Here is a 1075549-nt window from a genome sequence, read left to right on the forward strand (position 1 = left end):
TCTGGCTTGTGGTCGCTGTAAACACTTGAAAGTTTCTGTGCACGCCAGGCTACCTTTGACTGGGAAACTGAAAGCCGTTTCTGTGGCCACTGCCTTGCCGCGAAGGAACAGACACAAGGAACAGGAGAAGGAGCAGCGCTGAAGGGCAACCCGCGGGAAGGGTAAGTAAGGAATCCCCCTGGGAGAGGGGATAGGGAAAGAAGAATTGATCATTCTTCTGGGAGGCAGGCACATAGGTTTGTACGAGTGGACCCGATCAGTCCATAAGACAACTGAAAGCCGCTCCCTAGGGTAAGGGTGGACGTTTTGAACACCCAGAAGGGAACTAGGACGTCTTGGATGTCTTAGAAACTGGGAGAGGGCTAGTGGGCACGCACAGGTATAAGACGTGACCCAACGCTGCTCTCAAAAGAGGAAAGGGAACTAGGACGTCTTGGATGTCTTAGAAACTGGGAGAGGGCTAGTGGGCACGCACAGGTATAAGACGTGACCCAACGCTGCTCTCAAAAGAGGAAAGGGAACTAGGACGTCTTGGATGTCTTAGAAACTGGGAGAGGGCTAGTGGGCACGCACAGGTATAAGACGTGACCCAACGCTGCTCCCAAAGGAGGAAAAAGGGTTGGACGTAGGTGAAACGTCCAGAAGGGAACCAGAGATAGGTTGGGAAGGTGGTGTGTGAGGCGCCTGTGTGGTTGTAAAGAGTGTATGAGTGGGGGACCGTAGAGGAAACCCAAAACTGAGTGTGGATCTCTGCCTTGGCAGAGACGGGACTGGCAAGTAGTGAGATTCCTGTGTGCAGGAGACTGCCCAGGCCACGAACCCCGGGTGCGAGTGTGTGTGTGCAAGCACGTTTGAAGGCGCGGGAAATGGGGGGAGGTTCTTCAACCCCACTGACCCCGCTCCAGTGCATTTTGAACAACTGGAAGTTAGCTAACAAAGGCAATGACTATGATATCAAGCTAGACAAGGAAAAGATGAGAAGTCTTTGTGAAGTGGATTGGCCAACACTAGACACCGGATGGCCATCTGAAGGATCCTTTGATCCTGTGAAAGTGAACCCACTGTGGGCAGCAGTAATCCAAACACGTTTGGATCAGATTCCATATGTAAATATATGGAAAGGGTGTATAGACCAGAACCCGAAGGAACAATGCAAAAAGAAGATAATGCCATGCTCTGGAGAGAAAGCACAGTTGCAAGTAGCAAGTGATCTCGACAGAACAGACTTAGACATTGTTCAGCAGACAACCCCTTATGTTCCCAGTGCTCCATTCCAACCCCCACCGAGTCAATCGCCGCGAGGCCAGGCTCCAAGGGCAGTAGAGGAACAAGGAGGAGAGACAGAGGCAACAGACCCCAAGGCAGTTCTTCAAACGCCTAAGAGAAGTGTGTATCCCACCCATGAGTTAAACCAACAACCAGAGGATTTGCCATGTACCCCTGGCATCCATGCCAGAACCCCAGAGAACACTGCAGTAAATTACCAAAGGGCTAGGCTGATCATGAAGAGGTGGCAGGCTGCTGCAGGTGGGTCTGATGGGCTTTTGAGGCTGGCTCAGATAAAAATTAAAGAATCTGAGGAGTATTTAAGAGCCTTCCTGAGCACAAGCGAGCTGGTGCTAAATTATGAGGAACAGCGGAGACTAAAAGAAATGGAAAGAGTGAAGGGAATAACGTCTAATTTAATGCCGCTCCGCCAGGCATGGGATGCGCCTGGGCCTGCCCCACGGGAAGGGGAACCCCTGCCCAGAACTAGTACTTTCCAGCATATCCCACTTTCTACCACTGACCTGAATACTACCCCTACTTGGGAAGATTGCCAGCAGACATTGCAAACAAGCGAAGAAGTGCAGAGAGTACGTACTGAGGCTCGTCGCCTTCTGGCAGACGACAAAGTAGACGAGGGAGAAAGATTGCTTCAATATCCCCTCACAGATCCCAACTGGGATTACAATGAGGCAGATGCCAGGCAGAAGCTCAAATCTTATAGGAGCACTTTGATCCAAGGGCTCATTAGGGATGCGCGAAAGCCCACCAATATGGCAAAAGTTTCTGAAATTATCCAGAAGCCTGATGAAAGTCCTGCCATGTTCTTGGAAAGACTGAAGGAGGCATTTCGAATCTGGACACCCCTAAACCCAGAGGAAGGGAATAATGAGATATTATTAAAAGCTACCTTCATAGCCCAATCGACCCCAGATATCCGCAAGAAAATACTGAAGAAGGGTGGTTTAGAAGGCCATTCATTGGAGTGGACGATAGCAACTGCTCAGCGTGTATATGATAATAGAGATGAGGAAAAGGAAAGGGAACAAGAGAAGTACAGAAAGAAGGAATTGAATATGTTGGCACTGGCTATAGGGGAGAAGCAACAAGGAGAAGAGGAAATGAGGAAGGGAAGAGGACGTGCAACTGAGGGAAGAGGACGTGCAACTGAGGGAAGAGGACGTGCAACTGAGGGAAGAGGACGTGCAACTGAAGGAAGAGGCAGAGAGCGCGGAACTGGTTTAGGAAGAAACCAGTGTGCGTGGTGCAGGCGAGAAGGCCATTGGAAAAGGCATGGCCCAAACAGGAGAACGGGCGAAGACTGGAACCAAGGGGAACCGAGCCAAGGAAGAAGAGGAACCAGAGGAAGAAGAGGAACCAGAGGAAGAAGAGGAACCAGAGGAAGAAGAGGAAACAGTGAAAGTCGCTACTCCTATCATACAGACCGATGGAATAGCGGACAAGGAGGTCCAGTACTCATGGGGCTGGCAAAGTTTTGAGAACCAGCAATAGGGAGGACCAGGTTCACTTTAGGGTTCCCCTGAACTCATGGCCCAGATGTAAATAGGGAACCAAGTGGTCAATTTTATGGAGAATTCAGTAGTTCCAGTGGCAACTACAGCAATCAGCCAGCAGTCAATCAAAGTTACAGGGGCAACAGGGACCAGTCAAGTAAAACCTTTTCTACAACCCATGGAATGCGTGATTGGGGGCGAACGCTGACCCATCAATTCCTAAATATGTCAGAGTGTCCCATCCCTTTGTTGGGTCGAGATCTTCTTACAAAGCTCCAAGCCCAAATTTCATTCTCCGATAAAAGCAGCTTTGTTCAGAATGGGAGGAGATTAGCGAGATATGAAACAGTTGAAGCAGGTCCTTTGGATCCGGGAACGTCAGCTCAGACAGCTGAATTAGTGGCCTCACCCAAATACTATGGTTGGCCAATGTACGAACTGTAAACATCTATACAGACTTTGAGTATGCTTTCCTCACACTAACGAGGATGAAGCTATATGGACAGAATGTTGGTGGCTGGAATCAGATGGGCGCAATGTGAAACGCCGAAACCAGCTAGCAGAACTGTTGGGAGCCGTTTGGACCCCTGAGATGATAGCCGTGAGGCACTACAAAGGGCACCAGAGAGGGAAGGAACCTGTGACCCAAGGGAATAGGGCGGCCGATGGAGCAGCAAAGAGAAGCTGAGCCTCCCTGTGCCGAAGTTTTTGTGTTTGAGGCACCTATCCAAAGCAAGATAACTGCAGTTCCAGTGCAGAATGCAGCAAATGAAGTCAGTGACCTAGGTATGGCCGAACATGCCGCACTTGGCTTACTACCAGAGAGCACAGAGAATGTTGTAGTTGAAATCAGAAACCAGTATTTCCAAAGGCAAAGGCAAAGGCAAAGGCAAAGGCAAAGGCAAAGGCAAAGGCAAAGGCAAAGGCAAGGCAAAGGCAAAGGCAAGGCAAAGGCAAAGGCAAAGGCAAAGGTACTTGCAAAGACGTTGAGGCAGAGGACTCCACAAAGCAAAGAAAATGGCATCCTCTATAGAAACAGCAGAAGGTGATATTATTCTTAAGGAAAGGAAAACAGAAGCCCCCATAGAAAAGGCAGCCCTCAAGGCTGGTGTGAAGGTCTTTGCAGAGAAGGAGGGCGCATAGTGGAAGTGAAATTTCCTCCTGAGAAGGTGCATAAGGAGATCTTTTCAGAACAGTCAGAAGAATTATGGAAGCAGAAGCCGCAGCCACCAAGCAGCCAGATCTACAGGAGATCCTGCAGCAAGTGGAGAATGAGGTCGGTTTCAACTCTGAGGTAGAAGATACTTCAGATTCCCTTGCGACATGTGTTGAGGTAAATTCTGATAAAGCCTCTGTAATTGGTGACAGGACTGAAGCTCCTGAGCAGAGGGAAATGCAAGATGTTTATGCAGTTGTTATTGAGGGGCCTTCAATGAATGAAGTAGAAGATGACCCTGCCCTAAAAACATCAACAGAGCAAGCTGTAGCTGAGAGATCTATGGAGAGGGGAGTAGCTGAAGTCTCAGCACCTGATCAAAAGGTAGTGAATGTCATCCAAATGGATGTAGCAGATACCAGCCATACCTTGAGATGGGCAGGCACGGAAGAAAGTTGAAGTTGATGTTCCAGAAAGTAATGAACTGAAGAATTTCACGCTTGTAACTGCAACTGAAGGATCTTTGCAGAATGACAAGGCAGATGCGCTTACTTTGGGATCAAAACGCACTAAGGCCGAGTTAACAGAGGATGACACTGTGAAAAGTGAGTCAACTGTGGATCCCCCGAGAAGAAGAAGAAAAAAGGAGGAGGAAAAAAAAAAAAAGGTTGGAAGCAGAGAGCTAACAACTGAAGCGAAATTCACAGGAATGGTAGCAACTGCATCAGTAAAGAGTTCTGTCACAGAAGGCAGTGAAGCAGGTGCTAGTAGCAGAAGAAAAAAAAAATCAACAGGAAAATGTACTTTGTGCAGCTCCAGTGCAGCAAGAAGTAACCACAGAAGCAATTACAGCTAGAGAAGAAACTTCAGGAGTTGAAGAAGCAGCTGAAGTATCCTGTGCTGAAGAGACAACGGAAATGGTTTCAGCTGTTTCGAGAAATGTTATAGATATTGAGCATGATGTGCAATCACTGTCTCAGATTTTTGTCTTTGAACAGGTGGACCCAGGCTAGAACGCCTTGTGTGCTGGTGGAACCGTTGCCGCTATCGAACCAGGAGCCGAGTGTGGGTCAACATACCGCCCCATTCTGCGAGGCCTGGCGAGGGCAGCGTACTGTTCTCCTGTCTATTCCAACGACAGTGAAAGTTACCGGTACCATCCCGTGGGTCCACCGTCCGCGTGTGAAGGAAGTTGAAGCAGATTGGACAGTGATTCCTGATTATTTCTCGATGTCCGCGAGACGACAGCCCTGCTGGTGCCACACCCGGGAAGCTGGCACCTCTACGCACGGCAGAAGAAACTGGGAAACATCAGCAGCTGAACGGTATCAGGACAGTTGGACAGCAGGACAGTGCTACCATTGGTTTGTCCAACCAGTCAAGGCAGGGCCTATAGGGCCACTGGGGAATAGGAGTGGGTCCATAGACCGTTCCTCCTAATCCGGAAGGTGGGCATCACGCACGAGGTGTATTGCTTTACAGGAATCGCTATAGCCATAGGGGCCAAGTGATATACCAGAACCATCTGAGTCAGGAATTAGAAGGGAGGTGTGTAAGGTGCAAGTCAGTTTTCTCTCGTCAATAAATGGAAGGGTCATTCCCTCAGGTGGAGGTTCCAGGAACCCAGGGTCAGGAAGAAACAGTAGTTAAGCTGCTTGGAATACTTCCAACAGCAGGAAATCTTCCTGTGGTACGTGTGGCCTATACGTTGATCCCCAAAGGTGGAGAGCAGAGAAATGATGCCCCACGAGAACACCACGCAAAGAGAGAATACACTGAGTTTTCTAGGTGTTAGCATCATGTTAACTATACTTTACATGGTGGTGGTATTCCTTTTCCTATTGAAGCACCTACAGGAGCGTAGGTTGCGGGGAGGGACCCGAAGGGAAATTGCTTGGTACGCATGTCAGGCCCCATAGATGCAAAAGGTGAAAAATGCCTTTGATACCCATCCCATTGAACCTGATTGCTTTAAATACGAACATGCATACCATTGCGGGAGAGTTAATGATGTTACTACCCCTATAAATGGAGAGGAGGTGCTACATGATAGTGGCTCACAGTTAGTCTCCTGGCAATGTCCATTATACCTATGGTCGAGGACCATATCTGTTTGTTATTTTGTTATCAATTTACATGGCCCCTTGTTTAGCCCATTGTGTCCAAAAGTGTATTTCTGATTCTGTGCAAAGGATAACTGATCCCTATAAAATGGCCCTGTATCGCAGTTTGGCTCAGGAGGATTCGTCAGACGAACTCGTACTGTGAAGTCCGAGTTGTCTGAAGAGAAAAGGAGGGAATGAAGGGGACAGTTCAAATAGCTAAATATCCCATATTGATTATGAATGCCTTAATTGCTTTCTAAGCTTGTCTATTTGTGTATCATTCACAGCATTTGTGCATTAATATATTTTCTGTATTTTTCTGTAATATTAAGAGAGACAAAGGAATGTGCCTAATGTTGCTTCTTCAACTATTTCTGGGAAATCAGCCAAAATTAGCCAGCAGCTTCAAGGTTTTGATAACGGTGTACGGTCTGGAATTAAACAATGGCCTGTTAATACAGAAATAGCACCTTGGCTGTTACCATAGAAACACCATCACGAGAGAGGGGGACGGAAAGCCCCTTTTATGGAATGTGCCGTTAATTGTGGTTAGCCTTTAATGGGCTTAAGAGCTGGTCTTGTTGATTGATCATACTGGAGGCATCAGGCTTGTTGGAGTTGTGTATCCATTACATGTATTGGTATGTATTGATTTATATTTGTGTATTGTTCCTATGGGTCTTTGGGAGAGGGGCAGCTCTGAGTTGTGTGAGCAAGGGGGGCTCTCAGCCTTGGACGGGATGTATGCGCTTTCTGAGCAGACAGGAGGAATGCAGCTGGAGTTGGCTCCTGCCAACTGTATTAATATTATATTCAGTCCATTAAGATGTAAGGTATTTCCTAGTTAGTAGACTCATCCCCCTGCATGGGTATTATTGATTTATGCTTTTGTATTTCCTATCTAATGCAACAAGTATTATTGCCGGTTAACTGAAGTTATGCTTTCTTGCTGATTAGGCACACACACATGCCTTATGAATAGGTTCAACCTTCAGCATACAATAGCGGATCTGTGTGCTCACAAGCTAGGTGATGTTGCTATATTTCTGGGAAGCCTGCCAAGTATATTCTAAGCTCGCCAGGTACACATTCCCAGACTGGGGAGGCTAGGGAGGTTACCCTCCTAGGGAACATGTGAACCTTGAGCCAATTTTCGGTTTCTATTTTCGGTTTCTGTATTGTCTTTATAAGGAGTACGCGCCAGTCTCTCAGTGCTCAGTCCAACTTTTGGATTGTGCCTTTTGCTTTACATATGTAACTCAAAATAAATCCTGCTGAACCCTGCATGGTGTTTTGCCTCTTCGTGTTCCTGAATCCACCGCTCAAGAGCTCAAGAGCCCATTATGGTCTTACACCATCATAGTCCAACATCCTGGTCTCATCATGGCAGCCAACCAGGTACCTAGAAGAAGCCCACAAACAAGACCTGAGCACAATAGAAAATTTTCCCACTTGCGATTTGCGGCAAGTGGTATTCAGAGAAATATTGCCTCCGAGAGAAGAGGGAGAACATACCCATCACGGCTACTGAGAGCCTTATCCTTCACGAACTTTTCTAATCCTCTTTTAAGGCCATCTAAGCTGGTGGCTATTGCTACATCAGAGAGCAAACCAAGAGGCAGGACAGTCACGACTTAAAGACAAAACCAGAAATACACCAGATCTCAGGTAGATGAAGGCAAGCCCAGGAAAGCTGGGGTCATTGCATGAGATCGTAGGAAGACTCCTGCTGGGTCAGGGCAAAGGCCTATCTGGTCCAACATCTTGTTTTTACGGTGGTCAGCCAGTTACTGACAGGAAGCTCACCAGCAGGATCCCAAGCACAACAACACTTTCCCCATCAGGATCCCCAGGGCATTCAGAGGATTCACACTGTTTCTGACTGTCATGGTCGAACATAGTCATCAGATGCCATCCCGTCCCATTCTGTCCTTTTTGTAGTAGACATTGATAAACTTATCTCCCATCAATTTGCCCAACCCCCTTAAGAACAAAAGAAGATCTGGCTGGATCAGCCCAAAGGCCTATCATAGCCCAGTATCCTTCTTCAAAGTGGACAACCAGATGTCCATGGGAGCCCACCATCAAGATCAAGAGCTTTCTCTCCGCTTCTGATCCCCAGAAGAGCAGGCCTCAAAGAAACCCCCAACCCTAAAAGGTGTTTGTTTGTTTGTTTGTTTGTTTGTTTGTTGACTCCAGCTACATAGTTAATTTCAGCAAACAAGAATCAATCAATTGGGAAATTCCTTAGTTGCCACTCAAGGTTGTTGTTGTTGTTGTTTTAATTATTAGAGTTTATAAAGAAAAATGCAAAGATTATTGTCAAATACCCTTTTTTAAAAGACTAAAACATTAATCCAGAGGCAAAAAAGAGAGAGAAAGAAGATAGGAAGAAAGGAAGGAAGGAAGGAAGGAAGGAAGGAAGGAAGGAAGGAAAGAGAGGCAATCCACTCAAAGTTTTCATTATGGGCCAAGCTGCCACTCGACATCAGCCACAAAGATATCAGAAGCCTAAAAGTGTTCTCTCTCGCTCTCGCTCTCTATTTCGAAATCCTGGTTTATTGATCGAACAGAAACATAACAGAGATGTGTGCCTGCTTCCAGAGACAGGCAGCAATGTAATTCCTTCAGCTCCCTGTCATTCAAAATTGGTCAGACTGAAGGTCACAAGAGTGAGAGGAGCAAATCCTGTTCTCAGCGAGTGCTTTGTTGAAAGGCAAAGTGCTGATGCAGCATCGTGGTGAAGAGGCTGAGCTGTGACTCAGGAAGCTGACGGTTCAAATCCCACCTCAGCCATGAAATTGCTAAGTGTTCTTAGAAGAGCAGTTCTCTCTCTCTCTCTCTCTCTCAGCCTGCAATATGGGGGAGGGGAGAGATAATTGAACTGACTTACAGTACAATTGTACTGCACTGACTTATCTTACAGAGTTGTTATAGGATTACAACAAGGTGGTGGCTTCTAAACATCTGAAATTTCCTAAACATATGTTGCATTATTTTGTTGCATGAATTAAAATAGGTGTGGTGCACACACAGTCCTCAATCTAATTTAATGGGGATGGAAGGAGGGGAAATTGGAGAAATCCCAAACAAATGGAGCAATGGAAAGAGGAAAGTTCTCTTCAAGCAATTGTTTCAGACCTCTGGTGTCACGGACTGGCTGGACGCAAAGGAATGATGAGAGGCAGCAGCTGGAGAACCCCAAAGGGATGAAGACTCAGAGCTTGGGGAGTGGTAGTAGGACAACAATGAGTGGTCAGAGGAAGAAGATGGGGAAGAGGAGGTGCCAGAAGTTGAAGAGGTGACGGGGCTTGGTAAGAAGGGAGAGTCTGTGGCAGAAGGAAGTGCAGAAGCAGCAGCAGAAGAGGAGGGAGGCCAAGAGGCAGAGATGAATCAGGCTGGTGAAGAAGCCAGGGTATCTCTCCCTCCTGCTGCAACAAGCTCCCCTTTCCGCAGGAACCAGGAGAGATATGAAGTGGGAGAAGCAAAGACAGGCACACTGGTGTAGTCTCAGATTGCTTGAGAATTACCCAGAAGAGGAGAAGACATAGGCAGCTATGGGAAGGCGGCAACCTTGCCTCATAGGGGCAAGACCTACCTGTACTCATTGTGCCTGGTGCTCCTGTTCAGACCTTGTTTCTTCCAATAAAGAGTTAACTTTGCATGTTCTGTTCAATCGGTGTGATTTATTGCAGGTTGGCTCCCTGACATTTGGCAAGAGAGATCGGTGCCATGGCATTTGCTTCTGGGTCCTGATGTTGGCCTTGAGATGACTTGGATTCAGACTGGGCATCAGTCACCCAACCCAAGGAGAAACCCTCAGCCAGTGATAGCTGATGTCCACTGGGACTGGTGGGGCAGAAAGCCAAGAGCCCAACAGAAAGTGGAGGCAGAACCAATGACAGGCAGAGCCCAGGAATTGTTGTTTTGCCTTCCTCTTCCTCCTCCCTGCCGAGTTCGTATTGAGACCGAGGAGAAGAAAGCTGACAGGCAGTGCCATCTGGACTGGGTTGGAAGGCAGGTAGGTGGGTGCTGGCCCAGGATGGGCAGAATTTAGTGGGGCAGCACCCAAGTAGCCCTAACCCTCTGGTGCCCTCAACACACCCATAAATGCTGCTCTGGTCTGGGGACACAGCCTGTCCTGCTTCCCAACCATGCAGCTTCATGAGACTACATCACTTTAAAGATCACAAATTTAACAGCAGGGCAAGAATTCTTCACATACAAGTCTGTGTGTCTCAAAGAGCCTGAGATACACTGCTGGGGTTTTTCAGCTTTACTGCATTCGGAGTTCAACTATATGTGAGATATGAAGGCTAATGATGGCTACCAGGCATTATTTATTTATTGCATCTGTCCCCCACCTTTATTCCAAAGATCTCAAGTCGGAATACATAGTTCTCCTCCTTCCCCAGAGCCGTCTCATCCATAGAAGCCGGTGGCGCGGTGCGCCAGGGCGCTGGGTGCCCCAGGGGCGCCCCCGCGAGCCCGCCGGCATACCGGGCTCCTCCTCCCCAACCCGCCCCCGCCCCCACGGGCAGGCGGGCACTCGCGCGCCGGCGGGCGGGCTGTAAGCCGCCCGCCCTCGCCTCCCAGAGCCCCAGCTGGAGCGCTGGAGCGGCGCGGGGCTTTGCGCGACCTTCCAGCACTCCAGCTGGGGCTCTGGGAGGCGAGGGCGGCCTGCTCGCGCTCCCGCGCGCAGCCGGCCGCCCGCCCAATGCAGCGCGAGCTGCCCAGCAGCGCCGCGCCGTCCAGCTGCGCGCGGAGCGGGAGCGGGAGCGCGAGCCGGCCGCCCTCGCCTCCCATCCCGGAAGCGCTGGAAGGGCGCGCAGAGCCCCGCGCCGCTCCAGCGCCACGCCCCTCACCCCCCCGTTCGCCCACCCCCCTCCCAAGGGGCGGCAAGCGCGGGAGGGAGGCGGCGGAGAGGCGGCATGGCGGGGGCGCCGGAGGGATAGCCGCGCCAGGGCGGCAGATCCCCTTAAGACGGCTCTGTCCTTCCCATTTTATCCTCCAGCAACCCTGGGATGTGGGTTAGGCTGAGAGGCAGTGACTTGCCCAAGGATCACCCAGTGAGCTTCGTGGCCCAGTGGGGATTTGAATCCCTGGTCTCCCAAGCCCTATTCTGACACACAAACCGCTACACCACACTGGCTCTGTTCTGCTTCCACCGTTGGATGATGTTTCTGAATACCAGTTCCTGGAAATCACAAGCAGGGCAGAGCACCATTGCAGGATCTGGTCAGCCACTGTGAGAACAGGATGCTGGACTAGATTGGTTGTTGGCTTAATCCTGCAGGGCTCTTCTTATGTTTTGATATCCCTGGAGCTGGTGTGTGTGTGTGTGTGTGTGTGTGTGTGTGTGTGAGAGAGAGAGAGAGAGAGAGAGAGAGAGAGAGAGAGAATGCTCACCTTTTCCTCTCCCCGCCCCCTATCAGTGAGCAGGTAAACATTATCCATTTTATAACAAGGCAATTGGGTGCTGCAAGGGAAAGGAAAGACACCAGCATAGACTTCTCTCCAATAAAACCGACAGGGAGGGAGGGACGGAGGGAGGGAAATTGCCATGGTTCACTTCCCAATGTAATCACTCAAGTTCAAACACACAGCTGCGATGAATGGCAAGCATCCAAACCTTAATGCAGCAGAAAGCGGAACCAGTGTTTGAAGAGGCTGTCCCCCAGAGGAAGAGGGTAACAGAGTGCGCGAGGGAGCGTAAACCATGAAGTCAGCAGTCTGAAGGCCCTGACTGGGATGGCTGCTAACTGGCAAGAAGAGAAAAAGAAAGAGAGAGGTCTGGGCGATAAAGACGCACAACTGTGACCTCTACATCTTTGGATGGGGGGGGGGAGAGTTCCTGTCTCCCCACCAGGCTTGCAGTTAAAGGAAGGAGCTCTCTAGCATATGTGCCAAATATTTCACAGGTTCTCCTGCAAGCAAGCAAGGAGCATCTTCTGTGCCCCCTCTTCCATGTGTTCAACTTCTTGGAATATATACCGGTACTTGTCTCTTCGAGTCTTTGTTCGTATGGTTTATCCCTGGCATACAAGACAATGCATCTGCATGTATGGCTCTGATCACAATCATTCATATGTTCACTTTTTGCATTGATGATGGAGATTTTCCTACAGTTTTCTTGAACAAACAAAGAGACATTCATACAGGGGGGGGCTGCACAGTGTTGTGTTGTGTTGTGTTGTGTTGTGTTGTGTTGTGTTGTGTTGTGTTGTGTTGTGTTGTCAGCTTTACAAGTGAAGATGGACTGTTTGTACTAGTTGGTTCAGCTGCTGACTCAATAGTTGAGTAGACAATTCATGGCAGGTGAGCTCCCATTGCTCGGTCCCAGCTCCTGCCCACCTAGCAGTTCAAAAGCATGTCAAAGTGCAAGTAGATAAATAGGTACCACTCTGGCGGGAAGGTAAACGGCGTTTCCGTGCGCTGCTCTGGTTCACCAGAAGCAGCTTTGTCATGCTGGCCACATGACACGGAAGCTGTACGCCGGCTCCCTCGGCCATTAACGCGAGATGAGCGCCGCAACCCCAGAGTCAGACACGACTGGACCTAATGGTCAGGGGTCCCTTTACCTTTTTTAAACCTTGAACCCAAGGACTTCCCTTAAGCAGAGGCTTGGATCACCTGCCCCTAAGGATGGAAAGATCTGTCTATTTTAGTTCTTTCAGCTTTTCATATTTCCAGTCTTGAATTCTGCTCTCCACATTTCATAGCAGTTTGTAAATTAAAAGGAACAAAATCATCAGGAAAATGCACCAGCATTTTAGGGTGAATTTCTTCTAATAAACACACTTTTCTTTGTAGTTTTGACTAACGCATTTTTGCAAGCAACCTTCCTTAAAACAATGCATTTCCCTCCACCCCTAGAACAATCAGGTTGAGTTTGGCGAAGGTATTTTGATAGGTATTTTGACAAGCCTATGCCCCCCAAATGGGCAAATTCACATGGAAGTGATGTTTCAGTCCACCATCTTGATTCAAAACAGCATCTGGTGTCCAAACAGCAACAAAGTCCTCCACCACCAACTCCTCATGCCAAGTTGGTGATGATATCTTGAGAGGTGTCTGTCTGCATAGAGTACAAACAAACAGGCAAACCATTTCCCAAAATATATAGTAGATTATAAACTGCTTCAAGATCTCCGATGGTAAGTGGCCTATAAGTGGAAATAATAATACAAATAATATGATTTGTTGCAACAGAGCATTTTCATCCACTTTAATTGGGCAAACCTCAATTTCTGGTGTGTGATTGGATCATTCCCACATAATACTGACAGCCGGAAAGTGACCTTCCACAGTTAACCTACCATGTCCAAATACAACATGACTCTGGTTGTTGTGTGTTCATAGGACCCTGTTCCCACTTTTCCATGGAAGGAGCAAAGACCAAGAATTCCGCTGTCCACACATTGGCCACATGGAGGATTCGTGAAGACTCCTTAATCTTAAAGCAGCATGAAAACAGCTGGACATAACCAGCAGTTATGGTTAGAAGGTAGTCAGTCACATTGAGTCCAGCACAACTTACTCCCAGGTATGCATGCCTAAGGGATCACAGGCTTCAGCACCAGTTGTTTACAACATGGATCGGGAACCTAACCTTTTTGACTGCTAAAAAAAGTCTCCGTGCACATAAAATGTTTCGAGACTTCAGCATGTAGCTGCCGTTTTTCTGATAGCCTTGTAAAAACTGACTCCCTCCAGGCAAATCCTAGTTTTGACAGACAAGGAAGGTGGGGGGGGGGATTACTCTCTTCTGTGCTGTTTGTGTTGCAGCAATATGTTGCTGTTTGGGTTTTTTTGTTTTGTTTTTTATCTAGAGCTATCAGCTGGAGACAAGCCCCTTTTGTGTTGAACAGGGAGCAAACATCAGCCCCAAACGCACAGAGATAAAAGGCAGGGGCTTCATACAATCAAAGACGCTTTGCAAAATCTGGCAGGCAGAAACCTGGCCAAGAGCCCTGGAAAAGTCAGTCATGAACTGCTGACAGCCAGACCTAGATTAACTTCTATGCTGAGTGTCAGTGGAGAATGGTCCGTTAGGACACATGGGGCACTGCCCCGCCAACCTTGGTCTGCCCTCCGCCTGCCTTCCTACTTGCATCCAGTCCTGGGGGCGGGGGGGGGGGAGTCATTTGAGGTAACTTCCAAGTCCATACCTAACTTGGCACGCAGACGGTTTCGGGTTTGGCTGCTGGCCTCTCCAGTTAGCAGGCAATGAACAAGCTGAGCTTGACAGCCTGGAGGGCTGGCGGCAATTCTAGTAGACAACCCTGGGGTAGATGCAATGGAGGCCTGCTCCATTACGACAGACAGGGCATTGCCCTCTCTAATTTCAGCCTGCCTCTTGGAGGAGGAGTTTGGATTTGATATCCCGCTTTTCACTACCCGAAGGAGTCTCAAAGCGGCTCACATTCTCCTTTCCCTTCCTCCCCCACAACAAACACTCTGTGAGGTGAGTGGGGCTGAGAGACTTCAGAGAAGTGTGACTAGCCCAAGGTCACCCAGCAGCTGCATGTGGAGGAGCAGGGAAGCGAACCCGGTTCACCAGATTACAAGTCTACCGCTCTTAACCACTACACCACACTGGCTCTCCCACTTGGAGGGTATAGACAGCAGCAGAGCAAGCCAATCGGGCGCCTGGGGCGGCGTGCATGCCCTGCGCCCAGGGGCAGGGAAAGCCACCCACAGGGTGGGGTGGGGTGGGGCAGGGCGGGGCAGGACACTCCGCAGGGCCTCCAAGGAGTCAGCCTGCCTCCTCCCACTCAGCTGTCCTACAGCGCGGAGCCTGCAGGCACCCAAGCCACCACATCACTCCCAAGAGAGAGACATGTGGCTCGGGCGCGCTGCAGGCCCCGCGGTGAGTACCGACCAGCATTAAGTCACCCCGCTCAGTGGTGACACCTGGAGTGACCTGCCCCCACCGCACCCCCCCTTCTTCCACCCCTATAGAGTTATCTCACCCCTGAGCCACCTGAAGGCAGCTCTGTATAGGGAAGTTGTGATTCCCAGCAACTGGTTAAAAAAAGAGAGATTCATTATTCAAGGGCACATCCCAGCCAGGCCAGTTGAGGCCAATGGTGTGTGTGAACTGAGGAGAGTTCTGAGGGCCAGACAGAGAGATTTGGAGAGCCACATGCTGGCATGAGGCCTGAGGTTCCCCACTCATGAGTTAGCAGAATATCTAACATCAGATTCATCAGATTCAGGCCTCTCAAATTCTCACATTCTGAAACAATATGTGAATCGAAACACAATAATCAGAAAATAGAACAATTCACCCCTCGGTTGATGACTTTAGATCCCAAAATGGCACTACTTTCAATATTTGCAGATGAAGCACGAGATCTTAGAGGACTTAATTGTGCATATTTTAACTGCAACACATCTTGCCGTTCCTAGGCACTGGAGGACAATAAATGCATAATTAAGTTTGGGACTTAATATTGGTGAGAAAAGTTGGCAGAAAAGTTATGATAAAGAATCTACAAAACTTTTACAAAACATGGTCCACTTTTATTTCGTGTGCAACAAAGAAGGAACATGCCAGTCAGTAAATTGTGAGACTCTTAATCTCCAGGTTGTGGGTTTGAGCCCCACATTGGACAGAAGATTCCAGCATTGCAGGGGGGGTTGGACTAGATGATCCTTGTGGTCCTTTCCAAATCTACAATTCTATGATTCTGTGCCTAATAACAACCAAAGACGCATGGGGACCTGTGGAACAACACTTTTAAAATCAGCAGCTCTTGAATGAATGTTTTGTTTTATTACCAATACAACTGGACCTAGTTCAGATTGTTGTGGGAGGGAAAGGACAGAGGAGAACTATAATTGATTGTAGGCTTGTTCCTGCATTCAAAATTAATTTTTAAAAAATCGAAAAAGGAAAGAAACACAGACATCCTTCAAAACTCGCACTAATCTGAATTTGCAGTGCGGTTTTCCATGTATATAATGAGAAAGCGAGCATAAAAATGAATATAAAACCATTCATTAGAAGTAATTTGCATTAAAATGCTTAAGAATTTTCCTGAGATCTTTTTTTTAATGATTATTTAAAAGAAATCGCAAATTGCTGCAAAATTCGGTAGAGAACCGAATTTAAGATGGTAAAAATGAGAAGCTGAGAGCAACTGAAATGGACAGATCCTTCCATCCCTGTTGATGGATAGGTTGCGCAACTGAGGCAACTTGCAGAGATCGCCCACAGATCCCTACAGAGAACGTACTCCATAGCAACCGTGGATTTGCTGCCGTGCAATCTGCAGAATCACCCTGAGGGTTCTAAGGTATAAATTCAGGAACAAAAGCTATCCATGCATAAGTGCAGCGGAAACCAGATCTGTCCTGTAGAAGTTAGCCTGTTGGCACAGCTTACACTTGATATACCCGGGGTAGGTTACAGAGGATATGGACTTGAATTTCCCCTGCTCTGCTCCAGGATGCTGGGGGTGGGGGGTGGAGAGTTTCTAAGCCACCCAGGAAGGGTATTAAATGACATCAAGCCCAGCCTCATTGTAAAAGCCCATTAAGAACAATTGATCAGCTGCTCGGCGCAACAAGCCCAGTGACAATAGAGAAACAGGGCCCCATTGTTAGGCTAATGGAATAAATAGGTTGCCGCTTCTCCCCTGCTCAGAGAGGGGGGGGGCTGGGAGTGCACAGGGGAATAGATATAAAACTCTGAGCAGCATAGATCCATAATTGATGTTCGCTGCTATAATAAATACAATTTAATGGCTAAGCTTCAGATGGTTTTAGAATAACAGCGTGCTAAGCTAAATCCTGTCGAGAGGGCAAGGAGGAAGTACTTGATCTCCGTACCGTAGGAGAGAAAAGGAAATGCATTCTCTTGTCATTGAGGGCTGGAAGTATCTGATTAAAAGGGTTAGAGGGGAAATTCCCACTGGCACTGGCATGCCCAAAACAGCACCCTGAACTCACCCAGCTGTTTACCAAAAGGAATTTCATTGACGGAATAGACTCTTTCATCAACCACACGTTGTTGTTGTTGTTGTTGTTGTTGTTGCTATTATTGCCTTTTTTGCTATTATATTTTGGGTTTTTTAACCTTAAGGTCCCATGGTGGGTTGGAGCGATTTAAAAACAGTAAAATAATTTTAAATACAGTTAAAAGAATATGATGGGATATATACTTGTGTGTGTTGCATATGTGTGTGCATGTTTGTGTGTGTGTTTATCGGGTATCAAAGGCAGGGCCGGATTTAGGTTTGATGAGGCCCTGAGCTGCTGGAGGTAATGGGGCCCTTTATATGTCCAGCTGTCCTTTTTCAACAACAAATTGTTGCTGTTTTTACCTATATACAGGTACCACTGTATATAGAAATGAGCAAACCAGTGATATTTTAGGGAGCAGGCTAGCAGGCGGGGCCCATTACTTCCATCATAGGAGCCTACACAACACAAAACACTGTTCCTGTATGTAGGTTTTATTTTATTAGTTTTTTATCTTCTATTTTGGAAATGTAGATCCAGTTTTTTTCCCTTTAATTTTTTTTGGGGGGGGGCCAAGAGAGTGGGGCCCTAAGCTATAGCTTGTTTAGCTTATACGTAAATCCGGCACTGATCAAAGGCCACAGTAAAGAGGTACATCTTCAGCATACAGTGGAAACTACATAATGAAAATGTACATAAAGGCGATAACATGAAAATGACAGATGAAAAATATAGAAATTAGAAATATGAAACGTTGTAATAGCAGTGGAAGTCATATTTTGAATGACTAACTATTTCTATAATCAGAAGGTCTCTGTAGAAACCTTCTACTTACCTACTTTCTCCTTCTTTCCATCCTGTAGCTTTTCACCTTTGTCCCCCTCTCCTTCCTTTTTCTTCCTTTCAACCTTTTATCTTTCCCTTTTCTTTTCTTTCCTTCTCTTTTTGTGGTACAATTTGTATTCATAATATGTAATATTAATTATGTAATGTGAAAGTTATGTGCTACGTGTATTTTTAATATGTAATAAAGTTTGTTTGGTTTTTTTTAAAAGGAAACTACATAATGAACTCACCAGGTGCACCTCTGTAGGGAGGGAATTACACAACACGACAGGCAGTGTGGGCATGACCCAGTACATATCAGTACATACTGTTACATATGAGTAGCAGCCAAAGGGACGGAGTGGGTTGGGGCTGCTTTGCTTCCCTGGCTTCTCAGTATGGACGACACTGCTAGTAACTGAAGCAGTTTACAATAAATAGTATAATCTTGTGGGGTGCTGTCCTCTCCCCCATGCTTTTCAACATCTACATGCAGCCTCTGGGAGAGATCATCAGGGGATTTGGGCTGGGTGTTCATCAGTATGCAGATGATACCCAGCTCTACCTCTCTTTTAAATCAGAACCGGTGAAGGTCCTGTGTGAGTGTCGGAATGCGGTTGGAGGATGGATGGCGGCTAACAGATTGAGGTTGAATCCTGACAAGACAGAAGTACTGTTTTGGGGGGACAGGAGGCGGGCAGGGGTGGAGGACTCCCTGGTCCTGAATGGGGTAACTGTGCCCCTGAAGGACCAGGTGCGAAGCCTGGGAGTCATTTTGGACTCACAGCTGTCCATGGAGGCGCAGGTTAATTCTGTGTCCAGGGCAGCTGTCTACCAGCTCCATCTGGTACGCAGGCTGAGACCCTACTTGCCTGCGGACTGTCTAGCCAGAGTGGTACATGCTCTAGTTATCTCTCACTTGGTTTGCTGCAATGTGCTCTATGTGGGGCTACCTTTGAAGGTGACCCGGAAACTACAACTAATCCAGAATGCGGCAGCTAGACTGGTGACTGGGAGCGGCCGCTGAGACCACATAACACCGGTCTTGAAAGATCTACATTGGCTCCCAGTACGTTTCTGAGCACAATTCAAAGTGTCGGTGCTGACCTTTAAAGGCCTAAATGGCCTCGGTCCACTATACCTGAAGGAGCGTCTCCACCCCCATCGTTGTGCCCGAACACTGAGGTCCAGCGCCAAGGGCCTTCTGGCAGTTCCCTCGCTGTGAGAAGCAACCCTACAGGGAACCAGGCAGAGGGCCTTCTTGGTAGTGGCACCCACCCTGTGGAACACCCTCCCACCAGATGTCAAAGAGAAAAACAACTACCAGACTTTTAGAAGACATCCGAAGGCAGCCCTGTTTAGGGAAGCTTTTAATGTTTAATTTATTATTGCATTTAATATTCTGTTGGAAGCCGCCCAGAGTGGCTGGGGAAACCCAGCCAGATGGGCAGGGTATAAATAATTTATTATTATTATTATTATTATTATTATTATTATTATTATTATTATTACTACACACACACACACAATTGCATTAACAACCATGTCAAATCATTTACATAAAAAGCAAAGAAGCAAAAGCACACACAGTATCCACCTCCATAAAAACAATATGAAGTCAGAGAGCATTACAAAGCGGCATGATGCAAAATCCCAACCAACATAAATGCCCTTTTCACCCAGCTGCTCACCCAGTCTCACTGTCACCATCCGTCCCACCCAACCTCTATGATGATAATAATTAATGATGTTATTATTTGTACCCCGCCCATCTGGCCGGGTAGCCCCAGCCACTCTGGGCAGCTTCCAACACATAGAAAAACATATATAAAAGCATCAAGCATTAAAAACCTCCCGATACAGGCATCTTCTAAACGTCGTATATGGTCATTCACTGCTTCCTCCACTCTCCCTGCCAAGCAAGCAGTCTTGCACAAAGCGCTCGCACTGAACAATATTGCAACCTGCAAACATAGGATGGCTGCCAAGCCTGCCTGCATAATGTCCTCTCCCCAGCTCTGAAGCACGAATGGGCTCCTGCCCTGCCCAAATGCTTCTCTCCCATTCCTCACTAAGGAAGGAAGCCCAGTTCTATACCAGAGCAGGCTCTTGCCCTGGCAGAGGGGGAATATATATATTTTAAAAAATTCTGCCCATGCACTCCCAGTGGGGTGCAATACTTAGAGTTGGACTATGACCTGGGAGACCATGGTTTCAATCCGCACTCAGCCATAAAGCTGACTGGAGACTCCGCTACATTAGTAAAGATAAAGCGCTTTATAGTTGTTATAACACTGCGACACCAGGTGGCGCTGTGGAGTCCCATTTTTCGACCAACGGGATCTCCCTGTATGAAGCTTACGGTGTGTCTAGATCTAGCCTGGGCTAGTGACTGTCTCTCAGCCTAAACCTACCTCACAGGGTTGTTGCGAGGAGGGGAGAAGCATGTGCATTGCCTTGAGCTCCTTAGAGGAAGAGGTGGTCTAAAATAAATTAATATATACCACATAATATTGAGGTGCATGATAAGATGATGGGTGGATGACACAGCACTTTGTCCTCTAAGCAAAGTATTACACACACACACACACACACACACACACACACACAGTGGTACCTCGGGTTACACACACTTCAGGTTACAGACTCCACTAACCCAGAAATAACGCTTCAGGTTAAGAACTTTGCTTCAGGATAAGAACAGAAATTGTGCTCTGGCGGCGCAGCGGCAGCAGGAGGTCCCATTAGCTAAAGTGGTGCTTCAGGTTAAGAACAGTTTCAGGTTAAGAACAGACCTCCGGAACGAATTAAGTACGTAACCAGAGGTACCACTGTATATAAATGAGAGAGAAAGATCGGAGAAACAAGATCTGGGGTCTTATGCAAAAGACCCCTGGGGTACTCCCTAATAACCCCCTGCCCTGGGAAAAAAAAATGGCTTTTTGTCTGTTTTACTTCCTGTGTGTGAGAGTCAGCCCGCCTTCCTTATTCTGGGCAGTCAGTTATTCTATAAATCCCCCTCTCTTGTTCACGTTGACGTTGCGTTGAAATCCAAGGTTGGAAATTGTGGAATCGGGGAGCATTTCCATGCACACTGTGTCATTGTGGCTCCGTTGCATTTTGACACACTTTGTTTAATGTACAGCATTGGGGTGTGAGTTTGTATGTGAGAGAGATGGTGTGGGGAGGAACAGGAGGAGGAGGAAGCGCTGATTGCGTCATGCAGCAGAATTACATCATGGCCTTATAGATTGTCTTCTGAGACATGCTGTAAATCCCATCACAAAAGGGAGAGGACAAGAAAAAGAGAGAGGGGCTCTTCAGCACATGAAATAAAGGCTTTCATGTTCAATGAAAGTACAACCTTGTGGGTTTTCTCCAGCTGCGTTCACCAACAGCAAAGCCAATCAGGGAGCACACAAAAAGCTCATTGTTTGAATCAAGATGAAAAGAGGGATGGCCCTCTGAGCCCCGCTGAGGATTTGCAGGACTTACTTATTTTTTCATGTTTTATAAATAAAAAGCACTTGAGCACTGGCTCAGCATCCTTTTCTTCCCCCCTCCCTCCCCCAGAAATAAAATAAGCATACGGCGCTGCCGTATACCAAGTCAGATCATTGGTTCATCTTACATTGGTCCAAGTTACAGGGAACCAGGCAGAGGGCCTTCTCGGTAGTGGCACCCGCCCTGTGGAACGCCCTCCCACCAGATGTCAAAGAGAAAAAACAGCTACTGGACTTTTAGAAGACATCTGAAGGCAGCCCTGTTTAGGGAAGTTTTTAATGTTTGATGGACTATTGTATTTTAATATTCTGTTGGAAGCCGCCCAGAATGGCTGGGGAAACCCAGCCAGATGGCCTGGGTATAAATAATATACCGGTATTATTATTATTATTATTATTATTCCACAAGAAATAAGCAAAATAACTAAACAGGTATTAGAACTGGCCCTAATGAACATTTTCCAAGATAATTATGCTCCCTCACATTATAAAGAGCTTATAACCCATCTACTCTCAGCAGCGAGAAGCATCATAGCCAGACACTGGAGAGACCTGTCAGGAGTGAACATGGACCACTGGTACCAAATTGTACGGGAAACAGCCTTACCAGAAAAGCTAACCAATAAACTAAGACTGACCTGGGGACAAATAAAATAGGATGCCTTCATCCCGGTATGGTTCCCCTTTATTACATACACACCCCAACAAGATAACAACAAGAACCCACTGACGAATCAATATGGATAACTTGACCCAACAATCCTCCTAAAACACAAACAAATCTCACTGCAGCCAACTAAAGACAACCAACCACACCCTACCCCCACCAACCTCTCTCACTACCAAAGAAATATAATAAATGCAGTGCTTTTTTTCTTTAAAAAATGTTTAGGGGTACTCTCATTTTCCTACTCATATTGAAATGCTGCCCCTTGATGAGGCCAAATTTAGATTCACAAAATGTTTAGGGGTATGCATACCCCTGTGTCCCCCCCAGAAAAAAAAAACTGAATAACTCAATAGAAAGAGAACTTACCCAAGTAATGCTGACATAAAAACCCCACATATACACTAAGTATTACCACCCCTCTTCTCCCCCCTCTTCTTCCTCCTTCTTCTTTCCCAGCCTTACAACACTAATGTCTCACATCAAATGTTAAAAGACTCTACAACCTGAAAAAGGAGCAATGCACATAATTTTGTAAACCAAGAAAATATTGAATAAAAAATATTTTTTTAAAAAAAAAAAAAGTGACTGACAGCAGCTCTCTAGAGTTTCAGGCAGGATTTCAAGCTCCTGGAGATGCCAAGGATTGAACCGGCGACTTTCTGCATGCAAAGAAGATGCTCTACCCTTCCCTATACTGTAAAAGTAAAGACCTGTAGCCAGTCAATTGTCTGTCTATGTCAGCTCAATACTGGAATGGCAGTTGCCCTCATCTTGTTCAAAAGAGCAGTCCTACAGGGTCAGGCCAGAGGCCCATTTAGTCCAGGATCCTGTTTCCCACAGTACCTAACCTGATAACTATGGAAAGCCCACAAGCAGGACATGGGGGTAATAGCCTTCTCTCTACAAGTCGATGGCTACCTTAAGAACTTCTTTGGAGGACCTGCTCCAGGTACCCTCACCAAATGAAGCGAAGCAGGCAACCACCAGGGAGAGGGCCTTTTCAGGGATGGCCCCCCACTTATGGAAAAGCCTTTCCAAAGAGTCTCCCCTGGCACCCTTTTTGGGTGTGTTTTCCAGCACCAGGTGAAGACATTTATCTTCACCTCAGGCTTGGAAGCTGAATGTGACTTTCCCCAGGCACATCTAATATGGTTCTCCATGACTCTCTCCAGGCCACACCTCTTCCCCAAGTCATACCTGACACCAGTCATGATTGCTGAATGTTTTTGTTTGGCTAGAACATGTCTTTAAAGTGCATGGATGCCTCCTGTTTGCTTGGACATGTGGATGTTGGGAGGGTAGAAACCCCTGACTTTGGCCTAGCTGAAATGCAACCTACTGTACAGAGGTAGGAGTCACATCCATTGCCCCGGCCACTTTTGCCTCTGGCCCTGCCCACCGCTCTCATGTGGCTATGGAAAGGTGCCCACCATGCCTTGTGGCCCTTGGTCTGCAAAATGTTTCGCAACCCTGCTATAATAAATAGGATTCTAGCAAACAATTGCCAAGAAGGAAGAGGGAGGGGAGAGGCCAGCTCTGTGGTCTTGCTGAACCTTGGGAAGTGTTTTATTAGCAGTCAAAAATGGACGCATTCCCAAGGAAGACTTCTGCGCCACTTGAAGCCGGAACGCACTGAAGTCTCTGGCTCGGGCGTCTTGTCATCAGCTCTAATGAGCTAGCTGAGAGGCAATATTTCCCCCCCCCCCCGAACTGAAAATGCACTGTGACAAATTCTGGATCAAGGACACTGACCATGTGACAGCGATTATCATCAGCCTGCAGAGTTGATTAGGCATGAAAGCCAGCATGCTTTGTGCATGGAAACATCAGGCTATGTCTACACCATAGAAAAAGAAGGGGAGGGGGCCCCATTAGCGGGGCTGATTTCCGTATCACGAGGTGGAGAGGTTCTCCGCACTCCATCATGAATGGGCCAGAGGGAGCGGGGCGGGGGTGGGGGGATATTTCTGGATGACCCAGTAATTACAAAGCAGAGTATCAAAGCTATTCAGTGAGAAAGACTGAAGAGTCATTCACAAGATCATAGCCTTTTTATCTGAGATTAATTCATCTGCTTTTTCAGCTCAGCAGCACAGAAGAGGATCTTGCCACTCCAACCCTTAAAGGGGCATTCTCAAGTTCACTTACAAAAGGCTGAATTCACATGAATAAAGATGGTGTCATGTACTTCCAGTTATTCAGAAGGCATCACCTATAGCTACAGAAGAGCACAGCTACAAGAAGAGATGAGGGAGGTATTTCACTCCCTTCACGTTCTGAAACAATGTGGGAACCAATAGGCAGCCATCCTTCAAAATCCACACTTCTCTAAATATTGTTACTATTATTATTATGAACCACCATTCATCTGAAGATCAAGAACAAAAACAAAACGAGGACACAAAATACATACAATGCAAACCAATAACCTCCCCACCCACGAATCCATGTAAAAGACTATTGAATGTTAATCAGCCAATGACTTGGTTATAGAGAAACATTTTTGTCTGGCACCTAAAAAGGCAGCCAGTGTAGAAAGGCCCATTCTCATGTTGTCACCCTCTAGACCTCATGTGGAGGAAGCGCACAAAGAAAGGACTCAGGTGGTCATTGCAGGGTCCATGTTTATATGGGGAGATGCTGCGGCCCTGAGCCATTTACTGTAAGGCTTCAAAACCACTTTGAATTGGACCCAGAAATTAACTGGCAGCCAGTGCAGTTGGTTCAGGATCAATGCAATATGCTCAAACCATCCTCCCCAGGTGAGTGACCTGGCTGCCAAATTCTGCACCAAATGAAGTTTCCGAACCTTCTTCAGAAGGAGCCCTACATATAACGCATTGCAGTAAAATCTAACCTAGAGGTTACTAGAGTCTAGACAATGGAAGATAGGCCATCTCTGTCTAGATAGGAGTGCAGCTGGGCCACCAGTCAAAGCTGATTGAAGGCACTCTGCAACCTTGAGGCCACCTGAGCCTCAAATGACAGCAAAGGACCTAAAAGCTATGCACCCACTCCTTCAGAAGAAGTGTTACCAAATCATAAGCAGGCAACCTCCCACCCATCCGCTCTAGAGAGCCTCCCTCTAACAGTGCACAGTCTTATCTGGATTGAGCTTCAGTTTGTTGGCTCTCATCTAGCCCACTACAGAGACAAGAAAATGGTCCAATACCTCCACTGCCACACCTGCAGATGTAAAGGAGAAGTAGAACTGTAGATGCTAAACAGCATAGGGGATAAAACTGAGCCCTGAGGAAACCCACATTGAAGGCTCCACAGGGCCAAAGAGCATTCCTGAAACATCATCCTCTGGAAACAACCATCCAAGTAGGAACACAACCACCACAAAGCAGTGCCACTCATTCCTAAATCAGACAGCCACTCCAAAATATACCATGGTCTGTGGTATTGAAAGCAGCTGAGAGGTCAAGGAAAATTAACAGGGACACATTTCCCCTGTCTCTCTCCTGACAGAGGTCATCATATAGGGCGACCAAGGCCGTTTCTGTGCCAAAACAGGGCCTAAACCCCAAATGAAATGGATCTATAAAATCAGTTCCCTCCAGTAACATCTGGATCTGCAATGCACTTCTCCAGCCATGTAATGTGTACCAAAAAAAAAACCCCAAAGCATTTATTAGGGTATAGTAAGCATAGGAATGCACATATTAGTGAAAAAAATGCATATTAAAATGCATTATATTAAGGGAAATGGCTCTGCAGATATCCATATATTAGGCAAAGTTGCAAACAAAATTGTGTTTATTAGGAGAAATTCACCAATGGAATTTCATGAGGACATTAAGTGGGGGGGGAGTTCACATGCTGGTGTGGAAATGTGGGGCACTGAATTCAAGATTGGGAAAATGAGAAACTGAGCGAAAACGAAATGGACAGATTCACCCACCACTCGCTACAAGGAAAGGCCCTGGGACTCCAGTGGAGTATATCCTTTGCAGGCAGAAGGTCCTAGGATAAGAGGCTATGAAGCGCCCTGCTGGATCTGAGGAATGGCTCATCCCACCCAGGATCCTGTTTTCACAGTGACCAGACCAATGCCTTTTAGAAACCCAGACACAGAACCTGAGCTCAACAGCACTATCCACACAAGTGGCTCCCAGCAACTCACTTTCAGAGGCATACTGCCTTTCACACTGGAGGTTAAAAAATGAGAGTCTGCGCCCACCCACTGAGAATCCTTGGTAAGTTGGTAGGTGGTTCTGGGATGCAGACTCAACTCAAAACAAAGATCGCCCTCTCCACTGCTCCAACTTGCCCGGAGTTGTGAAATACCTTAAAGGCATCCCTGCCTTGTCTGGTGTGGAATGCATCACTCACTAGGAAGTCTTGAGATGCTCAATTATCAGAACCACACCTTGTGCCATCATCTGACAGACAGACATTCATCCTTCCTTCAGCACCTAATTTAATTTAGTCAAGGTGAATCCTGCTCTCCTGCTGAACTCTCTCCTGGGCTAATCTATTAACAATGTGTTACAGTCTGTGCAAATCTGTCTGGCATGTCTCTCAGCACACTTTTTTTCTCCTTTTATTCCTTCCCTTCCGTTACCTCCTAATCACCCCTGGAAGGCAAACCAGCTCTCCAACTATCCCCATAATAAATACCTATTAGGAGGATGTCAGCTCCAACCCACCCACCCACCAGCATCCCCTGGGAGTTCTCTTGCCTCTTGACATGGCAGAAATATAGCAAGTGGAGGGACTGGAGAGATAGAAAACACAATGCCCTCCAGCTCCAGACATTGCTAGACTCCAACAAACTTACAGGTGTGTGGAATGTGAAGTGTATGCCCAAGATCAGCCTTCCCAAATACGGAGCCCTCCATATGTTGGGGGGATTCCCTTTCAGGTTTAAGTATGGAGGCTCACACCAAATTCCCAGTCGGTCAAACTTTATTCAATAATACATTACAGGACAGAGCCCAGAGAGTCTGCAAAAGCTTTCCATTACGACACATGCTATATTGGTAAAATATACATCAACTTGGTTGTTTCATCCTCTCTCCAGTCACCTCCTGCCATCCCCACCATCTCTCACCCAACCACATTCCTTGGAAACACTCAACTCATTTTTTTTTTTTTTTACTGCACATGCAAAGCCCTCCTTGTACCTTATCTGGAGTTGGTTTTCACTGTAACATTCAGCCATTCTGAATGTATCTGAAGAAGTGTGCATGCACACGAAAGCTCATACCAAGAACAAACTTAGTTGATCTCTAAGGTGCTACTGGAAGGATTTTTATTTTTTTATTTTTTTACTATGCCAGACCAACACAGCTACCTACCTGTATATTCAGCCATTCGGTCATCCCTTAACTGATTCCTACCAGTTTTGTAGTCTAGTCATAGTCTTTCTTATGTGACACTGGCCTCACCGATAACAGAAAATCCACTGCAGTATTGCTGGACTAGAGCTCCCATTGCTATTGGCCAGGGATGATGAAAGATGTAGTCAAGCAACATCTGGAGGGACACAGGTTCCCCCATATCTGTCCTAAAAAATTTTTTAAAGAGAGCCAGGTGAGTTTCCTTTTGGATGAAAGTTCTCAGGGTGCAAATGTACAGAAGCTCCCCTCTCTGGTCACTACCCATCTAACTCAGTCAGCAAGGGCACCCAGAGAAGGACTTCTAAAGAAAGTTTCACCCACTAGCTGGGTTCCTTCAAAAGCAACCACATGATATCTGTGCCTTTACAAAAGCAACTTGGTCACGGGAAATAGGGAGAGTTGCTAAACTGTGTTTAAAGGAAGAGTTGAAGCTTGCCTTGTTATTTACAGTCCAGCATTTCTGGTGAAATAATTAAAAGTGGTGTGCAACAAAATACTGCAGAACAAAAATAAAGCAAGCAAGAAGTCACGAAATGAACAGCAATAAAACAGCAGCTGTTGAAATATTCGGCAGATCAGACTGACAGCGAGCTGTTCGACCATGGAAGAGGCTACCTCAGAGGCATCTGGACTCTCCTTCCTTGGAGGTTTTTAAGCAGAGATTGGGTGGCCATCTGTCAGGGGTTCTTTAGCTCTGATTCCTGCATTGCAGGGGGTTGGACTAGATGACCCTTGGGGTCCCCTCCAACTCTCCAGTTCTGTATGATTCTGTCTTCTTAGGCAGCATGCTGTGCTTTTGTATACACACACACACACACACCGCTGCTGCTGCTGCCTCAGATCAGCTTCAACATTACCAAAAGAATTCCACTGAGCTCTGGAACTAGCCCCTTGAACCAGACATTGAAATCCCCCACTAAGGCTACTGCGATACATACAGCCGGATCTTAATTCTACAGGATCCTCAGCAAAGTGCCACAAGCTAAGCTTTCCTTGGAAAACTGAAAGAAATACAGTAAGTGCAGGTGGGGAGAGGGGGGAAAAAGCCCAGGCGTGTGATTTCAAAAGGCAGGAGTTGAAAACACACGCCATCCTGTCAATCCTACCTTTTATCCTCGCTTGATACAAGTTAAACATACTTAAGCCTTCTCCACTTTCCTGCAGTCAGGCTCCCAGCGCAAAGTTCAATTACTCGAGCAGCATAGACCAGCCGGCAGCTGAAGGAACAGGGGAACAGGCAAAAGGGGGGGGGGAGAGAGAGAGAGAGAGAGAGAGAGCACTAAGCCCAATTGCTCTCAAATAAGCATTTCACCCTTTGCCGACATCCTGCTTCCCATGGTGCCAAATTAAAATGTAGAAAGCATCCATAAATTGCAAATGTAATTCACCCCTGTCAGAGACGCGGGTTTCCATTCACTCATCTGAGCTATCTTCTGCCAGGGAAAAAAATTAATGCAGTTAACTTTTGCTGGATATTTCAGTTCATATAAAATGAGGTCAAAGCAACAGGCCCCACCCCGGATAAACCCAGCTCTGACAGCAAGCTTGGCACAAAATAACCCTTAGCTGAGGTCCAGCCAGTGTTTCAGGGCTCAGGCAGACTTCCCCTTGTCCCACTGTTTCCCCCCCTACCTGGGGGAAACCGCTCTTTAGCACTCAATCAGAGCAAGCGGCAATTAGGATTTTCTCCGGATTGATGTTTGCTCTGATTTAGCACTGAAGAGTGGGTTTTCCCTAGGAAAGGAGCAGGACATAGGGGAAACTGTTCACACATGACAAGCCGGTGGATAAGCCAGTGTTGTGAGGTCAGAAGACTAAAGGAAGAGGAGGAGGAGGAGGAGGAGGAGGAGGAGGAGGAGGAGGAGGAGGAGGAGTTTGGATTTGATATCCCGCTTTATCACTACCCGAAGGAGTCTCAAAGTGGCTAACATTCTCCTTTTCCTTCCTCCCCCACAACAAACACTCTGTGGTGAGTGGGGCTGAGAGACTTCAAAGAAGTGTGACTAGCCCAAGGTCACCCAGCAGCTGCATGTGGAGGAGCGGAGACGCGAACCCAGTTCCCCAGATTACGAGTCTACCGCTTTTAACCACTACACCACACTGACTAGGCTGGCTCCCAGTAAATTAAAGGATTACAGCCTGGCAGTGGCGTAGGGAGGGGGGCGAAGGGGGCGGGGAGCCCCGGGTAGCACCCTGGAGAGGGTGACACTGGGTACCCCTCCCTGGCTCACCTCTGCCTGGACGGGCTTGATAGGGGCTCGCCTGCCGGCAGCATGCCACTACGGAGCGCTGCGTGCCACCGGCGGGCCCTGAGCAAGCTGCGGAGCAAGGCCGCCCCGCCTGGGGCTCGCCCGCTGGCGGCACGCTGCTCCCAGCATGCATGCGCAGCGTGTGTCCGACGCATGCATCGTACACATGCTGTGCATGCGTGCTGGGACCGAAACCACGCCCCCAGGTGCTTCTGGGTTTGTCACCCTGGATAGCCGGGCGGCTTCCTCCGCACCTACAGCCTGGTGCTCTTTCCCAAAGCCTGGAAAACCTCTGCTTAGGGAGGCAGGTCTGATGCTCCCAAAGAGTCCAAGAGTCCTTCCGCCACCTTCTCCAAACCTGTCCAGATTTGGGTTTCAGAAGTCCAGGGAGGGGGTTAAATGTTGCTGGGATTTTTCCTCCCAGCTGCTGCGTCTTTTATTCTGTTATTTAGCTGTATTCTTTTGTCTGTTGTAATGGTCATTGGCCATATTGGATATCACTGAACAGAAAGTTATGGGGTGACAATATTACTAATGGCAGCCCTGTTTCCCTCATATTACAACTGTGGGGGTTTGGTGGAGGGGATGAGAGAGAGAGACTAGGGTTACATCCAACTATGTTTTACTCAGAGAAGACCCACTAATGGGCCCAAGTTAGTCGTTGTTTGTTTGTTTGTTTGTTTGTTTGTTTGTTTGTTTGTTTGTTTGTTTCAGTGGGCCTACTCCTGACTCACACCTGGATACAAACCTTACATGCAGAGCCGACCCAAGGCATTTCTCTGCCAGAGGTGAAAAACAAGATGGCATCTCCTTTCTATTCCATGTACAGAACCTGGCTATACTGACAGGGAAAACTTTGACACCCAACAGTGGGATAGTGTCCTCACTGCACCTGAGGGCAACATGGGTTGCCAGTCACTAGCTAAAATACTGCCTTCCACAATATCACCATCTTGGGTCCTACAATCAGGAGGGGAGGCTGGGTTTGTGGTGCTATAGCTAGTTGGGTGCTGTCCAGCAGTGCTGATTCATGACAGGGCCTTATCGGGGGTGGTTCCCCGCTTGTGGAATGCCCTTCCTGGCCAGGTGCGCCTGTCTCCCTCCTTATTTAACATCCAGGAGAATTTCGAAACATTACTGTTCACCCAGACATTTGATAGCTCAATGATACTGTTCCTAGCCCCAGTGAAATATTTGCTGTGAGGGTATGTGAAGTTTTGTTTTGCTTTAATTGTATTGATTTGCTGCTCTATAGTGTGCTTCCAAAGGCTCCCTTGGGAGGAAAGACAGGCTAAAAATATATTATTATTATTATTATTATTATTATTATTATTATTATTATTAGATAGATAGATAGATCAGGGGTCAGCAAACGTTTTCATCAGGGGGCTGGTCCACTGTCCCTCAGACCTTGTGGGGCACCAGACTATATTTGGAGGGGGGGTGGGAATGAACGAATTCCTGTGCCCCACAATAACCCAGAGATGCATTTTAATAAAAGGGCACATTCTACTCATGTAAAGACACACTGGTTCCCAAACTGTCCGTGGGCCGGATTGAGAAGGTCAGATCTGGCCCTCGGGCCTTAGTTTGCCTACCCATGGATAAGGGGGTGCAGAACAAGCTCTGTGGCACACATTTTTGCCTCCCATCATCTTTGCTGCTGTTTCTCACCACCAGCAGCATCTGTTGCCAGAGGCAACCACCTCACTCTGCCTAATGGTAGGATCAGTCCTACTTTAGAAGAGAACCAGTGAACACGAGAGGTTTGCCCCCCCCCTTTCCGGTGGTTTTTAAAACCCAAATCCCAACTTCGAAACAGAAAGTGAGCCCCCATTTGGGGAGGAAAACATCTTCCATTCATGGTGGAGAACTGTGGGCGCAGAAAGGATCATAGGGCCAACTCCCTGGGGCCCTGGGTGCCTGAGCACCCACAAAATTCCCCGTGAAGGGGCTGGGCACCCACAAATTTCAGGGCTAGGCACGCTGCATGGCACCCACAGCCCCAGGCACCCACAGTCACGGGGCCAAGTTGGCACTCCTGGAAAGGGTTAAAAATCCCATCTTGCCCAACTTTCGCTGCCCCACATGTTCCCATTTTATCGGGGTTTACGGGATAGGCACCATGATATTGCTTGTTGTGAGGTCTAAATTTACTCTCAGGCAGCCATAGGTTCAAGTCTGGTGTTTTGTTTTTAAAGAAAGAAATTTAAACTACCACCTTTTGGGAGAATGGGAGGGAAAGATAGGATTTATTACTTTTTAACAAGTGCTGTAGAAAATCCATTTCATGAATTTATAAGGGAGGTGGGGAAGGGGAGAGGTGGCGGGTGGAAGGGGGGGGTTGGAGTTGTCAGTTCAATAAATTCTCCCCGACTGCTCCTTTGAAGCGAGCGGATTTGGGCCTCTGGATGTCATCGCACAGGCTTTTATCCAAACGAGCTATGTGTTTCAATGGAATGACTTAAAAACACCTCAAGGCAAAGAAAGTGGGGGGGGGGGGAGAGATGGATGGGAGAAGCAGAGCCTGACAAAAAGACAGGCGATCACGTTGGCCGTTTTTTTGAACTCCTTAGTTGAAGGGGTTTAAAATAAATAAGTTTCCCATTTTTAAAAAATTACATTCCCTCAAAAGCAGGCCCACAATTTTAGTATGCAGCATTTGCTAATTATGACAACACTGATGACAGACCAAATTATAAATGTATCTTAAAATTGTCTAATGTGTCACTTCATCTTGATCCCTCCTAGGGATGGATGGATCTCCATATTCCCATCCTGAAATGGTTCATTTTTATTACTGTTATTCATTCATTCATTCATTCATTAGCCACTTACTACAAAAAGTCTCAGAGTGACTTACAGTTTTAAAAGCATGCATGATATAAGATTTAAAATACCTCAACCTAAATGCATGGTTATTGTTATTGTTATTGTTATTGTTATTGTTATTGTTATTGTTATTGTTATTGTTATTCCATGCCAAAATGGCTTCTAAGAGGTTTATCCTTTAGCCAAAAAAGGCTCTCAAGTGGCTGACAAAAAATGAGTTCTTATGCGACCCCTGTTCTCAGGCTCACAATCTAAGAAGCCATGGCACGCGAGGAAAAAACAATAGGTGGGAAGAAGGGAAAGCAAGTTCAGGCACATGTTCTTAAATATATAGTTCTACAAGTCACAGCCTGTGTCGGTGGTGGTTCTAGTCATCTTGCCCTCTTCCTCCTCCAGGTCAGATTCAAGAGCAGAGTTGGGGACAACGTCCAGGACAGGAAAAACCAAGGAAGTTCCTGCCATACATTACTTCCCTGAGGCAGGGAACAGCAGAGACACCTGCTTAAAGTGGAGTCTGCCCCCCGAGACACACTGCCCAATGGTAGGGCCAGCACTGATTGCAAAGGATGCAGGAAACACCCAAGCAAGCGCCGCCATCTTTTTCTTTTTTTTTTGCTGCACGGACCGTAAGTATCAACTAAACAAAACAGGCGTCCATGACAATACCTAATGAAATTACACCAATCTTGCCTTTCTCTCTTTTTCAACTTCCTTTACTATTTTGTCAGGAGAACAGCCTCCGAAAGCATCCCTCTCAATCACAACACGAATTTCGGAGCAATCAAAATATCAATCAATCACACGCTGCATCTTTATCGCAGCTGTTAACGCGAACAATTGGAGAGCAGACTGCAGCAGACAGAGTGCTGGAGGAAATGATTGGAAAAGGAGCGCCTGTTATGTATTCAGTGGTCTGTGTTTGCCTGAGCTTGAGTCTAGACTAAGGATTCTAATCCCCTGTGTTCCGATTCAATACATGATATCCAATCACCATACATTTCAGGATTTGGGCCACTGCCATTGGCCCTTAAACTCTGAGTCATGATTCGCAGCTTGGAAGTTTAGACAGCCAATCACGTTGAGAATGGGAGCGGCCTAGGCCTTCAGAAATATACAGTGGTACCTTGGTTTGCATACGTCTTGGTTTGCATACATTTTGGATTACAAACAAATCAAACCTGGAAGTGCGTGTCCTGGTTTGCAAACTTTTTTTTTTTAAGATTACAACCCAAATTTTTTGGATTATGAACAACTTTTTTATTGGAGGCCCCATTGGCAAAAGCGCACCTTGGGTTACAACCTGTTTTGGTTTACAGATGGACCTCTGGAATGGATTATGGTTGTAAACCAAGCTACCACTGTAATAAGCAGTTGCTTTGCCCCTGCTGTGCAGTTCTGTTAGTTCAATAAAGGTTTTGCTGTTATCACTGTGTTTTGCCTCGTGCCACCTACACTTCAGTGCCCATCTCTGAGATTGTATCTTCTGAGTTTACATGTGATTTCAGGAAATAAGCAGAGTCAGCCAGATCAGACTGAAGGCCCATCTAGTCCAGCATCCTTTCCTCACAGTGGCCGGCCAGATGACTATGGGAAGCCTGCCAGAAGGACCTTGCAACACTTGTGGTTCCTAGCAACTGGTATTCGGAGACATACCAGCCTCCAAATGGTATTCGGAGACATACTGCCTCCAAGAGTGGAGGAAGAACATAACCACCATCACCAGTAGCCACTGATAGCTAATGTCTGGATATAGGCTGCTGGCTTTCACTACTGCTGGATCCTTTTCACTGGAGTAAACCAGGGGCCTTCTGCAGGGTATGCACAAGCCCTGCAATTGAACTATGACTCCTTCCCAAGCAAACAGCTGAATCCCAAGGCTTGCTGGGGCTTCATGCCAGAGGAGCAGATTTAGTCCTTCTCTGTCCTTGCCAAACAGCTGATTGGAACAACTGCTGGTTGTGTGACAGGGTGACACAGATGCACATCTGGATTGGGGCCAGCAGCTATAGCAAGTGGCAGATGGGGATGATCACTTGCAGATGGCTTCTCTGCATGATTACTTGGAAGTAGGGATGAAGAGGTCAATGTTGGTCCTCTCAGTTTTTATTATTATTATTATTATTATTATTATTATTATTATTATATTTGAATTTATATACCACCCTATGCCCGGTGGTCTCAGGACAGTTCACAGAATAAAATCAAGATATAAAAGCACAAGATACATAATAAAAAATAAAAACAACAACCCAATACCTCCCCACACACACAAAAACACATTTTAAAAGGGCATAGGATGTAAACAGTGCCGGATTTACATATAAGCTAAACAAGCTATAGCTTAGGGCCCCACTCTCTTGGGAGTCCCCCAAAAAATTAAAGGGAGAAAAACTGGATATACATTTCCAAAATATAGGATAAAAAAGGTTCAGACAGAGAAGTCTAGAGGGCCAAATTTGGCTTCTGCTTCTCCACCCCTGACCTTGACTGACAAATGGTTGAACTGGCTTAAAGGCAGTCCCATTTCTTTTCTACATGCACATTTTGCCTGAGCAGGATTGGGGAGCAAGGAGGCCCCTGAACGAGTTGGCCCTTTGCAGATCTCCTCCTGCCTTTTCAGGCTATTAAAGCTGAAGTTTTCCCCCAACTTCCCACTCTCTGCTACAGGGTGAGAAACTCATCTTTGCAAATCTAACTTTCATCTGCAGAACCAGTTCCATCAATGGAAATGTGGCTATGTGGCTATTTTGCTATTTTGTTGTTACAAAGTAAGCCTGCTGCTAGCTACTTCCTAGCTTTCCCCCCCCCCTGCACGCCCCCCTCCACCTCCCCCCCTCTATTTCCAAGTTTTAACTATCAGGTTGTTTCCATAATTAAATATTTATCTTGGCTTTTGCTGCAGTGTCATGGAAACATTGGCTAACAATCAGCAGGAAAGGCAGAACATCCTAGATTTAACCCTCCCCCTTTCCCTTTTTCTCCTTCTTCTTTTTGTTTTGCTTTAAAAGACTTCTGGGGCACGAGGAGGAAGAGGGTCTCACCGACATGGAACTCTCAGCCTTTCCTGGATTTATGGGGCTCTCTTTGGTATTTAATAAAGGTTTGTGTTTTCTGACAATAAAGAGAAGCAGCTGTCATGCTGTTCACACTTGGCGAGGTGGCAAGACAACTTATCTTTCATCCGCTCAAGTCTCTCAGCCTCTACCCTTCAGCCAAGGAACTGAGAAAACCAGCACTTTGCAATTGGGGGAGGAAAGAAAGCAGAACTCCACAACCTGTTTCCATTAGTGCAAATTGAGCTGGTTTTGAAACACGGCCCAATGCTTATGGGGGTTATTGTAAGCCCTAGTGAGTCTAGTTCCAGGTGGGCATAGGATTGCAGCATTATTTAAAGGCAAGGGCATTAAGATTAATACTTTTGTTTTGATCCGCCACACGCACATCATATTGGTAATTACTGTGGAATATTCTCTTCCAAATATGTAGAAGTATTTGCTAAACCCAACAATATTCTCCTGCAATCACGTTCCATGTCTCTGTCGCTTCCCTTCTGGTATTCTTCTCCTTCTCCTCTCTTTCTCTGAAGAAGTGTGCATGCACATGAAAGCTCATACCAAGAACAAACTTAGTTGGTCTCTAAAGTGCTACTGGAAGGGAGAGAAAAAATTTAATTTTGTTTTGACTACAGCAGACCAACACTGCTACCTACCTGTAAATCCTCTCTTTCTCGTTTACCTTCTGTAAAAATAAAAATAAAAAAATCATTTTCTTCTAATTTTAAAACTTCTGTAAAAAAATATGAAAAATTAAGGATTGCAACATTAGATTTTCTTGCTTCCTCTGAAACAGGGGTGAAGAGCCTTGAACCAAAGGCATTCCTCCTGACTTCTGTAACAGAGAGAGAGAGAGAGAGAGAGATTTTCACTATACATTTAAAGCACTCTTATATTACTTTAACAGTCAACACTACTCTCAAAGAATCTTAGGAACTGTCATTTTTTAAAAGGTCCCTCCCAGACTTGGGACAATGCTATTTGACTAGATAGCTACCTCTCAGAGTCTATAAAATTCATTCTAAAGCAAGAGGTGTGGCAGACTTGGAAGACGGGGTTTTGCACAGCACCTGTGCAATGCAGGATTGTGTTCTTCGACTTGCCAAGAGAGAAGTTTTGGACTGCTGTTTTCTTCCACAGTCAGCTGGAAGAGCTGGCTTGTTGCTCTCCAGCTGGAACTCGGGATACTTGCCCGGCCACATTCCTGACAGCGCTGGAAATTGCAATGCAAATAGAATTTAAGTGCCATACGGGGTCAGATTCAAGCATCCCATTGCCCTCGGTGGCCCCTTCGATTCCCCCAGAGATGCCCATAAGCAGGGCATGAGGGCAACAGTCCTCACGGGAACATAGAAAGGGTACAACCGAGTCAGACTGCAGGTCCATCTAGCTCATCTGGCAGCATCTCTCCAGGGTTTCAGACATGGAGCCTTTTCCAGACCTATTTAGAGATGCTGTGGGTTGAACCTGGGACCTTCTGCATGAGAATCATGTGCTCATTCACTGAGGAAGGAACATGGGTAGCCCTTTTTATACTGAGTCAGGTCATGGTCCATCTTACTGGGGACTGTCTACACTGACATGGCAGCAGCTGTCCAGTGTTTCAGGTGGCGTCTCTGCCAACCCATCCTGGAGATGCCAGGGACTGGGCTTGCGACCTTCTGCATGCAATGTGGGTGTTTTACTTCGGGCTGTGGCCCTTCCCCCATTGTTAACCTCCAACAACCACTGCCCTGGGAGCTTCTGACACCTGAGGCGGCAGCTTCACCCCAACTCATGAGTGAGCCAGCCCTGCCAGAGGCTGGTATTCAGTGAATACTCCCCGGCACATGGAGGTTCCACAGAGCCTCTCGCCAGCTTGCGCTGCATCAACGTCGCCAAGCCAAGACTGCTTCCTCGAGGGAGAAATGAGCAACATGCACTTGTTGTGCTACGAAGCGATCCTGCAGGAAAGCCACTGGGGACTCGGGGGTCTCCCAAGGGATCTGGAACATTTATACAACCTGCTGCCTAGTAACATCCTCACCTTAGGGGACACAAATCACCTTGCCAACCACCAAGCACCAATATCAGTCAGCCTAGTTAGAACACAAAGCACCTCTCGCTCCTGTTTACACCTCCGTATTACTCTCTCCCAACCCCAAATTCCCCAGTGATAGTCTGTAGGCGCATTGCTGAAGTTCAAGTGTGTCTGGGTTTTAATCGCTACCTGGATGCAGGGATTTGCCCAGGAATCCCATGTATACCTACTTAAGCTCTGCAGGAGAAAGGTGAGGTATAGGGGGAATAAATACATAAATCACTAATTTGTTTGTGGGTGGGAAAACCTTTTTTTTATATACAAGGGCTGCATTACCTCTGGGGTAATCTGCCAGAAGGCATAAATGCAGGGGTTGAAGCCAGCGATAAGCAGGGCCGCCCCTTTTCTCTCTCCGCTACCCCTCCCCTCTCTTTCACACACACAACACACAAGTTCCTTTTGGAAATGCTATCACACCCCTTCCTGCCAGTGGGCTGTGGAGGAGGGACAAATTGCTCTTGTCTGAGGTCTGAACTGAATGATTGCAGAGGATCCACCCCCTATCCTCCTCCTCCTCCCCCCTCCTCCTCCTTCCATTGTCACGTCCATTGCAGCTTCCCCACCCCATCCGTCCCCCACCCCACTCCTATCTTCTCTCCTTCAGAATCCTACAAGGCAAAAGTCACAGGTTTCCTTACACAGCAATGGCAATCATTCCCTTGTGACCAGGCCAAAGTCAGCAATCAATCTGATAGCTAGACTCTGCAAAACTGGCTTATTAAGCAAATACAAGGGGAGCTGTTGGAGCAAATAATTGAAGGATAATATGATAAAAAGCCTCAGTATTAGTGATCAGAGCCTCTACAAATTGGCCCTGTGTAAGAGATTTGCTCTGTGCATGAATCACCTGCTCCATTCTCACATTTCTTTGGGAAGATTTTGGTGATCATCTGTATCATGGGCGGGCAGACCTCAGACATCTCAGATCATTTTTAGTAGACTTCTTTCCTCACGCCAAGATCTAGAAACCAGAGGTCAGAGCAAAAGACATATAGGTAAATGAAAGATCAGAGTTCCTCCAAACACATTCTGAGCATAGGAATTTGTTGTCGGCAGCAGAGCTGAGCTGAGCTCTCCGCCATTTTGCAAAAGAAAACAAAAAAAAAGTCCACCTCCAGTTACATTTAGGGAAGAAAAGTCATGGTTAATGCTGTTGTTAAACAACTGAGCATCAGAAACACTTTTGATACACTGCAAATCTCTTAGGGATCTGCCAGGAGATGCCAATCTACCTTAGAACTTCAGTTATTAAATAAATAGATCATATATTCTGCCCACCCTGATCTAAACAACTGTGCGAGATAATCAGTACAACATCTCATGTTTGCGTTACTCTGTGTCATCCCACTTCAAACAGTCATGGCTTCCCCAAATAATTCTGGGAAGTGTAGTCTGTTAAGTGTGTTGACAATTGTTAGGAAACTCTGTGTTTCCTTCACAATGAAGGATAGGTGGGGAAATTAAGGAATCGGGGAAGGGGAGGAAAGGAAGTTGCAAATGATTGGTTTATTTTAAAGAAGGATATGAATAGGGAAATGTTAATTTTAATGTGAATGTGCTTTTTGGAAAATGTAACATTGAAAAATATAAATAAAATTTAAAAAGAAAAAGAAAAATAGCATCAGACAGGGGGTAGACAGATTATTGTGTTGGGTTAAGCACAGCACTGGGGATGTGTAATCTGAAGGTAACAAATCTTTAATTTAAAAAAATACATTTAAAAAAATTAAGAAAAAGAGTCAATAGAACAGTATTGTATTAGGGAGAGACTGATTTGATTATTCATGGTGTGGAAACAGTGGGGTCACCCATTTACATTGGCAGGCCTGCAAAAGAAAGTTATTTCACACAGGATTCACCATCCTGAAATATAAGGATTGGTGGAGGTGCCAGAGCCCCATGGTTGAGCATCTGCTTTGCGTAAGAAGATCCCTGGTTCCATCCCCAGCATCTCAAAGTAGGGCTGGGAGACTGAAGTGTAGGTGGGTTCCCACAAGGCAAGACACGGTGATAACAGCAATAACTTTTATTGAATTAACAAAACTGGACAAAAGGGGCAAAGCAACTGCTTATAATATTTCTGAAGGCCTGAGCCACTCCCACTCCCAATGTGATTGGCTGTCTAAACTGCCAAGCTGCGAATCATAACTCCAGAGTTTAAGGACCAATGGCAGAGGCCCAAACTCTGAAATGTTCTGTGATTGGATATCATGTATCGAATCAGAACACAGGGGCTCAGAATCCTTAGTCTAGACTCAAGTTCAGGCAAACACGGATCACTGAATATATAACAGAGACAACCCCCTCTATAAAATCCCGAATCAACCCTGGCGATCAATGGGGTGACAGATGTCGCAGCCAGATCTCCCTCACATCCACCCCTCTATAAAATCCCAGAGAGCTTGTCAGTAGGCAGTATTGAGCAAGAAGGACCAATTCGTTCTTCTCTGTTCTGGGAGACCAGGGAGGAGGGGTGGTTCATAGCAGGAGGGGGAGATTCCCTGGCTTCTTCAACAACCCCTCTGAGTCTTGACCGCTCTCTGCCACAGCCTCTCCCTGCTCACTAAACCCTGTGGCTTCTTCTGCTTTTGACACCTCCTCCTCCCAGTCTGCTCCCTCTTCTCCCCCTGACCACTCCTTGTCATCCCACACCCCAGGCTCTGAGCCTTCATCCCAGGGGGTTCCCGGGGGGGGGGGGTTCCCCAGCTATTGCCTTCCACCACTCCTCAGCATCCAGCCAGTCCATGACACCCACCATGTTGTTAATATGATTAAAGTGGAAAGACAAAGTGGAAAGACCTGGGTTCAAAACCTCCCTCGTGCAGTAAGCATGGCATAACCCAGGCATAGGCAAACTCGGCACTCCAGATGTTTTGAGACTACAGTTCCCATCATTCCTGACCACTGGTCCTGTTACCAAGGGTTGATGGGAGTTGTAGTCCCAAAACATCTGGAGGGCTGAGTTTGCCTATGCCTGGCATAACCTATCCCACGGATTGCTGTGAGGATTAAGATAAAGGGCAGGGGTCCCCAAACTAAGGCCCAGGGGCCGGATGCGGCCCAATCGCCTTCTAAATCCGGCCCACGGGCGGTCCGCGAATCAGTGTGTTTTTACATGAGTAGAATGTGTCCTTTATTTAAAATGCATCTCTGGGTTTTTGTGGGGCATAGGAATTCGTTCTTTCCCCCCCCCCAAAAAAAATGTGGTACGGCCCCCCACAAGGTCTGAGGGACAGTGGACCGGCCCCCTGCTGAAAAAGTTTGCTGACCCCTGATAAAGGGGGTCTGCAGGTGCCACCCTGAGCTAATAAGACTGCAGTCCTACATAAGGTTACCTGGGAGCAAGCCCCACTGAATTTCATGGTGCTGTGTACTGAGCAGTCTGAGCTTCGGACTGCATTCTAAATGAATCCACACGATATGTTCAGCTGGGCCTCTCCCTGCTCAGAAACACACTGCCAGAGTTATTGTTAATTCTGACATCTGGCTTTCAGGAAGATGCATCTCTCACTGAGCAAACGCATGCTGACAAACCAAGGTTCCTCTGTGTATTTTGGTAAATTGCAATCCATTATGAAATATATATCCTCCGATAATGAAATGCTACTCTCTCCCCCTCCACCCTCTTTTTTTATTGTTATTAAGAGTCATGACAGATGCTGTCCAAGCATCAGGGGAAATGTTTTCCAACTGCATTATTTTTCTGTAGATTACACAGCTACCTTGTTTATGTATTCCTAATGCTATCCTCTGAAGAATGAACACTTTATGAATGTAGACCTAACTGGTATTACTGTGTGCACTCAATCGTATGGATAACTAAAATAAAATAAATATAGCTGAATAAACCAGGCTGCATAACCCTTGCAGCCAAAACAGCTGAATACTTAAACCTGCATATATTTATTATTTTTATTATTACTGCAATTATTATTATTTTCCATTTCCCTGCCCCCACTGCAGCCTTATAAATAACTACCCACTATGATCAGTAGATTCCCAAACCTCTGGAGAGGAACTGGGGGGTGGGTGATTGCTGGGAGGGGGGTGTTACAAGGAAGGAGATTTTTTTGAGTCTGAGAATTTGTTCATAAAGCACCAGAGTACAAAGTTTCATCAGATCATAAAATAGGCCCTGCTGTTGTTGTTATTCAGTCGTTCAGTCGTGTCCGACTCTTCGTGACCCCATGGACCAGAGCACGCCAGGCACCCCTCCACTGCCTCCCGCAGTTTGGCCAAACTCATGTTAGTCACTTCAAGAACACTGTCCAACCATCTCGTCCTCTGTCATCCCCTTCTCCTTGTGCCCTCCATCTTTCCCAGCATCATAGTCTTTTCCAGGGAGTCTTCTCTTCTCATGAGGTGGCCAAAGTACTGGAGCCTCAGCTTCAGGATCTGTCCTTCCAGTGAGCACTCGGGGCTGATTTCCTTCAGAATGGATAGGTTTGATCTTCTTGCAGTCCGTGGGACTCTCAAGAGTCTCCTCCAGCACCATAATTCAAAAGCATCAATTCGGCGATCAGCCTTCTTTATGGCCCTGCTAGGTCAGGTCTAAGGCCCATCTAGTCCAGCATCCTGATCTGACAATGGCCAACCTGTGCCTATAGGAAGCTCACAAGCAGGACCCAGGTGCAAGGGCACTCTCTACGGTGGTGATAGTCAGCAACTGATATTCATACCACCTCTGAGGGAGAACATAGTGATTGTGGCAAGAGCCACTTGATAGCCTTATTCTGCTCCATGAATTTGCCTTATCTCTTTTGAAGCCATCCATGTTGGTAGCCACCACTCCCTCAAGTGGAAATGAGTTCCATAGTCTAACTATGTGCTGTGTGAAGGAACCCTTCCTTTTGTCTGTCCTGAATCTGCCCAACATGCAGCTTCATGTGATGTCCGTGCGTTCCAGTGTTATGAGAGAGGGAGAAAAACTTCTTACGGCAATGTACACCCATATTCTCTTATACAATCTGCATGTATGTTTACGTTAAGCACCAATGCTTGCATTTTAATTATTATCATTCCACCCTTTCCCAATAAAAGAGTGGGGAACCAGGAGAAACCAGGAGAAATATCATTTATAGTGCTTGAGAATGTTCAGCATCTATTGCACACATTATCTCAGTAATTATATAGCTGCAAGAATAATTATACAAATTAAGCGCATTAGAATACATTCGCTTATTCTGCATGATGAATGGCAATTCTCCAACTCAAGAAGAGGGGCAAAGAGTGGGGCAGGGCTTCTTTCCTAGCTCACTTAGATCCTGTGTCATCAGCGGCCAGCATGGCTGAGCATCTGCCAGGGTCCATGTACCAACAGGGGGCCATGCACTGAGGCCCCGCAGACCAACTGTTGGTGCAGGACTCGCCAGGCAGGGGCAGCAAAGGGCAGCCCTCCAGCAATGCAAATCTTGTGCCTGCAGGCTGCCCGCAGTCTCTTCGAGGCAACCTGGGGTGCCACAAGCTGGTGGTGGGCAGTGTTGTGATATCAGTACATGATGAGCTGCGAATGCTGCAGCAAGGTCACAAGACTCAAGAGTCATGTTTCCACTCTGTGTGAAACACACCAGCGATACCAGCTCCCACACATGTGATGTTATTGTAATTTACTATTGTATTCTCTACTTTCTGTTTGCATCAGGAGGTGCAAGATGCTTTAAAACACAGCTCTGAAATAATGAGCTGCTGCGCAGAGGCATACTCTGCTCTTTATCTACAATAAAGTAAACTTAGCCAAATGGCTGGTGTATGTTGTTTTCAAGCTGGGAACAACTGCATATTACAATTGTGCCCCTGGACTCCAGAAGCCAGAGGGCACAGAAGCTTCGTCCGCCTTGGGGTCAGTCTCTCAACTTGCCCCCGCGGGAAGTTTCATAACATTGGTAGCAGTTGGCTGGTTTCCGAACATCGGACCTTTGATGACTTCTGCCTGATGTTTATCTGCCGGCAAAGAAAGCAGCCTCAAACTGCGTGCTTCATTCCGGGGAGTTTTTTCGTGCTGAAGACGGCCGTTTCCCACTGTGAGAAGACGCGTTAATTGACTGTGAGTAGTACCGGACTGATTTACGAGGCAATAAACCTCAAAAGGCTAGGTTTGTTTGCTTAAATTGCTTTCTGAAGTCAGAGAGTAAAAAAGCCTGCTTTTTCGCCACTATGGCAAAGGATAGCAAGCAGAGCAGCAGCTCCCTTTGTCCACTTCTCACTGATGAAAATTATCAGACATGGCGTATTAAAATGGAAGCTGTGCTTACCAGGCAGAATTTGCTTGATGTGGTCACTAATGCCCCTCCACCTTTCCCTGGTGGTCGATGCTGAACAGGGATAATCAGGCGAAGGCGACCATTGTTTTGCATCTTGACCAATCCCAGTTAATACACATCAGGGATTTGCTTCACGCTAATGATTATTGGGTTGTTTTGCAAAATGAACATTTGAGGATAGCGGCAGGGAGTTCCATGCTGCATTTCCAACGTCTCACAACCTAAGGCTAAAGGAGGGAGACAATTTGCGTTCGCATCTTAATCATATGAAAGAATTAAGAAGTGAACTCGCACAACGCAACGTTCAATTGAACGAAGATGTGTTTTGTTTCATGGTTTTGAATAGCCTCCATGCCGGTTATAGTGCTATTGCATCACAGCTAGGTGCCCTGGATGCTCAAAACTTAACCGTTGCCAGAGTCTTCTCAACTTTGCTAAATGAGCAAGATCGTTGTGCTGCTCAAAATGAGGCTAATGGAAGGGGGAGTGAAGCGTCCTCAACCCCACCTAGTGGTCCAACTGAGCATGTGCAAGCTCTTAAAGTCATACGCTGCACAAACTGTGGAATGAGAGGACACAGTTTCCAGACCTGCAGAAAGCCCAAGAAAGGATCTACCCAACAAGCCGGTGGATCTACAGGCAAGGCGCAAGCCAAAGTCTCCAAAGGGCGCACAGTTGCATTGCTTACACAAGGCGTGCAGGAGCAGCATACAGACTTAGCGTGGGTTATAGACTCAGCTTGTTCGCACCACATGACCGCAAACAAACGTTTGTTTAAGACTTTTGAGAAGCAAGAATCCACTGTGTCGCAGGTCAGTGGAACACACCTGCAATCGACTGGAGTTGGAACTGTTTATCTTCAGAGTCTCCAGCTGTCTATCAGCAACGTGCTATATGTCCCAGAACTTGCCTACAATCTGTTAAGTGCATCGCAGCTTACCGAGAAGGACTGCGAGTTCAGGCTGCGCAAAGGACTTTGCACAATTTATAAGGATGGAGAAGTTATCCTTACAGCTCAGAAGAACAAAGATGGACTATTTTTACTGTCTTTTGAATCTACTGACTGTTGTTATGATGTTGTTGACTCTTATTTTGCAGGTGCTGCGAAGTCCAAGGAGACTACAAAACAGCCACGCAAAGAAAAGGTCGCAGAATGTTTCCAGCAGGTTTCTGCTGATGTAATAGGACTTTTGCCACAATCTAGAGGCGGAGCTACCTGTTATTTATTGCTGTCTGATCATTTCTCTAAATTCTCTTGGATTTATACTATGAAAAGTCCGCAGCAAGTCTTGGCCAAGTTCACTGAATTTTGTGCTAAGATAGATTTCATGCATGATGGCAAAATTGAATGTTTGTATACTAATCAATTACCAGTGTTTGATTCACAGGAGTTCCAAGAGTTCCTAAGTCAACATTGCATTCAGCACAAAGTTGCTGTCAGTCAATCATCATGGAACAAAGATTTGTGTGTTAAAATTAACACAATACTACGTGAGGGTATGCAGGCGCAATTGCTAAGTGCAAAGCTGTCTGAACAGAATTGGGCTGAAAGCCTATCTGCCTTCACATATGCTTGGGTCAGGGTGTTCCAAAAGGAATGGAATGCTCACCTTATGAGATACTGTTTAACAGAAAGCCTTCTGTTAAGCATCTTAAGGTTTTTGGTTCTCAGATGTGGGTGGAATCACTTGAAGGTGCAACCATCCAAGGCATCTTTATGGGCTATGAGAAAGGACAATACAGAATTCTATTGCCTTCCTCTAACACAGTAATTCTTACTCAGGAGGTAGAACCTACTGTAAAGCCGGAGACACAGGTTCTCCAAAGCTTTCCCATTGATGTCAATACATCTGAGGACACTGACACCACCAGTCAGTGCAAGCTCAACCACGGCTAGTTCCGACACAGGTGACACTGTCATTGAGAGAACACATGCTAGTTCCAGGCCATCAGATGAAGATGATGTGCTAGGATCTTTAGAGCCACTGTTTACGATTGGTAAAGTTTCTCCAAAAAGTCCTGTTCAGGAGAAACTCAGCAAAGAAGATCTACATCTTATGCGTAGATCTGAGAGAGTAACAAAGGGTCAGGCGCCCAAACGTTACTCCAAAGAGTTTGCAATCTCAGCTGTTGCAAATGTAGCTGTAGTTTGCACTCAGGCTCACTTCACAGATGTGAGAAAGCCATTACAACAGGTTGCAAAGTTCAACACTGTTTTTGCCAACACACACAGAGCAAGTGCTCTGGTCCCCTGGAGAGTTGGTTATCAAAGGCTTCAACTGGTAGAACCAGTCTCAGAGAGTTCCAAGGGTGGAACAAAGACATCAGATTCATACTGTGTACATGATAACTGTTTGTTTACTTCTGTTAATAATGCCTTAACTTTCGCCGCTCTCACATTGTCTAATATCGGGGGAGGATGTTGTGATATCAGTACATGACGAGCTGCGAATGCTGCAGCAAGGTCACAAGACTCAAGAGTCATGTTTCCACTCTGTGTGAAACACACCAGCGATACCAGCTCCCACACATGTGATGTTATTGTAATTTACTATTGTATTCTCTACTTTCTGTTTTGCATCAGGAGGTGCAAGATGCTTTAAAACACAGCTCTGAAATAATGAGCTGCTGCGCAGAGGCATACTCTGCTCTTTATCTACAATAAAGTAGGAACTTAGCCAAATGGCTGGTGTATGTTGTTTTCAAGCTGGGAACAACTGCATATTACAATTGTGCCCCTGGACTCCAGAAGCCAGAGGGCACAGAAGCTTCGTCCGCCTTGGGGTCAGTCTCTCAACTTGCCCCCGCGGGAAGTTTTCATAACAGGCAGAACCGAGGAAGAAGAAGAAGAAGAAGAAGAGGAGGAGAGGAGGAGGAGGAGGAGGAGGAGGAGGAGGAGGAGGAGTTTGGATTTGATATCCAGCTTTATCACTTCCCGAAGGAGTCTCAAAGCAGCTAACAATCTCCTTTCCCTTCCTCCCCCACAACAAACTCTCTGTGAGGTGAGTGGGGCTGAGAGACTTCAAAGAAGTGTGACTAGCCCAAGGTCACCCAGCAGCTGCATGTGGAGGAGCGGAGACGCGAACCCGGTTCACCAGATTACAAGTCTACCCTCTTAACCACTAACACCACACTGGCTATCATGGGCACACGTGGGCAGAGCAATACATGTCAGTTTTCCACAGTAAGCTAGTTTCCACACACATTCAAGCACGCGCACACACCATCCTCCACCCAGACAATCACAAGGCATTGTCCAGAGCTCAAGCACACATTCCAGCCAGGCAAAAACACCTAAGAATATAAAGCAGGGCTTGGGAAGAGTGTGGCTTGGGGAAAGTCTCGAGGGCCACATTTGGCTCCCAGGCCTGAGGTTCTGCACCCCTGCTGTAGCCAGGCACATGTGGGAGGGGGTGGCAGTGCTTTTGAGCCTCCTCTCTCCATCTGGGCTCCGTCCTTCACTACAGGCCCTTGGGGGCAGCGGGGGGGGGGCAACCACACATTGTGTGCACTCAGGCTCAATTCCTAGCATCTCCAGGAAAAAGGGGGGCCACACAGGTAAGAGGTATACCAGAAGACCTATGCTGGTAGCTTGGGAGAGTGAATGATGCAAGACTCAATAGACAAATAGTCTGACTCAGTGCAAGAAAGTGGTCTGTGTGTTCCTCTGCCTCCTTGCAGCTGGGCAGCTCATGGCAAAAGTGGCAAGGAAAAGGCATAGGAGAATTGGAAGCTGCTTCACACGTGGTCAAACTGGATCCATCTAGCCCAGTGGTTCTCAAACTTTTTTTTCTCTTGGCCACACTTTCAGAATAAAAATTTGCTTGCACCTCACCCCCAAAAAATTATTGATAAGAAACACAACGGTAAACAAAAAAAGAAACAACTCCTAGCAGCGCTTGATTTATAACATAGAAGACTACTACTTTATAATATGATCATGGGACACCCAGAAAGGACTATAAACCTGCATAAGAATATAAATCATTCCCAAATGTAATGACCAATGAGCCTCTTTTGTATGTACCTTAAGTGTATATACAAACTCTGTAAAAGGTGGGAACTTGCAGTATCCCCTGGTGCTCATGCTCTCGTTTTGAAAAACTATCCAAATTCTGCAAATAAATTTAAAATTGATACTATACTACGCTAAAATGTTGAAATGTTTCTTTGATTGTCCTTTGCTTTACCTTCGGGTACTATGCTAGTTTCCATATAGCTCACACGCCCTTCTCCAACCTTCATGCCAGCTAGCAAAAGGTCATACCAGAGTCTAATAATAATAATAATAATAATTTATACCCCGTCCATCTGGCTGGGTTTCCCCAGCCACTCTGTGCGGCTTCCAACAGAATATTAAAATACAATAGTCTATTAAACATTAAAAGCTTCCCTAAACAGGGCTGCCTTCAGATGTCTTCTAAAAGTCTGGTAATTGTTTTTCTCTTGACATCTGGTGGGAGGGCATTTCACAGGGCGGGTGCCACTACTGAAAGGTCCTCTGCCTGGTTCCCTGTAACTTGGCTTCTCGCAGTGAGGGAACCGCCAGAAGGCCCTCGGCACTGGACCTCAGTGTCCAGGCAGAACGAGGGGGTGGTGACACTCCTTCAGGTATACTGGACCTGCGAAGGATGGGGGGATACTCAATGAAGGTGTGAAGCCAGGCATGTGAGGGGTGGGGCCTGGGGAGATTGTCAAGTGCTGAATGGAGAGGCTCAGAGGCGTGAGATTCCCCAACACACGCACTAAACCCAGCCCAGGGGCGTCTTACCCATGGAGGTTAGTGGTGTGGGGCACTGGGGCGCCTAGTGGTGTGGGCACCAGAGAAGAGGCAGAGGCTGGACGTGGCATCTTCCAGCTCAGCTGGCCACTTCGTGCCGCGGTGGCCACGGCAGACGGAGGCTCCGGGCACGGGGCTGCTTTGGCGCGGCATGGCGGAGGCAGGCAAGGGAGGAGAGCTGCCCTCCAGCTGCTGCCAGAGCCGTCTCATCCATTGGGGCTGGTGGCGCGGCGCGCCAGGGCGCAATGGCCTGGAGGGCGCCTCCATCCTCCAGCCCTGCTGGCAGCGCCTGCCGGCAGCGCCCTCTCGCTCCCGGCAAGGGAGCTGGCCGGCCACGCCACGCCCTCTGGCTGCCCAGCAGAGCACAGGAGCACAGCTCTGCGCGCCCTTCCAGCGCTTCCAGGACGGGAGGCGAGGGCGGCCGGCTCGCGCTCCCGCGCGCAGCCACCCGCCCACCCGATGGAGCACAAGCTGCCCAGCCGCGCCACCCGGCTGCGCCGCGCCATCCGGATGCGCGCGGGAGCGCGAGCCGGACGCCCTCGCCTCCCGTCCCGGAAGCGCTGGAAGGGCGCGCAGAGCCCCGCGCCGCTCCAGCGCCACGCCCCTCATCCCCCGCTCGCCCACCCCCCCAAGGGGCGGCAAGCGCAGGAGGGAGGCGGCGGAGAGGCGGCATGGCGGGGGCGCCGGAGGGATAGCCGCGCCAGGGCGGCAGATCCCCTTAAGACGGCTCTGGCTGCTGCCCACCTCCTCCAGCCCCGCCGGCAACGCTGTCCTCCCTAAAAAAAACAACTCTGGGAAACGGGGGGGGGCACCAGAAGGAGCTTTGCAGCATGGCGCAGGATATGCTTAAGATGGCCCTAACCCGGCCCATCAGAGCCTGCATTGAACAGCAGCCCACCTCTGTAACTTTGAGGACTAGCCACTTGCTCACATTTTTTAAAGGTAGAAAGATAAAATGCTCAGGATGCGGCAGCGCTCTATGCCCAAGAACAGAGGTATGGTTAGGAAAGTGGGGGGGTGTCCAGCACCCCTCTCCCTTTATAGTTAAAGACCCCCCCCCACACACACACACTGCTTAATATAAGGCCTGGACGGTAGGGAAAACCTAGCCCAGAGCATCGTATCTAGTTGGCCGTCTAGATGACAACTGCTGTTCAGGCTGCAACGTGATAGCAATCTGCCCTCTTGAGAGACTCTTAAGGAGAGGACAGTCCTTGAGGAAGGCAAGAGTCCTTGAGTTCCTTCTCGGCTCTCGCATGCTCACCTTTCAACAGCATCTCTTTCCAGTGAAGCACGCCACTCCTGCATGCTTCAGTTTCCTTTCCCATGTCCCGCTGGCCTAGCTGAAGAGCTGTTGATGGCAACAGATTAGCAGGGAATTCTGCAAGGGGGATCTGGTGTCAGGCAGGTCAGGGCTCCGTCCACACTCCTGCTGAAAATGCTGCTCAGCCACTCTGCCCAACAATGGCATCAAAGTGCAATGGTCCTTTACTGAAGCTGGCTGGCTGGATAGGGCCACAGGATGGAATGAGGACAGGTAAGCAGAAAAGGGCACCCCGACTCCTCCCTGTGGCTGGCATGCATGGGAATCCAGTAACGTAATGCGAGCCTACAAGGACAACCATTGGAACATAGGAAGCTGCTTCATACTGAGTCATCTAGCTCAGTATTGCCTACACTGACTGGCAGCAGCTGGCCAGAGTTTCAGACAGGGGTCTCCCCCAGCCCTATCTCGAGATGTCCAGGGCTGAACCAGAAGCCTTCTACATGCAAAGCAAATGCTCTACCACTGACTTGCTCCCCATTTGAGTCAGCCTTGGAGTAGTGCAAGGAAGAAGTGTGAGGTTGTTATATCATCACCATTTGTATTGGTACAACACACAATACCTGGGATGGGAAAGAAACGTACTCAGCTCACATGTGAACCCACCTAAATCATTCATAGCTGTCAACCTTCCCTTTTTGCAGGAAATTCCCCTATAGTACTATAGTCTATAGTATAGTACTGATAGGGGAATTTCCCGCAAAAAACAAAGGAATTGACAGCTATGGTCACATTCCCTGAACCAACGAAACTCACGCCTCGTATTTTGTGGTGCAGTTTTCCAACCAGAAAGCGTACACACGCAAAATGTGTATCTTGGAGGCAAAAACCACATTAAGGTAAATTGCTTGCAAAAAACCAAAACGTGTATATGAGGCAAGGTTGCACACCAAAAATGCATACAGTAAGAGAAACATACCGTACCCCCTGCAGAAAAGACACGTGCATTTGCATTCAGACTTTTTAAAAGAAAAGCATTTGCAAAGCGATGCAGGAATGAGGCATGTATAGAACTTTAGGGTGGAAAACGAGAAACTGAAACAGACAGATTTGCCATTCCCTGACTGTACCCACCAAGAACCGTTATAGGCTGCCAAGTGTTTCCACCTCCCTCCCCAGGAAATAGACAGAACATCCTCCTACACACAGGCTCTCACATTGAAAGGCATGGTTTGCCCCTGCCCTAGAACCGGCATGAAAGGAGGAGGAGGAGAGGAGGAGGAGGAGGAGGAGCACATGACTGAACAGCCCACATGCTTTTCCTGTCCATGGCAAACTGTTCTGAGGCCTCCTGCGTAACACTGCCGAAGCACAAAGGAAACGGTTGGATGTGAGGGTATCTGACAAACTTCTTCGGAGAGGGTTAGGCAGACTCATACATTCGTGAAAGTGCAAGTGGGAACTGCAAAAGAATTTCGCAATGTTGAGTTGCTCATCAGAATTCAGCCAGCCAGCCTTGCCTTACCTGTCAGAGACTGGAACAACTTCCCTATGAAGAATGGTTGCAGCTTTTGCAGCCTTTTAGTTTAGAGGAAAAGAAGGTAGGAGGTGACATGGTTGAAGTCTATAAAACTATGCATGGCATAGAGAAAGTGGCTAGAGAAAAACATTGCCCCGCTCTCATGATGCTAGAACTGAGGGACATCCAGTGAAATTCAGGACAGGCAAAAGAATGCACTTCTTCATGCAGTGCACTGTTTAATTATGGAACTCGCTAGATAAAATGACAGGGAGAATCAGAGAACAGCGAGACCAAAAATTTATTGAGGATTGGAAAAAATTTGCAAATTATTTAAAGAAATATACACAATTGAATACGTTAATAGGATTACAGGAAGCTTTGTAGTAAAAAATAAATTATTGTATGACGAAATTAACATTAATTATCTAAGACATGAAGATTAAAGCAATAATTTATGGAACAAATATAAAAACAAAGGAATTTGTATTGTTGAAACCAGGCGGAAGGATTGATGGAAGTCCAGGCCTGAAGAGGCCAAAAGACTGAATGATTAATATGTAATGAACTGTAAATATATTGTATATTTGTGAAACTTAATAAAAAGCATATGAAAAAAATAATAATAATTATGGAACTCGCTTCCACAAGAGGCAGTGATGGCCACCAACCTGGGCGGCTCTCAAAGAAGATTTGACAAATTCGTGGAGGAGAGGGCTGTCAATGGCTACTACCCCTAGTGAATGAGTTCTACCTCCACGGTCAGAGAAAGTATTGCTACGAAAGTTGGGTGCTGCCCCCCCACTCTCTGCAAGATCCCAGGGGATTCCAGGCATTCACACAGGGTCTGTGTTCCTTTGGAGAAGTGAGACACATAGCGGAGACTATTGTGGCTTTAAGAAATACGGCTCCTAGTACGTTTCCGAGCACAACTCAAAGTGTTGGTGCTGACCTTTGAAGCCCTAAATGGCCTTGGTCCAGTATACCTGAAGGAGCGTCTCCACCCCCATCATTCTGCCTGGACACTGAGGTCCAGCTACGAGGGCCTTCTGGCAGTTTCCTCACTGTGAGAAGCCAAGTTACAGGGAACCAGGCAGAGGGCCTTCTCGGTATTGGCACCCGCCCTGTGGAATGCCCTCCCACCAGATGTCAAAGAGAAAAACAACTACCAGACTTTTAGAAGACATCTGAAGGCAGCCCTGTTTAGGAAGGCTTTTAATGTTTAATAGATTATTGCATTTTAATGTTCTGTTGGAAGCCGCCCAGAGTGGCTGGGGAAACCCAGCCAGATGGGCGGGGTAAATAATAAATATATTATTATTATTATTATTATTATTATTATTATTATTATTTCACCTATTTGCACCTTCAGTCTGTGTGGAGGGGGCTTCAGATCTTACAGCAGTGTCATTTCAAGACGGTCTTGTACCCCACAGCAGTGCAGCCATGGAGGCGAAGACATCTCTCCCAGCCAGCCTTCAGCCAACCTGCCCAAGATGGATCCCGGTCTTTCTTCCTCCTTCTTCTTCCCAGAGCACCCTGCTAAAAACTTTCCTTTCCTGTCACCTCACACCCAGTTATCCTGGCAACCTTTCAAACCCCAAGTCTCTGTTCACAGGGCAAGGGCAGAGGGCAGCTCCCTTGCATTGCCGATGAGTCTTAATGGCCCTGTACAGTGGAACCCTGGATTACGCACGCGATCTGTTCCGGGTCGCTGTTCATAACACGGGCATGCGTAACTCGAACACACGTAAAAAAAAAAAATCCCTGAAAAACAGGAAGTCGCGCAATTTGAGCGCTTCTGCACATGCGCAAAGTGCGCAGAAGCGTTCTGCGCATCCGGTGGTCGTACGTGCTCCTGCGTGCTCCAGAAAACACTTCCGGGGTGTGGGAGTGCGTATCCCGAACATACGCAACACGGAGCGTAAGCAACATGAGGTATGACTGTATTGATTGCCCAGGAATTTAATTGATTTTATATCTAGCTTTTTGTGTTTTTACTGTTGCTATGATAATTTCTTTTATTTCTAATGTTTTTGATCTGTTTTATATTTGTTTTATTGTTCTCTTTTGTAAGCTATCTTGAATATCTAGATTTAAACACACATTTTCATATGAGAAATGTCTCAACAACAGTTGTTTTAAATTACTTTCCTTTGCCCAGAGTGTTCAGAAAAATCTGTCAGGATCTTCAGTCATTTGAAGCCCCCTAGGATTTAGGACTTCAGGCAGGGGTCTCTCCCCGATGCCTCATGATATCAAGAATTTAACCTAAAAACGTCTGCATGCAGATTGTGAACCTCCATAAAATGGCCAACAACAAAAGAATTAAGAGGAGGAGAACTTGCTTTTGACAAAATGCATCCCCCAGCTGCCAGGGTCTGCGGCAAAACCCATGGCCTTTGAATAATCCTTGGACAATTTATTTCAAGCAGAAAACCCATTGCCTGTTTTGTTTTTTTTGTTCTTGAGAGGTGCAGGGGGGAGCAGCTTGAAATCACTTTCAAAAACAAGCTTTTGTAACCTCAAGTGGCTTCTTGTGTATTCTTCAGCATTTCACACTTTTGACGACACTTAAACCTGATGTTTAATCAGAAGCCAAGGGAAGAAAATGGGAAAGCTAAGGAAAGGAAGCTCGGTTTCCAATCCCACAGGAGTATGAGTTATATTTTTCTCCTGTCCTCACTCCAAGGAGCTCAGAGCTGTGTAAATGGAGACTCCCTGACCACCCACCTTTTTAGTCTCAAAGCAACCCTCGCTGGGGGGTTAGGCTGAGAGGCAGTGGCTGGCCTGGGGTGGGACGACTCTGTCAATTTCAGCTTCGCCCTGTTTCTCCTTTTCCCCTGACTTCATTTTGCTTTTCCACCATTTTCTGCATCAGTATGTGATTATTTTTTCCAATTAAAAAACAACACATGAAAACTCATCAGCATCATAGGGAATTTTTTCTCATAATAAATGCATTTCTGTATGCAGCTTTGCCTAATATGCACATTTTTGCAAGCAATTTGTTATCACCTAATGCATGTTTAAATATTATCCCTAGTAATTCATGCATTGTATCATGCATTCCATTATCATGTGAATTTTACCTTTCATACAGTAGGCTAGTTTCAAAACACAAACATGTCCCTATCTCTTCTCTATACAGGCAAGCAAGAAGCATTACCAAAGTTCAATGACAGATTCCAGCCAGGTAGGTTGCAGAGGCGTGGTAGGAGGCACCAGCTGGGGGACCCCCAAGGGAAGAGGTCTTGGACCCAGGGTATTGGTGGTGGGACAATGATGAGTGGTCAGAAGGAGAAGAAGGAGCAGCCTGGGAGGAGGAGGTGTCAGAAGCTAAAGAAGTAACAGGGCTTAGTGAGCAGGGAGAGTCTGTGACAGAGTGAAGTCCAGAAGCTGAAGCTGAAGCTGGAGAGGATGGAAACTAAGAGGCAATGAGAAGTATAGCTGGTGAAGAAGCACAGGTTTATCCCCCTCCTGCTGTGACCAGCTCTCCTCCCTGTTGGTCTCCCAGAACCAGAAGAGGTATGAAGAGGGTAGGGCAAAGACAGACAAGATGAAGGAGCCTCAGATTGCTTGGGAAGGAAGAAGAAGAAGAAGAAGAAGAGGAGGAGGAGGAGGAGAGGAGGAGGAGGAGGAGGAGTTTGGATTTGATATCCTGCTTTATCACTACCCTAAGGAGTCTCAAAGCGGCTAACATTCTCCTTTCCCTTCCTCCCCCATATCCTCCTTTCCCTTCCTCACCCTCTGTAAGGTGAGTGGGGCTGAGAGACTTCAAAGAAATGTGACTAGCCCAAGGTCACCCAGCAGCTGCATGTGGAGGAGCGGGGACGCGAACCCGGTTCACCAGATTACGAGTCTACTGCTCCTAACCACTACACCACACTGGCTCCACAGCAGGGGAGGAAGAGACTTAGAGAGCTGTGGGAAGGAGGGGACCTTCAGTCCTCGCAACTTCCATCATTGGGACAAGAACTACTGAGAAGAGTTGCAGTGCTCACTAGGCCTGAGCTGCTTTGTTTCTTTGAATAAAGAGTTAACTTCGCTGGTGCCTTGTAAGAATTGTTGACCTGCTCGATACCCACCCTGACTATGAGGGTGCCAGGGCGGGGTGTGGCTGACCATGAGTGGTGCAATCTTGGAGAGAAGCCCCAGACCTGGAAAGCTACATTTTAATTTTCCACCGCTGCTGGAGAACCACCCAGCTCTGTGGCACTAACCCTAAACTCATTCCATTTAGAAACGTCTGTTCCTGCACATGCCATTAGATACAAGGATGCGAGACTTTCATTTGTTGACAAGAGGAGATGGCTTTGCCAAGACTGGTGTTCAATATTTGAAATTGTGCTTGAGAGAGAGAGAGAAATAATCTGTGTAAATGAAAAGTAACTCCATCAATGATTCACGTGCTCACCATCTATGCGAGTCCCAAATCTATTTATGACTACTCTGGGGAAACGTTCTCTTTCTTTCTGGGTGGCTTTTCAGCCCCCTTGGCACACTCAGTCCAGATTAGTTTCTCGTTCCACCTTCCAGCGTGTCTTATCATGCTGCCTGTAAATATCACGGCCACCCCTGTCTGCTATAATTTCCCTGCTACCAAGAAAACATTTGCCACAGACGGACGTTTCCATAATGTTTTGAAATACTGATGAGGGTTCAACGTTAAGATTCACAGTAGCAAGCCCTGGCCTTTTTCAGATCTACAAAGCCAGTGTGGTATTTTCTGGAGGGGGAAACTGGGGGTGGGTGGTGGAATGGGGGGGGAGCATCAATGGGGATATAAATAGCCACAGAGGAGTCATTTAATCGCAGGGAGGGCAGTGTAGATTTTTAAAAGATAAAAGAATCGAAAGCTCTGAACCATCTTTGCTACCTCAAGACTTAAAATCCATTCATTTGCTGTGGTCTAATTGCAGCACTTCTTCCCCATATTTTAGTGTGTCAGCTGAACCAGGCTCGCCTAGGATACTCTGCACACCAGGGTAAAGGAGAGGGACGCAAACACACGCCCCGTCCATATACAGAAGCCAACCAGATTGGCAGCTGAATCTTCAACATTATTTTCAATTATTTATTTACAGCATTTATACCCCAGTCTTGAGCCAAAAAAGGCTGTCAGAGCAGCTTGCAAAACAAACAAACAAACAAACAAACACGTGTTTTTAAAGACATGGCAGGCAAGGAAAAAGGAATAGGAGGGAAGAGAGACAAAGTGAGCTCAAGTTCTTAAGTTATAGTTCTTATAGCGTAGGTAGGAGTAGCAGCTTCTTGCTGGTGTCAGTGGCAGTTCTGATGCTTTCCTCTTAATGAAGAGCACTGCCCCCCATCCCAAAGCAGCCTGTCTGTCCCACCCCAGATCAGAACCAGGAGCGTAGGAGACAATAGTGTCCTGGGCCAGGAAGGCAGGGCATCTCCTACTGCACAGTCTGACCCTTGAAGGCAGCCGCCTCTTCCCTTGCCAATGTCAGTGGTGAGTCTCACTTTTTTATTCTCTCCGGATGCACTTTTCAGATCCAGTGGCAGAGGTGGTGACAACACCCAGGTCAGGAGGACCAGGCAGCTTCTACTCCATGGGGAGTGACAATGGAGGCCGGTGACCTTTGAGACCAGTGGGGTGGAAGGCAAGGAGCTCAACAGTAGGTGAAGCCCGAGCCAATGACAGGCAGAGCTAACTAATTCTAGTTTTATCCCTATCCTCCTTTCCTGTTGACTTCTACAAGTGCCATGCTGAAACCGGGAAGGTGACCAGGTGGTGTCACCGCTTGGACGACCTGTAAGTAAGAAGACAGGTGACAGCAGACCCAAACTGGTGGGGCAGTTCTAGTGTTAGAAACTTAGGTATATCAGCTAGGTGCCAAATGGCACCTTAAATCTAAACAGAATGTCACCAGGGGGCTGGAATAGATGAGCCTTGGGGGCTCTTCCAATGCTACAGTTCTATGATCTCAGCTTGACTTCAGCTTGCTCTTACAGCAGTTCACTTGTCCCAGTATGCAAGGAGGAGAAAGACACACAGTGGAAATGGAAATGGTATTAACTATGGACGAAGGCAGAGGCTTTTAATCTGTGGTCTGTGACTTCCATTTGGGTGGCCAATGGACTCAGTCAAATATCTCTGTCAACAGCCCTGCACTTACTTTCCTTGATGTGATGATGGACGACTAAGTTGCCCAGCAAGCGGTCCGTGATTCGCGCAGCAGCACGAGACACAAGTCTTTTTGCTGTGCACGAGTCAGCTGACCTGATAGAGATGTCAGGCGCCAACCTTATGCCCAGAAATCTCGATGTCGTCGCAATTGGACCCGCACCTAACCCTCTGCATTTCTTGTCAAGCTGGCACACTTACACGGCTAGCGATGTCACCTTGGGCTGCTGGAGGAAAAGGACTAAGGATGATGGAAGCTGTTTCTTTTTTAAAAAAATAAAAATAAAATCTTAAGGTCAGTATCATCCATCCACTTTGCAAACAGGCGATCTGACCTTTCAAATTGGTAATGTTTGTCAGTGTCCCCATTGAGAGTTTGACCCAGGTGGTTGTTTAAATGTCACTTATGGCAAAAACTAGGGGGCTGGAAGCTGTATAATTTATAATTCTGGGGGGGAACCCGCACTTTTTATTTGACAGGATGATGCACCATTCAGGACTGCTAATGAGACTTTTGGGCGCCTTGTTAGAAATGTAAAAACCTATCCGGTGTACATATTGTATCTGGTCCCCTCATATCGCAGCCCCAGTAGATAATTGTGCAGGAGGAGTCATTGTGGTATTTAATTCATTTATTTATTTATAAGAAATAACAGGAAAACTGTGTTGGTCTCCAAGGCTAAAGGGGAATGTGTCTCGTGGCACCCTGGGGTGAACCTTTAACAAGCTGTTTATTACAAAGTAGTGTGAGCGATTGTGGGCAACAACCTACTTCTTTAAACGCTGAGTTGGCATGGGGAAACCAAGATGGAAAAGCTGATCAAGAGGAATTCCCCCCCCCCCCGGTTTTCCTTCTCTGTTCTGCCCCCACCCCTTGCTTCACCGCAGTGAATAAGTGCAGTCAGACCTGCACCAGCAGCTGCTACTTGCAGGAGGCTGGGGGAGAGACTGACCACCATTTTCCTGCCCGACATTTGCCTTCTGCTGCTGCCAGCCTCCTGTAGAGCAAGAATATGGGAGCCAGCTGTATGTCATCTAGCCTGGCGAGATGACCCCTTCTCTCTGCACTGTATTTAAGCCAGGCTCCTTGGAGTACGGGAAGAACTGTACTGGAAACTTCGTTGTCAGTTAACTCTTGTTGTACTTAAACCTAATTTTCTTCCGTTTTTGTAATACTGTATCATGTTTATATTGTGTTTGTTAAATTGTTGGTTTTTGTCATTTTGGAAATTACTGGCATGCTCTGCAACTTGTATATTTGTACAGTATTTGGGTGTTTTGGATGTTTGCGGTATAATGCTCTGGGCACAGCTCATTGTGGGAAAAGTGGTATAGAAGTCAGCTCAATTGGTCACAGCATTTCTCCTCCCCGTTTCTTCATTTCTGCACCTCTGTCAAACCACTAACCCACAGAGTCGCACTCAAGTACACCAGGGAGAAGGAGATTCCGCCGAAACACCAGGAAGAACTTCCTGGCCGTAAGAGCTGTTCGACAGCGAAACAGCCTCCCCCAGGAAGTTGTGGACTCTCCATCCTTGGAGGGTTTTAAGCAGAGGTTCGATCGCCACCTGTCATGGATGCTTTAGTTGTGGTTCCTGCATTGCGGGAAGTTGGACTAGATGGCCCTCGGGTCACCCGCTTCCAAATCTATAATTCTATGATGCTATGATACCATGTTGCATGTACAGCTGCCTCCAGACAGGCAGGCTCCCCTCTTTGCAAGAGAGCAATGTCAGTCTCCAGGCAGTAAGCCATGGTGTATAAAGGCAACAGAGCGATCGGATGGCAGAATGGAAAGAGAGGAAGAGGGGGGCGAGATGAGCAGCACCACAGCACCTTCTCTCCATCCAAAGATACATTTCAGTCAGTTTAAAAACAAAACAAAACCTCAAAAGGGGTGCAAAGAGAGGGGGTGGCCTGAGCCTGAACAGAGGGACCCGGAGAGCTGCATTTGGTGCCTGAGCCTGTCTGTGCTCTTCCCTATCTGTGCTCTAGTCTAACTGTTATGTACTGAGTTGAATAGGATCCAAACTGCAGCAGTCTGATTGGTCCTAGAACAATAGGATTGAGATTGCAGCAGTCTGATTGGTCTGCAGGAGCCACCCAATCCAGCTCCAGGTGGAAGTCAATCCGCACTCTGATTGGCATACAGGAGTATCCCGGAATTAGCCAATCACGTGGGGCCCATTGTGTAAATAGTGTATATAAAGCAAACGTTTTGGGGGAACTACATTCCTCACTACTATGAGCTGAATAAAGAGCATGAAAGTCACACTGGACTCCGAGTATCTTTCACTAACCAAAGGACAATTCCCAGGGGATGCATTCCCCCCCCCCCGTCTGCCTCGGGCAGCAAAATGTATTGGGCTGGCCCCAGCATCAAGCTTCCAGGCTCCACAGAAATCTTCAAGCACAGTTCGTCCGTCCTTGCAAGTGATGTTGCAGTCACTTTAAGTAGTCTGCACGCTGGAATGAAATGAGAGAAGGTTGGGGGGGGGAGGGAGGGAGGGAAGAGTAACCAATCTCCCCGAAGAATGAATGCTAAAAGCAAAAAAGCCATATAAGCTGGGACGGGAGAATTATGGAGCCTCTTTGCCTCCTCCTCAGAGGATCCGGAGAGCTCAGTTTCAAGCCCAATGTAGCAATCAAGGAGAGGAGAGGGAGCCATTATCGTAATGCACAATAGTATTTGAGAGAGCTTTTGAAGTTTTCGACTGAGATGCTATAATTAAGGGGAAACAATCAAGGCTCGCCAGTTGCCATCTGAAGCAGAGAAAGGAAGACATCACTAGCTAAGCTTTCCTGGGAGATAATGAAGAGAGAGAGAGAGAGAGAGAGAGAGAGAGAGAGAGAGAGGGGGGGAGAGAGAGGCAGACAAAGCACAAGAACCTGGCTACAGCATTCTTTTTTTTTTCCTTCCTCGCAAAAAGGTAAAGAGAACGCCCAGGATCCATAGACATACAGAAACCTCTGCTACGTATCCACAGGAGGTTTTTCGCATTTGCATTCCCATGCTCTCAAGGCAAGTATTTTTTTAAAAATGTAGCATAAGCACTCATAACTGAGTAACACTGGCCTGCAAGTGCTCCAATTGGAGAATAGCCTTTACCAAAGGTGACATGGACTTTGAAGACGCTCAAACTCAGGACGCAAGGGAGAAACGAGCTAAGAGGAAGGCACACTTGGCAAATCCTCACCATGATCAACTCCTGCCCGGAAACCTACCATATGTCCCCACTGCGGAAGGATGTGTGGATCCAGAATTGGCCTCCACAGTCACTTATGGACTCACTGTTAAGACCATGATCATGGAAGACAGTCTTACTCGGCTATGGGTGATTGCCAAAAGAAGAAGAAGAAGAATGCCACGCAAGAAACACAGCACTGTATTCTCTATTCACTAACACAAGCGATCTTGCATGAGGTGGTGGGTGGGTTTTAATGTTGGGCAACAGTGGAATTCAATGCAACAGTTGCATTAGGGAGAAGCTCGTCGCACCACAAAGTTATGAGCAACCTGCTTGTGCATTCTCTTGTGCAGGGGTCAGCAAACTTTTTCTGCCATGGGCCGGTCCACCGTCCCTCAGACCATGTGGTGGGCCGGACTATTTTTTTGGGGGGGGGATGAACAAATTCCTATGCCCCACAAATAACCCAGAGACGCATTTTATTTTTATTTTTTAAACAGAATTTATTAGCATTTTCAAAATATAACACAAACCCAACCCCACACCTACAAATACAAAAACAAATACAAATACACATAATGTCAGGATTCTTCTTCTTATCTATATAACTTGCAAAAATATACCTTGCAAAAACCAGAGACGCATTTTAAATAAAAGCACACATTCTACTCATGTAAAAACACGCTGATTTGCAGACCATCCACAGGCCAGATTGAGAAAGTGATTGGGCCGCATCCGGCCCCTGGGCCTTAGGTTGCCTACCCCTGCTCTTGTGCAACAATGTCCCCCTGGCTCAAAACATTTCACTAGTGGAATGAGTATACCATAGGCTTGCTATACATCAAGAAACTTCCTGATATGTCCTGGTTTACGGGTGTAAAAATGGCGTCGGGGGAATTTTGCTGAATTAGCAAAATTAAGGGGAAACCTGGATGTATGGCAACGTGATGGGAAAAGCAGCAGAAATAGCTGCAAAAGCTTAAAATCACTATTTTGGCGCGGGGAGGCTTACATTTACAAACGAGGCTCAGCATATTTTGGGGTCTTCCTAAAAAAACTTTGCAGGTGTCAGGAATTTACTCTTTTTGAACTATGGCAAGGCTAGTATACCGCCTAATATTATTCCCACACACCACTGCAAAGTGACTCTTTACCACCCACTCAGTGCCACATTGGATACAACCCAATATTTTGAATTATGCTGTTGTTTTTGGTCATTTGACCAAAAAAAGGGGGGGTGGTGGGTTTGGGGCTGCCTGTTCAAATCTGGAGAGCCAGTGAATTGCATGGAGAAGACAACAATGTCTGGCCCCCCATTAGCACTGCCCCCCCCCAAAAAAAACCCTCACCCTACCCCTCTCTGCCCTCCCCACACCATCGATCTCACTCTGCCCCATGGGTAAGTCTGGCCCTGTAATAGATGCCTCTGCAAAAGAAGAGTTCCTTGCATTCATGGCCGGGACAGAGAGCCAGGTGAGGATCATACACAGATTCTAGAGGCTTTATTTCTAACCCCCCCTCCCTTCTCCCTGTGCTGCCTCCAGATGGTCTCCTGCTTTCACTCTTGGAGAACTTCAAAAACTGTTCATTTCTTTTGGCACAACCAATGTCTCAGCTCTTGCAAGAGATTTTCTCCTCGCACCTCTCCTCTTAAAAAGCTGCCCCCAGGTTTCTCTCAACAGCCAATAATCTGCTCAGGCGACCTCTTGGTAAAGCAAGACACATTGATAGCTGTTGAAATAAGCTGTTTTCTCTGCAGGGCACCTCACTAACACACTGCGGATGTTTTATGCTGACAGTCACTGCCCTCTGCACAAGGATTCTGGGACAGCATGACATTCCCAACAGGCCGACAGAAGTATCGCCCCCAAAACACCTTGGTGTGCTTATTTTAAAACACTCAAAGGCTATAGCTCCCGCCTGCAGGAAAAGCCTTGCCCTGAGCCCTTTGTACTGAACTTTTTGACCCTAGGCTAACTAATCTTCATTACAAAGAAACATGCATCACTTTGCTTTGCTCTAGCCAGGCAATTCATTGATGCTTCTGTTTGGTCAACACAGAAACCACAGGGCAAGTGGGCAGGGACACATCTCTTCATTTATTTAATTTACTGCCAAATATATATGAGTTACCATGTGTCCAGAATTTCCCAGACATGACCAGGATTTCAATGGCAAAATTAGCGTCCAGGGGAATTTCGAAAAATCGGAATTTTGGGGCGATTCCCCCCCCAAAAAAAAAAACCTCAACAACTTTTGTGTCCAGATTTTTACTTCTTGAAATATGGCAATCCTATAGTGCTAGTTCTGTGCCCCACCTGGAATACTGTGTCCAGTTCTGGGCTCCACATTTTAGGACTGTTCACTGGCTGGAATGTGTGCAGATGAGGGCAACCAAGATGAGCAAGGGTCTGGGGACCAAGCCTTATGAGGAACAGTTGATGGGGCTGGGTATGTTCAACCTGGAGAAGAGACGACTGAGAGGTGATCTGATAGCTATCTTCAAAGGGCTGGTCACATGGAAGATGGAGGAAGCTTCTTTTCTGCTGCTCCAGAGGGCAGGACCCAACCAATGGCATCAGGTGACAAGAAATGAGATTCCAGCTAAACATTGGTAAGAACATAGAACATAGAATCACAGCGTTGGAAGGATCATCTAGTCCAAGCCCCTGCAATGCTGAAATATGCAGTGTCCCTTACAGGAATCAAACCTGTAACCTTGGCGTTCATCAGCACCATGCTTGTAAACTCAACAGAGCTATCCAAACAGCATAGAGCTGTTTGACAGTGGAGTGGATTGGAAAGTGGTGGACTCTCCTTCACTGGAGGTTTTTAAACAGAGGATGGGTGCCCATTCTGTCAGGGGTTGTTAACTGCAAGTGCCCACATTGCAGGGGGGGGGTGACTTGGGGTCCCTTTCAACTCTGCAATTCTACAATTTCTTTTATCGTCAGAATGACTAACTAATCAAGTGAATTTAAGTAGCAAGGAATGCCTGCTGAATCTCTGCTGGTAGATGATATTCCCACAGCATGGGGGCCAGTGACGCTAAATGCCCAACTTTGGGTTGAAGCCTCTAGGAAAAGCCGTGTGGTCATGCCGCAACTGAAGCAACAGCATAATTAACCCAGAAGTCTGGCAGCAAGCTGTGGCAAACCACAAGTCACTGGCATCACTTACATCAGCACAAATTGTTGACAGGCAGGCATGGATTGTGAGAAACAGCTGCGTGGGCCGTTAGGAGTGACCAGGAGGCGGGACTAATTCAGCCCATAGGTGAGAGTTCCCCCCATTGCTTTATTCAGCTCTTATGGCAAAATGGATCAAACACTGATCTTGAACAGAGACGCCGGGTCCTCCTTCCTGTTGGACATTGGCACAGCTGCATTTCAGGAGAGAAAACTGGGTATGGTGCAGCTTCTTCCTGAGCATTGTTGGGGCAGGGTCCCATTCAGCAGAATGAGCAAGGGGGGCTCAAAATGCTACAGAGATGGTTTCACCGTGTTTGAAATAAGTAAAGGCCAGGTGGCCAACATAGTTTGTTACTTAACCAAAGTAATGTGGTGCCTGTCAGACTACAAATCCCACCAACCCTAGACAGCATGGCCAACAGACAGGGATGGGTGGGAGTTGTAGTCCAACAGCATGGGCAGGCACCACATTCCTTTGGTTAAGTAACAAACTACGTTGGCCATTATTCCTGCCTTGCAGGGGGTGGATTAGATGATCCTCAGGGGTTCCTTCCAACTCTATGATTCTATGAATTTAAGACTGGGGAAAATGGACAAACCGAGAAACACTGCTACAGACGGATTTGCAGGTCAAGTTTATTAAATTTGTGAGGTCCATGCCTTACACAAAATACCATATTAACATTATTAAAAAGATAAACAATAAATTATTAAAATAAGTTAAAATTCATGCCGCGCTGTCCCAGCAAAGGAGACAAAACCCAAATCCCCTCACCATACAGGAAAGAGGATACAACAACAGGTTAGGAGAGCAATGGGAGGGCCCTCACTACATCATCCATGAACCCCACCCCTAGTTTTCATAGCCCTCGCCACAAAGAACGCTACCACGTGGGAAATCCGTGGGTCAGCGTCCACCAGCAGAAACTTTACTTGGTCCTCTGTTTTCCCCACCACCTTTCAAACATCCCCCCTCACCCTGTGCTTGACTTCCAGTCAACTCAGCTGCAGTTCATTTCTGGGGAAAACAGATGTAAGGATGCAAGGGAAGACTGGTCGAATTTTGTTTGTTTTTTTCCGTTTCTGTTCTTTATCTGTTGTTTTTGTTGTTGTTGTTTTTCTGTAAATGATTGAATGTTAGTTTACTTTGTTTGTAAAAATGAGTGAATGTAATAATGAGTGAATGTTAGTTTATTTTGTTTGTAATTAAAAAGAAGAAAGAAGAAAGAAACTTACTTGGTCCTCAGAGTTGACTATTGATTTGGGAATAGTTTGTAAGATCACATCCCTGAAGGCCGAGTAGATAGGACAGTACAACAAATAATGTGTGAGGTCCTCTTTGGTTCTTATGTGCCAAGGACATATACGGTGCTCTACCGGGATTTTTGCAAATCTGCCTGACAGATAGGCCGTAGGGATAGTTTGAAAACGGGCCATGGTGAAAGCTCTCCGAAGGGTGGGATCGGTGATATTCGCCAAGTAATTGGCACAGGTTTTGACTGTTTTCAGTTGGGGAAACCAGTGGGAGGACCCTGGGTTCTGTATTTTGTGATGTCCTAACAAGGTGTCTCTCTCCAGGATCCATTCCCAAACTTTGTCCGGGCTCCACAGTTTGAGTGTATTAAACTCCGGTAGGGTGTATCTAACCAGGATATCAGATAGGTTTTGACGCCAAGTGGTGTTCTTTTGAAAAGATACAAAGGCTTGTTTGGCCAATAAGGTGTTCGAGGTGTTTGCAAGATTGATTTAAAAACGTAGGAATCTTAAGTGGGCCCTGGCAGACACAGAAGGTAATCCTACCCTCCACTCTCAAGAAAGCTGCCGGGAGTTCTTGAGATAGTAATTTTGCAAAATTTCAAGCCGTTCCAACAGCCTCTGGTTCCACCCCCAGAGTATATAACATCTGGGGAATAGTTTTCCAACAAAAGCTCTTAAAGCCGGATCACCAATTGTCCTCCCCAGGTATGGAAGAAACTAAGCAGGACACCAATTCAGACGGATTTGCACATCCTTAGAAGTGTTAAATTCGACATCCGTTGCCTGTCCAGTCGGCTTCTCTATGTGGGATGTGAGGAGTGGCGCCATCTTGCCCTTTGCCTCAGGTAGTAAAACGACTTTGGCTGCCCAGAATAGGCTCCCAGGTTCTGCTGGGATTTTAACATTTCATGAGGGTCACATGCAGCACCACTTCATCCCAGCTCTTTCAGTTTCAGAGGAAACAGTCAACGCCTTCTGCGGGTCAGAGGGATAACATCAATTATATCCTCGCGAAACCGAGTTGTCTGTCTGTGTGAAGCAATCTGACAGTTACCACCATTAACACAAAGCACACTTTCCCTGTAATGCCAGACACCTTGTAACTGACAAAAGACATCATTTTCAGTTTAAGTGCAACAGAGAGTGGGAGAGGGAGAGGGAAACGGAATTAGACCTGTGTAGCTAGCACAGAAGAGAGATTTAGACCACATATAACAGATCACACACTTTAGCGGCTAGTAACTAGTGAAGGGATGTGGCCCTCCATGCCTGTCTGCCTGGCCCTGGGGAGCCTTCCTGGACCAGTTCTTTTCCCAGAGGCCTCACCCTACAGTACCTCTGCTTTGGACCCTCCAAAGTCCCATCGAGTCCAACACTCTCTTTCCACAGTGGCCAATCAGAAGCCCATTGCAAGCGGAAATCATTCGCCCTGAATTCATTTTCTTGTGGGGTGTTTTATACATCTTCTTAATACACTTCCAGTCATATCACATTTTCGAATGCATTTCCCCATCACTTTTCTGACCTGGAAAAATAGAGTCGATTTATTATTGTTATTATCTTAAGCAGATTTGTTGCACTAGGGAAACAGCACTTCAATCCAGTTTAAATTTGAGTACGTTGTCAGCAATCTGCTGATGCCACACAGCTCCATTTCTTTGCATCTGCAGGTGTGCTGGACCGCCGTCTTGCCTCAGCAATGGACTGGATGAGAGCCAATAAACGGGGGCTCTTCAGTCCTGTGAAGCCCTCAATGTGGGGTTCCTCAGGGTTCAGTTTTATCCCCTATGCTGTTTAACACCTACAGTTCTACTTCTCTTTTTCTTGTCTCTGTAGCAGGCTGGATGAGAGCCAACAAACTGAAGCTCAGTCCAGATAAGAATGTGCACTGTTAGTGGGATGCTCCCTAGACCAGATAGATGGGAGGTTGCCTGCTCTTGATGGGGTTGCACTCCCTCTGAAGAAGTGGGTACACAGCTTGGGGGTCACTTGAGCCTCAGGCGGCTTCAGTGGTACAGAGTGCCTTTCATCAGCTTTGAGCATATAACACCAATCCAGAGGGTAACAAGGTGAGAACTAGCCTTTTCTGTGGTGGCTCCCTATTTATGGAATTCTCTCCAAGAGGCGTCTTGCCCATAGAGGCAAGTGGCGCGGGGCACCGGGGCGCCAAGTTCAGGGAAGAAGCGGAGACTGGATGTGGTGCCTCCTGGCATCAGCTTGCTGCCCTCGCCCGCCTCGCTGAAGCAGCGCCACACCCGGAACCTCCACCTCTTCCCTGCCCGAGGAACAGCCCTCCAGCCGCTGCCCGCCTCCTCCAGCCCCGCAAAGCTGCCAGCAGTGCCGTAAAAAGGTTGGCAACACTGGTAAATGGGGGGGCGGGCACCAGAGGGATCTTTGCACCCCGGCGCCAGATATACTTAAGACAGCCCTGTTCTCTCCCCAGCGAGGCTCGCCTGGCACCTTCGTTACATATCTTTAGGTGCCAAGGGGGAAAAAATTATCTTCCCCCAGGCTTTCAGCTAATTAAGCAATTTGTGGCCTTTTAAAACTGGGGGGGGTGTTGTTTTTGTTCGTTACTTTGTTGTGTGTTTTTGTGTTTTTATACTGAAATCCCTGTGATCCTCGGATTATTATCTTTTTAATAGTAATAGTGCAACCCTCTATTTATTGTACCTACTTGATTCTCTCCAACAAAACAGTGACAGTCTGGAGGCAACCTGAAAAAGTGGGGTGAATGAATGAATAACAGGATGGTGAATAAGCCCCCTGCAAGCAAATTGGGATGAATGCTCAATAAATGGTCCCACCATCCCCGGACAACACACTCACACCCCATGGAGGCATGCCCAGTGTTTAAGCCTGGGGATCCTACGACTTTTTAGCTTTATCCACAATGGTTTTAGAACTGCCTTGGATTTTATCCCAGATTTGTGAATTACAAAAAGCAGTGCCTTGCGGCAAAAAGCTCTACTGGTCTCTATACAGTACGACGGTTTTGTTTTGACTGGCAGCTGTGGAGGATGACATCACACTATCATTCTGAACTCTGGCTAGCTGGGGAGCAGGGGGAGGGAGGGAGGGAGGGAAGGAAAAAACAGGTTTGTTAAATTGGCCAGGGAAAAGTGGAATGAGGAGGGGGAGGACTGCTATGTTCAGCAGCTGAAAAATCAATGCTAACTACAGTTGATTCTCTTTGAAGTATTCCTCAATAGCTTATTTATTCAATGGAGAGAGCTTTTTACAATAAAAAAAAATCGCTTAACAACATGGTCTGAACTATGTCTACTCAGAAGAGTGTCCTACTGAATTCAGTTGGAGTTACTCTTAGGTAAGTGTGATTAGACTGCAGCCTAACTAAAAAGAAATTAATGCACTGGAGCTCTTTGCAGTAGGGCCATCCATCTCCCCTTTGGTTCTCTCTGAAAAAGCAAGCCACATAAATTCCTGAGCAAACCGCAAGAGTGGCATGATATAAGCTTGCCAGATGTTTGGACTACAACTCCCATCATCCATTATTATTACTACTAGCTATGCTGGCTGGGGCTGATGGGTACTGGAGTCCAACAACATCCAGAAGGCATCAGGTTGCAGGGAAGCTGCTGTATACAGTACTGCTGATGGTTGCTCTTACCAGGGCACAAATGTGTCTCCTCCGGGTTTTATAATGTAGTGTTCTCAGTTAGCTGTGTAGACTAGGGGCCCACATTCACACCCTACGTTTAAAGCACTATGGTACCACTTTAAACAGTCATAGAATCCCGCCCCCAAAACAATTCTGGGAAATGTAGTTTGTTAAGGGTGTTGAGAGTTGTTAAGAGACCACCGTTCCCCTCACAGAACTAGAATTCCAAGAGTTCAATGTGAAGAATTGTTCTGTGGGGGCTATGCGCAGGTGTCTCCTAACAATGCTCAGCTCCCATAATTCTTCAGGGGAAGCCATGATTGTTTAAATGTTGCTTTGTGGTGTGGCTGAGATCATACATCACTGCAATTCAGGGCTGTAGTCATCTTCATGTTTCTGTTTATTACTCTTAAGGGCACTTCCAGACTGTCATTATTTGGGGGCGGAATTCTATACCAGCACATTCAGAGTGCACGGTTAAAGTCGGCTTTTGGAGGTCTTGTGCAACAAAACCGCTTCCTGAAAAGGTCAGACTTTTTTGAAATGAGGAAAGTGATGAGTAGGATGCCCTGGGAAGGATGGGGTTCAGACTCACTTTGTTCCAATTTGCTTGTGCCATTCAACCTCCTCACAAGCAAATCGGAACAAATGTCCATTAAATAGCAGGCGGCAGTCTTATCTCCCTGCAGATGAATACTCAATAAATAGATAATCTGGAAGTGCCCTAAGCTGCTGTAATGTTCCCACTAGAAAAGTGGCCAATGAATTAAAATATTAAATCATTATATGCATCTATTATGTAACCATTTTTAATATGGTGAAATATTAACAGTTCTGGTTACTCTCTCAAAAAGGTTAATATGGGACACACACACACACACACACACCCCAGTTTGAACCAATAGGTCCAAGTTGTAGGAAAGAGGAAGTGGCCTTCTACAGAATCAGGCCATTGGTCCATCTAACTCAGTACTGTCTACACTGACTGGCAGTGGGGCTCCAGAGTTTCAGGCAAAGCCCTTCTCAATCCTACCTGGAGATGTCAGGTATTGAATCTCGGATCTTCTGCATGCAAAGCAGATCTGCATGCCACTGATCTACGTGTGTTTTGACTAAATATTAAGGAGGTTTTCCTGATGGTACAACAGTGGACCAGACTGCTTCAGAAAATGGTGGGCTCTCCTTCACTGTGTTACAAAAGTTGGGTGCCTTCCCCTCCCTCTGCCGAGTGGTGGCAAGAGCCCGGGCACCTATACAGGGTCTGTGTCCCTTTGGAGAATGGAAGGCATGGCGGAGACTTTTGTGGCTTTTAAGAAATATGGATATTGACCTATTTACACCTGCATGGATGGAGTTCAGATCTTACTGCATGGTCATTTCAAGAAGCAGCAGCTCAGGCTGCCTGTAGCCAGCCTGCCCAAGATGGATCTCAGCTCTTCTTCCTGCTTCTCCTTCCCAGCAACCCTTGCTGAAAAACTCCCTTTCCCTGTCCCCTCAATCACACACTCCATCTCCTTGGTAACATCTCACTCCCCAACTTTTCTTGGATGGCCCATCAACCCCTTTTGTCATGTTAAGAGATATGCTCTTCGCTAGGCCAGTCTGGTTTGCATAATCCAGCCCAAGGATTCCCTGTCTGGTACAGCTCTGCAACTTGTACTTTAATCCATATTCCAATTAATCAAAATCCTAGCCTTTATTCATTCCTAAGGTTGTGGAGGGGTGCCTCCCCCTAAATCTATAACACCTAGATATTTTTAAGTAGAGGCTGGGTGGGCACGTATCAGAGGTGCTGTACCAGTGGGTTTCCTACATTGGCAAGGCATTTGAGACACCCTACAACCTTTTATGATTCCAAATGGCTTTGCAGGGGTATCTGGCCAGCCACCACTGAACTAAGCAGAGGCTTGGCCTCATACAGCCTAGGCAGTCCTTAACCACGATTCCCCTGTCTATTAATCCTGTTATGTCCCAGCAAGTTGACAGTTATGCCACAGAGTAAGCTGCAGTTATCTAGTCAAATGATCATTTAATGGTCTTTATTTCACAATTTCTTTTTCTGCCTAAAGAAAATTGATTCCTTGGTTTTCATGTTCAGGGTATTTCGTCGGGCTGTGATTATGAAGCAAACAGGATGCCGTTGCATTGATTCACTAGGCTGCACGGTTTATAATCTTTCCAGCGTATAAGAAGCCTTAAAAAAAATTAGAAGAAGAAGAAGAAGATGCATGCTTATTTGTTTTCTAAAGCATATTCCACAACACGATCTCTTGCTTGCACAAACTGAGCCTACATCCAATCAGCTTCGTTATGACTTGAGGAGATGGTTCAGAGTGTAGAAAATGATCTTCTCCAGCCCATTAAACTTTAGTATTTGCAGATATTCAATGTTTTAATCCGAGGAAAGCTCTTCAAACCTGGTTTTGTGGAAATGATGTTCCTGTCTCAGTCCTGTCTGAACATTTCCAACTCATTAAACCCATAGCTGTCAAGTTTCGGATTTGAAAATAAGGGATCAGCAGTCTTACCTATCCCGGGGACAGTCACATGTCAGTGGTGGGCGGAGCCAGAAGCAAAAATGGGCGGAGCAGCAATGTAAACTCCAAGCGGGCTCGGGCTCGGAGCAGAGCAAAGAGGAGGGCAGCCAGCAAAGAGGAGGGCAGCCATGTGCTCCACGCAATGGAGCCCCATTGTCTTCTTGTCTGATCCCATCAAAACAGGACAGGAAGCAGCAGCTGCTCAAAGGCAGCCAGGCTCTGCCCACCAGCTAACCCTATTGGCCGGCTGAGGGGCTCGGCGGCAACGGATAGGGGCTGATGCAGGGGGAGGAATACACCCCCCTGTAAGCACGGGAAATGGCTCCCACTTGCTTTGAGGGCTGAGGGTTTTCTCTCCAAGTAGGTGAGGTCTTCCCACCCAGTCCCTGGCCAGCAGGGGAGGAGCTGCTTCCATTAAAAACGGGAAATTTAAGGGAAATAAAAAATAAGGGAGAGCAGCGGGAAACTGCTTAAAATAAGGGAGAATCCCGGGGAAAACGGGATACTTGACAGCACTGTTAAACCCAGGGATTTGAATCCCAAATTCTCAGCATTTTGGTAACTCCTAGTGCCAATTCGGGGTTGGGGGTTGGGGAACCCTTGGAAAATGTACTCTCAGTGGGGAGGGCCCACCTTTCTTACGCGTCCCCATTAGTTTCCTCATCTCTTTGGACTCAGTCAGTATTATACCACCTTCAGCAGAGAGACAGGAGGATGCTATTAGGCATGGACCTGAGCAGGGCCGGCCCGCCCATGAGGCTGAGTGAAGCAGTGACCTCAGGTGGCAAAGTGGGAGGGGCAGCAGATTCAAGAGGCCCAGGAGCACACTGCTCACTGTGTCCTGCGCTTGCTGCCCACCACAGCTCCTCCCCAGCCTCCTTTTTCTCCCCTGCTGCCTTCAGCATGCCGGGGCTCCCCCAGGCCAACTCCAGGACACCAGCCAAGTGCCCGGGGGGGGGAGTGCATTTTTATTTATTTTTTATTTTTTTACTGTCGCACGAGATCTGAAAAAGTGCCGGGGGTGGTTGTGAGATGGAGGTGAGGAGCCCACCCCTGACTACGCCAAGCCCTGAATTTAAGATTGGACAAATGAGGAATTGAAAGAAACCGAATGAAGAGATTTGCCCCTGTCTACATTATGCTACTGAATTTCTTGATGAAAGGACTACTATTTTTGCAATTTGAATATTTATATATTTTTGTCATTCCGTGGCATGTGAAATGCTAAGCATCTATTTGCTTGACCAAAGTTTTGCTTTGAGGCCTGGTTCAATTTGAGGTATTCACTGTGCATCACATATGCATGTTTACTCAGAAGCAAGCCTGGTGCTTACTCCCAGGGACGGGTGTGGCGGGGGCTTGGTGGCAACAGGCCCAGGATCCAAATGCGCATAGTATTTTCCTATGCTATTTTATATGTATAGAGACCAAAGTAAGATGCTGAGTGGCTGTGGTCTTACCAGTACAGAGCAAAGTCAAGTCAATAGCTCAGTGACAGAGCACCTGCTTTTCACACAGAAGGTCCCAGGTTCCAGGTTTTTAAGGAATGTTAAAATCTGGCATGTATGTGCTACTCAACAGCTGTAGGACTGTTTCAAGAGAACCAATTGAGATATTTTCAACCATTCAGTTCTATGCTATATCAATCGCTGCACAAGGAATGTTTTGTGTTGTTTTTAAGGGAATGCATTCAATTTCATTGTATTTACAATGACAATAAATAAATCTTATCTTATCATCTTATCTCTAGCATCTCCAAGCAGGGGTGTTGCAAGGCGGTGCAGGGGGTGCGGTCCATCCTGTGTGTCATGCCTAGGGGGGGTGACAACCCCCCCCCGGGCAGATTGGTGTGGCAGCACTCGCACCCCCAGCAGGCAGATTTTTGGGATTGGCACGATCGTGGTTGTGAAAATCTGCCTGCTGATCGCAAGAAAAACACCCGGCGATCAGCCTGGCACACCCGGTGGGCAGTGCGACCAGCGGGTGGATTTTCGTGGCAATCGCAAAAATCTACCCACCGGGGATGTGAGCGCCACCCACCAGGGGGTGCGAAAAAGCTCAATAACCCTGGGCAACCTTCCCTTAAAAAAGTTCAACAACTTTGGGTAACGTTCTCAAAAATTGCAATGTGGGGGGTGACAAAAAAAAAAACCACAGCGGATACCACCTGACCTTGCTATGCCTCTGTCTCCAAGGAGGGCCGAGAGATGCTCCTGTCTGAAATTCTGGAGAGCCGCTGCCACTCAGTTATAGACAGTATTGAGCTAGGTGGACCAATGGTCTGACAAGGTACCTTCTTATTAAGGGAAGCTATGCTCCTAATAATTTTGAAAAGAGGAAGAAGAAAAAAGAGGAGGAGAGCTAAGGCTCATCACAAAAGACCCAGGAGTCCCCACAAATGTCCCTGCACCCAGAAAATTGCACAGAAAGGATTGTGACCTTATTGTCTGTTCGGAAGCTAAAAAGAATCATATTTCTCCCACCAATGATGTCTTATATTTGCCTACTTGTGTGATTTTTTTTCCCCATTTTACAAAACGGTACTATTTTTATATCATTCAGCCAGTCTTATTGCAATGCAAAAAAATCAGTCAGTACACACCAAATCACAAAAGCGACAGCCAGCACTGCTCCTTATGGTTTGTACAGAGTGTTGCAAATAAAATAAATGTCACTGCCTTTCCATGCTGATCGCATCAGGAAGTCATGGGGCATTGCCAGGATCAACACATTTATCAAGGCCCATAAGCATTTGCGGACCAGAGTTCACGTTGTGTGATGCAAGAAGCGTTATCCTCAATTGCAGGTGTGCACCTGAAGGGTGGCAGCGGTGGGACTGTAATCAGAGGGATACAGAATGCGAAAAGGTACAGGCAGTAGCAATTCAATTAGAGCTACACTGTATGCAAGATGAGCACAGTGACCCTTTGCAACAGCAATGATAGGTGATAAAACAATCAGCTTGGTAATGCCAAGTTAATTAACATCTGTCAGAGGATAGGAATCCATTTCCAAGTTGATGCGTCTGCTGACGAAACCCTGCATGTCACAAAGGCTTCTGGGTGGTGGTTGCTTTCCAAAATAGTATTGTAATTTATATGGTAGCTTCTCCTCAAATTAAGTATTAACAAAAGGGGATAAGAAGTCAAACAACCCCCCTGATTTTTAAAGTTAAACAGTGAATATGTAACCATGCACCTATTAAATTTTGGAAAGTCGTGAAACATGGTCCAGCAATTAGTATCAAATCTTTCTCTCGCTTACCTCAATAGAAATAGTAGAATAAACAGAGATCGCAACAATTTACCATTCAAAGCCCAGGCAAGATTTCCAGTGTGTTATCTCAGCCCCATGTTGTTGACAACCATATTGCTTTTTTGTCTCAAATCTTTCTGATTTTCTTCTTGTTACACATGTGTTTGTGTGCACCTGTGTTTGTGACAGTAGTCTGTATGTTCCTTAGATTCCATTGTTTTTCTTGGCAAGCTTTGGATGACGAAAATGTATGTTTTATGGGCTGGATAAATAGACACAGGCAAGTGTCTTGCTGTGCTATGCCATTCCATATGGGAATAGAACTTGTTGCATCAGAATTACTTTTCTTGTCTGTGCAGTGGGAGAATATTAGCCAGGGCTGTGTGCATCCTTGGCTTAAAAATCTGAACTCAGGACACGAAGGTAACCTGAATTCTCTGACCTGCACAGTTTTGCAAATTAAGTAAATATATATTTGTTTTGCATCGTTTATTATTCTGCAGCTTGTCATCAGGGGAGGCACAAAGATCTCTGCAGATTCTCCTTCTGAGACTTCCCTGGGCATTGCTTACTTTCCAGGCAATCTTCCCTCCCTACAAACTGCAACTAATCACCAAACTTAAAACCATGGAGAAACCTAGTCTGAACAAAGACATTGGATTCTTATCTCATTATACATGACAAAGCTATCTTTAGCCATCTCACCCCTTGCCTTTCCCTGTAAGACCAATTGCAGTCGTTAAGAGTCACAGGTTTTCCACACCTATCAGCTGATCACCCATTCCCACCACCCTTCTGAGTAATACCCCTCCCCACTCCCTCACTATATTTAAGGGTCTGGTGACTTCCATTTCAGTGTATCTGAAGAAGTGTGCATGCACATGAAAGCTCATACCAAGAACAAACTTAGTTGATCTCTAAGGTGCTACTGGAAGTAATTTTTTATTTTGTTTTGTTTTGACTATGGCAGACCAACACAGCTACCTACCTGTAAATGGTTTTTTTCTGTCTTCTTTCTTCACTGTAGATACAGTTACTAGTGGATGCTGAAAGGACCAAATATGCAAGAAAATCAAAAAGAGGGAACTGAAAAGCATTGGGTGTGATCCATGTCAAGGTGGTAACAAGACCAAATCGTGGCCAAATCTTCACCAGAAAAGGAAGCATTATGTGCTTCTTTTAAACTTAATTCTCCCCCTCATGTCTACAACAATGTTTTACAGTGCCACCCTGCACATGTTTAATTGGTTTTAATGGTTTTTTTAATGTGTTTTGCTGTTTCTGTTTTCGTTGTAAGTCGTCCAAGACAAAGGCAGGAAACAACAGCAACAACAACAACTGCTATGACAGAGGGATTGTTTCCAACTTTGGGGGTGGTGGGTTAGATTGGCCTGTTTCTGTCATCCCTGGTCCCAAGCTTTTACCCCAGCCCAAGTTTAAATGTTGGTGCAAAATTGCTTGGAGATATTCAGTGGGAATTGGTCTACAAATAAGCAGCAGTAACAGCACTAGTAATGGTAAGATATAGGTGTGGGTATGGTTACATCATTTTCATATGTGCAATGGTTTTTGATTGTTTTATGTACAGATTTTTATTGTATAGTTTTTATTTATTGTATAGAGTTTAATGCTGGCGCTTTTTCTATGAAGTCACTCCGATATATTTGAAGGGAAGCAATTCATGAATCAGCTAAACAATTAGCACTAGGAAATGTAATAATGACCAATCAATGATTGCAATTGTAATAACCATAACTGTAGTTGTTGTTATTAACAGCATTTGCAATAATAATATATGTTGTTGTTTAGTCATTTAGTCGTGTCCGACTCTTCGTGACCCCATGGACCAGAGCATGCCAGGCACTCCTGTCTTCCACTGCCTCCCACAGTTTGGTCAGACTCATGTTGGTAGCTTCGAGAACACTGTCCAACCATCTCATCCTCTGTCATCCCCTTCTCCTTGTGCCCTCAATCTTTCCCAACATTAGGGTCTTTTCCAAGGAGTCTTCTCTACTCATGAAGTGGCCAAAGTATTGGAGCCTCAGCTTCAGGATCTGTCCTTCCAGTGAGCACTCAGGCCTGATTTTCTTAAGAATGGATAGGTTTGATCTTCTTGCAGTCCATGGGACTCTCAAGAGTCTCCTCCAGCACCATAATTCAAAAGCACCAATTCTTCGGCGATCAGCCTTCTTTATGGCCCAGCTCTCACTTCCATACATCACTACTGGGAAAACCATAGCTTTAACTATATGGACCTTTGTCGGCAAGGTGATGTCTCTGCTTTTTAAGATGCTGTCTAGGTTTGTCATTGCTTTTCTCCCAAGAAGCAGGCGTCTTCTAATTTCATGACTGCTGTATATAATATATAATAATATATAGTCTACTGTAATTATACTAGATACGGATATTAAAAAAAAATAGCAGTCAGCCATAGTGCTGCCATAAACAGGTCTCTTTGTCCTGCTCTTTTGCAGAACAGGCTCCATCCCCAAGATTCGCATGTGGGAGAGAAGATCACCGTTCCCCCACATCTACCCCAACAAAGGACACCCCTTTCCCTTGCAACAGCAGGTGTGGGAACAGGTGGCGGCAGATTCCCTGCTTTGACCAGGCACTGTGCTTCCTTTTCCTCTCATCTCTCATCCCTTCTGCGTGTCAAAGCAAGCACTCCTGCCAACAACAAGCCAAACCTGCTGGCAGCCAAGGAATCTTCTGGAGGCTCTCGCCCGCAGCCAATCGAGTGCCAGGAAACTCTCTGGAACGTATTGCCAGGGGACTGGTTCATGGCTGACCTCAGCTTGAGTATTCGCAAAGCACACTCTTGCTCCATTTACAGATGATGAAGTGCAATTTCACCTTGATTAACATGTACATAATGTAGTGAGAAATGCGATAACAGAGCACATTTTTCTTTTTTTAAAAAAATGGATCGGTTGTTAGGGCTCCAGTGCTTCTAACTACAAAAGCAGAGATCTAAATACCCCTGGCAGATTCTGCTGCTCAACAGGCCTGGTGGGAAGACATAAGAGGAAGCTGCCGCACTGAGTCAGGCCATTCCTCTGTCTAGCTCAGTACTGTCTGCACTGATTGGCAGCAGTTCTGCAGGACTTCAGGCAGGGGGTGTTCCTACCAGAAGATGCCAAGCAGCCCTGTTTAGGGAAATTTTGAATGTGTGACATTTTAATGTATTTTAATTTTTGTTGGAAGCCACCCAGAGTGGCTGGAGAAACCCAGCCAGATGGGCAGGGTACAAATAAATTATCATTATCATCATCATCATCATCATCATCATCATTAACAACTAGTAGCCTTTTGCATGCTTTGCCACTGAGTAGGGCTGGATGAGCCTAGCAATCTTAGCTGCAAGGAAACTCTGAACAGAGAGAACTAGCACAGAGTGGCAGGACACATCTCAGGGGTTTTAAGAGTGTGCTAAGTTCAATTTCAGATTAAATTGAGTTTTACCATACTGCATCAAAGGTTTTATATAACCATTGTATTTTACGCATTCATGATACATTGTTCATTTCTACTTTACTGCCAATATATCTGATTTTTTTGGGGGGGGGTGTATTTGAAAGTTGTCAAGGCTAGTACAATAAATTTGCTGGTGTTTATAATGACTAATAGACACCTTTCCCCCAAGTAAATTCCCCTAATGTAGTACATTTCATACGCCGCTTTCACTAATACGTATTTTGATGTATGTTTTCCTAATGCTTGCGTTTTGTTCATATTGGTTGGAGAACTGCACCACAAAATTTGGAAGAATGCAAATTTCAAAGGATAGTTATGTTTCAATTCATGCATTGGTTTTGAGAAGTGCAAATTAGGTAGTCTCTCACTAAAAGGCAGACATAGGGTAGAATTCAACATATGCATGTAGGGAACCAGGTCCTCATCAAAATTCATCAGTTTATTAGCATGAATTTATCCTAATACACACATTTTTGCATGTAATTTTACCTAATATCCACAGTTTTTCAGAGCGATTTCTCCCAATATAATGCACTTATGTTATTTACAATTAATGCACACTTACCCAAGTATATGCATTTCTGTAGACATCACTTGGCTGGAGAATTGCATTGCAAAATTCAGAAAAGTGCAAATTCTGGCTGCACATTATTTTGGGAATTGTGAACTGGGTATGTCTGCTCTTAAAGGTGAACCGAAACAAATTGTCCCCTTGAAGCATCTCTGAGGCAGCAGTGCTATATGAGCAGTAAACTAGCACTACAAGTAGAAACTGTTGGATGATTGGGTGCAACACAGCTTGCTAAAATGGGTTTGCACGGGCCATGAGAGACAAAGCAGCAGATTCCCACACTCTTCCTGTAACTTCATCTCTATGCTGACATCTCTCTATCTCTTGGATGTTTAGACTGATGAATCTTGGGTTACGTCCAGTTTGACAACTTCCTGCTTCCATTCAAGAGTATTTCTCTGGACCTCACGGCCAAGCATGTCATCTTTGTTTCTCCAAATAGTACTAGATAGTTAACTATAACTATAGAACTCTTTCCTATCAAGAATATACCTCCTTTAATAAGCATACGCTTTCTTATCTTATACCTAGGTAAAGGTAAAGGGACCCCTGACCATTAGGTCCAGTCGTGTCTGATTCTGGGGTTGGGGCGCTCATCTCACGTTACTGGCCGAGGGAGCCGGCATACAGCTTCCGGGTCATGTGGCCAGCATGACTAAGCTGCTTCTGGCGAATCAGAGCAGTGCACAGAAATGCCGTTTACCTTCCCGCCGGAGCGGTACCTATTTATCTACTTCCACTTTTGACTCGCTTTCGAACTGCTAGGTGGGCAGGAGCTGGGACCGAGCAACGGGAGCTCACCCCATCATGGGGATTCGAACCGCTGACCTGATCGGCAAGCCCTAGGCTCTGTGGTTTAACCCACAGTGCCACCCACATCCCTCATCTTATACCTAGTATCGGTCTAATTAACTTTCATCTAAAGGTGTGCTCTGAGTAAGGATTCAATTAACTCAAGTTTACCTCTACTGCTTCAAATAGACTCTATATCAGGCTTTCTCAAACCCAGCCCTCCAGATGTTTTGAGACTACAATTCCCATCTTCCCTGACCACTGGTCCTGCTAGCTGGGGATCATGGGAGTTGTAGGCCAAAAAACATATAGAAGGCTGAGTCTGAGGAAGCCTGCCCTATATGCTAGCACACACCACCAGCGGCAAGCTAAGACTGTTGCTCATGAAGTCCAGTTTTACACATGGCGGTGGTTGTTTTTTCACCTGCCAGCTGCCAGAGAGTGGGGAGGGGGGGAATCCTCATTCAGTAATTGAGAACACCTAGCAACCACAGCAGTTCAAAGAAATAAAAATTGTGGTGAACACGGTACAAATGCCTTAGCACTTTTTATCATAAGAAGCTTGACCACTTATGAAATTATTTTCACACTCCATGGTCAAGTCCTCTGGAAATCTGTCTGGGGGGGGGGGGAAATGCCTGCTACTAGAATTGCCTACTCTAAATTAATTTTCTTTTTTACTAGCTCTCCTCTTCTTCTTCTTAAAAGCAACATCCACTAATAGAGTGGAAAAAGTTAATGTACAGCAAATACATCATTTTACAGTATATGCTTTCTAGGTCTCTAGAGGCTTGGGTTCTTTTTAAACACACAAGTACTACAAACACCACACTATTTCAAGCATCCAAGTTTAGCAGAGGAAAGAATATGAAGGTACTTATTTAAAGGAGAAAGAATTTGGGGAAAGATTATGGTTGATCATTCAGCACTTAAGGTGAGCTCCTGCTCCCTTTTCTTAAGCCTGATTAGTGGGTTTGCTCTTTTTAACTTTATCATGCATTGAGGAGATGCAGCGTCGCCATTAATAATATCTCCGAACCCTTCTCTGGATGAAGGGTTTTGCAAGCAGAAATTCACAGCTGGATACAACCCAATTATTATTAATCACAAGATCAAAACTTTATAGTTGTAAGGCTGTCCTTCCTCAGAGATGTCTGTAATGTCGAAAGTTATGCTTAGGTGTCAGGATCCTCAAGGGGTTGCTCACAAGTAGAGACAAAGTCCGTCTTGTCTTTTAACCATTTTATTGTGCAAGGCTATTTACAGGGCAGAGCTACTGAGAAACATGACTACCTAGTCGCTAGACGAATTTGGAAGTGCCGTTCTACGGCTGCGACCCCAGCATAAGAATTTCGGCATCCTGAAGTGCCGCCTTCCCAGTCTTTTGACCCCTCTGCAACAAAAGTGGCAGCTCCCCTTCAGAGCGGGTCTGCCGGGGCTGTGCTGGGTCCTTGAGCCTCGCTCCACCTGGCTGCCTGAGGATAACTCCTCCTCCTCAGGGGAGGTAGTGGAAGACCCGCTGGAAGACGTTATCACTGGCTGTACCCACCCAGACTCTGTCTGGCAGGGGAGTGCAGCTCCCTGACATTAGGGTTACATGGATTGGGTGCAGTACTGGGTTCAAATCCCCGTTCAGCCATGAAGCTCTCTCTCACCCTTCCTTCCTTCCTTCCTTCCTTCCTTCCTTCCTTCCTTCCTTCTCTCTCTCTCACCCTTCCTTCCTTCCTTCCTTCCTTCCTTCCTTCCTTCCTTCCTTCTCTCTCTCTCACCCTTCCTTCCTTCCTCCTTCCTTCTTTCAATTGGCCGGGGGGGGGGGGCGCCAGAAGGTGATCTCTTGCCTAGCACCGGCCCTGCTCCCGTTCCTCAGTCCCAGCTCCTGCCAACCTAGCAGTTCGAAAGCTCACCAAAAAGTGCAAGTACATAAATAGGTAACACTCTGGCGGGAAGGTAAACGGCGTTTCTGTGCCCTGCTCTGGTTTCGGTGTTCCGTTGCGCCAGAAGCGGCTTAGTCATGCTGGCCACATGACCTGGAAAAACTGTCTGCAGACAAACGCCAGCTCCCTCAGCCTGTAAAGCGAGATGAGCGCCACAACCCCAGAGTCATCTGCGACTGGACTTAACTGTCAGGGGTCCTTTACCTTTACCTTTTTACTGTTTTTAAATATTAAGCATTAAGGACTAACAAAAAACAATAACCCCACACCGTTAATTAATAGCAGGTTCTCCTCCAATCCGATCAATTGTTACTCGTTTGGTAGAAGGCAAGGGTTCTCTCTCCACCAAGCCTTTGTCCATCCATCATATTGATGGATTTTCATAAATATGATATTCATCATATGGTAATTCCAGGTGAATGGAAATAGATCAGAGGGAGTGGAAATGGACAAGGGTTTAAAACAGACAATCACTACCATAAACCTGGACACTCTTGGCTACTGCAAAGGCTGGTCATTCAGTTTCATAATGGCTACATACATTTTGGTAAAAATAAAATAAAATATATACATCTAAATTTCACACAAAAAGGAGGCTTTTTAGCCTACAACTTTTTAAAACCTAGCAGCAGTCTTCTTGAGCAGTGGCAATGAATGGGAAGTCTCTCTTTCTGAGACTGAAAAAGGCTGAAAGATGAGGAGTTCAGCGATGCAAGATAGATAATAATTGCAACTGCAATTTGGATGGGTCAAAGTCTCGAGGCCTTGTTTGCGCCGTGGAGATTTGCAGTCGTTCCTGTCAGTTCTCTAGCACATCTCACTTTCCCTCCAAAGAAAATGTGCAGATTTCTTGCTTGCTGCAAATGGCCTGGAATATAACCAGGCACGAGTGTGAAGCTGTGGGATTTGGGTCAGGTTGATTCTTTTTGTCATCTGCTACCATGGGCCTTGGCACCAATCCTAAATGAGGAGCTTGATTTAGGGTCAACAGCTAAACTGTGCCTCCAGAATGGAAGGGCAGGGGCATAGGAGGAGAAGAGAATGATCCCAGGGAGGAGGGGGGGGGGACTTCAGCCATTCAAAACTTGAGTTCATCCAGTGAAGCTGAATGATGGAAGATTATGCACAGACCAAAGAAAGGACTTCACGCAGTGCATAGATTAACTATGGAATTTGCTCCCACAAGAGGTAGCGATTGCTACCAACTTGGAAGGCTTTAAAAGAGGATTAGACAAATTCATGGAGGACAAGGCTGTGAATGACTACTAACCATGATGACTATGTTCTCTCTCCACTGTGGGAGGCAGGGTTCCTCTGGGTACCAGTTGGTGGGATTCAGAAGTGGGGAGTGCCCTCTTGCACTCAGATACAGCTTATGGACTTCCCATTGGGGCACCAGATTAGCCGCTGTGAGCAGTGCCCAGATCTACATATAAGCTAAACAAGCTGTAGTTTAGGGCCCCACTCTCTTGGGGGGCCCCCAAAAAATTAAAGGGAAAAAAACTGGATGTACATTTGCAAAATATAAGATAAAAAACAAATAAAATAAAAATTTTGTTATTGCCAAATGCCAATGTTTTATTAAGTTTGCTATGAATAAAAAAAATCATTTAAAATTAGCGCTTAATAATTACCGGTATTTCACTATTAATATACTTCTTAATTGTATTTCACTATTTTGTTACGGGTGCTGGGAATTATAGCACCATAAACGACCGTTCCCAGACACCTGGAGAGCCACATTCCTCCCCTGGGCCTGAGGTTTCCAAGCCATTTTAACTGGTGCTTCCATATGGAACCTTCTGCATGCCAAGACCCTGTAATAATCATCTGTGGCCCTTCTTCGTGTGCCCCTTCCATGAGAGGCCCAGAGGGTGGCAACACGAGAACAGGCCTTTTCTGCAGTGGCTCCCCATTTGTGGAATTCTCTCCCAAGGAAGGCTCGCCTGGTGTTGTAACGTGGGGAACGTGATTCAGCAAGTGATTTCAGCTCTGACAGAGCAGGCAGGAGACAGCTTCTTCACGTAACACTCTTTATTCAGACAAACAAGACTAGGGAACTGAGGAGAGGGATGCTACATTTATAGGGACAGTAGAGGATACATTTTGGAGGAAACAATCTCAAGCAACCACAAAGCTGCCTTTTGGTGGGAACCAATAAGACTGAGGATCCAAATGCAGCAACTTGAATGAACCAATAGTAGCTGTTCCTTCTGGAACAGGAAGGCATTTACTTTCCCCTAATGTGAATACAGACAGTATGATAACCCTTGAATCAATACACAACACCTGGCACCTTCACTACAAAAATTTACGCATCAGACAAAAACTTTCCTCTGTAACCAGGCCTGTGGCCTTTAATGAACTGTGGACATTTAGAAGCAGGTGGGATGTTTTTTATGTATTTCTTCCTTTGGTTTTAATGTATTGGGGGGGGGGGTTGTTGTTTTGTCACCTTGGGTTGCCTTCGGCAAGATAAAATTGCTAACATATTTAATACATAATAATGATTTAATTGATAATAGTGATAATTAAAAGGCCCCAGACTGCTCCGTCAGCCTTCCACTACAACACAAATTAAACAACTCTGTAAATCTGTGATTTATCTCCCTGCATTTCTTGGGCATGGCATTCTACTACAACACAACAGGAGAGACTCTGATCTCACTGTGATGGAGCCCCTTAAATCAGAGGACGGCAATGCTGCCCCTCAAGAGCTGTGCGTTGTGGGGTGTGCATGCCGTTGTCTAAACAGCAGGTACCCTGCTAACCATGGAGACACTGCTTAATTTCTGAACAAGGATGCGAAACCAGGCCATCAGACATGCCGGAGGATCTGGAACAGGGGCCAAATGCAGTCCCCTCTATCTGGCCCTTGGGGCTGTCCCCCAGGCCACACCCCCTCCTAAGCCACACCCCTCACCAGCTCTGCTTTGCAGCCTCCTCAAATGTCTCTGCCTGGCTGGAATCGGTCCTTGACGATGGCTGCATTCACCTGGCAGTTTGTTCCATTTTCACGACGCTAGTCACTCATTTCCACATTACATTTCACGCAATGTAAAAGCCACTTGTGGAACAGTAAGTGGAATACGGCACACGTTCCGCTCTCATTTCCGTTTTATTTGCTGGCTGATGGGAGTTGGAAGTCCAGCAGCAACTGAGGGCCACAAGTTCCCTGCCTGTGCTTGCAAATATACCTTGCGCTGCTAACACATTAAATGCAACACATTTTAAGTGTGTGTCTAAAAATGGGATGTGTGACATGATCCTCATTGGCAAAGGAGAGGCGGAGTGCGTGCCCAGGCTCTTTGCTCTTATTATTTCTCACACCCTCAGGTCTTTGGATGTCAAACAAAACGCACAGCAGCTGGCAACGTGGGAACCAAGGTGAACTGCCAAAATTACTGCAGCAGGAGAGCAGAGCAGAGTTTGCGAGGAGAAACAGGCAGGGGAGAGATGCTTCACCCTTCCCTGTTGGTTCTCCCCTGCCAACTGTACCCTGGTCACTGCTGATGTCACTAGGCATTATTTGCAAGGGAGAAACAGTACTTAACTCTGCCTTTCTTGGTTGAAATCACTCTGGTGGGGGGGTGTAATTTGCAGAGGGGAAAGGTGGCAGCAGGAGGCGAGGGTTTAATCCCGTTTCTCAGTTCCAAACTGCATCCTCCTCACTGTTTTGCAATTCAGACAACCTGTTTATTTAGCCCTCACCCCAGTAATAATGATAATAATTTTATTATTTATACCCTGCCAATCTGGCTGGGTTGCCCCAGACACACTTCCAGCACATAATAAAACGTCAAACATTAAAAATGTCACAATACAGGGCTGCCTTCAGATGTCTTCTAAAGTTGAGTAGTTCTTTATCTCCTTGACATTTGATGGGAGGGCGTTCCACAGGGAGGGCGCCACTACCGAAAATGTCCTCTGCCTGGTTCCCTGTAACTTCACTTCTTACAGTGAGGGAACTGCCAGAAGGTCCTTAGAGCTGGACCTCAGTGTCCAGGCTGAATGATGGGTATGCAGACACTCTTTCAGGTATACTGGGCCAAGTCTGTTTAGGGCTTTAAAGGTCAGCACCAACACTATGACTTGTGCTCAGAAAAGTACTGGGAGCCCTTTAGGGCTGGTGCTATATAGTCTTGGCAGCAACTCCCAGCCACCAGTCTAGCTGCCACATTCTGCAATAGTTCTGAGTCACCTTCAAAGGTAGCCCCACGTAGAGCACATTGCCGTAGTCCAAGTGGGAGATAACCAGAGCATGTGCCACTCTGGCGAGACAGTGTGCAGGCAGGTAGGGTCTCAGCTGGCGTACCAGATGGAGCTGGTAGACAGCTGTCCTGGACACAGAATTGACCTGTGCTTCTCAAATGACTCCCAGGCTGCACACCTCATTCTTTGGGGACCAGAGAGTCCCCCACACCCAACCAACCACCCCTGTCCCCCCAAAACAGTACTTCTGTCTTGTCCATCCTCCAACTGCCTCTGGACACTCACACAAAATTTGCTTGCACAAAATTCACATGCTGGTTAGAATATGTCTTCGTTGAACGTTTGTTATGTTTGGTTTGCAGTCCTGACTTACCTGCAGGTTGTTTACACATCTTCCCGTTAATCATGTCTTCATTCTACACTTTGTACAGTGCTGGAGAAATGCATTGGAAAATGTATCTGGAAGAAGTCCCCGTTTTAACAACGACTACAACAAAAGTGGATTTGTTGTGTCAGAACAACAGAGCACCTTAATCCACTTTGAAGGTGGAAACCTAAAGTTCTTGTGTTGCTCTCCTGCAAAATACTGAGTCAGGGGGCATCCTTATACAAACTGTATTATGCTGTGGCAATAATGAATGAAGCTTATTTTATGTCTTAAGTGCATGTAAAGATTCCCTGCACTTTGGCTTCAAGGTCTAGTTCCTTCACCCTTTGGATGACCCTTCATAGCCTTTGCAGGTCAAGCATTGCAAACCTCATGGACTTTTCCTTTTAAAAAAAAAAAAGCCTTCTGAGCCAAAAAACGCTTCAAAGACACAAGCAGAAAGGGTGATTGAGGGTGGGGGAGGAGGAAATCCCATCTCATCTGAGTGTCCAGCCAAGCCCATGAGCAGATAAATGGCCAGTCTTGCTAGCCTGCAATTACCAAAGGAAGTGGTTAGAGAGTCAGTTGTCTTTCTTGCTTAATTGGGCCCGAAATGATTATAGGATTTGTTGCAGGACAGATGACACTGGAGGCCATGTGTGATTTTTGGCTAAGCTGCACACAAAATGCCGATTTCCCCCCTAACAGACTGAGGCGCACAACTTCTGCCTCCACTTTCAAATTAACACACTCAACAAAGTGCTTGTCAAGTGGGAAATGCAATATTCTGAGCTTGCAAGTTTTGGTAATTTCAAGTGTATGCAATGAGCCAAGGATGGTGTGTTTCTCTAAGAAGGGCCTTGTGTTCAACACTCCAAAATTCCCAGCTTAAAAAAATAATAATATTGTAGCATAGGGGTGGGGAAACCTTAGGGGGTGAGGGGGGCACTACAGCCTGTCAAGCCTTTCTAAGTGGCCCCTGGGGCTCCCACCAAACCAGCTCCTCAGGCTACATCCTCTACTAGCTCTGCTTGTAACTGGGCAATTTAGTCTGGGGAAAATTCTTTCCCAGCAGTCTCACACATGTGGTCAGAAGCAGCACAAAGAAGTGAGATTTCCCCCCCCCCCCAGACACTGGTTTGGAAAGCAAAACAGCAGTACTGTAATATTCTGAGCTTGCAAGTTTTTGGTAATTCCAAGTGTATTTGGCCAGCACAGCATAATTACTACAAGACCAATCAGCGAGTCAGTTGCTCCCAACTTCAGAAATGTATCTCTGCCCTTATTTTTTTGTCTCACCAAGTGGAGGGAGGGTTCCTTAAAGCAAACTACTGACCCATAGCACACCATCTGTAGTGAGGGGGGGGTAACAACACACTGTCCTACCTTGCAAGCCTGTTTGGATTCCGAGACACCGCAAGACACTTTGAACACCCTGACATGCTGCACAAAGCTAAGTGCGACTATTTTTAACAATCAATCAATCAAACAAACAAACAAAGAGTGTTACTCATTGTCTAAGGCACCATTGGCAGAAGTGAAATCTGTAAGGTTTTTTTAAAAAAACAAAACAAAACAAAACAGGAGCTCCCTTTGTGTTTTTAAATAAAAATAGTTAAGAGCCTTGTATTCAAGTGGAGAGGGGAAACGGAAACAGCAAGAGACATTGACCGCTATCCCTTGGGTATGCTTTTCCAGACATCATCTTCCCCTGTTCCATTTCTTTTCTATAGATCTGGTCCTAGAGACCCTCACCAACCTTATCTAGATTACAGGAGTTACTGCTACAACATAGAAAGTCTCAAACCAAAACAGGGGCTATGTGACTGCTCTGGATTACAAATACTGGTGATGGCAGAGCTCTCCAAACATTTCCTGGGGTTAAGATGTACCAAATACTTACACTCCAAATGAGTTAATGCAAAATAATTACAGCCCCTGGGTCTAAACCCAACTGCCTGCATAAATTAGAATTCTTACTTCACCCATAAGCATGTACCAACCAGGTAAGGGGGGGGGGAATATTCACCCTTATTTTAGCTACTTTTGCTATTTGCATGCTGTTTACAAGCAACTTGCCTAACGAGGACTTGAGAACAGCAGCAAAAACAAGCCTACGGACCTTGTGTCTTGAGTAAGGAAAGCCATTTTTGGTTGAAACACAACCATTGATCAAGTTCTCAATGAGCAAGACTTTGACCTCTAAATAAATAGAAGCAACACACCTCAACTCAATCCAGTTATAAGGAGAAATAGGTACACCTGTTGAACAGTTTCAAGACGAGCCCTTTTTTACCCAGCATTCCTTATGGCTGCCACCCCGCCCCCTTTTAAGCTATATAAAGGAAGAAGAAGACTGCTTACATCTATAGCCAATGATTTGCTCCTTGCCTGCTGGTTTGGAAGGGGACGATTACTATAGGATGCTACCTTATACACCAAGTCAAAATGGTGAGATCCTTTTAGATCAGCCTTTTCTATACCAACTTGTATAAGGTTACCAGATTTTTTCCCAATGAATCCGGGGACACTTTTCAACTTCAGTAGGAATGATAGGATTTTGTCAGGGGACTGATTTGTAAATCTGGGGGCTGTCCCCAGGAAACAGGGACGTCTGGTAACACCTAGACTAGGAGCAGGGCACAGGATTTTAGACGGGTTCTCTCCCAATCCTGGCTGGAGATCCCACAGATTGAACCTGAGACCAACTGGATGCAAAGCAGATTCTAGACAACAGAGCCACATTCCTTCCTTGGACTGGTAAGTCATTACAGCTGTAAAGGACTCTGAAGTTGATCAGAGTCTAGGGATGGGAGGTTTTTTGCAAACAAGCTATCTGCTATGCAGAAAGCTGCTTCTTTCATAATAGCCCCAGCTTACTTTTTAAAGTCCCTGGGGTTTCAGCAGGGTTTATTTCCAAGGAAATGTGTATAACCCCCATCCACAACAAACATTTACAGCACTACGATGCCCACTTTTAAGCAGTCATGGCTTCCCTTAAGAATCCTTAAAAGTGTAGTTTAAGAGTGCTGAGAGTTCTTAGGAGACCCCTATTTTCCTTCACAGAGCTGCAGTTCCCAGTTTCCCTTTGTAACCACTCTTTGGAACTGTAGCTCTCTAAAAGAGAACAGGGGTTTCCAAACCGCTATCAGCACCCCTAACAAACTACAGCTCCCATGATGCTTTGGGGAAAACCCCACAGCTGCTTAAATGCAAAGTTTGGATGTGGTCTTGGGCTTTTATGGGTGCTGGGTACAGGGGGAGTGGCATTTGCTTCTCCCTAGAAGATGGGCTACAGGAGCCTAAGGGAGAAGGGCTCCACTCCACAGGAGGGTCTTACAAAGGAGAAGTTCTGCCTGAGTGCATGAAGGTGTCCTAAAGCGTAAAGGTGTCCTAAAGACAGAAGCAACTATACAAGGGCCCCAGACCCTTAATTCAAACTGCAGAGAGACAAGTCTCTTCAGCCATGCCAGCTGGTGCCCATTAGCACAAGTGGAGCCTATGACAGGTAGAGCCAACTAGAGGTATCCCCATTCTCCCTGCTGAATTCCATAAGGGCAGCACTATTTTAGACTGGGGTGGAAGCATTTATGTAAAAATGAAACAGAAGAACTACTCAGTGAAGGAATGTGCAAATTGCAAGGGAATGGTTACCTCCCCATATGCATACTGACCTTAAATGCTCCTGTTCTTCCCCATGGAGTATTATTAATGACTACAGCTGAGCAATAGGTGTTTTTTTTTACCCCTCACCTGACTGGAGAAATCTCCCTTACAAGAAAAATTGCAGTGTCTCCTATGCCCCCTTCCTTGTTGAGGTGGCTGTCAATGGCATGTAACAAAACATTTGCAGTGTGTCAGGGTGTGTGCGTTTGTGTAGTGTTATCTGTCCTCCCCTTGCTTTTATTGTAATTTGTTTTCCCCCACCCCACTCCCCCATTTAGATACTTCCAGTATCTGTAATGGTTAGCTTGACATCTGAAACAAAAGTGCCACTCAATACAGTTGGCAAGGAGAGGAGGTTGTCAATTCTCTTCCCTCCACCCCAACATTTTAAATGTCTCCTTTATTGCAGAGGAGGGTGGGTGTAATCTTGACAACCCTCCCCATGAGGAAGAGAAGGAAAGGGTAGTATTCCTCTCCCAGTTTGTTATAGCAGAAATTGCAATGGGTAGCTTGGTGTGGCTACCATCACCTCCACAGGATTTTTTTTTTTTTTGCAAATAATTTATTCTTCTAAATACCTAGTTATCACCAAAATTGTGAGTTGGGGGGGGTGTTTTGCTTTTACTCTCTTCTTCCCCTGCTCCCTTTTGCATTTTGTAAATTTGCAGGGTAAATAAAGGAGGCAGGCTTCTTCTCATTCTGCAATTCTGTAAGATCTACTAGGCTCCCGCAGCAATAAAACTGGTAGCACATTTGCAAAGCTAAGCAGTGTCAGGTATGGTTTCAAATTGGATGGGGAATGAGTTGAGATTCCTGCATTACAGGGGGGTTGGACTAGATGACCCATGGGAACCCTTCCAGCTCTACAATTGCATGGTTTTGCTTGCCCTCCTTCTTCCTATACAGAAACGACTGCAACCCGGGAGGCTGCAGAAATGCTCAAAGGCAAGAGGGAGGGTATGTTTTTTGGTGTGCGTGTGCTTGCCCTCCTCTCTTTTTAGCCCTTTCCCTAACCTAGAGGGAGGGGGGGGGACCAGCAATTACCATTTCTCTTTTACCCACCCACCCCCCGCCTTTTGACGCGGGTCCTCTTAACCTTTCCTCCCCTCCCCTCCTTGGGGAGTTGGTAAGGTCAGCGAGAGAGCGAGAGCCGGGGAGGTTTGTTGGAAGGGAGTTGGATTGTGTGTCGTGGGGGGGGGGGCAGGCGGGTTGGCGAGAGAGAGAAAAGAGTGCGTGCGTGCGAGTGGGAAGCGAGCGAGCGAGCGCGCGCCTGAGATAGAGAGAGAAGCCGCCGGCTCGGGGCCTGCGCCGGGGAATGACGCGCAGCTGGCAGCCCTGCTCATGCGCGGCCGGCCGGGCGGTGCTTAAAGCCTGAGCCTGCTCGGGAGGTGGGGTGGGGTGGGTGGGGGGAGAAGAAGAGGAGGAAAAAAAAAAGAAGCAGCGAGAGGGAGAATGAGAATGGGGCGGAATGCGAGCAGGGGAAGCTTGAGGGAGAGCAGCAGCAGCAGCAGCAGCCGGCGCCGCGGCGCAGCAGCCTGAGAGAGAAAGAGAAGCGGGCGCGCGAGGGAAGGAGGAGGAGGCGGCGAGGCAGCGGAGAGGCAGGCGCAGCTTCTCCGGGTGACAAGGCAGGCAGGCGGGCAGGGCGGTTGCTGCTGCTGCTGCTGGTGGCGGAGGGAGAGGGAGGAGAAGGAGGGTGGCCGGCTTCGGGAGGCGGGCAGGGCTGAGAGGCTCGCTGGCCGCGGGTGGGAAAGTTGGGGAAGGAGGGGAGCAGCCGGGCCCGGCTGCAGGAGGAGGAGAAGGAGGAGGGGGCGGCGGCGAGCTGAAGGGGGGCGGCGGCGGCAGCAGGAGGATCAGCAGCAGCAGCAGCCGCCGAAGAGGAGGAGGAGGAGGAGGCGGAGGCTGCGCCAGGGAATTTCTCTTCGCCTTCCTCGCAACAAAGTTGCGGCGCGCGCGAGAGCCCGGGATCCGGAACCCTCTTGTTGCCATTTTCGTCTCTCTGCAGGATTCGAACCCGGGGCGGGGCGCTGCTTGCCCCGGGGCGGGAGGGAGTTAAAAAAAAAGAGGGGGGAGGAGAAGGGGGGAGGGTTCGTCGCGGAGGAGCAGCAGCCGCCGCCGCCGCCACTACCACCACCACCGCTGCTTCTGTTTCTTCACATCGGCTCTGCTGGTGTCCTGGATTTATTATTTCCCTTTTCCCAAGCCTGGATTCGACCTCCTGGATTTGTCTCTTGTGTTTCAGTTTTTTGGGGGGTGATTTTTTTTTAATTTTTTTTTGGACGGGGTGTGTGTGAGTGGGGGGGAAGCTTGGCTCTTTCTCTCTCCCACCAGATCCGAACTGGAGATCAATTGCACTGTTTGGCTGCGTGGCTTGCCTCTCTTTAATTTTTAATTTTATTTTTTTGCAAGGGAGGGGGAAAAGATTTGTCAAGGTCACTTCGTCTGGATTTACATTTTTCTTTTCTTCTGGATCTCTTTTAATTCCCCCCCCCCAACCCCCTTCTTCCTTCTCTGCCCTCCATCGGATCACCCTTTCCTTTCCACAGAGGTCTGCTGGATTACATTTCTCTTCTAACCGCCGCCCCCCCCGCCCCACCTCCCGCCCCCTTCCTTTGGATTTTATAAGCCTGAAGGAGAAGAGAAAAGAGAGAGAGAGAGAGGCAGGCAGGCTGGATTATATTAGGGTGGTATTTTAGAGAGAAAAGACCCACCACACTTCGATCTGAAATAAATTTTTGAGGTGTTTTTTTTTTGGTTTGTTTTTGCATCTTTGAAATGGATGGGAAAATCAGACAGAGCAGGAAATCTCGGTCCCAAAGGGACCGCGTGAGGCGAAGGGATCCAAATGGCAGGGACCGCCCGAACCAGAGCCCTTCCTCGGCATCCGAGAGAGAACACAGCCCGGGCAAGGAGAATACGAGCCAAAATTGCCCAAATCCTAAGAGCCAAGCTTCTGCAGCCAGGAACGCCAGACCTCCGAGGCGGAGGAGGCGAGAATCCAGCTCTCAGGAAGAGGATTTAATTGATGGATTTGCGATCGCCAGCTTCAGTACGATGGAAGCCTTGGAGGTAAGGATCAGAACGGGTTGCTGTCTTTTCATGGGCTTATGTTATAGGGATTTGGGTGGGGTGGGGGAGAGAGCAAGGGAAGAGCTTGGGATGTATCTGTTGGGTTTGGCTGGATCCAGCCATCCACCCCCTCCCCTTTTTGCTTCCTTGTCAATATCAATTAACTTCTGGCACATGAGTGATGAGTATTCAAGCCTGGAGGAAAAAGAGGCAAAACGCCTTGTTGGGCGTGGAAGCCTGTGCCTTGTTTGGGGTGTGCAGATGTGGTCCTAAGGTGCAGAGCCTCTGGCTGCATCCTGGGTGTACTTGTTGGGGCTGCTTCTCCTGAGTTGATGTGTAGGCCGAGAGGCATGTGGATAGCTCTTTTTGAGCTGATAAACCAACTTGAGTTGCTCTGAGCTGGTTTTCAATGTTTGGAATTCTAATTGGCTGGCGAGTCTACGGGGGAGAAGCACAAAAAGTTCTCGGTTTGTTTGGGTCGTCTTCTCCCTTTTGCATGTTGGAGGAAGGATGTCACCAGGCATGTTTCTAATTGCTTAAAATGTGTGTGCACTACTGCTGCCCAAGTAATTTTCTTTTCTGGAAATTGAAATCTTGCATATTTTTGGTTTGGTGTTGTCATTTCCCCCAGATGCGTCTCTGGAGAATGTAAGAACCAAATGGTTAATGTTTTTGATTTTGTCTGGATGGGGAACAGTGGTGGAAGGGGAGATGTTCTACAAGAGAATATCATTTTGTTCCTGATTTCAAAAAATGGTTTTTAAAGGCTTGCAGATATCAAATAGATTTCTCATCGCTGGTGAACTATATTTTCTTGGTGTTAATCAGTTGGTGAAAAAAAAATAATTGCATGTCTGACTTATTGTGAAAAACGTTTGCTGTGCCAGTTCTGCTTGTTTTGTCTGAGTGAAGTTAAAGAGAGCAGAGAAAAATGTAATGTGTTCAACGAGCCTGTGACAAGCTAGGGGATTTTGGGTGTCTCTTGGTGTTTTTTGTGTGTCCTCTTGATGTGATTGGAAAGTCTGAGGTGATAAGAGACTTTCTGGTAAGTGTGTTGTTACCCTGTTAAAGTTAGTCATTTTGTCCACTCTTAATAGGCTTTTTTAAAAAATTAAAAGTTGGCTGGTATGTTTACTCATGTTGGGTACCTGACTAATTCACAGGAATGAAGAATTGCTTTGGATGTTGGCAGGTTTACTGTTCATCAGTGAATGTAACATGTTTGCTCCAAACTTTTTCAGCGATGCATTGTGAATATGTGTGGGTTGCATCTTCCATCAGTCTTCTGGCTACTGTCTCTCGTTCTCTGGAACATGAGTTTCATTTATTGTAGCAAGTTTTACTTACTTGTGAGGCTTCTCAAAGGAAATGCATATGCTATCTGCTATGGCTTCAGACTCATTTAAGTGTTTCAGTTTTTTTGTTTTTAAATCCTTGGTTTGTTTGTTTGTTTGAAATTGGAGATTTAATGAATGCAGGAAAAGGCTATATTGTGAAGTTCATGCATGAGATTATCTGGCAAAATATTATTCTTTGAAGAAGCAAGTTTCATTGTACAGTACATCAGGTGGTCAAGACCTGGAGCCAAGACTTTTTTTGGAGAAAGATTCAGTTGCCTTTCCTTCTTAGTGGTGGCCCCAGGCCTCATACCTACAGTACCTCTGTCACGTTTGCTTCCTTTTGCTATACCTGTTTTATGTTAAAGTCTCTCACTTTTTTCTGGGCATTGTCATGAAACTTGTCAGGCGCTGAAGTTCAAAGCCAGTTGAGCCAGAGAGCCTTCAGAATTGTCATTGACAAATAGACAAATCTGTTACCTCTTCGGGGGATGAAATATGTCTTGATGGTTGCTCCATTAAAACATTATTTTTTTCCCCTACTATGTTAATGGTCAATATCCTGCATCAGACAGGGGTAAGCCTCTGCTTGCTTCAGAGAAGAAACATACAAATACAGAAGGAAGCCATGGAAAATAGTATGTCTGTCAATCATGAATAGCTGGAATACTGGTGGCCTTGCTTGTGGGGGTGGGGGACACAAAACCAGCTGGGGAAAAGATTCCCTCTGATGATTCTCTGTGAAGTACAAGGAGAAAAGCCATAAAACAGGCTTCCAAAACTGCTTCTCCATATGGTCCTCTGTAGATGCTAGGTAGCTGTTCCAGGTGACTGGACGTGGAAGCTCTGGTGGTGGTTGAAAACTGAGACAGTTGGTTTTTCTTTCAAAATGGCTAATGCGTGTAGATGAACTAGTACCATTTAGGCCTTCCTAGCAAGACTGTCATAAGGTAGTGACCTAGATAAAACACCCCCACTGTAAAGACAAGCAGCTACACGATTCCTTTTTAGCTAGTGTGATGGAGGGGCTTTGGATTGGGAGGGACAAATTTTGGTGTCTGCACAAGCCACCTTGTCTCTTGGGTGTTTAATCCTTGAATCCTTTCAGTCCACCCCTGTTTTCTCTGCTCCTTCATCAGCCTTCCTTTAACCTGGAGCAAGAGTGAACATCTTCATTTTGGGTGAAGTCTTATTTCATTTTAGACATTCTTTCCCTGCTGGACTGTATTGAGGGCTACTGATTGGTCTCTCATCTGGACCAGATCTGTTCAGTTTAAATCAAGGCTGCCACACTGTATGATTTCAGACTTGTCCCAGGACCAAAGTAATGTGTGGGGAGGTTCTGTAGCACCACACAAAATGCTAACTATTAATCCTGTGACTTTTGACTAGAGAGTGATGCTCTTGCAATTGGCAAGTAAAAAATAATAATCCCTACCCCCACAGAATCATTTTGCCCAAAGACATACGGTAATCCCTTGGTGACAGTTTTTCTATGTAGATGCTGCTTCTGTGTTGTGTTTCAATGTTAGGATGGTTATTATCCCCATTTTAGAGCACTGACTGTTAAAGAGCAGTTTCCGTAAAGATGTCCAGCTGAGTTCAAAGGTCGAAGTTGTGCTAGTCATTCAGCTAATGTCTTTAAATGTTATCGTGTGCTAGCACACCTAGTCTGCTTCACTTACATGCAGACACAAACTTCTGGTGTGGTTATGGGTTCCAGCTGGGGCTGGGCGGATGCAGGTTCAAATCTCCCCATGTCCATTTATTTGTGTATTTAACTGGCTTACTTCCTGCCATGGAATTCAAGTTGATATATGTCGATGTTCCCAGATAGGTGCCCTTCCAAGCGCAGCCCAGACCTAGATCTGCCTAGTTTTTAGCATCATGTGCCCTCATGGAGTCACAGGGTGACCTCGGACCCAATCACTCTTTCTCAGCCTACCCTACCTTGCAAGGTTGTGAAGATAAAACGGGGCATGGCCTTGTGTGGTTCCCTGACACCTTTGGCGGAATAGTGGGATAAAAACACAAGCAATATAACTTCCTTGCCTTAAAGGCTGCCTCACAATGTATGAATCAACCCAGGGACCCAGGTGGTGCTGTGGGTAAACCACAGAGCCTAGGGCTTGCCGGTCAGAAGGTCAGTGGTTCGAATCCCCGCGATGGGGTGAGCTCCCGTTGCTCGGCCCCAGCTCCTGCCAACCTAGCAGTTCGAAAGCACATCAAAGTGCAAGTAGATAAATAGGGACTGCTCCAGCGGGAAGGTAAATGGCATTTCCGTGTGCTGCTCTGGTTCGCCAGAAAGCGGCTTTGTCATGCTGGCCACATGACCCGGAAGCTGTCTGCGGACAAACGCCAGCTCCCTCAGCCTATAGAGCGAGATGAGCGCCGCAACCCCAGAGTCGGACATGACTGGACCTGATGGTCAGGGGTCCCTTTACCTCCTTTGTGTGTGGAGGGTGTCAACCCAGTCAGTTGGGCAGGATACAAATAATAAAGTTAATAATAACAATAACAGTGGTGGCTCCCCCATTTGCAATCTCCATTTCTGATTAGGGATCAGACAGGAACATTCCCATTTACCCTGGCTCATTGGGTTTTATTTGGGAGGGGATCTCAATATGTCGGCAGCCCTTATTGTGCTCAACCTTTGGGTTATATGGGTTCTTGTCCCTTTTAAACACATTCTCAGCTGAGCATTTTAGTTTTTGTTTGTTGCTTTTAAAATAATAATAATCTGATTTTAATGCCTTGGTTCTGTTTTTACTGTGCAAGTAGACTTAGGCACACTTGAATGCAAAAACGTGACTGATGGATATCATTAATAATAATAAATAAGCAATATTTGGTAGGTATGATAAGCATGGACGCACTTCCCTGCACCGTGGCAGGAAGGCTTAGTGGGTCCTGGGTTGTGCAGAAACTGGGAAATTTGTGTGGGCAGGTAGCCTGGTGAGGAAGTGACCCTCTGAATCCACACCACAGTGGCTTTTTGAGCGCTGTGTGCCTGCAGCTCATCTCAACATTCAAGAGAGCACCTTCACTTGCAGCGTCTTGGCTTTTTAATTGGCTCATCAGAATAAATAGGATAAGCAGAATTCGCTTGTTTCCTTTCATGTGTTGAGCGGGGGAAGAGTGTCTGCCGTACTCAAGGTGCTTTCAGAAGCCAAAGTGGCAATCTGTGTTTGTGTAAGATGTGCGTAGGTTTTCTTCTTCTTCTTCTTCTTCTTCTTCTTCTTCTTCTTCTTCTTCTTAAATTCCAGTAACAAAGCAAAGCAAAATCACCAGGGACACACCAGTGGGTTTTTCCTTACCAAGGAGCGATTGTAGAGCTGCTTTCCTGCTATCCCTCTTAAAAAAAAAGTTAGCCACGTTTCTCTGTTGCAGCAATAAGCAAGCCTTGTTCCACCGTAGAGACTAGCAAATTTATTGCATTCACATTATGGGCCATTTTATATAGGATACATGATTTATTTTGGTGTGCAGGTCAAAAGCAAATACAGTCATACCTCGGGTTACGTCCCCTTCGGTTTACGTATTTTTCGGGTTACGTACTCCAGTAACCCGGAAGTGTTTTTCGGCGCGCGGATGCTTCTCTGCATGTCCGCGCGGCATGCGCAGAAGCGCAATATCGCGCTTTGTGCATGCGCAAAATGGACGCTCAGGTTACGTACTTTTTGGGGTGCCAACGGCATCCTGGAACAGATCGGGTACGTAACCCGAGGTACGACTGTACACAAAAGTTTAGACTCCAAAGAAAGTTGAGAAATAGACCAATGTGTTTGTGAAGGGGGAAGGAGAATCGTAGCCCACTTATCAGTGCACCTGCTTTTCAATCCTTGGCACCTCCAGCTAAAGTATCTACAGTCTGCTGGTGATTGAAAAGACCTCTCGCCCCCTGCCTGGGACCCATGGAGAGCTGCTGCTGGCCAGAGTAGATAACACTTGCCTAAGTGGATAAAAACCCTCCCTTGGTATAATAAGGCAACTTCCTAAACTCTTGATAATGAATACTTGTAGACAGAGCAGAAAAGATGGAGAGCTGCTGAAATCTCCAGCGCTCCTTTTTAAGTGGGTCTTCCCCATGTTCGTGAATTCGAGTCATAATTTTCTTTGGCAACTAAGCTTGAATGGCTGTGCACATGGAAGTCTTTCGTGCTATGTTCTTATCTTGTTGCTGTGCTGTGCGCCACTTTTTAAAAGCTTGCTTTATAAGAACCAGCGATTAGGAAAACAGAGGAGCTGTATGGCTTGGGTTTCCCCTCTGTAAGTTCTAAATTGCTCTGTATGTGTGTGTTGAGATGGATATTTGTGGTGTTGGAAGGTTTGTTCTATTTTATCTCCAGTATGTATTGGGAATTTCCCTTGTCTCTTCAAAGTTACCACAGTAACCTTTAATGTTCTTGAAAGTACAGTGTTGTGTGCATTCCTTTGCACACAGCTATTCACCATAGCAGATTTGAGAAATCCAGAGTCTTATAATTTTCTCAGGCTTCCTTGGGAGTTTGCAGTATTTATCCTTCCTTCCCGGTGCTTTCAACCAACAGAGGTGACTGGACAATTAGGAACCTTAAAGCGCTTAAAGTGTAATCTCAAGTCTTTGCTTCACTTGCGACACAGTTCATCCCACTCAAAAGACTGCAGCCTTAAAACTTTAATTTGTGTAAGGTCCTGGCAATTTGGCCGTGCATGTGTGTTGTTGTTTAGTCGTTTAGTCGTGTCCGAGAGTTTTGAGTCTGAGAATTTGTTCAGAAAGCACCAGAGTACAAAGTTTCACCAGATCATAAAATAGGCCCTGCTGTTGTTGTTATTCAGTCGTTCAGTCGTGTCCGGCTCTTCGTGACCCCAAGGACCAGAGCACACCAGGCACTTCTGTCTTACACTCCCTCCCTCAGTTTAGTCAGACTCATGTTGGTAGCTTCGAGAACACCGTCCAACCATCTTGTCTTCTGTCGTCCCCTTCTCCTTGTGCCCTCAATCTTTCCCAGCATCAGGGTCTTTTCCAGGGATTCTTCTCTTCTCATGAGGTGGCCGAAGTATTGGAGCCTCAGCTTCAGGGTCAGTCCTTCCGGTGAGCACTCAGGGCTGATTTCCTTCAGAAAGGATAGGTTTGATCTTCTTGCAGTCCATGGGACTCTCAAGAGTCTCCTCCAGCACCAGAATTCAAAAGCATCAATTCTTTGGCGATCAGCCTTCTTTATGGTCAAGCTCTCACTTCCATACATTACTACTGGGAAAACCATAGCTTTAACTATACGGACCTTTGTTGGCAAGGTGATGTCTCTGCTTTTTAGGATGCTGTCTAGGTTTGTCGTTGCTTTTCTCCCAAGAAGCAGGCGTCTTCTAATTTTGTGACTGCTGTCACCATCTGCAGTGACCATGCTTAGACAACTGCTCAGCATACAAGTAATTGGGGAGGGGGGGCATTCTAGAGACATGGGCATGTATATCACATACATACCTGCAAAGAAGGAGTATTGAGTAAATGGAGTTTTATGCAGCTAACTTTAACTGGCTTCTGCACACCTGTGTGATCATCTCCTATAAGAGATGGGAATGGCAAGACCTGAACTTGTTCTTTCTAAATATATGTTCCTCACACCATGAAAGTAATTATCCTCCCAAATAACAGTGATCATGTCAGAGCTGGTTGGACAAAATGCAGTTTTATAGTGTTTGGTGCCTTGGGAAAAAGCTATCCTTTGGGATTTCCACTTTGCAGGGAAGATTCTATTCACTGGGACTAAGAAACCTATCAAAAATCGAGAGAGAGAGAGAGAGAGAGAGAGAGAGAGAGAGAGAGCTTGCTTGCAGAGTCTGCGGGAAAGGAATTAAATGGGGAAACTTGCAGAAAAGAACAGTTAACGGCAGTGAGAGGAGTGAACACTGAGAATTTGCTCCAGGGACTTGCTTTTAAGTGAAAAAGTAGCCTCCTGGGTTATGTGTAAACTTAAGTAGCCATTTTGAATTGTTGCATTTGAATGACTAGCAATAGGGTTGTGTGTACCTTAACTAGATCGTATGCCAGTTTGCCTTGGGGGCAACATCTTCAACATCTGTATCAGAGATTACCGGGTGAGTGTTGGTATGTAAAATAGATTTAAGAGCTAAAAAAAACAATGATTTAGGCAGTACATTTTTGGTACTGCTTTTGGTGATAAGACTTCCTCTAGCTCTACAGCAGAATCCGTCAGGCTACATGGCATACACTTAGCAGGATGCAAAGTTTTTCACCACGCCAACAAGACGGACCTCTTTCTTACTGCAACCGGCCTCACAGCCGTTCTCATAACTTAGACTGGGTGCAATCATGGCGGTTCTGCCTCTCCCCTCCAAAAGTGTAAAAATAGCACTTAAAAAAAAAGGAAGCTTGTCAGAATAATTAATTGGATGTTGGAAGAGAAAGCAGTAAGAGAGCTGTGGAACTGGTATAGCTTTGTACGGTGGTCTCTTGCAGTCAACTCAGCACATTTTAACAAAGCTCCGGATTGTTTTTGTTACAATTAAGTCGGGGAGAGGGTGTGTGTGCGTCCGTGCGCCTTGTGATGTGACCACAGGCTCTTGTACAAACAGCTTTCTCTTTCTGACCGAGTGTTTCTCATCTCCTCTGCTTTGGGTGATTAGTTTGTCTGTAGGATCAGCACAGTGGTGTCGTCATACAGCCAGGGTGTTTGGCAGGAATGACCACCACATAAATTAAAAATAAAAATGGAACAGGTCACCAGGGTGTCTGCAGTTCTGGCCTGTGATTTGAGGCAGGGCCAGCCAGCTGTCTGAAGCAGCAGTGGTTTCCAGTGAGATATCAAAAGGTCCTGGGAGATGTTGCCAATGCAGCTTTGCAGGCACCACCATGCAACCCAGGGCTCCAGGAAGGTGCCTAACATCCACCATCATGCAACCCAGGGCTCCAGTGAAGATGCCTGGGCTCCAGGAAGGTGCCTAACATCTGGAGGTGCATGCCTGGGAATCATTGGATCTGGACTGTTTTCGCACACGAACAACCCATCCTGTAAAATTCTATCTGTTGTGTTTTATCTGCACGATCAGAACGAATTTCAGGAACCAAAATATTTTTTTTCTGTGCAACAGGAGCGGTGAACAACCTTACAGTTAATTGTTGTAGCTTGCCTTCATTTACCCCGCCTCACTGCCCTGTTCACTGTTGTGAAGAATATTCTTGCATTATGAACGGTCCATGTCACCATTAAGAAAAAGAGGTCGGAATACACCAATATAAATGTGGGCTGTCCCTGATTCAAGTGACTTTGCTTCATTAAGTTCTCAAAGCTCTTAACCTAGCTCAAGGTTGTCATCTGAGCTAGCCAGATGTTTAACTGATAACCAATCACAGCCAATCCATCATTTGAAAACTCAGACCTTAGAGCAGCAGTCTTGCCCCAAAATGGCAACTAGATATTCTGTTTTGGTGACTGTAACCTTGGTTTAAGGAGGCATTTGGGCGCACCGAAGGTGGGCAACCCCTTGCTAATGCAAGGCTTCAGCTTAGTGGTAGAACATCTGGTTCACATGCTTGACGGTGCAAGATTCAATCCTTGCCTTCTCCAGCTAGGGCTGGGGGAAAGACTGCATTGCCTGAAACCCTAGAGAGTCTCTTGTCAGTCAGGGTGGGTGGACCCCATGACTTTGTCAAATACAACTTCCTGAGTTGATTCTGGCAGGACTAGCTGCTGGACCACTTGTAAGTCCCAGTGGTGGAAAATGGGCTTAGTGCAAATCTAATTATGCAGGGAGTTAGTAATGAGTAAGGATCAAGGCCGGCTGCCCGTATTGGGAATCTATATCTCATCAGCAGTACCTCCCCTTATGGCCTGAACACAGCAAATATCAATGGACATTGTTACATGAGAGTGAGCCATTGAACAGGAGTCTTTTTTTTTTAACGTTGTAATGAAGTGTAACTGTTCCATAGCAAAGAGCCTCTGCGTTACACAGATAGTGCTAGTTGCAGGGCACTGTCAAGATGTATGTTAATTGCTACTTACCCCATAGCTAGAAGGGGAGGTGATCTGAGCACTGCCTTTATTCCATTCCTTGAAACATGCGCATCACCCTGGAAAACTCCTGATGCTGTCACACACCCCTTTCTGAGCTTCCCATCGTGGCAAGCAAGAAGCATTCTTGGAGTTCAGTGACGCATTCCAGCCATGCAAAAACAGTTGTGGGTGGTGTTGCAAAGAAAGTCCAGTAAGAGTCCACAGAGCCAAAATGGCCTAGAGGGACACATTTTTTTTTTAATTAAAGATTTTATTGATTTACAAAGGTAGTGCAATGTCTCTCTCATATTTTTTCCCATGTAACATTTTTAGAAGTCCGTTTCGTTTGTTGAGACATTAGAGAGAAAGGGGGGAAAGAGATGGGTGGGATGGGGTGACTATGTTTCTGTTTTACTTAATATATGTAGGGTTTGGTGTCAGCGTTGTTTGTGCAGGTTCTCTGTTGTTCACTTATGCTCCTTTGGTGGTGAGAGAGGTGGGGGTTGGCTAGAGGGACACATTTGACCCTTGGGATTGATGTTCCCTATCCCAGCTCAAACGATGTTTTCTCCCATCTTTGAGTGCCTTCAGGATTTTACAAATTTAACCACCCAAAGCAATTGCATGTGAAAGGTTGGTTGGTTTAGCGATGCTTATTGGAAGATGCCACACTGTGAAGACTCCATCAGCCAGCTTCCAATACCCTGTCACGCTCATAACGTGATCAAGGAATGGAGCCCATGTTGGGGCTATGCAGGTGATGGGGGCAAGGCTTTTTAAATGGGGAGCCGTGAGGTCCTAGTGAGGTTTACACGTGCACCTCTTCCCTTCATGCCTTGATGGGGGAGATAAAGAACTTGAACATGGCCTTGTGGGCACTGTTGAAAGTGCAGGTGAACATTACCCCCATCTTACCAGTGACACTCGGTGGCTTGGTCCTTACTGACAGGTAATCTGTAGGTGCTATGTGTGCAATGAAAGGGTACAAAAGCCCTGATGGAAGACTTCTCTAGTTGAGCATCCTGTCTCCCATGTTGGCCATTCAGATGCCTATGGGAAGTCTGTAGGCAGGGCACAATGGCAATAAGTCTGGTGGTGTTCCCTAGCAACTAATTTTCAGAAGTCTGCGATACTGGAGGTAGGATACAGTCCTCATGACCTGTAGCGACTGATAGCTTTGTCATTCTCCATGAATTCCTCTAATCTCCTCTGTAAGGATAACCAGGATTGTGACCCTCACATCTTGTGGCTCCAGATTCCATAGTTTGATAACCGCGTGCTTTGTCTGCAAGAATACGTAAATGTTAAAGAACCCTGTTCTTCAAAAATGACGGGTGTTTTTGCTAGTTAATTTTTATAAGCCCTCCTTGTTTGTTCTACTGACTGGCTGCTGAAATCTTGATGAGTCTTCCTGGTGTACTACTAAAGAGATATAATTGCGATAATGGCCCCTGCTGAATACTGCAGTATATTGTGGCTTGTTCAGAGAAGCCTACGGAAAAAAAGGATAAAGTTGGCTCAGTTTTAAATTCAGTCACTTTAACTATTCGTAATTAGGATGGTGAAGAATCTGCTTCTGAGTTTTGCTTAGTATTCTTGGCTGTGCTTGCCCAGTTGTGTGCACACTTCAGAGAGAGAGACACTTCCACTGGCAACTGGACTGGAAGCAAGTAACAATTGCTTCCTAGTGAGAGGCTTGTCAATCATGGAGTAGTGTAGGCTAATAAATTTGGAGGGGACATAAGATCATAGCATAGGAACATAGCAAGCTGCCATTGGTCTATCTAGCTCAGTATTGTCCACCTTGACTGGCAGTGTGGTTCTCCTGTTCTTCTTTTCTCTTTTCAGTGTACCAGTGTTGTCAAAGCAAGTGCCAAACCCACTCTTTTCAGGGCATTTCCCTCCCACACTTGTCGGGAAAAGTTGGATCTTTGGAGTCAGTGGGTTTGTTGTGCAAGACCTCACAATCGGCCTTTTTTCAATATGGCTTTACACTGAGCTCCAAATCGCCTTGCTGCGTTTGCTAGTATTGCATTATTGGTATTTTGATTAAAAAAAAAATCCATCCAGTAGCACCTTAGAGACCAACTAAGTTTGCTATTGGTATGAGCTTTTGTGTGCATGCACACTTGTTCAGGTTTTTTGGTGTTCTGATTATTGCATTATGTTTCCTTGATGTTGTTGTGTGAACAGCAGCTCAGTTTTCCGCCCTGCTTCTTATTTTGTTTGCTGCATTAATTCACTTAAAGTTGCTACTATTCAACAACAAAAAATGCTTCCCAATTATGCACATCAACTTTCCCTTTTTCTTGCAAGGAAACCTATTCAGAATAAGGGAATTTCTCTTTAAAAAAGGGGGAAAGTTGACAGCTATGCTATTAATGCAAATACTTTGGAAAAGTACAGGGGTTAAGGCCCCTCCCCTTTAAAAAGCACCCTCCCTTTCCTCTCTTGTAACCGGGGCTGTTGTTTCTTAAGCCCTCATTCACACAGCAGTTTATTCTGTTTCCCCGACATTCCCAGTGTTTCCTTGGCTCTCCAGCTGTTTTTGAACTACAATTCCCACCATCCATGACTACTGGTCCTGCTAGCTAGGGGAGTTGTAGTCCAGAAGCAGCTGGAGACCCAAGTTTGGGCCACACTGGTTTAGGCTGTATGGGACTGCTTCATGACTTTATAAGAGATAAAAAAATGCAGCGTCCAGGACTTTCTGGTTTAGGCAAAAGGAGAGGAAGAGGTGATGTGAGACAAGTTCCTAAAATTATACATGGCGTGGAGAAAGGTAGATGGAAGTTTTTCTCACTCCCAGCTTGAGAACTTGGCAGACACCCAATGAATCTGCAGGTTGGAAGATTTGGGGGCAGATAAAAGAAAGGACTTCTTTGCACACTGCATAGTTAAAACTGTGGAACTTTCTCCCACAGAAAGGAGTGGTGGCCACCAACTTGGATGGCTCCAAAAGAGGATTAGACCAATTCATGGAGGAGAGTGCTGTCTGTGGCTGTGAACCAATGGTTCCTGCAGGGATCTGGTTGTCTGGCCATTGTGAGAGCAGGATGCTGCACTGCATAGAGCATTTGCATGATCTAACATGCTGCTCTTAATGTTCTTAGATCTTACCCATTTTATGTATTGTCCTATCCACTACAAGTCAGCGACAAGTAGCAACATCCTGTAAGCAGCGTTCAAAATTCACCAGGTGCCAGGCACATTTTGCACCTGGGTATCAGCCAATGGCAACCAAGTGAAGATGCCGGGGTGCCAGGATGGTGCCTGACATCTCTACCATCTGGAGGTGCATGCTTAGGGGTCCTAGGATCTCGACTGTTTTCACACACTGACAACACATCCTGTAGAATTATGTCTGTTATATTTTATCTGCACAATCAAAATGAATTTCAGGAACCAAAAAGTCGTATTGAAAAATAAGACTTTAGAGCTGTCTGGCCCCCAAATGGCAACTAGGCATTCCGTTTTGGCGACTGTAATCCTGGTTTAAGGAGCCATTTGGCACCTAGCTTATATATCTTGAGTTTCTAACACTGCATGTAAGTGTGCGTTTGTTACAGTATTGTATGGTTTTGGGGCTTTTTAAGGGCTAAAGTAGCAGGTGTTGGGAAAAGATTTTGGACCACTTTTGTGATGCCCCCCAAACTACCATCAGTTGCTAACAATTCACTCTAATCTCCTGTGTTCTTTCACTAATAAACCTGTCCAAGGCAGCCTTCCCTTCTGTCATTCCCTGAAGGGAACCTCTTTTGAGTACTGGCCCTCAGTTGCAAGCAAGCATGATTGCATGCGTCTGTTGAATTCCTGCTGTCAGTCCACCCTGTTCCCATTTTGTACTGTGTCCAAATTGCAATAGTGCCAGACTTGGGCCCAAATCTTAAGTCACTATAAATTAGGTTTGGATGCCATTGGCAGTTGGGCAACTTTTTTTAAAAAAAACATCCCATTGCTGTTTCTCAGTTGTCGATTATTCTTTACCATGATCTTTAAGCCAGTGTTTTTCAACCACTGTTCCGCGGCACACTAGTGTGCCGCGAGATGTTGCCTGGTGTGCCGTGGGAAAAATTGAAAAATTACTTTATATATAGTCAATATAGGCACAGAGTTAATTTTTTAAACATTTTCTAATGGTGGTGTGCCTCGTGATTTTTTTCATGAAATAAGTGTGCCTTTGCCCAAAAAAGGTTGAAAAACACTGCTTTAAGCAGCGTTCTTCCCTGTTTAATCTTCCAAGTGGTCATGTTCATGATTTGCTACATTGCTTGTGCTGTATAAATGTGTTGGTATATGTTTGTACATTGCTGGTGAGCAATGAAGTCTTATTTTAAAAGTTCCTTAACACGATAGGCACAGCCCATGCCTCAGTGTTCTGTGGTCAGTAACACCTGTTCCCCCTTGTAATTGCATGTTAATGTTCCTAGTTTATCATAGTCTAATGTATAAATGAGGTTTTTTTATCTAGTTGAAATGGTTCTTGTAGTGGAACTGTTTTCTTTCATTTTCTTTTTCTGGCAGAACATGAGAACATTTTAGCGGTGCCTCCTTGCACAGAATGAGCCAGAACACTGGTTGACTGGGAACAGTCTATCTCTTGGGAGAACACCAGACCATTGTCTTAAACACACACACACACACACACACACACACACACACAAACATTCAGTGAGCAGACTTGCAATCCACACTTACAGTTCTCTCTCTCTCTCTCTCTCTCTCTCTCTCTCTCTCTCTCCCTCTCCCTCTCTCTCTGACAAAGTTATTCTAGGCTCTTGTTAAAATCAGACTTCTCTCCTGGGTGTTTATAAAAGATCTAAATGCTATTTTTGCAACTGTGACCCAGCTTGCATGGAATGCAAAGCCATAGTTTCTCAAGCAAGTGTTTGGAGAGAAGGTCATGGCCATTGTACTTGTTCCCTTGTCCTGCTGCTGCCACTCTACCCAGGGCTAAACTGTGGTTTGGCTTGTGTTGCTTCAAACTCTGACTTGTGGTTTGCCTTGGTCCAGACAAACTATGACCTGTGAATCAAGGTGAGATTTTGGTTCACCATTCTCTATTTATAGCAGGGATGATAAATCTGTGGCTTTGCCAATATTGTTGGGCTCCAGTTCCTCTCAACTATAACCAGCATGGCCACTGGGCAGGGATGATTGGAATGGCACAATGCTACATTTTAAAGCTTCAAAACACAGGCTCAGCATCACTGCTTGCGTGTGTGTGTGTGTGTGTGTGTGTGTGTGTGTTGAGGAGAGGAAGGAAACATGCAAATTGCAGTGCACTTAAGCAGAGCTTTTTGAACAGTGTGGTTTGAAACAGTCAAATGGAGATAGGCTTGGCTAGAGTAAAAGTTGCATTAGTGAGGTTGCAACTTTAGTATAGGTTAGAAGATTGGTGGGGATCGCAATGATTTCCAGAGATGCTGGCTGTGAAACAAGAATTTACGCCACTGTAAAATGCAGCTCGGGGATCTGCTTTACATGCAGAACGTCTCAGGTTCAATCTCCAGCATCTGAAGGTAGAGCTATGAGAGATTCCCTGCCTGAAATCCTGGAGAGCTGTGGCAAGATGAGCTAGATGGACCAATGGTCTGACTCTGCGTAAGCCAGCTTATTATATTCCTACATGTAATGGTAGGGAGTTCCAAAGGGTAGCTACCATCACACTAAGTGTGTTGTAGTGGTTAAGAACAGCGGACTTGTAATCTGGTGAACCGGGTTCGTATCTCCGCTCTTCCACATGCAGCTGCTGGGTGACCTTGGGCTAGTTACACTTCTCTGAAGTCTCTCAGCCCCACTCACATCACAGAGTGTTTGTTGTGGGGGAGGAAGGGAAAGGAGAATGTTAGTCGCTTTGAGACTCCTTCGGGTAGTGATAAAGCGGGATATCAAATCCAAACTCTTCTTCTTCTCTTCTAACGGTCCGCATCTGACATTGTTCACAATGGTCTTTATTGGAAGTTGGCCCCTGCATGTTTCCCTCTCCTGCAGAACAGTGATTAGCTGGGTATATAAGGGATGAGACTATCTTTTCAGGAATATTCCAACTTTGCGCTCTGTGTGTGTGTGTGTGTATCTATGTATCTATGTACGTACGCATGCATGGGAACAGAGTGTTGCAGCCCTGCTTGCACAATAACTGCACATTTGAGTTGTGAACATTGATCCCATTGGGCTCATGCCCAGTGTTCTGTCCCAAAGCTGGAAGTCTCAAAGAGTTTTACTTTACTTAAAAAAAAAAATTAGACAGCCCTGTGCTATCGTTATGCCTATAATCTAATGTCGGCTCCTGAAAATGGAATTGTTATGGCCACTTCTACTGTGCCCTTTGTGATATGGAGATATGGTGGTCTCCCTTCTCCTGAATTGTTTGAGGGCATATAAGTTCCATTCTCACCCAGCTATTTGTAAAACCTTGGGTGGTTCTGTCTTTGCCTCCGCCCTCCCCTTCTTACAAAAATGATGAGCTAAAATAAGACCCTTTCCTTTCTTCAGCTGTTGGTGCCTTTGAAGGCAGACGGCTAAGCATTGGCTAATGTGGTATCTTTGACTTGGGAATCGACTGTGGCTTTAGTCTGAATGCTTAATAAGTGAAGGCAAACGCCCTTTGAATAGCCACCCCCACCCCCCCAGCCTTGCCCAGAGCACATGCCCACCACCACGGTAATTGAAGGGGAAGATTGAAAGATGCTACAGAGTCAAAGAGATGGCTTATGGAATCAGTCAGACTTGGTATGAAATAATTATGGTGTTTTGACAGCCTGTTAATAACTCACAGCCATTGGAAGAAATATAATTGCAGCGTTGTGAGTTTCCTGGCGTTTTCTGTCAGATTTGTAAAATTAAATAAAGGCTGTTGAAATCCATTAAAAATAGTTGGGACATTGTGTCTTGGAGATGATGGGCCACTTAATTTTTTTTTTCTTTTTAACCTTCCCATTCCGATTCAGGTTCACGGCATTTCATTCTGGGGCTGTTTTGAACATTTGTTAAAAGCAGTTGGGTCTTTCAGTTCAATCTTTGGAAATCTGTAGCTTCCAGGGGGGTTGCCTGGAGGTGGCCGAGAAGCTTGTATAAGGGAATACAGTGGACGTTAATCCTCTCGCACGTAATGTAAGAGAAGAACCTTGTCACCTGTAATGATTAAAATCCCCTGAAGTGTTGCCAGCATGTACTTTAGGAATTGTATAATTATATGATTATTGAAAGAGACATAAAAGGGAATGATGGCGCAAAGAGGGAGGGGGACCCAAAGGGGGGGAAAGTTCAAATGTATAAAGAGGAGCTCAGGATTTTGCCTGCGTTTTCCAATTACTTTGTGCAGTGTCTAATAACAAAGAGGAATAAAAGGAGGTTAGTCCAATAATTGCTTTGTATCAACATCCATTTAATAAAAATTGCGGAGGCAGGGGGAGGAGGGGAAGGAAATGGTGAGCTGATAACACAAGAGTTCCAGTGGCGACTTCTGCTCATCGAACCGTGTTTCTAACAGAGCAATCGTGCTTTATAGAGTGCAGGGTGATGCCTTTCTGGGGCAAAAGTGAGTGGAGGAAAGAATGTGAATTTTGCATAGTAGGCTAGTTTCTACACATGCTCAAACATACCCTTGTTTGTCCTTTGTGCGGGCAGGCAGGAAGCATTCTCAGAGTTTAAGGACCCATTTCAGCCAGGAGGAAACGCTTGGGTTACAAAGCAGGTATACTGGATGTATGTGGCTTGGGGAGACCTCCAAAGGCCTTTGGACCTCCCCACTTCCCCCTCCACAGAAGCAAACTTCCTATAGCAGGCAATTGAGATAATTCACAGTGGTGGCAGAGAAATAGTTGCTAATGGAGTAGTATGGTTTCTGATTCTTTTTGAAACCCTCAGGATGCCAGCTGTCAGTTTAGAAAGGTGTTTTAATAACTACTTGGCTACCCTTTTGATGCTCATTTTTTGGCTAATGGGTGGTGCCAGGGTGGTGCTCCCTTGTTCTGTGGTTAGTGACAGAGCATCCTTCGTCTCCCTTGGGCAATGTTGGGGCAAGATGTACGTGAATGGGGTAGCAAAAACTTGAGCTGTAGATTTTTTGTTTTGTTCCAAATTGCCCACATCTGCCTTGAGAAAAGGAGAACAGAAAGTTAATTAACACTTTTCTCTTTTGATTCTCTTGTCTGCCTTTCTGCCGTAACCTTGAGCAAGGATTTTTAATTTGCTGTTTGCTTTTATCTAGCTGTGAATAGCATGCCACGATGCATACATACGTGACAGAATGAGAGCATTGCCCCCCTCCTCTTTACGGAGCAAAAATTTTGGTTAGTTGTGAGCAGAAACTGACTTCCTGTTCGGCCACATGTGTGTGGTGTTGATTATAGCGCATGGTCACTGGTTAGTCCTGCCCAGTTACGATTTAAAACATTCAGGGTGCACTTGGACATTAGGAATATCATTTCAGTTTTCCTGATTTTAATGCTAGCTCTTTTATCACGTTTTCTAATGTCCCTTTCACTCTGCAGCACCTGTTACATTGTGGAACTGTGGCTTTTTGTCTTAATGTGCCAGCATGTCATGCTATATTTCATTCACACAAGTGGATGTGGTGTGACACAGCAATGAACACCATTGGACAATATTGCAGCTCCCCCACCATTTCTGCACATGTGTGTTTCTGTTCGCCCATGAAAACAGCAGGAAGGAATTCTACGTTGGTATACCACCCCAAATTTCATCACTTTACCCATGTGATTTTCTGGGTTATAAGGGGGCTGCAAACAATGGAATCGGATAACACGGAAACGAACCATATTCCACCTGTTTTCCAGAAGTGGCTTCTGCATCAGGTGAAAGATGAAATGCAATGCGGGAGTTAATCGACAGGGAAATGGAATAAACTGCCAAGTGAATGCAGCCTGGATGGGTCCAACATACGGCAACTGGAAGTGGCTCCTTGGGTAGGCAGTGTTTGTAATTAGCCAGGTGCGTTTAGTGACTGGCATAGGTCCAATCGTGGCCGAGTGGAGATCCTCCCACTTTCGCCTCTGGTGCCACCCAACATTGGAATGTGGCCCACAGGAGGTTACCCAGAATGGAATGTGGCCCTCGGGCTGAAAAAGGTTCACTACATCTGCTCTACACTGACTGGCAGCTTCCCCAGTTTTCAGACATTCTCCCTTCCCAACACTTATGTGGCAGCGCATGGAGTGCACAGCAAGTGTGCTCCACTACTGAGCTTATGGCATCTATGACTTCCCCAAAATGGGAAGTCTGGAAACGGCCAGGAGAAGCTGGCTGTATGTTCTGTTTGTCATTGTGTCCTCGGCTAATGTAATTAGGCACCTGCAATTGGATTATTGGGCTTGTTTAATGGCTTGCGCAGGTATCCCTCAACGGTGTGCGCTCATCGCCTGCTCTTTACCTTGATGTACCCACTGGTGTGTTTACTTTTGCCAATTAGCATAGTTATTTTTAGAGAGTGTTGAGGCAGCTTTTGCAACTGGTATCTGCTAGGGACTGAACGCAACAGTTTTTGTTTTTTTCTTATAATTATTTAGGAGTGCAGAAAAGGGTTTGGTGTTGTTTTTAAAATCGCATGATTGCTGCTGAAGCCTTGAACTTGGAGAAGAGTAATTTTGGTTTGAAGAGCTTCCACTTGTCAGCAGTAGGACATACAAGCAAGTCTTTCTAGTTTGTGTTCTTTGGGAGGTCTTGTCCATCTCCTTCCTGGCTGCCCTTGTTATATTGTGGGGTTGTACCATGACTGATGGACTGGGTGGGGAAGAGAGACTTCAGCACATCCTGCTACCGTTTGAGGTGCAGCAGCTCCAGGGCACAGTGGTTTTTCTCCATTGCTGCACCAAACTTGTAGAACTTGCTGGCGCAGCAGATCTGTTTAGCCACATCTCCACTGCTTCTCAGATATTTGGGTCTCAAGCTATTTGGGGCTTTAAAGCTCTTGTGAGCATCTTGAATTACGCCAGGATACAAACTGCGCCCTAGGCAGCTGCCTAGTTGTCCCAGTGATAGCACTGGCCCTGATCCCACCCCCCAAATAGCAACAGTTTGGAAGCACACTGAATGAGCAATAGAAGACAACCCCCTACATTTAACTACAACTGATCTTGAAGGACCTTTATCTCTTGGAGAAGAGACTGAAATCAGAGAGAGACTTTTTAATGTAAAAATCATATGGGGGTAGGGTTATTTTTGGGTTGTGGTGGTGGGGAGAAACACTGTTAAGGACAAGTAAAAATATCTATCTAGTTGCAGAACCACACACATCCCTTGCCTGTACTTCCACAGCCTCAATTTAGCATGCTCAAGACACTCGTGACCCACCCAGCTCTGTAAATAGTCTTTAAGAAACTTAGTTTGAGCCCCAACTGCACAGTTTCATGATAGACATCTAGCTGCCAGGAAAAAGATTTGGTCTAGTCTTATTAACTCTGTTAGAACAACAACGAAGGTATTTAAACCACCGACAATTCTAATCCTGGTGCTCATTACAAATACAAATTTCAAAAATTTCAAATGGAAATTGGCTGTGGTAGGTATTAACCTTAATGCAGACACCAAGGCTGATGCTGAAAATTATTTGGGGTTGGCAACTGGGAGCTTTAGCCGTGGCGACTTCCAGTGGCAGTCCTGCCGCTGTTGCAAGTTTCTGTTGAAAAATATATTTGGGCCAACAGCTTCAGGAATGAAGAGCCTGGAGGATATGAAATTGTACTGTGAGGTTTCATTCCTGCTGCTGTCGCAACAGGCTCACAGCAACCTGACTGGAAGCTTTTAAGACTGTGGAGCAGAATTTTAACTGCTCTGAAAGCTATCGGTGCATTTCCAGTGCGTTTTTCAGAGTTCTTGTCCGGCAGGCTTGCAGCACCTTGATGCCTAGTGTTCTCCAGTTCACCTATTCTCTTGTGTTCAGCCACTGAGACAAGCTGGGAAGCCTCAACATCAAAAGGAAGGAGGAGTGCATTGAGAGGAAACAGACAGTGTCTGCTGGTGCTTAAAAACCATGTGCTCTGTCACCATTGCTGGGTAATTCCCAAGTTCTCATGAACAGAGGTGTGTTGACAGTCAAAAGCAAGCTGCTCTTAATACAAGAGTAGGTCTATATTTGGATCCATTACTGCTCATGCTGGGGGTGTCTGTCTCTGGTAGCAGGTCCTGTCTTGGGGGACCCTCCACAGGGGCAGGCTTTGTACCCTGAGCAAGGACAAAATTTAGTGTCCTCAAAATGACTGAGCCTAGGGCTTGCTAATCAGAAGGTTGGCAGTTTGAATCCCGTTGTTCGCTCCCAGTTCCTGCCCACCTAGCAGTTCGAAAGCACGTCGAAGTGCAAGTAGATAAATAGGTACCGCTCCAGCGGGAAGGTAAACGGCGTTTCCATGCGCTGCTCTGGTTCGCCAGAAGCGGCTTAGTCATGCTGGCAACATGACCTGGAAGCTGTACGCCGGCTCCCACGGCCTATAAAACGAGATGAGCGCCGCAACCCCAGAGTCGTCCACGATTGGACCTAATGGTCAGGGGTCTCTTTACCTTTACCCGTATAAATATAGCATTATTGCTATTTTGTGCCCCCTCGGCTTGGTGTCCTGTGCCTGTACCACCCTTCGGACCTGATGTTCCATTGTGTGTGTATAGTTTGCTCAGTGTTTTTGACAACATAACTTGTGCATTTGTGGTGGACTTATTCTGCTTTCTCAGTTGTCCTGCGATATTTCGCAGTTCTGCCAGATTATTTTTCTCGACAAAAGGGGAAGGGGGGGGAAAAACACCACCCACGCCAGAATATTAGTGGTATGAAAAGTTACAGGAAGGATGTGAATTGGTCAGAAATGAAGCTGAGTGACCTCTCCAAAATGCCTGCATGGCACAAACAGTATTGGGAGCAGTAGGAGGTGGCCCAAGGTGTTTTGGCACTTGAGCCTGGACCCCAAGGAAAAAGGGGTGAGGGAAGAGCTACATCAGAGGAAATGGGGGGCCTAGAAACCAAGATTGCTTATGGCTGGCCCAATAGTATCAGGAGTACAAGTAATAAATGCACAAAAAAAAGATGTATGGAAGGGCCCTTGACGTGCCAAGAGGAGCAGAATTCATCTCCTGCAATTCTTCACGAGAGTTCTAGTAAATTTCTTGGAAAGAGCAAAGTAAAGGATGATTGCAACGGGGAAGGAGGCCGTTAAAGCAGCGGATCTTGAAAGTGGTGGTGGTGGTGGTTTTATTACAGCTTTGAGGGAAGGAGATTTCTTGGCCACCATTGAGCCTAAGCCCCCGCCCCCATTTTAACAAGCTTGCTGGTGGAATCACTGCAAATTAAAAACAGTGATGCTGGTTTTCCCCTGTACACTTGGCTGCCTGTGGTTGTTTTGAGATTTTTCCAGCCTCCATTTGACATTATTAGCTGTTTTTGCTCTTGCAGGTCACTTATGCCACATATTCAGTGTGGAATTTCTGCAAGATTTGGGGTGCAGGTTTGCTGCTTTTGTACTCCATGAGATTCAGGGTCCATTTCTGTACAACGAAATGGCTAGGTGAGCTCAAGACAAATTGACTGCCCAGTTTACCAGGGTGTGTTGGGGCCTCCAAGTGGAACACATCCTGAACTGAGATGGGTTGAACCGGTAGAATCGCCAGTGCTTTGAGAGCTAGGGTGTAGCGGATAGGAGGTGGGATCAGGACTAGGGAGATCTGGGTTCAAATTCCTCCTCAGGCATGAGACTAGATGACTTTGGCCCAGTCACAGTCTCTTAGCCTAACCCAGAAGTTTTCAACCTTTTTGAGTCCACGGCTCCCTTGATCAACTACATTCTTTCTGCAGGACCCCTGTGGGGCTCAGGAGCCCAGTTATGTCACCCCTTGCCTGCAGAACCAGCAGCCCCCCACACCTTTTCGAACACCCTCCCTCGTGGAGTTTTCCCTCAGCCTCCTCTCCTCTACCCTCTCATTGGGAGTCCTCTGGGCAGCCACAGTTGCCGCCCCTGGTCTCTGAGCTGCCTTCCCTGCCCCCAAGGAGAGGTGCCTCATCACAACTGCCCCACAGGGGCCTGGGAAGCACCAATTGGCCAGCTCCAGAGGCACCATTTGCCTGGGGAGCTTGTAGCCAGGGCTGCTGCAACAAACAGCTATGCAAGCCTTTGGGAGGCAGAGACGTGAGAGGGCATCAGAGGAGGGAGGGTATGGCCATCATTCAAGGCACCCCAGGGTGCCACAGCACACTGGTTGAAAACAAATGGCTTAACCTGTGTCACAGGGTTATGCCCTTTCCTCCCTTGTCTTTTGCCTAACCTAAACAGACCCAAAGTTGTAACCTCCTCCCAATTTTCTTTCTTAAGAACTTTGATATTTTTCCTCCTATTTCTGCGTTAAGTTTTTAATGAGGAAAGCATGCAGACCTCCATTGTTGCAAGCTTTTGTTCCCAATACCTGCCTTGCTCTGCTCTCAACACACAGGGCGAGAGTGTGAATTGGCATCCCCCACAGACACCGCTGATGCTGACCTTGTCAGCATTTGCTGCTGGGTGTTGTGTGCGCAGTAAAGTGGGCTGCCACAAGAGATTACCACATCTGGGCAGAATGCATTTTTAATCCAAGCGTGTCTGTGCCAAATCCCAGCTCTGGCAATGCAGCTGCATTCATCGGGTGACACAGAAAGGGAAACAGAACAGCTGGAGGCTGGCCAAGGTCTCGGGGAGGGGGGGAAAACAAGTAGGAGGCTTGAGCTTTGATGATGCGAGGCAGGGTTTAACCCCCAGAGCCTGCTGACTTATTTCCGAGCAAGCTCGCTGAAGGTTTACATGACTCTCCCGAATGCAAGGGACACTCCAGATTCAGCGATTCAACAGCGCTGGCAAACTTTACAGTCCCGGTGCTCAGGCTTTGCTAGATGTGAGGTGAGTTAGTGCTCTTGAGTGTGCACATCATGTTTTCCCTGAGCTGTGTTAGCCCAGACCTTAATAGATGGTTGAGCATAGATAACCAGGCATTTTTCCATAATTGAGGACTCTGAGAACTTGTACAAAACAGCTTAGCATGGGCACAGGGAACCCCAGGAGTCCTAATTCCTAGAAGCGGTTTCTGGAGGATTCCCCCCTGAGTGGCTGATGGAGAAAAAGGGAACCTCTTCCTTTCCCCCCTCATTTAAAACCCTTTTTTGAATCTGCATTTTATATGTTCTTATTTTACGCACCTACAGACTCTTGCTGCCTCGTCTATGCTAATACAATCATGGTAGGGGGAATTAAGGATCTTGGGAAAATGCCTTTGTACCAAACCAGACCTGGCTTTGATTTGTAAGAAATTGTGGTTCAGATGGTCTTAATGAATATTCGGGGTTAGCTGGTATAATCTTCATAATTTAAGCAAGTTGAAAATGCAGTAACATAAAAAAAAAACTATTGCGTTTTATTGGAACCCATGGCTATGAGCGCCAGAAGTACAAAGAACTAGAAACTAAATATAACAGAGAGAAGGAATAACACCAAACTAAAGGAAATTCAGGATGTTATGGTAACTAAGCTGAAGTAATGTAAGAGATGATTAAATCTGTAGTGGGGTAACAAGGAAAATTCTCCAGGGGAGAATGTAGCTGTTATGGACAAACTCTTAAATGTTAATATTAAATTAAAAGCTAGTAGGTTGGTTTCAGTAAAGATGAGCAAATTAAACGAGTTTACTATCAGATTTTGAGTGTGAAGGACAGTGGTACCTTGGTTCCTGAAGGGCTTAGTTGTCAAACAAATTGGTTCCCGAGCGCCACAAACCCAAAAGGTAAGTGTTGCGGTTTGTGAACTTTTTTCAGAAGCCGAATGTCCAACGCGGCTTCCGATTGAGTGCAGGAAGTTCCTGCAGCCAATCAGAAGCTGCTCCTTGGTTTTCGAACGGTTCTGGGAGTCGAGCGGATTCCCAGAACGGATTAAGTTTGAGAACCAAGGTACCACTGTAGTTGAGAAAAATCAGTGACAGTTTAGAAGACACAGACAATATGAAGAGGAAAAACAACACACACACCAAATTGCAGCCAACTGTGTCATTGTCAAAAGCCTTTTTGGCAATGGCTAATAAAATTGGGAATGGTGAGTATTTGATGTTCAAATCCAAAGTAAACAGGACACGTTTTTGATGCCCACGAGAGCAGCTATTCTGAGATCCTATTGTTCCTTCCAGAGACTGAACTTATCTTTGGTTTAATTCTTCTTTGCTCATTTGCCATTGCCTGTGGTAAATGAATGTTTGGGTGATGGTGTCATAATCAAGCTGGATAGATATGCTATCATAAACGGTCCTTTGTTTGACTTATTCCAATAAACACAATCTTTAAAAGTTTCCCTTGAGTGGCACTAAGTTCTATGCAGAACGTGCACTATTGGAAGGATGAATGTGGAATAGGAATGGGTTGGTGGAGCGGATTTGAAGTTGGAATAATCTTTTCTTTTTACACATGAAGGAAGCTATAGTTGGACGAATTTTCTGAATGGTTCTGTTTTTCAATAGTGTTAAGTATATGCTGGGAAACATTTTAAGACCTGCATATGGTCTATATTGATATGTCACAAAAGAGTAACAGATGCTCTTAAAAGAAATGTAAAGCTTAGAAAAACAGGATAAGCAAACAAGATAGAAATAAGGAGGGGGGCATAGAGCCTACTATAGATAAGCTGAAGATTAGCAGATGCTATGAAAACACATTTTATTGAAATAAAGCTGGGTAGTGGATTGACAGAAGCAAAATATACCCCAGTACCCCCCAAATTAAAGGAGAGTATGTCATCACTACAGATGAGAGATCAGAATTTCCTAATTGTACAAGACTTGATGAGAAATCAAATTCAAGTAGACAAAACAAGATGCAGACTAGATGTTCCTGTCCTTTCAGAAGGATTTAAGAAAGTTGTGTCCTATTAAGTGAAGTTTGTAGAAAAAAACAAGGCATCAAGTCCAGATGAAAGTATAACTTTTTAAATAAAGAATTTAAAGATTGGACTTTTTAATTGTTAGAATAGCAAAAAATGGGAAGTGTCGAATAGAGGTTGATAACATTAATGCTTCTCACCCACCCGTCACCCTAAGGTGGGTTATGACAATTTAAAAATTCAAATCCTATCAAGGATGCATCCTGTCCTCCTGTTGAGCCTTGAATATTGCAATAAGTGTAATAGATATAGCAAATCATGTGAAGTATTAGGTGATCTGTTACATAGTTTACTAACATCCCTCTTTACCCCATGCCTTTGTCCGATAAATAATATATAGCCTGTTAAAGCAGGAGGAAGGGGGGACTGTTATTATGCTTTTTTAAAATACGCTATTATTATGGTTTTATTATGGTCTGTAATAGGCTTGCCATACGTCAGGAAAATTCCTTACATGTCCTGGTTATGGAGGAATTTTGCCGAATTGGCAAAATGTCAGGGAAAATGGCAACATGATGGGAAAAGCAGGAGAAACAGTTCAGAAAGTTGAACAAATTTGCGGGTATCAGGAATTTAACTCTAGACTCTGCAACATGTGTTCTTAATGTACATCACCCTGGAATCTTCTGATATAGCGTGCTATATAAATAATAATAATAATAATAATAAAATAATAAATAACTGCAAAAAAATCCGTATATGTTTGCATCACTGTGTGGAAGATTAGAAACTGTTAAATTCAGCCATACATATTTTAGCAGAAAGTAGCTAGAAGGGACTTCAAAGATTGTATGATTATGAAAAATAATACCATTGTTTGGAGAATAAAGCTCTCCCCCCCAAAAAAAAGACATATCCAAGAAAGCTAACAGCAACATTAATGGAATTTGATTTTGTATCCAGCAATTACCCCAGTCAATTCAAATCAGATTATAGGTTTGGGTATAGTTGAGAAAATGAAAGATGTAATTAAGAGGATATTTGTGGCACTGTAGAAGGACAAGGATATATAAGACACCTCGGGGTAGAATTATTAAATGATGCTGGTGGGTTTATTAAAGGCAGCATGGATCATTTACTGGAACAAGGCAGAAATGGATGGTCAATACTGAATTCATCAAGTTTGGAAAGAATTTTCATGGCAAAGATTGAAGAGACGACGCCACCACTATCACCACCAAACAAATCCCTCAGGTATTATTGTTAAAAATAAAAAAAACCTCAGGAAAAACGTGTTTCTATTCTTCCTTAAACCATTTCATGTGGAACAATAAGGCTCCCATAATCAACGCATTACTCGAAGGTATGTTAGTTGCTCTCAATTATTGGCACTCCCACCAAAACATTGTGGTTTGTCTTCGCTTCCTAACAGGAGTGCTTCAGTTTGGGGTGGCAGACAGCAATTGCGCCCCCCCCCCCCGCTCCAGGATACTCCGTTACATATCTCTTGCTCCTGCACATCAGATTTACTTTCTTTTCCTTTCCCCAATGGCACTTGCCATTTCTTAGAGCAAAATTTCTATACCGCTGGCTTGTAAATAGAACCTCTTATAAGTAGTTTACAAAAAAAACACATTAAAACTTATCATTCAAAAACGATGTTAAAAATAGATTAAAAAAAAACAAACCCAGAGTATACTTAGAACCAACGGTTAAGCTTTTTTTTAAAACAACAACAACGAATTAAAACACATGCCAACTTCTACATGGCTTGTCTGAACAAGATTTTTAGCAGGTGCCTAAAAGTGCAGAGAATGTACCTGCCTGATGCCAATAGGCAGGGATTTCCAAAGTGGGGGTCCTGCCATGCTAAAAGTTTTATTTTGTACGATCGTGGAATGAATATTTTGTGGCATCTGTAACAGTGCCAGTTTCACAGATCACAATGGCCGAGTACGCACATATGTGGCTACTAAAAATGTGCTGCCATCACTGGCGCCGATTAGGGTGTTTTGCCCCAAACATGTGTAAACTTCAGGGGTTCCCCTTGGTACTAAAGCACATCTAGAGAAAACAGTTGTACCACTTCAGCAATTCCCCTCCCAGAGCTACAATTCCCAGATTTTGCTAGGAAAGGGGGTTGGTTGTTAAACCACTCTGGAATTTTAGGTCTGAAATATAGAGCAGGATATTCCTCAAATAATTTGATTCAGGATCATGAAGGTTTGTAAATGCTCCAATTTCAGAATGCGGGATATAAATGTAAAAGCGATCTGGCAGCAGCAGAGCTTCTGGCTTCTTTAATATACTACATAGATTTCTCACTCTCTCTTTTTTAGTTGCCAGAGAGAAGTAAGTAATTTACTGACAGGGAAAAAGGCCAATTTAACAAGTTATTGATTTACATATTGTGAGCAGATTTATGACACATTCTGATGTGGGGAACAAAATGCTATGCTTGTATCCTTTCTTCCTCCAATACTAGCAGACAAGAAATGGGATGCCCACAGGGATTATGACACACTGAGAGCGGATGGAGTTTGAAGTCCGGTTTGCTAAACTTTTCAATCTTGCAGAGGTCTCTGTTTAAAGAGGGAGACAGAGAAAAAGAGAGAGAGAAGCTTGACTGATGCTCTGAAATGATAAATACAAGTAAGATGAGAGACTGCAAAAGTATTGTGTTGGTTGATTTATGGAAATACATGTGCAGGAGAGAGGTACCAGCTGTGTGGGAATAAAAACTTTAATAAAATAGTATTTGAAGGTAAAAAGGGAAAAAAGAAAAAGTAATGCCAGAAGGGCTTATTGGAGATACCAAACAAAAGATACAGATTTTAACACTTGCTGGCGTTGTCAAAACTATAAGAGGGTGTTGGATGGAGATATTAAAAGATATCTGGGAATAGGATGGGGCAGGGCAGTAATCTAGTACTTAACCCACAACTAGGGGGGTTGTTGTTGTTTTATTATCCACTCTTCACAACAGTTTAAAATGCCACATTATATAGGGGAAATATCATGTGTTACGTTCAGGGTATCGCTAAAGCTAAAGGCGCATAGCATAGCAGTATACTTGTCTGCTGACAAGATGTTTTGCTCAAATACAGCCGCAACATGTGGCTAATAAGTATGGTAAATGTATTATTATTAGTAGTTAGAATATAATTCAAAATTTACAAATCATAAACAACATTATATAATGTGTGTATAAATCCATAAACAAGAAATAGTCAACGTAATGAATTGCTGTCAGGGAACACCACGATGCAGGCAGAATGCCTTTCAGTAGATAATGTCCAACAGTATTGTATTTGTATTGCAACACAGGGGTTTTGTTTTTTGTCACACGATAAGATGTTTTGCAGCAGCTGATCATGGTTGCAGAAGAAAATGCACAAGCCAATTGTTGGTTTCTGCTAGTGCGGCTGCTACATTGGATTCCTCTGAACAGGATATGAATCTTTAAAATAAACAATTAAAAATAAAAGTAAGAAATGTGGTTATGGGGGGAACACGTTAGCAGTAGTCAAAAGGGTTAAACGAAGCAGGAAAGAAGCCCCCCCATAGAACAGTGTTTTTCAACCTTTTTTGGGCAAAGGCACACTTGTTTCATGGAAAAAAATCACGAGGCACACCACCATTAGAAAATGTTAAAAAAATTAACCCTGTGCCTATATTGACTATATATAAAGTAATTTTCCCACGGCACACCAGGCAACATCTCGCGGCACACTAGTGTGCCGCGGAACAGTGGTTGAAAAACACTGCCATAGAATATGTTCCAACTTTTGTTTTGCCTTGTTTGTGCATTACTGTAGATGGTTGCTGTAGTTGATGTGCAGAAGGGAAGGACCAGATCCTTGAACTTGTTTGAAAGGAAGCTGGTAGCCATTTATTTCCTGTGGAAAAGGAAATCATTCCAAGGAGGGAATATGGGCTCTGTTATGAACAATGCTTCATACCAGGGGTAGGAGTTTCCCTGGTGATCAGACCATCAATCATGCTGGTTGAGGCTGATGGGAGCCTGGAGTAAACCCCTGCCTGGCATGTTAGTTTCCTTGTCCCTAGATTGGTAGTTCGTCATGAATTCACACACTTGACGTCCTCGAAAGGGTGGATAGGAAGGAGCAATTGCTTACTTACATCAGCTGAAAACCACCTTTCTTGCGATGTATTGTATATGTAATTGTTGGAGAGCCTGGAGTAAATCTGACCCATCAAATCTGGCCAGGATCTACCATCTAAAAGAGATGCAGTGAAGCTTGACTCTGTTGACAGTGGACCAGTGTTCGAAATGAGCCAGGAATCAGGTGTGTTTTGTGACTAGCATGGGTCTTGTTGTTACTACATGGAGATGCCAGGTCGGTGACTGGGGAAAACAAAATGTCACATAGGATGGGATCTGAGATATTTTCATTCAAGCTTGAATTTGTTGTATTATGGGTTTTATGGGACACGGGTGGTGCTGTGGTCTAAACCACTGAGCCTCTTGGGCTTGCTGATCAGAAGGTCAGCGGTTCGAATCCCCGCAATGGAGTGAGTTCCCATTACTCGGCCCCTGCTCCTGCCAACCTAGCAGTTCGAAAGCACGTCAAAGTGCAAGTAGATAAATAGGTACCGCTCCGGTGGGAAGGTAAACGGCGTTTCCGTGCGCTGCTCTGGTTTGCCAGAAGCGGCTTAGTCATGCTGGCCACATGACCTGGAAGCTGTACGCCGGCTCCCTCGGCCACTAAAGCGAGATGAGCGCCGCAACCCCAGAGTCGTCCGCGACTGGACCTAACGGTCAGGGGTCCCTTCACCTTCATGGGTTTTATATGATGTTTTAATGTGTTGTAAACCACCTTGAAATTGGCTCATTAAAATATAAAGCAGAATAATAATAATAATAATAATAATAATAATAATAATAATAATAAATATCCCATCCAGGGGGATCAGGAGTGCACCCAGAGACTCCATTGTGGTGACTGCAGCCTAGGTTTAAGGTGCCATTTGGCGATTAGATTATATACAGTATCTGAGTTTCTAACACTGTGGTGAACCTAGTGGATTAGCACTGCTCTCTGGTAAAAGTCAAAATCTGCACATAAGGACGTTGATGGTTGGTTGTTTGTTTGTTTATTACTCTTCCTTTGCTCTAAGATCCCAGGGTGAGTTACATCAGTAAAGCACAATATAATAAACAGTTTAGGACAAATTAACAATCATAAAAAACTAAGGTTGGTGGTTGCTAGAAGCATACACCTCACGTGTCAAAAGCCAGTGTAAAGAAGGCAAATCTTCAGCATTCTTTGGAAGCTGTACAGTGAAGATGCTGAGCACACCTCTCTGGGGAGTTCTGTTACTTAGGGGCTGCCACAGAGAACGCTATCCCTTGGGTGGAGGAACTGCCAAGGAAACCCCAGCTGATCTTAGCACTTGAAAAGCTCTGTAGGGGAGGAGGCCAACTTTCAGATGTTGGGTGGCCTGGGTTATTTAGAGCTTTAAACGCTTAATGTGAGCACCTAGAATTGGGGCAGCTGTTTTGAAACAGCAGCTGTATGAGACCTAAATGGAATCGAAGCCAGCAATCTGGCTGCTGCATTTTGGACTGACTGAATTTTGCAGTTGCCTCCAAGGGCAGCCCCACATTGCAGTAATCCAATATGGAAGTTAGCAGCATGGAGTGTGTGGCCGAGTTGTCTCTGTCCAGTTATTGCACCCATAGGTTAGAAGCTCTCAGGTTGAAGCGCTCTTTCTCTTTCTCCTTTCTGTGTAGCCTTTTTATTGAAATATATGCAGCCTATAGAAATAAACGCCAGCACTCTTAAGCTTTGTCCTGAGCATTTGCCGGAAGCTAATTTGCTGCTCTTCAGCCAGTTCTTGGCTGTGCCTCTCTCTGGCTCCTAGTACTGCAGTGGGCAGCCAGACAAGCAGCCTCATTGACACAGTGAGGCCACTTGAGTACATAGTATAAAGATTTGGAAGTGGAACTGTTGGGAAGATATGGGGCTGCAACTGCAGTCTAGCTTGTTGATGGACTTGGGATTACGGGGGCGCTTACTGCCCCACCTGCGCTGGCTATTGAGGACAATTCATGCTGTTTGGTTTTGCTCAAAATTAAGTCCTGGGAAAAAAAAGGATGGGGAGCCAGTGGCCAGAGAAGACGCGAGCTTTAATCCGTGAACATCAGGAGGGGCTGCAATTTCCCCTTCCCTAAAAGGTAGCGTTGCAACATAAGATGATAAATATCCCTGCAGGATCAGACCCCAAAGGTCCATCTAAACTAGAATCCTGCTTCCCAGGGCGAACTTGATCGAATTTGCCTTGACCAGCCTTTAACAAAACCTTTGGGGAGCAGCAGGTTGGCCAAGGCTGGCCTTTAATTATCCTCCTTTTAAAGTGTGGCGTCGAGAACGAGACGGAAGTAAATCTTCCATGGCCCACCTGAAAGAACCTAATATACTGTAATCCTGCCATTTTCTGTCATCTGTGCCTTAGCAGGTAAAATGTAAAGCATTCTTCACACTCTTAGTAGAGTCCTCATTTTCACCTGGGCATATCCCTCTTGTCATGCTGCGAATCTTCACAGCAGTCTGAGATGCTAACCTTCCAAGCAGGGGGTGCTGAGGCTTAAAATATTCCATGCTAGCGGCTGGTCTGCCTTTTTAACTTTACACATTCCATTGCCCCCACCCCATTAATTGGAAGCCGCATAAATGTATTTTGTGGCAATAGATTCTTTGCATACGGTGTTGGTTTGAGTAGTCTGGTGGTAGTCTGTCTCTGACATGGAAAAAGAGCGGAGTGACTTCCTTTATAACATTGCATCAAATGAATATATCGGCAACCAGCGTTTCCTTTTGTTGTTGTGCTCAGTTTAAGCAATAGATGCTGCAGTTCACTCATACAGAAGGTTCAGAAATGCATTACTTAAAAAACAAAAGCTTGAGTGGCCCTGAATTCCTTTTAGTAAGAATATTCTGCCTTCCTTATTTAGAGCTTTCTCCAGGTAGCAGCCAGCAACAGAGCAGATAGATGGCTAAATTGCTGCGTAGTGCAAATGGTAATCTTAGGGAACTTGTGGCTTTCCCAGATGCCATTTGACTCAAACACCCATCAGCATGGGAAGAGTTGTTCAGTAACACCGGGAGGAGCACAGTTTACCCATCACTGCTCACAGAGAAAAAGCATATCCTAAGTTGTTGAATATGGCAGCTAGATGGCTTCAGTGTGCTATGCAGCCAGTGTGGCATAGTGGTTAGAGTGCCAGACCCCAGGACCTGGGTGACTACAGTTCAAATCCCCACTTAGCCATGAAGCTCACCTTGGGCCGGTCATTGTCTCACACACTGACCTACCAGTGAAGATTAAATAGGCAGTAGAACTGTATACTACACCTTGAATTTATTGGAATAATGGTGGGATATAAATGTAACAATAAATAACTAGGTAGTGTATTGTTTTGCATATCCTGACCGGAGCAGCCAGCAACACTCAGAAATAAAGCATTAGGAGCAAGACTGAAACCATAATCTAATTTTTAAAAAATTGAGTTCAGAAGATGGGGAAAGGTAGCACAAACAGTGACCAGTACACATGTGGCAGTATAAATGGCAGACATACAGGATTGATTACAATGGCCGACTTGCAGAGTTAGCAACAACCTTCTTTAAACCTTGGAGAGAGATACCTAGGTGAGGAAAGTCTGCAATATTGAGATAACATACCTGTCAGGGCGGGATGCGGGTGGTTTGAAAGCACGCAGTGTAAGTAGATAAATAGGTACCGCTCCGGTGGGAAGGTAAACGGCGTTTCCGTGCGCTGCTCTGGTTTCGCCGGAAGTGGCTTAGTCATGCTGGCCACATGACCCGGAAAAACTGTCTGCGGAAGTGGACAAACGCTGGCTCCCTCAGCCTTTAAAGCGCCGTAACTCCAGAGTCGTTCGCGACTGGACTTAATTGTCAGGGGTCCCTTTACCTTTACCTGTCAGGACAGGTGTCAGGAGCAGATTGGCACTAACTCGCCTGGTGCCCAGTGAAGTTAGCTCTCTTTATTCAGAGACACAAAACAGCTCAGGAGGCCAGGCCTAGTGAGCGGAGCAGCTCTTCCTGGTAGATCTTGCCGCAGTGAGGCCGCCGTGAGGGCTGAATGTTGTGTTAGCCTGTTTAAATAATAAAATTATTATTATTTATTAAAGGTGCAACTTTTCAAGCCCTATTGTACCAGTTTTGCATAGCTAACAATCACTACAAACGAGAGGTAGATATAAAAACTCTTGTTATCATGAAATCCATATGGAAGTACTGTATAAACCTTAAGGCTGGGCCTTCCACTTTCTGGTATACCTGTACTGTATTTGCAAAGTTAATAAAAGTTCCACTACTCTCTAGGAAGCGTCCTTGTGTTCTGTCCATCCTGCCTGTTAACAACTTGCATGTTAGCTTTCCAGTGAGGACTTCCATGCACATGTTTTTTAATTAGTATTTTTATTAGTTTCCACGCACAAACAAATTACATTAAAGAAAAAGAAACATAAAATGAAACATTTTTAACAACTGTATACACAATCAATATTAAATCCACACTCTGGGATTACTTCCCTCTACTCCTTCCCTTGGTTCCATTGTATTATCTTCAATCATGCATGTCAATAAAATCCATCCATCCATGTAAAGTTGCCCCTTTTAAGACCTTTCCAGAAGCTAGCAATGGCCCGAAGTATTGGGGGAAGAGTGGCAAATTGACTTTAGTTGCAAAACCCGAATTGGCTGCTGTGCCATTGCATCCGATCCGAAAATGATGGCACCCTGGAAGCCCTTCTGCTGTGGAGGGCTGGATAAGTTATGCGTGAGGCACATTCGCAGGATAAGCAACTTTCCATTTGCGTAAACAAAAGAGGATGCAAATGCCACCCAAGGAAAGCCTTCAAGTGGCTGGTGAGTCACCAGCGCTTCCTGCAAGCTACCCCTTTCATTTATGTTTCATGTTAATGAGGTAATTCATTACCTTTATATATAAAGGTTTGTGGCTACAATTGCTGCTTAAGTAGCTCTTCTCTCCAGGTGTTCAGTTGCAAGTGCCAAAGAGGCTTAGCTGATCAACGCTCTCTTGTTTTCCTTCCGAAGCCCCTCTTTCTGTGATCTACTGTCATGCACCAGAATGATTAAAAAACAACAGCAACCCTTCCCTCATTAATTCATCAAGAGGAAAGTGGAGACAGCGGCAGAACAAAGCCAGTGTTTTGCCTTTGACAGGGGCTTGATGTTCCTGTGACAACTTTCTCCCCTTTTGTGTGTATTAAAGCACTTCATATCACATTCCTTCTCCCTGCAAGGAAACTTCCACTCGGTTTGTGCATTCAGAATTCGGAAGAGAAGTCAGAGTCTTGCACACTGCGCAGCTTACTACCCAAAGCGGTGATTTCTCTTCCTCCTCCTCGGGTTCTGAACTGGGGATTTACAGACATTTGTCTTGTTATAAAGTTGTTGTTATAAAGAGCCAGTGTGGTGTAGTGGTTAAGAGCGGTAGTCTCGTAATCTGGGGAACCGGGTTCGCGTCTCCGCTCCTCCACATGCAGCTGCTGGGTGACCTTGGGCTGGTCACACTTCTCTGAAGTCTCTCAGCCTCACTCACCTCACAGAGTGTTTGTTGTGGGGGAGGAAGGGAAAGGTTAGCTGCTTTGAGACTCCTTCGGGTAGTGATAAAGCGGGATATCAAATCCAAACTCTTCTTCTTCTACCAGGCTTTTGGCCTTTTAAATCTATGACCTTTTAAACGGGGGTGGTATTGTTGTTGTTTGTTACCATGCTATGTATTTTTGTGCTTTTCTATACCAACCTTCATCTAAAGATCACAGGGTGGTTTACAGTATAAATGAGTTAATTAAATAAAATACGCATAAAGCTTTTTTCAGAATATTCCCAAGCAAAGAGGGGGGAGATGGGAAGCAGGGCCATTTCATCAGTTCTCTGGAAAGACTAGCATCATCTGTCACTGAATTGTTTCCATTTCAGCTGGTCATTATCTACTATTGAATTTTAAGGATTGATACCAGAACTTGTTCCCCACCCCCCTCTACCCTCCTCATCCCTTCTTCCTTTCATGTCATGTCTTCTAGATTGTAATCCTGTTGCCATGAATTTGCCTTGGTTTTTATTGATCATGTGTAGGGAACATTGTGCACTTCAGTAATACCAGGCAGATCTCTGTCTTGGTTTCCTCAGCTTTAGCTAATAAATAACCTGTTGCACAGAACTATGTTTTAAAGGCCTGACCCTGATTTAGAGGAATGCTTATCTATGATTTGATGAGTTCCACCTGAGAAGAGAATTCACACTGAGATTCAAGATGATGTCATGCATGTGTTTAGAAGGCACGTTTTGCAAAACGCTATGTATTTTCTGTCTTTGCTGTTGCAGAGAAGTAGTTCAATGGAAGACTTCCCTTATCTGTTAGGCTGCCCATTTGTCAAATGGAGAAATTACGTTCTGGAGATCATTAGCAAAAAGCAGGTGCTATTCCACCTCACAACTCTAAATAGGTGGTGTTTATTTATTTCATTTGAAAAAAAAGTCTATGCCACCAATATTCAGGAAAAAGAAACTTATATGGTGCTAACAGCATAAAATCAACCATAAATTTAGATCTATAAAACCAAGTTGTAAGGCCATTCCTGTAGGTAACCTAAAAGATCATCTCATTCCTTAAATATCCAACGGATCACTACACTTTGCAGGAGAGGGCATAATGCAGGTACCATCCTATCTGGAGGTCTGTTCCATATGGTGTCAGAACTGAGTTTTTAGTGTACAAAATCCCTTTTTTGTTACATACCAAGCACCCATTGATGGGACCCAGGTGGCGCTGTGGGTTAAACGACAGAGTCTAGGGCTTGCTGATCAGAAGGTTGGCGGTTCGAATCCCTGCCACGGGGTGAGCTCCGTTGCTCGGTCCCTGCTCCTGCCTACCTAGCAGTTCGAAAGCACGTCAAAGTGCAAGTAGATAAATAGGTACCGCTCCAGCGGGAAGTTAAACGGCGTTTCCGTGTGCTGCTCTGGTTCGCCAGAAGCGGCTTTGTCATGCTGGCCACATGACCTGGAAGCTGTCTGCGGACAAACGCCGGCACCCTCGGCCTATAGAGCGAGATGAGCGCCGCAACCCCAGAGTTGGACACGACTGGACCTGATGGTCAGGGGCCCCTTTACCTTTTTAAGCACCCATTGTGGTTGTGTTTTTGGTGCTTGTTGGAGAGTCTCAGCTATCCTAGTTGGTTATCCTCATTGTATTAGAGTTTGTTTCTGTGTGTAATTTTTAAAACTGTTTTATGCATGCAAGTGTTTTATATGCATGCCTATTGTATTGAGAAATTGCCTCGAGAATTCATACATGCTATAATTTAACAACAACCTGGTTCCCAAGCTGTTCAGGGCTTTGTATGTAATACCTAATAGGAAATACCTTAAACTTGGCATGGTAGCAAACCTAGAGTTGCTTCATTTTCAGTGACATTGACAAGTTTCAAGCTGAAGCTGTTGAACGCCACATAACTGATTTTAATGTATAAAGGGTCTGATAGGATTTTTGCATTTTCCTGGCATTATTGTATTTTGGATGCTGTGTTATGGCTTGAAACAACAATAGCTCTGCAAAACAAGCTAATGTGTAAGAAATGAAGTGTAAAACATTCAAGTGACACGTCATGGGTGTCTTGTGTGATGCTTCCTATGTGCCACTCTGCCGTTGAATTGTTCTGCTGAAAGAATCTTGTTTCAGAATCCCAATGAACATTATGGATTAGCTGGCTAGTTAGTTACACTCAGCTGACGGTGGATGTTGGAAGATTTGGGGACAGCCAAAAGAGACTTCATGCACCGCAGAGTGGAACTTGGAGGTTTGCTCCCACAAGATGTAGCAATGGCCACCAACTTTGATGGCTTTAGACAAATGGATCCAGGATAAGTCTATTAACAGCTACTTGACACAATGGCTATGTTCCTCCACCACCATTGGAGACTGTTTGTCTCAGAATACCATTTGCTGGGAATCTCAATTGTTGTGCCCAGGTAGTGCTTTTGGGCTTCCTCCAAACATCTGGTTGGCCAATGTGAGATCAGGATGCTGGACTAGATTAATTCGGCTAATTAAAACATATATGGCCTTATTTTTCTTTGCTACTATTTCATGGTTGTTTTTTAATTGTAAACCCGTCCTTGATCCTCAGATGAAGGGTGGCATAGAAATTAAATGAATGAATGAAGAAATGAATGAATGAATGAATGAACGGGACCTTGGCCTCATCCAGCAGGGCTCTTATGTTCCTAGTTCCACCAGGGCTATGCAACAGTAGAACAGATCAGAGCATCCCAGTAAGAAGATCAGCCACTTCTAAAAGAAATTGCAAAACTAGTCAATCATCTCATGATGATCTGAAATTGTATTCATTTACACATACTTAATGCTGACATGCTTTGGGTTGTTTGTAATGTGTGTTAGCTGCTTTAGGCCTCTTTATTTTTTACATGAAACGGTGGGATAGAAATGTTTGCAATAAATAAGCGCAATGCTATTTGAAAACACATATTTCGCCCCTTCGAGGCAAGTCTGAATAAATGCACTTCTTGCCTCAAGGGCATCCCTGAATCAAGCTGGGAAATGCACCATAAAAGGGGTGGGGTGGGGGCTTTCTAGGACAGGCACCATCTTAACACTTAATTGGTATACGTTGTGTGGGATGTCATGGCTCCTACCTTGGCTTGCCCCCTGATAATTCCCTCCTCCCCCCCGGCTCCCGCCCCTTTCCTTCAAAAGTAATTCTCCATATCGCTCTGCTCATCACGCGGCGTCACAGCACAAGGGAAACTCACAAGCTGCCTTTTCTTGTCACATGAGATTTGAGCCGAAATGACAGCCAGATAGAAGCAGTTCTGACAGCGGGGGGGGGGGGGGGGAAGGTGGTGGAATTCTCTTCCCGGCGCTGTAAGGCTTTTTGAGGCATCATGATAACACACAAGTACCTCCTAGTTGCGATCTATAGCAGCAACACTTTCAAAGTACAGATTTATCCCTCGCGTCAAGCAAGCTCTGGAAAGGGGGAGAATGGAGCAAGGCAAATTGCAAGCTGCTTTTTAACAGAGAGGGAAGGAGGAGGAATTCATTCTGGCTTTGTTTCTGCTACTGCTTGGGCAAGGAGGGCCAAAGACCCCACTTGCAGAGACATTTTCAATCTCCCTTGAATTTCTTCGAAGTGGCATGTGGCCAGTCTCTCCCTGCCAAGCTGGCTTAATTTACCCAGTGCTGCCTCCTTATCAGCCATCTCCAACCAGATGTTGCTAGATTGCATGTTTGGGTTCTACTGCTTGCATGAACCCGGGGATGACTTTTTTTTTAACCATGTTCTGGTACAGTAAGCCTGCAACTTGCACACATTTAACTTGAGTGCATTCAGCTTTACGTGTTTGGCAATTTTTTAAAAAATGGGGAGGGATTAAAAGTGGTCTGAGTTCTGGAAAAAAAATGACTGGCAATCGTACCCACCGTGTGTTTAAGTTGAGGCTGACTGTGCTAAGGAAGGTAGGGAGTGGCTCGACTGGTTTTCAGTTCTGCTGGTTTTCGTAGGTGAGACAGTGAGTTATAGAATGTGCCCGATTCTCTAGACCACATAATTCTGTACTGCCCTCTTTTTAACATCCTCCGTGCTGATTTTATAACGTCCTCTCTATGGCTTGAGGCCCCACCTAACAAACAACACAAGGTGCAGTTCCTTTTGAGAGATGACACCCCAACACTCACTAGAGCTTTGGTACAATTTCTGACCCAGGATCTTTGAAGTTAAATCAGGGGTAGTTTGGTCTACATAATAGGCTGAGGAGGATTCCCTTTTATAGTATGTAATATAAAAATAATGCATGTGGATTGCCTTTTTTATGATTCTGTTGTCTTATATATGCCAATAAAGGTGTTGAGTTGAATTGAATTGAATTGACAGTGAGTTATAGCGATTAGAGTGTTAGACCTTGGAAACCAGGGCTCAAATCCACACTTGGCCATGAAGCTCACTGAGTGACCTTGGGCCAGCCACTGTCTCTCAGCCCTCTTGTTGTTGTTCAGTCGTTCAGTCGTGTCCGACACTTCGTGACCCCATGGACCAGAGCACGCCAGGCACGCCTATCTTTCACTGCCTCCCGCAGTTTGGCCAAACTCATGTGAGTCACTTCGAGAACACTGTCCAACCATCTCTTCCTCTGTCGTCCCCTTCTCCTTGTGCCCTCCATCTTTCCCAACATCAGGGTCTTTTCTAGGGAGTCTTCTCTTCTCATGTGGTGGCCAAAGTATTGGAGCCTCAGCTTCAGGATCTGTCCTTCTAGTGAGCACTCAGGGCTGATTTCTTTAAGAATGGATAGGTTTGATCTTCTTGCAGTCCATGGGACTCTCAAGAGTCTCCTCCAGCACCATCATTCAAAAGCATCAATTCTTCAGCCATCAGCCTTCTTTATGGTCCAGCTCTCGCTTCCATACATTACTACTGGGAAAACCATAGCTTTAACTATACGGACCTTTGTCGGCAAGGTGATGTCTTTGCTTTTTAAGATGCTATCTAGGTTTGTCATTGCTTTTCTCCCAAGAAGCAGGCGTCTTCTAATTTCGTGACTGCTGTCACCATCTGCAGTGATCATGGAACCCAAGAAAGTGAAATCTCTCACTGCCTCCATTTCTTCCCCTTCTATTTGCTAGGAGGTGATGGGACCAGTGGCCATGATCTTAGTTTTTTTGCTGTTGAGCTTCAGACCATATTTTGTGCTCTCCTCTTTCACCCTCATTAAAAGGTTCTTTAATTCCTCCTCACTTTCTGCCATCAAGGTTGTATCATCAGCATATCTGAGGTTGTTGATATTTTTTCTCAGCCCTCTTAGCGAGGATGAAACTCATAGGGGTGGGTGGCCACCATGTATATGCTGCCTTGAGCCCCTTGGAGGAAGCCCGTGATATAAATAAATAAAAATGAGCCATAGCGATCTCTGATAAAAGACTCAAGACGTGTTAGGAGCTTTACAGCAAACTCATTTCAGTGCTTTGCTTCCTCTAAAGGGTGCAGGAATAATGAAGCTCTGGCATGCCGACCAAGTAGCGAGCTTTGCACTATCTGCTGCTCAAGCGGGGTAACACTATACCGGCCAAGACTTCTGAGCCAGCTGATCTCCCAACAGGACGTGCTCTGTGCTGAAGCTTACTTGGAACAAGCTGAGAGAATGGGGGGCATTGTTCTTCCAGCCACAAGACTTGCGCAGTGTAATGTCAGGCGGAGCCTTTCTGCAAGAGGGTTTGCTCCGTACATAAACCCTCTGCCCACCCATTCCCCCCCAGAGTGCCTGGAACAAGAACTGAAATAGCTGTTCTCCACTAACGTATTTTCTTAGGTCTCTAGATGGAGAAGCTTGATTGCAGTGAACCTTAACAGATTTCATTTCTCTAATTTTATTTTTATTTTTTAAAAATTAACTTTTAAATTAAGTGGAAGTTGTTCAATCCCCCCAGCGTCTTCAGGTAGGGCTGGGAGATACCCCTGTCCAGAACCCTGGTGAGAACCTGACCCAGTATAAAGCAGCCTCCAATGTTCCTGCCTTGAATAGGTAGATCCGTGATTGACAAATCACAAGCGTGGCTAGAGGCTCAGAAGAGATCACTCAGGAAGGTGCCGTGAGCCTGAGTTCCACAAAATCTAGATGTCAGCTATAGATGGCACCTAGGCAGCATAGAAACGAAAGGCACCGATGGGTGCAGCTGCCTGTTTAAAAGGTACTGAGAATTAAAGTTACTCTTTTCTATGCAAGTGGTTGGGAAACATGGGCTTGAAAGGCCAGATGAAACCATCAAGACCTGTCTCTATTTAATCCTCAGAACTCTTTCTCACTGCCCTGCTTCACCCTTGGGGCGTGTCCTGAACTCTACCAATGCTGCTTGCTCTACCGAGCGAGACTGTTTTCTCCTGCTCCCAGAGGGTAGGACTCGAACCAATGGCTTCAAGTTGCAGGAGATTCCGACTAAACATCAGGAAGAACTTTCCGACAGTAAGAGCTGTTCAACAGTGGAAATGGTCTTCCTTGAGAGATTGTTGACTCTCCTTCCTTGGAGGTTTTTAAGCAGAGGTTGGAGGGCCATCTGTCATGGATGCTATAGCTGAGATTTCTGCATTGCAGGGGGTTGAACTAGACGACCCTTGAGTCCCTTCCAGATCTACGGTTCTATGATTCTTGGTTGCCTGCATGGAGGATAGAGGCGTTTTTGTGGAAACTAGCTCTACTATAGTGAAATTTACATTCATTGCTCAGCACACTACTTTCATGCGGCCCCCGGGACATTTGCTGAGATGGGAATGTGGCCCTCAGATTGAAAATGGTTCCTCAGCCCTGCTTTCTGAGGCTTGTGGTTAGTCACATTCCCCCCCCCCCCCGAATGTTCCAGCTTTTCTAGCAACTACTTGTAGAGTAAAAACCTAAAAAGATAAAAATGCTGCCTGTTTTGCAAGCCCTCCTCTTACAGAAGCTTCCGTGCTCCTTTTTAGATCCCCGCTCTAGTACAGCGGAGATCTAATCACTTAACCCGCAGTGTCAACACCCTGTAATAAAAAGGGCAAGTTTTATCTCTGGTGAATGGTTATAACAGCTAAAAAACTGGGCTACAGGGCTATAAGGAAGTGGAAAGGTTGTGTGCGTGGTAATGTTCATTCAAAGTTATCTTTAAGGTTTTGAAAATGCACATTCATGTGCATGCAAGGTTGTCATCCGTCTGTCTCGGGAAGCAATGGAGGTGTGCCCCTTTGCGGGTGAAGTCAAACTGTTGGAAGGCTGCATCACCTGCTGTGTCTGTAGAGACCGATATGGGAGAGAGATGTTTTGTTGCAGCTGGGGCAGACGAAGGCATCCAGTTGTGCTGATGCAGATGCAGATGCACCATGGCGTTGTTTTCCTTCTCACTGTGCTCCTCCCAGTGGTCATTCCTCCTCTGGTCACTACTGTGGATACACGACCTGACCGATTGTCTCCAGGTGCTGTGGTCATCTGCAAGGGATTCCCACACGGTGGGGTTGATGTAGCCAGCCTTTATGTCATGTTTGCAGACGTTTTTGTAGCACAGAGCTGGCCTGCCAACAGGCCTGGTGCCTGTAACTAGCTCCTCACATGCAAACAGATAAGAAAAATACCCCAACTCAAGGTTGCTCAAGGGTTACCCAGGACTGTGTCCTCTGGATATTGTTGGACTGTGACTCCCATCACTCCAGACTGTTGACCGTGACTGCTGGGGCTTATGGGAGCTGGAATCCAACCACGTTTGGAGGGCGCCATCTTGGTTACCCCTTCTTTAGGGCGATACCCGGGCCTGATGAATCTCACCCACAGCATAGCCCCCTCTTGAGCATCCCAAGAGGCCTGGTGGGCCACAGATTCCTCCACTCATGTTCTAAGCCATCTTCAGCAGACTGTTGTTCATTCATTTGGTCATCTCAGATATAAGTTTTAATCAATCAACTTGAATGACAACCAAACAGGCTAACTACAACCTTTTGCATTACACACATGCTAAGAATCCCATCATCCTGGGCCACTGGTCCTGCTAGCTAGAGATTATGGGAGTTATAGTCCAACAACAGCTGGAGACCCAAGTTTGAGAAACACTGCCTCTGATGCTCATCTGGCCTTTAGGCCAAGTCTCGGGAAAACAGGAGGAGGTGCATGGCAAAACCTCATTGACCGAGATTTAGTTTAATTCCATGCTGACCAAGGGAATGAAGAGCTTGTCTGAATGAGTTGGCAGGGCCAATGCGTCTTGAACCTCCCTCCTTCCTGCAGTGCAAAATACGCCCAGCCTTCCACAAACTGAACAAGCAGATAAAGGGGGGGGGGGGTTAAGTTTTGATACCCAGCAGATGAAGATAATTTTTCTTGCAGAGCTTGGAAACAGGGCAGCGGGGCATTTTGTGCGACTGACCTAGTTGCTCAAAACAGGAGCGGCGGCTTTTGCTGTCTGTGAGTTAAAGAACACCCATAGAATCAGCCTGAACATCTGTCTCTGCTTTCATGGCGCAGGTTTTTTTTTTCCTTTTTCCCATTCCTTTCCTCTCCTTTCCTCCGCTCTCAGCGTCATAAGAAGCCCTTAGTGCAAGGAGGGTAATTTAGAGTGCTGGAGGGGAGGAAGCATGGTGAAAAAGCCTATCTAACCACATGCCCCTGCTGCCGGGTGTAGCAGGGTGGAAGAAGAATCCATTAGAGTCATCGTTTCCTTGAGCTAGCTAGTCAGAGCCTCCGTTTCCTCCTTTTTTTATATAAAAAAGAAGCAGCGAGTGCAGGTTCAGCTAATATTTATGTCATCTGGGAGGACGAGACAGAATGCGCTATGAATCTGCAGAACGCTTAACTGTAATGCCTGGAGGGGCAGTAAGGAAACTCAAGCACTAAATCAAAATCCTCCTGCAGACGTAACCCAATAATGAAAATTTCATAACCACTGTTATGCAGTCTCCCAACTAGGCCGGCTCTGGGGCCCTTCCTGGGCGGCCTGTGGTTTCGTTGTTGTTGTTGTTGTTGACACAAAATAAAAAAATAAAAAAATTCCTTCCAGTAGCACCTTAGAGACCAACTAAGTTTGTTCTTGGTATGAGCTTTCGTGTGCTTGCACACTTTTTCAGATACACGAAAGCTCATACCAAGAACAAACTTAGTTGGTCTCTAAGGTGCTACTGGAAGGAATGTTTTTTGTTTTGTTTTGACTATGGCAGACCAACACGGCTACCTACCTGTAATTGTTGCTGACAGTCTGTTATATTATATGCTAGTAGTTTGCCACTCACGTTAGCTTCCTGCCAGAAGTGTTTACGTGTCGGTTATTCTGTTAACTTGTAGAGCACCATCTGGGTACGTGGAGCATTGGCCGTGGGCAGTGCAGCGAGGTTCCTAGCCTTTTGGCCAGAGCATGCCGTTATTGGGAATTGTTACCAAGGACAGCATCTTATGCCACCACTGGTATTGTGTGCATGTGCATTATTGTTTTCAGCAGGAAGCCACTGCTTCACCCATGGGGCAGGGAAGCTTTTGCAGACCAAGGGCCACATGCTCATCTGGGCAAACACCCCAAGACTTGTGTACCAGCTGTGTTAGGAGAAGACCCTGGCATCCTCGATTAAAAGGATTGGGTGATGAGACAGTCCTCTGCCTGGTTCCCCAGGGAGCAGATAAATCTCTGGACAACAGGAGTAGGTGTACAGGTATAAGGCCGTTTCCGATGGGTTGTCTCTAGCTAAGTTAGAGCAGACCCACTGAAATTAATCGGACTATGCTGGTTGTTTAAATGGGTCTGCTCTGAGTAGGGCTAACACGGAGGCAGGGATGCAGGTGGTGCTGTGGTCTAAACCACTGAGCCTTTGGGGCTTGCCGATCAGAAGGTTGTCAGTTCGAATCCCCATGACAGGGTGAGCTCCCGTTGCTTTGTCCCAGCTCGTGCCAACCTAGCAGTTCGAAAGCACGCCAGTGCAAGTAGATAAATAGGTACTGCTGCGTCGGGAAGGTAAATGGTGTTTCTGTACTCTCTGGATTCCGTCATGGTGTTCCATTGTGCCAGAAGCAGTTTAGTCCTGCTGGCCACATGACCCAGAAAGCTGCCCGTGGACAAACGCCGTCTCCCTCTGCCTGAAAGCAAGATGAGCGCCTCAACCCCATAGTTGACTTTTACTGGACTTAACTGTCCAAGAGTCCTTTACCTTTACCTAACACGGAGTACAACCCAAGAAGAGTACAATTTGCAATAGAACAGCTGTAAATCTGTGGTGTGCTTAAATGCACACGTACACACTACCTCAAGCTGCACACCCTTGCACTTTCACGAGCAGACAGATTTATGTGCCTAGTAAAAGCTCAGTGGAGGGGTGCGATATAAAGCGACCTATTATGGCATTGTTTTTCCTACGTGCACCCTGTTGCGAACTCTTCCAAGAAGCCAGCCTGTCACTGCCAAACGATGCATCTAAACTGGCCCTTGGGGAGTGTTACAGTGGTGCAGAACAAAATAAATAAATAAATAAATAAATAAATCCTTCCAGTACCACCTTAGAGACAAACTAAGTTTGTTCTTAGCTTGAGCTTTTGTGTGCATGCACACTTCTTAAGATACGCTTGTATCTGAAGAAGTGTGCATGCACACGAAAGCTCATACCTAAGACTACCGTCTTGTACGCCGCCTCCTGGCAAGTCCTGAAGCCAAGCCTGGTGCCAGACGTATGGCTCTGCTTTCCTTGGGACTGCATGAGCGAGGCTGAGAGGGAGGGTCTTGTCGTTTGGGCAGCCCAGGATCTCTATGACACTGACATGAGAGGCTCAGGGTCAGGCTAGAGTTTCATTACAAGTCTACTCTGCCACAATAACAGTGATTGATTAATGCTGACTTTTAATTGTCCTGCTACCACATTATTGCTGTCTGGAGGGGCTATAGCACAAGAGAAGTGGGGCATAAAGTGAAGTGGGGCATTAGCAGTGACCTTCCCGGGGCACAAGCCTGGGCAGTGTGCATGGAGATGGTTGGCATGGTTTAAAGTGAACCAAGGCTTAAATCTCTTGCCCTGCTTCCCCTGCAGTATTTAAAATGTGTATGCTCTTCCTTCCCTATTCTACACCATCCACTGGGCATCAAAATGTCAGCATAAAGGTAAAGGTAAAGGACCCCTGACAGTTAAGTCCAGTCGCGAACGACTCTGGGGTTGCGGTGCTCATCTCGCTCTATAGGCCAAGGGAGCTGGTGTTTGTCCGCAGACATTTTTTTCCGGGGGCTGCATGACTAAGCCACTTCTGGCGAAACCAGAGCAGCACACGGAAACACTGTTTACCTTCCCACCGGAGCAGTATCTATTTATCTACTATTTATCGACAGGCTTTCGAACTGCTAGGTTGGCAGGAGCTGGGACTGAACAATGGGAGCTCTCCCTGTCGCGGGGATTCAAACCACCAACCTTCCGATCAGCAAGCCGAAGGCTCAGTGGTTTAGACCACAGGGCCACCCACATCCCAATGTCAGCATAATACAGATTTTTAAAAAATCTGATTTTGTCAATGCAGTTATTTTTTATTTTTTTATTTTTTTAATAATAATACAGATTTAAAAATTAACTGCATTGACAAAATCAGGGAAGAAACAGAGCAGGGGAAATTAATACAGTATTTGTCTGTCATTCCCAACAGCCTCTGAAAGAAATAATGTTCTTGTCTCCTTACTGTATGCTCCCCAAACTGGCTAATAAGTAAATAAAAACGAATAAGCAAGGTCTCAAGCTTCTGCCTCTAAGCCATTAATAGGGGGCTATCAAGAGTCTTGTGGTAGGGGGCTCCAAAATTTGGGTGCAACTACCACAAAGGCCCCGTTGCATGTAGCATATCAGATGGGAGGGGGAACTCTTTGGCTCAGATGGGAGGAGGGCTGCTTCAGAGATCCTGCTGGCAGGACATTTCAAGCAGCCTAAAGTCCTCCAAGTGTTGTTGGGCTCACAGCTTCCATTAGCCCCAACTAGCATGGCTATTGATCAGGGATTATGGGAGCTGCAGTCCAATAAACATCTACAGGAATTCCTTGTCCCTGGGCTAGCAGCTCCCCAGTTTTAAAACTCTCTAAAGCGAATGGATGTGATAAGTAGCTAACTCATTCAGTGGGTTTGTGCACAAAGTATCTGGACGCGCAGAATGCCGCTTAATATTTCTTTTCCTGGCTGAATTGTGCACAATTTGCTTTGTTCTTAATCCCCCTAGGATTCTTGGTAACATTTTTATTTTTATTATTTGCATTCTTGTTTTAGAACATTTCTTCCCCCTTTCTCTCCTCTCTCCTCCACTCCACTCCACCCACCCCCAACTTGATATGCTAGTTCTGATGCTACTTAACATGCGCTGTTTATTTTTAGAGCAATCGGCGTCAGGCAGATTTGTACTCATTGTCTGCAAAGGCACGTTTTGGCTCCTCCAGCACAGTCAGGGAGAAGACAATATTGGGTGATTGTGCCTGTGCAAACCTAAAAATGATTTTAATTAAACCATCGCAGCAGCTTTTGCAATGCCAGAGTTGTGTTCTGGGTGGCAGGCTGCATGCAGAAGCATTGTATTTGTGTGTTTTGAAACACCCCCCCCCCCAATATTCTAATAACAGTCAAGCAAGCCACACACCCACCCCCTTTGGCGATCGCAGGTATTCTGCAAGAAATCGAATCTGATGTTGTTTTGCTGCCTTTATTTATGGCCTCTGAAACACATGAAAAAATGAGACCGAGAACAAAACTCTTGCCACCTTCATTAAAGTGAAACGTTGTGTCTCCAGCTTCACTCTTTGCTCAGTCTCAGTTTGTGTGTCAGGATTCCTGTCTCTCCCTTCCCTCCGCCAGCCCTCCTTCTCTTCCCTTGTTTGTTTAGGTTTTTGTGTTATTTAATTTGTTCTGCTTGGTTAATCTGGTTTGTTTGTTGGTGACACAAGGAGCTGCTTTTTAAAATTTATTTATCCCTGGGGGGGTCGAGGCTTCTGTTCAGTCTTGAACACTTAGAAACAACTGGAATGCAGGTGGACGGATTTAGCATGAATATTGCTACTGGAAGGAATTTTGTTGTTGTTGTTGTTTAGGAAAACCTTGCCTCTTCTGTGAATTTAATAGGTGGATTTTGGTGAAGCTGCCCTCTCACAGTCTTGACCACTGCTCTGGGTTGCATTCACTTGCCTGAGAGGGTGGGGGTTAGGTTTCCAGAAAGACGATCCATACAAAGCGCTATACAAATGCAAAATGTGGGGTGCATGTGCAAATGCATCATGCATTTGTTTCATTTATGAATCACTTCCCTTGAGCCCCCCCCAAGCGCTTTTCACTACTACTACAACATATGCAAAACACATACATATGTAAGACAGTCAAAACAATTGCATATATAAAATTGATGGTTAAATAAAAGCCCAATTATAAATATATAAACGGGTTAGAACAGCAGCATCATATACATGAAATCATTTCAAATCCAAGACAGATGCCAACTGGGAATAAAGATTTTAGATGGCTTATTGACAGAGGAACGCTTTGAGCAGGTGCTGAGAAAACCTGTCTGAAGTGCAGTGGCAGGGAGTTCCAAAGGGCCTAATCCAACATTGTGTGGAACAGTCCTTCTGATAGGATGGTATCTGCAGGATGCTCTCCTTGCAGAATGTAGTGATTGGTTGGCTACGGAAGGGATATGGGAATCGTTTGGGTGTCCTGGTCCTGAGCTGAATAGGGTTTCGTGACAGCACCTTCAACCGTGCAGCATAGAGACTTTACACCCAGGGTGACTTGTTTTTTTTGGGGGGGGGCAAGGGCCACATTCACACTTGACAACCTTCTGAGGGTTGCATGCCAGCAGTGGCTGTCGCCCGCCCACCCCACTCAGGACACGTGCGGTTCAGCTGATCTATCTTCTGCGGTGTGACATCTCCTTCGCGATTTTCTTTAAACTGAAAAGTCCTAAACACAGCAACCTTTTCTCCATCAGGGATTCACTCCATCCTCTTGATCCTTTCAGTTTTGCCCTTTTCTGAACTTTAATATTAGAAGATTAAGGCTGCAATCCCACCTACAATTGCGTAGGCGCAAGCTCAGTTGAACTTAGTGGGATGTTTGAGCAAGCATACCTACGACAGTGCACAGTATCTTTGGGAACATAGAAAGCAGCCTTATGCCAGCTTCATATTCTTCGTTCATCTAAGCACAGTATCGTGCGTTCTTACAGGCAGCAGTTCACCGTGGTAAAAACTCATCCTGCCCACTAATTGCTTCCTGGTCTCTCTAACCATTTATGGTGTGACTTACTGGTTTAACCTAGGGCTTTTCCCAGGCAAAGCTCCACAATTCATTGTTTGCATTTGCTGGTAGGACACTATCCAGTTTATTCTTCAATAATCTTGTCTTCCCCTGCCTGCTCCCCCTATATTCCTTGATGGTTCAAAGTCCAGGCATGGCCAAACTTGGCCCTCCAGCTGTTTTTGGACTACAACTCCCACCATCCCTAGCTAACAGGACCATTGGTCAGGGATGATGGGAATTGTAGTCCCAAAACAGCTGGAGGGCCAAGTATGGCCATGCCTGGTTCAAACGTTTGAGTCTCCTCCTTTCCCAGGTGGGGATTGGTCCATGCCTTAGGCGAGTAGTTGTCTTTGCTGCTCTCCCCACTGTTAAGTCAGAAATAGCGCTTGTAGGTAATGCATCTGACCTCAGGGACTTCTCCTTCCTCATCCACCCTGTTCGTTGCAATCATGTTTGAACGATGAAATATTAATAAGAATTCATTTTCCTCCCCCTGTTCACTTCCTTGGCCTTTCTCGAGATCTCTGGATAACTTAGCTAAAACCTTGACACGGAGCCCTTGAGCTGCTGAGTTCGAAGCAGTTTCCGTCGGTGGCAAAAATGTGAATAGCAGAACAAGGGAGCCTGGCTGCTGAGGTTTCCTAGGTCTGGGCTTCTCCAAAGTTGAGAGATTTGCTGCAAGTCAAAGGGAGAAGTGCCTGCCCGCAGCTTTAACTTCTGAGATTCGGTACCTATTAATGTCCCTGTTACCTTCAACAAAAATGCCCAGGTGCTGTTGCTGTTGTTGTTTTTAACTCAGACGTGCAAGTGCTGATTGGAGCGCGGACATTGCAAGATGCTACCTTTAACCAGGTTAGACTATTGTTCATCTAGTCCAGGTTACTGAATCCGCCCCTCCATTCATATAACTCCCCTTTAACTGATTAATGTCGAAGGCTAGGGTCTGAATGTTTTCCTCTTGCCTCACACCGTGTATTCAGGATTGTCCCACACCAGTACTCAGAACTGAACTCTTGGTGTCTTGGGGGTGCCTTTTGTCTGTCTTCGACTCTGCCTGGGCCCAAATGTCTAGAACATTTCAGCCTGAGGACCACATTATGCAAATTTTACCTTTTTGCGGTAGGCTGGTTTCTATACACACACACACACACACACACACACACACACACTCCTCCATAAAGACAATAGCGCAAAAAACCCTTCTTGGACTGTGAAACAGGACCAGGGAGGGGCATGGCCTGGGGAGACTTCTGAGGGCCACATAGAGAGGCCTAGAGGGCCACATTCAAAACCCCAAGCCTGAGGATTCACACTCCTGTTCCTCACCTTATTTCCTGAACATTATTGCTTTGCTTCAGCCTTCCCCCAACCCTCTGCACCAGTGCTGAAGATGAGGGCTTAAGGTATAAAGAAGTGTTGCTGCTTTAAAATGTGTGTGTGTGTGTGTGTGTATAATCTGAAGATGCCCACTCTCCCCCTTCCCTTTTTCTGCTTTTCAGATATAACCTTTCAAGCCGACAGGATGTTATTCAAATATAAGCCTCTCCTTTAAACCGTTTGCAAAACTCCACAGGGTCTGCAGGATATTTGTTTAGCAACAATACACGGGAAAGCATGTTTCTTTCATTTTTATTTTTTATTTTAAGCTGCTGGGTGAAATTCTCAGGTCATATTACAATAGCTGTTTTGCTGTTTGTTTGCTGTCTTACCCTCTTTGCTAGCTAGGTAGAATGTCCCTTACTTGGGGGAATCTGACAGGGCTGAGAGCCAGTGTGGTGTAGAGCGGTAGACTTGTAATCTGGGGAACCGGGTTCGTGTCTCCGCTCCTCCACATGCAGCTGCTGGGTGACCTTGGGCTAGTCACACTACTTTGAAGTCTCTCAGCCCCACTCACCTCACAGAGTGTTTGTTGTGGGGGAGGAAGGGAAAGGAGAATGTTAGCCGCTTTGAGACTCCTTCGGGTAGTGATAAAAGCAGGATATCAAATCCAAACTCCTCCTCTTCTTCTTCTTCTTCTTCTTCTTCTTCTTCTTCTTCTTCTTCTGTTTGGGCAATGCAGCTGTACCCTGAATTCCAGTAAGGAGTGAATGAACGAATGAAAGTGTTGGTTCCTTCTTAGGCTGATGGACATTGGTGGACTCCAGTTCCCATCAGTCCCAGCTAGCCTAGCCAGTGGTCAAAGATGATTATCCAGCATCTGGAGGTCACCACATTGGCCAACCCTTCTTCAGCATACATTGCCAACTCTGTGCACAGAAGATCAGAAGGCTTATTATGTTCAAAGTCACAGTGTCAACTCCTGCTACCCAATCAGCATAGTCCTTGCTTTTGGGTCTTTCACCCCTAAAAGAAAAGAGGCATGCAGACCACCTTTTTGAATAATGGCCAAGCACTGCTTGGCAACTGAAGGAAGGCTCTCTCTCTCTCTCTCTCTCTCTTTTAATCACATGGATTTCCTGCGATGAAACCAGTGAGATGGAAATAAGGGAGGAGATGTGTGGGACTAAGGAGCTTGATGCACACAGTAACCAGCAGGCTTTAAAGGAAGCACAAGGGAAGGAAACCCATTAGCATGGGAAGAGAGGAAGGGAGCCCAGCAAACCACCAGAGATGCAGGCCCTGTTTGCGTTTTGGCAGGAGGAGCTGAATGGAAGCTGTTCCGAGTTAATGTTCTCAACAGCAAGACGCAGCTGAGGTCATGTTACAGTTGAGTCAATCATTGGGTGTAAAGAGCAGCTTTTGCTTTTTCCTCTGCCTCTTCTCCTGCCTGCCTCCTCCCCCCCCCCCCGGCTGCTGCTGCTTCTTGTGTTAGACCTTTGGCAGACTTCTGTTTTGCTCTGTGCCCAAACTTGGGAGGCAGACTCCAGAGATGTGATAGGATTACTAACCATTTTAAAAGGGACTTGGGAGATGCAAGATCTTCGTGTGCTGGTAATATTGCAAGACCTTGGTGAGTACCCACTGAGATTGGCCTGGGGGCTATCAAACTATCTATCTAAACCAGGGGTAGGCAACCTAAGGCCCATGGGCCGGATGCGGCCCGTTCACCTTCTCAGTCCGGCCCGCGGACGGTCCAGGAATCAGCGTGTTTTTACGTGTCCTTTCATTTAAAATGCATCTCTGGGTTATTTGCGGGACCTGCCTGGTGTTTCCACATGAGTAGAATGTGTGCTTTTATTTAAAATGCATCTCTGGGTTATTTGTGGGGCATAGGAATTCGTTCTCCCCCCCCCCCAATATAGTCCGGCCCACCACATGGTCTGAGGGACGGTGGAATGGCCCACGGCTGAAAAAGGTTGCTGACCCCTGATCTAAACAATGGTTGTTGTTTTTTTGTCAGCAGCATCCTGCGTCCTAACTCTTAAGCAATGCTGGACAATGTGCCACCATGAGATTGACATGTGCATTTGTCTTGCATGCATCTGCAGAATCTTTTATTGAACTGGACATCTTGAAGAGTGGTGTACAGATTCAATTGATGAGGACGATGAGGATGATAATAATTTAAATAGGTATAAGACTTATGACGACCTGTGTATGATGTCTACCCATTCCCTCCCACACACTCCAAACTATGCCTTCCAGATCAGGAGTGGGGAGCCTGTGGCCAACTGCAAGGGGTGGTGGGAGTTGTAGTTCAGTAACAGGTTCCTCAACCCCTATTAGATGACAACCCATTGGAACTCGCAATCCCCAGCTACCCTCCAGCAGCAGATATTTCCTGCCTCCATAAAATGGATGTCGAAGTGTAACTGTTTGCATGTTTTTATGATAGTGTATATTAACATATTTTAATATAGTAATGCCAATAATGCTCAAAATAAGCAGAAGTTAACAAGGAGCTGGGGTTGTGCAGCCCAAGATAATATTTGAGAAACCACTGAAAATATAGCTACAACCCCAGTTGACTGTCCCCTAAAAGACAGCGTTGAATTGCATCTGGCCCAATGCTTTTTTTGGGCACCGGACACTGTATGATGGCTCCTCCGTGCCAGTACACACACAGCAGCAAAGGCCAAGTTCTAAACTCAACAGACAAACTCTGTGTGTTTGTGTTTCTGCATGTGCTGATCTGGCCCTAGGTCTGTTCTGAGTGCCAGTTCTCTCTCCATCAACCCAGACTACAAAAACACACTCTGTTCCCATAGGAGATTTTGTAAGTGCAAACTGTGGAACAGGGGCAGACAACATGTTTGGCACTAACTGCCATGTGGGAAATCAATCATGAGCTCGAGGACAGCAGTTAATTGCACCTGTAATTCATGTCTCTGTAATTTGCATTTCATTCTCTTTAACCTAGGGAATGCCAAACTAAGGTAGATGAAGTTCTGCACTCTCTGCTTTGAAATAGTTGCCCCTTTTATGAATAGAACATTTAAAAAAGAAAATTGTCGGTGTCCTTGGAGATGGTCAGAGTTGGTGGTGGAGGGTGGAATATTTCGGGTTATTGTTTGCACTCGAGTGGGGGTGGGAGGGGTCCTTTAGACTTTTCCGTTCGTTGTTTACTTGCAGTTTTCTGGCCTCGTCCCATACGTGACAATGCATTTAGGTTTAATAACATGAATACACAATGCCCTGAAATATTATATACATTGGTATGTTAACATATCTCTGTTAGGTTAGATGCAGCCATTAAATGTCTTTGCAGACAAGAAAGTTTTTAACTGGACTCTCACAAAATGTTCTGTTATCAGGAATTGTTAATACATGTTTAATTTGGTGTTTACAAAAAATATATATCTGTACCATACTTTAGTTTTCAAAACACTCTACTCTTTATTGTTAAACTCCTTAGTAAAACTTAACATATTGTCAATCCTTAATGTATACTTTGAGGCTTCAAAGCACATACAGTCGTACCTCGGTTTACGTCCGCTTCAGCTTACGTATTTTCGGGTTACGTACTCAGGTACCCCGGAAGTGTCTTTTGGCGCGCGGATGCTTCTGCGCATGTCCGCGCGGTCTGTGCATGCGCAGAAGCATTATGCGCAGTTTGCGCATGTGCAGAAGCGTAACATCACGCTTTGTGCATGTATTCTGTGTAGTTCACGCATGCGCAGAAGTGCGACATCACGCTTTGTGCATGCGCAAAATGGACGCTCAGGTTACGTACTTTTTGGGGTGCGAGCGGCACCCCGGAATGGATTGGGTACATAACCCGAAGTACCACTGTACATTTCAGTAATCCTTGAGTGTCAGGCAGGCGCAAAGAAATGGCACACAGACTTTTTGAGGTGCTCGCAAATGGAGAACCCTTAGATGCAAAATGCGCCTGGCGCCCTGCTAATTTCGAACCATGCTAAAGAGTTGTCAGTGTGGAAGATGGAGCAAGTTTGCTTTCTCCTGCTCTAGAGGCCAGGACCTAAGCCAATGGATCTGAGTTACAAGAAAGGAGATTCCAACTAAACTTTCTGACAGTAAGAGTTGTTCAGCAACGGAACAGACTTCCCTGGGAGCTTGTGGACTCTCCTTCGTTGGGAATTTTAAAGCAGAGGTTGGGTGGCCATTTGTCATGGATGTTTCAGCTAAGATTGCTGCATTGCAGAGGATTGGACTAGAAGATCCTCAAGAGACCCTTCCAATTCTGTGATTCTATAATTCTTTTATTCTATGATTGGCAGTAGCTCTCCTGGGATTCAGATGGGCGATATTCCTAGCTCTTCATGTTCTGGGGATTGAACCTGGGACCTGCATGCAAAACAGATGCTCTTCCACTGTTCTTTCTCCCTGTTCACCTGGAAACACGTTTTGGTAGATATGTGGCTTTTGCAAATGGATGTCATCCACTACCAGAATGGGAGAAATGTGCAGGTTTTTCTCTGTGCATGTACATGCTACTTTTTAGGATAATTTTCTAAATATTTTAGGATGACTTAAACCAAAGCCAAACTTCAAAAAACAAAATTAAAAACATACAAGCCGTACATAGGCAAACAGTTACGACTGATAATTTAAAGAAGAGAAAACATTTACCAGCTTTTTAATTATTATTGTTTTTAATAGCCCATTGTGTTGATATTGGGATTTTTTCTCTCTCCAGAGGGCAGATTAGGGACAAACAAGGCACCTATACCTGTGATGTCCTGTTAATTACCGCCTAATTACTTTTTATGCTGCCCATGCTCTCAAAGTCTTGTAAGGAGATTATTGGAATTGACGTCCTGTTGGTTGTGCATCGTTTGCCTGGTTAAAGGTTTCCATGGTGATTGGCACAGTGGTGCTTCCAAATGTTACAGAAACAGGCTTGATAATTTAGGCAGGAGCAGGGGGGGTTGGTTGCACAGGGGAGAGGACAAGATTAAAAGCTCAATTAAGAAATCCGATTCCAATATTTTCTGCTGGTTTTCTTTTTTTGAGGGGGTGTGTGTTTTGTTGTTGTTGTTGTTTTTAAAAAAGAAGCTCACCTGAGCATGCATCCTATTAATAGACAATGGGGGAGTTTCTTTAAAAGCAGGCTCACCGATCCATAAAAGTATAGGTTTGAACAGACCTTGAGAGCATTTGGATGGAGTTTCTCCTGTGTTTGATCTTCATATCTGCGTTGAGGGTTGGAGTGACATGAAAGAAAACCTAACCACTGCCACCTCCTGCCAAATCCTTTCATTATGTGTCTCAGAGAGCAGGGTTTTTGGCTTGCACTGTGGTGCATTTGCTTTTCAAAAGGTTTTAGACAAAGGGGTCCAGGAGTTGGGTGAATGTGCAAGTTGTCGCTGTGTATAGAGCACATGGCTATTGCACTCATCCTTCCTTGTGGTACGGAGGTCCTCAACACACACACCAACACACACACACCACTTTCTGTCACAGTAATAGCTAACTTGCTATCCTGCATTTATATGAGTATTTTTTTTAAAAAAAATGATGAAATGCAGGTGCAGAAATAGAATAAAAATTCAAGATGATTAAGTACATCATAGAGAGAGAGAGAGAGAGAGAGAGAGAGATGCAAGGTTGTACCTTATCTTGAAAAGTAGCGTTTCAGAACATTTTTTGCACAAACTCGTCATTTGATTTGTGTAACGGCTCCTGGGGGGGGGGGAGAGATTTAGTTAATAACTTGGCACCCCAGGTGTTTCTGATGCATTTGAAGTTGATGGTACAGCAGATTTCTCCCAGTAGTAAGTGGTGATGTACATTCTGCCGGCTGCTAATGAATTCAATGCCAAGTCAAAATTGTCCATCTCAATATCATCCTTTAGAAATTCCTATGTTGTTGGTGTTTTGTTTTTTGGGGGAAGGATCGTGCAAGATAGGATAAAAATCTCCTCATGAAAATCTTAAACTGACACCTCTCCAAATGTTTGAATCAAAGGGCACAAACCAGATCATGTGTTAGAAAGCTGCAATGTGCAGTAGCTTGCATGCAATATATCATACGAGTTTGATACAAGATAAAATGGTAATTCATGTGTTAGTTATTCTTGGCTCTGTGTACAGGAGGTTCTAGGTTCAGTTGTCTCCAAGTATGGCTGAACAAGATTGCTACGTGAAATTCTGGAGATACTTGATTGTAAGCCATTGTAGAGAATATGGTTCTCACTCGATGTAAGGCAGGTTCCTATGTTCCTATCAGATGCATTGTCCTGTAGTTCATTGGTAGAACATTTGGTTTGAATGTAGATGATCCCAAGTCCAATCTCTAGCACAGGGGTCAGCAAACTTTTTCATCAGGGGGCCGGTCCACTGTACCTCAGACCTTGTGGGGGGTCGCTCCCATCGGCTTGTCCCCGCGGAGGTCCCAGGCGGCGTGCATGACGAGCTGTGGCCTGTTGTCAGAGGCCAGGTTGGAGCGCAGGCCGTGCACACGGAGCGCCAGGCAGGCAGCGCGCAGCTCGCCCTCCAGCGCGGCCTCCAAGCACAACACCACCAGCAGCACTGAGCTGGGTACCAGGTGCGGGGCCAGCATGCACGCCAAGCTCTGGCTGAAGCCCTGTGATGCGCCCGTCACAATGCCCATGGTGCGGCCCAGACCCGTTGCCCGCCCGCCAGCCTCTCCGTCTATGGCCGTGCTGGGTTTACTTCCTGCAGCCAATCTGAAGCCATGCCAGCATTGGGGAAGTCAGTCCCCATGCGGCAAGGTGTCCACAGCCTCTTTTCAAGGAAACGCCATGCCAGTTTAGCTCAGCGCAGGGACTGACCGAGTTGGTGGCAGGGTCCGCGGGCTGGATTTATGAGTCTGATGGGCCACATCTGGCCCCCGGGCCGTAGTTTGCCGGCCCCTGCTCTAGCATCTCAATGTAGGGCTGGGAAAGGCTATTTGAAATGCTGGAGAGATGACTTGCATGGACCAATGACCTGATCGTGTATGAGACAGCTTCCTTTGTAGTTCACTGTGCCCTCCTTGCCAACAAGCCACCCATTGCATCAAAAAGCAGGCATGCAAACATTCAGAGCTCATATGAAGCTCTAGTACCAGGTATTTATCAGAACTCTCACATGAGACTGTCCAACTTTTTATATTATTTAATGGATTTTCTGTTCCACTTTTTAGGGTATGTATCAGCTGGGGTTTCTTTACTTCTCCCTCCCTTTTATTCCAATGCTGCTGCTGCTCCCGTCTTCCGTAAGACCAAGAGCTCACTGCTTGAAAGTTGCAGGCAATGTGAAGTTATTTGTATGGGTGCTTGTCAAGGAATGTCTGAGCATATTTCATTTTTCTTCTTTCCCCGCAATACAACTTGTTCTTTTTTTATGATCCTTTTGCCGGAAGCTGCCTGAGAGCTGGAGTATGAAATATAACAACATTTGCATTGCTTCATGAAAGCACCAAATTGAGATGCATTGACGCTTTTGCCAGAAAGCCTGGTAATATTTTTCACATTCCTACTTAGTGAGAAGCAAAAGCACAGGAGAGAGATAGAAACAGAGGAAATGGGAGAGAGACAGAGACAAAGAGAGAAAGACAGAGAGAAAGTGTAGATGTAGCCTGTTGTAACATCTCAGATATTCACTAAAAATACCAATGGCCTTAATCAAAAGCAAATGACTGGAGACGGAACAGGGTTTTGGGTTTTTTTAATTCAGAGGTTGCAAATCTTGTTAATAAATTCCTAAGTTTTGGTAGGGGTGGGGATAGTGATGGAGAATTAATCCAGAAAACTATGGGATGCCTGCCTGCTTTAGAATTGGCATCTGCCACAGCCATGGGCCAAGGGACACATAGTTGTATTAAAGCAGAGTTATGATGCTTCCAGCTTTGGGGAAAATTTAATATTTGACTGAAGATGGTAATGTTGCTACTAAGATTTGCATAGCATTTGTGAATGTGTAAACTAGGTTGGCATCCGTCTGTCTCAGAAGATAATGGGGGAGGAACTGTTGGAATGGATTAGTCTTCATCATATTATTAATGTTAGTACGTAGCATGAGAAGGCAAGTATTTATTATCTGCAAGCTGCCAGTGTGGTGTAGTGGTTAAGAGTGGTAGACTCGTAATCTGGTGAACTGGGTTCGCGTCTCCGCTCCTCCACATGCAGCTGCTGGGTGACCTTGGGCTAGTCACACTTCTCTGAAGTCTCTCAGCCCCACTCACCTCACAGAGTGTTTGTTGTGGGGGAGGAAGGGAAAGGAGAATGATAGCCGCTTTGAGACTCCTTCGGGTAGTGATAAAGCGGGGTATCAAATCCAAATTCTTCTTCTTCTTTTTCCTTGAGCTGGGGTTATTGTTGTTTTTATTAATCAGGGTTCCACAATAGCACTTGGCATTTGTGAGTTTACCTTTCAACTTGGTGAGTGCAGTGTTGAGATGCCATCCACTTCTCCTGAGCCAGCAGAAGAGCAGGAACTCTCCCTATCAGCGTGTTGAGCCTTGGAGAGCTTTGGAAAGTACCAAGAGCTCCTGCTGCTTCCTGAGCATCTCTGAGGTTTAGCACAGGAGGGGTGAGTCTTCACTTTTCCCAGCAGTCCCCCTCCCCACTCCTGTCTCCCTAGGCCTGGAGCACGGTATGACATTAAAGAAGTCCCTGACCTCCCTATGCAAGGGATGTGGAGGCTGGGTTGTGTTGAGCAAACATCTTGGCTGGTTACCAAGGCCAGCCAAAGTTTGTAGACCTCTGTTCATTAATAATAATAGAACATGCACAGCTTGTCAAGACACTGCCAATTAAACTTCCTCCTCTCCCAATCTGAGGGTTGTATGGTATAGTGAAAGGGGAAATCACATGTGTGTGCACGTCTGTCCCAGTTTTTCAAACTCGTGTCCCTGCTTGCTACTGCAAATTCCCTATCCGTCTGCCAGCCCAAGGCTTGTTCAAAATCCTGATAGCTGTAGTGTAACTTAACAAAATGTTGCTTTGTGACTGGTGTTAAGAGGCAGAACACACCCCACAAAAATCCAAGGATGTGTGTGCATGAATGAATGTCCCCTTTCCAGATCTCTCTCTCTCTCTCTCTTTCTCTCTCTCTCTCTCTGTGTGACAGGTGGGTAGCCGTGTTGGTCTGCCATAGTCGAAACAAAATAGGAAATTCTTTCCAGTAGCACCTTAGAGACCAACTGAGTTTGTTCTTGGTATGAGCTTTCGTGTGCATGCACACTTCTTCTCTCTGTGTGTGTGTCTGTCCCCACCCACCCAGCCACGTTGGTCAACTTGTGTGAGCCAATTTTCAGCTATAAAACCACATTGAAACAAACAACAACAACAACAAAGAGCGCCAGCTATTACAGACATTGATTGTTACCTTAATCGCCTGCAAAAGCCTGGCAGCAAAAGCATTCATTAGCTGGTATGCTAATAAAGTTAGGCACAAAACATACTTTTACTCCCCGATTTACATATTCAAAGGAACATGGGAAGCTGCCTTCTTCCAAGTCAGACTGTTGGTCCATCTAGCTCACTATTGTGTATTTCAACTGGAAGCAGCTCTCCAGAGTTTCAGGCAAGGGTCATTCCCAGCCTAGGTCGGAAAGGTCCGACCCCTTGCAATTTAGGAATCTTTTGCCCAACATGGGACTTTAACCCACAACCCTGAGATTAAGAGGCTCATGCTGTACTAACTGAGCTACGCTTGAGATTGAACCTCAGATCTCCTGCATACAAGGCATGTTCTCTACTACTGAGCAATGGCCCTTCCTCTTCTGGCAGCAGTAGTTGTCAGCCGGATGCTGTTGGTTGTTACACTCCAGTTCCCATCATTCCCATCCAGCATGACCAGTGGTCAGGGATGATGGGAGTTGCAGTCCAACAGCATCTAGAGGGTGCCACCTTTGCTACCCATTGATCAAGGCGGTGATATTTCTGGCCCCAGGCAGCATGATTTTGGCTGTCAGCAATCCTGGTGAGAGAATCCTCCAATTTATCTGCTCTGCTTTTCCAGAGAGGAAGTAAGTTGTCATCTTCGTAGACGGAGACCTTCTGTGATTTGCTGGAACAGACCTTTTTCCTGGCAGTGTTAAAAGATCCTGAAGCATGCAGCACAAGGCTAAGATTCAAACCACCACACACACACACACACCCAGCCCATCTCCTTTTATAAAAGCACCTTCTTTACTCTCTTTCACTTTTCTTGATAATGGGTATTAAATTGCATTGGGAATTGTTAAGCTCAAATAATAACTAGCTCACATGAGTGTGGTTTTAGGACACAGTGTTCCTTAAAGAATCTTGGCGGGTCTTGGAAGCTTATAATGTATGTTAAACTTCTGTTTGGCCCACTGAAAGGAAGATCAATTCGGCCTGTCTCGGGGCCAGCCGAGATAATACTTTCCGGAGTGTGCCAAAATTCTGAAAGTGGCATTTTTAATTGCTCCAAAGTGAGTTAGAGCTGGGAAGTGGTGTGCTGGTTCTTAAACTCTTTCCTACTCACTGTTTTCCTGCTCCAAGTCACCCTTCTCCCCCAAGCTGCTGCTTCAGGTTTTCTGACAGTTTGAATGTGTACACAGCACCCCAGAAAAGAATGCTGAGAACTATAGCTTACACCTTTGCAGATCTACAGTACCCGGTACCCTTAACAAATGACACTTTTAATAATTATTTGCTTGTGTGCAGGGGGTGGAGGGGCTGGAGAGAAATCTGATTCATATGTTTGGTCTCTGCTCTACTTCTCTACTCTAAATCATAACCTAGAGAGAGTCCTGCTGGATGAGAGCACAGAAGAAACAGCCCATCCTCATCCCCTGGCTGTTCACCTAGTGTTCAGAGGTACATAGCCATTTAGCCGTTAGCAAGAGCAGTTCCTTTTCCAGGCCCCATTCTGTTGGTCCAATCTGCTTTTTACAGCTGCTTAAGATGGTGCTCATCCCTGTACTCTGTGACAGTGGAGCCCCAACATAGAATCATAGAATTGTAGGGCTGGGCGGGGGGGACCACGAGAGTCATCTAGTCCAACTCGCTGCAAGGCACGAATCTTTTGCCCAACATGGGGCTCAAACCTTCAACCCTGAGATTACTGACTGGGCTATCCCAGTTATGTTATGCATTATGTCAGGGAGTGGGGTACCAGCCCTAGGGGCTATTGCTACTCCACACTCCTCAAAGGCCATGCTTTTCACCCTCCTTGAGTTTTTCTACCTAGGTTGAATGTGTTGTTGAACTCTGATAATGCCCTTTGCTTGCCCAGATGGGGTTGCAGAACACACACTCTCTCTCTCTCTCTCTCTCTCTCTCTCTCTCTCTCTCTCTCTCTCTGTGTGTGTGTGTGTGTGTGTTTGTGTTTGTGTGTGTAGAAACTGTACAAAGGGGAAGATGTGCATTGCTGCTGTGTCCACGTTTGCCTTTGGCACCACCCACCACTTGAAGTGTGGCCCCCCAGAAGGGAATACGGCCCTTTCTTATATACGCAGCTGTTGTTGACGTTTCAGTGTTTGTGTTTGCAGGCCCCTTTGTTAGTGGGAAACAGAGACAGCTTTGCAGGAGTCCTTCAAAAGCCAGCAGTGTCAGCTGCCTCCTTATTCACAAAAGTTCCGAAGTGATTCCTCGCTTCTTCGCGTTCTTGTTAATCTGTCAGAGTGCGGCTCTTGCTTTGCGGCTGCTAATGTAAACCATGTTAATAAGACAAAACAAGGAGTTGTGCTGTGCCGTAGGCAGCGGGGAGGGCTGGTCCTTGCGTTTCCTAGCAACGCCTAGTGTGGAGATCCACTGCTCCTCCTTTCGGGGGGGGGGGACACACACATGCCATGCCTTGTCTAGGCCTCTCTCTCTCTTTTCTGTCGGGCAATTTCTGTGCAAATGGCATGGGGAGAACTAGTAATTTGCATGGTATGACCACCATGAATCAAAAGCATTCACAATATGTATCAGCAAAATCTAAATGCTGGCATGTTTATATTGCATAAAATGCAAGTCTTTCAGCATGATAGGGGACCCAGCAACTGGTATTTCAGAAGCATATTGTCTCTGTCTGCAGGTAGAACGTACCCTTCAGCTTAGTAGCCATCATTAACCCCATTTTGCCTAATCCCCATGTAAAGCCAACCCAATTGATGGCTGTTGCTAGCCCTCATGAAATGAATGAAGTTTCAGAGTTGATGCGCTGCTGTGTGAAGAAGTCGTTTCTGTTGTCTGTCGTCAACCTTCCAATGTTCAGCTTCATTGGAAGTCCACAACTTCTAGTGTTATGAGAGAGGGTGAAAAATGCATGGTTTTTATCCATTGCTTCTACCAGCGTATAAATGATTGCCTTCTCCTCTTCGTCTCTGTTCACAATAGCCCTCTTGTATGCTAGGCCTAGGGAGGGTGACCTTATGGCGATTGATCCAAGGTCACCCAGTAAGCTTTGTGGCTGAGTAGGCATTTGAAACCCCTATCTTCTTCCATGACTATGCTGGACATTCTGATATGATGCTTCCTCGAGGATGTTCGACTCCCAGCTCCCATCAGCCCCAAGAAGCATGGCCAGTGGTCTGGGGTGATGGGTGTTGTAGTCCAGCAACATTGTGGGAAAGCAAGCTGGGATGATGGGAATTGTAGTCTACCAAGTTGGTTCAAAGACACATTCAAGCCAGGCAAAAGCACTCAAGTAAGGTGTGGAACCAGACTGCAGAGGGTCACGGCTTCGGGAGAGGGGACATGGCATGTCAATTTCCCCAAGGACCAAACCAAGAGGTCTCAAGTGATGCATTTGGCCCCTGAGTCTGAAATTCTGTACTTCTGAATTAGAGAGTGGGTTCTCAAAACACTCACTCACTCACTGTGTCTAGCATTTTTAATGTAGTGCTTTTGAGTGTCCAGCACACTTTCTTGATCTTTACAACAGCCCTGAAAGGCAGGCAGGGGATGGCTGAGGGCAGACTGAGGTTGGTGGGGCAATACCCAAGTTGCCCTAAAGGACCAACTCCCAGTGCAAGCCCAAGGCACGCTGGTATTGTCATCATATTGCAGATATATCAGCTTGTCTAAGACTGCTTCTACTGAGTTGTGTGTTAGAGATGCAAATTGAGCTGAGGACTTAACTGCCTTTACAGTCTTTGGTCACTACAATATCCCAGCCAGCATATCCTGGATTGATATGTCCTTTGTGTTTTGCACCGTATGTGTTCAGAAGAATAGTAATATCTAAATTTGCACTAGGTTCTGTATCTTTGCTTCAACAGCAGATTTGAGAGCTTTGTGCATGTTTCATTACGTCATAGCTCCACATCTCCTGTTTGGCCAGGTGAACCCCTGTCTTCTTCCAACAGAATTTGAAATACACTTGGATCCAAGGGTGTCCTTATGGGCTGAACTGTCTTCCTTTTCCAATCCCACCAACCATCTTCAAATATTTCAGCAGCTGTGCTTGGAACTAAACAGTACCTTAGCTTCCCAAGGAATTCAAGATGGATCCCACAGGCTGAAATATTGCTTTGTCCAAGCACTCTGCTGTGTACTACTGGTTTGAAACAGAGTACAGGGAGCTATTTTTCAAATGCTGTGGTTAAAAAAGAGCTTTTATAGTAGCTCAGACATGCCAATAATTTATCTTTCCCTACCAGCAGCTTCTCAGGAGTATAATCATTAGAGTTTGTATGTGGTACTTTCTGGATCCATATATAATATTTCCAACTTCTGTTCCTACCCTGATAAACTCCAAGCTAATGATGTGAACCCTCAGTATCAATCTGACGAGGCACTGCTTGAGTTATAGTGTGCTTTGCAGCTTTTTCACCGTCTATGGCTAGAATGGGTTACTGTTTTTGGAAGTACAACAGTGGGGATCATTCAGTTTGTAACTGAAGGGTTAATAGAGGAAGCTGACCTTCTGCTTGCATGAGGACCAACCCTACCATTAGACAGACATGGTAGATGGATGATGGTGAATGTGTCACATGGTCTCTCCATAATCCCGTAAGCTAGCCTGTCCTCTGGTGCCGTGAAAGACACTGCCCTGTCACCAGTGTTGGAAGTACGACGTTAGGTTGTGTACCACCTTGCAATATTTTACATACAAATATAGTCTATGAAAATAATAAAAACAAAAATAAATAATTTATTATTTATACCCTGCCCATCTGGCTGATTTTCCCCTGCCACACTGAATGGCTCCCAATCGAGTATTAAAAACAATACAGCATTAAATATTAAAAACTTCCCTAAACAGGGTTGCCTTCAGATGTCTTTTAAAAAATAGGATAGTTGCTTATTTCCTTGACATCTGATGGGAGGGCGTTCCACAGGGCGGGTGCCACTACTGAGAAGGCCCTCTATCTGGTTCCCTGTAACCTCACTTCTTGCAATGAGGGAACCTCCAGAAGGCCCTTGGCGCTAGATCTCAGTGTCTGGGCTGAACGATGGGGGTGGAGACGCTCCTTCAGGTATACTGGGCTGAGACCGTTTAGGGCTTTAAAGGTGAGCACCAACACTTTGAATTGTGCTCAGAGCCAATGCAGATCTTTCAGGACCGTTGTTATATGGTCCTGGCGGCCACTCCCAGTCACCAGTCTAGCTGCTGCATTCTGGATTAATTGCGGCTTCCGGGTCACCTTCAAAGGTAGCCCCATGTAGAGTGCATTGCAGTAGTCCAAGCGGGAGATAACTAGAGCATACACCACTGGCAGGACAGTCCTCAGGCAGGTAGGGTCTCAGCCTGCGTACCAGATGGAGCTGGTAGACAGCTGCCCTGGACACAGAATTAACTTGCGCCTCCATGGACAGCTGTCAGTCCAAAATGACTCCCAGGCTGCGCACCTGGTCCTTCAGGGGCACAGTTACCCCATTCAGGACCAGGGAGTCCCCAACACTTGCCCGCCCCTGTCCCCCCCCAAAATAGTTAATAATATGTTATTAAACCACCCATTTCACTTGCTGCTTCTTATTTGCTTCAAGCAGCAACATGTCTCAGGTTGGCCAATCTCCCCAAAAACCCAAACCCATGCAACAGGCATGGGTAAACCCTTTTCATCCGAAGAGCCACATTCCCTTCACGGCAACCTTTGGGGGGCCACATGCTAGCGGTGGGCGGACCCAGTGGCAAAAGTGGGCAGTGCAGCAAAATTTAATTCAACCTTTTTACACAGTAGGTGAATTTCCACACCCAACCTTCCACACCCCTCACTGTCTTCTATTGAGGCAAGCTAGAAATGTTGTCAGAGTTCAGGATCAAATCCCAACAGGAAAGAATACTCAAGGAATGTGCAAAGCACAGTCAGAAATGGGCAGAAGGGCGGTCTAATGGTAGGGTGCTATAGCATTTTCTTATGTCAGTCTTGGGACCTTACTGCATGTTGTAAACTTAGCATCTCAATAAGAGAGCTTTAGGGCCCAATTTGTGAGAGCTTTGACCCTTTTTGTGCCTCATAACAGTGCCATTTTGAAAATCAGTAGTAGTAGTAGTAGCAATATAATTTCTTAAAAGCGGTGGCCTGGCCTACGGAACATGCATTGATGGCTGTGCTTTCAAAAATGGCACACTTTCTTCTTGGTAAGGCTGTTGAGCTCCAAGCGCTTTCAATTAAATCCCTGTTCTGAAGGTTCCTGAACTCATTCCAAAGCTCATTTCCTACTTCATCAGGAAATTGTTTTGCTGCCTTATTGCCTGAGCTGCAAAATAATCCAGAGCTGGGGAAAAGGCTGGTGGAAGCACTTCTCTGGGGTGTCCGGAGCAGTCGGCACTGAAGGTGGGCCTGTAAGATTTGAAGAGATGCTTCTTTTTTGTTGCGTAGATACCCCTGTTTCTTGTTTCCAGTGAAAGAGTGAATTATGGATTAGAAATACTGCTATCCAAAGCAGATTTAAGTGCCTGTAGATGCACTCCTTAGAAAGCTTCCTGAGATTAAGTGATCAAATAAAACCATTGAAGCAGGAGAAATGCAATACCCATAAGATAAAATCTACTTCACTCTCCCCCCCCCCTCCTCCCTGGCCAACTCATGGCTGGTTGAGTTCCATTTCAGAAGTCTTGAACAAAACATACAGTGCTTAAAGTTCATTCTTCATAGTTCAATTTCAAACACTGGGGAGCAGGGATGGAGGAGAAAGTCTCATTTAAATATGAAACTATGAAATTTGCATTTTTATAAAAGAGTGCATGAACCGAAATCCAGCCATCCTTTAAAATTCAAACATCTCCGAATTTTGCAATGCAGTGCAAAAATTCATAAACTACGGTATGGTGTGCATAGAAAAATACATATTTCTAAAAAACAGAATACAAAAATGCATTATCTTCAGGGAAATTGCTGTGCAAAAATGTGTATATTAGGTAAAAAGTACATTCAAACATGTGTGTTTGGATAAATTAGCAGTAAAACACTAATTAATTTGCATGAGGCCTATGTTTTGGAGCCTGAGTGGTGTACTTCCTGGGGTGTTGCACTAGAACCAGGGAAGACTAGGTTCAAAGCCACACTCAGCCATGAAACTCTTTGATTGTCCTTAGGCCAGTTGCACACTCTTACCCTAGCATACCCCACAAGGCTGCTTCGATAATAAAATGAATGCAGTGGGGAGAAAACCTATGTTCCCTGGCCTCCCCCCCCCCCATTTCTTTGGAGAAAGGTGCAATAAATGACATAACTAGTTGTGCAGACTGAAGAAAATAGCAGCCAATCCCCAGAGGTGCTAATAGGTGGAACTGGAAAATTACTGGGAAATAGTTAGGAAACTATTATTATTTACTTCTTACAAATGCCAAATAGGCTTCTAAGCAGTTTACAAAATGTGAAAACGAGCTACATAAACATTAAAATATGACCCTCCATAAATGGACAATAAAACAATGCTATTAAAACAGAATCACTTGACTTTTTCTGGTCTGAGGAGTTTACTCTACCTAACCTGAAATACCTGCAGCATCACCCAGGGATGCCTCACTTTTACCTGCTGGTTTTAGCCTTCTAGCACTTGACATATGGACACTTCCACAGCCGGGTGGCAAGTTCATGAATTGTACCTTTCACGTGTGGAACAGGGCCCTAAGAATATGGCTGCTGCTGAATATTCAGAGGGGGTGTGGCTTAGTGGTAGAGCATGTGCTTTGCATGCAAAAAGTTCCATGTTCCATTTCTCAGTACATCCAAGTAGATAGAGCTGGGAGAGATCCTTGCCTGAAACCCTGGACGGCTGCTGCTGGTCATTATGCACAATACTAGATGAATCAGTAGCCTGACTCAGAATTAGGCAGCTTCCCCCTGTCCCTGAATTACTTACGCAAAAGGCTCATGCCAGTTGAGCACTTTGCTTTCCACAGTGGGCATCCACGAAGCTCTCAAATAGTGCGTGAAGGCAATAAACCTTTCCTGTGGCTGTTCATCGGCTACCCCCTTGGAAAGACTGAAGGGGGATGGAAATGGGGAAGAAAGACACACATATTTTGCAAGCCAGCCTTTGCTAGCTATTGCGTATGCTGTAATTGGACTGTTTCGAGCCAGGCTGTCTAGGCTTGGCTGCATCCGCTGAGAGCAGACAAGTGTCAGGCCTTAATTCTATTCTGTCTGTGTCACTGAGCTACGACATCTCATCTCATCCTGTTATATGGAGACTTAAGAAAAGATAGAGGCATCAGAAAGCTGCCAGCCAGCCACAGGGGCCTGAAACCACTTTGCTACTGATAACCTTCATTTTGGCTTCTTTGAGCAGGATGTGGAGATTTTTCTTTTCTGCATCCAGATAGGAGGAGGGTGTGTGTGTGTGTGTTTAAGTGCAAAACACACACTCGAGGGATGAGGACTGTTTTGCAGGTAGATAAATGAAAGGCTCCATGAGATCAACTGCACAAATTGGATGTTCTTGTCTCTTGTTGAATCAAATGGCAGGTCCATCCAGTCACGCTGCATCTCTCTCATTCTGCTACATCCAGCAACTGATACTTGTTGGCACACTGCCTCTGAACGTGTGGATGGAATTGGGGCCATGGCTCAGTGCTAGAGCATCTGCTTTGCATGCAACAGGTTCCGGGTTCAGTCCCCGGCATCTCCAGATAGGACTGGGAGAGAACTCATGCCTGAAACCCCGGAAAACTGCTGGAGATAATACTGAGCTAGACGGAGCACTGTGGTCTGATTCAGCACAAGGCATCACCCCATGTTTCCTACCATGGGTGTCTGTGTTTAGCAACAACGGCTACTAGGGGTTGCAGACACATCTTCTCATGGAGAAGGCTCTGGGCTGATTCCTCTTGTAAGGGTGAGTCTAGATTGTCACTCCTTTGTAGGAGGGATCCAAGTACATATTGTAAACTCAGATTAAAGGTGGTTGCGCAATTAAAAGTGGATTGTTGCCCTACAACAGGGTTATCCAATGTAGTGCCCTCCAGATGTTTCTGGACTCCCAACTCCCATCAGCTCCAGACAGCATGAGCAGTGGTTAGGGACTGATCTTCGCCGAAGTCTTAACAACATCTGGAGGGCAACCCAGTTTGGCTTTTATTCCTGCAACGACACATTCCCTGTGCCTGGAAGACTGCCAGCACATAGGTTTTAGCCTGGTAGCCTAAGTTTAATCACAGAGCCTCATTCCGAATCTGTGCCTCTTCCAAAAAGTTCACTTAGACTTCAGAGGATGGGGAGGAGGGGATGGTTTTGGCAGCCTGTCTAGGTGGCTTTTTCCTTCACTCATTTGTAGAGAAATTGCAGAGAAGACTCTTGGTTTTTAAATAGAACCCTGAGACCCACCAAGCAGGGCCAGACGTGAAGAGGTGGCTCAGGAGATGGAGCCCTTTAGCTCCTGTACGTTTTGAGCCAAGTACTGGGTTGACCTACTTAATCCAATACAGATCTACATTTGACTTCTGATTCTGATATTCAGACTGGAGTTGAGTTACTACAGATCAGAGATTCCAGGTCTCTGATTCAGAAGGGAGAAAGTCTTTTGTTGCTATTTTTAAACCTCTTGCTGATCTACTGCAAATCATCCAGGGATCTTCCGTGAGATCCTAATCTATCTTTTCCCTACCCCTAATCTGAAAAGATCAGGTGAGATCTTTAAAGGGCAAAGGATTCATGACTAAAAATTGAAAGGGTGTGAACCCATAGTTTTGGCTTCCTTGTGGCTCGAAACATATAGCAGTGCATATACTTGCCTGCCAGCAAGTCCCATTAGACGTCGTTGGTGTTAAATCTGAGTAGACCTGCCTAGGATTGTGCTACAAGAGTTTCCCCAAGTATTACCATGAAGGCGAAAACTCTTGTCGTCCAGCAGTTGTAAGAAAAGCCTCATGCTGATCTCTTAAAATACGAGCAGTGCCTCTCTCTAGCACGACTCCCATCCCTTTCCTATGAATGTTGGCATGCATTTTAAAGAATAACAACCAAATTATTGGAAGACCAGTGTGAAACCCGGTGGTTTTGTTTCCCTGCTTCCTGCCAGCATTGATAAGTGGTGGGGAGCTCTGTCTAAACTTCATCTGAAGATCAATACACCGTGGGCTTCTACAGGCAACGGCAGGAAGGAAAGGATACTTTAATCAGCCAACCAGGCATTTTGCTCTGGCTGCTCCCAGTTTCAGTTTTCTCAAAGTAAACACTAGCTAAATTTCTGGGCAAGTAACCACAGAGGCTGGGAGCTCCTAGCAGTGGTCTAATCTAATCTATATTAGGCCCTCTCTGTTTTCATTGTGGTTGGAGTAACTCTTCACATTTGGCACAATGCGCTTTCCTTGCTAACGCTTGAAAAATTATCCTGTTCTCTCTCCCCCCCCCCCAGCAAACTCCATCATTTTACAAGAGACGCAGTAACTGATCTGGAAGAATATTCGTTCTTGCAACAACAACAACAACAAAAGTGTTGCATGAACCCCCACCCACCCAAAAAGAGAGCAAATACAGCTATGTAACTGAAATATTCCCTAAGCCATTTTTTTATCCCTTAGCATGTCACAAACAATTCATACATTGAAGGCAGGCAACTTACATGCATGCCAACCCTCATTCGCTTTCCTGCTGCGAAAAGCCTCGTCTGTGTTTCATAAACATTTCACCAAAAAGGCTTTTGATTTTCTTATCCCAAAGGAACTGTCACTCCTCAGGTTGACTCCACTAGAGGTTGCCATCCAGTATACTGCTTGTAAGTGCTGGTATTTAATCAGAACTCCCCAGTGGCATCCTACACAATTTAAAATAAATACTCTGTTGGCCAACTCATGCATTTAGCTTCTGCCTCTCCCTGAAGTCTTTCAGAGGGTAGAAATATCTAAAGATTCCAAAAGCATTTTAATTTATCAGAGTCAAATCCAAAAATTCATTATTGGATTTTGTGTAAGATGCCTTTTGTACTTTTATAGAAAAGCGGAGTCATAAATTCAATTGTCGTGCTACTAATAACGGTACTTAAAATCGCAAACATTGTGCTAAGTGATGCTCACCAGAAAGCACCAAGTAAAAAAGTTAACACTTATTCGTGAGACACGTCTCCAGGGTTCAAAGTAGGGTACAAAAGATGAAACGATAAGGCATTAGCAACAGAAATGAAGCAAAATCATTCAGGTGTTTGCCATGAAAACCACTGTAGTTTCTAGTAAACGGCAGCAAGAGGTTTTCAAGCTTTTTGTGTCTCTTGAGTGAGGCCATTGGTCTGCCTAGCTCAGTGTTCTCTGCACTGACTGGCAGCACCTCTCAAGCATTTTGGATGGTGTGCATTCCCAACCTTACCTGGAGGATGCCAGAGATTGAACCTGGGAACTGTTGCATGCAACACAGGTGCTCTACTGCTGAGCTATGTCCTTTTAAACTGGTGGTTTCCTCTGCTGGGATCCTCAACGAAGTTTCCCCCGCTTAGAAGCAGGCTTTTGTTCTTGGGAGCAGAACCTTGTGGCACAGTTGCTTCCCCCGATGTGGGAGGTTGTCCGTATGCCAAGTGGCGCTGCCGCTTTGCTTTATCGTTTTCCCCCTTCCTTGGGAAAATGGTCTGGTAGAGTGTCTGAGAAAAGCAACCAGGCAAAAAGCCACGAAGTGCAGCTGGTGTCAATTTGAAATAGCATTTTTGGGGGGTGGGGGCAGAAAGGAGAGAGCGAGGAAGTTAAGAAAGCACTTGGAGTGATACGTAGATATATGTAGTTAGTGCTGCATGCATTTTGACCCAAAGAACACAGGACCATCTTGCACCCAGCAAGAAATATGCAGTCTCATTTGTCATTCATTCCTTGGGGGTGGGGGGACCATTTTCTAGCAACTGAGCTTTTTTCTTTAACAAAGAAACACCAGCAATGAGGATCTATGTTGCACAAGACTGTAAGAATTGAGAAGGGATGCACTGATACAGGCCTTGCATTGATATAGGCCAGGGGTGTCCTACATGGTGCTCTCCAGAGGTTGCTAGACTACAGCTCCCATCATCTCTGATCATTGTCCCTGCTGTTAATGGGCACCATGTTGGCTACCCGTGATAAAGGCAATCCGCTGCTTATTCAGGATGCTGGCATTACTCAAACCAGCTTTTTTTCAGGTGGAGATGGTGACGAGTAAGGCTGGTTGTCCTTGAGCTCTGCGGTCTTTTTCTTGTTTTAATTTATTTTATCTTGAATGGTTTTAAAGCCAGTTGGATCAGCTGTTAATGATAATTGCCACATGCAAGCAAGGAACATATCTGTTTTTATCTGTTTTACTTCTGCGTGGGCTTAAAAAACCCCCACATATTTTAAATGAAGGACAGGCGATAGGGGAGCAGCTGTTTTGGCTCAGCATTTTTAACTGATGAGGAATGTTTAGACGTCCATCTCGACTGAAGGGTACTCCACAGTTTTAACATGGTTATTACATAAGCACAGGCCTACAGTGCTTCAGATAAAACGCCCAGAACTCCTTTGTCAGATTTAGTCTAGAAATCTGTGTTGGACTATTGTGACTCGGCATGGAAGACGCAGGTATTGGCAAAGCAGTTGTGGGAAGATAAAGTTAATAATGTCTTACATGGACAGCCCTGGAGATGCCTTATCCCAAGTAAGAGGTTTTGCTACATATTCCTTTAATGAAAGCTTAGCTAACTGGTCAGTTGATCTGGACTTGCTAGGAAGTGATATATATGCTCCTAGGCAACCCCAGCTTAATCCATCTAATGAAGTGTCATCCATGCACAATGAGCATCTTGACATAAAAGACTTTGCTACAACAGAGACTGAAAGTTCCTCACTATGGGAACTTTTACATGACCAGTGTCTCCTGTTTAAACAAACAGCAGAGCGTATGTTTAGTAGAACTGACACATTAGAAAAGGAAGTTTTGGCTTTCAATGCCATAATTGATACACTGGTTTGGTTAGAGGAGACAGGAATTCTAACTGTAGCCCGTAGGTGAGACCTACCCATGTAGAAACTGAGTTTATTGATGGTTTGAAGGTACATCAAAGATGGAGATAGGTCTGAGTTCACCAAGTCCCTATCAAATTTAGTAACCAAACAATTAAATGACACCCATCAAGATTGGAACTTGAACTCAGAAACCTGCTTTTACGCCAGTATGCATGTTCACGAGACGGACTTGGAGGAGTCGTTTTCCATTTGTCTCTTTACTCCTTCAGATACAAGGCTACTGATAGGGGATGAGTATGCTAATAATCCAACTTGCTGCATTCCAAGGAAATGATCTGGGTCTGTCACCTAATCTAATTTGTACAAGCTGGCGTCTTTTGATGGAACTCTGAAGGCTTCAGGGCAGCACTCCACATTTCCTGCCCTACAGCACAGATGGGAGGAAAAGGCAGCGAATGATAGCTTAATAAACATACTTTGAAAGCTTGTGAATGAGGGGGTGGTTATTCATAACTGACCAGTGGAAAAACCCAGCAGAATAATTAAAACAGAATCTGAACTACAAGCAGGAATTCAGTCTATTGTAGGGGATTTCCCTGGGTTTAGGAAATGGTTTACATTGTAAATACCTGTCTAATTTTGGCTAGAGAACTAACCTTTAAGGATCCTGATGTATGGGATAAATTTTTGTCTCTAATTCATATGTTCGCTGACAGAGAGCTGTTTTTCAAATTAAAAGGTGGTCCAAATAACCTGTACTTACTAGAGAAAGGGAATCACAGTCTGGAAAGGAGCAGAAAGTTCTTGAGCTATAAGACTCCTGCCTTTGTCACCTATCCAAATAATATCCACATACATTCCAATAGACAAGAAAGGAATATCAATTATATTGGCCTGAATGCAGGTATTGGAAGAAACATCTTCAGGTTAGAGGCCTCAAAACTCCTACCCTGCTAGCAATCTACTTTCCAGAGATCAAAGGGATTCTCTGTTAACAAATGCTCAAGATAAGCCCAAGGACTCTAGGTAATTATAGAAAAGCAAATTATGATACTTTCCGCTCCCCTCTAAGGTACAGTAAAAGGTAAAGGTAAAGGGACCCCTGACCGTTAGGTCCAGTTGCGGACGACTCTGAGGTTGCAGCACTCATCTCACTTTACTGGCCAAGGGAGCTGGCGTACAGCTTCCGGGTCATGTGGCCAGCATGACTAAGCTGCTTCTGGCGAACCAGAGCAGCGCACGGAAACGCCGTTTACATTCCCGCCGGAGTGGTACCTATTTATCTACTTGCACTTTGACGTGCTTTCAAACTGCTAGGTCTTAACGTTCTTTCTTGGAACCCGGCGGGTTGTGATAATACGGAGGCAGATAAGAATTTTATTAGGAATCTTTCTTTTCTATGTGAACATCTCTCAAACCTTCTCTTTTGGAATAAGGTCATCATTATTTAAACAGCGATTTAAAAAACAACTTTAAAACCAGGTTAAAACGATCTATGAATGAAGTGATAGATGAACCAGTCAGTGTCTCTTTCATGTGTGTGTTGATATAGATTCTTTCTCTCATATGAATCCATTCCATTGCTTGGATATTTTTTTTAAATGGTTGTTTTTAAACCACACATGAAAATTAGCATACTTTAAGATTTCCATATAGTATGAACATTAAAACATATAAACAGCAAAATGTACGTCTTATTAGCTACATAAATTAGATAGGATACTTATGTACAAATTTTGTTGCCCAACCAGCAAAGCCCTCTTAGGTCAGGATAACCAGTGCTGGGGGCTGAAAATCTTACAAAATCCCATTTCTGCCTACTGGTGAGCCACACTGAGATATCTAAAATTAGGAAGTTTTGGTCACCAGGGTTTGGCAGAGTTGGGCGAGGATGTGCAGTGTGTCATTAACAGAACTTCGTTTGGCTAATGATATATTTAACAGAATGATTCAGATCAGGGTTGCTAGCATCTGTTCGCAGAAAGTAGAGGGCCCCCATTTCCTAACCTTTTTACAAAAAAATAAAAATAAAAAAATCTCCTGCTATTAATGCCGCGGTTTTGATAACTTTTAAAAGCATAACTATTAAAACTAATTGGCTGATCACCACTTTGGATGCTGCTGCTAATAGGTTTCTCTTTTTTATTCTGCTGGAATGCCTGATGGCTGCTACGAAAGAAACGTGCACAGCTTGTAAAAAGCCCACAGTTACACACGCTTCATTAAAACACACACACACACACACACACACGGTAGCCATGTTGCTCTATTAAGAAAACAACCAGCAACAGCTCTAAATTTCACAGTTTGGCAATCTATTACAGTGGTACCTTGGGTTACAAACACCTCTGGTTACAAACATTTCGGGTTACAGATTCTGCTAACCCAGAAGTAGTACCTTGGGTTAAGAACTTTGCCTCAGGCTGAGAACAGAAATCGTGTGCCAGCGGCAGTGGGAGGCCCCATTAGCTAAAGTGGTACCTCAGGTTAAGAACAGTTTCAGGTTAAGAACGGACCTCCAGAACGAATTAAGTTCGTAACCAGGGGTACCACTGAATATACTTTGGGAAGTTGTTGATTTGTCTGTTCTCTAAGCATTTGGACGTCTTAATAATGAATTGTGCATGATGGCTCCTGATGTCTATTTGAATCAATATGGCGGACAGAACATTTCAAAATGGCGCCATTTTGAACCACCAATTTCAAAAAACTTTATTAGCATTGCCGAGCAGTGTTTGGTATAGTACCTTTACCAGGGACAACTAAAACATCACAAAATTGTGGCAAGGTCTTGAGTTTATTAAGCAAAGAAGAGAGGGGAAGAGACCGGGGGGGGGCGGGTTGAACAACAACAACAACAACAAAAGGCACCAATTAGGTTGCATGTTGTAGCGATAGGGTCAGTTTTTAGACACTGTTCCAAGATGGTAGATTGCAGGCTGAATCAGTCTCTGCCACGTGCTACAGGTTACACACCTAGGATTTGGGGATAAAGAAGCAACAACTTCCCCTTCCCCATTTTTTTAAACATAAAAATCCACCCTACTCCTTAAGCAAAACAGGGAGGTTCCTGGTTAGGGCAGAGAACAGAAATTAAGAGAAAACTGCAGTCATTGGCCTGGTCTGTACATAATACTATAGCACAGGGGTCAGCAAACTTTTTCTGCATGGGGCGGGGGGGGGGGGGTTGCACTGTTCCTCAGAACTTGTGGTGGGTCAGACTGCGCGTGAGCTCACACATGCACACACCTCAGAGCAGGTGAGATACCTCCACTCACCGCATTCAGATGGAGCAGGCTGGGCTGGGGGCGCCCTGCCGGCGCTGGATCTCAGCTTGTGCGGAGGGGCCACAGCCACCCCGCCAGGAAGGGCCCCTATCCCCGGGTGTCCATGACCGTGCTGCCAAGCAGCACAGAAGAGTCCTCCTCTTCCTCCTCCCTCCTGGCAGGCTTCTTCCCGCCCCTTCGCTTCTCCTCCTCCTCCCTTCTTGGAGCTAGACGTCAACAAGGTGCCCTGCGCCTCGCCCCGATTGGAGCAGCGAGTCTTGGGAAGGTTCGCCATTGGCCGCCAGCTCATGTCAAACCGGCCAATGAAGGGGAGGCTTGAGGTTGTTAAGGCTTCAGATTGGCCAGTGTCGCAGAAGTCTGAGCAACCTCGCAGCATGCTGGGTGATGTAGTCCCAGGGGGAAATTGCAAAAAAATGGTGCCCGAAAAAAATTGAAAAAGGCAATCACACCGATCCAAGTGGCAATTGCAGAACCATTTGCGGGTCGGATCCAGAGGGCAATTGGGCCGAATCTGGCCCACGGACTGTAGTTTGCCAACCGCTGCCTTAGCATGAACTTGCAGACTCTGGAACAGGAGATTGTGCTTCTCCCATGCTAAGCTAAACCAAGCTAAGCCATGTCATGCTTTGTTTTCCAAACCTGAGTTCGTGGTTTAGCTCTCTGTGGGCAAGCTATAAACTGCAACCAGAGTTTCTCCTACAGGAGAGCTAAGTTACAAGCTCAGTTTTGGATGATGTGCCAAAAAACATGACTTGGCCTGGTTTAGCAGAGAACAGCTGGGATGGAGCAAAGTGGCCAGAATCTCTTTTCCAAGAGCCCACATACTAGTGTGCACATGCTAAACCATGGTTTGGCTTAACATGACATGCAAACCAGGCCTACATATTAGCAGAGCCAGAGATTATTTGGAGTTGCGTACTAAATTACAAAGAATTGATTCAGTATGATTTTTGTGTGTGTTGCTGATGCAGTTTTATTGGCTAGCCAACACCTGTCTAAGGAGGAAAGGGAAGCAAGCAGCAGGGAGCTTTTAGGACTGAGGCTTCTTTGACTGGAAAATTTTATTTGCCCATAATTGTAAGAATACGATTCTGAGTTACTTGTGCAGATTTTCCAATTAGATGTCTGTTTTAACCAGATTAGACAAAACCTATGGTGGATAGGTGTATCAGTGACTATTAGCAAGTGGCCCAGCTGGGTCCTTTTAGACCGTAGACATAATGCTTACGCAGAAACACACTCTTTTGGAGTTTGGATTTGATATCCCGCTTTATCACTACCCTAAGGGGTCTCAAAGCAGCTCACAATCTCCTTTCCCTTCCTCCCCCACAACAGACACCCTGTGAGGTGGGTGGGGCTGAGAGACTTCAGAGAGGTGTAACTAGCCCAAGGTCACCCAGCAGCTGCATGTGGAGGAGCGGAGATGTGAACCCGGTTCACCAGATTATGAGTCCACCACTCTTAACCACTACACCACACTGGTGTATTACTTCAGCTGAGCACACAGAACATTTATCTTCCCCCTGTTATGCCATGCTCTAAAACTGTGTCTGCATCTCTCATGTTAAAGCAAAAACAACAACAACACTAGTTTGCCAAGCCTGTTTTAAAAGTAATAATTGCTAGTAATAATAATATGTGTATGTGCAGCTTTCTCTCAAATCACAGAAGCATCATGAAAGCAAGAATAACGATGGGTTTGCTTCTGCTGCCCTGAGGCTAAACACATTGCCATTGCCAATAAGCACCATTTTGTTGTAGAGAATGATAATTTATTTGTTGTGTCTGTGACCATGTACATGCCTAACCAGGCAACCCCTGGCTACAAAAATGAATTCAAGAAAGATAGGACTTCGCTCCGCATGCCCATGCCTGACTAGATGCTTGATGAAGAGACTGTTAGCTGCAGCCCCATCATCTGCTCTTACCTGGGTGGTAGGCTCTGGATTCCTGAACCAGAGTCCAGCCTACTCCACCTACTGCTAGTAATTATGGCTGTAGAAGGGCCATACAACAGTGGTACAACATCTGTTTTGCATGCAGAAGGTCACATCCTTGGCATCTCCAGGTGTGGCTGGGAGAGACCCTAGCCCCCAATCTGAAAACCTGGAGAACTTCTGAGTTAGATAGGCCCAATAGTTTGACTTGTTACAAGGCAGCTTCCTATGTTTCCATGATGCCTCCAGGTATTTTAACAATATAGCTGTCAAGACTGATGTAGAGATGGTGCACAACTGCATTCCTACCTGCTAAAGGCCCAGCTTCAGTCTCTCCCCCTCCCATACATTGCCTTTGCATTCCACGCACCACCTTCAAATACAAATTAAAGGGAGTTCCTCTTTCCTTTTTCTCATTCACGCTCGTTCGTTTGATCGCTAGATTTGGGAGCGATGAGCAGAAATCTCAAAGCTATTTAAAAGGATTAGAGCTGGCCTGTGGGGGTTTTAGCAGAAGAATTAGCCGGCAGAAATCATTTTTTAGTGCATGGGTCGAAAAGCAAATGGGTGGTATTTTAGCCTACATTTTGTAGGAAGCCCAAGACACTGTTTCCTTTGTCAGCGAGTCTGATTTGATGAGGCTCTGCCGCTCTTGAGTTCTGACCTGCTCTTGGGCATGATTGCTGGCAGCTTAGCAGCCTGTGTGTTCGGTGGAAAATGGAGAGAGACACAATATACTTGGGAGGAGGGTAAATGGAGACTAGGAGGCATAACAAGGAAAGGGGACATTGTGTGCTCAAACTCCCTGGGGTGGGAAGCTCACTGACTGGAGGCTGGTTTTAACATGCCCCGACCCAAGATGGCACAGTCATCCCTGGGGCAATAGCAGTTGACAAACCAGTGTGTGTTGAATGAAAGCACCCATATGAAAAAGCACCCACCTTGTGCTGCAAAACGTCTCCCCCCCCCCCGCCACCACCTCGGGGCGCATATTCTGAAAGGGCATCTGTTTGCTGTGTAAACGGCAACAACTGAAGCATGGCCTTAATGTAATGGCATTTCCATACAACTTTTGGAGTGTGTGCGTGTGTTTGTCCAACCCTCCTGCAATTATTTTTTGGTTTACAGCCAATCTCATATGCTGGCCTCATACAAGGCAAGGAGGGAACACAAAAAGTGTTCTGCCCACCCACTCCCTGCTCAGGAAATCGGGGTGGGGGTGGGGTGTCACCCATGGGCACCTCAGCATTTGCAGTTATAGCAAGAAAGTTGGTTTAAGAGAAAGAAAGCAAAACGAACAACAGGATACGTGAGCATGAGACCATGTACTGGGTGGGTGTGTGTGTGTGTGAGAGAGAGAGAGAGAGAGAGAGAGAGAGAGAATACCCACATCCCTGCTTTTGTCGTTCATGACATTGAGTTCATAGGCAGAGGTTGTGCCATATGGAGCTAAATCGTTCATCATTCATCATGACTGGGAGCATTAGTATTCTTAACACAAAGGACCACATCCTCTGCCAAGAGACTGTCCTTTCTGTGTATGTATATTATATACTGTTGTGGTGGAATTCAGGCAGTTCCAAAAGGGGAAGAGCCTGCTTGCATCTGGTCTCAGCCAGGTCCCTGGAAGAGTCCTCACCTTTCGCTCTTAGGAAGTCAGGTAGCTTTTAGCAGCCCATGCCAAGGATTCCATTGCAGTAGCAAACAGCTGAAGAGTGAGGGAGATATCACCCTTTTGGCCACAGAAATACAATACTGACAATGTTGGGAAGTAGCACTTCCAACCTTATCTCCTGCAGAGTTGGTTGCTACGTGGGAAACTGCACAAAACATCTTGTTTGTTTATTAGATTTATAGACCGCTTGATCGAAAAGCCCTCTAAGCGATGTACAAATTACAGGTGGGTATCCGTGTTGGTCTGCCATAGTCAAAACAAAATCGAAAATTCTTTCTAGTAGCACCTTAGAGACCAACTGAGTTTGTTCCTGGTATGAGCTTTCGGTATCTGAAGAAGTGTGCATGCACACGAAAGCTCATACCAGGAACAAACTCAGTTGGTCTCTAAGGTGCTACTAGAAAGAATTTTCGATGTACAAATAACATTGGATGCAAGACACTGCTAAAATGCACTGTCCAGTTAAAAACAAACGAACTTAACCCATAAAAGCAAATACACGTAGAACCATTGTGACCATAATTAAAAAGATAAAATCATTAATACAGCCAAGGTAGCAGGGTGCTGTCCATGAAAGCTAATCCCACAAAACATTTATTAGTCTTGAAGTGTGCTTTACTTTGGACTGGTTAGGCATGGCAGGTATAGCCTCACCTGTTTTCTATCTGCAAAGCTGGTTTTAATTACTCGTCTGACATGGAAACTGCAGTCCCATTATATGACAGTGTACCTGGTGTTTTCCTCCCACCTCTTAATTTCTTTTCTTTTTTCTTTTTTAGAAACCTGACATGTATAACCATCATGTCAGGACTTCGCAGCACACTAAATGCTTTTTTACATTGCCTAGGAACTTCCTGTGTTTGACTATGCAGTTCACGTTCCGGCTGCAATGGGATCGCCTTACTGTGATGTAGCTGTGTCTCCTGAAGCGGACAAAAGGAACACGTTGCCTTTCTAAAAATAAAACGCTTTCCCCTGACTACTTCAATTTGGGGGGAGAGAGAGAAAAACTGGCACATTGGCATATTAAGAGACTGCTTTTTACCAGAATCAGAAACCCTTGCCTTAAAAAAAGCCAAGGTTTTATTCTCACCTTCTGCCTTGCAAACTACTACTTCTTTTTGGTAGAACAGCAGTTGCATTTCTTGGTTCTTGTCAAGCTGTAACTTCCACTTGCCTGCTCCCAGCTGTAGCATGTCTCCAGGTACTTAGGGGGGTGGGTTGGGGAGCTGAGAAGTGCTGAGCAATCTGTGGTGATGGAGGCAAAAGAAAAACTCCCGAGAAGCGAAGGAGACAAACCTTGAAATAAGCAGTTGTTGGGAAAGGCCTCACACCAGTCAGTTCTGTTTTATTCTAGGTAGGATTGGCACCTGCCACTCATCTGTCTGGCTGCTCCTCCCCCACCCACAAGCTGGGAAAGACATCTCAGGGAGCCATCACAGTAAGTCATATCTAATGTTTGATGGGGTTGTAGCTCAGAAGAAGGCTTCAGGTTCAGTCCCTCACTGTGGGGGCAATCTATCTGGAAGACAATTGTATTTCAAGGAGTTTAGTGGTCTGACATGTTCATTTCTTCTTGCCAGGGACACGGGTGGCACTGTGGTTCTAAACCACTGAGCCTCCTGGGCTTGCCAATTGGAAGGTCGGTGGTTTGAATCCCCATGACGGAGTGAGCGCCCATTGCTCTGTCCCAGCTCCTGCCAACCTAGCAGTTCAAAAGCATGCCAGTGCAAGTAGATAAATAGGTACCGCTGCGGTGGGAAGGTAAATGGCGTTTCTGTGTGCTCTGGTTTCATCATGGTGTCCCGTTGCACCAGAAGCGGTTTAGTCCTGCTGGCGACATGACCCAGAAAGCTGTCTGTGAACAAACGCTGGCTCCCTCGGCCTGAAAGCTGAGAGCCGCAACCCCATAGTCACCTTTGACTGGACTTAACCGTCCTGGGGTCCTTTACCTTTACCGTTACCTCTTCCTGCCTCTGTTTACTTCCCCTCTTTCTCTTGTTCTGCTCTTTGATGGCTGAGAGCAGCCTTTAATGTAAAATCTGGTGGAAGGAATAAGTGATAATTGCAGGGTACCTTCTGACCTTCTTTTGTGTTAGACTTTGTTTGGAGGAACGTAGAGAATTGGAAGAGGGGGCTAGCTAATGAATAATCTACACTAGCTAGTCAGGCAAGGCACGCAGGTTAACAGACTTAGTTTTTGTTGTTGTTGTTCAGGTACGAACAATTTCAGTGCCAGGTACCAACAATTTCAGTGCTGGTACCTAATGTGCCTAACACCTAACACAGGACTGTGGCCCTTCCAGGTGCTGTTTGTTGTTTAGTCGTTTAGTCGTGCCCGACTCTTCGTGACCCCATGGACCAGAGCACGCCAGGCACACCTATCTTTCACTGCCTCCCACAGTTTGGCCAAACTCATGCTAGTCGCTTCGAGAACAGTGTCCAACCATCTCAACCTCTGACGTCCCCTTCTCCTTGTGCCCTCCATCTTTCCCAACATCAGGGTCTTTTCTAGGGAGTCTTCTCATGAGGTGGCCAAAGTACTGGAGCCTCAACTTCAGGATCTGTCCTTCTAGTGAGCACTCAGGGCTGATTTCTTTAAGGATGGATAAGTTTGATCTTTTTGCAGTCCATGGGACTCTCAAGTGTCTCCTCCAGTACCATAATTCAAAAGCATCAATTCTTCGGCGATCAGTCTTCTTTATGATCCAGCTCTTATTTCCAACAGACTTAGTTACCGGTAGCTATAAATCAGATGGTGTTGGGCAGGACGTCTGTGAAACTTGTGTACAAACTCATGGCCGGAGGGTCCTGCAACCTGAGGCTGCCTGTTGGTGTCACTTTGCCACTTCTTGAGGGCTTCCCAGTGGCAGATCGAAGTCTTTGCTTGGTAATGTAGATAATGCTTGCTGTTTAGAATAAAACCTTCAATCTTCTTGTGTTTGTATTGCTTCTGAATCGCATTAAAAAGAACCACCTTGCACCTCCCCGTACGGGTGGGACGGGCCCCCTGCCTGAAACACCAGAGAGCTGCTGCCAGTCAGTGTCGACAGTTCTGAGCTAGATGGACCGATGTGCTGCCACTCGGTATAAGACAGCATTTGGGACTCTTTAAAGAAAAGGTGAATAAGAGGTGATATGCTAGAAATTTATAAAACTACCCTGTTTCTCCTAAAATAAGACATAGCCATAAAATAAGCCATAGCAGGATTTCTATGCATTTGCGAAATATAAGCCATTCCCCCAAAATAAGCCATACCCCGAAAATAAGCCATAGTGACGTGGTACCTCCCATTAAAACAGCCTGGGGAGGCGTGGCTATGCAGCGTACCGATGCAACACGATTAAAATAAGACATCCCTTGAAAATAAGCCATACTGTGTTTTTTTGAGCAAAAAAAAATATAAGACGGTGTCTTATTTTAGGAGAAACACGGTATGCACTGCATGGAGAAAGTGGGGGGGGGGGGAGAGAGAAAATTTAAAATCAATTAAAACTAGTATTTTTTTAAAAAAAATCCAAAACAAATTAAAACCAGCAGATAGCTAAAAACAGAAATTATTTGCACTGTACTGCAGTTTGTGAGGACTCCTGCTCTCTCTTCCTCGCTCCCCCCGTCAAACTAGATGCTGAATAGCATTATCTCTTGTTTTTGTAAGACATGTTTCCCCTGTGAAAACGACTCTTCAACACAAGGAGAGTGTGCCAAGTGCATTACTTTGAACCTCTCATTATACTTGAACTTACTTGGGGCCGTCCAACGAAGCCGAATGTTGGAAGTTGCAGGTTCTGACATACACCTGGGCACTCAAAACCGGCTCTGCTTCTTCTTCCCCTTGTCACGGAGGTGACTTTCAGCCAGAGAGGTAACATATATAATAATTTGCATTCTCTTCCTGTTCTCTTCCTACCTCATCTGACTAATGGAAACTGTATGGAAGGGAAGAACAGAAAGCGTGTTTTAAAAAGGGGAGGCTTAAAGCTGGAAAGGCAACATGCATTAGCTTGAAAGCACAGGTCACTGCCCAGGCTCATGCAAAAGCAGTAAAAAACGTTGCAGAGAAATGGAAGTTGACTTAGTGGGGTTAGAACATTTTAACGCAGCAGTGTTAATTTCCATGTTTAAACCTAAGGGAGCCCTTTTGATCTGAGCAGCTTTTTGACAAGCCCTCTGCCCCTCCTTCCACAATCATATCCTATTGCTGTAAATGGATGAATGTGTAATTATCGGAGGTGGCATTTCCTAGTTACTGCAATAAAACGTTTGCCCTCTCGTGTTAAAACACCTGTATTTTTGCTCTCTGTTCTCAGAATTGCATACTTTGGCATAGGGATTTGAGACTCTCAGGTGACGAGGCGACGGCGTTGTGGTGTCTTTGTTTTATTGTACTCTTAGCTAAGGGATTTTAAAAAAAATCACACTGGCCTGTTTCACACGTTACTGTAAGCCATGCTTAGGAGTATGAGCAGAGCCCGAGAACTTGGCTGTAGTTCACCCCAAAGCTGAAGAGCTGCAAAAAATGCAAACCACTCTCAAGGCTCATCTGTTCTTCCTGGAGCTTTTAACTATTTGGTAAATTAACAAACCAAAGTTTAAGCAGTTCTCTGCCAGACATTTCAGTATTAACTATGGTTTGTGTTAACCATGGTTAAACATTGCATATGAACCACACCACTATCTCCAACCTGACCCCCTGCCTTTCCCCCTTAGGGGCCTAAGATGAAGAGGAAATTTGTTTTATATTCTTAAGAATATAAAATAACTCCCCTCCGGCACTTCTCGGTGTGCAAAGAGAGAAAGGAAAGAAAGCATAATTTCACTTCTTGGTCTTAAGGGAGGGAGTGTCCCTTTTTCACATCAAATGAACATTTTAACGATTAATAGCCAAGTCTTCTTTGGAGCTCTTGACCTGAGGCCAGAGAAAATGAGAGGCTAGAATCTAATCTCTCTCTCCTTTCCCACTCATCCACCTACCCCATCTGCTGCAAAAGAGGTGAAACTCAAAGCATTAAGGATTTGATTCAACACCTGTTAGGCTACTCAAGAGGGGGGGAAAACCACCACAGAGCCTTTTCTCCTCCTCCTCCTCTTCCTCCACCCCCACTCCTCCCGATGATTAAGAAGAAACATATGGCAATCCCAGGGAATGGAAACGGGTGCCCATTTTGCCTGTCTAATCAATCAGACTTGTTAACAATCAGTGCTGTTGCCTGTGTGCTTGATAAATAATAGTGTCCATTGTGTTTGTGTGTGTGTGTGTGTGTGTTTAATGTAGTCAGGTGCTCTTGCTTAATTAATGTGTTTGCATTGGCTAGGATTGACTTTGAGAGCCAGGGTGTGACAGACCAGGGTTCAAAAACCCCACCAGGCCATGAAGCTCACTGGGTCACCTTGGTCGAAACAAAACAGAAAATTCTTTCCAGTAGCACCTTAGAGACCAACTGAGTTTGTTCTTGGTATGAGCTTTCGTGTGCATGCACGAAAGCTCATACCAAGAACAAACTCAGTTGGTCTCTAAGGTGCTACTGGAAAGAATTTTCTGTTTTGTTTCGACTATGGCAGACCAACACGGCTACCCACCTGTAACTGGGTCACCTTGGTATCTCTCACCTTGGTATCTCTCAGGCTCCCTGACCAGACAGGGTTGTTGTGGGGCATGACAGCAAGCCACATTTGAACCCCTGAGCTAGGTTTTAACACTCCACTCCTGCTCAAAGCTATCCCAGCCTAACACGCCTGAAAAAGACTGGTGTCATGACAAAATTTGGGAAAGGAGTGTGGTCTGGACCTTTTGCCTGCCAGAAAGCAGTACCAATGTGGGGAATCTGAAGTAGCCTATGTTCTCTGCTTTACTAATAGTCTTTTGTTAAGAGAAGGGTGAAAAAAATACGGTACATGTATCTTAGCTCTGATTTGAGCGTTCGTACCCTGCCAACACAACACTGCTTATCAGCTAAAACATATGTTAAGCTTGGCACTAAGTGTATTACCTGGCCGCTCATTTAATTAAAAGTGTTGTCCTTTTGAGGGATGTGCTGGTGACCTGCTGTATATACATGCAGGTGTGGACACATACACATAGGCAACATAGAACTTCAGTTTGAATAAAACAGCTTCGTGGAGCGAATGAGGCAGCTCAGAAGCCTGTGTCGTCATCATTCTTGGGACCGTGGGCACATTTGCAAAGTGGATAAACTCTCATCGTCACAACCTGCGCTGCAGCTAAATGCACCCTGCTAGCTGTTCTACTGGCTACAATAAAATTCTTCTTCCGAGCCTAATTTCAGAAAGGGGGGGGGAGATCTTGTAGGTGCTCCAAGAAGGCCTCTACAGTCCCACGTGCAGCTGTGCAATCTAAGGGGAAGGGAAAGAACACTGGACAATTGAGATGGAAAGCAAAGATGAAGCTTCTTCTGTCTCTTGTGGAATTCTCTCCAGCTTTGGATGGGGGTACAAGGGGAAGGAAGGAGGGGGATGCTGTGATAATAGATTTTCTGCAATGGCAAAGGACTGGGCTAGATTGTGGGATACCTTGAAACTTATTTTGCATGAATGGAGACTTGGTCAGACATGGGACAAATCCATAGTGTACAGGCATCCTGGATGAGGTCCAGCTGCATAATTTTCTGTTGATACTGATTTTGCTCCAGTTACAAATGCCTGCTCCCTATTTATTGCCTTTATATTCCCCATACACAACGGGGCTTTGAACCAAGAACTTGGTCTAGCTCAGGCATAGGCAAACTTGGCCCTCCAGCTGTTTGGAGACTACAGTTCCCACAATCCCTGACCACTGGTCCTGTTAGCTAGGGATGATGGGTGTTGTAGTCCCAAAACAGCTGGAGGGCCAAGTTTGGCCATGCCTGGCTCTAGCTGGTTGACTCAGTTAAAAAGTGCAACCCAGTTTCGAGCACTGCCTGTGAAGTCCTGTAGTTGAACACTCCCAGGGCTCAGTCCCTCTTTTCCCCACAAAAAAAGACAGCTGAGGAGGATTTCGGTTTGGAGATGCATCGTGTTTGGACTCATGCACCAAGTAGGCACCCCAGTCACAGAGAAAGCTCCCGTTATATGGAGACCATGCCCACAGCCAAAACAGCTCCCTTCAAAGCTCTGTTCTTCTTCTTCTGCAATTTCAGAGTTTCTCTCATTGATGTGGCCACTTCTTCGCAAGCTTTTCCATAAGTAGCCGGTCAAGTGCTTTGGCCAAAGCTTGAGGAACAGCTTTGTAGGCTTGTGGAGATTAATTCTCCTCCTTGAAACTAGATTGTCTGGTTATCCCAACAGCACTCAAGCCGCTCGTGATTCCCAGCAACTGATAATTCAAAAGCCCAGTGCTTTTTTCTACTTCCAGGGGGTACTCAACGGGGCGCAGTACCAGCACCTCATTTTGCTGTTAAAAAGTGTGGCACTTAGTGTAACAACTTAATGGTGAGTACTGTCACATCTTTTTCTAGAAAAACCACTGCTATTGCCTGTGACAGCATAAGTAGAAAATAGCCATTGTGCCTAGGATGCACATCTAATCTTTGCTTACGTGACGTTTAATGAAACCGATTTTTCTTTACAAAAGCACACCTTTCTAAAGGTTCTGCCATAGCCCTTACCTTGCTGAAAAGGCAAGCCTTCATTTTATACTGTAAATTGGCTTGCTTCTTAAGCAGCACCAAAAATACCAAGAAACCTCTTGTTCTTCATGCATATAAGTTGGATGCTCAAGGCTATTGCAGCCATGTGTTTTCAGGATACCAAGAGATTAGTAGTACCCTCTCCAACATAGGAATGTCAAATGCAGAAATCTGGATAGACAAGGAAGGACCCGGTCAGTGGCACTGCCAAACCAGTATTAATGAATATTTACAAGCTAAGTAGATGAAAGGATAGTCAAAACAGAATGGATGGTGATAATTTGGTCTCCCTATGAGTGGTGTGAGAACTAGATGAGCTTTAGCAATGGAGCCCTCATTCAGCAACCCCAGTTAAGGAGGATTCCTGTTTGCCAAGTTATAATTACTTTTATCTCTCCTTTCTCTGTTTACTGCAGCACAGTTAGTCATTTTATTGGTACCGCATAGTAACAACGTTTAGTGAGGAATATAAAATTTTTGCAATGCTAGGCGCCTTTCTTTATTCACAACATTCTGAAGAGCTGGGGGGGGGGTATGCTAGGAAAATGTTTAGATTGAACTGCATTGAAGTGTTTCGGATGGGTTCTTAAAAATGCAGCTTTCTAGGCAGGCTGTATTAGGAGTGAAGCATCCTCCACCCTCCCCTCCGTTGCCATCACTCACTTGCATGCAGCTAAGGATTTGGAGGGAGCCTTGCGTTGACAGTTCAAAAGCCTCTTCATTTCTCTGAAGAGGAGATTAGTATTAGGCTATACTGGAATAATCCCAGGTACCAAGAATTTCAGTGCTGGTACCTAATGTACCTAACACCTAACACTGGCCTGTGGCCCTTCCAGGTGTTGTTTGTTTGTTGTTGTTTAGTCGTGTCCAACTCTTCGTGACCCCATGGACCAGAGCACGCCAGGCACTCCTGTCTTCCACTGCCTCCCGCAGTTTGGTCAAGCTCATGTTGGTAGCTTCGAGAACAGTGTCCAACCATCTCGTCCTCTGTCGTCCCCTTCTCCTTGTGCCCTCCATCTTTCCCAACATCAGGGTCTTTTCCAGGGAGTCTTCTCTTCTCAGGAGGTGGCCAAAGTATTGGAGCCTCAGCTTCAGGATCTGTCCTTCCAGTGAGCACTCAGGGCTGATTTCCTTAAGAACGGATAGGTGTTACTGGATCACAGCTGACATCACCCCTAAATGCCGGCTGATGACAGCTGTAGTCAAAAAACATCTGGGTCAATGAAAGCTTTAGACAGTTGAGTTTCAGACAATGGAGGATACTATGGCGAAGCAGCATTAGGAACTTAAGGAGAGCCTGCTGGATCAAGCTGAAGGCCCATCTAGTCCAACGTCCTATTTTCACAGTGGCCAACTAGATACTTATGGGAAGCCCACAAACAGGAACTGATTACAAGAGTACTCTTTTCCCATTTGTGATTCCCAGTGAGTGATATTCAGAGGCATGCTGCTTCCAACAGGACAGGTAGAACAGAACTATTGTGGCTGTTAGCCCTTGATGGCTTTTTCCTCCTCCATGAGTTTCTCTGTTACTCTTTCAAAGCCTTCCAAGTTGGTGGTCATCACTACACCTGGTGGCAGCTAGCTCCACAGTTTAGCTCTTTGCTGTGTGAAGAAGTACAGTCATACCTCAGAAGTTGAACGGATTCCATTCCAGAAGTCCGTTTGACTTCTAAAACATTCGGAAATCAGGGCGCGGCTTCCAATTGGCTGCAGGAAGCTCCTGCAGCCAATTGGAAGCCGCGGAACCTGCGTCGGACGTTCGGGTTCCAAAGAACGTTCACAAACTTCCGGGGTTGTGGCATTTGGGAACCAAAACGTTGAGAGTCGCAAGGCGTTTGACTTCCGAGGTACGAATGTACTTTTAATCCAGAAAGTTCCAGGATGGGGAGGCTTCATTGAGTTTTAGCAATACGAGAGTGGGAGAAAAAAGCATTGTTTCAGCTTTATGCAGTGAGAGTCTGTTTCCGCTGGTGGCTGGTTGTTGACCAGGCTTGGGCATTGAGATTAAATGACACCGCTGCTAATTTGTCCCTCTCTCTCTCCTCCCCCCCCCCCTCCCCAAACCACAAAGCAAAACAACGGAAAAGTGCAACTCCTTCATCTGGCTGATAAATGTTTATGCAACAGGAACAGGCTTCCTGCCAGCGGGGGGAGTTGACAGGCAGGAGAGGCAGACAAATTGGAACAAGTCATTAAAAACATGCCACTCCAAAGCTGTTTAAATCATCATCATGCGAACTGTGAATTTATTACAATGCACGCCTCCTCAGGGGACAGAGATCTGAAAGGGCTGTTTGTAAACATGTAAAACAATAAGCGTTTTTTCTCCTGCAGTGCTGGTGATGGAGATCTTGCATGTCTAAACAAGACAGGGATGTGCACACAGGGGCTTGCCTCTCACCTGAGGCCAAATGTCTCTCTCGGTGGGTCAGAGAACAGAACATTTAGCAAAGCAAGCTCTTCTTCCTTTGTTCTTCCCCAGCCATAAAACAACATAAACAACAAACTTGTGCACCTCGGAAATAGCAAGGTGCATTTTCTGCCTTTCCAAACAACCTTCCCCTGTCTCTTGTGTGCACATGATCATTGTGCCAACTGGTGGTCTACAGACCACAGGTGATCCATGAAACCCACCCAGGGGTCTGTGGCACTATTCACATAACAAAAACTACAATAGAGATACCAAGATTTTCAAAAGCTTAATTGGGAACCACTGGTGTAAGGGAAAACTGGGAAAAGCAGGACAATTGCCATTTTGGAACTGGGCAAACCTGGTGCAGTAAGACCTAGTGGTTAGCAACTGAACCTCTCACTCTCCGAGAGGAATTGTAATTGCTATACATCATTAAAACTCAACCCCAGTGGTTGCCTTGCCCATTAAAGATGCTTTGGAGAAGTATGTGGTAGCAGCTGCCCATTCTCTTGCCATTCCCTCTTGGCCCAATCCACACCATCTCCAGTGGGAGAGGGGGGAAACATGCAGCAGTTGACGCTCCTTCTCAGGTAAGGAGTATCTCAGGTGAATGGGTACCAGCAGCAAGGGAAAGGAGGAGCCATATCAAAAGGGAGCATCTTTCCCCGTGGTGGGGAACCTCCAGAGCTCTCTGTCTGCCCCCCAGTCTTCTTGGTCATGCCCTTTGGTAGTCTTGCTTTGCACCCCATGTGCTTTCACCTGGCTGACACGTGCCCTTGAACTCTGATCATGCCTCTTGCTTGCCTGGATGGAGGACAGAGAGGAAAGTGGGTGAAAACTAGCCCTACAGCACAAGGTTAACATTTGCATTTCCTGTTCCACCTACTTTTACCTCCGGCCCCTCCCACCATGGGCATGTTGCAGTGCTCAGAAGGGAAGGTGGCCTTCGGTCTGCAATAGGTTCCCCATCCTTGAGCCTTTCCATAAGGTGCTGGGTCAAGCCCAGAAGCCCTCGCAAGCTTTCAGAGTTCATGCGTTCCAAGTAAATTCTTGTTGACGCTTCTGCTGCTGAACAGAATGTCGGGCGAAGGAGCTGGTGACCTACAGATGAGCAGCTTTCATTCCTATTACCCTGCCCTTTTCATGCCTTGTGTGAAATATGAGTGGGGCAGGGCGACGCTTCATGACACCAGCTGGTCAGCACTCCCTCCATGTTTTCTAGGCAAGGGCGAGGTCACACTTGGCAGCAACTTGAGATAAGCATTCTGGAGAAGTCTCCGAAACGGACTGCATTGATTGGAAGGGAGGGGAATGATTTATATGAAATGGGAAGTCAAAACAATAGTTCTGTGCGTGCCGATGGCTTGTCCTAAAAAGCCTTCTCATTTAGAACCTCCAGTAATTAATATTTTTTAAGATACTTAATTTTGATAATAAACTTAAAATAATAATCTGAACATGCCTGCAGTTTTTTTGCTTACAGAAGTAACAGGTAAGGAGCAATGCATTCCGTACCAGAGCAGCAGCAACAATAATTTATCTTGCGAGCAAATCCAACCAAAAATACATCTGAGAGCCCTGGGGGGTCCAGGGTGCACTGCCACTGCAGTCAAGAACATATGCAGTAAGAGGAAACAGTATTTCAGAAGATTTATCCTTTCGCCTGCAGTAATTAATTAATGGGTATCAGAATTTTAAGCATGCAGGAGTTTGGGAAGCTTTGAGAAATACTTCACAGCTCCCTGAGACACAATGAAAGATTTCACTAGGTCTCACATCACCCTCCAACGGATTAGTACAATGCCTCTACATTAACCCTGCAGGCATCTCTCTTGATTCCTTTTTCTATACTAGGGAGGGAGGAAACTCTGTCTTGGCGGATAGCACCTGCTTTGCATGCAGAAGATCCCAAGTTCAGTTCCTGGTTCTTGTTGGCATCTGTCTATCTCCAGCTAAACGGATGAGATCACTAGTGATAGGCAAGACCTACATCTACCCGAAAACATGGAGAGGTACTTCCAGAGTAGACATCCTAGCCTACCTGGACAACGTGTGTGTGTGTGTGTGTGTGTGTGTGTGTGTGTGTAGAATCTTCTTTGAGTGCTCTGTCATTCCAAAGTTTGGAAGGTGATTGCCAGGGAATGGTTGGACGCAGAGGAATTGTGGGAGGAACCAGCTGGGGAACCACCAAAGGAAGAAGGTTCAGAGCCTGGGGATTGGTGGTGGGATGATGATGATGAGTGGTCAGAGGGAGAACACTGGGAAGAGGAGATGTCGGAAGCTGAAGAGGTAACAGAGCTTAGTAAACCAGGAGAGTCTGTGGCAGAGAGGAGTCCAGAATCAGGGGCAGAAGCTGAAGCATGGGAGGATTGAGGCCAAGAGGCAGAGATGAGTCTGGCTGGTGAAGAGTCACAGGTGTCTCCTCCACCTGCTGGAACAAGCCCCTCTCCCCCCTGGTCTCCCAGAACCAGAAGAGGCATGAGAAGGGCAGATGAGAGGTTGGTTTCAAGCAGGCACAGTCTCTGGTTGCTTGGGGAAAACTCTGGAGAGGGACTTAGAAGGCTGTGGGGAGGCAGGGACTCCGAGTCTCAGCAACTGATCTATGGGGTAAGACCTACCGGGGATGAGATGCTGTGTTCAATAAGCCAGACACCCCACCAAGTCTGTGCAGATTGTATTTTTGCTAAGTTGGACTCCAACATAACTCCAACCTAACTCCAACTTGAGTGGTGTGATTTACTGCTGGCTCATTCCTGTCAGTGACCATAACAGAGAGGGGCATTTCAGTGGTGTCCCCCCAAGCAATGAATTGCTCTTTCTAGGGGAGCTTGCCTGGCAGCCATGTTGTCCTTTTGGCATGAAGTGCCTTAAAAATTAAAAAACAACAACACAAAAAATTGGCAGGCATTTTAAGATTCTGTTTTTTCAGTTTCTGTCGTGTGTCTGGTGGCTTTCGTATTTGCTGCTGAGTTGTTAGATTCTGCAATTTGTATAGTGCTGTATTTGATCTTGTAGGTCAGAGGTGGGGAAACCCCTTTCAGCCCTGGGGCCATGTTGCCTTCTGGGCAGTATGCCAGTTCATACGTGTTTGTAGATCGTACTAAATACAGCAGCGCATGAAGAGCCCTGCTCATTGCTTCCCCTTGCTTGTGCATTGGGGGGGGGGCTGCCAAAAGCCCCTCTAGCCTAGCACTCTCAGGGGCCAACCAGATACTTCTGGAAAGTTTGCAAACAGGGCCTGCCTGAGTGCAAGAGCGCTCTCCCCATTTGTGGTTCCCAGTAAACGACATTCAGAGGCATACAGCTGCAGCAATGGAGATAGAACATAGCCATTGTGCAAAGCAAGTGTATTGATGGGTCATCACGGACCATTATAAAAATTACATTCATGTTGCTCTTGTCTTGAACCAATTTCCTGGTCATCACCATTGGCAGCCAGGAATTCCATGTAAGCCAAGTGTGTGGATTTCCCTCTGGGTGAGGGATTGTGCTGTCAAATCAAACACAGAGCACTGAGCAACTTCCCTGAAGCTGCCATCAGAGTCAACCCTACTTTATGGTTACCAGACGCCCCCATTTCCTGGGGACATTCCCTGGATTTACAAATCTGTTCCCAGACAAAATCCACCCCCGGAATGTCCCCGGATTTATATTTTAAGTGATGCAGATTTATTAGTAGGGAATGAATGTTGCGTGATTGGTTCAACGGCACAAGACACATCATATGAGGACTTCCGGCAAGGCAAAATGGTGGGCGCCACAGCAGTGAGTAGCTCCTGAAGCCAGCCAGAGCCAACTGCGCTACCAGGCTGGCTCCGGGCTGCTGAGACTGCTGCCGCCACTGCCAAGGGGGAACCGGGGACGCCCGGCGCGTCAACTGGGGGAACCGCTGACACACAGCTCTCACGGCCCAATTCGAGGCGAGAGTGCCTGGCCGACTGCCCAGCGGTGCTCCGGGACCAGGAAAACTCCGGAGCCAATGCAGGGAGAAGGAGGAGACGAGAAGGAAGAGAGAGAAAGAGGCATGAGAAAAAAGAGGGGAGCCCCGACCTTGCTGTGCCGCCGTTGCTGAGGAGGAGAGGTAGGAGAGAGCACCGGGAGGGCAAGGACATGTGGCCGAACCTGCTCCACTATGGCTAGCACTCCAAGAGAGCAGGCCGGGGCCCAGAGAAAGGCCGTGCAACAGAGTAGACTACAGAAGAGAAGATACTACTTCTTAATTATTATTATTATTATTTAAAATATATTTATTAACTTTTTCGAAACATCAACAAAATACAAACAACAAACAAATAGACTACAATACAACTGTTACAAACAAACTACAATAAAAAACAGAAAATTATTCATTTAAACTGCTGCTTTCCTTAACATTGTGGATTGACTTCCTCACGTCTACCCTTCCTGCGTTCATTGTCTCACATCTTTAGTAATTTCTTTACATTGTATAAACCTTGTTTTACAAAAAAATCCTACCCATTTTTAAAACTATTATCTTAATTCATTATCTCCCAATTCCTTAACACTTAACATAATTCAAAATCTGCAATCTAACTTATCTTCCAAGTTACATCTACATTTCAGTCTTACTATAATTTTTTAAATAATTTAAATTTCTTCCATTCTTCTCTTAATTATTATTTTTAAATAACTGTAAGGACGTTCAGTGGTTGCTCATGAGTAAAGCGCCAGATGCAGAACTTCTAAAAACTAAGTTCTTTATTGTGCACAGCTATGTACTGTGGAGCAAAAGATCAAACGTCCATCTCATCCCTCTGCAGAGTCCAGGAATGAATCCTTCTGCCACCTTTCAGAGCCCCTGCACCGCCTTCCTGCCTCTAACTCCCCCTCTCTGCTGGAGGAATGGTCGCTTCCGGTGCTGTCGGGGGAGGACAAACTGGTAATCAGCTTAGGAGGTTCTCTATACTGTAAACGCTCCCGCGACCCTACCAGCCGCGGGGAGGGGGGTTTCCTGACAATAACTTTTTTTAAAATAACTTTTTTTTTGTCTTTTCAAAACTAAAAAAAGTGACCCCGGATTCTTTGAAAAAAATATGGTAACCTTACCATACTTGCTTCTGCCATATATATATTTTTAATATATCCCAGAGTACTTCTGGGCCCAAAAGGACTTGGGCAGAACTCTAAAGAGGAATGCTCTTGTAAATGTTAAAGGGAGGTGATGGGGAAAGGTTTGTTTCAGCTGGAAAGTGGGGGAGAAGAATTAAGTTTATCAGGGCAGTGAGAGAGAAGTAGAAGCGAGGAACACAGCAGAGCTTATAGCCTGCAAATTGTTTTACTCATTTGCTTGATTTTCCTCATCTACTTTGTGTAAGTGGGTTCTGTTTTATGAATGAAAAAAGTGTGTGAGTAAAAACAAACAAACAGGCTAGCAACTCATGGAGCTTCATAACAAGGCTGTGTTGATTTCATGCTGAATTGGGGTGGGGGACAGGGACAGTTGACAATGAAGCAAATAAAGAAACAGTCCAGTAGAGTCCATCTTTTTAACCAGAAGAAGAGCATGCCGCTTGTCTGTTGAATGTCGGGGTGACCTGGAGCCATCTTGGCCTGACAGTAATGGATAAGCATAATTCCAGCAAGTAAAATATAATTATGGATACAGAAGAACAAGACGCTGTGAGAAAGATATAAAACGATACTGTATGGTCATAAAATGTGTTATCTGCACAAAGGCCTGCCAGGATTTATAGGATAGGCAATAATTCTATCCTGTATGAATTTTTTTGCCTAAGTTTTCTGCCCAGGGGTTTAGAAGTGTGTTAACTGGCTTGTCAGATACAGTCGTACCTTGGAAGTCGAACGGATCCGTTCTGGAAGTCCGTTCAACTTCCAAAACGATCGGAAACCAAGGCACGACTTCCGATTGGCTGCAGGAAGCTCCTGTAGCCGATTGGAAGCCACGTAAGCCGCGTCGGATGTTTGGGTTCCAAAGAACGTTTGCAAACCAGAACACTCACATCCGGGTTTGTGGTGTTGGGGAGCCAAAACGTTTGAGTCGCAAGGTGTTCGTCAACCAAGGTACGACTGTAATAGGCAGGTTAGCAGAATGAAGTTTCTGGCGTGAGTCATTTGGATTTCAGAACATCCACTGTCTATAATGGTGCAATAGGTATTGCAACAGAAGCAGAGAAATATTTTTGCCCAACCCCCAAGCACCACCAATAGCTCAGTGGTGGAGCAGCTGCTTGGCATGCAGAAGGCTGCAGGTTCAGTCCGCAGCATCTCTAGGTAGGGATAAACCCCTGCCTGGGACTGTGGAGAGCCATTGTCAGTCAGTGTGGACTGTACTGAGCTAGATGCACAAAGGGTCTGTCTGGGTTATAAGGCAGCATGTGTGCCCTAAGGCATTAAAATCAAATTGTAATATTTCAGTGCACAGAGGGTGTCTAACCTGTGGCCTTCCAGAGCTAGTTTGACTTCAGTTCCCATCATCTGTGACCACTGGTCATGTTCTGTGTGGCTGATGAGAGTAGTAGAACATCTGGTTGGTCACAGGTTGGCCGCTCCTGCTTAAAAGCAAGTATTTTACTAAGTGTTTTTTCCTGATAAGCATTGATGGCAGGCATAAGAACTTAAGAAACGCCCTGGATCAGAAAAAAAGCTCTCTCTGATCCAACATCCTGCTCCCACAGTGGCCAACCAGATGCCTATGGGAATCCTGCAGGCAGACTCAAGTGCAACAGTTCTCTCCTCTCTTTTGATTCCCAGCAGCTGACATTCAGAGGCAGACCTGCCTCCAATGGTGGAAGGAGAACATAGCCATTGTGATTAGTTGACAGGCTTATTCTCCTCCGTGATGTCATCTGATCTTCCTTTAAAGCCACCCAACTTGGTGGCCTTAAGGTAAACTGCTTCTCCCAAACAAAACACAGGTGGGAAGCCAACAACCAACCTTGGCTTCCAGATATGACTGGGATGCCAGAGACAGAAGCTGGCTTGAAAAACCTGTGCCCTGCCACTAAACCAGGAAGCTGGCTTCCTCCAGATGATGTTGGACTCCAGTTCCCATTGGCCCCAGCTAGCATAGTTAAGGATAATGGGATGGGAGCAACAGCTGAAGGCCGCCATGTTGGCCAATCCAGCCCAACGCTATAGTCCTCCTCTGTCTGTTTGCTGAGCTATGGTTCCATTTGCTGGATGTGTTTTTTGAACCCTTGGGTCTTCTTCAGTGGTTTAGAAGTGATGGTTGTTAATTTTCCAGGAATGAAGTAAGTTGAACCAGACTCTTTCTATAAATGCATTCATCCACTCTTGAGGCTTTTGAAAGGAAGTCACCACTTTGAAAATGAATAAAGCTCCTTTTATCATATCTGAAGAACATGTGGGGAAAGAAGATCCTATTTCAATTCTTATGTCAAGAGAGAAAAAGAAAGAAAAAGTGTGCTCTTATCAGTAGCTGGAGCCTAACATCTTAAATCACGCTTTCTCTTGTGTTTCTCCTTGTTCTGTTTTGTCAGTCCAGCCCAAGTCTATTTGTCTTGGCTATGAGCCATTACAAATGTCAGAGTCTACAAAACGCATTAAGCACAAGAAAGGCAACATTTACTGAAATAGAAATTCACTCAAGGAACGAACCAACAACGAAGCAGTTTTCTCAAAAACTCAATTAGCAGAACGCTAAGCGTTGACCTCAGGTGGCAAGTTTTCCATTCCTGTGTGTGGATGTGTAGAGTGTTTTGGTGAGATCTAAACAGCTGCCAAAGCAAAACAGGATAGCAAAATAGCCTCTTTTGTTACTGATTGTCAGGAAACACTCCAGTTTTGGTGCAATAATCCTATTACGTGTTCCTCTCCCGCAGTTTTAGAAATTCAGATATGCAATCTAATTTGCCAAATGGCACCTGAAACCTAGGCTGCAGTCGCCACGATGGCATGTCTAGGTGCCTCCCCCCCCCATGGGATTTTGTTTGTTTGTTTGTTTGTTGTTGTTGCTATATTTATTTCCTTTTTATACACTGCTTTATATTGTAAAGGACAAATCTCAAAGCGGTTTACAGCACATTAAAACATCAAATAAAACAATCCGGAATTAAACTAACTCAATAGAGAAGGCTCTGAAATATTAAAGAAGTCAAAACAAAATAAAAATTTCTTTCCAGTAGCACCTTAGAGACCAACTAAGTTTGTTCTTGGTATGAGCTTTCGTGTGCATGCACACTTCTTCAGATACACGAAAGCTCATACCAAGAACAAACTTAGTTGGTCTCTAAGGTGCTACTGGAAGGAATGTTTTTTGTTTTTTATTTTGTTTTGACTATGGCAGACCAACACGGCTACCTACCTGGAATTGTTGTTGAAGAAGTGTGCATGCACACTTCTTCAGCTCATACCAAGAACAAACCTAGTTGGTCTCTAAGGTGCTACTGGAAAGAAATTTTTATTTTGTTTTGACTATGGCACACCAACACGGCTACCCACCTGTAATTAAAGAAGTCAGTGATGGCCACCAACTCAGATGGATTTAAAAGAGGATTAGACAAATACTCTACCTCAGGGGTCAGCAAACTTTTTCAGCAGGGGGCCGGTCCTCTGTCCCTCAGACCTTGTGGGGGGCCGGACTATATTTTTTTGGGGGGGGGGGGAAAGAACGAATTCCTATGCTCCGCAAATAACCCAGAGATGCATTTTAAATAAAAGGACACATTCTACTCATGTAAAAACACTCTGATTCCCGGACTGTCCGTGGGCCGCATTTAGAAGGTGACTGGGCCGCATCCGGCCCCCGGGCCTTAGTTTGGGGACCCCTGCTCTACCTCCACAGTTGTAGGCAGTGATGCTTGTGAATACCAGTTGCTGGAAACCATGGGAGGGGAGAGGGCTCTTGTGTTCAGGTCCTGCTTGCTTGTTTCCCACAGGCACCTGGTTGTCCCCTGTGGGAACAGGATTCTGGACTAGTTGGGCCATTTGCCCGATCCAGCTGTCTATTCTTATGTTCTTATATTCCGCCACTGAGCTGGGGAACAATCAGTTGTGATGCAGTCCCAAAGGCCGGTGAAGCAGAAAGGTCTCTCCTGCTCTTCCGAGAGCCAGAAGAGAGGGAACCAAATTTACCATCTGTCCAGGGTGTGGGCCCGCCCCAGCCCCTATTCCTGAACTGTGCTGCTGCGCCACTGCGGGGCATTTTAAGTCACTCGTTGGCGCCAGAGCAAACATGTTCTATGGTTTTGTCTCCTTCCTTCCCCTCCTGTTCTCAGCAGCCATAGGATATTACCGCAAGCTGGTTTCCATCTCCTGCTTTAGTCAGCCCGCAGTGCGATTCATTTCTGCGCTTGGATTTCAGTTTCTAAAGCACTTCAGGCCGATAAGCGTTCCATTTAATGTGAGAAAGAGATGTTGCCGTGCTGCTAGCCAGCTGTGAAAATACTAAAGAAATGGCAGTGTGGCTTTCCAAAAGCGAGGGGATCGGTAGGCAAAAGATGAGAGATTGGGTTTTCTTCCCCCAGGGTTTCCATCAATAGAAGGAACCAGGGTAAGGCTTCCTAACCCCCAGCCCCATTTCCTTTTGAACATGGGGACGAAAAAGGCCAAGACTCGAAGGGTTAAGCGGAAGGGATTCCGCCTTGAAGGCCATGACTGCTTATGGGCAGCAGGCCTTCTCTGAGCCACAGATAGGCGCCTAAGAGGCAGGGTAACCAGCGTAAAGTGCAACCCATAAATTATAGAGGCACCGCAATAAATTGGAGAGATTGCAGGTGTGCTTTGGTGCTGAAGTCTATTAAATCCGTATGGCTGAGCATTTTTCCTGTGCCTTCTCCTTCCTCCCTCCCTCTTTCCTTTCCTTTTGAAACACACACACACACACACAGAGTGAAAAACACAAAGCCTTTTGGCTTGGCTTTCACCTCCCCGAATTCTTCGGAGTCTACATCACAGTGTTTTTAAACAATGTGAGATGTGGCAAGAGGCTGATGGTATTAACAGAGCGCTGGGATTTATTGGCAGATTGACAATCTGATACATTCTCTCTTCTCCTTTTATTCTTTCTTTTTTTTTAATTCATTCATAATAAGGGATAGGGAAAGAAACTCCCAAAGTAACAATAAACCATTCTCAGGAATTTCTTTTGTGTGGAGCACACTATCCGCTGCTAAATATGTTTTTAGAACAGGCTGCCATGTTCCACCTCTCCCTCTCTTTAAGTAATAGACTCTCTCTCTCTCTCTCTCTCTCTCTCTCTCTCTCTCTCTCTGTGTGTGTGTGTGTGTGTGTGAACGTGTGAACTTCCAATTTTAAAAAATATATATATAAATGGTTGTGGTGACCAGGTGTAAAAAATGCTTGGGTCTGTATGTTTACAGTAAGGTAAATGTGCATTATCAAAGACAGTGGGTGCATTTAGACATGGGGTACCGGTATATTGTGTTAGTATTCCTTTCCTGTTTTCTAACATTCCTTTCACACTGCAATTCCCGTCATGCTCAGGAACTGTGACTTTTTGAACAATTTAGCGTGTGGTGCTAAATTTCATTCACACCAGTGAGCGGGGTGTGACACAGCAACCAACATCATTGGACAACATTGCTGTTCTCCCACCCTTTTGTGCCTCATGTGTGCACTTCTGTTCTCCCATGATTCCCATATGGAAACAGCAGGAAAGAATTTTATGCCAGTATGTTGCCGCTTCACTTCCATGATTTTCTGGGTTAAGGCGGCTGCAGACCAATTTTATCTGGAGTCAAATAGCACAGAAATGAGTACCAAACATGTACCACTTCCCATTCATTTTCTGGAAATGGCCTTCCTGTCGTGCAAGCTCAAATATAATGTAGAAATTAAGGAAATCACATGAATGCAGCTGTTGACTCCAAAACCATGTGTTTGTGTGTGCCTTTCATAAAACCTTGTGGGGGGCGGGCACTGTCTCTTCACCATGCTGGGAGTCAGAGTCTCCCCAATGCAGTTTTTCTCAAACTTGGGTCTCCAGCTGTTGTTGGACTACAACTCCCATCATCCCTAGCTAGCAGGACTTGTAGAGTTACAATCCATCTGGACTGGCAGCATCTCCAAGCAGGTGCGAGAAGGACTCCTGTATGAAATCCTGGAGAACTGCTTCCCATCAGTCTGAATACTGAACTAAATGGACAATGGTCCTACTGTTGCATTCATCTTCCAGAATGCTAGCTAGTGCTGCTGTCCCAGTTCCTTTAACACTGCATCTACCTGTGGCTTTTTGATGGATATGCCATTCACACAGCGGACATTGCTGGGCATGTTTCCACTCTTCGTGCCCATGCATGATTCTGCTCCTCCGTGATTCGCCCATGAAAATGGCAGGAAAGAACTGTATGCCTGGCATACCACTGCAATTATTATTTTTTTGTCACATGGTGTGATCCATGAAAACAGTGCGGAAATTGCAGTGCAAAGCTCTTTGCCGTTTTCCAGGTTAGCAGGATTGCAGGAGGATCATCTCTGGAAATAAGCAAAACACGGAAATGAGCACTTGAACTTCTGCTTGATTTCCAGAAGCGGCTTTTTGCATTGTGTGAAAGATTTGCATAAAATCAGCAAAGGAATGTTGGGGAGACAGAATAAAGTGCTGTGTGACTGCAGCCTTAGTGGGAGGCAGATTCCTGCATTAAAGTGTCCCCTGACCCCCCCACCCCACCCCACCCTACCCTTAAAAAGCTGGTTGCAAACCAGGACCTATTGTTTGATTATTGCTGTTCCCTGTCTCCTGAATGTAACGATTCTGCCTGCCCTTGCTCCCCGACTCCTCAGTAGAACGGCTTGTGCCAAGTGATCAGCCCATTAATATTCTCCCCATCACCCCTCCACCCGCTCCAGTTTGTGCAGATTAAATGGTTGTAAGCAAGCTTGCTGCGATGACTGACTCTGCACTCATTCAGTCCCCCCCCCCGACCCCCACGATGAAGTGTGGCACCATCTGGCAAATGGACAAGTTGGGAAAGATTGATTGGTTCATAGAGAGCCCCATTCATTTTCTCCCTCCCGGTTTTGGACAGGAAGCAAATGTTTTTAATCAAATCTATATGTTGCTAAAGCATATTGGATGCTGAAGGCATGCCAACAATTACGATTCGCCCCCCCCCCCCTCTTTCTCTGCTTCCTGTGAAATAGAGTTATCTTCTGCCAAAGTCCCATTAGGTGGGCTTCTGGGAAAAACAGCATTGTGGTGGCCATTTCCTCAATTTCAAACACATGCTTAGATCGGGAATAAGGATCTGTGGGTTTTGGGGATGTGTTTGCATGGATAAGGATGCATGGTTGGGCGTAAGGGGAGGAATCTATTTGCAGGACCAAAATAGCTCTCCTTTAGAACATTTGCATCCCTTGCCAAGACACACACTGAATATTCTGAAGTGATGATATTTATATAACCTCAGTGTGTGTGTGTGTGTGTGTGTGTGTGTGTTATTTTGCAAGCACTTGGGGTGGTTTATAGAATCATAGAAATGCTGAGTTGGAAGGGACCCCCTGCAATGCAGGAAACTCAGCTAAAGCACCCGTAACAGAAGAAGAAGAGGAGTTTGGATTTGATATCCCGCTTTATCACTACCCAAAGGAGTCTCAAAGCAGCTAACATTCTCCTTTCCCTTCCTCCCCCACAACAAACACTCTGTGAGGTGAGTGAGGCTGTGAGAGACTTCAAAGAAGTGTGACCAGCCCAAGGTCACCCAGCAGCTGCATGTGGAGGAGCGGAGACGCGAACCCGGTTCACCAGATTACGAGTCTACCGCTTTTAACTACTACACCACACTGGCTCTCGATGAACACCCAACCTCTGTTTAAAAACCTCCAATGAAGGAGAGTCCGCAACTTCCCGAGGCAGACCGTTCCAACTGTTGTTTATACTAGGGGTTCTCCAAAGTGTGGTCTGTGGACCACCAGTGGTTCATGAGCTTCATTCAGGTGATCCATGGAAGTTACTTGGAGAGGGACAGGAACATAGGAAGCTGCCTTATACCGAGTCAGACCAGCTAGCTCAGTGTTGTCCACACTGACTGGCAGCAGCTCTCCAGAGTTTCAGGCAGGAGTTTTCCCCACGCCTATCTGGAGAGGCCTGGGATTGAACCTTAAAGCCTTTTGCATGCAAAGCAGATGCTCTACCACTGAGCTATAGCACTGAGGGGGCTCTTTTTCAGAGTACTAAAGCCATAGCTGGTGGCAAGGCAGGGGGAAGGAGTTGGGGGCGGGGGGCGGCGGCGGGAAGAGGCTGACTAGCTGCTGCAACACCAGCATCATTTTATTTGTTTGCTGACTTCCCATAGCTAAAGCCATCCTCCAAGCAGCTTACAACATGAACCAACTTGTAAAAGTGTAAAAGTAGCCATAAACAATAAGTAAAACACGTCAAGAAGTACACAATTTCCACAAAAACTCTAATAGGAGCTAAAAAATGAAGAAACAAACAAACAAACAAACAAACAACAACAACCCAAATGGGGCATTGCTCTGTTTCAGCATAAGTCAGCTCCCTGTGGTCTCCCTCCCTCTCCATTGATCTTTCTGCATGCTGACCACTTTTAATTTCAGATCAGAAAGCTCTCAGGTATTTTGCCACTTGGTGGATCCATTTCAAACTTGCTGCCTGCCTCTCTCCCCCCCACCCACACCCCAACTTTGTGTTTTAAGCACACTCAACAGCCCTGAGTAGTGTTGTTTCTGCTTCGTGAGTGTCCGATCAGGTACTTGTGGTAAGCCACAGACCTTTAGTTGTGTTGTGGTGGTGGTGGAGGGTGGGCAGGCTGGGAAAGTTCAAGTGTGAGAGCTGAACATGTTCAAGTATTTGAAGGCGCAAAGAGAGGGGCTTCTTTTACCTTTGCCTTTGAGAGAAAAAACAAACACTTCCGTACTTGAGGGTCTTCTAGGCTGCGTGGAGAGCTCAAGATGTTAAGTGGTGGCACTGCAGCGCTCTTCTCTCCTGCGTTTCTCCTTTTAATCTAAAGAGGTCTCGTTGCAAACAGCAATCATCTGAAAGAAAGCAGAGATGGAAGCTATGATACAATTAATTCAGAGGCTGCTGATTTCCCCCCACCCCCGGCTGCCTCTCTCGTTCGCTCCTTTTGCATTCTTTCCATTGACTTTTTCCCCCCAACCCAAAAGAGAGTCGACCTGCGATGCTCTGTGTCGCTAGCTTATGTGATTAGAAGCAGCCTGAATCATTTCGAAAAGCCGATAATTAGGCTTATTTTGAATGGGCGACCTGGCCTTGAGGCAGCCTTGGCACGTTGGGCATGAATTTTGAGGCTGTTAAACTTGATAATCCAGAGGGAAAACAGAAGCAAGGTCTCCAGAGGACACACCTGCCTGAACCAAACCTTTTATCAGCCCTGTTTTGCACCCTCTTTCAGTGCAGCTGCTTAACTAGAATGCGCCTTTGAACTTGGAAAAGGCATCTTGCTTGCCTGACTGGAAGGTGAAAGTGGGTGTGGAAGCCTGTGTAGAAATCAGCCTCCTCCTTGGCTGCTTCCAGCACCATAAAAGCACAGCAAAAACGCCAGACATTTAAAACTTCCCGATACAGGGCTACCTTCAAATGTTTTCAAACAGTCATATCTCTTTGACATCTGATAGGAGGGCATTCCACAGGGTAGGCACCACTACCGAGAAGACCCTCAGCCAGATTCCCTGTAACTTCACTTCCTGCAGTGAGGGAACCCTCAGAAGGCCCTCGGAGCTGGACCTCAGTGTCCAGGCTGGGTGAGAGGGGTTGAGACGCTCCTTCAGGTATAGAGGGCTGAGGCCATTTAGGGCTTAAATGGTCAAACCCAACACTCTGAATTGTGCTTGGAAACATACTGGGAGCCAACGAAATCCAGATTTTATTGGTCAACCAAATGCAGGTTATAGCCAAGAACAAATGTTGTAGTCCAACAACATTTGGGGACCCAGGTTTGAGAAACACTGATTTAAGCATTAACCTGGTAGTCATGGGTACTTATAGGCCAGTAGTCAGGTTGGTGAGGGAAGCAAGATGCACTTTGCCCTCTTTTTATGCCCAAGTGAGCTTCTCGTAGAGGGGGATGCCCTTCTCCAGGCCCAGCATCGAAATTTAGCGAGATTTTGGTGGAGGGACAGAACTCTCCATCCCTCCTCCTCTACCAGCCCTCTTAAAGGTAAAGGTAAAGGTACCTCTGACCATTAGGACCAGTCACGGACGACTCTGGGGTTGCGCACTCATCTCACTATGTAGGCATTTGTCCGCAGACAGCTTCTGGGTCATGTGGCCAACATGACTAAGCCACTTCTGGCGAACCAGAGCAGCGCATGGAAACGCCGTTTACCTTCCCACCAGAGCAGTACCTATTTATCTACTTGTACTTTGACGTGCTTTCGAACTGCTAGGTGGGCAGGAGCTGGGACCGACCAACGAGAGCTCACCTCGTCATGGGGATTCAAACCGCCGACCTTCTGATCAGCAAGCCCTAGGCTCTGTGTTTTAGACCACAGCGCCACCCGCATCCCACCAGCCCTCTTGCAAGACTACTTGTCTACCGTTGCAGGCTAATAACTTGCATGAGCTTATTTACAAGGCTAGGCTAAAGGTGGGTCCAGGGATCAAGAGGAAACTGAAGACCACTATTTAGATAAGTGTCGCATTAGCATGCAGTCTATTACCCCTTCCTAGCTTTTACCTTTTTCCTTTTGGGCCGCCTCCACTATTCTAACCCTACAGAGCCTCATTTGAAAGAATGGTTTCCTGATCTTTATTGCTCTCCCATTCTTCACCTGTCTTCCAAGGCAGGCTAGAAAATGAGGATATTTTTTTTTATCCCTCGGCAGAAAGCTGTTATTAAGGTAACTATACCCTTGCCTTGCTCGGAGCCTCTGTGGAATCCCTAATTAGCTCCCACTTCATAATAGGCTCCTGGTGATGCTGATGACTCACAGGCATAATCTTTCTTGGCTTTGAATGTCTTCCTGAGCCCAGAAGGGAAGCTGCAAAAACGCGAATGTCTCAGGCTTTGGACTGAGCCGCAGAGAGCTGAGTGACAGCCTCCTCTTTCCAATTTCCTCCTAATGTAGTTCCGTTGCGCATCCATCATGACATTATTCGCCTCCTTTCGGGAGCAGAGTGGCCAACTGCTCACAGGCTCTTTTGTGGTGGTGTTTTTCTTCCTACGGACTTCAGGTGGAATTTCAGAACCAAACCTCACTGTTTCTGGGGAAGGGACCCTAGGTCGGTGGTAGAGCTTTGAAGGTCCCAGCTCAATCCCTGCCATCTCCAGATAGGGCTGGGGGAAGAACACCTTTATGAAATGCTATAAAATTCTGCTGCCAGTCAGTGCTCACAATATGGAGGAAATGGAACAATGGTCTGACGATGTATGGGAGCTTCCCATGCCTCCATTTCAGGTTCTGCTGCATGCCCAGTTCATATTTCATGCATGGCTTGTCTGGCTGTTTCCTTTTTTTATATAAAAAAAAGTGCTGAATCCTGCTGTTTTTTGTATAGCTGATTTGAGCGTACTGTGCATTCAGAGCTGAAAAAAATGAGTGAGTGACTAGCATTGACCCGTCGCTGTTCCTCTAGTTCACTGGAAAACTGGATTGGCTTCCTTGACAGCTCATTGACAGGACAGTACATCAGCGGAGAGGCCCTTGTTTTCACGCTCTCGCTATTTTTAGTGCCTCTGCCGAGCTCATTCACAGAAGGCTTGCCTGCTTACATGCACATACCACCTGTGAATGATTTCTCCCTTTTCATTCTGTAAAAAAAGAGAGATGATTATAAAATGGCACCATTGGGTGGGAGGAGCCATAGAACCGTAGAGTCGGAAGGGACCCCCAGGGTCATCTAGTCCAACCCCCTGCAGTGCAGGGATCATTTTGACCAGTGTGGGGCTCGAACCCACAGCCCTGATATTAAGAACTGCATGCTCTACCAACCGAGGCAATGTGGCACCGTTGTTGCACTCCAGCTCCCATCAGCCCTAGGCAACATGGTCACCACCTGGGGATGATGGGAGTTCAGCATCATCCTTAGGGCCACCTGTCCCTAATCCCTGTGTTACCTTTCTTCTTTGTGATTTACCTTGAATTGTTTGTTAGTGTTGTAATGAGCGACTAGAATGCCCAGGAAATGGACTTGAAAAGGGGAGTCCCCCGGTTGAGGGCTCATTTAAAGGGAATTCTGAACAGCCTTAGTTACGATTACAACCTTCACACTTGTTAAGAATCAGCACGTCGCAAAAGAGAATTGATAAGCTGCTGCTGTGCACCGTAAATGGGAATCTTAATTTGTTACCTGTAGGAATAGGCAACTTTCGCAGAATAGTGACATGCTCTTGTTACGGTGCATTGATTTGAGTGGAACCTCTTTAAAGCAGAGGAAGCCAGTTGGTGCCCTCCAGGCATTGATATGGATTACAATTCTCATTATCTCTCACGATTGGCCTTCCTGGCTGGGGACGATGGGAGTTGAAGCCCTAAGCATGTGCAGTACCACATTGAGTACCCCTGCTTTAGAGTAATTCTCATTTGCACATGTGTGTACAGAAAAACTTGAAGAACCCTAAAGGCTAGTAACCATGGTTTACTTATCAACACAGACTTTCATACTCCTCTACCCTACTTCTTTCGTGTTTTAATTCTTCCCTTTCCTTTTTAACATGCCTCTGGGAATGTCTCTTGTAAGCATCAAGCCCAGCCTGAAATATGGCACTGCCACTCACCTTAAGATCTTAAGGGAATCTCTGCATAGCCTTAACCATGGTTATTGTTCATTCTGGCAAACTGGTAAACCATGGTTGAGAAATAGACACTTTCCCCTATAGATTGGGTAGGGGGCACAGGAAAGGATCCCCAACTTGGCTTTTCATACATACATACATACAAATCCTTTATTCGACCGATAGTCAGAAAGAAGAAAAACATTTCTCAATACAAAATTATAGAACTAAAAACTTGGCTTTTCAATAACCACAGTTAGTAGAGGACCAACACTACAGCTTTACCAGCCGACCAATGACAGGTGGATTTTTTTTATTTTTGCAAGAGTTTAAATAGGGACATTGCTAACAACTGGGGATTCTTGAGTTCCCGCAGGGTGGAAAAATGTACACTAATTCAAGACCACGGAGTGCACAAGAGAACTCTGCTTTTGCAAAGGAACGAAGTCAGCTTTTTTGAAAAGCTGACTTGTTTGTTCCCTTGGCATCCGTTTAGCATTGAGCTTGTTAAATAAATCCCTGGAGATCTGAGGGATACTCTTAGCAGCAACAACAGGAAGAATATGGTATATAAGGATTCTTCCCCTTTTGCTCTTAGTGAGGTAATAATACTGGACTGAAACGGATAAGGGGGGAAACAAAAACCATTCAATGGGATGCAAAGATACACAAATCAAAATACACAACCAGTACAAATATTATTTAAAACATTCATTTTACCATGGAACTGGTGTCAAGTCAACATCTGACTTGGCTCGTTTGTCAAAGTTCACTTTCTGTAATATTTTACTGTTTGTATAAATAGCTTTTCATCTGGGCAATCAAGGAATAATAGAATCTTAGAATTGTGGTGTTGGTAGGAACCCAAGGGTCATCTAGTCCAACCCCCTGCAATGCAGGAATCTCAACTAACGCAAACATGACAGATGGCCACCCAAGCTCTGCTTAAAAACCTCCCAGGCAAGGAGAGTCCCATCACCTCCCCAGAGAAACCGTTCCACTGTCGAACAGCTCTTACTGTCAGAATGTTCTTCTTGATGTTTAGTTGGGAATGTCTCGTTAACTAGACTCTTCTGCCTCAGTGGTGCAGATTTGCTACATAATTTTCACATGTTTGCCAAAATACATCCTAATAACAAAAAAGGGAGTCATTATCTTGCAAATAGGATGGGGTGGAGAGGCTGTTTCAGCTCAGGTGAACACCTGAGCATTTCTACAAGCTCACTGTGGGATGTGCAGGAACTCTTCAAAGATGTTGTGTTCCTTGTTTTGTTAGCTTGCCATCCCGCCTCCTTGACTATAATTGAGCAGATGTCTGTTAATCTTTGTGAGACGTTACCTTGCCGGTTTTATCAAGTGCAACGCAGAGGACAGATGTTTGGTTTCTTTGGTGTCCCCCCCCTCCCCACTTTTCCTGTCTTGCTCTCACAATTGCTTGTGGTGCTTGTTACAAGATTTGCATATGCTTAACACAGACAGGTGGCTTCAGACTGAAAATAAACTTGCTGTTTTAACTTTGCTGCTTTGCTCGCATGCGGAAAAGCGAAAGGCGGGCATGAAGGCATCAGGACACAATTTCTTTGCAAATCGGTTTGGCATGCATCTCAGACAAAGTGGGATCCATTAGCATAGCATTTTTTTTGGAGAGCTGGATATGTTTGAATACAGTTTTTACCAGAAATCCCTTCTGTGCTTTTTGAAGCAGATGGTTTTGTGGAAAGGACCAAGGATTTCGGCAATCAAGACAGCAAACACAGCATTGCCTTGGACTGTTGGGCTGGGACCCCCAACTGGGCTACTAGCTAATTTGCAAGGAAAAGTGGGGACGGGGGGGGGGAGGAGGCACAATTCAGAGGTAAAGGCAAACCATGATTTCATAGAATCATAGAAATGAAAGGGACCCTGACGGTCATCTAGTTATTGTGTTTTTAATATTTTCTTGGGAGCCACCCAGAGTGGCTGGGGCAACCTAGTCAGATAGGCTGGGCTGTGCAGGTCTGGGACTAGTGTTTGGATGTAGCAGTGGACTGGATGAGACCCAATAGACTGAGACTGAATCCCAACAAGATAGGAGGAGGGGGTCACAGCTGCATTTGTGGACTGCAACTCCCATCAGCTCCAACCAAGATGGTGAGCAGTCATGGATGATGATGGGAGTTGGGAGTCCAGTAGTTTATGGAGGTCTGTAGATGCATCCCTACATGTAGTAGTAGTGGTTTGGTCTCATTCAAACCTTTTGAGCATTCTTCAAAGTAGCCCCATGTACAGTGGTGTTGCTTCGTTACTGGGGCATGAATAACGGAGGCCAGGATATATTTGTCAAGGAGAGGCCACACTTAAGTGGTGAAAAGGCATTCTGTGTCATTTATGCTGCATATGAGGTAGTAGGAACGCCCCGGCCCAGTGTGTGGGTGGACGGATGTCCCTGTTTGGTCATTCCAGATCCTATGATCCTATTTTCCTCTTACTGGAAAATATTTTATGCACTGCAGTGCACTTCAACCAAGCAAGTGGAGGGGGGGACCACTTCTAATTGATGCTTAATAAGGATTAATACTTGTAAAGTAATTAAAATGAGCTCTGGAAGCACTTCTGTCCCTTTGGTGCTGCCAGCTTAATGGGCCATTGTTTTCGGTCTGTTAGCTGTGCCCTTCAGCTCTTCTGCAAAGTGTGCTAAAGCCCATTTTTTTATTTTGGAATTCTGCTTCGGGATTAGTATTATTAAATACGCAGGGATTTAATTTTCTTTAAAGTTTAGTTTTATACATTATTTTCTCTTTTTCCTCCTCCTCCTCCTCCTCCTCCTGCTTCAGTGTTAGCCATTAGAGGATGTCGGCAGGTATTATTACAGCAGAGGAGTCAGCCTCACAGTTTCCTTTCTTCCTTGATAAGTAGAAAATTACAATGTCTAACTTTTTTTTTCCTGCCTGGAGATTAAGTGTCCTTTAGGCGAATTAGCCCACATGGGATTTATTTCACTGCCGTGGGAGGGACAAGGACCACTTACTGACTGGGAGCATCCATTCAGCTAGTGCAGGGATGGAGAAACTTAGGCCGAATGTGGCCCTCTAGATCTCTTTATCTGGACCAAGTGGGACTCTCTGAATGCCACACCCTCTGTCCCAAGACACATTCCTCACTGGCCCTCCTTTTGTGTTTTCGCCTGGCTGAAATGTGTCCTGGAACTCTATTAATGCCTCTTATTTTCCTGCATGGAGGATACAGAGTTAGGTATTCAAGTGTGTGTAGAAACTAGCCTATGGGGAACTTACATGTGTTTCTCTGTCCTCTTTTTTCTCTGGCCCTGCCCGCCACTGGCATGTGACTCCCCCAGAAGGAAATGTGAACCCCAGGCTCTAGTGAGCAGAGCCAGTCCTAGACCAAAGGGCACTCCATGCTCCCTCCATATGTCCACATCTTTACATTTTGAGAATCTCATTGTTTTTTCTTGCATTTCTAGTCTGGGTGTATCGACTGCTAGGGGAAGGGTATTACCTCTGGTGGGGGACATGCTGTGCCCCTTCTGGGGTAGTTTGCCCACCTTTGCTCCCCACCTTGCACTCAGCTGTGACCTGGGGCTTCCAGAAAGAGTGAGCGTGCAACAGCGGCCACACCACGGGAACAGCTTCAACTGGCCGGCTAAACCAGGTGAGGATGGCTGGTGGGTCTCAAACCCTCAGTGAGTTAGGGACTTGTTCTGCATGTGAAGACAGAGTCCAGCAGATTGAGTGGATGAGACCAATAGTGGATCCAACCGTCAAGAAGATGTTTTCTGCACATGCTGTAGAACAGGCACATCCAACTCCCAAGAGACTACGATCTACTCCCAGTATAAAAACCTGGCAGTGATCTACCCATTGCCATGGGATGGGTGGATTGCCCAGAGTTGTTGAGCTTTTGTGCGGTAGGATTGCCCAGAGTTCTTCAGCTTTTATTTGTTAACTTTTGGTAAACTTTATTTAATCCCACAATCAGTAAGGGTCCCGCGATCTACCACGATCAGCTGGGGATCTACCGGTAGATCGTGATCTACTGGTTGGACATGCCTGCTGTAGAAGGAAGCGAGGGGCATATGAGGTTTGTCAACCTGGGAAGGTAGCCCGTCTAGCAAAAGGAGAACTCTGATCCTAAACTTCCTCTGCCTTCTTCTCTTTGAGAGAAGAAAGGGCTAAGGAGTAAACCTTACACAGATCTGGAACGGAATTCCTAAGACAGTTGAATGGCACCTTCTGGCAACTCCTGCAGCCAAGCTGGTGCCAAACATATTTCTGTGTTTTCCTTTAGACCACATCAGTGAGGTCAAGAGGCGGGTCTTGTCGTCTGGGCAGCGCAGGACCTCCACACACACTGCCCAGGCTTGTGCCCCGGGAAGGTCACTTCAGTGCTGCTAACACAATAATTTGACTGCACCCCAGGAGGCACACTCCATTGTCTCTCAAGACAGATGGGTGGCAACAACAACAGTCTGGTCCACAAACCTGATGCACAGTCTCCATGCATGATTTATCGCCGTTCTATAAAAATGTTGTACATTTTTTTCTGAGAAGAACAATTAGGGTGGAGGGAGAGAGAACGTAAACACAACACTACTTAAGGAGTTGCTGGTACTGCCAGCTTTAAAAACGAGGACGAGCTGTTTGTGCTGTTCCAACTGTGGAGCAGATAGTTGCAAGATTGTTTACATTCACAACTGGACATTTTTGGGATCAAGCTGCAAAATAAGGACCACATTTGATCTAAATTGAGGCATCTTGGCAAGCTGTGCTTAAGGATGTGTGAACCATGGTTTGGCACAGGTCACATTTGACAAACCGTGGTCTAAGAAGCCAGAAGAGAAAACCTGGTTTGAAGTGGGTCTGCACCCCTGGTTTGTTTTAACTTATCATTTCATATGATACTTGAAAGGGTAAATATGGGTTATGGCAGTAACAGAGCCTGCAGAGACTGCAACATCATAGGAATTAGAGTGCTGAGCATATGATAAATCAGTGTTTTTCAACCTTTTTTGGGCAAAGGCACACTTGTTTCATGAAAAAAATCACGAGGCACACCACCATTAGAAAATGTTAAAAAAATTAACTCTGTGCCTATATTGACTATATATAAAGTAATTCTCTTGAATAGGAATCAAATAAACAAATTTTTCCCACAGCACACCAGGCAACATCTCGCGGCACACTAATGTGCCGCGGAACAGTGGTTGAAAAACACTGTGATAAATAATACCAAACAAATTTAAATCATGGTTTGCTTGTATGCTAAAGAGAGTTCTCAGTCTATGGCGAGTTCTAAACTGTGGTGAGTAGAAAACCATGGTTTGATGTGTTGTCTGAATTGAGCCTTAGGGTTGTATCCAACTATGTCATAATCAGAAATGAATGGATCCAAGCTAGTCATGTACATTAATTTCAGTGGTTCTACTCTGAGTATAACTGGTTTTGGATACAACCCTTACTGGGTTTTGTTAGCTCTGTCAACACATACTTTTTCTGGGCACAGCCTAGGAAAGGCAATAAGAATAAATAAATATTCTTATTTATGAATAAAGCTCCATTGCTTGCAATCTGTGCATTTCCTGCTCTTGAAATCCAAAACTCCTGCTGAGTGACATCATTGGGTCAAGGAAGGACAAGGGAGAATTAAAATGTCTCATGCTGAAGAAAACAGTTGATGGAATGGCTGTTTTTGCTCCTGGAAGTAGCTTCTGTGTCCACCTGGGAATGCATATTCTGCTAATGGGAAATCTGCCCCAGTAGTTAAATGATGAGCAGTAGAAAGAAAACAAGAGTTGCTGTTTCTGTGCTATTGCAAATAGAGTTGACTTACAACTTATGCACATTTAATTTGTGCGAATTCAGCTCTACGCACTTGGCTAAAAAACATAAAAATATTTTTAAAATGGAGCGGGCATCTGGGGGTGGGGGGAAGTCTGCAATCCCACCCACCATTGCACTCGCCTTGGGAGAACATTCAGAGGTGCAAGGAGAATGTGTTCTGACATTACACAAGTTTGGCTTTATCTGCTATCCCCAGAACATAAACCCGACCTAAGTTGGGAGTCAACTGTACACATTTGAAATATGCTGTACTTGCTTGCAGCAAATTGAAACTGGGCTGTCAATAAGAAGCTGTTTCCCTGGATACTGGCATTGATTAGATGAAAAGAAAGGAAGATACAATGGCCAGACACAGAGGTGCCAGCTTGCAAGGGTGATGGGGGTGGGGGGTGTCATGTGTGACGTCAGGACATTGGGAGGAGCCTGGGGCAGAGCTGAACACAGTGGCCATGCAACTTCAACGGGCAGAGGCCATGCTTGGCTCCATGCTCAGCTCTGTGCTCAGCCTCCACCGCTCCATCAACATTGGGGAGGGGCAGCCCCTCCCGAAATATTTTTGGGGTCCCGAAACAGCCCAGCCCCCAGGACTTGGTGCCCCTGACCAGACGGATCCAAGAGTAACCCTCCCCCTTCTTTTCAACGATCCCACCTCTTGCCCTTGCATTAACAAATTCGGGAAAACAGGAAGCAGCCTTACACCAAGTCAGTATTGACTGCACTAACTAGCAGCAGCCTCCCAGAATTTCAGGAAGGGATCTCTCCCAGCCCTACTTGGAGATGCCAGAGATTGAACCCGAGACCTTTTGCATGCAAAGCAGTTGCTCTACCACTGAGGTGCGGCCCTTCCCTTTCATTAACACAAGGAGTCTTGCAGTGCACTCCTTTAGGAGGGAAGGAGATTTGTGAAGGCTCTCCTTTCTTGGCTGAATGATGGATCCCAGGCCAGTTTCCCCAGGATATCACTGTCAGAGTGCAACAGACATCAGTGCTTGCAAGGAGTTGTATAAGGATAAGGTGAACCAAAGGGGCATAGTGAACGTGGGTGATGGATAGCTAAGTTCGACTCACAGCTCAGCTTACATTTTTATTTATTTAATCTGTTCATAGTTTGGTCTTGCGAGGTAGGGAAAGCAGCAAGGTTAACTAGTGGCTACAGAACGGCAAACTGCTTGTGGTGAGCAACATCCTATGGAGAAGCCTGGAGATGAACAGAGGCCTTACAGAGCCTCTGCCTTTGGACCACCCCTCCTATGCTCTGGAAGACTGGAGAGTCTTAAAAGGTCAACTCCCTGGCCTGAAGATGGGCATTTATTTGACCAGTGATGCGGGGCTAACTTCTGAATTGCAGGTTCTCGTCTTGAGACCCTTTCCTATATAACCCCCCCCAAAGCTGTGCCTCTTTTAAGACTACAGTCTCTCAGCCTACCTCTCAGGGTTGTTGTGAAGATAAAATGGGGGGGGGGGAGAGCAGAGTTGTGTATGCCCTCCTGAGCTCCATGGAGGAAAGGTGTGATATAAGCATATTCGTACTAGTAATAAGCGCTTGATCACTTTGTTGTGACATTTTGGCTGGGGATAATAAAAGTGCTTCCCGGTTGTGCATTTTTAATACACCCTCTCCTCCACCCCAAGCACACCCCCCCCCAACCAAACTTGCATTCTAACCCTCCAGTGTCCGTGCTAATGCAATCTCTCCAACTGAGCTGGTAATGGGAATCCTATGAAGGACATTTTCGTTTACTTAATTAATACTTGCTTGCACTTTCCACACAAATTGCAATGGCTGGTGCAAATAAATTATCCACCTTGATTAATTAAGAATTAAGAAACAGGAACAGCATTGGAGGTGGAAGTGAGGCGGGGGGGGGGGCGACCTCAACTTAGCAAGCAGTCCAAGGTCGGCTGGATGCTGGGCAGGTGGGGGGGAGGTGTTTGTTTGTATGTACAGTGGTACCTCTGGTTACGAACTTAACCGTTCTTAACCCGAAACCGTTTTTAACCTGAGGCGCACTTTTCCTAATGGGGCCTCCCGCTGCCGCCACGCCACCAATGCGCAATTTTCTTTCTCATCCTGGGGCAGAGTTTACAACCCGAGGTACTACTTCCGGGTTAGCGGAGTTTTGTAACCCGAAGTGTTTGTAACCCGAGGTACCATGTACACATTCTGTTTCTGTGGTCATGGCTGTTGTCGCAACGGCTGCCTGGGTAAGCCTTTTGGAGTCAAAAGTTCTCCCATTTTTTAATGGGATGGCGGAAGTAGTGAATAACGGGTTAATGGGTTTCCTGAGGGATTCCTGTGCATGGAAGTTGAGCTTATCAGGAGTTGCCCCAATGCATTTTCTGGTCAGGGTCACAGACCACTTGACTCCCCACCCCTGCCAAAAAAGAAATAACCCTGTGAAGTATTTCCATAGGGACTAATTTAGAACATCACTCCCCCCCTCTATCTCTCCCTCCCTCCATCTTCCCCTTTGTTTGGCTTGTTGGATGAGTTTCTCTCTGAGAGAGGCTTATTTATTTGGCATGCACAGGCGTTGGCAAATAGCACTCCAGGAGATGATGTCACCATCCCTGCTGTGAAAAAATGTGTTGGGAAAAAATGTTGATGCTTGCTCCTTCCCTCCCTCCTTCCCTGCCTGCTCTACACCACTGCAAGGAAGTCTCTCCGGGGAGAAGACCCCTGCATGAAGTTCTCCTGCAAGTCCTCCCTCTGGCTCTCTGTGGGTTCAGGTTCTGCAAACCCTTATTCATCAGCTCCAGCGTTGGCAGCTGCTAACCAACAACCTCTGGCTTAGGACCAGGAGCCCAGTCCAGTCCCCGTCCCCCCCAGCCAGTTGCACAGCAGCCCTGGACTTGGCCAGCTCATCCTAGCTTGAGGCTGGGGTGATGACATAATGTGTGCTTTCCAACCCAGTACTGAAAATGCAAAAGTAATTTTAAATGGAAGCTAATTGGGACAAATTTGCACATTCCGTTTTCGGCTCCCCAGAAGGCACTGTGTACCGGTAACTGTGCCAATGGAACGGGATAATGCTGATAGTCTGGTAAATAAGATTGCCTCCCGTCATTAATGTGCTATGCTTGGAGAGCAGGGGTTTTTTTTTGGGGGGGGGGTTAAGCTACATGGCTGTTTCTGCAGCCCGTTGAGAAAATTCATGTGCTGCTTTGAATCTTAAGAGCAGAGCTGCATTTGGATCTCGGGGAATACAAAACTAGTTGAGATATCGGTTCAGGATATAAATCTTATCTGGCCCATGAAATGCAAAGGGATTAGTATCGTTCTGTATGAAGGATGACTTGCTGTGTCGGGGAATTACTTTAAAGCGTTAATTCAAGACTGGAAAATCTCAGTGAGATTTTGAGCTGTGCCAGGCAGACAAGCTAAATCAGCCTCTCTCCCCCCCCCCCTTTGTGCTTCTTTGATTTAATTTAAACAGAAGCAGCCTTGGGCAGGGGCTATGATGCGTCTAAGCTGGTGGTTTCCAACATGGAATACTTGCTACCATTTGGGGGTACTCAAGTCCTCATCAGGGAGTAATTGAGAAGAATAATTGCATGGAGGCCTCCAGCATCACCACAAATAACTCCAGTGTGGCGAGTCTTCTAGCACCAAGAGGAGGATTGCGGGGTGTAAGTTGGAACAGGTGACAAGGAAAACGCAAGGGGAAATAGGAGCCAAAATACAGGGAAGCAGAGAATGCTCTGATCAGGGTAAGGAAGTCCTATGCTTATTTGAGGTTGCCCTGACTCATAGCATGTGTTTAGGTTTCCCAGCTAAACAGAAGGGGGAGTCTGAGAATCAATTAAGTCCCAAGAAACCTTGGAAGAAGTAGAGCAAACCTGAAGGTGCAGGTACATAATTTTGGGGTGCTCTTGAACCATCATTGTCACTTCGGAGTGCCTTTTGAAAGCTCCAGCTGTGGCCATTCCTGGGTAGGGAAAACCTGAGCGCTGCAGTTCATGCTAAAAGACTGGATTACTGTAGTGTGTTTTATGCAGGGTTGCCCTTGGGTCTGGTCTGGGAGTTAGAGCTAGCGCAGAATGATGCACCTAGACTGGTGATGGGACCAGACTACCATCAACATAATACACTGGTGGTCTAAGGCCTGCACTGTCTTGTACCTAGTGTACAAATCCCTGGTTTAAAAAGCCTAGAATACCTTAAGGACTGCCTTAACCTGTATACCCAAAGTGGGTCTCTTAAGGGCAAGAAATTAGACACTGACACCATCCAGTGTGGTGTAGCGGTTAAGAGCTGTAGACTCGTAATCTGGGGAACCGGGTTTGCGTCTCCGCTCCTCCACATGCAGCTGCTGGGTGACCTTGGGCTAGTCACACTTCTCTGAAGTCTCTCAGCCCCACTCACCTCACAGAGTGTTTGTTGTGGGGGAGGAAGGGAAAGGAGAATGTTAGCTGCTTTGAGACTCCTTCGGGTAGTGAAAAGCGGGATATCAAATCCAAACTCCTCCTCCTCCTCCTCCTCTTCTTCTTCTTCTTCTTCTTCTTCTTCTTCTTCTTCTTCTTCTTCTTCTTCTTCATCCCTATGGAGTTTCAGGTGCTTATTCAAAAACCTTGTTTATTCCAGGGACCTTCACACCCTCAATGCTTCTCAGGTGTTTCACTTTCTTTTTTTAGATGGGGCATTCTTGAGGTTTTAAGTTTTGCAGGTTTTATTGTTGTATGCCAGAGACCTCCATGGTAAAAAGCAGGATATAAATTTGTATTTAGTCCAACATCCTGTTTTCCGTAGTAGCCAATTAGATGCCTGCAGGAAGCCTAAAAGCAGGACACTTGAGCAATAGGCCTATTCTTGCAACTGGCATTCGCAGGCATGGGTAGCAATTGATTGGCTTATCCTCCCTGAATTTGGCTAATCCCTGTTTAAAGCTACCTGCACTGGTGCCCATAAACCACATCTCGTAGTAGAGAGATTAATCATTTAACTATTAACTGCCCCTTTATATAAAGATTTCCAGGCACCTCCTGTAGATTTATTTCCAATTTCTTATTGCTCTTAAAAATATTGCTCCTCTTTGTTTCTACCTTTTGGTGAGGTGGAGAGGTCAGTATTGTTTATAGATTCTTATCTACTCCTTTGTATCTCTCTTTGAAGTTCATTTTCCATTGTCTTCTCCTTGTTATTCATAAGCCTCACATAAAAAGGTAAAGGTAAAGGACCCCTGACAGTAAAGTCCAGTCGTGAACAACTCTGGGGTTGCGGCGAGGGAGCCAGCGTTTGCCCGCAGACAGTTTTTCCGGGTCATGTGGCCGGCATGACTAAGCTGCTTCTGGCGAAACCAGAGCAGCTCACGGAAATGCCGTTTACCTACCCACCGGAGTGGTACCTATTTATCTACTTGCACTTTGACGTGCTTTCGAACTGCTAGGTTAGCAGAAGCTGGGACCGAGCAACAGGAGCTCACCCCGCTGCAGGGATTCGAACCGCCAGCCTTCTGATTGGCAAGCCCTAGGCTCTGTGGTTTAGACCACAGCGCCACCCGCGTCCCTTTTTATAAGCCTCACTTACTAACCCATAATTTACCAGCTGATACCTGAAGGTGATGGTCGTCTTGGTGTGTGTTCTTCTGTAGAGGAGCGGGTTATAAAAAGTGGAATGGGTGATGGAATCTCCACCTATTTTAATTTTTTTGACTGGCACCAAAGATTGCAAGCCATCGGCTTCTTAATGCAAGTATTTTTCACTTTGCTCTCCCTGCCTCTGCCTCCCCTCACAAATGCTGTAATAGCTGCGGATCAGAGCATCGCCTAGTCCCCTCCGGCAGTTTGATGTAGGAGACGAGGAATAGCTTCCCTGCACTTGAAAGGGGAACGCATGAATCACTCTTAAGAACTATTCTCACTGAATTGTCATTTGAAGACTTTAAATCTTGTTTAATAACGTGGGACTGAAGGGAGAATTTATATGCATATGGAGTCTAAACCCTCATCCTGTGGTCTTCGAGAGAATACCCTGATGGATGAACCCATAATTTCAGGTGGCTGGAACCGAAGCGGTATGGTATTATTCCTGCACCAGGTGTCAAGATGCTTGGAGTATCGCTCATCAGTTGCTCACCTGGGGATTGGCTGTGGACCTCATTGTGGCATTGATTTAGAGGTGAAAGAGCTATGGACATGTGGCAAACCCTCCTCACAGCTTTTGACATATGCTGAAGACGCACCTCCTTACTCCAGTATTTTGAAATCAACTGAAGGCTGCCATCCTGTTCCATAAGTGGAACTTAATGCAAAGGGAGTATCTAATCCATGGCTAGGCAAACTAAGGCCCAGGGGCTGGATCCGGCCCAATCACCTTCTAAATCCGGCCTGCAGACGGTCCGGGAATGTGTAGAATGTGTGCTTTAATTTAAATTGCATCTCTGGGTTATTTGTGGGGCACAGGAATTCGTTCTCCCCCACCCCCAAAAAAATATAGTCCGGGCCCCCACAAGGTCTGAGGGACGGTGGACCGGCCCCCTGCGAAAATTTTTTGCTGACCCCTGATCTAATCAGAATTCGCTTGTCACATCCTGCAGAATTTAAAATAATTCTGTTCCACTTAGAATAGTTTTGCTTGCTTCATCACACTAACGGTTTTGTCTGTTCTTTTGTAATTGTATACAGTATTGTATTGTTCTGACCCACCCTGGGACCTTAAGGTGAAGGGCAGGTAGGAAATACTGCAAATAAGTAAATGTGGAGTTGTTGTCTGGTGGGTAACAAAGAGCAGGCAAGGCAAAATACAAGCTGAAAGCCGAGAAAGTGGGAAGCTGCACCTGTTGAACTGACTGATCTGACCCAGGAAATTTATATATTGGGTTCCCAGGCAGTCAGAAAGGGGAATAGCTAAGTTAAACTTGTATAATACCCCATCTAATTTGTGGTGGTAATGGAATGTTTTGCACACATTATTTTTGGCTTCTTTGAAAGCAGAGTATTGCCATATAAATGCAAACATGTTTTGTGAATATATGATTCAGCTTACCTGCCTCAGAGCAGTGTCCAAAAATTTGATCAAACATTCCTTGACAGTAGATTGTTTGCGGTTTCTTCGACAGCCTCTCGGAAAGATTCCTCCTTGTGAGCAGCATACGATGTCTCATTACAGCAGGCATAGCCAACAAGGTGCCCACAAGATGCTGTCAGAATAAAGCGCCCATCAGCCCCAGCCAACATGGCCAAGGGTCATGAATGATGGGAGCTGTAGTCCAGCAATATCTGGAGAGCATCATATTGGCTACCCCTGCATTACAGGCGTAAAAATACTCAAAATCTTTCTTGGCATACAGCTTGCTTCCCCCCTTCAGCAACCCACAGGCTTTTCCTCTCAAAATGAATTTCATGGTTGCCCCTGGCAACCTTTGAGGCCTAAATTTCCCGCACCATCCTTGGGCACTAGCGCTGAGTTAGGCTATTGGGCTTCCCCAATCCATTATTAGTTCATGCCCTCTTATCCTTGCCCGTTTTTCTTTTCACTTCTGACTGAATCGTGATGTCTTTTTCCTTGGCACGAAACCCACAATTGATGTCTCTGCAGAATACGAGCTCAGACCAGCCGAGGGACTCCTGTTGTCGGTTCCAATTTGGAGAGAGGAGGTTTTTTTCCCCATTTATTTATTTAGCTTGGTTACTGCAGCAAGGCAAAGCAATAGCTAGCCAGCCTACTGCATACTTGCTGTGTTGTGTTTAGAGTTGTCAAAGCCTGCTTTAATATTTTCTTTTCTTTTCTTTAGCCTGCTTTAATATTAACACAGCATATGTGTTTTGTTTAACCTCTGGTTTCTGAGAATGATCATAAACTGACTGCATTATTGGTGCGTTGCCAGATAACCTTGGGAGCCCGTAATTGGCTCCCCATTTAACACAAGGCCCTTTCTCTCTCCAGACTTAGGATGGTTTAGGATGTTTATAGGGAATTTAAACTCTGGTTTGGAATGGAATTCTTTCTGAATGCAGCCAGTAATTTCATAATTAGCTCTTAAAATTACAGAGTAATAAAAGTCTGAGCATCATTAAAGATCAGAAGCAGCGGAGCATCTGTCTTGCATTCTTTCTGTACTGCTCCGAGTCTTGTTCCTTCTTGCTTCCATCAAAAAGAAAATTATTGGGAAAGCAAAAGAATGTTTTGAATTTATGAAAGGAGCATGCTTTTGTTCAGAAATATATTTTAATATTAAGATGGTTGCTAATCCAACCGCAAGAGATCTTTCAGGGCTGTGGTCCTCAACCGGCCCACACCCAAGACCCACTTTTGAATGTCACTTTTGATTTATACTTAATAGTGCTAATAATGCGCATTATTAATCCTAAAATGGAAACTCACATAGCAATATACATGGTGTTACCTCAGCATTAATGAATACTAGTCTTTCAGTGTGGCAGGAGAAAGGCACGAGCATGCAGTTAATCCACAAATATTTTTCTTATTCCAAAAAATAAAATTAAGAAATGGCTTGTGCCTTTTTCCTGCCACATTGCAGCACTCGTGGAAATGAATAAAATAGGCATCTCATCAAAAGAACGCAGCCTAAAACTTTTTTTTTATGACTTCAGAAATATGACAAAAGGCATCCCAAGCGGAACAGGGGACTCCGTGCCCCCAAAACGGAACAAATCTGTATTTTAAAGGACAGGTGGCAACTGTATTTGAGAAGCCTCACTAGCTCCTGGCTCTCTTGAGAACATGAATGGTGAAAGAGCTTGGGTATGAATGTAAAACACTGGTCTCTGTCTTGATGCTCCTCCAAGATTCCTTTTTATTGCACACTCATTGTGATTTGTGTTCATGGTCACACGTGATCTTGCTTTCAAATACTGTTTGTGCCTACAAAACCTTTGGTGTGGTCCCACCGCTTCTGATCAATACCTACCCTGTAACTTCCTGTTGGAATTTACTAACTGTTTAAACCCCAAGCATTCTAGGTTTATTTTTGTCCTGCTTTTGTTGTCTCGCTTTGGCCCTTCCAATCAGCAGCACTAATGAGCTATAACTGTGTCAGGAACATGTTGCAGAATGCACCAGCAACAAAACACCAGTCTGGATGGGCCCCCCCCCCCCCTTAGACAAGCATAGTGGCTTTAATTTTGCTGGCAAGGGCAGCCCCTTGTCTTGTGCATTTCATTTTTCCTTCCCTGCCATGCCCACCGCCTGGAAAAGAGTTGTGATGTGTTGAGATGAGGTTCATACTGGAAACGCACCACCCTGCAATTGGAGCTATCATGTTACAAACAAATAGCCCAATTAAATACGAGTTAAGTGGAAGCCCTTGCCTTTCTTGGCCAATGGATCATTTACAAAGATGATTGCTGTGTTGTCAGGCTTGGAAATACACAACTACTTTGTCTGGCTTTTATTTTAAGTGTCACCCGATGATCTTCTACAAATTTTCTTGAGAACGCATAGTATAATTCAGACTCACCTATGTGTTTTTATAACAACGTTTGAAAGCACGTCAAAGTGCAAGTAGATAATTAGGTACCGCTCCGGCAGGAAGGTAAACGGCGTTTCCATGCACTGCTCTGGTTCACCAGAAGCAGCTTAGTCATGCTGGCCACATGATCCAGAAGCTGTACGCCGGCCAGTAAAGCAAGATGAGCGCTGCAACCCCAGAGTCATCCGCAACTGGATCTAATGGTCAGGGGTCCCTTTACCTTTACCTAATGGGAATGTGAGATTTGGAGAATGATGCCTGGGCCATAGAACCTGGAGAGTTGTTCACTGCCAAATCTGCAATACAAGATGAGACTCCAGTAGCCTTGACAGATGGCTGTCAAGCCTCTGCTAAAATGCTTTCAGAGCCTACCACCTCCAGAGACATGCTGCTCCATTGTCATGAAGCTCTTGCCATCAGGCAGTTTCTCCTAGGTACAGGAGTCATGTTTGTTGTTTCTACCCACATTAAAAACTTCCTGCAACCAGAAAACTAACAGAGCAGGAGGAAAAGCTTTGTCACACCTCTTAGCCTACTGTGGTGATTTTTCGAGCAACAAAAGAGTTTTCACACCAGCAGCCATTAAAAAATGTTATTTCCATTCTTCCCCCCCCCCATGCCGCCTGAAATGGGCAGTCCAACTTGCCAACCCTGTTCTTCTTCATATGTGCATCAGGTTTACATTGGGGACTGCAGAGCCAACCCTTTTTGGCAGCGATCTGCCCTTTCCAGGCCAGTCTGCCTGAAAGATCCACCCCAACCCTCTGCTCCTGTGTGGTTTCCATTCATTTCAGTGGAGCTTGTACAGAAGAACATACAACTGGACTGCACACACTGTAAGCCTCCTGTTTTTGAGGAAGGTGTAAGGTAGGGGTGGGGGACCGTGTCTCGCCAGCGGGCTGAATCCTCCTACCCCTCGTCAGCCAAATTTTCCAGGTGGGCAGGGCCGCCCACCCACCTGTCAATCAGTTAACCTCAAAATGATGCCAGCTGGTGATTGTCAGGATTTCAAAGCACCCATTCTTCCAAAGAGCCCTTCAGGCAATGACTTCGAGCCTGCTTTTTCTGGCTGTGCAATCAAGTTCCCCATGGGGAATTTGGGTAAGATGGTCATTGAGCTGATCCAGCCGTTTTAAGGTCACTGCCCATCAGGTGATTGGGCCAAATCTTGCCCATGGTCCAGAGTTTCCCCCACCCCTGCTGTAGGGAGAGGGTCACAGCTCAATGGTAGCACACATGCTTTTCCTTCAAAAGGTCCTGAGTTCAGTTCGCACCATTCCTAGTCAAAATAGATCAGGTAGCAGGTGTTGTTCTGAGCAGCCCAGAGGAGGGGCTCGTGGGAGTGGTTGGGTGCAGGGATACCCAAGAAGGATGCCAAAAATGCCAGAGATCAGTTCTAGTGCTTTACTAAAGAAAGGGGTAGACTCACAGCAAATCAGCCTGCCAGGTCTCCCAGCCTTTTCAGATGCAGGGCAGACACTGCAGCAAGGAGATGGCTTGTCCGCACACTAGTGAGTGTTTATATTCTTTGTACACAAAGCAGCAAATGTCACTTCACCTGACCAGATGAGGGCATAGGTGGCAAATGCCCAAATCTTACAGGTAGCTCCCCTTTCTGGGCTCAGAGCCCAGCACCCCAAACCCCCATCAATGCAAGCCAATTAAACCCGCATCAAAGCAAGTGAATGCAATCATATATGAGCTCATGGCTATGACAACTACCAATTATTTGTGGGGTTATCTTGACTACCAAGATGGCGTTTGCTTCTGGAACAGCTCACGTTTTGTTTCAACACAGGTGTTGAGAAGGATCTTTCTCAAAGATGCTGCCAGCCAGTGCAATCTGTACTGACCTGGAATAAGGCAGCTTCTTAGCTGGTTGATCCATGGATTAAACTGATTAAAGCTTGCAGCCCTAATACCGCCATAGCTAGATAGTTTCTTTAGTTCGTTTGATCCTGGTTTCACTGAAAATTCACATAAGATGTGCAGTAACCCAGAAAATTACATCGGGGTCGTGTGATTTCACACAATCAGGCCTTCCATGTCTCTTTAAAGCTGCCCTAGTGACTTTTTTTCTGGGGGAGGGACTGTAGTTCAGTGGAAGACTATCTGCTTTGCATGCAAAAGGTCCCAGGTTCAATTCCTGGCATAGGGCTGGGAGCCAGAAATCCTGCAGAGCTGCTGCCAATCAGTGCAGACAGTGCTGAGCAAGAAGGACCAATGGCCTGACTCTCAGTGTAAGGCAGCTTCCTACGTATGCCACTTAGAGCAGGAGTAGACTTGCTATGCCCTGGCTGCTGACATTGTAAAACTTTGCAGGACCTTGGCCTCCCCCCTAAATGAGAATTACTCTCCTGGACTGCCTCTCCGAGCAGCAAAAAGAAAGCAGCAACGCAGCAGATGTTCTCCATCTTACCCTGTGCGGTCTGAGCAGGCCCTGAAAGCCGAGCGGAAACATATATTAGTGTTAATTATTAATGATTATAATCTCACCACGGTTATTAGTGGTATTTATTATTTACTTACAGCTGCTGTGCCTTTCTCTGTCTCTCTCTCCCAAGCTCGGCTGATTCGCCTTGCGGTGCTCTGCAGAACTTATGCTATAGTAAGCATTATGAATGAAAGGGGCTCTCAGATATAAACAAATGGACAAGCTTCTTTGCAAGGCGAGGAGGAGAGGGAATTTCGTGTGTTGGGTAGATAATTCGAGAAACGGGCCGAGACTTGTTCTCAGTCGCCTCTGTTCTCAACCCACCAATTCTGCTTGCTGGAAGAATGATTTAAAAGCTGGAAAAGCAATTGTCAGGGCGCTGCCCTCACCTCACGGCAAAGGGGTGCCAGAGCTTTCTCACTATCGCGAGCCCCCTCCCCACCTGCTCAGCAATCCCTCTTCCTCCAGTGAGGGAGGCAGTGATCCCTCTAGTGGGGAGGGAGAGACAGGGAAGCAGAGCCCTCGCATCAAGCAGGGGCTGGAGGGCAGGCGCCTCTTCCGTCTCTCCACTTGCACAAGGGGGGAGGCGGGGGTTCCGCATCCCGCAGCTTTTATGCTGGGCAAAGAACCGGAAAGAGTCATTCCCGGACTCTGCCGAAGGATGAGCTAGACGTACTTTTGTGGCTGCACTGTACATATCTGCATAATAAAGAAACCTAGTTTTAGAAACCTCGGCGTCAGGCTGGTTACTCATGAGCAATCACTGAAAACCCCTACACCAATAATCAGTCTTTTGGTACCTCAAAGTCTTAAAAGTATTTTGGCTGCCTAGAGTGGCTGGGTGGGGTATAAATAATAAAATTATTATTACTATTATTAAAGACTTAACAGATTTTTTTGAGGGGGGGAAGTGGTGGTAGTAAAACATCTGGATGGTAGCAGGGTTAGGAAGGCTGGCATTAGGGATGGTAAAGGACCACAGAATTGAGTTTCCCGAGAGGCTTAACATTCCAGTTTGTTTCTTTATTGGAACTACTGTATTCTTAACTGTGTGTTGTTGTTTTTTAATGGAATTGTTTTTATATATTTGTATTGTTTGTTTTTATATATAATAATTAACATCTCTGGATAGTCATTGCTTTTGCTGCACATTCCTGCGTGCTGAGCTGATTCATAAACTATTAAGACAGATTCACTTGTCAGATAACGTATCATAACTCATTCTTGGCTTTGTTTATTTGGTGGGGCTCCTGTGTGTGTGCTTTTGCAATGTGCATACACTTTTGGGTTTTTATAAGCCAGCAATTTGTTAGCTGATCTCTTTGGAGACTGTTGATAATGCTGGTGGGGGTGGGGGTTCCTTCAACTTTTTATCAGCCTCATGGCTGGTAAAACTTCATGGTTTATTACAGTTGTGGAGGTTGTGAGAAACTGGAGCTCCTCCCGGTTTCTGTAAGAGCTTAAGCACTGAGAATTCATCAAGAAGAAGAATACTCCTAGGTACATTTTGGTTTGTGATTAAGAGCTACATCAGATGCTTATCATACCTCCAGGTGCAATTTTCTCTAGGCATGTGGAGGCAGGCTCAGGTTTTCACCTGCATTTCCAGAGTGCCAGCCTCTTCTCCAGGGTTTCCAGGTTAAAACTCAGACTGAGTGATCCGAATCAAGAGAGCAATCAGTTGTCTGCTATTCTTCAGTATTTGTAGCGCCAACTCTGAGATGTCCATCTCTGTTCCTTGACCTGCAGAGACTTCTCTGTGCTACTGGGCACTGCCTCCTGCTCAAAGGATGGCTTCTGCTTGATAAATGTTGAAGGGGAGGGTATAAATATCTTAAAATAAATTAGAGCTTGCCCCAATTGAAAATATTACACAGTTATGGTTCCCCCCCCCTCTGTTAATCCTGGATTTGCTTTTTTAAAATCGGCTATGCTTTTTCTTCTTTGCTCTCTGAGGGTCATAGAGCTAGCAGCCGAAAATGGAGCAAATGTTCAGCACACATGGAGGTGTTTTATCTGTGCAAGGTGCCCACCTCAAAGGACAAATGAGGGCATATTTGCATAAATACTGCACATCACATGGTAATTTATAGGTCTAGATGAAAATATAGAAGCAGTTTCTGTAATTTAATTTGCAATGCAGTAGTGGGGAAAACTGTGACCAGGTGAGTTGTGTGTACCTGCTCGATCTGCTGTCCAGGTGCTTATAGTTGAAGGGCAACTTCAAAGCATCTCCTCTCCCACCGTAGGGCTCTTCATCTTTAAACAGGACTTGAGCAGGCCTTTCAAGCAGAACAGAAGTGGGGAACCTGGTCTCCCCCCCCCCCATGTCACTGAAATACCATTCCCATCAAGCGCTGCAGTATAACCACTAAGACGTTTTTGCAAAAGCTAAGCATGGTGTGGTGTGGTTTCAATTTGGAGTGGGGGTTGTGTGTTGAGATTCCTAGATTGCCAGGGTTGGAGTCCCTTCCAGCTCTACAGTTCTAAGATTCTACGGTCCCTGATCATTGGCCATTTTGGCTGGGGCTGGTGTGTGTTGTGGGTCCAAAAACAACTGGAGATTCCCTATCCCTGAAATAAAGAACTGCCCTCTGTTGTTTATGTATGGTATGGCCTCTCACGAAAGCTGCCAAGATGATCAATGGAACAAGGCAGGTTTTCCCAAACTTGAGTCTCCAGCCATTTTTGGACCAACAATTCCTATCATCCTTGGCTGCTGGTCCTGCTAGCTAGGGACAATGGGAGTTGTAGTCGAAAGACAGCTGGAGACCAAAGTTTGGGGAACCCCAGAACAAGGGAAGCACGCAAAGTCTGCCTTATGGGATGTTATTTTTGAGAATCGGGGAATTTTGTTCATGCTAAGAAGTAGTGTCTTGTTGCTCTGTTTTGTGTGTGAAACCACTGCACCAAACTCTATTCTCCTTTTTTCCCTTCTGCCACGTGGTCCAAATTGTTACGGGGTTTCACATGCTCGAAAGCCTGGCTAGTAACTAGTTCAGTCCCAGCTAAAGAGATGGGTTGTAGAGGAGTAATGGAATACAGACCTTGTGGCTTATGGCTTATTTTTCTGCTTTCTTCCTGCTCTCTGTTGCCTCATTCCCCTCATTCCCGCAGGCCTAAGCTTCTTTCCCTGGCCTGCTGTGATGTCTAGACATTAGGAGTTCAAAGTCTCCAGTGCTCCCCTCCTTCAGAGCCAGCTATTAACACATCCCCTACAGCCTTGCTTTGGGAGGGAAAAGTTATGTGTGGTTGCATCTAGCAGGAGATAAGTTCTTGGGTTCTGCTTCTTCAGTTGTGTTAGACCTGGAACTTCAGAAACGCCTCATTTCTAGTTGTTCACAAGTCAATATATGTGTACCACTTTTTGACACTGTCTCTTGTTATGCCCCCTTCATCTCTTTGATTGTGAGAATTGATCTGCTAGGATTGATTTAAAGAGTGGGTATTCACAGTCGATGAGTTTAAGGGCTGCAATGAAAGTTACAATGGAGTGAAACTTTTATTTTTCGGTGTTGGAGAAATGTATCTTAAAAGGTGTCCACCGGGAGGAATATTTTATTTTATTTTATTTTATTTTAACCCACTAGAGTGGCACGTGCATCGCTTTAAGGGCTTCTGGGTAAAACAAAAACCCCTCCTCTGCCACCCTTCTGAATTGTTCTCCACATTTCACCATCTGTGAATTGGAGACTCCATTAAATATAAACAAGTTCAGATGGAGTTATCTAAAATAAAATTGCAATTTGATTGATTACAAATTCTTCCAAAATAATGATGCCTCTAGCATTTGACTCAATAGCCTTTGATTATTCCGTTTCCCATAAATACTTTATATTGTTGCTAGTTGCAACTTTTGCATTTAACATGAATTGACGTATCCTTGATAGAAGGCTCTTCACTCATTTTGTCAGCTATCTGTGTTTGTTTCATTTTCCAGTTGAGAGACAGACCCTCCCAGCTATCCCACAGCCCTGTTTGGAGTGCTAGGGAACAAAAAGCAAGTCTCATGCTATTGGCTTCTGCTTACGTTCTGTAAATCAAGACACTTTTCCTTACAGAAACAAGATGGAAAAGCAAACAGTATGCTTTTCTTTATCAAATAATCTGCTACACTTAAAAATCTTCTTTACTGAGCACTAGCTCATGTGGAGTTGCGGTTTCCCAGATGTGGCTCTTGAAATAAGTGTGCAGATACACACACACACACACACACACACACACACACACAACCTCTAATTAAATATACATCATATAAGTTACTGACAGTTAATTATAATTCTCTGTAGGCCATTTGTCATTTATTTTACCCTCGAGGATACTGTTATTGCTTCAGAGTTTTGGAGACCCAGGAAAAGGAGCATTAGGGTAAAGTCTGGAGGAGAATTAATTTCCCACCCTGGAAATTTCCTTAAATGACCTGCAGCCATTAGTTGCAAAATTATTGTTTCAAAGAGGCGTGGGAAGAGAATTTTTGAGTTGTTAAATAACCATTCCAAAGAAGTTGCATTCTAATCCATGTTAGTTGGTGTGTGTACAAAATGTGACTCCTCATATATTTGCATATTCAGATTCAAGAAAACATGGATAGGCCAATTCTGAACCCTTCTACTTTAACCACTGGGGAGATACCTCACACGAAAAGGGGATGAGATGCAAACTTGCATAAATGTTGCACATGCTAATTCATATGTATTGGAACAGATTTAGAAATTGCTTTTATCTAAACAGATAGACCATAAGGTGGCATGCCAGCTGCTAACGGTTGATAGACAACTTCAGTACCCTTGCGCTGTGGGTTAAACCACAGAGCCTAGGGCTTGCCGGTCAGAAGGTCAGTGGTTCGAATCCCCGCGATGGAGTGAGCTCCTGTTGCTCGGCCCCAGCTCCTGCCAACCTAGCAGTTCGAAAGCACATCAAAGTGCAAGTAGATAAATAGGTACCGCTCCGGCAGGAAGGTAAACTGTGTTTCCGTGCGCTGCTCTGGTTTTGCCAGAAGCGGCTTAGTCATGCTGGCCACATGACCTGGAAGCTGTATACTGGCTCCCTCGGCCAACAAGCACCGCAATCCCAGAGTTGTCCGCAACTGGACCTAATGGTCAGGGGTCCCTTTACCTTTACCTTTAAATTGGATTTGGACCAGAAAGTCTATCCACTGGATGGCAGAGCCACTTCCTGGCAAGTTGGTCACTGTTGCTTACCTGGAGGAAGAGGGGCAAGGCAGCAGGGAAGTTGGTGTGGTGCGAACACTCTCTGAAGCCTCCGCAAGTGTGTCTACACTGTTCCAAACTCCTCACTGCCTTGCCTCTCCCCCTCTCTTTCCCAGTAAGCAACAAGGACCCACTTTCTGGAAGGTGCTTGCCATGCCACCCAGCAAGCCACTTCTCAATGGGTGCCTCCAAATAATGGCCATGAGCCTAATGGTTAGAACAAAATAATTAAAAAGAAATATAAAGAGAGTTAAAAAAGAAGAGAAAAGGAAGCAGATTGTTATGAGCCTAATGGTTAGAACAAAATAATTAAAAAGAAATATAAAGAGAGTTAAAAAAGAAGAGAAAAGGAAGCAGATTGTTATGGTTGATATTAGACCCACGTAGAGGATGAAGGAAGTCATCAAAGAAAATGGATTTGAAACTTCGTTAAAATATATTGTCCATTAGAGTACTGTATTTTTGAGGTATGTTTTTATTTTTGCTGTTCTTTTTGTTAATATTGTTACTGTTTATTATTATTAATAATAAACTGTTTATCTCTCTCTCTCTCTCTCTCTCTCTATATATATATATATATATAATTCTTTTTCTGTACTGAAAATTACATTTTTACTCAGCAGTTGTATCCCAGTTCAGCAAAAATAGTCTCTTATAAGTGCCATCAGTTTTGCCATCTCTGCATATTCCAAGATTTTCATTAACCATTCTTCCTTTGAGGGTGTTCTCCATGGGTAGGCAAACTAAGGCCCGGGTGTGTGTGTGGATCCGGCCCAATTGCCTTTTAAATCCGGGCCACAGATGGTCCTGGAATCAGTGTGTTTTTACATGAGTAGAATGTGTGCTTTTATTTCAAATGCATCTCTGGGTTATTTGTGGGGCATAGGAATTCGTTCACACACACACCCCAAATCATAGCTGTCAACTTTTCCCTTTTCTTGTGAGGAATCCTATTCGGAATAAGGGAATTTCCCTTTAAAAAAGGGGAAAGTTGACAGCTATGCCCCAAATATAGTCTGGCCCCCCACAAGGTGTGAGGGACAGTGAACCGGCCCCCTGCTGAAAAAGTTTGCTGACCCCTGGTGTTCTCCCTTCCTTCCATTTCTGTGCATAGAGAATCCTTGCTGCTGTAGTCACATACATAAATATGTGAGGGATATAATGAAAATAATAATAATAATAATAATAATAATAATAATAATAATAATAATAATATCAACTTTTCACAAGAGGCCAGAATCATTCCTGCTGGGGATACTAGACAGAGAAATCCCAAAGAAATCTCTCTCTCTGTTGATTTTTAGTATTCCGTAACCTTTATTGTGAGCACAACAAGGCGATTAAAGAGTGTTACAGAGCAAATAATCTCTGCTAAGTGATCTTGAGTTGTGGTTGGTTTGAAGGGGGATTGGAACTGAAGCCAACTACATCTCCCCCAGCTATTGAAGCAATGCCCACTGTTGAGAGAAAGTCCCCCCACCCCGAAGAAACGTGCAGAAGAAGAACCCTGGTTGGAGGGGGAATGAACTTCCCTTCTGCAGTTGTCTGAAGGCCACAAGCTCTGCATTGTGGCCCAAGTTTTCACCCATCATTGACTCTCTCTCTCTCTCCCGACAGCTGTCATAATGTTATTCTCCTCAACAGCCTCCTTTGTTTTGTTAGGAAATTATTTCAAACATTTCAGCTCTGATCCTTTGAGGAGGAATTAAAGTTTCGGCAGCTGGGCCTCGTTTCTCCTCTCCTCCTGCCATCGCCTCCCTCCCCACCTCCTTTCTCAAATCCTCCACATTAGCTAGGACTTAATTACTTTCCACGTCCTGAGGCCCAGCCAGCCCTGGAGAGGAGCAGGCCAGAGGCTTCCCTTTTCTCTCGCTGCCTGCTGAGTGATGTGCTAAGTAAGTGGAAATGATAATGCCGTGGGACAAAGCAGCTGTAATAGACTTTCTGTGGTGTGAGCGAAGGAGCCTTTAATTAGAACTGAAGGTCATGCTTGCGGAGGGGTATGGTTCAAAAGCCCATGCAGTTTGTCTTGAAGGCCTTGGGTGTGGGTGTGGGTGCATTTTGTGTGTGAGTGAGAGAGTGAAAGAAAGAAAGAAAGAAAAGCAGTTGGCAAAGATACAGAGGAATAATTGCTAATGAGGCAGCGTTGCGGACTAGCCAGGAACAGGATTTCAGCTTGTGGCAATTTGAGGAGGGGGCTTCTATGGAGGCATTGCGTGCAGCGGCGATTCTTCCTGTCCTTTTATTTTTATGAATCGCATGAGCCCTTTGCAGAGGCTCACCTCTTAGAATCATAGGATCATAGAGGATCGTCTAGTACAACCCCCTGCAACTCAGGAATCTTTCGCCCAACGCGGGACTCGAACCCACGGCCCTGAGATGAAGTCTTTTGCTCTGCCAACTGAGCTATTGCTCAGCTTGTTGTCCCACTCTCGGGACATTCAGTGAGTGGGTGGTGGTGGTGCACAGGATTGCTAGGAACATAGAAAGCTGCCTTACACCAAGTGCAACCATTGGCTTATCTCACTCAGTATTGTTTGCATGGAATAGCAATGTTTCTCCAGGGTTTCAGAAAAGGGTTCTCTCCCAGTTCCTACCTGGGAATTGAACCAGGGACCTTCTGCATGCAAAGCAGGTGCTCTACCCACTTGAGATATGGCCACAACTTTTATGTGCATTTGTTGGCACATCTAACTATGATGGCTATGCTCTGCCTCCATGGTCGGAGGCAGTAATGCTTCTGAATATTAGTTGCTGAAAGTCACAGGAGGGGAGATGGCTCTTGTGCTCAGGTCCTGCTTCTAGGTTTCCTTCAGGAATTTGGTTGACCACTGTGAGAACAGGATGCTGGGCTAGGTGGGCCATTAGCCTAATCCAGCAGAGCTCCTCTCGTGTTTTAAACAAAAAGGCATGGGGGGGGGGGCAAAGCTTTACACACAGTCCAGAGAGGCAAACCTGGATGTCTGTAAAGAGCTGCTCATAATCTTACCACACCCCCTTCCACCAGTGTTTCCTGCTCAAGGCTTTCTTTTCCCACTTTCAGTTTGGCTACTGTTGACTCTTCATTCCACCAACCTAAAATTAATTTCCAGCTTGGTGTCCATGTAAGGACTTCCAAACTTTTGTTTTTACTTCAGCTGTCTGGCTTACAAGGGTTATTCTGGTTATTCCGCTAAGCACTGGAGAAGCAGAAGCAGGTATACAAAACCACCAGCTTTATATTTTCTAAAACATTGAAACTGGGACCCGCTACTGGGACCCACTGCTGAGTCATAGCCTGAGGAGAGGGTTGCAACAGTAATATGACCATCACCGTACAAATAGTGTAAAACTAAAAACTGAATCTTCCAGTGCATGTTTGGGCGTTGGTCAGAAAAGGTTAAGGACTATTGTTCTAAGGCACAGTGACTATGATATTTCTTTGCCCCAGTAGTTCTGGATGCGGCCTGAAATCTGTTTTTAAACCAGCACAATCTACGGTAATCTTAATGTTGGGATTCTGTCTGATCCAGACCCCAGTGAGGTCTCTGGGGAGGAAGAAGTTCAGGGCCCTATGGAGAACCCTACTCCAAATGAAGACCTCCTCAGTAGTCCACAGGCAGCCTGAAGAGCCTTATCTCAGGGATGTCCCACCTCCCCAGTAACACCTCCAACGACATCCTGGCTCTTGCACCGATCCTTCAGCACCCATCCACCCATGACCTCAGGAGCTAAGGTGGCAGCAGACCTGATGGGAAGCCCAAAGTTTCTAGAGAAGCAATGTTCGGTTGCTAGAAAGCTCTGTCACCAGGGATCTATTGGGGTGGAGGGAGAAGAGCCATCAAGCAATGACTCGGCAGAGGACCAGATAGACTATATAAGTTTATTATTGTGCTCAGTCTAGACACGCCACTTTGAGCACCCTGCAACTGCTGCTCCAGAACTTCCCAATTCAGCTCCAGATCTTCCTAGCCTTGGGCTCTAGCTTTAACCCCCATGTCAGTTGCTGGACATAGATACTTCTTCACTTCCTGCAGAATCTCGAGTTTTCCCCATCAAGTCAAGTATTTTTGTTTGTTTTGTTCCTCCCCTCTTTCTTTCTTTCTTTCTTTCTTCTCTTTCTTTCTTTCTTTCTTCTTTCTTCTTTCTTTCTTTCTTCTTTCTTTCTGCTTAATATCTGGCCTTAATATGTGGCACTCAAAAGCTTGCTCACTTACTTTATGCCATTTTTGTTTATCTGTTAAAGATATTAATCTTTTAACCCACTGTTACTTGTGCCTCGTGTCAATTGACCTTTCCGTACTCGAAACAATTTCTGACCTCTCCATTGTCTAACACAGACCGTGTGTGTACAGAGCCTATCTCGTGGGATAATATTCTGTAAAGGAAAGCTTACTCTGTATAGAACTGTAGTCATTAACGCGTTTTTGAGTTTTCTGTTTGATCTGGAATGGGAGGATGAGGAAAACAGTTAATTTTATATTCATAAACCATGGTGTGTGTGTGTGTGTGTGTGTTTGTGTTTGTATTGAGCATCTGCACACATTTCTTATTTCTGTGTTGAAAAAATAGCAAGAAAAATATTTTAAATAAATAAATAATAGCAATAAACCCTAGTAGTAAGAACTGAGTAAGCAAATGCAGTATTTCTGCATTCACAAGTGCAAATAATTACTCTCTAGTGAATTACACCATTGATAGCCCATTGGTTACAGTTACATGTGTTTGTTATGGATCTACTTAATCGCAGCTGGTACTGTTAACCAAATCCATTCATACTGAGCACTATCTACAGCTGCAACTGTTATTTTAACCCTCTTTTAAGAACTGCTGAGGCATATCCTCCAACTGTACTGATTTAATTTAACAGGTGCAGTACCTATTTTCTAAGTTTTCAATTAACACTCCCCTTCCAACCCTCCCCCCAACAACATTTCAGTTTAAGATACTGTGTTCAGGACTTCACTCAATGTTCAAAATGCTGGGATATCACAGCTGTTAGGACCAAATCCTTAAGAGACACTTTATTTAAGCAACAGATATAAGGCATGGTATTCCATTTTTTACTTCTGGCTTAGCCTAATACCTTGGAGCTGGCTGGCTGTGTCAGAATAATGAATTTAAGTCCCTGATTTGTCTGCTCACTGGAATAGACATGATTAGCATCTTCAGAAGTATCTTCAGAAAAACGAGAAGCAAAAACAGCCCGAAAAAAGTTTTTAAAACCTATATTTAAAAAACAAAATAAAATAAAATACGCACCCATGGCAGAAGCCTGTGCAACAGAAGTTATCATTCCATGTTGCAGGTATCCTGTTTGCATGTTCTCCAACATCCAGGTGATCTAAATTGGGATGCTCATTTGTGTGTGTGTGCTGAGCTCTCATAGGAGCCAGCTGACTCGCGCCAGAGCACAAGACCAAAAAACGCATGCTTATTGACTCGCACCACAGTGCCAGACCCCTCCCCCCAAAAGGAACATTCCAGACACTGTTTACCTTCCTGACACAGTGATACCTATTTATCTACTTGCACTGGTGTGCTTTCGAACTGCTAGGTTGGCAGGAGCTGGGACAGAGCAACGGGAGCTCACCCCGTTGCAGGGATTCGAACCACCGACCTTCTGATCGGCAAGCCCAAGAAGTTTAGACCACAGCGCCATCCGCATCTTGGCTTCTGTAATTCCACGATGTTCCGCTTAAATCGGGACGGGTGAGCAGTATGCAACTGATAACTAATACCATCCATGCAGAATGACAGAATGCATTTTTCCTGCATGCCCCTCTTGTAAAATCTCATTTTAAAACTTAACTTCCATTCTTTGGCTTGTGTACCCAAAACTGGTTGAAGAGGCTGCCTTCAGTGAACACTGCCTTAGCATCTGTTATGTCTATGGCAGCCCCAGTCTTTAGGTCCACAAAAATGAAAGCCTCCACAGAAAGTTAAGAAACTCCTTTGGCTGTTCTTGCCAGCCCTAATTACGCCACCAACCTCAGAAACCCCTAACATTCAGAGTAATGTGAGAAATCCTGGCAGCTTGACAAAGTAATAAAACTATTAATCCTTGCTTGGAGCTATAGAGGCACCTAACTTTTTTTTTTTTTTAAACGTCATCACTGGTGTTATTAACTTGTGGCACTAAAAGATTGCAGAGCACTCTTCAACATCTGACAGTATTTAAGTTAAGGCAAGGCTCAGTGTTGGAATACATGAAATAATAAAGATGAGTGCGACTTTACAGAGCTGCATGGTATCCTCCCTTCATCACATAAATTGGTGTAGAGAGAAAGTTTCTCAATTAAAGGTCAAGGCACTCCGAAAACTGGAAGCCAGGTACCCCACATTTTATAAATTAAGTAGTGCTTGCAAAGTATGATGCTATGAGTTGTTGTTTTCTGGAATGCACGTCCCTGGTAAATGGCTACCCTTATTTGGAATCTATTTTTTGTTTTATTTTTGCTGGTGTGTGTGTGGGGGGGTGCCTTTTGTTAGTGTGAACTGCAAAACTTTTTTTTCCATGCAGCACATTTTGTCTCTAGTGCACATCAGTGAGTGTGCAGGAGCATTAAGGCACCACATAGTGCACAGCCTATTCCACCGGTGTTAGAAACTGAGATATGAAAGCTAAGAGCTAAATGGTATCTTAAACCTAGTCCTAGGTTATGGGCGCAACAACGGAATGCCTAGGCACGCTTGTAAAACTTTTAATACGGTCAAAGACCAGCAGAAAAATAATACAATTCAGTTCATAAGTTAGATTTCTCTATCTTGTAGTAATATTGGATATTACACAGTTTTAAAATTGGCTGTTAAAAACATGGCTATTAAAAGCTGAGTCTCTGTCGCCTCTTGCTATAGGTTAACTGGGATCATTATCTTTGGTGGTTGCTTTCATCATGGCATGTCTTATTCTTGTCACCAAGTAGCAATATTTAGCTACCACCCTAGTAGCCTCTATATCTGTGTCAGCTTTTTATATAACGAGGCACGCTTTTTTATAACGAGAATGCAAAGCTGAAAATGAATGAACTGCAGCCAAAATACTATGTTCATTTTTCACATGGCCTAGGCTCCCCCCCCCCCCCATATATCTTCTCCAGTCTTCGGAGAGTAGCTGGAAGTGGGGAGGCAGAAAAAGGTCCTCCTTTCCTTCTACTCTGCAGTTTTAATCTGAAATCTTAGACGTGGTACTGAGCCCAGAGCTCCGAAACTGCTCACTTCTTGGCTTTGAAAATTCAGCAGGCCAGGCCATGGCAGAACAAATGAGTGCACGGTGGAGCTGAGCCTTGCACAATGTGACATCTGTTTATTTATTTCACAGTGGCTTACAACAGCTCTCTCTCTCTCTCTCTCTCTCTCTCTCTCTCTCTCTCTCTCTCTCTCAATAGAAGAATAATTAATTGTTTGGGGACGCTTCATAAGCGTTATTTATTTTTGTGCCTTCAAGGAGCTCAGGATGGCATACTTGGTTCTCCCCACCACCACCTGCAATTTTACCCTCACAACAACCCTGTGAGGTAGGCTAAGCTGAGAGAGAACATACTTTCATCACCAAAGGCTTGTCTATAGCGCAATTATCACCAGTTGACTGGGTTGGTAACCAGGTTGCCTAAATACATACTTCATACTGGCTTCTTGAAGCTTCATATTGGCTTCTTGAAGCCTTCTTCATAGCTTGCTGCATCTCAAGCCTGCCATCTGGGGCTTGGGGCTTTATCCCACCTCCATGTCTTGACGGTCTACGTGTTGCACAGAAAAATGTCCCTGTGGGACAGCTGCCTATTCCTGCATTGCAGGGGGTTGGACTAGATGACCCGCAGGTTCCCTTCCAACTCTGTTGTGGTCTGTTGGATGTCCTCAGCCTTGTGTGCTTTGTGAATAGATGTTTCCGTGTGGAGTCGTGATGCTGTGCCTGCTTGCCCCCCCCCCCAAACTTAAGATAGAAAGAGACAAAAGTTGGAGGTAGCAGTTATGTGAAGCTTTGGGTTTTTTTGTTTTTTAAATAAACCATGCCAAGTCCCCTCCTTGGTCAATGTGATAAACGACACAGGGCAGGAATGTTTGAACTGGAGCTACCAAAAGGAAAAAAAAAATGCAGTCATAAGTGATGAAGGCTGGTATGTTAGGGCAAATGGGGCACTGCTGCACCAACGCCAGTCTGCCCTCAGCCAATGCCCATCTCTTTACTTGCATCTGGTCTAAGGAATGGAACTTCCTCCTCCTTCATCTCAAGTGTCGCCCTGGCAGAGCCCAGCTGGGAAGAGGATGGAAACAAGATGAGAATTACCAGTAATTGGCTGTGCTTGCCGCTGGCTCTTATTCCTCCTCCTCCTCCTGTTCTTTCTTCCCTCCAGTCCCAACAGGCACCACTGTTCCTATATTGCCTACATCCCCAGTGGGTGCGGGTGGCGCTGTGGTCTAAACCACCAATCAGAAGGTCGGCGGTTCCAATCCCTGCAATGTGGTGATCTCCCGTTGCTCTGCCCCAGCTCCTGCCAAACTAGCAGTTCGAAAGCACGCCAGTGCAAGTAGATAAACAGGTACTGCTGCGGTGGGAAGGTAAACGGTATTTCCGTGCACTCTGGTTTCTGTCACGGTGCTCCGTTGCGCCAGAAGCGGTTTAGTCCTGCTGGCCACATGACCCGGAAAGCTGTCTGTGGACAAACGCCGGCTCCCTCAGCCTGAAAGCGAGATGAGTGGCGCAACCCCATAGTCTCCTTTGACTGGGCTTAACCATCCAGGGGTCCTTTACCTTTTTACCTGCATCCCCAGCATAAAGTTCATTGGCAGGCAGAAAACAGAGGTATTGGAAGCAAGTAGTTAAAGATTGGCGAAGCTGGAATTTTTGAGGATTCTCTTAAGCAAACCAGCGACCTCCCGGTTGCCATTTTGAACTCGGCCATCTGTGTAATTCATAACCTTGTTACGGTATTTCTTAGGCTGGTGTGTGTGTGTGTGTGTGTGTGTGTTTGTGTGTGTGTGTGTGTGTGTGTGTGTGTTTGTTTGTCAAAGACAAGCTGAGTTTTCATCTAGTGATATCTCCCTGCAGTTCTGCTTTTGATAGAGATATCTCCCTCTTTCTTTCTGTCCCTCTCTCTCTCTCTCCCTTTGTTTCAAATTAGCACCGTAATTAAAGCCTGAGATCCTGCTGACTGCTAACCAGTAATTACTGTACAGTGAAAGGGAGAAACATCTGTCAAAGCTAGGATGAGATAACAGCTGTAATTGATTGCCACCTCACGGAGCCTGACCACCAACAGATGGCTGGGGCCAGTTTTTAATAACTGTTGGGCCCACCGAATCTCCTCGGAGGTGGCCGTGTGCGAATTACACCTGCTCGGAGGTTTGCTGCATTAGGACCAGGCACCCGCTTCCTCTTGCTTTCATTGCATCTTTTCCAAAGCGCTTTCCCTGGACTCCAGCCGTGTGTGTTGTGTTCACTTCGCAGGGAATGAGACAAGAAGGGGAGGCGGGAGGCGCTGAGAATAGGACCTCAAGTGGTTTTTCAGTGGGAATGGGTTGCACTTAGCATCACTGATGGTTCAGCAGGGAAGATGCCTCTGATAAGGATCTGCTTGGCTTCAGGTCCACAGCAGAGGGAAGAAACTGTCACCAGACAGGAAAATCCCTTCCTAAGAGGGTGTGCCACATCCGTGGGGCCTCCGTAGCAGAACCTTGTTCCATGCAGTGGTAGAATTGCCCCTGGGACTGAATTTCCTGCTGCATTTGAGAATTTTCTGTGCTGTGACTCAGTGGCAGAGAACCCATGTGTAGCCCAGCAAGAGCCCCAAGGGCCGGATCGAGAGAGGCTGCTTTTGGCCTCTCAAGGCCTGAGATTTCCCATCCCTGCTGTTAGAAACTCCCTGTGTTTCTGCATGGAACGCTTGAACGGCCCACTGGTGGTGGTGGTGGTGGGGAGTGGTCAGGTGTTTCTTCATCGTCTCTAGTTTATTGGTTCACCGTACACAGCAACCCCTGTGCCCTGACCCTGTTGGGGAGAGCTCCCTGTCCCTGCGATGCCATGTAAAACAGCAGACTGCATTTAAGCTGTGCAATCCGTCATTAATGTGGCTAATAAATCACAGCGTAAGAACAAGAGTCTTGGAAGATTAACATCTACAATCAATTGGGAATTACAACATTGGCTCTCATAGCGCAAGCTGATCGTTAAGTCCTGGGAAATTTATTGCCTTACAAATCTGCTTCTTAAAAAAACAAAGAAACGAATTTGTTTGTTTTGAAGTCTCTGTAGATTGTCTGTGTAGCTGTTGCTTTTTTTGATTTGGGGCAAAGGGTCAAACAATAACAGCTCTCATCCCTGAGACTCTCTCTCTCTCTGCTGCAAGGTACGACATGAGTTTTTGTTGTTTTTGCCGTTGAATCCTACTTTAAAGAGATACAGATTTCCTCTGATTCCTTCCTTTCTTCCTTCTGACTTTCAAAATCCTTTTAGCCTGTCAAAGGATATGTTAAACTTGTCAGGCGGTTTTACAGGAGGCGGGAGAATCATATCCCTACAGATGGAATAAATTGCCTTTCAGTAGGTTTCGGCAGATAGGTTGTGTCATGGAGTCTCAGGGGTTATTTACTGTCCTCCTTGTGATGCTGTAAGTCAAGGATTTCCAAAAGTTCTGCCAGTAGATGCCCAGAGGCTAAGCTTTCTCCCTTTTCCATCCAGCTATGGAAGGGAAGGGTATCACTGCTGTCATGGGGGTAAGCCTGTCATGTTAGAGGGGGCAGGCCTTTTGTTAGTGGGGCAGAACCTCTGCTTGCTATGTATTTGTATTGATTTGGGGGGGGGGGGCAGCTGCCCCTCCTTGCTACGCCCATGACTACTACTGTGCACTGTCAATCATTTCAGGCAGAATTGGGGATCCTCTGGCCCTCCAGGTGTTGTTTCAGTCATCATTTGTCTTTCTGCAAACAAATAAGCACCATTATGAAGCAAGGGTGTTTGGGGAATTTGTGGGGTGGGGGTGTTAGAAGATCACATGTAAAGATCTGCTTTGAATCCAGCAGAGATGGAGGGGTTTAATAAGCTATGCAGGGTCCAGTATGGTCTCTAATTGGATCGGTGGCCACCTGGTGAGATTCCTGCATTGCAGGGGGTTGGACTAGATCACCCCTGGCATCCCTCCCAACACTACAGTTCTATGATTCTGTGATCCTATACTGCTACGGATCCAAACATACCGTCCCCTCTACACATACTTACACCTCCTGGGTGGCAATGCAAGGCAGTGGGGTGACTTCCCTTGGAGGGGGCAGGATTTGGCCCAGAAAGTGGCAATCACTGACTTGTGTCCAACCTTATAACTGCTGTAAAAATAATCTTTCTGCTCCTTTGCATATCAATGAGACAAAATCAGGGAGGAAGGTCCACCAGTCAGGCTGGAAGACTGGGGGTTCTTTCTGATTATGCTTTCAGCTTCCCAGAAGGGAAACAAGAAAGCTTATTAAAACCAGGAGGTTTCTCCACCAATCCCCAGTACTGGCAGCTAACATGCAGAGCAGGGGTGGAGAGCCTTTTTTTTCTGCCCTAGAGTCACATTTCTTACTGGGCAACATTCCAAGGGAATGTTGTGAATGATGGGTGGAGCATTGCCTGTACATTTTACATTTAGCACAAAACCTCTTTGCACAAAACTAGACACGTGTCAGGCTCATTTCTGCACACACTCCTCTCTGTCCTCCCGTCTAGGAACTATAATGCACTGGTCAGAGTCCAAGGACACATTTCCTGCCAGGCAAAAACACTCCGGGATTTGAAGCAGAGCCAGAGAGGGCAGGGTTTTGAGGACCAGATAGAGGGGGCTGCATTCAGCCACTAGTCTTGACGGTACCCGCCCCGGAACGGACTGAGTCCAATGCCTTACTGAATTGCAGAAACCCAAAGGCGTGCACTTTCTTTCAGCCTTGTGTTGCCATTCAACCTCTCAGCTCTCCTGAGACCAAGCACCCTTCCCAGATGATCTGTTGGAATTGCCAGGCAACATGGCCAGCAGCAAGAAATGATGGTCGTTGCAGTTCAACTGCCCCTGGAACGCCACACTTCCCTTCCTGCCCCTTCCATGGTATAGACCAGGGGTAGGCAACCTAAGGCCCAGGGGCCAGATGCGGCCCAATCGCCTTCTCAACCCGGCCCCACGGACAGTCTGGGAATCAGCGTGTTTCTCCATGAGTAGAGTGTGTCCTTTTATTTAAAATGCATCTCTGGTTTATTTGGGGGGTCCTGCCTGGTGAGTAGAGTCTGGGAATCAGCATGTTTTTACATGAGTAGAATGTGTGCTTTATTTAAAATGCATCTCTGGGTTATTTGTGGGGCATAGGAATTCATTCATTCCCCCCCAAAAAAAATATAGTCCAGCCCCCCACAAGGTCTGAGGGACGGTGGACTGGCCCACGGCTGAAAAAGGTTGCTGACCCCTGGTGTAGACCGAGCTGAAGGGACTCTGAAGAATTATTTTTACCCATTTATTTATTAAATTTGTAGGCCACCCTTGTACAGCACGAAATTACGATAAAATATAATAATAATAAAAACAAGAACAAACCAAGCAAACCAATAATCCCCCTTCCCACAACACATTTAAAAGGGCATCAGATGTCAATCAAATCAAAGGCCTGGTTGAAGAGGAACTTTTCACCTGGCACCTAAAGGTATATAATGAAGGTGCCAGCCATAACTCCCTGAGGAGAGCATTCCACAAATGGGGAGCCACCACGGAAAAGACCCGTTCTCATGTTGCCAACCTCCGGACTTCTCTTGGAGGTGGCACACAAAGAAGAGCCTCAGATGATGATCTCAGGGTCTGGATAGGTTCATATGGAGAGGTGGTCCTTGGGGTATTGCAGTCCTGAGCTGCTTAAGGCTTTCTAGGACAAAGCTAACACTTTGAACTTAGCCCAGAAACTGATTGGCAGTGCAGTGCAGTTGGGGCCAGGATCAGTGTAATATGCCCGAACTGTCTTGCCCCCGCCAAATTCTGCACCAGTTGCAGTTTCTCAAACGTCTTCAGAGGCAGCCTACGTAGAACATGTTGCAGTAATCTAACCTAGAGGTTACCAGAGCATAGGCGACAGTAGTTAATCCGCCCCTGTCCAGATCGCGCATTAGGCAGATTCCTACGAGAAACACTCAACAGTGCTGCACGCCGGGCTGCAGATCTTCCAAGCGAGCAGCACCTCGGGGTTAACGTTCTGCTCCTTTTGGCATTTATATGCATGCCACAGTGGTGGAGGCAGCAACCGGCAGCGTGGTTGACATGGAGAGGGCCCTTTGTGCTCCCAACTCCCGCGTGAGCAGTAGGTCAGTGAGCGAGTGAGGCTTGAATAAGCAGCTCTTGTCGTCTTCTGTCTCTCTGATCCCTAGAACAAAACCGGCATGCGAAAGGCAGCGGGGCAAGGCGAATGCCTTCTTAAATGTCACAGTAATGTCAGCAGCGGAGGGAGCCGAGCAGCTTCCAACTAGCAGGAAGCCTTTGTAATATTTATAGAAACAGAATTGGTTTAAAAATACATTTGCCTGTTAGGAGGTTTTTTGGGGCCTCTACAGAGCCTCCTCTGCCATTGCGAGTTTTTTCCTTTTTCCTTTTAATCTTCCTCCCCCTTTCCCAATCACGCCCACAAAACTCTTTGGGGAAGGGAGGAAGGAAAGAAATAATTAAAAGGGCAATTTATGATGTCACCTGGTGTAACTTGTGGAAAGCGACCTCCCCAAAGTTCTCAACCAGTAGCTTAGCTCGGTCCAAACCCCAGCATCTCCAATTAAAAGAAAGATGAGATCCCAGAGAGCTGCTGCCCGTCAGGGTAGACATCATTGGGTCTGGTCAGAGGTAGGGAGCCTGATACAGCTCAGCTGGAAAAGATCGCTATAATAATGGAAGGTCTATGAGAGGCAAATAAAAACTCACGAAGCATTATGCAATTTGGCATCTGTTTATTTTGTGTGTGCAGCAAAAAAATTGACACATGATGGCGTCCACAAGATCATGTGATTCACCTGGCTTTTCTTTTTCCTTTATGTTCGACACGCTCTTTAATTAGCCGGAGCACCTTCTCATTGCAGCTTTTTAACCTGTAATGGTGATCAAAAAGAGCAGAATCGTTATGGAACCTGATCTCAATTCTATTGCTTTATTCCGTGTTGGTTTTTTTAATTGGCTTTTCTTTCAGTACTTCCTGTTGTATATTACCTTTTGCTATGGCATAGTAATCTGATGATAACCTTTGTTGTTGTTGTGTTTTTGCTGTTGCTGTGAAACCAAACACATCAAAAAGGGAGATAAATAGATGGTGAACCTGAGGAGCTCCAGATTTTGGGCACTATCTGATGTTTATTGGATGTATTTCCCCAATTGATTTTTTAACTTCGAATGTTATTGTTATTCATGCTTTCATACTGTATTTTATTAGCCGCCCCTGAACCCAGGTTTCTGAACTGGGAAGGGTGGGGTATAAATAATTTATTATTATTATTATTATTATTATTATTATTATTATTATATTATTATTATTATCCTTTTTTGCGCTGCAACCTTAGAGGCCACTTCCAGCAAAGGGCAGCTTCCCTTGTGACTTTCATTTGCCTTAATTTCAGTATTTATGCCCATTTATTCTACAAAAATATTTATGATCAGAACAAGGGTGTTGCGCTAATAACTTGCCCTTTGCATCTGTGTTGGCTGTTTTTGAATTTGTGTTTCCGTCACAGTTTAATTAAGAACTTTGTGATTATAAAAAATAAAATAAGACAGCACAGAACCGAGGGTGGCATCCAATGTAGGTTAATCTGAAATAAATGAACCAAGCTAGTCAACTGCATTAATTTAAATGGTTTCCTCTAAGTAGGGATAACATTGTATACAACCCCCCAAACAATAATTATTTATTACATTATATCCTACATTTCCTCCAAGGAGCTCAGTGTGGAGTATATTTTTTTCCTCTTCCTCATTTCCCCCCTCACAATAACACTGTAAGGTAAGTTAGGCTGAGATGATGTGACTGGCCCAAGGTCACCCTATTTACCTAGTTCTTAGTAAGGGTAATGATAAAGGACCCCTGACAGTTAAGTCCAGTTGCGAACGACTCTGGGGTTGTGGCGCTCATCTCGCTTTACTGGCTGAGGGAGCCGGCGTTTGTCTGCAGACAGTTTTTCTGGGTCATGTGGCCAGCATGACTAAGCCGCTTCTGGCGAAACCAGAGCAATGCATGGAAACGCCGTTTACCTTCCCGCTAGAGCGGTACCTGTTTATCTACTTGCACTTTTGGGGGGTGCTTTCAAACTGCTAGGTTGGCAGGAAGTTCCTAGTACAAGGCTCTAATTACCATGCCGCTCTGGCAATCATAAAAATCAATATATCAAGAAAACTAACTGCAATCTTAAAAATGTGAAATTCTTTAAAAACAAAAAACAAAATGCTCATATAGTCAATAAGGGATCCCAGATGTCATCTATTCCAACCCCCTGCAATTCAAAAATTATAGCTAAGGAATCCCTTGCAGATGGCCATTGAGAATTTGTTTATAAACCTCCAAGGAAGGAGAGTCCACCACCTCCCAAGGGAGTCCGTTCCACTGTCAAACAGCTCTTACCATCAGAAAGTTATTCCTGGTGTTTAATCAGAATCTCTTTCTTATCACTTAAATCCATTGGTTTTGGTCCTACCTTCTGGAGCAGCAGATATCAAGCTTGCCGCATTTTCCATGTGGCAGCCCTTTGGATTTTTGAAGATGGCTGTCATATCACCTCTCAGTCTTCTCCAGGCCAAACAGATGCGACTCCCTCAACTGTTCCTCATAAGGCTTGTTTTTCAGGCTCTTGGTCTTCTTGGCTGCTCTCCTCTGCACACATTCCAGCTTGTCGATATCCTTCTTAAACTGTGGAGCCCAGAACTGGACACAGTACTGGACACAGGTGGAGTCTGACCAAGGCAGAACAGAGAAGTGCAGTTACCTCCCTTGAATGTTAAAGGAGCATTAAACAAATTGAAAATCATAGCCTACAAAAGATCTCTGAAGTAGAAATAATGTGCAGGTTACCTAAATGCTCACCGTCGTCAACATGTGGAAAGGCTTTCTAAGCTGCTCTTACTAGCGGTTTTGCACACAAGTGTGCTGAGAATCCTGGAATAGCTTAGTGTGTCCAGAGCCAAGCTGCACACTGACATGCGAATACCTTCCTATGTTAACTGTATTTTTTCCAGGTTATTCATCCTGGGGCATGAGGTGCCAACCACTTCAGCTGGCGTAACTTCAACCAGCTTTGCTTTCCCCTCCGCCAGAAGTTTCCGAGTGTGTCCATCAAGCCCTGGCATCCATCAAATCAGGGGAAAGGCAGAATGGTGCTACATTCTGCTCAGTAATCCCAGCTCATTCTACCTCCTGAACCACATAGTGCCAACTGGCTCCTCTGCCTGCTTGGAGTGCCATAGTTTTCACCCATCAACGGGTGGCTAAAGCCATTAGCCTGAGCAGGCAGGCATAGGAAGCTTAGTTACTTAGAACCCTAGAGTGCCTTACACTGGTAAAATGCAGGCCCTTTTGCATGCAAAGCAGACATTCTGGCACATATGGCTATGACTCTTCCCCCAAAAAATCTATCTTTAAGGACATAAGAAGCTGCTTTCTACCAATGGTCCATATAACTCGGTGTTGTCTACACTGCCAGTCAGTGTCTCTCCAGGGTTTCAGAGGGGGAACGTTCTCAGCCTTACCTAGAGATGTCTAGGATCAAACCAGGGATATTCTGCCACTGAGCTAAGCCCTTGCCACATTAGCAGGCACTGGGCAAGATTCACACTGCAGTGTCGTAACTGAAGTCAGCATGGAATGGCCTTTTCCACTTCTCTGTAAGTGAGGGATGTGCGTTCATCTCAGCACAAGAAGGGGATTCTTCCAGGAGTTAACTCACAGAGCCTCTTTTGCTCTTTGTGTTCCTATGCCACCCACACTGCTACATCCAGCACTTACACTATTTCATTGGCAAACCCATGACAGGACTCGCACAGTTGTATTGGGGCTGCATGTTCCATTTCCCACCAGACTGCGAAGGAGGAGACTTTCTTCTGAGAAGAAACCATGGGCTGCCTTGTTGGGTCAATCATGGCACTGTGTTCCCTCCTCCCCTCTCTTCTCACCTTGCACCTGGCTATAGGCTGCACTCGGCGCCAGTCACAAAGCCCCTTCTTGGAACCGGATTTGAAAGTATGCAAGTGTGTACATTGTGAGATAGAGACAGGAAGAGGCTGCATATGTTTGTTCATGGCAAGGGGGTGCCTTTCTCCAGCTTCAGCTGGATTGTCAATAATGTCCTTTCCTAATTAAACTGATCTTCCTGTGGTCATTCAGGACTGCCTGACCTATGGATTAGACTACAGCAACAGGGCTCTGCATGGGGTTGCCCTTGAAAAGTGGGTGAAAATTGCAAAATACTGTTGCTAGAGGCTGCTGTGTGTTCAGCCTTTTGAGTGCCCTTCTGGTATTCTTTTCAGTGTACATTCATTCATGTACAGGAGGCTATTGGGGTGGTCATACGACATCGTGATTTCAGTACTGTTTGCATCCGCAATAGTTTTGGGCCAATCATACTGCTTTATTCCTAATCCGTGACCATCCAATAACTTCTTGCTAACATCACATTACTTTTCATGCCACAATTCCCACCCCCTTTTTTTTCTTTTTGCCCGTGTGTGTGTTTGTGGGGGGCGGCGACGAGGTTTTCCTGCTTTTGGTGCACTGTAGCCCCTCTTAAACAGCAATAATGTGGAAGCACTGGGGAAGCATAGCAGAACGACTAACGTTGTGGGTTAATATTATTATGTTGTTGTTGTTGCCAATTACACTCACAGTAAAAGGCCAGACAGGGGTTGGGGACTGAGTCTTATCAGTTTGGTGTGATCTGCAATGGCTGCTGGTTTGTTTCATGGGCTAAATCCAGGATACTGGTTTCAAGCTTTAAAATGTTTTGTGTGTATGCACATGTGTACATTTGTGTGTGTGTGTTTGTGTATGTGTTTGTGTGTTCATATAGGTAACGGCAAGCAGGCTTGCGACTTCAGTACCTTGCCACTGCAGGAATCACTCAGGTTTTCGTCAGCCTAGGAGGAGGCGAGACCCCCTTCAGAAGCTGCAGCAGCTGCTGCCAAGGCCTGGACGCTGCGGCTACTAAATCATTTGGAGACGCGCTGCAGCCGAGGGGTGTCCAGATCAGCCTTTTGTTGCCATCGCTCAGCAGGCTCTGGGCGGAAGCCAGGGCTGCAGGCGGCCATTGTGTGAACAGAGACGCACATCTGCAATGGAAGGCGAACGCCGCTCTCAGCTGCCTGAATGGAACTTTTGTAGCGGGTGTTTGTTCCGGGTTGCTGTGTTTTTTAAAATAAATAAATAAATTTAAAGGCCGACCGAAAGGGAGTGGGAGGAGTAGAAGGATGGTGAGCTATTTTTATGATGCAAACGGGCTATTTAGGTTTCCCTCCGTGTTCTGTGCCCTGGCTTCTCCTGTGTTTAACTCGCCTACAAGCTTGGAAACCTCCGCCACCACCACCACTACCCACCCCCAATTTGAAGGCGGTGAGGGAAGCTTGAGTGGAGCCCTTTAAAAAACCTTTTAACAGTCTACATAGATGCAGTCTGTTTACAGGTCCAATGCAGCGGGTTAGAGCAGAGCCTGGGGGCCACATTCCATTCTAGCCATGACCTGGGGGGCCAGGTAGGTGGGGCCAGAGGCAATAGTGGGCAGAGCAACAGATGTTACCTTTGTACCGTAGACTTGTTTCTGCACCAGCTCCTGCCTTCTATGCAGAGAAGCAAGAGGCACATTCCAGCCATGCAGAAACATTTGGGAGTCAGGTTGTGCTTGCAGACTTCCCCAAAGGCCACTGTGAGAACGGGATGCTGGACTAGATGGGCCTTTGGTCTGATCCGGCAGGCTGCTCTTATATTCTTCGGGAATTGGACAAATTCAAAGGGCTATCATTAGCTACAATTCTTCCTCCACTGTTGCAGGCAGTTGGTCTCTGAATCCCCAGAGTTGCCGGGAATCACAGGTGAGGAGAGCATGACTGCACTCAGGTGGTGCTTGTGGGTTTCCCAGAAGCATCTGGTTGGACACTGTGAGAATGGGCTGCTAGTCTTTGGCCTGATCCAGTGGCTAGGCTTGCTGGGATAGCTCCGTTGGTAGAGCATGAGGTTCTTATTCTCAGGGTTGTGGGTTCGGGCCCCACGTTGGGCAAAATATTACTGCATTGCAGGGAGTTGGGCTAGAGATGCCCCTTCCAATTCTGCCATTCTACGATTCTGTGATTCTTCTTAGGTTCTTTAGCCACGGGGCTTTGGGGACCTGCTCCAGGTTGACAATTTTATGTCAACAACTCTTATCTCCCAGGATCCTGCTTAGGGGTTTTTCCCTTCTGCTCACAATTCAGTTTATTTGATTCTGGGTTTGTCAAAACTGTTTCTGCCCCCCTATCTATCTATCTCTATCTCTCTTCCTCCACCCCACCCCGCCTACCAATCATTTTTCTCTTCCTGAGGGCGTTTTGTGGACTTCCAGTGATGAATGTTGAGATGTTTATGAGTTCTGTGTTATTTTATCAAATGTTTACTTGTTCTAGCCATGGGCTGCTAACAATGATTTTGTCAGAAACACACACACACACACACACACACTGTTCAACAAACAAACAAACAAACAAACAAACCAGTTCAACAAACAAACAGAAAATACCTACCTTTAAGCAGCACTGCCACTGGCTGGATATATATATATATATATATAGAGAGAGAGAGAGAGAGAGAGAGAGACAGAGAGAGAGAGACAGGGAGGGAGGGAGGGAGTGTGTACAATACTTCCAAGGTGTGCAATCAGTGTTTCTGTTAAAAATGAGGGGATCTAACAGATGGGAGGGATGCGGGTGGCGCTGTGGTCTAAACCACAGAGCTTAGGGCTGGCTGATCAGAAGGTCGGCAGTTCAAGTCCCAGTGACGGGGTGAGCTCCCGTTATTCAGTCCCTGCTCCTGCCAACCTAGCAGTTTGAAAGTACCATACATCAAAGTGCAAGTAGATTAATAGGTATCACTCCGGCAGAAAGGTAAACGGTGTTTCCTTGCGCTGCTCTGGTTCACCAGAAGTGGTTTAGTCATGCTGGCCACATGACCCGGAAGCTGTCTGCAGACAAACGTCGGCTCCCTTGGCCAGTAAATGATGAGCGCCACAACCCCAGAGTCGTCCAGAACTGGACTTAACGGTCGGGGTCCCTTTACCTTTACCTTTTAACAGATGGGAAGGAGGGAAGGAGAGGAAAGGGTCACAATAAAGAGTGCAAAAGCATGTGTCTGTGTCTCACTTTGAGTCCAGGAACAGTTCAGAATGGGCAGTTTATTCAGTCATGGAAGACTTAGCCAGGAAGCTACACAGAATCAACCTTATCTTGTGGCTTTCCAGACATTTCTGGACTCTGGCTCCCATCACTCCCAGTAGTATGGGACACTGGGAGCTGTAGGATATAGTTCAGACATGTTTGACCAATATCCCAGCATGCCATGCTAAATTTCATTCATGCCAGTGGGCGTGCTGTGACACAACAAATGTCACTGTTGTGCTACTCTGGGCCTGGGATAGCTCATTCAGAAGAACATGAGACTCTGAATCTCAGGGCTGTGGGTTTGAGCCCCACGTTGGTCAAAAGATTCCTGCATTGCAGGGGGTTGGACTAGATGACTCTTGTGGTCCCTTCCAAGTTCTAAGGTTCTGTGATTATTAGCAATCTATCAGTTGCTATGTTCTACCTCCTTTTTCTGAGGCTTCCGAATACCAGTTGGCTGGAAATCACAAGAGGTTGATTGCTGCCGTGCTCATGTCCTGCTTACAGGCATCCCATGGTCACTGTGGGGACAGGATGAAGAACTAGATCCTTCAGGCTCTTCTGATGTTATGGTCTAATGCCCTCCATGTGTCCTGGACTACATATCCCATCAGCCCCAGCCAGCACAGGTTTGGGAAGGTTGGTCTAAGTTGACCCCTTCATCTGCAGACCGTAAATTGGATCAATTATCTAATTTAATCTCCTTGACTAATGGCTCCGCAGGCAGATTCCACTGGCATAAGGCAGCCTGGTTTCCCCCATATTAACTCTGAAAAACACTCCTGGTTCGCTGCCTTCAATTACCTTTTATCCAGCACACCCTTCGTAATGCTTTTTATTCTCCAGCTTGTCTAGCCCTGCAGTTTTTAAATCATACTTTCATGACCCATACAATATTTCACATAAAATCTATTGCCTGTAACTCAGTTCCTTGGTTTTTATTGGATTCCACCAACACCTGAACCAGAAACGTTTAAGCTTTCATATACCCATTCATGACTTTCTTTTCTTTTCTCTTCTCTTCTCTTCTCTCTCTTTTTTTCTAAAATATGTGAAGTTCCTGAGATCACGTTTCACTAGAGGAGCCCCCTTATTGTTAGTTCACTTGAAGGATTTGGATAATAGCAAGCAGGATATGCAGGAGATTCAATTAAGTGTGTAGCACTGCTGCTTTCTGAGCCTTTGTGAAGACACTTCAACTTGAGACTGAAGAGTTTGGATTTGATATCCCGCTTTTTACTACCCGAAGGAGTCTCAAAGCGGCTAACATTCTCCTTTCCCTTCCTCCCCCACAAAAACACTCTGTGAGTGAGTGGGGCTGAGAGACTTCAGAGAAGTGTGACTAGCCCAAGGTCACCCAGCAGCTGCATGTGGAGGAGTGCAGACACGAACCCGGTTCCCCAGATTACGAGTCTGCCGCTCTTAACCACTACACCAAACTGGCTCTCCTGAAAGGTGATACAGCAGTATATCATGGATAGGGAGGGGGGCCATTAAATTCATGCTCACCCCTCCCATCACCTGCTCCTTTTAATAAAGGTTGAGTTATGTGCACATACACTCAAAGACAGGGGTGTCCAAACTTTTTTCAAAGAGGGCCAGATTTGATGAAGTGAACATGCGTGATGGCTGACCATTTTGCCTGACGTTCTTTGTACCATTAAAATTAAATGCAAATTAAATTAAATGCAAATTAACTATTTTATGCAAAGTTTATTGCAAACGGCATACTTTTCATTTCGTCACATGGATGACAAATCTAAACAGGTGTTAAATCACTCTGCCTTTCATATCTGAAGGTCAGATTAAAAAAAAATCCAGGAAGCTGAAATATATATCAGGAACATTGTGAAGTACATTACATATTATTGGTAATAAAGGTTGTCTGTCAACTTTTAAGTTCAAAAATTATGAACAGGAACATAACACCAAGTTGGCACAAACCTCTTGATGAGGGTAGTAAACAAACCAGCAAAATATTGTTAAAGGGTGGTGTGTGTGTGTGTGTGTGTGTGTGTGTGTCTGTGTCTCCCCCTTTTTCTTCCCTCTCTCCTAGGAGGTGGGAGAAGGCTGTTCAGCTCCCAAAGGGATGCAATTCCTGTGTGATTTAGCTGTGATTCCTGCATTCCAGGGAGTTGGACTAGATGACCCATTTAATTAATGTTATTTATGAATTTTTAACAAAGAAGCAATTCAATGACGTTTCAAATTCGGCCATCAGTCATTCCACCTACAACTTCCTCTCCCTCCCTCCATGGTCCCCCCCCCTTCCTATTATAGTTACACTTATACCTTCTCCTTATCTCACAACAAAAACAAAAACTCAAAAAGTGCACCCGCACTGCTTTTTTTTACTCAAATCCTATTTGTGTTCTAACATTTTTACATGGAGTCTTTAAGTATTCTGCAAACATTTTCCAATTTTTTAAAAAAACCGGTCTCTTTCTGATCTCTTAATTTCACACATCAAACCTGCCAGTTCTACCAATTTCAGCTGCCATCCTTCTTTGGTTGGTTCCACCTCATTGCGCCCTTTTAGCGGGTATAATATTTGTGCTGCCGCATTGGCTAGATGACCTTTGAGGTCCCTTCCAACTTTAAAGTTCTTCGATTCTATCAAAAGGGACACTATATGGCAGAACTGACGTTGGAGAAGCCCCTTCTCATTTTCTCCTCTTCACGCAACTGTTCAGGGTAAATCCTGAAGGTTTATATATTTATGCTTTCTGTAGACCTTTGCACGTGTTCTCTGTAAATGGGCAAAGAGCAGCGCTGGAATGAGGAGGGCCTGGGCTGAGCTGAGGGGTGAAACATGAAATCAATTGTCTATTAGCCTAGTCTATCCTCACCACTTCCCAGTGGCTAATCCTAGTCTATTAGCCGCTTCCCCTCTGCAGTGCACTGACTGTATACTTCCAGTACCTTCCCCCTTAGAAGAAGTTGGACTATCCTTGAGCATTTCATGTATCACTGCATTTCAGACAAGTGTAGCTGTTTAAGGGAATAGATTGCTTATGCTAGGTGACACTTGGGTGGCTAGGGAGCTGCCATACTGAAATAAAACACAGTATATTCAAATAAGCAGAGTTTTATAGCTTTCTGTCTGCGACGACAGAAGCAGCTTTCGTGTGGCCGAGCCTGGTATCCATCTCAAAATGTCTTAACCTGTCTCATTGCCTGAACCAACCTTCCCATTGTCTGATGTCTTCAGGATAGACTCCAACTCCCACCAACCCCAGTCAGCATGGCCAATGGTCATGGAAGTTGAGTCTGACAACGTCTGGAGGACATTGTGGAAGGTTGGGCTTGAATCACAGTAGGAGCCACCCACCCCTCTATGCTAGACGCAGAATGCACACAAGGATATAGACAACCTTTTCTCAGATTTCTACACTGAACTGGATGTTTTGCCTTGTTGTGCCGTATAGTTAAAATCACTGTGAGGGAGAGGGTGGGGTGAGCAATGGGACCCCCATCCCCAAACCCTGAGATTGAGTCTCATGCTCGCCCAACTGAGCTACCCCTTCATCTAGCTCAGCTTTGTCCACAGTGACTGGCTTTGACTTTCCAAGATTCCAGGAAGCCCTGTCTGGAGAGATGGTGGGGATTGAAGCTGGGGCCTTCTGCATTGCAAGGCAGATGCCTCTCCACCGAGGTACAGTAGCGCTTCGTCCCATATTGTCTGTGGCTTATAAGGGGGCCTCAAGGGAATTGGCTGCCTGTGGGTGCCAGTTTGCAGCTGCATCTGTGGCTACACATCTGCTTCCCTTGTGGTTTCATCCCCTACTTAGACTTCCACCTTCTTCTTCCAGCAGAAGAACATAAGAAGGGCCTGCTGGATGTGGCCAGTGGCCTGTCTAGTCCAGCATCCTGTTCTCACAGTGACCATTCAGGTTCCTGTGGGAAATCTGCAAGTGGGACCCAAGTTCAACAGCACTCTGCCCTCCTGCAGCTTCCAGCAAGTGGCATTCAGGACCATAACTACCTCGGACTGTGGAGTTGGAGCATAGTCAATGGGGTTCATAGCACCAGATTCCTGTGTTACTGCGGGGCTGTTGCCCCCAGTATCTCCAAATATATCTTTTTTCTAAAATGCCCCGTGGCAGAGTGAACTGTTGAAAGCATCTTTTACATTTTGACCCCCTTAGTTACAGCTTTACAAGGTGACGGGAGTTGCTGTTCTTTAATAGCAAGTAGCATTGTTTCGTTGCTCCCAAATTGCTAGAGCAATTTAGTGACTGCAAATGGAATAAAACTGCCTGTGTGTATATATAAAATGTTTAAAGATCACCCTGACCTTGTAAATCCTGTTGGTTTCCACCCTTTCTTCGCCTCACTGCAAATGTGGAACAATGCAAACAGTGGTACTGGTTTTTTTTTTGGGGGGGTGGCGGCGGCAGAGAGATAAATAGCTCTAATTAGCAGCTAGCAACTATAAGACATGGGGGGAAGTGTTTACTGCTGATGCCGAATTTGATTTAGCCTCTGTTGGGCATGGTACAGACATTTAACTGTCTTATCTAGCCACGTTATGAAGATGACATTAAGTAAAATATCTAAATGTCACGAGGGGATCCGGCGCTAACAGCCGCCGCCATTTGGTTTAAGTACACGATGCACATTAGGAAGGCAAGCCGCATTTTGGGGGATTATTGCCGGTTGGAGGTTGAATGAATCTTCACATCAGAGGTATTGAATGTCAGAGTTCAGCGTGTTGTAACAAGGAGCTCCTGATAAGTTCCTTAAAACCATGTCAGCTTAAATGACGACAAGAGGAAGGGTAGTTTTGACACAGGGCTGGATTTTATTTTTGTTATTTTTGCACAAAGCCCAAGCAAGGTGGGCATGATGATAATGATTCTAGGGCCAAAAGGTGCCAGTGGACAAGCATTGTTCCTTTCTTGTGCATATCTAGTAATAATGTTATTTCTTTCTTTCTTTATTTTTTAAAAAAATATTTCTTAATCGCCAATCATGTAAAGATTCCAGGGTGGTGCAGAGAAGTGTGAATTACAGTTAATTCTAACGGCGTTGCAGGGAGTTAGACTAGATGGACCATTGGAGTCCCATCCAACTCCACAATTCTATGTTTCCTATAGTTTTACAACTTCAAACCAAGGAATAAACATGCTGGAATGCAACAAGACCCTGATACCGAATAAAGCCCAGGATACTTACGAATAGAGCATAATTGCAAAATATCTAAAATCTCTTAATTTCTGATTGCTAGCTTTAGGTATTTCATGGTATTACATTTTTTGGTATTAGCTATTTTTGTTTTATGTTTTGAAACAGCGGCAGCTGCCCTTTGGCAGACTGAGTTCCATGAAGAAATGTGCCGCAATAACTTTGTGAGTCTTTTAAATGAGAGTAAAGCAACAATGCTTGCAACAAGTAACCTGTACAGTGGTACCTCTGGTTACAAACGCTTCTGGTTAGGAACACTTCAGGTTACGAACTCAGCTAACACCGGAAGTAGCTGTTCCTGGTTGCAAAACTTTGCCCCAGGATGTGAACGGAAATCACGTACCAGACATCCCATTAGCAAGAGTGCGCTGCAGGATAAGAGCGGTTTCAGCTTAAGAACGGACCTCCGGAATGAATTAAGTTCATAACCAGAGGTACCACTGTACAGGGGGGGGGGGGGTAGAAAGACGCAACCAGTTCTTCCCTCACCGATTCTTATGTTGATTGTTGATTACACTTTACTTCCTGCTGCTTCTCTAGCTCAGTTAGACCTTTCTTAACCCTCATGACACCATTATACCACATGTAAGCTTATATACAGGGACGCGAGTGGCGCTGTGGTCTAAACCACTGAGGCTCTTGGGCTTGCCGATCAGAAGGTCGGCTTTTTCGGAATCCCCGCGAAAGGGTGAGCTCCAGTTGTTCAGCCCCAGCTCCTGCCAACCTAGCAGTTCCAAAACACGTCAAAGTGCAAGTAGATATATAGGTACCGCTCCGGCGGGAAGGTAAACGGCGTTTCCGTACGCTGCTCTGGTTTCGCCAGAAGCGGCCTACTCATGCTGGCCACATGACCCGGAAAAACTTTCTGCGGACAAATGCTGGCTCCCTCGGTCTGTAAAGCAAGATGAGCGCCACAACCCCAGAGTCGTTCCCAACTGGACTTAACTGTCATGGATCCTTTACCTTTAAGCTTGTATACAGAATGGCTTTGTTTGCTAGGAGCAATAAATCTTATGTTTCTGTATTCTCAAAACCAACAGTTACCAGTAATCAGACTACTGGTATTTATTTCTGCAACCCCCTGCTCCCTCCGTCTCTCTCTCTCTCTCTCCACACACCCCAATGCACCAATCCCCCACATTTTAAAGGCGCTGTTAGACTTGTGCGGGGGGGGGGGGGTCACTTAGGTGCTGCTCATGCAGCGGTTTGACTTCACTTCCTGAGACAAATTGGTGCCAGCAACGCATACTCCAATCTTGAAGCAGTGGGCCACTTAAGTAGCACCAGCACATGGTTTGGTTTCTTTGGTATGAAGGTTGCCAGAGACTGTGATGCCTTTGTGATTGATGGCTTTATGTACACATATACACAGGCTGAGCATAAGATGGACGGGCTCTGAGCATCAACAGTCCAACAGATCTTGCTCCCCCCATTAGCTTTGGCTTTAGCACAGACAGCTAGTCAGGCATCTACGGTCATTTCCAGATGAGCTGTTTAATGAGTGTTCAGCCCCCTTTGTTTGTGGGTAGATTAAATGAATTTGCATCAAAGCCAGTGTTATCCCACACTTCCCTTATTGCAAGGAGGAGGAGGTGGTGGTATGTTGTTCAGGACATCCAAATAAGCTTTAATTGTGTAGTATGAATTTGCTGGGAGGTGATTGAATCCCACCCCAAAATTGTGACGGTTTCTGGAAGCCCTCAGAGCATCTTCCCAGCTCCAGGTGAGACTAGCTCCTGGCCTGTTGCTCTCCGTACACCAGTGGTTCTTAAAGGGTGTGGCAGGAGAGGATGGCAAGTGTGGTAGGAAGGTTCAAAGAAACATTTAAACATTCAGTGTAGTATAGTGTGTGGTGTGTGTGTGTGTAATTTTGTTTGCAGAATATTGATAGATAATATTTTCAAAATGAGAGCATGAGCATGAAGGGATACGGCAAGCTCACACCTCTCATTGACAAAACAAAACAAAAAATTCCTTCCAGTAGCATCTTAGAGACCAACTAAGTTTGTTCTTGGTATGAGCTTTCGTGTGCATGCACACTTCTTCAGATACACTGAAACGGAAGTCACCAGACCCTTAAATATAGTGAGGGAGTGCGGAGGGGTATTACTCAGAAGGGTGGTGGGAATGGGTGATCAGCTGATAGGTGTGGAAAACCTGTTGACGACTGTTAACGACTGCAATTGGTCTTACAGGGAAAGGCAAGGGGTGAGATGTCATTGAGTTTGTATACATACTCATGTACCTATGTAAGAGGCTCATTTATAATTATATTTGGGAATGATTCAGATTCTTCTGCAGCTGCATTGTTTTATACTTTCTGAGTTACTCGTGATCCTGTTATAAAGTGGTTGTGTTCCATGTTATAAATCAAGCACTGCTAGGTGCTATTTCTTTTTTGTTTCCCATTGTGTTTCTTCTCAATGAAAAATCCCGTGCGGTGCGAGCAAATTTTTATCCTGAAAGTGTGGCCCACCATCCTTATCCTATAAGTAGTGCCAAGTTGCTACAACAGCAAACTTAACACAGCTACTTCTCTGGAAACAGTTCCTGTTGTTAGAAGGCTGGAGTGCAAATAGCAGATCAATGCATTTTATCATTGTAATACACCATCTTGGGCATGGATGACTGTGGAAAGGTGATCAGAAAACCCTACAAAACACAGAGCTCTTGGCCCACTGTCAGGGTAAAAAGAGAGATAACGGCAGTAACCGGAACTGCTGAGTGGCAGACAGGAAGGCGGGCAACGCCGCAAAGGGGTGCTCAGACAAAAGGCTTGCAATTAGTCCTGATAAAAGCGCCACATATGCATTAGCAAGTCGCTTGGCTCTTTCTTGGCTGAGGCATGATTTTATAATCTTTCCCGAGCATCTACGCCACATCTTTTGTTTTGGTTCCCTGGGTGACTTGTAAATTCCATCTTGCTGAGACCCAAGCAGGCAGCTAAGCGCCTGTGGCTGCAGATTTCATTGCCCACCCCCCCCCCCGGCCCAGAATTAATTATTTCTGTGGCTTTATTCTGCTTAAGGAAGGGGGGAAATCATTATGTCTGAGTGGAAACTGTCTATTTTGTGTTCCTTGGTGAGAAGAGCTTTTGTGATGCAAAACTGGTGTCTCTCTTTACCTTTGTTTCAATCCAGCAGGATTGGGACCCTCTTGCGTTTCTGCTTCTACCCTGTTCCCTTAAATCTTATCATAGATTGCTATCCTCACCCTGATGTAGAAAAGCCCTTGTACGTTATGAAAAGTGATCCATAAAAATAACATTATTACTCATTCATTGCAGAAGGAAGCGGGGAGGAATCAATTAAGGAATTAGGAAAACCATACAGGAAACTAGGTGGCAATATTTTTTTAAAAAAGGTTCTTCCATCTTAATTGGTAATAATTAGGCTTTTGTTCACAAGTAACTAAGGTGTAAGAAATATTAGCATCATCATTCTTTGAAGCAGAACGGTTTTTGCTATTGAGAGCCTCATTTCTTTTTTCTTTTTTAAGCACGTGTTTCTGGCTCGGATCAGAGGGACAATTATGAGATGTTCCTACCATATTTATTAGGTTTTTAAAGGGCTGTTCAGTGCAACACATTAATCAAATGGGAGCTGGCTGAAAAATACAGTGACTTCAGGCAGGAGGCTGAGCCAACTGGCTGGGGAATAAACATAATCTGAGTTGCAGTTTCCACTGCACTGCTTCTCTCCGAATGTGTCAGGGTTGCAGACCTACGGAAAGCCCAGGCAGTGACCTTCTGGGATGTTAGGAGTCCAGCAATGTGGTCTCTGGCCAGGGCCAACTCAGGATAAAACAGCATCCCAGGCGAGGAGCGTCCTGTTGTTCACTTTTTTCATGTCTTTGATGTGCCCTTTGAATGCAGGGTTTATCCCTTCCGTCTAAGACAGGGGTCAGCAAACTTTTAAAGCAAGGGGACCGGTCCACTGTCCCTCAGACCTTGTTGGGGGGCTGGACTATATTTTTGGGGGGGGATAAACAAATTCCTATGCCCCACAAGTAACCCAGGGATGCATTTTAAATAAAAGGACACATTCTACTCATGTAAAAACACACTGATTCCCGGACTGTCTGCGGGCCGGATTTAGAAGGTGATTGGGCCGGAAGAATGGGGAAATGGCAACTCAGGAGAGGGTTTTCTCCCTTGGAGCACCTCAATTGGAACACTCTCTTCCCCCACAGTGCTGCGATTAAACACGAGGAAGAACTTTCTGATTGTAGGAGCTGTTCAACAGTGGAATGGACTACCTTAGAAGGTAGTGGACTCTCCTTTGTTGAAGGCTAGACGGCCTTCTGTCAGGGACCTGTGATTTCTGTGTTGTAGGGGCTTTGACTTGATGACCCTTGGGGTTCCGTTCAACTCTACAGTCCTGTGATTCTGTGATTCTATGTCAGGGGTCAGCAAACTTTTCATCAGGGGGCCGGTCCACTGTCCCTCAGACCTTGTGGGGGACCGGACTATATATTTTTTTGGGGGGGGGAATGAACGAATTCCTATGCCCCACAAATAACCCAGAGATGCATTTTAAATAAAAGGACTCATTCTACTCATGTAAAAACACGCTGATTCCCAGACCGTCCGCGGGCCGGATTTAGAAGGCGATTGGGCTGGATCCGGCTCCCGGGCCTTAGTTTGCGTACCCATGTTCTATGTCCTCCCACCCCACCCCGAAACCTCTTCCAGTAAGTGGCTTGGAGAATGCAAGGCTTTTAGCCTTGTCTTGAAAGCCCCCTTTCACAACATAGCGTGTCCGTGACATTCCCTTATGTGCGAAAGGTCAGCCTTTCTTGGCCCCCAAGACAAATCCAGACACACACCCCTGCCATTACGTTTCAACTTTTGCATGGCTAAACCAGTTCCCTCCTGGATTCCAGCGCCAAGCTAGCAAATTGCTTCTTCTCTTCTCTCTCCTTTTTTGTTTTTCTTTCCCTCATCTCTGGATTAGAAAGAGTATCATGTACTGCTGGCTGAAGTAAGGAATCGGATTACTGACATTTTAAACCCCCCCCCCCCGCCGCCTTCCCTCCACCCCAATGTGAGCTCCAGATTGGCTCCAGAGTAAAGCACCTGTTGCAATAAGAATTAGAGAGGATTAAGTGAAAGGAACTGAAGTTACAGCGGTTCTCGTTTTTTTCCTTGAAGCCACATCATTCCTTTGCTTTCTGTTCTGCCTGTTCACACCCCAGCGGGTCTTTAACTGCTGTCTTGGCCAGTCTCCTTATCTGCAACTGGGGAGGGGGGGGAGTCTGGCTGTTTGATCTGTGCATCATGTGGTTGGCCGCTGTGGGAAACAAATTCTGGACCTAGACAGGTCGGGAATGGGTCAGGGGTGAGCAAATCCAGAGGGGAAAGGGGTGGTGGTGGACGTGACTCATTCCAGCCACACACAAGTGAGAAGTTTCTTTGACTCTCCATCCAGGAATGCAAAGAGGTTCAATGACACTGCTAGCCTGGCGAAATCTCTGGAGGAAGATGCAAATCTGAGCTGCTAAGGAGTGTGGCCTGGAGGGCAACATTTGGCCCCTGGGCTTGAGGTTCCCCACCCTGACTCACCTCACAGAGCTACAGTTCCCGGAGCTCGCTGGGAAGAGGGATTTATTGTTCAGCCGCTCTGAGAATTGCAACCCAGTGAGGGGAATGGGGAGAGCCAGTGTGGTGTAGTGGTTAAGAGCAGTAGACTCGTAATCTGGGGAACCGGGTTCGCGTCCCCGCTCCTCCACATGCAGCTGCTGGGTGACCTTGGGCTAGTCACACTTCTCTGAAGTCTCTCAGCCTCACTCACCTCACAGAGTGTTTGTTGTGGGGGAGGAAGGGAAAGGAGATTGTGAGCCGCTTTGAGACTCCTTCAGGTAGTGAAAAGCGGGATATCAAATCCAAACTCTTCTTCTTCTTCTTCATTAAGAAACCACAGTTCCCAGGATACTTGGGGGGGGGAGCCATGCCTGTTACCAACATGGTATAATAGTGCAGGTGTAAACCTAAATCTAAAAGCTGCTACCCATTTTGCTGCGAGGCCGGCCGGTGGATTTTGCATGTGTCGTACCTCTGAACAGGCCTTGCAAAATAAAATTACAAAAGAAAGAACCACGGCTAACATCGCAGCGAGAAGCACTGTCCCGAAATGAGTTACGGCGTTATTGGAACCGTCTTTATCTTCATTCGCTCCCCCCGCCCCGCTGCCCTCTGCATATCAGCCAAGCCAACTGTGTGCCATATAATAATTACAACATTGATAATGTTGTCAGGAGCAGCTATGCCCGTTTTGCCATAGTTTCTAACCCTACATTATTTACCGCTGGGACTTGACACTATACTATGATGCCAAAAAGCGGTGTGTGTGTGTGTGTGTGTGTGTGTGTGGAGTGTGTGAAGAGAAGAAAGTTTTATCACAGCAGCAGAGTGAACATGCAACACACCAGCTGTGTGTTATCAAGACGGTCTCAGAAGTGTGAGTGGAATTCTGAAGGGAAGGCCTTCCATCTGATGGTCTTTATCTGAGGCTCCAGATTTCTGTTTTTCTTGCCATTTTTTTAAAAAAGCCTCCAGTGCAGAAAACAATTGTTCTCAGTAATTTAGCACCTTCGGTATCTCACATTGTTTGCCTCCTGATTATAGAAAACTCTCCCTCCGTGCGCGAGGTGTCGTTCTTTGGAAGGTCCATCTCCCTTTCTCACTGTTGAGACCAATTCGGTTTTCAGAACATCAGTGCGGAAATAATATATGAAGACTAAGCCAACATACACCTCCCGCGGCTGTGGGATCTCTGGTCCAGGGGCCACATTTTTCTGTTTGGCCCTCAGAAGGGCCACTCTTATCTCTCCAGAGGCTATGCCACTCACAAGGCCTGCTTTGCACCTTCTTCCTATTTTTTTGCCAGAAACGGGTCTTTGAACTCTGATAATGCTTCTTGCTTGCCAGGATAGAGAGGTGTGTGAAAACTATCCTACTGTATAAAGTTAAAATTCAGATTAATTGCTCCTGGCCCCACACACCTCTAGCAGGTAGCTCTTGGAAGGCTCGCAGGGGAAAATGTTTGCGGGCAGACAGATATTGGTGGTGAACAGGGACCAATTGTCCTAGCGGCATCAGCCATACTCCCAACTGCTGGTTGGCACATTCCCTCTCTCATTCCCAGCAAGGCTTCAGAGCAAGTGCGGGGTGTGTGTGTGTGCGCTCTTGTTCACAGTGCTTTGTTATGAGCTCACTTAATGCTCTCTCTGTGTATTTTAACCACCATTTTGGGGGAGCATATGCTGTGGAGAATTCTGAGGCCCCCCTGGCATGAGGTTCTCTGCCCAAAAAGAAACCATCCCAGAATGACTATCTGTTCCTAGCTTTTCTGGGCCACTTGGGAAGAAAACTCACATTTTGTTCAAAGCCAGCTTTCTTCTACAGATTAAACAATATTTAATTTTAATGAAGAGAATGAACTACAGAACCATCTATTGTTTAAAGAGGGAAGGGGGGGGAACCCGACGCTCTGGTTTTTTTTGGCTGTTGCAATGTTAATAACTTGCTATTATGGACTGGTCCAGTCAAGCCATTGTTGGGAGTTGTTCCAAGCCTTTTAATTTCATCCTGCATTTGCTGACAAATCAAAGTGAATTGGCTGTGTGCTTAACGCACTGTTGCAGCCATACAAATGATGATAGGAATCCCAACGATTTTTAATCAGGAAATACTGTTCCTGAATATGTTATTAAAATCTTCCAAACAAAGCCTCCCTAATGTCAATGGACAGGGCATGCAAGTAAGTGGTCAGAATCACAATCCTAAAAGACAGCTACCCATTGAACTCAGTGGAACTGGCTTCTGAGTAGGATCGCACTGCAAACCCCCGTTTCTGACAAAAGGCTCTGTTACCTTTTCATCCAGCAGGCAAGGACATAAGGATTTATTTAAACTAGCATTTAAACCCCAGTTTTCCCATATGAAAAAGGAGCCGCTCAAAGCTGCTAACAAAATAGAGAAACAAGCATTAAAAATTATAATCCACCATTAAAACGCAACTATATTAAGTGTGTATGTTGAATATATTGGGTGTTGTTTACTCAGAGAAGGCCCATTGAAATTAATACTCGTTGGTATTGTGTTTATCTAATGGACAAGCCTAAATACAGAAGGCTTTTAAAAGATATGTGGCCTTGTGGTTTGTAGACTGCTTAAAATTGAAAAAAAACCCCGAAAAGCTCATGTTATTTAAGCTATAAAAAAAGAGAAAACAACCCACAAACTACCACAGATTTGGTTAAATGAACCAATGAGTGACTGATAATGGCATCTCTAAATTCCTGTTTAATGGACCTTGATACATTGGAGTGGAGTGGAGTGGGAATCTCACTCATGGAGCAAGCTGCATATTCTTTATTAAGAACATCATAGTGCTCTCTCTCTGTGTGTGTGTGTTCTCCTTCTGCAAATCATTTCCCAGAAAATTAAGAGAGCTCAAATCACTGCTAATTTAACCAAGTTAAGATTGCAAATGAACAATCTTTTTTTAAAAAAAAAAAAAAATACTGGGTAATTATTATTATTATTTGACAAAGCAAATGGCTCACAAGTATTGTGCTGTTCAGTTCCCCCTCCGCTTCCCAACCTTTTTTGCACTGCATTATTATCCCAGTTGACAATAGCATGTGCACTTCCAGAACAACAAAGGAGGAGAAAATGAAATAGATTTACATAGCCAAGTTTACACTTAATCAAAGGCATGCTAAACTCCATTTGCGCCTAACTTGTTCTCATCATGCAAATTGTTTTTTTCTTCCTTCACATTCTTAAGCTGGAAATCAAGTGCCAACATTTTACTAAGCAAATCTAAAATGTATTTTCTTCTGTTTTTAGCCTGCCGGTAGCTGACACACAATCATGTCCTTGGCTTTCACAATAGCCCTGAGATGCAGAGAGTGACTGACACAAAGTTACCTGGTGAACTAAGTCAAGATTTGAAACTGTGTCCAGCACCTTAATCACTGCATAACACTGACTCTAAAAGAACACTTGTTATTGCAATGGTGAGGAACCTCCAGACTAACCATGAGCTGTAACCAAGGTTTGCCCTGTGGTTTTTGACTTGTGGTCAGTGGCGGAGTAAGGCTCCGCGGTACCCGGGGCGGCAAAGGAACCGCCCCGGGGGCGGGGCGTTGTGACATCACATTGTGACGTCATGACGCTCCGCCCCCAGGGCGTTTCCGGGGGTGCCGGCGCCGCTTCTGCAGCCCTCTTTTAAGCCGAAGAGCTCGCTTTTAAGCTCTCCGGCTCAAAAGGAGGCTGTGGAAGCGGCGATCCGATGACAGAGTGCGCCTGCGCGCGCAGGCGCACTCCGTCGTCGGGCCGTGCGCTGCCGCTCCCAGGGTGACGGATGGAGCGGCAGCGCGTGGGAATGGTGGGAGGGGCTGCCTCTTGTCCCCCCCACGTGCCGCCGTTCGCTCCGTTGCCCCAGGAGCAGCAGCACCGCACACACCGTGCGCTGCTGCTCCCGGGGGGACGGAGCCAGCGGCAGCGCGTGGGGCTGACAAGCGCCGGCCCCTCCTGCCACTCCCCACGCTGCCGGTCACCCCGGGAGCAGCAGCGCTGCACGGACGGGGTGCTCCCTCGGCCGTGCGCTGTTGCTCCTGGGGTGACGGAGGGAGCGGCAGCGCTTGGGAATGGCGGGAGGGGCTGCCGCTTGTCACCCCCATGCGCCGCCGCTCGCTCCGGTCGCCCCAGGAGCAACAGCGCACGGCCGAGGGAGCACCCCATCCGTGCAGCGCTGCTGCTCCCGGGGTGACCGGCGTTGCCTGGGGAGTGGCGGGAGGGGCGCCGCTTGTCGCCCCCACCCGCCGCTTGTCGCCCCCACCCGCCGCTTGTGGCCCCTGTCGCCCGGGGGCGTACCGCCCCCAGCGCCCCCCCCTAGCGACGCCCCTGCTTGTGGTTTATCCAGACGGCTAAACTGCAAGCCTGAGTTCAGGTGATGAGCCAAGGCAAACCCTGGCTTAGTTTAATGCAGTGCAGCAACAGAAAGGGTGGCAGAGGAGAAAGGTGGCCTCAATCTCCTCTCTGAGAGCCATCATACTTGTGCTAGCACATGGTTTGGCTTTGCATGCAAAAGTTCCCAGATTCAATTCCTGGCATCCCCAGGCAGGGCTGGGAGAGACCCCTGTCTGAAATCCTGGAGAGTCGCTGCCTGCCAGTGCCAGCAGTACTGGTCTAAATGGGCCAGTGATGTGTCTCAAAATACAGGCGAGTGTCTCGTACTAAGAGAAAGCAGCTTGGGTGTGTCGGGGATCCACTTTCAGGCAATATTCTGGTATAACATTTTTTACACGACTGCTGTTTCTAAGTTTTGGAAGCCACCCAAGTCTCTCTCTCTCTCTCTCTCTCTCTCTCTCTCTCTCTCATATCAGCTTTAAGCCTTCTTCCTTACATATAGGCTTCTTAGTTTTGCTTTTCCTCTGAAGCATGGGGAGTGCAGAGGAACACCTTTCCAAAGCTCCTCTTCTCCAAATAGCATGGAGAAAGTAACAGGCTAATTGCTGCAGGGACCTAAAGAGCACAGCTCTAAGCCCCCTGCCAACACTAACCTCCAGGAGGGGTGGTTGTTGTTGGTGGTGGTGGTGGTGGTGCCAGGGAATATTCTGGGAATCAAACAGACCAAAATCCCCAATTGCAACTGCTGTATGTATGCACAGTTAACTTGACAAATGCGAGTCTGTAGCAGAGCCATTAGCCATTTGCCATAGGAATTAACAGTTGCCTGGGAGTGATGAATCACAGAATTGTAGAGTTGGAAAGGGACCACAGAGGTCCCGTGGGGATCATTGCTGGAGGGTGGCCTCCCTGGTGAAATACGAGAAGCCCCTATCTGTACAGGCATTTCACCGGCTCTTGAAGAAACATCTGTTTAGGGAAGTGCGCCCCTCCACCCAATCTGAACTTCTTGATCCAACTGTTTTAATTGTCTTTATTGTACAGTATATTTTAATAGGAGCGTTCTTAAAGTTTTGTTGAAATTGAGAATATTATTTTAATTAAGTAAGGGTTTTATGATTGATTTTTTTGCTTGTAAAACACTTGGAAACCATTCTAGCGTGTGGGCAGTATATTAATTAATTAATGTCTACAAGGGAATGTGTGAATCGAAGACAAGAGTCTTTTTAAGGGTGCCGTGGAGATCTGTTTCCTTCTCTTGAGTTCACTAAGGGCTTCTTTGTGGCAAAATTTCCTTCTGTTAAGAAATCCACCCAGACCTCTTTTGTCAAGACATCCCATTCCTTAACCATCCATTCATATCCCCCAAATAATCCCTTCAAAAGGGAGTTATTACAAGCCATTCTTTTTCTGCCATCTTGTGTTAATGACTCTCCCTTCCTTGCAAACCATCGTCTTAGTTCAAAGTACCTCTTGGAGGGCTTTTGATGAGCTGAACTCAATTTGCTCAGGGTTGGTAATGTTAAATTGGTATTTGGTTTCCATTAACCTGCGCTGTAATATCTTGTCGTTAGCAGGGGCCTTGTATGGGTGTGTGTGTGTGTCTCACAATTGTTAATTCCTGAAAAGACTGTTTATCCTCTCTTTCCCCAGCTCCCTCTGTCCCCCACCCCAACCCGCAAGGGTGGTTTTAGTTTGCTTCCAGCATTTTTGCAGTAAGCAACCCAGAGCCCTTGTTCTGTGAGTAATGGGAGGCTTGCTGTCAGCCTGGTAGTACCGAATGGTGAATGCATTTAGCAAGAGTGTCTGTTCTGCTCTGCCTTTAATTAGAGTTAGCTCATTGGCAAGGTGTTTTCATCACTGTAATTGCTTGAGAGAGCAAGGCTCGATAATAGAAGCATAGCTGCAAAGTGGCATTTGAATGCAAACACTGAAATGTAGCAGCAATCAGCTTTGCAGTGTGTGGGAAAGTGGGGGCACGGGCTGGAGAACAATACCAATTTCACAGGCTCCCAGCTTAGCCAGGGACCATTTCCTATATATTCGCGTACCTGGCCCGTATAAATCTCAGCTCCTTGTTAACATTCGTAGTAGAAGGGCTCTCCCAGAAGTCCTGTCTATTGAGCATTCATCCTAATTTGCTTGCACAAAGGTTATACCACATCTAGTCTTCCCCGGCTATTCGTTCTGATATGTGTGCAGGACGATTACGTAACAGTGAGCATTCATCCTGGTTCGCTGGTGGGGAGTTCATACGTCTTCCAAACTGCAAAAGGTCTTGTAGGGTTTTTCTAAGTGGATTTGTTGCTCTAAGGTAGCTTTTATCAACCTTGGGTCTCCAGATGGACTACAACAACTCCCATCACCCCCTAGCTAACAAGACCAACACTCAGGTGTTATAAGAATTACCTGAAATGCCACTGCTTCATATGGAAGTCTGTGGCGATACGGAGACTCAATAGTTGATTCTAGGTTCAAAGCTCCGGTCGGGAAAAAATGACAGAGACCAACAATGTTGATCAGGCAAAACAATACTGATCCTTTATTGAGACACAGAAAAAACTACAGCTGTAGGGTCCCTGCCTTCTAAGAAAAAGGAAAGGGCCCCGATGAATGGGAACCCTTAATATTTATACCCTCCTATTCCCATTGTGCGCATGCAAATGAATGGATGCGCATGATCATTAAGGTGCCAATATAGAGCCCAGCCTGCCATTTCACATGTGGAAATTATGCCCTCTCCCCCTGATCTGATCTCTTCACTGATAGTTCACAAACACCTGAGGAAGGTACAAAGCAGGGCTGCTGAGAGGTGTGTCCTGGAAAGTTTTTATGACCTGAGGAATGTTGCAAGGGCCAAATGGCGTTTTTGCCTGTGCCTTTTGAGATAGAGTTGGTGGCAATTTGTGAGAGGCCTTTTTCTGTGGTACCGGTAGTTTCCCTTGCACGAAACTCCTTAAACCAAACCCAAGAGTTTATCTTCCTCTCTATTTGTGTTCTGCTAGCAGCTGAACACATTTCTCTTTTAAACAAGCCTTTAATTCTCTCACTGCTTAATTTAATTTATTGATTGTTAGTCTTGGCTCCTTGTGCTCTTGCTCTTTGATGGTGCTTTTAGTCTGGCAAAAGCTGTGTTTTAATATGTATACATCGACTTGTTATATTCGTGCGAGAGTAAATGTCAGGGACAAAAACAAATTTGTTGAGAGATGGCTGCTTTTTACTTCTTTTTGGAACCAAAAATTTACGGAAGATGCAATACCATTTTCATTATTGTCTTTCGTTTAATTCTGAAGCATATTTGTTATCTCCCTCCTTTTTCATATGGCAGTGTAAGAATCTTTTTATCCTCAGTTAATTTTCTTTGCATATCTAAAGGTATACAACTAAGTTTTACTCAGCATAGACCCATTCATTTCAATGTGAATCCTGTTGGAAAAAAAGATTAGCCAAGAGCGGCATAGGCAAACTCGGCCCTCCAAATGTTTTGGGACTACAACTCCCATGATCCCTAGCTAACAGGACCAGTGGTCAGGGATGATGGGAATTGTAGTCCCAAAACATTTGGAGGGCCGGATTTACCTATGCCTGGCCAAGAGAGGAAGCATCAGCTTTCACTTCAGAAACAAAATTTCTTCAGTTGATAAAATGTGAACTAGTCTTCAGTTGAAATATTCCAGGACAATTTACAGTAGGTCATGAACAGTGTATGAAATTTCCCAGGCACTAGGTGCATTTTGCGACTGGAGCAGGTCCAGTTGCAACCACATGGAGATCTCTGGATGCCAGAGATCTGACATCTCCACTTGGCTGGCCCCTCCAGCAGGTAAACCAAAGAGCTTATTTACAGTACTTAAATCCCACCTTTTTCTCCAAGTACATGGTTCACCCCCTTCCTCATTTAACCCCTACAATGACCCTGTAAGGTAGGCTAGGAGGCTTTGAATGGCCCAAGGTCACCCAGTGAGTTCCATGGCTGAGTGGGGATTTGAACTCTGGTCTCCCAGGTCCTAGTCTGACACACTAACCACTACACCACACTGGCTCATAGTTTCACACCCACCCAAACCACTCCTACCCCCAGTCCCCTTCATAATTTCAGTGGCTTGGATGGATGTGGCATGCACAGACTTCGGGTGGGTGGGTGGGTGGCATGCACAGACTTCGGGTGGGTGGGTGGGTGCCATTTTAGCTTCTTGCCTAGTGTTCCAACTCGCCACTGCTCCGTCCTCTCAACAATTCAGCTCCTATTTTTTGCTCTGTGGTGGAAACCATGTAAATAACATCCGGAGCCAAGTCGCTGACTCTGTTTCCAGATGACACCCTCCTGAGGGCTTGGTTACGTAAGGCACTTGGCTGTGAAGCTGCTTGCCCGTCTCTCTGAAGGAACAGGCATTTGATGACAGCTGAGCTGCATTCTTCGTAGCAAATTGTTATATTCTACACACCAGGTGCTGTGGAAGAGCCATCTATCTATCTGTGCACTTGGCTTTTGAACAAGAAGCCTTAAAAAGGGGGGGGGGGCAGAGATTCCTTGCAGAGAAAAAACCAGGGGGGGGGGACCTGTTCTCAATTTCTGCCTCTTATCAGTTTGCTCCAGTGAACATGCAGAGAGTGGCTGGAGAGCTGGAAACGCACCGAAAAGGAAGTCAGTTGAAAGTTTATTAAAATAAGAGTCAAATAGTGGGAACTGTGTAAATCCTCATTAAGAACTGCAAAGGCACAATGTAACATAAACAGTGAATTACATATAGGCCTATTAAAGAAATTAGTACAGCATAAATTAGGGGGTTCTTAATGCAGCACACACAGGTGCCCACAAAAGGTTTTAGTAAATATCCTCTCAAAATTGCACGGTGCATGAGAGACATCCAGCCGAGTTCCTGCTTCCATGGGCGTGGCCTCTCGTACATTGAACGCTTTGCATGAAATTCTTAAGATTTAGTGTCAGGAGTATAACGTATTCCTGGACACCGCAGAGTTAGACGCAGACTTTTCTGGAAGCTTCTGGCTGTTGTGAAATTGACTAGACAGCTCAACGCAGGAACTCAGCAACTCACTGGATAACTTTATACAGTATTTATTGATTGAAGCAACTAGCATCCATAAGTTACTATTTACAGACTTTACAGAGTAAAAGAAACAAAACATAAAATCTTTTCTCTCTCTGTCTCTCTCTCTCTATACTGACACCTTTCCACACACTAACCACACAGCTCTCACACAGAGCTCAGTTCTTTATGGAACTCACTGACCAATCACAGGTCGTTGCTAAGGGTCTGAGAGAGAGTAGATCTGGGCTTTCTGCCAACTAGCTAATTGCTTAATTGCTTGGAGATAAGACAGCTGCATTTCTGCACATAGGCAACTCTGAAATCTCTAACAGAAATGCCCACATTTCATTGGAGTTTCAGGACAGGACAGCCACCCTTCCTTCCATTCTGAACTGAGACGCGGTGCAGAAAGTTTATCTTTGTGAGCAAGCACACAAATACCCCATATACCCACAGTCGATGGGATGTGTGCCTGCATCATTTTGTTGCCCCATCTCTTTCTGGTCTATTCAGTGTGGCAGCCATTTTGTGTAATGCCATGGGCTTCACAGCAGCCATGTTGTGACTCAGTTCCAAATGTGTCCACTGGCCTAAAATGGGTGGCAAACCCTGCTAAGTTCCCTATTTTTGTCTCTGGTCTGTGCTTTACTCTTTTTTTTGCCCTTTGTAGAAGCAGTTTTTCGGGCCCGGGGAACAACAAACATTGCTTCTGCACACCTTGAGGTTTACCCTGAGCACGCTGGTATCTCCTTATTTCCCAGTGTCTCTGTTTTGGATCTAGTCCTTTCAGTGATCAAAACTTGAATTTCCTATTGCAAGGGATGATAAATAAAGGGCCATAGAAGTCTAGGGAGGGAGGCTGTGGCCATCCAGAGTGGCTGGGGAAATCCAGCCAGATGGGCTGGGTACAAATAATAAATATTATATTATTATATTAATATCCAGAGGTTGTTGAACTACAACTTGCATGATCCCTGCCTATCGGCATAGCTGTCAAGTTTCGGATTTGAAAATAAGGGATCAGCAGTCTCACCTATCCCGGGGACAGTCACATGTCAGTGGTGGGCGGAGCCAGAAGCAAAAATGGGCGGAGCAGCAATGTAAACTCCAAGCGGGCTCGGGCTCAGAGCGGAGCAAAGAGGAGGGCAGCCAGCAAAGAGGAGGGCAGCCATGTGCTCTGCGCGATGGAGCCCCATCGTCTTCTTGTCTGATCCCATCAAAACAGGACAGGAAGCAGCAGCTGCTCAAAGGCAGCCAGGCTCCGCACACTAGCTAACCCTGTTGGCCGGCTGAGGGGCTCGGCGGCAACGAATAGGGGCTGGTGCAGGGGGAGGAATACACCCCCCTGTAAGCACGGGAAACGGCTCTCACTTGCTTTGAGGGCTGAGGCTTTTCTCTCCAAGTAGGCGAGGTCTTCCCACCCAGTCCCTGGCCAGCAGGGGAGGAGCTGCTTCCATTAAAAACGGGAAATTTAAGGGAAATAAAAAATAAGGGAGAGCAGCGGGAAACTGCTTAAAATAAGGGAGAATCCCGGGGAAAACGGGATACTTGACAGCACTGCCTATCGGCCATATTGATTGGTGCTTTGTTCCAAAATATCTGGAGATTACCAGGTTGGCGACGCTTGCTATTTGGGTTCTCCGCCTCGGTGACGTCCAGAGGCCAAATGCCAGCACAGTTTTGAATGTGTGTAGTTCAAAAAGATGGGAGCCCTGCTCTCTGTGCTATGGATTGATAAACATGTTGTTGTTGGACTAAAACTGCCATAAGCTCTGGCCACTTGACATGCTAGCCAGGGGTACAGTTCTGGGAAAGTATTTCCAACTGCTAGTTGCTGGAAGCAATGCTGGCATTAAGACGTTAGCAGCCAGGACCGACTCATAAGGCACCTGCCCTGCATGACCACGGAAAAGAACCTTTAGGCCAAAGCGCCCCCCGCCGTTTATTGTCATTTTTGCAAGAACCGTTGAAAGGAAAATAAAAGCAGCACAAGGCTGCAGATCGATACAAAATGCAAGAGGCGACGTTAGCGAAACACAAAAGAACCAATAACAATAATTTTATGAAATTAAAAAATTAACCGCCGGGTCATAATTTGCTAACCAAATCAATCCAGTAACAAGCTAATCATGAGCACCTTTGCACAGGCGATAATTGAAAGATAGGTCATTAGTCTAATAACAGCAACAATTGGTCTAAAATTGTCTGTGATCAATAAACACTTTTCAAAGGATCTTCTGGTGGCTTTGCATGGGGTGAATCGGACTAATTGCCCGACTTACAAAGCAAGAAAAGATTGCATGAATGCCTGTGGCTTAATGATTACTTAAATTCGCAAATTGTTGAAGGGTATATGTGTGTGTGTGTGTGTGTGTGTGTGTGTGTGTCTGTGTCTCCAAAACATTAGTTAGCCTGCTATTTTCCAGCTTCTCTCCCTCTACCCAAAACCTCTTCCCTCCTGCTAAATCTGACTGTCAATCCTTCTATTAACCTCAGTTCACTGAGTGCTGCTCCATCGTTTACCATCCACACACGAGGGAGGTATGAGTCAGCTTAGGGAGCAGAACCTGTAGAGGAATATTTGAGACTGCTAGAGAGGGTAAATGGACATGGAGTATTCCAGAGGAGGCCTTGGCTTCCAGCTAATCAATACTGCAGCATCCTGTGGCAGGTACGATTGGCATTGCATGTTGTACATGCTATTTAGAAACCCTTGGACAGGAAGCGTGCTGAGGCTTTGCGTTCCTTCTCTCCCTCTGTTCTTTCACCTCCCTGAAATGGAGTTCTCACACTATTTATATTTTGTATATGTGTGCTAATTTCCTTTATTCTTTTAATGATGACAGAAGAGCCTTTCACGGCAGTCCGGAGAGTTTGTTCTAAATGATGTATTATTTATCCAGTGGATAATGAGCCCTCTGTCAATATGTCTTCTTTTTAAAGGGGTGTGTGTGTGTGTGTGTGTGTGTGTGTGTGTTTCTAGCTACCATTTAAATTCACACTCCAGGACTGCGTAGAATGTGCAATACAGTGTACATATGTATTTAGGTACTTGTGTGTGTTTTCCTTAATAGGCAATCCATCTTTTTTTCTGTGTATTTAGGGACACTTAAATCTGCTGTTGAGTATTCACATTATGTCTGTGGTCTGAGAGCAATATACAATTTTTTATTGTGTTTTGGAGGGAATGTGTGATCAGCAAGCTGCTTGTTATAGGAGTAAATCTGAATGATATTTGTGATGCAGCCAAATACAGCCCCACTGTTTAGAATTAAGCCTGGCCAGTGCATTAGTTTATAGTTTGGGAATGGACCAGAGGGAAGGGTGTGTGTGTGTGTGTGTGTGTGTGTGTGTGTCCAGTCTGTTTTAAAGCAGCAAAGTGGCTTCTGGTCAGGGCTTGGGCTGCTACATAGTGGGATGGGTATCCCCAAACAGGCCATACCAGAAACAATCTTGCCTTCCCAGCACATACCTCCTCCCATGTGACTGAGCATGGCTGGTCAGTGGTGAACCATCTATTTTTGCTGCAGGCTAATACAGTTCTGCTGTTTTGGAATTATAGGGGTTCCTGCGTTAGAATGGGAGACCAGGATTCAAATCCTCACGCAGTTAAGAAAATCACTGGGTAGTTGTGAAGGTAAGATGGGTGGAAGGAGAGTTATGTAAGCTCTCGGAAGAGAAGGCAGTAGATCAGTGCAATGCAATGCAATACATATGGCAGGAATAACAAGCACCCAAACTTGGGGATTATGGGTTGTTGTTGTTGTTGTTGTGCATATGCAGCTTTTCATTTCATTGTCTTCAGGTCTTCATAGCTGGGGTGGGTGGAAAACAGTTCTAAGATCCACCTCTGGAAAGCAACTGGGCAGTATAATACAGTGGTGCCTTGGTTCTCGAACGCCTTGGTACTCAAACAACTTGGAACCCAAACACTGCAAACCCGGAAGTAGGTGTTCCGGTTTGCGAATGTTTTTCGGAAGCTGAACATGCTCCATTTTGAGTGTTACGTTTCTGATTTGAGTGCCACATTTCCGATTTGAGCGTTACGCTGTGGTCTGTCTGTTTTTGCTGTTTAATTTGTGTTTTTGCTTTTGTTTTGTTTTTGCGACTGTGTGGAACCCAGTTCAGCTACTGATTGATTGATTGATTGTGTGACTGCAGTACATTGTTTATTGCTTCCATGGATCAATGGTTTTGTTACATAGTAAAATTCGTGTTAAATTGCTGTTTTAGGGATTGTTTTTAAAAGTCCGGGACGAATTAATCCATTTTGCATTACTTTCTATGGGAAAGTGCGCCTTGGTTTTGGAATGCTTTGGTTTTGGAACGGACTTCCGGAACGGAACGGATTAAGTTTGAGAACCAAGGTACCACTGGAGTGTTCTGGTGTCAGTGCAGCTCTATTGGAAGATGGCAGGACCAAGATATGTCACTCCATTAAGACTTAATTTTCAGCCTTCTGTCCTGTCACCCTTAGACGAACCACAGTGTCATGTGCTTGGTCTGAATGTGCTTTGGCTTCTGTTCTTATTTTTCTAATCTCAAGAAGGAAGGCATGATGTGTTGCTCTTCCTCTCCACTCAGGGCCGTCTCATCATAGGAGCTGGGTGGCGCGGTGCACCAGGGCGCCAGGCCCCCCGGGGCGCCCCCGCGAGCCCACCAGCATACCAGCGGGCGAGTTACAAGCCGGCCACCCTCCGGAGCCCCAGCTGGAGCGCTGGGAAGGGCGCGCAAAGCCCCGCGCCGCTCCAGTGCCACGCCCCTCATCCCCCTCTCGCCCACCTCCCTCCCGCGCTGGCTTTGCGCTCCAGCTGGGGCTCCAGCTGGGGCTCCGGAGGGTGGCCGGCTTGCAGCGCCACGCCCCTCATCCCCCGCTTGCCCCCCCCTCCCGAGGGGCGGCCAGCACGGGAGGGAAGTGGGCGGAGAGGCGGCCCACCGGGGGTGCCAAGGGATCATCGCATCAGGGCGCCCGATCCCCTTAAGACGGCCCTGTCTCCACTTTAGGAAAGATTGGCTTGCCGGAGATTGGCATGCATTATTTTTCAGCATGTATTGTTTGTGTGTGTGTTTGTGTGTGTGTGTGTGTATGTGTTTTGCTTTATCCCCAAGGTTACTTAAATGAAAACAAAGCCTCCTCTCTTCTTCTGGGGTTCATGTGTTCTTTGCCCTTGCCTGACATGCAGATAATCATCGACTTGCTGCTGCTGAGCAAATTAGAGGCTGCCGTCGAAGGCTTTGCGCTCAGATTCAATCTCGTGTCCTGGGTCATTCTCCTTTCTGCAAACGGGATGTGCATTGTTAAGAAAAGTATAATTGAAATTACTTCTGGGAGGAACATCGGAAGCTGCCTTTGTCACCCAGGCTTGCAAAGAGCTGCGCACCGCACTAGCTAGGTGTTGCTTGCAAAGCACAGTGCTGCAGGGCTTTGCAAGCACCAATAACCAGTGGACTACCAGGACTTGCTAAGTGCTGTGCAGAAGGGCTTTGCAGGCCCCCTTTGGCCCAACCATGTTTTTACCTGCTCACATTGGGTGCAGAACAGTTAGACATGGATTGGTTAAAGTGGCCAGAGGGGTTGTGGTTCCCAGCAGCTGGTATTCAGAGATGTTCTGCCTCCCAAAAGCAGAGATGGAGCAAAAGAAAAAAGGGAGAGGGAGGAGGCCCAGGGAAAGCATCACCGTGGGTTCTGCTGGGGCCCTGGCATTCGACCAAGGTTCCCTAGTGCTGATTCTGGCTTTCCTATCTATTAAAACAGGGGTGGCCAACTTCCAAGAGACTGCGATCTACTCACAGAGTTAAAAACTGGCAGTGATCTACCCCCTTTTGGGGGGTTCAGGTCAAAGTTGTTGAGCTGTTTTTAGGAAGCAAAGCCCTGTTTTTTGGGGTTCACATAAAAGTTGTTGAGCTTCTTTAGGGAGGAGGAAAGCAACACTGAGCTTTTTTAGGAAGGAAAGCTCTGTTTTTTGGTGGTTCAGGTCATTTATGGGATGCAGGGCAAAGATGTTGAGTTTTTTTAGAGAGCCAAAGTTTTTTAGCTTCTTTGGGGGGAGCCACTGATCTACCGATGATCTACCGCAGACATCCAGTGATCTACCGGTAGATCACACTCTACCTGTTGGACATGTCTGTATTAAAACATCTGTCCCCCTTTGCAAGTTGTCATGCTTGATCTTGCTATTTCAAAGAAAAAGAAAAATAGTGTGCTTCCCCCTGATGTTCTTGACCCCCCCCCATTACCAGTGCAAGAACCGTACTACACTAATTGATTATGGGAGTCTTTATTTATTTATTTATTTGCTTGCTTGCTTGCTTGCTTACAGCATTCATAACTTGCCCTTTAGCCAACAAGGTTCTCAGAGCATCTTACAAAAAGAACCACTAAGGTGGTCCCTGCCCTCAGGCTCACAGTCTAAAAGGACACGGCACAAGAGGAAGAGGGAAGGAGCGGGAGGAGGAAAAAGCAAGCTCAGGCACTAGTTCTTGACGGCTGATGTCATTGGTGGTTCTAGCTACCTTTCCGTTGAATAAAGAGCAGTCCTCCCCTTGAATAGCTCTGCCTACTCCAGATTTAGGTCTAGGATCAGACCAGGCGACACCCTCCAGACAAGGAGGATCAGGGCAGTTCTTCCAACAGAGTTTTCCCTCATGGATTGCCACAGCTTGAAATAATGTAAAAGCCACTTGCCTAGGGGTAGATGTCACAGGGGACAAATATCACACACACTGTGGTTGTCTGAACTGTAAACTGTGTAGTGCCTGCTTTCAACATAACTTAGGGCCGACGGCGACTGCTCTGGGACGCTTTCTAAACAGACAGTTGGCCTGCTCAGAAAGAACTGGATTGCTGCAGCGATTCCAGCCAGCAGCAATCCATGCCAAGTTTTTTTCTTTTGCAAAGGAAAGGGAAAGTTGGGAGGTATTGTAGCAGGGGAAACAATAGGCTGCTACTTGGCTACTCCAATTTGTGTCGAGCTCACAACCTGCATTTAAAAGCAAGGCTTCTTCTGCTGGAGGCCCGAGATAGAAAGTGTTGGCAGTTCTGCAGGGCTGGCCCAAGACATTTTGGTACCCGAGGCAAGCCACAAAATGCCAGGAAAAGGGGTGGGAGCAGGCCAGCAGTGCCTCTGATTGGCCAAGAGGCTGCTGTAGAGGTGGCATTGGGTGGGGGGGCTGCCAAAAAGATGGCAGATCTGGCCTCCAAGGAGCGCCACAGGTGTTGCCACGGTGGCAGCGGGCGATGCATTTCTTGGTGGCTGGATCTGCTGCCCCTACGGATCCTGCCGCCTGAGGCGGTTGCCTAACCTGCTTCATGGTTCAGCCGGGCCCGCAGTTGCACCTATTCGCTCAGTTCTGGCAGCAAAGGTTTCCTAAGACCAAATGGCTGGGCTGGTGTGGATGGTATGGTATTGCTCAAACACCCCAGCTGTACCGCTGACATGCAAGGGACTTTGCAGACTTGTGAGCAAGAGAGGCAAGCAAGGCCAGAGCTCCTCCAACCCAGGACCATAGCAGGGCTGCTGTGGTTTTTCAGAACAGCAGACATGGTAAATCCTACCAGATGTGGCTTCCCTGATGGGGCATCAAACCCTGAGCTGTAACAAGCAGGTGAGGGAGCTGAATTGTGACTGTACTGATTTGAGCTAACCAGCCAGTTCTTTGGCCTCAGGCTTCTAGTATATCTTGACTGCTCCACTGGGTACTCAATGGGTTGGGGTGTTTATGCAGAGAGCATGCTAGAGTTCGGAGGAAAGGGAAGTCCAAAAGCTTTTTGCCTGGAGCCGGCAGCTATAAAATGGGAGTTTGTCATTTATCTCCCCCACTGCTTCCTAAATCCTTAGTGCAAGAGTGGGGAACATTCCCCCCCCCCCGCTGCATTCCACCCTAGGTGGCAGTGGGTGGAGGACACATACTGGTACTAATGGTGGGTGCCAGGGCTTTCATCCTTGCCTGGGCTGCTGCTTATCTGCCTGCCCAGACAGACCTAGGACTGCTGGTTGACTGTCGTGTCTTGTCCTTGCCCCAAACAGGACGACAGATTCCCCATCGCTGCAATATTCAGACCATTTCCAACATTGAAATCCATTTGTGATGCACAACATGCAACTAAACCTGCTCAGTTACAAATGGCAATAAGAGTAGGGTTGGGTTTTTTTTAATTAAAGGAATGCCAAATAATGCCACCTCTCAGGCTGCAAAGTTCTGCTCCCACAGATGACTAAACAAGATGAAAAGGGAAATGCAGAAGAAATCATTTGTCCGTTGGTTCATTCCCTCATGGGTTACAGAAAGCCAAGACGTGTTAGCTTGCGCTGATATGGGGGGGAAAGGCCGGTTACCTTACTGATGGCTGAGCGTGTTCTCTTTATTTTTATCCTGACAAGCCTTTTTGTGCTCCAGGGCATGTGTAAGAAGAATTAAATGCAACCCATCAGAGTCCTCTGCAGGTTAAGAGACAAGAAAGATAGTGCAAAGGGATTAAGGATTAAAAGGTGGCAGGGAAGCAAGCTATAAGCAAGGGTAGAATTGGTCTCTTCTGCCAGCTAAATATTTATGAGGGGCTGCCTTGGGTGATTGCAAAGTCTTCCTGAGGGGTGTGTGTGTGTGTGTGTGTGTGTGTGTACTAGCCTACTGTGCAAATGTGAAATTTACATTCATTGCTCCACCACTTTTGCTTCTAGCCCTGCCCCCTACTGGCATGTGGCCCCCAGAAGGGAATGTGGCCCTTTGGCTGGGAAAAATTCCCCAGCCCTGATTTAGGAACATAGGTCATATTGGCCCGTCCAGTTCAGTATTGTCTATATTATATAAACTCTGTTGCTGTAGTCCAGGCGTAGGCAAACTCTGCCCTCCAGATGTTTTGGGGCTACAATTCCCATCATCCCTGACCACTGGTCCTGTTAGCTAGGGCTCATGGGAGTTGTAGTCCCAAAACACCTGGAGGGCAGAGTTTGCCTATGCCTGGTCTATAGCAACAGAGTTCCCCATTCTTGCCGAAATGCATATATTTTTGGTATTCTTTATTGGCATAAAAAATGCAGTAATAGTAATCGAAGTTAGAAAACATAGGAGCAATGCACAGGTTGTGTTTTCCAAATGGAGAGCATATAATGTAGAAGAAGAAGAAGAAGAAGAAGAAGAAGAAGAAGAAGAAGAAGAAGAAGAAGAAGAAGAAGAAGAAGAAAACAAAGCTTATTGTGAATGCACCATTTGTGAATTATTTCCTTCGGCAGTAGTCAGAGCCCACTTATTCTTGTACCAGAATGGGCAGTGTTTTCAGTCCTGTAGTGTCTTCCATTTCTGGGCCAGCATCCACATACAAATTCCCTTAGACCAGAAGCTTACTGTTTGGTCACCTCACAAGTTCAAAAGGAAAAGTTGTCGGGAAACTTGAACAAGGCATTTCGCTTTCCATTTTCACTTCCGATTTGTATGCCACCTTACTAGATTACTATACACAGGGTGGTTTACAACAACAGAATATACAACAAATATCACACACCTTGTAATGATCTGATCCAATGCAAAAAAGTAATAATATAAACATCTTATATCAAATATAGTAATATTCAATAATCCATTGGAATATAATAATCCACAATAAAATTAATTCTTAAAATATCAGCAAATAATAATTAATTAGAAATTCACTCTTTGCAATTACAATACTATCTATCTATCTTCAGAACCATCAGTCCAAAATGCATATTTAATTGCGCAAGTGAAGAACTGGTAGCGGGAGGCAGGCTGTAAAACTGTTCGCATCAGCCCTGGACAACAAAGCTAATGGGTATTGGGAATTGTGGCTCAGCAACATCTGGAGGGTCAAACATTCCCCCACATCCGATTTACACTGCATAGGGGCCTGGCAAGAGCCTCTTTTGCTCCCAACACACCCCTGTGGGAGCTCTGAAAGTGAATCGGCCCTTGCGAGTAAAGGAGGGGTGGCAGTGCACTTTATATGAAAAGAACACTTCTCTTTTTAATGTGTTCTTATTTGTTCTGCCACTTAATTTAGCGAGGAAAGCTAAGTCCCACCACGCACGGCTTGGCAGGCAGGGTTAGACACAAGGCTCCCTAACCAAGCAGGATCAATAGAGACAAAGGCTGATTAAGACTATGCAAGTAATGGGGCATGCCTTGCGCGTTCCTTTAAACACTCCTGCCGTTCCCATTTGGCGGACATTGTTCCCTTTGCACTTAGATTATCTTTAATGTTAAAGGAATCCAATTCCGTCATGTTAAGTTTGCCCTGCAGAGAGGAGTGCGAATGCAAGAGGCCGGCTGCTTCAAAGGCACAGGCACGCTTCAACCTCCTCGTGGCTTTTTTGTGTCGTTTTGTTTTCAGTGGAGGTTTATTAGAAGGGCTGTTTGGTTTGCAGAGGGCCGAGAACTCCCGATTTAATTTTGAGGAGGAGGATGTTTGCCAGAAGGAATAGGGTAGTGGTAGAGTACATGCCTTGCCTCCAGGGAGCCCTTGGATCGACGACCCCTGGGATATTCGGCTAAAAGATCTGCTGCTGGGAAAGGCCTCTGACCCTGCAGAGCCACTGTGTCATGAGCCCCATTGGGGTGCCATGGAAGGGATGGCCCAGTCCTGAGGATGAGTGGGAGGAGCTCAGAGAGTTGGATCTGGGCAACCCGGGAGGAAAATCCTAGTGGGTTGGGGAAGCCAAAGCAGAACCCCAAGAAATGTCTGGGCCTGAGGAGGGGACTGATGAAGCAGGGCGTAAGGAGCTGGATCCAGAGGGTTGGTAGAGAAGAGTTCTGCTCCTTAGATACTGAATTCCTCTAGCCAGGCATTTGTCCTGGACTGGCTGGATGCCGAGGAGTGATGGGAGGCGATGAGTGGTCGGAGGGGGAAAAGGGAGCAGACTGGGAAGGGGATGTGTTGGGAGGAAAAGAGGTAACAGGGTTTTGTGAGCAGGGAGAGGGTGTGGCAGACAGCGGTCCAGACTTAGAAGCAGGAGAGGAGGTGGACCAGGAGACAGAGATGAGGCAGGCTGCTGTGACCAGCTCCCCTCCATGCAGAGGAATGATGTGGGTGGAGCAAAGAGAGACAAGATGAAAGAGCCTCAGGTTGCTGGAGAAGAAACCAGAGGATGAGCCTTAGAGAGCGGTGGGAAGGAGGGACCTTCAGTCCTCGCAACTGCCTCATTGGAGCAAAACCTACTGGGAAGAGTTGCTGTTTTGGTTTCTTTGAATAAAGTGTTAACTTTACTGACCTCGGATGTTTTATTGCTGACCTGCTGTGGACTCCAGCACCTCCTGTCAGTGAAGGGCCTTGCCCTTATTGGGGAGGTAAGTCAGGTACCTCACTAGAAGGACAGAAGGGAGGTAAGTCAGGTACCTCACTAGAAGGACAGATCCTGAAGTTGAGGCTCCAGTACTTTGGCCACCTCATGAGAAGAGAAGAATCCCTAGAAAAGACCCTGATGTTGGGAAAGATGGAGGGCACAAGGAGAAGGGGACGACAGAGGATGAGATGGTTGGACAGTGTTCTTGAAGCTACTAACATGAGTTTGGCCAAACTGCGAGAGGCAGTGAAGGATAGGCGTGCCTGGCGTGCTCTGGTCCATGGGGTCACGAAGAGTCGGACACGACTGAACGACTGAACAACAACAACAACAACAAGTCAGGTACCAGTCAACTCCGACTACACCTCTGTCAAACAGGAGATGGCAGGACCAGCACAAACAAACTCCACAGGTTCAACCCACTCGGAGGAACGCCTGTTCACTTGCCCAGTCCCGAGACTCCAGCCAAGTCCAAAGGAAGGGCATGTCACTGTTGGATCAGCATCTTTCTTGCGCTCAGCCAGTGCCATTCACCTGCTGGGCCTTGCAATGCTTGCCTATGTATCCATCTGATTTACGCATTAAAGATTTCATGCTGTTTATCTGGCAGTGAGTGCTAGGATGCCCTGCTTAGCAAGAGCGGGTGATATTGGGCTAGGCAAGGGTTGCAGAACCTCTGGCCAGTGGGCCAATTCCTAAAGCTTCCAGGCAACAATAGAGATGCACTCTATTAAACCACTCTGAGAATTGTAGCTCTGTGTAGGAAGTGGGGGCCTCCTATCAACTTTTCAGCGCCCTTAACAAACTGCAGTTCCCAGGATGCTTTGTGGGAAGCCATGGCTGTTTAAAGCCGTATAATACTGCTTTAAATGTAAAGCTCAGATGGGGCCACCTGGTTTTCAAATTTTCTATATTGCGTGTTATATATATTTTCCTTTGTAAGCCCCTTTGAGACACCTATGGAAAATGGGTATACATTTTTAAATAAATAAAAAGTAGAAGGCGATGTTGTTATAGGATTGGAAGCATCCATAGCAATCGACTTGCAGGCTAACCCTGGGTACTGCTCATCTAGTAGGCCTGCCTTTTATTAATTTCCTTGGAGGGGCTGCTGATTGGCAGTAGACAGGTTGGATTTCCAGTTTACCAGGCAGTTTTGTTGATGCTGGAGCAAGGCCTTCAGCTGGTTATTTTTAGTGCTCTGAGGCTGACTGCCAAGAGGTCATTGCTGCTGTTGCTGCTTCTGCTGCTTAAAATGATTTGGAGTTATTATTATTACTATTATTAATGATTTTATTTTGCAAATTCCATTGCTGGCTGTGGAATTTCAAGCGCCAGCTGTCTGTCTTTGGGCTGCTGGATTGTCTTGACACGTACTCCCTGTGATTTGTCACCACCAGCTCTAGCTTTGCCTTGGCTGTGACAGACATGCTTATCAGCATCTGACAGGGAGGGAGCAGAGCGAGTGAGCAAAGTGACAGGGAAAGCCTCATTACTGGCAGCCTGGGAAGCGCTACATTCGCATGAGATTGCTGGCTTCCTCCTCCCTCAGACCTCCACTCTCCGGTAAAGCGTATTTCCCCAGTGGCTGCGTCGGCTCTCAACTTTTCCCGTTCTTCCTGTTAAAACTCTGACACAACATCCATGGGCACAGTTGTGCCCGCTGCTGCTGCCTCCCATGGTGCTCACAGGAAGGTTTCAGTAAATATCCCCTCAATAAGTGCATGAGAGACTGTTGGCTGTTCCTGCTTAGCTCCTGTTTGCATTATCTCAGCCTCTCCTAGATGAAATGTACCCCCTTAATCATGCCCACATTTCATTGGGTGCTGGGATTAGACACCCATGCTTCCTCCTGAACAAAAGACAGTCCAAAGGGCTTCACTCTGTGAGCAAACACAGCGGTGGCTGATGTAGGGGCCTTTTGCCCGGGGGGGGGGGGAGAGCACGCCTTTATACCATTTTGTGGTCCCATCTCTTTCTGTTCCTGTAGATGTGGCAGCTGCGTTGTGTTGTGCTATGCCTACACAGCAGCCATTCTGTGTATGAGGCCCACGGCAATCAAAAAATCTAAATGTGTTCACTGGTTTTAAAAAGATTGGCAGCTCCTGCTGTCTAGCATTTTCCATCCTTCCCTTCTCTTAAGGCCTTGGTGAAAGTTATGTGGTTTGGCTGTGGCCGTGCAACACATGCCTGCAGGAGCTTTCCACTAATAAAGGGTCCCTTTATATCAGATGGAAATTCCTTTGTATAAATACATGGGCTGGCATGAATCTTGCATGATGCAACCCATGATGTGACAAGTGCACATGCAACTCTCCCCTACATGCATGCAAAAAATACACCACGGAAATCACCAAGGACCTGTGAGATTCACCCAATTTCCCTACCTTGACCCAGCCTAGTCATTTCCCCAGTGAATGTCATTTCCCAAAAAAATTGGGGGGTGGGGGAACATGGGCAAGGTACTTCCAGTGAGACTCTCCCCCTGAGCGCACCCATTTTCTCCTTGCCACTATCCTTTTGCTTGTCTCTTTCTGTAGGCCCAGGGCAGCTCTAGATGTCCCATTCGCTCAGCATTCTTCCTGGTTTCTTACATAAAGCTTACGGGGAGGTTAGACTTATGTTTGGCATTTGTTGAGGTCTGATTTGTTTCTGAGGTGGTTATGAGCATGGTGTTTACATTTCTTGCCTTGACGCGAAGGGATGATGGCCGCCAATTTAGACAGCTTTAAAAGATTAAATGCATTTGTGGAGGTTGTGTGTGTCAATTGCAAATAATCGTAATGGTTATGTGCTCCTGCAGGATTAAAAGCAGCCTGCCTCTATGAGTTGCTGGAGAACAACAGCAGGAAAGGGAATATGATTAGCTTGCAGGGCTGAGCTAGAGAGGCCCTTGGTCTGATCTAGCAGGGATTCCTGCAGATAACCTGTTGGTTGAGCATTCGTCCTGATTTGGTTATACACAAGTTGGACTACATCTGGTCTTTACTGAGCATTTGTTTGTGGGGCAGTTACCCAACAATGGACCTTCATCCTGATTTGCTTTGTGGGGATGTTTACATGTTTTCCTGTTAATCATTCGTTCGGCCCACACAGTTTCATTATATTTCCCCCCACTTTTCAATTGGATTTGTTACACGAGGGCAACAAAGTGCTTTTAATCCACTTTCACTGTGCTGGTATGCAATTGAATCCCTCCTGCGAAATAATGACAGTCTGGAGGCACCCTGAGTTGGCACAACCTCCCAGAGAACAAGACAGAGAGAAAGAAAAGGGGTGTGGAGGTTGCGGCGCCTACAGATGGGTGAATATTTCAATTTCAGCTTCTAATATTTCAGTTCTTAAGTTCAGTTTTCCACATTTTTCACATCAGTGCATCATTATTATTATTTTAAGAAGTCCTCATCAGCATTTTAATGTACATTTATACTTTTCTTCATGCACTTTAGCCTCAAATAATACACTTTGCATGCTGTGTTCATGAATGAACATTTTTTAAATGCGCGCTTTGCACTGATATATGCATTTCTGAACAGTGTGATGCAGCAGCAGCAAAAAAAAAAAAAAAAAAAAGGTGTGCTGATCAAGGGAAGTGCCAGTGTTCTCCCTTGGTCGGACCCCAGCTGGAGTTCTGGGTCCCGTTCTAAGCTCCACAGTTCAAGAAGGATATTGACAAGTTGGAATGTGTGCAGAAGTGGACAACCAAGATGGTTATGGGTCTGGAAGCCAAGAATTATGAGGAATGGTTGAGGGAGCTAGGTATGTTCAGCCTGGAAAATAGGAGTCTCAAAGTGGCATGATAGCCATCTTCAAAGATCTGAAGGACTATTATCACATGAAATATGGAGTTGGAATCCATCCGAACTAGTGGATTCAAATTACAAAAAAGGTTGTTGTTGTTAGTGTTTTATATTTATTTATACCCCACCTTTTCCCCTGACGGGACGGCTACTTACAGATAAGTATAAGAATTGCTAAAAACATAGATTATGACTAAATATTAGGAAGAACTTTCTGAGGGAAAGAGCTGTTGGGCAGTGGAGCAGCACACCTCAGAAGGTGGCAGACTCTCCGTCATTGGAGGTTTTTAAACAGAGGTTGGGTGACCACCTGCTAGGGATAATTTAGCCATGATTCTGTCATTGCAGGGAGTTGGACTAGGTGACATTTGCAATCTCTTCCAGCTCGCCGGTTCTAAGTGCAAATTAGCTTTCTACCCCCACTCCTAGCTCCTCTTCTCCTTACACTCTCCCACTTGGGTGGGCTGGTGATGCCTGCTCCCTGTAGACCCACTTCTTATGCAAGGACCTGCTTGTTTCCCCCCCCCCCACGTGAAAAATCATGCCCTGTGACATGTCAAGCTATTTCCCTACTGCTTTACTTGTAACGTTCAAAGAAGTAAACCATATAACAGCGCATCACATTGAAATACAAATCAGCCCAGAAGACTTCAGAGAGAAGGCAGTCCACGTTCCCAGTGTGTCTCGTTGGATGCACAAATTCACTCTTAGTCTTGCTGTCCTGGGAAGGAAAATAAAATACTTCCCCCACCCCACAAGAGTACATGCTTTATTGTAGCAGTAAACAAACCTATGTAGTCTTACATGGGTTTCCAACACTTTAGTTTGAGGTTGCATGGTGCTTCTGCGGTGAATGTTCACAACTGTGCTCTTCTTGTTGTTATTGCATATGTTTAAGCTTTAATTGAATTGTCATGGGCTACACTTTTTTGCATTTCATTGTCTTTTTAACCCACTGCTAACATTCTCTCCCCCCCCCCTCTCTATACATACTGGTATATATATGCACACATATCTCTCTCTATATATATGCACACACATACACTCTTACCAGCTGAGGATAATATTTATTACATCTGATATTTATTTATTTATTTATTTATTTATTTATTTATTTCTATACCGCTTTATATTTTTAATAAAAAATCTCAAAGCGGTTTACAGCATATTAATCACTCAATCAATCAATCAATCAATCAATAAAACAATAGCCGGCCGATGTTCCTCCAGCCTCATGAGGAGTCTCTTTTGTAGGGCTGGTGAGTATGGGCCTCACTCACCCCTAAGCCAGGTGGAAAGCCCCTTGCAGGGAGCGGTCTTCACGCCTTGCAACAGCCGGTTGATATTCCTCTCAGCTGCTTCTTCTTCTCCTCCTCCTCCTCCTTCTTCTTCTTCTTCTTCTTCTTCTTCTTCTTCTTCTTTCCCCAGCCACTCTGGGCGACTTGCAGCACATAAAAAATTGTAAAACATCAGACATTAAAAAAATTCCTGATACAGGGCTGCCTTCAGATGAAGTGAGGTCTAGTCAATGAAAGCTTATGCCGTAGTAAAGTTGTTGGTCACCCAGCGACCCATTTCGCCATAAGGACAGGCCTCCGGAACAGATTGTGTTTGTGACTTGTGTGAGTAGAGGTTCCACTGTATATAGCCCCATACCTGTTGAACTTCTAGGCACAACCCCATAGCCTTTTCCCCATGCTCATCTGTTGCGGCAAAATGAACAGAGGGGCTTGAAATACATTGAAAGCTGCAAGGTGCTTTGTTGGTTTTCTTGTATGGTTACACTGGGATCTGCTTTTTTACCTGTCAAGCTTTATTGCCTGGGACAGCTGCTGTATTGGCCCAAAGGAGCCATTTATCTCTTTCCAAATCAAACCAAAGTTTGCTGTTGCTGAAGATGAGGTTGAACATTTTCCAGCAGGGCATTTAGAGGATGTGCCAGTCGCTGGGAATCACAGGTCAGGAGAGTGCTGTTGCGCTCGTGTGCTGCTTGCAGGCTTCCCACAGGCACCTGATCGGCAGAACAGGATGCTGTATTAGATGATGGGCCATTGGACTGATCCAGCAGGGGTCTTTCTCGGTTCTTCCCAAATTGATCCCATTTCACTGGGCAGTAGAAGAATTCTGGCAGGCTGGTAATGCTCAGCTTAAAACAACAACAACCCACAAACCTTTGTTGTTGTTTTTTGCTGCACTCTGAACTTTATTGGAAAATGACACGGTGTTTAAAAACAGGGTCTTTGCTTCATAAATTGTCCATTCATAAATGGGGATGTTGTGCCAGAGGTGGAGAGACAGCCCCCACCATAAAAGGGGTCTCCTCTCCCTTGGACAAGGCGGATGGAGGGTGCCATGTTGGACAGCCATGTGCCTTCATTCTGCCCTCCCTTCGGGATCTGGCCCCTCAGGCCTCCTTGGGGCTCCGGCTGGCTGGATTCTCCCCCTCCCTCCCCTTGCCCTCCCCTTCCTCCCCCCTTTGGCTCTGGGGGGCTTGGACCCCTGGTCAACCTTGGCTTTCTCCCCTTTTGCCTCTTTGGTTTTCTTGGCCACTGCAGGTGCCTTGGCCTCTGCCTGGGGGGCCCCTCGTCCTCGGCCCCCCGTCTTGCTTTCCTTAGACACAGCTTCCTGTGGGGCACTGGGTGTGTTTGCCTTGGAAGAGCTCTGTTTCTTGAGGATTTGGGCTGCTTTCTCCCCCCCGGAAGACTTCTTCACCTTGGGCTTTGCTGGAGGTTTGCCTGGATGCTTGCTAGCTTTCGCCTTGGTACTCTTGGTGGGAGCCGCCTCCTCCTTCTCCCCTTCTGCGATTGCTCCCTGCCTCAGTTTCTCCACGGGAACCTTTGCCTTGGGATTCTTGGCCGCTTTCTTCAGTTTGGGCGCTGTTTTTCCATCCGAATCGGAATCCTTTTCCTGCCTCTTCTTTCCCTTGGCTTCCTCTGTGCCCAGCTTGAATCTCCCTGTGGCACCCAGCGCGGAAGAGTTTTGTGGCCGGATGAGGCAGCCCCTTTCCAGGCCTTTGGCCAAGGCCATCTTCAGGGCGTACTTCAGGCGGATGGGGTCCACCCCGGGGTACCTGCCCAGGATGTAGCGCTTTATGGCCACGACAGAGACCCCCTTGCGCTCATTCAGGGTCTTCACCGCCTCCATCACCATGGCCAGCGTGGGCGGGTGCTGCGTCTTGGGGCGGTTTAGGGGGGACAGGGGGCCGGCCAGCGAGGCAGAGGACTTCGCTGCTGACACCGCCTCCATCACAAGCAGCTGCCCAACTCTTCCACCCCTTCCCACCTGAAAGCACAAACCTTTGTTTTAAAAAGGAAAATCCACACCCAATTCTCAGGGGTTCTCTGCTGTCCCCTAGTATGGAATTGCAACCTGCCCATCCCACCCGCTCTCTGTACAAGCTTATTCTCCACAATTGCCACATGCTTCCCCACTCCTTTCTATCAAGCCATCTCTGGCTCTCATGCATTGGAACAGGACCCATGTGTGGTGGGTTTCCTCCTTCCCCTCTGCCAGTAGCAAGCGCTGATGCTAATCTTTTCTCTGTGTGCTGAAGGGGTGGGAGGGTGGAAAATAAATAAATAAAAGCCGTGCTTTGCATGGCAGGGGGGATTTGATTTCAAAAGACAGGCACTGCTCCCTCCTTTCCCTCTCGTTGGGAAAAGTCCAGATTGCTTCATCTTGTGCGGCATTAATACGAGAGTGCAGCTAATAGGCTTTCCCTCGGGGTGTATGTTACAGGCTGCACAAACGTTCCCTTCAGAGGCTGGCTTAAGAGAAATTCGGTAGCTGCTTCTTGTTAAGTGCATTCCAGCTTCCTTATTTGACTGCGCCACAATGGCAGGAGTTTGGATATCAGAGCGACCCTGCCAGAAAGTATTGGCGCCAGGGCTCGCGTATGCAACTAAACAACCACAGTGAATAGTTTTATTATGCTCTAGGTGTTGAAGAGACCTGCTGCTCCGTTTCTTCTTCAGCTTCCCCACCACCACCACCACCTAACATCTTCTCCCCCTTTTTTTTGCAAACGGCAGCAGTACTCAGACTCATTAAGTTACCTCATACAGAATCAGACTCTTTATCTCCTGAACACAGTACTGTCTGCTCTGACTGGCAGTGACCCCCTTTGGCTGTTCCTCCCCTGAGCTACTTCATTCCGAAGCATGGAGGGTGGCAATAAGAGGGGCAGGGATTGCAAATGGCACTGGTGTTCCCTTGAAGGAATGCTCTCCCTGAAGAGTTTGACCTGGCACCTACTTTCCAAGCAAAGACCTTTGTATACCAGACCCTCCAAGTGTCCCTGTTTTCCAGGCACAGTCCCAGATTTAAAGAAACCATCCCGGTTTTTTATTTGATCCTGGAATATCTTGTTTTTCCTTAGGATGTCCCTATTTTCATCGGAGAAAAGTTAGAGGGTATGGAATTATGTGATCCCCCGAGGCAAAGAGATAAGACAACCTTTAGAAGACATCTGAAGGCAGCCCTGTATAGGGAAGCTTTTAATGTTTTATTATGTTTTTTATATATGTTGAAAGCTGTCTGGAGTGGCTGGGGCAATCCAGTCAGATGGGTGGGATATAATTATTATTATTGAATGGGATGTCCCTATTTTCATCTGAGAAATGTTGGAGGGTATTGTATACTCCCTACATCTACACATTTGATGTTATTTTAACATCTCTAATTTTAAACTGTCCCAGACTGATCAGTTTTAGCTTGCATTTAGACTTTCGAGGGGGCTAGCTTTTATATGATAGTTCCAGTGTTGATTCTTGTTTGTTTGTGTTTTTCCTCCTTGCATTCTTTTGAATTTGCATTTTGTGTGTGTGTATCATATATATTGCATAAATACCAGTATATATCTATATTGGCACTGTGGATGGCGTACCTGGGGTGAAGTCACAGTAGCACCTTCTGCAGCTGTGTTATCATCATCCCTGTGTTTGATCCCACTTTTCCTCCAAACCCCCCACCCCATTAACAATAATCATGTGGTGTAAGTTAGGCTAAGAAACACTGACTGGCGCAAGGTCATCCAGTGAGCTTCATGGCTGAGTGGGGATTTGAACCCTGGTCTCCCAAATCCTAACCTAACACACTAACCACTACACCACATGCACACAAGCTGTGCATCATAGTATGTCGTCCATCAACAGAACCATAGCTTGGTGTGGGGGGCAGAGGCACCCAAAACCTGGCAGGCCAATGTTGAGAGCTCTGATGGGCAGAACCATGACAGACTACAACAGCAAAAGCCTTTCAAAACCTGGATTTTACAAAAAACAAAACAAAAACCATATTGTTTAACAAAAAACCATTTTGTTAACCTAAAACCATACTGTTTTCCTAAAACAGAGTCCAAGTCACACACATAGTACACTTGTTCATTATATGAGCAAAACAATTTATTGGAAACTTACAGTCCTTGTCATAATTTAAATGCCAGCTGTGACCATGTACTGACTCCTGGGCTCCGATTCTAGCCACAACATTGTTAATAGCAAGCTTAAATATGTTGGCTCCCTCAACGCTAATGGAGAAACTTGTCCAGAATGCAGCTTCCCTTTCCTGTCACTTATTTTTGGAGTTGCTTTGCGTTTGTGGTGTTGTTTGAGCTTTGATTTGCCCTATGCGTGGCTATCAGTAGAAGGAGTTTGCAGCCTCCCGAATCTTGGAGAAGAAGAACACTTTGTCCTTTGTTTGCATACTATCCTCCTGAGAACAAGCCAGTTCTGTGTTTTGGCATGCCTTTGTGCTTTAGTATTCATTGCTGCTGTTCCATGCATCAACAGAGAACAGAAACAGAAATTCCTTTTTTCCAGAACACCTGCCTTACAATCCGGAGGAGACGTTAACGGGACATAGGAAGCTGCCTTATACTGAGTCAAACCATCGGCTCACATTGCTCTGCATTATTTACGCTGACTGACAGTGACTGTCCAGGATTTCGGTCAGTGATCTCTCTCAGTCCTACCTGGAGATGCCGGGGATTGAACCTGGAATCTTCCGCACGCAAAGCAGGTGCTCCGTCACTGAGCTGCAGCCTTTCCCCCAAACATTGAGAGGAAGAAAGTTGCAGTGTTTCCCCCTCTCTGTAACAGAATCCTCAGATAGGGGACAAAGGGAGAAATAACCTTCCCCTATGTTAATCAGACAGCAAAACAACAATGTTCAGGGGTTGTGGAACTTTTGATCAAGTTCCCATTAAGGCAGAAAGCTTGATTCTGGGCTGTACCAAGTTAGACTGCATGTGTCATCTCACATAATGGACTACCCTTCCATAGAAATAATAATCAAAACACTCTCTGTATGGGAAATTATATGTGCATAGGTAACAGTACGGTTTGGGGCATACGAACTGTGCCGCTGGTTCATTGAACATGGCCAGAAAGCAGTGGTGGCCGATCCATTAGGGCAAATGGGGCACTGCAGCTAGCCATCACCAACCTGTCTAAGGGGTGATCAACTTCCTCCTCCTTAGTCTCAGTTTTACCCTTGTAGAACTCAGCAGGGAGGAGGATAGGGGCAAAACTAGAATTAGTTGACTCTGTCAATGTCACTGGCGCCACCTACTGTTGGGCTCCTTGTTTTCTGCCCTACTACAATCAATGGGGACCAGCTATCACTGCCAGACTACTTTCCTGCTCTCTACATTGGCATCTTTATTCTTCTTCTCTTTTCTTTATACATATTATATGGACTTTCACGTGTGTTCACCCTCTTGCTGCCACATATCTTTCTGCCCAGGTCCTTTTCTCTATGTTCCTTCATGCTGTCTTCACCTACCTGGTTCTCTTGTTCTCCTTAAGCCCTAATTTACTTTCTCATGGTACAGTTCTATATGTCTCTACTCGGAAGTTGAGTTCAATGGGACTGTCTTCCAGGTATACAAGACAAGTGTAGCCTAATTTTCCTGAAGTTCACCAGCATAGCTCCCTACCATTGGAATGCATTACTTTTGCTCCTTCTGCTGGTGCATCTGATAAAAAAAGACTTGCCTCTTCACTCTTCCATTTAACTGAGCTCACCTTTGCACCATACCACTTTCAACTTGCAGATCTACAAGTCCCAGAGCAATTTAACATAACCATCAATCCCTCTTCCCAGGGAATGTTGTGAACTGTAACCCTGCGAGAGGTGTCTTCTACCGACTCTCAGCACCCTTAACGAACTACAGCTCCCAGGATTCTTTGGGTGAAGCCATGACTGTTTACAGTGACATGACACTGCTTTAAATGTACAGTGCAGTTATAACCTGATTTCCTCTCTCCTCACTTTCCTTTTTGGGCCGCAGTACCTAAATACCTTTACTTGGTAAGTCTCGCTGAACTTGATGAGACTTGTTTCTGAACACATATACATAGGGTTGCTCTGCTCTTTAGACTGTAAACCTGAGGACAGGGCAAGTGCCTCATTTTCACTTTAGATACGCCACCTAGTTCTTTGTAGGCACTCCAGTGGGGCTTTCTCAAGAGTACCCGCTGTGTTGCCTGTGATATGTTCTAAGACTACAGTTCCCTTCCACCCTAGTCAGTATGGCCAGGGGCCAAGGATTATGGGAGTTGTAGTCCAAGAACCACCCGGAAGGCAACAGGTTGGCTGTCTCTGGTCTACCCTGTTGCTTCTCTTCCTAATTTTGCAGATTCCTTCCTTTGGTCCTCTTAACAACAAGAGGAAGGAGAAGCAGCAGCAGCAGCGATAAAAGCCCACAAACCTCCTCCCCTGTTAAGCGGCAGATTAAAGTCTAGTTTGAGGTTCTGTTGGGAAAGGGGAGGGGATGAGAGGAAGGAAATACCTTTTGATTCATGTATTTATCATGCTGCCTCCAGCCTCTCTCTCCTCTCTGCTTACAGAGAGCAGGCTGGCTTTAAAAAGAAAAGTTGGCCTTGTGTGTGTGTGTGTGTTTAAGCCTTTAAGAGCATAGTCTCTGGCTGCTGATAAAGCAGAGACGCTCCTTTGAACTTCACAGTGCAGGGTGGTATTTGTACTCACAAGCCTTCGTGTTTACATGGCCCCTGGCCAATCGTTCACAGATACCCTCTGATTCTATCCCTGATGCCCCCTATCTCCATTTAAAGCAGCTCTATAAACTTCCCTTGTTCAAAGGGATCCTTTAATCTCTTCATATTTGACCCTGACACAGACCCCTGTTCTCCTCCTCTGCTTTTGCAGGGTTTATTTTTTATTGTTTGGAACCGCCGGGCTCCTCTCTCCCCAGCCTTCTCCTCCCAGTTGTAATCATTGCGCCCCAGTGTCCACTCGGAAGTTGGTGGCTCCTTCTGCGTCAAGTGATTAAGATTCACAAAAATTAGAAGCGTTGTGGGGTGGGTGGTGGGTGGGAGGGGAGGAACCTGCACTTGGAAATACTCAAGCCAGCTCTCCCAGCCTGTTAGCAAAGGGAGGGATGCATTTGCCAGATAAGGCCCACTTAGTTGCTTAGCAACAGGCTCTGTCGAGATGGAGATTGGAGAAGGAAAAACCTGCTGGGCCCACTTAATGGAGATTCTCCTCGGACTGTCAATCTGGAGAGGCAAACTTGGGCAAGTTTATTATTACTATTATTATTTCCTAATTTCGTTTTCCCTCCTTGAGGTGATTTTTAATAATAATAATAATAATAATAATAATAATAATAATAATAATAATAATACCACCACCTCATCAGGCCCAGGCAAGCAGAGAGAGAGAGAGTAAGAGAGCAAGAGAAGGAGCTCATTATTCACATTTTTAAAAAGTGTTTAAGGGGGCTAATGCTATCCAAAGGCAGTTGGTGTTCCAGTGGTTGTGACGTGGGCCCTCCTGAGCACCTGCATCATGCCCTCCAAGAATGTCAGAATGAGGCAATGAAAAAGCCCTCCACAGTTTTGTGGTAAGTGGTGTTCCTTGTGTGAAGGTGCTGTTAGGAAGGTTGTGGGGTTTTTTGATGTGTGTGTGTGTGTGTCCCCACCCCCAGTGTTGTTGTTGTTGTTGTTGTTGTTGTTGTTGTTGTTGTTCTTCTTCTTCTTCTTCTTCTTCTTCTTCTTCTTCTTCTTCTTCTTCTTCTTCATTTATTTATACCCCACCTTTTCCCCTTGATGGGACTCAAGACAGCTTGCAGATAAAAATAAGAACTACTAAAATACAATTGGTAGAGTTAGAACTGTGTGTGTGTGTGTGTGTGTGTGTGTATCAGCATCCGACTGTCTTGGGGGACAATGCAGGAATATGCCTTTGCGGGTGAAGTCGAGCTGTAGGAAGGTTGCAGCACCGGCTGTAGAGGCAGAGACATCTTTTGTTGCAGCTGGGGCAGATGAAGTTGCGCTGCTGCAGGTGCACCATGGCGTTTCTTCTCTCTGCACTCCTCCCAGCGGTCATTTATTCTCTGGTCCGGTTCTGGGCGCCACAATTTAAAAAGGGTATCGACAAGCTGGAACATGTGCAGAGGAGGACAGCCAAGATGATCAAGGGTCTGGAAACCAAGCCTTACGAGGAACAGCTGAGGGAACTGGGTATGTTTAGCCTGGGAAAGAGGAGGCTGAGAAGAGATAGGATATTAACCATCTTCAAATATCTAAAGGGCTATCACATGGAGGATGGGGCAAGCTTGTTTTCTCCTGCTCTGGAGGGTGGGACCTGAACCAATAGATTCAAGTTACATGGAAGGAGATTCTAACTAAACATCGGGGGGTGGGGGGACTTTCTGATAATAAGAACAGTTTGACAATGGAACTAACTCCCTCGGAAGGTGGCGGATTCTCCTTCCTTGGAGGTTTTTAAGCAGAGGTTGGGTGACCATCTGTCATGGATGCTTTAGCTGAGATTCCTGCATTGCAGGGGGTTGAGCTAGATGACCCTTGGGGTCCCTTCCAATTCCAATTCTATGGTTTTATGATTCTGTGACTTGAGTGGAACAGCGCTCTCCCTACCTGTGATTCCCAGCAAGTAGTATTCAGAGGCCTACTGCCTGTGACAAGCTCAGCTTCACTTACCACAGGAATGGGGGACCTCTGGTTCTCTTAACTTTTATGGGACTACAACTCCCATAATCCCTGAACATTGGCCTTCCTGGCTGAGGCTAATGATGGTTGAAGTTGAACAACACTTTGATGAGCCAAAGTTCCCCATCCCTTCCTTACAGGAGTGTAGGTGTTGTTTTTTAAAGGATTACATGAGTGATTTAACCCCACATTTGCCATCCTGAAGGTAGGGCAGGACACAAATGGGATAGAGAATCAAAAGGAAAGCTGATGATGATGATGATGATTAAAATCATCCTTATATCACATGAGTCTCGAGGCGATTTCCAAATATACCATAAAACAACTAAATATAGTTTCTAAAGCAGTGTAAAAAGACCTAATGGCAGATTTTAAAGTGATACAAAATAGCTGAAGCCTTTTCGTCCAGCTGCAAGAGGTTGCCCAAAAGAAAATGTCTTTAACTGTTTCCAGAAAGAACAAATAGCAGGTTCCTGCCATACCTCAAAGGTTTCACCAAATAGGTAGAACAGCCACATGGAAATCCCTGCTCAGAGTCATTGTGAAGTTACCTTCTGATATTTTAGGGACTTCAAGCAGAACCTTGCATGAAGTATGCACTGGTATTGGCAAAGGCCAGTTTCTCAGCGGTTGCATATTTTGATTATTTAGTACACTTGTATCTTACACTTCCTCAAACAAGCCTGGAAGAGGGTAGGTGGTTTTCTGTCTCCTCCTACCCAGCGGTTGGCCCAGAGCAGGCTTCCTCAACCTTGGCCTTCCAGATGTTTTTGGCCTACAACTCCCATGACCCCTAGCTAGCAGGACCAGTGGTTAGGGATGATGGGAATTGTAGTCTCAAAATATCTGGAGGGCTGAGGTTGAGGAAGCCTGGCCCAGAGTCATCAGGTAATGCATTCTCTGCTCAGTGCATCAGCCCATAACACTGTGCTTTTACATTGGGATTCTAGTGAACTTGACATACAAAGAAGTCCTCCTACTGCCGCGGAAAATGTAGCCCGTTGCTCGTGGCTGTACCATTTTGCAGGAGCCTTTCTGTTGCTACTTCTCAATGCGATCCTATATCCGGGTCTGGTCCATCTTGCATGGCCCTGAGAGTTTGTGTAACGCAAGACATTCTCAGATGGAGAATGGAGTCCTTATACGCAAACACACACACACACACAGTCTATTTCATTGGAGATGTCTGGCCAAAATCACAATCTTTGATTAGGGAATTAAAGATTGTGATTTTGGCCAGACATCGTCAACAAAACGTTAAGCATCTATGAAGCACTTAGGCAAAATTGGGACTGAAAGCTATACATGGCACCAGCTGGCGCGGTGTTAATGAGACACAGTTGTTCTTCTTGAGAGAGACACTCTTGTAAATCAGTGATTCGAGATGAAGCCTGGCTTGGGGTGGGGCGGGGGACGGAGGGAGAGAGAGAGAGAGAGAGAGAGAGAGAGAGCAACTGCATGGCAGCTTTGCCACTCTGAAAAGAATAACCTCTGCTTGCTTTCTCTAAAATTGTCGGTCTCCTTTGGCAAAGAAGATTTTCCCTTAGTCCTCCCCGGTGTGCTAATAAACAGTTTTTAGAAGCAGTGTAAGTGTAAATAGAATTTAATAGATGGTTTGGGTTACTGGATTCAGCATGCAAGGCTTTTGAAATGACAGCGGAGTCCTAAAGGAGAGAGCGAGAGCGAGCAGAACCTTGCCCTGTGCCCATCTTTGGATGTCAAGATAACAGCTGGGAGCCTGTGGACACTTACATAGCAGTTCTAAAATCACATAGCTTGAAATGGCTGTCTGGTAAACAACTGGTAATCTGCTAATGACCCTCAGTGCTTTCCTATTGAATGTGTGCTGTCTTATTAAAAGGCAGTGTGCTAACAACTCTGTAAGAGAATAGCACCTGCAACCGGGAGGCAGGAACTGATACAGCTGCAAAACATAACGTTTCCTTTTCTCTGTCAGAGGTTCTGAGCCAGGGAAGTTCTCAGGCAATGCTATCTGCCATCACACCCTGTTTCCAAGTCTTAACCTGCCCACACAGCCACTGTGACATCGCCTGGGCAAAACTAGATCCAATGCTCATCGCAGAGTTTTTGCTTTGTAACAGCTGGCAGCGGGAAAACAAAATGGCAAAGTTAGCCAAATGTTGCTTAGGGGTGAGTGAAACAGAGGGCTGCCATTTTGAGACTGTTTGGTATCAAGTCTTGGTCTGCTCTCATTCTGAATGTTAGCAAGTCAATGCTTCATCTAGGAAGAGATCAGCAGGAAGAGCATCATAATAAGAACTGGATTTGTCCTGTCCATTTAACTTGATATGGTCTACCCCGGCTGGCAGTGGCTCTTCGAGGTTCAGACAAGGAGTCTTTCGCAGTCCTACTTGGTGATGCCACAGATTGAACCTGGGGCATTCTGTTTGCAAAGCAGATGTTTTACCACTGAGCTACAGCCATTCCTCTAGTGGCTCTCTGGGGTTTCAGACAGGACCTGTCTCTGTCCTATCCGGATTGAACCTGCTGGGGACTGAACCTGGGGCTTTTTGCATGCAAAGTGTGTGCTCTACCTCTGACCACTTTACACCTAGACAAACTGGGGAAATTGTCCTGTATGGTATCAGAATTCTCTTGAACCCCTCCACTCCACCCTCTAACCCGAGTTAGTACTGTTAACCTTACTGCTCTTTGCCTTCCTTTGGGCCAGTACTAGGGTAGAGAGCTGGAACAGTGCAGAATACACATTAATGGGAGTTACAGCAACTTTGTGAAGCCAAGCCAAGCCAAGGCTAGATCCATTCAAGGGATCCAAAGTCCCTCACCCTCATAAATAATAATAAATATTATTATTAATTAAATTTCTATACCACCCCTCATCTGAGAATCACAGGCCAGATTGCAATATAAATTTACAAAAATATCTACCATAGTAACAAACAAAAACAATACCCCACAGGTAGTTTAAAATGCCATAGATTGTATAATTAGCCAAAGGCCTGGGAGAAGAGGAATGTTTTTGCCTGGCACCTAAAGATCTGTAATGAAGGTGCCAGGTGAGCCTCCCTAGAGAGATCATTCCACAATTCAGGGAGTCACCACAGAAAAGGCCTGTATTTGTGTTGCTACCCTCCAGAAATCTCGCAGGTGAGGCACACAAAAAAGGGTCTCAGATGAGCAACTCAGGGTCTGGGTCAGTTAATATGGGGTGCTTGAGGTATTGCTGTCTACCCTGACTTGCAGTGGCTCTTCAGAGTTTCAGACAGGAGTCTCTCCCAGCCATACTTGCCGTTTAAGGCTTTATATGTCAAACAAGCACTTTGAATTGGGCCCGGAAACTAATTGGCAGCCAGTGCAGTCAGACCAGTATTGGCATTATATGCTCAAACCATCTTACCCCGGTGAGCAAACTGGATGCTGAATTTTGCACCAGCCGAAGTTTTCAAACTTTGGTCCAGCACATCCACTTCCAAGGCTGCAGATGTAAAGGAGAAGTAGAGCTGTGTGTCATCTGCATATTGCCAATGAAGTGGGTTCTCTGGGGGAAGAGAAAAATTGTACTGGAAATTTTTCCTATGTAGATTAGGCTAGTTTGCATATTGGGCAGAGGGGGAAGAATCAGTTTGCAGCAGAAAATGTTCTGATGTCCTAGAGAGTGATTTAATTTAGCATGTTTGTTTTACTTGTATTTAGTAAACAAAGCTAAAAACTTTGAAACTGCCAAGCATGCCTAATAAAATTGCCTTTGCAGTTGGCATCCATTCCCTGTTGCTAATGAACTTAGGAAACAGAGCATTTCCCATGGAAAAATAAAGCACTGGGAAATGTTGCATTTTGGAAAATTTTCAAGCCCACGCTTAATGTAGGAAGCGCATAGAAAGATTTCTAGTTCTAACCTAACTACCAGTAATCTTGAGAAGGCAAAGGCAGTCCTTTGTTCCTTTGTTCTCAGAGGATAGCTCCAGTGTATTCTCTCATCTTGAGGTCCAAGAGAGGAGAAGTTGTAAGCAGGATGCCACCTAAAGTGTATCAGTCTAAACAACAAAATGATAGAGAAGCCAGCATAGAGATGAAGGTACGGGGATAGTTCCTAGCTCTATCTGTCTTAACTCTATGTAGAATTCTCTTCTGCAAGCCAAGTTGTGCCCAAACTTCCAGCTGTAGGTTTGTCTTTAAATGGGAACTGAATCAAATTTCTCCCGCATCCCTGGCTCTCTACCTTCCTTTTATTCTTTTGCTCCCATCTCACCTCCCAGCTCTTTGTCTTGGCGTGTTCTCTTTGTTTTGCTTTTCCTGCCTCCCCACATAGTTCCATGTAGATAAATGAGCTGCAGCATTACATGAGTGTGTCTGTATGCGTGTTTTATATAATAAAATTTGCCGCCCCTTACATCAAGGTGTATGGTCTCTTGTTACAGTCCAGGGAACTGTTGGAGCAATAAAGCAGCCTTCATTGTGAGAGGTTCAACTTTGTGCCCGTATGTGATGCATTCTTCGGGGAATTACTGTATTTCATGGCTGCATTTTAAAAAGGAAAACTCTAAAAATAAATGGAAGGCAGCAGCCCTCCTGACTGTTTAATGTGGCGAGATAATAAATTGTCGTGCCATTTGTACCTTTTAGTTGAATGACGCAGAGTTGTTTAAAGAGGCATGCAGAGGGACATAATCATAACTTTCTGAATTCATACTGAGTAAGTAACTTTATGTAATATGTATTTAGCACTAAAAGTGCTTCAGGAGACGGGTGCGGGAAAGTGTTGCCAAGGCAGGACTCGCTCAGCATGCCTCTGCAGGCTCTTTTGTCACAGCTACTGGGCAAAGTTCCAGCTGTGCTGGTGGTGTATAAAACTCCATGCAGCTTGGGACCAGGATACCTAAAAGATAGTCTGATCCAACCCATCACTGCTCTGTACAGCTGACAGCTTCCTGCAGATACCATCTTAACAGGCGGCCCATTCTGTGCAATGTGGGAGTCAGACCTTTAGTGTTGCGGTGCCTACCCATTGAAATGTCCCCCATTGAATGTCTTTTGTCTTTGTGGCAGCAACTTTTCTGCTGCTCCAGAGGGCCTAGGACCTGAACCAGTGAATTCAAGAAACAAAGAGAAGAGATTCTGACTAAACATTAGGAATCACCTCCTGACGGTTAGAGGTGTTTTTGACAGTGGAACTGAGTGTCTTGGAAGGGTTTGCCTTTGTTGGAAGTTTTTCAACAGTGGTTGGGTGGACATTTGCCTGGGATTCTTTAGCTGCAACTCCTGCATTGCAGGGGGTGGGGATGTAGGTGACTATAGGTAACCAAAACTCCCATCATCCCTAGCAGCTGACTATGCTGGCTGAGGATGATGGGACTTAGTCACGAGAACATCTAGAGCTCCACAGCTTTCCCATCTCTACTCTTGAAAACAGAACAGAGGGCTCCATTATTTAGTGAAGCTGGCACCTCCCTTGCGGGGCCTGTATTGTTTGGACCAACCTTCTCCTGTACAAATATGCCCACTTGAGACGTTCTGCAAAAAGTTTACTTTTGCCATAGGTGATAATCCTTTGGTAGTGGAACCTAGGTTCTAGAACTTCTTCTCCCTGGGGTCCATCTAGCCCTCATCCTTACAGGCCTTGAGGCACTCTGCAAACTCTTTCATTTTCATTGGACCTCCAGGTCTTGAATTACATGTTGCTTGCCTGGGTTTACTGCTTCATTTTTTAAGGTAGCTTCGTGATATATTCAGATTTTGGGTTTTCTGTTCATCTTAGTTGTGCTGAAGGACTCTTGCATGGAACAGCACCCTAAAAATGTTAATTGCAAATAAATAAATGAAAACATCGAACAAATGAAGCTCCTTCTGTAATGAGTCAGGCCAGATCTTTCTGTCCTAATAGTGCCTAGTCTGCCTAGCTCTTCTTCAAAGCATCAGGCAAAGATTTTTCCAAGCCTGCTGTGTGAGATCCTTTTTAACTAGAGAGGAATAAGGATTGTTCCCAGGACCTTCTCACGTGCAAATCCACTGTGGTGTAGTGGACCTGAATTCAAATCCCCACTTGAACAAGTTATTACCTCTCAGCCTAAGCTACCTCACAGAGTTATTATGAAGATAAAAAATGACTGGGAAGAACCATGCAATGCTGCCTTGGGCTCATTGAAAGAAAAGCAGGATAGAAATGGAAATAAATAAAACTTGGGCTGTACCATGAGGTTACATGCTCTCATTTCTTGCAAGTAAAAGAGTAAGTGGATGTTATTACAGATTGGAAGCAAGGCTCCTGCTGCTCCTGAATTCATAGAATCATAGAATTGTCGAGTTGGTAGGAACCATGAGGGTCATCTAGTCCAACCCCCTACAGTGCAGGAATCTTTTGCCCAATGTGGGACTCGAACCCACAACTATGGTATTAAGAGCCTTGCTGCTCCTGAATTCATAGAATCATAGAATTGTCGAGTTGGTAGGAACCATGAGGGTCATCTAGTCCAACCCCCTACAGTGCAGGAATCTTTTGCACAATGTGGGACTTGAACCCACAACCCTGGTATTAAGAGCCTCGTTCTGTACCAACTGAGCTGCCCCAGAGAGAAGCCCCTGCATAAGTGATGCTCTTCACCTCTTCATTACCAACAAGCTGATGCTGGCTATAGGCCCAAATTTACAGTGGATGAACTCCAGAATTGGGGCGGATGCTATTTAGCACCATTGTTGACCGTCTCAGAAGAGAGGTCAAGAAGTGACTGAGAGCCTTTTGTTAGCACCCTTGGAAATGCACGATGATGTTAGCATAATTGTAGAGGCAGCAGACAGTGGAGCTTGCTGTTTTGGTGCCAGGGGCCCTTCTATCTGGGAGCACTATGGCATCTATAAGCTGTAGAGCAAGAGTGGAGAACCGTCATCTGTGTTCATTGGCCACGCTTGTTTGGGGTTGATGCATGTTCAGCCACATCTCCATCCCTGCTGTAGAAGAACCCTGTGGTGCACACAGCTAGGACTCCCAGTTCAGATCTCACCCCACATGCAGCTCTGGAGTGCTGCAAACATGTTGGAAGGCTGGGGAAATAATCTAAAGGCAGCCACCCAAGGATTCTGTGTGTGGGTGCTGGGCCTGGAGGCTGTAGCTGGCTAAAATATGACCTGTTAGCAAGCCACAGGTTCCCATTCTCTTTTCCCTCCTGCTTCAGGCTGTAGGGAGGTATCAAGCAGAATGTAGGAAGAGCCTTATAGGTCCATCTGCTTCAGTGCTGACTGGCAGCAGCTCCCTAGGGGGTGTTGAATCGGGGACCTTCGGCATGCAAAGCAGATGCTCTGCCGCTGACTGCAGCCCTTCCCAATTGAACCCAGAACCAAGCAGCAACACCGTTGTGAATAACTGCACTGGTTTCTCTTTCTGTCTTCATACACTCTGCAGGACTGGTCCAGCTGATCTCTGAGCCCCTGCTTTAAAAAGAGCTCCAATCGAAAGCATCCTTAAAAAAAGAAAAGAAGTGAACATGCTATCAAAAGATAGGCAGGCTTGGCCTTCTGGTGTCTAGTTGAATGAAGATCTCTCTGTCTCTCAGCTTCCATGCAGACAGCCAAAGCCAGGCAGGTTGGGTCTGGCAATATGCTTCATTTCATCTACCTGCAAAAGGCGCCCTGGCTCGCCTTCAATCATTTAAGCTCCCTTGCTCCCTGACACACTTTTCCGCTGTCAGTAATTCTGCGAGCGCTCGCCGGGCATTTACTGCCATCACCAGAGGAAATACTGATGGCTTAAAGTGGGATCATTTCCTTTCTGACGGACAGCCGGCACCTGTGGGAGTTTTAATAGCCGTGTGGAGCGCCTGTCAGGAGGCAGTGCAGGAGATGTGAGCAATCGCCCTGCAGTGAGGTGCTTGCAAGCTGTGAGAGCCTACTGGGAGACCTGGGAATGGAAAATGAGCAAGAGAAAAGGGGGGGGGAGAGAGAAGGAGGAGGAGGAGTATATGCAGCTGCAGCAGCAGCAGAGGATTTATAAGAAATCTCTCTCTGGAGAGATCTGGGGAATGTAGCTGGGGAAATGTATCCACCCCTCTCTTTCTCTTTTAGGCTTCCCCAGAATATATATTTTTTCTTATACACTCAGCATCCCTCCTTAGCTCCTCTCACTTGCCTGGAATTAAGTTGTCTTTCTTTGAGTGGCATGAATGAGAAATCGCAATATTCTTATAGATCATAGATGCCGTATGAGCATTTAGGGCAGAGATGGGGAACCTGCGACATTCCGGGTGTCTTTGGACTTCAACTCCCATCAGTCCCAGGCAGCATGGCAAAGGGACAGGGATGAGGGAAGTTGAAGTTCAACACAAGGCGCGCCACACTCTTCCCATCTCTGATTTAGTGGTTCTCATTGCAGCCTTGGGTAGTTGTTGGCATCCCCATCAAAGAAATAGCTTGCATGGGATGACAAAATATTGGGAGGGGCATTAGGTCATACTCACTATTCCTAGTATTGAAAGCACAATGACTTAGCTGAATTATGCAAGGATTGCACTGAGTGGGTTTCCTACAGCTTGAGATGCAATAGGAGGATTTGGTAGTTATGTGGACCTCCATTTCCATTGCCACTCACCACTTGAGTTTGCTATTGAAAGGAATGATACTCAAGGTGAATTGGAATCAAATGAATAGCTGAACTGCTTTATAAGTTTTTAATGTGAAAGTTTCCATAGCTAGAATTATTATAGCAAAAGCTTACTTTGCAGGGACACTTCCCTTTTAATTATATGTTTATACAGAGACTTTAGCAGTGCAGGTGATGTTTCTACGGCTACATAAGTGTATTTTGTGCAGCACAACAGCCATTTGGGAAATCATATTATTTTGGGGTGAACCTTTTGAGCCAAATGAAAATAGATACCAATATACCAAGTTAAAACAGATGTAGCATGAATCTTGTTTTCAGGAGCCTGTGGTGCAGTGGGTCAGTGTGTCTGGCTGCTAACCAGAAGGTTGGTGGTTTAAGTCCATCCAGTGACATTTGTGGGCACGATTCATGCATTGCAGGGATTGGACTAGATGACCCTTGGGGATCCCTTCTAACAATACAATTCTATGATTTCTAGTTGTCTGGGGAGGGCAGTCATTGCAATTTACCATCTGGCAGGTAGGGCATAGGCACCACCGCTTCTGTAGTCCCGCCGTTTGTCCAGGTCATTGTAGGAGGGAACGGGAGGAAGACGGAAAAGGGAAATACCTGTTCATGGTGCCAGTTCTCAGTTTTGTGCAGCAAAGAGGCCTGGAATTGGGCCCATTGCTGTTGCATGCTGCCAGTAGGGCTGCTCCCCCCCAAAACCCCTGCCCCATTTGGGGCTTTTCTGCTGGCTACTGCAGAATCCCCAGTGGGGATTCCAATAGCTCCTGCCTGCTGTTTGGACATGTATTGGGTTTCCCCCTGCTGGCTTCCCATAATGGTGGAGGCTGGTGGACCCATAGAGGGCTGACCACCTCCAATATTGCTCTGCCCAGTACTGGAAGATTTTTCCTGTTAAACATGTAATAATATTATAGCATTACTTTGCTAAGCTGCCTTTTCTTAATAAAATAAAATAAACTATCAGCAGAACAGTCACGGAGCATCATTTAAATCTGTAAAACACCAGAGCAGCCAATTAAAAAGCCTTGAGGTCTGTTTGTTTTTTAAGGTTTTAACTTGTCACCAAAAGGTCAGCGGAGAAAGTGCCCCCCGAATCTGTTCTGGGAGGTCATTGCAAAGATGGCTCATCATCAGTGAAAAGGCCTGCTCTTCTCTGACAGCCACCCGCCTTGCCTCACAAGCCAGGGGAGAAGAGCCTCAGAAGATTGCTACAAAGGTCAGGCAGGCTTCCACGAGAGGAGACTATCCTTTTCATAGCTTGCCCTAAGCTTGCTTAGGGCTTTCAAGCAGCTTTGCATTTAAGGACTCACCTGGTCGCCATAGGCGACAAGGAATTCCATGCAGGGGAGTACATGTAAATTCCATGCTGGCATGCTTAATGGGCTGGCGGAGGAGGGCCTGAGCACCCATGTCCCTCCTCTGGGCCCAGGTAAGAGGTTTCAGAGGAGGAAAACCCCCTTCCTTCATGATCAGTGTAGAAATGCAACAGCAGCTGTTGGAGGATATAAATGGCTCCCAGTTCCCTTCCTTCCTTGGACAGGCTCTGGTAGGCTAGTACATTTTTTGCAAAATAGTAACACTTCTGGGCTTTTCTCGCAATGTTGCTTTAAAGGTTCAAACCAGCACTTTGAATTGAGCCTAAAACAAACTGGTATAACCAGTGTGCCCTTAGAAAAAATTACTGGTGAGGTATGTTCAAACTAGCATGCCTGTGTTAATCTTGCAGTCATGTATTCAACCAGCTCAAAATCCAGACCGTCTTTAAGGGCAGCCCCACAATGAGCATGTTACAGTAGCATGTTACAGCTATCTTTAGCCATCTCACCCCTTGCCTTTCCCTGTAAGACCCTGTAATAATTGCAGTCGTTAACAGTCATCTACAGGTTTTCCATACCTATCGGCTGATCACCCATTCCCACCACCCTTCTGAGTAATACCCCTCCCTACTCCCTCACTATATTTAAGGGTCTGGTGACTTCCGTTTCAGTGTATCTGAAGAAGTGTGCATGCACACGAAAGCTCATACCAAGAACAAACTTATTTGGTATCTAAGGTGCTACTGGAAGGAATTTTTTTATTTTATTTTGTTTTGACTATGGCAGACCAACACGGCTACCTATCTGTAAATGTTACAGTAGGTGAGTGTAGCTGCTACCAGAGCACAGATAGTGGCAGCCAGGATATATATACACACAAGAGAAGGGAATCCCTTCCGTTTTTCTTGTTTGTGGGGACTTTTAACTAGTATTTCCTGCTGTGTATAAATATAATGACATTACGTTAAGAGAGTGGTTTCCATGTGCATAGTTTCTGTTAGTGACTCTGTGTGCTGCTTAACTGTTGCTTTGTGGATATATATATATATATAATTCTTAAGGCATTCTCCCCACCCCTTTTTGACAGCTGTGTAAAACACAAGCAGATTTCTTTGATTTAAAGCAAGCGTGGGGTTGTGTCCAAGCAAGTTAGAGTTGACCTCTTCCAAATGAATGGTCCCAAATTGAAATGTGTTAAGCCAGGGATGAGGAAAAGGTGGCCCTCTGGATGTCACTGGACTCTGACTCTCATCAGCTGCAGCCAACATGACCAATGGTCAGGGATGATGGGAGTTGTAGTCCAACAACATCTGGATGGCCAGAGCTTCCCCATTGGTGATTTGTACACAACAGTAAATTACTTCATGCCATGGCTGTGTCAGGAACAACTTTGCAGAGAAGAGTTTCTTTGAATCTCTTTTTGTATTTTAGTATCACACACCTGCAAAGCCTGCTTGCAGCTTCAAACATCTTAACCTCCCCAAAGCTGTCAGTTTATCAAGCAGGGCATCTTATTTTGATAGGGTCAGAGAGCAAAAGTCACACTGTTTTTAAAAGCAAGACATAGGCTGATCTGGAATATGTCAGCTGCCTGTGGAAATGTTAAGGCTGAGGTTAAGGAAATGTTGTGGTGCTGCAGGGTGGGGAGGGGAGAGATGTGGTTTCTTCCAGTGGAACTGTATGGCTAAGATTTAAAAGACCAGAGGTGTGATATTCCCCATTTAGCTATTCTTCTCTCTACTTTCACAAACAGAGTCTCTCTCTCTCTCTCTCTCTCTCTCTCTCTCTCTCTCTCTCTCTCAGCTTCTTTCAGTATAATCAACTTTAAAAAAAATTGAGTTTGCCCACCTGAAATTGTGATTTTGGGTAATCACTCTTTAAGACGTTTGTTCAAATGGCTATATTTGAAGAAATACGTACATCACTTCTAATTTAAACTTGTGCAGATTCAGACTTTATTGTTCCTTTCCTAACATTGATGGGCACTAGATATTGCTGGACTTTAGCGTCCCTGACCATTGGACATGTTGGCTGGAGCAAGCTGGAGTCTTAAGAGCATCTGGAGGGCTACCGGTTTCTTGCCCCGATTTACAGGGCAGGCTGTTAACCAGCAAAGGTTAGCTGCCACTCTGGAATTCCATTTCCGCAATTAACTGCTCTGGAAATGAATATGTGGCTATTCCCACTACAGCATTTGGTCAAATACATGTGGCCTTAATGCTGTGAGCTTCCTCATGTGCTGACTGAAGCAGAAAGCGATGGTTTGCGCACTGTAGTTAGACAGTGAAATCATGACTTTCCCAGCCATGAACTGTGCATTGGGACTGCTAAAGTAGATATAGTCATGGCACACGCTTCTGCAAAGCCCCAAGGATATTACTCCTCCTTCACGCTCTGGAATCTCAATAAGCTGTGTAAACAGAGAAGATTAAGGAAGGGTTTAAACCTGGGCTGAGCAAACAGTGAGATTTCTGACCTGTTAGAAGCTATTGGTGGGTGGGAGGGTGGTTGTCTCAAAGCCAGGGCCTCCAATTAAAAAAACCAAAATGATTTCTTACTGATAGATTGCAATAAGCTCCGGTCTTGAGTTACGTCCCTTTACATCTCATGGAGCCACAGTTAAGGTACATATATAAATTTCGTACTCCTGGAAAGCATAGGACTGCATCAGACAAGCTCCTATGGGAAGCTGCCCAGTTCATTGTATGCGTATCAACGGCAAGAGCTCCCAGGTGAGCATGTAATACATTTTTTGGTATCATATTTTGTCCTTGCAACAACCCAGCTAGTGTGCATTTGCATAGGTTGTTCTCTGAAAGCAGGGCATCCTCATGCACCTCCTATCTTGATCCATTCACCTGGGCATTTTCAGCACACTTTGGTCAGTCATGGCAGTGGAGGCTGGTCCTGTAGGAAGAATGAGGCATTGCCCTACCAACTTAGAATCATAGAATCGTAGAGTTGGAAGAGACCACAAGGGCCATCCAGTCCAACCCCCTGCCAAGCAGGAAACACCATCAAAGCATTCCTGACAGATGGCTGTCAAGCCTCTGCTTAAAGACCTCCAAAGAAGGAGACTCCACCACACTCCTTGGTAGCAAATTCCACTGCTGAACAGCTCTCACTGTCAGGAAGTTCTTCCTAATGTTTAGGTGGAATCTTCTTTCTTGTAGTTTGAATCCATTGCTCCGTGTCCGCTTCTCTGGAGCAGCAGAAAACAACCTTTCACCCTCCTCTAGATGACATCCTTTGATATATTTGAACATGGCTATCAGTCGGTCCTTCTTCTTACATACTGGTACATTCAGTGGGGGGGGGGGCAAGTGGCCCTGGCTGTCAGCTTCCTCCTCCTTAGTCTCAGGGTTACCCTTGTAGAACGCATCAGGGAGTAGCAGGGGAACCAAATGTAATTAGTTGCCTGTGCCGTGCCTGTATTGGCAGAGGGATGGCGTGCCCTGCTCAAGTCCCTTGCAATATAGTGTCCCAAAGGAGATGTCTCTCTGGAACTATAAACACTTCTTTTAGGAGGAGAGGATATTGCCAGCTGCTGGTTGAGTCTGTTTTCAGTGTTTTCACATTTTATTGTGTTCTGGTTGCCGTGACATTAATACAGCTGTTGTTCTAAAATGCCATTAGCTGATGCAAGAGTGTTAAACTGAGAAGCAGGTTGAAAATATTTAAGTAAGCAAATAAATACATTGATCTTTAACCAGGAAAGCTGCCTGATAGGCTCTGTGATCACGGGTTTGCTTTATCTGTCTAAATGCCACTTGACATCTGCCAACTGGAGGCAGAGGGGGTATTGCTGCTGTTATTGTTTCATATATTTTATCTCTTTTACATTGCATTCTCATAACAACTCTGTGAGGTCGGTTAGAATGAGCGATAGGTGACCAAGTGGGGATTTGAACATGGGTCTATAGTTGGATGCTCTAAACAGAGCAAAGTACAACATTTTATCTTGTTTCAGCACTAAGCAGCATGGCACTGAGACAGAGCCAAAGCCCCTGTCTGCCCTTTAAGACTAACCAGTGGCTTCTTCAGCCCTCCTGACTTCAGAAGTAGGTTGGAGGAATCCTTTTGCTCCAAATGAGCAGGCGGTGGGGGTGGGGATCTCCAGTTTGGTGTTGTGGTGCTTAGAGCTGAAACTGGAGATAAGCCCCCTGACTGCTCTTTAAGAGTAAAAGGCAGTATTTCTTCCCACACCACCACTGTGAGGGCTGGTGGGTCACTTCCTGCAGCTTGGTGGCCAGATGTAGCTTGCGGTCTATAGGTCAGCCACAGGGCTGTCTTAAGCATGTGCAGCGCCGGGATGCAAAGATCGACTCTGCACCCCACCCCCGGTTGCCCAGTCCCAGACATGCAGGAAGGCGGAGCTGCCTGGCCGCCTCAGTGTCTTGCTGGCTCGGTCACCCCCAAACTTGTGACGCAGAGCTGCTCGCAACAGAAGAGCCCACCGTGGCACTCCGACCGACGGGCGGGCTCTTCCCTGGACTCAACTCTCAGGCCCCGGACTCTTGGCCTGGCGCCCCTGAGAGTCCAGCGCCCAGGTGCCCTGCAGGGTAAGATGGCCCTGGTTAGCCACCCATTCTCTAACCACAACACCAAACTGACTGGTAGGAACAATGCAACTCATACTGAGAGAGAATTTCTCGCCTAGAGCCATCAAGGGAGCTTCACGGCTCACTCGGGTTTTCGATCTGATGTTCCCCACCATCAAATTCAATAAGGAGTGGCTGCAACTGACCAGTTGTCATTTGGTTTTGCTTGCAAAGTTGTCATGCTGCACACAAATACATGGGCAGTCTGAATAATCTATATAGCCTCTAACCATGTTGCACAACAGTTCTTGCCTTGCCTTCTATATCCGTGCTTTGCTTGCAGAGGAATGGGGTTTCCCTCGCCAAAAAAATCACTTGGCTATACTGTATGACCAGATGCTGCATAAACGAATTAGCTGCTTGCAGCAAAATAAAATGTCATTGTAGGTGATAATGAACCGCTCTGAAATGTCAGTGTGTATATAGCTTTGCTGTGCCTGCCTAAATAAATAAATAAGCCTTCTTTTTTTTTTCTCTTCTTTTTTTGGTGCTGAACCTATGTGGCCTCCTGTGCGTGCAATAATCTGTTAATTAAAAACTGGGGGGAAAGAAAATAGCATAGTGCAGCCAGCAGGGCATTTCATCTTAGTTCCCAGTTCTTTGCTTTCAGGTTTCCATGGACTTAAAGAGTGCAAAAGCGAGCACGAAATGAACAAATGGGTTTCTGTTGCAGCCTCCAGTTTGTGCAGAGACTGAATAGAGATGTCGCTGTTGTGTCTGAGACAAAAAGGCAATTGCAGAACATTTAATGTACTTTTTTTTTTAATGCTTGCAACGTTTTGCAGTTCACTATCCTCTCAGTATTCCTGGAGAAGATTGTGGATGATAGCATTACTCCTGTTCCATAGATGAGATATTATATAGCTTCTTATGTTTCTGATTATTTTTATTTTATTATGTTTGAAGAGAGCTCATACAATGTGGTGTTGAATGTTATGATTGGCCTAGGAAGACTTAGGATGGGGAACCTCAGGGTGAATGCGGCCCTCTAGGATGCTTTGTCTGGCCCTTGGATTTCCCCCAGGCCACAACCCTCTGTGGGCCTCCTTTTTACCCTCCTCAGGTGCTTTTGCCTCATTAAAATGAACTCTGACCATTCTTCTAGATCGCCCAGGAGGGAGGGAGAGATTTGAGTACAAAGGTAAAATGAACATGGGTTGCTCCCTATATGTTTGCCTCTGGCTCACCACTTGTATGTGGCCCTCTTAAGGTTGCCTAGAAGTGAATGATGCTCTCCAGTTGAAAAGGGTTTCCTACTCCTTCCATATGGTTTTGTGGTTCTGCTCCTGGTTTATCATGGTTTTTTCCTTTGTTTGCTGCATGTTGTACAGACAAGCATGGTACTTCACCTTACAGTGAATAAGGGAATATGGAGGAGGTCCAGGGTGCCATTTTGATGGTCAATAAAGTCTCATATCAAACTGCGGGAGGCAGTGGAAGACAGGAGTGTCTGGCGTGCTCTGGTCCATGGGGTCACGAAGAGTCGGTCACGACTAAACAACAACAAAAAGTCTTATATAGGCACCACTCTGGTTTCCTTCTTTGCCCCTTCCTCTTCTCCTGTGTCTTTCTCAATGCTTCTTCAATGGCAATATATTATGGTTGAAATTGTAGAGTTGGAGGGGTCTTGTAGGCTAAGCAGACTAGCTTCCCACTCAGTGCAGGAGACCCAGAACGAGAGCATCCCCAACAGTTGTCCACCAAACAAATTCATTAGGAAAGGAATTGAAAGTAAAGTTGCCAATATCGTAACACCGTTATACAAATCTTTGGTATCAACACATTTGGAATACTGTGTGGATTTCTGGTTGCCACACCTTGAGACGGATAATGCAGAGCAGGATGCTTTAAATGTAAATACGTGCTTGAAATGTAATAGGGGGATAATTGGTCCAGATTAAAACAGTGAGAAAGCAAAGTAGCTAGTAGTGTTTTATGGAATACCTTTTTTTCAATTCCTCTTTCTGATTTACCCCTTTTTTTACAGAAGGACATGTCATTGAAGCCACAAGAGAGAAAGGAAAAATGGGAGAGACATCCAGGAAAGAAACCCAGAGAATCTGAACACTGTGTGTCAGCTGAGCCAAGCGAAAATGGCCACAATAACGATGCCATGAGTTCGGGGAGAGAGACGGATCGAGGGAAGGAGAGGGTGAAGAAGAAAATCCCCTTGAAAATCCACACGCAGGTAGGACAAAAGTTATCTCCCACCTTTGGTGCGGGTGGTTCCTTGGGGGAGGCAAGTGTTAATGTTATTATTTGCTTTGGACTTACTGCTATTAATATTATTTGGATGTAATATTATTTGCATTGAACTTAAGATTAATACAGAATGGTCCAGATGTTTGTGGGTGTGCCACACTCAGGGAAATTGTGGGCCTTAGGCTTGTTTTGTTTGAGTTGCATTCCCCAGGTTCGGGTCCCCAGATGTTGCTGAACTAGACCTCCCATTATCCCTGACCATTATCCATGCTTACTGGGGCTGATGGGAGTTGGGAGTCCTCATCATCTGGAGTGCTACAAGTCCCCCAACCCTGCTTTAGAAAAGTGTTTATTTCAAGAATTAAGTGGGGTGCGTGGGACTATTTTAGTACATGCCATTTTGTCTCTCTGCTGGTTTAGTTTCACTGGTGTAACTGAACATATCTGATGCAAATTATCTCAGTTGTTTCTTGTGGCTTACCTTTTAACAAAATTGGTGGTGTTTGTGGCCTGGCTATGACTTTCAAAGTTCCAAATGTGAAATCCACCAAATACCTCTTACTGCCTGTGGAGAACCAGACTGTAGGTAGTTGCCAATGCAATAAGGCGGGGTCAAATTCTAGGAAGGAAATTGAAGCATCTACACTGTCTCCTGGTTCATTTCAGGACCAATTCAGGCAGCTGGTGTGTATCTTTGAAGCTCTTCACAGTTTGGGACTAGGATATTTGATAGTTTAGCCTGCCTTTGAGTTGAGATCATTGTCAGTGGCCCTCCTTCTGGGAAAGGGCCTTCTTGGTGGTGGTGTTCCAGAGGTTTGCCTTTTTTCTTCTCCTATGTCATTTTCTGAAGTATTTAATTGTCAGTCTCCTGTGTCTGGTTTCAAGCTGCCCACACATCTAGCGGTTTTACTGTGTTTTTTCCTTATGCCTTGATTATGATTGCTTATGGTTGCTCTTTTTTATATCATTACCCCTCTTGAAATTATGTTTTTTGTTGTTGTAAGCACTCCTGGGAAAATGTTCCTTTTGTTGTGGGGGAAGGAAGAATGGGAGGGCAGGGTATGAATATTTTGTAATACAATAGGATTGTATCCTACTCAGAACAGACCTGTTGCAGGTAAGAAACATAGCAGACTTATGCTTCTCAATTTCAACAGGTCTACTCTGATTAGAACTTTATTGTTTTTATTTGTTAAATTTATTGGTCACTTTTTTACCACTGAAACTCAAAGCGACAGAGTATTTTAAGCAAAAAAACTAACACATGGACATAAACACACACACACACACACGTAATGTATATATATATATCTTTGTGCAATGTATGTATATATACATACATTAAAACCAGCATTGAAAACAACAAACATTAAAACATCCCACCGTTGTGTAAAGGACCTAGATTGGTAAAAGCCAAAGACCTGCCTAAAAATATGTAACAATTGCGCCAGGCAAGCCTACATTAAAGTAGATAAATAATAACTTACAAAAAGGATCAATAAACCTTTATCATGTCAGATTTCATTTTGTGAATGAAATAAAATGGTTTCAACCTGCATGTGGGAGCCACCAATGAAAAGGCCCATTCTCATGTTGGATATAACCTGTGGGAACTTGCTGGTAGGGATGTGGGACAAATATGATTCACTTGGCATTTAAAGGCAAGCCTAGCTAATTCATACCTTCCAAAACCATACACGAATTGAAACACAGCTACCCCTCAAAAATCATGTTTCTCTAAATCTTGGAATGCAGTTCTCTAGCCATGCAATGTGTACGAAATGTCTACATTATTGAAACTAATGTTTAAAAATGCATCTTACAGGGGGAAACCACTTTGCAAATATCTGATTAGGCAAAATTGCATACAATTATTATCAGGAGAAGTTTGCACTAAAATTTTCATGTGTTTTTTGTGTTGTTTTTTTAATTTAAAGAATTCACATTGGTGTGGAAATGTTGGGTATCCAAACTTAAGAATGGAAAAATAAGAAACAAGAGAAACCAAACCTGACAGGTTTGCCCATCCCTACTTAGAAGCTGCTGAGTCCAACAACCTGCGCAAAGCAGTATCTGCACTGCTGGGTGCAACTGCAACGCTCCTACAGATGTGAGCGTGTGTGTGGTGTGGTTAACAAACACAATTTTCGTATGCTTTCTGTGATTCGGCTTTCTCCTGTGTGGTGCCTGGTGGCGAATTTAGAGCTGCAAAGAGTGAGAGGCAAGGAGTGCTGGAGAATGTGAGAGGCATACCGATTTGGGCTGTTCCCCCTCTCCCCTCCCGCCCCTGCCTGCTCAAGGCCTCCAGCCGTTTCCCCCCATGCATTCAAAATTTGACAATGCATTTAACAAACTCCTGAGATGGCAGTAGTCTAGCCTGCCAGTCATACACAATGGGGGCTGCCCCAGCAGCCTTTGCTTGAACTAACATGTTTGTTCAAAGCTAAGGAGGTGAAGAGAGAAAAGCACCAGGGGGGTGGCAGGCCATTTATCACTTACAGCTGCTCATCTGGGATGTTTGCAGGGGGAACTTGGTGCTCAGTCATCAGCTTGATAGTTCCATGGCTGCAGCAGCATTTGTATTGCTAACAGCAAAGGTTTCCTCACTTGCTGTCCCTGATAAGAGAGAAAAGCTGGGCTAAAATAGCCTCAAGAAATTCCCCACTTTTATCTGTGGGCAGAGAAACTGGGGAGTGGGGGAGGGAGAGATATTTTTACTTACATACATATATATATATATATATATATATATATATATATATATATATATATATATATATATATATATATATACACACACACACACACACACACACACACACATTATATATACACACACACACACACACACACACACATACAGTGGTACCTCGCAAGACGAATGCCTCGCACAACGAAAAACTCGCTAGACGAAAGGCATTCGCTAACGAAAGGGTGACTCGCAAGACGAATTTTTCTATGGTCATGCTTCGCAAGACGAAAATTTCAATGCATCCTATGGGAATTAAATTCCTATGCATTCCTATGGTTGTGCTTCGCAAGACGAATTTTTCGCAATACGAAACGACTCGCAGAACGAATTAATTTCGTCTTGCGAGGCACCACTGTATGTGTGTGTGTGTGTGTGTGTGTATATATATATATATATAATGATAGTTTAAAAAAACGATTAATAGGAAGAGGTGGGGAAAGGAGCAAAGGAAGGAAAGAGATACAGACCTGGATTGCAAATGTGTTTTGTCTCACAGCAATATTTTTACACGCACAGCCTGCGGGGGCCACATTCCCTTCTGGGCAACTTTCCAGGGGCCACATGATGGTGGTAGGCAGATCTGCCTTTGTTTCAGTGTTGCCCTTCTTGAACTCATTGGGGAAGTGGATGGAGACCAAACTAAAATGAATTGGCTCTGCCTGCCACTGGCTCTGCCAACACATAGTTTTGAGTCACATCCACACCATACCGTTAAAGTACAATTAACACACTATTAAAGCACATAGCTTCCTCCAAAGAATCATGGGAACTGTAGTTTACTGCCTCACAGAGCTCCAATTCTCACCATCCTCAACGAACTACAGTTGCCAAGATTCTTTGAGAAAAGCAGTGTGGTTTAAATGCATTTACATGCATGGTGTAATTGTGACCTTGTTCTCTTTCCCTTCAGCCCTACCAGTCTCAATGGGAACCAGCCAGCCCTAAACCTAGGCCTCATTCTGGGGTGTTGGGCATGTGGAAAATGGTAGTTACAACCGCCGATAAAGAAAGCTGAAGATAGTCTATGAAACTGCTGTCTATTTTTATGTAAACAGTACTCCACACTGCAACATTTTGTTGCAGATCCCACTTGGTTTATATATACACAGCAGAACTTCATCAGGCTTGCCAGTGGGGTTTTTCTTATATGTTTTTAAAGCGGGTTTTCCACCTGGTTGGTTTTCACCCAGAAGCACCCTTTAAAAACAGCAAGCAAGCCAGTGGAGGCAAATCTAAGACTAGCTTTCTCCCTCCCAGTTCAGACACTCTGCCTGATTTAACAAACATGCAGCTGCTGCTGGCACCCTCTCTGCCCTTTTCGCTTCTCCTTGACTGCTCCTCCTGCAGTTAAGCATCCTATATAGAACTGTAAATGCAGCCCGGCAGGAAAGAAAGTCCTTGCTAGGCTAGTGAAGTTTAGCTTAAATGTAAAGGCAAGCAGAATGGAGGAAATAAGAGCTGTTCGACAGTGGAATTTGCTGCCAAGGAGTGTGGTGGAGTCTCCTTCTTTGGAGGTCTTTAAGCGGAGGCTTGACAGCCATCTGTCAGGCATGCTTTGATGGTGTTTCCTGCTTGGCAGGGGGTTGGACTGGATGGCCCTTGTGGTCTCTTCCAACTCTATGATTCTATGATTCTAAATAAAAAGTGGGAAATAGTGTTGTTCCAACGTCCTCTTTTAGCTCTATGTACTTTTCAGTGGAGAAAAAGACAACTTCTGTGAGCACCTCCTGACCAAGAGGGCAGAGACAGGACCTCGGAGACGTTGTGTACTCCAGGAGAAGACCTCAAGGGCCCCGTTGCTCCCATAGGCGCTCTATTGGTGACCCCCTGCTCTAAAGACTAGCAAATTGCATCTGATGAAGTGGAGCAAGTAGCCCACAAAAGGTTATGCCATAGCAAATTTGTTAGTCCTGTGAGTTCCATTCAGTAAAATGTTTGGTTGCAGTGGTGTCCAAACTTTTTTTCAAAGAGGGCCAGATTTGATGAAGTGAAGGGCCGTGAGGGCCGACTAAAAAGTTTTTTTTAGGATTGAAGTTGTTGAGGTGTTTTTTTTAGGATTTTACCCAGGAAATAAACTGCCACGGGGGCCGGATTAAACTGACTGGCGGGGCAGATTAGGACCCCGAAACGGATTTTGGACATGCGAGTGAACTTTCAAAATGGCACCCAGCAATGTGCCTGTTTCAGAGGGGTCGAGGAGGGTGGTGTTCTCCATTGTTAAGTTCCCAGCTCAGCCTGAAAGCCGCTGCCACATGCTCTGAAGTCACAGATGGCACTCTCCTGTTCGTTCCTAGTAATCTGCAAGGCACAGAGAATTCGCAGCTGCCTAAGAAACCACTGGGGAGCCCCAGCACAAAGTGTTGAAATGGGCAATACAGTATTTAGTCATTAGGGCCGCTCATCTAAAGAACTAAAATAAGGCTCATTTCAATCAATAGCAATCTGTTTGCGCTGTCAGGAACTAATTTAAAAATCTGCTTTAAGTCCCGGTTAGGCATTTTGATGCCGAAAGCAGAATACAAAGTGCAGGGGAACTGTTGGGAATGGTGCGGCGCTGGCAGCAGGGAGGGAGTTAGAAAACAACCGAGTAAGGGGGAAACCCTGTCATTTTAACAGAGCTTATCATGGTGTGTTAAAGCTTCTTACTGCCAGCCCTGAGCACACAGCTCTGCGGCACATCTATGGGGGGGAAAGAAGCAAGCGATGCTTGGCTTGCTAAATACATGGTTCTTCCTCATTTAAGCATTTGTTTGAAGGGGTGGGACAGCAACATTGAGAGGAATAGCAGCAGGTACAGGTTGCCTAGGGGAAAGGGGGGCTGTTTGCATTAGCGTCCATTATGGGGGTAGCTTTAATTCTTTTCTTTTTTTAAAAAAAATAATATTTTCTAGAACCTGAGCTATGTGGCAAAATGTACAGGCACTATTCTTTTCATTTTTTTATGAGAAACTATCCTGCCGCCCCCCCCCCACTTTCATTGTTTTAATTTGTCGTCATCCCCTATATCTATCTATCTATCTATCTATCTATCTATCTATCTCTGTGAAAACCGATAGCTGTTTGCTTCTGGAGATGGCATTTCAGGGGCTAGGGGTTCTCCCTGCTATACATCTGGGCCTACCACATCCATTTCCCCCATGCTAGAGAGTAGCATGGTTGCTAAGCAACCCCTTCTGGGCCTAGCGCCTCCTGTCAGGTTAGAAAAGGGCGTTGGGAAATTTGAAATGTAGTGCCCCATCTGTCAGGCATCCTTTCCCGTACCTGAGTTCTAGTTCTAGACAGGCCTGAATAATTGCTAGCTAAAATAAAAATAAAAAGGGAGAGCAGCTGTGTTGACTTTACCCCAATAGCCTTTGGTGCAACATCAGATCTCTTTTGTACCCACCACTGTATAACCCAGTGAACAGCACAATCTTACGTATGTTTACTGAGAAATCCCCTTGTGTCCTGTGCTCCCTTATAATGGAGGACTCGCAGCCACAGCCCAGACCAGCCCAAGACTTTTTGCTGCCTGAGGTGAAACAGAAAATGTCCACACACATTACCCCGCCATGACAAGGACATTGATAGCTACCACCTTCTATACTCTGAGGTGCACCCTCTTCATCCTTTTTTAATGTATTTGTTCAGTGTTGTCGAACAAATGTTGAGCAGCGAATTGGACTTGATTATTTCAAAAGACTGTTCCAACCCTAAAATGCTTTGATTCCAGTCGGAGCGAAAGCCCCAGAACTTTGCTAATTAACTGCAGTTTGAGGACCTTGCAAATGAGAATTTTTACTTGGGTGAAAAAGGACTCATTGTGGTTCAGAGGAGCTTACCCCCAGGAAAGTGTGCATAGGATTTGGTTGTTTCTGGGGATTTAAAAGAAAACCTCGACCCCCCAATGCTCAAACCCAGACACATGACTTTATCCAGAGCATCCTGGGAACTGTAGTTTGTTAAGGGTGCTGAGAATTGTAGCTACAGTTCCCAAGATTCTTTGGGTAAAGTCATGTGCTTTAGTTGTATGGTGTGTACACAGCCTGGGACTTCCAAGGCTGCCCAGTGAACTTTGTAGCCATGTGCACGTTAGTTTCCCCCTCAGAGAGTTAAAATTCCAAGCAAACCTTAACAAACTATAATGCCCATAATTCTTTGGGGTGGTAAATGTGCTTCAAATATGCTTTAAAGGTATAGGGTATGTACAGCCATAGTCCAGTATTGTTTATGCCAAGGTCTTGGGCAGAGATAGGTCTTTCTCATCACCTGTTACCTGACGCTTTTACATGGAGTGGTCAAAGATTGAAACTGGGATGTTCTTCATGCAAACCACATGCTGTGCTACTGAGATATGGCCCTTCCAGATTCAATTCAAAATTGTGAGCCATCAATTTTGTGAATGGGAAGAGAGAAAAGTTGTTGAACCTCTGATATACTGAAAATAAAATAAAATAAATAAAATAAAATAAAATAAAATAAAATAAAATAAAATAAAATAAAATAAAAGCTTCCTTTTGACAAAACCTCTTTTGCAAAACACCTTTAACTCCAGTGCCTGCTCATTAGCTGATCAGTAGCAAACTCCAAACAGGCCATGGTTCGTCAAATACGGTCCCAGCCCTGGAGCAGTGTCTTGAAGAATAAAGTGCTCTCTCTCCCTCTCATCCTCAGAGCAGCTTTCTGTGTAGACATAAAATGGATCTCATTACAATGACTGCTTTGAAATGAGGAGACAGAAAATTTTGTTGCTAACAACTTTTATGACATCAGGCTCCATAAAAAGGTTGTTGTTGGTCATTGCTTACATTATTATAAAAGAAGAGCTAAATGGTTTGTAATTTAGGGAAGCAGATTTAATTACATGAAGTAATTTACAGAAAGCCGTAATTGTATTTCAGACTCTCTCCTTCCCTTGGATTTAATTGGCAAACTCAGTACACCAGCCTTGCAGCTTCCCCCCACCCTCTTTGTTGTATGCAAAATCCTTTCTTTATTTGGGAGGAAAAGGCAAGCGCCTTCTGTTATGTCACCTTGGCCTCAGATAATAAGAAAACACAAAATAAACAAGAAGTTATCATTGAATAGGGCTGGCTTGTTTTTGCAGGAAGATGCTGCACCATGATGCTCAGCTGTTCAGTAGTTGAAATGGAAGAAATTAGCTTGCTTATAAATGTAGAGGCCCTTTGTGTTCTCTCTAGTAATTACAGTAGTTCTGAGTTAACTGAAAAAGCTTGTACGAAACACACTCAGTCCTTTAAACTTGGCAACAACTGAAGCCTAACAAAATTTTCCTGCTAGGAATGCATCTACTTGATCATTTTTTAAATATCTCCCATCCTGGTCCCCTCCAGAAAGTTTGGACCACAACTCCCATCATCCCTGACCACTGCTCACACATTCTCCTTCCCAGAATTCTTATTGTTAGCAAAGTTATTTAAATATAATGCAGTTGGAACAAAAACAGTGTATAATTTGAGAAAGGAACATAGAGGTTTACTTAGGCCTTGTACAGAGCAGATTGGCATTCAACCGAAACACTCAGAAGAAAAACTCCCTTAAAACTACGCAGCCAGTCAAAACAGGTACTCCCTCAGTGAAGCTCATGCCACTCTTCTTCGTTGCTAAGCAACACCCCACTTCTTGGAGCATAGATGGAATAAGAGATTAAATAATAAATAGGGTTGTTCTGTGTTCTCTGCTTCCTGGTGAACTTTAAGATACTATGCCAAAAAATAAATAAATTACAATCTAGCTGTGGAGCTGCGATACTGCAGCTGAAAGTGCTCTCTTGAGGACAGGAAGCTATTGGGAATCGTCCAGGACTGTGTGCTGTGGCAGTATTATTAACCTCAAGCATTCAAAAGATCTGTGTCAACTGCAACCACAAATTATAGGATGGGATTAAAAATAATGATAGTGTTTAGGGTGGGGGGAGAATAATAGTCTGAGGTTTCTTTTCTCTGCCTCCCTCTCTCCCTCTCCTCCTGCCTTCTGAACCTTTTCACTTGCATTCAGCTGTGCAGCGGCTATAAGCAAAGTGCTGGCAGCAGCATTCTTTAGCCCATTGAACTGTGGTGCATCCATTTGTGGAAACCTTTAAGAAAAGAGAGACTGCATTACAATCTACTCTGGTTCACAGTGGATTAAAATGTGCTCTTGAAGAAAGGGGGGGCATATGGCCTACAGGTTTCTGAAGTGCCGCCCTCCATCGACTCTGATGCCTTGAGTTGCCCTGGTGTGTCTTGACCACAGTTGTTAAGAAAGGATTCTTTCTCTAATGATGGAACAGATTCTCAAGTGAGGCTTGACTGGTCCTTCCTTCCCTGCCTTTAAAAGGACTTTTATGTTGGTTTTAATCCAACTGATTTTTTGTTTTTGTTTTTTGGTAATTTAGCCAGTTAGATTTTCAAAGTCATGTTTTTAGTCTGCTGTTAAGGACATAATTAACACCACCCCCTTAACAATTCGGTGGTGGTGTGGGTGCTTACTAATCTTTCTAGCTTGGAATCCCAATCATTATTTATTTATTTTTAATATTTTCTGTTTTATATGCTTGGAATGCCAACTTTGCAATGATTAGCCTAGTATTTGTTTATGTAAAACCTCACACTGTTCTTTGGACAAGAAATATAATGCACGAGGCCTGAAATTGTTGGAATTTGTATTCCAGCCTAATTTATTTATTCTTCACGGTGTAGACATATCTAAAGGTCAGTGCACTTATTTGAACAAATATGGTAGAAGTGCTGTCAATCATATTATAGTCTCTCCTTCTTTATTCACTTTTGTGAATGCATTTGAAGTGTTAGAATTAACGGAAAGTGACCACTTTCCAATATAAATGACCATAGTATGTCCTTTAGAACGCATAGCAGCAACCAACTCTGCAAGAGCGTATGGAGATATGGCAGGTGTGAAAAGGCTGAAATGGTCTCATAGACTGAGCAGCGATATTCAAGAGACACAATATAGTAACAATCTGACAAGCTTCCGTCAACTTTTTATGAGCAGATCGCCAAATCTTGTTGATGTCTTTCCACAAATTGTCACAGAGCTCAGGCCCTATTTGATAACTTCTATAATTAATAACTACACACAATCAGCACATCCTGGCTGGTTTGACGGGTCAATGCAAAGTGCCTAAGAAATATCTGGCCAAGACAGTTAGGGATTTGCATAAGAACCCACCAGGAATCCATGGAAATATTGATCAAATGTAGATTGGAATAAAGGAGTCTGTTCAAAAACAACAAAGCTGAATATAGGAAAACCCAGTGGCAGGAACTGGGAGTAGCAGTAATGGGACAGAAGGAAGACAGTTTTTGGGAATTTGTGGCCTGGGATTTAAATGAAGTGAGTTCACAATAGGAATGGAAGCCTCTACCTCTACCTCTGATTGGGTTAAATATTTTTCCAATATATTTAGTGGTAAGTTTGGATAATCATATGTACCAGCAACCTTCCTGAATGGCAACTAGCCTCTGATAGTGAGATAAAGGCCCTTATTTCCTGCCTGAAAGTAAATAAAACTCCTGGAGAAGATATACCGTATTTGTCCGTGTATAAGACTAGGTTTTCCCCCTAAAAAATAATGTCCAAATTTTTTTGGGGGGGGGGGGCGTCTTATACACAGATAGATCTTTCCCCATTTTCTTAAATTGGAGTCCCCCCAAATAGGGATGTCTTATACCTGGGGGCGTCTTATAGACAGAAAAATACAGTAGTTGCAATTGAAAATATTCAACCCACATTTCAAATCAGGCTTATTATCTAAATTTACAGACTTTCAGCTGTTTGCAATGGGCAAACCAAACAAAACCAATTGAAAGTTGCAATTTCAGTTGATTTTGGGGAAACCATTTGAAGCATCTGTTGTGTTGAGCTATTTCAATTGCTTCTGTTTGATTTGCTCATTGCAAACAGCTGAAAGTCTGTAAATTTTGATAATAAACCTGATTTGCAATGGGGGTTGAATAATTTCAATAGCAACTGCATGCTTCCACCTGAGCTCTATAAAGAATACTTAAGATGGTAGGTGCCTATGCTAGCTGGCTTATTTAACCTTGATTTTGTTTGTTTGTTTGTTTGTTTGTTTGTTTGTTTAAAGCTGCTCTTTAGCAGCTTACAAATCACCAAAAAAGAGAGAGAGAATCCTTGCCATCAGGCATGCAAGGCATGACACAATAGGAATATTGATTAGGAGGGACGAGGAGGAAGTAAGCAAATGCAGGGTCAAGTTCTTAGTTGCAAGTTGTTCTAACAATCAGTTGCAATGGAAAACCTCAATGAGTATTCGACGAATTCATGGAAGATAAAGCTATCAGCAGCTACAAGCTATGATAGCTATGTTCTATCTCTGCTGCTGTAGGCAGTGTATCCCTGAATACCTGTACCTGAATCACAGGAGGAGGGAATGTTGCTGCACATGGGTAGGCAAACTAAGGCCCAGGGGACGGATCCGGCCCAATCGCCTTCTCAGTCCAGTCCATGGACGGTCCGGGAATCAGTGTGTTTTTACATGAGTAGAATGTGCCCTTTTATTTAAAATGCATCTCTGGGTTATTTGTGGGGCAAATAACCCAGAGATGCAAATTCGTTCCTTTTTTTTTTCTTCCAAAACGTAGTCCGGCCCCCCACAAAGTCTGAGGGACAGTGGACCAGCCCCCTGCTGAAAAGGTTTGCTGACCCCTGTTTTTGCATGTCGATCCTGCTTTCAAGCCTCCCACAGGCATCTGGGTTGGCTGCTGTGAGAATAGGATGGAGATGTAGTAAAGATATAAACCAAACTTAACTCAACTCAACTCCAAAAAAATTGGGGTGAGGGCCCCTAAACAACTAAGTGGGATGGAGTCTGGATGGAGTCTGTTTGGAGCATCTTGTCTGTGACAAGATGCTACAAAAACATGATTAAGACTGCAGTAGCATCTTGTCACAGGAGCCCGTGCGGCTTCCTTTTTTCAAAGTAATGAGTTTTGTTATCAAAATTGTTTAGGTTAGCTAACCTGAGTTCAACTAACATGAAATAGTTTGGGAGGATTCTCCCCCTACTGCTCTTTATTCTTTTGGTTTGACTTTCGTAGCTTTCTGTAGTTTCTATAATTAATTTCCCTCTGAGGAAACAGACTCCATCCAGTGAAACGAGAAAGAGCCGGCATCTCGTTAGGGTTTTTGTTATGAGGGTTTTCATTTGAGTTGTATATATTCTTGTCTAATTCCACTTAGTTGTTTAGGGGCCCTCACCCCAATTTTTTGGAGTTGAGTTGAGTTAAGTTTGGTTTATATCTTTACTACATCTCCATCTCGTTTCAGGGATTGTCACGGCTGAGTATTTTATACTTTTTTCCTTGGTTATTATATCCCGTGGCTGTCTTTCTGTTTTTTCGTGAGAATAGGATGGGCTAGATGATAGGGCAGGCTCTGTTGTTCTTCACACAGTGCCTATTTAAATTGGAATCAGTGCCCACAAGAGGCAGGGGTGGCCACAGACTTTGATTGCTTTGAAAGAGCATGAAACAAATTCATGGAGGATGACACTGACCCAGATGGATCTGTTCCACTCCACAGTTGGAGGCGGTATGCTTTGGAATGGCAATGCTGGAAGCTGCAGGAGGGGAGGGTGCTGTTGAGCTCAGGCTCCACTTCTGAGCTTCTCGTGAGCATCTGTGAGATGCTGGACTGGATGGGCCACTGGCCTGTTCAAGAAGTCATTTCTTAAGTTAAGAAGAGGAGGCTGTTGCTGGCCTGACATAGTAGCCCTGCATCCCTTCTCTTCCCTCCTCTGTTGAAGCCTGATACTATAATGACTGCTGTCAGGTGACAGTTGCAGGAGGGAGAAGACCAGCTTTTTAGCAGAGCTAGCAGTGACCCTGTGTCTCTCTTCCTCCCTCCTCTGATGCAGCTTGATGGAGTGGCTGCTATTAGCCACCCCTGATCTAAAGGCAGGAGCCCCCTCAACCTTGTCACTCCGGACGTACCTTTAGCCCAAACGTTGTTGTTGTTGTTAAATTTCTATATTGCACTTCATCTGAAGATCCCAGGGCAGTTTACAATATAAAACATGTATTTAAAGACCCAGTTTTAAAGCTTACACTATATATTTTTATAGTGTTCCACACTGTTGATCTTAACCATCTTTTTAATTTTTTCTGTAATATGCCAGACAATTATGAACTATTTTAATAAAATAAACAAGGTTGAGCCATGTAACTAGATATCTATACATACACAAATACACAAATACTCTCTGTATTTATATGTAATCTTAACCATCTTTTGAATGTTTGTAAACACCCGTTTTTTTAATCGAGAATTTCTTAAGTTTTAATTTATCTTGTTGGAAATTGCTTAGAGGTTTTCTTAAAATTAAATGGCGTATACATTTTGTTAAAATAAATAAAACAAACAAACAAAAGAGGCGGCAGTGCTGCTGCTGTGACCCGCTTTAGGTCAAGCCAGGAATCGCCAGCAAGAATTAGAGGCCCTCCAGAAGTTGGGTTCCAACTCCCATCAGCCCCAGCCAGCATCAGCATTTTTCAGGCTTGATGGGAGTTGCAGCCCAGCCCTGCAACATCTGGAGGGCCACAGGCTCCCAGCCACTGTGGCAGCGAGTGACCCTCCCATCCTTCCTGCGTAAAGTTATATTTGGGGGAAAGGATGTTACCGCCATGGTGAGAGTGCCCCTGAGAGAGAATAAATCTCCTTTCTCGCTCTGTAAAGAGAAAAAACAGTACATCTGTTCCTGACCAGGGATCCCGGTTTCCCTGCGTACACACACACTCCTGTGAGGAAAAGCAGTGGTTCCGTATGTCTGAACTGGCACATCATGAGCTACACCGGAAGAGAGGAAGAGAGAGAGGGTCCTAGCCAGCTCTTGTTTAAAGCCTTTTAATGATGTGGGTCTGACTCTGCTGGGTTTTCTCACAGAAGCGTACAAAAGAGAGGCTTGTTTTCCAGCGCTCAGTGGTGCTTGCGTTGCAAAATGCAGCTCGAGGCAATACTACTGTATTCCCACTTCCCTCACACACCCCACACCCCTCCTCCTCCTCCTCCATCTCCATGCATTTCCATTTCCAGAACTGTGATTCTTCAGGGAGCCAATTTTCATACTGCTAACTGATTGATGGTTTACACGAACTGTTGAGAATACACACAGCTTGACTAAGCACATCTCTTGATTTCAGGACAGCTTTTAGGTTGAAAAAACAACAACCCACACCCTCTGTTTTTCATGTGGTCCAAGGTTACTTGTCACCACAAGGGCAGTGGGGAGACGATGCCTTTGGGCTATTTATTAAGCAAAGTCAGCTCTCTAAACCCTCTTCTGTGTGAAAGAGGAAGGCCTGGAAACCAGCTGAATCATGATTGGGATTCCAAGCTAGAAAGATTAGTAAGCACCCCACCACCACCACCGAATTGTTAAGGGGGTGGTGTCAAATATGTCCTTAACAGCAGACTAAAAACATGACTTTGAAAATCTAACTGGCTAAATTACCAAAAAACAAAAACAAAAAATCTCTCTAAACCCTCTTCTGTGTGAAAGAGGAAGGCCTGGAAACCAGCTGAAACCATGGCGGGGTGGGGGTGGGGTGGGGAGTCACAACACTCCCCTCCCAGACTCTCAGAGCAAGAAGGATTCCTGAGGGTGAAGATGCTTGTTTGTGGAGCAAATGTTTAGCTTTGAGTTAGAAACATTCATGTCAAAACAGCAATCTTGTGGCATCAGCAACAATTTTATTATAGTATAATCTTTTAAGGACTAGGGTCTGTTTCATCAGATGCTTGATAAACGTTGAATATTGACATGAGCTTTAATCTAGGGTTCACCTTATCACTGATTTTGATTGCTTTTTGAATATCTTAAATGGCTGTCTTTCTGTTTCATTTTTACTGATAATTTTTATTGTTTTATTCTTTTTGTAAACTGCTTTGATCTAGCCTGGTTTTATTACAATCAGTTTTGGGAAATAAATGTTATCTGCCTAAGTTGGCAGGTATATACATATATGCACAGGAGGGGAGAGGAGTGGAATAAACTGCAAGAATTACAGACTGTAACAACTGTATTAGAGCATAAATGTATGTAAAGCAATAATAGCGACCAATCCCATATCAGTGACTGTGATAGCACATACTGTACATTCTAGGGTTGGTAAACTATTTAACAACAGTAGTGGACTAAAAACCCATTATCTCAATTCAGGCTGCAAGCAATAGATTTGAACTTGCTGTTCCCAGAGGGCTAGCTATCTTAGGGTGCAAGCTCATTGATATCTCGGTTTATTGCACCAAGCTTTAGGGTTGGGGGGGTTGGATGTGGTGGTCTCCTTTCACCCCACCTAGAACAGCTCTGCCAGGCTAAAGTCACTCCGCTGGCACCGAGTTCCCCATTCCGCCTGCTGATAGTAAAAGTGGTAGCAGCCTGCAGAAAACCCAGAAATGGAACATTCGGAGCGGTGTTTAAAATTCCCCAGCTGCCAGGCACATTTTGCAACTAGTGCGGGTCCAATTGTGATCATGCGGAGATCTCTGGTTGCCAGGTTGGCGACTGACATCTCCATCTGTATGGCCCCTCCAGCTTTCATAACTTGGTATGCAGAAGAGCTTATTTCCTGCATTTATATCCCACCTTTTCCTCCAAGTAGTGCATGGTTCACTCCCCATCCTCAGTTAATCTCTACAATGACCCTGTGAGGTCAGTTAAGAGGTTGTGACTGGCCCAAAACCAGTGGGGTTAGAGCTGAGTGGAGATTTGAACCCTGATCTCCTAGGTCCTAGTCCTGTTACTCTGCAAAAGGGGTTTTAGTTCACCCCAGTTCTCCAGGCCAAGTGAAGACATACAGCGCATGGAAGGAAGTCATTTTTATTCATGGAGCTGCATGAGTGGCCCAGAGGATCGCTCCTAAAAGCTGGGCTGAGAATACAAAATTCAAGACACTTTTATAACTTCTGACTAACTCGTGAACGATCTCTTTCAAGCAATATAACTGGGAAACAAAACATGTGGACAGCTCATGTATACATTTTCATTGGTTTGCAAAAATATGTTCTTATCTGCATGTGCAGCACCATGGCAACAGGCAGTTTTAAGCAAAGTTTCTGTTGCCAGTCTTTGAGTTACTCTTTCTCTTCCTTTGAAGTTCTCCTGGTCTTCTTCTGAAGGCAGTGCTGTTCTGTGCCAACAGATAAGGAAAGCGAGGGGGACCCTAGACGGGTTCTATGCTAGCAGAACATTGAACTGCAGCTTCTATTCACAGATGGGGGTGAAGAGAGAAGAAAGCTTCAACTTTCAGGTTTAAAAGCACGAAGTGTTCTCAATCCTTGTTTTACTTAAATGACAGAAATTATCTGATTGATACTGAGCATCTCTGGCTTTGGAATTTAACAGGCATGGCATTGCATTAATTCTAGAAAACAAGTGCTTTATATTACCTTAGCTAGCCAACACCAGAATTTAGACACTTCAAGGCTATTTGACCACTGCCTGCAGCTCACAGGTCACATGACACTCACAGGCACATGTCTGCCCACAGATTTCTTACCTGGCAACCACAGTGCCTCACCCCTGCTGAAATTGGACTTGAAATAAGTCTTCTGTAGCCCATAGAAAGCTTTTCTAATGCCTAATTGCAGTGCAGGGGCAATTTCAGGGGGGTTGTAACAGAGGGGGCTAATTGTGGTACTTGTGGTGCCCATAACCATTCATCTGCTTTGCACATATGTCCACAGTCTCCCAAAGGTTGGCAACCCCTGCCTCTAGTTGCTCTTCCAGTGCTTAAAAGGCTGGAGGCAAAGTTTGGTGCCATCTGGGGCGGAAATAAATCAGGTTTTAGGTGTTTAGAGTAAGAAACAAAGGGGAAATCTGTGTTAAGATTGCTAGACTACAGTTTACCTACTCATGTCTGTGGCCTTTCAAGTCAGCAAGACAGAAGGTTAATTAATGCAGACACCATGTTAATTAGATTACACATAGGCCTTGCTGGTGCAGGTTCCAGTTACAAAATGTTCCTCAAGGGACAAAGCAATAAATTAAATCTGTTATCTTTGGAAGTATAAACACTAGGAGTAAAGACATGCCCATATCCCCAGTGCCTTCTGGATAACAGGTATCATTCCTTATTCACTATAGTTTTTAAAGGGCATAGCAGGGTTTTTTAAAAGAACTTCAAAATGCTGAATGTGAAGTTTGACCCAGCTGACAAGTCACAATAAAACATTGGTTTGTTTAACATCGCCAGTCACCTTGAGCTTAAAAGCATGAGAAGACTCTGATGTCCTACAAAGGTAAAGAACATAAAAAAATTATTCTATGTTGCAATAATTATTTCTAATTGGTGGGATACTTTGCCTGTGTGTAACTTTCTTTGCAAAATGACAACACCCCCCCCCTGCGAAGGACACTCCCTCAGCAAAGAATAAAATAAGTTTTTACTCATTTATATGTGTGGAGTATTGGCAGAAGATTAGCAGATAGGAGACCATTATCAACTATGGTGGGGTTATTTCTTGCATTGACGTTTTAGCCAATTTTCATATGAAAATTGCCGACAGCACAGCAGGCATTAGAAAGGTTAGTTGCCTAGTGCTTGAGTGCCTTGAATTGTATTGTGTGCTTTTGCATTAATCCTTTGGAGTAAGAGATTTGTTAACTAATTTTGCAGATTGAACTGCAATCCCTTGCAACATATATTTAGATCATACAGCCCAAAGAGTTGGAAAAGTATCAGAATGCCATCTCAACTCCACAATGAAGTGAGCCTCCAGAAATAAACATAGTATTGTAAAGCACACAGATAAACATAGTATTGCTATCGAATTTAGTTACTTCCTGCTCCTGCTCTGTGTGTGTGTGTGTGTGTGTGTGAGTGTGTGTGTGTGTGTGTGTGTGTGAGAGAGAGAGAGAGAGAGAGAGAGAGAGAGAGAGAGACTACTGAAGAATAGATGACAATTTTCCCCCTCTGGACCCCAGGATACAAGTGACTGAGCAGCAAATAATGCATGATATCTTCAATCTGTACCCAAATATACATTTCTGTTATATAACTGAGTTTCCAAGGTATCTCCCATCCAGTTATGCTGAGGGCATCAGCTGGAACCTAAGATTTGTCAAAGCTGTCAAAACTGGGTAAAGGCCATAGTTTCAAAATATTGGGGCATGGAATGATTAATCTTGATTTGGGGGTACCAAATAGAAAAAAGAGCATTAACAATGGATGTTCCACCTTGATTAGCATTGCGATTAAAAAAAATAATCCCAGTTCCTAAGAGTATGTGGACTAATAGGCAGACATTTTACTGTTCAAAGATTATAAATCCTTAGTGCATCTTGAAATGTAGTTGCTCAACTTCCAAGCTTCGATTCCTCCAACCTGCAAAGCTTAGTAAGATTATTTTTGCCAGCAGTCAAATATTTATATTTTCATACCAACTTTTGGCCTCTTGCTGGCTGTTGTGGCAGAGTTTACTGAGGGCTGATGTTGTACATTTTCTCTCTCTCTCTCTCCCTTGCTTTTAAACAACCAATCCCTCTTCCCAGGGAACTCTGGGAATTGTAGCTCTGTGAGGGGAGTAGGGGTTCTCTTAACAACTCTCAGCAACCTTTAAAAAATTCAGCTTCACTGGCCGAGATGGCTCTACTTACGAACAATATTAGAGGAAAGTCTAAGCAGAGATTCATTGAAAAATGGGAAAGTTACAAAAATTATGTGTTGAAACATAACAAAAGTTTTGTTAGTATGCCAGCTTTCGAGGAATAAGGGAAGAGAGGTAGGATAAAGGGAGATGGTGGAGTAAATAGATTTTAGAGAATGCATGGGATAGTAAATATAAGATAAAGTGCGATGTCGTAAGCACTCAAATTGAAACTTAGTTAAAGCAAGGGGATTTACCAGGAAGTTGGACACAAGGGTTCATATGTATGTGTATGTATATGTATGTATATGTGTATGTATGTAGGTATGTATGTATACATATATATATATATGTATGTGGGTATATTTGCTGTTTTGTTTTGTTTTTTTTTCTTTTTGTTTTTTTTTCTCTTGTTTTGTTTCTTTTCTTTGGTTTATTTTCTCTTCTTCCTCTCTTTCCCTTTTTTTTCTTTTTTCTTTTTTCTTTTTCTTTCTTTCTTTCTTTCTTTTTTTTTTTGCTTTTTCCTTTTCTTTCTTTTTTATCTCCTTTCCCCCCTTTAATATAAAAGGAGGTGGCAAAAGGCAAAAGGTACAGAAGGATGAAAAAGAGACATAAATAATCACTAAGTAGGGTTCCAGATTTTATTAAAATCTTGTGTTTGATGGAGTTGGTTTGGTAAATCAATGAATAAGATTCAAATGTATAGGCGATATGGATTGGTTACTTTGTCATTTGGAAACTTAGGGGGGAACAAGGTATCCTTTCGTTGTTTGTTAATAGGAATTTTTCTTTTGGTGTTTTTGGTTTGATGTGTTTATTAAGTTATCTTCTTATTTTTTACTATGTATTTGTGTATTTGTGCATGTCTTGTGTTTTTGCTGTTTAATAATAATAATAATAATAATAATAATAATAATAATAATAATAATAATAATAATAATAATTAAAAAAAAATTCAGCTTCCAAAATAGTTTGGGGGAAATCGTGGCAGTTTAAAGTTGTATCAAAGTGCTTTAAATGTAAGCGTTTCATTTTTCCAACCATATACCCTTAGTTACTTGGCAAATTAAGTGTGTGTGTGTGTGTGTGTGTGTGTGTGAGAGAGAGAGAGAGAGAGAGAGAGAGAGAGAGAATGAATTCATAATTTCACTTCAAGCAGAGCACCAGTTCCCTCTTTACCCAAATTGTTCAAAATGCACACAGGAGTAAGGGGTGGGAGTGAGAGACAGAGAACAACAACAGCAACCTTAGCAAATGTGCTCCGACAGCCTATTGTTCCAGCCAAATGGAGAGAATAAAAGATAGTGTTCAGACATCGCCTATCCGCAGCAGCAACCAGGGACCTCTGATAAATTGATCAAGGGACTCATTTGACCCGAGGCTTGCCTGTTAGAGAACATTGTTATAGGCACGTTGTAATCACAAATGTAATAAAGAGTCTGCATTGTCCTAAGGAAAAGAAAAGGAACATGTTGTGTAGTTTGATTTTATTGTGGGAACTCAAATTACTGTCTGCTGACCTGGGGTCATCTGAAATAAGTTTTTAACCCCGAGGCAAAGCCCCAAAGTCAAGGAGCTTTCAGATAGTTCTTACCTGAACCTTTTGACAAAATTACTAGCTCGGATTGTTCGCTGAAAGAAGAGGTCGTGAAGATATGAGGCCATTTTGGCAAATTATTTCAGCTGCAAAAGGGTAAAACCTTTTCCACTGAGCCAAGTGTTATTGAGTTGTCTTGATGTGGGAGAGAGAAGGGTGGCAATAGGAACATAGGAAGCTACTGAGTCAGAGCACTGGTCCATGTATTGCCGACACTGGTTTGCAGTAGCTGTCCAGGATTTGAGACTGGGGGCATTTACACCTGGAGGTGTCAGGGGTTGAATAGGGCCTTCAGCATGTGAAACAAGTGCTCTACCACTGAACTATGATGCTTCCCCTAAAACTAAAATAGGATTCCATTCCTGATGGTTTGTAATAAAGGACTTCTTTATGGACATAGGAATCTGATTTATACTGACAAAGACCAGAACGCCTACCTGGAGATGCAAGGGATTGTACACCTTTTGCATGCAAAGCGGATGTTCTACCACTGAACTACAGTCTTACCTCGGAAGTCAAACAGAATCCATTCTGGAAGTCCATTCAACTTTCAAAACGTTTGGAAACCAAGGCACGGCTTCTGATTGGCTGCAGGAAGCTCCTGCAGCCAATTGGAAGCCACAGAAGCCGCGTCGGATGTTTGGGTTCCGAAGAACGTTCGCAAATCAGAACGCTCACTTCCGGGTTTGCGGCATTCCGGAGCCAAAACGCACAAGTACCAAGGCATTCGAGAACCAAGGTACGACTGTGTAGTACTTTCCCCAGCTTGTAGATCTTGGGACTTCCAATTCAGCAGTTTTTTGGGGTTTGGTTTTGTTTTTCTTTAAAAGACACAAATAACACCCACACCAGTGGGAATTTACAGTATCCGATCCTGGAGAAATGGAAGGAGGCTGAGCTCCTTGGAATTGGAGTTCCAGTAAATAAAACGCTCTCGTGGGTCTAATAATTCTTTTCTTTGCAATTTATTCTTATCCCCTCAAAGTAATTTGTTATTAAAATAGAATAGCAAAGATATGGAAATCAGCAACAGACAAAAACTTGAATGCTTATCCAACTATATCTTTTAAAAATAAGTCCTACCTAACCCACTTGAAGAATGAGTACAACAGAGGCCTTGGACATATCTAACTATCCTCCCAATCAACAACCACAAGCCTTGGTTACATAAGGAGATGTTTGCCTGGCAGCTAAAAAGAGACATTGGTAGCACCAGATGTGCTTTCCTGGAGAAAATATTATACAAACAAAGGGCCCCCACTGCAAAGGTCAACAAACCTCTGCACCTTTTTGGAAGGGGGCACATGAAGAAGGGCCTCAGATGATGAATGCAGCAGTGTCCATAATTTAAAAAAAAATAATAATGAAAGAAATTATTATCGTTTTTGTCAAGACCAGAGGCTTCCAGATGGGGAAATGGTTTGGCTGGAAATACACTTGAGCATATAATTTGTGGTGTTCCTTCTTTAGTAACCTGTTCTCGGGAGGTTGCAGGGAAATGCCACTTCTAACCAGTCGAAGGAAAGCTCAGTTGCCACACAACCTTGAAACTGCTCCACCTGGCCACGCAGCCCTGAATCGTAAAACGGGCATTAAGCTGATTTGCAGTTGAGGAAGGAGGCTGTCTGAGGGCTGCCTTGCCAAGGGATAACATTTTCAGCAGCTCAGTGGAGAATTAATGCCATCTTCCAGCCCAGCTGTGTTTGGCTCGGTGCTGCCTTTTTAAGTGGGTGCTTCTCTAGCAATAGCTTCCTGAAGATGATGCAGAAAATTGCCAAAGGGGGAAAGGAGCTTCTTTATAACTAGGGATGGAGGAGAAATTTGATCCGGTTCACGTTTAAAGAAGAAGCTGCCAAATTTGCACTTTCTGAAACATTACATGAACCAAACACAGAACCATCCTTTGAGATTCACACTTCTCTGAATTTTTGTGGTGCAGTTCTCTGCCCCCATAATGTGCGCATAAAGTGCTTATACTAGGGTAGAGTGTACATAAACATGCATATATTGGTGAATATAACATATATGTGAGGAAATTACTTTGCAAAGATGTGTGTATCAGGAAAAAATAGCTGATGTGTTTTTATGAGAACTTTTAAAAAATAAATAAATAAATAAATTGCAAACTACTGTGGAAATGGAGGACTGGATTTAAGATTGGCAAAATAAGAAATTGAGAGAAACCAAGCTGACAGATTCAGCCTTCCATTTCTCTGACCTTTCCCTGTGAGTGTGTTAAAATTTGATCTGCCTCAGCTTCACATCTCAGGACAATAGGGTATCTTTTATTGATGAAGTCATCTTTCATCGGCTGTACCTGAGCTTGAGCTGTCCCACCTGAATGCTTTTCGAGATGATATTATGATCACTTTGATTTGGCTAGCTGCCTGTTCTGTGAAATATTTCAGCCTCGCTTTCACAGGAGTTAGTTTTTAAACATCACCTCTTTGCTTCCTGACCCAGCTAAGAGCTTGAAAGCAAATTCTAGTCAGTCGTAAAAGAACAAAGATGAAGGTTTTAAAATAAGCTTTAGCGGTCAAAGGATGTTGCTAATACATTTTATATTAAAACGTTTCGTGGTTTATATTTCTGATGCAAGGCTTAAGTAACACCATGTGTTTGGATGTGTGTTAGCTGCAGTAGAGTTTTTCTTTTTAACCCCTTCCATATCACATTCTCAGCCATTCCTAGTCACTTTAACGAAGGCTGAGTTCAGGGACAGCCAAAGTAACTACTGATTAACAGGGCATTATAGCTTCCTGTAAGGACGTTCAGTGATTGCTCATGAGTAAAACGCCAAACGCAGAACTTCTAAACTAAGTTCTTTATTGTGCAAGTTATGTACAGTGGAGCAAAAGTTCAAACGTCCATCTCATCCCTCTGCAGAGTCCAGGAATGAATCCTTCCTGTTCTTTGTCCAGCAAAAGAGGCGCGGGATTCTGAACCCCCGCCTCCCCCTTCCACGTCCTTCCTGCCTGCGCCCTCAGAGCGTGGGAACCTGACCCCGTTCCCCACTATCCCCTCAGCGTTGAGGCTCTGCGATCCTGTCAGAGCCCCTGCACCGCCTTCCTGCCTCTGGCTCCCTCTCCCCACTAGAGGAATGGTCGCTTCCGGCTGAGGAGGACGAGGACGAGCTGGTGAATAGCGGAGGGGGTTCTCTATATTGCAAACGCTCCCGTTTGGAGGGGGGTTTCCTGACACTTCCATAGTCTTAACCAAGGTTTTCCAAACTTGGTTCTCCAACTGTTTTTAGACTACAATTCCCACCATCCTTGACTACTGGTTCTGCTAGCTAGTGATGATGGGAGTTGTAGTCTATCAACAGCTGGAGACCCAAGTTTCGGAAACCCTGGTCTTAATTATTCTGAATGACTTGTTGTTGTTGTTGTTGTTGTTGTTGTTGTTGTAAGCCCATGTAGCCTTTTAGCAGATTTTAGCTATATTTAAGAATATGGTTAGACAACATGCCCTTGCCTAGGGATTCCGTTGCTTTTGTTGATAGCACCATCTATCTTCTCCATGGTGCCAGCATAATCTTACCTGGAGTTTTGATCCCTAGCTGGCCACAGTCAGCCCTAGCCTTGAGTGTTGGCCACCCCTATTCTGTATGTAAGAAAGCTCCCAAGATTCCTCAAGGAAGGGAATAAATTTTCTGGAAAAGATTCTGCACTATTTCTGAAGCTTTGGTGGAATTAGGATCTGCGCCCCATATTTCCACACCTCAAAGCATTTGGGTAATCACCTCACTACCAAAAACCTTTAAGGCCACCTCACACTAATGGTGCTGTAACCTTGATCAAGGTTTTGAGGGCAACCTGGTGATAAAGTTTCCCTTTTCCTTTGTACCATCCTTTACTCTGTCCAGTTCTGTGTGAACCAAGGGTGCAAGTGCTGGGTTTTTTCTTTCTTTCTTTCCAGACAGCTCTCTGCAAATGTGTGACCTTCTAGTTCCTGCATGCATTTTTACCCCGAGACCCTTTGATCAGTTCAGCGAAGCACTACAGACACTTGCAACAACTACATTCATTCATTTAGATTTGCTTTGTGTTCTTCCTGGCAGTACTCTGTGTTCTACAACTGTGCTGCCTTATCTGCCAATGCTGAAACACATATCAATATGCAGACTTATACCTGGCAAAGGAACAAAACTGTTGTGGCTCCGTTTGTGCATGCTGTGCTGCTGCCGCCTTGCAAAGTGTTCAGGTTTCTCCATACTGGCTTAAGTAACTATTTGTAGCACGAAATGCAAGCAAAAAGAGGCATTTGAGCTATGACTGGAAGAGTAGGGAAATCAAAATGTTGCTTTGAGAGCTCTAAAATGGAATAGTGTGGGTGGGTGCTGTTTGCTGGGTGGGGGGTGCGGGTGGGGGTATATGACAATAACATAAGGAATCACACTGAAAGCAAAACTCTACCAAGATGCCCCAAGGGGGGGGGGAACATCCACTCTATATAAAGAATAATCCCTATGGGACAGAGACCAAAGGAAGAACATGTTCCTCTGGGGAAAGCATTTTGTTAAAGCATCTAAAGAGAAAATGAGAATCACAATTCTCCCTCTCCCTCCCTCCCGGCAGTAACAATTCATTGTGGCAAGGTTCAATAAATAAATAAATAAATAAATAAATAAATAAATTCTGGGTGTGTAATAATTCAGGAAGGATGCCAATGTATGCAGAGAGACCTGAGCTAGTGGAGGCTGGTCCATTAGGGCAAATGAGGCACTGCCCCACCAGCCTTACAACCAGTGCAGGGGGTGGCACTGCCTGTCTACTCCCTCTTGCTTAGTCTCAGAGTTGCCTCTTATAGAGCTCAGCAGGGAGGAGGATGGGGACAAAAATGAGAATCAGATGACTCTGCTTGTCATTCGCTCTGTTGCCACCTACTGTTGGGCTCCTCACATTCCAGCCAGCCACTGACCATAACTCAATGGCAAACGTCCACAGGTTCTGGTGTTATGGGGGATGGAGAAAAGCTTTTCTCCATCCCCCATGTTGTTGTTGTTCAGTTGTTCAGTCATGTCCGACTCTTCGTGACCCCATGGACCAGAGCACGCCAGGCACCCCTATCCTCCACTGCCTCCCGCAGTTTGGCCAAACTCATGCCAGTCGCTTCGAGAACACTGTCCAACCATCTCATCCTCTGTCGTCCCCTTCTCCTTGTGCCCTCCATCTTTCCCAACATCTTTCCCATAACCGTGCATAATTGTAATAGACTTCTTCCAGCATGTCACCCCTTGCCCACTTTTTCCCTAAGCTAAAAAGCCCCCAATGTTGTAACTTCTCCTTATAGGGAAGTTTCTCCACACCCTTGTTCCCTTTGGTTGCCCTTTGCTGAACCTTTTCCAGTTCTACAATATCTTTTTGGAGGTAAGGTGGACCAGAACTGTACACAGTATCCCCAAATGCGGTTGTAGTATTCCACAAGAGCATCAGAAGAACCTACTAGATCATGCCAATGGCCCATCTAGTCCAGCATCCTGTTCTCACAGTGGCCAACCAGATCTGCCTGTGGGGAATCTGCGAGCAGGACCCCTGAGCACAAAAGCACACTCTCCTCCTGCAGTTTCCGGCAGCAGATGTTCAGAAGCATTGCTGCCTCCAACTGTGGAGGCACAGTACAACAGCCTTCATGGCTAGGAGCCATTCATAGCCTTATCCTCCCATAATTTGTCTAATCCCCTTTCAAAGGCACCTAAAGACAGGCTATATAAGAAGTAAGGTGGATGTGTTTTTATCCTAGCACACTGGGTGCTCTGGTTTCTGTTTGCTCCTCTGCCAAAAGCTTTCTGGGTTGTTTTTTAAATGGGTTCTTATTTTTAATTAAAGGAGATTAAATTCTCATTTGGCTGGTTCATTTAGATTGTTTTATTCTAGTTTTATATCCACCTTATTCCAGCATGAGTTACACTAAACCACACTAAACCTCTTTTAATCCAGTGGGTTTAACAAATTGGGTTAAAAAGGGTTGTTGTTGTTTTTTAAAACAGTGCCGCTTAATTGTTCTGCTTTTCTTTTTTCTTTTGCCTCCTGGAGTCCTCTGTGTTGCATCCATTGTTAGTGCTACTCAGAGTAGGCCTGATGAAAATAATGGGAGTGATTAATTTCAGAGTTTGCATTCTAACATAGCTGGATACGGCTTTGTCTTCTTAGAAAACCTTTGTGGATTATTATAATTTATCAGATGCATGAAGTGTTATTCTTGGAGGGGGGTAGGCAGAGATGGATAGATGTATGGATAGATAGAGGAGAGGGAGTTGTAAGCAGTCAGGCTGGAAGAAAATGAAATGCAGAAAATCACATGATTAACAGTGGCCATTCATGAAAAAAGTTGTTGGTAATGCATACATCTTGGTATTGGTAAGCCAGTTAACGCATAAAACTCAGTTGTCCCAATTCAAACCCCAAGAGATGGCACTGAACCTCTTGAAGTGCCGTAACAGAGCAGTTTCACGTTGCAGTTTCCCTTTGCAAAGGCCACCTTAAAGTCAGTTCCAGAGAGTCCCAGGAGGTTGAAATGTCCACCCACACACCATTTTTATTGTTGTTGTTGCCATTTCTAATGTCAACTTTTTGTCCTTTTATAATTTTGCACAGAGACTCGCCTGCCGGGCCTACATAGAGTGCAGAAAGACATTGCTGGTGGATAATGGCGTAAGTTAGACTGAGCAAGTGAATGAATCCCTGGCATTGTGGATGCTGCTGCTAGGCCCTATATACTAATGTTGTAAAAGTACAAACAAGGACAGAGATGGTGTCAGCTTCCATTGGCCTCTGTATCTCTGTTATATGGCCATAGCTCAGTAGTAGAATGTCTACTTTCTCTGCAGGAGGTCCCAGGTTTAGTCCCCAGCATCTCCAGGTAAGACTGGAAGGGATTCCGTGTGTGGAATCCTGGACAGCTGCTACCAGTCAGTGTAGACAGTACTGAGCTAGATGGACCGACGGTCTGACTCAGTTTAAGGCAGCTCCCTGTTATATTACTGTTGTCTGTTGATAGTGGCAGTAGCATTAGGATGGGGAAACTCTCTGTAATCAATTACAGGGCTGCCACCCAAAGCCTCTGAGAGGGAAGAGTCATTGTCCAAGATCGGTTGTAGGCTATTGATTATTGTTTTAAATGGGATGAGTAGCAATTATTAATCCCCGGTTAATAATAAGAATGAATTATTATTTTGAATTTCAGCACTAATATTAATTCTGATAATAATAATAATAATAATAATAATATATGGTGCCTATAAGTGTTGCTGTATAGAGTACAAGAGAACAAGATCCCTGCCTCAGTGAGCTTACAATTTAAAATTTGGCATGGTGGGTTCCTTTCTTTACCAATGTTTCATCTTTAAATTTATTACATTTTTAATTTCATTTATATTCCACCACCTTGCTCACTCAACCACTTTGGTCTGCAGAATATGTTGCTCTTTTCTTGCAAATCTTAATGGAGTGACCTGGGAGCGTCTCCCATAGTAATGCATCGGAATTTACCTCCGTTAAAAAGAGGTCCAATGCAGGGAACGTAAAGTGGTAAATAGCACAAAAGACATATACTTCTTTATAGCCAGATGTAACCTGTTTTTCTTCTGAGGGACTCATGCCTGCTTCTCTTGAGGCAGGATCAATTGTTCCTTTTCCCTCTCCCCCTCTTTTCTTTCCCCTGCCTTTGTGCTCCATTCTACTCATTGCCGTGTTCTTGGAGAAGGGAGGGGGGAATTGGTTAACTATAATAAAAGCAAGAAACACTTGATTCGCTGTGTGCAATAAATTATCCACTCCTTACCCATTGAAACCTCTTTCTGGGGAAACTTGAATCTTCTTGCTGCAGATATATAGATGTTATTTGACTGGATGGGGTTTGGAAAGGAATCCTGGCTATTAAGCAACGTATTGAAAATGATTCCACCTTGCCTATTGTGGAATTGAAGGAAAGGTTCAGACTCAAAAGCTAAGAGGCAATTAGCTCAAGTTCATGAGCTCACAATTTTCTGGCCTTTTATCTAAACTGCCTCCACTTAAAGCCACTGGCAGCACGGGAAGGACGATAGATGGGCCCAGGCAATATAGTGATGCTAGCCCAGAAAGTGTTATAAATTGTAAGGTGCAGATGTGACAAATTTAACAGTTTCCTATCATGATCATGGGTTCGTCGTGGTGCATGGTGTGTGTTTATTCCTCTCTCAAGTGTACTTTAAGAAGAAGTGGACAGTTTATAGAGACGGTGTTTCCCAGTGCTTATAAGCACAGACCTATCAGCTGGAAGTCGTCTCTTCTTGCTATCTTATAGCTGTCTTAAAGGAACATCCAAGTGGATTAAAAGCAGCAGCAACCACCAATCAGAATCAGGCTGAGACAGACAAGGAGGCAGTCTCAAGGAGGGGAAAAGCCAGTGCAGGCTAGCTCTTAAAGGCAAATGGAAAACTGCCCCACCAAGCACAGTCTGCCCTCAACCATCCCCATTGGCCTCACTTCTTACTTACAACCATCACTAGCTTCCTTCTCCTCAGTAGAACTCAGCAAGCAGGATGATGGGGGCAAAACCAGAATGTACTGGTTCTGCCTGTCATTAGGTCTGGGTCCACCTATTCTTTGGGCTCCTAGCATTCCGCCCCACTAGTCACAGAGGGCCTCAGCCACCCCTAGGAAGAGCTGAACTTTTTTTTGATGGTGTCTTCCTAAGATCTGCCAGGAGATGGTGAGGGGCCTGGAGACCAAGTCCACTAAGGAAGGGCTGAGGAAATTGGATATGTGACTTAAGAGGCAATATGAGAGCCATCTTCAAATATTTGGAAGGCTGTCACATAGATGGCGAAGCAAATGTGTTTTCTGTTGCCCCACACAGGAACATAGGAAACTGCCTCATACTGTTATAGGTAGGTAGCCGTGTTGGTCTGCCATAGTCAAAACAAAATAAAATAAAATAAAATAAATCCTTCCAGTAGTACCTTAGAGACCAACTAAGTTTGTTCTTGGTATGAGCTTTCGTGTGCATGCACACTTCTTCAGATACACAGTATATGCCTTATACAGAACATTCTTCAGATACACAGTATATGCCTTATACTGTGTCAGAACATTGGCCATCTAGCTCAGTATTGTCCACACTGAATAGCAGCAGCTCTCCCGGGTTCAGACAGGGGAAATTCCCAGTCCTGCTTACGGATGCCAGTGATGGGACCTTCTGCCTGCAGAGCAGATGCTGTACCACTCAGCTATGCCCCATCTGGAGAGAGAGATTCAAATGAACGTGTTCACATTAAAAGAGAGTGGAACTTTGATTAAACTTTAGGAAGTACATCTCCTTTATAAAAGCTTTTAAAAGGAAGTCCATGGCTGAGAGATGCTGTTGCAGTGGACTTGCTCTGTTGCCAGGAGTCAGAAGTAGGTGACTGTGATTCTGTGCTTTATGATTAAGTGTGGGCATCTTCCACAGCTGTTTGGGAAGGGGGACAGTGGTGCTCTCCCTTCTGGCCCAGTGAAGGCCTACATCAAGAAGAAGCTCACATCATCAAAAGGAAGGTCTTCTCCGGCCTTTGAAAATGCTAGTCATATACAGGACACTTCCATTTGACCTTTTTATTGAGCATTCTTTAGATGACTTGGCTACATAAAGGATAGTTGTTCCAGTTTGTTTGCAGGGAAGTTAGATGATGTTGCCTAAAAGGGAGTCACTTTCCTTATTGCAAAAAGTCTTGGGGAAGCAGGTGTGTTGCGTCAGAACTCTCAATCAGCTATAATTGCACAACCTGAATTTGCTGGTACAGTATGTGATTGAATGTTACCTGGAAATAATGACAGTTTGGAACCCACCCCCAGTTTCAGAAAGTATTGTTAAATAAATAAAGCTTTCAGACAGGGTGCTTCTCCTTGGGTGCTTCAGAATTGCCAAGTTTGGACCTTCTCGTTAAAACTGTCCTTTTTTCATGTCATCTGCTTTGACAGTGTCATCTTAGCCTTCTTAAAATAACTGTTCTAAGAAGTGTGACTGTGGTAAATGCAAATAGATAGGTATGGATATGGATATAGATATGGATAATATTATATTTATATCCCCAGCTCAGGTTGGCAAACATGATCCCCTGTCTTTTGCCCTTATGACAATCCTGTGATGTAGGTTAAGCTGGCCCAAGGTCACTCAGTCAGCTTCATTTGTGGTCCTATAACCTGTGAGCAGGGCCGTCTTAAGCATATCCGGCGCTGTGGTGCAAAGCTCCCTCCGGCACCCCCCGCCATTTCCCAGAGTTCCCTCTTCCCTGGCGCCCTCCAGAACTTGGCACCCCGCGCCACTAACCTCTATGGGTAAGACGCCCCTAGCTGTGAGGCACTTTCCCCTGCAAGAGAGTTTACGGAGCAGGAGAAGGCTGATCATGGGAGGGCGTGGTGATGGCATTGGATAACACCTTACCTATCAGACCAGGTGCTGCTTTGTTTTTGCATCCTGCATATTGAAGTGATATCCTCTCCTTTGCTTCTGAAGTGGGCATGTTTGGACTTGCCCACACTGCTAGCAGCCAAATCAGCAAGGGGCTATCCCTGTTCAATCATGTTAAATATGGAAGGGGTGGGTGGGTGTGTATACCAGAACCCTTACTTAAAATATATGCAGCCAGGCTTAATGGGCCAGCTCTTTGCCTGCGGGCAACATGTTCAACCCTTCAGTTAACCACCACTTAGCATTCCCAACATGAGCAAGGTTCTTAATCCTTGACTTATGCTGAAATTCTTGGTACATCATCTACAACCTTGAGGGCCCCACAGTGTCACCTTTGTGCACTTCCACATTTCTCCTTTGAGGGGGAAAAAAGCTTTGCAGACTTGTGACAGCAGCAACATTGGAATCTGCTTTCTGCATAGTTAGAGCATTGGTCCATCCAGCTCAATATTGCCATGGCTGTCCAGGATTCTTCATTCAGGGGTCTTTCCCAGCTGCAGGTTCTGGGAATTGAACCTGTTGGTCCTTCATTTTCAGTTGCAGGGGTTGGTGAGGAGGAATCCAGCCATTCTTGCAGAGGACGATGGATGAATTTAATACGCAGGTAGGCTGCGTCTCATGCCCTTTCGTAGGGAAAGGAGACTTAGCGATCTAATAGAAGTTTGTTCTCTCTTAAGCTCTTGCCGCCCTGCTTCCTGCCAAAATAGATTTCTCTCTTTTGATGTTAGTCAAATGTTAACAAATCATTGAAGTCAGGAATAAGGAAGGAGAAGCAGAAGGCAAAGAAGATACCACTGCCGGCCTTAACACTATGCTTTGTGGGGATATATATATATATATATATATATATATATATATATGACATCAACCCTCCTGCAGGCATGAATTAAAGATGAGAACTTAATAAAACTTGAACAGGGAAAAAGAGGGAGGAGAACCAAAATCTATAACATCTTCATTTCTGAGTAGACAGCACCACCTTTGCTTCGGCAAAGTTTCCCTCTCTGTGCTCAAAAAATCCTCGTGTGGTCTGCGAATCAAAAGTGCCCTCTGCTGGGTAATTCCGGGATGAAGGAATATTTCCAGACAACATTTTCATTGTTTGCATCTAGAGCTGCCGAGGCTTTTTTTTCTCCCCTTCAGTGGAATGCTCTCTCCAGAATCCTCTCATTGGTTTTGCCATTACGTGCCCAGTCGGCGGGTTAATACATAACCTATAAACCAGCATTGCTGTCATTAGTGAATGAAAACAAAATCCCGGAACAAGCTTGAACACTGAAGCTGTTGCGAAGCAGGGGAAGCTGGAACGATAGGGCGAATGGAGCAGGTGCCGTAACAAATTGCACCACTTGCCTGCCTTTTACTTACAGACAGTCCAGGGGGTGTCACTGGCTGTCATATTCCTCCTCCTTAGTCTCAATGTTGCCTTTGCAAAACTTAGCAGGGAAGGAAAGTGGAGCTGAATCTAGGATCAGTTGGCTCCACCTGCCCTAGGTTAGGTCCTGACTCCACCTGCCACTGATTATTTTTGTTTGTTTGTTTGTTTGTTACATTCCTATACCATCCTTCATCTGAGGATCACAGGGCGGTTTAAAATATAAAAACACAAAAATACATACCATGGTAAGAAATAATATTTGCCAAACACAAAAAACTGTTTAAAAGGCCATAGATTGTTTAATTAGCCAAAGGCCTGGGAATGTGTTTGCTTGGCACCTAAAGATATGTAATGAAGGTGCCAGGTGAGTCTTCCTGGGGAGGGCATTCCACAAGTGGGGAGCCACCGCAGAAAATGCCCATTCTCATGTCATCACCCTCAAAACTTCTTCTGAAAGGCACACAAAGAAGGGCCTGCTATGATGATCACAAGATGTGCCTGCTGTTGGTCTCCCTGCCTTCACCAACCACCACTGCTGAAAAGTGTTCTGAAGAACATACCTCCCTTTTCAAACCATTGGTGCCTCCAGATCAGGAACTATCTTTCCTCTGATATTAGGAAAGAAACTGCCTTTCTTCTTTTTCTTTTGGACACTGCCTAAGTTGGTAGTTCTTGGTAGTTCACTTAAAGGTAAAGGGACCCCTGACCATTAGGTCCAGTCGTGTCCAACTCTGGGGTTGCGGTGCTCCTCTCGCTTTATTGGCTGAGGGAGCCAGCGTACAGCTTCCGGGTCATGTGGCCAGCATGACTAAGCTGCTTCTGGTGAACCAGAGCAGTGCACGGAAACGGCGTGCTTTCGAACTGCTAGGTGGGCAGGAGCAGGGACCGAGCAACGGGAGTTCGCCCCGTCGCAGGGATTCAAACCGCCAACCTTCTGATCGGCAAGCCCTAGGCTCTGTGGTATAACCCACAGTTAAACCAGTCACACTACCCTAAAACCGCCTCTTCTTCCCGCATTCCTGATTGGAGCCTGGGCTCGATGGGCCTCTGATCAGATCCAGGAGCAATGCTCTTCTTAGGATCCTAAGATGTCTACATTCTGAGCATGTCCTATGTGTTCACTTCAGACAGTCAGAATACCGTCTGCCTCTAACACAGAGAGTTCTCTGCTTGGTTCCTCCCTAAGCCTGGAAGCAGTGCTGTCCAGATACGGCTTATTTCCTACCAAACTTTAATCCGTTTAGACCTTCTCCTCCTTTCCAGTGTCTGAATGCTGCATTCCTAATGGGTTTTGTACTCTTAGGAACAGGCCTAATCGATTTCAAGTCAAGCTAATATAATTCCACCTCCGTTCCAGGTCTAACAGCAGAGGAGAAGTGCAATCTTGGGGGTTTTTTGTTTTTGTTTTTTAAAAAAGAGGAAACGCCCAAGTCTCTGGCCAGATTATAAAAAAGGGGGAGGCTTTTTTGAAAGGGCACTGTTCAGTGCATTAGCAGGCAAGCATCATCCAGTGGCGGTGGCATTGTTTTCAATGGGATTGGGTTTTAGCTGTGAGCTAGGCTAGAATAACAGACTGATTTTGTACACAAGGTTTGGTGACTGGGAGAGGCCGCCAAGACCATTTAACACCGGTCCTGAAAGACCTACATTGGCTCCCAGCACATTTCTGAGCACAATTCAAAGTGTTGGTGCTGATTTTAAAGCCCTAAACCAGGGGTCAGCAAGGTTTACTTCGCCTGGGCCAGTTCACTCCAGCGGAGATCCCTCCGTGGGCTGGATTGCGTGCACGCCCGTGATTTCCGGTGTCTGCGTCAATGTGGTTTCTGGCGCTGCAGAAGCGAGTCTCTGCGCCATGCCGGTTTAGCGCAGAGCACAGGGACTCGCCAAGCGGGCGGCTCGGTTCTGGGATGGCTTGTGGGCCGGTAAACGGCCTCGGCACAGTATACCTGAAGGAGCATCTCCACCCCCATTGTTCTGCCCGGACACTCAGGTCCAGCTCTGAGGGCCTTTTGGCGGTTCCCTCACTGCGAGAAGTGAGGTTACAGGGAACCAGGCAGAGGGCCTTCTCGGTAGCGGCACCCGCCCTGTGGAACGCCCTCCCATCACATGTCAAGGAAATAAACATCTGAAGGCAGCCCTGTTTACGGAAGATTTTAATGTTTGATGTTTTATTGTGTTTTTAATATCCTGTTGGAAGCTGCCCAGAATGGCTGGGGAGGCCCGGCCAGATGGGCGGGGTATAATTAATAAATTATTATTATTATTATTATTATTATTATTATTATTATTATTATTATTATTATTTATTATTATTTGCACCAGCAGCATGTGGAGCTGGGGGTGGGATGCAGCTAGCTAATGACAAGGTTCCAGAGCAAACTTCATCCTCAGTTAAAGTTTTCATCTGCATCTAATATACAGGTAGGGTGTAAGTTAAAGTCACTTACAGGTATATGTGTCCTGCTGGCGAAAAGCTTTGCAGTAACATTCTACTAGCATAGAATTCCTGTGTTGAACTCCTCTGTCACGCAGCATTTAGTCATGAGTCTTGCAATGCAGGGGGTTGGACTAGAGTCCCTTCCAACTTCCAAGTCTACAATTCTATGAACATTCAAACTTAGCCATCTAGCACAAGAGGGGACGGAGAACATTGGATATAGCACATTGTTTTTCTTTCTGTTCACCCCCCAACAAGGCAGTTTCCCTTCTCGGTTGTACAAAAATATCAGCAGCACATGAAGTGCTGGAGTGAGGCCACAACTCAGAGGCAGAAGCCCCCAGATTCAGGGCCCAGGCGGGTAGGCGGTAGCAAGTCTTACCTGACTTTCTGTCATGGGCATCTTTGTGGCATACTGGGAGGGGGGGGGGCTGGAGGGATGAGGGAGTGATGAGGTCATTGTGGTATAAACACACTGGGGAAGCCAATCAGACGACCTGTATGGTTCTCCCCCTCTCCATTTTATCCTTCCAACAGCCCTGCGAGGTAGATTAGGCAGGGAGACAGTGACTGACCACCTAGCAAACCTCATGCTGAATGAAGATTTGAACCCTGGTCTCTCACATCCTCCTCCGACAATTTCACCTCTACACCATACTGGCTAGATGGAAGCAGCAGCTATGATGGAGAAGCTGGTGGGGTTTTTCCTGCATTGTGGAAGAGGAGGATTGGGGGTGGGAGCAGAGAATGGGTGGTTGGTGAGAAGGGGGAAGCAACTGCAGGTGACTGTGCACATTCATAGACTCTTTTTTATGCAAAAAAGGAAAGAAATAGAAATAAATATTTTTGGACACACCAAATGATGAAGGATGTGAATATTTTCAGTGTAGTTTTGATAGTAACTGCAGCTTTGGCTTTCATGGGCAGTGGATCGCTTTCGTGTCAAGGCAACACAACCTGACCTGGGTGGCTCTGCGGGTACCACAGAGGTGCTGTGGGTTTGGAGCAAAGGTCAAACAGATTACCACTTCCTCTTTTCTTCACGTTCCCAGCAGAATGCGTGTGTGCGCGCGTGCATGCATGCATGCATGCATGTGCTTCAGCCAGCATTAGTCCAGTGGGAGCAATGGCAACTAGAGACATTTCAGTTGATTCAATAAGACAGAGAAACTTTGAGTAGACAGCAGCTTGTTCATTTACAGCGTCTTCCTCTTTTTTGTCACAGCTGACAGGGTGTTGCCTTGTTTTATTCTGCAAATTGTCCTCAGTGAGGTAATGTTTCATTTTTAGTTAACAGAATGCATTTTTGAAAACTGTTTGTTTTTGTTTAGAGGAGTGAAACATAGCCACATACTTCTCATCCATCCCCTCCCTCTTTGGTTTTCAGAAAAGTTCAATTTGTTTTATTCCTCCGTAAGAAGATTTCAGATATAAACCAGGAATGTGTGTTCATTTACTAACATGTTTTACTCAAGGAGTAAAGCATATTGGCTTTCCCCCTCTGTTCTGTTCTTGCCAACAAAGAATACTTGGTCTTTCAGAATGAATTAAACTCTGTGGGACTTAATTAAATTTATCCAAGATTCCTAAAGGAGCTGCATAAACCACTCACTAGGTTCCCATGACCCATTGGCTTATCTTATCCACCATTTCAGCATGGCTATTCTATTGATTGAGGGATGGTTGTACATTACTACTCCTATATACTAACATTTTCTTTAATTTGCTTTTTTGGACCTGTATGGAATTCTTTAAATGTATAGTGTCTGCTGACAGGCTTATAGTCTAATAGGCGTGATATAAAAGGAAGAAGGGAGGGAGAAAGAAGGGGAGAGGAAAAACAATAACTTTTTTCATAGTGACATCAGTTTTTCTTTGCCTCTGGCAGTAGGTACCTGCCAATCCTAGTGAACTGAGCCATGCAGTACATAGGAACACATGGAGCTGCCATGTACTGAGCTAGACCATTGCTCCATCTCCTCAGTATTTATTGTCTGTATCAGTGGTTCTCCAAGCCTGTCCTCCTGGAGCAGAAATGGCATGAAACCCCTGAAGGGTGCTCACAGACCACAATTTGGGAACTCGTGGTTTTTACTGACTGGAAGCTCCTCTTCAGGATTTCAGACAGAAGTCTTATCCCAGCCCTACTTGGAAATCCCAGGGATTAAGGATATTTTGCATGTAAAGCAGCTGATGTACCAGTGAGCTACGACTTCTCTGCTACAGGCAAGTGGAATAGCTTCTAATAGATGACATTAATGGTATTGTTTATCACAGGCGTAGAGGAACTCTGGCCTCTTATATATTGTGGGATTCCATTTCCCATCAACCCCAGCCAACACGGCCGATGGTCAGAGATGATGAGAGTTGCTGTCCAGCAATAGCTGGAAGATCAGAGGTTCCCACTACTGCCATAAGGAGTATGAAGATCAAACAAGAAAATCAGAGAAGATAATGTGGTGTAGTAGACTAAGTAGACCCGTGTTCAAATCCATGTGCAGCTATGCAGCTCCCTGGTTTTCCATTCAGCAGTCTTATGCATGCCATCTGGCATTCCATTGATGGAAGGTGAGATGTGATTGGGTGAAGTGGTGGTCCAGAAGATGCCTGAAGTGGTTCAATTCCAGAAACTAAGCAAGTCCAGACCTGGTCAGTATCTGGATGGCAGGTTGACTAGGAACCTCAGACTGCGAGCTCACTCCTGATGTCAGCAGGGCTGCTTTTTAAAAGGAACAACAACAAATTCTGGGATGTTGTTGGAAACAAAAATGGCGTTGGGAAGCACCTTCTCCATCTATTATCAAAGTAGGCCCACAAGACCTCGCATGAACCATAGCAGGTGGGGCACCAGGTGGCCCTTTGCCAAAGTGCCCTTCATCCTAGGGATGTTCATGTTTGAATTCCTTCAAGATGGGCTTGGATTCAACTAGGAGAGGTCCCATCAATATTGGCATTCCGCCGTCTCTTGAAGGCACACCTGTTTAGACAAGCATTCTCCTGATCTGCCGACTTGAACCTTCATCTTTAACTGCTGTTTTAACATTTTTTTATGTTTGTGTTGTATTAATCGGCTTTATTGTACATTTTAATTGTGAATGCTTTTTAATGTTTTGTTAAAATTGTTTTATAGACTATAGTATAATTGATTGCAATTGACAGTACACACACACACAAGCATACACACATGTGCAATTGACACATATATTCCAAATTCTGCTCTCTCTCCCCCCATAAATTTAGTGCAGCTGGAGTGTCCTTGCCTTAATTTTAAATACCAGTAGGAACTGATATAATCAAGGATCTAATCTCCTACAGATTGAGCTCCTTGCAGGTTTGAAGATTAGCAGCTTTTGGATTTGCAAAGCGCTGTGCTTCGTAAGTGGCAAGCTCTTTTTCCCTGAGACCTGCAGCCTGTTAGTGGAGTGTGTTAAGCACATCTTCAGAGGCAGGATTCTCCTTGTCAAGACTACTTAACGGGCAGTTAAAACAAGTCACTTAAACCCTTCTGTGGCTGCTGTTTATTGAAAAGTGCTGGGCTCTCCAGCAAGCAAAGCTATTAATATGCTAAACCAGACCTGTGACTTAATTCTGATGCAAATAACTTATTTTAAAATCAGCATTGGAAGAGACATTCTTCTCCTTCCCCCACCTCTCTGAAGATTTTTCTGCTGCTAGAATAGCCTCATTTCAGATGCCTCTTGTGGCTTCTCTTTTTTCTTGGAAGGCTGCTCCCGCCTCCACAGACACTCTCTTGGTGGTTCGTGCACTCCTGTTAATAGGTCTGCTGCTCCTTGAAATTGCATCAGGAGGTCGAGCTGCCAAGTGGACACCCACTTATAGTTTAATATGAGGTTAAATACAGGTGGTGGTGCTTGAGAATCCTGGCTGGCATTTCTGCCCAGATGCGATTGTTATAAAGTCATTGCTAGGTGAGTATAGTTTTTGTCCTGCTGTTCTTTTAAAAAGTTAGGAGGACGTGGGCCCCATTTTCCTTAGGCGCTGACTGCCCTGGGAAGGCAGGTAAACTAATGCCAGTATATTGGAAGAAGCAACTATCATCTAGTGTCGAAGCAATGATTCTTCAACATCAGCTTCATTGGACTGGTAATGTTGTTCGGATTCCTGATTATTGTCTTCCAAAGCTACTATTCTATTCCGAACTTAAAAATGGAAGGCATAATGCTGGTCATCAACAAAAGTGGTTTTAAGACTTTCTCAAGGCAAATCTATTTTTTTAAAAGTAGTATACCAGTATATACCAACAATTGGGAAACACTGGCCTGTGAGCGCTCCAATTGGAGAACAGCCTTTACCAAAGGTGTCATGGACTTTGAAGATGCTTGAACTCAGAACGAAAGGGAGAAATGAGCTAAGAGGAAGGCACATTTGGCAAACCGTCACCATGATCAACTCCTACCCGGAAACCTACAGTATGTCCCCATTGTGGAAGGACCTGTTGATCCAGAATGGCTTCCACAATCACTTAAGGTAAAGGAACCCCTGACCGTTAGGTCCAGTTGCGGACAACTCTGGGGTTGCAGCGCTCATCTCGCTTTACTGGCCAAGGGAGCTGGCGTACAGCTTCCGGGTCATGTGGCCAGTAGGACTAAACCACTTCTGGCGAACCAGAGCAGTGCATGGAAACGCTGTTTACCTTCCTGCCGGAGCGGTACCTATTTATCTACTTGCACTTTGATGTGCTTTCGAACTGCTAGGTTGGCAGGAGCCACAGTCACTTATGGATTCACTATTAAGATTGTGTTCATGAAAGACAATCTTACTCAGCTATGAGTGATCGCCAAAGAAGAAAGAAAAGGCCCTTTCTGTGTTCCCTTTGCAGTCTCTGCGATCAGTGCTTGCAGGGATCGGAATGGAGGCCTATTTCATGAATTAGGAGCTATGGGAAGAGTCAGTGTGGTGCAGTGGTTAGAGCAGGGAGGGGAAACCTATAGCCCTCAGGTTTTGGAATTGTTGGAAGTGTTGTTTTCTTGTTAGATTTATGTTGCTTTTGGTTTTATGGTTTTGTTTTGTGTTTACATCGTTTTATCATGTATTTTTGTAAACTATCCACAAGACTTTAAATTAATGGGATAGCATACAAATGATGTTAATAAATTAAATGAAATACATCATATGACGAATATCATATAAAACATTTGCCATTATATGACAAGTGGCAAATCAATACTGTAGGCTGTGTGCAATGTTAGTAATACTCTGAGTAGACCCAATGAAATTAAAGGGCATTATTCTGCCTTGGTCAGACTACCACTGGAATACTTTGTGCAGATACGAATATTGACAAGCTGGGTCATGTGTGGAGAGGTTTAGCCAAGATGATAAAGAATCTGGATACCAAGCCTTATGAGGAACAACTGAGGGAGTTGAGTATGTTTTGCCTGGGGAAGTCATGTCATTACATAACATGACATGACAGCCATCTTCAGAGATGTGAAAGGCTGACACATGGAAGATGGAGCAAGGTTGATTTCTGCTGCTCCAGAGGGTAGGACTCAAACCAGTGGATTCAAATTACAAGAAAGAAGGTTCTGACTAAACATTGGGAAGAACTTCCTGACGGTAAGAGCTGTTCATGGAACAAACTCCTTTGGAAGGTGGTAGACTCCCTTTCCATGGAGGTTTTTAAACAGAAGTTGGATGGCCATCTGTCAGGGATTCCTTGGCTGTGGTTCCTGCATTGCAGGGGGGTGAACTAGATCATGGGTAGGCAAACTAAGGCTCAGTCCGGCCCAGTCGCCTTCTAAATCTGGCCTGTGGACAGTCCGGGAATCAGCGTGTTTTTACATGAGTAGAATGTGTTCTTTTATTTTAAATGCATCTCTGGGTTATTTGTGGGGCATAGGAATTCATTCATATATATTTTTTTCAAAATATAGTCCGTCCGCCCCCCACAAGGTTTGAGGGACAGTGGACCGGCCCCCTGCTGAAAAAGTTTGCTGACCCCTGAACTAGATGAACCTAGGGGTACCTTCCTATTCTACAATGTTATGCCTAACTTAGATCCATCAATTTCAATGGGTGTCCTCTGAGTAGAACTTAACTGAATGCAACTCTATGCTTTTAAATGCATTGTGAGATATTTGGACCCATAGGACCCACCAGGTTATTTTTGGAAGAGTTGGGAAGTCATAATGGTTCTCTTAATCTGTGAAGCACCTTTTGGGCCTAGACTCACACAGGCAGCAGAAGGAGATAGTAGGAGTCAAGACATGCTATCAGGAATGGAACTGGAATCACTTAAGACTGCAGGTGGAAGATCACATTTGTTTAATGAGTCCCCTGTGTTTAAAATCAAACAACCCGCTTTGCATACATAAAATTGATCCTGCAGGGATTGGGACTGGCACTGGAATCTTTATTATGGATATATTAGTTGTTTACTTGGAGGGAGGTGGTGGGGTGTGTCCAAAGGCTCGAACAATTTCCGAGGATTAGTTCCATAGCTACCTGCAAGTATGCCTACAAGTACAGTGGTGCCTTGCAAGACAAAATTAATTCGTTCCGCGAGTCGTTTCGTATTGCGAAAATTTCGTCTTGCGAAGCACCGTTTCCCATAGCAATGCATTGAAATTTTCGTCTGGCGAAGCACGGCCATAGAAAAATTCGTCTTGCGAGTCACCTAAAAAAATCACAAAATCCTTTCGTCTAGCGAGTTTTTCGTTGCGTGAGGCATTCGTCTTGCGAGGTACCACTGTATTCAAAGCATGGTCTATCCTACCCCGCCTATCTTTCTCATCAAAGACTTCCTGCATCCATGTAATTAAAAATTGCACAAGGGTGTCCCTCCCCCCACTTTGTTTTAAAAAATCTGTATCACTCTCTTCTTTTGTTATAAAACGGGGGGGGGGGGATTGGCCATTAGCAGCTGAGTCAAAGTGTTTGTTCATTCAGCTGTTCAAGAGTAGCCCATCTATCTATTAATAAAAGGGGAGAGAGGGAGAGAGAGAAGCACATTTTGACCATCTGTCTCATTTATTGTCTTTTACCAAAAGCTACTTACAAGCCATTATAATAGCTAACTTAAGGGAACATTTTCTCTCCCCCACCCTTTCCCCATCACCATTTATGAAATTCTCCCCCCCCCTTTTTCTAAGTAAGCTTTTAATTTTAATTTAAAAATGGTTTCAGGATTGGATCCAATTATGCATGCTGTCGTTTTTTGTTGTTTTTAAACAGACAGATACAATTACTTGCGTCAAGCTCTTGGTTTTGGGGTTTAGTATCTACTGGATCATTTCCCCTTCCATGGGTTTCTGAATTTTCAAACGCATTGTGAACTTGCAGTAAAATTGTTCTGGAAATGGATTTCATGTGGAATGATTAATAAATGAGGATCGTATTCGTCCATGGCCATTTTGAGAAATCAGGCCGGCAGTGCACGTTTAAATGAAAGTTGGTGGCTGATATCTGCAGCTCTGCTTCTACCTTTTAAGGAGGTGGTTGGGTCTCTTTTTCTTGACAGATACTTCCAGGGAAGGGTCACAGCTCAGCGCTAGAGCATGAGCTTTGCATGCAGAAGGTCCCAGGTTTAGTCCCTGACATCTCTTGGGAGGGCTTGAGAAACACACCTGCTCAGAAGTAAGTCCAGTTCAATTCATTGGGGCTTACTCCTGGTAAATGGGGTTAGGATTTCAGCTGAAATCCCTGGAGAGCTGCATCTAGTCAGTGTAGACCAGTGGTTCCCAAACATTTTTGGGCCACCGCCCCCTTGGTTCCGCAAAGTCATCCCCGACGCGCCTACCCTACCCTATAAAAACTATAAAAATAGTGGTTTTCTCAGCCTACTAAGGAATAAAATTGCACAACAAAATTCTAAACAGTAACATTTAATTGCACATTTCTTCAAAGTTCAATTAAAACCATTTAATTAATTCAACAAAACTGATGGGTCCTCTATTAGCTCCTCCCTCCTCATCATGCATTCCATTTGTATATATCATTCACTTAGAGCAGCCTTTCTCAACCTAGGGTCCCCAAATGTTGTTGGACTACAACTCCCATCATCCCTGACCACTAGTCTTGCTAGCTAGGGTTGATGGGAGTTGTAGGACAGGACAGGACAGTGGCAAGGTGGGTACACTGGTGGAGTCACTCTGGCACTCCTACCAGTGTGCCGGGACCACCCTGTCCTGTGTATGCACCAGGAATGCTGCTGTTGGAATGTTGGCTCCACAGTGCCACCCTGCCAACCGTTCCTGGATAGATCTACACTGGCTTGGTCACGTCCACAGAATCGGAGATGGCAGGTTCCCCGAGGACATGCTCTACGGGGAGCTGGTTTCAGGTACTAGGCCTGTTGGCAAACCAGCTCTGTGTTACAGAGATGTCTGCAGACATGACGTGTAGGCTGTATGGGACGATCGCAGTGCCTGGAGATAGACAGTCAGGTCATGTACCTGCAGCAGCGACCAGAGGCGGAAGGACTGCTTGGAGGAGCACAGAGAGAAGAAAAGCTGTGGTGCACTTGTGGCAGCCTTCATCTACCCCACCTGCAATAAAACATGTCTATCCTCCTGTATCGGTCTCTGCAGCCACAGCAGGCACTATAACTCTCCAATGGTTTCACTTTACCCCCAAAAGCACCCTTTTCCACTGTCTCCAAGACACAGGAGTGCCAACAGTCTGCCTCCTTCCGGTGAATGCCTAAGCACATTCCTTTTCCAAAAAGCTTCTCTACAGGTGCAGTGAGTAGCTTTAATGGAGTAGGAGAGTCTTGGGCATGCGTCAGGGCCCTGCTAGGAAGCTCGCTGTGTGATCTTTGACAGGCCCTTTCTTTCATAGCCTCAGAGAGAAGTTGTGAGGATAAAGAGAGAGTCTCCATGGATGTCACCTTGGGCTCACCGGAGGAAGGAAAACGTGCAAATGCAGTACATAAATAGATTTAACATAAAATTCAGGAGAGGATTTCTCATTACTTGTTTGAGCACTTAAGGAAATATTTGTTACTGTACTTTGCTTTCCCCTTTTTCTTATTATTACTACCTGGTTTTTAACTGGTTTACGCTCTTTTTGTGTTTTATGATGTTGTAAGTTTCCATGAGGGTGGCGCTGTGGGTTAAACCACAGAGCCTAGGGCTTGCTGATCAGAAGGTCGGCGGTTTGAATCCCTGTGACGGGGTGAGCTCCCGTTGCTCTGTCCCAGCTCCTGCCCACCTAGCAGTTCAAAAGCATGTCAAAGTGCAAGTAGATAAATAGGTACCGCTCAAGCGGGAAGGTAAACAGCGTTTCCGTGCACTGCTCTGGTTCACCAGAAGCGGCTTAGTCATGCTGGCCACATGACCCGGAAGCTGTACGCCGGCTCCCTCGGCCAGTAACGCGAGATGAGCGCCGCAACCCCAGAGTCATCCACGACTGGACCTAATGGTCAGGGGTCCCTTTACCTTTACCTAATTTTCCATGAGACCTTTCTTTTTGGCAACAAATAAAGCATAATATTATAGTAATATAGTTTTCGGCCCAAAGGGGATAGCCAAGTTTAGAGTTGTGAGTCAAGTAAACTCTGAAGACAGTTATTTTTCTCCCAAAGTGCAGAATTTATTTATTTATTGAGGGGAGTATTTCATGCTTAAGGAATTAAAAATTAAGGGAAAGCCTCTTGAATGCCAGGGTTAAATTGCCAGAGACACCGCAAAGATTTTCAATTGGCAGTTCTGCGTAAAACATTCTTGGAAGGATACATGGCATTTTGTGTGTGTGTTTACCCGTTTTGCCCATTCATCTTAATCATGTGGTTTTGGACTCAGCCACTGGAAAAAAAATGTCCTATATGAATCAATTCCACATTGATTCTTCAACCATAATCCCAGAACCTTCTGTCAAAATTCAGACTGTGTTTTATTGTGCCCTGATGGTTCCAATCCTGCCTTCATGTGTAAAGAGAACAGGAAGTCACTGCCTTAAACCACACTCTGCCTAGCATACATTCAGTTCATTTACCCATTAAATAGCATGTCCCACTGCCACAGCTCTTTAGCTGCTTCCAGACACTCATTTTTAAAAAATATTCTGAACATTCATTCAGATTTGTTTGCAGGGGAGATTACCAAGTACAGGACAGCTTCCTGTGTTCCTAAATATACTTGACTGCCTACATGTCATAAGCAGCCAAGTAGACAAGTCCTATAAATTACCGTTATTCATTCTTCCTGATCTGCTGCCACGGCCTTGATCAGGAAAGTCTTTGATTGCATCCCTTCTCTGCCCTTACCCACCCCAGTTACATGTGAACTTGGTTATTGCAATGTAAAATCCTTCTTCACCACCATTTTTTCCCCTGGGATTCCCTCTTTCCAAGTTCAGTTGGCCTAGGTTGACTTAAGTCTTGAGATCTAACACAATCCGAAGCAAAGGTGTGTGGCAGCAGGCTTTGGATAGCAGGATTTATTTCAAGTACAATGAGCCTGCAATTTAACACACATTTAACTTGTGCTCATTCAGTTTTATGCGCTTGGAATTGGGGAGATGCTCATCAAATTTGCAGATGACACCAAACTGGTAGGGGTAGCTAATGTCACAGAACATAGATCCAGAATTCAGAATGACCTTAGCAGTTTGAAGAACTGGGCCCTAGCTAACAAAATGAATTTCAATAGGGACAAATGTACGGTTCCGCACTTACCGATAGGCAGGAAGAACCAGATGCACAAATATAGGATGGGGGGACACCTGGCTTATTAGCAGTACACGTGAAAAGGATCTAGGGGTCTTGGTGGACCACAAGCTTAACCACAAGCTTAAGAAGGATGTTGACAAGCTGGAACGTGCAGAGAGGAGGACAACCAAGATGATCAGTGGTCTGGAAACCAAGCCTTATGGGGAATGGTGAGGGAACTAGGTATGTTTAGCCTAGAAAAGAGGAGATTGAGAAGAGTTATGATAGCCTTCTTCAAATATCTCAAGAGCTGCCACATAAAAGAGGGAACAATCTTGGTTTTTTTCCTGCTCTGGAGGGTAGGACTCGAGCCAATGGCTTCAAGTTACAAGAAAGGAGATTCCGACTAAACATCAGAAAGAACTTTCTGACAGTAAGAGCTGTTTGACAGTGGAAACAGTCTTCCTTGGGAGATTGTGGACTCCTTCTTTGGAGGTTTTTAAGTAGAGGTTGGATGGTCATCTGTCATGGATGCCTTAGTTATGATTCCTGCATTGCAGGGGAATGAACTAGATGACCCTTGGGGTCTCTTCCAACTCTACAATTCCTTCCCATGTACTGCAGTCCTAATCCTGATCGTGCCACATTTATTTAGCAGAGGAAAAAAGCACTAAACATTTTATATATAGTTTTACATTTAATGACATGTCTAGTTTGACCTATAGTAAATTCTTAAAGAGAAGAAGCATGCTTAGTCTGCAGCTAGAAGACACTCCAAATTAAGACATTCACATGCAATTGCTTGTGTCCATAATTTGGTAGGGTATCATTTAAATGCAAAAGACAGAACCTCCACCGAAGATCAGATGCCTATTTAGAAATGATTAGGAAAACCAACCCTGGTGGATAAACTCACCTTTTTTCATTGACTCTCCTCTCCCTTGAATTAGGATGGGAACAATGGGATCTGAGGGCTGCTATTTTTATTGCAGGCAACAGTCTACTTTGCTGGATGTCAGGCATGTGGTACAGTAAATGTCAGAAATGTGATGAATGTGCTCGTTGATGAGCTACTCCTGGGATTTTTTTAGGTCCAGCAAGAAACGCAAGGAGACATTTGTGTTATCAGGGTTGTATTGATATTTACACCTGCAGCACAGTAAATGCCTTTATTGATTGAAATAAAGGGAAGGGAATTTTCTGAAGACATCTAAGTTGGCTTTGCTGTTTTACAGGTGAAGGTCACAATTTTCTAACACAAACTTCCATGGCTTTTAAAGTTCTGAATTCTTACCAGTTGAGTGCCATTGCATGCCATAGAAGTAAGCATCAGAACATACTTTTTGTGTAATTTGTAAGCTTATACATTCTTCTTTTTAAATCAACATAAGTTCCAGTAAGAAAATTCACTTTACTACTTTTATGTTTCTTTTCTGTGGGGTCATAATAGCCACAACACTATACCAGGAATAGCCAGTGTGGCACATTCCAGATGTTGCTAGACTCCAGATGTTGTCAGAGGGCTGATGAGAGTTAATCAACCCCAGTCAGCAGAGGAGTGGCCAAGAATGATGATGGTTTATTAACTTATATACTGCTTACTTGCCAAAATGGCTTCTAAGCAATTTACAAGGGTAAAACCAATTATAAAAAAAATATATCCAGTTTACAGGGGTAAAACCAATTATAAAAAATACCCACACATAATTAAAAATACATAATAAATCACTTTCATCGAAACATTAAAACAGTGAAAACATTTTTAAAATTTGGGGGTTACAGTCCCTCAGCTTCTGATCTATGGCATGGATGGGGAACCTGTTGCCTTCCAGTGGACTACAAATGCCATCATACAAAACTATTAGGGATGATGGGAGTTGTAGGCTATTTATTTATTTATTTATTTGCTTATTTGCTTGTTGCATTTATATCCCACCTTTTTCTCCAAGCAGCTAACGGCGGCGTACATGGTTCCCCTGCTCCTCATTTAATCTCCACAACAACCCTGTGAGTGGTAGGCTAGGCTGAAAGGCAGTGGCTGGCCCAAGGTGACCCAGTGAGCTTTGTGGCCAAGTGGGGATTTAAACCCGTGTCTTCCAAGTCATGGTCCGACACTCACACCATGACTCCAGTATCTAGAGGATCACAGCTTCCTCATCTCTAATATTTAAACCCAAGTTAAGCTGAACATATTCCCTGGCCTCATAGAATGGTGCTTGATCAAAAAGAGAAAGAAAATATTGTGCTATATAACAGATAAAATTGGAACAAAGTCCTGAACATTTGACATTCCCTAATTGTTCTACTCCATGGCAAAATCAGGACTTGCTGGCATCTTCTAGGCCTGACTTGTTAATATTCCACCAGAAGTGATAAGATACAGCAGTGGAAATGACCCTGAATTTGTACTTAAAAAAATCAATGATTTCCAAATTGAATAAACTGCCATGTCATTAAATTATTATTATTATTCTTTTTGATGTTTGATATTATGAGTTCAGATTTGATAGTTTTGAGCTTTTCACTCACAAAAAGTCAATTGTTGCTTTTGTGGGTAGATGATCTTATTGCTATCTTTAAAAAAATACTATGCTAGCACTTCTCTTTTAGAGATAAAATAGCTTACAATTCCTAATTTAGGGATGCACAGATGACGTATAAGATGCTAAAATTATGCATCCTGCCTATTGTAAAGCCTGTCATATTTCAACAAAGCCCCAGTAAGCTACTTTTGTGTTCTCTGAAACTTTTGATTAAACCTGCATGAAGTTTGGGAGGTGGTTGGGTGTGGGCGCTGAGCTATGGTTTGTTTTAACCATAGTTTGCTGTACAAGCTACAATCAGTTTTGCAGAACATGGGAAGCTGCGGACTAGGACCCTCTTACCTTCGGGACCGCCTCTCATGGTAAGCCCCGCGGAGGCTATTAAGGTCCATAAATAGCAACACTCTACAGGTCCCGGGCCCTAAGGAAGTCAGATTGGTCTCAACCAGGGTCAGGGCCTTTTCAACACTGGCTCCGGCCTGGTGGAATGCTCTGTCTTGTGGGACCAGGGCCCTGCGTGATCTGATTTCTTTCCGCAGGGCCTGTAAGACAGAGTTGTTCCGCCTGCCTTTGGCCTGGAATCAGCCTGATCCCCTCCCCCTCTTTCCTTTTCCTTTTGTAATGGAACCCCTATTCGAGGACTTCCTTGGCTTTTTTTCTGGCCCACGTAGGACCAGTCTGGATAGCTGGCCTTGGTGAAGATTTGATGTTTTCTCCCCCCAAACAGTTTTTGATCTGGGCTTCCACTGAAATGAGGCTGCATTTTAAGATCCTGTTTTTAAGTTGTATTTTAATCAATTGTTTTTATACCTGGTGTTAGCCGCCCTGAGACTGGTCTTGGCTGGGGAGGGCGGGGTATAAATAAAATGTATTTTTATTATTATTACTACAACTACTACTACACCAAGTGAGACTATTGGTTCATCTAGCTCACCATTGTCTACACCAGAGGTTTTTAGCCTTTTTGGTTCCACAGTTCCCATGACCAACTCCATTCTTTCTGAAGCACCCCTTTGGGACTCGGGAGCCCAGTTATGTCACCCATTGCCTGCAGAGCTGGCAGCTCCTCACCCCTTTTCGAACACCCTCCCTTGTGGAGTGTTCCCTCAGCCTCCTCTTCTTTCCCCTCTCATTGGGAGTCCTCTGGGCAGCTTCAGCTGCCCCCCTGGTCTCTGAGCTGCCTTCCCTGCCCCCAAGGAGAGGTGCCTTGTCACAACTGCCCCACAGGGGCCTGGGAAGCACCAATTGGCCAGCTCCAGAGGCACCATTCGCCTGGGGAGCTTGTAGCCAGGGCTGCTGCAACAAACAGCTGTGCAAGTCTTTGTGAGGCAAGAGGGCATCAAAAGAGGAAGGGAAGGAAAGAGGGGCAGAGGTCAGTATTGCCCACAGCACCCCTGACCATCATTCAAGGCATCTCAAGGTGCCACAGCACACTGGTTGTAAACCACTGGTTTACACTGACAATCAGCCGTTCTCTGGGATTATGGCAGGGTGGGAGGCATCTTTCCCAGACTGTCTGGAGTTACTAGAGATTCTGCATACAAAGCAGATGCTGTACAACTGAGCTACACTCCCAAAGTAACCATGACTTGTTTCACCTAACATTGGCTTGGTTTTCTCCTTGCTCTTCCTTTGTTTTTTTGATGTATTTTTAATCTTGGTGGATGGGCGGGGTACAAATAGATGATGATGATGATGATGATGATGATGATTATTATTATTATTATTATTATTATTATTATTATTGTGTTCTTGTAGCCAGCTGAGAGCCTGGGTATTGAGAACCCCCCAGGCTTGGGCATAACATGAGAAACCATTGTTTATGCAAACAGAGATCCATAAGCCAACTTCAAACCATTTTTTTCATATTCTGGTTTGTTAACCACAAACCAACCATAGTTTGTAGACTATAAAAGCAAACCATGGTTTAATGTTATCTGCAAATCTTGCCTGTGAGTTGATCCGGCTCATTCCTGTCTTCTACCTGGAAATAGCTCTCTAGGATCTTCAATCTTTCCTAGCTCAGCTGTCAGCTGAATATCAGTTAACTGAAGATGGCAGGATCTGCACTTGAGACCTTCTGCATGCTACTACTGAGCAAGGGTGTCCATTCTTAAATTTTGAATGATTTTTCAAACACCTGCCCATGGTTGCATTTTTTTTTAAAAAAAAAAATATGTGTTGGCTGCGCAGTTGCAGAATGATCATAACAGAATACCTGCTTCATGATGGGATAATTCAGAGCTAATCAGCCATGCGAAAGTACCGTTAGTCTCTGTGGGCCTCGTTTCCATATCTGTAAAATGACAATTGTGACAATTGGAGCAATTCTGGTCTCCCAAGAGTGCTGTGACAGGGAACGTGTTAAAAGGCTGTCGCCTCAACTGTGTTTCAGTATCTCATTAACAGCGCAGTAAATCGGCAGTACCGAAATCATCGGATACGTTAGGTTGGCCACTGAATTGAAATGAACTAGTTAACATTCTGTTTCCCTGAGGAAAGATTTAAGCTCTCCACAATGCCGCCATCTCAGCCCTCCTGCAGGAATGAGATGTAAGTCATGGCTCCAGATCTTTCGCCCATTTGGGAATTGCATCCTTACTGACCAAGAAATACTGCCTGATGCAAAATATTAGAGGAAATATGGGTCACCCGTTGTGTGATAATTAGCTGTGGAAGGCTCTAGGATGGTGAGACTTTTTAATAGGGCAAACTGTGCCATTTCCCCCTCCCCTTGGGTTCTCACTAGCATAGATGGAATTTATATTTTTCTCCCAGAGGAAGCAGGTAGTACAATATGAAATCTGGAATTGAACAAAGGGAGCTCAGACATTGAAGCCAAGCAAGGAGGACTCCATATCTGAGCAATGAGAAAGCAAGTGGCAAAGGCCATAGCTTAGTGGTAGAGCATCTGTTTGCATGCAGGAGGTCCCAGGTTTGATCCCCCACATTTCCAGCAACAGCTGGGAACGTCCTCTACTAGAATGTCCTCTACCAGAAACCTTGAAGAAGCTTCTGCCAGTCTGCATTTGGTGGGGTGTCTTCCTGCTGATTATGCTGCGTGGAGCTCTAGACTACTTCCCCAAAGTCTTTTCCCCATATTACCACCAATGAGGAGGAATGAGTGAGAGCCAAGCTAGCTGTGACATTGCATGCATCTTTGCTTGGAGTGGCTGCTGTCCATTGGGATTAGTAGGGTGGCAGGCAGGCAGGAAGAAGTATGCTGATGACAACGTAGTGTGCACACATTCAGAGGATGACCTCCAAACCATCCTAAATATCTTCGCAGAAGCTTACGGAAAGCTTGGCCTGTCGCTCAACATCCAAAAAACCAAAGTGCAGCACCAACAAGGACAAAACAAACCCCTCTGCAGCGCCACAAATCTAACTCAATGGTGTAACGTTGGAAAATGTTGACCGCTTCTCCTACCTGCACAGTTATTTTTCCACAAGGACCGACATTGATGCCAAAATCCAGTATCGCCTGAGCTCTGCAAGTGCAGCTTTCTCCTGATTGAAGTGCAGAGTGTTTGAGGACTGGGACATTCGCAGATGAACCAAAATGCTTGTTTACAAAGCTGTTGTGCTACCAACATTGCACTTAAAAATGGAAAGCGTAATGCTGGCGGACAAAAAAAATAGTTTAAAGACACTCTCAATGCAAATCTTAAAAAATGTAGTATAAACACCGACAACTGGGAAGCATTGGGCTGTGAGCGCTCTAATTGGAGAACTGCCTTTACCAAAGGTGTCATGGGCTTTGAAGATGGTCAAACTCAGGAAGAAAGGGAGAAATGTGCTAAGAGGAAGGCATGCTTGGCAAACCCTCGCTGTGATCAACTCCCACCCAGAAACCTATGTCCCCACTGTAAAAGGACGTGTGGATCCAGAATTGGCCTCCACTGTCACTTACGGACTCACTGTTAAAACCATGTTCATGGAAGACAGTCTTACTCGGCTAGGAGTGAACGCAGAAGAAGAGGGAGGAGGAGGAGGAGGAGGAGGAGGAGGAGGAGAAGAAGAAGAAGAAGAAGATAGACTGAGCCAACTTTTTCTAGTTTTGACCTCCTCCTCCCTGTTGAGTTATGCAAGGGGCAACACGGAGACAAAGAGGAAGAAAGTGAGGGACGGTGCCACTTACTGGACGGTTTGCAAATAAGGAGGCAGTTCTGCAAGGTGGTGGAGCGGGGTCTGGCTGAGGGCAGACTGAGGTTGGTGGTGCAGTGACCCATTCATTGAGCAGCCTCCACTGGCTTTGAATTTAACACGCAGGGCGTTTTGTTTTTTTAAAAAAGAAATGTAAATAGCATCAGCAGGGGTTGTGTGGATTGATAATTATTGTGACTGCAGCAGGTAAGTGTAGGAGGTTTAATGCTTTGCTTCCCTAGTGCAGGCCTGGGAATGTGGGGGGAGCAACCTCCTTTAGTAAGAAGGAGCTCCCCCTTCCCCTGGAGCTGCTTGAGAGGAGCCATTTCCACCAGGAGTACAGCAACAGAGGGAAACCTTGAACCTTGCCTCCCCACCTGCTGATAACCCTGATCCTTATTGCCCCTTTCCAGCAGATGGTATCTGGACTCATTCACCATTACCTTGTTTGGCCCAAGGAAGGAAGGGAAACAGTAGCAGGAGAACAGAGTGCTTGTCTTCCTACAGAGAAATTTAATGTGTGAAGCTCTTCCCTACCAGGAAAACCTTCCCCTGCTAAATTGGCAGGCCAGGCTGCTTTTCTGGGAAGAGAAGCAGGGGCGAAGGGAAGGAGGGAGGGAAGAAATAAGAAAGAAAAAATATATCAATTTGCTTCAGTTTATCAAAACTTAGAGCAATACACAACACACACACACACACACACACACTGAGTTTTTAGCATGCCATGTTTCCTTTGTGTCAATAAAGGCCAGGTTTTTATTGCTTCATTTCCATGGGAGGTTTGTGTTTATGACTTCACAGCACTACAATTCCTTTTACTCAAGCTAAATTTAACCCTACCCCGATAACAGCAGCAAACATCGTTAACCCGTGTGCATAAAGATGACACATGCAAAATGTTTGGGTTTAAAAGGAAAATGCCCACTAATCCATATGCTGCAAGTTCCCCTCCTGGTTCTTAGTCTGGCAGAGGTGAAATCTTGAGCCAGAGTGAATCTGTGCCAGTTTGCCAAGAAACCTTTATTTGGGATAGGCTTGCTGGTTGGGCATTGTTACATGACCCTGCAGTCAGTGGAGAATAAAGAGAGGCTATCAAGCCAGAAGGGGTATTCATTGCTTTGTAGGTTATGGCTCACTTGTTTGTTAGCAGAGGAATGTAGGAAGCTGCCTTGTACCAAGTCAGATCATTGGTCCACCTAGTTCAGAATTGTCTACACTGATTGGCAGCAGCTGCAGGTTTCAGAGAGGTTTCAGAGAGTCTTTCCAAGCCCTTCCTGGAGACACCTGGGGTTGAACCTGAAACCTTCTGCATGCAAAGCAATTTTTTTACCATGAGCTACAGCCCTTCCCCTATGATCCATCTGGGTTGCTTTAAACACTTTCCTGCCATCAGCCATAAAATGCTGCAAGCATTTGATCTGGCATCTCTAGATATACTATTTCCGCCTTCCCCCCGCCCTTCTGCACCTTCTCTTTCCTCCACAAGTCAGGAAGCTCAGAGGAAGGGGCTTTAAGTGTACGGTACTCTGTGAGCAGCATTAAGCCCTTTGCCCCTGAAATCCCACTTCTGCCTAGGCATTACGGAGAAGGAAGCCGCAGCAGTGTGGTGTTGTGCAATTGGTATCCATTACTTCACTTACATACTTCCCAAAATCACCAGCCTTCATAGTAACAAGCAAGCATCTGCTCAGCATTCCCTGCTGCTAATCTAAAAGGCTCCAAGATCCTCTTCCATCCTCCAGGACAGTGGTGAGGAACCTTAGGCCAAATGCTCCCCACACCACACACCTGGTTTTTGACACTCTGAAGGCTTGCTCCAACTCTTGAGTGTTTTTGCCTGGTTGGAATGTGCCCTTGAATGCTAAAAACGCCTCGTACTCTCCTCGATGGAAGATAGAGGGATTTGTAAGCATGTGTGGAACTAGTTTACTTTACCAAGGTAACATTTGCATTTGTTGCTCCTCCCACTTTTCCTTCTGGGCCTGGCCCACCACTGCCCATGGCCCTTGGAATGCGGCCCTCAGGCTGAAAAATGTTCCTCATCCCTGATCCACAAATGTCAGCATTATGTAGTTTGAGCCTCTTCCAGCCCCATCTGGGGATGCTCGCGATTTAACCTGGGGCCTTCTGCATTCAAAGGAGGTGCTCTCCCTGAAAGTCTGGGCTTCAGACAGGCTTGTGATCCCCATGGCAGCCTCCTCCCACTTCTCACCTGTGCCTGAGCATCACTTTCCTAGATGTCTGAAGACTGGAACATGACAATTTAGGGGCGAGTCAACAATCAGCACAGCTGGACGACTTGGAAAAGCAAGGGTACCTCCTTCTGCATTTGGTTGAACAGAGAGAGAAAATAAGAAATCTCAATTCTTCTCATCCATTCCTCAGTTATATTTCCATAAACCATCCCATCACTTGGGGATCCCATCAGTCTTACTCAGTGGTGGCTGGTGCTCATTGGAACTGGGGGAGCAGAAGGCAGAGAGTCCGACAATCGATGGTGCCAGAGTCAATGAGAGGCAGAACCAACTTTGATCCCATCATCTTCCCTGTTGATTTCTTCAAGAGACTAAGGAAGCGGAAGCAGGCAGGCAGCACTACCCCCTGAACTGGTTGCATGTAGGCCAGTGAGGACTGACTGAGAGCAGACAGAAGTTGATGGCTCTAATAGACCATGCTCCACTTACTGGGGGGGGGGGATGTAGCATTGTCAGCCCAGAGTATCATTCACACCACTAAGGTGGGGATACCCCAGAGCAAGATGAGCATCACACCCCCACTGTCACAAGGACACAGCAGGTATGATAACACCCAGACCCAGAAGAGTAGCTTCAAAAGCATTGTAACTTCCATTGGGGAAACTTTTGAAGCAGCCTCCCCCAACCTGGTGCCCTCCACGTATTTTAGATTGCAACTCCCATCAGCCCCAGCCAGCACAGTTGGGCTGATGGGAGCTCCAGTTCAAAATATCTGGAGGGCACCAGGTTGGAGAAATCTGCTTTAAACTAATAATGACATGATCATGATAATGACATGACATGATCTTTGGGCTCCCTGAAGCACCGCTTTTAATTGAAAGCAGGCAAACCGCAATTGGTAACAAGACACTGGTAGCAAAAGGCGTCATGTGTGTTTTTCTAGGCTCCCTGCTAAGCTTTTGACACAATAAGTAGCATTGCTCCATAGGTTGGGCTACAGGGTGCAATTGCCCTACGATAAATATGTGTTTATGGCCTACCATAAATGTTCACAGTGACAGTTTATGGCACGTAGATTGGGTGCTCTGAACAGCAATTGCCTATATTCTGGATTTTTCCTGTGTTCCTTTAGTGGTAGCCGAAGTAGACATTTAAGAGCTCATTTCCCTTGGTGTGCATTTTGCCAATCTGAGGTGCTCTGGCACATAGGGGAAAGAGCCAATGGCCAGGGTCCTTTCCAGACATTTGGAAAATAAATCCTTCTCCGACTCACATTAACTCATTGGCACTCCCACTGAACATTTGGGGACACATCAGTAGAGTAGTACCTGACAGGGTATATTATAACAGAATATAGTATTAGAACTGCAGCATTAGCAAGCAACATAGTGAAGTACAGCTAAAGAAACCAGGGGTGTTTAAAAGCTTTTGAGGAGTACTGTCAGTGAGTCCATTTCCTTTGTTCATAGTATTACATGTATACAAACAAACAAAGCCTCATAAATCCAAACTGTTTGTGTTAAGAGTGGGTACCTTGCTTCCATTATATGTAATTCCTACTGTTACATGTGTATACCGTACTTCACTCACAGTCACGTTGCATCATAGGTTTTTGTAGTCGTTTGGTTTTTGTTCATGTGGTTTTTCATCGTTGCAGTGAATCGTGGAGTTTGTAGTTGTAAAGTTGCCTAAATGGAGTTTTTGTTTTAATGAGTATTTACTCAAAAGAAATAAGAGAACCCATAGTTATTAAAAAGAAGCAAAAGATGTGCCTCTGTATCCCATGAGGTGGTGAAATTCATAATATAACCTGTAATTCAAGATTGGTTGAAAGGTAAATTATACGCTTTGGGTTATAAGGAAAAATAGATTTGCTTAGTGGATGTTTATGGAACTTACTATGACGAGTGTTCAGCTGTAAAATCTGATACTTGAGCTGGGTAATCTTTCCTGAAATTCAAGATACATTTTTGTGATTAAAACCATGAAGACATCCTATTATTTTTTATAAGCACATTAACTCTTGTAATTTAAACAGATTAGTTTGCATTTCACATGCCAAGTGCATGCATCATGATTTATTAAGGGAAACAGTTTTCCACATCTGTTTCTGTTTCTTGATTCATTAAATTTTGATTGAAAAAAAAAAGATGTAGGAAAATCCCACAACACTCACCAGCCAGAGTGATTGCTTTTCTGCTGCTTTTGTCTGTTTGGGATTTATCTTTCTCTCCATCTCCCCCCTCCCATCCCCTAAATGAAATGAAACAAAACAAGACTGGGTTGATAGCCTATAAAATCTAGAATTCCATGGCTTCTAAATTTCAAAGTCAGGTTCACACTTGCTGTGTCTAGGGGCTGCTGAGTTATGGCCATTCAGCCTTGAGAAAGATGTGCCTGGTTTTTTTGTTCCTTGATGTGGAAGAACTTGAAGCCGTCCTTTCTTTTAGAAAGCATGTCACTTCACACACGTCACGCATCTTTACTCGCAACAATGCAAAACTCTGTATTCTGTGTCTTTCTGTAAAGCATATAGTGTCTAATTGTTCATGATTCCTCCAAACCTGCTTTAAGGTCTCAGGCAGGCAGAGGCTGGTAGACAGCACACAAAATGTGCTTTCCCTGTGCCCCTTTGATAAGGCTGTTGTGTTTGTGGTGGTGTACTTAGAGCAGGAGTTGGCAAGGTTTACCTCACCTGCGCCAGTTCACTCCTGCGGAGATTGCTCTGTGGGTCGGATTGTGTCTGCATATGCACAGACACGATTTCTGGGGCCACAGAAGCAAATCCCCGCTCCTCACTGCGCCAGTTTAACGCAGTGCGCGGGGACTCACTGAGCAGGCCGCTCAGTTCGGGGGCAGCTCCTGGGCTGTTTAAATGACCCCTGGGGGCCGCTTGTGGCCCATGGGCCGCAGGCTGCCGACCCCTGACTTAGAGGAAGTGATTCACTTAGGGTAAGCATGGACCTGGGATAGAAAAGTGCCTGTCTATCAGTAGTAGCGAACCTCTAGCTCATTGGCCAAATTTGACTTGTGGGGGGCCATCTGCTCCAAACCATACCCACCAGCCCCACACTTGCCTTTGTGCAGCATGGTTCTTTTTGACACACTCACCAACTGCTCTCTCTGTCCTCCATCCAGAAAACAAAGAACCATCAGCAGAACTCATGAAACATTCTAGCTAGGCAAAAATGCTCAAGGGAGGTGCAAAGCAGGGCTGTGAGCAGGTGTGGCTGCTGATGGGTGTGTCGCTAGACGAGAATCCCAAAGGCCACATTCAGGGCTTGGGGTTCCCCATCCCTGAAATAAAGCTCAAAGGCCTCTCAAAGTGACTCTTGAGTATTGTCCTGCCTTCTTAGGTTATAGCACCTGGCTCTGGTGAAGCAAAAACCATGGTAGTGTGGAAGGGGAGGTCACCAGGGCACCTGTTGATACCCTTTGAATAATGGCTGGGGATTCTCTTAAGAGCAAAAGATCCTAGCAGATGAAAGAAATCAGCAGCTTGAGAAGAGGAGGCTGAAAGTGGAAACAATGTGCACTTGGTCTCAGTTGTGGCCTGGTAGAGTTTTAATTGCTGAAATTACCTTGTCGGGAAGCCTTATCAGCTGCTGTTCTACTGATTGTTTGGTTTAGATAAGCGCTGAAAAAACGATAAATCCCCTTGATAAGGTTCTGCCGATTACAGCAACCAGTTGAAAAGTGTTTCCGTTTCCTGGGAGTGGAGTCATTTTGGATCTTTCTGTTTCTCTCTCTCTCTCTTGTGGAATACTTTTCGCTCTCTTCCCGTAAGTGAGTTTAAATTGACCTCTTCAAAATGTATTTTTATAAATCCTCTGAATGCCCCGTTCCGTGTACATGACTTTTTTTTTTAGGGGAGGGCAAAACTATCTTTGTTGAAACAGATGCTGATAGTGTGGGATTTAATACAAAGTTTATTCTGCTCCTTTTCTCTGTTGCTTACATGGTTTGACTTGCCAGTACAGCATATAGTAGTGACTATGAAGTATTAGAATAAGTTGTTAACTATAGTGATGCCATGGCTGCTCCAGGTCCATGTTTTGGCATCAGAAGCAGGTTGTTTGTGTAATCGACAAATAAATCTCCAGTGCTTGAATCCATGAGTTCAAAGTCAGGGTTCCCTGCTGGGGGAAAATTCACTTGCAAGGTGGAAGTAAGAGTGTTATGATGTTAGTGTTGCAGTTTGGTGGGGTTTTTTTTTGGGGGGGGGGGTCTCTCTCAACTCTGAGATCCTGAATCAGAAATGGAGGCAACAGCTGGACAAAGTTTGCTGCTCAGCTCGTATCATTTGGGTCAGTGCCTAATTATGCTCTTTTGTCATGCAAGGAAAAGAGAATAGAATAGGGTATCTTTCCTGTTATTTTTTTTAATAGCTCTGTAATATTCATTTGAGCCAATCTTTGGGCTGTGACAGTGCAGAACACTTCCTCTTTACTACTGCTTTTTTTTGTTTTTATGAAGAAAAAAACTCTGGAAACTTAGGGAAGTTAAACAAAAAATGGGATTTATTTTACAGAACCAAAAATTGGTCAAATGAAAGAGGTGCAAGGAGATACAATTCTTTCAATAAACAGCTAACTTATAGATAATAAATTCAGTGGATGTTACAGGTTTCTAATCGAGGTGGTAAACACACAGCTTCTTTTTGGTTATTTCACTTCAGTTCTTTAAGCTTAATTGTATACAGTATAGGTCTTAATACTTGGGTTCTTAAACAAGGTGGTACTTTCTGTCAGCTTCCCAACCTTCTTTAAATATCACTGCTGAGGCTCCTTTAGCAGTATAACAGGACCAGGGGATCACCACAACCCTAACTGGTTTGAGATTCTTCTTTCTCTAGAAGTTCTGTCCCCTCCTTGCTGCATTGAGACCGGAGTCGAGTGTTCCTTCACATCTCTTCTTCTCCTTGCTGAAATTCAGCTTCCCAGTTGTTCTATAATCTGATTACTCCTAATAAGAAACTAGACACAAAGGTCAGAGACTTCCTTCTCTGGCTACCAATATTTTCCTCAGAGTGGATATCAACAGACGGGAGCTATAACCAGCTGAATACTGTTGTAAACAAAATCTGGCCCTTCAAAATCCCCAAACTCTCAGCTCTCTTCTTTCTAACTCTCTCTACTGCTTCCCCCCTCCCTCCCAACGTGCAGAGTCCACCCTCCCACTGGCTAGCTGTAGGTAAAAAGGTAAAGGACCCCTGGACGGTTAAGTCCAGTCAAATTTGACTTTGGGGTGTGTCACTCATTTCACTTCAGGGTGAGGGAGCCAACGTTTGTCCGCAGACAGCTTTCCAGGCCATGTGGCCAGCATGACTAAACCGCTTCTGGCATAACGGGACACCGTGATGAGTGCCAGAGCACACGGAAATGCCGTCATCTTCCCGCTACATCGGTACCTATTTATCTAATTGCACTGGTGTGCTTTTGAACTGTTAGGTTGGCAGGAGCTAGGGCAGAACAATGGGAGCTCACCCCGTCGTGCTGATGCGAACTGCTGACCTTCCGATCGGCAGTGCGAGAGGCTCAGTGGTTTAGACCTCAGCACCACCCGCTCCCTTGACTTGCTGTACCTGAAGCTAGAGACTCAAATGCAGCACTCTGCACTGCATCACCAAACTCTGGTCTAGCCGAGCTTTCCACCTCAGACAGCTTCTTTAACCACTGTTACGGAGGAGGTCTGGATTCACACATAACACTAAGTTACGATCAACATTGACCAAGGTTTATAAGCCAACAACAAACATAGTCTGAGCATTTTTTAACCATGGCTTATAAACCATAGTTTAACTGTGAAGCCATGGATAACTGAACTATAATGTAGTGTTACGTGTGAAACAAACCACTGAGTTACTTGCAGATTTCTACTTGGCAAAGGAAACCCTTGTCCTGAGGATAGACAAGCAAAAAATATATTTCAAAATAGCCGCCAAACACAGTGGTACTGAAAATGGCCAGGACGGCAAAAGTCCAGTTTCATTTTCAAACTCCACAGAGATGAAGCTCAGAGGGATGTAAGGGCACTCAGTCTCTATGCTGCAGCTTTTACTTAGAAACAGCACAGAGGGAGGGAGGAGGAGAAAACTTATTTAGAGTAGCCAAGAGCAGGAATAGCAGCTCATTGTTCATCACGAAACACTTTTTGGCATTTTGCACTGAGGGGAGGTAGAAGGAACAGCAAAACTATTCCAAGTAAATTTAAAATGATGTGATTAGAATCGGTTTTGACTCTGTGCTGCTGATAACTAGCAAAAATGGCCATTGTCATGATGGGTGGAGCACATGGAACGCAGTGCAGGGGGTTGTTGGTTGTACAGCATCATTGTCCCTGGGTTCAAGGCTTTGCTTTTGCTGATTGGAATGTGTGGTAGCCAGTGAAGGTTATTCCCCTCCGCATAGCCCCAGTGCTGCTGTCCAGGCAGGGCTCTGGGACAGAGCTGTCAATAATGTTGTTTTAAAATATGGAATTTATGTGTTGATCAAATGCTAGTCCTACTCAAAGCAGGCCAATTGAAATTAATGGACATAACTAACATAACTAACTTGCATACAACCCTGTATTTTCTAGTTGATTTTCAATTGTAATAATGATTTCTAGAGGAAATTCATTTGTTTGGCTATTTAACTGTATTTTGCATTGTGAAATTTTCCTTGTATTTTTCAAGCTGATTTTTATGTATAATTCTTATTTTATTTCATTTATTAAAGCATTCATATACCGCCCTGAGAAATTACAGCAACATAAAAAGAGACACAAAGCTATTCAAAACAGTACAGAGCAATCATTAAAATGACTGAATCTTCAAGAAATTTTTTAACAGTCATAGAATTTGGCTGTTTTTGTCTTTGTGGTTTACTAAGGTGGGGATTTTACAGAGTTGAAATTGAGTCATCTTGAGGGGCAGTATCCATTTGTTTTGTTCTTGTTCTTGTTTTTATTATGTATTTTGCATTTTAATGCTATGAACGGCCCTGAGATATATGGATGAAGGGCAGTATACAAATTTAATAAACAAAAACAAAAAACAGAATTCGTAGCTGGGAGCTGGATTTTCAATTAAATTCTGCTAGATCAGGGTGCAGTGTACTACCTCTGAAATACACCATGGAAAAGTGAAGATGGGAAGCTGCCTTATACTGAGTAAGACCATTGGTCCATCTAGCTCAGTATTGTCTGTGCTGACAGCAGTCATTCTGGGTTTTGGGTGGTTGAGGGTGGTCTCTCCTAGTCTTATCAGGAAGCGTTGGAAATTGGAGCTTTTGCATGCAAGGGAGTTGCTCTACCCCAAGCTATGGATGGCACTTCCTCAAAGATCCTGACACTCCCACACTGTACTTCCGGGTTGCTAACATGCTACCCCCCAGCTACAACCCCCACCATTGCTTAACCTTGCCCATGGTAGTTGGAGCTGATGAGAGTTAGAATCCTATAATTTCCCCCCATCCTTACACTACAGGCTTGGGTAACTGCAGCTAACTTATAGTCAGGGGCGTAGCAAGGGGGGCATAGGGGGCGGTTCGCCCCACATTCCATAATGGAGGGGGTGACAAATTATCAAGGAACAATTACTGCCCTACCAGGGCGGTTCATTAAAAAAAACTTTTTTAAAAAAAAATGCCTGCTCCAAAGGTCTTATCTTACAATACTAGGTATTATATAGCTATATATGAAATTTCATGCATATCGGTTAATATCTTGACCCTCCTCCACCAAAATAGCTGTTTACTTGGCTGTTTTCATATGTCGTTAAGGCTGAAATTTCAGTTCAGTGGAACACTTACTGTTCCCAATCCTAACCCTGTGGAAAGCCATCTAATTACACTTGAATTTGATTTTGAGATGTTTTTAGGAGATAATTTAATTATTGTTAGATTTTTATACCAATGTTATGTATCTGATGTTAGCCACCCTGAGCCCGACTTCGGCCGGGAGGGCGGGATATAAATAAGTTTTTTTTTTAATTTTTTGCCCCCCCCGGGTACCAATTTACCTTGGTACGCCCCTGCTTATAGTGCAATCCATTGGATATCTACTCAAAAGTAAGTCCCTTTGAACTCAGTAAAAGTGTTCATTGTGCTCAGCCCACCCAGTAGATATGACTGTTTCTTCCTGAGTATTACTGTGCTAGAAGCATTTACATGATTCCGTTTGCATTTTTACTGGGGAAGAAGGCTTTGTGTAGAAACCCATTTGACTCATGCCTGCAAGAGGCTTTTTAATAGGTCTTTGGGTTTTGTTGAACCCTCCAGCCTTCTAAATAATCACAGCCATCAAAGGCCTTGCACTTAAATAGCACCTTAATGCAAGGATCGTCAAGGGCTTTGCAGATGTTAAGGAAGGAATGTTTGCCAAAGGCAAAAAGAAAACTCAACAAAATGATAGAGAATGTTTCTCAGACACACTTTTATTCCCTTCCCTGCTTGTCTGTAGAGAGCTACTATGCCTCACTCAGATGTTCCTAATCTTGATTAAAGTTTGACACAAGCAGCATAGCCCAACATTTGGCAGGATTCAGATCCAAGGCCAATTTGTCTTGCTTGCTGGTGGGAGGAGAAAACACAGTTATATAGTTTGTCTCAAGAGTATGCCAGAGTAATCTTCCCTATATTCTTGTTTCCATTGACTAAGAACCCTCAAATCTGGATACCCACAAAACCAGTGAAAACGTTTTGTGCTATATTATGCTACAGAACCTGAGATTTGTGCCACCATCCACCATTGGGTTTTATTGTTAGTGGTCCAAAACCCAACATTGTCCATCTTCTTCAAACCTGTCCCACTGTTGTGTATGCTAGTTTTGTGCCACAAGCCATGGGTTTGGCGTTGCTACTCACAAGTGTGCAAATGGGACTATCCAGTGGTGAGATCCTAGTGACTACCCTAAAAACAGCATGATCATATCTCCTCCAAAATTTTGTGTTGCTCTGTACCCCAAATTTCTGACACTGTTTGTGAGCATGCAACAGGCATATCACCCTGTGATCCCCAGTCACATCTTCTCTAAACCTGTGCTGAACCTTTGATTTCTGTTCCATTAGTCTCCAGTTTCTTATGCCCCCCCCCAAGTGTTCCACAGACATACCCTGCTAGTGAACACCCCAAATACAACATTTATGTATCTCTTTTGAACCTGTGCCAAGGTTTGTGGTGTTTTATGCCACAAACCATGTGTTTATTCAAATGTACAACCCTGGCCTGGTTCACAAATCATGCTAAGCTAAACCATGGTTTAGCAGGAGCTTGCGAGCATACAGGTTCCAGGGGAGTAGATAGTGGCTCCTCCTCTGGTTGTACTGCTGCTTTGCTTTACCGAGTTAAGCCATGGTATGTCCTCTTCAACAGTGTTAAATTCCTGCCCCCCCTTTTGTTTCCAGTGAAACCACATTGGCTCCATCCTACAGATGGAGAAGCCTTGTATAATTACGCCCCCCCCCCCCACTATCTGCACTCCAGCTTGGGTTTCTTGTGGATTCGGCTCCATAACAAAGGCTTGGCTCTTAGCAATGTAAACTATGGCTAAAGCCATGTTGGTTTGTTTAGATATGCCAAGGAGCGCTGCTTCTCTCCCGCCTCCCTTTCCACAATGGGGACTAGGCTACCACACGCAGCTGGTGTTTCTAATCAAGCACAGATGTGCATTGGGATCTCTCCCATCTCCTGGAACATTTAAATGGAGATGAATGGGGCTTAATCAGCTATAAATAACAGCATGCCTTGCCTGTGGATCACTAACCTTCTGAGGGACTCCCACAGGAGGAGGGTTAGGTTTAATTACTTCAGCTGACTGCAAACAACAAAATAATCAGGCTCTGGATCAAGTGCCAAAAGGAGGGAAAGGGAGTAAGAGGTGAAGTATTAAAGAAAGATAAAGATCTAACAGACTGCCTGGGGTTGTGGGTTCTGCCGCCCAAGCAGGAGACCCCTTGGGGATTGGAAATGCATCCTTCTAGGCACTAGAAGCACATGGAGAGGTTGGTAAAAATGTGTGCACAGCCCCTTGCCCCAGTGCTCTCATGCAGTTGCCCATCCTGAACTCTGCTTCCAAGTAGGGTCTTGACTGGGGGAAATCCTGGATTCAGATAAGCACATTAAGAACACAGGAAGCTGTCTTATGTTAAGTCAGCCCATTGGTCAATCTAGCTTAGTATTATCTACACTGAATGGGACATGGGTGGCGCTGTGGTCTAAACCACTAAGCCTCTTGGGCTTGCTGATCAGAAGGTTGGCGGTTCGAATCCCCATGACGGGGTGAGCTCCCGTTGCTCTGCCCCAGCTCCTGCCAACCCAGCAGTTTGAAAGCACGCCAGTGCAAGTAGATAAATAGGTATTGCTGCAGCGGGAAGGTAAACAGTGTTTCCGTGTGCTCTGGTTTCCATCACGGTGTTCCGTTGCACCAGAAGCGGTTTAGTTATGCTGGCCACCTGACCCGGAAAGCAGTCTGTGAACAAATGCTGGCTCCCGGCCTCAGCCTAAAAGCGAGATGAGCGCCTCAACCCCATGGTCGCCTTTGACTGGACTTAACCATCCAGGGGTCCTTTTCCCCTCTCTCTTTTTTTTAAACCTATCTACGCTGACTGGAAGATGCCGACTTTCAATATGCCACCAAATGCTGCAACCTTTCCTCATAGGGGAGTTGCTCCACCTCCTTGATCATTTTGGTTGCTTGTTTCTGAATCTTTTCCAACTCTACAATGTCCTTTTGGAGGTGGAGCTCTCAGAACTCCCAAGTGTGGTCAAACTCCAGATTGTACAAACTCACTTGTACAATGGCATCATGTTATCGGCAGTTTTATTTTCACTTCCTTCCCTAATGAATCTGATGGAACTTGGAGCCCAGCGACCTTTGAAGGGCCACCGGTTCCCCATCCCTGAAGTAGACAGTACCTGCCCTTATGGATATGTGGTTGGATCATGTATTACAGGATCTTTTTCATCCTCATAATCATTACTCCTCCTCCAAGCAAAATTCTAACTATAAAAAGTGCACCCCACGTCTTTAAAATAAGTGGGTTCAAAGGAAAAGCTGCTGTTCCCATGTGTGTGAGGGTGAGATATAATCAAAGGGTTGTTCTGGAATAACTTCCCTCCCTCTCATTGGGCAGTGGCGCAAAATTGCATTAATCACGTACATGTCAATATTTTTCAGCTCCTTCCATTGAGAAGCAATTTCAGAATGGTGACTGGTGCCATCCAAGAGCTACTAGGGTGCTGGGTGAAAAATGGGTGAAAACCTCTTCAGTCTACAATTGCCAAAAAAGAAAGAGTGTATGGGACATAGTTGCTCATTCTGGCTGCTTTATCACTTGCTGAAGAACACAGCCTCTGTCAGAAAGGGTTTAACTTATGTTATGTCTGTTCTTGTTCACTGACAGCCAGCTAGGCGCAAAAGAGGCGAAATGAGACGGAATGCCCATCATGAGTCTCCCCCCCCCCAATTGCTCACTGTGGTTCGTGGTGCATTGGTGCCACTTAGTGGGGGGAGAACTGAACTGAAGTTTTCTTAAACTGGGTGAAGGCTTCCCCAGCAGGGGCTGAGGGAACACTGCATTCTTTGAGCTTTTTGTCATTCTTATCTAGAAGATCAGGTGACTCCCAAGCGTAATTTGAAGACATTTCAGGGTGAATGTCTGGTTATTCTTGATGAGAGCCTATACTACTGCTGGCCCTCATAGGAACATTGTTTTGCTGCAAATTTCTTCTTTTCCTTCTCTTTGTAATAAACGTCATTAATAACCTCCCCAAAATGCTTTTTGTCCTGCTGCTGTGAACACAAAAGCTGTGTGAACATTGTACCTTAAAGCACATTCAAAGCACCTTCTTTCCCTCAAATAATTCTGGGCACTGTAGTTTACCCCTTACAGAGTTATAATTCCCAGCAAACCTTAACAAACTGCAGTGCCCAGAGTTATTTGAGGGGAGGGGGGGAATTTGCTTTGAATGCACTTTAAAAATGTATACAGCCTTGTGGACTGTTTTGTGTTGTTGTTGTTTTGTTGTTGTTGTTGTTGTTCATACCTCGATAACAGAGCATCTGCTTTGCATGAAGAAAGTGCCAGATTTAATCCTCTGCATGTCCAGGCAGAGCTGGAATAGATCCCTGCCTGAAATCTTTGGAGATCCACTGCCAATCAGTACAGACAATATAGAGCTAAATGGACCCAATGGTCTGATTCGTATAAGGCAGCCCCATCATGTTTGCTTTCCCCCCTGGCTGACCTTAATAAAAAACACTAAATCCTGTGTTTACTTTATAAATGGGGAACATATTTACAGATTCTGAACCTTCTGATGGGCAAGGCGATAGTAACAAAGCCCAGATCTTAATTAAGTAATAGGATCTGACAAGCAGTGTATTTCTAGATGTGCACTGCAGCCTCTGGGAGAGGGTCCAGAGGGCGAACGCTCATAATAGTCTGAGGCGTGTCTTAATTGCTCAGAATGGAAGTGGATATTTGTCCAGTCACTTTTTTCCAAGTAGAATATAGATATTCTAAGAAAGTTAGATTCGACATTATTTTATTTTTGTTAAGGCAACTGCACTGGGCTTAGAAAAAGATTCTCCAAATACAATTAAAGTTAGGTTGGCAAACTCTGTGTGATATCCACCTAAGGCTTCAACCCTAATCCCACTTAATTGGGAGTAAGCCCCACCCAATTTACTTTTGGGTGGACAAAAGTTACAGAGCTGTACAGTTGGATGAGACCCCAAGGGTCATCTAGTCCAATCCCCTGCAATGCAGGGGGTTAGTCATATTCAGAGTATACCGGTAACTAACATTGGATATCCCTTGTTGTTTGTTTGTCTTCCATGTATAAATGGAAGATCAAAATCACACAAGATTTCTTCCCACTCCACCGTTGCTTATACATACTAGAGCTGGTATAACATTTCAGAATTTGACCAGTGGAGTGGACAATGGGGGCCTATTCCTAAATGAGGAGAAGGATGTCATGTTCATCACATGGTTTGGGGAGAGGAGAAGACCTTACAATGGCAATAACAGTTGGTGAAGAGGATAATGTTAGCCAGCGCCCCACTGAGGCTATTGCCAACATCTTTTAAAGGTTTTTTTTAAAAAAGAAGAAAGAAAATTCCAACTGTGCAAAATTCAGATCCCTTTTAATTCTCATATGTTAATTTGACCATTTGGGCAAGCAAGAGACATTATCACAGTACGTTGACACATTCTAGCCTGGCAAAAGCAATCAAAGAGGGTGCTGAGCAGGAATTTGACTCAGGAGAGTGTGTGGCTTGGAGAGGGGCAGTTAAGAGAGGCCTGTGGAGCTACATTTCTACCCACACTAGGCTAGTTTCTCCACCCATCCACATCCACCACCTCTGGTGCTAAATCCAGGCAAGCGAGAGAGATTATCAAGAGTTCAAGGGTACATTCTCAATGGACAAAAGCACACAAGAAAAGCAAGGAAGAGCAGGGCTGTGGCTCAGGAGAGTGTGACCTGGAGAGTATTCCAAAGGCTAGGTAGAGAGGGCTCAATCCCCACTTTTGAGTTCACAGGCCAGATATTTCATTCCTCTGCTCTTGGGAAATAAAGAGTTCCATAGATATGGGTCCACCACTGAGATCTCCCATCTCTCATGTCCAACATTCTAACTGGCCCTAAATCAGGGGTAGTCAACCTTTTTATACCTACCACCCACTAATGCTTCTTTCTTGATGGTAAAATTTCCTTACCGCCCACCAGTGTTCGATGGAAGGAGGATTCAGCTTGTGCCGTAGAACCCCCTACCGCCCACCTAGAATCCTGAAATGCCCACTAGTGGGCGGTAGGGACCAGGTTGACAACCCCTGCCCTAAACCAACGTTAAGTTGAAATCAAACACGCCTTATTGCCGGAAAGTCTTGTGGTGCTCTTCAGTGCACTTCCGCTTGCTTCCCAGTATCTGCAAGCAAGTCAGTCCCTCGTGCATCTGCCTGCCAAAGCTAATGCTGCTGGTTTGATCAAAACATTTGGTCACCTGTAGACAGTGCAAGAATCCTAGGGGCTAGCTCGATCTTCCTTTTTATCTGTTCTCTTTCTGTGAATCCACTTAAGTGCATAGTTGACAATTGCCCTTGACAAAGACCTTTATTTCCGTGTGCAAGTGCCCATTCCTTATAAAGGATACAGAAGAGTTGTTGTTGTTGTTGTTGTTGTTTTTAAAGCACACATTTCTGTCTTGCACACACACCAGAGGGCACTGTATGGCATGTTGTAACATAATAAATAACCTCTTAACCTGCTTAGTGCTTTATGCTCAATAGCGTGTTTTACAGCATTACCTGGAGTCCTTGAATACTAGTTCCCATGGCAACCTGATATAGCGTTTTTATTCTTTATTACTATCACTGTTTTATTGCTGCCTTGTTCAAATGTGCTGTCATCTTTATTTTGCTTCAGTGCTATCCTTGTGTGTGCGCCTGAGATTGAGAGAGGGAGGAAGGGAGTGAAAGAGCACTGCAAATCTGTTTCTAGAAATTATTTTAGAAGTAAGAAGGTGATCTGTCATCTCTGTATTAAATCTCAGTTCAAGCGTTGACACAAATTGGGGGTAGGAGAACCCCCACATGTAGAAAGAGACTGACAACCTGAATATAGATTAAGGCAGGTGGTTAAATTATGGCATAAAGCTGCACAGAACCAGTGAAAAATGAGTTTGGGGGTGGGGAGGTGATAGCTATTTTTATAGATGGAAGAGGCGAGGGGATTTCATATTTCATATTTGGAGCCTAAATGCTGTGATGTAGATGAGAATTTTTGTAAATTGTATATGGATCTGAATCTCCAAGGAACACAGGAAAAGGACCCTCTACCCAAACCATTTGTTATCAATTAGCAAAAAAAGTGGGGAGAAGGAGGGACCCACTCTGATTGCCAGCTTTGCAGTGTGTGCATCAGTATGGTCAGTTTGCATCCAACACACAATACCTTGTACACTCAACTTCTTGGTAGCACCCACCCTGGATTAAAATAGTTTCACCCTGTGAGAGTTCAGGACAAGGGCTGTAGCACAGAGCACATTCCTCAAGTTCAGCACCTGGTATGTCCAGGTAAAGACTCCTGTCTGAAATTCTGGAGAGCTGCTGCTTGTGCGTGTAGACCAGGAGTAGGCAATGTGGTGCCCTCCAGATGTTCTGAACTGCAACTCCCATGATCACCTGCATCCAATGTGTTCAGTAGTCAGAGATGATAGGAGCATCTGGAGGGCACCTTGTTGCAGAACTGGTTACATTAAGCAGACAGAGTATTTGCCACTCAACCATTTCCATGAGGTCTAGTGTCATGGCACTCCAAAAACTTTATGAAGGACTATGAATTCACTCATAGCACACATGTTTTACATATAAGCGTTCCAGTTCCAGTCTCTGGGATCTCTATATAGCGTCTGTCAGGTAGCTGGACCGTGAAAGACTTTGGCATGAAATTTGGAGAGCTGCCCTCAGTTAGCATTTAGAGATGTCTACAGTTGGTGCTTTAAAAGTAAATCAACATTCTGGTGCCAAGGTAAACTCAAGTCCTCCAGAAAAGCTGGATGTTGCAGTTACAGTGGTACCTCAGATTACATACGCTTCAGGTTACATATGCTTCAGGTTACATACTCCACTAACCCAGAAATAACGCTTCAGGTTAAGAGCTTTGCTTCAGGATGAGAACAGAAATCGTGCTCTGGCGGCGCAGCAGCAGCGGGAGGTCCCATTAGCTAAAGTGGTGCTTCAGGTTAAGAACAGTTTCAGGTTAAGAACGGACCTCCAGAACGAATTAAGTACGTAACCAGAGGTACCACTAGTTTAAAATTTATGCAAATTTGCCTGATTTATTTTCCTTTGCTGAATATATTATGCTGCTGTCAGTCATTTTTTATTTTATATTATTTATTGAAAGATTAAAAAAATTACAATTGCACAGAGTAAGATAAGAAACAAAAAAGAAGAAGAAAATAAATAGTACCCATGTAGAAAATAAAACAGAACAATGAAAAGGACATATATGAATGTTTCTCTTGCTCTATCTCCCAAGAGGCAAAGCTGTTAATCATAATAATACCATAACGCTGTTTAACAGGTGGGAAACCTGTGACCCCCTGGATGTTGGGCAACACCTCTCATCATCTCTGACCATTGGGCATACTGGCTGGGGCTGATGGGAGTTGGAGTCTGACAGCATCCCGAGTGCCACAGGTTCACCACACCTGCTATATGATAAGACCTATAATTATTAGCCCAGCTATTGTCCTAATTCATATCAATATATTGTGAAGCTATAACCTGTATTTTCACTAACGTCTTCCTCTTGCAATATTCAATGAAATATAGCATTCTTATCATCTTCTTCTTCTTTAAATTTCTTTTATCAGTTTTAAACTATACCCAAAAAGAGGAAAGGGGAAATTCCCTCCCCTTAACGAAAAAGCACCAAATCCATCACATACAAGGTTGCACATATAATCTGAATTGCAAAAAACTAATTTCAAAATCCATATCCGAAGAACAATAGAAAATGATTCATTTAAAAATGTATCCAGAAACAAACAAACATATAATAAAACTAAGTATAAATATAAGACTGTGTTTTCAAATTAATATATTGGAAGATAATGTGGATATTTTGAGGTCTACTGGTATAACCAGGATGGGTAAGGTAAGTCAAGAGGGGCCACCATGTTACTTCAAATGAGTCGGACTTGATAAATCATCCACTAAGTCTGCTTTGTTGCGCCAGTTTTTATTGTAATCCAAGAGCCCAAACTTTACTCCTGTGTAAAAACAGAGCCACAATTCCTTTGCTGCTGGGCTATTTCCATTTTCGCCGCTGCCAAAAGGAACATAATCAAACGCTTTAAACACGATACCCACTTTCATATCTCATAAGAATTTGTTTCTGTTATCAATTCATGAAGTTACATTTGGGCCTGATCAGGGTGGATTTGATTTAAATCAAATTGATTTAAATCATGATTCAAATCACTAGTCAGTAAGACTTGATTTAAATCATTTTTATTTATTTTTTACAGAAAGACTCATTCTTGCTGGTATAATCTTAATACTTACAACCAGATGAAGGTGTCATTTTTGGATTGATAATTTTTCGGAGTAGTTTTTACAGTTATATCAAAAATTACTGATTTGGTTATACTACTAGAAATACATAGACAGATAATTATGAAATTATTGTGAGGTTTAATAAGTTAACTGTTTATATTTGGGGGGGGGAATTGTGCTGTACTTCATTGGAAGGAGAAAATAATTTCCTTTATAACAATTTAAACAATTTATTTAACTAAAACATAGCATATGTATCCATGTTTGTTAACTGATGTGGTTAAACGATTTAAAAAACAAACAAACCTTGAGACTGAGTTTTAGCATACGTACATGGAAAACTTAAAACAAATCCTTATTTCCTGATGAATAGCCTTTGGGCTATAATGTAACTTAAATAGAAAACTATCTTTGGAAAGATTTTTCCTCCAAAAGCATTTTATTTTAAAAATCTAATTTAAATTAAAAAAAAAATCTGATTCAAATAAAAAAAATCTGATTTTGGGTTTTGTTTTTTTTAAAAAACAATAACAATTGATTTTTATCCACCCTGGGCCTGATGTCTTCAGTGGGCCCAGCTCCTTGACACTGCTGTGCATTTGGGCTCAATTCACATTGCTGCTTGGAAGGGAAAGGGGCGAGGCAGGAACTGCTGCTCCTTCTGCCTGTTTTTGTCACTACTTGCGTGTTGGGGGCAACAGCAAAGTCTGGGGACTCTGGAGTTCAGCAGTGGGGGCCCTCTTGGAATATAGCCCTTGAACCCTGAAGCAGACCCTGCGCCCATCAGCAATGGCAATAATGTGCAAGGCCCAAGATGCTGGTCAGGATATTGGAAAGCGGGGCAGGTGACCCTTTGCAACAAAATAGGGGGCCAGATTGCCCATGGAGAACCTTCTAGGGGCCTTATGCCAGCGATGGGCGGGGCCAAGGGCAACAGGGAGTGGCCTAACATGTGGCCTTTTGTATAGCATTCCTGCCATGTAAAAAATTGAAGGCTTTATCATGTATATTCAGACACCTCTCTTTGCCGCAGTCAAGAGGCACTGCCACAGATGCATTGCTTGAGGGGAAAGCACTTGAGGAGGGTATGAAGTAGGACCCATGAGGTCTGTAGCCTAGGGAGAGTTCTGAGGGCCATTTAAAAAGGTATGGAGGGCCACACTCCGCCCCTCGGCCTGAGGTTGCCCCACGCCTGTTGTAAAGTCAGAAGCAGCACCTCAAATTTGCCTGCATTTAAAACAGATATCGTGAGAAGTGTGTCAAGGGACGCTAATCCTTACGCCTGTGTGTAAATTCCACATTGCCAGATGGATACATATATCTGGGAGAGCTGGCAAGGCTAGATTTCGCTCTGCAGAAGAAAGCGTGGTAGGGAGGCGGGACGGGTGAAGGAAAAACATTAATCTGAAGTTACCCATGTCGAAAACGCTCGCTGTGAAGCCGGGCCTAGACAAGTGACCCCACTGGAAGGGCAGCATTGCCTGGTGTGTCATCCAGCGATAACCAGTTGTGTGTTTTACTTGCGAAGGGATGTGACATGATTTCCGGAACGAATGCATTTAAAGGCAAGGACTGTGTTCCTGAGAATGATAGAGCCAGTGGAGTGTTAACCATGGCACTCTGATCTTGGACTTGCAGGAGCTGGCTGGTGAGCCCCAGATAACACATATCTGCTGAGCCACATGTTAGGACTAATATGGATTTTGGTGTGTTTCTCTTGCAGCGAGCATCTCCCTCCCTCCCTCTCTCGCGCACACATTTCCCACACTTCTAGGTTTTCTGGCTGTCAAAATATTTGTATTTTCGTGGCTAGTCCCTCCACAAATATATAAATACACACACACATCTGATTGCTACTGTTCACCAAAACACAGCAATAAGTTATAAGTGCTCCTATGGCAGAGGGAGATCTAGGGTCAGGGCTGCCTCCTCGAGGGTGATCTCTCTCCTATTTCGGGGAATTGAGAGGCATCATTTGGAAAGGCATAAATCATTTTGAGAACAGCGGATAGATTTTTTTTTGGTGGTGTTTTTACGGCCCGCTTTTGAAATCCTTCATTACATCTTGTGCCCAGAGGCAAGGAAGATGCTACGAAAGCAGAGAATTCACTTGAGTGTCTTGAAGAACATTTGTGCCCTTGAAGCAGGATCTGGAAAGTGTTTATGCACCGCCTTTGGTAGGAACATGCCTGCCTTATATTGCGCCAGACCATTGGTACATCTATCTCATTATCGTCTGTGGTGACTGGCAGCAGCTCTCCAGGGTTTCGGACAGGGATAATTTTCCAGACGTACCTGGAAATGATGCGGATTGAACATGGGAGCCCCTGCACGCAAAGCGGAAGCTCTGGCACAGAGTTAGGGTAGGTGCTAATACAGGGGTCAGCAAACTTTTTCAGCAGGGGGCCGGTCCACTGTCCCTCAGACCCTGTGGGGGGCTGGACTATACTTTGGAGAAAAAAATATGAACAAATTCCTATGCCCCACAAATAACCCAGAGAGGCATTTTAAATAAAAGCACACATTCTACTCATGTAAAAACACTCTGATTCCCACACCATCTGCAGGCCGGATTTAGAGGGCGATTGGGCCGGATCTGGCCCCCGGGCCTTATTTTGCCTACCCGTGTGCTAATATCACTGAGTGTTCTTCATAGAAAGGTAGGGATCTAGTTTTCCCCTTCCTGGAAATGTAGATGGATAGAGGAGTATTTAAGGTCAGATTTAGAAGTAGACAACTCCTTGAGGTGTTGAATTGAGGTGATGGAATGGGGAGGAGTCTTTAGCAGGCCATCTACTCAAATGTCCGCTCAACACCTGAAACCAAGGATAAAACCTTTATTTCAGTTCACCTTTATTTGTAAAGCTGTCAACACTCACCCACACAGCCAGAGCTTTGTTAGTGTTTGTGAGATGTTTGTGTGTTTTGATTCAGATAAACATTTACAGCACCCTTCTCCAAACTGGTGCCCACCATAAATCTTGGAATACAAGTTCCAACCCTCATTATCAGTGGTCAGTGATGATGGGGTTTCTAGTTCCAACGCATTAGGAGGACAGCAGTTGGGGGAAGGTTGATTTATAACATCCATGTTGCATTTGCCGATTGCTGCATATCCAAGTGATTGTGACGGGATGAATGCATGCATGCAGATTTATCAGCCTCCGCAACATGGATAAACTGTGAAGTGCAAACCATGCATCAGAGCCATGGAAAGAGCTTCAAATGCAACTGCTAGGAAGGGGCAGTGAATGGAAGCAGGTATTGAAGGCCTTTCTCACTTTGTGCGCCATTTGACATAGGGAGCATGGGAGCCCATCTCTGTAATCTGAAACAATACAATCCAGACAGAGGTTCACAACCAAGTGGGAATTAGACCATGAGTCTTTCATGGTTCAGTGACAGAGCACATGCTTGGAATGCAAAAGGTCTCAGGTTCATTCTGTGGTATCTTCAGATCAGGCTGGAAAGTTTACCTGTCTGAAACTATGGCAAGCCTCTGCCAGTGAGTGTAGACTAGTGGTTCCCTAACTCACTCCCCCCCCCCCCCAGCTTGGACCACTTTAAAATTGCCAATGGTTCTGGCAGACCATGATTTTACTCTTTGTTGTTGCAGTGCACTGTGCTGAATGCTGTATGGCAGGGGTGGCCAACTCCCAAGAGACTGCGATCTACTCACAGAGTTTAAAAACTGGCAGCTTCTTTAGGGAGGAGGAAAGCAACATTGAGCTTTTTTTTTAGGAAAGAAAGCCCTGTTTTTGGTGGTTCAGGTCATTTTAGAGGTGCAGGGCAAAGATGTTGAGCTTTTTTTAGGGGAGCCAAAGTTTGTTAGCTTCTTTGGGGGGAGCCACTGATCTGCCGGTGATCACGATCTACCTGTTGGACATGCCTGCTGTATGGTTTTTAATTGTGTTTGATTGTTCCCTTCCTTTCTTATATTGTATTTGGTTGTATTGGAGAAGAAATCAAGGAAGCAATAAGAATACAATTAAAAATAAAGTTTAATGGGGATGTGTTGTGTGCCACCCGAATGAAGCTTAAGGACCACAGTTTGGCAATTCCTGGTGTAGATGATGCTGAACTGGACGGAGTGGTCCAGTTCAGTATAAGGTAGCTTCTTACGTTCCTACCTTTCCTTTAAGAAAAACAGTAGTTTCAGCGGAGCTATCCTGCTAGTGAAATGCTATTGCCATTCATAGGCTTTACTACAGCACAGTCCTTCCACAGATACCATCTCTGGCTTAAACAGCATTGTCACACGTGAGTAGCTCTCAGTGAACTTGGTAATTGTGAAGGGCACGTTGTACGGCAGAGTCTTCAGCCCAGCAGTTGAAAGAAGCATTGATAATTAAGCAGCACCTAAAATATCATTTATCTGGCAGAAGCATCTGGACGGATTCAAATTTAATCTACAACAAAGATGATTCTCAGTCTGGAATGAAATGGAGCTCTTAGAAAAGGTGGTGCATTTGCAGAAAAGCCCCTGGCTTTGAAGGGGAGAATTATATCCAATTTAGTGCTAAGTTAAAGCCACTTAGTGGTACACAGTACTTGCACCAGCAAAACATCATTGCGCAAGGGCATGCAGTCAGCAGATTGCTGGTAACTTTGTTGCGCAATAGATTGTGCAACAAGTTCTTGCTAGTGCAACCATCACATTTGGTACCTCTGTTGTGCAACATTAAAACTTGCCTGTCCTCTAACACAAGAGCCCTTGCGCTAACAGGCAAATAATGCAGGATACAACCCACAGTTTATGAAAGAGCATTTGCTGCTACGGTGTGTTTGAATAAACATAGGTCCTGCTATCCACCCACTTGTTATGGGAAAATGCACTTATCTGAACACAAAGAATTATAACCAAACCTTGCTACACACGCGGCTGATTCAGATATGCAAACAGACAGGGTTTGCCCACTTCCTTACTTGTTTATATTTTGCTGGTTGACTGCAGCCATTTTGGGGGGAGCAGCTAACGGAGAGAGAGATCAGACAAATCGGAGAGCAGGAGAGACCAGACAAATCAGTTTTTCCTTTGTCTGTCTTTGGCTGGCTGGCTGGCTGGCTGCAGCCATTTTAAGAAGAAACCCTAGTGGGAGCAGGAGGCAGGGAAGAGATCACGAATTAGAAACGATCCCATAGGAGAGAATGAAAATCGTCAGCTCACTATGGGAACGCTTTTCTAACAAACAATTTTCTGGGAACATACTGTGTTTGGTAAGTGGGACTCTACTACCTGTCAGCTTCTGGAAATGCAAAGCAACAAGATTAAGGTTTCTAGGAAGCTGCATTACACCAAATCAGACTATTAGTCTGTCTAGCCCAGTGTGGTCTGCTCTGGCTGGCAGCAGCTCTCCAGGGGCAGAGAGACAGGTCTTTCCTTTCTCCTGCTACTTGAACTTTCTGACTGGAGATGCCAGGGATTGAACCTGTGACCTTTGGCAAGCGAAACAGACTCTCTGCATCTGGTCACTTCTTGTGACTTTGAAGCCCTCACCTCCCTATTTGGCCCAGGGTGCAAGTAAAACAAACAAACAAGTGTTGTATGCTGTTGTGTTTAAAGACAAAAGATTGAGACATTTAAGACTGGTATTCTTTTAAGGCCATACTGTATATTTAAGACTATTGTTGTTATCGTTGGTAAACCTGGGTTGATGCATTTCCTGTTAAGCTCACTTGCTGCAGACAAAGTTAAAGTTTTGCGACACCACCTTGTCAAATTGCTATGTGTCAGCTCAGGTTTCGCAAAGTGCATCTTAACACGGGGCTCTGCTATAGTGTTTGCACCCAATCCAAGACCTCCTCCTTTTCTGTAGTTTTATTTCACATTACCGTGCTCAGAATGTGAGATGGACCTTATTAAGATCGAAAATGAGAATGTATCCTGAGCTCAGATGTTGACTTTGGCTTGTTCTTTATGTAGCAGTCTGATGGAAACGTAGGTTCTGTTCTAGCATTTTGGAAAATGATGTACCGGTATTTTGAGCAAACATGCTTAAACACCCCGCTCCAGTTTTTCACAAAATGGAACACAGATGGGGTAAAAAAAAAACTATATAAAAAAATAAACCTTCTTTGTCATGCAAAAAGCTCTGGGTATTTAGTTGGAACCACTGCTTTCTAAAATGACTTCTTAAATTTTAAAAATATCCAGTATAAAGGAAATGGGGTGGCTTAGTCCTGCCACTAAATCACTAAGGAGCTGGTGTTGCCTTGCATGAAAAATGCCTTGGATTGCCTTGGATTCCATAGGAATGCTGTTCTGCTTAGATCTTTGCTTGCTCTCATTTAGCTCTGAGGGCTCTTGAGGGAGCTATCAAAGGAGGCGATGGACAGACAATAAGACTCAAGTTCCTCAGAAGGGGAGAAGGGGAATTGTGAGTGGTGTCTGGGGTGACATCACGCTTTTGGACTCCTTTCCTCCTCCAAATTCGGATCAGACTTAAGAAGACAAGAGATGAAATGCCGTCCAGGAGGCTTTCTGAACAGGAAGAGCCTTCAGACATCAGAAGAATCTTTTTTAATTACAGGCAGAGAGTGATTCATTCAGAGGTTTGCATCTGCGTTGCATTAAAATATGAAATCCTTCACATATTGAAGGTATCTCTGTTTTCCATCCTCACTTGGCACCAGTACAGCTGTGTTTCATGCTGAAGCACTGCACGGCCTTCCTTTCAAGCGTTGTGGGCTGCTTGCTTAACCCCTGCGCACACACACCCCTGTGTCACTTTTATATCTCGCTCCCCCACCACAACCATTGTCTCTGAAGGAGTGTCTTGGCAGACGAAGGAGGGAGTAGCTCAGCTGGTAGTGTGTGGGACTCTTAAATTCAGGGCCATGGATTTGAGCCTCATGTCGGGCAAAAGATTCCAGCATTGCTGGGGTTTGGACTAGATGACCCTCGTGGTCCCTTCCAACTCTACAATTCTGTGATTCTTTCACTCTTCTCTGCTGTTTCTTTGCTGTTGACATGCCAGGGTGTTGGGGGGTAAAGAACCCCCTGGACGTTTACGTCCAGTCAAAGGCAGCTATGGGTTGCAGCACTCATCTTGCTTTCAGGCCGAGGGAGATGGTGTTTGTCCACAGACAGCTTTCTGGGTCATGCAGCCAGCAGGACTAAACCGCTTCTGACTGAAACCAGAGCACACGGAAAAGCCGTTTACCTTCCCACCGCAAGCAGTACCTATTTATCTACTTGCACTGGCATGCTTTCACACTGCTAGGTTGGCAGGAGGTGGGACAGAGCAACGGGAGCTCACCCTGTCGCGGGGATTCGAACTGACAACCTTCTGATCGGCAAGCCCAAGAGGCTTAGCGGTTTAGACCACAGCACCACCCGTGGTCCCATGTTGGGGGGTATCTAGCCCCCAAATATATGGCACAAGCTTTCTATATATGTGCTGAATTGTATGGGGTTTAGTTCCAGGTCACTCTGCATGGGATTTCAGCTTAACAGAGCAATCCTAGCAAGTTGGAGTAGAGCAGCAGTCTTATCATGAGTTCAATGGGGCTTGAGACTGCGATCTGGGCATTAAGTCCTATTGAACTCAGTAGGACTTATTTTTTAGTAGTCATGCATAGGACTGTGCTGCTGTTTCACTTAGCCCTACCCAGCTAAGGGGGAGTCCAATGTAGCCTTAGTTTAGCAAGACCATCAGTTAGAAAAGCAAGAGCTTCACTGTGTTCCCTGCTAACCGCCCAGCCCACCCCCACCCCCCCTATGGAAATTTTCTCTGGATTTACTTTTTAAAATCTAAGTAAAGCCAGTGCAAGGTCATAATCATGAGGAACACTCTTATTTGGTGCGTACGCTCTCTCTCTCTTTTCCTCCTTGTTATACCTTTTTAATTTCTTTTTTTATATTATTTTTAGCAAGAGAGCAAGCCGAATGTTAACAACAAATTAGAGCCAATTAGGTGTTTTCAGTTTTCATACATCAGTTCTGATTAGCTCTGGGGCCTCTTCCTCTCATTGCCGCTTTCCAAGATGCATTAGGCCTGTCAGATGCAAATTGGGGGCATCAAAGAGCACTGATGCAGGGTTAGTAGCCGGCCCAAAGTACAAATTGCTGCGCCTTTTCCCCTCAATGCATTTGGTGCCAAGCGCAAATTATGTTTAAAATGCTACATTTTATTTGGCCAGCCCATGTTGATCATCAGCTGTGAGGTTAACCTTCCAGCTTTGCCAGCTGGCTTTAAGGCTGGAAAAAGAAACACCAGCAAAGAAGATTCCAAGCTCTGTAAAAACTTGGAGGTGGTGCACATGGGCAGAATGATGTGTGGGGAAGGAGGTCCTGATGCATTTGCCAGAATGAAATCTGGAAGGAGCCTACTATGATGCTGGCGTTGTGTGGAGCTTTCGGTATCGTGGAAATCTTGGGGTTTCTTTTAAAGACAAAACGCTCACGGTTATTTCTTTTATTTTATCAAATTCATATACCGCTTTCTCCTCCAAGGAGCTCAAGGTGGTACTCATGTTTCTCCTGCCCCCACCCAGTGACACTCTGGCCTTTATATCCTAGCCCTTTCGGATGTGGAAATGTTTGGTGACATTTCAGAACCCAAAGGGGCACCTGCCTGGATTCATCACTAGTGGTTGGTGCTCTGTAGCAGCAATCTGGTTTCTTGTAGCACCAGAAGCAAGCAAGAAAGGACTTGTAATAGGGGCAGAGGAAAGGTGCATTTGGCATGCTGTCTGCCAGCCTCTGCTGGAGACCTTAGAGCAGGGGTGAGGGATCTGTGATCCTCGGGGAGCTGCTAGACTACACATCCCATTGTTCTTGACCACTGGCCATGACGACTGAGGCTGATGGGAGTTGGAATCTGACATGTGGAGGACCACAGGTTGTAGGTCAAAGGCTATTCAAAAGAAAAAAGGTATTTGTACTTGCAACAAGGTTGTTGTTGTTGTGGTGGTGGTAGTGGTGGTGTAGTGGTTAAGAGCGGTAGACTCGTTATCTGGGGAACCGGGTTCGCGTCTCCACTCCTCCACATGCAGCTGCTGGGTGACCTTGGGCTAGTCACACTTCTCTGAAGTCTCTCAGCCCCACTCACCTCACAGAGTGTTTGTTGTGGGGGAGGAGGAAGGGAAAGGAGAATGTTAGCCGCTTTGAGACTCCTTCGGGTAGTGAAAAGCGGGATATCAAATCCAAACTCTTCTTCTTCTTCTTCTTCTTGTTATACTCCACATTTCCTCCAAGCAGCTGAAAGTGGCATGCATACCCCTTCTGCTGCTGTTTTATCCTTAACAACAATCCTGTGAGATAGGTTAGGTAGGTTTCTCTGTTCCCTTGCAACAGCTTCTTATGCATTTCATAAAACTGCCGCAGAGGATTAATGCCCATTATATTACTCTGTACCCACTTTACAAAGTTCCTCGTAGAAAAATAACTACTGGAGTTAAAGAGAGTTTGTATGATTTTTTGCCATTTGATAATAAGAACGATGTTACTTTTTGTGTTTCTTTACTTGTGGTAGCAGCCAGGAAATTAAGAGCTAAATTTGTGGTTCATCTCTGTGTGGCTTTTGTTTTCTGTTTGGTTGTGGCTTACAGCTGAACAAATAAATTATTACGTATGTATCTACTTGTGGTGGTGTATACCAGTGTAGGGTTGTTGCTTTTTAATTCCCCTCTAGAGCCAGCTCCAAGTTTGAAAAGAGCCTTGGCAATGTGCCCTCAGCTGGCCCCTGCAGTGGGTTTACCTGGTGATGCCACAGGGGGTAGCAGCATCCTGTTCTGTGCTGGTTAGGTGCCATTCTCACAGTGCCGTGAGTTATGTTAATTAACGTACCCTAACATGGTAAATTTGTTTTGTAACCTTGCTCTCAGCTCTTGGAGTAATGTGGAAAAATAAAATGTAACTAAATAATTACCATGTTTTGTTTTGTTTATGTGTGTGCGTGTTTGTAACTAAAATCTGCATGACCAACTAGCATGAGCTCTTAAATCAGATCCAAGTAAAAGGATTGTTTTAGCCAAAGAAAGCAAAAATCAATATCTCTCCCTGACCCACTTAAGCTGATTTGAGTGCCCGCAAAAGTGGTTGAGCTACTAATTGCACCAATTTAGAAAACGATTTAGCTAAGTTAGTTATTAAATCAATTTGTCTTCTGGGTTTAGACTAGAGGCTGTCGTCACTGGTACAACCTTCCGCTCTTAGCTACCCAGCCACTTTCCCTCTACCAACAAGTGTGCCATTCCTAGAGGGAGATTTAAAGTGAGTCTTCAGTCTGAGACAGAGAATGGGTTAGGGACTGTGACAAGATTGGGGAAGCCCCGGGCTTTCCTGGGCCTTTTATAGTGGAGCCCTCTGAGTCAGAGGGTGGAATTGACACATCCTCGGGTTGGGGCGCCAGTGGCACCCACAGGTTCCTGTGCTACCAGCACCTCTGGGACATGCTCTGCATCCATCCCCTCCAGGTGTGAAGTCCTGCTCTCCATAACTTGGCATTTTATTTATTTACTACAGGTATTTCTATAACTGTCAGCTACTTCTTCCAAAGTGTGTTTAAAAGAAGAAGTCTAAAACACTCTCAGTGCTTCCTAGCAATGGTCTATTTGTTTTTAAATGGTTTTGGGGGTAGCCAATCACATTTTACTCAGAGCAGATCCATAGAAATTAATAGACTTAAGTTAGTCATGCTCCTTCAATTCAGTGGGTCAGCTTTGAGTATGAGAAATGTTGGGTACAATTCAACATTTCCCAAGCAGTTCCTCTTCTTCTTTTGGGGTCTGTTTTTGATTTGGAGGGCATGTATTGCTGCTTCCCCTCCAGCTGCCTCCTTACATCCTTGAGAGGTACTACTTCTAGATACAATGAATCAAAGCAATTTACCAATACTATCATTATAGGATTGGGGGTTGGTTTAGACGAGGGTCCCAACCCAGCCTGTGTTTTTGTATCTGCAAGACTCTAGTCTGTAGTAGATGGAACATGCCAGGCTGGTCAGACCAGTTTCTTTGTTAAGTTGATGGCCCTAGCTGGGCCTATACGCATCCTATCTGCATGACTAAAGAGTGACCATGTTGCCATGGAGACAACTGGCTGATGAATCTTTTCCAGGATGAGATAGGCTTCCTTCCTTTTTCTTTTCTTTTCTTTTTTTTTGAAGAACAACAGAATATTTTAATACACGCCCAAACTAGTATTCAGGTGACAAAACTATAGTCCCTGTATTGTCAGTTTGGTATTTGATAATACTTCCTGCTCCTTGTCTGAATTCTTTGAATGTTCACATCAGACTGGTATGTGCTCTTCCTCGCTGGTTAATGGCTTGCAGGACACGACTGCGGCTCACTCCTCCAGCCCAAGCAGCATGCTTTGATTAAATACCTGTGGGGTGGGATACATCAGACAAACACACAGAGGCTCAGCCTGGGCAAAGCCTCCGCTATCAGCCTCTCCCCCCCACCCCACATTTCCCCCCAACTGTAAAACAGAAACCATGAAGCCCTTCCTCAGCAGAGTTGTTGTAAAGTGTGAATGCAACAAAGAATGTAAAGCACTTAGCAAATTAAGCATGCTGTGCAAATTATCAGCTGCAGCGTAAATGCATAGGGAGGGGGGGACCTTGAACCCTAAGAGCAGCTTTCCCTGCCCAAAGGCAGTGCTTTATTATTAATTAACCAAGGATTAATCAGGCTGGTTAGTACTTAGTAGCTAGGTTTTCACAAATGTAAACATCTCCCCCCCCCCTGCACGCACACACACACACACACACATACTGAAGAAATAAACTTAAATACTAAGCTTCCTGTTATCTGTGGGTTTTTAACACCCCTCTGGAGGTTTAAGTGACCTCATTCCCAGGCTGTTTTGAAGACTGCACTTTTCTGTTACACTTTTCTCTTGCCTTTGACACCCGTGGAATTCTCCAACCCAGCTCCAGCTAACTGCACTCCCCTAACTACAATTAAAATGTTGACACCTGGTTTAGCTTTGTAGATTAGGATTTGATTTTCTGTAATTATATGTTATCGCTCACATTCAGCAGCAATTTTGCCTTCTGTACAGTATGATAACACTTATTAATTCAATAAAAGAAATCAATTCGCAGGCAATTTAAAAAAATAAAACCTTAAAAAAACCCACTGTAGCACCTTGGTAATTTAGCAGCTACCCAATCGGATTAAGCATCTGACTCTGCATCTTGTCATTTAATCAGTAATGGGTGATTACAAAAGAGGATACACGTCAGATGTTAATTAAGAGTTGCACAGTTTGGGACCAGGAGGTTAACAGTGCCTGTTTTGTTATGATGCTGCGCTGAGTATAGCTGATATTTGACTTTGCACTTAGGGATTATTTACAGTAAAATGCTACGATAAGGACATTTGTTCTATCTCTTTGTTCCGACCAGATATACTGAATTCCTCCTTGATGCCATGCCATAGTACATACTGGTTGATAATGGACCAAAAGCACAATGTTTGATTGTGACGTTGCGTGGAGGCAGTGGTGTGTGTGTGTGTGTGTGTGTGTGTGTTTGTGTTTGTGTTAATTTGGGAACACAAGGCAGTTTATCATTCAAAATGCTGCCCGACATGAATTTCCCAGGGTTCCTCACTCCTTTGGCACTTCCCTTTAGCACCTTTGATGGGCTTTTGAGAGCCAGTGGGATTTACCAGGCATAGTGAATTTCAGGCCCCTAGGTAGAAATACAGCTCTCCAGGCCTCGGAACTCTCCTCAGGCCAGAAGTGCTAACTTGAATAAAAAATTGGGGGGCAGGTAAGCCCCATCCCGCATAATCACATGACACGGTGCACACAACGATATGAATGGCATATGCCCCCCTCAAATATTTTTTTGGGGGGGCAAAACCCCTCAGACCCTAGGAGTTGGCTCCTATGCCTCAGACCACCCAGCTCTGCTTTGCACCCTCCTTGAATGTTTTTGCCCGGCTGGAACGTTCTTGCTTCTTGCTTGTCTAGCCGGAAAACAGAGAGGAGAGTGTGCATGTGCGGGTGGAAACCAGCCTAGTGTACAAAAGTAAGATACACATTTATTGCTGCACCCACTTATGCACCTGACCCTGCCCATCACTGGCATGTGGCCCCTGGAAGGTTATCCAGAATGGAATGTGGCCCTCAGGCTGAATAAGGTTCCCCATAGGCTTTTTTTCAGGCTTACCTAGAAACTCTGTCCATATATATATGTCCAGTGTCAGAGATTGCTGAATATTGACCCAGTGTCTAGCAGCTGTGGAAAAGGTGGAATTCATAGAGGATAAGATACCGCTCCGTCGGGAAGGTAAACAGGTTTTAAGGCTACCACAGAAGAGGAGTTTGCATGTTAAAACTGATAAGAGGAAAGTAAATACATGCTCCCAGACTATCCCTATACTTTTAAACTATTGGCTTACTTCTGTATCTCCTTGTTGCTTAGACGGATTCATCTTAGGCTGCATCCGACTTACAACTTCCTCCTCCTCACATTTCTTTTTCAGACCTCAAGGTAAGAAAGAGGACATCTTTATTTATTAGAGAACAAGGGAGCAAGTGTAGCTGCCTTGTTCTTCTCTGAACTACCGTAGTTAGTATGAGTGGAACTACAAACTTTTAAAACCATGTTATGTGTTTCCTGCGCTAAACAACTTTGTTATTTTCTTACCAACAAGCGTCTCTGCCTGTGGATGTGATTGCAACAGGTAAAGTCTAATCTCTAACCTAGATTCACTACCCAAACCCAGCTCGCTGTACACACTATAAGTGTTTCAGTAGGTAACTGACCCAGTTATCCGAATGGAATCAATATATCTATCAATAGTTCCCGTCAAAGAGGAACTCCTAAGGAGTTGCGAAGGCTTGCTGAGTGTGTTTTAACCGCCAACGAACTATGTATACTGCAGGTTTCAGGACAAACAAACAAAAAAGGAGTAGCAAAACATTAGCATTTGTCATTTGGGTATAAGGAACTGACCATAGCTCCACAGGATGCAGGCAGGGGGGCAAGTCTGACTAAGTGGCCGAGGACGGGCCATAGATCAGCAGTAGAGCATCTTTCTTTGGATGCAGAAAGTCCCAGGTTGAAACTCCAGATATGGCTCTGCCAGTCAGTGTAGACAACACTGAGCTAGATGGACCAGCATAAGGCAGCTTTTTATGTTCTGTTCCCAGTTTAGTAAGGGGTGGAAAGGGCTCTCTCTCTCTCTCCCTCTTTCCATATTTTTGCTTTGAGGGTGAATATTTAGAAAATGGGTTAAGTCCATTCTCTTCCCTGCCTGCCTCTTTCCCTCAAAACTCACTGGTTAAACGAGGGGAGTCGTACCCCCTCCCCTCTGCCGCTTGCAGACATTTCACAGCGATAAGCGTCATAAATTTGTTTCGTTTTGTTGTGTTTTGCTCTCTTAGCAAACAGAACAAAGAGGGAAGTTTTAGCTCCGCTTAGAAATACATATCCATTTAAAGCAGACGATAAAAGAAAATGGTTTAACAAACAGAAATGATCTAGAATGCCGACATTCCCCCCTCTTTGAACAAATCCACTGGCTTTAAGAGACGCACGCCCCACGTTCTGAAGCCATTTAATAAGATTTAATGAATATTCTTCCTGCTAAATGAATAGAGTATGCCCTAAAGCTTTCTTGGTTTAGATGTTCCTCTGATGAAAGATTATGAACAGAGTGACCAATGAACATGCAGATCGGAGCTAGCGTTTCCTAGTTTACAGCTTCACTGGAACTGCTTTGCATCTGTCCTCTTCCTATTTTATTTTGTGCAATTCGGCAGATAGCAGCTTTCGTTCTAAATGCTGGCAAACGCCAATTAGCTTTGTTCATTGCATCCATACGGTTGTTCAGTTGCCCCTCCCAGTCGTGTTTGCCCTACGAAGTGCTTCACAATTCTCAGCTTTCTCCTCCCCCCCCCCCCGTGAGGTAGGTCAGAGCGAGAAAAAATGGAAAGGTTTTCAGTTGTTAAAATTCTTAGCTCGATTCCTGCTTTGCAGGGGGTTGGACTAGATGACCCTTGGGATCCCTTCCAACCTTCCAATTCTATTGTGCGGTTCCATTTTCTCCTCGCAACAAGCCTTGAGGTAGGTTAGAGAGGGTTACAGAAAGAGAGCCAGAGGGAGAATGATCAGAGGTCACCCAGAAAAGTGGAACCTGGATCTTTCCAGCTCTAATCCAAGACCCTCTCAAACAAAATTGCTGAGTGAATTTCGCTGATACTCCTTGGAAGCCTTTGGAAAGTAGGGGGGGAAGAGTAACAGGGCTTCTGCATTGTAAAGGGGAGCATGTTTCTAGTCCCTGGGATTTTCATTCTGCTGCACCCACTAAGCACTGTGCATGATGAATGGAAAATAGGAAACCTCAGTCCTCCGAGGTTAGCTATATAATCAGGATGGTTTCTATTCCCAAAGTTTTGTGCCCAAGAAATACTAACACTTTTTACAGGACTCATGGTCTATACCAGTGAAATATGAGTCTGTTTTAGTCTTTAGCCATAGCCCTCAGCCATAGAACAAACATGAAACACTGTGCACATCTATCGAAGACTCTTATTACTATCCCCTGAAGTCTACACACAGTGCTGTTTTTAAGCCTGATAAACGTATAACCCACTTTTAAAGGAATAAATCTCCACAAACTGTTATATAAATAACAACCAATACAAATGCAATTTTAAAATGTTAAAACCAACCACAGCTCATAATAGTATTTTTTTTTAAAGAAAAAAAGAAAAAACCCATACACCCCAGACAGAAACAATCTGCCCAACATAAACTAAAACCTGCTATTAACAATTCACCACGCTGTCTCGGCAGTGCTCTCAAATTTGCCACGACCGCAGAAAACAGAACTACCTCACAAGCGGCTAAGTAAAAAGAAATGGAAAAATGGGGTGAATAGGAGACAGGATGGAATGGTAGCCTGCTAAAGGGCATGGCCAACTGGCTGGCACCCTGAACAGGAGTAGCTGACTGTGCAGCGTTGTCTTGCAGGTCCCACTTACAATGCACACCCCCAGCATCTCACTGAGAGGTGTGTATCTATTTCATTTGTTTATTTTATTGCATTTCCATTCCACCTTTCCTCTGAGGAGCTCAAGGCATTGTTCTCCTCCTCCTCCCCATTTTATCCCCGCAACAGCCCTGTGAAGTAGGTTAGGCTGAGAGTTCATGACTTGACCAGGGTTATCCAATGAGCTTCATAACCATGGTTCAAACCATGGTTTCCTAGGCCCGTCTGACTCTTAACTACTATTCCACACTGGCCCTATGTGTGAGAGAGCAGGGGGTTGGGGGATAAAGAGAGAGAGTGTTTGTGTATGTGCAGACACAAGGAGGTTGGTGTCCATTGTGTCAGCAGACTAGAGCCTGCCCACATTGTTACACCAGGTGTTCGCTGTAGCCGGACTGGCATCCCTCCAATAAAGCAATTCTCTCTGCCGTGTGTAACCCACAGATAACGGCTATCTCTCTGCAGAAATAAATGACACATGGCTATTGACATTAATTCAGACAGACAGACTGTCAAGTTTGCAGTTTGTTATGTGGTGATTGGGCTTTTTATAAAAAAAAATACTTGTAACAGGATCCTTTGTGTGTGTGTGAATGCTTGGTTTGGATGTGGGCAGCTATTTCTTGAGCCGCAGTCTCTGCTCAAGTTAGCATGGAGCCTTCAGAAAAACAGTGATTAAATACCCTTGGAATGCTCCTTGGATCTGGGGTGGGGTGGGGTGGGGATTATTCCTTTTATGCATTTATTCTTTTATCAGGTCTAGAACAGTTTCGTTGCCAAGCTATACACAGCTTTAGCTCGCTGCTATCAGAGAAATAATGCCTATTAGTAAATTCTGTATTCTTGTTGCCTTTATTTCCCGTGGGCCTTATCTGCAGGAGATGGATCTAAGCTCACAAAATACCTTTGTATTGAGTGAACTGTTGGGGGAATTTGGACAACCAAGCTTAATTCTCTGGTTTCAACATAGCATATGGTTGAGTTGCCAAGTTAAGCTCCCACGAAATGTTTGCCATTGGTTGCCTGATCAAGTCGGTGATGAGATAGTCAGAGCTACTCCAGCCTGGAACAGAGTCAGACCATTGGTGCATCTTGCTCCATATTGTCGATAGTGACTGAGAGGAGCTCACCAGGGTTTCAGCCAGGGATCTTTCCAAGCCCCACCTGGGAATACCAAGGATTGAATTTGGGATCTTCTGTGTGCAAAGCAGATACTCCACCACTGAGCTGGTTCCAACAGAGAGCAAAACACTATATACCTGCCTGATGCCTTTTTATCACTCCCCTGAATCTATTGAGGACTTCCAGAGAGCTCTAGAACCTGCTTTCACTGTCAGGCCTCAGCTCTTGAAATATCTGTATAGTCCGCCTGCCATTGGCTGAGATAGTGTGAGGTCACAGAAGCTCAGATGGGGTGTGTGAGAGAGAAGCACAGGGATGCAGCATGTGGAGATAGGAGAAAAAGCTGAAAGGAGGCCTAACTATTTTTAGAGGTGAGGAGAAAGAAGATAAGAAACAGCAAGGAATCCAGACAGACATAGTAGAGGAGTTTCTCTGAGCATGTGTAAAGTGCATAGGTAACCAGAGCTTGCCCACATAGACATCTGGGATTGGGGCCTGCCGTACACCAAACCACAACTTTCACAAAAACTCGGAGAGCGTTAAACAACTATAGAATTACATTTTTAAAATAAATATGTCACCCTACTTCCCCACCACCACCAAAAAAAACAACCACTTGGCAGTAAATGGGGTTTGCTTCCCTGGCCTAGCATCAGAAAGTTTTAAGTGACATTCATAATAAGTTCAAAGACACATACAGTTCTGACCTACCATAAGCTCCCCTCTCCTACAAATGACATTTCAAGACTTTCAGCGTTTCTCAAATAGATTTGGAAGGATACAATATAGATTTTAAAATGCACTGTTGATTTAGTTTAAGCTGTGATATTAAAGGTGGATAAAGCTAGAAATCAGCGCTCACCTTCCAAGGTCGTGATTTCTTAGTTCGAGGTCATTTTTATATTCATCAGCAAAGTGAAGACTGCACCATTCAGCCAAGTGCCTGTCTCACATGCTACTGGCATCTCTATAGTTGTGGCTGTAGGTCAGGGCACCTCGAGTTGGACTAAGGCTTACACAAACCCAATAGGTTTTGTGGCAAATATTCCTAGCTTTCCCACCCCTACCCCCTGGTTTTTGTACCCCAGGGCAGCTTTGTTTAAAATGAAGGAAAAAAAATCGACCATGCTGGGACAGCTTCTACTGTTTCAGGTATTTGCCATTACTCTAGGGTGGAATATTTCACCCTCCCAACCCAAAAAAATACTGTGGTACCTTGGTTTGCATACGTCTTGGATTACAAACATGTCAAACCCGGAAGTGCGTGTCCCAGTTTGCAACCTTTTTTTTGGATTACAACTCTTTTTTTTATTATTACGAACAATTATTTTTTTTGGAGGCCCCATTGGCAAAAGCGCACTTTGGGTTACAACCTGTTTTGGTTTACAAACGGACTTCCGGAACAGGTTATGGTTGTAAACCAAGGTACCACTGTAAAATAAACCAGGTTCTCATTGTAGTGTTGTAGCTATTTCCATAGACTTTCATCTCACAACACTCCTCTGGGTGCTGAGAAGTGAATGATCCATTCTTTTTTGCCTGGCAGATTTTATTCTCTTACACCCGAGTCTGTAAATCTTTTCAACAATTTAAGGCAGGAGTAGGCAACATGGTGCCCCCTCGGGCTGCTTGCTAGCTCCTGCTTCCAACAAAGGTCTAGTTTTCATGCAGGTGGGGGAACCTGCGTCTGGCTTGTCCCCCGTGAGATTGAAGGTGTGGACTGCTATGACAGAATATTATTCTATACACACCCAAAATAAATTGCAAGGCAAGCGAGCAGATCAGGACACACTGTTCTAGCATACTATGGTAGTTCTTTTTGTATAACCCCAGTATACCCAGTTTCTGAGGAGGGGGCTTGTTTCCCGAAATGGTAAATCATGTGGTCCCCATATTCCGTGTGAAGTTGTTCAGTCCAGGGACAGATTTCGCCACATCAGAAACAACTAGGGCCAAAGTCCTTGCCCCAAAGCTGCTTGAGAGGAAGCTCCACTGAATTCAATATAATTTAATTCCATACATGGTTTGGATTGCAGCCTTGACCTATGAAACTCTGGCTGCATTCATACCACACATTTAAAGCACTGTGGTTCACGGCTTCCCCCAAAGAATTTGAGGAGCTGTAGTCTGTTAAGGGAACACGTCTCTCACCACGAAGCAAACAAAGGCTGCTCACATACACATCTGGGACTATAGGGCAGGTCTTCTGGTGGCTTCAGCTCTGATTTGGCTCTGATTAAGCAATTTAGTTAATTCCTTTCTATTAGCCATACATGTCTTTAGACAGGAGCAACCCACCCACTAGCTTCAGAGAGGCAGCAGGCTGGGGACAGCTTGGAGGGGCAGCAGATCTGGGCTCCCAAGCGGCACACTGCTTCCTTCCTCCTGTGCTTGACGCTTGTGGCTACTGCTTAAGAAGAGCACGACCATCGCTGCTGCCTCTGGCTCTTCTCCTGCCTCCTTTTTTCCTCCCTTGCTTCCTTCAGAGCACCTGGCCTTCTCTGGGCTGCCTCCAGTTGCCTCAGACGTTCGTGGTGGCAATGGGGAGGTGGAGGCAGCAATGACGGGGAACTCCATTTTCTGGTTTGCGACAAAATGTCATGGGCATGTCCTTGGTTTAGAGCAGAGTTTCCCAAACTTGGGTCTGCAGCTGCTGTTGGACTACAACTCCCATCATCCTCAGCTAGGAGGACCAGTGATCATGGATGATGGGATTTGTAGTCCAAAAAAAACCCTGGAGACCCAAGCTTGGGAAACCCTGGTTTAGAGCTTGCCCACAACTTAGCTTTCACCCTTTAGGGATGGTCACCCAACCCCGAATCATGTAACTGTTGTATCATCATTGACTCCCATCAACCCTAGCTAGATTTTTCCTGTTTTGCCCTAATCATGTTGACCACCCCGGTGTGTGCATGTGTGTGTGTGCGCACACCCACAGACCCACACACCCACACCCCTTTTCAATAGTGTGACTTATCTACACAAGTAATAAGTTAAAGCTGCTCCATGACACATTATAACTATGTGAGTGCTCTGGTGTGTGTAACCAGAACCCAAAAAGGCTCGAGGATATTTTGTCTATGTGCAGTGTAAGTAGATTAGATAGAGGATGCTTTGCTGTATATGGCATAGTATTGCCACAATGTTTCAGATACAAACCCAGAATCCTAATACTAAAGGACACGACGGAGTTATGCTGTCTTCTCTAGTTATATAGAAGTGCACAGTCCTTAAATAAAACATTTGCATACTGTTTTGTTGAGAGCCAGGGGCGTACCCAGGATCAAAACTAGGGGGGGGCAAGCCATGGTCACGCCCAGGGCCGTCTTAAGCCTACCTGGCGCCATGGTTCAACGATCCCTCCGGCGCCCCCCACATGCACGCAGCAGCGCCCCATGGCACAAAGATCCCCGCCCGCCATATGGATACGACTGGGGAGCAAAGGGAAGGAGAAGCCACAGAGGTGGGGGAAAGAGGAAAGTGCCATAGTGGAGAAGCAAAGCAAATTAAGCAGGGCTCTGATCTGCTTGGGTTGCCACCTGTCCCAAAATGCACCCTGCATCTTAAATCGCTTCAGCGTTGCTTACACATGCACACACATCTCCCGGTGCCATTTCGGCTCCCTGAAATCAACCCCTTACACATACACACACATCCCATTCTTTTCCTCTTCTTTTATTTATCCCTGCAAAAACCCACCACTACTCTTTTGGACGCCCCCTTTGCAATTTCCCATAGTCTCTCCCTCCCCCAAATATTGTACTTTTGGTGCCAAAACACAGGCCCCACCCAAGAAATCCAATATAAAGCACATGGAAATAAATGGAAATAAATTAGCAAATAAATTTGGGAGGGTCAGAGGAGGTAACTTGGGAATTTTCCACACCTGTGCCATCTCTCCTTCACCCCTCCCAGACACACATTTCTGTAAAACAAAAGGTTTCCTGCCATGGCCGGTAGAGCTAATGGTCGTCCTTTGTGAGGGAAATGGCCCATCATCTGGCACTCTGGATGCCAGAGAATCACTCAGGCAGAGACTTCTCACCTCCTCTCTGCAGATGAAAACACTTGGCCAGCTAGGAGTAAAAATGGAATGAGGCCTGTCTTCCTGTGCTGTTTTCAGACATGTGGCCTTATTTGTTTCATACATTAATAACACATATATATTATATAAATATGAAAGACCTTAAAAATTCTTATAACACGGTCCACAACCAAAACAGGCCGCCGAAGTCTCCCAAGTTGAGCAGTAAGGAACGAATCTATGCCCTCAAGGGAGCCCCTCTAGACAATGTCCCCTTGCCCCTGACACATTGTTACAAAAGTTAGAGCTCTGCAGAAACTCGTGGCCTACTGGCACTGCCAATATAAAATATAAAAATATAAGTGAAAGGTACTCATCCATTCTCAATTCCTGTGTGTGTTCCCTTTTATCTTTATTAACTATTAATTCTTCTCTAGAGACTTTGCCCAACTTGGGTAGTTTATGTGTTATAATAAGCACCCCATCTGTGTTAAAGGCTTCCATATAAAGTAGGTATTTATCCAAGTGTGTGTGTCTCTCTCTGGTAGTACAAATCTTGTTGTGAACCCTGTATTTTAGGGGGTTGGACTAGGTGACCTCAGGGTCCCTTCCAACTCTCAATTTAGGTATGAAAGCAATGTGTCTGCAAGCGTTGGAGCATAAATTTTATTATTTTTTAATACTGGTGTAATGGGTTGGAGTTCAGACCAACTCTGCTTTCTGGCAAGGAAAGATGGAAATCTGGGTTTTCAGAGTTTAGATTTGAGTTTTATTCTCTCCTTTCTTGACTATTATTATCTTCCTCCTTTTTTTAAACTAATTATGTCTTCAGACATTATTGTCTTCAGACCCCAACCAACCCCCTGCAGGCTTATTTCAAAAGGATGTTTTATGGGAGACCAAATTGTCAATGCATCACAATGGCCAATTGGCCACAACAATTTCTTCCCATAAAGGACTTGAGGGGGACTGAATTATGAAGGACATTTTATCTCTTTGACCACAACCTAAGGAAAGGACCTAGAAAGCTATAACTTTTCAGAAAGGTTTCTTATACACGAAGTTCCCAGAAATAAATTACTTACTGCTGCTGGACTACTGCGCTGGGCTGGTGTTGAGGCAGAAAGCAGAAGCAAAAAGCAGAGGGGCCAAGGAGGAGACACGTGCACGTGCTGAGCCAGCCCTCTTCCTGCTCTCAGCCTTGCAGAGCTGCCCACCCATTGGCCTGTGCCTCAGCGATATTAGCCAATGGCTGCATCAGGAGGAGGGAGGGAGGAGGGAGGATGCAGTGGGGGAGAGCGATCGCGGGTGGGGAAATGCTTCTGAAAAAAATAATTAGGGGGGGGGAATGCTTTGAAGTTTTGAACGCTGATCATTTTTGCTGGGGGGCGGCAGCTTGCTTCTAGGGGAGGTGGAGGAGGGAGGATGCAGGGAGGGAAAGGGTGAGAAATTGTGCCCAGCCAGGAAAACAAATGCTCATGGGGAAAAAAATACGGAAAAGAATGCCGATCATTTTTGCTTCTGGGGGGGCAGCTTGCTTCCAGGGGGGGGCAGCTGCCCCCCTGCCCCCCCTTCGGTACGCCCATGTTGAGAGCCCATGTTGCCTCACCCGCAAAGTGTTGTGCTTGGGTGTTGAGAGACCCAGTTTCTCATAGCCGAACAACCGAACAGCAGAATCAATCAAGCACTGAAGTCCCTGGCGATTTTAATGTGCTTTGGCATCTAAGCGTGTTTCAGCTACCTGTCCTTCAGTGATTAACCTGAGTCCATTCAGTCTGCTTCATAAGTCATGGTAGACAAGGGCTTGCTTTGTGTACATGCAGTGTGGGATCTCTTCTTCTGTACACCTCCGGGGCATGTACAAGACTTTTCACCATGTTTTCCTGTCTACATGAAAAAAAATGCAGTGCAGCTACCATTTAAATGTACTGAAAACCCAACGTATGAAGCAGCCCTGATTCAATTGGCTAATAGCACTTGCAGCATGATCCCTGACACATTTACTCAGAAGTAAATTACATTTTGCTCAGTGGTGCATATACCCTCCCACATTTCTCCGATGAAAATAAGGACGCCCCATTCCATAATGATGATTTTACTATTTATACCCCACAAATCTTACTGGGTTGCCCCAACCACTCTGGGCGGCTTCCAACATGTATAAAAGCACAGTAGAACATTAAACATTTACAAAAACTTCCCTGCCCTCCAACATTTCTCCAATGAAAATAGGGACATGCTAACACAGCGGGTGGCACTGGGTTAAATCACAGAGCCAAGGGCTTGCTGATCAGAAGGTCGGCAGTTCGAGCCCCCGCGATGGGGCGAGCTCCTGTTTCTCGGTCCCAGCTCCCTCTAACATTTTTCTGATAAAAGTAGGGGCGTCCTAAGGAAAAGCGGGACATTCCGGGATAAAATCAGAAACTGGAATGGATCAGGAAAATAGGGTCTGGTGGTGCTTTTCTTCCCAGCAGATCTGTTTTGGACTAACAGCGTTTTGCAGCCTTTCCCAAGCTGGTGTCTTCCAGATATTTCATTTACTTTTGCCTCTGGCCCCACCCACCACTGGCATGTGGCCCCTAGAAGGCTGCCCAGGAGGGAAAGGTGGCCCTCAGGCTGAAAATGCTTTCTGACCTTACCCAGAAAGTCTGCCCTTACATGTGTCTAGCACCAGAGATTGGAAAAGTGTTCCATAAGCAATGGCCCTTGATCCATTCTAAGGAGGCTGAAAAAGATTTTACAGCATATCCTGTGTTTTCTGACATGACTGCAGCCGCTCTTTGCAAAAAAGAATCCTATTTCATGACAGATCAAGAGCAGAGAGGGATGGAGCTCAACGCTTATTTGAAAGGCAATCCCTAGTAAAACAAGAATTTGCAAATGTGGCGTGTTCCTCATATAAATATAATCGTGTGTTGCATATAACTACAAAAGAGCATAAAGTTTTAATTATGGCCTAAATCTACTTCTTTAGCCATGGGGCTCACATGATTAGCAGTAGGGGGGGGGGAAGCGAGCATCTGGAAAGGTTGCATGGAACAGTTTTCCCACATGTTAAATTTTATACGGAACAAATTATTAAAATGCCAAACCTCGGGATAAAGATTGTAATGAAAAAATTAGCACTCCTTTATCAAGGCTGTTGGTGATTTGCCTTGTGACTCTGTCTAAAACTTTGGGGAGAGGAAAGCAGAAAGGAGACAGTGGCTGAGTACACATGCGTTTGAAGTACATTTAAAGCACATAGCTTCCCCCTAAAGAATTGTGGCGACTGTAGCTTACTCCTCACAGGGCTACAATTCCCAGCACCGTCAACAAATTACAGCACGATTGTTGGCAGGAGTGAGGCCTTGGCAGTATATAACACCTGTGATCAGAGATCTGCACTGGTTGCTGACAGAGCCGTCTCATCCATTGGGGCTGGTGGCGCAGCGCGCCAGGGCGCAATGGCCTGGAGGGCGCCTCCGTCCTCCAGCCCCGCTGGCAGCGCCTGCCGGCAGCGCCCTCTGACTCCCGGCAAGGGAGCTGGCCGGCCACGCCACGCCCTCTGACTGACCAGCAGAGCACAGGAGCACAGCTCTGCGCGACCTTCCAGCGCTTCCGGGACGGGAGGCGAGGGCGGCCAGCTCGCGCTCCCGCGTGCAAACGAGCAGCTCGCGCTCCGCGCGCAGCCGGACGCCCACCCGATGGAGCACAAGCTGCCCAGCCGCGCCGCCCGGCTGCGCCGCGCCATCCGGATGCGCGCGGGAGCACGAGCCAGCCGCCCTCACCTCCCGTCCCGGAAGCGCTGGAAGGGCGCGCAGAGCCCCGCGCCGCTCCAGCGCCACGCCCCTCATCCCCCGCTCGCCCACCCCCCTCCCAAGGGGCGGCAAGCGCGGGAGGGAGGCGGCGGAGAGGCAGCATGGCGGGGGCGCCGGAGGGATAGCCGCGCCAGGGCGGCAGATCCCCTTAAGACGGCTCTGGTTGCTGATCTGCTAAAAAGCCTTACTATATTGTGACCAGTTTACCTCCAAGATCGCTTTATCCCACATGTTCCCGTTCAGCCACTTTGATCGGTGGAATTGGGACTACAGGGGCCACATAATACCCATTCCACGTGGGTAAGGACTTGATCATTTAGGCAGCTCCCAAACCTTGGAATCAAGCAGGCACCTTCACTGTATTCTTTTTGGAGCCTGCTAGAAATGTTCTTGTTTAGGCAAGCCTGCCCAGAGGTTTAGAAATGCTGGTGTGCATTTTAATCTATTCAGTATTTCAACTTTTTGTAGGTTTTAAAGCAGGCACGTCCAACAGGTAGATCATGATCTACTGCTAGATCTCTGGCCCCTCAGTGATCTACTCCCCTCTCCCCCCCCAAAAAGCTTGGCAACTTTGGTTTCCTAAAAAAAATGCTCACCAACTTTGGCTTTCCTGAAAAAGCTCAGCAACTTTTGGTTCCTAGCCAAAAAGTGGGCCATCAGATTAAGTTCCACTATCGGACTGGGGATTCAGGACCTTCCACTGTGTTTTATATAATCAACTTTTGATTGTGTTCTGTGTATATCGCAGTGCTCATTCCGTTCCATTCTTTCATATATTCAGTTCCATTCATTCATTTGCTCCCTAAAACAAAGCTCAACCACCTTGGCTTCCCCAAAAAAGCTCCACAACTTTGATCCATCCAACGACAATGGGTAGATCGCTGCCCGTTTTTTTTTACACTGTGAGTAGATCACAGTCTGTTGGGAGTTGGACATCCCTGTTTTAAAGTATTGTATTCCGCCCCCGCCCCCTTGATACAGATCCCTGCCTTGGAAAGAAAAATGCATGTGCCACCCATGACCACCTCGCAGCAATAAAATATGCTGTAGCCCCACACCCACAAAAATTCTAATTTGCTCCGAAAATGGCATAGTGAAATTGGACCCTCTTCCAAAAGGGAACAAAACTTTCCAGAAATTATAGAATCTGGTTCAGCATAGCACTGACAACCCTATACAAAGTGCCCTAACCACACTGAACTATGAATTAAAGGAGGCGAATGAAAATATTATATATCTTGAAAAACCTTCCTTTTCTTCTAGCTCACATCATTCAACTTTTTGCAGAGCCATAGCTATTGGGGTGTGTGTTTGTGTGCTAGCCGTTTTTTGTTTTTCTGTAACCAGGAAGCTAGTTTGCGTATTCCAGATCCTCCAAGTGTCCCTATCTTCCAGGGACATCCCTGATTTAGAGAAGACATCCTGGTTTCTGATTTGATCCCAGAATGTCCCACTTTTCCTTAGGATGTTCCTATTTTCATTAGAGAAATGTTGGAGGGTATGGAGTTATTTGACTCCCGAGCTGTCTGAAGGCAATCCTGTATAGGGAAGTTTTTGCATATGTTTGATGTTTCATTGTTTTTATATATAAGTTGAAAGCTGCCCAGAGTGTTGGGACAACACAATAAGATGTGTGGGGTATAAATAGTAAAATTATCATTATGGAATGGGACGTCCCTATTTTCTCGGAGAAATGTTGGGTATGCTATTCCAAGAACTTTAAAAAAGGGGGGTAGACATTCAGCCTAGCCTACCCTAAAGCCTAGCCCACCCATAACAATGTCAAATTAATGTGAGCCTTCAATATGTCAGAATCAGTTCATTCTATCTTAGAAAGTAGCTGCACAGTTTAGAGCAGGGGTCAGCAAACCTTTTCAGCAGGGGGCCGGTCCACTATCCCTCAGACCTTGTGGGGGGCCAGACTATATTTTGAAAAAAAAGAGAATGAATTCCCATGCCCCACAAATAACCCAGAGATGTGTTTTAAATAAAAGGACACATTTTACTCATGTGAAAACATGCTGATTCCTGGACCGTCCGCAGACCAGATTTAGAAGGCTATTGGGCTGGATCTGGCCCCCGGACCTTAGTTTGCCTACCCATGGTTTGGAGGCCAGTGGAGAAAAGGCCCTGCTTTGAGCCCTCATACATCTCAACCTTCCCCAGGTGGCAGACCAGAGCTGCTCTTCTGATCTGTTTCTAATGCTAAGGGAGAAGAAGATACCCTGGTATGCTGGGCACAGTCTGTTATGTGTTAAACATTAGCTTCAGGGTTTGTTTGCTTAAAATACTTGCATCACTTCCTTGGAAAGATTTCACCCACCCCCTCTCTTTCCCTCCCTTTCACAGGTGCTGATTTTAAAGTGTAGCTCTGTAGATTTTCCTAGGGACAGATTAAATAGAAAGGTCAACTAAAGTAATACTTACAGGTAGCCCGATGCAAATTGAGGCACTCACAGCATGATTATGTGTGATTAACAGGAGCTGCATTGTGCAAAAGTGGTTATTATAACTAAATTCTTCATTTCCTGCAGAAACTTTTGAAATGGCAATTGTCATCATGGGAAAAGTAAACACTTCTGGCCTTTGCAGAAGAGTGTCAAAGGGCAGTTGCCCTGTACGTTTCTCCAGCTGCCCCACCCATCATTTCCTTCTTTAGGAGAGAAGAAATACCCGCTCCCCTTGCCAGTTTAAAAACATCCATTTTTGCAATCATGCCTCGTTTTCTCCTGAGTCTGCTCTCAAATCCAGATTTAACAGCTGATGACATGTAGCACCAGCAGTGTGCTCTCAGCACTGGCTGTGTGAGGTGCTGATTAATAATTTGAGCTGCAAATCTTCTTACAAGCACCAGGTGGAACCTAAATTGTCCATCAGAAGCACCCACCTTCTTCCTAAGAAACTCCATCGTGATGATCTTTGTTTTTTTTTTTTATAAGAATTTATTGGTTTTTTCATAACAAACAACACTCCAACACCTTCACCAACATTAACCCCAACACTTACCCACCACTATACATACATACAAATACACCAACGATTTCCTTCTTGTTCCAAAAAATAATAATTCTTGTTCGAATCATCATTATTGACTTCCCCTGCTATTCCAAATTTTACTTTAATAACTTCATATCTCTGAAATTAAATTCATTTAAAAATTCAAAACTAAAAATTCTCCTTAAAATCTTGTTTTTTAGTTGACAATAATATTTCACTTCTTATCTTGAATAAAATCAAATCATATTATAACTTCATATAGCTAATAACAAAACTACGTGTCTTAACATATTATTCTTCCTCTCTAAACATATTGTTAAACATATCTTAACATATTATTCTTTATATCTTAACATATTATTCTTAAATCAAATCACATCTAACATCTTCTTTCCCTAAAACTGCTGCTAATAAAAGAAAAACAAAATATCTCTTTTATAGTCCAAAAACTTAAAAGAAGCTTGACACACCGGCTTCAGGATACCAATACAGTTCATCCTATCCCACTTCTAACCATTTTCCTTTTCCATCTTACGTCGGATCCACTCCTCAAATTGTCCTCTTTTCTTATACAACCACAGATCCAGACACAGTTCGCAGCCATCCTTGCATAGAGTATCAGGGTATACAGTTCTTCACCTTCCGGCTTCTCCATTTCGACATTCCATTCTTCTTTAATTTGTAGACTTAATAGTTTCTTCGCCATCACTTCCGAGCTCTCACCCCAGAAGTTGGATATATATAGCCTCCTCGTCCTGGGTCTGCCACCCTCACAGGACTTTTCTTGTTCCTCTCGGAGATGCCAAACCGTTTTACTCTGTTCTTCCGAAATCCCCTTCAGCTCTTTGCCAAGGCTTTCTTCAATTGCAGTCATTTCCTGAAATGTCTCCTCTGTGGGTAGTACTTTTTCTGACATGTCCCGGTTCAACAACACCAGTCTCTGATTAAGTAGCTCCAACCTCAAAAAAATAATCCTTTGTTCATCAGTCAGTCCAGAGTCCAAGATCAGCTCAAAAACGAAACTCAGCATGGCTGAAGTGGGCATAGGTGTCAGATTACAATGTTTTTCTAACTTAGTGCCAGTTCATTTCCACTCAGTCTCAAACCTTCGCAGCCATTTTTCCTGGAGCCAGGGCGCAAGGATTATAATTTCAAAAGAAGATATTCTTCACCATCTTACCCCCCAAAGGGAGATCTAAACAGTCTCACTTGTCAAAATTCAAAACAAAGTAACCATCACTGTAACAGCAGTCTGTCAAAACAGTTATTTTCTTTCCAGGCTTCCTTTCTGTAATGCCTCCCGGGTCGTTAAAAGTCAGAAATAAGTCCAATCCAATACTCACGACCACCGGGCTCCTTTTTTTTTTAACTTCTGCAGGGAGAACGATGTCGCTCACTGCGAGCGACGGCCGCCGCTTCGCCGTCCCGGTTGGGGCATTTCCCCTATAGCCCGGCTCCGTCGTCCCTTCACTCCCACTCCCCCTTTACAGGGGGAATGGGGGAAGGGTTCGGAGCCATAATGGGCCCGCCGGGGAGCCCGAGGCGCGGGACGCTCTTCCCACGCCTCACCGGAGCCCCGCTTTGCGGTAGCGGGGCTCCAACCCCCGGGACAGCCTGGGTTGCCTCGCTGCCGAGGCAACCCACAACCGCCCGCGATGGCGTCGCCGCCGGAAGTCAATCGTGATGATCTTTGTAGTGGCTCGTGTTTAATTCACCACCAAAGAGATAAGTCTGCAAGAGGGGAGAAATCTGAAAGGCACACCTGGAACAAGCAGGGCAGGTGGTGGAATGCTAATACGTAAAAAGTGGAGAAATTGTGTGCTATGGACCTGCAGCAGAACTGTGGAAATGTGCACATCACCCCCCCAAAAAAAAGAATTCTGGGAACTGTTGTTTTCCCTTCACAGAACTATGATTCTCAGCACCCTTAACAAACTATAGTGTCCAGGATTCTTTGTGTTTTCAATGTAAGGTGTATGGTGTGGATACAGGGGGCCAACTCCCATCTCTTGCGGGGGCTCATAGTGCCAGCTCCTTCTGTCAAGAGCTTGGGTGTAACCTTCGACGTCTCCCTTTCCATGGAGGCGCAGGTTGCAGCCACAGCAAAGGTGGCATTTTTCCATCTCCGCCGTATCAAGCAGTTGGTCCCTTACCTTTCTCGCCCTGATCTGGCCACAGTGATCCATGCGACGGTCACCTCCAGGCTTGATTATTGTAACTACACGGTGCTGCCTTTAAAGCTGACCCAGAAACTCCAGCGGGTGCTGAATGCCTCAGTGAGGCTCCTTATGGGGTCCTTGCCGTGGGATCGCATTCATCCAGTATTTTACCAGCTGCACTGGCTTCTGGTGGAGTAAAGGGTCAGGTTTAAGTTGCAGGTTTTGACCATTAAAGCACTATGCTGCCTAGGACCCTTGTACCTACTGGACCGCCTCTCCTGGTATGCCCCGCGGAGGACCTTAAGGTCCACAAATAACAACACTTTGGAAGTCGCAAGGTGGTTAGATTGGTCTGAACTAGGGCCAGGGCCTTTTCACTACTGGCCCCAACTTGGTGGAATGTTCTGTCACAAGAGACCAGGGCCCTGCGGGATTTGACAACTTTCCGCAGGGCCTGCAAGACGGAGCTGTTCCGCCTGGTCTTTGGTTTGGACTCAGTCTGACCCTTACGTTTCCCTCTCCTTATGGTTTTGATTTATGGGCTACTACTAAAATGAGGCTGCATTTTAAATTGTATTTTAACCCGTATTTTAATTAACTGTTTTTTTCTTTTTCTTTTACGTTTTATTGTAATTTTATTGGTGTTAAAATTGGTGTTTTATTGGTGAGACCGGTTCTGGCCGGGGAGGGCAGGGTATAAATTATTTATTTATTTATTTATTTATTTATTTATTTATTATATGGTATAAGTCAGACCTTGGGCTGTTGTGCTCCACGTATGGTACAACACATGCCAGGGGTTCCGGGTCCATGGAATGCTAATGCTAGACCTGTGACAGAGCTCAGGGCATGTTAAAATGTGAAGCAGCTGCACTGAATGCTTCCCAGGTAAGCAATTTATTATTATTATTTTAGCCTGCCTGGCATTGCATTCAAATTGGGCCTGTGAGGAAGCTGGTGAGAGGTGAAAATATATTACTCAGTTGGAGGGATTCAGGAATTAGACGTTCTAGTTTGTGTGCAGTTCCCTCGAGTTCACAAATAAAATTAGATGGGCTTTCAAATTAAAACCTATAGGAAGGCAAGCCCACATACACTGCATCATTTATCGAAGCACTGCTGTAATATTTTAGGGAAGAGGATGGTGGAAGTGTGTGTGTATGTGTGTTTTACCAAGTGCATTCCAAACTTCTGCAGAAGGCTTCAAGTAGTCGAAAGCTTTTAAATACAGATGGTGGAGGAATTCCCGATGGGGAACAGGCTTCTATTTCAAACTTAGGTTCGTTTTTCCCCCCCTCTCCCCACCCTCCCCCTCCTTTTCATGGCAGGCTTTGACAGATCAGAAGAAATTTTCACAGCTTGATGCAGCTGGATTCTTCTTTGGCATGAACGAAAACATCTGGCCCCCAAAACAGCGCCTTTTACCAAAGGGCCGAGAAAACATGCGCACCCATCTGTTGTGCTAACATATTTCCCTGTAAACTCAGATGTTAATTGCTTTGTTTTGGGGAGGTAACACAGTTGGCTCTCTGAGGCAGGCTGTTTCCCATCGCCCTGTGCTAATGGTTTCCTTTAACACTGATATTGCTTTGATTTGCAGATTCACAGGTATAATGTGGGCGGTATTTAAAGTGCTAGCAGAAAAGTGCGCTAGGCAAGGCAGATGCATGCCTGCTGTGTGGCAGAGAAATATTCAGCTGAGGTCAAACTACGCAGGATGGAGGGATATCTGTGTATACAATGCAGGGCACTGACAATTTTATATTAAGTGGGGAAGATTTCAGTTGCGGGAAGGACAGGTGGGATTCGCCTGAGCTGGGCCCTACCACCTCACATTTGATTGTACTGTAATAGGGCAATCTGTTAGGAATTACAGATTCAACTGACTGAGAATCCCAGTCTGGACAGTACCTCCTGCCTTATGATAAACAGCAATATTATATTTATGATTGTTATTCCCCTGCTGCCATTGAGCAAATATATCTACAGCAGTGAGGCTAACTCCATCCCTTGCTACATGGAAGATGAAGGGAAAGATCCTACCTCTGTAGTAGAACATCTACTTCGCGTGCAAAAAAAAAAGTCCCTGGTCTTAAAACACAAGTGAGGTAGCCTGTTTAATTTATTTCAAGGTGAAAACTGGAATGTTCACTTTAAACCGTTGGTTGGATATTTAGCAGCCAGTTTGGTGACTGCCAGATTTTTGAATGGTTAGAAGGAGTGCCTCCTATGGCATAGCACCAGTGCATTTAGGGTCCCCCCGAAGGTACTCAATGGTACGCAGTACCAACATCTTTTTTTTCAGAGAAGAAAAGCACTCTATGGCACCAAAGGATTTGGCAGATGGCTTTGAACGAAAGCTAAAATGGCAAGGGGGAGAAAGGAAAAGGCCACAGACAAATTCACAGTTACGCATATGAACAAGATGGACCACAAGGGATTTCCTACTGCGGCATATATAATCTTTTGGCTGGTTTGGTTCCTTATATTGGGCTGTTTTTCTTTTATTGTGCAGGATAATTGGGACTCTTGCTTTCCTTTGCTGTGTTACGGTAACTTGGCTTTATTCTGTGCGGCATCATAGTTACTAAGGGTTTCCTTTGCTTTATAAATGTTGTTCTTCGATCTCTAAGAAGAAAAGGCATTTTTTTTAAAAAAAGAAGGTCTCTGGTTCTATCTTGGTAGACCCCTCTCCGAAATCCTGGAGATCTTCTGCCAGTCAGCTAAGTGGGGGCCAGTGCTCTGACTCAGTATAAAACAGCTTCCTAATAGATGATCTCTGATCTTTTGTGGAATACACCTGCGAAAACGAAACAAAAAAAACCCACCAGTCTTGGGGGGCCCTGTGGCGTTAACTTGTTCAGATTTATTGACAACAATCTTGTCAGACGTCACATCGAAAACCGGCTGAAGCAATGGGCAGTTGTGTACACTGTGGTCCTAAACACACTTCTTTCTGTCTCTTTCCCCTCGTGATGCTGGCATGCGGCCCCCTAAAGGTTGCCCAGAAGGGAATGTGGCCCTTGGACTGGAGAAGGTTTCCCAGCTCTGCCTTACGATGACAAAGCTAGCGATTACTTTCAGACGGTGTGCTATGTTACCAATATTTAGTAGTCAGTCCTAGTGGCTGGAGCGCAAAGTCTGATTTCTTCCCCAGCTGCACAGTAGCAGGACATGAATGGTTGGTGTCTAATCACAGCATCCCCGGCATCCAGCTTTCCCAGCTTTTGTTTATTCCCTGGCTCTTTGGGTAATTCAGCTGATCCGTTTTCTATATTAAGTGATAAACAACAATTCCACAGGGCCCCCGTGTATGTCCTTATCGCAGTGCGACTTTGGGGGGGGGGGCAAAATGTGTTTCCTATTCCTCAGCTGTGAATGTTAATCACCAAGCAAAACACGACAATAATTAACAGAAACAATTGTCCCCCCCCCCTTTAGCTATTCAGGGCAGAACATTATCAAGTGACTTCACCTGAAATGCTGGGGCATAAATAATTCATGTGGTTCAGGATGTCCCTCCCTCCCCTGCAGGAAAAAACCAAAAACCAGAATGTGTCTCTGAGGTATTCTGGGGAATTTGTCTTACGTGATTCCTAATGGAGCCAGCTTTGTTATGAGAGCCCAAACACATCAATGGCAAGAGTGACGTCCCCTGTCTCACAGAAAGTATCCACGGCAACTGTCTTACATAGGCATGGGGAACCTCAGGTCTAGGGGCAGAGTGTGGCCCTCCAGCCCTCTTTGTGGCTCTCCTCTTCAGCCACACACCCTCTCCCCAAGTGACATCCCTGACTGGGCCTGCTGGGCACCCTTTTTGAGGGTTGTTTTGTTTTTGCCTGGCCTGGTTGGAGTGTGTCTTCGAACTCTGGTAACACCTCTTGCTCACCTGGATGGAGGATAGAGAGGTAGGGATCCATGCCATCTGTAGGATAAAATTTACATTTGCTGCCCCACCCAGCGCTGGCATGTGGCCCCTGGGACACTGCCCAGAACGGAACGTGGCCCTTAGTCAGAATACAGTCCTCCACCCCTGGTCTAACAAATCATAGGCCTGTTCCTCGCTGAGGTGACAATCTCAGATTGTTAGGTGATGAGGGCAAGCATGATATAACAGTCCTCCATACAGTAAGAATAATCCTTCCACATGAGTTTGTTCGTACATGAAATAAGAGTCATGCGAGGGACAGTTTGAGCTTGTCGCCAAACCCTCATCTCCCCACATTGGTATTGTCTTATTTTTTAGCCCTCCGTGAGTCAGAAGACAACTTCATGAAGTAGAGGAAGCTCCTAGCTCCATATGTCCACCTCCCAGCTCGGGGAGGAAGATAGTGGCGTGCCGGAGAGGGTAGGGGCTTGCCAGCACACTTCTGTCAGGGCTCGAGTTAGGCATAGGTCTGCAACAAAAAACAAACCACTCAAGGCCAGTGAAATTAAATATTTATTCAAGGAAACAGGCCACAGTTTAGGTCTAGTGATCTCAGCAACTCTTCCTTGGAAGTCTCACCCCTCTCTATGGCTCCTCCTCTCCTGGGTTTTCCCCACGCTGTCTCAAACGGCATCTGCACACAGCTAATCTCTGTTCTGCTCTTTTTATTTATCTCAGGGGTCGGCAAAGCTTTTGTGGCTTGGACCGGTTCACGGTCCCGCAGATGCCATGGTGGGCCGGAGTGCGCATGCATGCGCAAACGCTATTTCCGGCGCGGAGGAGGCGTGCGCAGCTTCCCATTGGCTGCAGGAGCTTCCTGCAGCCAATGGAAAGCCGGCCAGCGTCGCAGAAAGGCTTTGCTCTGGTTTTGCATGGCGCATGGGAGCTGACCGAGCAGACGGCGGGGGTCCCCGAGCGGGCGGCGGGGGTCCATGGACCAGTTAAATGACCCACATGGGCTGCTTGTGGCCCATGGGCCTTAGGTTGCTGACCCCTGATTTATCTGGATTCTTCAGCAGTGTCTTGACCCCTTTCCTCTCCAGCCTCTGCTTCAGCCTAACAATCTGAACTGCACTCTGTCGCAGACTCTTCTTGCTCACCCTGTTGCCCCTCCAGCTTCCAACGCATCGCACCGCCACTCCCCTGGACCTGAGCTTTCTTCCCCTGGGGGTTCCCTAGGGGGTTTCCCGGTTGGTGCCTCCCACCACTCTTCTTTATCCAAGCCAGTCTACAACAGCGGCTGCTCTTCGTTATTGTGCTTACAAACAGAATGTCTGCCTTATACCAGGTGAGACCACATGCCCATCTGGCTTAGGGTCGTCTATGCTGCCTGGCAGCAGCTCAGTCAGGATTCAAGCAGGAAACTTTCACAGCCTTAGCTGGAGGTGTGAACCTGTGGCCCTTTCAATGCAAAGCAGGTATTCTAACCCTACGGTGCAGATCTTCCCACTCTCCATGTGCTACATCCCCCCTTGGTGTGAGTGAAATTACGGTATTTTTAAATGGAACAGAGAAAATTGCAGAGAGAGAAAAATAAAATTTATTTTCATAGATTTATAGCTCACTTGTCTTCCACCATGGAAACGAAGGAAGGTGGCATAGTTTTGCTTCCCAGGAAGTCACCTCGGAGAAACGCGGTGGCTTGGCCGTGCGCAGGCTCCACGCTGCCAAAATGGTCCGCCCACTGCCTCCCCCTCAGTTGTAGGGTGGCTGAGTGGGAGGAGGCAGGCAGACTCTGGAGGCCCCGCGGTGTGCCCTGCCCCTATGGGTGGCTCCCCCTGCCCTCACCCCGCCCCTATGGGCGGCTTGCCCTGCCCCCGGGCACGCTGCCCCAGGCGCCCGAGCGACTTCCTCTGCTGCTGAGTCTCGAAGCACTGACCAAACCCTGACCTGCTCAACTTCAGCAAAGTCGTGGTTTCATGTTCTTTCAGAGCAGACCCAGCAGAACTAGAATCAACTGTGGCTATGAAATGACACGAGGGAGGCTTGCCTGTGTTCTTTTTATCAAATCCCTATTTGTCTCACAGAACTACACTTCTCAAAATTCCCTGGGGAAAGGGATCAACTGTTAAACCTCTCAGTAGATTGTAGCTTTGTGGGGGGGAGTTCCCAGAGTTCTTTGTGGGCAAGCCATAACTGTTCAAAGCGGCACCACTGTGCTTTAAATATAAAACACAGATGGGGCCAAAGAGAGACAGCTAGAACTGGGTGAGCATGGCAGCAAAAGGATCGTTCTGTTCAAAATGTCAAGCATTTGTCTGGCTTTTTTTGCTGTATTTCTTATTGGAATATGTTGGACTTCTGTTTAAACAAGAACCCTCTTATATATTAGTCAATCTGTATAGCAAATAATCCCCCCCACATCTATTTGCACATGCACATACAGACATATTCCATATGGAAACTTTATAAGCGTGTGCATACATATGTGTGCGTTGGAACTAATAAAATCTTGATAGAATATCAGGCAGGAAACCTGCCATTTATTGCAACAATTTTTACTTCTGTAGACCAAAGCTTTCCAAACTTTTCATCTTGGTGACATGCTTTTTGGACATGCATCATTTCGCGACACAGTAATTCAGTTTCACTAGCAAACCCGAGGTTAAACTAACCCCTTTCCAGCCCTGGGAGGAGCACGGGGAGTGTTCGCACGACACACCCACACACTGCATGTCGTGACACACTTTGGAAAGCTCTGCTGTAGACTCTTGTCAGGGGAACAGCTTGTGTGTTCATAACAAGTTCAAGGTCCCAGAAGCTAACATAAAGCAAAGTCAGTTAGATTCTAGAAAGAATTTTTCTCAGTATATATGAGATTTATGAGTCAGAAACCTGGGTTGATTTCTCTGTTATTGGTCTCCCATGCCTCAGACATATGGGTGTTTACACACCAGGGGCCACGTCTTCAGGATTTTCATAATTACAAAAATATATACAGTAACAAAAGTTAAGTAGTCATAAACAGTGCATGAAAACATCTCAGTAAGTATATTGTTACAGGCTTGGGGGGCTGGTCTGGATGATATCTGTGGGCCCCAACCAAGGCTCGGATTGTAGTAGAGGAAACCTGTTGATCTGGTCAAGCCAGTTTCTTTGTAAGATAATGACTTAGCACCCTAAAGAGAGGGCCCTGGTGCCTTAGAGCGGTGTTTCTCAACCTTGGGTCCCCAGCTGTTGTTGGACCTACATCTCCCATCACTCTTGACTACTGGTCTTGCTAGTTAGGGATGATGGGAATTGTAGTCCAGCAACAGCTGGGGACCCAAGGTTGAGAAACACTGGCTTAGAGACAAATGGCTAATGCCGTGAGCCCTTCCATCCTATGCTCAGGATATAAAACCATATATCCTAAAGACACTGCAGTCTCCACTGACGTTCATTCTAAGAAAAGCAAACCCCTCGTAAGCGCTTGCGCTTCTTGAGTCTCTTGCCACATTCGAGTATGTGCAACAATATAATAAGATTAGACAATCCTCACATAATTCGGGTTGAGGTCTAACGACAAAGATACAAAAATACCAATGAGAACAAAAATTGTCTCCAAAATTAGATCTTGACTCCAACAAAATGTCCTAAATAATACCCCCACCCTGACAGTCTCTCTCTAGGGATCCTCCTGAGCAGTACGTCTTCCACAACTCACAGGTAAGAAGCTAATGCTGCAATCCTAAATGATTCACTCAATGACAAGCTAAAACTGTGGTCCTAAATATACATAATGGAGAGTAAACCCGTTGGATGCAGTGGAGCTTTTTTCTGGGTCCATTTGGGCTGTAAATGTATAATGAGATGATGTTATAGTGAACCAGCTTGAGCGTAGGGGGGAAGGTTTTTGGTATTTGCATATTCTTCTGGCTAGGAATGAATGGTCAGAGCTGATGTTCAAGGCTTTTAAAAAAATATTAAGGCATCAGAGGCTCAGATGATCTAAATGTTGAGCTTATTAGCATTTCAGTATCACAAATACATAAATTATGTTTGAAAATGTTAAATGGTAGAATGATAGAAGTGGTGGATGACCTTGGAAATACAATTTCCTTATGTTGAACAATTATATAATTTATTCTACAGCTTTGTGTAAATAGTTCCATAAGGCAGCAGCATATTGCCTCTCATTGACCTAGAGGTTTTGAGCTGGGTATTTTCTCATTTATATTTCCAATGCTTTGTGACTTTTTAATTATTATTTCAGCATATATTTAAGTAAGTCCCCCCCCCAATTTTTATGTGGTATCCCTTTTGCAGCCCATGTGCTGAGCTAATTGTATACATAGAAACTGTGGCATTAAGCTATATAGACACTACTAAAATAATAGCTAAATAAATCCCCACTGGAGAAGGTACATGAGCCCCTTCTCAGTGTTCTGCCTCCAGGGGATATCCAGGCCATAGCACAATGGTAGAACATCTGTTTTGCTTGCAGATGGCCCCAGGTTCAATCCACAGGATCTCCAGGTAGGTCTGGAAATTGTCACCCATCTGAAATCCTGGAGAGTCACTGCTAGTCAGTGTAGACATTACTGACATAGATGGACCAATGGACTGACTCGGAATTAAGGCAGCTTCCTGTGTTCAGAGTGCTCAGCTACAAGCCTAGGAACCTACCAAAGATGTTGAAACTTTGCTTGTGATGTAGTGTTTTGGCAAGACGCAAGCTCTGCTTGAGGCGCATTATTGTTGTGATGGCTGTGAGGTGTTTATCCTCTTCCTCTCAAAGGAGGATGGATCCCAGGGCAGCAAATAACAATTAAGAATATAGAAAGAATGTTTATTCTTTATATTTGTTTATTCAAAATTGAAAACAGTACATGCAGGCTCAGTTGACTTTAGATTCTGCTGGATCAACATCTAGCCTTCTCCAAAAGCTCTAAACTGGAATCTCTCCTTGGTTCTGCAGAGCCTGACTGCTCCACCTTGGAACTGCTACCAACCTATGTTGCTGTGTGATATCTGGTGGAGCCCAAGGCCACACCCACGCTATATGACTAAACTATAAATGTATGGTTCAATCATAAATTTTAATCTGGCACTGCTCTCAAGGTAAATCAGACTGATTTACCTGCACTATAAATTTAAAGCAGTGTCATATCACTTAAAATACTAATGGCCTCCAAAATACTCCTGTGAACTGTAATTTGTTAAGGGTGCTGAGAGTTGTATAGAGACCCCATATTACTTTAAAGGAATGGTTTAACAATCAATCCCTCTTCCCAAGGAACTCTGGAAACTGCAGCTCTGTAAGGGCAAAGGGAGGGGATCTAGCAATTCTCGACACCCTTTACAAACAACAATTCCCAGGATCTTTTGGGGAAAGCCATGCCTGACATCATAGTGCTTTAAACTTTTGGTGCAGATGTAACCCAGGTCTATCTTAGTGGAAAGGGCTTGTAGCCTGGCCAGAATACAGTAAGTCGCTTACTTCTTTGAAGTTCTGGACCTGAAAGAAGAAGGAACAAAATTCCGGCTATTGTGATCAAGAGATAGAAGCTGGATCACCGTCTCTAGTGGAGTTGCTTCCCAAATCCCCTCTTGTTTCAGCTCAGCCTCAATTACTCTTAAGCACGTATTTTATCCATTATGCATTTTGTAATAATCTCCCTGCCAGCTATCACTCCTCAAGTCAGTCTCACTGGACGTTGGCTAGGCTCTGTCTACCTAAATTACCTCCAGCTGTGCTCTGCTCCATTTGGCCCCTAGCCTCCCAGAAGCCCAGCAAAAGGAAGCAGGAAGAGCCTGTTTGCCAACCCATCCATCCAAACACGGCTTGTTTCCCAATCTAAGCTCTTGTATAGACTGTGCCTGGGTTCTGCTGTGCAAAGCCCTCTGTGTCCACTCAAACCTTGGGAGCTGCCCGTGACACTTCTTGATCCAAGTCCAGGATTCCAGATCTTCTTAGTATAGCTCTTTTCCAGATGTCCGTGTATGTTTGTGTGTACACACATGCTGGGTTTTTTTTTATTCACAGCTACTAGCATTTGATGAATGACTATTCATTTGCATCAAGGAAACACATCAGTAAATTGAAGGATAGTTTTTCTTCTTTGGTTCCGTAACATTATGAGACGTCGCATCCTGCATTTGGAAAATTTAATATGTATATTAAATTTACAGTTGCTTTGAAGATCCCAGCTGTTTGATATTAGCCTTTAATAGATGGTATCTTTATGTGTAGATGACAGCAACATTAAAGCTGTCGGTTCTCATCGCTTCCCTGTGTGATGTTGGGGGGGAAACACTGTGTAAACCTAGTCTAGCTTGCTCTCTGAGTCTCATACTAACACATCATCTTCCGTCTTGCTCAGTTCAACCTCAGTCTATCAGTGGCTTGTGTTGTATTTGACAATATTTGCTTCCCGGTAACCAGAGTTTTAAATGTGGGTGGGCTCAGGCTGTTCAGAAACATGTGGAAGGCCCATGGGTTCCCCATCCCTGATTTAAATTATAGCCTGGTATCCATGGGTGAAAATAAAATCCATTTGGGCAAGTGAGTGGGTTGACAGGGGAGAGATGGAATGTTTTGTTCCACCTCAGTGCCTAGCACAGGGGACAAGTGGGCTGCCAGAGGAGAGTCCCCTCTTCTGCCCCCAGCTTAGAAAAATGGTGGGATGTTGCAGGAGGGATAAGGCTTTCCTTCCTTCCTTCTCCTGCCGGTCCCCAGTAGGGATGTAAGAAGGCATCATTTTCCACTCCAACCTCTGTGCATCACTGCTTCCGTTCTGCTACAGTTCATCTTCCTTTGAAAACTGCACAAGTCATCTTGCAGTCCACTGTGGTGAAATCATGTAACTTATGTGATTTGCATAATTACGTTGTCATTACGTAACTCCACCCCATCCGTTTCAGTGAAAAGGAAACACAATGCAAATGGGGTATCTGCGGTAAACATAATCAACTGCATATTTGTGGACTGAAAGGAAGAACAACGGCAGATACCGATCGTATTTGCTGGATTGATTTCTGAACACGGGACACATAAATGAAGTGAATATAGGCAATTTCTGTTTTCTTCAGAATTCTCAGGCATCCCTAGCCCCCAGTGTAAGGATAGAGCTTGTAAATTGCGGACTCTCCCTTAATGTTAAGGACTTGGCAGTTTGAAGACTTGCCCTGGGTTCACGTAACCCAGACAATTCCTTCGTCCTCAATTTTCAGTTCTAGCAGAGGGTCTTAGAGGCTACTCCAAAGCTTCTTTTTACAAAGCTATTCTTTGGTGCCTGTTGTTGGACCCAGAAACATCAACACCTGGCACACCAGGTAAAGATTTATACAGAATAGTAACTTTGGGCTTATTTACAAGACCACACTCTTCTGCACAGGCTCCAATCCCTGAGGCAGTATTTGATACCTAGAGCCTTTTCCTATCCCTTTTGTGTTGTGTCTTTTAGATTGTAAGCCTGAGGGCAAAGTCTGTCTTCTTGTTGTTTTATTGATCGTAAAAGCACACTGGGAGTCTTTTTAGCTGGAAACACATGGGATAAAGAGGCTTTTTACAAGTTGTTTCCTGTGGGAAAGTTGGAATGTCTTGTACCATCTATCACAGAAGATCCCAATTCTTTTTTGTCCTAATTTTTCATCCACATGGGAATTTTCTTAACAAAATGTTTGATGGGTGCATCTTGTGCCTCCGGACTTCCTTAAGCATCTTAAATGCTGTGGGTTTCATAATATGTTCGACAGATCTGTAGCTACGGGGGTGGGAGTAGGAGCTAGCCAGGTTTTTTTGCTCCAGGTGAAGCCTCCAGAGGGGCACCATTGATGCTCCCACCGTGTGTCATAGCTGTCAAGTTTCGGATTTGAAAATAAGGGATCAGCAGTCTCACCTATCCCGGGGACAGTCACATGTCAGTGGTGGGCGGAGCCAGAAGCAAAAGTGGGCAGAGCAGCAATGTAAACTCCAAGCGGGCTCGGGCTCTGAGCAGAGCAAAGAGGAGGGCAGCCATGTGCTCCACGCGATGGAGCCCCATTGTCTTCTTGTCTGATCCCATCAAAACAGGACAGGAAGCAGCAGCTGCTCAAAGGCAGCCAGGCTCCGCCCACCAGCTAACCCTATTGGCCGGCTGAGGGGCTCGGTGGCAACGGATAGGGGCTGATGCAGGGGGAGGAATACACCCCCCTGTAACGGGAAACAGCTCCCACTTGCTTTGAGGGCTGAGGCTTTTCTCTCCAAGTAGGTGAGATCTTCCCACCCAGTCCCTGGCCAGCAGAGGATGAGCTGCTTCTATTAAAAACGGGAAATTCAAGGGAAATAAAAAATAAGGGAGAGCAGTGGGAAACTGCTTGAAATAAGGGAGAATCCCAGGGAAAACGGGATACTTGACAGCACTGCCGTGTGTGTGAGAGTGTGTACACAAATGTGCATGGGAGATGCCAAACTGGGTCTTTGACCAGGGTGAAATAAAGCCTAGTTATGGGTTTGAAGCAGTTTAAGGCCTATTTTCAGACACATTTCAGCCTGAGGCCCACATTCACTCAGGGACAACCTTCTAGACTAGCAGTGGGCATGGCCAGAGGTAAAAGTGAGCGGAACAATGGATGTGAGTCTCTCTTTTTTTGCACAATAGAAATCCATCCACTCAAACCCATAGATTTCTACACACCTGCCCAAATACTCAAGAAGGTTCAGAGCAGGAAGTTATATTTTGTTTGTTTGTTTGTTTGTTTGTTTGTTTGTTTGTTTGTTTTCTGTACTGCCCTTCATCCTAGGATCACAGGGCAGTTTACAATATAAAAACAAAAAAATGCATGACATAGTAATATACATGATCCTAGTTTTTGACTCATGCTCCTAGGTAGTTTGTTTTATTTATTTGTAAGTGAGCATGGTGTTGAGCTGTTACACCAGTCACTTATTTTGTACTCTTGCTCAGGAAGTGCATTATTTAAAGAATTGGAATTCAGATTCATGGTTTAAAAGATTCTTTTTTACCTTTGGAGGTTTAAAAAGTGATTTCAGTCACCTTGCTATAACTTCATCCAGTCGTGCATTGCATTCTATGGGAATTAAGCAATGTTTACATTGACTTCAAACTCAGACAGCGTACTAGGGCTTTAGCCCCATGACTACCTTTTTTTTGCAAATTTAAGTGTCAGCTGCATGATCCATCAATTTAGAATGATTAGTCTCACGTCGCGTGATACCTATGTCCAATGCATGTGTTTTGCTACAGTAATCGGGTGTGAGGTGTGCTGTGTTTGCAAACATGCAAAATGCACATCCCCCTTGACTGGTGAGATCAGAAGGCGCACACATCTACAGACCTTACTTAGAATTGCAGGAGTTGCCTTTTCATTGGATTTAAAACAAAACAAACGTCCACGCAAGCATGCGCACACCAGAGTCCTCTTTCAATCATAAAATCTTCAAACCGTAACGTTGCTTTTTCGTGCCACATATCCTTATTGAGAGGAAAAAAGATTGCACCCTTAATTCAAAGGGAATGTTGCCCTGTGAGCCAGAACTCAATGAAATGTAAGGGGGAGAAATTGTGGAAAAGGGCAAGCAAAGAAAATCAAATTGCAGTGTGTGAAGCGATTTAAGGAGGGACCTGGGGAATACATAATCTCCAAACTGCCAAGTTAGAGCACGTATAAAATATACAAACAAGGCTGATATTTTTCCCAGTTGATCTCATTATGAGGTATGCTTGGGATAGATAAATTCTGTTAGAATGCATTAGGGCTGGATTTTCAAGGAAACAAGTCAGATGCAATATGATTCCATCTTGTTTTGATACATAGGTCTTTTTTTTTTGTAAGAGTCAAAGAAATGCATTTATAAAGCCAAATGGTTTTGTTTGCTTCGAGCTTTAAAAATGAAGGCAGTTCACTGACTTTTACCACATTCTGGCAAGAACAGGCATTTATAATTTTGGCACCTTCTGTATGTCAGCTGAGCATAGTCTGCCACTTAAAGCTCGCCTGCTCAAAATCATCTGACTCAACTGTGGGTGCAATCCTAATGGCTTCACCTGCACAATAGGCTTTCACTTAAATTCCTAGACATTTTAAAGTACACTGGGAACTAGTAATGACTTACTACAAGGTGTGTGTATTTAAATCTAATGTTAGAAAAGCATGGGGATTGCGTTACCCCACAAAAAGGAAAAGTAGACAAAAGAATAATTTCTTTTTCTTGCCTCGCAAGACGAAATTAATTCGTTCCGCAAGACTTTTCGTCTTGCGAAAATTTCGTCTTGCGAGGCACCGTTTCCCATAGGAACGCATTAAAATTTAATTAATGCGTTCCTATGGGGGGGGGAAGTCCGGGGGCGCTGGTCAGAAGGGGCGCCGGCCGATCGCGCCCGCCCTCTTGGGTGGACTGCGCATGTCCACCCAAGAGGGCGGGCGCAATCGGCCGGCGCCCCTTCCGACCGGCACCGGAACCACGCCGCGTTTTAAGGCTGCAGCGGGCAAACAGCAGCGCTGCTGTTCGCTCGCTGCAGCTTTAAAGCGCAGCGCGGTGCGGTGCCGGCTTGCAGTGGTACTGCGCAAGACGAATTCATCTGGCGAAGCACGGCCATAGACGAATTCGTCTCGCGAGTCAACTAAAAACTCACAAAACCCTTTCGTTTTGCGAGTTTTTCGTTGTGCGAGATACTACACTTGATCTTAGCCAAAAGGCCGAGAAGCGATAAAGTTTGATTCTGATTCTGATTCGTTGTGCGAGGCATTCGTCTTGCGGGGTACCACTGTACTAGAATGTGGGTCATCCAATGGAGCTAAAGGGTGAGAGGTTTGGAGGAGGCAAAAGTAAGTGCTTCTTTACACAGTGCATAGTTCAACTATCGAATTTGATACCACAATCTGCGTTGGTGGTCCCCAGCTCGGATGGCTTTAAAATGAGGGCAAGGCTATTAATTAAACAGCGTTTCCGTGTGCTCTGGCTTCCGTCAGAGTGTTCCGTTGCGCCGGAAGCGGTTTAGTCCTGCTGGCCACATGACCTGGAAAGTTGTCTATGGACAAACACCGGATCCCTCTGCCTGAAGCAAGATGAGCGCTGCACCTCATAGTCACCTTTGACTGGACTTAAACGTGCAGGGGTCTTTTACCCAGTGCTTCCCCGCCCCCTAACAAAATGTTTAGGGGTACTCTCACCATTTTATAGTTCAAACCGGGGGAAATAAATACAGTAAATGGACAAAAGTACAAAGATTAATAAAACGTTGTATTGTACCTGGCATAGATAAGATTCAGCAGGACTCTTCCTATGTTTAGTCCCATTTGTGACTCTTGAGAAATGTTATGACTATATACACGAGTCAGCCCCTGCTACTAGCATGAGCAGTGATCTGAGATGTCTGGAGCTGTCGACTTCCAAACTGGATCACTGCAATGTGCTCTGCGTGGGGCTGCCTTTGGAGAAGACTTAGACACTTCAATTGGTCCAAAGTGCAGCAGCCAGATTGCTGGCTAGAGTTCCATTCGATCCCATGAAACAGCTACTCTGGTTTCCAATTTGTTTCTGGGCCCAATTCAGGATGCTTGCAGTAGTGTTCAAAGGCCCAAAACTCGGGCCCCAGATACCTGAGAGAGCACCTCCTTCCCTACAGAGCCAGGTTGGCACAGTTCCTCTTGGTAGTCTCTTCTGCCTTCAGAAGCTTGTGGAGGTGGGGCCCCAGGAGAGGGCCTTCTCTGCAGCAGCCCCTAAGTCGTGGAACTCACTCCCTACAAAAGTACATCTATCACCCTCATTATGCAGCTTCTAGTGGATGATGAACATGCACCTCTTTGCCTTGGTTTCTGGCTTGAGGTGTATTTTTTAAGGACCCAGTTTATTTCTGTAACTTTTTATTTTTTTTACTTTTAAATACTGTGTTGCATAATGTTGAGTTTTAGTGCCGCAACCCACCCTGGGACCTTAGGGAGAAGTGCAGGTAATAAATTAAATGATAATGAGCATGATGAAAATAACCCAACATTGTTTGCCCCTACAACAATAGTTGGAGAAAAATGCATCGCCTGGAAGCATCCGGTACACATTTTGTACTCGTCTCCTTTGTAAACTTTGCAGTACAAAGATTCTGCATATGGATTATCTCATGGGGGAAGGCACACAGTTTCCCTCACCTGCTTTTCTCTCTCCTTTCTGCTGCTGCAAAAAAAGGAACCTTCCTGAAGTTTTAATTGTGATACTTTAAAAAATAAAAATTGTATGCTAAGAATCAAACTTTATAAAGTACTTTTAAAAAGCAAGCAAAAACAGATGGATGTGGCTTTAAGAGAGAGATGGAGGGGGGTCAGGGAGGGGGAAATTGGGGTGGGGGAAGAAATCCCACAGCCTGTTGTAGCAGCTGTAGCTTCAGATCGTGTAGAAAATGAAGGCAGATGATTCAATTTGGCCTGTGCCCCAAGTACATTTCCAAATGCTTCTGTGTGTGCGCAAGATAATGAACAAATATATTGAGATGGCACAAGATCAGTTTGAGTTTGCCGCTGTGCAAGCTGCAGAGCTCCCAGTAGGAGTGAACTAGCTTTGGTAGGTTAATGGGGGTGAGGGTCGCTGAGCCCAGCACCTTTCAGAACAACTTAAGAAAAGAATTTGTCTCCTTTTGCCCCAGGGCTCCCAGTAGCACTCGAAAGGGAGCTTTTGATAAATTGAAGTGTAGTTATTAATAATGAGCAAAGGGGATGGGGGTGGGGGAATGCTTGCAAGTTGAAAATAGATGCAACCCTAAATAAAAATAATCTTTCTGATGACCTGGGACCTGGGAGGAGACTCTTGCTTTAACTGGAGAGTCGAGCTATTTGGATGAAGTTGGGTGGTAGTGGTGGCAGAGATACATAGTGCTAAGGAAGGGGGACTGGGTTTTCCGGGTGAAAACACTTTTCCATTTCCTGTCCTTTACTGTCCTTCGCAATCCACTACACACACACACACACACACACACACACACATGTTCAAGGAAGAACAAAGAGCCGTGGCAGGAAAGGAAAAGGAAAGCTAGAATATAACCAACAGAAGTTATGGTTGGAATGAGTTATGATGTTTAATCATGGGACATGATATCCAGTGGCTCATGATTCTTGGCTGGAACTGTGGCTTGGGATTACTCACAAGCACCTGGAGCCTGTGAGCAGGTTAGAGCAGTTCAAGGTTTGCTGGTTTCCCCCCTCTGGTTCACACAGGAGGGCCTGAATTAGAGATAATAGCGGATGATACTCATTTTATTGACCAGGAAAAAGTCAATCTAGCTACATCTGCATATATTCATCTGCTCGTAACACATACTAAAGCATTACTAGGCAATCTTTGGCCCTGCAGTTGTTGTTGGACTCCAGTTTCCATCAGCCTCCAATGATCAGCGGTGATGGGAGTTGTTCTCCAGCAACATCTGGGGACATGGGTTCCCATCCCTGTAAAAAAGCATTATTTGCTAAACATGGTCCCCTTCAAATATCTTAGACTGCAACTCACATCAGTAGTTCTAGTCTAAAACATTTGGAGGGCACTAGGTTCATAAAGGCTGCAGTAAAGCTTTATTTCTCTGGTTGTTGCCTATTGGCTTTGTGTGGCGCTTTTGTCCACTGTTTGTTGCATGCCTCTTCTTCAGTTTCTAAATCCCAATTCACTTTCCACCACCGTCTCAAATTTTGCTGTGGACAAAATTGAACCTCTATCATGGTTTTATACAAAGATGATATTAGTCCTTTTGGCATTATATTTTCTTCCACTATCTCCCCCCTCCCCCATTTCTAACCTAGGACTTGGACCTTAATGGTTTTTGAACATTTCCCAATTGAATTTGCATCTCATTAATAGTAAGGGGTTGTCCATCTTTGTGAAAATGTTTCTGATAGTACAATGGGTTTTCCCTCCACATATTTATATTATAGGCTCTATAATATATACGGTAATATAATATTGAAAACCAGGTGGAACTGAAATGAAATAGCAGGTGAGGGGCCTAGGACCAGAAACTATGCCCAATTGGTTGAAATCTTGAAAGACACCATGTTGGCATTAAGAACATAACGGCCCTCCTGAATCCATCATACTCTAGCATCCTATTCTCACTGTGGTCAACCCAGTGCCCATGGGAAGTCCAAAAGTAGGACCTGCGCACAACAGCCGTCCTTGTGATTTTCAGCAACTGGCACTCAGAGGCATACTGCCTCCGACGGTTGAGGCAGATCACAAACATCAGGGTTAGTAGACACTGATGAATTTCTTTAATACTATATTGAAGCCTTCCAAGTTGGTGGCCATCACTAAATATTGTGGCAATGGATGTAAAGAAGTGTCATGTAAAAACATTAGGAAGGAGCTGAACCTGGGAGAATCTGCATGCAAAACAGGTTCTGCCATGGAGCTACAGCCCTTTCCCTAGAAGCTGCCTTCTGCTGAGTCAGACAAGTGGTCCATCCAGCTAGGTGTTTTCTACACCGACAGGCAGCAGCTCTCCAGGGTTTCAGGCAGGGTTCTCTCACAGCCCTACGTGGATATGTCAGAGATTGGAACTGGGACCTTCTCCAAATGACAGGGAGATCAGTCAAATTTCAACAAGCGAGCAAGGATCAGCTTTGAAGAAACAAACTTCATTTACAACACCCAGCTGTGCCAAGGGGTACCCCCCGAAACCAGCACATCCCATTTAGCAGAACAAGTTGTCCTCCTAGTTCAGTCCTGCGTGTGTCTCATTAAGATAATTACCAATGAATTAAAGCAGGTTGGCTCAGTGCACTGGCGGCGGGGGTGTGGGCTCCCCTGCTGGCAGGCAGCAGGTGTAAATGAACAAGATCTGTCGAAAAGGCTGATGACCCTCTTAATTCACGGCAGCAAACAGGGGACATAGGTACTGAAGCAAGTTTTCATAATTGATATTTACTCTGAAAGGTTAATGGCAGCAGTGATGCTTCTAATTTGCTTGCCCACGCAAGACCTTGTTAGGTCAGATTCTCTCCATTTACTTCTCTGTGCGAATTGGAAGTGCACAGTTGTTTTCCGTATGCAAACTTTGGAAAGAGGAGAAGACAGCAAAGAGATGACTGCCCTGCCCCAAAGCACCTTCTCATGTCATTTGATTGAAATAAAACCATAAAAGCAGCTGGTGAGTTAATGAACATGGAGGAGAATTTCATCAGGTCCACATTTTTAAAGTCAGCTGACTGACCTATAATTTCCCGTTCCCAAACATAGATGGCAGTTATCGATTGGATGGAGCACCCCTTCAAATTTTTGTGACGATGGGTTTGCTTGTTTTTTAATGCATGTTTCACAAGAATACATATATAAACGAATAATAGGGAGGATGCATAGAAAAAATATCCAGAAATATGTATGGAGGGGAATGGGAAATAGAAAATGCTTCTTTTGGAGGAAAGTGCGTACAGAATTGTGTATACAGTACTGGGGGTAATGGATATGATTTAAATGCACATTTTGTGTGACTTATGATTGAATGCATGCAAAACTGACACGGAACAGGGTAATCCATCCATCCCGTTAGTTAGTTAGTTAGTTAGTTAATGTGTGTGTGTGTGTGTGTGTGTGAGAGAGAGAGAGAGAGAGAGAGAGAGAGAGAGTGCACGTGCGTGCATGTATGCGTGTGTAAAGTTGTATATAGATATGTATGTGGAGAGAGAGAGAGAGAGAGAGAGAGAGAGAGATTAGGGATAGATGGATGAGCCTATTTCTGTCCCATGCCAGTTTTACATGTACTCAGTCATAACTTTCTTCCTCTCTTCTGTGGATATACAACGTAGGAAGCTGCCATAAACCAAGACAGAGAACGAGTCCACATGATGCTGTTGAGAAGGAAATGTGATATGGCGGCTTCTCAATCGCAAATGACTTTGCACTTAGCCGTGTTTACTGATAGCTTTGAAGTAATTACAGTGGTTCCATCTTAGCAGAGGAGCTGGTGTGTGGCCGTGTGCATGCGTGGAGCTTGCAGTTTGTGCTCTGGAACCCCATTCATACCTTCAAAGTGTGTTGGCTCTGTGCATGGGATGGGCAGGCCTGAGGTCGCAAGCTGAACACATGACCTGCATGCATACATTTTGAATCTGTGTCTTGAAGCTTGCTTTCTTATATGTCACTGCTGGACCATCTAACACAGCAATACTTACAGTGCCTCACAGCAGTTTTCCAGGATTTCAGACAGGCTTGCCCGAGATGGAACCTGGGACCTTCTGCAGACAAAGCATATGCTCTCCCCTAGTTTTCCTATTTCAGTTCACACCATGGTAATGAACTTAGTACAGACATCCCCAACCTTCGGCCCTCCAGATGTTTTGGACTACAATTCCCATCATCCCTGACTACTGGTCCTGTTAGTTAGGGATAATGGGAGTTGTAAGCCAAAGCATCTGGAGGGCCGCAGGTTGGGGATGCCTGACTTAGGCAAGCCACTGTATTTCAGGCATAGTTCAGTGATGGGGTCCCAGCTTTGCATGCAGAAAATCCCAGGTTTGATCCCCAGCTTCTCCAGGTAGCTCTGAGAAAGACTCCCTGCCTGAGACATTAGAGAGCTGCTGCCAGTTAGTGTAGACAGAACTGAGCCCGGTGGGACTAATGATCTAATTTGGTATAAGGCATCTTCCTTTTAATATTCTAACTCCCACCCCAGCATTTCAATTATGAAAATAACAGTCACTTTTGTAGTGTTGCTTTTGGTCCTTCAAGGATTACTATATGAGCTCTTCCACATTAATTAAGATTGAGTACCCTGAACTCACTTATTCTGCAACAGCCTGTCCTTCTACTGATTTAAAAGTTGGCAGTGTGTCTGCATCTGCATGTGTCTCTGTGTGTTCCTTCAGTTAAAAATAGGCCAGGAATAGCATAATTGCCCTACAACCTGTTATCAGCAGTTGAGAACAAGCCTCCCCAGTGTGCAAAGTGTCAGGCTGTGTATGACATGCTATCTTAATGTTCACGCACATGCAGGCACATTAGAGCCAAAAATGCATCCACACCAACCCACCCACCCTACTCTCAAATATTTAAATACTGCTGTGTGTGTGTGTGTGTGTGTGTGTGTGTGGAGCTGAGTTCTGGAGGATGGCAACTCTAGCAACTCACACTAAGAAGGAGTCTCCAAAAGGCAAAGACAGGGTTAAATTAGGGACAGCAATACACCAGGGACTATAAAATTGGAGAAGGTACTTAGCTCTGTGGTAGAGGTTGCTGTTTGCATGCAAAAGTCCTGGGTTCATTCTCTGGCCTCTCACATTACAAGGACCTTAGTTAGCAGGGCATGCAAGAGACGGACTGCTTGAAATCCACTGCCAGACAAATAGTCTGATTTGGTATAAGGCCGCAGCATCCTGTGTGATAAACAGGGTTTGAATATATGAAAAATGAGGTACTGCTGTTTTAAGGATTGTCTAATCTCAAAGATGTTAGGGTGGTTTGGCTAGCATCACAATCCGTGGACTATGAGACCTGATAAAGCAGCAGAGAGCAGCTGACTTTGTTAAATGAGTCTCCTCAACAAACTTACGGTACATACAGTTGCAAAGCTCTGTAATGCCATGGTCATCAGCATGATGCCTGTGAGTGCAAGTGTTCCCACCAGTGCCTCCTATGACACCCACAAAAGGTCTCGGGACACATCCCCTCAGAAATCCAGTGTTTGCTTGAGATGTATTGCTTGCTATTGCTCCTGTTGAGGTCCTTGTCTCACTGTGGAGCCAAGAGATGTGTAGGGCCATCCGTATGATTGCGCCTGAGTATTGTCACTGATGCTGTGCTGTACTCAAATCTCCATGGTACTCCAGAGACCTGTGCATCATGAAGAAGGAAGGTTGATGGCAGGAGCACAGTTGGTGCGAATTCCAATTTGAGTTTGACCCAGCACATTCTTGCACCTATTGATGGTGGTGAAGAAAGCTTACTTTTCTGCTACCATTTCATCCTCTAGTAGCCATCCAGCAATATTATTCTGTGTGGCGAGTGAGCTTTCTTCATGTAGCCAGCAAAGCAATGCTATTCCATCCTCGAAGACATGCTGTAGTGCGGGGATTCTTTGGCTGGAGCCTCCCGCGCACAGGACAAGGTCAACTGCACGCGGGATACCAGTTGCTGGGGGATCTGCGACCAGCGCCTCACGTGCACCCTTGCACGGAGCACCGGCCAAGCCTGTGGACGGGACGGCCGGTAATTCCGGAGCCCAGCTCACACCGTGCCGTGAAGAGGGTTGTCCACCAGGCTGAATCTGAAGGATGAGTGAGTCGTTCGGATGAATGAGTGCCTCGTAGATGAATCTGCAAGTACTTGCGACCTCCTAAGTTGTTCCCAAAAGCAAGGAACCAAAGTAAAGGTGGCCAAAACGGCGGCCAAATAATAAGCTAGTAAACGGTAAAAATTAAACTAAAATGAAATAAAGACAGACGACCATGGTTTTCTTTAGACGGCTTTGGCTGACCCGCGCGGGCGGTCTCTTCTCTCTGTACCTTGCCACGCTACCTTCTCTCTGGGCTTGTCCGTTCCACCGTCTTCCACGCTAGCTAGCTCTCTCCTGCTCTAACACTTTTCCTTTCGTTCTCTCTTCTTACACCAGTAGTTCTACCGCGTTTTTCACACCCAGCACAGGGAGCTGCAGCCTTTTATTGACCAGAACAAGCAACGTCATGACCAACACTTTTACCAATCAGAATACTGTTGCTGCCCTTGAAAAGGGCGGGAAGCAGATTAACTGACCACTAAACAGTTTAAACTTGGAGCCAAAAAGTCCCGGCGGAGCGATCCCAGCGGCAAGTCACCTACTGGATCCTCCTTTCACTTTAACGTGGAGGTATACATCAAATAGTGCATAAATAATAATAAACAGATATAAACGACCATAGGTGCAAACGCACCCACGAAGTATATTCCCACACTGTAGTAATTCTGCCCACACAGATCTGGGCAGAATTAGATGCCACAGAGTGAGTCTGGAGAAGGTATCCAGAGCATCATTGGGTCCAGCTGTACTGTATCAGTTTCCATTGTTATGGTGTGAGAATGTGAATACATTTCTTAGAGGGGTTCAAACTTGACCCCTTGGTCCTGCCCATCTTGACTTACTAGATTTAGATATCTGAAGAAGTGTGCATGCACACGAAAGCTCATACCAAGAACAAACTTAGTTGGTCTCTAAGGTGCTACTGGAAGGATTTTTTTTTCTTTTTTCTTTTGTTTAGATTTAGACAAAGTAACTTGACTGAGCGGGTCATTCCAGGTGTGTGTTGGCTAAGGTGTTATCTTTCTGGAAGGAGGCAGAGATGTTTCCCTCATTTAAAGTCCTAAACAGCTATCTCCCAGTGGAAAGGGGGTTATCTAGACCTGTTTCAATCTGGATTCAGGCCTAGTCATGGCGCCAAAAGTGTCTCGGTCACCCTGGTTGATCACTTTCATCAGGTGAAAGATGGAGGAGTGATCCCCTGCTCATTCTCCTTCACCTCTCTGTAGATTTTGATACTGCTGCCCTTGGTATGCTCCTGGAGGGAGTCTGTGAGGTGGGGACCAATGATACACAACTGTTTTATGGTGGTTTGGCTTCTAATGGTTGCTTCTCTAGAATAGCAATAGGGGGTATTACTTGGAGCCATGGGAACTACCCACAGGAATCCATCTTGTGTCACATGCCGTTTAACACCAATATGAAGCTGTCATGAGATATCTTCAGGAGATTTGGAGTGAGGTGTCACCAACATGAAAATAGTATGCAACTCTCTCTGTAACATCTGAATTAGGAGAGGTGGTTCAGGTGCTAGATGGGTGCCTGGAGGTGGTGATGGGCTGGATTTGTCCAAAAAATTAAAGCTGAATCTAGACAAGATGGAGGTTTTATATGATCTGAGTTATCGGGTCCCAATAATTGAGGAGACAGCTTGCTCTAGATAGAGAGGACTGTGCCTCCTTGGAAGCAGCAGGTGCCTAGATTGGGGTTACTCCTGGATCCAGTGTTGCTACTGGAGGCTTGGACAGCCGCTTTGTCCAAGATTGCCTGTTTCCAGCTATCGCTAGTTTGCCAGCTGTTGATGCTTTTTGGATTGAGATGACTTGGCCACTGTACTCCATCCTTTCATAACCTCCAGATTAGATTATTGTAGTGGACTATGGTTTGGAAACTGGTTCAGCTAAAGTATCTCTGAAAGATGGCCATCCTACCTCTGTTTTAAAACCTCCAATAAAGCTGTGATTTGTGCACTGCAGGGGGGGGGGTTGAACAGATGATCCTTGCCATCCCTTCCAACTCTACAATTCTGTGATTCCGTTAAGAACCCCAATTTTTCTGATCCCAATTTATTTGTTGTCATTGTGTGTGTTGGGAGACGCTTCTTTCGTTTAGTTTCCAAATGGCCTTACAGCATATTAAAAATGAATGTAAATAAATTACAATACTGTACAGACACAACCCTACAAAAACACATGCAAGTCATTAAAAATAAACAGAATATAATATGTTTGCCTGTAGAGACATTTGGCCACAGGTCCCTTTCAGGCAATCAGCTGACCCCACTTTCCTTCTACGATGGGTTAGAAGTTAGAACAAGGATGAAAAAATCTGTGGCCTCGAGGGAAATATGTGTCCCTTGGCCTGATTTCATGCAGCCTTAGGCCTAACTTGGCACAGGTGGTAAGGAGGAGGGAACTGTGGGCCAGCCAGGAAGAGGGAAAATGTGCTCTTTACGCTTCTGGCACTGGTCCTGCCCATTTTTTTTTTTTAGTTTTAGTTCCTCCTACCATTGGTTCCAGCTCCTCCCACCATTGGCTGCAGCCACACCCACTGCTGGCTTTCAACCCCCCCAGAAATTACCCCAAAGAGCATGTAACCCATTGAGAGAGAAAAAGTTACCCTGCTGCTGCTTTAAGAACACGGTGAGGCTGTGCCTCGTTCCCCAAATGAGCTTCAGCGCTGACTGGTGGGGAATGAACTGAAAGGGATTTACTAAAATATCTGTTTCTTTTCCTGTTCTTCTCTTTTTTTAATTTCAAAACCAAAAAGTAACAAAATACAAGCATCAAATTCAAAATTTCAAAAACACAACAAGAGGTGTAAAATACTGAGATCACACATGGGTGAAGGGGAGTGTGGGGGCATGTGGGAATCTATAATATTATTTATAATATAAATTTTCTAGCTGCGTTGTATTAACATATAGTAAAAGGAAGCCTAGAGTAATTGTGTATATTTTAATTTAGGCAATCTGTGTAATAGGCTTATGTTAGAATACAAAATACCTGTTTCAATGGGATGGTGTTTTTTGATCACTGCAGATGAAAGTCCCCATGAAGCGATGTGGCAGGAACAGCGAGGACGACAGCATCCGGGAGGCCACCAGCTCCCAGCTCAGCAGCTCCAGGGACTGCCTCAGCGATGTGAGTACCACTGAGAAACGGGCGGCGCTGTGTTGTGGCAATTTCATAAATCTCGCTGAACAAACGTTGGCATCCAGAGGTCACTGTGTAATAACTTTCTCTCTTCCCCCCCCCCCTCCCATGTCATGATTGAGTGTTATGGCATAAGTGGTTGAGCTCCCTTGCAAACACTATAATCATAGCGCAAATAATATGATAAGTGAAAGATCAGAGGCAGGGAAAACAAAACGGAATTGTGCTTCCTGGGAGCAAAAGATGGCTCAAGATGATTCCTTTGAGGGGGAAAGTTGTGGGGGGGGGCTGGGGTGTACGCGAAATTGGTTTTTTTTGTACTTAAAAAAACCAACCAACTGTTGTTCCAATTATTCTAGGCTGCATGGGTGAGCTCACCACTTTTGATGATTCCTGTTCTGAATTGGGGGCAGGGGTAGATTCTGATTAGTGGGGCAGGGTTATGGGGTGAATGGAAATGCTGCTTTTGAATGAAATGTTATGATAAACTCAATGCAAAACGACGCCTAAGTGTATAAACACACAAATGGGCTCTTTATTTTATTTTTCCTTTTTTTTAATCCCCAAGAAATCAATGGAAGTGCTGGGATAATTTTATGTGAAGGCTTTTTTGTGTTAGCAATTAGCATTTTGCCTTCATTAAAACATGATTTTTTGCTAATTAGGACCTTCCCCCGTTAGGAGAGATTTAAATGACGAACAATAATCAAACACTGGCACGAGTCATGTCTGAAATATTAAATTTAACATTTCAATGGTGAGCCACGGTTACATCCCAGAGAGAGTGGGGTTTTCATGTTCCGTTCTATTAATGTGAAATATGCTTCATAACTAAAACCTGTCACAGGAAAAAGCAGCTCACACCAGCCAAATTCAATTGGACAGTTAATTTAGCTTTAAAATTGAAAACACTACCTCTGCTTCAGGATGCAAAAAAGGAAGGGGGAGGAAGCCTTTGATAAGCATAATGTATTTGCTATTAAGGCTTTCAGAGCTCATTCTCCTGAAGAAGGAGAAGAGGAAGGGAGAGAGGAGGGGGCAAAATGGCTCCCACAAATGTGTTTAAAAGCTGAAAGTATTTATTAAAAATGTCAGCAGAAAAGTGCTTTTGGCAGATTAAAGCGGGATTCATCTTGACAGCTCTGACAGCAAAATGTGATGGTGTTGCTGTTGTAGGGTGTGCGTGTGGAATTCAGTCTACATGTTTTGAGCAGGAATGGGGTGCTATAAACATCCCGTGTAGTGTGGGAAGAAATAATAGGGGTGGGGTGGGGAAATCCCATCCCTGTACCTCTGATCTGATCCCAGGAAAAATAAAACGTGTGAATCGGAAAGGAAAGTGAGCAGGGGGAAGGGGGAGGTAGATTCGGCACCTTTGGGGTAAATGATTTTGTTTATCCAGCATTGGTTTGGGTTTGGGTTGCTGTTGATGCAGTTGTGTCCCCCCCCCTTAAAACAACAATTGTTTCCTATTCACCCGCACTATGCATGCAGTAGCTACTCAATGGCTTCTCTCCCTCCCTCTTTCACTGTCTCTCTCACCCACACCAAAAGGTGTATTTATTCCAACACCCTGTTTACTCTAGGACTGGGGGAGGCTACCTAAGGCCTGGGGTCCGGATGCGGCCTACGGACAGTCCGGGAATCAGCATGTTTTTACATGAGTAGAATGTGTCCTTTTATTTAAGATGCATCTCTGGGTTATTTGTGGGGCATAGGAATTAGTTCATCCCCCCCAAAAAAAGAAAAATTCGGCCCACCACATGGACTGAGGGACGGTAGACCAGCCCACGGATGAAAACGGTTGCTGGCCCCTGCTCTGGGAGGCCCACAGACAATAGCCCTATTCTACCTCTGTTCCTCAGCAGTTGGTACTCAGGTACATGTGCGAGATATAAATTTTAGAGGAAGTGTGGAGACCAGACCACACAGCACGAACTGAACAAAGAGCCAGGGTGGTGTAGTGGCTGGAGTGTCAGACTAGGACCCGGGAGACCAGGGGTTTAAATCCCCTGGGTCACTGGGTGACCATGGGCCAGTCATGGTCTCTCAGCCTTACCTACCTCATGGGGTTATTGTGGAGATTAAATGAGGAGGGGTAGAACCATGCATGCCACCCTGAGCTTGCATGAAAGGTGGGATAGAAATGCAATAAATAAATAAATACATGAATAAACTATTGCATGCATTTAAAAAACCCACCAGAAATCTGTGTCTTCGACTACCTCAGGGCCTGGTCTCTAAAGGTCCTGGGCTTGGTGGAAAACCTGAATTGGAAGGGCTTCAGACTCTGGTGAACTGGAGCACAGACGGGATTCCCCTTAGTGTTACAGCATGCTGCCTCTGATCTTGGATGTGCAGACGTGAATAATTATTTATTTATACATACATACATACATACATACATACATACATACATACATATATACATACATACCCTGCCCATGTAGCTGGGTTTCCCCAGCCACTCTGGGCAGCTTCCAACAAAAGATTAAAAATACCGGTACATTAAAACATCAGTTATTAAAAACTTCACACACACACACACACACACACACACACACATACTGCTAGCAGATTTGCAAAGCTAAGCAGGGTCCAGTATGGTTCCAAATTGGACCGTGTGCTGAGATTACTGCATTGCAGGGGTTTGGACTGGGTGACCCTTGGGGGTCCCTTCCAAACCCCACAATTCTATGATTCTATGAGGAGGGGTGAAGCAGCCACCTCAGGTGGATAAAGCGGAGGAGGCAGGGCCCCCCCCCCCACTGCTTTTGCCGCTGTGAGGGGGCATTCCAGTGGCAGCAGAAGTGGTAAATCATGGCAGCACAGCTGTTTGGTTGTCCCTCTATCTACTCATATACATATGGTATGCTTGTGAGCGGGTACGCCATCTGCTGGAGGGCTAGGGGACTGAGGCCCCCCTCCCCAAATTTGGTGGCTTTGCACGCATGCTGCAGGACATGCTCACGTCACACACGTATTTCCCCTCCTAACATATTGGCACTGTACTGCACAGCATCCTTAGAAAAGGCAGATTTTCGCTGTCTGCTTCTCTCTCTCTCTCTCTCTCTCTCTCTCTCTCTCTCTCTCTCTCTCTCTCCCTCCCTCCCTCTCTCCCTCTCCTGGGAATACCAATTTTAGATTTTTAAGTAGCCTAGTCACCTTTAGTGTGCTCACTAAATCCCTTCAAGGATTTTTTAAAAAGTTGGCTTTTTTCTTGATTCAGGCCACAAATGCCTATTGAATTATCTTGTTTTATGTTACAGGATTTACATACCGCTTAATCACCAAAACATTGGTGTGGCTCATGTAAAACAATAAAAAACACACATTAAAAAGTACAGTATCAATAAAAACCAGATGTTCAAAACAAGTTGACCTAGAATAGGTAGAACTTGTCCTAAAATGTCCATTTTCAATCTCTTTCCTATTTTTCAATAACTGGGTCCTCCTTAATTTATTTTAGCACCATCTCTTAGGAAAAGCCCTGCTGGATCAGGCAAGAGGCCCATCTAGTCCTGAGTCCTTTTCTGACAGTGGTCAACCAGGTGTTTCTGTAAGGTCTAAAGTAGGACCCGAGTGTAACAGCACTTTCCCTAATTGTGATTCTGAGGATCTGTGGCTAGGGACCATGGGCAGTTTTCTCCCAATGAATCTGTCTAAACCTTCTTTGGAACCATCCGGTTTGGTGGCCATCGCTCTATCTTGTGGTGGTGAATTCCATGTGCACTGTATGAATAAGTCCTTTCTTTTGTTTGCCCAGAAAGGAATGTGCCCCCCGCCCCCCCCAGACTGGAAAAAGTTGACTTGCTCCTCAGTTAAAGAGTCTTGGGTAGCGGGGCTGAGAATGGTGTCTGCCTTAGACCTTGGACAGTTGTTGCTAGTCAGAGCCGACCAAAGATGGGGAACTGTTGGGCTGCAGCTTCTACCACCTCTGACCATTGTCCATCAGAGCATAAGAAGAGCCTGGTGGATCAAGCCAAAGGGCCATCTAGTCCAACATCCTGTTCTCACAATGACCAACCAGATTCTTAAAGGAAGCTTGCAAGCAAGATCTGAGTTCAACAGCACTCTTTTTCCAGCAACTGGTATTCAGAAGCCAGAGCGGTAACTAGGGGGGTGGGGGGACACTAGCCAGGTTTTTTGCCCCGGGTGAAGCCTCCAGAACCATTGCTGCCTCCAACAGCAGAGGTAGAACAGGATGAGCCTCTGGTCTGTTTTAGCACTGCTCTTTCTTCTTTTGCCCTTGTGTTCTTGTCAGCAACTTGCCACACCTATGCAAAAATCCCTTTTTAGTCCCTGTGACAGGTGGCTGAAAAATTATCCAATGTAACTATTGGTAGAACCACCAGCTACTTTTTACAAAAACGAACGACCAAAAAAAAATTATCCTCTCCCTCGCAGTTAGGCACATGGTATTAAGAGAGAATTAAAAGACAGAATATTCCTGTGCTTTATTTTGATTGAAATTAAATAGAGGGCGGTTTGGGGTGGTCCCGGGAGGAAAAGAGGGTGTTCTGTTTTGCCTCCCACCCCTCCCTCCCTGCTCCTTGTTCCATAATTGTCCTAATCTTTCCTGATGTCCTGAACAGTGTAAAAAATCCACACAGAGCCGTACATAATGGCTTTTAAAAAAGGGTTTATCTTTTTCTTGACCCATCAGCTTAAGAACTGCCTGCGTTTTTTAATGGATTTTCTCCGTCACTAAATTGAATGGATCGTTCCTCATTATCATTTAAATAGGACCCTCATTCCCCACAAACACAGAACATTTGAATGTGGTGGTAGAGCTGCGTTAATTTGAAATGTATGGAAGATGGGGAAGGGGAGGGAAAGGAGGAGAAGGCAGCCGCTGAGTGTGGAATTGCTGGATGTAATTGTCATGGATTCTCAATTTTGTTGCCCCCAAGATGGGAAAATAGACTAATAATTGTCTCCCAGCCCTAGTAGAATAGTTGCCCTAGTTAGCTGAAGCTAACACTCTAATTGTCATGGGGGGCATCTAGATGAATGAGGATGTATGCAGGGCACAGCAAGGGCTAAATTGAGTGATATACTAAGGCAAAGAGCAAATTGGCAATTATGGACCCAGTCGAAAAGGTTGGCAGGTGTGCACCGTTCTCATGAGCCCTGAGGGGGAAATTGGAAATATAAAATATCAACCATAAATACCAGCTGATTAGGAAATATGTTGCAAGAGGTGTTGGCCACTTTGGATGGATGGATGGAGACATAGATAAGAGTGCCGGGTGTTTATTTAACGTTTTAAAAATAAAAAAGTCAGAATTCACAGACTCCATTTTAGGCTCTTTTTCTTTCGCTCATTCTAGCTCTCTTCCGTCAGGCTGGATGAAGTGACTTTTAAAAATGTTGTTGGGGGTAAGGAGAAATCTACCTGGTGGCGAAGGAGTGGAAACCAGAAATTGAAAGAAATCGTCCTCCACTTTTATGGCTCAGGTTTAAATTATTTTTTAAACATGATGCCTGGATATAGGACCTCTTAGGTTACAGGGGGTTTGGGAGGTGGAGAAGATAGAAGGCGAAATAATTGGGAATGTGTGAATGGCTGGCTGGCTGGCTGGCTGTTTGTCTATGAAAAAGAGAGAGCCATAGTGTGAGGGGCCTCTGGACACCCCCACCCCATATTTGGCTGTGGGCCTAACTCACTTTACAGAGCTCCTTAAAGGTAAAGGGGACCCCTGACCGTTAGGTCCAGTCGTGGCCGACTCTGGGGTTGGGGCGCTCATCTCGCGTTACTGGCCGAGGGAGCCAGTGTACAGCCTCCGGGTCATGTGGCCAGCATGACTTAAGCCACTTCTGGCGAACCAGAGCAGCACACGGAAACGCTGTTTACCTTCCCGCCAGAGCGGTACCTATTTATCTACTTGCACTTTGATGTGCTTTCGAACTGCTAGGTGGGCAGGAGCAGTGACCGAGTAATGGGAGCTCACCCCATTGTGGGGATTTGAACCACTGACCTTTTGATCAGCAAGCCCTAGGCTCTGTGGTTTAACCTACAGCGCCACCCGCGTCCCACAGAGCTCCTTACAGAGTAACAATTCCCAGAGTTCCTTAGGAAGAGGGATTGATTGTTAAATAACTATGAGAACTGCAGCTCTGTGAGGGCGTTAAAAAAGGTCAGCAATTTTGGTGGTTTCCTAAAAGCTCAAATTTTGAAATATGGCAACCCTATGTGAGGGGAATAGACACCCCTTATCGTACTACAACTCCCAGAATTCGTTAGGGGAAGCCATGACTGTTAAAGCGGCACAATAGTGCTTTAGGTGTATGGCATAGGTGTGGCCTGGGCTGGGTCTGAGCTGAGAAGACTAGGCCTCACCCTACCTGAACTTCTCCCTCTAGGGATCACTCACAATGCGTTAGCAGTTTTCTTCTCCCTGAACGTCCCCTCCACCTTCTCTTGTTTTTTGTCTCTCTTTTTTCCTTTTTAAAAACCAGGAGTCATATACTTCCCAGCGCTTTAAATTCCCTTTCACTTTAGAGTGGCTGAGGAGAAAGGGTTGTATTTTTTGCCGGTGGTAGCAACATTGCAAGGCTTCTTTTGCTTGTTCAGGCACATGAACTGAAGCAGAGAAATGACATTTCAAAATTTCCTAAGTGTGAAGATACTAACGGGGGCTGCCCCATCTCTTGTGGTTTCCAAGGTCAGGCCCTGACCTCTGAGCGGGGCTAAGTTTTTGATGCATTCCTGACACGACATGTCAGCCAATATCCCTCTGGAAACATGGGAGATGTCCTGTGTCTGCATGGCCATGGGGAAAAGAAAAGCCCTCCTGTGTAGGGGGTCTCATCCTCCTAGCAGCAGAGCCTCAATTTAAAGTGTGTATGGTCTGGACTGGAGGGAAGACTTGCTGTATATCTCCACTGCTTAGAAAGCTAAATTCCCAGAGCAGAGACATGACTTGGGCTGGGTAGGCTGATAGGAAGTTTGAACTCTATCACATATCAATGCAACAAGATCTTTAAAATGCATAAGCTACCTGTCACCCCTGGAGGGGGGGGGGGAAACACAGAATGGATTTTCCAAAATGGAATTTTGCAAAGGTAAGACTAATAAAAAAGCTTCTTCTCCATGGAGCTTGTAGCTTAAAGTTGAACGAGGGAAGAGAAGAGTAATGAGGAAGAAGCTTAAAATATAGGATGTCCCCTCAACTGTATTATTTCTGGCAGGGATAGCCAACATGGTGCCATTCAGCTGTTGTAGACTATGGCTCCCATCTGCTCAGCCGGTATGGCCAGTGGTCACAGATGATGGGAGCTGTAGTCCCCAGCATCTGGAAGGCACTGCATTGACTACCCTTCTTAGGTGCTTTGACCGACATTTGGTGGAAAGGTAGGATACATAGTTAACAAGAAAATACAAAAGTAAAATAACGGCCACTTCATTTATTTATGTTCCCAGGCATATACCTAGCAGGTGGGATGTGGTTTGTCATGTAGGGGCATCCCTCAGGGATTAGTGCAAATTGGCCATATTGCAAGTGAATTTTAGGAGAGTGCTCCAGATATAAACAGCCAGTTGTCAAGACTGGGGCAACTTTGTTGAATGCAACTCTCTGCTTCCTACACAAGGTACTTGATTGAAAGCTGTGTCAACATTTTATTTGGGTATATTTCTTGATACCTAAGCACAGACTTGAATTTAGTGGAGCTTGCCTTTGCACACTAAATCACATTCCCTCTTGTTTTGCTTTTTTGCTTTCTCCCAGACACACAGTGCAAAAATACCTACATTGCATCTTATTATAAATGAAATAACTTGCCATAGCTGCTTGTAAAACATCAGCTTTGAAACCCCCGCAGTTCAGCCCTGCCTTTACTAGCAAGTTCTTTTCTCTTCGTCCCCTCCAAATTACAAGCAGAGAAAGTTGTTGGTTGGGGTTTTTTCCCCCTTTAAGAAATTAAGGGGAGATCTTGTGGGGTTTTTTTTTTTTTAAAGACCAAAATTACAGACTGAAGGGATGTCTCAAGAGCCTTGGTAATTGGATAATGAAGCCTGTTAACTCTTAAGTCCTCAGTGGGTCAAATTCAGCCCGGGTTGGTAAAATTATCAAAAGGCATCTAATGGCTTGTCTACATGAAAAGAACTGTTGGTTCCTTTACGGCGAGGTGTCTGCAGTTATGAAGGCGCCAGCACATCACACTTAATTGTAATTGGTACCTTCTCTATAGGAGGGAGGCCAGGAACCCTTTTGGTTAAAGAGGCTGGAGGAACATTTTGCACCTTAACAGTCGATTCTCTGAATCCTGGCAGAATGCAAGTCACTCCTAGGTTTTAGGTTATAGGCACTGGGATGAATGAGTGACGTGGTTCCTTTCCAGACCAGGGAGATGAAAATATGCATTAGACAGAATATTATTCACCCAGGTTGTTTGGTTCCCCTGTAGAGTTGCTATGAGAGTGGTGTGGGGCCTGATCATGAGAAAATGATTCCCACACTGCTTTGGTAATGCATGAATTGCATGGGTAATTCTAAATAATGAATCAGGGTCCCCTCACCTAGTCTGTGGCCCCATCTGAACCATATACCATATATACTTGAGTATAAGCCTAGTTTTTCAGCACATTTTTTGTGCTGAAAAAGCTGCCCTCGGCTTATACTTGAGTGAGGCGAGCGGTGGGGGCGGCGAGAAAGAAGCCCTTTCTCTCCGCTCATGCTGCCACCCGCTCTCCCCAGTCAACCATTCCTTAAGAAGCGTACAAGAACAGCGGTTCTTTACTCTCCCCAGGCAGCTTGTTCCATTCCTGAACTGCTCGCATAAATGCAAACTTGGCAAAGGAGGAAGAGGAAGGAGCAGCCCAAAGGGCTGCTTTCGGGTTGCTCGTTCCTCCTCCTCCTCCACAGCGGCAAAGGTGAATCGGCTTATACTTGAGTCAATAAGCTTTCCCAGGTTTTTGTAGGAAAATTAGGTGCCTCGGTTTATATTTGGGTCGGCTTATACTCGGGTATATACGGTACATTTAAAATACTATTACAGCACTTTAAACAGTAATGGCTTCCCCCAAAGAATTATGGGAACTTAAATTTGTTAAGAGTGCTGAGATTTGTTAGGAGAACTGCCCCCCCCCCATTCCCCTCACAGAACTACAATTTCCAGAATGGTTTTACATCACTTCTTCTTCCCAGGGAACTCTGGGAATTGTAGCTCTGTCAGGGGAATAGGGGTGCTTTGAGGGAAGCCATGACTTTTTAAAGTGATATGATAGTGCTTTAAACATATCATACTGTTGGGGCCTGTGTCACTTTCTCAGAGGTCCGCTCTGTCCTGTATGCAACACTGATCTGCAGATCATTTATTTTTTAAAAAAATGCTTTAAAATACATAGGTTGTAGCCAACTAACTCAGAGTAGCTCCATTGAAATCGATTATTTTGAAGTAAGTTGGATGCAATCCCATGTTTAAATGAATACTTTGTTGCAAATTATGCATTTTTTTTTTAAAAAAATGACCTATGCACTGTGTTGGAATATTTGTGGAACTTTATTCCAGGAATTTTGGATCAGGTCAGTTTGTTCTGGAATACACACAGACTGAATTCCTTAAGCATCCCTTGGTAGTACTAATGGAAATAAATTTCCAGATCGTTTCTACCCAGCACATGCTTTTTCCTTTTGGATTGGCTTCAGTGTGGACTGCACTTTTCCTTTTTCCTTTTTCCAAACAAAAACTTTATGTAAAGCAAGCACACGTTTGTTTCAAAACTCGCTGACGGCACTTGATGTGCAAGAAGAAGCATGTATGGGCTTTTCTGGAAGGAATGTTTGCTTTCAGTCAGTCCAACTGTTGGAAAAGGTTTTAAAGAGCTGGATCCACAAGCGTTCACCAGTTTTACTAGCTTTACACAGGCAATAACAAATCCTATTCAAAAGAAAAGCATCCAGTGTTGAGTTCCAGGAAATGTTAATCTTAAACAGGGAAGATATATTCATTTTCATAGGGAACTTTTACCTCTGAAAACCCCGAAGAAAAGTTGCATGTGTTGCAAAGTATTGTGCCAATTCTACCTTTTAAAGGACTCTGCAGGCCGTGTTTAAAATCCCAGCAGGGAATTAGGAGTGAAACAGCTGGATTTTGTCCCCCTCCGCTCCCCTTTTTTTATTTAAACCTTGTGATTTCAGTCTTATGTGTATTTGCTCAGAAGTAATTTCAACTGATTTAAGAACCACAATAGCCTATGGTCCATCTAGTTCAGCATCTGGTTCTTACAGTGGCCAATGGGAAGTCCTGTCCCCCCCATGCCATGGCCTGAAAATTTCTGCTGCAAACCTTGGCTTAGTTTAGTTTATTGTGGCACATCAGCAAAAAGGACTAGGGAAGGGCGAAGTGGCTGTGCGTTGCTCTCCAGGAGGATGTTTAAAGCACATGGCTTCTCCACCAAAGAATCCTGGGATCCATAGTTTACATGTTACATGTCACTTACCAAACTACAGTTCCCAGATTCTTTGGGTGAAGCTATGTGCTTTAAATGTATGGTGTGAATTAGGGCTGGGTAATAACTGGTTTTCAATATTGCAATATATTACCAGCTAAACATCGCAATACTGTATATCAATATATCACGATATTCCTTTGTCCTGATTCAGCAAGACTCTTCTTATGTATGCTGATTCATACAGCACAAAGTTTAAACTATGGAATTATCTCCCACAAAAGATAGTGATAGGCACCAACTTGGATTTCTTTAAAAGATAGTCCGTGTAGAAATAGCTGTGCTTATGAATATGTCCTTATGAATATTACCTCTGAATACCACTTCCTGGAAGCCGCAGTGGGGAGAGTGCTTTTGTGCTGAGGTCCTTCTTTCAGTTCTTCCCAGAGGCATCTGGTTGACCACTGCTGGGCTTGGATAGCTCGCTGGCAGCAGTCTCTTCTTACGTTCTAGGGGTGTCTCATACATATTCAATGCACGTTTCAGTTTTGAGTGGCAGTCTAAAGAAGATTTAAGAACTTGGTTCAGCTTGCTGGCAACTTCATCTCCTTTTCTTAACCCCATCGACTAGTTGACTCCATCTGGTCATTCTTCTTCGCTGCATGACAGAAAAACCATGTCCATTTCAACAACATGAGTGAATATGACAAAATCAATAAAAAACATTTTGGAACACTGCCATGTTGTAAAGTAGGGGAGGTGATGGGAATCTTGCGTTTTGACTAGACTTGTAAATAGCTGGAAAATGGAACCTGTATTGGATATGTGTTAGCCTTGAGTGTTTGCTTTAATATCTTTTAAACAGGTCCAACCAGCAATAAACCAGGCTGACATGCTATTTCCTTTTACTCGCTCTCTGTCCTGTTAACCATTGATAGTTTTAAACTGAAGTGGCTGAAGTAAAGCAGAAATATTGCAAGGAACAAATCTTTAAAAGAGTTACAAATTCTGAATATTCAAAACTGTCAGCTCGGAAGACAAACCAGACCAGGTGTTGAACTCTTGTCTAGGCTGTAGCACTTGGGACTGCAAGGGCGGGGGGTGACATTAAATATTCTACGTAAAATGGGAGGGTTCTAGCCTCACTTTCTCTTTGGCATGCTAGTTTTATATGTTAAAGATTCCCCTCTTTCCCCAATGTGGCAGTATTCAACTATGCAATTATTCTAATTACACTTTAAAGTGGACCAGCCCACACAATAGTAATCTCCAGGGATTTTCTTTTTCCTCCTAGTGTAGGAACAGAGTACTCTCAGTATGAGCTTTAATAGCCCCACAATTGTGGCACTGTTATTCTTTAACTGGGTCCCTAAATCTGCATGCTCGACTTGAAAATGGTTCTGTGGTTTATTCAAAAGGTGGTTGTTCCTCACCTGGGTAATGAACAAGGTGGTGTAAAGGTGAATTCTTACCACACTCCCCTCCCCTTTTCTGATGATGTTAGGTTAATACAGTGGTACCTCCGGTTGCAGACAGGATCCATTCTGGAGCTCCAGTCAGATCCTGAGGTTCCTGCAACTAGAGGGACTGCTTCTGCGCATGTACGCGGCGCAGCAGAGTGCTTCTGTGCATGCGTGTGCTGCAAAACACTTCCAGGGTTGCCACTTTCGCAACCCAAAGTTTACGTTACCCATGTGTAATGTAAGCCGAGGTGCTGCGCTATTAAATCTCATAGAATTAAAGAATTGTAGAGTTGGAAGGCACCCTGATGATCATCTAGTCCAACCCCCTGCAATGCAGCTGTCCCATACGGGGATTGAACCCGCAACCTTGGCATTATCAGCACCACACTCTAACCAACTGAGCTATCCAGGCATGTTACTTTCTACTAAAAAGCCCTAAAGCAATTTGCAAATAAAAGTAAATATAATTCAGTCAAACATCAGTTCTCAAACGGCTCCATTTACGAACGTTTTGGCTCCTGAATGCCGAAAACCCAGAAGTTCCGGTTTTCGAATGTTTTTTGGAACCCAAACTTCCAACATAACTTCCACTTGAGTGCAAGAAGCACTTGCAACCAATTGGAAGCCGTGCCTCGGTTGTTGAACATTTCTGAAGTTGGTCTTCCAGAATGGATTATGTTCGACAACCGAGGTTTGACTGTAATAAAATTACACACTAAAGATAAAACCAGTTAACAATAGAATATAATATTGTTGGTATTGCCTAAATGCCCAGAAAAATAAATGATTGTTTCCAGTGTTTGTCCTACTCAAAGTTTGTTGTTGTTGGCATCTGTCTGTATCAAAAGGATTGTACCTCCTGGAGCAAAGACAAACTGCTGGAGAATCACAGCATCAACTGAGACTACAGAGACCAGTAACTCTTAACTGCTGCCTCCCACATTGTTTTTGCTGTGTTAATAGCTCCAGAATGACCTCTCTGGGGCACAAGCCTGGGCAATGTATATGGAGGACCTGGGATGGCCATATTACAAGACCCTCCTCTCACCCTTGCTGATGTAGTCCAAAGGAAAATAGAATGATGCATTTGACACCAGCTTGGCTGCCGGAGCTGCCGGAAGGAGACATAATAATAATAATAATAATAATAATAATAATAATAATAATAATAATAATAATAATTTATTTATACCCCACCCATCTGGCTGGGTTTCCCCAGCCACTCTGGGTGGCTTCCAACAGAATTTAAAAATACAATAATCTATTAAACATTAAAAGCTTCCTTAAACAGGGCTGCCTTCAGATGTCTTCTAAAAGTCTGGTATCTCTTTGATGGGAGGGCGTTCCACAGGGCGGTTGCCACTACTGAGAAGGCCCTGTGCCTGGCTCCCTGTAACTTGGCTTCTCGCAGTGAGGGAACCGCCAGAAGGCCCTCGGCACTGGACCTCAGTGTCAGGGCAGAACGATGGGTGTGGAGACGCTTCTTCAGGTATACTGGACCGAGGCCGTTTAGAAGCCATCCAACCGCCTTAGGGACTCCACTCGAAATTTGTGTAGAGTTTACTCCTAAGACTTTTCTTCTCCTGAAGATGTCCAGCAAGGCAGTCCTAACTAACTTAGGTCTATGAATTTTAATAGGTCTAGTGAGTATGCCTAAATTGGATACAACCCATAAATGAGGTTGGTGCCAGATGGATAGGATCACCTTTAGCACAAGTTGTACAAGGATTGTAGTAGCTGGAAACATGGAAAGGGGATTGGGCCTGAACTATAGAAGTGAGTAGGAGGTCCCAAATTAGATCCATAGTCTATGGGATGCCCCCAAGCCAGTCTCTGGTTTCACAAATGGGAATGATCATGGGAAAGCGAGAATGCACAGTACCTGGCTATAATTAATTCAGTATAAGGCAACACGTTATATTCTAACCAGCTCCCCACAGTGATAGATTTTTAAAGGAAGCAACCTCCTATTGAGTCAGGTCATCACTGTTTTCTATACCAGGGGTAGGGAACTGTGGCCTTCCAGATTTTGCTAGACTACAACTCCACTCAACCTCAGCCATTGGCCATGTTTACTGGGGCTGATGGGAGTCAAATGAAATTTGGAGGGCCATAGATTCCCTACTACCTCACCTGCACTCATTGGCAACAGCTCTACATGGATTCAGACAGGGGTCTATCTCAGTTATCTACCTGGATATTGAACCTGGGACCATTTGCATGTAAAGCATATGCTCTACCACTGAGCCATGAACTTACATCTCCTATGGCCTACGAAAGACCTGTAGCTGAGATTTCATTGGAAACCTGCTGTGAATTGTAGAAGACTGGGCTAGGTGAACCAATGACCTTACTATGTAGCAGTCTGCTTTATGAAGCTATGCATGTTCAAGGGCTATTGGGCTTGCTTCCTTGGCAAAACCTGAGTCTGTCTTCAAATAAGACCTGCATGTAAATCTGCATCTTTTTACAAGTGTGGGGTGATTGGCAGCAGCATTCCTGGATCTTGATAAGAGTTACCTAGGAAATGGCACTTTGCAATTGCACGGAGAGGGAAGCTTGCAATTTTTCGTGACATTACGCATAACTCCCTTTGTTACTTATACTGATGTACCTTTTCTTTCCACAGAGTTCTGCTCAATCACTTTCAGGAAAAGGTTATTCGGTAAGTCACCTTATAGCTAATTATTCGATTTCACTTCTATCGCTGTTTGATTGTGGAAGATTACATTACCTGTTACATGTTCATGTACGCTGTGGGAATACAGAGCATGCAAAAGAGGCTTTGAGAAAAGCACAGCCACATTGCTAAACCACCTCTCTCTGCATGAGAGAGTATTAAAACAGTTTGTTTTCTGAGCCTTTCCAGTTTTATTGTTCTGCTTTTCCATTCATGCAAACCATGTAGCTACAAATCCAAAGATCATAGATTGCCTGCAGCATACCTTTGACTTTCTCGGTGTAAGGCCAAACCAGCCTTTTATTGTCCCATTTTGCCACGTTACATTTTATGTCCAATTGAACATATGCACATACGTTTGACTGTAATGTTGGCTTCACCAACTCATGTGAATTCTCTCTGACTCCAAAAATGGAGAGGAAAGCATCAGTCAGGTGCGATGGAGTTTCCTTGAATTTGTTTTTGCCTGAAAGTGCTTGTACAAAGGTGTTTTCTTTCCCGAAAGTAACAGCACTTATAGCCTACAACCTGGACTTGTCATTTCTGAAATATTTTTGCTTTAAAACTATTGGCTTATTTCAGACATAATACTAAACCATAGTGTTTTGTGTGTGTGTGTGTGTGATTTCTTGGTTTACAAAAGTATGTACAATGTCTCTTTTTCAAGTTACATTTTCTACAGATCAGTTTCATTTGTTGAGACGTTATTGTTAGACTAGGAAGAAAATGGGGAAAGAGGTTGAGGGGGGCTTGGAAAGTGGGGTGGAGTTGGGTGCAATGCTTCTATTCTGCTTAGTGTATGTGTGGGGTTTTGTGTCAGCATCACTTGTGTGGGTCCTCTTTACTATTCGCTTGTATTCCTTTGGTGGTGAGAGAGGTTGGCATTGGCCTAGGGTGTGGTTGTTTGTTTGTGATTAGCTGTGGTGAACTTTGTTTTCATGTGTGAGTGGGGTGGGTGTGTTTTTCTGGATAAGGTTACCCAGATTGAATTACTAAACCATAGTTTACTGTTAAGTGAACGAGTCTTGGGGTTGTGTACCCCCCCTTGCAATCTAGTGTTCTTTGATCCTGAGTTGTTTCAACAAACCACAGTTTCTCTAAATTTCAGTTGGGGAAACCTGCAGCTTTCTAGAGATTTTTGTACAACAGCTCCCATCATTCCTGACGATTGGCCATCCTGGCTGAAGTTGATGAGAGCAGGAGTCCCACAGGAGTCCCTGTTCCAGGTTTAAACTAACCAGAGTCAACACCCCAGTTTGTATGAAATAACAGACACTGGTTAGTTTCAAACAGGAAACAGACAATTCTGTTCTCCTCACAGCCACTGTAAAGGAGGAGGGGAATTGTGTGGTCCTGGGGCTTGCTACTACTCTAGTATTTTTCAGTGTTGTGTGCAGAATGGGCCACTGCCTTGTAAACTGCCATGAAATCAATTTATGATGAAGGGCAGAATAAAAATACATTTAGATAAATATTCTGACTTTCAGATTTTGACTTGCCAAATGTGCAATGCCATGTGATAAAACCAGGTTCAAAAATGTTTGTCATAATAATAAAAATAATAATAACATTCATAAATATCTGGCCATCAACTCAGGAGTTACCATAGTGTGATTCTGGAGCTGTTCTTCATTCTTTGATTCCTTTTTTTTTAAGTAAAAGAACACACTGTACCCAGGCAGATTGCTACTGAACACATACTTACTTAGTAAATAAATAGTGGTGTAAGAACAAGGTGGTATTCTGTAATTCTACCTATACAGCTGGAACTGTATTCGTTTCCACTTGTGTTTTGTAAAATTGCTGTGGGTGGTTGCTCATTCAGATGGAAGGGATGAAATGGTTTGAAATCATAATTGCCAGATAAAGCAAATATTGTCTGGATTTTTACTTGTGCTTCTGAATCTTAATTTTGATAATAGTAGCTTTCTTAAAAAGAGGAGAAGCGAATAGCACTGAGCGAAGTGAACCAAAGCTGACTGCCAAATAGCATCAGACAAGTCCTGTCTCCTTTTGACTGCTCTCACTGAAGCCTTAAATTAATTCCCTTGCCAGTGTGAAATAGAGAGAGAGGGGGAAATCTTAATTCCTTTTAGCATTTCTAATTGCCAGTAGTAACTGTGGTTGCAAAAGCTGTCCTTGGAAAAGGTCTGTGTTTTTTACAATTCGGGGTACATATTTCAGATGGCCAGTGCTTTGAATGATGCCTGCATGGACTATCTTAGTATGGTTAATGGCAGCAGCACAACCCCTCACAGCATCACTCATCATTAAGTGTGGTTTTGAATGTTTTTAGAGAATTCTTGAGTCTGCAAGATGGAAATGATTTGCATCTGGCGGGAATTTTGAAATCATTGTATCTACCAGGGAAACATTCAAGCTTATCTCCTGATTTTTATTTTTTATTTTTTATTTGGGTGGCAGATGGCTTTTTTCCTCAAGCACCAGTTGCCAACAGTATGCAAAGCAGAATAATTGTGGTCAGGTTTTCAGTTTATATTTGAGTGATTGAATGTAAACCTTTTGCCTTGGGCTTGTAGTGAGAAATGTGGGAGGAACAACTCCACTTGTAAAGTCTCTCTCTCTCTCTTGTGTGTGTGTGCAGGGGCGTAGCAAGAGGGTGACAAATTACGTCCCATAATGGAGGGGGTGACAAATTATCAAGGAACAATTATAGGGTGGTTCATAAAAAACCTTTTTTTAACATGCCTGCTCCAAAGGTCTTATTTTACAATACTAGGGATTATATAGCTATATATGAAATTTCATGCATATCGGTTAATATCTTGACCCTCCTCCACCAAAATAGCTGTTTACTTGGCTGTTTTCCTATGTTGTGAAGGCTGAAATTTCAGTTTAGTGGAGCACTTACTGTTCCCAACCCTAACCCCGTGGAACGCCATCTAATTAGACTTTAATTTGATTTTGAGTTGTTTTTAGGAGGTACCAGTAATTTAATTATTGTTTGATTTTTATACCAATGTTATGTATCTGATGTTAGCCACCCTGAGCCCGACTTCAGCCGGGGAGGGCGGGATATAAATAAAAGTTTTTATATTATTATTACTTGTTATTATTCCTTTGTAAGAAAATATGAAATAACGTAAAACAATTATTGCAGGGGGGGGGAATCAATGGGGGGGGACAAGAAATTTTCCGCACCGGGTACCACCTGACCTTCCTACGCCTCTCTCTCTCTCTCTCTCTCTCTCTCTCTCTCTCTCACTTAATGGAAAAAGGTCTGAGGCCTTTGCCGCCACCCTGATGTTAATAAATCATTGGCAGGCATTTTTATCTCCCTTCATGAGAAGTTCCTTTTGATCTGCTGAACAAACAGGCATGTAGAAGTATAGAGCTGTTTTTGTGAAAGCCACTGGAGTTCTGATAAGTTTGTTTCTTGATTGCTGGGCCATAAAGAGATTGAGTAATAAGCACTGATATCTCAAACTGTGGTCTGTAGAGATTACACACACACACACACACACCCAAAGTGGGCTGTGAGCGTTGGGGTTCACCCATCGCCTGTGAACTTCCTTGATGCAAAAAGGGGCATTTCATGGGCCTGAAAATTTTCTGCTAGACCATAAAACATTTCCTTTTTCATTCTGGGTCTTTTTTTGTTTGTCTTGATTTTTGTTTCGTTTTGTTGCTTTTGTTTTCATCTGTTTTAAGCAGCTGTTTTGGCGATACTTCATTTCAATAAGAGTGTGATCCTTCTTGTTGATTTTGCAGTTCAGTTGGTCAAGAATTGCATAGCTAGTATGGCGATGTCACAAAGCAAAGTCAAAGTGAGGGCAATATTTCCTGCCCTTACTTGGGATACGTGAATATTTTCATATAGTTTTGCAGTCCCTCTCTCCAAAAATTTGTATTGTGTTCATGGGGGTAAACAATTTCACATAACAATCCCCTCATCACCGCCACTTCCTTTCCCGCCATTTCCCTTGCTTGTGAAATTAGAATTCAGCATCAGTAAGGAACCTGGTAAGTTTCTGCGAAGTAGGAAGAATTCAGTTTGTGTGAGAGTGTGAGGGAATTGAAGGGTAGGGTTAAGATCATAGATTGTTTCCTTCTCACCGCCTGCCATACACATTCCTTCTTTTATTTTCTACATGAACTAGTATGTATAAATTTCTTCCAGTTACAGGTAGGTAGCTGTGTTGGTCATAAATTTGTTGTTACTAATCTGAGCCATGGGGCTGTTTTGAATAGTGATGAAAAATAATAAACGAAAATGTGCCCAGTTCATCTTCTGTGAAGAAGTACATCATTTGTCCCGCTGTCTGCTGTGGCAAAATTACATAACTTGCTGAATTTGCATAACTAATCACATAGCATACTTAGATTGTTATCGCATTATTCCATGTCATTCATTGCAATGTAAAGGGAATGCAATGCACTGGTGATCCAGAAGCTACTGTTATTGCAGCATTATTGTTGACAGGCGTGAGACACTGTCAGCATGTAACACCTGTGCTCAGAGACTATACTGGTTGCTGATTTGCTACTGGGCCAAGTTCAAGGTGTTACTATTAGTATATAAAGCCCTTAACAACTTTGGACCCGTTCACTTGCGAGATTGCCTTATCTCATATCTGTCTACCCAATTGCTGCAGTCTGTGAATTGGCACTGTTACAGGTGCCTTAAAATACATGATCCACATTTCTCAGAAATCAATATTTTAGTGTGGCAGCACTCACCCTTCAGTACTCCCTGCCTGTTTTGTAAAGAGGAGACTGAGAGCAGATAGCCATCTTCAGATATCCAAGGGCTGTCACATATAGAGGATGGAACAAGCTTGTTTCCTTCTGCTCCGGACGCTATGACCCAAACCAGTGGATTGAATTTAAGAAAGGAGATTCTGACTAAACATCAGGAAAAACTTTCTGACAGCAAGAGCTGTTCGACAGTGGAACGGACTCCCACAACAGGTGGTGGACTCTTCTTCCTTAGAGGTTTTTAAGCAGAGGTTGGATGGCAATCTGTCATGTATGACATAGTTGAGATTCTAGCATTGCAAGGGATAGACTAGATGACCCTTAGGATCCCTTCTAACTCTACAATTCTATGATGCCATGACATCTGGCAGGCCTCTTCTGTGTGCCCTTTTCATTGCCTGCTATCCCACGTGGGATAGCCCAGTCAGTAGAGCACGAGACTCTTAATCTCAGGTTTGGGGGTTTGAGCTCCATGTTGGGCAAAACGATAATCTGTATTACTGGGGGTTTGGCTAGATGAACCTCATGGTCCCTTCCAATTCTACAGTTCTGTGATTCTATGAAAAACACATATGTTTAGGCAACATATGTAAGGGACGCGGGTGGCATTGTGGATTAAACCACAGAGCCTAGGGCTGGCCAATCAGAAGGTCAGAGGTTCGAATCCCCACGACGGAGTGAGCTCCCATTGCTCGTTCCCTGCTCCTGCCAACCTCGCAGTTCGAAAGCACATCAAAGTCCAAGTAGATAAATAGGTACCCCTCTGGTGGGAAGGTAAACGGCGTTTCCGTGCACTGCTCTGGTTCACCAGAAGCGGCTTAGTCATGCTGGCCACATGACCCGGAAGCTGTACGCTGGCTCCCTCAGCCAATAAAGCGAGATGAGCGCCGCAACCCCAGAGTCATCCGCGAATGGACCTAATGGTCAGGGGTCCCTTTACCTTTACCTTTACCCAGATATGTAGAATGTTGGCATGTGTTTTAATTTGTTTTTAGTTCATTGTTGATTTCAATTATTATTTGAATGTTTTAACTGTTGTATTGATAATTTTATTGTTTTGTTCTTTTTGTAAATTGCTTTTAGTGTTTTCTTTCTTTCTTGCAATCAAGCAGTATATATACTTCAGAGAATAACACCCAAAAGAACCAAGGTCATGAACAACGCTATGTCAACCACACAAAAATCGTAACCGGCTGATAAAGTAGTCCCAATTTTGCATCATTTTTACATATAAGCAGATATAATATAATAATACATGGGTACAACTATTCAACTGAAAATATGTGACATCAAATGTACATTGTAACTATACACTGAAATGTGTAAAGCAATATTTGTTGCTGTTGAAATATGGAGTGAGATAAACAGGACCATTAAGTCCAGAGTCTAAAACTACCCACCTCCACCGTTAGGTCTGAGAGGTTGAGAAACTGCTGGTGTACACAATGCGTTGCTTCTCCATTAAACCTTCTGCCTGATCATGGGCCAGCTGTTGAGGAAGCTGTTTACTTCTGGAGTTTGGCACAGTTTCTAAATGGATCTGTCATAAGGCAAGAATCCATTATTTCTCTGATGCTGCCAGGTCTAACTACCATTCAATTCCATATGGAACTCTGAAGATAATACAGAGGAGTTCATTCTTCTGAGTTAGGTTCGGTTTTTGTTTTTGTTTGTTTGTTTGTTTTTTGTGTCCTTAATTACCAAGCCACTTTTTTAACAGTGGCATTCTCAAGGTCCCTAAAATATGCTACTTCTTGCCAGACATTACCTGCAAGAAGCATAGCATAAAATGTAGAACTTGAGGGTAATCAGTTACACATGCAACTTTTGCAGTTCTACATGTTGTGGTGGCCTGTCTGCATTTGGCACAGAGCTAGATGAAAAGTATCAGAATACAAATTACGGTATTTATTTATTTTATATAGCTAATTCATAGCTAATTCACATACTGCTTCATATTTCAACAAAAACCTCTAGGGGGTTTACAAATCACAAGAAAAAGGAATCAGTATAAGAAATATTTTTTTAAAATTCCACATTCAAAATATAACAAAGTACTAATAATCATAATTACACATTTTAGTTATCATAATACTGTAAATATATCTAAACAATGTAAAGAAAAAGCCTAGGAACCACAAAAATCATATACAAAGCATCAAAGCGTGCATAAATTTCAGTGTAATTACACTATATCATAAAATACAGTATATCATCAAATACATAAATGGTTTTTTTAAAATCTAATACAGTCACCAAAACCAGTTACAGGTAGGTAGCTGTGTTGGTCTGCCATAGTCAAAACAAAATAAAATAAAAAATTCCTTCCAGTAGCACCTTAGAGACCAACTAAGTTTGTTCTTGGTATGAGCTTTCGTGTGCATGCACACTTCTTCAGATACCTGCACATTCACGCTATGCAAAGTACACATTCACACTACACAAAACTAATCCAAACACACACAACCCCCACATTCACAATAACTTTAGTCTCCTTGTACCCACCTCATCACTCCATCCACTCAGTTCTCACTTCAGTGAAGCACTTTCTCTTTACACACATTGCTAACTGATATACATAAAGGTGCTTTGTTGATTTCTCTTCCAACTCTGCTTTGTTGCTCCTTCCCAAAATGCAGTCTCAGTGCCTACAGGGATTGCCTTTAGGGGAGCCAAGCAAACAAATCTTAACCCAGAAAAGACTAAAGTAATGTTTGTTTGTTTTAAATTGTATCACATTTTTCTTTTTTAAAAAATAAATAAATAAATCCAGTTCCTCTAGCAAAAACAGAATCAATAATGACAGTAAATAAATAAATAAATAAATAATATATACACACACACACACACACACACACACACACCCGGCAATACAGTGCCACTCAAAGCATGGTTGTCTTAGAAAACTAACTGCATAACTTAGAAATATAACTTTATAAGGCCCAGGATGCTCTACTATTGAGCTATGGCCTTCCTATAGGAAGCAAGCAGTCAGGAAACAAAAGCTATGGCGGAGGAGAACCCAGGTAGCAATATTGGGCATTGGCACTGCACTCCTTGCTCTAGATAGGATTGTCTGGAGTTGCTATATGCTATTAGATACTGCTTGCATAGCCTCTGCAGGGGAACCATAAAGACTAGGAGAATGCAAAAATAAAAATAAAAACGAGGCAGAAGCTCTGAGGCTGCTGCTGTGTCCCAGGCCTAGTGCCAGGCAGAGTGTTCTCTGCATTATGTAAGTAGACATGTGGACCCTGCTACGTCTCTCATAAAATATATTTTTGGTTTATTGGTTGCATTAATTCTCTTTCAAAATAACCTCCCTCTGTTTCCAATTAAACTGTGTTCTGCTTTTAATAATGATCAGTTGTCCCATAAATTGTCACTCATCCCCAAACTCTCTGTGTGTGTGTGTGTGTGTGTGTGTGTGTGTGTGAGAGAGAGAGAGAGAGAGAGAGAGAGAGAGAGAGAGAGGGAGAGGGAGAGAGAGAGAGAGAGAGAGAGAGAGAGAGAGAGAGAGTGTGTGTCTCCCCTTCCCCAAATCTGGGTATCTACATCAGTCTCAGCATTTTGAGACATTGGTAAAAGGCTGTTTTGCTGAGGCAGATGCTTCTGCCGGTAATAGATATACAACACACACACTCCTTTGTTTATTATGCCTGAGCATAATTGGATGATTTTGATTTACATAAACCTACAAGTTTTCATGCAAATACAGCCTTTCTGACATGGTGATCTTCTTGAAACCCTTCAAGGCATGGATGGTGTGTGACTCCTTTTCTGATTTTTTTTTAACCACATCATTTTAAAGGGAGGAAGTTAGGGCAGGGAGAGGGGAATCTCATCTGTAAGCTGTCTATAAAGAAAACTGCTATGTTAAGACAAGCACATCTTCACAAAGGCTCCCAAAATTCATTGCTGAAGGTTTGCTGTGTAAATAAATACCGGTACCTCCGTTCTAGACCATGATGGTTGTCTAGTCCAACTTCCAGCAATGTAGGAATATTTTACCCAAAGTGGGGCTCAAACCCTATGACCCTGAGATTAAGAGTCTCATAGCAGAGAATAAAAGCCAAGACCTGGAAAGGACACAAATTTGCATGTACTAATTTGTATATATACTGAGTGGTATTCAGCTAAGCTGTACTCAAAGAAGACCCATCGAACTTAATGAGCATGGCTAAGTTAGGCCCATCAATTTCCACGTGTCTGCTCTGAGTAAAACTTAATTGAATACCAGTCATAGATACAACTGTAGATATACTTACTGCTGTTTAAATAGAAATACAATACATCTCAGTGATCTCACCAGAGTGGAGGTGACTGTGACCAAGTGACTTTGCATGCCTGCTCTGTCTGCTGATGGGCAGCTTCAAGGCCGCCCTTCTTTTCCCTTCTTGTTGTTATTTATCTTTCTTGGGCCAGACAGCCCTTCAAAATGAGCAATTCTTTAAATAAGGGGTGGGCAACCTAAGGCCCGTGGGCTGGATCCGCCCAATCGCCTTCTCAATCCGGCCCGCAGACTGTCCGGGAATCAACGTGTTTTTACATGAGTAGAATGTGTCCTTTTATTTAAAATGCATCTCTGAGTTATTTGTGGGGCCTGCCTGGTGTTTTTACATGAGAAGAATGTGTGCTTTTATTTAAAATGCATCTCTGGGTTATTTGTGGGGCATAGGAATTCATTCATTCCCCCCCCCCCAAAAAAAAATATAGTCCGGCCCCCCACCTGATCTGAGGGATGGTGGACCGGCCCACGGCTGAAAAAGGTTGCTGACCCCTGCTTTAAATAGAGGGTTGTGCTCTGTAAATTAGAATGCATGGGGGTTGGCGCTTATCTGACCTCCTATCACAGGTATTGCTGCAGCTTACCAGGAGGGTAAATGCAAATAAACTGGTGGAGCCAATCTGATGTTCCTAATGGTGTGTTTGCACCCTGCTGAATGTGCCTCTGCCCATCTGCTCGTAAGCTGCAGCAACAACACTTATAATGGGAGGTCGGGTAAGTGCCACCACTTCGCCCTGCTGATACTTACTGATGGCCACCTTACCTTTCCTTGACAGTAGGTGGAAAACTTATGAGGACCATATTCCTCTAGGAGCTCTTACTGCACCTCTCCTCCTGCAAGTCCCCCCCCCGAAAAACACAGAATGGAAAGACTTGGCAAACACTTTCTTGGGCTGCGTGAAGGGTGGTAGACCTTGAGGGATGTCCATATGAAGAGACAGGCGTTAAGCTTAAATTATTGTAGAAAGCACCCTGTTTTGGAAGGAAGGCCCTGTACATGGACCTGAAGTATGTGCTCATGTGAGTAACAGCAGTAGCCAGCACACTCCTGATTGGAGAGATGTTTATTCACTTCAGCTCTGTCCACTGTAATTTGTTAATCTTTTTTTCCTATTTGTATTTCATCCCCTGTCCATTTGCTGTGCAACTTAGCTGCTTTCTAAGCAAGTGTAACCATAGTTTCTGACCTTCATTCTCCATCTTAAGTTCTCTCCTAGCCCCAAAAGAAAATGGAAAAGTTGTGGTTAACACAGTTTGCAGGAACAAAAGTATTTCCACACCCAAACCTTTCTGCTAAGGTAGAAAGGGAAGCCAGCGAACTTGCCCCCATCAAACAGGTACGGTTGGGTCAGTGCTGTTTTTAACACCACTGCGTATACGCCAATTCCCATACACTGTTAGTTCAGGCAGTGCATGTTAATACCTGCCTCAAATCAATGCTGACCTTTGAACAAGTGCTGGTGCAGACACAGACTCTGAGAATGATGTGTCTTACTTGTGTGTGTTGCTTGCCCTCTCTCTTTCTCTCCTAAACAAAAGCATTACAGGAAGCAGAAGAAGCCCTCCTTTCTCAGCAAGCCAGCACTGCTATTTGATGTTGCCTCTAAAGCAGGCTCAGGTGGGGTTAGCTGAGGGTTTGTGTTTCTCCATTTATTTCCTGCTGTCCAAAGTCCGTGTTGTCAACATGAGCTATGACCACCCAGGCAAAGGTTCTTGGTACGTAGCTTCTTTTTCTGCTAATGACGCAAAGGCAGCCGTGGTCTTTTCGTTGTACACATGCTGTGACGGACTCATAATAGAAAATTAACATGCGGGGGTGCCATGCTTTGCTAGTTTTTGTTCTGTATTTTGCTTGTCCCCACCACCACCACTGTGTTCATTACTGTGGACAACAGCAGCTGAGGGTGAGCAGAAAATGGGTAAATGGTGTGCTGTGTTGGCCCAATTAACTACAAAATTAAAAGGTTGCAAGAACAAGAGGCAGAGACTCTTGGGGAAGGGCCATAGCTTACTGGTAGAACATTCTCTGTGCACGCAGAAGGTCCCAGTTTCCAATCCCTGGCAGAACCCTGTCAGCTATTACCATTCAGTGTAGACAACAGTGAGCTAGCTCAACCAATGGTCTGCTTTGTATGTACATTATCTAGTTGCAATTCTCACACCTGTAGGGGTTTAGCTCAGTGGCAGAGCAACTGCTTTGCATGCAGAAGGTCCAACGTTCAACCCGTGACATCTCTAGGTAGAACTAGGAATGTCTACTGCCTAAAACCCTGGAGAGCCATTGGAGTGTAGACAATACTAAACTAGATGGACCCATAAGGCAGCTTCCTATGTTTCTGTGCACTGGATTTGTACCGCAAAGACCAAAAGGAACATCTAGATTGTTCAGTAAGTGCATGACCAAAGGATGCCCATCATTTCCATGTGCTAAGATAGTTTCCCCAAGTATGAGAATCAGAGTGGAATAATAGTACAGGATAGGCACTGGGGAAACTACAGATGTCTTGTTCTTCTAGATTACTGCAAGTACAGAAGAAATTATATGAATGAGAAAGGTAGTAGATATATCACATACATGGAAAGAAGGTTCCTGAGATTTAGGCTGCATGAGCACCATACATTTAAAGCACCCCCCCAAAAAAAAATATCATGGAAAATGTAGTTTGTTAATAGTATCAGGAGAGCCAGTTACCTATCAAATCTACAGGGAGCCTCTCTAAGGTTCGCTTTTACTGAGCTGTGTTTTCAAGCTATGTCCTCCACTGTCCTAGATTGATGGTATAACAGGGTACCATTTGAAGACAGACTCTGTATATGTGGGCAACCGCAGGTGGAAGACATCTTGCACAGTTAACTACATTGCCCACTATACATTGGACCCAGGAGGCGATTTCTCACCTTACCGAACATACAGGAAAGATGTCTCTGCACGGCAGAGAATGTCCCATGGCTTCTTAGTGATGTAAACGGTTCAGTGACTCATAAAGTCACCCTTTTTGCTTTGGCGGCCGAAAAGATCAGACAGAAGACATAACAGTGAACTGGATGGGAGACAGAGATCTAAATAGAGACTTTAATTTGAGGTGCAACACCCCTTCTGTTTCTATTTCTTTTGGTTTCAGATTTGTCATGGCCAATGGCTAGTACAATATAGTTATTTGGATTGGATTGGTATCAGGAATTATAGTTTAGAAAGCTACATTTCCCTGGATTCTTGGGCAAGGGGGTTGCTTACATGTATGGTGTCCAACATATGCAACATCATAATGTGGCAATATTGAATCATTGAGTCATCAACATCATCACCATCACCTCTATTCAAAAATGGTCCGTCCCCACCACCATATGTAGTTTAAAGGGGATTTATTCTAATCACCTCGTTCCTCTTTATTTTTAGACACGGACCGAGCTAAGACGGCTGGGTAGAATACAAAGTTGAATTTCATGCCAGTAGTACCAAGACTTGGAAAGAAAGGAAGTCACTAGTAGCAGGTTCAGTTAGTTAAACATTGCATATTTTATAATAAAAATGTACACTATTTATGTGCACTTGTTTTACATATAAGAAAAAAACCTAATGAAAACAAATGCTTAAAGCAATCACAACAGAAGTGTGTATAGAATCAAAGAGTTGGAAGGGACCACAGTGGTCCTCTAGTCCAACCTCCAGCAATGCAGGAATATTTTGCCCAACATGGGGCTCGAACCCATGACCCTGAGATTAGAAGTCTCATAGCAGAGATTAAAAGACAAGGCCTGCAAAGGACAAGATAGAGCTCTAAAAGTAAGCCACCAGCATTTTGAATTGTGCTCATAAATGGGTCAGCAAAAAAATGAAATAAAATGGTTGGAAAGGAGGTGGTGTTCCAGGACAAATGACTTTGGCAATCGCACCCCCATTGAACCTAATGTGTTTTGATAATACATGATTTTGGATTTAGGTGCAATCTCTAGAACATAACCCCCGCACAAGTTGTGGGCTGACTGTATGTGTTCCCTGTGTTTGATCCCAGTTAGTAGCTCGATAACTGTGCTTTGGACAAACTACAGTTTCTGGCCAGTCTTCAAAGGCAGTCCAATGTACAACAGATTGCAGCAGTCTAACCTGGAGGTTGCCAGAACATGGATAACTGTAACCAGGCCCTGTGTGTCCCAGTGGGGCCACACCTTGACACAAGCAGCTTTGGCTGATGAAAGGCACTACAATGGTACCTCTAGTTAAGAACTTAATTCATTCTGGAGGTCCATTCTTAACCTGAAATTGTTCTTAACTAGAGGCGTGCTTTCGCTAATGGGGCCTCTTGATGCCGGTGTGCTGCTGGCACACGATTTTCGTTCTCATCCTGGGGCAAAGTTCTCAACTCGAGGTAACTCTTCCAGGTTAGCGGAGTTTGTAACCTGAAGCGTTTGTAACCTGAGGCGTTTGTAACTCAAGGTACCACTGTATGTGTCACTAAGGCCACTTGACTACGAGCAACAGTGCATTCAGTGCATGGGGTTGAAAGTAGGGATGTGAAACACTACACCATGTTGGCAGTGCAACAGCAGGGATCATTCAGCTGTAACTTAAGGGTTAATTCTCTTTATCAGTTAGTCAGCTAACCATGGGGTTGGGCTGAGGTATTGCTTATAGCACCCAGGTAGAGTGGTAGGGTATTTCATGGGGTAGCACATGCTCTGAATGGCTGCGTAGTTCTGTGTTTTCCCTCTCTATGTTTGGTTGAATGTCTCCCTGCTATGTACAAGGCCTGAAGTAAAAAAGACAAAAACTTATCTGTTTCTTTCTCCTCAAGTTATACAGTCTCAATTTGTTCAGTTTCCTCAGGATTTTCACTCTGGTCTCCCGTCTGCATTACAGTATTTAAGTGACTTTGCTGACATGCCACAATTCATCTCCACTGCATCATCACTTCCTGCTGCTGACCATCCTATGTTGAAATGGCTCACATTATTATCAGCTGTGAGGCTCACAAGCATAGCAACCAGGAAGCCGAACAGCTGTTTGGTTACTGTGAACCCCATTGTTTGGAAAAACGAATCTTCTGGAGGTGCCAGGCTGAGCTCATGAGGCAGCTCTTATTGCCAGCTTCAAAAAGCTAGTCTAAGCTTTCCCAGCAACTGCTTGTAGCTGTTGTGCTCACAGGCCCTCCAATTACAGCTGCTGCCTCATCTTTGCAGCCCATCCCTGGGCAACAGTTAAAAGAGACATTGTGGTTTCATAAAGTTATTTTTTCAACTAGGTGTTTTTTTTGTTTTTTTGTTTTTTTAGCTCTTTGGTAAAAATGATGTTCATTAATAGAATGGTTTCACAACCAGCCTGCTGGCGTGGAAAAAATCCCCCTGAGCAGTGGTGTCAGGCAGAATGCTGAATGGGACACTGTGTCCTAACAACCTCAGCCTGCCTTTAATCACTTGCCCACCTGCCTGCCTTCTTCCTTCGAACCAGCCCAGGGTGTGGCACTGCTTGTCAGCTTCCTCTTCTTTAGTCTTAGTGTTTCCCCCTTATAGAAATAAGCAGAGTGGATGATGGAGACAAAATTATAATTAGTTAGATTTGCTTTCCATTGGATCTGGCGCCAACTACCGTTGGGCTTCAGTTCCTGCCTTCTTCCACATTGCCATCCACAATGAGCACCAGCCATCACTGCCCCTGAGCTGCTTTCAGTTGCACCCACAACATTTTAGTTTGTGCACTCTTTCTTTTGATAGGAATGTACCTGTACAGTGTGCCACAAGGGTGCTTGCAACTCCAGGGTCTCTTTAAAGCCCAAACTCATTCATTACCCTGAGAGAGAAAGTGGAGGATGGTGGGAGAAGTCCTTGCACATAGCTATATTATTAACCTCATTCTTCAGCATCAAAAACCTTTATCTAGGGAAAGATGCTGAGCTTTGTATTCCTGCTCTGCTTGCATCTCTCGCTCACCTTTCAAGCACATTAGCTTTGTAGGTCTGGAGGCCTTTCCAGAATTTAAATATATGTGTGAACAATTTTACTTAGAATTCTGAACCTAGAACAATCCAATTGAACATGCCACATCTTTGTTTATTTCTGCCTGCAGCTTCTCCCAATAATTTTTGTGTCTGCGTTTCTGATTTTTTGAAATTGTTGCCTTCCACATTTTCTCTTGCATTTTCCAGCTGGGAATTACGGTGCAAAGGGAAGATGTAATAGTCAAGATGCTCACTAAAAACAAGCTGGTCAGGCATGAACAGAAGTGAGGAGTAAGTCACAAGAGAGCTATTTTGATACTACACATTTTCCTCCTTGTTAAATCACCAGCTTTCCTTCCCTCTAGGTTCTCACAAAGGGCTTGTTGTTCACCCTCAGGAGACATAGCCTAGAGTAACAAGTCTGCTACTCAGGATGTATATTTAAGTCGAGTTGGATGTAATAATCTCAATAAGAGTAACGACATGACTCTTCTCATGAAGTATGAATGCAACTTTGCTATTTGCTTTAGATGCAAACTTGACCACTGGTGCAATTCTGGGCCTTGCCCGCAATCATGCTTCAGGCTGCCTGTTTGCTTTCTTATACCAGGTATGTTGCCTATTTAAGAAGATCCCTGTGGATCAGACCAAAATCTCATTTAGTCCAGCATCTTGTTCTATGGGAGGCTCATAAGCAGGACCTGAGTGTAACAGCACACCCTGCCCTGCTTGTAGTTGATGTTGAGAAATACCCTGCCTCCAACAGTGGAGGTAGAACTAGCCATTGGTAGACTTATCCTCTGTGAAATTGTCTAATCCTTCTTTAAAACCATGCAAATTGGTGGCTATTGGCAGAGCACAGTGGGGTTGCTGTTGTTTTCAATAATTGCACACCAAATGTATTTTTTAATAGCTGTTTTAGGCATGGGAAGGTCGGTGGTTCGAATCCCCGCAACGGGGTGAGCTCCCGTTGTTTGGTCCCAGCTCCTGCCCACCTAGCAGTTCGAAAGCATGTCCAGTGCAAGTAGATAAATAGGTACTGCTCCGACGGGATGGTAAATGGTGTTTCCGTGTGCTGCTCTGGATCGCCAGAATTAGTCATGCTGGCCACATGACCCGGAAGCTGTCTGCGGACAAACGATGGCTCCCTTGGCCTATAGAACGAGATGAGTGCCACAACCCCAGAGTCGTCCGCGATTGGACCTAATGGTCAGGGGTACCTTTACCTTTACCTAAATTTGCAAGCATTTTCCTACAAAGAGGACCATGCCCACTGAAGGGCAAATATCCTGGAGATGTTACATATTTGGTTTTATATATAATTTCATTTGTGCATCATAGACAACTGCAGAATTGATTGATGGGAGGTTCATCTAGTGTTCATCTTTCTTTCATTGGATTTCTGAGTTTGTGTTCTGAGGAGACGGAAATGAGTGCTGCCCACTCAGATGCTAGTTTCCCCCCTCTTCTTATTAGGGACAGTTTACACTGAACTACGTACTTGAAAATAATTAGCAGGGCAAAGTTTACTCACTTTGACTTTTCCCTGTGGATTTTGTTCAGTTAAACTAGATTGATGATTGATGATATATCCAGATTGCCCTGCTTTGAATACAGTTTTGCAACATTTTCCAAAGTGTGGTGAACTGCAAGCATTCCAGAGACCACTTAGACCAGTGGTCTTCAGCTTTTTTAAAATCCAGACATACTTTTAACTACAACATTCAACACTGGACCATTTCTTTCTTTCTCTCTTCCACTTCCTTTTGAAATTTCTGCCATTTCTCTCTTCATGCAGCCGAGTTATGATTTCAACAAAAACATTTGGTTGCATGTGCGTCAGCCTAATTCCAAAATGGACTGCAGCTAGAGATCCAATCCAAGTGCAGGCTGGTGAGGATCAGAAGGGCAACAGACATGGTCAGAAATGGACTAGGGGTCACACACTGAATCAGGCAGATGAGGATCAAAAGGCCAGAGGCTATTGTGGAATTGGAGCTAGGCAAAACGTCAAGTTCCAAGACAGCAGTAAAAGGTAAAGGGTGGCCAGAGGCAGATGTTAGGTCAAAGCTCGGCTGGCTGGCTTTTATTTTTCACTCCAAGGACTAAATCTGAAGCAAATTGTTAAAGGGTTATTTTGGTGCAAAATAGGGAGTAGACCCCCTCCAAAAAAAGTTTTTTGAAAGACACTCTGCACACATTTTTAAACTCTGTTTTGCTCTTGTTTGTCACCCCTTTCAGTTGTCAGTCAGTAGATTTTATTGTTTATAGCCAGTGGCCATCACAATAGCCCCTTTCAGTTGCTTTGACACTTCCCCTCTTTCCGTTATAATAATATATAATAATAATTTATTATTTGTACCCCGCCCATCTGGCTGGGTCTCTGTATGATCCCACTGATCGGAGAACATGTATCCAGCATGATGATGTCACAGCGCCTCCCAGTGGCGTAGGGAACCCCAGTGACACCCAGGGTGGGTACGCACGCTATCGCATTCACACAGCTCCATAGGGTGGGGCATCCCAGGGAGCCGAGCGTGCCTCTGGAGCTGTGTCCCTCCCCGGTCCCCTCCACTTGGAGGGCAGTGAGGGGGACATGATGTGCATGCACGCTGCCCGCAAAAACAGTGCGGGGCTGAGGCGTGTCCCTCCCAGGCACCCTTTTGCTGGAGGGCGGCTGAGGAGGAGGTGGCAGGTTAGGGGCTTGAGGACACTGCACCTTGGGGTTTGGTGTGCCACCCCAAGGTAAGTGCTACCCAGTGTTCCCTGCCCTTTCACCCTCCCCCTTTCTCTGCTACTGGTGCAACCTAGCTAATCATGTCCTGTGTATGTGATCAGACGTCAGGCATTTGTTTAGCTCAGAGATGCACTGTGGCTGGAGTTCAGCTCAGATGCAAGAGGATGAGGACCAGAAGAGCAACAGATGTGGTCATACAGGTAGATGTTCCGGAGTTCAGGCGCCAGCTCAGGAAGATTAGTAGCAAGTGCAAAGTTGAAGCCAGGCAGAATATCAAGTTTCAAGGGCGTGATCTAGAGGGTTGAAGGATCCAGAAGTAGATATGGAATGAAATGCAGGCAGGAATTAAAATGTGAGACAGTAGTCGGGAGAAGACAGCAGGAGAGTCTTCCTCAGGACTCTTGGTAGAACTTGGCTTGGTGGCAATAACTTTTTAGGGCTTGCTGTGTCCTGATTGAGTTGGAGTGTCAGCTGACGCTATCAAGCTGGGAGGGCAGCTGACTCTCCCCAGCTTGAACTGCAGCCTATATTATACATTTCCCCAAAAACCTAATCTGTCTGGCCTCCTGAGGACCCGGAGCACATGCTGGTACTTCAGAAGGTGAAGCACCGCAGTTTCACACACACACACACACACACACACACACAAGCACCTTACAACGTGCAAGTATTATTTTGGCATTTTTTCCTCTTTCTTTGAACACTCAGTCTTTTCACCTGACAATCAGCAGCTGTGGAAACATGATTAAAAATAGTAGTTCCATCTCTGGTGCAATTTCCCCACACTTGTAGATTGCGCGTTCTCTCTCTCTATATATATATCCACCTCGATTCGCTCTACTCAAGTCGATTTGTGCACGTGTATTTCTGGACAGAGAGAGAGGCATATCATGACACATTTTAAGAGTGTCACCTCCGTCTTGCGGTGAATGATCACTGCTAAAAAATGAACCACAGGGACATGTATCACACTAAGCAGTTGTCTGACCATCTGAAGGCGTTTCTCTTCCTGCTAACGTTTCCTCTCTGAGGTTGCATGTGACCGTGAGAGCACTGAAACAGGAAGTTGTAATTTCAAGCCTCTTTGCTATCAGCATGATATCTGCGGTCAGTCCCCTGACACAGCTTGCGGCTGGTTTCTGGTTAGCAGAGAGACACTTTTGTGCTGATCTGGCATCAGTTCCCACCTACTTAATCAGTTAAGTTGTGCAGTTGAGAAGCGTTTCTAGTTGCCTTGTGGATTCTAGTAATGGCAAGGAAGAGATATATTTGAGTGGTTCTGACAGGAATAGCTAGTCACTCCAGAGAGGCTGATAAAATTACATGAGCACTCTCATTTATGTATGGAAGACATTTGCTTTTAACCTCCCACAGGGTTTTACAGTGTGGGGTTGGAGATAAAATACTTATCTTATTTCTGCAAGAGTTGCTTTGTTAATGGTTAGTCTGCTTCAGCAGTACTGACCAGAAGCCCTTCATTGGCTTGGTTTGTCTTAAGATGCAAAACTCTTAAACCAACTTCATGGACCATGTGGCTATCCAATGGAGTACCCTCCAGATGTTGCTCAGCTCCCAAATCCCAGCAGCCCCAGCCAGCATGGTCCAATGGTCAGGGATAATGGGAGTTGTAAGCCATCAACATCTGGAGGACACTGTGTTAGCTAGCAGTGGTCTATAGCTTATAGTGGCATGGTTAACTTCTCAATTGATAACAAATATCTGAAACATTGATCTTTTGCAAATAGCACAATTTGAGCCACAGTGCCCAGCACATAGACTTTGAGGATATAAAAGTTTGTGACATCTTAGCTCAGGTGGATTTTCAGGCCATAAAACAGCTTTGCCAGCCAGTTTCCTTACACTCTTGGAATATTTAGCTTATCCCACTGCTACCTCGCTACTGCTGCAGATGCCAGCAGACTACTGTGAACAGATCTGGTTGCGACATATAAAAAAGGATATTGTAGGGTTGGAAAAGTGTGCAGAAATGGACAACCAGATTGAGGGAGGAAGCCTTCTGGTTTATTGAGCCCAAGACAAAAATTTAGCACAGGTTTAGTGCCATCTGTATTTGAAAAAAGAGAAATCAAGAGAAGGGACACTTTGTTCAGTGGAATGAAGAGAAGCCCAAGTGACTGGATACAGGGCCGTCTTAAGCTTATCTGGTGCCATGGTGCAAAGATCTCTCCAGCGCCGCCACCCCTCCCATTTCCCACATCATTTCTCACATCATACATTCAACACATATTTAAAGCACATGATTTCCCCCAGAGAATCCTGGAAACTGTAGCTTCCCACTCACAGAGCTACAGTTCCCAGGATTCTCTAGAGGAAGTCACGTGCTTTAAATGTGTGGTCTAGTCTAGAACTGGTGTCAGCGGCTGAACATCTGCTTGACATGCGGAAGGTCCCTGGTTCAGTCCCTGGCATCTCCAGGTATGCTGGGATAGGGCTGTGTAAAAATCCTAGAGGGCTGTTGTCAGTCAGTGTAGACACTATGGAGCTAGGGAGGCCAATGATCATTCATTTTCACTATAATCCCTTTGCTTATAAATTTCCTAAGTGACTATCTGCAAATTGAGATGCACTTCAACTTGGCCTACATACAGCTAGTAATGAGTGAAATGATATTAAAAAGAACCCAGAGCAAAACTGAATGGTGTTGTTGTTGTTTTTTACTTGTAAATAATGTGTGGTTTATCTAGGCTGTGGTCAGACATTTGAAAGCAGAGAGAAGGAAGGAAGGAAGGAAGGAAGGAAGGAAGGAAGGAAGGAAGGGGTGAGAGAGAGAGAAAGAAAGAGGGAGAAGTAAAGGAAGGAAGGGGTGAAAGAGAGAGAGAGAGAGAGGAAGGAAGGAAGGAAGGAAGAAGAAAAGGAAGGAAGGAAGGGGTGAAAGAGAGAGAAAGAAAGAGGGAGAAGGAAAGGAAAGAAGGAAGGGGTGAAAGAGAGAGGAAGGAAGGAAGGAAGGAAGGAAGGGGTGAGAGAGAGAGAGGGAGAAGGGAAGGAAGGAAGGAAGGAAGGAAGGAAGGAAGGAAGGAAGGGGTAAAAGAGAGAGGGAAGGAGGGAAGAAAGTAAGGATGGAAGGAAGGATGGAAGCACAGCGCCCAAGTGGCTCTTGCTTTTCTTGCTTGACAGCGAGCTGGGACGGACAGATGGAGCTCCCGTCCGCCCCACCCCCCCGGCTCGCCACAAAGCTAGCAGGGCAGGCTGGTAACCAGCAGCAGCGTGGGGGGGGGGAAGGGGGCGTGGAAGAAGGGGGGCATCCCAAAAGTGCCGCTTTCGGGCACCACTTTCAGAATGCCCCCCACTGCCACCGCCACCGCCGCTGCCTTCCTTGGGCTCCTCCTGCCTTCTGTGCCTGTCTTCCTCAGGCTCCTCCTTTAAAGCAAGTGGAAGGCAGGCAGGCGTGAGCCCAGCTCAGCCCCCCAGGAGAAGCTGTGGGGCTTGCGCGCCAGCCTTCTGTGGGCTCCTCCTTTAAAACAAGCCCTTTGCTGATTTAAAAGAGGAGCCCACGGAAGGCAGGCAAGGCAGGCGCTGCAAAGTGGAACAGCGTCCTAGCGCCTCCAGATGGGTGCCGGAGGCGCGAAGGCAGCAAGGCCCCGCTCTGCCTCCACGGACTCTCCCTGGACCCACGGTTTACCTCCACGGACTCTCCCTGGACCCACCTCATGGTGCCCGTCCACAGCTTGGCACCGTGGTTCACTGCGCCACTACTCCCAATGGTAAAGACGTCCCTGACTGGATGGAAAGGAGATTTTGGAAGAGGCATGCATTCAAGATTTTTCCAGTGAATTTTTAGCACAAATGTCATCCCTGTATGAAATCAATATTCCTGGTTGCATTCAGTATCCTCTAGAGCAGGGGTAGTCAACCTTTTTATACCTACCACCCACTAATGCATCTTTCTGGATGGTAAAATTTCCTTACAGTGCTCGATGGAAGGAGGATTCAGCTTGTGCCATAGAACCCCCTACTGCCCACCTAGCATCCTGAAATGCCCACCAGTGGGCAGTAGGGACCCAGGTTGACAACCCCTACTCTAGAGCAGTGTTTTTCAAACCTTTTTTGGGCAAAGGCACACTTGTTTCATGGAAAAAAATCACGAGGCACACCACCATTAGAAAATGTTAAAAAAATTAACTTTGTGCCTATATTGACTATATATAAAGTAATTCTCTTGAATAGAAACACAAAGAAAGTATTTTATAATCTTGGACTTAAGAGCAGGGGTCCCCAAACTAAGACCCGGGGGCCGGATGTGGCCCAATCACCTTCTAAATGCTGCCCGCGGATGGTCCAGGAATCAGCGTGTTTTTACAGAATTGGAACCTGTCCTTTTATTTAAAATGCATATCTGGGTTATTTGTGGGCATAGGAATTTGTTCATATTTTTTTCAAAATATAGTCCAGCCCCAGTAAGGTCTAAGGGACTCTAGTCTTGTACTGAGTGACTTTTTGTGACAAAGACATGAGTGGAGAAGGCTCCTGAGACATCCTGACATGATATAGGCAGAGGGCCTTCTCGGCAGTGGCTTCCACCCTGTGGAACGCTCTCCCATCAGATGTCAAGGAAATAAACAACTACCGGTATCTTGACTTTTAGAAGACATCTGAAGGCAGCCCTATTTAAGGAAGTTTTAATGTTTGACATTTTAGCATTGTTTTTAATATTTTGTTGGGAACCGCCCAGAGTGGCTGGAAAACCCAGGCAGATGGGCGGCGTATACATCATCATCATCATAATAAGAATAATATAGAATTATTATTATTATTATTATTATTATTAGGCTCCAATACAGAAAATACTACAAAAGCACCAGACATCTTCAGTACAGTACTCTGCTCTCTCTCCAAATGAAACTCAGGCTGCAAAGGGACTTTTCAGTTTTCGTGAAGACCGATGAGCGGGCACCACTATTAAACAAATCCAGTTGTTTTCTAGCTTCTTGGTTTATTTATTTTTTAAAGGGGTGGGCTTAAAACGAACCTAGGTAGTTTAAAAACAAAAACAAAAAAACCAAGCATCACAGTGCCATCCTGTACTTGCCTACAATGGAACTCGCGCCAAGGTAAGTGCATTTAGAATTGCAGTCAGGGAAACTTTAAGTAAACTTTTAAGTAAATATCACGAGGATTGGCTTGTTTGGTTGGTTTTTTTTTGCGGGGGGCGGCAGTTGATTGGTAGGCAGGAAAACATGGAGACGCGACACTTTTCCTGGCATTCCCCAGCGGACAAGGGAACTTAAGGCACAGCCGCCAGCCGCGCGAACTTTAAAGCCGGATCTGCTTCCCTTGATTAAACACCACCGCATTAAGCAAGCCTTGGAAACGCAGCAAGTCTTTTCCCTCGCACCTGTTCCTGAAGCAGCACAATATCTCTTCCCCCCCCACAGAACTACAAATCCCAGCAGGCTATGCGGGAACAGGTGGCGGAAGGAAGGTGGAATGTTTTCAGCCCGCTTTTCCAGAATACGCCGATTCACGGGTCGCGCGCTTGGCCGTGCTGCGTGTTGGGACTTGAAGTCCCCCCCCCCCCCGCTCTTCCAAGCGACGGGTGTTTTGTCCGCGGAGGGGGCAGAGCAGGTCTGGCCACGGTTGCACCCCGGGAGCTGTCGTCGGAGACGGGCTGACGAACCGTGGCGGCGGTCTTTGCGGCCCGCTCTTTCCACCCCCCCTCCCGCTTCTAAGATGCGGGCGCCTACATTGGCCTCGGCAACCCACTTGCGACAAGGCGCGCATGGCGCGCAGGACCCCTTCAGGGCCACGACGAAGGCTGAGGAGGCGGGGAACTCCGGCAGGCCGGAGGGCGCTTGATGATTGGCCGGCGGGAGGGCGAAGGAGGGAGGGGAGGTGCTTTTGAGGCGGCCGGCGCGGCTGCCGCGTCCAGGGCCGTGCAGTGCAGTGTAGCTCGGCGCTGCTGGGGCAAGGCGGGCAGTGTCTGTTTTCGGCTCTGTGTACAAACGCGGGCTGACCCTGATTGGCTGAAGGAAGGCAAACAACAAACGGCCGGGACGTTTTTCCACGGCACACCAGGCAACATCTCCCCTCGCGGTCACACTAGTGTGCCGCGGAACAGTGGTTGAAAAACACTGCTCTAGAGAGGCACCTTCCCTATCCATTAAACTTGAACTGATTTCTTGCAACTGCTGAGTAGGCTGCAATCCTATTCTCCACCTACCCTACTGAACTCAATGGGGCTTGAGTAGCCATAGGGTTGCATCCAAGTAAGTTTTAATCAGATTGAAGTTATCCAGTGCATTGCAGGTGTGTTGACCCCTGTGATTTCTCCAAATATAGGAAACTTGACTGCATAATTTGTGACTGCCCCCTTGAAATTATATGCCCCACTGAAATTAATAGACAAGTTAGTCATGTCCCTAACTTTCAGTGGGTCTTTTATAGGGTTGTATTGCAAGTCTATTTGCTTTAGAGTAAGCTGGAGGAGACTGAACTCAATCAGAACATGGGTTTCATAATTCATTTTGAGTGGTTTCCCCTGGCGAGACATTTGTTTTGAAACAAATTAGGAAACTGTTTGTTAATGCATCTTTCTTGCAGACATTGGTTTCCTTCTTAAAAAAATTACCTGTCGTCACATAACCATACAAAACCACAACCCATTGCCCATTTACTTTTGACCTATGGGCTCTTGATATCCTCAGCTTTGAACCTCTTATTTATTTGATTTTGCTACCTCTGCCCTGCCAGCTTTCCTAGTCAAATTGTTTACGGCTCAAAGCAATTTCCTTCTGTGGCACAGAACACGTCTGGGATATACACACTGTGTTAATTTAACAAAGCAGCTCTTGGATGCTGCTTTAATTTTTTAACAACAGCTCAGAGGCAATGATGTACAGATTATATAGTGTCAGTTTCCCAATTAAAGTTTTACAGGAAATACTCTGTGTTTGCTCTGAGGCGGTTTTGAACGCTTCCTTCCAGGCACTCATGCAAATGAAAAGCATACGATTGCAAAGCATCCATTTGAAACCTTGAAATATTTATTGAGGCTTCTCTAGAATACTGAAACAGGAATCTTCCTGTAGGCTTGTTGATGTCTTTCATTTGCATATATTTTGTAATTAATGTCTGGAAGCTTCTAGTTTATTGTGTGTTTAAAAAAAAAAATAAAAATAAAACCCCCAGTAATAAGGTATTTACCATGCTCATTGTAGAATTCCCTTGGAATTTGAACTTGGGAGGCGGCACAAAGAGGACTGTGTCTGAAGTGCCTCCTGGTAAATAGAAGGTTCTCATTAATTATGGTACAAAATTATGATGGGATGAATAATAGCCTGCCTGGTCTAATAATGTTGCTTAGATTTACAGACGCAGAGGAGACAGTCAGTAAAGCAGGGCACATACCTTGAGGTACAAGGAATTTGGAAGTGAGAAGATGCCAACAAATTATTTATTATATGTTCAGCTTCCAATTCTCCTTGTCCTTGAGAGGGTGGGTCCCACCACTCCAGTGTCCAACCATGTGAAGGTGTTCTTTCTATTGCTGGCTACAAGGATGAGGAACAGCTATTGCCTTGCTAGGGTCCATTCCCTTAGTGAGCGCTATTCTATAAGGTTGCAGGTTTCTCCCCTTCCCCTCTCCAGAGACTGTTTTGTTCTTTGGGCCTATGCTCAACCAAGTTATACTTAAAGTAGAACTATTGACTTAATAGACCCAACTCACACAGATCCATTAATTTCAACGGGTCTGCTCAAAGTACGACTAATGTTTGATTCAACTCTTTGTTTCCACCAGCTCACATCTTGAATGTGATGGAAAATCCACAAATATTTTCCAATGCCAGGGTGCCAAAAAGGCCATCTGCCTCCCCTTCCAGAATGACACACTGTTCCATCTCCTGGCCACAATCCTTGTGATCGGTTTGAGCCTTACTAAATGTGCATCTTCTCTTTAGAGCCTCATTTCTGCATGTTCACGCAGCTCTGCTGACACCCTTGTGGCGTCTGCTTACTCTACTTGCACTCATCGAAATAGTGGCAACTGTTGTCAGCACATGTGTGTCTGTTTCTGTCAAATATTTCCCTTAAAATAGAAAGCCTTGCCAGACATGGCAAAGAGAGCCTTGCTTTCTCCAGAAATAACAAAAACATAAACATAAAACTTCCCCTGCTCGCCGAAAAATGAATGTGATATTCAAGAAATTCTATGTTGTAGAATAGAAGACGAGAGGTGGGGAGCGCCAAATTCTGGCATCGCACAGGGCGCTGCTGAAATCTGAGACCCCAAGGTCTGCCACTGTTCAGCAGTAAGCACAAAATAAGGAACCCACTGTATAGGTACCTGCACAAATAGAAAAAAGAGGTTCAGGCTAGCATAGAAAGAATATATGGCAAGCAAAGTACAATGAATGTATTTGCCACAATGTATCCACTATTACAAGGCATACAGTACATGAAAGTGGTACTCCAGAATCATCAAAATAAGTTGTTGCTGTTGTTTAGTCGTTTAGTTGTGTCCGACTCTTCATCACTCCATGGACCAGAGCACACCAGGCACTCCTGTCTTCCACTGCCTCCCGCAGTTTGGTCAGACTCATGTTAGTAGCTTCGAGAACACTGTCCTACCATCTTGTCCTCTGTCGTCCCCTTCTCCTTGTGCCCAAAATAAGTACAATACAGTATTACAATTAGTAATATATTTCCATTATCTCCGACGCAAGGGAATAATGGGAGCGGTGGAGCGGCTGTAGCAACATGACTGGAACCCTGGTGATCGCACTTTTGAAGAGAAACTCAGTCTTCAGCTGACCATAAATGAAAATGGTAGGAACCCGAGCCAAACATATAGTGTAAACTTTTCCAGACCATGAAATTTCCAAATTTCTCTCCTAAGTGTAAGAGCTTTGGCCTCTTTGAGAGCCAGGATGGCACACTGGATAAGAGTGTGTGACTGGAGAGACTTAGGTTCAAATCATTCTCCCTCAGAATGACTTAGGTTCATTCTGCTTGCTGCCCCTTATGCATCAAACTGTTTCCCACAACACCTTTGTGAATGTCACCTCTCATTCCTTCCAACCCTGCCTCTTAAAAACCCACCTTTCCCATCAACCGTTTGGCACCGCCTCCTAGTAGTTCCCATGCCCGTTATCTCAGTAGACCTTACAGCAAGGAGGACAGACCTGTGGCCCTCATCCCAGACTGTTTGCTGTGGGGCTCTTGGGTGCTGCAGTCTAACGTCCGGAGGATTGCAAATTCCCTACCATACAGTGTGAATCTATTAAGTTGGCAAGATCAATATCTTACAACAGGTAGGGGGGACCTGGGCAGAGTGGCCTGAGGTAAGAGAAAGGGGCTTTCAGAAGGCCGCATGCTGAAGTGAAATTAGAATTGGGTTCACAATTTAATTCGCTAACCAATTGGTCTCTTCACCACTGCAGTAGCTTGAAGTACAGCAGTATCTGAACAGGCAGAGCCGTCTTAAGGGGATCTGCCGCTCTGGGCGCGGCTATCCCTCTGGCGCCCCCGCCATGCCGCCTCTCCGCCGCCTCCCTCCCGCGCTTGCCGCCCCTTGGGAGGGGGGTGGGCGAGCGGGGGGGTGAGGGCGTGGCGCTGGAGCGGCGCGGGGCTCTGCGCGCCCTTCCAGCGCTTCCGGGATGGGAGGCGAGGGCGGCCCGGCTCGCGCTCGCGCTCCGCGCGCAGCTGGACGGCGCGGCGCTGCTGGGCAGCTCGCGCTGCATTGGGCGGGCGGCCGGCTGCGCGCGGGAGCGCGAGCCGGCCGCCCTCGCCTCCCAGAGCCCCAGCTGGAGTGCTGGAAGGTCGCGCAAAGCCCCGCGCCGCTCCAGCTGGGGCTCTGGGAGGCGAGGGCGGGCGGCTTACAGCCCGCCCGCCGGCGCGCGAGTGCCCGCCTGCCCGTGGGGGCGGGGGCGGGTTGGGGAGGAGGAGCCCGGTATGCCGGCGGGCTCGCAGGGGCGCCTCTGGGGCGCCCAGCGCCCTGGCGCACCGCGCCACCGGCTTCTATGGATGAGACGGCTCTGTGAACAGGCCCCAAAATATCAGAGAGAAAGAGAGAGAGAACCCACCAGGAAGGAGATTCACAAAAACAATAAGGAAATGACTTCTAGGGATTTACAGAAAGGGTAAAGAAAGGAGCCTGTGCTACATTTATTTATAAAACTCTCTTTGTGAGGAACTGGAGTGTTGTGATCACAGAAGAAGTTGTGAGAGCAGGAAATGTGGCTTATGGTTTTCTAAACATTGTAAAAGTCAGGATTATTTTTGGCATTCTATTGATCCCCTTATTACCATTTGTTTTTATTAAACAGACATCTGTGAGCACCGCTGTGCTGCAAGCACTGTCAGTGACTCAATTATGCACCCATGTTTTATAGCCTGGTAGGGAAAAAATGTACTCTGGAGGGCAACTCAGCCTGAGAACAAACATTTTCATTAGCCATTTTGAGTGGGGAGAGGGACAGAATTAGTTCATTGTTTTACAGCATGTGCTTGATATTATTTTAGTCATTTATTGAAAACAAAAAAGTGACATCCTCTGCCTGCTAAAGCCGCAATCTTGGAAGGGTTATTGTTTCCCAGTCCTGCATATCAACACAAATGAAAGGAAGGTTTGTGAATAAGATACTGTATTTGGTGTGGGCACTCGGCAGGTTTTCTTGGACACAGAGGTTTTCCATCGGGATTGGGAAATCCACATACTTGTTATCATACACAGTATTATGTACCCACTGCATTATGGGGGTTCTATATCACACCCCGTGTTTCCAAGTATTAAAACTGTTCTGCACATCAGGAAATAATGTCTGTTGCCGGTGATGCATTGTTTTGAGCAGTCCTGGATGTCTAGCAACGTACAGTGTAGAGTTCATTAGAAATTTCCTTCCATTAAGTAGCTGGAGACTTTCAGTTTTTCACACTTGAATCCTCAGAACTTAAAGTGTTCTTCCTGTTTAAAAACCTTCAGGACTGAAGTGTCCCTTCCTGTTTAAAAATACGTGTCTCAAAGAACCTGCCTCCTAACATTTTGCTCCTCGACATTTTGATCTTCAGCTTTAGTTTAATATTGTTTCCAGGTGTGGAATTAGTGAAGCAAAGAAAGTTAAGCAAGGAGATTGAGCTTTAATTTAGAAATTCTGTTCCTAATAAACTCTACTCTAGCTGGGTATTTTGGCCTATATAAGATTGCCGGCTCTGCCTGAAAAGGGGAGGGGGGGATCCTGAAAAACCTCTCATTGTGTTAAGGTGGATGGCCTTTAAATAAAAATAAAAATCCAAAAAGCGTTTCCCTCTCTTTCCTTGCTGCTTTTCTGCTTTTCCAGTTTCAGTTAGAGCCCTTGTTGCTAGTTCACAGTCATCTTTTGATGGCTTAAAATGATAATAGGCAGTGTCAAACGCCCTTGTAGATGGAGGGGGTTATGCCTCTTCTTTTCTTCCTTTTTTTGCTCTCCCCATAAAATCCTTCCCACAATGCATTTGAGCAGCTTGCAGGTGTTCCTGCCGCTCTGCCCTTGCACATACGCTGCAAATTAGTAACAGAAGCTAATGGCCCAGCATGGGGCCATCAAAGGACTGACAATTCCAGCTTTTCCAAAGGGCCCTTTATGTCAAACCCCCCCATGAGACCTGTCCAGCTGAAAAGACTATTTGTCTGTCCCTGTGTGCGGCCCTGCTGCTGCAGCGAGGCCTGCTGCTGCTGGCCTCATGCTGAGACCCTGACTGTTGCCGCTAGCAACAGATAGAAATCACTGTTAAACACAGCAGGGCCCACAACACATCAATCATGTAGTCTAAGATAAAGGCCTGAGGCCTTTGGCCCTCTAGTTGGGCTATTTCTAAATAATTTCCAGTGGCTGAACTTGCTATGGTGTAAGCTGGGTAATTCAGTCCAGAAAACTTAATTTCAGTAGAAGGGAGTTGAGGGGGGGGGGGGATGCTTTGATTCTTAAAGAAAGAAAAGGGGGGGGAGAGAAAGACTGTTTTTGTTCAAATGTTGCTTGTTTCAAAAGGAGGAATTTAACTGATGAAAGAGGCACTTTGAAAATTTCAGGGGAAGAATAATAAATAACTGTTCGGTGGTGGTTAAATGCAAAATACGCCCAGCAGGCCACATTAATGGTCTGAGTTTAGTAGTTGCTTGGTTGTTGTTTTAAGGGTGGGGCACTAAATAAACACCTTCCTTCTAGGAAATGTCAACCCTATCAAGTATTTAAATATATCTGGACTTCTATTAATTTAAATAAAAACCAATATATCATACTTAATATATAAAAATAACATCACCCCAACCTTGCATTATTAAAAAGATTTATAACCAGATATTGAATTACAATTTTTAACATTGGCTGGTTAATATATCTCCTCCCTTCCCCCTTCTTTGGTTCCATCACATCGTATTTGTAAATGAAAAACTAATAACTTTGACAGTAGCAAATTTTCTCCTTGGCACAGCTAATTCCTCATCCTGTCTTAATGTTCTGCAGCATAGCCATGAGAAATTATGATGCTCAAAGCCTGGTGGTTGTGGGTTTTGTTCTTCCAAGTCACTAATCCTTCAGAGGAGAGATGATTGAATGCAATTTAGCTGTATTGCAGATTTGAGTAACATGAAAATGATAAAATCTTTTGATCATTAATATTGACCAACTAGTACATATTCCTCCCAAGGGTAGTTATTTTCCCACTGTTCTAAATTCGGGGCCACTAAATGCATTTCTTAAATATATTCACATATAAAGATTCTGTATTTTATTATTTATTTTAATTCAATTTGACAGTGCTTCTCCACTACAAAAAAGCCTCAAGGTTACTTACAATAGACACTAAAAATAATAACAATAAAATATCCTATACCTAGCAATAGTAAAATAAAGCTACAAGATCAGATAATATAGCAATACAGGATTAAAGCCACCAGAAATCATTACATGTTAATTAAAAGCTCAGGTAAATAGCATGGAAGTAATCTGGCACCAAAACGGTAATATTGAAGGCACCTGGGGAACTGGGAACTGCCTTATACCAAATCAGACCATTGGTCCATCTAGCTTAGTATTGGCAGCAGCACTCCAGGGTTTCAGGCAGGGAGTTCCTCTCATGCTACATGAAGTTGTTGGGGATTGAACCTGGGACCCTCTGCATGAAAACCACACACTCTGTCACTGACCTACAGGGAAGTTGGTAAAATGTGAGTTGGACAAGGCAATTGTTACCGGTAGGTAGATTTGTTAACTGACTGAACCCAAAAGTACTCATTAATGGTTCCTCATCATCCTGGAAAAAGGTGACAAGTGGGGTGCCGCAGGGTTCTGTCCTGGGCCCGTTGTTGTTCAACATCTGTATAAATGACTTGGATGAAGGAATTGAGGGGAGGCTCATCAAATTTGCAGATGCCACCAAACTGGAAGGAGTAGCTAGATGAAGGAGATTCTGACTAAACATCAGGAATAACTTTCTGACAGTAAGAGCTGTTTGACAGTGGAACGAACTCCCTTGAGTGGTTGTGGACTCTCCTTCATCTGTCATGGATGTTTTAGTGGAGATTTGTGCATTTCAGAGAGTTGGACTAGATTACCCCTGGGGACACTTCCAACTCTTTAATTCTATGGTTCTTAGAATCTCCCTGTGGAGCTGTGCCTGCCATACCATTAGGCAATGTGAAGCAGCTGCCGCAGACAGCAAAATGTACTGTACTAGCCCTGTTGGAGAGAGAATTCCAGAATCAGGTTGTCACCCCAGGAAGGTCTAAAATCATTAAAAAATGAAATTTGCATGAATTTTGTCTATTCCAATTTATGTGAATAGATATGCATCAGAAATATTCACTATAACTATACAGATGTGCAGTGCATCTCACCATAGTGGGGAAGAATATGACCAGCTGCCTGCTCAGTCTACTGTCCAGGTCCTAACTATTGATGGACAACTTCAAAGCCTGCTACATTTCCTTCTAATGTTTCTTTATTTTTAGACTGGCTAGCCCTTTAGATAGAAGACTTCCTCAAATAGAGAACTGTAAAATAGGGCACATGGCCACCCTAACCAGAAGCTACCCACCTGAAGGTGGTTATCTGGAACAGGCCCTTAAAATATTAATTTACTTATTTTTTAGAGCATCTGTGCTCTTCAGCCAAAAGGCTGCCAGAATGGTATCCTAGAATTATAGAGTTGGATTTTGGGGCATTTTTGATCAGCAACAACACATTGAATTATTCCCATAAACAAATGGATAAGCAATTAGGTTATTTCAGTACTGGAGAGATGCAATCACTGGTGAGCTCCATTTACCATCTAGCAACCCACATTTTGAACCGGTTGAAGTTGCTTAACACTTTTCAGGGTCAACTTCATGTGTAAAAAATGAGTAATCAACTGAGTAGAGTGTCACATGCATCCAAGGAGAACCTCAGCTGTTAAATATCTTATGACATTTGCAATCGAGGAGCAGTGTTTGCTTGTGCAGAAGTCCCAACCTAATTCTTAGATTGCAGTCTGTACTTCATCCTCAATAGAAGTCCCATGAGCTGATTTTTGAATAAAAGTGCATAGGATTAAGCTTTATTTTTTTTAGATAGCTGCGTGTATCAAAATTGTTTTAGGTACATCATGGTGTAGCAGTATTGAAGGGATAAAAGAAACCAGACACTTCCTATGCTAGTTGGTGGCCATTTATTACACATGTTACTATGTCTGGAATGGAGAACACTGTGTAAGTGTACAGTACAGATCTGGACTTCCTGATTGCATACCCTTTGTTAAAACTATGTTCATGGGTATCATAATTCCTTTGGGTGAAAAATAGATGGTAAACAAATAGGAGCAGAGATCATACAATAGAATTTGAATAATACTCATCCGGCTTCTGATAAGAGGAGGGAGGACATTTACATGTTTATGGATGTTATTGTGTCCATCTATTGTATATTACTGCAAAATCAATAAAGTAGTTGGGGGAGGGGATGATTTTGGAACTGGATAACTTATTTTTGTCTGATAGAACAGGAGTCCCTTAATTTACATTAGATTTTACAAAACCCCACCGTAGGCACTTCACTTACCCTTTTTGCACCAATCGCTCTTCTTGTTGTTGTTTTCACATCAAGGTCCCTGTGGTTTCTTTTCCTCCACATATTTTCTAAAGAATAATGCAGGGAATGACAGAAGAGCCTGAGTTAAACAACCCAGAGGGGTTCTCATCTTCCTTGGTGCTAACTTTATATCCACACTCATTATGTGAATAGGCTGGTGAAATGTTTCTCATGATAAATTGGAGCTCTGCATAGGTTATACAGGCTGAGTTCAATTTTCGGTAATGGTATACAATCATCTAGATTGTTATGTTCAATGTATGGAGCAGTCCTTCATTTAGAGATATTTGAATGCATCAAGCTCTCTAAAAAAACATTGCCATACCAAATTTTCTTATTTAAGGCTGTGTCACAGTACACAAGATTATCCACATTCCTTCCTTCCTTCCTTCCTTCCTTCCTTCCTTCCTCCTTCCTTCCTTCCCTCCCTCTCTATTTTTGTTAATAACCTCACAAAACATACCTTTCATCCATGCAGCTGCTTGATGAGAGTTAAAACCATAGCACCAAGAAGGGTGCATACTGATAGGCAAGAGATAGATGGTCACGTTTGGTTTAGGCCATTATCATTCATTGTGAAACAAGGCTGTGTGCTCTTCAGTTGAGCTATGACATTCATATTTCAAGCAAAGGTCAGTTCTTGTTAATAAAGTGATGAGTAACAGCAGCCTAAGCTTCACGCCTCCTAACCAAATGCATTCCTGATACTAATAAAGGATATTTTCTGGCATAATTAAATATAATAATATGCTTTGGTATCCCAGGCACTTCACCCTCTGAAAGAACATAATTTGATCAGTTTCGACATTATAGGCACAGCTCCCATACCACACTGTTCCAGTAAGGTTAGATCACTTTGTCAGTCCCTTCCACATTACTTTTTGTCAGTTGTGTCCTCCAAATGTTATTGGACTACAATTTTCATCATCCATGACTACTGGCCATGCTGGCTGAGGCTGATGGGAGCTGGAGTCTTAAAACATATGGAGGGCACAACCTTGGCTATTCCTGCCCTAAATGGCTTTGGACTTGGGTGCCTACTTTATGAGTTGGACCACAGAGGAGACCACTTGCTATTCCTGTAATGTAAAGAGTGTCTCTTGTCTTCGGCTATTGGAACGATCCAGCACAACCACTTCCCACTGATTTTCCATCCAGCCTGCTTGGTGTCAGCTCATATCCATGGCCCACTCCATCTATGTTTGCCAACTACTGTGTATTGTGATCATTGTTATTTTTGCGGCTTTATAGTTTACTTTAAACTATAAATCTTTAAAGCCTCTCCCCACACGAGCCAAGCTGGACCTTGCATTTGTTATCTAAGCCTTTTCTCTGTGTGCCCCCTCTGAGAGGGGTATAGAGGGTGCGAGCATGAGCCTTTTCAGCAATAGCTGACCACTTGTGGAATCCTCTCCCTAGGAAGGCACACCTGGCACCATCATCATCTATATTTAGGCACGTTTCTTTACACCCAGGCTTTCGGCCTTTAATTTGAAGGGTATACTTATGGCCTCTTTCTTGCCTATTTTAGTTGTGTGTGTTGTGTTAGTTCATCATCATCACACACACACACGTGTTTCTAAGTTTTCATTTCAGTGTTTATATATTGCTTTACTGTTTGACCTCCATGTTTTTTGTTTCATGTGTGAACTGGGTGCTCGTGAATGCACGTGACAGAGGGTGCACACACTCTTTGCTTTACACATTTGCTGTGCTCAGGTCAAACATCTGAAAAAGGGTTGTGAACTTAAAAATAAAAACCTGTGCAAGATGTGGGCAGGCAGACCAGGATTGTTAGCATTATCTGCTACACAATTTCCCTCTTCTCCACTGCGGTAGGGTTATGGCCCGAAACACATCAGAATTCACTGTCTTTCATGAGAAAAAAATATGGTGCAACTGATGGAATTTGTCATCTCCTAGAGTGGGCTTAACTCCTGAGAGCCTCAACTGTGTTTTGTGAAAAAGCTAGTTTTCTGAAACAGTCTTCCAAGACGCCGCTAGCTCTAGCTGCTTTACAAGACTACACTGATGCAGATGCTTATCCTTCTGAGACTGTCACGTTAACCTTCAATTTAAAATGCAGCTTCTGTGACTGAAAATGGCTTTGAACTTCAGGTTGATCTTGCCATCCAGCATGTTAAAAATTCAGGCTAAATTGCAACATTTGGAAGCCACAGACCATTGATTAAAGAGTTGCTTCTCATAAAACTGCTCATTAATGTTCTGTGCGCTATTCAGAGTTTGCCAAAAGTTTGTGGTCTTTCACCTCCTTCTCACTCCCCTCCCCTCCCCAAATCACCCAGTTCTTTACCATCAGCACTACCGCCTGCAAGGAGGAATGAGTGCAGCTCTCCTGTGGCAACCTCAAACTTACACAGCACAGGCTCATCCTTTGATCCCTCCTCACAACTTTATTTCATTATCCCTTAAGTATAAGGAGGAAAGTTAATGACATCATAAAACCCAGAACTCTATAAAAGATGTTTCTGCTGATTTACTGCCAATGTACTAGAAGCATGTCATATAACTGCCCATTAAAGATGGTGAGTTGCTCTCCTGCCTGCAGCTTTTCCTTATCACCAGCCCTTTTATTTATGACCAGATTATAGGGGGTGGGTGTGCACCATAAATCACAGAGCTTAGTTTTTATGGCACATATAATTAACCCTTTAATTATTGCATTAAGGCAGAACTGTGTGACTTTCATATATATATATATATATATATATATATATATATATATATATTCACAAGGATTAACATGTTCAGGATACAAAGGTCCTGGATTTATTTTGCTTCTTCTTTTTAAACATTAGAGCAATGCATCTAATCTATCTATCTATTGCTAGTAGTTACATGCAGAGAAAAAAGGTACAGTCTCCAACACTCGAGCCAGGAACCCCATAGCCTTAAAGAAGTAAAAACAGACAAACAAACAGTAAGAGTGGCAGGACATTTCTACCTGGGGGCATCTTGCTTAAATGTGGAGGAGTAAGGTGAGGGTACCTTGCTGACATTTGATATTCTAATGCTAAGTACATACAGCACATTTATAGCACATTATTTCTCCCAATTAATCATGGGAACTGTAGTTTAGCCACTACCTAGCAACAATTCTCAGCACTCTTAATTGATTTCAGAAGGCACTCTTCTGTTCTGCCACCACTTTCCATTCTTGGTAACATGGTTGTAATAGTAGAGTCCTTTAAGTTCCTGGGCTCCATAATTTCTTATAACTTAAATTGGTCAAGCAACATCAATAGTATTATTAAAAAGGTCCACCAGAGGCTGTATTTCCTGCGTCAACTAAGGAAATTTAAATTGTCCCAGGAAGTGTTGATTCAATTCTACAGAGGCATCATTGAAACTGTTCTCTGTAATTCTATAACAGCTTGGTACGGTACAGCCTCTAAGAGAGACAAGAAAAAGCTCCAACGAGCTGTAAGAATTGCAGAAAGGGTAATTGGTGTTAGCTTGCCTTCAATAGAGACAATTTATGCTACCCGAGTAAGGAAGAGAGCAGAGAGAATTGTAGCAGATCCTTTACATCCCGGTCATCATCTGCTTGATTTACTTCCATCTGGACGTCGCTACAGGACTTCATATACAAAATCGGCCAGGCACAAGAATAGTTTTTTCCCTTGTGCCATTAAATTGTTAAATTCGTAGTTGTATAGCTTAAGGGGAGGTAAAATATGGGTGGGGTTTCTTTACTTCTTTGTATTGTGAGAGGAACAGTGTCTGTATGTTTACATTGCAATGTAGCCGAAACAAATTCCAAGTATGTTGGAAAATGTACTTGGCCAATAATAAATTATTCCTATTCCTATTCCTATTAACAAACTACAGTTCCCACAATTCTTTGGGGGAAAGTCACATGCTTTGAATGTATGATATGTAAATAGCCTTACTTTAAGTAGAAATGAGCCGCTTCTCAGGTGGAAATAGCCAAGCAGGCTAGTCCAGCCTTAATCTCCTGGGGACATTATCAAATTTTAAACAGGGTGTAGTAAACGTACAGTTTCTCTTGTAAGGAATATGAAAATGTATTCAACTCTATAACACAGGGCCCGTACCTTATTCTACATCTGGATTTTGGCTTAACTCTAAAAGTTCATATTTGCTTGTGATTCTGTTCATAATCTTTAAATATTAGGAATTCATAGTACTATTCACATCAGCTGCAATTGTCCATATTATCTTTCTTTGCTCCAAAAAATGACAATTGTTTAGGGTGATCATGTTTCCTGCTATAAACAAGACCCCCTCTGCTTGAGGAGCTGCCCAATCAGAGTCTGCTCTACCATGAGCCATGTTGACTCAGATGGCAGATTGGGAGGCTCTCAGATTTTGAACCCACCACCATCTCATCTGGTGACTTCAGGACCACCCATGAGGCACAACAGATGCTGCTTTCACCTGTGAGTCCTTCCTCAGAGCAAAGATTTGTGGGTGAGTTTGGTCAGAGAATATTTGTACTACCACTGCTTTGAAACAATGGTGGGAAGTTACCTTGAGGTGAAGTGGTGGTAATGCAGGCATTCTCTGGGCCTTTTCACCCACAATACCTCATTCTCAAAAAAGACCACTCAGAGCAAAGCATAGAAGGTCAAGAGCAGGAGGATGAGATGTGGCAAAAGAGGTGATAGTGGTGAAATGGTCCCCATATCAAGTGGCTCAACATTGTCTACCCTGACGGGCAGCAGTTCTTCATGATTTGAGGTGGGGTTCTCTCCCAGCCGTACCTGTAGATGCTAGGGATTGGACCTGGGACTTCCAGCATGCAAGCTAGGTGCTTTACCATTGAACTATGGCCATTTCCCAAACCAGGAAAGCAGTTCAAAGGTTGGGATAGCTTAGTTGGGAGAGCATGAGACTCTTAATTTCAGGCTTGTGGGTTCGAGCACTACAGGGGATTGGACTAGATGACCCTTGTGGTCCCTTCTGAATCTACAGTTCTTTGATCTGTGAAACAGGCACATGGGTTACATAATCACAGTGTTCCCCTGTTGTGGTGATTATAGTAATTAATTCTAAATTTATGCCTATACAGTGGACCCTCTAGTTACATACCGCTCTGGATACGTAACTTTCGGGTTACGAACGCGGCAAACCCGGAAGTGCATAATTTCGGTTTTTGCCGCGCGCACATGAGCAGAAGCACTCTATGCACCGCATGTGTGCACAGAAGCGCTCAATCATGCTGCGTGCATGCGCAGAAGCAGCGCCTCTGCCTATGGACTTTTCAGGTTGCGGACGGACCCCCGAAACGAATTTAATTCGTATCTGGAGGGTCCACTGTACATATAAATGAATGTATGTAAATATTATGCAAACATCTAGCTTTTTGTGGGGGGGCATAATACACTTCCTACTGTCTTTATTTTGAGTTATATTTTTATGATGAATCGCTAGGTGAAAATGAAAAGTGTAACATTGCATATCTAACAGGTACCAGTTACTTTTGTGAAGTTAAAATTCTACCTATCAATTACCCAATCTTGGTTTCCCAGATTCAAAATATGGTACTGGGGAAATTTCCTAGTACTAGGTAAAATACGATATTCCTGCAACAAAACTACATCCCCCCCAAAAAAGTTTGAACTGTGCACTTCAAGAGGGCATTAATGTAAGGTTACCAGATTTTTTCCAATGAATCCAGGGACAAAACAAACTAACTAACTAATAAATAAATACTACACTTTCGGGACGTTGATGCTGCAGCGATGGTGGTGGCAGAGGGGCGGCGGCCACCTTAACCTCAACAGCCACGTTTCCCCTTCCTCTGAGGCTTCCATCTCCTTTCTCCATGAGCCTGGCCAGCCCCATAGTTTTTGGTTCTTCGGTGGTGGTGGTGGGGAAGCGGTGCATGGTGGGTCTGGCATGGAAGGCGGAGAAGGAGGGCCGAGAGTGGCGGTGGCAGCAGCAAGGCTCCAGGAGCGCAATGCCTCCCTTCCCATCGGAGCAGCCCCAATCCCATTCCTACTTGCGTGCAAGCAGGGGGGGGGATCCTTCAGCTGAGAAGGGAGGCTTCCCCAGTTGCCTAACTGCAACATCCCTGCCCCCTCCTGCTTGCACGCAAGCTCTGATAGGCAGTGTGAAGCCTCCCTTCACAGCTGAGAGATCCCCACCCCGCTCCTGCTTGCAGGCAAGTAGGAGTTGGAAGGTTGCTCCAATAGGTAGCATGAAGCCTCCCTTCACAGCTTAGTTGCTGGGGTCAGGGAAGGTGGAGGCAGCCCAGAATCTGCATCTTAGAGCCCCTGCACCACCATCATATGGGGACTTCTGAGCAGCTCCTGAAGCCAGCCAGAGCCAACAGCTCCGGGCTGCTGAGACTGCCGCTGCTGCGTTTCCTGGGGACATTAGATGAAATCCGGGGACATTCCGGGGATGGAATTTGTCTGGGGACTTATTCGCAAATCCGGGGACGTCTGGTAACCCTACATTAATGGCTCTAAAACCTGCTCACTCAACAATTGTTGTTGACAACAGTTGCTCAGCAAAATTAAAAAAGCCTTCTATTTTTCGCCATGGCCAATTTAACTGCCCTGCACAGTGTAGTTACCTCTGCATTGATTGCTTTCGCTGAGAGTAAAGAGAAGCATTTCATAGCAAGTTCAGCGTTGTAATCCTCACCCCTGAATTTAGAATTTCATCATGCAATATTGACAGCAAGCCACAGGAAAGCTTTATCGGAACAAAAGTTGTCATAAATTGATAACAGATCATCTTGCTTTAGTCCAGCCAGGAAAAAGTGGCTCATGGATTTTCAGTTTCTTTCTCTTTTATTTCTTTGGCACATGGACAAAAGGTTGTTGGGGGGTGGGGAGGAAAAGCAGCCACGTATATTGCTGCTTTTGAGCTCTGTTTTCCCTTTGTGTATTATGAAACAAGAAAGAGTCCAAGCAGGGAAGTTATAAAGAAAAATAATCGAGGAAGGAAGCTAGAAATGAGCTCCCAGAACTTTGTCGTTGCTGTCATGATTTATGTAGCACACACCTCCCCTCTTGCCAACACTAGGAGAACAGGCTTTGAGAGGAATAGCATTCAAAAAATAAAATAAAAAATAAGGTGGCTTTGCATGCAGACCAGATTGTGAATTACTGGATGTCTTCAGAGAACTGTTCTCAGACAAATAGAGGGCTCTCCTATAAAGCTGGATACATGGGCATCCAGACAGGTAGAGTTTGACAAAGGCCACCCTACTGCCATGGAGACCCACAGATGTAGAAGAGGATCTTCCTAGTGGACGTTTTGCTGACAGTCACCTGAAACCTGAGGGTGGTCCTGGCACCTTTTCCCTGAACCTAAGGCCCTGCAACCAGTTGAAATAGGTTTCTCGAAAGCTATTCAAATCATGAAGGCTGTTGAAAACTGAAAGAAAAAATTCCTGTTTCCCAGCCAAAACTGTCTAAGCCAGACCTTTCCAAGTTTTTCATGTTGGTGACACACTTTTTAGACATGCATCATTTCGTGACACGGTAATTCAGTTTTACTAGCAAACCAGAGCTTAAACTATAAGCCCTTATAAGAGATACGGACACATATTGTACAACACACCTACACACTGCAGCCGACACACTAACGGGTCACAACACAGTTTGGAAAGCTCTGGTTTGAGCATTTAACAATGAATCTTCCTTACTGTGAGACGTTTACCTAGCATGAGAGCAAAAGAAAAGCAAAAAGCAAAATATGAGTGCTGTTCAACAATAATAAAATGCTCTCTATTTGCAATGTAAGAATTCCTCAATTAATTCCATACCTCGAATAATACATACCCCCAAGCTAGCCATCTGCTCAAATTTAAGCTGGAAGATAATAGATTTGGAAGAGAGGGCTGTAATTATTTGCTAGGTGATTCTGATTAATTTACAAAGTAAAGTGCTAATACTGATCACATAGTACCCCCTTTGGGCCAAGTGGAAATTGCATTATAGCAAAAAAGGGGGGGGGTGTAAATTATAGATGACAAACCAAATCTTGCAAGCTCATTGGACAGTTTTAATTATGGGTGGCACACAATTTTGCAAACTGATTGAACTGTTTCATCATGTTAAGGCACTAATGAATAGCTGGACCATGGTGTGCTTTATTATTTGTATAACTGACACATAATAATAATAATAATAATAATAATAATTTATTTGTACCCCGTCCATCTGGCCGGGTCTCCCCCAGCCACTCTGGGCGGCCCCTAACCTATATTAAAATACATTAAAATATCACATTAAAAATTTCCCTAAACATGAATTCACACTCAGCATGGCTAATGGGCAGGGCTGCTGACTGTGGTCTAAAACCTATGAAGGGCACCAGTTTGGAGAAGGCTGACATATTTTAAATCTGTTTATTTCACCAAGGGTGTTTTTTGTCCAACAGTGGAAATCAACAGAAATACCAAACATTATATCATAGTGTGTGGTTGGGTTTTTTGTATTTGTTTGTTAATTATGGATTCTAATATTCAGAGCAAACCCATTGCAATCAATGAAAGGTTACAAGCTGATACCTGAACTGGTTAATCTCCTGTTAGAGAGAGACAGAGACTTTATGTCTAGCACGTGGAGGGAACTTTAATACAAACATCAACCAAATAATATTGACATGTACCTTGATGTGGTCAATGAACCCTTGATCTATGCCATCTTCTCCCTCTGAAATTTTGCAAGTACTACGTTTGCATTAGTTTGCATCTGACCATTTTGCATGTGAATATAGGTTTGCAAAACATCATTCACCTGATCATTTGTAAGCAGCTTCTAATCCCCTGCAAATTTCCCTTTTTGATATTGAAATGAGACCTCTTAACCCACAGTAACTTAAATTGCAATTTACCAGATGTAGTTGGATGCATTAGATTTTGAAATTTCCCAAGTTAAAAGTCCTAATGGTTTTTTGCACTAGAAGATTATTACATTTAGATGCAACACCTTAGCAATCTGCTTTTGGTAAATACTGGTAACTGTCCTTGACGCAGCAATAGTGACTCTTTGCATATTCAGTAGGAATAAAATTACTGTGAAGAAGAGTTTACTGCTTTTAGGAATTACCTGCTTTTAAAGTTGTTTGCTAGAGATAAAAGCGAAATTTGTATGCTTTTGTCCTATACATTGTTATCATCCCCCAATTTTTCAAGGTGATATCAAGGTCGGCAGGGAGACCATGTTCACTCACAATTCAGGAATAAGTGGATAGAAGGGGACTCTAATTCTTCATACTGTAGGAGAATGCTCATTATAACAACCACATTTTATAATAATAGACCTTTCTGTTCCCTCATTCAAAGTGCATTAGGGTTGATTCTGCTACATTAATTGTGGCTGTTTCTTTCACCTGTCAGTTCATACATTGCTTTCCAATGTAAAGAGTATCCTGGGCACACAAATATCATGCCAGGTATATGTAGGCATATACATGTGTGGGAGACACTAGACAGCATCCAAGTATTTTCCACTTTCAAATGGAACTCCTTAATAACAGATTACTTTCAGATGTGTCCCTTAAAGTTATATTTTAAAAACCACAGCATTTCTGGCCTTGACCTCTGATCTCTGGCTTTGATTTGACCATCCCTCCCTGGTGATTTAGTTAGTTTTGTTCTTAATTTAACATTTTACCTAGACTCATAAAATTGTAGAATTGGGAGAAACAAGGGTCATCGAGTCCAACCCCTTGCGATGCAGGAATCAAACCTTCCCTAATTGTCATATCTGAGGGCAGCAATCAGAGAGTAGATGAGGCTGTCATTTTCGTTTCTCTCAGTTTGTCTTTTCTTTCAATCTTAAATTTGGCTAACCCATTTCCACATACATTTCTCTGTGTGCTTTTCAAGCCAGTGTGGCAATTTGTATGTATGGTTAGACAACTGCATCACAAAATTTGGAGAAGTGTGAATTTCAAAGGAGAGCTGTGCTTGTATGATAAAAGTGGAATTAGAGCAAATTAGAAGTGTTTGTACTAGCCTAAACGTTCATAAAAGTAATGCATTTATTCTGATATAATATTCTATAATGTATTAATGTATTCATTCTCATGATTTGATAAATCATACTAGTATTTTCCTTGCTACTTGTTTGTAATTCCTATTCTTTCGGAGGTGGGGAGATGTTAAACAAAATAATAAAAAGCAGAGCTGCATTTGGGTTTGTGTATTGGTTCAAGAAGTGCAAATTTGGTAAGTTCTCATTAAAACGGGAACTTTCCCCTTAATATCTGATTTAATAAGACTCTGCATATTGCAGTTTCGGGGGGGGGGTAGATTAATTCAATACAGTGGTACCCCGCTAGACGAATGCCTCGCAAGACGAAAAACTCGCTAGACGAAGGCATTCATCTAGTGGAAGGCTGCCCCGCAAGACGAAAAAGTCTATGGGGCTGCCTCGCAAGACGAAAAATTTTCGTCTTTTTTTTTTTTTCGTTTTGCGGAGCGCGGCTGTCATTGCCGCTCCGCAAGACGAAAAACCCGCTAGACGAAAATTTTCGCAGAACGAATTATTTTCGTCTAGCGGGGCACCACTGTACGTGTTTCGCGAAGCACTGCTACACCAATGGACTACGCCATAGGATGGGGAATGTTTTTGATGTGTATTTTTTTTAAAAACAGACTCATAGCTGGTGTGTTTCTACCAAATTTGATTTCATTTGGTACAGATTACATGTGACTACTCATTACTATTAGCCCTCTTTGCTTCTGTGAAAATAATATTCCCATTTTCTTTATTGATCTTAGATCAACTGATCTTGGACTTTCTATGTTGTGAAGTAATATCTAATTGTGCATCACAGATCTGTAATGGTGCCCTTAAGCTCCAGTAATGCCTCTTGCTTGTCTGGATGGAGGACAGGGAGGGATGTGGGAATGTGTGCAGAAACTAGCCTCAGGACTGGTCCACCCTTGTTCCTGATGCAGATCTTCACTCATTCCTTCTTCTCTGGCTCTGTGTGTGTGTGTGTGTGTGTGTGTGTGTGTGCGGGGGTGGGGGGCATTTTGTAGTTTGCTGTAGGTGCCCAAATGTCTTGGGCCAGCTCTGACTAGTCTACTGTGCAAAAATGAACATTGAATTTGTTGCTCTCCCCAACTTTGCCTCTTGCCCTGCCCACCACTGGCATGTGGCCCTTGGAGGCTTCCCAGGATGGAATGCGGTCCTTGGGTTGAAAAAGGTTTCCAATCTCTAGCCTCTTAAGCTTCCATTGAGCTTCCTTTTAAGCATTCAAGAGTCTAGGAAATCAACCAGTGGATCCCAACTTCCTTTGCTTTATCTGCAAAGATGGGCAGAAAGTGCCATGTGCCATCAAGTCGCACATTCATTGCTTGCTAAATGATTACATTACTGTAAGAGGGCCCAGGCAATGCACTAAATGTGTTTGGCTTTCAGACCAAAAACCAGCTTTAGCAATGGTTTGGTTAAAGAATTCCCCAGATTTAATTGTTTAGAGACAACTGTCTTCTCCACAGCAATGTTTATACAACTGTCTTCAAAGCTAATTAGACATATGTTCTTTGTCATCACCACAGCTTTGCTGGTGACATTACAGTCGTTTCCTTCCTTGATGCTTCCTATTATTTGTCAGAAGGCAGTTTGGAAAGATACAGTGCACAGACCTACTCACAAAATGGCTGTGTGCGATTCAAGCAGAGCTCTTACCGTGATCCTTGATTAAATGCAGCTAGTCGCTTATAATGTGATTTCTATAGCTTTCTGGAATACCTTTTTATTTAAGGGTAAAATATAATTCCCTTTTCAGTCTGTTTAGTTCTTCATTAAGATGGCATAGCTCCTCTCAAAGTTTATGAGAAAAGGTGTTGCTTGATTTCGCTTTCATCAGCTAATTTTAATTATTCACACCATTGGCTTCATTAAGTCAAAGCATCCATAGCATTACTTGTGAAATGATTATCTACTGAAGACGGGCGGGGGCCGGGGCTGGAGGGAGAGAACCAGGGCATGTAGGGAGCAAACCCAAGCCTTGTCCCTTTTCAAAGCAGGAATGTGGAAACCCCACTTCGAGTTTATGGTCAGATTTCCTTCGCTGATAGAAATTGGATCCCCTGTTCATTTTGCTGATTGGCTCTATGCAGTGAGATTTAATATAGCATCTGCTCAGCCAACCAGTCCAATCTAATAAATGGACCCGTATGTCTCATTTTGTAAAGGCTATGCAGCACTCTGGCACCTAGATTTCCAGGAGACATAAGGAAGTTTTTATTTTCTGTTACAGCGAAGGACCCTAGCAGTTCTGATTCGTTTTTATTTATTAATTTATCTTGCAAATGCCATTTGCCTCTTTCAACAACAAAAAAATACTGTCAACCCATTAAAAAATATTATTATTTCTTAAAACCCAAAAGTACAGTACAGCAGCAGGGATTGCATCACACCAATATTAAATCCTGAGCTAGAATGCATGGTGAATGTTGGGCATTCTCTCCATCATACACAGTCTTCTAGGAGTCACAATATTTCTGTGTTAGGCAGCTCTCTTTTTAGGGGCTTTGCATTAGCACATTCAATGTAAGGAGAATGTAGTGTATGACCTGACACGCCCCTTGAGAAACTCTGCACTCTGCTAGGAATGACTCTTACCAGCTCAGATAGCAAATGTAGCCTGCCAAGCTAATTGCGCATTTTGGTAGTTGGAAAAAAAGATGTATGTAAACAGTATTGAAAGCCTGTCCAAATTATTCCCAAAGCTTGTGTGTTTTTGAACTTCTGAGTGTTTTACTCTCTCTGAGACTGACAGTTAAAATGTTGCTGTTAAAGCAATAAGCAGAATTTTCAGTTTGCTTGTCAAAACAAAGAGCATTTTTGCCGCAAAAGAGTGCAGAGAAGCACCTAACAATAGAAAACACCTTTCAGAGGAACATCTTCATTATACAATCAGCTTAATACTGTAATCACCTCGTCCAAGAACGTGTGGGTTATTTCCCCATAATACTTTATTGCAAGCGGACATTAAATGAATGCTAAATGACCTGCAGAATACCTGATCTTGATGCCAAAGGTTTTCAGTAGTATTTAAGGTGAGGCAGATGGAAGGTAGAGCAATGGGCAGAGGATAACCCATGGCTCATGAGCTGCACATGGCTCTGGAGCAGCTCTAGTGTGTTTTCTAGAGAGCTCGGGGTGGGGGGTGGGAATTGGATCACTCCCTCTATTAGCAAACCCAGGTGGCGAGTGCTGGCAGAAATGAGCCACTGAGAAACAAGTAGGGAGGTATCAATATGCTCAAGGTCTGTAGACATGAAAAAAGAAGTTTTTTTATTGATTTACTTGATGGGGGACAGCTGCTCCCCCCCCCCCCGGCTATGCCCATGAAAGACGTATGCCTTTGAGGATTATGTTCAGTATCTAGGGCTTGCCGATCAGAAGGTCGGTGGTTTGAATCCCCACAACGGGGTGAGCTCCCGTTGTTCGGTCCTAGCTCCCGCCCACCTAGCAGTTCGAAAGCTCGTCAAAGTGCAAGTAGATAAATAGGTACCGCTCCAGCAGGAAGGTAAACAGCGTTTCCGTGCACTGCTCTGGTTCGCCAGAAGTGGCTTAGTCATGCTAGCCACATGACCCAGAAGCTGTCTGCGGACAAACGCCGGCTCCCTCGGCCAATAAAGTGAGATGAGCACTGGAACCCTTTACCTTTAAGGTAGATAAAGAGAGACAGAAACAGCTTAAAAGTATCCTGTAGGAGGGCTTGACTGGCTTGCAAGTATATTCTAAATAAGAGCACTCCAATTAGAGGTTGAGAATAGTCCAATTTATACATGTTGCCCCACATGTAAAAGTTAATAAAGAAATCCCTTTTGCACATGTGAATTCTAGTGGCTTCATGTCTTTGCCCTGGCACTCCTGGAGTGTTTTGAATGTTTTGTTGAGGGGTAGGGGTTGTTGGCTGTTGTTGGTTTGTATTTTTGTTTTAAATTTTCTTCTGATTTACGTAGAAATTGTTCAGTTCGGTTATGTATTTTATGTTTTGTTTATTGTTTATGACTACTTTTGTTATGTTGTAGTTACGTATTTTTTCATTTCGTAAGCTGCCTTGAGCATGGTTTGAACTGTGGAAAGGTGGCATACATCTAAAATTTTGTATGTATCAGAATCAGCAGGGTGAGTTTTCTATTTTCTCATTAATAAATACAACACACAACAAAGGCATGAACTAGCAGCCGTTAATATGTATATTTTGAGCAGATGTATGTTGTTTAATCCCACAAAAGGACAGACAGCATGCACCTGCTTTAGATCGTGTGTCTTTTGGAAAGAAATGTAAGTTCCTCCCTGCTGAGGTTTTCCTTGAGAAGAGGGTGTTCTCCCTCCCTCCCTCCCTGTGGCTTAAATTGTAATATCTTCATTGAGCACTCAAACCCTTCAGTAGTATCTCTACTTCTTCCACTGCACTCCACCCCACGCTCCAAGCCTGAACTCTGAAAGACGCACACGTGTGTGAAATGTTTCAAAGTCAGCCCTGATGTACTGTAGTTCCAAACTAAGCTCCAGCTTCGGAGGGAATTTGCCCATATGGTTTGCCATATTTGTTCTCCCACTTCTCTCTCATTGTGGTGTTTGTGCGCTAGATGCAGATTGTTCACAGATTGTGTAGCCATTTGTGCACAAATATTTCTTGGCTTGGCTTTAAATCCTTACACCCCCAACTTCCCTTCCTTTTGCTGTTATTATTTTTTGATTTATTTTTTTTAAGTTCAGCAGTGGGTGATGAAAAGGTTTAGTCTTTTTTTTAAATGTATTATTGGCTTAAGCCTTCATAGGTAGATTAGACAACACTTGTCTTATGCCAGGCTAGCATTCTCTACTCCAGGGATTGAGGAGCGGTGTCCCTCCAGACATGGTTTGCCTACAACTCCTATCATGCCCAGCCACTGGCTGTTCTAGCTGGGGCCATTGTGAGTTGGAGTCCAGTACCATCTGGAAGACTGCAACCTCTGCATCCCTGGTCTATTCATACTAGCAGCAGTTCTTATATTTATGAAATTTTTAAATTAACTTCCAAATTTTACAATTTCTTTTAAACAACCATCAGAATACATCTCTCATATCCATTGACTTCCCACCCACCCTTCCATTGTGTTTTTTATTATCTTACAGAGCTGCTATATTACTTATATTTTACCCATTATATACATTAATTATAACATTATTAAACTGCAATTCTCATCTGCTGCTATACTTCAAATCCTTGCACACATTTTAACATAACCATATATATATATTTTCAAATATCACACAAAACATTTCCATTCTTCTTCTTTTTAATCTCCATTCTGTTCTTTGCGCATAAACTATTCTTGCCACCATCGTAGCATACATAAATCAATTCCTTCAGAAGCTCTGGTCCAGTTACACCTAACAGAAAGACCTTACTGGCAGCAGTTCAGCATTTCTTTGTTGTGTTTTTAAACTGGAGATGCCATCTGTATGCAAAATAGGTGCTCTACCACTGAGAAAGTGATCCTCCGCAGCATATAAAGCTGCCTTATACTGAGTCGTTGCTCCATCCCAACCATCATTGGCGTCTCTGACTGGCAGCAGTAGCAGCTGTCTGAGGTTTCAGATAGGAGACTTTCCCATCATCTTCTACTTGATCTTTTATACGGTATATATATAAAAAGTAGGGTTTGGTGCATTGCAGTGGTCCAAACAAGAAGCTGCAAAGACAAGTGTTATCATGGTTAGATCCAACATTTCAGGGAATGGGTGCAGTTGGCACACCAGCCTTTACTGTGCTGATGGCACTGCTGAAACCTGGGCACTCTACCTTACAGGGTTGTTGTAAGGATAAAATAATGGAAGAAGGGGAGAAAATGTGTGCTGCTCTGTGCTCCTTGGAGGAAAAGGAGAGTGGGAATAAATAATATGGCTGCTTTAGGGGAACCTTCAGTGCCTTAATGACAGCAGCAGCCAATCCCCACTCAATGTCTCAAATCTAGTGTCCAAAGGGCAAATACCCTTAACAGACTTAGAATCAAATGATCAGGAATAAATGTGAATTTTCATAGGTGCCACTCAAGTGCAGCCCATTTTTATAGCCACATTTCCATGCACCTTCATAAGAGTTCATGGACAGTGTTCTCATAACACATACACATATTAAGTTTTTCAAGGTTTGAGCTTGGAAGTAGCAGTGAATTTTGTTGGAGGTTTCTTTCTTTCTCCTTCACACGTAACCCTAGATGTTATCAGATGTCTGCCATTTGATGTTTTGACCTGTTCAAAACTATTGCACATATTTTAAATGCTGCTTTAATTTTGCCAAGATTTATTCATAGTCAATTTCCAATTATTACTTCTTCCTTTAACGGCTTCATCTGGAGAGCTTGAAGCTTTTCCCTAGCACATCATTTGGTATTCTCTAGCACTATAAAATTAGTTAGAAAGTAATTTTCTTAATTTGGTTTCTTGCAACAAAATAAATGAAAGATCCATCACCAGCCAAACCTAGGGGACTTGGGGTTTTTCCCTTTATTAAAGAGAAATGATAATCTATAAAGTTAGAATGTGGCTGGGGACGAATATTAACTAGAAAAAGGCTTATCTACCCTAACATCATTGAGATGGTTTGGCAAGAAGAATTCCCCCATTGGCAGCAGTTTATGTGTTGTGCTTGCAACTGAAGGCACTGAAGGAGGAGAGACTATGAGCAGAGAATAGGCATAGCCAAGTGTGTCCCATTCACCATGAGGTGGGGCCACAGAATACTGGAAGTTTGCTGTTTCCAAGTTTCTATTCCTCATGCTAATAGACAAAACTCGAGAATTGTGTTGGCATCACTTTTAATTTCTCTGTGTTCTTAAGATGTATTGCCATACCAAACCTTTTCTGGTAACACCATCTGCACAGCCAGTGGTTTACTTCCAGTATCTTCCTCTCTTTTCCTGGGCCACAACATTCAACAGGAAGCAGTGATGAAAAACATTAAGGCTATTGCGTGACAGTGAAGGCTGCAAATAGCGCCTTCTTTACAGCCTCCATTGCATCCTCAGGTACCTGTCCAGCAGAGTTTTTTCTGAATGGTGGGTGGGTTTGACATCTTACTTGGCAGATGAAACTTTATAGCCCTCAAAATCCTGCTGCAACTTGTTTGCTAAGCACTTTGAGCATAAAATTGCTCACTCCATGACAACTTAGGCGCCCTTGTTTTGACAGGTCCTAATGAAGTGTCCATTGCACTGTCTCGTCAGATTTTGTAGAATGGTTTTCAGCTCTCAAGGCCCAGGGATGAGGTGAAGGTGCTTGTTACTGTTCAGCTACCCACTTACCCTCTCAGTTCTTGCCCATCATGGCAGAAGTGGGGTGTAAAGTTTATAGTGAATGCATCGTTAGGAGACAGGGTGGTGCCTGCCACCCTGAATGAAGTGATAGAGTAGCTGCTCCTTAGAAAACCCCCCACAGACCCCAGGTATTTGAGAACTGCCACTTGGTTGCAAATAAACCCCCTTTTAAGGCAAGGTACTTGAGAGGATGGTGGCAACCCAGCACCAGACACACTTGACGGAAATGGGCTATCTTGACCCATCACAATCTGTTGAGGAACCTCCTCTTGAGCTTCTGGAAAGCTCCAGAGTTTCCCAGAAGCCACTGGTGTAGACTGATCAGAGGGCAGAGAGAGTTTGGGGTTGCTTAAATACACAAAGAGAGCCATTAGTTTACTTTATTGTTAAGAAAGTGAATCTTATACTAAAGCTCTCTCTCTCCTCTCCTCTCCCCCCCTCTCCCCCCCCCCAATTTACAACCTGGCCGTCCAAGGCTGTTTCAGTCAGTAACTGGTGTTTGCAGAAGACTGGTACCCTTTGGCACTCCCAAGATGGCAGCTGTTGCCCACCGGCCAAATACTTCTCCCAATTGAGCGATTGTGTGATTTGTAAATAGCTAATAGGTTGGCAGGGGCTAAATTAACTGCAAATTGACAATGGAATTGTAAATCATACAACAACAAAACAAAAAAAACAAAACAGAAATCTGCCATAGTAATTAACAAGATATTTCCATAAAGACATAATTACCATTTTGCTGTATGCCGGCTTTGCACTTGCCTTTATTCTATCTAGACAAAGCTCTCTACTTTCCTTCTCTCCTCTCCTCTTCTGGCAGAGCAAATATTATTGTTTTTAATCCTCACATTTTTTCAAGCTGCCCTCGTTATACTATATGTGTTTTGCGTGGAGGGGAAATAAATTACTAGATGTAGTTCCTTTCCCTCCATCCTCTGTTTTCTGTCCCTCTCCCACAAGTGGGTATGTGACCATTCCTTTGGCTCTCCCCATCCCACACCTTTTCCTCTTTTTTTAACTTAAGAGATAGCATTTAAACATCACTGTTTTGTTCATGGAAGCTCAAGACCTTCCTAGATTTTGTCACTTGCAGTCAGTGGCTGTGCTTGGTTCCCCTCTCTCCTCTCCTAGCCAAGTGAAATAATATCACTGATTAGTTCTTATCTTTTTGTCACACTCCTGCCAGGTATGGGAGACCAATTGATTTATGTACATGGCATCGTACTCTCGATAGTGTCATAATTTACCACTAAATATTGCTTTGACACAATAGTTTTGTAACAAATACCTAATGCATATTGCTCTGCCTTCCCCCTCCGCCTCAAATCAGTTTTTGAATTAATGGAGTGAGACTCCCTCAATTCCGAAGGATCTCTGTGTCAGTCAGCTGTGTGGAGGGTTGCAGAATACCAATCTGCCACTGTTTCCCCCCCTCACTTCTTTTCACAGTGTCACCTTGACACTAAGGTGGCTCCTTCCCTCCCCACTCCACCCCAACTTTGCAGGCACATCCAAGGGTCCCTCTGCTTTCCTCCACCCACAAACTCTCCACCCTACATCCTTTCACACGTCGTCAAATTAGGCAGTCCTTCACTCTTTGACGAAGAGCGTCACTTTTGCTCACAAAGGCAAAAGTGATAAAGGAATATTATTAGATAATATTAGATAAAGGAATATGTTGAAGGGAAAATGTTGAAGCATATACACCCTCTCTCTCCCCCCCTCTCTCTCACACGTCCTTAAGCTGAGCCCCAGAGCTTCACAGGAGGAAATTAGTTGTTAATTTAAATAAATATATAAATATATAAAGCTGAGTGGCAGCTAATGGGGACACACACACACACACACACACACACACGAAACTCGCAAAATTAGAATATCATGGAAAGGTTCATTTCTTTCAGTAATTCAACTTAAAAGGTAAAACTTATATATGAGATAGACTCATGACATGCAAAGCGAGATATGTCAAGCCTCTATTTGTTATAATTGTGATGATTATGGCGTACAGCTGGTGAGAACCCCAAATTAACAATTTCAACTTTGGGGTTTTCATCAGCTGTACGCCATAATCATCACAATTATAACAAATAAAGGCTTGACATATCTCGCTTTGCATGTCATGAATCTATCTCATATATTAAACTCCAGTAGCTAATGAAAACAATTGGTTACATAAATGGTATTTTCCATGATATTCCAATTTTTCGAGTTTCACCTGTATATACAAACATACATACATACATACATACATACATACATACATACATATATACATACTAACTATGGGCTTGGGGGATGAACAAAGAGTTCACCACCCTTGAGCCTTGCCTTTTACAAGCTCATCCACAGAAACTGAATGCCATTGAAACTGGCTCTGCGCTTTTGCAAAACTCTTGTTTTATTTTGCTTAAGAATGGAGAAACAAAGCTATGGGCCAGGTTCATGGCTTCTGTGTTGATAATACAAATCCCTGAACAACTGGGGTCCAGAGTATCGTAAGGACCTCCTGAGCTCTTATATCACTGAGGGGCGCTGTTAGTTCTCCCCATGTTACAGAGGCCAGACTGACTTCAATCCAAAGTCAGGCATTTAGTGTTGCCCATCGCACACCATTGCACTCATTTCACACGCTAGCAAGGTTATGCTTAAAATTCTACAAGGCAGGCTTAAGCAGTATGTGGACCGAGAACTCCCAGAAGTGCAAGCTGGATTTCGAAGGGGCAGAGGAACCAGAGACCAAATTGCAAACATGTGCTGGATTATGGAGAAAGCCAGAGAGTTCCAGAAAAACATCTACTTCTGCTTCATTGATTATGCAAAAGCATTTGACTGTGTCGACCACAGCAAACTATGGCAAGTTCTTAAAGAAATGGGAGTGCCGGATCACCTCATTTGCCTCCTGAGAAATCTCTATGGGGGACAAGAAGCTACAGTTAGAACTGGATATGGAACAACTGATTGGTTCAAAATTGGGAAAGGAGTACGACAAGGCTGTATATTGTCTCCCTGCTTATTTAACTTATATGCAGAATACATCATGCGAAAGGCTGGACTGGATGAATCCCCAACCGGAATTAAGATTGCCGGAAAAAATATCAACAACCTCAGATATGCTGATGATACTACCTTGATGGCAGAAAGTGAGGAAGAATTGAAGAACCTTTTAATGAGGGTGAAAGAAGAGAGCGCAAAATATGGTCTGAAGCTCAACATCAAAAAAACTAAGATCATGGCCACTGGTCCCATCACCTCCTGGCAAATAGAAGGGGAAGAAATGGAGGCAGTGAGAGATTTCACTTTCTTGGGTTCCATGATCACTGCAGATGGTGACAGCAGTCACGAAATCAGAAGACGCCTGCTTCTTGGGAGAAAAGCAATGACAAACCTAGACAGCATCTTAAAAAGCAAAGACATCACCTTGCCGACAAAAGTCCGTATAGTTAAAGCTATGGTTTTCCCAGTAGTAATGTACGGAAGTGAGAGCTGGACCATAAAGAAGGCTGATCGCCGTAGAATTGATGCTTTTGAATTATGGTGCTGGAGGAGACTCTTGAGAGTCCCATGGACTGCAAGAAGATCAAACCTATCCATTCTCAAGGAAATCGGCCCTGAGTGCTCACTAGAAGGACAGATCCTGAAGTTGAGGCTCCAGTACTTTGGCCACCTCATGAGAAGAGAAGAATCCCTAGAAAAGACCCTGATGTTGGGAAAGATGGAGGGCACAAGGAGAAGGGGACGACAGAGGATGAGATGGTTGGACAGTGTTCTCGAAGCTACTAACATGAGTTTGGCCAAACTGCGGGAGGCAGTGAATGATAGGCGGGCCTGGCGTGCTCTGGTCCATGGGGTCACGGAGAGTCGGACACGACTGAACGACTGAACAACAACAACAACATCGCACACCATAGCAGGAACACTCTTCCAGCGGAGATTCAGCAAGCACCCCTGATTTTAACTTTCATGCGTCTCTTGAAGACTTTTTGATGTATGTAAAGGGGTGTGCCATGGCTTTCCCCAGTGGGAATTGAAGAATTCTTTATTACAGATCCACCTATCTGTCCCTCTCCTCCTCTACAGACCTACAGTTCATAGGGTTCCTTGGGAAGAAGGAATTACTGCTGAGCTATTATTTTAAGTAGTACAGATATGCCCTTTGAGACTCACAGTTCATTTTGGCAGTCTGGCATTGACCTTTATTTGAAATGCTGCAGAGATATGATGAAATTAAGGAGTGTGCCTCCTATATATCAAGCATATATTCTGTACATGTATTCCTTGAATGTAGAGCAGTTTATACATTCTGAAATAAACAAATGAATACTGAATGCATAAGGACTGCAAGGCTGGGCTAGGCTGGGTTATGTGTGCATATCTAATCCCCCTCCTCACCAATAAAGGTCATGTAGACAGAACATTGGTGTGATGAAATGGTTAGCGTGTCAAACCAGGACCTAGACGACCAGCAGATCTATGGGGAAATAACATACTCTTCCATTCTTGGGCAAGGTGATTGAGCGGGTGGTTGCTGAACAACTCCAGGGACGCCTGGAGGATGCGGACCATTTGGATCCCTTCCAATCGGGATTCAGGCCTCATCATGGGACTGAAACTGCCTTGGTCGCACTGGTTGATGATCTCTGGCGGGCTAGGGACAAAGGTGAGAGCTGTTTCCTAGTTCTGCTGGATCTCTCAGCGGCCTTTGATACAATCGACCATAACATCCTTCTGGACCGTCTAGAGGAGCTGGGAGCTGGGGGCACTGTTATACGGTGGTTCTGCTCCTTCCTCCTGGGCGGTGTGCAGAAAGTGGTGGCGGGGGATGAGTGTTCAGACCCCTGGGCCCTCACTTGTGGGGTGACTCAGGGTTCCGTCCTCTCCCCCGTGCTTTTTAACATCTATATGAAGCCACTGGGAGAGATCATCAGGGGGTTTGGGCTGGGAGTTCATCAATATGCGGACGATACCCAGCTCTACCTCTCTTTTAAATCGGAACCAGTGAAGGCAGTGAAGGTCCTGTGTGAGTGCTTGGAGGCGGTTGGAGGTTGGATGGCGGTTAATGGATTGAGGTTGAATCCTGACAAGACAGAAGTACTGTTATTGGGGGACAGGGGGTGGGCTGGTGTGGAGGACTCCCTGGTCCTGAATGGGGTAACTGTGCCCCTGAAGGATCAGGTGCGCAGCCTGGGAGTCATTTTGGACTCACAGCTGTCCATGGAGGCGCAGGTCAATTCTGTATCCAGGGCAGCTGTCTACCAGCTCCATCTGGTACACAGGCTAAGACCTTCCTGCCCGCAGACTTCTCACCAGAGTGGTGCATGCTCTAGTTATCTCCCGCTTGGACTACTGCAATGCGCTCTACGTGGGGCTACCTTTGAAGGTGACCCGGAAACTACAACTAATCCAGAATGCGGTAGCTAGACTGGTGACTGAGGGCTGCCGCCGAGACCACATAACACCAGTCCTGAAAGACCTACATTGGCTCCCAGTACGTTTCCGAGCACAATTCAAAGTGTTGGTGTTGACCTTTAAAGCCCTAAATGGCCTCGGTCCAGTATACCTGAAGGAGAGTCTCCACCCCCATCGTTCTGCCCGGACACTGAGGTCCAACGCCGAGGGCCTTCTGGCAGTTCCCTCACTGCAAGAAGCAAAGCTACAGGGAACCAGGCAGAGGGCCTTCTTGGTAGTAGCGCCCTCCCTGTGGAATGCCCTCCCATCTCATGTCAAAGAGATAAACAACTACCTTACATTCAGAAGACATCTGAAGGCAGCCCTGTTCAGGGAAGTTTTTAATATGTGTGATATTTTCATGTATTTTAATCTCTGTTGGAAGCCGCCCAGAGTGGCTGGGGAAACCCAGCCAGATGGGCGAGGTACAAATAATAAATTATTATTATTATTATTATTATTATTATTATTATTAGGGAAAGGCATAGCATAAGGAAAAGAGAGAGGAGAAGGAGATGGAAGAGAGATAGAGAAGTGGCAAAAAGAGAGTGAAAAGGTGGTGGCCTTACCTGTCTTTCTGACCCTGTCCATTTTTTATTCTGTCTCACCACCACCAGTGGGATTGCAGCCCTCAACAGAAAAAGACTGCACAGTCCTCTCCTATTTTAATATCACAGGCATGAATCTTAGGCCATGTGCTTTCTGCTTCCTCCTCTGGTGTGGCTGCTATGAGCAGATTGGAAGCTTTTGCTACTTTCAGTCAACTGTGGCTTATTGTTACATCCAAACTGGAACTAGGGTTAATATTGACTATGGTTTGGGGAAACAAGCCTGGGTTGTAAACCATAATTTGAAGCTGGCTTTCTCCCCTACTCCCATATTGGTAAGAACTACAGGTAACTACAGTTCATCTGGGTTCAAACAAAACAGGTAACTGTGGTTAGTTTAAATCAGGAACAAATGTTTCTCTTTGCTACCTTGCAGCCAGAGGAAAAGAAAGAAGGTTGTAGCTTGAAGACCTGAGACTTGTCTATCTAATGCTGAAACACAGTTTAGCATTGCATCTGAATGAGGATTTCACATTGCTTTACAAAATATTTATTGTCTATCTTCCTCCCTGTCCCTGTCCCTACCTCAAACACATACGGTACACCTGACTGCCTAACACTGCACTGTATCTCACATCTTACTAGCATTTCGTCATATGTAGCCATTTACAATTATTGCCAGCAATTATTTGCAAAATGTCCTCAAGATACACTGTAGTTTGGCACATGCAAGAGAGCAGCACTTTGAACCAATGGGCATATTTTACCTGCCTCTTGCTATACAAGATGAGGTTCATAACAGTCATAATGATTTAACTACTAGGCCAGCTGGAGTTTTGCATTTCCATATCAGAGTCTCACGGCAAGATGAATGAGTGTAACTGTAAGATATTCCTTCCATTTCCCCCCCAGAGCTCCTCAATTCACTCCAACTCAGAGCTCCTGCCAAGTCCCAAACAACACCTCTCATTCCTTTCTGTGATGTTATATCTCTATATAAAACACCTCGTCGTGTTCACAAATCCAGGCTAATCAGATCAAGAGACTGGTTTTAAAATATGCCTCAATTCTTTTTGGGAGATAAGTTTGGCAAACCTCAGGCTATGGAAGTGTAAAGCAGATTCTCAGCTACTTATCGAAAGGGGTGTCTGGTAGCTCAGATACAAGGGAGCAGGGTGAGCTGTTGGTCCATTATGGTTGGTGCCCATTTGCATGTGGAAGGTGGGAAGGCAGAGAGACCAGCAGTAGGTGGCACAAGAGCCAATGACAGGCAGAGCCAACTAATTCTACTTTGATCCCCATCTTCCTCTCTGCTGGGTTCCACAAGGGCAACACAGAGACTGAGAAGGAGGAAGGAAGTTAACAAGCAGGGCCACCCCCCTGGGTTGGTTGGTTGTTAATAAGAAGGCAGCTGGTAGAGGGCCATCTGAGGTTGATGGGTCAGTGCCCAGTTTGCTTCAGTGGCCCAGTCTCCATTGCTTTGGGTGTTCCCTGTAGGCAAAGTGTAGCCAACATGATGCATTCCAGTTGTTGGATCTGTAGGTAACAGATGAGGGCTGGCTAAGGACCAGCTGAGATCTGGTGTTAGTAGAAAATGGTTTTAGTTCCTCTAATGTATATTGATATAATTATTTTATTTCTCACATTGGTTAACAGATGTTCCTTTTACACCAGATTAATTAATTCAGCATTTAACAGCCCCCCGCTAGCTCTATAGTCACATCGTAGGGCAGAGAAACATATGTCCTGACAGATCAGACCACAAGATTCATCTAGTCCAGAGCTTTCCAGGCTTTTCATGTTGGTGACACACTTTTTAGACTTGCATCGTTTCGCAACACAGTAATTCAGTTTCACTAGCAAACCAGAGGAGCATGGGGATGAGTTCGCATGACACACTTGCACACTGCAGCCGACACACTCTTAACATGTCGCGACACACATTTTGGAAAGCTCTGATCTAGTCCATCAGCCTGCTTGCCACAGTGGCCAACAAGATTACTCATGTGTAAACAATCAAGCAGGCAAAGAGGAATGGTGGAGAGGGGCACACTGTCAAGCACCACCTGATATGGCACATATATGCCCTCTGTTTGAGGACAAAGGATTGAAGCAGGGGGGCTCTTCTATTTGTGGACACTCCCCACATAATTTAGAACCTGATTGGATAGATACAGAAGGCTTCTGACTCCATACTTTTGATCTCAGACTGGGCTGTAAACAGGATGTAAGGGACACATCAGAATGGGGTGGGTCTTGGTGGTGTACTTGTCATGTTCTGAGGTGCAGCAAAGTCCAGTGTAGTGTCGGACCAAAATCCTTGGTTCTGGAGCAAGGATTTCTGGGAAAACAGAATCATGGGTTTGTGCTGTGCCATGGGAAAGTGACCTAAAGGTGCCCTGTTGGGGAATGTAAAAAGGGTTGCCTTTGAAGAAGTTTTACAACCAGGAGATGGCTGGGGGTGTGAAGGTTCCAGCTACAGGAGACATCCTGGCTCCTGATAAGAACTAGGATGGGGCCAGCTGGTGTTTATCAAGTGGATGAGAAATTAGGGAGGCAACGGCTCAGAGACTTGCAGCTGCCTCTCATCCTTGACAGGTGAGAATAATGACCCAGGAGTAGCGATTGGCTAACGGGATTAAGAACGGGGTCTTCTATAGGATAATGAATGGGGGATCCCACGTGGGGAAATGTCTTATCAACCCTGGGGCTTTGAAATGCAAGGGGTCTGCTGAGGAGCTGGAGGGCTTTGGACATCTGACTCAGCCAGCCACGGCTTGGAAGAACATCTGAGGATGGGAGCCTAACAAGAACTTTGCAGGCGGCTATTGTTTAGCCAGCCTGAGGACTTTGCCAGCTCACTCAAATGCTAATTCAGTTAAGTATCAGTCCTTGCCTTAGGGAGAGGGAATCGGAGAGAAAGTTCCTAGACTAGTCTAGTCAGTTTGTTTTTATTTTATGCATGTGTCTTGTAACCTGGAAATTATGCCTTTTGTGTTTGTTAACTTTTGAATAAAATGCTTAAAAGGACTTTTGTTCTGGTTTCCTATTCACCCCGGTGTTCGCTTGGCTAATTCCAGGTCTACCGCTTGGGCATTCTACTGTTAAGGGTTAATCATCTGAAGCTCTGTTTGAGCTGAGAAGGCTGTCTGCCGGACGCAGGAAAAGCGGCCCTCGCGTTTTGTCCTGTGGCGTCAGCCAGGTTCCAAACTTCAGGGGGTGGTGGCAGCGAAAGACCTGTCTTGACTCTGCCGGAGGGCTGAGAAGAGGCAAAGGAAAAGAGGATTTTTCCTCGCCCTGGACGCCGGTGGCGGTAAAGCCTGGAGGTGGGGGGTGAGGAAATCCTACATCCAGACAGGGTGTAAGGCAAGGCAACACAAGGTTGGACGCAGTTCAGGTGGGATATGAGACAAGACAGGGCTCAGGATGTGCTCTGAGGAACACAAAACTCTAAAGTTGCTCCAGCAAGGAACATGCTGCAACTGAGCCTTTATATAGCAGGGGCAGCTTAATTGTTATCACTACCTGCTCTGTAAGGTGCTGCATAACTCAAGGGGGCCAAGCCTTCTCCCATAATCCCCAGCTGGGAGGGGAGGCAACCTCAGGCCTTCCTGGGTCTTCTACAGTGCAGTCCCCTGGTGTAGAGGATGGCAGTGCCACATCCTTGGGGAGAGGGGGCTCTGGCCCCTGAGGTTGACCTAAGAAGCACTTCTTCCCCTTCTGCTTCAGAGTGCTTGCTCTCATCCCCTGAAGAATCTGACTCTACTCTCCACTTGCGGAGGAAGGGGGTGCGGTGGGGGTGGCTAGCCCCGGGTGTCATCCCTGAGGGGGGCGACAGCGCTGCGCCGCCCCCTGGGACGCTCGCTGCGGGTGGCACACACACCCCCCCCCGGATGCTCGCCGGAGGCGGAAACCCCCTGGGATGCTCACTGTGGGCATGTGCGCCGCTCCAGGTGCCAGAGCTGCTAGCTCCACCTCTGCCACTGTCATAACAGTGCTGCCCTCGTTTGTTTACTTGTGAGTAATCTGAGCATCCAAATAGGGCTAAATTGCTAGCCAACTTATTTTGGAACCTGAGGCAGAGAACCCCATAAGCAGTTCTCCCCACCCCTCAGCAGTAAAAATACAATAATAAATTAAATGACTGAGGACTTGCTGCCCTTTCATGCCGACCAAAATCAGTCGCCTGAGGCAGTCAACTCACTCTATGGCAGGACTGGCCCAACTGCCACCCACCAATGTTTTTTTCTGCCATCAGCACTTGAGATAGATGGGGCTCTATAACTTCAAATAAATGCAGACATCTAAACCTCCCACTCAAGAGTGTTTTTGCAACTTGTCTGGATTAAGTGGTTTGCACCTTGCAGGTGAAGTCATCATCACATTATTCAGCCTAGTTTTGTTTTGTTTTTAATAATTTGGTCAGACCAGATCTATGCCCACTTTGTGTAGCCATTTGGCGGGGGCGGGGGGGGGGGTTTGCACATGCTATCTTTGCACATCTGATTTTTCTTCATTTTTCTCTTCTTGATGGGGAAGAGATGAGGTTGTCCTTGGCAATATCTTGCTAGGCCTGCTGATAACAGCTTAGGGCTGGACAGAAATAATAAAGGAAGTGAAACTCGCAGAATGGAATCTGCCCAGAGTTTATGATGCTTCCTCTGTGCTCAAAGGATTGTCTAGCTGCATTGTGCTAGGACTTGGGTGTCAATCAAAAGGGGGGGGGAGGAGAGGGTGGTTTGTGTTTTTGAAAAAAAACCTTTTCTCCTATGGGAAAGAGCCTCTGATTCAAATGTGAAGAAAGAGGGATGAATCTTCAGAATAACCAAAGGGCTATCAAAGAAGAGAACAGCATGCCAATCGTTAATAAATCGACACCATTTCCAACTGCACAGATCCTTTGTCAAATCTCCAAATGTTGGCAGATAGCAGGCAGAGGTGTTCCTTCCACGGGTCTAAATGAGAGATGAGTGGCCTCTGGGCTGGGAAGGGAAGAAAACACGAATCGTTAGAGCAACAGTGATGTTCCTCAACTGATAAGGGAGACTGAAATAAAACATTTGCCTCGGGATGTGCTGCTTTCTTATACAGTTTGGTGGCTCAGACAGAAAGTAAAGGCTGTGGTGATTTATCTTTGGATTTGCTAAGGCTAAAAACAGTGGTATAGTGGAACGCAGGAAAGCGGAGCATTGGGACGTCGTCTTTTTTTTAAGAGTAGGAGCAATGAGGTCATCTGTTGGAGCACAGGAGTAATCATAGAATTGTAGCATTGGAAGGGACCCCAAGGTCCCTCTGCTCTGGTGCAGGGTTGAGGAACCCCTTTTCAGCCCAAGGACCACATTCCCTTATGGGTAGCTTTATGGGGGCCATATGCCAGTGGTGGGTGAGGACAGAGCCAAAAGTGGGCGAAGCAACAAATGTATGCTTTAACTTTGCACAGTAAGGTAGTTTCTACACATAGTCACACACACCAACTTTATGCTCAACACAGCAAGCAAGAGTAATTATTGGGGGTTAAAGGAAGCATTTCAGCCAGGCAAAAAACTGAGGTGCAAAGTGGTCTGGCCAGAGGGTGTGCTGCCTGGGGAGAGTTCCAAGAGCCACAGAAAGAGGCTGCATTTGGACCCCTGAGGTTCTGCACCCCTGATCTAGTGAATGAGGTGACAATGAGCTTTCAGATGAGAGCAATGAGTTATTTTGGAGAAGGGGAAAATAAGCAGATGCCAGATGCTTCTTTCCTTTTCTTTGATGTGGTTCATACTTCACGCTATAGTTGAAATAGTAAGATTGCAAGATGGTTTATGTTTCTAATTAGAAGTTACCGGTAATGGTTGCATTTCAATTGGTGGCAGATATTTTGCTGTAGCTTGCTGTGTTTCATAAGGGAAACCTAGGCAGTGAGTGAGAAGTAAGCACCACTTAGTTCAGTGGAGGGTATGCTATAGGGGCTGACATGATGAACTCCTGCACTTCAAAATTCACCACTATACCACTGGGCTAGAAACCAAGCAATTGCATCTCTTAAAACAGCACCAAGAAGCAGGGGTGTAGCCAGGATTTTTGTTAGGGGGAGCAGGCCTTTTGTTAGGGGGGCAGAACCTTGGTTTGCTATGTATTTTTATTGATTTAGGGGGGCAGTTGCCACTCCCTGTCCCCCCTTTGCTCGGGGGGACCCTCAGAAATGTTCAGGTTGTCTTTGACAGGGAGGAGTTTCTGAGAATCTTAACGATCTATTTCTGCTGAGATGAAGCCCTTTCACAAAATGTTTTATTACTACAAATTCGGTTTTTGTCTACCTTTTTATATAGTTATTTTTTAGTTGGTTCCTAATTCTATATATACAATTTTCAAGTAAAAACTGGAACAGAATGCTTCATTGCAGAGTGCTCTGTTCAGGATTTATGCAGGCCATGCCCTTTCCCACAAGTACTTCATTCCGTTCCACAAGAGCCAGTCAGCATGCCATGCCCACTGTCCATGCTCAGTCTTCTATGGGCTGTTTTTGGGGAGTTTCCCAAACTATTGTATGTGGGGATGCAAATCTCTGGGTTTCCCCCAAGCCTTCTTCTTGAGCAAGGATCGTGCCATTGTGGTTAGAGAACTGGGTTTGCTGTTAGTATACTTGTTGCAGTTTTTATTTTGGTTTTGTTTTCAATTAAAGCACAGATTATCACAAAGGGAAGAAAGATTATAGTCTTAAACAGGAGCGGCTCCAGAAAGAAAGAAAGAAAGAAAGAAAAACTAATTTTTAAGAGCAAAGAGGATGGCAAAGACCATTGATCTGGGCGCAAGGATTTAAATTCATGTTATATAGAACCTTAATATATACTATGATTTATAGCTGTGGAAGCAACCTGCTAAAACTATCTGTTGGGTAGTTTTTAAAAATTATTGGTTTTAAAAATTCTTCTTGAAGGTTCGCTTACTTCACTCTGACTCCAGGAAGAATGCTGCACAGTTGCGAAGATGATATTTTGAGTGTTCAGTATCCACTTTGACAAGCCGCTGGATGTGGAAATCTAGCACTAGAGAGAAGACCAGGCTAGATCTTTGTTGTGCTAGCTTTCCCTGTACAGGGAGTTTAAAAAAAAGCAGGAATACTCAAAACATATGGCTTCTTTTCTTTTCTTTTCTTTTCTTTTCTTTTCTTTTCTTTTCTTTTCCTTTCTTTGTGTTTTGATTGTCCCCCCCACACACACACACACAAACACACACTTGCAAAATCATAGGATCGGTTGACTATAAGCTTTGTCTAAGTAACATGCACTGTGCTGACTCCTGACATTGCTGCCTGCACTCTGAAATTGCTCACTAAAATTATAGCATTTAGACAGAAAAGAGAGAGAGAGGAAATAGCCCAAAGTTATCAGTATTATCTCTTCAATCTCAAGAATCCTAGTGTCTTATCACTCAGGGAGCTGTTGAGCAATTCTCCACTTTTTGTCTTTATACAAGGCGAAACAAAACAGCTGGGTGCCTATGTGAGGAGCCTTCATTATAATGCCAAAGTAATTAAGAGGTGCTCTTAAATGATAACTTTGCTGAGCTTTCAGATGTTCCCTAAGCAGAATGCTCGCTTAAGGAGGTAGCGTACTGTAAATGTTATTGTCAGCGTAGGCTAATTGCTACCCTACAAATCATAAAAGTTTAAGGCAGGGGAAAAGGACCACAGGGAAAATTCTGCAATCAATAAGATCAGATTAGTGCTGCAAGCTATCCAAATATTAAGAATGCTGACCAAGCTCTTAGCAGTTTCACCAAATGTTTGAACTGAGACTACTTTGTCGTTATACAATTGAACTTCAGTTTCAATTGTATATGAAGCCATCATGCACCAGACTTCCCATCCTTGCAAAACAGCAGCTGGTGAAGTGCTGCAGAAATTCTAAAAACATAAAAAGGCAAAAGGTAAAGGTACCCCTTACCGTTAGGTCCAGTTGCGGACGACTCTGGGGTTGCGCACTCATCTCGCTCTATAGGCTGAGGGAGCCGGCAGTTTTTCTGGCTCATGTGGCCAGCATGACTAAGCCGCTTCTGGCGAACCAGAGCAGCACATGGAAACATAGTAACATCAAATCATGCTTTTGGTGGATATTACTATACAGTACATTTCTAGATAATGCCAGGAGAAGGACCATAAGGTATCTACTTTGCATGCAGAAGGTCCAAGGTTCAATCTCCTGCATCTCAAGCTAAGCCTGGGAGAGACCCCTGGCAGAAACCCTGGAGATCTGCTTACAGTCCATGTATGTAGACAAACTGACTTAGTACAGTGATACCTCGGGTTACAGACGCTTCAGGTTACAGACTCCGCTAACCCAGAAATAGTACCTCGGGTTAAGAACTTTGCTTCAGGATAAGAACAGAAATCGGGCGGCGGCGGCAAGGCAGCAGCAGGAGGCCCCATTAACTAAAGTGGTACCTCAGGTTAAGAACAGTTTCAGGTTAAGAACGGACCTCCAGAACAAATTAAGTTCTTAACCCGAGGTACCACTGTATATGGCAATTTCCTTTGTTTCTAAAGGAATTGGGTTATGTTTATGCCTCCATCTTCTTAGAAAACTAACAGGTGGTGTAGTAGTTCTACATTCTGAACGCTGGAGCTCACTTTAGGAGAGGGGAGCTAGTGACTTGCTTTTAAAAAAAAAGTTTTTATCATGTATTTGTGCTTTTATACTATATTTTTATGTTGTGACCACTCCTGAAGGGTGGTATACAAATTTAAGAAATAAGTAAAAAACAAAAAAATGGCACCCCCCATAGTCACATCCCAAATAAAAGACCCAAAATTAATGTGGTATTATATATACACATGCCCAAAGAGCAACAATACATGGTATAACACACCCATTGTAACAAGATCAGCATGACTGTAATCCTATGCACAGTTCCCCGGGAGTGTAAGCTCCATTGAACTTAGTGATGCGTACTTCTGACTGCATCAGTTCAATTTGTAAAACACATCGCACTTTAGCCAGATTAAATGCAACCTTTAGTTTTTAATTAGAAATGTAATCTTGTAAAGAGGTCTTGCCATTTAAATTGCTAGTGTGAATACAATCAACGTCAAAACAGGAAAAAAAGAAGAAGTATCCAGCCTTGGTTTAATTATTTTCCTCATTTTCTGACATTCTGTATGCTAATCTGTAACAAACAAACTTGAAAGCCTCGTTATCTCCTCATTCACTTGCCAGAGCAAGGGAGGTATGTCAGTTACCCAGGCTGCTTCTGCTCTGAGCAAAGTGGCAGAGCTGCACTCCTCTGTCCCTCCTACATTGCACTACTGAATGCTATATTAAGCTGTGGTTTGATAAAGTCTGGAAAATTTGAGCCATTCAGTATTTTCTGAATGGCTGAAAGTCTGAAATGTTAGATGTGTGCAATGAATTTGGTGTGGCTAACATTTATATTGAAAAGCAGATTCACTTGATTTCCCACCTTTCCACCCACTCATATATTACTTTGAAACTCATCTAATATTGATTTATTGATTGATTGATTGATTGAATTTGTTTGCAGCCTAACACCCTTCAACATTCCCAGGGCACAAAGATCCAAAAATCACAATAAAGCAAATGAAACTGAAATAAAGAAAAGAAATAGAAATAAAGAAATAAAGACTGCCACATAAAAGCATTCAGCAATAATAAGACAAAGACAGATCAGCCTAAAAAGTGATCAGCAGGTATAAATACATATAATGTATGATTAGAAAGCCGTGAAAAATTAAAAGGGCTTTGCCAGGCACCAAAAGTATTATTATTTATTAAATTTATATCCTATCTTTCCTGCTCTGTGAGCTCACCCAGGGGTTTTGTTTTGTTTTTCTGTTTTGTTTGTATCTTAGCTTCATACAGGAACCCCTGTTTCGATAGCATACATTGTTCATCAACAGGATTTGTGTACTTAATTGTGAATGAAACCTCTGTGTGGTACAACTTTATATTTTCTCCTATTCTGTTTGTCTGTTTTAGAAATTAATAGAGTTAAGTCCCAGCCCAGTGGTGGGGCATCTTAGTAGCCACCACCCCACCTACAGCCTCATCATGCATCCTGGCTGCGGCGGAAGGTGGAGGGGAGGCAAAAGCCTGATGTGGGCTGCACCAGTGTGGAGCTGCAGTCACGGTTGGTCCTGATCCTGTCAAGTGATAGCAGGTCCCGGGTGGCCTGACCATCTCACCTTCCAAACACCCCAGTCCAGGGCAGTGCTGGATTTACATATATTCAACACAAAAAACAGCGACAATTTGTTGTTGACAAAGGACAGCTGGACATATAAAGGGCCCCATTACCTTCAGTAGCTTAGGGCCTCATCAAACCTAAATCTGGCTCTGGTCCAGGGTCTCCCTTTCGGCCTTTGGAAAGAGGAGCAATGTGCTGTCAGAGTGATGCTGGCATCACTCCATGGCTGGGGGTTGGCAGAGAAGTTCTGGGCTTGGTGGAGGGAGACTGCCACCCCAACTAACTAACCCTTCTCAGTGTGCTGGATCAGAGGTCTGGACTGCGCCTTCAACCTTCACAACAAAGCTTTATGCCTTTCTCTCACGCTTTCTGCTACACTAAACAAGTGATCGTAAGTTGGCTCGCATCAGGGATCTGTCGCCACCTCCAGAGCCCAAACATGCACACAAACAAAAACCTTAAAACATTTATGGCATGGATCTTGGATACCTCAATATTTTCTTCCAGAGACACTGACACTTCAAGTGTAATACAGCCAAGTGCACCATCTAATAAGGCTGTATAATTTTGATATAACAGCCCCGCTCTGTTGTACTATTAAAGCTTTAAAATATTAATGCTCGTTAATGGTGTCACTCAGCCATTTTATATGATTAGTTTTAAGCCTCTCTTGGGTAGGCAAGAAAGGGGAATTTTTAATGAAATGTTCCCTGCTCATCTGACCCGCTGTATTACCGCATGAATGCCATTTTTATGAGGCAGGTTTATGGCATTCATTACTCTGCTCCTTGAGCCACTTCATGGCTGCTGTAATTTTTAAAGAAGAGATAAAAATAAGTCAGTTCTTTCCTTGCAGTCAAGAAGGACTGCATTTCTAGCTTTGACCTTTAAGCTGTCATGCATGGATTAATCACATTTCTGCTGGAAATTGTTTTAGACTTAATACTAGCCAAGACCTGATTAGCTTACTTGCGTTGCTGGCCATATCTTAACAAGGTTCGTCAGTCAATGACTCTCCCAAGAATAGTCTCCTTTTCTACTTCCCAGGGATGGATGAATCTGTCAATTCAGTTTCACATTTGCACACTCTTCAAGTTCACATCTGTTTGCAACTTTAAAAAGAATCCTTGCAAAAATCCACCAGCGTTTTACTCTCAATTTTTCCTAGTATACGCATATTTGTGTGCAATTTTGCCTTTGTGTACATATCTTTGCAAAGCCATTTCCCCTTATGTAATGCGTTTTTGTATGCTGTTTTCACAAATATATGCATTTTTATGCACACTTCACCCTAGTACATGCATCAGTGTACAAATTACTCAGCCAGGGAACTGCATTGCGAAATCCAGAGAAGTGCGGATTTTGAAGGACGCCTGCTTTTCGGTTCACGTTTTGTTTTGGAAAGTGCAAATTAGGTCACTTCATCTGTAAATGCAAACCGAATCCAATTTCTCCCCCATCCCTACTGCTTGTGTGTGAGAGTGATGCTCTGCCGCTGTGCTGTGGCCCTTCCCCTGAAGACCACCCCGAAGCTTACTGGACTAGTAGATGAATGTTACTTCAACAGCGCCTATGGAACAGCATGCTGCATTGCTTCTAAGGGCAGCAGGTTAGCTTAGCTTAGCTGGTGCAGGGCAGATGTGGGGCACATATCTCTGTTCTCAGGCAGGTAGAAATGGCCGGTGTGTGTGTGTATGACTCAGGAGGAACAGTTGGCAATGCTACTGAAGCTGAGTGCCCCCCCCCCAGTATCTGCTGCATGAAACAGTTGCCTCCCTCTGCCTAATGGTAGGACCTGCCCTGCTGAAACAAAATCAGGTTGCTTTAGAAAAGCAGACATATGCAGCCTAATTGTTAACTTAATTCAGAGCTGGCTAGGGCTTTAGTTCCATGGCAGAGCACTTGTCTTGCATGCAGGAGGCCCCAGGTTCAGCCCTCAGTGCCGGCATGCAGTACTGGGAACACCCGCTGCCTAAAACCTTGGAGAGCTGCTGCCAGTCAGTGTAGACAGTATTGACCTAGGTGGACCACGACCTGACTTGGTATAGGGCAGCTTCTTAGCTATGAAGTATCATTGTTATACATTATATTTCAAGCGCAGAAGAACCATATGTGTTGATACTGTCTGCAGTGTCACAGTGAGCTGTCGCTCTTTGGATTTTGTGTGTCAGGCTTAAACCTCTGCATTCCAATGCCACCAACCTGGAGCATGTAAGCATATCCAAAGTATATCCCCCAAAGCAACAGACTCTAACTGTGCTGTTCTCCTCTTCAGTCCATCTCATTAATATGATTACCTGGCCGTTTTGACAGCCAGCAATGTGAAGCACAGATTATATAAAGTCATTTTAACAATCAGATTGATAAATGAGTCACTATTTCTCTCCTTTGCCAGCTTTCCTTTGAACTGTGTGACATTTTAGAAGGCACTTTCCTAAAAGGCATGGGGGTGGGTGGGAGAGTGTTAATTAGAAATGAGATTGATTTGCCTCTTTGATGGCCTGTTCCAGTGAGCCTCTGCAACTGGGGAATGAATACTGTACTTAAGGTTAGGAACAGCAACAACAATTTACACAATGGCATTTCCAACTGAGGCTGCATACACACAATGCATTTAAAGCACACAACATCTCTCAAAGAATCCTGGGAACTGCAGTTTGTTAAGGGTGCTGGAAATTGTAGCTCTGTGAGTGGTAAACCACAGTTCCCTAGATTCTCTGGGGGAGGGAATGTCTTGTGCTATAAATGTAGAGTGTGCATAAAGCTACTCAGAGCAAACCCCGTGAAACTGATGGACCCAACTTAGTCATATATCTTAGTTTCAATGGGTCTGCTCTTGAGTAGGACTAGTATACAGTCTAGATTATTTAGAGCACTTTGCATATACCATCTCTGTAATCTTTACAACAGCTGAGTCTGTTTTGTTTTTCCTCATGTTACAAATGTGTGTCTGTGTTGTTCATACATATGTATTCGAGCTGAGATACAGAGACTTGTGGTCCCTAACCACTAAGTGACACCAAGTGTAGAGATGTGCAGTTTTGCTGCTTTACAAGCCAACCAAAGATAATGTCCCAACAGAGTAGGTCAGGCTTTCTTCTTTGGCAATAACTACCATTTACTTGCCCAATCCTGAGACTCCATCCACTTGCTACACTAAGAGCTCTTGCTACGTGCCCAGCTCTTCAAATGGAAGATGCAGGGGGCATATCATTTTTTGGATCAGCATCTTAGCCAGCACTTAGCCAGTTAATTATACCTTTATAAACAATCTAACCAGTGCCTTGGCCTATGTACTATCTGATTTATGGATTGAACACTTTGGCAGAAATGGAACTGGGGAGACCTTTTTGTCTGGCACTTAAGTTTTTGATGGCCATATTGCAAGCATAGCAGTTGCAGCATTTTTTAAGACCTGCCTCCTGGATACTGACTTTTCTTGCACTCAAAAATGTTCATGCAGTGACTTCCTTTTCAGTTCAACAGCTACAGTTTTATCCTGACTCTACCTGCTGCCAAGGTAGCAGTAAAAAGGCTTGTCTGTCAAAAGGTCGCAGAAGCTTGATCTGATTAGTATGGCCTCCGAGCACCTTTCTTTTATGTACAGGGAGGAAAGAAAACCGAGGCAAAGCGAGTTCAACTCACACAGCATGTCTCTCCATTCACCTGCTCATCTTCCAATCTGATTTATGCCAACAGTGCCCTTCTGCATTCTACATCGGACAGACTGGCCAGCCTCTATGCAAAACAATAAATGAACACAAATCTGACACCACAAATGGCAAAAACCCCAAAACAGTGGGGGAATGTTTCGGCTTTCCAAGGCACTCTGTAACTGATCTTCAGGTAGCCCATTCAGAACAAAGGAGATTAAAAGGAAGAACACAGTTGAATTGCAATTCATCAAGAAGTTCAGTGTCATCATTTTTGGGTTAAATCAAGACAAAGGGTTTTTTAAATATTAACTTTTCATTTGCAAGCCTTCCTCTTCTGTTTTTGAGATATCATTTCTCAAGGGCCACTCTGAATGAGACAACGTATTTCATGATTAGAAATATAAAAGATTCCACAGCCTCCTTTGTTGTTCCTTTTCTCCCATCTCCCAATACCTGTTAGTGTAGTTGTCATAGGGTCAGCAAACTTTTTCAGCAGGGGGCCAGTCCACTGTCCCTCAGAACCTGTGGGGGGCCGGACTATATTTTTTTTGGGGGGGGTGAACCAATTCCTATGCCCCACAAATAACCCAGAAATGCATTTTAAATAAAAGGACACATTCAAGTGTCTGGTGTTAGGCCACAGGGAGAAAAGGTGGTGGCAGAAGGTTGAGCCTCTTTTGGGTGAGAGATAGAGAATAACACATAGTATTTGCATCTGAGATGAGAATTGAGGTGTGATCCTAATTGAGTGCGCTCACTGTATTTTTGTGTTAGCCTCATTAGTAAATAAAGAATGATACCATGTTTTGGGGGCATGGGGAGGAAGGGGTTGAGGGCATCACTCCAATGCTGGTGGTAAGGAAGAAGAATTGGAAAAGCAAGAGGTGAGGTACAGCAACACGTTTGCTCCTGCTCCCGTGCCTCCTCTGATCAGGATTTGGTGAAGCTGTTAACGTTCCTCCAAACTAGTGGTAAAGGTAAAGGTACCCATGACCATTAGGTCCAGTCACGGACGACTCTGGGGTTGCACGCTCATCTCGCTCTATAGGCTTAGGAAGCCGGGGTTTGTCCGCAGACAGCTTCCAGGTCATGTGGCCAGCATGACTAAGCTGCTTCTGGAGAACCAGAGCAGCACACAGAAACGCCGTTTACCTTCCCGCCGGAGCGGTACCTATTTATCTACTTGCACTTTTGCCGTGCTTTCAAACTGCTAGGTTGACAGAAGCTGGGACAGAGCAACGGGAGCTCACCCCGTCGCGGGGATTCGAACCGCCGACCTTCTGATCAGCAAGCCCTAGACTCTGTGGTTTAGACCACAGCGCCACCCGCATCCCCCTACCCTGGGCTCTAATACCTGTCAACCTTTACCTGTCATAGCTTATTAAACCTAATCAAAGGAGATTGACCGGCTAGCTCAAAGAGTGGTTAATGCCTTTTTGTGGGAGGGAGAGGTGCTGTGATCCCTTAAAGAAATGAGCTATCTTCCTAACTCATGGTTTGGAGTTGCCCCCCCCACCCGCCCCAAAAATAACAACCACAGTTTAGATCATCCTTTCCCTACCTGGTGGCCTCCAGATGTTTTGAACATTGTCCATGCTGGATGGACCTGATGGAGAAGACTGGCTTAGATGAACCACAAGCTGTTCTTAAGGAATCATGGGGACAAAAGCTTCTGTTCTCCTCTGCATGCCTGCATTGGAAGCAGAGACAGAAGGCAGAGGCGTAGGAGCCCAACTGGTGGGACGGGGACAGGTGGTGTTCCTGTAATGCTAAACTATGGTTTAACATGATATCTGAACCGGCCCTGTGACTTCAGGCAAATCACTGTTCTCTACCCGCACAAACCTCCTTCCCTCCCTTGTTGTTAGGAGAATGATTCTCCGCTGCCTCAAAATCCTGGGCATGATAACCTAGAAATTTAATTGGATTGGCTTTCCTATGCTTAGGGTATCATGGCACAGTCTCAAGGAAAAACTATGAATTTAGGCACTTTTACTCACCTTAGGTTTCCAAACTCTCTTTTATGTTTCATTGAAAATGACAACACTAAATTACACCGTCTGAACAGATCTCCTTCTCTCCATGTAGCTGTGACAAGAGCTTGCCCCTCATTTCCATGCCACGTGCTATGCCTTGAGACATGCTCAAACCTCCACTCACCTCTCCAATTACATTTCCCCCACACCACCCCAAAAAGTCAAATGTGCTTATCAATGGCGAAGTGTTCCCATTGACATGCAGTTCACCATAATTCCTCCTACTTAATGCACATCACCTATTAGAGAGGGACATTTGGGGCAATGCACTCTTCTGTATTGATGTGTGAGTTATTGCAGCTCTTTAGCAATTTATAAACTATTATCACAAGCCCCTAGCAGCCCACTGCTTATGCTATGCACTTGGAAGTAGAGGCCTTGGTTGCTTATTTTAAATCAGTATATGCATTCCTTTTACCAAACCTCTTTCAACCAATAGAACACATATCCCACACATACCCAGAGTCTCACAACATCCAAATGATTCTTCAGGATTAGACGAGTGACCCTTCTCCTTCCTCAGTTAGAATGTCTGTGAACGTTCTTTGACATCACACCCAGCAGGGAAGCATGAACCAGCAGTCACCTCTCCGTAACATTTGCCCCTAATTTATTACTTCCCCTTAATTTAGGGTTACCAGACGTCCCCGTTTCCCCCGGATTTGCGAATAAGTCCCCAGACAAATTCCATCCCCAGAATGTCCCCGGGTTTCATCTAATGTCCCTGGGAAACGCAGCAGCGGCAGTATCAGCAGCCTGGAGCAGTTGGCTCTGGCTGGCCTCAGGAGCTGCTCGGAAGTCCCCATATGATGGTGGTGCAGGGGCTCTAACATTTGTTTGCTTATTTGTTTGTTTGTTTATTGTGTCCCCGGATTCATTGAAAAAAATCTGGTAACCTTACATTCACACTAATGCTGTTGAGAATAAGTTCTGAATTTCCCCATTTTAATAATACAGCAGTGAAACTTCTGGCCCAACAGGAGCCAAGAATTTTTTCCTCCTGATATGACTGACTCTAGACAGAACTAAACTCTTCATACTTTAAGAGTAAAGATCAATATCAGACATAATTGGTACAATCATCGCTGCTAGACCCAGAAGGGTAATGAATGCACACCATTAAAAGCCTGCTTTTGTCTAACTAAATGCAGCATCTCATCTGTGGGGCTCTTTGAAGACCTGATATTTCTGCAGTTTCCTTTTAAACCCTAGTTAGAAACTATACCTTGCTGATTGATATGCAGGGATCCATTTAGAGCACACAGAACTGCTTAAAAAACGAGTGCCTGATTTCCCAGTCACATGACAATAGTGGAATTGAATTGGGACCAGCCAATCGGAAGCTACCCAGCTTCTGCCTTCCCCTTTATTTCCAGTACAACAAGCTTTAGGACTTCCTCCCAAAGCACTTGTTTAATTACAGCTTCAGGAACATAAAGCCTGTTATTATTTTAATGGAAGGAGCTGGGAGTGAAATAAAACCGAGCTGGGCCCACGTCTTTTCTTGGCAACTTGTAATTTGGCGGACGCGGGGGGAGGCGGGGAATGGAGGAGAGATCGGGAGGGGGAACACCTGTTCAGTGGGGGATCTTTATCATTATTTTTTTTTAGATTCCTCCATTAATTTATTTTACAGTCTTCAAGCAGATATCCAGATGGGAAGTAGTGGCACTCAGGGCTTCTCTCTCCTCAGGAAGTAGAGTCAATATATAGGTCTTTTATGGCAGAGAAATGCAAATGTAGTTTCTCTACCCTCCTGGTAAACCATAAAGTGTGTCCATTCCAAACCCCAAACGTCAGCATCTGAAATGAGCCACATATGGCTGCTGGGGGAATATCTGGTCTGAGCATCCAAGAAGAAACGTCTGCAATTCTCTCTCCTTCCAGAGCTCTTCTTATCCTCGCTCAGCTCCCTAAAGCTATCTTCCAGATACAGCATTACTCTGTCTCCTAGGGAGAAGCCTCAGAGCCAACACTTCCCATCTGGATATCACTTTTTCTAATCATTTTGGCAGCAGTATTCACTTCCTGTGCTCTGCATAGAATTCGGGGCTGCCTATACCGCCTAGATTTTTTAAATTTCCATGCAAGGGCAAACAACCAAGCGTTGTACTTCTGTCATTTATTTAGTACATACAGTTACTCCACCTTTAATTGAGGCCTCGTGCCTCCTTGTTCCTGCAGATACGCAACTTGAGGCATCTTTCTAGGCTACATGACAGCAGCAGGACTGCCAGTTTTTTTTTTTTTTTTGGCTGGATGCTGGTTTAAAGCTGCTAGTGAGACCATGGTGGATCTCGTTGCCTCTGCACCAGCTCTGATTGTGTATAACAGATGTCAGATGCATCAGAAGTGGAGCCATTGACAGAAATGCAAAACCCAGGAAAGTTTAGCAGCACCCTGATGGGGTGCAGAAAATACACCAGTCAATGCTGCAATCCTATTCCCTATGGCATAGGTAGCCAGCATGGTGCCTTCCATATGTTGCTGGACTACAACTCCCATCATCCCTGATCATTGGCTATGCTGGCAGGGGCTAATGGGGGTTGGAGTCCAAAAACACATCTGGAGGACACCACGTTGGCTATCTGTGCTAAGGAGTAAATATTCTTGATCACAGCGGGGCTTACTGTATACATGTTCTGGCTGGATATTTCCCTCTACCCATGGGCATCGCGAGGGGTGGGGTGGGAGTGACACTTGGGCCAGCCCCGCCCCACCGGAGGGCCCTGAGCAAGCCGCAGAGCAAGCCACTCCACCCCGCGGCCCGTCCGGGGTCCGCCTGCCAGCGCCGCTATGGGGCTGTCCAGCGCGATCGGGACAGGGAAGCCCCAGGAGCCGGCGCTCGTTTGGCAGGTTGCTGCTGGAGCAGTAGCGCTGGCGGGATGGACTGCGTAGTCCATCTCAGCCAGCGCTGCTGCTCCAGTGGTGACCGAGCAACCCGCAGCATGGACAGGGAAGCCGCTAGAGCCGGCGCTTGCTTGGTGGGTCGCCACTGGAACAGCAGTGCCGGCAGGATGGACTGTGCATGGCCGGATTTCCGGGCATGCGCAGTCTGTCCTGACGCATGCGTCGGGACGTCACGACGCATGCGTCAGGATGCCCCGCCCCCAGGGGGTGCCTCCGGGCACCAACGCTGCCCCGGGCACCCAAGAGGCTTCCTACGCCTTTGCCTCTACCACTGATATAGCCATGCCATGAGTAGCTTCACCTGTTTAATTTCTGCAGGCCAGGCTGCTGTTAAAAGTACAGGAATGGGGCCAGTTGAAAAAGTGAGGGGAAAGATCACATCCATTCACCATACCTTTCAAACACTCTTACCCTTACTTTAACATGGCTTTCCCTAAAGGATCCTGGGAAAATTATTTTGTTAAGGGTGCTGAGAGTGTCAAGAGAGTTACCGTATTTTTTGCTCCATAAGACACACTTTTTTCCTCCTGAAAAGTAAGGGGAAATGCCTGTGCGTCTTATGGAGCGAATGGTGGTCCCTGGAGCTGAATTGCCCAGGGGCCAAAAGAGGATCATGCTTTTTATTTTACAAAGAGAAAAGGGGGTGTTGAAAGGACCCCGCTCAGCAGCTGATCAGCAAGAGATCGGGAGAGAGATAAGAGTCCCGGCTCCCTTTCAGCCCCGCCCTCCTTTGTTGAATGTGCTGCAGAGGGAGGTTGTTTGTTTCCCCAGGACATGTGACTGGCTGATTAGATTATCTGTCTGGAAACTGTAGAAATGGCTCCCTTTCCTTAAGATTTTTCAGAAATGTGAGTTAAACCTCATAAAAATGGGGCTTTTCCTCTTTGCTTTTCCCCCTTTGCAAAAGGAGCTTTGCTTTTCCCCCTTTGCAAAAAAAAGCTGCAAAACCTTTAGCTGATCCTCGAAAAAAAACCCAACCAGGGCTTTTCCCTTTGCAAAAACAGCTGCAAAACTTTTAGCTGATCCTCGAAAAAAAAACCAACCAGGGCTTTTCCCTTTGCAAAAAAAGCTGCAAAACATTTAGCTGATCCTTAAAAAAGCCTTTTGCCTTTGCAAAAACAGCTGCAAAACTTTTAGCTGATCCTCCAAAAAAAAAAAACCCACAAAAAAGGGCTTTTAGGGGAGGAAAACCAGAAAAATATTTTTTTTCCCCTTGTTTCCTCCTCTAAAAATGAGGTGCGCCCTATGGTCCGGTGCGTTCTATGGAGCGAAAAATACGGTACATTTCCCAGAGTTCCCTAGGAAGAGAGATTTGTTGTTAAATTACTCTGGGAATTAGCTTTGAGGGGAGAATAAAGGGGCCTGCTAGCCACTCTCACTACCCTTAACAAACCACAGCTCTCAGGATTCTTGGTGGGGGAGGAGTATAGCTGTTTAAAGTGGTATCATAGTGCTTGAACTCTATGGTGTGGATGTGACCAAAGTGCCCCCACTTCCTGTTTTCTCCACCTATTCTGAGCTCTGCCTCTACCTCCAGTTCACTTTCCTACCCACACCGGGTCCAAGGGAGACCAGCTGCCGCTCCATAGGAAGGCAGCTTCCTTTGAACTTAATAGTTCTCTGAATTTTATTAATATGCCCCAACTAGAATTTGGTGTGTGTTCAAGATTGGTTAACAGTGGATTCTTTTTACTGGACCTCTCTCTTTGTTAAAGCTGCAGATTTTGGTTCCAGATGTTTGAGCTATTTTTCATTTGGCTCACAAACAAGCCACCCAAAACATTCCACATAATGGCAGGGGAAACGGCTTTGCAGAGTGTCTCTGTAAGGCAGAGAGACAGTCACTCATATTCCTTCAGGGAGGCTCTTTCCAGATGGATATTTGTCTTCCAAATTGTTCTGGGAGTCATGAAAGTGGTGACCAAAAAAAATAGGTTTTTCTTCATTAGACACCAAAGCATCTTCTTTCGACATGGTTTTATTGGTGTATTCATAAGCACTATGGATGCATTAGATGCATTATTCTGGTTTGTTTCCGGCCCAGATCAAAGTTATGGGTTTGTCTGTTCAAATCCAAGATAGCACTTTTCAAATCTGCTGGATTCATTCGGTTGGGTTGTGGAAGAGGGCCTTCTCGGTGAGTGCACAGGCTTTGGCAGTTCCTCTTTGGGAGATTTGCTTTGCCCCTTCCTTTGATGGCCATGTGAAAATATTTCTCTTTGAGAAGGCACTTCGCAGCCCTTTGTTTGAAGGAGTTACGGTACCTGTTTAAAAGGCTGTCTGGTTTAAGTCTGTTTCAGAGATAAAGAACCTTAAAATGCTGGGTGACTTGATTGAGGCAGCATGCCTCCTGTCTGGTGGGAGTGTGGGTTATCATAAGAACATAAGAAGAGTCCTGCTGGATCAGGCGCTGGCCCATCTAGTCCAGCATCCTGTTCTCACAGTGGCTGACCAGAAGCCCACAAGCAGGACCTGAACACAACAGCCCTCCCCCACTTGTGATTCCCAGGAACTGGCATTCAGAAGCATTTGCTGCCTCTGGCATTGGAGGTAGAACCATCAGGATTAGTAGCCATTGATAAGTCTTGGCTACTAATCCTGACACTTCAGGCCCAGGGGCCAATGCCACACTCTGGGGCTTTCTGTCTGGCCTTTGATACTCTCCCCAGGCCACACCCTCCTGAGCCACACCCCTCACCAGCCTTCTTTGCATCCTCAAGTGTTTTTGCATGGTTGGAATTTGTCATTGAACTCTGACACCTTGCTTTCCTGGATGCAGGATAGAGAAGGATGCCTGAGTGTATAGAAACTAGCCTATTATTCAAATGTAAAATTCCCATCTCTTCCTCTGCCGACTTTTGCCTCTGGCCCCACCAACCACTGGCATGTGCCCCCCTCCCCCCCCAAAGGCTGGCTAGAAGCCCTGTGAGTTTAAAATGTTTTCTCTCCCCAAATCTATCCTGCATTACTTGAGGCCGCCGATAATTTAGTCTTGCTTTGCATGTCCTAAATCCCTTTCAAGGAGGATTGAATAAAAATGCAATCAATGAATGAATAAACTTAAACAAACTTTAAACAAATGAGGCTAAACACACAGGGACAGAAGAGTTCTTAGTCAGACTTTACTTAGCCTCAATCTATACTCTTTGTTACTTGAGACTGCTGGTAATTTTGTCTTGTTTTGCAATTTGTCATCCCATTAGACCAAATTAGAGTCAGACCTTTCCACCCTCTCCCCCAGCATCTGGCTTTGTGGTCATGTAAATCTCAAAGAGGGAAATTCCACTTGAAGGTAGTAGTATGAGACTTGGGCAGTGTAAGTCATCAGTGATTCAGCCTGTTCAATCTGGTTTCTGAATAATTTTGGAGGCTTTAATGCAACAACAAAACCTGACACCCCTCCTTTTATAAGAAGACAAGGGAATTAACCCTCTGAGCCACACAATCTAGAAGTTGCCTGAAAATCACATTCAGAAAACATCATTGCAATTTCACCTGTAAACGTGCACTTGGAAGAGCGATAAAGAAGTAGAGAAAGTGTGTTAAGAGGAAGCCAATCCATGGAAAATCATAATTTGAATCCCAACTTATCCAGTCGGTTGAGCAGTTTATTGTACTGTACTGTGGAATAAAATGCTTCTATTATTTTCACTGCAATTGATTCACCGGTGGAAATTTTTCTCCATTTTAAATTTCCATCTTTTACTTTCATTGCTGGACCAGAAAATCATGGCTTCTTAAATCCAAACTAGACTCATAAAACCATAGGCCTCCTATGGGTGTATGGATCTTCTATTGGCTTGACTTGAGCTGTTTCAGTCCCTCAGCTAAAATGAAGGAGCCCTCTTAAGCTCTACCACATTGCTGTTCCAATCATGTGATCTGGCATCTAACCCTATCTATGTGCACATTATTGTTATTATTTAAAGTATTTTTTTAAAAAAAAAATATTCTGCTTTTCTGGCCAATGCGTGTCCAAAGTGGCATAGAATCAAAACAAAAGATAAAAATAATACAGTCTAAATGTAATGTAAATTACAGCAATGTAGCTAGAGAACTATCTTCTGCAAGTCGGGCAAACCCTTTATTGTTGCTTGTCATAACTGTTAAGTGGGACCTGCAGCAAAATATTGTAGTAGTGGGGTGCTTTGTTCAGGCTGCTAGCCAGCCAGCAATGGCATTCCCCTCACCCTCATTTTCTATTCCCCGTGAATCCCCATAGAACTCACTCCCAAATCAACAGGCAAGGCTGCAGATAGACTTAGAATGGTTTGCAAATGGTTTGCAGTCTCCCTGCAGAATCTGGTCCATACTGGGGCACCGAGCCCATGCAGCTGTGCTCCAGAGTTTGTGTGTTTATTGCTGTGTTGCTATCTAGTTCTGGAACTCGATGCTGGACTTAGTAAATCAAAGTGAAATGTATGATGGTTCCTGTAAAGGTAAATCATGCTGGCTGGGTTGTTACCTAAGTGGCATAAAGCACAATGATTTGTATGCCGTTGTCAGCTGTGCTTTCGGATCCAGTGTTTATCTCTCTCAGCATGGAGTGTGCAGATAGATAAATAAATAAAACTGACTGTAACACCAGCCAGAGAGCAGAGAGACATGTGCATGACCAAAATTTATACCAGTGGTTGTCAGAGCCAGTTCCTGTGTACTGAAGGGTGGACTGAGGTGAGTGAAGCAAAGGAAGTGATGATATGTAGTAACAAGCAAGATTGAGCCAGGATTCACTGTGGCCTATTAGGACAGAGAGGTTTCATTGACTGTCTTGATTGATCTCCTTGAAACTCCTTTCTTTGGCCAGATCTGGGTGGTGGCAATGTAGGTTAAATCCCTGCCTAACATCCTTCAGGTTCCCGGTTTGAGATCCACCTTGAATGTTATTAACACTTTCCCTGGATGATATCTAAAATGTTCAATATGCTTAGCCCTCTGAACTGTCCCTATGCCATCTTTCACTAGGCTTGCTTTGCACCCTTCTCAGGTGTTTTTACCTGGCTGGAATGTGTCTTTGAACTCTGATGATACCTCTTACTTGCCTGGATGGAAGGTAGAAATGGCTGTGCTGTATGAAGGAAAAAAATACGTTCGTTGCTTTGCCCACCTTTGCCTCCAGCCCCATCCACCACTAGCATGTGGCCCTCAGAAGGTTTCTCAGAGGAGAATGCGGCCCTCAAGCTGGAAAAAAAATCCACCTTTGATCTGTGTGTGTGTGTGTGAGAGAGAGAGAGAGAGAGAGAGAGATTTCCAGTGTTGCTTTTCTTGGTGGAGGCAACATGTGCCTTGGAGAGGTATGTGAGCTTGGGTCACTATGCAGGGCGCGCGCACACACACACACACCTCTCACATAAGGCCTTGGGTGTTTTATACACTTCTCAGGAAAAATGTGGAGGAGTCAAGAGGGAATTGTGTTGCTCCCACACTCTTCAAATCACCCTGCCTTTGTACATCTGTCATAAAACGCACCCCAAGGTGGTTGTTATGGAGTTCCCCAGCTGAGAACTGATTAATGCCAGACGAAGCCAGAGCCCCTCAAAACACAGTCCCTTTGTTAGAGAAAACAAAGGCTTTTTGGTAATTGGATTCACATTGAGGAAGGCACTTAAAAGTAACATGAAAAATCTGCCAGGTTATGTCGTAACTGCAAGAGTGGGTGTTTAGTTGTTTTAAAAGAGCATGACTGGTCTCTCTCCCTTTCTTTTTACTAGCTTCCTTTGGTATATTGAAATGGGAATTTTCACTCCCCTCCCCTGTCAAATCCCCACTCATATGCATCAAACAGTGAATGTTTTTAGGCACTGAAGACATTGGAATAACAAGCAGGACACTGGGTCTGTGAACAGTGACAAACTGAAGAGCTGTTTTTACCCATTTACAAAGTTCTTTGGTGCATAAGAAATAGAAGCTGCTTGACTTAATGCTTTAGATTGGACAAAAGTCAATCTCTGCATAGCAGTCAATGCTAAACCCCATTTATTGGGGTTGTACATAAAGCTCTCAACTTTTGAGCGGCCCAGCCAGGCATCTTTTATATAACATGGTCCCAAGCAAAGGAAATGGATGTATTTGGGAGAAAGGACCTAATAAATACTGACCTTAAGGAGAGACTTGGGCTAACTCCTAATCTCACTGAAATAGTGCTTTGCTCTGCCTTTGAGATCCCATTAAAATTGCTCTGAACATTCATAAGCAGCACTTGGTAAATAGAAAAATGTCCAATGGCATATTGGATCATAAGAAGTGAGACTGGGTTAAGGTGACCAATTATGTTGTTGTTCAGTCGTTCAGTCGTGTCCGACTCTTTGTGACCCTATGGACCAGAGCACACCAGGCACCCCTATCCTCCACTGCCTCCCGCAGTTTGGCCAAAAAGAGAGAGAGAGAGAGAGAAAATGTGTCACTATAAAAAAGAGGAAATGTGTCACTATAAAAGCAGAGAAAAGAGGACACTGGTTTGCATAAAATTTCCATATATGTAGTAATTTGTGTAGATGGAACTGTAGAAATAGTTACCATATTTAAATGATGTAAAAAGCTTCTCACTATGGTATGGAAGACTGTGACCAGGTGACCTTTGGGCTTGCATAGTCTCCTGTCAATATAGAACTGTTGATGGGCAACTTGATGTCCTTTCTTAGAGTACACAAGAGAACAAGAAAGATGAAAGTCGTAATGTAAGCAGGTAAGAAGAGCCCTGCTGGATCAGGCCAATAGCTCAACTACTTCAGCATCTTTTTCTCACAGTAGCCAACTAGATGCCTATGGGAATCTTGCAAAGCAGGACCTGAGTGCAACAATCTCGCTTCCTGTGGTTTCCAGCAACTTAAACCGTAGCTTTGCATTTCAAAATCAGATTGTGCTGGAAGTGCTGAGGGTAAAGGGCAAGTGATGTTAGGGGCATAGGAATCTGACTTATACCAAGTCAGACCAAATTGATCCATCTAGCTCAGTATTGTTGACACTGATTGGAAGTAGCTCTCCAGAGTTTCAGACAGTAGTCTCTTCCAAGCCTACTCGGAGATGCTGGGGATTGAACCGGGAACCTTTTGTATGCAAAGCAGATATTCTACTATTGAGCTATGGCCATTCCTTTTAGTGGAAAGGGGTAGACTTGAATAGTTATAGAACTGTAGAATTAGAAGCAACCCCGTAGGATCATCTAGTCCACTCTTATTTGAGTTAACACCAACTTGCACAGTGTGATTTACTGCTGGCACAAGGCCAGTGAGGATTGTGGCCTGGTGATTGTCTGAAGAGCCTTGGAGGCTCACATTTTGCCCCAATCCCTTGGTTCCGCACACCTGGAATAGACAAAACTGGGCTAGACAGACAAATAGGCTGACATGGCCTAAGGCATGGGAATAAGGCCATAGCATAGATTGGGGAAAGGTGCATAACTCAGTAGCAGAGCATCTGCTTTGCATGCTGAAGGTCTCAGGTTCAATTCCTGGCATCTCCAAGTAGGGCTGGGAGAGATCATAGTCTCTCATGGGCAGTGTAGACAGTACTAAGCTATATATTATATTTTCTATGGCTTTGGAGCCATAGATGGGGCTGTTTCTTAGCACAAGGGGAATTCTGAGAAAAGTTGCCTTTGTGTTCACTCGAGGATCACCACAGAGCTCCACAGTGAGCTTGCTGACAGCTTTCAGTGTTTGACTGCCTCCCTGGCGTTGCATGGTGCCACCAGATGTGCAAAAGATAAGCCCCTCCTGCCCGCACTGACGACAACAGCGCCTTGTGCTTTGATTGCTTGTCTAAAACTAAAATTCAATTATTCAGCGCAGGCAGGCTTTGCTGTGACACAGAGGGTTAGGAATTAATGTTAACACTGTTTCTGGTTAAGACTTTTTGTGTTGATAAATAATTCATAAGGCAGTTAGCTCCTCTCTTTTTTTCCCTGAGTCCGACAACACAAGAATATATTAATACAGTAGACTCAGCGAAAGGTCAGCCCTGAATGGTGAAGCATCTGAGCCATCTTTTATTCATTTTCTGACACAGACTCATTAATTATTACCACATTTGAAGGTCTGCAACGGGAAGAAGCGCTAATGAGAAAAAGGATATTGGGTTTGATATCTTACACCCGCTCTCTGAAATGACTTTGGGAGGGGGGGAGGAACGTGGACTTGCTCAGCTAGGTATGACGCTGAGTAGTGTGTCTTAACCAACAGGCTGGCTTTGCCGGAGAAGAACGAGGGACGATAGAAGCAAGCACAGATGTGCATTGGGTGTGCATATGCAGAGGTACCATAGCTCAGAAGTAGTGCACTTGCTTTGCATATCTCTACCCAAGACCCTGGAAATGTGATGTCCATACTTGGCTAGCTAGAGAGACTGTTAGCTAGACAGACAGGCTTGGTGTAAGGCTTTTTCCTCTATTACCTGCAAGCAGCCTTGTACCCAGCGTTGATTAGAATTCTAAGAAATCAAAAGAATCAGTGCAGTTCTTAAAGGTTCAGTCCATCATCTTGAATCCAAATGGTATCAAAATGTACCTAAACATAGATGAAAAATCAGCTCCTTGATTTCAGGTAGCATCATGTGAAATTGGGTTATGATATCTTAAGAGGTGTCCAAATGCATAGGAAACAGATAGACAAGGTATGTAAAAAATTTAACTGGATTAATCCAAAAATCTGAACTAGAACAGAAAGTAGTTACTGTTTTTGCTGGGTGAACTGGAATTAGATATGTTAAGAACTTGAACTAGAACATATAAAGCCATATTATGAAAGATTGCCAAAGTCCACCCCTAATTACCACCAGTCTTCTCCTCAAAGGATCTTTGAGGAGGATTCCCAAGGGTTGAAAGGCACTGGTGTGTAGACATTTACCAATATAAGCTTTCTTCAGACAAATTCATGACTTTCTAGAGAGACCAAACAATGGACAATGGTGGTAGTCATTCTCCCCAGAAGGATGGGCAACCACTGACATACATTTGGATCCTGCCTGCACTCAGTCTAGGTCTTTGATGCTGGTGAAAACCAAGAACAGATGGTCCAAATGAGAAATTCCAAGGATTAATAGCAATTTGCTGGTCTCCAGAGCATAAGAACCACTGCACAGCTTTTTTTTTTCCCTAGGCAATGATGAATGATGAACACCTGCATTAAAACAGCTGGATATTCTGACAGGCCATCCAATATGCCCTTTCTTACTTGTCCACCATCCCTCTTTTTGATGGTCACTTTGCTAAACAACAACATGCATATTTCCTTTAATCAGACACTGGCTCCTTAAAAAAGAAAATTGCCTTCTCTAAAACAGGCGCGACGTTGAAGGGGTGGGCTGGGCTGTGAAAAAAATATTAGCATGTAATGTAACATCTCCGGAAATGTAGTGTTTGCTACAGCTGTGTATAAATTTGTTTAATGGGTGTCTTAACTCACCATCAGACTCATAAAGGCAGCCACTGTAGAGGCTATTAGGCTGCAGTAACTTAATTGCTCGTTAATTGGGTAATTAGTGCTTTGTTTTGCTTTAAAGCCTAAACACTCATAAAAAGTGAATTAGCTGAGTAAACAAGAATGGAATTTTCATGATATGCTGTCCAGGTTATTGCACATAATTAATCAACCTTTTATTATAATTCTTTCTTTTCCTAGCAGTTGCATCAGGTAGGCAGATTGGAGAGGAGTTACAGAATAAAATAAAGCCTTAAGAGACCTCAGGAGAATGCACACATTTTTATAGATCTTCCATTTGAAAAGAAGTAAACTTCTTTATATATGACTTGGTCCCATCGTATGGCCCCATATGTGCCAGAGGGTGGAGGAGGAAACTTTCAGGTTTGAGATTGTTGTGTCAGGATGCCAGGTGTCGCAAGGCACACAACAGACTGGATTGCTACCAGTATGATATGCATGGAGATAAAAGACAAAATCTGGAAGCCTCTCCTGATATATCACCACTGTTGGAGGCAGCATGACTCTGAATGTTGGTTGATGGGAATCGCAAGTGGGAAGAGCGCTGTTGCACTCAGACCCTGATTGGGTGCTTCCCAGAGGCATCTGTTTGATCACTGTGGGGAAAAGATTATGGACTAGATGGGGCTTTCGCCTGATCCAGCCAGCTTCTGCTTATGTTCTTAAGGGGATTAGCCAAATTTATTGAGGATAAGGCTATCAATGGCTGCTAGCCATGATGGCTATGTTCAGTGTTGGAAGTAGTGTGCCTTTGAATAGCATTTGCTGGAAATCACAAGTGCAGAGAGGACTGGTGCTCAGGTCCTACTTGAGAGCTTCCTGGTGACATCTGTTTGGTCACTGTGAGTACAGAATGCTGAACTAGGTGGGCCTTTGGCCTTATCCAGCAGAGCTCTTCTTAAGTTCTTATCTATTGCTATACTGGTCCAGAGCAAAATGCAGTAGGATGATTATCAAATCACTGAATGTTTCCTCATTTATTTATTTATTTATTCTCCCTCTCCCCCCCCCCCCCCACATCCCTGTACATTCTTAACTATGCTAGAGAAGCTCCATTGTGACATAACAGTTTTCGTACTTCCCTTCACACATATACAATAAGATGTGTTCGGCCTGGGCATGCATACCCATGGGTGGAAACATTATTTGTTTGTATAGGGCCCCTTCAGACTGGTGTCTTATTGCGAGTGCATTCTGCGACATGTTCTTGACACAGTAATAGTATGTTAGTGGTAGATTTATTCGGCTTTAGTTTGTTCTGTGATGTTTCCCTAATGTGACCACATTACTGCTGATTAGAAGGGCTAAAAGACAACAAAAGCAAAACAAAAATAAAGCAGAACATTTGTGGTATAAAAAGTGACATGATTCAGCAAGCAGTTATGGGATAAGCACTAACTGGAAATGAGGCAGTGTGACCACCCCAAACCTTTTACAGTCACAAACAGTATTGAAAGTGGGAATCAGATATGAGCAGCCCAATACCATCATGGCCCCAGATCATCATGAATGTGCAATAAAAGGATGCCTGGGGGCCCCCTTTTAAATTGCTCTCCCCCCCCCCCAGTTTTACATTTGCTGCCTTTGAAATCTGCTCATGTTAATTTTTAAAAGTATTTTTTTTTACATAGCATACATTTAAAACACATGGCTTCCCCTAAAGAATCGTGGGAACTGTAGATTACCCATCGTAGGGCTATATTTCCCAAAGCCTACTGCCCTTCAGCTCTGCAGTCCATGGACAACTGTTCTTAAAATAATATTAAGTCCCTGAGTAAACGTTGCATTAAAAGGGTTTTGGCTGTAGCTTCTAAAGTGAGAAGAGATCACAGTAAGGTGAGATCTCGATGTATTTGTCTTTGGTATTTGTGGTTGCATGTCAGTGTATATGAAAAAGAAATTGTGATGACATCGGACCGCTGTCACTGAAGCACGCTTTGAGGTTTTACCCAGAATTATGCTTAACCACAGAGACTGTTCAGCTGCAAGCTAATAAGTGGAGTAGACAGTGAATTTTCACACATACAAGACTTGAGAGTTAGAACAATGTTTGTCATATCTTTCATATTTTTCACACATACCCGCCTCAGAGTCCTACCCATTACTAAGAGGAGTGCATAAGAAGTAGAAAGAGCTTATGCTCATTCTGCAGATCAAAAAGATTCCTGGTTTGCGGAGCTAGGAAAAACCTCTGGCTGAGATCCAGGAGAGCTGTTGCCAGTTGGTCCTAGAACCTGTGATTGCTGAACTACAATGGCTCCAGCTATTATAAAGATAGCTGAATCTTCAGTTACATTACTTGGGACAAATAGGAGGTGTCCACATTAGTGGACTTGGGGTGCCACTCCAGTATCCAAACACACATTGCTGCTGTAAGAAATGTGAACATTTTATTCCATTGCTCCTTCTCCATTCTATAGCCTCCTGCATGGTGTGCTCTCTCCACTGCAGGGCTGATGAGGTACTGTGGGAGGTATTTGGTTCTTCAGGTTAACAGCAATGTGCCTGTGAGGGTTATGATCCTGTCCCTCCAAGCCCTAATTCAATAGGTGGCTGTTCTGGGGGTGCCTGCCTGTTTTACTCAAGACTCGGTGGTCTGCTGATCTCTAGCAGCAGATCCATGAACCTTGTCCAGCTCCTTAGCTGAAGACTCCACAGCCTACAGCTGAACCATAATTGCTTCTGGTCTCTTGGGGTCATGACAACCGCAGAGGAAATAGGGATGGGTGTGTCACTCTTTGCTGCTTCTACAAGATCAGGGTTCTAAAACTCAAGAGGAGCCCTACATGAATAGAGCAAGCTCCCTGCTTCGGACCGCTCCCTCCACTTGTGGAGTGTCCATGCTTCTCCATACTTCCTTTTCTACAAAACGTTCATCACATGGTTCGGGGATGAGGACCCTTCTTCAGTCCTAAGGCTGCATGCCTGTGGTGCATGGGGCCAGAGGCGAAAGTGGATGGAGTAACAACAGTTGTGATTTTCCCCTTTGTATGGTAGGCCAGACAAAAGCAAGAGGTTTCTTCCCACACTCACACATCCCTCCAATCCACACAAACAAGCAAGCAAGAGACATTGCCAGAGGTCAAGGACACATTCCACCCAGGCAAAAGTACTTGAGGGAACAGAGCAGGGCCCATGAGGGGCATGACCTGGGAGAGTCCCATGGGATAGATAAAGAGGGTCACATTTGGACCCTAGGCCTGAGGTTCCCCACCTCTGGCATGAATAAGAAAATACCTGGAAAGGAATACAGCTTCAGCATATTGGTAAACTTGCACAGTAGCAATAAAATGTGTGTGATTCCTTGCCTAGAAAGTGGAGGAGGAAGAGGATCTCCAAATTAGCTCTCTTGGGGAATTTTGGAAATAGGCAGAAGCTTTGTCCTGTTCTTCTGCCAATCCCTGGGCCTTCTCAGTAAGAGACTGTCTGGCAGTCCGATGTTAGTTATGGCTCCAGCTCTCTGGTATATGTAACATAACTGCGATTTTATATGTCTAATAAGTGAAAATAAGTTTTCTGCTTCAGAAGCAGTGGAAATAATTACTTAAATAAATCTGAGATAGTCTCAAAGAGTAACTTGATAGAGCTGCTGCGTTTGGGGCTGACCTGGTTTGACCTGTGGCCAATGACCTTCTCTTGTCCTTCATCCAAACAAAAAAGTTTTTTTTTAAAAAAGAATCCGGCAGCAAACATCCTCAACTCTGTTTGAGTAGCTCTAATTTACATAACTTAGGTAGGCGTAAAAGATGAGGAATGACCTTTTCAACATGACTTCAGATATTAAAACGATCTTACAATCTTATTATCATGAGAACATTTCGCAGAGTATTAAGCTCAATAAATTACCTTTTCCCCAAGCTGATAACCCTCGATCCCTCAGGGGCAGCAGCAGCAATGATGTTGGTTCACGGCCTTCTTATTTTAGCTGAATTGCTTAATTGGTATGTGTTCTACATCCCAGATTGAGTATTTGGAGCGCAAATGAAGGTTAGAACCTTTGTGCTAGTTATCGACGGAAGGAAAATTGATTCATGCTCAGAAGTGTGGTTGGGAGACGGTTCACCATTCTCACTTGGAAGGCAATATCCTTCCAGAGGTAGCTTTTTCCTCTCCTCTCCTCATTTTTTTTTTTTTTTTTTTTGCAAAAGGTTATTGCAGAAGGGAAGTACACTCTGCCACAGATTAAAGGCTCCTGGGAGGCTGCTTCCACTGCCTTCCAGGAATAACATCAACAACTCTCAGGAATATGAGAAGGGGTTGTAGCAGCTTGCATGCAGCAGGTCACTGGTTCCATGCCTGTCATTTCCTGGTAGGGCTGGGATTGGCTGTGAGTCATAGAAGGCAGATAGTTGGTTGACAGCAGACTGGGGTTGGCGGGGCAATGCCCCATCACCCTAATGGAGCAACCTCCACTGTTGCACTTGTCTTTGTGGCCTTTTGCATTCCTCTCCCAAAATGGGCTGATTCATACAACCCTTTCATTTTATGATACATTGATGTCAACACACCAGGCGACTTCTCTTGCTCTTTCTGCAGGTGATGAGCTGGCTGTGTTTTGACACATCTCCAAGTCACAGATCTGCACCCAACCTGCTTTGCAGGGGCATATTTCCATGTGTGCTATAGAGATGTTGAAACAATCTCACACCCATGTCTCCACCTGGGAAAAGTAACTGAAGTTGACTTTGCTTTCACAAAAATTAGCTTAAGATGGCAATATTAATTGGCCTTAAGTAAACAAAACTGAGACATTTTAGTCTCTCCTCCATTCTTGGCCACCGTGAAGAGCTCTGCAGGTGGAAGGGAAATGGAAATCTACAACTGACACCCCAAAAAAGACCACTCCAAGGAATGCCGCCAGCCAGGCTGCTGGGGACTGCCTTATATTATGTAATTCCTTCCTCCAGGGAGGGAAAAAATATTGGAAACAAAAAGAGCTCTGGGCAAGGGAAAAGAGAAATCTGTGAAACTGTCAAATGTCAATGGGTCATTAAGTGTTGATTCCTGGTCACAGGCCCATCTTAACTAGTGGTGCCTTATTATGTACTCTTAAGTAGCTAGCAGTGGGAAGGGATCAGCTACCTTGCAAAAATAAAATAAAATACAAAATAATATTGGCCAAAGCTAGTGTTAATTGGTAGCAATGATGCTTTGGGGGATTACGGTTCAGCATACTAGGCCAGGAAGGGAGGGGGTGAGAAGCAGGATCCCATTAAATCCCTTTTAACATTATAAAGCCAGACAGAAACTCTAACGTTTGTGTGTAAAACACTTGTGTTCATTAGTTCTTTTCCATTGCTTTTAAATGTCAACATCTCACACTGTGGGTTGTTAATCTTCTAAACAGAAAACGGAAACCAACATTCAGGATGGGGGAAAGTCTTGATGGAAAATCCCCACAAGCTCTTAAAATATCTTTCTTTCTATCTGTCTGTTTTTCTCTCTTTCTGTCTTTCTTTCACTTGTAGTAAAAAATCTCTGAGCTGGTTTGAGCCATAGGCCTTGTCTAGACTAGGAATTATTGATGTGATATTAGATCCATCTTATTATCTTAGGATAAAGCAATTATGTATCAACATATGCTAACATTTTATCTATCATCTATGGTGTCATTGGGTCCGTCCGGCCTGGCCTAGCTTACCGCATTTTGAAGAAAGTCATTATTATTATTATTAATATACCACCTTCACCTGAAGTTCACAGGGCAATTTACAACATAAAGACACAAAATAGAAACACAAAATATTAACATAATAACAAAAAACAGTATACCTCCCCACCAGACACAAGTAAAAGGCCATAAAATGTTTAATAGGTTTATGGCCTGTTTGTGCCTGGTGCCTAAAAACATGGAACAAAGGCACCATGTTTTTGCCTAACACCTAAAAATAGAGAGCATTCATTCATTCATTCATTCATTCATTTAACTTACCGGGTACTAGTCACTTGCCACCCAAAGGGACTTCCAAACAGCTTACACTGAAAAATAATGATGATGCCAGGTGTGTCACCCTGGGGCTAGCATTCCATAAATGGGGAGCCACTATTGAGAAGGCCCGTCTTGTGTTAGCAGCCTCGGCACTTCCTGCAGATGGGAGCAAATGTGTTCTCTTGCTCCAGAGACCAGGACTAGAACTACTGTATGGAAATTTCAAGGCTAGATTACTGTTAAGGATGTTGCAGTTGCATCCTACATTGTAGATCCTGCATTTGATTAAGCAGGAGATTGGACTTGATGGGGCTTGCTTCTGAGAATCTGTGAATCTGACATTATAATAATATAGATTTACTAGCAGAGTGGGGGTACCCAAAATCCACTGCTTCTCACTTCATGTTTCTGGCATAAACTTGGGTAGGAGGGTTCTCCTGAAAATGTCACCAGTCTTTGAGCTATCAGTTAATCAGAATAAAAACTGACATTTGTCAGAACATTTGTTTCCTTTAAAGATAGAACAATATTTTTAAAAGAAAAGGAAAAGCTTGGGAAAAGGCTTTTACTGTCAAAAAAAAAAAAAAAAACACGCCCCTAGCTTGTACTAATCTTGGCAGCTTTCCATTTTGCCAAATCTACAAATAGCAGCTTTGTGAACTGGCCTTTTCATCACCCCCAAATCAAAATGCAGAAAAGGAGCACAATATTGAAAGAAAGAATTGTGCTCCTTTTTCTGTATTTTGATTTTGGGTTTATCAGTATCAGAAGAGCACCTTATAGATTTGTGTGGGTTTTTTGTTTGTTTTTGTTTTGGTGGGGAGGAAATGCAATTTAGCTTTCCCCTCTAAGTGAAATATAATATCCATGTAGTCAAAAATTATCCTGTAGCTCCCTTCAAAACCAATGGCCTTATCATAATGCAACTGAGCATGTAATTTGCCCTTTGGATATGAAAACTGACATAAAAGACAACTAAATGTGGTAAGAAAAGGTCAGTGACTGACAAGTTGTCTAGGAATCATGTCTTCATTCAGAAGCAAAATATGCATCTGCCCTTCATCCCCCTTTTCACAACTGGCCATTATCCAAGAGTGTCTGATTTTAGGCAAGGCTTGGGAAGCGGGAAGCAGGCTATGTTGCCCTTCAAGGGCAAACTTATGCGGTAGCTTACTTTCATCTTGGGAGCCACAACCATGGATCTTCCGGTGAGACTAATGGATAATGCAAGAGGATGCCTTATACAAAGTCAGGTAATGGGCCTATCGAGCAAATATTGTCTCCTCTGATAGGCAGCAGCTTTCCAAGGCCTTGGTTCTCTCCCAGATTTGCCACTGAAGATTCAGTCTAGGACTGTGTGGATGGTAAAGCATGTGCTCTACCGCTGAGCAGCAGGTCTTCAACTGTGCTAGTAGAGCACCATAGCTGAGCTTGGTGCTGTCAACCCACCTCTGGACTGGCAAAGGAGCCTATGCATTTGACTGTAGGTGTGTGAAGATGACATCATTGGGACCAGTCTTTCCTCAACCTTGTACCCTCCATGTGTTTTGGGCAACTCCCATCATTCCTGGCCATTGGTCATGCTGACTTGGGCTATTGAAAGGAGCCCCAAAACAAGGATTTATTTAATCTAGTAGCACATCTAATATGTTATCATCTCAACATTTGTCAGGAAGGACATCTTTCCATTTCACATACCAGAGAACAGAGCAGTAGCAACTTAACCACCCTCGCAATCCAGGTCCAAACTGGGTTTTGAAACCTATTTTCTCTTCTTATGAATGAGCTCTCTGTAACTCATTGGTAGAGCATCTGCTTGAAAAGCAGAAGGTTGCAGGTTCAATCTCTGGCATATCCAGGTAGGGCTATGAGAGACACCTGTCTGAAACCCTGGAGAGCTGCTGCCAGTCAGTGTAGAAAATACTAAGTTAGATGGACTGACTTGGTATAAGGCAGCTGAATATGTTGTTCCTAAGTCCACATCTACTGTCCAAGGCACTGGGCTATGCAGACTCTCGAAAATAAATAAAGTAAACTGTATAACTGCCTTTTAAGCTGGAATGCTGGTCTTCCTTAAAAGCATTTGACATAATGTGTATATGCCCCAGACTTAATTCCAGACTCAAGCCTGCATATCAGTGTTTACATTAACAGGCTTAAAGTTACTTAGAGAAAAAATGGAAGCAGTTCACACATTCAGGAAATAAACTTCAAGATTTATCAACAGCAGAACATTTTCCTCCTACCTTAAAGTTCAAAATGCCAAATCCTGAAAGCCACTCAAAAGCTTCAAAAGGCAGATGTGCTGTGCCACTGTAGTATTATTTTCCTATGAATTAATAGGTATCAGATAGCATAAACAGAGGAAGTGGTCTGGTAAGGGAAGAATAGGGAACTGGGATTTGACATGCTAAAGGTCCAGTTTTGTTTGTACCATTATGACACTATTGCAGCTGCTTAGCCTGCTCCCTGTGGCTCATTTTAGCCCATCTGTCAAAAGTAAAATAAGAGGCAAAAGTTCATCATACATGCATTACCCTCACCTGATGTCTCAAAGTGGACCAGGACTTTAACTGTGTGAGGAGGAAAACCAATTTGTGGCCAAGGCTATTGGCATGGTCATATTTACTGTATGAGGAAGACTACTATTAAAATAGATTGTGGGTCCTTTTTTTCTTTTAAAAGAACAGCTGTAACAACACAGGGAAGATCAGAACCATAGGTTTGTAATGATATCTTTAAAAGTGAATTAGATAAATTCATAGACAATAAGGGTACTAGTCACAATGCTACATATTACCTTCTTCATGAATACCAGTTGATGGGTGAACATGGACAGGAGAGTGCTGTTGGGCTCGGGTCCTGCTGGTGAGCTTCCCAGAAGCATCTGGTTGATCACTACCACCTCCAGTTCTCTCCGCATTTCCCTTGAGACTATCCCTAGGCCATAACCCCCTTCCTAGCCACTCCCTTGTCTCCCAAGGCTGTACCTCTCACTGGCCATACACTTCTTGAGTGTTTTTGTCTGGCTAGAATGTGCCCCTGAGCAATGCCCCTTGCTTCCCTGGGTGGAGGACAAAGAGGGGTGTACAGAAACTAACCTGCTGTACAAAGATACCCTTGTTCTGCCCACTTTTGCCTTTAGCCCTGCCCACCACTGATATTTGTCTCTTGGGAGGTTGCTCAGAAGAGAATGATTCCCTTGGGCTGAGATCGGGTTCTCTGCCGCTGCCTGCTCTTAGGGCATCTTCCCCAACACTTCCCCAAAACTTGCTGCTTCCACTGAGCAGCAGTGATCTTTCCCCTGTGTGTCGAATGGAGTGTTATTGCCCCTTATATATACTTCTGGAGAAATACGTACAGTATATGAACTGTGAATGAAAATTACCACAGCTGATAATTAACGCTTTCTGTGGGTGGAATTCGGTTATTTATATGCGGCCTGGGAGAATAATTGAGATCTCTTCACTAACCTGTATGTTTTGCTTTTTATATATAAAAAACACACACATATTGGTTCATGGAGCATTTGCACATTCTCAAAGTGCTTAATCAACACTGAGGCACCTTCTGTGGTTCATGTATAATTTGAAGATATGTGTTTTAATTCTAAGCCCACCTTTGAAACCCTTTTTCTGGCTAATTCCAGCTCGTAATCCCTTTGCATCGATCATATGGAATTTTCCAGCCTAAAATCTGCTTTCCATTTACTTTTCACCTTCAAATTGCAGTTCCCCAAGGTCCTTTATGGAGAACTATAAATTGCAGATAGACCTTCTTTTGATTCTTTTTTTATTCACACTTAATATCTTGCACAGTTAGCGAGCCCTCAGGAATTGCTGTGTGCCCCCTCCCCATTATAACCAGGGTGGTAATAAAGTGGGGGATTTACAGAAAACCCTATAAAAGTGTGTGCAAGGGTAAATTGTATTTAGGCTACTACTGGGGAGAGAGGCATGAATGTACAATTATGAGAAGGATGTCCCTAAAGAGAGATTTCAATCCATTGCTATAGTCTAAATCCTCTATCTTGTGCTGCAAGAGGTAATTGAGGCAGAGAGGAGATTTTTTTTTCTCCTAAAGAGATTATATTACCCGTCTCCTCTGTTGATGGATTTTATTGCTCAGGTTCACTGAGAGTTTTATTATTGCATTACTTAATCTGTTTTTGAGGTTTCTGAAACATTTTAAATATAATAATGAGTTGAGCTGTGTGCCTTCTGCTGTGTCCTTCCTATCTTATGGAGATGGGATCTATGGTGCTTTTAAACCTGCCTGTTATGTAAAACATATACATATATCCTGGCTTTGAAAACCTCAAGGAAGCAAGGGTTAAAAATTCAGCTGCTGTGGTTCACTTCCCTTGAAAGAGCATGAATGGAGAATGAATTTAGTATATATTGTTCATGTTGGCTACTAACCTTCCTCTACCACTGTCAGTGGATAGCCCAATGTCTGAATTCCATATGGAACTGGCTTGTTCATCTGACACCTATCCTCATCTGTCCTCCTATGAATAATTTGTTCACTGCAAGATTAATATCATTTTAAATGTCTCACTCCTGAATGAGAATTTATATTTCAAGGCTCCTGTTACAGTAGACTGGCAGCCACACAAAAGTTAGGTGTTCAACACACACCTCTACCCATCTGCCATCCAGGCAAGCAAGAGACTTGATCTGTGATAAAGGACCTTTCCAGCCAACCAAATGACACCTTAAACCTAGGTTATGGCCACAACAATGGAATGTCTAGGTGCACTTTTTTATAACAAGAATACAAAGCTGAAAATGAATGAACTGCAGCTAAAATATTGTGTTCATTTTTCACATGGTCTAGTCCTTCTCCTATCCACCCCTCTAATATTCTTAAGAGGGTCTCTTCTCCAGTCTTCAGAGAGTAGCTGGAAGTGGGGAGGCAGAAAAAGGTCCTCTTTTCCTTCCACTCTACAGTTTTAATCTGAAATTTTAGACGCAGTACTGCACTCAGAGCTCAGAAATTGCTCGCACTAATGAAATTCGCTGTCGCAAAATGTGCCTAGAACAATGGGAGTTTCGAACGCTGGTTGAGATTTGCAGAGGTACTGCTGAAGGAAGGCACAACTAGGGACCTGTTGACTGGCTTTTCTAAAATAAATTACTGATCAAGTACCGTATGTGAATGCTGTAACAAAACAATAACAAATGGAGGAAAACGTATAATTGCTAGAGCAGATTCTTTACACACCCACATGCACACACTCACACTTCTCCAGAAAGAGCCGGTGAGTGATCACCTCTTGTTTCCTGGGTAGTATAAATACCAGGACCCTATGACTACATTTAAACCACTTTTAAGCCACATGACTTCTCCCAAGGAATCCTGGGAATTGCAGCGTGTTAATGGTGCTGGGAATTGTAGCAATGTGAGGGGTATGCTGCAATTTCCAGGATAGTTTGGAGGAAGGTATGTGCTTCAAATATATGGTGTGTATGCAATCCATGCATTAAGAAATGCTGCAGTGCACATTTAAGTGGGAAGCAAGCACCAATGAATGAATAAACACAAATAAGATCAGAACAACAGATGCCAAATCAGTTTGTGGTTTCCATGTAAAGGCAACCTTCTTTATTCTGGAGGCTGTTTGGAAAATGAGCAGCTAAACACAGTGGTCCTTGCTTTAAAAATAAATAAATCCAAATTGATCAAAGCAGGATTCCGAACAAAGCATCCAAATTTAGCAAGCTTATACTGGAAGCAAAAAGTAGTGTGTTGGACATTAAAAAAACAACCTGTGTCACTATTTGCCTCTGTGAAATGTTGCAGCGTGATGTCATGGAAATTGGGCAATGGCCATGTTTTCCCTAGTAGATAGTAGCAAGGGTGGTCAAGTGCTTGGCAATTAGGGGTGCAGGGAATGGAGGCTTGGCCACTGGACTGCCTTGTCAAATTTGCAGGTGCTCTGCCTCTTTCATCTAAGAACAAACTGCCCAAGTTTCTGCATACAGCTGCAATCTGCTCTGCTTTCTCTGGAGCTCTTCCTGTTTGTGGCACATGTGTGGGAGGCTGGATTTTGGTTCTCATGAAAGTGAGAGAGGGTGAAAGAGCCAGGGCACATCACACATGCAGCTGCCGAATAAGCCTTCCCACTGTGGTATCATCCTGACACACAACCACAATAACAGGGTTTTAAGCCTTGGTTTGCCAGCTTTACTTGGGGTGCCAAGTTGTGCAATTGTTTGTGAGTTTGTTGCTGTTTTTGCTTATGTGCATCCTCCAAGGTGCTGAATGGAAATCACAAAACCGTGTAGTCATTTTTTAAAAATCTGTATATTATTTGTGTATCTTAAGGCAGTTTGAACACATTTGTACTAAACCAGCAGTTCCTTCACATAAAGTATCTTTCTGTCCTTTAAATAAATGTTCTTTCACCTCTCTCCAGCCATTTTCTCAGACTTGCAACAACTTCACTGAATATTTTAACTAAATTGTTACAAGTTTGAATCTTTCATTGCAAGCTCATGGCTTCCCTTATGAAATATTATTCTATAAAGATATTGTTGTTTCGAATCTCCTTCACTAACAAAAGTAAGTCAAATAACAGAGGTTAGGTTACCTATTTTAAAATGAAATAAGCAGTAGAAACAAATTATCTATTTTGTGTGGGGTGGTAATATTTAGTTTTGTGTGTTTTTTTTGAAAGCAGCTAAAAGTTTGAAATGGTATTTATTTTTGTTGGTCTGGATAATTTTCAGTTTAGGCATTTGCTTGTTTATTATTTAACATTTATATATTGTATAATTGATTGTAAAACAGAAAGCCTCTAAGTTAGAGATGGGGAAGCCAATGTGATTCCACCAAATGATGTTGGACTGCCATTCCCATCATCCCAGAGCGATGCCAGGTAAGGCTGGCAAGAGCTATAGTTTAACACCACCAGGTTGGCTGCCCTGAGCTAAATTTGCAAAGGCTGTTGCGTATCTACTATGTGTGTCATAGGCAATGGCATGGTCAAAGAGAAGCTGTCTGTCAGATTGCAAAAAGGTTGTGTGGCTGTTCTGTGAGATGAACAACCAAACCTGGGGCAACCTGGAGTACTATGTGGCCAATCAGGCACCTATTAGTTCCTCAGGTCACCTGGTGCAGCTAGGCTGCCAAACAGCAGCACATTCTCTGTGTGTGCTGTCAGGAGATGGGATGGTGGGCACCAGATATCCCACCATCGGTTACAGGTAGGCTTTCTAGCCCCCTGCTTTTCAAGCTGGCATTATAATATTTCGCTGGCTGTCACGTAGTTTGGCTCTTGCCCTATTGTTTCCGCCCCAAGTGTTTTAAGCCAGTTATCTCACTGGTTTGGATGCTGCCTGGGCCCGCAGGGGTCAGCAAACTTTTTCAGGGAAATATTAACGAATTCTTATGCCCCACAAATAACCCAGAGATGCATTTTAAATAAAAGGACACATTCTACTCCTGTAAAAACACCCTGATTCCCGGACCACCTGCGGGCCGGCTTTAGAAGGTGATTGGGCTGGATCCAGCCCCCAGGCCTTAGGTTGCCTACTCATGGCCTGGGGAATGACTACCATATCAACAACCAACCACACAGAGACACAAAAGCACTTTTACCTCTCTCTTCTCTCTTCTCTCCCCCCCCCCACTTCAAGTGCAATCTGTTTATGAGGTTCTTGTTTTTGCAGCCAAGATGGATCAGCCTGTGGTTTCATAGGGATGGATGGAGAGGAAAGTGAGGATATGCATACATTTCAAATAGTGTGTGATTGCATAAATGTGGATGTCCAGGGAATGTTGCAGCAGCAAAGGACAAGTGGCCAGGAGTGATAGATTTGAGCTTGTTGAAGGCGCAAAGAGTGGAGAATGGTGGTTAAGAAGGCTGTGCTTCATCTCTTAAGTGGCTCAGTATTGCGATGTGAAAGCCTCAAGTGTGTGGTTAGCTGAGAACATTGCAGTGGTTACAGCTGCAGAGAATAGTTTGCTGTGTGTGCTGATGAGGAACATGTTGAGGTTAAATGCACTTGCTTTTACCTTGTCATTAGCCCAAGATAAGGAGCTGGTGAAACCAGAAGGCCTGTTTACTAGTCTTTTAGTATTTCCACCCCACAACATTGAACACGCTTCTTCTTCTTCACCTAGGCAAGTATGTTTAAGAATCAAAGGCTCTAGTGTAGTAATTACAGCTAACTTGGAAAGGGACATGAGGAACACTTGTGGTCTTCTTGGCTTCTTTATAATGTGCATAAAAAACCCTTTTTAGCTATTAGGGAGAAAAATCCTGCTATTTTTATTTTTTATTTTTATTTTAAAAGCAACAACTTGAAAAATGGCAGGATTTCTCTCCCTGATTGCTTCGCTTTAATATTACCACTTTCAGATCATGCCTATCAAAGAAAGCAAATTTATTTGCCCCACATCCACAAAAACTGTATCCAGCCACACTGAACAACCTGCTGCCATAGCCCTTTGGACTTCTTCCCACAGGTCATGGCTTGTATTCCAATATCCTCTTCCATGCCAAAACAATGGCCCCCAAATCCTGCCAGGCTAAACAAGTTGCCATTCCCAAGTCCTAATCTTGATAGATGGGAGGGGAGCTCCTGGCGCACAAGCAGAAATCCTTGCACTGATGGGACTCGATTGTAGAATGCTGCCCTTTGAGCTGACATCTCTTCAGAGCAGCTAAAGGCCAAGTAACTCTTTGCAAGACTTGGGCTCAGGGTGCTTTTACATCAGGAAACATAACGGTGGCTGAGATGCATTTGGCCAGTGAATAAGTGTTGGCAGTGTGTGTGTGTGTGTCATCCGTGGCCTTTGTCATTCTAGTTGCTTCCTGACCCACCTGACAGTTCTCTTTAAGGCTCAGCTCTTACTCTGTAAGTTATCTGGTCCTCTAGAGCTGAACTATTTGACAAGAAAGCCAAAACATAGCACTAAGGTTTCCCCCTGCTCATGAATTTTTCATTTCTTTGTTTGAAAAATGCTTCTTAGGGGGGAAAAGGGGGGAAACCCCTCTTGTTATCTCTCCTGTAAAGCATGGTAATTAACATTCACTTTGTTGAGGGTGGGGAGAACCTTGTCTTGTTTTTGTTGAAGCTTAATTGCTTTGCTGATTTTTATCTTAAGTGTGAGTGTGTGTGTGTGTGTGTGTGAGAGAGAGAGAGAGAGAGAGAGAGAGAGAGAGAGAGAGAGAGAGAGAGTTCCCGAATTCATAAGAAGTTGCCTTACACTGAATCTCATCATTGGTCCAACTAGTTCAGTATTGTCAACAATGACTTGCAGCAGCTCTTCAGGGTTTGTGTTTGGGTGCCTTCTTGCACCACTGAGCTATGGCCCTTCCCCAAGTTTGAAGCTGCCTTCTACCATCTAGTGCAATATTGTCTGCACTGACTTCAAATGGGTCTCCAGGATTTCAGACAGGATTATTTCCTAACCCTACATGGAAATGCTGGGCATTGAACCTGAAACTTTCTGCCTGCAGAATAGTGTTCATTTGGATATTTTGGACTCCCTTCACCTACCCACTTAAAAAAAAATCTGTAAACCTTGGGGTTCTCCCAAGCCTGCTGGTACTTTTGTCTTGTGCATGGATTTTGGCATTTTGGGCTAAATAAGGATCCACATTCAGATAACTGAATTTCATATCAGCATATATACCAGGGCTGTCTTAAGAACATAAGAAGAGACTGCTGGATCAGGACAATGGCCTGTCTGGTCCAGCATCCTGTTCTCACAGTGACCAATCAGATGCCTGTGGAAAGCCTTCATGCCAAACCCAAGCACACAAGCACTATCCCCTTGTGTGGTCTTCAGCAACTAGTATTTGCAAGCATTACTTCTTCCAGCTGTGGAAGCAGAGCAGAACTATCATGGCCAGCAGTCACTAATAGTCTTCTACTCCATGAATTCAACTTGGTGACATCAATATGTGTTGGGCTACCATTCTCATCACCCATCACCATGTTGGTTTGGGTGAATGGGAGCTGGGCATCATATTGGCTACCTGTGGTATGCATGATGCCCCTACACGAACATCTAGGGGTGTCTGAGGTGGGGGAGGAATGCTCATGCTCCCTTCCATGCGTATGGAAGATGTATTGTTCTTTCTAGCCCGTAAAGTCATGAAGCACTTTGGGCAAATCCAAACCATGCATTTAAAGCTCATTCAAATTATGTGACTTCCTCCAAAGAATCCTGGGAACTGTTCTTTGTTAAGGGTGCTAGAATTCTTTGTTAAGGGTGCTGGAATTGTAGCTTTATGAGGAGAAAACTACAGTTCCCTGGATTCTTTGGAGGCAGCCATGTGCTTTAAATCTGCATTGGGTATGCTTTAAATGTATGGTATGGAACTGCTGTAGCAGATTTGTTGTGGCATCAGCTTGAAGCGATGAGAGCCAAGGTTCCCACTCCTAGAAGAACCCAGGTCCAAGACTCCCTTCTGCCAGAGGTCCTGACAGCCTTATAATTATTGACGTGCTCATATAATGAACAATAATTGATCCCACAGCTGCTTTGGTGCTGCTCAGCCTCTTTCTTCCACTTGTCAAGTCGCTCCTCTTTTGGCTAGCAAAGCCTCTTCAGGGAAACCCTGAATTAGAGTCGCTGCAGGGAAACCCTGAATTCAACTGCCTTTTTCAAACTGCGAGGAAAGGCTGCTGTCCAAACCTTTGCTCTGCCTCCCACTCCTTAGAAAAGTTGGTACTAATTCCATGCTCTGCAGCTGAGCAAGCTTCCTCTCTTCCCATGAGGCATTATGCTGTATCTGCAGTAGGTCTCTCTCTCTCTATCTCTCTCTCTCTCTCTCTCTCTCTCTCTCTCTCTCTCTCTCTCTCTCTCACACACACACACACACACACACACAAATTGTAGCCTTAGAATCAATAGTGCAAGGAGCAGAATTGTGATGCCACAGCTAAGGAAAAATACAATTTGGTAACCAGGCTGATGTCCACTGGTTTTGTCTTGGGAAGAAGCCTAATAGGGCCAGGGGATCAAAGATAAGAGCAGCCTGCTAGATCACACCAATGGCCTGTCTAGTTCAGCCTCCTGTTTTCTCACAGTGGCCAACCAGATGCCCGTGGGTAGCCCAAAAGCAGGACCAAAACACAAGAACACACTCCCCTTCTGCTGTTTCCAGCAACTGGCACTCAGAAGCATGTTGCCTCCAACAGTAGATGAAGAACATCACCATCATGGTTGGCAGCTAGTTTCTGGGAATGCTACTTTCTAGGAATCATAGATGGGGAAAATGCTGTTGTGCTTAGGTTTTGCTTGCACATTGGAGCATCTGGTTCTAAATGGGCCCTTGTCTTGATCCAGCAGTGTTCTTCTTATGTTCTTATTGAATACTTAAAGGTAAAGGGACCCCTGACCATTAGGTCCAGTCGCGGATGACTCTGGGATTGCAGCGCTCATCTCGCTTTACTGGCCGAGGGAGCCAGCATACAACTTCTGGTTCAAGTGGCCAGCATGACTAAGCCGCTTCTGGCAAACCAGAGCAGCACACGGAAACGCCATTTACCTTCCCACCGGAGCAGTACCTATTTATCTACTTACACTGCATGCTTTCAAATTGCTAGGTTGGCAGGAGCAGGGACTGAGCAATGGGAGCTCACCCCGTCGCAGGTATTTGAACCACTGACCTTCTGATCGGCAAGCCCTAGGCTCTGTGGTTTAGACCACAGCGCCACCCGCATCCCATTGAATACTTAGGGAAGTGCAAAAAATAATAATGAAGGGTAACTCTGTTCTGATCTACATATTAGTCAGGGAAATGTGTATCAGTTTGGATGCTGCATGAGAACAGAAACTTGCTGGGTAACTATTTCCTTAAAAAAAGAATAACACACACACCCCACATCTTAGTAACTTTTTTCTTTAGCTGCAATAATTAGTTGATTCATCAAAGAATATCAGAGCAGACGTCTTTAATAGCATGCCTTGAACCTAGTCCTTGGTGGAAATGAATATGCTGATTATCTTCATTGCACTAGTCTCTCTGGCAATCCACTAAGGAGGGAGACAATTGGAACTCTGACAAGTCGCTATTAATTTGCTTTAACCAAAAAGGAAAAAAGAACCCCTCACGAAGCAAGCAAGCAAACAAACAAAAAAGGAAGAGATAAAATATACACTAATACTAATAATTAGTGTTAAAAGATTTTGAGGGGGAAATATTAATATATATTTTTAAAGTTTCAAGATAAATTGTTTTAGTGGTTTTGAAACATACTGATAACCATAAAGGGGAGGTGCCAGTTCAGTCCTATTCTTTACAGAGCACTAATTTTATTTATTTTTTCTTTACTGCTTTCAACTTTTTTTTAAGCTACATATATCTTGCCGTCAACATCCTGTTTAATTAGTTACATACCTGCTTTGCAGCAAATGCATATGATCCCGATTTTTGGCCAGGGATCTGGGAGTTCTGAATTCACATTCCTGCTAACCCACAACCTGATTCCAAGTTCCTCCTACTTGTCCACAAACTCACCCACAAATTCATGGGTAACCTTGGTCCCTTGCCGCCCCCTCCCCCAATTCCCTCATTCTCTCTCTGTCCCTCTCTCCATCCACATTCTAGCTACTTATCTCTAGAATGACCTGTAATGACCTGCATCACAGGGTATTGAGAGGATCACTGAGACAAGCATGATAAATCACTTTGGGCCAGTGTGAGGGCTATGGTGATGATAATGAATGAATGTCTATTGGAATATTTGACTACTAGTGGTTCATATATGCAGCAGATCCAATCTTTAGTATCTACATTGTCTTGCACTTAGAGCAGGGATTGGGGACCTTTAGCCCCCCCAGATGATGTAACACTATTGTTTATTTATTTATTTAAATATTTTTATTTGCTGCTTTTCACTATACAGTAGTGTGATCCCAAACCTGTTTCCAACCCAAAGAAAACCAACACATCAGTGAAAACAGAAGTAATGGTTAAAAGCTGCCATAATAATTCAGTGCATCTACTCTAACTTAGTTGAATAAAACCCATAGCCTTTAAGCACCAAAGCAAAGTCATTAGGTGATGGAAGTTAATCAGAAACGCAGCCACTCGTGCCTCCAAGGAGTTAAATTACCTTAAAGTCCCCATCCCTTTTCTCCACACAGCAAGCAATACTTCCGGTGGGAAAACAAGAAGGGCACCCTCTGCCAATCTGAGGAACTCCAGTTTCCATCTATCCTGACTGCTGGCCATATTTTCTGGGGCTGATGGGAGCTGGAGTCCAACTACTTTAGCATCTTGATATTCAGGTGGCCTTTTTTTTGTTTCAGAAAGGTTTTCCCCAATGTGACCCAGTTATTTTATGAAATACTGTAGAAAATTGTTTTTTTTTAGATGTGTTCAACTGAGTTTTACTCAGAGTAGACTGAGTGAAATTAATAGACCCAAGTTAGTTGTGTTCATTAATTTCAATGGGTCTACTCTGTGTAGGACTAGCATTGGATCCAACACATTTTTTTTCAGCGTTTGTATATTTTGTATTTTATCTCATTTTATTTTATTGTGCACCAGAGAGCCAGCGTGGTGTAGTGGTTAAGAGCAGTAGACTCGTAATCTGGTGAACCGGGTTCGCATCTCCGCACCTCCACATGCAGCTGCTGGGTGACCTTGGGCTAGTCACACCTCTTTGAAGTCTCTCAGCCCCTCTCACCTCACAGAGTGTTTGTTGTGGGGGAGGAAGGGAAAGGAGAATGTGAGCCACTTTGAGACTCCTTCGGGTAGTGTTAAAGCGGGATATCAAATCCAAACTCCTCCTCCTCCCTCCCTCCTCCTCCTCCCTCCCTCCCTCCTCCTTCTCCTCCTCCTCCTCCTCCTCCTCCTCCTTCACTTCAATAGCTTTTGGCTGTGAAGTGGTTTTTCAATCTATAAAGCAAACAACTAGCTGGAAAGCAGACGGTTCCTTACCTCTGCTTTATAGCATGAGGTCCTTGAGGTGCCAGATTTTGTTCCCTTTGGGTCACACAAGCAGTTCAGAGGTGAAGCATTGTCTTTATCTCATATGGACTAAAGTTGTCCGTCCCCCTTTGTGGTGGCATCAGGACCGCCAAAATGGTAGGCAGCTTGCCTTGATTGACAGTGCCATCCTGAAGGTCGTTTTGCTCAAAGCATTTGAAGCAAGACAGATGTGTCTTTTCTCTCCCCTCCCCATCCTTACTCTGATTAATTGCCTCATTCAATTTCAACTCTATTGCAGTTAAACATTAATTCAGTAGGACTTAATAATGCATTCATTTATGATCTTGCTTGTGCATTAATGACAATGATTTGCTATTTTTTTTTAATTATAAGGATTCGTGCAGTGCACATTTTACATCCACTTACTAGAGAGGGGGGAGGAATACTGTACACTAGGGTTCTTTTATGCCCAACAAAATAAATGCTCCAAGATGCTTTGCAAAATATTTGCAATTAAAAATTTGACATAAAACCCTGTATGCCTGCCAACTTGGGAGTTTTAGCACAAAGCAATTGGAAGGAGATTTGTCAAATTCTCTCTTCTTTCCACACTTACCTTTGTCCATGTGGGGAACCTAAGGGAGCACATGGGGTTGTTACTGCTGAGCTTAGGTCTGAGTGAGGTTACATTTGTTTATCTGTGCACATGACTGCTGTGATTTGCACAACTGCAAAGGTTCATGAAAGAACCATCCTGTTCATCCCAGTGTAGGAGGTTGTGTGTGCAGCCCCCATATGGAGGTCTTTCCTTACAGCCCCTCTCAGGTGTTAAGGCATCAGAGGGGTGCCCTCTTCATAGTTCCACGACCCTCAGGATTTTGGGGGGCAGCGGCCTAGATGAGAGCACTCTGTGGGACAGCCCCTAAGCTGTGGCACTCCCTCTCAACAACAACAACAGGGTAAGAAATCTAATAAACACTGATGGTGCTGACAGGAAATATCAGAAATATAATTATTAATCACAATAAATAAACAAATAATCCAAACCTGTGGAGGCTTGGTTCCTCTTCAGCCCCTCTGAAAAAGAACTAATTCATTTCCAGTTCAATTTACAAATCTTTCACCTTGGCATCTCCCCCGCCCTGACCACCCCCACCCAGGATTCAGATAGTTACAAGCAGTTGTGCTGAAGCATGAAATATACTTTAGGAGACTAAGAAAACATCAGAACACTCACAAATGCACATAGAGTATAATGTCAACAATTGCTCTATTTATTTTTTGCAACCATGATGATCTTTAAGCCTAAACAGCTTCATCACTTTTCAGAAAGGTAAAAATGATAAATGCAATTATCACAATCAAACACAGAGTTAAGTGTGATTAAATCTCTATAGACATAAATTATTGAATTCAGATTAAAATGGAATTGAATTTAAAATCACCCAAACTCCCCCACAAAATAACTTAGTTCACCCTAGAAATCATAGAAACAATTTTTAGATGTAATTCTGAGACATTTGAATTAGTTCAGTGAATTAATTAATGTTCATTAGTTCAGTGAATTAATCTTCATTAGTTTACTCCAAAAACTGCCTTTGTTGTGTCTGCCTTCTCCCGAATTTGCTGCCAAGGAGTGTGGTGGAGTCTCCTTCTTTGGAGGTCTTTAAGCAGAGGCTTGACAGCCATCTGTCAGGAATGCTTTGATGGTGTTTCCTGCTTGGCAGGGGGTTGGACTGGATGGCCCTTGTGGTCTCTTCCAACTCTATGATTCTATGATGACAGGAAGTTGTGCTTCCTGAAATTACTATTTTCACAGGGGCATGTACATGTCCATGTTGGGTGTACATGGAACTGGTGTTGTCCTCCTTGAGAGATGGGACAACAAAAATGGTGTCTTTGAGTGCTGATTTTGGGGGTGTAACAGAAACTGCCTTATTGCTGCCTTTGCTAAGCAGAGCTACCGAGCAACAATGAGCCTTCACATTTGTGGCTGTCCTGTATTGCCATTAATACTGCACACGGTTCCTGCTAGCATAATTACTTAGTGTAGCTTGAAAGGTCTGATCACCTACAGCTAAAATGACAGTTTAATGGGGATTACAGTTTTCCAGCTCAAGTGTTCGGCAGCTTTAATTAAGCAGGAAAAGGCCAGATTGGTGGCAGAGACAACATCTCTCTGTTGGATGGCATCCTGCTTCTGTCCTGAACTGTCTGTCTGACAAAAGTGACATGCTACATGCTTTCAGCTGGCTTCTTTCTGAAAACGCTAGTTACCTTTATTTCCTTGGTCGTATTTGTGCCAGCTTCCCTCTCACCCCTGCACACATTTGTTGATACATTTCCCTGCTCTTTTAAGGTCTTTCTCTTTTAATTAGGCATGTCCTTCTGATTAAAGGAACCTGGGTCGATTAATTGTGCTAGATTTAACAGATAAGTTGATTGTATCTGCATACATTTGCTACGGAATAATGCCATAACTTTGAATCAAAGCACATATTTTCTTTATGGGGCTTTTTACGATTTTGTATCTATGTGGTATAGCCGGCCACAATATAAAAAGAGGCATTTCTCAACCAGGTGTAAAAGAAGGGGTATAATGCCTATTCTAAGATGGTATCATAATTGGAGGAGACTTATGGCTCAAGTAGTAGATTTGTGCAATATTACTAGCCTTGACTTCTCTCTTTCTTTTCTACTTTCTGATTCCAGTTTCTCTCTTATTAATTTTTATTTATCCTCTTAAAAATTAAAGTGTTTCATAATGCCTCCTGGGTGCCCTAATCTATGGGCCAGCGTGTGTTTAAATCTTGGCACATTTTATTTACTGATTTGGATTGCATTGGGGGCATAAATCGAGCTAATCTAGAAATTCTAATTAGTACTTTACATCTTCAAAGCTCTGTACAAACATTAGCTAATCTTATATTAATCACACTGAATTTTATACTGACTTGCATATTCTTTGTTGTGTGTTGTGCATTACAACCTTTCATACTGATGACCAGAGCTTTGGAAATACTATGATAGTCCTTTGATTTTATTTTTATTTTTAAAGATTAATCAAAGTATTCCTGTTTCCTCTCTGTGGTGTTTTGGAATTATGGGGTGTTATTTTGCTTTCTCAGCTGCTAAGCCAAAGTATGGTTCCTAAAGAGTCTTCTACTTCCCACTTTCTTCTGCTTCTTTAAAGGGCTGTAGTTGGGAGAATGCCCAGGGACTGAGGCCCTTTTTGAAAAACTTACTTTTTAAATTTAATTTCTTAAGAACTTTGTTTACAGGGCAGTTGGGCATGCTGTCCACACACTTAATTTGCTCAGAGGCCCCCAATGCCCCGCCCTCGCTACGCCACTGCCTCAGTCTTATCTGGATTGAGTTTCAGTTTGCAGGCTCTCATCCAGTCCATTACCGAGGCGCTGAGTGTCGTCAGCATACTGCTGACAACGTACTCCAAACCTCTGAATAACCCCACCCAGCGGTTTCATGTAGATGTTAAGCAACATGGGGGATAGGATTGAGCCTTGCGGAACCCCACATTGAAGGTTCCACAGGGCTGAAAAGCATTCCCCAAGCAACACCCTCTGGGAACAACCATCCAAGTAGGACTGGAACCACTGCAAATTGATGACACCCACTGCTAGTTCAGAGAGTCGTTCCAGAAGGATACCATGGTTGATGGTATTGAAAGCCGCTGACAGGTCGAGAAGAAATAACAGGGACATGTTTCCTTTGTCTCTTTCTCGACAGAGGTCATCATATAGGGTGACCAAAGCAGTTTCTGTGCCAAAACCGGGCCTAAACCCCGATTGAAATGGATCAAGAAAACCAGTTTCTTCCTAAATTGCCTGGATCTGGTCTGTGACTGCTCGCTCCAGGACCTTGCTCAGGAAAGGGAGATTAGCAACTGTCCAGTTGTTAGTTTGGTTTTCCAAATCCAGGGAAGGTTTCTTAAGGAGTGGTTTTACCGCTGCCTCCTTCAAACAGGCAGGGACCACCCCCTCTTGTAAAGAGGCATTGATCACCTCCCTGGCCCAGCCCGCTGTTATCTCCCTGCTGGTTTTTATCAGCCAAGAGGGGCAAGGGTCTTGAGCACAAGTGGTCACCCTGACTGATCCAGGTACCTTGGCCACATCCTTGAGCCTTACTCTTATAAGAGTGTATGGTGTGGATGTGCTTAGGAGCTGCCTAGAGTATCTCAGATTGAGGCAGAAAGATGAGCACTTTTTAATAAATCAAAGCACCAATAGACTGGAGGTGCCTTTCATCCCCACCCCTCAGGCTCCTCTCTAAATTCAGGGGAATTCAAAACAAATTTGCAGGTTTAAGGAGAACTGCTGATAAGGAATGGCTGAAATTAATTGTGCCTGGCATAGCTCCGGTCAGCACCCCCTCTCAAATTATCTGTATGCACTATGCCTTTACTGCGAAAGTACAGAACACTTTCTGTAATAGATTTTTTAGCAAATTATTCGGAATGCACTGGAATCAGATTTCACTTTCCCATACCACCTCAGGCATCAACTACATGCATATATGGTCCCTTAATACAGAGTTCTCTGTCACTGCAGGGTTTTACTTGTGAATCTGCTGCAAACATGCTCTAAGATGTTTTATATGAATAAAACTTCTTGCAGCCCATGGTTTTTAGCAAGAGTTCAGCATAGGATATTCTCGTAGTCCCTTAGGCAGCAATAACCACATTCATCTGGCTTATTATTATTATTATTACTCAGCCCCTGATATTTTGGATGGGTTTTCATTTCAGTTGACAAGGAAAGGAATATTTGTGCCCCTTCCCAGCTTCATAATGTAGGCTCCTCTTCTAATAACATCAAACAGTCTGATTCCACCGTTAAAGGCAAATTAAGTTCTCCTGTATATCAAATTAGCTCTCTGAGGGTGGCATCAGCTTAGTTTCTTTTATGTTTAAGTCCTAGTTCTCTAATCTGTTTCTAATTCATTCTGTTCAGCAATTTTGCATTTCTGTTTTAGTGGGAGCAATGCTGATTAATTCCTTTTCATGACATCTATAGCTGCATCCTAGATTAAACCTGCTCTGATACAGAGGCTATCATTAAGCGTTAAATATTCTTGCAAGGCTACTTTAATTTGATTTAACATCAGTGGATCATTTAATACAGAGTCATTAATTCTCCATCTTGCGGCAAGGCCACATTCTGGCGGTGCTTTTAATCACAAGATTATTGTGGTATGATTTGGGAGGGATGTGTTTCATTCATATGTGTGTGTGTGTGTGTGTGTATATATATATATATATATATATATATATATATATATATATATATATATATATGAATACACACACAAACAGAAACATCTTTGGAAACATTATGAAAGGCCAAGTTGCCAAGGAAACAAGGCAGAAAAAACCCTATTAATTTCTGGCAATATTATGTATCACTTTACATATGCTGTGGTTTTTTTGGTGTTTTTTTTAGAAGATCCTGGTTTAATGAGGCTTATCAAAATAACCCTTAAAATGTTTTCAGAAACCACTTGCAACTTTATTTCATTCATTTCATACGCACACAGTAGATCCCTTGTTCACCCTTTAATACTCATTTAGTGGCGTAAACACGTCCTTCAAAGATGAGTATATAATGGAAGCCTGTTTGGAAGCTGTCTTTTCTCCTCCTCCTCTTCCTCCTGAGCTCCCCTGCCCCCAGACATCAGTCAGCTGAATAAAGGTGCTAGTGAAAGATTAATTTTAATTGACAACTGAGGGAATGTGTCAAGAACCACACAGCCGAGCTCCTATGGATTTGAGGTTGTCCATAGCAACTCCATAGACATAGAGCCTTTCACCTGCCTGCCTGAGTCACATGATACCAAAAAGGCACTAGGCCATTTCCCAGGCCTGTTTGGTGTAAGCTATGGATGGCTGAATGAATTTACCCTGTCATCCCAAACAGGGCTGCTCCTATAGGAGAGCCAGTGTGGTGTAGTGGTTGAGAGTGTCAGACTAGGACCTGTGGGACCAGGGTTCAAATCCCCACTTGGCCATGAAGTTCACTGGGTGACCTTGGGGGGCAGGCACTATTTCCTCTCAGCGTGAACTACCTCTCAGGGTTGTTGTGGGGATTAAATGAGGAAAGGGGAGAAATTTATGTCACGTTGAGCACGTTGGAGGAAAAGGTGGGATATAAAGGCAGTAAATAAATAAAATAATTAATTAGGCAGAGGAAGAGTCTGAACATTGTGAAAGGCCAAAAAAGAAGTGAGAGTTCTATCACTACACTCAGAACCAGTTTGCCTCACAAGTGAGCAGAGTGCTGTTGTGCTCACACCCTGCTTTTGGGATCCACTTGGTTGGCCACTGTGAGAACAGGATGCTTGATTAGATGGGATCTTCTTAGGTAATACACACCTTTATTTGCAGGTGTGGTGGGAGTGTCACTATTTGCTGATCTTCCTCAAGCAGCAAAATGTCACAGAACAGCTGGGAATCCAGTCACAGAAAAAGGAGCACCTGAAGAGCTTTGGAAACGTATCAAGCTCCAGCTGTTATGGTCCATAAGAGAAATCCATCTAGTCCCGTGTCCTGCTTTCTATGGTGGCTAACCAGATGATTCTGGGAAGCCCCAAAGTTAGAAACAACTCATTTTTTCTTGAGGAGCTGGTATTCAGAGACCTAACCATTTAAGAAGAGCCACCTAGAAGAAGTTGATTAAACAAACAAACCCTAAAAAAACACTCACCAAACAATAAATTATTTACATGAGAACGGGCAGATTGGCTGAGAAGAATAAAATAGAAACACAACTCCCCTAAAATGAGCTCAATAAGTATTTAGGTTATATCCAAAGCTAGCCATTCTTGGAGTAGACCCATTGAAATTAGCAGGCATGGCTATCTTAGGCCCATTAATTTAAATTGGTTTACTCTTAATAGGACTTCGTTGTATACATTTCTTTGTTTCTAATTACATTATGCGTTATTCTGAAGTAATTGTGTGCACGGGTGGTGGGGAGGATTGGATTGAATACAATAAAGCGGGAGTAGGGAACTGACAGATCCTCCATATTATATAAGTGATTCAACTTCAAAGAAAGAATAGGGAGCGTACGTATAGGTGCACTCAGGATTATTCCTTTGCATCTCCTTTGTGAGGGACACATTTGGCCCCCAGGCCTGAGGCTTCCTGCCCCTAGTCTAGGGAGTGCTGTCAACAGTCTTACCAAGAACCATCGGTTGCTGCTACTAGTCCTGAGAGCTCCTGGCCATAGCGAGCATATTAGTAAAGGGAGTTGTCCATTTTTGTGGAGGAGGGGACTCCTAATCCACTGTTTAGTATGTAGCACATCATTTCATTCCCTAGAAAGTGAGATGTTGGGAACAAAGCCCAATTTAGTGCTAAGTTATAGACACTTAGTGGATTACTTAGTGGGCCCTGAGATCCACCTCTGAAGGTCTTTTGCTGGTTCCCTCACTGCGAGAAGTGAAGTTACAGGGAACCAGGCAGAGGGCCTTCTCGGCAGTGGCACCCTCCCATCACAGAGATCAAGAAGATCAAGAACTACACAACTTTTAAAAGACATTTGAAGCCAGCCCTGTATCAGGAAGTTCTTAATGTTTGGCATTTTATTATGTTTTTATATCTTGCTGGAAGCTGCCCAGAGTGGCTGGGCAGGGTGTTTTGTTGTTGTTTCTGCTGGAAACTTTGCTGCACAAGAGATTGTGCAATCTCTTGTGCAGCAGGTTTCTGTCAGCTCAGCTGTTGTGTTGGGCTCCTCTGTTGAGCAACATTAAAACTTGCCTTTGCACTAGTGGATGGAGAACATTGAATACACCCATTTGTTCCCAGCATCTCCTCACCTTCCAGGGTGGTGGGCCATATAATTTTGCCCCAGATTTTGATGGCCTCACGTCAGTAACCTTAGCACCTTGTCTTCATGTCCCATATAATGAATACAGCCCTGCCAATCAAGACACTCTGTTTTATATCACTTATTACTAAATTGAAAATGGTGTTTTACTACAGTAATAAAGGCCTGGTACAGCGCGAGGTACATTTTTATACAACTCTATGAACTTTGTCATTGAAAACATTATAGCCTTGAATTTGAGAGCACAGTGGAAAGCTATATAATTTGATTACCTATATTAATCAACTAGAGTACAACATATAAAACCAGTAATGCATAAGTCTGACTGGAGCCAGATAACCCTCTTGTGCATCTTAGAAAGATTTATTTTCAGTAATATAATTCATTTGACATGAAAGTATCATAATTGCTGTTGCTAGGAAGAGTTCTTTTTTCTTTCTTTCTTCTTTTGGTTAGGGAAAAATAGTCATGGTTTCAAGAGCAGCTTGTTCTTTTAAATCTCTGCATATGAAAAATGGTGTCAAGGAATGGGGAAACAGGCTTCTTGTTGTAGTAATTGTGGTAGTTTTTCATTAAGCGGCTGAGCTAACAAAGTGGTCCAGCCTGAATTATATTTCTACTGCATGAAAAAGAAAGCAGTGTGGACGGAGGAGAGTTTATAAAATGTGTCAAAATTCAGTATCGTCTTTCGGTCCCAAGGGTTAGAACCAGACCCTTTCACGCCGCATCTGTGACTAGGAACAGTTGGAAAGTTTTTCTGCTGTGATGTGAGCTTGTAAAACTGTTCTGAGCAAGGGGAGGGGAGGTTGCTTTTTAACTGACATGTGCAACAGCCATTCAGCACTGAAGCATAGCCCTTTTGGCTGCAAATAGGAAGAGCAGGTTTCTTTTGACTGATGCATGATGCAAATAGCACACGGTCAGCACTATGGCCGGACTGTGGCCCAAATGTTTAGTTTTAATATATCTATTGATCATTTCCCGTATCTCTATAAAATAAATGCAAGCATTTTTAAAATGCATTTACCTGCCTTCTTCAAAGATATTTTATTTTCCAGTTGTTTCGTCCTACAGGTTATAAGCAAATAATGCACTATATAAAGCTTCATGGACAGCATTGCACTGACGGGCCCTTTTGCTGAAGGGTGGGTAAAAAAACCCATAAATAAATAAAAAATATGAAGAGGGCTACTGTGTGTGTGCATAACAGGCTTCACAGTAGCCATTCAGACAACTACCCAATTCACGGCAACAGTTCCTTTAAGCTGAGTCTCGTTAAGCGCAGGCCAGGAATAAGTGTGAGATCTGTGTTTCTGTCAGCAGGTTAAAACTCATTATGCTTAGAGGCAACATGGGTTTTGTTATATATAATGTTGCAGCTATTCTTCCTAGAATACATTTAAACTTTTCTTGGCTCTCTCTCACTGCCTGTCATGCAGCTCTGTTTGGGACTTCATTAACATATTTATTCAGCAGAGAACATGCTTAGTTGTTGTTTTTTCTCAGCACAAGGCTATTATGAGCTGGCAGGAAACTGCTGTAGGAAATTTCAGCAATACAAAAAAGTGCACTTGAAGCCATTAATATTATCCTTATTAAAAAATGGCCCTCCTTCCTTTAAGAAAATATGCTAAGTCAGTGGCTGTAGAACAGGCTGAGATACTATTGTGACTTAATCTTAGGAAAGTTTATTTTATATCATAGGACAAAGAGCCGTATTTTCCCCTCTGTTATCATGCTATCAGCTTCTTGCAGGATGCTACTTTTCACTGCCCAGAGAGAGTCATTTTAAAATTATTGGTTTCCCATCTCATCTTCTTTAACCACATTAATTTCTTTTATCTCCATCTGACACATAGAAGGGCTATATAATTTCAATGTTCTCTATCACACCAGGAGTACTAAATAACAACACATCTCAGTAATCCTTACAATCTATTGTATATTTTGGAAAGTTGTTTGTTTGTCTGTTAGTTCCCTATAACAGCTGCTAGTTCCCTTTAATAGCAGGTTGTGCTGATTGCAAGCACACCAGCGGGGGAAGCAAGGCTCTGTTGAGCCCTACAGGAATGCATGTGCGGTCATTGTCACTGTGGGTGGGACCAGATTGTGCCACATTTATACAAATGTTTAGCATGAACAAATACTTCCAACAAACTGAAACAAATCCTCTTACTGTATGTGCCTAATACGTTGCATTCCAGAAGTATATAAAACAGCCTTCCCCAGCCTGGTGCCCTCCATATGTATTGGATTACAGCTATCATCATCTGTGACTATTGACAACGGTGGCTGGGGGTGCAGGACACCAAGTTGAGGAAGATTAGTATAAAAGCTGTAGATCGTAAATTATTTTTTGCTTTGCCTATCCTGCACTAACTGCACTCTTTCATTTTGACACTAGTGCACATTCTCACATTGTGACATACCATTCAGTTCGGACTTCTAGCTGTTTTTAGTATTTTGCAGACAAGATTCTATCTGATTGTAGCCTATGCTAATCTTTGGTGCTTCACTTCCATAGAACATTTTAGTAACTAAGAAAAAGATTTGAATTTATGAAGCTATAGTACAGGGGTAGGTAGCATGGTGCCCTCTAGATTTTGTTGGACTCCTATCAGCCCCAGCCAGCACGACCAGTGAGTCTAGAATGATGGGAGTTGTCCAGCAACCTCTGAGGAGCACCATGTTGGCTATATCTAAATAGTTTACTCCATTAGTTTTGCTCAAACAAATTTATGAATGGGTAAGTGTTCATGAACTAGAGTCCATGTCATCAGATGTATGAAGTGTTATCTATGCTTGGCAGCTATGGAACCTGTGGCACTCTAGATGGTGTTGGTCTGTAACCCCCATAATCCCAGGTCATTGGTCATGTTGGCTAGAGCCATTGAGAGTCCAGCAACATCTGGAGGCCCAAATTCCCTGATGTAGAGGGAGAAAATATAATAGTGTGGAGAGAAAATTATATTGTAAACTGCCCTATGATCCTTGGATGAAGGGCAATATGAAAATACAACAACAACAAACGTTTTTAACATTGGGGTCAGAGGACAATAAAATACAAAATGTCCAGTTTATGACAATTCAACTAAAGTCAAAATCTGTGCAAAATAAACATGTTGACAATGCTATCCATAATAGCACCAGCTGGTGATAACACAATTACCCAAATATCTTAGCTAAATACTGTTTTTGTTTGTAGGGGTGGGGAGGTGTATAGATGAGGGCAGGACTTGCCCGAATGGTGCAGCAAGAACTTGTAAAATGTTGAGCCCTGTGGTAAGATACCATTTGGCATTTGGTTCAGACCAGGGAAAGCATTTCATCTCCACTTCAGGCAGCAAAATATATTGGGCCTGCACTGTTGTCTAATCATTTTATCTCGGGTTAATATTTAATGAGTGAGACTACCCAGTTTCCCATCACTCTTTCCAACCCTACATTAGATTTTTCCCCCTACTATCTCTTAAACCCATTTAATCTTGCTACACTTCTGTTGTTCAAATTGACACATAATTTTTGTGTCCAGATCACAATCCCTATCCTTAGTCTCAGAGTGTGGCTTGGAAAGGGGTGGGGTGGGGGGTTGGTAGGAAGGCTTAGGTTTTCATTGTGCCTCAAGTGTACACTAAGGATTGCTTCGTTTCATCCTGCTTTTTATTCATTTCCCTAAATTTCCCAGGAGCCCTGTATGGCTCATGAACCACAGTTTGGCCACCTCTACCATATCTCTATTTCTCTATCTATATATCTCTGTTCATCCATCCATTTATTATCAAATCTGCAGACATCCTAGCATTTCTAAAGGACTGGCAAAACCGCCTGTCTTTAGTGTGGTTTATGCCATTGATTTTCAGTTGCTTCATAACCTGATTCCTTACACCCTCTAAAACATGGGTAGGCAAACTAAGGTCCAGGAAGCAGATCTGGGCCAATTGCCTTCTCAATCCGGCCTGCGGACGGTCCGGAAATCAGCGTGTTTTTACATGAGTAGAATGTGTCCTTTTATTTAAAATGCGTCTCTGAGTTATTTGTTGGGCCGGCCTGGTGTTTTTACATGAGTAGAATGTGTGCTTTTATTTAAAATGCATCTCTGGGTTATTTGTGGGGCATAGGAATTCGTTCATTTTTTTTTCCTCTTCAAAATATAGTCCGGCCCCCCACAAGGTCTGAGGGACAGTGGACTGAAAAAAGTTTGCTGACCCGTGCTCTAAAATACTACTAGCAATATTATTTTATTGAAGCTCCCACAGGTACAAGAGCATCCACCAACATTACCCTATAGTGAATTAGAAGCTGCCACTTATTGTCAGGGCTGGCATCGGACTTCAGAGGGCCCTTGGTACACGGCCGCAAATGGGCCTCCAACACAGACCCCACACAGTGCAGCTGCTGCAGATGGCTCCCATCCAGAAGTGGTGCTGCTACCCACCCAATGCTAAAACAGCCACCTGGGATTCTGGTGAACAGGGTGGTAAGGGTCCTTCTGAGCTGCTGTAGTCCTTTGCCAGTGGCACCAGTACCCAACCTGGCCCACCACTGGCACCAGGCACGCGCGCGCGCACACACACACACGTAATAGAATCCCCTATCTTATATATATTTTTTAAAAGTATAAATAATCTGCTTGTTAAATCCCAACAATTATTTCCCAGTTCATTCTCTCTCACACACACATGCTCGTCTTTTTTTCCCTTTTCTTTTTTGTTCAGCCTCCTAATATTTCTGCCTGAATTCTTTCACGACAGAAGCAAATGAAAATTACACCGTGGTTTTTAGCTCTCTGTTTCCTGATTTTTGCTTGTCATATCATGAACTTCCTCAGAACAGTGAAATGGCAGCCCATCTCCCAGAGAGCTCCAGACTAGAATTTTGAAAGTTGTCTTGTTAACAGCTTGTCAGGAACCTACATTTCAGTCTCGCTGAGTTTATATCATGCACGCAAACAGACACACATTGGGGGGGGGGGAGTTGCTGGAAATTATGATTTTTACAGGTTGTGACATTTTTCTAAAGAACTGGAATGCTCAAGGCTGCTCCCCCCCACCCCTGTCTGCCTCCCTTAACAGGCTATGCTGTTTGGGGTAATATTCTGCGTTTGCAGCAACTGAACATCAGAGCAACATTCAGTTTCTTCCCTTTAAACATGTTCTTTGAATTATTTAAGGTGTTTTGATGTAGGCTAGAATTTGTAACAAAGTCCTCCAGCTTTTATCCTAACAAAAAAATCAAAAAGGTTGAAGGGTTTTTTCCCCCTTCCCCTCCTCCCTCCGCTGCTTTCCTCCCCACTCCGTTTTTCCTCCCTCCTCTCTCTGCTTTTAATAGATCCTAGGTTGGAGCATCAGGGGACTTCCTTTTATGTTGTACAGCATGAAATGACTTAGTCAGGGCCTTCCTGATTAATTTATGAAGACTAAGGAAAAGAGAAGAGAAAAGGGGGCTTTGAGGGAGGGGTAGGGGAATACAGAGGCCCGTTGGGAATCGACCCCTAGCTGTAGCAGATCAACTCACTTTTGTGGAATGAAAAGAGACTTTTAAATAGTGTTTTTTAAACCGTTGGCTCCTTGACCCATGGAAGTAACACAAGGAGGCAGCTTTAGGGGTACAGAGACAATAATAGAGTCCAAGGAACAGCTTCCTGTGCAAACACTGGGCCTTTCCTTTCTCTCTCTCTTTCTCCTTTTTTATTTTATTTTTTTTTGTTTTCTGCTAAAACATTGGTGGTTTGGAAGATTAACGTGCTCTGAGGTAAAGGGGGAATGGTAGAAAATCCACCCTAATTTCCCTCATGTAAGCCACACAGCGGGGGGAGGGGGGAGAGATTTCCCTTCTCTCAGCTTGCAGGTGACAGCTGTTGGTCACTTAACAAAATGGCCTCCACAACAACACCCCCACACCCATTCACACACCTTTGGCTCAGCCTGCACCAGCCATGTTGATGCATCATTGCCTCTCAAAATTAGTTATAGCGCTCAGGGCTATCCTCAGTTGCCAAATTGCCACCACTAAGATTGAAAGAGAGGGGGGGGGTGAAAGAGAGCTCAGTTTATACATGTATAGTGCTTATGACCTCCCTCTCCCAGCCAAATGCTGAGAAAAGAAAGGGGGGGTAGTGGTGAAGGAAGGAAATTGCTGCCCTGAGGCTCAGTCTGTTTCTTACAGCTCTACCCCCTACCCCCCACCTCCACCCTGCTCCCCCTCAGCATTCGGAAGCCAGAGCTGGTCTAGCCATGGGGAGGCCCTGGACTCATTTCATCAAGCTGTCAAAGAGCTAGTGGAGCTAAGAGGACTCTCTCCTGCCTGGGGCAAGTTCAAGTCAACATTCAATTTCCTCCCCCTTCCTTTCTTTCTTCCTTTTCTATCTTCTCTCTGCCTCCCCGAGCCCCCCACCCCGCAAAAGCTCTTGGCTAGCTTCTATGCCTCTCCCTGAGCCGCAACAGCTCACAGTTTCTTGCCAGTGGGAAAAGACTCTGGGGACCTTATAAAGGACACAGTGGCAAAATTGCTGCAATAAATCAGTAGCCCTTCGACACTTGGCGGAAGCTTAATGTTTTGGCAGTTTCTTCCTTCTTCTTTTTTTTTTGTTTTTGTTTCTGTGCGTAAAGCCTCAAGTCCCATTAGTGGGCTTTTCTGTCAGCTTGGCTCATGATAAAGCTCCTTCTTCCCATCTTCTTAAGCAAAACCCTGCAAACTTTAATATGGTGCCAAACACACACACTATGCCACCATTGCTACCACCAAAACATTGTGGGGTGCAGAGAGCAGGGGGCTCCATCAGCTAGGCCTCAAAACCATATGAACCCCAGGACCTGTTCAGCTTTAGAAAATGCGAAATAGCAGCAAACTTTTATGAGGAAGTGCAGAGTGCCTTTTCCATGCTGCTTTGTAAATGCAACCAGTGCTCACATACTTCTAGAGTTCCGAAAGGAACGGCCTGCAGCTCAAGCCTGCTTGAATGTTAGGGGGAAGACCCATAGCTCAGTGGTTGGAGTATGGGCTTTGCATGTTAAATCATCAACACAATCCCCTTCATCCCCAGTTAAAAGGTTCAGGTTGCTAGGGATGGTGTAAAACTCTGCCTGAGACTCTGAAAAGTAGTAGCCAAAGCTGCTCTGAATGGGCAGATAGGGCAGATAGTTTCAAATGATATAAGGCAGCTTCCTATGTCTTGCCACTAAAGACTCATCACATGCTCCCAGGTTTGGGTTTGCTGGAAGGGAGTAACGGCACTCCACACATGTTCAGAGACACTTGTGTTCGTTTAATGGCTGCATTTTGTTACAAATCAAGGCCTATGCACTCACACCTGTAAGTAGCTTCATTGTAAGTTTGATGTTTCTTTTTTTGAAAATTAAGCACCGTAAAATGTTACAAGGGTGGACTGAGGCATGACTCACGATTCACTTGTGTTCTCTGGGCAGTCCAACTGTTGCTCTTGAATAAAAGGATGTCTAGGTTTTTCTTTCTTTTTCTTTTCTTTTTATGTCTCTTTAGGGGGACGGTAACTACGTAGGAGATAGGGACGCGGGTGGCGCTGTGGGTTAAACCACAGAGCCTAGGGCTTGCTGATCAGAAGGTTGGTGGTTCGAATCCCCGCGACGGGGTGAGCTCCCATTGCTTGATCCCTGCTCCTGCCAACCTAGCAGTTCAAAAGCACGTCATAGTGCAAGTAGATAAATAGGTACCACTCTGGCAGGAAGGTAAACAGTGTTTCCATGTGCTGGTCTGGTTCGCCAGAAGCGGCTTAGTCATGCTGGCCACATGACCCGGAAGCTGTACACCGGCTCCCTCGGCCAGTAAAGCGAAATAAGCGCTGCAACCCCAGAGTCGGCCATGACTGGACCTAATGGTCAGGGGTCCCTTTACCTTTACCTTAACTACACAGGACAGCACATGCTTTGTGTTCAAAATCAAAATCCTGACATTTCCTTAAAGAAATCAGCCCTGAGTGCTCACTGGAAGGACAGATCCTGAAGTTGAGGCGCCACCTCATGAGAAGAGAAGACTCCCTGGAAAAGACCCTGATGTTGGGAAGGATGGAGGGCACAAGGAGAAGGGGACGACAGAGGATGAGATGGTTGGACAGTGTTCTCGAAGCGACTAGCATGAGTTTGGCCAAACTGCGGGAGGCAGTGGAGGATAGGGGTGCCTGGTGTGCTCTGGTCCATGGGGTCACGAAGAGTTGGACACGACTGAACGACTGAACAACAACAACAATCTAATGTAAGAGAGCTTCCTAGAATTTTCCAGTTTGCACATGCAATGATTGGGCAGAAGCGGGAGCTATATGTAAGCAGATATTGTGTCAGAGAAAGTTGAAGAGTGTTTATGAAACTACATAACACACTCGGACCTTGGATAAGACTGATCAAACAAAGTGACCTTAAACCTTCTTCCACACCAACCACCTAAGGATACTTAGCCCTCACCCAACTTTAATATAGATAGTACAGTATTACTGCTACTACTACTACTACTACTGCTGCTGCTGCTGCTGCTGCTTTTAAATTTATATGCCACTCAATTGTCAAAGTGGTTTACAAGTGGTTTACAAGTATAAAATCAATTACAAAAAATAAAAAATAAACACTATAAAACTAGTAGTTAGATATTAGTTGTAAACCAAATATGCCTATATTTCTAGACTACAACTCCCATCATTTTGCTTCCTCTCAGAAGAATGTTATTGTATGGCATTTAGACTTTTTCTGAATAATTTTATGCCTGTTCATGGAACTGCCAAGTGGAGATATGGCTGTCCCTCAGCGGAGGCTGGTCCACTAGGGCATTAGCCTTCCAAAATTAGGCTACATGACACCTCAGGTGGATTGTGACAATGCCTCCATCACTGCTTCTTTCCGCCCTTATAACTTGAAAACTGAGCCTGCATTTTGCTTCCTCTTATTGGCCTAGGCCATAGGGCTTGCAGTTGCACCACACACACACCCGGGCATGCACTCATGGGTTCCAGGTGGGTCCACAGATTCAGTCTCATGCTCTACCGACAAAGCTATCCTGGCTAGTTGAAAACACTGCTCTGGAGGACATTCAGAGACATTGGGCTACAAGGATCCATGCCAAATATGCCTATCTATCTATCTATCTATCTATCTATCTATCTATCTATCTATCTATTTATCTATCTATCTATCTATCTATTTATTTATTTCCAGTTTGCACATAATCATTGGGCTATCCTCAGGCTAGTCCAATACTCAAGGGTTTGTTTAATCTCTGATTTGGTGAAGCAGTGTCTGTGCTTTTTAGGAACAATGCAAAGCCCTGTAGTCGTTTCCACTGGCTCCTTAATGCCTGTTAGCTACTGCTTGCTGCTGCAGGCAATGCTCCTGGTATATTGCCCCAAAGCCTTGCTCAGGGCCTCCAGCACTGCAGCTATAGCCACCTTTGCCTCCCCCCTCCAGCTGAGAATCTGTGGTGCAGTTTGAATGTATCTGCATTAAGTGGCTGTGCATGTACCTGCCTTCCAGGCAGCCCCAAACCATTTCTGGTTTTAAATATTTAACACTGATTCTAGTAATATATGCATATGTGAAGTATATGTCCACTGTATATTTAAAGCAGCAAATGATGTTGTTGTTTTTTTACACAGTGATTCTTCCTACATTACTTTTACAATGTTTTTTATTTTCTCTCTCGTACCATCTGAGAATCCTCTGTAATCTCAGACCCTGCTATATAAATGGTTTACTTTCACTGTGGTATTATAGGGCTAAGGACTAAGGGAATAGAACAGGACCATGAAAGAAGATGAAAAAGAGGAAATGTGGCTTTTAACAATCCCTCTGTGTAGCTAACTGAAATAAAACCCTGATACTGTTCCCCACTACCTGAGATACATAAGTGGCAGAAGAGGAAATAAGTAATTCATTTGGTTTAGATTCCATTCGAATATAGTATTGGAAAATGCCAAGGTCACTTAAATAATGCAAATGGAGTCCAGAAAACAAGACCTGATAACACTTCGGTAATGAAAGTGAATGAAAACTATGTAATTTGAGAAGAAAGGAACAGAGAGGTTTTGTTTTGTTTTCTGGTTCAGGCCTTATACGTAGCAGGGTGCTATTCAGCTAAACATACAAAGGAAAAACTCCCTCAGAACTACACAGCCAATCCAGGCGCTTGCTACCTTTTGTGAATATCATACCACTCTGCTTGGCAGGGGCGTAGAGTCGTCTGCGACTGGACCTAACAGTCAGGGGTACCTTTAGATTAACAAGGTTATTTAATGAACATGAAAATGTATTTAAGAATCATGGTAAAATATGCAAACTTCTGCAAAAGTTTCATATACTGCACATAATACAATATTGCTATATATGTGCAAATATATCTGTATAGGGTTGTAGCCAATGTTAGTCTTACTCAGAATGCACCCATTGAAAATAATAAGCATGACTAATGTAGAGCCATTGATTTTAGTGAGTCATCTTTGAGTATAACTTTAGTTGGATACAACCAATAGAGCCTCTTACACAGTAGTGGACGACATGGCATAGCAGGAGAGCTCACCTGACCACCTAACACTAAGTCATCTGCTCCTTACTCTGATGGTGGGGTGGGGTGAAGCAGCAGGGAGTTTGGCGTGGTCCAAATGTGCCCAGATTGGCTCAAGTGGTGCACTTGCATTGTGGCGACCTTTTTGCCACATCATCCCTCTCCTTCCCAATAAGCAGCTGCATCTCAGCTATCCAGAGGTCAGGTGAGTGCTTGCCATGCCTTCAGAGGCTGCCCTTATGATGATCCAGTGACCTCCCAGTATGCCCTATAACCCCCAACAAGAGGCCAGTCGAAGAGACCGTTTTGGATTACTGCCATCTCCAGCTTTCTAAAGCTTTGCTACTAATTCTTGCAGTGTTGTAGAACGTTCTTTGCTCTACACAACTTTGGAAGATGTTTCAGCAAAGGTACTTTTTGCTATCATGTTTATTGCTCTCTACAGTAAAGAAAAGCTTTTGAGGTCATCTAGATTCAGGGAAAGTTACATTTTTATCACTTGATAACTGCACTATTCATGGGTGCAGAGTATATCATGTTATAATTTATATTTTTAAAACTGCTGATTTTATTTATATTTGGAGGGGGAATCACGACAGTTCAAGCAGCTTGAAACTTGTTTACTTTTTCCACCCAGGAAAATGATACCTTTAGACAGTGGTTTTTTTCTGGGTGGGATGCAGGGGTACGCATACCCCTAAACATTTTGTGAATCTTAAGTTTGGCCTCATTGAGGGGCAGTATTTCAATATGAGTAGGAAAATGAGAGTATCCCTAAACATTTTTTTAGAAAAAAGCACTGCCTTTAGACATTGTTGCTTGTAAATCAAGAGGGTCAGTGCAACATCTTGAAAATCAGAAACATTTAATAATTAAGGTTTAAATGAGGTCCAAATCAAGGCCTTTCTTGATTTTCAAGGACACTTGGGAACTCTAATGCGGTAGTCTCTCTTTCTCTGTGTCTCGCCCCTAGAAAGATCAGCCTTGCCTTCACTTCCAGTGCACACTTGGCAACAACCAGCTCGTTGATAGCAGATCATGCAAACTCCAGAAAGTATTGTTTGTTTGGGATTTCATTTTTTAAAAGCTTACTTGCCACTAGCAAGATTCAGGCTTAAACCTGCCTCTGCCCCCAAACTGTTTTTACAAAAAAAGAAGAAGAAGAAAAGTGGGGCAATTAGGATCTCCTTTGCAAACATTCTTGGTGGAATTAAGAGGCAATTGGCACAACTCTGCCAGTAATCCCTTTACAAGCCTTTATGAACACAACACAATAGGCTGTTTACAGATTTACTTATAGACCTGGCGTGTTAACAGGCCTGTAGGAAAATTCAGGTAATTGAGGCTTTTGTCTTTAAATGAGCCCCCATAGCTGTCAGCAGTTGCCATTCCTCACATTTCTTTAACTGTGTATTTTGACAAGGGCTTTTGTCCCATTGACAACAGCTGCGTGGGAGGTGAAGATGTGGAGAGCTTTCTCTTCTCCCTCCACCCTTTAAATTCCTTCATGGCTCACATTCTGTAAGAAAAGCTTGTTGCATGGCTTAAACCAGCAAACTTTCGCCTTGGTTTTTGTTTCCCGGGCTCTTCTGAATGTGCTGCTTCTCTGATTTTCCAAATAATAGTTGCACAGCAGGGTGACTCACAACCAATGTGTTTCTGGGGCTTGGGTTCTCATGAATTACACACACTCAGGAGGTATTGGGCATCAGCAAATATTATTATATTAATATAAATTAATATATTTATATTAATATAGTTTATTATTATTATTATTATTATTATTATTATTATTATTATTATTATTATTATTAAAATTTGTATATTGCCCTGTAGCTGCAGGTTTCACCTAGTTTACCCCTTTAATGTGTGTTTGTCTTCAAATATTCTCTCCTATTCCACGTTCAGAAATTCTTAACCATTACTTTAAGGGTTTTTGATGATACAGTAGCAGCTTCAGTAGACCAAGCAGATCTATCTACCTTTAAGACATTTGTTTGCACACATCACAATAAGCTAAACTGTAGTTTATTAAAACCATGTGGATGTGCTGGTTCTTGGGGAGTAGTTTGTGTGCACTTTGCTCTTCCCAGTTTCCTTTAGCACAGTGTGGCCTGGCAGCTAAGCAAATGTTATATATGTGTATATATATTCCATTCCCTTTCCTCTAGCTGCAAGATGTCTATGACAAAAGTGCCTCTCACCAAATGTAAACAAACTGTGAAAAAGACTATTAATTGAAAGGGGAGGAAATAGGTGTACCTTTCCCTGTTTATCTGTTTGCTTTGTAACACAAAAACCTTAATAAAAACTAATTAAATGCATGTGTGTGTGTGTGTGTGTGTGTGTGTGTGTAGGGAGAGAGAGAGAGAGAGAGAGAGAGAGATAAAAAAGATAAAAAGTTGTGTGTGTAAATTGAAAGTGCACAGGGTAAAATAAGACATGAAAGGGGGAGAAAAAGAAGAAAATACATAATACCCATATACAGTACAAAAGAACCTTGTAAATATTGCAAGATTATTATTGTAATTATCCTGCATTTAATGTAATACAGTGTTTATAAAAATGAATTCCAAATATTGCTAAAAAATTCCATGGCAAGTTATGTTTACGTGTGATTTGTTCCTGTGTTACAAATCCGTACGTATCTTCTGTTTATTCCAGGGGTTGGCACAAGCGGCCCACGGGGGTCGTTTAAACAGTCCACAAGCCGCCCCCAAACTGAGCCACCTGCTTGGCGAGTCCTTGCACACTGCGCTAAACCGGCACAGCGTGGAGTGGGGGCTTGCTTCCACAGTGCCGGAAATCACGTCTGCGCAGACGTGATCTGGCCCACGGAGCAATCTCTGTGGGAATGAACCGGCCCAGGCAAGGTAAACCTTGCTGACCCCTGATCTATTCATTAAAGGGAGCTGCATTTACTGGTAAATTTTTCCCAGTTCATCAATACCTGTCCGTTTGCCATAGTAAAGGCTTGGAGAGTCAGCTCATATTGTCCCTTTCTTAGGTTCCAAGTATTGGGTATATACGGTAATTCAGAAGGATATTTTCCTCAGCAAATTTAAGATTATTCTGTACAGTCGTATTGTACCCTCTGCCAAAAATTTACCAATGTAGGACATTGTAAGAACATGTGTTTTAACTTTTTTTTAAAAAAAAGATTTTTTATTATTTTCCAATAAGACAGAGAGTAAACACAACATAAACATAAACATAAACACAATAAAAACACAATACATAAACACAATAAAAACAATAACAATATCAATAAACATAAAGAAAACCATACAAACCTTAACTAACACCTATCTTTGTACTTTTCCTGTTTTCAACTTTTCTACTAGGGGACTCCCCCTGTTCCCTCCACTGCCTTCAAAATCATATATACGTTGTAGGTAGCTTTATATCTTTTTCCATTAACATTTACATTATTTCTTAATACTCTTAAGTATACTTACTCCAATATAAATCAATATAGATCATAGCTTAAACACAATATCTTAAAAGATTCTTTAACAATTGAATCATTGACAAAAAAAAATTTCTTCTAAACAATTTTATCTAACATTCACCTATTAAAGCCGATCCTTTGCTTAATTCTGCTCAAATATTCAATTTTACAGATTTAACTAAATAGTCTTTAATTTTTTTCCAATCCTGCGACACCTTCTCCTCCCTCTGGTCTCGGATTCTGGCGGTCAGTTCTGCGAGTTCCATATAATCCATCAACTTTAACTGCCATTCTTCCACTGTTGGGATCTCTTCACCTTTCCAGGTTCTTGCCAGTAGAATTCTAGCTGCTGTTGTGGCATACCGGTACATAAAAAATACTCTGTCCTGACTGGGTATCTCTTCATTGGTCATGCTCAGGAGAAATGCCTCTGGTTTCTTACTAAAGGTAATTTTCATTACCTTTTTAAGCTCATTATATATCTTATCCCAGAAAGCATTTACCCCTGGACACGACCACCACATATGAAAAAAGGTACCTTTCGCATGTTTACATTTCCAACACACATCTGACATTTTAATATTCATCTTAGCTATCTTAACTGGTGTCAGATACCATCTATATACCATTTTCATTATGTTTTCTCTTAAACTATTACAAGCAGTAAAATTGATACCTTTCTGCCACAATCTCTCCCAGTCATCCATCATAATATTATGTCCCACATCTTTCGCCCAATCTATCATTGTCGATTTAACCAGTTCATCTTTCGTATGCCACTCTAGCAATAAATTATACATTTTGGAAAGGTTTTTAGAGTTTGATTCAATCAGTTCTGTTTCCAGTTTTGATTTTTCCACTTGAAAACCAATTTTTTTATCTAATTTAAATGTTTCGTGTACCTGGTGATATTGCAGCCAGTCGGGGACTTGACTTTTAACTTGATCATAGCTTTTCAGCTTAAATGAGTCCCCTTCCTGCTGCAATATGTCCATATATCGTAACCAACTTGCCGACATATTCGGTCTCTTGTAGGCCTTGGCCTCCACTGGTGAGATCCATCTAGGCGTCTTTCTCTCCAATAAGTCTTTATATCTTATCCAAACCTGATACAAGGATTTTCTAACTATGTGGCTCTTAAAGGCTCTATGGATTTTAACCTTATCGTACCAAAGGTATGCGTGCCACCCAAACATATTATCGTGTCCTTCCATGTGTTTTAACTTTTGTCCCTTTTACGTCTTCAGCAACTAGATGTCTTAGATAGCTCTTCCATAAATAAGCGTAATGTTGTCCAGTAAGTTCTAAATATTTTTTGCTGTATAAGTTCTAGTTTTGCCCACAGGGCAAAACTTGGGTACAGATTGTAATTAAGTAGGAGGACTAGGGAGAAGCGGCTGATGTGTTTGCACAGTTCCAATAAGCCATAGTATGGCTTCCTGTGACACGCAAAGCAGGCCCAAAGCAACAGTGTGTTTTGGCATCTTAAAGACTCATGGATTTGCTATGGTATAAAACTTTCATGGATTCCAGCCCACTTCATCACTTGCAAGTTCACCTTGGGTCCACAGAAGCTCATGGCATAACAAATATGTTCGCTTTTAAGGTGCTACAAAAACCCTCATTGCTTTTGCTGCAAGAGACAAGACAGCTACTCCTCTGGAAAATTTTACATTGTAAAATGTCTCTTATCAATTATACAGTGCTACCTCTGGTTGCGGACACGATCCACTCTGGGGTGCCATTCACACCCCGAAAAGTCCGTAACCACAGTGGCGCTTCTGCACATGTGCAAAGCGTGATAGAGCGCTTCTGCGCATGTGTGAACAGCACAGAACGGATCTGCGCATGAGCATGCGGCGAAACACGGAAGTAAACACTTCCAGGTTTGCCGTGTTCTTAACCCGAAAAAAACGCAACATGAAGCATTCACAAGAAGAGGTATGACTGTATGTGCTGGTGGAATATGCATTTCAATACTAATAATAATATACACATAAATAATAATATGTTCCTGGGTATCAATAGTTTATATACATCTTGTTTTGAATGTGTGTCAAAAGTTAAATGGTACATTTGCTGTTGTCCCCAGAATGTATGTAAACTGACACATCCATTTAGAGGGGACTGTTCAAGAAGAGGAAAGAAAAAGGTTCTATTTCCTTGGCAAGCAATGCATGTCCTTAAAAAAACCCCCAAAAAACTCACCTCTTCAAAGGATTATGGGATAGCTTCCCATAGTTCAGTGAGGCGGGAAAACAAATCAAAGGAAATCCAGGACTAATCACTCATGCCCAGAAAATTTAGTCTGCAAACAACACTGAAATTACCTACTTAATCCAGAAGCACATCAAATCCCTGTTAGTCTTGCATTAAAAACTGTACATGAATGTACTTAGACAGTACCACATGTGTGAACCAGACCACAAATTTCCCTTTTACTCCTGCTGAGGAATGCTCTAGATCTTTTTTTAAAAAAGGAATATCAATCATAAGAATGGTTAACGAAGAACATGTTAAAGTACTATATATAACATGTACATTGTTAACCATTCTTTTGAATTGTGTCAATTAAAAAAAGATCTGTAAGGTGAACCTGCTTATGCTATTGTAAATATTGCTATTATTAATGTGTGTTCTGTGTTTGTTTGTTCTTCGTTGCATTAAGGCATTTTCTGATCATTATTTTTTTGCCTTAATATTTTTAGTGTTCTAAATGTCTTACATCAGGTATGGGGAAACCTTTTCATTCCAGGGGCCACATTAACTTCTGGGCAACCTTTTGGGGGCCACCTGCAGGTCAATGTGAGGCAAATGTGAGAAGAACAATTAATGTCCATCTTACCTTTGTTTCTACACACACACATGCATCCTTCTCTATCCTCCATATAGGCAAGCAAGTATTAAAGAATTGTAGAGTTGGAAGGGTCATCTAGTCCAACGTCCTGCAAGACAAAGCAAGACCAGTGTGGGGTGTGGCCTGGGGAAAGAGGATGCAGCCTAGAGAGGAAATGTGACCTGGAGAGACTTGAAAATTCACTTATCCAAATGAGAGGAATTAGTACCCAAACCTTGCTAAACACATTGCAGATTCAGATATTCGAACAATGAGCATTTTTTACTTCATTTTTTACTTTTTGCTGGTTGGCTGAGGAAATGAGGGGGAGCAATAGGACCAGGACTGTCTTAAGCATATGTGGCACCGGGTTGCAAAGATCCACCTGGCGCCCCCCCCAAGGTTGCCCAGTCCCAGGTGCGCAGGAGGGCAGAGCCGGCCGGCCGCCTCAGCATCTCGCTGGCTCGGTCGCCCCCGAACTTGCGGCACAGCAGAAGAGCTCGCCATGGCACTCTGACTGACAAGCGGGCTCTTCCCTGGACTCAACTCTCAGACCTTGGACTCTCAGCCTGGCGCCCCTCAGAGCCCGACACCCGGGTGCTCTGCACCCCTAGCACCTATGGGTAAGATGGCCCTGAATAGGACAAATCAGAGAGCATTTTTCCTGGGTTTTCCAGGGGAGTGATGAGCTGGGGGGGGGCAACATATTGTGGTCAGGAATGCATTAGAAAATTCCCCATAGGAATCAGTGGAAATCGTTGACTTGTTATGCGAATGCTCACCTAACAAACTATTTCCATAGAACTCATTGTGTTTGGATAACAACAACAGTAATGAACATTTGATGCCCTTTCTGGATACTCAGAATTAGCTGCCTGAGGCAGCTGCCTCACATGCCTTCGGACAAACCAGGAAGTGGAAATGGCATGCAAATAACTGCTTCTAGGTTTTAGAGGTCTTTCTGTCCATTTTGATAGAAGCAGACGTCTGGAGTATCCCTCAGAGGGAGAACCAGTGTAAGATGCCAAAGATCAAATCTCTTTCCCACTGGTTGCTAGTGCTTTGACCGCAAAATCCAAAGTCAACTAATTCATATCCTCTGTCTAAAATAATGTAACTTGAGAAGCAGCCCTTGGTGGGCAACTGACAAAATGTGCCATAATATATTTTGCAGGGAAGATGAGATTCCCTGTTTTAATGTAGAAACCACCCCCCTGCTGCTTTTGAGGTCATTTTCTGTGCATAGAGAAGGCTGCGATAGCTTTGTTTGTACTTTGCAATGGTAATGTTTTCTCATCTCCAGCCAGTGAGATCTATGCATCCCTAAACATTCCAAGGTGTCATTATCCTGCCATATGTACAGCTGAAAATAGAACTATTCCACTTTCAAAGCCAGCAAGTGTGTCCAGTGTAAAAAGACTTCAGTGTATTCCCCCTACTGCTGCCACACCTTCTCCTTCTTGACTTTATGGGTTTTTTCCCATCTAGAAAATGTTTCAAGAACTTTAGTCTCCTAAGATTTTAACCACAGGAGAGCAACTGTGCTACAAATTGATAAACTTGAGGCCAGGTTACTTAAGGGACTGCATTGCCCCATATATCCTTGCCCAGGGGTGGAGGAGGGGGAGTGCGGTGGGTGTTGTCCGCCCCGGGTATCACCACTGAGGGGGGTGACAAAATATTGGGCGGCACTCACCGCGGGGCCTGTAGCGCACCTGAGCCGTGCTTCTTTCCTGGGAGTGACGCAGTGGCTTGGGTGTTCGCAGGCTCCGCATTGCCCCAAACGGGCCGCCCACTGCCTCCCCCCAGCTGTAGGGTGTCTGAGTGGGAGAAGGCAGGTAGACTCTGGAGGCCCCACGGTGCACCCCGCTCTTGCCCTGCCCCTATGGGCGGCTTGCCCCGCCCCTGGGCGAGCCACTTCCTCTGCTGCTCGCCTTGCCAGCAACTGTGCTTCTTAGCTCTAGGGGACTGCTGACAGTATTGCATGCCCCACAGTCTTATGTCTTTTGTATTTTATATCACTGTACACCACTTCCAACAACGTTTGCATGTGAAGCAGTTTATAAATACAGTATGTCAAATAAATGAATGAATAAAGATAGCTCTTTCCCATTGAAATCACATTGAAGTGGGCAACACTTTCTTTCTGTTGAGGGTTGCATTCCTTCAAAGGCATTTGAGGGTCACATCCTGGCAATGGATAGAAATCATACAGCCAGCATTTTTAGTACGCTTTCTACTATGATCCCAACAGAGGAGGATTTATGGAAGTGTGACCTGTTCGGTTACACTGGGGGCGGAGCCCTGGGGCCACTGCAGAGGGAGCGATAGCTACAGTTTGTTGTAGAATGGAAGGCAAGAGATGAGGGTGCCAAATTTTAGCATCACACAGGGTGTCGCTGAACTTTGAGACCACAAGGACATCCACTGATCCCAAACCTGAACAATAACAACCAAATTAGGTTTCCCCTGTCCCCGAGTCAATATATATGTATTTTGGATTCTCTGTCCCAATGAACCTGTCTAGACACTGAATCAGTATAGTTTAGTCCCAAATGGGCTGTGAGGAGGATCTATAGAAGAATCTTTCCAAATTGGCTAACTAGTCAACAGAACAGCAGATAAGAGTCAATGTTTATGTCCCACTTTGTACTTGCAGACATTGAGATGCTTCTGCCTTTCTGTTGCCCAGGCAGCCAGTTGGGAAAAATCCTTTTTGAGATCCTCACAGTCCACTCAGGACTTCACTGTCCTTAATAATTTGGGTCATGTGCACAGTTTGCTACTGCAAGCTATTCATCTCTAAATCCAAATAATTTATGAACAAATTAAATTGTCCTGGTCTCAAAACAGATTCTTACGGATGAACATCGCTGGGTGTTAAAGCCTGCTCTCAGACCAGTTTCCAATACATAGGAGGAACATTTGCCTTCATATGCCATGACTGATATGCTAGGAACCTTTAGTGAAGGACTTCATCAAATGGCCTTTTACCCAGCCCAAAATATCTCACTTTTCCAAATGCTCAGGGCAGCTAGCCTATCTGGGATGTTTGTGTATTTATCCAATTTTAAATAGCATTATTTGGGTATGTTATTTTAGTTCATTTTAACATGCTGAGATTATTTATTTCAATGTTAAAATAGGGAATACATTTTCAAAGGGAAATGATGTGATTTGCCAGGGAAATTCAAAATTCTGATTCTATTGTGAAAATAAAAATGGAGGGAGACTGTGACATTTTTTATTGATAACACCTTGTGTTTCTTTCATACAGATAAGTTTTTTATTATTATTAATTTCATAAAATTTACACACCAGTTGGTTGTAAAAGCCCTCAAAGATTTACAAAAAGATAAAACAATATCCACTTTTGCTAGTCTGGTGACTATATAAAAATAAATGCACCTGCAACTAATTTACTGGGTCCTCATTATGTACATGCTTACCAATACTCTCAAAGAATTCTAAAATTCAAATAAATGTGGTTATTGCAGCCCCTTCTAATTGTTCTACGTATCATATGAGGCCCTTAGTGCTAAGAAAGCTTTGAGTTGTATATGTTGATGTGTATAATTTCTGCATCTTTTCATAAGACTCTTCTATTTCTGTCTTTTTAATCTGCAGTGTGACAGTGAGAGTGACATTGATGATAAGGTAAGTCAAAATATCCTTTCCTTTTTGTTTTGACTCTACTGCCTTCCTGAAGCTTGGAACTATTTTTCCAGGAAAGTAAGAGGAAACTAAAAAAAAAATTTTTGAAAAAAAATCCTATCTGCTTTTATGCCAGATTTTAGAAATAGTGATTGCTAAACTTCAAATGCCTTGGGTCACTATACAAGATGTCTTTTCCGTTGGGCTTTACTATGTGCATAAAATAGGGTTTGTTGTTGCTAACATGACGACCTTCTTTGATTAATGTGCTCTGATTGGAAGAGCACTCAAGACTGCAATAGCATTCTTATCATGTTCTTTTGGAGGAAGACTTCCCTCAATAACTGCTTGAAAGGCAATATTTTATTTATAATGACTTTTGAATATGTCAGTTTTCTTATGGGTTTCAAAGATGGACAACCAGTAACCCATCTTTGTAGATGATGTTGTAACTGTCAAGGTATATTTTGGCTTCATGCATACATATTTATCGTGCAGCAAAGATTTTTTTTTACCCCTGACCCTTTTGTTTATTGCAAGGGAATAAACAACTACCTGACATTCAGAAAACACCTAAAGGCAGCCCTGTTTAGGGAAGTTTTTAATTTGTGACTCTGTACTGTATTTTGATATTTGTTGGAGGCCGCCCAGAGTGGCTGGGGAGACCCGGCCAGATGGGCGGGGTATAAATAATAAATTATTATTATATTATTATTATTGCTTGGTACTCGCATTAGTCATTGGGAGATTATAGTCGGATGTTTGGGGTGGGGAGAGATGAATGTATGGGTTCTTGTTTAAACCCAGTGACCTTCACTGACCTAAAAATGCCCCACCTATAGAAGAGGTAAGTTTAATTAACATCACTTAACACTGAAGCACTCCCACTGACTGCAGTGGGACCACTATGAGACTATGTTGAATTGCAGTGTGAGCTTCAGTCTGACATTGTGTTAAAAGAAAAATTTATTGCCTGTAAATAACCTTCAAGTTCATCAGATATTAGTCTTAGGCCATGCTGACATTTACAGCTGCCTTGGTTCTGTCTTTGAGTGGGCTGAAGTTTTTACTGCAATTTTTGAAGAATACAATTAAAGTAACATTCAGACAAAAAGGGAGTGTTAAAATATGGAAGATTTTTGACCATATAAATTAGAAATAGAAATATATTGAGCTGTCATAACTCTCAAGAAATGTTGACCAAATGTTTTCATATCTATTATCTTCTTTGCACTCACATCAATACATTTCCAGTTCAGATAAAGACAGGAACTACAAATTGTTTGTTAAATGCTTTTATTTAATTAAAACGTTTCTCTCCCACTCTTCACTGCAAAAATAATTCCAGGGTGGGTAACAATAACATATACACAAAACAGCGTAAGTGACAGCATAATACAGGTTAAAACAAGGCTGATGAATTATAGATGAATCCAGGAAACACCAGATCTGATATAACAAGTCTTTACCTCGCACCAGAAGTTGAATAGCATCACCACCCTTTGTATCTTAGAAGGAAGGGAGTTCTAGAGCTGAGGTGCTGCCACCGAGAAGGTGTTGCATGGAAGGCACCATATTCCCCCTCCAGTGTTGAAGCACTGTACATTTGGCTGGGTCTCATGCATGTATAACTGGTGGTAAATTCTCAAACAGCAGGAAGATTAACCCCAGGAGGGGCTTGCAGTTGGGCAGCTCCCATAGCTGTCAACTTTTCCCTTTTCTTGCGAGGAGACCTATTCGGAATAAGGGAATTTCCCTTAAAAAAACAGGGAAAAGTTGACAGCTATGGCAGCTCCACACCATGTGGCTAAGGTACCCAGTTTTTGCCATGCATCACTAATGTCTTGGGATGGAGATAATTTGCTGTGGAACCTCTTTGGCATCCAAATAAGTCCAGAATGCTATAGTCATTGAATGAGGCACAGTCTCATGGTAGTGGAGGACTTTTTCATAAACAAGTGCTGTGGACCGCTGCTTGGGTAAAACGGGTCTTACCTTTTACAATACAGTATCAGCCCCTCACTTGGTCATAGCACAGATGCCAATATAATAGGGTGTCATTTTTCATGTCCCTTCCATAGAAGCTTCAACATTCATCTCTCCAATACACAAAAGCAGAGAAGATTCTTGTAGAACCTTAAATGCTAACAGATCTACCGTATTTTTCGCTCCATAGGGTGCACCGGACCATAGGGCACACCTCGTTTTTAGAGGAGGAAACAAGAAAAAAAAATATTTTTCTGGTTTTCCTCCTCTACTCTAAAAGCCCTGGGTTTTTTTTTAGGATCAGCTCAAATTTGTGCAGTTTTTTTTTTTTTTTTGCAAAGGGAAAAGCCCTGTTTTTTTGAGGATCAGCTCAAAGTTTTGCAGCTTTTTTGCAAAGGGAAAAGCCCTGTTTTTTGAGGATCAGCTCAGATTTGTGCAGCTTTTTTGCAAAGGGGGAAAAGCCCCGTTTTAATGGGGTTCAACTCATTTCTACAGCTTCTTAAGGAAAGGGAGCCCTTTCTACAGTTTCCAGACAGATAATCTAATCAGCCAGTCACATGTCGCTGGGGAAACAAACAACCTCCCTCTGCAGCACATTCAACAAAGGAGGCCTGGGCAAGGGGGCGGGGCCAAAAGGGAGCCGGGGACTCTTATCTCTCTCCCGATCTCTTGCTGATCAGCTGCTGAGCGGGGTCCTTTCAACACCCCCTTTTCTCTTTGTAAAATAAAAAGCACGATCCTCTTTTGGCCCATGGGCAATTCAGCTCCAGGGACCACCATTCGCTCCATAAGACGCACAGATATTTCCCCTTACTTTTTAGGGAGGAAAAAATGCGTCTTATGGAGCGAAAAATACGGTATTTAATGATCTAGGGCCCACTTTATCAGAGGCTCGAGTCCTCCAAAGTTTATGCCACAATAAATATTTTGGTCTCTAATGCAAGGTTTATAATATTTAAAATACAATGGAACCTTGGTCCTTGAACGGCTTAGTTGACAACTCGAAACCCGAACACCGCAAACCGGGAAGTGAATGCTTTGGTTTGCGAACTTTTTTCGGAAGCCGAATGTCCGATGCAGCTGCTGGCTATTGTTTCTGGGGCACCTGCACCAATCGGAAGCCCTGCCTTGGTTTACAAACATTTTGGAAATCGAACGGACTTCTGGAATGGATTAAGTTAGAAAACCATGGTTCCACTGTAAGTGAAAAATATTATTTGGGGGGGAAACAGCTTTGGTAGTGGTTTTCAGTTAAGCTAGTAATGGGCAAACTGGGATCCATGATTCTGTAAGTCCCAACATCCTTTAGAATTCCACTTTCTCATCTTACAAAGTCTGGGTGCATTCCAAAAAAAGTTGGGTTGACTTAAGTCACAGAAAGGTGCTTAAACTCATAGTTAAACCCTTTTGATTTCAAATTTCCTTTGACATGTTCCCCATCTCACTAGCTATCAGTGTTGCAGATATCATTTTGAATGGTGGGAGAGTGGAAGCTCTGTGCAGTCCTCACTGCTGAACATGATATCCACCTCAAAACAAAATAATAATAAAGTTTTATTATTAAAATTAAAATCAAATAATAAAGAGATTCGGAAAATTTGCACATTTCTAAATTTAGAATTGGGTTGTCATTTGGCTTACAGAGTTATAAAGTGTTTCTGTTTGACCTCTGCTAAAACCACAGGAGGTAAAAAATACCACAAATGCAGGAAGATACCTGGGAAGCCTACACTAATAAAGCAGATTTCCCCCATCTGTTCAAAATCAGGAAAATGCATTTTGCATTTCATCCTTTCACTGCCTTCTTTTAAAAGTCTTGCTGCATGTTTAAAGTTGCCCCAGATGAAATCACAGATGTGTTTTGACACATAAGCCATAAGGGAGAGGGCTGGATTAAGCAACAACAGCTTGTATTGTGGTGTGTGTTGATATTTTTTTGGTTGCCACAGTCAAGTAGCTGAGGCCAAAAGGGGAAGAGGGACTGACGGGGCTGAGTCTACCTGGTGCAGGCGCAACCATTTCACGCCAGTCTGAAGAGCTGTAGTGGCCTGTGCTAGCATAAATCCATCACATTATTGCCGCGTCCAGTGTCTGCATTGGGCAGAAAACACTGCCATCCCCTATTTATCTCCCAGCAGTGGTGCATGAACTCTCCCCTTATTTGGTATGTTAGCTTTTATGGTATGTTAGCTTTTGTGTTAAAATTTCCTAATCTGTTGGCAGCAAAGCCCCATACAGCTTGGTGCCTGTTCTCACATCAACAGTAGTGGTCGGACGGTGGAATGATGGGTGCTTACCTGTAGTAGAAGTCGCTGCTGCTTACTGAGAAAGGAGAGCAGGAGGGGCAAGGTGGGGAGAGATCCGCTCTGTGCAAATGCACCAGTAGAAGCAGCACAGCATTGGTTACTTCTACCATCTGAAGTGAAGTGGGAGTTGGGCAGAGAGAGGGTCTCCACAGTGATGGCCCCTTGGGAGCAGAGCGCCTTCTTTCAAAGGGCTGCCCACTTTGTTATACTTAAGGTTTATTTTCCCAGGCTCTCAAATATTTGAGCTGTGGCCGCTTGATCTGCAGCTTTTTACCTGTTTGTTTTGGTGTTTGGATTGCTTGAGATTTATTTTGTGGCTCTATAGAATGAACCGACTCTGGGAGCCTGTGGCTGAAGGAGAATATAGAAATGTCTAAAGTAAATACACATAAAGTTTCTCATAATTTAATTAAGACGACATCGTGAAAGAACAAATGTACACAGTAGTATCAACAAGCGATGAAGTCTAAATAAACAGACGGATAAAAGCAGCAGCCAGCACCAATCACCCATTAAAAGCCTTGGAGAATGAAAGGATCTTAACCTGTCATCTAAATGATAAGTGTTGGTGCCTGCCAAAATTTGTAGCTGCTGCTTGGTAGAGATGGCCAGGAACTTGCTGTGCCACACAAGTAGCTGTTCTCTGCCAGAGCTAAGTTCTTCTGTGAAATGCATTCTTTTTTTTTCCTTTTTCCTTTTACGTCTCTCCATATTATTCTGTACGGTGTATATTTTAGGTTTCTGTCTGCCCCGTCTAGATTCCTGATAACAGAGGGTAGTGTTACATGGGTGAACATGGTGAGACTCAATTCCCTCATATTATTTCCGATGCTGAATCACAGTATTTCTCGCATTTCCCCAATCAAAGAAGGCAAAAAAGCAATCATTTAGAAAAACTACTTGAAAGATCTGCCAGTCAATGCTCAGATGAAGTTGTAAGTGACATGTAGTTTTAGTATACAGCTATGCTATTAATGATTATCTAAATTACACTGGGTAGGCCTGGCTAGCAGCATTACATCTGAGACTGACGTTTGTTAGATTAGGTTTGACTTCACCTTGTAGTGAAGAAATTGAAATCTGAACAACATTGATTAGCTTTCAGAATGTGGGATCTGAGGTTACCTTCAGAGGAAGCTGCATTGCGTATGGCTTGTAACCTAACTGTCCTTCTCAGAAAAGGAAGAATATTATATCATTCTGTACAGATGATATTTGAGAGCAGGGTGGGGGGTGGAGATGGCCGTCACGCTTCATTTCAGCTTATGGACTAACCCAACGAGCCTTTGCACACACAAAAATGAAGAGAGAATGCCTCTGTGTCTTTTCTCTGTGTTGCTTTCTTGATCTGTAAAGACAAAAGGCAAGGCATCAGTTTCTTTAAGTAGGTCTCTGCCTCTAAACAGGACTATATTCCATGACAGAAAAGGCAAATGCATGCATCACATCACTGTAAGTAGAGGTCTGAGCCTTTGCCTCAGTTCCTGGATGCAGCAGTGTTTTGGCAGGTGATGCCGATTTGTTGCCTCCGGTGCACCTGCCCTAGGCCACATACTGTGGGATGCAGGGGTGCCCATGTGCCCTGGAGACCTTAGAAAATAATGTTCTCTGAAGCTTGGCGTTTACAGAGGCTTGGAGACTGAGGTCTCGGGTCCCATTCATGCATACAGCCCAACCAACCCTTGGTCCTTCCCCCCCCCCCCGCCAGAGTATCCTCTGTCTTTTTCTTAATCCAGTTTAATAAAGGATGGAATGAAAAGAGTTCACAAGCACTCATACTACTGCAATACCAGCTGGGATCAGAGAATGGGCCCATAATTGCAGTATTAAAATTTTGTTCCAAATGACTGTCAGTGAAAAATCTGCTCGACAGATCTTCTGTCTTGCATTTAGTGTGCCCCCATCTTTGTTTAAAACAAAGGAAAAGGAGGGAGAGCTTTATTGATTCTGAGAGAATTATAGTATCCCTACAAGCAAGGTGTTTAGCAGAATCTGGAGGTGCTTTGGTTTTGTTTCCTAGAGCAGAGGTTTTCAACCTTTTTGAGCCCATGGCTTCCTTAGCCAACTGCATTATTTCTGCAGCACCCCTCTGAGGCTCAGGAGCCCAGTTTTGTCACCCCTTGCCTGCAGAGCTGGCAGCCTCTCACCCTTGTTAAAACACCCTCCCTTGTGGAGTGTTCCCTCAGCCTCTTCTCTTCTTCCCTCTCTTTGGGAGTCCTTCAGGCAGCTGCTATTGCCATCCCTGGTCTCTGAGCTGCCCCCGCCCCACCCCAAAGAGAGGTGCCTCCCAGAGGCACCATTTATTTGCCTGGGGAGCTTATAGCCAGGGCTGCTGCAACAAACAGCTGTGCAAACCTTTGGGAGGCAGAGACGCGAGAGGACATCGGAGAAGGGAGGGAAGGAAAGAGGGACGGAGGCCAATGTTGCCTTCGCCACCCCTAACCATCATTCAAGGCACCCCAGGGTGCCATGGCACGCTGGTTGAAAACCACTGTCCAGGACAGTGTTGCATGGGGCTGTAGCTCAGTGGTAGAGCAGCTGCTTTGCATGCAGAAAGGCCAGGGAGTGTTCCCTGCCTGAAACCCTGGAAATCTGCTGCCTCTCGGTGTACACAACATGGAGATAGAAAGGAGCCTCCTATGTCTTCCCTACGCCCCTCCCTTGTTTTTGCTTTGCTTTTCATTTGCCTCAGAGGGGAAAAAGACAGGGACTCCCAGTTTGTCCTGAGATCTTCTGCAGCACGTAGCAGTGACGGTGGCGTTGCTCTGACGGCCCATAAACATTGCTACTGAAAATATATACTTCCTTTACTAGCTACAACAGCATTAACAGACAGCAATTACCCTTCATTTTCAGGAACTATAAAGTCTCCATTAATTCAAGATTTATGTAGTTATAGCATTTAGCACAGGAATAACACCACAGAGAATTGGTTTATACACATGTAATGAGAGAGCTTATGGCATACTTTAGTGAACATTAACATAATAGAGTAATATAAACCATCAACAGTTCCTCTTATTGTCTCTTACCTGCTTTAGCGTTCAGATGAAAAGAGGCGAGCAGCTTGGTAATGTGCTCCCGCTAAATGGCATTCTGCGAAAAGCCAAAAGTCAAGTTGCGTAAAACAAGGGAATGACTAATTCCTTCTCATCATTATTCCAAAATGTTGCTGAGACTTTTGCTAATAACAATGTTTGGAGCAGTATTAAGTATAAAATGTGGGATGTGGGGCGGTGTGGGGGGGGGAGGGAGGGAGAACCTATTACCTTCCCTCAAAGTAATTCAACATTCGTGCTCTTTCATTCTTGGGCTCCCAACTGCTGCGAGTGAAATTATGGGTTGTCAGTTTAATTGTATGGACCCAGAGCATAAGCGAGCTCTACAAATCAAGGGTTAGATATCAGGCATTTCTTCATTTACTAAATAAGACACTGAGGAAGGAGGGGTAGGGGTGCAAATGGCATTGCACTTCTAAGTTAATTAAACGTTCGCTGCATATTTATGCTGTGGTTTGATTTTGTGTTACAATGGTGGCAGGAAAAAGCTTAAAACTTCAAGTAGCTAAGACCTGGAGCTGAAACGAAAAGGGGTGGGGTTCTGTGTGCACCTGCTTCCCACCAAAGGCAGCTCTTAGTTTTCAGTATTAAAGTTTTTATGACATGGCAGCCTCATATCATGGACATGGACTTTGGCGTCAGATAATTCAGTCGTTTCTTAGAAGATTCATCCACCCCTGTGTAAGAGAGGCCGAGAAACTGTATTAAGTTTAAGGGAGCTCGAGAGGGTAAACTACAGATTTTGGATAAAATACAAGTTGGAAATAAAAGTTTCCAGCATAATTAATAGGATCAGAGGCCAGAGAGAATTTAACCCTTTCCTCCCCTGCTGTGGTCATGAGGTAAATCCCTCTTCTCGTTTGCATTGGGAGGAAATTCCTCCCTGGGCTAAATGCTGAAATGCCTAAACACATGGTTTAATTGACATAATGCCTAAACACCATTATGTGGCATCCTCGCTCCAGTGACATCTGGTCAGAGTTTGGTACTGGTTGGCTTTCCTGCATAGTTGTCCCATGGTTAGGGACACAGGAAGCTGTTTATACCAGGTGAATTCACAGGTCCATTTGCTCAGCATTGTCTGTACTTACCAGCAGTGGATCCTCAATGGTTCAAGCAGTGAGGCCTTTCCCAGCCCTCCCTAGCTATACTACTGAGCTACTACGAGTCTTTAAAAGAGATAGGTCTTTCTTTCTTTCTTTCTTTCTTTCTTTCTTTCTTTCTTTCTTTCTTTCTTTCTTTCTTAGAATGATTGAGATTTAATGGATGAATCGGGTTAAACTCATATGATTAATTTATTAAGATTTTTCTAATAGGATAACCACTCTACTTTAAAACCATCCTCTGAGCCACAACCTACCTGTGCTCCTTTAGGGTGACATGGAAGAACCTTTAGAAAAATGGTGTTTTCCCCCAAATGGCACGGCCCTCTGTGCTGGATTCCAGACACAAACTTTCACCCATGAAAAGAAAATTTCAGGCACCTGTTCCTTTCAGAGCCTTACAATTCTTGTCCTTTTCTCTCTCCCTTTTATAACTTCTGTTCTGCTGGCTTTGATGTCCAAGCCTTAGGATACCAGTTTCCATCTTTGGTGAAAGTTCGTGGCTCTGTGGAATGTGCTTTATCATGGGAAATGCTTTATGGCTGCAAAGGATAGTCTGAAACACTGGATAGCTGCTGCCTCTCAGTGCAGGCAGTATGGAGCTAAATGAACCCAGTGGTCTGACTTTATTTGGTATAATGCAGCTCTCCACGTTTCACGATCAGATGGTTCTCCAGAGACACTGGGCTGCCTCCAGTGTTCCCTGCCCACTAGTGCAAGGACTAGCACTTTTTAATGTGCAACAGAGGAATCCAACACAACAGTTTTGTTAGCAAAACTCATTACGCACCAAAGTTACCAGCAACCTGCTTATTTTTCCCTCTCTCACCAGTGGAACAAGTATACCACTAAGTGAATTTAATTACTACTTTGGATACAGCCCAGTAGCAGAAGTATGATAAGCATTAGCCTTTTCCTCCTGCTCCCAAAGTGGCTTACAAATATCAAGGAGGAGACAGTCCACACCCTCAGGCTTGGAGCCTAAGAGATGTGAGACAAAAGGGAAAGGGACTAGGGGGGGACGACAAATTCAGGCACTAATTTTTAATTACAGAGATCTTTTAGCAAATATCAGGAATGGAAAAATTTGCAGATGGCCAGAAATTGTTGGTATTTCAGCTGAGCAAATGGATAAGCCCTGCAGTCCCATCTCTCTCCCTCTCTCGCAGCCCAGTGGAGGTCCTTAAGGGCAAACCAGCCCCTACCTGCCTGCCTTCCTGCTGACAACCAGTCCAGGGGTTGAATTACTTTCCTCCTCCTTAGGGCTCATCCAGACTTCCTTTTGCACCACTCCTTCTAGGTACAGGTCTGCGCTTTAAAGCTCAGTTTGGCATTTGCTCTGATTCAGCAGTAAAACACGGGTTTTCCTGGGGAAAGTGCCAGGACAAAAAACACACATATGCTCTGACAAAGAGCCTGTACCTACAGAGGCGGCACGAAAGCAAGTCTGGATGAGCCCTGAGTCAGTGTTAACCCTTGTTGACCTCAGCCGGGAGGGGTGGGTTGGAAAAACTAGATTTAGCTGGCCCTGCCTGTCTTTGGCTCTGTCTTCACCTACTGTTGGGCTTCCTGCCTTCTGATTTAGTGGGCACCAGCCACCACTGTCACAGCCTGATGGAATATGTTACTGTTGCCAATAAAATTATTTATACAAAACTAGGAATTGAAGGATTACCTGCTGAATGTGCCATTGTGCTCTGCAACGTATACTTATCTACTGTATTTTGGAGGATCCCAGATCACAATTAGCGAACCCTTTTGTGGTGTCTGTGGCATCCCCTCCCTAAGAAGATTTACCAGGCCCCGGCACTGTATTGCTATAGCCTTCCATTTGAAACATGATCATTTCAAAAAGCTTTTAGTGAGGTGGAGCAGATTTATATTTTGTCGTTTAGTGCTGCTACTCTCGGGGATTGATTTTTGTAAGTTATTCATATGTATTCCATTTGAAATTTAGATTGTATGTTCTTACCTTATGTAATGTTGTTTTTTTATATAAGCCTTGATATTTATAAAGAAAGGTGAGGTATCAATTGCAACAGCACATTTTTACAGGTGACAAATTGTCTATCATTTGTCATAGTGCTGCTGGAAGAACAAAGTGAGCACTTTCCTGTTTCTGCTTATTCTAGGCACCTCAATGAGCATTTCCTGTTCTCTGATTCCTCTTAGCGCTGCAAGAATGTGTGTTTGGTTTTAGTGTCTTCATAGGCACACAAAAGGGGGGGAAATCACACACAGTTAATGTATGTGATCCTCCTGAATGGAGCAGACTTCCTGGCTCCTAAAGATTAAAAAGTTGAGAACCCAGAGATATTAGCTGAAGGACAAAACAATAAGAGTTAGAAAACTGACATCTGTTTAATGCCTGGATAAAGGTGGCTGGTTTAATAAAGGAGAGCCTTGGTTTCACAGATGCAGCAATGTCTCCATATTGAAAACATCTGTTTTCTTTATTACATGGTCACAATATTATGTTTATTATGTCACTAAAAGGCATTGTAGCCTTTTAGTGACATAATACTGTAAACAAGATGAACATAATAACTATAATCACTCGGGAAGGATTATTCTAATTCAATTTATTTGCAGTGTACTGACCACAAATAAAATTTTAAAAATTGCAGTATGTAAGAAGACCCCTGCTTAATCAGACCAGTGCCATCTAGTTCAGCATCTTATTGTCATGGCAGCCAACCAGATACCTGTGGTAATAAAGAAAACTGAACTTGAATGCAACTGCACTGTTTCCACTTGCGATTCCCAGCAACTGGTATTCAGAAACTTACTCAGTATTTAGAAGCTTATCCAGGTCAGGAGGACCATGCACCCATTGCACTGAGCTTATACTCATGAGTTCTATCCAGCAGGTATAGTTGTATATGTGACATTCTCACCAGCTATCCTCAACCTGCACCCCTGCTGGCTTCCTACCTGCATATCAGTTGTAGTTGTTGATTGAGATAATTTATTTGGGCACTTGTGATTTGTTCAGTCACAAGTGCCTTGGGTGGGGTGAGGAGAGTAGCCTGCTCTGACCTCACCATGCTGTCAAAGTTCCTCAATTGCTCAATTTGCCTTTTACTTCGTATATAAAAGTAACTAACTCAATATTAGTTAAAAAGTGAAAAGTTTATTTGCTATCTTGGAGTGGATTCGGTTGATCGCTGTGACCAAGTGGTCAATTCCAAACTCAGCTATGATGGTCTTATTGGAAGAGTGGCTGCCATTCCGGGATATAGCGTATGTTTGACATGGATGAGGTCCTGTATTCTATCCTTGGCACTTCTCCAGGTAATAACTATCAGAATGTATACCTGGGGAAAATACAGGATTGGGTGCAGACATTGAGCTGCCTCTCCATAAGGCTATTTCTGACTGCACAGTGACTTGCAACAATGGAGTTCCTTTGTGAACCCAGGTTTGTCAAAAGGTTGGCTGCCCTTCTTCATCAGTCTAATTGTGAAGTGTTGCTGCTCATATGTCATAATAGCAGCAAAATGCATGCTTGGTTGCTGGAATGCCTCTGAATACCAGCTGCAAGAGATCAACAATGACAGGGAGCTGTTGCCTTCATACCTTTCATGACTTCCTAGGAGCATTTGGCTGGTCATTTTGAAAAGCTGGGTGCTGTGCAGTAGATGAACCTTTAGTTTGATCCAGCAGGGCTGCTCTTCATTCATAACTTTGCCACTACAAAATGGTTGCAAAATGCCACTGGCTCTGTTGGTAATGGACATTGGAAGGATATCCAGAGTTAAATATGGGCAAGTGTCTAGTTGGCTTTAAAAGAAGCGGGCATTGGAATGAAGCACTGAAACAGCACAAATGTGAGCTGTTTTCATCAGAAGATTGGAGTCTGCAACGTATTGGCATTAATGTTGTACTAAGTAGCATTTCTCTATGTTTGCCCACGTCGCTATTACTTTGCTGCTGAGAGAAGAGGAACCTTTGCATCAACTCCCCAATCAATAATCCACTGCTGTTGCTTTTTTAATGCCTCTAAATACATATACGCATGATGAAGAGGAGCTGTCTGCAGAATCAATAAAGCAGATTTAGAAAAAAGAGAGTGGAGGAGGGAAACCTGAAAGCTTATGTTTATGTGACAGGCCCATGTTGAGAAGGGAGGTAACAGTGCTGTTGTTGTTGGCATCCTTCTGTCTCAAGAGGTAATGGAGTGTGCCTCCAGCGGTTAAGTTAAACAGCTGTGTTAGCACTGAACTGACCTCCCCGGGGGGCAAGCCTGGGGAGTGTGCAAGACCTCTTGGCCTCACTGATGTGGTCCAAAGAAAAGCAGAGCAATACATTTGGCACCAGCTTGGCTGCAGGCATCTTAGAGACTCCAATCTGATTTTGTATAGGGTTTACTCCTTAGCCTTTTCTTCTCCCGAAGGCAGTGGAGGTTTAGGATTAGAGTTTTCCTTCTCCTAGATGTGCTACCTTCCCAGGTTGATGAGCCCCATCTGCCCCTCACTTCCCTCTATGTCACATGCAGAAACTGCCTCCTTGACCAAGTGGTCTTGCCTTCACATGCAGGGGAAGTCCCTAACTCACCAAGAGTAACAGTGTAAGGCATGGAAAACAGAAGTAAGACAAACAAGCTCAATTTCAACAAGCAATCCCCATCATCCTTGACTAGTGGCCATGTTGGCTGGGGCAAATGGTAGTTGTAGGCCCAAAGATATGGAGGGCACAAGACTGGGGAAGGCTTCCTCAGATGCCTTCTATGTCTCCCACTAAATGAATCTGAAGAAGTGTGCATGCACACGACAGCTCATACCAATAACAAACTTAGTTGGTCTCTAAGGTGCTACTGGAAGGATTTTTTAAATTTTGTTTTCACTATGGCAGACCAACACGGCTACCTACCTGTAACTCCCACTAAATGAGGTGATGTGGGTGGTTTCTGTGGAGAGGGCCTTTTTTGGTGGCAGTGCCCTTGTTATGGAATGCCCTTCAATGTAGGTGCCAGACAAGCCTCACTGGGTAGTATTTCCGGTGAAAACTCATCCCCTGGCTGGCTTTTCTATTACATGTGCTCAAGGCTTTTTTCCAGGGGGAATTCACAGGAACTCACTTCTGGCAACTCTCAGGTGGGCACCATTGCCATTCTAAGGGAATGAGGGAGATGTTCATGGTGAGTTTCACCACCTCTTTTTCTAGAAAATTAGCACTTTGTGTGCTATAGTATACTTTGAGCTGTTGGCACTAATTTACATGTAACTGACATTGTCACCTTATTCTGAACAAACCTTATGTCTGTGCACATAGCCCCTTCTGTCCTTCCTCCATGTCATGAGCATACATACCAGGAAGTCTTCAGTTAATTATAGTTCCTGTTCAAACCAGGAAGCCTCCAATTAATCATAGTTCCTCATTTCATCTGAACTTGGAAACGATAGCCAAGGTAGGATAGAAATTCTAGCTTGTTCCAAAATTGGTAACCATAGTTTCCTGATTTCAGATGAAATAGGATTGGGAAACTATGGTTAGTCACTTCCTGGTTTAATCATAGCTCAAGAAGACAGGGCAGCATGCATGTAGAAAAGGGTTGGTCATATCTCAGAGTATTAATCCGTACCAGATCAGTCACACACCATTCCTTTGTTAACCTTGCCTCCACTTTCCTCCCTTTTTGTGCTGAGTTTTAGATCGCAAGTCCTTCCAGGCAAGGACCCTTGCAATCTTTAGTGTCATGTATACTAGGGTGGCTAGCTATAAAAGAGGTCAGGGCTCCTGCACCTTTTAATAGTTTTGTAGAATAAAGATGTAGCTTGCCCTGACCATTAGGTCCAGTCGTGTCCGACTCTGGGGTTGCGGCGCTCATCTCGCATTACTGACCAAGGGAGCCAGCGTACAGCTTCCAGGTCATGTGGCCAGCATGACAAAGCCGCTTCTGGCGAACCAGAGCAACGCACAGAAACGCCGTTTACCTTCCCGCCGGAGCGGTACCTATTTATCTACTTGCACTTTGATGTGCTTTCGAACTGCTAGGTGGGCAGGAGCAGGGATCGAGCAACAGGAGCTCACCCCATCACAGGGATTCGAACCGCTGACCTTCTGATCAGCAAGCCCTAGGCTCTGTGGTTTAACCCACAGCGCCACCTGCGTCACTATTTTAAAAAATAATACAGTGTAAATTCCACATTCAGTACTATACAATGCTACTAATTCCACATTTGAAGTAACCTAGTTAAGCAACAGTAAATATCTCCAAACATAAGTAATAAAATATAATCACACATCATTAATGCGCTTGGACTCAATGTGAGCCGCAGACTTTAAATAACACAGCCATGTTCAGCAGATGATAGCCATGATCATTTCTGCCATTAGCAGGCTGTGAAACTAAACCTCAAGTCCCCCCAGCCCATTTTTCTGAAGGGTGCCTCCCCACATTTGCAGGCTGCTTTAAAGGTCCCTCTCCCAAGGCTTCCTGTATACCTGTGTCAAAACTAGTTGAAGGCCTTTTGCCTAAATCTTTGTCAGCAGCTGACTTAATTTGTGGCTTACTGCTCCTGACAGTTTATTGGGGAAGCAAAGCGTGCCTTCATCTCCAATAATAAACAGCCCACCCACAGATACTTTGACAGAGTTAATGGTTTTTATACAAAAATGGACAGACTTAATGTTTCGGCTGTAGCAATCATCAGTTCTGATCTCCTTAATGAAATTAGATTAAGTGCACCTGGGAAAATGCTGAGACGGCACATTGCCTTCATCACCTCCTTTAATTTAAAACCAATTTGTGGGGAAAATATTCTCTGAAGCTGAGGGATGCAGCAGGAGAAGGAGGGAGTGAGGGGCAAAAAAGGAGATTTTAAAATCTATCTGGATAGCTGCTGGCACTTTTAATTCCTTTCCCCAATGACAATGTGAATTATTAAGTCTTAAGAAAGGAGAGTTTAAAGACTCATTCGCTAACCCTTCTTCTGCCTTTCATAGAGAAGGGGAAAAATACATTTAAAGTCACGTCCAAGGACACAGCACTACTCTCTATGTATGTATTTATTTTATTTGCAAAAGGGTAGCTGTTAGTTTGCCTGCCCTGATCTCCCTCTGCCCAGTAGTGGAAATTGACCTCATTGGGGCCAAACATCACCACCATCTAACAGAAGCAGAGAGAGAAATGAGGGGCAAGGAAAAACCTTCACTCACACACTTACCTTCCCTCTCTCTCCAGGGAAATAATTGCATTTCCCTATGTCCACAGTGGCCCAGTTCACACATCATGGTAAACTATATTTAATAGAGGAAACAAACGCTCACAATGGATCAGTGTTAACAAGTAGGTTGGTGATTCGAGCCCACTCAGGGATGACTGCAGGGGGTTGGGCTAGATGATCCTTAGGATCCCTTCCAACTCTAAAATTCTATGGTTCGATTATCATATTATTGCTGCCTTAGTGTTATAGTAAAACCAAGGTTAGTGGTATGTTTATTTCCAGTTTAAGTCAGGAGGTGTTAAGCAGGTGTGATTCACTGATACACTTAAGCATGCTTTATGGTTTACAGAGACAAGCAAATGTGGCGATTGTAATTTGGAATCAGGAAAAAATGCACTCTCCCAAACCAGAAGTACACTCGTTCCCACTTTTGATCCCAACACGCAGAAAAGCAAAATTTGCACACCTGATGCATTATAAACAAATTGTCTGGACAGAAACAGGAGGAGGAGCCCAGGCCATCACTTAAGTGCTAATATAATCTTATTCTGCTCTTTCATAAGCTTGCTAGAAACATCAGCAGGATGTTTTATGTTTGCTTGTTTGTTTTGGCTTTCAATGAACCACTTGCTAATCTTTATAGGTTCCAAAGTTCCATTCAGAAACCCCAGCCTTAACAACCTCTCAAACTTAGGATGAATGGATAGTTTATACATTTTATATTGACTGGGCACTCAGTGATGATGACATGTACGCTCATCCCTGCAGGCCACTTGACAGTGAAGGATTATAAGCATTGCCAACATGAACTAAATTGTATCCCTGCTTGCCTTCACCTAGGTCCTTTAGAAAAAGAGTATTTCCAAAGACGGTTGTACTTAGACTGTTAACATACCGGTACCAACCTAAGAGGAATACAGTATAGGCCTTTGTCCAATCCCCCTACCAGTCACAAATATTTCACTGTAAGCTCGGTGATGGTCTTAGCCTTTGTACAGTTCCACCCTGGTCTGACACACACACATTCCTCATGCAATGTTAATTAGTTTGCAAATATCAAACATGCAGTGAAAGAGCTGCCCTGACAGCCTTCCTTAACCTGATACCTTTTACATAATTTGGACGTGGATGGAAGCTGTAGTCCAAAACATCCAGAGGGCATCAGGTTGAGCAAGACTGCCCTAAAGTTTCATTTACTGTCTTGCCTATTTCCTTTTGAGTAGCAGTTGGTATCAATACTTCTTTATTTTATGGCCCGGAATAACAGCTCTGTAATTAGCAGAGTGTAATGCAAGTCATAGTGCAAGTAAAGAAAGTCAATGGGGTTTTATTGAAGCAGTAACTCTGTGGCGGACAGGGAGTGTTTGCTCTCCCAGCCAAAAACACTTCGGCTTTTCTTATTATTTACAGGCCTTGAAGTAATTCAGGCATTACTTGCTGCTCCTCCTCCTCCACATGTCATAAGGACATTTATTGCAATTATTTGCAGTAGCTTGAGTGTGTGAAACCCAGCTCTGATAGGCCATTTCTTCTTATCACACCAACTGGTTAATTAGCAAAGGAAAACAATCTACACAAGGTGTGAGAACTCCTGTAGGGTGAGCAGGTTTGTCAAGTTTCCCCTTTGGTTCAGGAGTGCCTATGGGTGTGTTCATATTGCCCACTTAATAGGCAATTAAACTGGCGCTTTTTGGTGCTTTTCACAGCTTTTCCTCCACACCATTCAAGTCAGCACAGCTTCATTTTGTTTGGGTTCACACCATGGGACAGGCATGGAAGGGGGCATGGCCATAGGAGCCAACTTCTAGGGCCCGAGGGGTCTTCAGCTCCCCTAATTAAAATATTATTCAGTTATTCAGGTTGCTCAGGTTAAACCTCATAATGTATACCTATTTTATTTTCGGTGAAGTACTGGTACATAGCATGTCAGACATGTTTTCACTAACAGCATTCTTAAATTCATGCATTAGATCAGGGGTCAGCAACCTTTTTCAGCCGTGGGCCGGTCCACCGTCCCTCAGACTATATTTTGAAAATAAAAATGAATGAATTCCTGTTATTGTTTAGTCCTTTAGTCATGTCCAACTCTTCGTGACCCCATGGACCAGAGCACGCAGGCACTCCTGTCTTCCACTGCCTCCCGCAGTTTGGTTATACTCATGTTGGTAGCTTCAAGAACACTGTCCAACCATCTCATCTTCTGTCGTCCCCTTCTCCTTGTGCCCTCCATCTTTCCCAACATCAGGGTCTTTTCCAGGGAGTCTTCTCTTCTTATGTGGTGGCCAAAGTATTGGAGCCTCAGCTTCAGGATCTGTCCTTCCAGTGAGCACTCTGGGCTGATTTCCTTCAGAATGGATAGGTTTGATCTTCTTGCAGTCCATGGGACTCTCAAGAGTCTCCTTCAGCACCATAATTCAAAAGCATCAATTCTTCGGTGATCAGCCTTCTTGATGGTCCAGCTCTCACTTCCATACATCACTACTGGGAAAGCCATAGCTTTAACTATACGGACCTTTGTCGGCAAGGTGATGTCTCTTCTTTTTAAGATGCTGTCTAGGTTTGTCATTGCTTTTCTCCCAAGAAGCAGGCATCTTTTAATTTCGTGACTGCTGTCACCATCTGCAGTGATCATGGAACCCAAGAAAGTAAAATCTCTGCCGCACAAATAACCCAGAGATGCATTTTAAATAAAAGGACACATTCTACTCATGTAAAAACACGCTGATTCCTGGACCATCCGCGGGCCGGATTGAGAAGGTGATTGGGCCACATCTGGCCCCCGGGCCTTAGGTTGCTTACCCCTGCATTAGATAGTCTTTAGGCCTTCTTGGAACTTGTGCAAAGCTTATGATTTGTCTTTTTGAAGGGCGGGGGGACAGCAGTCAGAAAACTAACAGCAACAAAGAATCTTAATGTCAAAGCAGGTCAGCTCTGAGGCCTAATTAAATTGACAGTGTCATGTATAAAATGAAACCAAAAAAGAGAGCAGGCATTTAATTTAAATTACCTTTTCAGCATGAAGTTATTCAAAAGTTCCTCTTTAAGAATAACAAGTTTGATTGCATTTAGTGGGTTATAAAATATCCACAGTCCTGCGTGAGCCACACTGCATTGCCCAGGTGTTGGAGGAGGCCAAGAAAAATGCTAGGCTAGGTTTGGAGTGAGTTTTGTTTGGAGTCTTGAAGCTGACATGTTGTTCTACAAAAAGTCGCACACAGAGATCTGTATGTAACAGTTTTTCTACAGATTTTTTTAAACAACAAACTAGTCATCCAGACTGCAGGGATCAGAAATAGTTGTCAGCCACATCCTGATTTATTTGACAGTCTCTGTAATAAAATAACTATTTGTCTAACTCTTCCTGATTAGTCTGAACCATTCTGCCAAGACTAAGAGGATTGACTAGTCAGGAAACCATGACTGTTTTGGCTTTTTGAAGATCTGTGATATTTGCGGGTATATATATATATATATATATATATATATATATATATATTCATTATGTTTGGCATTTCAAAAATAATTCACCACTGTGATGTGGACATTTTCCACACCACCAACAAAGTCTATTAGGGACAGATTTAGCAATTTCTCTCTCTCTCTTTTTTTAAAAAAAGATCACTCCAGGAAAAAAAATTGCTTGCAGATGTATCCTGTAAAAATAATTGTTTTTCACTGGATTTTAATGTTTCTTCAACTTTGTAAACATAATGCCTAAGTGGTTTTATTCAATAAACGTGACCCACACTGTAATTGCTTGCATATTGTTGGCCCTTAAATAAGGAGCAGATTTTGATCAAATGACTGCATAGCGTTGAAGTCGCTTAGGTTACAGCCTTTGGGGTAAGCAGGAGATGGCAAATAACCCAGCTAAGAAACCATGGCTTCAGAAATTAAGACAAATGAGCTATTTCACTTCAATTAGTAGATTTCCTCCTGTCTTCTTCCCTCTTAGATCTGAAGTTTCAAGAGATATTTTGCTTAAGTAAATTTAAGCGTCTTATCAGCACTTTTAATCAGAACTAAATCACACTGTATTTGATGGTACTTATTTCCAGATAAATGGGCATGGGGTTGCCGTCTTACACATGCTAACTTAGAAGCTGGTCCCATTGAGGTTTACTCCCAAGTAAGCACACAGAAGCTTGCAGCTAAAATGAATCATAGAATCATAGAGTTGGAAGAGACCACAAGGGCCATCCAGTCCAACCCCCTGCCAAGCAGGAAGGTTGCCTTAGCTACTCTTGAAAAGGCATGTGTGGGAGACTATCCATTTCTTTTTGAAATGCCTTTCTGCTAAGCAAAACAAAGCCAGTACATGCTCATGATGGGAACAAAGGAATGTATGTTTCTTTTACTTACGTTTAAAAAACAACCATATTTAAACACCTTAGTATTAGAAAGTACTCAAATGAGGCTAAAACATAAACAAAAGCCCACCAAAACTATTATGGTTTAGAGGAAAATGCGGGCGGGAAGAAAGATCTTGTGGCATTAAGCTTAGGCAAAATGTCACATGAGAAAAACAAAGGCTTGAAAGAACAGCAACCTAATACTAATTAGATATTGCATGTCAAGTAAGAAGATGACTTGCAAAGCAAAGCAAAAACAAAAAACACAAACCAACAACCCACAACTTATAAAATGGAAGTTCAAAAACAAGCAAACAGAAACCACATGGACACTCTTTCCTGCACGAGATGCATTTGGTACAGCTCTCAGTAGAAGGATTAAACCCAAACACATTACAGATTTCCTTGGCGGGGCTCTCGTGAGTGCCGTGGGAGGGATAAGTTGCCCACCATTTTCTTTATCCTCTTTGTTCATTGACTGTAAAACGTTGAGAGCCACCATCTGTAGTTGGAGCTGGAGGCACTCAGCATCCCTGCCCACTAAGACCATCAATCCCTGAAGGATGATCCTGTGTATGGAGAAAAGGGTCACTGCCAGCCCATCTTTTCCCATCAAGCCAAAATCATACATGTATTTTTGAAGCACTTAGACCTTTACTTGGGAATCTGTCCCCCGCCCCACCTGGTTTCAGTTAATGCACGAACCTTCATTCAGAATGCATGTTTCTCTCATTTTAAATGCACCAATGTGACAGCACAAAAGGATGGGGCAAGTTCATTGTTATTTATTTTTCTGATAGGACATTACAGAAATATCAGGATGGCATGCAACATTGAAACATAAAACACCATTTAAAAACAATGCAGGTAACCATTAAGAATATCTATCAAAAAAAATTAAAAAATTAAATAGTTACAAAGGCCTGCTGGCAGGAAAAATTATCCCAGAGTTGCCTCAAAGTTAAAAGTGAGGGTGCCTGTTGAATCTCTGCTGGAAGCATGTTCCTCAGCATAGGCCCGTGACATTACCGGTAAATGCCAGACTTTAGCTGAGGTATCGCATGCTGTTGGCTGTCTGCCCCCATCAGCAGTGTATTCACAGCATTCTGCAGCAGCTGTAGCTTCTATATATCAAGTTGGAAGTTTGTTGCTTTACTAATTTACTAGTTAGGGAGCTGAAGTTGAGCAAGTAATAAACAGCCCAGGACTGCAACAAAAAGTGTGCAGCTGAGTTGGACCCTGGTATTCAAGTCCAATGCTATCTCTGTTGATATTCATTCTATCACAAATGTTGCCATCAGGCGTTTTAATACCAATAGCATTCTGTCCCTGTTTTATAAGCTTCCCCCACCCCGGAGATCAGTCCCTGTTCCAACATTACAGCTCAAGTGATCCCAACCAAGTAGTGCAGCTGCTTTTACACATCGTTTAAAACATCCACAGAAATACATGCCTGGTACCTTTATTACACATAAGGGGGCTGTCAAGCGCGTTGAACTGATTGGGTGATTGAGATTCCTGGTCTGATCAGTCGCCTTCCTTTTTCCAAGGCTGCTGCAGGGCTTAATTTGAGCCAGGACCATTCCCCAGAACCTGTTTTCAGTGCCAGGATCAGCCATGGGACATGCACTCACAGGCATCTGCATTCTCTTTAGCAGAAGATTCCATCCTGAAGAAGAGATATTATCTCTCTGACCCTACAAGTTTATTCTCTCTCTCTCTCTCTACCCCCCCCCCCCCGCCTTGATGCTGCAAACTCCTCTTCTGGAAGCATGTCCTAGGATATTACAACAGAAACATATCTTGAAGCATTGCAATAGATCCTAGTTTTCCTCCTGTCAGGCCTCACCAGGGAAACATAACAAATCTCTCAGCTAGATTTATGCAGACAGTTCTAAGGGCAGAATTACACACACTCTGCTTTTGCTTGGGAGTCTTGGGGCTGCTGATCCAAATATTCAGCTACTGAGGGGCTTTTTAATTGCAGAGCACGAGGGTAGAGTACAAGCTTTGCATGGGGACAGTCCTAGGTTCAGTTCCTGGCACCCTCCAGTTAAACAAAAGCAGGGACAGCTAAGATGGCCATGAGTCCAAAGAGACAGCCCTTCTGTCCGAGGACACCCTGCTTTTTGTTGTTGTTGTTGTTGTTTTAAATCTTTATTGAAAATTATGTCAAAACATACAATTAAAAAAGAAAAAATAGAGAAAAGAAAGAAAAGAAAACTAATGATAACATAATACAAAACATAAGTTACATATCCATTCATTCTAACATAAACCAAACTATTCCAATAAATAAATAAATAAAATATAAATCAGAATACATACCTTCAACACTTAATCTTATCATCTTATCTGCTTTTAAGACTTCCACTTGCCGTCCTCTCGGACACCCTGCTTTTTGAAGGGCTGTCTGCTCCATGTTTGGTTTAAAGACTAGGAACCTTAAGAAAGGAGAGTAGTGGGGGCCTTGAAGCTACCCATCAACAGTTTATGTTGTTGTTGTCACCACCTGCCTTTCAGCCTAGGGTTTCAGGGCTGATCCCAACAATTAAAACACAACATTGAACCCAGCGGAAATTGCCTCTTAGTAGACATGGATAGGCATGGACTGCACTGTTTTATTTATTTTTATTAATTTTATTGCAGTCCAAAGACCCACAAATAGATTCCAGTACATAAAAATGCCAAAAGCATACATACTGCTTGGACATCAGATAAAACTAAGCTTATTTCAGACCTTTTAAAAAGTGCTCTCTGATCCTGACCACCTCAAAAAGAAACTTTGCAACTACCAAAGATACGCTGGGAATCCTATCCCCTATAAGGTACCTAACACAGGTCTTCCTGGAAGGTTTGCAATTAAAGGAATATTTGTTGTTGTCAGACCTGCTTGTATAGTCCGCAGGGCATTTGAATATGCTGTAGGATTCTACTTCCTGATTTGTACAGGGGCATGATCTAGCAGACTAAGGAATATCTGCCTCGGAGCATTTTGGAAGGAAACACATTCAGTCTGGCCTTGGTAAGACGTCTGTGGTAGATGACCACTGTCAAGTTCTTTAGATATTCAGCTATATGAAATATACTGATATACTGTAAACTCACAGCTCTTGGTGAAAAGGATGAACAGGCCCGCAGATCACCCTAGGCAATGTCCCACAGTCTTTGTTTTAGTTCTTAGTGCCCCACTGGTGGTTTTTTCCTCTATCACCTGCAGTGCTGCTGTTTGGGTAGCGCTTTGGGGATAGAAGTCTAGGACCACACTCAACTGAATGAGCTGGAGGGCCTCCCAACACAGCAGCCCTGACTTATCACATTTGGAAGTAATGAAGCAATACACATTAACATCTAAAAATGGTAAGACCATTAAGTCCGGAGTCTAAAATTGCCTAACAGTGCCGCTGATCACCTGGGAGACCCACAGAGGTAGTATATTAATTCACTACCCAAGTCTGCAGTGAATTAATTCATTTCATCAGCTATGTGGTGCCCTGACCACCATGGGAAGAGATTTTCAGTGACAAGCGAACGGATTTTTGAATTTGGCCTCTCTGTAAATACAGTTTGAGAATCTCAGTTTTACCATGCCACTGCCTTAGGGCATGAGGTGGATTAAGTGGGAATGTATCCCTTGTTCCAAATCTATGACCAGTGTTTCAAAAGCACTGCTCTAAAAGGAAAAAGAAAAGCCCAACATTTACATAAGTAGAGCTTTTGAACCTCGGAGAGAACTCTTGTCACAGCTGAGTTTCTGCCTTTGATCCTGAAACTGCCAATCCACAGCAGGAATCCCTGTTGAGCTACCTATCTCAGGTGCTTAGATGCTCTTTATTACCATAATACACGAGGACATCAGTATCATGGCTACATTTATCCTCACAGCATCCTTGTAAATGAGGAAGGAAAAAGCATGGTGACTTGCCTAAAGGCAATCTCGTGTCAAAATTCCAAAGGCATCTGTCTTGGAGTTAATGTCCTCCAGCCAATACTATCCAGGCATACAGATAATCCGGCAGAGCCTGACATGATTGAATAAAGGCAGTGAGGTTACAGTCAGTGCTGTTAACCAAGGCCTAAGAAGAATTGTTGTTCTTGTTTAGTCATGTCCGACTCTTCGTGACCCCATGGACCAGAGTACGCCAGGCACTCCTGTCTTCCACTGCCTCCCGCAGTTTGGTCAAACTCATGTTAGTAGCTTCAAGAACACTGTCCAACCATCTCACCCTCTGTCGTCCCCTTCTCCTTGTGCCCTCCATCTTTCCCAACATCAGGGTCTTTTCCAGGGAGTCTTCTCTTCTCATGAGGTGGCCAAAGTATTGGAGCCTCAGCTTCAGGATCTCTAAGAGGAATACCTATGGACAAATCCAATAGTGCAGGGAACTAGCATATTAATTTATACAAAATTAGTTTGACTTGGTCACTCTCTTCCTTCATCTGGATCTAAAAATTGGGAGGATTATATTTTGGCATAGTATAAACATTCTGCATAATTTTATAGAGATTCTCTTTTGTATTACTTAGCACATTCCAGTACTAACCATGGTTATTCAGATAAGGTTCTGGAACTGACTGTAGGCTAAAGTTTCTTTTACATAGGAGACTCAATGTAGTGCAGTGGTTAGAGCAGCCTTTCCCAACCTTGGGTCCCCAGTTGTTGTTGGACTACAACTCCAGCATCACCAACTGGGGACCCAAGGTTGGGGAAGGCTGGGTTAGAGTGCAAGACTGAGACCTGGGAGACCAGGGTTCAAATCTTGGCTCAGCCATGGAGCTCACTGGATGACCTTGGACCAGTCACCGCCTCTCAGCTCAACCTACCTCACAGGGTTGTTGTGGGGTTTAAGTGAATAGGGGAAAATATGTATATCACCTTGAGCTCCTTGGAGAAAAAGCTGGGATATAAATGTAATAAATAAATACAAATGCATAAATAAATGAATTCCTTGGTGGCCATCGCTTGGCAGCAGAACACCTGCATTGCATATAACAGGCCCCAGGTTCAACCCCCAGCATCTACCATTAAAACAATGACATAGCAACTGATCTTTCTGCCTGAAACTCTAGATAGCTGCTGCCAGGGTTTGATGCACAGGTCGTCTGACTTGGTACACGGCAGCTTTCTTTTTCCCTACGGTGTTAAACGGAATACTTGGTGCAAGGGTTTAAAGGGGGGGGGACATTTGAGCTGCTGGCTGTGGCATCCAGTGTAATGAAACTGCATAGCATACAAATTTGTATGCCCAGCCCTGTTTAAAATAGCCCACCAAACAGTTGCTAAATGCTTCATGAAGAATACAGGAGAGGAAAATAATCATTTTTAGATGGTAGCTGCAATCTCTGTACAATCTCTGTAAAAGTGCAGGGCTAGAGTTTACAGCAAGGAGTTCCTGTAGGAGAGATGCTTCGGTTGACAGGCTCTCCCTCCAGTTGGAGCAGAGACAGTTGCACAGAATAAGGTCATGCTGGAGTAATTGGATTATCTAATAAATAGCTGGACGGGGGCCTGTGACATGGAGTGAAGGCTTGCAAAGCACAGCGGCTGTTTTTTAATTGCTGCTTTAGCCTACTGCTGGAAAGCAGAGTGATGCTGAGAGAAGATATTTGCAACAGCAGGTTCAGTGGTAGTGCTGTTGTTCACACAGCACTGAAATTTGGGCAATACAAGTACCATTGCAGTGGGGATACAGCTATACCCTTGCGTACTGGGAGAGGTTTGGCAGTCCGTTGGTTTACAGCATTTGCATGCCACCCCTAGACATAAAGTTATTTGCTTTGCTTACAATAAATAAGTTAAAGGGAGGGGGATACAATTAAGGCATTAAATAAAAAGCTAAATAAATGGAAAAATAAAAACTTTCACTGCACTCCCAAAGTTTAGAACATAACAACAGCCCTGCTGGATCGGGCCAGTGGCCCCTCAAGTCCAGCATTCTGTTCTCACAGTGGCCAACCAGATGCTTTTGGGAAGCCCAGAAGCAAGACCCAAGTATGAGAGCACTCTTCCCTCCTACTGTTTCTAGCCACTGGTATTCAGAAGCATTATGGTCTCCAACCTTGGAAGCACAGCATAGTCATAATGGCTAGTAGCTCCTGATAGCCTTCTCCTCCATGATTTTGTCCATCCCTCTTTTAAAGCCATCCAAGTTGGTGGCCATCACTGCCTCTTGTGGGAGCGAATTCCATTTTTTAGCCGTGAACTGTGGGAAGAAGTATTTTCTTTTGACTATCCTAAATCTTCCAACATCCAGGCTCATTGGATTTCCCCAAGTACCAGAATTAGGACAGACAGAGAAGAACCTATCTCTATCTGCTTTCTCCATGCCTTGCATAGTTTTATATATTTCTGTCCCGCCTCCTTTTACTTGCCTTTTCTCTAAATGAAAAAGTCCCAAACACTGTAACCTTTCCTCATGCTCTATTCCCTAGATCATTTGGATTGCCCTTTTCTGAATCTTTCCCCTACTCCACAATACTGTATACTTTTTGGTGTGTAAAAGGTAAAGGACGCCTGACAGATAAGTCCATTCGCGAACGATTTTGGGGTTGCGGCGCTCATCTCACTTTACTGGCTGAGGGAGTCGATCTTTGTCCACAGACAGTTTTTCCAGGTCATGTGCCAGCATGACTAAGCCGCTTCTGGTGAAACCAGAGCAGCGCACAGAAACGCCATTTACCTTCCCGCCGGAACGGTACCTATTTATCTACTTGCTCTTTGACGTGCTATCAAACTGCTAAGTGGGCAGGAGCTGGGACCGAGCAACGGGAGCTCACCCCGTCATGGGGATTCGAACCGCTGACCTTCCAATTGGCAAGCCCTAGGCTCAGTGGTTTAGCCCACAGCTTCACCCGCGTCCCTAAAAATTCTGCACTTAATATGGGGCCTAAACCCACAACCCTGAGATTAAGAGTCTCATGCTCTACCGACTGAGCTAGCCGGGCATTTTTTATGTGAGGTGACCAGAATTGTGCACAGTATTTCATGTGCAACTGTGCTACAGGTTTGTATAATGGCATTATGATATTGACGTCCCTTTCCTAATGATTCCTAGCATGGCATTTGCCTTTTTCACAGCTGCTGCACACTGGGTGAACACTTTCATCAAGCTATCTTTTATGACCCCAAGGTCTCGCCCCTGGTCAGTCACCTGCCCAACCAGTTTATAGCTATACTTGTCTTTTACTGAGTTTAAGCCAAACTGAAAGCTGAAACTTTCAGCTGAGTCTTTTGTTTCAACCTACATAAAAAGCCTAACCTTTTTAACCTAGGAAAGCTGAGGGTGTTTCTGAAAGGCTAAGCCTACCCTTTTAAAATCTAAACTGACCCTTTGGCTAGCTATGTCTGTATTGGTTAGAACTACCGGTATATATATTACACTGGGGAAAATGAAAAAAAAAATGTTCCCCAGTGTTATTTGAGCTTTCTTTTTCTTTTTTAAAACAAAATAAAAAATAAAAAAAATCCTTCCAGTAGCACCTTAGAGACCAACTAAGTTTGTTCTTGGTATGAGCTTTTGTGTGCATGCACACGTCTTCAGATTTTTCTTTTTACTTGGAGTTAGTGAAACTGAGAAGCCCTACCTGCCTAAGTGTTGTGAATGTGTGTGTGTTTTTAAGGCCTGGGTGAAAGGAAAGATTCTCACTTAGCAGCAAAAAGACCACAGTGATGGCACTAGGCAAGCCTCCCTGGGAAAGGCTGTTCCATAGCTGGGGTGCCACCAGGGAAAGAAGTCCATCTCCTTGATCGTGACCTACTGCACTTCATTTCAGGTTCCAAGGTCAGGGAAAACCTGGGCAGAAAAAGATACAATTTCAGAAGACATCTGAAGCAACTGATGGTTGCTGCTTCACATATGGCAGAGGGAAGAGGATTCCACAGTACAGGGGCAACATCAGAAAATGCTTTCTGGTAACTGCCATATGATACTGTGCCGGGTACGGTACCATGAGTAGAATTTCCCCAGGTGATCTGCGTGATCTTACAAGTCTATACAAGGGGTGGTCATTCATTCCATGGTTGGAACTCCATGATGGTATTTTATGCACATACATGAGAATCCCCAGTTGGTCTTTGGTTGAAACACTGATCAGACTCAGCCCTGATTAACTTCAGCAGTCTTGTCTTAGGAAGGGGAGCGCAGTGGCAGACTTTGGGCTTTAAAATGTCGGTGGCGCCCTGTGCAATGCCAAAATCCTCTCCCCCCCCCCCCCCGGTCTTCCATTGTTCATCATTGTTGCAGCGCCCTCTGCGGCCCTCTCAGCTCAGCGCCCAGAGTGGGCAAACCAGCAGCGGCTGGGGAGATACTCAGCATGGCATCCTTGGAATAAGAGTGAGTTAAATGCAGAATCAGTAAATAGATAGCCAAGAGAGTCAAATGAGCTAAAAAGCCCCTGACACTATATTTTATTTATTTATGTATCCTTCCTCCCAAAGGAGCCCAGGGCAACAAATAACAAGGGATAAAACAATTTTGCAACAGGCACCCAAAAACAACAACAGTGATGTTGCCTGCCGAACATTCAAGGAGGAAGGAATTCCAAAGTTTAGTTGCCACAACACCAGAGCCTGCTCTATTGTGGAATGGACCTCCTGATAAAATGGTTTCTGCAGGAGGCTCTCACCTGCAGAGTGTAGCTGCACCTGCATATTAGTGGCACTTGATCCACATCTGTTTTTAATCCCATAAAATAATATTGTAAACAGTGGCTGGGTTGATCTCTCTGGAGAATGGATTTCATAGTTCCATAGAGAGAGGTGGTGACCTGAAAATGACTCATGTTCATCCACAAGAGAGCATTCATGGAAAACTCCTCCAAATGTATTGTTTGGTTAGGCAGCCTTCCTCAACATTATGCCCTTTGGATGTTGTGTTGTATTATTATTATTATTATTATTATTATTATTATTATTATTATTATTTCTTAGCCTCCTTGCAGAAAGCAACACTTTTGGCATATTAGCATCAGGAACAGTCCACCTATTAAAATACCACAGCCTTTTATGCACTGCCCTCGAAGAGGAAATGCACCATAGGAAAAAAGAGGATGCACATTTAGAAAGATTTACTATAATTTAAGAAGAAATGCAATGCATAGTGGAGAAGGCTGCAGCCAGTCAACTTCTGTGCATGCTCAGACTGCTGTCCAGGTGAAATGTAGGTGGGCAGCTTCAAAGCACCTCCTCCCTTCTTTGGGTTCCTTAGCTTTCAGCCACACTTGGACTCGCGACTCTTCAAATAAATAACTTATTCAAATAGAGGAGTCTCCTCTCTATATAGGGGCACACGGCCACCCTGTTTTAAAAAGCTTAGTTTGTTATTCAACCCTATTGAAATTGTTCTTGCCTCATGAATTTTGTCGTAAATTTGGGGTAGGAGTTTTTTTCCCCTGCCGTGTAAAAATGGTTGTGGGTGGGGAACCACTTTAAAGGATAAAATAACAATAATCATTTTCAAAGAAGTGCTTTGGGGAAATAGGAAAAAAGCTGTCGTCGCCCTCCCCCTGTCAACACACACACACACACACACACACACACGTTCTCTGACAAGTGTGGTGTAAATTATTCATGTGACGCTTATAAACCATTTGAGGTTTGAGAATAAAACAAAACATTGAGGTGTTAGTAATATGAAGTCTCAGTTCATGGCTGTTATTAAATATGTGGCAAACGGGGGGAAGGGGGGCTCATTTGCTTTTACTGGGGTGGTGCGGGAGGGAAGTTGGTTACAAGCCCCAAATAGTTCAACTGATAGAACTGTGAATGTGTTCTGTTCTGTTTTTAAATGACATTCACTAGGTTTGAGATCTTACTATTAACCAAAGCGTTTTAACAAAAGGGCCCAGGCACCTGTTGGGGAGAAATAGCAATAGCCTTTGTGAAACAAGACAGATTTCTTTGTACGCTTACAAAGGCTTTGCTTAGATTTCCACGTAGATGAAAACAAATGTTCCATCGTAAATAACACACACCCCCTCTAAATTTGGCTGTTCTCCTTCAGGCCTGAAATGCACTGGAGACCCCATTCACGTTTCTGGGACAAAGGGTCAGGGTCAGAAGGTCAGGTCACTCTGCTGCATTTGAAATTTGGCACCTAAATGCACATGGCATCCGCAAGACACAGAGGCTTAATTTGCCAAATCAGATGGATGGCCTCTGCTTATTCCACTCCATCATGCCCAGCCCTGCTGTCAGCTATTACAGTTATTGGGTTGGTACCAATCAAATATGCACAAAGGAAGGAGATCAGCAACAGCCCCCCCCCCATAGTTGCATGCTTCCCACTTCTTTTGAGTGGTGGCAGGTTGCAGGAGCAGTGCTGCTGGATTTGGTTTCTTTTACATAAGAGAGCCACGGGGCCTTATAGTATCTTTGTAATATTTGCTTTATTTACAAAAAGCACCACCCAGAGCATACATAGAAGCAAGCAGGCACTCCTGCTGTAGACAGGCTATCGCTCCAATAGCATTTTGGGCTGCACACTCAATTTTAGCTAACTCCAACCAAAGGGTCTTAGCCCTCTTGTTTTGTCTGCTTCTGTTACCCTTCATTTCAACTTCTAAGTGCTGGTTCTCACCCACAATTTGCAAAATACTCAAAATAATATAAAAGGAGCCTGCTGGATCAGGCCAGTGGCCCATCTAGTCCAGCATCCTGTTCTAACAGTGCCCAACCAGATGTCTATAGAAAATCCACCAGCAGGAGCTGAAATGCCAAATTTCAATGAAATCATCTATGTCTCTTGTATTGTTCAATATGTGTAGTCTGTTTGTTTGTTTGTTTGTTTGTTTGTTTGTTTGTTTGTTTTGATACAGCAATCATCCATACTATCTGTTTCCAGTGAGATATATGCAGGTGTTCCAGTCCTTTCCAGTTCTGTGCCACCAGATGAAGAATAGTCAATTCTTTGTAATGGAGGTCAGGTTGTACTTCTCTGAAAATGGTTAACAGGCCCAAACCTGGGGTACATTCCATTTGTTGACCCATAATAAAATTTATTGCCATAACTGCACTTTGCCACACTTTGTGTCTTGCTACTCTTCTTCAGACACAATTGGTTCAAATCAGTTAAAGGATGAAGCAAAGCAGACTTCTAGACTGTCTCAGAAATATAAAAAAAGAATTTAGCTCTTCTTTGAATAGATTAATCCTAGTTGTTCCTGGTTAGGAGGCACAAGCCTTATGCGTCAATCCAAATAAAACATTTCTAGTGCACCTTTGGGATATTGTCTCTCACACATTTTCTCTCTTACCCAACTTTCTTTTGTTGGAGAAGTAGCAATGGACATGGAGAGCAGAGCCAGGAGGTACAATCCTGACTCTCCCTCTTCTGCAGATTAATTCTATACAGGTATGTTTTCTGGACAGATCTGGAGAATAGTTGGGATTAGGCTGACTGAAGGGGCCCAGGCAGCATGGCCACAGACATATTAAACCCCTCCTCTGTTGGATAGTTAATGAGTCTGCTGAAAGGTTGGATTCTCTTGCAGACTCAGGACCAGGAGGTACATAGTCTTCTCAGGAAGGTTTCTCGGGATTCATGTTCTTCCCTCTTGCGTCCTCACAGCAGCGTCGTTTGTTATGTGTGGATTAATGTGTGGTTTAGACACTTTAAAGTCAGTCCTTGTGCAATAATTTTTTAGTTCACAGCAAAAGATTTATGATGAGGTTGTAAACCATTTAGAAAACCAATGAGGGGCTAAGGGTCCCTTGCAGTCCTATAATGTAACAGCACTTACTTTAGCCAGTACTGTACCTGGATAATCCATAAAGGTAACACAGCAGTTACAAAGCCCAATGGTGCTAACTAATAAAAATAAACTTAGCTGAAACCCAGGAGCAACTCTGGGACCCTATAATGTGACGCTTAGGGACCCTAATAGCCAGCTGTGTGTATTTATACAGTACATTGTTTTGCTTGTGTATAGTTTGGGGTGCTGCAGAAACAGGCAGCTATTGTTTAAGGGTGGGGTGTGTTGTTGTTGTTGTTGTTGTTGTTGTTGTTTTGTCACTTTGCTCAAACATTCCTTCTTTGTGGGGTTGTACCAGATTTGCCACATGGGGCAAAGGTACTGGACGGGAAACATGCATTTTGGCCTGGCTCCAGTTGTGAAACTCTTTCGTTTCTTAAAAAGCCCCCAAGTTGCAAAACCACGGCCTTTGGAATCTATAAAAGAAAGGGCTATTTTGCAGTATGCAAGCACCACCACCGCCTAGCAAGCATGGGACTGAAATAATTCTTAGAGAAAAAGAGATAAATGCAATGAAAATTGGATCACGGTCAAGTTCGCAGTAATCTCCGCACTCCCTTTGTTGGCTGAGCAGCAGCCAAAGGGGGTAGGATGAGAGCTCACAAACAAGTCGTGCAAACCCTATTGTGGGAAGGAACGCCTTCCAGCAACGTAATTGTGATTGGATGGAAACCATTTAAGAACAGACAGTTTTCTTTCTTCCCTTGTAGTAGTCTTACTCCCTAACCACATTAAGAAAGCGAAATGTTGTGGTTGGTAGAGAGCACGATAGAAAGGGGGAGAGTAGAAAGAATGTGCACTCTTAGGGGGGGGGGAGGTTGTATGTGGATATTCCGAAATAGCTGAAGGAAACACAGCTTGAAACTTAAGAATTCTGCCCCCACCCACATTAGCTGCTTGGCCACAGAATCTGTTTCATCGCGGTAGCATAGTGGTTCCCAGCACAGGAGGACGAAGGCAGAGACAATCCTGGCTGATGGGTAGCTTTACTGCCCAGTTGGCCATCCTGCTGGGCCAAAAAGAAAAAGAAAAAACATTGAGGAGCCAAACTTGATTGTTACCAGCTTTTGCAATGGGCCTATTAGCCAGTTTGTCCTGAGGTTATGGAATATTGTAAAAATGTTTATAGGAAAAGAGTGCAAAAGTCAAGAAGATTTTATATACATGCAGGAATTTTGTAACAGCAAGGGGAGGAGAAACCCTCACACATTTGTAGACTTGTTTTAACAGGCAGATTTGTGTGGTATATATCTTTTGTGCATATTCTTAATTTGCTTTTTCAGTAGGCAGTGCAGACACAGTAAATTATACCCAGTGCTTTTTTCGGGGGGGGGGGGGGACTCATGGGGACACATACCCCTAAACATTTTGTGAATCTAGGTTTGGCCTCATTGAGGGGCAGTATTTCAATATAAGGAGGAAAATGAGAGTACCCCTAAACATTTATTTATTTTTAGAAAAAAAGCACTGATTATACCCAAAGGCCACAACCTAGAACATGGGTAGGCAAATTAAGGCCCGGGGGCCGGATCCCGCCCATTCGACTTCTAAATCCAGCCCGCGGATGGTCCAGGAATCAGCATGTTTTTACATGAGTAGAATGTGTCCTTTTATTTAAAATGCATCTCTGGGTTATTTGTGGGGCCTGCCAGGTGCTTTTACATGAGTAGAATGTGTGCTTTTATTTAAAATGCATCTCTGGGTTATTTGTGGGACATAGGTATGCGTTCTCCCCCCCCCCCCCAAAAAAAGAAATAGTCCAGCCCCCCACAAGGTCTGAGGGACGGTGGACCGGCCCCCTGCTGAAAACGTTTGCTGACCCCTGACCTAGAATGACTGTATTGTATCAAAAGTTGGCCATATTCAGAGCAGACCTACTGAAATTGATGAATATGACTAACTTACCGGTAGGTTGACCAAATTCAGTAGGTTTACTCTGAGGAAAACTTAGTGTGCTTCCAGAGTGTCACTGTTTTCAGGTGGGATTCAGCCATGTACTGTACTGGTGAATTCGGGTCACACATTTAAAGTAGGTTTGGTGCTCTTGCACAACAAACCCAAAGACCCAACTTCTTGCAATACTGAAAGTAGTGGGGAAATGCACTGCGAAGTGTGGGATAACACTCACTAACACCACATCATCTAACTTCCTTGCAAGCAAATCAGAATGATTGCTTTCTAAATAACTAATGTTGCCTAATCTCCTTGCAAACAGATCAGGATGAAAACTCAATAAATAGGTCCTCTGGAAGTGCCCTTTGTTGTTGTTGTTTAGTCGTGTCTGACTCTTCGTGACCCCATGGACCAGAGCACGCCAGGCACTCCTGTCTTCCACTGCTTCCCACTGCCTTCCACTGTAGTCAGCCCTTAGTTGACTACAATCCAATGGGAACCATTCCTGTAAGGGCATTGTCTTCAGATTTGGCAACAGTTATTCTGGCTAAATATTCTGTGGCCCCATGTAGCATTTTAATTGGCTATATAGAGGGTTTTTGAAGGTATGACTGGGATTGGTTGTTTTAGATTCTTTCATTGTTACATTTTATATTCTTTATTACCATATGATGGCTTTGTGTTCAGCTCATTATTGTGGGGGGTTTTGCGTTTCAGGATTGAAGGGAAGCCATCTTGGGAGAGTAGGGAGAGGAGGCTTCCCACGGGCATCTGGTTGGCCACTATGAGAACAGGATGCAGGACAAAATGGGTCTTTGGCCTGATCCAGCAGGCCTCTTCTTATATTATTATTAATCACACTATTTCATAGATGAGGAACTGTAGTGCACAGTGAGCACTCTATCTCTGTGTTGTCTTCTTTGTTGACTCAAACTAACATGGGTCTTGAGTTTTACCACCATGATTTGCCAGTCTTTAGTAGATTTGGATATATATATATTTTTAAAGTCTCTCACATAAGGAAATGACCTGACTAAAACAGGGTTTATTTTTTTCAGTGACTCCTACAATAACCAGCCTAGTCATATTCAATGCTCAAGGTGGATGGGTGTATTTATCTTGGCTAAAGTCCTTCAGACATTGTTATCTAAAAGAATGGCAATGTCAAATTGGCAAAACACAGTGTTCCATTTTATCCAGCATTGATGCATGGTAATGACAGAGACCTAATGGATTTTAATATCATAATTTTCTATGTTTGCTTCTGTATTTTATTTTTCAGTTTCCCTTGTGGTACCTGTATGCTGTATAAGAACTGTGTTAATACCATGGGGAGAAAGACATGGGTCTCTTTTTGTAGCCTTGTTAGAAATATACGGTGGTGCACATGTCATGCAGTATGAAGCTTTCTATGCATGTTTACTCAGAAGTAAGTCCCATTACTGCAGGGTGACACACTCCCAGGAAAGTGTGCATATGATGTACACACAAACATATTCATAATGAGAAATTAGAATAATCTTGAAATATGGAACTCTTTGGGACTCATGAGACTTAATTCGGCCATTTTATTTGGATGCCCCCTAATTTGGCAGTCACACCTTCATTTTTTCCCTTTCTACACCTGGCAGCTTATTTTTTTGAAAGCAAAGACAAAAATGTGGGCATCTCAGAATTCCACAAAGCACATGAATGGCCACACATATAGTGTCTTGGTGCCTATGAGTTGATTGACTCTGTGTCAGAGATATTACAATGAAGATAGATTATTACTATTTTAATCAAAAACAAGTCATATTGACAGAGGGGGGGAAAAATTGGCAGCCAGATGGCAGTTGTGGCTTTTGTGTATAAAGATTAACAAACTCCATTTTGATCATTGTACCTTCCTGGTTTGGGAGTAATTGGCTTTGAGAAAGATGAGGTCAGGTTGCTCATTTCATGGATCCATTGATTCATGTTATATGCAGATGCACTATCTGGCTGACATACAGGCAGGAGTTTGATCAGCTTGCTTTTGGGGCCCTATGGGCCTTCTGCTACTTCCTGTCACATACTTATTGGAAGCCAGAAGGACAATGGCCAAGGATCAGTAAAGGTAAAAGGTAAAGGACCCCTGGATGGTTAAGTCCAGTCAAAGGCGACTATGGGCTGCAGCACTCAACTTGCTTCAGGCCAAGGGAGTCGGTGTTTGTCCACAGACAGCTTTCCAGGTCATGTGGCCGGCATGACTAAACCGCTTCTGGCGCAATGGAACACCTTGACAGAAGCCAGAGTACACAGAAACACCGTTTAACTTCCTGCCACAGCAGTACCTATTTATGTACTTGCACTGGTATGCTTTTGAACTGTTAGGTTGGCAGAAGCTGGGACAGATCAACAGGAGCTCAGCCCAATGCGCAGATTCAAACCGAGAGAGTTTGCAGGCACCACCAATGAACTGCTTGTTGGGCGCTGCACTTTGCAAGGGGGTTGGCAAGACCCAACAGCCTCCCCAAAGAAACCTCAAACCATTCTAGACTTTTTTTTGGTCAAATTCTTACAAAGTTTCCAGTCCTTATCAAAGTATTTCCCACTTATAACCGAGGGATTGATTTACACTACTTTGAAGTATATTTCCCCTGTGTGTATTCTGTGACTTAGGATAATTAATTTCTCCTATGCTCTTAGTTGTCTTTGGAAGAAAGAAGCATAAACAAAGTTTTTCTTAGAGGCTTTTCAGCAAATACAATTTTTTTTGGTATGAGCTACAAAAGAAGATGTTTTTTCAAAAATTCCTTCTTTGGATTAGCTTTTATTAGTGCAATTTTTTTAGTTGCCTAATGGGAATTATCTTTATAGTTAGGAATACAGGAAGCTGCTTTATTAACATACATTCAAAGCACATGACCTTTCCCAAAGAATATTGGGAACTGTAGTTTGTTAAAGGTACTGGGAATTGTAGCACTGTGAGCAGGTAAACTGCAGTTCCCAGGATTCTTTGGGGAAAGCTATGTGTTTGTAAAGGTAAAGTGACCCCTGACCATTAGGTCTAGTCGTGTCCGACTCTGGGGTTGCGGCGTTCATCTCACGTTACTGGCCGAGGGAGCCGGCGTACAGCTTCCGTGTCATGTGGCCAGCATGACAAAGCTGCTTCTGGCGAACCAGAGCAGCCCACAGAAGTGTTTAAGTATGTGTTAAACGGCGTTTCCGTGTGCTGCTCTGGTTTTGCCAGAAGCGGTTTAGTCATGTTGGCCACATGACCCGGAAAAACTGTCTGTGGACAAACGTTGGCTCCCTTGGCCAGTAAAGTGAGATGAGTGCCACAACCCCAGAGTTGTTTGTGACTGGACTTAACTGTCAGGGGTCCTTTACCTTTACCTATGTGTTTTAAAGGTGTGTCAAATGTGCTTTAATGCATGTTGCATATGTGACCAATGTCTGACCATTTGTCGATCTAGCTCAGGTTCTCCCTCCACAGGTTCTTTTTTTAAAGTCTGTTGAAACCTGGATGTAGGAAAGGAAATGTCTCTAAAAAGATGAATACCTAAACCCAGAGTTCCCAAACTGAGCTTCATTCAGGTGCTTCTGAATGTCTGTGGATTTGTGGCTGAATATAAGAGATGGCACATCCATCACGTTTCCTATTCATATTGATTTTTAATTACATTTGTTTTATTTCTTTTATATTGCATTGTATTACAATTTGAATTCTATGGACTAAAAAGTGTATGTGTATCATCCCCCTGGAATGAAAAACTGTGGACCAGCCTTCTCTGAATATATTAGGACTGGTTTACGTAGCCCCTTTAAATGCTAATTTTCCAAATTCACTTGGGCTTGCCCAAATGTTGCCAGTGGGCTCACATCCTTACAATTAGCTCACTTAAAGTGATGCCGCTGGTGTGCTAAAGACACTTAAAATTAGACCCAGAAGTTAGGCAGTTAATCTGTAAAGCTCAATAAAGTCCCTTGTTTCATCCAAGGGTTGTCAGAAAATTCGTTCCACATCTGTACAGAGAAAAGGAGGGGGGGAGAGAGAGAGAAAAGAAAGAAGCGAGGTGTAAACTGCCAAGAACCATTTTAATGATGGCTGGAGAAAAAAGGAGCCAGATGGCAGGCTCTGCTGTGGCTGCGGTTGGTATTTAACTGCTTTTTTATTGGAAAAATATGGGGTGAAAAATTGTGTGGGACTCATTAGGCAGCCTGCTGCGATTCTGATCAGCTTGCCAATCTGTTCTGCATGGCAAAGATCCAAACGTCCATAAATTTTGAGCAGCGGCTTATAATCTATGGCTTGGAGCTTGTTAAATCTTCTCTTGTCCCCCCCCCCTCGCCTTTCCCGTTTTGGTTCACTGCTTGAGCTTTCTTTCTTTCTTTCTTTCTTTCTTTCTTTCTTTCTTTCTTTCTATAAAAGGAGCCTCAAGGCTCAAGCTGTGTTGCAGACACAAAAAAGCAGAGATAGATGGAAAGGACACAGAAGATTCTACTATCACGTTCCACTGCTGCTTCCGCAGATAAAATTTCCGTAATATCTTATATAGTCCTAACAAATCCATTCTCCAAGCGCGGGTCCTTACGCAGCCAGTGTGACACCAACCAGATATAGGAGAGAGGAGGTATCAGCAGGTTCAATGAGATCCGAAGTATTGAGACATATCCCCACCCCCACCCCGCAAAAAAAAAAAAACCTTTAAGGAGAAAAACATGCTCAAGTGGGATAGCCCATAACAGCCCAATCAGAAATAGGGCATGCTCAATGGGTATGCAGCACAGATTTACTATAGAGGGAGCAAAGAAATGCAGGAGAAGGGGAAGGGCTGCATCTAAGCCCAGTGCATCTGCTTGGCATGCAGAAGGCCCCAAATTCAGTCCACAGCATCTCCAGGTAAGGCTGGGAGAAAATCCACCTGAAATGCTGGCAAGCTACTACCAGTCAATAGAACATACTGAGCTAGATGGACCAGTAGTCTGACTTGCTATAACACAGCTTCCTTATATGTCTCTGTCCTGGAAAAGGATCTGGTTGGCTTGTTGGAAACCTGAACACTCCCCACTACAACATTTTGTTGTAGGTCCCACTTGTTAGTGTGATATTTCTCAATGTCTGCATATTGAAAGGCCAGTTCCTACTTTAGGCTTTTGCATTGCCAGGATGATTTTTGGAAAGTTTCCCATGCTTAAAGGTAAAGGGACCCCTGACCATTAGGTCCAGTCGTGGATGACTCTGGGGTTGCGGCACTCATCTCGCTTTACTGGCTGAGGGAGCCGGCATACATCTTCCGGGTCATGTGGCCAGCATAACTAAGCTGCTTCTGGTGAACAAGAGCAGCGCATGGTAATGGCGTTTTCCTTCCCGCCGGAGCGGTACCTATTTATCTACTTGCACTTTGACATGCTTTTGAACTGCTAGGTTGGCAGGAGCAGGGACTGAACAACGGGAGCTCACCTTGTTGCGGGGATTTGAACCGCCGACCTTCTGATCGGCAAGCCCTAGCCTCTGTGGTTTAACCCACAGCGCCACCCGCATCCAGGCTTATGCGCACATAAAAGTCTTATTTGCTAGAATGGGTCACGGCCTCAATTTGTTAAAAGATGATCCTTTCGTGAGACGGAGGCTGGATTGCTATGATCCAGCTTTCAAGATAGTTTTGGAAGCAGCAGATTGAATGGATGACACATTCCCATTGAATGTGTTCACATGTCTACTTCTGTGGGAATCCTTCCAGGAGCTGTCACAGAGATGCAAAATGTTACATCAGAAATGGCCTCAGAGTGGAATACCGTAAGTAGCATCTGAAAAGTGCCTCTTTTGCTCTGGCACATTCCAAACCCCACCTTCCCAGCCTCACTTTTCATCTTCAGAAAAAGACAAAATGGTTGTTTTGAAAGGGTCCTGCCTCTGCTCTGTTTACCTTTTTTTTTTTTTACATGAAACAATCCCAAAGTGAAACAGATGCAAATTTTAGAATATCATAGCTGGAAGCAAAGTGTTATGATCACAGAGTGACTGTTGCTCAGGGGAGCCAGCAAACTGCTAGCAGAGTTTTAATTTTCCATCCTAATCGTGTCTGGATTGTGAAGGATCCTAAGAGGAAACATAAAGCTTCCTTTCTCTTAATATTTGCATATTAAAGAAATCAGTTTCAGACAGGGGTACGGGGAGGGGGGAGGGGGGTAAGAGGGATTTCCAGAAGCCATTGAGACATGTTTCCAAGTAACGCAGACAGAGAACTACTGAGCTGCAACCTCGCAGACACACTCCCCACATGTACTTTAAAAAGAGAGAGGGGGGAAATGGAAAATATGCTGTCCACATTTTTGTCCTGAATGTATACACATTGGTTTTGAAAACTTTATGGAAACCAGAGGCCAGCTCTTTAAAACAATGCAGTTACTCACATATGTACTGCCTGAAAATGGCTTGGCGTTTCTCTTCAATGATTAGAAATTGCAAACTGCCGAGAGTTCAGTCTTTATAGCATTAGGTTTTACAGTCATGATTTACAATCTACATACTTGGAAGTAATACGTAGTATATTCTACTTACAGCTATTTCTGTTTTACAGATGACTTACCCACCTACCTCCTCCAAAAAAAATGTTCTGACCTACATAAACATTTGGCCAGCCCTGCCCAACTGCATGTAAAAAAAAAAAAGTTATTCACCTAAAAGGAATGGTTACCATCAGTGGGTAATTTGTTAGCAGAGCAGCTGAACTGTCCTAGGCATGCACACACACTAAACAAAGGCTGAGCCAAATTTAGCACGGGGAGGATCTTTTTTTCTTTCTTTTCCTTTTTTGCTAAAATTTTCATCCCATTTGAAACAAACCCACTCGTTTTGGTGATATTTCATTGCAGGGACTGCAAAATGTGACAATAAAATGTTCATTCAGAGTGAGGGTTTAATTTATTGCTACTACTCTGATTTGTCCTTGTGATGTCATCAGATAGTTAAATCTGATTGGCTGTGGAGTGCCACAGCGTCATCACACTTGCCATGTGATTAGAGGTACATAAATACACAGAGAGACATAGTATTTTCAGAAGACTGTAAGTAAAGTACAAATCAACACACTAATCCTTAAAAAAATTGCTTGGGAGTATGCCTCAGAACTGGAATTTCTCTCTAATAAATAATGTTTATAGCTGCACAACCTAATCTAGGGCATCGTTGTTTAGATTAAAATAACCAACAGACAGCTAGCTTGGATGTTGAGAATGTTGTAAGGATGGTTCATTCATCCTCACAATGGCCTGGATTGTGGGACAATGTCCAATATACCCAGATCTGGGGTTCCTATGCTTAGTACTACTACTGCCTCTGCTGTCTCCTTTTCATGTCCAAGTCTCTGCTGGTAGTCTGACTTGTTGCAGGATGCGGGAAAGGAATCAAAAGATGTCCCAGATTGTGTGGATTGTTTCAGTGGAACAGCAGCATCTTGGGGAAAACTTCCAATGGGGAGGGTTTTATAAGCATTCCTAATATTAAGTGAAAGTTGGGGCAGCCACCAATGCTCCAAAAGGAACTATTGTCAAATGTTAGGAATCACAGACCAATGTGACTTCTTGATGGGCCCCAAGCAGCCTGTTCTTATGCAAGAAAGTGATATTTATGTTTTGAGGGAAAGGCTAAATGAGCTGTGCCACGGCTGTGAAAGCCAAACATGGAGAGGTCTGTATTATTCCTTGAAGAGTCTGGGTATTTTCTGCGCTCTCCCAGTAGGAATTACTGTCTGAGGAATCGTCTACCTTTACAAGGAAACTGCCTATTTTCTTGTCAGAATAATAAATAATTTCATGTAGGAATACTGTGTAAATGCACACTGCCATCTCTGTTTTACCCTTCCCAGAAGGGTAAAATGTGGGGACACACACACACACACACCCCTCTTTAAAAAAAAAAAAAAAAAGGATAGAGGAATTTGAATCCTGAGCCACCTAGCCTTTTTTCTTTTTTTAAAAAAATCCTGCCTCTCTCTTTCCATCTTGGCCAAAGACAACCAATCCCTCCCCACTTTAATTGTGTGGACCTGGATTTTCTCCACTTGGTGTGTGCATGCGTGCACAGTTTTAATGGAACACACCACAGCCCAACCCCACTCCTGCCCTTTGGCACACTCTGCATTCTTTACAAGTAACAGTGGGACTGTAAACTTTCCCTCCCTCCTGCTTTCCTTTTATAACTCGCCTTTCGTGTGTATAGCCATGAAAACAGCCTTAGCACGGCCTGTCTAGGAATGAGTTCCATGAAAACTCTTGGCCGTTCACCAGGAAAGTGTTAGCATGGCACGCCTGTCACTCAAAAGCGAGCCTGAGCTGAGTAGCGCAGGACAGCCGCCAAGTCCAACTTGGGGTTTTTAAGGGGGGGGGGACACAAAGAAGGCAGAAGCTGGGGTTGTTCTAACTTGTTGGATTTGCTATGCAGGTGAGAAAGTGGGGGTGGAGAGGCAAGGAAGCATTCCAGGTCTTCAAACTGACTTAGCTAGTAGCAAATTGAAGAATGGCTTCTATTTCGTGCACCAAGACTTCCCACACCACCACCTTCCTGCTTTTATATCTATATAGGGGGACATTATCGTCCCATTTGCCCTAGCAATGGGAAGTGGGGAAAGGCACCTTGCGAAGGCTAAAATGCACATCACAGTAGCACCCTATTTCTTTGAAAGTGGGTCATAGCTGAAGAGTTATAAAGCAGTAGGGTGGGGACCATTTCAGACAGAATAGCACAGACGCAGACCCTCCAAGTGTCCCTATTTTCCAGGGACGTCCCTGATTTAGAGAAGCCGTCCTGGTGTCTGATTTGATCCCGGAATGTCCCACTTTTCCTTGTTGTTGTTTAGTCGTTCACTCGTGTCCGATTCTTCATGACCCCATGGACCAGAGCACACCAGGCACTCCTGTCCTCCACTGCCCACTTTTCCTTCATTGGAGAAATGTTGGAGGGTATGGAGTTATCCGACCCCCGAGCTGTCTGAAGGCAAACCTGTATAGGGAAGTTTATTTTTTAATGTTTAATGTGCAGTTATGTTTTTTTATATATGTTGGAAGCTTCCCAGAGCAGCTGGGGCAACCTAGTAAGATGTATGGGGTATAAATAGTAAAATTATCATTATGGAATGTGACGTCCCTATTTTAATCGGAGAAATGTTGGAAGGTACACAGACGGTTGGGATGCTAAATGCTTCTGCTGACCGCTGCTTTGTCTCTGCAGAGGCCCTTTCCAGGCTGGTTGCCATCATCTTTCTCTTCCAGGCTCAATACATGTTTGCAAGTTTTCCACAGTATTCTGGCTGACTACTGTGAGAGCAGAATGCTAAATTAGATGAGCCTCCTCCTCTTCCTCCTCCTCCTCCTCCTCCTCCTCCTCAGCACCAAGATTCAAATAACCAGAAGAAAAACAATATGGAGGGAAAGGGTGTGGAGGAAGACAGCAGACAGGGGGAAGTTCAGCGGACGTCTTTTACATCAAGCCCTGGATCTCTTACCTTCTCCACCACCAGAGAAAAAGCTTACACAGTTGTTTTCCCTCTAAAACTTCTTCAGTTTGCATCTATACATATAAATCAGTGCAGGGGTCAACAGCATGCAGATGCCCAGGCGCACACAGAGGCAGGAGTGCCAGCTTGGGCCCGCGACCGTGGGTGCCCGGGGCCGTGGGTGCCATGCAGTGTGCATCACCCTGACACCGAAATTTGTGGGTGCCCGGCCCCTTCATGGGGAATTCTTTGGGTGCTCGGCACCCAGGATGCCAGGGAGCTGGCACCTATGCACAGATGCCTTCCCTTGCACCAACAAGCTCCCCTCCCTCTGCTGGTATTAGGCCTGAAAGAAGCATTCTGTTGTTGCTCGTGGGCCCAGAAAACATTGCGTAGCCAGATTTATGCTATGAACATTTTCTTTTTCTTTTAAGACATAGCAGTGCCCCTTCCTCAGGAGCCAGCTCCCTCTCCAGGGTTTCTAAAAGTTAAGTATCTGATGGAGTGGGGGGAAACTTGTTCTGTACATACATATAAATACACCCATGAACACAAAGGCGCCGTGTGCCGCTTGCCATGTCACATATTGCAAATGTTGAGGTATATTTTGAATGGTGATAGCATATTATCAGGCCGTTATGTTTATCTTTAGTCAGAATAACAAACAGTGCCTTGGCTTTTAAATCAGTGGAAGATGGGCTATAAATACAGCAAATACAAGAGACAGCATATCCTTCACTAATGCATAATAAGCAGGGGCTCTGACAATGATCTTTGGTAGGAGAATAGTGGTATTACAGATATGTCCCTATTTTCAACTGTGAAATGATGGAAGGTATGAAATGCTGCAAAATGCATAAATTATTCAAATTAAGCCAATTTCCATGCAATTTATTATTTTGCACAAATTACAATAAGACAATGTATGTAATGCACTCCAGAGGATTGTTAATAGTAGTAGTAGCAGAAGTATTTAATATGTCCCTCTCTTACACTCCCCGTTGTATTCCAAGGTGCTTTGTGTAAAAGAGAGCGAAGAAACCTGCTCTTGGCTGTGTATGTAAGGCAGATCTTTTCTGTGGCAAGCCTTTTTGGATCTTTGGGCAATCTCTTAATACAAGAGGATCCAGCATTAAGCAACTTACTCTGCCACAAATAATAATCTTCCAGAAAGGCCATTGCTGGCAAAAGAACAGAGGATGGAGGGGGTGCAGTTTGATTTGTGAACTCAATAAAGAGGATATCTTTGGAAAACAGGAAGCTGCCACAAACTGAGTCAGTAACAAAAAGACAAAGTCACAGGAGTTAAGAATTATATTAATATAAACATGTAGACAGGCTGCTATGTGAGCAACATTGCACTTTCCCAAGCAATACAGCACATGTAAACAATAACACAATTCTCCAAATGATCATAGAATCATAGAGTTGGAAGGTACCCCAATGGTCATCTAGTCCAACCCTCTGCAATGCAGGAATCTCATCTAAAGCATCCATAACAGATGGCCTTCCAACCTCTTTTTAAAAACCTCTAAGGAAGGAGAGTCCAACCCCTCTTTTGGAAGTCTGTTCCACTGCTGGACAGCTCTTACTGTCAGAAAGTTTTTTCGAATGTTTAGTCGGAATCTCCTTTCTTGCAACTTGAAGCCTTTGGTTCGAGTGAGTCCTACCCTCCAGAGCAGGAGAAAACAAGCATACTCCCTCCTCTGTGTGACAGCCCTTAAGATATTTGAAGATAGCTATCACATCTCCTCTCAGTCTCCTCTTTTCCAGGCTAAACATACCCAGCTCCTTCAAGCGCTCCTCATAAGGCTTAGTTTGCAGACCCTTGATCATCTTGGTTGTCCTCCTCTGCACACGTTCCAGCTTGTCAACATCCTTCTTAAATTGTGGTGCCCAGAATTGGACACAGTATTCCAAGTGTGGTCTGACTAAGGCAGAATAGAATGGTCCTATTACTTCCCTTGATCTGGACACTATACTTCTATTGATGCATCCTAGAATAGCATTAGCTTTTATTGCTGCTGCATCACACTGTTGACTCATGTTAAGCTTGTGGTCCACCAAGACCCCTAGATCCTTTTTACATGTACTGCTAGTAAGCCAGATGTCTCCCATCCTATATTTGTGCATCTGGTTCTTCCTGCCTAAGTGCAGAACCTTACATTTGTCCCTATTGAAATTCATTTTGTTAGTTTGCACCCAGTTCTCCAATCTGTTAAGGTCTGAGTCTTCAGTTTGGCTTGGTGGTCTATAGCAGACAACCACAGTAAGGTCACTGTTGTTTCTCTCTCCTACAGTTTTTACCCATATACTCTCAATATGCTTTTCATGCGCCAGGTCAAGGATTTCTTTACAAGTGTACACATCCTTTATATATAATGCTACTCCTTCTCCCTTCTTTTTTCGTCTATTCCTTTTGCACGGGTTATACCCCTCAATTCCTACATTCCAGTCATGAGCCTCATCCTACCAGGTTTCTGTAATGCCTACCAGGTCGTATTTGCCATCTTGTATTAAAAGCTCCAGTTCATCTTTTTTGTTTCCCATACTCTGTACATTTGTGTAGAGACAACTGAAAACATGATGCAGGATTGAAACTCATTCTATACCTCTTCAACAACTGGAGAATGTTACTGCCTCAAATTTTCTTAACGGATTTTTCTTCCTTTCAAAGGAATATCATTGCTGAGAGCCCTGCTGAATTCTATTACATGCTTCTGTGCATCTCAGTGCAACCAGGAAGGTTGCAACTCCAAGCACTGTGGTCCAGAAATGAAGACTTTTCATTCATCAAGCAGGGGTTGAATATATAAAAAGCTGCTGAGTCGGACCTTGGATCCATCTAGCTCGGTATCGACTGGCAGCAGCTCTCCAGGGTTTCAAGCAGGGATCTCTCCCAGTTGGGGATTGATTTAGCTACAGCCTGATTGCAGAGAAATGCAGCTCTCTGCTAACATTTCTACTACTACATGAGTACAAATGTGATTCCAGCATCTTCCTCCTTCCTAAAATCAGTTTGAAATTTTCCCGTCCCTGTTATATTTTTTCTGCCTATGTATTTTATTTTATTTTTGGTCATTCTCCCACCTACCTACCCACCCACCCATCACAATACCAACCCTTCCTTAAATTCATATTTGTCCTGGTAAACGAAATGGTATGTACGGAGACAGGTACATGCATGTGCGTGTGGCAGAGTAACAGGGATATGGGAGGCGGGGGTAGGGGGGAGAGAGAGAGAGAGAGAGAGAAACGCAGCATGTTGTGTCATTAAAAAGTGCCGTGTATTACCCGGCAGCCACCCCATCTGCTTTCCATGGGCATCCCAGGAGAACTTGGCGATTATGAAGGAATTCTCGGAGGCCATTCCTGGGAAGAGGAAAAAAGGCTTGCTGCAGACAGCTTAATGGACTAATTTGTAACTGCGAGAGCAGGAGAAATGAGTTGTTGGCTGCGTTTTAATTTGACAGCAAGTGGCAGAACGAATGCTAAATGTGATGAGTGAGCAGGCGCGTTTGTTTCCCCACTGCACTTTGCTCAGGCCTCTTGGCTCTCCCAAGGGGCCTGTCACTATTATTTTTCCCTTCTGCACTGACTTGAAGAGGATGGGGGAGGGCAATGGAGGCAGAATGTGATCAAGCAGACAGGGCTCGGGGTATAATTTCCTGCGGATGTTATACAACGAAGAGAGATTAAATGTCTAAGGCTTTGATGCATGGGCACATATTGTGTTTAGGGCGCTGGGCACCTGTACATAGTGTGCGCTTAGACCGGAATGCTCTCCCTAGTTTGCAGGGGTTAGCTTGACACTGGCATGGGTTATAAACTCTGGGTGGTTGGGTCCTCACTTTGGGGATGCTGGACTGCCCCAAAGAAAAGAGTCCTTGTCTTCTCGGAACAGAGCAAGCTGCTTTATACTGAGTAAGAGTCCATTGGTCCATCAAGCTCAGTGTCCTCTACACTGATTGGCAGTGTCTCTCCAGGGTTTCCAGCAAGTCTCTCTCCCAGCCCTATCCTGGAATTGAACACTCTGCCACTGTGCTAAGTCCTCTCCCTGAATCAGTGGTATCGAAACTTTTTTCAAAGAGGGCTAGATTTGATGAAGTGAAGGGCCATGAGGGCCAACCAAAGTTGTTAACCTTTTGTTAGGATTGAAGTTGTTGAGCTTTTTTATGATTTTGTTTTTTAAACTGACTAGGCCCCCGAAATGGACTTTGGACATGCCTGCCCTAAATGAAAGTAGGTTTTCCTATTGCAGCTTTTTTTCTGATGTAGTGATGTGTTTATGAATATCAAAAGCTGCCTTCTTCTGAGTCAGACCATTAATCCAGATCAGTATTTTCTACACTGAGTGGCCACAGGAGGCATTCCCAACACTACCTGGAGATGCGTGGGGTTGAATCTGAGACCTTCTGCATGTGAAGTAAATTGTCTACCACCGAGCCTTTTTGCCAGGACAAACATTATTGTTGCAAGTGGGACCTACAACAAAAACTTGCCATGTAAAGTGTGGCTTCCCCTCCACAGATACTCCATTGCATTCCCCGTCCTGCCTAGGTTTCTACTTTTCTTCCACTAGTCTTTCATTTTGTGGCCACTGAGGATGTTCAGTCCTTGTTGAGCTGTTGAGTCTATTCTGCACAGCCAGCTTTTCCCTTAAATATACTTTGAACTGCTGCAAATTTTGGGGCTGCCCCACACCTGCTGACGCCTCCATCTTGTTGATTTGGCTACCCAAATACTGGCACTCACCTCTGAACTTTGGAATTAGTGGGTGCAATTAGCACTGTCATTGGAGAGTCATATGAGTTTAATTTGATTAATCAGCTAAATTTGCATAAACTTGAATATTTTACTCATATGCAGGTAAATCAGTCATACCCTGTAACACCTGTTTTTAAAGTTGGTTTTATACGTTGTGTTTGTAATAAGTATCTTATATTTAAACAAATCATTTTGAAGCAAAAAGAAGTACTTTGCACACAGGTATAATTCTAGAGGAGGCATTCCCTCCTACTTGGGAAAGAAGGAGGAATGCCTCTTTTAGCAAGGTACTTCCCATCTGCAGTTTTAATGAATACCTGTATGGAAATGCTGCTGAATTAATTAGGATGCCTTGATTAATATAATCAATTAAACCTTGCTGCCCTATTATTTGCATTTATTTTTATACACATAGACATAAAACTGCAAAAAACCCATAGATCTCAACAGAGATGGTGCACTTAAAACACACACACACACACACACACACCCCTGTCACATAAATTATACTTTTAACACACATTCATAATTTAAGGAGCAAGAAATACTTCTGTATTATCTGTACCACTAAAATAATTATTTCGAATACTGTACGTCTAAACTATTTTAATTAGAAGATACTCCTTCCTTTATCCAAATGAAATTAGTCAATTTCACCAATTTCCTCAACTAAAAGAGGATTAACAAATATCCAGGCTTCTGCAATTCCTGTCATTGGTCCTGACAACATATTTATTCCCACCTTGTTGTTTATTGTCTTCAGCACATTATCAGAAAAAGGCTGAGCAAAGATACCACTGAATAAAGGAGTGATTCATGCCTTATAACACCAGGGCATTTTCTGTGCTGTGTCCTTCCATGCATGTGTAGCAATAGGATGTTGATGGTGGAGGTCCTTTATTTGTTCCTTTATTCCAGGGGTTTTCATCAGAATCTCCTGCTAAAACTACAAATCCAGATTTGGGGGTGGGATTGGGCAAGGTTTCTCTCAGTATGGCCCTCCAGGTGGCCTCGTCTTCTTCCCCTCCTTGCTGTACTCCCACTGAATATTTGTTTGCCTCTCCCTCTGGCCCCAAACTATACCACCTCCCAGATGGAGGTTAAGGTGTGCTGGGGCGAGGACAGGTGAACAGGCAACAGAAGCGAGGAGGTGGAGGCTCCTAGAATTGGCAGGGGGTCTCAGCAGGCGCATGATAGTGCCAATCCCCAACACTGGCCTTGTTGGAAACTTTAAGAAACAGCAACCATTGATCGGCTAGAAGATAGACTCACCCTCCAATCCTGGGGAGATGCTTATTGCCACAACTGACATGAAGCCAAAAATAAAATTGAAAACTGGATGGTCCAATGCTTATCTGAACAAGGCAAGTCCATCCATCCTCTGCCTTTTATGGCAAATCTCTCTCACACACAAAAGATTATCACCAAGTATTTGATATTCAGAGCTGGACCAAAGTAGGTGGCTTTCTGGCCAGCATTTCTCCAGGGTGCTTTGTAGGCAGAATAACACGAGTCTTACCCAACCCCAGCAAGCCTCCTAGTTCAGAGTTGATTTGCAATTCTCAAAAACTGTGGGTCTTGCCAGCTGTGTGTACAGTGATGTTAATTAGAGAGTAAATGTGTGCAACATTATGATTTTCAGGCAAGCAAAACAAGCAAGCTATTGCTTCCTCACTGTGCAAATACCGGTAAATAAATAAATAAATAAATCAGGGTATTTCAAAGCATATTGACACCCCCTCTACCCCCCAAAAGAAAATCTTTTCCTGATTAAATTGTAAGCGGTTATAAAAAGTGGGAAAAGACTACCTCCTTTTTAGGATGTTGTATATTTTTGGACGTCTGTGGAAAGGAAAACAGAAATACTGTTTGATCCTAACTCTCTTTATTGCATGCATCCTGTTCCTGGAACACCTTGATGTTATGAGACACGATTTGATAAGGACATATTTTTTATGTTCCTTGTGTTAGCTGGTTGAAACGTATCCCGGAGTTCCTGTCTTTTACAGGGCAACCACAAATTATATGCACCATATCAAGCTAATGTTCAAGATAAGGCTATCAAGGAGACTTACAGCAGTTCAGGGGAAACACAAAAACAAAGCACAAGGTACAACCATCTTGGGACTGTACAATTTCATAACACCCCAGCCCAGCTCTCCTCAAAATAAACTTGTGTTTTCTTAATGTTCTCAGGGGGGAAAGCTCACTGGTGTTTGATTTGGTTTTCTCGTAACTTTTTTCCAAGAAAAATCAGAGAAGCCAAATCCTCCTCACCAATTCCTGTATCTTCCCAACAACTAAGTTTTGAATTGGGCCTCGAGGCATAAGAAACGACAAGTCTCACCCTGGCTGGAAATAATATCCACGATTTAAGGTGTCAGCAGCAGTGCCCACCAACAGCCTTGGGAGGAGGGGATTGGCAGAAAGGGTTGACTGGGATATTTTATACTTCAGCACAGCAGTTTATAATATTCTATTATGTGGGGAGGAGAGGATTGCTGAGAATTATTTGGAGGAACTTGAATTTTGTTGTGAACCCAACTAGTTTGTTTCGTAAATGGATGAATGTGAACGGGAATTAGTTTTGGAATTTTGTGGCAATGTTGAAATTGAACTGGAACTACCGGTAGTTCCTTCCTAAAAGGGACTTTCCAAGCTCTGGTCATTTTTAAGATGAAAAAGGAGCCATGCCCTTCAAGAAGTAAGCTTAAAAGAAGGGGGTACTTATTGGAGCGTTTTAAAGGCAGATGAGAAGGGGCTAAGAGGTGGTCACAAAATTGCAAAGGAACTTTCTTCATGCATAATAGGGTGGGGGCGGAGTGGACATGATGAAGGGAGCTCTCTATATAAAGCTCTTATGAGAAGAAGAACCACAGATTCCAGTCCTTCTGGGAGTTTGTGTTTCTGCCTCTCATCCAGAATGAAATGTTACTTGGAGGAGTTTCTACCCATAAGTTGACTGACTCTCGCTTACTGAATTTAAATGGTCACAGCTGTTTATATTCCCAGTCCTTTCTTTTACAATTGAGGGACTCAGGTGAATTTTATGTTTCAGTTTTACTGACAAACTCCAACCCTAAAATTACAGAAAATATGGGTAGGTTCCTTTGTGTAGTCCTAGAACACATTTGTTAAAGGGAGGATCCAAGTAAAAATTGTCTGTCTTTTTGATCCTGAATTTTGTTATACCCTTCTTTTAAAAGGCATGTTGTTTATGGTCCATAGACCCAATAACTCAAACTGCTTACTCAATCAGAACAGCCACAGCCCTCTAGTAATTTTTTTTAAAAAAATCCGTTGTCATTTCAGCTTCTTTTTAAAAAATAAAAATCAAAAAAACAGACACACACACTGTTTATCAGCTTGCACAGATGAAGCTTTAAAGATGGGTTGCTGATGACTAAAGATGCTCGCAGTTATGCCCTAGCAAGCTAGTTAGCCAGGCCCTTGCTTCCCAGGTTGCCGTTGCCTTTAAATCCAGGGAAAGGCGGTGTCTCTTGCTCCCCACATTTCTGCTATTTAAAGCAGTTTCACTTGTCAAGACAGTAGGGCTCCTCCTGCTACTGCTGCTGCCTCATTTCTCTCTCTCTCTCTCTCTCTCTCTCTCTCTCTCTCTCTCTCTCTCTCTCTTTACCTTCCAGCTCACTGCCTCTGTTCCTGGGGGCCTCGGGAGGCTTTAACAAGCTCTAGATTGTTAGTGACAGTCAGACACTTTAACACTTAAAGTAGAAGGTTTGATTTAATCGCAAGGCTGTCATTTATTATTTGTCTGCTGTGTTCCGCTGGGGCGCCCGCTGATCAACTGCCTGCTCCCAAGAGTGCTTTCTTTTCCTTTCCTCCCCCCCCCCTTTTTTGTTATGTCTAAATCCTCAATACAAATTGCAGAGTTTCTGCATCTCCCAGTGGGACCCATTACCGCCTGTGGGGCATTAAGGATCATTAATAGTGCTGTCAGCAAGCTAGCCAGTTGGTTAGCTTCTCATAAATAGGAAATTAATCCATCTACTTCATTAATAATGCCGAGTGTAGCTATTTTGTTGCTCTCGGTGTAACGGAGGCCCCAGTTGCATGTATGTAATGTGATAAGACAGGACTCCAAATTAGCATAGAATGTCTGATTCAAGAGCACAGGCTCAATTACTTAGAGAAATGTTGTTTTAGGTTTTTTGGTGTTTTTGTTTTTACAAAGAAATATTATTGCGAACAATTTTAGACATCCTTCAGCAACAAGGGGTGCTTCCAGATGACCTATTTATTGAGCGTCATCCTGATTTGTTTGCAGGGAGATCAGACAATGGTGACTGTTTATTGAGCATTTGTTCTAGTTCGTTTGTGGGGAGGTTAGATGACACTGCATCCAAACAAGCTTTATCCCACACTTTCCAGTGCATTTTCTTGTCACTTTCCTTATCTCAAAAAGTCCAATCTTTTGGGGAAGCAGGTTTTTTAGGAACATACCAAGTCAGACCAATGGTTCATCTATCTCAGCATTGTCTACACTGACTGGCAGGCACTTTCCAGGATTCCAGATAGGGAATCTCTCCTAAGCATACCTGGAGATGTAGGCGATTGAACCTAAGACCTTCTGTAATGCAAGGCAAATATTCCCAATCAACTACAATTCTGCAATCTGAATTTGCCAGTATGCAATTGAATCCCACCTAAGCATTATGACTGTCCAAGTGACCAAGTTAAAATTGCAAAAGGGTGTGAGTGTGGATAAGAAGGGTCCCAGTTGACTTCATTGTTGTTTGATTAGAGAACGTGATTTGTTTTAGTGTGTTGTTTTAGTGTGTTGCCATGAAGAAGCAGAGGAGGAAAAGAAGGTTTCCAAAACGCGAGGCAACCTTACCCAGGAAGAGTGACAATGCTTTGTAATTAGGCTGAGGCTCAACACATCACATTCCTCCAGCTTTTTCTGCCCTGATTTTCTAACTGTAGTCCTTGAAGGATAATTCAGACCTTGGAGGAGTTGCATGGAGCTCTTAGTTTTGAAGGAGGTTGGAACATAGATGAAAAGAAATAAATGGAGGCGGGAGCTTGGTCACCAACCCACCCCTGTGATGCAATGCATAGTGCTCAGTCAAACTGAACGTTCCTGACACTGTCAGGAAGCATGTCAGCAAAGGTCACAAGAGCAGTGCAGTTCTACAGAAAACATTGAAATTAGTCCATACTTGCTTACACAAAAACACAGAGCAGTCAGCCCATCCAAACAGCTACTCCCTTGGATTTTAATCAATCCATCCATTAATAAATTGGTTAAATTTAGATTTTAAAATATATCAAAATGTACGTCCCATTCTTCTGGTGCCTACACACCACTCAGGGATGCTGACAACACTTAAAACCAACCATAAAATGCAATACGAGCCCCCCCCCCCAAAAAACCAACAACCATGGTGTAATAAAAACAGTACAGCAGATTTAAATAAAAGCACTCAATTAAAAAAAAAGAAAAACTGATCTATAGGACAAAGCAAATGCCTGCCTAAACAGAAAGGCTTTTGCCATATGGCAAAATACTGCAAGAGAGGGAACCGGTCGAACGTCCCTGGGCAAAGAGTTCCATAATATATTAATGCATGTACCTATAAAAACTGCAAAGGGCGAATACCAGAGTAAGAGGCATTTCCCTTTTCTCTTATACAGACATGGAATGTGTGCACCATCTGAAGCCAAAAGAAGCATTCTTTCTGCTTCAGAACTATATTTTTATAGTTGCATAAATTTAATCAAAATCTCAAGCATATGTGTTTAGTCATTACATGGCTAAGGTTTTTTTAAAAAATAAATAAATAAATAGAGTGACAGCTCTATAAATTACTCTTATGCCCATCATAGTAAGTCATCATCATCATCGTCATCATTCTTTATTCGACCGTCAGTCAGAAAAGATGCATTTATCCATACAGAATTAAAACAAGTAAGTCACAGTTTGCCTTAAACCATGGTTCTATTGTGATCTCACTTGCCCCCTGCCATTCAGGTTCTCGCACAGCTTCCCTTTCACTCTCCCCCAACCTCCGTGCAGTGGAAACATGCCATAATATCTCTTGTCGTATCTTCCAAAACCAGTCCATGGTTCAGGGGTGCCAACTTGAACGAAATATTGTGGGGGTCCAGGTAAGCCCCATCCCGCATAATCAATCACATGACATAGTGTACACACACCATCTGAATAGAAATGCCCATCAACTGGGGAGGGGGCTCAAATATTTTATTGTGGGGGCCAAAGCCCCCATGGCCCCTAGGAGATGGCTCTTATGCCATGGTTTGTTTGTAAACCAAGTAAAAAATAAACTTATACACGTTTGCTTGAAACAAATGAACAAATTATGGTCTAATTGTATGACACAACAAAGCAGAATAAGCACAGAATAGTAGGCTGTAAGACTACAAAGAAAAGTTGCAACACTATTGGGACTTTAGCCGGAGATGGTAACCATTCTTATTATTTATTTCTGTCCTGGGATAGAGAGCTTAAGAACGATGAGGATGAAAAGGAAAACCTGGGTTGTGGTTCCCCCTGTAAGGAAATGAGAAACACAGGTTTGGAAAGGATGCCAGCTCTCAGATCGAAAGAGTATTTTTATTCTCAGCATGTCCAAATGGCTTGGGCATGTGATCCAAAGTTTGACTTGCTTTGTTTCATTTTTAAACAGACTAACATTTTTAAACAGCACAGCCCTGTGCATATGTACTCAGAAGTGAGCCCCACTTCAGTTCAGTGGGGCTTACTCCCAAGTCAGTGAATATACGATTGCTGCCTAAGGCTGCAGCCCTATACCCACCTATGGGATTTAATTCATGAATTCAATTAAACTTAACTTCTGAGTGCCTATGTATATTATTTATTTATTTATTTATTTATTTATTTATTTATTTAAAAGCATTTATAAACTGCTTAAGAGATTATTTTTTAAATATATATATATTAAGTGGCATTCATTATAAAGGCAATAAATAAAATAATAAAAATTCCAACATAAAACCAGTAAACCAGTGGTTATATAGAAGCATACTAAAACTGGAATTCAAACAAATAAAAACACGGTCCGATCTTATCGGTCAGGGAAAGCTTGGGGGGAAAGATAAGTCATTGCACAATGTTTGGAGCAACTGATGCTTGGTTGCTTCATGCATGACAAAGTGAAGGGCATTCCATAGTTTGGGGCAATAGTGCCTGTTTTCAGTATTCATCCTATGGTATTCTCTAGGGTGCAGCACCAGAAGTAGAATATCCCCACCTTAACTAAATGATATGGCAAGTCTGTGCAGCAGCAGGCAGCTCTTCGCATAACCTGATCCCAAGTTGCATACGTCCTTCCAAAATGCTTCATCCAGCATCATGGCCAATGGTCAGGGATGGTGGAAGTTCAGCAGCATCAAGAGGGCACCACTCTGGCTACCCCTGCTCTAAAATACAACAGGAAAGCAGTGCCTGACTGTATCTTTTTAAAATATCCATAGGCGTATTTTGGCAGGTTCAGCTTTCTGGTGAAAAGCATGTTTGGGGCCCCCTCAGAAGAATGCCTCTGTCCCTAAGAAAGAATGAAAATACTGGGATGGGAACATTAAACAAAGCAGGTGATGAGATTTGCAGCGTCGTGACATGCGCAGCCCTTCATTTTATTATCACAACAACCACGACTGGATTAAGCATTAAGCAAAATAAGCACGTGCGTAGGGTGTCAAGGGAAGGAGGGCACCACAAAAAAAAATCCATTGCCGGATTTACCATATGGTGCAGCTGAGCAAAAAAACAACAAAAAACATTATTTATACAAATATACAGGTTTTGTTCCATTTCAAAAAACAAAATTTTATTTCACGGTTTATTATTGTTTGTATTTTGAATTAGATATATATGGGGTCACCAAAATATTTTAAGTGCTTAAGGCCCCTAAAGGTCTTAATTCAGCCCTGATAATAACCCTGGAAGAGAGGCTAACAGTCCCAGGATCATCCAATGGACTTATTGACTGAATGGGGATATTGAACTCAAGTCCTCAAGGTCTTTGGTCAACACTGGATTCACTACATCCCCCCCCCAGTATCTTATTGCCTTTATGTCTTCTTCCCAGAAGCATCTGGCTGGCCACAGATGCTAGACTCAATGGGCTTTTGTTCAGATCCAGCAGGGTTCTTCTTATTCCTACAGTGCACAGATGAGCTACCTGTGGACCTCCAGATGCTGCTTCAGTCCATCTCCCATCAGCCACAGCTGGCATGGCCAATGATCCGGGATGATGGGAATTGCAGTCCAGCAATATCCAGGGGGCACCAAGTTGGTTATCCCAGAGTCAGCTCAATTTTTGTGGCTGCCACCAACACCACCTCTCTTCTTCTCAAGAGGCCTCTTTATTTTAGGTGGAGTTGTGCTCTTCTTTCATTTGCACCAGGGTATGGTGAGTAAGACTAAATAGGAGTCTCTTCCCCCACTCATGAGACTAACATGCTTTTCTTCTTTCTCCAAATCACACCCCAACTCAAGAGTTCCAGAATGGGAGGGGATCTGTATATTACTGGGGAACTGGCCAACCTGACAGTTGTTCTTGGATGCCTGCTAAGGGCAACTTCCAAATAATCCTTGGCTACCCTGGTGGGGTAACCTTGTCAAAGGCTGACAAGTCTAGGTTGAGTAATATGCAGCGATGAATTCTTTGGGGAGATGGGAATGTGTGTGCGCAAAGCCAGTGGTGAAACAAGCCTTTTGAACTTTCAGTTAAATTAACTTTAATTTAACCTTCTTCTCAATAATAAAATGCTTTGGGACTTTGGCCTATAGAGACTTTGGCGGGGGGGGGGGGGAACACATTTTAATTGCAAGCTGCAAGAAGGGACTTCTCCAAATGTGTTGAAATTGTTAGATTAAAGCTTTCCTCTCCTTCGACCTTTCTCCCTCCCCTCCCCACTCCATTAAAGACCAAGCCTGCTGTAAACAATTTATGGCATTCTTAAAGGAAGCCAGATAATCCTGACTGATTTGTAGCCCTTCCTTTATTGCCTTGCCAAACTTTGCTTTGTCATTTCATGCTGGGGGAATGAGGTGCTGGTGGTGGAGGGAACAGACATAAGCACATATGTTCAAGATTCTGGTTGCATTTTTTTTTATTTGCACACAACATTGTGTGTGTTTAATATACACATGATGTTTAAAGGCCATTTCACAGAGTACAGTTTCCCGACATGGGTTTACGCAGATCAGGTTCCTTTTTCTTAAGTGCACATCAGTGTGTGAAGCCTGTATCAGTTTTGCCATGTGCCCATACATGCATAGCATTAAAAATCCCAGTGCATGTGACGAGTGAAAACTGTTGGTGAACCCATTTCCTCTACATCCATATAGGGGAAAAACATTAGCAACCCTACAGTGTGTGTGTGTGTGTGTGTGTGTGTGTGTGCACGTGCGCGCATCTGTGGAGTGAGGGTGGGGGTAGGGAACCCAGAGTTGAATAATTTCTCCTTTGGTAAGAAGTGGCTTTTAAAAATGGGGTGTAAAACACACCATTAACGATTTTACAATCGCTCAACAAATCAGGCGACCAAACCTTGAGGAGAGCAACACTCCACATTAGTGTCAAAATTGATGTTTAGTCATGTGCAACCAGGGTGAAATTGGAAGAGGAAAGGAGCCAGGGAAAGGAAAGAAAGGAGGAGGGGGGGAGAGAAAATTCTCCTCTTCTGTGTGTCTATCTCCCTCTCTTGTTTTACAAATGTTGTGCTCCCTCCCTAGGGATGATAAAAAGGCTCATTTCCACATCCATCTCCCGTACAGATTCTAGCGCTACACATGTAGCTTGGAAACATAATCCTCCTTGTCTGTGAGGTTGTTTGATGGCTTTCAGATGCAATCTGTGACAATAATGGGAATACTCTCTGCAACATCTTCTCTCGCCCACACAGTGTAGCATGTTGGTGAAATCAAAGCAGATCTCACACTGCAGCCCTGGTGACCAAAGTCCCAAGTGACCTAGATAGCAACAGGTGTGATGTTTGTGCGTTGGGGGTTGCGCAAAAGACAGCAGTCCCTCAGGGCATCAGGTGAGTTATTGGAAATGGCTGTCAGTAACCCAGGCTGCATAATATGCCAGCCTGAGGAGCAATTGTGTTGCTTCTCAGTGATGCTGGTATGCAGTTGATGCCAAACAGAAGCCTGTGTGTGTGTGTGTGTGTGTGTGTGTGTGTGTTAAGAACTACACACAGTCTCCCTTCCCAAAGGCAAATGTGTCTGGCTATGGGCCAGCTTGGTAGGATCTCAAAGGTGTATTCATGGAAATTTATGAAAAGATCCTCCAGTGACATCTACAATGGACATGTGGTGTTTATTTGGTATGGTTGGGGTAACACTTCAAATTAAGAGTCAGTATAACATTGGGGCACTCTTAAGACTGGAACTTGGGGTCACCCAATGATTATTATTTTTTGCAGCAAATCAGGGGGTGGGGAACCTGTGACTCTGGTTGTGGCTGTGGTGCATCTCCCACCATCCCTAACCATTGGGCATGCTGGCTAGGCTAGTGGGAGTTGAAGTCTAGCAATATCTGGAGAGCTGCAGTTTCCCCACCTTTGTTCTGGAGAGGGATCATTTCTCACTGAAACAAAGGGTAGGGAGAAATTGCCAGGCCATTTTTACATTATTTTGCTGTCATCCTTTTTTTGGGGGGGGGAGGGGGGAGTACATTTCATGGGTTGGGAATGGAACTCAGTGCTGCCACATTCTCTTTGCTGCTTGCATCTACCATCCCTTTTCTTCCCCGCTCGCCCCCAGTTTTTGAAATGCCCCAGAAGTCAACATCATGTTATACAGGTAGTATCTTTCTCGGAAAGTTGGAGCGAAACAAATGGCTAAAAGTAGCAAGGGGACCACAGATGTTCCACGAACCTGCCTGTTAGTATTATACCCCTGAAATGCTGAAGAGGGTATGCAGTTCCTCCCAGCCGCCCCTTTTCCACTTTAACCTCCACCCTAAATTAAAGCCACAGTTTCAGATTATTTTAAAAGATCAGCACAGCATTCATTGTATCCGCAGCAAATCTCACAGTCTCTCTCTTCTGTGCTTCCTGCTAAAGTTTGCACCTGCTTCCAGCTGAAAGAGAGTGATGGTGGCACATTCTCCTGGCTCCTATTTCCCCCCCCCCCAGCATTCTGGCCTTTCAGCTGCTCCAAATGCGCTTACAACACAGCAAGTCCCAATTCATACTCCCCACTGTTCTCCAGCAGTCATCTTTGGTGAAAACCCGGATTCAGTTTCCTTTCCTCTCCTGGTCACTGCAGGCCCCCTCTGACTGATTGATGACTTGGTACTAACAGGTTCCAAAGGGAGCCCTGGTAGTCAGTTGTTCTCTTCCAGAAGATGGTGACTGTGACACAGATTCTCGAGGGTATAGGAAAAGCGAGTGATTAAAGCGCAGAAGCTATGGGAGCTGAAGATGGACAGCTCTATCAGCACCACACAGCATCCCTTGGGGCAGGGGGTGGGAGAGGAGGAAACAAATGAGGGAGAAATAAATAAAAGAGAAGTTCCCCAAGGAGCTGCTCTTCCCACTTATAAGCCCCCGGCCCCTACATTGTCAGCTCAGAAACCTACACAGGAATTGATTTGTGTGTCCTGGTTTCCCTCACCAGTGTTTAATGTCTCTCCAGTCGATTAATAATTATTGAACAATGAGATAAGAACTGTGGTCTCAAAAACCTCACTTTTTTCCTTAGCTTTTGTTTCTCGAATATGAATTCATGTTGGGGGCAGAAGGGGGAGAACTTGGGTGCTTTTTGTTTGAGGCTTGGAAAAGGCTTGAAAGAGTAAACAGTGTGTGTGGTCTGTTGTATTCCCCCCACACACACCGCCCTTCCTCCAAACCCAGCTTGGATATTGCTTTATCAATACCCTTCTATCAATAAGCAGTGAACAAACACAGGTCTTTCCAGATTTACTAACTAATCATAGAAAAGTGTTGACAGGGCTTAAAGGATTGAGTGGTCAGCCCCTAGTAACTCATTTTAAGCATCTTTACTTGGTGGATTGGATTTTCTTTGGGAAAACAAAGTTGCTTATGCTGTCCTCCACTCTACCCTCTGACATTTGCTTTTGCATCTACAGCTTTGCATGGTGATTTTTGTGCCAGGGGATCTGGGATCCAGCCAGAAATCTCATGATCTGGAACCTGGAAAACCATGCAGGACTATATCCATTTAAGTCTCAGATGGACAAATGATCTGAACTTACATAAGCAGGGGTGTAACAGAGGGAAAATATGGGTAAGCACAGCCCCAGTACTTTTTTGTTTTAAGAGCAGGAGCGATGACTTCATCCAATGAAGGGGCAGGGTAAGTAGTGGGTCCTGCTTTCACTTGCACATGAATGAGTTGGTGAAACATTCAAATATGTTTGGGACAAGTTAGCAGAGAGGAAGGCAGAGAGTGAGGAAAATAACCAAGCAGAAGATGGATATTGCTTTCTTTTTCTTTGACAGGGTTCCTACTTCATAGCAGCTTAAATGACAATGCTTCATTGCAAGATTGCTTGCATTTCTGAGTTAAAGGTTAAAAGGTTGCATTTGAGTTGGTTGAAGGTATTTTGTGTTTTTTGCAAGTTGAACCTCTGCAGTCATAAGTAGGAGCTTTCACCTAGTAAACTATACAAGGCATTTCAGTAACACTGATCCTAAAAATTGAACGTTATGCTTTTTTACTGCTGCTCTTTGGGGGAGGCATGCATGCATTAAAATGGATCAATGCAGCTGCCTGCATTTTGGGACTCTCCTGTGGGGCATGGCTTGTAGGGGCTGTCAAGATGAGCACCTGCACTTCAGGATTTACCACAACACAACCAGCTATAAGGCAGCCACCTACGATTGCTCTGGAAGTCATGTTCTGCTCCTCCTGTCACTTTCCAAAAAGTGTGAAACCGCAAAGGTTCTTTTCAAACGTGGCCTAGAGACAGGTAGCTTCTCTCTCCTCTCACATACATTAATGTCTCTTTATTGAAGTCAATACCAATTTACACCATCTGGGCCTGTTCTGTTTGTTTGACTGTTTGATGTCTGGTTTTGCCTTAACACTCAAGATAAAATGGATAGGTTTGAAAGGCTCCCCTCCCTGTCTCCCTGGCAATTTCTTGTCACGAAATTCCTCTATTTTCACTCGCTGCTCCCCTGCTGGCAGCTGCCATCTGTAGCAATATTTCTCCTGCCAGAAAGATTGGCAAGCAAGTCCCTCTTGTGCCCACATCAGCTCTCCCTCGCTGACAGGATGGGTGCTTGAAGAGTGGAGCTTTTCAACTCTCACCCCCCCCCCCGCTTCCCTCACTCCTTCCCTCATATGTTCACACTCTTGCAGACAATATGTTATCTTGGACAAGGCTGCTTGCTGCTTGCTCAGAAAATATCAAAGACTGAACCTCTGCCCATCCAACACTCCCTCCCTATGACCAGGAAGACTGTAGGATAATTGAACGCCTTGTGTTATGTCAGAAGCTGCCATATACTGAGTCAGGCCAATGGTCCATCTAGCTCAGTAATGTTGGCACTGACTGGCAGCAACTCTCCAGGGTTTCAGACAGGGGTCATTCTCATCCCTACCTGGAGATGCTGGGGACCTAACCTGGTACCGTCAGCATGCAAAGCAAATTTTCTGCTGCTGAGCTACGGCCCTCTTCTGTAAGTGAGGAAAACAAAATAAAATGACACCTGTGGTATCCTTTTGCTTGACAATACTTTGTAGGCTGCAACAGGCCAAATTTCAGGTTCAGAGTTCAAAGCCTTTGTAAGGCCCCCAAAATCAATATCCACAGCCACCACCCCACCCCGCTCCCGCGTAGCCCACCTCAGCCCCTCTTTTTCCACCCTGATTCATAGTTTCTTACATATGTTGCACCACTGTGATCAATACCTTCTCTGTCCTCATAAAAATACCTAAGCCTTAGATAATGTTTAGAAGTCACACCTCTTTACCCTGGCCCTTCTGACTGTAATCGATTTTGACTGTTGTTAATTCTGGATTTTAAATTGTTGTAGTCTGGGTAATAATAATAAAGGCTGGGTAATAATAATATTGTTGGCATCAGTCTGTCTTTAGAGACAATGGAATGCAGCTCTGGAGGTAAAGTCAAACCACTGGAGAATCACAGCTCCTGCTGTGGTTGCAGAGACTGGTAACTCCTAACTGCTGCCTCCCAAATAATGCATCACTTCAGCCAAGGATACATACCGTAGGAGGTGGCATTTGCTTCCTCAATGTACTTTACACCTTTGCCAGAAACGTCTAATTAAAAGACAGAAAAATTGGAAGATCTGATTGCCAGTCACCCATGTCATATCTGCTTTGACCCTTAAATGCCAGTAGAATCGATTGTCCCTTTCCTTACTGCTATTTGAAGGATGATCTGTGAATATCAGCACATGTTTTTAATCCACAAAGAAGTGTTTTATGCTTAGGCACATATGAGCAGATGATTGATATGTTTATGCTTAACAAAAAACAGTCATCTGCTCTTTCCTTTTAACTTGAAAGAATCCCATATGGAGAGCAAGCCATTTGGGGGTCTCCAGTAGGACAGTGCAAATTTAGCTTCAGCGTAAGGAGTTGTCAGTCCCTTTGAATTTGGTGCTGGCTTACATCACTACTTACATGTTCTCAAGCATAGCCAAAGTTCAGCACTCCCCGTACTCAGCAGTGCCTCTACCCTGCTCCATCTTGGAATTCCTGGTTTTGTGGCTAGCTTTGTTCTGTGGTCAGCCTCTTTCCATGCTTATCCTCCGCTGTGTTCTTGATAACAGCCTATGGCAAGGATGGGGAACCCGTCACCTGCCAAATGTTGTTGGACTGCAATTCCCATCAGCCCCAACCAGCATGTTTGATGGGATGATGGGAGTTGTAGTCCAGCAAAATCTGAAGGGTCACAGGTTTTCCCACTTTTGGCATATGGTTTTAAGGGCATGCATATTTCCAATTAAAAATGGGAAGCAGAAAAGAGCCTAATTTAAAATCAACATACATAGTTGCTGTTGCTGTTGTTGTTGTTGTCATTTCTGTCCTACCTTTTCTCTGAGAAGTTCTGACTTACGTTACAATTGCTCCCTGTTTTGTCTTCAAAACAAACTTGTGAGGCCGGTGGTTGAGCTGCAAGATATTGGGTATTGGCTTAAGATCTCCCCAATCCAAATTAATCTCTAAATTCATTACATCACACTGGAACTACAATCATTTACTCGAATTGGCCATTTGTAAGAGAAGGATTCAGATTTACTCCTGTTGCCATAGGTTTGATCCCTGCCACTTCCTGACTCCTTCCCACTGTAGAAGTGGGTGATTTCAGAGCCCATTTAGGTAACATGTTTGTTGGACAATGTTTATCCTGCCATTTTTCTAATTAAATTCAATATGGCTACTAATTTATATACATATATATTAAAGAGAATATATAGAGCCTAAAAACATAGTAAAAAGCCAGTGCCCATTTAACAAACAAACAAAAGGCTATATCCAGTGTTCTCTCTTTGCCTAGCACAAGGCTTCTTGCACTATCGAATGGGTGAGTTTTGATACTGTGTAGCAGAGCTATCCAACACAACAGCCACTCTAGTGGAAACTGTTGTGCAACAGATTGTGCAATCCATTGTGCAACATTGTTAGCAGCAACCTGTTAATGCATTCTGTTGTGCAACAACATTCCACTGGCACAGAACATTTCGCCAGAAGTATACTGCTAAGTGACTTCAGCTCTACATTGGATACAACCCAATCAAATCAGCCTGTAATCCCAAGCAATAAAAGCTGTCTAGAAGGTCCATCAAAATGAAAGGTATCTCAAGGATTCAGCTTTGCTGCAGACTCATCCTGTGTGTCATTCCCCCTCCACTGGGAACATGGCTCCTGTGTCCTCTGGTTTTGCAGTAACGTACCACCAAAACCAAAGCTCAGGAAGTTTGTTTGCAGACCCACTTTAAAAGAAGTTGTTGAACTCTGCTCACTGCAAGTGCCTGACCAAAATGAAGTGTCTCACATTTCACCCAGTACTTAAAGCTTCCTTGTATGAAGCTGCTGAAACGGCTTGACTTGGCCACAAACTCCATTGTTTTTCAGCAAGCGGCTGGTGGTGGGGTCTCTGTAGAGAGAGTCTAAGTCTCTCTCTCTCTTACTCCCAGCTGTCAAGGAAACTTGAGGAGGCATTCAAATGAGAGACACATGGATGTTTATAATTCACAGTTTTGCCATTGTTGTCACCAGAGATTTGTGCTTCCTGCTTGGTGACGGGAAAAAGGAAGGATAAAATTGGTACCATAACCCAGCCAGACATAACTCGTTTGAAAGATGGGCCTCCAATTATTTACTTAAGGAAATAGTGGGAGATTTATTAATAACCTCTGGCAACTTAAATAGCTCTAGTGATTTCCATGTGTGACCCGAGGCCTCCTTCTTCCTGGCTGATTAGACACAAAAACCCCGACTAAAAAGAGCTGACCTGGTTGGTTTTCAAGGGCTCTGCTAGTTAGCTCCCAGATCGTGAGGCCTAGGAAAAACAATGTCTGTCGGGGCCGTTATAAGGTTCTCCGCTACAACAGGTTTAATCTTACCCTCTGATTTCAGAGGAAACGGTTAAGTAGGAAGGCTGGGGGGGGGGATTGCAATGAAGTCAACATAAGAAACTAATAACACAACATACATTTTAAAGTGAGCAAAAAAGGGATAGCATTATTTTTTAGCCTATCACTGCTTTGCAGATATTAATTTGACACTGTTAGCTCTTGGAAAGAAATAAGAAATGAAAACATACTACCATTAGAAGTGTTGATCTACTTTTCTGCCATCCTCCGATATATTGTTTTGATGTTCAGCTAGCCCATAGGTGCCCATCCTAGGGGAAAGGTGAGGTTAAAATGCAGCAAATAAACCTGCTCTGTGTGCACAGACAGTCCTTCCTTCCACTGAATTGGAAGATCCATGTGTGCATAAGCCTTAGCCTGCTTCTATCACCACCATTTTCCAATATGAAGTTGTTCCAATGTTTTCTGGTTTTGATAGATCTGTAGAATGACATTTCAGTATACTTGGACTTGTTCAGAAATACCTGCTGTAGTTTTACTGGCATTTCTTTCAGAAAAGCTTGCACGGTGAGGATTTGTTGGCCTCTCCCCCTACATTCCACCACCCCAAATTTTGGCAAGTTGTACAGATAGACATCTTGAGTCTTTGACCTGCACTCTTCCCCCTCCCCACATCCCTTGCAAAGACGTGATTCCTTGGAAGGCTGTTGCCATCTTCACTTGCTCTTGGCAAAGAGTATTCTTGTGTCTTCCAGTGATTCTCTGTCCGATACAAAATGACTTTGCCAGATGCAGACTAAATCAGGAAGTTTGGTGACCCTGATGCTTTCTTGAGGAGCCTACAGCATAATCCTTCATTGCTTTGCATCTCATTCAGTTTTTGCCTTGTCAACAGTTCATATTTTGGAAAATCCTTCCATGTCTTTATCAAAGAAAAAAAGTTGTATTTATGGAGATAGATTTGATTGCTGTATTAGTACCAGAGCATGGTGGGGAGGCACTTCATTTCCAAGGCACAATTGGATAGTATCATAACCCACAACCTGGGAATCATGCACTGTGCAATAGAGGACTCAGAGAAGGGTGAGGCTAGGGCTCCATTACTGGAGGAAGAACTGCCAGATCTTCTTCGGGACTTTTCCAGGTGGAGGATACAGGCCTTTCACCCTCCTCTGATTCAGAAGAGTAGCCTCCCACACTAAAAGGTAAAGGGACCCCTGACCATTAGGTCCAGTCGTGTCTGACTCTGGGGTTGTGGCGCTCATCTTGCGTTACTGGCCGAGGGAGCCGGCGTACAGCTTCCTGGTCATGTGGCCAGCATGACTAAAGCCGCTTCTGGTGAACCAGAGCAGCACACGGGAATGCTGTTTCCTTCCCACACTACCCCCTCCTTAACTCCCCAGCTCCATGGGAGCTGGACTGCAATATAAGGCAAGGGCTCTTTAGCAACCAGCCAGCTTCTCTGGGGAGGTGGGGCTTAGTTCACTACAGGTCCACTCAACATACATAAGGATTCATGATCCTGCAATAGATGGTTGGAGAGACAACAGTTTGCATGGTTAACTCAGCAGGATTCTGTGAGCTCTCCAAGGTCCTGCAGGTGCTTTCTTGGATTCTTGCTTTGAATTCCTGACTCAAAACTATTGACTTTAGGCAAAACTGCTGGGTTTCCCCTGTGAGCTTCAAGATCTCATAGAACAGGACAGAAAGCTCTTGATGCATCAAGCATGCTGAAGCGAAGCAGGTCTGTACATATATCACATATACCATATATGGCAGACTCAATAGCACCCATCCACCAGGCAGTTGTCTTGTATAGAGTTCTTCCTTATCATGTACTACCCAGTGGAGACTGGTCCATTAGGACAAATGGGGTACCACTCCCACAACCTCAGCATGCCTAAACCTGCATACCTTCTTATTTACATTCAGTTCAGAGGGTGGCATTGGCTGCCAGCTTCCAACTCCTTACCCTCTGTGTTGCCCTTAGTAGGACTCGGCAGGGAGGAGGGTGGGGATAAGAGTGGAATTGGTTGGCTCTGCCTGTCCCTGGCTCTGGCTCCATCCATGGTTGGGCTCGCTGCCTTCCACCCCAAACATTTCCCAAAGGGCAACAGTCATCAATGCTGCTTCCTCACCCTTTTTAACGAGATGCTGGGGATTGAATCTGGGGACCTTTGCAGGCAAAGCAGCATGCTGCCACTCTGCTGTGGTCTCTCCCCATAACACTAACACATATCGGCTCCTCTGAGCCCAAAGTGAATATGACAGCAAAGAACAGCAGGCCTCTAGAGTCTCCCTCTCCTCTCCCAGGTTCCCTGAGTGACAATGATGACAGTACTGTGTGCTTTCCATTTTCCATTTGCTGGATCTGAATGCCAACTTTGACCTCCTTTCAGGTTGGCTACAGGAATTGGGGCCAAGCTCCTCCACTTAATATGAGTAGCTGCTTCCCCAAATTTTATAGTAGGGAGAAAAAAAGAAAAGCCGAGCAGTAATTAATGGCAGAGGGAATAGATATCATTTACACTGTTGTCCTTGTCATCTTGTTTCTTTTACGCCTACACAGCCATGAGATTTGCATGTTTATACAAAACATTAGATACAATCGTTGGCTGAGGAAGCCTTTCATGAAATATTGCTGAATAAATTATGGTGTTGTGTCCCTTGGAATGAAATAAATGCCAGAAGTCTCACCTTTGCAAATGGGATTACTCGTTCTTGGAAGAGTTTTTTTGGCTCAATGCTATATGCAGGTTGTTTGCTTCTTGTTGCAGAGGCTTCAGTTGCTTAGGCTTTTCTTAGCGCCTTGGGAGGAGCCCTGGGCTCAGTAGTACTCTCAGCACAGGACTTTGGGGTGGAAATCCAGTGCCCCACTGAGCAGAATGAGCAGGAGCCCCCCCCTCCCCAGCAACAACTAGAGTGTAGTAGTAGGACTGGCTTACCACAATTTGAAGTAAGTTAAGTAATAGGCATTACCATGAGAAGAAAGGCTTCCCACCTCATAAGATCACCAAGTCAACTGATAAATGCTCTGGGGAAAATGAGTAGACTGTGTTTGTAGATAAAGCTATCTGTGGCCATGAGCTGCAATGGCTACGTTCTACCTCCATTGCCAAAGGCATTATACCTCCAAATGCCATTTAACTGGGAGTCAGAAGTGCAGAGAGTACTTTTACACTCGGGCATCTGATTGACCACTCTGAGACCAGAATGCTGGACTAGATGAGCAATTGGCTTGATCCAGCAGGCTCTTCTTATGTTCTTAGGTGCCCTGTTATTAAAATCATTCTCCTGCAACAGAGCCTGGTTAGCCTGGCCCCAGCTAGTCTTTCCTCAGCCAAAGTGGCTTTGGTCTCTATTGTTGGGGGGGGGTGAGGGGTGGGCAAACCACAGGCTTTCTGCAGACCACCTGAATGGAGCTCACGGACCACAGTTTGAGAACCCCTGTTATTTGGATTTTTATTGAGGTACTGCTGGCTCCATTTAGATGAGCACTGCCCATAGAAGTTCACAGAAATGATTCAGTTGGCTTCTGCAAGATTCTGCAAATGGATGTTAGCTATGCAGAAATACACAGCTAATCAACAACAACAACCTTATACAGAAAGCAAAAGATTCTCATTACGGATGGTTAAAAAAATCTTAACTGCATTCCTCTTCTTTCTCATTAATATGGCAGTGCTGGCATTATACATTTGTTGCCTTTTTAATGAATATAGGGTTCTCCCCTGGTGTTCCAATTAGCAGATGCCTTTAAATTAGATTTTCTTTTCCCTTTCCTTTTAAAATGAGAAAGAGGGGGTGGCTTTTCTTATTTGGTGTGTAGTTTCCTGCTTTTTCCTAAGCATCAAAGTATTTTTTTTAATAGCTTCAGAGACTATTTCAAGATAAGGGAATTCTTTTCTGCATTGGTCATGTATAAGCTTCCAAAGGAGCAAGATCAGGGGGAACTATAACTATGCATGGCACATGAGTAAGATTGGCAGGAGTGGCATTTCACATATGAATCCCTGTTTACGTAGAGTGTGAGTCCAATGGAAGGTGAACAGCATTACTAATACTAGCTTGTGCATATTTTGATTGATTGGTAAGATTTCTTATCTACCCTTCACCATAAGGTTCTGGGTCAGAACTGTGTGGTGCTATACTCGTTGCAACAGTAGTATAATAATCTCTTGTCTATCTCAATAGCTGTGATGAGAGAGCTGTATTGGTTGCCAATTTGCTATCAGACTAGGTTTAGGGTTCTTGTGTTAATTCACAAAGCTGTAAACAACTTGGGCCTAAAGTACTTTGAGGACTGCCCTTTTTGTTTTTGTTTTTTGTTTTTGTTTTCTTTTTTTAATGCTCCACCTCAGTGACAGGACTTCTCTTGGTGGTCCCACATAACTGCATACCACCAAACCAAGTCATCATCTATTCTGACCTGAAGGTTACTAGTCACCTCTCTCCTCCTCTTCCCCTGAAACCACAAGAACCAAGACATAGCCACCCAACATTCACACTTATCTGGATTTTGCCATGAAGTTCTCCAACTAACTGATGTTTACAAAAATGTATATGGTAGGTACAAAGTATGCATAAAAATGAAAACATTTTTGAAAATAACATTCAAAAAATGGATTGTATTAGGAGAAATTGCTTGCCAAAAACATCGTCAAAACTGCATACAACATTGTGTTTATTTGGAGAAATTCGCACTTAAACCCTGAAGAATTTCCATGAGGGTGAAAATTTGTGAATCACTACAGTAATGGAGAGCAGGAGTTAAGATTGTAAGAGCAAGAAGTGGGGAGAACCAAAATTGACAGATCCTTCCATCCCTAATTCCAAGGCTCTCAGGTCTGATGTTTCCTATCTTTGACGCACGCACAAACACACACACACACACACACACATGAATTTTATTTAACGTGTATCCTGCCCTTCCTCCAAAATAGGAGACATGGCATTCATATTATTAAATATAACAACAACAACAACAACAACAATATTTTAAAAAAACATTCTAAAAACTGTTAAGAATTCTCTTCACCTGTGATTTCAGGGTTGCCAAGAACAGTATTAAATGCCCCCCCCAAATAATGATAGAGACAGCTGCACTTCACCAGGAAGGACATTCCACAAAGCAGGGGACCACCACTGAAAAGGCCTTGCCATGGGTCAATGCCAACTGGGCAGTCTAGATGAATATCCTAACCTGATATATAAGGCAGCTTCTTACATTCAGGTAGCAAGGCTGGTCTAGATACACCAATGGCCTGATTCAGTTTAAGGCAGCTTCATATGATCAAGAAGTGGAGGGCTGGTTGGCATATTGAATCCATGCACGCAAATTGGCCCTAATTAGATATATGTTTAAACATTTTGATAATAATAATAATAATAATAATAATAATAATAATAATAATAATAATAATAATAAATACGGTAGTTACCTGGAATGGAAAAATCTAACTCTGCTTACAACATTTCTCTGTCTCTCTCTCTCTCTACCCCAATCCTCTCAAGGCCAACATGACAACCTTGAATAAGTGCATTTGTTTTGTCCTGACAGCCTCTCCACTATAGGAATGCCTTCCTGCTTTCAATGAGAAAGTCAATTAGTGCCAGACTTAAAGTTGCAGCCTCTGTGTGAAATGGACCAGTAAAGTGAAAGAGGGTGTGAAATTAATCAGGCAAGCCAGAGTCAGGCGAAATGGGTTGGCTAAGTAGCCCAATGACTGTAATTACTGATCGTTGCAATAAACCCCTGTTGCCCCCCTCCAACTCATTGTATTTTACTTACTTACTTACTGCATCTCATTTATTTATTTATTTATTTACCTGTATTTATTTACTGAGTATGTATGCTGCCCAAATAATTCAGTCCTCTCTGGGTGGTTTGCAACTTATTAGAAAGTACAAAATACAATCCAAACTTCAATAAAACCAATTACAAACAATACAAAGCAGCAGAAGGGGGGGAAACCATTTAAAAGCCAGCATAAACACAAAATCCCTCCCCTCTTGATCCAAAGCCATTCTCAGTGGAGGCTGGTCACTAGGACAAATGGGGCATTGCCCTCCAACCACAGTCCGCTCTCAGCCAATACCCACCTTACTAGTTTCTTACAGCCAGTGCAGAGGGTGAATAAAAAGCCCAGCATCTAAAAAAATAACAAGTTTGGCACCAGATGAGCTTGGGGAGGGAAATCCATAGCTGGAGTGCCACAGCTAAAAAGGCATTCTCTCTGTTTGTCTATCTAGCTTAATATTGCCTACTCTGACTAGCAGTGGCTGTTCTCTTTTGCAGAGTTCTTTCTTAACATTTGCTACAGCTGCAGATCTCATCATTCCTGAACCACTGGCCATGCCAGTTGGGGTGATGGGAATTGGGAATACTGGGTGCACAACAAACTACTGTTCCCAGGATGCTTTGGGGGAAGTCATGGCTGTTTAACATGGCTTTAAATGCATAGTGCAGACAGGCCCTGTGTTGGGCAAGCTGCAGTTAATGGGGAAAAGGGGGGGGGCAAACAGGCTTTCCCCTGCAACAAGCTTCTTCCTCCTGCAACCCTGTGACTGTTTCCTTCCATTTGATTGACATCTTACGGGACAACATAAACACTTGCACAAAGGGAGTACCCCCACTGTATCTTTAAAAAAAAAAGCAGCTGTGCACACATAAATATATATGCTAAGGAAGTAATTATTAATGGCTTGATTTATAATAAAGTAGGGGATTTGTCATTTACTTCAGATGTGCTCTCCATCCATGAATGTTACTGCTTCATCATGGATCTAAAACAGCAGCAGACAGAAAGGCAGAGAGAGTTTCCCACCCCTAGAAGGATTCTAGAATACAAGTGTGGTGTGTTGTGGACGTGTCCTTCTGTCAATATAGCATCTCTCCCCTTGTGTTGACCCTCATGTCTCTGACTTCCAACCCCCTTGCTTAACGATGACAAATGGAGTTATAATATTGGTTGTTGAACCATAAGCAGCAGACAAATGTGCTTCTGAGAACTACCATTAAGTCCCTAAATGGATTATATATATATTTGGTTTAGAAACCTAATATTTAATATTAGTATATTCTCCAGTGGTTGGCTTTATTTCTCTTGATAATCTATTCCCACTTCATTTCCTTTTTAGTTTTCTAAACTCATTAAATTTTTCATATCGCAAGTTATATTCTCTTCCAAACAAAATAAAAGACGCCCCTTCTTTTTCTCCCTGTCTTTTGGAATGTGTCTGATTTTTAAAACCACCCCTCCCCTTTTTATTTTGCTCCCAGACTGCATAGGGTTGACAGGAGGAAAGGGAAAAACAAGGAGATAAACATTCTTTTAAATGATGAATTTTAAGGTCGCTTTACGAGTCAGGCGGAATTGCTAACCATATTGAGGATTGTAAAAAGCCTGTGAAAGGCAGCATAATAAATGATGCTTGAAATGGCATTTGTTGTATGCAACATCGGATGCCTACAAGGTGTCTTTATGTACATGTTGTTTTGGTCAAAACTGTATGTAGCAGCAGGCCTCAGTTTACAACGAGATCTGCCCCAGTCATGTGCAAAGCACGGCAGGGGCTGGTTTTAAGAACAAAGGGGGTGCAGAGTGAGGAATAGCACAGCTATTTACCTCTCTGCAGTCCATCACTCAGATTCTACCTCCCTTCCCCCCAAGCAGGGCTCTGATCATGGAAGTAACCATGGCAGGGAGAAAGGTATATGAGGGAGGGATCACCTCCCCCTTCCCGCTCTGCCCCAGCAGTGGAGGTTGGTGTCCATGGGGACCAGTAGAGCAGAAGGCAGAGAGCCCAAACAGTAGGTGAAGCCATGGCCAATGACAGGCAGAGCCAACCAATCCTAGTTTTGCCTCCATTCTCCTCCCAGCAACACTGGGACTAAGGAGGAGGAAGGTGGCAATCAATGCTGCTCACCAGACTGGTTGCAAGTTAAGAAGGCATGAAAGCAGAAAATGGCTGAGGGCAGCTCGCGGTTGGTGGTGCAGTGCCCCATTTGCCCTAATAGTCTAACAGGGCTCTAGGACCCTGTCAGAGCCTCATGCCTCCTTCCCAAAGCAAGGGAGGGCATCAAATGTCCTCCCCTCCCCTGAAAAATCCACTCTTTAACGCTCAGTCAGAGCAAACATCAATTTGCTTTTCTGTGGATTGACATTTGTGCCAATTCAGGGCTAATGAGTGGGTTTTCCAGCGGAAAGCTGTGGGGCAAACAGAAAACCACTCAGACCTGTGCCTAGAAAGCATGGGACATATGGAAAACTGCTCAGATTCATGGTTTCTACGCATGGGACAAGCAGAAGTGTGGATGAGCCCATACTCAGTCTAAAGGGTTGTTGTGAGTTTAAAACGGGTGAGGAAGAAAGGGATGCCACCTGGAGCTGCTCAGAGGAATGGCAAGATTAAAATGCATTTTTTTAAATACTGTGCTGTCAAAGGATATGATAGTTCACAAAATACAAGAGGGATTCTCTGCCTCAGGGAGCTTGCAATCTAACATTTGACACAGTGGAGTCAGAGGACTCTTGAGTTCATTTCAGCTCTGTGTGATTAATCTTCGTTTCAGTAGGCATGGCCTAGAGGCTAATGGGTTGAAGAAATGAATGAATGAATGAAAATGTAACCCAAGCACATCTACAGGTTTAGCATTTATATTGTACTATAGAGTTTTGAAAGCATCTCAGTCGACATCTAGTAAATTTTACCAGAACCCTATTCAGATAGGTCTGTATTGTTATCCTGAAATTACAGTGGTACCTCGGTTTAGGAACAGTCCGGTTTAAGAACAATTTGGTTTACAAACTCCGCAAAACCGGAAATAGTGTCTTGGTTTGAGAACTTTACCTTGGTCTAAGAACGGAATCCAAACGGTGGAAGGGCACCGACGGCAGGAGGCCTCATTAGAGAAAGCACGCCTTATTTTAAGAACGGTTTTGGTTTAAGAACAGACTTCCGGAACAGATTAAGTTCGTAAACCAAGGGCTCAGCCACTTAATAAATCTGTGGCAGAGGTGAGATCTTCGGATAGTCAAGCCAGGTTGTAAAGGAAGATCCCTGCCAAAATCATGTATCAGGAGCACTATGGAGTCGTTTGCAGTTGTCCCCTTGCAAGTTAGGCCTGCTGTCAGTGCCAATCAGCTGATTGGCGCTTATAGCAAGTCTCACTTTGGGCAAGGATCAGCTGTACTACAGAATTCCTGATTGGGAACTCCATAGTGCAGTCAATCCCTGTGGGGCTTTCTGTCACTGCCAAGCAGCTGACTGATGCTGACAGCAAGTCTTGCTTGCTGAGAAACAATCAGGAGCTCACTTTAAGGCACCCAAATTGTTCTTTTGCAGCTGTGCCTTTACCTGACCCACACCTGACATCACACGTGACATCAGGTGTGGGTCAGGTGGCCTTGCTGGACAAATTAGGATTTGTCAGTCACCTCACAGAGTGTTTGTTGTGGGGGAGGAAGGGAAAGGAGAATGTTAGCCACTTTGAGACTCCTTCGGGTAGTGAAAAGCAGGATATCAAATCCAAACTCTTCTTCTTGTATCCATGTTTTAATCTAGATATTCATGGCTACATTGACCTCAGCATTCAAAATATGCAACTTAGGGACTCCAGTATATATTTTAAGTTTTATTTTAAGAAAAAAGTAAGATTCCAAAATAGCATATACGGTTTAAATACATCTAAACAGTATAGCTGTATATAAAAATGCATGATAAGAGCATATCCAAAGTGCAAATGTAATATGATTTCCATATTACATTTTTGTGTTTCTCTCACATTTAGGTCATCTTGGAGACTATTCTTAAAAGTAACATATCCCAGCTCTGAATTGCTGTAAAAAATTTGAATGAACAATCTAGGAGTCCCATATCCATGGGTACCAGGTTGGGACTGGTTCTCACCATCTTCCTGAGTAACGAAAAGAAAGTCACTCCAAGTTGTTGAGAGTCAGTCTGTAGCCTTTGGGTTTCTTAGCGACTGTGTTAGTTTCTCCATTATTGCCAGGTTCCAGAGTTTGGTGTGCCAGCTCTGAGTATTCAGTCCCAAAACATTTTTTCCAGTGGTGTGCAATAATCACTCACATGCTGCCACAAGCACAAACATCATCAAGTCCTTTGAAGGTGCTTCCACATCATCACCAGATAATATGGGCAACAAGCAAAGGCTTTAACTGTGGAGCAGATAATGAGGATTAGCTCAGTAATGACATCATCCCAAAACACATCTATTGCCACCATGGATGAAAAATAGGAGCCTCCAAAGAAACATTCTTTTCAATACTCTGGTGACCCCCCTCCCTGGATGCAGCCCTGGGAGCCAATATCTTTTCACTTTTAATGGACCATCTTCAGCTGTTTTGAGAGCTTTCATGCACCAACATTGCCCAGGATTGTTCCTCAAGCATAAGAATTCTTTGGAGTTCAAACACAGTTCTAACAATGCTCGTTACCTTCCTGTTTGGTTGCCTCTCACTCACATATGCGGTGGATGGCTTTTCCATTTACACTTTGCTTTGCAGCGTTCAACATCATTTTCTTTGATAGGATACCATTGGTCAGCTTTCAGGACCTGTCATGTCTGTTTAGAAGGGGCCCAGTCTTTGCAGGCCTCCTTCCATTTTCTCCCACTATCCGTAATGTCGTTTTGATGAGGACAGAGTCCTTGAGTGCACTGTGCTGTAAAGAGGATTCATTATTGCAACAAGTCTATTTTAAGCCAATTTCCATCAGGTTTATTACATCCTGTGAATTCATTACACTTCTGTTCACCTGTGTTGGAGGCATGTGACAGAGTTATCACCCTTCCTTGCAGAGGGCAGGGATGGATGGCTGAGTGGCTCTGTTTTAAGACCTAATGGCCTCTTATTTAATACAGTTTTATCTTCATCCTCCCTTAGCAATCATCGCCTTAAAAAATATAATCTCCATTATATCCATTCTGTTCTCTGCTGCAGAACAAATCAATGCTCCTCTCTGGCGGTTTGAGATGGTTTAAGTGTGTTGGAAATCTGAAGGAATCAATTGCACCCAGGTGCATAGAGAGGCATGTAAGTGGAGGGTTCTTTCTTCCCCTAGAGAGAAATGGCTGGCAAGATTGGCTCCTGTTCTCATGACACAGCAGCTTTGTTTCAATTTCGTCCCCTTCAAAAATATAGCTGTGAGTGCTAAATCTTCCATGCCTGACTGCAGAGTGCAGAGACCAATATAAAGTTACATTTCACTTTGGACTGACAGGTGGAAAGCCATAATCATGTCCCTTTCTTCATGATGAATGATGAATTCTCAAGATATAAAGTGGATCTGGGATGGCCACACTGTCAGTGAAGAGTACATGCTGGTGACTTCAGATAAGAAGCAAGCTTTTCAAGAAATGCCCTCCTTTATACAAATCACGGTCGCTGAAGATTCTGGGACAGTGTTAAAATAGGTTTATGCCACCAGGAGTGGGGGAAAGGACACAAATTTGTCCTCATAGCAGAATACTAAATTTACCAGCTTTTTGTTTTTTGCAGGATGTGTCCCATGACAGTCACTGATGCAGTTCCCAGCTTATCCAGGGCCTGATTATGGCTCCAGTTCTGTGTTTTGTTATGTATACAGTGGTACCTCTGGATACGCACACCTCTGGTTGCGTATCTTTCAGGATGCAAACGCGGCAAACCTGGAAGTATTTTTCCGGGTTTCGCCGTGTGCACATGTGCAGAAGCGCTCTACATGCCGTGCACGTGCGCATAAGCAGCACCTCTAGTTGCGAATTCCTCGGGATCCAGCCGGAGCTCCAGAATGGATCCCATTCACAACTGGAGTTACCACTGTATGTCAGTGTTATATGAAAGAGAGATAAATTTTCCAGCAATGTTCTATACAATGGCTGGGCACTGTCCTTTGAGTGCACCTATGTGGCAAACTGAGATGTCTGCTGGTGGTCAAGTCTACCTGAGAATTGGCAACCCAGACTGCTGTTTCAAATGGTAGGTTCATGTGCCTATCAACAATTAAATCAGCTAGGTGTCCCAGCCTGCTAATTCAGGTAGCGGGTACAGCAACAATTCATGAGAAAATCTACACCTGACATTTATAAAACAACAAGTAGAATCTGCAGCAAAATGTTGCAGTGTGGAATGCTCCTGTTCAGTGCTTCATTCAGCCAGCCATGCACATACCCCATTTCATTCTTTCTCCTACCTGGTTTTTTATTTCCCCCCCTCTCTCTTGCCCCCCCCCATCCTAAAGTGTTGTGTGGGTTGTTGTTTCTTGAACATTTGCAAATCTTGAGGTTCCCCCAAACGTGATAATGCCTCCTTCTTGTGCATGGATGGTGTTGTTTTGATTACATTAGCATCAGCACTCAGCTTTGAAGTTTGGAAAAAGAAGAAAATGATGTACCAACCCACAAAAATCCTGGTCTCCAACATCCTCTCCTTTACCAAGAAGCGAGTGATCAAAGATATCTGAGCACCATCTTCTCTCCTTAGGTGTGCATTTTTGCTTATTCAAGCTGCAGACTCTCAAAGCAAGATCTCAGAGACGGCATTGTAAAGGGATTGGTCTGTTTCCCTCTTAACCAGACTTTCCGTCTTGCAAAGCAGCCAGCTCTCTCCTTTCTATGGAGAGGCAGCCAGCATCTAATCAGGTTTCACTCCTTTGTTGTAGCTATTGATCCTCAGCACTGTAAGATGCAAATAGCCAAGCTTGACAGGATTCAGGGTGTTTTATCATCAATGGAGAGTAATTATGCTTGGCTGCACCAATATTGGATTGTTAAGCCCCAGGATAATGCGCAAGGTAAAGACATTTAGAAGGCAGTCCACCTTGGGAATTTGTGTAAATGTGATGGATAGAGTGAGAGAAGGATAGCTGAATTACAGCCCTCAGGGACTGACAGATGCATGAGCAGAGTGGGAGGAGGGTGGATGTAGCCTTGATGATCTTGCAGGTGGGGCACAAGATAGCACTGCCATTGATGCTCAGTCCCAACATGGACGCAAGGCTATAATTTTCCATTGCTACCTAATCTTAGCAATGTGCCATGCATTTGAGAGGGAAGCATGCACTCCAGAAATTGCTGATGGAGTGGTTTGGCAAAGGCTGTGCAGCTTGCTGTTTATAACATGTTTTGTTGAAGTAGTATTGCTTTGGCCTGGGAAGGTGCAGGAGTGGGGTGGGCATGCTGGGGGCAGGAGGGGTTTGTGCCTTCATGGTGATTTAACCCGGCAGATGTGGTAGCACAAAGCAAAAAGGTGCAGAAGAAATGAGTAGTGGTTGGACAAAAATATTTAGACCAACATTTAGATAAGAAGCAGGCCATAGGTTTTGGGCAACAGAAGGCACCAGGGACCTCTGTGTAGGAAAGGTTGCGTGGGTGCATGTCTGTGTGTTCAGGTGTGGATACTGTACCTCTGCACATTGTGTATGTCACAGGAATTCAGGAGCCCTTAAGTCCAGTGTCAAGGGATCTTTTGTCTAACCCTCTTTCTAACTCCATACCAAGTAGGAATACAGACTGAGAAACCTTAGTGATGTACAGTAATGTGTTCTTTTATCCATTTGGTACAAACAGAAAAACCCAGAACTCACCCTGGGCACATTCTGAGGAATCTTTCCTGCTCTTGGTTTTGCACAGAAAAGGATGGAGGAACCTGTCACCTACTGGTTGCTGATGGGCTGAAACTCCCCTTGTTCCTGACCATTGGTCAGGCTGACCTGCACTGATGAGAGGTGCAGTCCAACAACCCCTGTAGGGCCACAGGATTCCCCATCCCCAATATGCCTTTATATGTATATTAACCGTTTTTGTCTCTTATACAATTGGAGCTTAATTGTATTCAGTAGGTTAGGCTGCATTCCGATGTCTTCCACTGTGGGAACATAGGAAACTGCCTTATACTAAGTCGTGCCATTAGTCCATCTAGTTCAGTATTATTCACACTGGCAGGGATTTTCCAGGGTTTCAGGCAGAGTGGTCTTTCCAAGCCTTATCTGATGATGCTGAGGATTGAACCTGGGACGTTCTGCATGCAAAGCATATGTTCTGCCACTGCCCTTCCTAAGTGAACAAATCACATTGCTGATCTCACTCAATGTTTCATTTTTGTTTGGGACATACTGAGTCCTTTCGTCTGAGCCCTATGATGTGTGTGAGAGAGACAGGTGGCCAGGGAACACCAAAGGACAGCCATGTAAACGTGTGACTAACAAACAGGAGCTTTAAAAAAAAAATCAATCTCAAGTGCTCAGCAACTCGCGGTAAAGACCTTCTAAATGGATAAATAGCAGAGTCTCGTATTGACATAAGAATCTGGCTAACCTTTGCAGAGTCTGGTGCATGAACTAGCTAAGCTGCCCTCGCTATGGGGGGGGAAATGTATCTCACTACAAAGATGCTGTGTTAGCTAGCTAATCCCCAGCTCTGATCATTGCAAACCTGTAAGTAGACAGGGAAAATCTCCTTTCCTGGTTGTTATTCATGCCGAGTGAATCTCATACCTGTTAAAAAAAAAAAGTTGAGCTTTTTTTTCAGGTATCTATGAAATTTTCAAGATGGGTTGTAGGTAAGGATTGTAGGTAAGGATTTTCTTGTAAGGCAACTGTGACAGGCAATTCCCAGCGAACCCATCTTGACATGATACTTGCCTTCAAAAATGAGAATTGTATTGCAAAGCTGTAACACGTTGTCAATCGGAGATTTTGATTTTTAGTAGGGACAGGATTCCAATGCATCTCCTTGGCTGTATTGCAACTTCCCAGAGCCTGGTACCCTTTGGACTAGAGTTCCCATCAACTCCAAGCAGCAGGCTCAATGGTCAGGGATTATGTGAGATGTAGTCCAACACATCTGGAGGGAACCACGTTGAGAAAAGGCTTCTCTAATTACTGTGCCGCAATCACTCACAATGGAAAATATGACATGATTCTAGATCAAATTGAGCTGAATCCTCATATTTCTTTGTGGGCAGGGCCTGCAGCAGTAGCTGATCGGAACATCTTCTAATGGAGAATCGCTGTTTGCTGCAAGATTGACAGGTGGTAGCCCCCACCTTTGGTGCTCTGGCTTTTCAGATGCCTAAGCTGCCTCTCCATTGCTTCATTCTGGTGACTACCTAAGGAGCCTTTGGAAATGGAAGAGAGTGACTGAGACTGTAGTATACACTCATGCGCTTCTCTCCCACAAATACCTGTCCCTTCATACTTTTTCAGTAGTACCAAAGCGAAGAGGGAAGATACTTGCGGGAACTCACAAGTGGGGAGAGCCGCTGTTGCATTCAAGTCCTGCTTGCAGGTTTCCCATAGGCCAGACCAGATGGGCCTTCAGATGAATAAAGATACACTTATTCTATTGCTGTTTGTGCAATACTACATTTGGAAGTTGTGGCAGTTGCCAGTACAGTAATGCCAACCTAAATCATTGCATCAGCATGGCATTTGCAAGTTTATTTGTAACTCTAGCACAGTGCCCGAAATTATGATATTGTACTGGTATATTGCACTCCATCCTGGGACCTCCTTATAAAAGGCATGTAAATGTCTCTAGCCTGATCTGGTGCATGGGGAAAGCTGTGGTTGTTGTTTTTTTTTTTAATGTAGAAGATACCCCTCCATATAAAGATTTTTTAAAAGTTATTTACCACTCTTGAATGGATGTCCTGAACTGCCCTGGTTAAGCAACATACTGTAGAAAGGATATATTGCAAGTTATAAGAACGTAAGAACATAATCACAGCCTGCTGGATCAAGCAGTGGCCCACCTGGCCCTGCATCCTGCTCTCACAGTAGCCATCCAGCTGCCTAAGGGAAGCCCACAAGCAGGTGCCGAGCACATCTCTCCCTTCCTGCAGTTTCCAATGACTGGTATTCAGAAGCAAACTGCCTCCAACAGTGCAAGCAGAACATAGTCAGTAGAGCAGGGCCCCCCAAACTAAGGCCCGGGGGCCGGATGCGGCCCAATTGCCTTCTAAATCCGGCCCACAGACGGCCCGGGAATTAGCGTGTTTTTACATGAGTAGAATGTATCCTTTTATTTAAAATGCATCTCTGGGTTATTTGTGGGGCCTGCCTGGTGTTTTACATGAGTAGAATGTGTGCTTTTATTTAAAATGCATCTCTGGGTTATTTGTGGGGCATAGGAATTCGTTCATCCCCCCCCCAAATTATAGTCCAGCCCCCCACAAGGTCTGAGGGACAGTGGACTGTCCCCCTGCTGAAAAAGTTTGCTGACCCCTGCAGTAGAGCATAGCCATCAAGGAATAGTAGCCATCAATAGCCTTATTCTCTGTGAATCTAATCCTCCTTTAAGGCCATCTAAGTTAGTAGGGATCGCTGCCTTTTGTGGGAGAGAATTCCATGTGCGCTGTGTGAAGAACAGTCCTGTAACAAATGCCTTTGGTTATGCCAGAATGTGGAGATGGAAAGATTAAAGCAGAATCTGTGAAGCAAAATATTAGAATAATGGCAAAATATTACAGCAGAATTATGTTGAAGAGAATGGCAAAAGTCCTGTATTTATTGGTGGATTAATCTGAGGAGTTATTGTCCACTTTTGCAAAAGTAAAAAAAAAAAGCTGGTGAAAATTAGGCCTAATGCCCACCACGTTCTTTGATTCAAACCTTCCTGAAGCAGCCCCATTCTTCCATCCCATCAGGGTTCCTTCCTTTCTGTTCAGTTTGTCCTCAGTTTTTCCTGGATTTTAAAATGCCCCTGCTTTCTGTGGAACTACAGAATAATTGAAAGGGGCGGTATTTTGTTTTATTTTTTCTGGATTATATGGTTTGGGGAAAATAAAGTTTCTCCCCTCCTCCCAGCCTGTCTGGGAACAAATTGGTAGGCTTATGACGTGTGTATGCATCGCACAATAAAGCCAGAACCTTAGGAAGATGCGAATCTGTCCAGCCATCTTAAACCCCACATTTTATGCATACAGCATGAGTGTACTGTATACGTGCATATCTATTAAATGTAAAACACATGTGTGTAATTGTATTTGCCATACCCTGCACCAAAGTAGTTATTTCTTTTTATTGGGAAAATTGTTAGATTTGATGGCAGTATGTAATTAGTAGCTTGCCAGCCCTAATTACAGGTCTGTGCTCCAGCAGAACTGATGTAGTGTTTCTGTGTGTATGGTGTACCACGAAATAGGAGTTTGGAAGGGTGCCACGTTGCTGGATCATCATATATTTGCCATGGCGAAAGGCTGTTGCTACAATAGTTTATGTGGTGACGGGAGTGGGAAGCAAGCGCTGTGCATATTGCAAACTAGAAGACTTCCTTTGTTAAACGAACCACAATTGCCAACCACAAATTACAGCTTCGCAAACTGTAGATTTTAAGCCTGGGCTCTTTGTGTAAACAGAAGTTTCTTTGTGTGAGTGGGTGAGTGAGTGAGTGAGTGAGCACAACTTTGGGATGGGGGTGGGGAAAGCCTCAGTCTGTTTGGTGCCATTAAACAGAGTTACAGTGTTTGTTTAAAGTGTCAGATCCAGAAGCTCAAGGCTCTAGAAATGACAATGTTTAAACAGAGCAGCTATATTGCAAGCTGCTATCTCAAAAAGCTTTCGCCTTCCAAGTGTTGGCCAGTGGATGTTCAGCAACATATGAGAGAACACCAGGTTGACCTGCCCCTGCTTTAGTTTCTTGCGAACCATTAATACTGAAAGCCTTTATTTTTTTTTAACAAGTATGAACAGTATTAACTATTAACAAGTAAGAAAAACATACAAATAAAACACAAAATCAATAGCTTGGTGGTATACAAAGTTACAAAGCACCAGAACAAATAAAGAGAGAGGGGCTAGTACTGTACCAAACTCATCAGCTCTAAATTAGACGCCAACAGCAAACCTGCACTGACTCACCACCACTGAATCAGACCAGACTGAACAGGGATGGTGAGCATTTTAGTGCACTCATCCTGATTCATAAGCATTGGGGTGACCACCATGTTCCAATATCATATTAACCTTCTGCGGTCTTTGTTCTTGTGTTAATTTTTCCACTAGTACTAAGTTCCACACCTTATTCCATCAGCCACCCATTGAAAACTGGGATCTATGGGTGGTATCCAATGTGCTTGTTATTTTAGCACAAGGGTTTACACAAGTGCAATAGAACCCCCCCCCCCTTCTTGTTCATCCACGTCCCCTAAATGTGTTCTGGGATTTCTTCCAGCCCTCAAGACTAGAGAAGATCTGGGGAGGGTACTGTACATGTGTGGGAACAACTTATTTAGCATCAGTGTGGTGTAGTGGTTAGAGTGTCAGACTAGGACCTCAGAGACCAGGGTTCAAATCCCTGCTGATGCATGAAGATCACTGGGTGACCTTGGACCAGTCACTGCCTTTCAGCCTAGCCTACACCATCTTGAATTCATTGGAGGAAAGGGAGGGATATAAATGTAATAAATACATGAAATAAATAGTCTTACATTGGATGTATCCTTATGGTGACAATAATGGGCAAGTGCAATTTTACGGAATGGTTTTGTGATAGAGCAAGATGCATTTTAGAACAGTAGTATGCATCCTGCAATTGATGAAAAAGGTCTTTGCTTACAACATGAAGAGCTGCTGTCATTTAGAGTGGACACTAATGAGCTTGATGGACAAACAGTCTGACCTGGTATAAGCCAGCTTCCTGTGTTCCTACACTGGCTGGAGGAACAGAGAGAGGACAAAGCAGTCTCTTCCAGTGACAGCAACTTGATCAAATGGAAGGAAGTCAGAGAGTCTGCTTGTCTTTAGCCAACCACTCCCCCAGTAGCAGCTTCTATCCCTTAGCCAGTATTCCCAGCAGTACAAGGAGCCAGTACCTGATCCACAGGGCTCCCTCTTTAAACCCTTCAGCTCCCAAGCTCATAATGTTGTGTCATCACTACTGATTGACAGAGAACCAAGCAAACGGAACAGCAGTACCATTGGGCAGATCTGGAAGTGGCTCATATATATGTTGTTAGGAAGACCTTTTTGACAACCCATAAATGGCTGGCACAAATCGACACACCCAATATGTTTTGTTTGTTGATTTAACATTTATATACATAAGGTGGCCTCTAAATGGTTTACAGAATAGCAGATACCATGTGTATGTATAACAAACAATGAAACTGAAAGACTACAATGCAACGCAATAATAAAATCCGCCCGAAACAAGCAGCACATTTTGTAACATCATCTCTAGGGTTTGGGGTCCCCTTTTCATCCTCCCTCATGCCAAGGCACACCCCGACCCACAAAATGCAACACTTCGCCCTACCAGCACATATTAATCACACCCAAATCCTGCCTTGCACAAATCATACAATATCAGCCACTCATTCAGTATCACTCATCACATTCTGCTCCCACACCTCATGCACATCCATCAGTACAGACAAGCACACCACCCACCTGGGCACTCCATTATCTCCCACTCAATCATCAACCACTGTCACCAGTCACTCCTTCCACTTAACAAAAATGTACCGCTGTAATGTAATGTAAAGTAAATGTAATGTTTTGGTAATTTCTTCTAATGGTCTTATAAGTGGCGGGAGAGTGCAGCAAGGCAGGTGTGCCAAACGTAGAATACCTAGTAACCTCAGCGCAGCACTGTGGGAGGTGGCGGACTCTCTTTCATTGGAGCTTTTTCAACAGAGGTTGGATGGCCATCTGTCAGATTTGTTAGCTGTGATTCCTGCATTGCAGTGGGTTGGACTCAATGACCCTTGGGGTCCCTTCCAACTCCATGGTCTTGTGAGAATTCATCGTGGCGTAGCATATGGTCCCTAGCCTTTATCCGAAATAAGCAACTGTTGTTGTTGTTGTTGTTGTTTTTAGTAAGCCCATAGGACATAAGTGAAGGGTATTGTGCACTGAAATTATTTCTGGAGAAAATGCAAGCTGGAGCCATAGGGTTCTGCAGAATGAAACATGTCGTTAAAAATCTCTTTATGGTGGGTAGAAGGAAATTGACTGCTTAACATGAGAGGTGCACTGTGGTTGCACCCAAGGACTTTTTCTCTGAGATTGCCTTCTATTACCTTGCAGATCATTAGCGTACCCAGCATGATTTTGAAATACATCATTTTGGCAGCGGCAGCAAGCTGAGGATGGGTTTCTGTTAATATCTTGCCTTTAGTAATACATATTTCCTCATGCAGAGTGCTAACGGGAAATGCATTTTTTATTACACTGGACTTAAAAACAAAGAGGCTTTGATGTTTCACTTTATGTGTGTCGCTCCTGCCTCTCACAGTCACCATCATCCTATGTTTTAAGAAGCCGAGACGGCTTTGGGCCCAATTATGCAGGCCACTGTAAACACCCACAGGAGGTAGAGCCCTTTATATAGAGAGGTGGGGGGAGGAAAGAGAGAAAGAAATAATGAAATTTGGATTGAAACAGAAGATGGAGAGCCTTGATTTTACCATTTGTGTGCTCTGGGAAGGAGCACTCGCACATATGATCACCAGGCAAAAAAGAAATCGCTTACCCCTATGGTGGCTTTCTCGCTGTTGAATTCACCACCTCAACTGGTTGCTTCAGTTTGGATCTCCCATTCTGTTGGATCAATGCAGCTACAAACTCACAAGCCAAATAAACACTGGCAGCAGCCCCCACTCTCTGTATGGTCCCCAAACAATTGAGCTTGATGTTTCTTGCACATTTAAAATAAACAAAGAATCTTCCATGCTTGACTTTTCAGCCACCGATAGCACATCCATTGCAATGCAATTTACACAGTCGGATAGGCCGGCGGGTAGCTGGAAGTGCATTAGGCAGGTGGCCAGCTGCTAGAGCCCAAATTAATACAGAGGAGATGGGCAATCTTGACTGGGCTGACTGACTCAGGTGACCACAAATAGCAGGTGGTCCTAAGTACTAGTTTCGCTGCACTAGATAAGGTATCCTGCTGAAATGTCAGCTCCAGCTTCTCCCTCCCTCTCCAGCATTCATCAAGAGCAGGATGTGAACTCTCCCACCCCCCACCCCCGCCCCACCGGCCCTAGCTGGCTTGTCAGCTCTATTGATGGAATCAAAACATGGTGAAAACAATATTTTAAAAGGCCGTCTAAGGGTCAATACACACACGGCTGCTGCTTGGAGGCCATTTTAAATCACTTCCCTTTGGTGGCTGCCTCAACACGCCAAGCCATTCATACAGAGTGGCCTGCTGTGCTGTGAAGCCTCGTGCCACTTACTCCCACCACCACAGAAATGTGGGTCTGTGGTGGCAGTAGATTTCTTTGCGTGGCAGGTTGTGCCAGACAAACAGCTTGCATTGAGTGGGCAGCTGTTGTGGAGCACCGTGTTAGGAACATAGGAAGCTGCCTTATACTGGGTGAAACTAGTGGTCCATCGAGCTCGCTGTTACCTACACTGACTAGCAGCAACTCTTCCAGCTTTCAAACAAGGGATCCCCATCCCTACTGGGAGATGCCAGAGGGATTGAACCTGTGACCTTCTGCGTGCAAAGCCGTTTGTTTGTTTGTTTGTTTGTTTACAATATTTATTAGCTAGCTTTAAGGTAAATACACTTCCGAGGTGGCTTCCATATGATAATTGATCTAGAAAACAGCACCAAACTGATTTCAGAAGCCACCACACGGTGGTAACCTTTTAAAACACAAACACATGCATATTTATATGTCATAAGAATTGTCCTAACCGACCCACATAATAAACCAGTTTAGAAGCAGTTAAACCAATTTAAAACTAGCGAAAGGTTTGCAACCAAAGTTTTAAAAAACAAAATTGAGCCACAGCACCATAATGCTACTTATTCTTATGCATCAGCCCCAATAAAGCACAGTGTCTTTTCTGTGTCTCCCCTTCTCACCTCACTTTTCCACTTGACCTTCCATGGAGACAAGGGGATCTACCGGAGGAGGATAAAAGGGAAGCTTATTCTGGGACCGCTCTGCTACCTGGGATCAATTGACTATATCTCATAGGTAGGGATAGGTGGATCAGTCCATTTCACGCCTATGTGTTTCTAATTTTTCCAGTCATAAATTCACTTCTCCACATTTCTGCAGCGTTTCACAGTATTTATTTATTAACAAACATTTTACAAAGCAATTTCCATGCATGTTTCACTAATAATGCATGTTTGACCATACCATATGCCTTGTACATATTACTTGACTGGAGAAATGCTCTGGGCAAATTTTGTAGGTTTGCCTTTAAATGTGAACTTAATCGAATTTCTCCTGCACCCCTGTTCAGTGTGCATTCTGAATTACGAGTTGCACCCTGGTCTCCCTAAATGCCTGAAGGTGGGTCTTGAAGAACTAAGTTTGGCCCCCTCCACCAGCTGCTTCCTTTCTCTCCAGCTTCCAAGCCAACCTGCACAGCCTGTGCATACTAAGATTGATCCAATGGCTTTTTTTTTTTGCTTTTTTTGTGGTAAACAAAGAGAGGCACCTGGAAAGTGGGCTGCGTATTTTCAAGGTTCACAACCGATGCACAAAAAGAACAAAACAAGCAGCGATTGTAGATAGAAATTGCTACTGCAAGAAGAAACAGAAGTAGCTCTAAAGATCTGTGATAATTAATGGTAAAGGTACCGCTGACCATTAGGTCCAGTTGCGGATTGTGGCGCTCATCTCGCTCTGGGGTTGTGGCGCTCATCTCGCTCTATAGGCCGAGGAAGCCGGCGTTTGTCCGTAGACAGCTTCCGGGTCATGTGGCCAGCATGACTAAGCTGCTTCTGGTGAACCAGAGCAGTGCACAGAAACGCCATTTACCTTCCCGCCGGAGTGGTACCTATTTATCTACTTGCACTTTGACGTGCTTTCGAACTGCTAAGTGGGCAGGAGCTGGGACCGAACAACGGGAGCTCACCCCGTCACGGGGATTTGAACCGCCGACCTTCTGATCGGCAAGCCCTACACTCAGTGGTTTAGATCACAGCACTACCCACTTCCTGTGATAATTAGGAGACTATAATCACACCATGTATATGTTACAATATACATTATTCCAGAGACTTAAGAAGAAGATAATTTGGGTGGTCATTTGCAGATAGTCCAAAAAGAATAAATGCATCACCCCCCAAAATGGGTGAGGGGACACTAGAACAGATGAATTTGTATAAAATTTGCATATGCTAGCATAAGTTTAGAAATAATTACATTTTACATAGAAATGCAATACATCTTCCTAGAGTGGAAAGACTGTGACCAGGTGAACTGTGTGCCTGCTCATTCTGCTGACCAGGTGCTCCCTGTTAATAGACAAATTCACAACCCCTCCTTTCCCTTCTTATTATGGTCCTTTCTTCAAACTGGACTTGGCCCAAATTGGCTTTCAAGTAGAAGAATGTATTCCGTAAAGCAGAGCACATGGCCACCCTAAGGCTAGTCCACCAAGTTATTTTAGATCCCACAATGGAGTGCTCTTGAAGCTGCTCATCAGACACTTCCCAGCCATACAAAACCAGGGATGAGGAACCTGTAGCCCTCTAAATGTTGCTGAACTGCAGCTCAGCCCCAGCAAGCATGGACAATCACCAGGGATAAAGGGAGTTGTAGTTCAGCAACCTCTGGAGGGCCAAAGGTCCCTCACATCCATTATAAGACATAGATGAGGAACTTGTAGCTCCACAGATGTTGCTGGACCACATAGTGGCTTAGGGGCACCACGTGAAACCTGTAGCTCAGCAATATATAGCAAGGGCAACAATTTCCCCCTTCTTATCTTTTAGCTTCTTTTCTTTTCTCCCTTGCCTAAATATTACTTCCAAGCAGAAGGAATAAGCACAATGGAGAAGAGGAACAGAAGGGGAAATAAAGGAACATGTTCCCACTTCAGCAAAGGGGTGGGGACATACAAAAGAGAAAGAACAACCATAATGAACAGTAAAACAATGAATAGCTAATGAAATCGTAATATATAAATAACAGAATAATAAATATATGTATTATAAATACTTGGTATAAGTCAATAAACAATGACAGAAGCGAAATTAAGCATCATCTGTGGTACGAAGGCTTCATAGCACAGCTGAGGAGTGCTTCTGTCATTGTTTAACACATTTTGCCATATGTTCACTTCATTCGTGCTTTATTGAATTTTGCCAAGTATTCATATTACCGTACATATATTTATTTTTCCATTTCATCTGTATTAGGTTAGCTATTCATTTAATGCTCATCATGGGGTGCTCCTGTTTAGTTTTCTTCCCCCCATTATGAATAAACAGCTATAACTATGGGGAGGAACCATAGCTCTAGGGCAGAGCATCTGCTTTGCATACAGGAGGCACCAGGCTCATTTCCTTCCAAGCATCTCTCTTAAAAGGATCAGGTAGCCTATGGCTGTCTCTGCCTAAGCAAAGAGCCACTGTCACTCCAAGTAGGCAATGCATAGGAAACTGCCATACCAAGCCAGGCCATTGCTCCATTGCTCTACCACAGCATGGTCTACACTGACTGGCCACGGCTTTCCATGGTTTTATACAAGGGGCATTCCCAGCCCTAACTGGAGGTGTCAGGGGTTGAACCTGAGACCTTCTGCATGCAAAGCAGCTGCTCTAACACCGAACTCTGGGCCTTCACCTGAATACTGGGCTAGATGCACCATTTTTCTTGCCTGTTGTAGGACAGGTTTCCTTGTTCCTCTTAATGCAGGCCTAGTCTAGTGTGCCACTAAAGGTCTAGTTCTCTGGGCCAAATGAGATATGATGTTATAAATACAGAACAAACTCAGTCACATAGAAATAGTGTTAAGGGCTCCATTTTAGCAATTAAGTGAACATGTGGGTGAGAGGAGCTGGTTCCAGGGCACAGTCTGACCTCAGAACGCAAGACACAACAAACCTCCTGAAATAAGTATTGAAATAATACTAAAGGATGTCCCTCCTCCTATGCTCAATTGCCATTTGAGGCCCTGATATAACATTGTGAAGTGAGGCTGGCCTTTTCTTATGTACGTCATGTTTTGTGGAATGCCTTGTGGAATGAAGCCAATCCGGTCCCATCACTGTTTCACTTAAGGTGGCTGGTAAATACCTGGTTCTTTACAAACTCCTTTAGTTAATGAAGTGACCCGCCACTGGCTTAGATTTTTGTTTTATCTTCTGTTGCTGGAGGGGTTCAATCTGCTGAATATTGTTATATTGTTATTTTAACCATGTGATGAGATTTTGTGTGTGTTCTTGTGCTTTGTTTTACCATTTTCATTATTGATCTGTTAGCTGCATTAAGGTGGGATAGTAAATGTTAAAATGATGCCTTTGAAATTAAATAGCCAACAGTGTGCGTCCTTGAATGGAATGCAGTCACTTCAGACAGCTGCCTCCATAATGCCCAGTTTCCCACCACAGTAGCAACATTTTCAAAGGAGAAAGCTCTTCAAAGGGTCCTGAAAACAAATGGTTAATTGAGCAGAAGTGAATGGGTGTTTATTCATGAAGCTGAGCTGCCCTAGGCAAAAGCAATCAAGCCACCTCCATATTCTAACACTGCCACTAATGAGAGCCATAGCTTTAGCAGTCCTGAGACTTGAGAACATCTCAGAATGTTCAGAGAAAGATTTCTAGATCATTTGTCTTCCTGAACATTTCCCCACCTTACTCCACCATGTGAAACACAAAGACCCCAAATGACGTGAGGCAGTGGATTTCCAACTTCATCTGCCTCCCTGGTTAAGCATCTTCTTGTTCTGATTTCAACACTCTTAGATATTTTGTAAGCATTCATTCCCCTCAAAATAAGGCTGTGCTGTTGGCCTCCTCCACCCACTCCCCTTCCAATACTCTTGTGTTCTGCCTTTAAAGGGATTGTTTCAGCTTGAGAAATTCATGCTGGTGGGGAGGGGTTTCATTGGGTGACCTTGGGCTCCTCATAGGGTTGTTGTTGTTGTGAGGATTGCAGGGGGATGAAATCTATGTATGTGTGCCATTGACAGCCCTTTGCAGGAATGATGTTATTCATGGCTTTGCTACAACTAAAGCTAGGTGTGTGTGTGTGTTTCATTGTCTGAATAAATCAGTGCATCAAATTATTTATGCTTGAACTTAACATATGTTAATTTTAGTTAATTTGATGACTTCATGATTTCAAAATAATAATAATTAAAAATTGCAGTATGAAGTACATACTGCTTAAAGGTAAAGGTAAAGGGACCCCTGACAGTTAAGTCCACTCGCAGACGACTCTGGGGTTGCAGCGCTCATCTCGCTTTACTGGCCGAGGGAACTGGCGTTTGTCCGCAGACAGCTTCCGGGTCATGTGGCCAGCATGACTAAGCTGCTTCTGACAAACCAGAGTAGCACACGGAAACGCCGTTTACCTTCCCTCCGGAGCGGTACCTATTTCTCTACTTGCACTTTGATGTGCTTTCGAACTGCTAGGTTGGCAGGAGACATACTGCTTAGGTTCCCTTTTATTAGGCTTTGACCTTTCATGCTTATAATCCTGGCCTGGCAGTAGGGCAGTGCTAGAGACTCAATTACATCTTCCATTCCCCTTTTGAAAGAACATGCTGAGTCCTATAAATGCCCAGGAGGAAGTATGAATAAGACCATCTGGAAGAACAAGCAATCTTCTGAACAAATGGCACATTTTTCCCATTGCAGCATCCCTTCAAGGACTATTAGAGAACCAACTGAGTGTTATCCTCCTAAGGAGGGAAGAAGTTTCAGAAGAAGAAACCTAGCAAGTAGGTGGAGGAAACTAAACTGCAGCCCCAAGTGCTTTGGGGTTTTGGATTGCATTTATGTCAGGACAGCTAGGGCTCCCAATGATGGTCAGCTAATTAGAAGAAGGAGAAGGAAGCAGCCACAACAAGGGAGATTATGAAGAAGAATGGGAAGTATTTTCATGGCTATATGAAGGCTTTGATATATGGCTTAGGCTGAAGACTTCCATCCATCCTGTTCTAAACTACAGTGCTTTCTGCAGTGCCCAACCAGTCCAAGAGTAAAAATAAAAACCTGCTTATTTGATAGCCACTTCAGAGTTGCTCCTCCAGCCTGATGCCTGACCACCCAGTGTGAAGGTGAGAGGTTAAACAAATACCACCCAATCTTGCATCTAGATTTGTACATTCAAAGCTTGGAGAGATCTCTTAGGCTGCAACCTCTGTTGCACTGTTGATTCTTCAGTCCCTCCTGTCATAGCTCAATAGCAGAGCATCAGCTTTGCATGCAGGAGGTCCTAGGTTCAATTCCCGCCATCTCTAGGTAGGACTGGGAGAGACTCCTGCCTGAAACCCTGGAAAGCCAGACAGTGTATGTAGACAATACTGAGCAAAATGGGCCAATGGTCTAAGTGTAAAGATGGCCAATGGTCTAACTATGATCCTATGCCTTTGCAGAAGATCAGGGTGCTGCCCTTTGGTACCACAGGGCACATCCCATGCTTTTTTCTTCGAATTTTTTGCCGTGACAGTAAAGGCAAGAGGCAGGTTCTGTTTTGTTGTAGCCTCCATACATTGCTGTTTCTCCCCTATTGATATTTCTGCAGCAGAAGTGAGGAACCTGCAGCCCCCCAGAAGCTTTTGGACTATGGCTTCCATCATCCCAGATCATTAGCCATGCTGATGTCATGCTGGCTGGGGCTGATGGGAGCTGGAGTCCAAGAATTTCCACAGGGCAGGTTCCCCATTGCTATTCTACAGCAGTAGGATTCTTCACAGAATAGAAATGCATCAGCGTCAAACCAGGACACTCAATCTAACTTTCTCTTTGACCTAAGCTTTCTTTGGAATGTGTGGAACTACTATTGGGCTTCCCAGGGATAACCCAACCACTAAATCTCCCACTAGTTGAATGCAAAGTCAGCAGAATCTTGTGGCACCAAACAAATTTTATTATGGCAAAAGCTTTCATGGACTGGAGTCCACCATCCAATGCATGAAGTGTAATGTTCAGTTGCAGAAAGATATTCAGTGATGGTAATGGGAGGGAGAAGTCATATGCAGTGAAGTCAGAGGAGAATGAAATGGAAAACACACAGACAGTGACAATTCAATTAGAAGTAGAAAACAAAAGCATAGTGACACTTTGCAACAGCAGTGGTAGGTGATAAAACATTCAACTTGGTAATGCTGAGTTAATTAGCATCCGTACTGGGAAAGGAAACCATAGTCTTTATTCAGACCCAAATGAATAGAATTGAACCTCTTGATGATTTAGTGGTTTCCCTTTGAAATTAATTTTTTCACTGGAGCATTTTCTTAATACTTACATGTAAATGGCTGCTGTGAGACATCTCTTAATTTTGTCCCTCATTTGTACTTTTCTTTATTTGTTTATCTGCTTTATCTTGTGAGTTTCTTTGGTGTTGGGGTGCTGGTTAGGACTTTTGTGCACTCGTTAGGGGGTTTAAATGCTGGAATTATCTGTATATTTTTTATGTTTTTTGTGTTTGTGATCTTATTGAAAACAATAGAACATATGTGCATATGTATAAGATAAATGAATTCATTTCTTAAAATCAGTGGCAGTAGCTGTACTTCCAAGCGTATTAGCTCAGTATTATCTACACTTACTAGCAGCGGTTCCCTAGGGTTGCAGGCAAGAGTCTTTCTCAGCCCTACCCGAAGATGCCAAGGGTTAAGCCTAGGACCTTTTGCATGCAAAGTATGTCTGCTACTATGCCTGAAAGGAATGGCAGACTCCAATTGCAGCACAATCTGGAACAGCTAGACGTGAAAGTAAGGTCCAAATTTAGTAGTAAACCAATCTAGCAAAAGAAATACATTTTAGGTGTTAATTTGCAGAAACTACAGGCCTACATGTGTGTTTGTGACCCTACACAACCTTGGCAATTGTAAGCTCTGAAGTCATAAAGGCTTAATGAACATGGAAGTCATTTTTCATGATCGCATTTCATTTCAAAGTCAGCAATTATACATGAAATAGCACAGCACACCGTGCTATAAATACTTTGTGTGTCTGTGAAACACTGGCTGCATTTACACCTAACACAGTTACAGAGTATGGTTTGTTTAACTGTGCTATCCACAAACTGCATGCTGGTGCACACAGGCCAGCACTTTCACTCTGCTCCTCTGTTAGTTAAGCGGGGAAACAAACCATAGAATGGCTGGCATAGCATTATGCCTGAACCAGAGCTTGTGGCTTGTTTCTGTCCAACCAGTTGCAACTGGTTGCAAGAACCAGGACCGCTCCTTGGACTGGATTTAAATAAGAAGGAAGGCAGGTGGGAACTGGCTGAGGGCAGACTGAGGTTGGTGGGGCAGTGGCCCGTTTGCCTTGATAGACCACTCAACCACTGAGTTGCCATATTGTAATCCAGAGGTGGGGAACCACAGGCCTCTGACCTTCCAGCGCTCCCTGTCTGGCCATTAGGACCCTCTCCAGGCCATGCCTTTTCTCTCCAGGCCACTCACCAAATGTCCTGTTTTGTGTGTGCACACACAGCTTGAATATTTTTGCCTGGCTCATTATAACACTTCTTGTAGCCCCTGGAAGAAAGGAATGCAACCCTCAAGCTGAAAAAGCCCCCCCCCCACTCCTTTTCTAACCTGTGAGGCTCACAGGGGGATCTCATCATAACCTACCTCACAGGGTTGTTGCAAGGATGTGTGAAGCCTTTGGTCTGCTAAAAAGCACTGTATGGTAAAAAGGATGACTAATATTCTTGGCTTAAGTTGCTAAAAGCAAATGTCTATTAATATATGACTATTGTTGTTATTATTATTCCTTCCAAAGCTACTCACCACTCATTTTCATGAGGTCATTGCAAAAGAAGGTGATGTGATCATAACTGTAGGCTTTTGCCTAAAGTCAGTAGGAATTTGTTTGAGACATAGGGGACAGCAAGATCTTCCTTCCTCCTCGAAAGATTTATATTAAAAAATTCCAAACTGAAAGACGTTTCCCCTCTATCCTCCCCAGACGGCGAAGCTTGACCCTTTTGATGTTTGTATTTACAGTTTGCTCTCATCTGGATGTCATTTGTGACACCAGTTTTCTCCTTCCTGCAATCGCTAGTTCTTCCTGTAAAACTCATTTTGAATTTGTAGGCCCAGGTTGCTTTCTGTGCTATGGCAGGGCAATCTATTTAGCAGACCGCTAGTAGAGCCATAAAGAAGTACTCTAGAGGTCACACTGTGTGCTCTTGTAAATTTATCCCAAATTAACCCTGATTGGCATCCTGCTCTCCCACCGTAAAGAGACAGATGTGGACTCCTTCCAACATCTGCAGTTTCATGAGCAGCCCTGCCAATAAATTCAGGAACCTCAGTGACCTGGACTTGGGTAAAGGGTTTCAGACACTTTTACTACTCAGCAGTGACTGGGAACCTTACAGTGATTATTAACTACATTGGAACCGTCTTGTTCAAGAAAACCAGATTTGACATCAATATCCCGGTCCAGGGTAATAATTGTGTCATGTGTTTTAATGCATTTGATTTCATCTTTGGTTGTACACAGATATGAACATGCTGTATCTCCTTTGTTTACATAGGCTATGTTTTTTTTTAACAAGTTCTATATCTTTTAATACAAATTATTGATGGCATTAGTTGGATACAATGAAAACACACGTCAGTGTTGCATAGCTGCTCAGATATACATAGGCTATGTAGACAAAATATGAGTGGCACAGCAGCAAATACTGGAAACCTCAATCTGCCAGGTGTCCATGCTTCATGGCTACCTGGGCCAGCATTTCTGATGCAGCAGCTACCTCAAAACACCTCTTTTCCATTACTGGTTTATTTATTTTTGTTGTTGTTGTTTTATTTAATTTCTAGGCTTCTGTGCCACTTTCCAAATAAGTATCAAAAGCAGTGTGGAACAGTAAAATTGCTTCAAGATATTTTGAGGGAAGCAGTTCATAAGTGGAATCAAATAAATACATAAATTTAACCATGTACTGTACAGATTTCATAAATATGCAATAAAACTGTAAACATGGAATTACTACACAGAGGAATTACGGTCCCATAAAATGCTTTGTGTGGACAGAAATGGTCTTAATTGCTGCAAAAATACATCACTGAAGATGCTCGCCAGATCAGCGTCACTGCTTCCAGCATGGTCTACAAAAGCATAAACAAAAGACCTCAAATAATAAAAATAATATATCAACAAATAAAGCAGGGGGGAATCAAATTGCAGCAAGCTGCATAAAATGAGCTTCAATCAAAAGTTTTTTTAAAAAAAATTAAAATGTCACAATGCAAAAATGAACCAAGAACTGGTGCCAGGCAAGCATCTCCAGAAGGCATGCTAAAGGCAGGGGAATGCTATTTGATGTAAGGGCATGTACACTGAGAGAAAGTGATCTTTCAGATATCTGGGATTCTGATCCTTTTGGGACTGTAAAGGTGAGCCACCATCCCTTTGAGCTTGGAAACCAAAGTTTAGCCATTTCACTTGCGGAAGCATTTGCAATTATCCTAGTTAGCAGCCAGACAGCTGTAGTTTTGCAATTTGGGAGCAGCCTTCAAAGGCAGCCCCAGGTAGGATGTATCACCATAGCCTTTAACTGCACAGAGATAAAGGAAATCAGAAGGATACATTGGATGAAGGTTATGGAGACATGTTCCCAAGGGATTTCTTCTGCTCTTTGTCTTGCATCTGAGCCAGATTCTTTCATTTATCTTGGAAGGTGATGGGAAGCCAAAGATATACAACCCTCCCTCCAATTAGTTACAGGGATCAGGGCCGGCCAAGGTAAGACATCCACCTCAGATGGCAGGGTCTACAGAGGCAGCAGATCTGGCCTCCAAGGAATGCATTGCCAGCTGCTGCTCCTTGGAGGCCAGACCTGCTGCCTCCCTGACAGCCCCCTCTTCCTTGCCACCTCTACAGCAGCCTCTCTTTCCTGGGCAGGGAGATAGAGACCATTCTGTGGTTGGCTTCAGCAGCCAAAATGCTTGGGCTGGCTGCCCCCCTTTGACCAAGACCTTAAGGCTGGGCTGCAACGTTGTGGGTTCATTTGTCCAAATTTTCCCTTCTGACATATCTCCCTTTATTGATTGAGCAGCAGTTCTTCCCTCTGTCCCCCCCCCCCCGGTTAAACTCTGACACAAGGCTGTGCTTGAGTTGCAACACAGTCCTCCCCGCCCGCCCCCTTTCCAGCTATAACTGAGATAACAAATCTGGCTCTGCCTCCCAGCCCCCAGAGGGGAAGGGGAGGACGCAGCTGGGGTGGGAGCGGGCGAAGGTTTGTTCTGGAGAGCGGGGCAGGTGGGGGGGGCGGCGGTTAGGCGACTGTAGACTAGCTGCTGCTGTGGCTGCTGCAACAGGGTCCACCCCAGCCTCTGGGCGAGGTGCGGGGACACACACAGAGAGAGGATCTGCTTCTCTTGGCTGGATTACTCTCGCCTGGCTGTCCTCTCTCTCCGTCTCTCTGCTACATTTTAGTCGCTCGCAATCGCCTGCGCGCAGAGCAGTCGCCGCTCGGAGCGGCTTTGCTTAAGAAGCGCTAGCTGGGAAAAGGGAACCGCGGCGGAAGGAAAGCGAAGGGATCTTTGCTCGCCTGGGCGTGTTGCTCCTGCCGCCGCCGCCTCCTCGGGAGGAGGGGAAGGAAAAAGACAGAAGCAGCTTTTGAGGTTTTCCAAACGTCTTGTTCTTCTTCTTAATTCATTCCTCCGCCTTCTTTATTTTTCCATGGTTGGGAATAATGGCTACCAAGACTTGAACAAGAAGAAAGAGAGGAAAAAAGAGAGGAAGAAAAAGCGAGACCTCTCCAAAGCCGGGGGGGACTTGTCTCTGGCTGTGATGGTGCCTGGGGGGCAGCTGTGAATTGTTTTTGCTTTTTTATTGTTTTTGTTAGTGTTTTGTTTTTTAAAAAAATTCCCCTCCCCCCAGCTCTTTGCTTTATTGATGCCGATCGGAGCCGCGTTTCCTCCTCCTGTTCCTTCTCCGGCTATGATGACCCCGCAGTCTGGGATCGGAGGGGGTGGAATGATTCCTGCGTTTGGCTTTTGAGCGGAAGGTTTTGTTACAGTTCTCTCGTTGCCTTCGATTGTGGTGGTTTGATCTTCTGGGTCGAGAGCGCGGTTGAGAAAGAAGGAAGGAAAAGGAAAGAAAGAGGAAGCGAGACCAGCAAAGCAAGTGGAGAAGCAAGAAAGGAGGGGAAAACTTTATTTTCTTTTAAAGGCACCTTTAATACACCCCCTCCCCGCACATACATATTTTCCATACTCTGAAGACCTGTGTTTCTCCCTCCGGCGTCCACCTAGAATCTGCCTGCATTCAAGCAACGGGGGAGCGACTGAAAGAAAAGCGAGCAAAGATACACATACATGTGTGTATATCCATATATCTATCTCTCTTCCTTTTGCAAGGAAAAAAAAGGGGAGAGACGAGGGAGGTCTGTCGTCTCCTCCCGCCGCCGCTTGCCTCGGCAAAGGGATTGTTTAGTCGGCTGGAAAAGAAAGCGAGCTGCCGGGCTCTTTCCGATCCTCTTTCGCTCTCCCGCCTCCGCCAGCAGGGTGTTGTAGTTGCCGTCCTTGTTGTGTGGATGGATGTTCCTTTGTGCCAAAGAAGCTGGCTTTCCCTTGATCGCCCGCCGAAGCCGATCAAACCCATCTCGCCTATGGATTAAAGACTTGATCCGCCAGCCCCCACCCCTACCCCCTCCGTCTCTCCCTCGATCCGCGCCTCGCGCGTGTGAGTGTGTTTGTGCGCGCGCCTTTGGGGAGGCTTCCCTTGTTCCCTGCGCTCCTCTCCCCTCTCCGCCTTGTGGATTATCTCTCTTCCCTTCCTCCACCGCCAAGTTGCCAACTGTGCTTTTGATTGCATTTTAAAGACCCGCCTCGCTTGGACAGCAGCGTGGTCGGGGAGGGGGGTAAGTAAAACAATAGTAATATTAATGACGACGCGAATGAACAACGAAACAGCAAGCCGTTTTGGTTGCAAGGTGGGCAGGGGAGAGGGGGAGATCCACGTTTAATTTCCCCTCCGCCACCATTCTTAAAAAACAAACAAAAAACAGCCGGATCGGTGCCTTTTAGATTTTCCCTCCTCCTTTTTCTCTCTGTCTATCTCTCTGGTTCTTGGCGAGCGCAGCTGGGATTTGCTCTGGGCCCCAATTGCGAGCAGGACAGGCGCAAAAGGGGAACTGCCGTGTGTCTGTGCGCGCGCGCGCGCACAAACACTGCCGGTGAATTGGTCTTTTTCTTCTCGTCTGCTTTCGGTGGAATTGACGAACTGGTTACATTACTCCCCACCGTTTGCCGTATTTTCCTTGGCCTTTGGCTTCCTTTCTCTTTCCCACCACTCGGCCGTCCTTTATTATTAAAATTGCACTCTTTTCACCTCCTCTCCCCCCTCCAAAAATGGTATTTGTTGTATTAAGGCGCCAGGACAAACTGAATAATAGCGAGATATTGCTAAGGAGGATACTGCCTTCCCAATTGTTGTTTAAGTGAGCGGTAAATATGTGACAGTTCTCAATACAGAATCTTAGCAATTGGGTTAAAAATGTATTCAAAGCAGGGCTTTTAAAGCAGTGGAGACGTTCTGAAATGATGGAAGGCTAGCCTGCTCTGGGAAAGTGAGCATGTCCGTCCTCCTCCCCCCCAAAAAAAAACCCATTATACATGTCTGCTTTCATTTTGTACACAGCACAGGAGGAAAAGGGAAATATTAAACTGTGAATGGTTGCCTTCATGGGTGGAGGGGGGGCAGGGGAAATCCAGACTATATTTTCTAGAGCAGAAGACCAACAAAATTGGATGAATCTGGAACTAACAGCAGGTCTCTGTTTAAAACAGTAATAATAATGCTAACTTTGAGGCAAGCCTGGAGATCTTCTAAGACAACTTAACTCCCAAATGAGTGATCTTGGAAACAGCCATTACTGCAATTTTAAATCTGCACACTTGCTAGGAAGGATGTCTCTCCCGCTGGGTTCTATGGGACTTAAATCTGAATAGTTTTGTGAGTGTGATATACTGTATGTGACTTCTCCAACATGGCATGCACATACTTTAAAAACCAAAGCGTCTGGATTTAAGCTGTGTTTAGCCACATTGGAAGTCAATAGGATAAATTTGACTTGAAAAATAATTACCAGGATTTAAATCAGGTTTTGAATGGCGCATTAAGAGTGCTTAGAATTGGAGCGATTGAACTGGATCGTGTGGCAAAGTTATTGGGAGTTTAGTTGAGGGAGCTTTGCTTCTGAGTTAGATGCATATGGGATAGAGTTTCAGCCTTGCAGATGGAATGGAGATTGTGAAATTATCAGTCTCTTTGGGATGTCTGGTTTCCTTAGACTTCTAGAGAAGGGGGCAAATGTATTGGGGTGTATGGAGAATATTTAGGATTCTGGCAGAGAAAGTTGTAAAACCAAAATGACTACAGCAAAAGGGAGTGAGAAAAGAAACCACCGAAGCAGAGACAAATTTTCTCTCACATCCCATTAGCAGATTCTTAGCATGCTCACACATGCACACAACCCTGTAATTCACAAAGGTGTGCTTTACCTTCTCAAAGGGAAGATGATAACCTGAGGGCTGATAGTCTGGAGTCCTAAACTAATGAATTAAATTCTTGTTAAGATAAACTGAAGGAACTGACATACATGAGAGGCAGTGGATGTGTGAAATGAGGCAGTGGATGTTTTAATATTCCATGCTCCTGAAACGCTTTTTCCTTTTTCTGCCTTTTGTCTCTTAACCTTTTCCATGCGGGCGTACACACTTGCAGTTTCTAAATCTAAGTTGCAGGTCTCTTGGGCAATTTCTTTGACAGATGTGGCATTGTACTGATACGTTTCATGTTTACTCATCCACACAGGTCGGTAACATAAAGCACAAAGGTGAAAGAGGCTTGAATTTGTAAAAGATTAGTATTACAGTAACTGAAACATAAAAGTTGAGAGTAAGATCTTTAAGTAAAACAAGATAGTAATTAATTACCACACCGTGCGCAGTTTTGTTTTTACTATCCTTGTCCAAGGTGGGGGTTTCAGTGCAGGGGGAAAAAAATCAGCTTACACCAGGTTAACAAGTTAAAAATGATCTCCAGGGATCTTTCCAGTATAACATGGTGTCAGTGGGATCTCAAAAGCATTCCAAAGCTAGGTGAATCACATTAGCATATTAATACATAAATAATGCTGGTTTTATTAGAAATTCTGGATATCTGTAGTATTTGTATTTAATTGTTTTTTTGCGCTGACTTTATTCTGTCAGCTGCCTTTTATATGAAAGAAGGTCAACAAATGTTTTTGCAGATGATAAAATAAATTAACAAAATAGGCATTCCAGGCTTGCAAGGAAAGCCATGGTTGCATCTCCTGCATTTCCCCCTCCTGCCAACCACCTCTTCCACTTAATTTGAAATTAGCATTTGGAACTGTTAGACATTTAAAAGCAGCTCTTTTAAAAGTGCAAATTTTGTAGTGTGAAATGAGCCTTTTCCATCACTGAGCAAACAGGGCCATAGCTCAGAAGCAGAGCATCTGTTCTGCATGCAGGTTCAATTCCCTGCATCTTCAGGTAGGGTTGGGAGATGCCTCTGCCTGAAATCCAGTGGATCTGCTGCCAGTTGGTGTTGTCAGTATTAAGCTAGATGGGCCAATGGTCCTATTCTGTATAAAGCAGCTTTCTATGTTCCTTTGGTTTTTGCGGCTGCAAGAATAGCAGAAACCTTGGTAGGACTGGGGTGGAGAAAAGGATTTTAAGAAAAAAGTAAAAATTGGCCACCTCGCAGGAATGAAACATTGAAAAGGAATGACTAAGTACTGCAGAAGCTGTATGTGTGTGCCTCCAAAATGTATATTTCATTCCTCTGTGCATAAATGGTACCAAAATCCTATTTTACTTTTTTTTGGGGGGGGTGATAAACAGTTTCAGTGGGGATGTTTACAGAGAGAGAAAGGGGAAAACATTTGTTGTCCCCATTGATTGTTGGAGGGGTCATGAAAGCTGCCTATTACACAAATCCTGAAGCACTGTTTTCTCTACAATGGGAGCAGGAATTATTTACTGTATTATCCACTCTTGGAAGAATGTCTATCTTAGCTGGAAAAGATTGTTAAGGTATTATATGCTAACCGAACCTGCTGGCTCTCATTCCTAAGAAGTTAAACCTCTGGTCATCCCTGCTCAGAATTTTACTCCAGGGGTTTATGTTTATGCATTAAATCCGATTTTCTCCGCATACAGACTTAGGTGGCAGAAAAGCTTTGTTAGGACCTTGGTACATTAATGTCTTAAAAATGCTATGCTCCTCACCACCATATCCGCTTTCTAAACACTGTAAGATCAGCCACCGTAGATTCTCAAACCTGTTCTGTTCACCTTTCTTTGGGGAGAGGGAAAACTAGGCATTTTAATGTCACTGGATAAAGTAAATGGATTTCTGTTTAGGCCTGATGCAGATTTGATGGTAAAGGCAGTTTGTGTGCAGCAAGGAATACAAGAAAGTTTTGGAGCTGTTTTTCTTAAAATTCACATGCATAAATATAAAGCTACCTTCCCTAAGTATACACAATTGTATGGTCTGTGTTTGGCCATTCTACATGAGAGCGATAAGTTATTTTGTATGAAGACTGCTGAATGTGAAAGGGGGGGGGGTTGGCAGAGAATAGACATGTTTGGCTACCTTTGCAAACAAAACAACCTCAGAGGGGTATTATATTGATTTTTATCTGAATAGTGTTGAAGGAGTTTTGCTGGAGAAGACATGAGAACCTGGGGTTCCTAGTTCAAACGTTGCTTCTGCCGTGAAATAAATATTCTTGACTCTTAGCCATCCATGAATGTTATGAATCTCTATAAGGCCTTTGCAGCCCCCCCCCCCCGCTCTCTCTCTCTCTCTCTCTCTCTCTCTCTCTCTCTCACTCTCGGTGTGTGTGTGTGTGTAAACACTCCCCAAGCACATTTTTTTCCTGCTGTGTAAATTGCATCTGCATCTATTTTTTTCAGCTGTCCTCTCATTGTTACCCTGAGTCAGGTGTGTGAGAGCAGCACCTTACCTCATCCTTGCCATCACCATGTTTGCATTGCAAATGAGTTTTTGCTTTGTGGGTGTGATGGTAGTGGTGATTGGTCTTCATTAGCTTGTGGTGTCAAAATGTTACACAAAAATAGCCAGTCTTCCTTAACATAGATTTTTCTGTTTGAGCAAGAAATGCAGGTCTTCTTTTTTTAACCAGTACTTGGGAGCTACCTATGTCTTTTTAAGCCACCCTGTGTTGTCTTCCATCATACCACTCACTGCATGCAAATGTTAACATAGATCACCTTTCTGCATACGTGGAATTAAATGCAAACAAGCTTTTTTCATGAGCTTTCCAAGGAGAATTATGTATACAATGCTCTTCACGGAGCATCTCCAGACAGCATAAGACAATGTTTGTTTGTTTTGTGTGTGTGTGTGTGTGTGTGTGTGTGTGTATTTTCAATGCAGACACAAAATGTAACAGACCTAAAATTTGGCATGTTGTGCGAATCAAGCCTATGGCTGCTTGATGCTGCATTGTGTCAGTGAATAAGCTGGGACCAGACTATGATTCAAGTCACAATGGTTCTTATCAGGCACTGCACCAAACCATTATTAAGGAAACATAATCACTTATCATCATAACAATCCTGTGAGGTAAGTTAGTCTGAGAGACAATGACTGGCCCAATATGTGGTTTGTAGCCAAACAGTGTTAAATCTCCCCCCCCCCCGACCCTAGTCCAACAAACACTTAAAGCCACAACCCCCATACTGGTTGTACTGGTCCACCACACACTGTTGCTCCATCTTGCTCAGTGGTGTCTACTTATTCTGGCAGCGGACCCTCCAGGAGGGAGCTCTTCTGTAGCCCTGCTTTGCAGGACCTGTACACCTAGTGATACCCAGAACTGAACCATTATGTCTGTCAACCACTTATTTTGCAGCTCAGTTATATGCTTCCTGCCTCACCCTCCAAGAAGTCAAGCGCAGAATCTGCTTGTGGCATCAGTATTCACATGGTGGCTCGCTACGTGTCAGCATGTCTAGAAGGCAGCATAGTCTGCTTACATGTCAAGGATGCAGCCTGCAGAAGCAGCATTGTGTTTGTTGTCCCCATGATCACCTGTTTATAAAGATAGTGCAAAGCAGTGAAATTCAATGAGTGGCTATAGAAATGCAGACTGGCTGTGTACCAAGTGCACAAGGCTACATTCATTGTGCATATCACATTGCTTATTTAAAACTGCCAATAGATCAAGGGACTTCCAAGGTGGACAGATCTTTGCTTCTTAATAGCATATCACTGTTTGGATGGGACCCTAATATCAAGCAAATGGATCTATCCAGAAACCATTACATCAGAGGATGTAATAAGCGAGAGAGGAATTGTCCTTACCTAATACTGCTGTATACCTTACCTAATACCTCAGAATTTCTGTGTCATATAAGGAGAAGCATTGTCTTGAAATGTCTATGCACACAAATTTATATCAATACATCGTAGTGCCCATATGCAGAGGGGGGGGGAATGCTGGAGATGGAGGTGTGGAGCCATTAGAGAGAGCTCTGTTAATGTGCAATGATGTGTGTTTTGTTAGAGGTTTGGTAATCATTTTATTTTGCATGCGCACACACATACACACAAATCTCCCAAGATGGCAGAATGACAAAAATCTTAATTCTGTGTGACAGGCTTAATGCTGAAGATACAAAACATTAAAGGCTTATGCTTCTGTCTCAGCTTTCGTTTAGTTATTTCAGTTTATCTACTGCAGCTACAGTCAAATGGAAGGAAAATCCCTGTATTACCCGGCAGTAAAACTCGGCCAGTTGTGTCCTTACAGGGGCAAAACTCCCACCCCCTCCCGTTAACTATATATTTAAGCCCCCAAGTATTGTTTATGTAACTTGTTGGGTTTAATGAATCATCTATTCTAAATGCTGCTGCCTTCCACCTAACCTGCAGAGTCACACAGAAAAGGTGCATCAAATTTTGCACGGCAAACAATATGATATTTGATACTCTCTACCTATTTTTGTAGATATTCAACAATGTTTGCATTAATCAGGCTTAAGTCTTCCACCCCTTATTTCCTCAGCCCACTGATGGCACTTCTGTGTTGCCCTCTAGCAGGGCCTCTTAACCTCTTTTATGGAAGCTGAAAATCTAGGCTATTAAAGTACAGCATTTGCTGTTAAAAGTGGATTTAAATATATTCAAACCAGCAGATGAATAGGAGCTGTAAAAAAAATTCAGGCAGATGAGAAAATACTTCCATCTGAATGCTAATTTAATACTCACAAATTCCTCTCATTCCAAGAGCTTCGATAAAGCTTGTTGCCAAAAGAGGAGTAAATGGGTGTTTGTGTTTCTCCATCCACCACCCTAGAAATAATTTTATTTAAAAATACCATCACCTTTCATTCCTTTGTAGGGGCAGGAAAGTAGCACAGTGACCTCTGGTGGTGGTTTTGGTAATGATGACCTCCATAGCTGTGCTCCTTTTGATATACAATACTTGCTGTTGACTTACTTGAATTTTCTCATCAAATCACATTTTTAAAAAATATTTATTTTTGCAATAATTTGTATGCCATCTTGTGGTTACTTAAGTACAGTACATGACAGTATCACAAGTATATATGGTTTGCTGATTATCAGGAGGCGCACGCATGTGATGTGAGTTTTTTCTTTTCATGAATTGCCTAGGAGACGGCTCCTGGTGCAGTATTGAATTTCATGGGCTTCTTGTGTCTTCAGGCTGGAATTGGTCAGGGTCATGGCTATATTGATTACCTCCATAGAATCATAGAATTGTAGAGGTAGAAGGAACCCCAAGGATCATCTAGTCCAATCCCCTGCAATGCAGGAATTCTGCCCACAGCCGTCCACTCAAACCACCAAGTTTCTGGTTAACAGCCAGACATAAAGAGTTCCTGTTTAAGAGAAGCAGGCAGGTTTTTGTAGACTATAAACATTAATACTATGTTGTCCAGTTTGATGGCCTTTGAGACCCAGTTTTACTAGCTCCTCTTTTGAATACTCATGCTGTGCTCCTAGTTAGGCTCAATACGTGAGAAATAAGAGCGGTGATAGAAGACCCAAAACTTCAGGCCGAATTTATATCAGAAAAGTCATGAAGGCATAGACCTTTCAAGTCCAAGACTGAGCAGCCGTGCCATAATGAACAGAGGAGTGCAGGTCCAGGACATTTTTTTCAGAGCAGGAGTGATGACATCATCTGCCAGGTGGTAAAGGTGATTGTGGGAATTTCTTTGCTATGACATATGAATAAAGTGATAATGAAGCTTTCAGGTTTGTGAGCATAGAGGTCAGAGAATGAGGAAAATAAGAGGAGGTTGGATATTTCTTTTATTTGGCAGGATTCCTCCTTTGGGTTAGCACAGGGTTCAGCAACCTTTTTCAGTCATGGGCCGGTCCACTGTCCTTCAGACCATGTGGTGGGCCAGACTATATTTTTTTTGGGGGGGGGGGGATGAACAAATTCCTATGCCCCACAAATAACCCAGAGATGCATTTTAATTAAAAGCACACATTCTACTCACGTAAAAACAGCAGGCAGGCCCCACAAATAACCCAGAGATGCATTTTAAATAAAAGCAAAGCACACATTCTACTCATGTAAAAACAGCAGGCAGGCCCCACAAATAACCCAGAGATGCATTTTAAATAAAAGGACACATTCTACTCATGTAAAAACACGCTGATTCCCGGACCATCCGTGGGCCGGATTGAGAAAGCGATTGGGCCGCATCCGGCCCCTGGGCCTTAGGTTGCCTACCCCTGGGTTAGCAGATTAAATAGCAACACACCTGTGGAAGAATGTTTCCATTCTGAATTAAAAAGCTAAAGGTTGCAGTTCAGCTTCCAAGAACCTTTTGTTTAAAGCTAAGGCTGTTTTGGAAGCTTAAGCCTATATAGTCAGAAGCTGGAGCTTACTTGCAGGATACTATAGATAGGATTGCAGTCCCTGGGTATTATATGTTCTGTTGCTCTTTGATCTATGTATCTGTGCATAGGTGTGGTGATAATATATAATGGATCCACGCAGCTGCCTGCATATTTTGCAGTCTCATTGCAGCTACTGGGGCTGTCGTGATGCAATATTCACCAGTTCAAGACAGCACATTTTAAAAACAAACTGTCTTTCAGGGCAAGAACATTTATGTTCAGACCACTTTCCACAGCACTGTAGAATGTCTGTCTGTCTTCACCCTTAGTGAAGAGCAGAAAGAACCTGATAAAAACAGATCCGTCCTTAGGCAGAGTAATTGGAGCTGTGGTCAGACTATTTCATCACCCAAATCTTACAGCTAGTTTTCTTTGTGTGGTGTACATTGTGTTATTCAACCAGTTTTATATTATTTTCCCTTCAAATTCTGTCAGGTTTTTTCTTCAAATTTAAGCTGGACTCCTTTTGCTTTCTGCCTTAAAACAGCAAAACAGTATTTCTATGGGAATGGATATTCTCCTGCAGCCTGCTGTAAACTCATTTAAGTCAATTTACTTGCATTTAAGATGCTGAACTGAGAGGATCCTGCTGGTTTAAATCCAAGTTTTGTGGTTTAACAGGGTTGGTCATCTAGAAAAGGGACAGCAAATCTTTGGCTCTTATGACTGTAGCCAATGCTTGTCCTACTCAGAGTACAACTATTGAAATTAACAGACATGACTGACTTGGGTCCATTAATTCCATTGGGTCCACTCTGAGCAGGATGTAACATTTGATACAACCCAGTGTATTGTAGTTCAGGGCCCACAGCTCAGTTATAACCTTAAGCTTTTCATACAAAAGTTCCTGGGTTCAGTCCCTGGTCTCATCTCAGGTTGAGGGTTTGAGAAGGACCTCCCTTGGTCTGAGACCATGGAGAACCATTGCCAGTTACAGAGGTTAGGGTGAGTGACCAAACTATGGGAACTTTGCCATGGAATCCTAAAATCATAAAATTGGAAAGGACCCAAAATATCACTTGGTCCAACCCCCTTCCAATGCAAGATGTCTGCTACAGCATCCAGCCTCATCTTAAAAACTTGTCTTCATTCTGAGTGTTGTTGGGTGGGTTTCTTCTTCTTTGTCATTTCCATTAAGAGGAAACAGTCTGGTGTCCTCACAGGAAAGACAATGCAGGAGTGGGTCCTGTGTGCATTGCAGAGAGTGCAGCTGGCTCTCCTTCCACAACCTCCTGTATACTAATAGTGAACTCATTTCCCAATCTCACATACACACCATACATTTAAAGCACATTTTTAAACACTTTAACAGTTCTGGTTTCCCCACAAAGAATCCCTAATTCCGAGCACCCTCAGCAAACTACAGTTCTCCGGATTCTTTCTTGGGTGGGGGAGCTGTCACCATTAAATTGCTTTAAGAGTACTTCACATATATAGTGTGGATGTGACCAAGGTGAGGCTCCTTATGTATCCAAAATGGCACCATCCATGCACAAGTGGGTGGTATTGGCATCACAGGGAAGCCCAAAGGTTTGCAGAAGTAGAAAAAATACTTTGAAAAATTATTTGGGCCGGTGTTGAGAACCCAAAGTAGTCCAGTGAGGATGGAACAGGCTCATTGTGATCAGAAGACGGAATGGAATACCCCAGGAAAGAAAGTGGCTGGCTGGAATCCTGAACTGGGACATTCCATGCTGGGACATCTTTTTCCAGTCTGATTTGTTTCTTTGAATTGCACTCAGCTGGGAGTGGAAGGCTGGGCTAAGCAATAAATAACAGAATGCCAGTCTAACGTGTGTGTGTTTTTAAAAAAAAATCTGCAGGGAAAAATTAATTTCCTTCTGGTGCTGTTGGAGGCATGTTTTGAACACTTGACAAAACAAACGGCAAGCAAAAGCGGAAACATGTTGTGTGTTTAACCTGCTATTCTCTCTTGAGTTGTTGGCAAGAGAGTGAAAGATTGTTTCTTTTGTGCCACTAAGAGACCTCCAAGTGGCTCCTTAGTCCAGAGTGTGTTGGTCCTAAAGCAGTGGTGTGTGTGTGTGTGTGTGTGTGTGTGTGTCTTCAGATGATTAGAAATCCTCCATAAATACCTCTCCAACACATGCCTCCCTTAGAACCTTATGATTGGCTCCCGAAAAGCCTTCCACGAAGGCTGCACTGTAATCCTTTTATGTTACTTCTTCAGTGGAGATTACGCAGCAAGAAATAATTAGGAGATTAATTTTCACCTGTCACTGCCAATAATAGATAACCTTGATACAGTGACAGGGCTAGGATTGTGGGGGAATGGAAAATCATTTAACCCCGCTGTGCTGGTAGCAGAAGGCCAAAAGAAAAAAAAAGGTTAGTGAGAGAAGACCATTTTCGCTTGACTCTGTCAAATGTTGTAGATACACTTTTGTAACATGATGGAACCAAGGAGTTCATAGTATGGCAGTCAGCAAATAGTGTGTTACTCATAGCTAAATGTATCCGGTAGATTTAAGTGTCCAGAAAATAAAAGGCAGGTGTTGCTGAGTTTTACATTTCCACCCCCATCTGGCCAGGGTTTTTGTTTGTTTGTTTGTTTGTTTTTTGTCCATCCAACCAAAACAAGTCCTCTTGGTTTCAGTGAGGTTCATGCCCAAACTGGTCCTAGGATTGTATCCAGCCTTTCTCAACCTTGGGTCCCCAGATGTTTTTGGCCTACAACTCCCATCATCCCTAGGTAGCAGGACCAGTGGTCAGGGATGATGGGAGTTGTAGGCCAAAAACATCTGGGGACCCAAGGTTGAGAAAGGCTGGTTGTATCCAATATAGTGCAAAGTAAGAGTAACTTTAACCTGTTCTACTGGTGAAATATTTTGCACCTACAGAACATGGCTGCATCGGGGAATGCATTAGCAGGTTTCTGGAGCTTTGTTGCACAATAGATGGTGCAATCAGTTGCACAACAAGTTTCACCTAGCACAGCTGTTCTGTTGGATTCCTCTGTTGTGCATCGTTAAAACTCACCTGCCTTCTAGCACAACAGAATTTTGGATCCAGCCCCTAGGACAGAGATGGGAGATGGAGGATGGGGTTGGTGGGGAAGACTTGGGTATTGATTACCTTCTGCACCCTTTCTTCCTGTGTCTGAGTATTTCTCTTTACACACCTTGCCCTCTGTCAGTGAATTAAATTACTATTAAATTTTAATCAGTTGCTGTCATCTCCCTAGGTCTGTTCAGTTCAGTGGAAGAGTTTAAGGATGTTTTCAGAGAGTGACTGTGGTGCTTTTGTGGTTGGCAGCTATTGGCACAGCTGAACACCCAGCTGTCTTATGTACTGATATTAGCAGGATCAGCATGGATGAGCAAGTGGGAAATAGTGATGGTTGGTATGACTTGAGATCTAAATCCAGTGGTGGCTGGTGACTTTTGGGTCTTTTAGAGTGGAAGGCAGGGAGTTCAACATTAGCTGGAGCCAGAGACAATGATAAGCACAACTACAGACCATGAATGATAGACAGAGCCAACTACCGGTAGTTCCAATTTTGTCTCCTTCCTTGTTGAGAAAAGAGGAGCTAAAGATGAAGGAGCTGATAGGGTTGGTTGTAAGTTGAGTTCGTTTTGAGAGCCAGTGGTAGTGTAATGGCTAGAGTATTGGACTATGGTCTGGGAGACAAGGGTTTGAATTCCTGCTCACCCATGAAGCTTGCTGGGTGACCTAAATGAGGAAGCATGTATGCCACTTTGAGCTCCTTGGAGAAAAGGTGGGATATAAATGCAATAAATAAGATTGCAAGTAGGAAAGCAGGCCGGTGGGGACAGGTTGAGATTGGTGGGGCAGTGCTGCGTGTGTCCTAATCAAACACCTTCTGCTGTCTAAACCTCCATGATAATAGGCATGGCTTCTCAACTCCTGGATTATGTGTGCGTGTTATCATCACACTGTAGAGCTTTTCATACACTCCAGTGTATAGAAGCATCTTAATATAATCCACAAGCAGGGTGTAATAAATGTGAGTCATCCCAGGGTATAGCCTGAAGATATATGATGCAGCAAACCTTGCTGAAGCTAAGCAGGTCTGGACCTGGCCAGTGCTTGAGTAGGACACTACCAGGGAACCTTCATGTATACTGCTTTGAGTTCCATCATGGGAGTGGTGCATTAGCAATTTAAAATAATAGGATTATGACAGAGGAAAATGAATATGGCAGCTGCTGTTAGAAACCACTGTTGTAAGCCAGAGCATGCTGACAAACCACCACCACCACCACCATTTATTTGCATCACAGCCCTGAGGATGTCATCTCTACTGCGGCAAAGAATAATCTTCCCCTTTAGAAGATATTTTATCATTTATGTAGCAGTTTCCCTCATGGAGTTCATTTGGTCTCAGTACAAAAGTAGTAATGCAGCAAAGGACATGCCCAGTTTGAATATAGGAAGGTGTCTTACACTGGGTCAAACCACTGATCCATCTAGTTCAATATTGTCCATACCAGTGGTGGCCAAACTCTGCCCTCCAGATGTTTTGAGACTACAACTCCCATCATCCCTAGCTAACAGAACCAGTGGTCAGGGATGATGGGAATTGTAGTCCCAAAACATCTGGAGGGCCGAGTTTGGCCACCACTGGTCTACACTGACTGGCAGCAGCTCTCTAGGGTTTCAGGCAGGGGACACTTCCAGCAGTACCACGCATTGAACCTAGGACTTTCTGCTTTGCAAAGCAGACACTCTGTCACTGTGCTAAAGGCCTTCCCCTTAGTTGTATATTGCAGGGTGAGGTTTGCCAGCTCTGGCTTCCTCATCCAAGTGCACCCATCTACCTGTTGTACCAGTAGGACTTTCTGATCACTTGCTGCAGAGGTGGGGAACCTCAGACCATTCTAGACCTCTGGCCCTGGAAACTCTCACCAGGCCACACACCCTCAGGCCACACCCTCTTTCCCCCACTGGCCCTGCTTCACACAAACCTCCACAGTTTTTGCCTGGCAGGACTGTGTCCTTGAACTCTGACCAGTTTAGAAACTAGCCTACTTCTTTGCAAAGGTAAAATTTCCATTAATTACTCCACTGACGTTTGGTCCGACCCACTACTGGCATGGGGCCGTTGGGCTGAAACAAGTTACCCATCCCTTCCTTACTGTTACCACCCTTTTTCTGTGGCCCTGCCTACACTGCTAATGTACCACATCCAGCAAAATCTGATCAGGTGTGCATTGGTAGCAAGAGATCTATGATTCTGCATCCAGTCTTTGCTTCCTTTTCCGTGATTCCATTGTCCTCTTCTGATTCCAGGCTTGTACACAGCTGGAGGGTGGGGTGCGGTGGGGGAAGGATGTCTAATGAAGACAGCTTTATTAGGCCCTGTGTAGCCTTAAAGCCCCCCCCCCCAACCGAATGCAGCAACCCTCTAAAAGTCACAGAACAGCTAGTCCTGGGGATTTTCTGAGAAGCCGAACCTTGTCTTTCTTCTTGTCCCTTTCAAAATTAATTGCCTCCTCAGTTCAGGTAGGCTTAAAATACATCCAGGAATCTGAAGCTGTTGAGCAAAAGGAAGGTAATTTGGCGGGGGGGGGGGGACACCTTCTCTTTCTCCTCCTTGCCTCTTTTGTGCTGAAGTTTAAATCTACAATCTGTTGAGAATGTAATGGGAAACCAGCCTACAGAAAATGCCATTATTCATATCATTCGTAGCTCATTTATTTTATCTGCAATAGCAGTGATAAGGCAAGCTGCTTGGCAGTGCTGATAAGCAGGGGAAATATCTTAGAGCTATTTGTAAAAGTTAAAGCAGATCTTGGTACAGAGAGATAGTGGGATGGGGGGGAAGGGGAGGGGACTGACAAGCTTTTTGGCAATCCACTGTGCTGGAAGCTAATAAAGATTTTAATGGGGAGGCCTCATTAGGATTAGGCAGAAGATCTGTTATCTCAGATTTACACAACATAAATGGTGAAGCAACACAAGAGTTCCATCCCCCACCCCCAACCTCCTTTCTGTACTCGCTAAATAGTGCAGTAGAATGGAAAATCTTTTAAAATTCAATTGGACTTGTTTGCTGCCAGGAGCCATTGGCAGCTGTTTGCTGGGCAAAGGCAGAGAAAGAGCCTAGGAAGGCATTTGCAAGGAGAGGCTTAGGGGATGTGCTTCTCTGTGTGACGAAAAGGAGGATCCCAAAGTTAACTCCTACAAGCTGACATAAACAGTTGGATATATAAATGAACATTACATAGGCTCAAATGGAAATTAAAAACGAAACAATGTGGACTAGTTTGTTTCAGAGCAACAGCAGTGTATGCTGACGAAATGTCAGCAGTATAGACAATTATAACTCAGGAAATATTGAGAGAACCCGAATGCCTTTTGCCCTTAGTCTTCTTCCTTGGTGATCTCTATACTATGTTCGTAACCACTGTTCAGCATAAAAACTGATTTGAATCTGCAAAATCAGAATTTTATATAAGCAAATCAAAACCAAAGCACCACTTGTAAGGATAGAACATGATTATTATTTTTAAAAGAAGTGAAAAATAAAAAAACACTAATTTAAAAAATATTTTAAAAAGTATATTTTAAAAAGAAAAGACCAGCTGGAGCTTTAGCAATATTTATCTAATCACAGATATGTGACTGTATTATTATTCAATCAAGTGGTTTTAATTTGCTTTAAACTGTTTTTAATGCAGTATTTTATATTATTGTAACCTGCCCATGGAAGGGCGGGTAACAAACCTAATAATAATATGCTTTGCTTCTTAAAAGCCACAGGTACAATCCCCAGCAGTTTTAGGTAGGACTGGGAAATACACTGGTTTGAATTTGTGGAAAGCAGTTCATATAATAATACTGAGCTAAATGGGCTCTGTATGAGGCATCTTCAAATGTTCTCACCTTATCCCACTATCTTTTATCACTAGCTAAATAATCATTTTGCACCCTCTAAGGTACAGTGCCCTTTATATCACCACCTACCCACTTCTGCAATAGGGAAATATATGCTTAGACAGCTCATTTCACTTCAACACACCATTTTTTTGGTTTTTTCTCATCCCTCATCTTCATTGATCTGACTCTGCAGCACCCAATAGCACCTCTTTCCAGTCTTTTGCCCTTTCTAAAGCCATTGTAATATCGACCTATCAACCTGACAGTTTCTTGGGATTCATTCAGAGTGCGTTTGAGATAATGGAAAAATATTCACATCCATTGAGTTGCATTGTAATTTCTTTCTTTGTCATTTGTGATTCCTATTTTACTTAACTGGTGTACTGAATATTGTGTTGGGCCACTTTTATCACTGACATTGGCTTCTAGTATGCCGTGTGTTAGAGCAGAGTCAAGTTAAGGCAAAGCTCTCAAACTTTTCATTAAAAGTCTTTGTGCATAAAGAGGAACTTCTCTCCATGCCTATACTTTTAAAGCAAATACTTGCAGATTCACCTTGAAACGGTGACTCTTAGAAGGCCGTTTAAGCAGAGCAGATTCATTTGTTTTTATCTAGTTAGTTGTCAGACCATCACAAAACACATTTTAACAGTATGAAGATAATGTCAACAGCAGTTACCGGTAATTCAGACCCAGATATACTACAACATAAACTTACAACAGCAAATTTCTATGGCAGATTGCAACATGCCCACTTAAAAAAAAAGTATTGCCCTTGCTTTAATTAATATTAAAATGAAATATTAAAATGAATGGTAAGGCAACTAGACAAACCACACCTCTTGGTCCTTCCTGGTGACAGGGATGACTGCTGAAGGCCTAAGCAGGGGGCAATAGAAAATGTCCACTCTCTAGGCCAGCCTTCATCATCCAGTGTTCATCATCCCTGACCATTGGCTGAGCTGACTGGGGATGGTGGGAGTTGTAGTTCAACAATATCTGGGGACCCAAGGTTGAAGAACATTGCTGTAGGTAATGGATGTTGCTGTTGCTGTTGTGGATCCTCTCAAAATCCCCCCACCCCCATTCTCACTACCCATACAATGAGCAGTGGAGAATTTGTAACAGCCTAATCCAGGGATTGCCAAAAGCCACTTCTCTGCGCAAAAAGTAAACTACAATTATGTATGGACAGTACAGAGCTAGATGAACCAATGATCTGTGTTCCTAAAGAAAACCTCACTGTGCCAGAAAATGGGACCAGGGCCCTACCACCAACTCAAGGTGTAGCCAAGGTGGTGCCTCCAGATGCTGTTGGACTACAATTCCCATGTCCATGACCGTTGGCTGTGCTGGCTGAGGCCGATGGGTGTCAGAGTCCAGCATCAGCTGGGGGTACCACATCGGCTAGCCCTTTTCCTACTCTTAGGAGAATCAATAGCCCATTGGTTAGTCCACTCGACTTCCTTTGTGGTATCTCCACAGAAGTCATTGCACTGACTTAATACATCTTGGAAGCCTTTTCAAACCCTATGTTTGACCTTTTGTAGAATTGAAGGCACGGCAACTATGCTGAATCCAGCCGGTGTTTTTCTGGTCAGTGCTTAAATAAGAGAACGATGGAAATCCTGTGTATACTTATTTGACCTCTGTGGAAGAAAGGCAGGATAGAAATGTAATAAATGTTAATGATAGGGACCACTCACTATCCTAATTTGCTGCCCATTTTATTCGTTAGATCCCTAAGTGAAGGGGCAGAGGCAGACTCACATCCATGAAATGACCCCCTTTTGCCAAGGTGAAAAAGAGATTTCTGTTAAAAGTGTTTGATTGTGAACAGAACTTTTTGTTTTGTCTGTAGAACTCAGCGGACCTGGAGCTGCCTCGTATCAGGAGTGGTTTGGTAGCAAGCAAGGTATGAGATCAAGTCTCTCCAAATGGGCATCTGGGGCTGGTTGTGTGTGTGTGTGTGTGTGTGTGTGTTTTGCTTTGGGATGCCTGAACTGAGTTGCAGTCTCTTCTTCTGCTTTTGTCTTTCGTTTTCTTTCTCTAGTGCAAAGTTGGGCAGCCTAGGCCCACCAAGTGTCATTCGACTGCAACTTCCATCAGCCCCAGCCAGCATGGAGAATTGTTAGGAATGATGGGAGCTGTAGTCCAACAAACCTAGCAGGCCACAGGTTCCCCCAACCCTGCTCTGGTGCTTCCTTTATTTCTGTTAATAGGCATGTGCTCTTTTGTATGTCCCCATCCCAGCAATTCTGTGGCACCTCCCCCAGCTATGCTGCCAAGCTTCCAAATTCCATTGTTTTAGATCCAAAAAGTGCACGTGTTATAAAATTTCATTTTCCAACTTAATTGTACAATTAGAAGAAGAAAACAAATTAATATTGAATTGTGCTTTATAGACTTCCATGGCTAGGCTTTGTGTGTGCATGTGGTTGGGGATCACTTTGTTGTTATTACTGACGGGCTTATTCAGGCCTACCCAAACTACACTATTTGCCTATGGAAATACTACGTGCTGAAGTATGTTCTGCATGACTTGAGGATCAGGAAGTCTGTTGTACTTTCACTGTAGGGTTTCAAGAAATAATATTTTCAAGGCAAATTGAGGATGGCAAAATCCAGAGTTATTAAGCTCATCATCATCATCGTCACTTATTTATACCCCACCCATCTGGCTGGGTTTCCCTAACCATTCTAGGCGGCTTCCAACAAAAGATTAAAAATACATTAAAAGTGTAGGCAGGGGTTGCGTGGATTCTGCACATTTCAGGTTTGCAATGCAAGTGAAATTAAGACCATAACATCTGTTTTTATTTGCTGCCGTGCTGCTTTTTGGTTTACATTTGTTCTGGTTTTGTGTTCTTATTTTCATTCTGTAGTTATAGGCTGCCTTGAAAAAATGTTGTGGTTTTTTTTTAAGGTATAAATATGAACCAAATTTAAATGGCAATTAGATTTTATTTATTTATTTATTTTAAAAAAACTAGAAGTGATTTGTTCATTTTTAATTTCATATCCCACCATACTTCCATCGTGGAATTCAAGGCAGTATATAGAAGATTCACAAGAGGTCTTCCATTCAGGCAGTTGCTATAGACTAAGAACTACTTAGTTTTAGCATGTTCGTTGCTTTGTGCGCTTTCAGACTGTAGCCCTGGCCTTGGTGGATGAGACCTGCAACAAAATGCTGCAGTGTAAAGTGTCCCTGTTCAGGAGTCACAGGAACATAGGAAGATAGCTGGCCATTCAGCTCCGTATTGTCTACACGGACTGGCAGCATCTCTTCAGGGTTTCAGGCAGGGAGTTTCTCCCAGCCCTACATGGAGATGCTAGGGACTAAACCTGGGGATTTGTGCATGCAATGTAGATGCTGTACCCCAGAGCTGCTTTCCCTGTCCTTCCCAAATTCCAGATATCCCATTCCATTCCTGTTGCTACTCAGTTTCCCATATCTCCCCGCAACACTCAATCAACATTCTGTGATCACTGAGCATGCTCATTCTGATGTTTAGGGCTCCCCCCAAAAAAGATCTTTTGTACTTCTGTAACCCTTGAAGACCCATCAAGCCTGCTGAAGACTCTCTCCTGGGTAGAGCTGTTTTAGTTTCATATCCAGAAGCGGCTCGCTGGGTGGGGCAGAGCTGCTATGTCCATGTAGCAGGGGGATGGTGTGGTGCGAACACACTGGTTGAGCCAGTGGGACACCCCTGCCAGTACATTTGCACCACAGCAACCTCTCTGCTGCGTGACCCCTCTCCCAATAAGTAACAGTGACCCACCTGCTGGGAAGCCTAGTGTAATGACTCCTTCCCCACCTGGTGAGCCTCTGCTGTTCATAACCAACAACACTCGCCTCCAAACATTGGAAATCAAAGGAATGCAAACTGTAGGCCTGATTATTTATTTATTTATTGAATTTGTATACCACTCGTAGATCTCAGGGTGGTTAACAACGTAACCATGGAAGACTTGCTTCACACTTTGTGAAGCATGAGTTTAAGGAACTCTCCTCACCCCCATTTTAATTTAATCAAGACGCTGTCATTGATTATAATTTGTGCATTCCCATTTGCCGATGGAGACTGCCAAAATGAATGCTTAACAATGATTAGGTATTTACTGTAGTCAGTAAAGGAGAAGGGATGTGAAAAGATGAGTGTAAAAGGAGCGAAAGAGGAAGCTAGTTTAGATGGAAGAAACACACACACACACACACACACACACACAAAAACAATCTCAGCTGGAGAATTCACTTGCCTGTGTCTTTGATTCAAAGCTGGAGGTACATCTGTTATTGGAGAAGAAGGACCTCCTGATTGCCCAGCCGTTGCAAGAAAATTAAACCCAGCAAAAACAATAAAACAAAAGGATCTTTTGTTCTGCTTTTTTGACAATAATGTAGGAGGGTCACCGTTTCAGCTGACAGCATCCCTCTCTCTTGTGTTACAGTCACATGTTCTGGGTCAGCAGCAGGGCAAAACCTTGACACTGTTACTGATGACTGGAACTACGTTAAGATAATTATTTCCCTTTATCTCTTTGCTGTAAGCTCGTGATAAATGGAATTCTGGGCTGGAAGGAGCATACCCCCCCCCCCCCCAAGCTGCTTATTAATGCAGGCTTACCCATTCAGACTAGGGCAAGTCTCTCTCCGGCATCTGTTGACTTGAAACCTCATTCTGGGCAAACAGGCATTGGGGCCTAAGGCAGAACCACAACACTAAACTGTGCCCATGTGGTGGAATTGTTATACCCGGTTCTGAATCATGCCCAGGTGACTTGTGGCAAACGTCTGATTCGCGGTTCTGCCTAACAAACCTGCTACATCTCGTTCATGGCCACCTACTGGATTTCCTTCAGGGAGGGAGCACATTTTAAAAGCATGCACGCCATATGTGCATTGCATGTGGTCATTCTGCATAAATCCATTTTGCTTTTCCACACCTATCAGCCAATCACCCATTCCCACCACCCTTCTGAGTAATACCCCTCCCCACTCTCTCACTATATATAAGGGTCTGGTGACTTCTGTTTCAGTTTATCTGAAGAAGTGTGCATGCACATGAAAGCTCATACCAAGAACAAACTTAGTTGGCATTAAGCTGTTCTAGGTTATGGCTTCCCAGTGCACATATGCTGCTTGCACATGCAGCAAAATAGGCACATTGCACACATCTTCCTATGGAATCCATAATGTTGCAAGTGGCTCTGAACTAATAGTTGCCAGCATGGTGCCTGTGAGTTCCTTGGTGCCCTTAGTGTCTAACACTGATGCCCACAAAACCCAAAGCACTCCCTCCCTCAACTACGCAGGTGTGTGCCCATGGCCTATAAAGGTTGATGCCCCCTGGCCTGAGCAATTCCTTTGTAGGTTAGTTGCTGCTCTTAGCCTTGCCTTTACACTGTGTATACCCTCCCTTGACCTCTCTGTGTGCTTTCTTGCCCATAACAGGACCCCATAGAACGTGGGATACAGGCAGGTCAGAATATGGTCCTCTAGTCTTATCTTAATCTAGCACAGGGGTCAGCAACCTAATGCCCATGGGCCACAAGCAGCTTACAGGGGTCGTTTAACCGGCCCACGAGCTGCCCCCAAACTGAGCTGCCCCCAAACTGAGCTGCCCACTTGGCAAGTCCCCACATGCTGTGCCAAACCAGCACAGCGCAGTGTAGGGACTAGCTTCCGCAGCACCAGAAATCGCATCTGCACAGCGCCAGAAATCATGGGCGCACAATCCAGCCCACAGAGGGATCTCCGCTAGAGTGAACCAGCCCAGGCGAGGTAAACCTTTCCGACCCCTGGTCTAGTGACTAGAAAGGTAAAGGGCAACCTTTTCTCAGCCAAGGGCCAAATTCCCTTGAGAGTAATCTATGAGGCGGTCACATGGCAGGGAGGGGTGGGCAGGGCCAGAGTAAAAAGTGAGGTAGGGGCACCCCGTTTTCTCTATCCCTGACTCCCTTTTTGACACCCCTTCTCACCCCTTCCCTTTTTCCTTCCCACCCATTGGGCTGGCAGGGGAGGGACAGGTTGCTGTCACCCAAGAAACCAAACCAATTGCTTGCAGAGGGCTTCTTGATTGATGGGTGCATGGAATTAGGCTGAGGTTGACAGGTGGCCAACCTGCAATCTAGAGACAGTTTACTGGGAAACATAAACCGAGGATCATTGAGGTCTGTCGGCACATCTTCCAGCCCCTCCTCGTCAAACTTTACAACTTTTGGGCGTGTGTTTGTTTGCGTGCATGCATGCTGTACAACACCCTCCCCCCAAATGTAATGTGTAAAAAGGCCTTGAGGTCTGCTCCCTCTGAGAATTCAATGTACAGTCAAGAAGGGTGGGGTTCATAGTTTTAGGACTGATTCAAACACTTTGTTCTTAGCATGAGCAGCTAGTACAGTTCCTGCTCTCAAAGCATTGCATGTGGATCTTATCCTATATGTGAATCTTGCCTGTGGTAAGATTATGAGATGAATTCTCGGAAACTACAGATCTGAGGGTGGATAAATTTGTGGGTTGTACTTCATGCTGTTCGTGAGTAAGCAGAAGCACATGTGATTCTCATATCCAAAGATAAATCAAAAGGTTTCCTATAGAGCAGAGGTGGGAAACCTCAGCATTGGGGACCAAGGGCAGTCGTTGGTCATGACCCTCTCCAGTCCTGCTTTGTACGCCAGATGTTTTTGCCTGGCTGGAACATGTCATTGAACTCTGGTACTGCCTCTGGCTTGCCTGCATGGATGATGGAGAGGGATGTATGTGAATGTATGTGAATGTAGCCTACTGTGCGAAGGCAAAATTTAGATTTGTTGCTTCAACCATCACTGGAGTGTGACCCTGGGAAGGTTGCCCAGAAGGTGATGTGAAAAAGATCCCTGGCACCTGCCATGGAGAGTTCTGGGCTTTTCCTTACACATTAATTTGGGCCCATTAACTCACAAATTTGGAATATATTTCCTATAAAACAAAACATTGCACATTGATGGAGATGATTTCAGTGTTTTAGTTTTTTAATTGCATTCTTAACTTTGTTATCTTAAGGCCTTTTTTCAGTATGTGCCTTTACTTTCACTGGAAATAGGCTGCTAATAATAATAATAATAATAATAATTTATTTATTTATATATACATACATACATACATACCCTGCCCATCTGGTTGGGTTTCCCCAGCCAATCTGGGCAGTTCCCAATTGAATATTAAAAACACAATACAGCATTAAATATTATAAACTTCCCTAAACAGAACTGCCTTCAGATGTCTTTTAAAAGTAGGATAGTTGCTTATTTCCTTGAAATCTGATGGGGAGGGCATTCCACAGGGCAGGTGCCACTACCAAGAAGGCCCTCTGCCTGGTTCCCTGTAAGCTCACTTCTCGCAGTGAGGGAACCACCAGAAGTCCCTCGGGGTTGGATCTCAGTGTCCAGGCTGAATGATGGGGGTGGAGATGCTCCTTCAGGTATACTGGACCGAAGCTGTTTATGGCTTTAAAGGTCAGTGCCAACACTTTGAATTGTGCTCGGAAACATACTGGGAGCCAATGCAGATCTCTCAGGACCCAGTGTTATATGGTCCCAGCGGCCACTCCCAGTCACCAGTCTAGCTGCCGCATTCTGCCGCAAACTGGTACACTTTCAGATATTGTGGGTTACAATTTCCATAATCTCTGACTGTTGCCCATGCTGGCTGGGGCTGATGGGAGGTTTAGTTCACAACATCTGGAGGTCACTGTTCGACTACTTCTATTCTAACCACTTGAAGTCTTCTGCAATGTTTTTATGCTCGTCACCTGTTCTGTGACAGTCTTGTAAGAGCCTTTCTTTGCATAAATAGGATGCAGCCATTCACCTTCAGCAGTAAACAGGTTTTGCAGACCTGCCCTACACTGTGCTGTGGCCTTTTCTTCATGTTTTTAGTTTCAAGCTCCAGCAAAATTTGACTGCCACAACTTCCTTTTATAACAGCTTGGTCATCTCCCAGAAATTATGCCATAATGAGCTTTGGTTTATATGTTTTACCTGTCTCCTCATTAAAGTGCTATCTTTTCAGAAGAGGCGCTTTGTGTGTTGAAATATTGCATGCTTAAAATGAAGGCAGGTTTATAAGAATTTAATGTACTTGGGAGCCAAGGTTTTGCAGCTTTATGGCGAAGATGTTGTAACAAAGGACTTTATGGGTAGGGTGTGCTATATTTTACCCAAGCAGTTGCTCAAGGAAGGGAGAAGAGAGGAAAAAAAAACCTTAAGCAAAAGCCTTCTGGTCATGCAGGACAAACTCTCTGGACTAAACAGCCACACCCATTTGGACTGAGCTGGTATTAAATCCATTGGTCTTAAACAGCTATATATCCTCACTCATGTTTGAACCCCCTGCTATGCTAGCTTGCTTGTTTGAACATGAGACTGAGGATGTAGTGCATAATTGAACCACAGCCATTACTGCTTTGCTATTGTGAGACACAGCTGACATGCATTCAATAGGAACAGGGAAGCTGCCTTATATCAGGTCAACTGTTCCTCAAGCTCAGTGTTGTCTACTCTGACCAAGTTCCACTCTCCAGGGTCTTGCCTATCATCTGCTTTCCTGATCTTTTTCTCAAATGGAGATGTCAGGGACAGTAGTGGCCAGCATGCGGGGGGGGGGGCGGTGCTCCCCTGACCCCAGCCTGTAGTGTTCCTGCTGCTTACCAGGAGGTGGATAGAGAGGGGAGAGAGAAAGTAGGCATGGTGCAAACTCAGCAGTGGGAGTGCTGGATTCGCTCAGTTGGTGTATTTGCAATGAGCCCATCTCGTCCATTCCTCTCTACCTCGCATTAAACAACAGTGATGCGGCCGACTGGAGGTCATGTTAGCTCTGATGCCTCACCACACTTGCTGGTTATTCATTCAAGGCCATGTGCTCTACTGCTGAGTTATAGTTCCTCCTTTTAATGTTGTGCGTTAACCATATAACACCAATGGAAGAGCACTGTCCCGCTCGCCATGCAGGGTTTGTGATTGTTCTTTGTGTGTAAGAGGCTCTGACATGTTGGCCTCCTGTCTGCAGTGGTAGATTCCAGACGCAGCTTTGCCTTCTCAGTGAGAACTAGGTCTAATTGGAAAAGAGAGTAGAAGGGAAACCTCCAGGGTTGATGTTGTCAAATTTTCGACAGAGGCTACAAATGGTAGTGGCAACTGCACAGTTCCTCTCTTAAGAGATATCAAATGCTTCACACACACTGTTATCTGACAGCTGTTTTAACACTGTTGACAAACCACCTGCCTTCTTTTAATTAACTCCTATAGGGAGAGTGCACATGACTTGCAGAAATCAGGTGCACTTAGGTAGTGGGAAAGATGTTGCACCACTGGAGGAACGGGAGACACCCCCAGTGATTGATGTTGTGCAGCAACTGGCATTCATACTTGTAAGAGGGACAGTCTACAAATGGTACCATTACTAAGTTCAATGTGCTGGTTTTGCTGTATATACAGCTTTGAATCAGGGTACCCTTGAAAGATCATTTTACCAGGGGCGTCGCAGGGGGGGGCGGAGGGGGCGGGGGGCCCCGGGCAGCGCCCCTGTTGGGGTGACACATCGGGGGCGGCCCCGCCCACTGGGCTTTTTTTAAAAAATTAATTTTTTAAAAAAAATTCTTTTTAGGTTATTTTCGGCACTGCCGGGGTGGAGCCGCAGGGGCGGCCAGCGAAGAGGGGTGTCACCCCCCCACGCTGGCCGCCCCTGCGGCTCCGCCCCAGCAGCGCGGAAAATAGCCCCCCCTTCCAGCGGCGCAGCTCGGCATGGAGGCAAGGGGCGGGCCAGCGAGGTGGCCCGTCCCTCTCCCTGCCTGACTTGCGCTCCGCCAAGGGAGCCCGGGCGGCGGATTTGGGAGTTTGCAGCCCGCAAAGACTCCTGAATCCGCCGCCCAGCACCCCTTCTTGCAGCGACTGCTCACGCAGGAACGAGCAGCCGCGGCAAGAAGGGGTGCTGCCGCCGGGCGGAGGCTTCTTCAGGAATCTTTGCAGCCCGCAAAGACTCCTGAATCCGCCGCCCGGCACCCCTTCTTGCAGCGACTGCTCACGCAGGCACGAGCAGCCGCGGCAAGAAGGGGTGCTGCCGCCGGGCGGAGGCTTCTTCAGGAGTCTTTGCAGCCCGAAAAGACTCCTGAATCTGCCGCCCGGCACCCCCGGGGGCGGGGCGTCGCGTGCGTCATGACGTCATGACGCACGCACGCCCCGCGATGCCCCGCCCCCAGGGGTGCCTCTTGGCTTCCCCGGCAGCCAAGGGGCTAAGAACGCCCCTGCATTTTACCCCTCTATATACTCAATCAATCACTGTGCTCTGCAAGTGGTAGCCTCTTGCAGGCAGTGTTAGAAACTCAGATATATAAGTTAGGTGCCAAATGGTTCCTTAAACCAGGGTTACAATCGCCAAAATGGAATGCCTAGTTGCCATTTGGGGGCCAGATGGCTTTAAAGTCGTATTTTTCAGTACGACCTTTTGGTTCCTGAAATTTGTTATGATTGTGCAGATAAAATGTCACAGATAGAATTCTACAGGATGGGTTGTTAGTGGGTGAAAACAGGAACGATCCAAGGATCCCTAGGCATGCACCCGGATGGTGGAGACGTCAGGTGCCATGCTGGCACCTGGGCATCTTCACTTGGTCGCAAGTGGTTAATAGCCAGGTGCAAAATGTGCCTGGCAAATTTTGAATGCTGCTTGTAGATACCATGCTATTAGGAGGCCTGTTTCACATATTGTAGGAATCGGGCCTTCAATGTGAAGGACCTATCCTTTGGAATTCCCTCCTGTTAACAATTAGGCAAGTGACATCTCTGTTGTCATTTTGGTGCCAACTGAAGAATTCTTCCAAAAAGCCTTTTAATACCTTTCCCAGTCTGTGTCTGTATCGGGATTGTTTTTAGACATTTTAATGGTTTCTCATTTGTGTCTTTGCCACCCTGGGCTCCTTTGGGAGGAAGCGCAGGATATAAGTTAAATTATACCATTACTCTTACAATTGTTACTGTTATTACCATCAACAACAATTTATCACTGGTACTTCACTGGTGGAATTGACCATTTTTTATATAAAAAAAATAAGTCCCACTTGCCATTTGTTGTAGATGCCAGTCTATACACTCTAGTGTAGTGGTTATCATGTTTGTCTCACATGAGAAAGGTGTCCAGTTCCTACTGCTCCATAGTTCTGTGGACTCCAGTGTGAATCCTAATGGCGCTGCTGCTGGCTGGGGAGGTAGGGTGAATCTCTTGCCACACCCACACTATACATAATTTTAAATAATATATCAGTTTAAACAGTCATGGCATCCCACAAAGCATATTGGGAACTGTAGTTTGTTAAGGGTGCTGAGAGTTATTAGGAGATTCGTATTCCCCTTACAGAGCTATAATTCCTAGAGTGGTTTAACAATCAATTCCTCTTCCCAGGGAACTTTGGGAATTGTAGCTCTGGGAGGGTAATAGCAGTCTCCTAACAACTCTCAGCCACCTACCCTCATGGACAAACTTCCAGGTGCCATGTGCCTGTAGTGGGTGATGCCAGAGGCAAGATTGGGTGGACCAGTGGCTGTGACTCTATAAGAGTAGGCTAGATAACAAAATCCAGGCTAGATAACAAAATCCATAGATTTTTACATCCCTCCTGCCAACGTCTTTCTTCCCTCCATACAAGCAAGAGGCACTATCACAGTTCAGGGATACATTCCAACCTGGCGAAAGTTGAGTTTTGAGGGTAACAGGGAGGGGAGGCCTGGGAGACTGCATTCAGCCCACAAGCCAGAGGTTCCCTATCCTGGTTATACTGATTTAAGATGAGATTTAAGTTTGGTTATTGAACTGCCCTTATGGAATATTCACACAACCAGTTTGCACAAGTGTATCTAGTAATGGATTCAGTTTCAGGGTTCATTTGATGTACAAATTCATGTGTGATCTGGTGCCAAGCTTCCCTTTCCTTGCACCGTGCAAATAATTTTGCTGTTCTTAAAAGGGAGACCTCTGTTTTTATGTAACACGGGGCATTGCCATATATGACCCTGGGCCCTCTTTGAAACTCTTTCCCCAATCCTACCAGTGGTGGATTTCTCCTTCCTTCTTTTTCCGGTTAGTTGAATGCCTGAGAGATCTGTCATAAAGACTGCAAGATACCCTCTTTTTAAAGTCCAAAGGTTCTGCATAGTTGTTGGTGTGCCAGCAGATTTTCATTGTATTTCTCTGCAAAACAAAACACCAACCCTAGCTTCATTATAGGGAGGAAAGCATATGGGCCTCATTAATGAAGAATTACTGTGCTCCATCTCATTTTTGCAGCTCACATGAGGGAAAGGGGAAAAGGAAGGAAGAGGGGATATTTTTCTGTTCTTTTGCTTATTCTTTCCCCTCAAAGAGAGGGAGAGGGAGAGATGCCTGCCAGCCTCTGGCTCTCTAAATTGGTAATGGTTTCTGGAAGGCATCCAGGCCGTTGTAAATATGAACTTTTGTCAATATTCCCCAAGCTTCCATGGACTCTGGGGTGGGCTTTATTAGCTGAAGGTCACTCCATTATGTTCCTCCCTCTCCTGAGACCTTTGATTCTTTTCTGAAAAGGACAGCCGCCATCCAAGGCCTCAGAAGCCAGCTTTCCCTTTAGCAGTGCTGGAGCTGATAAGCCTAAGGCGCATATTTCATCTATCCTCCACTGTTCTGCAAAGACAAATGGTATTTATAATCCTGGTTTCTTCTAGCTGAACAATGGCAGAGAGTGGTGGGTGGGAGGAGAGAGGGAGCGTATGTAAACACACATACCCCACACACACATAGACACAGGCACACCGAAATGACTATCTTTAAGCCCCTTCATCCATTCAGAGGGCCTCAAGGTCTTTGCTTCTGACACCTTTGCAGTCACAGGGGCTGCCCCATTAGGGCAAATGGGGCAGTTCCCCACCTGCTTGCCTTACAAGTAATCCAGAGGGTGGTCCTCCTGGCTGTCAGCTTTCTCCCCCTTAGTTTCAATGTTGTCTTTACAAAATAGAAAATTCTTTCCAGTAGCACCTTAGAGACCAACTGAGTTTGTTCTTGGTATGAGCTTTCTTGTGTATCTGAAGAAGTGGGCATGCACACAAAGGCTCATACCAAGAACAAACTCAGTTGGTCTCTAAGGTGCTACTGGAAAGAATTTTCTATTTTGTTTCGACTATGGCAGACCAACACGGCTACCCACCTGTAATGTTGTCTTTGTAGATCTTAACAGAGAGGAGGATGGGGACAACGATGACGAGGACAATGACTGGGACTATAATTAAGAGGCTCTGCCTGGCAGTGGCAATGGCTCTACCTAGTGTTGGCCTCCCTGCCTTCCACTCCACCAGTTTCAGTGGGAACCAGCCACCACTGATTTAAAGGAGCCAGCAGTGCTGTTCCACCCCCACCCCACCCCCAGCATATGTCCATTCAATGGAAAAGACCCACACAGTTCGCCCCTCCACCCATATAGTTGAGTCCTTTAAATGGTGTCCCAGCCAGGAGAAGCCACTGCCGGATATCTGGACCCCACCCAGCTAGGGTAATCTCATTAAAGGATTACCATACTGGCAGAGACCAGGTCCAAATATTAATTTAATGCCAAAGTATGTTTAAAGCAGGGATGGCTCTGTTAGACGGCACCTCCTATCAGCCCTGGTTAGCAACACCAGTGGTCAGGGATGATGGGAGTTGTAGTACAATTTACATCTGGAGGGCCTCCCATCCCTGTTCTCTAAGCAAGTACAGGGTTTCCATTCTGTTCAAGGCGGAAAAGATGATTTAAGGGGAGGAGTAACTACTGCATGCAAACAAGTGGAAGTGAAAGAGTCTTGGTAGGGTTAGAATTGGATCAGGTTACTGGAGAGGAGGCAGCAGGTGTGAGTGAGGCAAGCTGAGATCGCAAGGGACTTTTTGCTGCTAAAGAAGGTAGATGTCTTCCTCTCTTTGTAGAATTTACTAGCTTATTACCGTGCACTGAAATTGGGAATCAATCAGGCTTTGGTGGAGAGGAGAGAATCTTATTAAACTTGAAGGAAGGGGGAAACACGGGTGGCCATCAGAGTTTGTGGGAGACAAAGGGGGCAGTTCTTGTTTTTTTTTCTCTTCTGTAACATTGTGGGTTCTCTTTAGCATGGGATGAAATTCAAAACTTTTGTTTGCTCTGTTGGAAAACTTAAGAGCTGCTTTTCACAAGCAGCAGAGTAATGGGGATGGGCTGGTGGGTGGAAGAACAGCCTGGAATTGGATGTGTATGTTCATGAAAGGGAGGATTTTTATTTTTTTAAATGCTAATACCCTCCATTGTTCTGGTGGCTGCACTCTTTGTATTGCTTTACTTAACACAAACAAAGAACCCATAACCGCTGCGGTAAAAATATAATCCACACATTTTAAGTTGAAACTTGAAAATCCCACGTAAAGGTGTGTCTTTAAAAGAGCAGTTTATGAATTGCCTAAACAAGCTCAAACAGACTGTGCTAAAGAAAAAGAAAAGGAATACCTGGTGGTGTTCTCTAGAAAGGTATTGGGGCATAGGGAAAGGGGTGTGTGTGTGTGTGTGTGTGTAATTTCATTCATAGCCCACCTTTTCCCAAGAAGCTTAAAGTGGTATTCATGGTTCTCCCCCTCAGTTTTTAATGTGACATTTTAATGTATTTTTAATCTTTGTTGGAAGCCGCCCAGAGTTATGGCTATCTCCAGAGAATCCTGGGAACTGTAGCTTGTTGTGGGTGCTGACAGTTGTTAGGAGACCCCTATTCCCCCCCCCCACCCCCAATAGCGCTACAATTTGCAGTGTTTCCTGGAAAGAAGGTTTGATTGTTAAGTCAATCTGGAACTGTAGCTCTGGGAGGGGAATAGAGGTCTCCTATTTTTAAAAATCAAATTAAACAATTGTATGAAACCAAAAGTCAGCGCAGCTTTTAAATCAGTGGTTAAAATCTGCCATTTTGAACGGTTCAGCCCACCTTCTTGATTTAAAATGGTATATTCAATTGTATCAAAACAGAGATGTAAACCTGCTCCTTGATCTCAGGAACCATCATGCAAAATTTGGTTAGGATATCTTAAGAGTTGTCAGGTGCCTAGCGAACAGACAAACAACATTCCAAAATACATATATTCCTTAGAGACTTTTTTTTTTATTGGTCACAAACGTAGCTGCAGGAAATTGTATATCTTTCTAAGCCCGTTTTACTTGCTATCCAGCATTTTCAGTATCTTGCAAAGCCTAATCTTAATTAACATATCTTGTAATTGTATAGAAGAAACCTTTAAAAGTAATAAAATTCAACGAAAATGTCACATTCTTTAAAATAATTAAGTCAGTGGGAAGACTTGGCTGTAATAGCCAATGAACAGAGAGCCATTCCAGAAATAAATGCTTCATAACCTAGCAACATTCTTTACATGCTTCTAAGAAACGTTTGAGAAACCAACGGGTCACTTCTTTTGCCCAGAGTGCATGTTCCTTCTTGCAGAGAAACAGGAAAGCAGGGAGGAGAACAAGCCAGAGTGCTTGTGAGTTCCTTTCAAGAGCTTTGCCCTGAGGGCATCCCTTAATGAGCCATCTCATTCTATCCAGCTCCAATAAGAAGACAATAGTGGCAGGTGCTTTCCATTGTCCTTGGGCAACTTTAATCTTGATCCATTCTTAATCATCTCCAAGGATTAGGAAAACAAAAGGCCTTAGCATTAGTTCTCTTCCACTCCCAAACTTCAGGTAATTCCATTCGCATGTTGCATCTCTGAATCCATTGCTGTGTTTCCCCCTCCCTACACCCCCAGACATAGAAACAGAAGGGGGTTAGGGTTATGTTGCACCACACAAGTGTTCCTTCACACTTGTGCTAGGAGTGGATGGAGCTATTGGAGGAAATTGGTCCTTCTCCTTGCGCTGACCCAGGCCTGTCTTGTTATTCAGCCCAGCTGTGTTTTGATCTTAGAGTGCTGTTTGAAGATTAAATTGAGACATCTTTTGTTAGTATTAAGTGCAGTAATTTTGAATCTGCTCAATGTTATTTAAGTGTGGGAAACGTTGACTGCCTGGCCCATGGACGCCTGAAGTTGCCATTATGCAGCTGTGCTGCTTCCAACGTTTGTGATAAATATGTAGGCAAATAAAGAGTGCAAAGGCATGCTCTAAAATCATTTCCACTTTCCCCTCCCAGATCTCCAACTGTCCCTCCTGCCTTCCCCTGTCATTTACTTTTCATGTGAAAACTTTCTTCAAAATCAGTACAAAGAAAGTATTAGCGCATCATGGCCAAGCAAAGAGTAACAGCTGAGCTTGTTGGAGGCTTGGGAGTAAGGAACATGTTCTGCATGCAGGAGGCCCCAACAGAGCTGGGAAAGACTCCTCTGTCCGAAACCCTAGAGCTGCCGCCACTTAGCTGAGTTAGATAGACCAATCCTGTGCTCACTGCTGGTTGACTGTGATTGCCATTGAGTAGCTATTCCCCACACACAATGGGAATGCTTTGGGGGCAAAATCACTTGGCTGACTATCTCTGTGAAGCCCTTGTGGGACAGGCAAATCTCAGAAAAATTAACTTCATGCTGTGTTAAGAGTGGGTGCCTCCAGACCGTCACTCCTTTTGGTTGAGATTCAATCACATGCCAGCAAACTCAGGTTGTGTAATTAGAGTTGTCCAGTGCAACAAGCCCACTTCCCCCAAATACCTGTCGTTTTGTGATAAGGAAGGTGACTGGAAAATTCACTGGAAGTGTGGCAGAACATTTGCTTTGATGCAATGGCATCCAACCTCCCCGCAAACAAATAAAAATCTTCATTAAATAGCCAACATCGTCCCATCTTCCTGCAAACAAATCAAGATGTCTCTCTGTGTGTATATGAATTCTAGGTGTTCGTATAAGAATGCAAATGTTTTATATGGGTTTTTAATGGTATGGTGTATTTATGGTTTTGTTTTTAAATGTAGACCTCAGTTGGGTGTGATTTGGTGGGAGTGGTGGTGCAGGCCAGCTTGGACCCCCCTGGTGGCCTGTGGGCCAGAAGTTCCCTACTATGTGCTATGATAATCAAGCTAAGAGTTTTCACTGCAGGAGGCAAAGGTAGAAGAAGATAGAAGGGTGAAAGAAGAGAACTCACCCTAAAACTAACCTACAGGTGGTATCTAACGCCAAGAAAATTAGCGCTAATACGCCCAGGAACCTCACCAAAATGCTGGAGAGAGTGCACCTCCACAGGCACATACTTCCACATGTGGTGGGAGTGCCCCAAAATCCAAACATTCTGGACAACAACCACACGAGAGATATGTAAAATAACCAAGCAGGTGTTAGAAACCACCCCAGAATTGGTCTTACTAAACATCTTCCAATTCAATAATGCCCATTTACACCACAAAGAACTCATAACCCACCTACTCTCAGCAGCCAGAAACATCATAACCAGACACTGGAGAGATCTGTCAGGAGTAAGCACAGACCAATGGTACCAAGTAGTATGAGAAACAGCCCTACTAGAAAAACTAACCAGTAAGCTGAAACTGACATGGGGACAAATAGAAGAAGATGCCTTCACCCCGTTATAGCTCCCCTTCAACAAGACAATGACAAAAATCTACCGACAGCATACAATATGGCTAACCTGATCCAAAACACCCACCCACCCCACTCACACAGGAAACCAAAGATCACCACAGCCAACCACAAATGAACAATCACACCCTACGCCAATCCCGACCTCTCTCACCGCCAAAGAAACACAAGCGAACAACAGAGAACCTACACAATCAACGCTGACACCAAACCCTACATATATCAAGGAAAATAGAAACATCATCACCCCACCTCACCCATCCCCCCAACCCACCCACCTCTTTCCCCCTTCTCTCCCTAATGTCTCAGCAACCAAAACTGATTTATAAAAATGTTACATGGAAAAAATACGAAAGAGACATTGCACACACTTTTGTAAATCAAGAAAATCTTTAATTAAAAAGAAGAAGATAGAAGGGTGAGAAGCTGCCCTTTGGAGACATACGTTAAGTGGAGTACAGTGGTACCTTTGTTTACAACCATAATTTGTTCTGGAGGTCCGTTTGTAAACCAAAACAGGTTGTAACCCAAGGTGCTCTTTTGCCAATGGAGCCTCCAAAAAATTTTTGTTCGTAATCCCAAAAAAATGGGTTGTAATAAAAAAAAAGTTTGCAAACCGGGACACTCACTTCCGGGTTTGACGTGTTTGTAATCCAAAACATATGCAAACCAAGGTACCACTGTAGATCGGTCATGTAAGGTAGCCATACTGAGCCTGAGTTTTTCTTCCCCCAGCACAGAACCTTCCAGGTCAGGTTTCAGAATGAGCTTCTTGAACCTCCCTCTTCCACCCCCAACGGGCATGCGTGCAAAGTTATGCTGCACCACCAGCTTGTTGGGCTGTCTTGTGGTTTTGAAACAATATGAAGTTCAGCAACGCTACCCTTTTTATGTGGGCTAAGCATACAATATATTTGAAGACATAATAGTGCTGCCTGCCAAGAAGGAAGAACAGCCACAATAAATAATGCTCCACCTTAACTGAAAAGCTCCTTGGTTAGTGCACCTTCTGCTTTGTTGTGTTTCTTCCCATCGGCATTTTAACACTCTCACACTTAAAAGTCACTAGCTAAGCAGTTGGTGATGGTTGCAACACCTACAGTTGTTTTCATTACCATCCTTCCCCTGGAGAAGAAGTGGCACAGAAACCCCAGGTTGATGCTGTGTATGTGTCCCTACTGGGCATTTGTCATGTACACACACGTTCCAATCCACACCCCTTTATTTTTGCAACTCAGTAATTCTAGGCTACCCAACAATGCACCCTCCAGATATCGTGGGCTACAGTTCCCAGGGTTCTCGAACACCAGCCATGCTAGCTGGGGCTGATGGGGAAAGTAGTCCACAACATCTGGAGGGCACCATGTTCGAGTACTTGTGTGCTTTTGGCTGCAGTTCTGCTAATGACAGGAGCCACACAGGCAGATGGGTGGGGACAGAGCAAACCACAGCTCTGGCCATATCTGTTGTTTCTTTCTTCTGCCCCCACCCCGGTTTAAAATTGTCTTGTGTTAACATGCAAGAGCCGTGCTGCCGATCAGACTAATGGCGCCTGCCGCATTGCAAGTATGCAGTCATTAGTTGGTCCAATTCATGTGCACGGAGCTAGGCGGGCAATGTGTAAACGCATGGGGACGCAGGAGAGAATAGGAGGCTGGGCTGGGGAAGGAGGGAGGGGGAGCCCAGTAATATAGTGACAATGCAACATAAGGTAGTTGCGCTGGAAAACTTTCTCCTTCATTAGCAGGGATCTGTTGAGTTTCTGCTCACATTAGGGTAATTAACACTAGTACAGATTGTTGAACATCTGTGCAGTTTAACTATATGGCTGGCTCCCAGGCTTTTAACAAGGTTGTATGGAGCCAAAAGCGAAGCAGAATGCAAAGCCCACACAGTATTCATTTTACCAAAATTAGTATTTCTGGATGAAAGCTGATGTTGCAGCATGACAAGGATAATTTCCCCCCCTCTGCTCTGGTCCGTTGCCAAATTGGCTAATGATCTGAGATTAGTGTTAATAAATGTATATTTTTAAAGGGTTTTTTTGCTACTGGTTCTGATGTGGAAGCTTCTTTCCATTTTTAAACATGTTTTTTTTCTTTCAACCTACGTGGGTGTTTTCTGTTTTAATATGCTTTTAATGATCTACAAGGAAAACCCCTAGAAGAAATTGCTCTTGGAGCCTGTGCAAGGGTTTTTGTTTTTTGTTTTTGGCTTGCTGCGATGTATCTGTTTTATGATCTTGACAGCAAAACTGCTGTTTTAATTTTTCTAGTCTTGTAAATGCCTGTACGACTGCATCTAGCCGTTGCTGTGTACACTGGGAATGGCTTGTTTAAGTAAAGAATATAAACGGCTCTGTGTTGCAGCTGAGTACCTTTGAATGCATATGCAAGACGGCTTAGAATTAACAGCTGAAAGAGATTGTGCAGTTTTGCATCCATGAAGGTCCCGTCAAGCCCTGTGAGGAACTTAAAATAAGCATTACAAGAAATAGAAGGTTGCAGCTGAAAATGGCGGCTCCATGTTGAACAACCACTTCCAGAGTACATCATTTCCCATGTCCTGACACCATTGTGCCATTGGCTTCTGCAGCCTTGCCTGCAGCAGCCAGTGATGCAAAGCAAGCCACACACACATCAGAAACATAGCATGATAATGTCCAGCTGTGCAGTATGTTGTACGAGACATTGCAGTGTGGTGGGAAGCTTGGCACAGGGCTCCCATTTTTATTGTGCACCAGCAAATCAGCATTTAGGTTTAAGACTGATATGCCTTGAGGTTTGATCTGAAGTCTCAAGGTTTTAGACTACTCCTCTGGATCTCTAGTGAAAGATGTAAAAACTTAGGTTAAGGACAAAATAAAAAATAAGGACAAAATAAAAAATAAAACAATTCCTTCCAGTAGCACCTTAGAGACCAACTAAGTTTGTTCTTGTTATGAGCTTTCGTGTGCATGCACACTTCTGCTGGGGTTAGTAGATAACCCTTAAGAGAGTTTGTTGTTGACCCTACACTCTTAAACATCAGACTGCACCCTTGAGCCACCATTCACAGCCAGGCTTTGCCCCCTGATTCAACCTCCCATGTGTTTAGAGACTACAAGGCTACAGTATTCCCCTTCAGCTCTTACTGCAAGGCTCAGCTTCCTGGATCTCCCAGAGATGGAGCTTCAGGAGATCCTATGTAGGATGAGAGCTGGTCCTGTGTGAACCCTATCACGCACCACATACTGCTGTTTTTATATTGGAAACAGGCAGTGCAGTTGAAAGCCATTGCACACAAATGGAAACAGCTGATTTGGGTCAGGGTTGGACACTGCCCTTTCAACACTCAAAATGGTGTTTGACCACAGAGAGGTAGCTACTTCACCCGTCTCTGAGTATCTGGACTACTATAGCAGTTGCAATATAGTAGTAATAATTTAGAACAGGAGTGCAACAGATGGGCAACATAGCAGATCAGAGCCATGCCGACGGCAGTCTGCATGCTTGCTGCTTATGAGGTGAATTCACAAAGCACTGCTGTTGTTGGTGTTAAGCTTATTTGGGGGAGAGAGAAGAAAAAATAGCTAGCTATTTCCCACTTCAAGCACATATGGAGCAAATTTGCTAGAAGGATGAAGTAGAAATGTAGATTTATATAGTCATATTTCCCATGAGACTAATTCCCTTAACAGCCTTGGATTTGACAGTGTACACAGAGAGGGTGTGTGTGTGTGTGTGTGTGTGAATTGTAGAGTTGGAAAGGACCCTGTGTGTCATCTGTTTATGCCATTCGGCTGTCATCATGCCAGAGAGGTGAAAAGCCACGTCTAGAGGGTTTGAGAAAGACAGTGAGGTCCACTCCATGCAATACACGAGTAACTGAGCAAATAAAACCTGACATTACAATTCGTGGACAACAACTATATCTGAATTTGACAGGAGTCAATATCCCTCCGTGAGCCTCCTCAGCTCCAAACCATTTGCGGTTATCTGACTGTTTTCAGAAAATTGTTTTAGTACTGCACTTGCCATATTGATGCCTAGAAATGCCAGAGGTTTTCCATTTTGAATAAAAGCATTCCTTCTTCACTGCATCCCCATGGAATGTAATAAATTTTCCATGCCAGCTCAACAATGCTCTATCAACCAGGCATCAAGAGTTCAAACACTGGAATCTACTTTACACTGAGTGAGGCCATTGGTTCATCTAGCTTGGTGTGGTCTACACTGAGTGGCAGTGGCTCTCCAGGGTTTCAGGAGGAGATTTATCCCAGGCTTACCTGGGGATTGAATTTGGGACCTTCTGCATGAAAATCAGATTATCTACTGGGCTATATAGCTTTTACCTTGCTCCCATTTCTTTTGAAATGTTGAGCTGGGTATTTTGTTGGCACCTTAGGTTTTGATATTTGGAGCCACCTTTATAAATGAAGCAAATTATATAAGGGATCCCCACCACCACCACCAAATATATTTATACACAAGGAAAGAGTTCTTCATTCTTGGACCTCCACGCACTGTTGGATTACAACTTCCATCATCCACTGTCAGTTTGGCCAGTGGTCAAGGATGATGGGAATTGTAGTCCAACACTTTCACCTAGCGTCTTTCAATGAAACTGAATGCTGGGAGATTCAGACCAGACAAAAGGGAAGTAACGGGATGCATATGAAATTCACTACTGCAAGATGTAGCGATGGCCACCACCTCAGATGGCTTTAAAAGAGGATTAGACAAATTCATGAAGGATAGGGCTGTCAATGGCTACTAGTCATAATGATTGTTTGCTATCTCCAGTATCACTAGTGATATGCCTTTGGTTTCTGGGGAGAATAAGTGAGTATGTGGGAGTCGTGCTGTGCACCTGTCCTGGTTGTGGGCTTCCCATTGACATCAGGTTGGCCACTGTGAGAAGAGGAAGCTGGACTAGATGGACCCTGGGGGTGTTCCAGCAGGGCTTTTCTTGCAATGTGGACTGTCTGCTTAAGAAAAGCCTGCATGTAAACAGCTGCTGGTGTGTACGCTTCCCCTGTACAGTCACACCTCTAGTTGCGTTAGGTTCAGTTTGCGGATTTTCGGGTTGCGAACGCGGTTTTGCCACACGTGCAGAAGTGTTCTGCGCGCTTCACGCATGCACAAGAGTGCACTTCGCGCATGCATAGGAGCGCTCTGTTGTGTTACGCGCAGGAGCGGCGCTCTACTTACGGACTTTTCGGGGTTCGAATGGCACCCCGAACAGGGTCTATGCCCATGGCTTTTATCCAAGAGTAAAGCCACTGAAATTAATGAACATCAGTTAGTAATGGCCATTAACTTCAGTGAGTCTACTCTGAGTAGGACTAGCATTGGATACTACCTGGTGTACAGTGGGGACAAGGCCAGCAGTGTGTCCATGTAATTGCATGATGCTTTCCTTCATGTAATTCAGTTTTGAAGGCACTCATGGTGTACTGTATACCCACAAAGACTGGAACCGAAAGGTTGCATCCAACTAAGTTCTAGAGTAGAACCATTCAGCTTAATGGATTTAAAGCTAGCCATCTCCATGAATTTCAGAGGGTGTGCTCAGAGTATAACTAACATTAGATAGAACCCAAAGTACAGAAATGTCACAATAACAATACAGAAGTGTTCAGTCGTAGCACCAAGGATTTATGAAAGCAAGTCAAGCCACGAGCCCCTTCTTAATCTAAAGTTTTGTGCTTTAAACTCCCCCAGGATTCCTGGAACAAAAGCATTAACCGAGTCCAGGGCCACAAATGCAGGTTTTCAGATGGGGAGATTAGTCTGTATGTGTTGGGTTTTTTTTAAGCCTCATGGTTTGACTTCAGCTTAAAAAACAAGTAAAAGACAGATATGAAGGAGGGAGGGGTTATATTGTGGGGAGGATTAGGGCTCCGCTCTGTTTGTAGAGGAAGTGAAGAGAGAGTAGTATAGAGGGAGATGTATTGTGCACTTAGGACGACAAAAGGAAGAAGCTGAGCTGTAAAATGAAACCCGCCGTATTAGCTGCGTCCATCAACTTTGGTTGCCAGAGAGTTCGGTTTACGTTCTCCTGTTGGGGAGTTGGAAGCTGTCATGGAACAGTTTATATTCCAGCCTGCTCTGGCCTTGAATTATGCATGCCCAATTTATCATGCCCCCAGCTGAAAAACTAATTATGTCCCTGGGATATATTTACTAGAAATTGTAGTCTGCTGTGGTGCGGTCCCCAGGGTGTCCAGAAAAGCAGATGAGTCTGAAGTTACTGCTTGGTCCTGCCGCCCACCCTCAAACAATTTAGCTGTGGGCTTTCTGAATAGGCCTTGGGATTGTTGATAAGACACTTCTTGTTTTGTTTTGTTTTGAATGTTTCCTCACTAAGGACTTATATCCCTTTCGTTTTCCTATCTCGTTTTCTTACGCTGCATCAGACATCAGCAGCAGGCATGCGGCTCTCAGCAGTTTGAAATATATTAAAACAAAAAATTGCAGGGATACGACCATGAGAGATTTGCTAGAGGAAAATGGCATGCTGTGTTCTGAAATGTGGAACATTGCCTTCTCTAATGTCTTGTGCTTGGCTTTTGTTGTCATCTAAAAGTCTGCCCTCCCTTGAAATTATGAGCCTCTCTTAATCGCCATCATTTGAATGATGAATGGGAGGCAGGATTTATTTCCCCATCGGAAAAGGAATGGTGCTTTGTTTTTTAAGTGCATCATCCCTGCAAGTGCAGTGACTGGCAAAAGGGCACAGAATGCCCCCAACCCCAGCTCTCAAGGAGAGGCTGTCATCAGTCAAAATCTGCCCTTAAACATAGAACGGAACCCTGGAGATCACCAGGAAGGGGGGGGGGGAATAATAATCTTGATTAAGTTAATAATAATTTCAACTCTGATCAGGATATTAGGAATATAGATAGCTGCCTTATACTGAGTCAGACCACTGGTCCATCTAACTTAGCATTGTCCTCACTGATTAGAGTGGCTCTTCAGAGTTTCAGGCAGGATTCTGTCACAGCCTTACCTGGAGATTTCTCAGATTGAAAAGGGGGCCTACTGTATGAAAAGCAGGTGCTGTACCACTGATCTTCAGCCCTTTCTCAATGACAGGAGGCTTCGGGGCAACCTGGTACCATCCAGATGTGCATTGTTTGGCTACAATTCGCATAGCTCAAGCCAGCATAGCCATACTGTCAGCAGTTGGTGGGAGTTGCGGTCCAGCAACATCCAGAGTGCCATCAGGTTGCGTACCCATTTTCTGGTGTTGACTTCAATGACAAAAACAGTGAGAGCAGGTGGCGGACATTTTAGCAAGGCCAAGGGAACAACATGGTGGTTCCACAAGTCTCCACCCTATAATAAGCACACTTTCCCCTGATGGTAATAAGCAAGCTCCATTTAAATGAAACCACAGAAAAACACACACTTCTTGTCAGTGTCAAACGAGGCAAAATCTCTTAAGACCATTAGTTGCCACTTTCCAATATGGCAATTTGATCTCTAGATAGCCTGTGACCATCCAAAGAAGCATGTTAATGGAAGAGGACAGATTACTCTGGGTTGTCTCCAATGTTTTGCTAAGTTAGTCATTTAGTGTTCTGCTGGAGAAACCTTTTGCACCAGCAGAACATTGTTGTGAAAGAAAATGTATACACAGATTGCTGCCTTCTTAGATGCACAACGCATTTCTACTAGTGCAATTGAATGTGCTGGATTCCTCTGCTGCACAACAAACTCATCTATCCACTAATGCAGGAGCCCTTATGCTGGCTGACAATATTTGTAATTTATCTGGTCTCATAAGCTCCTCTAAGCAGCTAAGGGGATGCAGCATCATAGCTGAGGTGAATTAGTGGTGCAATTATGTAATTTTAGACTCTGGACAGTGGTCTTATGGGGCAGTGCAATGTGTGGTAATGCATATTACTTCACTTATGGTAAGCTCACCCTGCTATGTTTGGGGACCCTCTTGCTGAGTGTCGCCTTGGCCTCCTGCCCCAAACTCCTGCCCTGATGTCACTACCATGGTCAGGCCTTATATGGAAATTCTTGGGAAACCATTCCAATGACTGTATTTCTTTAATGCTGCAAATTATAGCCAGAATTCTATAGAGGGGGGAAGGAAACAGAGATGGGATTGGGGGAGAATATGAGCTCTGCAGAGCTATTATGTAATAAAAAAATTAATTAATTATTAAGTCGTTTTTTTACAAGCGACACACACTTAACCGAAGGAGAAGACAGCACGGGAGAAAGCTTGAACTTGCATCTTTATAAGCCTTCTGGGATGCTTGCCGGCTCCAATTCAGCTGGAGAGGTTCACAAAGTTCCGTATTGTGGTTTTTAATTTGGCATTGCTTGCCTTTATTGATACAGAAGAAGCAATGCTGAAAAGCGGGAGAGTGGGTAGAGAAAGGATATCTGTTCAAGTAAATTGAAACCAGCGTGTGTGGGTTGGGGATCAATGAGTCTCCATAGAGCAGAACAAAGTTGGGAGAACCTCAGGCCTAGAGGCCAAACGCTGCCCCCAAGTCATTTTTGTTTGGCCCTTGGGACTCTTCCCATGCCACACCCCTCATAGGTACTGCTCCACCTCCTCCTTGAATGCTTGCGTGGCTGAAATGTGCCCTCAAACTGTGATAATGCTTGCTTGGATGGCGAAAAGTTGTGTTTAGAAACCACTGGATGCAGCCTACTGTAGCAGAAGTTGGAATTTTAAGGGTGCAGATGGGATGGCTCGCTTGGGGAAAGTGGCAGGGTGGTCTGTTCAAGGGAAGCATTTTCATGTCATGCATGCATATCCTTTTGCAAGACATGGCTTTAACCATTAGTTTAGAAGACTCTAAAAGGAGATTAGACAAACTCATGGAATATAGCTTGATCATGTGGTCAGCTTCAGCAGTCAACAGGGGGCTGGTGGTCCTGCCATCATGCTCTGTGGGCTTTGCAGAGGCATCTGGCTGAACACTCTGGAAAATACAATGCTGGGCTAGATGAACCATTTGGTCTGATGTAGCCAGGCTCTTCTTTTATTCTTTCTTATGTGTTTGATTGCAGGAGTCAAGCTATGAATGCAAAATGTCAGAGAGAGAGAGAAAGAGAGAGAGAGAGAGAGAGAGAGAATATGTGCAATGAAGGCAGAATAAGAAATAAGAGTTGAGAATAGCTCTCTTGTATTGTAGCCTTGTGGTAGTCAAGAGGAAAGAGGGAGACTGGGGAGCAGACTCAAATTGCACTTTCCCCTGTGATAGCAATTTCAGTGGTAGCCAGATAGGCGTCTGTGGATACTTTTGCCCTTTCATTATTCAGGAATGAGACACATTAGCGAGTCCAAGTTAGCACTCCCTTGCTAGTGGCTCTATTAGCTTGCTTAATGATCTTCCTAGGCTTTAAATATCTACAAATGGGTATTCACAAGAGCTTGAATTTGGGAATTGGCCAGACACATTGCAGATGTCCCCGGCAAAGCCACCCAGGCTCTACCTTCAATTTCCTTTTCACATACCAAGGAAATAACCCAGCAATTCCATGCCAAGTGAGAAAAGCACACAACACTTCAGAATGGCAAGCTTTCCTCATGTTTCTGAGAGGCTGCTTTCACCCCCTGGAAAGACCCACTCGTGCCTCTTGTGGCCCTTGCCATATTTCTTTCATTGTTTGTCCTTTGGGGTTTCCACCAGCTTTGCCTGCCGGCTTATACTTGCCACTCTGTCTGAAATGAATCCTAAGTGAGCCAAAGACTTTTTCTTTTCTTTTTAACATACTGGGCTGAAGGCCTTTGAGCAGCCTTAGATGGGGCCTTGGGCTGAGGATTTGGCTGGAGAATGAAAACATTATTCTGTATACTAGTAGTGATCTCACTAACTGAAGTTTTAGGAACCTGAGAAGAGCCTTGCTGGATCTGACCAAAGAGTCCATTGTCAGAAACTCAGATATATAAACTAACCACCAAATGGCACCTTAAACCTAGGTTATGGTAGCCACAACAGAATGTTTAGGTGCCATTTTTTAAGTTGTTGTTGTTGTTTTCACTCATTTCATTTCAACACCACTTTATATTTCGAAGAAAAAACAACTCAGAGCAGTTTACAATGCTTTAATACATCAAATAAAACAATCCAGAATAAAGCTTCAAGGAAAATATATCAGATCCGTCTCTTAAGTGACATTTTGCTTTCCCCACATTTATTTACTCACTTAATTTATATAACTGCCCCATAGCAGAAGTACTCTAGGCAGCCAGTGTGGCGCAGTGGTTAGAGTAGGACCTGGGAGATCAGGGTTCAAATCCCCACTCAGTCATGAAGCTAACTGGGTGACCTTGGAGTCTGTCACAGCCTCTTAACCTACCTCACAGGGTTGTTGTAGGGATTAACTGTGGAGGGGGGTGAAGCATGTACTCCTTGGAGAAAAAGGTGGGATATACCTGTAAATGCAGTAAATAAGCTCTTCTGCTTACCGGACTAAAAAAGCTGGAGAGGCCAGCCAGGTGGAGATGTTAGTTGCCATTCAGAGATCTCCATGTGGTTGCAGTTGGACATGCACCAGTTGCAAAACGCACCTGGCACCTGGGAGATTTTGAACACTGCCGAAGACCTGTGATAGGTCAACATTCCATTCTCACAGTGAATATCCCAACAACTGATATTCATGGCTAGTGGTCGTTCCCAGCCTTTAGCTCCATGAATGTGTCCAATCTTCTTTTAAAGCCATCCTTCTTGGTGCCCATCACTGCATCTTGTGGGAGTGAATTCCATAGTTTAACTATGCACTGTGTGAAGAAGCTTGGTGTTTCCCTTTGGTCTGTCCTGAATGCTAGCCTTCTTGTAGGCCAGGGGTCAGCAAACTTTTTCAGCAAGGGGCCAGTCCACTGTCCCTCAGACCTTGTGGGGGGCCGGACTATATTTTTTTTGGGGGGGGGGTGAATGAATTCCTATGCCCCACAAATAACCCAAAGATGCATTTTAAATAAAAGCACATATTCTACTCATGTAAAAACAGCTGATTCCCGGACCGTTTGCGGGCCGGATTTAGAAGGCGATTGGGCCGGATTCAGCTCCCGGGCCTTAGCTTGCCTACGCATGTTGTAGACAAAGCAACACCATGCATACCCAAGATGGAGAGGTATCAGCAGACTGGGGGGGGGACACCAAGGTTTGTGATGGGCAGAGAGAGAGAGAGGCAAAAAGCCCTTGGGGTGTTGGTGGGCAACAGCGGAACAGCACTATGAGGACTGAGCACGCTCAGTAGATATGGAATCCTGACTGGTTGTAGGGCTGGGCAGAAATGGAATGGACTGTTGAGAATCATGGACAGGGAACATTCTACAGGAAGTATTGAGGAACATAGACAGGCGCCTTGTACTGACCATTGGTCAGACCCTTGGTCCATCTAGTTCATTGTTGTCTGCACTAGTTGGTAGGAGCTGTCCCAGGTTTCAGAATGAGGACATTCCCAGCCCAACCTGGAGATGCTGGGGATTGAACCCAGGCCCTTGCACACACCAAGCAGATACTCTACCTTTTAACTATGGACCTTCCCGTTTATCAGAGGTGCTTCCAGGGTTTGGCACCCTTACTTGCGTAGTGGAATCATGTGTAAGGAGTGAGCCAGGAAATTGTCTAAAACATGCATATTTGTAGCATCAGTGCAGGCCAACAAAATATCTCTTCTAGCTGGGCTCCCAGAATTTCCCTGAAGTTCATGAATTGGCAGGTTTTCTCACTTGCTTTAAAAAAAATAAAAATGGCCGAAAGCCTCAAAGCAGTTTCCCAGAGATTTTTCGGTTCTTAAATCTTTTGGTGAGTTTCTCTAGGCTTTGGCAGAAATGTGTGGATGCTTTCCTCATTCTCTAGGAATTAAGAGATGGATACGATATCTGGTCGGAACAGTGTGGAGTTGTGGGGATGATTTTTTGCCCTGGTAACGAAAGGGGGGGGGGTTTGAAGAGTGGCATCCCCTTTCTTAACAGGCTGTGAAGGAATTTAGAACGGAAGGAAGCAAACGTGCGCAATCTTTGGTCCTCCAAAGAGCACCCCTTAAAAAAAAATTGGCATCCTCACTGCCAAGTATTTCTGAGGCTGCTGAAAGCTTTCCATTTGTGCTGGAGTCTCTTTGTTTCTCGCCATCACAGGCAGCAGAAATCCTAGTGCCCCCAAGCTTCAAACAAGGACTTCACGCTGTCGTCGCAATCTGCCTTTATGCAGCGGAGTGTGGAGGCTTCTAATTACGAGGCCGAGATGCTCTGCGGGTGGGGAGGCGTGCTGAGCCCCACAGCCGCGCACCTGATTATCCATTGCTGAGGTCCTTAGAAGGGTTACTCCTGAGTTTAAGCCTGCTCGGCAAGACCCCTAATTATACGTTTCCCTGCAAGTTGCATTAAAAAGAGAGAGAGAGAGAGAGAGAGAGAAAGAAAGAAAGAGAAATTGTTGAAAAGACAAAGGACAGAATAACATTTCCTCCTGCGGTCTCTCCCTCTCTCCCCCACCCCACAAACCCATACAACGCACACACTCACAGATGCACACCACCTCTTGCCTGCTGAGCCCAGAGCTGCTTTTCACGCTCGACTTGGTGCAAGCTCTGATAAAGCCATTGAAAGCTGCAGCAGGGGTACACAGCACTCCCTGGGATGGAGGGAAGCTGAAGGAAAATGACCCCTTCCCAGGTAGACAGAGCCTGGTACTGCTGGCTGAAGGAGCTGCCCCGCAGAGCAGAATTAGAGAAGAGATTAAGTGTTCTTTATTGTTTTGCTTCACCTCCTAGGGAGCAACATAATATAGTTCTGCCGCAGCAACTCTCCCTCCCCTCCAAAACACCCCCCCCAAAAAAAGAGTTCCATCCACCTTCAGCCAAAGCTCCAGGAAGCCTGAACGACTACAGATAACACATTCAAAGAGCAATAGTCCTTCCCTCATGGCCGCCTGCCTTTCATTTTAATCTCCCCCAGTGTGAAAAAACAACAAATTAAAAATTTAAGCCTTGCAGTTGAATGGCACACAAGTTGTTCCTTGCACCATGCAGTTTCCAAATACATCAACAATGAGTATGTTCTGTCTCATTCACATACAGTTGTTTTTAACATACACACTTCTTCGATAATGGCGTGATTTGGGGCACAAGGTTGGAGAAGGTGTTTTTTTAAGATTTGTTTTGTTTTGTTTTTAAGTTGCTGGATCTGGTCAGCTTATTTGTATTGCTCTGTATAATATCCTGTGGAGTACTACTTTCATGTGTATTTCCTTACTTAACGCTATGGTTATTTGTGATTGTTCCTATTATTTGTTTTGGATTTGTTATATTTATTGCATTTGATTTGTTGTGGCTTTTGGCACAATCTTGTGGGAAAGTGCCCTGCAAATAAATGAATGGTGATGATGAGCAGTGAAAGCTTGTAAAGAGGGGTCTTGTTCCTCAACTGTAGAACTTACTTCCTTTGGAAAGCTGTCAAAGCCAGAGCCATGGGTGTTTTCCAGAGGCAAGAAGGAACATTTTCATTTAATATGGCAGTTGGCAGTTGGATTGGGTCTAAGGTTATTTTTGTTGTCAGTTGGCTTGTGCTTGTTGTATATTTTTAGTCGTTTCTACATTTTTAAATGTTTCTTAGATTGCTGTCATCTGCTTTCATCCTAAGCGGGGAGTAGGGTTTCAGAAGCTGATGTGCCATAGAGGTTCCAAGTGGAGTAAATTTCATTGTGCTTCAATTTTGGTCACCTCCATGCTGCACGTTTCAAGCGCATTTGAAGTGCATGGCTTATCTAAAAGAATCCTGGGAACTGAAGTTTGCCAAGGCTACAGGAATTGTTTCTCTGTCAGGTGTAAACTACAAGTTCCCGGCATTCTTTGGGGAAAGCCATCTGAGTTAAATCTATAATATGGATGTCATCCAGACCACTTTGGGAAGAAGGAGAAAAACTTTCATGCACCACGTTTATTTTTGACACATCTTGCTGCTTGTGCACTTGTCATTCAGAGCTGCATGGAATGGAAAGGTGCCCAGATACACAAGGCTGTTTTAAAAATAGTGGCAACCTAGCCATGATCGTACAACCCATATTATAGGTTAATTAGACAAGTTGGAGTGGGGTGGAAACAGGCTAGCTATCAGAAGTGGAAAGCAGAGACTCCGTAATTGTGGAGGCTCCCTGCATGCTCTAGACCTTGTCCCCAACCCAGCCTGTGCTCATTGAGATATCCCAAGGGGTCTGCGAGTAATGGTCCTCCAACCTCTGCTTCATTTATTTCCCCCCACTGCCCTCTTCTTCGCAGCAGCATTTACAGGAGCGCCATGTTATCATGGAAGAGGTTGTGCCCGCCGGAAAGTGTGGCAATGCACTTGAGCAGCTTGGACTTGTGCTTTACCGGCTTTCCTCGGTTGGTGCTTGGTGTACTTAGAAGCACCTGGTGGCAAGGCATTGGGGCATAGTCGCTTTTCGCTTTGCCTTTTTGCTTCGTCTACAGAGGCACATTGCACTTGGGGTTTTCTAGTCTTTCACATTGCACGGCAAATAGGGATTATTGGTGGAAAGTGGAACTCATGGCACCGCAGACCGTTGCTGTGCTTTCTGCCTCCTATTTGCTGATTGTTGTGAGTGCCTTATGAATTGTAGGCCACTTTGAGAAGAGCAACAGGAAAATACATGTATACATACATACATACATACATACATACATACATAAAACTATTATTATTATTATTAGGGAGTGGAGGTGCTTGTCTAATTTCTAATTTCCCATGATGTACTTGGACTTTATGTGTCGAATTTTTGATAAGCTGGTTCTGGAATTTCACAAACAACTGTATTTCCCCTGCCTTTCCTTATCCACTACCTGTACCTGATGTGGACAGTACAATGAGGAAACACGGCTGCCTGGTTCTGTGGGATAACCATCGTGTTTCCCAGATCACGGACTGTGAGGTCGCAGAAGCAGTGGGAAGGGGTTGCAGAAAGTTAATAGAAATGCTGACTTAGTCACAGTACTTTTTAAGAAGGCCGCAGTGCAGCTGCGTAATCAGCAAGGTCTGTTTTCATTTTGTTGGCCTTCGCCACAGAACCTTGCTGAGAGTGGGGTTGTGGGTAGGGGTTATCTCTGCTGGAGGCATTGCATTTGGGACCTTGACCTTGTTATCTACTTTTTTTATTACACACATGCTTTGATCTTCATTTGAAGAGCTCACAATAGTTAACATGGGGTTCTGGGGTAATATTCTATGCAGGCAGTTTACAGGGCTTAACTGGTTGGATTGTGTCATGCTCCTTCTGAACATTCACTGAGCCACCAAGGGAGTAGCCAGTGTGTAGGTCCAGTCTGTGGTTCTAAATATGTTAGTGATGGGGGGGCATGGTCCTTCTTGTGCTGTTGGATGCCAACTCCCATCAGCCCCAGCCAACATGAGTAATGGACAGGGCTGATGGGAGTTGTAGTCCAATAGCAACTGGAAGACCTCAAGTTCCTTGCCTCCACTTTAGAAGGTAGTCTCCAGAACTAGGATTAATTTAGTATAGCAGGGGTGGCTAGCCTGTGGTTTTTAGGATGCCATTGGATCACTCCTCCTGTCTTCTCTGACCATTGGCCATGCTGGTTGGCAGCTGATGGGATTTAGATTATCTGGGGAGCCACTGGTAGTGGGACTTGGTCCAGCAGGGCAAATGGGGCACTGCCCCAGAAACTTCAATCTGCCCTCAGCCAGTCCTCACTTGCCTGCCTTATCCTTACAAGCAGTCCAGGGGGGAGTTGTATCTATCAGCTTCCTTCTCCTTAGTCTCACTGTTGCCCTTGTAGAACTCAATTGGGAGGAGGATGGGGACAAAACTAGAATTAGTTGACTCCGTCTGCTGCTGGCTCTGGCTCCATCTACTGCTTAACCTCTCTGTCTTCCTGCCCTGCCAATCTTAATGGGCACCAGCCATCACTTTATCCACTCCTGCAGTATAGAGTTTATCTGTGGGTACAAAAGTGTTTTCTGATTACACACGCATGTGCACGTGCACAGTTAAGCTCTTGTTGGTGAACCACTAGGGAAATTGTCATAAGTCATCCTTCTAGCTCAGTAGACAAGGATATGCTTTGCCTGCAGGAGGTCTTAGATTTGGTCCCCAGCATCAAATCAAACTAAAGTATCAGTTAGCATGTAATAAGGAAGACGCTTCTTTGCTGGAGACCCTGGGGAGCTGCTACCAGCCTGAGTACAGAAGATAGTGTGCTGGAAAATCCAGTGGTATGTTTTAGTGAGCTGTTACTTTTCAAGTCCACATCCTTGGTTCCTGCTGTTGTTTCCCAGTTCCACGCATTTCTGAGGATCAGCTTGCTCCGTTCTGTCTTCCAATCCCAACTGACAGGGCAAGGTCACGTGAAGTAAAGAACAATGTGCACAAACCACAGTCATAGAACATGATACCATCATGCCTGTTTAGATAGGCCACCAGGGGGAATTAAGTAGGACTCTCTCCTCAGACATCATCTGCTGGGCATGGCTCCAAAAAAGAGGCATTTTGGCCAGTTATAACATGGTGTTCTCCCCATGTTGTTGGACTACAACTCCCATCCTCGTTTCACCACTGGACATGCTGGCAGGGGCTGATGGGAGTTACATTCCAACAATATCTTGAAGGCAAGACATTGACTACCCTGCTTTAGAGAATAAAACTATAAAACAATTCTTTCCTTTCCTTCCAGCACTGATTGATTAGGCCAGATATATTCCCCCTCCTCTTTTTTTTAACACAAAGGAAGCACTTAATTGAGCTAAATATCTAGTTTAATTGCCTGCGTAACTGGAATTGTATAAAACTGATATTGCAAGATTTCCTTTTGTGTTCCATTGCCTCAGTGACATTCATTCAGATTAAATAAAGGTAAAGGGACCCCAGACCATTAGGTTCAGTCGCGGATGACTCTGGGGTTGCGGCGCTCATCTCGCTTTATTGGCTGAGGGAGCCGGTTATCTACTTACACTTTGACGTGCTTTTGAACTGCTAGGTTGGTAGGAGCAGGGACCAAGCAACATCGCGGGGATCCAAACTGCTGACCTTCTGCCCTAGGCTCTGTGGTTTAACCCACAGCGCCACCTGCGTCCCTGATTAAGTAGCAAACACCAAATCAATATAACACCATAGTTGGTGGGTGTGTAGTCTGTTGCCCCCTGCTTCTTTGAGGAATGGCTCTCCCCACCCCACATGCCCCAATACTTCCTAGATTTTACTTTATACATGCATATATATGTAAGTAAATATATACAGGAGAGAAAGCTGCACATATGTGTAATGTATGTGTTAAACACACAATCATCAATCATCTTTGTGGGAAGTGAAAGCAAGGAGCCTTACCTTTTATTATTATTTTAACACAGCTTTCATTCACTTGAGGTCAGGATGGTGTATAGTGGAGGTGGCAATGCATTTTTTCTGTTGACGGATAAATTCCCTCTGACGTAAGCTGTCAGGGCCCCGGTGTGCTGAGAGTGAGTGAGGCCAGAGCTGACAATGGGCAGAGCCAAAGACAAAAAGTGTTCTGGAGCAACCAACCTGGAATAAATTATGTCCTGCTTCACTTTCAGCCGTGGCTTAGGGTAAATTTCGCAATCATTTGTGCGTCATGCAGAAGTTAAACTTTGTAGGTTTGATGGGGTTACTCTCAAATAAACTATACAAAGGATTTGGGGTGGGTTTTTTTTTTTTTTTTAGTGCAACAGACATCGACCCTCTAAAGCTCATTTAAAGCACATGGCATGCTCCAAAGAATCCTGGGAAATGTGGTTTGGCCAGTCGCAGAGCTACAGTTCCCAGCGCTCTTAATACACAAAAGTTCCTAGGATTCTTGTGGGGGATGACAGTGGCAGGGCTGCTCAGTGCATTTCACAACTGAGTAGGGATTTGAATTGCACCTCATGCAACGTTCCAAACACTCGGCTACACCAGTTGTCTGTGCGACTGTGCTTCAGCTTGAGTTTATTAAAGTGACACTGTGCTATCAAAGGAGACGCTAGGTTCCCTCGAGGGAATAAACATCAGCGCAAGGAACAAATAAATAACTTCAAAACATTCTACTTTCTGAAACAAAACCATCTGGCCTTCTGTTGGATTGACTGTGCAAAAAAGGGGGGGGGAAGGGGAAATTGCAACCTTCTTAATGTGTGGTGGCTGTTACATATGGAATAATATATATAAATATTTATAGAGATAAAGGGGAATGTAAACCAACTAAAGGATGCCTGCTCGGTAAAAACCAAGCCATTTCACGCACTTAGCGTAGTATGTGCATTGAACAGTGAAGTGAGCACTGGTTTTCTTTGGTGGGAGAGGGGCCGAAGTGCCTGTTTCCCTATGTTTCAGCCACTGTGTATTCTTTGTAAGGATTATTCCTTGGTGTTGGACTTGATCTTGACAGAGCCAGTTAAAATTCAAGCTTGTAGTTGAAATAAAATAGGACAGTGGGGAATCTTAAGGTCCCGGGTAGGCTTCCACTACTGTTAACTGGGAATAATTAAAAAGGACATGCTTCTAGGATAGCTTTACTCAACCTGGTTTCCTTGAAATGTTTTAGATTACAGCTCCCATCAGCTTCAGCCAGCATAGCCAATGGTCAGGGATGATGGGAGTCTCAAGGGCACCAGGTTGAGGGAAGGTTGCTCTATGGCAATGGTGGACAGAAAGGTCAGTCATGATCTAAGCATTCAGTGGATCATGGAGAATCTGATAAGCAAAAATGTGGGTCTCTCAAGACTGAAGTCCACCTACTACCTGATGCTTTTAACTGGATGTGCTAGAAAATGAACCTGGGAAATTCTGCTTGCAAAGCATGTGCCCTACCACTGAGAAAATGGTCCAGGGATGGGGTTCCTGTGGCCCTTCAGATGTTGCTGGATTCCAACTCCCATCACCCCTGACCATTGGCCATGCTGGTTGCAGCTGATGGGAGTTGGAGTCCAGAAACATCTGGAGGGCTAGAGGTTGCCCATTCCATCTATAGTGTGTCTCTTCAATGCACATGACTAACCCTGCTAGCTTGGTGATGGGCTTTCAAATATTACTCCTAGTAAAGTAACTTGAGTGCCGAGTGCCATGGGTAGAACAGGGCGGAATATACATCAGAACAAACAACCAAATGTTAAAGAGCACGAATGTTAAAGAACATATCAGCCTCATATGTTTCCCATAATGCATTGCAGTAGTTTTCATGCCAATGGCCATGCTGGCTGGGGCTGCTGGGAATTGTAGTCCAAAAAACCTGGAGGGCATCAGCTTTTGGGTGGCTGTGTTACAGAATTTTGCATGGGAAGAAAATTAATCAGAGGCACAAATGGGATGTAGTGTGTGGTCATTGCAGAAGACGAGTGCAAGTCAGGCACATTCTTTGAAAATAATATTTGTGAGCTTGAGTTTTCCTCCTTCTTACTCCTACATCCGTTTTTGCCCAAATGTGTGTTTTAAGATGCGTGGAAAATAGCTTTGACTTGAGTAGAAATCTGGCTTTGGCTCACTGGGTAGAAAATCGTTCCTGTTCCTACTTCAGCTGTTCTGAAGATGCTGAGATGAGCTTGTTGTAGCTGCTGGAGTGCTTAAGAAGCAATCAGTGAGGGAGGCAGAGGAGCAATGATAGTAACCTAGCAAGCTAGTGACTTTGGAGAAGAGAAATGATGAGCGTACAAGGCCAGTGTGAAAAGGAGAATCCTATTTTCCGCACTCTGCCCCAGCACCGTAGAACAGATGGGTTGACTACGGGGTGCCAGATCCATCAAGGTATAGCTGGCATTATTTTTAAAAGACCAGCGATCAATTTTGACTTTCAGTTGATGATGACTAGGATTCCAGAGGGAGCGTTGAGCGATGGAGGTCGTTAGCTTGGGAAACCAGCTTTCCTTTACTATATAGAGCCATTATTCGCCGTTTTGTATCCTTGTCTTTGCAATTGTTAACCACAGAGATATTGTGTCTCTGCAAATTGTGTCTCTTTGATTCAGTGTACTTAGAGGGAAAACAAAGTTAGACATAAGAGTACAAATGCTCCTCCAGTATGTATTATTGAGACCCAGTACTGGCAGGTCTGATGTCAACATGCAGCATTCTTGAACGGGGCCCTTGCTGACACTTTCTCTGGGGCCCTATTTTATCTTTCCTCCAATCTGAACAGCTGGTGTCTTAAGTCCGGGGAAACTGCCTTTTCAGTTTTCTCACAATGCCGCAGAGCATCAGGCACTCTGGGAAATTTAAAGGGCGTCTCTTTCAGAGTGCCATCACCAAGTCAGCACCATGGCCTCAGGGTCCCCACTGATGTAGGAAGAGACTCACCAGGGCACAGTTTGCAGAAGGCCCCGCCAAATATTGATTCAGCCCTGAGTCATAGGCTTGAAAGCTCTCAATCCAATTCTGAATTTAGCCACAGCCTCCCTGGATGACCTCATGACAGACCACAATGTTTCAGCACCTGTTTTATGGCATTAAAATCAGAGCTGTAATGTCAGTGGTGAGGGTGGTTGAGAAATGCATAGTAAAACAGCTTGCATGTAAAATATGCAATATAAGATGGTTATTTATAATGAGAGTAGGTTTGTGCAACTGCTTCACATGTTTGATTTGATTCTTTCAGGGGCACCTTTAAAATGACAATGCTGTAGTTCAGTCAACAAGATATGTATTTCAACAAATCATAATGGTTAATATTGGGGGTGCAAAAAGTAATGCATGTAAAACTCATATTTACATTCCTTTTACCCTTACCATTATTGAATTTTATCTTTATGCAGTAAAGCTTTGGTGTGGGATCACAGTTTCAGAATAAACTGGTGATGATGAGGAATCTCTGGCCCATTAACTTTGTCTAATGGACATTTTAGACATTAATATATTTTTATGTGATGGCTGTTTTGTATGATGTTCACAGAGCAGCCTTGGAATTGAGATGCTTGACGTGCGTTAATAGGGTCACAGCATACATTCAGCTTGTCAGCAAGCTTCCCAACCCCTGACTGCATGTAGAATGAGAAGGCTATATTCTTCTTGCACCATCAGGTCAGGATACAACTGGCAATACTCTCCCACTTCCCATCCTGTTTTAAGATTTTATCAGAGCTTGGGAAGTTTATTTTTAAAAGGAACTGATTCCAGTTCACATTCATCCCATTTAAAAACAAACTAATTCTGTTCATGTTCAGTTCACAGTTCGTGTTCATCCAAATTATCATTGGCAAAAAATGTCAGCATTCAGAATGTTACAAGCTTCTGTGCTGAAGGATAGAATAAACTTAAGAAGACTAAGGGAACATCAGCACATACACAGTGAAATGTGAATGGTTAGATTTTGCTTTCGCAACCAACAATTAAGCTTAAAGGCCCAAAGAAACTAAAGTGTAAAGAAAAAAAATGTGTAAAAGAATGACCAGGGGTTGTGAAATCTACTCCACTGTTGAAGTTTTATCCATGTTTATATGTAAAACCCAGTGCTTGGAATGAGCTTGTTTGGTTTAACCCAAGTTCCCCAAATTAGTTACCGGTAATAGATCTCTGAGTTGCAACTGGAAGAAGTTCCTATAATTTTCAGGTGAACTGAATGTGAATTAAATTAGTTCTGGGGTAGAACTTTGAAAGATTTCTAGTTCATCTTCAAGGTCATTCTCAAACCTCTGTACTGTAGATGTCTCTTGTTAAAAATAATTTACTTCTTACTTCCCAAATTACCTTCAAAGACACAGCTGCAAGTGGTCTCACCCAATTTTTCCAGGAGCCAGCAAATCTGGAGTGGAGTCCCTAAGATGATTGGATGGCACCTTGTATGCTTTCCTTTGGGCCACATCAGTGAGGCTGAGAAGGGTGTCGTGTCATCTGGACAACCCAGGATCTCCATACACACTGCCCAAGCTTGTGCCCTGGGGAGGTCACTTCAGTGCTGCTAACTCAGCGGTTTGACTTCACCCCCAGAGGCACACTCCATTGTCTCTCAAGATAGATGCCAACAGCAACAACAATTCACTGGAATAGCAAATACATGTTAGAGCTGATGCTTCAGGGTAAAATTATTTTGATTCAAATCTGACCCAGCATTTCACAAAACCACACTTCTCTGTGTACTCTGGACACAATTCAAGTAAGGCTGAAAACTGAAAAAAAAAATATTAGCTGCTGACTCACAAGAGCTTGCTGGACTCTGAAATGATGTCAGTATAAAAAGAGAGAAGTAAAGGGTCAAAAGTATGCAAAATACCCTTAATAGGGTTCATGGGCAAATATTGTAGACATGTTTCTAGACACTTCACTGTTGGCATTTGGCATTTTTCCTCCTTTGTCAGTGTTGCTATTGAAGTTAGTCATGTATTTATAGTTATATGCCTGCCACCTATCCACAAAATGCTGTTCCTAAGAGCAAAAGACCAGCAATGGGAGAATTTAGACTTTTTGAAGATACCTCTGTAATTACTGGGTCTCTCAGGTACCACCTGTGGCATTGTTTAGCATACAAACATCATTAATTTAGCCAGGGTGGGCTATTGGAATTGCATTTACGGTTGTGTTGAAGCTTTGCTTGATAGTACTGTCATGTCAATGCAGTAACAGTGGGAGCGAATCTTATCGGAGGGCATATTTTAACTGGCTTCTGTTATATTTTCCAGTGCTGTACAGCCCTCATCAAGTCAGTGCCCTCCCGGATCCTGTAGTCTGTCACCATTTATGCCCCTGTTGTCACCTTGCCTGTTGGAATACACCAAGCTTGTAACTCTTGTGTGTGTGTGTGTGTGTGTGTAAATAATAGATCCATTTGGTATGACTTGTTTTTGAGAAACCCATGCTGTGTCTTAGTAATGAAGCATCCTTTTCTAAGTGTACACAGACCAACTGTTGAATTATCTGTTCTGGGACCTTTTCCGGTATTGATGTCAAGCTGATGGGTTGGTAGTTATCTTGGTCTTCTCCTTGGGTCTTCTCTTTCCCCCTTTTTGAAGATGGAGACAAAAATTGTCCTTTCTCCAAGAATTCTCAAATATTATAGACAGAGACTCTGAGATTACATCTGCAATGTCCTTGGGTGCAGCTCATCAGGCCCTGGAGATTTGAATTTGTTTAAGGTAGCAAAGTGTTCCTCTACCACTTCTTTTCCTGCAATGGGCTGCAGCTCCCTCCTTACATCATTTATTCTATTATCATCAGGCTGGGCACTGCTTTCCTTTTGGGTGAAGACAGAGGCAAAGTAAGAATTGAGTAGTTCCACCTTCTTTCTGTCACCCTTACTTGATAACTCAGCATCAGAGGGCGAAAATAGTAAAAGCCGTGATGCTGCACCATAAACATGCACACAGCTTTATTATCTCCATAAGATGATATTCCTGCCCATAGGGAGTTGCTAGCTGCATGTGGTAGCATGGGGTGAGCACTGGGAATATAAAAATAGCAGCTACAAATATAGTTGTATCTTGAGAGTGCTTTATAATAATTATAATTATTTATTTATCATTGTTTCCATTGTTTCCCTTCTCTTGTCTTACAGGTGTATGTTCACACGCCTGAAAAGGCAATGTTTGCCCATTTTAGGTATCACTACAGCTGCAAGGGAAATAGGATGAAATGAATGATGAAAGGGGAGATTGGATGAGAGATTGAGCCTGGGTTTGGGGGACTGTGAAGGAGACGAGGCTCACCTCTGTTTAGTTATTTTTCTAGTATGGTGTCAGCAGAGCATCTGGAGATGAGGATTTATTAAGGGGACTGTTAGCCTGGCTATATAGAGAAAAATGATTTTTTTTTAAAAAAGAATAGGGCCAACACTACTTTCCATCCACTGGCTATTTAGATATGCAGATTTGTATTGCTTTTGGTGTGTGTGTGTTTACACCTGTCCATTACAATAGATTTAATGTAATTAAATCAATTAAGCATTGCTCATTTACAAGCAATGAGGTTGAAAAACAAGCAAGAAAAGAGTAAACAGTGACAACGACAGTGCAAAACAAGCCTGGCAAAATTTTCTATAAACAAAATGAAATAATTCCTGATACAGGGCGGCATTCAGATGTCTTCTAAAAATTATGTAGTTCTTTATCTCCTTGGCATCTGAAGGGAGGGTGTTCAATAACAATTTTTTTATCACGTGACTTTCCTGAATATGTAGTTTGACTCTTAGATTGTTTCTCTCACTCAAATAAAAATAAAAATTGGAGGTTAACTTGGACAAATTAGTTAAAGCACAATAAAACCACAAGCTAGGAGTGCTGTACACCAAAGGAGAGGAATGGGAGAGTACAGAAGACTAGTTTCTACACATGCTCTTAATACTATACCCCTGTCCTCTGTCTAGACAAGCAAGAAGCATTATCAGAGAAAGGGCACATTCCAGCAAGGTAGAAACACTAGAGGCTGAGAAGGGAAGCAGGTGAGGGGTATGGCCTAGTGAGAGTCTCAAGGGCCAGATAGAAAGGCTTGGAGGGCCGCATTTAGCCCTCTGGCCTGAGGTTCCCTTCCCCATGTATTTGGGAGGGAGGAAGAGGAAAAATATAGAGCAGGTGGCTCTTTCTAAGGTAATTCTGGAGAGAGTGCAGAAGGGAAGCTAATAGTCGGTGACTAGCCAGTGACAGTAAGGGAAAAGAAGGAAGGAGAGAGAGAGAGATGCATGGGTCCAAGAAAAGGCACTTCCAGAGGAAAGAAGGTGGCCAGAGAATAGTGTTATAAAAAGGAAGGAAAGGGGGGAGGGAGGAAAAAAGAAAGGAAGGAAAGAAGGTTCTATTATAAAAAGTAATTTAATAAGGAGACACACTGCTATGACTAATATACTAATATACTTTCTAATCCTTGGCTCTGCTCCAGCACCTCCAAAATTCTGCAACTGGATTGGTTATGGGAGCTGGTGTGAACCGCTGGATTGGCCAGTGGTGTTGTTTAGGTCCGCCCTGTCTTTACACCAAACTGATGAAGGACTCCTAAATGTTAGCAATCAGGAAAAAGGGGGAGGGTGACTGAAGGAGCGGTGACTCCAGTCTTAAATTTTCTCTGCGAGGGAAGGAATTGTGTTTTTTGTGGGGGCATCCCCCTGGATACAGGGTTGGGATTTAACAGCGCACATTGATTCCTTATTGGATGTTTGCTTGCACAGGCTTGAATCTGACTGGTCACCAGAGACTGAAAACAGATTTCAAGGAGACTGATTTGATTAATGATTATGTGTGTATTGGGGGGCAGAAAGAGTGTGGGCTCTGGTTGAGGGAATGGCAGGAACAGGGGTGCCCAAGGATGACATGAAGAGAAATATCCTCTGAGGGGGGAAACCGTGCTTCTATGAATGGCTGAAGCAATCTGTTAAAACTATTGACCGTGGTGCACGGCAAGTGGTCCCAGGTTTTTTTTTATGAGGACTTTAGGTTGGCTTCTCTCCTCACCCCGTTAATGCTTTAAACAGCATTATGTGTTTAGCAGTTATTTGTTTAAGCACTCTCCGCTGTATTTGAAAGCCCTATACGAAGGAAAATTGAGTGGAGAAGAGGCGAAGAGGCGGCCCCAAGCGTGGAAATGAGGAGAGGCAATATGAGAGCCATGTGGTGGTGTAGGATATTGCCTCTTGGCATGCAAATAAGGCTTGGTGTTATTCAATACACTGCGCTGTACAGGGGCCTGTGAGGACTCCCTCACACCTGGTATTAAATCAGCAGAAAGTCTTCCACCTTCTGTTGCTGGGAGTTATGCTCTTTAGAGCTGGGTTCGACAGTTGTTATTGCAATTTTGTTGTGCTCTTTTGATTTACAGCTGTTTTTACGACCATTGAGACAGCCACAAATCGAGAAAATCTCATAAAACAGAGAGTAAACGTCTCCTTCCAGAGCCCAGGCAGAGATTTTGGCATCCGCACTTATTCCATAGAGCAGGATGTGTAAACAATATTGTGTCCCCTGAGTGGCTGATATCAGTTCAGTTAAGTGGTAACAGCTTGAAAAATGCATTTCTCATATATTAGCGGTAAAACTCGAAATGGGCCCCCGGGCTAAAATAAATTGGTGACATTTTGTAGCAGAAGGGGGAACGCAGAGGGGGGGAGGAGAGGAAAGGGCAGGAATTGGAAATGCACGGAGTCCCAGCTTTGAAAGCAGCGGGACTGGAGCCAAAAGTCAGATTCATTTGCATTATTTCAGTATGAAAGTAAATGGATCCACCACACTTTTGTTGCTGAAGCGTCACTCGTAATTGGTTGACAGATTGCAGGACTGCTTTGGAAGGCAACAAAACAAAACATTTCTTTCAAAAGGATGTAAGTTGAGAGATGCCATGTACGAGCAAGAGATCAGGAGTGGCCTCTTTTTTCTGTTTTTCTTTTGTAGCTCGGTGGCAGAGATTATTTTTGCAGAGCTGATATGCTATATTTTTGTTTTGCCCCTCTAGAGTATATGACTAGCAGTTTTATTTCTGCTCTCCTTTCTGCTGGATTTGGAGGAGCAGCAACCAGGGAGAAAGTTATTCATTTAAATATTTATAAACCACACTTTCATTTTTAAAAATGCATCAAGGTGGTGTACACCATACAAAATGACAATATAAACAGCAGTAGGTACTGATTGGTGAAAATTCACATTGTGAAAGCCCGTTTTAATAACACTGTTTTTAGGAGACATCTAAAGGAAGTAACTGCCAAGCTTCCACTGGCAGGGAGTACCACATGGCACGGCCTGCCACACTAAAGGCTTGCCCCTGGGTCAAGGCCAACCAAACCTCAGAGACTTGATGAGACACAATGGCTGCAGCAAGGGACTTCAGCTCAGTTGTAGTTTCATCTGAAGGGCGCCATGTTGGCAAGAGCATGTTGGGAGAACCACAACTGTATTTCTAGTGGTTGTCAAACTGGAGTCTTAATTGGCAGCATGTGGCATGGCCCTTTTCATTCTTTGCTGAATGACTGTTTATTTCCTCAGGACCACCCAGGAGCAGGGAGCATCTTTGCTGATGATTTCTTATTTTCTTAAGAGGTTTATAGCCACCCTTCATCGGTACCCATACCTGTGCAGGCTACAACATAAGATAAATTATATAAACAAGCAAATAAATAAAACAGTAAACAAATTTGTCAAATCGTCAACCGAGAGAAGCAGCAAACAGCAGCAGAGTAGACCAAACCTAGCACCAACTGAAAGCATCTAAAATCCTTGGGTGAACGAGAACAGTAGTACTAAACAGATGAGTCTCTTAGGTGGCAGTAGTCCTGAACAGGAAACCAAGGCTGATGAGCTACTGTGGACTGTGAGCCCTCAGGTTACAGAACTCTCCTTGTTGTGCAGAGAGTGTGTGCAGAGAGTAGGCTGTAGCTCAGTGGTAGATGCATCTGCTTTGCACACAGAAGATCCCAGGTTTGATCACCAGCATCTCCAGTTAGGGCTAGGAAAGAATTCCTGCCTTAAACTCTGAATGACTGTTGCCAGTCAGTGTAGATCAGGGGTAGCCAGTGTGATGCCCTCCATACAGGGCCCATCATCCCTGATCATTGACCATACCTGGCTGGGGCTGCTGGGAGTTGTAGTCCAACAACAGCCTGAGGGCACCACATTGACTATCCCTGGTGCAGACACTACTGAGCTAGATGGACCAATGGTCTGACTCCGTATATGGCAGCTTCCTATATTCTTATGCTTCAGAAGGGAATGAGGTGTGCATTACAACTTGAAGTAGTGGTTATGTGCCAATGGTTTCTTGTTACGTGGGCTTCCAGCAAATACAGCCAGTGTTTTTCAGCTGCCATGCAAAATTGTAAGCTGGGAATAGTTCTTCAGCTTAAGGGTGTTCTGGAGATAGTGGAATGGAAGAAAATTGAAACCTAAATGGCAGGAAAATCTCTTATAATGACTTGAGCCCTGCAGATCCTGGTTCCAGCTACAGCCAAGAACCCGAAGGAGCCAAAAAGGAAACTGTGTGTGCTTTCTCCCTGCCAACACCAGTACACCTATCCAAAGATTTGTTCATTGTTTTGAGCCATGGGCATGAACTGTGTGCACTCTGTGGGACCCATGTGCTCCAAAAATGCATTGTTTATTATTTATTATTAATTGTTACATTTATATACTGCCCTATATCTGCAGGTCTCGGGGCGGTTTACACGATAAAATTACAATATAAAAACACAGAAAACATAATCAAAATAAAAAACAGAAACAACCAAATAACCCCCCCCCAAAAAAAAAAAAAAAAATTACAGAGAAATTGCCCCTCTCCCTTCATGCCAAATCAAACATTCAGAAATAGACCTAAAAGGCAAACACTGCACAGGAGAGGAGTTGTTAGTGAAGCTGTCAATATGAGCAGGACGTTTGGGGGTTGTTATTATTGTTACTATTTACTAAATTTCTACACCTCCCTTCATCCGAGGATCACAGGGTGGTTTACAATAAAAACACAAAAGTGCATAACATAATAACAAACAATAAGACCACACACAGAGACACACAGAGAGTTTAAAAGGTCAATGATTGCTTAATTAGCCAAAGACCTGGAAGAACAGGAATGTTTTTGCCTGGTGCCTAAAGATATGTAACATCTTTAAAACAGCACAATTAACAGAAGAATAAAATATTACCATAAGCACAGAACATATCTGATGCTGTTGCTAGCAATCCTGCCAATGATGGTTCATGGCAAGTGATAACTGGAAGCGCAGGTTCGATGACCTGGGTCTGCCCTAAGAGACAGCCAAGTCTCTGGCCTCTTCAGCAGCCTCAGCTTTTGTAGCTGGAGTCAAATAAGAGCCCCACACTCCCAGGCCAGGTGGAAAAAGGCTTGCCAGGTAGGAGCAGGTCTTCTCAGTCTCACAGCCATGATAAACCAACTGTATCATCACTTGGAACTGCACATTGTCCACAGAGAAGGGAGCCCTAATGTAGATTGTGGCCTAATTTGTTTTGGAGGCTGCTCGTGACAAGTTTTATTGACTCAGAAAGTGGATGTGGAAAGTGAGTTGGGGGCTGCTGAGACTTAGTCTGGATTTGGAGGTTTAGGGGTGTGTTACTATGGAAACTTACTTTGGGAAGCTTAGTGTGTGTGGGAAATCCTCTCGGAATGCATTGCAACTGCAAGTGTCCAAAATTCCTTAAGAAATTGGATAGAGGGGGGGGGGGTCCTTCCAGAAGCACACTGGCTTATGGGAAAGTGTTGGCAGCTTTGGAGTAGCAAGGAGAGAGTCTGAGCATTTTCTTAGAAATTGTGGCAATGGGTGACACCAATGAATACCTTTTGGAAACTGGAAAGGGTAGGAGCGTTGAGCATCCTGTTGATTTCTCAGGTGGGAACTAAGAACACCATGTCTTACTGGTCCTGATCCCGGGCCTTGATTTTTGTAGTAGAAATTAAATGAGCCTTGGCTTTTTAAACATGGAGCAGCCTCTAGATCAAACTTGATGGATTCTCAATGCTTTTTAATAACACTTTGGCATAACAGGTGGATGCAATATGAAAATGCAGGGCTTATTGAAGGGCAAACTTGGCTGAACCAAAAGGATGTTTCTGCATAAACGTTTCAGGGTTATCCTCCTTTATAAGCCGTTATGAAAAGAAGTTATTTCACTAAAGGGAGAATTGTTCTGTATATAACAGCAATGTGTTCAACATATTAGAAATTGTCCTCTGGAGCAAGGCTGCTGCAGCCTTGCGGGGGAGACATATAGAATCATGAGGTCTAGGTTGTTAATTATCTTTTTTTTCTTTTTTTTTTTACTGCCATGATGTTCTTGCATTGCCCTCTAGCCCACCCTCCCCTCCCTCTCCCTGTCCCTCAATCCATTAGCTCTGCCATCTAATATCTCTACAAAATCTGCTCCTTTTACTATTCTGCCTCTCTCCCTGTCTCTTTCATTTGTAAGGCATCTCCACCCTCCTGAGAGATTTGTTCCTTCTCTCCAGCAGCCGCTTGCCGTGATAAAGGCCCTCAGACTGCCTCTCTCTGATTAATCAGCCTTTGGGGAGCCTCGATAGGGTGTTAATTTGTAAACTCTGTGGACAGGCAGCCTGTGATAAGCCTCAACAGCTGCTGCACGTCTGCCATGGGGGATGGCACAGATAAGGCTCTAGCCTGGGAGACGGCCAAAAATATTTGGGAGTGTTGAAGTAGAAAGGAGCAAATAACTGGTGGGTGGGTAGTGAGCTGACCTCCTCCTCCTGCAAAAAATGAATCATATTAGTGGGGCAAGCAGAGAACAAGCAAAAAGTTCATTGCTTTGATTTTTTTAATGCTGCGTCTGGATGCATCTGGATTTTCTGGATGAAGGAAATAACATATATTCCAGGACACAGAGTGAGACTCCAGGGCACTTGCACAGCACTTCAAGAATTACTGGAGCCTTCCTTGAGATCCTTTCTGCTAAGAAGCTAGAATGTATGGTCACCTGATAGGGACTGCTGAGTTATAGAATGCCCCTTTAGTCAGTTTGGATGTTCCCAGCAGAAGGGCAAGCGATTACAGTTTCTGCTGTCATGTGCATTCCAGAGGTCATCCGGGGCTCTCAGATCTCACAGTGGGGGACATCCTCAAGGATTCACTTTGCATGTTTGACTGGAAGTGAGAACAGAAGAATCAGCCATCGCTCATGCTCCCTCTCCAAGCTTCCCATGCTAGACACACTGCCTCTGAGTCATACCGAGCATTCTTGCTACCAATCTCCAGAGTCAATCCCTATTCCCTGGGAACTCTGGGAATTGTAACTCCGTGAGGGGAATAGGGTTTGTCTCACACCTCTCACCACTCTTAAACAAGATTCTTTGGCGTAAACCATGGCTGTTTAAAATGGCATGATACTACTTTAAACATGGAGCACAGATGGGGCTCCGACTGCCTGCTTCTTTAGCTGTTCACACTTCATTTCATTTTGCTCTTTATACAACAAAAATCAATTCCAATCATCATCATCAACAACAACAAACCCAAGCAAAACACATACATATACAAATAAAATACAGGTTACCCAAAAGTCTGGGTAAAAAGGAAAGGTTTTGCCTGGTGCCTAAAACTAGGCAAAGGGTGCTGGGTGCCAAGCTAACTTGATGGGAGACAGTCAAGGAAAACTGACCCGTGAGACAGGGAGTTAACACAGCAGTGCCTTCAGGAGCAGGGAAGGGAGAAGAAGTTTGTGGGGGCTTGATGCTACCAGGCCCAGCATTTGATACCAGGTGAGAGTGGTGCCTTGTTGCTTGGGCTTGGCTTCTGTCAGGTAAATTCCACCAGACTCATCCTGTTTGTGCTCCAGCTGCTGACTCACTCTTTTCCCCACCACCACCACTACCACAAGGAGGGTGAGGAGAGGGTAGGGTCTTTTATTAGGGATGAACCTGGAACTCCCCATTCCAACACCACTCCTGCTTTATGTTGAGATGTTGCCCGCTGCCCTCTTCTTTTAAATTGGCTACAAGGCTCACTGCCTCTTCTCTGTTGGTTTCAAGTGGCTCCCCCTCACTCTGCTTGAGTCACAAGGAAGCCTGGGAGCTGCGAACTGCCCTAACTGTGCTTGCTGCTGTACACTCACCTTGCAGTCCTGTACCCCTTACCTGGCACTCAGCTCCATTGACATAAGTGGGACTTGCTTCTGAGTAGATATATATATATAGGATTACGCTGTTAGCATGCCTATTTTTCGCTATCAGATGTTGGGTAATATATCAGGAGAGGAAAACAAAGAATGGTTACTTCCATAGAAGAGAGAGGTAGTTAATGCAGGTATAGTACAGGTGTCATTTCTGCCATTTTTAAAGTACTTCATTGCAAGCTGGAGAACAGAAAACACTAGTAGAATGGCTTAGAAACATAAAATTCAAAGGGTTAGCCCTCCTTTTTTCATAATAAGGAATAACTGCAAACTTTGTTTCCAATGCTGGGCATCTAACCTAATGCTACTACTTGCAGATTAAAGGTGTGGGGGGTTTGTTTTCTTTCAAATAAGCTGGCAACCTCTCTCCAGCTTGTACACACAACCCTGGGAATAATATAGATGGCAAAATTGTCATGGGAATGGTACCGCACAGCTCCTGGAAGGCTCCCAGCAGTCATAGGTTCAACTTAGCTGAACTCGCCCATGCTACTCTGGCATCAGCCATATGAAAAGGACACTGAAAGTGCATAGAACCTGCAAGTCATTGGACAAGGGCTGAACATTTGGGTAGATGGCAGTTGCACCTGCAGTTGCACCATACTTTTGCTTAATAACAGGCTGAGTTGCTGTAGGGGATGAGAAGTAAGGAGTTGTGCCAAAGACTTAATGGAAAAGATGGGTTGTAAGGAAGGATTTGAGGGAAGTAAAAAAAACCTAATGTTAATACCACCCTTGTTCTGGAAGACTACCCTTACCCAAACATAAGCCCCATTGAACACAGTGGGATTTACTTCTAAGTAAATATGCATAGAATCATGCTGCTAAGCCACTTAATGAGCTGGCTTAGGGGATAATGACGTTTTACATGTAAATGCATGTGACAAAGTGACAAGAACAGCTAGGGGAAAAACAGTGGAACAGTCTCAGCCGCATTTAGAGTACCAGTTTCTCTGCCCACTTTTTCCCCTTTGCCCCCTTCAAGTGGAATTTTCCACCTGCAGGGTGCCTAATGTGTTTGTCTGGGGCATTGTTCAAAACACACATTTGGAGCCTTGTGGTGAGTGCAATTTGGAGCAAAAAACAAACAGACAGACAGTGAAAAGGTTAAGTACCCTCTGTCTATCACTTTTCCACTTAAAATCCCCCTCCCTAAAAGCCGTTTCATATAAATGGTAGCTGGACCCAGCTGCCTAGTACTAACCAGAGCACTGAGAAGAATTTAACACAGGGCTCAAGGAACCAACCCCTTGAGCATGGGCATTGCACCTGCACAGGCTAAGATTATGCGGAGTGTGTTTTCTGTATTTCAGGACATCAAACTATTCAGTATAAAGAACCCACTCTTAACATGTCACTTAATTTTGAACTGATGTAGCATCTATTGCATAACAACACACACAACATTTTTGTACAGCAGACAAATAACACTGAGCATATTAAAACTGTAAATAAATTGTCTTTTGTCCCCTTTCTCTCTCTCTCCCTCACACACACACTCCCTCTCTCCCCTTTAAAATACAAAAGAAATAAGACTTACCAGAAATTCAACATAGGTTTGTCTAGCAGGAAATTTATTTCTTTTTCCAGTTGGCAGTACACATGGAAAATGGAAAATAGATCAGGAATAGCAAGGAGTAATGTTGTGTGAATATCTGTAATGTGTACGCATCTGAAAGCAGTATATGTTTATGCAGATCAGTGTCCCACATGTCTCTTTTCATGCAGCAAATACATATGAAACAAAACTATGCTTCAATTATATATATTGGCCAGCATTTCAAAACTGAACCATTTGAGCTATTCAAGAGTGAGTCAGGGTACCTGGTGCTCAAATTATCAGGGTTGAAATAGTTAATAAAATCTATAAAGCCACACTCCTCCTGTCCCTCCAATTTTAGCCACATAATCCTGCTTTACTAGTGGTTGCTTTTTTAGTAGGAAGGGAGATAGATGGGGGAGAGCCCTCTTCTCCAACCTGTAATTTGAACACTGCTTTAGAGCCATTTGGCTAGGTGGACTTGATGCTTTATATGCTATTCTTCCATTGTACATCTGTATATGTTGCACTTGAAACCTTCTGGGATTGCAGAAACACTTTCAAGCCAAGGATGAGAGCAAACGAGAAAGCCATTCAGACATTTCCCACAAGTATCTTGTCTTCCTGGTGCTTGATGGTACAGCACTTTCACTAGGGGAAATGATTCTGGATGTGCGGGATTTTGGTGCTCCTATAAATAAGCTGGAAAAGATGAAATGAAATGAAGGTTCCCCTGCAGGTACGGCGATAGCAGGAGGTGCCTAAAATGAATTGCTTGGCAGCATTGCCCTGGATCTCTTCCTTTCCTCCTCCCCTCCCTCCTCCTCTTCATCTTTTGCCAAGTCCCGTCTGGCAGGCCATTACAATGATAAATGCAGGTACTTGGCAAGGCCCACAGTTGGGAGTTTGTTGTAGCATGCCAAGCCCTGTTTGGCATTCCCTGTCAGTGCCAGCGTTTGCACTCTTACTCAGCTTGACAGAAACGAAGATACGAGGTGTGATTTTATGTCCACATCCGTCCTGTGCATAGGGGTTGTGGGGGGAGAGAGATAGAATGAAAGTCCTGATATGATGATATACAAGGTTGCTGTAGCATTCAAAAGACGACCGTCTGCCACCTTTCCTCCCCCTCCAGCCCTTGCCCAGCAGTTACCTGCTCTCTTCCTTCTTTCCCCCTTCCTCAAAGCGTTTAGATTTCCAATACAGTTAATAAAGTTCTGCACTTTCTGTTCCTTCTGCTTTCCCAGCAAATATATAGCAGCCCAGCCAACTAGATAGTTCAGCTGGAGAGCTTTAGCATGAAAGGATAAATATTCAAAATGCTGCAATAATATTTTGCAGATCTTGTTCATACAAAATGTTGCCTCTGTGCAGAGGTGGGAGCAATGACATAGACTCCTCAGTAAAGAGGCCCTCCTAGTTCTGAATAATTTCTTCATGACAAATTCATTTTACTATATATCTAGTCTTTGCTTCAAGGAGCTCAAGAGGACATACATAGTTCCCTCCTGTCTCTCATTTTGACCTTGCAACAGCCCTAGGTCTTTCGTGTGGCACAAATCAAGGATGTACCTCTGTGGATCAAGAAGTGCAGCCAGTGTGAGGACAGAAGTAGAGACAGTGTGGGGCAATTGTGAGAAACCTGTGGCTGCTCTCCAAATGCTGGACTGCAACTCCCTCTCCCCCTAGTGATGTTCAGATGTGGTGTAGGTGGCCATGGCTTAGGGAAAAAAGCTTCACAGACCCAGTTGCAACCCATGCAGGGCCCAATTAGCCCTGTGGGCTGGAGGTTCCCCACCTCTGCCCTAGGCCCAATCTGAGGAATTGCTCAGAGAGAGCCAACAGAGTGTGAAGGATGTTGCTCCATCTTTTCACTCTGGTCAGAGTCACACTGCGTGTTCAGAGAAGGCATCTGAAAGGTGACAACATGAAGAAGATGGAACTGCAAAGCCAAGAGGCTCAGGGGCAGGGCCAGATTTAGATTTGATGAGGCCCTAAGCTACTGAAGGTAATGGGGCCCTTTATATGTCCAGCTGTCCTTTGTCAATAACAAATTGTCGCTGTTTTTTGTGTTGAATATATGCTATATGGTACCCTATACTGTATATAGAAATGAGCAAACCAGTGAAATTTTAGGGAGCAGGCTAGCAGGCAGGGCCCATTACTTACATCATAGGAGCCTACACAACGCAAAACACTGTTGCTGTATGTTGGTTTTATTTTATTTGTCTTTTATATTTTGGAAATGTTGTTGTTGCTGTTTAGTCAAAAATTCAGGGTGTTTTTTTCTTTAAATTTTTTTGGGGCCCCCAAGAGAGTGGGGCCCTAAGCTATAGCTTGTTTAGCTTATTCATAAATCTGGCACTGCTCAGGGGGGTCAGCTGTGCCCCCCCAAGGATGTGTGGGCCTCAGCAGGTGCCTAATGATGGTGCCACATACATATACCCCAATGTTGGCCCTGCCCCTGATTGACCCGCAGTCAGTTGTACACACAAGACTGTTAAGGGACAGTGGCTATAACTTTCAGATAGTCTTGATCCAGCTGTCACAATTTAAACTCTTGACCCTGTTGCTTCTGTTCTTTTCCTCCGTGGCTCTGAAGTTCAGCTGTGTTCTTTCCATCTACCCGGCAGCCAGCCTCCCCCTCCCTCTCTCAACATATCCAAGAACTGTTGCTGCTGCTGTGTCCTCCCTTGACTTGGATCCAGCCGAGTTGGGTCACAACCTGACACTCTCAGCAGGGTTATGTGGGAAGGATGTGTGCAGACTCTGGCGGGGGGGAAAGGCAAAATACCTAAAAGGGAAGGATGGTTGGGGAATAGCGTGACCTGGCCCATTTAGAGCGAGATGTCAATACCGTGTAGGCTAATATTTTAATGGGATAAAATTAACAGCGAAAATTGTGCAGGTCTGCCACAGTTGCCAAAGTAAACCTTTATGGGGCTCCCTCAGTAATTGTAGTCTTTGACATCAGCTTGGCATCCAGCTACAGAGATCTATCTACGCAAGAAGAGATCCAAAACCACGGCTTTCTTTGAAATATTCTCTCTTCAAAAATATTTACACACATGGTAATTGCCTGCTAGAAACAGAGCTGGGTGGGAGGGAGAAAGGAGCAAACCAATCTGTTTCACCGCTAAGGCTGCAGGCTTTTCTTCTGATGATCTGTCATATTCTTTGTCAGGGAAAGAGGCAAAGCACGGCAAATGGCGGCCTGATAAATAAAATTAGTGCCAAGCAGAAGAGGGTTGTAACGTATTGTGAGCCATTGTGATTCACTTGTACAGAATGTGGGGCATGAACTAGGTTGGTGCTGGTTCAGGGTGGGCTTCTGAAACGGATACAGTTATTTGCTTCCCGGAACATTGTAGGGATAACATTCTGGAAATTTGAACGCCTATGAAAAGTACAAAACCTCAGTTTGCTCTTCACCCAATGGTAATATTATGGATAGTAGGCCATGTGCCCCTGCTGCTTCTTGCTCAACAACCATGGTTAACCTAAATACAGTGGTACTTCTGGTTGTGAACGGGATCCGTTCTGGAGGCCCATTCACAACGTGAAAAGCCCGCAACCTGAAGTGCTGTATCTGCGCAGTGCAATTTGGCACTTGTGCGCATGCACGAAGCGCAATTTAGCGCTACTGCGCGAGTGGCGAAACCTGGAAGTAACCCTTTCCGGTACTTCCGGGTTGCCGCGGGATGCAACCTGAAAAAACGCAACATGAAGCAAACGTAACATCAGGTATGACTGTACAGCAAAATTATCTTTGTGGTCCTTCTCTGGTGTATTTGGCTACCACAAATCAAATCTGCACCGCCATTTCTGAGATAATCAAGTCCTCTCTGTAAATGTCCCTAGTCTCGCGTGATTGAAAGACCGAACAGTACTTTTGCCATAGTTATCCAGCCTCAAACAGCATCTCTCTCTGTGTGTGAATATATTTAAAGTCTATTACTGTGTGCCTTTGCTCTGTCACATCCTTGCCAATTTCTACCTCTCTTTCACACCCAATATTTATTTATTTAGCAACATCAATGTGATCCCTGCCCTCATTGAATTTACAGTCTAAAATGGTAACTGTTGGCTGAAGTGGGGATATGCAGCTCCAGATATTATTGTTGTTGTTTAATTTATTCACCACTTAGTTGATAAAGCGGCAATTAAAATACACAATAAACAGTTCCATCAAAACATTAAAATGAACATCCACTATTAAAATGTGCAATAAAACAAGCCCATTAAACCCAAACAACAATTAAAATAGTCACAACAGTAGAAAAATGGTTTAAAACAATGAGAGCAGAGTCCCATGGTAAGAGGTCTTGACTGTTATAGCAGGGAGGAGGAGAAACCACCTCAGGGCTGGTGCTTTGTGAGGCAAACCTGTCACAAAGGTAGCACACAATTCGAAGGAAAAGCCAGGCTCCTCAGACTTTTCTTTGCTGATAGTGATAACCTGGGCAGTTTTCGCGGGGGACAGTTTCATGCAAACCCCTCATGTCTGCGAGCAAAGGAAAATAATGCTGTGGTTATTAAGACCCAGCATGAGTTTTTCAAAAACAAGTCATGCCAGATGAATCTCATTCCTTTTTGTTAAAGGTACAAGCTTGGTGGATCGGGGGAATGCTGTGGACATGGTGTATCTTGATTTCAGTAAGGCTTTTGACAAAGTTCTCCATGATATTCTTGCAGAGAAGCTGGTAAAATTTGGGCCGGACAATATAACTGTTAGGTGGATTTGTAGCTGGTTGACTGGCCCAACCCAAAGACTGCTCACGAATGGTTCCTTATCATCCTGGAAAAAGTGGGACGCTGCAGGGTTGTGTCCTGGGCCTGTTGTTTATAACATTTTTATAAACAACTTGCACGAAGGAATTGAGAGGATGCTCATCAAATTTGCAGATGACACCAAACTGGGAGGGGTAGCTAATGTTTCAGGTGACAGAATCGGGATTCAAGATGATCTTAACAAACTGGAGAACTGGCCAAAAACTAACAAAATGAATTTCAATAGGGACAAATATCACATTAGGCAGGAAGAATTAGCAGCACAAATATAAGATGGGGGACACACCCAGCTTGCATGCGGACAGTATTTAAGGGTCTTAGTACACCACAAGATGAACATGAGTCAACAGTGTGATGTAGCAGCAAAAACAGGCTGCATCAACAGAAGTATAGTGTCCTGATCAAGGGAAGTAATAATCTTACTCTATTCTGTCTTGGTTAGACTACACCTGGAGTTCTGTGTCCAGTTCTGGGTGCCACAATTTAAGAAGGGTATTGACAAACTGGAACATGCGCAGAGGAAGGTGTCCAAGATGAGAAATGGTTGAGGAAATTGGGTATGCTTAGCCTGGTAAAGAGGCAATTGCTGTCACATGGAAGGTGAAGCATGCTTGTTTACTCTTCCTTCAGAGGTTAGGAACCCAAACCTATGGATTTAAGTTACAAGATCAGGAAAAACTTTCTGACAGCAAGAGCTGTTAGACCAGGCATAGACAAACTCAGCCCTCTAGATATTTTGGGACTACAATTCCCATCATCCCTGACCACTGGTCCTGTTAGCTAGGGATGATGGGAGTTCTAGTCCCAAAACATCTGGAGGGCCGAGTTTGCCTATGCCTGTGTTAGACAGTAGAACAGACTCCCAAGAGAAGTGGTGGACTCTCCTTCCTTGGGTGTTTTTAAACAGATGTTGAATGGCCATCTGTCATGTATGATCTAATTCTGATTGCTGCATTGCAGGGGGTTGGACTAGATGACCCTTGGGATCACTTCCTACTCTATGATTCTGTGAAACTGAAGAGGTAAAGTAGCTACATTAGAAATCTACTGCCTCAAAGGCAACTTTGAACCTTCTTGTAGTGCCTCCCACCCAATCAGCATGAGTAAAGCAAGGCATAGGTCCCAGCCTACAAAGGGTGACTTTTGAGTGAAACACTTTCCTTTGGCCTCAGTTTTCACCACTCGTGAAATGGGAGTAACAATGGCCTCTTTCAGAACTGTGTAAGTGGATGAGAAAAGAATCACAACCAGCTTTGCTTGTTAAAAGGGCCAGTAAGGCCGTAAAGGTAAGCAGGAATTGGGGTGTGAAAATATGGTAACCCAAGTGTTTATGTAAGTTGTCGCTAATATAGTAGCTGCTGAGAAATTTCGGGCTGGTATTTTGATTTGAAATAAACAAGGATGCACAAAGTTGTGTTGTAAGGTCTTTTTGGCCGTGTTTAATAGACACAGCTGGGACCGTTCCTCCCTGGATGCTGTCAGCAAGACCAAGCTGAAGGGGAGCATTCATAGCTGAAGAGGCCTCCACTGCCTGTTTAAAAGAAGAAGAAAGAACACATTTTTAATTCACTTGCTGAAGAAGATGGAGGGGAAGGGGAGGAAATGGAAGCAACATCTTCCAAGAGGCCGCAAGCCTCTGAGCAGAAGCTGAATCATGAAAGCAGGGCTAATGGAGGGAAAGGGTAAGCCAAGCCGTGGGCCTTGTAGGCGGCTCTCTAGGGAAGAGAACGGGAATGCAAAGGGCCTCTGTCGTGAGGCTGTGATAACAGCCATGCTTGTAGGTCAGACATCCTGTTGTTCCCCAGGGCACCGGGTCAGGCAGACTGTTGCTTGCGGCTTAAGGGGAGGAGGGGATATCTGGCCGTCCGCCTTAGCTCCAGAATTGCAGGTACTGTTTATCCCAGCAGTGCTCTTGCACTGCATTCTGTAGAGTGGACTCTTTGAGGACGGGTGGGGGGATTTATGTTGTCTATTTGCAGCAGTTAAAATATAAATAGGAAACAAGTTGTTTTCATTGTGCTGATTTTAAAGTGTTTGTGGAGGGCTGTTTAACTGCTATATGAAAGCATGGCAAACACACCAGAATTGCTAAAAATTATAATAGTAAGTATTCTTCAGTCATCTTTCTTCCTTAATCCCATTTTCTTGTCTTCTTCCCCCCTTTCATTCCATTTTTATTGTTCCTCTCATATGCTTTTGCTCATTAGTTCTTACAGTCTTTCAAAGTGTTTAGGGTTGGGGGGGTGTATTTGCTATGTAGGATAGTTAAATTTATTCCCATTACATACTTGATGCAGCATTTAAATGTGCTGTTTTGGTTGTTCTTACTGTAGTTTTAAACAGGGTTGATAAAGTTGTCATCATCAGGATGGTTAAATATTGCAGAAAAATGTGAATGTGTTTAAAACCAAGACAGTGTACATAATATACCTTTAAAGCACATTTCCTTCCCTTAAATAATTATGTGCAGTGTAGTTTGTTAAGGGTTGCTGGCAATTGGATCTTGATGAGGGGTAAACTACAATGCCCAGAATTCTTTGAGCGTACTAATGTGTTTCGGTATGCTTTAAAGATATAGTGTGTACACCGCTTAAAATTTTATGGTAAGAGGAAATGCTGGTTGTGGGGAGCATCCAGTGTTTTTCCCCTGTACAACCAGAAGGAGCTTCTGCACAACTGTTGTTTTACCAGGGACATTGAATGCTACTATCCATTGAGTCAAGTCTCTTCTTCCATTAACCTATAGACACAATTCCAATTTTATTCATGCTGTTAGCAGAGAGCAATAAACATGGCAAATGATTCCAGATGACTCAAGTGGGTGAGCCAAGCTGTGCTCCACAGGGAAGATAGGATCCTAATTAGCCTGTCTGACCTGTGGGAAAACACTGTATGTTGGCAAGTCCAATCTTGAGTGTGATGCAAAATGTGCATGACCTATCTTTGACAGCCTTTGATCATTCAGCAAAGGCCTGTTCAGGAGAGGACCATTTGCAGTGGGTAAAAGATGAGTTCCAGCTTATTTCTTCCTTGTTCCAAATCACCCGCTTCCAGAGCACCTTTTCTTCAGGGTGTGAGGGATGGACTAAGATAGTTCAGTTACTATTGTAGCCTTGGGAATTGTTCTGGGGGGGTTCCATTATTTCTGGGTTAGCGGAGTATGTAACCTGAAGTGTGTGTAACCTGAGGCATATGTAACCTGAGGTACCACTGTAACTGTGAGCAGGGCTTTTAGTGTGGCTGCCCCCATTCTGTGTAGCAACATTTGATAAACAAGCACTCACTATCTGCAATTTCCAGAAACAATTGAATATATTTTTGCACAAACTAGCCTTCCTAGCTGAATGATTAGGTCCCTTCCCTGGGTGTCTACTTGGTATAGTTTTTTAATTTGCTGTTTGTTGGTTTTTAAATTGTTTTACTGCATTTTTCACGTCACCTTGAGATGTATGTAAAGAAACAAACTAAATAATAGCAGCATATGATTGAGGATCATTCTTATCTGTAGAATGCTTGTTGCTTAAGGAAAGAGGAAAAACATTGTCCTTCATTGCCTCTGGTAGTTGTTTTGGGAGTCTCTAATTGTTAATTTGTCACAAGGCTACACTTTTCATCTGCCCGCTGTTAGATTTAATCAAGAGAAATGAGCTAGAAACTCTGGCCTGATTCACACATGGTTTATTCAACTATTGTTTATTCAACCATGGCTTGTTTCATCATCTGAACCCTGCCCAGCAGTTTGTCATCTGCTAACAAACACTATCTGAAGCTATTTATGTTGTTGACTTACAAACCTTGGTTTATCTAACTATGGCTTAGCAGTATGCTCTAACTCAGCCCCCTTCTATAAACATGGTTTTTTAGCCACACCACTTACTAATCTACATAGGCACGAGGCAAGAGCTTTGGAGAAACAAACCATGGTTTGTCTTTGGGACAACACGTGGTTTGTTTAAAAACAAGCAGCCATGACTTAGCGTTATGTGCAAACTAGGTTTCTATTATGCCCCAGTGTACTTATTCTTATGGGGGAAAAGGAGTGTGTTTCCTAGTTCATGGTTTCCTCTATGCTTTATTAAAGCAAACACTATTTCAGCTGTGATACTATTTCAGCTGTTAGAGGCAGTTGAAAATCACATACCATAGAGGGTTCAGTTTGCTGTATTTACCTTGGGAAGAGTAGGGTCCCATTAGAGCTTTATATTTCCCAAGAAGGAAAAATGGATAGACACATGGATCTAATTCATAGCATTTCCAGTCCGTTTTGGAGCTGAGTCTTCTATGTAGGTGACTGCTTGCTGTGTGGGAAGTAAGAACAGTCAGAAGATGAGGCCAGAACATAAAAGCAGTGAATCGAAGTTGTTGGCCCTTCTGGGAAACAAACTTTAAAAAAGATTGGGAATAAGAATATGTGGCAAGCCTCCAAACCTTTTGAAAATAAGCTAGAATGTGGATTTTTGTGTGTGCCTTTTTAAAAAGTTCTTCACTATTTCGTGCAGAGCTGCCTTGAAGGCTGTCCTTCATCGCCTTCAAGTGTGTCCCCTTCCATCTTGTCTGTTCTTTCTGCAAAAGAGAAAATTCAAACCTTACAAAAAAAAAACCCAGGAAAGGAAAGTTTCCCCTCCTGCCCTTTTAACAAACATGACAGCTTTCATGAAAAATACCTTCCTTTGGATCTGGTGTATAGAACATGGGGGTGAAAGTAAGGAGCAGTCAAAGGGAAGAAGACAGACACCAAAAGCACCATCAAAAATAGAATTATCTTCCATCCCAAAGCTTTGGGCTGTACTTGTCTACCTACATCTACCAGTGGATGGCAGTGACAGTGGGAGCAGGGGGGTGGGAATCTCATACAAGCAGCAAAACACTCAAGGGTACACGAAACCATTCCATGCCTTGTGCCCCATTTTATAAGACTTTGCTACTGGTAGCTGGGGGAGGGTGGGAGGAAAGGGGTCTACAGAATAGAAGTCAATGAATTATTTAACCTTTCAGCCCAAAGCATCTTAGGATCTGTAGTTTGTTAAGGGCACTGAGAGTTGTTAGGAGATTCCTATCCCTGTCACAGATCCACAGTTCCCAGAGTGGTTTAATAATTAAGCCCTCTTCCCAGAAGAGGAAACCTGAGTAATTGTAGCTCTGTGAGGGGAATAGGGGTCTTCTAAAACTCTCAGCAACCATAACAAACTATTGTCATTATAAGAGAACAAGGGATGTGTTCATGGTGAGCTCCAGCACTTCTTTTTCTAGAAAAATAACACTGGCCTTAGTCCAGTAGAGAGGCCAACACAGGCCTTTTGGTCCCTAAGGCTGAAGATGCCTCCCTTCCTGTGTTGTAAAAATAGGATAATACATTAAATAGCTGACAGATTGGTGCCCTTTGTGGACACCAAAGCTACTGCTTGAGGTGCTTCCTTACTCTCTCTACAAGAAGGGCTCAAGTTCCCCAGTGTCTTTGGAATATGACTTCCCTCATCTCCCTCCTTTCTACAAACAAATGTAAACAGATTGCTTGGGGTAGCAGAAAAGACAGGAGGAGAATTGCTATGGGATGCAATTTCTTTAACCAATTTCTATTGGTTAATAAACACACATTTGTTTCCTATTTGTCTGCATGGTCCACATGTGTGCCCCCCCTTCTGTGGAGATACCCCATTTTCTGGGCATTCCCCAAAGCCCGCTGTTTCAAACCTGGGAAAGCGCAACTCTTCCCCTAATGTCACATTTGTTGCTATTGTGGTTGTTGTGCAGAATGTGATTATGCATATTTTGTTTGCACTACTACCATTTATGAAAAGTCTTTTTTCAGATTTAAAAACAATGTTCATACATCACACTAAGCCGTGGTTTAGTGCAACATGCACAAACTAGAACCAAAATAAGTAGGTTGGTGGGGGAGAGAAAAGCTATTGTGAGTGTGTGGCTTGTGTACTCCTGCTCCCCATCCACTCTCCTTCTGCTGCGTGGCCATGAGGGAAAATTTAGAAGCTTCTGCTCATTGTTTTGGTTAACTGTAGTTTGTTATATTATCTGGCGGGATAAACTGTGATTAACTATGGTTGGTTTCAAGGCAGCCAACCGCCAACAGTGGCTTATTGAAACTGACTATACTTAATATTAACAATGATTCCTGGACAGTCCTGACAACATGCAAACAGTGGTTAACGTAAAGCAGAAGCAAATGAGGGGGCATGGGGAGTGCAAGTGCCCACGGTCTACTCCAGCTCATTTCTGCTTATGCATGTTCCACTACCATGGTTTAGCATGATGTGTGAATTCAGCTTCCTGTTTAGGAGTTCGCATCTGGCTCAATTTTCCCCCCAAAAAGTAAAATAGTAAAGCTGTCATCTGCCCCCTCTGCACATGTATTACGTGTATTTTGTTACACCGTTGTCACTGAAAACACAGGGGTGGACAATCCTTAGTTTGTTGATAAAGAAATAGGTTGGTTGGGTAGACGGGGGCATTTGAGGTTTTGTTTTTTTTACAGGGAATGGGAAAAGTGAATTGTCAGGAGCCTTTTTAATATGCTTGTCAGCATCACAGGGCTGGTCTGCAGTAAATAAATAACCAAAAGCATGGCTAGGAATGGTGACTGACCTTTGTTTCACTTCTGCTGCAAAAGATGATTTAAACATAATAACCCTGAAGCAGAATTGCATCCACAAGAGATGCTTCATCTCCCAAAGGATTTCATGGGTTATTTTGTTCAATGACCAGAGGCAACCTTTGGGGGAAATGTATGGCTAAACAGTTCTTTATCTGTGGGTTCTGCCTCATCATCCACTAGTTCTCTCTCTCTCTCTCTCTCTCTCTCTCTCTCTCTCTCTCTCTCTCTCTCTCTCTCTCTCGGCAGCTGCATTCAGTAAGATCCTGCCGCTTGTAAGCCCTTGTCACCCAGAAGTAACTCCTGATAGAGAATATTCTTTTTTTACTGCCTGTAAAAGGCCCAGCCCAAAGACCATTGAAGCAAGGAAAAATAAGCTCCCATTGATTCCGGTGATCCTTTTGGGTCAGGGCCCAGCGTTCTAGCAAGTCTGGTTATGTTTCTCCAGGTTTTTTTATTCTGCTTCCGAAATCTCTGGCTATGAAATATGCAGTGTTGCAGTACAATTCACGAGACACTTAATAATGCAAGCTTTCCGAGGAGTGGCAGAATAAAATCAATGATGTTGGAAAGAAAATCAACTTAGCTCAGCCATGAGTTGAATTTTTAAAAAATTAACCACAGATCTAAACTCTTTCCTGTTAGACACACAGGCTGCAGTCTTTAACACCTTAGCCCTGCAATCTAAACCCTCTCTGTGCCATGCTGGGGAAGGGGGGGGGGTTGGATTGCATGGACCTGCCCCCCTCTTCCCAGCCTCTGGCCACCAAGGGATGCCATTGTCACTCAGTCAATTCAGCTTCATTCCACTTAGCGAATAGGTAGGCAGAAGTGCTGCCCCTGGCAGCAGCCTATGGAAAACATGAGGCCAGCCCCACCGCTGTCATATGACTGCACCAGGTCCAATCTGGCCCTGGTTGCTATACCAGCTTTAAACTGGTTCAGCAATTTGTCTGCTCCCTAACTTAGCAGGGCTGCAGACATGGAGGCTCCATTACTTTGCTAACCTGCTCCAGATGGCGACTTAAGCTTTTTTGGGGGGAAGTCAGCTTCACGATCTACCTATTGGCCATCCCTGCCCTACATTAACAACTACATTAGGTGCAATCCTAAAATAAGCAGGGCTGTCAAGCAGTTAGGGGATTTTAAGTCAATTATTCATATTAGTTTTGATCATTTAATCAACCAATAGGTCAAATTTGCTTTTGAGTGAAAAACTATCAGTTCTAAAGAAAATACGCATTCTTGGCTTTTAGATGGTGGCTTATCATCAAATGGCATTCCCCATTGCCACACGGAACAGAAATGCCTCTTTTAAGATGGAACTTGCCATCTAAAGTTGTTATAAGGGCAACTATTAAAAATAATTTAAATACACTGGCTAGTTAATCTGAGGTCGCTTTTTAGGAAGTTAAAATTAAGTTAACTGAGTAATTGAATAAATATCGGAACCCCAAAATAATGACTACTTACCCATTATATTTGCTCCATGAGCTTTCAAAGGAAGAACCCTTGAAATATTTTATTTAAGAAAACCTTTATGTACATGGATTTTCCTTTTAAAAAAAAAACACCACAACAGTTCGTGTTGCTGTTATCCTGGCTGAAACCCAGTGCCCCTGATTACCATGAAGCTGTTTACAAGGTTTAGGTTAATTGGATTTCTTAACTACTTCCCAGGGCAGAAGTTACAGCATGGCTGGAGTTCAAAAAGCAGAATACAGCCTAGATATAAATGGGAGAAAGCAGCTTTGTTAATAAATCTGCTAAGCACAGTGGTGAGGGGAGAAATGAGAGGGCCTGTTTTTTGGTACAATATAGGCCTCTTTTGTATATCTCTGCTACTCCCAGTTCTGTCCTTCCTTATTCAACAAGAGATAAGGATCCATCTCGATACCTTGTGCTTTCAGTGGGAAGAATAATTGAATATAGCTTATGTGTTGCATGGTTGCCTCAATGGGTAGGAAAGATATGAGCTCAGGGCCCCGTTTTCACATGCTTCCTCTCCTCACCAGCTTCTCCATCCTTGGTTCTTTTTTTTTTAATGGCACAACATTGCACCCTCCAGGTGTGACACATAACTGCAGTCTTCAGCCTCAGTCTGATTTGTTTTGTTATTGCTGTTGGGAAATCATAAACTCTCATTTAGTTAACCCTCTTTCTTTTGTTATTTTCAGGCTTCAGAAGGCTCAGAGAAGCTGTTCTCCCCTGCAGCAACTAAAGGTAGGTAATTTTGAAGAAATACTTCCCTGATGTTTTGTTGAGCTGCTTGTTGTTCATCTGAAGACATATTTCCAGGGCATGAAAGCTACAAGATGCATTATCCATCCGGGTATACCCAGCAATACTGGGCTTAAGAGGCAGGCTGAGCTTTGGATCTCTCAGTTTGCCCTGGAGAACTCTGCCCGTTGTAAGAAATCTCAAGAGGCAGCGGGGGTGTGCACCCTTCCCACTGCCCCGTTGATTCCTTTTGCCCACTCTTTCCTCCAGGTCAGCCATGATTTTGTTGTTGTTGTTGTTGCTTACTTCATTGGTGTAAAACTATCTTGTTCCGACCTTCAAGTGGATTATGCTTTTCCGGCCTAGGGCCACACTAGTGGAGGCAGCACCCTTCCTTCCATCTTTCTAGGGTTTTCGAGGGAGAAAGAGAGAAGACAGACACATGCACAAGGGGTAGACAGGCATACCTTTTATTTTACTTTATATATATTTATGCAAACTTATCTATAAAAAATTAAGCGGGCTTTCGGAGGACTTTTCCACAATCCTGAGTTATCATGTATCTGTTGTTGTGTCAGCTTGCTGTGGATTTTGTTGTAAGTTTTTTTCCTTACAAAGGTAGTATATTATTTTATTGATTGGTTGGTTGGTTGGTTGATTGCTGCCAATGTGAATCCTGCTCTGAACAGACCCGCTGAAAATAGTAAACATGACTAACTTAGGTCCATTAATTTCAATGGGTCTGCCCCAAGTAGAACTTAGTTGGTTACAACCCTAAGACTGCAGCCTAAGAATGCTTACCTCCGAGTGAACCTACACTGAACACAGCGGGCCTGTGCTCCAAATAAACATGAATAGGATTCGAGTGATTTTGTGGGTCCCAATGCCTTTTTTGTTGAGTCTGAAAAGGTTGACAAAAGACTTGTATGTATTTATTATTTTGTATACAAAATGCCTATATTTGAAGGTGGAAAAACAAACTCAAAGCAGCAGATAACCATAGGTTTCCAGTGGGCATATCCTGGGAGGTGTTTTGTTTTCCAGTGTGGCTTTAACTGTCCACAACCATGAAATGGGCTTGGTTCAAATGGCTTTCTGCCAGATTTGGTCCTCTTCCCTTCCCCAGCCTTGCTCCCTGCCAGGAAACAATAATTAAACATAAAAGTATAGAGAGGTCCTCATCTGAGGGTGGTGAGCAGCGGCTGTTTCTTTGCTGTTTCTTGGCACGAGGCACTGCAGACATTTCTTCCTGGTGCAAAGGGACTGAAGTATTCACTGTTGAGACCTTTACAATATATCCTCCCTGCGAATAAATCAATGGACAAATAAGAAAAGGCTGTTTGTTTTGGCACCCAGCTTTCACACACATTGGTCTCTAAGACAGTCTCTCTTTCATATTCTTTTCTCTCTTCTCCCTCTCTCTCTTTCCCCACACCCCCCTTTCCTATTTTCTGTCTGAAAGACAAGCCATTTACTTCAGGCCACATGGGAAAGAAGGTTGCTTGAATTATGGACTTCAAAAGGTTAATAATTCAGGGTAGTGAGGCTCTACAGCAGGTGTAGCCAACATAGTGCCTTCTGAATGTTGTGGGACTGTAACTCCCATCAGCCCAGCCAGTGTAACCAATGGCCAGGGATGATGGGAGCTGCATTCCAACAACAACTGGAGGGCACCATGTTGGCTACCCCACTCTCTATGTGGTATAGCTCTCTCCTTTCCATCAGCACCCAGAACATTAAGGAACCTTGCCTTGGAGCTACCTATCTCTTTATCTGCTGCTTTCTGTACTTGAAGCTCTAGAAGTATTTCGGGGGGGGGGGGAGAGAGATACCGTGCTGGAGTCTTGTGTGGCCCTGCCACTGCTTCATCAAATCTGGCCCACTTGATACCACTCCTCGTCTTTAGCCACAGGTGCTGCTTCTGTAAAGAAAAGTGCCTTTGAGCATGTCCAGCAAGCCACTGAGCAACTGTCCCAAAATACTTAGGAGGAATTCCTTCCGGGCCCTATGGTGTGATTCCCATGCAGGTCTGAGCCTTGAGCCCTCTCTGTTTAGAAGTTAAATGCTGTCCCCTTAACTGCATTCTGAGGACACCGTCCACAGACTTCTTAAGGGACTTCTCACATGATGGTATTGTGCTGTGTGGGGTTTCAGGGCTGAAATCACCCGGCTCTTTCATGTGGTGGTGTTTTGCGGCTGCCATGTGTGTTTGTGGCGGGTTTCTCTTAGCCACCCCATCCCAAAATGTCCATAGCTGTAATGCCGCATGACCATGAAGCCTTGCTCAGTAGGGTGTTGTGCCATCACTATTCTAGGGCACTCTGAGCAAGGATTATTTCTTAGAGGGTCATTGAGCTGCCAGTTATTTTCTGGACCCCAATTCGAAGTACACATACTTCTAATTAAAACCCTAAGCAATTTAGGCCCCATATATCTGATAGACCACCTCCTTCCCTACAGACTCTCCCGGGTGTTAAGATCAGCTGAGGGCCCTCTTGGTTGTTCTGGCCTTGGTCAGAAGTTCAGGGTGGTGGCAGCCCAGAAGAGAGCATTCTCTCCAGCAGCCCCAAAGTTTTGAAATTTCCTCCCCACAGAGGTGTTGTCTGCTACTTTATTTATATAGCTTTTCATGAATACTGATGGGGCACCTCTTTCCCCCGGCACCTGAGATGTGTGTTCAGGACCCACTCTACTCCTGTGACTATAATTTTTTGTAACTGTTTTTGATCCTGATTTTAGATTATTGTAACCTACTCTGGGACTTACTGGTGAAGGACAGATAACAATAATAATAAATGGAGGGGGGATGAGGGGTGCCATCCCTTTCCCCCAAAGCCCCGTCCACACCACTAGCATGAGAAATGTGCTATGCCGCTGGTATTAGATATTTGTTTGCATAATCCACTGGGCTTTGCAATTAGAGTAAAAAAAAAAATCAAACATATGTATATAAACAACTAAGCAGGTAAAATTACCAGACTAAATTAAAACATCAGTCATTGCAATTTGTGTGCTGATATAAACATAGAAACACCACTGTGCAGATAAAATTGCCAAACTCAATCAGAATTTAAAAATTACATAGTTTAAAACTCAGGGCACTGCAGTTTTTGCTGTCACCAATAGTCTTTATCTCAAAGGATAAAAGCCATGTAATAAGCGCCTAGACTCCCAGATTGAGACTCTAAAAATAATGTGATTAACTCTTTATGCAAATCTCCACACAAAGAGCCAAACAACAAAATATCAGCCACAGTTTTGACACTGCCATCTCCACATGAACATATCTAACTTTGCAATGGGATTCTCTTATAATGTGTACTGGTGAAGCCAGGCACATTCAGTTGTGAACTCAATAAAGTATATTCAGGTATGTTAGATCTTGTTGATACAATGCTACCATATCAAGAGGACTAGCTGGGAAACAAGTTGTACTAAGGACTCAATTTTCTCATTGCAGACAGATTATTTTCAAGCAAACATTGCCTCAGTATGTCCTTTGCTTTGTTCAAACCTAAATGTAATAACTCATGTGGTGATAGGCCAAAGACATCGCCACTGCTGGTGGCTCACCTGGAAAATTGCTGAAATGTCTTTCTTATTTTTCCACCTGCAAATGGGACAGCAAAATAGGTGGGGGTAGATAACAGCTGGCAGATTTTGGCTTGACACTGTTTTTGTACCTAACTGGCCTCACTTTCAGTGCTGAGGTCCAAGTGTTTAAAAATGTTCCTGTCTTGCACTCAAACCAGCCTTGTAGATTTGCACGCTGCAATAATGAATATGTTTATTGTTGTTTGTTGTTATACTTGTTTAATAGTTAAAAATCAATAAATATATATTTTAATGGCCTTGTAGATAAGATCCCCAAATTTACTTCATGGAAATAATAATTATTCATCATCATCCTCTGGACTGATAGAGGAGTGATGGAAAGCTGTGTTTCTAGGTAGGGTGAGAGAAGAGGGGGCTTCTCTCATCTACTTGCCTGCCTGGTTTCTTGCTGGGTGCAGAAGAAAGATCAAGGATTCCACCTCTCTCATTCCATTCCATTCCAGCCATCCACTCACTTGCATGCAATTCTTGGCCGTCAATGGCTAACAAACTTAACTATAAGGCTGCCTCAAAGTCTGGTGCCCTTTGAGTGAAAAAGCCCTACCAAAGGTTCTTTGAGTCAAGTGACCAGCTCATACAGTACCTCCAACATCTTTGGTGTTCTACCGTAAAAAGGGCCAATAAGTCTCTGATTTTAAAGTGAACTGTGGCTACTTTCTGTTAATGTTTTTTTTACTCCTATTGTACAGAGGATGGACTCTCTGAGCTTTAGACTATCTAAATATAGTTTCCAAATACTATGACTTTCAGAATTTGATATTGGGAATGTTAGGTGACATACCCATGCAGCAGACGTGTTGCCCCCAGTTCTAATCACCACACAGGCAGATTAGGTCCAAATAGTTTACCGTTGCAGAAGATAAAGGTTTCAGTAATACAGTTCCGGACGTTGATATATGGATACAGGTTGTAGGCTTTGCAGATACATATAAATACTAATAATTTCTGTTGCTCCAGCAATTTAAGACATAACACAGACTGCGACTCCCTTCTCAAGACTCGCTAATGAGTTGACATGCTATAATCACTTGGCCGTTGCCATAGTAACTAGCTTGGCTGACCATGCACCTGTTGGTTTTATTTCATATATAGGGTGATTTATGCCCATGAAGGAAGTTGACTCCTTCCTCTATGTCCAGTTCCTCAAACATTTCAAACTGGTTTAACTTTCATAAATTTCCTCCAAGTAGCCCTGCCTAAGCACCATAGATTTGTGATGGAGCAGGGAATCTCTTGTACCCTTGCAAAACTACAGCCCCTAGAGATCACTGGGGCAAACAGCTGAGTTGGGCAGAAGTAGTAGTTTTATTTGATTTTGTCCTATAGATAGACACCCCCCAATAGTTTCCACACACACTTTGCATTCACTGCCTTCACTGGTATTAAAGTCTGACGTGCCGTCACTTCTTGAAGACCGTGGACGACCCCAACTCCAGAAAGAAAAAAACCTGTAAAGACTGCACCACCATCTCTTTTAGCATTGGATGTATTAAAACGATCATCATTATTCCAGAGCATTTTAATTCCATAGAGCTTGATAGGCACCCTTTACTAGGGAGAAACCCCAGCTTCTTAGAGCTGCTTAAACCCTTCAGAGTAATGGGCCTTAAAAAAGAATCTGACCAGTCAGTACAGCCTTTGTTGATCAGAAACCACATTTCCTCAGCAGGTAGCCTCTAACTGTCAATGTGGGATGATCTGCAACTGCCTGCCCATGTGGGCTAACAGCTTGCAATCCTTTTGAAGTCTCTGCCTTTTATTTTATTGTCTTTTTTATTTTGTCTTCCTGGCCACATAATAGTGCCTCAGGCCAGCAAGAGAGATTTCTTGTTAAGAGGACTCTGAGGTTTTGACTAGCATGTCTGATCCAGCAAAGAGACCGTGTTCTTTGGAGATCAGGGCTGCATAATTCTGTTGCCTTAAGGGGGCTGAGTGTTTTCCTATGTTCCCCCCCACTCCCCTTTCCTTCCCTGCTGTGCTAAACTGTCATAGTAAATCATTTTAAAAACTAGAAATGCAAAACCTCCAGAGATAGGGCATGCTGCTTCAGAATGGATACCTTATTATTTCAAGGAGGACTTGGGGGCGTGGGAGGGTTTGGAAATGGATGGTTACTTCACCTGGCTCCCGGCAGGCTTCCAGTGAAGTGGAAACTAACACAGGCGAAGCTGCTCTCAGCATATACAATACTCTGCAGCCTTCTGTTTTTGTCTAGGGAAATGAGCTTGGAGGAAAGAGATCCAGGCTATGCCCCCGCTGCTGCCTGTGGTCTGACCCTGGGCAAGTTCTTTTGCTTCTGCATTTCCTCTGTTCCTCCCCCACTTGTTTCTCTTGTCTTCCTTCGAGGCATGGAATTCGTCAGCGAGATGAAATATTTTATTGAGGCCAACCAGTAATGGAGATGGCTAATTAGATTTCCTTTTGGCCAGGAGTGGGTGGTTCTTGCTGAATCTCAGTTTACACAAATGAAAAGTAATCTGGGGGAAAAAATCAAATGAAAACAGTCCGTCATAATTAGCAGCTGTTCCAGCACTTCGTCTGAAATCTAAATGTGTGGGAGCCATCCCTTTCAGGGCTGCCTTTTAATGGTCGAAGTACTACATTGCCTAATTAAAGCTTGAGAAATCTCTTAGGCAGCTGGTTGATCAAATGCAAGAAGTGGATGCACAGAATCAGTGAGTTTCTTTATGTGGAAAATAAGGAGAGCTGGTGTGGCGTCATGAAACAGGACAACCCGGGTTCAGAACTTTGTTCAGGTATATGAAGCGCATTGACCTTGGGACAATAATAGCAACCCATACTTTATCTGCCTTCTCCTTATTTTTTAAGTCCAGTTGCACTTCACAGAAATTGTAGGTACATTTCTTTAAATGCTGTGTATATGTGTTTTTGCATTGTATGGTAGCCATCCCCATCGTTTGTATCTGTACATGGATTCATATTCCTATGGAAGACATTAAGGCGAGACAGAGAGAGGGGTATGTGTTTCTCATGTTGTGAGAAATGCTGCAGATACATGTGTGGCACAGATGTTTGTCTGTTCATCTCTAGAAGATGTGAAGCATCCTAGGGATGTGGAATTTCCACTCTGGACATCATCTTATCAGAGTGCCTCCTTGCTGTGTCACACTCGCTTGTGTTCCAGTTTGCAGCCAACTGGGTGAAACACTCTCAAGAACTGAGGCACGCCATTCTAAGTCTGTTTGTGACTGATATCCAGCAAAGGCTTATTTATACTGAAAGAATGGACAACCAAAATAGGCCATAAGCATTCATTGCTTTTACATCACAATCCTGTGCATGTTTACTCAGATATACTGGTAAGTTCCACTGTGAGTCTTACTCCCCAGTTGTACAGTTATATAGCCTGGATTTTTTCATATTGATCATAGGGCCCGGCTTCTAAAGCTGTAGCTCCATCACTGTTCACTGGTCCATTGTGGAAGCATGAGAAAAGTGCTGCTAGGTCAGACCATAGGGTCATCTAGTCAAGCTTTCTGCTTCCCACAATGGCCAATAAGATGCCTCTGGGAAGCCCACAGGATGGTCTTCAACCCCCCTCTCTAATAGTTGCTCACCATCAACTGGAATTCAGAGGCATAGAATCCCAAACATGGAAAGCTCCATGTTGATAAACATCTCCTCTCTGGATTAGTGTGATATTGTGGCAGTGAATTCCATAAATCAATTCTTCGCCTTCCTCATATTCTGTGACTGCACAGCCAGTCACATGAGGACCTAAAACAGAGCTGGGGAACCTGCAGCCTCTGGTTGCGAACGGGATCCGTTCCAGAGGCCCGTTCGCAACATGAAAAGAGCGCAACCTGAAGTGCCGAATCTGCGCATGTGTGCAGCGCGATTCAGTGCTTCTGCACATGTGCGAAGCACCGAACCCGGAAGTAACCCATTCCGGTACTTCCAGGTTCGCTGCATTCGTGTCCCATGACGAACGCAACCCACAGCGAACACAACCTGAGGTCTGACTGTATTGTTGTCCTACAGCTCCCATCTTCCCTGACCAATGGACTCAGTGGCTGTGGCTGATGGGGTCTAACAACATGTGGATGGCCATAGGTCGCCCGTCTCTCTTCTGAAGGCACTTAGATCTGCAGCCCACTCCTGTACATTAACACCAAGATCCCCAGCACTATTTATTCACCAACTCTCGCAACTCATACCACTCTGTGTTAAGGCCCAGTGGAAAATTCACAGCCACACACTGAGGTCAGTTTTCAATCGGTGCCGTTTGTCTCATGTCAGGAAAGCTCAACTTACATGGGCAAAAAATGTCATCAGGACCAACAGCTGAGGGAGAGAAGCAATTTATGGTTTTAATATCAACACCAATCTAGTATTGTCTAAGACAAGACAGCAATATTGAACCTCTCCGCAACTTAACCCAGCCGTCGCCAGCTGAGTATTTTCCACTGTTAAGCTGGTATACAGTGTTCCTTTGTAGTATCAGGGTGAAAAGTTGAGTTGTAAACATTTCTGCACTCTGGTGGGTGGCAGGTCTGTTATTTTAAGGTTATTGGGGTACGCTGCTACATTCCTGTCACTGGGGTGAGAATAAATAGAAGCAATACTGCGGGAGATAGAATGTACTTAATTATTTATTTGAGCATTACAGACTGAAATTGCTTTTTGATTTAAAGCGTCCAAGCCACGGCTGCGTTTTTGGAGTTGAGAGAGAAGCTACGTGCTCATCCCATTACCTAGGGTAGCATAAATGTCTCTGTGCAACTGCCATTCCTTGGTAGAATTGGTTCATTTCCTGAAAATATTTCACATTTTAAATGCAGCACAATTAAATATTCTGGAACGTTAACAGCGTGTGAGGGCTTAAAAGGAGGGAGGGAAAGCCCTTAAACAATAAACAATTTCTTCTCGCTAGTATAAATGTTATAGAAAGAATGGTTTGTTTTCTTTAATTATATAGTATATATTGGGAGGGTTCGGGGGGGGTGTGTCTTGTAACGAGGAGAGAAAAATAACCAACATGCACGGTTCTGCCTCAGCAGACAAGTTTTACATGTTCGGTTTGTGTGAAAGTCAATTAAAAGAGGCTATCGGGTTATGAGCAGAGGCGTTTTAATAAATAATTCCAACCTTTCACTAATAACAGTTTATATTACCTTGAGCTAAAAGAATTTTTAAAAAGAGAAACTGAATGGGCTCTTCATCTTTTCCCATGATTGTTTACCTTTCCCTCTCATTCGTTTCAATAAACATTTGCTTCTGGCTAGACTCCCTTTGTGCTCCCGAGTTTAGATTTACAGTTCAGGGAGGGCCGCAGCTCAGTGGCAGAGCATCTGCTTTGCATGTAGAAGGCCCCAGGTTCAATACCTGGCATCTCCAAGTAGGGCTGGAAGAGAACCCTGTCTGAAAACCCTGGAGAGCTGCTGCCAGTCATTGTAGACATAAATCCTGTTATTTATGTAGCTCCAGTAGTGACCTGTCCATGAATCACACCCAGAGTGTGCAGCTAGGACTCATCTGCAAACACCCCCCACCCAGCAAAACTTCCATTTACACTCACTGCTGCTATTGAAAGGCAAATGCATTCTGATGCTTTGTGTATTTGTAACTCTCTCTCTTTTTTAAATGTCACTGGATTCTCTGTTGCCTGCTTATCTTTTACACTCTTACAGCCACAAACTTAACTTTTGAGAAACAGTTTGACAAGTTATCAATATTAATCTGCCTTTAGTTGTATAATAGCCCATTAGGGATTCCTGCAGGCAGGCAGAGTAACCCTGTGCTTGGTGCAGGTCACTGGCGTAATAGAGGCCAGACCAGCAATTGACAAGTAATTTGACAAGTCAGCGGGGGGGGGGTGGAGCTTTGGGGGGGCCGGATAAGAAGAAGGGGGTACTGGAGTTGCCCCCCACGATCCAGGTTATCTTGTGTTTCCTTCTGCTCAATCAATGAAAGTGATCAATGTGACCACAACACACACTTTAATTGCAGATGGGTCCAGTTTCCCTTTTGTGTGCGACCCTGATGCTGTCTAAAATTCTTGTGAATCAGTGATTTCCTTCTTGTGGAAGTGAGGTCAGCTGGAGCAGAGAGAATACTATTAACATGCTGCCGTTTCAGCCCCCCTGCAGACTGATGCACAGTACTTTCCCCTGAAACCTTCCCCCAATCTTGGAATCATGGGGCGTGCGGTTGATGAGCAGGAAGCGCTCTCTCCCGATCAATCTGTGCAGCGAGCAGTAATAGTTCATTCTCCACAGCAATCCCAGGGTTGACATGTGGTATGTTTCAGTAATTGATTTTTATATTAGCTTCATTTTGAGATGTGTAAATCCCTATATTGCTCACAGCAGCCTGTCCTGTCCTATCCTGAGTGAATGAGGTTGGATCGTGGGGGCATCCTTCATGCCCTGACAACTCCTGCAATTTCATTTTTGCGTATAATTCATCCTAGAAATGCACACTCACGCGCACACACACACACGCACACACACGAGATAAGCTTCAGTCTCTGTTTATCTGATTGCTCTTCTGCCTGAGATTTACAACACTGTTAAGTTGATGCTGTTAATTGCACACCTTTCTGTTGTGAAAGGACAAGTTTTTCAAAATGGGAGACACGGGCAGTTTCGTTGCTGCTGAAAGATGCTCATTCCTCCCTGCCGCCATGCAAGAGCATTGTCTGTGGGCTGATGCATGTCATTTCTAACATGGTGTGGTTTCTACTGTACTTCCCTGCAACATCTCCTGAGTAGTATTTGGACAGCATGGATTAAACTGGTGGTTGTTGTAAAACAAATTTATAGACCACTTCACAGCATAAAGCCTTCATAGCAGTGTACGTGGTAAAAACAGAATAAAACACCACAGTAGTAGTAGTAGTAGTAATAATAATAATAATAAATTATACCCTGCCCTCCCTGGCCAGGGCCGGGCTCAGGGCAGCTAACACCAAATATGAATTACGGTACAATAAAATGTAATAGAAAACAACAAACAAACAAACAAATAGTTAATTAAAATATGGCTTAAAATGCAGCCTCATTTTAGTAGTAGCCCATAAATCAAGACCATAAAGGGAGGAAACATCAGATATTCACCCAAGCCAGCTATACATGCTGGACTTACATGGGCCAGCAAAAAAAGCAAAGGGAAAATTTGTATACCAAATCCCATATAAGGGGTCAGAGTGAGTCTAAGCCGAAGGCCAGGCGGAACAGCTCCATCTTGCAGGCCCTGCGGAAAGATGTCAAATCCTGCAGGGCCCTAGTCATACAAGCAACAGAAACAATAAAATCATTACAACAAACTCAAACGATAAAACTGTCCATACAGTCTCTGAAAACAATGAAACAATTTCATCAGATATAAAATTGATCATGTGGAACATTCCTGCTGTCGGTGATACACCTTCCTAGATAACCAATGGTGCAGAAATGGAGCATGCAGCCTGGATTTGTCCATTGTATGTAATTATGTTCTTGAATCATGATGGCAGGGCAGGCCCTACTGTTGTTGTTGTTGTTGTTGTTGTTGTTGTTGTTGTTGTTGTTGTTGTTGTTGTTATAGTTATATTTATTTATAGCCCACCTTTCCCCCTGACAGGAACTCAAAAGTGCCCTACAGCTAAAATAGAAACAGCTAAAAACATAGGGGGGGGGGGAACAATCATTAAAATACAATTAGTCATTAATAGAATGTTTATGTGTGTGTGTGTATAAGATCTATTACAACATGCAGATCATTACAATAAAAACAAAAACCTAACAGCACCAGCCCTTTCCTTAAAAATAGTCAGTTCCCCAAAGCCTTTTGGAATAAGGAAGTTTCTACCTGCCAGTGGAGGGACAAGAAGGAGGGAGCCAGTCTGGGAGCAGCCACTGAGAAGGCCCTCTTGAGAGATGAGGCAAGGTGAGATTTGGGGTGTCATAAAAGGACTGCAAAGTATTATTTACTTACTCTTGTAATTTTACTCGGACTTGGAGACATTATTGTGGGATTTTCTGCTGCAATTGCCAGAACAAGTTGACTGATCTTGACTTTGGTTGGGTTGTGTGTGTGTGTGAGATTGCTGCTTTGCCTTAAGCAGCACATAGTCTTGGAGAAGCCCTGCCAACATGACATTGGATCCAAATCTACATTTGGGTGTCTGAGGTTAGAAAAACTGCCCCATCCCAGTAAAATCAATAATAGTAAATTAAATTAGTTCATTATTTAAACACTGTGTTTTTATTGTTTAAAATTACCTTATGTACACACAATAAAAGTCAATCAGGTTTTAGATTTTTTAAATAAATTAAAAGGACAGGTTTTGACTCCTCAGTGGAGTTAGTTCCAGTAGCAATTCTACAGTAGTCGTAAATAGTTGTGTACATTGTGTTCTTCTCCTACCATATGTGATATGAGAGCAGCTTTGGCTGTGAAAATTCTGTCCTGCCACTTTAGTTCTAACTATGGCTTATAACTTCTGTGGTTTGTGGTCACATAGTACTAACGATAGTTGCACTGAATGCAGGTGGCATATCAGCCACAGTCCAAACTTTGTTATGTGTTGTGCAGGAATCTTACTGGGTTGAGTCTCGTAGCTTCATGTGCTCACAGGCAGGACTTCCATAGTCAGCTGGGGCGAGTGGAGCTCTGCAAGGGGGTTGGACTAGAAGACCCTTGGGGTCCCTTCCAACGCTATAATTCTGTGGAGTGCGGGAGACACTCGCCTGATGTCACCGACAGTGGGAGAGCCCTGCTTGCTTGCAGAGCTCTCAGTCATTGGGTCACAGACATTCTGTGCTTTAATAATAAGCAAAGCTGTCTTTCTAGTAGACGCATGGACAGATGTTTTCATCTTTAAAAAAACAACAACCCACAAACAGACCACCTCTTTGGTTCCAAATGTGTGAATTTGAATGCACGCCTGCTTCAAGCGTTTACTTAGCCAAGGAAATGTTCTCCTTTCCTCACCCTGTGGGCCTGTATGGTTAAAGATGCCACCCAGGTGTTTAGCATAGATCAGCAGCTTGCTGAGTCTACTTCTGTTGCTGCTGGCAAGGTTGCCTTTGTACTTTCCTGCCAGACTTCCTATGTGTAATTTTAAACAAACAGAGCAGGGTGTTGTCATTTTGGAGGGGTTTCCCATCAAGTGGTGTTAGACGGTATGCAGGCAGGCTGGCAGACTAGGTTGGGGGCTTTATTTTATTTATATCCAGATGCATATTCTGCCTCCCCTGCCTCCCTCTCTTTTGTGAACAAGACCAGTCAGATCTGGTTTCTCCGAAGCTTTGACTGGCACCATTGCTGATTGCCCATGAAAATGCTTGAGCTGCCAACAAGGTTGCAGATTTCACCGTCCAGCCATGCCAGAGGAACTGCTGCTCAGAAAAATTCCTGACATCGTTTCATATTCTGGGCACTGGGCAACAGTAAACATATAGGCATGCATTCCCTTTGCATCTGAAAAGTGGGGCAGAGAGAAACCGACATTTCTCAAGTTTCCGTTTCAGAGAAATCCATGGTTGGGGCACACCCCCAGACCTCATGCAAGTCTCATTTGCTTTGCCTCGTACTGTGAACTCTGCAGCTACCTAATGGGAAACTGCTTCCCTCTGTCCACTTTTGGAAACACTCACCTCTTACTATTTCATCCAAGAAGCACAACATGCCTGCTGGGGACAGATACACTGCTAGACCAGTCTGCGTGTGCGAGAGAGAGAAACGCCTGCTTCCCTCCTCTCCTCCTCCTCCTAGATCACCGCTGAAAATGCACGAGCCAGCTATTAAATAATTAACGTGCCCAATGGGACGAGGGGAATCAAAAGCTGTTGTGTTCCAAAGTTTTCTCTGGCTCTGAAAAGCACAGTTCACTGTGTATTCTGGCACCTTGGAGCGGGATTTCATCTTCTCCCCCCCTCCCCCTTCTGCTCCCCTGTTATTATCCCCTATGTGCGCTGGACCGGGAAGTGGCGTTCCCAGCCCAGTGGGGGACGTCTGTTATTTCAGACCAGGAATGGGGGGGGGGCAGCCTGTTGCCTGATTGATGTTTGTTTTTCATGGACAGACACCAAACGTTCATTGGAGCAAGGGAAGGCTTGAGGGACGGAGGGGGAGCGAGCTCTCTTAAGGAGCTATTGTGCTCACATGCCCTCCTCTTTCTTGACTTCTGTGAATGTCTTGGCTGTTCTGCTTGGGCTCTGGTGACTTAAATAAAATATACACACCTTGGAGAGATTTCAGGAAGGGCTTTGTTGGGTAGGGGAGCGAAGGAAGAGGAAAAAGACAATCCAGTTTAATTTTACAGTAATTAATTTCGCATGTGCTCTCTTTCCAACTGGTACCTTATTGGGTTTCAGAGAGGAATACTGGAGGCAAGCAGTGATTTGTGCGGAGGAGCCACAGAGTGTAATGTCTAGCCTATTCCAGCTCCTGTGGCTTTTTGAACGCATGGTACACTTCAGCTTTGGTTTAGGAAAAGGGAGTTGCCTGTGGCACCAATGTAGAGGGGGAGAGAAGCAGTTTGAGGAAATGCTCCACTCATCAGGCCTGGAATAGGCAATGTGGGAAGAGCATATCAGATGTAACATTCTGCAAGGCCTGTGGATTCCAACTACATCCTGCCTCTCCTTTGGGTCTGGTGCCTCGGTGTCCTGTCTAGCAGTAGCCCTCTCAACTCATTTGCAGGTTTCCATAGTCACAGTCCTTGTACCATTGCTTGCTTCAGAAGCCAAGCATGATACCATAAGCAGGCTGTTCAAAAATACTAGAGTGCCTAGGCCTTGCTTATTTGCCTCCAGCTTAAAGCAAGTTCCCCGAATGCGTGAGCCAAAACTTCTCTAAGCATTTAGGCACTACTCGATAATGATGAGTTGTAAGAATTTCCTGTCACATCCAGACCTGTAGATACTTTGCATAGTGTTTTAAAGCTATTTTAAGTGTGTCTAAGCCCCCATCATAGATATTTGTTACCCATACCCTGGTGCATATTTCAAATTGTGGATTAATTACAATTTAAGTATCCTTTTCTACTGTCAGTTGAGGTTAAACAATGGCAAAAGGGGTTTCTCCTTCCACCCCTCTCTCTTTTGGTGTGTTTGTGGCAGTTTTAATGAGCATTAGTGATTGTGAATGTAGAACCAGATTGTGGTGGGTATATTGATTAAGTAAAGAAGAATTTTTAAAAATGTATGCAGTTTTTGCATCCAGAGATGCAAGAGGCCAGTAACAAAGGCAACTGTTCACTTTCAAGTGTTCCTGTAGGACATAAATATTTTAACAGTGCTTGCATATTCAGTTTCCAGGGAAAAGGGGGCCTTGGTATTTATGAAGCTTGGGTATAGTGATGAAGGCTGACTTTTATATCCTCCCAAAGAGATTGGTTGTAGCCCATGGTATTCAGGGACATTTAGAAAGGACACCTTTTAAATAGGAGTTTTGAACATTCTTTCCCATTCCAACTAAGTTCAGGATTGATTGAGGATATTGCAGTTCTCTGTTTGCATTTAGTACCGTAATATTCAACCTGAAGCAAATAGGAAGTGTCACATCAGAAGTGATTGTGCATACCTGGTTGTGCAAGTGACATGGTAGATGCTGATGTTTCATATTTGTCCTCTGCACTGCTGTGCAGATTAACAGAGGCATAGAAGAATCACTGTCGTATCAACATCTCCACAAATCCATTTCAGAAGTAATGTACAGAAGTGCCATGCTGTAACTTGCTTTTCTAGAAGAGTAGTCATGTTCACCTGTAACCAAAACAGTAAATATTCCTGTGCCAGCTTAAAGACATGTCAATGTATTATGATATTCCATATGCATCCAGTGGCCTGGACAGTTGGTAGGTAGGTATGTAGATATTTGCATCAACCACCAGCCTTTGCATATTTGGGCATCAAATACAAACAGACCCAGATGTTTTAGACTACAATTCCCATCATCCCTGACCACTGGTCCTGTTAGCTAGGGATCTTGGGGTTTTTAGGCCAAAACATCTGGAGGGCCACAGTTTGGGGATGCCTGATTTACACAGCACTGAGCCCTAAGGGTTCACCTGAATGCTTATATTCCACCTAGATCTCTTATATCATCTGTGATAGCATCCTTGGTCATTCCCAGTACATGAAGCTCTTTTGACAACAACAATAAATTGGGCTGTTAGTGTCATCAGCCCAGTCCTGTGGAACGAAAGAAAGACCATTGTGCCATGGCAACAATTTTTCAAGGCCAATGAGGAGGTGGCTCTTTCAACGCTTTAATGCTTGCCCCACCTTTCATTTCAAAACAACAGCAACAACGCCCAGTTGTTGACCGCTGAAACAGCGTAGCCAGTTTGCTGCAGCTGTGCCCTACAGGTGCTGCTCCACAATCTTGATTATAATCACTGCAAATCTGAATATATAGCCTTATCCTTGCTGAGGTTGTTTCCCTCAGCCTGGAAAGTAGGGTGTGGGATGCAGAAGGGAGATTAGCTTGATTTCTCCCCTCCTTTTTCCTTTTACTTTAAGCAGTGAAAACACACCACAATGAAATGATATTTGGAAGCCTCAGGGCTTCTGGTTCCACAGGAGAAGCTGGGAACCCGAGTCCTACATTTACCCTTCAGGGAGCCAAGCAGTTAATACAATTTTACTGTAAATGTGCATGCAGAGACTTGTCTTTTTCCTTGATGATGCAGGAAAGGTAGCTGTCTTCCTCCTTTCTCAGATCTACACCATCCAGATTGACTGTGTGGTGATATTCTGAACCCACACACCAAAACAGCAGATGTGCTCAGCATCTAGAATTACATTTCTGTGTGCTTAAAAAGGCTGTGCAAACAAATAATTTTATTTTCAACATTTCCTTTAAAAATAAAATTATTCTACCTTTCTTAGCCACTTGATAATTTCTTCCTTTCCTTTTCTTCTAACCCTATCTTGTTCCTTTTATTATTATTATTTAAAGGAAAGTAACAAAGGAGGATAGAGCAACAAGACTTCTTGTTTTGGAATTCATGAGGGATGAGCAAGGACAAGAAATACCCAAGGGGAGAGGAGTGTTAAAAGAAGTTGTTTTGTTTCTTTCCTTGTAGAGCATCAAAATGCCTGAGGCATGAACATACTCTTCAAATTATATTTGAACATTTGGATGTCTTGTTTCTAGTATTTTATTAAACATGGGAGAGTCAGTCCCAATAGAGAGGAAGAACATGATATACAGTGGACTTCAAGCATCCTGATTTGGAAATCAGAGCATGGCTTGTTTCACAAGGAAAAGAGCAAGGGCTTGCTTCTTATCCTGAAAAGAAATAAGCATACAGTACCTTGCCAACAAAGGTCCGTATAGTTAAAGCTATGGTTATCCCAGTAGTGATGTATGGATGTGAGAGATGGACCATAAAGAAGGATTGATGCTTTTGAATTATGGTGCTGGAGGAGACCCATGGACTGCAAGAAGATCAAACCTATCCATTCTGAAGGAAATCAGCCCTGAGTGCTCACTGGAAAGACAGATCCTGAAGCTGAGGCTCCAATACTTTGGCCACCTCATGAGATGGGAACTCTAGTCCAGCCCCCTGCAATGCAGGAATCCTGCCCACAGCTGTCCCTGGGTGGGCTTGAACCACACAGAGCCATTGCACCACATTATTAAGTGTTTGGGTGAAACTTCCTAATTTGCTTCCAGCTAACTGTGGATAGCACTGTAGGGCTGTAGCAATGATTAATCTACCCACCCTAGGTGAGGCTAGTGTTTAAGCCTCTCGCTAAGGAAACATCGGTTTACATGTCAAGAGGACTGCATGTCAAGAAGCTGGTTTGCTTGTCAACAAATGCTGCAGTTTTCAGACCTTTAATGCTTGGGGAACCCTTTGCACATGAACTTACCTGCCAAGTAACAGGTACTTGCTCAGCAATACCCAGCTGTTTAATCCCACTGCCTTGCCTCATTGGGCTTAAGTGGGAGCTTCTTCCAGGGAACTACCACCAAGGAAAGACTGTTTACATTGTAGGCTGCTACTGTTGCCTTGTATGGCAGCAGGGAAGAACAAGATCAGGGGTTAGCAAACTTTTTCAGCAGGGGGCCGGTCCACCGTCCCTCAGACCTTGTGGGGGCCCGGACTATTTTTTTTGGGGGGGGGGGGTGAACGAATTCCTATGCCCCACAAATCACCCAGAGATGCATTTTAAATAAAAGCACACATTCTACTCATGTAAAAACACCAGGGAGGCCCCACAAATAACCCAGAGATGCATTTTAAATAAAACGACACATTCTACTCATGTAAAAACATGCTGATTCCTGGACCGCCTGCGGGCCAGATTGAGAAGAAGAAGAAGAAAAAGAAAAAGAAGAAGGAGAGTTTGGATTTGAAATCCCACTTTATCACTACCCGAAGGAGTCTCAAAGCGGCTAACATTCTCCTTTCCGTTCTTCCCTTGCAACAAATACTCTGTGAGGTGAGTGAGGCTGAGAGACTTCAGAGAAGTATCACTAGCCCAAGGTCACCCAGCAGCTGCATGTGGAGGTGCGGAGACACGAACCTGGTTCACCAGATTACGAGTCTACCACTCTTAACCACTACACCACACTGAGAAGGCGATTGGGCCGGATCCGGACCCGGGGCCTTAGTTTGCCTACCTGCGAACAAGATCAAGGGTAGGAAAAGCTGCCTGAATAAACCTGGTTCCATATTCCTATTGTTACTTATTAATTTAAAGGGAAAGGAACCCCTGACCATTAGTTCCAGTCGCGGACGACTCTGGGGTTGCGGCACTCATCTCGCTTTACTGGCCGAGGGAGCCGGCGTACAGCTTCCGGGTCATGTGGCCAGCATGACTAAGCCACTTCTGGCAAACCAGAGCAGCGCACGGAAACGGTGTTTCCCATCCCGCTGCAGCGGTACCTAATCTGCTTGCACTTTGACGTGCTTTCGAACTGCTAGGTTGGCAGGAGCAGGGACTGAGCAACGGGAGCTCACCCCATCACGGGGATTTGAACCGCCGACCTTCTGATCAGCAAGCCCTAGGCTCTGTGGTTTAACCCACAGCGCCACCCGTATCCCTCATTTAACCCTAATTTATTAATTTATACACCACTTAATGCCAGGAAAGGCTTCCAAGTGGTTTACAAAGAAACCCGGCCAGATGGGCAGGGTATAAATAATAAATTATTATTATAAATTATTATTATTGCAGAAGCCAGATATATGAACATCAAAATATAAACACCCATCATTAAAATAGACATTGAAACAGCCCCATTGAAACAACATAGTATTGTAAATTAAATAAGTGGTTCTTCAAAAGCTGGCTGAATGCCAACGGTCACACCATGAACTTTCTGCTCCTGTACTGGATTTGAATGTGATTTTATACTGAGGATCTTTTTCAAGCTTCCTTTAGAGCTTTTGGTGACTTTACAGTAGTATATATGTATTCCAAATAAATACTCAATTCATGGTGCTGGTGGTGCATGCTGGGACTTTGAACTGTGAATGTGCTCTAAACCTATCACAGAAGAAGCCTGGACTTGATGAGCAAATTGTCTTGCAGATTATGAATCCTAGGATTAAAAGGCTTCTCATACCCTGGAACGCTGCTTGAAAACCAGTGGGTGAGAGAAATGGAAAGAAGGAGAGCCATGCTATCCGACAGCAGATTTATATATTTCTGCCCACTCTACCCATGCATGGACTTGCAAAGAGGCAAGGAGGGCAAAGCAATCAGAAAATCAGAGAATTGTTGCATTCTTCTGCCCAAGGAGCATGATACTCGAGGAACTTGGTTCCCTCTACTGCATGATGAGAACTGGTAGTGAGTTGCAGTTACAGGTAGGCAGCCATGTTGGTCTGCTGTAGTTGAAACAAAATAAAAATAAAAAATTCCTTCCAGTAGCACCTTAGAGACCAACTAAATTTGTTCTTGGTATGAGCTTTCGTGTGCATGAACACTTCTTCAGATACCAAAGCTCATACCAAGAACAAACTTAGTTGGTCTCTTAGGTGCTACTGGAAGGATTTTTTTTTTTTTTTTTGGTAGTGAGTTGAACGCAGTCAAGGCATGCACACACAGCTGCTTACACTTTTTACCCAACCACCTTACAGGCCTCCCCAATGTAGTCCAGAGAAAGACTATGAAATCTGATTTGCCCAGCAGAGATCAGCTCCCATTGCTAGAAGCTTACTCTCATAAGATAAGAGAGACAGGTTGCATGGATTGTGGAAACTGGATTACCTATATATTTGTAGCAGTAGCAACACGAGGTTCCTCATTCCTGCTTTAGAGCAAGATAGAGTGGTTTCTCCAAGGCCATTGAGGCCAAACCATAATGTGAAGCTTGCCCCCCCCCCCACATTTACCCAATACTCTTATCTGCTCTGCAATATCAGCTCCTTCCATGTTCGTGCAGATCTGTCTCAAGAAACACAAATTCAGGCAACCATTTCCCCTATACTTGCAATGAACATGTGATTACACCTTATACTGAACTAGACCATTGTTTGGGACCCCTTTTAGCCCGAGATGCCAAGGACTGAACCTAAGGCCATTCTTCATGCAAAACGTGTGTTCTATCACTGAACTGCTAAATGGCTTTGACTGTCTCAGGACTCCCTTGGAGGTTGTGGACTATTTTTCACTGGAGGCTTTTAAAGCAGAGGTTGGGTGGCCACCTGTCATAGGTGCTTTAGTTGGGATTCCTGCATTGCAGGGTGTTGGACTAGATGACCCCCTTGGAGTCCCTTCCAAGTCTTCAATTCTATGATTCTTTATTTGCGGCAGGGAAATCCAAGAAAACCACCAATAAAGTGCAAAAGAGTCTGCACACATCGTGGTTTGCTCAGATTAGATTTATGTAGCTTATTCAAAGGATTACATAGTTTAATTCTAGCTGGAATCATTTAGACAACCAAGGTTTCTTGAAAAAATCATCTCTGTCTCATAACTTGCAAGGAACATTTTGAGCTACAAATGAGAAATGGGCTTTTGGAAAGTACAGGAACACCCAACAGGCAGGGGCATAGTGTGGGGGAGGGGGCTGCCAGGGCATTGGCCCCAGGTGCATTTTTTTAGGGGGCGCTGTACATTTGGCTCCTCACACCATCCTGTCAGCCCTGCACTGCTTTACAAGGCCGGGATCTGATCTGAATGATTAGCCAGGTGAATCATTCAGATAAGATCCCAGCCTCACAAGGCAGCTCAGGACTGGCAGGGCAGCGTGTGAAGGACACATCAGCCATGTGCCCTTCTATTCCAGCCTCGCCCTTGCTTTTGAGGCTGGGATCAAAGTGGACATGGCTGTTGTATCCTTCTAATGCCGCCCTTCCAGCCACGAGCCACTTTGCAAGGCCAGAATGATCCAAGGGCCATGTCAGCTGGCTGGGCTCCCCACTGCGCAGGTGGTGCAGCACAGCCCCACTTGGCTCTGGTGGGGGGAGGAGGTGCTTCAGCAGCAAAGGCTGGGCTGCTGTGGCAGGCTCTGTTCACCCTCCGAGCACTGGCAATCCATACTACGCAGTTGCCAATGGGTGTAGCACAACAGTCGTATAGCCTTACATCAGACAATATAGCACAAGATGGGTTGAATTTGCTAATGATGAATGGTAGAAGAATTATCTCAGAACCTCAGGATGTAATGAAAACAAACAGTAGCCTGGGTAAGCAGCCTTTGAAGGGCTACATAATGAGTTCATTTACTCACAGCTTCTGAGTTCAGCATACAGTTAATTATCTTACCATCCAAGCTTGTCATCTTGTTTTCTCAGAACTGAATTTTAAAAACTCTGGTATTTTCAAATGTTTCAACCAAAATATAATTTGTTAGCTCATGCGGCAAACAGCTGATCCTACTTACAACTTGTAAGTATTGCACTGAAATTATCATCCTGAGACCACTCTGGGAGCCCAAAACAACTGGTTTTCCAGCTTATTCCTTTCATCCAAAATAAATAAATAGGCATCAATTTACTTGGAAGTGCATTCTGTGATTATACTTTAGCCAGAAACCTTTTATTTACCTTGCACGCTAATGTACTGTTATTTTTCTTGGTTTACCAGTTGGGAACGCAGTCAGCATGGCCAGAGTGCCCACCTACTTGTACTTCAGACCCTGTCATTTGGGATGTGAAAGAGATTGTTTGTTGTTGCTGCTGGAACTGCTACTTGCGGATTTGGGGGAGTAGTTTGTGGGAAGCTGTGATCCAGCCCAGGAGCAATCTAGTGGGCTGTGTCAGAAAATGAGATAAAGATAAGCCAAAAATACGACAGGCACTCAGCTGTAGAAGACTGGGCACCCAGAGTTAAAAATAAGAAAAGGCCCATTTATTCCAACATCCTCCTGCACACAGTAGCCAATCTGATGCCTCTGGGAAGCCCATGAACAACACTTGAAAGTAGTAGCCCCCCTCCTGCCGCTGTTTCCAGACATCTAGTGTTCAGGACATCCTACCTCTGAACTTAGAGGTTCCATACAGCCATTGTGAGTAGCAGCCATTGATTGCTTTATCCTCCATGAATGCATCTAACCCTCTTTCTCACCCTCACAAAGAGCTATTTCGAGTTTTCTTGCTCGCAGTTCATGCAGAAGGCATGTGTGGTGAACTTTTAGCCCTCTGTATGTTGTGGGACCCTACACTTGATCTTAGCCAAAAGGCCGAGAACCTTTTGGCTAAGATCCTAAGTTACAGCAGCCCCAGCCAGTGGTCAGGGATGATAAGAGGTGGATGCCAATCTGGAGGGCCTAAGGTTTTCTAAATTTCCTACTTACCCTACAGAATAAACATGTCAAGGAGAAGGTTCTAGGCTAGCCTTTTCCTCATTGACATGCTAGTTTCTCTCTCTCTCTTTCTTTCTTTCTTTCTCTCTCTTTCTCTCTCTCTCTCTGTGTGTGTGTGTGTGTGTGTACGTGTGTGCGTGTGTGCGTGCATGTGCACAGACACACGCATTCAAACATTCAGCAGCACAATTGATTCTGAAATGTCAGGTGGCGTTTCTGCTCAGGTGTTTGAGAGTTTGCATTACACTATAGCATCCCCATCTTCTTGGGAAATGCATTTACAGGGAGAATGCACTTCTCAGTAGTGAGTCGCCAAAGACATCCTGCACCCTCGTTATGCCATTTTTAAACAAATGTTTCCCAGTTTCCTCTGTTTGTTGATAGCTGCAAGTATATCCTGAACTTACTAAGTTGAATTGAGGCATCACAGCAAGGAACATTTGTCATGATCTTTCCAGTGCATCCTTTTGGATTGAATATTTGGTTGCCATGGGAACTGACTGTAAGGGGCACATACAATGTGGTGCCTTGTTATGTGTGTAGTTAAGTTCCAGCTTTCCCTTTGAGTGTTTTAAGCATTGCTGTTTTTAAGAGGCTAGTGGATGGCCTTGTCCAATCTGCAGGATTCTCAAACATATTGGGACTTATCTACAGAGCACAAACAGTTAATTGGTAAGACATGAACACTTCTTTGAACCTTTACACCCAGATTTTGTAGGTATTTTGATTGGACTGAGAGGTCCTGAGTTGCATGTGTGTACAGTGATAGCTTGGCATACATGTGTGTCTGCAGATTGCAGCTGGAGCAGGACGGGGCCCCTTTGGTCCTCCAGTTGTTGCTGAACTACATCCCCCATCAAACCTAGCAAGCATAGCCATTCATCAAAGCTGATGGGATTTGTAGCCCCCACCTCTGAGCTAGAGCATCTTATTTCCTTCCTCTTATTGGTATAGGTATTGCCTTCCTCTTATTGGTATAGGTAGTTTTTTGGATATTTCTGTACTCTTGACTATGCCTCTGAAAGTACAGGGCAACATAATTTTGCTGCCATCCTATTCATGGTGCTGCACATCTGTTGGATCCAAGATCGAAAGGCAGAAATGTAAGTGATGATAGCACCGTGCCTGCATTTTATTGGATTACAAAACCAGCAGCATAGTTAGGGCTTGATGCTGGAAAGGTACTTTTTTAACTTTGTAGAGTACAGAACATCTTCAGGTATTTGGCCAAGGGATGCATATTCCTCCTGCAACATGGTGGCCAGGCCTTTTAACAACACTGCCTCTGGCACCTCTTGCTGCTTACTTCAGATTCTTCCATCTTCTGCAGCATGGGGGGGGGGGAAGAGGTCTATGTTTTGATATACACCAAATCATGAAATAAACTGACATGTGAAAGTTTAAAAGCTCGTTTCAATCTAGGCAAACCTCCTGTTTTTAGAAGTCCATGATAAATATGATAAGTGTGAAGAAACAGAAAGTGATAGAAAAAGAGAATGATTAAATTTCATGAGAGTGTTCATTGAGTTTTGTTTCCCTTCCCCTCTTTTTCCCAGCTGTTTTTTTTTTTAAAAGGAAATGAGTGCTTTATGTCTGCTTAACACTGTGGAGGACTAGAGGAGACATAATCTTCAGAATAAATAATTATTAGCTCATAAACTGGCAGAGTTGCTGGCTCTGTATGGCACCTTGCAGTTCCATCTGTAACAAAAACTTTAAAGAATAAAGTTAGTTTGTAGTCATGGTCTGAATAAACTACTTTTAATATACCAGGCATTATATATAAACAAAGCTACGCATAATGTATTTTATGTTCCTAAAGTAACAAACTTACTTTCTACATACTGAAAGATATATAATATTGCATTTCTTTTTCATTCCTTTCTCCAAAATTCCCATTTTCCCCAGGGGTGGTAATTTTTCTCCATGACTTCAAAATTTTCAGAAAATTTCCATCTCTATCTAGACCAGGGAAAAATGTATTCACCTGGCATTAAAAGGACCTCAGATTTGACACCAGGCAAACCTTCCTAAAGAGGGCATTCCGCATGTGAGATGCCACAATTGAAACTCATAGATAACTCATAGGTTTCAGGGCTAGGTTGGACAGGGCTTTTGGAAAGCTGCTACCAGTCAGAGTAAAATGGACCGAGGGCCAGCCCTACTATTAGGTAGGGTGAAGTGATTGTCTCAAGTAGCAGGTGCTGAGGGAGAGCAACAGCAGTCCTTTCTGAGCCCCCTTGCCACTATCCTCTATGGAAGACAAAGCTGTATGTGCTGGCCTCAAGTGGTTTATCTCATCTTCATTGTGGAAGTAAGATTCATCCTCCAGGCCAGTTTGCATGAGTGTCATCTTGCCCTTTGCTTCAGGCAACAACATTTCTTGGACTGGCCCTGACCAGAGTAAGGGAGTTCCTATGTACCCAAGAGTCAGGATGGAAATTGAAGAAACTAGCACTAGAGAAAGAAAGAAAGAAAGAAAGAAAGATAGTTAGAAAGAAAACATTTCTGCAGGTTGTTTAATAAATGCCCAGTCTGGGTGCCTTTTTATTTTTTTATATATTTTTTAGTATTAACCATCCAAACTCTGGAGAATTTGAGGGAATAGCGTGGTGAAGGGAAGGAGAGTATGATTACACAGAGGCAGCTTTCAGCTCTATATGATGTTACGCAGCTGAGTAAACATGCCTTTCCAATTTTCTCGAAGAAATGTTGAGATCCATAATGAGACCAGAGGTGGTTATTCATTTTTAAAAATTCAAATAAACATCCAACCTATGATGAAACTCAATTTGTCTAAGGTGGCAAGAGATTGTAAAGGGTGCGACCCTGTATTATTTATTTATACAATTCCCACTACATCAGTGAAAGCTTCAGTAATGGCAATATTTTAAATTCAAGGTCCATTAAACTATCTTGCCTTTCTCCAGTAATTTTTCCCCCATCACTGCTTCCTGGCAGAACAGGTTTCTCTCCAACAAAATCCTTGGCATACCTGCCTGTAGTATCACTGTGCTATCATTAGAGCCTTGTGGTTTTTGACCTTGCCCCAACATAGCTGTTCCCAAGCACTTACTGGTCAGTATATCAGGTTATAGAAACTGGATGCAAATCACTCTAAGCTCTCTTCTTTCTAACATAGTTGGCAGAAGCTTTTTACTTCTCACCTTGCCCCAGGACATTCTTGCTCATCATTTTACAGAGCTACTAAAACCAGTAAGAAGACTAAATGCATATGAAGAACTGCCTGGAAGCAGCTCTCCAGAGTAGCAGCCAGAGGTTTTCCACAACCAACTTACTTGATCCTTTTAATTGGGGGTGCTGGGGATTTCACTTGGAACTCTCCACATACAGAGCATGTGTTCTGCCACTGAGCCAAGGCCCATCCCTCTGTAAATCAGAGAATAGTAGTTGAAAGCAGAGTCCTGTGGCACAAGGCCAGCAGTGTAGGTCTAGTCCATTGACTGATAGATAAATTATTGTTGTTGTTGTTGTTTGTTGTTGTTGTTGTTATGGTTATACCCCAGACTCATGGCTGTCAGAAGAGGGCAACTAAGATGATCAAGGGTCTAGAAGCCAAGTCTTTTGAGGAACAGTTGAAGGAGCTGGGTATGTTTAGCCTGGAAAAGAGGAGACAGAGAGGAGTTATGATAGCCATCTTCAAATATCTCAAGGGCTTTCACATGGAAGAGGGAACAAGCTTGTTTTATCCTGCTCTGGATGGTAGGACTCGAACGAATGGCTTCAAGTTACAAGAAAGGAGATTCCGACTAAACATCTGGAAAAACTTTCTGACAGTAAGAGCTGTTCAACAGTGGAACAGTCTCCCTTGGAAGTTTGTGGGCCCTCCTTCCTTCAAGGTTTTTAAGCAGAGGTTGGGTGGCCACTTCTCATTGGATGCTTTAGCTGAGTTTCCTGTATTGTAGAGGGTTGGACTAGATTACCCTCGGGGTCCCTTCCAACTCTACAATTCTATGATTCTATTATATGTGTAAGTTAACCATATATAATAAAGGCACCACAGTCTCTGCTGTACCTCATTTCCAAAGGAAACACAAACCCTGGGCAAGTGCCTAGGCCTTGCTGCTCTGAGGTTGGTGGTGGCATGTAACAATATTATCTGCTCCTTGTTGTTTCATGATGAATCCTACCTGGTCCTGGTGGATTAGGGAAGAGATTACTCTCTGCAATCTGTTTACAAAGACTGATGTTAATGCCTTAGCTTCTACATTTACAAGACATATTGGCCAGCAGGTGGAGCAGAGGATCTTTATGGGGTTTAAGGAGAAATAGATACCTTTGCTTCTATTTGAGAGTGAGTGATGATTCCAGTGCCTCTGTATGTATCTCCCAAAATCTGGGTGCTGGAATCTCAGAATACTGCAAATACCACTCTACTAGAAATCCATCAGGCTTTGGTGATTTGGAACTGGACAAATATATAATTACCATTTGAATTTCTTCCAACTGTAGGGGGTGGGGTGGGAAAATCCCTTTGTATTTCTGAAATATGAGTTGGTGCGATGCCATCCAAGAACTTTGCAATATCTGTGTCACTTGGGTTAATCTCTTTGGGATACGATTTTGAATAAAACTGTAGGAATTGTGTATTAATGTCTGGCGGAGTGACATGAATTTTGTTCCGTGCATCCTTACTGGCTGGAGTAAAATGTCATCTTTTCAGAGGTTCCAGACAATGTGCCAGGAACTTCCTGGCACACTCACCCCTTTAACAGTATTGTTGTTTTATACATGCCAGCATGAATTCCACAGGGGAACAGCATAGTGTCTGTTTAAATCATATTTGGCTTGTGTAGGTCAGCAGTTTGATGTGAGGCATAGTGTGTCAACAGAATTATTACCTGTTTTCCCCTGTTCCTGTCATTGTTCGCTTTGGTATTTATTTTTATGTGGTTGCATATGCTATAATAAAGCCTCATAGATATAATAGATGCTTTACACCAGTCATGGCCAAACTTGGCCCTCCAGCTGTTTTCGGACTACAATTCCCATCATCCCTGACCACTGGTCCTGTTAGTTTGGGGTGACAGGAGTTGTAGTCCCAAAACAGCTGGAGGGCCAAGCTTGGCCATGCCAGCTTTACACACTTCTCATGTTGTGGTCTTGGAGAATAGTGAGCCTTCATTAAAAGAAGCCCCCCCCCCCAATCCCTTCTCCATTTTCTTTACGAACACCAGTTCGCTGAGGAGGTACATCTTCAGTTTCCATCTGTCTTCAAGTTATCCAATTGGAGATGTGTGATCAGATATGGCGATGGTATCAATAGAACTAGAAAGTGAGGATTGGATGTTTGTTAAATCAGCAACTAGGGTTGGATAATGCTTTCATCTGATTCTCCCTTGGAGGTTGAGGGCAGGGAGGCAGGTAGCTGGATATTCCTCAGCAGCATTCTTTTTATCAACTTTGGGTGGTATGATAAAGTGATTATTCTCTCGCCAGGGAAACAGAAATAAAGACCAGCAGTTTACCACTTTAAAGGTATGGTAATCCTCTGTCTTTAGAGCTCACGGGAGGATGAAGCAAGCAGCATGGAAAGCTGCGGATAGGCAGCCGCTCAGGACACGGGAAGTTTCATTTCCCCATATTTCTAATTGGATGTGGATGAGTAGTATGATTCACATCACCACCTGAGACAGCCACCTTTCCACCTGGACACCACTTGGCAAAGATTGGCATTGTTCACCCTTCCGGGTTGTGATGGCAATGCTGGTCATGATTGATTGTGAATGCAGAATCCAGATATGGTAGTTATTCCAGACTTACTAGTTTGTGATGAAAATGTTAATTTGAAGTGTTTTACACGTGTTGCACTGTTCTGGCAACATTTTGAACTTTGGGGTGATCCCTCACTCCCGTACTAGGGAACTGGGTGTAACAGAAAGGAAAGAAAGAGGTTTGAATGTTACGTTAGGAAGCAGACTAATAACCATGTAGTCATGTTGCAGTCAATCAATTAAGAGATAAGTGTTGTGCTGTTAAAGGCTTGAGAGAAATGCTGTCACGGGAGGTTATTATTAGATGTTTATCTGACCAACTCTTGTTAGTAACCAGATAGAAATTAAGCATCCTATGCCTTTTAAGACCTCTAATAAGAAAGGTGGGATATATAATCCTGGCCATAAATATATCATATTGTCAATCATGTCATTCAAAATTTGGCTAAGTTTTTTTGTGGTGGGAACAGGAAATCCAGTTCTGTTACACAATTTGTAACTAAAATCCTTAAAAACTAAGCTGTTGGAATATAAGCTTCATGTCCCAAAAAAAACCACAGCAGCATGAACATGGAATTTCATGAATCTTGTCATTTAATCTCCTTCCTCCTAGAGGAAAATAAATAAACCCAGAAGATAAAATTTTGGAACAACAACTACAAAACCAACACTACCAGTTTCACACATTGCCAATTTACGCACTATGGGTTGTATCCAACCAATTTTTATTCGGAGTAGACTCACTAAAATTAATGGACCCAAGTCAGTCATGTGTTTATTAATTTAAATGAGTCTACTCTGAGTAGGACTAGTATTGGATACAACCGTATGCTCTCATAGGATTTGTAATGTATGCTTCATACATTCCTTATTCTTGGGTTTCATAACTTTTATTTCACCTGGAATGATACAACACAGAAACTTCAAAATGGTGGGTTAGGATAGTACAGAAACCAGGACTGACCTTCATACAGATAGCAGAAAGGCTCGGCAGAGATAATGCAAAATTAATTAAAATGTCATTCTAATTTTTTTATGTCTTTAAAGCCTCTTCCCACCCCCCTTTATTCCTTCTCTTAAAATTCAGACCTCCTGCGTGTTGTGGTAGACAAACCAAGCTCTTTATCCTATTACCTTCCTGTGGTCTGATTTTGTCATCAATGAAATTTCTTAGAATTCAGCAACTCCACTCTAGTTCTTTCCAAATCTGTCTTGACAGACCCAAGGAGAACCCACAAAGGGTAAGAAAAATCAATGTGACACTCCTCATTGCGGTGAGCCAGCCGCCTGCGGCCTGAACTCATCTTGATTAGCTTCATGGCTTACGTCCATTGCTACTTAATTGGCTGCCAATAGCTTTCCTAATGAAGGATGATAGATGGAACACAGAGTTTGCTGAGAAGGATGAACCAATCAGAAGCTGGCAGGAAGGAAAGCCTGCAGCAATGTGACCATCATGAAGATTCCTGGAGGTTAAGCAGCGTGGCAGTAGCTTACATTTTAGGGCAGCTTCACTTGCTATTGAAATTCCTACATGGAAGGCATTTCAATATAGTAAATATTATGCAACCTGTGCACATGTCTTAATGTGTGATGATCATGCATGTGCATTTATCAAGGAACTCCAGTTGGCTCCAGCATTTAAGCAGATGATACAGATGATACAAAACAAAACCCACAAAACACCCACATGTGCAAATGTCATAAATTACTATCAGCATGTGGGTTGCATGTTACTAAAGCATTGTGCAGTCCTTGGGCTGCCTATACATGAGCAAGAGTCAAAGAACATGGGGAGGAGTTTACACCTTTTGCCAGCTGCTTTCCAGGTCTACATGGTGTAAGCACCCCTGATGTAGTCAAAGGAAGGCCATAAAATCCGATTTGCCTAGCAGAGATTAGGTCTCACTGCAAGATGTTTACTCTGATGCACTGAAGAGTGAGGCTGCGTGAATTGGGCTTGCTAGATTACCTGGGGTGGATTTTGGGTGCAGCCCAAGCAATATGTGAGAAAACAATATGTGGCTAAATAGATAAGTGCATTTGTCAAAAACATTAGAAATTGGGGAGGGCATGAGGAGCAGAACTCAACCCAAAGGATGTAGTGTCTTATGTTAAAGGTATGTCCATATTCTTCCAGAGGTAGCTGGTGCCCATTGGGGTTGGTGGGGCCCATTGGGATTGGTGGGGCAGAAGACAGGGAGCTCAAACAGTAATTTAAGCCATAGCCAATGACAGGCAGAGCCAACTACTTCTTTTTGTTTTGTCCCCATCCTACACCCTGCTGAGTTCTACAAGAGTCACAGCGAGACCAAGGAGGAGGAAGCTGGTTATCAGTATTAAAGCAGGCATGTGGGGGCTTGCTGAGGACAGACAGGTTTGTTTAGGCAGTGTATGCTCCTCAAAATACAAAAATTCCAATGAGGATGTCTTCTGGTAATGGGAATGCTGCTGTTCTCTGGAGTTCTGAACCTCCCAAATGTTCCTGATGCCATTAAAGGGGAAGGAAAGGTTGATTAGGCAACTTCAGTTGGAACAAAATTGCTGCTGTAGTCCACACTGGGTTTTTAGGCAGCCTGGCAGATCCGTTCAGTGTAGCAATAAGAAAAAGGATTTAGCATTTAACCTCTCAAAATTAAACCAGGTGTTAACATCAGTAGCTCAGTCTTATCGGAGCTTTGCCGGAATAACAAATTGTGATAAATGTACAGTTGTGTCTCCTGATTGACCTTGGGAGACGGGTGGTGGTTGTGTGGGGGTTTTCCTCCTCCCACATGCAAGAAATTAGCTGAGCCTTGACAGATGCCTATTTTTAAAAGTGTTTATTTTTAATTCATTCACATTCCAAACAAGGACAAGTTCACACATTACTTTTTCAGATGTAAGAGTTGCTTGTGTTTCTCCTTATATTACCTTCATGTGTGGGGAGGGGGTGAATCATAGACTCATGCACATCCTTGAACAAATATGAATTCTGTAATATACTAGTCTGACCTTGAAGATATACCATCTGCTAAATTTGTGGGGGTGGGGGCAGTGGGGAGAGAGAGAGAGAGAGAGAGAGAGAGAGAGAGAATAGCATGCCAATTGAGCAAGCTAACCACTGCCATACCACTGACCCTCTCAAAAACCCTCCCTTTACATTGATGTAGTTTTAAAGTGACATTCTGAAACAGCCTTTTCTTTCTCTTCTTTTGGCTGTAGTTACGGGCCACCACTTCTTCCCCGTTCAGCTGTGTCTCTCATGTCTCACTTGGAATCCTCTTTCTGCAAAATAATTCTCAGAGCACTGCCATTTCCCACAATCCCCTTGAGCAGTGCAGCTACGGCATCATGGGGAAAACAGAATGGCAGATGCATAGCTAGCTGTCAACCCTCCCTGCTGTTTCCCAATGCTATAATAAGGGAATTTCCCACAAAAAAGGGAAAGGTTGACAGCTATGGGCAGATGCTGGGAGACTGCTACTCACAGAATATTTGCCCCTCCTTACTGTTAAAAAGTGTGTGTGTGTGCGCGCGCGCACTCCTCTGTTGTGTTACAAGGTCAGCTCACCCACTGAGGATGCTTTGTCAAAGGGCCCCTCGAAACGGCCCTGTCCTTCCGTATCCCAACTCTGCAATGGGTCCTGCCAGGGGAAAGTTAGGGGTTACGAACTGAGGCCACTCAGTGGCTCAATTCCAAGGGAGCATTGCCCCTGCACGCACACGTCTCAGTTTAGTAAAGGATATATCCCTCCCTCCCTGGGTGGTTGTGTGTGCATGCATCTACATCTGCTTAAGAGAACAGATGGCCTAGTTTGTTTGCTATGTGCGTAAAAAGTGGCTCGAGTTTCAGCTGAAGAATGGCTGCCTTCAGGTTTCCCAAAGAACAGTCTGTTCTATTGCGATGAGCAGTAATTGCTCTTGGAGGTTTGTGCTATTGATCAAGTGCTGTGGGTTCAGTTTTAGAGCAAAGAGTTGTGTTTGGGATTTAATTGGAGTGATTAATAACTCACAGCAGTGGGGCAGGAATCAATATGGATTTCAAACAGCAGAAAGTAGCATATTTTCCTGCTATAATGTGGCAACTGACAGTTTGTTATTTGCACTTACTTGACTAATTAAAAGCACCACATCATTTGATATATAGGAGCGCTGTGTCTTTTTAAAAGGTCCAGACATTGGCCTGAATACTTGAATAAAGTTGGGTTTTAAAAATGCTTCAGTTACTTTAAGAGGGTCAATGAACCTCCTCCTCCATGTATTGTTTTCCCTCCACTGCATAAGGCCCTCCTTAGTAAAGACAAAAAAGCTTTTGTATCTTTTTGTGGTCAAGGCTATAGATTGCCTCTTACGTCATTGGTCAGGCTTAAGAGCAGGACTGAAGGGATTTAACTCTGCTGTGTTTGATCCAATGTTAGAGCCCAAGATTAAGAGCCTGCATGAAACTTCCAATCTCATTACAGAACCAGCATCCACAGTAGGTGCCTTGGTTGAAAATCCTGTTTCGGTTTTGCCTTGGATCACTGCCAACAGCCGCCTTGCTATGCAAATGTACCATGACTTACTTTTCTGGGGATTTGAATGGCAATCCTTACCTTTATTTCTTGGCCCCAAACCTTCAGTTCAGGGCCCATTTCCATTCATCTTTTTGTAGCTTTGGCATGTCGTCATGCATGCTTACAGCTAACACTCCTAGATATAGCATGTCAGAATCCAGGAATCAAACCATCTTATTAAAGAACCACAAAAGCAACAAATCACCATCCTGTCGATTTGGCTTTAACACTGTCGGGGTCCTTTTCTGCAAAGAAATTCTCACTCTTTGTGCTGGACATTTTCCCAATCCAATCAAGCTTCTTCTTTTTTTTAGGAATAAAGAACTCTGAAATGCTTCAGTTTTCTATAGCGATTTGCCTCAAAGCTACTTGGTGATGGAGTTGCTGTCCATTTAGGTTGCAAACATATTTAATTGTTGGTTGTTTCAAAGGTAAAGCTTGTAAGGAAGTGATATATATTTGATCGTTGTGACACATAATCTCAGTGGGGTTTAAGATACTTTAGTCTTCTCAAGGCTGCTAATTAGCAATTATTTGTCTGCCCTTCACCATAAGGTCCCAGGGCAGGTGATAACAATATAATATATGGTTATGAAGCAAATGACTAAATCTATGACAATGATAAAACAAGTAAAACTGTTCCAAATGCATAAATGCAGTACAAGAGGTGAGTCCTGCAAAACAAAATAAGTTGATTGTCTAAGGCCAGGTGCATCTTCAGCATATGGCGTAAACTGCAGGGCAAAGATGGTAGGTGCACCTCTGTGGCAAAGGAGTTTCAGAATTTAGGAGTTGCCACAGAGAAAACCCTCTCCTGCGCCACCGTTCCCCACACATCATAAGGTGGCGGAATTCCCTCTGCTGATGTTAATTTCCAATTCCGTTGGCAGCCAAGCTGGTGCCAAATGTATTGCTCTGCTTTCCTTCCAACCACAATCAGTGTGGCCGTGAGGGGGTCTTGTTTAGGCAGCCCAGTCCATACACACTGCCCTTTGCCCCAGATAGGTCACTTCAGTGCTGCTAACCATGCAGAAGCAACACAGGAGGCAGCAGTTATGAGTTACCGGTCTCTGCAGCCACAGTGGGTGCTGTGATTCTCCAGCAGTTTGACTTTGCCCTCAGGGGTGCACTCCATTGTCTTTTGAGACTGATGGATGCCAACAACTCAGGAGCAGGACTGGATATATAATAACTCAATAGCATTAATGTGAACACCTTGAACATCTTGAATTGGGCCCAGAAATAAATTGTGAAGCATTCTTTTTCTCTTTAAGTAGATTGTCCACAAGGGAAGCTCGCATTTAATATGAGGCCGTCATCCAGTTAATTAAATTCATTTAATCATAATTTTTGTGACATAATTTTTGAATAAAAAGCACTATTTGTTTCTAGATGGTGCATGTATATAATGCCACGTTAGAAGATATTCCTGCCACCTGCAGATTTCATTTTTAATTTAAAAAAATAATAATAATTTTTTGTTTCTTAAGGAGGAGGAATTGTCTGAATCAGGTATGCTTTTAGTAAACTTTAAATTGGTTTAATTTATCTAATACACCAAAACCTTAAAAGGATTTTAATTGATTTAGCAATTATGTAAGTAAAGTTTGTGGCCTTAATTTAAAATCTAGTGTGTTTCTCCAAAAACCACATGCTCCTACATAGTGTCATTTAAGTGAATGGGGTAATTCAAAAATACAGTCTTTTGAAGCATGCAGACTCAGGGTCCTAATTCACTTAGGTGATTTTGAAAGCTGTTTTGAAAACCAGTATGGGGTACTGGCTAGAGTGTTGAAAAACTCAACTTTAAATTGTACTTGGCTATTAAGCTCCCTGGGTGGCCTTGGGCAAATCACACTCACTCATTCTAACCCACCTCAGAGAGTGGTTTTCAGGCTAAAATACTGCTCTGAGCTACTGAGAGGAAGGGGAAGGTGCAGATGTAATAGAGATAAACGGTAGCCACTTTCGCATCACAAAACACTGTGCAGAAGTCTTGAAATTATGCTTTTTCAAAACCTGGGTGCCTCCGAAGAGAAAGAAAATGGGTGCACTTGGAAGCAGATTCCAAGGACCAAGCTGCCAGCCCTTTGCCACGGTTCCTTTCCTCAAGAAGCTTGAAGGCTTGTTACAGCCCCAGCGTACAGCAATCTAGCAGGTTAAATGACTTGGGCAACACAGTTTATTAAAACTGGCAAGTGCTCGCTCCAGTTCTTTTCCTGATAGTCAAGGCTGTCGGAGAGAATAATTGACAGTGGCAGCTGTTCTGAGGGTGTTTTAGATTGTTGCAAGACGATTTGACTTGACAGACAGCTCCGTACCAACAAACTGAAGTGAGAGAGGCTGGATCCAAGTCCTTGCGGAAGGAGCTTTCTGTTGAAAAAGAGAGCAGCAAAAAGCAAAAAAACAAAATGCTAGGAAAGGCCTAAGTTTGGATCTGGTGACGCTAGGAGTTGCAAAGCGCCCTTGCCTTCAAATTGTGATTCAATGTTTGTTTTGTTTTCAAGATGTAAGGTGCTGAATGTTGTTTGATACCTAAATGGTTGTGGAGTACATGTAAGCATAGGGATGTATCCAACTGAGATCTACTTAGAGTAGACCCATTGAAATGAATGTGCCTAAATTAGTTGTGTGCATCAATTTCAGTGAGTTTACTCTGAGTAGGACTAGCATTGGCTACAGCTCCTATGATCCAACTGTCCATATTTTCCAGAAACTATCCTATTATCTGGCACCTGTTCCTGGTAAACTACTATCCATATTTTTGTCTTTGCGGGCTGACTTGCAAAAATGTTTAGTGTGAGTGCTTAATGTTTTCATTCTTCAGGGTTCATCTCCCCTCTGTCCCAGGCTCTCTAGAAGTTAATTTTACACACTGCAGCTTCCAAGGTATATTTTAAATTGCTGATAACATATTGAATGTCTTTCTCAAGTATAGCCAGAAAAAGCAAGCACTTTCTCTTCAGACTTTGATGAACAGTCTGTTGTAGAATGAACAAATACAGCAAACAACAAGCAAATAAGAGGTTTCAGGAACGTGCAACGGTCTGAGGAGGGACTTCGGTAGTGTATTAGAATTGGGGTGTTTCAAGTGTTGGAGGATGAAACCACAATTGCAGTGGCGAGTTTGACCTTCCTTGGGGGAAATAGGTGTCATTAGCAGAATATTGTGCACTTACCTTTACTGCTGTTCATGCATGCAAAGTTTATAGGACTACAGGAAATTGCCATATACTGAGTCAGATCATAGGTCCATCAGACTCAGTATTGTTTACAGTGACTGGCAGGATTGCAGACAGGTGTCTCTCCCAGCCCTATCTGGAGATGCCAGGGATCCACCACCTGATTCCAGAGCAGATGTTCTGCCATTGATTTACAGCCCTTCCCCTTGACCACCGGTTCTAATGCCTGCTATGAAACCAGCCTCTCACATTCAAAATCAGTCTTTCAATCACTATTTGGAAGATTTACATGGGTTATCCAAAAGGGTCTGATGAGCAGGTTTGCTTGCTTAGTTTGGCTTGGCTCACTTGCTTGATCATTTTATTAAACTGACCCCTAATTATTGGACTTAGATAAAGGAATTGAAGGGGTGCTTGTCAAATATCTAGATGACACTAAGCTGGGAGGGGTAGCCAATGTAGCAGAAAGATGGAATCGGGATTCAAGATGATTTTAACAGATTGAAGAACTGGGCCCAAACTAACAAAATGAATTTCAATAGGGACAAATGCCAGGTTCTACACTTAGACAGGATGAGTCAGCAGCACAAATATAACATGGGGGGCACCTGACTTGCCAGTAATTGTCCTACTCTATTCTGCCTTGGTGAGACTTACACCTGGAGTTCTTTGTCCAGTTCTGTGCACCACAATTGCGTAAGAATGATATTGACAAACTGGAACATGTGCAGTGGAGGACAACCAATATGATCAAGGGTCTGGAAACCAAGCTTTATGAAGAATGGTTGCAAGAGCTGGGCATATTTAGCCTGGATAAGAGGAGACTGAGAGGAGATATGATAGCCATCTTCAAATATCTAAAGGACTGTCACATGGAAGAGGGAACAAGCTTGCTTTCTCCTGCTCTGGAGGGCAAGACTTGAACCAATGGCTTCAAATTGCAAGTAAGGTGATTCTGACTAAACATACCAAAAAAAAAACACCAAACTTTCGGACAATAAGAGCTGTTCAACAGTGGAACAGTCTCTCTCGGGAAGTTGTGGACTCCCCTTCCTTGGAGGTTTTTAAGCAGAGGTGGGATGGCCATCTGTATTGGATGCTTTAGTTGAGATTCCTGCATTGCAGGAGGTTCGACTAGATAACCCTCTTTGAGTCTATGAAATAACAAAACCATTCAAGGGAAATTAGAACCTTCACATTAATAGTGGTTATTGTTCTGTCTACGACTGGAGCTATACCTAAATGAGATAAAGAATGATTTTCAAAAATTAAGATACAGTGGTACCTCGGGTTACATACGCTTCAGGTTACATACTCCGCTAACGCTTCAGGTTAAGAACTTTGCTTCAGGATAAGAACAGAAATCGTGCTCTGGCAGCAGCAGCGGGAGGCCCCATTAGCTAAAGTGGTGCTTCAGGTTAAGAACAGTTTCAGGTTAAGAACGGACCTCCAGAACAAATTAAGTACTTAACCTGAGATACCACTGTACCTCTGCTTTTCCAGTATCAGCCTTTTTGCACTGGAAGGGAAAAGCCAAAATTACACACACGTTTGCCCTTTTCTGCTTTTGAGTGACATTGATTTTAAAACGCAATATAGAGATGGGGGTTGGAGTTAAGGAAAAAGTGATACCCCCTCCAAAATCTCCAACAAAAGGCAGCTGCTCTCTTTTGCTTCCCAGAAAGATTAGTGTTGTACTTGTCATTTTGCCTAAATGCAAAAGGGTCATGGTACTCCAGATGTCGTATTATTTGGACATTTCTCAAACATCTCCAATGATTAAAGGAAAGTTTTTTTAAAAATCCAGCTGCATAACTTGGGCAATAAAAAGTGACTGCCATGTTTGGTTAATTCCTCAATAAACATTGAGAAAAATATGCTACTTTTGGCATTTTGTTATGGAAGAGTGGTCTTAAAGTAAATACATTTTAAAAAGAAAATAATGCAAAGTTTCAGCAAGTCATTAAATAACAAGCATGTCCCTTACTCTGAGAGAATATAGGAAGCTGCCTTATACTGTATTTTAGCTTCTTAGTTTATTCTTGTTACACTTGATTTTAGTGTTTGTTTTTACACTGTAAGTTGCTCTGAGTCACTTCTGTAGGGGGAAAGCAAATAAATATTGGCAGCTACAACAACACTGAATCAGACCATTGATCCACCTAGTCCAATATTTGGTATTCTGACTTGCAATAGTTCTCCAAGATCTCACTCTTTCCCATTTGTCCTACTTGAGATCCCTTTAAATAGGAGATGATGAGAAGTATGCCTGAAGCATTCTGTACGCGAGGCATAGTTCCAGTATTGAGCTATGAGTCCTTCCCTAAAGTTGATCCAGTCCAGCATGTAGCATGGTGGCCCATCTCTGTGAAAAGAAACACCAAGCCAGGCAGATGTGGCTATAGTCTTCATTAACCACCATGCCACTGAGCTTTACTCCTGGCAGACACCATATCAGGGCCATGACCAAGAAGCATTGGGAATTAACCACTTAATTCTCTTTATAGTGCCAGGCTGAAGATACACTGTTTCATCACCATACATCCTACTTGTGCCCACTGCCATACATCCACATCTGCCCTCTCCACCCTGATAAACATTGGGAGGCACCAAAGGGCACCTTGCCTATACCTTCTTCAAACCTGGGCCCATTCTTTGACCAACTGATAGGGTCTTCCTTATGAGCTCCAGTATTTCTTTATAGTAAGGCATAGTGTGTCAGAAGCTATAAATTTCAAAGTCACCCAGGGCAAAGGGCAGGGAGTCTTCTCAAAACATATGACAGTGGTCATGCCACAGCCTGCTTTTTTCTTTGGCTATCTAGTACTAACATCAGTGTAATCCATTATTACCATGTTTCTCCTAAAATAAGACATAGCCATAAAATAAGCCATAGCAGGATTTCTATGCATTTACGAAATATAAGCCATACCCTGAAAATAAGCCATAGTGACGTGGTACCTCCCATTAAAACAGCCTGGAGAGGCGTGGCTATGCAGCGTACTGATGCGACGCGGTTAAAATAAGACATCCCCTGAAAATAAGCCATCCTGTGTTTTGTTGAGGGGAAAAAAATATAAGACGGTGTCTTATTTTAGGAGAAACACGGTAGATGTGTGCTGCAGCTACAGTAGTTTTAATGAAGGGGCGAAGGCCACACACACATTATAGTGAGTAAAAGGCTGTGCAATGCAGGGGGACGCAAATGCATAGCTTTTCCTTTTATCAAGAAACAAAGAAGAAAATATTTGATTCTTTCCGATCACGATTTTTTATGCATTGATGAACAGATTGCAAAGAACATGCACTTCCCAAGTGAGTGAGAGGGAGAAAGGGCTGCAGGTCTGGAAGTGATCCCCCCCCCCCGTGCTGTTTGCATAACTCAGCAACTGCATACTGGAGTACTCAAAGAGCGGCTTTTGTGGATTTTAATCTCTTGCACTTGAGCAACACTTAATCAGCTTTGAAGCAAATTCCTGTAACAGAACAGGTTTAATTTGTGTCAGGCCCTTTTCTGGGAGGGGCACTGCGCTCAGTCTACTGGTGTGTATGACATGTTGGCGCATATCAGTTAAGAGTGGCAAGAGGGGGTACCAGTGGCAGAGAAAGATTTGTGCTGCTTTCTCTCTGCATGTAAAGTTTAGAGCCAGTTTTAAATACCCCAAGTTGATTTCCCATCAGCTGCACTCAGCAGTTTTCCTTTAGACTGAGCTAAGCCCTTGAAGATTTTGCTTTCTGCTGAGAAGTCAGCCTAACAGGCTAGCTAGCGTCCATCCTCCGCTCACAAATCTGTGGAATCTTAAATCAGAGTTACTGAATGTCCTTGAAAGTAATAGCATAATCCGCTTTGTGCACTTCTAAGTTAGGATAATAGTTTTTGTTCATTATTTCTGTTCAGACAAGTCAAGCCAAGGATCTTGACTTCGGGGCATTTTGCAAAAGCGTAAGGCCTACAGTGAGCCAAATGAACCAATAATTTGACTTGATAGAAGGCAGCTTCCAATGTTCAGAGGCACTGCAAAAGGAGGCAGCATGTTCCTCATTGCAGCACAATATTTATGCACACACTCTTGGGCTAAGCCATAGGTTGGCTGCAGACCTTATCAGTAGGGATAGTAGACATTTGTTTATTTTATTGAACCCCACTGTTCTTCTGAGGAGCTAGCACATGTGATTCCCGTGCACTCTGCTACATAGGCAATTTACAGGACTGAAGTTCCTTAGCTTTGACTACAAAGCTGCATCCCATATGAGCCTCCCCAGCAGCTGAAATCTCTAGGTGCCATCACCTGTGAAAATTAGGTGACAACCAGGGGGATACAGTGGTACCTCCAGTTACAAATGGGATCTGTTCCAGAGGCCCAGCCGTATCCCAAAAATTCCGTAACCGGAGGACCGCTTCTGCGCACGCACGCAATGCCGCAGAGCGCTTCTGCACACGCACGACAAACCCACTTCCGGGTTTGACGCATTTGAATTCCGAAAGTTACATTACCCAAAGGGAACGTAACCCGAGGGTCCACTGTATTACATTTTCTGTGGTGGCACTCTGTTAATGAAATTCTCTAGATTCCCTAGTAGGGATGGGAAAGGAATCTGTTTTAAATGACTTTATATATGGAATTCAGCAGTTACAACCCAGCTGAGCATTGCATACGTATTATACATAGAAGAAGAAGAAGAAGAAGAAGAAGAAGAAGAAGAAGAAGAAGAAGAAGAAGAAGAAGAAGAAGAGTTTGGATTTGATATCCTGCTTTATCACTACCCTAAGGAGTCTCAAAGCGGCTAACATTCTCCTTTCCCTTCCTCACCCTCTGTAAGGTGAGTGGGGCTGAGAGACTTCAGAGAAGTGTGACTAGCCCCAGGTCACCCAGCAGCTGCATGTGGAGGAGCGAGGAAGCAAACCCGGTTCACCAGATTATGAGTCTACTGCTCTTAACTACTACACCACACTGGCTTTCATAAACATTATTGTATATATTTACATGTATATACAAAATTATATCCAAATAATGTTCCTATTTTTAGTGGAGCTGGTTAGAAAACAACCCTCTTTTCATCCAGATTAGGGAGTGAGACATGAACTGGAAAAAGAATCTGTGTGCATAAGTCCAACACTGAGATTTCTAGAAAATTCCATCCCTATCCTCTGGTGCCTTCTCTGTCTTACCTTTCTTTGGACTGGGGAAAATCTGCCCTGTTTACCTGGGTTTTTAGTGGCATAATTTAAGTTCTGGCATTGGTTGCCTTTCCCCTCCATATTGTCTGCTCAGTTGCACTTAACGACGTGTTGCAACTGGTTTAAATGCTGACTTTTTATGCATTGTTGTGTTTATGCATTGGCATGCTTTTATCTTAACTGCTGCATTATTTTATTATTGTTTTGGTGTGTGGGGTTTTTGTGAATAGGTATAAAGCCACTGGGAGACTTATGGGTGCCCCCCCCCCCGTTGTTTCCTATTGGAACTGGATGCAGGCTCAACTCCAACAATTTAGTCTTTGTCTTTCATGCGATGCATGCTGTTGCTCATTGGATGCTTGATGGGACCTGGTCTACAGCGCTATCTTCTTCGCAATGGTCCTGCCACTCATCCTTCCACTCTTGGCTGTGTACGGCTTGGCTCCTGGTCTTCATTTCGTCTCCATCTTTCATTTTCCATGCTGGTGCCCTTATCTAAGGAGTAAAGTACTTAGGAGGAGTGCTGCTGCGGTTTCAGCCTTATTCAGGAAATACAGCAAACCACGTCTAATAAATTATGATATATGGGCATCCGTCTCAAGGCTAGCACCCAGGACATAGGCCCCATTCATGCAGCGGATGAGATGGCCTTGTATGCCATTGTTCTCCCATGTGTACAATAAGAATTATAGCCCTTTTATGCCTTACAGGAGTGTCACAAGGACAAATGCATTAATGGTTTGGAAGTGTTCAGATATTGCAATAAAAAGAGGCAGGATCACGTAAGACTGTGTGATGGATACCTCCCAGGCTGTTGTACACAAATGTTTCTATAATGAGAGGCTGTTATGCCCTTTGTTAAGGAACGTTTTGCATCCTGGGATTCTAGTTAGAAAACAAGCAAAGTCAGCATGCTAAAAAAAGTGGGGGGGGGCAATGTTGTGTCTGGTTGTGGGGGGAGTGGGAAAGGGCTAATGCGATCTAGCCGTCAGTGTGGCTCAGCAGATACACAAATCATTGTAAATGTCAGCTACTCTGTGAAGGAAAGAGCTAAGCTGACGTGAGTTCAGCTTTAATTAAGGTTGAAATATTGGAGCTGACTGTTGAGTCTTAGGCAAATTGGCTCAGCCTGTTATCATGAGGCATGAAAATTAACTACTCTAGAACTTGGTAAAAATAAACACATTTCTATCATTGGAATGTTCCAGTATAGGGTGGTGAATATCATGGTTGTTTATATCAGGGGCCAAAGGTCAACATCTGACGCAGAGTTTGTTAAGTGGTCTGCTGAGGCCCTCAGCCATTTTCAAGGAAAATAGGAAGCTTGAGAACTGCTGGTGTAGCTGATACTAAGTCAGATGGACCGATGCGTTGACTCTGTATAAGGCAGCTTCCTATGCATTAGCATTGCCTGTGCTTATCAAATCATGAAGGAACATGCCCAGAGGCCCTCTCTTCTTTATGGTAATTTCACTTGTTCTGGGACTCTTGTCACATCAGTGAAAAATGGCTCATCAGGTTTTCCATGTGGAATGCTTATGCCGATTCATTTGTAGCAAGTCTTTACTGATAGCTGCAGTGGTTTTGTGAAATGGCGTTAGCCACATTGAATCATGCTCAACCTCCACCTTCAGTTCTCAAGTGGAACTGTTAGAGAGTGCCAATGACAGGTGGTAACAGTAAGACACCAGATAGGTACCCATCAAGATACAGCAGCCTGATATCTGTGAGTGTGGGTTGCATGATTGGCAAAGTTAAAATAAGGGATAAACACTTCCCAAGAGACTGTGTTACCGTTACTTTCAAGGGACCTTCTATTACAGCTGTTGGCATGCTTCTGGATCCCCCAAAGTATTAGAGATTATTAAAGCTACATTACTGTACATGGCTACTCTTCTTGTACAGCACCATTCTCAAACCACCCAAATAGGCACCACTGAATTTTTAATGAATCATTTAAATCTGTTTTTTTCAATCATAGTGTTTGGTCTATTTGTTGCTGAGGTAGGAAAATGGTGTCTGAGTTTTCCCAGTTCAGACAGCAGGCAGGAGCTCACATAACTGTCTGAATGGTGATACATACCAGATAAACGGTTGCTGTAGCAAGACTGGTTCTTGCCTTGCCTTCTCCACAACTTGCTCGTTTTCTAAGTGTTTTTTGTGTGGAGGAAGGATGCTGTGATTGAACAAAAATGTCACCTTTTAGGGAAGAACATTGTGTCATATTGCACCTACAGTCACAAGGACAGATGGATGGACGAATGTTTCAGATTTGGCTTCTCATTTTTCCAGTCTAAAATTTAGTTCTCTAATTTCCTTATCTGTACCACCCCCCACCCCCACCCCCGCAAAAAAATGTTTTAGGTCCATAAGTTTTTATATTGTTGTAAACTGCTGTGCTTTATTTTTATGATACAGCAGTATATAAAAAAAAATTATGAACATAAATAAATCATACACATTGCTTAATGCATTTCCCCCTAATATATACTTTTTAAGTTGAAGAAAAACAACACAAAATTTGAGGTGTGGAAATTTCACATGAGATTCCTGCATTGCAAGGAGTTGGACTAGATGACCCTCAAGGTCCCTTCCAATTTTACTATTCTATTATTTCAGTGTGTGAATTGATTCAGATGGTGCAAATTAGGAGAGTCCCCATACCCAGGAGGAACTAGGCATAATCTCATTTATCAACACCACAAATTTAAGGAGTGGGTCTTTAAATTCCCATTTTACAGGTTGGGAACCAAGACTGAGTATTCCAAAGTATTCCTTGGCTAATGTGGGAGTTCAGGCAAGGTCCAATCTTTGGTTCACTGAATAAGTCTGGCTCATTGTGGCCATAGCTGAATGAGTATTTACATCAAGAAAATGTTTGCTGGAAAAATACATTTATGTAGCTGCTAGTTACCATGCCACTGAAGTTTGATATATTACATACAGATTCTTTTTTTAAAAATTACAGCTTTTGAAGGGCCAGCCAAACAAAGTGTCCTTGGTGCCATTTATATTTATTATCAAGACCAGAACTGTACGTTTTAATAAAATGCACTTTATTGGTGGGTGCAAAAATCCAAGGTAAATGTGAGCATTACTGACACTAACACAGCACAATGTCTAGAAGAGCAGTGGGCATTCCTGATGGAAAGGTTATGTGTGGCTTGTCTAGTGCTGCTACTTATTTCTACCGAAAATGGAATTTGGTGGTAGACCTGGTGAGGCAGCGTTGTCACAAGTGAAATCTAAAATAGAATGTTAGTCTCACTGAAGAGATACTAAAAACCAGTTTTGGAAAATTCAACCATGGTGGTATGGGAAAGGGGAACTGTGCAGTTATATAATGTCTAATTAAAAAACATATGAAGGGTAACAGTTATGATGTCTAACAAATGGCCGTTTTATTATTATTATTTATTTTTTTAAAAGAGTAGCTATCAAATTGAATTCAAAGAACTAGTAATCATCAGAATTATCTCCTATAATCTGTTTAACATAATCAGCATTATATACCACATTGAGCAAATCTTGACTTACATTTTCAAATAGATTGGTTGTATTCCATTATCTAAGGAATGGTACCAGTTCTCCAGTGAATTTCTTACTATAAAAGAATCTGTGACAGTTAATATAATGTCAGTTTAAACCATTTCTTCTGCCGTCCTCCTGTTGAAGGAAGAACTTGCTTCTTTCCAGTTGCTTAGAACCACTTGATCCAACCATAAGAGGTGCAGCAGGGAAAAGAGTCCCCATCCCCAACCGAGGGAAACTTGAGCCAGCTTCTTGTTCTATACCTCAGTTTTAGGGGACAACAAGGGATGCTGCAATTGAATAAAAAAAAACCTCTGTGTCAATGGAAAAAACAGCCATGTAAATCCAGAATTCATGCCCTTGAGATAGTCTTGGAGGTAAATAGCAACATCCTACTGCTAGACAATACGCTTTAAATCCTTTCCACCTCCATGCTGAGACCCAATTGCATCATCAGGATGTTTTACCACATAACTTTTGCCTTGTTCCTTGTTCTTGAAGGTGCAGCCTTGAATGACAAGGCCGAAGCGAAAGCAGGGAGCATCCCCAAGGTGTCCGGGCTGGAGCGCAGCCAGGAACTGAGCACTGACGTGCCCTTTGTGCTGCCAATCCACAGCCCCCCGCCGAACACTGTCGTAGTGACTTCCACCTCCTCTGCGCCCACGTCGAGTGCTCGGGCAAGCCCACTGTTGAAGAAAGAGCCATTGATCTCAGCACCAGCACCACCAAGACTCACCCCTCAGCCACAGCCTCGGCCTCAGTCGCAACCTCAACCTCGACCTCAGTCACAGCCCCAGCTGCTGCCTGAGCTCCGGACCCAACCTCCAAGCCACATCCCCCCTCCTCTCAGTTACCCAGGGCTTCACCAGGTGGCCCACAACGGACTCAATAATATCAGGTAGGTAGAGCATGTTCATTTAGTGCTCTGATCTCTATAATCTTCTAGTGCAGTGATGGGGAACCTATGGACTCCAAGTCCCATCAGCCCCAGCCAGTGTGTTCAGTGTTGAAAGATGATGGGAGTTGTAGTCCAGCAATATCTGCAGGGCCACATATTGTTGTGATATGGGTCAATTCCCATTTTGTTCATGCTTGCAATTATTTCAGAAGGAGACAATGAGGATTGGTTTGCAGTAGTCTTTAACAACAGGAGATTTAGGATACTGTGGCTGAAAAGTGTATTAGAAGACGCTGGGGTGGGCAGGGAATATCTCAAGACATATTGAAGAGGGAGGAGAAGCCCAGTGATAGCTTATGTGAAAATGAAATTGAATGTCATTCAGGGGTTGCTACCCTAGCTCAGATTGGGAACATCCCTTGGGATCTCTGCTGGATAGTAGATGGGTCAAAATATTTTTGACAGTGTTTTTGCTGGGACACTTTTACAAATGCTTTGGTTATTTTGCAGTTCTGCAGCCTTTCTAATGACACTTTCTCTCCCCACTCCCTGCATTTTTTTTTTATTTCCACAGTAGAAGCAGCAGCGCCAGCAGTGCAACAAGTATTAGCCTTCCGAAACACCTCCCCATCTCCCCTCAGATCCCTCCCCATCATTCCTCCGGCCCAGCTTTACCCCTCTCCATCTCTAACCTTGCTGCCTCGCATTTCCCTCTCAGATCGCAGTCCCAACACCAGCACCATCCGGCCATGTTTGCCACCCCTCCTACGCTGCCACCTCCTCCAGCGTTACCCACCAACAGCCTTGTGATCCCTGGTCACCCCGCAGGTAGGTCCTATCATCCCTCATCTGGGTTTTGCACTGAGATTGATTCCCCTTGTCATGCTCTGTAAAACCCATTCCTTGCAGGATGTGGTTAAGGTGAGGCAAAATCAAAAGGAAACCACCTGCTCAGGTGGTCTTTTGAAAGCAACAGGTATATGATTGTAACTGGTAACAGATACTAAACTAGACCTCCAAGACAAGTATTCGCTCTGTACGTTGCCTGTGAACTGGAGAACATCTCCTTCTGGAGAATGATAGGAATTCAAGCTGAAGTCATCCCCCTAAATCAGGGGGTGCCCTCCTGTTGTTTTGGACTATGACTTCCACAGCTCCTGACAGATGGCCATGTCGTCTGGGGCTGATGGGAGTTGCATTCTACAACATGTGGAGGGCACCATGTTGGCTATCCCTGCTCTAAATGTTACAGTGGGGCAAAAAGAAACAAATGAAAGTAAGCCTTTTCAAATAGAAGTGTTTATCTTTTTGTTGAAATTGTGTGTGTGTGTGTGTGTGTGTGTGTGTGTGTGTGTGTGTGTGATGGTTACGATTAGAAGTGGCTCAAAAATATGGGAGGGAAAAATGAAAAGAGAAGACAGAAATGCAGAGCATGCTGTCTTGCACCAGGTCAGCCTAGTTGTCATCTAGCCTGAGATTGTCTCCTCCAAGTGCCAATGCTTCTCCAGGGTCTCCGGCAAAGAGATGCCTTTCCTGTCATCTGCTCCCTGATTGTTTTAACTGGAGATTCCAGGTATTGAACCTGAGACCTTCTGCAGGCACACATGGTCTCTAGCAGCAAGCTTATGTCCCTTCCTGAACTGCACATGAATCAAATACTGAAGCCTCCTACACCACCAGGGAGGGCATTTCACAACTGGGAGGCCACCACTGAAAAAGCCCTGTCATGGGTCAGTGCACTGGGCAGCCACCAGCAACAAGAAGACCTTATCTTGTTGTCCCACTCCTGGTGTTGGGTGCACAACATTTCTTTGGAAACATCCCCACATTTCCCAAACATACTTCTTATTGATGTCTTTTCTCAAGAGTGTTCATCAGTAATTTTGCTCTTTGCATTCACTTGTTGCTTCACCATCACACAAAAGAGAGCTGCAGTGCTCTTTGCAATACGTTTTCAGTTGCAGAACAGATTCTGGAAGAAGTTCCAGTTGGGGAAAGGAGCAGAGGGTGCATTGTCCTGTGAGACATTCCTTCCACTAAGGAGGGAAGAAGGAATTTGCATCTGGGAAAACCCTGAAGTATAGGCACAGCTGAGCAAGCAAGACTCTCCTATTAAAACCCAGGATAGCAGACAATAATCCTACCAGCAAAAGACAAATAGATTCCATCTTCTATATGTATGTAGTAATGTCCTGTGCCATTTTCTTCAGATAATCCCCCCTACATATCAGGACACTTTCTGAAGGGGGCAGGGAGCCTAGCAATCACAGATTGTTAATAACCTTTATTTTTTTTCTTAGCTCCATTTGAGAAGTTCCCTGTATATCCTTAAATATACATACATTTCTTATTCAGCCTCTGAAACACACCGTTTAGTTTTCTCATTTGCCCACAGCTGTTCCTGTGGCAGCTGGAGATTTCTGTGGTGCTTTCACCCTTTTTGATCTGGCATTTGACTCTGTAACTAACCCAACAGGGATTAAAGCGGACACACATTTACACCAGCACCCCCTTTCTGTTTCCTACAAAATCCAATTAACAAACGAGAAAGAGGGTGGGGGATTTCTAGCTGTTGAAAGCAGTGATGCCTTCCATTTTGTCCTGTATTTCCCTTTTGGAAAGTTGCAAACGTAAAACGTGTGAAAAGGGAAATGGAACTGGCCAAATATTGATTTAGGCTAAACCATCTGATCAAGGAACTGGCTTCAAGCTGTTGTCCAAGATTCCAGAGATTGAGAAGCTGGAGTAACTTGATTGTGCTAACTGAGGTTTGCATACATACATCCAAATCCTTTATTCGACCGATAGTCAGAAAGAAGAAAAACATTTCTCAATACAAAATTATTGAACTAAAAACATCAGAGGGATACACAATTAAAAATAGGACAGCACTAGTAAACCTCATACAGATAGCCCACATCGAGACATTCGATTTTGCGCTTCCGACACTTGAGCGCCAGGAAGAGGAATTTAGCCACAGATAAGGCTATTTTCCCAGTGGGCTTATTCAGCAGATATGCTACCTGCCTTTCTCTTAATCGAGAGCTAAACTGAGATAAATATGGGGCTATGAGATACTGCCTTAAATCGTTATAAAAGGGACAACTCAGTAGAATGTGTTCTGTGGATTCTACCTCTCCTAAAGCACAATGGCACGTTCTCTGATCATATGGAACTCCTCTAAATCTTCCCCTCAAAACCGCCGAATCAAGAACGTTCAGTCTGGCCGCAGTGAGAAGTCTGCGGTATTCCACATAGTGGATATCTGCCAGGTAACGGGCTGGTGCAACCCGATACACCTGCTCCCCCAGAAACATCCCAGGTTTCACGCGGGCTATGTCCTTGTGTCTGGCGATATCCCCCAATCTCTGAGCAATCACCGCTTTAGCATGTGTATAAGTCATGGATTCTATATAAAGGGAGGACAGTCCGCACTTCTGCACTTCCTCCACCACCTCCCCTTCCCATGGTGATTTAAAATTATCCTTCAGTATCAGGGGGGCCAAACCCACCGGTCTAAAGCATAACTTGAGCCATAGCCATAATTTTGCCTTCAGGGCCACATACCTAAAGGCTTGGCAGCCGGTCTCTAGTCTCATGACCGCGCCCGCAACAGAAGGGGGGATCCTGAGAATGGCCCTAAGGAATTGCGACTGGATAGATTCCAATCTTTCAAAGTCTCTACGTGAACCCAAAGCAATGCCCACCAGTAGTAGTGGAAGGACTTTCATTTGGAAGAGTCTCAGGGCAACTTCCACTGTTTGTGCCTGTTTCTTGGCATACAGGGATCTAATCAGCAAAGCTGCTTTAGATGCATTTGTTTGCTGTTATGTCTGAATTCACAAACCTTTGACCCACCACAGTCAGGGCCAAGGCTCCACCCCAGGGAGCTGCTGCACATCACAGAGACAAAAATGAACCTGAGAAACTGAGCAGACGGCATATAAAAGCAGACAGGCAGCTGTGAACCACGGCTTAACTGCTTAACACATAGTATGATTATAATTCATACCTTGGTTTGGCATGATTTCTGAACCGAGCCTTTATCATGCAGCTGGGCTGGACCAAAGCCACAAGAGTCATGCTAATATCTATATGCAGGGGGTGAACCAATGTTTGGAGGCAGCAATGGGCTGGACGTGGGCCACTCAATTGAAACTGAATCCAGACAAGACAGAGGTGCTCTGGCCTGGCAGTTTTTGGGTCTAGGAATTGGTGGGGCACCCTGTTCTAAATGGGGCAGATTCCTCCTGAAGGAGCAGGAGCCTTGAGGGTACTTGAGTCATCCAGGTCACTTGAAGTCCAGGTATCTTTTGTGGCTAGAAGTTCCTTTCTGCAGATACAACTGGTCTGCCAGCTATCTCCATTCCTGGACAGAGATAGTCTAGCCACAGTTATCCATGCTCTGCTAACTTCAGTGCTGGGCAGTAATGAGCTATTGTGAGAGGCATAGGCACAGGCAGGGAGGACAGCTACCCCCCTCACCCCCCCAAAAAATCAAGTAAATCTATTGAAAAATATTTAACTGAGGTTATGCCCCACCCACCCCAACACAAACCTTCCCTCCCAGCATAAATCTTTGATAACTGTCCTTAAGTTGCAGCTTGTTCAGCATATGGTGCCAGGGAGTAAGTGGGCATGACATCAATTCTGAAATAATTGAATTGGTTGCCTATTATTTTCCAGGCCTAGTTGAACATGCCTATGCTGTACATTATAGATGCTAGGCCCCAAATATCTGAGAGTGTCTCTTTCCATTCTGACCTTTCCAAGTTTTAAGATCTGCAGGGGAGATCCAGGCCTTCCTGGGGATGGGGGGGGGGAGGTTTACTGGAAATTTGTATGTTTGGGATCAGTGCTGCAGTCCTTTGATTTTGTTTTTTTTCATGCTGTTTTTAGGATTTTTGGATTTTAATGTTTCTGTGTCCTGGAACCTTCAGGGGAAGGACAGTTTATAACTACTTTTAATTTAATTTAAATAATGCTTTAAAGCTCACCTTTTAAAGTGCACTTGAGGTACAAGCTGGATATGTTGTTGCCTGGAGTTCAGCAAGCAGAAATAACCAAAATGTCAACAACACAAGTTTCTTCTAATATTTATAACCAGGCCTGACCAATCAAGAGGCTTCATACTGCTGGCCAATCACAGGGGTCAGTGTTGCACACCCTCATTCCTTTTCTAGTGATGAAGGAGCCCCTGAAGCTCTTATATTCTGCAGGAGCTCAATAGGCTTTGTTCCAACCCCCAACCTTCATGTCCCCAGTTCAAGCCCAGAGTCCTGACACCTGTTGTAGGAATCAGGAAGTCTCTAGTCTGTAGTTGTGACCAAAAAGTCATGAATGCACTACGTTTGCTTAGGTGTTCCCTCTCTCTAAGCCTCAGACTGTATGTGCAGTATGAAGATAGAGATACTAATGTGTTTTAGAGAGCTGTTGCAAGGATACAGAAAGATAATATGTCTAATTAGTGGAGAGCTGGCCCACTAGGGTGAATGAGGCTTCCCCACCAACCTCTGTCTGCTCTCAGGCAGCTTCCTCCTCCTCCTCAGTCTCGGTGTTGCCTGTATAACACCTCCCTCATCGGGAAAGAGGTTGGGGATAAAGCTTGAATTACCGTTGGCTCTGGTTGTCATTAGCTCTGGCTCCACCTGCCCTCAGCCTCCCTGCTTTCCGCCCTACCAGTCTCAATACTCAACAACCACTGCTGTATTTAGGGAGAAGTAGAATGCATGGGTTCATTGCATATGGTTCAAGCACTGGCACCACTAGTTAAAATGATAACAGAGCATGTGCTCCAGCACAGAAGGCTGGAATCCGTTCAGCAGGTGAGGGTAACAGTCTCTGAAGAAGCCACTGTCAGCCACTTTAGATAACAGATGGACAGTTTGTGTTCCCCCTGCCATGTTGCATTCCTGTTACAATCCCTTGGTTTAACTGCTGTGCCACTGCAGTTGCTGCTATTTGTGCCCCCACCCCACCCGACACACTCACTTTTTGTTCTCTTTGCTGATAAAGACGAAGCTGTTGTGTCACACTGAAGTCTGGAGTCAGGTGCAGATCCACCAGGCCAGCTCCAAGTCTTTTAAGGAAACTCGATACCCAGCTGCCCACTTTTAAATCCATTCCTCTCCGGCAATGCCCCACGGAGAAAAACAAATTGGATTATCTTTAATCTAAACAGAAGTATCCGGTGTCTTAAAACAGATCCCCCCCCCACTAAACACACACACACACTCACAATTTTTATATGTAAGTTAATAATCAATACATTCAGAGAAAAATAGTAAACAAGTTCACCCCAGTAACACATAAGCAGGTGGGGAGAGGACCTTAAAAATAAAAGGTTAGGACCATGGGTAGGCAAACTAAGGCCCGGGGGCTGGATCCGGCCCAATTGCCTTCTAAATCCGGCCCACGGACAGTCCGGGAATCAGTGTGTTTTTACATGAGTAGAATGTGTCCTTTTATTTAAAATACACCTCTGGGTTATTTGTGGGGCATTGGAATTCATTCTTTTTTTCCCCAAAATATAGTCCGCCCCCCCCAAGGTCTGGGGGACAGTGAAACCAGCCCCCTGCTGAAAAGTTTGCTGACCCCTGGTTAGGTTATAAATAATCGTGTAAGTAAACAGAGCAAAAGCAGAGTATGGGGAAACTGAACACTCTCACCAACCATAACTTACCTTCCTGGAGTGTAGAGAGTGTTCATTTCCCTTCACCCACTTACCCCTGCAGTATACCTATTTGTGTTGACCTGGGTTAAGTTAAGCAGTCTCTTTGTTACAGGTGGGTAGCCGTGTTGGTCTGCCATAGTCAAAACAAAATCGAAAATTCTTTCTAGTAGCACCTAGAGACCACCTGAGTTTGTTCCTGGTATGAGCTTTCGTGTGCATGCACACGAAAGCTCATACCAGGAACAAACTCAGTTGGTCTCTAAGGTGCTACTAGAAAGTCTCTTTGTTGTGACATTTCATTTGGCTCTTGTTTTTTCCCTTGTAAACTAGGTTTTATCTGTTTATAATGGGTTTTTTTTACCCTGGATCTTGAGACCGAATGGTCTTATCCTCACTATCATAATTTACAGTGACCACTGTTTATTATTATTGCTAAATACTTCCTTTAGGGGAACACCACTTGCTTGGGGGGGCGCCTCCTGTTCTTGAGTTTTACACCTCAGACACATACTGAGTACTGCAAGCGTTAAAGCAGCCCGAGGCCTTCCAGATACTGTTGGACTCCCAACTCCCATCAGTCTCAGTCAGCATGACCAAAAATCAGGGAAAATGGGAGTTGTAATCCAGCAACATCTGGAGGGCCACAGGTTCACCAGCCCTGCTTTAAAGGAATAAATTGTGGTATTCATTTATTATTATATTTATATCCCACCCTTCCTCCCAGAGGAGCCCAATGGAAGCTTAATTCATAGGTGTAAATTGGTCTCCCTTACTAATTGAATGGCTTGGCAGCAAAAGACTTGAAATAACATTGACAAATTTAACCCGGAAGACTGGTTAAATATTTTTGTGGGCTGCATCCAACTAAGTTCTACTCTGAGTAGACCCACAACCCATCGTAAATTAGTGGACCCATGTGAGTCATGCCAATTAATTTCAGTGAATCTTTTCTAACATTGGATACACCCTTTCAATGTTAGAAACTGTGATAGAAAAGCTGGGAGCCAAATCTTTTCTGGGACCTGGGTTGTGGGCGCCAAAACAGAATGTCTACTCACCATTTGGGGGGGGGGGGTCCGGTAACATATTCTATTTATTATTTTGATAAGCATTAACTAATACGCAATTCACATAAGTGACATGTTAATATCACATTTTTAGCATAAATTGTTAATACATGTTTAATTTGGCGTTTACAATAAAAATATTGGCACCATACTTCAGTTTTCAAAACACTCTACTCTTTATTGTTAAACTCCTTAACATATTGTCTATCCTTAATGTATAGTTTGAGGCTTCAGAGCACCTACATTTCAGTAATCCTTGAGTGTCAGCCAGGCGCAAAAAAAAAATATGGCACCCAGACTTTTTGAGGTGCTCACAAATGGAGAATCTTTAGGCGCAAAATGCACCTGGCACCCTGCTAATTTTGAATCCTGATCCCTATGTGTTTTATTATATTATTTATAATTTTAACTTTTTATAAGCTTCCCTGGGAACCTGTTCAATAGTGGGGAACAGTTTTGTGGGTGTTTTTGTTTTTTTTAAAAGGAAGGTCTACCTTTGCATTCATGTTTTCTTTTTCTTTTCTTTTTTACAAAAAAAATATTATCTTTCAGCAGTTCCTCCAGCCCTTAAATCCACAGAACACAAACTACAGGTCCTTTGCTTCATAAGTGACAGTGTGCTTGAGAGTTTTGCTATGTGGAGATTATATATGTGTATGGAAAATGTCAGTGTGAAATGTTTCTAAATGTAGAGATAGACATGTTGGTGGGGTGGAAAGGAAGATGGGGAAAGTTGTTGACACCCCACCCGCCACCCCTCAGTTAGGGTCCTATAAAACTAATAAATCCTATCATGAGTGTTTGTTGGGCTGGGAGGAGGGCAGGGGAAGGGACAGTTTGTTGATAAAGCCCCAGTATGTTTTCTGCTGTGATGACTCATGGTGTTCTCTCTTGTCTTTAGATACCAGCCTGTTGATATCATTCAACCAACCAATCATGTATTGCCAGCCTCATTCGGGGATTCTGATTGGTACTTTGTCACAGGCATCTCTCTTACCTCCACCAATGAGTCCTCACGTAGAAAACCACCACAGCATGACCTGCAGAAACAGGGAATGCCAGGTGAATATCTTGTCTCTTTTACTTCTACGTCTTTTGTGAAACTCACAGGCCGTTGTGCCCTTGTGTCTTTTTCCCCGTCCCCTCTCCCTCTCTCTCTCTCCCTCTTCTAGATCACGAGCTGCTCAGGCAAGAGCTGAATAATCGTTTTTTTGGTTCAGAGTTCGGACAGGACCGGTGCCTCTCTTGGCCCGGTGCCGCTGCTGAGGGCGGAGTTCCACCAGCACCAACACACCCACCAGCACCAACACACCCACCAGCACACATTCAGCCATTTTCCATCCAGCCTGCCCCAGATGCCGCCCACTGCACCTCCCCTGGGGCGTACCCCCTCCCAAAATGTGAGGATAAGTAGAGACACCTGGCCAAAACAACCAGCTCTTTGAGACGGACACTTTTCTGTGAAGAGAGCATCCTCATAAGGATGCGTTTGTTTAAAGTTGCCACCTTCAGTTGCACTGTTTTCAAACTAGTATTTAATACAGTAAGTTTTTGTAGGTTGCAGCCTGCTGCTGCTTCTCAATGGGCTCCACCACAATGCTACTTTTCTGCAAACCTTTTGCCAAGCTCTGTTTCTAGAGAAGGGGGTGCGACATGTAACGTGGGGTGGTCATGCAAGTTTCTGCTTTTCTCCTCTTAGGTGTTTCAGGCAGCTGACATAATAGCATCTGGGCATATGTATTGGGGAGGGAACATACAGGCATGATTTCATATATCTTACACACTTATTGCAACATGGGCATTGTTTCTTATATCCAGTGCTTTTTTTCTGGGGGAGATGCAGGAGTACGCATACTCCTAAACATTTTGTGAATCTACGTTTGGCCTCATTGAGGGGCAGTATTTCAATATGAGTAGGAAAATGAGAGTACCCCTAAACATTTTTTTTAGAAAAAAAGCACTGCTTATATCATAACAATAAGATGGGAAGGGCACCCCACAGATAAGCATGTCTGACTGTGACAGAAAGGGCAAGGTGTAAAAATTCCGTCATCACTCTGTATTTTTATGCCACCTTTCCATAGTTAAACCATCCTCAAAATGGCTTATGGCATGAAAAGATTTATGTAATTAGAAGAATGCAACATTTTTGTAGTCACAAACAATAAATGGAAACAGCTCAGTAGGTATACAGTAAAATCAAACAATCCCCACATAGTTCATAACAGCAGAAATTCAATATATCCAAAATTAAATCTTGACTCCAACTAAAACTCCTAACAATACCCCCCCCACACATACAATAGCATCCTGAGCAGCAGGTCCTGCAGGACTCACAGGTAGGATGGTCTCTGGCCCCTTAAGCAGAAGCAGCAGTTGCTGTAGCTGGTCAGTCATGCCCCACCCTTCCCAGGCGAAGTGGAAATAGGCCAGCAAAGCAAGGAGCAGATCTTGCAGGACTTGCAGCAAAGCTAAGAATCTTCTACGAAAGTAAGAGTTGAGAGGGCAGGAGATAGCTTTTATTGCAATAAGTTTATTGTTTTGTTAACACACAAGAGAGGTCAACATCATTGCACAATAGACCTATGGCCACACTGGTTGATCATTCTGACTCCTGCCTTGCCATAATAATTTGCCTGTGCTGCTTGGTTTCAATATTTTTGCATCAGTGCCATCTATTGCTATACCACCCACTCACTAACTCAACATTTGACTGGGCAACTCAAGACACAACAAATACATGCCAGTTTCCAACATGGGCTGTGCTTGCTTATGGCAAGGGTGAGGGACTTCTTCAGGCTTTAAGGTTGTTTTACAGTTTCTTCCCAGACAGGATATCCGGAACATTCAAGTTGCTTTTAAAAAAATACCATCCACCCATGGCTGAAAGCTCCACCCTTTTACCAACTTCTCAGAAGCCTGTCATTGGCCGTTCCAACAAGGGTTTGTTTGATGGGACAACAAAACTTTAGCAGGGTCCCAATCCTGCAGAAAAGCTAGAGCTTTTCCTGCCTCCTTGGCTCTCAGGTTTTACAGTGATGCCGTTTGGTTTTGCTCTTTTTCCACTGCTGCTGTTCTCAGTTTGTAAATTCTTTACAGCCTTTTTTCACACAAGGCAATGTTTATTTTTTTGGTACATTGCATAAAGCAAGATTCTGTATTTTCTCTCTTTTTGAAGGAATGCACTGCTTTCTTTTGTAGCGAAGGAGCAAATGTTCCAAAACAGGCATTGTGGGGCAAGCTCATAGGAAATGACATTTCTTGCCTTTCTTTACCACACTGGCTGATGGTATGACGACATTGTTCGCTTCTAATCCGCTTAACTGCAAGACAATGAGAGCGATTTCTGCCTCCCCCATGTCCACAGGTGTTTAAGCAACGTGCAAATACCTCCCTACTCCCCTTCCTTCATAAAGCAATCTCGGAACTTTTCCTTGAAGGCCTGGCATGTTGTTTAAGAATCCTGATATCTGATCTTGCTGGAAAAAAAGTTCCCTTCCTGCCACCCACCCACGCCCTGTTGATGTCAAGCTAAAGAGTGAAACAGCTTTGCCGCACCCTCTTTTGTTGTGCTTGAGCTCCCATCTTCTTATATTCCACTAAATGGGTTTATTAATCCTAATGCCAGAGGCGGGTGGCGTTGAAACCGCCAGCTGCATGTGTTTTAGTAATTTATAGTATTTACACTGGAGGGTACATGACTCCGGTAATAACTGTAATTAACACAATTGCAAATCTGCTCTCCTGTATGGAGGAGAGCACACAACAGCTGGCTTGCTGAACGAGTGGCATTTCAAAGGGTCATTGCTCACCATTCTGCGCCTTCCCCCAACACATCTCCCTTTTGCTTAAGATTGGAATGTGCACATTCTTCACAGGGCATGGAAAGAATACTGATGGGGGCACAGGTCAGGTGCACAGTGCAAGGGGACAAAACGCCAGGACAAAAAAAACATGGGGGCAGATCCACAGTGGGTGGATCTACCTTGCAATCTTGCCTGGTCTTTCTTATGCCTTTTTTCCAAGGAGCTGGTTGACTAAGTAAGGGTTGTGTGGTTTTTAAAAAAAATGAGGATAAGTGCTGGTAGATTATCTTGAGTTCTGCTCCAGCTCATACAGCTGTATCATAAAATCTAACTTTTAGAAATGATTAGGGTGTTGACTGGCTTCTTGAGGAAGTTTGTAGATGATGGTAAAGATTATGTGCTACGTGCCTGAACTTGCTGCTTCCCCGTTGTAAAGGTGCAGGTTTAAGAGGCTGTGAAGTTTGGAAAATATACACGTGCCCTTAAAATAAAACTTCCCACTGGCCACATCCCCCCCAAAAAACACATAGCTAAACTGGATCCTATACACTTGGGAGCATACTTCATTGTGCTTAGATTGCAACCCAGTGCTGAAGAAATATATTCTCATTTGCTTTTGTCTTATTTCTCTTTTTCTTCCAGTTCGACAAGTACGCTCCCAAACTTGATAACCCTTATTTTCGACATTCCAACGTGAGTCTTTGTGGGTTTGGGTTTTTATTTTTTATTTGGTTTTGGTTTCTGTGTTTGCACTTGCTGGTGGCTTTCCTTACATGTATTTGATGTAGCAAGCTTTAGCTCTTGTCTCATGTGTTGTTGTTTTTAAGTGAATTCCCTTCCCTTAGTTTATTTTTTACCTACTACAATAACACCATAAAATTCCTTTAATTCAATCATTCATCAAATGTCCTTCCTCTAATTCAGTGTTGGTTACTGCTTTCTGACACCTGTTTCTCAGGCTGCAAATCTATACACATTTGCTTAGGAGTACTGCCCATGAAGTTGCTTCTGAGTAGGATTGCAAAAGAAATGCTAAGTTGTGACTGTACAGTACCACTTCTGATTCTGACTGGAACTTACATGAATACCTCTTCCTCCAAAAGCATTCCCCGCACAAATAAAAATGAACATATCCAGAAGAAGACTTATGCTAGAACCCTTCTCATTCACAACTAGTCTTTGATATGAAGGAGTTCTGAATCAAATGAGCTATAGGCTGAAGTGTTACAGCCCAGCACCTGTTATACCACCACAATGAGAACTAAACTAGTGTCTTCCAGTCTTTGTACATCTTCCTTCAAATTTAGTGACTCAAGCATAACACAGTAGTTCAGCTGTAGACTAGCCAGGGCTAAGTAAAGGGGCTCACTTTTGTCCTGTGGTTAGAAAGGGTTAGAAGACCAAACAGGCATGCACTAGCTCACTGAACAAGCTCAGTACTGAACAAGGCCAGCAGAGTTAAAATTGGATATATTTTAACTCTGCTGGCCTTGTTCAGTACTGCTATTCCCTAGGAATAGATCTGTCACTTTTATCTCCATTTTATGCATTTTTCGTTACTTATTTACTGGACATAACTCACCTAATTCCAATAACTTGTCTATAAGATTTTTTTTGTCACTTTCAGGTCTTTCCCCCCCAAATTTAGTGTAGGTGTTCTGAATTATTGATGCTGTCATCCAGAGTGCATGTACCACCTCCTGGCTTTCTATCCTCGGCACATTTGATAAAACTTATATGTAAATCTCTAATTATAAGATTGAACAAAAGTGGTCCATGGGCATAATAGACACTTGTGAAATTCTAGTTGATAGCTCTTTCTGAGATGACAGCCATGCATTGTAATTATTTCTTATGCTGATTCTTTCAGACATTTGTGAATCCATTCCACATAGCCACTGCTGTCTAGTCCAGTTCTGTTCAGTTACCCTAACAGAATGCCGCATGGAAATACGTTATCAGCTTTCCCGACATTGTGACAACTCATTATCAAAATCTTCTCTCAAGATGGGAACTAGCTTGTACACCAAAATATCCTGCCAGTCTTAAAAAAGCAAATTTCTCACCTGTCACTTTAAAAACACTCATTGATAAGAAGCCAAAAAATGATGCAAACAGCCAATGCCATGCTAGTGTTAGAGATTACTCTATGCAAAAGCAATAATGGCATGTCTGGTTGTTGTTTCTTTAATTGGGCCAGTTTTGTCACAGTAAAAATAAATGAGCTTTCACGCTAAACAGGATTCTTCATCCAGATATAAAGGATAGTGTCTGAATTAAAGCCTTTCAGCAACACTCTAGAATTGCTTGCCTGTTGGTACACTTACTGCCTGCCCTTGCTCTGCAGTTCCTTTTTATCAGTTGCTGCATCAGAAGCAGTGTTCTGGGACCGCATACTGTGGAAAATTAAAAGTGTGTGCTGATAATAGTGGACTTCATGGTTGGCAACTGTGGTAATTACCTTGTAACTGGGAGGCAGATAAAGATTAAAGATGCCAAGCAGGCTGCTTTCACACTTGCTAAAGTGGCATGTTTTGCAGGAGAGCTATAATACAGAATTAAGAATGGTAGCAGAGGCTAATTTCCCCCCTCTGGTAAAAATGAAAGCTTTCCATTCTTCTCAAAAGAGCATCTGTTGTGCCATGGACCTTTTGCTTCTTACAGACATCTATTGGAAATTCCACCCCCCCCCCCCGGCCCAGAAATCATTTAATACTTTCTTGAGGACTGGCAACCCCACCTTAAATATGTATGTAGAAAAGAGGCTTGACTGCTGTTACTACAGTGATATCCTGCTCTGGCAAAAGCAGGACCATTTCAAAAAGTTTCAGGCTATATAATCAGGTGCATAAGCAGAGCTGTGCAGTTCTGTGCAGTTGGACAGCAATCACAAACACAGGATTGCTCATTCTGAGAATCTCTGCTTTCGTTTGTTAAAAACAAAAACCAGTTTTCCAGCACTTAATGCTCCGAAGATAAAACTAAAAAATATATGGATAAACTACAGAGGCAGCACACAGCAGGCCTGCTCCCATTGTCTAAGGATGGGAATGTAGTCTTTAGAGCACTGCATCCTTCTCTTTAGGTCTCTCTAGCTGAATAAGGAAATACTCTTGTTCAACAACTAGCTTGCCTTGGTGGTGTGATGTCTGGGGCATCGTATAAAGCTAATGCAATATGTCCTTCATATCACACACTGATTGTGGTAGCTCTTCCTGAACACCTCTTGCTGATGCCATGATTCCAATGAAGGATTTTGTAGGTGATCTGTAGCAGAGGTGGGAAACTCTTTGGAGCCCAAGAGCCGCATTTTGTCACAGGGAACCTTCCAGGGGCAATATAACATTGATGGGTGGGGAAAGAGGCAAAGTGGGCAGGTCAATATATGTGACTTTTACCTCTGTATAGTAGGCCACATTACAACTACGCAACACACACACACACACACACCTCCATCCAGGAAATGAAAGACATTATAGTTCAAGGACACATTCCAGCAAGGCAGAAGCACTCAAGGAGGGTGCTTCTATCCATTGATAGAGCATGAGACTCTTAATCTCAGGGTCATGAGTTTGAGCCCCACATTGAGCAAAATGATTCCTGTTCCCTCATGGTCCCTTTCAACTCTTCAATTCTGTTATGGTGCAGAGGGGTGTGACCTCAGGAGGGGGCAAGGCTTATAGAGATTCCCAACATCCAGCTAGAAAGGCAGATTTAGGCTCCTGGCTTAAGGTTTCCCATCCCTGATCCACAGTAAGGGTAACATTTGTGTTTCACTAGAAAGGCCGCATTCATTTTAGTGCTGGGAGCTGCTTAACACACTGGGTAAATTCACCCTCGATACAAACCAAGTCTCTCAGAAGCAGCCAAATGCAGAAGACTTGCGTGTTACTCAGAAGTACAAAGCTTGCAATCAAAGTATTTGCAAATGTGATTTGAGTGAGTGCATGAAAATGGAATATCCTTTAAAATAGTCTTCTCCTTCTTAAACGATACAGCAAAGTTAAAGTGGGTGAGTTGTTTGTTTGTTAAAAATGAGCTCTTGAAGGAATCATGAGTTAGGCAAGCTCCCCAGCGCCTAACCAGTAAAGTGCTTGAAATTGATTTGGTAATTTTTGTTTTGGAAAAAGCTCCTATGATTTGCACCAAACTTGTCTCTCACATCTATTACTTATTTGTAATGTATCACCTGTCTCCTTTTCTCTCTCTTCCCACCCCCTTTCCCCTTCCTAGTTCTTTCCAAGCTATCCTCCAGCAATGCCTGGGATGCCACCTCTGCTTCCACATTCAGGTCCTTTCGGGTCACTTCAGGGAGCATTTCAGCCGAAGGTACAAATTTATCATGGTTTCATTTTTGTCCACAGGCTCATTTTGTTGTTGTTGCCCATACAAAAGAAAGCATGATTAAAATGTAGCTGCAATATAAACACACATGTGTATTTCTTGATCAAATTATTATTTTCACTAGGCGCATTTGTTTTCCTTGTGCAATTTGCTTGATTGTTAAAGAAAGTAGCTCCCTAAAGGTCTACCCATTTTTTTTCCAGGGAGGTAGGTAGAACCTGTTGCTGCTGCTGACCTAGGTCTCCCTAGCACACAGGTAGCCATTGTGGTGTTCTCCAGATACTTTGGACTCATCTGCCCCAGTGTTTGAGGACTATGGAAATTGTAGTGCAGCAACAGCTCAAGGGTACCACACTGCCTACTTCTGCCCTAGTCATATTCTTTTAAGCAGGAGCGGGGAACCTTTGGCACTCCAGATGTTGTTGAAACATCTCCCATCATCACCAACAAGCATGGCCAGTGCTAGGGGCGATGGGAGTTGTAGTTCAGCAAAATCTGGAGGGCCAAAGGTTCCCCACACCTGCCTTAAAAAAATAAAGGAACGTGTCATCGCACTCAGACCACCTCTTGCAAGTGGCAAGAGAATTGGGGGTCATTTGGGGGAAGCATTGACTGTGATGACCTTACACAATTCTTTTACTAGAAGCTGCATGGGTGATGTTAGTTGGCAGCAAGCAAGTCTCCCCAGTAGCTTCTGGATTGGGCTCCACAGCTGCTTTGCAATATCTTTTTTCTATAGGCAGGTATTTGGGGGAAGGAGCTCTTTTTCTTCATTGAGTATTTTATTGTGTGTGTACACTGTAAGAATTCTGGCCGTGTGCACATGGGGCAAAAATAGCCAAGTGCACAGTCTTTTTGCATGGTGTACAATAGGGGTGTGCATCAGTTCTGTGTGAGGGTCAAATGATGAGGTGAATTAGGGGTCCCCCCCCGAGTCAAAGTGTGATGTCAATAAACCCCTTTAAGTCTGATCAGAATTCCCACAAACTTAGTTTTCCTGTATCTCCATGTTTCCCAGGGTCCATGGGCTTTGCAAAAAGTGAAGCTGCCCATAATACTGCCTGTCGAGCACTGAAGAGCTCTGGGTTTGTTCGTTTATTTTGCTAAAACACATCCATGGAGAATTTTTGTACAAATTAATAGATTCCTTTCAGGGGTTTTTGTTTGTTTTGTTTTGAATCCTATGTTGCTTTGCTCTGTCCAAAAAAACAAAGCAGAACCCTTCAGAACTCTGCAAACATTTCATCCACTTTCATCAAACAGGAAAGTGTCATAGCCATTTTTACATTCCCCATTATAGTGAATGGGGAATGCAAAGCTTAATTTTATACAAAGTGCCTTTGAGCCTGAATTACAGACTGAAATGGAGACAGTACAGTTGACAGTTTTAAAACACACAGATGCACATATAAGGCGAATTGTTGGGCCCATGCACACACCTAGCATACAACTTTTTCCCCTTGCACCTCTGTAGCAAAAGACACTGTGCATACCAAATGGTTCTGAAACTGCAGCCACTCTCAAATCGGTCACCAGACAGCTGCAGTGAAACTCACCAAGAGAAACTACACCATCTGTGAAACTGATCAGCTAAGATGCAGCCTCTGTTTGCAATTAGCCTTTCCCTTACCACTGGGTAACTAGCATCATATAGGGAAGCCAAGTGAAAATAATGTAGGCAGCCCTAACTGTTTTGTAGAAATGTGGCGTGGAGGGGCTGGAGTAGATGCTGGCTGTTTATCAGAAAAGAGTGCTACGCTTCAAATAAGATTTTTTAGAACTTAAGCAAACTAATATGTGCTTAGTCAGATTAGCCATGTGGCTTATCTGTTCCTATCCCTGTTGTCTCTTGCAGACACTCAACTCCTGAAGCAGTTTTGCAGACATGTGAACTGATACTTAAAATTCTGACTATGATGTTTATATTAACACAAAAATATAGCTCATAATGGAGAACTTCTGAAATTGCTGTGCAGAAGAAAAAGGCCACATTATTCTGCAGTAGGGCTCCTAGTGTTGGTGTAAAGAGATAACTACCCTCCATGCTCTGGAGCTGGAAACAGGGCCAGGCCAAAGCAGTGGTATTGCTCCACTGATATTGCAGAAACCAACCAATATCAACCCAACAAACAACCCAACACAAAACACACAGATTTTTTTTAAGGGAGCTGAGATCACCAAGCATAGTAGATTTAGGTGTCTGAGGGTGACCCTGTACCCCTTAAACACTGGCAACCCCCCACCCAATGTTCGCAAACAAAAAAACCTACATATAGCATGGAGTGTGACCCTAATAGTGTTGCAGTAGTAGGCTCAGCTAGTTTTTACCATCTCTCTTGCTATGTTTGTTGCTTAAAAGCTCTCATGGTGCCAGGCTTGAGATTCCTTTCTTCCATTTGTAAAGTCTTTATAGAAACATGAGTAATGTGATCTGAGCTGTAAAAAGTAAACCCCACTGAATTTAGTGGGACTTTAATCCTGGGTAAGTGGGTATAGAATTGTAGTGTAGGACTAGATTTTTAGAAGGGAGAGGAAATGCAACCCCCCAGAGCACCAGCGGCTTCTGCTGACATATCTCCACGCAGTGATAAAAGGAATAGCATTTGCCGAAGAGGGAGCCTTGCTATCTGCATTGCAAATATACATAAAATTGTAGTCTGCAGTAAGAACGATAAGCTTAGGGTTCAGGTGGAGCCCTTCTTTTGTGAACTTGCATACATGAGTGGAAATTACGAAGTTTGTGAAGACAGTGATGTAAGCGCCTGTATTTCCATGCTCCCATCTCTCCTTTTCAAAAGCATTTCTGATCTTAACCTAACTTTCTGTGCATTTATTGCCCAAGGAGCTTGCGGGACGGTCCCCCCCCCCCCCATAGCAAGCCTGTGAGGGTAGGTTAGACTGAAAGATGGTGAGTGGCTTAAGGTCACCTAATGAGCCTCATGATTAAACAGAAGTTTGTTCACAGGCTTTCCTGGTCCAAATCCAACGCTCTGTTTGCTGTGGCACAGTGGGTCTGATTCTGAGCTGTCCCTCACTGGTTGTAACCCTGTTTACCCTCTGCTAGCATGCAGAGATGCGTGCCCAAAGGGGCATTTCCCCACTCAGTTTTGGCAAAAGATGTGGGTTTGGAGGAAGAGGATGCCTCCAAACAACTATGGTTGCCGGTTCCTTGCAGAACCAACTGGATTGACTCAATCAGGGGTCTTCATTTCTTGATGGAGTAATGCCAGTTAATACAGCAGCTTCCAAACCTTTTGTACAACAGCTGATGCACTCAATAGACCAGCAGTAGTCAACCTTTTTATACCTACCGCCCACAAATGCATCTTTCTTGATGGTAAAATTTCGTTACCGCCCACAGTGCTTGATGGAAGGAGGATTCAGCTTGTACCATAGAACCCCCTACCGCCCACCTAGAATCCTGAAACGCTCACTAGTGGGAGGTAGGGACCAGGTTGACAACCCCTGCAATAGACAATAGTCATTCTTTGGTTTCTCTCTTGATTACCAAGCTGTTTCATGGAAGGAGTGATCTTATGCTAAGTCAGACCATTGTTCAGCAAGTCTAGTGGGCCTTTGAATTTTTTTGCTATTTTTTATTTTCTTGTTTATATATTAATTTTGCGAATTTGTGGGCTGCTTCACAGCCTGATTGCATGGTTCTTTGCTCCAGATTGATGTTTTCTGCTTGATTTCATCACTAGATGCACACCAGCAATATAGAGTGGGATTAGGGATTTCTTGCAATTTCATTTAAGCCACTATTTAGAAGGAAGGAATTTAACCAGAAAAACCACCCTCTTCACACCTCATAAAATTGGTCCAAGACAACCACTGCTTCCTCTGTCTGCCCAACCTTGTTTTCCATATTCTTTTGCAATGTGCTCTAGCCGTTGTGAGACTCCCATTTTATGAACACAGTCCGGATTAGATGAGTGGGTCCCTACTCCCACCCCAGTATTATTGCCAGGTTGGAAGGGCCCTGGTCAAGGTGCCCCCCATGAGGCTACCTCCCCCCCTTGCCACCCTGTCCAGTTCATTTTCTCTTTCCACCCCCCATTCCCCATAGCCAGGATTTTTGTTGGGGGGCAAGCTTTATATTGGGGGCAGGGCAGAACCTCAATTAGTTAGGTATTTCTATTTATGTACTTGATTTAGGGCTACATCCATGCACACTGGTCTTTCTGCTCCCCTGCCCCATGCCACCTTGGTCACTCCACTTCCCTACTACTTGTGCTGCCCTTATTGCTCTGCTCTTCTCCCATTTCTCTCCCCTGTGGTCCCCCAGAGTGGCTTGTATTTTCTTGTTTGCTTAAATGTGCATTAAGATGCCTTGGTTGGTTCAGTTTTGAACTGAAATGGTGGGATACTGGTGTTCTTAAATAGATGGAACTCCAACAGCCTTTTAGGGCTTTTATCTAGTCAGTTTGAGTTCCCCCACCCCACCCCACTTCCCAACAACCAGGCTCTAATCAATGTGAGGCAACTGGTTGTATGAATGTTGTCAGTGGATAAATTATATCTGAATGATTCTGTACCATGAGCCTGAGGGCCACATTCACTCATGGGGTACCCTTCAGAGTGGGGAGCATATATCAGTTGTGGGTGGGGCCAAAGGCAAAAGTCAGACAAATAAGAAATGTAACACCGGCCTTTGGGTAGAAGGCTACATTCACAGTTCAAAGACATATCCCCACCAGGCAAAAGCACTCAAGGAGGGCACAGAGCAGGGCAGTCAGTGACATGGCCTGAGGGAAGCCCCAAAGGCCAGATAGCAAGAGCTGTGTTTGACCCCAAGGTTGTAGGATCCTCACCCCCTGCTGTACTGTGTGTACAGGAGATGCATAGCAACAAAATTGGCTAGTCTTCTTCAACAGCACATGAACCTTCCCCAAGGGGAAAAGCAGTCCCCCAGATTTACAACATTGTATTGCTATATTTGACTGAATGGGGAGCATGTGGATGCACCTAAATTATCCACAACTTGCAGCGATAATGATTCATCTCCTTGGAGAAAAGATAAAGCTGAAATCCACACAAATCATCCTAACCTTTTTCTTCTCAAACTTTCCTCTTCCTCCCATGTGGCTGCCTTAAGCTCTAGATCATCATGACAGACGCATTCGGTGGCTGACCGTGGCATAATGAATTCTGTCCTCCTTGCCCTGTGAAGCAAGGAGTTTGTTTTTGTTTCCCTCCCCACTTCTCATGTCACTTCCCCGAGGCCTCATATGTAAATCCCCACCACATGAATCCAACCTGACTGCAAACTTCTTAGCTACTTTCCCAAAGGCCATTTCTCATGAGCTAAGAACTTGAAAAGGTCAAAAGTATTCAATTTACTTTGCCGAAGGAAGCATTTCCATCTGTCTTCAGGGGGACAGAAGGACCAAAGGGCACTCTATCACTCACACTATTAATGTGATGTGACCTTAAAATGTATCATAGCTGTTATTTTTGCCTCCCTACCCATCAGTTCACAAAAGGGGCCTGACAGCCCTTCCGCTCATGGGGGAATCTCTCCCACCCTCTGCTTTGCACACACAACTCAGGATTCTTTCGTTGCGTCCTTTTGTTCTTTTTCTTTCAACTTTTAAAACCATCCTTGACCTCTCATACTTAAGTTACAGAAGTATGTTTGCAGGTTTCTCCTTAAGCCTCCTTGTTTGAAATCTGACAGCAATTTGGCCCGTTTAATCGGTTAACTGCCTAGCTAGGGAATTAGCTAAACTTTCTGCGCTCATCTTGAAGAACAACAGGTGCAGTGCCATGGGAAGGAAAAGACTGATTGCTGGCTCAGAGCCCCCATTCCCTCCAACAAGCCAAGACAGGGCTCTTCTGGGACTGAAAAAGCCAGGTTGGATGCATAACCTCAGGGCTTGGTTAACTACTGTGCAGAATTGCACCCCAGGCCAAAAAAAACCCCACAAATACACCTTTTGGTGTTCTATCCAATCATACACTATAGTGTGATTTCTGGTTTTCCTACTTCCTCATAGATTTACAGGCCATTAAAAAAAATCTGGTTTCAAAACAACAGCCTTTAAAAATGCACAGTTGCATCCATAAACGGCTATTGCTATTGCTAAAATAATAGAAGGAATTAGCAAGGTTCCAAGGCGAATGGATGTTCAAGCTCAGTGGTGCAATTTCACATGTATAAAAGGCAAATGTGTCTTCAGTGAAGGAGGGGACAGCATTGTTGCTAGGAAGAGAAGATGCACAATATGTGTGCTCATCTCCCTTTAATGAGGCAAAACCTTTTTGCACAAAGAAGCCAAAAAGTGTAGCACACAACATGACTTACAGGTGAAACTCGAAAAATTAGAATATCATGGAAAAGTCCATTTATGTAAGCAATTGTTTTCATTAGCTACTGGAGTTTAATATAGTTTAAATTGTGGTGGTGTACAGCTGATGAAAACCCCAAAGTTGAAATTGTTAATTTGGGGTTCTCACCAGCTGTACGCCATAATCTTCACAATTATAACAAATAAAGGCTTGACATATCTTGCTTTGCATGTCATGAGTCTATCTCATATGTTAGTTTCTCCTTTTAAGTTGAATTACTGAAAGAAATTAACCTTCCACGATATTCTAATTTTTCGAGTTTCACCTGTAGATGTAGAATGGGCTGTACCACCCAAAGCTGACAGCGAAAATAAATCATTTTTTAAAAAATTATATTTATGTCCAAAAGAGCAAAGGAAAAAAAAAAAAGCAAAACGAATGTGGCTGCTTCTAAGGGTCTATAGCAGGGGTGGGGAACTTGTAGTCTGGGGCCAAATGCAGCCTTCCTAGGACTGTATCTCTGTGCAACCCTAAGCCACAAACCCCTCACCCAAACTCTCAGTGTGGTGTAGTGGTTAAGAGCGGTAGACTCGTAATCTGGGGAACCGAGTTCGCGTCTCCGCTCCTCCACATGCAGCTGCTGGGTGACCTTGAGCTAGTCACACTTCTTTGAAGTCTCTCAGCCCCACTCACCTCACAGAGTGTTTGTTGGGGGGAGGAAGGGAAAGGGGAATGTTAGCCGCTTTGAGACTCCTTTGGGTAGTGATAAAGCAGGATACCAAATCCAAACTCCTCTTCTTCTTCTTCTTCTTTCTTCTTCTTCTTCTTCTTCTTCTTCTTCTTCTTCTTCTTCTTCTTCTTCTTCTCAAGCGCTTTTGCCTGGCTGGAGTGTGTCATTGGACAGTGGTAAAGCCTCCTGCTTACCTGGACGAGAGGTGGGGGGGTTGTAGAAACCCCTAACTTTTGTATAGCTGGAATTATACAAAGATTCACACTGGTTGCTCAACCTGCTTTTTGCCTCTGCCCCCCCATTAGCATCTGACCCCCAGAAGGTGGCACATGAGGGGAATGCGGCCTGCAGACATGGTTCCACATCCCTGGTTTCTAGCCACTGGCTATATGGTAACTGTGGGAAGAGCACTGAATGTTGCACAAATTACCGTGAGACAGCTGCTTGGGGGGTTATGAAAGGGCAGGAAATTGCTAATCACTTTTATTATTGTTCTGTATTGATACCACCAGGGAGGGGGAAAGGAGCTTGCAAGATGTTCAGCCTCGGCTGCCTAAATATCTTAACTGACCTTGGTTACTGCACTCCTTGACTGTTTCTGAGGATGCTTTTTGCTGTTCCGCCTGAGGCAGCAAATTGATTCCATCCTATCCTGCTGAGTATGATGGTCCCTATCCTGTGATGAACCTATCAGAAGTCAACTTTCAGAACGTTTGGGACACAGATGCACAAAGCATTTACCATCATATGCTCTGTTTCCACTTTTCTACCACATTTCCAAGATTATCTCTACAGGTCATGAGCAATGAGAGCTTTTACAATTGGGATTCTCAGGATAAAGCCTGTGCACCCAATTAAACATGCAAGTTGGGTGAGATCGCCTCTCTCATCCCCACCTTGGTCAGAACAGGATCTGTCCCTACCTCTGCCACTTGCTGAACAAGTCATATCATTTTTTGTGAGCACTTCATTCCGCAACAAGGGATGCGGGTGGCTCTCTTGGGCTTGCCGATCAGAAGGTTGGCGGTTCAAATCACTGCGACAGAGTGAGCTCCCATTGCTCTGTCCCAGCTCCTGCCAACCTAGCAGTTCAAAAGGACGCCAAAAAGTGCAAGCAGATAAATAGGTACTGCTCCAGCGGGAAAGTAAACGGTGTTTCCGTGCGCTGCTCTGGTTCCGGTGTTCCATTGTGCCAGAAGCAGCTTAGTCATGCTGGCCACATGGCCCAGAAAAACTGTCTGTGGACAAATGCCAACTCCTTGGCCTGTAAAGCAAGATGAGCGCCACAACCCCAGAGTTGTCTGCGACTGGACTTAACTGTACTTTACCTTTACCTTTTACATTCCGCAACAACACAGAGTGAACTAAAAGCAGCACTACATTAACCCGGTTCAGGAGCCACTCGCTTATTTATGTAGTGACAGCAACTAGGCAGCCAAAGGAGTTAGTACAACACATGTCCTATATCCCAACCCCATAATAAGTCTGGCTGCAGAATTCAGAACCAGCTGAAGTTTCCATGTCTCTTCAGAGGCAGTCCCACACACAGGCTGTTAACAATAATCCGAACGACAGCCTACTAAGCCATGAATCACTGTGGCCAGGCTGGGAGGTTCCAGAAACGACAGAGCCAGCGAATCAGTCTTGGTTGTGCAAAGATGCTCCTGGCTACAACAGAGGCGTGAAAATCCAGGCCTACGGCTTAGGTCCATGAGCACCAAATAGCAAGTACTTTAACAGGAGGAAATTCTAGATTTTACATATATACACATACAATCAGCCTATGAGTTTAATTGGTGTGTGTGTGTGTGTGTGTGTGTGTATTAAAGGTTCTTGTATGTGATTCTTTCTCTCGCGGTTTTACTTGTAAAATGCCTAATAAAGGTTTGATAAGTAAGCAAGTATGAGTTCTCAGGGGGCGTTTAACTGAAACCCTTCCTACAAAAACATACTAAGCTACCATACTAAACTAAACTTAATTCTGTATATTTACAAGCTTTACGTTTTAACAGGGTCGCATTAAATCATGGCTGGAGCAGTGGAATTTTTATTTATTGTCTTCTCCTTTCATTGCAGACTTCAAATCCTATTGACGTAGCGAGTAGACCTGGAGCAGTACACCATACTCTTCTGCAAAAGACGCCAGGGGTATGTAAAGCACATGAAACTTCTGTCTTGTCTGATTCCAACTAAAGGTTCAGCCCTCTTAAAATCAAACATAATGTATATTTTTCCTGCAGAAAAAGAAGGGAAAATGGCACAACCTTTGGCTGTGCTATTGTTTCCCAGACTCAGGTTTTCCTGAGCAGAAGACTTAAAAATGGGAAATGTTATTATGTAAACAAAAAACCCTATGTTATATTATTGCTGTTGGGTTTTAAAAAACAACAACAACAAGATGGAGAAAGAACTGGATTCTCAGATCCGGTTAGCAGACCTGAATTTTAAGTTAATGGGTAAATAGATGAACCGACTGGACCACATACACAAATTTATATTTGGAGTCTTTCTTGTTCTCAAACTGGATAGGGTGTTCACCAAATGTGTTGTACCTGCACCATTCCAGTGCAAGCAGTCTTGCAAACTATTGTGTAGGTTTGGATGGCTTCAAGTAGTTGACTTTGAACTTGGAAGAACCCACATTCTTGCTTGCTAGCTGCTTTTATAAAGGCATGTTTCCATCAGTGCTAAGATTGCAGGACACCCTTTGGCACTTTCTAACTTGATGCAAATTAGTGAAAGGAGTTTTTCCTCTGTAACAATTCTCCTCTGATTTATTTTGTTTATTGTCATCTATTCTCTCATATTAAATTCCTTTTCCTCTGTATGACTGAATTTTTAAGACTGATCTGTTTTTCCACATTTTCCTTAGGTGTCTGACCCCTATCGGGCTCCAGTACGAGTAAGTAAGGTTTGTCAGGGATTTTTTTTTAATCTACCTTTTCTTAAAATATTTGTGTAAATGTAAAAATGTACATGCATGTGACATAAATCTGTCTCCTTTGAAATTGATTAAATAATACTCTTGCTTCGTACCTCGCATTCACTTTCTGCTTCAACTTTCCAAGTTAGCCCAAATTCTACAGTAGAAAAAGCTAGATTCTGCTACCTGCATAAATTATGCAAATGAAGCATTTGCAGTGCTAAACAAATTTTCATGATTTCAATCACACAATTTCTTAGAGCCTGCAATCCAAAGGAGGCCTCTCCTTCATGAATTAAGGATGAAAAATATCAATGCATGTGCAATCCTCTGGATTGTGGGAAGAATAAAATATGCTTCTCCCGACTCGGGCTTCTTTATATGTTTATTTTATATATTTATCAGGCCTATCCACGCTCTTTCCTCTTACTTAATAAAGGGATTTTCCATTAAGAGTGAAGAAGAGATAGTGATTAGTCATCATGGCTATACCCCTGAACACCATTCCAGGGGGGACAACAGTGACAGACAGTTATTGCCTTGCTCATGAAAATAAGATGGTGAATTAAATTAATTTTGGCCTGATCCAGGAGGGCTCTTCTTATTCACGCACCATGGTTTTTATACTCCCCCACCCAATTATCTGATTGGCAAAGCTACATTTCAAAAGTGCAATCTAGTAAGAACTATGAGGCCAGTGAAATTCAACAGATCAGCAATGGTGTGATTGTCCTTCATTTCTGAGCCATAAGCAGGAGCCTGTTTTTTAAAGGCCTGAGAATAACAAAATGCTTTACTTGTCTCCTAAGGGAGGCAAATATTTGGGGGGGGGGGTGTTTGTAAATGAAGCCCATAGGGGCACCTAACCCAAAAAGTCCCTGTACCTTGAGGATGCTAATCTGGCATCCAAAACACACATGATACCCTAAGCAGGCTTCACTAACACCTGTTTTCCGTGGTGTTTTTAATTTCTCCCCCTTGATGCACTCAATCTTCTCTCTCTTATTTCATGACCACCTTACAATCTCATTCCTTCTGTTGCTCATAGTTCAAATCCTGCTCACGGATTTATCATACTACAATATTTCTTTAAATACTCCAAAAAAGGCTTCCATTCTTCCACAAAACAATCATGAATGACTAGTCTCTTTTTGTGCGCTGAGTATCGTCAAGGGGGGAAAATGGCTCCAGATTGCTGGTATTTTAAGTTAAACCTCCATTTTTAAAATCCATTTGCTTGCAGAAGCCTGGCAAGTGGTGTGCTGTTCACGTACAGATTGCCTGGCAGATCTACCATCACCAGCAGAAGATAAAGGTAAATGAGCATATTTATTCAGAGATGATGAGTCTTTCGTCTTACATGATATGTTCCCACTGCTACTCCCACCTGATAAATAAGTAGCTTCTCGCAGTGTAGCTTTTGTTTGTAAGGTGCAAAATTAATTAAGGCTTTCTATCTTTTAACATCTATCGTAGAGCTGTAATTGGTTGTGCTTGTCTGGTGGGGCAGGGCAGACTGGTAGCAAAACAAGTCAAAGGTATAAAATATGCAACCGAAAGGAGATCAGCTGGGAGGCTTGTGGGGACGGTGGGGGCGTACGAAGCACGCGTGTTTAATATCATTTCCCTTCTGCACTAGTACCTCCTGTGGAATATGGAGTGTTATCCTGTTCAGAGTGAAATGAGCGGTACGGTGAAGGACATTTTACAAAACATAGAGCAGGCGAGTAGAATGACAGTCATTGTGTCAGAGGTGCTTGGGGTTTTTTATTTTGCGGTATTGTGTGGAGGGGAGGGATGGGGGGAGACTGGAACTGGAGAGGTGAGAATGTTAGGGATAGATGGTTCACCTTTGCCCAAGCAATTCGTCTAAAGCCCTTAGAATCCGGCACTTGGAAGATTCCAGATGTCAGTTTTCAAGGCACTTAAGTCTTGAGTGATCTCAGTGATGCTAAAGCCACTTCTCACAGGGGTTTGTATTGAGTCAGACGGGAGTTAAATTCCACACGGAGACCCAAAGTGTGCTAGCTAGAACCTCTTTTATAATATGCAACAATAAGCGCAATCAAAGCCATAGACATTTCATTACCATGTTGCAGACTTTTGGTGAAACTCTTGGGAGGCAGCTATGAATATTTTGGGTGATATAGGGGAGGCAGAAGTAGTGTGTCCATGCAAATGGGGAAGTCCATTAGCAGGAATTGTTAACAGGTCTTAGCTTCTAATGGAAGAAACTAAATAATAGATTGGCCACAACACTACCTGTGCTTCAAAAATCTTGGTTTAGCAACAACCACGGATACAAATGCTTAACACTCTGTGGTCGATTAATTTCTGTAGAAGTTTTACAAGGCACATGTATTTGGGAGTTGCAGAACCACAGGATCCTAGATGCCTTGAATAGATGCTTTGATTTAAGAGCCAAATTACTTGTTTTTATGCCCCTCTCCTCATTATCATCACCACAACCACCTTGTGCTTTGCTCATCAATCCATCACAGGTATTTACTGCCATAGCTAAGTAATTAGTGTCAGGGAGAAAGGCAGAAATGTGGCCAGTCCACAACGCGTTACAGAAGTGGCAAGTATCCCTTCATTTTAATAGAGCTGGACTGCACACATTAATCAGGTTCAATGAGTATATCGTTATTTTAAGCAGAAACCATTTAAGAGCCACACACTTTCGTAGCAACTAATAAGCCTGGAAATGGCTCAATCTGCTTTTCTAACAACCTTCCATACTTCAATATTACCTGCTTTACAGTCTTGCTGGAGTGGTTAAGGTACACTAGCTTTTATATATTAAGGGAGTGTCGGAACCAATATGTTCAGCAGCCAGGGTCATAACTCAGTGCCCAACCATTTCCTTTGCATGGTTGAGGTGCCACAGCTTGACTTCCTGATAGCTCTAGCAACATGCTGTCAGGTGGCTGGGCTGAGCAAGACCTCCACCTGAGGCTCTCTAATAGTAGACACCTTACTATGCTGATTTAGTGTAAGATCGTTCTTAGTATCAAACATAGTTTTGCTTGACAGTATGGGTGGAACTAGACATTACAGGCAGTGTGCAGCAGATGTCCAAAACAGTGGCCCCATGGCTCCTTCTCCCTGCCGCCTCCCCAATTAACGTATAATAAAAATTGTATGACAGGATAATCATCATGCTGGGAGTTTTCCCACCCTTGTAAATAACAAGTCAGTGGAGTGAGGGGGAATCGAAGTGAAATGTCATCAGTTCATGTTTTTCCTTTTCCTACCCGAGGAGTAGCCAGTGTGGTGCCCTCCAGAAGCTGTGAACTGGAGCTCCCATTGTCTTTTTCCATTGGCTATGCTATCTGAGGCTTATGGGAGTTGGAGAACAGCAACATCAGGAGGGAACCATATTGATTACCCCTGCCTTTCACATTACCAGGAGAGGAAGAAGAGAGGATGGACTGCTCCTTTTTGTAGCAGCCTTTCAGCTCCCGCAAATTTTTGTTTATTATTCCATTACTTATGCTCTCTGGAGTCATGGAATATATGCCATCCTTTCATAGGTCATTTATAGCTGTTATCCCTTATGAGGAAAGTATGAAGTTTCTGCTTAACCTCCATGGATACACTTGAGTGTCTTCCTAACAAATGGACACTGTTTTCGCACACTTTGTCCTAGGCTAGTTTTTATCAGCACGCGAAAGAAAGCTCCATCCTCAAAGCATATTGAAATAAATGGGGCTGTGTAGCACTCTGAATGCAGGGAGCAGATTCTTTCCTCATCCTCTTCCTTTTCCATGAGTCTTTCATGCTGCGCTTTCTTTGCCCCAGGAAAGGGATAGCCTCCACAAGCCTCTGTCTTTTTCCGTCTCTCTCTGTGAACTGAACTGAAGCAACCAAGCATGCGACTCTTGTCATCCAACTCTTTGAGGGTTAGTTCTGTCTGCAGCTTTCAGCCTGTGGAATATGTTTGTGCCGGGCTGAGGCTGCAGACTGATCCGAGGGGCGCACGACTCACTCAGCATATCACATTGCATTCTCCTGCTGAGTTAATGCCATGGGGCTAAGAGCTCATTTCAGAACTTATTCATGGAGGAGGAGGAGGCAGGCAGGCAGCTGAGAAGCTGTGGAGTGAAATGGCCTCATAGAGGCTACTGTCAGAGCATGACTCTCAGTATGAGACCACAGATGCTGCCATCACTCTGGCTAACTCGATCAGGCGGTGCTAACACAGGCGTGAAGTATGAGCCCTTTTACTGCTTTCCTCCCCCCTCCCCTTTTCTCTGTAGTAAAGGAAAGAAAAATTTATAATGAGATATATTTTTTTGTATCCTTTGACAGCAAATGCAGCTGGATCCCCACAAGCTAGAGATAGGTGGGAAACTTGACCTGTTCAGCAGACCTCCTGCCCCTGGTGTGTTCCCAGGGTTCCATTATCCTCAAGATCTCGCCCGGCCACTCTTTTCCACCACAGGTGAGGAGGAATGAGTGTTGAATAAGTATGGACATATGCGTTTAATTGTTCTCTTCCCCTCCCTTTTATTCTGTGCAAAATTTAGTAATCATTAATATGTGTGCAAACATTGTTAGAAAGCTTTCTTCCTCTTAAAACCACTAGTTTTATAAACATTGAAGCCTTGGGGCCAAAACGCCCAATCACCCAAATGGCCTTTTGCAGACTCAAATTTGGCTGGATCCTTTCCTACTTCACAATCAAAGTAATTCTCTCACACACATTGTACCTAAAATAAGAATAAATGGCATACAAACTTAAAACAGACACTGTCTCAATTAATTCTGAATATCGTATGGCATAGATTGTTAATTTTTTCCAGAAGCCTAAATTAGTAAACATACTTTCAGATGGCTGTGAGAAGACAATATGGAGGATGCCCATTCGTATCTCCAGCGAGAAGGGAGTTCCACAATTGGGGTGCTTTGACGGAGAAATAGATCAATTAAGGCTTCAGCTCTATGCACGTTTCTTAGGAAATAAGCTCCACTGAATACGGTGGGGCTTACATTTGAGTAAACATGTATAGGGTTGCAGAGCATAGGCAAGAGATTAAAGGAAGCCTTTATTTCAGCCCCAGATAAATGACCCAACCCACCTGTGAGTATATTAATCACAAGAGGGATTGGACCGTAAATCTCAAAGTTGGTTATCGGAGGAGAGCAGGATGAACAAACATTGTGACTCTTATAGACAGATGAATAAATCTTTTACTTTACAGTATCTAAGGCTTTCTAGTCACTTTATGGAACAAGAGTATAGTTGGGGTGAATCATGGTTTCTGCTGTATTGCCTTGTTACTGCAAAAAGACGTAAGTTATCTTAGGCCCACCTGGCTTTGGGATGAATGTTCAGCTGCCTGGCAGACATTATATTTAATAACTCCCCAACAGCCCACAATATTGTCCCTGGCTTTCTCCAAAGGATTTCTTTCTTTTTCTTTTTTTTAATTCTTATTATTATCAGCCCCATGTAGTCAAGTTTGTAAGCTGTCTCCTTTGAAGAAATCTCCCATCCGTTATACACCTTCTGAAATCCTACAGGATTAGAGAGATGACAGCCTCCATCCGTCTCGAAGCAGTCGAGCAAGTTGCTATGTTTATAGATAACACTGCATCCCGCTAGCCATGGCAGCTTTTCTCTCTGGAGTTTCCTTAACTCGTTTTCTGGTTGCTTAGAGCCAATTCACTCGATCACTTTTCAGTCATTTCATGGTGAGCCAGTGGTTTCCACATCATGTTCCTAGGAACCCAGAGGTTCATCAAAATGCTTATCAAGGGCACATTCCTAACTATCTTCCCCTGCAGCACACAGCCACTGGAAAGGCTTAGGTGTATTCTAGGGCAGGCAGCTTAAATCTGTTTGTACCCAGGACTGGCTCCAATTTGAGGGAACTCTTGGCAACATGCCTTCTCCTTTGTCCAAACCTAGACCAACCTTCTCCTTTTGACACTAAATATCCCAGAATGTCTCACGCCTGTAGAGACTGCCTCTCCAGAATGTGAGCTTGCATGCTTGGCCAATAACGGACACCAACCTTGGTGTGTATCCATTTCAGGCATTGTACTGAATGCACAAAAAATGATATTCACACCTCTGGTGTGCAGACACAGCTGTGCAGAATCTCCTGCAATAACAACAAAAATGCAAGTTATCAAGTCTGGAGACATATAAGAAAGGGACAGAGACAGATAGAACAGAACATACAATCCAATTTCTAAGCGGGAACCTGCAGTCCTGCTTCCACCTGAAAACAAACGTGAAACAATCCAAGGCGATTAATCATTGAGTTCAACTTTATGTGTTCTATCTCCATTGATTACTAGGGCTAAGCTGTGTTGGCTATCTCTGCTTTTTTAGCTATTGCTTTTCTTCTGTCTTTTAACTCCAAACTTGGGGGCTGATTCACAGGTGCATATACATCACTTGACCATTCAGTAGAGGATTACCCCAAATTAAAAATGCAGTCATGGGAAATTACCCTATTAGACTGTTTAGTTCTCCAGGGTTTCAGGCTGGGTTTCCCAGCCATACCTGGAGATGCCAGGGATTGAATCTCTGACATTCTGCATGCGAAGCAAGTGTTGTACTGTTGAGCTACAGCTTTCACAGATACATGTAATCACTTGGTGGAGAATCACAAGAGGGGAAGAGTGCTGTTACACTCAGATCCTGCTTTTGGACTTTCCATGGCATATGGTTGGCCACTCCGAGAACAGGATGCTTGGAGTACATTTACAAGTGGCCCAATCCAGCAGGCTTTTCTTATGTTCTAGGCCTATTATAATTAAAACAAGCAAACAAAACTGAAATATTCACCTGACCTTCCTTCCCTTTCCCACTCCAAAATTTAGAATGACAAGTTTCAGAGCAGTCCATTGTAATCTAACGCCTACAAATTTGAATTGCCCAAGGCTACACCTCTTCACACGGGTGGCACTGTGGTCTAAACCACAGAGCCTAGGGCTTGCTAATCAGAAGGTCGGCAGTTCGAATCCCCGTGACGGGGTGAGCTCCCATTGCTCTGTCCCAGCTCCTGCCCACCTAGCAGTTCGAAAGCACATCAAAGTGCAAGTAGATAAATAGGTACCGCTCCGGCGGGAAGGTAAACGACGTTTTCGTGCGCTGCTCTGGTTCGCCAAAAGTGGCTTAGTCATGCTGGCCACATGACCTGGAAGCTGTACGCCGGCTCCCTCAGCCAGTAACACGAGATGAGTGCCACAACCCCAGAGTCGGACACGACTGGACCTAATGGTCAGGGGTCCCCTTTACCTTACACCTCTTCCAGCTTACTGAAATTGCTAGATACATGTTTATAACTAGGTCTGCACGTCACCATTGTTTGTAAGAGGGTTTCATCCAACAAAGTTGTCCCATTCACACAACAACTTATGCTTTGCACAGTGGAGTTTCCCCTCCTCCTCCTGTTTCTCCCTCAGTTCTGTTCTGACCCTCCTGAGAGGTTTTTTTTTGGGGGGGGGGGGTCCACTGCAGAAGATGAAGTCTCTGTGCAAAGAGACAACTTTGTCACATGCTATTCCAATTCTTGCCACTTGTTCACACTTACCTGAACTTCTGCCGACATTGTTTTAGGAATCTCCATGAAGAGAAACAGAAATGGAAATGACCAGAATAAATGCAAAGTACAAGATGGTAGATAAACTTCAAAAAGTTGCAAGGAGAGAGAGAGAGAGAGAGAGAGAGAGAGAGAGAGAGAGAGAGAGAGAGAGCCAAAAGATTACTGAGCATGATGTACCATTTATCATCTATGCATCCATGCTTTTTAACTTGCATATCAGATTCTGCCTAATGCTGATAAAGGGTGCTGGTTTGACACTCCTCCTGCTGAGTTGAAATCCTGCTTCACCTCATATAGCAAAGTGCAGTGTTATATTCCACCTCCATTTTCCAACAGGAAAAAGAGAAAAGTGCTTCCCTCTCCATTTTGAACGGCCTTCCCTTTTCCACTAATGCCTGTGCCATGATCCTGTTCATTTGAAGTCTCACCATATGATAAATTAAGAATAAAACAAAACCCACATATGACCATTCCCAGTGTGAGAGCTGCCCAACTTCTCTTTTGGCCTCCTGTAAACTGCATTTTGCATGACTTCACAGTATGTACTGTAGAAATATTGTGTTTGATCTTGGAAGGCATTTCCTCAGATCTGCTAATTTACACGATGGCCTCCTGGCAGCCAGGAGGGGTGTGAAAACAGCTCCAGCACGCAGCTGACCGTGAACAGAGACATATACATGGGGTGTGGGTGTGGGTGGGTGTGTATATTCCATCTCCTTGATGGGGATAGATTGGAGAGAACCTAAAGTTTTTTCAGATTTGTTGGATGTTAGATATCGTGGGATTTTTCAAGCCCAGTAAAATTCAGCCTGGCAAACAGGAATTCTCAGCTAGTCGAGCAGGAGGAGGAAATATCACTCAACTGAGGGATGCTTAGTTGCTGGGCCCTCCAAGTCCATATTTACCCATCCTACACCAACAGAACCTGTGCTCAGAAATGCCCTACTGTCATGATATTTGTAACTGTCACAAAATGCTTCTCCCCTGCTATGAAGCATTAGCAGAAACATCATTTCTCCCAACAATTTCTCTGCAACCAAAATACCACAAACGAAACCTGGAACCCTACGCCAGCAACCGCAGCTGATGATGCTAGTAGAGTAACTAAAAAAATGTGCTGTGAGAGAAGGAGTTTCTGCTTCAAATCACACATCAGCTACAAATTCAAAGTGGCCATAGGCAACCCCTGGGGTTGTATTCAGTGTAGCATTAAGGAGATTGCATTTCTGCTTGCCTGCTGGAATGATCTCCCTTCTCCTCTCGGCACACTGTTCTGGAGGTTCTCCCGATGCACTGGAACTGATTTGTGGAGCTGCACTGGCTTCCACTCACACAGTGGGTTAGCCCAACATGGCCCCAAATCACCTTGCCCCAATTCGTCACATGCGGATACTGGTCTACCATTGAATGCTACTGCAATGGTTGCTGTGAATACACTTTGAACACTCGAAATCACTACATAAATGTGAAGTGTTGTCATGAAAGCTTCACTTTATGTCATTGGCCTGGCCCTGTCTTTGTCTGTGCATGTTGCAATGAGTCTTACACACACACACACACACGGATAGTGATCCAGCCTACCTAGCTAATATGCCAGTTATTAACTTGCTGCAGCCACATTGGTGTCAGTCGTCACTCTGCTTTCTTTTGGACCATATCAGCGAGGCCGAGAGGAGGTCTTGTTGTCTGGGCAGCCCAAGACCTCCATACCTACTGCCCAGGCTTGTGCCCCGAGGAGGTCGCTTTGGTGCTGACTTCACTCCCAGAGGCACACTCCATTGTCTCTCAAGACAGACACATGGCAACAACTAACTTGGGGTTGTATCCCACGTTAGTAACACTCAACAGTTGACCCATTATGTACTTTTTTCTTCCTGTGGGTATTTGCAGACATTTTTAAAATACAAAGGTCTCTTCTTTCTTGCATCCACAGGTTCTGCCCACCCAACCGCCACTCCTTTCGGCCCTTCGCCTCATCACAGCAGCTTCCTGCCTACTAACCACTTGGCAGGTAGGTGTAAGTAAACTCTTTCACCTTTTATCAATAATGCTGTATATGTGTCTTGGCTTCCTGCACGTTAGCAATGTTTTTTTTTAATAAAAAAAATGTATAGAAGCAGAGCAGGAGGTTTAGCCTCTACAATAAGGGCAATGCCTAAGCAACATTCCCCCCAAGAAATCAGAGGGGAGGGCGTGCTGTTTATATAAGAGAATCAGAAGAGACAGAAGTATCCTCTTAAGCTGCAATGATTTTCAGGCTGCCTTCAATATACATCTGAGAAAAGTTTCCGAGATAGCAGTTTTATGTCAAATCAGATTTATTTACCATTGGAAGATCCACCAGTGTTTTCAAGAAACCCAGAGTGGCAATTTCTGTCCTTCCAAAGCTGAAATACTTGGGTTGTGTGTCCTTTTCAACTACAGAATCCTCGGTAATAGTATTACCAGTTATTATTTGCCAGGCAGTGCAAGAGAGCCATGAGTTTTTTTCTTGGAAAAACTCGAATGTTTAAGGGACAGAAGCGAGAACAAGACAGGCATTGTATCTCCAACAGTACATGCAGGACTGATACAGGGATGAATCAGCTCAATTGTGCCATCTTCCAGTTTTCACAGGGCTGGCAAGGAAAAAAAGAAAACATTTGAAATCACCAAAGACAAATATTAGCTGGTGCACAAATGGCTTTTTTTGTGCTCCCTAGATTGTCCCCTGGAGGTTTGCTGAAGATCAGGGTGGGCAATGCACGGACTGTGGACTGTACACAAGCTCCCAGAGCGTGTTCTTCACTACACACCATGAACTAAAAACCAAAGAATTGCCTTGTCAGATTTGACCAAAAGGTCCTTTTAGCCTCTGGCCACTCAGGTATCTCTGAGAAGCTCACAAGCAGGACATGACAGTGATAACCATATCTTATTGCTTTGTCTCCAGCATCAGGTTATCAGAGATATATTGCCTCTCAGTTTGGAGCTCCCTGTTTTTAACGCTCCTGGGCAGTAGCCATTGCTGCACCCAGTGGCATTTTTCTAGAAAAAGAGGTGCCGGAACTCACCCTGAACACCACCCTTGTTCTCTTATAATGGCAATGGTGCCCACCTGAGAGGTGCCGCTGAAAAAAAGCCCTGGCTGCACCCATCCTTGTATTAATTTGCCAAGTTAGAATTCTGATAATCTTCATCTTGATTTCTTTAAGACACTTTCTTGCCCTCATACTGAAAGAAGCAGATCTGAAAAGTGATTTGAAGTTTGCAATAACGTTTTCAGTGCTGAGCAAGTCACCCATCTCTCTTATAGATAGAAACTCACACTTGTAGCTGTGATGACTCATTCTGATTTGAGCTAGTGACCACATTGGTAAAAACTGCTAGCCAACACTTGAGCCTTTTCCAGTTGTTACCAGTATGGGGCAGGCAATGGAGTACAGTAATTAACCCACACTGCTAGACCAATTAAATTAATCTGAGTCATCCAAAAATCTTCCTGGTCAGTCAGTCAGTCAGTGACCAGTCAGTCGGTTGCAGTCTCATTGAGTTTGCTGAGATGGTGTGAACTCAAACTCCTAAATAATCCTTAAATTAAGGGTAAAGGTAAAGGTAAAGGTACCCCTGACCTTTAGCTCCAGTCATGTCCGACTCTGGGGTTGCGGCGCTCATCTCATGTTAATGGCCAAGGAAGCCGGCATACAGCTTCCGGGTCATGTGGCCAGCATGACAAAGCCGCTTCTGGAGAACCAGAGCAACGCACGGAAATGCCATTTCCCTTCCCGCTGGAGCGGTACCTATTTATCTACTTGCACTTTGACGTGCTTTCAAACTGCTAGGTGGGCAGGAGCAGGGACCAAGCAACGGGAGCTCACCCCGTTGCGGGGATTCGAACCGCCGACCTTATCAGCAAGGCCTAGGCTCTGTGGTTTAACCCACAGCACCACAGCATAGTGTTTACATAATTCCATAATAGGATATTTACACATTATTAGAGCTATCCATTTAGGGTTCTAGAGTTGACCAAGAAATGCTACTATATCCATGCCCATAATATGTGGGGAGTGGGGGGTGGTATTGAGTGTCTGTGACTCTCACTCTCGTCCATGAGTAGTGTTTTATAACTTTAAAAAGTATTTAATCAGGAGTCTAGGTCATGGTGCCATTTTAGCTAGTAACTCATTGAAAGAAGAGTATACAACTCACATATTCTGCCTATTTGTTTTGCTAGAGCAAATAGTATGTTTTTGCCCATGGTTTCCTCTGAGGTCAAGCAGCCCTTTGCAGAGTTTTAGCAGCTCTCAGAACATGTGGGTTCCATAGGCAAAGGACAAGGAAAGCAAATAAAATATACAGTTAGATGAAAATAGCTAACACATATTTCCAGGGAATGAGGTGTCAAATTAATGCAGTAACTCTTTGATGTGGGAGTTCCTAGGTTATGTCAAATTTTAGCTTCGTAGTTGGGCCTATATAGTGTAACAAAGGCTGTACTCCTAGACATGCTTACCTGGGAGCAAGTCCCTGGGGCTTGCTTTTGAGTAGGTATGTATAAGATTTGCTAGCCTACATAATCCAAAGCAGAGGGGTAAAGAGAGAGGATCAGTATATGTATCAAAAAGCCACTTTATGCCTGCCTGAGTTTATTGCATTGGCATCTCCTCCTACCTGTTTGCCACTTCCCCGCAAAAAAAAATAATCACAATCACGACAGAAATCAGCTTTCAGCTTTTCATTTTGTTGTTGCTATTCCAGGTGGATCGGGTATCAGCTTGGTAGCTGCGCCCATCAATTTTGGCTCCTGGGCTGTTAACTTTCAGCTTCCCTCTCGCTTGGCACGCACAGAGCTTAACTCCAGCACCTGTTTTGCAGAGCAAGTTCTCAAATCCCTTCTCCATTTTTAACACGCTGGGAATTTTCTGTGCAAAGAACCTTGCAGTGAGAAGGATCAGCTTAAAGTCTGGCCTAATCCTACTTGGATTCAGACCATTAAAATATATATATATAAAGAGGGGGAGGGGAGAAAGGGGTGCATTTCATTCTCCAACATTCTTGGCTAAATGCCGGCTAAAACCCTGTTTGCCTTTCCAGATCCATTTAGCAGGTCAAGCACCTTCAGCGGCCTTGGGAACTTAGGCAGCAATGCCTTTGGAGGATTAGGCAGTCATACTCTGAGTAAGTACTGGCTGGGTTCTGTAGACAAACCTCCTCTCCAGAGAAACCACATGCTCACATTGAAAGCAGCTGGTGGTAGTTTGTTTAAAATAGAGCAAAACCTTCATTTCCTAACCTCCATTCTCCTTTTGAGAACAAAACAAAACACTGCACCTAAGTGTTCCAGGTCTCTGTGGCAGGAGCTTCCCCATAATTTGTTCCCCCACCCAGTGGCAACCGTACTTGGTTGCTTGCGCTCTATTTCCAGAGAAAGCAGGGGCCAGGAAAACCTTAATCCCCTTAATCTTCTTCACATGTCCTAGAGCCACTTCTCTCACTGTTTGTGAAAGGCATGGAGTCGCCACAAAGAGCCCTGAAAATGCCATTTTGGAGAGAAGCCATGCTAACTCTTACCATACATGCGCCGTCTTCTCTTTTTTTGAGGGTTTATTCAAACACTTCAAGCTCAGATCGAACAGGGAAAAAGAGCACAAAATGGGTGCTGTGACGCATTTCTCGGAGCTGAACACCTGTGATCCAGGAGCACCTTGAATAACACTAGTCATTTTATTAGGAGGCAGAAAAGATAGACAGCTAAATTCTCCTCCTCCTCCCAGTAATCAAGGTAGCCAGATGGCTTCTGCACTGGACTTTTCAGTTCTTTGAAACACCCATGTGAAGCACTGATTTTGCATCTGTTTCCCTGTTTCAGATCACAGCTAATGATTGGTGCTCATGCAGTGACTTTTTGTACTATTTATTTATTTCACAACATTTATATACCATTTGATTGTAATAAAACCTCAAAGTGGTTTTATTCACATGAATAAAAATACAGGGGGAAAGTACATCAAGATGGGCTATTTATGTGGCTTTTTCAAGATACTTCTATGGGACGCAATCATAGGAACATGGGAATCTGCTTATTGAAGTCTATCTATCTTAGTATTGTCTACACTGACTGACAGCAGCTCTCCAGGATCTCAAGACAGGATTGTTTTTCCAGCCTCACACGGAGATGCCAAAGATTGAACCTGGGACCTTTCGTATGGGAAGCACGTGTCCTACAACTGAGTTTATGGCATTTCCATTGGCTAATCCAGTGGAATTTATTGCTTGATGCAATTATGTCCTGCACCAACAATTTGAGTCCTCCACCAACCCTTCAGGTGGATGTTTAGCAAAGCAGCAGGGGGAAAGCGAAATCTGGCTTCTTGTTGGCACTATGGGGTCTGCATTTAGTCACAGTCTTAAAATGGATTGTGGGAAATGGCTTATTTACGCGCTATTAGGCACTGTGCAGGTTTCAAGGTGTACTTAGGACTGCTGAGACAAAGAAACAAGCAATGGTTGAGTCCCCCATTTTTTTACACACTAAAATCTAATGCTACTCAGATTCATCTCCATCCTTAGGCAACACTTCTGTGTTCCTTGGGAGATGGAAACTACAACTACTAATTGCACTGAGAGCAACATATAAAGATGGGCAAGGATATTTTAATTTTAGTCTTACATATTTATGGCTTTCAAACTGTCTCTGTGCTCCAAAGAGCAAATCTGCACGTTCCAAATTTAGATTGTAGTAGCACCTTGAGACACAAAGGTGATGACGATTCACTAAGCTGAACCAACCTTTCTGGACAGAGAGCCTGCTAGATTGGTACGCATTACACTGGAAGAAGGGAAGTTGGTGGGGGGTGGGAAGAGTACTGTAACATGCATTGTCTCTTGCATAATGTATAATAATTGCTAGAAATTGTTTCTTTGTATTTAGTGAAAGACTCACAATGAAAAAATGTGAATTTTAAACAATGTTGCATTATCTTGTACGCCTTGAAAGTGGCGCTCCATTATTTTACACGCCACAGAACTCGGTGCATTCTGGAGGCTGTTTTCAGAATTAAAAAGAGTACCCCATTTTCTTCCCTTTTTTAAATAAAAAAGTTAGCTACATGCAGAACACAGTTGCTGATGGGAGTTTTTGTAGAGGAGCATTGTTGGTGAACTAATCAGATTGACTGATTTGTGCCCAAGGAGATTTGCTACATTCAAGTTCAGCCTGTTCATTCCCTAATCAAAGATCTCAACTCACTGCTTCCCACTGCAGGTGGCTGATCGTTTTTAACTAGCTGCATCCTCTTAGTTAATCTCAGTGGCTGTGGCAACAGTGCCAGTTGAGCCATGGATATCACAGCGGGGGGAAACAGGGTGATTTGGGAGTCACCTCTTATCTTCAAAGCAAACGGCCTCATTACCTCCACAAAGTTACTCAGATCTGCAGTTAGCCTTTTTTCTGCAGAGACTTTAAACAGCTACTATTTCATTCCACAGTTAATTACTGTTTTTTCAGTCTCTCTTTCTCTCTCTTCCCCCCCCCCCTTTTTATATTATCCAGCCTTGAAAGGATAACTGAGCTCATAATTGGCACTTGTGCAGAACTTATTTGGGACAAAAAGTCTTTTGTTCGAAGAGGGGCACACAAAGAGAACTAACCTAGTATTTTCCCCTTTCCTCCCCATTCTAGGTCACAATAGCATTTTTGCTCACAAAGAAGGACCTAACGTCCAGAGCTTCAACAACCCCCATGAGCCATGGAACAGGCTCCACCGGACACCACCATCGTTCCCAACACCTCCGCAGTGGCCAAAGCCCGGAGACTCTGAGCGAAGCTCCTCTGTGACAAATCATGACAGAGACCGAGAGTCAGAGAAGAGAGACATATCTTCAAGTAAAGAAGACAGAGATAAGGACAGGTGAGAAGGGGAGGCTGCCTACTGCAGATTGGACAGAGTGAAACTTACCTCTCTGCAAATAGTGTTATTAAGCAGAACCATGTCAGAAATCTCATATGGCATAATTAATAGTCAGGAGCCTGAATTCAACCTTTAAAGTGGCGTGGAAGCATCATGGGGTGTATAGTTCACATTTGCCAGGGGTGTGAGGCCTGTGAGTATTCCAGTTGTTGCTGGACTTCAACTCCCATCATTCCCCAGGCAGCATGTCCCATGGTCATGAGAGCTGAGAGTCCAGTAACAACTGGAGGGTGGCAGGTTCCCTGTCAGTAATATACAGCAACCTTTCTGATTGGCCAGTTCCCCTTGAGAACATACTGAAAAATTGCCCGATCTACACAGTGAGCTGCTGCAGGTAAAAATCAGGCAGTCACGTGGTGAGTTATTACAATAGTTTTGCCGCCATATGCCGTAGCATGCTAACCAGCCTGTAAAGGGGGGTGCAAAGGGAGGGGGGAAGGCATGAGGATAGGAACTGATGGAAGAAGAGACAGGTGAGCACAACTCAGCTCCTCCTGAAAGGTTTCTGGTCAAGAGTGAAGGTGGCAGTCTCCTGGGTGCTGCTTCAATGTTCTCCTGCCAGGCCCTCCAGTAACTAAGGAGAGAGAGAGAGCTAGGATATCCTTCTATGCTCCACCTATGAAGGGAGCACCATTGGCCCAAATTCGCCCAAGGTTTGTATGCCAGCCAACTTGCTTTTCATCCTTCTGATCAGGTCCCCTCCTGAAAGTCATCTGATCCCTGTGGAGCTGGGATCCCCATGGTTGTGGTGCCCGGGCTCAGCCTCCCCACTGTTCTTGCCTCCATCAACATCTGGTTGCTTCAGCAACTGGTGCCATCTTGGATACTGATTTGGCATTGCTGATACTATAGCCAACATTCATCCCATGAGATCCATTAGGAAGTGTGTGGCCAGCAGAGCCCAGACTTCCTATATGGCTTCTGAGGACTTAATTAGGCACTGCCCTTTGAGTCAACCTGTAGCAAAATCCTGGTGCTGGAACCCACTTGGCCCTGATTCATAGCATCACATAATTTGCATAGCTACCCAGTATATGTTTTTAATGGAAATTTTGTGGGTTTCTGGGCAAAATGTTGGGAGCTTCTCTGATTTCATAGAATTGTTAAGAGATGAAAGAAACCCCAAGGGTCATGCAGTCCAACCCACTACAATGTAAGAATCTCTTTGCCCAATGTGGGGCTCAAACCCACAACCCAGAGATTGTCTCATGCTCTGCCAGCTGAGCTATAGGAGGATTTTTAATTGATAGTCCTCAAAAAACGTTGCTGTATAAACTTGCTCCATATCACCCAATACCATATTTAAAGCATGAGTGTCAGTGATGTGACTGTGCCTCGGTCCTTCTCAAAAGGAACCCAGCAAAACACAAAAATATTACTGGCAGAGTTAAGTTAAACAGATTTCATAATAACTCACCTGGCATATAGTTTTCATCATTCACTCTGATCACAGCAGTTGAGTTTCCTAAGGAAATTCCAACTGCTGTGATCAGAGTGAATGATGAAAGTTAAAGCCAAATAAGAAAGGGTATTTGAGGATACGTAGGTAAAGTTCCTGTGGTTCACCATCTGCTTGTTTGATACAGGATGTTCATGGATTGCTGGCATCACTTGATTAGTTAGAAGGCTTAAAAAAGCTCAAGGGCCTGTAAGAATTGGATAGAAGCAGTAGCCTAAGGGTGATTGGAATAACGTCCAGGCCCAAATAGACAAACAAATAACTATTAAATCTATTCAGAGTTCCATAGAGGACATTTTTTTCCATGTTAATCTTTCTGAAAGCATCCGGCATTCAGCCTTTCCAGACAATGTGACGTATTTACATTTATATCCCACCTGTCCTCCAAGGTGCTCTAGGTGGCATCAGTGGTTCTCCTCCTCCCCGTTTTATCATCACAACAACCCTGTGAAGTAGGTTCAGTTGAGAGGTTGTGACTGGTCCAAGGTTACTTCGTGAGTTTCATGGCTGAGTAGAAATTTGAACCACATTCTGATGATGAAATGACTGATACTTTTGTTAAATAATGTCGGCATAAAAATAACACAGAATTGTTAGAAGACAGCAACATATTCACAATATGATTTTTTTTTCCTGCAGGGACCTTCTGGATAAAAATAGGCATTCAAATAGATCCTCGCCCGCTTCAGCCCCAGTGACTCACCAGATTAGCAACCTCATTCGCAGCAACAGTCAGACCTCCAGTGATCTCACCAGGCAAGTTGGCCTCAGTGAAAGAGAAAGGCCTAAAGAACCGGAGAGAGATATTTCTGACCGACTGAGGGATCCTCCTCCAATTGTGGAGCACAAGATCAAAGAGAGCCGCTCCCCAGTGAAAGAACCACCAAGCCATGAAAAAAGATCCTCAGAGGACAACACAAAGCCAGTAATCCAATCCGTATCTCCCTATAGCAAACCTGCACTGAGCGAGAGTTTAAAACTCAGCAATCTAATGAACAAGGATATTGAAAGAAAGCCAGAGCTTCCAGCAGACCTTCAGAAGATCAAGAACGATATCAAGGTCAAAGAGGAGCGCAAGGAGGACAGTGACGTGTTGGTTGTGAGCTCAGAACCTTCACAGCATTCCAGAACTGTTGAGCACCCACCACCACCTTCTTTGCATGGGTTACCATTGCCCCATACAATGGCAGCCACCATGCCCATCTCCATGGGCGCTGTCCATCAGATGAGCAATATGAATGTCCTGGATCGTAGCAGAATGATGACCCCTCTAATGGGCATGAATCCATTGCCAGGAAGGGAGCGGCTGCCCCATCCTGGGTTCTCCTGGGACCCCGTGAGAGACCCGTTGCGAGATGCCTACCGGAGCTTGGACCTGCACCGTCGAATGGACTTTCAGCTGCGCGCTGATCCCATCCACAGGTTCCCCACTGCCGCTGGGTTCTATGACCACGAGCGCTCTTACCGAGACAGAGAACCCCACGACTACAACCACGAGAATCTTCTTGAAGCACGGCGTGAGCAGGAGCGACTCAGGCAAGCGGAGGAGAGAGAGAGGTTGCACTTACGGGAAGAACTTGAGCGTGCCAGGATGCATCACTTGCACTCGTCCCCTATTGAAAGCCACCTGGCACATGTGCCATCTTTCATGCCTCATCTCAGTGGGATGCATTATCCCAGACTCAGCCCCTCGGCTGCCATGCACAATGGAATCTTGAATAGGAACCCACCAACAGCCGCTTTGAGTGCCCCGCCCCCTTTGGTACCAGCTAGTAGTACAAGACCATCCTCCCCCCGCCGGACTACGCCACTCACAAACTCTGAATCGAGAGAGTATTCTCCTTCTAGGAACCCCAAAGAAGTAGAGGCACGATAGTCCCTAACAAACAAACAGGATGAATTTTAAAACTCACCTGTAAATATAAAGGGGGGGGAGAGACCTTTTAAAAATGCACTGCTGTAAACTTTTTTTAAAATGTAAAATTTGTAGAAATTAAGCACAGTTCCATAAATAATTGGGGAGCGGGAGGGTTATAGGTTACAAACCTTCCAAGCAAATGGTTGCTGAAAATTGAAATTTAATATATAGGTCTTTATTTCTTCGTTTTGTTTTTGCTTCTGTGCTGAGTTAAAATATTACCAGGTTTGTACATTTTTTCCCAAATGTGAGAAACATTTTTAATGAATTTGTATTTTTTGTTAAATTTTGTGTGCTCTTTATTTACATAAAGAGCTTTTTTTTAGTTTAAATTTTAATGGCCTCAGATCCTTAAGTAAATACAAAATACACACCCAGGGTTTCTGAAAGTATTATTTATGGAAATACTGTAGTTTTGTACAGTCCACTGTGAGGTTCCCGAATTGAGGCCACTCACTTTCTCTTGGTACTTTGGAACTGAAGTTACAGATATATATTAAAATAATAATAATAATAATTAATAATAATGTACAAAATTGTTTGGTTTTGCCTTATATTATGGAGAAATGAATTTTTTTTGACTTCTTGTTTTAAACAACAAAAAAGAAAACAATATGTAAATATTCTGTTAATATAAATGTACACCAATATTGAATTCTTAACATAGGTAGACTTTATAAAAAATGGTTTTTAGAACCACTCTCTGGTTATTTGTTAACATTATTCCAATGCATCATTGTCACTGTCTTTAAAAACAAACAAAGAACCCCAACTATGGCACAAAACCTTCAACTATGCAAAATAACTTGGAGGCAGGTCCTGGTTGATGTGAGGGTAGGCAAAAAAGCATTTACAAAAGTACACACACATATATACCCAGGAAAACCACCCCAAACGCATTCAATGTAAGCATGCAGCTTCGTAGAGAAAGGGCGATCATTATGGGAAGAGGAAACTTGTTCTACCGCAAAACAAACCCTACAGTGTTTTATCTAAAATCATAATTTCAATTTTGTTTTGTGTGCATAACACACGGATGTTCAATAAACGTAAGGAAAAGATCCAGGTTATCTTATTACTGAAGTTTCTGCTACACAGACACAACTGATACAGCAATATGCAACAAATCCCTTTCTTTTGGCCCCACTTCCCTCCCCTGCCAGAGAGTGGTGGAAGCGGGCTGCCTTCCTTCGTCAATGCCAGGCACGTGAGCAAGGAAGCACTCTCTCCTGTGGATCCCTATGGGTTTATAAAAGTATTGGGCATTGGAGGAAAGAAGTCCAAAGGGTTAATTTAAGATACTTGACACATTTACCCATAGCTTGCAATGACCATATTCAAATGCTTGTTTCCATGCAAGTTTGGCCTTGGAAGTTTGGAGTTGTGTTGCTGCTTCTTTATTTGGCCACCATTTTATTTATAATACTACTTTTTGTATGTGAATTTTGCTATGGCTCAGTTCAACGGGGCATATACAGAGTCCCTTTTTTCCCTTCAAGCGGCAGTCCCTTAATTTTTTTGTTTGCAGGAAAAGCAGAGCAGGGAGATAGAACCCCCAAGTGGAAAACTTTAGACTTTGCTTAGAAGGGCTGTGCACAGATCTGGATCAGAGAATGAAAATGCTTATGCAGTCCCTAGTTGTATTTACACCAGACCAGACCCCTCATCCTGCTAAGTATATATATGGGATAGTGCCCGCCCCTTCCTTCCTTCCTTCCTTCCTTCCTTCCTTCCTTCCTTCTATATATAGTAACATTTTTATAGTATTCTGGGTTTCTGCTTTCTAGTTAATTCAAACATCTGCTGATGTTTTCTTCTCTTGACTCTCTGTATGTCCTTTCCTTTCCTTCCTCCCTACCCCCACCTGGCAAATATCCTTTTCCCTGCCTTGTAATTTTAAACATTTGGTTTCTTTGTAGATCATTGAAGATAAATACAACATTGATTTTGGATGAAAAAGGTAGTTAAGTGTTTGTGTGTCAGATCTAGTCAGAGCGACTGCCGGGAGGGAGAGGGAGAGTAAATGGTTTATTGATGAACGTGCTCAGCCTATTAACGCCACTAAACCTTTGGCAAATGTGGACCGTTAAAGAGTCATGTGGCTCAGCTGAGCATCTGCTGGTTCTTCGCTTGCAGTCTCCCTGGTTCAGAGATGCTCATGGCCCATGTTGCATATGGGAGAGTCATGGAATCTTGGCTGAGTTTGATGTGCTACATGATGTACCAAGCTACACACAAACTGAACGGGTGGGGAGGCACAAAAAGCATGTATCCATCCCCATTCCCCTAAGCACAAGTTTCCAATGAACAGCTAGTTTGGTGGAGGCGGGGGTGGAAGGGGGCAATTAATCTTAAGTCCCCACCACCACCAAAAAAAAAAATTCCGACACAACCAGATTTTATGGACTTCCAACTGCTGACCACCTCCTAAAGGACATCTAACAGCAGCCTCACTTGTTACGCAGTTGTATTCAGACTGGATTGTGAGGTGAGAGTTAACTTGTTCTACAATTCCATTTGGTCTAATTTGTGAAGTAGATAAAATTGGGAGGAGGTGTGACACTAACAGCTGTGAACTATAATATACACCATGTCCAGCCACCTCTGCAGTTCTTATTGTAGGCATTTGCTCTGTGTTTGCATTATTACCCTCTGCAAAGAGAGACGTGAATTCACAGTGCAGGGTTCTCACAAAAAGAGGGTGTAGGTTTTTTAAAGGGGTGGGGTAGGGTTGTTGTTGTTTTTTTGGGGGGTAGGCTGAGCAATTCTGCATCTGGAATCCGCTTAGATTTTTTGCCCAAGAAACTCCTGAAGGAAATCAGAGAATTTCAAAGGACATTGCCCCTGCTGAGTTCACAACCCCGTAAAGCTGCCGCGATCAATATTTTATCAGCAATACGCAGTTTTCTAGCAACACACTGTGTTACAAGGAAGAGAGGGGCTGCGTGTGTCTGTGTGGAAATGACAAGGTGAAATTACAGACTACCATTTCAGAACATAATGGAAAATCCAAACTGGTTTGAGGCCTTAACTGATGCAAGGATGGGGGGTGGGGGGGCAGAAGTGAGAGGAGGAGGGGCAAACATCCCTGTAAAAAAATAAACCATCAAAGCCACATGCAAGCTTAAGAAAAGGAGTTGCCTTCTGTTACTTCTGGCACCTGCTGTTGAAAGAGCACTTAAAAGTAATCTGTGCAGACTGATCCTTTAACATGTGCTGGCAAAGCTGCAAGTGAGGTCACCTTACAAGAGTCTCTCCTCCCTTAGGCTTACACAGTTATTCCCTCCTTTGCTGTACTTTAACTAAAACATGTATCACGGGATTCAAGATACGTGCAATTTGAGGCCCTTTGGTAGATGGTTTATGTATCTGGGTGCAATCTTGTTTTAATTTTGTGTTCATTTACTGGCACTTCCGCGAGGGCCATTTTGACTTTCAAGAGCTGCGGCAAAACCCTCACCAAACAGCCCTTTACCGGAGCCAGCCCCAGAGTGAGCTGGAATGAGCACTGGAAGAACTTGTGAAATGGGACACGAATGCCACCTTGCTAATTATTTATCAGTTCCTCTCTGTTAGCACAAACAAAATAGAAAATTATTTCCAGTAGCACCTTAGAAACCAACTGAGGTCTCTAAGGTGCTACTGGAAAGAATTTTCTATTTTGTTTCGACTATGGCAGACCAACATGGCTACCCACCTGTCTCTGTTAGCAGTGAGGTTGCCAACTGGCTGGGCACAGATTGCCCTGCCTGGCTTTTCAGTTAGCCTGGGTTAGCTACTGGATCCACCTGCCAAAGCCAATTAGCTGAGTCAGCCTGTTTGCTTGTGCTCGGGCAGCGCAGATCTCTTTGCCAGGAAGGTGCACCTCCAAGTACTCCTTCCTCGACCAAACTGATAACCAGCTCTGCGGTGATGGAGCTGCCCCACCCCAGACCCTGTTGCCTGCCGGAAAATTTGCTGCTAAATCAGAGTTCCTTGCAGGGTCTGCAAACACCATTTCCCAGCAAAAAGGTGGAAGTGGTGGCTGGCCCCTTTTCCTGGATAACGGAACGCTGTCACCCAGTGGGGTATGAGTGCCATCCTTTCCTGCAGAAGGGCCACGTGGTCCTTTTCAATTTTTTTGTTCTCGCGTTGCTTGCTGAAACATTTGATCCTTTGGAGCACTTTGCAGGAGATGACAGGGAAAGGTTGGCTTTTCACCAGCTGCACCCAGGAGCTCTATTACTGTGGTGGCGAGGAGCCGACATCCTGACAAGTGACACAAGGATTACTCCTCCAGCAAGAAGCAGCTGGAGCAGCAGCTCCTGAAGAAATCCCGAAGCCCAGCTGTCAACACCCTGGCTACACACACACACACACACACACACACACATATCCTCCCAAGGGAAGACAAGTAGCAGTCACAGGAGACAAATCCCACAGTGCATTTTATTCAGGGAGGGCGGGGCGGGGGGAAATGATGGAGCAGCACTTGCTTTGGGGTAGGCAGTTACAATTCACATTTCATTTCAGTCAGGCACATTTTACTACAGGCACATGCTAACTAGATCTCCTGAGTGCCAGACTGTGTTTTACAACAGGAGGAGGGAGATTTGCAGAGCACCTAGCAGCGGACGGGGGACAACAAAACAAGCTCCCTCCTACCACCACCAGCCCAACCCCACGGGGGAGCCTCAAGGCAGGGGAACTGTTGGGTACTAATCATAAGGTTGCCATACGCCCAGAATTGCCCGGACAGAGCCAGGATTTGGCTATCAGAAACAAGTGTCTGGGGTCAAAAATGCTGAAATGTCTGGGGGGGGGGAGTTAAACAACTTCTTTTGTGTCCCGATTTTCACTTTTTGAAATACAGCAACCCTAACTGAGCTCCACATGCAGATGAATGTAGTGGTTCAAAGTAGAAGGGTAATGTGAAAAAAAATTCCCCAAGAATCCCAAAACTACCATATTAGGATAGGATAGGATAGGATAGGATAGGATAGGATAGGATAGGATAGGAGTTGGAAGTGACCCTGAGAATCAAATGGTCCAACCCCCTGCAATGTAAGAATTTGCAGCTGTCCCTTATGAAGATCAAACCTCCAACACTTGTCTCAGCACCACGCTCTACCCAACTGAGCTATCTAGCTGATACAGAATTGTAGAGTTGGAAGGGACTCTGGGGGTCATCCAGTCTGACCGCCTGCAATGCCGGGATATGCAGTTGTCCCATACAGGGATTGAACCTGCAACCTTGGTGTTATCAGCACCATAATCTACTAACCAGCTCACCCTTTACATGCTTGCCTTCTATAAGAAGGGAGATTCTGGGTGTGGTAAAAAAAATTCAAAGGATATAGGAAGCTGGCTTATAGAGTCAGACCACTGGTTTCTCCCTCTCCTCCTCCTCCTCCTCCTCCTCCTCCCTGCCCCCCAAGCTCATTAGACTGTCTGGGAGCATCTTTCCAAAGTTTCAGACAAGGGACCATCACACAGCCCTACCTGGATATGTCAGAGATTGAACTTGGGACCTTCTGCCTGCAAAGCAGACGCTCTGCCACTGAGCTATATGATCCCTCTCCCCTACAGCCCCTTCATGGGCAGCTTCATATGGTACAGTCTTGGTTTACTCTACAACATGTTCCACCTGCTCAGGTGGCTGCTCAACAGCCATAGAGGACACATGAACCTAATGCATCTGAAATCCATATCCAAGCTTTGTTTGTGGCCCACACTGTCAACCCTGTCAAAGACACGTGCACAAAAAGCCCTTAAGATTATAGTCACCTCACTTGGCAGACCGACAAAAGCTACCGCATTAGCTCACACAGCCTCTCCCCCCCAAAAAAGGGCCTGCACCTCTGCACTCGCTCTAATAATGAATTGGTTTAATGGGCTGCCAAACCAGAGAGCAGCCAAAACTAACAAAAGTTTATGATCCCGTGGTCTCATTTACAACAGGATAACGCAGCAATAATTTACTCGATACTCGAGTGGAGAGAGAAAAGTTATGGTCATCACATTATTTATATGTATTTTTAAAAATACTTTTAATGGGAAAAACACTGATGAGCCTTTTGGCCCATTAACTCGCACCATTGTTTCAAGCTACACAGCTGTCAGCTCAGCAGGGTGCCCCCCCCTCCCAATGCCGGCGCTGTACAAACAATATAACACCAGAAAAGCTTTATGGGGTGGGGGAGAAGAGGAGGGCAGTGTTAAGATTCCACAACCATGGGGGGAAACGGCTGAATATATATGGGAAGCAAAATACTGCACCCAGCAAGACCCACTAAAATAAGCATCCTAATGAATCAGGTGCTGTGAATATGGTGGAAACGAGGGCAGAGCCAGTCCCTAAAAGAGCTACATGGTGATATTACATGCAACAACAATACTGACAGATAAGTGTGAGGGGATTGCAAATTGCTAACAAAAGCAACAATAAAAGTGCTTCCATACATAGAAGGTAGGGTAAGAATTCATTCCAGTTCGCTTTTTAATCCAAACCTCCCTAACCCTCAATTTACGTGACAATTTTGGAACTGTAACACAGCCTTCGTTTGAAATTCACACTTCTCTGAATTTTGCGATGCAGTTCTCTAGTACCAAAGGCATATACAGTGGTTCCTCCGGTTACAAACGGGATCCGTTCCGGAGGCCCGGCCGTATCCCGAAAATGTCATAACCAGAGGACCACTTCTGTGCACGCACAAGTGGCAAACCCACTTCCAGATTTGCCGCAGCCATAACCCGAAGGTTCCGTAACCTGGAGGTTAAGCAGCACGAGGTACCACTGTATAGGAAACATGAGGCGTGAACTCAAGTGCATGTATTTGTGAAAATAATATACAAAAACAAACTGAGAACTTGCTTTGCAAAAATGTGTATGTTGGTCCAATTTGTACATACAAAAATGTATATGTTAGGAGAAAGTCATGCTAAAAAGCTGGTGTGAGTTTTCATAAGGTGTTTTTGAAGGGGGAAAAAATGTACAAGATGATGTGGAATTGTAGAGAGATGAATTTAAGATTGGGGAAAATGAGGGACTGAGAATGACAGATTCACCCATCCCTAATAGCTATTGAGATGCACTCCCACACATTCCTTCTTGAATACTGGGAAGCATGATGAGAGGAAGCAGAACTCAAAGCTTCATCATGACATTATTTACACACAGAGAGCGCTATTCCAGCTCAAGAAAGAAAGAGAAATGTGTGTTGCTTTTCTCCCCCTTTTGGAAAGCTGTGCTGGTGTGTCTGCAGACTGTTAGAGCCTGCTGGAAGAGTCAGCAGCTGCCTGAAGCCTCCCTCATCAGATGTTTCCCTTCATTCTGCTGTGGTTTTTAAAAATACAAGGCTGTTGTACTTTTTAAACAAAGGAAAACACTTCTGCACAAGTGCTTTGGAGAACGCTGCTCAGAGGTCATCTCCCAGAGCTGTAAATTCATTAGTCTTGTCTCCTTGAAAGAGAAAATGCTCCACCATTCCCCTCCCCTTTTGGCCCTTATTCTTCCCTAATTAAAATCAAAATTATTTCCTCGCCGAAAAGGCCAGTCCACATTCATTCATCTCCATTCTTTTTCTGTTTGGATAAGCCATGCTACAGTATTCCAAGGGTGCCACATAAACTCTTTCAATGGCCACACTGTGTGTTATCACTAGCTAGGCAAGTCATGACACTTGGCAGGATGCAGAAGAGTGGTTTGAGGCACCAGCTGGGGAACCCCCCCACAAAGGGAAGACGGCTCAGAGCCAGGGGATTGGTGGTGGGACAATGATGAGTGGTCAGAGAATGAAGAAGGAGCAAACTAGGGGGAGGTGGTGTCAGAAGGAGAAGAGGCAACAGGGATCAGTGAGCAGGAAGAGGCAGTGGCAGAAGGCAGTCCAGAATCAGAGGCAGAAGTGGAGGCTAGAGAGGAGGGGGGCCAAGAGGCAGAGATCAAGCAGGCTGCTGAAGAAGCCAGGGGGCTTAAAATGTTCAAATTAAAAAAAAAAAAACTTGTGTTTTCTTTTTTTTTAAAATGAGAGGGGGGTGTTGTGCTTTTTTAATAACTGGACTTAGGATGTGCCTGGAAAAGAGAGGAGCTGGAGAGAGCAGGGGTGACCCAAATCACAGTGGTTCTGGACAAGGGGAGGTATGGTGCAGAGCAGGGGTCCCCAAACTAAACCCCGGGGGCCCAATCGCCTTCTAAATGCAGCCCGAAGCATGTTTTTACATGAGTAGAATGTGTCCTTTTATTTAAAATGCATCTCTGGCTTATTTGTGGGGCATACGAATTCGTTCATATTTTTTTCCAAAATATAATCTGGCCCCCCACAATGTCTGAGGGACAGTGGACTGGCCCCCTGCTGAAAAAGTTTGCTGACCCCTGGTGTGGAGGGTGGAGCAGGCCAGATAAGGGGCATATGGGACAGGCATTGACCGTGCCATGTGCCAGTCCCTCTCCCAACCTGGGAAATTGTGGTTGTCCTATCAGCCAGCCCTCAGGTCTGCAGCTGTTGTTGCTGAATGCCAGGTTAGCTCTGAGTAAGACCTCTCATATTCTTTATCTGATTATGGATGCGGAGAGGCTGATCTGTTCTGTATCACTGAGACTTGGGTAGGTGAGCAGGGTGGAGCTGGTCTCACCCAGCTGTGCCCACCTGGGTACTCGGTGCAGCATCAGGACAGACTTGAGGTTCAGGGAAGGGGAGTTGTGGAATCTAGAGTGTGTGTTCTTGGCATTGGGCAATTGTGACATAATAGGTACCCTGCTGGTTTGGCACCTGCCTCACTGTGCAGCAGTCTCCCCATGGGCATACGTGGGGGGGCAGCTGCTCCCCCCCCCCGAAGCAAAAATAAATAAATTAAATGGTTATTGGCAGCCTAAAAGGAAAAAATAGCTCTCTTCCTGAAAAAAGCTCAACGACTGGTCTTTCTCCCCCTCCCAAAATCTCAATAACAATTGAGCTCTTGCCGAGGCACAGTTGGCCACTGTGTGTGTGTGTGTGTGTTGCACTGGCTGTTTCCCCCTCCCTCATGCCGACAAAGAGCTGGCGTGCCTATCAGAGACCGGATCCTGGCCTGCACCCTGTTTGGTCAAATGGGGATGCAAGCCGAGACTTGGGCAGTGTCAGGGGGCGAATCTGAGGGCTGACCATGGTCTTAGCTTGGGTTCTCATCTTTCCTCATCTGCCTGCTTTTTGTATCCACGCTACATAGTGCTGGCAAGAGAGGAACAGTTTCTGAATTTGCCGGGATTCATCGTTGCAAGGGAGCTTGGCAAACTGAGTTCCCTTGCATGGTGAGTAGTTCCTTTGCGAGGACTGAGGATCCTGGGAAACTGAGTTTTTCAGCCATTTGGGGCTTTCTGTTTGGGGGGGGGCAGTTTTTCTGTTTTTTGAAGCTGTTTTTGTTTTTTGAAGCTGTTTTTGTTTTTGAACCTGAACGACCATGGCTCCCCCCCCCCCCCCGTTTTGATCCTGGGTATGCCCCTGAGTCTCCCTGCCTGAGCTGACAGAGCTGGTCTCAGAAGGAATGTTAAGGACTCCCAGACTGCTGGTTTGGGGGGGGGGGGACTTCAGTTTGTTGGCTCTGAGTCTGATTAGAGGTTGCCCAGCACACACATAGCAAAAAATCTGAGGCTTGTTCTGATTTTTTAAAAGGGGTTTATCTTATTCAGAATAGCCAGGACAGGATAAGCAGGTCTTATCTTATCACTGCCTGGATTGATGTCAAGGTTTAAAAAGAGCTTGGGGTTCTGCTACATGGAGCAGAACTCCTACACCGATAAATACTGATAAGGCAGCCCTAAACAGCATATTCCTTCTCTGCAAGATAGACACAACAGAGGGAGTCAGAACAGTATCCATCGTGAAATTCTACCAGATTCTCTCTCTCACTCTCTCTCTCTCTCACACACAACCCTCCCCCCCTTTGCTCCAGTTAATTTGCTTCATTTATTCAGGTTGCTGCAGCTTTGTCCAAGTATTGAGATGGACTCTGAACACTTGGCAAACAGTCACATATACCAGTCAAGTGACTAAATTTTGCATGGAGTCCGCAAACTAAGTCACGGAAGTGAACTTGCTGCTTTGACAAAGGTGAGAAAGGACAGGAAAATATCAAAATCTTATAGATTATCACCATGTTATTTATCTGTCTTGGTGGGACAGCTGCAAGTATTATTGGGTGACACAAACTATTCATTTTATTTAACAAGAATTATATACTGCTTAGTCAAGAAAAGCCTCTAAGTGGTTGTTATAAAGTATAGACATAGTCATAAGAAAACACTAATAAAATCAAACTTAAAAACAAGTTTCCAATCTGGATTCAGACCTGGCCGCGGCCCTGATGGAGTATGACCGAAGGTGAGAGCGACCTCGCACCTAGCTTTTGGGGTTCTCTGTGGCTTTTCGTACTATGCCATACTACTGCAAAATTCATAGAGGTTTTTGTTGATGAAGCGTAATAAAAATATTGTTAATTCAAATAAATACATAAAAGCAAAAAGCAACATCACTTTTATTGTCTTGCCCATTAACGAAGCTCCTCTACTTGGCCAAGTTTAAAGTCAATTTCACCTTGCACTCGCTATTTGCCATGGCACCAAGTGTGACACAGAGGCCCATCTGGTGCACCAGCCGAGATCCTACCTGCCCGCAGACTGTCTCTCCAGAGTGGTGCATGCTCTGGTTATCTCCCACTTGGACTACTGCAATGCACTCTTCGTGGGGCTACCTTTGAAGCTGACTCATAAACTACAACTAATCCAGAATGCGGCAGCTAGACTGGTGACCGGGAGTAGCCACCAGGACCGTATAACAATTCAACGTGTTGGTGCTGACCTTTAAAGCCCTAAATGGCCTTGGCCCAGTATATCTGAAGGAGTGACCACCCCCATTGTTCAGCCCAGAAACTGAGGTCCAGCGCCGAGGGACTTCTGGTAGTTCCCTCACTGCGAAAAGTGAAATTACAGGGCAGAGGGCCTTTTTGGTAGTGGCGCCCGCCCTGTAGAATGCCCTCCCATCAGATGCCAAGGAGATAAAGGACTACACAACTTTTAGAAGACATCTGAAGGCAGCCCTGTATCTGGAAGTTCTTAATGTCTGACGTTTTACTATTTTTGTTTTTGTTTTTTTATTAAAGATTTTCTTGGTTTACAAAAGTACACACCTTGTACAGTCTTTCTTACAAATCAGTTACAACTGTTGTGAGACATTAGTGTTGAGTACTACTATGTTTTCATATGTGCTGTAAGCCGCCCAGAATGGCTGGGTGGGAAACCCAGACAGATGGGTGGGATCTAAACAATAAAATTTAGTATTATTATTATTAATTATTATTATTATTATTGCTAGCACATATAACATATAGCATTTGGCTGCTCTGGTAGAACAAGAGCACCTGTTGCACACCTATCTACATGGCCGTCTCAGTCTGGGGCCTGAGAGGTGAGTCTGGGGAAAAGCCCGCCCGCCAGAGCACTGCAGCAGGCTCTTCTGCGCCACGAGTTTGGGGGCGACCGAGCCAGTGAGTTGCTGAGGCAGCCAGCTGGCTCTTCCCCTCCTGTGTGCCTGGGCCTGGGCAACTGGGGGGAGCGCTGGGTAGATCTTTGCACCCCAGCGCCACACATGCTTAAGACAGCCCTGCCTATCCGAAACAGCTGCGCCACAGACTGGCTGTGCAATGTGCTATGCTGAAAAACTGTGGAGGGAGACACCCCCAGCCAAATGCTTCTGCTACCCACAGAGCACAGCAAGCTGCTCCAAAGAAGGAATGGTCCTTTCCTCTTCAACCAGGAACGTTGAAGATGTCAGGGATTGAACCTAAAACTTCATGCATGAAAAGCAGAGGCTGCACCGCTGAGCCATGCTCCTTCCTACAAGGTCAAGGAAGCCGATTTGTTCATTTGCCCCATGCCAAGCTGGACAGGGGCGTTTATAGATGCTGTAGATGATGCAGGAAATACGATGCATTTTCCCGTTTTGCTGAAGTCTTTTTAAAAAAATGGTAACCTTTTACTGGCATAAATAATAAATGTGGCGCATCCCCACCCCCCACCTACTTTTCGCCTCCTCGTTATTAAAGCAATAAAGCAATTTCAAAGGTGTGGTTATCATGAGTTAATAGCATCTCCAGAGGATTCCTGCCACCCTAAGAGATTTCTTAATCTTGTTTTTTTTTTAATAAAAAAGGAAGGGGGGGGGAGAAGCCCTTGTTGTGTCATATGCCATTAGTTAATTTCAGAAAGCATCTACAGGGCTCCCCCGATTCATGTGTTACACGGAGCGCAGGGAAAGTTAAAGAGAGATAAAAAGCCACCGTAATCAGGTCAGGAGATGCTTCCAGGAATAATTTTTCTTTTTCATTTCCTGCAAAAAAAACAAATCTGTTTCACTAATACAGTCTTGGAAGAGAAGGCTCTTTCAAGGCCACCTCTGAAACTGAGTTTCCTAACACAGTACTGTTTCCCCCCAAAAAAGGCTCTGATGCAGCACACAGATAGCCCAAATGCCTGAACTTGGCATCCTCAGAATCACAGCTTCCATTCAAAAAACAAGGACTAATCCTTAGGGCTACAAGGACAGACTGGGGAAAAAATCTGGCCTCTCAGAAGCCAGAAATTGTTTTTTCCAGTAGTTTAAAGGCTCATAGGCCTTTGCTTCACATGACTACCAAACATAGTGAACTGTCTAAAATAAGGAAGCACGCACTAATCTGCAAACAGGTCTCAGAAAAGCACTCTGAGGGGGGGGGAGAGAATTTAACTTTATAAAACATGTATCTGTAAAGGATCTGACTAATTTCGCTTTCTTCTTTCTTCCTGTACCACTTCATAGCATTACAAATAAGCCATACAGGCTGTAGTTCAGTGGTACAGCATCTGCCTTGCACACCGAAGGTTCAGTCCACAGCATCTCCAGGTAGGGAATGCCACTGTCTGAAACCCTGAAGAACTGCTGCCAGTCAGTGCAGACAACCCTGAGGTACGTGGACCAACGGCCTGACTTCGTAACAACACCACTTCCTATGTTCCTGTCATCTCTTTCGTCTGAATTGGATTGCAAAGAGCTTCCCCCAACCTAGCCTGACAAAGCGAACCCAAATAAACTACACATTGCAAGTGTTCCCGGACTCAGCTCTCTGGGGAAGAAATTCAACAGTTTTGGGGCTGCCACAGAGAGTGCCTTCTTCTGGGTTGCCCGCAACCTGCAACCCGAAACACATCAGGGAGGTCCCATCTTATATTAACACCAACAAAGGTCTGTAGGGGAAGGAGGCCATTTTTCAGATTTGTGAGGCTTAAGTGTCTAAAGCCCTAAACAACCCCAGAGCTGTAGCTTGGGGGGGGCAGTCTACCCAGGGTTTCTGCCCCACATGAAGCCTCCGGAGGGGTGCCATTGAGGCTTCCTGCCTCCCAGCATGTCTGGGCTTCTACCAGAAAGAAATATGAAAAATTGAACAGCAACCGCGAGCTCCATCCTTCCCCTTTCCCCATGAAGCTGAAGAAATCTGGATAGGCTGCATGGCTCTCCCCAGTGAAGCAGAAGATAGGGTCCCCTGTGGATTTTTTGCTTTTCTGTGAGGAAAAATTATGGTGGGATGGAGGGAGGGGCGGGAAGCTGAGGAAGAAAATCAGTTGGACTAGATGATCCTTGGGGTCCCTTCTTCCAACTCTACAACTCTATGATTCCTTCAGAACCTTGAATTTGTTTAAATAGCTAAGGTTGAGTCATTTTACAGACGATCTACACACAGGAAAGTAAGGGGTATGTGAGCGTTTTTCCTGCCAGAGGCAGTTCCCCGGCAAGCTCTGGTCAGCCAGGCTGCATTAGGATTGTAACGGCAAAAAGAATTTCTTCACCTTACATGGAACCTAAAATGACTACAAAACTATCATTTCCTGAAATGAGTCATCAATAAATAAAATTAAATTGAAAGGAATCTTGAAGCTTACTCGGGAGTAAATTTGCACGTAAAAGCTCTGAAAGGGTTTGCACAGAACCAAGAAGAGGGGTGGGTGTCAAAAAGCCTCAAAGAATGGGGGGGGGGGGAACGGGACCATTTTAAAAGGAAACCAGAGGGTATTGGCTGATCTTATGGAAATGCAATCTTTTAATGATCCTGTGACCAAATAAATCCAATTCAAAACCTGACCTCATGTAGACAATTGCTGCACATGGAAGTTCTACTTTTGAGAAATAATTTGCTTTCACTGGAAGGGATGCTCATTTTTTCCCTTTGGTCATACAGCCATACTTCTAAGGATTCCTTTGTATTCAAATGATATATTGCCTACTTTTTATGCCCTTTATGAATAAATGTGTTGAGGGGTGTGTGTTTGTGGGGGGGGGGTGTGTGTGCGTGTGTGCGTGCATGTGTGCATGCATGCATGCAAACATGCATGGGGGGGAGGTGGCAAACTGGGCCTTTGACCCAGGTGACAGAAAGCCTAATTTCGGCCCTGACAACCATCTCACCAACAACAACAACACCTTTCCCTTTTTACTCCCCTCTCCCTCCAAGCAGCAATAACCCACATGGAAAGAAGCCACCAAGGGCTATATGTCTTTGTGGCCCCTGGGTTTGAGATTCCCCAGCTCTGCTTTACAAGGCAGCAACAAAGGGTTTCTCGCGCTGCTGCAGCTTAATCTTGCAGGATTGGGGCGGCAGGCAACAAGCGGCTCTCCTTCGCCTGATGGAGCGGCAAAGAGACGTGGCACATCATTTACAGGGAAAGGAAGGTGACTTTGAGGCAGTCGTCAGCTTGCCTGGGAGTGTCATTGGAGGAGATTCTTAAATTTGTCTTGACAGAGGATCCGGCTGTATGGACAAGTTCGCTGCCTGCCACAAAGAATAACAGGGGAACTTGTCCGTTCCAAACCACCCCCAATCGCACTCTTACAGTTTCCCCACTGCCCCTTCCTGACAATATCTATCATTCTGGCATGCCATCACTGGGAATTAATGTCGGCCTGGGGTGCCGAAGCAGGGAGCCACAGAGCACATCAAAACACACACCGACATTAGACTCCAACAGGCCTTCATTTAAGGTAATTATGCACCAAAGAGACTCTACCTTATCGCTGATCTCTTGTTTGTTTTGTTATCGCAACAGGCCTCCCAGATTCCTCAGCTAATACCTTCCTCCCCTTAACAGAAGACTGGTGGATAGGGAGGGGTGGCTCAACTGCTCTCATCTCTCCCCACCTCTCCTGTAATCCACAAACATGTGAGGAATGGGACTATATGTAGAAGGAGACCCCTGCATATTTTGGGTTGATGCCTAATCCTCACTGGTATACTTGGTTTTTTGTTTAATTTTTTTTATTACAGATTTTCTTTGTTTACAAAAGTATGTGCAATGTCTCCTTTTTCCCAAGTAAGATTTTTTACAGATCAGTTTCATTTGTTGAGACATTAGGAAGAAAGGGGGGGAAAGAGGTGGAGGGGGGGAAGGTGAGTGGGGTTGGGGTTGGGTGGCGATGTTTCTATTTTACTTAATATATGTTGGGTTTTGTGTCAGCGTTGCTTGTGCAGGTTCTCTGCTATTCACTTGTGTTCCTTTGGTGGTGGGAGAGGTTGGGGTTGACCTAGGGTGTGGTTGTTTGTTTGTGATTGGCTGTGTTGAGCTTTGTTTTCATGTGTGACTGGGGTTGGTGGGTGTTTTGGATCAGCTTAGCCATATTGATTTGTATAGCCATATTGATTTGTATGGTGTTGGTGGGTTTTTGTCACTGTCTTGTTGGGCTGTGTATGTGATAAAGGGGAGCCATACCGGGGGGGTGAAGGCGTCTTCTTCTATTTGTATCACTGCTATACTTGTGATGCACTACACTCAGAATGCAAGTATGAGGCTAAAGTGATAAAATATGAGGAAAGCAGGATCCTGCCTTCTACAGAACAAGAAAATTGGCCAGTTTGGCTCAGCATTGTCAACACTGATTGGCAGCAGCTCTCCAGCATTTCAAAAATGGGTCGTCGTGTGTCCCCCCCCCTCCAGCAGCTTACCTGGATATTTATTTATTTTATTAAATTTCTACACCACCCTTCATCCGAGGATCGCAGGGCAGTGTACAATATAAAACACACAAAAAAGACACAGCATAGGAACAAAACAGCAACACACACAAACACACACACACACGGCATTACTTCTTCATTAAATTGGATGGAGGGTGGTATAGCAATTCTTTTACTATCATCATCATCATCATCATCAACTGGGATATTCTGCATGCAAAGCAGATGCTCTACCACTGAGCTACTACAGCTCTTCACCTAACAAGAAGCTCCTTTCTACTGAGTCAAACCATAAAACCTCATATTGTCTACGCTGAGCTACAGCCCTCACTCAAATCTTCCTCTATTTTAAAAAGGCAGTATGCTCTTCACATGCTGAAGCACTTCCTATGTAGAAAATTTGTGCACACCTTAGAATTTAATTTGGAGGGCGCTCAGGGCAAATGGCTATGCTTAAATGACTTACAGCCTCCACTGCAAGTACGAAACGCCTTCCCCTATTGTTATTTTAAAAGCAGCATTTCGGCACCAAGGGGTAGAGTCAGGAGGCTGATGAAATGTGCAGATTATACTAAAAGGGGAGAAGATTAACACCTTGGCAACTAAAGAAGCTATACATTAGGACAGAAATGAAATTCAAGTTGCAACAGAATGGCAAAAACTACATCTCTGAGGGGGGAGAGGAGGAATAATCTACAATCCAGATGTTCGCTAAGCAGATGAAACCTGGGAATGCTAAAAGGGGGTCCGGAGGTGAAAACAAAAACAAGCTGCACTTGTGAGCAGAGAGATAAAACTAGTTTAGTGCGGGGGGGGGGGGGCACCATACAGTCAGCTTCGTAAGAATCTTGTTTTTGGACAAAGGAAAGGTTTTCAACAGCAACAAGAAAGTTGTAATACCTCATTTCAGAAAAAAGGGTATCAGTCAAACCCAGACACCATTTTCACTGATTTTAATGTTGTGTTTCTGCATTGCTGTGACCCATCCAGGACCTTGCGGAGAAGGGCAAAATAGATAGATAGATAGATAGATAGATAGATAGATAGATAGATAGATAGATAGATAGATAGATAGACAGACAGACAGACAGACAGATTCCTAGGAATCTAAGGTTTCACTTTAATAAAAAAGCAGTTCCCCTCCTCTACAGTGATGGGAGACTCAAATTGTGTGGACAGCCTAAACCCCTTAAATTAAGAACAGGTTTTTTTTTCATTTTTAAAACCAGAATACTTCCCCAACACTTAACTCTGACCCCCAAAAACCTCCAAAAGAAAGAAGCCTCGTAAGCATTTAGAACAAGAGATCCTGCTGGATCAGGCCGTAGGCCCAACCAAGTCCATCACCCTGTTCTCAAAATAGTCAACCAGATGCCCACGGGGAGCCCACACGCAGGCAGTGACGCAGCGACTGAGAGCTAAAGCGCTCCCCCCGCTTGCAAGTCCCTCCAACTGGCAATCAGAGGCAGGGCTGCCTCAAAGGCAAAGGAGAAAGAACATAGCCTTCTCCTTCTCCTTTGGAGTGCAATGGCTGTTCTAGCCATCCCAGGTGGTCCTGCCAAGTTGGGAAAGCCCTTTCCATCACCTGCTGTACCGCAAGCACAGACCCTGACAAATTGCTGCGCTAGACAGCCACCAACAGCCCCATAGAGGGTCTTCCTTGAGTCGCTACAAGAATCTAACAGCTCCACAGCAGCCCGAGCAAACATCGCCGGCCCCTTTGTGTTCATCTCCAATGCACCAGGCTCCATTTTATTTTATTTTTTGCAGCTTGCCATTAATGCATGTCAGTCCAGTTGTCAGTCTGGAGGCTCAAGCTTTATTTTGCAGACAATCGGGGTAAAATCCAATTTGAAAAGAAAGGCAAAAGCTGTAGTTGTTAGAGAGGTGTGATAATGAAAGCCGTTGTGGCTTCCTCCCCCCCCCTTTTCCACATTTTATCTGTAAAACAGCCTGAGGGCTTACAAAGAGTTTACAAGAGCCCGGGAGGGGGACGGCTGGAGATAACAGTGGCAGGCACAAAGCAGCTAAACTGAAATCTCTAAGTTATCTGCCTGTGCCAAATTTTCAGACAGAGAAAATGGGGGGGGGGGGAGAAAGAGAAATACAAATGCTGTTTCTAAAGACCAACATTGCCATCTAGTGTCAAAGCAGACACTAGCTCAGTTTTGTAATCTGAGGTTATTGCTAGACTGTCACCTTGTGACAGTCAAATTCCATCAGCCCCAGTCAGAACCCATGGCACATAGATATAAACTTCATCATACCCTCCAACATTTCTCCAGTGAAAATAGAGACACCCCAAGGACAGAAACCAGGAAGGCTTCTTTAAATCTGTGATTGACCCTGGAAAATAAGGAGACTTAGAGGGTCTGCTAGTGCTTGGGGGTGGAGGGTGGTCCCTGACACATCCACTCTGAATGGAGTCTTACGACAGAGTAAATAATTGACGTTATGTCAACTGGAGGGAGAAAGACTGTTTCCCCAAAAGTATGTGTCCACTAACGGCCACTATGTCATACTACTGCAAAATGCGTAGAGGTTTTTGTTGATGAAGCGTAATAAAAATATTGTTAATTCAAATGAATACATAAAAGCAAAAAGCAACATCACTTTTATTGTCTTGCCCATTAACGAAGCTCCTCTACTTGGCCAAATTTAAAGTCAATTTCACCTTGCACTCGCTATTTGCCATGGCACCAAGCGTGACACACGAGGCCCATCTGGTGCACCAGCCGAGATCCTACCATAAATCAAAAGAAAACCATAAATCAAAAACGCCTGGTTTCCCCAAAGGATTCTGGGAACTATGGTTAACCCCACCACAGAGCTACAATTCCCACCACACTTGATACATTGCAGTTATTGGGATTTTTGGGGGCGTGGATAGCAATGTGCTTTAAATGTGGATGTGAATCTGGATCTTCTTCAGATGTTCTTCTCTGAATCCCCTCACCTTTCATGGTGAAGTAGCTGGCTTCCAATGGCTTTTTTCTGCAGCGGCCTCTGAATTATAGATGTATTGACAATACCGGTTGTTGTCGACTCATTGACTGATGTCATGGACATGTTTGCCCTATTTCAGTAGCCGTTGGTGACCAACAGGCATAACAAGGCAGAAAGCTGGTGGCGCAAAGGAAATAAGGGGGGGGGGGAGTTACAGAGCAACTTAGCTAACTTTATCTTCGTTCAGGCCCAATCAGGGTATCCACAAAAATATTTGAAGGGTGTCTGAGAAGGACTGACAACTTCTTGGAAACATTCTCAAGTCCATATAAGAGCTATGACATTAGATGGTGCCATTGACACTATTTCTGCCACTTGGGAATAAGGTGTTTGCAATGTCAAATAGCCCTTCCTAAACTTTCTCTGCTCAATAGCTACTAATTATTCTATCCTTTTCCTTCCCAACACTACTGGTACCTTAAAAAAAAAGGAATACTAAAAAAAAATAAAAACCACCAGGCAATAAAAAGTTGCTTATAAAAGTTGTACATTGCTTGAAGTAACAGTTAACGGATAAGCAGAAAATCCAAACAACATTAGTTCACCGGACAGGTTCAATAAAATCTGGCACTAACTACATCTAGCCCATTCAAGACTGCTTTAGCATAGAAAAATCTATATGAAGGTCCAGAAAACAACCTAACAGCTCCCCAAGGCGTCTATAATATAATAAAATACCGTACTAAGGCTGCAATCCTAACTCTACTTAACCAGGGAGTAAGCCCTAATGAAGTCAATAGGGTTTACTTCTAATTAGAAATAGTTACCGGTAGCATTGTGCTGTGGTGCTACAATCCTACAGGCACTTACTTTGGAGTAAGTACCACTGAATCCAGCAGGACACAAATGCAGGTGTAGAATTCTTGCTGTTGCTTTGCAATTCCTTAATTTGCTCTGGTTCAGCTTTCCTAAACCTTGTTCTATGTATGAGTCAAAATTCATTCCTGAATTTATTTTACCACTATGAAAAGCACAGTTCCCCTTTCCCAAAGTTAGTTTTTAAAACCTTACACCACAAAGGAGAAAAAGAGCTTAATTAAGCAAGTACCGTAAGTCAAATATTAACAGGGCAGCCTCCACACAAGCTAAATTAGTAGAAACAACATTACACCTGCTCTTCCCCCCCCCACAAAAAACAGCTTTAAAATGTTTCCCCCACGTGCCTCTAGCCATACAGTAGTATACTGTACCACCATTCCTATAGAGCTCTATTTACATATTACACACAAACACAAACATATATTAGAAGTAATAAACACCAGAAACTCACAGAGACACTGTTAGCTGAAGTTAGTATCATGCTTCTTTCTCCTGCTGTTTGCAAATGGAGGTAAAAGCCAGCACAGCCTCAAAGAACAGGTGGAAAATGCATGCATCTGATTGGTTGGGGAGGACTGTCATAATCCCAACCAAACCTTCTAGCACCTTCCATGAGTTGCTGAGGTACTCCTGACTGACTAACCAAGGGAGAAAAGCTAAAGGGGGAATTAAAATGGAGGCACATTCCTGCCAGAATGGTTTTTAATTTGCTATTTAACATAGTAGGTTTGGTGGCTTTTTTTTAACCCTGGAAACATGGGTAGGAACTTAGTGATGATTGCAATTGGCTGTGCTGTCCTGAGAGCATTGGCCAGCATAGGAGATGGACAGAAATAACTTCTTTACTTCTGGTAAAGAAAAAGCGTTGCACGTGCGATATAACATTGTGTCACCAGATGGCGACATGGAGTCCCGTTTTTCTCTACCTGTTTTCCCTGTTTAAATTTACAACACTTTAGACTGAAACGCTTCTTTGATGTGTCTGGACGCAGCCTAAATGAGATACTGTATATAACACATTGTATATGAGCAGAGACTGGGCTATAGCTTTGTGGGATTCAGGGTTCAGAAAGATTATTGAGAGGGCAGTGGGCACCCAGACCTATATGAGAGCCCCTCCCTTGCCAATATTTCTTAGCTTTCAGGCCATCGGATACGCTTTTGCTAGTTTTGCTGCTGCTATTGTATTGGCTGGTTTTGGCATTCTTCCGTGTTGTGCTATATACACTTATTTCATTCTTATTTATTATTGCATTTATATCCCACCTTTTCCTCCAAGGAGTTCACAGTGGCATATATGGCTCTCCCGCCTCCATTTTATCCTTACAATGACACTGTGAGGTAGGCTAGGCTGAGAGACCGTGACTGGCGCAAGTTCACCCTTCAAGCTTTGTAGGCAAGTGAGGAGTTGAACCCAGCTCTCCCCGGTCCTAGGGTGACACTCTAACTCTGGAGACATGTAGCTGGAAGTTGAATACAGGGGACAGGAGACCAATAGACCTTACCTTGGAGGGGGTGGGGTGACCCTCCAAGCTTCTCTGTTTTCCCCTCGGGGCATTCTCCAGGCTACATGCCTCCAGAGTCACACCCTTCACCAGCCCTGGAATGTGTCCCTGAACTCTGGTAGTGCTTCTTGCTTGTCTGGATGGAAGACAGGGGAAGGGGGCCGCTTGCAAAGAAACTAGCTCACCGTGCAAACACAGAATTCGCATTTATTGCTCTGCCAACTTTAGCCTGTGGCCCCACCCACATGTGTCCCCTAAAAGGCTGTCTAGGAGACAATGTGGCCCTAGGGCTGCAAAAAGCCCCCACCCGCTCCTGCAGCTCAACTACATGATGAGACGAATAAACAAAACCTGCCAATAGCTTCAACCTCAGATCTGAGAGCTCTATCACGTTAAATGTTATAGCAATATCAATTCTGCTTAGAGAGATATACTAGAAGTCTCTTTATTAAAGGCATAGGATCACTGGTATGCGCCAAACTAGTCAAAACTATCTAAAATAAAGCAGGCCCCCTGTGTAGATGTCTTAACCCTGGTTTGCTTGCTTTGACTGACTGTTAAATACTCCGTTTGCTCACCTCTCTGCGTCTAAAGCAACAGTAGCTTATTCATATTTCTTTGTATGGGCCCTCTGGAGGCTTTAGCATGACATGCTATGCTAAACCATAGTTTTACTGTATCTTTACCCAGGTTAAAGGCAACAAACATGGTTGGTGTTCAGTGTTACGTCTGCATAACGTGGGGAAAGGTTCACCGCTGATTTATACCTGCTTTGCAGTTGTCAAAATACATATAGAAGTGTTGTATATAAAAAGAAATTGGGAATCCTAAGTGGAAGTAAGTGAAAAACGAGAAGCCGTTCTGTGGGAAATAAACTATGAGAGCCAGTTTTAGGTGGGCAGGCTGCAGTGGCAGCAAAGGCTGGAACACTGAGCCTGCACCAGAGTAGACCAGCTGGTGTGAGAGGAAGTTTGCGCCAACAAGCCAGTTGGCAGGAACTGCCTATCCTGCAAAATCCAAAGGTGAGAAGCAGAGCCACTGTTGCCAATCAGCAAATTGCTTGTCAGGCCTTTAAAATTACATGCCTTGCAATTGCTTGGGGAGCCTGAATCCAAAAGGCATAATCTGCTGTTGGTGTTCTCTAATTAGTTGTTTTTAGAGCACCTACTATTGACACAGTGCCTTTAGAGCTTTTTGAATTGCTGTAATGACACCCATTCCCTATCTCTACAGCTTGCAGCCTTATCTTTTATGCCAAACAGGGTGGGTGTTCAGCAAATACTTGGCTCAGAAGGCCATTATAGGTGCTTGCGCTGTGTTAAATCATCCCATCAAAGTGCCAAGTAAGAATCAGGGTGTTAATCTTTGTATCTGGGTGATTTCCAGATCTACAAACGAAGCTGTGCCAAAAAATTCCAACCACTTGCACAGCATTTATGGGATAGAATGGGGGTGGGGGTGGGGGTGGGGGTGGGAATTGTAGCTTTGGGGACATTTTACAGTGAAATATCTGGAATTATTCCTATGGGATCTCTCTCTCTCTCTCTCTCTCTCTCTCTCTCTCTCTCTCTCTCTCTCTCTCTCTCTCTCTCTCTCACACACACACACACACACAAGCTCTTTTTTTAAAAAACCAAGCAGATTTTTCATGTTTAATGTTTTATATTATGGGGTTTTTTTAATATGTTGGAAGCTGCCCAGAGTGGCTGGAGTGGCCCAGTTCGATGGGCAGGGTATAAGTAGTAAAATTATTATTAGGGAATAGGGCATCTCTATTTTCACCAGAGAAATTTTGGAGGGTCTTCCCATATTTAATAATAATAAAATCTTTATTACGGTCCAGAGACCCAACAATTCATTATAAAACGGTACACAATTCACTATAAAACGGTACACAGTTTGACAGCCCGCCTTCAGGTTATATAAGCATTATGTACTGACTTAGGAAGAGAGATCTTTAGTTCTTGCCACCACCGATAAAAACTTCGCCACTGCTAATGTTCTATCATTTATCCGGTCTTCCAGTAGGAACCTGACATAGTAAGCCTCTGATTTTCCCGGGAAAAGTCTTAACAGGGGTAATATCAGTTCAGCCCTGGCTTGCTCGAATTTCACACAGTGCAGCAAAATATGCTTTACAGAGTCAATGTCTTCGGCACACGAACACAGTCTATCCTGATAAGGAACTCCTCTCAATCTGCCGTCCAACACTGCAGAAGGGAAGACGTTAAGTCTGGCTTTTGTAAATAGCCTTCGGTAATTAGGGACTGTCAGATTTTTAATATAAGCTGTCATCCTAAAGGCATGCCCATACTGCAGTCCCACTGCCAGCGGACTACAGACTGTGTGTGAGCGACACTGCAGTTCACCGCGTGCAATATCCCAGAGTCTTTGCTTTAGAGTCTTTAGGGCACCTTCATATCCCAGGCAATAGAGTTGGGGGGGGGGGTGCCAGGCCAATGGAGGTGGCTTTTCTAACCATGGTTTTCTGCCAGTTGCTGACATACTCCTCATTGTTCAGATGTTTATACAGACCCTCCCCTAGCTCAAACACTGCAATCTTGAGCCAGTGTTTTAATTCAGCCCACCATGCCTTAGTTGTAATTGGGCATTCACCAGCTTCTAACAAAAGTATAGAGTTGGGGACACAGTTGGGTACCTGAAGCAAAGATCGTAAAAAAAATTCTTCCCATATTTAATTTTGTATCTTTACTAAGGCTTTTATTGTCATTAATTTTTAAATTTAATGTGTGTATTTGTCTTAGTATTGTTTTATATGAGCTTAAAGCTGAAATAAAGTGATTGATTGGAGGGTATGGCACATAGCTGTCAAGTTTCGGATTTGAAAATAAGGGATCAGCACCCTCACCTGTCCCGGGGACAGTCTATGGTTCTCAGGGACAGTCCACGCTGTGGTAATCCCCCCAGGCTGCTAATTAATTTACACCAGGCTACACACCATCATCTTTCCCCACATTCATACGTGGGATTTGACTGGAGTAACACATGACTGGAAAGGTTTGCAGTTCCACAAACATAGGTGTGCACTGCCTTGAGTCTGTACTCTGAACGGTGACATCAGGGACCTAGAAGGTGCAGGGCTTGTCAGTCCAACCCCTACACAGTCTCATCAGGGCTGACCTTAAGGCAATTGGAGCAATTGGGCCAACTTGGGCCCCGTGGGCCACTCCTAAGGGGGCCCCTGCACCAAGGCAATGTAGATTGATTTTATTTATATCTATAAGATTTTGCAGATTTGGGTGTGAACTGGGGCCCTACAAAAAAAAATCAAGTTGCGCCCCACTGCTTCAAATTGGGCCCCACTGGGTAGCCCAGTAATAGTTGTTGGGCCTGAGTTGCCCTGCCCTTGCATGAAGTCTTGGGTTTACAATTTTGGGAGAGGGGAGACTGCAGCACTGGAGAGCGGGCAGACTGGCAAAGCCCCCTAGATTTAGAGGCCCAAGTTCTCCTGCCTTCACATGAAGTCTTGGGGAGCGGGAAGGCTGGCAAGGCCCCCTAGATTTAGAGGCCCTAGGCTTCAGCCTAATTAGCCTATACAGTGGTGCCCCGCTAGACAAAAATAATTCGTTCTGTGAAAATTTTCATCTAGCGGGTTTTTCGTCTTGCGGAGCGACAATGACAGCCGCGCTCCGCAAAACGAAAAAAAAAGACGAAAATTTTTCGTCTTGCGAGGCAGCCCCATAGACTTTTTCGTCTAGCGGGGCAGCCTTCCGCTAGACGAATGCCTTCGTCTAGCGAGTTTTTCGTCTAGCGAGGCATTCGTCTAGCGGGGCACCACTGTACATAAATCTGGCACTGACTAAATCCCAGCCTGTAGTTTCAAGGAATGGCCGGCAGATGGCAATACAATAAAAAGGAAAGCAAATATTTATTCTTGATCTGCTATTTTTGGACAAATGGATGGATGGATTTCGCTCCTCTCTTTCTGCATGTGCCATTCCCAAAAGGTTCTCTCTTACGGAATAAGGGACCTCTACACCTATAAAGCAGGATGGGGGGGGCATAATTTGCAACCAGCTTCTCACCTCTCTCCTCTTGTCAGAACCATCCCAATCCCTTCGGCCCTGACTGGTTTGGCAACACACACACTGTTCCCCCTTTTAGGCTTATTCTCAGATTGGGAAAACCCGATTTACAAGTGAGAATGTGTGAGATAGGGGCTGAGTGGGGAAGGACATCATGAGGGCATTGCTAAATAAACAGAGACATAAGCAACCTTAAATTCCCATTAAACTCCAGTGTGGACAACCCCTCAGAGAAGAACAGTGAGTTGCAACCACTCTGGGACAACAAAGTCCCTCACCACTCCTTTTAAGGCAGGCCTCTGGTCTTCTGCCTACTACGTAGACCAAACAATGATGCTTAATGTCCTCCCAGTTGTATTTTTCTAGAGAAAGAGGTGCCAGAACTCACCAGGAACAAATCTAAGGGTGGGGGGTGGGGGTTAGAGACCCACCGGAGGAAGGAGAGAAAGCTCTCTACGTCACCCCCATAAAAAGCCTCCCTTGTCGTCTCCTCCTGTCTCAGCCTGCTTTGCCCCCCCCTCTCCTTCCCCAGACAAACCACGTGGCTCCTGCGCTGTGCGATAGCTCGCTTTCAGATCCAGGAGAACTTTTAAGGGTCTCTGACATGGCTCTCTCCTCGCTCCTCACACTTGACGTGCACTCGGAAGCTGGATGTTGAGGAACGTGGGGCAGGAAGTTTGGGAAGCATGGCCTTTCCCCCTAGCATGGTCCTCCAGCTGCGCGGGCGGGGAGGTAGGTGGGTGGTGGACTCTCCTCCTCCTCTGGCTCCTCCTCCCCCCTCAGCGGCACTCTAGGATTGCAGAGGGGGGGAGCCTCTGCTCAGGGGCGTCGCTGGGGAGGGGCGGTAGGGGCGGTACGCCCCCAGTGACAGGGCGACAAGCGGCGGGTGGGGGTGACAAGCGGCGGCCCCTCCCGCCACTCCCACGCGCTGCCGCTCCCTCCGTCACCCCAGGAGCAGCAGCGCTGCATGGACGGGGTGCTCGCTCGGCTGAGCGAGCACCCCGTCTGTGCAGCGCTGCTCCTCCCGGGGTGACCGGTGGTGCGTGGGGAGTGGTGGGAGGGGCCGCCGCTTGTCACCCCCACCCACCGCTGCTCGCTCCGTCGCCGTGGGAGCAGCAGAGCACAGTGTGTGCGGTGCTGCTGCTCCTGGGGCGACGGAACGAACGGCGGTAAAAGGGAAAGGGGGGAGCAAACGGGCGCTTCCCCCCCCCTTTTGGCCGCTTAAACGCGCCAGCTTTGCTTCTCCCCCCCCCTTTCGGCCGCCCCTTTCGGCGCTGGCTGGACTGCGGAGCCCAAAGGGGGGGGAGAAGCAAAGCTGGCGTGTTTAAGCGGCCAAAAGGGGGGGAAGCGCCCGTTTGCTCCCCCCTTTCCCTTTTGCCGCCATTCGTTCCGTCGGACGAAAGGGGAAAGGGGGGGAAGCAAACTGGCGCTTTTCTCCCCTTTCGGACACTTCTTTCAATGCTGGCTGGGCTGCAGAGGCGCAGCCCAGCCAGTGCCGAAAGAAGTGTCTGAAAATGAAAAGGGGGGGGAAGCAAACGGGCGCTTTTCTCCCCTTTCGGACGCTTCTTTCAATGCTGGCTGGGCTGCAGAGGCGCAGCCCAGCCAGTGCCGAAAGAAGCGTCCAAAAGGGAAAGGGGGGGAGCAAACGGGCGCTTCCCCCCCCTTTCGGCCGCTTAAACGCGCCTGTTTGCTTCTCCCCCCCTTCGGCCGCCCCTTTCGGCGCCAAAAGGGAGAGAAAAGGAAGCAAAGCTGGCGCATTCAAGTGCCCACTTTGCTTTCCTTTTTTCCCCTGCGGGGGCATCCCCAGGGGCGTGGCATCGCGCTGTGCACGCGTGTCATGACGTCATGACGCATGCACATGCCGCAATGCCCCGCCCCCAGGGGTGCCTCTTGGCTTGCCGCCCCTGGCAGCCAAGGGGCTAGAAACGCCCCTGGCTCTGCTCTCCCCGGACTCCAACTTTCCTTCCCGGATATTCAGCTTGCCGCCCAGCCCTGGTTCCCCGTGCCACTGGCGCCACAGGGTAGAGACATGCCTGGGGAGAGGAATATTCCCTTTGAAATAAGGGAAATTTAAGGGATATAAAAAATCAGGGATAGCAGCAGGAAACGGCTGGAATAAGGGAGTTTCCTGGAAAAAAGGGAGACTTGACAGCTGTGGTATGGCAGCAGCGAGGGCAACAGTGCAGTGTTGGCAGCCCAGGGAGGGCAGTGGTGCAATGGCAGGGAGAGGGACAGGGCAGGGAGTGGGTTGAATCTGGCCTCAACTTGCCTCATGCACAGGCCGCACCTAATAATAACAATATCTCCACACCCATTGTTCAGCCCAGACACTGAGGTCCAGTGCTGAGGGCCTTCTGGCAGTTCCCTCACTGCAAGAAGGAATTCATTCATATATTTTTTTCAAAATATAGTCTGGCACCCCACAAGGTCTGAGGAACAGTGGACCGGCCCCCTGTTGGAAATGTTTGCTGACCCCTGGCCTAAGTTGTTGAGCTTGGGGGGGGGGGGGAATCAAACAAAAAATGCCATTTTTGAGCTATTTTTATGGAAAATTGGCAAAGACATTTACCCAGACATTCACTTGGTTTCTGCCCGGATGCTGCTGCCGACTACTGTATTCCAGATATGTCCGAGGAAATGCAGGTGTATGGCAAACCTACTCTTGGTAGCTCCACGGCCTTCAAAGGTTGTGGGGAGATCATGGCCTGGGAGAGGACATTCTCTGTGGCGGCTGCTAAGTTGTGGAATTCCCTCCCCACAGAAGTGTGTCTGGTACCTAATGTGGCGGAATAATGCCTGGTTCATCATGGGTTAACCTATCACTCCCATGTTAGGTAGGTGTTCCCTGGGAGGTGGAGCTAGTTGGCATTCTAAAAGGAGGGGGAACAACCTTGAAAGGCAGTTGGGGGTTTGGCAGTTGGGGTGTGGAGGTTTAGAAAGAGAAACTGCGAGGTTAGGCTTTGGGGAATGGGAGGAAAGGTCATTACCATTGCTAACGGGATGCAGGAAAGATTATAACTGAGGTGAATTATATAAGAAGATTTGTACCAGTAATAACTCAAGACATCCATGTTTTCAAGTTACCTTAATAAAGTTAAAAGTGCTTAAACGTTCGCTGACTGTGGCAGTGCGTCAGTGCCTCAAGAGGTGTGGCTGAGGGGAAAAGCACTAAGGGTTTCCTGTGATAGAGGGAACGGGTGGCTTATTTTCCTGGCATACAGAGGACTGGGCAGTGAAGCCAAAGGTGCCACTCAGTTGCCAAAAAGGGAAGGCGAGCTGCAATAGTTTGGGAACCCAGGGCGGGAGATCCCAAGGTGGCAAGAGTTGTTTCGAACGTAAAGCACTGAGGTACCCCAGAGACACTCCCATATAACCACTGAAGGATTCATCCTAGTGGACAGTGAAACTTAGGGAGAGTCACGGTTGGGGAAGTATCGAAAGGGGAGGGAATAGGATCCCTCACACCTTCATTATATTCTTTCCTCCTATTTATCAGCAACAGTAGTCATAATATTAATCGATAATTTAAAAAACACTGAAGCACATAGCCTGGTTCTCTGAACATAAAATATATAGGAAGCTCTCCTTCCAGATGCATCCTTGCCTTGCCTCACCATAAGCAAAGACTGCCCTTAGTAGGGCCTTATCTCTGTTGAACCTATTTACTTTGGTTGTTAGCAGACAAATGCAGGAGATTGAGAGGCCAAGAAAATCCAGGTTAGGCTGCTGGAAGAGGGAGGGGTGAAGGATAAATCTGCTCTTAAGTGAAACTGACTTTTTATCTCTCTGTGTCTTCCTGCTGACACTACATTAGGGAGGTTGACATCAAAAATCCCCGGAGGTCCAAATCCAATTTGAAATCAAATGGAAAAGACCAGCCTGGGAAGGACAAGGATGAATTGGTTCTGCCACAAGAAAAATTAGGACAGAAACAGGTTTATCTCCAACCAATCTCTTAAATAAACTGCCTTGAGGTTTTAATAAGGGGGTCATCCTGATCCGATTTTTGAAGCGTAACGGGGACACAGAGCCTGAATTGACCCATCTGTATAAGCAAGTTGCTGGCAACACTGTGCTTTGTGAGTACTGTGCCATATTTAGAATGGAGGCAGGCGATTCCTTGATGCCCGCAATTTGTATTCACGGAGACAGCTGCGGCTCTGATTAACATACCATCACTTACAAGAAGGTGCCTTTCCCTCTATCCATCTGTCAAAAACAGCAGCGATCAAGTACTCTTGTGTTCACCAAAATTCGAAACGATGAACGTCTGGCTGCACATCGCCACCAGATGAAACAAAAATAGAAACTGGAGTCTCTGGACCTTAATAGAGCTGCCTTAATCATAGAACTGGCTGCCATTTCTTTTAAATAGGAGCCTCTCTCATGGCAGAACTAAGTAAAGCCCCACTTATTGGCAAGTGGAGTAGCTGCAGAATGCATGCCGGTTCATTTCCAAGTAGGGCTAGGAAAGACTGTCTGAAACCCAAGAGCCCCTGCTGGCGGAATACAGAGCTAGATGGCACAAAGGTCTGACTCTGTGTAAGGCAGTTTCCTATGTAAGCCACAGATTGCAGTCATAGTGCGCACCCAACAGATGCCCAATCTGCTTATTCGTAAGAACAATGTGGCTTGTCTTCTAACCTGCTTGCTATGTACAGTTCAAACTGTTTGTTGTCTTCCCCACGAGATCCTTAATCCCTTAACATGGAAGCAATTAAATCGTTTTCTCCACATTTAGGATATGGTTAGCCACAAACCTAATATTCGTTTGCATAAAGCTGTTTTCAAATTTGATGTTCCAATGTCCTTCTCTCCCCACCCCCAATCCCCAGAGCTCTACAAAGCTCAAGATTCTTTGTCATTAAATATGAAAAAGCCCCCCCCCCCATCAACCAACATTTTCAGATTTTCAATTTTCTTTTTGGCCTCCTGGGGTTTTAATATGAAATCTTCCAGCACATGGAAGCCATATAGCATCCTGAATTATGGCCAGTTTTCTTTTTAATGGCCACAGCGGTGTATTTACTAGTTGTGACCACACACCAAAAAAAACCACACACACAAATGCAACCCAGTGCTCAGAACATCACTAAATGATGATGGGCCCAGCCTCCCAAAAGAGAAAAAATAAAGGACAAGGTGACAGGGAGGGGGCCCTTGGGTCCAAACTAAATGAGCTGATTCTTTCTTGCTCTTGGAAGCAACTGAAACCCAAATAAGAAGGAGCCAGAGACTTAAAAATTTGAGTTCGTATCAAAATAGAAAGAAGGGGCTGAAATATTCTGTTAGCAGAGGCAGGGGCGTAGCAAGGGGGGGGTGTAGGGGGCAGACCGCACCATGTTCCTTAATGGAGGGGGTGACAAATTAACAAGGAACAATTGCTGCCCTACTAGGGCGGTTCATAAATTATTTTTTTTTTAATGCCTGCTCCAAAGGTCTTATTTTACTATACTAGGGATTATATAGCTATATATGAAATTTCATGCATATCGGTTAGTATCTTGACCCTCCTCCACCAAAATAGCTGTTTACTTGGCTGTTTTCCTATGTCATGAAGGCTGAAATTTCAGTTCAGTGGAGCACTTACTGTTCCCAACCCTAACCCTGTGGAAAGCCATCTAATTTGATTTTGAGGTGTTTTTAGGAGGTAATTTAATTATTATTTGATTTTATACCAATGTTATGTATCTGATGTTAGCCACCCTGAGCCCAACTTCGGGCGGGGAGGGCGGGATATAAATAAAAGGTTTTTATTATGATTACTTGTTATTCATTTGTAAGAAAATATGAAATAACGTAAAACCATTTTTGCAAGGGGGGGGTCAATGGGGGGGGTGACAAGAAATTTTCCACACTGGGTACCACCTGACCTTCCGACGCCTCTGGGGCAGAGTGACAATTTTTTTGCCCCGGGTACCAATTTACCTTGCTACGCCCCTGAGGAAACAACAAGCTTTTATTTTTATACCATTCTTAATCCATATTGTTTTCTAAAGGTGCTATATTGCTGTTTACTTTCACATTTAATAATATCGTTATCTTCTACCTAAGGCTTTTTAAATAGTTTAGAGTTAAAATCTTGAGTCTGTGTGGTCTTTTATTACTGGTTATTATACACTTTAACTCCTTTCTCACTGGGCTGCTAATGAGCAAATATGAAGCCTGTTTAAATGACAAAAATAACATCTGCCACCAATGAAGTAACTGTTTTCTAGCAAACCTAAAAGGTTATTTGGTTTCTTGATCTCCCTTGCTATGTCTGTTTTCATTTGCTAGCTGAGTATATAAACTTCCGCTCTCTGCTTTTGTTCTTCTGTTGCGTTTTGAATTTTATTGGGGCTTTAGTTTGTTTTCATTTTATTTCTAACATTTAAATAGCCACATCAGAACAAGAGTTCTATGGGCAGTTCACCAAGCAACAAAAAATAAAATACAGCATAAAAGAGTAATAAAAACAACCACCTTGAAGTATAATTAAAAATGCTATTTAAAATTGCCTTGGGGGACCATTTGGTGGGCCAGAAGGCAGGATTTTTTTAAGTACTTAGAATAAAACAAAAACAAAAATTCTGCCAATTGAATAACAATTTACTTGGACCAAGAAGAGACAGGAGCAGTGGGTTAAAAGAAAAGAAAAGTACTGTATTGTCTTTGTACCTCTAGTTCATAAAAGAAAACCTCTCTCAATAGCCTGAATCCAATTACTCTGCAGCCAATGAGAGTGTAGCAAAGCAACAGCAGGAACCCCCATGGGATATGGCTTCTTTAACTCCTTGCCTGTCGTATTATTCCCCTGCCCTGCCAATGGAGGAAACTCACAGCAGCTGCATTTGAGAACCGGAAGAGATGTGTTTAATACATGCCTCTTTGCGCATGGAGCAGACATAGAGATAAAAATGAAGAGGGACATACTAAACCGGCTAGTCCAGGGGTAGGCAACCTAAGGCCCGTGGGCCAGATGCGGCCCAATCGCCTTCTTAATCCGGCCCGCAGACGGTCTGGGAATCAGTGTGTTTTTACATAAGTAGGATGTGTCCTTTTATTTAAAATGTATCTCTGGGTTCTTTGTGGGGCCTACTTGGTGTTTTTAAATGAGTAGAATGTGTGCTTTTATTTAAAATGCATCACTGAGTTATTTGTGGGGCATAGGAATTCATTCATTTATTTTTTTCAAAATACAGTCTGGCCCACCACATTGTCTGAGGGACGGTGGACCGGCCCACGGCTGAAAAAGGTTGCTAGTCTAACCCCATCCAATTCATTGATACTTATTTCTGATTAAACATCGTTCAGATTGTGCTATAAATGTTTTAGCTAAGCCGCTTTGAGACTTTTTGTTGTATGTAGAGTCTGATAAATTGGGGTTTCTGTAATGAACTCTACATGGGGCTGCCCCTGAAAGTACACAGAAAAAAAGTACTGAGGAACTTCAACTGGCTCAAAGAGCTGTAGCTGTTTTTATTGTACTTATTTGTATTTTTAAAACAGACTTTCTATATGCATATAGTTTTAATTCTTTTAATTTTTGTTTTCAAATGATCCCCCCCCCCCCCACGTTTTAAACGATTATTGGTTTTATCTCTAAGCCCCTGCCCCTTCCTGGCTGAAGCCCTATGGTTTTTATCTGTTCCAGGTATGAGGATAATTGACTCAGCTACTTCCACCTGGCTTGATTGGTACTACCCTCACTTGGCTGCAAAGCAATCAACCCACAACTGGGCCATCTCCAAGAATGGGAGTGCACCTGCAAGGACTTACCGATAAGTCTGTATTAAATGAAGGGTTAATTGCACAATGCTACCTACACCTCCTCAATTACAATTCTTCAGCATTTCCACTACAAGTTGAGAAACACTGACTGGCCCATGGTCACCCAGTCAACTTTATGGCTGAGTGGGGATTTGAACCCTGGTCTCCAAGATCCTAGTCCAACACTAACTACTGCACCACATTGGCCCTCAAACATAAAAAACCTCATTTGTTTTAGTATTTTAAAATTGCCTTAGGTGCTATGACAGAATGGTGGTATGTAACTGTGATAAATACTGGAGGCTTTTTTCATTCTGTATGAGACATTCAGGTGTATATAGCACATAACACAGTTACAGAGATATACACGATTTCCAGAAGGATGGCTGTGCACAAGGATGGTTATGCACAAGCATAACCATGGCTACTCAAAGCAAATCCTATTGAATTCAGTGGGGTTTACTCCCAGGTAGCAGGGCTAAGATTATATTATTAAAAAGGTACAGTAGAGGTAAAGTTGAGCACTGCAACCCCAGTCGTTCGCGACTGGACTTATCTTGCTTTATTATGGCACCTTAAATGAAGGGTGGGGAACCTCTGGCCCTCCAGATGTGGTTGGACTAGGGCTTTGTATATACTATACATTTAAAGCACATTCATAATACATTCTTTCCTTCAGAGAATTCTGGGCACTTTAGTTTACCCCTTACAGAGTTACAATTGTCTGCAACCATCAACAAGGCAGCAACCAGAATTCTTTGAGGGAAATAAGTGCTTTAAGATTATAGCATCCATGCAGCCAGCATTGGCTTTGCTGGCTGGGGTGGAAGCAGGACCACTTCTGGAGGACCTCAAACCCACCAGCAGCACTGGAGTCCACTTCACCAGATACCACACAATCAGCTTTAGCAGTTAATGATTAAATTGACAATCACAGTAGGTCAGGAATTGACCTAAATTACTTGCATTGAACATTTTAATGAACTTTAATGCAGCAGTACGGAATTTGAAATTCCTTTACTCGAGAGGCCCCCAACCTCTTTGTTGGCACAGAAACTAACCTACTGTAGGAGGGTGAAATCTGCATTGATTGCTCTGCCCACCTTTGCCTCTGGCAGTTTTATGTGAATATAGTGTGCATGCACACGAAAGCTCATACCAAGAACAAACTTAGTTAATTTCCAGGGTGCTACTGGAAGGATTTTTTTTATTTTGTTTCGACTACGGCAGACCAACACGGCTACCTACCTGTAACTACCCCCTCTGTGATGTATGTATGATGTTTCTGGGGGTGGTCTTGGACGCCAGGGTGGGCAATTTAAAATGTCTATATAAGGGGGTCACACTTTTGTTCTGGGTCCTCCTCCTCTCTCCTGCATGTGAGGGAGCACCCTGTTGCAACAGTTAATAAAGTTCAGGCTTACTACCTGCTTTGCCTCTCAATATTCTCTGGTTGGTCTGTTATTTTCTCCTACCGATAGAGAACCTACAAAAGAACTCTATATGGGCTCTTGGGTACTCCATAAGGGAAAAGGAGAAGGTTTTTGTTTTCTTATATCAATATGTTGTTGTTCAGTCGTTCAGTCGTGTCCGACTCTTCGTGACCCCATGGACCAGAGCACGCCAGGCATGCCTATCCTCCATTGCCTCCCGCAGTTTGGCCAAACTCATGCCAGTTGCTTCGAGAACATTGTCCAACCATCTCATCCTCTGTCGTCCCCTTCTCCTTGTGCCCTCCATCTTTCCCAACATCAGGGTCTTTTCCAGGGAGTCTTCTCTTCTCATGAGGTGGCCAAAGTACTGGAGCCTCAACTTCAGGATCTGTCCTTCAAGTGAGCACTCAGGGCTGATTTCTTTAAGGATGGATAAGTTTGATCTTTTTGCAGTCCATGGGACTCAAGAGTCTCCTCCAGCACCATAATTCAAAAGCATCAATTCTTCGGCGATCAGCCTTCTTTATGGTCCAGCTCTCACTTCCATACATCACTACTGGGAAAACCATGGCTTTAACTATACGGACCTTTGTCGGCAAGGTGATGTCTCTGCTTTTTAAGATGCTGTCTAGGTTTGTCATTGCTTTCCTCCCAAGAAGGAGGCGTCTTTTAATTTCGGGACTGCTGTCACCATCTGCAGTGATCATGGAACCCAAGAAAGTAAAATCTCTTACTGCCTCCATTTCTTCCCCTTCTATTTGCCAGGAGGTGATGGGACCAGTGGCCATGATCTTAGTTTTTTTTTATGTTGAGCTTCAGACCTTATTTTGCGCTCTCCTCTTTCACCCTCATTAAGAGGTTCTTTAATTCCTCCTCACTTTCTGCCATCAAGGTTGTGTCATCTGCATATCTGAGGTCGTTGATATTTCTTCCGGCAATCTTAATTCCGGTTTGGGATTCATCCAGTCCAGCTATATCAATATTGTTGTTGTTCAGTCGTTCAGTCGTGTCCGACTCTTCGTGACCCCATGGACCAGAGCACGCCAGGCATGCCTATCCTTCACTGCCTCTCGCAGTTTGGCCAAACTCATGTTAGTAGCTTCAAGAACACTGTCCAACCATCTCATCCTCTGTCGTCCCCTTCTCCTTGTGCCCTCCATCTTTCCCAACATCAGGGTCTTTTCTAGGGATTCTTCTCTTCTCATGAGGTGGCCAAAGTACTGGAGCCTCAACTTCAGGATCTGTCCTTCCAGTGAGCAGATATCTATATCTATCAATATAGATATATAGATATGAATGATTTTTCAAATCAGACTTTATAGGCCTTGATTGTTTCTTAATGATTGTTTCCTGTTTCTAGTAAAGCTGCATTGAGTCCCTGTCAGTGAAAAGGGCGAATAATAATAATAATAATAATAATAGGCAAAGACTCTATGGGTAAGCACAGCGAGCGACTCTCTAGCCGCCGCCCGTGCCATAGACAGCGCCGCCGACCTCTTCCTTCCTTCCTGTCCCCTTTCTCCTTTCCTCTCTCCCAGCCTCACCCGCACCCCTCTCTATGGTGACGCTCGAACCTAGACCGGCCAATGGCTGGCCAGAAGAGGCCTGACGAGCTCCGCCCAGGGCCTGATCAGCTGAGGGCTGGCAATGTATGTTGACAGCAGCTGCCTCAGCGGCAGGACTCTGGCGTAAGAGGCTGGTGTTGCCGGGGTGTGAGGCGGGAGGGGGGGGGGGAAGCTCAGCCTCTGGGGCTAAGGCAGGGGGTGGAAGGGGGGGAGAGGAAGGAGAGGGGACTGAGTGGGGCTCTCTTCTCCCTCCTGGGCTGGGCGGTGGGGGAGTGAAGGGAGGTCGGATCCTGGAGCTGTGAATATGGGGCGCTGTGCAGGAGTTCCTCCAGCCTTGTAAAGCCCCCCCACCTGCCTTGTAAAGGCCCCCCCCCTTCCCCTCACGGGCTCAGCTCTCCCCCCCAGTCCTCGCAGAGGCCTTCTGGAGGAGCCTGGATGCCAGCAAGGGGGAGGTATTTGGCACAGGCCCCTATTTCTTCTTCTTCCTCTTCCCCGTTTTCCTCCCCACCCTCTTTTTTCTTTAAAAAAGAAAGCTCTTCTTCCACCCATACGCACAACCCCCTCCCCCAATTTCTAAGCCTAAAGGGACGTTGTCTTTAAAAGACGCTTAGAAACGCAACAGAAGGCGGAGGAGTTGAGCAACTGAGGAAACCGAAAAGGAGGAAGAACCACCCACCGCTCAAAGGACATGGGGGAGGGAGCGTGTGAGAGAGAAGACGCTAGGGAGGAATTTACAGGGTTAAAGCTGAGATTCTAAACTGTTTTTTTTTGGGGGGGGGTTAAGCCCCCATTGACTTACTGCTCAGAAGGTGGGGAAGTAGATGCGAGTGAAAATGTACCTCTACAGAGCTACTCCCTCCCCTCCCCTAAAAAGAATTATTTTTCGGACGGTAAGATTTTACTGCAAACCTACAACACGTGCTTCCTCAGGAGTTCGTTTCTTGTTTTGTCTCGTCGTAACTCGCATGCTGCTTTTCTCCCCAACCCTGCACCCCCCCAGAAAAATAACTTAATTGCAAGAAGCTGCCAGTTGGAGCTAAAATGAAACTTCCCCCACCCGGCCGCTTAACTTTTCTTTCCGTCCCAAACTTGACAGATGTAAATCCAGATGGAGCACTCGGAAGTCAGAGGACAAATACAGCAGCAAAGGAAGCCTTGGGGAAAGCTGATCCGTTTGGGGGCCGAGGAAGCCGAGCCTCACCTCTTGTTGCTGAAGAAAGAGTGGACAATTGGGAGGAAAAAAGGTATGGTTCCAGAAAGAGTTATGCAGTGGATGTGTGGGCTATAAGATGGCAGAGAGGTATGCAGAAGCTGTCCCTTCAATCCCCTTTTTATAGTTTTCTACCCAGCCATAGGGAACCCACAGTTGAGGATTTTTGTGTCTCTATGTTGGTATTCTCTTACGGTGAGCTGAGAAGGCTTTCTTAGTTTCTTGTTAATCATCAACAATCAAAAGACTTGCAGCTTTACTTTGAAGGGCCTGTTTTTATCCTGCTTCCTGTTTTGTACACTAAGCTGTTTTGCTTTTTATGTTTTTGAAAATACTTTCTCAAGAAAACTCCTTTGAGTCAAAGAACATGGGTAATACATTTTTTCTAAACAAAATAAAAAAAAATCATTTCAGTAGCACCTTAGAGACCAACTAAGTTTGTTCTTGCTGTGAGCTTTTGTGTACATGCACACTTCTTCAGAAAGCTCATACCATGCACCTTGGTCTCTAAGGTGCTACTGGAAGGAATTTTTTTTGTTTTGTTTCGACTATGGCAGACCAACATGGCTACCTACCTTTAACATTTTTTCTAAGTTGACATAATACTCAATTTTTCTGTGATTCACAGCTACAATATGTGGTTGCTTTTGCAAGACATCTACATTTCAAAACATTATTTTCATTTCAGTTTTTTTATATAAGAAAGTGTGAGATGCTTACTGTGCAATCTGTTACATGTTGCTTTAGAAGTAGGCCCCATTAGACATAATCCCAGGTAATTGCATAAAGAATTGCAGCCTAAGTAGTTGTTAGGCACATGTTGTACTAAACCCTCCAGCTTGTATGAGAGAATAGTAAATCATTATATGAACTGTCAAAATTGTTGATGTGGATTCAAGTTCTGACTTAATCTTTCCACTTGTACTCTTTCATTGATATAATTAATAAAGCCTTTTTCCGTAAGATGCTGTTATGAAAAGTTTAGGAAATGTTTCCTTTTTTATAAGCTGCTTTCAATATATGTTATAGAAGAAACACACATGATATACAAGTATAGTAACTATGATCATGTGTTAAACATAAACTCTAGACTGTTAACTTGTGAACGCATCCAAATAACATGTGCGTTAAAGCACATGGCTCCCCCACCCAAAAAATTGTAGTGTGGAAATTGTATTTTACCCCATCATAGCTACTTAACTTCCCAGCACCCTTAATAAAACTAGAGTTCTTGGGATTCTTTGCGGGAAGCCATGTGCTTTAAATGTGTGGTGTGCATGTGACCTTTGGATGATGTATGTTCTCTGATGGCAAGATCCTTTCAGAGCCTGATTGATCACATATTTGCTTGGCATAAGTCCTCAGACATGTAGTGGGACTTACTTCATGGTCAAGAGAGTGTTGTGGCACCTTAGGGTCTAAAACATTATAGAATGAGCTCAGTAGTGACCAGTGAGGTGGCATAGGTGGGACTCTGTTGCTCTCTTGGCTTCTCAATAAAATGGTAAGCTGGCACTTAGAGGGGAAAGCATGGCACTGTGCATTACAGCAGAAGCACTGGATTGGCTTTGCTACACAGCACTGAGCACTCCATGCCTTGATTCTCCCCTCTCAGTAATCACCAGTGGCCTGCTATGTTAAGGAGGTGGGAACCTCACCTGTGCTGCTTCACTTTCATGGACTAGCTCATACCATAATAAATTTGCTAGCCTTTTAACGTGCCAGAAGACTTACACACTGCTATCCTTCTGGAAATTATTTCATGGTAAGACTTAGATATGTAGGGCTGAAGTGTTTTTTTTGGGGGGGATGGGGCAGGAATGGTCTAGCAGTTGGGCTGAACTTTGTAAGTCAGCAGCAGTATCTCTGGAACAAAAATATTATAGACCAGTGTTCTGCAAACGCACGCCCTCCAAATGCTAATTTAGACTACAGTTCCCGTCAGCCTCATCTAGCATTGCCAATAAGCTGTAGTATGGAGGGTATGTGGCTGGAGAAAGCTGTTATTGGCTATCCTGGAATTTCTGGTGATATATGAAAAACTTGTCCTGGTTTTGAAAACGGTTGTCACACATTTGTGGAGGGTGGGCTATCAAATTATGGGCTATTGGGTTGTTTTTATTTTTATTATGTATTTTGTTTTATCTCTTGATTTTATTCTGTGAACGGCCCTGAGACACCCAGGTATAAGGTGGTATATAAATTCATTTAATACTACTACTACTACTAATAATAATAATAATTGTCTGTGATAGCAAAATAGAAACTTCATATGCAGAGGCAGTATATCCCTGAGGGAGCACAAAGTGGGTACCGATAAAAGGGGATGGCCAGCCTTCTCGTACGTACCCTGTGTGTGAGCATCCCAGAAATTGTGATGGTCTCAGTAAGGCCGAATTCTTCCAGGAATATCTGCAAATCTAATGACACTAACATTTTTGTCACAAAGGTTGCGACCTGTCCTTTCCTGGCAACAAACTGGTATCCGGAGATCACTGTAAAATAAGGGTGGATGAAGAATCTGGTCAAGTATCACTGGAGGATACCAGGTCAGTTTCGCCTGAACCCTTTCTGCTTCCCCTGCCTGTTTGTGTTGAGTAAAACGTTCTGGTTAGTGTTCATGGGGGAGTGTCCTGGTGGTTCTTATTTGACTACAAGGCAATATGTTGCTATTTTCTGCATCCCGTTTCTGTCTTGGGACCTTTCCAGCTTGCACACTTAGAACCAGATTTTATTTCTATGTGCTTCCCCCATGGAAACTGCAATTTTGTGAGGATAGTGATTATCCCATCAACAAGTCCTTTAAAAAGTTAACTGGGGTTGCAGTTCCCAAGGTTCCTTGGATGGGAGATGGATTGCTCCTTAGGTTGCCACAAGGTTGAAACCCTCTGGTACTAATTCCTGCCCCTTTTGTGATGTCAGAGCTTTTAACTATTTGTAGTGTTCTGTTTCTATAGAAGGGGTTTCCATACCAACTGCCCTGATGTTGATTTTTGTTGTTGTTGTTGTGGGAAGGGGGTTGTCTCTCTCTGGTTGCGTACGCTTTTTAAATAGAGGGAGAAGCTGCTATACATTGAAAGCACATGACTTCCCCTAAAGAACCCTGGAAACTAGTTTAAGGTGTTGGGAATTGCAGCCTTGTGACACGAGAACTACACATCCCATATTTATTTGGGGTAAGCCATGTGCTTTAAATATATAGTATGCGGCCTCTCTCTTTTTTAGCACACTATATTTTTTTCTGAGTATCTGAATCCCCCGAGTGCACAGAATGTTGTCAAATTGACTTTATTTCCTGTTTTTCTTTTTATATAATTTATATAAATTTGACTGTAATAAAACTTACAAGAAGTTCACAAGAAGGGCTTGCATTGACTAACTAAGCTGTATCCTGTGTGCACGACCTGTGACATCGCCACTCTTTGAAGTAATCCGTTCAACTATTTCGACATCATCTTCATGATGTGTCTGCTTTGCTTGCATACAAAAGCCATTTAAAAACACAAACAGGCCATAAGAGAGTAAGAGATCTCACAGGCTTTTGTAGCTAGCAAGCTGCCAACATTATTGCAGCCAAAGTGCAATCTGTTTTGCTGGCAGGATGATAAAAGATTTGATGGAGAGCATTATTAATTGGAACACTTACATGTAGGGTGGGTATGGAATAGTCACAGGCACATGTGTAATCGCTCTGGATGAACCAACCTGACTCAGGGCGACCTGAAGCCCAGATTTACATGAATGGGCATGGGATCCAGGCTTTGCCCGGATCTGGTACACAGCCCCTACACTTGTCTTTCCATCTTAAAGATCCTTCAGTGCCATTTAGAGCCAGGGTGGGAAATCTGTGACCCTCCCAATATTGTTTGACCACAGCTCCTGTCACCCCTGACCATTGGCCATGCCTTTCTGTTTGTCACTAAATGATTAGTTTTCCTTGTTGCTAAATGATTAGTTTTCCAGCACTGCTAAAACAGGGTTGGGCAGCCTAATTAAAGCTACCATCCCATACACGTTTGCTTGGGAGGAAGTTTCATTAAAGGAGTTGGCGTTTACCTCTGAACAAACATGCATAGGATGAAGCTGTAATGTTAATAAAAATAAGCAAGAGTGATGTTTCCCAATTTAGCTGAGATACCTGTTCTCTATATTTCTCTTGCATCTTCCCTCACCCCCAATTCTCTGTTTAGGAAGCAGCTTTAATTTGCATTTTTAGTACAGAAAGTCAGCAGTTTCCTAAATGCTTTCTGTAAAAAAAGAAAAATACTTGGATTATTTTGTACATGAATTGGGAGTCTCTTATGTTTGAGGGAAGGGGATACAATTTCTTTTAGAAGGCCCATAAAAGTAGCATTGGGAGCATTATGCAAAAGCAATGCACCTTTTTGCAGTTTCCCACTTTGGGGAAAAGGTTTCCTGCTTTCTGCATCAGAAAGGCTAGCAAACTGTTTTCCTCACTTGGCAACTCCCTCCTTAATCAGCAACTGTAAACGAACAGGGTCTCTCTTGTCTTGCAAAGTTGCTTACCCTTCTTCACACCCCAGTGAAAAATCCAGTTTGCATCTTGTTAAATTGCGCATTGAGTAAAAATTGTGTTAACTCTGGTGTTCCCCAGTTCTTGGTATCAGACTCTCTGGGACCCCAGGGGGCTGAGGCAAGCAGGCTTTTTTTGAGATCAAAGCTCTGGAAGAGGAGGGAGCAGAGCAAGGGTGGGGTTTTTTTGTTCGGTAATTATATTATCCTCATTAAAATGCCGTCCCACATTTTCCCCAGACTTGAATTTGGACTTACAGTTTCTATTTGTCAGGTTTCTTGCATAAATCTATATTAAGTGGGGATGGATATAATACAGTATGGCATTTTGATGAGGAAGATAACATGTGGATGCTGTTGGGGGGCGGAATTTTATGTGTGAGGTTCCCGCTGTCTCCCCCTTGCTGTTTAGGGCCAGCTCTTCTTTACCCAATTCTAGCACTTTCCCTTCAGTATCTTGTAAAGACAGGCTTTGTCCACCTGATGGCGGCAACGGCTGTTTGTGTTTCTTAGATAGGCTTTATCATCCAGACTTTGATATTAATCACTGTGTGCAAGAGCTGCTGCTGTTTTGAAGACTTCTTCCCCGAAGAGCCTGGGCGATAGAACATTACAATTTAGACTAAGATTAAAACATTTAAAAGCAATTTAAACATTAAAAACATCTAAATCATGTAAAACTGTCGCTCTTGCAGTTTAATTATTGTCCAGGCTGCCAGGAACAGTTATCTTTCAACCATCAAAATACCTGTGTGAATAGGAATGTTTTAAAATCCCCCCTGAAAGTTAATTATGACCTGTCTAGTAAAAAAAAAAATAGTAATCATATTAGTTGACTACAGCTAGGGTGGCCAGTTTAGGGATAATTAAAGAAGAGGAGACACATTGTTTAAAAAAAGAGGACTAAAGAGGACACAGATTTGCATATGCTGATTTATACTGTATAGGTGCCAATTTAGAAACAATCACAGTAGTTTATTTTTTTAATTTTATTTATGCTTTTCAGGTTTATACATTTCAATAATTTTACAATCATTTTAACATTTCAAAACTTGACTTCCTTCCCCCTCTTTCTGCGGTTCCTTAAATTTATTTTTAATATCTTATGCATATCCAAATTAACTTAATTTGTTCATTTATTCATCTACTTTAAATATATATTCTTATGAAACTGCAGGTTATTACAATAATCCTGCCAATGTTCTTAATCTGTTTACAATTTATCTGTAAATACTCAATAAACCATTTCCATTCTTTGATAAAAAGTTTGTTATCTTGATTTCTTATTTTTCCGTTAAGTTTCGCCATTTCTGCTTATTCCATAAGTTTTTGTATCCCTTCTTCCTTTGCTGGGACTTCTGCTTCTTTTCATTTTGGGGCAAGTAACATTCTTGCCACTGCAGTAGCATACATGAATAAGTTTCTGTACAGTTTAGGTAGTTCTGTCCCTTTTTTACAAACGTTATTTTAAACATCCTTTTCAATTCGTTATGTATCATTTCCCAGTATATGATATAACAATCGCAATAGTTTAAATAAAGTACATCTTGCCATAGTGGGGAGGATTGTGACCAGGTGAGCTCTGTGCCTGCTCAGTCCTCTGTCTAGATGCTAGCTGTGAATAAGCAGCTTTAAAGGAGATTCCTCAGAAGGTGGTGGGCTCTTCCCCACTGGAGGTGTTTAAGCAGAGGCTTGGATGACCACCTGGGATGTTGTTGCTGCAAGATTCCAGCAATGAGCAGCAGGGTTAGACTACATGACCCTCAGAGTTCCTTTCAGGTTTCTGGTTAGCCACTTATGTAGACCACCTCTCTCCCGCCCGCCCCACTCCTAATCCCTTGTTACTCACCAGAAGGCCTTGTTTGTATTTTATAGCACTAATGGAACGGTTATTAACAAACAGAAGGTGGTGAAGAAGCAGACTTGCCCATTACAGACTGGAGATGTGATCTATGTAATTTACAGGAAAAATGAGCCAGAAAACAGTAAGGGGTTTTTGCTGCTGCTTCTTTTTTTAATGGGCTTCTTTGGCGCAGGGGCTGATGGGTGGGAGATCACTGGGTTAGATCAAGAAGAGGGAACCCTGTGCTGCCACCACCCTCCAATGTTGCCAGCTTACAATTCCTGGCACCCCGATCATTGCCCCTGCTGGCTGGGGCTGATGGGAGTCCAACATAATCTGGAGGGCCATGAGTTCCTCACCCCTGGGTTAGTGCATGTGTGCAGAAACAAATGAAAGAACACTCTGCATTTCTCCAAGTGAAGCTTATATGGGATGCATCTGTTTGTACTCTCTTGTCCCGGGCCAAAAGCCTAGCCATTAAGTAAAGGTGTAGGGCCACATGGCCAAAAACGTGAGGTTTGTCTTGCCATCCTCACCACAACCGTGTGAGGTAGATGAGAGAGAGAGAGAGAGAGAGTGTAAATGGCCTAGGGTCATGGAGTGAGCTTCATGGCTGAGCAGGGATTTGAACCTGGGCCTACCCACTCTTATGCCAGTGCTCTCACCACTAGAACACACTGGCTTTTGATAGATTCCAGCACTAACGATAAGTGAAGCACAGAGCTGTTGCAATGGCGCTGGTTGGGAGGAAGCAGGGAAACTGGGGTAGCAGACTGCCTCCTGCCTCAGAAATGGTGCACTGTGGAAATGGAAGAGAGAGTGTCAGGGAGGCGTCTGAACCTCCCCAGGCAATTGTCTTTAGGGAGACCCATCTTTGCTTGGAAGATTCAGAACAGGGGGGAAAGGAAGCACTTTTTCATACAACGTGTAATTAAACTAGGGAACTCGCACAGGAAGTAGTGATGGCCACCCACTTTGATGGCTTTAAATGGTGCATTAGACAAATTTGTGGAGGATAAAGCTGTCAGTGGCTACTACTCATGATGATTATGTTCTGCCTTAGCTGCAGGACATAGTTTGGCTTTGAATGCCAGTTGCTGGCAGTCGCAAGTGGCAAGAGTGCTATTACACTCAAGTCCTTTTTGTGGGCTTCCCATAGGCATCTGGTTTGAGAACAGGATGCTGGACTTGAAGGGCCATTGGCCTTTTCCAGCTAGCTCAGCTTATCTTCTTATCTGTTGGGAACCATTGGCCTTACTGATTTTCTCTCTCTTCAGATGTTGCATATCTTTATGAATCCTTGAATCCAAAACAGGACCCAGCTAATGAGCCAGTAGGTAAGTAAAAGTGATTAGCTCTAGCCCAGTGGAGGCAGGGGAGAATGAGCAGTGAAGATTAGCTGCATCCCTTTTAAAGCTGCCGGGCTCTGCAGAATCCTGTTAACAGAGATTTCTCTAAGCCTCTTGAGCTGTTGAGGCAGCACCAGAGACATGTTCCCCCTTGCTCCCTTCCCTTCTGCAGAAGCCACTGTCAAAAGCATGTGCCATATGACCAAAGATACCTCAAGTACCAGACAAAGCGAAGATGGGACCTCAGCGGCATTGCCACCGTCGGCTAACCAGGCTAGCTATGACGAACCACAGCCATCCACTTCCACGTCGAACCTCTTTAATGCTGCTTCTACCTCTCTCGCTGAGTCCATATCCACGGAGCAGGATAATCCCTCAACATCTGGTAAAGTCTCAATTCGCTTGGCCCCATGTGTCTAATGATCGTTTCATGTTGGCCTTCCTGCTGAAGCCGAAGCTGTTCAAAAATTGGAGGTGGAAGTCCAGAATAGTCTTTGGAGAAGGAGGAGGAGTGCCATTTTTCAGGTTTTCTTTATACCCCAAGACCAGGGGTCGGTAACCTGCAGCCCATGGGTCGCAAGCAGCTCATGGGGGCAGTTTAACTGGTCCATGAGCCACCCCCGAACCGAGCCACCCGCTTGGCGAGTCCACGTGCGCTGCGCTAAACTGGTGCTATGTAAAAATCCTGTCTGCACATGCGCAGACACCAGAAATCGCGTGCATGCATGCGCGATCCAACCCACAGAGAGAGCTCCGTGGGACTTGACTGGCCCAGGCAGGTAAAACCTTGCCAACCCCTGCCCAAGACCAAGCAAGTACATCCATTATAATAGGGGGCAGTTCTACCCCTCTATATTGGCCAAATGAGAAATACCGTAGCTGCCATCACTTGCATTGTGCAGAGGAACGCTTTGCGTTCAATCAGTCAGCAATGCTGATGTGCTGCGCTTCCCTTTCTTTCTTTCTTTTTTGGGGGGCAGGGTCGCAACTGTACACCTTTATTCCTCCACCTTCCCTGCCTGGCTTAGAACCATGTGGTCCAGAAGCATCACTTAAACACAAGCAGCCAAATGTAAATACTGAAACTTCTGACACTTCTTCAGGGGATAAAGAGAAAACCGTGTCGGCTATGCCCAAGTTGAAAAGCAGGGATGAAGAGGAAGCCCTGGAGCCTGCCAGGAAGAAAATAAAAGCAGGTTAATAAATAACTGTTACTTTTTTTAAAAAAAAGAGGTCTGTGGTTCAAGATATGGCTGGTTTGCCGTCCTAGCAACTTTGGGCATTCTTTACTGTCCCTTACCTCCCCACAACTTCCATGCAGTTTATCTTCCCTTCCCTGAAACCCCTTCCTGTTTTAACCACTTCCCCCCACTACCATGAGTGAATGCCCTTTGGAACCATTACATGGCCAGCGGTCTGGAAGGCCACTGTTTCCCCTGCCTAGCCTGGGAAGATCCCCTGCAGGACACGGGAGAAGCACCGTGCCTTCAAAATGGGCAGGGAAGACTCGGGCAGTGTCTTGTTTGTTGAGCAACAATGTCTTGGGTTCCATTGTGTGTGCCAGCCCTGTGATGTGTGTTTCCCTTCCGCCCCTTGCAGGTGGCGACGCCAGCACGTATCTCCAGGTGATTCCTCCAAACGAATGTGCAATTAAAACGGGGACCGAACACACAAAGTCACCAAATGTGAAGCCAGACAAAATGGAAGAAACACTCACCTGCATCATCTGCCAAGAGCTGCTGCATGACTGTGTCAGGTAAGGGGGGGGTGTCTGTGGGCCAGACCAGAAGTAACAGCAGTAGGCCAATGTGTTTTAATCAGTTCATTGCTGAGTTCCTATAGAGTATGCGTGTGGTGGGGGATTGAAAACTCATTAGGGGCAGATAAGGGGAAGTGGTGGGGAACAGCCCCCCCCCCGCACACTTGCTTCCCCCCCCCCGCTATTTTTTTCCCAGTGAGAGAAAATGTTTGCTGGTGAGAGAGGGAGTGTTGAGAAGCGCGCGCACACATGCAGTGTCAATGGAATTTAGTATACTGCAGGAGGGATTGAGTTCTGCTTCCAATTACCATGGTCCACAGCTACATTACCTACCCTTTAAGAGCATGGAGCCCAATATTTGGTGGGTTAGTTCAATTCGTTGAGATTCATCCCCCCCACCGCCGCCGCCATTGCTGTTTGGCTCGTTACCCCTTTAGGGTTGCCAGGTCATGTTGCTGTGGCGACTATAGAATTCACAGTGGACAGAACTCACTTTGCTGGGGGGTCTAGACCTAGCAGTTGTCTGTCCCCTTGGGCTTCCTTCCTACCAAATAACACACCCCCTTGTTCCTGATTCTGGGCCCTGTCTCTTGTTTTGCCCCAGCGCCTACTTTGTGCTCCTCCGTTCTTTTAACTCCGTGATTCCAACATCCGGTTGTTGCCTGGAGTTCCTCCTCTCCCCACATCCCATTTCCTTTCACCGCCCAGTCTTCTGAGTGGCCTCCCTAGCTCTTCTCTCTTCGCTTCCTGCTCTCCTGCCCCTGAAAGTGCAGCCCCTCTTGGCTCCTTCAGAACACCATCTCCGCATCCATCCCTTGTTGCATCAGTTCCGCAAGCCAATGAGCATTCCAAGCCACCATACCCGCTCAGCCAACCATATTCCATGGTTTTGCTGCCCTGAGAGCAATGCAACAGAGTGGTCTGTTTCAGCACCAAACAGAAGGTTGAGGATGGGGAGAGAAACAACTCCAGCAGCAGAGCGCAGAGAGGCAAGACTGAGTAGGATCCAGCTCCTCTAGCCCATGCACGTCATACATTTAAAGCAGTCTTATGTCTAATTAGTCACGGGGAATTCTTGGAACTGAGGTTTGTTACAAGTGCTCTGTGAGGGCAGCAGCTTTGACAAACTACAATTCCCAGGATTCTTTGGGGGAAGCCATGGCTGTTAAAGTGGCACAGGGGTGCTTTAAATGTGTGATGTGGATGTAGCCAAAGCTGTCGCTGATTTCAGGATAGTTGAACTTATTCCTTTTTCCTTAAGTCTTCAAACACATTTGGAGCTGATGTAAAAGCCCAGAACCTTTGCTGCTATTTGATTATGTGGATAAAAGCCATGGGATAATGTTATGCATTTTGAAGAAGGTCATGTGAACACAGATTAAAAATGCAGCGCTGCGAAATTGGTGAACACACAGCCAGCAGGAGTATAAACACAGACTGAGATGTGGCATTTCTGATCCTGCAGACAATGGATTGGTGTGCTGGGAGGAAGCCTTGCATTTGCACACTTACTCTTCCCCTTTCCTCCTGCCTGCACATTATCAGCTTAATGAATCATTTTCTAGCTTGGTCAAACCACAGTGTGATGAATTTAGGAAACACTCTGGAGCAGGGTTACAAAGTAAGAGGCTTGTTCCTAAGCCCTACAAACCATGGTTTGCATTGAATGAGAAATATCACATTTGAATGCAGGCACATCCTCCTCCTCCTCCTCCTCTCCATATCAAGGTTTCCCCTTTTCTCTCCAGCTTGCAGCCCTGCATGCACACTTTCTGTGCCGCTTGTTACTCAGGATGGATGGAACGCTCCTCTCTCTGTCCAACTTGCCGCTGTCCGGTGGAACGTATCTGTAAAAACCATATTTTGAACAATTTGGTGGAAGCTTACCTCATCCAGCACCCAGGCAAGTGGAAAACTGTCTGCAGATATTTGTTGTTGATGCTGATGATAGATTTACATGGCTCTTTGGGGGGGGGGGTGAGGACAAGTCCCTGCCCAAAGGAGCTTGCAATCTGAAAATTGGTCGCACCAGAGACCACAGTTGGAGGTGGGGGCAAACACCATAGTGCTGTAATCAAGTGCAGGCTAACAAGATGAGCTGCATTCATTTGGAAATAGTGAGTCGACTCCACTTGCACACAGTGAATTTATTCAGTCATTTGGTAGCTGAGGGTATCAAATACATCAAGGGGCTTCTGAGAACACATTTGGCTAGCCCCACCCGCAGATACTGACGTGCATGCAAACCATACCCCTCGGCTGAAACGACTGGCATCAATCTGTGCGCATGTGGATATATTCAAATAGGGCTCCCTCCACAGCGAGGTGAACCCTGGTTCACTAGAAATTGCATCTCCATGAACCGAGCCCTTCCCAAGTGCACCCTTATGTGCATAGGCACACATGAGTGAGGCTGTTGCAATTTGTGCGTTGGCTGTGTGGATTGGTGGTGGAATGTGAGTCAAAATCTGGAATGCAGGGCCAGCCAGGCGTGTTCTCCGAAACCCCTTCCATGCATTCAGTACCCGCCCATACCGAATGACTGAACAGGTCTTGCACATGCCTATGCCTCTGTTCCTATGTAAGGGGCAGCTGGTGCATGTACTAGTCTTGCAGCCTGATCCAGTATGCTTAGTACTAGGCTTTGCATGCACCAGCTCAAGTGCTGCAGCTCTTTTAACAGTGAAATATTGCCAAAGGTAGGTGTGGGGCACAAGGCTAATCATTTAATGTACCGGTAGGTAACGAAGACTCTCCAGATCATTGGTTGGGCCATTTCTTTGGGTTGTCGTCTTGTGGAGTGGTTGGGTGCAGGGAAACCAAAGGAGGATGTCAAAAATGGCAGAGGGATGAGTTCTAGTGATTTCTTAAAGGTGTAGACTCACAGCAAATCAGCCTTCCAGGTCTCCCAGCCTTTACAGATGTGGGACCGCAGAAAGGAGATGGCTTGTCCACTCTCAAGCAAGCATTTATACATCCTTTATACACAAAGCAGCACACATCAGTTTGGCCAGAACCTCCCATCAATCCACCTGACCCTTAGAGCAGGGGTCAGCAAACTTTTTCAGCAGGGGGCCAGTCCACTGTCCCTCAGACCTTGTAGGGGGCCGGAAATGAACAAATTCCTATTTTTTGGGGGGGGGGGAATTAACAAATTCCTATGCCCCACATATAACCCAGAGATGCATTTTAAATAAAAGGACACATTCTACTCATGTAAAAACAGATTCCCAGACCTTCCGCAGGCCGGATTGAGAAGGCGATTGGGCTGGATCCGGCCTTAGTTTGCCTACCCATGCGTCAGAGGCTGTAGGTGGTCACCAACCTACGGCCCAGGGTCCGGATAAGACCTGAGGGACTTGTTTATCCGGCCTGCGGTGACCCCCACTGCCGCCCGCTCTTATCGGTGCGGCGTGGTGCGCTGTGCGGACCCACTTCTGGGTCGGAGGACACGCTATTTCCAGTGCACATCCAGGTCGGAGGAGGCCCGTGCGCATGCACACAAGCTATTTCCGGTGCTCCTCTGACCCGGAAGTGCGCCGGAAATAGCGTGTGCACACGCGTACGGGCGCCCCCTCCAGCCCGCCACACAATTGTCGCTGGAGACACCAGCCTGAGGCAAGGAAAGCTTGGAGACCCTTGTTGTAGGTGGCAACTATCCAAGGCTTACTGATAGTTCTGCTTTCTGGGCTCAGGGCTCCGAGGCCAGCACCCCAAACCCACAGATAAGGATAACATCAAAGCATGTTAATTAGCTTATATCAAAGCAAGTGAATATAAATATACACAAGTTCATTGTTACAACAACTGCCAATTAATTTTGGGGTTATCTTGACTACCAAGAAGGCATTTACAGAGCTTCTGGAACAGTTCGCCTTTGGTTCAACATACGTCTTCACCCTCAGCTGGTTCCTGATTCTAAATGCGTCTGTTTCTGCTACCCCTGGAGAGAAAAGATTGCAATCTGGGCTAGGTTATCAGTTTCCGGCCAAGCACCAGAAAACTGCAGATTGAAGAGCAGCTGGTACCTTTATCATCAGCCAACCCCATTATCCTGTGAACCGCCCTGAGATCGTGTGATGAAGGACGGTATATACATCTAATAAATCATAATACTAATAATCCATTCATAGCTCCTTCTGCCCTTTAGAGTGGGGGCAGGATACCTGATAGACTCCAGTTCCCATCAGCTTCACCTAGTGGTCAGGGATGATGGGAGCTGGAGTCCAACAGCATCTGGAGGGCCCAGAGGTTCCACATCTCTGGTTCAAAGGGAGAAGCTGGAAACCTGGGCTGTGATACTAACTGCCAGTGACCATAAAACAATGCCATACTTGTCTCTCACTTTCGTAACTATTTACGAGCCAGTATGGTGTAGTGGTTAAGAGCGGTGGACTTATAATCTGGTGAACCGGGTTCGTGTCCCTGCTCCTCCACATGCAGCTGCTAGTCACACTTCTCTGCAAGTCTCTCAGCCTCACTCATCTCACAGAGTGTTTGTTGTGGGGGAAAGGAGAATGTTAGCCGCTTTGAGACTCCTTAGGGTAGTGATAAAGCGGGATATCAAATCCAAACTACTCCTCCTCCTCCTCCTCTTCTTCCTTGCATTTGAACTGAAAAACACTTTAAGAGCCAGCGTAGAGGACTTCCTGGATTCCTTGAAAATTCTGTCACTGACATGATCATGGATACATTTTTGAATGGGAGCCTGTGCAGCTTAGGACCAATTCCTGGTCAAAAGGCTAGTCGAGTTTCCTCTGTTTGTAGATAAGTGTCGCAGTGAAGAAGATGTGCGAAGCATGGATGCCCGGAACAAAATCACTCAAGACATGCTTCAGCCAAAGGTGCGGAGGTCCTTTTCGGATGAAGAAGGAAGTTCTGAAGATCTGCTGGAACTGTCTGACGTAGATAGCGAATCCTCTGATATTAGGTGAGTGTGGTTGTGGCAATAGGATTGATTTTGTGGGACTTGCAGCCTTGCTACCAGGACGACATTTTGAATCTTGCCTTTGAGATGCTTCTCAGGCCATGCTGACTCCTTCAATGCCTTTGCTTGCGTAGAATTTGCCCTTGAATTGTGATAATATCTATTGTTTGCCCTGACAGAGGAAACTGTGTGCGTGTGTGTGCGCGCACAAGTTTTTTATTTTAACATGGTTGGACTATACCAAGGTAAGAATTGCATTGGTTGGCCTGCCGTTTTTTTCCCTTTGGCCCCCACTCACCACCAATTAGCATGCGGCCCCCAGGAGGCTTCCCATGACAGAATGTGGCCCTTGGGCTGAACTAGGTTCCCCACCTCTGCTTTGAAAGATTACTATTTCACTTTTTTGCCTGCCTACATACATCTTAGGTGGCTAACAATATGGGGGGAAATTAACAGATACGGGCCCTGCTGAACCATGCTAAAGGTCAGTTTAGTCCAGCATCCTGTTCTTCCCAGTGACCAACTTGAGGTGTGTGGGTAGCTCACAAGGAGGGCATGAAGGTAGTATTCTTCTCTCACTACTGTTGCCCATAATGGATGTTCAGGGGCATGTTGGCTTCTCATCCTGGGCATTATATCATAGAATTGTAGAGTTGGAAGGGACCACAAGGGTCATCTAGTACAACCCTCTGCAACGCAGGAATCTTCTGCCCAACATGGCACTTGAAGGGGGCCAGTGATGTAAAAAATTCCTCTCTTTGGGCTTTAGATGTTGCTGCTGCTGCAGGAGCTACTCAGCCTTCTGCTCTTGAAAGGGTTCACAAAGCCATGAAAGAAATCTCTCACACACCCACATCTCACCTGTGTGCTGCCTATTAAAGAGTGCCAGGATTACCTGGTGTTTTCATCCCAATTAGACAGTCAGGGTCATGCCCCTCTTAAACTTGAGCCTCTTACAGTCTTTCGCTATCCTGTAGTTCAGCTTTGCTGTCTTCATACCCTGCTTGAGTTTCTCAGAAGCCACGGTTGGAAACAAGATGTGGGAATTCCTGGCCCAGTCCAGTGGGGGCTCTTGAATCTGATTGAATTCACTCTGGCTTTCACACGAATTCCAATAACCTACCTGCACCCGTCTTTTCAGTCAGCCATACATTGTGTGTCGACAGTGTCCGGGGTATCATCGGCAACCCGTTACGGCCATTGCCTCCCCGGGCCTGGAAGGAGAAGCGGAAGCCCGGCCGTCCTTGGGGGATGCACCATCTACCTCTGCCAACTTTCCAACAGGTCAGTGTGGTGAAAGAACGCAGTCAGTGGGTGTCCACATGAGGCCTTCATGCTGTGTCTAGCCTGGCAAGTTCTTTGCTCCCACTCCCCAATAGGTTTCCTCTTCCTTCCTTCCTTCCTTCTTTCCTTCCCTATTATTACCCCATTGTGATGGGGCAACACTATCAATGGGCTCTCACCCCAGGCCAGTTAGGATGTAATCGCCTGTTGACTTGTTCCCCATGGAAAAGTGTATATAGCCAGAGTGTCATGTTTGAGCTTCTTTGCATTCTTTGCTGAGGTATTATATTGATTTTTATAGGTCTACCTTTCAAGCACACAGCTGTCTCAATCTATAGGGAAGGGCCACAACTCGGTCACAGGTTCAATCCCCAGCATCTCTAGAACCAACTGGAAGGGATTCCCTATCTGAAATCCTGGGTTGCTGCTGGGACTCAACATAGACAGTACTGAGCTAGATGAACTAATGAATTTATATTAAGTGATAATATAATTGATAATTATATATTAGTAACTTTATATTACCCTAACTTTGTATTTCTGGAATATTTTGTTTAAGCTGACTGTTTTTGCTTCAGTTTTTTGTACACGGCTTAGAGATATTTTTAAAATATTAAGCGAGATAGAAATTAAACAATCAAAAACAATCTGCAACAAGGAGAGCTTTTGTGCCAGTTGCACAGAGCTGTCGGTTGATGAAATCCCAACGGTTGAGCAATGGCAACAAAAGATTATGGAATACATGGAAATTGCTAAATTGACATCAAAAATCAGGCAACAGGGTGACGAAACTTTTCGAAAAGAATGGGGAAATTATATGAAATATATAGACAAGATGTGTAAAGTAGATTAATATGGAAATAAACCTCATAATGGGAAGGGAAATTCAGCAAATGGAAATAGAATGGAAAGGTAATTAGTAGGTGTTTGTAAAGGGAATCAAATTATGTATATTTTGAGAACATTAGATGTATAAGTTTGAGAGATTAGTTATTAAATTATGAAAATTGGATAAGAATGTGAAATATAAAAGTTTGATTTAAAGAAGACAGAACATGGAAGATTGGAAGTCAATATTAGATACAGAATATAAGCTATTTTATGTAATTACTATATGTAATTATATGTGTATATTAAAATCAATAAAAATCATTGGCAAAAAAAAAAGAGCTGTCGGTTGATGCAGAAAGGATTCCCTAAAAGTCCGACTTACCCTGGATTGGATGCCCCTGGTCCTGATCCTGACCGCTGAGATTCTATGAAGTTCACTGTCCATGCCCTGTTTTTATTCCAACTCTTTCTGTGTCTCCCTGTCATTTTCTCCCAACCTAGCTGTCCAGGAGTACGTGTGTCCTTCTCAAGGAAGCCATGTGATATGCACTTGCTGTTTCCAGCCAATGCCAGACCGCAGAGCAGAGCGTGAACAGAATCCACATATCGCCCCCCAGCAATGTGAGCTGCCAGTCGGTCGCCTTCTCTGTTAGGCATTTTTGCTGTTGTTCCAAACTGCTATCTTTTGGAGGGTTTTGCCATGGAGGTGTGAGGGCAGAGTTAAGCCGGCAAAGGGTTGAGAAGTATTCTGTTTTTTTAAAAAAATATATATTGATGACGATGTCTACCTTTGCAACAGGACAGCCTATATGTTTAAATAGATATCACCACCCAGTTCCTTCTCCTCGCATGGCAGTGCATGAATTCCTTTGGGATTCAAATAGTGGGTGGCTGCTACTTGTGGATATATTTATGTAAAGGGAGCTGGGGGAATGTGCAGTATGAAGAACTGAAGAAGGAATGTAAGCCCTTCCTTTTCACCAGTGGGGTGAGTGCAGTTTCACCTTTTCTTCCCGCTGTAGGAAGAGCACTGCAGAGCACCACTTTCCCATCCTTAAGGGAGTTGTTCCTCCCTTTGTTTCTGGTCCTCTGCCTCCCCTCTTTCCGCTTCCAATTATTCTACTTGGCTGATCAGGAAGTGATGTCACTTTGGGGAGGTGCTACCTGTATGCTCACCCCCCAACTTCCTATAAGTAGTGGTTGACTGGCTGAGTGAGAGTGAAGATACTCACTGTATGCAACAGATAAAATGGGAGTGTGTTCATTGATGTCTAATAGGGAATTTGGGGTCCTTTACTACTTGATATTCTGGATGCCTGATGCCACAACATGTTCTCTGCTCTCTGTGTTCACAGGCACCATCTGTCTCCAACCCTTCTGTCACTTGTACTGGGGTTGCACTCGAGTGGCATGTTTTGGTTGCTTGGCACCGTTCTGTGGTAGGTTTGACCACTGTCTCGCTCCAAGAGTCTCTTTTTTGGGGGGCGGGGCTGTTGGCGGAATTGCTTTTGACGGAATTATCTCAAAAATTCTTAAGGAATTTGGGAGCACTGACCATTAGAAACTCAGACAATTTGGCTCCCAGCAATATTAGCAAACACATGAAATTTCTCTTAAGCTATTTGATACATACCTCAGTAAATGTAATCAACCTTAAAGTGTTTTCTCACAACCCAAGCTGGCCTTGGCGTATTTTAAAACACAGTCCTGGTTGAGACTATAATATTTTACTAAACTCACGCTACGGAGAGAAGCCTCTGTTCCCCCTGCGGAGGTTACTGGTTCAGACAAATTGTGCAGGAAGAGATGGCTTACCATTGACAGTGATGCCTTTCTCCAGGTGGGAAAGAGCACTGCAAGTGAGAGGGTTGGAAAGGAGGCATTCCTGTAGTGTGCACTAATAAATATTCTTGGAGCTGGCAACTTATGCAGGCAGGTGGAGGCTTCTGGTCTCTGGGAAATCGAGGCCCATTAAAAGGCTTCCTGAACAAAGCTAAATTGTGCTCCACAGAAGACCCTGAGCAGTGTAGATTCAAGACTTAGGGTGTAGAGAACCATGAATGAGATCCACGATGGCTTTCATTTATAATGTTCCAATTTCTGTTCATGCATTCTAAGCTCTGTCTGATCACGCTGCAATGCCCAATCCCTAATGTGGACTCCAGTGGCATCCATCCTCTTTGGGAACCTAAGAATAGTCCTGCTGCATCAGGCCAGTGGTCTGTCTGGTTCATCTTGTTCTCAGTGTGGCCATCCCAATGCCTATGGGAAGCCTGAAAGCAGGACGTGAGCACAACAGCACTCTCCCACTTGTGACTCCCAGCAACTGGCATTCAGAGGCTTCCTGCTTCCAGTTGTGGAGGGAGAACATAGCCATTGTGGCTAGTAGCAGTTGATAGACACGTTTTAGCCCTTGGTTGAGCATGTAACCTTCTGCAGGAGGGGATTCCCGTGCAGCCAGTTTCCAGCCCTTGACATGGAAACTAATACTTCTGATTTCAATGAAGGCAATATTCCAGTTCTGTGAGCTTGAAATCATGACCTCTAGGCATTGAAGGTCATCCTTGTGGTGAGAAAAGAGAAGACATCTCTTGGGTATTTCGGAGCAAAGATAATTTCCCCTCTCTTTTTAATTTCCTTACAGAAATAAATCTTGGTGACAAGTGTTTAGATGGTGTCCTTAATGGCAATAACTATGAATCGGATATTCTAAAGGTATGTTCAGTTTTAAAGTATATCAGTTGAGAGAATATAGCTGCTTAAACCTAGTTTGCAGAATACATTTTTACTACTTTCCATGGGGTGGGTGGGTGGGTCAAGTGGTTTAGTGCATCTCTTTTACATGCTGCTGACTACCCTTTTCTCTCATCTGAGGATTACCTGGCATCCAGGGGTTTAACATGGAAAAATATGTTAAATGAAAGTCTCCTAGCTCTTCAAAGAGGAGTTTTTATTTTACCAGGTAAGCCCCAACTTTTCTCTCTGACTTGAGTTTTCCAGAGGCATATATTCCGCGTTGTGCGCTTTCAGGGAAGCAAATTGCACTTCCCTATTTGTACCTACCCAAACCTTGATCCTATCCTCTTCAGAAACCCTGCTCCACAACTATCTCCACCAGGTGAAGTGACTGTGGTTAACCTGCCAGAAGGGAAGGCATTTTCAGTGGTGGCACTCTGGTTATGGGATAGCCTTCCCAGAGATGTTGGCCTGACACCACTTTGCGGTCCTTTCACCACATTTCAGTTCACCAAGGCCTTTCAAATAACTTACAGCAAGCATATGTACTGTTTTTTTGTTTGTTTTTTGGTTTTTTGGTACAACCACTTTTTTATTGGACATTTACAAGATAGGTTTATGCAATGCTGCCAGTGTTGGAGGCAATCCTGGGCCACAGATCTGCACATTCCTTGGCTACGGGGCCTGTGATAGCAGAGCCTTTCATTTTCCCTTTGTTGTTTACTATGACCCCCGTATTGTCTTCGAAGTGCAAGAACACCCCCTCTTTTCTCCTATACGATTTCCATTGACGAATCACAACTGCTGGATGCACTTTCTTCCTGAGCTCTGGTTTGCCTTTCTTGACAGTAGCCATTACCATGTCTCCCACGCCAGTAGCTGGCAGCCTATTCAGGTGCCCCTTAATCCCTTCACAGAGATGATGTATAGATTTTTGGCCCCAGTGTTGTCTGCGCAGTTTATAACAGCTCCCACAGGGAGACCAAGGGAGATGCGAAATTTCGCACCAGATGAACCACCACGTCCTCACTTAGACATCTTGGGCGGCCAGCAGAAAAAATGAAAAGGAAGCGCCAAGCATATGTACTCTTGACGAGTTGTTGCCTTTTTGGAATATTTCATTAAATGGCTTTTTTGGCCCCTGACTATCTGCAACTCTGATTCCCCTCTGCCCTCCAGATTACCGCATTACTGGAGAAACTGTTCTCTGTTACTGTTGTGGCCTCCGCAGCTTCCGAGAGCTCGCTTATCAGTATAGGCAGAATATTCCTGTTGCTGAATTGCCAGGTATGGAAAAATTGTCTTTGTTATTCATTCATTCATTCATTCATTCCCCACCTTTCCCCCCTGGTTTATAACAAAAGCCAACAAACAACATTAGAAATAAATCAGTTTTAAATAAAATTGGAAGTATCGGTTAAATATTTCTATCTATATTTCCTGAGCAATTCAGTAGCCAGTCAGTCTGCGTTTTGGTTTGGCAATTAGCTGTGCCACACCTACATAAGGTTGCTACTGTTCTGAAGTTGGAAAGGGCAGGTAGAGGCAGCAGTACTCTGAGCAGTTTTAGATGGCAGAGGACTGCCAGACCCTAACCCATGTTCACAACTTTTCCCGCTGCATATGTGAGCTGGAATGTATGTTACTTGTCCTCGTTGTAGAGAGAATCTTTAAATCTTATACCAAAGGGCAAAAGAAACCTACAGTAATTCTCTCCCATTATTTCTCTTCCACAATACAAATGTTTTGGAGGACATTGTTTTTGTTCTGCATTGGGACTATATTTATGATATGTGTTAAAATTCCAGGACAAGACTATCGCATGTGCATATGCATCAGTAACAGCTTAGCATGCACTATGCCAGCATTAAGTATCAGTATTTTAAAATACATGTTGCTGTTCCTATTATATCTTATTAAATTTCAAAAATTTCCATGTATACATGTTGTTGTAATCTACTTACATGGCTTTGCACTTGCTACCAAATAATTGTCAGCACCTTATTTTAGAACAACAACGTTGATTGACTGATTCCCACACCCACGCACCCTCAAATCTCTCTGCTTTTAATTAACGTCAATTGTGCATCAAATGTGTTGGGTTTTTTTCTTACAGTAGCTGTCACGTCACGCCCTGATTGCTATTGGGGGCGCAATTGCCGGACTCAGGTCAAAGCTCACCATGCAATGTGAGTTGCCCCCCCCTCCCGTCCCCTCCCGTCCCCTCACTCCCTCGATACTTTTCTATAGGAACTTAAATCTGTGTGCATTTCAGGGTCAGGGTAATGGTTCCGCCAGAAAAAAAAACACGTATGCACAACTTTTTCTACACTTTTGACGAGATCATTTTCCTCCCATGATGCTATCTGTTACTCTAGCACTGGTATTATATGCGTTGTGCACCTAAACAACAGTCAGCACTCTGGCAGCTACATTCTGGACTAACTCTTCAAAGTACTCTCTGAGTACTCTTCAAAGGCAGCCCTGTGTAGGTACTAGATAATGGTTGCATTCAAAAATAGCACTAAACCCTGTTGCAAGAATGAAACTAGCGTCTCCTTGGGCTTGCGGGCCTGCTCTCCTGTCCTCCAGTGCAGAGCTACAAAAAGGTGATAGAAAGTTCCTGCCTTAGATTAACCACAGCTTATCATGTCACTGAAACCCTAAACTCTGGTTAGTTTTAAATGTGATTAGTGGAAACAAGCCAACTTTGAATTAATCATAGTTAACATTAACCTCAGTTTGCCTAAGTTTGGGCTACAGAGCAAACTACAGGTAAACTCATTCACATAGCACAATGCTATGGTTTAGTGTTGCATTCAAACTAGTGCATTATTTCAAAGCAGCGAATAATTTGAATATAGTATGTTTTAATATTAATTTACCAACAACAAAAACTTCCCATCCAACGTGAGAAGGAAACTTGACAGTGCTAGCTCACTTTGAACATTATAAGAACATGAGCTGCCCAGAAATCTGCCCAGGGGCTATAGACAGTTTCAACAGTTCACATGTGGGGTGGGGGTGATGGTGTTTTTCTTTAAATTTGACATTAACCACTCTAAAAATGCAAGCCTTCGCTTAAAACAAAAGGTGGGGGATAGCACTCAAGATTATAAAATGGTGAGATAGCTGTGATTTGTTCATTGGAAACTGTGTCCAGGAAAATCTAGAATTCGGAAGGCAAATTTCATTAAAAGTAGCTCAAAAACTACCCCCCCCCCCAAGAAGAAGAAGAAGCTCAACAACTTTGCCAAAAGAATCACATTGTTTGCTTGTTTTCTCTCGTGTTTTTTAAATTTTAACTCAAGTCTTTTGTTGTTCCAGGAAATTCAATCACATCTGTGAACAAACACGATTCAAAAACTGAAGGTGTTTTTTGAGGAATTTAACTGGCCTGAATACTCGCAGCCTATAAGAAAGGAGGGGGAAATTAAATCTGCAATACTGACCGTACAGTTATTGTTTCATTGTTCCCTCATAGCAGGGAGTTGGTAACTCTTTTACATCAGATGCTCTGGTGTATATTTTTGATTTGTAAAACATTTTTCACAGTGTACGAGCAGGTCAGTGTCTTTTTTTTTCCTTTTCCTTCAATAGACGGTGTGGAACAAGCAATTCATTCACGACTTGTCTGCCCCTGCTTCATCATGTTTTTGACTTAATGACATCATCATTGGACTAAAGGATTCTAATGGCATTGAATAAAGTAGGGGGAGTCTACACTGTGTGGCAGTAATTGCGCTGTTCAAATATATTGAGAGCTATTGTTTGTGGGGTGAAGTAGGACTACAAGGTGGGTGCAAAAAGTTGCTAGACAAGCGATAAGCTCCTTCTTGACAAATAGATGGGCAGCAGTAGTTATCCACTCCACCCAAGTGGTGCAGTGGAGGACAGTTGGGGCTGCGTCTACAGGGTCTTGCTAAGGGGATTGGTTGCATTGCCCTTCAATCAACATGGCTGTCAAAAAGATCACAGCTGGATTTGGCCTGGCCTATCCAGTTGTCAGGGGTGACTTGTGATACCCTGCCCTTTCTTGCAACATTTGCTCATGGGTGCCGCAATGCCCAATCAGTGCAGCTGGAATGTACCCTTTATATTTGTGGTGGTGATGAGATAAATGGGAGCAATCTCTTTTTATTTTCGTTATTTTTGGTCAGGTCTTTTGCTTTCCTGGAATCCCTGGGGCTCTGCTCCCTTTTCCTCCCCTTAGATAACGTTTGCTTTTCGGTCCTGAGAACAGAGCGATAGCAAGACAGTCCACCTTCTTGTTTTGATATCCGTTGGACTTTTGAGATCAAAATAACAGTAATCATGGACCTCGTTTTATGAAGTGAATGTGTTCATGCAAGTCTTTCTTTTCTTTTTAAACAGCCATTGAGAGAGGAGGTACTGTAATATTTTAGAGCAACCCCACCAATTGTTGACATTTGCTGTCCCCTACTTATAGCTCAGTTACACTGGAGACTTGTTATTCCTTACGTATACCATAAAGGTGGTCTTTAGGTTGTTGTACGGAATGGGTGCAATCCAAGCAAAGTCAATAACTTAGTTGCTGGTGCTGTCAGTAGAACTTAAAAGTTTTTTAAAAAAAAAATTGATTGGACCTCCCCTTATTCTTATATTTCCTGCATTCTTTTCTTTACACATAGAGGAAAGTTGTTGTTTTTGTCTCCGCTTATATGATAGGCATGGTGGTAGAATCACGCATCTTATTCTAAGCATTTTTAAGCTCTCCTTTTGACTTTAGAGTTACACACAATGCAGTACAAATAATAAGAATTGCCTTTGAAATCAGGAATTGCCTTTGGAATTATCTGTGCATGAATACATTTCTACTTTGCAAATTATCCTGCAGATTGTAACAGTTGGATCAAGGCAGCCTTGAGCAGGGTAGGATGTAGAAATAAGTTGCTTCCTCAGCCCCCCTCCTTTTCTAGAATTATGTTGCTAAATTAGCAATGCCACTGTTCAGCAATACACCAGATGATGCTTTGCATTGTACATTTTAACAATAAGTTTGCTTTTTAAAAACATCAATGTGCTGGTAGATTTAATAATGCCAAGAGCACAGTCTTCCCTTTTGTAATCATGGGACATGGTGCAACACATTAACTTCCCATACCTTAAAACAGTAATGTGGGAACTCACCCAAAGAGAAAGCCAACAGGCTAATCCAGGATGTTTGCCTACCCGAGTGTCCTTTAAGGGTGGGTCAAAGGTATCACAAAAGGATTTGTCACTTTCTAGTGTGTAAAAACGTTGTTCTTTCACTCCTGGCTTTAAAAACGTAGAGCTTCCAAAGTGTTATGGTTTACTAACCACATCCAAACCATTTGTAATAGAAACTTATTCCCCACCCCACTCCAAAATGCCAACCTAACATAATGAGCACCTGCTCCTTATAGCCATAGGAAAAAATTTAAGTGGAGTGCCCTTAAACCTTGATGCAGTCAAATGACTGCATCCTAAACATGGCTTAGTAGGTTTAAATCTGGGTTTACGATCTGAGGACCCTGTCCACACATCCTGTTAGTGGTGCAGGAGCCAGTTCCCTGTACAGTCGTACCTTGGTTATCGAACGCCTTGGAACTTGGATTTTTTGGCTCCCGAACACCATAAACCCGGGAGTGCTCTGGTTTTTGAACGTTTTTCGAAAGCTATACCTCCGGCGCGGTTTCCGATTGAGTGCAGGAAGCTCCTGCAGCCAGTCAGAAGTCACGCCTTGGTTTTCGAACAGTTTCGGGGGGTCGAATGGATTCCCGGAATGGGTTAAGTACAAGAACCAAGGTACAACTGTATCCACTTCCCTAACTTCAAGACGCAGGAGAGCAGGGTGGGAAGGCCACATGCTATGTCTATCCACTGCAGTTTATAATAATAATAATAATAATAATTTATTATTTATACCCCGCCCATCTGGCCGGGTCTCCCCAGCCACTCTGGGCAGCCTCCAACAAATACCAAAATACAATACAAGTCACAGTTTAAAAACTTCCCTAAACAGGGCTGCCTTTAGGTTTGGCCTGCAACACTTTTTTAGGTCCTTTCCACCTCTCCTACACATCTCCAGTCTAACATGGGAAACTGCTACAGGGAAGTGGTTTCTACATTATCAGTAAGTTTGAAACAGATTCCCAAGCCCAGCCTGATGTCAAGTTGTATTCTTAGAATATATGGTGCTTTCATTTCCTGAAATAATGTTAACCGCGTGCTGGCATTGGAAAGACCAAAAGGCAATACTGCACAATGTAAAATACGTTACCTTTTGGGAAATCAGAATTACTGCTGGATTTCTTTCTGGGAAAAAAGGGTGAAGACATAACACAGGACAGAAGAATGTTTTTAGTTGATTACTGCTGTTGTCTTAACTCACTCTCCAGATGTTACACTTAAAGAACTGTTGCTGGTGTGTTGGACCACAAATCTGGCAACTATCGTCAACAGAGGGCTAGAAGCAGCTTACTGCCATGGAAATAGCATGGTGTTTGAGAAGGGAAATAACAGCTTTTTAAACTAAGAGCAGTCCTTGCTTAAACAGGCTTCCCAACCCAACTGACCTAAAACTTACCCAGGAAAACGATAGACAAATATGCAATATTATAAATTATGTAATAGCACTCAATTACATGTCTGCATATCTGTATTGTTGTACTTGGTAGAGTAGAAGTCAGTCCAGAGCATAAGGACAAGTTTGTTACAATCGGGATAATCCATTTGAGTAATGCTGTTCCAAGCATGTATCATTTCAGGTTCCATGTCTGAATGCTTCTCCCACAATCACAAATATTAGCATGTCAGAAGCAGGGGTTAACCCTTTCTTATTTATAAAGAGAACTTTTTTGTGGGGGAGAATACTCAAACATGCAGTCAGGAGACTAAAAGTCGAATTATCTTCTGGTTTTAGGTCATCTAGCAGCTTGCACTTAAACTCTTCTGTGGTAACAGGATTCACTTAAACTCCAGCCTATAACTTGCCAAGTTGCAAGCTCACAATCAGTGGGGTAGTTACTAACATTTAGCGATATGAGTATATGATATTAGGGATGAAGAGGGTGAGTGAAGTGTATATCTTGAACTTGCATCTGTAAAGCTTTTGCAGGAAGAATGAGTGGATCTGGCTTTAAGATGCCTGTTTAGTACCTACAAAATAGTATGGAATGGCCTATTTTTAAGGGAAAAGCTGGTCTGGAATAATCCTTGAAGTTGACAAATGGAAAATGTGCATTTAGTTTCCGTTCTGACACTTGAGTTGTGTGTGTGTGTGTGTGTGTGTGTAAAGCTTTGGGAAAAAATAGCATAAAAGTCTGCAGTTACGGAATCATGTAAGGATGAGCATTTCCAGCTGCTTGGTCTGTTTCAGCTCAGCATGTTCACGTGAGCACATTTTTTGAATATGTGAAAAAAGGAGCCCCTTGCACATCTGTCTCCAGGGCATGCTTTGCATTCCCTGTTGCTTCTTCCTGTATTCAGAATTGGCTTCCAGCAAAGAGTTTCTTTCGATTGCTGGATGGGTTGAAAATTATGGGCTCCCCACTCCCCTGAAATAATGGTGCTTTATACTTGACTTGTAATGGTTCATATTAGGCACGTATATTCTTGCTCTGGGCACATCAATACCATGTTATGAATAAAAGGAAATTAAAGCAATCGGCTGTGCTGCACATCGGAGGGCTGTGAATTTGATGCCACCACACTCCTCACACATATATACACACTAAATCTACTTTTTCTATGCATTAGGCGATTGAAGTATTGCAATGGAATGAAAAGGGTTTTTTGTGCTTACGCTGTATCTTTTTTAAAAGAATGAAAATAATTAATATTGCCAATGTTGGTGGGGCTGAATTGACCTTTAATCTTTAATATGCTCTTCTAAGTGTTGAAGAGCACCATTGTTCATGGGTATTACATACTCTTACATGTTTTAGTCCTTTTTAAAAAAGCAAAAACAACAAAAAAAGCAAATTGTATGGTTTGGCCAGGTGATATTTTTTAGTTAATGTGTTAACTTCTAAAAGTTTACTTGATGTTTAAAAACTGTAAATGGTTTGGCATATTTTAACCTCTCTGAAGTACAGGCTTCACCTCCCTTCTGTATGAGAAAGAGTGATGAAACATGGGGGGTTGGGGAATAGTCTGTTCTTAGGATAGATGTGGAAAACAGGGAGGATTGTGTATTGCTAAATAAGGCCTAGTCTCCTTCTCTGGGATATTCTTCTGTAAAGAAGGTGGGCAAATAGTTCTTCCAACTTTTTGTGGCAATGTCAAGGATTAAAAAGTTTACTCATGAAAACTGCTTTTTTTTCTCTTTGTTGAGTTTCTATTTTGGCTTGGTTCCCTCCCTCCCTCCTTTTGCCATTAAAGCTCAAATTTTGGACTACATGTGATATCAAACTGTGTATGATGACATCTAATTTCCTTTCAAACACACACACACACACACACACACACACACACACATATATACTGTTATGGCAGGGAGATGAGTGCTTTTGTGGTGGTATACATTTTTTAAATGCGGTTATGTTCCAATTTTTTTCCTCCAGGGAGGTGTAGATGGTTCTCCCCCTCCTCATTTAATCCCTGCAGCTGCCATGTGAGGTAGATTAGGCTGAGAGGCAATGACTAGCTCAAGGACACCCACTGAGCATCTAGGCTAAGTGTCCGTCTCCCAGGTCCTAGTCCAACATTCTAACCACTACAGTATTCCACAAAGGCATGTGTAACCCCCTGGCCTCAGATGTAAAATGTTTTAAATAATTATAATATGATACTGTGAGTGTTCCGGGTTCTGCTATGCCCAGGTGCAGATACTGGTCCTGTCTGCTGCTTTCCCCAGCATCTGTGGGTGATCATTTTTTGAGGCCCTCAGTTTTGTGGTTCTGGAGCCCAAGCTGAGCTACTGGCTGCTGCTGCAGTTTTGCAGGAAAAGTCCAGTATCATAGTATCTAAAGGGACCCAAGGGTCATCTAGTCCAACCTCCTGCAATGGAGGAATTTCAGCTAAAGCATCCATGACAGACGGCTATCTAACCTCTGCTTAAAAACCTCCAAGGAAGGGGAGTCTACAACTTCCCGAGGGAGACTGTTCCACTATCAAACAGCTCTTACTGTCGGAAAGTTTTTCTGTATGTTTAGTCTGAATCGCCTTTTCTTGCAACTTGAAGCCATTGGTTCGAGTCCTACCCTCCAGAGCAGGAGAAAACAAGCTTGTTCCCCCTTCCACGTGACAGCCATCTTCAAATATCTTAAGGGCTGTCATATCTTCTCTCAGTCTCTTTTTCAGGCTAAACTTACCCAGCTCCTTCAAGTGCTCGTTGTAAGGCTTGGTATCCAGACCCTTGATCCATCTTAGTTGCAGTTGCCCCTCCCCCTTCCAGCTTGTCAGCATCCTTCCTAAATTGTGGTGCTCAGAACAGGGCACTATATTCCAGGTGTGGTCTGACCAAAGCAGAATAGAGTGGTACTGTTACTTCCCTTGATCTGAATAGTGTTAGCTTTTTTTGCTGCTGCATCACACTGTTGACTCATCAAACCACTTCTTTTGGTAAAAAGCTAAAAAAAAAAATGGATCTAGAAGCTACTTTCCTTTCCTGCGGTCCAGAATGTGTGTCGGAAGGGAGCAGGGAAAGACCTTTACAGTATTGACCAACTTAGTTCACTCATTCAAGTACCTGAGGCAAGTTGATGGGTGGCAATCCCACACTTTTTGCCTCCATTGTCTGAGCCCCACTTCCCACCCCACTGTGATCCTACTCTCGAGCCCTACTCCTTCCCCCCCTCCTAATTCCAAGTGACGCTGTCCCCCATGCTACTCATAGCTGCCAACCTTAATGTACAGCACAGAAGCAAAACTAAACTGTTTGGAAAGGTCAAGAAGACAGTTTTCATATAGTTTAGTTACAGCACAGTCATGTGCATGTCTGTTTAGAAGTAAATGCCACTGAGTTCAATTGGGGTAAGAACATGTATAGGATTGCAACCTCAGGCTACAAACCTTGGGAGTCTACCCCACTGAACTCAGTGGGAGGTAGACTGCATATGATTGGCACCAATTAAGTTTTAGACCTACCTCTCCTACATTGCCTAGTTTCAAATCCATTTGTTGAGCCATTTTCTAAGACACATTACTAATCCCTCTGTCCTCACTGCAACAGTGGAATGTGATTCATATGCCTTGTCCTTAACATACGGCTGCAACCGTAATAGACCCCTTGGTTTCTCAAACAGTTGTGAGTTTTGTTTTGTTTTGTTTTTGCAGAGCCATACAATATTGGTTTGTTAAAAAAGAAAAAGCTAAAGTCTGCTTGTTAACTTCTGGGTGTTACCCATTAATCGTGAAGAGAAATGTATGAAAATTCCAAGTTCAAAGGCATGTGGTTCATACTTGGTCCATAGCCATGGCTAAACTCCACTGCTCATATTTCTATAGACACCACATGGCATGATTACAACACACGCAAACCAAAAATGCTCCACAACTGCTATCAATACTGATAAGAGAGAGCAAATGGAAATTTAAACGGCAGGTGGAACCATAAATTAGTCTAGGCAAAATCAAGGCTAAGTATATTAGGAGGAGCCAGACTTAAGACTCCCTAAGCATAGCAAAAATGAAAAATTGCTCCATTTGATAGGGAGGGTTACATTTTTCCCATTCCTTCCTGGGCATTTGCTTTGCAATAAATATTTGGAAGCCTTCCTCAGCTGTCTAAACCAGGTGCAATCAGAGAACTCCCCAAGATGTGATCCCTTCCATTCGTGTATAGCAAAAGCCCTTTGAAGAAATGCAAGTAATTATACATTCCTTAACAGGTTACCATTGGGAAGCAATTAAAATCCTTAAGGGGCTATTAGGTATAATCAAACAAGCATGGTTTTCCTTTCATTCAGCCTTAAAATACACACTTCATTAGAATCAGAATTGCACAGCTGCTTGAAGCTGAAAAGTCTCTAGACTGCCCTGGTGGTGACAGAAATGCATTATTTAGTAATGGAAACAAAATGGTTGAAGAAGCAAATAGGTGTTTATCAGCAATAACTAGCTAGATTGGATGTTTAAAAAACAACACAGTACAAACAGAATATTCATCACATGCTAAAAATAGCTCCAGGGTGCAACTTATTAAAGCACTTGACAAACATGGCCTGCTTTCTCAAGGAATACTGGGGACCTCAAAGCAATTTTTTGAGGCAGCTGTGGCTGTGAGCAAAGCATACCCCAAATATCCTCAAAGACACACTTCCTAGGCATCCAAGAACCGTTGACAAATGTCTAAGGATGATTTGAAAAAACTAGACCACCAGACCAAGGACTGCAAAATCTGTATGGATGTTTAACTCAACAGGAAGTTGCACTTGCAATGTCCCTGGTGATTTATTTTTGGGATTGTGAGAATGTGTGCGCGCCAATGCGTTTTTGACAACTGGTTGTAGTTTACCCAGTAATAGCAGATTTGTTCATGATTTACCACCCAGCATTTTGCCATGTCTATATCTGCAAGAGGTAAAATACTCTGAGATGCACGGATGTGCGTGCCAGGGAATGCAGCTAGTTGGGATTTCCCCCAGCCCCATTCTTAAGTTGCATCTCCACTCTTTATGATCTTTGCAACAATGAACACCAGTGTGTATGGGGCAAAAATGGGTGTTGAAGAAAGCAGGGGACAACCTTTGGAACTGTGTTTATTGCTGCAGTGAGAACAGGCATATATGAGGCAAGCATACTGGCCCTGGCCACTGTGAATTGCCCTAACAGCAGTCAGCTAGGTTTGATGAGGTTCTAGTTCCTTGCAGCTGGTGTTCTTTGAATAATGTGCAATGAGAGTGTATGTTTTACCAAAGTGTGCATTTATCTCTCCAAAGCTGCCAGGACTTTCCCCAGATGATACTATCAGTGCACTTAACTGCATGTTGCACCACATGCAGAGAAAATCCTCCTACCCCAAGTGGCAGAGCCTTCTGCAGAATTTAGGAAAGAAGCAATCCTTTTATAATGCAGTCCTTAAGACTAGCCAGAACTACCATCGCTAATGAAATTTTTTATAATCCTAACTGTCTCATATCTAATGTAGTTTTACGCACAAATGCAGTAAAAAAAAAAAACCAAGCAAAGGTGCTGTGCATTTTGTTTTGTGCTCATGTAGCTAACCATTTACTTCTTTGTGTGTGTTTCTTCTGCTAAACACAGTTCTAACTGGTACCCACTGCCACTTCCCTGTCCAAGCCACAATCAAACTTCAGTAAGGAATTGTGCGATTTCCTCCAGCTGTGACTAGAATTTGGTTGATCTGTTTCAAAGTATTATGTCCAAACAGCATGCCTCTTTTCAATGCAAGCCTGACCATTTGCTTCCTGGTATGGTATGGGAACAGACAGTGCCTCCATATTCATCACACCACTTTAACAAAGCCTGTCTTCTTTGTAACAAGTACCAGTCAGGTAGTCTTGATAAGCTCTCAATAAGCCAACAAAAAACTAACAGTAATTAGATGCAGCTCAGTAAGAGGTGGCAATGCAATAGGGTATAACTTAACACACAATCTATTCCAACATTTAGAGCCAAGGCTGCCCCAGCACATTCTCCACGTTGTACGTGCAATGCAGTTTCCATTCCATCTCAAAAGGAACATGTGTCTTTATTGCTTCCAATTGCACAAACCTACAACATTCAGTGTCAGTTTTGATACCCATATTTGGAGGAGTTACTGAACTGAAGTTTGACACAACCGGTGAGAGGCCAAGGAATCAAAATTTGGATGAGAATTAGTGGTGCCGGTGTCTGAAACAGGCCCATAGTTTTCATCCTTGTAACCACTGCAGCTCTTCAGGGAATCACTGTATGAATTTGGGTATTCTCCCCAAAGATCAAGGTCTGCTCTGATACTGGTGGACTCAACTGAGCTTTCTTGAAGAGTTAGGTCCACTGGCTGCTCATCTGCAATGGTCATCCCCATATTATGGATAACATTTGGCTCAGATAAAGCATCTGCAAATTGATTCACATGCTCTGCTAAAACCAAAGGCTGCTGATCGTCCCCTTCCTCAGAAATAACAAAAACAGGTTTGGGTTTATCCATTTCCAATGAGAGCTCCTTGGATTTTGAGCCATTGACTATGTTGCTTGTGAGCTGGATGGGCCCTTCAAGGAGGTCTTCGGTTCCCTGGCCTGGACTGTTGACTGGAGACCTTGTGCCAACGTGCTTTGCATGATCAGACAGCCTTGGTTGGTTACAGTCAGGAGAACTTGTTAAAAACCCAAAGTAAGGGTTTCTGAAACGGGATCTTTTCAAGTTGCAGCTGCTGCTTAGCTTGCGTTGTTTCTGTGCCGAATACGTCATTGGGTAAGATGCAGTGCTGGCCGATGAGTCCAAGTAAGCCGGTTCAGAGATGCCGTCTATTTCTGCAGCTGAAGTTACTTTCCGAGTAGCTGCAGTCTGGTCTTTCGCGGATGCAGAAAAGCCCTGGCAGGAGCAATCATAACAGCAACTCATAATCAGATCTGAGGGAACTACAAGTAAATATTTCTTAAGAAGTTGTAAAAAAAAAAAAAGGAGCAAGAGGTCATTTTGCTCTGTTCCTTCACTGTCATATCCTTCTCTGCTTTGTGCACAATTGCCTTTCCCACGACTTAAAGGTCAATGCAAAGAAGGGGGGAGACACGCATGCACATGTGGGAAGGAGTGTTCTGAAGGTTATAAAACTCCTGTTAATATTTCACAAGGTCTCCACCATTCTTTTTTTTCCCTATTACAGAATAAAAGTCAGTAATGGGGAATCTCTGGTCCGCAAGTTGTTGCTGGACTATAACTCCCATCAAACCTGACCATTGGCTATGCAGGGCTTGCAATAAGTGTCACTCAGCTGGTTAGTACTGGTTAGCTGGGCAGGGATTGGTTGCCTTACAGAGTTCTCAAGTGGGGCTTTGCTGTTGGTGCCTGCCAACTGTTGGGTATTGACAGCAATCTCCGTTTGCCAAGGAACAATTGGGAGCAAACTTTTAAGGCTCCTGCAAAGGCTTCCTCTGCAGCTGTGCCTTTACCTGCCCCACACCTGATGCCATAGATGGCATTACATGTGCAACAGATGGGCATGGCTCTGTGAAAATGACCCCATGGGCCACCCACACTGGGCCTTACTTGACTTGCAGGTGCTAGATTCTTATTAGCATGCAAGCATGACAGTACTAGTAGGGGAAACAGGCTAGACCTGAAGCCACTGGATCAAACTTTGACAGCAGATCTGCAGAACACATTCAACTTGCATCCCCAGGGCTTTCTACAAATACTTACACTGCTGTTAACCAATTTGGTGAAAGGGCTGTTAGTAGCCCAGCTGCACCACTTTTTCTGTAGCTGAGGCAATGGAGCTAGTAAGTCATGAAAAGTACGAGCACGCCATGTTCGCTGAGTTGGGCAATGGCTCTCTGTCTGTGCCACCCCAATATTTGTAGCACTGATGCCAGTTTCCGCTGGACCTGCTGTCAGCCAGTCAGAAACTGAGCCTGGACTTGTGATGCTTCTCTTCAGTTTTCTGTCCTAATGAAAAAGAGACGGATAAATCAAAATGAAAATACTGCATGTGACACCTATATCCAGTTGGCCAGTGAATTTTCTTCTAAAATCCATACTTGAAGCTCTTACCCAATTAAAATCTCATAGCTCAGTCGGGTAGAGCATGAGACACTTAAACTCAGGGTTTTGGGTTCAAGCCCCACGTAGGGCAAAAGATTCCTGCATTATTGTTCTGACTCAAAAACATATACTTCTTTTCTGGATCAGCTTTCCCCAGTGTGGTGCCTTCCAGATGTTGGAAGACGGTCCCCATAATCCCTGAACATTGACCATACTAGCTGGGCCCTAGCTGTACCACTGACTCCTCAGACTGGTAACTCCACTCCAAGTCCACAAGCACTGGTCTCTCTAGTTACCTGCTCCTGTAAATAGCATAGAACAAGGGACCTTCTACATGCCGAGCACATGTACCTTCAGTCCTAAAATAGTCCTTGCAGATTTAAAATTGCAGTATACACATACACAAGCCCCATCTACACTATGCATTTGAATAAGTTATACCATTTTTAATGGTCATGGGTTTCTCTGAAGTATCCTGGGAACTGTATATTGCTAAGGGTGCCGAGAGTTGTTAGGAGACCCCTATTCCCCTCAGGGACCAACATCTCAAAGCTGGTTCCAGGATTCTTGTCTTAACCACAAATACTTGTGAATTGCTTAAAAAAATAAAAAAGGAGAGAAAGCTGAAAATACATCAAATGGCTTGGGCATATCTCTGGAATAGTATTAACACTTTATAATGCCATGAGAATTAATCTGGAATCGCCAGCTTGGCTCCCCCTATGCCCCAGAAGTGAAACACTACTGGAATGATCTCTAAAAGACAGAATCAGTTTTTACATGGATTTCAAAACTCATTTCATGGACAGACACACTCTTGACTCTCAACAGTGGTGGATTAGCTTTCTTGCTGGAAGCATAAACTCCCAACTGCTCCTGTTTAGGGTGGCCACATCTCGTGCTTTATAGAGGACATTCCTCTGTTTGTAGAGATGTCAGAGGACAGGCTTCTGTGCGAAAGTCCTCTGTTTGAAGGGCTGTCTAGTCTAAGTCCAGTTTGAAGATCAATAACCATAGCAAATGAGAGCAGGAGGGGATTGGAAGTTCCTATCAACAATTAGCTCCCGGATATGAGGCTGAGCAGCCACATGTACTAGAAAAGGTTATGCAAATATTTTGTCCCCCCTTTTTTGGCAATCCATTAAGTGGTCAAGAATGGGTTGTATCCAATGCTAGTCCTACTCAGAATGGACACATTGAAATTGATGGACATTGCTAACTTGGGTTCAATAATCTCAATGGGTCTGCTCTAAATAACTTTTAGTTAGACCCCACCTTTAGTTACTAGAGACAGCTCTTATTTCCTGTTCCTTAGTAATGGTAAATCATTGACAGCTGTAAAAATAGATGACTGACCTCTATAAAGAAAGACATCTGACTACTATATGCTCCATTGGTGAGTCCCTTCCTCTGTTAGTGGATACTGCTGGGGGGGGGGGTTACCTGGTGTAGACAACAGCAACGGAGAGAAGTGCCCAAGCAATACCATGTGGCTGCCCTAACCACCATTTTTCACTGGAAGCATTGTGGGAAATTAAAATGGCGGCTTGATCCAGCTGCCACTGAATGTTATGCAGTCAATGGTGGTATGAAAACGCAACCAAAAAAAAAAAAAAAGGAAACAGAAGACAGCTGGGTGCTGACCCTGGCTATGAGCACAGTGGAATTACAAGCATGTCCCTATTTTCATCCATGAAGCATTGGGCTCCTGCCATGATCAGAGCTCAGACTCGCACTCCCTAGGAATCCTGGAGCCACTGTTGACCAACAGTTGCTTCTCAGTAAAAGGATTTAGATAATCCGCTTATGGGTTCACATTGTCTAGACAGGCATTTCAAGCGAGGGTGATCCTGGGATCTTTTTTTACTGTCAAGGTTCAAAATTTCACACCTCCATAAACATTGGCATAACATCCAGAAAAGAAAAGAGCAGCAGCAACCAAGTGGAAAACAAGTACTTACTTGCTAAGTTCTGACTTGATTTAGGATCTGGAGCATGTTCCTATCCTAGGAAGTAGACTATAGTCACAATTCTACCACCAGGAAATTTGGAGAATTTATTCCAGTATTTTCCTGTATGACGAAAAGCTCACAGAATTTCATTTAAATCTGTGTCTTTTCTCTTGGTCAATGTATTTGTGCAGACATTGCCCTCCAGATGTTTTGTACTACAACCCACATCAATCCCAGCCAGCGAGGCCAATGATCAGGAGTAATTGGAATTGTAGTCTACAACATCTGGAGGGTACCAAGATGGCTACACCTGGTGTGTGTGTGTGGGTGGGTGGGTGGGTAGGTAGGTAGGTAGGTAGGTAGCACAGGTTTAAAATATGTGCTGCCTTTTGTTAGAACAAAGTAATTTAAAGGTGGCTAACCCTGTGGCCCCAAAAATGTTGCTGGAGTCCCATATCCCATCAGTATGGCAAATGGGTAGGGATGATGGGAGTTGTAGTCTAACAAAATTTGAAGGTTGCAAGTTGTAGCTAAACACTGTTAAGTGGGTCCCATCTTGTATGTTGAGGTTATAGGTGTGTCCTGGCTTTTGAAACATCTGAGAACTTACTGGTTGAACATGCACATGTGAATCAAACCTTGAGACAACTGGAAGGGGGGGGGAATGCTTAAAAACACAGCCCAGGATCTCATTCACTGAAAATGTCTCACTGAAAACACACCAAGTGTTCCTCTACCTGTATTCTGTAGGAGGTAAAACTTAAGCCACCAGCTCCAGGGCTGGCTGAAATAATAAACACCTCGTCGCTTCCAGAATCAGTGGTCACTGCTGACATTGAAGAAGGTATATCCTGGTCTGTCTGCCGCGGAGAGCACTCCATGCTGCCATCATAGGAAGTGACTAAAGAAAACGCAAACATGTGTTATTGATTATTATTTACAGTTTAATACCATCAGGGTGTTGCTGGTTTTGCATCAGTACCATGGCAAACCCTATGCATTTGCTGCTCACCTGCTCCATTTCCGTCAACGGAGTGATTGTTGTTTTCATTCTCTTGACTCGGCATCACCAGCTGCAGCTCATTGATATCAACAGCGGCATTCTGGATCCCATTCTACAACTCAAAACATTCCCCAGTCAACATCTTCAGGTAGACAGCAACAAGAATCAAAGAGAGGAAAAACCCAAGAACCTGCACAAACCAGCAAGACCACAAACTATTAGCACTAACCTCTTGGTCACTGCGTGCATCCAAAGAGCTCCTTTTGGGACACAATTTCTTCCTGAAGCGGTTGGGTGGGGGGGAGCAGGGGAGGGAGGGAGGGAGGGGGAAAGAGGCAAGAGGAAACATCACATTTATGCTCATTTCAGCAGCCCTTGCAGCTGGAAGTTCAGCATCATCTACTAGACCAGAAGATGGGAACCTTTGACACGGGGGTTCTCTATCTGGCCTTAGAACTCTCCCCAGGCCACACCCCACCACAGGCTCTGCTTTTTGCTGGGCTAGAACATGACCTTGAACTCTAATAATGTTTCTTGTTTGTATGGGTGGAGCATAGAGAGAAGTGTATGTTTGTAGAAGCTAGCCTACTGTACATGGATTGCTCCACCCACTTTGGCATCTGGTCCCGCCCTCCACTGGCATGTGGCTCTCAGAAGACTGCTCGGACAGGAATGTGGCCCTCGGCTTGAAAAAGGTCCCACACCTCTTTCTCGGAAGAAAGACAGCCAAAAATTCAGGCTACCCACAGTGGTGTTCCATTTTTGGAGCGGGGGAAAATTGCACGTTATATTCCCAGAAGTAAAATACATCACCCAAATACAGCAATAAATATGTCATCTGAAAGAACTGCCTCCTTCCCTAGAAACCCACTTGGGTGCTAAGATCAGCAGAGGGTGCTTTCTTCGTATTTCCTCCAACCTCAGAGGCGCAGAGGGTGGCAACCCAGGAGAGAGCCTTCTTGGTGGCAGCCCCTAAGGTGTGGAACTCCCTCCCCACAGGGGTGCATCTGGCAGCTTCATTGTACAGCTTCTGGAGAATGCTGAAGATGCATCTATTTAACCCTGGCTTTCAACACGTCTTTTTTAGAATGCACCTTATTTTTTGTAATTGTAACTTGTTTTAAATAGTTTTTAATACTGTGTTTTAATGTTGTAACTCACCCTGGGATCTTAGGGTGAAGGGTGGGTGATTAATAATAATAATAAGAAACATGCAGGCAAACAGACGTGTTTTAACCTGGCATCAAGAATGTCAGCACTTGGTGTACTTCTGGGGGCGGGGATTTCTGTAATGGTGGTGCTATAGCAGAAGTTCCTATGCCACCCCCTGCTGTGTTTCCCTTGGTGATGGGATTATGAGAAGGGCCTTTCACACTGATCTAAGGACCTTGGCTGGCTGACACAGTGAGATTTGTTCATTTAGATACCTGTGCTCTAAGTCATTTATGTTAATTCCACTTGTTTTTATTTAACAGAACTTATGTACCACATAAATATCAAAACCTCCAAGCAAGTTTAGATACAACATACATTAAAATTACTGATAAAAACCAGCATTAAAAAGAAGTTAGGCTAAAATTTTCAGATTAAGATTAAAATTAAAACATTAATAAAATTTATATCTGTATAAATACACACACACACATTATGCAATAAAATTACATTTTAAAATGAATGTTGTATTTTTACGTCAGGATATGCTTGCTTAAATAAAATTATTATTATTATTATTATTATTATTATTATTATTATTATTATTAGAAAGCACTGAGGATAGTACAGTGAAGGCACCTGCCTAATACCAAGGGGCAGGAAGTTCCAAAGTTTAGGTGCTGTCACACTGAAGGTTCAATTCCTAGCAAGTGTGTAACAATGTTAGGTGACATTGGTAAAAATGCCAGCTTTGCTTTATAGGTCAACACCAGCACATAAGATTCAGCTTGGAAATGAACAGGCAGCTAATGAAGATCTTTCTGAGTCAGTATTAAGGGATTCCTAGTACCTGCTTCCCAGTAGTAATGTATGGAAGTGAGAGCTGGGCCATAAAGAAGGATGATTGCTGAAGAATTGATGCTTTTGAATTATGGTGCTGGAGGAGACTCTTGAGAGTCCCATGGACTACAAGAAGATCAAACCTATCCATACTTAAGGAAATCAGGCCTGAGTGCTCAGTGGAAGGACAGATCTTGAAGCTGAGGCTCCAATACTTTGGTCACCTCATGAGAAGAGAAGACTCCCTGGAAAAGACCCTGATGTTGGGAAAGATGGAGGGCACAAGGAGAAGGGGACGACAGAGGATGAGATGGTTGGACAGTGTTCTCGAAGTGACTAGCATGAGTTTGGCCAAACTGCAAGAGGCAGTGAAGGATAGGTGTGCCTGGCGTGCTCTGGTCCATAGGGTCACGAAGAAGTCCTCACCTGCTGGTCGTAGGGTCCAAGATGGTTGACAATGGTGAAAGGGACACTTTTTGGTACTTGAGTCCCAAACACACACATATTCTGGGTACAGGGATACACAAGTTGTTGGCCACCAAAGATAGAGACAGTCATTGGCTCTTAACTGGTCAAGTGAGCTCCACAACCCTACAGAGTGAGGCCGGTTTGGGCTCTAAGGAATACAGCCTTACTGCGTTCCTCTTTTTTTGGGTTAAGTTTAAAAACAGAGCAGGGGTGGCAGCCTTCGGGGTTGTCTGCAAGGAGCCGAGAGGGAATAACAAGCTCATTCTCTTCTGGTAAGGCACAGAGGTTGCCGTCAGAAACGGCTTCTTGGCAGGTTAGAGCTGCAACAGAGCTTGGTTTCTGTTGCAAGGCCTCTTCATACTTCACAGCCACAGAGTGGGGCGGGGGGGGGGGACGACACCCCCAAACCCTCAGGACTCTGCAGGGCACGATTCAAATTAAATAAGGTGGACAAGCCTCTTGTTCTTGGGGGCTTGGGAAAGACGAAGGGTGAAAAACAGCCTCGCTGCTAACCCAGGCCTGGCCTCATGGCCAAAAGTAATTAGAATTATTGGCCAACCAACAACCGAGGCTTTCATTCCTTTCCCCAACCAGTAAACAAAGGCAACAGTGTGGCAAAATCTTGGAGTTTCCCAGAGAGCTCTATTTGGCTGAAGGGAATGAGTGTCTACAGCAGACACACACAGACACACACACACACACACACACACACACACACAACTAGAATAGTGCCAGGGTGCTAGATTTGGCCTGCGCCTTTGGGGCTGCCTGCAGGGGTGGGGAGCTGCTACTTTTAGCCAGCAACCGGCAGATTAAAAGCAGTAATAATAGGGATGGTAATGATAAAAAAGAATAGGAGAGATGAGGTGAGGGGTAGCCAAGTTCTGGTTCTCCCAAGGACAGGCCACGGTGAGGGGAAGGAGAAAGAAGGGCACGTTCAGAAAACAGAGGACCCCGCGGTTATTCGCTTCTCTGGTGCAGGCTTTTTACACCAGAAACGGTCGTCAGCTAATTTGGGATGTTGAGCTAGAGAAGAGCCGAGGTTGAACGCTGCGGGCCTAGAGTCAGTTTTCAGTAACAGACACTAATAATTAGTGTTTATGCTACAGCACGTTCCCCTCGGTGCTCAGACACCCTACAGCAGTGGTTTGGGGCTTGCCGAGTGTTTACTTTGGGGTTTGTTTTTTTTCCAGGTCCAGCCCAAGACGTCTGGCTGCCCGAGGCAAAAAAAAAAATATGGCACCTTCCCAATTCCATATACAGTGGAACCTCGGGTTTGCGAATGCGGCAAACTCAGAAGTGTATACAGTACTTCCAGGTTTTGCCTCGCGCACATACGCAGAAGCATTCTGCGCACCTCGCGCATACGCAGAAGTGCTCTATTGTGCCGTGCGTGTGCGCAGAAGCGGTGCCTCTTCTTACGATTTTTTTGGGGTGCACACACACCCCCAGAACGAATTAAATTCATATCCAGTCGTACCTTGGTTCTTGAACAGAATGCATTCCGGGAGTCCGTTCGACTCCCGGAACCGTTCGAAAACCAAGGCACAGCTTCCGATTGGCTGCAGGAGCCTCCTGCAGCCAATCGGAAGCCATGTCCGATGTTCAGATTCCGAAAATCGTTTGAAAACCGGAACACTCACTTCCAGGTTTTGATCATTTGGGCGCCGATTTGTTCAGGAGCCAAGGCATTTGAGATCCAAGGTACGACTGTATAAAAGATGACCCAAATTGTAGCCAACTCTTTTTTTTTCCAACCCGTCATGCGACAGGGTCCTCTACCGCACCTTAGTGCAACATGCTAGTTTAGGGGTTGCTCTGAGCAAGCCACATGGCTCCCATGGTTCTGTCTGCTTCTCCATCCCTTGGCACTTGCCTCCTGAAGTGGCTAATTCACTCTACCAGCCTTGTACTTATATTAGAAGAGATTCACCAACTGGAGCCTGGTGCAAAAGACGTAAGGCTGGATCCAGATTAAGATAGCCAGCGTGGCATCGTGGTGACAGTGTTGGACTAGGACCTGGGAAGCCAGGGTTTGAATCCCCACAAGACCATGAAGCTCGCTGGAAGACCTTCAGCCAGTCACTCGCTCTCAGCCTGCACACGAAAGCTCATACCAAGAACAAACTTAGTTGGTCTCTAAGGTGCTACTGGAAGGAATTTTTTATTTTATTTTGTTTTGACTATGGCAGACCAACACGGCTACCTACCTGTAACTATCTCAGAGGGTTTATGTGAGCATAAAATGGCGAGGGAGAGTACTGTAGCATGTATGCCACCTTGAGCTCCTTAGATAAAAGGTAGAATAAAAATGTAGGAAAGAAAAATGAATGCTCTATGCCATCCATGACTGATATACGGCAAAAATCACTTCGTTGTAAATTATACCGTCTTTGCATGCTGTGCAACCAGACACAAAGATGACATTTGGAGCTGTCCCTCAATGAAGGAAAGACTAAATTAATCGTATGAATTTCAGTCAATTTATTAAATCAATAAAATCTGCACAAATTTGCCTACAAGGAAAAAAATGGTCTACAAGGGGTGGGGAGAGTATACCGGTACTTTTTGTTTTTAGACAATAGGCATAGTTCACTATGCATCATCTCTGAAGAGGTATTCTCTCTTCAATGTACCTTCAAAGATAGGACGTGCAGGTGGCTTTTGTTTAATATAAGCACTTGTTTTTTAATTAAGAAGAACTCTGCTGCCCCAATAGTCGGGGTACATTTTAAATAAATTAAAATGTTTTTAATTTATTTAATGAAGTAATCAAACGTAGCTTAGTAATATTCTTATTGGCTGGCATCCCTCATTGGAAGGCAGGCTACAGCTGAGAGCGATAATTCTTAAATGATAGTTAAGGGTAGGTAGGGATCGACGAATCTCTCTATTCCAGTTCTCTGTTTCTCATTTTTCCAATCTTAAATTCAGTTCTCCACATTTCTGCAGCAATTTGCATTTTTAAAGCATCTTAATAAACATTTGTCAGCTTGTTGGTGCAAATGTATCCTAATAACCACCATTTTGTACGGAGGCTGAGTAATATACACATGTTTGCAAGCAATTTCTCCAAATATAATGCACTTTGTATGTTATTACCACTAATATATGCATTTTTACGCACACTGTCCCCTAATATACAGTGGAACCTCGGGTTACGTACCATCCTCCTTACGAACGCTTCGGGTAACGAGCTCCGCTAACCTGGAAGTAGATGCTCCTGGTAGCGAACTTTGCCCCGTAATGCGAGCGGAAGTCGCGCGCTGGCGGCCCGGCGGCAGCGGGAGGCCCCATTAGCGAAAGCACGCCTCAGGTTAAGAACGGTTTCAGGTTAAGAACGGACCTCTGGAACGAATTAAGATGGTAACCGGAGGTACCACTGTATATGCAATTTTTGGTATACATTATTACCTAGCTGGAGAACTGCATCACAAGATTCAGACCAATGCAAATTTAGGATGGCCGTGCTTTGGTTCAGATATTATTTCAGAAAGTGAAAGTGCAGCAGGTCGGTCTTGAAATGTGAACTGAATTGAACTTCTTCCCCATCCCTAGTTAAGGGTTCAAAAATGATTCAACAAGGGCAGCACCTACCTGCAAGCTATACAGAGCGAGGAAAAAAGAACAAGTGCAAAGAAGACTATCCCTGCTATTATCATCAGCATCATAATATTTTCTATCCCCTCGTCTGAGTCACTCACAGCAACCAGTTCTGTATCGTTCTTGTACTCAAAGAGCATCGCAAAGCCTCGCCCGCGATCCGTGGTCGTGATCAGCTCCACAATGACTTCTACCATCTTCAGAGAAGACCCAAAAGTCATGTTCTTGTTCAGGGGTGAATTTGTTCCGCAGAAGCGAGAAGAGAAGGCAGTGAGGTCAGAGACGTACAAGACATCATGGGGACAAACATCAATTGAGGACGGTGGTGTGGAGGAAGCATCTGTTGGCAAGGCCACCGTTGAAATGGCCATGTCCTCTCCAAAAGTCACATTTCCTAAATGTTGTTTAGGGCCTTCTGAATCTTCGCTTCCTCCCCTGGCAGCAAGGTGAGCAAACAGTATTTTGTCCTTCGGGTTTTGATCCCCTTGTACTCCACCAAAAATTTGTCCTGGCAAAGTGGCATTGGTAGCTCCCATTAACGGCAGCTCACTAGGCTGAGTAACTGATAACTCTTTGGGTTCTTGCGTTTGCCGGAATTGCTTGGACTCCTGTTTCTGAGAGGTGGCCTCTGGAAATCTATCATCATGAAGATTATAAAAATCCTTCGAGTGAGACTCTTCGAAAATTATACCCTTAGTAGGAAAGGTGGTGGGGAAGTCTGCATTTTCCTCAGTGTGGGGAAGCTCATCGTTTGTGTTTTTTGGGAGGGAAAGGAAACCACCCCAGACATGTGGGTTTTCGCTGATGCTTTCAAACACATCAAAGTCAAAAATTTCCAACATTAAGTATGTTCCAGCAGGGATAAAGAACTGCCAAATACAGTGCATGCCCGATGAGTAATTGTTTGGGAAACCAGGTGATAAAATAAGACCTCTTTCCAACAAGTTGAACTGTGCGCCACAAGAATAGTATACCTGAAATTAAAAAGGGGGGGGAGATTACTTCTTAGTTACTTTGAATAAAAAAAGTATCAACGCTCTGTCACTGGCATTTGTTCCCACCCCTTTGCAAACTTTATCTAGCTGCCTGCCTGTGCAATATTTGTAAGGAATATGCCGCTGATTGCCAGTTGCAGGGAACTGCAAGTGTGAGAGTGCTGCTGCACTCAGGCCCTGCACACAGGTATCCCATAAACATGAGGTTGGCCACTGAGAGAACAGGGCACTGAACTAAGATGGGCTTTAACTGGCACCATTAGGCAGAGTAAGGCTTGTTTGTGAAATGGCTGCTCCTGATAAATTTATGCCCAGTGGTGGATTTGTCATTTAAATTCTACTCAATATTGATTCAGAGCAGATTCCAATGTACAGTTGTACCTTGGATCTCGAACGCCTTGGCTCCCAAACGATCGAAACCCGGAAGTGAGTGTTCCAGTTTTCGAACGATTTTCGGAAGCCGAATGTCCGATGGGGCTACCACAGCTTCCGACTGGCTGCAGGAGCTTCCTGCAGCCAATCAGAAGCCGTCCTCTGGTTTTCAAACGTTTCGGAAGTCAAACAGACTTCTGGAACAGATTCCGTTTGACTTCTGAGGTATGACTGTATAGTTAGCTGAGTAAAAACTTAAACAGGTTGCAGGATTCCCAAAAAATAGACCAGAGGCAATTGCATTTCATCCAGCAGAGCTTTACTGCTACTGAAGGTAAATGAGCATAATGGTCACAAATCCAATACATTCAGGATAAGAAATCCAGTTGCAGCAGACTTAACTTAAACTTACAATAACTTATAATAAGACTAAACCTTAACACTAAGCATATTATGTACAGAACACCACACCAGAAGGAAGAGCAATAGAAAGAGTGAAACTGAGGCTTCTTCTGGCCTTGTTATTATAGCCTGCATAACCTTGACAGAAAGAGGTAACAGATCCAGTTTAAACCAGCTGTACTCAGCTTCTCTGAAGGAACAACCCAAACATCATGTCCCTTCTGCTTGTTTCTTTCACACAGAGAAACTTCCAGAAGCTTCCAGAACCCTCTTGAATTAAGTACAACAGGAAAGATCTCCACACATCAGATCAATACTTTCTGCACTAAGAAATGCAAACTGACAGGATTATGGGATTTCCCCCTATGGATCAACACACCACCTTTTGCCTTGTGTTGGATTCAACTGTATTGTGAATGGCCTAGATATGTTATTTGTTGCCTCGCTCACATTGGAGGCGGTTGCCATGTCCATAATTTGCTTGGTATGTTTGTTGGGAATGTTTTCGTGTGGAGGAGCGTGCCTTAATTCTGAAGGAAGTAGGACGCGTTGACCTTCAGGTCCACGGTGATACATGGATCTAGGGGAAATAAATCAATTCAGAAAACATCAATGCAATCCCTGCATTAACTTGAGGGATATAAATCCTGCCGCCTCCCTGCTGCCTTGAAAAGAGGAAAGTTATAAATTAATAAGGCAGTCACTCTTATGCAGGCACCTTTCATTCCCTGGCATTAATTGGGGAGGAAAGGGGGTTTATTTTAAAAACAAAACTGAAAAGGATTAAGTCATTTTTAGTCTGCTTAAACACAAAAGGGATCTTGGCAGGACAACAGACAAATCTTACAGAGTCTGTGTATAGGCACAGATGTCAAAATATTCTAGATTCCTTCTCTCTAACAGGCCCTCTTTGGCGCACACTGAAATTAAAGGCTTTGAAATACACCATAAATTAGTTTCTAAAGTCTCTCTTCCTTCCACTCCACTTTTCTCCAGTGCAAAACTTGTAAAATGAGAGATGTAGGTTTAATTTTTTTTCTCACATTCCTATATTCTAAGACAGGGTCGGGTACCTGATCTGGTCAGTGGGCCAGATACACATCTCTCCTACCCTGGGGTTGGGGAGGACAGAATAGGCTTACCTGCCACCATAATAACATCCAGTGATGATCATAGGGACTTCAAAGCTCCACATAGGGCTTGCATTGACCCTGTGTGGTCCTTTAACCACCACAGACCAGCGGAATTGAAATCACCACCTATCAGCTGATAGGTGGTGACTTCAAGCCTGCTTCCAGCAGCGATCAGCTGTATTATCAAGTTCCTTATGGGATACTCAGTCATGCAGTTGAACCACTTGCATCTCTAACAACCGTGCACCTGATATCCTGTGTGATGCCAGCTGTAGGGCAGGTGGGTATGATTTGAAGAAATGGGCCAAACTGGGATTTATGTCGGGCCAAATTTGGCCTGTGGGATGGAGGCTCCCCACCCATATCTGGAAGGAAGGCTGTTTGGCTTTATTTTGAGAAGGAATACTTTTAACTGCTGATATGAAAGGCTGCAAGGGGTGATGGAACGAAAGGAAGTGGGGAGGAAACCAGCCAAACCCAACAATCTGCTCTGTTCACAAAAAGTATATCTGAAAAGGTCACCTCAGCAGTCAATGATTTATTCATTATAGCCAGAAAGGCTGAGCAGACTCATGAATGTATTCCATCGACAAGACAAAGGAGGAGGAAATGCAAGGAAGATCAAAAGACTGGTTTAAAAAAAAAGAAAGAAAGAAATTTAAAGCCTGAAAGGGGAGTTTCTGGAAGACAGACAGAAGGAGGGGTCAACTGGTAATACTGAATTGTAAAGTGTTATTAAATATGAGAAAGGAGCCTGTCCTACTGAATGTGAACAGTTTATTATGGCAGCTGTTGGCACATCTAGACTGTCACTATTTTCAGAGAGGATTCCATCACATATAGGCAAATTGAGGTTGCAAAATTATCACTGATTGTGAGGTCTTGCACAACAAACGTACTTCCCCAAAAGAACATGCACGTCTTGTGATGGGGAAATGCAGTGGCAAGTGTGATATAACACACAGCAGCATACTTATACTGAGTAAGACCATTGGTCCATCCTGCTCAGTACTGTTTGCACTGACTGGCACAGGTTTTGCAGTTTCCCCCCCCTCCCAGCCTCACCTGATGATGCCAGATATTTACCTGCTTCCGGGACCTTTTGCATGCAAGGCAGATGCTGTGCCAATGAGCTATGACCCTTTCCCACTTGCTCAGTGACACATGATCATCAAACTTCCCTGTAAACAAATCGTCCTCATTCAATAAGCAACATCATCTAATCTCCCTACAAACAAATCAGGATGGAGGCTCAATAAAGTGATCATCTGAAAGCACCCAGAATTGCGTAAGTCAGGACACAGATGCGAATAGTACAGGGACCGCAGTGGGATTTTGAGGGAGGAGCTTCGGGCTGAGGCCAGCGTCACATTTCTTGGCTTCCATTCTGAAAACATACATGGAGAGGTTGAGGCTGCCTGATCACGATAGTGGAAGCAGACCCAGGAAATCAGCTGGGTGTCCACAGCACAAGATGACTGACCTGTACATGCTTATGGCTTGTACATGCTTATGGCTTGTTGACTGCAAATGGTGAATTGCATGCTGTGGGGTGTGGGGGAAGCAATAAGCCATGACAAGAGGAGGAGAACATTAGAAGAGCCATACAGGATCAGACCAACAGCCTGCTTCCAGGGGGTCCAGTCAGATGTTTTACGTAAGTCCTCAAATCCGTTTTTAGACAATCACTACATAAGGACAAGATAATGCTGATTGGGGGCTAGCCCAACATTACTGCTGTGTGTGTTGTGGGGGTTATTGTCTGAAAAGGACCCAATAAATATATTGGGCATTTAAAAATTCAATCCTAGTGTATCTTTGGATCAAACACCCACTTCATTTAACCATCTGTGTTGTTTTTAATTATGTTTTTATTGATTTTCTCCAAACCACGCAAAAAGGATTGCCATGATACAATAACAGAAACAACAAAATCTTGAAAGACACCCCTTCTTCCAAGAATAAGAACGGTCATGTTCTACATGACTGACATGTGTTAGGATAAAAAGAAAATGTCCTAGAATCTCTAAAATAATGTCCTAGTGTCCAGAATTAAATGGATCAAAATATTCTGTATGGTACAGGGAGTCCCTTGTTGTTCATATACAGTGGACGCTCAGGTTGCGAACGCAATCTGTGCAGGAGGCGCGTTCGCAACCCACAGCATTCACAACCTGCGCCACTGTATCTGCACATGCGCAAGCGCCGAAACCCGTAAGTAACCCATTCTGTTACTTCCGTGTTCGGCTCAGTGTGCAACTTGAAGCAGCTGTAACCCGAGGTATGACTGTATGTAATAAAGAGATACTGTTCCACTACAAACTTGTCTGTAGACTACCGGTACCCCCCTCCACTACTGCCATTTTTAACTTATATTTGAATTATTCACTTAGAGCAATCTGCCAGGACTTTTACTACCAAGGTATGACAGACACTCCTCCAAATCATTCCAGTATCTAGCAATCACCAACCTGGCGGCAACCAGCAAATGTCCATTTAAAGGCTTAAAATGTACAGATCATCTACTGAGCAGCTGTAGCCTCTTTGTTATGAAAAATCTCAGTATAGGGTTGCATTCAATCCAATAGGAGACCCGTCGAAATTAATGGACCTGACTTTGTTGTTGTTCAGTCGTTCAGTCGTTCAGTCGTGTCCGACTCTTCGTGACCCCATGGACCAGAGCACGCCAGGCACGCCTATCCTTCACTGCCTCTCGTAGTTTGGCCAAACTCATGTTAGTAGCTTCGAGAACACTGTCCAACCATCTCATCTTCTGTTGTCCTGACTAGCTGGACCTGACTAGCTTAGGTCTATTAATTTAAATGGGTCTATTCCGAGTTGGACTTGGCTGGATACATCCCGTAACCTAGAATGTTGTCCTGACCTTTGTTTGGCTCTCATTATACTGGCAAGTAAATGCGTATCATAATAATATATACCAAATTACTGATGTGTAGTTGTCATCCTTTGCATTTGCTGATTATAGCAGTGTTTTTCAACCACTGTTCCGCGGCACACTAGTGTGCCGCGAGATGTTGCCTGGTGTGCCGTGGGAAAAATTGAAAAATTCAAGAGAATTACTTTATATATAGTCAATATAGGCACAGAGTTAATTTTTTTAACATTTTCTAATGGTGGTGTGCCTCGTGATTTTTTTCATGAAACAAGTGTGCCTTTGCCCGAAAAAGGTTGAAAAACACTGGATTATAGCATGGGGTGCCATAGGGCTCTGCGGATAATTACAGAGAAATGGTGCTTTGGTCTGCGAGTCATTAAAAGCATGAGATTGTTTGCTTGCAAGCTGGAAAAGGTGCTCCTATCAAGAAAGAACCAAGAACTGTCTTGTGACGTGTGCGTGTGCATATTTTAGTCTGTGCAATATCTGGTGCCTTCTTGGTTCTCCTTGTCTTTGCTTGAGTGCCCATATTTATTTGGTCATTTATTTATTTTTTTGCTTCAACCCTCATTCCTGCAAGCTACAATTCTGGCCAAAGAAGAGACCATGTGGTGGATGGTGACTTCATGGCATAATTGTGCTATCTGCTGAAGGCTCCTTATTTCTGATAGTCCACAGCTGTGGTTATCTTAATGAGGCAGCTGGTCCTAGCCTTATCCTCTTACATCCCCCTTGCGGTTGCTTTTCCTTTAAACCCTGAAGAACATTATCCCCAATTTAAACTGGGGTACGCGAATCACCAGAGCCTCGTTGTAGAAGCAGCCTAGGACCGAACCACTTCGGAATGTGGGGTGAGGTAGCTCTTTTCACGAAGGGAGGTAGCTTCATAAATCAGTGGGCTATGCCAAACTGCAAGTTTCTTCCCTGATGTGCTAATGTATTTTATGTGCAGGTGCTCCCCCCCATCTGCATGCAGAAATAATACCAGGGGTCAGCGACCTTTTGTAGCTGTGGGCCGGTCCACTTTCCCTCAGACCTTGTGGGGGGGGGCTGACTATATTTTTTTTGGGGGGGGGGAATGAACGAATTCCTATGCCCCACAAATAACCCAGAGATGCATTTTAAATAAAAGGACACATTCTACTCATGTAAAAACATGCTGATTCCCAGACCGTCCAAGGGCCGGATTGAGAAGGTGATTGGGCCGCATCCAGCCCCTGGGCTTTAGGTTGCCTACCCCTGAATACTGTAATACAGTCTGAGAGAGTTGCACAGAGTGGCTGGGGCAGCCCAGTTAGATGGTTGGGGTACAAGTAATAAAAATTATATATATAAAAATTATTATTACAATATTCTGCTGACTACTTGTAGGATCTGCAACACAGTGCTGCAGTATGGAGTGCTTTGGTTGAGGGTTCCAGCCATTTGATTCAATTCCAAGTTGTTTTGTCATAAATCAAGGCTGTGTACACACCATGCACTTAAAGCGTCCCAAAGCATCTGCATTCTACCCCTCACAGAGCTACAACTCCCAGCAACTTCAATTATCATTAATTAATTGATATATCAATATACCACCTATATACCAAAATGGCTTCTAAACAGTTTACAACTGTAAAAATCAATATATAATTAAAATACACGATATCAATCCACTGGGGTGTTAAAACATCCTTAGTTAAGCTATGAAGCAAACAGTCAAAACAAGAAAACCTGATGTTCAGTTCAGGGAAATGCTTGCTTAAAGAGGTGTGTCCTCAGGAGCCAATGGAATGCCATCATTGATGGGGCATTACCAAAACTGGGGGCCACCAGTGAAAATGCCAACTTCTATATTACCACAAGCCAATAATCATTGGGCAATGGCAAAACTACACGGGATTCCTTAACTAACTACAGTTCCCAGGATTCTTGGGGGGGGGGGGAGTCATGTACTTTAAATATATGATGTATATGCAGCCCAAAATCGGATAGGTCCTAAGGAAACCACATCCTTTAATGCTAGCTCATGTTGAAATGTTATACTTTTGCTTGGAACTGATGTTTAATTGCTAACTCCCATAATCATTTACATATGGTAAAACTGCTGTTACCTAACAGGATGAGTAATTTGTTTTGGGCTAAAAAAATGCATTCCTTCTCTCCCTGTTGACTTAAGGAGTTGTGATTTTCCACTATGGAAATTTGTTTGTTGATGCCATGGACAGCTTGTAGGCAAGCAGGTGATTCCAAGTACTCTCCAGCCATTGCTTTTCCTCTCTAAGCTGCAAGCAGAACTGCAGCTGATACTTGGGGGAATTGCGCATAAAAATGAAAATATTTGTGGAAATAACACACAAAAAGACATTACATTGGGAGAAGTTGCTTGCCAAAAAAAAAAAAAAAATACATTTGCCATAACAGCATATAAAACACATTTATTAAGAGAAATGTGTACTAAGATACTGAAGAATTTTCATGAGGATTTTTTGAAAAGCAAAATTGCTGCAGAAAGGCAGAGAAATGGTTTAAGATTGGAAAAACAGACATGCATGGTGTCATTTATGTCCCGTTTGTGTGTTTTTTTTTAAAAAAAAATCAGCCAATCAGGAGGGACTGACAATTAAAAAATTCAGAACTTTATAGTTAAATGGTTAGATTGGGATTACCTGTCACTTAGATAGGGACCTTTTTCAGAGAGGGACTGGGGTTAGCTCAGCAGGATAACCCTATCTGATCCACTGAGAGGAAAGTAAAAGTCTTAGTAAGGGGCTTTGAGATTTAATTAAAACACAGAGCATTGTTGATCACTGGTGGAGGAAGAGGGGGGCGGGGAGAGTGCACCGCCCCGGCACCACGATCCCGGTGGGGTGCCATCGCAGCTACCCCCTGCGTGCTGGGCGCCACGCCCCCGCAGGCGGTGCACCACATCCCCAGGACACGTGCCATGCCCCTGCGGGCAGCACACCACACCCTCTGGGATGTGCGCCAGCCACGCCCACACGTGCTCTCCACCCCCAGTGCCGGAGCATGAAGCTCCACCACGGTTGTTGATCTACCTTGCCAAGCCTGCTCTGAAAACTAAAGGGTAGTGTGTCCAATATTAAGGGACAATAATGACAACCTGCCTTCATGGATCATTGCCTTGTTGTGGCGAAGGGGCTTGAATAACTCCAAGAAGCTATGAGCTATGCTGTGCAGGGCCACCCAAGATGGATGGGTCATAGCCGAGAGTTTAGACTAAATGTGGTCCACCTGGAGAAGGAACTGGCCAATAAAACAACATGGACATAAAAAAGGAGAAGCTTTGAAAAGAAAGTGAGAGTTTCTAAGGCATGCTCTGGTTCATGGGGTCACGGAGAGTTGAACACGACTAAGACGACTAAACAACAACAACAACGACTATCGGACACGAGTGGCATTTGCCAACTCTGCATTAAATAATTAAAATTATGAAAGTAAATACCCATAATTATACAGCGACTGCAGAAAAGCCCTTGACCCTGCTGGATTTACCTTGCTTGAGATAATGGCGTGGGAGTGAGATAATCACTTTGAACTGTTCATTATATGAACGCATCCTAGTATCTCCACCAAGATCATCCTGCTCACACCCTAACTTTTGGTGGAAAGGCCTTAATAACATAAGAAGAGGCTGCTGGGTCAATCTAGGCCGGAATCTCGGACGCACGTACAGCACATTTGAGGTTATCCAACCGGGAGGTTTTCAGAGCATATATTACTGACATTGGTTTATCCCATTCCAGAAATATTATCCCCACTTTGTTGATGTTTCAATGGTACATGGGAATGGATATTTGCAGAGGATGAGCAAAAGGGGTCAAGCATTCTAGGACAAAAATAAAGCCATTTGATGGAATGTTTTGAGTAGTAGTAGAAGAAGAGTTTGGATTTGATATCCCGCTTTTATCATTACCCAAAGGAGTCTCAAAGCGGCTAACATTCTCCTTTCCCTTCCTCCCCCACAACAAATGCTCTGTGAGGTGAGTGGGGCTGAGAGACTTCAGAGAAGTGTGACTAGCCCAAAGTCACCCAGCAGCTGCATGTGGAGGAGCGGGGATGCGAACCCGGTTCACCAGATTACGAGTCTACCGCTCTTAACCACTACACCACACTGGTTCACTTCTTGAGTGAAGTGAGAAAGAGGATTTGGGGCAGGCATAGGCAAACTCGGCCTTCCAGATGTTTTGGGACTATAACTCCCATCATCCCTGACCACTGTTCCTGTTAGCTAGGGATGATGGGAGTTGTAGTCCCAAAACATCTGGAGGGCGTTTGCCTATGCCTGATTTGGGGGATGGGGTAAAGTGGGTTGTTGACAGCTCCTTTTCCTAAACTAAGTAAGAAATTCCAGAATGAATTCACATCCAAACTTTGGCCTCTGGGAAGTTAAATTCCATACTCAAAAAATAATCCTATGAGGTGGGGTTGAGCTCTATAGGAGAAAGTTTCTTTCCAGCCTTACTAGCCTGGACAGAATGAGTGGAGTTGGCTAATTTTGCAGAGCTGAATTGGCTTCTTCTCAGTCCTTTTGGGAAAAAAAAAGTTGTTTGTTTTAAACCCATACATGAAAACAGCTTGGAATTTTGTTTTCCAACACTACAAAGCAAATTTTCTTTTATGCAAACTCGTCGGATGTTCCACATGTTGGATGTCTGTGCTGCAGAAAGCCATATGTGGTTGAAAGCAATTCATATGTGGAAGAACAGCATGCAGACAAGTCTCTCTCCCACCACTTACTTCAGTCTGTGGACCTCCCAGAATGCCACCAGCCTTGAAGCAGTTCCATACACTCCCCCCTCCCTGTCCCATTTATAATGCTAAGTGATTCTCACTTTCCTGAGCTTTACAGAAGTCCAGGGATACTGCCACTAAATTAGTTTGGATGAGACAGTACTAGAATCTCTGTAATACTACGGGTGGAGAGAAATTTGATTAACTTTGCATTGAAAGGTGAACCTACCTAATTTGTGCTTTCTAAAACAATAGGAGAGCTGAAATGCACTCCTCTGAATGCAGTTCTCCAGCCAAGTAAATGTGTACAAAAATGTAGATATGTCAAAACCAGCACTTTGACTAGGGCCCAGAAACTACCGTATTTTTCGCTCCATAGGGCGCACCGGACCATAGGGCGCACCTAGTTTTTAGAGGAGGAAACAAGAATTTTTTTTCCTGGTTTTCCTCCTCTAAAAGGCCTGTTTTTTGAGGATCAGCTAAAAGTTTTGAAGCTTTTTTGTGAAGGGAAAAGCCTTGTGTTTTTTGTTTTTGTTTTAGGATCAGCTAAAAGTTTTGCAGCTTTTTTGCAAAGGGAAAAGCCCTGTTTTTTTTTAGGATCAGCTAAAAGTTTTGCAGCTTTTTTGCAAAGGGAGAAAAGCAAAGGTCCTTTTGCAAAGGGGGAAAAGCAAAGAGGAAAAGCCCCATTTTTATGGGGTTCAACTCACATTTCTGCAGCTTCTGAAGGAAAGGGAGCCATTTCTACAGTTTCCAGACAGATAATCTAATCAGCTAGTCACATGTCGCTGGGGAAACAAACAACCTCCCTCTGCAGCACATTCAACAAAGGAGGGCAGGGCTGAAAGGGAGCTGGGACTCTTATCTCTCTCCCGATCTATTGCTGATCAGCTGCTGAGCGGGGTCCTTTCAACACCCCCTTTTCTCTTTGTAAAATAAAAAGCACAATCTGCTTTTGGCCCCTGGGCAATTCGGCTCCAGGCACCACCATTCACTCCATAAGACGCACATATATTTCCCCTTAATTTTTAGGAGGAAAAAAGTGTGTCTTATGGAGCGAAAAATACGGTAATTGGCAGCCAGTACAATCGGGGCCAGGTTCAATGTAATATCTTCAAATCATCTTGGCCCCGAAATCTGCCAACTGCTTCTAGCTAATCTCTTGATGCCTCTCACTTGCTGAAGGGTGTCTTATTCCAAAGAGTGGGCATGGGCAGAGATTGCAGGTTATTAAGGAAAATATCCCGTTCTTTTGTTAAAAGCATCTGGTAACACTTTGAGCAAAACCATGCTGGGCTCTTCCAGACACCTTTTTTTTTAAAGTGCATTCATGGTTATTTGTGGTCACAATGATATCAAGGCAGTTATATACAACGCGGGTGGCACGGTGGTCTAAACCACTGAGCCTCTTGGGCTAGCCAATCAGAAGGTCGGTTGGTTCAAATCCCCGCAATGGGGTGAGCTCCCATTGCTCTGTCCCAGCTCCTGCCAACCTAGCAGTTTGAAAGCACACCACTGCAAATAGATAAATAGGTACCACTGCGACAGGAAGGTAAATGGCGTTTCCGTGCACTCTGGCTTCCGTCACGGTGTTCCATTGCGCCAGAAGCTGTTTAGTCATGCTGGCCACATGACCCAGAAAGCTGTCTGTAGACAAAGGCCGGCTCCCTTGGCCTGAAAGCAAGATGAGCGCCACAACCCCATAGTCGCCTTTGACTGGACTTAACTGTCCACTTAATTGTGTGGATGGTCCAGAAAAAACCTTCACTAAATCACTATTATGACATTATTATTATTATTATTATTATTATTATTATTATTATTATTATTTATCATTTATACCCCACCCATCTGGCTGGGTTTTCCCAGCCTCTCTGGGCGGCTTCCAAGAGAATGTTAAAATACAATAATCTATTAAACATTAAAAGCTTCCCTAAACAGGGCTGCTTTCAGATGTCTCCTAAAAGTCTGGTAGTTGGTTTTCTCTTTGACATCTGGTGGGAGGGTGTTCCACAGGGTGGGTGCCACTACCAAGAAGGCCCTCTGCCTGGTTCCCTGTAACTTGGCTTCTCGCAGTGAGAGAACCGCCAGAAGGCCCTCGGCACTGGACTTCAGTGTCTAGGCAGAATGATGGGGGTGGAGACGCTCCTTCAGGTATACTGGACCGAGGCCGTTTAGGGCTTTAAAGGTCAGCACCAACACTTTGAGTTGTGCTCGGAAATGTACTGGAAGCCAATGTAGGTCTTTCAAGACCGGTGTTATGCGGTCTCGGCGGCTGCTCCCAGTCACCAGTCTAGCTGCCGCATTCTGGATTAGTTGTAGTTTCCGGGTCACCTTCAAAGGTAGCCCCACATAGAGCACATTGCAGTAATCCAAGTGAGAGATAACTAGAGCATCAATGACACGTTACAGAATCTCTCTCTCACACACAAGAGTCTGGAGGGGCTCAGTGCCAAATTGCTTACTTCTCCACTCTTATATCCCAATACATCCCTGTGCCCGTGATCTTCAATCCTCTACCTGGGAGATAGCAGTACAACAAAAGGGAACGGCTACCCATGCATTATACCAAAGCAACACCCTACACAGGTAGTTGCAAAAAAACAAAAAACACCTACATTGAAAAGCTGAATTGGCGATTTGAAAATGATGCAAATTAAACTGTCATGTGGCTTGTTCACACAATTGAGTCACTACCTGGATCTCACACTCATGAAGTAGAGAACATGCAAATCAGTCTTTCATTGCTAAAAACTGTGACTACTGCCCTCAAAATCTAACTTATCCAAAGGAGAAAATTGTAAAGGGGGAATGGGAGGTTGGGGGAAGATGAGGAGATTCTGGGACTATTGCTTTAATCTGGACTTCAGGGGGGAGGATGCTTGTAAATTTCACTTCATTGCCTGTGCACCACTGCAAAGCGTGGAGACCCAGCAGGGATGGGGATGAGAAAATGGCACTGGTTCGTCAGTCACAGGAAAGGCAGATCAGCAGAGTTGTTGTTGCAGAGTGCTCACCAGCAAGCAGTTTATTTTCCCCAAATTGTTCTGCTGTGCCAGATCCTAAGTATATCGGTCAACCGTGTATCTAAAAATACAAGAACATCACACAAATAGAGAATCTTCTCTCAAGGGCAGCACTTAACCCTGCTACCCTCATAATCATAATTTTCTTACATCTAACTGGTAAAGAATATGGGATAAATATAAAAATATATAAAGAAAGTTAAAGAATCCAGCTGTCTCTCCTCTGAAACCAGCGCCTGGTGCCCTAAGAATTGGAACTGACTGTGTTTGTTTTGAACATCCGGAGGAAAAACAACTTCCTTAGATATAGAGATTTGGTTATTCAGGATAGGAAGCCTGATTATCAAAGAATCAAGAGCAGATTAAACCAGGAAAACCCTTTAAGCACATCCAGGTTTTCATAAACATCAAAAATCCCATGATTAATGATAATTTAAGAAGGTTAATGGATTACGAAAACTTAATTACCAAAATGACTGTTTATTGTCAAAATCACACCATTTAGTGTATTGAAATATGATACAGAATTCAAGCAAGTAAATGATTTTATTATTAAACTGATGCAGAAAACAAAGGAAAGAATACCTCAATGGAAGTATGGGAAAGCTTATGGAAAAGACCACCTTATGTATAGCAATAAAGGGAGATTGTAACAAAGTAGTGATGTGGTTTTATCTAACCCTAGTAACAATACAGAGAAAATACCCAGGTTTATCCTGGATTTTCAAAAATAAAAGGGGGGTTATTTACTGTATACGGTAGGATAGCAGCAACAACAAAAAAAACACTTTTGGAAATATACAAGGTTTTATAACAGAAATATTGCTAGACGACAACTCCAGTTTTCCATGGCCATTCGTTATACAGGTTGTGGCTGGTGGGGTTTGGATCAGGGATTGGTTAAATTGCAGGAAGCAAAGAGTAGGAATAAATGGGCAGTTCTCCAAATGGAGAGAAGTAGAAAGTGGAGGCTTCAAGGTTCAGTACTGGGATTCGTGCTTTTTAACCTGTTCATAAATGATCTAGAGCAGTGGTTCCCAGTTGGTGGTCTGCGGACCCCAGGGGTTCCATGGCACCATTCACATAACAAAAACTACGGTAGAGATATCAAAATTTTCAAAAGTAGGAGGTCCATAGTTTGGCTTTTGAAAAACAGGGGGTCCACAGTACTTAGCTAATTGGGAACCACAGATAGAGTTAGAAGTGAGGTGGCCAAGCTTGCTGAAGACACTGAATTGTTCGCGGTTGTTAAAACAAAAAGAGGTTGCAAAGAGCTCCAAGAGAACCTCCTCCAAATGAAGTGAAAGGGTGGTAAAATGTCAAATGCAATTCAGTGTAAACAAGTGTAGAGTGATGCATGTTGGAGCAAAACTCATTAGTTTCACATACACGCTCATGGGGTCTGAACTGGAGATGACAGATCAGGAACAAGACTTGGGGGTCATAGTAGATGTTGACCCAATGTGCAGGGACTGTTAAAAAAAAAGAGAGAGAGGCAAATTCCATGCTAGGGATTATTTTGGAAAGGAATTGAAAAAAAATGGCCAATATTGTAATGCCATCATTCAAGTATATGTTGTGACCACATCTGGCGTACTGTGTACAGTTCTGGTTGCCTCACCTCAAAAAGGATATTGTCGAGTTGGAAAAGGTTCAGAAAAAGGCCACCAAAATGATCAAGGGGGTGGAACAACTGCCCTATAAAGGAAGGTTGCAGCGCTGGTAGGGTTGCCATATAGTGAAAATACAGACACAAAAGTTGTTGCGGGGTTGTTGTTTTTTGCAAATTTTTGAGCTATTTTCAAGGAAATTCACCAAAATCTACACTTCCGACATTTTCCTGAACATTAAAGAGATTTCCAACAGCCGAATCCTGGCAATGTCCAGGATGTATGGCAACCCTAAGTGTTGGGAGACTTTTTAGTTTAGAGAAAAGGTGAGTTAAGGGTAACATGATAGAAGTTTATAAAATTATGTATGGCATGGCGAGAGTGGATAGAGAAGAACTCGTGGAGCTCTTCTAATGAAGCCGAATGTTGCAAGATTCAGGACAGTAGACTATTCTTACGTTTTTATGTAACACCTGAAGGATTGCAGATTCCCCATTAACCCTGCTCTAAGTAGGGATATCAGAGAATTAGAATGGAAAGAGAAGTTGCCAACACCTGCAGAATTTGTCCCAAGGTCTGGAAAGGAATACAAATGATTTTTTTGCTGCTGTTGTTTTCAGCCTGCAAATTATATGTAATTTATGATGTGACACCCCCCCCATTTGCATTGTGTTTCCTTCAAATTGAAATGGGTGGCATGGAATAACTTAATAACAATGTACCGTATTTTTCCGTGTATAAGACTAGGGTGTTTTTTAAAAAAATACCAAGAAATTAGGCTTAAAATTGGGGCTCGTCTTATACACGGGTAGTGCTGAGGGGCGTTTTCTTAATTTGGAGTCCCCCAAAATAGCGGGCGTCTTATAGACGAAAAAATATGATACTTACATTAAATTCCGCCAGTGCAGACAGCAAGACGTGTAACATGGATTTTGCCAGAAACTGAACTACAGCAGAAGGGGAACAGCACTGCACAGTTGAAACACAGTTGGAATAGAAATGTATGCCTTCTCACATCCCTAGTTCTAAGTGATGGTTCCCAGCTCTGAAACTCACTGAGCTGTATCCAACTAAATAGATCTGCTAGTGCAAGTACTGTATTTCTGCTTGTCCAATGGTCCTTCCTCTGTGCCCTTCCCAAATCTATGCAAGGGTTTGTGGGGACCCTCAGAACAGATTTAGGGGGGCATGGGAAAGCAGCGAATATTTTTTCAAGCTGCCTGAAGACCTACTGCTAGCAGATCTATTTAGTAGGATTTTGACTATTACCGCTGGCTAGAGGCATGCCAACACACGCTTTACTGAATGGTGTTCAACTTCATACTATAAACTTTTCCGATTTGTATTTTCTCAGACTTAAAAAGAAAATGCTGCAGAGTTTTTGATGCTGCTCTTGTCTCCCGAGTTGTTTTAGCTGTTTTGAATTCTCTCTCTCTCTCTCTCTCTCTCTCTCTCACACACACACACACACACACACACACACCCCGCTACCCTTTCTGAGGTAAAAAGGCAATTAGCATGTTATAACAATACACAGACACGTCAGTGGTTGCAATTTTAGAAATTCTCCTTTCCCTTCGTCATTAGAGAGTATTGCTATGCTTCATGCACTCAAATCATTAGGCACCAAAACAGAGACATGAATACCCCAAACACGGCGTTCCCTAAAGCAGCTGTCATGGCAAATCAGCATCAGGCATCTATACATAGGGAAGTTATGCTTAGGCACTTATCAAGGGAAGGGTTGTAGCTTAGGGGTAGAGAGTCTGCTTTGCATGCCAGAGGTTCCAGGTTCAATCACCGGCATCTCCAGCTGGCAAAACTTCCTGCCTAACAGTTCAAGGAGGATACTGACAAGATGGAATGTGTCCAGAGGAGGGCAACCAAAATGGTCAAAGGCCTGGAAACGAGCTGGGTACGTTTAGCCTGGAGAAGAGAAGGTTAAGGGGTGATATGATAGCCATGTTCAAATATATAAAAGGATGTCATATAGAGGAGGGAGAAAGGTTGCTTTCTGCTCCTCCAGAGAAGCGGACATGGAGCAATGGATTCAAAATACAAGAAAGAAGATTCCACCTAAACATTAGGAAGAACTTCCTGACAGTAAGAGCTGTTTGACAGTGGAATTTGCTGCCAAGGAGTGTGACAGAGTCTCCTTCTTTGGAGGTCTTTAAGCAGAGGCTTGACAGCCATCTGTCAGGAATGCTTTCATGGTGTTTCCTGCTTGGCAGGGGGTTGGACTGGATGGCCCTTGTGGTCTCTTCCAACTCTATGATTCTATAAACCCTGGAGTGCAGCTGCAGGTCAGTGTAGATGATACTGAGCTAGGTGGTGGTGTGACTCTGTATAAAGCAGCTTCCTATGAACAAGCCTTGATAGAAAACCCAAAACATAAATCCACATTCTAAAAAAGCAAAGACCTTCAGTTCCATTCTCAAACCAGAGTGTGGAATTTGGTATAACCAGAGAGGAGCCAAACGTGGATCAACTTCAGGTGACCACTTTTATTATTATTATCAACAGTCACGTCTAGAAACTGGAATTTTCAATGGGCATTGCTGTCCACTAAACATGCAAGTGTGAGATGATCATTTTCTATGTTGGAGGCAACCTCAAATGGTCAACATCATGCCTGTATGCCAGTTGTAAGACTGCTATATAATCAATTACATTGCCAGCAGAATTCTAATTGAGTTTGGTACCTTTCTCTGTGAAGTAGTGTTTTTATTTGTAACAGCTAGCGTTTTAATTTAGTTTGGTAATTTTATTTGCTTAATTGTTTATACATGATGGCCCTTGTGGTCCCTTCCAACTCTACAATATCAGGAAGTCTTTAATGTTTGATGTTTTATTATGTTTTCATAAGTGCTGGAAGCTGCCCAGAGTTGCCAGGGTGGGTATTATTGTTGTTGTTGTTGCTACCAGTACTACTACTACTACTACTACAGTTCTATGATTCTATGTTTGTATTTCATATTTAAATTATACAGGCCCAGTGGTTGATGCAAAAATCTATCTATCTAGAAGGAGGCACCCCCAGTGTCTCCATTTCCCAGCTCCCTGTTGCAGCCTCAGATTTGAAATACTCCCTTTCTAACTGTGTTTTTTCCTCCCCAGACAATGTACCTTAGTGAACATCATTGGTGTTTGCTCCTTATCATTCCTTCCAATAACGAACTCAGGTGGGGAGCACTGACAGGATTGCAGCCAAAACAAGCCAAGGGGGGAGAAGAAGGAGGTATCAACCTATTTGGGGCCATATCAAATGGAACCCAGTTAGTTTTGCCACAGATTGACAATTATTGGCTTGTGGTAACAAACAGTTGGACTTCTTAACTGGTGGTGAATGCCCTTCCTGCTTAAATACGAGAGGTCACACATCAATATTGGCATTCTGCCTGCTCCTGAAGACGTGCCCGTTTAGGCAAGCATTTCATTGTATTTGAACTTGTGATCTAATTGTTTTAATTGCCTTTTACACATTTTCCCTTACTATGCTTCTTAACTGGCTTGTTTTGTTGCATTTTAAAATTATGGATCCTTTTAACACTCTGACTGATTGTTATTTGTTAAGTTGTGGGTGGACACAGCAGACGACACAGTGATTTCTAAGCAGCTCTTGTTTATTCTCAGACTGGAACAGAAGAGAGCTGAAGGGCTCAGCAGCCTGCTTATATAGAACTCAGCTACAAAGCAACAGTAACAACTTTCTGTAGTTACCCAATCCCTGAACGTCACTTTTCAATCCTTCATTTGCATGTGCGGACCTGAGTGAAAACTGCAGCAGAATGAACTATATACACACACCCCTAGTGGCCTAGGGTGAGAACTTCAATACATAACATTTTTATTGTGAATTTCAATTACACCTGGGTTTTATACTTGTTTTGCATGCAGAAGGCAATGCTTGTCTTAGGTCTTTTTTGTCCTTCCCCTCTTTACTGAAAAATGTGGTATGCCAGTCGTGCTGTATTTGGGGACTCTCCAGCTCTAACACCTAATGCCAGTGTGGAATTGGGACTGGCAGGGCAGAAAGGCAGGAAGATGAACCACTAGGTGGAGCCAGAGCAAATGATTAGCAGAGCCACCCCCTGCACCAGGGGTGCCAACTTGAATAAAATATTGAGGTGGGGAGGTAAGCCTCGCCCCACATAATCGATCACATGAGAGACAGTGCGCGCACACCATTTGAATGGCAATGTCCATCAACTTGGGGGCCCCCGGCCCCCTCAGATATTTTATTGGGGGTGCGAAGACCCCTCAGCCCCTAGGAGTTTGCTCTTATTTCCTGCAATGGTTGCAAGAAGGCAAGTGTGACAGCGGATGGCTCCGGGCAGACAAACGTTGCTGGGGCAATGCCCTATTTGCCCTGCTGTAATATCCTCCACTCTCCGAGGCCCCAGAGAGTCACTGCCAGTCAGTACAGGGATAGATGCACAAAGGGCTGTATTCAATGTCCATTTGTTGCGCCAGCAGGTGGCAACATTTAAAGGCCGTGCAACAAGGGAACCCAACACAACAATTGTGTAATCTGTTTAACAATAAACTTTGGTAATGCACTTGTATTTTCCCTTGTGCAACAATGTTCTGTTAGCACAACTATACCCCTAAGTGATTTCCAGGTAAGTGGTACATTGCATACAACCCCAAACAGTATGACTTGGTACAGTTCACTAGAGTAGCAGCAGATACTGGAAGAGAAGCGTCCATTCCTCCCCTGCCCGCCCCCCAGATTTTCTAATTGTGGTAGTGTTTCCTGGCTATAAACAGTGCTTCAGCAGTTGCATGCCAAGGCACCTATTTTGTTGCTCTGGCTGCATCATTTACTGTACGGATTCAACTTGCATTATTTGGTCGGTTGATCTGGCAGGAGACCTCGGTACGGCAAGCTGTGATTCTGGCTCCACTGCCAGTAGCTTTTACAGACTTAATAGCTGAAATGTCATAGACTTTATTAATCAGACTGCATTCTTTGCTAATTGATGGACATAGTTTCGGAGTTGAAATTTTTTAATACTTCACTGAGCTCGGGAGTGATCCGTCATGGAAAAAAAAAATACACAGCAGACTTTCTCTCTTGCTTCAAGCGCAACCAGCCCTAGACTGCTTGCAACATTCTCTCTCCTTCTTCTGCTTCATGTTATTTACATTTTTATCCCATCCTTTGTCTTAGGCCGGGATATGGAACCTGTGCCGTGCCCTATGTTTTGGACTACAATTCCCATCAACCCTGACCATTGTTTTCATATATAGGGACATCCCATTCCATAATGATAATTTCACTAACTATATCCCACCCATCTTCCTGGGTTCCCCCAACCACTCTGGGCAGCTTCCAACATATATAAAAAACATAATGAAACATTAAACTTTTTTTTTTAACCTTCCCCATACAGGATTTCCTTCAGATGGCTCGGGGGGGGGGGGTCGGATAACTCCATACCCTCCAACATTTCTCCAGTGAAAATAGGGACATCCTAAGGAAAAGTGGGACATTCCAGAATCAAATCAGAAACTGGGACGGCTTCTCTAAAACAAGGATGTCCCTGGAAAATAGGAACACCTGGAGGGTCTGAGAACTTAAGAGGAGCCTGTTGGATCAGACCATCTAGTCCAGCATCCTGTTCTCATGGTGGCCAACCAGATGCCCATGGGAAACCCACCAGCAGGACCCACAAGAGCACTCTCCCCCTCCTGCGTTTCCTAACAAATGGTATTCAGAAGCACTACTGCCTTTGACTGCGGAGGCAGAGCATAGCAATCTTGACTGGTAGCCATCAATAGCCCTCTCCGCCATTAATTTGTCCAAACCCATCTAAGCTGGTGGCCATCACTGTCTCCTGTGGGAGCAAGTGCCGTAGTTTAACTGTGCTGCAGGAAGTCCTTCCAACATTCAGCTTCTTTCAATGTCCATGAGTTCTAGTGCTTTGAGAAAGAGAAAAGAAACGTCTCTCTCATGTCACCCCTTACTCCAATTGAACTTAAAGGTAAAGGGACCCCTGACCATTAGATCCAGTCTCAGACAACTCTGGGGTTGTGGCGCTCATCTCGCTTTATTGGTTGAGGGAGCCGGCGTACAGCTTCCGGGTGATGTGGCCAGCATGACTAAGCCGCTTCTGGCGAATCAGAGCTGCGAACGGAAATGCCGTTTACCGGTACCTTCCCACCAGAGCGGTACCTATTTATCTACTTGCACTTTGACGTGCTTTTGAACTGCTAGGTTGGCAGGAACAGCGACCGAGCAACGGGAGCTCACCCTGTCGCGGGGATTTGAACCGCCGAACTTCTGATCGGCAAGCCCTAGGATCTGTAATTTAACCCACAGCGCCATCCATGTCCCCCAATTGAACTTACTCCCTAGCAAATATATTTAGTTCTGCAATCTTCTTTATAGTGACTATTACATTCACAAGAGCTGGAGAAATAGATACAGACTCCTTTAAGAAATCATTGCATGTGGTCTGAAAGAAAGGAGGTGGAGGGGAGACTGCATTTCCTGCCCTACCTAAGTGGTGTTCCTTTGGGGATTTGAATTCAGGCTTCTTAAAAGCCTGCACTCTAGATAACACACTGCCCCACACTTAGGAGCTAGCAGGAAGCATTTAATTTCAACTATGCACATGTGCTTCCTCCTCCTGGAATCAACATATTGTGGTTTTATTTTTTTCTTAATAAAAAACAGAATTCCCAAAAAATAAATTGGACCCAGTTTTCAAATCAGCAATTCAGTGGGACAGAGGAGAGAAGAATGAACCTAGAGGCATGATCATAAAAAAGAGAGCGTTATGCTCCACAATTATGACACTGCTTCTGCTAATTAAGGCAGCATGGTACAGGGGTGGCCAACTTCCAAGAGACTGTGATCTACTCACAGAGTTAAAAACTGGCAGTGATCTACCCCCTTTTTGTTGAGCTTTTTTTTAGGAAGGAAAGCCCTGTTTTGGGGGGTTCACGTAAAAGTTGTTGAGCTTCTTAGCGACACTGGGCTTTTTTTAGGAAGGAAAGCCCTATTTTTGGTGGTTCAGGTCATTTTAGGGGTGCAGGGCAAAGATGCTGAGCTTTTTTTAGGGGAGCCAAAGTTTTTTAGCTTCTTTGGGGGGAGCCGGTGATCTACTGGTGATTTACCACAGATGTCCAGTGATCTACCGGTAGATCACGATCTACCTGTTGCACATGCCTGGTATATAGAAAACGAGACGTATAGATAGAGAAGTCTGGTTTCAAATTCCTGCTTGGTTGTCAACCTCACTGGGTGTCCTGAAGATAGGAGACAGCCCATCCATCACATTAAATATTCATATAGATTTGCAGTTGTTCATCCATTGCCTCCTCCACTTCTCACATAATATTCTGCTGTGTTACTACTACCTGAACACTACAGAATTCAATTTGAAATACAGCAAAGTAACAGGCAGGAAACAAAACAAGCAATAAAATACAGTTGCACAGAGTATCGCAATTGCTATGACAGGCGGAGGTTAGTATGCAACTACATACTGAAATTAATGAACACAGCTAAGTTGGACTCATTAATTTCAGTGGGTCTACTCTGAGTAAACCTTAGTTGAATTCCACCCAGAAAAAACATTAAGTGGTCCACCAAGACCCTCAACAATTTTCACGTGGTCTGTGGGAAGAAAAGTTTGGGAACCACAGATTTAAAGAAAATGTGAGTATATTTTCACTTTTATAAAGATGCAACTACATACATATGCTAGTGGATAGCCTTACTGGATCTCAGTGGCCAAAATAAAATAAAAAAATAAAAAATTCCTTCCAGTAGCACCTTAGAGACCAACTAAGTGGTATCTGAAGAAGTGTGCATGCACACAAAAGCTCATACCAAGAACAAACTTAGTTGGTCTCTAAGGTGCTACTGGAAGGATTTTTTTAATTTTTAATTTTGTTTTGACTATGGCAGACCAACACGGCTACCTACCTGTAACTGGATCTCAGTGGGACTTACTTGTTTCTCCTGGGGTGTGGAGGGTGTCCCTTAATAGACTTGGGGCACTGGCCGAGTTTGCATATACTATGTGGCATGTGTATAGTCACAAATTTAACCTGACTTTTTTTTTTTTTGCAAGGAGTGGGTTGAAATAAACTCTGACCCTTGCTGTCAGGGTTTACACCGAGTATGTGGTGCCAACAGGATGTGTCTAGCATACAGTGGTCTGGTTTGCACATAACCCAAAACTATGGTTTAGCATTATGCCTGAACGCTACCAGTGGCTTAACTATAGTGTGTTTACTTTCAACAAACCACAAGCTGAAGCAATGGATTGTTGTTGGTTGTCCAGGCAGGAATCTTCCCTGGTCCTACCTGGAGATGCAAAGACATGGATCTGGGACTTCCTGCACATAAAGCAGATACCCTATCTTTGAGCTACAGGCCAATCAAATACAGTACAATCTATTGGCCAAATTTATTTTCACAATGACCTGGGATGAATGTGGTAAGTTCTTAGAGAGTGGTTTCTCTGATGATGTCTCCAAATACATCTTTCATTAGGATCCACCTAGCTCGTGTAGCAAAGATTATTTGGAAAGATATACAAGCAACAATATTCAGAGCCAAATTAAGGTGATATAACTAGGGCTGCACTCCTATGCACCTGGGAATAGGCTTGACTGAGTTTACTGCCGAGTACACATATATAAGTTTGGGGTGTACAGTGTTATTATATATGGCAGTCTCCACCAGAGAGGAGTTACAGTCCAAAATATTTGGAGGGCATCAACTTGGGGAAGGATGCTATACAGACTTGCGCAAACTAGTGGATGGGCATCCAACACAACAGCTGTCCTAGCAGGAACTTGTTGTGCAGAAGATTCTATTTGCAACTGCCAGAAACCTGCTTATGTACAGTATTCTCTTCTCCAATAACAGGCAGATCCATGCCATATATTTATAGCCAATAACTTTTCCAAAGAATCCTGGGAACGCTAGTCTGCTAAGGGAACTGCAAATTCTAGCCCTGTGAAGGGGGAAATGACAGTTTTCCTAGATATGCAGATGAGGGTTCTCATAAATGAAAGTTCCGTTACATAAAACTCCAGGCATACAGAACAGTAGCCTTTCAGGGGGGAAGTTTCTGACCATGTCTTCTCCCTGATATGCTAGCTTTCTGTGGACACAAAGGCTTTTTAATTTTTATACGGAGGCACATTCTATCGTACACCCTTGACTGAAGAACAGTAGGCTCCTTCTATCTGGGATGGTCTTCCTCTTTCACTGAGCGTGCAGTTTCGGGAGGGACGCACAAGGAGCAGGGAGGGAGGGTGGGGACACCTGCCTAGCTAGCCAGATCAGCCAAACCAACCTTCTAGATCAATGGGTTGACAGATGTCGAAGCCAGATCACCCTCACATCCTATCATATGCGTCCCTGCCTGCAACTGAAAGCAGTACAGTCCAGACACAGGTTTACCACCTCTGTGGGAAGAAGGCCTATCCAATAAATCTTTTAAAAATAAATTTGCAGGCTTAGTGGTTTCTCCAATCAAAGCTCCAGGGCAGGAAATTATACTTTTTATTTGTCTGAATAGGGATAGGGAGGTCTATCATTAGGCTCTGACAGAAACTAATTTTTTTAGCTCTCAGAGCCATGCTTAGATGTGCTGTAAAGCTGTGCAATGGTCTTCAAACAGACTAGTGTTGAAATCATATTCATGACGCAAAATGATTGTCTTTCCAACAAAGAAAAAGAAAGAAAACTTCACAGCCACAAGATTAATGGCTTGTGAAGTCTTAAAAGGAAAAAGCCAAATGTTATTTCTTGTCAAAACCATGAAGGCCAAAAAAAAGACCCCAGACTTTCTCCTCTTCAAAAGCCATCTGTCCAGTCATATGGGCGCTTGATAGAGTGCAATGCACATTCAAAGCCAATGAGTTCCCTGGAAAAAATCCTGGTAACTGTGGCTTCTTAAGTGACTGCGAATTGTAGCTCTGTGAAGGGGAATACAATGTTCTCTTAAACAGAAAAAAGTAAAAAAATAAATCAAATATGAAAACACAGCACAAACTCCATTCGTGGGTAAACAAAATAACTGAGGTAGGAGCTGCACCCACACGTCACGCACCCACAAAAACATCTCCCAAATACATCATTGGCAGTCCTCTGCACACAAACCTCACCCTCAACTATTCCCAACTACCACAGTACCCATAATACAGCTAGTACGCAGCCAACTATTTGTTGCAAAGCTAACATCTGGCACACAAAAAACTCTAGGCAGCATTAAATACAACCAGTTAATTCACCCACCTCTGTCTAAGGCAGTACAGCATCATACAGACAGCAATATAAATGGTCCCTTCTCATCTCCCACCTGGTTGGACATAGCTGGTTGTTGTTAATCTGTTCTTCACCCTAAGGTCCTGGGGCAGGTTACTGGGACAGATCGCCACAATTTAAACACAATATTAAAAAACAGTTTGATACAACATGCAATCAAAAAAACTGGGTGGGCCCTAAAAATCCTCTCACGGTAAACTGATTCAGTCTCTCACACTGAGTCGTATTAATAAACCTTACAACCCTTCAGAAAATATAATCCAGACTCTGACCCTTGGCAGCAAAATAACACAACTTCAGTTACCACCCAATAATACATCACTCACTTTCTCCTCTGGGATAATAAATTCCACTCTAGAAACTTAAAGCAGGTTGTGCCCTTGAGGCAGACCCAATGAGTTCCTATGCATACATGGTTAAAATCAAGGAACTTTAGGCCAATGGAGACAAGGTGTTACTTGTGCTAATGCAATTGACATGTGTGCTTGTTTATATCAACAGCAGCAGAGGGGGAAGCCTGAACAGGGATATTTCTTTGGGGGAGGGAGTGGAGTTTAACTTTTTCTTTCCAAATCCTGACAAAATTGGCTCTCAGAAGCTGCTTCTCCCATTTCATCTGAATGGGGCCAATGGACGCTTCAAATGCAAATAGCAGCTTTGGAGTGAGGATTTTTGTCAGGAGCATGTCAGGGATAGAAAAGAGTTAAAATTTTACTCCTCACAGCCCCAAAGTTGTTAAGGCTTCCCTGAGGTTACTGCTTGCATGGCTTAATCTGCATGTGTGGTGTTTTTTGTTTTTTAAATGTAATCTAACATCATTTACAGTTTGGACCATTAGGTTGTATCCAAGGTAGAGCTCAGTTAAAGTCATTTAGCGGTACACTTGTTCTGTTGACAAAATGTTTTGCACCAACGGAGTGCAGGCCAATCCACACCACAGCCTACATTTTATAGCACATCCAACACACCTTTTAAAGCACACGGCTTCCCCCAAAGAATCCTGGGAACTGTAGTTTTTCCTGTTAATTGTGCTGCTTTAAACGTGGATCTTTATTGTATTTTGATTTTGATATGTAATGTTTTATTTTCTGTTGCCTCTGAAGGCCTTATTGGAAATGTAACATGGTATAAAAATTAAACACACATACACACCCTGCCATTTTCACTGCCAAATTTCAGCGACGGAACAAATGCTTAGCCTATGACATTTGCTTCTTACAATCTCTTTAAAGACAGGAATTGGGAACCAGTGGCCCTTCAGGTGTTATTCAACTCCTCACTTCGCTGGTCCAGCGCCGGATTTTGGGTGGTGCAGGCTGCTCCTCTGCAAAGGGCACCAAGCCAAAGGGTGCAAACTTGGGAAAAAATATCCATTTCGGGGTGCCAAATTTTGGCTTTACACAGGGCGCCATATTACAAAAGATGACCCACGTCCGCCCCTGATAAGCCTCATAAAGTCAGGGATAATGGAAACTGTCCCCCAAAATACCTGTTTGGCAACAGACTTCGCACCACCTTGGCAGCAACAGTGTGAGAACAGCAATCAAACAGATCACACAGGTTTCTGAAACTGTAAAAAAAAGCCTGAAGCACCTGTTTGCCTAAAAAGGGAAAGTAGGAGGAAGGCAGGAGGTAGGAAGGTACAGTTACAGACCCCAGAGTCCCGGAAAACAAAGCAAAAGCCATCCTCTGTTATCTAAGGCCAGAGGACCAAATTAATTGGCTCAACAACAGGCTCATTTGAGCAGCTCTGCCTCGCCCCCCCCCCCTCACCTGTTTTAATCGGGATTTCCATCTAAGGCACCGATTCCAGAGCGTGAAAAGCCTTTTAGATATGAGGTGGTCAGGTCCTTCATTGCAACTTAATTAAAAGGAGAGCGGGGCGGGCGGGGGAGGGAGAGAGAGGAGAGGGGTACACGTGACAGATCAAAGAGGAAAACACACTCGTGCGTCCTTGCTCTATAGCCCACCCCCCCCCCACCTCCCGTCTCTAAATTTTCCGCGTAGCATAGTTTTTTTAAAAAATAAAATAAAAACAAAAAAGACCAGAGTCAACGGGGTGAGAATAAAAGGCGACCGTGTACGCTGCTCTCCACTCCCGGGCAGAGAAAATCATAAACATCTCCCCTCGCTGACTTGAAAGGCGGTAGCCGCCTCCCGCTCTCCACCCACCTTTTTTTTATTTTTCACACATGGGCACAATTTGCAAATCAAAGCGTTTCCTTCTCTTCCAGATCCCCCAGCACAACCACCACTCGCTGGAAAAACAAAAACATCCTGGCATGTCTGGACAAGCCAACCCACCAACCCCCCCCCCCCTGTCCCCACCCCCGTTGAATAGAAAACGCAATTACGCACCAACCCCACACTTGGTGGCTCGGTATTATTAGCCCCCACTCCCCACGCATCACCTACCGCTGGAGTTGGGAGTTTTAAGGGTTCCCCGCCACCCCTCACTAAGAGGAAGCAGCAGCAACCAGAAATCTACCCAGAGGCAAGGAAGGGGGGGGGGAGACCCGAAAGATAGCACCCCCTCCCCTCCCCTCCCGCCCACCCACCACGTAAACATCCCCACGGGGTTACCTTGGCTTCTGACCCCCAGATGCAGAACGCCGCCGCTGTCAACAGATGGAGCCAGCCTGATCTCCGGGGTAAAGGAGGACTTTTGCCCATGCTTGTTGGCTCCTGGAGCTGCTTTGGCAGCGGGTTTGTGCGTTGGGAAGGGAGCGGGAGCAAGAGCAGCTGTTCCTAATACCTTTCCCTCCCAAGATTGGTCCTCCTTCTGCGCCCTCTCTCTCTCTCATTCCCTCTTTCCTCCTCCTCCACTCACTCTCTCCTCCTGTTCTCCCTCCCCTCATCTCCTTTCTCTTCGCTCTAAATCCCCCCCCCCACCAAAACACACACAAACACCCTCAGGGTGTATATCACCTGCAGCAGGGATGGGTGGAAGACGATGGGGAAGTTGAGTCTCTTTTCTTCCCTTTGCTCAAATACCATTTAGGTCCCAGGAAGATTTCTGGGCATGGGAGCTGCACGCAGCAGCAGCAGCCTTGTTTTCGTGGGAGAAACTCATGGATGGTTGTTGTTGTTGTGGTGGTGGTGGTGTGGTGTCGTCAACCCCCCCCCCCCCAAAAAAAAGAGGTCTATAAAGGGTTCTCTTTCTTCTCTTCCCTTCCCATCCAACCCCCAAAGCCAGTTTCCCACAACTGAGCCAGTCCACTTTGAAAAGAAAAAAAGTTAAGATCAGAGGAGGAGATTTATTTATTTTTGCAATTGCTCCTATAAGTCCAGCAGCTGTTACAGTCTTAATTTACCAAGTTGAGGATCTCCCTGCCCTATTGAAGAACTGTCCAAAATGATCTACCTTACCGAATACCTGCCTTGTCTTACAGGGACAAACAAAACAGGTATCTATTGGACTTCCACCTTCAGCTCTGATAAATATTTGTCAAAGGAACATGAGGGTCCAGGTTTAGTCCTCAGCATATCCAGGTAGAGCTAAGAGAGATTACCTTCCTGAAATGTTGGAGAGCCACTGCCAGTTAGTGTAGGCAATGTTGACCTGCTCTGGCTTGGTATCAGGGGCGCCAACTTGACTAAAATATGGGGGGGGGACCTTCAGGTAAGCAACGCCCTGAATAATTGATCACATGACGTGGCACACACGCACCATTCGAATGGCAATGCCCATCAACTTGGGGGGGGGGGCTGGCCCCCTCAAATATTGGCTCCTATGCTTGGTATAAGCCACTTTCCTATATTCTTAAGTTACAGGAGGAAGCAGCTTTCAAACTTTTATGTGTGCTTGGCCATGGACCACTTAAAAATTGCTCAAAGCCGCAGTAGCCTACTTAATAAACTATTGTTTTATTTGTTCTGTGAATCAAAGCACGTAAGTGATATTTTTATAATTGTATTCTTGCCTTTCTAATACAATGGATGAAGAAAACTAAAGTTGTTGTTGTTCAGTCGTTCAGTCGTGTCCGACTCTTCGTGACCCCATGGACCAGAGCACGCCAGGCACCCCTATCCCCCACTGCCTCCCGCAGTTTGGCCAAACTCATGTTAGTAGCTTCGAGAGCACTGTACAACCATCTCATCCTCTGTCGTCTCCTTCTCCTTGTGCCCTCCATCTTTCCCAACATCAGGGTCTTTTCTAGGGAGTCTTCTCTTCTCATGAGGTGGCCAAAGTACTGGAGCCTTAACTTCAGAATCTGTCCTTCTAGTGAGCACTCAGGGCTGATTTCTTTAAGAATGGATAGGTTTGATCTTCTTGCAGTCCATGGGACTCTCAAGAGTCTCCTCCAGCACCATAATTCAAAAGCATCAATTCTTCGGCGATCAGCCTTCTTTATGGTCCAGCTCTCACTTCCGTGCATTACTACTGGGAAAACCCCCTTCATGGATCACTGCCTTGTCGTGGCGAAGGGGCTTGAATTACTCAGGGAAGCTATGGACAGGTCAAGATGGACAGGTCATAGTGGAGAGTTTGGACCAAACGTGATCCACCTGGAGAAGGAACTGGCAAGCCACTCCAGTATCCCTGCCAAGAAAACTCCATGGACAAAGACAACAGGCATATAAAAAAACTAAAGTAATGTGTGTGTTTTTCCTTCAGCTCCACATCGCTGTCAAAACGAGCACCGTATAATGAAAAACACAGGCCTGATGCATTATTAGCCTGTTTGATGTTCTGACCATATACAAAATGGCTTTGATCTCCAGCATGGAGGGGGAAATTAATAAAAAAAATATGTTTGGATTAATAACGTTTACGTACTAATTGCTCACTATTGTGGAGGCAAAATCATTTGCAGATCTGCAGCAAGTCATTTGATGATACGCCAATAGATCCTGGTCAACCTCTGGCCACCCCATGTCAGATTATTTGTCCGTTTAGCCCAGTCATGTTGACTCTGATTGGCAGCAAATCTCCACAGTCTCGAGCAAAATATTTCCCATCATCTGCTAGCTGATCATAGCTGTGTACACATTACCACTCGTTCTGGCTCCAGCATATTTCCGCCGCTGGTGTCTGAACACACAATGTTAGGCACAGTCAATAGGTACCCTGTAGCTTCTTGAGAAATACTCGTAGAATCATAGAATTGTAGAGTTGGAAGGGACTACGAAGGTCATCTATTCCAACCCAGTGCAATGCAGGAATATTTTGCCCAATTTGGGGCTCAAACCCACAACCCTGAGATTAAGAGTCTCATGTTCTATCAACGGAGCTATGTACTCCCACCCCACTCACACATGAAAACAAAGTTCACCACAGCCACTCACAAACAAACAACCGCACCCCCAACCTCTGTCACCACCAAAGGAACACAAGCAAATAGTAAAGAGGACCTACACAAGTGATGCTGACACAAAACCCCACACATACATTAAGTAAAATAGAAACATCGCCACCCAACCCCACCCCACTCACCATGCCCCCTCCACCTCTTTCCCCTTTCTTCCTAATGTAACACTAATGTCTCAACAAATGAAACTGATCTGTAGAAAATGTAACTTTAAAAATAGACATTGCACATACTTTTAAAAACCAAGAAATCTTTAATAAAAATACGTTACAAAACAACAACTATGTACTTTCCCTCAAACCAGCTTCCATCCAATTTGAAAATGGAAGCGGCAGTTAAGATGAGGTGTGTACATTTCAGATAACCATTGCACATGCTCAGATGACAGCTTCAGTGAATTGGATTTCAGCACAGGGAAACCAATCAGGTAATGGGCATTGTGTGAAGAAGACACCCCTGCCCTCTCTCTGGTCTGTATAGCAAATGACTTGAAATGCAGGGGCACAGGAATGACCTAGCTGTGTTTCAAACTTCTAATGTATACCTACCCAATTTCAACTAGAGTTGCCTGCCAGCTAGAGATTGAATCTTCTGCTTTAAATATACGGTGCAGATGTAGATACCCCTACCCCCAGGCTCTTAATCTCAAAATAACTTAAACTCTCCCCACATCTTTCTCCCCCACAACTTCACAATGCCTATGATAGCAGTGTGTCACACCAAATGTAACTGACTTGTAGATAGGACTCTATGAACTGAAAACGGAGATGCTATATGTGCCTTTGTTAGCCATGAAAATCAATAAAAACAATAATAAGAAAAGACAATGGCATACAAGGAAAAAGAAAAGGGAGGGAAGAGGAAAACACAAGATAAAAATGAGTTCTTAAAAGTTACAATTATTTAACTTTCTCTCCCCATTGTCTGTTGATGGTGTGTAGCCAGCAACACAGTTTCGGACTTGCACCTACTGTGTATTTCTCTAAGGGCTGTTGTTCAAAATACACTTTATTTTGTTTCGGCTACCAAACTGCTGTCATCTGACAATGGCATTTTATGAAACATAGGCCTTCTCTGCAGCCCTTAATCTGAATTTTGAAAGAGAAGTTGAGTTGTGATGTTTCTCAGCTCTCATAGTTAAATCCCCCTGTGATTGCCAATGTTAATACAAGTAGGATGTGTGTGTTTTTTTGGTGGGGGGAAATCTGTCTGACAAGGAATTCAAAAGGATTTAGAAAAGAAAGAAAAACCCACAAGAACTCACGAAGTTCTGAACAAGAGCCTTAATCTGACAGTAGCAAAGATTCTGATTAGTGTTCTTACATCTTTAGGATGTAAGCCTGCAGGGAGTCTCAGACAAGCACATAATGTGCTTGGAATAACCTGTCAAGCACATAGCGCGAGCAGATGAGGGGAGTCTGCAGGTTTAAAATTGCCGTTCTTTTTAGGAACTTATGACTCCCCGTTAGCTGAATTCCTTTGTAGAGGTCATCTGAGTACAGTCACCCGTAATCCCTTCAAGAAAATGCCAATTCTGCTGCTGTACTAAAATTGAGCTACATACTGATATAACACATGCTGTTTTCCCCTCTTTGCTTAAGCTGCCAAAGACCCAGTTTCACCTCTCCAGTAATTCCTCCTTCTTACCAGGTTCGACTTCCACCTGCCACCCAGTTTCACTTTGGCCATTCCTAAGGATTAAAAAAGCAATAAGTCACGGTATTCACAAGCCATTATTTCAGTGTCTTAAGTCTCTTGGCACATAGGAATACCCAAGGGACTTAGGCCCCCATCTGAACTATACATTTAAAGCAGTATCATACCACTTCAAACATCCATGCTTTCCCCAGAGAATCCTGGGAAATGTAGTATGTTGATAGTTGTTAGTAGGCCCCTGTTATGCTCGCATAGCTCTGCTCAGAGTGGACTTTGAAGACACTTGAACTCAGGACGAAAGGGAGAAACGTGCTAGGAGGAAGGCACTTTTGGCAAACCCTCGCCATGATCAACTCCCACCCGGAAACCTATGTCCCTACTGTAGAAGGATGTGTGGATCCAGAATTGGCCTCCAGAGTCACTTACGGACTCACTATTAAGACCGTGTTCATGGAAGACAATCTTAGTTGGCTACAAGTGGTCGCCAAAGAAGAAGAAGGTTAACCAGATGCACTGGACACTTAGAGCAACTCACACACTTTTTAAGAGGTCTTCTCAGATAAACTCTTGGTAGAGGGAGAATCAACCATTACAGCACAGAAAAACACATTCAATGTATATTATTGCTCCAGCTCCACACAGACACAGCTGTTCATTAACCAGGGTCTTATTGAATCATCCACTTAAGTGTGCCAAAGGCAGCACATTACTTACCTGGAAGGGGAGATACCTTGATCGTGGAAGGTTTTCCCAGGCTGATGCTCATCCATCACATTTCCCCGCTTGTTATTTTCCAGCAATTGGCATTCAGAGGCTTGCTGCCTCCCAACAGCAGAGGTAGGAAGGACATTGGCAGCCTTTACCTCTATGAAATTGTCTAACCCTCTCTTAATTAAAGTCATCCATGTTGGTGGCCATCACTGCCTCCTGTGGGAACGAGTTCCATAGTTTAACTGCAGTATGTGCTGCATGCAGAAGTACCGGTACTTTCCCCCATCTGTCCTGAGTCTTCCAGTATTCAGCTTCATTGGATGTCAACATGTTCTCATGTTATTATAAGCCATCCACGCTTCCTCTTACTCATATTTATATCTAAACTAAAAGAGCCTCAAATGTTGTAGGTTTTCCTCTCTTTTTCACCTTTGATCAATCTTTCGCACCATGAAGATGGTTAAAATATTTTTAGGGTTTCAATACCATCTGTGTTGCTTGGTGTTGTGAACAGCCTTTTACTTCTGCTTACATTTGGGGTAAAAATGGGGCATGGTTCAAACTCTGCCCTCCTTCCTCTGTAAAAGAAACATATTCAAAACTAGAAGTTAAGATCTATTATTATTTTTTGTTCCCAGGATTTAGAGCTAACTTCAAAGCCGCCATGACGTTGTAATAATCACATTACTGTAGTTGGCAATGTGACAGTTGAGTTTCGGCTTTACTTTGGAGTTGTTTCCCCACCTTAGCAGTGCAATATACTTAAACCAGAATGTTTGAACTGAAACAAGCATTGTTTCTATTTCATGTTGTACGGATGCCAGTCCTGGTTGTTTGTGGATCTGTGGGCAGCCATGAACATTGGAGCATTTCAATTCACGGACATAAAAAGACCCCTGCTGGATCAGACCAAAATGTCCACCTAATTCAAGATCCTATTTCACTCAGTGGCCAAATAGACTTCTTTGGAAGGCCCATGAACAATGCTTGAAGGCAGTAGACCTCCTCTACTGATGCAGATGCAGGTAGAAATTCAAATTCCACTTAGCTAAAGGCCATCAGATGCCCTGCTTGTGGGTTTCCCATAGGCATCTCGTTAGCCTCTTTCAGAAACAGGATGCTGGACTAGACAGGCCTTTGGTCTGATCCACTGGGGCTCTACTTATGTTCATGTCTTACAGTTACTGATAGACTTAGAATGCCTCTGTGTGGTCCCTATGTGTTTTCCCACATGGAGCTAAATATCAGGCAAGATCTGCTTGACCTGACTCTGCACTGGCTGCCCATTAGTTTCCGAACCCAATTCAAAGCTGAAGCAGGTGACAGGAAGGCAAAGATGTCACGGGTGTTTTCTCCTCCTGCTTCAACAAGGTCCTCTCCTACCTTGTCTCCCAGAACCAGAAGAGGGCAGAAACAGGTGGAGCAGTGGAAGATTGCATGCAGGCCCAGTCTCCGATTGCCTAGGAAAAGCCATGGAGGGCTTTTTGTGGGGAGACAGGGGCTTTCAGGCAACTGATTCATGGGTTCAAACCTACCAGGGATGAGCTGCTGTGCTCATGCAGCCAAGTCTGTGAAGATTGTGCTTTTACTAATAAAGAGTTAACTCTAACTTTGAATGGTGTGCTTTTCTGCCTACTTGCTCTTTGACACATATTTGTTTCTTCAAGCACTTTTCTGTGATACAATAAATCTTTGTATGCTATTTCCACCAAATAAATGCATTTTTAATGCACACTTTACCTTAATAAATACATTTTTGTACACATGACTTGGCTGGAGAACTGCATTGCAGAATTTTGAGAAGTGCAAATTCTGAGAATTGTTTCAGGACATAAAAAACAGAATTAGGGTTCTCCTAAAATGAGAATTGAATTGGATCTCCACCCCCATCCCTTCATGTGCTACTTGATTCTACTCATTTACCAAGAAATTCATGCTGAAAAGTCTCCAGTGGAAATAAATAGGGCTTAAAAAGGCTTAAATTTGACTGGGTTGTGTGCTTAGTCCCTGTTGAAAAGGGAGATTATTTGCCAGCAAAGCATAAACTTAATCCCAAACTGCTAATGTGGAAAGGTAGCCACCTGCTGGCTCTCCGAGAAATCCACAATATGCCTCTTCGCCTTTGGCTTAGTTTAGAATTGAAGAACTGGAAAGAAGGCATGTTTGATTACTAGGAAAGTTAGATGAATTCAAGCAGAGGAACATGGACCGTTAGATACTTCTGACTGAAATCCTGCTAGCAAAATCGAGGGAGGCATAGCCTGCTATAAGATTACATTTGCCTTGATTATGCTTGTCCCCTTGCAGCTGACCTGACTTTAGTTTCTCCTCTCCCCAGAACTTACCTTGGGTCAGCAAGTGGAAGTGGCAGCAGGTTGACAGGCTCATAGAGCGTAATTTTCGACTGGCCTTCAGTAGGAAAAGATGTTATGGATTCCAGAGAGTATGTTTCTCCTGAGCCATTTGAGGCAGACAGCCGACAGCATGTGACATCGCTTCCAGAACATCAGCACTGGTTGCCTATATCCTACCGGGTCAGTTTCCTGTGTTGATATACAGCTCCCCACCAAAGAACTTGGGTCCAGGATATCTTCAGGGCCACCTGAGCCCTTACATCCCAGCTCAATCATGGAGATCATATGGAGGGGCACTGCCTGTTGTCCCCTGGGGTTACAGACTAGCCAGACTAGCCTCAGAATCTCTTCCAAAACAGATTTGACAGGCTTCCTTGCTTTGGACTTCCAGGCTTCTCTTAAAGATCCTTTTATGTTGGCATGCCTTTGCAGTTGTTTAATTTTTATTTTTTTATTAATCAGTCACTTTAATTGTTATTTGTATTTTTTATAAATTGTGTTTTATGTTTTAACATTGTAGAACAGCTCTGACATTTTATGATATACTGGCATAGAAATACTCTTATAAATAAATCAAATAAACCTCCCCTTTTTTTGGTTCAGCATCACCCCTGGTTTTTTTTTAATTTGCTAGTTTGTAGAGGTTAGTGGAGCTTCCGCTGCAATTATAACACAATCCTCTAGGTGTACTTTGATGTACAGTGGTATTGTCTCATCAGGTTAAGAAGCATGGATAGGTTTAGAAGTGGGCATTATTATGTTCTTGGTGTAACCTTGCCTCCATCTGTTACATGGCCACCCCTCCACCTCATTGCCTGTTCTGCGATGGAGCACAGATATGCAGGCGAGCTTCACCTGTTGAATCAAAGCCTGCCAGATAGTTGTTGAAGCCATGGAAAACTTGTAAGAAAAGGAAATGGTCTCAACCCTAGATTAAGGGTCACCTTACAGAGCCTAGGCCAGGGGATGCGGGTGGCGCTGTGGTCTAAACCACAGAGCCTAGGGCTTGCCGATCAGAAGGTCTGCAGTTCGAATCCCCACGACGGGGTGAGCTCCCATTGCTCAGTCCCAGCTCCTGCCCACCTAGCAGTTCGAAAGCACGTCAAAGTGCAAGTAGATAAATAGGTACCACTCTGGCAGGAAGGTGAACGGCGTTTCCGTGCGCTGCTCTGGTTTGCCAGCAGTGGCTTAGTCATGCTGGTCACATGACATGGAAACTATCTGTGGACAAACACCGGCTCCCTCGGCCTATAGAGCAAGATGAGCACCGCAACCCCAGAGTCGTCCATGACTGGACCTAAGGTCAGGGGTACCTTTACCTTTACCTTTACAGAGCCTAGGGCTTGCCGATCAGAAGGTCAGCATTTCGAATCCCTGCGATGGGGTGACCTCCTGTTGTTCGGTCCCTGCTCCTGCCAACCTAGCAGTTTGAAAGCACGTAAAAGTGCAAGTAGATAAATAGGTACAGCTCCGGCGGGAAGGTAAACAGCGTTATTGTATATATATTTTTTTACTTTCCACATTTTATTTACATTTGAAGACTAATTTTATTCTCAATCACATATCCATACACCTATTTTCCTTTTTTGTTTTGCTTCACTAAAACTTAAATGCATGGTTTATTAGAACAAAGACTGTAAACAAATATTTGCAATGTCCATTACATGTAACACACAGGAGCCGCTTAAAAGAAAATCATTTCCCCATTTTATAAATACAAGTATCAAAACAATCCTGACCGTAATCTGTGACACTACTAGCAGTCAGCACCCACACCTTTGCAAAAATTAAACAAGTTGAGCAATGGTATTTGCAGTACCTGCTACTGAAACAAATTTATCTGCAGCTCTTTTACTAAAGCAAGATGGATAAAGCATGCCATTTGTATTTTTTCTTCTTGAGAAAAGGTTTTCTGAAACATTATTCCACAGCAACCTGACACTTCCTGTCATGCTTTCGTCTTGAAACACCGGAGCTCCAATTTTAGGCTACTTCAGGTTTATGCTTAAAATTATAGTGCCTTAGTAAAGAGGAAAAATAATTGTGTTGCCTTTTTTCTCTGTCTGATTGTGCCTGAAAACATATGGGGCATACATATACATATACATATATATATATATTCTTTCAAATGTCCAGATCACGTACACCAGCAGAAACTCTTGATGTGTGGGTGGTTTGCATTGTGAGATTGAATCAAGACATTAAACATAAGTAGAAGTTGTTTAAGACAAGTTTGGGATTCAGCTAAAATTAATTGTTATAAGTTTGTCCTTCTGGAGGTTGTGGAAGCTTCATATTTTCTTTGGACATCATTAGACGCCTTAGCTCTTGAAGTACAACTTTAATGCTATAAGAATTTTGCCATTTTGCTAACACTGGTATGCTTCGTGCATCCACCATTCCATTGGAATTATTCATTCCATTCATATTAATTTTAGTTACGAATCTAACTGTTGGAGGTGCTTCTGGATATTTAGGCCCACACTCTACTTTTAAGCTGTATATTCGGTTTTCATAATTTGTCCTTGGTGGTCCAATAATCATGCCTGTCCACCTTGTAAGTGTCATGTCTTCGTCATCTTCGAGGCCCCAGCTTACTGTACCATCTCCTACTCCTTTCTGACCTTCTTCAAGTTCTTCCAACAAGCGAAAATTACGAGGGACTTTAACTGTGGATCCAGCCATCTTGTCCAAACCCCTCCCCCACCCAAACAGCGTTATTGTGTATTTCGCCAGAAGTGGCTTAGTCATGCTGGCCACATGACCTGGAAGCTGTACACCGGTTCCCTCAGCCTATAGAGCAAGATGAGCGCCACAACCCGAGTCGTTTGCGACTGGACCTAATGGTCAGGGTTCTCTTTACCTTTACATGAACTCCCAGGTGTGTTGCTGCCAGTTTAACTCTGAGCATGTGGCAGCTCCTGATGAAGCTGTCATAACACAAAGATTTGGACTGTTTGGTGTGTTAAGACACCATCACAAATTCATGCACAATTGGCCTATATGAGTTGCTCACAAACAAAAGGAACTAATTTGCGCAGAGTCAACGACCGTTGGTCCATCTAGCTCAGTATTGTCTACTCCAGAGGTGAGGGAAGTTTTAGCTTGAGGGCTTCATTCCTTTCTGGACCATTCTGCAGTGAACACATGCCAGGGGTGGACAGGGCCAGAGGTGAAAGTGGCTAGGGCTAAGAAGGTAAAATTAACATTTGTACAGTAGGCTGCTTTCTACAAACACAGAGCCACTATTATATGCCGTTCATGCAGGCAAGGATCTTTATCAGAGTTCAAGGACAGATTCCAGCTAGGCAAAAACACCCAAGGAGGGTCCAAAGTAAGGCTAATGAGGGATGTAAGAGGATGCGACATGGGGAGAGTCTCAAGGGCCAGATGATGATGATGATGATGATGATGGTGATATTATTATTAATTAGATTTGTTAGTCACTTGTTACCCAAAGGTCTCAAAGTGACTTACAATACTGTTACAAATAGATAATTATGCCATAACAGATGAAAACTTGGAAGGCTGCATTTGCCTCCCAGGCCTGAGATTCCCCCATCCCTTATCTGCACTGCCTGGCAACAGTTCTCTAGGGTTTTAGACCCAGGAGTCTTCCCCACTCTTATCTGCAAATGCCAGAGACAACTTGGGACCTTTTTTATGCAAAGTATGAAAGCTACACCTCTCTCTGAGCTAACCTGTGTAGCAATTATATGAACTGGCACTAACAGTCCTGTCTTGATGAATCATGAAGATTTCATTAGAAATTTAGAGGAAGGGCATGGCCTCTGCTATGTAAGTGACCCAAAGCATTCTAAATGAATGCTAATGTATTCCTTTATCTCCTGCTTATATCCAGCCCCCCCCTTTTTTTTTTTTTGCAAAAATGACCAAGGCAATCTAAACATCTCTTAACCTGGGAGTAAGCCCCAAAAGGACTTCTGAGTAGATATGGTTAGGACTGCACTGTACTACATTTATTGAGGCACAAGCCCATTTCAATAGATGCATGACAATTTATTTGAGAGACTTACGATGCTCTCTACTGGCCACATTTTGTAGCACAAGGGGCATGGATTTGAGAGTGCAGGAAAAGTTGGCTGTAAACACAAGTCAGGGCTGGTTCTGCCATGAGGTGGATTGCCTCAAGCGCCAAATTAAAAGGCAACAAATTATTAGTTGTTAAGATGATGATTTCACTACCCCATTTGGGGAAGCTGTGGATTTATTGTTTCAGAACCCAAAAGTCATGGGTCATCTTAAAACATAAATTCTAGCTCTTTCATATATTCCACCCATGGTATATATACACATGGTATTTTCCACTTGACTCATTTGATGACTGCCACTGAACATTGCCTAGTTTCTGTGGTGCAGTTTATTTGTAACTGTTAATCAAGCACTTGGTTGCTCCATGCTATAAAAAGGAGATGTTGGGGGTGTGTGTGAATCAATTTAACAAAAACCAACAACCCAAAACTCTGCATTGATCTAAATAACAACAATAAAAGGAGCCAAGCCCAAGGTGCTGAAGACCGACTTATTTGAAAAACACTCCACTAAATGTATTGTAACATAATGAGTTTCAAGTGCAATTGTTCTTCATCACAGGTAAGAATAAAGTATTCTCTGATTTTCAATATATAAATTCAGTAAATAAATAAATAATAAACATGCTAATCTCAAAATGAGATTCTGAAAATAAGACAATATTGCTTCTGATGGTAAAAGGTAAAGGACCCTTGGACGGTTAAGTCCAGTCGAATTCGACTATGGGGTGTGGCGCTCATCTTTGCTTTCAGGCATTTGTTGACAATATTGCCTTTGATGGACAGCTGCTACTCAAAACGGGTCAGGTACCACAACACATTTGCTAGAGTGTTTTTTCAAAGAAAACCGGTGTTCAGCACTTTGGGGTTCACCTTTCCTTTTTCTTTTTCTTTTTCTGTTCCGTGTTGCCCAGCCAACATAAAGGAAAGTAGGAACATGTAAATCTAGTAAGTCTACAGGAGTTGTAAACTTTGAATTAAAGCAAAATGATTGTATTTGCTTTTGTTATGCCCAAACTTGTGAGTTGTTTTTGGGCTTCCATTTGGGGTTAGTTTTGTTTTTGCCTCTGAAATGCATCTCTGGCTTGAAGCAGTCTTCTAACTTGAAGAAAGGTCCTCTGGAAAATAGGGGTGGGGCTTGTAGCCTCCGCCTGCCCCTGGACACCACACTTCAACTATTTCCATTCCTACAGCAGGAAATATAAAATCAAAACTGCTTTTAAATTGTGAGTCATAGGAAAATAGGAAGCTGCCTTATACTCAAGTCAGATTACTGGTTCATCTACCTCAGTGTTACGTAAACTGACTGGCAGCAGCTCTCCAGGGTTGCAGAAACATAAAAATACAAAATGAGAACACAAAATACATAATTAAACAAGAACAAAAACCAGTAACACTCCTGCTCCAATAGGGATCTTCTACATACTGTGATAGCCTGGTGGGACCCCCTAAACTCTAGAAATTAACAAATGATAGGATTTTGATTATTTGAGGTGTGAAGGGAGAAATATAAACTGCAGAGGAATTCCTGGGCAAAATAACCTGGCTAAGCTAGGGCCATTAAGGAACAATAGAGGGAAACTGAGAGACATTAGCAATGTAAGGGAACTATCCTTCTCCCATGCCCTGAGATGTGAACAGAGCGGGGTGGGGTCGGGTTGGAGGATTGTCAGGGTAACTGGGTGTGAGGTATCAGGAAAATAAAGTTTTGAGCAGGGGTTGCTAGGAGTAAGAAGGTCTGGGAACCATCTTTAGATAGGCTGGCTGGGAGAGATGCCTTGGACTCTGCAGCTATGGTTCTGCAGTATACAAGCCCCTCTTGAAATGACCATGCTGTAAGATCTGGACTCCCTCCATGCAGACTGAAGGTGTAAATAGGTGAATAAAACATATTTCTTAAAGCTACAACAATCTCTGCTCTGTCTCAATTCTCCAAGGACCACAGAGCCTGGGTGAGTACCCCGAACCCCATGGATTCTTGCCACTACTCGGCAGGGAGAGGGGGAGGCAACCAACTTTTGTAACAATAGGCTACAAAGCAGATGTGCTTTCACTGAGCTACATGCTTCATTCCTTTTTCTTTGGTGGTCTCCTTCGCAGTTAAGCATTGATCTGAAGCAAACACATACGCAGAAATTTCTTAATCCCATTGCACATGTGCATACACCATGGCTCCTCACTCCATAAAGAATAATGAGAACTGTAGTTTACCCCTCAGAGCTTCAATTCTCAGCACCCTCAACAAACCAGTACTAAAAGCAATGGATTCAAACTACAAGAAAGAAGATTCCACCTAAACATTAGGAAGAACTTCCTGACAGTGAGAGCTGTTTGGCAGTGGAATTTGCTACCAAGGAGTGTGGCGGAGTCTCCTTCTTTGGAGGTCTTTAAGCAGAGGCTTGACAGCCATCTGTCAGGAATGCTTTGATGGTGTTTCCTGCTTGGCAGGGGGTTGGACTGGATGGCCCTTGTGGTCTCTTCCAACTCTATGATTCTATGATTCTAAAAACTGGAACATTTGCAGCTATCACAGTGGAAACAGAAAATACAGACACTGGAAGTCTCTGAAAAACTAAAGAAGAAAAGGCATTAGCTGGAAAAGGATAAGAGGATAACTTTATGACATGGCATCCTTTTTTATTGCACACATAACAGATTATCATTCACAATGGCATCCACCCACCTCACTTCCACTTGACAACTTTGGAACAATATTTTCCTATAAGGAACCTGTGTTTGGAGGGTATGGGGTGGGAAGTGCATAATGTTGGATGGGGAGAGGGGATAGTTATTATTTAGAAAAATCAATAAAAGGTATTTAAAAACAACAAAAGCAATGCATGTCTACTGAGTAGGGGAGGCCGGGCGCTCCTGCACATTTAACCTGCTGCATAGAAAAGAGAATTGCTGCCCTTCCAGACGCACCTTCTGAAATTCCCTTTTGTACACCGCTACTAAAAGCCCTGTTCTCTTATGCATCTGGCTCCCTAAACCGCTCCTATTCTGCGATTCCCCCACCCGTTCCAAAAAAAAACAAACTAAAGAAAAACAAAGTTTAAGATCAGTTATTTGGCACCAGGGTGGGTGGCAGAAAGTCAAACGTCACAAAACCACCCAGAGCAACTTCCCTCCCGGCAGGTCCGACCACATAAACCGTCCGCCGCCGTGAGCGTAGCGGTGGTGGGGAAACACCGATTCCCTTTCCTGGTTCCGCCCACGGGACGGCCCCACCCATGTTTTGACTCCTAACCTTCCCCTCCTTCCCATCCCCATCCCCGTCTTTTCCTCCGAGCTTTGACGCACTGTGACGGGGGCGGGGATCCGGGAGGTGCTTTTTGCTGGAGGAACTAGGGGAGATAATCACACACACATAGCCCCGCGCCGACGATTCTCAACAACCCGGGCGGTTGTTTCCGGGGGGACGGGAAAAAACGTCGCGCCGCTTTGGCTTGGCTGGAGATGCTGTAGCAGCGCCACGTCTCGGGCAGGAGGGAGGGAGAGAAAACATGGGAGTCAAGCTCGGGCAGGTCAGTGGGGAGGGAATGGGGCCTGGTTCGGGGTGGGTGGGGGGAGGGTGGATTGACTTGACCCCCCCCCTCCACAGCAGCGGGTGTATTGGGGTTGGTGGGTGCTGCCAGGGGGGGAGGACAGTGGTGGCTGGAGGTGGGAGGCAGATGTTTGTTTGGAGGAGGAGGAGGAGGGTGGAGGAGATCAGCTGAGCTGGAGAGGGAGGGGAGCCTCTCTTGTCTTTCTCTGTGTGTCTATGTAGTGTGTGTATGTGTGTGAGAGGGAACATATTGGTGCATATAATGCATTTGGGGAAACATTTGGAATGGCCTCTGCCACTGTGTTTGGAATTCCAGAGCATTGATTGGCAGACCAATCCTATTTTGTGTGTCTGTGTGTATTATATATGAGGGAGAGGATGCAGTAGTGGATGTTGTGCATTTTAAGGAAACATTCGAATGCTCAGTGGCATAAATTAAAAATCTAAGATATTGATTCCCAATCCTATGCCTGCCTTGTGAGCAGTAAGCCCTACTTAATTCAGTGAGACTTAACCCTCAGGAAGGTAGGCATAGGATTGCAGCCTAAGGGCTATGTATCCTGGAATGAAATGAATAATAATAATAATGTCCTTTGGAGTTCTTCTTAGATCTTTGCACAAAAACAATATAATATAATATAGTGTGTGTGTGTGTGTGTGTGTGTGTGTAGGAGAGAGGCATCCAGCTGGCTAAATAACAGGATGGAGACGAGCAATGGAGATCTATTTATGCCCTTATATGTGATTTTTTTCCTGCCTTCTGAATAGGAGTACATGGCCCCTCCCTTTTTTATATGTACTGCAACCCTGAGAGGTTGAAACAGAGTGACTGGACCAAGGTTGCTCTATGAGAAGATTTTGGCCGAGTTCTGTGCCTGGCTGGAACAAATTATTAACTTTTAGGATGGAAAGGAACTCAGTGTTTGGAAGTCTGAGTGTATCGGAACTGAAAGTATGTTGTTGGTTTTTTCATTGCATTTCTGCCTCAAGTTTCTTAATTCATGAACCTTGAGCCAATTTTCATCAGGGTTCTTGGGCAATCCAGGAAAAATGATCAGATCCAAACCTGTTGAAGTTCACACCATAGCCTTAGGTCTGAGTGAATTATTGGGAGTCAGCAGTTGAGTAAAATGCTAAATTTAGATCACCCTAGAGCACCAGAAAATATTTTAATGCAAATTACTCTATGAGAATTACCCTACATTTCCTGAAAACCTACACCACTGGTTTAATGATACAAAGCCTGTTTTTCTGTTTTGTTCAGTACCCTCACCTCAATTGTATGTGTGTACATCTTTGTAGGCAACAATAACTGCTTTGGTCCCAGAGACTTAAAATATTTATAAATGGCAGTGATCTTTTAATTCTTGGTGAAAAGTATGAGTATGCAAGGTTTTTGATCACACAAGCCATATCTAAACAACAAAGCCACATAATAGTACTCTATTATTTTCAACAGTGATTGCTATTTTTGGTGCAATACAGCTATCATGAGCTCTGCTCATGACTTCTACTCATGATCTATCTTCTCATTCAAGTTGATCTTCCTAAAACAGAGTTGGAGAACATGTGGTCTACCAGCTGTTGTTCCCGTTGGCCTCAGCCAGCATAGCCAGTGTTCAGGGATGCTGGGAGGCCACAGGTTCTTTGGTATCCCAGAGGTTCCTTAGGGGACTAGTTGATGAGGAAAGGCTCCATTTAAAGTAGGATGCTTAAACTCTGCTGGTCTAAAGATTGCATTTGATTTATGTGGTTCTTCTTTCCTCTCCAATGCAACTTTTGCTATCATGTCTCTCTTTTCAATCTGACCATCCTTGCATGGCAGTGAACCCACCTCACAGCCCACTCTTGTCCTAATTCATTTGTCTGCAATATGATATGAGTGTTGGTTGCTCTGCCAGATGTACAAGACTTCAATAAACAAGTGCTTAGTCCTGTAAGTGAAACTGTCTGGGCACGGAAGGATAAAATAGTCTAGCTGTCAGTGGGAATGGTGAAAATAAAAGGCAACTGGCGGTACAAATTGCAAATGAAAATAGTTTATGCCTATTGCAAGGGGCAGGCTCATCATTGCTCTGGTCCAGCTAGTGCTGTCAGTGTACAGATATATGTTTCATGCGCAGTAACCTCATGATTCTTGCATGGGTGGGTTACATGGGATTTGCACCTGTCTGGTGCTTTGTTTCTGGCACCTTCATTTCACCATCTACACTCCAGATTCAGCTCTGTGCTGCCGTTTCCAATCTGGTTGTTTAGTGCAGTCCTATTATAGCTGCACATTTGACACTCTGGTTGTGCTTTAAAGAGCTACTGGAGGCACCTTACGTTGGCTGCTTTTGTACCTTGTATGTTCATCATTGGTATGCGTTTAGTTTTAAGTGCTTCCTATATGTTACCATGTAAACCTCACAATAACCTTGTAAGGCAAGTAAGTATTATTTCCTTATTGCATCTAAGGAACGGAGAGCAGGGAAGCTGAGTTTGTGAGGAAGTGGGTCATATCAAGCCACCTGGTCACTTAGAATGATTCTGCTTATTTCTCTAGCTGTTTTCTTTACATAGCATAATGCTAGTATGCTCTGAATACTACACGTGGGCTAAGCAAACCTTGCTTTCTAGGGAGTGCCCTTTTATCAGAAGCTTATTTGTTTAAGTATTGGGAGTGTTGTGCTAAGCAAATACTGCTAAGCAAGCTGAGGTTGTTAACACCTACAAAAATCAGAGCTGGTTCTGTTTCCTCCTGGGCGACCGTAGCTCAGTGGTAGAGCACCTGTTTGGCATGCAGAACATCCCAAGTTTGATCCTGGCATCTCCACTTTAAAAGGTCAGGTAGCATAAAATAGGCAAGATTTCACCCTGGAGAGCCACTACCAGTCAAACTAGACCAGTGGTTCCCAAACCCTTTCCACCATGGACCACTTGAAGGTTGCTAATTGTCTTGGCAGACCCTTAAAATGTTTCTTCTGCCTGCTTCAGCAATTGTAATGTGCTGTCCCAGATTGTGTTTTTATTGCTTCTTTCATTTTCTGTATTGTATGATTTTGTATTGCACTTCAAATGCTGTACAGTACAATATAAAATACAATAATAAAACCATAAAACATAATAGAAGAAAAAGAGAGAGCAATAAGAATACAATTAAAAATCAGATATTTAATGCACTGTACTCACCTTCCACAATTGCTGCTCCCACTGTTCTTCACAGACCCAGAACTGTCTGAATGAAGCTTGCTGTGGACCACCGTTTGAGAACCCCTGAGCTAGATCGAGTTCTGTGGGACCAGTTTCAGTTGATGGTGCCTGAGATTGTGGACACAACACTTGTAGCTATTTGCTGTATCGTGTGTCCTCCCAGTTCTTCCCCATCATTCAGGTTCGGCAGGTGGGTCAAGCGAGTGGTGGATGCATTATTACTCCAGCCACCCTTAAAAAGGAGGTTGTGCGACAACATCTAAAGAAGCCAGAGGTCTATGATAATGATCACCCAGTCATTAATAACATTCTTAGGCTGGGATAGTCTAAGCTGCTGTGACTCATGCTTAGGAACCTTGAGGGTAACCTCACAACTGGATTCCTGTAATGTGCTCTGTGAAGAGCTACCCTTGAGATTGGCTCAGAAGCTGCAGCTAGGTAGCTCAGTGGGGCATCAGCTGCACTCATACAACACCTGTACTGCCAATTAGCCACCGAGTCAAGTTCAAGGAGGGTGTTTTGTTGCTATTGTTGATTCCGGCTGCTGTAGTTGCTGCAACTATGTTCTAGGATTATCTGGGTTGTTTGCTTATTTTAATTGTTTTTGTTTGGATTGTGCAGCACTTTGAGATTTTGGAAACAGAAAATCGGTATATATATTTATGAAATAAACAGATGAACAAATAGTCAGCCATAGGATCCCTGCCTATGATGGACCAGCCATGCAGAATTCAGAAGAGAGGGCATATTTCCCCTTTAAGTGCAGTGCTTTTTTACTCTTTCTCCATAGGAGGGAATTCACACCCGCAAGTTGATGGCCACAAACTTGGATGGCTTTAAAAGAGTAGACAAATTCACAGAGGCTCTGCTTCTACCGGCATCTTCAGGATGCCTCTGAATAGCAGTGAATGGGATCACCACTGGGGAGAGGTGCTGCTGAGCTTAGTTTCTGCAAGTGGGCTTCCTGTAGGCATCTTGGTGGCCACCTACATAGCTTGTGGCAGTGAATCCCATGTAAAGCATTTCCTGCCCCTTCATCTGCATGTAGTTCTGCCAAGGGTTCTGTGTCTGGGGCATGCTAGGGCGCATTAAGAATGTTTGGGTCTAGGTTTTCGATGGACACAAGTGGGATCTGGAACAGAATGTCACAGTGTGGAATTGCAGCTAGCCAGCCATAACCTTTCACAAGATATTCCTTCCCTTTCTCCATTTTCTGTTCTCCCTCCCAACGCAAACACAAACTCCTCCCCTGACATGCTATGGGACTGCTGAGTATGTGCACTTCCTGGGGTTCCCTCTTCCCCATGGTCCCCCCTCCCCTCAAAAAATTCTTCCTACTTCCAGAAACCTTTGTGTTCTGCCAAGCCAGCTATTATTTCCCTCTTGTGTATGGATAGTGCCATTTTCCCTATGTGAGGTCCAAATAAAGAGAATCAGTTAGCTATTGGTTTAAGTAGTGTATGTGATTGTTCCACTGTAACAGGATGGGGTTTGGTTTTTTTGTACAAAAAATAAAATGCCTTTTTGTCTCTAGAGAGTGATGAAACTTAGTAATTGCTTTCTCCTCCTGCAGACTACTGTAATGCTCTCCTGGAAATCCTGAGCTGCCTGCTGACCGGACTTGGACTGAGTTGAGTTGCCTGCTGTAAAACTACAGATGAGAAGCTCAGTATTGTGTCCTCTTGCGCAGCCTCCTTGCTGGCAGCTCTTCTGATGGATAGAACCAGGACTCGGCAGTTCTCTTGAAAAGTGAGTTTTGTTCAGCTGGGGAAATAATTCCCCTGCATCTTAATAGCATCTGCCATGGACTCTTCGGTGATCCTGCTGGAGAAGCAAGTCAGCAACGGGGGCCCCTACAGCTCTGAGCAGCCTGTGGAGATGGAGGCCAAATTGGAGCGGCCAGCAGAAGGAGATGGCCTTCATGGTAAGCCGTTTCTGCAGATCAGATTTGTGTTGCTGCGAGGAATGTGTTTCTGAAGGTAGCGCAGTCAGGCTAAGGACATAAGGCGGGCAGTGGACAACCTGAGGAAGTACCATCCCACTTTGGGCCTGCCGAGAGAAACAGGTGATGTCCACTGTTTCCAGGATCTCTCCTTGTTTTGAGATTTTAGTGCAGTGGTTCCCAAAGGGCATGGCGTGCCACGCTGGTGTGGCAGGAGAGGATGACATGGGTTGCAGGAAGATTAAAGGACCATCAAAGAAACATTCAAATGTTTCAGAGTAGTATAGTATAGTATCTGTTTTTTATATTCAAAATGAGAGCAAGAGCATCAAGTGATAAATTTGGTGTGGTGTGAGCACAGAGGGTGGACAGAGAAAAAAGTTTGAGAACCACTGCTGTGGTTGTTGAGCTGAGAGTTGGTTTAGACCCAGAGGCTGAGGGTGACGGTGTGTCAGAAGGAAAATGAATATATATTTAATTTATAATGTACATTTTTTTGTAGCTGTGTATTTTTGTAATATTTTGTTTAAGTTGCCCATTGTTGCTTTAGTTTTTTGTACATCGCTTAGACATATTTTTAATATATTAAGTGTTTTAAAGGCCGAGGGAGCCGGCGTTTGTCCGCTTCCGCAGACAGTTTTTCCGGCTCAAGTGGTCAGCATGACTAAGCTGCTTCTGGCAGAACCACAGCAGCACACAGAAACTCCGTTTACCTTCCCGTCGGAGCAGTACCTATTTATCTACTTGCACTGTGTGCTTTTGAACTGCTAGGTTGACAGGAGCTGGGACTGAATAACGGGAGCTCACCCTGTCGTGGGGATTTGAACCGCTGACCTTTTGATCGGCAAGTCCAAGCGGCACAGTAGTTTAACCCACAGTGCCACCAACGTCCCTATTATAGAAATTAAATAACCCAATCAAATCAAATAAGGTGAGACCTGCAGGACATCTGAAGGCAGCCCTGTTTAGGGAAGCTTTTAATGTTTGATGAATTATTTTAATATTTTGTTGGAAGCCACCCAGAGTGGCTGGGGAAGCCCAGCCAGATGGGCGGGGTACAAATAATTTATTATTATTATTATTATTATTATTATTATTATTATTATTACCATCTGTGTTAGGCCTCTGTGCCTCAGTTCCCCCATCTTTGCCCTAGCAGGGTCAGGAGCAGGCAATTTGACAGAGCTCTGCTTGAGGACCCAGAGAGCTGCAGCCAGTCAGAGTAGATAATGCCCTTGACAGATTTTGTATAGTGCGGCTTCCTGTGTTCCCAGTGCCCTTCTTCTGAGCAGCCACAGGTCTCAGGCTAGCCGAACCAGGTGGGCCTTTGCCAAGGCATTTCTTATAGCAGGGATGCTTTAAAGACCTAGGTTATCCTCTGTTTATAGGAAGGGGAAACAGACTGGAGACCCATCCTTCCACCCCTAAATTTGTAAGGGATGTTAACCTAGTGCAACCCAATATTCTACTCTTTTCCAGTGACTAGTGTAAATGACAGCAAAATGCCAGCTGAAGGGGAATGCCTTGTTCCAAACAGCAGCGAGGTGCCATGTGCGAATGGACCAGCATCTCACTACCCTGTCTCTTCTGACCCCAACGGCAGCCCATGTGGGGAAGTACCAGCTGCAGGTGTGCCCGGTTTCCATGACAACCTAAAGTCGTCTCAGGGAGCTAGTGCTGAGGGCATAGTGCTTAGGAAGGAAGCGTTGCAGTCCCTCAAACTAAGCCTCCCCATGCAAGAAACTAAATTGTGTAAGCATCTGTTTATGGCGGAGCCCCCTGTTTTTTTTCTCTTGCTCCAAGAAAAAAAAAAGCTCCCTCCTCCACTTTCCATTACTCTCCTGGCCTCTGCAGACTCTGTCTCCAAATATCACTTTTAAAAAGCTTGATCTGATACTGTAATTGTGCTCTTTGGCAATTGATGCTTGTGACTCTGTATTTAACACACTTACCCTACTTAACATTGTTGGACTGAATAAATGTTGCCATTACAACACTGTTAAAAACAAAGGACCCTTATTGCTTTCCTTTTTTTTTCTTCTTTTTGCATTCCAGTTAGACACGTGCAAATTCAGAATAATTATATTGTATAAAGCCAGGCTTGTATTTTAACAGCTTGCCATAGGGGACCAGGAATTCCATGCAGGTGAATAAAAGTGCTGGCAGAGGAGAGATGAATTGCCTACTTGGTAGAAAGCTATAATTTTTTTCTACTAGAATCTTCTCCTTGGCCAGCATGAGAATATAGACTACGTATGTTAGTTAGTACGTATATATGTTTTTGCAGGCTGATAACTGTTTGTTGCACTTACTTAGAAGCCTGTAACCATGCACAACATCACCTGATTAGATAAAAGCCCCAAACACTTGAGGTTTAGCTAGTTATTTATATGTGGGCATTTATATCTCACCTTTTAAAATGGTCCATAATATTAAAAGTTAATGTAATGAAACAAATATGAAACAAGCAGCATTTTAAAAAAAAATCAATTGGCAGGGAAGAAAAGCACATAATTAAAATACTTGGGGGGAAAACGTTTGCTAAGGTCAGACAAACCTTCCTTGTGGAGAGCTTTCTACAAGTGGGATGTCACCACTGAGAGTGATTGGTAATAATCCGTTTTCAAATCTAACCGCGAGACCACAGTTCAGTCAACTTGTCCTGTGGCTGCCCACCCCTTCCCTCATGCCAATAAAAGTGTGGCAATTAGGGTTCCGCAATAGGCAGTATTATTAATATGGAGGGAGCTGTGCTTGAAAGAGCTGTGGATCCTAAACTGTGCACTCTTTAATATCAATGCTTACACAAGGTGTTGGGGTTTGGGGCACTTTTTTCAGCTGCATGCACACCTGGCTAAAACCGCATGCTTTGCTTATCTGCATGAATATTGTAGTAAGTTGTGAGATGGGGTAGTCAACATAATGCCCCCCAGATTCCCAACACCCACCATCCCGACTGTTGCCCACAATGTCTGGGGCTGATGGGAATTGGAATCCAGTAACATCTGGAGACCACCATGTTGGTTGGCCCTTGGGTTATGGAAATAAGTTTGGCATTGCCCAGCTCAGTCCTTTCACACAATTCACATATAAGTGGGACTGAAGCCAGCTTTTTATGAACAACTTATATCAGGAGATGATGCATTTCAGTGGATAGCCAGTTGGAGGAGAAGCCTGGGAATCTGGATCCAAGCCTCTACTCAACTCACAGTGACCTGAGTGCCTCAGTTCCTTATTTGTAAGAGGAGACTCTACTGACCTGACTCTTGTGGGGATGTAAAAATGGAGGATTCTAAATTTGCTTTGCTTTGCGTCCCATTTAAAGCAAGCGGAATCTTCAAATGTAACCAAATTATACATTGAGGTGGGACTTGCTGACTAGTCAAACCCAAGAGCTGGAATTGATGTTCTTGTTCCCTTGAGTTGCATCTTCTCCGTGACCAATTGTTAACAATCTCACAGTGCACCCCAAAATTTCTTTGTCTGTTGGTGTCTTTGAGGTACTGGGTCCCATTCTGGGCAGGGTACAGAATGGGTACTGTTAAGACTTGGTAGATAGAAGCCTCATTGGACGCTCACTAAATTAGCTTCATTTCCCCCCCCAAAGCATGCAACCTTTCAGTCTAGTAATTGAAATGAAAGAACTGTCACTTTTCAGCCTCTCTTGCTGTTTTTACCTTCTCCCTAATTTTTGCTAAGCAACATACATTTCTACCCAGCCTAGTAATACACACACACATCTAAAATACATGAAACCTGTCTTTCATCCTGTAGGTTCAGCCGATTCTTCTCTCCCTTTAGAGAAGGAAGAACAGATCAGACTTCAGGCAAGAAGGCGCCTTGAAGAACAGCTCAAACAGTATCGTGTAAAAAGGCACCAGGAGAGAGTAAGAGCCTAGCAAGTGGTTTCTCTGGTGTTTATTAATTCTAATGACTTGGGAAATCCTGTAAACTGCTCCTTGGTGCTGCAAAGCATCATCAATTGAGGTGATGCTGTGGGGTGGACTCAGTTTGTGGAGGGGGGGGGTCACAGAATTGCAGCAGTGTGATCTACATATCTCCATTCATCCCTTTTTAAGGCCAGGAGCCCTAGCAGCTTTCACAGACAACGGGCCCCATTTAAAAGTAACAGATAGCCATGTCATGTTCTCTTGCTATATGAACAAGCTGTGGTGAACATTGGGCTTATGCACTCCCCTATCTTCTTCAGAAGTTCTTGCTTATGGTTTTACACAAACCACAGTTCCTTGTGACATCCAAACCCGAGGAACTATTGTTTGTTTAAAGCCTTTGTTGGTCATTAAGCCAGGATCTGATACAGTCGTACCTTGGAAGCCAAACGCCTTGCAAATTCAACGTTTTGGCTCCCAAACGCCGCAGAACTGGAAATGAGTGTTCCGGTTTGAAAATGTTCTTTGGAAGGCGAACGTCCATGGCTTCCACGGCTTCCAATTGTGTGCAGGAAGCTCCTGCAGCCAATCAGAAGCTGCACCTTGGTTGTCGAACGTTTTGGAAGTCAAACAGACTTCCAGAACGGATTCTGTTTGGCTTCCAAGGTACGACTATACTATGGTTTGATCCTGGCTTGTTTTCATAATTGTAGTTACAATTAACTGCAGTACCCTGAGTTTGGAAGTGCTGTGGCTAGCCCCAGCCATAACCCTGTGTTGGGTGGCAGATGACACTTCCATATCACATGGACATGCCAGTAGTGTGCTGAGTACTGAGCATGCATTCATCCTCTATATTCTCTGAGCATATACAGTGTGCATGCCCTAGAAGGTTACTTTCCCCTCCCATCTATATTTAAAGCTAGCAGACAATTTGCCATTGAGGCTGATGCTTTTTTGCCTTTCATTCTGGTGTGCCAATAGAGAACCTTTTGCTGGACTCCCAACCCCTGCCATCGTTGATCATTTGCCATGCTGGCTGGGGCTGATGGGAGTTGCAGTCCAGCAACATCTCAAGGGCCATAGGCTCCCTATTTCCCTTCCATACAATCACAGAAAACTGAAAACAACAGTATTTGGCACAAATCAATGACCTGGTTCCCACTAAACACTAAGTCAAGCCACAGTTTAACTTGAATGGGTGGTCTCCTTGTGTGTTCGCCTGCTGTACTCAACCAAGCCATCGTTTGGTGTAGCATGTTGTTCAAACAAAACACTAAGTCATACCATGGCTTGGCTCAGCTCAGTGCAGCACAACAGCAGAATGACTGAGGAGGAGCAGAGTGGCTGAGATTCACTCTCTCAGAGCCCACATTCTTAGCTATGGTTTGACTTTGTGTGATGTGCAAACCAGACTGATGTCCACCCATGGATCTTTCACAAAACCAATGGGCCTGACACTTGTTTGTTCAGGTAGAGCCATTTTGATGTGTTAACCATACTGATGTGGCAGGGGTGTTTGCCATCCCTAAATCTGGTGGTGAAGGAAGAATAAGCTAGAACTTTAAATATTAAATTTAAATATAAACTTGAAGTACTACATTTAAAGTTCTTGCACTCAAAGAAGGAGGCTGATTTTTGCATTCAGGAACCTCAAAAAGAAACCTTGGTTGCTGTTCTATGATGATTTCCATTCCATTACATGACGGGCAGTTGATTGGTTTAAAATAAAAGACTTTGGGTTGGTTATTGGTGATCAGAAGACCATTTATAATACTGCTGGTCATCTTCTTTTTCTTGTCCAAGCAGTCTACAGCTAAAAGCCGCAACTCCAGTACCCTCGATCCTGAGCTGATGTTACATCCAGAGACTTTGCCGAGGGCCAGCACTGTGTCTATGACAAAAGAATACTCATTTTTGCGAACCAGCGTCCCGCGGGGACCAAAACTGGGAAGCCTGGGGCTTCCGACACAATCAAAAGAAAGGAAAAGTTCTAAATCTAACAGGTCAAGTAGGATCCGGTCTCTGGCAGACTATAGAACTGAAGACGCAGAGCGGCATGTTCCACTTGATTCACCAAGTGGCTCTCTGAAGCAGAATCGAAGCAGCGTGACATCTGTTGTGTCTGAGATCAGGCTAACCCCTGATCCGGATGACCGGCTGGAGAATTCCTCGCTGGCCGGAGACAGCATCTCTGATATTGACGGAAGTGAAGTAGGATTGAGGCTGGACGGCAATGAGAGCGACAGTTCTACGTACAGTAGTTTATCGGGAAGGGGGCCCTATGGCACTTTGCTCAATTCTGAAAGCAGGCAGGGCACTTCGCTGACTGTAAATGGCCAGGAGGTCCCTTTGGATGCAGTTGGACAGTTTCCTTCCATCAGGGAAGTATTGCAGGCTGCTGCTGCGACAGAGCACCATCCCGACGATCAGGAAGTCAATGGGGAAGTGAGAAGCAGGAGGGACAGCATTTCCAGCAGGTAAGTGCATTGCAATGGCTTTCAAACTTTTGAACTTCCAGGGAATATTTTCCCGCCTTGACTTGTCTGCGAAGAAATACCTCTGTCTCTGCTGTGAAAGGTGCTGTGGCGTCTTCTGCAGTGTGCGGTCAGCTTGTGAAGAGCAGTAGCTTGGACTGTTATATGAAGGCGCTTTGTGCTGACTTGGTTGGCAAGTCCATCAAGCTCAGTGCTGTCCACTCCAGGGATGGGGAGCTTGTTGCCCTCCAAATGTTGTTGGACTACAACTTCCATCACACTTGACCACTGGCCATGCTGGTTGGGGCAACATCTGGACGTCCTCTTATCTCCCCATCCCTGGCCTACCTTGACTCACAGCAGCTCTCAAGAAGTGTCCTGATAGGTCTGACCAAAAGGCCCCTCTAGTCCCCACAGCAGCCAGCCAGGTGCCTCCTGGGGAGGCCACAAGCTGGGCATGAACACATCTACGGTTCCACAGAGACTGGTAAAGGTAAAGGGACCCCTGACCATTAGGTCCAATTGTGTCCGACTCTGGGGTTGTGGCGCTCATCTCACGTTACTGGCCGAGGGAGCCGGCGTACAGCTTCCGGGTCATGTGGCCAGCATGACAAAGCTGCTTCTGGCGAACCAGAACAGCACACGGAAACGCCATTTACCTTCCCACCGGAGCGATACCTATTTATCTACTTGCACATTGATATGCTTTCAAACTGGTATTCAGAGGCAAATGCTGCCTATGATTCCTGGAGTCAGTGTTGAGCCATCATGGCTAGTAGGCAGCAGCTTGGGTGGGAGACTCCCTGGGAAGGTAGGAAGTAGCCTTATACCAAGTCAGGCCATTGGCCCTAGTTCATCCTGCATTGTCTGCTTTGACCAGCAGCATCGCTTCAGGGTTTCAGGCAAGAGCTTTTCCCTGCCCTACCTGGGGACACCAGGAGTTGAACCTGCGACCTTCATCGTGCAAGGTGTTACGCTCTACTACTGAGCTTGCAGTCCTTACCAAAGCTACAGATCCCTCATGTATGTTGCCTTGACATCCGTCATGAAGCAAAGGTGGGATATGCATGGAGTAAGTGTAGTTGCAATGCTTTGGGGAAGGGTCATAGCTTAGTGGTAGAATGATCGCTTTGCCATGTGGAAGGTTGCCGGTTCAATCCCCAGCATCTCCAGGTAGGACTGGGAGAGGCTTCTTTTCTGAAACCTGAGGGAGCTGCTGCCAATCAGTGTAGGATGGTGTGACTTGGTATGAAGCTACTCTGAGTGCCTTTTTGCCTAAATAAATGCCTATAAATGCCTTAAGTAATAAGTGAACAATATACACCCAGACTGCCCCTGTGGGTGGACGTTTTTCTGTATCAGGTGGTTGACTGAATCCCATTCAGCATTATGTCATAGAAGAGGACCTTCAGTGTGTCCCCCTGTTTATTAACCTTACGCCATCCTTCTCACACAACCCATTAAGTATTTAATCCATGCACAGATCTTTCCAGCTTTTAGCACTTAACGAGACGCAAGGGTTCCTGCCCTAGATGCACTTATCCACTTTAGCCCTTTTAAGAATGGGATTACTTGTTGGTTCTCAGAAGCTTACTCGCCCATGATACTATAATGAGTTTCTCAGTGCCCATCCCTTTCAGGTCAAGTATAGAATTAGCAAGTGGTCAATTGGTCAATATCGCAGTGCCGATTGTGGTTGCTGTTCTTTCCCTTCCATCTTTCTTATAAATTTATGGCCAGTTTTTAGGTATCCTTTTGACTTGGAAGTTATTTGAATGAAATAAAGATATTAAACACCCTATAGTGTTTTTTTTAAGTGTCCATTTGCAGGGCTCAGAAAATCTACTCTCCATCATGCTCAAAAGGGACTAAATTTTCTGAGCAAGTGTAGGTTGGCTGTAAAGAGTTCCCAAGGGCATTTACCAATGGCACACATTGCATCGTTATCATCATCCTGTGCCATCATCCCGCTTCAGGCTCATGATACGGTGTCACTTTGATGTTTTAAAATGGCAGCCGCACTCATGGGTATGGTGGCGGCAGCAGCAGCAGTGGCATGTCAGCAAGGAGGGTTGGAATACAACCAGATTGCCTTAATCTCAGATGGGGCTATGGAGAATCTATTGGGAAACAAGGCCCATCCTGTCAGCTCTGTTGAAAAACCAGCTCCATCATGTTGCTCCTGCCTTTGTACTCTTTCCATCCTGGTGGTATTTCAGTAAGGGCTATCATTTAATTTAAGAATTGGTCCCTGCTTTTGCTTTTCCTCCCCTCTCCCATCCTCTTTTTCCTTTTGTGTCAAATCTTTTAGATCGTAAACCAGTGGGCAGGGACTGTCTTGTTTTAATTCATTGTATGTAAGCCACTCTGGGAGCCTTTTTTTTGAAAGAACAGCCAGGTACAAATGCTCCAAATAAGAAAATAGTAGGGACGATATCACGAGCTGTGAAATAGCCTTGTATGTATATTGATAAAGTGTGTGCGCGCTTTTGTCTCTCCCCAGTATATCGATGGAGAGTTCTATCGCTGGCACGCATGACGAAATGTTGCAGGTCCTCAAAGAGAAGATGCGTCTCGAAGGGCAGCTTGAAGCGCTGTCATTGGAAGCCAATGAGGTACAAATGACGTCACCCCTTCTGTACAGGATGTTACTGAGGCTACTTAAAGCAGGAATGGGGACCCTTCATATGAAACTGCTGGGAGAGGATGTCTAGAGTTTTGGGGTTTGGTGCCACCAGTATGCTGATGACACCAATCTGTCTCTTTCTCATCTAAATTTCAGAATGCTATTTCAGGGCTTAAATCAGTGTTGGGTGTCAGTAACAGGTTGACTGAGGGTGAACAAATTGAAGTTTAAGCGAGAAAGAGGTGCTCCTGGTTGGTTGAAAGGCAGATCAGAGAATTGGGATTCAACCTGTGCTGGGTGGGGTGACATTCCTCTAATAACTCAGGTTCGCAGCTTGGATGTACTCTTAGATTCAGCCATGAGTGTAAACTCCCAGGCTGGGAGTGTGCTTGCATATTTAAAACCAATGCACAATATGCACCCGTTCCTGGAGACGTCTGATCTGGGAACAGTGACACATGACTTAGTCACAAGGCAGCCTGTATAGGGAAGTTTTTAATGTTTGATGTTTTACTGTGCTTAATGTTTTAATTTGTTAGAGGCAGCCCAAAGTGGCTGGGGGCAACCCAGTCAGAGGGGTGGCATATAAATAAATTATTATTGTTGTTATTGTTATTGTTATTTTTGTTGTTGTGGTGGTGGTGGTTGTTATTTGGTATACTGTAAAACACTGTATGTGTGTCTGCCTTTGGAAACAGGTAGGTAGCCGTGTTGGTCTGCTGTAGTTGAAACAAAATAATTTTTTTAAAAAATTCCTTCCAGTAGCACCTTAGAGACCAACTAAGTTTGTTATTGGTATGAGCTTTCGTGTGCATGCACACTTCTTCAGATATCTGAAGAAGTGTGCATGCACATGAAAGCTCATACCAATAACAAACTTAGTTGGTCTCTAAGGTGCTATAGGAAGGAATTTTTTATTTTTTATTTTGTTTTGCCTTTGGAAAGTGTTCAGAAACTTCAGTGGTGCTGCTGGCAGATTATTGCAGAACCTTACTGCAGCACTTTATTATAACGGCTCCATTGGCTGCATGTCTGTTTCTGGGCACAATTCAGAATGCTGATTATTCCCTACAAAGCCCTTACACAGCTTGAGTCCAGGCTGTCTGAAGGACAGCATCTCCCTCTGTGAGCCTGTTGGCTTTTGAGATCTTCAAGAGAGGCCTTTTTCTCAGTTCCACCAGCCTCATAGGCATGTTTGGTGAAGACATGCGAGAGGGCCTTTTCCATCGCTGCTCCCAGATTGTGGCACTCCCTTCCACTGGAGGCTCTCCTGGCCTCCTCTCTGTTTTCCTTTTCTCAGCAGGCAAATACTGTTTTGTTCCCAGAGGCCTTTCGCCACTAACTGGCTTTTGTGGCAGGGTCTTCTAAGAGTGGGTGGCGCAAATGGTTCTAAGTTGTTTTGATTTTTTTTTTTAATATGATAGCTTATTTAATAAGTTCTTCAATATTTATAACATTTCAGCAGCATGTTGTGAGCTACCTTGGGTTCTGCACTGGGAGAAAGGCAGGCTATAAATAAAATAAATAGTTTGTGGGGTTGCAAGCTGTAGTTTTACGCTGAGGAGAAAAGAGGTTGTAAAGGGGTTAGGGTGGGGTGGGGTTTTCTTTTTCAGTTGGGGGTGACATTTGTAGAAGATTATGCAAAAGCTGGATTTTGAAGAGGTACTTGAAGAATCCTATGAACCTCATTTGATTTTTCCGGTGCCTTGTGAAACCATCATTTTAAAATTGTTGTTTTTTTAATCATTGTTTTTTGTTCAGGCTCTCAAAGAAAAGACGGAACTGCAAACCCAGCTTGCTGCTTTGAACATGAAGCTTCAGTCCCAGATGGAGCACAGTCAGAGCAGCCAGCGGAAGCAAGACTCGCTGAACTCGGAGGTGGCCACTCTGAAGCAGTCTTGTTGGGACCTGGAAAGAGCCATGGCGGAACTTCAGGCTGCCTTGGAGGCCAAGAACGCCAGCCTGGCTGCCTCCAACAACGACCTGCAGGTGGCAGAAGAGCAGTACCAAAGACTGATGGGGAAGGTGGAAGACATGCAGAAGAGTGTCCTCAGCAAGGATAGCACAGGTGAGTAGGTGCTGCTCTCTTTATTCTTAACAATCATTATTTATCGAGCTGCGCTTTGTAAATTTGTTTAAAATATTTATTAAATGGCTTGTTCTGAAAGGCCTCCCAGCAGTGTAGTAATAAAATGGTAGAGAAAACACAGCTAAAATTCACAAATGGATTATAGATAGATAGATAGATGATAGAGAGATAGATAGATACAAATAAATCTATAAAACCATCATCATTAAAGCAAAGGTAAGACTGATGAGGAGCTTTAAAAAATAAATATACAAACAAACAAAATATTTTCAGCAGGTGCCTGAATCACTTTAGCGATCATAGATTTGGGCTGCCCTTTTCTGCAGCTTCTGCAGCTGTCAGAAAGAGGCCTCTATTGCAGTTGACTTAACTGCAACAAAGCATAAAACATGTAATCGAAAAACAGTAATTAAAAAAAGCGCCACAACTCCAGAGTCGTTCGCGACGGGACTTAACTATCAGGGCTCCTTTACCTTTACCTTTTAAGAACTACAATAATTGTTTTTAAAGGTGCAATGGAAATGTCTATAAAATTAGATGCTTGTTGCTTGATCGTTGCTGCTGATCGACCTTCATAACCTTTCGAATGATTTCCCTTGGCTTCTTAGTTCATGATCTCCGACAGCAGCTTTCTTCATTGCAAAGTCAGCTCCAGCAGGTGCAACTGGACCGCACCACGTTGACCAATAAGCTGAAGTCGTCTCAAACAGAGATTGCGTCACTGCAGAAAGTGCGGCACTGGTACCAGCAGCAGCTGGTTGTGGCCCAGGAGGCAAGGGTTAGGCTGCAGAGTGAGATGGCAAACATACAGGTAAGTGGGACTCTCCCTTGTTAGCTGCTGTGGCACTTCTCAGTGCGCACATAACATCTTGCAATTGAGATGGAGGAAGCTGTCTTATACTGAGTCGCACCAATGGTCAAGCTGTCATAGTAGTTTGCACACTGACCAGGCAGTGGCTCTCTAAAATTTCAGGCAGGGTTCTTGTCCAGTCCTACCTGGAGATGCCAGGGGTTGAACCCTAGCACCTTCTGCATGCAAAGCAGATTCTCTTAGAATCATAGAACCATAGAGTTGGAAGAGACCACAAGGGCCATTCAGTCCAACCCCCTGCCAAGCAGGAAACACCATCAAAGCATTCCTGACAGATGGCTGTCAAGCCTCCGCTTAAAGACCTCCAAAGAAGGAGATTCCACCACACTCCTTGGTAGCAAATTCCACTGCCGAACAGCTCTCACTGTCAGGAAGTTCTTCCTAATGTTTAAGTGGAATCTTCTTTCTTGTATTTTGAATCCATTGCCCTGTGTCCGCTTCTCTGGAGCAGCAGAAAACAACCTTTCTCCCTCCTCTATATGACATCCTTTTATATATTTGAACATGGCTATCATATCACCCCTTAACCTTCTCTTCTCCAGGCTAAACATACCCAGCTCCCTAAGCCATTCCTAAGAGGGAGCCTTGATCATGATATTATTCCAAGGCCATGGAACAACCCCAAAGAAAGCCCTGTCAATTGTTCCCATCTCAAATATCATGAGATGGCTCTGAGAGCAGAGCCTCTGAAGCACGTCCAATAAAATGAAATATTTTTATATTTCTTTGGAACAGAGGACATGAATCCTAACCCAACTGGTTAAGTTCCTTTCCCCTTTGAACTGCTGTTAACCAACATTTAGTATGACCTGCCCCCTACTGTCTTTCACAGGCTGGTCAAATGACCCAGGTGGGCATGTTGGAACATCTCAAGTTGGAGAACGTAACACTCTCTCATCAGTTAACGGAGACTCAGCACAGGTCCATCAAAGAGAAGGAGCGTATAGCTACGCAGTTGCAAAATATTGAGGTAAACTTCATAGGAATTTTCTTTGCACTCTCTTAGTATTTCCTGTAATATGGGGATCTCCAAAACTTCAGAATTGTAATATCTTAGAATTTCACGGACATAGCCGGAATACTGCAGTCGGAAGCAGTGTCTGGGCGGAAATCGCAATTCTGTGAAAAAAGTTCAACAACTTTGGGGAATGGGAAAGCTCAACTTTGCCCAAAACAACTCAACAACTTCTGTGCCCGGATTTTCACTTTCTGAAATATGGCTACATAAATATTTGTACCTTTCAGTTATAATCTGAAAACTTCCTTTACTTGGAAGAAAGATATGCTTTTACCTTTCTTTCTTTTTTAAATGTGCATAAGCCTAAAACACAAGCACTTAACAAGTGCTTGTTTGCATTCAGTTATAAGAGGCTGTACAATTATGTGACAGCTGATAACAAATTGTATCTAAGGATGTCATTAGGGGGCTCTGAATACCGTTGTGCTGGGAATCGCAAGTGAGGAGAGTGCTGTTGCATTCAGGTTCTAATTTGGGGCTTCCCACAGGCATTTGGTTGGCCGCTGTTGGAACAGAATGCTGGGCTAGATGGGCCTTTGACCTGATCCAACAGAACTCTTCTAATATTCTTAGGGATTGTTGTGTCTTTGGGGCTCAAATCCGGGTCTGCCAGCAGCTGCTGTAGTGGTGCTGGGAGCAAAGTGCTTGTGCAGCTCACCAACTGTGTGGTAGAGGCACCTCAATGACTCCTGCACAAAACCAACTGGGCAGTTTTCCTGAGCAGATGCTGCCATTGCTTTGTGCTGAGCTGCATACGGAAACTGCAAGCGTGTCTGGGAATATTAGAAGCAACACTGTTTTTCTGCCTCCCAGGGGCATTTGCAGTCTCAGTTTGCAGTACAGCACATGGTGTCCAGCAGTGGTTGTTCAGTTGTTAGCTTGCCCTCTGGTTTGAATATTTTTTAAATGAATAAAAGGACAACCTTGTCGTAAAATATTTCCCCTGCCCCCTATACCACCCAAAAGAGATCAGAATGCACATTATTTATTGAATTTGGAGGGGGTAATAATGTGGTAAGTGAGTGGTTTATTATTATTTTTGAGCAGAATCTGGATAATCTGGGTGGGAAATTAATTTGGGGTAGTGGGTTTAGTAATTGAACTGATTTGGGGTATCTGGGGTGGGGTTTAATTTAATTTAAAAAATATTTGGGGTGATGAATAAGTGGAAGATCAACCATACGTATAGCCTAACATCAACAGTGGCCTGAAGAGTAATTTCTTCAGAGCTCAGCAATCTTGATAAAGGTTATATAACTTATTAAGAGAATGAAGGAGTGGGTTGTTTTATTTCCAAAGCTCCTGCCTGTATTGTGTTGGCCACTTCCTCCTTTACTCATTAGAATTGTCTGCTTTGTCCTGACAGGCTGACATGTTAGACCAGGAGGCAGCCTTCTTGCAGATCCAAGAGGCTAAGACCATGGTGGAAGAGGACTTGCAAAGAAAACTGGAGGAGTTTGAGGATGAGAAGGAGCAGCTTCAGAAAATGGCGGATTCTGCAGCAACATTGGAGCAAGAGCTAGAGCAGGTATATGCAGCTGGTAGAGCGAATAGCTTTTCACGGAAAGCTTAGCAAAAGCCCATTCATACAGTTTGCATCTTACAACTGGAGAAAAACAAAACTGGAAGCAGGAGATGCAATCCAGTGAACAGGAGTTCATTTTAAAGTGCTTTTGAAAATTCTGGTGGAAGGCAAATGCTGATCATGACGAGCCAGCTGTGAGGATAAGGTAGCTGCCTCCACCCGTCAACCAGCCATTTGGTAGTAGCAACAAAGGGCATTTTTATTTGAATACAGTTCTTCTCTCGCTTTCTAATTCCCACCACTGCTGCTTCCTGGAGTCCCCCATCTATTAAAAGGTAAAGGTAAAGGACCCCTGACAGTTAAGTCAAGTCTTAGATGACTCTAGGGTTGTGGTGCTCATCTCGCTTTACAGGCTGAGGGAGCCGGCATTTGTCTGCAGACAGTTTTTCTGGGACATGTGGCCAGCATGACTAAGCCGCTTCTGGCGAAGTGGAACACTGAAACCAGAGCAACAAGGAAACGCCGTTTACCTTCCCGCTGGAGCGGTACCTAATTATCTACTTGCACTTTTTTTTGGCGTGGTTTTGAACTGCTAGGTTGGCAGGAGCAGGGACCAAGCAACGGGAGCTCACCCCATTACGGGGATTCGAACCGCCGACCTTCTGATCGGCAAGCCCAAGAGGCTCAGTGGTTTAGACCACAGCGCCACCCGCGTCCCCGCAGCACCACCCGCATGCCCCATCTATTACATGTCTACATTTCACATCATCCTTGTTTGCCTACCACACTGGTTTCAAATTCCCACCCCCCACTCCAAGCCACATGAAAATTGCTGCAGGTCTAGGGGGACCTCTTATTTTTTATGTTTTTTGTGATGTAGCAATTGCAATGCACTGTGCTAGATGCTGTAGGATTTTTAACTGTATTTTTTATTACTTCTTTTGTTTCTTATATAGAGCAATGTATTACACCTTATTTATTTATTTATTTATTTCATATATATACCGTCCTATACCCAGGGGTCTCAGGGTAGTTCACAGAATAAATATAAAACCACAAAATACATAATAAAAACAAAAACAACCCAGTAGCCTCCCCCCCCCCACACACAAAAAGCACATTTTAAAATGGCATAGGATGTAAATCAGATCAACCAAAGGCCTGGTTAAAAAGGAACGTTTTTGCCTGATGCCTAAAGGTGTATAATGAAGGCGCCAGGCGAATTCCCCTGGAGAGAGCATTCCACAGATGGGTAGCCACTGCAGAGAAGGCCCGTTCTCGTGTTGCCACCCTCTGGACCCAAGAGGAGGCACACGAAGGCTTTATAGGTCAAAACCAGCACTTTGAATTGGGCCCAGAAACTAATTGGTAGTCAGTGCAGTCGGACCAGGATCAGTGTAATATGCTCAAACTATCTTGCTCCCATGAGCATCCTGGCCGCTGAATTCTGCACCTTGACTTCCATAGAATGCAACCCCAGGAAATGCTCTGTCTCTCCTGCCACTGACCTAATCCCTTGGATTGGGGTAGCCAACTTGGTTCCCTCCAGATGGTTTTGGGTTACAACTCACATCATCCCTTGTCAGCATGGCCAGTAGTCATAGATGATGGGAGTTGTAGTCCAGCAACTTCTCGGGGTACCATGCTGGCTACCTCTGCCATAGGCGACAGTACTCTAGGCTCAAGGATGGGGAACCTGTGCCTGTCTAGATGTTGTTGATCTCCAGTTCCCTTCAGCCCCAGTCAGCATGGCAAACAGTCAAGGATGATGGCAACATCTGGAGGGTTCATGGGTTCCTCACTCCCACTCTATATGGGATGTGTGCGTTCATAATGGGAGAGCACCCTAACACATTTCCCCTTCTATTCAGCTGAAATTGACATTGCATCAACGAGATCTTCAGGTCGAGGCTTTGCAGCAGGAGCAGCTGGAGCTCATGAAGCAGCTGACTTCCACCCAGGAGACTCTACAGACCCGAGAGCAGTCACTGGGCGACCTCCAGACACGTTATGATGAGCTGGAGGCCAGGCTGACGGAGTTGCAGGGGGAAGCCACCTCAAAAAACGATGCTATCCAATATTTGCAGAATGAGAAGATTGTCCTAGAGGTGGCTCTGCAGGTAGCAAAAGCCGGCAAAGAAGGGCTCAAGGAAGGAGTCCAACATTTAGGAGAGAGCACTGAGGCGGCATCAGATGTTCTGGAGCAGCTGAGACAAGAAATAGTTGTAAAGTCAAGCCAGGTAATTGCTTTACTGCTCTTTTATGCACTTATAATCATCAACACACCTGTAAGCCAGGGCAACCTGCACAACAAATGTTCACAAACCTTTTATAACAGGGATGGCCGATGTCGTGCCTTGCAGGTGTTATTGGACCACAATTCCCATTATAAAAAAATTATTAATTAATTTATATGCCGCTTATGTTCCAGAGTAGTTTTTAAGCAATTTCCCCCCTTCTTTTTCCCTGTTGCTATTAACCAGCAGGTGCACTTTGGGATCATGTGCTGTAGAAATTACGCCTGGGAAAATTCTTGCTCCGGATGCCACAAAACTAGTTTACTTTTTTAGTCCTTGTCCAGTGCCCAAGTAATATTGATATTATTATTTCCCTCCTCAATAGGTAGAAAATCTCCAGCTTGAGAGTGCCAGTCTCAAGAAGCAAACCCAGAAGGTCAAGGAGCAGTTCCTTCAGCAAAAGGTGTGTGTGTTTATATAAGTGTTGTAAAATACTGTACTTTTCTTTGTATATTTTCCATCTATTTTTGGAGACTCAGATTTAATAAAATGGGGGGAGGTGGCTCTCAGAGTTGTTGAGCTTTTTTGTGGATGATTGCAAAGAGTTGTTAAGCTTTTTTGGGGGGTGGGGGTGGGGATTGCACAAGGTTGTTCAGCTTTTTTTTAGGGGGGATTGCCGAAAATCGCTCACCCGCACACAACGCAAAACCCGCCTATCGTCTGTCCCCACACCAGCAGAAGCTGCCAATAACCCACCCAATTGCCACAGCATCAGCCAATCAACACCAGCCCTTGACGCAACAACCAATAACACGCCCAATAGCCACTGACAGACACAGCAGCAACCAATCAACCGTTCACTCTATGCACTACCCATGTATAAGACACCCCCCACTTTTAAGCACGATTTTTAAAGAAAATAAGCTAGTCTTATACACGGAAAAATAAATAAATAAATAAATAAATAAATGACTCGTAAGAATGTCAGCTTATGACTGGGGAACTTAGGGGTTGAAATATCACCCTCCAGGCCTTTCTGTCTGGCTCTCAGAACTCTTCACAGACCATACACCTCACCAACCCTACTTCTCTTCGTCCTTGAGGGCTCGAATATGTCCTTGAACCTGGGCAGAGAATAGAGGTTTGTGTGTATGTGTGTGTAGAAACTTGCCTCCTTTACAAAGGCAAAAATTTCCATTGGTTGCTCCACCCACTTTTGCTTGTTGCCACACCCACCAGTCTTTGGAATATTGGCGAGAAGGGAATGTGGCTTTTGAACTGAAAAGGGGTCAACACTCCTGCTGTAGTTTTATATAGTGTAATGGCTGTTAAAACGAGCATGCCCTTCTCTTAGTCCTGCCATCCTCATGGGCTCACTCGGTAGGGACGTGGGAGAGGGCCTTTTCGGTGTCTGCTCCCAGATGCAGGCAACTCCCTCCCTAGAGAATCCAGACTGGCTCCCTCCTTCACCGGCAGGTCAACACTGTCTTTTGGTTACTGACTGCTTTTAACGAAAGGGCTGGTACAGTGCTGTCTTTTTTGTAATTACTGGTTTTAATACGTATTGTATACATATATTTTATCAGTTTTTAAAAATGGTTCTCCCCCCCCCCCCATTTTTTAGTGGGTCTTATTTTTAACTGTAAGCCTCCTTGAGTCCCATCAGGGGAAAAGGCGGGGTGTAAATAAATATGTAATTATATATAATGATAATGATAATAAAGCTAAGCGTATCAATTTCTTATCTAGGTGATGGTGGAAGCTTACCGGAGAGATGCAAATTCAAAGGATCAGCTGATCAGTGAACTGAAGTCCACCAAGAAGAGGCTGGACTCTGAAGTGAAAGAGTTAAGGCGGGAGCTGCTGCAGCTTCAGGGTGAAAAGAAATCCGTGGAGGTTGAGAACTCGAGGTTGGGGAAGGAAGTGTCTCGAGTTCAGCAGCAGATGGAGGAATTGGAAAGCCAGTTGCAAGCAGTCCAAAGAGAGCGAGATGACATGGAGAGAGAGTTGCAGGTGCAAATGAAGCCTTTGCTGTCCTTCTTAACGTCCATAATAATGCTTCGGATCAGCCTGTTGGAATACGTAGACAGTAGCTATGCTGTGGTCATTTGGAGGGCAACAAGCTCTCCATCCCTGGTAAACTGTGATGGGAATGAGCCTAGCCTTTCCCGAAGCTCTCATGATCTCCTGCTTCTCCCTTCTGCATGGCCACAGTGGGGAAATCACAAGCTTTTACTTCCTTTACAATCATTGTTTAGTGTACTATTTGAAACCTGTTTTATGAGCAGTGGTGGACTCTCCTTCCTTGGAGGTCTTTAAGCAGCGGTTGGATGTCCATCTGTCATATATGATTTTGTTGAGATTGCCGGATTGCAGGGGGATGGACTAGATGTCCCTCGGGGGTTCCTTGCAACTCTACAAACCTATAATTATTATATTTAACAATGTATTATTTCAAGTCAGCCAACTGTGGCTTGAAGTTGCCTTGTTTCAGATAAACCATTGTTAAATTTAACCACAGTTCAGCTGGCAAAACAAGCTGTGGTTAATTAAAAAAACACAAGTGAGACTTTCCTAATTCCTTGTGCCTGCACTGGAGTAGGACGGAGGGGAAAGATGGAACGATGAGACTTGGGGAAAGCAAGGCTCATTCCCATCATGATAAACTATGGTTTATGGCAGTGCCGCCAGAACATTGACCTGCATAGATGTTGGAGTGATCTAGAAAGGCAGTTCATAAATTAGCATCCCAGAGTCAATTGGATTGTTTGTGGACCATAAAAGGTCCACAAATTAGTTTTGTTTGAATTCATCCACTGAATGTGTCACCTTTGCCAAGTATATAAAATTAAGACCTTTTTATTACAGAAGAACATGTATCTTACAGTTCTCCTGTCCTGCTTTTCAGACTTTGCAGTTTGACAGAGAGCAGATGTCTGCTCTAGCTGAAATGAATGAAGTATTAAAACAGCAGGTTGATGAAATGCAGCAGGAAACCAAAATGTGAGTATGCCTAGAATAGCCACAGCAACTAGTACTAATTGATTTTGTTCATCAAGTGCCTATGGGGGGGGCGATCTGCAATCTATTAATGGGGGCATATTCTTCTTTTTGCCTTTTATCTGGATTTCTGATTCCTATAGCATTGGTGTCATTTGCCACATAATGGTAATCCAAGAACAATGCAGCACCAAATTAGTTTTTGACATGTTGGGATCACAAACATGAACTATTTATATGGGAATTGCTCTTTTAATTATAGGTAAATGGGTAGTCTGATGTAGCTTCAATTGCCTTTAAAATTAGGCAAGCTTTTCTTGCCCAATGAGACTAAAAATGTATGTAAGGCAGATTTAAAAGCATAAAAGCCAAAAGAGTGGGTTTGATTCTTACAATATGCCTTTGTGTGGTATGATTAATTTGCTTGCCTGTGTTAATGCGGTGCATGTTTGTGATCCCATTTGCTACTTAATCCTCTTTAGTACCAAACTACAGTGGAATTATTTTTGGGAATATTGCCAGCATTCTGCTTTTAATGCTGTTTGCTCTTTAACATATGCTGTGTACCACTGATGTCATATCAGTCTTCTGGGTCAGATTCAGGTTGTATTAAATTTAGAGTGATAGCCAATGTCTTAAGTAGACTCCCACTCACCCACCCTCCTCCTAGTGGGGGACCTTCTCTGTTGCAACATCCTTGATGCAAAGCGTGGCCGGCTTAGAGTAGTCCTTAAGTTAGCAGTTCAGAATACAGACTGATCTGACTTAAGAGATATAGCCCATTGGAAAGTTCTCCTATGGGGCTTAATGCAGTCCCACTTTCAATGAGGTTTGGGCATGAGCTTGTGTAGTAGAGTGGCTAGATTAGGCCCTAAGAGTCCATGGTTCAATTCACCACTTGGCCATGAAGCTCACTGGGTGACCTTGGGCAAATCACTGCTTCTTGCCCTAACTGTACATCATAGGGTAGTTGTGCGGTTTAAATGAAGAGGGACTTTGAGAGAGTAATTCCTATCATTTCCCTAGTTATTGTGCTGTTGGATTTATTTCAGAGTTTCCTGCCTATTTCCCACTTTGCCCATTTCACTTAATTAACAGTTGAAAGAGAACATGAACCTAGTGAATGATGACTTAAGACTGGCCATCTTTGTCTGCCTTCCGTCTCCAACATATCCCACCATTATATTGATGGCATCCATTCAGGTGTTTAGATTTTAAGGGTACGGTAGTTAGATTTACACATGCTGACCTTTATGCAAGGCATGAGAAGCTCTGGGTGTTTCTAAATGCCCTCCAGGTTACATTTTTTGAGATCAGACTGGTACCAGGGCCAGGAAAGTTTGTAATGGAGGGTCCCCTGGCTATTAAGTTATGTTAACTATTTATAAACCATAGAATAAGTTTGGATTGAAACGTGCCTATTAGCATCATGGAAGAGTATATAGTTGGCTGGAACCTTTAAATGTCCAGAAGGCGAGGTCCTACTTGTTCATCTTAATGTGGAGCTTTTTTTGAGGTAGCTTTTTGATATAACTTTCAAAAAAATTGTACTTTCAGGGCCTTTACTGAACAGAAGCAAAAAATGAAACGACTGGGCTCAGATTTGAGCACAGCACAGAAGGAGATGAAAGCAAAACACAAAGCTTACGAGAATGCAGTTGGGATCCTCAGTCGCCGGCTACAGGAAGCCCTCTCAGCAAAAGAATCGTCTGAAGCAGAGCTGGCCAAGTTGAAGGCACAAATCTCTGACAGTGAAAACAGCCACGCTGGCCTAGTAAGCAAAATTCCTGAGCAGGCCTAACTTCACTCACTTAAAACAGGAGTGGGGAACTGGATCTGGCCCAGTGAGTCAGTTGTCTGTCTCCTTCCCTCACTGGAGACCACTGGTGGGTGAGGGCACCCACCTGACATCCAGAAGACATCAGGTGACCCATTTTGGGGGGCCTGCACAGTTTGAAATCAAACTGTTTGGGCAGATGTGCAGCCTGCAAAACATGTCTTGAAGCTATTTGCAAGACCCAGTGATCATTGAGTTTTGCAGAGCCCTTTCAGAGTGCCTTTCCAAGCGCTCTGCAAGTTCTGAGAATCAGCTCATTGCTGGATTTTGCAAAGTGATTTGTGATGGACTCTGCACGACCCGACGATCAACTGATGGTAAGGTTCTGCAGAGTGCTTTGCACAGGGTCTGCAAAATCCCTTTTGGCTGAGCCATATATATATGGTGTGGCATCGCAGAAATGGCCTTTTGGGGCCTAGTGTTGCTTGTGGAGCCGATGTTCCACACCCAAACTTTAAGCAATTGAATTCCTACCCCAAGTGAGATGCCTAACAAGACTTACTCTGTCTTTTCGCCTTCAGGAAAGGATTCAGGCTCTGGAGACAGAACTGGAGGTTCTCGGCCACAGTAAGATGGTTCTAGAAAAGGAACTGCAAGAAGTGATCTCACTCACCAGCCAGGAACTGGAGGAGTACAGAGAGAAAGTCCTTGAACTTGAGGACGAGGTAATTGTGTTGGCTTCTTGTTATCATATACCCGGTATCTCCTTGATGTGGTGCTGCTTCTGTAGGCTGGATGCATGTAACCAGTTCCTGAGGATCAGCACTTGCCTAAATCTATCTAGTGGAGGAAGATTGTTGCAGAAACTGATCTATGAACTACAGCAGTTGTGTGGAATATATCTCAGCCCGAGGGCCACATTCCTTTCTGGGCAACCTTCTGGGGTCAACATGCTGGTGGTGGGCAGGGCCAGAGACAAAAGTGGGTGGAGCCATGAATGTACATGTTAACGTTTGTACAGAAGGCAAGTATCAACAACAACAACAACAACAACACTTTTATTATTTGTACCCTCCCCCATCTGACTGGGTTGCCCCAGCCACTCTGGGAGGCTTCCAATATATATATATATATATATATATATATATATATATATATATATATATATATATATATATATATATATATATATATATATATATATATATATATATATATATATATATATATATACAGAAGTTTTTCATGTTTAATGTTTCATTATTAATATTATATATATATATATATATATATATATATATATATATATATATATATATATATATATATATATATATATATATATATATATATATATATATATATATATATATATATATATATATATATATATATATAATATTAATAATGAAACATTAAACATGAAAAACTTCTGTATATAGTATATGCCCCTCATTATCTACGCAAAAATGAGGCATTGTCAGATTTTAAGGATAGCTTCCAGCCAGACATAAAAACATTCAAGGCAGTTACAGTAAAGTGTGTGGCCTTGGAAAAGTACTGAGGGTCAGATAGAGAGACTTGGAAGGCTGCATTTGGTTCCTGCGCCTGAGGTTCTCAACCTCAGAACTATGGAGCTCTGATTCAGATTTCACCTCTGCCACGAGCTCACTCTGCCATTGCTGGCACAGAAGGTCAACAGTGTTGGGCACCTGCTAAGGCCCATGCAGGGTTGGACTTTGGTAATGTTTTGTAATATGGCGCCCCGTGCGAGGCCAAAATTTGGTGCCCCCAAATGGATCTTCTCAGTTATGGGTTTTCTCAATTTTGCTCCCGCTCGGCTTGGTGCCCTGTGCCACCCACTGCCCATGTTCCACCAGGGCCCTACTGCCATTTCCCAGCAGCTTCCTTGCTCTTCTACCACTGCTATTCTTTGCCTGCTGTGCACCTGCCCTCTCCAAATGAGTCTAACCTCTGTGTGCCTTGCCCTGCCCTATCTCTCCCCTGGGAGGCAAGTGCCTGTTCAGGCCAAGAGAAGGAGGGAGGTAAATATGCAGCAGTAACAGCAACCAGAAGGAGGGGGCCCCTGCTAAGAGTCTCTTGCCCAAGGGAACTTGCACTGCCTTTGGCAAATCTATGCTTTACAAGTCCCTTCTGCAGTATGGGGGCAGTCCTGCTCTGCCTTCCAGCTTTGTTACGTTACAATAACGTAGTATATGTGAAGCATCTTGAGCACTGAAAAAAGCTGTACAAATGCTTGTTGTTGTAATGCCATATGTGGTGCTTGGGTTCAAGGCCTAACAGATTCCTTAGCCCTCTGGTTAATGCACGATAGCCAGTACAACACGAGGCACTACGATGCTCTAGACTTGGCATTGACTTGTGAGTTTTGCCATGCGGGAAGCTCAGCTGTGCAGCATAGGACATCGAAATGAATGTAGATGATGTAAGGACATCCTCCTTCAGGTCCAGACAGAACTAGATTCGCGGGTGTACCAGCTGAAGTAAACCTGATGCAACAGCTGTACCTTAAATTGTTTTGACCAGGATGCCTCCAGGGTCTGCAGCTTTACACAACACTTCTCAACTCTGCAGTTACACAAATATACTTGTTATCTCGCTTTCCTCCTCCAGGGAGAAGTGATTTTCTTTAACGAGTGATCATTTTTGAGTTGAAAACACTGGAAATTTATACAGCCCATTAAAAAAGTAGGAACTCCACAGTGGACTGTCCCCAAACCATCTTTCAGATTTGTATTTAAACAACCTGAAAAGCTTGGTTGAAAAAACCAATTAATTCCTCTATGCTGTGCGTATCTGGGCAAGTAAGGGGAAAGTATTCTAAACGGATACAAGTCTGGAATACAGTTTGATTGTTTTACTTCGCTAGCTACATTTCTGTACCACCCTTTAGCCAAAAAAAAAAAAAAAAAAAGTTATCTGGGCAGTGCACAGACAAAAGGTGGAACCAAGAAGTGAAACAAACAAACAAACAAGCATGGTCATACCTCAGTTGGTTAGAGCCTGGTGCTAATAACACCAAGGTTACAGGGTTGATTCCCATAAGAGACAACAACTGCATATTCCTGCATTGCAGAGGTTTGGACTAGATGATCCTCTGGGTCCCTTCCAACTCTATGATTCTAGCGCCGTATCCAACTTAGTCCTACTCAGAATAGACTCATTGACATTACTGTATGTAAGTTAGTCATGCCCATTACTTTCAGTGGGTCTCCTATGAGTAAGAATATAAGAAGAGCCTGCTGGATCAGACCAGTTACCCATCCAATCCAGCATCCTGTTTTCCCACTGGCCTTCCAGATGCCTATGGGAAGCCTGCAAGCAGGACTTGGGTGCAACACCGCTCTCTCCTCCTGTGGTTTCTAGCAACTGGTGTTCATAAGCATCCTGCCTCCAACAATGGCGGTAGCATTGGATACAAAACAGCATCTGAATAAGGCCAGCAACAGAAATAAAGCAAAGAACTTTAAAAGCACAAAAAATGGAACTCAGAAAGGTTTTAATCTGTACTAGATGAGCCTCTCTGGACAGTGCATTCCAAAACTAGGTGCCACTACTGAAAAGGCCCTCTCCCTAGAAGCCGTCTGACAGGTATTCAAGCAGAAGGGCCTCTGAAGGTGATTTTAGGGTCTGGGTACTTCTAACAGATAATTCATCGGTTTATAAAAATTTGCCCCTTTCAGCGTTTCTTCATTGTTTGCTACTCAGTGACATTCAGTGAGCCTGCAAAGTGATTCCTTATGGTGGCTGCAGTAATCGTTCCTATTGTTCATTTAGCTTCAGGAAGCCAGGGGCTTCCGGAAAAAGATAAAGCGACTGGAAGAGATGAACAAGAAGCTCTCCCTTGAGCTAGAGCATGAACGCGGGAAGCTCACTGGTCTCGGCCAGTCCAACGCAGCTCTGCGGGAACACAACCGCATCCTCGAAGCAGCACTAGCAAAGAGAGAGGCGGACCTGGTGCAGCTGAATCTTCAGGTACTCTGAGCTGTTTCTGCCTGGGCTGGTGCTGTAAATCGGTTCCAGTTCTTTAGGTTCTCATTCATTTTGGTCAGTGGTCTGTGAATATTACATAGGAGGGATGTATCGTATCATATTGGAGGGACATGGGAAAGGGCCTTCTTGGTGGCTGCTCCCAGGCTCTGGAACTCCCTCCCTGGAGAAGCTAGACTGGCTCCCTCCTTGTTGTTCTTCCGCTGACCAGTGAAGACCTTCTTGTTCCAACTTGGGAAATGACTGCTTTTAATGAAAGGGCTGGTGCTGTGCTGTTTTTATTGTAATTATTTGTATGCTTAAAGCAGATTGTATATATGTATATAATTTTAATAATTTCAAGGTTTAATTCCCCCCCCCCCCCCGCGTTTTTAGTGGTTCTTGTTTTTATCTGTAAGCTGCCTTGAGTCCCGTCAGGGAAAAAAGCAGGGAATAAACACACAAAAACACACATTTGTACACCATTTAATCACTGTCAGCTCTAAGTGGCGCACAAGAGGCTCAATACACAAAGACTAAAAATGAGCTAAAACTCATTATAAAATCAGAGTTTGATTTAAAAAGCCTGCTGGAAAGCACTTGAAATCAACCTCAACAGGAAGAGAGTTTCACAAAACTGGTCCCACAATGCTGAATGCACAGCTCCTTGTCAATATGAACCGTACATCTAAACCATGGGGAGTGTAGTTTGTTAAGGTTTCCGAGAGTTGTCCCGAGACCCCTATTTCCTTCACCGAGCTACAATTCCCAGAGTGTTTTAACAGCCAATCCCTCTTCCCAGGGTGCTGTGGGAACTGTAGCTCTGTGAGGGGAATGGGAGTCTCAGAACAACTCTCGGAAACCTTAACAAACTACACTTCCCATGATTCTTTGGGAGAAGCGTTGACTTTTTCAAGTGGTATGTTGACTTTTTCAAGTATGATGCTGCTTTAAAGAGCATATGGGGCCTTAGTTAAGCACACATGCTTTCAGAAAGCATCAGTCAATGCAGTGAGCAAGACCAAGGACACCGGCTTTAAGTCCTTTGTATCAGGAGGGTTCACCTTGTGGGTTTTGTTGATGGCCCAGGTCCAGGCAGTTCTGAAGCGCAAAGAGGAGGAAGACCAGCAAATGAAGCAACTAATCCAAGCCTTGAAGATGGCCTTGGAAAAGGAGAAGACAAAGGTCAACAGCCTTAAAGAACAGGTAAGAACTGGTGTGTGTGTGTGTGTGTGTGTGTGTTACTTTTCACCATGAGCATTTTAAGACTTGCCTGCAGAACTGGGCAGAGGGCCCTGTGTGTGGTATGCATATAAATGAGCAGCAGCCATTAAGGACTGTTGCATGATTATGGTTAAATGGCAATGAAAGCCCTCCATTTCAGATCTTGGCTGAAGCCACAGGCTCAGTGGATGGCCTCTGATACGCTAAGACCTCCCTAGTCCCTATTTCTATCTGCAGGAGGAGGATGCCAAAATTGTCACATGACAGGCTTATGCTATGATTGCCAAGGTATTGCATGTAAGTTTTTGGACTACAATTCCCATCAGCCCCAGACAGTGTGGCTAGTTGTCTGGGATGGTGGGAGTTGTAGTCCAGAAACATCTGGAGGGGCCAAAGGATCCCCAGCCTGGAATATGAGAGAGAGAAACTGCAGGTGCCCAGTAATAAAGATGGAGAAGGGGCACTCTTTAATTGTAGGCTTGCGGTCCTTAAACAGAGATGTAGCACACATGGGGGAAAGGGTCAGGGAAATGGATGGGGTAGGATGACTTTGATATAACGATCTATACACTGATGCTCTATGCTGCTATAGGTTGCAACAGTCAAAGTTGAGGCAGCGCATAATCGCCGTCATTATAAAGCAGCTGCCCTTGAACTTGGTGAGGTGAAACGAGAGCTGCAGGCCAAAGAAGTCCTCATCCGGGCCCTTCAGGCTGAAGTGGACAAACTGCAGTGAGTATCACAAGGAAACTGAAGCTGCATCTCTATTAAAAATATGTATAGTTTGGCGTTTTTGGATTAGGTTCCATGGCTGCTTTAAAAAAACCATACTGTATATTTTAGGAGGAATTGCAAGGCCTCATGGGTTAACCATGAATGGAGGGCTATCGCATGAATAAGGGGAGTTGGGGGCAACCCACTGGGCCTGCCCCCCAACCTCCCACCTGGTTCTACCCCACTGATTTCCACACATTTGGGAGCCTTTATTATGTGGGGAGGAGCCTGCACCAGTGCAGAACTTCGCCCAAGAAGTGGAGGTCAAGGGATGGAGTCAAGTGGCTGAGCTGTATTGGAAGCCAGAATGGAGAGCTGGTGACTGAAGGGAGCTGCATGGATGCATTTATCTGCCTTATCCCCAGGAGGGGGCTCTCTTTATCCTCTGTGAAGCTAGCTCTGAAAGAATTCTATCTGCTGATTGTTCTGTGCCTTCTACTGCAAAAAAAACACGGCAGTTCTCCTACTTTGTGGTCCTTTGGTTGCCTGCCTTTGGTGGTTACAGCCCCCCATTTTCATTCTAGCATGATTGCAACCTTGGTTGATAATGTATTGAACTAACTTTAACATGTACAGTTTATTTTCTCTCCCCTCCCCTCAGTGTTCTTGCTGTGCCTCAAGAGAGGTGTGCACTGCAATCTGAGAGCTGCACTCTCCTCACAGTGGTGTGAATCTGTCTTTTTGTTCTAGAGTTGAAGATGGGAAGCATTCGGCAGAAGTATCCCAGTTCCAGGAAGAGCTGGCAGAAGCTCGCTCCCAGCTTCAGCTCCTCCAGAAGCAGCTGGATGAGCAACTTAGCAAGCAGCCTGCAGAAAACCAAGAGGTGAAGCCATCAGTATTGCTCATTCACTGCTTCCTTACTTGAATGTCCATCCGGGGGCATTGTTAGTGGTGTGACATTTGACACTATCTATTTCTGAGTGGGGAATGATTTGATGGGTGAATCCAGGTTATTAAACAGGGCACCAGTTGGGTGAAATATGTTTAATTTAAAATTACCTTATCTAGAGATTATGGTGGGGGTGGGGAGATGAATGGGAGCAATTGAGGGCAAACTGAATTTATTTGGGAAATTAATTGAGAGTAAATGAATTTTAAAACGACTGAATTAGAGTTGGGAGCAAAATAATTGAAGAATTTACCTGGAGTGGGAATTTGCCGGCCGGCCTCCTGCGGCATTTTAGGTTCTAGGTTTTGCATCTATATGTATAAATTAGCAAATGTACATTTTATGCAAAATGGTGAGCTTTGCAGAGGCATGTGGTTGGGCACAGTGAGAATAGAGTGCTGGGTTAAATAGACCATTTAGTGTGACCCAACTGGGCTCCTCTTCTGTTTTTATTAAATCTCACTGAACTTCAATGTGATTTAATTGACCTGCAGTATTACAGCTTCTTATTTTGAAATACTCCCTCCCCACACATTTTTTAGGTTGAAGATCTCAAGTGGGAAGTGGAGCAGAAGGAGAGAGAAATCCAAGCCCTGAAGCAGCAGTTGGACTTGACTGAGCAACGCAACCAGAAGGAGCTGGAAGGAGTACAAGCTGTTTTACAGGTATTTCATTGGACTGTTAGCCAGTTGTTATGGAAGATTTGTTATGAGACATAATAAGATGCTAATGAAATAAAAGGTTTATGAGTGTTCCAAGCCGCCACCAGAGTTCAGATTCTATAAGACTTGTAAGACTATGGCTGCAATCCTATAACTCCATATGGGAGTTACCCACATTGAACTCAATGGGACTTGCTTCTGAGTAGATAGGTAGAGGCTTGCCATCTAAAAGAAGTGACCTCTTTCCTTTTTTTTGGAATGATCTTTGGTTAATGCAGAAGGTCAATGTCTCCAACAATCCTTCTCCATTCTAGAATATCAAGACAGAGTTGGAGATGGTTCGGGATGATTTGTCCTTAACCCAAAAAGATAAAATCATGCTTCAGGCAAAAGTGACTGAACTCAAGAATGGCATGAAGACTCTACTACAGCAGAACCAGCAACTGAAGCTGGACTTGAAGCATGGAAAGATGAAAAAGGTACTTAAGAAACACAATCTTCATCTGTATTTTATCCTTTTCCTAGAGAACACAATAATCTTAGTTTTATCATAATTAATTTGCAATGGTTCCTTTTTGCAATAACTCCCCAAGGCTCTCAACAATTGCCTCAAGCCCACTTTTTGTCAGAGACAAAAGTACTACATCTTCTGCATATAATAGAATTGGCAGGGGTTTGCTTGACAGACTAGGATAGTGAGTATGTTCCACTGGTAAGCTTCCTGCCAAATAATTTATATAAAAAGAGTAGGGGCAAAGGTGCATCCCTGTTTCATTCCTTTGAGAGCAAGGATGGAGTGGGATAGATAACCTTTGCTATTACATCCCAAAATAAAAGGGTAAATACATGTAACCTTCTAAATTGTCCCCCAGTAACCACCTTGGAAATTAAGAGTCTTATCTCTAAGCTCAAAAGAGGCAAGGCCCCAGGAATTGATGGTACTTAAAGAAACAGCAGCAGAACAAAATGGCTTTTCCCTTAGAACTGAGCAAGACCATTGGTTGTATCTCATCCCAGACCTACTGAAATTAATGGACCTAAGTGAATAATGTCTATCAATTTCAATGGCTGCTTTTTATTTGAAACAAATACACTCTGGTATTTATGGCTGTTAACTTAAGCTTAAATGCCTAGTGTTAGAAGCCCCTGTTGTCTTTTCGTTAGAGAAGAAACAATGTAAATTGAGACGTGCTTCATTTTATACTGGTCACAGACTCCAGCTTTTATTGGTTCGTAATTGTCGTACATTGAGTGGAGTGGGATTGTGCACACAGGGTAGGATGCACAGAGGGAGTGCCCCCCCCCAAGTACAAATGCATTGCATTATGAGCTGCTTTGAACCACCCGTCTTGGCTTATTGAACTTTCACAAGCTGCAATTAAACTAGGAAGCTTCTAATGAACTGAAAAAACAGTTGTTACCAGCTTTGGGACAAGCCAGGATGTTAAGCTAACTCCCAAACTGTGTATTTATAATTGTGACTTATTTCAAAGCTGATAGTCCTAAATTGGATGAAATGGGAAACGAATAATAAAATAATCTGAGCTGAACATTTATACAGTGGCATTCATGGCTGATTAAATGTCTTGACCGTATTTGGGGGTCTAGTGAGAGCGTAGTCAATTTTTAAAAATTATTATTAAAAAAATACAATAATTACGCAATTACAGAAAATGAAAAATGGAACATCAAACACTGAGAATTGTCTCTGAATACACCAACAAAATTTCATCAAAGTGTACTGTATATGCTAAAACCATTATAATTTTAACAAGCACAAAAATGCATTGTATCGGCAGCAATTATGGTCTATAGCAGTTTATATAAAGGCAGGAGGAAAAGTGAAAAATAATAATTAAAATAATTATGTGTTTCATACATGCCAAACTGTGCTGTAGACCATAGGTCCTGTCCTACCATATGCCTCACTGTGTAATTACACAATGGAAAGGGGTGACTTTATTAAAGTGCGTAGTCAGTTGAACAGGATGCCAGCCTATTTAATTCCTAAACATTTTCTTCTTGTTCTTATCTATCTATCTATCTATCTATCTATCTATCTATCTATCTATCTATCATCTCTTATTTTATTTACCACTTGATTGTAAGAAACCTCAAACAGCTTACAAAAAAGACAGTAATATTATTGGTAAAAATGATTATAACAATTAATTAAGACGTTCAAAATTTAAAACCAGCAATAAACTAAATCCGCATTCTAGATATCTAGATCGGCTTGTCTAAACAGGTGCCAAAAAGAGTACAGTGAAGGTGCCTCCTATCACCAAGCAGGAGTTCCAAAGCGTAGTTGCTGCCATGATAAAAGATTGAGTTCTTAAGAATTGTGCTTCAAGTATTCACAGTAGAGAAAGCTGCTGCTTATTGCATGTGGATTGATTTGTTTCTTCCTTCAAAAAGAGAAAAACACTGAAGGGAGAGTCAAATCCTTCAAACCCGGTGACTCCAGTGAAGATCCCTGACTGCCCCGTCCCTGCAGCTTTGCTGGAAGAGCTGCTGAAACCTTCAGCAGCTGTGAATAAAGAGCCTTTGAAAAACCTCAACAGCTGCCTCCAGCAACTCAAGTGAGTAGAATCCTGCTGTCTCTCTGGTATTTTTTTTAAACCTGCATATTACTACTACTAAATATTTTAGCAGCTTTATGAACATTGACATGGACAGATGGTGTTTGCTTTTCTTGTCTGAAATGCTCAGATCTTCTGTGTAGGTAATATGTCAATATTTATGTTCTGCTTTTAAGGGTTTTCCCCCCTTTCTTTTTCTTTTAAGATTTATTATTATCAAATGGCAACTAGTAGGATATTGGGTTAGAAACCAAGGCTGCCATCCTAGCCACGCTTGCTTCGGAGTTCAGAATTACTTTTGAGTAGACATGGTTAGGATTGCAGCTTAAGTGCTCCATCTCTGTGATTCTAAATGTAGAAGTCTCTATCCGTACAATTTTAATTGTTTTCTTTGCCATGTACATTGCCCTCTGTCACTATTCAGTTCTACCTTCTTACCTAACACTTTGTTTTCCTCCCAGTTCTGCTTTTTGATACTGCTCTTTTTGCTTGCTAAATACCAACAAGACAGGGTGCCAAAGGGGTCATCCTTTCCAATCCAAAGTAGACAACATGACAGGGCATAGGGCATCTTTGCCCTCCAGATGTTGCTAGACTCCAGCTCCCATCATCCCAAACCTTTGGTCGTGCTGGTTGGGGTTGATAGGAGCTGGAGTCCAAGAACGTCTGGAGGGCCACAGGTTCATCCCTGCAACATGGTGTCTGTCTTGTATTTATTACATTTATATCCCACTTTCTTTGCCAAAGAATTCAAGGTGGTGTGTGTGGTTCTCTCCAGTTCTTCACCTTTGACCTTGCCACAAATCTGTGAAGTGCATTCGGCTGGCCCAAGCTCACCCAGAGAGCTTCATGACTGAGTAGTCCTAGTTCAGCCCTGACCACTACCCCACACTACACCTCTAAAGTTGGTTTCCTGCCCCCTTGTTAATGCTACCATTAAAGTGATATAGACTCTTGCACATGTTACCATTGTGCAAATGGAAAACTTACAATATAGAAGACATGTTTCTAGCCGTCACAGTGCAGACTTAAGAGAGGTTATAGATGATAAAAATCTATAATCTCTCACAAGTCTGCATTATGACAGCCAGAAATGTGTCTTCCTGAAGTCTTGGTGAATTCCTGTGAAATAAACCTATCCCCTTGTGGAAATGCTGCTAGCTGCCACTCAGCCTTCATCTGTAGTCTTGCCTTTTGACTTTATTATTTCATCCAGTGAAAACTGACTGACGCTAGGTTCAAGGGCAACCAAATAACAACCTTCACATAACTTAATTTCTGGAATTTTCTACCATAAGCATGGCAATGGCCACCAGCTTGCATTGTCTTATCCTCGTTTTAAACCCAAGTCATGGAAAATAAGTCTGCCGATGGTGATGACAAGAGAGACCTGTAAATGTTGTGGCCTGGACTACTCCAGTGCGCCTGCTAGCTAGCCGTAACCTCTCCTGGGGTACTCCATTTCTTTCCCCTTTGTTTCCCCACCGAAACAAGTTAGTCTTCTTAGTAATCATCGGATAGTTTTGGTTCCTCCTGCTTCCCCAAGATGCTTTGTTTCCACAAGCCTTGGTGTTCCATGAAGGCTGCTGATACTTCTCTTGTGTGGGTGGTATCATTTTAGCTACGTAAAGAACAGTGGCACTTAGGTGAATTGCAAATGCTGTAGATCAGGGATGGCCAACTCTCAAGTCTACCTCCTTTTTTTAGTGGTTCAGCTACAAGTTGTTGAGCTTTTTTAGGTGTTAAAAAAAAAACTTTTGGGGGGGGGGATTACCGGTAAGTCACTCACAAAAAATTGCTGTGGATTAAATCAGCAGCATAGAGAAAGCTCTGTCTTCCCTTCCAGAGATCAAACGACAATGGAGGGTGGGGCAGGAGTCAATTTTATCAACGCTAAGGAAAGGGAGCCAGAGATTGACCACAAAACCTCGCAGGGATCTACCAGTAGATCACGATCAACTTGTTGGACATCCCTGCTATAGATGATAACAACAAATCAGAATTTCCATGTTCAGCGTCAGTTTGCCACTGAATCCTGATTGCTGAGCAACAGGAAGCGGGGTGCTGTTTTCATTGTGGGCTTCTTGGAGGCATCTGCTTGGCCACTGTGGAAAACTGGATGCTGGACTAGATGGGACTTTGGTCTGATCCATTAGGGCTCGTATTACATTCTTATCCCACCCTTTGCTTCTTTCTGCTTAACAAAGGCAGGAGATGGACAGCCTTCAGCGTCAGATGGAAGAGCATACGATAACAGTCCATGAATCGATGTCTTCATGGACCCAGATAGAAGGGCAACTAACGGACTTTACACCTAACTTTGCTGCAACTACGACGGGCAACCAGAGCCTCTCCGTTGTAGACCTAAAGGATAATAACCTAAGTGCTGGGGGAAACGAAGAGCTGATGCAGTGACTTCGTCACCTGTTGCTTCACTTCACAGCTGTTTGAAGTATGTGAAACATGTTCATCAGCCCTATTTGAAACCAAGTTTTAGAGATCTCCATCTGTTCTTCCTTTCGAATAGGGGGAAAATGTCAGAGGCAAAGCATTTGAAGATAATGCTATATTAAAATACATTTTAATCTGTCTTTGAGGAAAAAGAAATGTTATGTTTGGTCTCCAGTAAGACATTTTCATCTGTTCAGTAGTGGTTAAAGTGACTTTTGTTGCAGAGGGACGTGGGCTTCATTACGCCACTTCTGACCTTTTCGTTTGTTTGTTTGTTTGTTAGTCAAAAAAAAATCATATAGAAGGCTGAGGATTTTGCTGATATGCAAAGCTATGGGAGCAGGGGTGAGCACACTAAGCTTCTTCCCCCCTGCCCCACCCCAAACTCATGAAGAGCGAAGGTCTGAAACAAGGAACCTTTTCTATTTGTGGATTGCATAATCAGGGCCAGGTTCTAAATTGAGCTCTCTGCTTCAGGGTTTCACCCTCCATAAGTGGAAGGATGACAGGGGTGGGTGGAGCTGAGTGCATTTCCTCCCACCCGTGCTCACATGGTACATTATATGAATTCAGAATGGCCAAATAAGGCTAATGACTTGGTCTGCTGTAGACATGAGAATATGAACCAGAGCTGGTAATTGAATCTCTTTTTTTTTGTTTTGTTTTAGAGACACACCCCTGATTGATAGAGACGACCAGTTCTTGGTGGCCATGAATCTCAAAACCACCGACTCTGAAGTAGTTCCATTGCATCAATTGGGACTACTTCAAAGGAAATAGATTGAGGTTCCACAACCAAAGGCCAGTGGAGAGCTTTGATTTCACTTTGGCAGATGCATTTTGCACCTTTTTGTTGTTGTTCCAGTCTTTTGAAGACTTCTCCAGTGCAGGGTGTATATAAATACTTCAACTCTGTTCTTGTCCTGGAGTATCTGTTTTTAAGTGGACTTACTCTGTAGGTTACAAATCACCAGGGGTTGGGTTTTATTTTTGCTTTGTTAATCTTTTGCATCTTATATTTTGGTTGGAAAATGATACACACACACACACACACACACACACACACACACACATATAGGGGCCTAAGGAAAGCCAGCCCCTAAAATATTGAGTTTTAGAAATTTACTTACTGTATATTTCAAACATGAATGTCATACTTCCTGTAAACCCTCTCCTTATGCAGGGATCCAGACCCTGTAGTCCTTCAGAAGTCATTAGACTCCCACACCCACCATCCCTAACCATTAGTCATGCTGGCTGTGGCTGATGGGAGTTGGAGTCCAACGTCATCTGGTCTAATGACTACTTAGGAGCCTAGTGCTCATGTAGCTGCCTTTACAGATAGACCCTGCTGAGCTATAATTAGCAGGCTGAAACAACATGCCTTAGGTTTTCTCTTTTTATTCCCTCCCCCCAATTACTGACAACAGAAAGCCACCTTTGCTGTGTTCCGAAGCAAATTGACTTGGCTTAATCTACTTTCTGCTTTGAATAGTGCCCCAGGATGCTTTAGAGAAAAAAATACTGCTAGAGAATGAACGGTTTGTCAGCAGTCTTGACTGAAAGAGATAGAAATCTGGGATGTAACAATTGCAGAGTCTGGAACTAGAAGTTAAGGTGGCACCCTGCCCTGGTCTTCTGCGACATCACATTATGGTGTGCACCTAACTACTACCGAAAATGGTGTCAACCTCTGATTTCCTGCAATATTAAATGCAGCTCATCAGTGATGTTGGTGTGTTTTACTGATTAATGATCTTCAGTGGGTGGGCCAGGAGCCACAGCTGATCATGCCCCATCCTAAGGTGGGTCACACCAGTGACAACATTTAGCAGTAGTTGACTTAAAGGGGAGAAACAGGGAAGGCAAAATGGAAAGTAAGATAGACACTTATGGTGGGTTGTTTTTTTTAAGCGTCCCATGTTGCAAGCTGGGGTTAAAAGTCGACCCTAGCTTTGAAAAATTTTAAGATTTCTATATTAGATATTACAGTGGGGAAACAGGGTACTAGATGCATGATTGCCACTTCCGTAGTATTTAGTTCTGACCTGACTTTCAGGGTAGATTGACAGCAAAAACAAAAACTCTGGGGTAAGTGGCTTTGAGGGTCTTGACCTCTGCATCATTCTCAATTGCATATTAGACTTGAATTTAAACAAACTTATTGAAGGGAAGGAATGTCTTTGGATAAGGATAGTTTTATGGTGGGTTTCCTTCCAGATAATATACAGAGACCATCTTCCCATCAGGGACAGAGTATGGTATTCCCATGCTGCTTTTAAGAAAAGAAAAAACCCACTCACCACAACCCTGGCTTCATATTGAAGATTTGATTTTTCTACGGTTTGCATCCAGTGTTTATCATATTCGGAGCAGATGTATTGAAATTAATGGACATGAATAACTTAGGTCCATTAATTTCAATGGATCTACTCCGATTATAATTTATTGGAAACACCCCATAGTCTTTTTTTTAATACTATGAACCATAATTTTGAAACTGCAGTAAAACGTTTTAATATTTGCATATAGTATATGAAGGAAAGGTACTTTTAAAATGTAAATGTTTTTTTGTTTCAGTTAATGTGACATTGACTATTTTATAAGACTAATCAAACTGTTATCGAGATAAAACATTGAAAGCTTTATTGATTAACCCGGATATGCCAATAGCTTTTACTAGTAAGTCTATTTTGCAGAGTAAATAGTAATGAGTGATTTCTTTTTGCTGCTGTTCACAATCTTGAAGCTTATGTACTTGCTAACTTAAAGAGGAAGAAATTCTATAGTATTTAAACACCAAAGGTAATACTATGTAATGATTAATATATATTCAGCTCCCCAATTTGCACCAGTGAGATTTTCATGTTGCTGTTCTACTTAGCACACGGTATTATTTACAGGAATGATTCTGGTATTTATAAATTTTGACAACTTCTGTTCATGTGTTAAATACTAAATTAGGTAACACATCTCTTTCAGTCCTTTACCAATTCCTGACCAGCTCTTTAAAACAGAACCAGATTGTATATTCATAAAGCAGTATGTAGCCTTATATGTCTTTCTCCTTTGGGAAAGGAAATCTTACTTCTCTTATTTCCCAGCTGAAAATGCTTCCTTCCTTTCTTTTAAGACATCTCCCCTCCCTTGTTTATATCTACTATTAACTTGCCATTTTGACCAGGAAGGAAATAGGTCTAAACTTGAGAGAACAAAAGAGAGCACACTTAACTAGCAACAAACCTACCGGTAAATTACAGAACTTTTATTGTTCTCTCCCTCTGTCTTCAGAGACTGTGCCCTTTTTAAAAGGTGCTGTCTTTTAAATCCATAGTTCAAGGAAAAGCTTCCAGAGCAACAACAGATTAGACAAGTGGACAGATGCCTCAGTTTAACACTGGCATGTTTTTAGAGATGGGAAGAATAATCTTGAGGGGATCCATTGTATAAGATTATTGGAATGTGCTTTTTTGTTGGCTTCTTCATCCCTAGAGGTCAATACCTATTAAGGTATATTTTTAATTACAAAATGGGGAAGAAACCACAAAATGTTCTGTCTAAATATTCCAGAGGTTTGTTGTTGTTTAAAAAAAAACTTCAGCTTTCCTTTTGGAGCATTGTTTGAGGGATTTTCTGCAGTCTTTCAGTGTTACAGTAAAAAGAAAAAGGCACATTTTATGCTTCTCTAAATTGAGTGTGCGTTATTGCAGAATGTTGCATATTAATTCCACTGTCTTCCAAGTTGTTTGGAAACTTGGGTACTCTGTTAACACACTTCTTCCTTTTCCTTGTGGAGGACAATGTTCTTTTTTCCTATCAGGAAAATGTTATTGTTATTTCGGTAAAGACAAGCAGTTTTCTAGAATGACATATGCATGTTGGATGTATTGTGCATTACTGCTTCTTCAGTATGTACAATTCAGTACTTGTGGGAGTATCTATAAGCAGGTGTCCTGGTTAGCATGAGAGCATTAAAGGTAGATAACTCTGATCATTATAGACCAAAATGTATCAAATCCTCCTTTGATGTGATAGACACGCAATTAAAAACAGTTAATCCCTGTCACTATTTATAAGAAGGCTCTGACTGTGCTGATCTGTTTACTCTTCCTCCTGAAAACTCAGTTAATGCTAACCTGCTGGAATTAGATGGTCTATGTCTCAGTGGCGCATATCATTCTAGCCACTAGGAAATTTTCTACGAAAACTTGCCTTGCCTTGAATGAACCTGCACAGAGTTATTTGAAGAAATAATACCGAAATTTTCTCATACATATTCTGTCACACCTGAAAGGTTTCAATCAGTTGCTATGTTGATAAGGAAAAGCTTCACTTCCATAACAATGTTCATTTGGGAGTTCCAAATAAGGGAAGAGTTATGAGGTTTTTGACTTAAGGATTCATGACTGTGACCTTTTTAAAAAGCATGTTAATTAAAAAAATAATTAGGATGTGCATAAAAGTTCTTGAACAGGTTTTGTGCAATAAACTATTTTTCATAAAAAGTGTTTCCATTGTTTATTATGGTAAAATTGGGAGGGGGTGACTCAAGACAAAAGCAAATTTTGAAGAAGGCTAAAAGAGCTAAAAGCATATTTTAAAAGATAGGAAATGGGGAAGATGATGCACAAGCTGATGAAGGTCAGTACACCAAGATAACAGAAGAATGGAGAGTTGTCCAAGATCAAGTTAGGGATTTAAATGCAAGACTGCAAAAAACCATTTCCCTGTTTTAAACAAGGAAAGTTAGAAGGATGTTAAGTGTATCTATCCAAGCTTTATAAGCTATATATATTTTAAAAATAGGGTGGGCTCAGCGGCATAGCAACTTTTTTTAGGAATTCAAAAGTTTTTTGTTTAGGAGTGTCCGTCCTCAAGCTCCCCTGCCGTCCAGAATCCCAACCCCTGACGCACAGCATCCATTGTGCTGCAGTACAGACCTACTATGCCACCGCCCCCACCTGGTGCAGACTGCAGACACACACAACCCTGGGTTACCTATGCTACTGGGTGGGCTATAATCTGAATTCTCAATTCAAAGGTTCTTGCATCTGTAGAATCATATCACCTTGAGGATGAGCTGTGGCACCAGAACCTCTGTTCCTCTCACTGAACTGGTTTATTATGACATCCTGGCTTTAACTGCAGAACAGCAAAAGCAATAATGAAGTGGCAACTTCAAATGGAATATTATCAAAATTATTTTGGCATAACACTACCACTGGCTAGAGGTGAATTTCCCAGCTATGATATACTAGAACTAGATCAACTGCCAGAAATGGCTAATTTGAGGAGTAGAAAGAGACCAGGATGGAAGAACCTGTAAGGAAGACTGGAAAAGATTTGTAGTGTTAAAGGAAAAATCTGAGGGCTCCCTTGGACAAGAAAACAAGGACACCAGCCAGGAATGCCAGAGCAAAACAGCAGCCAGTAGACTTGGTCTTTATTGGAGACAGCCGCGACAGGACCCCTGCCTGCCACCAGGTGGAACAAAATGGAAGGCCCCGAACAGGAAGAGACCCCAACTTTTATTAGTTACTAATTCCCCAAACTACATCAATACTACATCACAGATACATCACAAATTGGGAGGGTCCAGGGAGGTAATCTGAGAATCCTCAAACCTATCCCTATAGTCTGGCAACTTTGAGTGGGCACATCACCTGGCAGGGCTCCTTGTAAGCACACCAAATCTCCCCCTATGGTGTGGATCTGATACAGGGTTTATTTTATATGAATTTATAACAGAAGCACTATAGGGAAGGAAATATTTTCACTCAAGAGGGTGTGTGTGTGTGTGTGTGTGTGTGTGTGTGTGTGTGTGTGTTGTGCTTGTGGAACTGGGTAGTTTGAGGAAATTCCTGTAAGTTGATAATTTGAAAAACCATTGTAAACATATTAAAACATTGACAGGATTAGAAGTGTGCATGCACACGAAAGCTCATACCAAGAACAAACTCAGTTGGTCTCTAAGGTGCTACTGGAAAGAATTTTCTATTTTGTTTCGGCTATGGCAGACCAACACGGCTACCCACCCGTAACAGGATTAGAATAAATAGAGCAGTGTGAAGTATACTGAAACCAATCTGAAAAAGAGAAAGCATGGAAAAATTAGAATATGCAGTGGTTAAAGGCTTAATAAAATGAACCATGGAGAAGGGAAGTTGGTGATAAATGTATGGTTTGTATTCGGTCAAATAATCGTGCAAACTTGTAAAATTGGAAACGATACATAAAATTAAAAAGAAATGAAAACTGGCACTTTGCAATCCGTCTGTTTATGGGAATGTGTATGGCACATTGCTTCCCTCCCTCCCATCAATGCAGTTCTAGCCTTAGGGGTAAAGGGGTGGCGCCTCGGTCAAGGCCGCTGCCGGACTCCCGAGGGAAATTCCCACCGTGGCTTGATGCGATTTGGTATCGCTTCTGATGCTCCCTCATCTATTTTCCTTTGGGTTGAAATTCCTGTCAGGGAACCCGTGGTGGGGGTGGGAGGTGGGAAAAACACCACCCTGGCGTCTTGCCAAAACCCTTTCCATTTTTATCCTTGCTCAGTCCCTTGCCCTCGCTAATCTCTACCCCCTCCAGTCAGTCACACCAAGAACAGGCAGTCTCAAACCTGTGAATGCCATTGTAATAAACAAAAATCTGCTCTTATTCTCTTACGGGGTACACAAGAGCCCTTGTAAAATCCTTTGCAGGTTCTCCATCGGTAGGAGAATATAACGGAGGCCAACCAGAGAAGATTGAGAAGCAAAGTCTTTATTAAAGCTGTTGAAACAGGGTATTTTTTCCCACACACCGGAGAGCAGGGAAGAGACCTAGAACAAAGGAGCGCCTACCCTTATATAGAAATTTGAAATTGCCCCCACTGCCGTTCAAGACCACCCCCAAAGCATCATACTTATGTCACAAAAAGGCGGTCTCCAACAAATTTCAACAGAAATCTGAGAAGTTTGTTTTTCTCCTGCCTGCCCATTTACCGGTATATGATAAAAGTCTTATCTGATTGCCTTTCCTGGGTAGCCAGGAATACTTAATTTCTGAGACAATGGGAAGGTTCCCTCACCCCCTCCCTCCTTGCAGAGAAACATTTGGTAAACATTTGGTCAGTTTTGAGAGTCAAAATAGGTCATCTAGTCCAACCCCCTGCAAATGCAGGAATCTTGCAGGGGACCGTATAAATAAAACGCTCCCCGTTCAACTAAGCTAAGCGCCACTTGGGAGAAGGAAAATTCCTTTTTTCCCCAGGCACTAAACTCTTATAAAAATTCCTGCCAGGCAGTACGCTAGACAGCCCTCTTGCGGGCAGGGAGGGTTTACGGTGGCAAGCGGCCGTTGCAGGGGAGGTCCTCGCGCGCGAGGCGCCTGCGCACTGGGCCGCCTCCGCGAGGAGAGGGAGGGAGAGGAAAAAAAGCGCGAGGGAAAGAGACGGAAGCCGGGAGGCTTTTCCTGAGGTACTTGGACTTGTCCCTGAAAGGGCGTGGTGTGGTTTTTTTTTCCCCTTTTGCGGGAGGGGGTGGGGCGGTGGGAATCGTACGCGCACGCGCGTGCACTGTCTCCCTCATCCCTCCTTCCCTCGCTCGGTTCCAGGGGGAAGAAGAGGGGAGCGATGGAGCGCTGGGCGGCGGCGGCCGCTGCTGCTGGCTGGCCGGGCTGGGCCGAGTTCTGGGGGGCCTCGTGGGCCCGCTGGCCGACGTGGGAGCTGCTGGCCGCCTGCGCGGTGATCGGCGCCCTAGGCTGGATGCTGCGCTTGCTGGAGAGGAGGCCCGGCGGCCGACGCCACTGCCAAGGCCCCGGAACTGCCGCCAAGGGGGCCTCCTCGTCCGCCGCCGCTGCCTCGATTCCTCCGCCGCCTGCTGCCGAGGAGGAGCAGCGCTGCCGCGGGAGCCCCCGCCAAGGTGAGGGAGGGAGGGAGGGAGAGACGCCCCACAGACCTCTCTGCTCCTGCGGCTTCTTCTCTTTATAGCATGTGCACATTTGGCATCTGAGCATCACGGCTTTCTTGTGGGGAGAGGAAGGAGGGATCCCTGAACGATTATATATATATATATATATATACACACACACACACATATACAGTGTGTGTATATATACTGTATCTCGTTTTGGCTCCGTACAGTTTTGATCCCTGGTGTGCTTGGGGAGTCCGTGCTTTGCAACAACTACTATGAGAATTATGCTAAATGCTAGACACAAATTAAAAGTAAGGTGAGACAACATTATTTTTTGATTAATTAAAACAACTGCATGTTATTTCCACGGTATACGCCAGTCTCCACACAGCTTTCTCTGTTCTTTCTCATGTTAGAAGGATTTCCACTCTTGCGCTTTGTTAAATACCATACATGTTTATGCCATTATTATTATTACTAAGTTTTAACTAAGCCATACTTCCAGTAATCATACTAAAATCAATTGTTAGCCATGGCGAACTTAAATTCATCATTTTCAACGCGTCTATGATCTAACCCAATATGTATCTGCATTAGTTTTGTACACCGCCTTGAAGGCCTCTATTGCCCAGAGGCCTACAAATAATAAATGAGACACACACAAAACCAAAACCATCCTATAATCCAGGCACCCCCAAACTCGGCCCTCAAGGTGTTTTGGGACTACAACTCACATCATCCCTAGCTAACAGGATCAATGGTCAGGGATGATGGGAATTGTAGTCCCAAAACATCTTGAGGGAGCAGAGTTTGGGGATGCCTGATATAATCCATCCTACTATTTTTTAAGACCAACGCTTTGGGCTTTTTTGCGGCATACAAACTTAAGAAAAACCACGGAGGGAAATAAAGAAAACATAAAACCAGAGCCATGTCACAGGAGATAAGGACAATCTTAAATGACTATTAAATCTATGAAGGAAAACAAAGTATTAAAATGTAATTTGAGAAGGAAAAAAGCACAATCGCATTTGTCATGTTGGAGATAAGTGTTATTATATTGTTACATGCCACCCCAATCTCTGCCCAGAGACAACAAGATTCCAGGGGGTTCCAAGCATCCACCCAGCGTTGTGCTCCGGTGGAAATCAAGGCACATCAGAGTCTGCAGTGTCTAGGAAATATGGTTTATTCACACACATCTGAAGCCTGGAGTGGAGGGAGGTGCAGAACGTTACACCCCAAGAGTGTCTCGTGACTCCTCTCATAGCTTCAGCAAGATTGGGTCCAGCAGTCAGTCATGATCCCCTGCTCACTTGGTGCAGTTTCTCCCAGCCAGTGCACATGGAGTTATGCCCAGTTTCCTCCTTGTTCCCAGAACACCTTGCCAAAATCACCTGTAGGGTCTTTGACTTGATGGCTTTTGCAGTGGGTTAATGGCAGGGCCATCATTTCCCTTTGTCATTCTGTCTGGCAGAAATACAAGCTCAGCCTGTCAGCTCACCTTAATAATCAGGGCTCTGATTAAAACCCAGCACCCAAGAATGGGGGGAGGACCTGACGCCCAGGGATCTGGGGGTTCCCTTTCCCCCCACTAACCCATAGAATATTTATGCTTATTTGGCCAAGCTTGCATCTTAAAGCAGTGAGCTAGTGGGGCACAGTGGTGAGATTGTGGGACTAGGACCTGAAAGACCAGGGCTCACATCTCTGGCAGTGAATCTCACTGGGTGACCTTGGGCCAGTCAGTCTCTCAGTTTAACCTACACTGCAGGGTTGTTGTGAGGATAAAAAGGGGGGTGCCACTATGAACACCTTTTTGTTGAATAGTGAGAGAACTAGGGATAGGGAAGAGAAAAATACTTTACCCTGCTCATTCAGGTCTAATAACTTGGGTTTCAAGCTGTCAGAAATTTATCTCACTAAAGTTGATGAGTTTGTACAGCATAGCCTGTATTATCACATCCTGTAGTCTCATATTTTCTCTCTTGCATTTGTTTCTTGATGTTCCACTTGATTTCTTTAATATTTCTCATTTTTCCTACTTGAACATTTAGATTTTTGTTTTTTAGTTTCACCCAGACAGTTGTTACAGATTTCCCAATTCCTTTTTTAAAAAAAGATTTTTTTTAAAAAAAGCTTGCAGATGTACCTTACTTCACCTTGACCTAGTATATATTTTGGGCACTTTTATAAATAAGTGTTGATGATTCTTCTTCCCCCAAATTGATGTACATCCCTATGTAAAGAGATCTGTATTTATAGTTACACCTCTATTAATACATCAGAATTGTCGCTGCAAGCCTGCCTACTCCTGGGAACATTCCACTATTAAGATCAGGTGTCCCCAGACTTACTGGACCTTGGGCCGCTTCCTCCATCACCGATCGTGCAGCGGGCCGGAGTGCGCGGGAGCGCGCGCCCACACGCTATTTCTGGCGCACTTTCGGGTTGACATCCAGCCCGCGGCCTTAGTATGGGGACCCCTGATTAAGATGAATTCCAGCTGCCAGCACTGACTCACAGCTTGGGAGTCTTTTCTATTACACATGGAATTCTTATTGACATGAATACTTTCTTGAGACTCTATAAATGTAAAAACCTTGCCCAGAAAAGTTAGCTCAGATCTCAACCTGCCCCTCCTTACCATATTTCTTTTCCCTTTGCTCTTAAGTAGATGTTTCTTGTATGGGGCATGCCACCTACACTGTTTTACTCAAATATTGTATTTTAGGTTTTCCACAATATTTTTCTACTTTTTTTTTAGGCAGATAAGAATTGCCTTTATCCTTGAGGTGCTAGGAAAAAGTGCAATGGAATATTACTCAGAGTGCTGTACCTTGATTATGTTGTTGGAATATACCTTATACCAGGGGTCTGCAACCTTTAAGACAAAAAGAAAAAAAAACCACCTGGGAGCCGCAAAACCATTGCGACATTTAAAACAAATATAACACTGCATATATTGTTTCTTATCTTAATGCTATATATACAGGATCGTGCAGTCAGCTGCTATAGCTGCTATATCAATGAAAAATATGAGCATGTATGCTTTGCTGCTTTTGATGCCCCACATACAAAACCCTCTCGTATTCAGAGCAAGCTTGGGCTTGCTCTCCTGGGTGTTGAATCAAGTCAAGGTGTGCATGTGTGTGTTTGTAGGGGTGTGTGTGTGTTTGTTTTGAATCAAATAAAGGGGGTGTTGAATAAACTCAGGGAGTGTGTATGTGTGTTGAATCAAGTCAAGGTGTGTGCGTGTGTGCGGGGTGTTGAATCAAAGGGGCGGGGGTGTTGAATAAACTCAAGAGCTGTGCTGTGTGTGTATGTTCAATCCATCAAGTAAAACAAAAGAGACCAGAGCAGCGCACAGAAACGCCATTTACCTTCCCACCAAACCAGAGCAGTGCACGGAAACGCCATTTACCTTGCCACCGGAGCGGTACCTATTCATTTACTTGCACTTTGACCTGCTTTCGAACTGCAAGGTTGGCAGGAGCAGGGACAAGCAACTCACCCCACCACACACCAAGATCTAGTCTGCACAGTACATCCATAAATATGATTATTTCCCAGCATACTGTAGAACTAGAAATTCTGTTCTGAATGCAAAGGTTCAGATTATGAAGACAACTTTGAAATACATCTTATTTCAATCATGTGCATTTTGTGGGATGATAATAGCACTGTGCAACTAAGTTTAAACACACTATGTAATGTTAAAACTTTGTAAGCTCTCAAGTTTACAAATGATAGTTTACAACTATCAACAAGGCCAACATGTGATTAGCAAATGTAGCTGGATGGTTCCATTGTGATTAGCAAATGTAGCTGGATGACCCTGAAGAGTTCCCTTTCAACTCTACAATGCTATGATTCTAATTCAGTAGAGGGGTACAGCACTAAGACAGAAACCCCAGTATTAACCCCTTCCCCATTTTTGTAATATTTTCTAATAATTTCAAAATTTTACAGGGAAATATTTAAAGCAGTGGGTTTTCCATATACAGCTACTGTCAATAAGTTACAGAATTCAAAGCTATGATTCAGTAAGAGCCTCTTAGGAAACCTGTTTATTCAAATATATAAATTCTAGCCTTAAACAATTTACTCTGTAACTTCATATAATTGTAGAGTTGGAAGGGACCCCAAGAGTCATCTGGTCCAACCTCCTGCAATGCAGGAATCTCAGCTAAAGCATCCATGACAGATAGCCATCCAACCTCTGCTTAAAAACTTCCAAGGAAGAAGAGTCCACAACCTCCCAAGGAGACTGTTCCTCTTGTATACTAACTACACGCACTGTTTCTCAAACATGAGTCTCCAGCTATTGATGGACTACAGCTCCCATTATCCCATAATCTCTAGCTAGCAGGACAAATGGTTAGGGATGATGGGAGTTGTAGTCCAACAGCAGCTGAAGAAACACTGACTAATGTTTGCAGCAAGAATACTGAGCACCATTTCAGTACTTAGTCATTAAACATCTGGCAGGAAGCTTTAGATCCACTTCTGCTCTTCTACTTAAAAAGAGAATTAAACAGATGCAAGAATTCAACCATAAAAGGAAAACTGGAAGAAGTTTTAAAATAGATGAGAATAAATAGAATATTTCAGTGGGATAAGAACATTAAATATACTCTACCATTTAACCTACTGCCTCTATTTTTAGGTCACAACAAACTTACCCCCCCACGTTCCCAGTGACGTTAATAATTTCAAACAGATTAGCTACTTATTAACATTCAAAGTAAACTGACTCTCCTGGCATAAGATTGTGTTATGGAGGGTGCAGTTAGTATACAAGCCTGCAATTCTCACATGCAATCTGACACTCAATTCTAGGGGTCTTTTGCATTGAGACCTGGTCACTCTCCAGAGTTTGGCACCCCAAGAGTTAACACAGAGAACAGATGAGAAGCAAATGTGAATTTATTCTATCAAGAGGGAATTAATTTGTCTCAAAAGGGAATTAACTAAGAAAATATTAGACAAAAGCTATAAGCATGCTAATACTAGTCTGAGTGTGAAGAATTAAAACCAAATACAATGGTACCTGGACCCAGGTGGCGCTGTGGGTTAAACCACAGAGTCTAGGGCTTGCCGATCAGAAGGTCAGCGGTTTGAATCCCTGCGATGGGGTGAGCTCCCGTTGTTTGGTCCCAGCTCCTGCCCACCTAGCAGTTCGAAAGCACGTCAAAAGTGCAAGTAGATAAATAGGGACTGCTCTGGCGGGAAGGTAAACGGCGTTTCCGTACGCTGCTCTGGTTCACCAGAAAGCGGCTTTGTCATGCTGGCCACATGACCCGGAAGCTGTCTGCGGACAAACGCCGGCTCCCTTGGCCTATAGAGCAAAATGAGCGCCGCAACCTCAGAGTCGGACATGACTGGACCTAATGGTCAGGGGTCCCTTTACCTTTACCTTACAGTGGTACCTCAGTTTAAGAACAGCCCGTTTACAAACTATTTGGTTTACGAACTCCGCAAAACTGAAAGCAGTGTCCCGGTTTGCGAACTTTACCTCGGTCTAAGAACGGAAGCCGAACAGTGGAAGGGCACCGGCAGCGGGAGGCTTCATTAGGGAAAGTGCACCTCGGTTTAAGAATGGTTTCAGTTTAAGAACGGACTTCCGGAACGGATTAAGTTCGTAAACCAAGGTTCCACTGTATAAGAGTTCTCGTTAGAAGCATTCCTAAGAATTATTTAGGAACACGAGGATGCTAGCTGGTGATGCTATCAGAAGAGGATAGATCATGGGTGCTGGCTTTCTATTAAGAGAAAGGGAGGTTGTGATGGTAATAAGGGTGTTTGGGTAATGGGGCGTTTGGAAAGTGTTTAGGTAAAAATCAGAAGAGATCAGGTAAGAGATTTTGAGGGAAGGCCGAGAGAAAAGGGTTAATATTTAGAGTGGATGGCTGTGAAGAAATGAGGGCCTGAGTTTTGGAGGTGAAACAACTAAGGGAGAAGAAATGAGCAAAAAAAAAAAAATGGGAGAGAGCAGTAAACAGGAATCTGACTGGAATAAAACAGAAGGTTTTGCCAACTGTTATGATTGCTAGGAAAAAGAGGAAAAATTTAATCTATTTCCTTGTTCTAAGAGGCTGAGGTTTTTTTTAAAAGTGTGGGTACCTCTTCAGCAGCAAAAGGGATAAAAGAGATATAGTCCAGCCCCTCACAAGGTCTGAGGGACAGTGGACCGGCACCCTGCTGAGTGTTTGCTGACCCCTGGTGAAAAGCATCACCTCTGTTCTACCAAACATTGTGCCAGTTGGTATAAGGCAGGGGTCGGCAACCCGCAGCTCCGGAGCCGCATGTGGCTCTTTTACAGCTTTGCCGCGGCTCCGGGGCAGGGAAATGGTGAGGGGCCCACCTGCGCCCGGAGGCTGAGGGGCTGCTGCTGTGCTGCTCTGCTGCCAGAGTGCTCCGCTTTTCTGTGGGGGGGGGGGGAAGGAGCAGCCCGGGCTGCTCTTCCTCCTCCGAAGCTGCCGCCAGAGCACTCCGCTTTTCTGTGGGGGGAGGGAGGGAGAGGAAAGAACAGCCCGGGCTGCTCATTCTCCGAAGCTGCAGCCAGAGCGCTCCGCTTTTCCGTGGGGGGGGGGGAGAGAGCAAAGAGCAGAACGCGGCGTCGGCGAGGGGCAGAGGGCTGCCCCAACCCCAACACACACACGCAGGCAGAGCCCTTGAGCTTCTCTTCAACACCCCTTTACTGGCCCACACACAAAAAAACACACCCTCTGGCTTGATTCAACACACACACACACACACACACAGCCCTTGACTTGATTTGAAATTGCCCCCCTCCAGCTCAAGACCACCCCTCCATACATCAGAATTACATCACAAATTGGGAGGGTCTGGTAGCAGTGATCTGAGCATCCTGGACCCTGCCCCCATGTCTCCTCTTGCCCTCTACCAAAACCCATCAAGTAAAACAAAAGAGATACTTACATTTCCCTGTTTCCCAGTCAAGGCAATCACACCCTTTTGTCTTCATCTGACCCTGCCATCTTTGGAATGGCCACCCAGTCTGGCACTCAGGCAACAGGATGCCAGGGATTATCACTTTTAATTCCTGAGGTGGGAATGGGAAGGATTCCCCCACCTCCTCCCTCCCTGCAGAGAAGCAGTTTGTCAGTTTGGGAGTGAAAAATGGTGTGAGGCTTGTTTTTCCTGTGTTTGCTTGGTGAATTAATAATAATAATATTGTGTGTGTGTGTGAATGATCATAAATTCTTATAACACTGCTTTGCTTCTCAATATTCTCTGGTTCGCCTCTGTTATTTCCTCCTACCAATGGAGAACCTACAAAGAACTCTATTTGGGCTCTTGTGTACCCCATAAGGGAACAGGAGCAGCTTTTGTTTACCACACTTGTATGTAGGCAGCAAAAAATATTCTTAGGAGTTGCTTTGAGCAATGCTTGTCATACACCTGGGTTTATTAAGATACTTCAGCTGCAAAGGTGGCCAGGCACCCAAAACAGATACAAGAGAGTGCTGGAGTGGTGTAAATTTTCCCCTTGCATTTCTAGTTAGTGCATTGATCTGCCCAGCAAGCACCTTATCAACCCTTCTCTTCCCAGTTGGTGCAGCTATCCACTAGTGTGAGAACCTAGTATCTAACTTTGGAGACTTTGGTTTTCTGTACACTGTTTCATCCTGCACCTTAAGCTACACTAGTTTCAGTGAGAGCCAAGCTAAGCAACCCTTGGGAAAGGATTCGAACGTCATGGGGCCAGCCACCTCTGAGGAAGGTATTAATGAATGAACAGGTTCACATGCAAGCAAGTCTTGCTCCTTTAGGGATTTAAAAACTTACCATAGGGTTCACACAGCCCCAATTACCCCTTTACCTTTCACTTGCCTGTTCTTTGATAACAATGAGCTGACTTATTAGGAGAAATTGATCTTCAGTATTTGAGCCCTCAAAGCTATTATCTGTTTGGTTGTCTTTTCATTTGGTGGTGGTTGTTTTTTCCTCTCTAGGAACGGTAACAATGGATGCTATTTTATCACGATTAAAGCAGCTAACTTCTGATGAGCTCAGAGAAGAGATTGTTAAAGCTGGACAGAAATGTGGGCCTCTTACACTTACAACAAGATCAATTTTTGAAAAAAGATTGGCCCAGGCACTGTTGGAACAGCAAGGAGAATTAGTGGCAGAAACCTCGCTTTTGAATGGTGTACTTGGAACTGCTGCAGCTGATGCCAGCCAACTGCAAACAAAGAAACCTTCAAGGAATCAAAATGGTCACATAGGCTCCTCCGAGGATGGCGATTTTGGGTACAGTATGGGTTTGAACCCACCAGAAGAGGAAGCCCTCATGCAGAAGGCAGATGATGACTCTCTGATCAGTTCTCAGACTCCATCTAAGGAGCCTCTGCTATACTATGGTGTATGTCCAGTTTATGATGATATATTGGCAAGAAATGGTAATTTATTTTTATTTTTACCACTGCAGTGTAGTTAAAGATCAAGTTAAGCAAATGTACCTTTCATGGAGGAAAAAGGGTGCTATTGGAGAATAGTAATTGTGGTTAATTTATTTTACAGATTAGTTATTTAAAATGTATACCCCACTCTTTTATAAAATGTCAAGGGTGACCAGCATTTAAATTTTTAAAAAGTGCAAGAAAGAAAGAAAGAATTGTGTGTTCTTTCATATAGCCTTTTCATGTATTTCCAGCTTTAGGTTTTTTTCAATATTCATTATTACTGTAGAAGAGTTTGTTGGTAATCTACCAATAAGCATTCCATTGGGAAGTAAATTGAAAGGAAATTCTTGCAATTAAGCAGTTTTCAATAGGTACTGCAAGCCAGTGTTAGAAACTACCAGTAAGATGAAAGCTAGGAGCTAAATGGCACCTGAAACCTAAGTTATGGACACAACAATGGAATGTCTAGGCACGCATTTTTGTAACAAGAATACAAAGCTGAAAATGAAGGAACTGCAGCTAAAATATTATGTTCATTTTTCACATGGTCTAGTCCTTCCCCTGCCCCCTAATATTCTTAAGAGTGTCTTCTCTCTGGTCATCAGAGAGTAGTTAGAAGTGGGGAGGCAGAAAAGGGTCCTCCTTTCCTTCCACTCTGCAGTTTTGATCTGAAATATTAGGCACAGTTCTACGTCCAGAGCTCAGAAATTGCTTCCTGTAATGAAATTCCCTGTCGCCAAATGCGCCTAATACAATGGGAGTTTCGAACACTGCTGCAAGCCTGAAACTAGACAATCTAATGTTCTCTCTTTGAGGAAGCATAATCCCTGACAACCAAGGATGACATAACAGTTCTTGGGATGCTCAAAATATTTCAAGACTGATCTCAGTTCCACCCTTACTTGGTATGGGATTAGATTTGAGATTAAGTATTTAGGAGACTAATGCTATTTATGCAGTCAGTCTTAGAATATACAAATACTTTTTTTTAAGCTGCAAGAATAGCAGATGTGTACAAATATCAGAACTTCACTGAAGAATTAGCTTAGTTTATCTCAATATCATATCGTTAATTTTTATTATAGTAGCAGAGGATATTCTGGATGGGAGTGGGAGAATGCATGCCTGGCTTAGGCAATGAGAACTGTGATCAATAAAGTTAAGTACTTTATTACGGTCAACGACCAGCACACACACACACACACACAAAAAGACACATACAGAATCAATAATAAATGCAATTTAAAATTGGTCTGAGATTTGATCTAAAAGGGGTTGGCCATATTAAAATTAAAGTACATTAAAATTAATAAGATTTTTGACAGTGTCACATAGATGTAGTTTGGTAGGGAATTTTTCAATGGCTTGTCCTTTGTTTGCTTGCTGATGAAAAAGTGTTTAGGGTTGCATCATAATCATGATGAGAATGATTTGTAATATGCCAGATTTGCGGCATTAGTGCAACCTTATCACGATTTTTCTCTTTCTCTGTAAGACCCCCAAAATTTGGCATATTACTACAAATTTGCTATTTAAAAATGTATAAGAATTTTAAGTCTCTTTTCCTGAAAGTAAAATTCACCAAGCCAATTTTGAGTTCATTTGAGCATTTTCTCCTGCAGACTACCATGATGGAAATAAACTAATTTGATATGTTCTGTTCCAGAGAGGGTGCATATATATGAGGATAAAAAGGAAGCCTTGCAAGCTGTTAAAATGATAAAAGGTTCAAGATTTAAAGCTTTCACAAATAGGGAAGATGCAGAGAAATTTGCCAAAGGCATATGCGACTATTTCCCATCTCCAAACAAGCCGTCCTTATCTTTGTCACCTGTGAAAGTTTGTTCAGTGTTCAACAGAGGTAAGTGGAGGCTTTTAAATGTTTTCCAATTCTTTAGCTACTTAAGTGGCTTTTGGAGTTGGGACTGTAGTTTACACTTAAACTACTGCCAGTACTGTTCTTTTTCTGCTTTTAAAATGTAGTTCTGAGAACTTTATTATGACAGGGATCATGTGAATTCCTAAACTGGTTTAAAGCTTATAAATATTCTTGATTTCAAAATTAATGCTGAAGGACCTGTTCTTAATTTACTTGCCTAGAAGTTCTGAACAATAGGTATATAGAGTTTGCATATAAAATAACGTGACACACTTTCATGAGCAAAGGTCACATCATGAGTAGAATACCATTTTTATTTTGATAGACGGCTTATGCTCTCCTGAGATGGAAACAGTTAGTAAAGAGAGAGCCAACAGTTATAAAAGTCCTCGTACGCAGGATCTTACTGCCAAGCTTCGGAAGGCGGTTGAGAAAGGAGATGAAACAGCATTCTTGGAACTTATCTGGAGTAATCCTCGCTATCTCATTGGCTCTGGAGACAACCCGACAATTGTTCAGGTGTGGGAATGGTTTGGCGTTTGCCAAAACGAAGTTTGAATTAAACCCTTTGCATCCTTTCCCCAACTTGCTAACCGAGGGAAATGGCTTCAAAACTCATCTGCACAAGAGATGGGCATAGCATTCGTTCTACAGTGTTTTTTTGGTGCTGCTTCTGGAGGCTTTCATGTAGAGTACCTTGGGGCTTCACTTTAAAAAAAAGATATTGGGAGGGGGATGAGGTTTGAAAATGAAATCAGTGGGGGGGGGGGAATCTAAATTTTCTGGCTGTTTTTGGAAAGTCTGTAACAAAGAGGTGACTAGCTTTTGTGGCCCCACCAACACCTTCCATCCCCTTCTGGGTGCTACATGCCAAAAAAGTTGTCATAGCCACCCTGCAGCTAACATGCACACACAAACCACCCAGACACATCACATATACACCACGTCATACCCACAAATGCTGAAACAGGACGCCACACAAATACACAGATCTTCCTCCCCTTCAATCAACATTGTGCTAAAAAGAAACAGAATCATGTTCCTGTTCGTTACAAATAGGTTTGCTCTACATACTCTCTCTCTCTCTCCCTACACTTTAAGCCAGGCATAGGCAAACTCTGCCCTCCAGATGTTTTGGAACTACAACTTCCATCATCCCTGACCACTGGTCCTGTTAGCTAGGGATGATGGGAATTGTAGTCCCAAAACATCTGGAGGGCAGAGTTTGCCTATGACTGCTTTAAGCTGTAAAAACTGAACATACAGGCTCAAATGGTAGCAATAACTTGCATAAACCTGAGAGAGGTTTATTCTCTGAGTAGATTGTTGTGAGGCTTTACTTGTATCCCCAAATGCTCCATGTTTTCCAAATACTTAGATTTCCCCTCTGAGACCTAACACCTTCAGCTTGCTAGTAGAGTTCTCCAGGCTGACTGAAGGCTTTATAGGTTTATGTTTCCTGAATTTTTGTGTATGTAAGATCTGGGAGGAAACAACAACATTGCTGTAAGGGTATTCCTCTTTAGCAAATCATTCAGATTTAATATTTAGTGAATGTGTGTCTATTTCTTTTTAGGAAGGCTGTAGATACAATGTCATGCATGTTGCAGCCAAGGAAAATCAACCTGGTGTCTGCCGGTTACTATTGGACACTTTGGAAAATCCTGAATTTATGCGATTGATGTATCCTGATGATGATGAAATAATGTTACAGAAGCGTATCGGATACATTGTTGACCTTTATCTTAACACACCAGATAAAGTGGTGAGTTTCAGTGTCCCACTGACTTCCTTTTCCTTTTTGTTTGTGTTGGATACTGAAGAATAACATCACTAGCCTGTCATTTTAAATGAAGAACATATGGGGTTGGATCCAGGCTACCAATGTATATTCACTGGAAATTAAGCCCTTTTGAGTTATAGGGGACTTAGGCCCAGGTAAGTGAGGACTGGATTGCAGCCTAAAGATACCTCTGTTAGACTAATGTGAAAAATTACTCATGACTTAATTTGTCTCATTGAGACAAATAAAGTGCAAGTAATTTAGTCTAGCTGCAGCACAGACTTAATTAAAAGCCATTGCGACTTAATGCCATATTAGCAGTTGGGGCAGCAGGAGCAACCTCCATACTGTGACTGTTATACATCACTGCCTCCCCCTGCCTTCCTCAGTCACCACTGCCTTTTAAAGCAATATTTTTTATCTCTTGTTTTTGATATTATTATCCCATGGAGGCCTGTTGTCAGGCAAGATATAGTAATGTTTTTAGATATGTAGTTTTAGAATTGGGGAGTTACGGGCCTGGTTTGCAGCTTAACCCAGCTCAGGTTTGGACGATAGAACAACCTGTAGTATGTGGTTTGTTACTCCCTGTGCACCCAGGAGCTGGAGAGGACTGAGATGTGGACATTTAAGCAGTGGGCCACCAATGCATTGCTCGCTCGTATTAAACTGTAGTTAAACACTAATTTATGGGTTCATGTGATGTGTGAACACAACCATAATATATTTTGCAACTTAAATGAGTTATCAAAGAGATTTTTTTTAAAATTAAAAATTAAAAATCAACAACCCCAAAATAGCCTGCTTAAAAAGAAAAGTCTTCATTGTTCATCTGAATGGGGCAAGCCTCTGTACGCAGTGGATCTCAAGAGGTAATGAAATTCCAGAAGTCTAGTTGGATAATATAGAACACTTTCTGTTGGAAGCCGCCCAGAATGGCTGAGGAAACCCAGCCAGATTGGTGGGGTACAAATAAATTATTATTATTATTATGAATTGGCACCTTGAAATTAACCCACAAATGGGGCAACCAGTGGACTCCTGCAGTGTTGGGGTTGATATGTGGTTATGTGCATCCCTATTCTTTATTTATTAATACACATACCTCTCCACATATCTCAAGTGAGCGTCACATGGATCTTGTTCACCCATGCAAATGGACAGGCTTCTCCAAATGCACATATATACTTAGGTGAAAACAAGGGTCCAGAATAGGAAATATTTTTTTTCCTTTTTATAGGGATTTGATACACCACTACATTTTGCTTGCAAATTTGGGAACCCAGATGTGGTTAGTGTGCTTGCTTCACATCCAGATATTGTAAAGGACCCAAGGAACAAGTACAACCAAACTCCAGCAGAAGTAAGTTGTCCTTAAAACATGTTACGACCACCTTGGTTTTTGTTTAAATGTGACTGTTCTTTACCTTAGTGCTCTTTGGTAGTTTTCTGCCATGTAAGTTGGCAAAAGCCTTCCCAAATTATTTGTAGCCTGCAGTGAGGTTTTATTAGTTAAACCTATAAATTATTGGGACAGAAGTGCTGCCTATTGAGCTGTTCCAAATGGATAGATCAGTACAAAATGTGCAACTTCTCTGTTCTTTAACCAATAGCTTGTTGCTTTTTTCTAATAGGTAGTTTGTGAAAGAAGTAAAAATAAAACCATGGATCTGAAAGAGAAAATCAGGGAATACTTGAAAGGTTTGTATTTAATCTTGGTTGTCTTTAGAGGTTCTGCAGAAGTAATACCAAAAAATTGTATCACCATTTAACTTTTTATTATGGCATGTATTATTTTATGTAACTGGGGTGTTAAATAAAACTTACAGTGTCTCTGAATTAGAAACAGAATGATCCAGTATCAAGTGAGCGTTTTATTTTTGAATTGTAGGGAAATTGAATCCACTGGCCTGGGTAGTATTTAAGTGTATGATAAACATTCCTAGAAACTTAACACCATTTTCAATTATTTGTAACCTAGGTCAGTGTTATGTGCCACTCTTCAGAGCAGAAGACAATGCCTCACAACCAGTGATTGGACCACCTGTGATTGGAGCACCTTGGTCACCTGATCAGACAGATGATAGCCCTCATGCTTCTTTACCTAGATATTTTGGCAGCCCCAAAGATCCTGTGTTGACAGTAAGGGCTTATGGAGGCCCAATGAGCCCTTCTAAGGTAATAGAAACAAAGAAAATATTTGCTCTTGTTCTTCCTTTTTGGTGTTACTTTGGGCTATCATAAACCTGGATTAAAATGAAAACAAGTACACCTGTAGAAGTGCAGAACTGGGTACATTCTGTAGAACTGTCTACAAGTTTGGGAGCACAGGTGAGGTTAGTGTGCTTACTACAAACCCAGATATTGTAAAGACCTTCCTCACATGCAAATTCTTCCCTCCCCCCCCCCCCTCTGTGGGTTTAACATTTCCTGTGACACTTCTCAATCTGGGCTAAAACCAGCCTTGGTGAACTTGAGAAATTGCTGTGAAGAAAGCTGGGAGACTGCGAGAATGAGAGTGGAGGAAAATTCCAGTTGAATGCAATCAAAGCATAGTGAGGACTCATCACTGAACCTACCTAGTGGCAGTGAAGGCAGAAAAGAAGGCATACTTTGCTGCCTCCATTGCATCCTCATTGTGCCGTCCAGCAGAGCTTTTGCTGGGTAGTGCAGGGACTTTTAGTCTGGCACTTATTTTACTTTAACATGGGTTGTCTAACAATTTCACTTGGTGGGGAGGGGGAGTTGAGTGTGTGCAGGTGGTATTGGCAGTGCAGTCTCGCAGCCCAAGCCAATCTATTCTAGTTCGGTTAAAATTGAATTTAGGTTTGTTTGCCATTACATAGATCTGAAAGTACAGCAGGTTTATAAAGGACTAAATTTATAAAGTGCCACACTGGGTGCTCTTTGCAACTGACAAAATAATAGCTCCCTAGAGGTCTCCATTTTATCTATGTAGCCAAGCACCTTATTGGCTCAGAGAAATTAATTGCCCTTCATTGCCATAATCTTAAACACACATGCAAAAATACAATACATAGAAAATAATTGCTGTCTTCAGGTGTCAGCTATGGAAAAGGTAGTTGGAAAGAATTAGATATTTTCAATTTATTTTTTTCATTTCAAGCTTATTGATGAATTACTATTTTATTTCTTTTGTTGGGCCTTTTATGTCCTGCCCTTGTACTGTAAATATGCCACTCAAGACTTATAACATATAAAACTGAAATTTCACAAAAACCAAACACAAGCAAGATATAAAAAAGAGGTATTTGGGGGAAGAGTGCAATGGCAATATTGATGGGAATGGAACAACCCATTTTTATGCTCTTAATTTGGGAAAGATGGAGGGCACAAGGAGAAGGGGACGACAGAGGATGAGATGGTTGGACAGTGTTCTCGAAGCTACTAACATGACTTTGGCCAAACTGCCTGTTGCTGCTGACCCCCTCCTGCCCCGTTGGCCTGCATGGCGCTGCTGCTGCCGCCGCTGGCTCTAAGGGGGTTGGCAGCAGGGGGGTCGAGCCCGGCGGAGAGCGAGGGGGATGGGGAAGAGGTGAGGCCTGCTCCGCCCGGAGAAGCCCCAGGCTCTCCTGCTCCCTCCGCCCACACGAGCCCACTGTCATGGAGACATGGCCGGCGGAGAGGCGAGGCCAGGCGGCAGGAGCACTGGCAGCAAGTCAGCAGCCCCGCAGCGGAGGCGCCTCTTGCGCCGGGGACCCCGGACGGAGGTGGGCAAGGCGCGCACAGGGGGTGGCTGGCTCCGGGTTTGTCCACCCCCCCAACCTCCCGCTAAAGCAGGCTTTGGCAGGGGGCGGGGTGCAGGGCGGGCAAGCAGGGCTTCTCCGCTAAAGCGGAGAAACCGCTGTTTGCCTCTCCTCCACCCCCCGACCTCCCGCTAAAGCAGGCTTTGGCGGGGTGCGGGGCGGGCAAGCAGGGCTTCTCCGCTAAAGCGGAGAAACCGCTGTTTGCCTCTCTTCCACCCCCCGACCTCCCGCTAAAGCAGGCTTTGGCGGGGTGCGGGGCGGGCAAGCAGGGCTTCTCCGCTAAAGCGGAGAAACGGCTGTTTGCCTCTCCTCCACCCCCCGACCTCCCGCTAAAGCAGGCTTTGGCAGGGGGGTGGGGCACCAGCCCCCTCCACATATGTTCCAGTTGGGTGGTTCTGGATGACTAAAAGATACTCATTTCAGATTTTTAGGAAGAGAAGATTAGCATGCTCTAGAACTACAGTAACTAAATGCAATTTCCCTCCCTTAAAGGCAGAAGAGTTTCACAGACTTTGGAAGACTCCACCTAGAGAGCGAGCAGGATTTTTTAACAATCTCAGAAAATCTGATGTGGAAAGAGGCGTTGAAAGAGTTGGAAGGTACTTAAGAATTAATGCATGAAACAATATAGCAAGAGGAATAAAAGATATTTCAATTGTATTAAATATCAAAACTTGGTAAAATGCTATGAATGAGAACAAACTGCATCTGGAGAGGCTTAGGCAGTTGTTGAGAAAGCTCCCAGCTTTTATTAAGGTCTATCTGTGCATAAGGTCAGAGGGAGAATGGAACTTTGGAGGTCGCAGTGTGTTCTGTTAATTGACTATGTATTTATTTATAAATTTATATACTGCCCTTCATCTGAGGATCACAGGGCAGTTTACAATATAAAAACAAAACAAAAAACCACAATAACAAACAAAATTAAATTTTACACAAACTTTTTAAAGTGCCCATTTTGAAGCGTATTCTGGATCTTAAAATGAATTTATAACAACTGTGTGAGGATCACTTGATGATGGCTGTCTGCAAATCCACCTCTAAGATTTGTCATCATGTTTCCCAATTTCCATGCCGTCTGTCATTCTGTCTTCGATTGCACCTCCATGACATGGATCCATGGCAGCTTTTCATTTCTCTCACTCCTTAAGGGCCCAAAATGTTTCAAAAGACAAAAACTCCCAATCATTTTGTTTTGCAACTAAAACATCCAACCTTTGCTAAAACTTAGCCCATGCTCTGATCACAGCATCCAGGATTGTGAACACTCTGTGCTTAAATTGAAATTGTGTCCCAACAAAAGCTGATTTCTGCAACCATATGAAAAAGATCTTGACATTCTAAGAATGTTGAATTCTGCACTGTTATTTTTATCCTTTCTGGTCTTGCTCATGCAGTACACAGCCTACTTTATTAAAACCTCTTCTTCATTGGCTTATTCTGTCTTCAGTGCAGAATCACTGCGCTGTTTTGTCCTGGGTCCATGTTTTCCAAATCTGTGTCAAGCTTCTGGTCCATTAGCAACTTTAGCTCATTCCCTATCTTATTCTCCTTCCCACTCTTCCTTCACTTGTATGCTTATGTCTTTTTGCCATGTTGGAACCTCCTCTACTTGTCAGGCAATCCCCATTTTTACTGCACAATGCCTTTCCTGAACCATTTCTTCAACTTGTTTTCACTTTTCCTACCACCTGGCCTTATATGTATCACCTGTATTTTGTAAGTGCCAAATAAATACATTGCAGAAGCAGGAGCAATGCTAGTAGACTTAGCAGTGCATTGCATACATATATATGTGCTGTTTTTGGAAAGCTGCTGTCTCTTTATTTCTCATAGAATGCTTAATTCATTTTGTGTTAAGAGTACGGTATTTTATGTGCCTTTAAAGGTTTCATTCAATAATAGAATTTCTGTTGAGATTGCTCATATGCTTTGACAGTAGAAACCAAGATGGGATGGAAATTATTCTGAATCGTTTTTTGAAAATGCAGGAATTATAATTAAAAATTAAAATGAATTTGGTGAAGGTTTATGGTCATGCTTGGTGCAAAATTCGCTTGTTAAAAGGATTTTTACAGTGGCTGTACAGACTTGGGGCTGCCTAATTAAACATGTGTTTTAGTAAACTTGTCAAATTAATTTTATTTCTTCACAAATGATTCGTTCTATCTTGTTTATTGCAGGGAGTTAGCTCATGAACTGGGGTTCCCGTGGGTTGAATACTGGGAATTTCTGGGCTGTTTTGTTGATCTGTCTTCCCAGGAGGGGTTACAAAGGCTAGAAGCATACCTGAGTCAACGGGAAATGAGCCATAAGGCTCAGCAAGATAAAGGGGAGAATGAAACCCACAACAGATACAAAACCCCACAGCTTTCTGGTAAGAGCAAAGCATCTCTTAGTAGCTGAAGGTTAGAAAATGTTTGATTACTGAATATCATTTTTCAGACGTTCCAGAATAAGTCTAATAAAAAATTCTCAAGTTTTGAGATTAACAGTGTTAGATTGGTTGCTTAGCACAGGACACTTTAGAAGTATAAGTTAAAGCAGTGATGGCAGCAGCTTTTCTAGGGCCTTTGGGCAAGGCGTTATCTGTGGGGCTCCATCTCACAGTGAAATGTACCTCCTCAACTGCAGTAAGTCTCTGGGGCGCCTGTTAATGGGGCCCCTGCTGGGATGTGAACTCTAGGCAAATGCCTATTCATGCCAGTTCTTGAGGCCAGTATTGAACTGGAAGGTCGCTGCTTGTTAATATATTTGGGAATAATAAAAATGCAGAAATTATGTCAGGTTCTTGGAGATGGGCCTAAGAATTAAAAAATCATTTTCATGTTGCTGGGACTTTCAGAACATGCCTTCCATGCTACAAATTGAACTCTGTAGTCTTACTAACACTCCCACTGTTACACCTGGAACAATCGGGTCAAAGTAACAGTTGCCCACAGTTGTATCAAACTGTTTTATAGTAGAGGTGCTGAATAGATTATTTTGAAGACTTCAGTCTCTCTTATAACCCCCACAAGCTGTGAATTGAGTTTTGTTTGTAAGCTTAAGGGTGGAAACTCCCAAGTTTCATGAAGGAAAGGGCTTGTAGATGGATTCTTTGGGTTTATGCTCTGTGCAACAAGGATGAGGCACAGGAATTGCTGTATCTGTGTAAATGGCAAAATACTGGTGTTGTGTTCCATCTGTCCCCATACCAGCCCAATAAAGTGGGGTAACTACTACTCAGAAAACCATCAAACTGGATGAGGATTATCAGTGCACTAAACAAAGGGGTTAAGCAAGAGTTGAAGAGAGACAAGCAGAAAATGCACCTCTGTGTTGTCCTAAATGCATTTTTTTGCCACCACTGAACCAGCTGTACGTTCTGTAGATGGAGGTGGGACATGTGATAGGCAATATCTAGTCAGTCATACACAAGAGTAGTCATTGAAATTAATGGACATGAGTCACTCTTTAAGTCCATTAATTTCAGGGGCCTGCTCTTAAGTCAGATAGGACTTAGTTGAATATCACTCATTGGGTATAAGAGAAGGGTGACTGAGCATTACCAGATTCTGGCTACAAATGTTTCCCCAAAACTTTTCCAATCTGTGCAGGAATAGCCCAGCTCCCTCATCCCTAGGTAGTTTTCTCAGACCTGCTCTAAGGAGCTGCTTCAGGTTTTGAACAGATACTTGCACAAAGCTTCCTCAATTAGGTTTTCATATAATCTGGCTACTGCTTGATTGCAAGCAGTCTTCCATGCTCCTTTAGCCAAGGCAGCATCAGTCCAGGCATTATTTTGGTTGGGGATGTCAGGTCAGCAGCCCTTATCTTTCAGGGAGAAGTATCTGACAGGTAAAGGGTGGTGGTGCCCTGTCTTGCATTCCCAGTCCTGGTATAGAGTGAGGGTAACCAAAATAAAGCCAATACATAGATGTGAGCCAGTAGTTGGAAATCTCCAATTTCCAGTATTGATGGGAAAATGCTATTTGTATTGCAGTGCTGGGTGGGGTAACATTGTTTGTTTGAATCTGACTGAGTCCTTTTAAACAAAGTGGAAAATAGAACATTTGTTATTAAAAACTGACTAGTCAGGCAGATGAGATGTCATACACCATAATTCTTTTATTTTGTTTTAAAGGCAAAAGTAAAAAAAGCTGCAATTCTATTTCTGTTGGGGCATTTCTTGATGATGACGATGATGATGATATGAGTTTGGAAGAAGTAAAGAACAGGCAGAATGCTGCCAGAAATTGCAGCCGAACTGTTGCATCCAATGAACCAACCATCACTGACATCAGAAGCTCAGAGTGTGACATCCTGTCCATTGAGCGGACTGAAAGCATAATGCCTACAGCAGAAACTTCTGATAGGCACTCGGAGAAAGGAGTTCCTGCCAGTATAAATGGATTTTGTAGCCCTGTGACCAGTGATAGGACAGTAAATCCTCATAGGAGGTACCCAAGTCGAGGAGAAGAGTGCCTTCAGTCTCCGGTCTCCAATTTAATGGAAGAATTTGATAAGCTGTCTTGTCAGGATCAGATGGTGGCAGGAGAATGTTCACCAGAGAAGCCAAGCCAGGCTGCCACAAAAAGCGGGTGTGAGAGTGCTCAGATGGAAAATACAAGGCAGCTTAGAAAACCTAAGGACCATCTCACTAAGACTTATTCACCGCTTCTCAAGGCAGGTGCAGCTGCTGAGGATACAAAAATAAGGACAGAAGAAAAAATACCACTAGAAGTGGGGAGGCTGTCAGCAGAAACTGATGTCCAGGGAGGGGAGACAAAACAGTCTTGCAATTCTGAATTGCAGTCTGAGATGTCCTCGCAATGTCTCCTAAAAGTCTCATCCTCAAATGAAAAAGCCAAGCCGCTGTTTCTCATAGGGTATGAAATGGACTGTTGCTTAACAAACTGACCTCTTGTCTTGTGGGCAATAATAATTGGGGATTGTGGCACTGCCAGATTCTGTTTTCCTAATCTAGTTCCCTTTCTGTTTCTAGGGAACAGCCAACAAAGCTGGACAATGATGTGTTAACAGCATTACATGGGTTAGAGATTGATCCACAAAAATACCCTGCTATTTACAAGTGGAGTGTGTTCGTTCAGTCCTACTCTCCTTCTGACCGGCAAAGGTATACTTGGTTTCAATAAAAGTTAGCTGATGTGCTCCATGGGTATGGTTTGCTAAAAGGACTAAACCTGGTCTGTGTGATACAGCTTATAGGTTTACAGTGTGGCATGGCAAAATGCTTGCTAACGAACTGATGGGGAAAGTTTCCCACCTTTCCCTGGTAGCTAGTTCTTACTGGCAGGGTAGGAAATTCCCTCTGCCTTCTCTCCTCAGCTTGAAACATGAGGTAGAGGCATATTGCCTTCTTCTGTACTTGACAGGCAGTTGGCAATCCTGTCATGTGCAAATACAAGCTGAAGTGTTTACTTCCAGCTTGAAGATGGGACAGAGGAAAGCACAGGGTCAGAGTCAAACTGCAGCTACTTTAAGGGTTCACAACTCCTAGGCTTATGAACCCTCCACTTTTCTCACCAGAACCTGGCTGACCTCTAGGCTAGGGGAAAAGAACTAATTAACTAAACTGTTCTATTTGGGATAACCACCTGGACAGTCTTTCTTAGAAGACAACAGCCAATTTACTTACAAATGATATTCAGTGATAAATGCTCCCATTTAAATATAATGTCTCAACTATATGTGGGCATTAATATTGATATCTAAAACAAAGGTTCTCACAGCAATTTAATTTCCCCACCTTGTTACATTTTCCTGATATATAAAAAGTGTTGTCTTTTCTTCCAGTTGGTCAACTCCATCACTAAAAGGAAGATTCAAGTCTCAAACAGCTTCAAGCCCTTCAAGTGGTCTGGCATGCTGTAGCCCAGGAAAAAGCAGTCCAGTATTTGGTAGTCCCGGGAAGTACAATGTAGGTGCTGCCAGCTTCTCACCCGATTCTGGGAGCCCTGGATGGTACAGCCCAGCATATGTGAACTACGTTATGTTATCTAAGCGCCATCACTTCTAAGCACCCGCTCATCCATTAAATGTGACTCTCTTTAAAATTTCAGTTAAGTGTTTTTAAAAGGAAGGGGTAAAATAGGGTGTTGAAACACACAATGTACCCCAGACTCATTTTATTTATTGTTGTCAGAGATAAAGGGCTGCTTTTTATTCCATTTACCAGATTATTGGTGATTTGCAGATTAGTAAGTTAAATTAGAGCACCTGAAGAGATAAGTAACTTCTAGGTTCTAGGAAATTCTTTTTCTTGGACATTTATCCATGCCCATTTTACTATCTGTACAGTGCTTCTCACTGGGATCCCTTTCACGGTAGCAACTATAGACTAAAGGGAACTCAAGGCAAGTTGTCAAGTTTTAAGGTCTTCCAGTTGAGCTCAAAGGAGGAAAACTATTTTCTATGTATGTAGACTGCAAATTTATGGTTTGTTAATTTATCTAATTAGAGGTATTTTAAAAGAGCCAAACATTTTAGTGTCCTATGTTCTTAATGATAATTATCATGGGGCAGATTTTGCTGTTGTTCAGGAGGGGGGCACATTAGCATTGGCCTTTCATTTAAAAGTTAAGTTTGTTAGCTACAGGAAAACTAATTCCCTTTTGGAGACTTCTGGAATAGATAATGCAGCTGCCATCAAAGTGTCAAACTTTGGGCAGCTTAAGCTTTGACATTTTGGAATGATTCCTTCAGACTTTGATAAAGTCTGTGTTAGTGGCTGAATTCACTGCAAGCCTTTTTAGTAGCCTAGATCTCTACTGCACATAGAGCTGTTGTGGCTTCCTTATACCAAGTGTGAGCATTTTGTATACTGTTTCTGAGTATGATGTTTTGGTACCAAACTCCAGAACTGCACTTAAGATTCTTCCAGTTTTATTAGTGCCTTTTGTAACATTTTTATCTTGCTTTTTAATAAGTGCTGTTCTCTTATGTAAGCAGTAACCATGTTTAACTTTCCAACACTTTTGGATGAGGATTTTTAAGCTGTTCCCTTATAGTTTAAAGACTTGAAGAGATGCTGTAACCATCCATTTATTATTTTATATATTTAATGTAGGTTGTCTAAATGTAAATTACAGAATAAATATTTCCAGATTGGCTGGGTCTTTATCATTATCCCATTGTGGAAATGGGCATGCAAATTTACAGCCTCTCTTGGATGCACCTCAATTCCCTTACATGACTATTCTTTTCTGTATAATTTTCCATTAGAAATTAGAGTACTGTTCAACAGATATACATATCGAAGCTGCATTCTAATACAGGTTTCTATGACTTTGACAAGACACTATAGAAGGAATTTCTTGACTTCTGTAGTGGAATATTTAGGTGCTTAATTTAGAAGTCAGCTTTTATAAATCTGTCACCATGGTATATGGTTATCTAGGAAGTCCAAACCAACTTAAAATAGCTTGCTAAAAACACTATCACTCTGAGGTACGAAGCCTTCCACAATATTGAAAATAAGCTCTCAACACTCACTGATCTTTAAGCTAATATATATATGCCACTGTTCCAAGGCACAGCTGCCCTTACATGAAGCTCTCTATGGTGTATAAAGAGCATTCTTGCTTAGAATCTTCAGGCTGTTGGTTTTAAAAGAAAACCAACTTTAAGAAATTGACAGTGTTTTGTTGTAACTTCTTTGCTTTATCCTTGTTATGCATACCTTTTTGTATTTAAGAGTAGGGGTTGTAGTGACCAAGTCATACTTTGAGCAGACCCAATGAAATTAAAGGACCTAAGTTAGTCAGGCTCATTCATTTCAATGGGTGTACTCTCAGTATGACTCACATTGGATATAACCCTGTGTTGCAGCAGCACAAGCCGATCAGTTTGTAGCACTTGCCAGGGGGGGGGGGGCGTCAAAAGGGTTGGTGTTAGAAACATATTAATGTTTAGAATTCACACGAGTCCTTTTTGTCAATGTGTTCAAGTGAATTTTTAACAATCTTATTAAATTTGTTTATTTAAAAAGCTCTTGCCTCTATTTAGTGCTTGTGTGTTGCAAATATATTCAAAAATAATAAACTTGCACTCAATTCATAGAGGACAGGACTCTCAACAACTACTAGTCGCAATGCCTGTATACCCACCACGTTTGAAGGCAGCTACCACCAGCTGCTTGTTATGAGTGGAAGAGTGCCAATGCCTTCATGTCCGTCTGCTGTGAGAAAATGCTGGACTAGTTGGGTCTGATACAGCAGAGTGCTTATGTTAGCTGCTGCTGCTTATAGTTCCTTAGAGCTGGTATTGCCTGCACATTCCTACATAAAACACAAAACAGAAATAAACAAGAACAGTGGGGGCACTGTACCTGGTGCTGCAGAGTGGAGGAGCCAGGAGCAGCAGCAGTGCCCAGGACAAGAGGATCCACAGTCAGGCAGCGGCAGCCATGGGTGTGCAAGGATCGCCATACAGCTCCCCGTGGGCATGCTCCATCGGTGCTGTCACCACTTCCCTTCCCATGGCTGCACTGAAAGGGACTCTAAATTCAGGGCTTGGCACCAGCTCATGAGTTTCACACCTTCAGATGTACCACACACACTTAGAACTTACTCCATTAGCAAAATCATGTACATGCAGCACCATAAACAGACTAAAAACCAGTCTATAAATGCTAAGAGGTCAATTGTTGGAGCATTATTTACCTGAAGAGAAAATAACCACTGCTATTTTAGCAACTCTTGATTTCAAGGAAGCCTCGTGAAAGTTAATAAAAAACTATTTGCAGATATATTACAAAGATAACTTTGTTTGCATTGATTGAAAGACAGACCACCACCTTTTTCCAGGTAGCATTTCACCAACAGCAGATTCCATTTCAAAAAGTAGTTTTGATACATTATAAAATAAGACAACTAAGCATGCTGAAGAAATAGTGCAGGCTATGCTCTTGTGGGTGGTAAGGATGAGGCTCACGTCTAAATTTATTTTAGCACCCGTGTCCAGGTGTGCTTTACCTCAATGGGAATAATGACAAATTACATGTAACCATAACTACTGCTAATAAGTCCAGTGGTTCAATTTATACTTTTACACTAATTGTGTGAAAGGGGCATTTGTAAAGCAAATGAGAAAACTCCATTTTCATACAAGAACAATCTTATGTGGTATGGAAGGGCAAGAAGAATCAAATCCAGTCTCCTTTTAGAAAGTCTCTCTTCACCTTGGATACCATCGTGAGAAGGGCTGTTCAAGCAGCCATTGCAGCATCATATTCTACTCTTGTTCCCGTCAACAGGTGTGTATGGCAGGGAGACACCCTCTAATACATGCCTTTTGCACATTTTCAGTTTCCAACCTTTGCTCTAAAGCAACACAGACATGTAAGGGAGCAAAATTATTAAATTATGAAAATTCAGCCACAATTGCAGTTGCTGAAACCGCTCTGCCCCCAACTCTTGCTGATCTAGCAAAAATAATTTTGCCGATTACCAATGCAAAGAATTGCTTTCTAAACCTGTGGTATTTCTGTAACCTCTTTCCACAGAAGAGAGGGAGGGAATCATCTCTACACACAGCAATATACTTTGGTAAGAAGCCTGGGAACCTTTCCTGTTGCAGCCAGGCAAGTGGCACCCTCACATGAGTTAAGTATGTAGATTCTCTGGTTTTAGGTTCATTCATTAAGTACTGCTGTGAAGTCTCCATTCATTTTAATAGTACAGGAGACTGTACTGCAGAAGTACTTTGTGGAATGTGCCAAATGCACCATGAACACAGCAATGCTGAACAGCCCTTCTATTTACAGATAAATGAAGTGGGAGAAAGAGTAGGCATTCACTGAGTACACTGTGAAACGCAATTTCCTACCAAGCCATAACCTTGTACACCACAGCGGCACCAGCAGTGCCAGAAAAGGCCCACTCAGCTGCGTGTGATTTTCTCAGGAGGCATAAAGCCTGTGTCACCGAGCAATCGAAGCGCCACTTTGCCACTAGGGCGGATGACCAGGTGGGTGATGCTGCCATTGTTGAGGGATATCCGAAGCCAACCTTCGGGAGGAAATTGTAAAGCTCTGAAAAAGAAAAGGAAAGCAGTTACTTCAACATTTTGAAATGAGTTTTCAGAACAGAAACTCTCCTACCCTTTGCAACTGAGAAATTAAAAAGTGGGTTTTTTTTAAAAAAAAAAAAAACTTTTTACAGAAATAAATTACATTGCAAACACAGTAAAATCCTTCTGATTACAAACCTGTAATCAGCCCTCCTTCTGCCCTCTTGCTTCCACTCCACACACTTTGCATTACAGTAAGCTTAGAGATATTACTTTCACTTTCGGCAAACATCTGCCTGCCACTTGCTTTTGATGGCTAACTTGCTGATGTCCCTGATTCAACATGTGCTGCCTTGTACAGATCCCACCTTACTCTTAACAAGCTAAAAATTCCCTCCAGGGAACCTTGCTTTGCCTCAGGAATTATCCAAAACTGATTAACATTCCTACAATTCACCATAGTACTTTAAGTGGGAATGAGATTCCTATAAGAGGCAAATTAATGCAACCTGCTCTGCACATCCTGGGATTCTCCAGTACAGAGCACAAGGCCATCCAAAGCATAAGGCCATCCACTGAACTACACTTCAGTATCAAGGGTCCCAACTTCAACCTGAGGCTCCCAGTGGCTATGAGGGGCATCCTAATAAGCAGCCAGGGCCAACTTGATATTTTTCATTTTCATTTTTAGGCCTACTGAGGGATTTTAAACTTCACCCAGCAAACCCATAGATAGGTTTCCAGAGGCATCACACAAAGAGGTGAAGCCAGCTTGCCTATCCCTCATCTCCAAGGTTGGTTCACCCACCCTCAACATCCTCAAACTCTGCCCTCCAGATGTTTTGAGACTACAATTCCCATCATCCCTGACCACTGGTCCTGCTAGCTAGGGATCATGAGAGTTGTAGGCCAAAAACATCTGGAGGGCCTGCATAGCTGTCAACCCTCCCTGCTGTTTCCCAATGCGATAATAAAGGGGGGGGAGAGCCTTTACCACAAAAAAGGGAAAGGTTGACAGCTATGGTTTGGGGAAGCCTGATCTAGTGACTCAACCCCAATTCATAAGGCAAATTTATTCCAAGCAAAAGGACCGTTTGGCTCTTGCATTGTATGAGATTATCACTTCCAGGTAGGAAGAAGAGACAGCTGATGGAAATAACAAATCACCATGAGCATCAGTGGAACTGATCTCAGAGATAGCGTAAGAACGTAAGAGTCTGCTAGATCAGGCCAATGGCTCACCTAGACCAGTGTCCTGTTCTCACAGTGGCCAACCAGATGCCTGTGGGAAATGCAAGCAGGATCTGAGCACAAGAACTCTCCCCTGTCCTGTGGTTTCCAACAATTAATAAAATCCTACTTGGGTTTAGAGGCCCAATACATTCAAGGAAATACGTAGCACACACAGTAAGAAGACAGGCTAAGCTATTTTGCCTATTAATTGTAAACGTGGAAGAAAAATATACTCTTGGGAAATAATTTGTGATTTTGCAATGAAAGGCCAGACGAAAGAAGATGTAAAGTTATCTAGTCTTCTTGTAACACAATGATAAAGTCTGTATCCATTACATTTATCTAAAAAACAACAACTGACCAGGCAATACATTAGGACAAACAAAAAAGTTACAATGTAGCAAGCCTTCTTATGTGCAACAATATAAAAAGAGAGAGGTGGTTATGTGCACAGGAGAAAAGTCCCACCATAGACCAATATGTAATTTCAGAAATGTAAAAAAATGGAATTTCATTGTGCCCATGTAACATTTGTTGAATTTCAAAATTAAAACAAACATTTGGGATTATATGAATGGTGAAATGTGGGAGGGGGGAAGACAAAAGGTTCATTGCTTCAAGATGTACAGGCTATAAATACTTAAATGAGTGTGTCCAATTTTGAGGAAGGAGGCAGACCTGCATGATCTTTCCTTTGACCTGAATTCCAAAGAGATACATTAAGTTGAACAGTAGTCCCAGAAACTAAAGTAAACTGTTCTTTTAAGTTAGTGTAATACTCAACCACCTTGCCTCAAGTCCAACAACTGTATCCATCTTTGGCAAGAGTCAGTTACTACAATGGTTTCAAGTACAAATCACTCTTTCAAAAAATGAACAGATGTTGGCATAGCTTTATAGTTAGAAGTTCAGCAGAAAGACATCAGTACAACTCTGAAACCATACAAAGAGCTTAACGTACCATCTGTTTTTACATACGCTGAAATATGGTTCACACATAAACTACCTGTTATGACTTGCACTGTTAATCTAGTTAGCCAGCGTAAACACACATGTCACCCTCTATTAGAAATGTAATGTAACAGATGTGTACTAATATAGACAGGATATTAAATATTAAAGGGAAGCTACACAAGAGGTTGTAATCCAGCAAAAGGTCAGCAGACACCCTAGGTTTTAACATGCAGCTAAGAAGGCTTTTAACCTCTCTATGTGGCAATAGTCACGTTTCAATGTGGAAGGTTGTTGGAACAGGGTCAGCCTCTTATCATGCTTGCACTACATGATATGACATTCCTTAAGGCAGATCCCTATCCAGAAAAAAAGTGATCTTATCAACTTGAAATTTCAGGTCTCATTTGCTTTTGCAATGTTGACTGCCAGCTCATTTCTTACTTGTTTGCAGTACACTGTTAAACAAATGCAGATGGGTGCATGAGGCTTGCAACACGATAGTCCAGCTCAAAACAGCTGAGCTGTGATGGAATATTTGATCTCATATTAGCTATTCCTACCTAATGTTTCTTGCCTACACAAACAAAGCAACTCTAAACATACCGGTACTCAACTTTCTGAGTTCATAATGTTCAATTCCTCTAATATATGGATGGCATACTGGGCTCAATGTCTCCCAGAAATGTTTAAGCCTCCCAGAAAACTACCACTGCACACATTTTCAACCAGTCCTCCTGGATAGCAAACCAATTCTGAGCACACACCACCCCCAATGGAACCTGTGAATAATTAATTGCTTCACAGCATAAAGCCCTCAAGGTGGTGTACAAGATAAAAACAATCTCTAAAAATAAATTCAACAAGCTCTAAAAACAATAGTCATCCCTACGAAAAAAAGCAACAAAACTACCTTTTCAGATATAAAATATTGATATTCCATACATGACTGGGTCACAACCTGGGCCAAATCCTTCTTAAACAGAAATTTCTTCAGTAGGCACCTAAACGAAGTTTACCAGATTTTTTTCAATGAATCCGGGGACACTTTTCAACTTCCTACTAAACAGATGGATTTTGTCAGGGGACTGATTTGTAAATCCGGGGACTGTCCCTGGGAAATGGGGACGTCTGGTAACCTTAACCTAAACATCTTGAGTTTGGATGGTACAGTGGTACCTTGGTTTTCGAACAGCTTAGTTCATGAACAACTTGGAACTCGAACACTGCAAACCCGGAAGTAGGTGTTCCAGTTTGTGAACTTTGCCTTGGAAGCCGAACCTATGGTGTGGCTTCTGCAGCTTCCAATTGGCTGCAGGACGCCCCTGCAGCCAATCGGAAGCCACACCTTGGTATCCAAACATTTTGGAAGTCAAACGGACTTCTGGAATGCATTCTGTTCAAAAACCAAGGTACGACTGTAATTGATTCCAGAGAGCTCAAACTTCAGCACTAAAGCCCAAATATCCAGTGCAAGCTAAGTGCACTTTAGTTATGGATGCTTAAGGCTGTATGCTCTGTTCTCATGCTGCACTTCCAAAACAGAAGCACATAACTAAATTCAGCATCTCTTTATTTCAACCCAAATAGGTCTTCAGCACAGTTCAAAGAAACCAAGGTTACATACACTGTCTTAGAAGATGCAATCAAAAATGGTGGAGTTGAGTAGGATATAACATGAGGGACAACTGTACATCTCTCAAAGCATTTATTTGATACCAGAAGGGAAATCCAGTTTCACAGCTCGGGGGCAGAAGACCTGCTAGATAGTTACTTTGGATTTAAGTAATAATTTGTTTTGCTAACACAAACTTTGTTCCAGGATTTGGAAGTTCTGCAAGCAGAGCAATACATAAGCTGCCTTCTCATTTTTCCATTTCTAAATTTCATAATACGTTTAGTATGGAAGGTCTATTTGTTTTAAAATCCCCTACTCAAAAATAGAGATTAGAGCAAAGCTTCAAGTTAATCTGGCAGTCATATGCTCTCTGGACAGCTGCTCATTTTACTGTGCACACAGCCTCTCCAAATAACTCAGAACCGCTAAATGCATTTGATTGCTTTAGTTAAGGGTTAACACATTACTGTTTTGGCCAATCTAAACTATTTCAGAAGGTTTCCCATAGCCACCAGTTTGTTTCAATGCCATAGTTACCTGCAAACTATGTAACGAATGACATTGGCATGACAGACGTAGATTTCATAGCTATCCTCTTCCTGCTTTACATCAGCCCTATGAATGTAGTTTCGGAAGGCAGCTTCAATCCGAGCCCCATCTTCGTAATACTGCTAAAAGGCAGATAATTGGTTATTGATGTATATATTTAAACATGCACAAGCTTTTCATCTTTAATTTACAATCAGTGTTGGCTACAGAAAAGGATTTTGACATTTCTGATCAAGATACATGGGTCATTATCCAACCTCAATGACCTGCTGGGATTACTGCCCTACTGAAGGCTATTATTTTTCTCCACCATCTGAACCCCATTTTATCAATAGAATGGACTGCACAGAACATACCTCTTCTGGACCCACTCAGTGTGCTGGGTCTTGCCTTTTAAACTCTACGTGGCCTGCACACTGGATAACTTATAGGAGGTGCTACTAACTGTGCATCATCCTGTTTATTAGGTCATTAAGTTGGGCTTTGTTCTGTGTTTCCTCATTCACCGAGTTCAGAATGATTAAAGAAAAAAGGTAGGACCTTGCTGCTGTAGCTCCCATTCTTTAGAGTTCTCTCCCTAGTGATATACTGAAATGTTAATTTCTTTTGCTGTTGGATGAAAATATTCTTGTTTAATAAAATATTCTGTTAATCAGCATGTGCCACTTTGGGTGGATTAGCAGACAGAAGAAAAACCTGAGGAAACTGGTCTACATTGCTATAAGTGAAGCCAAAGGTTACACAACATTAAGGCAATTGCTTATACAAAAATCTTACCACAGCTTCTGGCTTCCAGTGGGAGCTAGGAGGATTTGGTTCAATTGGAGCTCCTTCACGCAGAAGGTCAGTGCTCGATTTCTTCACCCCTGGGGGAAGAAAAATGAAGACATGCATTTCAGAGCCTTCTCTCCAGAGCCATCTCATTAAACTCTAGATTTGCATCTATACAAACTAAGTTAGCATATCAAAGGTGCTGCAAATCTTTTAATACCCTGGTTGTAAACTCGTGTTATGACAAGCAAGGAAGAATAGTGCATGGCCTGAAGGTTTTGTGCTAGAATGTACTCCTTGTACAAGTCAAAGAAAAAAATCCTTCCGGTAGCACCTTAGAGACTACTAAGTTTGTTCTTGGTATGAGCTTTCGTGTGCATGCACACTTCTTCAGAGACAGAGATTAAGAGAAAGGGTCTTGTTGGTGACTTGTGGAAGTCAATTGGTAGTTCACATCTCAACCAGTGTGATGTATCAGCAGAGTATGTGCAGCCGCCAGCAGTCTTCAGAGATTTCCTGCTCCCAGCAGCCAGTTTCTTCTAGAATTCCAAGTTAAGGGAAAAACGCCTCCCACTCAGTTCAAAGTAACAAAGAGTTTATTGTCTCCAGACACAAGACAAAGCTAAGCACTACCACCTACTATGTAAAGTTATTCTGGTACTTGACGTAAATATACAGACCCACAAACACTATCACCATGCTAGCTAACGCTGCTGTGTAATACCCACCACCTCTTCCCCCAACTCTCACAGATTCAGTCAGACCCTGACAGCAAACAGGACACTATCAGGACAGCCGCAACATCAGAAGAGGACCAGACAAGGCATCACATAATGAAAGCAATGCCCCAGTGACTATTATACCCGTCTCTACTCGTAGGCATATCTCCTGAACCAATGGAAGGGTGAACGAATCAGCAAGTCATACACTTCAGCTTGCTCTGTTGCTATGGTAACCCAGTGCACCTGCGCTCTTATCTCAAAACATCCAGACATGGGGGATAAGAGTGTATCCCCACCACTAACATAGAGGAAAGAATTTCGGCAAACCTCTGCAGCAACACCTTGGTACTTCAGTCGGTAGAGCATAAGACTTAATTTCAGGGTCGTGTGTTCAAGCCCCATGTTGACCAAAAGATTCCGCATTGCATGGTTGCACTAGATGGCCCTTGTGGTCCCTTCCAACAGTACAATTCTATGATTCTATTATTCTATGTACTAATGTTCTCTTAAACGTATCACTATGTGTCATTTCCCACTTTTCAGTCAATATTGGTTCTCACACAATTAAAATTAATAAACAGTAAATATATTAGGAATACATAGGAGGTGTTTATCAAAAACATTTAACAGGCCTTCATCAGAATATTCCAGGGCAGGCAAACAATTCACGTAACATACAAATGTGGTGTTTTGTTTTTTTAATTACATAAAAGCAGACTGAAGACATAAAACTTAGGAACAAAAAAAACAATTCCAACTAAAATTCCCCATCTAAAATGCCTATGCAAGGGCTTAATCAGGCACCATATGTCAATGCTTGATTCAAGAATGCACCCAGCTTAGTCTGCATGGCCCACTCTGTGTTTATTAAAGCCACACAGTCTATTTAGAACAAATTATGTTTCATGATTCAACAAGAGAATTCACTCACCAGGAAGATGCTTGCTGATGATGTTGGTTGTTTCAGTTGCTCTGGTCATAGAAGAATGGACAATTTTATCAAATTTCAGTCCCAAGCTTGCAAGCCTTTGCCCTGTCAACTCAGCTTGTTCACGACCTGAAAATTAAGGCGATGTATAAATTGCAATGTGTCTCTTTGACACATTCAGGGGGGGTGTAGAAATAGGTACACTATGTAGACCTTTTGTCCCAGCACAATGATACACAAACAGGGAGTTATTGCCACTGCTGTTCTTTCTACTTGTATCTTCATCAAAACAGATACAAGGAATTTTGAATATGTAGAAGTACAAGCAGAATTCCAAATGGGCCTCCTTGCTAATCAAGGGTTTGTTTAATCAGGAAGAAGGTTGCATCATTTGTAGAACTATTTAATATACTGTGTTGGTGTGGTGTGGTGTGTGTGTGTGTGTGTGTGTATTATAAAATATATATGTATGATGCTTTATAGCAGTACAAAATTATAATCTAAAATTCAACAGAGGATAAATAAGTAGAAGGGAAGGGAAGCATAGGCAAGTGTAAAGAAAATATATGTATTTGTTTCAGTTACATATGCTTAGCCTTGGCAACAGGAATAGTTGCTAAGGGATGGGAACTAGGGTGCTGAGCCAAAGCCTATACGGAAAAGGATGGCTTTGAAGAGAGATTTGAAGAGGGGGGGGGAACATACAGGTATCTGGGAGGCAGTTCAAAGCATACCAATAAGCAAGGGTGGGATCTTCTCAAAGAGTAGGAAACCTTCACACGGATTAGGGTGGTCAAGTACAGGCCATGGGCAAATAAGAGCAAAAGGATGAGAAGCAAGGTAAAGAGGGATTTGAAAACCACCAGACTTAGTGATTTGATTAATAGGCAAGACCAATTGAACCTACAGAGAAATGCTGCAATATAAAGTTTTCCTGTGCATCAGAAAAGCCAGTCATATTGGAGAACAGGGAAAGAAATCATGTGTCCAGCTCCCCCATGGCTGTGCTCCTTACTGCAACAGCAAACTAGGCCAAATATTGCTCTTCCAGCATTGCAGAGAAGGCACCGGGGCAGAAAGGCTGGGCAACAGACTTGGGATGAAATGACACAGCTACTGCAACTATTTATTTACACAGCTGACCAACAAAAGTTTGTAATGCCTAAATGCCAATTCACAATGGAAATAATCTACCTGTTAAGAAACAACACTCTGGTCTCTGCCACGAAGTACTAAGGGTGACTGAATAGTTTCCCTACTACACATTTTAATGAGAGGCAATCAAATCAGAAAATAAACAGGCAAGTTTGCTTCTCCCCCAGCTGTGAGGTATGAAAGGGCCAGTCATACATACCAAGCTTGGTCAGAATTCTCTCTTTATCACTGTTCCCATCTGTGTTGTACTGAGAATGGCGTATGAGGAATATGTGTCTTGTAGCTTTTGCTTTGTAGTGGGCTAGACGAGACGAGTCCTCCTCTTCCCCAGTCTCTTCATTTTTCTTTTTCAGGTTCTAATGAGCCAGTGGTTCTCTCCTGAAAATCATTTTGAAGTTTATCTTTCTGTATCAATAAACAGTGGGGCAGAGGTAGCCACATAGTGCTCACCAGATGTCTGAATACAATGCCCCATAATTCCTGACCATGGTCATGCTGGCTAGGGCCAGTGGGAATGGGGAGTCCAACAACATACATAGAGCTCTATGTTAAGATAGACATACTAAAAGAACTGAGGCATGAGTCTGCAATAGTGTGCGTAAAAATACATAAGCATCTAAGCACAGTGCACTACAACAAGCAGGCAGATAATTATTAAGTGGTCTGCCAAGATCCCTCAGCAATTTTAAGTGACAGGTAGGCAGCTGTGTTGGTCTGCCATAGTCAAACAAAATAAAATAAAAAATTCCTTCCAGTAGCACCTTAGAGACCAACTAAGTTTGTTCTTGAAGTGTGCATGCACACGAAAGCTCATACCAAGAACAACTTAGTCGGTCTCTAAGTGCTACTGGAAGGAATTGTTTATTAATTGTTAAGTTGGTCTGTGGTGGGTAGGGATTTGGGAACCACTGCATTAGTACATGAATCAGCCCTATACCAAGACACATCTCAAAGCAGCCATTTGAAGTTTCTCAGTTTCATTCCAGTGTCTGAAATTATTAATCACTGTATTTTCACCGTACATTAATGCACCAGTTCAGCCAATATCTTTGGATCTTTTCTGCCAAGAGGGTAGAAGATTGTAGGTTTTCCCATCATCCATCTGGAACATTTCCCCATTCTTTCCCTTAGGCATGTCTGATTTCTCACAGCTGTCTCGGCGTAAGCAATGAAAGGGGAAATTATTGGCAGTAAATATCCGCCAATAATAATAATAATAATAATAATAATAATAATAATTTATTCATACCCCGCACATCTGGCTGGACTCCACAGCCACTCTGGGGCAGCTTCCAACAAAATATTAAAATACAGTAATCCATCAAACATTAAAAGCTTCCCTAAACAGGGCTGCCTTCAGATGTCCTTCTAAAAGTCTGGTAGTTGTTGTTCTCTTAGACATCTGGTGGGAGGGCGTTCCACAAGGCGGGTGCCACCACTGAGAAGGCCCTCTGCCTGGTTCCCTGTAACTTCACTTCTCGCAGTGAGGGACCGCCAGAAGCCCTCGTGCTGGACCTCAGTGTCCGGGTAGAACGATGGGGGTGGAGACGCTCCTTCAGGTATACTGGACCAAGACGGTTTAGGGCTTTAAAGGTCAGCACCAACACTTTGAATTGTGCCTGGAAATGTCCTGGAGCCAATGTAGGTCTTTCAAGACCGGTGTTGGTGTTATGCGGTCTCGGCGGCTGCTCCCAGTCACCAGTCTAGCTGCCGCATTCTGGATTAGTTGTAGTTTCCCGGATCACCTTCAAAGGTAGCCCACATAGAGCGCATTGCAGTAGTCCAAGCGAGATAACCAGAGCATGCAACACTCTGGTGAGACAGTCCACGGGCAGATAGTGTCTCAGCCTGCATACCAGATGACTCCCAGGCTGTGCCCTTGGTCCTTCAGGGGCACAGTTACCCCATTCAGGACCAGGGAGTCCTCCACACTTGCCCTCCTCTTGTCCCCCCAAAACAGTACTTCTCTCTTGTCAGGATTCAACCTCAATCTGTTAGCCACCATCCTCCAACTCCTTCCAGACACTCACACAGGACCTTCACCGCCTTCACTGGTTCTGATTTGAAAGAGAGGTAGAGCTGGTATCATCCGCATACTGATGAACACCCAGCCCAAACCCCCTGATGATCTCTCCCAGCGGCTGCATGTAGATGTTGAAAAGCATGGGGGAGAGGACAGAACCCTGAGGCACCCCACAAGTGAAAGCCCAGGGGTCTGAACACTCATCCCCCCCCCACCACTTTCTGAACATGGCCCAAGAGGAAGGAGTGGAACCACTGTATAACAGTGCCCCAGCTCCCAGCCCCTCTAGACGGTCCAGAAGGATGTTATGGTCGATAGTATCAAAAGCCACTGAGAGATCCAGCAGAACTAGGAAACAGCTCTCACCTTTGTCCCTAGCCCGCCGGAGATCATCGAACAGTGCAACCAAAGCAGTTTCAGTCCCATGATGAGGCCTGAATCCCAACTGTAATCAATAGTGTGTTGTTTTTTAAGTTTTGGAATACTGTATTATAGAAGAGTCAGAGTTGTTTTAACTTCTGGAAGACAAAGTGGACTAGCACAAAAGGAAGTCTATATAAGACAGCCCTATCACACAGAACACATTAAATATTGAAACATCATTTTGATGATGTTTATAACAATACTACTACTACTACTACTAATAATAATAATAATAATACATTTTTATTTATACCCCGCCCTCCCCGGCCAGAACCGGGCTCAGGGCTGCTAACACCAATAAAATTACAAGAAAGAAAAAACAGTTAATTAAATACGGGGTAAAATACAATTTAAAATGCATCCTCATTTTAGTAAAGGTAAAGGTAAAGGTACCCCTGACCATTAGGTCCAGTCGCGGACAACTCTGGGGTTGCGGCGCTCAGCTCGCTTTATTGGCTGAGGGAGCCGGCATACAGCTTCCAGGTCATGTGGCCAGCATGACGAAGCCGCTTCTGGCAAACCAGAGCAGCACACGGAAACGCCGTTTACCTTTCCCGCCGGAGCGGTACCTATTTATCTACTTGCACTTTGACGTGTTTTCAAACTGCCAGGTTGGCATGAGCTGGGACCGAGCAACGAGAGCTCACCCCGTCGCGTGGATTTGAACCGCCGACCTTCTGATCAGCAAGCCTTAGGTTCTGTGGTTTAACCCACAGCACCACTCGTGTCCCCTCATTTTAGTAGTAGCCCATAGATCAAAACCATAAGGGGAGGGAAACATAAGGGTCAGACTGAGTCTAACCCAAAGGCCAGGCGGAACAGCTCCATCTTGCAGGCCCTGTGGAAAGATGTCAAATCCCGCTATTAATATGTTTCGCAACAGCAATATTTTCGTTGTTGTTGTTGTTCAGTCGTTCAGTCGTGTCCGACTCTTCGTGACCCCATGGACCAGAGTACGCAACGCACGCCTATCCTTCACTGCCTCTCGCAGTTTGGCCAAACTCATGTTAGTAGCTTCAAGAACACTGTCCAACCATCTCATCCTCTGTCGTCCCCTTCTCCTTGTGCCCTCCATTTTTCCCAACATCAGGGTCTTTTCTAGGGATTCTTCTCTTCTCATGAGGTGGCCAAAGTACTGGAGCCTCAACTTCAGGATCTGTCCTTCTAGTGAGTACTCAGGGCTGATTTCTTTGAGAATGGATAGGTTTGATCTTCTTGCAGTCCACGGGACTCTCAAGAGTCTCCTCCAGCACCATAATTCAAAAGCATCAATTCTACGGCGATCAGCCTTCTTTATGGTCCAGCTCTCACTTCCGTACATTACTACTGGGAAAACCATAGCTTTAACTATACGGACCTTTGTCGGCAAGGTGATGTCTTTGCTTTTTAAGATGCTGTCTAGGTTTGTCATTGCTTTTCTCCCAAGAAGCAGGCGTCTTCTGATTTTGTGACTGCTGTCACCATCTGCAGTGATCATGGAACCCAAGAAAGTGAAATCTCTCACTGCCTCCATTTCTTCCCCTTCTATTTGCCAGGAGGTGATGGGACCAGTGGCCATGATCTTAGTTTTTTTGATGTTGAGCTTCAGACCATATTTTGCGCTCTCTTCTTTCACCCTCATTAAAAGGTTCTTCAATTCTTCCTCACTTTCTGCCATCAAGGTAGTATCATCAGCATATCTGAGGTTGTTGATAGCAATATAGCAGCACCAAATATTTCTCTTCTCACATATTTTGTAGGGGTGTGCACCAACCACTATATTTGATTCAGACCCCAATTTGGTGCTTAAGAAACTACCAGTAACCCAATTTAGCTTGACCCAGTTTGAATCAGATTTTTTTTAAGGGAAGAAATTGTAAATGCTACTTGGAAGTTGCTAGAATAGGAACAACTTTGTTTCCACGATACCAGTAGCACAACTGCAAATACATGCACCACTTAATGCAATTCCAATGTCTGGATGTTAGAAACAAGGCAGAAATGTACACACCCCACATATTTTCCTTTAGTTTATTTACAGATAGTCTTATGTCCCAATCAGCACAGAAGTTATCTTAGTACTTATCAGTTTAGTTTAAGCAGAACCACGAGATAACAGGTATGAGATACAAAGTAGAAGACAGATATGATGTATGGCCTTCACAGCTTTGGGGAAGGGCCATAGCTCAGCAGTAAAGCATATAGGAGGTCCCAGGTTCAATCCCCAGTATCTCCAAATAGTGTGGGGGGAGGGAGGTCCAAGTCTGAAACCCTGAAGAATTCCTGCCTATCAGTGTTGACAATATTGAATTAGATGGACCATTGGTCTGGCTAATTAATTTTGATGAGCTCTAAAAAAATTTTAATATTAACAAAATTGAGAAAACTTGAAGTTTTAAAATCAAAAATATTGGCCTGGCAAGCAATATAACTAATTGTTCATTGCTATCACACTGGTCCAAGGAACTTCTCTGCAAAGTTGTCAGGGACCCAAATAATATTTATGATATATTATTTATAAAATTTGTATTCCGTCCTTTATCTGAAGATCACAGGGTGGTTCACAGCATAAAAGTTAAATATGCTAAAAATTCAAACATGCCAAGGCAAAATTTTAATACCAAAGTTTACAATTCTAGCATATGAGCTGACACATGATTGTGCACCTGTTCCGAGTTTACCTATTTACTGCTCTCAGAACGACTTTGAATAAAAGCTAGATAGTATAGACTTTGAAGTGTGAGACAGACAAGTGGTTTTTTTCCATGGTGGGGTACAATTGAGAAACTGCAGTGTTGTGCCATGGAAGGGAATAAGCCAAGTTCGAACAGATGTCACCAAATGATATATCCGTAATAAGCCTCTTATTTATTTGTGCACACATCTGCAATGTGTAGTGGTGCCAAGCCATTATAAAATTAGGAGGTGGGAGGACTTTTGCTCAGATTTAGTGTTATTAAACCAGAGATAGAACCATCTGGGAAGGAATTAAATAAAAATATAAGCTTAGCACTTCCCTCTAGCTCAGCCTTCCCTACCCTGGTACTCTCCAGATGTTTCAGAATAAAAATGGCTTCTCAATAAATATGGCAACCCAGTCTCGTAAAGACTTGTAAAAACTTCACAAAAAATTGCTAGCCTGCAAAAATGTTTACTAGCCTGCATGTCCATGCTGGCTACACATGAAGGAAGCCTTCTCTTCCACAGACAGTATAGAAACACAGGATACTAGCCTCTTAGCAGACTAGGAAAAACTGCCCTCTACAAAACAGGCTGGTGAAGGAGGAACAGAAGGGAAAGATGAGCATCCCTTCCTCTGCAACCAGTGCTTAAAGCAGACCACTTACTTGCCTACATGGAATTCTTAGTCACCATGGCTTAAGTAACTAATACGGATACAGAATCATAGAATCATAAAACTTCTCAAATTGGAAGGGACCACAAGGGTCAACTAATCAGAATGAGAGAAAAGATGCATTCTGACAACTTTTCAAATACATTATTTTATAGACTTATACCTGATCTCATCAGGAAACTTTCTATTATTTTGAGATTCTCCAAAGGTTCTCTAACCCCAATTATTAAAATGTCCTTTCACATCCAATACTGGTGTAGAAGACTCGCCTAAACTGCCAGGGGTCAACATAACCACCTAAATATGTTAAGTGGGGAATTATATTTGCATTGTTGTGGCTTGGTAAAGAGACTTTAGTTTATTAAGAATGCGAGTGCTGAATTCATAATTTTGACTCATCACCAATTTAAATCTCCTTGGATATTAAGAGAATGAATCCACATCCTGCTGAAAATTGCTGGGTATACTCAATTTTCATTTTCCACCCCAGGCACAGCTGTGCTTCAGCAAACAAGGGTGAAGCATAAATACCAGACATCCATTAGGGTTTGTTCACATTAAGCTTTCATAAACTCAGTAGACTCAATGCAACTTCTCCTATTAAGTTTCTCAACATTTCTTAAGGTGAACATAGGGAAGTGGCAAGAAGTACAAGCGTGGTTCTCAGATATAAGTTCAGCAACCACATCTCACAAGAGTTACCAGAAGCATTTACATTTCAGCATTGCATGTAGTTAAAAGCTGTGTAAGAAGCCATCCAAGCCAATACAAGCCACAACTAGGGATGAATCTTGACCTGTGGCAGAAATAAGTTGAAATATAAACCTTCTTGCTAGATAGAGGTGGGTGGGGTAGCAAGCGCTGAGTACAAGTGACCATCAGGTTTCTGGGCACCCTGAGTATCCAGATACAATGGAATAATTGTTTGGCAATAAATACACTGGATCACATTAACCTCTTATCACTCAAGGTGTTAGTAAGGAAAAACAACGGCCATTTAGTGCTGTAAAAAAGGTAAAGGTAAAGGACCCCTGACAGTTAAGCCCAGTCGCGAACGACTCTGGGGTTGAGGTGCTCATCTCGCTTTACTGGCCGAGGGAGCCAACATTCATCCGCGGACAGTTTTTCTGGATCATGTGGCCAGCATGACTAAGCCGCTTCTGGTGAAACCAGAGCAGCGCATGCAAACGCTGTTTACCTTCCCACCGGAGCAGTACCTATTTATCTACTTGCACTTTGACGTTTATCTACTTGCACTATTTATCTACTTGCACTTTGAATTGATGCTTTTGAATTATGGTGCTGGAGGAGACTCTTGAGAGTCCCATGGACTGCAAAAAGATAAAACATATCCATCCTTTAAGAAATCAGCCCTGAGTGCTCACTGGAAGGACAGATCCTGAAGTTGAGGCTCCAATACTTTGGCCACCTCATGAGAAGAGAAGACTCCCTCGAAAAGACCCTGATGTTGGGAAAGATGGAGGGCACAAGGAGAAGGGGACGACAGAGGATGAGATGGTTGGACAGTGTTCTCGAAGCGACTGGCATGAGTTTGGCCAAACTGCGGGAGGCAGTGGAGGATAGGGGTGCCTGGCGTGCTCTGGTCCATGGGGTCACGAAGAGTTGGACATGACTGAACTGAACAACAACAACTTTGACGTGCTTTCGATCTGCTAGGTTGACAGGAGCTGGGACAGAGTAACGGGAGCAGGGATTCAAACTGCCAACCTTCCGATTGGAAAGCCCTAGGCTCAGTGGTTTACACCACAGCGCTGTAGTCAAATGCTAATGCAAATTAGAATGTACAACCATAACTGAACACTGAAAAGATGGGAGAAAAGCCTGCTTGTAAAAAAAATACAAGTTTGTTTTTTGAGGTATTTTTAACATTCTGCAGTCACTGAATTGATTGGGATTCTCTCCCAGTGAGAATATGGGCCTTATAATCAATGTTAAGAATGGCAAGCAGGGAGTCAAATGTGGTAGGGAACAGATCGTAACTCTTCAGGAAAAACAGGGAGATCATTCTAAGATTGCAATTCAGTAAAGTTACTCAAAGTGTGAGGGTTAAGAATGTGCTTTTTTAATTAGGCTGCAGATATTTAAAAAATTGTACTTTATTATTAGAGGTACTGAAGGGAAGGGTTGTATTATATTAGGAGATTGATTTCCCATCTCTCCACTACCTCCAACTTTAGCAACACTGCACTCCAAACCCACTGCAACAAGTTCAGGCACTTAACTTAAAACATACATCTTTCCCGCAGAATTGCATTTACTCACATGCACGTTTCATCAACTAAGCACCATTCAAAATGGATAAATTCTATTTAAACAATTTATTTTCATTTGGACTCTTAGCTCATACAAAACAAAGACCCCCACATAGCCTTCATTTGTGCCAGGGCAGAGTCCCTGCATCTGTTTATGCCAGAACTCCATAATAAAGATTACACAACACATAATTTATGAAATACACTGCTACAGGATGTAGGGGTAGTGAGGAACTTAGATGGCTTTCAACTAGGATTAGACAATGGCTCTTAAGCCACAACTACTTGTTCCCAGATAGCATTCCCAGGAGTTATGAATTACTTTTGTGCTTTGCAGCTTCCCAGAGACGTTTACCTGACTTTTTTGAGACACATGGACTAAATGACTTTTTAGAATCCTTATTTCAGCAGATTTATGTTCCACTTTTTGACTAAGTTCTCAAGTTTCAACTCACAAAAGTCTCTCCCTTATTCCCCAAGGGGGATTTTCGCCATATTTTGTACTAACAAGATGAAGGGTCTGTCATCCCTGGCACTGTACTAAACGACAATAATGTCAATCAAGTTGTACCATCAACTCTGATTTATCAAAGTATTTCTGTATCACGTTGTCTTAAAACACCAGAACCTTAAAACGCAAAACATATTATCTATCCCCCACTCCATGCCCTCAAATACTGTACAGTACATGCACTGTAATTAAGAGGCAGCAGCTCCTTAAAGCAAAGGCCGTGTAAGTCTCTCTCTCTCCCCCACCCCCAACTTTAGCAACACTGCACTCCAACCCACGAAATCGTTTGGAGATGCAGCTCTTTCGACAATCGGGAAGTCAGTGCTTCATTTTTCACTTTCATTTTCTTTTCTGGTGAAGGGAAAAGCACTTTATATAAATAATAAAGCAACCGAATGATTAAAATACGATGGTGAAGTCCATTGTGGGGGGGGGATAGTGGGTTGCCAACAGAGAGCAGCCTGGCCTGCTCCTGTGCTTTTGAAGGATTGCCAACTCAGGGCATCTTGGCCTGCTCCTATTACCTTGCGGAGGTGTTTTTGGGCGGCTGAGGTGGGGAATGGGATTTTCGCCGGCCCGCAAAGAGGCCTGAAGATGCTTCTCTTTACCTGTCCCAGTTGTCGTCCCAATAGCCGCAGTTGGGCTTCTCCAGCCAGCCAGGCGCCGTGGCGGGGCAGGAGGCCGAGTTGGCCGGCGAAGACAGAAGCAGCAGCCCCGCGGAGGAGCCGCGGACGGAGGTAGGGGAACCGGGGCGTCGCCGGAGCTTTTACCCACCACCTGCTGCTGCTGCTTCCCGAGAGGCACCGCAGAGAAGAAGACAGAGCCTCCCGCCAACCCCAAGCGGCGGCCGCGGCCACCGCGACGACCCGCCTGAACGCCATGGAAGGAATGAAGGAATTAAGGAGGCAGGTGGCGACGAAGAAAAAGCGCGCGAGCCTAAAGACGGGAGAAGGAAAGGCGGACTGAGGGAGAGGGAGGAGCAGGAGGAAAAGGCAGCAGCCGGCAGCCGGCGTCACACGCCCCCTTCACAGCGCCGCCCTGCCGAGGCGGGCAGGCAGGCAGGCAAGCTGACTCCCGCCGTCGACGGCGCCCGGCGTGGGACAAGACTACTCCGTCCCTGAGGAGAAAAGCGTTTCTGAAGGAAACTGGTGGGGAGGGGGGAGCCAACCTCCTCGCGCACGCGCTCTTTACCTCCCTTGTTTTTGAGCGTTCCTTTTTTTCATTCTGTTATACCGGTATTACTCGTTCTCAAATCTTTTTATTTATTTTAATCGGATAAAGGAAAACGAAACAAACGCCTCGCCTCGCGTGCGCATACAAAATGAAGATGGGGCGGGGGGGAAGAGCGTAATACAGGTTTTACGTGAATATACACTTTGAAAAATTAATTAGGAAAAAAAAAACAATAAAGCAACACACACACACACACACACACACACCGAATTTAGTTGTGAGAAAAAGACTAGGGGTAGTGGTGGTGGTGGGGAAACCGAAGTCAGTAAAATACTAGTTGACTTGTTGAAATTATATTTCTTTTATACATCGCCTTTTCCCCCGGAGGGGACTCGAGGCAGCTCGCAGATAAAAATAACTACTGATCAAAAAAAAAAAGTTAGCATTCAGCTACTTACCGAAGAATTTATATCAGCGTGTTTGCTTGCGTTGTTATTTGCACCTGATCTTTCCCCCTCCTAACAGGAGTTTTCTGGGTGACATTTCTCAAGGTTAGGTTTAAAACATTACATCAAAACACACTTAATGTATCCACGCTTTGTGTTTCAAATGCACACAACATGAAAATATTTGGCAACTGTTTGTCCCCTCACAGCTGCAATGCGTAGCTACTACAGTTCACACTATTCTTTGAGAGAAATCCTCTCCTTTAATTGTGTAACACAGATAATTACAGACACTGAATGTGATTTAAATGCGTGTGGATCTGCATGGTTAGTGCAAAACTAATATTAAAAAATCACACACAAAAACCCTCAAATAATAAAATCCTCTCTCTAGGCTTTATCAGCACTATATAGTGGACGGTCGGGTTGCAAACGCAATCCGTGCGGGAGGCATGTTCGCAACCCGCCGCGTTCACAACCTGCGCCACTGTGTCTGCATATGCACGTGACGCAATTCGGTGCGCAACCCAAAATCGTGCAACCTGAAGCGGCCGTAACCTGAAGTATGACTGTACATTTAAGGTAGTATCATACCACTTTATTTTTTTTTTAAAGGTTTTTTATTTTCCAATAAGACAAAGAAAAAACATAGCATAAACATAAACACAATAAGCACACAATATATAAACACATAAACACATTGAAAACAATAACAACATCAACAGGAAAAGAAAAAAACATACCAACCTTAATAAACACCTATCTTTGTATTTTTCTATTTTCTAACTTCTCTACTAGGGGACTTCCCCTGTTCCCTCCACTGTCTTCAAAATCATATATACGTTTTGGGTAGCTTTATATCTTTTTCCCTTAACCTTCACCAAATTTCTTAATACTCTTAAATATAGTTAATCCAATATAAATCATATCTTAAGCACAATATCTTAGAATATTCTTTAACAATTAAGTCTTTCATAAAAAATTTCTTCTATGCAGTCTTATCTAACATTAGCATACTAAAGCCGATCTTTTGCCTAGTTCTGCTCAAATATTCAGTTTCTCAGATTTAACTAGATAATCCTTAAATTTTTTCCAGTCCTGCGACACCTTCTCTCCCTCTGGTCTCGGATTCTAGCGGTCAGTTCTGCGAGTTCCATATATTCCATTAACTTCATCTGCCATTCTTCCACTGTTGGAATCTCTTCACCTTTCCAAGTTCTTGCCAATAGAATTCTGGCCGCTGTCGTGGCATACATAAAAAATACTCTGTCCTGGCTGGGTATCTCTTCATTGGTCATGCTCAAAGGAAGGCCTCTGGTTTCTTACTAAAGGTAATTTTCATTACCTTTTTAAGCTCATTATAAATCTTATCCCAGAAGGCCTTCACCCCTGAACACGACCACCACATATGAAAAAAGGTACCTTTCGAAGACTTGCATTTCCAACACACATCTGACATATTAGAATTCATCTTAGCTATCTTAACTGGTGTCAGATACCATCTATACATCATTTTCATTACATTTCTCTTAAACTATTACATGCTGTAAAATTAATACCTTTCTGCCACAATTTCTCCCAGTCATCCATCATAATATTGTGACCCACATCTTTTGCCCAATCTATCATTGTCGATTTAACCAGTTCATCTTTCGTATGCCACTCTAGCAACAAATTATACATCTTGGAAAGGTTTTTAGAGTTCGATTCGATCAGTTCTGTTTCCAGTTTTGATTTTTCCATTTGAAAACCAATTTTCTTGTCTAATTTAAATGTTTCGTGAACTTGGTGATATTGCAGCCAGTCGGGGACTTGGCTTTTGACCTGGTCATAGCTTTTCAGCTTAAATGAGTCCCCTTCCTGCTGCAATATATCTATATATCGTAACCATCTTGCAGACATATTCGGTCTCTTATAGGCCTTGGCCTCCACTGGTGAGATCCATCTAGGAGTCTTTCTCTCCAATAAGTCTTTATATCTTGCCCACACCTGATACAAAGATTTTCTAACTATATGATTCTTAAAAGTTCTGTGGATTTTAGCTTTGTCGTACCAAAGGTATGCATGCCAACCAAACATATTATCGTGTCCTTCCAAGTCCAACACATCTACATTTTCTAGTTTAAACCAGTCCTTCAACCAACAAAAGGCCGCTGCTTCAAAGTAAAGTCTTAAATCCGGCAGGGCAAAGCCTCCTCTCTCTTTGGAATCTGTCAATATCTTAAACTTAATTCTAGGCTTTTTGCCCTGCCATATAAACTTCGATAGGTCCTTTTGCCATGTCTTAAAACAGTCCAATTTGTCCAAAATTGGTATGGCTTGGAATAGAAACAGCATCCTTGGTAGGACATTCATTTTAATTGCAGCTATTCTTCCCATTAACGACAGTTTCAATCTCGTCCATATCTCCAAATCTTTCTTTATCTCTGTCCACAGTTTTTCATAATTGTCTTTGTACAGGTTCAAATTTTTTGCTGTGAGATTGATACCTAGATATTTTACAGTTTTAACAAAATTGAGGCCTGTGCCTTCTTGTATTCTTTGTATCTGTTCTGCACTCATATTTTTACTTAGAACTTTGGTTTTCTGTTTGTTTAATTTGAAGCCAGCTACACGTCCAAATTGTTCGATTAATTCCAAGGCTTTGGGGACACTGCTTTCGTATCATACCACTTTAAATTGTCATGGCTTCCCCGAAAGATTTGAGAACTGTAGTTTCTTAAAGGTGCTGTGAGTTGTTGAGAAACCCCTATTCCCCTCAGAGAAATGACTTAAGAGGATGATAACCACAGCACTTGCTCAACAATCCACAGGCCTAAAAAAAGGTTTCTGTGCCTTATTTGGGTTTTAAAGGTTCACTCCAGAAACGCTAAGACGATTGTGTTGACAATCACTGCTGCTGTGAAAAGTATTTCAATTGTAGGGTCACAGACTGTACTTCTAGAAGTTCATTGCCAATTAACGCCATCCTGTACTTTCTCCTCACCTGCCATGTTTATATGTTATGTGTATACTGTATATCACACATAGCCCCAAAATATTATTTCCAAAGTAGGTGAAAGGGCACTTAAAACAACAAATAAGATGAAATGAAAGCAAATGTAAAGCATTGCACATTGGGGCAAAAGAATCTGAACTTGACATCTTGCAATTTTCATAGCTGAATGCAAATGCTGACCCAATGTGCAGCTGTAGTTTTGTGGGGGTTTTTTAAAGATAAATTCTGTGGTAGGAATCATTACAAAAGTGATTGATAATAAGACTGTCCATATAATGCCCTTACACAGTGTGACCGCTCTTGGAATACAATATTTGTTAGACTTGTAGAAGTCGGTTGAGCCATAACCTGTTAAATTTAGGCCCACCATCTGTCGTTGCTACTACACCACACTTCGACCAGTGTGATCAGTGGAGCATGCACAGCTCCAGCAGAGTTTTCCAGCAGAACACCATAGTTTTCCTGGGCTGAATCTACACAGATCTGTAAAAATGCTGTTAAAACAACAATGTAATATACAGTAGCTCTCAAAGCAATTTCTCATTGTCGAAGGTTTGCTGCTCTACAGCACCCTCTGGTGTCACCTTTTTATAACACATGTTTAATACTATCACCAACCAGTGTAGATTCGCCCCTGCTTTCCAGTAGTCAATTTTTTTACAGAGTTCTTGGTTGAGAAAACTCCTTGCCTGCTCAGTTCACTTCAAAGTATAAAGTGTTTAAGAAAAGGTTAAAACACACTAGCAACACAAACTTTAAGAGATGCTGGTACATCATGAACTAATCTCCTATATCACAGTTCTTCTAGCTTTAGCAAGGGCGCTGGCTTTTGGGGCCAAGCCCTTTTGGGTCCCCTCAATATTTTTAGGGGCGCAGCCCTCCACTGACTCTCCCGACATCACGTGCATGACATAACTTCACAAGCTGGCGCCTCTGGGTTTTAGAAATAAAGCTTGTAAATGTATAAGTTTACAGAGAGATTCACTAGCTGTTGTTATGAAATATTAGATATTAAAACTAATATTAGATATTGTTGATTGTGGGAAATTAACTGACGCGATGAACAGGATGATGTGAAGGGAAGGCCACCACGATCCATTCTCGGGGGGGGGGGGGGCTCCTTTATTGACAACTCACAGCTAGGTTAAAAATTAACATACAGAGAGAACTCCAAAGTACCAAATAAGGTATGGTGTGCCTTCTAATACCAAATATGGAAGTTGCTCCTTTGGCTAGACCCATATGACATCTTCATTGTGTATGTGCTCCTCTTACTTACTCACCCCCTCCCGCTGAACACCTCATGATCCCCCAGTACTTTTCCACCTATTCCTTTGTTCTCCTGCTCTGCCTAAACATGTGTTTCCCAACTTGGTGCCCACAGAGCCATATGGCGTGCCAATTGAGGGCTCTGTAGCTTGGCTAATTAAGTGTGGTATGCCAACACTGTATATTAATTATTCTATCTTGATAGAAGGGCGTGGCATGCCAGCACCTGGCTAAACTATAATTCCCACAACTAGCACTTTACCATACCAGCTCACAATACTCTACCATATAGCATGTAATCTTTAGCTTCACTGCTGATGCCTTGCACAAAGCAAATACCTTGCTCTCAGTGAATTCCTCACACTCCTGCCGATGATATTGCATGAACACAGATTGCTTAAAGAAAGGTTGTATGGATGGATGAGTCATGCTTTAGGCATTTAGCCTTCAACTGTTTCTATCCACCCCATTGCAACTGGGTCTTTCTCTAAGCAGAATCCGGACGTGGGGGTACGGGGGTGGGATGCGTAAGACATGCCCTAAGCACCTGGTGCAATTTCACCTATTCCCCCCAAATTACACCAACAGTACTGTGCTCAGTTCTGGTCACTGTTGTAACATTTGTGGCTTTTCAGTGATAGAGGTGCATAAAATTATGCAAGAGAGTGGTTAGAGCAGGCATAGGCAGCCTTCGGCCCTCCAGATGTTTTGGACTACAATTCCCATCATCCCTGACCACTGGTCCTGTTAGCTAGGGATCATGAGAGTTGTAGGCCAAAACATATGGAGGGCCAAAGGTTGCCTATGCCTGGGTTAGAGAGAAGTTTCTCTCTTTATTTCATAATAGTAGAAACCGGGGTCCTCCAATGAAGCTGAATGGTGGAAGATTCAAAGCAGGCGAAAGGACACATAGTTAGTTAAGCTATGGAACTCCCTGCCACAGGATGCTATGATGCTCATCAAGTTGGATGGCTTTAAAAGAAGACTATGTTCTGCCTCCACTGTCAGAGAGTCCCAGCTGCCTGGAATTAAAAGTGGGGAGAGTGCTGTTGTGCTCAGGTCCTACTTGCGAGTTTCCCATAAGCACCTGGTTCGCCGCAGGACTAGAGAAATAGCAGTTTGGTCTGATCCAGCGGGGTGTCAAATTAGTTACAGTATTTTGGGCTGGCAAACTGATTCTGTGCAGTTCGTGTCATATATAGTTTAGCCACCAGGTGGCGCCGGACTTAAAGGTTAATGCCAGCACTTTGGATTGAATCCAGAAATAAACCGGAAGTCAGTGCAGACGGCAAAAAAGCTGGTGTATCTTCCAGTCTCGGTTAGCAATCTTGCTACCCTTTTTTGGACCAGTCTCACGTCTCCAGATTGTTTTCACAAGCAACTCCAGGTAATCCAACTGGGAGATTTTACGAGAGCGTGGATACACTGTGGCATTTGTTATACTGATTTTAATAGATTACTGTTCCTACTTATTCTTGATTTTATATTGCAAACTGTTTTGTGAATGAGCATTGCAACATGGCATGTGAATGCTGTGCATGCAATCCATTCAATATTTTCTCACTCTTTTGCCACAGCTTGTCACAACTTCTACACCTCTCTTTCCTCCGTGAGCGAAAGATTTTCTGTTTTGCAAAGGCATGGAATTGTACACGTGTAATAAAGAGAACTGAAGAGCTTGTGGTTATTTTCAGTTCCTCTTTTATTCCTTTTGTGGCAAGAGCTACAGTTGCTTGTGAAACCCACAAAAAGTAAGAAAAACAGCTGTAAGGGTGGCCCTTGGGTAATTATTGTCTCTGCATTTATTTATCAGTGAATTTAAATACCCAGTGCTTTTTTTCTGTGGGGATGCAGGGGGACGCATACCACTAAACATTTTGTGAATCTTTGTACTTTTGTCCATTTACTGTATTTATTTTCCCTGATTTGAACTATAAAATGGTGGTTTTCTTGTGTCAAAATGAGAGTATCCCAAATATTTTTTAAAGAAAAAACCCACTGTATGTACCAACTAATACAAATCTGTCTCAATGGACCGTACAAGTTAAAACGATAAAACAGTAAAATTGTAATAATGTCATTGCATTTATTTGTTGCATATATATCCCACCCTCTCCTCCAAGGAGCTTGATGTGGCATACATTGACCCCCCCATCTCATTTAATCACCACCACAACAACAACCCTGTGAGGTACGTTAGGCTGAAAGGCAGTGACTAGCTCAAGGTCACCCAGTGAGCTTCATAGCCAAGTGGGGACTTGAACCCTGCTGTACCAGTTCCTAGTTTGACACTCTAACCACTATATCATAAATAAAATGCAACTGGCAACCCAAGATTGCCATTAATTTCTGACACTAAACACCAGAAAAGTCTCTAGACTACACAGGTAAGGTTTTGGCTGAATAGTGAAATTAGATGAAATGATTATGATTGGCCGATGGGGCCTGTTGACTGCATATACACTGCAGGCTTCCTCAACCTCGGCCCTCCAGATGTTTTGAGACTACAATTCCCATCATCCCTGACCATTGGTCCTGCTAGCTAGGGATCATGGGAGTTGTAGGCCAGAAACATCTGTAGGGATGAGGTTGAGGAAGCCTGATATACACCATACATTTAAAGAAATTTTCCTCCCACCCCCCACCCCAGAAGAATCCTGAGAACTATAACTTACTTGTGTCTGCAACAAACTACACTTCCCAAGGGCTCTTTGGGGGTTTGTGATTTGAATCTGTGGTGTGTATGTAGTCAACAAGCTCTAATAATAATAATTATTTTATTATTTATACCCCACCCATCTGACTGGGTTTCCCCAGCCACTTTATCAGCCAATCCTAAATCATTTCACCAAATCCCAATATTCAGGTTGTGAGTGCCATTGGTGCCGTTGCTCGTGAAGCCAAAACAGCACCACCCACGCACAAGAGGGAGATACCAGCAGCTTTGGAATGAGGTCTCAGGTTTGCAGAAGTGCTCTATGGAAGGATAAGAGAGGTTGACAACCCAAGAGCAGCCCAATGAGGACTCAGTGAGAACAGACCACAGACTTACTCTAGAGCAGGTGTGGTGGGGAGTAGAAAGGAATGAGAAGCAATAGCTCGAGTGGAATAACCTGAATGGGAGCGCTCTGCACTGCAACATTTTGTTGCAGCGCTTGTGAAAGAACAAGTAGTATCTTACAAGTGTGATGACATGTCATGTATCACATCACACACATCACACCATACATTTAAAGCATTCTTATACAATCTGGCTTCCCCCAATGAATCCTGGGAACTGTAGTTTTTTAAAGGAAGATAGATGTCACAGGAAATATTAACAAATTCCGTTCCCAGGGTACCTTTGGAGAAGCCTTGATATAAGAGTGCTTTAAATATATGCTGCAAGTGTGGCCAACTCTCTCTCTCCACCCCTGCATTTCTGAGTGTGTTTTGTGGCTTGCTCCACCTTTCCTCCTCTTTCTTTCCTTCTGTTCTTTTTTTCCTACCTTTGCTGGATTTGGGACTCAGGAATGATATAGGATACCCAGAGAGGGTGGTTACTGCTGCAGGCTCTCTTGTTTGGTATCCTAATGTCGAATTTCCTTAAATGAAGAATGTGAATCAAGACACAGGGTTGGGAGCCTGTATCAGAGTTGATGACAAAACACTGGTGATGCAAGTGGAATGGTTTTCTAAAATCAAACCATTTCGTAGACATTCTTCATTTGGGAGCCTTGCCTTGGATTAAAAAGCAGTATATAAATAAACCATAACAGGAGGTTAGCTTAATTCAGCTGAAATTGTAGAATTCATTTCACTTGCTTTTTTAAAAACAACAGTGACCCCTGGAGGTTTGGTATTTAACAGTCACATAAACAATTTAAATTTACTGTGGCGTAAACTCCCATGGATTTGAAGCCACTTCAAGTATGGATTTGAGGCCACTTCAAGTAAGCCTACTTGAAGTGGCCTCTAATCCATGGGAATTTAGGTCACAATAAATGTAAATTGTTTATGATGTGACTGTTAAATATCAAACACCCCTAAAGGTTAAGGTAAAGGGACCCCTATATATATATAATAAATATGGAAGGAGAGAACCAGCTACGCCCCAAGCACTTTGAAGGAAGAATGGGGGTTGTCCGCACGGGAGCAAAATGGAGGTGTTTTTTTTTTTTTTAAATGCTTTTGAAGGATCAAAAACCCTAGCATTTAAAAGGGCGAAAGTCCAGGACAACACTAGGATGGGAAGAACATAATACAGACACCTGACATTAAAGAGACAAGATGCTGTGAACAGGGGCGGAGCAAGGGGGTGGGGGGTGGCCCACCCCGGGTACCGCCCGGGGGGGGGGGTTGACACTTGTGGCGGGCCGAGCGCTAAAAAAGCCCTTAAAAAGAAAAACAGGAAAGGAAAGCAGCCGCTTGCTTGCTCGGCCGGTGGCTGCTTTCCTTTCCTATTTTTTTTTTAAAGGACTTCTTTAGTGCTCAGGTGCCGCGGAGCCGAGGGGTGGGCCAGCGAGGAAGGGCGTTGCGTGATACCCCTCCTCACTGGCCCACCCCTCGGCTCCGTGCCGCAGCAGCCAAGTGCTAAAAAATACCTTTTTAAAATTCCGGGGATGCGCAGTGCATCTGACGCGTGATGTCGCAATGCATGCATTGTGACGCCCCGCCCCCAGAGCCAGTGTGGTGTAGTGGTTAAGAGCGGTAGACTTGTAATCTGGGGAACCGGGTTTGCGTCTCCGCTCCTCCACATGCAGCTGCTGGGTGACCTTAGGCCAGTCACACTTCTTTGAAGTCTCTCAGCCCCACTTACCTCACAGAGTGTTTGTTGTGGGGGAAGGAGGGAAAGGAGAATGTTAGCCGCCTTGAGACTCCTTAGGGTAGTGAAAAGCGGGATATCAAATCCAATCTCTTCTTCTTCTTCTTCCTCCTCCACCGCTGGCTGCGAATGCTTCCTTGTGGGCAAGCCGAAAGATAGAAAGCGTAAAACTATACCTTTATCAGGGGCTTTCTGATTATATGATTGTGGAATCCTTTATGTACTTTTGCTTTCCCATACCACAGGTATCAATGCCCGCCAAATCAAATAGTGCAATAAATGTGTATGAAAAATATTACAAGATGGCAGAGCTCTGCCCCAGAGAGTTTACAATCTAGAATTTGGTGCAGAGAGGACATAACAAAGAAAGAGGAGGGAAGGAGAAGGTAACAGAAAAGGCTATGCTACATTTAATTTTTAGTAGGTGATATGGGGTCTGCAGGGTTGTGTTTAAAGCTGCCTTAGGCGACTCGTGCGGCCAAATTATATTGCAAATTTATGGAAATTAAAAGCATTAAAAGGTTTTTTGGAGGTTTCAGAAAATCTCAGGCCACACATAAAAGCTTTGAATCATAGGATAAAGAATCAGCTTGTGGGGTTTTTTTTTTAAAATCACTCCAGTGCAAGGACAATCTAATCCCTAGCCTTCTCAAGATACTCCTGTTTTATATGTAATCAGATACAATGAGTGCCTGAGAGCACCCTACCCACTCTCAAAAGAGCTGTTCAGCTTGTCTGGACTGCTTTAAAATATTGAAACAGATTGGGGGATGCTGGCGGGAGATAATTTCTAGACACAAACTCATTTGAGCCTTTTATAGCTGGTTCTCTTCCAATTGTAAAGGATTTAGATTGTACAAATGCAGATATTTCAATATGAATGGCAAGTAAGTCTGTTTCATAGAATCAGACAGTACATAATTGGAGCCCTCGTTAAAAATAGATCTGTCAGACGTGTGAAATCGTTTTCACTAATAGCAATTTTTAAGTCCTTGTCCAATTTTTTTAAAAAAAAAATTAAAAAACCGACATTGATTGGCATTTTGCTGAGCGACACCATATTGTGTTTTAAACAAATGTCTTGTCTGAGGGAAAATAATTCCAAAGTTTCATGTATATATTTGAAATGTACTAAAAGGGCAATGTTCAATTTGGATGAACATGTTGCCATTTTCCAGCATTTTCCCTACAGAGAATTTTTACCACCATCTTAAATCCCTGACAGTCCTAATGGTGGCAGTGCTCTCTAAAGGTTGGAGTCATGGCTGACACCGTCTCCCAGGGGTAGCCAAGGTCCAGCAACATCTGGGGGCAACTCCCAACAGCCACAGTTAGCTTGACCAATGAGCAGGGGTGATGGGAATTGCAGTTCAACACCTCCCTGCCTCCTTGCTTCCAACCAGACTAAGTGGTGACATATAGCCTGTCAGTTTCCTTCTCCTCTAGTTCATTGCTGCCCCCTGCAGAACTCAGCAGGGATGAGGATGGGGACAAAACTAGAATGAGTTGGCTGCGCCTGTCGTTGGCTCTGGCGCCACCTGCTGTTTGGCTCCCTGCTTTCCACCCTACCAGTCCCAATGAACACCGACCACCGGTGGAAATAAAAGGGTGTGTTGCCAGTGAGGACTGATCATGCTCCATGGGGATGGAAAGCTGACTGTGGCAGGCCAGGGAGGGAAACCAGAGGGAAGGCCGAATGGAGTGGGAAGACTGGGAGGCTGGACAAAAAAAAAAACAACACTCCACATTGCAACGATCCCTAACTCATATTCATTTTGGTGCTGGGACACACACACACACACTGACGCCAAAGCTGTGTCTCATCAATTGTGTGCCTCTTACTTGGATATTAATCAGGACTTGGTGTGCAGCTGCGGTTGTGCTACTCCTACGCCCAGCGGTTGCCCCACCCCACCCCATTATCCTCTTGACAGCCGTGCAGGGCCATCTCTCACACAGATGCTAACAATAGCATCAAATAGCACCAAAGTGTGTCCGCAGGGATTAGCATAAGGGTGTGTGTGCTTAATGCAGCTTCCAGACAGAGGCTTTCTTTCCACGTTCTCATTTTGATGCTTTTACTTTTTGGTGCTCGAGTTTCCCTGTGCTCCCCCCAAGCAGCAGTGGGAGTGTGGGGGCCCACAATGATGGTGTGGGGAACCTTTGACTCTCCAGATGTTGCTGAACTATAATTCCCATCCTCTCAGCCAATCAGGCACGCTTGCCAGGTGCCCATTGGAAGTGATAGCTCGGAAGGCAAGGAGCCCGATATTTGACCCATCACAGAGAGAGCCAGAGGCAGCCGATTTTTGTCTTGTCCCCATTCTCCCCTCTGCTGAGTTCTGCAAGGGAAACACTTGGACTGAGGAGGAGCAAGCTGACAGCCCGTCTGGACAGGTTGTAAGTAAGAAGGCAGGTAGCTGGGGGCTGGCGGAAGACCAACTGAGTTTGGTGGGGCTGTGCCCCATTTATTCTAATGGACTAGCAATGGGAGTTGTAGTTTAGCAACATCTGGAGGGCCAATGGTTCTCCACACAGGGAGCCAATGGAAATATAGCAGCAGAGGCACACTTATAGCAGCACGACCATTTCTACTACACTGGGCACCGAGCCTAGGAGGTGACGCAGGGCGTCGCAACTATGGCACAGTGAATTTAGCCGAATGGAAGGTGAACAGTGGGGTGGTGGTGCCAAATTTTGGGCACGCACAGGGCGCTGGTGAAATGTGAAAGACTAAAGTCTGCTCCTGATGGCAGGATGCTCAATTGCCAATGTTTCCCCTCCGACACAGGGAGAACAATGGGGATGGACGCTGTGACATGATAGAGGGGTTGGGACCAAAGAGTATCCCACTCTTCTTAAACATGTGAAGGCTGTGTTCTCTGCCATGTATAATAACCACTCACCCATAATGTGCCTAGCCTCCCCAGGCCCTTGATTTATTTGGTTGCAACTTGGCAGGCTTAATCTACTCTGGTGGCTGTGTGTGCAAATTTCATCTACTTCTGCCAAAAGGCGGGAGGGAGTTACAGACATTTTTAATACATTCCCCATAATAACAAATGGTGTTTCATTTTTAACGAAGTTGCTACAGACCTGACACGTGAGTCAATTAGGACAGACCACAGAATGTCTCAGAACAGATTGGGCTTCTTCCTGAAGTGATGAGAGATCTGAACCAAATGTTATAAGGCCGATGTTGATCCCTAAATTCTTGTGATCATTTCTAAATGTGCATATATCGGCACAGGCAGATTTTATGCAAATATGGACCCTCTTTTCTTCTTTTTGCAGGGTGTGTGTTTTGTTGGTGACACTATAGTGCGCAATCAAGAGCCATTACTAATTAGACACACTACATAAAATACAAACATCATTCAGCACTGTGTTCTCACAGAGGCCAGGCAGATGCTCATAGGAAGCCTGCAAGAAGGACCTAGAAGCAACAGCACTTTTCCTACTTGTGATTCCCAGATACTGGCCTTCAGAGGCATACTTCCTCCAACACTGGAGCCAGAACAGTGGAGAAGAGACTGTAATGGGCTAACAAGATTGAACAGCGGTCTGATTCAGTATAAAGCTCCTTATATCCCATGCAAAATTGTGATATGAGGTACCTTTGTCCCTCTTTCCCAGAACCCACTATGTCGATAAGTCAAAACAAAGTGCTGAAATGCTGCAATTTTACACACACACCCCTCAAAAAAACCACCACATTAACTCAGGAAGCTGAAAAATATATACATATGTATTGAGAGCCACAGAAATTAGAATTACAGACGGAGGTCCACAAAGCCTGCACAGATACATTCCAAAAATTCAAGGTAGTAGAACAGGTGAAATACAGACTGTTAAAGAGATCCCAACGACAAGGTCCTCAAACCATGCACTTGGTAACAACATTGCCTCCAGTCTTCCAGTCAGCTTTGTCTTTATCTTTTAGGCTCTGGTGTAGATCACTCCAAACACTTTAGTGGCCACCATTTTGGTCAGGGATGAAGAACCTGGGACTCCTCCAGTTGCTGTTGGGCTCCAGCTCCCATGAACCTCAGTTGGCCACGGCCAATAGCATGGAATGTTCTCTGCCGTAGTCCATCATCATCTGGGAGAGCCACAGTTTCCCCATTCCTGAATTAGGGTCTTCCTACAGGTATGTAGTCCTCACTTTGGAGAGGCTCCCTTGTATTCCCAATAATACAATAAACCTGGGCAAATATTTACACAATACTGGGTTTGCCTTCTTCAGCAAGCCAACTTTGCTGCTGCTGCATATCGGATTTTCAACATTAAAGCATACATCTGCATAGTTTTCATGTGTGCATGTATGTGTGGCTTGTTTGTTTTTTTACAGTTGAGGTTATCTACCGAAAGAAAGATTAATTTCACACATATATATATATATATATATATATATATATATATATATATATACAAATAATAAAGGCCTTGGGAATCTCTTTGATACCTCTGAAAACATGGTTGAAAACTTGTCAGCCATTCCCATGAAATATATATATCCGTAAGGAATGTTCTCCCATCCTTAACATTGCAAGAGCCCTTTTCTTTGTCATCACCAACTGGTTTTTTTTTTAAAAAAAGCATATCAGGGTAAATTCTGGTCTTCAACGCAAGCAGAAACATAGTACATGGAGTGTCTCTCAAACTGTTCTTCGTTGCTAATTCAGACAAAGAAGTAAAATGTTAAGGCTTCAAGTTAAAAATAAAAAATAAAAACTCCTCTCTCTCTCTCTCTCTCTCTCCCTCTTTCTCCAAATATAAAATCCACATGCCAGAAATCTCAGCATCTTTTATCGTGAATTCAAGCTACAACACTGCAGTTTGCCCAACTCAGTGAAATGACAGTCATGGGAGGAGACAGATGGCATACCCCAAAATCTGTTATGCAAAACTATTGCTGTTTCTTCGGTAAGATGGAGACTTCAATGCAAAAGCTGAATACAGACCACATTTAAGAACATGATTAGATTCCTGCTGGATCAGACCACAGGCCTATCTGGTCCAATATGCTGTTCTCACAGTGACAACCTGATGCACCTGTAAGCCTGTAAGCAGGACCTGAGTGCAGCAGCTGTCCTGGATGTAGTACATGGCCCTCACGACTCCTGGCCACCAATAGCCTGATCTGCCATGAATTTGTCTAATCCCTGCCCACATCAATGGTAACTGAGACATCTTGTGATTGCATATTCCATTATCACACTGTGCGAAGCATTTCCTTTTGTCCGTCCTGCATATCCCACCAAAGATTTGCTTGAAAGGGTGTTTGAAGTACAGGCTTTTGAGAAAACTAAGATTTACCTGTACTCGATCATTTATTGTCAGTTTATTCTGCCTTGATCATAATAAAGGATCCATGGCTGGTGTAGAACACCAGAATGAGGGGAACCCAAGTTACATCTTTGGCATGTTGTGTTATGGCCCCCATAGGTGACTCCATCTATTTTAACCAACCGGAATAAATGACTGTGTAATCCCATACATATCTAGTCACAAGCGAGCCCCACCAAGTTCAATGGGACTTGACTCCCAGATTATAGGACTGTAGCTTCATTCTCACATCGGCATTTGTTTTACCCAATCAGGAGCTGGAAAAACACACCAGCTTGCTTGAACTTGATTGGATGCCTTTGTCTCCCTGATGGTTAAAAGAGTTAGCCAAGATCCAATAGGGTGTAAGAGGAATCAGAGCATAAGCCCTGAGTCTTATAATACGGGATACCTTTTGCTTTGGGACGTGGGTGGTGCTGTGGTCTAAACCACAGAGCCTAGGGCTTGCCGAAGGTCGGCGGTTTGAATCCCTGCGACAGGTTGAGCTCCCGTTGCTTGGTCCCAGCTCCTGCCAACCATTATTGTCACTTTTTAGACACTGGGTTGAGTGACCTTTTCATTTACCCAGGCTGTTGGTGGTTATGGTTTCGAAATCATAGTTCTGTGTGATTTTAGCCTTCATTGTGGTGCTCAGCTTTTAGCGGGTAGGATTCATATTTTTTAATTCTATTTTTGGAGAAGCACATGGCAATGTTTATTATTAGTATTATTATTATTATTAGTCTTTTAATTGATTTTATCTGTTGGTACTTTATCTTCCTGTTAAGTTGCCCTGCAGCATTTTTTTTTTAACAAAGCGACAAACAAATGCAATAAATAATATTACTGACAAAAAGAGAGAGAGACCAGATCAGTACACAGAGAAACAACCCATTCAGGTCTTCAGAGCACCTTGGTTGAGACAAGCCTGTGCGTGAATCAAAACTGGCACCTATGAATTGTAAACGTTTATGGGATGCAATAGCCCTGTTCATATAGGGTGCCATGTGCCATGTGATGCTTGTGACCCAAGTTTTATAATCATGCGCAGAACCATAAGAGATCCAAAGTGCTGATCCAAAGGTAGGGCTACCAACTTTAAATCTAATTACTGATTCAGGAAATTATCCTGTCTTTTCACAACCTTCCACCTTTTGTCCATTCCCTCCCCCACCTGCCATGTACACCCCTGCAATCTTGTCTGCCACCATAAATCTGCCCAATTCAGTGGCAAATTTAGC

At 44.2% G+C, this 1075549-nt stretch overlaps 7 protein-coding genes, 1 non-coding gene and 2 pseudogenes across 21 annotated transcripts; 4 read left to right on the top strand and 6 right to left on the bottom strand.

Annotated features, from left to right (window-relative positions):
- The first annotated feature begins 92271 nt into the window (after nt 1-92271).
- FBRSL1 (fibrosin like 1) lies at nt 92272-846539 on the top strand. The gene is given in 22 exon segments (XM_033174384.1): nt 92272-92681; nt 304836-305036; nt 431000-431101; nt 445602-445637; nt 578001-578030; nt 692990-693043; nt 755313-755358; nt 800357-800753; nt 801328-801581; nt 809666-809700; nt 809702-809893; nt 812942-812992; nt 816533-816628; nt 825741-825812; nt 826537-826575; nt 827831-827902; nt 828227-828310; nt 830902-831034; nt 836086-836163; nt 839226-839309; nt 841813-842041; nt 844200-846539. Coding segments are annotated over 22 exon segments (3816 nt in total). The 5' UTR covers nt 92272-92387; the 3' UTR covers nt 845437-846539.
- LOC117039338 lies at nt 420254-420426 on the bottom strand (annotated as a pseudogene).
- Nucleotides 443311-443384, bottom strand: TRNAI-GAU. Its single transcript has one exon. It is a non-coding gene; the product is annotated as a tRNA-Ile (tRNA).
- A 35052-nt stretch (nt 846540-881591) lies between the features above and the next one.
- CHFR (checkpoint with forkhead and ring finger domains) lies at nt 881592-905789 on the top strand. 3 transcript variants are annotated; one of them, XM_033174132.1, is made up of 18 exons: nt 881592-881717; nt 882691-882838; nt 885254-885353; nt 889213-889322; nt 890458-890517; nt 890702-890914; nt 891510-891725; nt 892129-892285; nt 894037-894191; nt 897056-897218; nt 898357-898499; nt 899832-899951; nt 900686-900769; nt 901975-902045; nt 902205-902292; nt 903246-903353; nt 904183-904255; nt 905394-905789. In XM_033174132.1, exons 2-18 carry the CDS (start codon nt 882703-882705, stop codon nt 905434-905436), a joined length of 2040 nt encoding a protein of 679 aa, XP_033030023.1. In that variant the 5' UTR covers nt 881592-881717; nt 882691-882702; the 3' UTR covers nt 905437-905789. The 3 variants fall into 3 exon arrangements, with proteins under 3 accessions (XP_033030023.1, XP_033030025.1, XP_033030024.1); XM_033174134.1 differs by having other exon boundaries at nt 891633-891725; XM_033174133.1 differs by lacking the exon at nt 881592-881717 and adding an exon at nt 881965-882046.
- On the bottom strand, nt 902669-903104 carry LOC117061374 (annotated as a pseudogene).
- A 7287-nt stretch (nt 905790-913076) lies between the features above and the next one.
- On the bottom strand, nt 913077-958882 carry LOC117061755. 5 transcript variants are annotated; one of them, XM_033174711.1, is made up of 7 exons: nt 958864-958882; nt 925714-926693; nt 919886-919937; nt 919666-919768; nt 919391-919554; nt 916360-916605; nt 913077-915531 (listed from the first exon to the last, which is right to left on the bottom strand). In XM_033174711.1, the coding sequence occupies exons 2-7, from the start codon at nt 926604-926606 to the stop codon at nt 914773-914775; spliced, it is 2217 nt and encodes a 738-aa protein (XP_033030602.1). In that variant the 5' UTR covers nt 926607-926693; nt 958864-958882; the 3' UTR covers nt 913077-914772. The 5 variants fall into 5 exon arrangements, with proteins under 5 accessions (XP_033030602.1, XP_033030598.1, XP_033030600.1 ...); XM_033174707.1 differs by lacking the exon at nt 958864-958882 and adding an exon at nt 953765-953992; XM_033174709.1 differs by lacking the exon at nt 958864-958882 and adding an exon at nt 953597-953642.
- Nucleotides 958883-963314: 4432 nt separating this feature from the next.
- On the bottom strand, nt 963315-963918 carry LOC117038844 (ubiquitin-conjugating enzyme E2 variant 2-like). Its single transcript, XM_033135789.1, has one exon. The coding sequence runs from the start codon at nt 963897-963899 to the stop codon at nt 963465-963467; it is 435 nt and encodes a 144-aa protein (XP_032991680.1). The 5' UTR covers nt 963900-963918; the 3' UTR covers nt 963315-963464.
- A 9662-nt stretch (nt 963919-973580) lies between these two features.
- GOLGA3 (golgin A3) lies at nt 973581-1009060 on the top strand. Of its 7 annotated transcripts, XM_033174454.1 has the most exons (24): nt 973581-973929; nt 975427-975699; nt 977722-977834; nt 979644-980317; nt 982818-982929; nt 984702-985008; nt 985638-985840; nt 986733-986870; nt 988285-988446; nt 990315-990683; nt 991066-991143; nt 992430-992693; nt 993589-993683; nt 995238-995454; nt 996039-996182; nt 999256-999453; nt 1000537-1000653; nt 1001264-1001403; nt 1002136-1002268; nt 1002877-1002999; nt 1003311-1003475; nt 1005415-1005578; nt 1007786-1008030; nt 1008698-1009060. In XM_033174454.1, exons 1-23 carry the CDS (start codon nt 973809-973811, stop codon nt 1007991-1007993), a joined length of 4518 nt encoding a protein of 1505 aa, XP_033030345.1. In that variant the 5' UTR covers nt 973581-973808; the 3' UTR covers nt 1007994-1008030; nt 1008698-1009060. The 7 variants fall into 7 exon arrangements, with proteins under 7 accessions (XP_033030345.1, XP_033030344.1, XP_033030346.1 ...); XM_033174453.1 differs by lacking the exon at nt 1008698-1009060 and having other exon boundaries at nt 1007786-1008301; XM_033174455.1 differs by lacking the exon at nt 1008698-1009060 and having other exon boundaries at nt 979647-980317; nt 1007786-1008301.
- Nucleotides 1009061-1015386: 6326 nt separating this feature from the next.
- On the top strand, nt 1015387-1039778 carry ANKLE2 (ankyrin repeat and LEM domain containing 2). 2 transcript variants are annotated; one of them, XM_033135744.1, is made up of 13 exons: nt 1015387-1015486; nt 1023907-1024353; nt 1026023-1026217; nt 1026561-1026754; nt 1027812-1028000; nt 1029259-1029381; nt 1029653-1029719; nt 1030000-1030196; nt 1032278-1032384; nt 1033969-1034162; nt 1035912-1036656; nt 1036773-1036904; nt 1037585-1039778. In XM_033135744.1, exons 2-13 carry the CDS (start codon nt 1023918-1023920, stop codon nt 1037805-1037807), a joined length of 2802 nt encoding a protein of 933 aa, XP_032991635.1. In that variant the 5' UTR covers nt 1015387-1015486; nt 1023907-1023917; the 3' UTR covers nt 1037808-1039778. The 2 variants fall into 2 exon arrangements, with proteins under 2 accessions (XP_032991635.1, XP_032991634.1); XM_033135743.1 differs by lacking the exon at nt 1015387-1015486 and adding an exon at nt 1015627-1015930.
- Nucleotides 1039779-1040507: 729 nt separating this feature from the next.
- Nucleotides 1040508-1059180, bottom strand: PGAM5 (PGAM family member 5, mitochondrial serine/threonine protein phosphatase). Its single transcript, XM_033135745.1, is given in 8 exon segments — nt 1040508-1041821; nt 1046139-1046272; nt 1046928-1047016; nt 1048575-1048700; nt 1049926-1050104; nt 1058899-1059007; nt 1059010-1059129; nt 1059132-1059180. Coding segments are annotated over 8 exon segments (948 nt in total). The 5' UTR covers nt 1059172-1059180; the 3' UTR covers nt 1040508-1041670.
- Nucleotides 1059181-1075549: the final 16369 nt, after the last annotated feature.

Source organism: Lacerta agilis, chromosome 17 (assembly GCF_009819535.1).
Source record: "Lacerta agilis isolate rLacAgi1 chromosome 17, rLacAgi1.pri, whole genome shotgun sequence".
NCBI classification, from domain to species: domain Eukaryota; kingdom Metazoa; phylum Chordata; class Lepidosauria; order Squamata; family Lacertidae; genus Lacerta; species Lacerta agilis.

Excerpts from the sequence above, each read along its gene's own strand:
- CHFR (XM_033174132.1), top strand. The coding sequence starts at position 882,703 with ATGGAGCACTCGGAAGTCAGAGGACAAATACAGCAGCAAAGGAAGCCT. Across the intron at positions 889,323-890,457 it reads GAAAAATGAGCCAGAAAACA|ATGTTGCATATCTTTATGAA; the intron begins GTAAGGGGTTTT and ends CTCTCTCTTCAG. Across the intron at positions 890,915-891,509 it reads GGATAATCCCTCAACATCTG|GGTCGCAACTGTACACCTTT; the intron begins GTAAAGTCTCAA and ends TTTGGGGGGCAG.
- LOC117061755 (XM_033174707.1), bottom strand. The coding sequence starts at position 953,854 with ATGGGCAAAAGTCCTCCTTTACCCCGGAGATCAGGCTGGCTCCATCTG. Across the intron at positions 919,938-925,713 it reads TCGCTCTGTATAGCTTGCAG|GAAGAAATTGTGTCCCAAAA; the intron begins GTAGGTGCTGCC and ends CAACCGCTTCAG. Across the intron at positions 919,769-919,885 it reads ATGCACGCAGTGACCAAGAG|AATGGGATCCAGAATGCCGC; the intron begins GTTAGTGCTAAT and ends TTTGAGTTGTAG.
- LOC117038844 (XM_033135789.1), bottom strand. The coding sequence starts at position 963,899 with ATGGCTGGATCCACAGTTAAAGTCCCTCGTAATTTTCGCTTGTTGGAA.
- GOLGA3 (XM_033174454.1), top strand. The coding sequence starts at position 973,809 with ATGGACTCTTCGGTGATCCTGCTGGAGAAGCAAGTCAGCAACGGGGGC. Across the intron at positions 980,318-982,817 it reads AGGGACAGCATTTCCAGCAG|TATATCGATGGAGAGTTCTA; the intron begins GTAAGTGCATTG and ends GTCTCTCCCCAG. Across the intron at positions 1,000,654-1,001,263 it reads TCAACAGCCTTAAAGAACAG|GTTGCAACAGTCAAAGTTGA; the intron begins GTAAGAACTGGT and ends ATGCTGCTATAG.
- ANKLE2 (XM_033135743.1), top strand. The coding sequence starts at position 1,015,642 with ATGGAGCGCTGGGCGGCGGCGGCCGCTGCTGCTGGCTGGCCGGGCTGG. Across the intron at positions 1,026,218-1,026,560 it reads TTGTTCAGTGTTCAACAGAG|ACGGCTTATGCTCTCCTGAG; the intron begins GTAAGTGGAGGC and ends TTATTTTGATAG. Across the intron at positions 1,026,755-1,027,811 it reads ACAACCCGACAATTGTTCAG|GAAGGCTGTAGATACAATGT; the intron begins GTGTGGGAATGG and ends ATTTCTTTTTAG.